At 43.1% G+C, this 1,153,433-nt stretch overlaps 1 protein-coding gene across 3 annotated transcripts; it reads left to right on the top strand.

Annotated features, from left to right (window-relative positions):
* The first annotated feature begins 511,873 nt into the window (after positions 1 to 511,873).
* ZNF385D (zinc finger protein 385D) lies at positions 511,874 to 1,132,263 on the top strand. 3 transcript variants are annotated; one of them, XM_073677967.1, is made up of 8 exons: positions 511,874 to 512,213; positions 662,858 to 663,000; positions 786,216 to 786,326; positions 899,651 to 899,813; positions 1,027,549 to 1,027,782; positions 1,068,957 to 1,069,135; positions 1,115,737 to 1,115,838; positions 1,129,148 to 1,132,263. In XM_073677967.1, the coding sequence occupies exons 1-8, from the start codon at positions 512,192 to 512,194 to the stop codon at positions 1,129,379 to 1,129,381; spliced, it is 1,188 nt and encodes a 395-aa protein (XP_073534068.1). In that variant the 5' UTR covers positions 511,874 to 512,191; the 3' UTR covers positions 1,129,382 to 1,132,263. The 3 variants fall into 3 exon arrangements, with proteins under 3 accessions (XP_073534068.1, XP_073534069.1, XP_073534070.1); XM_073677969.1 differs by lacking the exon at positions 511,874 to 512,213 and adding an exon at positions 516,380 to 516,923; XM_073677968.1 differs by lacking the exon at positions 786,216 to 786,326 and having other exon boundaries at positions 511,886 to 512,213.
* Positions 1,132,264 to 1,153,433: the final 21,170 nt, after the last annotated feature.

Here is a 1,153,433-nt window from a genome sequence, read left to right as displayed (position 1 = left end):
AGATGCAGAAAAAAATATATTCAGTTTGCAACCTGATGGAGGTCTGTATAGAGATGAGCGTTGTTCTACTCGAACTGTTCGCCAATCTCAAATTCGAGCTGTTTTGGGCGGTGTTCGAGCCGTTCGGCGAACACGAACAATTTGAGAAAAATTCGGCTGTTCGAGGTTATGTTCGATAACTGTTCGTGCACCAAAATCATAACTGGATTTTTTCTCAGTAATGATGAAAATTAATGTTAATACGCAGTTTGAGTGTACAGCGGGGTGGGGGGAGGGGCAGGGGATGGATCTCTGCAGGAACAATGAAGATCTCCATTTTTTTTTCTCTTTCCCGCATTTACAGTGGGGAGGTGCAATCTGTCAGCCTATCAGCAGCGCACACACGGAGCGAAGTGCTTTTTTTCACACAAGCAAGGGCATGTGTCATTGGCAGTGTATGTCACATGTCCTTGCCCTATAAGACCAAGCCATTTTCCCCGTCGCCACCACTTTCTCACTGCTGCAACTGCGTGTTAGACGGCACCGCTGTTGCTGTGTGCGCTATACCTTGTTAATTTGAAGCCAATTTTCGCACAAATATACAGATAGCTTGGGAGTAGGGAATAGTTGTGATTGCAGTCCTTTTAAGGACTAGGTTACAGCATTTCCTACGACTTTTATCAGGCAGGTCTGTGCTCTTAAATAGATAGGTTGTGGGAGTAAAGACTAATTGTAATTGGAGTCCTTTTCAGGACTAGGTTACATCAGTTCCTATCAGTTTTTGCCAGGCAGGTCTGTGCCAGTGCTGTGCAAGTTTTTTTCACAGCATTTGGCTGAATCTAGCAAAGCTAATCCTTTTTGGCCTATTGCAGAGTGTGTTAGTCAGTGGAGTAGCCTATCTGTGTTGCAAGATATACCACCTGTGTATAGAATACCAATTTTTTTACTGCACCTAGTGAAGTAAAATGTTTTTGGGCATAGCATCATTCTATTAGTCCATCTATACTGACCTCCATCAGGTTGCAAACTGAATCTAATTTTTTTCTGCATCTAGCTCTGAAAAAATATTTGGCCTTCTAGCAGTGTGTCGGACTTTCTCTATTAGTCCATCTATACTGACCTCCATCAGGTTGCAAATTAAAAATAATTTTTATCTGCATCTACAGTACCTCTGAAAAAATATTTGGCCTTCTAGCAGTGTGTCGGACTTTCTCTATTAGTCCATCTATACTGACCTCCATCAGGTTGCAAATTAAAAATAATTTTTATCTGCATCTACAGTACCTCTGAAAAAATATTTGGCCTTCTAGCAGTGTGTCGGACTTTCTCTATTAGTCCATCTATACTGACCTCCATCAGGTTGCAAATTCAAAATAATTTTTATCTGCATCTACAGTACCTCTGAAAAAATATTTGGGCTTCTAGCTGTGTGTGGGACTTGTTGTATTAGGCCATCTATACTGACCTCCATCAGGTTGCAAACTGAATATATTTTTTTCTGCATCTACCTCTGAAAAAATATTGGGCTTCTAGCTGTGTGTGGGTCTTGTTCTATTAATCCATCTATACAGACCTCCATCAGGTTGCAAACTGAATATAATTTTTTTCTGCATCTAGCTCTGAAAAAATATTTGGCCTTCTAGCAGTGTGTCGGACTTTCTCTATTAGTCCATCTATACTGACCTCCATCAGGTTGCAAATTCAAAATAATTTTTATCTGCATCTACAGTACCTCTGAAAAAATATTTGGGCTTCTAGCTGTGTGTGGGACTTGTTGTATTAGTCCATCTATACTGACCTCCATCAGGTTGCAAACTGAATATATTTTTTTCTGCATCTACCTCTGAAAAAATATTGGGCTTCTAGCTGTGTGTGGGACTTGTTGTATTAGTCCATCTATACTGACCTCCATCAGGTTGCAAACTGAATATATTTTTTTCTGCATCTACCTCTGAAAAAATATTGGGCTTCTAGCTGTGTGTGGGACTTGTTGTATTAGTCCATCTATACTGACCTCCATCAGGTTGCAAACTGAATATAATTTTTTTCTGCATCTAGCTCTGAAAAAATATTTGGCCTTCTAGTAGTGTGTCGGACTTTCTCTATTAGTCCATCTATACTGACCTCCATCAGGTTGCAAATTAAAAATAATTTTTATCTGCATCTACAGTACCTCTGAAAAAATATTTGGCCTTCTAGCAGTGTGTCGGACTTTCTCTATTAGTCCATCTATACTGACCTCCATCAGGTTGCAAATTCAAAATAATTTTTATCTGCATCTACAGTACCTCTGAAAAAATATTTGGGCTTCTAGCTGTGTGTGGGACTTGTTGTATTAGTCCATCTATACTGACCTCCATCAGGTTGCAAACTGAATATATTTTTTTCTGCATCTACCTCTGAAAAAATATTGGGCTTCTAGCTGTGTGTGGGTCTTGTTCTATTTATCCATCTATACAGACCTCCATCAGGTTGCAAACTGAATATAATTTTTTTCTGCATCTAGCTCTGAAAAAATATTTGGCCTTCTAGCAGTGTGTCGGACTTTCTCTATTAGTCCATCTATACTGACCTCCATCAGGTTGCAAATTCAAAATAATTTTTATCTGCATCTACAGTACCTCTGAAAAAATATTTGGGCTTCTAGCTGTGTGTGGGACTTGTTGTATTAGTCCATCTATACTGACCTCCATCAGGTTGCAAACTGAATATATTTTTTTCTGCATCTACATCTGAAAAAATATTGGGCTTCTAGCTGTGTGTGGGACTTGTTGTATTAGTCCATCTATACTGACCTCCATCAGGTTGCAAACTGAATATAATTTTTTTCTGCATCTAGCTCTGAAAAAATATTTGGCCTTCTAGTAGTGTGTCGGACTTTCTCTATTAGTCCATCTATACTGACTTCCATGAGGTTGCAAATTAAAAATAATTTTTATCTGCATCTACAGTACCTCTGAAAAAATATTTGGCCTTCTAGCAGTGTGTCGGACTTTCTCTATTAGTCCATCTATACTGACCTCCATCAGGTTGCAAATTCAAAATAATTTTTATCTGCATCTACAGTACCTCTGAAAAAATATTTGGGCTTCTAGCTGTGTGTGGGACTTGTTGTATTAGTCCATCTATACTGACCTCCATCAGGTTGCAAACTGAATATATTTTTTTCTGCATCTACCTCTGAAAAAATATTGGGCTTCTAGCTGTGTGTGGGTCTTGTTCTATTAATCCATCTATACAGACCTCCATCAGGTTGCAAACTGAATATAATTTTTTCTGCATCTAGCTCTGAAAAAATATTTGGCCTTCTAGCAGTGTGTCGGACTTTCTCTATTAGTCCATCTATACTGACCTCCATCAGGTTGCAAATTCAAAATAATTTTTATCTGCATCTACAGTACCTCTGAAAAAATATTTGGGCTTCTAGCTGTGTGTGGGACTTGTTGTATTAGTCCATCTATACTGACCTCCATCAGGTTGCAAACTGAATATATTTTTTTCTGCATCTACCTCTGAAAAAATATTTGGCTTCTAGCTGTGTGTGGGACTTGTTGTATTAGTCCATCTATACTGACCTCCATCAGGTTGCAAATTGAATATAATTTTTTTCTGCATCTAGCTCTGAAAAAATATTTGGCCTTCTAGCAGTGTGTCGGACTTTCTCTATTAGTCCATCTATACTGACCTCCATCAGGTTGCAAATTAAAAATAATTTTTATCTGCATCTACAGTACCTCTGAAAAAATATTTGGCCTTCTAGCAATGTGTCGGACTTTCTCTATTAGTCCATCTATACTGACCTCCATCAGGTTGCAAATTCAAAATAAATTTTATCTGCATCTACAGTACCTCTGAAAAAATATTTGGGCTTCTAGCTGTGTGTGGAACTTGTTGTATTAGTCCATCTATACTGACCTCCATCAGGTTGCAAACTGAATATATTTTTTTCTGCATCTACCTCTGAAAAAATATTGGGCTTCTAGCTGTGTGTGGGTCTTGTTCTATTAATCCATCTATACAGACCTCCATCAGGTTGCAAACTGAATATAATTTTTTTCTGCATCTAGCTCTGAAAAAATATATGGCCTTCTAGCAGTGTGTCGGACTTTCTCTATTAGTCCATCTATACTGACCTCCATCAGGTTGGAAATTCAAAATAATTTTTATCTGCATCTACAGTACTTCTGAAAAAATATTTGGGCTTCTAGCTGTGTGTGGGACTTGTTGTATTAGTCCATCTATACTGACCTCCATCAGGTTGCAAACTGAATATATTTTTTTCTGCATCTACCTCTGAAAAAATATTGGGCTTCTAGCTGTGTGTGGGACTTGTTGTATTAGTCCATCTATACTGACCTCCATCAGGTTGCAAACTGAATATATTTTTTTCTGCATCTACCTCTGAAAAAATATTGGGCTTCTAGCTGTGTGTGGGACTTGTTGTATTAGTCCATCTATACTGACCTCCATCAGGTTGCAAACTGAATATAATTTTTTTCTGCATCTAGCTCTGAAAAAATATTTGGCCTTCTAGTAGTGTGTCGGACTTTCTCTATTAGTCCATCTATACTGACCTCCATCAGGTTGCAAATTCAAAATAATTTTTATCTGCATCTACAGTACCTCTGAAAAAATATTTGGGCTTCTAGCTGTGTGTGGGACTTGTTGTATTAGTCCATCTATACTGACCTCCATCAGGTTGCAAACTGAATATATTTTTTTCTGCATCTACATCTGAAAAAATATTGGGCTTCTAGCTGTGTGTGGGACTTGTTGTATTAGTCCATCTATACTGACCTCCATCAGGTTGCAAACTGAATATATTTTTTTTCTGCATCTAGCTCTGAAAAAATATTTGGCCTTCTAGTAGTGTGTCGGACTTTCTCTATTAGTCCATCTATACTGACTTCCATGAGGTTGCAAATTAAAAATAATTTTTATCTGCATCTACAGTACCTCTGAAAAAATATTTGGCCTTCTAGCAGTGTGTCGGACTTTCTCTATTAGTCCATCTATACTGACCTCCATCAGGTTGCAAATTCAAAATAATTTTTATCTGCATCTACAGTACCTCTGAAAAAATATTTGGGCTTCTAGCTGTGTGTGGGACTTGTTGTATTAGTCCATCTATACTGACCTCCATCAGGTTGCAAACTGAATATATTTTTTTCTGCATCTACCTCTGAAAAAATATTGGGCTTCTAGCTGTGTGTGGGTCTTGTTCTATTAATCCATCTATACAGACCTCCATCAGGTTGCAAACTGAATATAATTTTTTCTGCATCTAGCTCTGAAAAAATATTTGGCCTTCTAGCAGTGTGTCGGACTTTCTCTATTAGTCCATCTATACTGACCTCCATCAGGTTGCAAATTCAAAATAATTTTTATCTGCATCTACAGTACCTCTGAAAAAATATTTGGGCTTCTAGCTGTGTGTGGGACTTGTTGTATTAGTCCATCTATACTGACCTCCATCAGGTTGCAAACTGAATATATTTTTTTCTGCATCTACCTCTGAAAAAATATTTGGCTTCTAGCTGTGTGTGGGACTTGTTGTATTAGTCCATCTATACTGACCTCCATCAGGTTGCAAATTGAATATAATTTTTTTCTGCATCTAGCTCTGAAAAAATATTTGGCCTTCTAGCAGTGTGTCGGACTTTCTCTATTAGTCCATCTATACTGACCTCCATCAGGTTGCAAATTAAAAATAATTTTTATCTGCATCTACAGTACCTCTGAAAAAATATTTGGCCTTCTAGCAATGTGTCGGACTTTCTCTATTAGTCCATCTATACTGACCTCCATCAGGTTGCAAATTCAAAATAATTTTTATCTGCATCTACAGTACCTCTGAAAAAATATTTGGGCTTCTAGCTGTGTGTGGAACTTGTTGTATTAGTCCATCTATACTGACCTCCATCAGGTTGCAAACTGAATATATTTTTTTCTGCATCTACCTCTGAAAAAATATTGGGCTTCTAGCTGTGTGTGGGTCTTGTTCTATTAATCCATCTATACAGACCTCCATCAGGTTGCAAACTGAATATAATTTTTTTCTGCATCTAGCTCTGAAAAAATATATGGCCTTCTAGCAGTGTGTCGGACTTTCTCTATTAGTCCATCTATACTGACCTCCATCAGGTTGCAAATTCAAAATAATTTTTATCTGCATCTACAGTACTTCTGAAAAAATATTTGGACTTCTAGCTGTGTGTGGGACTTGTTGTATTAGTCCATCTATACTGACCTCCATCAGGTTGCAAACTGAATATATTTTTTTCTGCATCTACCTCTGAAAAAATATTGGGCTTCTAGCTGTGTGTGGGACTTGTTGTATTAGTCCATCTATACTGACCTCCATCAGGTTGCAAACTGAATATATTTTTTTCTGCATCTACCTCTGAAAAAATATTGGGCTTCTAGCTGTGTGTGGGACTTGTTGTATTAGTCCATCTATACTGACCTCCATCAGGTTGCAAACTGAATATAATTTTTTTCTGCATCTAGCTCTGAAAAAATATTTGGCCTTCTAGTAGTGTGTCGGACTTTCTCTATTAGTCCATCTATACTGACCTCCATCAAGTTGCAAATTAAAAATAATTTTTATCTGCATCTACATTACCTCTGAAAAAATATTTGGCCTTCTAGCAGTGTGTCGGACTTTCTCTATTAGTCCATCTATACTGACCTCCATCAGGTTGCAAATGCAAAATAATTTTTATCTGCATCTACAGTACCTCTGAAAAAATATATGGGCTTCTAGCTGTGTGTGGGACTTGTTGTATTAGTCCATCTATACTGACCTCCATCAGGTTGCAAACTGAATATATTTTTTTCTGCATCTACCTCTGAAAAAATATTGGGCTTCTAGCTGTGTGTGGGACTTGTTGTATTAGTCCATCTATACTGACCTCCATCAGGTTGCAAACTGAATATATTTTTTTCTGCATCTACCTCTGAAAAAATATTGGGCTTCTAGCTGTGTGTGGGACTTGTTGTATTAGTCCATCTATACTGACCTCCATCAGGTTGCAAACTGAATATAATTTTTTTCTGCATCTAGCTCTGAAAAAATATTTGGCCTTCTAGTAGTGTGTCAGACTTTCTCTATTAGTCCATCTATAGTGACCTCCATCAAGTTGCAAATTAAAAATAATTTTTATCTGCATCTACATTACCTCTGAAAAAATATTTGGCTTTCTAGCAGTGTGTCGGACTTTCTCTATTAGTCCATCTATACTGACCTCCATCAGGTTGCAAATTCAAAATAATTTTTATCTGCATCTACAGAACCTCTGAAAAAATATTTGGGCTTCTAGCTGTGTGTGGGACTTGTTGTATTAGTCCATCTATACTGACCTCCATCAGGTTGCAAACTGAATATATTTTTTTCTGCATCTACCTCTGAAAAAATATTGGGCTTCTAGCTGTGTGTGGGTCTTGTTCTACTAATCCATCTATACAGACCTCCATCAGGTTGCAAACTGAATATAATTTTTTTCTGTATCTAGCTCTGAAAAAATATTTGGCCTTCTAGTAGTGTGTGGGACTTTCTCTGTTAGTCCATCTATACTGACCTCCATCAGGTTGCAAACTGAATATATTTTTTTCTGCATCTACCTCTGAAAAAATATTGGGCTTCTAGCTGTGTGTGGGACTTGTTGTATTAGTCCATCTATACTGACCTCCATCAGGTTGCAAACTGAATATATTTTTTTCTGCATCTACCTCTGAAAAAATATTGGGCTTCTAGCTGTGTGTGGGACTTGTTGTATTAGTCCATCTATACTGACCTCCATCAGGTTGCAAACTGAATATATTTTTTTCTGCATCTACCTCTGAAAAAATATTGGGCTTCTAGCTGTGTGTGGGTCTTGTTCTATTAATCCATCTATACAGACCTCCATCAGGTTGCAAACTGAATCTAATTTTTTTCTGCATCTAGCTCTGAAAAAATATTTGGCCTTCTAGCAGTGTGTCGGACTTTCTCTATTAGTCCATCTATACTGACCTCCATCAGGTTGCAAATTCAAAATAATTTTTATCTGCATCTACAGTACCTCTGAAAAAATATTTGGGCTTCTAGCTGTGTGTGGGACTTGTTGTATTAGTCCATCTATACTGACCTCCATCAGGTTGCAAACTGAATATATTTTTTTCTGCATCTACCTCTGAAAAAATATTGGGCTTCTAGCTGTGTGTGGGACTTGTTGTATTAGTCCATCTATACTGACCTCCATCAGGTTGCAAACTGAATATATTTTTTTCTGCATCTACCTCTGAAAAAATATTGGGCTTCTAGCTGTGTGTGGGACTTGTTGTATTAGTCCATCTATACTGACCTCCATCAGGTTGCAAACTGAATATAATTTTTTTCTGCATCTAGCTCTGAAAAAATATTTGGCCTTCTAGTAGTGTGTCGGACTTTCTCTATTAGTCCATCTATACTGACCTCCATCAAGTTGCAAATTAAAAATAATTTTTATCTGCATCTACATTACCTCTGAAAAAATATTTGGCCTTCTAGCAGTGTGTCGGACTTTCTCTATTAGTCCATCTATACTGACCTCCATCAGGTTGCAAATGCAAAATAATTTTTATCTGCATCTACAGTACCTCTGAAAAAATATATGGGCTTCTAGCTGTGTGTGGGACTTGTTGTATTAGTCCATCTATACTGACCTCCATCAGGTTGCAAACTGAATATATTTTTTTCTGCATCTACCTCTGAAAAAATATTGGGCTTCTAGCTGTGTGTGGGACTTGTTGTATTAGTCCATCTATACTGACCTCCATCAGGTTGCAAACTGAATATAATTTTTTTCTGCATCTAGCTCTGAAAAAATATTTGGCCTTCTAGTAGTGTGTCAGACTTTCTCTATTAGTCCATCTATAGTGACCTCCATCAAGTTGCAAATTAAAAATAATTTTTATCTGCATCTACATTACCTCTGAAAAAATATTTGGCTTTCTAGCAGTGTGTCGGACTTTCTCTATTAGTCCATCTATACTGACCTCCATCAGGTTGCAAATTCAAAATAATTTTTATCTGCATCTACAGAACCTCTGAAAAAATATTTGGGCTTCTAGCTGTGTGTGGGACTTGTTGTATTAGTCCATCTATACTGACCTCCATCAGGTTGCAAACTGAATATATTTTTTTCTGCATCTACCTCTGAAAAAATATTGGGCTTCTAGCTGTGTGTGGGTCTTGTTCTACTAATCCATCTATACAGACCTCCATCAGGTTGCAAACTGAATATAATTTTTTTCTGTATCTAGCTCTGAAAAAATATTTGGCCTTCTAGTAGTGTGTGGGACTTTCTCTGTTAGTCCATCTATACTGACCTCCATCAGGTTGCAAACTGAATATATTTTTTTCTGCATCTACCTCTGAAAAAATATTGGGCTTCTAGCTGTGTGTGGGACTTGTTGTATTAGTCCATCTATACTGACCTCCATCAGGTTGCAAACTGAATATATTTTTTTCTGCATCTACCTCTGAAAAAATATTGGGCTTCTAGCTGTGTGTGGGACTTGTTGTATTAGTCCATCTATACTGACCTCCATCAGGTTGCAAACTGAATATATTTTTTTCTGCATCTACCTCTGAAAAAATATTGGGCTTCTAGCTGTGTGTGGGTCTTGTTCTATTAATCCATCTATACAGACCTCCATCAGGTTGCAAACTGAATCTAATTTTTTTCTGCATCTAGCTCTGAAAAAATATTTGGCCTTCTAGCAGTGTGTCGGACTTTCTCTATTAGTCCATCTATACTGACTTCCATCAGGTTGCAAATTCAAAATAATTTTTATCTGCATCTACAGTACCTCTGAAAAAATATTTGGGCTTCTAGCTGTGTGTGGGACTTGTTGTATTTGTCCATCTATACTGACCTCCATCAGGTTGCAAACTGAATATATTTTTTTCTACATCTACCTCTGAAAAAATATTGGGCTTCTAGCTGTGTGTGGGACTTGTTGTATTAGTCCATCTATACTGACCTCCATCAGGTTGCAAATTGAATACAATTTTTTTCTGCATCTAACCCAGCCAATAGTTTTGGCCTAATACCACAGTTTGGCCACTCAGCTCTGCTCGGTTACCATCCATTGTTTTTTTGTGCAAACAACTCCAGAGTTGTGAATTAGTTAACCACCAAAATGAGTGGAAAAAGGCCTGCTGCTGGTGGAAAGGGGAATAGGCGTGTTGGGAAGGGGAAAAAAGGTTGTGTCCGTGGGGTAGGTGTTAAAGCAACAGTAACATCTGCAGAAGAAATACCATCTTCCAGCCAAACTAAAATGTCTACTTCTTTTAGCGGACAATGTGATAAGATCCCTTTCTTACGGCCACGCCAATCGCTACAAATTCCAGATGAGGCACAAAAACAGCAGGTGCTTCAACGGATATCAAGTGCTCCTTTAAGTGGGCTCTCCTCCACATCAACTTCAACATCACAAATACTCCAGTCCTCAAAGGTGTCACCCAAATCGCACTTGCTTCCTCACAGCTCCCAAATCTCCAGCTGCCCGTCTGAGTATGAGGTAGAACAGATGGTTGAGTCTGCAGAGCTGTTTACTCATACTATAGCCTGGGAATTAGAGGTCGACTCCAGCACTTCTGTGAATCCAGACGAGGAAATGATCTGCACTGATGCCCAGAATCTTTATGAGTCGGATCCAGGACCAGACGCAGAAGGTTCTGACCACAATGTAGACCCTCATTCCCAAACTGTAACTCCTGTTGGTGGAGACAATGAGGAAGACGATGATAAGACTCAAATACCTGATTGGAGCGACAACTTTAGTTTTTTGTCAGGGCAGGAACAGGTTGGCTCTGAGGACAACGGGTGTGATAACACACAGGGTGATGATGATGAGGTTGGAGATCCCACTTACTGTCAACCCACAGTCAGCCAAGAGATGAGGTCAGCAGAGGAGGTGGAGGAAGATGCTAGTGACGACGAGGTCAGGTTGCGCCTTCCTGGACAGAGACGTAGTACTGGAAGCACGTCAACAACTGCATCCTCAAACACAACTCTGCCTCTCACCACAAGTCGTGGTGGCTCTTCAGGTCGCATGGGTGCTAAGCCTTGCATAGCCTGGGCATTTTTTCAGATCGATAAAGATGACCCAACTCGTGTTATCTGTAACATTTGTCAGCAAAAGCTAAGTAGAGGCCAAAAAATACATAGTTTGAGTACTTCATGCATGAACCGGCACATGGACATGAAGCATAAGTTGCAGTGGGAAGCTCAGTGTGCTACAATGCGGCCTAGCCGGCCGGGCCAACCACCGTCTGCCATATCTTGTGCATCCGCGGCCTCTTCATCCTATGTGACTGGGGGGACAGCAGTCACACCTGTTTTGGGGCGCAGACCTGCCACCTCTTTACCCGAAACAGCCAGCGTGATTGGCAGGTCATCATTTTCTTTGGAGGTGGTAACACCAGCTGGTGTTGAGCGCTGTCCGACATCGATAGCACCACCTTTGGATCAAGGCAACATAACATGTCCGCCTGCATCTTCCTCACAGACCGGCAGTTTGCCGGGGACACCCTTATCAACCCCGTCTAAGCACAATAGCCAGCCCTCGGTCCCTCAGATGTGGACAAGTAAAAGACCATTTCCTCCTAGCCATGAGAAAGCTAAGAGGTTGAATTTCACCATCTGCAAGCTCTTGGCTACAGAAATGCTGCCTTTCCGCCTGGTGGACACAGAGGATTTTTGAGACCTTATGTCCGTCGCAGTGCCCCAGTACCAGATGCCCAGTCGGCACTACTTCTCAAAGAAAGGTGTGCCTGCGCTCCACCAGCATGTCACACACAACATCACCGCTTCTTTGAGAAACTCTGTGTGTGACAGCTTGCATTTCACCACAGACACTTGGACGAGTAGGCATGGACAGGGGCGTTACATGTCGCTGACTGGGCACTGGGTAACTATGGTGACAGCAGGAGAAGGGGCTGCTGTCCAAGTCTTGCCGTCCCCACGAGTTGTGCGTCAATCCTCTTTATGTCAAAGTTCCTCCACTGCTTCTGCCTCCTCAACCTCCTCTCGGTCTTCCACCTGCACCCAAAGCCTGTCTGGTCATGCCACAAGCTTTCTAACTGCGCAGAAGGGATCCTGCACACCTCCTTACTATGCTGGCAGTAGGGCTCAACGTCATCAGGCGGTTTTTACTTTGAAATGTCTGGGAAATGTGAGTCACACAGCTGAGGAGTTGTGGTCTGCTCTGGAGAACCAATTTCATGAATTGTTGTCTCCACTGGACCTGAAACCAGGGAAGGCCGTCTGCGACAATGCTGCAAACCTGGGTGCGGCCCTTCGCCAGGGCAATGTCACACACGTGCCTTGTATGGCTCACGTGTTGAACCTGGTTGTCCAGCAATTTTTAACCCACTATCCCAGACTAGATGGCCTTCTGCAGAGGGCACGGTCGCTGTGTGCTCACTTCCGCCGTTCGCATCCCGCAGCTCAGCGACTTACATCTCTACAGAAGTCGTTGGGCCTGCCACTTCAACGGCTAAAATGCGATGTGCCTACTCGGTGGAATTCAACTCTGCACATGTTGCAGCGACTGTGGCAGCACCGACAAGCCCTGGTGCAATACGTTCTGACGTATAGCCTGGGCCAACGAGATTCAGAGGTGGGGCAAATCACGCTGGAGGAGTGGTCTCAGATCAGGGACCTATGCACCCTTCTGCACAGTTTTGAAATGGCGACGAAGATGTTTAGTGCTGACGATGCCATTATCAGCATGACTATTCCGGTGACTTACATGCTGGAGCACATGTTAAACAGAATTCGGAGTCAGGTGGTGGCACAAGAGGAGGTGGAGGAAGTAGAGGAGGAGGAGTTGTATGCGGAAGGGCTAACATCTGCAAGGTCCAGACGGTCGGCAGCACCAAGGCGGCAGGCATGTGAGGGTGGGGGAGATGGTTTTACCAGGGCGCATGGTAGCAGCCAAACTAGTGAGGAAGGTGCAGGAGCCCAGGAAGAAGTGGAGGACGAACTGATGGAATACTCATCAGATGAGGGAGACCTTGATCACATTTCTGTTGTGCGAGGTTGGGGGGAGAGGACAGAGGAAGGAAGCATGATTGTTACCTCGCCACCAACACAACAGGGACTTGGTGCTCCTGGATGCGCAACACACATGAGTGCCTTCTTGCTGCACTACCTGCAACATGACCCTCGAATTGTGAGAATTAGAAATAATCCTGACTACTGGGTTGCCACACTGTTAGATCCCCGGTACAAAAGTAAATTTGCAGAAATTATTCCTGCCATAGAAAGGGATGCACGCATGCAGGAGTATCAGCAGAGACTGTTGCAGAATCTTACATGTGCTTTTCCACAAAATACCAGTGGTGCACGTAGTGAATCTCACAGTTCCAACTTGCCAACCGTGGGACCGTCAAGTGTTCAGCACTCAAACCGTAACAGAACCACAGTATCTGCTGGTAACATTAATTTTGCGGAATCATTTCACCACTTTTTTAGCCCATCCTTTGCAAGGCCACAGGAGACAAGAAGTCTGACTCATAGTCAACGCCTAGAGACGATGGTACAGGAGTATCTCCAAGTAAACATTGAAGCCACGACTGTGTCACTGGACCCTTGCTCTCTTTGGGCTTCCAATCTGGATAAATGGCTGGAGCTAGCCACTTACGCCTTGGAGATCTTGTCATGCCCCGCAGCCAGCGTTCTGTCTGAATGTGTGTTCAGCGCTGCTGGTGGTGTGCTGACAGATAAGCGCACGCGGCTCTCCACTGATAATGTAGACAGACTCACGTTCATAAAGATGAACAAATCATGGATCCGAAACGACTTTTCTACCCCTGTGTCATCCTGGGGAGAGTAAAAGCTTGATGATTGGTTAAAATCACCCTACCAACCGTTTTAAGCTTTCAAATTACTAATCATGTTTATCTGTATCTTGACTGGAAAATAATTTGGGCTTTGTAGCAGTGTGCAGCACTGATCCTATTAGGCCATCTATAATAAGCTCCACCAGATTTAAAATTAAAAATAATTTTTAGCTGCATCTAGCCCGGAAAATAATTTTGGGGCTCCGAGATGCGCAAGACACATAAGTGCCTTCTTGCTGCACTACCTGCAGCATGACCCTCATATTGTCAGAATTCGAAGTAATCATGACTACTGGGTTGCCACACTCTTAGATCCCCCAAACTTTTCGATCAACCTTTTCATTTTAATAAAGACCAAAAAAATGGTCATTTTTGAAATTATAAGCATTAGCAGGTTTTTAGAAACTGAAATCAAACAGTTTTCAACTCAAAACTTTATTGTAGGTGATGTTACATTTTCACATAGGACCCCTTGTTCGAAAGGAGCTTCTGAACTCTCTCGTCCATTGAATTTGTCAGGTTTTGGATGGTTTCTGCTTCAATTGTTTTGCATGAGGACAGAATACCCTCCCAGAGCTGTTGCTTAGATGTGAACTGCCTCCCGCCATCATAAACACTCCTTTTAATGATGCTCCAAAGGTTCTGAATGGGGTAGAGGTCAGGGGAGCATGGGGGTCACACCATAAGTTTGTCCCCTTTTATGCCCATATCAGCCAGAGATGCAGATGTTTTATGTGCAGCATGAGATGGTGCATTATCATGCAGAAAAATGATCTTGCTGTGAAATACACGGTTCTTCTTCTTGAACCATGGCAGGAAGTGCTGTTTGAGAAAATCCACATACATTATGGAGTTCATCTTTAGCGCCTTCAGGGATCCTAAAGGGGCCGACAATCTCTCTCCCCATGATTCCAGCCCAAAACATTACTCCACCTCCTCCTTGTTGGCGCTGTAGCCGTGTTTGCGTGGGGTGTCCATCAACCAGCCATCCTCCACTCCATCCATCTGGACCATCGAGCGCTGCACGGCACTCATCCGTGAACAAAACAGTTTTGAAATTAGTCTTCATGTAATGTTTGGCCCACTGGAGCCGTTTCTGCTTGTGTGAAGTGGATAGAGGAGGTCGACAGAATGGCGTATGCACAGCTGCAAACCTCTGAAGGACCCTGCATCTTGTTGTTCGGGGGACGTTGGAGGCACCAGCAGCTTCAAAAACTTGTCTGCTGCTATGACAAGGCTTTCTTGCCGCTGCTCTTTTAACCTGACGTAATTGCCTGTAGGAAAGAGTCCTCAATTTGCCCTTATCAGCACGCACACGTGTGTACTGTGAATCAGCTACATACTTCTTGATTGCCAAGACACTTCATCCTGATCATCGCACAATGTTGATTGTAGTCATGCCTTGACCTAAACACTCCACAATTTGTTGCTTCTCAGCAGCCGACACATCCTTTTTCTTTCCCATTTTGGCAGAAAATGTAGGCTGCTTAATAATGTGAGAGAGCCTTCTTAAGTAGTCTTGCCTTTCATTGGACACACCTGCCAAACTAATTAGCACAGGTGTCTGCAATTGCTTACAGTGATATAAAGAGCCCTGACACACATCACCATCAATGAGTTTAACTGACAAACAAACAAATTCTTCCCTTATCACTCCTAAACACTTTTTGCATAATAATTTGGAACGCAGTGTACATGTGCTTTTCCACAAAACACCAGTGGTTCACGTAGTGAATCTTACAGTTCTAACTTGCCAACCGTGGTCTGTATGGAATTGTTCAATAAAGGGCCCAAAATTAAGATAACATAGATGGGAGAGGTCTCTATGAATAGGAATTCCTAAGTATTTGATACTCTGTGAGGGCCAGGCAAAGGGAAAGTTGGACTGGATGGAATCCTATATGGATTTGGGGAGGGAGACATCGAGGGCCTCAGACTTCGCTGCATTGATATTAAAATTTGACCATGTAACAAAGTGATCTATTTCAGCCATAACAGCAGGGATGGATATATGTGATTGAGTGATATATACTAAGACATCATCAGCAAATAGAGAGCACTTGTACTCGGTGCCTCCCACCTCAATCCACCTAATATTGGGGTTATGGCGAATTGATGAGAGCAGGTGCTCCGTCACTAGGATGTATAAGAGAGGGGACAGAGGACATACCTGCCTTGTCCCATTGGTGATTGTGAAAGGTGATGAAAATGTTCTGACGCACCCCCTGGTCCTTGGGACACCCGGAGCCGGACCCTTTTTGGTGGATGCCGGTGGTTGTAGTCTTCGTGGCGGCGACCCGGTTCCGTGGCTCAGGGCGGTCAAACCAGTGGCGGAACTATTTATGTGGTTTTGATGTTTAAATGTCCGACTACGCCACCCGTGGATTGCGGTCAGAGTGAACCACCGCTACAGGGCAGACCGCTGAGGCTGGTGTTGTGGGTGCAGCAGAGCGTAGCATAACTCCCCACGGGAGGAGTATAGCCTCAGGGCAGTGTATGCGGAGGATGGGGGTGATGGTGCAGGGCAGCAGCAGTAACGACACGGAGTCAGTGATGCAGTCCAGGGCCTTTACTCACAGTTCTTATTATCCAGACCACGTCTGCAGGTAACGGCTGCCCACGTCGTACTGTGCTCACCAGGTGAGGGGCTCAGACAACTCCCAGATAACTTTGGAGCACTTCACAGGACCCCCTTTGTGTGTCCTTTGTCTGGCCTTTCTTACCAACACTTCTGTCCGGCTGCCTCGGGCCTCCTCTTGGTAAACTTGGCGCCAGTTTCCCTGACCCTATGTGGTGCCTTCCTAGCGGGTGTAGCGAGGGGCTGCGCCACATAAAATGTCAGAGCCTCCGGTTTCTAGCTGAGGGTCGTTTCCTGCCTCCACTAGTTCGGGGACCAGTCTCCCCCTTTGGCCTGACCCCTCCACGCAGGTGGATTCGGGCGTGCGGTGGCGACTCGCCCGTCCGCACCCCTGGGATCCCTTCATTCCTCGTTCCTGGAGCCTTCTCCGCTCCTCTTCCTTCCTTCTCCCTCTTCCAGGCCTGGGCCTCTGTTACTAGGCCCGCCTCCGGAGCAGAGCTCATGCAGAGCCCCTGCTCCCTGCCACTTCTGCTCAGACTTCTCTGCACTGAACTAAGATGGTGCCCACCTTTTATACTCCCTTCTCAATGCACCCAGGAACTGCTTCCTCCCTGCTCCTGCACTACAGGGTTCCCCTTCCTCAGTGTTCCCTCCCCCCACTCCAGCCAGGGACAGGGACTGTCGTGCCCATCTCAGGGGCATATTGGTCGCCCTGCCCCACGGCAATGTGGTGTAATGCATGCAGGTGTCGGGTCCTGATCCACACTCCATCCTTACCTGAGAGTGAGATATCACACCTCTGGGTGAGGTGCAATACGTCTGTAGCAACCGAGCCCTCAGGGTGCTACAGTTCCATTTATCTTCAGCCTAGGTGACGTATTGCGATACAGGGCCGTGATTTTGGCTATAAAAGGGTCCCCTAGACCCCTACCCCAAGCTTTTTAAGAGAATCATATATGGCTTGCCAGGAGACTCTATGGAATGCTTTCTCAGCATCCAACGAGAGTATCTAATTACAAATTTTTAACTGCATCTAGCCCAGGAAATACTTTGTGCCTAGTAGCAGTGTCGGCTAGTCAGCGGATTATCCCGGCTGTTAAGCAAGCTACACCACCTGTAGTTTAGACACTTAATTTTTTCAAAGGAAATGCTTCGGGACCATGGGATACTTAGTGAAGAGCATCAGGAGGCACCCCAAGGCATAGGGGCTGGGACTGGCAGTAGGATGCCTTGCGGTGGACAGCCGAGCTCGATCCTTATAAAAGCTTTTTAACTGCAGCAGCTTTAGTGGACGCTACTGGAGCTGGAATTACCGCGGCTGCTGGCATGAGACTTGCCCTCCAATAGATCCTTGTAAATGGATTTAAAGTGTATTCATTCAAATTAGAGAGACAATTTAAATTAAAAAGCTTAGAGCTGCCTCCACCACAGGGGGGCTCGCTCGACCCACCAGCGGACAGGCACCAGTATTGGGAGAGTGGGGCTGGCCGTCAGGGTTCACCGCGGCTCTGGCACAAACCCGGCGACACGGAGGTGGCACGGGCAGGAGCGGACTGGCCGTGTCGGCTTCTCACTTTTTGGATTTTAGAAGGGCATAACATACCTATATCTGTGTCTCCCCCTCCTTTTACTCCTCCACCTCTTTTATTTTCGCATGACTATATGTACTTGTCACTTTTCCATGTGTTAGTTATGTCTTCTGAGCAGTTTGTCAGCTTTTGGACACCTTTGAAGGTGTTTTCTATGTGTTTCTATGTGTTTTTGTTTGCCTGCCATTGGTTTTAACGGTGTTCGAAGGTGTTCGACGAACAGTTCGACGAACAGTTCGGCGAACACACGGGTGTTCGACGAACCGAACCGAACTCGAACACTACGGGGGTGGCTCAACACCAGGTCTGTATAGATGGATTAATAGAACAAGTCCCACACACAGCTAGAATCCCAATATTTTTTCAGAGGTAGATGCAGAAAAAAATATATTCAGTTTGCAACCTGATGGAGGTCAGTATAGATGGACTAATACAACAAGTCCCACACACAGCTAGAAGCCCAATATTTTTTCAGAGCTAGATGCAGAAAAAAATTATATTCAATTTGCAACCTGATGGAGGTCAGTATAGATGGACTAATAGAATGATGCTATGCCCAAAAGATTATATCTTGCAACACAGATAGGCTACTCCACTGACTAACACACTCTGCAATAGGCCAAAAAGGATTAGCTTTGCTAGATTCAGCCAATGCTGTGAAAAAAACTTGCACAGCACTGGCACAGACCTGCCTGGCAAAAACTGATAGGAACTGATGTAACCTAGTCCTGAAAAGGACTCCAATTACAATTAGTCTTTACTCCCACAATCTATCTATTTAAGAGCACAGACCTGCCTGATAAAAGTCGTAGGAAATGCTGTAACCTAGTCCTTAAAAGGACTGCAATCACAACTATTCCCTACTCCCAAGCTATCTGTAGATTTGTGCGAAAATTGGCTTCAAATTAACAAGGTATAGCGCACACAGCAACAGCGGTGCCGTCTAACACGCAGCTGCAGCAGTGAGAAATTGGTGGCGACGGGGAAAATGGCTTGGTCTTATAGGGCAAGGACATGTGACATACACTGCCAATGACACATGCCCTTGCTTGTGTGAAAAAAAGCACTTCGCTCCGTGTGTGCGCTGCTGATAGGCTGACAGATTGCACCTCCCCACTGTAAATGCGGGAAAGAGAAAAAAAAATGGAGATCTTCATTGTTCCTGCAGAGATCCATCCCCTGCCCCTCCCCCCACCCCGCTGTACACTCAAACTGCGTATTAACATTAATTTTCATCATTACTGAGAAAAAATCCAGTTATGATTTTGGTGCACGAACAGCTACCGAACATAACCTCGAACAGCCGAATTTTTCTCAAATTGTTCGTGTTCGCCGAACGGCTCGAACACCGCCCAAAACAGCTCGAATTTGAGATTGGCGAACAGTTCGAGTAGAACAACGCTCATCTCTACTTATTATATGGACCAAAAGAACATTTTGGCCATGAATAAGTTCCAAGGCCTAATTACAACTTCAATCTCTACACTCACTAAAGCTCTACTCATTTCTAAAATTATCATATACCCAAACCACAGTGCTATAATTCTCTGACAAAATACAGCTGTCAAGGTTCTGTTGCTGATGTATATCAAAGATGTATCAACTCAGAGTGATGAAGATGAAACTTCTACAACAGTTCACTGAATATCACTTGAATCTTTCTATTCACAGAATGAGACTATCACTCCCATTTTCAATATGGTACATCATTACTTAAGTAGTAAACCAAAATCGCATTAGGGTGTTTCATACTGCCTGTGAAAGCCACCTTGATTGGCAATGCTCCATCATGTGATCAAATTGCTGCAGGACATTATGGAGAAGACCTCGCTACTGCGCTTTTTACCATTAACCAGCTCACTGGTTGTGCAGAATGTGTGAAATGGCAGCCAGCATTTTTTTTTTTGCAATCCTAGTGAATTGAATTGCAGATTGTTTGAATTTACATGAGACAGCGGATTTCAGGAAATTCAACAAAAATTTGATCCTCTGTGGATCAATCTATTTATCACTAATAATAACCATTGGTCTGATATTTATAAGATCTTTTATTCTCTTTGGAACTTTTTAAACATGGATTCCTGCAGTACAAACATACAGTACAGACCAAAAGTTTGGACACACCTTCTCATTTAAAGATTTTTCTTTATTTTAATGACTATGAAAATTGTACATTCACACTGAAGGCATCAAATCTATGAATTAACACATGTGGAATTATATACTTAACAAAAAAGTGTGAAACAACTGAAAATATGTCTAATATTCTAGGATCTTCAAAGTAGCCACCTTTTGCTTTGATGACTGCTTTGCACACTCTTGGCATTCTCTTGATGAGCTTCAAGAGGTAGTTACCGGAAATGGTCTTCCAACAATCTTGAAGGAGTTCCCAGAGATGCTTAGCACTTGTTGGCCCTTTCGCCTTCACTCTGCGGCCCAGCTCACCCCAAACCATCTCAATTGGGTTCAGGTCTGGTGACTCTGGAGGCCAGGTCATCTCACGTAGCACCCCATCACTCTCCTTCTTGGTCAAATAGCCCTTACACAGCCTGGAGGTGTGTTCAGGGTCATTGTCTTGTTGAAAAATAAATGATGGTCCAACTAAACGCAAACCGGATGGAATAGCATGCCGCTGCAAGATGCTGTGGTAGCCATGCTGGTTCAGTATGCCTTCAATTTTGAATAAATCCCCAACAGTGTCACCAGCAAAGCACCCCCACACCATCACACCTCCTCCTCCATGCTTCATGGTGGGCACCAGGCATGTAGAGTCCATCCGTTCACCTTTTCTGCGTCGCACAAAGACACGGTGGTTAGAACCAAAGATCTCAAATTTGGACTCATCAGACCAAAGCACAGATTTCCACTGGTCTAATGTCCATTCCTTGTGTTCTTTAGCCCAAACAAGTCTCTTCTGCTTGTTGCCTGTCCTTAGCAGTGGTTTCCTAGCAGCTATTTTACCATGAAGGCCTGCTGCACAAAGTCTCCTCTTAACAGTTGTTGAAGAGATGTGTCTGCTGCTAGAACTCTGTGTGGCATTGACCTGGTCTCTAATCTGAGCTGCTGTTAACCTGCGATTTCTGAGGCTGGTGACTCGGATAAACTTATCCTCAGAAGCAGAGGTGACTCTTGGTCTTCCTTTCCTGGGGCGGTCCTCATGTGAGCCAGTTTCTTTGTAGCGCTTGATGGTTTTTGCAACTGCATTTGGGGACCCTTTCAAAGTTTTCCTAATTTTTCGGACTGACTGACCTTCATTTCTTAAAGTAATGATGGCCACTCGTTTTTCTTTACTTAGCTGCTTTTTTCTTGCCGTAATACAAATTCTAACAGTCTATTCAGTAGGACAATCAGCTGTGTATCCACAAAACTTCAGCACAACACAACTGATGGTCCCAACCCCATTTGTAAGGCAAGAAATCCCACTTATTAAACCTGACAGGGCACACCTGTGAAGTGAAAACCATTTCCGGTGACTACCTCTTGAAGCTCATCAAGAGAATGCTAAGAGTGTGCAAAGCAGTCATCAAAGCAAAAGGTGGATACTTTGAAGAACCTAGAATATAAGACATATTTTCAGTTGTTTCACACTTTTTTGTTAAGTATATAAATCCACATGTGTTAATTAGTGTTGAGCGAGCACTAAAATGCTCGGGTGCTCGAAGCTCGGGCCGAGCTCGCCGTGATACTTGGGTCCTCGACCCGAGCAGCAAGCCCAATGTTAGTCTATGGGAGACCCGAGCATTTTTGCGGCGGCACCCCCGGCAGTCTTTTAAAAGCCTAACAAGTGCCCAAAACGATAGTGACAGTGCTAAAATGACATGGGGACAGCATGGGGATCACCCCAGGAAGTATTTCTGACCCCCAGGTCACTGCTGTCAACAACGTGGTCAGATGTATTAAGCCACATTTAAGGGCTCACAATAAAACGTTCAAAAACAAAACTGAAACTGCTTTCCTGTGAAATATGTTAAGGAAGTTCCTTTCCAGGGTAAAGACTTGTGTGTAAGGTAAAATAAATAACCATGTTCACAAGTAGCATTTTTTATGCGTTTTTGCACTTTTGTATTGCTTTCAACCGTGACAAATGCATTCACCGGGAAATGTCATTTTAACATTTTACAATCTTATCTGGCATGTGCTATGTGACACATGCATACAGTGCTGAAAAGACATGGGAACAGCATAGGGAAGACCCCTGGAAGAATCTCTGACACCCAGGTCACTGCCTAAAAGTGTGCCCATCAGAAGTGATCCTTGCCGCATCAGAAGATGCAGACTTGCAACTATCCCCATGCAAGTCCTTGTCCCAGGGCAGTGTTCAATTGTACCTCCCCCATTCCTTGCAATGCAAGCGCAAATATGTAGCCAACCAACCACCCACCCACCCGCAGGCTGCAATACCATACTGCTAGCTTGCACTTGAAATGGGGCCTTTTAGTTTGGAGGAGGTCAAAGCTGGCCACTACCTCATGGCTGCTTCGGCAGCGAGGTATCCATACTCAGTCCCCAGCCGCCCGGCGGCTGGGTGACCATGCTCGGTCCTCAGCCGCCAGGTGGCCGGGTGTCCACACACGGTACCCAGCCGCCTCGGGGGCGGCTGGGTGTCCATAAACGGTCCCCAGCCACCACTATTTCTCCTGTCAACTTCCCCCCACACACTTTTCTTAGCCTGGCCTGCTTTAATGCAGCATTGGACAAGCCCACCAGAGAACCAGACTCCTCCGGTGGGCCCTGGCTTCTCCATCAGGGGAGCTAAGAGAGCCAAGGTGAGGATCATGATGTTGATGATAGAAGTTAGCATCTGCTTTGTTTTCTTGTAATGCAAGCGCATGTATGTAGTAGCGGCTAGGCCTGAGGTGTTCAGCGTTTTGGCGCATATCCAACCTCCTCCGAGGATTGCTGGATGTTTTCCTGCTACTATCCCAGTTCTATGACTCCCGTTAAAACAAAGCTTCAGGTGATAAATGATGGATGAGGTAGTGGCAAAGGAGAAAGAGCAGGAGGAACAGGGACCATTCACATCAATATCAGGCCAGTCAACCACACATGTCTTGTAGGATATGTTTCTGTACCAAAAGGAGCGGTTCGGCTACACAGTTATAGGAAATACAGTGAGTGCAATGCCTACCAAAAATTTAGAGGCACTCCAATGCCCCTTGGAAGTGACATGAAGGTCAGAGGGCCTTAATTAAACCATTTTTTCTATTTATAGCAACTGGGTCTCCTGTGCACTGTTGGCCTAAGCAGTGAATGGAAGGCTTTCCAAAAATTATGAGGAACTGCAATGCCCCTTGAAATAGACGTGGATTACAGCATACTAAAAACCTTCTACCCATTATTGGGGAGTGGGTCTCCCTTTGTATTCGCCTATGCATTGAAAAGCAAAAGCATGTCTCGGAAGAGACGTGGAGGTCACAGTAGCTTAACAAGACGGTTTTAATGCCCCTTGGAAAAGTGGTGGAGGTCGCAGTAGCTTAACAAGATGGTTTTAATGCCCCTTACAAGAGCCATGCAGTACAGCATATTAAAAACATTATTCCCATTATTGGGGAGTGTGTCTACCATAGTCTTTGCCTTTGCCTTCCATTCAAAAGCTGCCAAAAATTAGGATGGAGGAACTTGCAATGCCCCTTACAAGAGCCATGCAGTACAGCATCTAACAAACATTATTCCCATTATTGGGGAGTGGGTCTCCCATAGTCTTTGCCTATGCCTTCCAAGCAAAAGCTGCCAGAAATTAGGAGGAAATGCAATGCCCATTCGAAGAGTTGTGGAGGTTAGAGTTAATTAAAAACAACATTTCAATGCCCCTTGGAAGAGCTCTGGAGTTTAGAGTGGTTTAACAACACGATTTTAATGCCCCTCAAAAGAGATGTGGAGGTCCCTGTAGTTTAACAGGACGGTTTTAATGCCCCTTGGAAAAGTGGTGGAGGTCATAGTAGCTTAACAAGACGGTTTTAATGCCCCTTGGAGAGGTGGTGGAGGTCACAGTAGCTTAACAAGACGGTTTTAATGCCCCTCGGAAGAGACGTGGAGGTCCCAGTAGCTTAACAAGACGGTTTTAATGCCCCTTGGAAAAGTGGTGGAGTTCACAGTAGATTAACAACACAGTTTTAATGCCCCTTGGAAAAGTGGTGGAGGTCACAGTAGCTTAACAAGATGGTTTTAATGCCCCTCGGAAGAGACGCGGAGGTCCCAGTAGCTTAACAAGATGGTTTTAATGCCCCTCGGAAGAGACGGGAGGTCCCAGTAGCTAAACAAGATGGTTTTAATGCCCCTCGGAAGAGACGTGGATGTCCCAGTAGCTTAACAAGACGGTTTTAATGCCCCTCGGAAGAGACGTGGAGGTCACAGTAGCTTAACAAGACGGTTTTAATGCCCCTTGGAAAAGCGGTGGAGGTCGCAGTAGCTTAACAAGACGGTTTTAATGCCCCTTACAAGAGCCATGCAGTACAGCATATTAAAAACATTATTCCCATTATTGGGGAGTGTGTCTCCCATAGTCTTTGCCTTTGCCTTCCAAGCAAAAGCTGCCAAAAATTAGGACGGAGGAACTTGCAATGCCCCTTACAAGAGCCATGCAGTACAGCATATGAAAAACATTATTCCCATTATTGGGGAGTGGGTCTCACATAGTCTTTGCCTATGCCTTCCAAGCAAAAGCTGCCAAAAATTAGACAGAGGAATTTGCAATGCCCCTAACAAGAGCCATGCAGTATGCCTTCCAAGCAAAAGCTGCCAGAAATTAGGAGGAAATGCAATGCCCGTTCGAAGAGTCGTGGAGGTTAGCGTTAATTAAAATCAACATTTCAATGCCCCTTGGAAGAGCTGTGGAGTTTAGAGTGGTTTAACAAGACAGTTTTAATGCCCCTTGGAAAAGTGGTGGAGGTCACAGTAGCTTAACAAGACAGTTTTAATGCCCCTTGGAGAGGTGGTGGAGGTCACAGTAGCTTAACAGGACGGTTTTAATGCCCCTCGGAAGAGACGTGGAGGTCCCAGTACCTTAAGAAGATGGTTTTCATGCCCCTTGGAAAAATGGTGGAGGTCACAGTAGCTTAACAACACAGTTTTAATGCCCCTTGGAAAAGTGGTGGAGGTCACAGTAGCTTAACAAGATGGTTTTAATGCCCCTCGGAAGAGATGTGGAGGTCCCAGTAGCTTAACAAGATGGTTTTAATGCCCCTCGGAAGAGACGTGGAGGTCGCAGTAGCTTAACAAGATGGTCTTAATGCCCCTCGGAAGAGACGTGGAGGTCCCAGTAGCTTAACAAGACAGTTTTAATGCCCCTTGCAAGAGTCTTACAGTACAGCATCTTAAAAATATTATTACCATTATTGTGGAGTGCGTCTCCCACAGTCTTTGCTTATGCCTTCCAAGCAAATGCTGACAAAAATAAAGACGGAGGAACTTTCAATAATGATAACACGGACCACGGTCACCCTGGTGGTATAGTTGTGGTGGAGGCTGAGAATAAGGAGAAGAACATAAAACAGCCGAAATGAGGAAGCGTATACACATGTGTGGGTGTGAAGCGGTGCATGTGAATACACCTCCCAAAATAACACAGTGGATTTGACTTTATGTTACTCTGCTGTCATTTGGTGGTGATGAGAAGTCTGGCCCAATCTAGCCCTTGTTCATTTTGATAAGGGTCAGCTTGTCAGCATTGTCAGTTGACAGGCGAGTGCGCTTATCAGTTATAATTCCCCCAGCGGCACTAAAAACACGCTCCGATAACACGCTAGCGGCAGGGCAGGCCAGGACCTCCAAGGCATACAGAGCGAGTTTATTCCAAGTGTCCAGCTTGGATACCCAATAATTAAAAGGCACAGAGGAATCACGGAGTACGCTGGTACGGTCGGAAAGGTACTCCCTCACCATCTTTTGAAACTTTCCACTCCTTGTGAAAGTACCCCGCGCCTCAGGTTCTGTCCAAAGGGAAGGTCTGAGAAAATTGTCCCAGAACGTTGACAGTGTTCCCCTGCCTCTGCTGGATTGGAGTTGCGTCTCTCTCGCATGTACGCCTTGGTTGGGCAACGAACTGTGACCTCTGCCGCTAGCGTGTTCAGATGGGAATTTTTTTAACAGTTCTGCAGCAAGGGCCTTCTGGTGCTGCCCCAGTTTTGTAGACCTCTCCACCTCAGAAATAAGAGAGTGAAAGTTCTCCTTGTAGCGGGGGTCTAAAAGTGTCACCAACCAGTAATGACTGTCACCCAACATTTTGACAACGCAAGGGTCACGGTTAAGGCAGAGTAACATAAAGTCAGCCATGCGTGCCAGACTGGTAATGGGCAAGACTTCCGTGTCCTCACCAAGATGACGACTGACAATGCTCTCCTCCTCCTCCTCCTCACCCCTGTCCTCAGGCCACCCACGCTGAACCGACGGTATGACAGTTGTACAGGTACTACCGTCTACAGCGCATGATACAAGCTCCTGTTCTTCCTCCTCCACCTCCTCTCCCTCATTGTCCCACAATGCACGTTGGCTGTGTGTAATCGACCGCTACGGCTTCTTGATCCATCTCATCATACTCTGGCTGCAATGCCTCCTCTTTAATTCTCTGCAGAGAGCGTTGCAAAAGACAGACAAGTGCAATGATGGCGTCATCGCCACTCACCATCTTGGTGGACTCCTCAAAGTTTGTCAAGATGGTACATATGTCAGACATCCAGGTCCACTCCTGAGGTCTTATGTGTGGTGTCTGACCAGAATATCGACGGCCTTGTTGCAGCTGGTACTCCACAACTGCTCTCTTCTGCTCACAAATCCTTTGCAACATGTGGAGGGTAGAGTTCCAACGTGTGGGGACATCACACACCAGTCGGTGTGCCAGAAGCTGCAAACGCTGCTGCAACACAGCAAGGGTGGAGGAAGCTGTAGCCGACTTGCGAAAATGAGCTGACAGGCGGCGTACTTTGACGAGCAGATCTGGCAACTTGGGGTACGATTTAAGAAAACGCTGAACCACGAGGTTAAGCACATGAGCCAGGCATGGTACTTGTGTGATCTCGCCTCGCCTCAGAGCCTCCACCAGGTTATGGCCTGGATGTAGGTTCAGCGGTGTCAACCACAGATCTGCCTGCTCTTTCACAGCTGTCCACAACTCACAAGCAGTGTGAGGTTTACCACCTAGGGTTATGAGTTTCAGCACAGCCAGTTGCCGCTTGGCAGAGGCAGTACTGCAGTGCTTCTAGCTTGTAACTGATGTGGTGATATCTGAGATGGAGGCTGAACATGAGGAGGAGGAGGATGATGATGCGCAGGAGCTGTACACTGTGGGGGCAACTCTGACTGACATAGGGCCCGCAATTCTCGGTGTGGGGAGGATGTGTTCCGTCCCAAGGTCCGACTGGGTCCCGGCTTCCACTATGTTTGCCCAGTGTGCCATCAGGGAGATGTACCGTCCCTGGCCACAAGCACTTGTCCACTTGTCCGTTGTCAGGTGGACTCTCCCAGTAAATGCGTTGTTGAGAGCACAGCAGATGTTTTGGGACACGTGCTTGTGTAGTGCGGGGATGGCACACCGGGCAAAATAGTGTCGGCTGGGGGCCGAGTACCGAGGGACGGCCACTGCCATAAAGTTGCGGAAGTATTCCGTCTCCACCAGCCTAAAAGGCAGCAATTCCAACGCAAGCAGTCGTGAAATGTGCAAATTTAGGACTGTGGCCTGTGGGGCGTTAGCTGTGAAATTCCGCTTTCGTTCAAAGGTCTGGGATATGGACAATTGAATGCAGCGGTTGGACGTGGACGTTGATGCTGTTTCTTGAGAAACTGCCATAACAAGTGAAGACTGAGAGGAGGGGGCATATTTGCATGCAGTAAGGACAGGGGATTGCCTTGCACACACAACAGGGGGTTCTATTGCACGCACAACAGCGGAAGAAGCAGTGGTGACACACGCTGACACTGGTCATGGACCCTGGGGGTTTGCCGTACAAAGTCGGGTGCTTTGCTGCCATGTGCCTGATCATGCTGGTTGTGGTCAGGCTGGTAGTTTTGTCACCCCTGCTGATGCTGGCATGGCAGGTGGTACAAATGACCTTTTTGGGGTTATCAGCAGAGTCTTTAAAAAAATTCCAGACTCTGGAAGACCTACAGGTTGTATTGGCAACGTCCCTCGTGTTGGTGTTACGGTGAACTGTTGCCCGCCTTCTTTGTGCGGCCACCACACTGCTTCTTCCTGCCTGTTGGGGGACTCTGCCTCCCTCACCCAGTGTGCTGCTGGCCTCACTCTGCATGCCCTCCTGCCACGTTGGGTCAGTTACTAGATCATCCACCACCTCCTCCTCTTCAACTTGCGCACCACGATCCTCCTCCTCACTTCCTGGCAATTGTGTCTCGTCATCGTCCACCTCTTGTGACAAATTGCCAGCGTCAACTTCCTGTGGCCGTGGCTGTTCAAATATACATGGGATCTCCTCTTCCACCACTTCAAGCGGAGCAGGCGAGGGGCACAAATCTGGAAATGGACCAGTGAACAGCTCTTCAGAGTGTCCAAGTGTGGGATCAGTTGCTGTCTGACGACACTCGGCATGGTGGGAGGAAGGAGCATCAGTGTGAGGAGGAGTATGCGGTCGAGACTCACGGCTACTAAGATTTGACCCTGTGGAAGACAGACCAGAGGTGGTAGTGCCCAGATAACTGGAAGTATTATCTGCTATCCAATTAATAACCTGTTCACACTGATCAGTTCGCAATACTGGTGTTGTTCTGTGTTTCCCTAGTAATTCGGTCAAGAAGTGGGAGCGAGAAGATGTGGCTGTTGGTTGTGGCACATTTTCACCTTGGCCACGGCCCTGTCCTCTGCACGCACCATCACCAGAACGTCCAGTTTCACATCCCTTGCCACGCGCCTTGCCCATTGTAAAGGAAGTAAAATAGCTTACACTCGCACTATCAATGGAAAAAGGGTAATTAAAAGTAGATTAGAACCGTGGAAGAGGAAAACCACAGTTCTATTTATCTGGCCTACACCCGACTCTTTTAAACAATCTGAACAATCAGGGAGAAACTATTACTGTTTTTCTTTCAGGAAAAAATACCAAAAGCTGAATAATAGAGATTTTTTACCTTGGAATGGCAAAACCACAGTTATTATTTACTGGGGTATACCAGACAATTTTAAATAGATATATTTGCGGCTGAACAGTGAGCGACACACTCAAACTGTTTTTTTTTAGGTACAAATGGCCCAAAAGTCGTTAATACAGAGGTTTGAACCGTGGAACTGCAAAACCACACTTCTGTTTCTCTGGCCTACACCAGACTATTTTAAACAGATATATTCGTGTCTGAACAATCAGGGAGACACTATTACAGTTTTTTTTTTACGGAAAAAAATGCCAAAAGCAGGGTAATAGAGATTTTTTACCGTGGAACAGCAAAACCACAATTATAATTTACTGGTGTATACCAGACTTTTTTAAATATTTATATTTGCGGCTGAACAGTGTGCGACACACTCAAACTGTTTTCTTTAGGTACAAATGGCCCAAAAGTCGATAATACAGAGGTTTGAACCGTGAAACTGCAAAACCACACTTCTGTTTCTCTGGCCTACACCAGACTATTTTCAACAGATATATTTGTGTCTGAATAATCAGGGAGACACTATTACGTTTTTTTTTTTACGGCAAAAAATTGTTAGAAGCAGGATAATAGAGATGTTTTACCGTGGAACAGCAAAGCTACAGTTATAATTTACTGGTGTATACCAGGCTTTTTAAAATATATATATTTGCGGCTGAACAGTGAGCAACACACTCAAACTGTTTTTTTTTAGGTACAAATGGCCCAAAAGTCGATAATACAGAGGTTTGAACCGTGGAACTGAAAAACCACACTTCTGTTTCTCTGGCCTGCACCAGACTATTTTAAACAGATATATTTGTGTCTGAACAATCAGGGAGACACTATTACAGGTTTTTTTTTACAGCAAAAAATGCCAAAAGCAGGATAATAGAGATTTTTTACCGTGGAACAGCAAAACCACAGTTATAATTTACTGGTGTATACCAGACTTTTTAAAATATATATATTTGCGGCTGAACAGTGAGCGACACACTCAAACTGTTTTACTTTAGGTACAAATGGCCCAAAAGTCGATAATACAGAGGCTTGAACCGTGGTTCTGCAAAACCACACTTCTGTTTCTCTGGCCTACACCAGACTATTTTAAACAGATATATTTGTGTCTGAACTATCACAGACACACTTTTTTTTTTTTTTTGGGGGGGGGGGACACCAAAAGGTTAATAAAACGGGAATTTGTACAGTGTAAAGGAGAAAAAAAAAAAGGATTTAGATGAAAAAAAAAGGATTTTTCCTGGCCCCCGAGACCTGGAGCTAAGTCCAGCAATTTCAGCAACAGTAGCACACAGGACTGTAATGCAGCATTTGCTGGTATAACCACTGGGTCTCCTATACAGCCTGCCTGCCTGCCTGATATCTGGGATGGATATTAGTCCTGAGAAGGACTGTTTGTTTGATCTGGCAGCCTTTACAGACCCTACACTAACTATTTCGCAGTATATATCTCTCCCTAAATCAGCAGCGCTGTCCCTACACTGTCTGATCCCAGCCGTTTGTGTCCAAGTTGGCGGCGCCCGGTTTTAATATTCGAGGTGACACTGTGTGGCCAGCCAATCAATGGAATGCCCACAACCAACATGGCTGCGGCATTACAGTGACTGGCTGGCAATCCCTGCATGTTCATTGGCTCTGTAAAGAGCGTCAAACATGCAGGGCAAAGACCCGAGCTCCCGCCCGAGTAACGCGGAAATTCTCGGTGTTCGCCGAACATCCCGAGTAGCGTGATGCTCGGGCGAGTACCGAGCAGTGTCGAGCATGTTTGCTCAACACTAGTGTTAATTCATAGTTTTGATGCCTTCAGTGTGAATGTACAATTTTCATAGTCATGAAAATACAGAAAAATCTTTAAATGAGAAGGTGTGTCCAAACTTTTTGTCTGTACTGTATATCAGAAAAACCACAATTCCTGGCAAAGAGAGTATGGAATTTGGATTACTGTTTGGTGAGGAGTCATTTTTCACATGCCACCACTTCCACAAGCCCTGCTACTCGTCTGAAAATGTACTAATCATGTGGTAATTGTAATGTTTGTGCATTGATGACACCTACATATCTGTTCCGATATCCCATAATTAATAAAGAACTCAAACTCCATCATTCATCAACTGTGGGCTCATTTATGTTTTTGTTATGTTCAAAAACTTATGTGGGGCATATCTTGCAGGTGCTATGGAAACGTGACCCGAAAAATATCTCTATAACCAATTTGAGAGTACAAAATCTGAAAAAAGACAGAGCATTAACTGTGTTGGCATCACAATTCCTCCACCATCATAGGGATGAGTGTCATGCTACGAGTGTTAGGAATTGAGAAGATATCCTCTAATATTAGGAGTGAGACTTTGACCCCCTTGTTGTTACAGAAAGAATAGAATGGGTTTTTGAATTACAAGTAGTGTTGAGCGAGCACTAAAATGCTCGGGTGCTCGAAGCTCGGGCCGAGCTCACCGTGATACTCGGGTGCTCGACCCGAGCAACAAGCCCAATGTTAGTCTATGGGAGACCCGAGCATTTTTGCGGCGGCACCCCGGCAGTCTGTAGAAAGCCTAAAAAGTTCCCAAAACGATAGTGACAGTGCTCAAATGACATGACAGCATGGGAATCGTCCCAGGAAGTATTTCTGACCCCAGATCACTGCTGTCAACAACGTGGTCAGAGGTATTAAGCCACTTTTACGGGCTCATAATAAAACATTCAAAAACGAAACTGAAACTGCTTTCCTGTGAAATATGTTAAGGAACATCCTTTCCAGGGTAAAGACTTGTGTATAAGGTAAAATAAATAACCAAAAACAAAAATACTCCTCCACACCCTAGGCTGTATTCACAAGTAGCATTTTTTATGCGTTTTTACACTTTTGTATTGCTTTCAACCGTGACAAATGCATTCACTGGGAAATGTCATTTTAACATTTTACAACCTTATCTGGCCATGTGCTGCGTGACACATGCATACAGTGCTGAAAAGACATGAGAACTGCATGGGGAAGAACCCTGGAACCATCTCTGACTCCCAGGTCACTGCCTAAAAGTGTGCTCATCAGAAGTGATCCTTGCCACATCAGAAGATGCCGACTTGCAACTATCCCCGTGCAAGTCCTTGTCCCAGGGCAGTGTTCAATTGTACCTCCCCCATTCCTTGCAATGCAAGCGCAAGTATGCAGCCTGCCACCCACCCACCCGCAGGCTGCAATACCATACTGTTAGCTTGCTTGCACTTGAAATTGGGCCTTTTAGGCATGTGGAGGCGGAATCTGGCCACCACGTCATGGCTGCATTGGCGGCCTGGTATCCATACTCAGTCCCCAGCGCCCGGCAGCTGGGTGTCCACGCTTGGTCCCCAGCCGCCTGGGGGTGGCCGGGTGTCCATAAACGGTCCCCAGCCGCCCCTATTTGTCCCAGGGCGCCTTATACACAAGAGCGCATACCAAAACAGTACCTGTGCCCTCCCCAGAGCATTTAGTGGGAAGGACAGCCTAACCACAAACACGTGGACAAGTGAATGTGGCCATGGATGGTCCATCTCACTGACGCCTTCACACTGGGTTAATATTGTGGTAGCCGGGACACAGTTGGACACTGGGATGCAACACGTTCTCCAGACATAGAGGATTGCGGGTCCTGGGTCAATCAGGCTTCAACACAAATTTCAGAAGGTAGACAGCAGCAGTGTTCGGCCTCTTACACAATGAGTAAGTTATTCATGATCATGAGGCCATCCATCTCCTTAGCTTTCTGTTCCTTGGAATGGAAGCGCATGTATGTAGTAGCGGCTAGGCCTGAGGTGGTCAACGTTTTGGCGCATATCCTACCTCCTCCGAGGATTGCTGGATGTTTTCCTGCTACTTTCCCAGTACTACGACTCCCGTTAAAACAAAGCTTCAGGTGATGAATGATGGATGAGGTGGTGGCAAAGGAGAAAGAGCAGGAGGAACAGGGACCATTCACATCAATATCAGGCCAGTCAACCACACATGTCTTGTAGGATATGTTTCTGTACCAAAAGGAGCGGTTCAGCTACACAGTTATAGGGCATACAGTGAGTGCAATGCCTAGCAAAAATTTCGAGGCACTCCAATGCCCCTTGGAAGTGACATGGAGGTCAGAGGGCCTTAACTAAACCGTTTTTTCCATTTATAGCAACTGGGTCTCCTGTACACTGTTGGCCTAAGTAGTGAATGGAAGGCTTTCCAAAAATTATGAGGAACTGCAAACCCCCTTGAAAAAGACGTGGATTACAGCGTACTAAAAACCTTCTACCCATTATTGGGGAGTGGGTCTCCCTTTGTGTTCGCCTATGCATTGAAAAGCAAAAGCTGACTAAAATTATAAGGAAATGCAATGCCCGTTGGAAGAGTCGTGCAGGTTAGAGTTAATTAAAAACTACATTTCAATGCCTATTGGAAGAGCTGTGGAGTTCAGAGTGGTTTAACAAGACGGTTTTAATGCCCCTTGGAAGAGACGTGGAGGTCGCAGTAGCTTAAAAAGACGGTTTTAATGCCCCTTGGAAAACTGGTGGAGGTCGCACTAGCTTAACTAGACGGTTTTAATGCCCCTTGGAAATGACGTGGAGGTCACAGTAGCTTAACAAGATGGTTTTAATGCCCCTTGGAAGAGACGTGGAGTTCAGAGTGGTTTAACAAGACGGTTTTAATGCCCCTTGAAAGAGACGTGGAGGTCACAGTAGCTTAACAAGAAGGTTTTAATGCCCCTTGGAAGAGATATGGAGTTCAGAGTGGTTTAACAAGACGGATTTAATTCCCCTTGGAACAGACGTGGTAGTCAGAGTAGCTTAAAAAGATGATTTTAATGCCCCTTGGAAGAGACGTGGAGTTCAAAGTGGTTTAACAAGATGGTTTTAATGCCCCTTGGAAGAGACGTGGAGATCAGAGTGGTTTAACAAGACGGTTTTAATGCCCCTTGGAAGAGACGTGGAGGTCACAGTAGCTTAACAAGATGGTTTTAATGCCCCTTAGAAGAGACGTGGAGTTCAGAGTGGTTTAACAAGACCGTTTTAATGCCCCTTGGAACAGACGTGGAGTTCAGAGTGGTTTAACAAGATGGTTTTAATGCCCCTTGGAAGAGACGTGGAGTTCAGATTGGTTTAAAAAGACGGTTTTAATGCCTCTTGGAAGAGACGTGGAGTTCAGATTGGTTTAACAAGACGGTTTTAATGCCCCTTGGAAGAGACGTGGAGGTCAAGATAGCTTAACAAGACAGTTTTAATGCTCCTTGGAAGAGACGTGGAGGTCACAATAGCTTAACAAGACGGTTTGAATGCCCCTTGGAAGAGACGTGGAGTTCAGAGTGGTTTAACAAGATGGTTTTAATGCCCATTGGAAGAGACGTGGAGGTCACAGTAGCTTAACAAGACGATTTTAATGCCCCTTGGATGAGACGTGGAATTCAGAGTGGTTTAATAAGACGGTTTTCATGCACCTTGGAAGAGACGTGGAGGTCGCAGTAGCTTAAAAAGACGGTTTGAATGCCCCTTGGAAAAGTGGTGGAGGTCGCACTAGCTTAACAAGACGGTTTTAATGCCCCTTGGAAATGATGTGGAGGTCACAGTAGCTTAACAAGACGGTTTTAATGCCCCTTGGAAGAGACGTGGAGTTCAGAGTGGTTTAACAAGACGGTTTTAATGCCCCTTGGAAGAAACGTGGAGGTCACAGTAGCTTAACAAGAAGGTTTTAATGCCCCTTGGAAGAGATGTGGAGTTCAGAGTGGTTTAACAAGACGGTTTTAATGCCCCTTGGAAGAGACGTGGTAGTCACAGTAGCTTAAAAAGATGATTTTAATGCCCCTTGGAAGAGACTTGGAGTTCAAAGTGGTTTAACAAGATGGTTTTAATGCCCCTTGGAAGAGACGTGGAGATCAGAGTGGTTTAACAAGACGGTTTTAATGCCCCTTGGAAGAGACGTGGAGTTCAGAGTGGTTTAACAAGACCGTTTTAATGCCCCTTGGGAGAGACGTGGAGTTCAGAGTGGTTTAACAAGATCGTTTTAATGCCCCTTGGAAGAGACGTGGAGTTCAGATTGGTTTAACAAGACGGTTTTAATGCCTCTTGGAAGAGAAGTGGAGTTCAGATTGGTTTAACAAGACGGTTTTAATGCCCCTTGGAAGAGACGTGGAGGTCACAATAGCTTAACAAGACGGTTTGAATGCCCCTTGGAAGAGACGTGGAGTTCAGAGTGGTTTAGCAAGATGGTTTTAATGCCCATTGGAAGAGACGTGGAGGTCACAGTAGCTTAACAAGACGGTTTTAATGCCCCTTGGATGAGACGTGGAGGTCCCAGTGGAATAAAAAGACAATATCAATGCCCCTTTGCAGAGTGGTGTACGTTGCAGTGGAATAGAAAGACAATATCAATGCCCCTTGGAAGAGTGGTGGAGGTCGCAGTGGAATAAAACGACAATATCAATGACCCTTGAAAGAGTGGTGGAGGTCGCAGTGGTATAAAAGGACAAAACCAATGAACCTTGGAAGAGACGTGGAGGTCACAGTAGCTTAACAAGTGAATTTTATTGCCCTTAGAAAGAGACGTGGAGGTCACAATTGCTTAACAAGACGGTTTTAATGCCCCTTGGAAGAGACGTGGAGGTCACAGTAGCTTAACAAGATGATTTTAATGCCCATTGGAAGAGACGTGGAATTCAGAGTGGTTTAACAAGACGGTTTTAATGCCCCTTGGAAGAGACGTGGAGTTCAGAGTGGTTTAACAAGACGGTTTTAATGACCCTTGGAAGAGACGTGGAGGTCACAGTAGCTTAACAAGACGGTTTTAATGCCCCATGGAAGAGACGTGGAGGCCACAGTAGCTTAACAAGACTATTTTAATGCCCCTTGGAAGAGACGTGGAGATCAGTGGTTTAACAAAACAGTTTTAATGCCCCTTGGAAGAGACGTGGAGGTCACAGTAGCTTAACAAAATGGTTTTAATGCCCATTGGAAGAGACTTGGAGTTCAGAGTGGTTTAACAAGACGGTTTTAAAGAACCTTGGAAAAGACGAGGAGGTCACAGTAGCTTAACAAGACGGTTTTAATGCCCCTTGGAGGAGACGTGGAGTTCAGAGTGGTTTAACAAGACGGTTTCAATGTCGCTTGGAAGACACGTGGAGGTCACAGTAGCTTAACAAGACGGTTTAAATGCCGCTTGGAAGAGATGTGGAGGTCGCAGTAGCTTAACAAGAAAGTTTTAATGCCCCTTGGAAGAGACGTGGAGGTCACAGTAGCTTAACAAGATGATTTTAATGCCCCTTGGAAGAGACGTGGAGTTCAGAGTGGTTTAACAAGACGATTTTAATGCCCCTTGGAAGGGACGTGGAGTTCAGTGGTTTAACAAGACGGTTTCAATGCCCCTTGGAAGAGACATGGTGGTCACAGCAGCTTAACAAGAAGGTTTTAATGCCCCTTGGAAGAGATATGGAGTTCAGAGTGGTTTAACAAGACGGTTTTAATGCACCTTGGAAGAGACGTGGAAGTCACAGTAGCTTAACAAGATGATTTTAATGCCCCTTGGAAGAGACGTGGAGTTCAGAGTGGTTTAAAATGACGGTTTTAATGCCCCTTGGAAGAGACGTGGAGATCAGAGTGGTTTAACAAGACGGTTTTAATGCCGCTTGGAAGAGACGTGGAGGTCACAGTAGCTTACCAATATGGTTTTAATGCCCCTTGGAAGAGATGTGGAGTTCAGAGTGGTTTAACAAGACCGTTTTAATGCCCTTTGGAAGAGACGTGGAGTTCAGTTTGTTTTAACAATATGGTTTTAATGCCCCTTGGAAGAGACGTGGAGTTCAGATTGGTTTAACATGACAGTTTTATTGCCCCTTGGAAGAAACGTGGAGGTCACAATAGCTTAACAAGACGGTTTTAATGCCCTTTGGAAGAGACGTGGAGGTCACAATAGCTTCGCAAGACCGTTTTAATGCTCCTTGGAAGAGATGTGTAGTTCAGAGTGGTTTAACAAGATGGTTTTAATGCCCCTTGGAAGAGATGTGGAGGTCACAGTAGCTTAACAAGATGGTTTTAATGCCCCTTGCATGAGACATGGAGGTCCCAGTGGAATAAAAAGACAATATCAATGCCCCTTGGAAGAGTGGTGGAGGTCGCAGTGGAATAAAAGGACAGTATCAATGACCCTTGGAAGAGACGTGGAGGTCACAATAGCTTAACAAGACAATTGTAATGACCCTTGGAAGAAACGTGGAGGTCACAGTAGCTTAACAAGTCGGTTTTAATGCCCCTTGGAAGAGACGTGGAGGCCACAGTAGCTTAACAAGACGATTTTAATGCCCCTTGGAAGAGACGTGGAATTCAGAGTGGTTCAACAAGACGGTTTCAATGTCGCTTGGAAGACACGTGGAGGTCACGGTAGCTTAACAAGATGGTTTTAATGCAGCTTGGAAGAGACGTGGAGGTCACAGTAGGTTAACAAGATTGTTTTAATGCCCCTTGGAAGAGACATGGAGGTCACAGTAGCTTAACAAGACGATTTTAATGCCCCTTGGAAGAGACGTGGAGTTCAGAGTGGTTTAACAAGACGATTTTAATGCCCCTTGGAAGGGACGTGGAGTTCAGTGGTTTAACAAGACGGTTTCAATGCCACTTGGAAGAGACATGGAGGTCACAGAAGCTTAACAAGAAGGTTTTAATTCCCCTTGGAAGAGATATGGAGTTCAGAGTGGTTTAAGAAGACGGTGTTAATGCCCCTTGGAAGAGCCGTGGAAGTCACAGTAGCTTAACAAGATGATTTTAATGACCCTTGGAAGAGACGTGGAGTTCAGAGTGGTTTAAAATGACGGTTTTAATGCCTCTTGGAAGAGACGTGGAGATCAGAGTGGTTTAACAAGACGGTTTTAATGCCCCTTGGAAGAGACGTGGAGGTCACAGTAGCTTAACAAGATGGTTTTAATGCCCCTTGGAAGAGACGTGGAGTTCAGAGTGGTTTAACAAGACCGTTTTAATGCCCCTTGGAAGAGACGTGGAGTTCAGTTTGTTTTAACAAGACGGTTTTAATGCCCCTTGGAAGAGACGTGGAGTTCAGATTGGTTTAACATGACAGTTTTTTCGCCACTTGGAAAAGACGTGGAGGTCACAATAGCTTAACAAGACGGTTTTAATGCACCTTGGAAGAGACATGGAGGTCACAATAGCTTAGCAAGACCGTTTTAATGCTCCTTGGAAGAGACGTGGAGTTCAGAGTGATTTAACAAGATGGTTTTATTGCCCCTTGGAAGAGACGTGGAGGTCACAGTAGCTTAACAAGAAGGTTTTAATGCCCATTGGAAGAGATATGGAGTTCAGAGTGGTTTAACAAGATGGTTTAAATGCCCCTTGGAAGAGACGTGGTAGTCACAGTAGCTTAAAAAGATGATTTTAATGCCCCTTGGAAAAGACTTGGAGTTCAAAGTGGTTTAACAAGATGGTTTTAATGCCCCTTGGAAAAGACGTAGAGATCACAGTAGCTTAACATGATGGTTTTAATGCCCCATGGAAGAGACGTGCAGTTCAGAGAGGTTTAACAAGACAATTTTAATGCCCCTTGGAAGAGACGTGGAGTTCAGATTGGTTTAACAAGACGATTTTAATGCCCCTTGGAAGAGACGTGGAAGTCACAATAGCTTAACAAGACGGTTTGAATGCCCCTTAGAAAAGACGTGGAGTTCAGAGTGGTTTAACAAGATGGTTTTAATGCCCATTGGAAGAGACGTGGAGGTCACAGTAGCTTAACAATACGGTTTTAATGCCCCTTGGATGAGACGTGGAGGTCCCAGTGGAATAAAAAGACAATATCAATGCCTCTTGGCAGAGTGGTGTACGTTACAGTGGAATAAAAAGACAATATCAATGCCCCTTGGAAGAGTGGTGGAGGTCGCAGCGGAATAAAACAACAATATCAATGACCCTTGAAAGAGTGGTGGAGGTCGCAGTGGTATAAAAGGCCAAAACCAATGAACCTTGGAAGAGACGTGGAGGTCACAGTAGCTTAACAAGAGAATTTTATTGCCCCTTGGAAGAGACGTGGAGATCACAGTAGCTTAACAATACGGTTTTAATGCCCCTTGGATGAGACGTGGAGGTCCCAGTGGAATAAAAAGACAATATCAATGCCCCTTGGCAGAGTGGTGTACGTTACAGTGGAATAAAAAGACAATATCAATGCCCCTTGGAAGAGTGGTGGAGGTCGCAGCGGAATAAAACGACAATATCAATGACCCTTGAAAGAGTGGTGGAGGTCGCAGTGGTATAAAAGGCCAAAACCAATGAACCTTGGAAGAGACGTGGAGGTCACAGTAGCTTAACAAGATGATTTTAATGCCCATTGGAAGAGACGTGGAATTCAGAGTGGTTTAACATGACAGTTTTAATGCCCCTTGGAAGAGACGTGGAGTTCAGAGTGTTTTAACAAGACGGTTTTAATGCCCCTTGGTAGAGAAATGGAGGTCACAGTAGCTTAACAAGACTATTTTAATGCCCCTTGGAAGAGACGTGGAGATCAGTGGTTTAACAAAACGGTTTTAATGCCCCTTGGTAGAGAAGTGGAGGTCACAGTAGCTTAACAAAACGGTTTTAATGCCCCTTGGAAGAGACGTGGAGTTCAGAGTGGTTTAACAAGACGGTTTTAAAGTACCTTGGAAGAGACGTGGAGGTCACAGTAGCTTAACAAGATGGTTTTAATGCCCCTTGGATGAGACGTGGAGTTCAGAGTGGTTTAACAAGACGGTTTCAATGTCGCTTGGAAGACACGTGGAGGTCACGGTAGCTTAACAAGATGGTTTTAATGCAGCTTGGAAGAGACGTGGAGGTCACAGTAGCTTAACAAGAAGGTTTTAATGCCCCTTGGAAGAGACGTGGAGGTCACAGTAGCTTAACAAGACGATTTTAATGCCCCTTGGAAGAGACGTGGAGTTCAGAGTGGTTTAACTAGACGATTTTAATGCCCCTTGGAAGGGACGTGGAGTTCAGTGGTTTAACAAGACGGTTTCAATGCCCCTTGGAAGAGACATGGAGGTCACAGTAGCTTAACAAGACGGTTTTAATGCCCCTTGGAAGAGACGTGGAGGTCACAATAGCTTAGCAAGACCTTTTTAATGCTCCTTGGAAGAGACGTGGAGTTCAGAGTGGTTTAACAAGATGGTTTTAATGCCCCTTGGAAGAGATGTGGAGGTCACAGTAGCTTAACAAGATGGTTTTAATGCCCCTTGCATGAGATGTGGAGGTCCCAGTGGAATAAAAAGAAAATATCAATGCCCCTTGGAAGAGTGGTGTAGGTTACAGTGGAATAAAAAGACAATATCATTGCCCCTTGGAAGAGTGGTGGAGGTCACAGTGGAATAAAAGGACAATATCAATGGCCCATGGAAGAGACGTGGAGGTCACAGTAGCTCAACAAGACAATTTTAATGACCCTTGAAAGATACATGGAGGTCACAGTAGCTTAACAAGACAATTTTAATGCCCCTTGGAAGAGACGTGGAATTCAGAGAGATTTAACATGACGGTTTTAATGCCCCTTGGAAGAGACGTGGAGAACAGTGTGGTTTAGTAAGACGGTTTTAATGCCCCTTGAAAGAGACGTGGAGGTCACAGAAGCTTAATGAGACGATTTTAATGCCCCTTGGAAGAGACGTGGAGTTCAGTGGTTTAACAAGACGGTTTTAATGCCCCTTGGAAGAGACGTGGAGTTCAGAGTGGTTTAACAAGACGGTTTTAATGCCACTTGGAAGAGACGTGGAGGTCACAGTAGCTTAACAAGACGATTTTAATGCCCATTGGAAGAGACGTGGAATTCAGAGTGATTTAACATGACTGTTTTAATGCCCCTTGGAAGAGACGTGGCGTAGAGAGTGGTTTAACAAGACAGTTTTAATGTCCCTTGGAAGAGACGTGGAGGTCACAGTAGCTTAACAAGACGGTTTTAATGTCCCTTGGAAGAGACGTAGAGGTCACAGTAGCTTAACAAGACGGTTTTAATGCCCCTTGGAAGAGACGTGGAGTTCAGAGTGGTTTAACAAGACTGTTTTAATGCCCCTTGGAAGAGACATGGAGGTCACAGTAGCTTAACAAGATGGTTTTAATGCCCCTTGGAAGAGACGTGGAGTTCAGAGTGGTTTAACAAGACGGTTTTAATGCCCCTTGGAAGAGACGTGGAGTTCAGAGTGGTTTAACAAGACAGTTTTAATGCCCCTTGGAAGAGACCTGGAGGTCACAGTAGCTTAACAAGACAATTTTAATGGCCTTTTGATGAGACGTGGAATTCAGAGTGGTTTAACAAGATGGTTTTATTGCCCCTTGGAAGAGACGTGGAGGTCGCAGTAGCTTAAAAAGACGGTTTTAATGCCCCTTGGAAAAGTGGTGGAGGTCGCACTAGCTTATCAAGACGGTTTTAATGCCCCTTGGAAATGACGTGGAGGTCACAGTAGCTTATCAAGACGGTTTTAATGCCCCTTGGAAGAGACGTGGAGTTCAGAGTGGTTTAACAAGACGGTTTTATTGCCACATGGAAGAGACGTGGAGGTCACAGTAGCTTAACAAGAAGGTTTTAATGCCCCTTGGAAGAGATATGGAGTTCAGAGTGGTTTAACAAGACGGTTTTAATGCCCCTTGGAAGAGACGTGGTAGTCACAGTAGCTTAAAAAGATGATTTTAATGCCCCTTGGAAAAGACTTGGAGTTCAAAGTGGTTTAACAAGATGGTTTTAATGCCCCTTGGAAAAGACGTAGAGGTCACAGTAGCTTAACATGATGGTTTTAATGCCCCTTGGAAGAGACGTGGAGTTCAGAGAGGTTTAACAAGACCGTTTTAATGCCCTTGGAAGAGACGTGGAGTTCAGAGTGGTTTAACAAGATGGTTTTAATGCCCCTTGGAAGAGACGTGGAGTTCAGATTGGTGTAACAAGACGATTTTAATGCCCCTTAGAAGAGACGTGGAGGTCACAATAGCTTAACAAGACGGTTTGAATGCCCCTTAGAAAAGACGTGGAGTTCAGAGTGGTTTAACAAGATGGTTTTAATGCCCAGTGGAAGAGACGTGGAGGTCACAGTAGCTTAACAAGGCGGTTTTAATGCCCCTTGGATGAGATGTGGAGGTCCCAGTGGAATAAAAAGACAATATCAATGCCCCTTTGCAGAGTGGTGTACATTACAGTGGAATAAAAAGACAATATCAATGCCCCTTGGAAGAGTTATGGAGGTCGCAGTGGAATAAAAAGACAATATCAATGACCCTTGAAAGAGTGGTGGAGGTCGCAGTGGTATAAAAGAACAAAACCAATGAACCTTGGAAGAGACGTGGAGGTCACAGTAGCTTAGCAAGAGAATTTTATTGACCCTTGGAAGTGACGTGGAGGTCACAATTGCTTAACAAGACGATTTTAATGCCCCTTGGAAGAGACGTGTATGTCACAGTAGCTTAACAAGATGATTTTAAGGCCCATTGGAAGAGACGTGGAATTCAGAGTGGTTTAACATAACGGTTTTAATGCCCCTTGGAAGAGACGTGGAGTTCAGAGTGGTTTAACAAGACGGTTTTAATGCCCCTTGGTAGAGAAATGGAGGTCACAGTAGCCTAACAAGATTATTTTAATGCCCCTTGGAAGAGACGTGGAGATCAGTGGTTTAGCAAAACGGTTTTAATGCCCCTTGGAAGAGACGTGGAGGTCACAGTAGCTTAACAAAATGGTTTTAATGCCCCTTGGAAGAGACGTGGAGTTCAGAGTGGTTTAACAAGACGGTTTTAAAGAACCTTGGAAGAGACGTGGAGGTCACAGTAGCTTAACAAGACGGTTTTAATGCCCCTTGGAAGAGAAGTGGAGTTCAGAGTGGTTTAACAAGACGGTTTCAATGGCGCTTGGAAGACACGTGGAGGTCACAGTAGCTTAACAAGACGGCTTTAATGCCGCTTGGAAGAAATGTGGAGGTCACAGTAGCTTAACAAGAAGGTTTTAATGCCCCTTGGAAGAGACGTGGAGGTCACAGTAGTTTAACAAGACGATTTTAATGCCCCTTGGAAGAGACGTGGAGTTCAAAGTGGTTTAACAAGACGATTTTAATGCCCCTTGAAAGGGACGTGGAGATCAGTGGTTTAACAAGACGGATTCAATGACCCTTGGAAGAGACATGGAGGTCACAGTAGCTTAACAAGAAGGTTTTAATGCCCCTTGGAAGAGATATGGAGTTCAGAGTGGTTTAACAGGACGGTTTTAATGCCCCTTGGAAGAGACGTGGAAGTCACAGTAGCTTAACAAGATGATTTTAATGCCACTTGGAAGAGACGTGGAGTTCAGAGTGGTTTAAAATGACGGTTTTAATGCCCCTTGGAAGAGACGTGGAGATCAGAGTAGTTTAACAAGACTGTTTTAATGCCCCTTGGAAGAGACGTGGAGTTCACAGTAGCTTAACAATATGGTTTTAATGCCCCTTGGAAGAGACGTGGAGTTCAGAGTGGTTTAACAAGACCGTTTTAATGCCCCTTGGAAGAGACGTGGAGTTCAGTTTGTTTTAACAATATGGTTTTAATGCCCCTTGGAAGAGACGTGGAGTTCAGATTGGTTTAACATGACAGTTTTATTGCCCCTTGGAAGAAACGTGGAGGTCACAATAGCTTAACAAGACGGTTTTAATGCCCCTTGGAAGAGACGTGGAGGTCACAATAGCTTAACAAGACCGTTTTAATGCTCCTGGGAAGAGACGTGGAGTTCAGAGTGGTTTAACAATATGGTTTAATGCCCCTTGGAAGAGATGTGGAGGTCACAGTAACTTAACAAGATGGTTTTAATGCCCCTTGCATGAGACGTGGAGGTCCCAGTGGAATAAAAAGACAATATCAATGCCCCTTGGAAGAGTGGTGTAGGTTACAGTGGAATAAAAAGACAATATCAATGCCCCTTGGAAGAGTGGTGGAGGTTGCAGTGGAATAAAAGGACAATATCAATGACCCTTGGAAGAGACGTGGAGGTCACAGTAGCTTAACAAGACAATTTTAATGACCCTTGGAAGAGACGTGGAGGTCACAGTAGCTTAACAAGATGGTTTTAATGCCCCTTGGAAGAGACGTGGAGGCCACAGTAGCTTAACAAGACGGTTTTAATGTCCCTTGGAAGAGACGTGGTAGTCACAGTAGCTTAAAAAGATGATTTTAATGCCCCTTGGAAAAGACTTGGAGTTCAAAGTGGTTTAACAAGATGGTTTTAATGCCCCTTGGAAAAGACGTAGAGGTCACAGTAGCTTAACATGATGGTTTTAATGCCCCTTGGAAGAGACGTGGAGTTCAGAGAGGTTTAACAAGACCGTTTTAATGCCCCTTGGAAGAGACGTGGAGTTCAGAGTGGTTTAACAAGATGGTTTTAATGCCCCTTGGAAGAGACGTGGAGTTCAGATTGGTGTAACAAGACGATTTTAATGCCCCTTGGAAGAGACGTGGAGGTCACAATAGCTTAACAAGACGGTTTGAATGCCCCTTAGAAAAGACATGGAGTTCAGAGTGGTTTAACAAGATGGTTTTAATGCCCATTGGAAGAGACGTGGAGGTCACAGTAGCTTAACAAGGCGGTTTTAATGCCCCTTGGATGAGACGTGGAGGTCCCAGTGGAATAAAAAGACAATATCAATGCCCCTTTGCAGAGTGGTGTACATTACAGTGGAATAAAAAGACAATATCAATGCCCCTTGGAAGAGTTGTGGAGGTCGCAGTGGAATAAAACGACAATATCAATGACCCTTGAAAGAGTGGTGGAGGTCGCAGTGGTATAAAAGGACAAAACCAATGAACCTTGGAAGAGACGTAGAGGTCACAGTAGCTTAACAAGAGAATTTTATTGCCCCTTGGAAGAGACGTGGAGGTCACAATTGCTTAACAAGACGATTTTAATGCCCCTTGGAAGAGACGTGTATGTCACAGTAGCTTAACAAGATGATTTTAATGCCCATTGGAAGAGACGTGGAATTCAGAGTGGTTTAACATGACGGTTTTAATGCCCCTTGGAAGAGACGTGGAGTTCAGAGTGGTTTAACAAGACGGTTTTAATGCCCCTTGGTAGAGAAATGGAGGTCACAGTAGCTTAACAAGATTATTTTAATGCCCCTTGGAAGAGACGTGGAGATCAGCGGTTTAGCAAAACGGTTTTAATGCCCCTTGGAAGAGACGTGGAGGTAACAGTAGCTTAACAAAATGGTTTTAATGCCCCTTGGAAGAGACGTGGAGTTCAGAGTGGTTTAACAAGACGGTTTTAAAGAACCTTGGAAGAGACGTGGAGGTCACAGTAGCTTAACAAGACGGTTTTAATGCCCCTTGGAAGAGAAGTGGAGTTCAGAGTGATTTAACAAGACGGTTTCAATGTCGCTTGGAAGACACGTGGAGGTCACAGTAGCTTAACAAGACGGCTTTAATGCCGCTTAGAAGAAATGTGGAGGTCACAGTAGCTTAACAAGAAGGTTTTAATGCCCCTAGGAAGAGACGTGGAGGTCACAGTAGTTTAACAAGACGATTTTAATACCCCTTGGAAGAGACGTGGAGTTCAGAGTGGTTTAACAAGACGATTTTAATGCCCCTTGAAAGGGACGTGGAGATCAGTGGTTTAACAACACGGATTCAATGACCCTTGGAAGAGACATGGAGGTCACAGTAGCTTAACAAGAAGGTTTAAATGCCCCTTGGAAGAGATATGGAGTTCAGAGTGGTTTAACAAGACGGTTTTAATGCCCCTTGGAAGAGACGTGGAAGTCACAGTAGCTTAACAAGATGATTTTAATGCCCCTTGGAAGAGACGTGGAGTTCAGAGTGGTTTAAAATGACGGTTTTAATGCCCCTTGGAAGAGACGTGGAGATCAGAGTGGTTTAACAAGACTGTTTTAATGCCCCTTGGAAGAGACGTGGAGTTCACAGTAGCTTAACAATATGGTTTTAATGCCCCTTGGAAGAGACGTGGAGTTCAGAGTGGTTTAACCAGACCGTTTTAATGCCCCTTGGAAGAGACGTGGAGTTCAGTTTGTTTTAACAATATGGTTTTAATGCCCCTTGGAAGAGACGTGGAGTTCAGATTGGTTTAACATGACAGTTTTATTGCCCCTTGGAAGAAACGTGGAGGTCACAATAGCTTAACAAGACGGTTTTAATGCCCCTTGGAAGAGACGTGGAGGTCACAATAGCTTAACAAGACCGTTTTAATGCTCCTGGGAAGAGACGTGGAGTTCAGAGTGGTTTAACAAGATGGTTTAATGCCCCTTGGAAGAGATGTGGAGGTCACAGTAGCTTAACAAGATGGTTTTAATGCCCCCTGCATGAGACGTGGAGGTCCCAGTGGAATAAAAAGACAATATCAATGCCCCTTGGAAGAGTGGTGTAGGTTAGAGTGGAATAAAAAGACAATATCAATGCCCCTTGGAAGAGTGGTGGAGGTCGCAGTGGAATAAAAGGACAATATCAATGACCCTTGGAAGAGACGTGGAGGTCACAGTAGCTTAACAAGACAATTTTAATGACCCTTGAAAGAGACGTGGAGGTCACAGTAGCTTAACAAGATGGTTTTAATGCCCCTTGGAAGAGACGTGGAGGCCACAGTAGCTTAACAAGACGATTTTAATGCCCCTTGGAAGAGATGTGGAATTCAGAGTGATTTAACATGACGGTTTTAATGCCCCTTGGAAGAGAAGTGGAGTACAGAGTGGTTTAACAAGACGGTTTTAATGCCCCTTTGAAGAGACGTGGAGTTCAGAGTGGTTTAACAAGATGGTATTACTGCCCCTTGGTAGAGAAATGGAGGTCACAGTAGCTTAACAAGAATATTTTGATGCCCCTTGGAAGAGACGTGGAGATCAGTGGTTTAACAAAACGGTTTTAATGCCCCTTGGAAGAGACGTGGACGTCACAGTAGCTTAACAAAATGGTTTTAATGCCCCTTGGAAGAGACGTGGAGTTCAGAGTGGTTTAACAAGACGGTTTTAAAGAACCTTGGAAGAGACGTGGAGATCACAGTAGCTTAACAAGAGGGTTTTAGTGCCCCTTGGAAGAGACGTGGAGTTCAGAGTGGTTTAACAAGACGGTTTCAATGTCGCTTGGAAGACACGTGGAGGTCACAGTAGCTTAACAAGACGGTTTTAATGCCGCTTGGAAGAGACGTGGAGGTCACAGTAGCTTAACAAGAAGGTTTTAATGCCCCTTGGAAGAGACGTGGAGTTCAGAGTGGTTTAACAAGACGATTTTAATGCCCCTTGGAAGGGACGTGGAGTTCAGTGGTTTAACAAGACGGTTTCAATGCCCCTTGGAAGAGACATGGAGGTCACAGTAGCTTAACAAGAAGGTTTTAATACCCCTTGGAAGAGATATGGAGTTCAGAGTGGTTTAACAAGACGGTTTTAATGCCCCTTGGAAGAGACGTGGAAGTCTCAGTAGCTTAAAAAGATGATTTTAATGACCCTTGGAAGAGACGTGGAGGTCACAGTTGCTTAACAAGACGGTTTTAATGCCCCTTGGAAGAGACGTGGAGGTCACAATAGCTTAACAAGACGGTTTGAATGCCCCTTGAAAGAGAAGTGGAGTTCAGAGTGGTTTAAAATAACGGTTTTAATGCCCCTTGCAAGAGACGTGGAGATCAGAGTGGTTTAACAAGACAGTTTTAATGCCGCTTGGAAGAGACGTGGAGGTCACAGTAACTTAACAATATGGCTTTAATGCCCCTTGGAAGAGACGTGGAGTTCAGTTTGTTTTAACTAGACGGTTTTAAGGCCCCTTGGAAGAGACGAGGAGTTCACTTTGGTTTAACATGACAGTTTTATTGCCCCTTGGAAGAGACGTGGAGGTCACAATAGCTTAACAAGACGGTTTTAATGCCCCTTGGAAGAGACGTGGAGGTCACAGTAGCTTAGCAAGACCGTTTTAATGCTCTTTGGAAGAGACGTGGAGTTCAGAGTGGTTTAACAAGATGGTTTTAATGCCACTTGGAAGAGATGTGGAGGTCACAGTAGCTTAACAAGATGGTTTTAATGCCCCTTGCATGAGACGTGGAGGTCCCAGTGGAATAAAAAGACAATATCAATGCCCCTTGGAAGAGTGGTGGAGGTCGCAGTGGAATAAAAGGACAATATCAATGACCCTTGGAAGAGACGTGGAGGTCACAGTAGCTTAACAAGACAATTTTAATGACCCTTGGAAGAGACGTGGAGGTCACTGTAGCTTAACAAGTCGGTTTTAATGCCCCTTGGAAGAGACGTGGAGGCCACAGTAGCTTAACAAGACGATTTTAATGCCCCTTGGAAGAGACGTGAAATTCAGAGAGATTTAACATGACGGTTTTAATGCCCCTTGGAAGAGACGTGTAGTACAGAGTGGTTTAACAAGACGGTTTTAATGCCCCTTGAAAGAGACGTGGTGGTCACAGAAGCTTAATGAGACAATTTTAATGCCCCTTGGAAGAGATGTGTAGTTCAGTGGATTAACAAGACGGTTTTAATGCCACTTGGAAGAGACGTGGAGGTCACAGTAGCTTAACAAGACGATTTTAATGCCCATTGGAAGAGACGTGGAGTACAGAGTGGTTTAACAAGACGGTTTTAATGTCCCTTGGAAGAGACGTGGAGGTTACAGTAGCTTAACAAGACATATTTAATGCCCCTTGGAAGAGACGTGGAGGTCAGAGTAGCTTAACAAGACGGTTTTAATGCCCCTTGGAAGAGACGTGGAGGTCACAGTAGCTTAACAAGACGGTTTTAATGCCCCTTGGAAGAGACGTGGAGTTCAGAGTGGTTTAACAAGGCGGTTTTAATGCCCATTGGAAGAGACATGGAGGTCACAGTAGCTTAACAAGATTATTTTAATGCCCCTTGGAAGAGACGTGGAGTTCAGAGTGGTTTAACAAGACGGTTTAATGCCCCTTGGAACAGACGTGGAGGTCACAATAGCTTAACAAGACCGTTTTAATGCTCCTTGGCAGAGACGTGGAGGTCACAATAGCTTAACAAGATGGTTTGAATGCCCCTTGGAAGAGACGTGGAGTTCAGAGTGGTTTAACATGATGGTTTTAATGCCCATTGGAAGAGACGTGGAGATCACAGTAGCTTAACAAGACGGTTTTAATGCCCCTTGGATGAGACGTGGAGGTCCCAGTGGAATAAAAAGACAAAATCAATGCCCCTTGGCAGAGTGGTGTACGTTACAGTGGAATAAAAAGACAATATCAATGCCCCTTGGAAGAGTGGTGGAGGTCGCAGTGGAATAAAACGACAATATCAATGACCCTTGAAAGAGTGGTGGAGGTCGCAGTGGTATAAAAGGACAAAACCAATGAACCTTGGAAGAGACGTGGAGGTCACAGTAGCTTAACAAGAGTATTTTATTGCCCCTTGGAAGAGACGTGGAGGTCACAATTGCTTAACAAGATGATTTTAATGCCCATTGGAAGAGACGTGGAATTCAGAGTGGTTTAACATGACGGTTTTAATACCCCTTGGAAGAGACGTGGAGTTCAGAGTGGTTTAACAAGACGGTTTCAATGTCGCTTGGAAGACACGTGGAGGTCACAGTAGCTTAACAAGACGGTTTTAATGCCCCTTGGATGAGACGTGGAGATCAGTGGTTTAACAAAACGGTTTTAATGCCCCTTGGAAGAGATGTGGAGGTCACAGTAGCTTAACAAGATGGTTTTAATGCCCCTTGCATGAGACGTGGAGGTCCCAGTGGAATAAAAAGACAATATCAATGCCCCTTGGAAGAGTGGTGGAGGTCGCAGTGGAATAAAAGGACAATATCAATGACCCTTGGAAGAGACGTGGAGGTCACAGTAGCTTAACAAGACAATTTTAATGACCCTTGGAAGAGACGTGGAGGTCACTGTAGCTTAACAAGTTGGTTTTAATGCCCCTTGGAAGATACGTGGAGGCCACAGTAGCTTAACAAGACGATTTTAATGCCCATTGGAAGAGACGTGGAATTCAGAGTGATTTAACATGACTGTTTTAATGCCCCTTGGAAGAGACGTGGAGTTCAGAGTGGTTTAACAAGGCGGTTTTAATGCCCCTTGGAAGAGACATGGAGGTCACAGTAGCTTAACAAGATTGTTTTAATGCCCCTTGGAAAAGACGTGGAGTTCAGAGTGGTTTAACAAGACTGTTTTAATGCCCCTTGGAACAGACGTGGAGGGCACAATAGCTTAACAAGACCGTTTTAATGCTCCTTGGAAGAGACGTGGAGGTCACAATAGCTTAACAAGACGGTTTGAATGCCCCTTGGAAGAGACGTGGAGTTCAGAGTGGTTTAACATGATGGTTTTAATGCCCATTGGAAGATACGTGGAGATCACAGTAGCTTAACAAGACGGTTTTAATGCCCCTTGGATGAGACGTGGAGGTCCCAGTGGAATAAAAACACAAAATCAATGCCCCTTGGCAGAGTGGTGTACGTTACAGTGGAATAAAAAGACAATATCAATGCCCCTTGGAAGAGTGGTGGAGGTCGCAGTGGAATAAAACGACAATATCAATGACCATTGAAAGAGTGGTGGAGGTCGCAGTGGTATAAAAGGACAAAACCAATGCACCTTGGAAGAGACGTGGAGGTCACAGTAGCTTAACAAGAGAATTTTATTGCCCCTTGGAAGAGACGTGGAGGTCACAATTGCTTAACAAGACGGTTTTAATGCCCCTTGGAAGAGACGTGGAGGTCACAATAGCTTAACAAGATGATTTTAATGCCCATTGGTAGAGACGTGGAATTCAGAGTGGTTTAACATGACGGTTTTAATGCCCCTTGGAAGAGAAGTGGAGTTCAGAGTGGTTTAACAAGACGGTTTCAATGTCGCTTGGAAGACACGTGGAGGTCACAGTAGCCTAACAAGACGGTTTTAATGCCGCTTGGAAGAGACGTGGAGGTCACAGTAGCTTAACAAGAAAGTTTTAATGCCCCTTGGAAGAGACGTGGAGGTCACAGTAGCTTAACAAGACGATTTTAATGCCCATTTGAAGAGTCGTGGAATTCAGAGTGATTTAACATGACTGTTTTAATGGCCCTTGGAAGAGACGTGGAGTACAGAGTGGTTTAACAAGACGGTTTTAATGTCCCTTGGAAGAGACGTGGAGGTCACAGTAGCTTAACAAGACAATTTTAATGCCCCTTGGAAGAGACGTGGAGGTCACAGTAGCTTAACAAGACGGTTTTAATGCCCCTTGGAAGAGACGTGGAGTTCAGAGTGGTTCAACAAGACGGTTTTAATGCCCCTTGGAAGAGACGTGGAGGTCACAGTAGCTTAACAAAATGATTTTAATGCCCATTGGAAGAGACGTGGAATTCAGAGTGGTTTAACATGACGGTTTTAATGCCCCTTGGAAGAGACGTGGAGATCAGTGGTTTAACAAAACGGTTTTAATGCCCCTTGGAAGAGACGTGGAGGTCACAGTAGTTTAACAAAACGGTTTTAATGCCCCTTGGATGAGACGTGGAGTTCAGAGTGGTTTAACAAGACGGTTTTAAAGAACCTTGGAAGAGACGTGGAGGTCCCAGTAGCTTAACAAGACGGTTTTAATGCCCCTTGGAAGAGAAGTGGAGTTCAGAGTGGTTTAACAAGACGGTTTTAATGTCGCTTGGAAGAGACGTGGAGGTCACAGTAGCTTAACAAGACGGTTATAATGCCGCTTGGAAGAGACGTGGAGGTCACAGAAGCTTAACAAGAAGGTTTTAATGCCCCTTGGAAGAGACGTGGAGGTCACAGTAGCTTAACAAGATGATTTTAATGCCCCTTGGAAGAGATGTGGAGTTCAGAGTGGTTTAACAAGACGATTTTAATGCCCCTTGGAAGGGACGTGGAGTTCAGTGGTTTAACAAGATGGTTTCAATGCCCCTTGGAAGAGACATGGAGGTCACAGTAGCTTAACAAGAAGGTTTTAATGCCCCTTGGAAGAGATATGGAGTTCAGAGTGGCTTAACAAGACGGCTTTAATGCCCCTTGGAAGAGACGTGGAAGTCACAGTAGCTTAACAAGATGATTTTAATGCCCCTTGGAAGAGACGTGGAGTTCAGAGTGGTTTAAAATGACGGTTTTAATGCCCCTTGGAAGAGACGTGGAGATCAGAGTTGTTTAACAAGACGGTTTTAATGCCCCTTGGAAGATACGTGGAGGTCACAGTAGCTTAACAATATGGTTTTAATGCCCCATGGAAGAGACGTGGAGTTCAGAGTGGTTTAACAAGACCGATTTAATGCCCCTTGGAAGAGACGTGGAGTTCAGTTTGCTTTAACAAGACGGTTTTAATGCCCCTTGGAAGAGACGTGAAGTTCAGATTGGTTTAACATGACAGTTTTATTGCCCCTTGGAAGAGACGTGGAGGTCACAATAGCTTAACAAGACCGTTTTAATGCTCCTTGGAAGAGACGTGGAATTCAGAGTGGTTCAACAAGAGGGTTTCAATGTCGCTTGGAAGACACGTGGAGGTCACAGTAGCTTTACAAGACGGTTTTAATGCCGCTTGGAAGAGACGTGGAGGTCACAGAAGCTTAACAAGAAGGTTTTAATGCCCCTTGGAAGAGACGTGGAGGTCACAGTAGCTTAACAAGACGATTTTAATGCCCCCTGGAAGAGACGTGGAGTTCAGAGTGGTTTAACAAGACGATTTTAATGCCCCTTGGAAGGGACGTGGAGCTCAGTGGTTTAACAAGACGGTTTCAATGCCCCTTGGAAGAGACATGGAGGTCACAGTAGCTTAACAAGACGGTTTTAATGCCCCTTGAAATAGACGTGGAGGCCACAGTAGCTTAACAAGACGATTTTAATGCCCCTTGAAAGAGAAGTGGAATTCAGAGTGATTTAACATGACGGTTTTAATGCCCCTTGGAAGAGACGTGGAGTACAGAGTGGTTTAACAAGACGGTTTTAATGCCCCTTGAAAGAGACGTGGAGGTCACAGAAGCTTAATGAGACGATTTTAATGCCCCTTGGAAGAGACGTGGAGTTCAGTGGTTTAACAAGACGGTTTTAATGCCCCCTGGAAGAGACGTGGAATTCAGAGTGGTTTAACAAGACGGTTTTAATGCCACTTAGAAGAGACATGGAGGTCACAGTAGCTTAACAAGACGATTTTAATGCCCATTTGAAGAGACGTGGAATTCAGAGTGATTTAACATGACTGTTTAATGGCCCTTGTAAGAGACGTGGAGTACAGAGTGGTTTAACAAGATGGTTTTAATGTCCCTTGGAAGAGACGTGGAGGTCACAGTAGCTTAACAAGACAATTTTAATGCCCCTTGGAAGAGACGTGGAGGTCACAGTAGCTTAACAAGACGGTTTTAATGCCCCTTGGAAGAGACGTGGAGGTCACAGTAGCTTAACAAGACGGTATTAATGCCCCTTGGAAGAGACGTGGAGTTCAGAGTGGTTTAACAAGACGGTTTTAATGCCCCTTGGAAGAGACATGGAGGCCACAGTAGCTTACCAAGATGATTTTAATGCCCCTTTTAAGAGACGTGGAGTTCAGAGTGGTTTAACATGACGGTTATAATGCCCCTTGGAAGAGACGTGGAGGTCAGAATAGCTTAACAAGACCGTTTTAATACTCCTTGGAAGAGACGTGGAGGTCACAATAGCTTAACAAGACGGTTTGATTGCCCCTTGAAGAGACGTGGAGTTCAGAGTGGTTTAACAAGATGGTTTTAATGCCCATTGGAAGAGACGTGGAGGTCACAGTAGCTCAACAAGACGGTTTTAATGCCCCTTGGATGAGACGTTGAGGTCCCAGTGGAAAAAAAAGACAATATCAATGCCCCTTGGCAGAGTGGTGTACGTAACAGTGGAATAAAAAGACAATATCAATGCCTCCTGGAAGAGTGGTGGAGGTCGCAGTGGAATAAAACGACAATATCAATGACCCTTGAAAGAGTGGTGGAGGTCGCAGTGGTATAAAAGGACAAAACGAATGAACCTTGGAAGAGACGTGGAGGTCACAGTAGCTTAACAAGAGAATTTTATTGCCCCTTGGAAGAGACGTGGAGGTCACAATTGATTAACAAGACGGTTTTAATGCCCCTTGGAAGAGACGTGGAGGTCACAGTAGCTTAACAAGATGATTTTAATGCCCATTGGAAGAGACGTGGAATTCAGAGTGGTTTAACATGACGGTTTTAATGACCCTTGGAAGAGACGTGGAGTTCAGAGTGGTTTAACAAGACTGTTTTAATGCCCCTTGGTAGAGAAATGGAGGTCACAGTAGCTTAACAAGATTATTTTAATGCCCCTTGGAAGAGACGAGGAGATCAGTGGTTTAACAAAACGGTTTTAATGCCCCTTGGAAGAGACGTGGAGGTCACAGTAGCTTAACAAAACGGTTTTAATGCCCCTTGGATGAGACGTGGAGTTCAGAGTGGTTTAACAAGACGGTTTTAAAGAACCTTGGAAGAGACGTGGAGGTCACAGTAGCTTAACAAGACGGTTTTAATGCCCCTTGGAAGAGACGTGGAGTTCAGAGTGGTTTAACAAGACGGTTTCAATGTCGCTTGGAAGAGACGTGGAGGTCACAGTAGCTTAACAAGACGGTTTTAATGCCGCTTGGAAGAGACGTGGAGGTCACAGAAGCTTAACAAGAACGTTTTAATGCCCCTTGGAAGAGACGTGGAGGTCACAGTAGCTTAACAAGATGATTTTAATGCCCCTTGGAAGGGACGTGGAGTTCAGTGGTTTAACAAGACGGTTTCAATGCCCCTTGGAAGAGACATGGAGGTCACAGTAGCTTAACAAGAAGGTTTTAATGCCCCTTGGAAGAGATATGGAGCTCAGAGTGGTTTAACAAGACGGTTTTAATGCCCCTTGGAAGAGACGTGGAAGTCACAGTAGCTTAACAAGATTATTTTAATGCCCCTTGGAAGAGACGTGGAGGTCACAGTAGCTTAACAAGATGGTTTTAATGCCCCTTGGAAGAGACGTGGAGTTCAGAGTGGTTTAACAAGACGGTTTTAATGCCCCTTGGAAGAGACGTGGAGGTCACAATAGCTTAACAAGACCGTTTTAATACTCCTTGGAAGAGACGTGGAGGTCACAATAGCTTAACAAGACGGTTTGAATGCCCCTTGAAGAGACGTGGCGTTCAGAGTGGTTTAACAAGATGGTTTTAATGCCCATTGGAAGAGACGTGGAGGTCACAGTAGCTTAACAAGACGGTTTTAATGCCCCTTGGATGAGACGTGGAGGTCCCAGTGGAATAAAAAGACAATATCAATGCCCCTTGGCAGAGTGGTGGAGGTCGCAGTGGAATAAAACGACAATATCAATGACACTTGAAAGAGTGGTGGAGGTCGCAGTGGTATAAAAGGACAAAACAAATGAACCTTGGAAGAGACGTGGAGGTCACAGTAGCTTAACAAGAGAATTTTATTGCCCCTTGGAAGAGACGTGGAGGTCACAATTGATTAACAAGACAGTTTTAATGCCCCTTGGAAGAGACGTGGAGGTCACAGTAGCTTAACAAGATGATTTTAATGCCCATTGGAAGAGACGTGGAATTCAGAGTGGTCTAACATGACGGTTTTAATGCCCCTTGGAAGAGACGTGGAGTTCAGAGTGGTTTAACAAGACGGTTTTAATGCCCCTCGGTAGAGAAATGGAAGTCACAGTAGCTTAACAAGACTATTTTAATGCCCCTTGGAAGAGACGAGGAGATCAGTGGTTTAACAGAATGGTTTTAATGCCCCTTGGAAGAGACGTGGAGGTCACAGTAGCTTAACAAAACGGTTTTAATGCCCCTTGGATGAGACGTGGAGTTCAGAGTGGTTTAACAAGACGGTTTTAAAGAACCTTGGAAGAGACGTGGAGGTCACATTAGCTTAACAAGATGGTTTTAATGCCCCTTGGAAGAGACGTGGAGTTCAGAGTGGTTTAACAAGACGGTTTCAATGTCGCTTGGAAGAGACGTGGAGGTCACAGTAGCTTAACAAGACGGTTTTAATGCCGCTTAGAAGAGACGTGGAGGTCACAGTAGCTTAACAAGACGGTTTTAATGCCGCTTGGAAGAGACATGGAGGTCACAGAAGCTTAACAAGAAGGTTTTAAAGCCCATTGGAAGAGACGTGGAGGTCACAGTAGCTTAACAAGACGATTTTAATGCCCCTTGGAAGAGACGTGGAGTTCAGAGTGGTTTAACAAGACGATTTTAATGCCCCTTGGAAGGGACGTGGAGTTCAGTGGTTTAACAAGAAGGATTCAATGCCCCTTGGAAGAGACATGGAGGTCACAGTAGCTTAACAAGAAGGTTTTAATGCCCCTTGGAAGAGATATGGAGTTCAGAGTGGTTTAACAAGACGGTTTTAATGCCCCTTGGAAGAAACGTGGAAGTCACAGTAGCTTAACAAGATGATTTTAATGCCCCTTGGAAGAGACGTGGAGTTCAGAGTGGTTTAAAATTACGGTTTTAATGCCCCTTGGAAGAGACGTGGATATCAGAGTGGTTTAACAAGACGGTTTTAATGCCCCTTGGAAGAGACATGGAGGTCACAGTAGCTTAACAATATGGTTTTAATGCCCCTTGGATGAGACGTGGAGTTCAGAGTGGTTTAACAAGACCGTTTTAATGCCCCTTGGAAGAGACGTGGAGGTCACAATAGCTTAACAAGACGGTTTTAATGCCCCTTGGAAGAGACGTGGAGGTCACAATAGCTTAACAAGACCGTTTTAATGCTCCTTGAAAGAGATGTGGAGTTCAGAGTGGTTTAACAACATGGTTTTAATGCCCCTTGGAAGAGATGTGGAGGTCACAGCAGCTTAACAAGATGATTTTAATGCCCCTTGCATGAGACGTGGAGGTCCCAGTGGAATAAAAAGACAATATCAATGCCCCTTGGAAGAGTGGTGTAGGTTACTGTGGAATAAAAAGACAATATCAATGCCCCTTGGAAGAGTGGTGGAGGTCGCAGTGGAATAAAAGGACAATATCAACGACCCTTGGAAGAGACATGGAGGTCACAGTAGCTTAACAAGACAATTTTAATGACCCTTGGAAGAGACGTGGAGGACACAGTAGCTTAACAAGACGGTTTGAGTGCCCCTTGAAGAGACGTGGAGTTCAGAGTGGTTTAACAAGATGGTTTTAATGCCCATTGGATGAGACGTGGAGGTCACAGTAGCTTAACAAGATGGTTTTAATGCCCCTTGGAAGAGATGTGGAGGTCACAGTAGCTTAACAAGATGGTTTTAATGCCACTTGCATGAGACGTGGAGGTCCCAGTGGAATAAAAAGACAATATCAATGCCCCTTGGAAGAGTGGTGGAGGTCGCAGTGGAATAAAAGGACATTATCAATGACCCTTGGAAGAGACGTGGAGGTCACAGTAGCTTAACAAGACAATTTTAATCACCCTTGGAAGAGACGTGGAGGTCACAGTAGCTTAACAAGACGGTTTTAATGCCCCTTGGAAGAGACGTGGAGGCCACAGTAGCTTAACAAGACAATTTTAATGCCCCTTGGAAGAGACGTGGAATTCAGAGTGATTTAACATGACGTTTTTAATGCCCCTTGGAAGAGACGTGGAGTACAGAGTGGTTTAACAAGACGGTTTTAATGCCCCTTGAAAGAGACGTGGAGGTCACAGAAGCTTAATGAGACGATTTTAATGCCCCTTGGAAGAGACGTGGAGTTCAGTGGTTTAACAAGACGGTTTTAATGCCCCTGGGAAGAGACGTGGAGTTCAGAGTGATTTAACAAGACGGTTTTATTGCCACTTGGAAGAGACGTGGAGGTCACAGTAGCTTAACAAGATGATTTTAATGCCCATTGGAAGAGACGTGGAATTCAGAGTGATTTAACATGACTGTTCTAATGCCCCTTCGAAGAGACGTGGAGTACAGAGTGGTTTAACAAGATGGTTTTAATGTCCCTTGGAAGAGACGTGGAGGTCACAGTAGCTTAACAAGACAATTTTAATGCCCCTTGACAGAGACGTGGAGGTCACAGTATCTTAACAAGACGGTTTTACTGCCCCTTGGAAGAGACGTGGCGTTCAGAGTGGTTTAACAAGACGGTTTTAATGCCCCTTGGAAGAGACATGGAGGTCACAGTAGCTTAACAAGATGGTTTTAATGCCCCTTGGAAGAGACGTGAAGTACAGAGTGGTTTAACAATACGGTTTTAATGCCCCTTGGAAGAGACGTGGAGGTCACAGTAGCTTAACAAGACGATTTTAAAGCCCGTTGGAAGAGACGTGAAATTCAGAGTGATTTAACATGATGGTTTTAATGCCCCTTGGCAGAGACGTGGAGTACAGAGTGCTTTAACAAGACGGTTTTAATGCCCCTTGGAAGAGACGTGGAGGTCACAGTAGCTTAACAAGACAATTTTAATGCCCCTTGGAAGAGACGTGGAGGTCACAGTAGCTTAACAAGACGGTTTTAATGCCCCTTGGAAGAGACGTGGAGGTCACAGTAGCTTAACAAGACGATTTTAAAGCCCGTTGGAAGAGACGTGGAATTCAGAGTGATTTAACATTATGGTTTTAATGCCCCTTGGCAGAGACGTGGAGTACAGAGTGCTTTAACATGACGGTTTTAATGCCCCTTGGAAGAGACGTGATGTACAGGGTGGTTTAACAAGACGGTTTTAATGCCCCTTGGAAGAGACGTGGAGGTCACAGTAGCTTAACAAGACAATTTTAATGCCCTTTGGAAGAGACGTGGAGGTCACAGTAGCTTAACAAGACGGTTTTAATGCCCCTTGGAAGAGACGTGTAGGTCACAGTAGCTTAACAAGACGATTTTAAAGCCCGTTGGAAGACACGTGGAATTCAGAGTGATTTAACATGATGGTTTTAATGCCACTTGGCAGAGACGTGGAGTTCAGAGTGGTTTAACAAGACGGTTTTAATGCCCCTTGGAAGAGACGTGTAGGTCACAGTAGCTTAACAAGACGATTTTAATGCCCCTTGGAAGAGACGTGGAGTTCAGAGTGGTTTATCAAGACGGTTTTAATGCCCCTTGGAAGAGACGTGGAGGTCACAGTAGTTTAACAAAATGGTTTTAATGCCCCTTGGAAGAGACGTGGAGGTCACAGTAGCTTAACAAGACCATTTTAATGCCCCTTGGAAGAGACGTGGAATTCAGAGTAGTTTAACATGACAGTTTTAATGCCCCTTGGAAGAGACGTGGAGTTCAAAGTGGTTTAACAAGACGATTTTAATGCCCCTTGGTAGAGAAATGGAGGTCACAGTAGCTTAAAAAGACTATTTTAATGCCCCTTGGAAGAGACAAGGAGATCAGTGGTTTAACAAAATGGTTTTAATGCCCCTTGGAAGAGACGTGGAGGTCACAGTAGCTTAACAAAACGGTTTTAATGCCCCTTGGATGAGACGTGGAGTTCAGAGTGGTTTAACAAGACGGTTTTAAAGAAACTTGGAAGAGACGTGGAGGTCACAGTAGCTTAACAGGACGGTTTTAATGCCCCTTGGAAGAGACGTGGAGTTCAGAGTGGTTTAACAAGACAGTTTCAATGTCGCTTGGAAGAGACGTGGAGGTCACAGTAGCTTAACAAGACGGTTTTAATGCCGCTTGGAAGAGACATGGAGGTCACAGAAGCTTAACAAGAAGGTTTTAATGCCCCTTGGAAGAGACGTGGAGGTCACAATAGCTTAACAAGACGATTTTAAGGCCTCTTGGAAGAGACGTGGAGTTCAGAGTGGTTTAACAAGACGATTTTAATGCCCCTTGGAAGGGACGTGGAGTTCAGTGGTTTAACAAGACGGTTTCAATGCCCCTTGGAAGAGACATGGAGGTCACAGTAGCTTAACAAGACGGTTTTAATGCCCCTTGGAAGAGACGTGTAGGTCACAGTAGTTTAACAAGACGATTTTAAAGCCCGTTGGAAGACACGTGGTATTCAGAGTGATTTAACATGATGGTTTTAATGCCACTTGGCAGAGACGTGGAGTTCAGAGTGGTTTAACAAGACGGTTTTAATGCCCCTTGGAAGAGACGTGTAGGTCACAGTAGCTTAACAAGACGATTTTAATGCCCCTTGGAAGAGACGTGGAGTTCAGAGTGGTTTAACAAGACGGTTTTAATGCCCCTTGGAAGAGACGTGGAGGTCACAGTAGTTTAACAAAATGGTTTTAATGCCCCTTGGAAGAGACGTGGAGGTCACAGTAGCTTAACAAGACCATTTTAATGCCCCTTGGAAGAGACGTGGAATTCAGAGTGGTTTAACATGACAGTTTTAATGCCCCTTGGAAGAGACGTGGAGTTCAAAGTGGTTTAACAAGACGATTTTAATGCCCCTTGGTAGAGAAATGGAGGTCACAGTAGCTTAAAAAGACTATTTTAATGCCCCTTGGAAAAGACGAGGAGATCAGTGGTTTAACAAAATGGTTTTAATGCCCCTTGGAAGAGACGTGGAGGTCACAGTAGCTTAACAAAACGGTTTTAATGCCCCTTGGATGAGACGTGGAGTTCAGAGTGGTTTAACAAGACGGTTTTAAAGAAACTTGGAAGAGACGTGGAGGTCACAGTAGCTTAACAGGACGGTTTTAATGCCCCTTGGAAGAGACGTGGAGTTCAGAGTGGTTTAACAAGACAGTTTCAATGTCGCTTGGAAGAGACGTGGAGGTCACAGTAGCTTAACAAGACGGTTTTAATGCCGCTTGGAAGAGACATGGAGGTCACAGAAGCTTAACAAGAAGGTTTTAATGCCCCTTGGAAGAGACATGGAGGTCACAGAAGCTTAACAAGACGATTTTAAGGCCTCTTGGAAGAGACGTGGAGTTCAGAGTGGTTTAACAAGACGATTTTAATGCCCCTTGGAAGGGACGTGGAGTTCAGTGGTTTAACAAGACGGTTTCAATGCCCCTTGGAAGAGACATGGAGGTCACAGTAGCTTAACAAGAAGGTTTTAATGCCCCTTGGAAGAGATGTGGAGTTCAGAGTGGTTTAACAAGACGGTTTTAATGCCCCTTGGAAGAGACGTGGAAGTCACAGTAGCTTAACAATATGGTTTTAATGCCCCTTGGATGAGACGTGGAGTTCAGAGTGGTTTAAAATCACGGTTTTAATGCCCCTTGGAAGAGACGTGGAGATCAGAGTGGTTTAACAAGACGGTTTTAATGCCCCTTGGAAGAGACGTGGAGGTCACAATAGCTTAACAATATGGTTTTAATGCCCCTTGGATGAGACGTGGAGTTCAGAGTGGTTTAACAAGACCGTTTTAATGCCCCTTGGAAGAGACGTGGAGTTCAGTTTGTTTTAACAAGACGGTTTTAATGCCCCTTGGAAGAGACGTGGAGTTCAGATTGGTTTAACATGACAGTTTTATTGCCCCTTGAAAGAGACGTGGAGGTCACAATAGCTTAACAAGACGGTTTTAATGCCCCTTGGAACAGACGTGGAGGTCACAATAGCTTAACAAGACCGTTTTAATGCTCCTTGGAAGAGATGTGGAGTTCAGAGTGGTTTAACAAGATGGTTTTAATGCCCCTTGGAAGAGATGTGGAGGTCACAGTAGCTTAACAAGATGATTTTAATGCCCCTTGCATGAGACGTGGAGGTACCAGTGGAATAAAAAGACAATATCAATGCCCCTTGGAAGAGTGGTGTAGGTAACAGTGGAATAAAAAGACAATATCAATGCCCCTTGGAAGAGACGTGGAGGTCACAGTAGCTTAACAAGACAATTTTAATGACCCTTGGAAGAGACGTGGAGGATACAGTAGCTTAAAAAGACGGTTTGAATGCCCCTTGAAGAGACGTGGAGTTCAGAGTGGTTTAACAAGATGGTTTTAATGCCCATTGGAAGAGACGTGGAGGTCACAGTAGCTTAACAAGACGGTTTTAATGCCCCTTGGATGAGACGAGGAGGTCACAGTAGCTTAACAAGATGGTTTTAATGCCCCTTGGAAGAGATGTGGAGGTCACAGTAGCTGAACAAGATAGTTTTAATGCCCCTTGCATGAGACGTGGAGGTCCCAGTGGAATAAAAAGACAATATCAATGCCCCTTGGAAGAGTGGTGGAGGTCGCAGTGGAATAAAAGGACAATATCAATGACCCTTGGAAGAGACGTGGAGGTCACAGTAGCTTAAAAAGACAATTTTAATCACCCTTGGAAGAGACGTGGAGGTCACAGTAGCTTAACAAGAGGGTTTTAATGCCCCTTGGAAGAGACGTGGAGGCCACAGTAGCTTATCAAGATGATTTTAATGCCCCTTGGAAGAGACGTGGAGTTCAGAGTGGTTTAAAATGACGGTTTTAATGCCCCTTGGAAGAGACGTGGAGATCAGAGTGGTTTAACAAGACTGTTTTAATGCCCCTTGGAAGAGACGTGGAGTTCACAGTAGCTTAACAATATGGTTTTAATGCCCCTTGGAAGAGACGTGGAGTTCAGAGTGGTTTAACAAGACCGTTTTAATGCCCCTTGGAAGAGACGTGGAGTTCAGTTTGTTTTAACAATATGGTTTTAATGCCCCTTGGAAGAGACGTGGAGTTCAGATTGGTTTAACATGACAGTTTTATTGCCCCTTGGAAGAAACGTGGAGGTCACAATAGCTTAACAAGACGGTTTTAATGCCCCTTGGAAGAGACGTGGAGGTCACAATAGCTTAACAAGACCGTTTTAATGCTCCTGGGAAGAGACGTGGAGTTCAGAGTGGTTTAACAAGATGGTTTAATGCCCCTTGGAAGAGATGTGGAGGTCACAGTAGCTTAACAAGATGGTTTTAATGCCCCTTGCATGAGACGTGGAGGTCCCAGTGGAATAAAAAGACAATATCAATGCCCCTTGGAAGAGTGGTGTAGGTTAGAGTGGAGTAAAAAGACAATATCAATGCCCCTTGGAAGAGTGGTGGAGGTCGCAGTGGAATAAAAGGACAATATCAATGACCCTTGGAAGAGACGTGGAGGTCACAGTAGCTTAACAAGACAATTTTAATGACCCTTGAAAGAGACGTGGAGGTCACAGTAGCCTAACAAGACAGTTTTAATGCCCCTTGGAAGAGATGTGGAGGCCACAGTAGCTTAACAAGACGATTTTAATGCCCCTTGGAAGAGATGTGGAATTCAGAGTGATTTAACATGACGGTTTTAATGCCCCTTGGAAGAGAAGTGGAGTACAGAGTGGTTTAACAAGACGGTTTTAATGCCCCTTTGAAGAGACGTGGAGTTCAGAGTGGTTTAACAAGATGGTATTACTGCCCCTTGGTAGAGAAATGGAGGTCACAGTAGCTTAACAAGAATATTTTGATGCCCCTTGGAAGAGACGTGGAGATCAGTGGTTTAACAAAACGGTTTTAATGCCCCTTGGAAGAGACGTGGACGTCACAGTAGCTTAACAAAATGGTTTTAATGCCCCTTGGAAGAGACGTGGAGTTCAGAGTGGTTTAACAAGACGGTTTTAAAGAACCTTGGAAGAGACGGGGAGATCACAGTAGCTTAACAAGAGGGTTTTAGTGCCCCTTGGAAGAGACGTGGAGTTCAGAGTGGTTTAACAAGACGGTTTCAATGTCGCTTGGAAGACACGTGGAGGTCACAGTAGCTTAACAAGAAGGTTTTAATGCCCCTTGGAAGAGACGTGGAGGTCACAGTAGCTTAACAAGACGATTTTAATGCCCCTTGGAAGAGACGTGGAGTTCAGAGTGGTTTAACAAGACGATTTTAATGCCCCTTGGAAGGGACGTGGAGTTCAGTGGTTTAACAAGACGGTTTTAATGCCCCTTGGAAGAGACGTGGAAGTCTCAGTAGCTTAAAAAGATGATTTTAATGACCCTTGGAAGAGACGTGGAGGTCACAGTTGCTTAACAAGACGGTTTTAATGCCCCTTGGAAGAGACGTGGAGGTCACAATAGCTTAACAAGACGGTTTGAATGCCCCTTGAAAGAGACGTGGAGTTCAGAGTGGTTTAAAATAACGGTTTTAATGCCCCTTGCAAGAGACGTGGAGATCAGAGTGGTTTAACAAGACAGTTTTAATGCCGCTTGGAAGAGACGTGGAGGTCACAGTAACTTAACAATATGGCTTTAATGCCCCTTGGAAGAGACGTGGAGTTCAGTTTGTTTTAACTAGACGGTTTTAAGGCCCCTTGGAAGAGACGAGGAGTTCACTTTGGTTTAACTTGACAGTTTTATTGCCCCTTGGAAGAGACGTGGAGGTCACAATAGCTTAACAAGACGGTTTTAATGCCCCTTGGAAGAGACGTGGAGGTCACAGTAGCTTAGCAAGACCGTTTTAATGCTCTTTGGAAGAGACGTGGAGTTCAGAGTGGTTAAACAAGATGGTTTTAATGCCACTTGGAAGAGATGTGGAGGTCACAGTAGCTTAACAAGATGGTTTTAATGCCCCTTGCATGAGACGTGGAGGTCCCAGTGGAATAAAAAGACAATATCAATGCCCCTTGGAAGAGTGGTGGAGGTCGCAGTGGAATAAAAGGACAATATCAATGACCCTTGGAAGAGACGTGGAGGTCACAGTAGCTTAACAAAACAATTTTAATGACCCTTGGAAGAGACGTGGAGGTCACTGTAGCTTAACAAGTCGGTTTTAATGCCCCTTGGAAGAGACGTGGAGGCCACAGTAGCTTAACAAGACGATTTTAATGCCCCTTGGAAGAGACGTGTAGTACAGAGTGGTTTAACAAGACGGTTTTAATGCCCCTTGAAAGAGACATGGTGGTCACAGAAGCTTAATGAGACAATTTTAATGCCCCTTGGAAGAGACGTGGAGTTCAGTTATTTAACAAGACGGTTTTAATGCCCCTTGGAAGAGATGTGTAGTTCAGTGGATTAACAAGACGGTTTTAATGCCACTTGGAAGAGACGTGGAGGTCACAGTAGCTTAACAAGACGATTTTAATGCCCATTGGAAGAGACGTGGAATTCAGAGTGATTTAACATGACTGTTTTAATGCCCCTTGGAAGAGACGTGGAGTACAGAGTGGTTTAACAAGACGGTTTTAATGTCCCTTGGAAGAGACGTGGAGGTTACAGTAGCTTAACAAGACATATTTAATGCCCCTTGGAAGAGACGTGGAGGTCAGAGTAGCTTAACAAGACGGTTTTAATGCCCCTTGGAAGAGACGTGGAGGTCACAGTAGCTTAACAAGACGGTTTTAATGCCCCTTGGAAGAGACGTGGAGTTCAGAGTGGTTTAACAAGGCGGTTTTAATGCCCCTTGGAAGAGACATGGAGGTCACAGTAGCTTGACAAGATTATTTTAATGCCCCTTGGAAGAGACGTGGAGTTCAGAGTGGTTTAACAAGACGGTTTAATGCCCCTTGGAACAGACGTGGAGGTCACAATAGCTTAACAAGACCGTTTTAATGCTCCTTGGCAGAGACGTGGAGGTCACAATAGCTTAACAAGACGGTTTGAATGCCCCTTGGAAGAGACGTGGAGTTCAGAGTGGTTTAACATGATGGTTTTAATGCCCATTGGAAGAGACGTGGAGATCACAGTAGCTTAACAAGACGGTTTTAATGCCCCTTGGATGAGACGTGGAGGTCCCAGTGGAATAAAAAGACAAAATCAATGCCCCTTGGCAGAGTGGTGTACGTTACAGTGGAATAAAAAGACAATATCAATGCCCCTTGGAAGAGTGGTGGAGGTCGCAGTGGAATAAAACGACAATATCAATGACCCTTGAAAGAGTGGTGGAGGTCGCAGTGGTATAAAAGGACAAAACCAATGAACCTTGGAAGAGACGTGGAGGTCACAGTAGCTTAACAAGAGAATTTTATTGCCCCTTGGAAGAGACGTGGAGGTCACAATTGCTTAACAAGATGATTTTAATGCCCATTGGAAGAGACGTGGAATTCAGAGTGGTTTAACATGACGGTTTTAATACCCCTTGGAAGAGACGTGGAGTTCAGAGTGGTTTAACAAGACGGTTTTAAAGAAACTTGGAAGAGACGTGGAGGTCACAGTAGCTTAACAGGACGGTTTTAATGCCCCTTGGAAGAGACGTGGAGTTCAGAGTGGTTTAACAAGACAGTTTCAATGTCGCTTGGAAGAGACGTGGAGGTCACAGTAGCTTAACAAGACGGTTTTAATGCCGCTTGGAAGAGACATGGAGGTCACAGAAGCTTAACAAGAAGGTTTTAATGCCCCTTGGAAGAGACGTGGAGGTCACAATAGCTTAACAAGACGATTTTAAGGCCTCTTGGAAGAGACGTGGAGTTCAGAGTGGTTTAACAAGACGATTTTAATGCCCCTTGGAAGGGACGTGGAGTTCAGTGGTTTAACAAGACGGTTTCAATGCCCCTTGGAAGAGACATGGAGGTCACAGTAGCTTAACAAGAAGGTTTTAATGCCCCTTGGAAGAAATGTGGAGTTCAGAGTGGTTTAACAAGACGGTTTTAATGCCCCTTGGAAGAGACGTGGAAGTCACAGTAGCTTAACAATATGGTTTTAATGCCCCTTGGATGAGACATGGAGTTCAGAGTGGTTTAAAATCACGGTTTTAATGCCCCTTGAAAGAGACGTGGAGATCAGAGTGGTTTAACAAGACGGTTTTAATGCCCCTTGGAAGAGACGTGGAGGTCACAATAGCTTAACAATATGGTTTTAATGCCCCTTGGATGAGACGTGGAGTTCAGAGTGGTTTAACAAGACCGTTTTAATGCCCCTTGGAAGAGACGTGGAGTTCAGTTTGTTTTAACAAGACGGTTTTAATGCCCCTTGGAAGAGACGTGGAGTTCAGATTGGTTTAACATGACAGTTTTATTGCCCCTTGAAAGAGACGTGGAGGTCACAATAGCTTAACAAGACGGTTTTAATGCCCCTTGGAACAGACGTGGAGGTCACAATAGCTTAACAAGACCGTTTTAATGCTCCTTGGAAGAGATGTGGAGTTCAGAGTGGTTTAACAAGATGGTTTTAATGCCCCTTGGAAGAGATGTGGAGGTCACAGTAGCTTAACAAGATGATTTTAATGCCCCTTGCATGAGACGTGGAGGTACCAGTGGAATAAAAAGACAATATCAATGCCCCTTGGAAGAGTGGTGTAGGTAACAGTGGAATAAAAAGACAATATCAATGCCCCTTGGAAGAGACGTGGAGGTCACAGTAGCTTAACAAGACAATTTTAATGACCCTTGGAAGAGACGTGGAGGATACAGTAGCTTAAAAAGACGGTTTGAATGCCCCTTGAAGAGACGTGGAGTTCAGAGTGGTTTAACAAGATGGTTTTAATGCCCATTGGAAGAGACGTGGAGGTCACAGTAGCTTAACAAGACGGTTTTAATGCCCCTTGGATGAGACGAGGAGGTCACAGTAGCTTAACAAGATGGTTTTAATGCCCCTTGGAAGAGATGTGGAGGTCACAGTAGCTGAACAAGATAGTTTTAATGCCCCTTGCATGAGACGTGGAGGTCCCAGTGGAATAAAAAGACAATATCAATGCCCCTTGGAAGAGTGGTGGAGGTCGCAGTGGAATAAAAGGACAATATCAATGACCCTTGGAAGAGACGTGGAGGTCACAGTAGCTTAAAAAGACAATTTTAATCACCCTTGGAAGAGACGTGGAGGTCACAGTAGCTTAACAAGAGGGTTTTAATGCCCCTTGGAAGAGACGTGGAGGCCACAGTAGCTTATCAAGATGATTTTAATGCCCCTTGGAAGAGACGTGGAGTTCAGAGTGGTTTAAAATGACGGTTTTAATGCCCCTTGGAAGAGACGTGGAGATCAGAGTGGTTTAACAAGACTGTTTTAATGCCCCTTGGAAGAGACGTGGAGTTCACAGTAGCTTAACAATATGGTTTTAATGCCCCTTGGAAGAGACGTGGAGTTCAGAGTGGTTTAACAAGACCGTTTTAATGCCCCTTGGAAGAGACGTGGAGTTCAGTTTGTTTTAACAATATGGTTTTAATGCCCCTTGGAAGAGACGTGGAGTTCAGATTGGTTTAACATGACAGTTTTATTGCCCCTTGGAAGAAACGTGGAGGTCACAATAGCTTAACAAGACGGTTTTAATGCCCCTTGGAAGAGACGTGGAGGTCACAATAGCTTAACAAGACCGTTTTAATGCTCCTGGGAAGAGACGTGGAGTTCAGAGTGGTTTAACAAGATGGTTTAATGCCCCTTGGAAGAGATGTGGAGGTCACAGTAGCTTAACAAGATGGTTTTAATGCCCCTTGCATGAGACGTGGAGGTCCCAGTGGAATAAAAAGACAATATCAATGCCCCTTGGAAGAGTGGTGTAGGTTAGAGTGGAATAAAAAGACAATATCAATGCCCCTTGGAAGAGTGGTGGAGGTCGCAGTGGAATAAAAGGACAATATCAATGACCCTTGGAAGAGACGTGGAGGTCACAGTAGCTTAACAAGACAATTTTAATGACCCTTGAAAGAGATGTGGAGGTCACAGTAGCCTAACAAGACAGTTTTAATGCCCCTTGGAAGAGATGTGGAGGCCACAGTAGCTTAACAAGACGATTTTAATGCCCCTTGGAAGAGATGTGGAATTCAGAGTGATTTAACATGACGGTTTTAATGCCCCTTGGAAGAGAAGTGGAGTACAGAGTGGTTTAACAAGACGGTTTTAATGCCCCTTTGAAGAGACGTGGAGTTCAGAGTGGTTTAACAAGATGGTATTACTGCCCCTTGGTAGAGAAATGGAGGTCACAGTAGCTTAACAAGAATATTTTGATGCCCCTTGGAAGAGACGTGGAGATCAGTGGTTTAACAAAACGGTTTTAATGCCCCTTGGAAGAGACGTGGACGTCACAGTAGCTTAACAAAATGGTTTTAATGCCCCTTGGAAGAGACGTGGAGTTCAGAGTGCTTTAACAAGACGGTTTTAAAGAACCTTGGAAGAGACGGGGAGATCACAGTAGCTTAACAAGAGGGTTTTAGTGCCCCTTGGAAGAGACGTGGAGTTCAGAGTGGTTTAACAAGACGGTTTCAATGTCGCTTGGAAGACACGTGGAGGTCACAGTAGCTTAACAAGAAGGTTTTAATGCCCCTTGGAAGAGACGTGGAGGTCACAGTAGCTTAACAAGACGATTTTAATGCCCCTTGGAAGAGACGTGGAGTTCAGAGTGGTTTAACAAGACGATTTTAATGCCCCTTGGAAGGGACGTGGAGTTCAGTGGTTTAACAAGACGGTTTCAATGCCCCTTGGAAGAGACATGGAGGTCACAGTAGCTTAACAAGAAGGTTTTAATACCCCTTGGAAGAGATATGGAGTTCAGAGTGGTTTAACAAGACGGTTTTAATGCCCCTTGGAAGAGACGTGGAAGTCTCAGTAGCTTAAAAAGATGATTTTAATGACCCTTGGAAGAGACGTGCAGGTCACAGTTGCTTAACAAGACGGTTTTAATGCCCCTTGGAAGAGACGTGGAGGTCACAATAGCTTAACAAGACGGTTTGAATGCCCCTTGAAAGAGACGTGGAGTTCAGAGTGGTTTAAAATAACGGTTTTAATGCCCCTTGCAAGAGACGTGGAGATCAGAGTGGTTTAACAAGACAGTTTTAATGCCGCTTGGAAGAGACGTGGAGGTCACAGTAACTTAACAATATGGCTTTAATGCCCCTTGGAAGAGACGTGGAGTTCAGTTTGTTTTAACTAGACGGTTTTAAGGCCCCTTGGAAGAGACGAGGAGTTCACTTTGGTTTAACTTGACAGTTTTATTGCCCCTTGGAAGAGACGTGGAGGTCACAATAGCTTAACAAGACGGTTTTAATGCCCCTTGGAAGAGACGTGGAGGTCACAGTAGCTTAGCAAGACCGTTTTAATGCTCCTTGGAAGAGACGTGGAGTTCAGAGTGGTTAAACAAGATGGTTTTAATGCCACTTGGAAGAGATGTGGAGGTCACAGTAGCTTAACAAGATGGTTTTAATGCCCCTTGCATGAGACGTGGAGGTCCCAGTGGAATAAAAAGACAATATCAATGCCCCTTGGAAGAGTGGTGGAGGTCGCAGTGGAATAAAAGGACAATATCAATGACCCTTGGAAGAGACGTGGAGGTCACAGTAGCTTAACAAAACAATTTTAATGACCCTTGGAAGAGACGTGGAGGTCACTGTAGCTTAACAAGTCGGTTTTAATGCCCCTTGGAAGAGACGTGGAGGCCACAGTAGCTTAACAAGACGATTTTAATGCCCCTTGGAAGAGACGTGTAGTACAGAGTGGTTTAACAAGACGGTTTTAATGCCCCTTGAAAGAGACGTGGTGGTCACAGAAGCTTAATGAGACAATTTTAATGCCCCTTGGAAGAGACGTGGAGTTCAGTTATTTAACAAGACGGTTTTAATGCCCCTTGGAAGAGATGTGTAGTTCAGTGGATTAACAAGACGGTTTTAATGCCACTTGGAAGAGACGTGGAGGTCACAGTAGCTTAACAAGACGATTTTAATGCCCATTGGAAGAGACGTGGAATTCAGAGTGATTTAACATGACTGTTTTAATGCCCCTTGGAAGAGACGTGGAGTACAGAGTGGTTTAACAAGACGGTTTTAATGTCCCTTGGAAGAGACGTGGAGGTTACAGTAGCTTAACAAGACATATTTAATGCCCCTTGGAAGAGACGTGGAGGTCAGAGTAGCTTAACAAGACGGTTTTAATGCCCCTTGGAAGAGACGTGGAGGTCACAGTAGCTTAACAAGACGGTTTTAATGCCCCTTGGAAGAGACGTGGAGTTCAGAGTGGTTTAACAAGGCGGTTTTAATGCCCCTTGGAAGAGACATGGAGGTCACAGTAGCTTAACAAGATTATTTTAATGCCCCTTGGAAGAGACGTGGAGTTCAGAGTGGTTTAACAAGACGGTTTAATGCCCCTTGGAACAGACGTGGAGGTCACAATAGCTTAACAAGACCGTTTTAATGCTCCTTGGCAGAGACGTGGAGGTCACAATAGCTTAACAAGACGGTTTGAATGCCCCTTGGAAGAGACGTGGAGTTCAGAGTGGTTTAACATGATGGTTTTAATGCCCATTGGAAGAGACGTGGAGATCACAGTAGCTTAACAAGACGGTTTTAATGCCCCTTGGATGAGACGTGGAGGTCCCAGTGGAATAAAAAGACAAAATCAATGCCCCTTGGCAGAGTGGTGTACGTTACAGTGGAATAAAAAGACAATATCAATGCCCCTTGGAAGAGTGGTGGAGGTCGCAGTGGAATAAAACGACAATATCAATGACCCTTGAAAGAGTGGTGGAGGTCGCAGTGGTATAAAAGGACAAAACCAATGAACCTTGGAAGAGACGTGGAGGTCACAGTAGCTTAACAAGAGAATTTTATTGCCCCTTGGAAGAGACGTGGAGGTCACAATTGCTTAACAAGATGATTTTAATGCCCATTGGAAGAGACGTGGAATTCAGAGTGGTTTAACATGACGGTTTTAATACCCCTTGGAAGAGACGTGGAGTTCAGAGTGGTTTAACAAGACGGTTTCAATGTCGCTTGGAAGACACGTGGAGGTCACAGTAGCTTAACAAGACGGTTTTAATGCCGCTTGGAAGAGTCGTGGAGGTCACAGTAGCTTAACAAGAAGGTTTTAATGCCCCTTTGAAGAGACGTGGAGGTCACAGTAGCTTAACAAGACAATTTTAATGCCCCTTGGAAGAGACGTGGAGCTCAGAGTGGTTTAACAAGACGATTTTAATGCCCCTTGGAAGGGATGTGGAGTTCAGTGGTTTAACAAGACGGTTTCAATGCCCCTTGGAAGAGACATGGAGGTCACAGTAGCTTAACAAGAAGGTTTTAATGCCCCTTGGAAGAGATATGGAGTTCAGAGTGGTTTAACAAGACGGTTTTAATGCCCCTTGGAAGAGACGTGGAAGTCACAGTAGCTTAACAACATGATTTTAATGACCCTTGGAAGAGACGTGGAGGTCACAGTTGCTTAACAAGACGGTTTTAATGCCCCTTGGAAGAGACGTGGAGCTCAGAGTGGTTTAACAAGACGATTTTAATGCCCCTTGGAAGGGATGTGGAGTTCAGTGGTTTAACAAGACGGTTTCAATGCCCCTTGGAAGAGACATGGAGGTCACAGTAGCTTAACAAGAAGGTTTTAATGCCCCTTGGAAGAGATATGGAGTTCAGAGTGGTTTAACAAGACGGTTTTAATGCCCCTTGGAAGAGACGTGGAAGTCACAGTAGCTTAACAACATGATTTTAATGACCCTTGGAAGAGACGTGGAGGTCACAGTTGCTTAACAAGACGGTTTTAATGCCCCTTGGAAGAGACGTGGAGGTCACAATAGCTTAACAAGATGATTTTAATGCCCATTGGAAGAGACGTGGAATTCAGAGTGGTTTAACATGACGGTTTTAATGCCCCTTGGAAGAGACGTGGAGTTCAGAGTGGTTTAACAAGACGGTTTTAATGCCCCTTGGTAGAGAAATGGAGGTCACAGTAGCTTAACAAAACTATTTTAATGCCCCTTGGAAGAGACGTGGAGATCAGTGGTTTAACAAAATGGTTTTAATGCCCCTTGGAAGAGATGTGGAGGTCACAGTAGCTTAACAAGATGGTTTTAATGCCCCTTGCATGAGACGTGGAGGTCCCAGTGGAATAAAAAGACAATATCAATGCCCCTTGGAAGAGTGGTGGAGGTCGCAGTGGAATAAAAGGACAATATCAATGACCCTTGGAAGAGACGTGGAGGTCACAGTAGCTTAACAAGACAATTTTAATGACCCTTGGAAGAGACGTGGAGGTCACTGTAGCTTAACAAGTTGGTTTTAATGCCCCTTGGAATATACGTGGAGGCCACAGTAGCTTAACAAGACGATTTTAATGCCCATTGGAAGAGACGTGGAATTCAGAGTGATTTAACATGACTGTTTTAATGCCCCTTGGAAGAGACGTGGAGTTCAGAGTGGTTTAACAAGGCGGTTTTAATGCCCCTTGGAAGAGACATGGAGGTCACAGTAGCTTAACAAGATTGTTTTAATGCCCCTTGGAAAAGACGTGGAGTTCAGAGTGGTTTAACAAGACTGTTTTAATGCCCCTTGGAACAGACGTGGAGGGCACAATAGCTTAACAAGACCGTTTTAATGCTCCTTGGCAGAGACGTGGAGGTCACAATAGCTTAACAAGACGGTTTGAATGCCCCTTGGAAGAGACGTGGAGTTCAGAGTGGTTTAACATGATGGTTTTAATGCCCATTGGAAGAGACGTGGAGATCACAGTAGCTTAACAAGACGGTTTTAATGCCCCTTGGATGAGACGTGGAGGTCCCAGTGGAATAAAAAGACAAAATCAATGCCCCTTGGCAGAGTGGTGTACGTTACAGTGGAATAAAAAGACAATATCAATGCCCCTTGGAAGAGTGGTGGAGGTCGCAGTGGAATAAAACGACAATATCAATGACCCTTGAAAGAGTGGTGGAGGTCGCAGTGGTATAAAAGGACAAAACCAATGAACCTTGGAAGAGACGTAGAGGTCACAGTAGCTTAACAAGAGAATTTTATTGCCCCTTGGAAGAGACGTGGAGGTCACAATTGCTTAACAAGACGGTTTTAATGCCCCTTGGAAGAGACGTGGAGGTCACAATAGCTTAACAAGATGATTTTAATGTCCATTGGTAGAGACGTGGAATTCAGAGTGGTTTAACATGACGGTTTTAATGCCCCTTGGAAGAGAAGTGGAGTTCAGAGTGGTTTAACAAGACGGTTTCAATGTCGCTTGGAAGACACGTGGAGGTCACAGTAGCTTAACAAGACGGTTTTAATGCCGCTTGGAAGAGACGTGGAGGTCACAGTAGCTTAACAAGAAGGTTTTAATGCCCCTTGGAAGAGACGTGGAGGTCACAGTAGCTTAACAAGACGATTTTAATGCCCATTTGAAGAGTCGTGGAATTCAGAGTGATTTAACATGACTGTTTTAATGGCCCTTGGAAGAGACGTGGAGTACAGAGTGGTTTAACAAGACGGTTTTAATGTCCCTTGGAAGAGACGTGGAGGTCACAGTAGCTTAACAAGACAATTTTAATGCCCCTTGGAAGAGACGTGGAGGTCACAGTAGCTTAACAAGACGGTTTTAATGCCCCTTGGAAGAGACGTGGAGTTCAGAGTGGTTCAATAAGACGGTTTTAATGCCCCTTGGAAGAGACGTGGAGGTCACAGTAGCTTAACAAAATGATTTTAATGCCCATTGGAAGAGACGTGGAATTCAGAGTGGTTTAACATGACGGTTTTAATGCCCCTTGGAAGAGACGTGGAGATCAGTGGTTTAACAAAACGGTTTTAATGCCCCTTGGAAGAGACGTGGAGGTCACAGTAGTTTAACAAAACGGTTTTAATGCCCCTTGGATGAGACGTGGAGTTCAGAGTGGTTTAACAAGACGGTTTTAAAGAACCTTGGAAGAGACGTGGAGGTCACAGTAGCTTAACAAGACGGTTTTAATGCCCCTTGGAAGAGAAGTGGAGTTCAGAGTGGTTTAACAAGACGGTTTTAATGTCGCTTGGAAGAGACGTGGAGGTCACAGTAGCTTAACAAGACGGTTATAATGCCGCTTGGAAGAGACGTGGAGGTCACAGAAGCTTAACAAGAAGGTTTTAATGCCCGTTGGAAGAGACGTGGAGGTCACAGTAGCTTAACAAGATGATTTTAATGCCCCTTGGAAGAGACGTGGAGTTCAGAGTGGTTTAACAAGACGATTTTAATGCCCATTGGAAGGGACGTGGAGTTCAGTGGTTTAACAAGATGGTTTCAATGCCCCTTGGAAGAGACATGGAGGTCACAGTAGCTTAACAAGAAGGTTTTAATGCCCCTTGGAAGAGATATGGAGTTCAGAGTGGTTTAACAAGACGGTTTTAATGCCCCTTGGAAGAGACGTGGAAGTCACAGTAGCTTAACAAGATGATTTTAATGCCCCTTGGAAGAGACGTGGAGTTCAGAGTGGTTTAAAATGACGGTTTTAATGCCCCTTGGAAGAGACGTGGAGATCAGAGTTGTTTAACAAGACGGTTTTAATGCCCCTTGGAAGATACGTGGAGGTCACAGTAGCTTAACAATATGGTTTTAATGCCCCTTGGAAGAGACGTGGAGTTCAGAGTGGTTTAACAAGACCGATTTAATGCCCCTTGGAAGAGACGTGGAGTTCAGTTTGCTTTAACAAGACGGTTTTAATGCCCCTTGGAAGAGACGTGGAGTTCAGATTGGTTTAACATGACAGTTTTATTGCCCCTTGGAAGAGACGTGGAGGTCACAATAGCTTTACAAGACCGTTTTAATGCTCCTTGGAAGAGATGTGGAGTTCAGAGTGGTTTAACAAGAGGGTTTCAATGTCGCTTGGAAGACACGTGGAGGTCACAGAAGCTTAACAAGAAGGTTTTAATGCCCCTTGGAAGAGACGTGGAGGTCACAGTAGCTTAACAAGACGATTTTAATGCCCCCTGGAAGAGACGTGGAGTTCAGAGTGGTTTAACAAGACGATTTTAATGCCCCTTGGAAGGGACGTGGAGCTCAGTGGTTTAACAAGACGGTTTCAATGCCCCTTGGAAGAGACATGGAGGTCACAGTAGCTTAACAAGACGGTTTTAATGCCCCTTGAAAGAGACGTGGAGGCCACAGTAGCTTAACAAGATGATTTTAATGCCCCTTGGAAGAGAAGTGGAATTCAGAGTGATTTAACATGACGGTTTTAATGCCCCTTGAAAGAGACGTGGAGGTCACAGAAGCTTAATGAGACGATTTTAATGCCCCTTGGAAGAGACATGGAGTTCAGTGGTTTAACAAGACGGTTTTAATGCCCCCTGGAAGAGACGTGGAATTCAGAGTGGTTTAACAAGACGGTTTTAATGCCACTTAGAAGAGACATGGAGGACACAGTAGCTTAACAAGACGATTTTAATGCCCATTTGAAGAGACGTGGAATTCAGAGTGATTTAACATGACTGTTTAATGGCCCTTGTAAGAGACGTGGAGTACAGAGTGGTTTAACAAGATGGTTTTAATGTCCCTTGGAAGAGACGTGGAGGTCACAGTAGCTTAACAAGACAATTTTAATGCCCCTTGGAAGAGACGTGGAGGTCACAGTAGCTTAACAAGACGGTTTTAATGCCCCTTGGAAGAGACGTGGAGGTCACAGTAGCTTAACAAGACGGTATTAATGCCCCTTGGAAGAGACGTGGAGTTCAGAGTGGTTTAACAAGACGGTTTTAATGCCCCTTGGAAGAGACATGGAGGCCACAGTAGCTTACCAAGATGATTTTAATGCCCCTTTTAAGAGACGTGGAGTTCAGAGTGGTTTAACATGACGGTTATAATGCCCCTTGGAAGAGACGTGGAGGTCAGAATAGCTTAACAAGACCGTTTTAATACTCCTTGGAAGAGACGTGGAAGTCACAATAGCTTAACAAGACGGTTTGATTGCCCCTTGAAGAGACGTGGAGTTCAGAGTGGTTTAACAAGATGGTTTTAATGCCCATTGGAAGAGACGTGGAGGTCACAGTAGCTCAACAAGACGGTTTTAATGCCCCTTGGATGAGACGTTGAGGTCCCAGTGGAAAAAAAATACAATATCAATGCCCCTTGGCAGAGTGGTGTACGTAACAGTGGAATAAAAAGACAATATCAATGCCTCCTGGAAGAGTGGTGGAGGTCGCAGTGGAATAAAACGACAATATCAATGACCCTTGAAAGAGTGGTGGAGGTCGCAGTGGTATAAAAGGACAAAACGAATGAACCTTGGAAGAGACGTGGAGGTCACAGTAGCTTAACAAGAGAATTTTATTGCCCCTTGGAAGAGACGTGGAGGTCACAATTGATTAACAAGACGGTTTTAATGCCCCTTGGAAGAGACGTGGAGGTCACAGTAGCTTAACAAGATGATTTTAATGCCCATTGGAAGAGACGTGGAGTTCAGAGTGGTTTAAAATGACGGTTTTAATGCCCCTTGGAAGAGACGTGGAGATCAGAGTGGTTTAACAAGACTGTTTTAATGCCCCTTGGAAGAGACGTGGAGTTCACAGTAGCTTAACAATATGGTTTTAATGCCCCTTGGAAGAGACGTGGAGTTCAGAGTGGTTTAACAAGACCGTTTTAATGCCCCTTGGAAGAGACGTGGAGTTCAGTTTGTTTTAACAATATGGTTTTAATGCCCCTTGGAAGAGACGTGGAGTTCAGATTGGTTTAACATGACAGTTTTATTGCCCCTTGGAAGAAACGTGGAGGTCACAATAGCTTAACAAGACGGTTTTAATGCCCCTTGGAAGAGACGTGGAGGTCACAATAGCTTAACAAGACCGTTTTAATGCTCCTGGGAAGAGACGTGGAGTTCAGAGTGGTTTAACAAGATGGTTTAATGCCCCTTGGAAGAGATGTGGAGGTCACAGTAGCTTAACAAGATGGTTTTAATGCCCCTTGCATGAGACGTGGAGGTCCCAGTGGAATAAAAAGACAATATCAATGCCCCTTGGAAGAGTGGTGTAGGTTAGAGTGGAATAAAAAGACAATATCAATGCCCCTTGGAAGAGTGGTGGAGGTCGCAGTGGAATAAAAGGACAATATCAATGACCCTTGGAAGAGACGTGGAGGTCACAGTAGCTTAACAAGACAATTTTAATGACCCTTGAAAGAGATGTGGAGGTCACAGTAGCCTAACAAGACAGTTTTAATGCCCCTTGGAAGAGATGTGGAGGCCACAGTAGCTTAACAAGACGATTTTAATGCCCCTTGGAAGAGATGTGGAATTCAGAGTGATTTAACATGACGGTTTTAATGCCCCTTGGAAGAGAAGTGGAGTACAGAGTGGTTTAACAAGACGGTTTTAATGCCCCTTTGAAGAGACGTGGAGTTCAGAGTGGTTTAACAAGATGGTATTACTGCCCCTTGGTAGAGAAATGGAGGTCACAGTAGCTTAACAAGAATATTTTGATGCCCCTTGGAAGAGACGTGGAGATCAGTGGTTTAACAAAACGGTTTTAATGCCCCTTGGAAGAGACGTGGACGTCACAGTAGCTTAACAAAATGGTTTTAATGCCCCTTGGAAGAGACGTGGAGTTCAGAGTGGTTTAACAAGACGGTTTTAAAGAACCTTGGAAGAGACGGGGAGATCACAGTAGCTTAACAAGAGGGTTTTAGTGCCCCTTGGAAGAGACGTGGAGTTCAGAGTGGTTTAACAAGACGGTTTCAATGTCGCTTGGAAGACACGTGGAGGTCACAGTAGCTTAACAAGAAGGTTTTAATGCCCCTTGGAAGAGACGTGGAGGTCACAGTAGCTTAACAAGACGATTTTAATGCCCCTTGGAAGAGACGTGGAGTTCAGAGTGGTTTAACAAGACGATTTTAATGCCCCTTGGAAGGGACGTGGAGTTCAGTGGTTTAACAAGACGGTTTCAATGCCCCTTGGAAGAGACATGGAGGTCACAGTAGCTTAACAAGAAGGTTTTAATACCCCTTGGAAGAGATATGGAGTTCAGAGTGGTTTAACAAGACGGTTTTAATGCCCCTTGGAAGAGACGTGGAAGTCTCAGTAGCTTAAAAAGATGATTTTAATGACCCTTGGAAGAGACGTGGAGGTCACAGTTGCTTAACAAGACGGTTTTAATGCCCCTTGGAAGAGACGTGGAGGTCACAATAGCTTAACAAGACGGTTTGAATGCCCCTTGAAAGAGACGTGGAGTTCAGAGTGGTTTAAAATAACGGTTTTAATGCCCCTTGCAAGAGACGTGGAGATCAGAGTGGTTTAACAAGACAGTTTTAATGCCGCTTGGAAGAGACGTGGAGGTCACAGTAACTTAACAATATGGCTTTAATGCCCCTTGGAAGAGACGTGGAGTTCAGTTTGTTTTAACTAGACGGTTTTAAGGCCCCTTGGAAGAGACGAGGAGTTCACTTTGGTTTAACTTGACAGTTTTATTGCCCCTTGGAAGAGACGTGGAGGTCACAATAGCTTAACAAGACGGTTTTAATGCCCCTTGGAAGAGACGTGGAGGTCACAGTAGCTTAGCAAGACCGTTTTAATGCTCTTTGGAAGAGACGTGGAGTTCAGAGTGGTTAAACAAGATGGTTTTAATGCCACTTGGAAGAGATGTGGAGGTCACAGTAGCTTAACAAGATGGTTTTAATGCCCCTTGCATGAGACGTGGAGGTCCCAGTGGAATAAAAAGACAATATCAATGCCCCTTGGAAGAGTGGTGGAGGTCGCAGTGGAATAAAAGGACAATATCAATGACCCTTGGAAGAGACGTGGAGGTCACAGTAGCTTAACAAAACAATTTTAATGACCCTTGGAAGAGACGTGGAGGTCACTGTAGCTTAACAAGTCGGTTTTAATGCCCCTTGGAAGAGACGTGGAGGCCACAGTAGCTTAACAAGACGATTTTAATGCCCCTTGGAAGAGACGTGTAGTACAGAGTGGTTTAACAAGACGGTTTTAATGCCCCTTGAAAGAGACGTGGTGGTCACAGAAGCTTAATGAGACAATTTTAATGCCCCTTGGAAGAGACGTGGAGTTCAGTTATTTAACAAGACGGTTTTAATGCCCCTTGGAAGAGATGTGTAGTTCAGTGGATTAACAAGACGGTTTTAATGCCACTTGGAAGAGACGTGGAGGTCACAGTAGCTTAACAAGACGATTTTAATGCCCATTGGAAGAGACGTGGAATTCAGAGTGATTTAACATGACTGTTTTAATGCCCCTTGGAAGAGACGTGGAGTACAGAGTGGTTTAACAAGACGGTTTTAATGTCCCTTGGAAGAGACGTGGAGGTTACAGTAGCTTAACAAGACATATTTAATGCCCCTTGGAAGAGACGTGGAGGTCAGAGTAGCTTAACAAGACGGTTTTAATGCCCCTTGGAAGAGACGTGGAGGTCACAGTAGCTTAACAAGACGGTTTTAATGCCCCTTGGAAGAGACGTGGAGTTCAGAGTGGTTTAACAAGGCGGTTTTAATGCCCCTTGGAAGAGACATGGAGGTCACAGTAGCTTAACAAGATTATTTTAATGCCCCTTGGAAGAGACGTGGAGTTCAGAGTGGTTTAACAAGACGGTTTAATGCCCCTTGGAACAGACGTGGAGGTCACAATAGCTTAACAAGACCGTTTTAATGCTCCTTGGCAGAGACGTGGAGGTCACAATAGCTTAACAAGACGGTTTGAATGCCCCTTGGAAGAGACGTGGAGTTCAGAGTGGTTTAACATGATGGTTTTAATGCCCATTGGAAGAGACGTGGAGATCACAGTAGCTTAACAAGACGGTTTTAATGCCCCTTGGATGAGACGTGGAGGTCCCAGTGGAATAAAAAGACAAAATCAATGCCCCTTGGCAGAGTGGTGTACGTTACAGTGGAATAAAAAGACAATATCAATGCCCCTTGGAAGAGTGGTGGAGGTCGCAGTGGAATAAAACGACAATATCAATGACCCTTGAAAGAGTGGTGGAGGTCGCAGTGGTATAAAAGGACAAAACCAATGAACCTTGGAAGAGACGTGGAGGTCACAGTAGCTTAACAAGAGAATTTTATTGCCCCTTGGAAGAGACGTGGAGGTCACAATTGCTTAACAAGATGATTTTAATGCCCATTGGAAGAGACGTGGAATTCAGAGTGGTTTAACATGACGGTTTTAATACCCCTTGGAAGAGACGTGGAGTTCAGAGTGGTTTAACAAGACGGTTTCAATGTCGCTTGGAAGACACGTGGAGGTCACAGTAGCTTAACAAGACGGTTTTAATGCCGCTTGGAAGAGTCGTGGAGGTCACAGTAGCTTAACAAGAAGGTTTTAATGCCCCTTTGAAGAGACGTGGAGGTCACAGTAGCTTAACAAGACAATTTTAATGCCCCTTGGAAGAGACGTGGAGCTCAGAGTGGTTTAACAAGACGATTTTAATGCCCCTTGGAAGGGATGTGGAGTTCAGTGGTTTAACAAGACGGTTTCAATGCCCCTTGGAAGAGACATGGAGGTCACAGTAGCTTAACAAGAAGGTTTTAATGCCCCTTGGAAGAGATATGGAGTTCAGAGTGGTTTAACAAGACGGTTTTAATGCCCCTTGGAAGAGACGTGGAAGTCACAGTAGCTTAACAACATGATTTTAATGACCCTTGGAAGAGACGTGGAGGTCACAGTTGCTTAACAAGACGGTTTTAATGCCCCTTGGAAGAGACGTGGAGGTCACAATAGCTTAACAAGATGATTTTAATGCCCATTGGAAGAGACGTGGAATTCAGAGTGGTTTAACATGACGGTTTTAATGCCCCTTGGAAGAGACGTGGAGTTCAGAGTGGTTTAACAAGACGGTTTTAATGCCCCTTGGTAGAGAAATGGAGGTCACAGTAGCTTAACAAAACTATTTTAATGCCCCTTGGAAGAGACGTGGAGATCAGTGGTTTAACAAAATGGTTTTAATGCCCCTTGGAAGAGATGTGGAGGTCACAGTAGCTTAACAAGATGGTTTTAATGCCCCTTGTATGAGACGTGGAGGTCCCAGTGGAATAAAAAGACAATATCAATGCCCCTTGGAAGAGTGGTGGAGGTCGCAGTGGAATAAAAGGACAATATCAATGACCCTTGGAAGAGACGTGGAGGTCACAGTAGCTTAACAAGACAATTTTAATGACCCTTGGAAGAGACGTGGAGGTCACTGTAGCTTAACAAGTTGGTTTTAATGCCCCTTGGAATATACGTGGAGGCCACAGTAGCTTAACAAGACGATTTTAATGCCCATTGGAAGAGACGTGGAATTCAGAGTGATTTAACATGACTGTTTTAATGCCCCTTGGAAGAGACGTGGAGTTCAGAGTGGTTTAACAAGGCGGTTTTAATGCCCCTTGGAAGAGACATGGAGGTCACAGTAGCTTAACAAGATTGTTTTAATGCCCCTTGGAAAAGACGTGGAGTTCAGAGTGGTTTAACAAGACTGTTTTAATGCCCCTTGGAACAGACGTGGAGGGCACAATAGCTTAACAAGACCGTTTTAATGCTCCTTGGCAGAGACGTGGAGGTCACAATAGCTTAACAAGACGGTTTGAATGCCCCTTGGAAGAGACGTGGAGTTCAGAGTGGTTTAACATGATGGTTTTAATGCCCATTGGAAGAGACGTGGAGATCACAGTAGCTTAACAAGACGGTTTTAATGCCCCTTGGATGAGACGTGGAGGTCCCAGTGGAATAAAAAGACAAAATCAATGCCCCTTGGCAGAGTGGTGTACGTTACAGTGGAATAAAAAGACAATATCAATGCCCCTTGGAAGAGTGGTGGAGGTCGCAGTGGAATAAAACGACAATATCAATGACCCTTGAAAGAGTGGTGGAGGTCGCAGTGGTATAAAAGGACAAAACCAATGAACCTTGGAAGAGACGTAGAGGTCACAGTAGCTTAACAAGAGAATTTTATTGCCCCTTGGAAGAGACGTGGAGGTCACAATTGCTTAACAAGACGGTTTTAATGCCCCTTGGAAGAGACGTGGAGGTCACAATAGCTTAACAAGATGATTTTAATGTCCATTGGTAGAGACGTGGAATTCAGAGTGGTTTAACATGACGGTTTTAATGCCCCTTGGAAGAGAAGTGGAGTTCAGAGTGGTTTAACAAGACGGTTTCAATGTCGCTTGGAAGACACGTGGAGGTCACAGTAGCTTAACAAGACGGTTTTAATGCCGCTTGGAAGAGACGTGGAGGTCACAGTAGCTTAACAAGAAGGTTTTAATGCCCCTTGGAAGAGACGTGGAGGTCACAGTAGCTTAACAAGACGATTTTAATGCCCATTTGAAGAGTCGTGGAATTCAGAGTGATTTAACATGACTGTTTTAATGGCCCTTGGAAGAGACGTGGAGTACAGAGTGGTTTAACAAGACGGTTTTAATGTCCCTTGGAAGAGACGTGGAGGTCACAGTAGCTTAACAAGACAATTTTAATGCCCCTTGGAAGAGACGTGGAGGTCACAGTAGCTTAACAAGACGGTTTTAATGCCCCTTGGAAGAGACGTGGAGTTCAGAGTGGTTCAATAAGACGGTTTTAATGCCCCTTGGAAGAGACGAGGAGGTCACAGTAGCTTAACAAAATGATTTTAATGCCCATTGGAAGAGACGTGGAATTCAGAGTGGTTTAACATGACGGTTTTAATGCCCCTTGGAAGAGACGTGGAGATCAGTGGTTTAACAAAACGGTTTTAATGCCCCTTGGAAGAGACGTGGAGGTCACAGTAGTTTAACAAAACGGTTTTAATGCCCCTTGGATGAGACGTGGAGTTCAGAGTGGTTTAACAAGACGGTTTTAAAGAACCTTGGAAGAGACGTGGAGGTCACAGTAGCTTAACAAGACGGTTTTAATGCCCCTTGGAAGAGAAGTGGAGTTCAGAGTGGTTTAACAAGATGGTTTTAATGTCGCTTGGAAGAGACGTGGAGGTCACAGTAGCTTAACAAGACGGTTATAATGCCGCTTGGAAGAGACGTGGAGGTCACAGAAGCTTAACAAGAAGGTTTTAATGCCCGTTGGAAGAGACGTGGAGGTCACAGTAGCTTAACAAGATGATTTTAATGCCCCTTGGAAGAGACGTGGAGTTCAGAGTGGTTTAACAAGACGATTTTAATGCCCATTGGAAGGGACGTGGAGTTCAGTGGTTTAACAAGATGGTTTCAATGCCCCTTGGAAGAGACATGGAGGTCACAGTAGCTTAACAAGAAGGTTTTAATGCCCCTTGGAAGAGATATGGAGTTCAGAGTGGTTTAACAAGACGGTTTTAATGCCCCTTGGAAGAGACGTGGAAGTCACAGTAGCTTAACAAGATGATTTTAATGCCCCTTGGAAGAGACGTGGAGTTCAGAGTGGTTTAAAATGACGGTTTTAATGCCCCTTGGAAGAGACGTGGAGATCAGAGTTGTTTAACAAGACGGTTTTAATGCCCCTTGGAAGATACGTGGAGGTCACAGTAGCTTAACAATATGGTTTTAATGCCCCTTGGAAGAGACGTGGAGTTCAGAGTGGTTTAACAAGACCGATTTAATGCCCCTTGGAAGAGACGTGGAGTTCAGTTTGCTTTAACAAGACGGTTTTAATGCCCCTTGGAAGAGACGTGGAGTTCAGATTGGTTTAACATGACAGTTTTATTGCCCCTTGGAAGAGACGTGGAGGTCACAATAGCTTAACAAGACCGTTTTAATGCTCCTTGGAAGAGATGTGGAGTTCAGAGTGGTTTAACAAGAGGGTTTCAATGTCGCTTGGAAGACACGTGGAGGTCACAGTAGCTTTACAAGACGGTTTTAATGCCGCTTGGAAGAGACGTGGAGGTCACAGAAGCTTAACAAGAAGGTTTTAATGCCCCTTGGAAGAGACGTGGAGGTCACAGTAGCTTAACAAGACGATTTTAATGCCCCCTGGAAGAGACGTGGAGTTCAGAGTGGTTTAACAAGACGATTTTAATGCCCCTTGGAAGGGACGTGGAGCTCAGTGGTTTAACAAGACGGTTTCAATGCCCCTTGGAAGAGACATGGAGGTCACAGTAGCTTAACAAGACGGTTTTAATGCCCCTTGAAAGAGACGTGGAGGCCACAGTAGCTTAACAAGATGATTTTAATGCCCCTTGGAAGAGAAGTGGAATTCAGAGTGATTTAACATGACGGTTTTAATGCCCCTTGAAAGAGACGTGGAGGTCACAGAAGCTTAATGAGACGATTTTAATGCCCCTTGGAAGAGACGTGGAGTTCAGTGGTTTAACAAGACGGTTTTAATGCCCCCTGGAAGAGACGTGGAATTCAGAGTGGTTTAACAAGACGGTTTTAATGCCACTTAGAAGAGACATGGAGGACACAGTAGCTTAACAAGACGATTTTAATGCCCATTTGAAGAGACGTGGAATTCAGAGTGATTTAACATGACTGTTTAATGGCCCTTGTAAGAGACGTGGAGTACAGAGTGGTTTAACAAGATGGTTTTAATGTCCCTTGGAAGAGACGTGGAGGTCACAGTAGCTTAACAAGACAATTTTAATGCCCCTTGGAAGAGACGTGGAGGTCACAGTAGCTTAACAAGACGGTTTTAATGCCCCTTGGAAGAGACGTGGAGGTCACAGTAGCTTAATAAGACGGTATTAATGCCCCTTGGAAGAGACGTGGAGTTCAGAGTGGTTTAACAAGACGGTTTTAATGCCCCTTGGAAGAGACATGGAGGCCACAGTAGCTTACCAAGATGATTTTAATGCCCCTTTTAAGAGACGTGGAGTTCAGAGTGGTTTAACATGACGGTTATAATGCCCCTTGGAAGAGACGTGGAGGTCAGAATAGCTTAACAAGACCGTTTTAATACTCCTTGGAAGAGACGTGGAAGTCACAATAGCTTAACAAGACGGTTTGATTGCCCCTTGAAGAGACGTGGAGTTCAGAGTGGTTTAACAAGATGGTTTTAATGCCCATTGGAAGAGACGTGGAGGTCACAGTAGCTCAACAAGACGGTTTTAATGCCCCTTGGATGAGACGTTGAGGTCCCAGTGGAAAAAAAATACAATATCAATGCCCCTTGGCAGAGTGGTGTACGTAACAGTGGAATAAAAAGACAATATCAATGCCTCCTGGAAGAGTGGTGGAGGTCGCAGTGGAATAAAACGACAATATCAATGACCCTTGAAAGAGTGGTGGAGGTCGCAGTGGTATAAAAGGACAAAACGAATGAACCTTGGAAGAGACGTGGAGGTCACAGTAGCTTAACAAGAGAATTTTATTGCCCCTTGGAAGAGACGTGGAGGTCACAATTGATTAACAAGACGGTTTTAATGCCCCTTGGAAGAGACGTGGAGGTCACAGTAGCTTAACAAGATGATTTTAATGCCCATTGGAAGAGACGTGGAATTCAGAGTGGTTTAACATGACGGTTTTAATGACCCTTGGAAGAGACGTGGAGTTCAGAGTGGTTTAACAAGACTGTTTTAATGCCCCTTGGTAGAGAAATGGAGGTCACAGTAGCTTAACAAGATTATTTTAATGCCCCTTGGAAGAGACGAGGAGATCAGTGGTTTAACAAAACGGTTTTAATGCCCCTTGGAAGAGACGTGGAGGTCACAGTAGCTTAACAAAACGGTTTTAATGCCCTTTGGATGAGACGTGGAGTTCAGAGTGGTTTAACAAGACGGTTTTAAAGAACCTTGGAAGAGACGTGGAGGTCACAGTAGCTTAACAAGACGGTTTTAATGCCCCTTGGAAGAGACGTGGAGTTCAGAGTGGTTTAACAAGACGGTTTCAATGTCGCTTGGAAGAGACGTGGAGGTCACAGTAGCTTAACAAGACGGTTTTAATGCCGCTTGGAAGAGACGTGGAGGTCACAGAAGCTTAACAAGAACGTTTTAATGCCCCTTGGAAGAGACGTGGAGGTCACAGTAGCTTAACAAGATGATTTTAATGCCCCTTGGAAGGGACGTGGAGTTCAGTGGTTTAACAAGACGGTTTCAATGCCCCTTGGAAGAGACATGGAGGTCACAGTAGCTTAACAAGAAGGTTTTAATGCCCCTTGGAAGAGATATGGAGCTCAGAGTGGTTTAACAAGACGGTTTTAATGCCCCTTGGAAGAGACGTGGAAGTCACAGTAGCTTAACAAGATTATTTTAATGCCCCTTGGAAGAGACGTGGAGGTCACAGTAGCTTAACAAGATGGTTTTAATGCCCCTTGGAAGAGACGTGGAGTTCAGAGTGGTTTAACAAGACGGTTTTAATGCCCCTTGGAAGAGACGTGGAGGTCACAATAGCTTAACAAGACCGTTTTAATACTCCTTGGAAGAGACGTGGAGGTCACAATAGCTTAACAAGACGGTTTGAATGCCCCTTGAAGAGACGTGGCGTTCAGAGTGGTTTAACAAGATGGTTTTAATGCCCATTGGAAGAGACGTGGAGGTCACAGTAGCTTAACAAGACGGTTTTAATGCCCCTTGGATGAGACGTGGAGGTCCCAGTGGAATAAAAAGACAATATCAATGCCCCTTGGCAGAGTGGTGGATGTCGCAGTGGAATAAAACGACAATATCAATGACACTTGAAAGAGTGGTGGAGGTCGCAGTGGTATAAAAGGACAAAACAAATGAACCTTGGAAGAGACGTGGAGGTCACAGTAGCTTAACAAGAGAATTTTATTGCCCCTTGGAAGAGACGTGGAGGTCACAATTGATTAACAAGACAGTTTTAATGCCCCTTGGAAGAGACGTGGAGGTCACAGTAGCTTAACAAGATGATTTTAATGCCCATTGGAAGAGACGTGGAATTCAGAGTGGTCTAACATGACGGTTTTAATGCCCCTTGGAAGAGACGTGGAGTTCAGAGTGGTTTAACAAGACGGTTTTAATGCCCCTCGGTAGAGAAATGGAAGTCACAGTAGCTTAACAAGACTATTTTAATGCCCCTTGGAAGAGACGAGGAGATCAGTGGTTTAACAGAACGGTTTTAATGCCCCTTGGAAGAGACGTGGAGGTCACAGTAGCTTAACAAAACGGTTTTAATGCCCCTTGGATGAGACGTGGAGTTCAGAGTGGTTTAACAAGACGGTTTTAAAGAACCTTGGAAGAGACGTGGAGGTCACAGTAGCTTAACAAGATGGTTTTAATGCCCCTTGGAAGAGACGTGGAGTTCAGAGTGGTTTAACAAGACGGTTTCAATGTCGCTTGGAAGAGACGTGGAGGTCACAGTAGCTTAACAAGACGGTTTTAATGCCGCTTGGAAGAGACATGGAGGTCACAGAAGCTTAACAAGAAGGTTTTAAAGCCCATTGGAAGAGACGTGGAGGTCACAGTAGCTTAACAAGACGATTTTAATGCCCCTTGGAAGAGACGTGGAGTTCAGAGTGGTTTAACAAGACGATTTTAATGCCCCTTGGAAGGGACGTGGAGTTCAGTGGTTTAACAAGAAGGATTCAATGCCCCTTGGAAGAGACATGGAGGTCACAGTAGCTTAACAAGAAGGTTTTAATGCCCCTTGGAAGAGATATGGAGTTCAGAGTGGTTTAACAAGACGGTTTTAATGCCCCTTGGAAGAAACGTGGAAGTCACAGTAGCTTAACAAGATGATTTTAATGCCCCTTGGAAGAGACGTGGAGTTCAGAGTGGTTTAAAATTACGGTTTTAATGCCCCTTGGAAGAGACGTGGATATCAGAGTGGTTTAACAAGACGGTTTTAATGCCCCTTGGAAGAGACATGGAGGTCACAGTAGCTTAACAATATGGTTTTAATGCCCCTTGGATGAGACGTGGAGTTCAGAGTGGTTTAACAAGACCGTTTTAATGCCCCTTGGAAGAGACGTGGAGTTCAGTTTGTTTTAACAAGACGGTTTTAATGCCCCTTGGAAGAGACGTGGAGTTCAGATTGGTTTAACATGACAGTTTTATTGCCCCTTGGAAGAGACGTGGAGGTCACAATAGCTTAACAAGACGGTTTTAATGCCCCTTGGAAGAGACGTGGAGGTCACAATAGCTTAACAAGACCGTTTTAATGCTCCTTGGAAGAGATGTGGAGTTCAGAGTGGTTTAACAACATGGTTCTAATGCCCCTTGGAAGAGATGTGGAGGTCACAGCAGCTTAACAAGATGATTTTAATGCCCCTTGCATGAGACGTGGAGGTCCCAGTGGAATAAAAAGACAATATCAATGCCCCTTGGAAGAGTGGTGTAGGTTACTGTGGAATAAAAAGACAATATCAATGCCCCTTGGAAGAGTGGTGGAGGTCGCAGTGGAATAAAAGGACAATATCAACGACCCTTGGAAGAGACATGGAGGTCACAGTAGCTTAACAAGACAATTTTAATGACCCTTGGAAGAGACGTGGAGGACACAGTAGCTTAACAAGACGGTTTGAGTGCCCCTTGAAGAGACGTGGAGTTCAGAGTGGTTTAACAAGATGGTTTTAATGCCCATTGGATGAGACGTGGAGGTCACAGTAGCTTAACAAGATGGTTTTAATGCCCCTTGGAAGAGATGTGGAGGTCACAGTAGCTTAACAAGATGGTTTTAATGCCACTTGCATGAGACGTGGAGGTCCCAGTGGAATAAAAAGACAATATCAATGCCCCTTGGAAGAGTGGTGGAGGTCGCAGTGGAATAAAAGGACATTATCAATGACCCTTGGAAGAGACGTGGAGGTCACAGTAGCTTAACAAGACAATTTTAATCACCCTTGGAAGAGACGTGGAGGTCACAGTAGCTTAACAAGACGGTTTTAATGCCCCTTGGAAGAGACGTGGAGGCCACAGTAGCTTAACAAGACAATTTTAATGCCCCTTGGAAGAGACGTGGAATTCAGAGTGATTTAACATGACGTTTTTAATGCCCCTTGGAAGAGACGTGGAGTACAGAGTGGTTTAACAAGACGGTTTTAATGCCCCTTGAAAGAGACGTGGAGGTCACAGAAGCTTAATGAGATGATTTTAATGCCCCTTGGAAGAGACGTGGAGTTCAGTGGTTTAACAAGACGGTTTTAATGCCCCTGGGAAGAGACGTGGAGTTCAGAGTGATTTAACAAGACGGTTTTATTGCCACTTGGAAGAGACGTGGAGGTCACAGTAGCTTAACAAGATGATTTTAATGCCCATTGGAAGAGACGTGGAATTCAGAGTGATTTAACATGACTGTTCTAATGCCCCTTCGAAGAGACGTGGAGTACAGAGTGGTTTAACAAGATGGTTTTAATGTCCCTTGGAAGAGACGTGGAGGTCACAGTAGCTTAACAAGACAATTTTAATGCCCCTTGACAGAGACGTGGAGGTCACAGTATCTTAACAAGACGGTTTTACTGCCCCTTGGAAGAGACGTGGAGTTCAGAGTGGTTTAACAAGACGGTTTCAATGTCGCTTGGAAGAGACGTGGAGGTCACAGTAGCTTAACAAGACGGTTTTAATGCCGCTTGGAAGAGACATGGAGGTCACAGAAGCTTAACAAGAAGGTTTTAAAGCCCATTGGAAGAGACGTGGAGGTCACAGTAGCTTAACAAGACGATTTTAATGCCCCTTGGAAGAGACGTGGAGTTCAGAGTGGTTTAACAAGACGATTTTAATGCCCCTTGGAAGGGACGTGGAGTTCAGTGGTTTAACAAGAAGGATTCAATGCCCCTTGGAAGAGACATGGAGGTCACAGTAGCTTAACAAGAAGGTTTTAATGCCCCTTGGAAGAGATATGGAGTTCAGAGTGGTTTAACAAGACGGTTTTAATGCCCCTTGGAAGAAACGTGGAAGTCACAGTAGCTTAACAAGATGATTTTAATGCCCCTTGGAAGAGACGTGGAGTTCAGAGTGGTTTAAAATTACGGTTTTAATGCCCCTTGGAAGAGACGTGGATATCAGAGTGGTTTAACAAGACGGTTTTAATGCCCCTTGGAAGAGACATGGAGGTCACAGTAGCTTAACAATATGGTTTTAATGCCCCTTGGATGAGACGTGGAGTTCAGAGTGGTTTAACAAGACCGTTTTAATGCCCCTTGGAAGAGACGTGGAGTTCAGTTTGTTTTAACAAGACGGTTTTAATGCCCCTTGGAAGAGACGTGGAGTTCAGATTGGTTTAACATGACAGTTTTATTGCCCCTTGGAAGAGACGTGGAGGTCACAATAGCTTAACAAGACGGTTTTAATGCCCCTTGGAAGAGACGTGGAGGTCACAATAGCTTAACAAGACCGTTTTAATGCTCCTTGGAAGAGATGTGGAGTTCAGAGTGGTTTAACAACATGGTTCTAATGCCCCTTGGAAGAGATGTGGAGGTCACAGCAGCTTAACAAGATGATTTTAATGCCCCTTGCATGAGACGTGGAGGTCCCAGTGGAATAAAAAGACAATATCAATGCCCCTTGGAAGAGTGGTGTAGGTTACTGTGGAATAAAAAGACAATATCAATGCCCCTTGGAAGAGTGGTGGAGGTCGCAGTGGAATAAAAGGACAATATCAACGACCCTTGGAAGAGACATGGAGGTCACAGTAGCTTAACAAGACAATTTTAATGACCCTTGGAAGAGACGTGGAGGACACAGTAGCTTAACAAGACGGTTTGAGTGCCCCTTGAAGAGACGTGGAGTTCAGAGTGGTTTAACAAGATGGTTTTAATGCCCATTGGATGAGACGTGGAGGTCACAGTAGCTTAACAAGATGGTTTTAATGCCCCTTGGAAGAGATGTGGAGGTCACAGTAGCTTAACAAGATGGTTTTAATGCCACTTGCATGAGACGTGGAGGTCCCAGTGGAATAAAAAGACAATATCAATGCCCCTTGGAAGAGTGGTGGAGGTCGCAGTGGAATAAAAGGACATTATCAATGACCCTTGGAAGAGACGTGGAGGTCACAGTAGCTTAACAAGACAATTTTAATCACCCTTGGAAGAGACGTGGAGGTCACAGTAGCTTAACAAGACGGTTTTAATGCCCCTTGGAAGAGACGTGGAGGCCACAGTAGCTTAACAAGACAATTTTAATGCCCCTTGGAAGAGACGTGGAATTCAGAGTGATTTAACATGACGTTTTTAATGCCCCTTGGAAGAGACGTGGAGTACAGAGTGGTTTAACAAGACGGTTTTAATGCCCCTTGAAAGAGACGTGGAGGTCACAGAAGCTTAATGAGATGATTTTAATGCCCCTTGGAAGAGACGTGGAGTTCAGTGGTTTAACAAGACGGTTTTAATGCCCCTGGGAAGAGACGTGGAGTTCAGAGTGATTTAACAAGACGGTTTTATTGCCACTTGGAAGAGACGTGGAGGTCACAGTAGCTTAACAAGATGATTTTAATGCCCATTGGAAGAGACGTGGAATTCAGAGTGATTTAACATGACTGTTCTAATGCCCCTTCGAAGAGACGTGGAGTACAGAGTGGTTTAACAAGATGGTTTTAATGTCCCTTGGAAGAGACGTGGAGGTCACAGTAGCTTAACAAGACAATTTTAATGCCCCTTGACAGAGACGTGGAGGTCACAGTATCTTAACAAGACGGTTTTACTGCCCCTTGGAAGAGACGTGGAGTTCAGAGTGGTTTAACAAGACGGTTTTAATGCCCCTTGGAAGAGACATGGAGGTCACAGTAGCTTAACAAGATGGTTTTAATGCCCCTTGGAAGAGACGTGAAGTACAGAGTGGTTTAACAATACGGTTTTAATGCCCCTTGGAAGAGACGTGGAGGTCACAGTAGCTTAAGAAGACGATTTTAAAGCCCGTTGGAAGAGACGTGGAATTCAGAGTGATTTAACATGATGGTTTTAATGCCCCTTGGCAGAGACGTGGAGTACAGAGTGCTTTAACAAGACGGTTTTAATGCCCCTTGGAAGAGACGTGGAGGTCACAGTAGCTTAACAAGACAATATTAATGCCCCTTGGAAGAGACGTGGAGGTCACAGTAGCTTAACAAGACGGTTTTAATGCCCCTTGGAAGAGACGTGGAGGTCACAGTAGCTTAACAAGACGATTTTAAAGCCCGTTGGAAGAGACGTGGAATTCAGAGTGATTTAACATGATGGTTTTAATGCCCCTTGGCAGAGACGTGGAGTACAGAGTGCTTTAACATGACGGTTTTAATGCCCCTTGGAAGAGACGTGATGTACAGGGTGGTTTAACAAGACGGTTTTAATGCCCCTTGGAAGAGACGTGGAGGTCACAGTAGCTTAACAAGACAATTTTAATGCCCTTTGGAAGAGACGTGGAGGTCACAGTAGCTTAACAAGACGGTTTTAATGCCCCTTGGAAGAGACGTGTAGGTCACAGTAGCTTAACAAGACGATTTTAAAGCCCGTTGGAAGACACGTGGAATTCAGAGTGATTTAACATGATGGTTTTAATGCCACTTGGCAGAGACGTGGAGTTCAGAGTGGTTTAACAAGACGGTTTTAATGCCCCTTGGAAGAGACGTGTAGGTCACAGTAGCTTAACAAGACGATTTTAATGCCCCTTGGAAGAGACGTGGAGTTCAGAGTGGTTTAACAAGATGGTTTTAATGCCCCTTGGAAGAGACGTGGAGGTCACAGTAGTTTAACAAAATGGTTTTAATGCCCCTTGGAAGAGACGTGGAGGTCACAGTAGCTTAACAAGACCATTTTAATGCCCCTTGGAAGAGACGTGGAATTCAGAGTGGTTTAACATGACAGTTTTTAATGCCCCTTGGAAGAGACGTGGAGTTCAAAGTGGTTTAACAAGACGATTTTAGTGCCCCTTGGTAGAGAAATGGAGGTCACAGTAGCTTAAAAAGACTATTTTAATGCCCCTTGGAAGAGACGAGGAGATCAGTGGTTTAACAAAATGGTTTTAATGCCCCTTGGAAGAGACGTGGAGGTCACAGTAGCTTAACAAAACGGTTTTAATGCCCCTTGGATGAGACGTGGAGTTCAGAGTGGTTTAACAAGACGGTTTTAAAGAAACTTGGAAGAGACGTGGAGGTCACAGTAGCTTAACAGGACGGTTTTAATGCCCCTTGGAAGAGACGTGGAGTTCAGAGTGGTTTAACAAGACAGTTTCAATGTCGCTTGGAAGAGACGTGGAGGTCACAGTAGCTTAACAAGACGGTTTTAATGCCGCTTGGAAGAGACATGGAGGTCACAGAAGCTTAACAAGAAGGTTTTAATGCCCCTTGGAAGAGACGTGGAGGTCACAATAGCTTAACAAGACGATTTTAAGGCCTCTTGGAAGAGACGTGGAGTTCAGAGTGGTTTAACAAGACGATTTTAATGCCCCTTGGAAGGGACGTGGAGTTCAGTGGTTTAACAAGACGGTTTCAATGCCCCTTGGAAGAGACATGGAGGTCACAGTAGCTTAACAAGAAGGTTTTAATGCCCCTTGGAAGAGATGTGGAGTTCAGAGTGGTTTAACAAGACGGTTTTAATGCCCCTTGGAAGAGACGTGGAAGTCACAGTAGCTTAACAATATGGTTTTAATGCCCCTTGGATGAGACGTGGAGTTCAGAGTGGTTTAAAATCACGGTTTTAATGCCCCTTGGAAGAGACGTGGAGATCAGAGTGGTTTAACAAGACGGTTTTAATGCCCCTTGGAAGAGACGTGGAGGTCACAATAGCTTAACAATATGGTTTTAATGCCCCTTGGATGAGACGTGGAGTTCAGAGTGGTTTAACAAGACCGTTTTAATGCCCCTTGGAAGAGACGTGGAGTTCAGTTTGTTTTAACAAGACGGTTTTAATGCCCCTTGGAAGAGACGTGGAGTTCAGATTGGTTTAACATGACAGTTTTATTGCCCCTTGAAAGAGACGTGGAGGTCACAATAGCTTAACAAGACGGTTTTAATGCCCCTTGGAACAGACGTGGAGGTCACAATAGCTTAACAAGACCGTTTTAATGCTCCTTGGAAGAGATGTGGAGTTCAGAGTGGTTTAACAAGATGGTTTTAATGCCCCTTGGAAGAGATGTGGAGGTCACAGTAGCTTAACAAGATGATTTTAATGCCCCTTGCATGAGACGTGGAGGTACCAGTGGAATAAAAAGACAATATCAATGCCCCTTGGAAGAGTGGTGTAGGTAACAGTGGAATAAAAAGACAATATCAATGCCCTTGGAAGAGATGTGGAGGTCACAGTAGCTTAACAAGACAATTTTAATGACCCTTGGAAGAGACGTGGAGGATACAGTAGCTTAACAAGACGGTTTGAATGCCCCTTGAAGAGACGTGGAGTTCAGAGTGGTTTAACAAGATGGTTTTAATGCCCATTGGAAGAGACGTGGAGGTCACAGTAGCTTAACAAGACGGTTTTAATGCCCCTTGGATGAGACGAGGAGGTCACAGTAGCTTAACAAGATGGTTTTAATGCCCCTTGGAAGAGATGTGGAGGTCACAGTAGCTTAACAAGATAGTTTTAATGCCCCTTGCATGAGACGTGGAGGTCCCAGTGGAATAAAAAGACAATATCAATGCCCCTTGGAAGAGTGGTGGAGGTCGCAGTGGAATAAAAGGACAATATCAATGACCCTTGGAAGAGACGTGGAGGTCACAGTAGCTTAAAAAGACAATTTTAATCACCCTTGGAAGAGACGTGGAGGTCACAGTAGCTTAACAAGAGGGTTTTAATGCCCCTTGGAAGAGACGTGGAGGCCACAGTAGCTTATCAAGACGATTTTATTGCCCCTTGGAAGAGACGTGGAATTAAGAGTGATTTAACATGACGTTTTTAATGCCCCTTGGAAGAGACGTGGAGTGCAGAGTGGTTTAACAAGACGGTTTTAATGCCCCTTGAAAGAGACGTGGAGGTCACAGAAGCTTAATGAGACGATGTTAATGCCCCTTGGAAGAGACGTGGAGTTCAGTGGTTTAACAAGACGGTTTTAATGCCCCTTGGAAGAGACGTGGAGGTCACAGTAGTTTAACAAAATGGTTTTAATGCCCCTTGGAAGAGACGTGGAGGTCACAGTAGCTTAACAAGACCATTTTAATGCCCCTTGGAAGAGACGTGGAATTCAGAGTGGTTTAACATGACAGTTTTTAATGCCCCTTGGAAGAGACGTGGAGTTCAAAGTGGTTTAACAAGACGATTTTAGTGCCCCTTGGTAGAGAAATGGAGGTCACAGTAGCTTAAAAAGACTATTTTAATGCCCCTTGGAAGAGACGAGGAGATCAGTGGTTTAACAAAATGGTTTTAATGCCCCTTGGAAGAGACGTGGAGGTCACAGTAGCTTAACAAAACGGTTTTAATGCCCCTTGGATGAGACGTGGAGTTCAGAGTGGTTTAACAAGACGGTTTTAAAGAAACTTGGAAGAGACGTGGAGGTCACAGTAGCTTAACAGGACGGTTTTAATGCCCCTTGGAAGAGACGTGGAGTTCAGAGTGGTTTAACAAGACAGTTTCAATGTCGCTTGGAAGAGACGTGGAGGTCACAGTAGCTTAACAAGACGGTTTTAATGCCGCTTGGAAGAGACATGGAGGTCACAGAAGCTTAACAAGAAGGTTTTAATGCCCCTTGGAAGAGACGTGGAGGTCACAATAGCTTAACAAGACGATTTTAAGGCCTCTTGGAAGAGACGTGGAGTTCAGAGTGGTTTAACAAGACGATTTTAATGCCCCTTGGAAGGGACGTGGAGTTCAGTGGTTTAACAAGACGGTTTCAATGCCCCTTGGAAGAGACATGGAGGTCACAGTAGCTTAACAAGAAGGTTTTAATGCCCCTTGGAAGAGATGTGGAGTTCAGAGTGGTTTAACAAGACGGTTTTAATGCCCCTTGGAAGAGACGTGGAAGTCACAGTAGCTTAACAATATGGTTTTAATGCCCCTTGGATGAGACGTGGAGTTCAGAGTGGTTTAAAATCACGGTTTTAATGCCCCTTGGAAGAGACGTGGAGATCAGAGTGGTTTAACAAGACGGTTTTAATGCCCCTTGGAAGAGACGTGGAGGTCACAATAGCTTAACAATATGGTTTTAATGCCCCTTGGATGAGACGTGGAGTTCAGAGTGGTTTAACAAGACCGTTTTAATGCCCCTTGGAAGAGACGTGGAGTTCAGTTTGTTTTAACAAGACGGTTTTAATGCCCCTTGGAAGAGACGTGGAGTTCAGATTGGTTTAACATGACAGTTTTATTGCCCCTTGAAAGAGACGTGGAGGTCACAATAGCTTAACAAGACGGTTTTAATGCCCCTTGGAACAGACGTGGAGGTCACAATAGCTTAACAAGACCGTTTTAATGCTCCTTGGAAGAGATGTGGAGTTCAGAGTGGTTTAACAAGATGGTTTTAATGCCCCTTGGAAGAGATGTGGAGGTCACAGTAGCTTAACAAGATGATTTTAATGCCCCTTGCATGAGACGTGGAGGTACCAGTGGAATAAAAAGACAATATCAATGCCCCTTGGAAGAGTGGTGTAGGTAACAGTGGAATAAAAAGACAATATCAATGCCCTTGGAAGAGACGTGGAGGTCACAGTAGCTTAACAAGACAATTTTAATGACCCTTGGAAGAGACGTGGAGGATACAGTAGCTTAACAAGACGGTTTGAATGCCCCTTGAAGAGACGTGGAGTTCAGAGTGGTTTAACAAGATGGTTTTAATGCCCATTGGAAGAGACGTGGAGGTCACAGTAGCTTAACAAGACGGTTTTAATGCCCCTTGGATGAGACGAGGAGGTCACAGTAGCTTAACAAGATGGTTTTAATGCCCCTTGGAAGAGATGTGGAGGTCACAGTAGCTTAACAAGATAGTTTTAATGCCCCTTGCATGAGACGTGGAGGTCCCAGTGGAATAAAAAGACAATATCAATGCCCCTTGGAAGAGTGGTGGAGGTCGCAGTGGAATAAAAGGACAATATCAATGACCCTTGGAAGAGACGTGGAGGTCACAGTAGCTTAAAAAGACAATTTTAATCACCCTTGGAAGAGACGTGGAGGTCACAGTAGCTTAACAAGAGGGTTTTAATGCCCCTTGGAAGAGAGGTGGAGGCCACAGTAGCTTATCAAGACGATTTTATTGCCCCTTGGAAGAGACGTGGAATTCAGAGTGATTTAACATGACGTTTTTAATGCCCCTTGGAAGAGACGTGGAGTGCAGAGTGGTTTAACAAGACGGTTTTAATGCCCCTTGAAAGAGACGTGGAGGTCACAGAAGCTTAATGAGACGATGTTAATGCCCCTTGGAAGAGACGTGGAGTTCAGTGGTTTAACAAGACGGTTTTAATGCCCCTTGGAAGAGACGTGGAGTTCAGAGTGATTTAACAAGACGGTTTTAATGCCACTTGGAAGAGACGTGGAGGTCACAGTAGCTTAACAAGACGATTTTAATGCCCATTGGAAGAGACGTGGAATTCAGAGTGATTTAACATGACTGTTTTAATGCCCCTTGGAAGAGACGTGGAGTACAGAGTGGTTTAACAAGACGGTTTTAATGTCCCTTGGAAGAGACGTGGAGGTCACAGTAGCTTAACAAGATAATTTTAATGCCCCTTGGAAGAGACATGGAGGTCACAGTAGCTTAACAAGACGGTTTTAATGCCCCTTGGAAGAGACGTGGAGGTCACAGTATCTTAACAAGACGGTTTTAATGCCCCTTGGAAGAGACGTGGAGTTCAGAGTGGTTTAACAAGACGGTTTTAATGCCCCTTGGAAGAGACATGGAGGTCACAGTAGCTTAACAAGATGGTTTTAATGCCCCTTGGAAGAGACGTGAAGTACAGAGTGCTTTAACAAGACGGTTTTAATGCCCCTTGGAAGAGACGTGGAGGTCACAGTAGCTTAACAAGACAATTTTAATGCCCCTTGGAAGAGACGTGGAGGTCACAGTAGCTTAACAAGACGGTTTTAATGCCCCTTGGAAGAGAAGTGGAGGTCACAGTAGCTTAACAAGACGATTTTAAAGCCCATTGGAAGAGACGTGGAATTCAGAGTGATTTAACATGATGGTTTTAATGCCCCTTGGCAGAGACGTGGAGTACAGAGTGCTTTAACATGATGGTTTTAATGCCCCTTGGAAGAGACGTGGAGGTCACAGTAGCTTAATGAGACGATTTTAATGCCCCTTGGAAGAGACGTGGATATCAGAGTGGTTTAACAAGACGGTTTTAATGCCCCTTGGAAGAGACGTGGAGGTCACAATAGCTTAACAATATGGTTTTAATGCCCCTTGGAAGAGACGTGGAGTTCAGATTGGTTTAACAACATGGTTTTAATGCCCCTTGGAAGAGATGTGGAGGTAACAGCAGCTTAACAAGATGATTTTAATGCCCCTTGCATGAGACGTGGAGGTCCCAGTGGAATAAAAAGACAATATCAATGCCCCTTGGAAGAGTGGTGTAGGTTACTGTGGAATAAAAAGACAATATCAATGCCCCTTGGAAGAGTGGTGGAGGTCGCAGTGGAATAAAAGGACAATATCAACGACCCTTGGAAGAGACATGGAGGTCACAGTAGCTTAACAAGACAATTTTAATGACCCTTGGAAGAGACGTGGAGGATACAGTAGCTTAACAAGACGGTTTGAATGCCCCTTGAAGAGACGTGGAGTTCAGAGTGGTTTAACAAGATGGTTTTAATGCCCATTGGATGAGACGTGGAGGTCACAGTAGCTTAACAAGATGGTTTTAATGCCTCTTGGAAGAGATGTGGAGGTCACAATAGCTTAACAAGATGGTTTTATTGCCACTTGCATGAGACGTGGAGGTCCCAGTGGAATAAAAGGACAATATCAATGACCCTTGGAAGAGACGTGGAGGTCACAGTAGCTTCACAAGACAATTTTAATTACCCTTGGAAGAGACGTGGAGGTCACATTAGCTTAACAAGACGGTTTTAATGCCCCTTGGAAGAGACGTGGAGGCCACAGTAGCTTAACAAGACAATTTTAATGCCCCTTGGAAGAGACGTGGAATTCAGAGTGATTTAACATGACGTTTTTAATGCCCCTTGGAAGAGACGTGGAGTACAGAGTGGTTTAATAAGACGGTTTTAATGCCCCTTGAAAGAGACGTGGAGGTCACAGAAGCTTAATGAGACGATTTTAATGCCCCTTGGAAGAGACGTGGAGTTCAGTGGTTTAACAAGACGGTTTTAATGCCCCTTGGAAGAGACGTGGAGTTCAGAGTGATTTAACAAGACGGTTTTATTGCCACTTGGAAGAGACGTGGAGGTCACAGTAGCTTAACAAGATGATTTTAATGCCCATTGGAAGAGACGTGGAATTCAGAGTGATTTAACATGACTGTTCTAATGCCCCTTCGAAGAGACGTGGAGTACAGAGTGGTTTAACAAGATGGTTTTAATGCCCCTTGGAAGAGACGTGGAGTTCAGAGTGGTTTAACAAGATGGTTTTAATGCCCCTTGGAAGAGACGTGGAGTTCAGATTGGTTTAACAAGACGGTTTTAATGCCCGTGGAAAAGACGTGGAGTTTAGGTAGTTTTAACAATACGGTTTTAATACCCCTTGGAAGAGACGTGGAGGTCACAATAGCTTAACAAGATGGTTTTAAAGAAACTTGGAAGAGACGTTGAGGTCACAGTAGCTTAACAAGACGGTTTTAATGCCCCTTGGAAGAGACGTGGAGTTCAGAGTGGTTTAACAAGACGGTTTCAATGTCGCTTGGAAGAGACGTGGAGGTCACAGTAGCTTAACAAGACGGTTTTAATGCCGCTTGGAAGAGACATGGAGGTCACAGAAGCTTAACAAGAAGGTTTTAATGCCCCTTGGAAGAGACGTGGAGTTCAGTGGTTTAACAAGACGGTTTTAATGCCCCTTGGAAGAGACGTGGAGGTCACAGTAGCTTAACAAGACAGTTTTAATGCCCCTTGGAAGGGACGTGGAGTTCAGTGGTTTAACAAGACGGTTTCAATGCCCCTTGGAAGAGACATGGAGGTCACAGTAGCTTAACAAGAAGGTTTTAATGCCCCTTGGAAGAGTTATGGTGTTCAGAGTGATTTAACAAAACGGTTTTAATGCCCCTTGGAAGAGACGTGGAAGTCACAGTAGCTTAACAATATGGTTTTAATGCCCCTTGGATGAGACGTGGAGTTCAGAGTGGTTTAAAATCACGGTTTTAATGCCCCTTGGAAGAGACGTGGAGATCAGAGTGGTTTAACAAGACGGTTTTAATGCCCCTTGGAAGAGACGTGGAGGTCACAATAGCTTAACAATATGGTTTTAATGCCCCTTGGATGAGACGTGGAGTTCAGAGTGGTTTAACAAGACCGTTTTAATGCCCCTTGGAAGAGACGTGGAGTTCAGTTTGTTTTAACAAGACGGTTTTAATGCCCCTTGGAAGAGACGTGGAGTTCAGATTGGTTTAACATGACAGTTTTATTGCCCCTTGGAAGAGACGTGGAGGTCACAATAGCTTAACAAGACGGTTTTAATGCCCCTTGGAAGAGACGTGGAGGTCACAATAGCTTAACAAGACCGTTTTAATGCTCCTTGGAAGAGATGTGGAGTTCAGAGTGGTTTAACAAGATGGTTTTAATGCCCCTTGGAAGAGATGTGGAGGTCACAGTAGCTTAACAAGATGATTTTAATGCCCCTTGCATGAGACGTGGAGGTACCAGTGGAATAAAAAGACAATATCAATGCCCCTTGGAAGAGTGGTGTAGGTAACAGTGGAATAAAAAGACAATATCAATGCCCTTGGAAGAGACGTGGAGGTCACAGTAGCTTAACAAGACAATTTTAATGACCCTTGGAAGAGACGTGGAGGATACAGTAGCTTAACAAGACGGTTTGAATGCCCCTTGAAGAGACGTGGAGTTCAGAGTGGTTTAACAAGATGGTTTTAATGCCCATTGGAAGAGACGTGGAGGTCACAGTAGCTTAACAAGACGGTTTTAATGCCCCTTGGATGAGACGAGGAGGTCACAGTAGCTTAACAAGATGGTTTTAATGCCCCTTGGAAGAGATGTGGAGGTCACAGTAGCTTAACAAGATAGTTTTAATGCCCCTTGCATGAGACGTGGAGGTCCCAGTGGAATAAAAAGACAATATCAATGCCCCTTGGAAGAGTGGAGGAGGTCGCAGTGGAATAAAAGGACAATATCAATGACCCTTGGAAGAGACGTGGAGGTCACAGTAGCTTAAAAAGACAATTTTAATCACCCTTGGAAGAGACGTGGAGGTCACAGTAGCTTAACAAGAGGGTTTTAATGCCCCTTGGAAGAGACGTGGAGGCCACAGTAGCTTATCAAGACGATTTTATTGCCCCTTGGAAGAGACGTGGAATTCAGAGTGATTTAACATGACGTTTTTAATGCCCCTTGGAAGAGACGTGGAGTGCAGAGTGGTTTAACAAGACGGTTTTAATGCCCCTTGAAAGAGACGTGGAGGTCACAGAAGCTTAATGAGACGATGTTAATGCCCCTTGGAAGAGACGTGGAGTTCAGTGGTTTAACAAGACGGTTTTAATGCCCCTTGGAAGAGACGTGGAGTTCAGAATGATTTAACAAGACGGTTTTAATGCCACTTGGAAGAGACGTGGAGGTCACAGTAGCTTAACAAGACGATTTTAATGCCCATTGGAAGAGACGTGGAATTCAGAGTGATTTAACATGACTGTTTTAATGCCCCTTGGAAGAGACGTGGAGTACAGAGTGGTTTAACAAGACGGTTTTAATGTCCCTTGGAAGAGACGTGGAGGTCACAGTAGCTTAACAAGATAATTTTAATGCCCCTTGGAAGAGACATGGAGGTCACAGTAGCTTAACAAGACGGTTTTAATGCCCCTTGGAAGAGACGTGGAGGTCACAGTATCTTAACAAGACGGTTTTAATGCCCCTTGGAAGAGACGTGGAGTTCAGAGTGGTTTAACAAGACGGTTTTAATGCCCCTTGGAAGAGACATGGAGGTCACAGTAGCTTAACAAGATGGTTTTAATGCCCCTTGGAAGAGACGTGAAGTACAGAGTGCTTTAACAAGACGGTTTTAATGCCCCTTGGAAGAGACGTGGAGGTCACAGTAGCTTAACAAGACAATTTTAATGCCCCTTGGAAGAGACGTGGAGGTCACAGTAGCTTAACAAGACGGTTTTAATGCCCCTTGGAAGAGAAGTGGAGGTCACAGTAGCTTAACAAGACGATTTTAAAGCCCGTTGGAAGAGACGTGGAATTCAGAGTGATTTAACATGATGGTTTTAATGCCCCTTGGCAGAGACGTGGAGTACAGAGTGCTTTAACATGATGGTTTTAATGCCCCTTGGAAGAGACGTGGAGGTCACAGTAGCTTAATGAGACGATTTTAATGCCCCTTGGAAGAGACGTGGATATCAGAGTGGTTTAAAAAGACGGTTTTAATGCCCCTTGGAAGAGACGTGGAGGTCACAATAGCTTAACAATATGGTTTTAATGCCCCTTGGAAGAGACGTGGAGTTCAGATTGGTTTAACAACATGGTTTTAATGCCCCTTGGAAGAGATGTGGAGGTAACAGCAGCTTAACAAGATGATTTTAATGCCCCTTGCATGAGACGTGGAGGTCCCAGTGGAATAAAAAGACAATATCAATGCCCCTTGGAAGAGTGGTGTAGGTTACTGTGGAATAAAAAGACAATATCAATGCCCCTTGGAAGAGTGGTGGAGGTCGCAGTGGAATAAAAGGACAATATCAACGACCCTTGGAAGAGACATGGAGGTCACAGTAGCTTAACAAGACAATTTTAATGACCCTTGGAAGAGACGTGGAGGATACAGTAGCTTAACAAGACGGTTTGAATGCCCCTTGAAGAGACGTGGAGTTCAGAGTGGTTTAACAAGATGGTTTTAATGCCCATTGGATGAGACGTGGAGGTCACAGTAGCTTAACAAGATGGTTTTAATGCCTCTTGGAAGAGATGTGGAGGTCACAATAGCTTAACAAGATGGTTTTATTGCCACTTGCATGAGACGTGGAGGTCCCAGTGGAATAAAAGGACAATATCAATGACCCTTGGAAGAGACGTGGAGGTCACAGTAGCTTAACAAGACAATTTTAATTACCCTTGGAAGAGACGTGGAGGTCACATTAGCTTAACAAGACGGTTTTAATGCCCCTTGGAAGAGACGTGGAGGCCACAGTAGCTTAACAAGACAATTTTAATGCCCCTTGGAAGAGACGTGGAATTCAGAGTGATTTAACATGACGTTTTTAATGCCCCTTGGAAGAGACGTGGAGTACAGAGTGGTTTAATAAGACGGTTTTAATGCCCCTTGAAAGAGACGTGGAGGTCACAGAAGCTTAATGAGACGATTTTAATGCCCCTTGGAAGAGACGTGGAGTTCAGTGGTTTAACAAGACGGTTTTAATTCCCCTTGGAAGAGACGTGGAGTTCAGAGTGATTTAACAAGACGGTTTTATTGCCACTTGGAAGAGACGTGGAGGTCACAGTAGCTTAACAAGATGATTTTAATGCCCATTGGAAGAGACGTGGAATTCAGAGTGATTTAACATGACTGTTCTAATGCCCCTTCGAAGAGACGTGGAGTACAGAGTGGTTTAACAAGATGGTTTTAATGCCCCTTGGAAGAGACGTGGAGTTCAGAGTGGTTTAACAAGATGGTTTTAATGCCCCTTGGAAGAGACGTGGAGTTCAGATTGGTTTAACAAGACGGTTTTAATGCCCGTGGAAAAGACGTGGAGTTTAGGTAGTTTTAACAATACGGTTTTAATACCCCTTGGAAGAGACGTGGAGGTCACAATAGCTTAACAAGATGGTTTTAAAGAAACTTGGAAGAGACGTTGAGGTCACAGTAGCTTAACAAGACGGTTTTAATGCCCCTTGGAAGAGACGTGGAGTTCAGAGTGGTTTAACAAGACGGTTTCAATGTCGCTTGGAAGAGACGTGGAGGTCACAGTAGCTTAACAAGACGGTTTTAATGCCGCTTGGAAGAGACATGGAGGTCACAGAAGCTTAACAAGAAGGTTTTAATGCCCCTTGGAAGAGACGTGGAGTTCAGTGGTTTAACAAGACGGTTTTAATGCCCCTTGGAAGAGACGTGGAGGTCACAGTAGCTTAACAAGACAGTTTTAATGCCCCTTGGAAGGGACGTGGAGTTCAGTGGTTTAACAAGACGGTTTCAATGCCCCTTGGAAGAGACATGGAGGTCACAGTAGCTTAACAAGAAGGTTTTAATGCCCCTTGGAAGAGATATGGTGTTCAGAGTGATTTAACAAGACGGTTTTAATGCCCCTTGGAAGAGACGTGGAAGTCACAGTAGCTTAACAATATGGTTTTAATGCCCCTTGGATGAGACGTGGAGTTCAGAGTGGTTTAAAATCACGGTTTTAATGCCCCTTGGAAGAGACGTGGAGATCAGAGTGGTTTAACAAGACGGTTTTAATGCCCCTTGGAAGAGACGTGGAGGTCACAATAGCTTAACAATATGGTTTTAATGCCCCTTGGATGAGACGTGGAGTTCAGAGTGGTTTAACAAGACCGTTTTAATGCCCCTTGGAAGAGACGTGGAGTTCAGTTTGTTTTAACAAGACGGTTTTAATGCCCCTTGGAAGAGACGTGGAGTTCAGATTGGTTTAACATGACAGTTTTATTGCCCCTTGGAAGAGACGTGGAGGTCACAATAGCTTAACAAGACGGTTTTAATGCCCCTTGGAAGAGACGTGGAGGTCACAATAGCTTAACAAGACCGTTTTAATGCTCCTTGGAAGAGATGTGGAGTTCAGAGTGGTTTAACAAGATGGTTTTAATGCCCCTTGGAAGAGATGTGGAGGTCACAGTAGCTTAACAAGATGATTTTAATGCCCCTTGCATGAGACGTGGAGGTACCAGTGGAATAAAAAGACAATATCAATGCCCCTTGGAAGAGTAGTGTAGGTAACAGTGGAATAAAAAGACAATATAAATGCCCTTGCAAGAGACGTGGAGGTCACAGTAGCTTAACAAGACAATTTTAATGACCCTTGGAGGAGACGTGGAGGATACAGTAGCTTAACAAGACGGTTTGAATGCCCCTTAAAGAGACGTGGAGTTCAGAGTGGTTTAACAAGATGGTTTTAATGCCCATTGGAAGAGACGTGGAGGTCACAGTAGCTTAACAAGACGGTTTAAATGCCCCTTGGATGAGACGAGGAGGTCACAGTAGCTTAACAAGATGGTTTTAATGCCCCTTGGAAGAGATGTGGAAGTCACAGTAGCTTAACAAGATGGTTTTAATGCCCCTTGCATGAGACGTGGAGGTCCCAGTGGAATAAAAAGACAATATCAATGCCCCTTGGAAGAGTGGTGGAGGTCGCAGTGGAATAAAAGGACAATATCAATGACCATTGGAAGAGACGTGGAGGTCACAGTAGCTTAAAAAGACAATTTTAACTACCCTTGGAAGAGACGTGGAGGTCACAGTAGCTTAACAAGAGGGTTTTAATGCCCCTTGGAAGAGACGTGGAGGCCACAGTAGCTTAACAAGACGATTTTAATGCCCCTTGGAAGAGACGTGGAATTCAGAGTGATTTAACATGACGTTTTTAATGCCCCTTGGAAGAGACGTGGAGTGCAGAGTGGTTTAACAAGACGGTTTTAATGCCCCTTGAAAGAGACGTGGAGGTCACAGAAGCTTAATGAGACGATTTTAATGCCCCTTGGAAGAGACGTGGAGTTCAGTGGTTTAACAAGACGGTTTTAATGCCCCTTGGAAGAGACGTGGAGTTCAGAGTGATTTAACAAGACGGTTTTAATGCCACTTGGAAGAGACGTGGAGGTCACAGTAGCTTAACAAGACGATTTTAATGCCCATTGGAAGAGACGTGGAATTCAGAGTGATTTAACATGACTGTTTTAATGCCCCTTGGAAGAGACGTGGAGTACAGAGTGGTTTAACAAGACGGTTTTAATGTCCCTTGGAAGAGACGTGGAGGTCACAGTAGCTTAACAAGACAATTTTAATGCCCCTTGGAAGAGACGTGGAGGTGACAGTAGCTTAACAAGACGGTTTTAATGCCCCTTGGAAGAGACGTGGAGGTCACAGTAACTTAACAAGACGGTTTTAATGCCCCTTGGAAGAGACGTGGAGTTCAGAGTGGTTTAACAAGACGGTTTTAATGCCCCTTGGAAGAGACATGGAGGTCACAGTAGCTTAACAAGATGGTTTTAATGCCCCTTGGAAGGGACGTGGAGTTCAGTGGTTTAACAAGACGGTTTCAATGCCCCTTGGAAGAGACATGGAGGTCACAGTAGCTTAACAAGAAGGTTTTAATGCCCCTTGGAAGAGATATGGTGTTCAGAGTGGTTTAACAAGACGGTTTTAATGCCCCTTGGAAGAGACGTGGAAGTCACAGTAGCTTAACAATATGGTTTTAATGCCCCTTGGATGAGACGTGGAGTTCAGAGTGGTTTAAAATCACGGTTTTAATGCCCCTTGGAAGAGACGTGGAGATCAGAGTGGTTTAACAAGACGGTTTTAATGCCCCTTGGAAGAGACGTGGAGGTCACAATAGCTTAACAATATGGTTTTAATGCCCCTTGGATGAGACGTGGAGTTCAGAGTGGTTTAACAAGACGGTTTTAATGCCCCTTGGAAGAGACATGGAGGTCACAGTAGCTTAACAAGATGGTTTTAATGCCCCTTGGAAGAGACGTGAAGTACAGAGTGGTTTAAAAATACGGTTTTAATGCCCCTTGGAAGAGACGTGGAGGTCACAGTAGCTTAACAAGACAATTTTAATGCCCCTTGAAGAGACGTGGAGGTCACAGTAGCTTAATAAGATGGTTTTAATGCCCCTTGGAAGAGACGTGGAGGTCACAGTAGCTTAACAAGACGATTTTAAAGCCCGTTGGAAGAGACGTGGAATTCAGAGTGATTTAACATGATGGTTTTAATGCCCCTTGGCAGAGACGTGGAGTACAGAGTGCTTTAACAAGACGGTTTTAATGCCCCTTGGAAGAGACGTGGAGGTCACAGTAGCTTAACAAGACAATTTTAATGCCCCTTGGAAGAGACGTGGAGGTCACAGTAGCTTAACAAGACGGTTTTAATGCCCCTTGGAAGAGACGTGGAGGTCACAGTTGCTTAACAAGACGATTTTAAAGCCCGTTGGAAGAGACGTGGAATTCAGAGTGATTTAACATGATGGTTTTAATGCCCCTTGGCAGAGACGTGGAGTACAGAGTGCTTTAACATGACGGTTTTAATGCCCCTTGGAAGAGACGTGAAGTACAGAGTGGTTTAACAAGACGGTTTTAATGCCCCTTGGAAGAGACGTGGAGGTCACAGTAGCTTAACAAGACAATTTTAATGCCCTTTGGAAGAGACGTGGAGGTCACAGTAGCTTAACAAGACGGTTTTAATGCCCCTTGGAAGAGACGTGTAGGTCACAGTAGCTTAACAAGACTATTTTAAAGCCCGTTGGAAGAGACGTGGAATTCAGAGTGATTTAACATGATGGTTTTAATGCCACTTGGCAGAGACGTGGAGTACAGAGTGCTTTAACAAGGCGGTTTTAATGCCCCTTGGAAGAGACGTGGAGGTCAAAGTAGCTTAAAGAGACGATTTTAATGCCCCTTGGAAGAGACGTAGAGTTCATGGGTGGTTTAACAAGACGGTTTTAAAGCCCCTTGGAAGAGACGTGGAGGTCACAGTAGCTTAACAAGACAGTTTTAATGCCCCTTGGAAGAGACATGGAGTTCAGAGTGGTTTAACAAGACGATTTTAATGCCCCTTGGAAGAGACATGGAGGTCACAATAGCTTAACAAGATGGTTTTAATGCCCCTTGGAAGAGACGTGGAATTCAGAGTGGTTTAACAAGACGGTTTTAATGCCCCTTGGAAGAGACGTGTAGGTCACAGTAGCTTAACAAGACGATTTTAATGCCCCTTGGAAGAGACGTGGAGTTCAGAGTGGTTTAACAAGACTGTTTTAATGCCCCTTGGAAGAGACGTGGAGGTCACAGTAGCTTAACAAGACGGTTTTAATGCCCCTTGGAAGAGACGTGGAGTTCAGAGTGGTTTAACAAGATGGTTTTAATGCCCCTTGGAAGAGACGTGGAGTTCAGATTGGTTTAACAAGACGGTTTTAATGCCCGTGGAAAAGACGTGGAGTTTAGGTAGTTTTAACAATACGGTTTTAATACCCCTTGGAAGAGACGTGGAGGTCACAATAGCTTAACAAGGTGGTTTTAATGACCCTTGGAAGAGACATGGAGGTCACATTAGCTTAACAAGACGGTTTTTATGCCCCATGTAAGAGACGTGGAGTTCAGAGTGGTTTAACATGATGGTTTTAATGCCCTTTGGAAGAGACGTGGAGTACAGAGTGCTTTAACAAGACCGTTTTAATGCCCCTTGGAAGAGACGTGGAGGTCACAGTAGCTTAATGAGATGATTTTAATGCCCCTTGGAAGAGACGTGGAGTTCAGTGGTTTAACAAGACGGTTTTAATGCCCCTTGGAAGAGACGTGGAGGTCACAGTAGCTTAACAAGACAGTTTTAATGCCGCTTGGAAGAGACATGGAGTTCAGAGTGGTTTAACAAGACGGTTTTAATGCCCCTTGGAAGAGACATGGAGGTCACAATAGCTTAACTAGATGGTTTTAATGCCCCTTGGAAGAGACGTGGAGTTCAGAGTGGTTTAACAAGACGGTTTTAATGCCCCTTGGAAGAGACGTGGAGGTCACAGTAGTTTAACAAAATGGTTTTAATGCCCCTTGGAAGAGACGTGGAGGTCACAGTACCTTAACAAGACCATTTTAATGCCCCTTGGAAGAGACGTGGACTTCAGAGTGGTTTAACATGACGGTATTAATGCCCCTTGGAAGAGATATGGAGTTCAGTGGTTTAACAACATGGTATCAATGCCCCTTGGAAGAGACGTGGAGGTCAAAGTAGCTTAACAAGAAGGTTTTAATGCGCCTTGGAAGAGACGTGGAGGTCACAGTAGTTTAACAAAACGGTTTTAATGCCCCTTGGAAGAGACGTGGAGGTCACAGTAGCTTGAAAAGACCATTTTAATGCCCTTTGGAAGAGACGTGGAATTCAGAGTGGTTTAACATGACGGTATTAATGCCCCTTGGAAGAGATATGGAGTTCAGTGGTTTAACAACATGGTTTAAATGCCCCTTGGAAGAGACGTGGAGGTCAAAGTAGCTTAACAAGAAGGTTTTAATTCCACTTGGAAGAGATATGAAGTTCAGAGTGGTTTAACAAGACGGTTTTAATGCCCCTTGGAAGAGACGAGAAAGTCACAGTAGCTTAACAAGATGATTTTAATGCCCCTTGGAAGAGACGTGGAGTTCAGAGTGGTTTAACAAGACGGTTTTAATGCCCCCTGGAAGAGACGTGGAGTTCAGAGTGGTTTAACAAGATGGTTTTAATGCCCCTTGGAAGAGATGTGGAGGTCACAGTAGCTTAACAAGATGATTTTAATGCCCCTTGCATGAGACGTGGAGGTACCAGTGGAATAAAAAGACAATATCAATGCCCCTTGGAAGAGTAGTGTAGGTAACAGTGGAATAAAAAGACAATATAAATGCCCTTGCAAGAGACGTGGAGGTCACAGTAGCTTAACAAGACAATTTTAATGACCCTTGGAGGAGACGTGGAGGATACAGTAGCTTAACAAGACGGTTTGAATGCCCCTTAAAGAGACGTGGAGTTCAGAGTGGTTTAACAAGATGGTTTTAATGCCCATTGGAAGAGACGTGGAGGTCACAGTAGCTTAACAAGACGGTTTAAATGCCCCTTGGATGAGACGAGGAGGTCACAGTAGCTTAACAAGATGGTTTTAATGCCCCTTGGAAGAGATGTGGAAGTCACAGTAGCTTAACAAGATGGTTTTAATGCCCCTTGCATGAGACGTGGAGGTCCCAGTGGAATAAAAAGACAATATCAATGCCCCTTGGAAGAGTGGTGGAGGTCGCAGTGGAATAAAAGGACAATATCAATGACCATTGGAAGAGACGTGGAGGTCACAGTAGCTTAAAAAGACAATTTTAACTACCCTTGGAAGAGACGTGGAGGTCACAGTAGCTTAACAAGAGGGTTTTAATGCCCCTTGGAAGAGACGTGGAGGCCACAGTAGCTTAACAAGACGATTTTAATGCCCCTTGGAAGAGACGTGGAATTCAGAGTGATTTAACATGACGTTTTTAATGCCCCTTGGAAGAGACGTGGAGTGCAGAGTGGTTTAACAAGACGGTTTTAATGCCCCTTGAAAGAGACGTGGAGGTCACAGAAGCTTAATGAGACGATTTTAATGCCCCTTGGAAGAGACGTGGAGTTCAGTGGTTTAACAAGACGGTTTTAATGCCCCTTGGAAGAGACGTGGAGTTCAGAGTGATTTAACAAGACGGTTTTAATGCCACTTGGAAGAGACGTGGAGGTCACAGTAGCTTAACAAGACGATTTTAATGCCCATTGGAAGAGACGTGGAATTCAGAGTGATTTAACATGACTGTTTTAATGCCCCTTGGAAGAGACGTGGAGTACAGAGTGGTTTAACAAGACGGTTTTAATGTCCCTTGGAAGAGACGTGGAGGTCACAGTAGCTTAACAAGACAATTTTAATGCCCCTTGGAAGAGACGTGGAGGTCACAGTAGCTTAACAAGACGGTTTTAATGCCCCTTGGAAGAGACGTGGAGGTCACAGTAACTTAACAAGACGGTTTTAATGCCCCTTGGAAGAGACGTGGAGTTCAGAGTGGTTTAACAAGACGGTTTTAATGCCCCTTGGAAGAGACATGGAGGTCACAGTAGCTTAACAAGATGGTTTTAATGCCCCTTGGAAGGGACGTGGAGTTCAGTGGTTTAACAAGACGGTTTCAATGCCCCTTGGAAGAGACATGGAGGTCACAGTAGCTTAACAAGAAGGTTTTAATGCCCCTTGGAAGAGATATGGTGTTCAGAGTGGTTTAACAAGACGGTTTTAATGCCCCTTGGAAGAGACGTGGAAGTCACAGTAGCTTAACAATATGGTTTTAATGCCCCTTGGATGAGACGTGGAGTTCAGAGTGGTTTAAAATCACGGTTTTAATGCCCCTTGGAAGAGACGTGGAGATCAGAGTGGTTTAACAAGACGGTTTTAATGCCCCTTGGAAGAGACGTGGAGGTCACAATAGCTTAACAATATGGTTTTAATGCCCCTTGGATGAGACGTGGAGTTCAGAGTGGTTTAACAAGACGGTTTTAATGCCCCTTGGAAGAGACATGGAGGTCACAGTAGCTTAACAAGATGGTTTTAATGCCCCTTGGAAGAGACGTGAAGTACAGAGTGGTTTAAAAATACGGTTTTAATGCCCCTTGGAAGAGACGTGGAGGTCACAGTAGCTTAACAAGACAATTTTAATGCCCCTTGAAGAGACGTGGAGGTCACAGTAGCTTAATAAGATGGTTTTAATGCCCCTTGGAAGAGACGTGGAGGTCACAGTAGCTTAACAAGACGATTTTAAAGCCCGTTGGAAGAGACGTGGAATTCAGAGTGATTTAACATGATGGTTTTAATGCCCCTTGGCAGAGACGTGGAGTACAGAGTGCTTTAACAAGACGGTTTTAATGCCCCTTGGAAGAGACGTGGAGGTCACAGTAGCTTAACAAGACAATTTTAATGCCCCTTGGAAGAGACGTGGAGGTCACAGTAGCTTAACAAGACGGTTTTAATGCCCCTTGGAAGAGACGTGGAGGTCACAGTAGCTTAACAAGACGATTTTAAAGCCCGTTGGAAGAGACGTGGAATTCAGAGTGATTTAACATGATGGTTTTAATGCCCCTTGGCAGAGACGTGGAGTACAGAGTGCTTTAACATGACGGTTTTAATGCCCCTTGGAAGAGACGTGAAGTACAGAGTGGTTTAACAAGACGGTTTTAATGCCCCTTGGAAGAGACGTGGAGGTCACAGTAGCTTAACAAGACAATTTTAATGCCCTTTGGAAGAGACGTGGAGGTCACAGTAGCTTAACAAGACGGTTTTAATGCCCCTTGGAAGAGACGTGTAGGTCACAGTAGCTTAACAAGACTATTTTAAAGCCCGTTGGAAGAGACGTGGAATTCAGAGTGATTTAACATGATGGTTTTAATGCCACTTGGCAGAGACGTGGAGTACAGAGTGCTTTAACAAGGCGGTTTTAATGCCCCTTGGAAGAGACGTGGAGGTCAAAGTAGCTTAAAGAGACGATTTTAATGCCCCTTGGAAGAGACGTAGAGTTCATGGGTGGTTTAACAAGACGGTTTTAAAGCCCCTTGGAAGAGACGTGGAGGTCACAGTAGCTTAACAAGACAGTTTTAATGCCCCTTGGAAGAGACATGGAGTTCAGAGTGGTTTAACAAGACGATTTTAATGCCCCTTGGAAGAGACATGGAGGTCACAATAGCTTAACAAGATGGTTTTAATGCCCCTTGGAAGAGACGTGGAATTCAGAGTGGTTTAACAAGACGGTTTTAATGCCCCTTGGAAGAGACGTGTAGGTCACAGTAGCTTAACAAGACGATTTTAATGCCCCTTGGAAGAGACGTGGAGTTCAGAGTGGTTTAACAAGACTGTTTTAATGCCCCTTGGAAGAGACGTGGAGGTCACAGTAGCTTAACAAGACGGTTTTAATGCCCCTTGGAAGAGACGTGGAGTTCAGAGTGGTTTAACAAGATGGTTTTAATGCCCCTTGGAAGAGACGTGGAGTTCAGATTGGTTTAACAAGACGGTTTTAATGCCCGTGGAAAAGACGTGGAGTTTAGGTAGTTTTAACAATACGGTTTTAATACCCCTTGGAAGAGACGTGGAGGTCACAATAGCTTAACAAGGTGGTTTTAATGACCCTTGGAAGAGACATGGAGGTCACATTAGCTTAACAAGACGGTTTTTATGCCCCATGTAAGAGACGTGGAGTTCAGAGTGGTTTAACATGATGGTTTTAATGCCCTTTGGAAGAGACGTGGAGTACAGAGTGCTTTAACAAGACCGTTTTAATGCCCCTTGGAAGAGACGTGGAGGTCACAGTAGCTTAATGAGATGATTTTAATGCCCCTTGGAAGAGACGTGGAGTTCAGTGGTTTAACAAGACGGTTTTAATGCCCCTTGGAAGAGACGTGGAGGTCACAGTAGCTTAACAAGACAGTTTTAATGCCGCTTGGAAGAGACATGGAGTTCAGAGTGGTTTAACAAGACGGTTTTAATGCCCCTTGGAAGAGACATGGAGGTCACAATAGCTTAACTAGATGGTTTTAATGCCCCTTGGAAGAGACGTGGAGTTCAGAGTGGTTTAACAAGACGGTTTTAATGCCCCTTGGAAGAGACGTGGAGGTCACAGTAGTTTAACAAAATGGTTTTAATGCCCCTTGGAAGAGACGTGGAGGTCACAGTACCTTAACAAGACCATTTTAATGCCCCTTGGAAGAGACGTGGACTTCAGAGTGGTTTAACATGACGGTATTAATGCCCCTTGGAAGAGATATGGAGTTCAGTGGTTTAACAACATGGTATCAATGCCCCTTGGAAGAGACGTGGAGGTCAAAGTAGCTTAACAAGAAGGTTTTAATGCGCCTTGGAAGAGACGTGGAGGTCACAGTAGTTTAACAAAACGGTTTTAATGCCCCTTGGAAGAGACGTGGAGGTCACAGTAGCTTGAAAAGACCATTTTAATGCCCTTTGGAAGAGACGTGGAATTCAGAGTGGTTTAACATGACGGTATTAATGCCCCTTGGAAGAGATATGGAGTTCAGTGGTTTAACAACATGGTTTAAATGCCCCTTGGAAGAGACGTGGAGGTCAAAGTAGCTTAACAAGAAGGTTTTAATTCCACTTGGAAGAGATATGAAGTTCAGAGTGGTTTAACAAGACGGTTTTAATGCCCCTTGGAAGAGACGAGAAAGTCACAGTAGCTTAACAAGATGATTTTAATGCCCCTTGGAAGAGACGTGGAGTTCAGAGTGGTTTAACAAGACGGTTTTAATGCCCCCTGGAAGAGACGTGGAGATCAGAGTGGTTTAACAAGACGGTTTTAATGCCCCTTGGAAGAGACGTGGAGTTCAGAGTGGTTTAACAAGATGGTTTTAATGCCCCTTGGAAGAGACGTGGAGTTCAGATTGTTTAACAAGACGGTTTTAATGCCCCTTGGAAAAGACGTGGAGTTTAGGTAGTTTTAACAATACGGTTTTAATACCCCTTGGAAGAGACGTGGAGGTCACAATAGCTTAAAAAGATGGTTTTAAAGCCCCTTGTAAGAGACGTGGAGTTCAGATTGGTTTAACATGACAGTTTTAATGCCCCTTGGAAGAGACGTGGAGGTCACATTAGCTTAACAAGACGGTTTTAATGCCCCTTGGAAGAGACGTGGAGGTCACAATAGCTTAACAAGACGGTTTTAATACCCCTTGGAAGAGACGTGGAGTTCAAAGTGGTTTAACAAGACGGTTTTAATGCCCCTTGGAAGAGACGTGATAGTCACAGTAGCTTAACAAGATGATTTTAATGCCCCTTGGAAGATACGTGGAGTTCAGAGTGGTTTAACAAGATGGTTTTAATGCCCCTTGGAAGAGACGTGGAGATCAGAGTGGTTTAACAAGACGGTTTTAATGCACCTTGGAAGAGACGTGGAGGTCACAGTAGCTTAACAATATGGTTTTAATGCCCCTTGGAAGAGACGTGGAGTTCAGAGTGGTTTAACAAGACCGTTTTAATGCCCCTTGGAAGAGACGTGGAGTTCAGGTTGTTTTAATAAGACGGATTTAATGCCCCTTGGAAGAGACGTGGAGTTCAGATTGGTTTAACATGACAGTTTTGATGCCCCTTCGAAGAGACGTGGAGGTCACAGTAGCTTAACAAAAAGGTTTTAATGCCCCTTGGAAGAGACGTGGAGGTCACAATAGCTAAACAAGACGGTTTTAATGCCCCTTGGAAGAGACGTGGAGTTCAGAGTGGTTTAACAAGATGGTTTTAATGCCCCTTGGAAGAGATGTGGAGGTCACAGTAGCTTAACAAGATGGTTTTAATGCCCCTTGCATGAGACGTGGAGGTCCCAGTGGAATAAGAAGACATTATCACAGCCCCTTGGAAGAGTGGTGTAGGTTACAGTGGAATAAAAAGATAATATCAATGCCCCTTGGAAGAGTGGTGGAGGTCGCAGTGGAATAAAAAGATAATATCGATGACCCTTGAAAGAGTGTTGGATGTCGCAGTGGAATAAAAGGACAATATCAATGACCCTTGGATGAGACGTGGAGGTCACAGTAGCTTAACAAGACATTTTTAATGAGCCCTTGGAAGAGACGTGGAGGTCACAGTAGCTGTACAAGACGGTTTTAATGCCCCTTGGAACAGACGTGGAGGTCACAGTAGCTTAGCAAGACGGTTTTAATGCCCCATGGAAGAGACGTGGAGTACAGAGTGGTTTTACCAGACGGTTTTAATTCCCCTTGGAAGAGACGTGGAGGTCACAGTTGCTTAATGAGACGATTTTAATGCCCCTTGGAAGAGACGGGGAGATCAGTGGTTTAACAAGACGGTTTTAATGCCCCTTGGAAGAGACATGAAGGTCACAGTAGCTTAATAAGAAGGTTTTATTGCCCCTTGGAAGAGATGTGGAGTTCAGAGTGGTTTAACAAGACGGTTTTAATGCCCCTTGGAAGAGACGTGGAAGTCACAGTAGCTTAACAAGATGAATTTAATGCCCCTTGGAAGAGACGTGGAGGTCCCAGTGGAATAAAAAGACAATATCAATGACCCTTGGAAGAGTGGTGTAGGTAACAGTGGAATAAAAAGACAAAATCAATGCCCCTTGGCAGAGTGGTGGAGGTCGCAGTGGAATAAAAGGACAATATCAATGACCCTTGGAAGAGACGTGGAGGTCACAGTAGCTTAACAAGACAATTTTAATCACCCTTGGAAGAGACGTGCAGGTCACAGTAGCTTAACAAGACGGTTTTAATGCCCCTTGGAAGAGACGTGGAGGCTACAGTAGCTTAACAAGACGATTTTAATGCCCCTTGGAAGAGACGTGGAATTCAGAGGGATTTATCATGACGTTTTTAATGCCCCTTGGAAGAGACGTGGAGTACAGAGTGGTTAAACAAGACGGTTTTAATGCCCCTTGAAAGAGACATGGAGGTCACAGAAGCTTAATGAGATGATTTTAATGCCCCTTTGAAGAGACGTGGAGGTCACAGTAGCTTAACAAAATGATTTTAAAGCCCGTTGGAAGAGACATGGAATTCAGAGTGACTTAACATGATGGTTTTAATGCCCCTTGGAAGAGACGTGGAGTACAGATTGCTTTAACAAGACGGTTTTAATGCCCCTTGGAAGAGACGTGGAAGTCACAGTAGCTTAATGAGACGATTTTAATGCCCGTTGGAACAGACGTGGAGTTCAGTGGTTTAACAAGATGGTTTTAATGCCCCTTGGAAGAGACGTGGAGGTCACAGTAGATTAACAAGACAGGTTTAATGCCCTTGGAGGAGACATGGAGTTCAGAGCGGTTTAACAAGACGGTTTTAATGCCCCTTGGAATAGACATGGAGGTCACAATAGCTTAACAAGATGGTTTTAATGCCCCTTGGAAGAGACGTGGAGTTCAGAGTGGTTTAACAAGACGGTTTTAATGCCCCTTGGAAGAGACGTGGAGTTCAGAGTGGTTTAACAAGACGGTTTTAATGCCCCTTGGAAGAGACGTGGCGTTCACAGTAGCTTAACAAGACGATTTTAATGCCCCTTGGAAGAGACGTGGAGTTCAGAGTGGTTTAACAAGACGGTTTTAATGCCCCTTAAAAGAGACGTGGAGGTCACAGTAGCTTAACAAGACGGTTTTAATGCCCCTTGGAAGAGACGTGGAGTTCAGAGTGGTTTAACAAGACGGTTTTAATGCCCGTGGAAAAGACGAGGAGTTTAGGTAGTTTTAACAATACAGTTTTAATACCCCTTGGAAGAGACGTGGAGGTCACAATAGCTTAACAAGATGGTTTTAATGCCCCTTGGAAGAGACATGGAGGTCACATTAGCTTAACAAGATGGTTTTTATGCCCCATGTAAGAGACGTGGAGTTCAGAGTGGTTTAACATGATGGTTTTAATGCCCCTTGGCAGAGACGTGGAGTACAGAGTGCTTTAACAAGACGGTTTTAATGCCCCTTGGAAGAGACGTGGAGGTCACAGTAGCTTAATGAGACGATTTTAATGCCCCTTGGAAGAGACGTGGAGTTCAGTGGTTTAACAAGATGGTTTTAATGCCCCTTGGAAGAGACGTGGAGGTCACAGTAGATTAACAAGACAGGTTTAATGCCCTTGGAAGAGACATGGAGTTCAGAGCGGTTTAACAAGACGGTTTTAATGCCCCTTGGAAGAGACATGGAGGTCACAATAGCTTAACAAGATGGTTTTAATGCCCCTTGGAAGAGACGTGCAGTTCAGAGTGGTTTAACAAGACGGTTTTAATGCACCTTGGAAGAGACGTGGAGTTCAGAGTGGTTTAACAAGACGGTTTTAATGCCCCTTGGAAGAGACATGGAGTTCACAGTAGCTTAACAAGACGATTTTAATGCCCCGTGGAAGAGACGTGGAGTTCAGAGTCGTTTAACAAGACGGTTTTAATGCCCCTTGAAAGAGACGTGGAGGTCACAGTAGCTTAACAAGACGGTTTTAATGCCCCTTGGAAGAGACGTGGAGTTCAGAGTGGTTTAACAAGATGGTTTTAATGCCCCTTGGAAGAGACATGGAGGTCACATTAGCTTAACAAGATGGTTTTCATGCCCCATGTAAGAGAAGTGGAGTTCAGAGTGGTTTAACATGATCTTTTTAATGCCCCTTGAAAGAGACGTGGAGTACAGAGTGCTTTAACAAGACCGTTTTAATGCCCCTTGGAAGAGACGTGGAGGTCACATTAGCTTAATGAGACGATTTTAATGCCCCTTGGAAGAGACATGGAGTTCAGTAGTTTAACAAGATGGTTTTAATGCCCCTTGGAAGAGACGTGGAGGTCACAGTAGCTTAACAAGACAGTTTTAATGCCCTTTGGAAGAGACGTGGAGGTCACAATAGCTAAACAACACGGTTTTAATGCCCCTTGGAAGAGACGTGGAGTTCAGAGTGGTTTAACAAGATGGTTTTAATGCCCCTTGGAAGAGAAATGGAGGTCACATTAGCTTAACAAGATGGTTTTTATGCCCCATGTAAGAGAAGTGGAGTTCAGAGTGGTTTAACATGATGGTTTTAATGCCCCTTGGAAGAGACGTGGAGTACCGAGTGCTTTAACAAGACCGTTTTAATGCCCCTTGGAAGAGACGTGGAGGTCACAGTAGCTTAATGAGATGATTTTAATGCCCCTTGGAAGAGACATGGAGTTCAGTGGTTTAACAAGATGGTTTTAATGCCCCTTGTAAGAGACGTGGAGGTCACAGTAGCTTAACAAGACAGTTTTAATGCCCCTTGGAAGAGACGTGGAGGTCACAATAGCTTAACAAGACGGTTTTAATGCCCCTTGGAAGAGAAGTGGAGTTCAGAGTGGTTTAACAAGATGGTTTTAATGCCCCTTGGAAGAGATGTGGAGGTCACAGTAGCTTAACAAGACGATTTTCATGTCCCTTGGAAGAGACATGGAGTTCAGAGTGGTTTAACAAGACAGTTTTAATGCCCCTTGGAAGAGAGGTGGAGGTCACAGTAGCTTAACAAGACGGTTTTAATGCCCCTTGGAAGAGACGTGGAGTTCAGAGTGGTTTAACAAGATGGTTTTAATGCCCCTTGGAAGAGACGTGGAGTTCAGATTGGTTTAACAAGAAGGTTTTAATGCCCCTTGGAAGAGATGTGGAGGTCACAGTAGCTTAACAAGACGATTTTCATGCCCCTTGGAAGAGACGTGGACTTCAGAGTGGTTTAACAAGACGGTTTTAATGCCCCTTGGAAGAGACGTGGAGTTCAGAGTGGTTTAACAAGACGGTTTTAATACCCCTTGGAAGAGACGTGGAGGTCACAATAGCTTAACAATATGGTTTTAATGCCCCTTTGAAGAGACGTGGAGGTCACATTAGGTTAACAAGACGGTTTTTATGCCCCATGTAAGAGACGTGGAGTTCAGAGTGGTTTAACAAGATGGTTTTAATGCCCCTTGGATGAGACGTGGAGGTCCCAGTGGAATAAAAAGACAATATCAATGCCCCTTGGAAGAGTGGTGTAGATTACAGTGGAATAAAAAGAAAATCTGAATGCACCTTGGAGGTTGCAGTGGAATAAAAAGACAATATCAATGACCCTTGAAAGAGTGGTGGAGGTCGCAGTGGAATAAAAGTACAATATCCATGACCATTGGAAGAGAAGTGGAGGTCACAGTAGTTTAACAAAATGGTTTTAATGCCCCTTGGAAGAGACGTGGAGGTCACAGTAGCTTAACAAGACCATTTTAATGCCCCTTGGGAGAGACGTGGACTTCAGAGTGGTTTAACATGACGGTATTAATGCCCCTTGGAAGAGATATGGAGTTCAGTGGTTTAACAACATGGTTTCAATGCCCCTTGGAAGAGACATGGAGGTCAAAGTAGCTTAACAAGAAGGTTTTAATTCCCCTTGGAAGAGATATGGAGTTCAGAGTGGTTTAACAAGACGGTTTTAATGCCCCTTGGAAGAGACGAGGAAGTCACAGTAGCTTAACAAGATGATTTTAATGCCCCTTGGAAGAGACGTGGAGTTCAGAGTGGTTTAACAAGACGGTTTTAATTCCCCCTGGAAGAGACGTGGAGATCAGAGTGGTTTAACAAGACGGTTTTAATGCCCCTTGGAAGAGACGTGGAGGTCACAGTAGCTTAACAATATGGTTTTAATGCCCCTTGGAAGAGACGTGGAGTTCAGAATGGTTTAACAAGACCGTTTTAATGCCCCTTGGAAGAGACGTGGAGTTCAGTTTGTTTTAAAAAGACTGTTTTAATGCCCCTTGGAGGAGACGTGGAGTTCAGATTGGTTTAACATGACAGTTTTAATGCCCCTTGGAAGAAACGTGGAGGTCACAATAGCTTAACAAGACGGTTTTAATGCCCCTTGGAAGAGACGTGGAGGTCACAATAGCTTAACAAGACGGTTTTAATGCCCCTTGGAAGAGACGTGGAGTTCAAAGTGGTTTAACAAGATGGTTTTAATGCCCCTTGGAAGAGATGTGGAGGTCACAGTAGCTTAACAAGATGGTTTTAATGCCCCTTGAAGAGATGTGGAGGTCACAGTAGCTTAACAAGATGGTTTTAATGCCCCTTGGATGAGACGTGGAGGTCCCAGTGGAATAAAAAGACAATATCAATGCCCCTTGGAAGAGTGGTGTAGGTTACAGTGGAATAAAAAGTAAATCTGAATGCCCCTTGGAAAAGTGGTGGAGGTCACAGTGGAATAAAAAGACAATATCAATCACCCTTGAAAGAGTGGTGGAGGTCGCAGTGGAATAAAAGTACAATATCAATGACCATTGGAAGAGACGTGGAGGTCATATAGCTTAACAAGACATTTTTGATGCCCCTTGGAAGAGACCTGGAGGTCACAGTAGCTTAACAAAATTGTTTTAATGCCCCTTGGAAGCGACGTGGAGGTCACAGTAGCTTAACAAGACCATTTTAATGCCCCTTGGAAGAGACGTGGAATTCAGAGTTGTTTAACATGACGGTTTAAATGACCCTTGGAAGAGACGTGGAGTTCAGTGGTTTAAAAAGATGGTTTCAATGCCCCTTGGAAGAGACATGGAGGTCACAGTAGCTTAACAAGAAGGTTTTAATGCCCCTTGGAAGAGATATGGAGTTCAGAGTGGTTTAACAAGACGTTTAAATGCAACTTGGAAGAGACGTGGTAGTCACAGTAGCTTAACAAGATGATCTTAATGCCCCTTGGAAGAGACGTGGAGTTCAGAGTGGTTTAACAAGACGGTTTTAATGCCCCTTGGAAGAGACGTGGAGATCAGAGTGGTTTTACAAGACGGTTTTAATGCCCCTTGGAAGAGACGTGGAGGTCACAGTAGCTTAACAATATGGTTTTAATGCCCCTTGGAAGAGACGTGGAGTTCAGAGTGGTTTAACAAGACCGTTTTAATGCCCCCTGGAAGAGACGTGGAGTTCAGTTTGTTTTAATAAGACGGTTTTATTGCCCCTTGGAAGAGACGTGGAGTTCAGATTGGTTTAACATGACAGTTTTAATGCCCCTTGGAAGAGACGTGGAGGTCACAATAGCTTAAAAATAAGGTTTTAATGCCCCCTGGAAGAGACGTGGAGGTCACAATAGCTAAACAAGATGGTTTTAATGCCCCTTGGAAGAGACGTGGAGTTCAGAGTGGTTTAATAAAATGGTTTTAATGCCCCTTGGAAGAGATGTGGAGGTCACAGTAGCTTAACAAGATGGTTTTAATGCCCCTTGCATGAGACGTGGAGGTCCCAGTGGAATAAAAAGACAATATCACAGCCCCTTGGAAGAGTGGTGTAGGTTACAGTGGAATAAAAAGACAATATCAATGCCCCTTGGAAGAGTGGTGGAGGTCGCAGTGGAATAAAAAGATAATATCGATGACCCTTGAAAGAGTGTTGGATGTCGCAGTGGAATAAAGGACAATATCAATGACCCTTGGATGAGACGTGGAGGTCACAGTAGCTTAACAAGACAATTTTAATGACCCCTTGGAAGAGACGTGGAGGTCACAGTAGCTGTACAAGACTGTTTTAATGCCCCTTGGAACAGACGTGGAGGTCACAGTAGCTTAACAAAACGATTTTAATGCCCCTTGGAAGAGACGTGGAATTCAGAGTGATTTAACATGACGGTTTTAATGCCCGTTGGAAGAGACGTGGAGTACAGAGTGGTTTTACAAGACGGTTTTAATTCCCCATGGAAGAGACGTGGAGGTCACAGTAGCTTAATGAAACGATGTTAATGCCCCTTGGAAGAGACGTGGAGATCAGTGGTTTAACAAGACGGTTTTAATGCCCCTTGGAAGAGATATGAAGGTCACAGTAGCTTATTAAGAAGGTTTTATTGCCCCTTGGAAGAGATGTGGAGTTCAGAGTGGTTTAACAAGACGGTTTTAATGCCCCTTGGAAGAGACGTGGAAGTCACAGTAGCTTAACAAGATGAATTTAATGCCCCTTGGATGAGACGTGGAGGTCCCAGTGGAATAAAAAGACAATATCAATGCCCCTTGGAAGAGTGGTGTAGGTTACAGTGGAATAAAAAGAAAATCTGAATGCCCCTTGGAAGAGTGGTGGAGGTCGCAGTGGAATAACAAGACAAAATCAATGACCCTTGAAAGAGTGGTGGAGGTCGCAGTGGAATAAAAATATAATATCAATGACCATTTGAAGAGACGTGGAGGTCACATAGCTTAACAAGACATTTTTGATGCCCCTTGGAAGAGACCTGGAGGTCACAGTAGCTTAACAAAAGTGTTTTAATGCCCCTTGGAAGCGACGTGGAGGTCACAGTAGCTTAACAAGACCATTTTAATGCCCCTTGGAAGAGACGTGGAATTCAGAGTTGTTTAACATGACGGTTTAAATGACCCTTGGAAGAGACGTGGAGTTCAGTGGTTTAACAAGATGGTTTCAATGCCCCTTGGAAGAGACATGGAGGTCACAGTAGCTTAACAAAAAGGTTTTAATGCCCCTTGGAAGAGATATGGAGTTCAGAGTGGTTAAACAAGACGTTTAAATGCCCCTTGGAAGAGACGTGGTAGTCACAGTAGCTTAACAAGATGATTTTAATGCCCCTTGGAAGAGACGTGGAGTTCAGAGTGGTTTAACAAGACGGTTTTAATGCCCCTTGGAAGAGACGTGGAGATCAGAGTGGTTTTACAAGACGGTTTTAATGCCCCTTGGAAGAGATGTGGAGGTCACAGTAGCTTAACAATATGGTTTTAATGCCCCTTGGAAGAGACGTGGAGTTCATAGTGGTTTAACAAGACCGTTTTAATGCCCCCTGGAAGAGACGTGGAGTTCAGTTTGTTTTAATAAGACGGTTTTAATGCCCCTTGGAAGAGACGTGGAGTTCAGATTGGTTTAACATGACAGTTTTAATGCCCCTTTTAAGAGACGTGGAGGTCACAATAGCTTAAAAAGAAGGTTTTAATGCCCCCTGGAAGAGACGTGGAGGTCACAATAGCTAAACAAGATAGTTTTAATGCCCCTTGGAAGAGACGTGGAGTTCAGAGTGGTTTAATAAAATGGTTTTAATGCCCCTTGGAAGAGATGTGGAGGTCACAGTAGCTTAACAAGATGGTTTTAATGCCCCTTGCATGAGACGTGGAGGTCCCAGTGGAATAAAAAGACAATATCACAGCCCCTTGGAAGAGTGGTGTAGGTTACAGTGGAATAAAAAGACAATACCAATGCCCCTTGGAAGAGTGGTGGAGGTCGCAGTGGAATAAAAAGATAATATCGATGACCCTTGAAAGAGTGTTGGATGTCGCAGTGGAATAAAGGACAATATCAATGACCCTTGGATGAGACATGGAGGTCACAGTAGCTTAACAAGACAATTTTAATGACCCCTTGGAAGAGACGTGGAGGTCACAGTAGCTGTACAAGACGGTTTTAATGCCCCTTGGAACAGACGTGGAGGTCACAGTAGCTTAACAAAACGATTTTAATGCCCCTTGGAAGAGACGTGGAATTCAGAGTGATTTAACATGACGGTTTTAATGCCCCTTGGAAGAGACGTGGAGTACAGAGTGGTTTTACAAGACGGTTTTAATTCCCCATGGAAGAGACGTGGAGGTCACAGTAGCTTAATGAAACGATGTTAATGCCCCTTGGAAGAGACGTGGAGATCAGTGGTTTAACAAGACGGTTTTAATGCCCCTTGGAAGAGATATGAAGGTCACAGTAGCTTAATAAGAAGGTTTTATTGCCCCTTGGAAGAGATGTGGAGTTCAGAGTGGTTTAACAAGACGGTTTTAATGCCCCTTGGAAGAGACGTGGAAGTCACAGTAGCTTAACAAGATGAATTTAATGCCCCTTGGATGAGACGTGGAGGTCCCAGTGGAATAAAAAGACAATATCAATGCCCCTTGGAAGAGTGGTGTAGGTTACAGTGGAATAAAAAGAAAATCTGAATGCCCCTTGGAAGAGTGGTGGAGGTCGCAGTGGAATAAAAAGACAAAATCAATGACCCTTGAAAGAGTGGTGGAGGTCGCAGTGGAATAAAAGTATAATATCAATGACCATTGGAAGAGACGTGGAGGTCACATAGCTTAACAAGACATTTTTGATGCCCCTTGGAAGAGACCTGGAGGTCACAGTAGCTTAACAAAAGGGTTTTAATGCCCCTTGGAAGAGACGTGGAGGTCACAGTAGCTTACCAAGACCATTTTAATGCCCCTTGGAAGAGACGTGGAATTCAGAGTTGTTTAACATGACGGTTTAAATGACCCTTGGAAGAGACGTGGAGTTCAGTGGTTTAACAAGATGGTTTCAATGCCCCTTGGAAGAGACATGGAGGTCACAGTAGCTTAACAAGAAGGTTTTAATGCCCCTTGGAAGAGATATGGAGTTCAGAGTGGTTTAACAAGACGGTTTTAATGCCCCTTGGAAGAGACGTGGTAGTCACAGTAGCTTAACAAGATGATTTTAATGCCCATTGGAAGAGACGTGGAGTTCAGAGTGGTTTAACAAGACGGATTTAATGCCCCTTGGAAGAGACGTGGAGATCAGAGTGGTTTAACAAGACGGTTTTAATGCCCCTTGGAAGAGACGTGGAGGTCACAGTAGCTTAACAATATGGTTTTAATGCCCCTTGGAAGAGACGTGGAGTTCAGAGTGGTTTAACAACACCGTTTTAATGCCCCCTGGAAGAGACGTGGAGTTCAGTTTGTTTTAATAAGACGGTTTTAATGCCCCTTGGAAGAGACGTGGAGTTCAGATTGGTTTGACATGACAGTTTTAATGCCCGTTGGAAGAGACGTGGAGGTCACAATAGCTTAAAAAGAAGGTTTTAATGCCCCTTGGAAGAGACGTGGAGGTCACAATAGCTAAACAAGACGGTTTTAATGCCCCTTGGAAGAGACGTGGAGTTCAGAATGGTTTAATAAGATGGTTTTAATGCCCCTTGGAAGAGATGTGGAGGTCACAGTAGCTTAACAAGATGGTTTTAATGCCCCTTGCATGAGACGTGGAGGTCCCAGTGGAATAAAAAGACAATATCACAGCCCCTTGGAAGAGTGGTGTAGGTTACAGTGGAATAAAAAGACAATATCAATGCCCCTTGGAAGAGTGGTGGAGGTCGCAGTGGAATAAAAAGATAATATCGATGACCCTTGAAAGAGTGTTGGATGTCGCAGTGGAATAAAAGGACAATATCAATGACCCTAGGATGAGACGTGGAGGTCACAGTAGCTTAACAAGACAATTTTAATGACCCCTTGGAAGTGACGTGGAGGTCACAGTAGCTGTACAAGACGGTTTTAATGCCCCTTGGAACAGTCGTGGAGGTCACAGTAGCTTAACAAGACGATTTTAATGCCCCTTGGAAGAGACGTGGAATTCAGAGTGATTTAACATGACGGTTTTAATGCCCCTTGGAAGAGACGTGGAGTACAGAGTGGTTTTACAAGACGGTTTTAATTCCCCATGGAAGAGACGTGGAGGTCACAGTAGCTTAATGAAACGATGTTAATGCCCCTTGGAAGAGACGTGGAGATCAGTGGTTTAACAAGACGGTTTTAATGCCCCTTGGAAGAGACATGAAGGTCACAGTAGATTAATAAGAAGGTTTTATTGCCCCTTGTAAGAGATGTGGAGTTCAGAGTGGTTTAACAAGACGGTTTTAATGCCCCTTGGAAGAGACGTGGAAGTCACAGTAGCTTAACAAGATGAATTTAATGCCCCTTGGAAGAGACGTGGAGGTCCCAGTGGAATAAAAAGACAATATCAATGACCCTTGGAAGAGTGGTGTAGGTAACAGTGGAATAAAAAGACAATATCAATGCCCCTTGGAAGAGTGGTGGAGGTCGCAGTGGAATAAAAAGTCATTATCAATGACCCTTGGAAAAGTGGTGGAGGTCGCAGTGGATTAAAAAGACAATATCAATGACCCTTGGAAGAGACGTGGAGGTCACAGTAGCTTACCAAGATGATTTGAACTCCCCTTACAATAGTCATGCAGTACAGCACATTAAAAACATTATTCCCATTATTGGGGAGTGGGTCTCCCATAGTCTTTGCCTATGCCTTCCAAGCAAAAGCTGCCAAAAATTAGGATGGAAGAACTTGCAATGCCCCTTACAAGAGCCATGCAGTACAGCATATTAAAAACATTATTCACATTATTGGGGAGTGGGTCTCCCATAATCTTTGCCTATGCCTTCTAAGCAAAAGCTGCCAAAAATTAGGATGGAGGAACTTGCAATGCCCTTACAAGAGCCATGCAGTACAGCATATTAAAAACATTATTCCCATTATTGGGGAGTGGGTCTCCCATAGTCTTTGCCTATGCCTTCCAAGCAAAAGCTGCCAAAAATTAGGACGGAGGAACTTGCAATGCCCTTACAAGAGCCATGCAGTACAGCATATTAAAAACATTATTCCCATTATTGGGGAGTTGGTCTCCCATAGTCTTTGCCTATGCCTTCCAAGCAAAAGCTGCCAAAAATTAGGACGGAGGAACTTGCAGTGCTGGCAACACGGACCACGGTCACCCTGGTGGTATAGTGGTGGTGGAGGCTGAGGATAAGGAGAAGAGCAAAAAACAGCTGAAATGAGGAAGCGTATACCCATGTGTGGGTGTGAAGCGGTGCATGGGAATACACCTCCCGAAATAACACAGTCGATTTGACTTTATGTTACTCTGCTGTCATTTGGTGGTGATGAGAAGTCTGGCCCAATCCAGCCCTTGTTCATTTTGATAAGGGTCAGCTTGTCAGCATTGTCAGTTGACAGGCGAGTACGCTTATCAGTTATAATTCCCCCAGCGGCACTAAAAACACGCTCTGATAACACGCTAGCAGCAGGGCAGGCCAGGACCTCCAAGGCGTACAGAGCGAGTTCATTCCAAGTGTCCAGCTTGGATACCCAATAATTAAAAGGCACAGAGGAATCACGGAGGATGCTGGTACGGTCGGCAAGGTACTCCCTCACCATCTTTGGAAACTTTCCACTCCTTGTGAGAGTACCCCGCGCCTCAGGGCCTGTAAGCTGGGCGAGTCTAAGAAAACTGTCCCGGAACTTTCACAGTGTTCCCCTGCCTCTGCTGGATTGGAGTTGCGTCTCTCTCGCCTGTACGCCTTGGTAGTTCAACGAACTGTGACCTCTGCCGCTAGCGTGTTCAGATGGGAATTTTTTTAACAGTTCTGCAGCAAGGGCCTTCTGGTACTGCCCCATTTTTGTAGACCTCTCAACCTCAGGAATAAGAGAGTGAAAGTTCTCCTTGTAGCGGGGGTTTAAAAGTGTCACCAACCAGTAATGACTGTCACCCAACATTTTGACAACGCAAGGGTCACAGTTAAGGCAGCGTAACATAAAGTCAGCCATGCGTGCCAGACTGGTCACGGGCAAGACTTCCGTGTCCTCACCAAGATGACGACTGACCATGCTCTCCTCCTCCTCCACCTCCCCCCTGTCCTCAGGCCACCCACGCTGAACCGACGGTATGACAGTTGTACAGGTACTACCTTCTACAGCGCATGATACCAGCTCCTGTACTTCCTCCTCCTCCTCTCCCTCATTGTCCCCCAATGCACATTGGGATGAGATGAGGCTGGGCTGTGTGTAATCGCCCGCTACAGCTTCTTGATCCATCTCATCATACTCAGGCTGCAATGCCTCCTCTTTAATTCTCTGCAGAGAGCATTGCAAAAAACAGACAAGTGTTATGCTGACGCTAATAGATGGCGTCATCGTCATTCACCATCTTGGTGGACTCCTCAAAGTTTGTCAGGATGGTACATATGTCAGACATCCAGGTCCACTCCTTAGGTCTTATGTGTGTAGTCTGACCTGAATATCGACGACCTTGTTGCAGCTGGTACTCCACAACTGCTCTCTTCTGCTCACAAATCCTTTGCAACATGTGGAGGGTAGAGTTCCAACGTGTGGGGACTTTACACACCAGTCTGTGTGCCGGAAGCTGCAAATGCTGCTGCAACACAGCAAGGGCGGCGGAAGCTGTAGCCGACTTCCGAAAATGAGCTGACAGGTGGCGTACTTTGACGAGCAGATCTGGCAACTCGGGGTACGATTTAAGAAACCGCTGAACCACGAGGTTAAGCACATGAGCCAGGCATGGTACTTGTGTGATCCCGCCTCGACTCAGAGCCGCCACCAGGTAATGGCCATTGTCACACACGACCATGCCTGGATGTAGGTTCAGCGGTCTCAGCCATATATCTGCCTGATCATTCACAGCTGTCCACAACTCACAAGCAGTGTGAGGTTTATCACCTAAGATTATGAGTTTCAGCACAGCCTGTTGCCGCATTGCTGAGGCAGTACTGCAGTGCTTCCAGCTTGTAACTGATGTGGTGATATCTGAGATGGGGGCTGAACATGAGGAGGAGGAGGATGATGATGCGCAGTAGCTGTACACTGTGGGGGCAACTCTGACTGACATAAGGCCCGCAATCCTCGGTGTGGGGAGGATGTGTTCCGTCCCAAGGTCCGACTGGGTCCCAGTTTCCACTATGTTCACCCAGTGTGCCGTCAGGGAGATGTACCGTCCCTGGCCACAAGCACTTGTCCACTTGTCCGTTGTCAGGTGGACTCTCCCAGTAACTGCGTTGTTGAGGGCACAGCAGATGTTTTGGGACACGTGCTTGTGTAGTGCAGGGATGGCACACCGGGCAAAATAGTGTCAGTTGGGGACCGAGTACCGAGGGACGGCCACCGCCATAAGGTTGCGGAAGGATTCTGTCTCCACCAGCCTAAAAGGCAGCATTTCCAATGCAAGCAGTCGTGAAATGTGCGAATTTAGGACTGTGGCATGTGGGGCGTTGGCTGCGAATTTGCGTTTTCGTTCAAAGCTCTGGGATATGGACAATTGAACGCTGTGGTGGGACGTGGACGTTGATGCTGTTTCTTGAGAAACTGCCATAACAAGTGAAGACTGAGAGGAGGGGGCATCTTTGCATGCAGCATGGACAGGGGTTTGCCTTTCACACACAACAGGGGGTTCTCTTACACGCACAACAGTGGAAGAAGCAGTGGTGACACCCACTGACACTGGTCGTGGACCCTGGGGTTCGCCCCACAAAGTCGGGTGCTTTGCTGACATGTGCCTGATCATGCTGGTGGTGGTCAGGCTGGTAGTTTTGTCACCCCTGCAGATGCTGGCATGGCAGGTGGTACAAATGGCCTTTTTGGGGTTATCAGCAGAGTCTTTAAAAAAATTCCAGACTCTGGAAGACCTACCGGTTGTACTGGCAAGGTCCCTCGTGTTGGTGTTACGGGGAACGGTTGCCTGCCTTCTGTCTGCGGCCACCACACTGCTTCTTCCTGTCTGTTGGGGTACTCTGCCTCCCTCCCACTGCGTGCTGCTGGCCTCGCTCTGCATGTCCTCCTGCCACATTGGGTCAGTTACTAGATCATCTACCACCTCCTCCTTTTCCACTTCTGCACCACGGTCCTCCTCCTTACTACGTGGCAATTATGTCTCGTCATCGTCCACCTCTTGTGACAAACTGCCAGCGTCGCCTTCCTGTGGCCGTGGCTGTTCAAATATTTAGCGATCGCTACATGGGATCTCCTCTTCCACCACTTCAAGCAGAGCAGGCGAGGGGCCCAAATATGGAAATGGGCCAGTGAACAGCTCTTCAGAGTGTCCAAGTGTGGGATCAGTTGCTGTCTGACGACACTCGGCATGGTGGGAGGAAGGAGCATCAGGGTGAGGAGGAGTATGCAGTCGAGACTCACGGCTACTAGCACTTGACCGTGTGGAAGACAGACCGGAGGTGGTGGTGTCCAGGTGACTGGAAGTATTATCTGCTATCCAATTAATAACCTGTTCACACTGATCAGTTCGCAATAGTGGTGCTGTTGTGTGCTTCCCTAGTAATTCGGTCAAGAACTGTGAGCGAGAAGATGTGGTTGTTGGTTGTGGCACATTTTTACTCTGGCCACGGCCCCGTCCTCTGCACGCACCATCACCAGAATGTCCAGTTCCACGTCCCTTGCCACGCGCCTTGCCCATTGTAAATGAAGTAAAATAGCTTACACTCGCACTATCAATGGCAAATGGGTAATAAAAAGGAGATTTGAACTGTGGAAGAGTAAAACCACAGTTCAAGTTCTCTGGCGTAGACCAGAATCTTTTAAACAGATATATTTGTGTCTGAACAGTCAGCGAGACACTGAAACTGTTTTTTTTAATGCAAAAAGGTGGATTACACCCAGATTTGAACTGTGGAAGAGGAAAACCACAGTTCTAGTTATCTGGCCTACACCAGGATCTTTTAAACAGATATATTTGTGTCTGAACAGTCAGCGAGACACTGAAACTGTTTTTTTTTATGCAGAAAGGTGGATTACACCCAGATTTGAACTGTGGAAGAGGAAAACTACAGTTCTAATTCTCTGGCCTACACCAGAATCTTTTAAACAGATATATTTGTGTCTGAACAGTCAGCGAGACACTCAAACTGTTTTTTTCATGGAAAAAAGGCAAAAAAGTGGATAATACAGAGATTTGAACCGTGGAATTGCAAAACCACAGTTCTAGTTATCTGGCCTACACCAGACTCTTTTAATCAGATATATTTGTGTCTGAACAGTCAGCAAGACACTGAAACTGTTTTTTTTTATGCAAAAAGGTGGATTACACCCAGATTTGAACTGTGGAAGAGGAAAACCACAGTTCTAGTTCTCTGACCTACACCAGAATCTTTTAAACAGATATATTTGTGTCTGAACAGTCAGCGAGACACTCAAACTGTTTTTTTTATGGGAAAAAGGCAAAAAAGTGGATAATACAGACATTTGAACCGTGGAACTGCAAAACCACTGTTCTAGTTAACTGGCCTACACCAGACTCTTTAAAATAGATATATTTGTGTCTGAACACTCACAGGCACACTCAATTTTTTTTTTGGGGGGGGGGGAATACCAAAAGGTTAATAAGACGGATATTTGTACAGTCTGAGGGAAAAAAAAAGAAGAGCATTTAGATGAAAAAAAAAGGATTTTTCCTGGCCCCCTGAGACCTAGGGCTAAGTCTAGCAATTTGAAAAGCAGCACACAGGACTGTAATGCAGTATTTGTTGGTATTACCACTGCGTGTCCTATACAGCCTGCCTGCCTTCCTGATATCTGGGATGGATATTAGTCCTGAGAAGGACTGCTTGTTTGATTTTGCAGGCTTTAGAGACACTACACTACCTATTTCGCAGTATAAATCTCTCCCTAGCTCAGCAGCATGTTCGCTCAACACTAATTACAAGTGATGACTCCTCAGGTCATCAATGAAGATTTAATCTTTTACAAAATGTAAGATTTAACTCTTACATATTTTTTCTTTAGGCTCTCTTTTTGTCATTTTCACATTCTTTCTTCATATTGTACATATTTTTACAGCCCTTTTAAATTATTTGTTCTGTTTTGTCTTATCATTTTGGTTTATTTATTACTTTCTCACTTTTATTTTCATTCTTTTCTTATTTTGGACTTTTTGATTTTTTCACATGTTTGTTTTACAGATATTTTAGCCTTGTTTGCTTTCCAATAGTATATTTAGTTGTATTTTATTTCTTAATCTATGCGTTCATTCATCTGTTGTTTCTTTCACAGTTTTTCATCTTTCATTGGTTTGCTTATTGGCAATTTCTGTATGGTGCCTTAATCCAACAGCACATGTGCGTTACTTGGATAGCTTGTTCATTTTCTTCTATTCTGCATCCACATGTGTGACTACAGAGGATTATCGAAACATGTGTACCATCTATACTGTACGTCTTAGTGCTTTGTTATGTCTTCCTCTCCAAATACCCTGTGCATGTGCATTTTTCTGTCTACTGTATGTACTTGCAAACTTGTTTTGCAGAACACTTAATTGAGATAGCAGCACACATTTTATCATTATACTCATTACAACATGTGCTTAGCCTTTAGTCTTCACAGTTGTTGCTATTCTATGGACTATGACAATTTTAGCTTAGGTGTTATTTATGCATCTTTTCTACTTGCCTTTTGCCTTTCCATTTCATGTTTTATATTTCTATTAATGTACAAATATTTATCGCCCCTAACAAAGTTGCCATGTGCAGCAACACAGGTTGGGAATCCATCCCACATCCTCTCCTACCAAGCATTGTTGGTTTGTGTTTGTCTTCTTTTTTCTTTTCCCCTTAACAGACTGATGTCATGCTTGGATATTCTCTTTGCATTTTATTAACCGCACACTCTTTGTAGGTTTATTTTGGAGTTTGATCATTTGCCTACATATTACTTTATTATTTATGTTTTTTTAAAATACTTTTGTGCTGCTCCTTTGGTATTTCTAAAACAATTTAGCTGTGTATTTATATTTGGGATATGCAGTCAATTTTTATATGCCCTTTCTAGCTCTTTGGTGTATTGCTTATCTTCTATATGTCCTACGAGCATGCTTTTTTGATATTTTAAGTGGTGCCCACTTGTTTGTTAATTAGCTAAAATCTGATCTGCTACCAAATTTCATAACACAAACTATATACTTTATTAAATATACAGTATGTCTTTGTACACCAGCCTCCTCAGACATAAATGATCTATTTAACGGCTTTGCCCCAAAGCCAGTTTTCGCCTTCCTGACCAGGCCAAATTTTACAATTCTGACCAGTGACACTTTATGAGATTATAACTCTGGAACTCCTCAACGACGACTCCCAGTGATTCTGAGATCATTTTATAGTGTACTTTACGATAGTGGTAAATTTAGGTCTACTTTGTTATAATTATTTGTATATATATATTGGTTGGTGAAAATTTTGCAATTTTAAAACTTTCAATTTTTATATCCTTAAATCAGTTAGTCATGCTGTACAAAATAATTTATAAATAATATTTACCATATGTCTACTTTACATCAGCATTATCTTTGAAAAATAATTAATTTTTCTAAGGAAATTAGAAGGTTAAAAGTTTCTCAGCAATTTCTCATTTTTCCAACAAAATTTAAAAAAGTTTTTTTTAGGGACTACATCTAATGGGAAATGACTTTTAGGGGCTTATATGATAAAAATACCAAAACGTGACACCATTTTAAAAACTACATTCCACAAAGTGCTTAAACCCACATTCATTTAAGCAATGTGGAAGGAAAAATGAACATTTTCCCTTTTCCGAATAAAAATGTTTATTTAGCCACAAATTTTTCAATTTTTACAAGGGTAACAGGTAAAAATGAATGATACATTTTGATTTGCACGCTGATACCCCATATTTGGAGAAAAACTACAGTTTGGGCGCATGGCTGGGCTCAGAAGGGAAGGAGCGCCATTCAACTATCGAAGGTCAAAATTGGTTGGAATAGATAGCAGACACCATATCGCATTTGTAGAGCCCCTGATGTCCCTAAACAGTGGAAAGATCCCACACATGATCCCATTTTGGAAACTACACCACTCAAAGAATTTGTCTAGAAGTGTGGTGAGCACCTTGAACCCACATATGCGTCACTGAATTTTATATTGAGATGTGAAAATGAAGAAAAAATTTTTTTTCCCAATAATATCCAAAATATTTCATTTTCACAAGGGAAACAGTAGAAAATGTACAGTATAATTTGTTGTGCAATTTCTCCTGAGTACACCAATATCCCTTATGTGGAGAAAAACTAGTGTTTGGATGCACGGCAGGGCTCAGAAGGGAAGGAGCGCCAACTGACTTTCGGAGCTCAAAATTGGCTGGAATAGGTAGAGGATGCCATGTTGCATTTGCAGAGCCCCTGATATGATTAAACTGTGCAAACCCCCCACAAGTGACCCCATTTTTAAGCTACACCCCTCAAGGAATTTATCTAGAGGTGTAGTGAACACCTTGAACTCACAGGTGCTTCACAGACTTTTATAATGTTGAGCCGTGAAAATTAAAAAATAGATTTTTCCCACAAAAATGTTGCTTCAGCCCCAAATTTTTCATATTCACAAAAGTAACAGGAGAAAGTAGTCCATATAATTTGTTGTGCAATTTTTCCTCAGTACACAGATACCACATATGTGGTGGAAAACTACTGTTTGGGCACGCAACAGGGCTTGGAAGGGAAGGGGCACCTATTGAATTCTGAAGTGCAATTTTGGCTGGAACAGATTACGGATGCCATTTCACATTTGAAGAGTTCATGACATGCCAAAACAGCAGAACCCCACAAATGATCCAATGTTGGAAACTACACGTGTTAAGTAATTCATCTAGTGGTGTTTTTAACCCTAAAAAGTCTAAAAGCTGTGCTACTGCACAATGGCAGAAAGTATATTTAAGTGCCTATTGGGCACTGTGCATTTGCACTTAAGGAAAGCTGTGAGAACTTAGACTTTATTCTCAAGAAACTTATCTATGAGCATCAAGGATGGTCAATATGTGGTGAAAGGAAAGTTCTCTCTTTGCTCCATGGGCAGTAAAGAGGATAGACGAGGCACCCATGCTTTTAATGTGAATGGGACAGCCGGTATAGGACTCATCACTGGAGCCAAAAAAGTTGGCCACCGAGAACATCTTTGCAACCTGGACTCAAGGACATAGTTGCGGAAAGTTTAGTTGATTCCACTAATGTTCTCCTGCCATCACTCCAGATTAAGCTTGGACTGATGAAGCAGTTTGTGAAAGCTCTATCGAAAGAAGGAGAGACTTTTAAGTACCTGTGTACCAAGTTTCAAGGACTGTCCGAAGCAAAACTGAAGGAAGGCATTTTTGTGGGTCGTGATATTTGGAAACTCATGAAGGAGGATGTGTTAGAAACAAAAATGAAAGCTATTGAGAAAAGGGCTTGGGATTCTTTTAAAGAAGTCATGAAGAAGTTTCTAGGTAACAACAAAGATGCAAAATTTAAGTTCATCGTGGAGAACATGCTGAAACATTTCAAAGTCTTGGGTTGTCTGATGAATTTGAAGTTACAATTTACATTTGGACTATTTTCTTGAAAACCTTGATGCTGTTAGCGAAGAACAAGGAGAAAGATTTCATCAGGATATCAAGGCGATGGAACAAAGATACCAAGATGAAACGTGAACATGATTGGGGACTATAGTTGGATGCTTTCGCAGGCCTTCTATAAGAGAAAAGGTACCAAGAGAAGCTTTGAAGAGAAAAGGAAAAGACACATTAAAATTAATTATATATAATATTGTGTACATTGTTGGCTACAATAAAGATTTTTCTTATTCATCTTGCTTGTACATAATTTCACGTGTGTTTTGTGCCAAATTCATGCATGATGGTTAGAAATAGAAGTGTTTTTTGAAATCATGGCATAAGAAAGCATATAAATCAGTCATTAGATTTGAAACAATTTTTATAAACACAAACTTTGCATACCTGTGTAATTAAATTTTTACAACAAAAATTAGCTTCATATTTTACATTGTCACACAGGGAAATGAGTAAAAATGTCACCAAAATGTGTCACACAATTTCTGCAGAAAGTGGCAATACCTCATATGTGGTGTTAGAGTACTGCTTAGCCACACAGCGAAACATGGGAGGAAAGGAGTGCTATTTGACACTTGGAGACTTTACTGTTTTACAAGTGAGATCTGGGCTTCCACTGATTATTCATAACCAGCAGAGAGAAAGCTGCCCACCCGGGGCTGATATTACTAGACTGGGAAAGGGGCCATTAGCCCAAAATGTTCCCTGGTTATTAATAATTGCTCACAGCTATTTAATTAGCCTTTACTGGCTAGATTACAATGGGACCCCAGAAATTTTTTTACGTGGGGTCCCCTTATAAATTCTAACCAGCAAAGGCTAAACAGACAGCTTTGAGATGATATTAATAGCAAGGGAAGGGGCCTTGGATTCCGGCCCCCTTTAAGGCTATTAATATCAGTCCTCAGTGGCCACAAAAATGGCGCATCAATAAGATGCGCCAAATCTGGAGCTTAGGCTCGCTCTTCCCACTTACCCTGATGCGATGGCAAATGGGGTAATATGGTTGGGGTTCATGTCAGCCTTGTATTGACAGCTGACATGAAGACCTGGTTAGTAATGGAAAGGCGTCCCCATTACTAACCCCACAGTAAAATTTGTGAAATAATGACACAGCCAGAAAAAATCCTTTATTTGAAATAAAAACACAGACTTCTTTATTAAATCTACATTTAAATCTACATAGATAAATAGATATGGATAGATAGATAGCTAGATATATGGATAGATAGATAGATAGGTGAGTCAAACACCCATTCCAATGGGTCTCCTGTAAAAAATCAAAAGTCTAAAACAACAATATCCCCTACTTGTCCGATGTGATGAAAAAATCCACACTGTTGCACGATGATCCCACTTGTAGAACAATCACATCATCAGATTTAACTGCTCTACAGGACAGCAGGTTGACATTGATACAGGAGTGTAATCGCTGTGCAGTGGCGGTGCCGTATGTCAGATCACTGGTGCTCATCAGCTGATGAACTCCTGTGACCTCTCTCACGGCAACTCAGCACTATACACTGCGGGAGCGTCACGTTCCTGTCAGTGTGTCTCTCGATGTGACTGTTCTACATGTGAGATCAGTGCAAAACAATCTGGATTACCTGGATTACGGTGGATAGGTGAGTATTATAGTGGTTTATAATTTTTTCTGTTTTAGCGGTGACATGGGCATCGGGGATTATGCATTAAGGTGAGTTTTATGGTGTTCTTTTTTTTTTCAGGGAAAAAGGGCATTGGGGATTAGGCGTAGGTGAGTATAATGTGTTTTTTATTTTTATTTGAATATTTATTTATTAATTTTAACTTTTTTTTTTACTTTGAACATATTTGCCAGATGATGAGAGACTATTGCTCTCAACAACTGTTTACAGTGACTGCATGCGTCAGCTGATAGGGGTAGTAGTCTCACCAGCTGACACCTGTTACCCATGGTAAGCTTTTTAATGTGGGTCACAGTCACAGCTGCGGGATAACGCTGACATCTGACAGCGTTGTCCTGCAGTGCTTTGGCCCGCAGTAGCGATGTTACCGCCGATGAGAGGCTTGGTAACTCAGAGCCCCGGTAACTCCCATGGGTATTGAGGAGTCGGACTACTCCCATCATTGTACCCTGCTCACTCTGATGTCAGTGTGAGCAGCTGACAATGATGTGAGCTGCTTTCAGCACCCGGCACCGGTATAGCGCAAACTGTACCACTGATTCCCCGGCGCCAATACTGTGATAAAACACGCCCTCCTGGCTCATCACACAGCACCACTATTCTAGCCAAAGTTCTCATTAGTGAAAACTCGATCATTTACCAAACTTTGGCTGAATTTTGCCGGTTTTGAAGAAAATGCTTGAGAATCCGAACACAAATCCGAATGTGCAATGTTTCTGCCGAATTTGAGATTGGCGAATATTTTCCGAACATACCCTCTCTTATTCTCCCTTCTTTTGAAGCTCACTCTGTCCGCATCTACTCTCCGTCCAACCTCCAAGTAGCTGTCATATACCAACCTCCAGGCCCGGTCACTGCCTTTATTGACCAATTCTCCTCCTGGCTTCTTTACTTTCTCTCTGCTGACATTCCCACAATCATCATGGGTAATTTCAACATCCCCACTGACACTCGCCAGTCAACAGCATCCAAACTCCAATCGCTTAGTTCATCCTTTGGACTTACTCAGTGGTCCTCCTTAGCCACCCACAAAGACGGACACAGACTAGACCTCATCTTCACCCGACTCTGCTCCCTATCTAACCTCACAACCTCCCCCCTACCCCTATCTAACCACCATCTACTCACCTTCTCATCCCTGTCCTCCTCACCTGTCACCCATGTCCAGCAACTAGCACACCCCACAGAAACCTTGCACATCTAGACACTCACACACTCTCTGACTCTATTCTACCACTGACATCCATATCTTCACTCCACAACACAGACAGCGACACTGCTTTCTACAATGCCAGTGTTGCATCAGCTATTGACTTGGTCACCCCTCTTGTGCATGGCAGAGCTCGACGAGTCAATAGGCAACCCTGGCACAACAACCTCACTGAACAGCTTTGACAAGCATCCAGGGTTGCGGAGCGGCGTTGGAAGAAAACACATTCTCAAGATGACTTCACTGCATTCAAACAAGCAACACTCGCATTCAAATCAGCCCTTACCTCTGCTAAACAGGCCTACTTCACAACCCTCATATCTTCCCTATCCTACAACCCCAAACAGCTATTCAACACTTTTAACTCTCTCCTCTGCCCTCCACTGCCCCCTCCGACCTTCGTCATCTCTGCTGAGGAGTTTGCCACACACTTCAAAAACAAGATTGACCAAACAAGGCAAGTCTTCACTGTCCATCCACCACAACCCCTTTGTTTTCCAGACCATTGCCCTTCCCCTATAACCTTCCTTCCCAACATCACAGAAAGAGACCTTACTCGTCTCCTCTCCAAATCATACCTCACCACTTGTGCACTCGACCCCATCCCACCTCCTCCCCGACCTCACCCCCACACTTATCCCATCCCTAGCCCATCTCTTCAACCTATCACTAACTTCTGCTGCCTTCCCCACTGCCTTCAAACATGCCACAATCATGCCCATCCTCAAAAAGCCATCCCTCGACCCAACTGCCTTGTCCAGCTACCGCCCCATATCACTGCTCCCATTTGCCTCCAAACTCCTTGAGCAACATGTTAAAGCTGAACTTTCCTCTCACTTCTTATCTAACTCTCTCTTCGACAACTGATAATACAGCTTCTGCCCCCACCATTCCACCGAAACTGCCCTTACCAAAATCATCAATGACTTTCAGCCAAAGCTAACAGACAATTCTCTGTACTCCCTCTTCTTGACCTATCCTCTGCTTTCGACACAGTTGACCACTGCCTCCTACTACAGATCCTCTCTTCCTTTGGCGTCAAAAACCTTGCGCTATCTTGGATCTCCTCATACCTTTCTAACCGCACATTTAGAGTCTCCCACTCCCACACTACCTCCTCACCCCACCCCTCTCTATTGGAGTCCCTCAAGGCTCTGTCCTAGGACCCCTACTCTTCTCAATCTATACCCTTGGCCTGGGACAGCTCACAAAATCCCATGGCTTCCAGTACCATCTGTATACTGATGACACCCAGATCTACCTCTTTGGCCCAGACGTCTCCTCTCTGCTGTCCAGAATCCCAACATGTCTAGCAGCCATATCTTCCTTCTTCTCCTCCCGCTTCCTCAAGCTCAATGTGGACAAAACTGAACTCATCATCTTTCCCCCATCTCGCATATCTTCCACACCAGATCTTTCTATCACAATAAATGACATCACACTTTCCCCTGTACCGGCAATCCACTGCTTAGGAGTAACCCTTGACTCTGTCCTCTCCTTCAAACCCTACATACAAGCTCTTTCCACCTCCTGTTGCCTGAAGCTCAAAAATATTTCCAGAATCCGTCCTTTCCTCAACCCTCAATCTACTAAACTGCTTGTGCATGCCCTCATCATCTCCCGCCTTGACTACTGCAACATCCTCCTCTGTGGCCTACCTGCTAACACTCTCGCACCCCTCCAGTCCATCCTTAACTCTGCTGTACGACTGGTTCATCTCTCGCCTTACTACTCCTCAGCTACCCCCCATTGCAAATCCTTTCACTGGCTCCCAATTGCCCAGCGTATCCAGTTCAAACTACTAACACTGACCTACAAAGCAATCCATAACCTCTCTCCTCCGTACATCTCTAAACTAATCTCCTGATACATTCCCTTACGTAATCTCCGGTCCTCCCAAGACCTCCTTCTCTCCTCCGCACTTATTCGTTCCTCACCCAATCATCTCCAAGATTTCTCCCGAATATCCCCCATCCTATGGAATTCTGTGCCTCAACACGTCCGATTATCCACCACATTTGGATCCTTTAGATGGAACCTGAAAGCCCATCTTTTCAAACAAGTTTACAGCCTGCCATGACCTTGCTTGCTGTCACCTCAACAACACCGGAGCTACTGCAATCCCCCAACCTACTGTCTCCTTCCCCTTTCCTGTAGTATGTAAGCCCACAAAGGCAGGGTCCTCTTCCCTCTGTACCAGTCTATCATTGTTAGTTTGTTTACTGTAAGTGATATCTGTATTTGGTATGCAACCCCTTCTTATGTACAGCACCATGGAATCCATGGCGCTATATAAATAAATAATAATAATAATAATAAAAATAATAAAACCACACAGTCATCTTTCGGCCCGAAGTCACCATGGAGACCATCAATTGCAATCAAGTTCTGCTGATCTGAACAGAGAGGAGAGAGGGAGCTCTCTCCCTCTGCTATGCTGACCGATGTCACTGTCACTATTGACTGCAGCATCAGAGAAGTTAAACACCCGCTGACACTCACTTTTGATTGCGCCGGCACTCGGAGTGAGCCTGCACAATTGTTACATTGTACATGATTGGTGGTTATTGGGAACGCACCTCCCGCAGCACTGTACATACAGGGTGAATGCTGTGAAGGAATTAATAAACTATTACGTTTGAATTGTGAAATCTTATTATAGATCATGGATGTGGACACCTCTGGGGCCATTTTTACTTAAGTTAATGTATTTTTTCCTAAAATCAATTTTGGAATTGGGTTTCATAAAAAATTGGCAGTTTGAAACACCTTTCTTTCACCAAAACTACTGACACAATGGCAGGATCCCAACCGACCCAACTGAATGTGGGCCCCCTTTTTCCTAGTTGGGCCCAATTATGTACTCCTAGGCGGATTATAATGAGGGCAATCTGGGCTACCCCCCGGGGCATGAGGCTCCGGGGGGCCCATGACCAGATTGCCCTCATTACAATGTTTTATGCGATGCCGCCATGCCGCTAATGCGGCACACATACCCCGGCAACTTTACGCAGGGGCAGCAGACTGGGCAGGGGAAGCCCTTTGCCGCTCCCCCAGAAGCTCCTTGGCCGCACCCCCAGCAGCCCTGTGCGCGGCTGTGTCTGCTGAAATTACATCACGCAGTGTGCTGCGTGCTTACTACTGGAGAGGACCTGGACCGGAGACATGCCAGGGGATGGGGACCGGAGACAAGCCGGAGGATGGTGAGTGCCTGCTTCCCAATGTACCACGCGTGTCTGTGTGCATGTATGATTGTGTTTATGTATGTGTGATATGGCTGTTTATTTGTTTTTTTCTGCATGTCTTCAAATCTGTTTTGGCCTGTATGTGTCTTTGTATATGTCTGTATATGTGTCTGTGTGTGTGTGTGTACATTTCTGCGACCCATATATGTGCAATTCTGCTTGTATATACATGACTACATGTTTGACCTCATGTGCATGATTTTGTGTGCACGTGCCTGCTTGTGTCTGACTGCATGTGTGACTGCGTGTGTGTATTGTACCCCTGGAGCTATGTGCGGCCCTATACTGTACCCCGGTAGCTATGTGCGGCACCGTACTGTAGCCGGTCCCGTACTGTAGCCCGGAAGCTCCGCGCCGCCCCGTACTCTAGCCCGGGATCTCCGCGCCGCCCCGTACTGTAGCCCGGGAGCTATGTGGGGCCCCTTACTGTAGCCCCGGGAGCTATGTGGGGCTTTGTATTGTAGCCCAGGAGCTATGTGGGGCTTTGTACTGTATCTAGGGAGCTATGTGAGGCTTTGTACTGTATCTAGAGAACTATGTGGGGCTTTGTACTCTATCTAGGGAGATAACCACAAAAAGATGAATAAAATACCAATTTTTATTAAATAATTCATGTAAAAATATATATAGAAAGAAAAAAGGGGGAACAAGAAATGGTAAAAATGGGAAAGGTCAATCAGACCACACAGAAAAAAGACACCATAAATAGAAAGGTAAACCCATCAATATGAATATATGCCTACCAAAATGTATATGTTTCCACAAATAACAGATAAAGTGCACTGTGCAAAAGAGTACAAAAATTATTAATAAATTCATCCATATAACACAATTATATATATATAGTAAATAAATCCAAGTGGATATGTATTATTGGATGAATCCATTGATATGCGTACATATAATAAGTATTGCACTCCACCAATAAATATAATGAGACCATATACATTAAAATGCAAAAGAATAAATACACAGATAGGTACTAACCCTCAAGGTAAGTATTGTCACATGTGTGAGTCCTGCATCCAACGCACGTTTCGCTGTCGCTTTCTCAAGGATACTGAGGTGAACATGGGAGAGAGTGTATATATATAAGAGTCTGGATCCGCCATAAATGATTATAACCAGGTGGAGCAGGGAAAGAAAAATTAGTACCATGCATGGTAACATCCGGAGTGGCGTCCCCCAACAGCAGGTGCGTCTCAGAAGAGCGCAACCACCCAGGGAGATGATAAACCGGAGTGCGTTCCACAGTGGAACGCATAGGGGCCGGAAATGCGCTCCACCGTGGAACGCTGGGAACGGAACCGGAAATGATGTCACTAAAGGAAATTGCATAAGCGCTGGTAAGGGGTGAGTCCGATAATAGAATGATGCGTTCCACAGTGGAACGCAATGAGCAAAGCCCAGAATGGTAATAGCGCTGAATAGCAGCCTATGATGAGGAAACCATAGAAAAAACAGAAAAGTGAATCAATTAAAGTGACTATGTGAAGTGCCATAATGAGACCCAAGGAGGAGTATAGAAAAGTATATATAGGTGAAAAAAATATATATCAATATGAATGACACATAAATAATATATAAATAATATATATATATAGACATATATATATATATATATATATAGACATATATATATATCTAAAAGAAAAATATATATGAATGATCTCATGTGAAATCTCTAGTGTAGAAATATAATGCAAAAGTGTATCCTAGCCCAAATTCATGTGAGTGAATGAAATAAAATAAAAAAATATATAAAAATAAAATTGTACAATACAGACAAAAATAATCATATATGAAATAGACATCAATGTGAATAAATGTGTATTATAAACATGTGCTTACATATTCTTAAAATGAATATGAAATACATAAGCAAGGTAAAAATTCTATACAAAGACAATTATATGAAGAATCAGATGAAAACGGGATCCTCATAGGCAGCCCAGTAGACTTCACATCAGAAAAAGAACGCAGGTGGGCTAAACAGAGAAGAAAAAACAATAATTAAAATATAAGAAAGAGAAATAAAATAATAAAATAAAAAACAAAATAAAAAATGATGATAAAGCGCATAATAAGCTTCATAGACTAAATCTGAAGAACTCACGGAAAACTCACAAAAAACTCACAGGAAAGGGGCAAAACTATATGACTCATTAAGGCCATATGGAGAGATAGAATTTAGAATAGTAATCCATTTTATCTCCCTCTGGGCAAGAGCCTTCTTCCAATTGCCCCCCCTGATACCTGGATACACTCGATCAATCCCACTTACCTTTAAAGATGATGGATCACAGTTATGATACTTCTTGTAATGCGAGGGATGGTCTTTAAATCTTCAAGGTTTTCAATTTCGCTGGCTGCCCGCATGTCCAATACATGCTCGTGTGTCTGCCTTCTCAACTCTCGTGATGTCATTCCGATATAGATTTTATTACAAGGACATCTTGCGCTATAGATAACGCCAATTGTATTACAAGAGACAGTATGGGTAATTTTATAGTTCTTTGAGACCTCTGCATTGGTGAAATTGTTGGTGCATTCTATGTTAGGGCATGCAACACACCCGCCGCAGGGGCGACATCCCCATTGAGGTCCTTTTGAATTGAAAATAAATTTCTTACCAGATGTCAGATGACTATGGACTAAAATGTAACGTAAATTTCGTGCTCTCCGATAGGTGATGGTAGGACGGTTGGAAATGAATGGTGCTAATGAATGATCTAATTCAAGAATACGCCAATGTTTTTTGAGCGCAGCCCAAACATCGGAACTCCTGGCATTAAAGGTAGAAATAAAACGAACAATATCTGTTGTTTCTACTTTACGTCGTTTATATAGTAGGTCCTGGCGATCCGAAAATTTAGCCCTCCTATAACTACGTTGAATAACCTTGTCACTGTAACCCCTGTCAAGAAAGCGTTCTTTCAATTGGTTGGCTTGAATTTCAAATTCCGTATTATTTGAGCATATGCGGCGTATCCTTAAAAATTGTCCGGTGGGAATATTGTTAACCAGACTCTTGGGATGTGACGAAGTAGCACACAATAGTGAATTAGCCGAGGTTGGTTTTCGGTACACATCTGTCTGAAGAAAACCATCATCATCTATGTCAACCAAGACATCCAGAAAATCCATTTTACATTGTCCAGCTTTGAAGGTAAGTTTGATATTAAGATTGTTTACGTTGAGAATATTCATAAACGATGACAAGTCAGCACCAGAACCCTGCCACAAAAAGAAAACATTATCGATAAAGCGACCCCAAAAAATAACTTTATCAATATTTGGAATGGGGTTGATAAGGAAAATGTCTCTTTCCCACAGCCCCAGGAAAAGATTAGCATAAGAGGGGGCACAAGCCGCCCCAATTGCAGTGCCCTGGAGCTGTAGGAAGAAGGAATCCTTAAAAGTAAAAAAATTGTGTTTCAACACAAAATCTAACAAATTGACAATAAATTTTCCAAATTCAGGATCCACATCAGACATCTCCAGGAAGGCCGATACCGCTCTAATTCCATCACTATGGCGAATAGAAGTGTAGAGAGACTCGACATCACAAGTAACCATGAGAACATTGTCGTCCACTTGGATACCATCAATCCTCCTCAAAAAATCTGAGGTGTCTTTCAAATATGACGGTAAGGTCTCTACCATAGGTCTTAGGACATGATCAATCAGTTTGCAGGCAGGTTCAGAAAAATTGTCAATCCCAGACACAATCGGCCTACCTGGAGGGTTGATGAGGTCCTTATGAGTTTTGGGGAGAATGTAAAAAGTAGAAATCTGTGGATCCTTCTTGAAGAGGTAAAACATCTCAAGTTGAGTCAGGGTTCCGCTCTGAACAGCAGCACAAAGAATTGCCTCAAGGAGATTCTGAAACTTAGACAAAGGGTTAAATGTTAGTCTTAGGTAGGTAGATGGATCATCTAATTGCCGTTTAACTTCTCTTTCATATTTAGACAAGGGGAGCAACACAATGTTGCCCCCCTTATCAGAAGGTTTAATAATAATGTCTTTGAGAGATTGAAGTTCTGAAATCGCCTTCCTCTCATCACGACTACAATTGTCAAAAGGGATAGATGTTGAGATATTCTTAAATTCATCACTCACCAATTGAACAAACAGTTCAATGTTCGAGTAGAGGGAAAGAGGAGGATAACGTTGGGATTTTGGAATAATGGAAGCTGGGAATCTCCCCATTGGTTTGATGGTCTGTTCATCCAAAAGACTTTCAAGAATGTTCACGGCCTCACGTTCCTCTCTAGTAGGAAAAATATTGGCACCAATATTTTTGTTATTAAACATTTTCTTAAAAATGAGTTTGCGAGCAAAGAGATGTAAATCTTTCAATCCAGTGAATAAATCAAATCTACTCGTAGGGGAAAAATTGAGGCCTTTCATCAGAACAGCTGTCTGAGATTTAGTTAAGATGTAATCAGAGAGATTAATTACCTTAGATGTAGACTTGGAACCTCCTCCACTTGTCATATTGGATTTAGAATGACTTTCCCAGCGATCTTGTTTCTTTTGTCCCCACCTTGTATTATAGCTGGGTTTAGATGTATAAGAGTCCATGGATTCATTGTCAGTAGACAAATGGGATGAAGTGGATCCTCTATGTTGATTTTGAGGTATTTTTGGAGATTTCCATTTATAAACTCGATTGTTCTTTTTATCAGCTTGATCCCGAATATATTTATTGGTTTTAGACAATTTTAACAGCTTCCCCCATAAAGAGAAGCATTCCTCCATTTCCTCACTAAATTTCTGGAAGTCCGTTATGTTAATTAATGCTTTAAGCTTAGTTTCCTTTGAAATTATTTCCGCGTCAATCTCATCAAGAGTAGTTCCATTTTTATCAATTATAAGCAGCAAAAAGTCACAAGAGCATCTATTACATATTTCTTCCCATCGATTTACAAATTCAACATCATCATTTCCATATGAGGGGAAGACCTAAGATTACTATTCTAAATTCTATCTCTCCATATGGCCTTAATGAGTCATATAGTTTTGCCCCTTTCCTGTGAGTTTTTTGTGAGTTTTCCGTGAGTTCTTCAGATTTAGTCTATGAAGCTTATTATGCGCTTTATCATCATTTTTTATTTTGTTTTTTATTTTATTATTTTATTTCTCTTTCTTATATTTTAATTATTGTTTTTTCTTCTCTGTTTAGACCACCTGCGTTCTTTTTCTGAGGTGAAGTTGGGTCTACTGGGCTGCCTATGAGGATCCCGTTTTCATCTGATTCTTCATATAATTGTCTTTGTATAGAATTTTTACCTTGCTTATGTATTTCATATTCATTTTTAGAATATGTAGGCACATGTTTATAATACACATTTATTCACATTGATGTCTATTTCATATATGATTATTTTTGTCTGTATTGTACAATTTTATTTTTATATATTTTTTTATTTTATTTCATTCACTCACATGAATTTGGGCTAGGATACACTTTTGTATTATATTTCTACACTAGAGATTTCACATGAGATCATTCATATATATTTTTCTTTTAGATATATATATATATGTATATATATATTATTTATATATTATTTATGTGTCATTCATATTGATATATATTTTTTTCACCTATATATACTTTTCTATACTCTTCCTTGGGTCTCATTATGGCACTTCACATAGTCACTTTAATTGATTCACTTTTCTGTTCTTTCTATGGTTTCCTCATCATAGGCTGCTATTCAGCGCTATTACCATTCTGGGCTTTGCTCATTGCGTTCCACTGTGGAACGCATCATTCTATTATCGGACTCACCCCTTACCAGCGCTTATGCAATTTCCTTTAGTGACATCATTTCCGGTTCCGTTCCCAGCGTTCCACGGTGGAGCGCATTTCCGGCCCCTATGCGTTCCACTGTGGAACGCACTCCGGTTTATCGTCTCCCTGGGTGGTTGCGCTCTTCTGAGACGCACCTGCTGTTGGGGGACGCCACTCCGGATGTTACCATGCATGGTACTAATTTTTCTTTCCCTGCTCCACCTGGTTATAATCATTTATGGAGGATCCAGACTCTTATATATATACACTCTCTCCCATGTTCACCTCAGTATCCTTGAGAAAGCGACAGCGAAACGTGCGTTGGATGCAGGACTCACACATGTGACAATACTTACCTTGAGGGTTAGTACCTATCTGTGTATTTATTCTTTTGAATTTTAATGTATATGGTCTCATTATATTTATTGGTGGAGTGCAATACTTATTATATGTACGCATATCTATGGATTCATCCAACACATATCCACTTGGATTTATTTACTATATATATATAATTGTGTTATATGGATGAATTTAATAATAATTTTTGTACTCTTTTGCACAGTGCACTTTATCTGATATTTGTGGAAACATATACATTTTGGTAGGCATATATTCATATTGATGGGTTTACCTTTCTATTTATGGTGTCTTTTTTGTGTGTGGTCTGATTGACCTTTCCCATTTTTACCATTTCTTGTTCCCCCTTTTTTCTTTCTATGTATATTTTGACATGAATTATTTAATAAAAATTGGTATTTTATTCATCTTTTTGTGGTTATGTGTCTATTTGTCGGTTACATGTTAGTTATTGACACATTATCATACTTACTTGTATGTATTTGTTGCGACTCTATCTATGGAGCTATGTGGGGCTTCGTACTGTATCTAGGGAGCTATGTGGGGCTTCGTACCGTATCAAGGGAGCTATGTGGGGCTTCGTACCGTATCTAGGGAGCTATGTGGGGCTTCATACCGTATCTAGGGAGCTATGTGCGGCTTCGTACCGTATCTAGGGAGCTATGTGGGGCTTCGTACCATATCTAGGGAGCTATATGGGGCTTCATACCGTATCTAGGGAGCTATGTGGGGCTTCGTACCGTATCTAGGGAGCTATGTGGGGCTTCGTACCGTATCTAGGGAGCTATGTGCGGCTTCGTACCGTATCTAGGGAGCTATGTGGGGACTCGTACGGTATATAGGGAGCTATGTGGGGTTTATACTGTATATAGGGGGATTAAGTGGGGGCTCATATTGTACTTAGGGGGCTCATACTGTATATATTGGGATGTCAGCATACTTAATTGCGGTCAATATTAAGGCATACAATTAATTTATAATTTATATTAATATTGTTCAGAATTAATTTCAGCCTATTAGTGAGGCTTCCACAACAGGCATGGTCTCTCATGTGGCCCCTTGGGAAAATTGATCTCCCACTCCTGCTCTATTTTGTTTAGTGCTATGTTATGCACACAAGGGAAAAATTTGCGCGGCATGCATAGCCCGCCGCTTCCTATCTTTTTCCGTCTACAGAAATGCACCAAAGCACCTGTGTGTTGCTCACATGACCTATCACATGATTTATCAAAGGGGATCATGTGACATGTCTCGTGATACATCAGGTACCAGGGGGGGCCCCGCCTTCTAAACTGCCCGGGGCCCTGGCTACTCTTAATCCACCCCTGGATCATGTACTCTAGTCCAAGACTGGGTATAATGGAAGAATTTACACAAAATAACATTGCACATTTGCATTACATTTCCCTCACATTCCAATGTTCCTGTAGGAAATGAATCTAGTCATATATAATACTGTATAAGGAGTCACACTCTGTAAATTTCTTACACTACAGCGCTATCTATTTTTAGTCACCTTTACTAATCTGTTCAGAAGTGATGCAGAATTTAGTAGATATGTAATAGGTTTATCTGAGCTCTGTTTCGACATCAATAAAATCTTGACTCCTCTAGGGTTTCAGTTAATTGCCTTTGCCTCTGGTTCTGCTTTTAACAATTACTAATGTAAAAAAGGTTTTTTGTGCATTACCTGAGAAAAAGCATTTGCTGTGAAATAGTCTATTTATTTACATTAAGAATTTATTGTCATTTACTATTTAATATTGATCTAAAAGCAAAGTCAATTGTAAGAAATTCACTGCAGCCTTTCTCATGAACGTAACATTTCCTGCACTTATAACAGGCTTCACATTTGCTCTAATAGCTCTATCTAGAATTCATGCATGTTATGTTTTATTCTGTACATACAAAGTAGGAAATACTAACTTTAATTTGTGAATGTTCCATGATGTATTATTGCATCATGGAGTGTGTCAGGGGTTTTGATTCAGGCTCAGAACCTGGGCTTGTTCAACACTGGGCAGATGCAAGCTATATTTAATGGCCTGCATATGCCTTTAACAGCAGCAATCAGCGATACTGATTGCTATTGTTAACTTTTTAAATGCCATTGTCAATTAATCACAACAGCAGTTATTTTTGAGCACCCATAATTCACCCATTCTCATAAGGAGCAAATGGCTTGCTAATACAGTTGTGGCTGACTGAAGACCCTTGTGCCTATCATGTAATTTCTTCTGTGACATCCAGTCTGTGGCTGAGTGATATAACAGACAATAATTTTTACTATATGCATCAATTTTGCTTTTTTAAAAAGATAAGAAAAATATGAAAGCACAAGAACAAAACTTGGCCGCATTCTTAAAAGGATCAAGGAATTTTCAGCTTATAGATGGCAATATTATTCCAGTGAAAAATCATGAATAGGACCTTCAATTTGGAAGTGATGATGATATTAGAAGATGGCAACAAGCAGTGTAAAATTTCCTTATTTTTATGTTAATATTGGTCATTTTTAACATTTATGACTTAAAGGGAATCTGTCAGCAGATTTTTGCTACCTCATCTGAGAGCAGCCTGATGTAGGCAAAGAGAAGCTGAATCCAGTGATGTATCACTTAGATTACTGGTTGCAGCAGGTCTAACAGTCAGAGCTTTTAGATTTAGAATGAAGCAGAGCTGAGAAAGCTAACCCCACCCACACCAGGATCAGTATATACAATGTCCATAGACAGTGAGGGCCTTAGTTGGCGGACTTGTCCGGCAATGTTAATCTCTTAGTAATAAATCCTTCACAGTTAGTAAACAACAACAGGCACTTTGACAAGTGACACAACTCTGAAATCTGTGTTTCAGCCTCTCCCTCCTGCTGTCTTCAGATTACATAGCAAAACCTGCTGATAGAATCTCTTTAATTAATTTAAATCATCATAAAAAGGGTAAAATTGCAAAGTGTTTAGAAAAACAGGCAAATTTGCAAATGTTTTTTTTTAATACAAATCCTCTCTATTCTCAAGAAGAAAAGGAATTTAAATTTTAATATTTACTGCTCAATGCCTGGCTTTTTGGCTACCTCTATAAGTGTTGGCTTCTCCTATGTAAGGAGTGCAGTGCTTGCAAATTCTTTTATATAGAGCTTGCAAGTGCTGCTCTGAAACTAGGTAGATTGCAAACAGGACGATTTTATAAGTATAAACTCTAGTGTTTTGTTCTAATAATGTTATGGTGATTCGCTTACTGCAATGCTTTCACTTATTTGATATTTTGTTTTCAAAGATTAACAAAACTTGAAGTGAATTCTATTTTACAACAGTTATTAGGGTGCATATAAGAAGGAAACTGCAAGTGGTACATTGTCCATTCATATCTTTACTCAACTTTCTTTAAAGTCTCAAGAAATAAATACAATACAGTATTGCAAAATGCTACCAACACCTTTCTAGACTGTAATTTCCAAAACAGATAATGGTTATCAATACATATACATAGGTATCTCATGGCAAAGCATCACAAAATTATGTTATTTTTCAAAGCTGTTCATTTTGCACCACTAATCTCAAGTATATTTGTAGCTAAAAAATAAGGTAAGAAAGGACATATCTGTAGGAAATCTGTACTGTGTGGAGAAAGCATTATGATTATGTTCATGAAGTAATGTCGATGTGCTCTTTTGATGTTTATTTAGTCCACTATGGCCAATATGCACCTAACTCCTAGGATAACAAGGCAATTTGTCCAAATGGTTTCAGAAAAAAACCTAAACTCGAAATTAATTAGCATATACAGTATCAAATGAGTGTGATAGAGAAATACCACTGTAAACTGGTGTGCACCTTGCAGCTGTGTAATACAAAACAATTAAAAAAACATGACTGCACCACCTTAAATGTTATATGTAGAGAATTTACCATGATATTTTGGGAAAAAATTTCATTACATAGTTTGAGCAACTTGAGTTGATAAAAATGATTGAAAATTCTCTTTCTGTAAAATGGGCTCAGCTTACATCCGAGAGACAATAATGTCTCACATAGGTGGGAGGGTGAGCAGTTCTTACAGCGCAGTAAGGTTCAGATGCTACACCAGACAACTTACAGCTCATAACGAGTCACAATCACTTTTACATAGCAGTTAATTAGCAATTATTGTACTTTTATTAAACAGTTTTTTTGTTGTCTTTTCTTCAACTTGTTTAATCTTTATTACTTTTTAGAAACATTTTTTATTGTTTAACCCCTTTTTGCCATAGCCAGTTTTGACCTTCCCGAGAAAGCCTAATTTTTCAATTATGACCAATATCTTTTTATGTGGCAACTTTGGTATGCTTTTTTCAATCCTAGTGATTCTGAGACTGTTTTGCTTGACAATTTCTACTTCTTGATAGTAAGTGGTAAGGTTTTAATATTAGAGTTAGGACTGTCCCATAAGGGTTGCCGTGACGTGGAGGGATGGCTTTCACATTATTTTGATCAAAATTATGTTAACTAAATACCCTTGATTATTTATCATTATTTTTATGCACTGGTGATTTATCCATTTACTTCCAGTTATTTGGGTATTTTGCTTGTCTTTGGTTTTTCTCTGTCTAGTGGCCTTGTGTGAACATGCATTTACATTTTGCATGCACATCAATTTACATTTCAGTTCAGACTCCCAGGTTTTTTCTTGATAGTAATAAAGTTAGGAAAATAAGATTTATGTTTATGAAAAGATCAGTAATGTGGTGAACATTTTAATGTCCTTTAAACATATAGCCATACCATACAAAATAGTTCATGAGTAACACTTCCCATGTATCTGTTTTACGTTGGCTTCATTTTTCAAACGTTCTTTTATTATTTTAGTATGTTAGAAAGGTAAATAGCAATTTTTCAACAAAATTTACCTTTTTATAGACTTACTCAGGGTTGAAAATATACTATTTAATAACATACACCCCTAAAAGTATTCAAGACCATATTCAAGAAGTTTGTCAATTCTTCAGGTGCATCACAGGAATTAATTCAAAGTGTAATTACCAAATCAAAAACAATATTATTTCAACAAAAATGTTGCTTTTGCCTTAAATTTTTCATTTTCACAAGTTGCAATAAAAAAAATTCCTCTAAAATAATAAAAAAGGATACATGTTTAGCAACGCTGTAATTGTACTGACTTGGAAAATCATATTGTCAGGTCATTAACACTGCACAATTAAAGTCATAAAATACATCCCTCCAATAAAAGGGTAAAATTTCGTGCATTTTTTTTAGAACATTTTACCTCACTTGGATTTTTTGTTATGTTTTCTCTTACTGTATACAGTAAAAAGAATAGTGTAATTAACTTCAACTTGTCCTGCAAAAAATAAGCAATCATACATTATGTTTATGTTGACATGAAAATAAAAAAGTTTTGGCTATTTGAAAAAGGAGAAGAAAAAAATAAAAACACAATAATAAAAATGGGCTGCTTCCTTAAGAGAATACATTTTATGCCTAAGATGGTTATGTAAGCAATTGTGTGAGTTTGTTATTTTGGAAGACTACGTCTGGGCCACAAAGACCACTAAGTAAAGAGCAGGATTACCTTATTAAACTGGTATCATGTTGCCTACAAACACCACATAGATTGCTATGAATGTAGCTCAGAGGATGAAAGGATGTGATAAAATTGTGTGTACAGTAGTATTCTGTGTTCAGTTGACTATATTTGGCATTGTCTATATTCACACTGTATGTTATATTTATGTTGTATTACTTTGCATCTCTCGACCAGAACAGCTCAGCTAACTCCAGACTTGTCTTTAACCTCCCATTCATCTCTAAGTTCCTTGAACGCTTGGACAACTCCCATCTCATCAGCTATCTTTGAGAATACTCGCTTCTTTACTCTTTACAATTTGGTTTGCACTCTTTACACTCTATAAACAGTAAAAAAAAAATAAAGAAATATATATGGTATCACCATGTCAATAAAAGTTTAATCTATCAAAATATAAAATTAATTATCCTAAAAGGTAAACACTGTAAACAGAAAAACATTCAAAAAGTCAAAATTGCATTTTTGATGGTCGCTGCAATGCAAATAAGAAATCGTGTAAGAAGCGATCAAAATGTAATATCGATCTCAAAATGTTATCAATAAAAATGTCGGTTAGCCATGCAAAGAACAAGCCCCCACATAGCTCTATTGAAAAAAAAATGAAAACAGTCTGGGTCTCAAAAAATGGTAACAAAATAATTTATTTTGAACAAATTTACAATTTTTTTCACTTCTAAAAATACTAGACTTGTCAAGTTTATTTGTTATCTGCTTAATCATACTGACCTGGACAATCATGATACCAGCTCATGCTGCGCTTCTCAGTGTCTGCCGCATGGCAAGCTGGATGGCAGCATTCTGCTGCGTTCCAGCCTGTCATGTGAATGTAGCAGAGCTGAAGCGGTCGTGGGAACCATGGAAAGGTAAGGATGAGGTTGCTTTATTATTTTACTTTTATTGCAGGAGATCATTGGCTTCAGCTGGAATGGGTGTGACGGGTAAATATGGTTTAATTTAGAACAATAAAGAATTGTGTGTTTATTTCAATTAAAGGATTTTATTCTGGGTGTTTATGTTTTTTAAACTTTGACTATGGGGTTAGTAATGGGGGTGTCTTATAGATGCCTCTCCATTACTAACCTGGGCTTGATGTCAGCTGGCATTATAAGCTGACATCAACCCCAGCCTTATTACCCCACTGCCACCGCTACAGGGCAGTGGGAAGAGCGAGGCTAAGTGCCAGAATTGGCGCATCCTATGGATGCGCCATTTCTGGGCCGCTGACGGCTGGTGCTTCTAGCCTGGGAGGGGGGCAATATTCATGGCACCCTTCCTGTGCTATTAATATCATCCCCCAGCTGTCTGTCTAGCCTTTGCTAGCTATTAAAATAGGGGGGACCCCACGTCATTTTTTTGGGGGTCCCCCATTTTAATAGCTAGTAAAGGCTAGGTATTCAGCTGGGGGCTGATATTAGTAGCCTGGGAAGCTCCGTGGGTATTACCCCCTTCCCAGGCATCAAACATCTGCCCCAGCCATCTGCTTAACCTCCGCTAGAGACTAAAATTACGGGGAACCCCACACCAATTTATTTTGTAATAAATCCTTTATTTTAACACTAAATGACAAGTACAGTAATCAACACTATCATTGTACTTCTTATATACAGTACAGACAAAAAGTTTGGACACACCGTCTTATTTAAAGATTTTTCTGTATTTTCATGACTTTGAAAATTGTACATTCACACTGAAGGCATCAAAACTATGAATTAACACATGTGGAATTATTTACTTAGCAAAAAAGTGTGAAACAACTGAAAATATGTCTTATATTCTAGGTTCTTCAAAGTAGCCACCTTTTGCTTTGATGACTGCTTTGCACACTCTTGGCATTCTCTTGATGAGCTTCAAGAGGTAGTCAGCGGAAATGGTCTTCCAGCAATCTTGAAGGAGTTCCCAGAGATGCTTAGCACTTGTTGGCCCTTTTGCCTTCACTCTGTGGTCCAGCTCACCCCAAACCATCTCGATTTGGTTCAGGTCTGGTGACTGTGGAGGCCAGGTCATCTGTTGTAGCACCCCATCACTCTCCTTCTTGGTCAAATATCCCTTACACAGCCTGGAGGTGTGTTTGGGGTCATTGTCCTGCTGATAAATAAATGATGGTCCAACCAAACGCAAACCGGATGGAACAGCATGCCGCTGCAAGATGCTGTGGTAGCCATGCTGGTTCAGTATGCCGTCAATTTTGAATAATTCTCCAACAGTGTCACCAGCAAAGCACCCCCACACCATCACACCTCCTCCTCCATGCTTCAAGGTGGGAACCAGGTATGTAGAGTTAAATCGTTCACCTTTTCTGCGTCGCACAAAGTCACGGTGGTTGGAACCAAAGATCTCAAATTTGGACTCATCAGACCAAAGCACAGATTTCCACTGGTCTAATGTCCATTCCTTGTGTTCTTTAGCCCAAACAAGTCTCTTCTGCTTGTTGCCTGTCCTTAGAAGTGGTTTCCTAGCAGCTATTGTACCATGAAGGCCTGCTACAAAAAGTCTCCTCTTAACAGTTGCTGTAGAGATGTGTCTGCTGCTAGAACTCTGCGTGGCATTGACCTGGTCTCTAATCTGAGCTGCTGTTAACCTGTGATTTCTGAGGCTGGTGACTCGGATAAACTTATCCTCAGAAGCAGAGGTGACTCTTGGTCTTCCTTTCCTGGGGCGGTCCTCATGTGAGCCAGTTTCTTTGTAGCGCTTGATGGTTTTTGCAACTGCACTTGAGGACACATTCAAAGTTTGCCCAATTTTTCTGACTGACCTTCATTTCTTAAAGTAATGATGGCCACTTGTTTTTCTTTACTTAGCTGCTTTTTTCTTGCCTCAATACAAATTCTAACAGTCTATTCAGTAGTACTGTTAGCTGTGTATCCACCAGACTTCTGCACAACACAACTGATGGTCCCAACCCCATTTAAAAGGCAAGAAATCCCACTTATTAAACCTGACAGGGCACACCTGTGAAGTGAAAACCATTTCCGGTGACTACCTCTTGAAGCTCATCAAGAGAATGCCAAGAGTGTGAAAAGCAGTCTTCAAAGCAAAAGGTGGCTACTTTGAAGAACCTAGAATTTAAGACATATTTTCAGTTGTTTCACACTTTTTTGTTAAGTATATAATTCCACATGTGTTAATTCATAGTTTTGATATCTTCAGTGTGACTGTACAATTTTCAAAGTCATGAAAATACAGAAAAGTCTTTAAATGAGAAGGTGTGTCCCAACTTTTAGTCTGTACAGTATGTAACTGACATGTTTCTATCTATCTAATCTATGTGTGATGCTCTATTCTTTCTGTTATAAATTGTCGGTAACCGATGCTGAATTGCCGGCCGGCTTTTTTAAAGAGTCGGTGCATGAAAACACTATTTTTTTTTTTAATAAATCCATTAACACTAAATGACAAGTACAGTAACCAACACTGTCACTGTACTTCTTATATATGTGACTGACATGTTTCTATGTATCTAATCTGTGTGTGATACTCTATTCTTTCGGTTCTAAATTGTCGGGTACCGGTGTATGCCGCTGCTGAATTGCCGGCTTTTCATGTTTCACTGTGAGCACTGTTCCCATCGATTTTGGCAAACACTGTAATGCCACAACCACCATGGCTGTGGCATTACAGTGAGGGGCAGACAACCTCTGCATGATTGGTGCTCTAAATAGCGCCGGACATGCAGGACACGCTTTTGGTGCACGAACAGTTATCGAACATAACTTCGAACAGCCGAATTTTTTGCAAATCGTTCGGGTTCGTCGAACGACTCGAACACCGCCCAAAACAGCTCGAATTTGAGATTGGCGAACAGTTCTAGTCGAACACCGCTCATCTCTAATGTTTACTGTACATAATTGAAATAATTTTTCTGTTATTTTATATGCCTCTTTAAATCATTCTCATAAACATTGATTAGACTTCATTCTTGTTTATTCTTTTTGCTTGTGAAATTAATAACAGGAATAGCAGGCCATACAATTTGAGCAGTATACTTTTGTTTAATATTACTATTAGCAGATAATGCCTTTTCAGTCTATGATTTCAAGTTTTTTATTTTTAAATCCCAAAACTTTGCAAATAATCATTACCACATTGTGGGTGAAAATGTGTTTCCTGACTTGTGAGATTTATACTGTGGGCTATAACCTTATAAGCTAAACTTTTTTATAATTCATTTTGCCATTTTTTAAAAGACAAAATAAATCTTTCCAGATTTCAAAATTTCACACAGTAGATTAGGGTGCTATTACTTCATTATATTACTGATCAATCAATTCACAATCACAACCACTATACACCTATTGTACCTTCCTATCACTTGCATCATTGGATTATTTTTGACAAGTGAGATGATTACACACATTTTCAATGTGCTTCAGAATTGAAGTAGCATACCAGGATTATGTATTTTTTAATCCCTTTGTGTAATGAGCTGTGTGCTCTGACCTCCTATCTCTATCCTGAAAAATCCTAAAATGGTGCTCCCTGACAGCCCCATCTTTTATAATCCCTTTAATAGATCCTCCTGATTGGTGATACTTCCAAAGTGTTATGTAGAAGCTCTTGCAGCCTTACCTAAGGTCATTAGTTCGCTCTCTAGTTGCTGCAGTCTTCAGCAGTGTGCAAGATTGCATTTTTTTGTGATTCTTATGAATCAAATCACAAAGTGTTCAAATGTATATGAACTTGCAAATTTGAAGAAAGTTAACTCGAAGTCGATCTGCAGCAAAATGATTTGTTCATACCATCATGAGATGGCTTTCTCCTAGACTGAAAATAATCACTGGTGCTCTTTTGTTCTAGTGAACGATGGAGTTTGCAGCAACTGGACGACCACTGATCAAAACTTTTGACACGTCACTACTATATTTTTCAATATAGTGCATTATTTACTAAATAATTGAGAATACTTTTTTATGAGGATGCAGATAAAATGTAGATGTATTTGCATAAGTTTAAAAATATGTTTTTCCTATTTATTAATTTTAGCTTAAGTAAAATCTGATCTGCTTTCTATTTTTCTCATCTTTCTAACAGAATATCAAATGTGAAAGTCATGTAATGATGATTGATAAAACATAAATGTTATGCAGAGAATATTGCAATTTGATCAGCTGTTTCATTGTTAAAACTGCTTCTCTATGTAACAGACAATAGAAAAAAATGTAAAAATACAAATATATGTAATCATAGGAGAAAAGTTTCAATAAATTATAGCACATTGTAAAAGTGAATGACTCTGCAAGTCCAAAGTGTCTACTGGGGCTGTTATCAAGAAACATCTCCCATTGCATTTAATTAATTATCCATATAGAGTACTTGTGATAAACCAACCGTGAAGACATACAGCACGTTCAATTGGATTTGCAGCCCAGCTTTTATTTCATAAGGAAGACTATTACTGATAAGACTTATACAACACTTAAAGTACAAACCTGCTAAGCCAGATGTTCTACGTACAAACTTAAAAAATGAAAAGCAGACCTAGTTATGAAAACGTATAATAAAACAGTACATCTAAATATGGATTAAAACTCTGCATTAATAGCATGAATATCTGATGAATGCAATAGTTTCTTTGCATAACATCAGGACCTAGTACATGGAAATTCTAAACTATGTAATATCCAAAAATATTTAGATGCAGAGATTTACAACTATTTTGATGGCAGCAACAATATATACATCAATTAAAATCTTGTCAAATTGATTTTGGAAATTAAAAGAAACTTATCATGTCAAAAAATGCAACTAGCCTACAGATATGGAGTTAATCTGCAGGTTAATAGTATTGTAAAGCTGTAAAGATGTACAGCGGCGGCATTGAAAGCACAACTGTCAATAGGAAATTACATTTATTCCTCATGGTAGCCTCTGGCTTTCAGTCATGGAAGCGCGGCTGGTGCAATATCAGTCACCACATAGTAGATAGTGAGTGGCAGTTGTAACCATGCCCTGGCACTGGCTGACAGTCATCTCTACAGTGCATCAGTGGTGAGCTGACTGTCAGTCGAGCAGATAATATGAACGGTAACCAAAGAGCCGAGAACAATTTTCAAAGAGATTAGAGGTGAACTTCAAGGTCAAGGTTCATTAGTGTCAGATTGTACCATCCATCACTGGATTTGCCAAAGTGAACTTCATGGAAGACAACCGAGGAGGAAACCACTGTTGAATGCAAACCATAAAAAAGTTAGAATGGAGTTTACTAAAATGCATATTTTGACTGGCAATAAATCTGGGAGAATGTCCATTGGACAGATGCGACAAAACTGGAGCATTTTGAAAAGTCACATTAGCTCTATTTTCACAGATGTAAAATGAAGCGTACAAAGAAAAGAACATGGTACATTCTGGGAAGCGTAGAGGAGGCTCGGTTATGTTTTGTGGCTGCTTTGCTAAATCTGGCACAGGGAGCCTTGAATCTGTGCAGGGTCTAATGAAAACTCAAGATTATCAAGGATTTTCTGGAGCAAAATGTGTTGCCCAGAAAGATTGGTTGAGTCTCAGGTCAGTGGCTTTTATGAGCCTTGATCTAAATTTTATTAAAGAAGTTGAGAAATGTAGTCTGGAGAAGACACCCTTCCAACATGAGACAGCTGTAGCAGTTTGCTCATGAATACCAAAATACCATTGGCAGGTGCAGAAGTTACAGCAACAGGTCTCAGAGTTACAGTAATCATTTGTTTGCATTGATTGCCTCAAATATTGTGCAATAAAATATTAAGTTAAGGGTACCATCATGTTTTTCCAGGCCATTTTCATTGGTTTGAGGTTTTGTTCTGTTCTACCTCAATTCAAAAGCATTGTCTGGTTTTCATTAGTTTATATTCAGTAAATTTAAATAAAAAAAAATACTTTTATCAGTTTTCACTTATTTCAGTGACCTTTGTATGTTTTGTTACTATGTGTTTCTAATGCCTTGAAATTTTTTGTACTCTTACTCTGACTGATAACTTTCAGCAATGAGATACCTTTGCTATGTTGTAAGCTGTTTGAGAACCATTGCTTTTGCTTTAAATGCAACTAAGAAAATGTCAGGAAAATCCTACTAGAACAGGAACATTTTAAATGGAGTTACTCAGAATCACTTTGGAAGTTGCATACTGGCTACTATTTAACATGAGTTTAAATGTGATTGGCTAATTTTGAACACAATCAAATTCCCAATTATTTACATCTATGCAATCACATTGCTTTAGCTTTATTATTTTCATTTTCCCCTCAAAACGCTTTTAGTTTGTAATGGATTTGTATAAATTATGAGTGACATTAAACATGGGAAATTTTTTGATATGAATCTTTTTTTACACAACAAAAGCCTGGCATTTTAACAGGGGAGTGTAGAACTTTTTTTCTACTGTACAAGATGAATAACACTATTTCTTGCTGTTATATAACATTATGTATCTTGCACCATTGGAAGCTTTTTCTCTAGATGCTAGATTGAATTGCATATTCAATACACAGTGAAATCAGGGATTCTGTCTCTCCTGTCTCTTTATAATAAACAGGAAGAAGCAGCACAGAGGACATAGAGCAGTACTGAGCACTGTAGCTGTGAATTCAGCACTGAGGTGAGCTAAAAAAACTTACTAAAATAGGCTGCACTGTGTGTCTTTTTGCCTCAACCTCTTTCTCTCTTCTCTATCTCTCTCAGATTCCCCACCCTGCTACCTCACCATTTTCATAGACCTCAATAGGCAACTGTAATATAATCCCTCTTTCAGCAGGCAGTCCATTTTATTTTGAGAAATACTGATTTGAGCTGTAAAAAGATGAGATAGGATACAGAAGAGTAGAGTAAGTGACTAATGAAAAAATAAAGAAGCAGATTTCCCTGATAAGACATGTTGCAAAGCTTCTTTGATTTCTTGTACAATTGATTCTCAGTGAGTTTCATTAGAGAAGCACAAGATCCCGTCTCTGCCGGACGTGATGTAAAATGCACGAAAAGATAAAGATCCAGCTTGAATTGATAAAATAAAAACTTTATTTAGTAATTAAAATATTGTTAGTATTGTTGTAACACACAAAGGATAGGTGTAGATGAAATGAAAAGGAAACTGAACGCGTTTCAAACACTTGGTGTCCATCGTATTCTTTGGACTATAAGACACACCAGACCATAATAAACACCACAAATTTTGGGGTGGGAAATAGGGGGCCCATCTTATAGTTCAAATAGGTATCCTACCTGGGGTGGTGGAGCGGAGGCCACAGGAGGCATGTCCCCTTAGGAAGCCGGCGGCGGCAGAAGTGGAGCAATGTTGCGGGCCCTGGGTGGGAGAAGAGGGTGCCCCAGCAGCGAGAAGTTGTGGTAGACGAGTGGGATTGCAAAAAGCAGGGTTCTTCCCTCACGAACTCGGCGGCGGCAGTAGCGGTGAGATGCTGAGGGGCCGGTGTTGACGGTCAGGCAGAGTGGAGTGCAATGCTTTTCATAGACTGGGATCTCAGCAGCCATCTTCCTGAAGCCGTAGTCCTCAGAGAAATGGCAGCCGAGATCCCAGTGCGTGTATGCGCCGGCTCAGGTGGCCATTTCCCTGTAGATCACTGCTTCGGGAAGATGACCATGATCGCTGGAAAACAAATGCACTCCGCTCTGTTTGACTGCTGTAAGGCGGCGGTGTTAACACCGTGCAGTAACTGAGGCAGTGACCCAAGGAAGTCCAACATAAACAGCTTTTATTCAGCAACTTACGGGTAAACAGAAAGTCCTCCGGTTCGCGGCCGGGTTAACATAAGTCCATAAATTACGGTTGCCATGGGCGACGGCCGCTTAGAGCCTAATGGGTGCAGAGCCATCCCAGGCGTGGGTTCAGCTACACACAGGCCCGCCGAGCTTTCCTGTTATACTTCTAGCAGGTCCCAACACTGAACAACACTAATCCTTAATGCAGGGTTTTTAAAGGACCTGTGGCAAGAGCCACTGGAAAACCCGGGTTGGAGGGAGGAGGCCACCCCACTGCCTTCCTGTAGCCTCCCCCAAGAAATGAAGGCCCTGCCAGGTTTTACTTAATCTGCCATAGCCAGATAGCGTGACCAGGTCAATGCTCACCTTCATTCCTGCATTGCAGCCACAGCTGTGTCTGTGACTGCAATGCACTCCAATGGATTTAATAGGTCTCTGTACACATTCTGAGGGATATATAGCGTCCCTAGTATATGATCCCAGTCGCTGCCTCACATATCCCCCCCTCTGTTTAAACTTGTGGGGTTGAACATTTGTCACCATACAGGGTGCCCGGGACAGGGCATCCATGTTTGCCTGTGACTTCTACAGAGAGACTGAAATTTTTGCAGTGACAGAAACCACCTGGTAACTCATGCATTCCTCTCCTTGGCATTGGACAAAGGTCCAACTTTGACGCTTCATTTAATTTCCGGAGATCGTTACAGAAGCGTAACGATTCATCTGGTTTTAGGACCAGTATGATGGGGCTAGACCATTCACTCCTTGATTCCTCGATGACTCCTAACTGGAGCATTTGTTTTACCTCAGCCGTGCCACCCTGCCTCTGGGCTTTGGGTACCCGGTATGGTCTCATTCGTTCCCTTCCCCCAGGTTCGGCGACAATGTCATGTTGCAGAATCGCAGTCCTACCCGGTAGCTCTGAGAACACTTCGGTATTCTGTTGCGCCAGCGAGCGAGCCTCCCGTCGCTGCTGTTTAGTTAGAGCATCTCTTATCCTGACCTCTCCCCCGGATGCACCCCTGGCTGAGGGTACACATACTACCACCCGATCGCCCTTGTTAAAAGACCTGTCCATGGCTCTTTTATTATATGTGCGCCTCCGTGCTGCCTGGGCATCTAACAGATGTTTTTTCACGATGGGCATGACCGCCGTGATCCGGTCCTTCATACTAGCCACGTGTTCAATTATACTCCTGTGTGGAGTCGGCTCTTGTTCCCACGTCTCTTTGGGTACGTCCAACAGACTCCTAGGGTGTCTGCCGTACAATAAATCAAAGGGAGAGAACCCTGTGGAAACCTGGGGTACCTCACGGATGGCGAACATCAAATAAGGTAGTAACATGTCCCAATCACTTCCGTCCTTAGAAACCACCTTTTTAACATGGACTTGAGGGTTTTATTGAACCGTTCTACTAGCCCATCGGTTTGAGGGTGGTACGCCGAGATGCGCAATTGTTTTATTTTAAGCAGTTTGCACAGTTCTCTCGTCACCTTGGACATAAAAGGGGTCCCTTGATCCATCAGAATCTCCTTAGGTAGCTCAAGGCAACAGAACATGGCAAACAGCTCCCGTGCGATCAGTTTCGCCAAGGTGTGGCGTAGCGGTATAGCCTCATGGTACCGGGTGGCACAGTTGACGACCACAAGTATATGTTGGGGGCCACTTGCAGATTTTACAATGGGCCCTACCAAGTCTATTGAAATCCATTCAAAAGGTACCTCTATCACTGGCGGAGGTACCAATGTACTATGGAAGCTTGCGGTGGGTGTTGTCAGCTGACACGCGGGGCAGGATTCGCAGTACTTTTGAACCTCCGCGTAAATCCCCGGCCAAGATAACCGCTGCAAGATATGCTCTTGTGACTTTTTAACCCCTAAGTGTTCTCCAAGAAGGTGTGTGTGTGCCATCTCCAGAACCGCCCGATGGTACGACTGAGGTACCACTAACTGTTCCACGGACTCGTCCCTGATTTTATCCACCCTATAGAGCAACTCACCATTGACCACCATGCGTGGTATCACAGTATCTACACTGGGCTGTTGAGCTACACCATTTATCTCTAACACCCTTTTCCGCACCCGAATTAGGGTGGGATCCTGTAGCTGAGCTGTCCCAAACGTGCCCCTGGACACCTCCAGCTCGGGAATCAATGGGTTTTCCTCGACCTCTCCAGCCAGCACCTCTGGGGGAAACCTATCGGGGTTACACTTTGTCCCTAGGTTGGACACCCCTACGGCAGCTACCCATGACTCGGGTTCTTCGGGTACAGTGCCCGTAATAAGTTTTACTGGGGAAGAGTGGTTTTTGTTTTTCCACAGAGTCCAGAACAAGTCTCTTCCCAACACAGTCCCATAGGGAAGTGTTTTTACCACCCCCACCACATGTTTCGTGTCCCCACATGGCGTGGACAACACTACCTCCGCGGTTGGGTATTCTCAGAGGTCCCCATGGATACACACAAACCCGACTGTCCGTCCACTAGGGTTGTCTCCTGCCACTAGCGACTCATGTACCAAAGTCACTAGGCTCCCCGAGTCTACGAGGGCCTCCGTTGGGTATCCATTAACCAGTACCTGGCACAGTTGGAGGTTCACTGTCCGGGGGGTCGGCACTCGCAGACCAGACGGCCTGGGTGTACAATGAGACCCGGCGGTTATACCCGCAGTCCATGGGCTCTGTAGTCAGGGGGCAGTTAGCAACCATGTGTCCCAGCCCCTGACACTGCCAGCACCTAATGGCAGAGGTACTGTTAGATCTTGTGACCTTTTTGGAGTGAACCGGTCTCCTGACACTCAAGCTCTGGAGTTCCCCTTCAGCCCAGGTGCGGTGCACACTGTTCTCAGCAGAGGGACGTGACCCTTTTCCCGGTTCCTGGTCTGGCAGGGTCTGGCGTGACAGCCACAAGGGAGCAGAGTCCAGTATAAAGTCCTGAGTGACCGAGTACCGCTCGATCAGGCCGACCACCTGGTCAAAGATGCCGGGATCCCCTTGCCCCACCCAACGTTGGATAGCGGCCGGCAGAGTCCTCACCAGCTGGTCAACCACCACTCTCTCCACCATCTGGGCTAGAGTCAAAGATTCAGGCTGGAGCCACCTCTTGACAAGCTGCAAAAGGTCATAAGCCTGAGACCAGGCAGGTCGGATCTCCACAAAGGCCCATGAAAACATGCGCTGAGCCCTCACGTACATATTGACCCCCAGCCGGGCAAGGATATAACCTTTGAGCCTCTGGTAGTCCTGAGCATCCTCCCGACTGAGGTTGACGTAGGCCTTCTAGGCATCACCGATCAAAAACGGAGCCACCACTTCCGCCCACTGGCCGGCTGGTAGGTCTTTCTTGCTCTGCTGTGCGTTCGTAGATGGTCAGGAAGGCTTCCACGTCGTCCTCTGGTCCCATCTTCCTCAACGCTGAGCGAACCTTGTCCCAGGCCTCTCGATGTTCTGGAATCAGTGTTGTGGCCGTTTCCCGCAGGGCAGCAATCTGTTGCAGCAACAGTTCATTTGTTTTCTGCTGCTGCTGGTACAGTAGCTGCTGCTGATTATGCTGCTGCTCCCGCTCCTGCTGTTGCCGCTGGAGACTCAGGTGCTGCTCCTGCTGCTGCCATTGGAGACTCTGGTGCTGCTTATGCTGTTGCCACTGAGACTGCAGCTGCTGCTGCTGGGTGAGTACCAGCTGCTTTAACAGCTCCTCCATTTTGTCCATGGGGTGGGGCTGAAAGGTTGCAGGCTGGATTGTGGTCATGCAGCTGCCGGTGGGGTATGCCTTAGTCACAATGCCCACATTCTCCACCAAACTGTAAGGCAGCAGTGTTCACACTGTGCAGTAACTGACGATGTGACCCAAGCAAGTCCAACATAAACAGCTTTTATTCAGCAACTTACAGGTAAACAGAAAGTCCTCCGGTTCGCAGCCGGGTTAGTATAAGTCCATAAATAACGGTTGACATGGGCGACGGCCACACTGGACCACTTAGAGCCTGATGGGTGCAGAGCCTTCCCAGGCATGGGTTCAGCTACACACAGTCCCGCCGAGCTTTCCTGCTATACTCCTAGCAGGTCCCAACACTGAACAACACTAATCCTTAATGCAGGGATTCTAAAGGACCTGTGGCAAGAGCCACTGGAAAACCTGGGTTGGAGGGAGGAGGCCGCCTCACTGCCTTCCTGTAGCCTCCCCCAAGAAATGAAGGCCCTGCTGGGTTTTACTTAATCTGCCTTAGCCAGATAGCCTGACCAGGTCAATGCTCACCTTCATTCCTGCATTGCAGCTGCTGCTTTGTCTGTGACTGCAATGCACTCCAATGGATTTAATAGATCTCTGTACACATTCTGAGGGATATATAGCGTCCCTCGCATACGATCCCAGTCGCTGCCTCACACCGCTGACACTGGCCGTGCAGCATCTCACCTCTTCTGCCGCCGTTGGGTTCCTGAGGGAGGGAGGAGTGAGGGAATCTGCTACCCGCAACCCTGCTTCCTGCGATCCTGCTCCACCACAACTCCCCGGTAAGCTACGTTCAGACCATAAGATGCATGCCCCATTTTTCTCCCAAATTTGGGGTGACAAAAGTGCGTCTTATGGTCCGAAAAATACGGTAAATCAAAAAAGTTTAACGTGATTTTGTGACTTCATAAGAAAATAGGGTTAAAAAAATGTTTTGTGTATGTTAGAGCTACAATGCCTAAAGGACATTATTTGGTAGTAGGTAAACCTTTAATAATAATTCACAAATTCCCAAAAAAAGAAAAGAAAAATAATTATGCCTTTATGGTAACTAATAATTTTTTTCCCTTATGACAATTTTTGAGTTACAATACTTAGAACAGTGCCACTTTTTCTATGAAAAAAATAAACTTTCTGAATCCTGAACAACCCTTGTCATAGAACTTGGCTGAATAGACATTTCTAAGAGTTAATATAGGTGTGAAAGTGTATACAAAATGTAATGAGAATAATATACAATATTTATTTAGCGTTATATCTTTCTGTACACCTCAAAATTATTGTCCTTCTTAATATTTTTATTTCTATCATTTTCTGCGGCATACAAACTATACTCTTCCAAACTGAAACCCTCCTCTAACTGTACAGCAATTGCATAATATCATAAAGTCAATTGCAGTGAGTTATGTGACATCAGTGGGCATGGCCTGTTAGCTAAGTTAAGAAGTATACTTCTTGCATAAAATGCGCTTATTCTCATTTTGAAAAATGTAAAAAAAAGAAAGGGAAATGGATTTTTTTAAGGAACTACTGAATTACTAAAAAAAAGTTCAGTATGAAGACTGGTGACATACAATGCTGACAGCTTAGAACATTAGTCATGGTTCTGCACACCTTTAAGGCTGTTACAATATGATTTATTTCCAGACATTCATCAAGCTTTCATACCGTACATCTGGTGCAATATACTTCCTACCATAACGATGATTCAGACCTTGTTACACGTCTACATTCCATATTGTCCATGCTTTAATGAAATTCTATCTGCTCATCATCCAATCTATAAGGTATGTTCCTGCGGTTCATCGTGGCTTTCTCAATGACATTAATCTTTAAAATGTTGGCCATAAAATAATGTTCTGTCACTTAAAAGTGGTCAAGCGCTTTATGAAGGAAGCTTGTAAACCTTCACGATATTCTTTTCCTGTCTTACATATACAAATTGTCATCAACTCTATTTAGCATTAAACTATGATACATTAAATTAAACCTAATAATTAATTGTTATTAAAATGCTACATATAATCAGAAAATGGATAATGTAAATAGGTTTTTATGTTAAATGTACACTGCTCAAAAAAATAAAGGGAACATTCAAATAACGCATCCTAGATCTGAATGAATGAAATATTCTCATTGAATACTTTGTTCTGTACAAAATTGAATGTGCTGACAACAAAATCACACAAAAATCATCAATGGAAATCAAATTTATTAACCAATGGAGGCCTGGATTTGGAGTCACCCCCAAATGAAAGTAGAAAAACACACTACAGGTTGATCCAACTTTGATGTAATGTCCTTAAAACAAGTCAAAATGAGGCTCAGTATTGTGTGTGGCCTCCACGTGCCTGTATGACCTCCATACAACACGTGGGTATGCTCCTGATGAGGTTGAGGATGGTCTCCTGTGGGATCTCCTCCCAGACCTGGATTAAAGCATCCGCCAACTCCTGGACAGTCTGTGGTGTAATGTAACATTGGTGGATGGAGCGAGACATGATGTCCCAGATGTGCTCAATCGGATTCAGGTCTGGGGAACTGGCAGGCCAGTCCATAGCTTCAATGCCTTCATCATGCAGGAACTGCTGACACACTCCAGCCACATGAGGTTAGGCATTTTCCTGCATTAGGAGGAACCCAGGGCCAACGACACCAGCATATGGTCTCACAAGGGGTCTGAGGATCTCATCTCAGTACCTAATGGCAGTCAGGCTACCTCTGGCGAGCACATGGAGGGCTGTGTGGCCCTCCAAAGAAATGCCACCCCACACAATTACTGACCCACTGCCAAACCGGTCATGCTGAAGGATGTTGCAAGCAGCAGATCACTCTCCACGGCATCTCCAGACTCTGTCACGTCTGTCACATGTGCTCAGTGTGAACCTGCTTTCATCTGTGAAGAGCACAGGGCGCCAGTGGCGACTTTTCCAATCCTAGTGTTCTGTGGCATTTCTTTGGAGGGCCGCACAGCCCTCCATGTGCTCGCCAGAGGCAGCCTGACTGCCATTAGGTACTGAGATGAGATCCTCAGACCCCTTGTGAGACCATATGCTGGTTCGGTTGGCCCTGGGTTCCTCCTAATGCAGGAAAATGCCAGACCTCATGTGGCTGGAGTGTGTCAGCAGTACCTGCGAGATGAAGGCATTGAAGCTATGGACTGGCCTGCCAGTTCCCCAGACCTGAATCCGATTGAGCACATCTGGGTCATCATGTCTCACTCCATCCACCAATGTCACATTGCACCGCAGACTGTCCAGGAGTTGGCGGATGCTTTAGTCCAGGTCTGGCAGGAGATCCCACAGGAGACCATCCTCAACCTCATCAGGAGCATGCCCAGGCATTGTAGGGAGGTCATACAGGCACGTGGAGGCCACACACAATACTGAGCCTCATTTTGACTTGTTTTAAGGACATTACATCAAAGTTGGATCAGCCTGTAGTGTATTTTTCCACTTTAATTTTGGGGGTGACTCCAAATGCAGGCCTCCATTGGTTAATAAATTTGATTTCCATTCATGATTTTTGTGTGATTTTGTTGTCAGCACATTTAACTTTGTACAGAACAAAGTATTCAATGAGAATATTTCATTCATTCAAATCTAGGATGTGTTATTTGAGTGTTCCCTTTATTTTTTTGAGCAGTGTATTATTATTTGTTTTAATTTTGATATTTATGTTTAGTTTTTATATGACGACCTATAAAACCATAAAAATGAATAGCATGTAATTTTCACACATGCCATTTAGGCTATTATAGACTCATATTTTCTGTTGGTTCAGGAAATCCATGAGTACTTTAGCAGCAATAAACTGACTCAGAATCTGTCTTTGTATTGAAGCATCTAATGAGCATGTGCTTAAATCATTGGGAAGAAAGAAGGAGCAAGGTCAGTTGTGACATCACCTATTGTGAATGGTGGATTCTGTGCTATCAGCACTGTGGAAGTGTTACCTGTCAACGTAATCCCATTTTTAATGATAAGAAGACTTCTGAAAAGTCTTCAGGAAGTAACAATCTAAAATAACCTAAGTAGCCAAATGTAAAAATTGCAAGATTTATTTTTTTTGTAATATAGAATGTGAAATGTAAAAAAAAACCAAAACAAAAAAAACCTTAATTTCATTCAAAAACTTGAGTTAATCAGTATGTAATTTTTTAAAATTATATAGGGGTTATGTGTTATGGACAATCCATATTTTTAAGGGATTATTCAATGATAACCTGAGGACAGGGTGTCCAGATGCTGTATTATTTGGGGAAAATAATTGCAAGTGTTCAATTTAGCTGCATCACTCCCACAGAAAAAAATGAGGAATTGCAATTTTTTACTATAATTTTACTGTACAACAGTTCCCATTTATCTAAATAGGCAAATAATATAAGACACAGACTTCCTGGAAAAAGCTTCCTGCTGGCATTTGTTCCTTATGGTATTTAAGAGATACTATAAGCTATAGAGTTATGACACTACAGTATGTAGGGAATCTGCTAGGAGGATTTCACCCCTCAATCTATTTATATGTGTATGTAGCTCTTTCAAAGACTAGTCCAGTGATACTTTACATGGCCAGTCTGTTCATCTGATACTGGAAAATCAGCATTTAAATTGATATGCAAATGAGGCTTAAGAGCTATTGAAGATCTGGAGTGACAGAGGCTTAAGATCTACAGATAATTGTTTAGCCTCATTTGCATTGTACCCACCCCTCCTCAAACTATTTATATGTGCATATGGCTCCTTTAAAGGTAATTCCAGCAATACCTTTACATTTCCAGTCTGTTAATCTGTTACTGAGAGAGCAATTCTTACAATGATATGCAAATGCGGCTGTAGATCTGAAGCATCTTTAACTCCAGCTCTCCAGGGCTGCCTCCTTCTGCTTGACTGACAACTTCTATAGTGTGTGACTTCGGACAAAGGAGTCATCAGTCAAGAAGGCGGAGGTGGAGCTGTGTGGTAAATAGAGCTGTAGTGACAGAGTCTTCGGATCTACAAAGAGATCTTCAAACTGATTTTCATATCAATTCAAATGCTGATTTCTCAGTAACAGAGCAACACATTGGCCATGAAAAAGTATTGCTGGACTGGTCTTTTAAAGTGTTACATGTACATAAATAGTTACATGTAAATAAATAGTTTTAGATGTGAAGTCCTGCTGACAGATTCCCTTTAAAAGTTGAAAGTAAGAGAACTTGCTGGAATTTCATTTATTTCTGCATTGATTCCTAATAAAATATGTTCTGTCAGTACGCATTGTAAGGAGAGAACCCAGTGAGCAGGAAGAACAGAGACCAGCCCACACCCAAAAGTATCATCTGTTTTGAGGACAGGACTGGTCTCTGCTTTTCCTGCTCTTCGGGTTCTCTCCTTGCAATGCGCACTGACAATGTGTGCTCTTGCTGGCTTGTCACATTTCATCAAATTCGGTGAGGGAGCACAGTCACTGTGCATTGAAAATGAATATTGCACAGTGACAAGGGAACTTGTACATTGAAATTAATAACTGATGCCTGCTCAGTAGAGCTGGGACTAGCCCAGCTCCCTGAAATAGACATAGCTGATGACGCTTCATTTCAGGGTTAGATTGGAGGCAGTGACCACAGCCTCTGCCCCTCATGGTGCCTTTTTGAGTATCCCAGCATGCACTGGGGATTCTCAAACAAGGCTCCAACAAACTAGAACTATATTAAAAAAATAAAGCAGTTAAAGAGTAAAGAGGGACTGATAGGGACATTTTAATTAAAATATAGTACAAAAGCAATTAGATAATTACAATAAATAGGTAGATATCTAAGATAAAAATGTTAGTTTGCTCTTGTCTGTGTGTTTATTTAACTCTTTACTTTACTGTAATTAGGCTTGTTGATGAAAGGGCCTGCTTGATACCTTGTCATCACCAAACAAAGGAGCTAGGTGTCAGCTAATCCCATTCGCCCAATATCATTAGCATTTCCATTCATGTCATTTCTGGGACAGCTGTGAGCTACAATTTTTAGACTCGGAAGGTGCCATTAACATGGTCGCTGGCCATTATTAACAGTTCACAGCTGTTTCATTAGCCACTAGGTCCCCATGAACAGCACTCAGCAGCGCTTTGGCACAGCGTATTTTTGCTGCGTCCAAAATGCTGTGTTCTAATGCCGCACTTTTGTTGTCGGAACATGTGAATCCACCGCATATAATGACACTTCAATCAGTCAAAATCTGCAGCGGAGACTACCGTGTCCGCTACAGAAATTGACATGCTGCGGGAGAGTTTGGGTACATGTCTACGGTCAGAAGCTGCTGCAGGTTTGATGCTGGGTGCTTATGCAGCATCAAACCTGCAGCGTCCAGATGTTACAGCATAGTGGATGGGATCTCTACAGATCCCCTGTCCACTATGCATGCATCAGAGGCTGCGGATCCCCCATGGACACTGACATGCGGCTCGTCTTTCAGGACCGCAGCATGTCAAACTCTCTTGCGGAGTCGCTAGTCTCAGCTGCAGAAATTGACATGCTGCTGGTGAGTAGAGATGAGTGTTGTTCGACTCGAACTGTTCGCCAATCTCAAATTCGAGCTGTTTTGGGCGGTGTTCGAGCCGTTCGGCGAACACGAACGATTTGAGAAAAATTCGGCTGTTCGAGGTTATGTTCGATAACTGTTCGTGCACCAAAATCATAACTGGATTTTTTCTCAGTAATGATGAAAATTAATGTTAATACGCAGTTTGAGTGTACAGCGGGGTGGGGGGAGGGGCAGGGGATGGATCTCTGCAAGAATAATGAAGATCTCCATTTTTTTTTCTCTTTCCCGCATTTACAGTGGGGAGGTGCAATCTGTCAGCCTATCAGCAGCGCACACACGGAGCGAAGTGCTTTTTTTCACACAAGCAAAGGCATGTGTCATTGGCAGTGTATGTCACATGTCCTTGCCCTATAAGATCCAGCCATTTTCACCGTCGCCACCATTTTCTCACTGCTGCAGCTGCATGTTAGATGGCACCGCTGTTGCTGTGTGCGCTATACCTTGTTAATTTCAAGCCAATTTTCTCACAACTCTACAGATAGCTTGGGAGTAGGGAATAGTTGTGATTGCAGTCCTTTTAAGGACTAGGTTACAGCATTTCCTGCGACTTTTATCAGGCTGGTCTGTGCTCTTAAATAGATAGGTTGTGGGAGTAAAGACTAATTGCAATTGCAGTCCTTTTCAGGGCTAAGTTACATCAGTTCCTATCAGTTTTTGCCAGGCAGGTCTGTCCAGTGCTGTGCAAGTTTTTTTCACAGCATTTGGCTGAATCTAGCAAAGCTAATCCTTTTTGGCCTATTGCAGAGTGTGTTAGTCAGTGGAGTAGCCTATCTGTGTTGCAAGATACAACACCTGTGTATAGAATACCAATTTTTTTACTGCACCTAGTGAAGTAAAACCTTTTGGGCATAGCATCATTCTATTAGTCCATCTATATTGACCTCCATAAGGTTGCAAATTAAATATAATTGTTTTCTGCATCTAGCTCTGAAAAAATATTTGTCCTTCTAGCAGTGTGTGGGACTTGTTCTACTAGTCCATCTATACTGACCTCCATCAGGTTGCAAATTCAAAATAATTTTGTGCCTGCATCTAGCTCTGAAAAAATATTTGGGCTTCTAGCAGTGTGTGGGACTTGTTCTATTAGTCCATCTATACTGACCTCCATCAGGTTGCAAATTAAAAATAGTTTTTTGTCTGCATCTAGCTCTGAAAAAATATTTGGCCTTCTAGCAGTGTGTGGGACTTGGTCTATTAGTCCATCTATACTGACCTCCATCAGGTTGCAAATTAAAAATATTTTTTTGTCTGCATCTAGCTCTGAAAAAATATTTGGCCTTCTAGCAGTGTGTGGGACTTGTTCTATTAGTCCATCTATACTGACCTCCATCAGGTTGCAAATTAAAAATAATTTTTATCTGCATCTAGCTCTGAAAAAATATTTGGGCTTCTAGCAGTGTTTGGGACTTGTTCTATTAGTCCATCTGTACTGACCTCCATCAGGTTGCAAATTAAAAATAATTTTTATCTGCATTTAGCTCTGAAAAAATATTTGGCCTTCTAGCAGTGTGTGGGACTTGTTCTATTAGTCCATCTATACTGACCTCCATCAGGTTGCAAATTGAATATAATTTTTTTCTGCATCTAGCTCTGAAAAAATATTTGTCCTTCTAGCAGCGTGTGGGACTTGTTCTACTAGTCCATCTATACTGACCTCCATCAGGTTGCAAATTCAAAATATTTTTTTTTCTGCATCTAGCTCTGAAAAAATATTTGTCCTTCTAGCAGTGTGTGGGACTTGTTCTACTAGTCCATCTATACTGACCTCCATCAGGTTGCAAATTAAAAATAATTTTTATCTGCATCTAGCTCTGAAAAAATATTTGTCCTTCTAGCAGTGTGTGGGACTTGTTCTACTAGTCCATCTATACTGACCTCCATCAGGTTGCAAACTGAATATAATTTTTTTCTTCATCTACCTCTGAAAAAATATTTGGGCTTCTAGCAGTGTGTGGGACTTGTTTTATTAGTCCATCTATACTGACCTACATCAGGTTGCAAATTAAAAATAATTTTTATCTGCATCTAGCTCTGAAAAAAAATTTGGCCTTCTAGTAGTGTGTGGGACTTGTTCTATTAGTCCATCTATACTGACCTCCATCAGGTTGCAAATTAAAAATATTTTTTTGTCTCCATCTAGCTCTGAAAAAATATTTGGCCTTCTAGCAGTGTGTGGGACTTGTTCTATTAGTCCATCTATACTGACCTCCATCAGGTTGCAAATTGAATATAATTTTTTTCTGCATCTAGCTCTGAAAAAATATTTGTCCTTCTAGCAGTGTGTGGGACTTGTTCTACTAGTCCATCTATACTGACCTCCATCAGGTTGCAAATTCAAAATAATTTTTTTTCTGCATCTAGCTCTGAAAAAATATTTGTCCTTCTAGCAGTATGTGGGACTTGTTCTACTAGTCCATCTATGTAGCGTCGGCGTCCCTGCCTCGTGCTAGGCAGGGACGCTGTTCCCCTCACCTTTCTGCTCCGTGCCCGGCGGCTTCCTCCCGCTCTGCTTGCAGCGCCCGCTCTCCCCCGGTCACTGTGCTTAGGGCGCACGCGCGCGCGTGCTCCCCCTCTCTTAAAGGGGCCGCGTGCGTCGCCCTAAGGAGTCCCCGGCCAATGGCCGGAGGATTCTCCATATATAAGGCACCTCCTCCAAAATGGAGGTGCCCGAGCAATGTTGTTGCACTGTTCACTACTCTGCTTCAGCCCTCAGGTCCCGTTGCCAGTCTCCTGCCAGTTTGCTGCCTGATTCCTGCCTGTCATCCGCTTTCCCGCTTGCTAGCCGGAGGTCTGACGGTCTGCCTTCCGACACCTGTCAGTCTGTCTATGGACCAGCTTGCCCGCTCACCTGGGAGCGCTCACCTGCTACCTGCCTGATAGCCTACCTGGAGGCTCCGCCGTCACATGCTGTGACCACCTGCCAGTCCAGAGACTCTTGCCCACTCACCTGGGAGCGCTCATCTGCTCACCACTCTCTCCACCATCTGGGCTAGAGTCAAAGATTCAGGCTGGAGCCACCTCTTGACAAGCTGCAAAAGGTCATAAGCCTGAGACCAGGCGGGTCGGATCTCCACAAAGGCCCATGAAAACATGCGCTGAGCCCTCACGTACATATTGACCCCCAGCCGGGCAAGGATATAACCTTTGAGCCTCTGGTAGTCCTGAGCATCCTCCCGACTGAGGTTGACGTAGGCCTTCTAGGCATCACCGATCAAAAACGGAGCCACCACTTCCGCCCACTGGCCGGCTGGTAGGTCTTTCTTGCTCTGCTGTGCGTTCGTAGATGGTCAGGAAGGCTTCCATGTCGTCCTCTGGTCCCATCTTCCTCAATGCTGAGCGAACCTTGTCCCAGGCCTCTCGATGTTCCGGAATCGGTGTTGTGGCCGTTTCCCGCAGGGCAGCAATCTGTTGCAGCAACAGTTCATTTGTTTTCTGCTGCTGCTGGTACAGTAGCTGCTGCTGATTATGCTGCTGCTCCCGCTCCTGCTGTTGCCGCTGGAGACTCAGGTGCTGCTCCTGCTGCTGCCATTGGAGACTCTGGTGCTGCTTATGCTGTTGCCACTGAGACTGCAGCTGCTGCTGCTGGGTGAGTACCAGCTGCTTTAACAGCTCCTCCATTTTGTCCATGGGGTGGGGCTGAAAGGTTGCAGGCTGGATTGTGGTCATGCAGCTGCCGGTGGGGTATGCCTCAGTCACAATGCCCACATTCTCCACCAAACTGTAAGGAAGCAGTGTTCACACTGTGCAGTAACTGACGATGTGACCCAAGCAAGTCCAACATAAACAGCTTTTATTCAGCAACTTACAGGTAAACAGAAAGTCCTCCGGTTCGCAGCCGGGTTAGTATAAGTCCATAAATAACGGTTGACATGGGCGACGGCCACACTGGACCACTTAGAGCCTGATGGGTGCAGAGCCTTCCCAGGCATGGGTTCAGCTACACACAGGCCCGCCGAGCTTTCCTGCTATACTCCTAGCAGGTCCCAACACTGAACAACACTAATCCTTAATGCAGGGATTCTAAAGGACCTGTGGCAAGAGCCACTGGAAAACCTGGGTTGGAAGGAGGAGGCCACCTCACTGCCTTCCTGTAGCCTCCCCCAAGAAATGAAGGCCCTGCTGGGTTTTACTTAATCTGCCTTAGCCAGATAGCCTGACCAGGTCAATGCTCACCTTCATTCCTGCATTGCAGCTGCTGCTTTGTCTGTGACTGCAATGCACTCCAATGGATTTAATAGATCTCTGTACACATTCTGAGGGATATATAGCGTCCCTCGCATACGATCCCAGTCGCTGCCTCACACCGCTGACACTGGCCGTGCAGCATCTCACCTCTTCTGCCGCCGTTGGGTTCCTGAGGGAGGGAGGAGTGAGGGAATCTGCTACCCGCAACCCTGCTTCCTGCGATCCTGCTCCACCACAACTCCCCGGTAAGCTACGTTCAGACCATAAGATGCATGCCCCATTTTTCTCCCAAATTTGGGGTGACAAAAGTGCGTATTATGGTCCGAAAAATACGGTAAATCAAAAAAGTTTAACGTGATTTTGTGACTTCATAAGAAAATAGGGTTAAAAAAATGTTTTGTGTATGTTAGAGCTACAATACCTAAAGGACATTATTTGGTAGTAGGTAAACCTTTATTAATAATTCACAAATTCCCAAAAAAAGAAAAGAAAAATAATTATGCCTTTATGGTAACTAATAATTTTTTTCCCTTATGACAATTTTTGAGTTACAATACTTAGGACAGTGCCACTTTTTCTATGAAAAAAATAAACTTTCTGAATCCTGAACAACCCTTGTCATAGAACTTGGCTGAATAGACATTTCTAAGAGTTAATATAGGTGTGAAAGTGTATACAAAATGTAATGAGAATAATATACAATATTTATTTAGCGTTATATCTTTCTGTACACCTCAAAATTATTGTCCTTCTTAATATTTTTATTTCTATCATTTTCTGCGGCATACAAACTATACTTTTCCAAACTGAAACCCTCCTCTAACTGTACAGCAATTGCATAATATCATAAAGTCAATTGCAGTGAGTTATGTGACATCAGTGGGCATGGCCTGTTAGCTAAGTTAAGAAGTATACTTCTTGCATAAAATGCGCTTATTCTCATTTTGAAAAATGTAAAAAAAAGAAAGGGAAATGGATTTTTTTAAGGAACTACTGAATTACTAAAAAAAAGTTCAGTATGAAGACTGGTGACATACAATGCTGACAGCTTAGAACATTAGTCATGGTTCTGCACACCTTTAAGGCTGTTACAATATGATTTATTTCCAGACATTCATCAAGCTTTCATACCGTACATCTGGTGCAATATACTTCCTACCATAACGATGATTCAGACCTTGTTACACGTCTACATTCCATATTGTCCATGCTTTAATGAAATTCTATCTGCTCATCATCCAATCTATAAGGTATGTTCCTGCGGTTCATCGTGGCTTTCTCAATGACATTAATCTTTAAAATGTTGGCCATAAAATAATGTTCTGTCACTTAAAAGTGGTCAAGCGCTTTATGAAGGAAGCTTGTAAACCTTCACGATATTCTTTTCCTGTCTTACATATACAAATTGTCATCAACTCTATTCAGCATTAAACTATGATACATTAAATTAAACCTAATAATTAATTGTTATTAAAATGCTACATATAATCAGAAAATGGATAATGTAAATAGGTTTTTATGTTAAATGTACACTGCTCAAAAAAATAAAGGGAACATTCAAATAACGCATCCTAGATCTGAATGAATGAAATATTCTCATTGAATACTTTGTTCTGTACAAAATTAAATGTGCTGACAACAAAATCACACAAAAATCATCAATGGAAATCAAATTTATTAACCAATGGAGGCCTGGATTTGGAGTCACCCCCAAATGAAAGTAGAAAAACACACTACAGGCTGATCCAACTTTGATGTAATGTCCTTAAAACAAGTCAAAATGAGGCTCAGTATTGTGTGTGGCCTCCATGTGCCTGCATGACCTCCCTACAACACGTGGGCATGCTCCTGATGAGGTTGAGGATGGTCTCCTGTGGGATCTCCTCCCAGACCTGGATTAAAGCATCCGCCAACTCCTGGACAGTCTGTGGTGTAATGTAACATTGGTGGATGGAGCGAGACATGATGTCCCAGATGTGCTCAATCGGATTCAGGTCTGGGGAACTGGCAGGCCAGTCCATAGCTTCAATGCCTTCATCATGCAGGAACTGCTGACACACTCCAGCCACATGAGGTCAGGCATTTTCCTGCATTAGGAGGAACCCAGGGCCAACGACACCAGCATATGGTCTCACAAGGGGTCTGAGGATCTCATCTCAGTACCTAATGGCAGTCAGGCTACCTCTGGCGAGCACATGGAGGGCTGTGTGGCCCTCCAAAGAAATGCCACCCCACACCATTACTGACCCACTGCCAAACCGGTCATGCTGAAGGATGTTGCAAGCAGCAGATCGCTCTCCACGGCATCTCCAGACTCTGTCACGTCTGTCACATGTGCTCAGTGTGAACCTGCTTTCATCTGTGAAGAGCACAGGGCGCCAGTGGCGACTTTTCCAATCCTAGTGTTCTGTGGCATTTCTTTGGAGGGCCGCACAGCCCTCCATGTGCTCGCCAGAGGTAGCCTGACTGCCATTAGGTACTGAGATGAGATCCTCAGACCCCTTGTGAGACCATATGCTGGTTCGGTTGGCCCTGGGTTCCTCCTAATGCAGGAAAATGCCAGACCTCATGTGGCTGGAGTGTGTCAGCAGTACCTGCGAGATGAAGGCATTGAAGCTATGGACTGGCCTGCCAGTTCCCCAGACCTGAATCCGATTGAGCACATCTGGGTCATCATGTCTCACTTCATCCACCAATGTCACATTGCACCGCAGACTGTCCAGGAGTTGGCGGATGCTTTAGTCCAGGTCTGGCAGGAGATCCCACAGGAGACCATCCTCAACCTCATCAGGAGCATGCCCAGGCATTGTAGGGAGGTCATACAGGCACGTGGAGGCCACACACAATACTGAGCCTCATTTTGACTTGTTTTAAGGACATTACATCAAAGTTGGATCAGCCTGTAGTGTGTTTTTCCACTTTAATTTTGGGGGTGACTCCAAATGCAGGCCTCCATTGGTTAATAGATTTGATTTCCATTCATGATTTTTGTGTGATTTTGTTGTCAGCACATTTAACTTTGTACAGAACAAAGTATTCAATGAGAATATTTCATTCATTCAAATCTAGGATGTGTTATTTGAGTGTTCCCTTTATTTTTTTGAGCAGTGTATTATTATTTGTTTTAATTTTGATATTTATGTTTAGTTTTTATATGACGACCTATAAAACCATAAAAATGAATAGCATGTAATTTTCACACATGCCATTTAGGCTATTATAGACTCATATTTTCTGTTGGTTCAGGAAATCCATGAGTACTTTAGCAGCAATAAACTGACTCATAATCTGTCTTTGTATTGAAGCATCTAATGAGCATGTGCTTAAATCATTGGGAAGAAAGAAGGAGTAGGGTCAGTTGTGACATCACTTATTGTGAATGGTGGATTCTGTGCTATCAACACTGTGGAAGTGTTACCTGTCAACGTAATCCCATTTTTAATGATAAGAAGACTTCTGAAAAGTCTTCAGGAAGTAACAATCTAAAATAACCTAAGTAGCCAAATGTAAAAATTGCAAGATTTATTTTTTTTGTAATATAGAATGTGAAATGTAAAAAAAAAACCAAAACAAAAAAAACCTTAATTTCATTCAAAAACTTGAGTTAATCAGTATGTAATTTTTTAAAATTATATAGGGGTTATGTGTTATGGACAATCCATACTTTTAAGGGATTATTCAATGATAACCTGAGGACAGGGTGTCCAGATGCTGTATTATTTGGGGAAAATAATTGCAAGTGTTCAATTTAGCTGCATCACTCCCACAGAAAAAAATGAGGAATTGCAATTTTTTACTATAATTTTACTGTACAACAGTTCCCATTTATCTAAATAGGCAAATAATATAAGACACAGACTTCCTGGAAAAAGCTTCCTGCTGGCATTTGTTCCTTATGGTATTTAAGAGATACTATAAGCTATAGAGTTATGACACTACAGTATGTAGGGAATCTGCTAGGAGGATTTCACCCCTCAATCTATTTATATGTGCATGTAGCTCTTTCAAAGACTAGTCCAGTGATACTTTACATGGCCAGTCTGTTCATCTGATACTGGAAAATCAGCATTTAAATTGATATGCAAATGAGGCTTAAGAGCTATTGAAGATCTGGAGTGACAGAGGCTTAAGATCTACAGATAATTGTTTAGCCTCATTTGCATTGTACCCACCCCTCCTCAAACTATTTATATGTGCATATGGTTCCTTCAAAGGTAAATCCAGCAATACCTTTACATTTCCAGTCTGTTAATCTGTTACTGAGAGAGCAATTCTTACAATGATATGCAAATGCGGCTGTAGATCTGAAGCATCTTTAACTCCAGCTCTCCAGGGCTGCCTCCTTCTGCTTGACTGACAACCTCTATAGTGTGTGACTTCGGACAAAGGAGTCATCAGTCAAGAAGGCGGAAGTGGAGCTGTGTGGTAAATAGAGCTGTAGTGACAGAGTCTTCGGATCTACAAAGAGATCTTCAAACTGATTTTCATATCAATTCAAATGCTGATTTCTCAGTAACAGAGCAACACATTGGCCATGAAAAAGTATTGCTGGACTGGTCTTTTAAAGTGTTACATGTACATAAATAGTTACATGTAAATAAATAGTTTTAGATGTGAAGTCCTGCTGACAGATTCCCTTTAAAAGTTGAAAGTAAGAGAACTTGCTGGAATTTCATTTATTTCTGCATTGATTCCTAATAAAATATGTTCTGTCAGTACGCATTGTAAGGAGAGAACCCAGTGAGCAGGAAGAACAGAGACCAGCCCACACCCAAAAGTATCATCTGTTTTGAGGACAGGACTGGTCTCTGCTTTTCCTGCTCTTCGGGTTCTCTCCTTGCAATGCGCACTGACAATGTGTGCTCTTGCTGGCTTGTCACATTTCATCAAATTCGGTGAGGGAGCACAGTCACTGTGCATTGAAAATGAATATTGCACAGTGACAAGGGAACTTGTACATTGAAATTAATAACTGATGCCTGCTCAGTAGAGCTGGGACTAGCCCAGCTCCCTGAAATAGACATAGCTGATGACGCTTCATTTCAGGGTTAGATTGGAGGCAGTGACCACAGCCTCTGCCCCTCATGGTGCCTTTTTGAGTATCCCAGCATGCACTGGGGATTCTCAAACAAGGCTCCAACAAACTAGAACTATATTAAAAAAATAAAAGCAGTTAAAGAGTAAAGAGGGACTGATAGGGACATTTTAATTAAAATATAGTACAAAAGCAATTAGATAATTACAATAAATAGGTAGATATCTAAGATAAAAATGTTAGTTTGCTCTTGTCTGTGTGTTTATTTAACTCTTTACTTTACTGTAATTAGGCTTGTTGATGAAAGGGCCTGCTTGATACCTTGTCATCAAGAAACAAAGGAGCTAGGTGTCAGCTAATCCCATTCGCCCAATATCATTAGCATTTCCATTCATGTCATTTCTGGGACAGCTGTGAGCTACAAACTTTAGCCTCGGAAGGTGCCATTAACATGGTCCCTGGCCATTATTAACAGTTCACAGCTGTTTCATTAGCCACTATGTCCCCATGAACAGCACTCAGCAGCGCTTTGGCACAGCGTATTTTTGCTGAGTCCAAAATGCTGTGTTCTAATGCCGCACTTTTGTTGTCGGAACATGTGAATCCACCGCATATAATGACACTTCAATCAGTCAAAATCTGCAGCGGAGACTACCGTGTCCGCTACAGAAATTGACATGCTGCGGGAGAGTTTGGGTACATGTCTACGGTCAGAAGCTGCTGCAGGTTTGATGCTGGGTGCTTATGCAGCATCAAACCTGCAGCGTCCAGATGTTACAGCATAGTGGATGGGATCTCTACAGATCCCCTGTCCACTATGCATGCATCAGAGGCTGCGGATCCCCCATGGACACTGACATGCGGCTCGTCTTTCAGGACCGCAGCATGTCAAACTCTCTTGCGGAGTCGCTAGTCTCAGCTGCAGAAATTGACATGCTGCTGGTGAGTAGAGATGAGTGTTGTTTGACTCGAACTGTTCGCCAATCTCAAATTCGAGATGTTTTGGGCGGTGTTCGAGCCGTTCGGCGAACACAAACGATTTGAGAAAAATTCGGCTGTTCGAGGTTATGTTCGATAACTGTTCGTGCACCAAAATCATAACTGGATTTTTTCTCAGTAATGATGAAAATTAATGTTAATACGCAGTTTGAGTGTACAGCGGGGCGGGGGGAGGGGCAGGGGATGGATCTCTGCAGGAATAATGAAGATCTCCATTTTTTTTTCTCTTTCCCGCATTTACAGTGGGGAGGTGCAATCTGTCAGCCTATCAGCAGCGCACACACGGAGCGAAGTGCTTTTTTTCACACAAGCAAGGGCATGTGTCATTGGCAGTGTATGTCACATGTCCTTGCCCTATAAGATCCAGCCATTTTCCCCGTCGCCACCATTTTCTCACTGCTGCAGCTGCATGTTAGATGGCACCGCTGTTGCTGTGTGCGCTATACCTTGTTAATTTCAAGCCAATTTTCTCACAAATCTACAGATAGCTTGGGAGTAGGGAATAGTTGTGATTGCAGTCCTTTTAAGGACTAGGTTACAGCATTTCCTGCGACTTTTATCAGGCTGGTCTGTGCTCTTAAATAGATAGGTTGTGGGAGTAAAGACTAATTGTAATTGCAGTCCTTTTCAGGGCTAAGTTACATCAGTTCCTATCAGTTTTTGCCAGGCAGGTCTGTGCCAGTGCTGTGCAAGTTTTTTTCACAGCATTTGGCTGAATCTAGCAAAGCTAATCTTTTTGGCCTATTGCAGAGTGTGTTAGTCAGTGGAGTAGCCTATCTGTGTTGCAAGATACACCACCTGTGTATAGAATACCAATTTTTTTACTGCACCTAGTGAAGTAAAACCTTTTGGGCATAGCATCATTCTATTAGACCATCTATATTGACCTCCATAAGGTTGCAAATTAAATATAATTGTTTTCTGCATCTAGCTCTGAAAAAATATTTGTCCTTCTAGCTGTGTGTGGGACTTGTTCTACTAGTCCATCTATACTGACCTCCATCAGGTTGCAAATTCAAAATAATTTTGTGCCTGCATCTAGCTCTGAAAAAATATTTGGGCTTCTAGCAGTGTGTGGGACTTGTTCTATTAGTCCATCTATACTGACCTCCATCAGGTTGCAAATTAAAAATAGTTTTTTGTCTGCATCTAGCTCTGAAAAAATATTTGGCCTTCTAGCAGTGTGTGGGACTTGGTCTATTAGTCCATCTATACTGACCTCCATCAGGTTGCAAATTAAAAATATTTTTTTGTCTGCATCTAGCTCTGAAAAAATATTTGGCCTTCTAGCAGTGTGTGGGACTTGTTCTATTGTTCATCTATACTGACCTCCATCAGGTTGCAAATTAAAAATAATTTTTATCTGCATCTAGCTCTGAAAAAATATTTGGGCTTCTAGCAGTGTGTGGGACTTGTTCTATTAGTCCATCTGTACTGACCTCCATCAGGTTGCAAATTAAAAATAATTTTTATCTGCATTTAGCTCTGAAAAAATATTTGGCCTTCTAGCAGTGTGTGGGACTTGTTCTATTAGTCCATCTATACTGACCTCGATCAGGTTGCAAATTAAAAATAATTTTTTGTCTGCATCTAGCTCTGAAAAAATATTTGGCTTTCTAGCAGTGTGTGGGACTTGTTCTATTAGTCCATCTATACTGACCTCCATCAGGTTGCAAATTGAATATAATTTTTTTCTGCATCTAGCTCTGAAAAAATATTTGTCCTTCTAGCAGCGTGTGGGACTTGTTCTATTAGTCCATCTATACTGACCTCCATCAGGTTGCAAATTCAAAATATTTTTTTTTCTGCATCTAGCTCTGAAAAAATATTTGTCCTTCTAGCAGTGTGTGGGACTTGTTCTACTAGTCCATCTATACTGACCTCCATCAGGTTGCAAATTAAAAATAATTTTTATCTGCATCTAGCTCTGAAAAAATATTTGTCCTTCTAGCAGTGTGTGGGACTTGTTCTACTAGTCCATCTATACTGACCTCCATCAGGTTGCAAATTCAAAATAATTTTTTTTCTGCATCTAGCTCTGAAAAAATATTTGTCCTTCTAGCAGTGTGTGGGACTTGTTCTACTAGTCCATCTATGTAGCGTCGGCATCCCTGCCTCCTGCTAGGCAGGGACGCTGTTCCCCTCACCTCTCTGCTCCGTGCCCGGCGGCTTCCTCCCGCTCTGCTTGCAGCGCCCGCTCTCCCCCGGTCACTGTGCTTAGGGCGCGCGCGCGCTCCCCCTCTCTTAAAGGGGCCGCGCGCATCGCCCTAAGGAGTCCCCGGCCAATGGCCGGAGGATCCTCCATATATAAGGCACCTCCTCCAAAATGGAGGTGCCCGAGCAATGTTGTTGCACTGTTCACTACTCTGCTTCAGCCCTCAGTTCCCGTTGCCAGTCTCCTGCCAGTTTGCTGCCTGATTCCTGCCTGTCATCCGCTTTCCCGCTTGCTAGCCTGAGGTCTGACGGTCTGCCTTCCGACACCTGTCAGTCTGTCTATGGACTAGCTTGCCCGCTCACCTGGGAGCGCTCACCTGCTACCTGCCTGATAGCCTACCTGGAGGCTCCGCCGTCACGTGCTGTGACCACCTGCCAGTCCAGAGACTCTTGCCCGCTCACCTGGGAGCGCTCATCTGCTACCTGCCTGTTAGCCTACCTAGAGGCTCCGCCGTCACGTGCTGTGACCACCTGCCAGTCCAGAGACTCTTGCCCGCTCACCCGGGAGCGCTCATCTGCTACCTGCCTGTTAGCCTACCTAGAGTCTCCGCCGTCACATGCTGTGACCACCTGCCAGTCCAGAGACTCTTGCCCGCTCACCTGGGAGCGCTCATCTGCTACCTGCCTGTTAGCCTACCTGGAGGCTCCGCCGTCACATGCTGTGACCACCTGCTTATCCTGAGACTCTCGCCTGCTCACCTGGGAGCACTCATCTGCCATCTGCCTGCTAGCCTACCTGGAGGCTCAGCCGTCACAGGTCGTACCTGCCCGTTTACCCAGAGACTGCCCCGGTCACTTGCCGCGACCTCCTGCCCGTTTACCCAGAGACAGCCCCGGTCACTTGCTGTGACCTCCTGCCCGTTTACCCAGAGACTGTCCCGGTCACTTGCTGTGACCTCCTGCCCGTTTACCCAGAGACTGCCCCGGTCACTTGCTGTGACCTCCTGCCCGTTTACCCAGAGACTGTCCCGGTCACTTGCTGTGACCTCCTGCCCGTTTACCCAGAGACTGTCCCGGTCACCTGCTGTGACCGCCTGCCTGTCTTCCCTGGTCGCCACCCGCTTCCTTACAAGGACTGCCCCCTTGTATAAGTTGCTCAGAGGTTCCGCCTCCCAGACCCGTTACAGTTTGCTCGGGCCATGGAACCCGGTGGCACCCAAGCTCCCTCGCTCTCGGACCTTTGTCATGAACTGTCCCGACAGAGGTCCCAACAGGAGTCCATCCTGGGTCACCTGCGGAATGTCAATACTCGCCTGGACACTTTGACTGCCCCACCAGCAACCACCAATACCATAGTATCCTCATAGAATCATAGAATCATAGAATCATAGAATGTTAGAGTTGGACGGGACCTCCTGGGTCATCTGGTCCAACCCCCTGCTCAAAGCAGGATTCACTAGATCATCTCAGACAGATGTCTGTCCAGCCTCTGTTTGAAGACGTCCATTGAAGGGGAACTCACCACCTCTCGTGGCAGCCTGTTCCACTCATTAATCACCCTAACTGTCAAAAAGTTTTTTCTAATATCTAATCTGTATCTCCTCCCATTTAGTTTCATCCCATTGCTTCTAGTCTTTCCTTGTGCAAATGAGAATAAAGATGATCCTTCTACAATGTGACAGCCCTTGACATATTTGTAGACAGCTATTAAGTCTCCTCTCAGTCTTCTTTTTTGCAAGCTAAACATTCCCAAATCCTGCAACCGTTCCTCATAGGACATGGTTTGCAGACCAGTCACCATTCTGGTCGCTCTTCTCTGAACTTGCTCCAGTTTGTCTATGTCTTTTTTAAAATGTGGTGCCCAAAACTGTACACAGTATTCCAGATGAGGTCTGACCAAATAGGAGTAAAGACCGATAATGACTTCACGTGATCTAGACTGTATGCTTCTGTTAATACATCCCAGAATTGTATTTGCCTTTTTTGCTGCTGCATCACACTGTTGACTCATGTTCAGTCTATGATCTATTAGTATACCTAAGTCTTTTTCACATGTACTGTTGCTTAGCTCTATTCCTCCCATTCTGTATATGCTTTTTTCATTTTTATTGCCCAGATGTAGTACTTTGCATTTTTCCCTGTTAAAAACCATTCTGTTGGTTGCTGCCCACTGCTCCAGTTTATTTAGGTCTTTTTGAATCCTCTCTCTCTCTTCTCTAGTATTAGCTATCCCTCCTAGCTTTGTGTCATCAGCAAATTTAATCAGTTTACCCTCAATTCCTTCATCTAAATCATTGATAAAGATGTTGAACAATACAGGTCCCAGGACGGAGCCCTGTGGTACCCCACTTGAGACATTCATCCAGCTGGATGTGAAGCCATTTACAACCACCCTTTGAGTCCGATCACTAAGCCAGTTATGAATCCACCTAACAGTTGCCTGGTCCATTGCATACTTGGTCATTTTTTCAATAAGGATGGTGTGAGATACTTTGTCAAATGCTTTGCTGAAGTCAAGATATACTATATCTACAGCATTTCCCTGATCCACCCAGTCAGTGATTCTGTCATAGAAGTAAATTAAGTTAGTCTGACATGACTTGTTAGTTACAAACCCATGCTGACTCTGGTTAATCACTTCATTCTTATCCATGTACTTACATACATGTTGTTTAATAATTTGTTCAAAGATCTTTCCTGGTATAGAAGTCAGACTCACCGGCCTATAGTTCCCTGGGTCCACCTTCTTCCCCTTTTTGAAGATAAGAACAACATTTGCTCTTCTCCAGTCTTCTGGGACTTCTCCTGTTCTCCAAGAATTTTCAAAGATTATGGAGAGTGGTTCTAAAATTTCTTCTACGATCTCCTTCAGTACTCTGGGGTGTAATTCATCTGGACCTGGAGACTTGAACTCATTTATGTTAGCTAAATATTCCCTCACAATCTTTCTGTTTACAGATAACTTGGATTCCTCTATTCCTTTAAAAGGACAGTGAAGATCAGTTGATGTTACATTTTCGTTCTGAGAGAAAACAGATGCAAAATAGGAATTAAAAAGTTCGGCCTTCTCAACATCCTCTCTTACCATTTCTCCATTTTCATCCTGTAAAAATCCTATAGCATCTTTGACTTTTCTTTTACTTTTGACATACCCCCAAAATCCTTTTTTATTGCTTTTGACATCTCTTGCAAGCCTTAATTCATTGTCAGCTTTAGCTAACCTGATACGTGCCCTGCAGGATCTGCAGACTGCATTATAATCTTCTTTAGATATGCCTCCCTCTTTCCATTTAATAAACATTTCTTTCTTTCTTTTTAGCATGTGTTTAAGTTCTGTGTTCATCCATCCTGGTTTCCTTAAATGCTTCCCATTCTTCCTACTTTTCGGGATCCTGCTCTGGAATCCGACTTTCTGCACCTCCTCGCTTCGGAGGCGACTCCGCTCAAGCTCGGGGCTTCATTAACCAGTGCACTCTGCACTTTGAACACCAGTCCCACCAGTTTAATTCCAACCGGGCCAAAGTAGCCTTCATCATGTCCCATCTCGACGAACCCGGACGGAGGACCTCATCCGCCTCATCTCTGCTATGCCTCCGTCAAGGGAGTCTCACCGTGGGCCAATATGCCATACGGTTCCGTACCCTTGCTTCGGAGCTGGCCTGGGATAACGACGCCCTGGTGTCCGTTTTCTGGGAGGGTTTGTCCGGCCGTATTAAAGATGAACTCGCCGGTCGGGACATTCCTACCACTCTCGACGACTTGATTACACTTGCCACCCGGATTGACATCCGGTTCCAGGAGCGCGCTAGGGAGGTCACCCGTGAGAGGAGGATTCCACGTCTAGTCCCTACCTCTCAGAGACCCGTCACTCTCCAAGCACACTCACCTGAGCCTATACAGGTCGACCAGACCAAGATGGTCAAGACCCGTCAAGACTTACGTCGTGCCGAGGGGAGCTGTTTCTACTGTGGCAGTAAGGAGCACCGGATCCGTTCCTGCCCTGAGAGGCCGGGAAACGCCTGTGTCTAGGATCGCTCGGAGAGGTCGCCCTAGACAAAAGTAAATCCTCTCCATCCCTGATGCTGTCTGTTTCTATCTTCTGCGGAGAGAACCGCTATTTTGAACTGGCTCAACTTGACTCTGGAGCTGCTGGAAATCTCATCTCTCTATCCCTGGTAGAAAAATACCACATTCCCACCAAACCTCTGGCCGTACCTTTATCTGTCGCCGCCGTGGATGGGGGTCTCTTACCACATCTCATCCAACTCATCACCGAATCTCTGACTCTACAGGTGGGAATGCTGCATTCTGAGAGCATCTCCTTTCATGTTCTGCCTGGACTCTCTCACGCACTATTGCTTGGCCTGCCTTGGCTCCAGAAACATGCACCCGTGCTTGATTGGCAGACCGGAGAGGTCCTTCGCTGGGGACAGGACTGCCATAAGACTTGTCTAGTTCCCGTTCGTCCTGCCCGTCCTTCTCCTACCCCAGCCAATCTCCCCGGTCTTCCGGTTCCCTATTGGTCTTATGCGGATGTCTTCAATAAAAAAGAGGCAGAGACTTTACCTCCTCATAGACCATACGACTGCCCAATCGACCTGATGCCCGGCTCTACTCCTCCCCGTGGGCGAATCTACCCTTTGTCCGCTGCTGAAACCCGGTCCATGTCTGAATATATTGAGGAGAACCTAGCCCGGGGATTTATCCGGAAATCTACCTCCCCGGCGGGAGCAGGCTTCTTCTTTGTCAAAAAGAAGGACGGCTCACTCCGTCCATGTATAGACTATAGAGGCCTAAACCAGATTACTGTGAAGAATAAATACCCCCTTCCGCTTATTCCTGAATTATTTGACCGTCTGAGGGGGGCTAGAATCTTCACCAAACTGGATCTCCGTGGGGCGTATAACCTGGTCCATATCCGTCAGGGGGATGAGTGGAAGAAGGCATTCAATACCCGGGACGGCCACTATGAGTACCTTGTGATGCCCTTCGGTCTCTGTAACGCTCCTGCCGTCTTTCAAGAGTTGGTCAATGACATTTTCCGTGATCTTCTCTACTCCTGCGTGGTGGTGTACCTGGACGACATCTTGGTCTTCTCTCCGGATCTTCCTACTCACCGGAGGGACGTTCGTCAGGTCCTGCTCAGGCTCAGGCAGAACCACCTCTACGCTAAATATGAGAAGTGCATCTTTGAGCAGACCTCTCTTCCATTTCTGGGCTACATAATCTCTCAGACAGGTCTACAAATGGATCCTGAGAAACTGTCTGCCATCCAGAAGTGGCCCCGACCAGAGGGGTTGAAGGCTATTCAGCGGTTCCTGGGCTTCGCCAACTATTACCGTCTGTTCATACCGCACTTCTCTTCCCGGACCGCCCCTATCTCTGCTCTCACCCGTAAAGGTACGAACCCCAGAGAATGGCCGCCTGAAGCTGAGGAGGCATTTCTTTCCTTAAAACAGGCCTTCCTCTCCGCCTCGGTGCTGCATCGTCCGGACGGCAACAAACAATTCTTCCTAGAAGTTGACGCTTCCTCCTCCGGAGCTGGGGCGGTACTTACTCAAAACTCTTCTTCCGGAAGAAAGGTAACCTGCGGCTTTTTCACCAAACTTTTCTCCTCTTCTGAGCGCAATTATTCTTTAGGAGACCGAGAATTGTTGGCCATTAAGATGGCACTGGAGGAGTGGCGTTACCTGCTAGAGGGGGCTCTCCACCCGGTAATAATTTACACTGACCACAAGAACTTGGCATATCTCCAGAGCGCCCAGAGACTTAACCCGCGCCAAGCCCGGTGGTCTTTGTTTTTTGCCCGCTTTGATTTCATTCTTCATTTTCGTCCGGCTGACAAGAACATCAAAGCTGACGCCCTTTCCCGATCCTTTCTGGTGTCTGATCTTGAGGAGGAGCCTAAACACATCATCGATCCCGCCAGAGTAATGCAGTTAGCCCCCGTGGGCCTAAATTGTCTCCCTCCCGGTAAGACGTTCGTAACGGAGTCCGATCGGGAGAAGATTCTACACTGGGGTCACTCGTCTAAGCTAGCTGGGCATGCCGGTCAGAAAAAGACCCTCCAGCTTATTACCCGGCACGACTGGTGGCCTACCCTGCACAAGGATGTAATTGACTTTGTTTCTGCCTGTGTGTCCTGCGCCCGCAACAAAGTTCCGAGACACCTGCCTACCGGCCGCCTTCTTCCTCTGCCTGTGCCTGCTGCCCCGTGGCATCATATAGCTATGGACTTCATAACAGATCTCCCCATCTCTGCCGGTTGTACGGTCATTTGGGTGGTCGCTGACCGCTTTTCTAAAATGGCTCATTTTATTCCCCTGCCAGGCCTCCCGTCTGCTCCCGAGCTAGTTAAAGACTTTATCCGCCACATCTTCCGTCTCCATGGTCTGCCTCTCCACATCGTGTCGGATCGTGGGGTTCAGTTCACCTCACGCTTCTGGAGAGCCACATGTAAACTGCTCGACGTCACCCTGGACTTCTCCTCCGCTTACCACCCACAGTCCAATGGTCAAGTGGAGCGGATCAATCAGAATTTGACCAGTTACCTCCGGCACTTCGTTAATGCCCACCATTCAGACTGGGTGGATCTCCTACCATGGGCCGAGTTCTCTTACAACAATCACGAGAGCGAATCTTCTTCTAAATCCCCATTTTTTGTAGTCTTCGGTCAGCATCCTCGGATCCCTTTTCCTGTCTCCACCTCTGTGGACAACCCGGCTGCGGAATCTCTCTTTAGCAAATTTTCCTCCATTTGGGAGAGTACCCGATCCGCACTCCTTCAGTCGTCCGAGCGGATGAAGAGACACGCCGACAAAAAACGCCTGGATTCCCCACAATTTCGTCCCGGAGATAAAGTCTGGCTCTCATCCAAATATGTCCGGCTCAAGATTCCTTCCTATAAGTTAGGGCCTCGGTTCATCGGCCCACTGGAGGTTATCAAACAGATCAACCCGGTGGCCTATAAATTGAAACTCCCGGACAACTTACGGATCCCTAAATCCTTCCATGTATCTCTTCTCAAACCTGTGGTACTTAACTCCTTTTCCAAGTCTACAGGTACGCCTCCTGCTCCGGTTTCTGCTGAAGACGAGTTTGAGGTAGAGAACATTCTGGCCACCAAAAGGGTAAGAGGAAAGACCTTTTTTCTAGTGGATTGGAAGGGGTTTGGTCCTGAGTAGAGATGAGCGGTGTTCGACTAGAACTGTTCGCCAATCTCAAATTCGAGCTGTTTTGGGCGGTGTTCGAGTTGTTCCACGAACCCGAAAGATTTGCAAAAAATTCGGCTGTTCGAGGTTATGTTCGATAACTGTTCGTGCACCAAAAGCGTGTCCTGCATGTCTGGAGCTATTTAGAGCACCAATCATGCAGGGATTGTCTGCCACTCACTGTAATGCCACAGCCATGGTGGTTGTGGCATTACAGTGATTGCCCAAATCGATGGGAACAGTGCCAACAGTGAAACATGAAAAGCCGGCAATTCAGCAGCGGCATACACCTGTACCCGACGATTTAGAACCGAAAGAATAGAGCTTCACACATAGATTAGATAGATATAAACATGTCAGCCACATATATACGAAGTACAGTGAAAGTGCTGCTTACTGTACTTGTCATTTAGTGTAAAGGATTTATCAAAAAAAATAATAGTGTTTTCATGCACCGTCTCTTTAAAAAAGCCGGCCGGCAATTCAGCAGCGGTACCCGACAATTTAGAATAGAAAGAATAGAGAATCACACATAGATTAGATAGATAGAAACATGTCAGTCACATATATATGAAGTACAGTGACAGTGCTGCTTACTGTACTTGTCATTTAGCGTAAAGGATTTATCAAAAAAAATAATAGTGTTTTCATGCACCGTCTCTTTAAAAAAGCCGGCCGGCATTTCAGCAGCGGTACCCGACAATTTATAACAGACAGAATAGAGCTTCACACATAGATTAGATAGATAGAAACATGTCAGTCACATATATATGAAGTACAGTGATAGTGTTGGTTACTGTACTTGTCATTTAGTATTAAAACAAAGGATTTATTATTAAAAAAATTGGCGTGGGGTTCCCCTTAATTTTAGGCTCTAGCGGAGGTTAAGCAGACGGCTGGGGCAGATGTTTGAAGCCTGGGAAGGGGGTAATACCCACGGAGCTTCCCAGGCTACTAATATCAGCCCCCAGCTGAATACATAGCCTTTACTAGCTATTAAAATGGGGGACCCCCCAAAAAAATGACGTGGGGTCCCCCCTAATTTAATAGCTAGCAAAGGCTAGGCAGACAGCTGGGGGCTGATATTAATAGCCCAGGAAGGGAGCCATGAATATTGGCCCCCTCCCAGGCTAGAAACACCAGCCGTCAGCCGCCCCAGAAATGGCGCATTCATAGGATGCGCCAATTCTGGCACTTAGCCTCGCTCTTCCACGCTGCCCTGGTGCGGTGGCAGGGGGTAATAGGGTTGGGGTTGATATCAGCTTATAATGCCAGCTGACATCAAGCCCAGGTTAGTAATGGAGAGGCATCTATAAGACACCCCCATTACTAACCTCATAGTCAAAGTTAAAAAAAACACAAACACCCAGAATAAAGTCCTTTAATTGAAATAAAGACACAATCCTTTATTGTTCTAAATTAAACCATACTTACCGTCACGCCCATTCCAGCTGAAGCCAACGATCTCCTGCAATAAAAGAAAAATAATAAAGCAACCTCATCCTTACCTTTCCATGGTTCCCACGACAGCTTCAGCTCTGCTACATCGAGATGACAGGCTGGACCGCAGCAGAACGCTGCCATCCAGCCTCTCATCCCGCAGACACTGAGAAGCGCAGGCTTGCTTGCGCTGCTCAGCGTCTCTCTGTGACGACATCCAGATGAGCCGAGTTCATGTCCAATGAACTCGGCTCACCTCATGCACGTCACTGACAGCGTGGGAAAATTCTCACGCTGAAGCGGTGAGTGCAGGAGAATTCTCCCACGCTGTCAGTGACGTGCATAAGGTGAGCTCATGTCCAATGAACTCAGCTCACCTCCTGCACGTCACTGACAGCGTGGGAGAATTCTCCTGCACTCAGCGCTTCAGCGTGAGAATTCTCCCACGCTGAAGCGCTGAGTGCAGGAGAATTTTCCCATGCTGTCAGTGACGTGCATAAGGTGAGCTCATGTCCAATGAACTCAGCTCACCTCCTGCACGTCACTGACAGCGTGGGAGAATTCTCCTGCACTCAGCGCTTCAGTGTGAGAATTCTCCCACGCTGAAGCGCTGAGTGCAATAGAATTTTCCCACGCTGTCAGTGACGTGCATGAGGTGAGCCGAGTTCATTGGACATTAACTCGGCTCATCTGGATGCCCTCACAGAGGGACACTGTGGAGCGCAAGCAAGCCTGCGCTTCTCAGTGTCTGCGGGATGACAGGCTGGATGGCAGCGTTCTGCTGCGGTCCAGCCTGTCATCTCGATGTAGCAGAGCTGAAGCTGTCATGGGAACCATGGAAAGAAAAGGATGATGTTGCTTTATTATTTTTCTTTTATTTGAGGAGATCGTTGGCTTCAGCTGGAATGCCCGTGATGGTAAGTATGGTTTAATTTAGAACAATAAAGAATTGTGTGTTTATTTCAATTAAAGGACTTTTTTCTGGGTGTTGTGTTTTTTTTAAATACTTTACTAGAAATTCATGGTGGTCATGTCTAATATTGGCGTGACCCCATGAATTTCGGGCTTAGGGCCATCTGATAATGCCAAGCTGGCCCTAACCCCTTTATTACCCAGTGAGCCACCGCATCAGGGCCCTGGATGAGTTGGGTACAGCGCCAGAAGATGGCGCTTCTATGAACGCGCCATTTTCCGGGGTGGCTGCGGACTGCAATTTGCAGCGGGGGTGGCCCAGAAAGCTTGGGCCTCCCTGCGCTGCGGATTCCAGCCCCCAGCTGCCTAGTTGTACCTGGCTGGACACAAAAACAGGGCGAAGCCCCACGTCAATTTTCTTTAAATTATTTCATGAAATAATTAAGAAAAAAAGGGCTTCCCTATATTGTTGTGTCCGGCCAGGTACAAATAGGCAGCTGGTGGTTGGGGGCAGCCCGTTCCTGCCTGCTGTACCTGGCTGGACACAAATATAGCGCGAAGCCCCACGTCAATTTTTTTTAAATTATTTCATGAATTTCCTGAAATAATTTAAAAAAATTGAAGTGGGGCTTCGCACTATATTTGTGTCCAGCCAGGTACAGCAGGCAGGAACGGGCTGCCCCCATCCACCAGCTGCCTATTTGTACCTGGCCGGACACAACAATATAGGGAAGCCCATTTTTTCTTAATTATTTCATGAATTTCATGAAATAATTAAAAAAAATTGAAGTGGGGCTTCGCACTATATTTGTGTCCAGCCAGGTACAGCAGGCAGGAACGGGCTGCCCCCAACCACCAGCTGCCTATTTGTACCTGGCCGGACACAACAATATAGGGAAGGCCTTTTTTTCTTAATTATTTCGTGAATTTCATGAAATAAATAAAAAAAAAGGACGTGGGGCTTCGCCCTATTTTTGTGTCCAGCCAGGTACAACTAGGCAGCTGGGGGCTGGAATCTGCAGCGCAGGGAGGCCCAAGCTTTCTGGGCCCCCCCCCGCTACAAATTGCAGTCCGCAGCCACCCCGGAAAATGGCGCGTTCATAGAAGCGCCATCTTCTGGCGCTGTACCCAACTCATCCAGGGCCCTGGTGCGGTGGCTCACTGGGTAATAAAGGGGTTAGGGCCAGCTTGGTATTATCAGCTGGCCCCAAGCCCAAAATTCATGGGGTCACGCCAGTATTAGACATGACCGCCATGAATTTCTAGTAAAGTATTTAAAAAAAACACAACACCCAGAATAAAGTCCTTTAATTGAAATAAAGACACAATTCTTTATTGTTCTAAATTAAACCATACTTACCATCACACCCATTCCAGCTGAAGCCAACGATCTCCTGCAATAAAAGAAAAATAATAAACCAACCTCATCCTTACCTTTCCATGGTTCCCACGACAGCTTCAGCTCTGCTACATCGAGATGACTGGCTGGACCGCAGCAGAACGCTGCCATCCAGTCTGTCATCCCGCAGACACTGAGAAGCGCAGGCATGCTTGCGCTCCTCACTGTCTCGCTGTGACGGCATCCAGATGAGCCGAGGTCATGTCCAATGAACTCGGCTCACCTCATGCACGTCACTGACAGCGTGGGAAAATTCTCACGCTGAAGTGCTGAGTGCAGGAGAATTCTCCCACGCTGTCAGTGATATGCATGAGGTGAGCTCATCTCCAATGAACTCAGCTCACCTCCTGCACGTCACTGACAGCGTGGGAAAATTCTCCTGCAATCAGCGCTTCAGCGTGAGAATTTTCCCACGCTGTCAGTGACGTGCATGAGGTGAGCCGAGTTCATTGGACATGAACTCGGCTCATCTGGATGTCGTCACAGAGAGACGCTGAGCAGCGCAAGCAAGCCTGCGCTTCTCAGTGTCTGCGGGATGACAGGCTGGATGGCAGCGTTCTGCTGCGGTCCAGCTTGTCATCTCGATGTAGCAGAGCTGAAGCTGTCGTGGGAACCATGGAAAGGTAAGGATGAGGTTGCTTTATTATTTTTCTTTTATTGCAGGAGATCGTTGGCTTCAGCTGGAATGGGCGTGATGGTAAGTATGGTTTAATTTAGAACAATAAAGGATTGTGTCTTTATTTCAATTAAAGGACTTTATTCTGGGTGTTTGTGTTTTTTTTAACTTTGACTATGGGGTTAGTAATGGGGGTGTCTTATAGACGCCTCTCCATTACTAACCTGGGCTTGATGTCAGCTGGCATTATAAGCTGACATCAACCCCAACCCTATTACCCCCTGCCACCGCACCAGGGCAGCGTGGAAGAGCGAGGCTAAGTGCCAGAATTGGCGCATCCTATGAATGCGCCATTTCTGGGGCGGCTGACGGCTGGTGTTTCTAGCCTGGGAGGGGGCCAATATTCATGGCTCCCTTCCTGGGCTATTAATATCAGCCCCCAGCTGTCTGCCTAGCCTTTGCTAGCTATTAAATTAGGGGGGACCCCACGTCATTTTTTTTGGGGGGTCCCCCATTTTAATAGCTAGTAAAGGCTATGTATTCAGCTGGGGGCTGATATTAGTAGCCTGGGAAGCTCCGTGGGTATTACCCCCTTCCCAGGCTTCAAACATCTGCCCCAGCCGTCTGCTTAACCTCCGCTAGAGCCTAAAATTAAGGGGAACCCCACGCCAATTTTTTTAATAATAAATCCTTTATTTTAATACTAAATGACAAGTACAGTAACCAACACTATCACTGTACTTCATATATATGTGACTGACATGTTTCTATCTATCTAATCTATGTGTGATGCTCTATCTTTCTGTTGTAAATTGTCGGGTACCGCTGCTGAATTGCCGGCGGGCTTTTTTAAAGAGACAGTGCATGAAAACACTATTATTTTTTTAAATAAATCCTTTACACTAAATGACAAGTACAGTAAGCAACACTATCACTGTACTTATTATATATGTGACTGACATGTTTCTATCTATCTAATCTATGTGTGAAGCTCTATTCTTTCTGTTCTAAATTGTCGGGTACAGATGCTGAATTGCCGGCCGGCTTTTTTAAAGAGACGGTGCATGAAAACACTAATATTTTTTTTAATAAATCCTTTACACTAAATGACAAGTGCAGTAACCAACACTGTCACTGTGCTTCTTATATGTGTGACTGACATGTTTCTATCTATCTAATCTATGTGTGATGCTCTATTCCTTCTTGTCTAAATTGTCGGGTACCGGTGTATGCCGCTGCTGAATTTGCCGGCCGGCTTTTTTAAAGAGAGTGTCTTCTGAGCAGTTTGTCAGCTTTTGGACACCTTTGCAGGTGTTTTCTATGTGTTTCTATGTGTTTTTGCTTGCCTGCCATTGGTTTTAACGGTGTTCGACGGTGTTCTAAGGTGTTCGACGAACAGTTCGACGAACAGTTCCTCGAACATCCCGGTGTTCGACGAACCGAACCGAACCCGAACACTACGGGGGTGGCTCAACACTAGTCCTGAGGAGAGAACATGGGAGCCCCGGGAGAACATCCATGCCCCTCTCATCCTTGCTAAATTTTTGTCTGGCCTAAAAAAGGGGGGGGTACTGTAGCGTCGGCGTCCCTGCCTCCTGCTAGGCAGGGACGCTGTTCCCCTCACCTCTCTGCTCCGTGCCCGGCGGCTTCCTCCCGCTCTGCTTGCAGCGCCCGCTCTCCCCCGGTCACTGTGCTTAGGGCGCGCGCGCGCTCCCCCTCTCTTAAAGGGGCCGCGCGCGTCGCCCTAAGGAATCCCCGGCCAATGGCCGGAGGATCCTCCATATATAAGGCACCTCCTCCAAAATGGAGGTGCCCGAGCAATGTTGTTGCACTGTTCACTACTCTGCTTCAGCCCTCAGTTCCCGTTGCCAGTCTCCTGCCAGTTTGCTGCCTGATTCCTGCCTGTCATCCGCTTTCCCGCTTGCTAGCCTGAGGTCTGACGGTCTGCCTTCTGACACCTGTCAGTCTGTCTATGGACTAGCTTGCCCGCTCACCTGGGAGCGCTCACCTGCTACCTGCCTGATAGCCTACCTGGAGGCTCCGCCGTCACGTGCTGTGACCATCTGCCAGTCCAGAGACTCTTGCCCGCTCACCTGGGAGCGCTCACCTGCTACCTGCCTGATAGCCTACCTGGAGGCTCTGCCGTCACGTGCTGTGACCACCTGCCAGTCCAGAGACTCTTGCCCGCTCACCTGGGAGCGCTCATCTGCTACCTGCCTGTTAGCCTACCTAGAGGCTCCGCCATCACGTGCTGTGACCACCTGCCAGTCCAGGGACTCTTGCCCGCTCACCTGGGAGCGCTCATCTGCTACCTGCCTGTTAGCCTACCTAGAGGCTCCGCCGTCACGTGCTGTGACCACCTGCCAGTCCAGAGACTCTTGCCCGCTCACCCGGGAGCGCTCATCTGCTACCTGCCTGTTAGCCTACCTAGAGGCTCCGCCGTCACCTGCTGTGACCACCTGCAAGTCCAGAGACTCTTGCCCGCTCACCTGGAAGCGCTCATCTGCTACCTGCCTGTTAGCCTACCTGGAGGCTCCGCCGTCACATGCTGTGACCACCTGCTTATCCTAAGACTCTCGCCTGCTCACCTGGGAGCACTCATCTGCCATCTGCCTGCTAGCCTACCTGGAGGCTCAGCCATCACAGGTCGTACCTGCCCGTTTACCCAGAGACTGCCCCGGTCACTTGCCGTGACCTCCTGCCCGTTTACCCAGAGACTGCCCCGGTCACTTGCTGTGACCTCCTGCCCATTTACCCAGAGACTGTCCCGGTCACTTGCTGTGACCTCCTGCCCGTTTACCCAGAGACTGCCCCGGTCACTTGCTGTGACCTCCTGCCCGTTTACCCAGAGACTGTCCCGGTCACTTGCTGTGACCTCCTGCCCGTTTACCCAGAGACTGTCCCGGTCACCTGCTGTGACCGCCTGCCTGTCTTCCCTGGTCGCCACCCGCTTCCTTACAAGGACTGCATCCTTGTATAAGATGCTCAGAGGTTCCGCCTCCCAGACCCGTTACAATCTATACTGACCTCCATCAGGTTGCAAATTAAAAATAACTTTTTTCTGCATCTATCTCTGAAAAAATATTTGTCCTTCTAGCAGTGTGTGGGACTTGTTCTACTAGTCCATCTATACTGACCTCCATCAGGTTGCAAACTGAATATAATTTTTTTCGGCATCTACCTCTGAAAAATATTTGGGCTTCTAGCAGTGTGTGGGACTTGTTTTATTAGTCCATCTATACTGACCTCCATCAGGTTGCAAATTAAAAATAATTTTTATCTGCATCTAGCTCTGAAAAAATATTTGGCCTTCTAGCAGTGTGTGGGACTTGTTCTATTAGTCCATCTATACTGACCTCCATCAGGTTGCAAACTGAATATAATTTTTTTCTGCATCTACCTCTGAAAAAATATTTGGGCTTCTAGCAGTGTGTGGGACTTGTTCTATTAGTCCATCTATACTGACCTCCATCAGGTTGCAAATTGAATATAATTTTTTTCTGCATCTAACCCAGCCAATAGTTTTGGCCTAATACCACAGTTTGGCCACTCAGCTCTGCTCGGTTCCCATCCATTGTTTTTTTGTGCAATCAACTCCAGAGTTGTGAATTAGTTAACCACCAAAATGAGTGGAAAAGGGCCTGCTGCTGGTGGAAAGAGGAATAGGCATGTTGGGAAGGGGAAAAAAGGTTGTGTCCGTGGGGTAGGTGTTAAAGCAACAGTAACATCTGCAGAAGAAAGACCATCTTCCAGCCAAACTAAAATGTCTACTTCTTTTAGCGGACAATGTGATAAGATCCCTTTCTTACGGCCACGCCAATCGCTACAAATTCCAGATGAGGCACAAAAACAGCAGGTGCTTCAACGGATATCAAGTGCTCCTTTAAGTGGGCTCTCCTCCACATAAACTTCAACATCACAAATACTCCAGTCCTCAAAGGTGTCACCCCAATCGCACTTGCTTCCTCACAGCTCCCAAATCTCCAGCTGCCCGTCTGAGTATGAGGTAGAACAGATGGTTGAGTCTGCAGAGCTGTTTACTCATACTATCGCTTGGGAATCAGAGGTCGGCTCCAGCGCTTCTGTGAATCCAGACGAGGAAATGATCTGCACTGATGCCCAGAATCTTTATGAGTCGGATCCAGGACCAACCGCTGAAGGTTCTGACCATAATGTAGACCCTCATTCCCAAACTTTAACTCCTGTTGGTGGAGACAATGAGGAAGACGATGATGAGACTCAAGTACCTGATTGGAGCGACAACTGTAGTTTTTTGTCAGGGCAGGAACAGGTTGGCTCTGAGGACGACGGGTGTGATACCGCACAGGGTGATGATGATGAGGTTGGAGATCCCACTTACTGTCAACCCACAGTCAGCCAAGAGATGAGGTCAGCAGAGGAGGTGGAAGAGAATGCTAGTGACGATGAGGTCAGGTTGCGCCTTCCTGGATAGAGACGTAGTACTGGAAGCACGTCAACAACTGCATCCTCAAACACAACTCTGCCTCTCACCACAAGTCGTGGTGGCTCTTCAGGTCGCATGGGTGCTAAGCCTTGCATAGCCTGGGCATTTTTTCAGATCAATAAAGATGACCCAACTCGTGTTATCTGTAACATTTGTCAGCAAAAGCTAAGTAGAGGCCAAAAAATACATAGTTTGAGTACTTCATGCATGAACCGGCACATGGACATGAAGCATAAGTTGCAGTGGGAAGCTCACTGTGCTACAATGCGGACTAGCCGGCCGGGCCAACCACCGTCTGCCATATCTTGTGCATCCGCGGCCTCTTCATCCTCTGTGACTGGGAGGACAGCAGTCACACCTGTTTTGGGACGCAGACCTTCCACCTCTTTACCCGCAACAGCCAGCGTGATTGGCAGGTCATCATTTTCTTTGGAGGTGGTAACACCAGCTGGTGTTGAGCGCTGTCCGACATCGATAGCACCACCTTTGGATCAAGGCAACCTAACATGTCCACCTGCATCTTCCTCACAGACCGGCAGTTTGCCGGGGACACCCTTATCAACCCCGTCTAAGCACAATAGCCAGCCCTCGGTCCCTCAGATGTGGACAAGTAAAAGACCATTTCCTCCTAGCCATGAGAAAGCTAAGAGGTTGAATTTCACCATCTGCAAGCTCTTGGCTACAGAAATGCCGCGTTTCCGCCTGGTGGACACAGAGCATTTTCGAGACCTTATGTCCGTCGCAGTGCACCAGTACCAGATGCCCAGTCGGCACTACTTCTCAAAGAAAGGTGTGCCTGCGCTCCACCAGCATGTCGCACACAACATCACAGCTTCTTTGAGAAACTCTGTGTGTGACAGGGTGCATTTGACCACAGACACTTGGATGAGTAGGCATGGACAGGGGCGTTACATGTCGCTGACTGGGCACTGGGTAACTATGGTGACAGCAGGACAAGGGGCTGCTGTCCAAGTCTTGCCGTCCCCACGAGTTGTGCGTCAATCCTCTTTATGTCAAAGTTCCTCCACTGCTTCTGCCTCCTCAACCTCCTCTCGGTCCTCCACCTGCACCCAAAGCCTGTCTGGTCAGCCACAAGCTTTCTAACTGCGCAGAAGGGATCCTGCACACCTCCTTACTATGCTGGCAGTAGGGCTCAACGTCATCAGGCGGTTTTTACTTTGAAATGTCTGGGAAATGTGAGTCACACAGCTGAGGAGTTGTGGTCAGCTCTGGAGAACCAATTTCATGAATGGTTGTCTCCACTGCACCTGAAACCAGGGAAGGCCATGTGCGACAATGCTGCAAACCTGGGTGCGGCCCTTCGCCGGGGCAATGTCACACACGTGCCTTGTATGGCTCACGTGTTGAACCTGGTTGTCCAGCAATTTTTAGCCCACTATCCCGGACTAGATGGCCTTCTGCAGAGGGCACGGTTGCTGTGTGCTCACTTCCGCTGTTTGCATCCCGCAGCTCAGCGACTTACATCTCTACAGAAGTCGTTGGGCCTGCCACTTCACCGGCTAAAATGCGATGTGCCTACCCGGTGGAATTCAACTCTGCACATGTTGCAGCGACTGTGGCAGCACCGACAAGCCCTGGTGCAATACGTTCTGACGTATAACCTGGGCCAACGAGATCCAGAGGTGGGGCAAATCACGCTGGAGGAGTGGTCTCAGATCAGGGACCTATGCACCCTTCTGCACAGTTTTGAAATGGCGACGAAGATGTTTAGTGCTGACGATGCCATTATCAGCATGACTATTCCGGTGATTTACATGGTGGAGCACATGTTAAACAGAATTCGGAGTCAGGTGGTGGCACAATAGGAGGTGGAGGAAGTAGAGGAGGAGGAGTTGAATGCGGAAGGGCTAACATCTGCAAGGTCCAGACGGTCGGCAGCACCAAGGCGGCAGGCATGTGAGGGTGGGGGAGATGGTTTTACCAGGGCGCATGGTAGCAGCCAAACTAGTGAGGAAGGTGCAGGAGCCCAGGAAGAAGTGGAGGACGAACTGATGGAAGACTCATCAGATGAGGGAGACCTTGATCACATTTCTGTTGTGCGAGGTTGGGGGGAGAGGACAGAGGAAGGAAGCATGATTGTTACCTCACCACCAACACAACAGGGACTTGGTGCTCCTGGATGCGCAACACACATGAGTGCCTTCTTGTTTCACTACCTGCAACATGACCCTCGAATTGTGAGAATTAGAAATAATCCTGACTACTGGGTTGCCACACTGTTAGATCCCCGGTACAAAAGTAAATTTGCAGAAATTATTCCTGCCATAGAAAGGGATGCACGCATGCAGGAGTATCAGCAGAGACTGTTGCAGAATCTTACATGTGCTTTTCCACAAAACACCAGTGGTGCACGTACTGAATCTCAACTTGCCAACCGTGGGACCGTCGAGTGTTCATCACTCAAACCGTAACAGAAACACAGTATCTGCTGGTAACATCAATTTTGCGGAATCATTTCACCACTTTTTTAGCCCATCCTTTTCAAGGCCACAGGAGACAAGAAGTCTGACACATAGTCAACGCCTAGAGACGATGGTACAGGAGTATCTCCAAGTAAACATTGAAGCCATGACTGTGTCACTGGACCCTTGCTCTTTTTGGGCTTCCAATCTGGATAAATGGCCGGAGCTAGCCACTTATGCCTTGGAGATCTTGTCATGCCCTGCAGCCAGCGTTCTGTTTGAACTTGTGTTCAGCGCTGCTGGTGGTGTGCTGACAGATAAGCGCACGCGGCTCTCCACTGATAATGTAGACAGACTCACGTTTATAAACATGAACAAATCATGGATCCGAAACGACTTTTCTACCCCTGTGTCATCCTGGGGAGAGTAAAAGCTTGATGATTGGTTAAAATCACCTCACCAACCATTGGAAGCTTTCAAATTACTAATCATGTTTATCTGTATCTTGGCTGGAAAATTATTTGGGCTTTGTAGCAGTGCGCAGTACTGATTCTATTAGGCCATCTATACTAAGCTCCACCAGATTTAAAATTACTAATCATGTTTATCTGTATCTTGGCTGGAAAATAATTTGGGCTTTGTAGCAGTGTGCAGTACTGATTCTATTAGGCCATCTATACTAAGCTCCACCAGATTTAAAATTAATAATAATTTTTAGCTGCATCTAGCCCGGAAAATAATTTTGGGGCTCCGAGATGCGCAAGACACATAAGTGCCTTCTTGCTGCACTACCTGCAACATGACCCTCGGATTGTCAGAATTCAAAGTAATCCTGACTACTGGGTTGCCACACTCTTAGATTCCCCACACTCTTCGATCAACCTTTTCATTTTAATAAAGACCAAAAAAATGGTCATTTTTGAAATGATAAGCATTAGCAGGTTATTAGAAACTGAAATCAAACAGTTTTCAACTCAAAACTTTATTCTAGGTGATGTTACATTGCACATAGGACCCCTTGTTCGAAAGGAGCTTTTCAACTCTCTCGTCCATTGAATTTGTCAGGTTTTGGATGGTTTCTGCTTCAATTGTTTTGCATGAGGACAGAATACTCTCCCAGAGCTGTTGCTTAGATGTGAATTGCCTCCCGCCATCATAGACACTCCTTTTGATGATGCTCCAGAGGTTCTGAATGGGGTAGAGGTCAGGGGAGCATGGGGGTCACACCATAAGTTTGTCCCCTTTTATGCCCTTATCAGCCAGAGATGCAGATGTGTTATGTGCAGCATGAGACGGTGCATTATCATGCATAAAAATGATCTTGCTGTGGAATACACGGTTCTTCTTCTTGAACCATGGCAGGAAGTGCTGTTTGAGAAACTCCACATACATTATGGAGTTCATCTTTACCCCTTCAGGGATCCTAAAGGGCCGACAATCTCTCTCCCCATGATTCCAGCCAAAAACATTACTCCACCTCCTCCTTGTTGGCGCTGTAGCCGTGTTTGCGTGGGGTGTCCATCAACCAGCCATCCTCCACTCCATCCATCTGGACCATCGAGCGTTGCACGGCACTCATCCGTGAACAAAACAGTTTTGAAATCAGTCTTCATGTAATGTTTGGCCCACTGGAGCCATTTCTGCTTGTGTGAAGTGGATAGAGGAGGTCGACAGGATGGCGTATGCACAGCTGCAAACCTCTGAAGGACCCTGCATCTTGTTGCTCGGGGGACGTTGGAGGTACCAGCAGCTTCAAAAACTTGTCTGCTGCTATGACAAGGCTTTTTTCCCGCTGCTCTTTTAACCTAACGTAATTGCCTGTAGGAAAGAGTCCTCAATTTGCCCTTATCAGCACGCACACGTGTGTACTGTGAATCAGCTACATACTTCTTGATTGCCAAGACACTTCATCCTGATCATCGCACAATGTTGATTGTAGTCATGCCTTGACCTAAACACTCCACAATTTGTTGCTTCTCAGCAGCCGACACATCCTTTTTCTTTCCCATTTTGGCAGAAAATGTAGGCTGCTTAATAATGTGGGACAGCCTTCTTAAGTAGTCTTGACTTTCATTGGACACACCTGCCAAGCTAATTAGCACAGGTGTCTGCAATTTCTTACAATGATATATAGAGCCCAGACACACATCACCATCAATGAGTTTAACTGACAAACAAAAAAATTCTTACCTTATCACTCCTAAACACTTTTTGCATAATAATTTGGAACACAGTGTACATGTGCTTTTCCACAAAACACCAGTGGTTCACGTAGTGAATCTTACAGTTCTAACTTGCCAACCGTGGTCTGTATGGAGTTGTTCAATAAAGGGCCCAAAATTAAGATAACATAGACAGTAGAGGTCTCTATGAATACGAATTCCTAAGTATTTGATACCCTGTGAGGGCCAGGCAAAGGGAAAGTTGGACTGGATGGAATCCTGTATGGATTTGGGGAGGGAGACATCAAGGGCCTCCGACTTTGCTGCATTGATTTTAAAATTTGACCATGTAACAAAGTGATCTATTTCAGCCATAACAGCAGGGATATCCATCAATCAATATGTGATTGAGTGATATATACTAGGACATCATCAGCAAATGCAGAGCACTTGTACTCTGTGCCTCCCACCTCAATCCACCTAATATTGGGGGTATTGCGAATTGATGAGAGCAGGTGCTCCATGACTAGGATGTATAAGAGAGGAGACAGAGGACATCCCTGCCTTGTCCCATTGGTGATTATGAAAGGTGATGAAAATGTTATATTTATCTTCAGCCTAGGTGACGTATTGCGATACAGGGCCATGATTTTTCCTATAAAAGGGTCCCCTAGACCCCTACCCCAAGCTTTTTAAGAGAATAATATATGGTGTGCCAGGAGGCTCTATGGAATGCTTTCTCAGCATCCAACGAGAGTATCTAATTACAAATTTTTAACTGCATCTAACCCAGGAAATACTTTGTGCCTAGTAGCAGTGTCTGCTAGTCAGCGGATTATCCCAGCTGTTAAGCAAGCTACACCACCTGTAGTTTGGACACTTAATTTTTTCAAAGGAAATGGTTCGGGACCCCGGGACACTCAGTGAAGAGCATCGGGGAGGCACCCCAAAGCACAGGGGTTGGGACTGGTGGTAGGACGCCTTGCGGTGGACTGCCAAGCTCGATCCTTATAAAAGCTTTTTAACTGCAGCAGCTTTAGTGGACGCTACTGGAGCTTGAATTACCGCGGCTGCTGGCATGAGACTTGCCCTCCAATAGATCCTTGTAAATGGATTTAAAGTGTACTCATTCAAATTAGAGAGACAATTTAAATTAAAAAGATTAGACTTGCCTCCACCACAGGGGGGCTCGCTTGACCCACCAGCAGACAGGCACCAGTATTGGGAGAGGGGGGCTGGCCGTTAGGTTGCACCGCAGCTCTGGCACAAACCCGGCGACACGGAGGTCGCACGGGCAGGAACGGACTGGCCGTGTCAGCTTCGCACTTTTATGGTTTTAGAAGGGCATGACATGCCTTTATCTGTGTCTCCCCCTCCTTTTACTCCTCCACCTCTTTTCTTTTCGCATGACTATATGTACTTGTCACTTTTCCATGTGTTAATTGTGTCTTCTGAGCAGTTTGTCAGCTTTTGGACACCTTTGAAGGTGTTTTCTATGTGTTTCTATGTGTTTTTGTTTGCCTGCCATTGGTTTTAACGGTGTTCGAAGGTATTTGACGAACAGTTCGACGAACAGTTCGGTGTACATACGGGTGTTTGATGAACCAAACCGAACTCGAACACTACGGGGGTGGCTCAACACTAGTAATAATGAAAAATTATATTTTTCAAGTATAATGTAATTTTAGCCCCAGGTATATAATTTTTACAAGGTTACTAGGAAAAAATGGACCCTACAGTTTGTTAAAAACATTATCCTGAAAGTGGTAATATCCAATTTGTGGTCAAAAATTGTTATTTGATCACATGGCAGTGCTCAGAAATAAAGAGCATTATTTGATTTTTGGAGAGCAAATTTGGCTGGAAAAGATTGTAGATGCCATGAACTATTTGCAGAGTCTTTGACATGACAAAACAGCAGATATTCCACACACGTGACCCCATAATATAAACTTGATGTCTCAATGAATTCATCTAGGGGTGCTTTGGGCATTTTGAACCCATATGTGCTTCACAGAACTAATGTGAAAATGAAAAATTACGTATAAGTTTAGAATTTTCACAAGGAATAATAGTTGAAATTTGTTACACAGTTTCTCCTGAAAGCAATGATATTCTCTATGTTGTCAAAAACTACTGTTTAAGCAAATGACAGGGCTTGGAAATGAAACAGCGTTATTTGATTTTTGGTGCACAAATTTGGCTGGAATAGATGCCATTCTGCATTTGGAGAGGCCCTGACATACCACAATAGCAGAAACCTCCACATGTGACCCCATTTTGGAAACTAGACCACTCAAGGAAATCACCTAGAGGTATGTTAAGACTTTGTAACCCATTGGAGATTCACAGAGCTCTTTGTGAAAACAAAAAAAAATTTTTTGCTGTAAAAATATTGGCATAAAATAAAGATTCTACCCAATCACGAATAAAGCGTAAGCTATATGACGCTTTCTGACTTGTGACTCTGACTTTGTTTTTATCTACTAACATGCCTCTATAACCTACGGTATATTGGTGAAATGATATGGGACTTCAAGACCCGTGTCAGCCATCACTGATATACAGTAAGGAAGGGCAGACTTAATTTTCCAGTTTCAAAACATGCTTCAAAAAACATTTGGTCAAGATTGAGGTTGGCACCTGATAACACCTCTCAACTTTTTGCCTCTCATCTCTCATTGTAGCTGTGCTTCTTTTATATTGTTTTGGATATGCCTAATTAATTTTCTTTTACTTTTTTAGATTGACACCCTTGTATTTCACTGATGGTGACTTTCTTTGGGAATTTTGAAAAGTGCAAACAGGAATGCCCCATCACACAGCTATTCTACAAAATAATAAAATAATAATAATTTCTTGTAATTTATTATACTAATTTTGTATGGTTAGTGCGTACACATACCACTTGAATACAGCAGCCATTTGCAGGGGCTTGCTTTTGGGAGATGATTCTACAAAGATTTTCTGGTCACATTTACCAAGCTCTTTTGTAATGGCATGTGGCCATATCTTTTTTTTACTTTTAATATAAAAGGTCTCTTTTTATTGTTTGTATTCTAATAGTCTACTTTAAATATCTTATATTTTTTAAACTGTTTGACTAGTCTCATGTAAAGATAGTTAGACAAGTTTTACTTTTTGCCTATCTATTTCAATATTCCATTTTGGCAATGGTGTACCACCTGACCTAATAATTATGCACCAATGGCTGATTCCAATAATTAAATCAGCCATACCATCTGTCTACCTGGCTGACTGCTCTTTATAATCCTCTATAACCTTCTGCTGCCACTAGTGCCCTTGGACCATGCTCATCTGGGCATTTACTATCTGTCCATCATATCATCTATACTGTGCTACTGCTGTTGCTAGCTCTCATCTGCCAAGCTTCTGCTTGCGTGCCCCATCCTAACTCTCTACTATACTGCTCCTGTCAAAGCCACTGCAAAGCCAATGCACTGCCCCAAAAAGTTATAATTCTTTGACTGTTTATACAATATAAGTAGCCTGCAAAGTAATAAACTGCTGTGTGTGGGTAAAAAGGGTGATGGTTACCATCAGTTACCATCTGTTTTGTGCTAGCCAGATAGGTGAAGTGTCTAGATAAGTAGTGCCAATTGCATCCAGATACGTAGCGCCATTTAACGACAAAATGAAAAGATGCATAGAGCTCATAAAAAGAGTAATCTATAAAGCTTGCTCTATCCCCTCTAATTTTCACCTTATTAATGGAGCCATTATCTCAGACAATTCGTTCCTGTCCTGGAATATCTGGTATTAAACTAGGTACAACTGATCATCGTGTTAGTTAATTTGCAGATAATGTGATTCTATGTGTCAGCAATAGGGTTGAGCGACTATGTTCTGTCCAAGTACACTCGGGTTGAGCTCTGTGTATTTATAGCTGCTCGGTGATAAGGTTAAATCGCTCCCGTGTGCATGATTTGCAACTGTTTGACAGCTTTATTACATGGGAGGAATGTGTAAGAAATAGACATTCCTCACATGTAATAAAACTGTCAAACAGTCGCAAATCTTGCACACGGGAGCAATTTAACCTTATCACTGAGCAGCTATAAATACATACGAGCATACTCGGCGAAAGGGTTAATAGAACATACTCGCTAAACACTAGTCAGCAACTCTCACGAGTCCTTATTCCAAATCACTCTAATCATTAAAGATATTAGTGCTATCAGTTATCATAAGGTTAACACGTCCATATCAATAATTCTAAATACGGACAGTCCTCCCAACCTTCAGCTTTCTCTGCAACAAGTTTTGTCCTTTATTTGAGCAAATGGGGCAATTCCCTATTTAGGCATCCTTCTAACTTTCCCCATTAAAAACTTAGAAGAAACTAATTTCTGTGCCCTAACACAAACCATTCATAAAGATATCCAAAAATATAATAGATTTTCAATTTCATGGATCGGAAGGATTTCTGTAGTCAAAATCATGCTCCTTCCTAAAATATAATATTACTTTCGTAACTTACCTATAATCCTTTCCAAACAAATGTTAAAAAGACTCCAATCATTACTAACGAGTTTCATTTGGAACCATCAAAACGCAAGGGTATCTGCAAAAACCTTTTTTATCCACGTAAGTCAAGGAGGCCTGGGATATCCCAATATTCAGAATTATTACGTTGCCTCTTTACTGGATTAATTAAGATGCTGGTGGACTGATGATATCTCCAAACTTTGGGTTGAGCTGGAATCCCACATAGTTGGTTATCCTAGAATGTCCCTTCTATTATGGCATTTGAGACTATTAAAACACCTTTATTTTACTCAATCACACACCATACATGCAAGTATAAATATTTGGTTGAATAAAAATATAGGTTACATGCTAATACCACTTAGATTTAGTGAATTACCGATTGCAACCTTTCAGTATATTATTCCATCTATTAAACTTGATGGTTGGATATCTAAAGGCAAAATAACTATGGGTGACATAAAGCAATCCAATGCTTTATCCCCTTTCTCGAGACTAACAGATACATTTTACTTTAACAAAAGACAATTTTTTCAACTATCTCCAGATTAGACATCTTATTAGTGGAGTGAACATAAGTACAGACTCTCTCAAGTCTCCATATGAGTATTACTTCTCCACTAATAAGGATTCCTCTAAGTGTGTTTTAAAAGCATACGCAGCCATTATTTCCTCCTCTGTAACTGCGACCCTTACTTTCACTATCAAATGGAAAAAATATTTGGAACATTCTTATACTCAAGAAAAATGGCTGCATGCATTTCAACTGAATATTAAAACCTCTCAATGTATAAACCATTTGGAAATATCCAGTTAAATATTATATAAATGGTATTTTAATTCTTAAAGAATTAATAAAATCTTCCCACAATCCTGCATCTTATGTTGGAATGAAATAGGCTTCTTAATACATACCTGAATATGGTGGACATGTGCCATAATAAATCAATTTTGCGAGCAAGTACACACCTTGATTACAAATATTCACAGCTATAGGATTCCATGGTGCCCGATTCTTTGGACCTAAACTCACATATTGCTTTTCTTTCTATGTTATTGCATTTCTTTTGAAAAAATAATAAAAAATGATATTTAAAAAAATATATATCAAAACAGAACCGATAACAAAATAAAGTGATTGCAAAATCATATTGTCATATTAAATCATATAAAATATGTACAGATTATGCAGAAAAGTGAATACCAATTCATCAGTAATACTGACATTTCATACAGTGCAACCTTAAAAATGTTAAATGTGTGTAAGGGAATTCTTATTTGAACATTTCAAAATTTGCATTGTTCCATTTCCTTTCAGCGCTCCTATATTTCTTTGTTTTGTTACATCTGTTTCCATTCAACTAGACATATGATTAATGCAAAATTCAGTTTTTAATTAATAATTATTTTTAAAGATGAGCTGATCCTTTTGTGATTCAAATTCTCAGGCTTTGCCATGTTTTCCCCAAAAGTTTGTTTCACGGCTATTAAATCTCAATGCTGGGAAGCTTGTAATACAAATACATGTGGGAGAGAGGAGAGAGGGAGAGCATACTGCTGATCATAAAAACTTACATTCTATAGGAGAAAGAGAGTGCGAGAGGACAGCGCTGATCATAAGAGCTTACGCACTATAGAAGAGAAAAGAGCACCCGACTGATCATGAGAGCTTATACTCTACAGGAGAAAGAGATTTAGAACCTCACTGACCTTAAGAGCTTACACATTAGAGAAAACAGAAAGAGGACCACACTGACCATAAGAACATATACACTACAGAATAGAGAGAGGATTTTGCTGACCATAAGAGCTTACACACTACGGAAGAGATAGAGATGGGAGAGAAAGAGAGAGAGAGGACCCTGATTACCATAAGAGCTTAAACGCTAGAGGAGAGGAAGACTTACCCGGTGAATGGAGATGGTAAATGCCGTACAAACTGTGCTTCACTGAGAACCACTGATCTCTAACGGCCAAGGTAGACCAACACCATACAAAGAACGCTAATATGCTTGATGGCTACAGGGCATTATGGGGAGGCTCACACAACCATGCATAAAGACATTAGCCCTCTCTCTGAAGCTTCAGCAGTGTGGGAAATTGAATTGGGCAATTTACTTATTTTTTTATTTTGCAACCTGCAAATTGAGTTTCAAAGAATTTGAATTTGTGTGAAACCTCGAATTTCATTAAATTCCACTTGAACTCGATCCTCCGTGGATCTATGCACTTCTCATCAATCATTTTATACTGAGCTCCATTCTAAAATTCTTAAATACAGCAATATTTGTGGGCTTTCAACTATGAATGACTTTTTATGGTCCTGCTGTGGCATATCTAAAGCAGAGGCCTTTACATGGCCAATTCTAAAATTTGACTTGGTATTTCTCTGGCTTTTCTGCTCTTCTGTTTGATGGAAATCCAACTGCATTTGAGACTAGTTATTGGCGATTCTCTTTCAATGTTTAACTATTGGTTATAATTTTATTCTTGTTACAGTAGACTCATGCTATCTAAAAAGTTCTACCTTTGGCTCAATTCTCAACAGAACAGTATTTCAAAAAGGCTTGTTGTTACCAAATTTGAGATAAACTTTTATGTCATCTTAGAAAACAGTAATTTTTGCTTTATGATTCTCCTCGGTCTCAGATCTTATTTTAATTGTAATAACAGAGTGATTATGAAACTCTTTGTCACATGAAGTTGGAATGGTTAATTCAATAAAAAAAGTTAAAGAAAGGCCTGGATGCCTTTTTTTAAAAATTTTTTACAAGTTATGGGTTCTAGAGTCTGTGATGGGACGTTGATCCAGAGAACTAGACTGATTACGATATATGGAGTCAGGAAGAAATTTTTCCATTAATTTAGGGCAATTAGCATCTGTCACGTGGGATTTTGCCTTCTGGATCAACATTTTAGGATATAGGTTGAACTTGATGGATTTATGTCTAGTTTCAATCTTAAAAACTATGAAACTATGCAGCATGAATTTCTTAAAGTGAATCTGTCACCACATTTGAGCTATCCAACCTATTAATATGGATGGGCATACAGATTGCTGAAAAAATGCTGAAAAAGTCCTACCTCTATGCCTCATATCAGATGCTTTGCTGTGGAAAAATCAGCCTGGAAGAGGTAATTTAAACATTGCTATAAAAACTGATTTTTCCACAAAGCATCATCCATGAGGCATACAGGTGTGACTTTTTTCAGCAGTCTATAACCTGTATGCCCATATTAATAGGTTAGGTAGCTCAAATGTGGTGACAGAATCCCTTTAAGATAGAAAAGACTCATCTCCAATAAGTGCTTTCTAGCAATTGTTGCTTGAACAACCAGTAGTTAAGCTTTTTTTCAGCTCTATAGAATTCATTGCCTATCATTGGTGTAGGTCAACTCTTGTCACGCGACTGGAAAAACAGGATCAGTAGTGGCAGTATGAGCACCTTGTCCCCTCCCTCCATGACGACCTCTCATACTTGCGTGTAGTGTGGCTGGGAGTAGTTGTGATTCCTGTGCTCTGACCGTCTCCTGCCCTTAAGACATTTTAATAGGTTTGAAAACCTTGAAATGCGTTGACAAAATAAACTGCATTCGTGCTTCATCTTTGTCTGTGATCGTATTTTTGGACCTTTGGCAGTGCAGAATCTGAAGGACATTTCTTATCACTTGCTTTAGAACATCATTTTAATATCTAGCACAATCAATATATAATTATTTTGCTTGCTTATATTTTGCCATCAAATTCTGCAGCACTTTTTCACAGTACCATCACTGTCCCCAGTGGGGATCACAATCTATATTTCTTATCAGAATGCCTTTGGTGTGTGGGAAGAAACTGGAGTACCAATAGGCAACCCACACAAACACGGGAATAACATACAAACTTCTTTCAAATGTTGTTCTTGTGCTGTTTTATAGGTGATTACTTTTGCCCATAGAAGATATAGGTGTTATAGGGTTTGGAAAATTTAATGAAACAAAGCATGATTGTTGATCTAGTCCTATAAACCTGTAAGATAGGGATATAAAGATGACCACACTTTGCCATCAAAACAAAATCAAAGCATCAATTCTTCTAGATAAACTTAGAGGCTATGTGCCCATGATGCAGAAATGCTCCGGATTTTTCCTGAGCATTTCTGTATCTCCCTGGCAGAAAAAACACATGTGGATTGTACATGGGTTTTTCCTGCCAGGGACATGCGGATGTGAAGCGTTCTTCACATGCATTTCCGCATGCGGGTTGACAAGCGCTTTCCAAGCGATTTTAGCATCACTTGGAAAGTGCTTGACAAGTTGGTCACACTATATAAATCCATGCAAAAGGCATGGATTTATATAGTGTGACCCCAAAGAATGGTAAAAAATCAAAAAATAAATCTATACTTACTTTCTGATGGCCCCCCGCAGTCTTTATTCGCTCTGTCCTGGCTTGCCGGCAGCTCGGGGTACACTACACTGAAGGACCTGCCGTCACATGACTATGACATAAGCGCAGGTCCTTCAGTCCACCGCGATCTGCCGGCAAGCGAAGACAAGGAGACCGGGGGCCATCAGAAGGTAAATTTAATATCTATTTTATTCTTTTTTTACAGCTTCTATGGTACCTGGGTCCTCCAGACCCGGGTACCATCCACACATTGAAACGTTTGGATTCCGCATGTACAGATGCAGTGATGCGTAATCCAAGCGTTCCAATGAAAGTCAATGGCGGTGAAAACGCAGCTCTTCTGCAAAATAATTGGTAGTGCTGCATTTTTTTCCACAATGATATCCCGCAGCAGAAATTTCCTCAGCATGTGCACAGTAGAGATGAGCGGTGTTCGACTAGAACTGTTCGCCAATCTCAAATTCGAGCTGTTTTTGGAGGTGTTTGAGTTGTTCGACGAACCCGAACGATTTGCAAAAAATTCGGCTGTTCGAGGTTATGTTCGATAACTGTTCGTGCACCAAAAGCGTGTCCTGCATGTCTGGCGCTATTTAGAGCACCAATCATGCAGGGATTGTCTGCCACTCACTGTAATGCCACAGCCATGGTGGTTGTGGCATTATAGTGGTAGCCCAAATCGATGGGAACAGTGCTCACAGTGAAACATGAAAAGCCGGCAATTCAGCAGCGGCATACACCGGTACCCGACAATTTAGAACAGAAAGAATAGAGCTTCACACATAGATTAGATAGATAGAAACATGTCAGTCACACATATAAGAAGTACAGTGACAGTGTTGGTTACTGTACTTGTCATTTAGTGTAAAGGATTTATTAAAAAAAATAATAGTGCTTTCATGCACCGTCTCTTGGCATTTCAGCAGCGGTACCCAACAATTTAGAATAGAAGGAATAGAGAATCACACATAGATTAGATATAAACATGTCAGTCACGTATATATGAAGTACAGTGACAGTGTTGCTTACTGTACTTGTCATTTAGTGTAAAGGATTTATTAAAAAAAATATTAGTGTTTTCATGCACCGTCTCTTTAAAAAAGCCAGCCGGCATTTCAGCAGCGGTACCCGACAATTTAGAATAGAAGGAATAGAGAATCACACATAGATTAGATAGATAGAAACATGTCAGTCACATATAAATGAAGTACAGTGACAGTGTTGATTACTGCACTTGTCATTTAGTGTTAAAATAAAGGATTTATTTAAAAAAAAATTGGCGTGGGGTTCCCCATAATTTTAGGCTCTAGCGGAGGTTAAGCAGACGGCTGGGGCAGATGTTTGAAGCCTGGGAAGGGGGTAATACCCACGGAGCTTCCCAGGCTTCTAATATCAGCCCCCAGCTGAATACCTAGCCTTTACTAGCTATTAAAATGGGGGACCCCCCCAAAAAAATGACGTGTGGTCCCCCCTATTTTAATAGCTAGCAAAGGCTAGGCAGACAGCTGGGGGCTGATATTAATAGCCCAGGAAGGGTGCCATGAATATTGGCCCCCTCCCAGGCTAGAAACACCAGCCGTCAGCCGCCCCAGAAATGGCGCATCCATAGGATGCGCCAATTCTGGCACTTAGCCTCGCTCTTCCCACTGCCCTGTAGCGGTGGCAGTGGGGTATTAGGGCTGGGCTTGATGTCAGCTTATAATGCCAGCTGACATCAAGCCCAGGTTAGTAATGGAGAGGCATTTATAAGACACCCCCATTACTAACCCCATAGTCAAAGTTAAAAAAAAACACAAACACCCAGAATAAAGTCCTTTAATTGAAATAAAGACACAATTCTTTATTGTTCTAAATTAAACCATACTTACCATCACGCCCATTCCAGCTGAAGCCAATGTCTTCTGTAATAAAAATAAAATAATAAAGCAACATCATCCTTACCTTTCCATGGTTCCCACGACGGCTTCAGCTCTGCTACATTCACATAACAGGCTGGATCGCAGCAGAACGCTGCCATCCAGCTTGCCATGCCGCACACACTGAGAAGCGCAGGCATGCTTGTGCTCCTCAGTGTCTCGCTGTGACGGCATAAAGATGAGCCGAGTTCATGTCCAATGAACTTGGCTCAACTCAGGCACGTCACTGACAGCGTGGGAAAATTCTCCTGCAATCATCGCTTCAGCGTGAGAATTCTCCCACACTGTCAGTGACGTGCATGAGGTGAGCTGAGATCATTGGACATGAACTCACCTCATGCACGTCACTGACAGTGTGGGAAAATTCTCACGCTGAAGTGCTGAGTGCAGGAGAATTTTCCCATGCTGTCAGTGACGTGCATGAAGTGAGCTGAGTTCATTGGACACACCTCATGCACGTCACTGACAGCGTGGGAGAATTCTCACGCTGAAGCACTGAGTGCAGGAGAATTTTCCCACGCTGTCAGTGACGTGCATGAGGTGAGCTTAGTTCATTGGACATGAACTCGGCTCATCTGGATGCCGTCACAGCCTGACACTGAGGAGCGCAAGCATGCCTGCGCTTCTCAGTGTCTGCGGGATGACAGGCTGGATGGCAGCTTTCTGCTGCGGTCCAGCCTGTCATCTCGATGTAGCAGAGATAAAGCTGTCCTGGGAACCATGGAAAGGTAAGGATGATGTTGCTTTACTATTTTTCTTTTACTGCAGGAGATCGTTGGCTTCAGCTGGAATGGGCGTGATGGTAAGTATGGTTTAATTTAGAACAATAAAGAATTGTGTGTTTATTTCAATTAAAGGACTTTTTTCTGGGTGTTGTGTTTTTTTTAACTACTTTACTAGAAATTCATGGTGGTCATGTCTAATATTGGCGTGACCCCATGAATTTCGGGCTTAGGGCCAGCTGATAATGCCAAGCTGGCCCTAACCCTTTATTACCCAGTGAGCCACAGCACCAGGGCCCTGGATGAGTTGGGTACAGCGCCAAAAGATGGCGCTTCTATGAATGCGCCATTTTCCGGGGTGGCTGCGGACTGCAATTTGCAGCGGGGGGGGGGGCCAGAAAGCTTGGGCCTCCCTGCGCTGCGGATTCCAGCCCCCAGCTGCCTAGTTGTACGTGGCTGGACACAAAAATAGGGCGAAGCCCCACATATTTTTTTTTTTTTAATTATTTCATGACATTCATGAAATAATTAAAAAAAAAGGGCATCCCTATATTGTTGTGTCCAGCCAGGTACAAATAGGCAGCTGGTGGTTGTGGGCAGCCAGTTCCTGCCTGCTGTACCTGGCTGGACACAAATATAGTGCGAAGCCCCACGTCAATTTTTTTTAAATTATTTCATGAAATAATTTAAAAAAAAAGGGCTTCCCTATATTGTTGTGTCTGGCCAGGTACAAATAGGCAGCTGGTGGTTGGGGGCAGCCCGTTCCTGCCTGCTGTACCTGGCTGGACACAAATATAGTGGGAAGCCCCACGTCAATTTTTTTTAAATTATTTCATGAATTTCCTGAGATAATTGAAAAAAATTGACGTGGGGTTTCGCACTATATTTGTGTCCAGCCAGGTACAGCAGGCAAGAGCGGGCAGCCCCCAACCACCAGCTGCCTATTTGTATCTGGCCGGACACAACAATATAGGGAAGGCCTTTTTTTCTTAATTATTTCATGAATTTCATGAAATAATTTAAAAAAAAAATACGTGGGGCTTCGCCCTATTTTTGTGTCCAGCCAGGTACAACTAGGCAGCTGGGGGCTGGAATCTGCAGCGCAGGGAGGCCCAAGCTTTCTGGGGCCCCCCCCGCTGCAAATTGCAGTCCGCAGCCACCCCGGAAAATGGCGCGTTCATAGAAGCACCATCTTCTGGCGCTGTACCCAACTCATCCAGGGCCCAGGTGCGGTGGCTCACTGGGTAATAAAGGGGTTAGGGCCAGCTTAGTATTATCATCTGGCCCTAAGCCCGAAATTCATGGGGTCACGCCAATATTAGACATGACCGCCATGAATTTCTAGTATAGTATTTAAAAAAAACCACAACACCCAGAATAAAGTACTTTAATTGAAATAAACACCCAATTCTTTATTGTTCTAAATTAAACCATACTTACCATGACGCCCATTTCAGCTGAAGCCAACGATCTCCTGCAATAAAAGAAAAATAATAAACCAACATCATCCTTACCTTTCCATGGTTCCCACGACGGCTTCAGCTCTGCTACATTCACATAACAGGCAGGATCGCAGCAGAACGCTGCCATCCAGCTTACCATGCTGCACACACTGAGAAGCGCAGGCTTGCTTGCGCTCCTCAGTGTCTCGCTGTGACGGCATAAAGATGAGCCGAGTTCATGTCCAATGAACTCGGCTCACCTCTTGCACGTCACTGACAGCGTGGGAAAATTCTCCTGCACTCAGCGCTTCAGCGTGAGAATTCTCCCACGCTGTCAGTGACGTACATGAGGTGAGCTGAGTTCATTGGACATGAACTCACCTCATGCACGTCACTGACAGCGTGGGAAAATTCTCCTGCACACAGCGCTCCAGCGTGAGAATTCTCCCACGCTGTCAGTGGCGTACATGAGGTGAGCTGAGTTCATTGGACATGAGCTCACCTCATGCACGTCACTGACAGCGTGGAAAAATTCTCACGCTGAAGCGCTGAGTGCAGGAGAATTTTCCCACGCTGTCAGTGACGTGCATGAGGTGAGCTGAGTTCATTGGACATGAACTCTCCTCATGCACGTCACTGACAGCGTGGGAAAATTCTCACGCTGAAGCGCTGAGTGCAGGAGAATTTTCCCACGCTGTCAGTGACGTACATGAGGTGAGCTGAGTTCATTGGACATGAGCTCACCTCATGCACATCACTGACAGCATGGGAAAATTCTCACACTGAAGCGCTGAGTGCAGGAGAATTTTCCCACGCTGTCAGTGACGTGCAAGAGGTGAGCCGAGTTCATTGGACATGAACTCGGCTCATCTTTATGCCGTCACAGCCAGACACTGAGGAGTGCAAGTATGCCTGCGCTTCTCAGTGTCTGCGGGATGACAGGCTGGATGGCAGCTTTCTGCTGCGGTCCAGCCTGTCATCTCGATGTAGCAGAGTTGGAGCTGTCCTGGGAACCATCGAAAGGTAAGGATGATGTTGCTTTATTATTTTTCTTTTATTGCAGGAGATCGTTGGCTTCAGCTGGAATGGGCGTGATGGTAAGTATGGTTTAATTTAGAACAATAAAGAATTGTGTCTCTATTTCAATTAAAGGACTTTATTCTGGGTGTTTGTGGCTTTTTTTAACTTTGACTATGGGGTTAGTAATGGGTGTGTCTTATAGACGCCTCTCCATTACTAACCTGGGCTGGATGTCAGCTGGCATTATCAGATGACATCAACCCCAGCCCTATTACCCCACTGCCACCGCTACAGGGCAGTGGGAAGAGCGAGGCTAAGTGCCAGAATTGGCGCATCCTGTGGATGCGCCATTTCTGGGACGGCTGACGGCTGGTGTTTCTAGCCTGGGAGGGGGCCAATATTCATGGCACCCTTCCTGGGCTATTAATATCAGCCCCCAGCTGTCTTCCTAGCCTTTGCTAGCTATTAAAATAGGGGGGACCCCACGTCATTTTTTTTGGGGGGTCCCCCATTTTAATAGCTAGTAAAGGCTAGGTATTCAGCTGGGGGCTGATATTAGTAGCCTGGGAATCTCCATGGGTATTACCCCCTTCCCAGGCTTCAAACATCGTCCCCAGCCGTCTGCTTAACCTCCGCTAGAGACTAAAATTATGGGGAACCCCACGCCAATTTTTTTTTTAATAAATCCTTTATTTTAACACTAAATGACAAGTACAGTAACCAACACTATCACTGTACTACTTATATATGTGACTGAGATGTTTCTATCTATCTAATCTATGTGTGATGCTCTATTCTTTCTGTTGTAAATTGTCGGGTACCGCTGCTGAAATGCCGGCCGACTTTTTTAAAGAGACGGTGCATGAAAACACTATTATTTTTTTAAATAAATCCATTACACTAAATGACAAGTACAGTAAGCAACACTGTCACTGTACTTCATGTATATGTGACTGACATGTTTCTATCTATCTAATCTATGTGTGAAGCTCTATTCTTTCTGTTCTAAATTGTCGGGTACCGCTGCTGAATTGCCGGCTGGCTTTTTTAAAGAGACGGTGCATGAAAACACTAATATTTTTTTAAATAAATTCTTTACACTAAATGACAAGTACAGTAACCAACACTGTCATTGTACTTTTTATATATGTGACTGACATGTTTCTATCTGTCTAATCTATGTGTGATGCTCTATTCCTTCTTGTCTAAATTGTCTGGTACCGGTGTATGCCGCTGCTGAATTGCCGGCCGGCTTTTTTAAAGAGAGCGTCTTCTGAGCAGTTTGTCAGCTTTTGGACACCTTTGAAGGTGTTTTCTATGTGTTTCTATGTGTTTTTGCTTGCCTGCCATTGGTTTTAACGATGTTTGACGGTGTTCTAAGGTGTTTGACGAACAGTTCGACGAACAGTTCCTCGAACATCCCGGTGTTCGACGAACCGAACCGAACCCGAACACTACGGGGGTGGGTCAACACTAGTGCACAGCACATGCGGATTATGATTGGGGAACATGCCAGGCCTTCTACCATGCGTTTTTTAAGCATTTCTGCAGCGTTTTTGCCGCTGCAGAAACGCTTAAAATACGCATCGTGGGCACACAGCCAGACACAGCTTTTGAAGGAACTCACCAGGGAGATCTTCTGTGGATGTAGGTAAATCCTGATGTCTTTTAATATAATCCCAGACTCAATGATGTTGGTACTGAATGAAGGATAAGCATCTACCCCAATCTCAACATCATCAAATTTGTCAATTACAGAAGGATTTGTGCAACCGAAATACACAGAAGATCCGTGGTTACTTTTTCAAGATGATTTGAACAATCTATCTGCCAAGGTCCTTCAAAACTGTGTGTAAGCATATAAAGAAGAATTGAGGCATTGATGCTGTTTTGTGGCAAAGGGTGTTCATGCCAAATATAACGTTCTTAATTTGTTCATTCACTTTGCATTTGGTTAACTGATAAAAATAAGCTATTATCGCTCTATTTTTTAAAACATTAATACACCTTTATTTTGCACAGTACCCCCTCCCTCTCTTTCTTCTTCTCTCTCTCTCGCTCTCTCTTTCTCTCTCTCTCTCTCTCTATGTATATATATATATATATATAAATATATATATATATATATACAGTACAGACAAAAAGTTTGGATACACCTTCTCATTTAAAGATTTTTCTGTATTTTTTTGACTATGAAAATTGTACATTCACACTGAAGGCATCAGATCTATGAATTAACACATGTGGAATTATATACTTAACAAAAAAGTGTGAAACAACTGAAAATATGTCTTATATTCTAGGTTCTTTAAAGAAGCCACCTTTTGCTTTGATGACTGCTTTGCACACTCTTGGCATTCTCTTGATGAGCTTCAAGAGGTAGTCACCGGAAATGGTCTTCCAACAATCTTGAAGGAGTTCCCAGAGATGCTTAGCACTTGTTGGCCCTTTTGCTCACTCTGCGGTCCAGCTCACCCCAAACCATCTAGATTGGGTTCAGGTCTGGTGACTGTGGAGGCCAGGTCATCTGGCGTAGCACCCCATCACTCTCCTTCTTGGTCAAATAGCCATTACACAGCCTGGAGGTGTATTTGGGGTCATTGTCCTGTTGAAAAATAAAGGATGGTCCAACTAAACGCAAACCAGATGGAATAGCATGCCGCTGCAAGATGCTGCGGTAGCCATTATGGTTCAGTATGCCTTCAATTTTGAATAAATCCCCAACAGTGTCACCAGCAAGCACCCCCACACCATCACACCTCCTCCTCCAGGCATGTAGAATCCATCCGTTCACCTTTTCTGCGTCGCACAAAGACACGGTGGTTGGAATCAAAGATCTCAAATTTGGACTCATCAGACCAAAGCACAGATTTCCACTGGTCTTATGTCCATTCCTTGTGTTCTTTAGCCCAAACAAGTCTTTTCTGCTTGTTGCCTGTCCTTAGCAGTGGTTTCCTAGCAGCTATTTTACCATGAAGGCGTGCTGCACAAAGTCTCCTCTTAACAGTTGTTGTAGAGATGTGTCTGCTGCTAGAACTCTGTGTGGCATTGACCTGGTCCCTAATCTGAACTGCTGTTAACTAGAGATGAGCGTTGTTCTACTCGAACTGTTCGCCAATCTCAAATTCGAGCTGTTTTGGGCGGTGTTCGAGCCGTTCGGCGAACACGAACAATTTGAGAAAAATTCGGCTGTTCGAGGTTATGTTCGATAACTGTTCGTGCACCAAAATCATAACTGGATTTTTTCTCAGTAATGATGAAAATTGATGTTAATACGCAGTTTGAGTGTACAGCGGGGTGGGGAGAGGGGCAGAGGATGGATCTCTGCAGGAACAATGAAGATCTCCATTTTTTTTCTCTTTCCCGCATTTGCAGTGGGGAGGTGCAATCTGTCAGCCTATCAGCAGCGCACACACGGAGCGAAGTGCTTTTTTTCACACAAGCAAGGGCATGTGTCATTGGCAGTGTATGTCACATGTCCTTGCCCTATAAGACCAAGCCATTTTCCCCGTCGCCACCATTTTCTCACTGCTGCAGCTGCGTGTTAGACGGCACCGCTGTTGCTGTGTGCGCTATACCTTGTTAATTTCAAGCCAATTTTCGCACAAATCTACAGATAGCTTGGGAGTAGGGAATAGTTGTGATTGCAGTCCTTTTAAGGACTAGGTTACAGCATTTCCTACAACTTTTATCAGGCAGGTCTGTGCTCTTAAATAGATAGATTGTGGGAGTAAAGACTAATTGTAATTGGAGTCCTTTTCAGGACTAGGTTACATCAGTTCCTATCAGTTTTTGCCAGGCAGGTCTGTGCCAGTGCTGTGCAAGTTTTTTTCACAGCATTTGGCTGAATCTAGCAAAGCTAATCCTTTTTGGCCTATTGCAGAGTGTGTTAGTCAGTGGAGTAGCCTATCTGTGTTGCAAGATATACCACCTGTGTATAGAATACCAATTTTTTTACTGCACCTAGTGAAGTAAAATCTTTTGGGCATAGCATAATTCTATTAGTCCATCTATACTGACCTCCATCAGGTTGCAAATTGATTATAATTTGTTTCTGCATCTAGCTCTGAAAAAATATTGGGCTTCTAGCTGTGTGTGGGACTTGTTCTATTAATCCATCTATACAGACCTCCATCAGGTTGCAAACTGAATATATTTTTTTCTGCATCTACCTATGAAAAAATATTGGGCTTCTAGCTGTGTGTGGGACTTGTTCTATTAATCCATCAATACAGACCTCCATCAGGTTGCAAACTGAATATATTTTTTTCTTCATCTACCTATGAAAAAATATTGGGCTTCTAGCTGTGTGTGGGACTTGTTCTATTAATCCATCTATACAGACCTCCATCAGGTTGCAAACTGAATATATTTTTTTCTGCATCTACCTCTGAAAAAATATTGGGCTTCTAGCTGTGTGTGGGACTTGTTCTATTAATCCATCTATACAGACCACAGACCTCCATCAGGTTGCAAACTGAATATATTTTTTTCTGCATCTACCTCTGAAAAAATATTGGGCTTCTAGCTGTGTGTGGGACTTGTTCTATTAATCCATCTATACAGACCTCCATCAGGTTGCAAACTGAATATATTTTTTTCTGCATCTACCTCTGAAAAAATATTGGGCTTCTAGCTGTGTGTGGGACTTGTTCTATTAATCCATCTATACAGACCTCCATCAGGTTACAAACTGAATATATTTTTTTCTGCATCTACCTCTGAAAAAATATTGGGCTTCTAGCTGTGTGTGGGACTTGTTCTATTAATCCATCTATACAGACCTCCATCAGGTTGCAAACTGAATATATTTTTTTCTGCATCTACCTCTGAAAAAATATTGGGCTTCTAGCTGTGTGTGGGACTTGTTGTATTAGTCCATCTATACTGACCTCCATCAGGTTGCAAACTGAATATATTTTTTTCTGCATCTACCTCTGAAAAAATATTGGGCTTCTAGCTGTGTGTGGGACTTTTTCTATTAATCCATCTATACAGACCTCCATCAGGTTGCAAACTGAATATATTTTTTTCTGCATCTACCTCTGAAAAAATATTGGGCTTCTAGCTGTGTGTGGGACTTGTTCTATTAATCCATCTATACAGACCTCCATCAGGTTGCAAACTGAATATATTTTTTTCTGCATCTACCTCTGAAAAAATATTGGGCTTCTAGCTGTGTGTGGGACTTGTTCTATTAATCCATCTATACAGACCTCCATCAGGTTGCAAACTGAATATATTGTTTTCTGCATCTACCTCTGAAAAAATATTGGGCTTCTAGCTGTGTGAGGGACTTGTTGTATTAGTCCATCTATACTGACCTCCATCAGGTTGCAAACTGAATATATTTTTTTCTGCATCTACCTCTGAAAAAATATTGGGCTACTAGCTGTGTGTGGGACTTGTTCTATTAATCCATCTATACACACCTCCATCATTTTGCAAATTGAATATAATTTTTTTCTGCATCTTACCCAGCCAATAATTTTGGCCTAATACCACAGTTTGGCCACTCAGCTCTGCTCGGTTCCCATCCATTGTTTTTTTGTGCAAACAACTCCAGAGTTGTGAATTAATTAACCACCAAAATGAGTGGAAAAAGGCCTGCTGCTGGTGGAAAGGGGAATAGGCGTGTTGGGAAGGGGAAAAAAGGTTGTGTCCGTGGGGTAGGTGTTAAAGCAACAGTAACATCTGCAGAAGAAACACCATCTTCCAGCCAAACTAAAATGTCTACTTCTTTTAGCAGACAATGTGATAAGTAGAGATGAGCGGTGTTCGACTAGAACTGTTCGCCAATCTCAAATTCGAGCTGTTTTGGGCGGTGTTCGAGTTGTTCGACGAACCCGAACGATTTGCAAAAAATTCGGCTGTTCAAGGTTATGTTCGATAACTGTTCGTGCACCAAAAGCGTGTCCTGCATGTCTGGTGCTATTTAGAGCACCAATCATGCAAGGATTGTCTGCCACTCACTGAAGTGCCACAGCCATGGTGGTTGTGGCATTACAGTGATTGCCCAAATCGATGGGAACTGTGCTCACAGTGAAACACGAAAAGCCGGCATTTCAGCAGCGGCATACACCGGTACCCGACAATTTAGAACCGAAAGAATAGAGCTTCACACATAGATTAGATAGATATAAACATGTCAGCCACATATATGCGAAGTACAGTGAAAGTGCTGCTTACTGTACTTGTCATTTAGCAAAGGATTTATCAAAAAAAATAATAGTGTTTTCATGCACCTTCTCTTTAAAAAAGCCGGCCGGCAATTCAGCATCTGTACCCAACAATTTAGAGTAGAAGGAATAGAGAATCACACATAGATTAGATAGATAGAAACATGTCAGTCACATATATATGAAGTACAGTGACAGTGTTGATTACTGTACTTGTCATTTAGTGTAAAGGATTTATTAAAAAAAATAATAGTGTTTTCATGCACCGTCTCTTTAAGAAAGCCGGCCGGCAATTCAGCATCTGTACCCGACAATTTATAACTGACAGAATAGAGCTTCACACATAGATTAGATAGATAGAAACATGTCAGTCACATATATATGAAGTACAGTGATAGTGTTGGTTACTGTACTTGTCATTTAGTATTAAAATAAAGGATTTATTATTAAAAAAATTGGCGTGGGGTTCCCCTTAATTTTAGGCTCTAGCGGAGGTTAAGCAGACAGCTGGGGCAGATGTTTGAAGCCTGGGAATGGGGTAATACCCACGGAGCTTCCCAGGCTACTAATATCAGCCCCCAGCTGAATACATAGCCTTTACTAGCTATTAAAATGGGGGACCCCCCAAAAAAAATTACGTGGGGTCCCCCCTAATTTAATAGCTAGCAAAGGCTAGGCAGACAGCTGGGGGCTGATATTAATAGCCCAGGAAGGGAGCCATGAATATTGGCCCCCTCCCAGGCTAGAAACACCAGCCGTCAGCCGCCCCAGAAATGGCGCATTCATAGGATGCGCCAATTCTGGCACTTAGCCTCGCTCTTCCACGCTGCCCTGGTGCGGTGGCAGGGGGTAATAGGGCTGGGGTTGATGTCAGCTTATAATGCCAGCTGATATCAAGCCCAGGTTAGTAATGGAGAGGCGTCTATAAGACACCCCCATTACTAACCCCATAGTCAAAGTTAAAAAAAACACAAACACCCAGAATAAAGTCCTTTAATTGAAATAAAGACACAATTCTTTATTGTTCTAAATTAAACCATACTTACCGTCACGCCCATTCCAGCTGAAGCCAACGATCTCCTGTAATAAAAATAAAATAATAAAGCAACCTCATCCTTACCTTTCCATGGTTCCCACGACAGCTTCAGCTCTGCTACATCGAGATGACAGGCTGGACCGCAGCAGAACGCCGCCATCCAGCCTGTCATCCCGCAGACACTGAGAAGAGCAGGCTTGCTTGCGCTCCACATTGTCTCTCTGTGACGGCATAAAGATGAGCCGAGGTCATGTCCAATGAACTCGGCTCACCTCATGCACGTCACTGACAGCGTGGGAGAATTCTCACGCTGAAGCGCTGAGTGCAGGAGAATTTTCCCACGCTGTCAGTGAGGTGCATGAGGTGAGCTGAGTTCATTGGACATGAGCTCACCTCATGCACGTCACTGACAGCGTGGGAGAATTCTCCTGCACTCAGCACTTCAGCGTGAGAATTTTCCCACGCTGTCAGTGACGTGCATGAGGTGAGCCGAGTTCATTGGACAAGACCTCGGCTCATCTTTATGCCGTCACAGAGAGACAATGTGAAGCGCAAGCAAGCCTGCTCTTCTCAGTGTCTGCGGATGACAGGCTGGATGGCGGCGTTCTGCTGCGGTCCAGCCTGTCATCTCGATGTAGCAGAGCTGAAGCTGTCGTGGGAACCATGGAAAGGTAAGGATGAGGTTGCTTTATTATTTTATTTTTATTACAGGAGATCGTTGGCTTCAGCTGGAATGGGCGTGACGGTAAGTATGGTTTAATTTAGAACAATAAAGAATTGTGTCTTTATTTCAATTAAAGGACTTTATTCTGGGTGTTGTGTTTTTTTTAAATAGTTTACTAGAAATTCATGGCGGTCATGTCTAATACTGGCGTGACCCCATGAATTTTGGGCTTGGGGCCAGCTGATAATACGAAGCTGGCCCTAACCCCTTTATTACCCAGTGAGCCACCGCACCAGGGCCCTGGATGAGTTGGGTGCAGCGCCAGAAGATGGCGCTTCTATGAACGCGCCATTTTCCGGGGTGGCTGCGGACTGCAATTTGCAGCGGGGGGGGCCCAGAAAGCTTGGGCCTCCCTGCGCTGCAGATTCCAGCCCCCAGCTGCCTAGTTGTACCTGGCTGGACACAAAAATAGGGCGAAGCCCCACGTCAATTTTCTTTCAATTATTTCATGAAATAATTAAGAAAAAAAGGGCTTCCCTATATTGTTGTGTCCGGCCACAACAGGTTGTGCCTTCCTGGACAGAGACGTAGTACTGGAAGCACGTCAACAACTGCATCCTCAAACACAACTCTGCCTCTCACCACAAGTCGTGGTGGGTCTTCAGGTCGCATGGGTGCTAAGCCTTGCATAGCCTGGGCATTTTTTCAGATCGATAAAGATGACCCAACTCGTGTTATCTGTAACATTTGTCAGCAAAAGCTAAGTAGAGGCCAAAAAATACATAGTTTGAGTACTTCATGCATGAACCGGCACATGGACATGAAGCATAAGTTGCAGTGGGAAGCTCAGTGTGCTACAATGCGGCCTAGCCGGCCGGGCCAACCACCGTCTGCCATATCTTGTGCATCCGCGGCCTCTTCATCCTCTGTGACTGGGGGGACAGCAGTCACACCTGTTTTGGGGCGCAGACCTGCCACCTCTTTACCCGCAACAGCCAGCGTGATTGGCAGGTCATCATTTTCTTTGGAGGTGGTAACACCAGCTGGTGTTGAGCGCTGTCCGACATCGATAGCACCACCTTTGGATCAAGGCAACCTAACATGTCCGCCTGCATCTTCCTCACAGACCGGCAGTTTGCCGGGGACACCCTTATCAACCCCGTCTAAGCACAATAGCCATCCCTCGGTCCCTCAGATGTGGACAAGTAAAAGACCATTTCCTCCTAGCCATGAGAAAGCTAAGAGGTTGAATTTCACCATCTGCAAGCTCTTGGCTACAGAAATGCTGCCTTTCCGCCTGGTGGACACAGAGGATTTTCGAGACCTTATGTCTGTCGCAGTGCCCCAGTACCAGATGCCCAGTCGGCACTACTTCTCAAAGAAAGGTGTGCCTGCGCTCCACCAGCATGTCGCACACAACATCACCGCTTCTTTGAGAAACTCTGTGTGTGACAGGGTGCATTTCACCACAGACACTTGGATGAGTAGGCATGGACAGGGGCGTTACATGTCGCTGACTGGGCACTGGGTAACTATGGTGACAGCAGGACAAGGGGCTGCTGTCCAAGTCTTGCCGTCCCCACGAGTTGTGCGTCAATCCTCTTTATGTCAAAGTTCCTCCACTGCTTCTGCCTCCTCAACCTCCTCTCAGTCTTCCACCTGCACCCAAAGCCTGTCTGGTCATGCGACAAGCTTTCTAACTGCGCAGAAGGGATCCTGCACACCTCCTTACTATGCTGGCAGTAGGGCTCAACGTCATCAGGCGGTTTTTACATTGAAATGTCTGGGAAATGTGAGTCACACAGCTGAGGAGTTGTGGTCAGCTCTGGAGAACCAATTTCATGAATGGTTGTCTCCACTGGACCTGAAACCAGGGAAGGCCGTGTGCGACAATGCTGCAAACCTGGGTGCGGCCCTTCGCCGGGGCAATGTCACACACGTGCCTTGTATGGCTCACGTGTTGAACCTGGTTGTCCAGCAATTTTTAGCCCACTATCCCAGACTAGATGGCCTTCTGCAGAGGGCACGGTCGCTGTGTGCTCACTTCCGCCATTCGCATCCCGCAGCTCAGCGACTTACATCTCTACAGAAGTCGTTGGGCCTGCCACTTCACCGGCTAAAATGCGATGTGCCTACCCAAGCCCTGGTGCAATACGTTCTGACGTATAGCCTGGGCCAACGAGATTCAGAGGTGGGGCAAATCATGCTGGAGGAGTGGTCTCAGATCAGGGACCTATGCACCCTTCTGCACAGGTTTGAAATGGCGACGAAGATGTTTAGTGCTGACGATGCCATTATCAGCATGACTATTCCGGTGATTTACATGCTGGAGGACATGTTAAACAGAATTCGGAGTCAGGTGGTGGCACAAGAGGAGGTGGAGGAAGTAGAGGAGGAGGAGTTGTATGCGGAAGGGCTAACATCTGCAAGGTGCAGACGGTCGGCAGCACCAAGGCGGCAGGCATGTGAGGGTGGGGGAGATGGTTTTACCAGGGCGCATGGTAGCAGCCAAACTAGTGAGGAAGGTGCAGGAGCCCAGGAAGAAGTGGAGGACGAACTGATGGAAGACTCATCAGATGAGGGAGACCTTGATCACATTTCTGTTGTGCGAGGTTGGGGGGAGAGGACAGAGGAAGGAAGCATGATTGTTACCTCGCCACGAACACAACAGGGACTTGGTGCTCCTGGATGCGCAACACACATGAGTGCCTTCTTGCTGCACTACCTGCAACATGACCCTCGAATTGTGAGAATTAGAAATAATCCTGACTATTGGGTTGCCACACTGTTAGATCCCCGGTACAAAAGTAAATTTGCAGAAATTATTCCTGCCATAGAAAGGGATGCACGCATGCAGGAGTATCAGCAGAGACTGTTGCAGAATCTTACATGTGCTTTTCCACAAAATACCAGTGGTGCACGTAGTGAATCTCACAGTTCCAACTTGCCAACCGTGGGACCGTCAAGTGTTCAGCACTCAAACCGTAACAGAACCAGAGTATCTGCTGGTAACATCAATTTTGCGGAATCATTTCACCACTTTTTTAGCCCATCCTTTGCAAGGCCACAGGAGACAAGAAGTCTGACACATAGTCAACGCCTAGAGACGATGGTACAGGAGTATCTCCAAGTAAACATTGAAGCCACGACTGTGTCACTGGACCCTTGCTCTTTTTGGGCTTCCAATCTGGATAAATGTCCGAAGCTAGCCACTTACGCCTTGGAGATCTTGTCATGCCCCTCAGCCAGCGTTCTGTCTGAACGTGTGTTCAGCGCTGCTGGTGGTGTGCTGACAGATAAGCGCACGCGGCTCTCCACTGATAATGTAGACAGACTCACGTTCATAAAGATGAACAAATCATGGATCCGAAACGACTTTTCTACCCCTGTGTCATCCTGGGGAGAGTAAAAGCTTGATGATTGGTTAAAATCACCCTACCAACCGTTTTAAGCTTTCAAATTACTAATCATGTTTATCTGTATCTTGGCTGGAAAATAATTTGGGCTTTGTAGCAGTGTGCAGCACTGATCCTATTAGGCCATCTATACTAAAGCTTCACCAGATTTAAAATTAATAATAATTTTTAGCTGCATCTAGCCCGGAAAATAATTTTGGGGCTCTGAGATGCGCAAGACACATAAGTGCCTTCTTGCTGCACTACCTGCAGCATGACCCTCATATTGTCAGAATTCGAAGTAATCATGACTACTGGGTTGCCACACTCTTAGATCCCCCAAACTTTTCGATCAACCTTTTCATTTTAATAAAGACCAAAAAAATGGTCATTTTTGAAATTATAAGCATTAGCAGGTTGTTAGAAACTGAAATCAAACAGTTTTCAACTCAAAACTTTATTCTAGGTGATGTTACATTTTCACATAGGACCCCTTGTTCGAAAGGAGCTTCTGAACTCTCTCGTCCATTGAATTTGTCAGGTTTTGGATGGTTTCTGCTTCAATTGTTTTGCATGAGGACAGAATACCCTCCCAGAGCTGTTGCTTAGATGTGAACTGCCTCCCGCCATCATAGACACTCCTTTTAATGATGCTCCAAAGGTTCTGAATGGGTTACAGGTCAGGGGAGCATGGGGGTCACACCATAAGTTTGTCCCCTTTTATGCCCATATCAGCCAGAGATGCAGATGTTTTATGTGCAGCATGAGATGGTGCATTATCATGCAGAAAAATGATCTTGCTGTGAAATACACGGTTCTTCTTCTTGAACCATGGCAGGAAGTGCTGTTTGAGAAAATCCACATATATTATGGAGTTCATCTTTAGCGCCTTCAGGGATCCTAAAGGGGCCCACAATTTCTCTCCCCATGATTCCAGCCCAAAACATTACTCCACCTCCTCCTTGTTGGCGCTGTAGCCGTGTTTGCGTGGGGTGTCCATCAACCAGCCATCCTCCACTCCATCCATCTGGACCATCGAGCGCTGCATGGCACTCATCCGTGAACAAAACAGTTTTGAAATCAGTCTTCATGTAATGTTTGGCCCACTGGAGCCGTTTCTGCTTGTGTGAAGTGGATAGAGGAGGTCGACAGGATGGCGTATGCACAGCTGCAAACCTCTGAAGGACCCTGCATCTTGTTGTTCGGGGGACGTTGGAGGCACAAGCAGCTTCAAAAACTTGTCTGCTGCTATGACAAGGCTTTTTTGCCACTGCTCTTTCAACCTGACGTAATTGCCTGTAGGAAAGAGTCCTCAATTTGCCCTTATCAGCACGCACACGTGTGTACTGTGAATCAGCTACATACTTCTTGATTGCCAAGACACATCATCCTGATCATCGCACAATGTTGATTGTAGTCATGCCTTGACCTAAACACTCCAAAATTTGTTGCTTCTTCTTTCCCATTTTGGCAGAAAATGTAGGCTGCTTAATAATGTGAGACAGCCTTCTTAAGTAGTCTTGCCTTTCATTGGACACACCTGCCAAACTAATTAGCACAGGTGTCTGCAATTGCTTACAGTGATATAAAGAGCCCTGACACACATCACCATCAATGAGTTTAACTGACAAACAAACAAATTCTTCCCTTATCACTCCTAAACACTTTTTGCATAATAATTTGGAACGCAGTGTACATGTGCTTTTCCACAAAACACCAGTGGTTCACGTAGTGAATCTTACAGTTCTAACGTGCCAACCGTGGTCTGTATGGAGTTGTTCAATAAAGGGCCCAAAATTAAGATAACATAGATGGGAGAGGTCTCTATGAATAGGAATTCCTAAGTATTTGATACCCTGTGAGGGCCAGGCAAAGGGAAAGTTGGACTGGATGGAATCCTATATGGATTTGGGGAGGGAGACATCGAGGGCCTCAGACTTCGCTGCATTGATTTTAAAATTTGACCATGTAACAAAGTGATCTATCTCAGCCATAACAGCATGGATGGATATATGTGATTGTGTGATATATACTAGGACATCATCAGGAAATAGAGAGCACTTGTACTCGGTGCCTCCCACCTCAATCCACCTAATATTGGGGTTATGGCGAATTGATGAGAGCAGGTGCTCCGTCACTAGGATGTATAAGAGAGGGGACAGAGGACATCCCTGCCTTGTCCCATTGGTGATTGTGAAAGGTGATGAAAATGTTCTGATGCACCCCCTGGGCCTTGGGACACCCGGAGCCGGACCCTTTTTGGTGGATGCTGGTGGTTGTAGTCTTCGTGGCGGCGACCCGGTTCCGTGGCTCAGGGTGGTCAAACCAGTGGCGGAACTATTTATGTGGTTTTGATGTTTAAATGTCCGACTACGCCACCCGTGGATTGCGGTCAGAGTGAACCGCCGCTGCAGGGCAGACCGCTGAGGCTGGTGTTGTGGGTGCAGCAGAGAGTAGCATAACTCCCCACGGGAGGAGTATAGCCTCAGGGCAGTGTATGCGGAGGATGGGGGTGATGGTGCAGGGCAGCAGCAGTAACGACACGGAGTCAGTGATGCAGTCCAGGGCCTTTACTCACAGTTCTTATTATCCAGACCACGTCTGCAGGTAACGGCTGCCCACGTCGTACTGTGCTCACCAGGTGAGGGGCTCAGACAACTCCCAGATAACTTTGGAGCGCTTCACAGGACCCCCTTTGTGTGTCCTTTGTCTGGCCTTTCTTACCAACCCTTCTGTCTGGCTGACTCGGGGCTCCTCTTGGTAAACTTGGCGCCAGTTTCCCTGACCCTATGTGGTGCCTTCCTAGCGGGTGTAGCGAGGGGCTGCGCCACATAAAATGTCACAGCCTCCGGTTTCTAGCTGGGGGTCATTTCCTGCCTCCACTAGTTTCGGGGACCGGTCTCCCCCTTTGGCCTGACCCCTCCACGCAGGTGGATTCGGGCGTGCGGTGGCGACTCGCCCGTCCGCACCCCTGGGATCCCTTCATTCCTCGTTCCTGGAGCCTTCTCCGCTCCTCTTCCTTCCTTCTCCCTCTTCCAGGCCTGGGCCTCTGTTACTAGGCCCGCCTCCGGAGCAGAGCTCATGCAGAGCCCCTGCTCCCTGCCACTTCTGCTCAGACTTCTCTGCACTGAACTAAGATGGTGCCCACCTTTTATATTCCCTTCTCAATGCACCGAGGAACTGCTTCCTCCCTGCTCCTGCACTACAGGGTTCCCCTTCCTCAGTGTTCCCTCCCCCCACTCCAGCCAGGGACAGGGACTGTCGTGCCCATCTCAGAGGCATATTGGTCGCCCTGCCCCACGGCAATGTTGTGTAATGCATGCAGGTGTCGGGTCCTGATCCACACTCCATCCTTACCTGAGAGTGAGATATCACACCTCTGGGTGAGGTGCAATACCTCTGTAGCAACCGAGCCCTCAGGGTGCTACAGTTCCATTTATCTTCAGCCTAAGTTACGTATTGTGATACAGGGCCGTGATTTTGGCTATAAAAGGGTCCCCTAGACCCCTACCCCAAGCTTTTTAAGAGAATCATATATGGCGTGCCAGGAGACTCTATGGAATGCTTTCTCAGCATCCAACGAGAGTATCTAATTACAAATTTTTTCACTGCATCTAGCCCAGGAAATACTTTGTGCCTAGTAGCAGTGTCTGCTAGTCAGCGGATTATCCCGGCTGTTAAGCAAGCTACACCACCTGTAGTTTAGACACTTAATTTTTTCAAAGGAAATGCTTCGGGACCATGGGATACTCAGTGAAGAGCATCAGGAGGCACCCCAAGGCATAGGGGCTTTGACTGGCAGTTGGATGCCTTGCGGTGGACAGCCGAGCTCGATCCTTATAAAAGCTTTTTAACTGCAGCAGCTTTAGTGGACGCTACTGGAGCTGGAATTACGCGGCTGCTGGCATGAGACTTGCCCTCCAATAGATCCTTGTAAATGGATTTAAAGTGTATTCATTCAAATTAGAGAGACAATTTAAATTAAAAAGCTTAGAGCTGCCTCCACCACAGAGGGGCTCGCTCGACCCACCAGCGGACAGGCACCAGTATTGGGAGAGGGGGGCTGGCCATCAGGGTTCACCGCGGCTCTGGCACAAACCCGGCGACACGGAGGTGGCACGGGCAGGAGCGGACTGTCCGTGTCGGCTTCTCACTTTTTGGATTTTAGAAGGGCATGACATGCCTATATCTGTGTCTCCCCCTCTTTTTACTCCTCCACCTCTTTTATTTTCGCATGACTATATGTACTTGTCACTTTTCCATGTGTTAGTTATGTCTTCTGAGCAGTTTGTCAGCTTTTGGACACCTTTGAAGGTGTTTTCCATGTGTTTCTATGTGTTTTTGTTTGCCTGCCATTGTTTTTAACGGTGTTCGAAGGTGTTCGACGAACAGTTCGACGAACAGTTCGGCGAACACACGGGTGTTCGACGAACCGAACCGAACTCGAACACTACGGGGGTGGCTCAACACTACTGTTAACCTGCGATTTCTGAGGCTGGTGACTCGAATAAACTTATCCTCAGAAGCTGAGGTGACTCTTGGTCTTCCTTTCCTCGGGCGGTCCTCATGTGTGCCAGTTTCTTTGTAGCGCTTGATGATTTTTGCAACTGCACTTGGGGACACTTTCAAAGTTTACCCAATTTTTCAGATTGACTGACCTTCATTTCTTAAAGTAATGATGTCCACTCGTTTTTCTTTACTTAGCTGCTTTTTTCTTGTCATAATACAAATTCTAACAGGACAATCAGCTGTGTATCCACCTGACTTCTGCACAACATAACTTATGGTCCCAACCCCATTTATAAGGCAAGAAATACCACTTATTATACCTGACAGAGCACACCTGTGAAGTGAAAACCATTTCCGGTGACTACCTCTTGAAGCTCATCAAGAGAATGCCCAGAGTGTGCAAAGCCGTCATCAAAGCAAAAGGTGGCTACTTTGAAGAACCTAGAATATAAGACATATTTTCAGTTGTTTCACACTTTTTTGTTAAGTATATAATTCCACATGGGTTAATTCATAGTTTTGATGCCTTCAGTGTGAATGTACAATTTTCAAAGTCATGAAAATACAGAAAAATCATTAAATGAGAAGATGTGTCCAAACTTTTGGTCTGTACTGTATATATATATACAGTGCCTACAAGTAGTATTCAACCCCCTGCAGATTTAGCTGGTTGACACATGCGGAATTAACTTGGCATTGTGACATTTGTACTGTAGATCAGCCTGGAAGTGGGAAATGCACTGCAGCAAATTTTTTTTTTTTTTTTTTTTAAAAAACATTAAAAGTTAATTCAGAGTGTCATTTATTATTCAACCCCTCAAACCACAAGAATTCTGTTTGGTCCCCCAAAAGTATTAAGAAGTAGTTCAGGCACCAAGAATAATGAGCTTCACATGTGTGGATTAAAGATCTCTTTTGCCAGCCTTTTCTGACTATTTAAGACCCTCCCCAAACTTGTGAACAGCACTCAGACATGGTCAACATGGGAAAGACAAAGGAGCATTCCAAGGCCATCAGAGACAAGATCGTGGAGGGTCACAAGGCTGGCAAGGGGTACAAAACCCTTTCCAAGGAGTTGGGCCTACCTGTCTCCACTGTTGGGAGCATCATCCGTAAGTGGAAGGCTTATGGAACTACTGTTAGCCTTCCACGGCCAGGACAGCCTTTGAAAGTGTCCTCCCGTGCCGAGGCCAGGCTTGTCCGAAGAGTCAAGGCTAACCCAAGGACAACAAGGAAGGAGCTCCGGGAAGATCTCATGGCAGTGGGGACATTGGTTTCAGTCAATACCATAAGTAACGTACTCCACCGCAATGGTCTCCGTTCCAGACGAGCCCGTAAGGTACCTTTACTTTCAAAGCGTCATGTCAAGGCTCGTCTACAGTTTGCTCATGATCACTTGGAGGACTCTGAGACAGACTGGTTCAAGGTTCTATGGTCTGATGAGACCAAGATCGAGATCTTTGGTGCCAACCACACACGTGACGTCTGGAGACTGGATGGCACTGCATACGACCCCAAGAATACCATCCCTACAGTCAAGCATGGTGGTGGCAGCATCATGCTGTGGGGCTGTTTCTCTGCCAAGGGGCCTGGCCATCTGGTCCGCATCCATGGGAAGATGGATAGCAAGGCCTACCTGGAGATTTTGGCCAAGAACCTCCGCTCCTCCATCAAGGATCTTAAGATGGGTCGTAATTTCATCTTCCAACAAGACAACGACCCAAAGCACACAGCCAAGAAAACCAAGGCCTGGTTCAAGAGGGAAAAAGTCAAGGTGTTGAAGTGGCCTAGTCAGTCTCCTGACCTTAACCCAATTGAAAACTTGTGGAAGGAGCTCAAGAATAAAGTCCACATGAGACACCCAAAGAACCTAGATAACTTGGAGAAGATCTGCATGGAGGAGTGGGCCAAGATAACTCCACAGACCTGTGCCGGCCTGATCAGGTCTTATAAAAGACGATTATTAGCTGTAATTGCAAACAAGGGTTATTCCACAAAATATTAAACATAGGGGTTGTATAATAATTGACCCACATTTTTATGTTTAAAATTTAATAAAATTCAACTGAGCAACATAACTTTTTGGTTTGTAAGATTTATGCTTCTGTTCATAAAACCTACTCTCGTTTGCAGTTTGAAGGCTCTAACTTATTTGCATCTTATCAAACCAGCTAAATCTGCAGGGGGTTGAATACTACTTGTAGGCACTGTATATTTATAAAAACATAGTTAAAACAATTCGTAAATATGAAAAGGATATTTTTCTACTTTACACGCATACTTTCCTATGTTTCTGAAATCCCAGTGCAGAATTTTCTTGCTAGCCATTTCCAATAGAGAAGAGTCCATTAGATTAGATAGCAAAGGAACTAATGAAAAGAATCATGGAAGTGACAGCAAGATTAATTAAGTTCCTCTAGCTGTATTCAGGAGCGCCTTCGTTTAGTTCCTGTGGGTGCAGCTGCAGTTAAATGGTATTTATTCTGACAAATATTATAGTTTTCTGCAACTGACATTTTTGAGTCAAGGGTAAAAATACATATTAAGGTTTATTTGGTGTGAAAAGTATAGATTAACAGTGAAGGACAACCGCAGCACACATAAGTCTAAAAACATAGAATATTATTAAAACTGATAGTCTGAATGGGGAAATATATAAATAAAGATACTGCTAGATTTACTTACCATTGCAGGCTTTAAGGTTAAATACAGGAATTGTTATTAGAATTGGAGAAAACATAAGATAAATAGAAAGTTTAAATCATTGCTAACCCGTCTTTAAATTATGTTTCTTGAATAACTTTTTGGCAAAAGAAAGACTGAGCTGTGAAAATAGTTTAGTTTACATCTTCATACAAAACTATAAAATTCTGTCTACAGCAATCATGAGAGGATATGCAAGAGCTTAGCTCCTAGGCTCAGGTTTGGGCCTGAAACTTTAAACAATCATATTCAATTGTAACATAAAATGAGAGCTAAAAGACTAGGGGAATATATATGTAAATGGCTAAACCATTGTCTCAGTGTTCATTAATAGATTGTGGCTTCTTTTGTAATACTTCAAATGGGTTATAGTTAACTATAGGGTACAACAGGGGTCAGTATTGTGCCCTCGTTTTTAGATATATTTGATAATATTGACCTTGTAAAGGGCATACAGAATAGAATTTCAATATTTTCAGATGATAGTAAACTCTGTAGATAATCAACACTTACGATAATTCAATATTGTAGAGGGATTTATGGAAGCAGAAGGTTTGGGCTGAGAAATGGCAATTGAAATTTAACTTGGATAAATGTGAAGTCATACACTTGGGCTGATTAAAAAGAATAATTTAATTAATTTTAATTATGTACTAAATAGTAAAACACTGGGTAAAACTGTCACTGAAATAGACTGTATTGGTGGACATTAAACTTTACTTTATTGGCCAGTGTCAGACAGCTGTTGGCAGGGCAAATATAATATGGGTGTGCATTAAAAGAGAAATTTCGACAAGGACATAGTATCACCTCTATACAAGTCACAAGTGCTGTTACATTAAGAATGAAGGGGAAAATATTTGGATCCAAAGTATAAGAAGGTTAAGGCAGAGTAACAGCAAGTGCAGAGGAGAGAGGCCAAAATTTTTAGGAGTGGATTGAAGTACCAAGAGAGGTTATTGGAGTTATTCTGTTTGGAAAAAGGATTAGATACGATCTAATTACAATGTACAAATATATGAATGGACAGCACAGAGATATTTCTAATAATCTTTTAACACCTTGGCATGCAACAACAACATGGGGGCATTCTCTATGTCTAGAAGAAAATAGTTTTATCATTATCAGAATGAGATGCTTTACTGTATGAGCAGTGAGACTATGGATTTATTTTCCACATGATGTTCTGACAGTTGATTTATTTAACAAGTTCAAGAAGAATGAAATTATTAAAAAGTATATTATTACAGGTTATGTGTACTAGAGTTCTGCATCTGGGATGTTGATCCATTGATTGAGTCAGATTGCCATATTTAGAGTCGAGGTGGAAATTTCCCCGTAATGTGGAGCGACTACCTCATTAGCATCTGCCTCGTGGGGTTTTGCCTTCCTCTGCATAGAGTTGCATAGTTGCTATGTATCTTTTTCCAACCATAACAACTATGAAGACTATATAAACGGTAGTAAAATAGTCATAATATAATAAAAAAAACATAATAAATACATGTAAAGTGAAGGATCTTTTACAATTTCTATTGTAATAATTGCTTTTATACAGCAGGTGCATCTCGAATAGTTGGCATTATCTCTGTTACTTGGATTATTGGAGAGGTTTATAAGGTTAATTATAAGTATAAAACAATAAAACATAGAACGACTACTCAAAAGCATAGAAGCAGCACTGAACACAATTTGCTTATGAAAACTGTATTTCTCTGCATAGTAGTGACGGAAATTAATAGATTATTTTAAAACGAGGTCTTATGGGGAAACTGCCAATAATTTCATTTAAAACTGCAAGATTTTGTGATGCTTCATGGTTTAGTTTGTCGTATTTGTCTTGTAATTGGGAATCTATGCAAAGAATGGATGCATTGTATTGGAAGAGGTTTCTATTTAATTAAATCAATTGTAAAGGTAATAAGTGAAGACTAGACAATTGAACGTGCTAGCCTGTAAGAGCTCAACACAGTGCAATAGGATCAATGATAGCTTGCTATAGCTGTTATGTTGCATTATCTATTTTAGCCATATTTCTATCTATAAAACAGGTTTCTTTTACAATTTTGTACTCAGCATATCTAATTTTTGCTATAGACTTCAGAACTCGATATATGTTTCTGTGGTTTGAATGTCTATAAATGTATTACCAAATATAAATCCATAATTTAGTAGAATGTGGTGGAAAAAAAACAGCCGCCAATTGATCTTGACATTGAAGCAATGACTTAGTTTTATATATATAGCAGTATTTGAGGTACAGTACAGACCAAAAGTTTGGACACACCTTCTCATTTAAAGATTTTTTTGTATTTTCATGACTAATGAAAATTGTACATTCACACTGAAGGCATCAAAACTATAAATTAACACATGTGGAATTATATACTTAACAAAAAAGTGTGAAACAACTGAAAATATGTCTTATATTCTAGGTTCTTCAAAGTAGCCACCTTTTGCTTTGATGACGGCTTTGCACATTCTTGGCATTCTCTTGATGAGCTTCAAGAGGTAGTCACCGGAAATGGTTTTCACTTCACAGTTGTGCCCTGTCAGGTTTAATAAGTGGGATTTCTTGCCTTATAAATGGGGTTGGGACCATCAGTTGTGTTTTGCAGAAGTCAGGTGGATACACAGCTGATAGTCCTACTGAATAGACTGTTAGAATTTGTATTACGGCAAGAAAAAAGCAGCTAAGTAAAGAAAAACGAGTGGCCATCATTACTTTAAGAAATGAAGGTCAGTCAGTCCAAAAAATTTGGCAAACTTTGAAAGTGTCCCCAAGTAGAGATGAGCGTTGTTCTACTCGAACTGTTCGCCAATCTCAAATTCGAGCTGTTTTGGGCGGTGTTCGAGCCGTTCGGCGAACACGAACAATTTGAGAAAAATTCGGCTGTTTGAGGTTATGTTCGATAACTGTTCGTGCACCAAAATCATAACTGGATTTTTTCTCAGTAATGATGAAAATTAATGTTAATACGCAGTTTGAGTGTACAGCGGGGTGGGGGGAGGGGCAGGGGATGGATCTCTGCAGGAACAATGAAGATCTCCATTTTTTTTCTCTTTCCCGCATTTACAGTGGGGAGGTGCAATCTGTCAGCCTATCAGCAGCGCACACACGGAGCGAAGTGCTTTTTTTCACACAAGCAAGGGCATGTGTCATTGGCAGTGTATGTCACATGTCTTTGCCCTATAAGACCAAGCCATTTTCCCCGTCGCCACCATTTTCTCACTGCTGCAGCTGCGTGTTAGACGGCACCACTGTTGCTGTGTGCGCTATACCTTGTTAATTTCAAGCCAATTTTTGCACAAATTTACAGATAGCTTGGGAGTAGGGAATAGTTGTGATTGCAGTCCTTTTAAGGACTAGGTTACAGCATTTCCTACGACTTTTATCAGGCAGGTCTGTGCTCTTAAATAGATAGATTGTGGGAGTAAAGACTAATTGTAATTGGAGTCCTTTTCAGGACTAGGTTACATCAGTTCCTATCAGTTTTTGCCAGGCAGGTCTGTGCCAGTGCTGTGCAAGTTTTTTTCACAGCATTTGGCTGAATCTAGCAAAGCTAATCCTTTTTGGCCTATTGCAGAGTGTGTTAGTCAGTGGAGTAGCCTATCTGTGTTGCAAGATATACCACCTGTGTATAGAATACCAATTTTTTTACTGCACCTAGTGAAGTAAAATCTTTTGGGCATAGCATCATTCTATTAGTTCATCTATACTGACCTCCATCAGGTTGCAAATTGAATATAATTTTTTTCTGCATCTAGCTCTGAAAAAATATTGGGCTTCTAGCTGTGTGTGGGACTTGTTGTATTAGTCCATCTATACTGACCTCCATCAGGTTGCAAACTGAATATATTTTTTTCTGCATCTACCTCTGAAAAAATATTGGGCTTCTAGCTGTGTGTGGGACTTGTTCTATTAATCCATCTATACAGACCTCCATCAGGTTGCAAATTGAATATATTTTTTTCTGCATCTATCTCTGAAAAAATATTGGGCTTCTAGCTGTGTGTGGGACTTGTTGTATTAGTCCATCTATACTGACCTCCATCAGGTTGCAAACTGAATATATTTTTTTCTGCATCTACCTCTGAAAAAATATTGGGCTTCTAGCTGTGTGTGGGACTTGTTCTATTAATCCATCTATACAGACCTCCATCAGGTTGCAAACTGAATATATTTTTTTCTGCATCTACCTCTGAAAAAATATTGGGCTTCTAGCTGTGTGTGGGACTTGTTGTATTAGTCCATCTATACTGACCTCCATCAGGTTGCAAACTGAATATATTTTTTTCTGCATCTACCTCTGAAAAAATATTGGGCTTCTAGCTGTGTGTGGGACTTGTTCTATTAATCCATCTATACAGACCTCCATCAGGTTGCAAACTGAATATATTTTTTTCTGCATCTACCTCTGAAAAAATATGTGGCCTTCTAGCAGTGTGTGGGACTTTCTCTATTAGTCCATCTATACTGACCTCCATTAGGTTGCAAACTGAATATAATTTTTTTCTGCATCTAGCTCTGAAAAAATATTTGGCCTTCTAGCAGTGTGTGGGACTTTCTCTATTAGTCCATCTATACTGACCTCCATCAGGTTGCAAATTAAAAATAATTTTTATCTGCATCTACAGTACCTCTGAAAAAATATTTGGGCTTCTAGCTGTGTGTGGGACTTGTTCTATTAGTCCATCTATACTGACCTCCATCAGGTTGCAAATTGAATATAATTTTTATCTGCATCTAGCTCTGAAAAAATATTTGGCCTTCTAGCAGTGTGTGGGACTTTCTCTATTAGTCCATCTATACTGACCTCCATCAGGTTGCAAATTAAAAGTAATTTTTATCTGCATCTACAGTACCTCTGAAAAAATATTTGGGCTTCTAGCTGTGTGTGGGACTTGTTCTATTAGTCCATCTATACTGACCTCCATCAGGTTGCAAATTAAATATAATTTTTATCTGCATCTAGCTCTGAAAAAATATTTGGCCTTCTAGCAGTGTGTGGGACTTTCTCTATTAGTCCATCTATACTGACCTCCATCAGGTTGCAAATTAAAAATAATTTTTATCTGCATCTACCTCTGAAAAAATATTTGGGCTTCTAGCTGTGTGTGAGACTTGTTCTATTAATCCATCTATACAGACCTACATCAGGTTGCAAACTGAATATAATTTTTTTCTGCATCTAGCTCTGAAAAAATATTTGGCCTTCTAGCAGTGTGTGGGACTTGTTTTATTAGTCCACCTATACTGACCTCCATCAGGTTGCAAATTGAAAATAATTTTTTGTCTGCATCTAGCTCTGAAAAAATATTTGGCCTTCTAGCAGTGTGTGGGACTTTCTCTATTAGTCCATCTATACTGACCTCCATCAGGTTGCAAACTGAATATATTTTTTTTCTGCATCTACCTCTGAAAAAATATTGGGCTTGTAGCTGTGTGTGGGACTTGTTCTATTAATCCATCTATACAGACCTCCATCAGGTTGCAATCTGAATAAAAAATTTTTGTGCATCTACCTCTGAAAAAATATTTGGGCTTCTAGCTGTGTGTGGGACTTGTTCTATTAGTCCATCTATACTGACCTCCATCAGGTTGCAAATTGAATATAATTTTTTTATGCATCTAACCCAGCCAATAGTTTTGGCCTAATACCACAGTTTGGCCACTCAGCTCTGCTCGGTTCCCATCCATTGTTTTTTTGTGCAAGCAACTCCAGAGTTGTGAATTAGTTAACCACCAAAATGAGTGGAAAAAGGCCTGCTGCTGGTGGAAAGGGGAATAGGCGTGTTGGGAAGGGGAAAAAAGGTTGTGTCCGTGGGGTAGGTGTTAAAGCAACAGTAACATCTGCAGAAGAAAGACCATCTTCCAGCCAAACTAAAATGTCTACTTCTTTTAGCGGACAATGTGATAAGATCCCTTTCTTACGGCCACGCCAATAGCTACAAATTCCAGATGAGGCACAAAAACAGCAGGTGCTTCAACGGATATCAAGTGCTCCTTTAAGTGGGCTCTCCTCCACATCAACTTCAACATCACAAATACTCCAGTCCTCAAAGGTGTCACCCCAATCGCACTTGCTTCCTCACAGCTCCCAAATCTCCAGCTGCCCGTCTGAGTATGAGGTAGAACAGATGGTTGAGTCTGCAGAGCTGTTTACTCATACTATAGCCTTGGAATCAGAGGTCGACTCCAGCGCTTCTGTGAATCCAGATGAGGAAATGATCTGCACTGATGCCCAGAATCTTTATGAGTCGGATCCAGGACCAGACGCAGAAGGTTCTGACCATAATGTAGACCCTCATTCCCAAACTGTAACTCCTGTTGGTGGAGACAATGAGAAAGACGATGATAAGACTCAAATACCTGATTGGAGCGACAACTTTAGTTTTTTGTCAGGGCAGGAACAGGTTGGCTCTGAGGACGACGGGTGTGATAACGCACAGGGTGATGATGATGAGGTTGGAGATCCCACTTACTGTCAACCCACAGTCAGCCAAGAGATGAGGTCAGCAGAGGAGGTGGAGGAAGATGCTAGTGACGACGAGGTCAGGTTGCGCCTTCCTGGACAGAGATGTAGTACTGGAAGCACGTCAACAACTGCATCCTCAAACACAGCTCTGCCTGTCACCACAAGTCGTGGTGGCTCTTCAGGTCGCATGGGTGCTAAGCCTTGCATAGCCTGGGCATTTTTTCAGATCGATAAAGATGACCCAACTCGTGTAAGCTGTAACATTTGTCAGCAAAAGCTAAGTAGAGGCCAAAAAATACATAGTTTGAGTACTTCATGCATGAACCGGCACATGGACATGAAGCATAAGTTGCAGTGGGAAGCTCAGTGTGCTACAATGCGGCCTAGCCGGGCCGGGCCAACCACCGTCTGCCATATCTTGTGCATCCGCGACCTCTTCATCCTCTGTGACTGGGGGGACAGCAGTCACACCTGTTTTGGGGCGCAGACCTGCCACCTCTTTACCCGCAACAGCCAGCGTGATTGGCAGGTCATCATTTTCTTTGGAGGTGGTAACACCAGCTGGTCTTGAGCGCTGTCCGACATCGATAGCACCACCTTTGGATCAAGGCAACCTAACATGTCCGCCTGCATCTTCCTCCCAGACCGGCAGTTTGCCGGGGACACCCTTATCAACCCCGTCTAAGCACAATAGCCAGCCCTCGGTCCCTCAGATGTGGTCAAGTAAAAGACCATTTCCTCCTAGCCATGAGAAAGCTAAGAGGTTGAATTTCACCATCTGCAAGCTCTTGGCTACAGAAATGCTGCCTTTCCGCCTGGTGGACACAGAGGATTTTCGAGACCTTATGTCCGTCGCAGTGCCCCAGTACCAGATGCCCAGTCAGCACTACTTCTCAAAGAAAGGTGTGCCTGCGCTCCACCAGCATGTCGCACACAACATCACCGCTTCTTTGAGAAACTCTGTGTGTGACAGGGTGCATTTCACCACAGACACTTGGACGAGTAGGCATGGACAGGGGCGTTACATGTCGCTGACTGGGCACTGGGTAACTATGGTGACAGCAGGACAAGGGGCTGCTGTCCAAGTCTTGCCGTCCCCACGAGTTGTGCGTCAATCCTCTTTATGTCAAAGTTCCTCCACTGCTTCTGCCTCCTCAACCTCCTCTCGGTCTTCCACCTGCACCCAAAGCCTGTCTGGTCATGCCACAAGCTTTCTAACTGCGCAGAAGGGATCCTGCACACCTCCTTACTATGCTGGCAGTAGGGATCAACGTCATCAGGCGGTTTTTACATTGAAATGTCTGGGAAATGTGAGTCACACAGCTGAGGAGTTGTGGTCAGCTCTGGAGAACCAATTTCATGAATGGTTGTCTCCACTGGACCTGAAACCAGGGAAGGCCGTGTGCGACAATGCTGCAAACCTGGGTGCGGCCCTTCGCCGGGGCAATGTCACACACGTGCCTTGTATGGCTCACGTGTTGAACCTGGTTGTCCAGCAATTTTTAGCCCACTATCCCAGACTAGATGGCCTTCTGCAGAGGGCACGGTCGCTGTGTGCTCACTTCCGCCGTTCGCATCCCTGCAGCTCAGCGACTTACATCTCTACAGAAGTCGTTGGGCCTGCCACTTCACCGGCTAAAATGCGATGTGCCTACCCGGTGGAATTCAACTCTGCACATGTTGCAGCGACTGTGGCAGCACCGACAAGCCCTGGTGCAATACGTTCTGACGTATAGCCTGGGCCAACGAGATCCAGAGGTGGGGCAAATCACGCTGGAGGAGTGGTCTCAGATCAGGGACCTATGCACCCTTCTGCTGGTAACATCAATTTTGCGGAATCATTTCACCACTTTTTTAGCCCATCCTTTGCAAGGCCACAGGAGACAAGAAGTCTGACACATAGTCAACGCCTAGAGACGATGGTACAGGAGTATCTCCAAGTAAACATTGAAGCCATGACTGTGTCACTGAACCCTTGCTCTTTTTGGGCTTCCAATCTGGATAAATGGCCGGAGCTAGCCACTTACGCCTTAGAGATCTTGTCATGCCCCGCAGCCAGCGTTCTGTCTGAACGTGTGTTCAGCGCTGCTGGTGGTGTGCTGACAGATAAGCGCACGCGGCTCTCCACTGATAATGTAGACAGACTCACGTTCATAAAGATGAACAAATCATGGATCCGAAACGACTTTTCTACCCCTGTGTCATCCTGGGGAGAGTAAAAGCTTGATGATTGGTTAAAATCACCCTACCAACCGTTTTAAGCTTTCAAATTACTAATCATGTTTATCTGTATCTTGGCTGGAAAATAATTTGGGCTTTGTAGCAGTGTGCAGCACTGATTCTATTAGGCCATCTATAATAAGCTCCACCAGATTTAAAATTACTAATCATGTTTATCTGTATCTTGACTGGAAAATAATTTGGGCTTTGTAGCAGTGTGCAGCACTGATTCTATTAGGCCATCTATAATAAGCTCCACCAGATTTAAAATTACTAATCATGTTTATCTGTATCTTGACTGGAAAATAATTTGGGCTTTGTAGCAGTGTGCAGCACTGATCCTATTAGGCCATCTATACTAAAGCTTCACCAGATTTAAAATTAATAATAATTTTTAGCTGCATCTAGCCCGGAAAATAATTTTGGGGCTCCGAGATGCGCAAGACACATAAGTGCCTTCTTGCTGCACTACCTGCAGCATGACCCTCATATTGTCAGAATTCGAAGTAATCATGACTACTGGGTTGCCACACTCTTAGATCCCCCAAACTTTTCGATCAACCTTTTCATTTTAATAAAGACCAAAAAAATGGTCATTTTTGAAATTATAAGCATTAGCAGGTTGTTAGAAACTGAAATCAAACAGTTTTCAACTCAAAACTTTATTCTAGGTGATGTTACATTTTCACATAGGACCCCTTGTTCGAAAGTAGCTTCTGAACTCTCTCGTCCATTGAATTTGTCAGGTTTTGGATGGTTTCTGCTTCAATTGTTATGCATGAGGACAGAATACCCTCCCAGAGCTGTTGCTTAGATGTGAACTGCCTCCCGACATCATAGACACTCCTTTTAATGATGCTCCAAAGGTTCTGAATGGGGTAGAGGTCAGGGGAGCATGGGGGTCACACCATAAGTTTGTCCCCTTTTATGCCCATATCAGCCAGAGATGCAGATGTTTTCTGTGCAGCATGAGATGGTGCATTATCATGCAAAAAAATGATCTTGCTGTGAAATACACGGTCCTTCTTCTTGAACCATGGCAGGAAGTACTGTTTGAGAAAATCCACATACATTATGGAGTTCATCTTTAGCGCCTTCAGGGATTCTAAAGGGGCCGACAATCTCTCTCCCCATGATTCCAGCCCAAAACATTACTCCACCTCCTCCTTGTTGGCGCTGTAGCCGTGTTTGCGTGGGGTGTCCATCAACCAGCCATCCTCCACTCCATCCATCTGGACCATCGAACGCTGCACGGCACTCATCCGTGAACAAAACAGTTTTGAAATCAGTCTTCATGTAATGTTTGGCCCACTGGAGCCGTTTCTGCTTGTGTGAAGTGGATAGAGGAGGTCGACAGGATGGCGTATGCACAGCTGCAAACCTCTGAAGGACCCTGCATCTTGTTGTTCGGGGGACGTTGGAGGCACAAGCAGCTTCAAAAACTTGTCTGCTGCTATGACAAGGCTTTTTTGCCGCTGCTCTTTCAACCTGACGTAATTGCCTGTAGGAAAGAGTCCTCAATTTGCCCTTATCAGCACGCACACGTGTGTACTGTGAATCAGCTACATACTTCTTGATTGCCAAGACACTTCATCCTGATCATCGCACAATGTTGATTGTAGTCATGCCTTGACCTAAACACTCCACAATTTGTTGCTTCTCAGCAGCCGACACATCCTTTTTCTTTCCCATTTTGGCAGAAAATGTAGGCTGCTTAATAATGTGAGACAGCCTTCTTAAGTAGTCTTGCCTTTCATTGGACACACCTGCCAAACTAATTAGCACAGGTGTCTGCAATTGCTTACAGTGATATAAAGAGCCCTGACACACATCACCATCAATGAGTTTAACTGACAAACAAACAAATTCTTCCCTTATCACTCCTAAACACTTTTTGCATAATAATTTGGAACACAGTGTACATGTGCTTTTCCACAAAACACCAGTGGTTCACGTAGTGAATCTTACAGTTCTAACTTGCCAACCGTGGTCTGTATGGAGTTGTTCAATAAAGGGCCCAAAATTAAGATAACATAGATGGGAGAGGTCTCTATGAATAGGAATTCCTAAGTATTTGATACCCTGTGAGGGCCAGGCAAAGGGAAAGTTGGACTGGATGGAATCCTATATGGATTTGGGGAGGGAGACATCGAGGGCCTCAGACTTCGCTGCATTGATTTTAAAATTTGACCATGTAACAAAGTGATTTATTTCAGCCATAACAGCATGGATGGATATATGTCATTGAGTGATATATACTAGGACATCATCAGCAAATAGAGAGCACTTGTACTCGGTGCCTCCCACCTCAATCCACCTAATATTGGGGTTATGGCGAATTGATGAGAGCAGGTGCTCCGTCACTAGGATGTATAAGAGAGGGGACAGAGAACATCCCTGCCTTGTCCCATTGGTGATTGTGAAAGGTGATGAAAATGTTCTGACGCGCCCCCTGGGCCTTGGGACACCCGGAGTCGGACCCTTTTTGGTGGATGCTGGTGGTTGTAGTCTCCGTGGCGGCGACCCGGTGCCGTGGCTCAGGGCGGTCAAACCAGTGGCGGAACTATTTATGTGGTTTTGATGTTTAAATGTCCGACTACGCCACCCGTGGATTGCGGTCAGAGTGAACCGCCACTACAGGGCAGACCGCTGAGGCTGGTGTTGTGGGTGCAGCAGAGAGTAGCATAACTCCCCACGGGAGGAGTATAGCCTCAGGGCAGTGTATGCGGAGGATGGGGGTGATGGTGCAGGGCAGCAGCAGTAACGACACGGAGTCAGTGATGCAGTCCAGTGCCTTTACTCACAGTTCTTATTATCCAGACCACGTCTGCAGGTAACGGCTGCCCACGTCGTACTGTGCTCACCAGGTGAGGGGCTCAGACAACTCCCAGATAACTTTGGAGCGCTTCACAGGACCCCCTTTGTGCGTCCTTTGTCTGGCCTTTCTTACCAACCCTTCTGTCCGACTGCCTCGGGCCTCCTCTTGGTAAACTTGGCGCCAGTTTCCCTGACCCTATGTGGTGCCTTCCTAGCGGGTGTAGCGAGGGGCTGCGCCACATAAAATGTCACAGCCTCCTGTTTCTAGCTGAGGGTCGTTTCCTGCTTCCACTAGTTTCGGGGACCGGTCTCCCCCTTTGGCCTGACCCCCTCCACGCAGGTGGATTCGGGCGTGCGGTGGCGACTCGCCCATCCGCACCCCTGAGATCCCTTCGTTCCTCGTTCCTGGAGCCTTCTCCGCTCCTCTTCCTTCCTTCTCCCTCTTCCAGTCCTGGGCCTCTGTTACTAGGCCCGCCTCCGGAGCAGAGCTCATGCAGAGCCCCTGCTCCCTGCCACTTCTGCTCAGACTTCTCTGCACTGAACTAAGATGGTGCCCACCTTTTATACTCCCTTCTCAATGCACCCAGGAACTGCTTCCTCCCTGCTCCTGCACTACAGGGTTCCCCTTCCTCAGTGTTCCCTCCCCCCACTCCAGCCAGGGACAGGGACTGTCGTGCCCATCTCAGGGGCATATTGGTCGCCCTGCCCCACGGCAATGTGGTGTAATGCATGCAGGTGTCGGGTCCTGATCCACACTACATCCTTACCTGAGAGTGAGATATCACACCTCTGGGTGAGGTGCAATACCTCTGTAGCAACCGAGCCCTCAGGGTGCTACAGTTCCATTTATCTTCAGCCTAGGTGACGTATTGCGATACAGGGCCGTGATTTTGGCTATAAAAGGGTCCCCTAGACCCCTACCCCAAGCTTTTTAAGAGAATCATATATGGCGTGCCAGGAGACTCTATGGAATGCTTTCTCAGCATCCAACGAGAGTATCTAATTACAAATTTTTAACTGCATCTAGCCCAGGAAATACTTTGTGCCTAGTAGCAGTGTCTGCTAGTCAGCGGATTATCCCGGCTGTTAAGCAAGCTACACCACCTGTAGTTTGGACACTTAATTTTTTCAAAGGAAATGCTTCGGGACCACGGGATACTCAGTGAAGAGCATCAGGAGGCACCCCAAGGCATAGGGGCTGGGACTGGCAGTAGGATGCCTTGCGGTGGACAGCCGAGCTCGATCCTTATAAAAGCTTTTTAACTGCAGCAGCTTTAGTGGACGCTACTGGAGCTGGAATTACGTGGCTGCTGGCATGAGACTTGCCCTCCAATAGATCCTTGTAAATGGATTTAAAGCGTATTCATTCAAATTAGAGAGACAATTTAAATTAAAAAGCTTAGAGCTGCCTCCACCACAGGGGGGCTCGCTCGACCCACCAGCGGACATGCACCAGTATTGGGAGAGGGGGGCTGGCCATCAGGGTTCACCGCGGCTCTGGCACAAACCCGGCGACGCGGAGGTGGCACGGGCAGGAGCGGACTGAACGTGTCGGCTTCTCACTTTTTGGATTTTAGAAGGGCATGACATGCCTATATCTGTGTCTCCCCCTCCTTTTACTCCTCCACCTCTTTTCTTTTCGCATGACTATATGTACTTGTCACTTTTCCATGTGTTAGTTGTGTCTTCTGAGCAGTTTGTCAGCTCTTGGACACCTTTGAAGGTGTTTTCTATGTGTTTCTATGTGTTTTTGTTTGCCTGTCATTGGTTTTAACGGTGTTCGAAGGTCTTCGACGAACAGTTCGACGAACAGTTCGGCGAACACACGGGTGTTCGACGAACCGAACCGAACTCGAACACTACGGGGGTGGCTCAACACTATCCCCAAGTGCATTTGCAAAAACTATCAAGCGCTACAAAGAAACTGGCTCACATGAGGACCGCCCCAGGAAAGGAAGACCAAGAGTCACCTCTGCTTCTGAGGATAAGTTTATCTGAGTCACCAGCCTCAGAAATCGCAGGTTAACAGCAGCTCAGATTAGAGACCAGGTCAATGCCACACAAAGTTCTAGCAGCAGACACATCTCTACAACAACTGTTAAGAGGAGAATTTGTGCAGCAGGCCTTATTGGTAAAATAGCTGCTAGGAAACTACTGCTAAGGACAGGCAACAAGCAGAAGAGACTAGTTTGGGCTAAAGAACACAAGGAATGGACATTAGACCAGTGGAAATCTGTGCTTTGGTCTGATGAGTCCAAATTTGAGATCTTTGGTTCCAACCACCGTGTCTTTGTGCGACGCAGAAAAGGTGAACGGATGGACTCTACATGCCACCGTGAAGCATGGAGGAGGAGGTGTGATTGTGTGGGGGTGCTTTGCTGGTGACACTGTTGGGGATTTATTCAAAATTGAAGGCATACTGAACCAGCATGGCTACCACAGCATCTTGCAGCGGCATGCTATTCCATCCGGTTTGCATTTAGTTGGACCATCATTTAATTTTCAACAGGACAATGACCCCAAACACACCTCCTGGCTGTGTAAGGACTATTTGACCAAGAAGGAGAGTGATGGGGTGCTAGGCCAGATGACCTGGCCTCCACTGTCACCAGACATGAACCCAATCGAGATGGTTTGGGGTGAGCAGGATCGCAGAGTGAAGGCAAAAGGGCCAACAAGTGCTAAGCATCGCTGGGAACTCCTTCAAGATTGTTGGAAGACCATTTCCAGTGACTACCTCTTGAAGCTCATTAAGAGAATGCCAAGAGTCTGCAAAGCAGTCATCAAAGCAAAAGGTGGCTTCTTTGAAGACCCTAGAATATAAGACATATTTTCAGTTGTTTCACACTTTTTTGTTAAGTGTAAAATTCCACATGTGTTAATTCATAGTTTTGATGCCTTCAGTGTGAATGTTCAATTTTCATTAGTCATTAAAATACAGAAAAATCTTTAAGTGAGAAGGTGTGTCCAAACTTTTGGTCTGTACTGGTTATGATAATAGGAAGTCACCGTGGGTGGCATTTTGGAAGAGGAAAATATCAAAATTGCACAAAAATTGATGCTTCATCCCAGTGGTCTTCTACTGCAGGTTTGCGTTGTAATTTTTTAAGGCTATTATTAGGCTAAATATTGGTTTTGGATCACTGTCATACACAATGGCATTTTCAATGTTTCTCCTTTGACACTGCAGTACCAACTTTAGACTTAATAAGTAATGATCTGCCCCTTGGATGCCACCATTTTTTTTGTGAGGCTTGTTATTATTACCTTTGTGCAATATTTAATTGTTAACTAATATTTAGTGCAACCTGTTAGGCGTCTGTCTGGTGCTGGATTCAAAATGTGTCTGGGACCTTCTGTGGTCTCCCATTTTGGTCCATCCAGGGCTCATGCTGCTCAGCATCCCCCTCAGCCCCAATGCCTAGCTTGTCCGCGAGCACTGTGTATCTCCCAGGTAGTTGTGCCTAGCAATGTTAAGCCTGGGTTGCAGAGGGAGACCGGGCTTGTGGAAACTAAGTCCAGGATTTGCCGCACTGAGCATGTCCGTGAACTGGCGGATCATGATTGGTGGATTGGCACTCACCTGACCCGGTGACCTGGCACCGCCTGATTAGTCCACGGGTAATGTCACCAATGGCGCGTCGGTGGGCAGGGCTTAGTCTTTAAAAGGCCCGCCCACAAACATGGCGACGCGCTCAGATCATTTTGCAAGTGTTGCTGTTGTGTGGACGAGTGTATTCCACGTGCTCTCTAGCTGCTCTCTCCGTGACCTGCCGATGCCAGAGTTCGCTCGCCTGATTAGCACAAGTCACTCAGGCAGGCTTAGATTTGCTTAGGCAGGTAGCTACCTCTTGCAGTCTGGCTCAGCCAAAGGGGTCGCTTAGCACCTCGAGCAGCCTGCAGACGCCCTGTCCACGGCTATCGCCTGTCAGCCACCTGGAGTAGTACCCTTCAGTCTGGTGGCTCGCTGGCTGTAGGCACGTGTACCCGTCGTGTAGTCACACACGCATCTTAGCGCCAATCCCTACAGCGTAGCGCCTGTATCGAAGACAGGGCTACTGCTTTCCCTCCGGTCGCACGTCTCCCTGCGGTTCTTGGAGATTGTGTGAACCGCTGAAGCCCGCTTCGTGTGCATTAACACGGAGTGGTTCGTCAGTTAAGTAGGTGCTATCACGGTCACGCTTCTCCCGTGCAGTTAACGGAGATAGAACGAACCGCTATACCCGTTCCTGTGTGCCGAAACACGGAAGGGTTTAACATTTAAGTTGGTTACTTTACTTTCCACCCGGAAAGTGTTCGGCAGCAGTCCTCCAGGCTGCATCGCGGACCCCAGGGTCGGTTGCGTTCCATTTTAATAAAGTTGTCTGCAACCGCCCTCCTAACACAACCATCTTGAATTTAGTGTCTTCAATATGTACTTTGATGTAGAAACTAGTTATGATATTGGATAATTGCATTTTTTACAAGTAAAATTGGTGCATATCCAAACGAACAAAACAACTTTCATAAACCAAGCAAGTGAAAGAGTTAAAAGGGTTGTCCGGCCTAAAATGAAAAGTCTGCAGTCACTCTGTGTGATTACACACTTCTGAATCCCCCCAATGCAGGCACTGTGTGCTGCGAGGATTCACCGGTTTCTAGTTGGTGATGTATGAGATATGCATACTCCTGGGAAGAACCCATTTGGAGGCGTGGCCTCACTCGATACAAGTGTACAGAGTGAGGGAGCAGATGTCTAGTGGATGTGGCCATCCAGTGGGTGGGGTGGTCTAGCAAACATGGCTTCACTCCATACACCTGTATGGAGCAAGGCCACACCCACTAATTGGATTCTGCCTGGGAGTATTCAAATAGCACAGATCACCGCTGTTCTGGCTTAACTGGAAGTTTCTCAAATGTTTTGCTAATAATTGCTAAACAAGTTATAACATTGATCTCTCCTCTATCTAAGGTGGTACTGTGAGGTGTTTGGTGTGGTTCTCTGTGTTTGTTTGTTACTAGCCATTTGTTTTATATGGTGACCGATCATGAATGGTTTGACCTAGGGCTAAATTTGATGAGATACCCACTCTTGTAAAGATTGGCAACTGTCTTGAAAATTCTCCATTTGTAAACTATCTTTCCTAGTGGGGAATAGTGAATTTCACATTTTTATAGACAGCTTTATAAACGTTTGTACTGTATTGGTCACTTTTGCAGCCAGTGATCACCTGCAGCAGTCATAAACTTGTCCAGGTAAAGTACATAGTTCAGAAACCATAAAGCATCAGGATGGGAGAGTACAACCCCATTTAATGTTTGACTTTGAACTTTTAATTAGTTATACATGGATGCAAAACTACTTTTGTAATTATTGTAATGGTCTGAATCATTACTGCATTTGCACCTGATTTTTGTCAAGTTTTGTGGATTTTGCACCCTTTAGGTGTTATTGCACCAAATTCATCTTTCCATTTGTGCCTTTTTTGAAGTATATTTTACATGTGTTCGCCCATTTGCCACTCTAAATAGGATTTAGGGTTTCCAGATGTTTTAGCCTGATTTATCATTTGCGAAAAAGTCATAAAATTTGTTGCAAATATACTCCAGGTCTCCTTTGGAGTGATCTTGTGTACTATATAATTTTTATTTTGACATTTTGCAAAAAGTGACTTTTATTTTTAACTATTTGTAAAAATGGTTAAAGACAGAAAAAAAAACAATTTTTGACTTTGCAAAAACTTCATGAAACGTATACGCTATTTTGATGAATTTGGCACAACAACTGTCAATGTATACCACAAGATAAAAAATAAAGAAAAGTCACTTATAAAAAACCCCCCACAAATGATGAACGGATCCCTTCGTGTGTCCTTTTTTCCTAAATCTAGTTTCTGAATGTTCACTTTTAAAAAAAAAAAGAAAATTACTGGATGATTACTAGTTGAAAACTTGTCTTTTTTGTTGTCACTAGAGATTTTTGCTTGATTACAAAAGTGGGTCAGGAATGCACAATTGTTATTTAGGCCCTGAATAAAAAATAATTAAACTACTGTGGGCTGTACTTTTATTTCCTCATATCTAAAAATGACAAATCTAAGGGGTCTTCTATTTACTGTGGGAAATATATCCAATGTGTTACAGTTTTCTGATTTTCACTTAAATACTTTATCTCATATTATTACATTTTAAAAATGTAAATAGTTAAACCTAAATTAGAAATAATTGCTGAAACTATTACCTATATCAGGATATACACTGCTTAAAAAAATAAAGGGAACACTCAAATAACACATTCTAGATCTGAATGAATGAAATATTCTCATTGAGTACTTTGTTCTGTACAAAGTTGAATGTGCTGATAACAAAATCACACAAAAATCATCAATGGAAATCAAATTTATTAACCAATGGGGGACTGGATTTGGAGTCACTCCCAAAATTAAAGTGGAAAAACACACTACAGGCTGATCCAACTTTGATGTAATGTCCTTAAAACAAATCAAAATGAGGCTCAGTATTGTGTGTGGCCTCCATGTGCCTGTATGACCTCCCTACAACGCATGGGCATGCTCCTGATGAGGTTGAGGATAGTCTCCTGTGGGATCTCCTCCCAGTTCTGGACTAAAGCATCCGCCAACTCCTAGACAGTCTGTGGTGCAACATGACGTTGGTGGATGGAGCGAGACATGATGTCACAGATGTGCTCAATTGGATTCAGGTCTGGGGAATGGGTGGGCCAGTCCATAGCTTCAATGCCTTCATCTTGCAGGAACTGCTGACACACTCCAGCAACATGAGGTCTGGCAGTGTCCTGCATCAGGAAAAACCCAGGGCCAACCGCACCAGCATATGGTCTCACAAGGGGTCTGAAGATCTCATCTCGGTACCTAATTGCTACCTCTGGCGAGCACATGGAGGGCTGTGTGGCCCTCCAAAGAAATGCCACCCCACACCATTACTGACCCACTGCCAAACCGGTCATGCTGAAGGACGTTGCAAGCAGCAGATCACTCTCCACGGCATCTCCAGACTCTGTCACATCTGTCACATGTGCTCAGTTTGAACCTGCTTTTATCTGTGAAGAGCACAGGGCGCCAGTGGCGCCAATCCTGGTGTTCTGTGGCAAATGCCAAGCGTCCTGCACGGTGTTGGGTTGTGAGCACAACCCCCATCTGTGGACGTCGGGCCCTCATACCACCCTCATGGAGTCGGTTTCTAACCGTTTGTGCAGACACATGCACATTTGTGGCCTGCTGGTGGTCATTTTGCAGGGCTCTGGCAGTGCTCCTCCTGTTCATCTTTGCACAAAGGCGGAGGTAGCGGTCCTGCTGCTGGGTTGTTGCCCTGCTACGGCCCCCTTCACGTCTCCTGGTGTACTGGCCTGTCTCCTGGTAGCGCCTCCAGCCTCTGGACACTACGCTGACGGACACAGCAAACCTTCTTGCCACAGCTCGCATTGATGTGCCATCCTGGATGAGCTGCACTACCTGAGCAATGTCTGTGGGTTGTAGAGCCGGTCTCAAGCTACCACGAGTGTGAAAGCACAACCAACATTCAAAGGTGACCAAAACATCAGCCAGAAAGCATTGGTACTGAGATGTGGTCTATGGTCCCCACCTACAGAAACACTCCTTTATTGAGTGTGTCTTGATAATTGCCAATAATTTCCATCTATTGTCTATTCCATTTGCACAACAACATGTGAAATTGATTATCAATCAGTGTTGCTTCCTAAGTGGACAGTTTGATTTCACAGAAGTTTGATTCACTTGGAGTTATATTCTGTTATTCTGTTGCTTAAGTGTTCCCTTTATTTTTTTGGGCAGTGTATATAATGGGCATGGAGTTGTAGGATTTTCCATTTTAAAGTATTTAGATCTTAAAAATGTTTTGCACTCTTTGATATTTTATCCAGTTTCATTCTTTACCTTTGTTTTTATTGTGCGTATGAATTAGTTAGAAAGTAATAAATAAGGATTCTCAATATATCCTTCATTTTATTAGGTTCTGCATACTATGGATGACTTGCAGATTTTCTTCTCTTCCCATAGAGATACAATCAGAGGCAAGTATACATATACAGTATACTGTGATATTCAGACTATCATCTTTTTTAAGTTTCCCACACCACAAATTGCTAATCCTCACTGACTCCTTCCCCTCAGTCACAGGAGATATTTTCCAGCTGTGTATGTCTTCTATGCTAAGCATGCACTCTCGACCCCATCCCATCACACCATCTCCTACACTCCTACACTGGTATAAACTTTCATTCAACCTTTAGTCAACAACAACAATTTTTATGACATATTTCAATAGATCTAAATTGTCAAAATGCAGTATTGAAGATATTTATATTAAATAAAGCTTTCCTAGATGAAGAATAAGAATTTGTTGTTTTCTATTATTTGTTGTTCTATTATTCTAATTATTGCTGTTGTAAATAGCTATAAACTATTTTATAATTTATCTTAAATATCTATTTACCTGTTGTTGTGTTTTTTCTAGGTTTACTTGCTTAAAAGTAAGACTACAGACTGTTCTTTCTAGTGATTCATTTTGCTGCCCCATTGTCTCTCTGATGTCACACAGCAGGCTGCAGTGACTGAGAAGAACCAGCAGTAGGGATAAAGGGAGGGCTGAAAAAATATTGCAACAAGTAGTAAGAGAGGGTGGAAAGAATTGTCTGCACATCTGACTAAATTACAATGACCTGTGGGCTTTTCGTTTCCTATTTTTCAAGGATTAGACCTAAAAAGATACAAGTCATTTCATTGTAAAACAAATCTTCATAATTTTTTTTTAATATCAAACTACTACATACCGGATCCAAACGCATATTGTTTTATTGTAAAACTGAACTTTAGAATTTTGCTGACAACAACATCCCTGGTCAATGTGGAAACAGGAAATGGCATTGCATTTTATGGTCTGTCATTCATTTAAATGGCCAACATGTAATACTTCATGTATAGCCATATCCCTCCCTTGGCTGGTTAAAAATCAGAAAAGCCAGAGTTTTTTAAAGGGAACTTGTCTTGTCCCAAAATGCTATTATTCTGCAAATATGGGGTTAATCTGCAGGTTAATAGCGTTCTAAAGCCATGCCTCCGCGCCACTGAAAGCTCGGTAGTCAGGATGAAATTAACTTTAACCACTTTCTGACATGTACGGCACATGGTGTGTCTCACCCTTTGGAGCGGGTTCCGGTAATGAGCCTGCACCTTTCCGGGGACATGACAGCTGATCTGATCAGCTGTAATGTGCCCCTAACAGCCGCGGGTGGAATCGTGATCCAGCCGTGGCTGTTAACATGTTAAATGCCACTATCAATTTCTGACAGTGGCATTTTACATGGCCATGGGTCGGGGCCAGTGTCACATGACTGTGGGTCGCCCTTGGGTTGGCATGATAACCTGGGGTCTGCAGGAGACCCCTGCAGTTGTTATTGCCAGGATGCTATGAGTGCCGCCCAGTGGTCGGTGCTCATAGCAAGTCAACATTTCTGCTACAAGCAGGCGATCTTATGATCACCTGTGTGTAGCACAGGCTATCAGATTACCACCGCTTCTAGTCTCCCATAGAGACTATTGAAGCATATAAAAAGTAAAAAAAAAAATTAAAAAAAATATTTAAAAATGAAAAAAACATTAAAGTATAAATCACCCCTCTTTCATCCCACTCAAAATAGAACAATAAAAAAATCAAATATACACATATTTAGTATCGCCATATTCAGAATCGCCCAATATATCAATATATAAAAATAATTAATCCGATAGGTGAACGGCGTAATGAGAAAAAAAATCAAAACGCCACAACATTGCAATAAAATGCAATAACGGACGATCAAAACATCATGTCTACCATAAAATGGTATCAATGAAAACATCAGCTCGGCGAGCAAAAAATAAGATCTCACCCCGCCCCAGATCCTGAAAAATGGAGACGCTATGGGTATTGGAAAATGGTGACTTTTTTTTAACAAACTTTGGATTTTTTTTTCACCACTTAAATAGAGATGAGCGTTGTTCTACTCGAACTGTTCGCCAATCTCAAATTCGAGCTGTTTTGGGCGGTGTTCGAGCCGTTCGGCGAACACGAACAATTTGAGAAAAATTCGGCTGTTCGAGGTTATGTTCGATAACTGTTCGTGCACCAAAATCATAACTGGATTTTTTCTCAGTAATGATGAAAATTAATGTTAATACACAGTTTGAGTGTACAGCGGGGTGGGGGGAGGGGCAGGGGATGGATCTCTGCAGGAACAATGAAGATCTCCATTTTTTTTTTCTCTTTCCCGCATTTACAGTGGGGAGGTGCAATCTGTCAGCCTATCAGCAGCGCACACACGGAGCGAAGTGCTTTTTTTCACACAAGCAAGGGCATGTGTCATTGGCAGTGTATGTCACATGTCCTTGCCCTATAAGACCAAGCCATTTTCCCCGTCGCCACCATTTTCTCACTGCTGCAGCTGCGTGTTAGACGACACCGCTGTTGCTGTGTGCGCTATACCTTGTTAATTTCAAGCCAATTTTCGCACAAATCTACAGATAGCTTGGGAGTAGGGAATAGTTGTGATTGCAGTCCTTTTAAGGACTAGGTTACAGCATTCCCTATGACTTTTATCAGGCAGGTCTGTGCTCTTAAATAGATAGGTTGTGGGAGTAAAGACTAATTGTAATTGGAGTCCTTTTCAGGACTAGGTTACATCAGTTCCTATCAGTTTTTGCCAGGCAGGTCTGTGCCAGTGCTGTGCAAGTTTTTTTCACAGCATTTGGCTGAATCTAGCAAAGCTAATCCTTTCTGGCCTATTGCAGAGTGTGTTAGTCAGTGGAGTAGCCTATCTGTGTTGCAAGATATACCACCTGTGAATAGAATACCAATTTTTTTACTGCACCTAGTGAAGTAAAATCTTTTGGGCATAGCATCATTCTATTAGTCCATCTATACTGACCTCCATCAGTTTGCAAATTGAATATAATTTTTTTCTGCATCTAGCTCTGAAAAAATATTGGGCTTCTAGCTGTGTGTGGGACTTGTTGTATTAGTCCATCTATACTGACCTCCATCAGGTTGCAAACTGAATATATTTTTTTCTGCATCTACCTCTGAAAAAATATTGGGCTTCTAGCTGTGTGTGGGACTTGTTGTATTAGTCCATCTATACTGACCTCCATCAGGTTGCAAATTAAAAATAATTTTTACCTGCATCTACAGTACCTCTGAAAAAATATTTGGGCTTCTAGCTGTGTGTGGGACTTGTTGTATTAGTCCATCTATACTGACCTCCATCAGGTTGCAAATTAAAAATAATTTTTACCTGCATCTACAGTACCTCTGAAAAAATATTTGGGCTTCTAGCTGTGTGTGGGACTTGTTCTATTAGTACATCTATACTGACCTCCATCAGGTTGCAAATTGAATATAATTTTTATCTGCATCTAGCTCTGAAAAAATATTTGGCCTTCTAGCAGTGTGTGGGACTTTCTCTATTAGTCCATCTATACTGACCTCCATCAGGTTGCAAATTAAAAATAATTTTTATCTGCATCTACCTCTGAAAAAATATTTGGGCTTCTAGCTGTGTGTGGGACTTGTTCTATTAATCCATCTATACAGACCTCCATCAGGTTGCAAACTGAATATATTTTTTTCTGCATCTACCTCTGAAAAAATATGTGGCCTTCTAGCAGTGTGTGGGACTTTCTCTATTAGTCCATCTATACTGACCTCCATCAGGTTGCAAATTCAAAATAATTTTTTGTCTGCATCTACCTCTGAAAAAATATTGGGCTTCTAGCTGTGTGTGGGACTTGTTGTATTAGTCCATCTATACTGACCTCCATCAGGTTGCAAATTAAAAATAAATTTTATCTGCATCTACAGTACCTCTGAAAAAATATTTGGGCTTCTAGCTGTGTGTGGGACTTGTTCTATTAGTCCATCTATACTGACCTCCATCAGGTTGCAAACTGAATATAATTTTTATCTGCATCTAGCTCTGAAAAAAAATTTGGCCTTCTAGCAGTGTGTGGGACTTTCTCTATTAGTCCATATATACTGACCTCCATCAGGTTGCAAATTGAATATAATTTTTATCTGCATCTAGCTCTGAAAAAATATTTGGCCTTCTAGCAGTGTGTGGGACTTTCTCTATTAGTCCATCTATACTGACCTCCATCAGGTTGCAAATTAAAAATAATTTTTATCTGCATCTACCTCTGAAAAAATATTCGGGCTTCTAGCAGTGTGTGGGACTCATTGTATTAGGCCATCTATTCCAAGCTCCACCAGCTTTGAAATTAATAATAATTTTTAGCTGCATCTAGCCCTGAAAATAATTTTTCCCAATAGTGGTAGCAATAGAAATATGGGGCGCGCGCCTGGCTAACAAAAATATACGCTTCATAACACAAAACACCAGCCTAGTGCACTGCATTAATAAGATGGCATCAACGTCTCTCCCAGTGCTAGGCCTACTACGCAGGCTAGTATTCCTGTGCCTAAAACACAATGTATGGGTCCGCGCTAGCCACTATGCTGAGGGGTATAAAGCTGCTGCTAACGCTTTATAACAATTCAATTGGCAGATTTTCACAGAGCTCTTCCACAACGCCCACCCATCGGGCAACAGTTGCCCACCCTCCCTATGGGATCTAGTAGCGAATAGTTGATGCTATTAATCAGAGCGTCAGTTGCCCCGTCAACGTGGCAAGCATACGGTAAGGCATGGGAAGAGTGGACACGACTAGTAGCAGGCAGACGGGTTGACCAATGTGAACAAGCCAGATCACAAGTCACCATAGAATTTCTCCACCAGCTAATGATGAGGGGCATATCAGGGGCGTCAGCGCAGCGGTGTCTGACCGGAGTAGCATTTCACTTCCAACTACTGAATTGGGGAGATGTGACAAAGATTCATCATCAGACAATCCATAAAAGGGTGGAAAAGGGGTCAGCCAAGTCAGGAATGTAGACGTCCCGTCCCGTGTCACTAAAACTGATTTCTCACATCTTATCCCTAACACCATTAACATGACACTCACAATTTGAAGCAACACTAATGTCTACTGCATTTGTGATCGCCTTCTTCGGGGCGCTATGTATAAGCGAATTAGTCCCTCAATCCAAAATTACCACCAGTGGACGCTTATTACACCAGGAAGTAGTCATAGCCAATAATGCAATACGTGTACGCATACACCAATCGAAAACGGTTCCAGCGGGCAGGGGTATTTGGGTACTTCTACAACCCACAAACGGTACACTGAGTCGGGTAACAATAGTAAAAACATATCTAACCATCAGATCACAAAGTAATTTCTTCGTATCACACATTGATGGAACGCCATTATCAAGATACCTGTTCCAAGCTATATTTAATAAATGCATAACATCGGCAGGGAAACACCCCAAAGATTACGGGACACACTCATTCCGCATAGGTGCGGCCACGGAAGCAGCAAGAGCAGGACTGTCAGAAGCGGAAGTTCAGAGGATAGGGAGATTGCGATCCACGTGTTTGGCGAGATACATAAGACCGGACTTGTTATCCTAACGTGGTTTGTTTCTTTTACAGATGACGTTAAGCCAACAGTGTGAGTGATAGGCCACTCGTATATATATTGGGCACAAAAAAGGGCGAAAGTCCGCCCAGGCGGGAGGAAATTAGAGTTTCATAACACATATTTCAACTGGAGAGGTATTAGAGGCCTGCTATGGCCACAGGTACTAATGGAGGTAATCAAGGTAGGGAGAGAGGCAAGAGGTCCGGTCATCTTAGTTATACAGGCCGGGGGAAACAACCTAGGTCATCACAAGAGCGCATAACTAATGGCAATAATGAAACTAGACACTGAGCGCTTCAGAGAATTTTTCACAAAATTAGCTATAGTATGGTCAGAGATTGTGCAGATAGCTTTATGGCAAGGTGCGCGAGACATCACGGCCATCGAATGGACAAGGCGGGTAAGAAATATTCAGATGGCAAAATTTAGAAGAGACAGAGGCGGTGTAGTGATACGACACCGACAACTGGAAGGAGATAAAGCAGGCCTCATACGGCCCGACGGTGTTCACTTAATAGATATTGGACTGGACATATTCCTGTCAGGACTCCAGGACGGAGTGGAACAAGCGTTAAGAGTGATGGGAGGGGGTCAGAGTCCTGCATACGAGTACGCTGGATCCTCCGTGGCCTGGAAATAGAAAGGTCATGTTGGAGAGTTACACTTGTTGGCCAACTTGCCGGAGTGGGGACCCAGGGCATGCTGCAACAAGCTGAATTATTTTAGAAATAAAATGCCTTTCTAATGGAATGAGTATAAAGAGTTGATAAAGCTGTGACCGATCCTCACCCATCCAGTTGTAAGAGTTACATTATTTGGTTGTCCATGAAAGGGGGGCGGTAGGGGGGCTGAGCATCTGGGTTTGGTTGGGGGTCCCCACAGTCTGCCTAGGCTAGATTAATTTAAAAATTCTTATTAGATACACAGGCGGTGCAGCTTGCTTCGCAGCTGGGCTACTACGCCCAAAGTATTGCCTAGGCTAGATGCAGTTAAAAATTCTACGCTGACTAGCAGACACTGAAGATTTGGAGCAGACCTCTGAGTAAACAGCTCTTCAGACTCAACCATCTGTGTTACCCCAAGCCATAGTGTATGTAGTTTCTTACAGTTAAAAGGGGGGGGTGCGACCCAACCCACCTGGAATTGACGATGCCAACGTCACGTAAGACACAGCAAGGGGACTCCCAAAATTGTGGCACAGACACCACTTAACCCTAGAACGCATACCTATGGCCTTGCAGGCCCGCCCAGTTAATTGTTTTCTATTTTCTGCAAGATTGCTTTAGTTAGAATTTTGAAACTCTAGGTATTCTTCATGTATATAGTTGTTTGTCATTTGAGTTTAAGTTATTCCATGTTATTTGCACACGGGCCTAAAGGGCCCCAGGTATGTGAAAGTGTAGATTTTTATGGTCATGCGTTCTAGGATTAAGTGGCATCAATTGCCCCACTGTTGCTTAAAACGGTTGGTGAGGTGATTTTACCAAATCCCCAAGCTTTTAGTCTCCCAAGGATGACACAAGGGTAGAAATGTCCTTGCGAATCCATGATTTGATCATCTTTATGAACGTGAGTCTGTCTACATTCTCAGTGGACAGCCGCGTGCGCTTATCTGTCAGCACACCACCAGCAGCGCTGAACACACGTTCAGAGAGAACGCTGGCTGCATGGCATGACAAGATCTCCAAGGCGTGAGTGGCGAGCTCCGGCGATTTTTCAAGATTGGAATACCAAAATGAGCAAGGGTCCAGTGACACAGTCATTGCTTCGATGTTCACTTGGAGATTCTCCTGTACCATCCTCTCTAGGCATTGACTATGTGTCAGACTTCTTGTCTCCTGTGGCCTTGCAAAGGATGGTCTAAAAAAGTGGTGAAACGATTCCACAAAATTGCTGTTACCAGCAGATACTGTGTTACTGTTACTGTTTGAGTGATGAAGACTCGACAGTCCCACCGTTGGCAAGTTAGAACTGTGAGATTCACTACGTGCACCACTGGTGTTTTGTGGAAAAGCACATGTAAGATTCTGCAACAGATACTCCTGCATTCGTCAATACCTTTTTATGGCAGGAATTATTTCGGCAAATATACTTTTGTACCGGGGATCTAAGAGTGTGGCAACCCAGTAGTCGGGATTACTTCGAATTCTGACAATCCGGGGGTCATGTTGCAGGTAGTGCAGCAAGAAGGCACTCATGTGTCTTGCGCATCCAGAAGGACCAAGTCCTTGTTGTGTTGGTAGCGAGGTAAGAATCATGCTTCCTTCCTCTGCCCTCTCCCTCCAACCTCGCAAAACAAAAATGTGATCAAGGTCTCCCTCATCTGATGAGTCTTCCATGCCCATTGCCAGTTCGTCCTCCACTTCTTCCTCGGCTCCTGCACCTTCCTCTACAGTTTGGCTGCTACCATGCGCCCTGGTTAATCCCTCTCCCCCACCCTCCCATGCCTGCCGCCTTGGTGCTGCCAACCGTCTGGACCTTGGAGATGTTATCCCTTCCGCATACGACTCCTCCTCTACTTCCTCCACCTCGTCTTGTCCCACCACCTGACTCTGAATTCTGTTTAACATGTGCTCCAGCATGTAAATCACCGTAATAGTCATGCTGATAATGGCATCGTCAGCACTAAACATCTTCGGCGCCATTTCAAGACTGTGCAGAAGGGTGCATAGGTCCCTGATCTGAGACCACTCCTCCAGCGTGATTTGCCCCACCTCTGGATCTCGTTGGCCCAGGCTATACGTCAGAACGTATTGCACCAGGGCTTGTCGGTGCTGTCACAGTCGCTGCAACATGTGCAGAGTTGAATTCCACCGTGTCGGCACATCGCATTTCAGCCGGTGAACTGGCAGGCCCAACGACTTCTGTAGAGATGTAAGTCGTTGAACTGCGGGATGCGAACGGCGGAAGTGAGCACACAGCGACCGTGCACTCTGCAGAAGGCCATCTAGTCCGGGATAGTGGGCTAAAAATTGCTGGACAACCAGGTTCAACACGTGAGCCATACAAGGCACGTGTGTGACATTGCCCCGGCGAAGTGCCGCACCCAGGTTTGCAGCATTGTCGCACATGGCCTTCCCTGGTTGCAGGTCCAGTGGAGACAACCTTTCATGAAACTGGGTCTCCAGAGCTGACCAAAACTCCTCAGCTGTGTGACTCACATTTCCCAGACATTTCAAAGTAAACACTGATGCGTTGAGCCCTGCTGCCAGCATAGTAAGGAGGTGTGCAGGTTTCCTTCTGCGCAGTTAGAAAGCAGGTGGCATTACCAGACAGGCTTTGGGTGCAGGTGGAGGACCGAGAGGAGGTTGAGGAGGCAGAAGCAGTGGAGGAAGTTCGAGATAAAGAGGATTAACACACAACTCGTGGGGACGGTAAGACTTGGACAGCAGCCCCTTGTCCTGCTGTCACCATAGTTACCCAGTGCCCAGTCAGCGACATGTAACGCCCCTGTCCATGCCTTCTCATCCAAGTGTCTGTGGTGAAGTGCACCCTGTCACACACAGAGTTTCTCAAAGAAGCGGTGATGTTGTGTGCGACATGCTAGTGGAGCGCAGGCACACCTTTCTTTGAGAAGTAGTGCCGACTGGGCATCTGGTACTGGGGCACTGTGACGGACATAAGGTCTTGAAAATCCTCTGTGTCCTCCAGGTGGAAACGCAGCATTTCTGTAGCCAACAGCTTGCAGATGGTGAAATTCAACCTCTTAGCTTTCTCATGGCTAGGAGGAAATGGTCTTTTACTTTTCCACATCTGAGGGACCGAGGGCTGGCTGTTGTGCTTAGACGGTGTTGAGCAGGGTGTCCCCGGCAACTGCCGGTCTGTGAGGAAGATGCAGGCGGACATGTTAGGTTGCCTTGAACCAAAGGTGGTGCTCTCGATGTCAGAGAGCGCTCAACACTAGCAGGTGTTTCCACTTCCCAATGAACTGACGACCTGCCAATCACACTGGCTGTTGCGGGTAAAGAGGTGGCAGGTCTGCGTCCAAAAACATGTGTGACTGCTGTCCCCCCAGTCACAGAGGATGAAGAGGCTGCGGATGCACAAGATGGGGCAGACGGTGGTTGGCCCAGCCGGCTAGGCCGCATTGTAGCACAGTGAGCTTCCCACTGCAACTTATGCTTCATATCCATGTGACGGTACATGCATGAAGTACTCAAACTATGTATTTTTTGACCTCTACTTAGCTTTTGCTGACAAATATTACAGATAACACGAGTTGGGTCATCCTTATCGATCTGAATAAATGCCCAGGCTATGCAAGGCTTAGAGCCCATGTGACCTGAAGAGCCACTACGACTTGTGGTCAGAGGCAGAGTTGTGGTTGAGGATGCAGTTGTTGACGTGCTTCCAGTGCTCCGTCTCTGTTCAGGAAGGCGCAACCTAACCTCGTCGTCAATAGCATCTGTGATGCCCCGCTGCGCTTGGTATCACAGATCCTACAAGAGTGCATTGATGGAATCCTCCACAAGAGGCCCCCATAAACATTCACACATCTCCACATTCCACCTCAGACCAGCAGAGGGAGCCCGTTAGGGATATAAATAGGGAAGGTGGAGCTAGGCAGTTCAGTTCCTCTGAAGAGTTCCTGCAGTAGAGAAGCCTAAGAGAGGTCAGTCTGCAGTGGAGCTCAGTCTAGTCTAGAGAACGCAGTTAATAGTTCAGCAGTGGAGCACGAGGCTCCTGCTTGCTAGATTCAGGGAGCCCAGATAGAGCTTAAGGTGTGCCGGTGCCATAAGATCAGTGAAGCGCGGCAAGCTGCCGTTAGTGTGTATAGCCTAGTGAGGGCCCGAGTAGGCCGAAGGCGAGTGGCGAGTTAGTACATAAGGGGCAGAGGAGCTTAACCAGCTCACCCCGAAGCATTTACCGGACACATGATCCGAGCTTACCGGTATCTCTATGACCCAGTAAGGCATAACCGGAATCCCTGAAGAACTACAAGTCCCAGGATCGCTAAGGTGCTGATATGTAACAGAGCCAGGAGACGCTTAGGCCCCGCATACTGGGGGCGTGAACTCCAAGAGAAGGCCCTACCACAATGTCAGCGAGCGCAGGACAGAGACAAAGTTAGGCCTAGCTCCAGGCAGGTCAGAAACTTACTACGCAGAGGCAAGAAACAGGAGGCCCTACACCCGCTCATTGGGGAGGATCCTGATATGCACCCTTCACCCTACAGTGCTCCGGGATGTGCCTGAATTTCCACCAGCAAAAGGTACTGAAGTGACTACCGTGTCCATTCCCGTTCTTGCTCTGACCCAGCTGGGTCTCGCCTGTCCTGCATTTCCCCTGCATACGCAGGGTACGGGCCAGGGAGACGACCACCGCGACATCCCCAAGGCCAGGCAAATGCCCGGGTACCGAGTCATCCCCATCCCCAGGGCTAGTCACATCCTCCTCCACCTCCTCTGCTGACCTCATCGACTGTTGACTGTGGGTTGACAGTAAGTGGGAACTCCAACCTCGTCATCATCACCCTGTGTGTTATCACACCCGTCGCCCTCAGAGCCAACCTCTTCCTGCCCTGACCGAAAAGTCAAGTTGTCGCTCCAATCAGGTATTTGAGTCTCATCATCGTGTTCATCATTGTCTCCACCAACAGGAGTTACAGTTTGGGAACAAGGGTCTACATTATGCTCAAAACCTTCTTCATCTGGTCCTGGATCCAACTTATAAAGATTCTGGGCATCGGATCAGATCATTTCCTCATCTGGATTAACAGAAGCTCTGGAGCAGACCTCCGTTTCCCAGGCTATAGTATGAGTAAACAGCTGGGCAGACTCAGCCATCTGTGTTACCCCATACTCAGACGGGCAGCTGGAGACTTGGGAGCTGTGAGGAAGCAAGTGCGATTGGGGTGACACCTCTGAGGACTGGAGTATTTGTGATGTTGAAATTGAGGTGATGGAGAGCCCACTTGAAGGAGCACTTGATATCCGTTGAAGCACCTGCTGTTTTTATGCCTCATCTAGAATTTGTAGCGATGGGCGTGTCCGTAAGAATGGGATCGTATCACATTGTCCACGAAAAGAAGTCGACATCTTAGTTTGGCTGGAAAATGGTCTTTCTTCTGCAGATGTTACTCCCCCCCCCACCGTGGGGGGCCTCGACCCACCAGCGGACAGGCACCAGTATTGGGATAGAGGGGCTGGCCGTCAGGGTCCACCGCGGCTCTGGCACAAACCCGGCGACACAGAGGTGGCACAGGCAGGAACGGACTGGCCGTGTCGGCTTCTCACTTTTTGGATTTTAGAAGGGCATGACATGCCTATATCTGTGTCTCCCCCTCCTTTTACTCCTCCACCTCTTTTCTTTTCGCATGACTACATGTACTTGTCACTTTTCCATGTGTTAGTTGTGTCTTCTGAGCAGTTTGTCAGCTTTTGGACACCTTTGAAGTTGTTTTCTATGTGTTTCTAGGTGTTTTTGTTTGCTTGCCATTGGTTTTAATGGTGTTCGAAGGTGTTCGACGAACAGTTCGACGAACAGTTCGACGAACAGTTCGGCGAACACACGGGTGTTCGACGAACCGAACTCGAACACTACGGGGGTGGCTCAACACTACACTTAAATAAAAAAGAACCTATATATGTTTGGTATCTACGATCTCATAATGACCTGGGGAATCATAGTGGCAGTTTTAACATTAAGTGAACATGGTAAAAAAAAACTCCAAAAAACAACCGTGGAATTGCACTTTTTTTTCAATTTCACCGCACTTGGAATTTGGATTTTTTTCCCCCATTTTCTAGTACATGATATGGGAGAACAAGTGGTGGTGTTCAAAAGTACAACTTGTCCTGCAAAACAATAAGCTCTCACACGGCCATATTGACTAAAAAAAAAAAAAATTATAGCTCTGGGAAGAAGGGGAGCAAAAAAACGAAAGAGCAAAAACAGAAAATGGCCCGGGGGTAAAGGTTAATCCTTGTGGAATTCAGTCATAGAGGGGCAGCAAGCATGGCTTCAGTCACCGCTCAGTACATAGTGAGCAGCATCTGTAACCACTACCTTAGCACTGTCTGACAGCCAGCACAGCACTGATGCACTCCACACTCAGCTGTCAGTCAGTGGTGGGGTGTCACTACAGCCGCTGCTCACTGTGTACTGAGCAGTATCTGAAGCTGCTGAGGCCGCGCCTCTATAACTGAGAACCAGAGGCTGCTGGGAGGAATAAAGTTAATTTCCTCCATGAAGCCAGGCTTTCAGTTCGGTGGGTGCATGTTTTTTGAATGCTAGAAACCTGCACATTAACCCAATATCTGCAGGTTAATATTGTTTTTTACAAGGCTGGTTTCTTTCAAAGATAGTTTATGAGTTTTTTTGTAAAGTTTACAAACAATTTGACATATCTTTATTGCTTGCAGTATCACCATTACAGCAGGAAGTGAGCACTTCTGGTTTATGCCAATGCCATACCGCTAACTGTTAACAAGTACACTTTTATGATATAATCATTCCAAAAGAATAGAACCCCTCATTAGATAAGCAGATTATGCAATCCAAGAAAGATTTGATCATGTTGAGATTAAGACTCTGTGGGGACCATATAATCACTTTCGGAACTCTTTCTTCTTCTTTACACTGAATATAGTTCTTTATGACATTGGCTGCATTGTTAGGGTCATTGTCCTGCTGCAAAATAAATTGGAGCCAATCAGACACTTCCCTGATGGCTTTGCTTGATAGATTAGTATCTGCCTATGTTTATCAGCATTGAGGACACCATTATTCGTGTCCAAATCCCATTTCCATTTGATAAAGTGCAGTCCCAAAATTGCAAGTAATCTCTCCTATACTTCACTGTTGCTTACAGACACTCATTATTGTACCATTCTCCAGGACTTCAGTGAAAAAACTGACTTCTTTTACAGTCAAATATTTCACATTTTGGTATATAAGTACAGAGCACCCACTGCCAATTTCCAGCACCAAAGTCAAAACCTAATCTCATTATTATCCAGTCTGCCTGGGATTACATGAAGAAAAAGAAGGATTTGTGCAAGTCTACATCCAATGAAGTTATGTGGTTAGTTCTCCAAGATGTTTGGAACAATTTTCTTGCAAGTATACCTAGAAGAATTGATGCTGTGATGATGTTTTGAAAGCAAAGATCGGTCACACCAAATATTGATTTGATTTAGATTTCTATTCTGTTCATTCACTTTGAATATTGTTAATTGATAAAAATAAACTATTAACACTTCTCTTTTTTAAAGCATTCTTACATTTACAGCATTGTTTTCACACCTGTCTAAAACTTTTGTATACTACTGTGTACTATCCTGAAAAAAAGTTCAAATAAAAGAAAATACCTCTCTTTTTGGTATTGATCAGTGCCCTAGAGATATTTTTGTCTGTATATCATAGTATCCCTTGCCAATTATTTAGTTTTGCTCATCCTTTTGATTGTCAAGCACATATAATGGGCAGCATGGTGGCTCAGTGTTTAGCACTGTTGCTTTGCTGTGCTGGGGTCCTGGGTTCAAATCCCACCAAGGACAACATCTATAAGGAGTTTGCATGTTCTCCCCATGTTTGCATGGATTTCCTAAGGTTTCCTACCCCACTCCAAAGACATACTGATAGGGAATTTAGATTGTGAACCCCAATGGGAACAGTGATGATGATGATATCTGTAAAATACTGCAAAATATGATTGTGCTATATAAGCAAAGCATAATAAATAAATAATAACAAAATACCTCACTAACTGCTACCTTCAACCACTTTCCCTATTGAATTTGAGGAATTTCAACTACTTATTCACAGCCATAGTGTATCAAAGAAATAGAATCAAGGGAAGACAAATCATTTGGAAATACTAGAGCTGGAAGAAAGTGGAGAGGGATGCTATAGGTGAATGTCAAAAGTTGTTCAGTCACTATAACAAATTAGGTACAATATTATCTATCATAGTATAGTCAAGAAACTGAAAGAAAGATATAACAGCAGAGGACAGAGAAAGGAATCCGTCCAGATCCTATCAATGAGACGTGTTAACCTCTGTCAGCAACGAAGAATAAAAACTGCTATCAATTCTTGTCTGTGTACAGGAGGTATTTACAGTACTTCACATATATTTTTCTTGACCAGTCAGACAACTACAAATATTCTCTTACGGTAAAGCCTTACATGTTAAACGTGGAGTCATATAAGAAGCACCATCCAATTTCTAATTTTTTTGCACGTGACCTTTAATATTTTCTCTTGAAAAAATATACATTTTAGCTAACCAGTTTCATTTTTTTCTCATCCTTGTTTTTACTTTCTTCCCTTCTTTTTTCTATTTCTTTTTTATTATTTCTCTGTAGGCAATTATATTGGAGACAATTTATTTAAATCATTAAAAATTTGGGACCTGGAAGCTTATCCAATAAATTGTGAAATTGTGCCCCAGAGGCTAGCACTGGAACGAGGTGACACTTTCTAAAATACACCTTATGCCTCCCTACAGCATTTGCAGGGCTAATTGCTGTTACATGCTCCATCAAGTCCAGGAAGTTTTTTTGCAGGCAAAAAGGGCTCATCCTATAACATTCTAGCTGCAGAGAGGTAGAATCAGGACATAAATTATAAAATGTTCCCTCTTTAAATTTTAAAGTTTAGTGCAAAGCAGAAAAATGTTGTATAGTTCAGTATCGATCAATTTGTTCCTCAGTCTTGTCAATAGCTCGGAAAGAAAAGTAAAAATACAGAATGTTTTTAGTATTTAAAAAGAAACAACTAAAAGTTCACTCACTTCTTGTTTCACTTATTACACTGTGCAGAACAAAATGATGGAAAATAAAAGAAGAATCTCTCAATGCACTAATGTTGAGTACATAAAAAGAATTAATGGATTTGTGATAAAAGCAGCTTCATTTCTAACTGAAACGAATTAAGCTCTTTCCGTTGAAGCCAATTTTTGTTTCTGCGATTTGATTTTGTTCTTTCCTCCCCTACTATCTACAAACAAGAAGCCTTGCTTCTTTGTGGGACAAATTGTAATTTTGAAGGACGCCAATTATTTCAGCATGAAATGTACTGGAAAATGGAAAAAAAAATTCCAAATGTGGTGAAATTGTGAAAAAAACAGCAATTCTGCCATCGTTTTTTGAGTTTTGCTTTTGCGGAAGTTCTTCATGTGGTAAAAATTACCTGTCACCTTGATTTTCCAGGTCAGTACAATTACAGTGATCTCAAACTGATATAGAATGTTTTTATTTAACCGCTTCCCGAACGCCCACTGTAGATAAACATCCGCGCTGCCTGGGCTCTGTGCAGCGCGGACGTTTAAAAACGGTGGGTGGTCTCGTAGTGCTCAGGACCCCCAGGGACCTGCAAGCGCTGCGGGAGCAGTGCAGAGCGATAGCTCTGACAGGGAACATCATCGGGACCTGATTAGATCAGGTCCCAGTGATGTTAACCCTTTGCTGTCTTCTATATACTGCGATCTATAGTGATCGCGGCATATAGAAGACAGCAGGAGGATAGGGGGTCGTCCACTTACCTCTCCGACGACCCCCTGATTCCTTTCAAGACCTTGGGTTGCTATGGCAGCTGCAGGTCACATGACCGCCTCCAGCTCTGCCATATATGGTGTCCTGCCTGGCTCAGCACGCAGCTGAACCCAGGCAGGAGACTGACTGTGAAACAGTCAGTGAAGATCTCATATAATGTAATATATGTCTATTACATTACATGAGATCAGGGATCAGAAAAATAAAAATTAATGTCCCATACAGGGACTAAGTAAAAATGTAAAAAAAAGTAAAAAAAAATGTTTTGAAACTGTTAAAAAAAAAATAAAAAAAAAATTAAAATAAATAAATAAAATATTAAACCGATAAATCCATATATTTATGCAAAAATAAAAAAAGTACACATATTTGGTATTGCCGCATCCGAAACAACCCGAGCTATAAAACTGTCACACTAATTAACTCCTTCTGTGCACACCGTAATAAAAATAAATAAAAAACGGAGCAAAAAACTATGCTTTTTCCTCATATCACCAAACAAAAAGTAAAAAAAAAATGCAATCAAAAAGCAAAATGGAAATAAAAATGGTACCGCTGAAAACGTCATCTTGTTCCACAAAAAACAAGCCACCATACAGCTCCATTAGCCGAAAAATAAAAAAGTTATACCTCTCAGAATAAAGCAATGCAAAAAAAATATTTTTTTTATAAAATTGTTTTATTGTGTAAAAGCGCCAAAACATAAAAAAATATACAGTACGTGTAGTATCGCTGTAAATGTACTGACCCGAAGAATAACGCTTCCTGATCACTTTTACCACACGCAGAACGGCATAAAAAAAAACCTCAAAAAACAATTCCTGAATTGTTGGTTTTTGTTAATTTTACCTCCCAAAAAACGGAATAGAAAGCGATCAAAAAATGTCCCGTACCCAAAAATGGTACCAATAAAAATGTCAACTCGTCTTGCAAAAAACAAGTCATCACATGACTCTGCCGGCCGAAATATGGAAAAATTATAGCACTCAAAATATGGCGATGCAAAAACTAGATGTTGCAAAAAAAAGCGTCTCTTAGTATGTGACAGCTGTCAGTCATAAAAACCCGATATAAATCTGGTATCTCTGTAATCGCACCGACCCGAAGAATAAAGTAATCTAATCAGTTATATCACACTAGGAACGGCGTAAAAAAATAAATAAAACTAATTCTTCACCTGCTACTAATTTGTTTATTATGTCTCCCAAAGATCGCAGCATGACTCGGCACACATTTATCCTGCGCTCTGCGCTGAGCACTTACGCCAGAGTTTCTGTGTAAATCTCTGAAATATGTGATTCAGCCGGAACCCATGATGGAAGATTCCCTGTAATGAGGCAGATATAGGCCACTGTGGATGCCGTCTGGCCTGTGATCCCACGGGGTCATTTGTTTTAGGCGTGCATAAAAGTGCGGTTGGCCACAGTTTTGTGCACTTCTGAAAAAAAGGACACCGCTAAACAGAGGCCAGACAGAGTCCAGAGTAACTCTGCTGCCTCATTACAGTGAATGGATCCCGCAGGGGTTTCATCTGAATTACATCACTTGGAAACTTAGATGGAAACCCCGATGTAAGTGCTCAGCCTAGAGCGCCGGATAAATGTTACGTAAAATGTTCCCAATAAAAGCTTCAACTCAGTCCTCAAAAAAAGCTAGTCCCAACTCAGGTCTGTCATCTGTTAAAAATATAAGGGACTTCCAAGTTACTGGTAGCAGAAAGGCTCTGGAAAAGTGAAATGGCCCTTGCCCCCCAAAAGAAATTCAGAAAATTTTGTGCTCCCAAATCCAAATGCCTATTCTACAATAATTTGTTCTCCAATTGACAAATAGCGCTCCGTCACCCCCAGATCTCGCTGTATGGCTGAGCGGTACGATACAGCCACATATGGGGTATTGCCACTTTTAGAAGAAATTGTGTGACACATTTCAGCACCATTTTTACCCATTGCCCTGTGTGAAAATGTAAAATCTGAGGGTAAAACATTTTTTTGTGGTAAAAATATAATTATGGTTTTTTCACTGCCCAATGGTATAAATTTAAAAATTAAAAAATACTCACTACTTCCCTAGATGAATTCCTTGAGAGGTGTAGTTTACAAAATGGGGTCACTTGTGGGGGTTTCTGCTGTTTCGGCATGTCAGCGACTCTTCAAATGTGACATGGTGTCTGCTGCCTATCCCAGCCAACATAGCGCTCCTTTCTCTTCTGAACCCTGCCGTACACCAAAGCAGTGGTTTTCCCCCACATATGGGGTATCTGCGTGTTCAGGAGAAATTGCACAACAAATTTCATGGTGCAATTTATCCTGTTACCCTTATGATAATGCAAAATTAGGGAATGAAAAACATTTTTTGTGGGAAAAATGTGAAAATTTTATTTTTATGGCTCAATATTATAAACTTCTGTGAAGCAGCTTGGGGTGCAAGGTGCTTACCACACATCTAGATAAGTTCCCTAAGGGGTCTAGTTTCCAAAATGGTGTCACTTGTGGGGGGTTTCCACTGTTTAGGAAGATCAGGGGCTCTCCAAACGCAACATGGCGTCTGCTAATTATTCAGACAAATTTTACATTCAAAAAGTCAAATGGCGCTCCTTCCCTTCCAAACCCTGCCGTGCGCCCAAACAGTGGTTTGCCTCCACATATGGGGTATCGGCGTGTTCGGGAGAAAATGCACAACAAATTTCATGGTGCAATTTATCCTATTACCCTTATTATAATGCAAAATTAAGGGATGAAAAACGTTTTTGTGGGAAAAATGTGAAAATTTTATTTTTACAGCTCAATATTATAAACTTCTGTGAATCACCTTGGGGTTCAAGGTGCTCACCACACATCTAGATATGTTCCCTAAGGGGTCTAGTTTCCAAAATGGTGTCACTTGTGGAGGGTTTCCACTGTTTAGGAACATCAGGGGCTCTCCAAACGCAACATGGTGTCTGCTAATTATTCAGACAAATTTTACATTCAAAAAGTCTAATGGCGCTCCTTCCCTTCCGAACCCTGCAGTGCGCCCAAACAGTGGTTTTCCCTCACATATGGGGTATCAGCGCGCTCAAGAGAAATTGCTCAAAAAATGTTGGGGTCCATTTTTTCCTGTTACCCCTGTGAAAATAAAAAAATTGGGTCTAAAGTAACATTTTTGTGAAAAAAGTTAAATGTTCATTTTTTTCTTCCACATTCCAAAAATTCCTGTGAAGCACCTGAAGGGTTAATAAAGTTCTTGAATGTGGTTTTGAGCACCTTGAGGGGTGCAGTTTTTAGAATGGTATCACTTTTTGGTATTTTCTGTCATAAAGACCCCTCAATGTGACTTCAAATATGATGTGGTCCCTAAAAAAATGTTTTTGAAACTTTTGTTGGAAAAATGAGAAATCGCTGGTCAACTTTTAACCCTTATAGCTCCATAACAAAAAAAAATTTTGGTTCCAAAATTGTGCTGATGTAAAGTAGACATGTGAGAAATGTTACTTATTAACTATTTTGTGTGACATATCTCTCTGATTTAAGGGCATGAAAATTCAAAGTTTGAAAATTGCAAAATTTTCAAAATTTTCGCCAAATTCCCGATTTTTTCACAAATAAACGCAAGTGATATCAAAGAAATTTTACCGCTATCATGAAGTACAATATGTCACGAAAAAACTATCTCAGAATCAGGGGAATCCGTTGAAGTGTTCCAGAGTAATTGCTTCATAAAGTGACAGTGGTCAGAATTGAAAAAATTGGCCCGGTCACGAAGGCAAAAACAGGCTCTGGTGCGAAGTGGTTAAGTAGCAAAAAAAATAAAAAAAATTTTGGTTTGTATTGTCATTTTCTCAAACTATTGGAGAATATGATGTTTTATCATGTTTTTCAAGTTCAGGTATCAAGATTACAAAACAACCATTCTGGCATTTAGATAAATTTTTTTGTGCTTTACTGCATTTATCATATGGGTTCAACAATTTTAGATTTTGGTAGATTGTGAATTGTTTTTTTTATGTTTTAAATATCTTTTTTTATCTTAGTTACTTTAGGAGACATGAAACTGAAATCATTGTTCAATGTGTTTCACACTGCAATACCAGCGTATTACAATATATAGAGAAAATCACCTGTGAAGCCCAGCCACAGACTTCACATGGAGTACTGTTATGTCAGGCATATGAGTTCCAGTTGCATTGCAACCCATCTGCATTTCACCATAGTGCCACAGGGGCTAATGGGTGAGTGGGACGGCATACCCAATGATCACACTCTGCAGACCACTGAGGATGCACATAGCGGTGATAGTGGGCAGTGGCAGTGACGGACAAGCGGGGTAGGGCACAGTGTGGCCAGTGGGCCACTGTTTTCAGCCCATGGTAGTCTCGGTCCGTGGGCCAGACAGAAACAGCCATAGGGCCGCATGTGGCCCGCGGGCCGCACTTTGCCCAGGCCTGGCTTAAAGGGAAGACATGCAGGGCACTGCACTGCAGTGAACAGTGAATCACTATACAGAGGACTGTTTGTGGGGAGAGTGAATAAGTAGGTATGACCAGTAATAATTAGCTCATTAGATGGACATGCAAATTGCTATACACTATGTAAGAAAATGCAATGCTTCACGTAAATGGAATCTATCATCAGGTTTTTGCTACCTCGTCTGAGAGCAGCATAATGTAGGAAAAGAGACCCTGATTACAATAATGTATCACTTAGTTTGCTGGGTTCAGCAGTTGTGACACAATCAGAGTTTCAGTATATACAATGCAGCAGAGCTCAGAAAGCTAACCCCGCCCACACCACAGCTTTCTATGTACATTGTATATTAAGAGTAAGCTGCTTATCCGATGTCCGAGCATGGTCAGACCAGGTCTCATGTGCACTTTGGTCCAGGCAGGGATAATCTCTTGGTGATAAAACCTTCATTGTATATAGACAACAGAAGACAGCCTAATGAGTGACACATCACTAAAATCTGTGTCTCAGCTGCTACATTATGCTGTGCTCAGATTACATAGCAAAAACCTGTTGAGAAATTCCTTTTAATCAATTTTAATAGCTTATGTTCCATTAGTGACCTTGATATGCTCCTGAATACATACCTGTCCTTTGATTTTGTTCATGACTTGGCTTGACCACCCTTTTTTCTGCCAGCTTGCTCCACGGGCCAACAGGCACTCTTTAGACATAACCCAAAGGGTGCTAAGTAAGTCCAGATCCTTGTACAAAGGATAAAGAGTTAAACTGGTTCTGGTACACAGAGTGGCTAGCGCAAAGCCTGTCCATGAAAGCCCTAACAAGAGCTGCAAATTGTCCATGTATAGGAAAATGGGAAATATAGAGATATAATTTACAGAGGAGAAATCTGGGGAAAATGTAGGATACAAATCATATAATGGCCAGAAATAGTGTTATTCCACATGTACACACATTTGACAGCCTATTCTAAAAAGTTACTTTAAAGGAATCATTTACAAGTTAATCTACTTATGAATTGCTTATCCAGGACTTCCTTTCACTTTATTTCAAAATGTAAATACCCTTTATTCTTTAATACCATGAAGAGCTGATATTAGACAGAATTATTTTCTGCCTAAACTATCTAGTTTTATATTTAACCGTTGCTGAAAAGAACAGCACATCACTAAATATTCCTGCACCAAGATCTAATTGTCTGTGACCTGATATTAATCTGAAAGAATGAAATATTATGCTTCCTTTTGGCCTTGTACCCTATTTAGAAGATTCTTGCTAACCAGATGTTATTAAGAATAGTGTTGAGCCACCCCCGTAGTGTTCGAGTTCGGTGCGGTTCGTCGAATACCCGTATGTTCGCCGAACTGTTCGTCGAACACCGTCGAACACCGTTAAAACCAATGGCAGGCAAACAAAAACACATAGAAACACATAGAAAACACATAGAAAACACTTCAAAGGTGTCCAAAAGCTGACAAACTGCTCAGAAGACACAACTAACAAATGGAAAAGTGACAAGTTCATATAGTCATGCGAAAAGAAAAGAGGTGGAGGAGTAAAAGGAGGGGGAGACACAGATATAGGCATGTCATGCCCTTCTAAAACCAAAAAAGTGCGAAGCCGACACGGCCCGTTCGTTCCTGCCCGTGCAAACTCCGTGTCGCCGAGTTTGTGCCAGAGCCGTGGTGGACCCTGATGGCCAGCCCCCCTCTCCCAATACTGGTGCCTGTCTGCTGGTGGGTCGAGTCCCCCCGCGGTGGGGGGGAGTAACATCTGCAGAAGAAAGACCATCTTCCAGCCAAACTAAGATGTCTACTTCTTTTCATGGACAATGTGATACGATCCCTTTCTTACGGACACGCCCATCACTACAAATTCCAGATGAGGCACAAAAACAGCAGGTGCTTCAACGGATATCAAGTGCTCCTTCAAGTGGGCTCTCCTCCACCTTAACTTCAACATCACAAATACTCCAGTCCTCAGAGATGTCACCCCAATCGCACTTGCTTCCTCACATCTCCCAAGTCTCCAGCTGCAGATCTGAGTATGGGGTAACACAGATGGTTGAGTCTGCACAGCTGTTTACTCATAGTATAGCCTGGGAAACGGAGGTCTGTTCCAGAGCTTCTGTTAATCCAGACGAGGAAATGATCTGCACTGATGCCCAGAATCTTTATGAGTCGGATCCAGGACCAGATGAAGAAGGTTCTGAGTATAATGTAGACCCTCATTCCCAAACTGTAACTCCTGTTGGTGGAGACACTGATGAAGACGATGATGAGACTCAAATACCTGATTGGAGCGACAACTTGACTTTTCAGTCAGGGCAGGAAGAGGTTGGCTCTGAGAACGATGGGTGTGAGAACACACAGGGTGATGATGATGAGGTTGGAGATCCCACTTACTGTTAACCCACAGTCAGCCAGTCAATGAGGTCAGCAGAAGAGGTGGAGGAGGATGTGACTAGCCCAGGGGATGGGGATGACTCGGTACCCGGGCCTTTCCCTGGCCTTTGGGATGTCGCGATGGTCGGCTCCCAGGCCCGTACCATGGGGTCACTCTTTAAGAGGGTGGATAATTGTTAATTTTATAAGAGTTCATGACTCCACCTGTGGTATCTGGTGAGAAGCACCAGCGCTGCAGCAGTCCACTGAGGCCAGTGATAAGGCAGCTCGACGGTATAGCTCCCCACAGGTGGAGCTAGGCCTCAGAAAAGCGTATGCAGGGGGAATGCAGGACAGGCGAGACCCAGCTGGGTCAGAGCAAGAACGGGAACGGACACGGTAATCATTTCAGTACCTTTTACTGGTGGAAATTCAGGCACATCCCGGAGCACTGTAGGGTGAAGGGTGCATATCAGGATCCTCCCCAATGAGCGGGTGTAGAGCCTCCTGTTTCTTGCCTCTGCGTAGTAAGTTTCTGACCTGCCTGGAGCTAGGCCTAACTTTGTATCTGTCCTACGCTGGCTGACCTTGTGGTAGGGCCTTGTCTTGGAGTTCACGCTCCCAGTATGCGGGGCCTAAGCATCTCCTGGGACTTGTAGTTCTCCAGGGATTCCGGTTATGCCTTACTGGGTCATAGAGATCCCAGTAAGCTCGGATCTGGTGTCCGGTAAATGCTTCACGGTGAGCTGATTAAGCTCCTCTCCCCCCTATGTACTAACTCTCCACTCGCCTTCGGCCTACTCGGGTCCTCACTAGGCTATACACACTAACGGCAGCTTGCCGCACTTCACCGATTTTATGGCGCCGGCACACCTTAAGCTCTAACTGGGCTCCCTGAATCTAGCTAACAGGAGCCTTGTGCTCCACTGCTGAACTATTAACTGAGTTCTCTAGACTAGACTGAGCTCCACTGCAGACTGACCTCTCTTAGGCTTCTCTACTGCAGGAACTCTTCAGAGAAACTTAACTGCCTAGCTCCACCTTCCCTATTTATATCCCTAACGGGCTCCATCTGCTGGTCTGACGTTCAAGGTGGAGATGTGTGAATGTTTATAGGGACCTCTTGTGGAGGATTCAATCAATGCACTCTTGTAGGATCTGTGAAACCAAGCGCAGCTGGGCGTCACAGATGGTATTGACGACGAGGTTAGGTTGCGCCTTCCTGGACAGAGACGGAGTACTGTAAGCAAGTCAACAACTGCATCCTCAACCACAACTCTGCCTCTGACAACAAGTCGTAGTGGCTCTTCAGGTCGCATGGGATCTAAGCCTTGCATAGCCTGGGCATTTTTTCAGATCGATAAGGATGACCCAACTCGTGTTATCTGTAATATTTGTCACCAAAAGTTAAGTAGAGGCCAAAAAATCCATAGTTTGAGTACTTCATGCATGAACCGTCACATGGATATTAAGCATAAGTTGCAGTGCGAAGCTCACTGTGCTACAATGCGGCCTAGCGGGCCGGGCCAACCACTGTCTGCCCCATCTTGTGCATCCGCGGCCTCTTCATCCTCTGTAACTGGGGGCACAGCAGTCACACATGTTTTTGGACGCAGACCTGCCACCTCTTTACCCGCAACAGCAAGCATGATTGGCAGGTCATCTTTTCATTTGGAAGTGGAAACACCAGCAGGTGTTCAGCGCTCTCCGACATCGAGAGCACCACCTTTGGATCAAGGCAACCTAACTTTTCCGCCTGCATCTTCCTCACAGACCGGCAGTTTGCCGGGGACACCCTACTCAACCCCGTCTAAGCACAACAGCCAGCCCTCGGTCCCTCAGATGTGGACAAGTAAAAGACCATTTCCTCCTAGCCATGAGAAAGCTAAGAGGTTGAATTTCACCATCTGCAAGCTGTTGGCTACAGAAATGCTGCCTTTCCGCCTGGTTGACACAGAGGATTTTCGAGACCTTATGTCCGTCGCAGTGCCCCAGTACCAGATGCCCAGTCGGCACTACTTCTCAAAGAAAGGTGTGCCTGCGCTCCACCAGCATGTCGCACACAACATTACCGCTTCTTTGAGAAACTCTGTGTGTGACAGGGTGCATTTTACCACAGACACTTGGGCGAGTAGGCATGGACAGGGGTGTTACATGTCGCTGACTGGGCACTGGCTAACTATGGTGACAGCAGGACAAGGGGCTGCTGTCCAAGTCTTGCCGTTCCCACGAGTTATACGTCAATCCTCTTTATCTAGAAGTTCCTCCACTGCTTCTGCCTCCTCAACCTCCTCTCGGTCCCCCACCTGCACCAAAAGCCTGTCTGGTAATGCCACCCGCTTTCTAACTGCGCAGAAGGGATCCTGCACACCTCCTTACTATGCTGGCAGCAGGGCTCAACGGCATCAGGCGGTGTTTACTTTGAAATGTCTGGGAAATGTGAGTCAGACAGCTCTGGAGACCCAGTTTCATGAATGGTTGTCTCCACTGGACCTGCAACCAGGGAAGGCTGTGTGCAACAATGCTGCAAACCTGGGTGCGGCCCTTAGCTGGGGCAATGTCACACACGTGCCTTGTATGGCTCACTTGTTGAACCTGGTTGTCCAGCAATTTTTACCCACTATCCCGGACTAGATGGCCTTCTGCAGAGGGCACGGTCGCTGTGTGCTCACTTCCGTTGTTCGCATCCCGCAGCTCAACGACTTGCATCTCTACAGAAGTCATTGGGCCTGCCACTTCATCGGCTGAAATGCGATGTGCCGACATGGTGGAATTCAACTCTGCACATGTTGCAGCGACTGTGGCAGCACCGACAAGCCCTGGTGCAATACGTTCTGACGTATAGCCTGGGCCAAAGAGTTGGGGCAAATCACGCTGCAGGAGTGGTCTCAGATCAGGGACCTATGAAGTTGACGCGCCCCCTGGGCCGTGGGGTACCCAGAGCCGGGCCGGTAGACGCTGGGGGTTGTAGTCACTGTGGCGGCGACCCGGTTCGTGACCCAGGGCGGTCAATCCAAGGGTAATTTGTATATATGGGTTTTATAATGTCCGACTACGCCACCTGTGGAGTGCGGCCAAAGGGGCCGCTGCTGCGGAACAGTCCTCTGAAGCTGGTGGTTTTGCAGCAATGGTATTATTACTCCCCACAGGAAGAGTGTAGCTTCAGGGCAGTGTGGGTGGATGATGGTGGTTGTAATGCAGGGAATCAGTATTGAACACAGAGTCCGTGTGATGCAGTCCCAAGATCTTTACTCACAGTTGTTACAGTCCAGATTACAGGTACAAGAGCAATCTCCCCCGTCGTGCTGTGCGTACTCAGTGAGGGGCTCAGTCCACCCCCAGATAGCTCCGGAGTACTTAGCAGGACCCCCTTCTGTGTGTCCTTTCTCTGGCCTTCTCCCTGCACCTCACACCCAGTGACACTTCTATCCGGTATCCTCGGGCCTTGGCGGGTGACGTGTGTTCCGTCCCCTGGGTCCTATGTGGCTACCTTCTTAGTGAGACTGGTGTGGACTTTGGCCTGCAGTACATGAAATGCTGCAGCCTCCGGTTTCTAGTTGAGCCTTGCTGTTTCTCCGCTAGTTGAGGGACCGGTTCCCCTCATATGGCCTGACCCCTCTACCTCCTGGTAGCATCGGGCGTACGGGTGGCCTTCTGCACGGTCCGTACCCCTAGGGTCCCTTCGGTTCCTGGAGCCTTCCTGCTCCCACTCCTCTCTTCTCTCCTTCAGTCCTGGGCCTCCCAGGCTAGGCCCGCCTCCGGAGCAGAGCTCATGCAGAGCCTCTGCTCCTGTCACTTCTCCTCCTCTGACTGGCTTGCTCTTTCAAAGATGGCTTCCTCTTTATACTCTCCCTGTCATGTGCTCCCCTAAGCTGCTTTCTCCACCCACACCCACTACATAGGACCCTCCCACCAGCTAGGGACCTGGGACTGTGCTCTCCCTTAGGAGAAACCTCGCCCTACCCCCACTGCGGGTATGTGTTGGATGCAGGTGTTAGGGTCCCGAGCCATACTCCTTCCTTACCGGAGGGTGAGATACCACACCTCTGGGTAAGATGCAGTACCTCTGTGGCGACTGAACCCTCAGGGGCGCCACACACCCTTCTGCACAGTTTTGAAATGGCGACGAAGATGTTTAGTGCTGACGACGATGCCATTATCAGCATGACTATTCTGGTGACTTACATGCTGGAGCTCACGTTAAACAGAATTCAGAGTCAGGTGGTGAAACAAGAGGAGGTGGAGGAAGTAGAGGAGGAGTCGTATGCGGAAGTGATAACATCTCCAAGGTCCAGACGGTCAGCAGCACAAAGGCGGCAGGCATGGGAGGGTGGGGGAGAGGGATTAACCAGGGCGCATGGTAGCAGCCAAACTGTTGAGGAAGGTGCAGGAGCCGAGGAAGAAGTGGAGGACGAACTGGCGATGGGCATGTAAGACTCATCAGATGAGGGAGACCTTGATCACATTTCTGTTGTGTGAGGTTGGGGAGAGAGGGCAGAGGAAGGAAGTATGATTCTTACCTCGCTACTAACACAACAAGGACTTGGTCCTCCTAGATGCGCAAGGCACATGAGTGCCTTCTTGCTGCACTACCTGCAACATGACCCTCGGATTGTCAGAATTCGAAGTAATCCCGACTACTGGGTTGCCACACTCTTAGATCCCCGGTACAAAAGTAAATTTGTCGAAATAATTCCTGCCATAGAAAGGGATTCATGCATGCAGGAGTATCAGCAGAGGCTGTTGCAGAATCATACATGTGCTTTTCCACAAAACACCAGTGGTGCACGTAGTGAATCTCACAGTTCTAACTTGCAAAACGTCGGACTGTCGAGTCTTCATCACTCAAACCGTAACAGTAACACAGTATCTGCTGTAGTGGTAACAGCAATTTTGTGGAATCGTTTCCCCACTTTTTTAGACCATCCTTTGCAAGGCCACAGGAGGCAAGAAGTCTGACACATAGTCAACGCCTAGAGAGGATGGTACAGGAGTATCTCCAAGTGAACATCGAAGCTATGACTGTGTCACTGGACCCTTGCTCATTTTGGGCTTCCAATCTGGAAAAATGGCCGGAGCTCGCCACTCACGCCTTGGAGATCTTGTCATGCCCTGCAGCCAGAGTTCTCTCTGAACGTGTGTTCAGCGCTGCTGGTGGTGTGCTGACAGATAAGCGCACGCGGCTGTCCACTGAGTATGTAGACCGACTCACGTTCATAAAGATGAACAAATCATGGATCTGCAAGGACTTTTCTACCCCTGTGTCATCCTGGGGAGACTAAAAGCTTGAGGATTTGGTAAAATCACCTCACCAACCGTTTTAAACAACTCTGGGGCAATTGAAGCCACTTAAGTGGTGTCTGTGCCACAATTTTTATAAAAAATGGAGACTCTTTTTGGAGTCCCCTTGCTGTGTTTTACGTGACATTGGCATCGTCAATTCCATGTGGGTTGGGTGCCCCCCCCTTTAACTGTAAGAAACTACATACACTATGGCTTGGGGTAACACAGATGGTTGAGTCTGAGGAGCTGTTTACTCAGAGGTCTGCTCCAAAGCTTCAGTGTCTGCTAGTCAGCGTAGAATTTTTAACTGCATCTAGCCTGGCAATACTTTGGGCGTAGTAGCCCAGCTGCAAAGCATGCTGCACCGCCTTTGTATCTAATAAGAATTTTTAAATGCATCTAGCCTAGGCAGACTGTGGGGTCCCCCAACCAAAACCAGACGCTCAGCCCCCCTACCGCCCCCCTTTCCTTGACAATACAATAATGTAACTCTTACAACTTGATGGGTGAGGATCGGTCACAGCTTTATTAACTCTTTATACTCATTCCATTACAAAGACATTTTATTTCTAAAATAATTCAGCTTGTTGCAGCATGCCATGGGTCTCCACACCGGCAAGTTGGCCAACAAGTGTAACTCTCCAACATGTCCTTTCTATTTCCAGGCCACGGAGGATCCTGCGTACTCGTATGCAGGACTCTGACCCCCCTCCATCACTCTTAATGCTTGTTCCACTCTGTCCTGGAGTCCTGACAGGAATATGTCCAGTCCAATATCCATTAAGTGAACACCGTCGGGCCGTATGAGGCCTGCTTTATCTCCTTCCAGTTGTCGGTGTTGTATCACTACACCTCCTCTGTCTCTTCTAAATTTTGCCATCCGAATATTTATTACCCGCCTTGTCCGTTCGATGGCCGTGATATCTCGCGCACCTTGCCATACCGCTATCGGCACAATCTCTGACCATACTATAGTTAGTTTTGTGAAAAATTCTCGGAAGCGCTCAGTGTCTAGTTTCATTATTGCCACTAGTTATGCTCTCTTGTGATGACCTAAGTCGTTTCCCCCGGCCTGTATAACTAAGATGACCGGACCTCTTGCCTCTCTCACTACCTTGATTACCTCCATTAGTACCTGTGGCCATAGCAGGCCTCTAATAACTCTCCAGTTGAAATATGTGTTATGAAATAATTTCCTCCCGCCTGGGCGGACTTTCGCCCTTTTTTCTGCCCAATATATATACGAGTGGCCTATCACCCACACTGTTGGCTTAGCGTCACCTGTAAAAGAAACAGACCACGTTAGGATAACAAGTCCGGTCTTATGTATCTCGCCAAACACGTGGATCGCCATCTCCCTATCCTCTGAACTTCCGTTTCTGACAGTCCTGCTCTTGCTGCTTCCGTGGCCGTGCCTATGCGGAATGAGTGTGTCCCGTAATCTTTGGGGTGGTTCCCTGCCGATGTTATGCATTTATTAAATATAGCTTGGAACTGGTATCTTGATAATGGCGTTCCATCAATGTGTGATGGGAAGAAATTACTTTGTGATCTGATGGTTATATATGTTTTTACTATTGTTACCCGACTCAGTGTACCGTTTGTGGGTTGTAGAAGTACCCAAGTGCCCCTGCCCGCTGGAACCGTTTTCGATTGGCGTATGCGGACACGTATTGCATTATTGGCTATGACTACGTCCTGGTGTAATAAGCCTCCACTGGTGGTAATTTTGGATTGAGGGACTAATTCTCTAATGCATAGCGCCCCGAAGAAGGCGATCGCAAATGCAGTAGACAGTAGTGTTGCTTCAAATTGTGAGTGTCATGTTAATGGTGTTCGGGATATGATGTGAGAAATCAGTTTTAGTGAAACGGGACGGGACATCTACATTCCTGACTTGGCTGACCCCTTTTCCACCCTTTTATGGATTGTCTGATGATGAATCTCTTTGTCACATCTCCCCAATTCAGTAGCTGGAAGTGAAATGCTACTCCGGTCAGACACCGCTGTGCTGACGCCCCTGATATGCCCCTCATCATTAGCTGGTGGAGAAATTCTATGGTGACTTGTAATCTGGCTTGTTCACATTGGTCAACCCGTCTGCCGGCTACTAGTCGTGTCCACTCTTCCCATGCCTTACCGTATGCTTGCCACGTTGACGGGGCAACTGACGCTCTAATTAATTACATCAACTATTCGCCACTATATCCCATAGGGAGGGTGGGCAACTGTTGCCCGATGGGTGGGTGTTGGGGAGGAGCTCTGTGAACATCTGCCAATTGAATTGTGATAAAGTGTTAGCAGCAGCTTTAGACCCCTCAGCATCGTGGCTAGTGCGGACCCACACATTGTGTTTTAGGCATAGGAATGCTAGCCGGCGTAGTAGGCCTAGCACTGGGAGAGACGATGATGCCATCTTATTAATGCAGTGCGCTAGGCTGGTGTTTTTTGTTATGAAGCGTATATTTTTGTTAGCCAGGAGCGCGCCCCATATTTCGATTGCTACCACTATTGGGAAGAAAAATTATTTTCCGGGCTAGATGCAGCTAAAAATTATTATTAATTTCAAAGCTGGTGGAGCTTGGTATAGATGGCCTAATACAATGAGTACCACACACTGCTACTAGCCCAAATATTTTTTCAGAGCTAGATGCAGTTAAAAATTATTTTGAATTTGCAACCTAGTGGAGGTTAGTATAGATGGACTAATAGAATAAGTCCCACACACTGCTACAAGCCCAAGCCCAAATATTTTTTCAGAGCTAGATGCAGATAAAAATTATTTTGAATTTGCAACCTGGTGGAGGTTAGTATAGATGGACTAATAGAACAAGTCCCACACACTGCTACAAGCCCAAGCCCAATAATTTTTTCAGAGCTAGATGCAGATAAAAACTATTTTGAATTTGCAACCTGGTGGAGGTTAGTAAAGATGGACTAATAGAACAAGTCCCACACACTGCTACAAGCCCAAGCCCAAATATTTTTTCAGAGCTAGATGCAGATAAAAATTATTTTGAATTTGCAACCTGGTGGAGGTTAGTATAGATGGACTAATAGAACAAGTCCCATACACTGCTACAAGCCCAAGCCCAAATATTTTTTCAGAGCTAGATGCAGATAAAAATTATTTTGAATTTGAAACCTGGTGGAGGTTAGTATAGATGGACTAATAGAATGATGCTATGCCCAAAAGGTTTTACTTGACTAAGTGTAGTAAAAAAATTTGTATTCTATACACAGGTAGTGTAGCTTGCAACACAGATAGGCTACTCCACTGACTAACACACACTGCAAGAGGCCAAAAAGGATTTGCTTAGCTTGATTTAGCCAAATGCTGTGAAAAAAACTTGCACAATCCTGGCACAGACCTGCCTGGCAAAAAGTGATAGGAACTGATGTAACCTAGCCCTCAAAAGGACTGCAATTACAATTAGTCTTTACTCCCAACCTATCTATTTAAAAGCACAGACCTGCCTGATAAAAGTCATAGGAAATGATGTAACCTAGTCCTCAAAAGGACTGCTGTTAGAACCTTGCTGTTAGGTTTTTTTTCCTTTGCTGGTCACATGACTTTGTTGGCCTATTTAATCCTGCTCCGCCCTTCTGGCTTTGCTGGACTTCATTGTATATCTACTTTCTAGCTAGCCTGTGCTCTGTATCTAACTCTGTTAGTTTGCTTGGTCTACGGACCTCTATGTTCTATCTATTTTGTTTGTTCGTCTGTCTGCTACTATTTCTGTTAGGAGGTGTCCCATATTCCTCCCAGTCCTTAGTACTTGTAGGGATTCCCTCCCCACATCTATAGGTCTTCGTACAGACTAGATTAGGACTTTAGCAGGTCTGATCGCAGGATCAGGTTCCCTGTTACATCGTAGGGATTCAGCTGAGTCTTATAGTAGGGACAGATCTCCTCTCTTTCCTTAGCTTTGGTAGCAGAACATAACAGTAAGTCCAGCCTGCAAATTCTCTAAGGAAAGATTTTTCTGTTCCATCATGGTGTCGGTTCAGGATTTGGCTCATCGCCTGCAGGGACTCTCTCTGGAGGTGGCCGAGCTCCGTCAGCACGTGAGTAACTGTCCTGGAGCACATTTCTTGGAGCCTAAGGTATGTTTGCCGGATTTATTTTTTGGTGAACACCGAGAATTTTTTTCATTTAAAAATGCTTGCTTATTGTATTTTCGTTTGAGACCTAAGTCCTCTGGGGATGAATCCCAGCGCGTAGGGTTCATAATGTCACTTTTGCGCAAAGAGCCTCAGGAGTGGGCCTTTTCTTTGCAACCTAGTGATTCATGCTTCAGATCAGTGGATAGTTTTTTTTCTGCTTTGGGACTATTATATGATGATCCTGACCGTGTCGCATCAGCTGAGACTGAGTTGAGACGTCTAAAACAAGGATCGGGTAATGTGGAAAAATATTGTACACATTTTCGTCGTTGGTCCACTCAAACAGGGTGGAACGATTCTGCTCTGAAAAGTCTATTTCTTGCTGGGCTCAGTGAAAGGGTTAAAGACCTGCTAATTGCTTATCCTACACCTGAGGATTTGCAACAGGCTATGCAATTAGCTATACGGGTGGATAGAAGACTGCGTGCTAGGGTTAATGAGAGCAAATCCTCTGCTATGTCAGTTTCTGGTTATGATAATGTGTGTACTAACAGTGGTGAACCGATGGAGATTGGATCGGTAGCACCTCGCTCTCAAGAAAAAGACCGTCGTTTTTCGGAAGGCTTGTGCTACTATTGCGGAAAATCTGGTCATTTGATTAAAGGCTGTGAGCTTCGGATGAAGAAAGAAAAAAAAATGGTCAGTCACGCCCGTATTGCCTGTTTAAATTCCAAGGGTATATTTTTGGCTGCTTCCACGATTGCTCAGGAAAAATTAATGGAATTTCGGGTGTTTGTTGATTGCGGGTCTACACTGAATGTAATTGATGGGGGATTCGTGGAAAAACTCAATTTAAAACCTGAACCTTTATCATCCCCCATTGCTGTGGTTTCTGTGGATGGCTCCCCTTTGAAGAATATTACTCTCAAGGTCAGTGAATTTCCTCTCACTATTAATGGTGTTCACCATGAGAAATTGGATTTGGTAGTGTTGAATAACTTGCCTTCTCCAGTAATATTGGGTTTGCCCTGGTTAAAATTTCACAATCCTGTACTGGATTGGTCTACCAGTGAAATTAAATCCTGGAGCCATAAATGTTATGACAAGTGTTGTAATGGGCGTATTGCAGCTTTGGATAGGGGAGAATTGCCTGTTCCTATTCAGGATTTTTGGAGAGTTTTTCTGAGAAGGAATCGCAGGTTTTGCCTCCCCATAGAGACTATGATTGTTCTATTGAATTTGTCCCTGGAGCGACTCTTCCTAAAAGTCGTTTATTTAACCTTACTATTCCTGAGAGGAAGGCTTTGGAGGAATACATACAGACAAGTTTGGCCGCCGGTCACATTAGGCCCTCTAAGTCTCCTGCGGCGGTTGGATTTTTTTTTGTAAAAAAAAAGGACGGCGGTTTACGTCCTTGTCTGGATTTTCGTGAGATTAACAAAATTACGGTACGCAATCCTTACCCACTGCCATTGATTCCTGATCTGTTTAACCAGTTATTGGGGGCCAAGTGGTTCTCTAAAATTGACCTTAAGGGGGCATACAATCTGTTGCGCATGAAGGAGGGTGATGAATGGAAGACTGCTTTTAACACTCCTGTGGGTCATTTTGAGAATCTGGTTATGCCTTTTGGTCTTACTAATGCTCCTGCATTTTTTCAGAATCTGATTAATGACATCCTTAGACCTTTGATCGGTAAAAATGTGGTTGTGTATTTGGATGACATTTTGATTTATTCGCCAGATCTGGAGTCTCATTGGCGGAGCGTGCGTGAGGTATTACAGTTATTAATGGACAATTCGCTTTTTGCTAAGCTGGAGAAATGTGAGTTCGCTGTACAGAGAATTAGTTTTTTGGGCTACATTATCTCCAGCAAAGGTTTTGAGATGGATCCGGTTAAGGTTCAGGCTGTGCAGGAATGGCCTAGGCCTATTGGTTTGAAATCGATACAGAGGTTTTTGGGTTTCGCCAATTACTACAGAAAATTCATAAAAAATTTTTCTAGTATTGTCAAACCTCTGACTGATCTCACCAGGAAAGGTGCTGATGCGGTTCAGTGGTCTTGTGAGGCCATTGAAGCTTTTGTGTATCTCAAGGAGAGGTTCACCTCTGCTCCCATCCTTATGCAGCCTGATGTTACTAGGCCGTTTTTGGTTGAGGTTGATGCTTCCTCTGTGGGGGTTGGCGCAGTATTGTCTCAGGATAACGGGGATGGATTACATCCCTGTGCCTTTTTTTCAAAAAAATTTTCGGAGACTGAACTGAATTACGATATTGGTAATCGGGAATTATTGGCTATTAAACTCGCATTTGAACACTGGCGCCACTTCTTGGAAGGTGCGGAATTTCCCGTTCAGGTTCTTACGGATCATAAAAATCTGATATATCTTGATGCTGCCAAGCGCCTGAATGCCCGTCAGGCTAGGTGGGCACTGTTTTTCTCGCGGTTTAATTTCTCCGTTACTTACGTCCCTGGTACTAAGAATGTTAAGGCGGATGCCTTATCTCGCAGTTTTTCTCCCATAGTCGGTGCTGAGAAAGAGGAAAACATTTTACAAGAAGGTGTTGTGATAGCTGCTTTAGACTCCGTTTTGGAAGATGAGATTCTTAAAGCTCAGGAGAATGCCCCATCTAACACTCCTCATGGGAGGTTGTTTGTGCCTGGGACCTTTAGGAGAGATTTGTTTGTTGAGTGTCACGAATCTCGGTTGGCAGGTCATCCCGGAATCTCTGAGACCAAGAGACTGGTGGGTCGCAGTTTTTGGTGGCCTGGATGGCAGAAGGAAGTCATTAAGTGGGTGCGCCAATGTACTATATGTGCTAGATCTAAGTCCTCACATACTCCTACTGCGGGGTTGCTTTGTCCTTTGGAGGTCCCCAGTGCTCCTTGGACACATTTGGCTATGGACTTTATAACTGACCTTCCCCCCTCTGAGGGTTTTACTGTCATCTGGGTGGTCGTGGACCGTTTTAGCAAGATGTGTCACTTGGTTCCCTTCGTCAAACTGCCCTGCGCTAAAACTCTCGCTAAGGCCTTTGTCAAGGAAATTGTCAGACTTCATGGCGTTCCTACTGACATTGTTTCTGATCGTGGCTCGTTTTTGGCGTGCCTTTTGTGACAGGTTGGGAATTCATTTGTCGTTTTCGTCCGGATATCATCCTGAATCTAATGGCCAGACAGAAAGGAAAAACCAGGATGTTGAGCAGTTCTTGCGTTGTTTTGTGGCAGACAATCAAGAGGGGTGGTCTGAGTTTCTGCCACTTGCCGAATTTGCTCTGAACAATCATACATCTTCTTCTGCTGGTTGTTCGCCTTTTTTTTGTTGTTCTGGGAGACATCCGTCGTTTGGGTCGTTCTCCAAGTTGGGATCTGCCGTGCCTGAGGAGGAGAATTTTTCCGGTGATTTGGAAAGAGTTTGGACGGATGTGCGTGGTAATCTTCAGGAGGCCAACAGAAAATCTAAAGACTACTTTGATAGGAAACGACAGGAGGTTTTGTTCGCTGTTGGTGACATGGTTTGGTTGTCCTCTAGGAATCTGCGGTTGAGGATTCCTTCTAAGAAATTGGGTCCCAAGTTTGTAGGGCCCTTTAAGGTGCTTCAGGTTGTCAACCAATCTGCTGTTAGGTTGGAGGTTCCTACCTCCTGGAGAATTAATCCGGTCTTTCATGTCTCTCTGTTAAAAAAAGCTGTTGTGTCGGATGGTGACGCCTCTGCCTCTGTTCCTCCGGTGGTGGAGGACGGGGAATATGAAATTTCTCGCATCCTTGACTCTAGACGGTATAGAGGTAGTTTGCAGTATCTTGTGGCCTGGAAAGGTTTCGGACCCGAGGATAACTCTTGGGTGAGGTCAGATGATGTTTCCGCGTCCAGACTTATCAGAGCGTTTCACAGGAGATTTCCTGATAAGCCTGGTCCTAGGGGATCCGGAGGATCCTCTTAGAAGGGGGGGTACTGTTAGAACCTTGCTGTTAGGTTTTTTTTCCTTTGCTGGTCACATGACTTTGTTGGCCTATTTAATCCTGCTCCACCCTTCTGGCTTTGCTGGACTTCATTGTATATCTACTTTCTAGCTAGCCTGTGCTCTGTATCTAACTCTGTTAGTTTGCTTGGTCTACGGACCTCTATGTTCTATCTATTTTGTTTGTTCGTCTGTCTGCTACTATTTCTGTTAGGAGGTGTCCCATATTCCTCCCAGTCCTTAGTACTTGTAGGGATTCCCTCCCCACATCTATATTTCTTCGTACAGACTAGATTAGGACTTTAGCAGGTCTGATCGCAGGATCAGGTTCCCTGTTACATCGTAGGGATTCAGCTGAGTCTTATAGTAGGGACAGATCTCCTCTCTTTCCTTAGCTTTGGTAGCAGAACATAACAACTGCAATCACAACTATTCCCTACTCCCAAGCTATCTGTAGATTTGTGCGAAAATTGGCTTGAAATTAACACTCAAAGTATAGCGCACACAGCAACAGCGGTGCCGTCTAACACGCAGCTGCAGCAGTGAGAAAATGGTGGCTACGTGGAAAATGGCTGGGTCTTATAGGGCAAGGACATGTGACATACACTGCCAATGACACATGCCCTTGCTTGTGTGAATAAAAGCAGTTCGCTCCGTGTGTGCGCTGCTGGTAGGCTGACAGATTGCACCTCACCACTGTAAATGCGGGAAAGAGAAAAAAACATGGAGATCTTCATTATTTATGCAGAGATCCATCCCCTGCCCCTCCCCCCGCCCCGCTGTACACTCAAACTGCGTATTAACATTAATTTTCTGCATTACTGAGAAAAAATCCAGTTATGATTTTGGTGCACGAACAGTTTTCGAACATAACCTCGAACAGCCAAATTTTTTTCAAATTGTTCGTGTTCGCCGAACGGCTCGAACACCGCCCAAAACAGCTCGAATTTGAGATTGGCGAACAGTTCGAGTTGAACACCGCTCATCTCTAATTAAGAACCCTTTGCTGTATACCATATTAGGGCATATGTTTACCAGCTTATAATTAACAAGAGAACCACTCATCAAACCCTCTGGGAGACTAGGTTGCACCAAAGATGGCTCTTTCCTAAAGCTATCATATTGCTAACAGCCTAAGAGACGTTATCCCTTATCTTAGCATTCCCAACATTGGCGTTCCTTATGAGGTTACATCAGCCACTTGTATGAGAATACTCTAGTGCATACATGTCAAACTCTGGTTCATCAACCAAATCTAGCCCACTGGGTGATGATTATATTTGGCTCAAGACACCAGAACCACCACGACTATGGCCCCATTATTCTGTATGGAGGACTATGTGCGGCCCATTATTCTGTATGGACGACTATGTGGGGCCCATTATTCTGTATGGAGGACTATGTGGGCCCATTATTCTGTATGGAGGGCTATGTGGGGCCCATTATTCTTTATGGAGGACTATGTGGGGCCCATTATACTGGATGGAGGACTATGTGTGGCCCATTATTCTGTATGGAGGACTATGTGTGGCCCATTATTCTATATGGAGGACTATGTAAGGTCCATTATACTGTATACTAATTGGCCAGCAAAGTTTTTCATTTTGGCCTTCTGTGTGTTTGAGTTTGACATTCCTGATCTAGTGCATTCAAGTCAGTGTAAACACTAGGCCATTACATTTCTCAGAAATGTCCTCCTGACAACCCTGAGCTGCGTGCATAGAATATGTTTACTGCCAACGCTTAACTATATAATTCTGAGTGTGTCCAGACTTGCACTAATATGTCCTTGACATATCCCTGACAGTACAATCTATCCATGTAACAATATATATGCAACAGTATAATATAATGCCATATCAAAAATAGAAAAAAGAATTTCAAAACAAAAGCATGTATTAAAAGAATGGATACACTAAAAAGTAATGCTCCTCCTTTTTTCATCTTTTCCCACTGGAATTACTGTAACAAAATTTAAGTTATTCTATATCCATATAAATAGAATACTCAGGTATGTTAGTAATACAAATGCAAATAATGTCATTCTGTAAAGCAGTATTAAATTAGATGTAAAGATGCTCTCACTTGCAGTGTTCAAGGTTCTTAATCATCCTCTGATGTAGTAGATTTCATTTCCTCAGTGAACTCAGCCGACAATGTTTCTAGTCTGAACCTTATTATATCATCTATAAGGGGGAACTTAGTTCCTGCATTTACAGGCAGCATCACATACATTATGCAGAAATTCTCTATTCTTTTAGAATGCTTCATTTCATTCACTATTTAAAATAAAATGTAAAATAATGGTGTGTTAATCCACGTAATCCATATATGTGTTCTCTATAACATGAAGAAAAGTACAAGTCAGGCACATGAAGATAAAAGAAAGCGGCACAAATGACATGACCTTCACATTTCCATAAACTGCTCCAGATGGGAAAAAAACTGAGAAATGGAAAAATATAACACACGGAACATCAGTTGAAATAGTAGATGCTGCACATCTTGTATCTTCACAGCATAGACAATTGCCTTCAGATGACCCCAAAGATAAAAGTCTAAGGGGGTCAAATTGGGAGACCTTTGTGGCCATTCAACTGGCCCACGATGACCAATCCTCCACTTTCCAGGAAACTGTTCATGTAGGAATGCTCTGACCTGACACCCATAGTGTGGTGGTGCACCATCTTGTTGGAAAAACTCAGGGAACATGCTATCTTCAGTGCATAAAGAGGGCAACACATCATCATGTAGCAATTTCAGATATCCAGTGGCATTGAGGATTCCATTGATGAAGAATGGCCCCACTATCTTTGTAACCCATATACCACACCATACCATCAAGATACGAGATGTGCAGCATCTGAAACAACGGATACTGGAAGCCTGTGCTAGCATTTCTTCTGCGGTGTTGCTATCAGTGTGTCAAGAGTGGGAGAAGAGGGTTGCATTGCCAATCCAACACAATGGGCAGCACTTTGAACACATTTGATAAGTGGTCATAAACTTGTAAAAAACTCATGAAAGAATAAAGTTACATTAAAATCAAGCACACCATTGTTTTTCTTATGAAATTCTCAATAAGTTTGATGTGTCACATGACCCTCTTCCCATTGAAAAAAATAAAGTTGGATCCAAAATGGCTGACTTCAAAATGGCCACCATGGTCACCACCCAACTGGAAGAGTTTTCCCCCTCCCATATACTAATGTGCCACAAACAGGAAGTTGATATCACCAACCATTCCCATTTAATTTAGGTGTATCCATATAAATGGCCCACCCTGTATTTTAATAAAGCTGCTTTTATCTTATGCTGGTTTTATGTCTATCATCCACATCATGGGAGTAGCCTATTGCAAAGTTCCATTCACTTTTAGCAACTGTTTTTTTCTTAAGCTGTTCTGGGAGGAGACACCCACAGCACATTGGTTGGACTGTACCTTGACATGCCCCTTACTCTCCATAAACGCTGTATGGAGTTGTGACCTGTTTTGTACAATTTCTCCCCGTGAGAGTCTATATTTTCGTTTTGATACTTTAATTCTATTGTATTAATCTTTCATTACTACACTCAGTTCTATATCTTATCTCCTATCTCCTTTGGGAAATCACTTCCATTTATAGCACTTGTGTTTACATGAGAAACCATACCATATCTGTCTGTTATATGACTTGCATCTTGCGTTTTTCACCAATTTTCCTTTCTGCAGTGTCTCTCCCTAATTCTCAGTTATTTCCGAGCTGGTGGAAGTAGACTAACTGCTATAATGTCTCACATACACACTTCAGTATGCTCTGTAACCTGACACCTCACTGAACTGGCAGTCTGTCTTTCTTTTATCAAGAAGGATTGGAGCTGTTTTCACAGAGTGGATAGTAAGTTCAGGAAATTACCAGAAGTTGTAGCTCGATCTGCCTGTGTCTGCCCAATCTTTCACTGTGCTAAGTGATCCTCACTCCTCTTCCACCCTCCCCTCTCTATACACTTCAGTATGCTCTGTAACCTGACACCTCACTGAACTAGCAGTCTGTCTTTCTTTTACCAAGAAGGATTTGAGCTGTTTTCACAGAGTGGATAGTAAGTTCAGGAAATTAGTGAAGGGGCAGGATTGGGGTTGGGTTTATGAAGAGGCTAATAAGTGAAGAAATAATCAGATTTTTCTGCTAAGTGATAAGTCACAGTTATAAATGCTTGTAATATTTATTTCTGAAAAGTTTGTTGAAACAACCACGATCATTTAAGCATAATTTATAAGTATATAGTTATCAGGAGTTTCTATATTGTCATTTATGAAAATGTCATGGCAGCTGCAGATTTCTGTATTCAGGGTTGTTCTTTTAATATATTTCATATTTTAGTGATCAGATAATACAACTTATAGTCACTAAAGAGCAATTCAAGCACATGTTTTGAAGCTGTCAAAGTAAGATAGCCCATTGAGAAAGGTCAAGAGTTAATACAAAAATACAAAGGAAGTACATGAAAAGTAGTGTTACCAACCATGCATAATTTAAGTACTTCTGAAGAATCCCTAAAATTGTTCTTGTGTAACAAATGCAAAAACAAATTGGATTCTGGTATCATAAAGTGGTCAAATAGTGGATATACATGCTGCTGGTGTAAAAGTGCCAATACACATTAGATTAAAATCATCAGAAATTATCTGATTAAACCTTTTTAAATGTTGGCTTGATAAAGGCCATTTGACTCGGCTAAAAGTCTAGTATGTATGGAGACCTCTTGACACTCTCCTGCCATCATCCAGCCAATTGAATTTCCAATTGGCAATCTTTTTTTTTCCAGGAGATAATCCACAATTACTCTCATAGTGAACACTGGAATATTTGGTAAAGCAAAGTGCTACTGTGCAAGGAAGAGTTGGGAGAGATTTCTGTTGGTCGGAATATCATTTGACAAACAGCTGTCTAATGTGTATGAGGGACTTGAAGGGGTTTTCCCATGAAAAAAAGTTCATTTTAGTAATTCGCTGTGTCTGACCATGTATGGAACATACCACATCTCCTGGGCAGGGGAGGAAGCAAAAGACAATACAGACATTACAGCAGGGGATGACAGAGGATTCATTTTGTGAGGTAAAATATTTCGCTACCTGTTTTTAACAGGGCAGTGGAGTCTGTAAGCCAAACTCCGACTCCTCAATTTACATGACACCGACTCCGACTCCAACTCCGACTCCATGACTCCCTCATACATTGCTCATGTTTAAGTGATCAATTTAATGTAGCACAGATTCATCTCAGCTAAACATCTAGACCCTTAGATCAGGAATAGAACAGACATTTATAGGACATTTCATAACTTTCCCAAATTCTTATGAAAAAATATTCCCCACAAACTGCATTGAACTACTGTACCCAATTTATTATATACTTTAGTAGTTGGAGTTGATCCATTTTATACCGATTCCAACTGCTCCAAAATGGGCTCCGACTCTGACTCCACAGCCCTGGTTTTTAACCCCTTAATAACATCTGACGTACTAATACGCGTCTGTGCCCTGGGACTTAAGAGCCAGACCCGTATTAGTACGTCATCGCGATCGCGCGCGCACACAGGCTGTGCGGGCACGATCGCCGCCGGGTGTCAGCTGATTGTCACAGCTGACACCCGGTACTATGTGCAGGGAGCGGTCACGCACCGCTCCCAGCACATTAACCCCCGCGATGCTGCGATCGAAGTCGATCGAAGTCGATCGCGGCATTGCGGGGGCAAGGGGAGGTGATCGGCGATACTCACCTCCTCTTCCGGCTTCCAGCGCAGTCTGCAAAGGCTTCCCGGGTGTTGCCATGACGACCCGATGTCGTCATGACAACATCCGGGTCACCAGAGAGCAGGAAGATTGCTTGGACATGCGCAGTGCATCTCCAAGCAATCTTCACACTGTGCACTTCTGACAGCCTTCATGGCATAGGGATGGTGCTCCATTCCTGTGCCATGCAGGCGATCAGAAAAAAAAAAGTGAAAGTCCCAGAGTGGGACAAAGTAATAAAGTGGATAAACTGTGTGAAAGTGGAAAAAAAAAAAAAAAAAATTGTGCAAAAATATTATAAAAAAATAAAAAAAATAATACACCAAAAATAAAAATATAATGTACCCATCAATAAATATTATTATAAAAAAAATAAAAAAAAAACAATAAAAGTACACATATTTGGTATTGCCGCGTCCGGAACAACCTGACCTATAAAACTGTCCCACTAGTTAACCCCTTCAGTGAACACGGTAAAAAAAAAAAAAAAAAAACCAAGCAAAAAACAATGCTTTATCACCATACCGCCAAACAAAAAGTGGAATAACACGCGATCAAAAAGACGCATATAAATAAAAATGATACTGCTGAAAACGTCATCTCGTCCCGCAAAAAACAAGCCGCCATATAGCTCCATCAGCCGAAAAATAAAAAAGTTATAGCTCTCAGAATAAAGCGATACTAAAAAATATTTTTTTCTATAAAATAGCTTTTATTGTGTATAAGCGCCAAAACATAGAAAAATGATACAAATGTGGTACCGCTGTAAACATACTGACCCGAAGAGTAAAGCTGCCTCATCAATTTTACCACACGCGGAACAGAATAAAAAAAAAAAAAAAAACAATTCCTGAATTGTTGGTTTTTGTTTATTCTGCCTCCCAAAAATCGGAATAGAAAGCGATCAAAAAATGTCACGTGCCTGAAAATGGCACCAATAACAACGTCAAGTCATCCCGCAAAAAACGAGCCATCACATGACTGTCTGCCAAAATCTGGAAAAATTATAGCTCTCAAAATATGGCGATGCAAAAACTAGATTTTACAAAAAATGCGTCTTTTAGTGTGTGACAGCTGTCAGTCATAAAAACCCCATATGATTCTGGCATTGCTGTAATCACACCGACCCGAAGAATAAAGTCGTCTAATCACTTATACCGCACAAGGAACGGCGTCAAAAATAAACTCTTGGGTTAGGATTGGGCTAGGGTTAGGGCTGGGTTTGGGGCTAGGGTTGTGCTGGGGCTAGGGTTGTGCTGGGGCTAGGGTTGTGCTAGGGTTAGGGCTGGGGTTGGGATTTTTTTCAAAAGTAAGAAAAAAAGATGACGATATGGCGACTAGTGTTGAGAGCAAGTGCTCGCTACTTGAGTTTGTATCGGGTGCTCTGGTATGCATTGAGTATCGTGGGTATTTGAGTGACATGCTCGAGTCTCTGCCCCATATGCTTCGCGGCCAAAAAACTTTACGGGGATTGCCTGCCATGCACGAGCGATCCCCGCATGTTTGTTTTTGGGTGTCTAATAACCGTGAAACATGCGGAGCAGGGACTCGAGCATGTCACTCGAGCACACGCTGTACATGGTGCATACCTGAGTACCCGATGCAAACTCAAGTAGCGAGCACTTGCGCTCAAGAATAATGACAACTTATTCAATATGATGACCTAATGTAAACAAATAATGTGCCGTACCTCTGGGTTCAAAATGTTCACTATACACCTTAATAAAATCCTTGAGGGGTATAGTTTCCAAAATGGGGACACTTGTGGGGGAGCTCCACTGTTTAGGCACATCACGGGCTCTCCAAACGCGACATGGTGTCCGCTAACAAATTGAATGGAAAATCGGCTCAAATTGTTAGCGGACGCCATGTTGCGTTTGGAGAGCCCCTGTGTGCCCAAACATTGGAGCTCCCCCACAAGTGACCCCATTTTGGAAACTAGACCCCCCAAGGCACCTATCTAGATGCATAGTGAGCACTTAGAACCCCCAGGTGCTTCACAAATTGATTCGTAAAAATGAAAAAGTGAAAATAAAACACTTTTTCATTTTTATGAATCAATTTGTGAAGCACCTGGGGTTCCAAGTGCTCACTATGCATCTAGATAGGTGCCTTGCGGGGTCTAGTTTCCAAAATGGGGTCACTTGTGGGGGAGCTCCAATGTTTGGGCACACAGGGACTCTCTAAATGCAACATGGTATCCGCTAACAAATTGAATGGAAAATCGGCTCAAATTGTTAGCGGACACCACATTGCGTTTGGAGAGCCCCTCTGTGCCCAAACTTTGGAGCTCCCCCACAAGTGACCCCATTTTGGAAACTAGACCCCCCAAGGCACCTTTCTAGATGCATAGTGAGCACTTGGAACCCCCAGGTGCTTCACAAATTGATTCGTAAAAATGAAAAAGTGAAAAAAAAAACACTTTTTCATTTTTATGAATCAATTTGTGAAGCACCTGGGGTTCCAAGTGCTCACTATGAATCTAGATAGGTGCCTTGGGGGGTCTAGTTTCCAAAATGGGGTCACTTGTGGGGGAGCTCCAATGTTTGGGCACACAGGGACTCTCCAAATGCAACATGATATCCGCTAACAAATTGTCGGCTCAAATTGTTAGCGGATATCATGTTGCATTTGGAGAGTCCCTGTGTGCCCAAACTTTGGAGCTCCCCCACAAGTGACCCCATTTTGGAAACTAGACCCCCCAAGGCACCTATCTAGATGCATAGTGAGCACTTGGAACCCCAGGTGCTTCACAAATTGATTCATAAAATGAAAAAGTGTTTTTTTTTTCACTTTTTCATTATTACGAATCAATTTGTGAAGCACCTGGGGGTTCCAAGTGCTCATTATGCATCTAGAAAGGTGCCTTGGGGGGTCTAGTTTCCAAAATGGGGTCACTTGTGGGGGAGCTCCAAAGTTTGGGCACAGAGGGGCTCTCCAAACGCAATGTGGCGTCCGCTAACAATTTGAGCCGATTTTCCATTCAATTTGTTAGCGGATACCATGTTGCATTTAGAGAGTCCCTGTGTGCCCAAACATTGGAGCTCCCCCACAAGTGACCCCATTTTGGAAACTAGACCCCCCAAGGCACCTATCTAGATGCATAGTGAGCACTTGGAACCCCTAGGTGCTTCACAAATTGATTCGTAAAAATGAAAAAGTGAAAAAAAAAACACTTTTTCATTTTTATGAATCAATTTGTGAAGCACCTGGGGTTCCAAGTGCTCACTATGAATCTAGATAGGTGCCTTGGGGGGTCTAGTTTCCAAAATGGGGTCACTTGTGGGGGAGCTCCAATGTTTTGGCACACAGCAGCTCTCCAAACGCAACATGGTGTCGCTAACAATTTGAGACAATTTTGCGTTAAATTTGTTAGCGGACACCATGTTGCATTTAGAGAGCCGCTGTGTGCCCAAATATTGGAGCTCCCCCACAAGTGACCCCATTTTGGAAACTAGACCACCCAAGGCACCTATCTAGATGCATAGTGAGCACTTGGAACCCTCAGGTGCTTCACAAATTGATTCATACAAATGAAAAAGTGTTTTTTTTTTCACTTTTTCATTGTTACGAATCAATTTGTGAAGCACCTGGGGGTTCCAAGTGCTCACTATGCATCTAGATAGGTGCCTTGGGGGGTCTAGTTTCCAAAATGGGGTCACTTGTGGGGGAGCTCCAATGTTTGGGCACACAGGGACTCTCTAAATGCAACATGGTGTCCTCTAACAAATTTAACGGAAAATCGGCTCAAATTGTTAGCGACACCATGTTGCGTTTGGAGAGCCGCTGTGTGCCCAAACATTGGAGCTCCCCCACAAGTGACCCCATTTTGGAAACTAGACCCCCCAAGGCACCTATCTAGATGCATTGTGAGCACTTGGAACCCTCAGGTGCTTCACAAATTGATTCATAAAAATGAAAAAGTGTTTTTTTTTTTTCACTTTTTCATTGTTACGAATCAATTTGTGAAGCACCTGGGGGTTCCAAGTGCTCACTATGCATCTAGAAAGGTGCCTTGGGGGGTCTAGTTTCCAAAATGGGGTCACTTGTGGGGGAGCTCCAAAGTTTGGGCACACATGGGCTCTCCAAACACAACATGGCGTCCGCTAATTATTCAAGCAAATTTTACAATCAAAAAGTCAAATGGCGCTCCTTCCCTTCCGAGCCCTGCCGTGCGCCCAAACAGTATTTTTTCCCCAAATATTGGGTATCTGCGTGCCCAGGGGAAATTGCACAACAAATTTTGGGGTCCATTTTTTCTTGTTACCCCTGTGAAAATAAAAAAAATTGGGTCTAAAGTAACATTTTTGTGAAAAAAGTTAAATGTTCATTTTTTTCTTCCACATTCAAAAAATTCCTGTGAAGCACCTGAAGGGTTAATAAAGTTCTTGAATGTGGTTTTGAGCACCATGAGGGGTGCAGTTTTTAGAATGATGTCACTTTTGGGTATTTTCTGTCATAAAGACCTCTCAAAGTGACTTCAAATGTGATGTGGTCCCTAAAAAAATGGTTTTGTAAATTTTGTTGGAAAAATGAGAAATCGCTCGTCAACTTTTAAACCTTATAGCTCCCTAACAAAAAAAAATTTTGGTTCCAAAATTGTGCTGATGTAAAGTAGACATGTGGGAAATGTTATTTATTAACTCTTTTTTTGTGACATATCGCTCTGATTTCAGGGCTTAAAAATTCAAATTTTGAAAATTGCAAAATTTTCAAAATTTTCGCCAAATTTCCATTTTTTTCACAAATAAACGCAAGTGATATCGAAGAAATTTTTCCACAATCATGAAGTACAATATGTCACGAAAAAACAATCTCAGAATCAGGGGGATCCCTTGAAGCGTTCCAGAGTAATTACCTCATAAAGTGACAGTGGTCAGAATTGTAAAAATTGGCCCGGTCATTAACGTGCAAACCACCCGCGGGGCTTAAGGGGTTAAACAACATTTTACCTCACAAAATGAATCCTCTGTGATCCCCTGCTGTCCTGTATGTATACTCTTTTGCTTCCTCCCCTGCCCAGGAGATGTGGTATGATCAGACCATGTTCCGTACACAGTAAGACACAATCAATTTTTAAAATTAACTTTTGTTTGTGAGAAAACCCCTTTAAGTAATAGCCTATAGGTATTTATTTATAATCTAGTTAGTTTCTAATTGAAGCCATTTAAAGTGACATATTTGGGCTGATTTACTAATTCAGTCTAATTTCTAGACATCTTAATCCTACACTACATCTTAAAAATGTGGCAAGTTTATCGCAGTGGCACACACTTGAGAATATTTATGGCACCTCTTTAAACATTTTTCTCTGACATTTTACCACCTACTGCTTTGTTTACTTAGTGAATAGTGATATAATTATGTGTCAAAATGTATGCGCAATTTTGATTTATGGTTTTGCACATCTCGCCAAACCTCTCTTACCACTAATTTACAAATCTTCCTACTAAGACTATCCTCTATTGTCAAGCAAGGCACAAAAAGTGTCTAGAACAGATAACAAATGTAGTGGAAGACATGTACTGTAGATTTTTGGGACACAAATTATAACAAACTCTCACATATTTAACTTAGGAGATTTCCCCATTATTGATACAGTTTATTTAATTCACATTATTAGTATAGATCCAATGTGCAATGCTGTACAACAGAGTGTATACACTAGTGGCTCCTGGTCACACACACTAGCCAAGACCTATTTCAAAGGAAGCAATAACCATCATCATCAATCAAAGCTTCACTGGTGCAAGGCAATGATATAGACCACTGAGCCATCTCGCTGCCCAATAACAAAATTTAATAGATATCAATAGCAGAAAGATAAATTATGTGACTGTGTAAGGTAAAAAATACTGTACAATTAAGCTGTCAGTACTTTTGCTTTTTAGATCTCAGCACAAGTATGGTTTTAGGCAATTGATAATGCAATTCCCTTAAATTTCACTTTTCCTATAATCAGGAACCTGTGGAAAAACATGGCCAGGTTGGCATTATCTACAGTAAATTAAAAATGTTGTTGTCACACGTAACCATCTAATAAGTCTAGGAAATATCCCAACTCTGATGCTCTGTAAATTACCATCCCATAGGTCTACAGGTACTGGGAACTCCTTTTCCTCATTTCTCAGCATGTTTTGCTCCTGGAAATGTCAAATGGCTTGCTTGCTTGCCCTGAAAAAATAGACAGTCTCTCCATTAGAGCTGGCCATACACATAATATGGCTGTTTGCCAAACAATGTTTTGGCCGATTAATTATCAGACAGCCATCTCAGGCGACTCTCCCATACACAAGAGCGCTTGTCCAGCTGCTGACACCTTGGCCGGCAGCTTATCTCCAGGAGAACAATGAGATCGGAAGTTTGAAATTGGACATACCTGATCTACATCACTCCCAACCATCAGCCAGCCAGCGCCCCATACACATTAGACCGTCAGCCAAAACCATCAATATTTGGTTCAGACATATTAGTCTAATGTGTATTTGGGGCTTATGCCTTTAGGTAGTTGACAAACAAGAGATCAGGAGCCAAGTGTTAAAGCCTCAACCGCCACGTCCTGTTAGCCGCCTCAGGGTCTCTACTGCCAGAGATAGTTTGCACTTTATAACTAGCAGTAGACTGCAAGTTAGACAGAAAATAGACAAATATTGGTCACCACTTTGGAGTGATACAGTATTTAAGCAATAAGACAACAAAAATGTATCTGTGAATTTTCTATTTAGCACATGAAGTTGTTTGAAATTACAGGAACCATTCAACCCTCTCTTAACTATCTCCTGCAATGTTCTCTCTCTTCTATGAGTAATAACTGTTTTAATTTAATTCTACATAGCCATAGGAGAGCTTGTTTTTTGGAAGGGGAGCTTGTTTTTTTGTAGAATGGGACCATTCATTTTACCATTCAATGTACATAAATATTGGAAAAGTATCTGTAGCACCCTGAGGATTCGGCTGCTACAGGGGTATTGCACCTCAACCCAGAGGTGTGATATTCCACTCCCGGGTAAGGATGGAGTGTGGAACTGAGCTCAGTTAGCTGCATGCACTACACACATCCCATTTCCGAGGGACAGATCGACGGTACTCCCACCAGTTTATGTGCAGGTACGACAGTGTCTGTTCCTGGCTGGAGTGGGAGGGGGGTGGAACATCCCAGTAGTGTAGGGGCAGATAGGGGGAGCATTCTGGGTAGTGCTAGGAGCTCATTGGGTGCTGGTCACCTGAGCTCACACATAGAGGGAGTATATAAGGTGGGCACCATCTTAGGACAGGGTCTTTTTGTAGAGGTCAGTCTGTCAGAGTGTAACCTGAGGAGCAGAGCAGAGAAGCTCAGCCAGAAGGGCTGACAGGGAGTTGTGGTTCCGGCTGGGCCCAGCTCCAAGGCCAAGAGAGAGGGAGGAGTCAGAAGGACCCAGAGAAAACAAGAAGGAACCCCAAGACCCCAGAATACAAACAACAGGGTGAAGGGTTGGCACCTAGGGTACCGGATCCCAAGCTGGCAGAGAGAAAAGCACACCTTAGCCAGAGACCGGAGGTCGTGGGCAGGATCTGCCATGACCCTCACCAAATCCACCAGGAAGGCAGACCAAGTATAGGGTCAGGGAACCCAGAGGAGGTGTACCCACCAAGAGACCCGAGGGAGCCGGACATAGGTGGATCCCTGGTGAGAACGGCCAGAAGAGAGGGAAAGTCAGACAGGAGCTCAGGACCACGCTCCAGAACTGCCTGGGGGTTAGCCGAGTCCAGGACCTGGTGGACGCAGCACGGCTCGGGTGGTCGCTTCAGGCCAGAGTGACCATAAGAACACCCGTAAGTAAAAACCCCTGAACTGCACAGCCCGACTCTGAGTCTTCTTGCTGATTCATCCTGCACCTTCACAACCACCATCCTCTACATCTGACCCCCTGAGGCTATACCCCTCCCGTTGGGGGTTATACTACCAAAGCTGCACACATACCAACAACCTCAGCGGACCCTGCTGCAGCGGTGGCCTTTTGACCGCAAATCAACGGGTGGCGTAGTCGACACAAAGAACTCTAATAGCATCTGTAGGACTGCCACACACTGAGCTTGACACCATGGGCACGGACCGGGTCACCGCCACTCGGAGACTACAACCCCCATCTGATACGGCTCCGGGTATCCCCCAAACAGCACTGGCCCAGGGGGCGCGTCAACTTTGGCGTAGTCGGCAGGATAACGTGCCCGCAACAACCGGGTACTGCGTGCCTGAAGAAAAGTTCACCGTTACCTCAAAAAGAAGTCTCCCGCCGGTTCCGGAGGGTCCCCGCCAACGGACCCCATCACAGGTCGTTTCCCGCCGGTTGTCCGCCATTTGCAGCTTTTTCCCGCCATCCATGGAGTTTCCCGCCACTGGGAGACGATTCCCGCCATTTCCAAAGATTTCCCGCCTTGGAAGAGCGGACGCCATTATGGGCATGCCAGAGGGTGGCAAGAGGCCACCTCCCATCGTGGGCCAGGTCGAAGAATGGCGCCAAAAGCGGAAACCGCGCCCACCAACAGAGACTGTGATGCTGGAAGTGTCCATCAGCGTAAGAGAACTGCCCCTGGAACTGACAATCACTAAGTTGCCCCGGGACCATCCTCAATGTGGGCAGAGACAGAACAAGAGAGCGAAGATGGGTGCAGCCTGGAGGAGTCTGGAGAGAGCGCACCCGGAGACAAGACGTCTAGAGGAGAGTCCAGAGAAAGCCTACCCGGAGATGGAGGGAGAGTCAGGCAGCACCGACCCAGTGGTCAGGAGCCTGCTGCAAGCAACAACCCCACTAGGCTTAGTGGAGATCCTAGCACAGCTCCCCCGAGACCGGGAGTGTGCACAGACTGCGCTGAAGGGCCTCGCACGGAGGATGGCCCGGGTACAGCGAGAGACGTTGGCGGAGTGGAGCCGAGAGATGGCCCAGCAGACCGAAACCCGACAGCGGAGCACGCCACCCGAGACGAGGAGACAGACCGCCTCTGAGGATGGCGCAGGAGGAATGAAGGCAGGAGACGGCGCCGAGAAGGGAGCTGAACGGACGGAGGCAGGTAAAGGGGACGTCTCAACCCCGAGCCGGGAAACCGCGTGCCTGCCCCAGCTCCCCGTCGCAGAGCCCGAAATTCCCCCTGCCGTGCCCATCGCTGCATCGTCACCGCCGCCGACTAGGCCTCAACCGGAAACCGCGGCCGCGACCCCTGTGACGTCACACGCCTCGACCTCGAGCGTGGCAAAGCAGGAAATACCACCGGCCTGGTCGCAAGGCCTAGTACCTCCGGGCGCCGCAATACCAACAGCGCCCCCTACCTCCGCGGAGCCACCGGCCTGGTCGCAGGGCCGAGTAACCCAGGGCGCCGCCGTTCTTACGGTGCCCTTTGCCTTTAGGGTGCCCCAAGCCTGGTCGCAAGGCCTGGTCGACCCGGGCGCCGCTACCATCAACGCGCCCTCAACATCTAGAGTGCCGCACCTGGGTGAAGACCTGTTCGCCCAGCATACGTGCCCGGATGGGCAGCCCTTTGTATGGCCCCAGGAGTATATTCAGCTGGAACTCCAGAGAGCAAGGCCCATGTGCGAGCCCCTGATTCCGGCTCCGAAGCCCGTAAGGAGGACCTCGCCCCCACTGGAGGAGATCCAGTTCGAGTGGGACCCCACCGGAGAAGACCTCATGGGGTTCACTCAGGAGACTCGGGCGGCCGCAGCGGAGCGTGCAGAGTGCTGCCGGCAGCAGCTCGAGGTCTTCGAGAGGGAGCGGAGAGAGAGGCGGGTCCGGGAACAGCAAATGCAGATAAGGAGCGCGGAGCAGAAGAGCCGGACCAGGAGGAAACCCCGTGCAGCTCATGGTCCCCGTGCCACCGGGACTGTGATAAAATTCAACATGCAGCATGGGTGGGGCTTCATTAGAGACCATCATACCCCCGGCGACGTCTTTGTGACCCGCAGAGACGTAGAAAGCCATCTGCCGGAGGGACACAGAGGTCGTGACCTGTATGTAGGGGACGAGGTCACCTTCACCCGGCACAAGTGTGCCAAAGGACCCTACGCCCTCCATGTGCATCGCCTGACGGAGGAGGAGCTGCGGTGTGAGGAGGAGCAAGAGGACCCGGACGGGTCTGAAGAATCTAAAGAAGGAGCAGGAGGACGCCGTCGTTGAAGTACGGTAGAGAGAGACTGTACATAGTTACCCGTCAGGGTATAAGAACTGTTCTAGTTAAAATATAGTCCCCGTTGGGACCAGCAGATTGAACTGAATCCCGTGTGTCCCTATTCCCACTGACCGAGGACTGAGAGCGGTCATTCCTCCCTAATACCTGGCCGAGGACTGAGAGCGGCCATATTTCCTTTGTATATAGTTGCGCTTCCTAAAGCGCCCCCTACCGGTTTTATAGGAAACTGTTTTTCTTCCACAAGAGACTGTCGCACTTTACCCGGTCACAAGTAGCACCGTGGCCGGAGGAACAAGACAAGAATGTTATTTATGAAAAGTTTTATATGAAAAGTTTATTGCTGATGATATCTATATGATGTTTTCTATGTTTATGTTTATGAAAAAAGTTGTATGTTTTGGATGTTTTTTATATCTTACAGCCCGAGGACGTGCTGTGATTTACCAGGGGGGAATGTAGCACCCTGAGGATTCGGCTGCTACAGGGGTATTGCACCTCAACCCAGAGGTGTGATATTCCACTCCCGGGTAAGGATGGAGTGTGGAACTGAGCTCAGTTAGCTGCATGCACTACACACATCCCATTTCCGAGGGACAGATCGACGGTACTCCCACCAGTTTATGTGCAGGTACGACAGTGTCTGTTCCTGGCTGGAGTGGGAGGGGGGTGGAACATCCCAGTAGTGTAGGGGCAGATAGGGGGAGCTTTCTGGGTAGTGCTAGGAGCTCATTGGGTGCTGGTCACCTGAGCTCACACATAGAGGGAGTATATAAGGTGGGCACCATCTTAGGACAGGGTCTTTTTGTAGAGGTCAGTCTGTCAGAGTGTAACCTGAGGAGCAGAGCAGAGAAGGTCAGCCAGAAGGGCTGACAGGGAGTTGTGGTTCCGGCTGGGCCCAGCTCCAAGGCCAAGAGAGAGAGAGGAGTCAGAAGGACCCAGAGAAAACAAGAAGGAACCCCAAGACCCCAGAATACAAACAACAGGGTGAAGGGTTGGCACCTAGGGTACCGGATCCCAAGCTGGCAGAGAGAAAAGCACACCTTAGCCAGAGACCGGAGGTCGTGGGCAGGATCTGCCACGACCCTCACCAAATCCACCAGGAAGGCAGACCAAGTATAGGGTCAGGGAACCCAGAGGAGGTGTACCCACCAAGAGACCCGAGGGAGCAGGACATAGGTGGATCCCTGGTGAGAACGGCCAGAAGAGAGGGAAAGTCAGACAGGAGCTCAGGACCACGCTCCAGAACTGCCTGGGGGTTAGCCGAGTCCAGGACCTGGTGGACGCAGCACGGCTCGGGTGGTCGCTTCAGGCCAGAGTGACCATAAGAACACCCGTAAGTAAAAACCCCTGAACTGCACAGCCCGACTCTGAGTCTTCTTGCTGATTCATCCTGCACCTTCACAACCACCATCCTCTACATCTGACCCCCTGAGGCTATACCCCTCCCGTTGGGGGTTATACTACCAAAGCTGCACACATACCAACAGCCTCAGTGGACCCTGCTGCAGCGGCGGCCTTTTGACCGCAAATCAACGGGTGGCGTAGTCGACACAAAGAACTCTAATAACATCTGTAGGACTGCCACACACTGAGCTTGACACCCTGGGCACGGACCGGGTCACCGCCACTCGGAGACTACAACCCCCATCTGATCCGGCTCCGGGTATCCCCCAAACAGCACTGGCCCAGGGGGCGCGTCATATCCAAGTGCTGTGAATTGGTGAAATAAACCACAATTCTGTCACAATTTTTATGCCATTCAATTTGTGACAAAAATTGCTTTTAAAAATAGTCAGTACAGATCAGTACAATATTAAACTTCTAAGGTTATTTTTTTATTTTAATTGTGAAATAAATTCAGACATTTGTAAAAATAAAATTGGTTTGAGTTGCCATTTTTTGAGACCTCTAACTTTATTTTTTCATCAATTTTGCTCTATGAGGGGTTTTTTTTGCAACTCAGCTGATTTTTTTAATGATATTATTTTGTGATGAATATGATGATTACTTTTTATTTATGCACACCCATAACGTTTTATGTTTATCTTGATAGAGCTGTGTGATGACTCGCTTTTTTCTTTGCCAAGTATACATTTTTAATGTTACCATTTTAGGATACATAGGATGGCATCCTATTATCATTCCATGATCCCATTGCAGGAAAGCTGTAGAACGTATTAGTCATGTCCACAAATTGCAGTTGTGACTTACTCCATCTTCTGTCTATTTAGTGGATGGGTACAGAAGCTGCCTTCTATTTAAATGCACTAGTCTGGTCCCAAAACCTGTCCATACTAGAGCTGTCTTTGATCTTAGGTGGACAATATCCCGCGTGAGCTATTATATAGGCTCATATTGGTACCATGTGCTGTCCATTTTCCATTTGGACAGCACTCGGACAAAAGAATACATTCCTTGGAACGTACCCATAGTCACATCCCATTTTTGCAAGGCTATGCCCCTTTGCCAAGCAATAGTGTCTACCTTAATGTGTCTGATAATTCTAAACTGGATAATAACCCTGAACGTTGCCTTCATTATGAACCAACAAGAGGTAGAATAGGAAATAGGGAAAAAAGAGACATTCTATTGTATATTAAAGCCAAATCTGTTTTTACTGTATTTTCAGTTTTGGCAATCGTATGCCTGCCGTGTGTTTATGATGAACAATGAGTAATATACCATTTATAAGGAAAACTCTGTGATATTACATTAAGATTTTTCTCATTTGGTTTTGGCAGATTTTCAGGTACTATTTATACTTTGCTTGTAACACTTGTCTGGTTTTTCTGACCAAAGTTAATACTCATTCTTGGAAAAGCTGATCGTTTTCTATAAATCTGAAATAATATTAGTTGCTATAAATGTCAGTCATTAGCTGGAGAATGGGAAGACAATGTTACATTAAGGCTATGGACGAAACAATTCGTGGGCAGAGTATTAAAATGTGCATCAATTTTTTTGCAAAGGAAACAAATACTGACACAAAAGTCAAACACAACTCATTTTATTCTTGGAGAAGTTCCCACATTTTTCTCTTTTTAGTGTTGTAATCTCGGAAACATTAAAATAGGTTCCACAGGGAGTGTGAGCACTGAGATGGAACGTGGACAGACAGATACCATGTTCTATTAAAGCTTTCAGGTCTACAGGTTCAACAGTTCATTTGACCCTGTGTTGTTGTTTAGGAAAAATAATGCATATTTGGTTTTATATCCTCCAAAGAATGTGTATTTATACTGTATCTCCTGTTATCAAAGAGTAGAACAAAACTAAAAGCAATAGCTTTATTTCATTATACGCATTCTACAGTAACAACGATCCCTGCTAGGAGCATCAGTTTAAGCAAACTAAACATTCTTATAAAGCAACTTGCACAGAATAATCTCATAATAAACCTAAATTTGAGTTTAGTGCTTCTCATATTCTTTTTCATTTTCATATTTTCAGACAGATATTGGTTTGGAGTCATTGTAAAGTTTATATAAGAGACTGATCTGAGTGATTATAATCTCTGTACAGTGCTGTAGAATGTGAAGATTCTATGAAACCAATGAAAATAATATTTAAGTAATTCTTCAATAAAAGTTTTTTTGCAATTAGTCCCAAAGTGGAATATTATTGCTTATATTTGGCATAAAAGAAGCTTCAAATCCTACATGTGTGCCCTGTAAGAGCTTATAACACAATGCAGTAGCCATTTGTAAGAGTTTCTAGCAGTAGTGCGCCATCCATTAGGAGGCACCACACGATGCTTGTATTTTTCACATTTAGATTTGAAAAGGGGTTTCTATGACAGTTTTCACACTAAGTGACAAACATACTAGAAGCATACTTATTCGACAGTAATACCACTGTAGCAAGAAATTGATAAAGTATAAATAATGTGAAGAACACAAAATGAGTATTTGGCCCGCAGTAACAACTTATCCAAAGGGTTATAAGTTGTTGATTGGCAGGGGAGCCAATCAATAAGGGCATCACCAATTCAAAAAACGTACCACTAGGGATGAGCAGACCTATGAAAATTTGGGTTCTGGTACCTGACTGAACTTTAGTCCTAAGTTCAGTTTAGGCAACAGAACTGCACCTGAACCTAAACCTGAACCCAAACCCCATTGAAATTAATTGGGGACTCAAACTTTGTAGCTGGAAAAAAAATATCTCTCTCCTCTCTCTCTCTTTCTCTATCCCCTCCCGGTGTTCAGGGGGAAGTCCATGTTCAGAGTTTAGCACCGGACACTAACTGTTCGGTATGAACCCCAAACTTTTAAGTTCAGGTTCGTACATCTCTATTTACCACCTATCTATTCACGAACACTGGTTTGAGCATGTTTGTGTGTGCACAAACATCAATGCATTCAAATGGGGCATGAATAAGTGAAAAGATGGTGGTATAACCCCTTAAAAGAGAAGCTATCATCAGACAATGACTGTTTAAATGAAGATTTTGTGTTACATGCATTTAAAAAAATGGCAATGTTCACTAAAAAAACAAAATTAGTAATCTTGCAATTTTCACACTGACCACTTGGAGTTTTTTAAACTCATACTTACTGTCCTTTCAAGGAGAGTTTACAGCAAGACTCCATATCATCAGTGGCTGGACTACAATGAAAGGTCACACCTCTTTACACAGCTGATAGCACTGGATCCACCAATAACAACAGGTGTTTTCATACCTGAACCTGTTCCCCCGCTTTTTGCCATGACCTTTGCTCATTAGACACTTTAATACAAAAGATGAGGTGAAGAACTGACTTTTGTGGCTATATGCATTTGTTATTTCCTGAAACAGGAGGAAGATAGAGGCTAAAAAAACCCTAGTGATCAGTGTGAAAATTGTAAGAGTTCTATGTTTTATTGTTAATACAGATTGTGATATGTTTTAAAAAAATTGGCAAATTAAAAACAAATAGCACAAAAGTCTGATTCAAAAGGACCCTGTCATGTGCAAAAATGCTATTTACCTGCAGATATATTGTTAGCCTGCTGATAAATAGTGTTAGAATGCTGCCTATCTGCCTTACTGAAGGCACGACTAGCAGGAGAAGCAAAAATTATATCTTCCCAGTAAGTGCTTGCTTTCAGTCATGAGGGCATGCATGGAGCAGTTATAATCACTACTCACTATACTGTGAACGGCGGTTGTAATCAGTCTACGGCACATTGATTGACAAAGCATGTATGTGCAGAGTAATCTGTCAATCAATATGATGGAAAGTGATTACAGCTGCCGCTCACAATATAATAAACAGTGACTGTTAAAAGCTTCATGCACACCCCTATGACTGAAAGTGAGCAGCTGCCGATATGAGATCATTTCCTCCCAGTAGCCAATGTTTCAGTAAGATATCCAGGCAGCATTACACTGCTGTTTACTGTTTATTAACCCTATATCTGCAGTTAAAGAGCATTTTTTCACATGACAGGTGCCCTTTAAACAAAAGGTCATTTTCTGATGATAATTTAAGGATAATGTAAATGCAATAGAATTTTTTTGGTATTTAACTATTTTATCCATTTTAACTTTTTGCCTTGGCTCAATGTAATGCACACGCCCGGGTTGAGTGGCGTGTGCATGTGTATGTAGTGATTCCACTGTGTCATGAACCGGAGAGTGCCAGGAGGGGCGTAACTAAGTATCTGCCCGATCCGACCAAGGTCGCACGGCGGCATACAATGCCAGTGCACCAGCGAGGAACTAAGCAGAGGGACCAGGGTCTACTCCAGGTCAGACTCCGGACACGGCTGTTGACCCACACCGGGGAATACAGGAACAGGCAGACTAGAGCGCAGGCTGGGTAGGGTCCAGTACAGACTGGGAGACAAATTCGAAACCGCAGACGCGGTAGACAGGGCTGAGCAAAGCAAAACCGCAGACGCGGTGGACAGGGCTGAGCAAAGCGATACCGCAGACGCTGTGGACAGGGCTGAGCAAAGCGAAACCGCAGACGCGGTGGACAGGGCTGAGCAAAGCGAAACCGCAGACGCGGTGGACAGGGCTGAGCAAAGCGAAACCGCAGACGCGGTGGACAGGGCTGAGCAAAGCGAAACCGCAGACGCGGTGGACAGGGCTGAGCAAAGCGAAACCACAGACGCGATGGACAGGGCTGAGCAAAGCGAAACCGCAGACGCGTTGGACAGGGCTGAGCAAAGCGAAACCGCAGACGCGGTGGACAGGGCTGAGCAAAGCGAAACCGCAGACGTGGGGGACAGGGCTGAGCAAAGCAAAACCGCAAACGCGGTGGACAGGGCTGAGCATAGCGAAACCGCAGACGCGGTGGACAGGGCTGAGCAAAGCAAAACCGCAGACGCGGTGGACAGGGCTGAGCAAAGCGAAACTGCTGACGCGGTGGACATGGCTGAGCAAAGCGAAACCGCAGACGCGGTGGACAGGGCTGAGCAAAGCGAAACCACAGACGCGGTGGACAGGGCTGAGCAAAGCGAAACCGCAGACACGGTGGACAAGGCTGAGCAGGCAAGAACCGCCGAAGCAGCAAGCAAGGCAGAGCGGAGGGGACAGGGCTCTGTTCACACGGAACAGACTGGAATGGAAAGGCAGAACCAGGTACACACAGGATACTTGCAATGAAGTAGCGAGTGCACTCTAAACTCACAAACGTGAGTACAGAGACAACGAGTAGGAGATAGGTATGGGATCAGATTCTGCAAGAAAAGGGAAGGTACGGACACAGAGAAAAACAGATAACAGGCTAGGAGAGTATACAAATAAGAGCAGGCAAGATACAGGAACGGGTCTAGGTATGCGGCCCCTAGAAGGCGGAAAGAACAGGCTAGGAGCGTGTTCACACTGGCCTGGAAATACAGCCTCCAGGATAGGCAGAAGACAACAGGCTAGAGAGCGTGTACAGACTGCAGGTTAGAGTACACAGGTAGGACACAATACAGACATGGGAACAAATACTGCAAGACAGGTAACATGCACAGGACCTGGCATGTCAGAGACAAAAAGCCAACTGACAGGGCAAGATGCTCAGGCATGGGTTAATTGGAGCAGCTGGTTTAAATACCAGGTGACAGACAGCAATTGGCTGAGGACGCACAAGGGGTGTGCCTGCAGCAGATACAAAAAGCAGTAAGTGATCGGGCGCCGCCCTTAAGCAGCAGAAACAGAGACAAACAAACAGCATGGAGGGAAGCCAGAGAGACATTCTGAATTGGAGATCAAGTGCGCTCTCTTGCACAGTGGGAGATGGAGCACTATGCAAGGACGCCGCCAGGTATGTTACACTCAACATAAAGCAATATGTATAGCATAAGAGTACCAGCTTTTCAAAACTACATAATTTCTCGATACACTGTCAAAATATGCGTATGCTTTATGGATCTATGGTTGGCCACCCAGTGATTGGAATGTGAATTCAGCCTGTCAAAGGTCTTAGTAGCAAGTTGCAATATTGAATTTTCTCCATGAGAAGATGAAGTCCTTAAAATTAAGAAAAGGTAAACATGGACACTAGTGATGAGCAGATTGAGTTTGAGATGAATGTTCTGAAATTCGTTGTTTGATTTTCTGTTTCACGCAAATTCTAACATCTTGAGATTCAGTTTGCAGTTCACAAAATTAAAAAAAAAAACTTTCATGTTATCATTTCCCAAACTACTGAAGCATCAGAAAGCAGGCAAACTTAATTTTACATTGTTGGGCAGGCTTCCCCATAATGACCTGAAGCTGTGACCTATTACAGATTATCATAACTTGTAAAGTGGTGGTCAATACCTGGACAATCACAGATCAGAGACTCCCTGTGGAGGAGAGTTTGTACAGCAGAGTGGTTTTCCATCTCCAGAGTCACTGGGTAAGTCTCTTCCTTTCTGTAGAGTGTAAGTTAATATTGTCAGCAAGGTCCTCTCTCTTTTATAGTGTGTAAGTTGTTATGGCCTGCATTTTCTCTCTCTTTTGCCTGTAAAATGTAAGTTCTTATGATCAGCAGGGTCCTCTCTCTCATGTCAAGTGTAAGCTCCTATGTTAAGCTATGTCCTTTCTCTTTCTCACCTGTAAAGTGTAAGCTCTTGTGATCAGCTGGGTCATCTCTCCTCTCTCTCTCTCTCTCCATCTTGAAAGTTAATTTCTAAATACAGTTTACTAATTAACTCCCTTCTGTGAGCCTTGGATGGGGATTCCCTCTACATAATCCCTGCTATTTTCATTCTATCTGTCCTTGATATGTTTTGTTCAATCTGCATCTCAATCCTTTTATCCCAATACACACTGGTCCCTATCTGTCTGTTTCCTGAATTCATTTAGCCTCTGTGTCCTAATTACTCCCCCCCCCTCCACCCATGCTTTTGAGAGCAGTGTCCCTGCGACTCCTCCCCTCCTGCACACCTGACCCACCTAACATGCTGGTTAGAGCTCCATAAATCAAGCAAGCCTACTCTGGCACAGACGGTCTGGCTTTTAAAGGATCGCTTTTTAAGGGGCTGAAAATGAAATATGCCATAAATGGGCCAGAAGTGACCAGAAGGTACGGATCACTATCAATTATTTGTACTTAGATTCGCTTTCTCATTCTCCCTTCCACTTTCATCATGCTTACATATTCCCTTACTGTTTTTGCCCCACTAATCCTCACTCTCCTTCGCTTTCCCCAAACCCCAGCACCCTCTAACCAAATCATCATCTCTCCTTCCCTCCTACCTCCCCACCTAACCTCATCTACAGACCTGCTCCTCAACCTCAGATCGATCGTCCCAAAACATAAAACAAGCCAGACACTCTCCTTCTCCCACCTGCTCTCCCTCTCTCTGCTTCTCCTCACTGCTGGTGACATATCTCCCAATCCTGGACCCCCACAGCTTGCACCCTCCACCAATTCCCCCACCTATCGCATCAAACCAACTGCAAACTACCACAACCTCTCTTACGCAAAACCGGTCCCCCTGACTCCCACCCCGCTGCTCCCTCTCTTTGGAGCACTGTGGAATGCCTGCTCTGTCTGCAACAAGCTCCATTTTATCCACGACCTCTTTACCTCTCGTCATCTCTCCTTCCTGGGCATCACAGAGACATGGCTAACAACCCCTGACACTGCCTCCCCTGCTGCGCTGTGTTACGGTGGCCTCCACTTCACCCACACTCCTCGCCCTGGAAACAGATATGGTGGAGGAGTGGGTCTTCTCCTCTCTAACAACTGCACCTTTAGACCTACTCCTCCTCTTCCCTCCCTTATTCTCCCTTCTTTTGAAGTCCACTCTGTCCACATTTACTCTCACGCCAACCTCCAAGTGGCTATGATATACCGACCTCCAGGCCCCATCACCGCCTTTATTGACCAATTCTCCACCTGGCTCCTTTACTTTCTTTCTGCTGACATTCCCACAATCATCATGGGCGATTTCAACATCCCCACTGACACTCGCCAGTCAACAGCATCCAAACTCCTGTCACTTACTTCATCCTTTGGACTTACTCAGTGGTCCTCCTCAGCTACCCACACAGACGGACACACACTAGACCTGATCTTCACCCGACTCTGCTCCCTATCTAACCTCACAACCTCCCCCCTACCCCTATCTGACCACCATCTACTCACATTCTCATCCCTGTCCTCCCCACCTGTCACCCATGTCCGTCAACTAGCACACCCCAGCAGAAACCTTGCACATCTAGACACTCACACACTCTCTGACTCTGTTCTACCACTGACATCCATATCCTCACTCCATGACACAGACAGCACCACCGCTTTCTACAATGCCATGCTCGCATCTGCTATTGACTCGGTCGTCCCTCTTGTGCATGGCAGAGCACGACGAGTCAACAGGCAGCCCTGGCAACACCAAACTTACTAAACAGCTTCGACAAGCGTCCAGGGTTGCGGAGCGGCGTTGGAAGAAAACACATACTCAAGATGACTTCACTCTATTCAAACAAGCAACATTTACATTCAAGTCAGCACTCACCTCTGCTAAACAGGCCTACTTCACAACCCTCATATCCTCGCTATCCTACAACCCCAAACAGCTATTCAACACTTTTATCTCTCTCCTCCGCCCTCCACTGCCCCCTCCGACCTCCGTCATCTCTGCTGAGGAGTTTGCCGCACACTTCAAAAACAAGATTGACCAAGCACGGCAAGTCTTTACTGTCCGACCACCACAACCCCTTTGTTTTCCACAGCATTTCCCTACCCCCATAGCCTCCCTCCCAACATCACGGAAAACGACCTTACTCGTCTCCTCTCCAAATCACACCTCACCACATGTGCACTCGACCCCATCCAATCCCACCTCCTCCCCAACCTCACCCCCACACTCATCCCATCCCTAACCCATCTCTTCAACCTATCACTATCTTCTGGTACTTTCCCCGCTGCCTTCAAACATGCCACAATCACGCCCATCCTCAAAAAGCCATCCCTCGACCCAACCACCTTGTCCAGCTATCGCCCCATATCACTGCTCCCAATTGCCTCCAAACTCCTTGAGCAACACATTCACGATGGAACTTTCCTCCCACTTTTCATCTAACTCTCTCTTCGACAACCGACAATCCGGCTTCCGCCCCCACCATTCCACCGAAACTGCCCTTACCAAAATTACCAATGACTTACTTACAGCCAAAACTAACAGACAATTCTCTGTACTCCTTTTTCTTGACCTGTCCTCTGCTTTCGATACAGTTGACCACTGCCTCCTACTACAGATCCTCTATTCCTTTGGCGTCAAAGACCTTGCCCTATCCTGGATCTCCTCATACCTTTCTAACCGCACATTTAGCGTCTCCCACTCCCACACTACCTCCTCACCCCGCCCCCTCTCTGTTGGAGTCCCGCAAGGCTCTGTCCTAGGACCCCTACTCTTCTCAATCTATACCCTTGGCCTGGGACAGCTCATAAAATCCCATGGCTTCCAGTACCATCTGTACGCTGATGACACCCAGATCTACCTCTCTGGCCCAGATGTCACCTCTCTGCTGTCCAGAATCCCAGAATGCCTAGCAGCCATATCCTCCTTCTTCTCCTCCCGCTACCTCAAGCTCAATGTGGACAAAACTGAACTCATTATCTTTCCCCCATCTCGCATATCCTTCCCACCTGATCTTTCTATCACAATAAATGACATTACTCTTTCCCTTGTACCGACAATCCGCTGCCTCGGAGTAACCCTTGACTTTGCCCTGTCCTTCAAACCCCACATCCAAGCTCTCGCCATATCTTGTCGCCTCCAGCTTAAAAATAATTTCAGAATTCGTCCTTTCCTCAACCCTTAATCTACTAAACTGCTTGTGCATGCCCTCATCATCTCCCGCCTCGACTATTGCAACATTCTCCTCTGTGGCCTACCTGCTAACACTGTCGCACCCCTCCAGTTCATCCTCAACTCTGCTGCACGACTCGTTCATCTCTCGCCTCGCTACTCCTCTGCTACCCCCCTTTGCAAATCCCGTCATTGGCTTCCATTCCCCCAGCGTATCCAGTTCAAACTACTAACACTGACCTACAAAGCCATCCACAACTTCTCTCCTCTGTACATCTCTGAACTAATCTCCCGCTATATTCCTTCATGTAACCTCCGTTCCTCCCAAGACCTCCTTCTCTTCTCCACACTTATTCGTTCCTCACGCAATCGCCTCCAAGATTTCTCCCGAATATCCCCCATCCTATGGAATTCTGTGCCTCAACACGTCCGATTATCCACCACACCTGGATCCTTCAGACGGAACCTGAAAACGCATCTCTTCAAACAAGCTTACAGCCTGCCATGACCCTGCTTGCTGCCACCTCAACCAACAACACAGGAACTACTGCAACCCCTCAACCGACTGTCTCAGCCCCTTTCCTGTAGAATGTAAGCCTGCAAGAGCAGGGTCCTCTTCCCTCCGTACCAGTCTATCATTAGAGATGAGCGGTGCTCAACTCGAACTGTTCGCCAATCTCAAATTCGAGCTGTTTTGGGCGGTGTTAGAGCCGTTCGGCGAACACGAACAATTTGAAAAAAATTTGGCTGTTCGAGGTTATGTTCGATAACTGTTCGTGCACCAAAAACATAACTGGATTTTTTCTCAATAATGCTGAAAATTAATGTTAATATGCAGTTTGAGTGTACAGCAGGGTGGGGGGAGGGGCAGGGGATGGATCTCTGCATAAATAATGAAGATCTCCATTTTTTTTTCTCTTTCCTGCATTTACAGTGGGGTTGTGCAATCTGTCAGCCTATCAGCAGAGCACACACGGAGCGAATTGCTTTTTTTCACACAACCAAGGGCATGTGTCATTGGCAGTGTATGTCACATGTCCTTGCCCTATATGACCCAGCCATTTTCCCCGTCGCCACCATTTTCTCACTGCTGCAGCTGCGTGTTAGATGGCACCGCTGTTGCTGTGTGCGCTATACTTTGTTAATTTCAAGCCAATTTTCGCACAAATCTACAGATAGCTTGGGAGTAGGGAATAGTTGTGATTGCAGTCCTTTTAAGGACTAGGTTACATCATTTCCTACGACTTTTATCAGGCAGGTCTGTGCTCTTAAATAGATAGGTTGGGAGTAAAGACTAATTGTATTTGCAGTCCTTTTGAGGCCTAGGTTACATCAGTTCCTTTCACTTTTTGCCAGGCAGGTCTGTGCCAGTGCTGTGCAAGTTTTTTTCACAGCATTTGGCTAAATCTAGCAAAGCAAATCCTTTTTGGCCTCTTGCAGTGTGTGTTAGTCAGTGGAGTAGCCTACCTGTGTTGGAAGCTACACCACCTGTGTATAGAATACAAATTTTTTTACAGCACCTAGTGAAGTAAGACCTTTTGGGCATAGCATCATTCTATTAGTCAATGTATACTAACCTCCACCAGGTTGCAAATTCAAAATAATTTTTATCTGCATCTAGCTCTGAAAAAATATTTTGGCTTGTAGCAGTGTGTGGGACTTGTTCTATTAGTCCATCTATACTAACCTCCACCAGGTTGCAAATTAAATATACTTTTTTAATGCATCTAGCTCTGAAAAAATATTTCAGCTTGTAGCAGTGTGTGGGACTTGTTCTATTAGTCCTTCTATACTAACCTCCACCAGGTTGCAAATTCAAAATAATTTTTATTCGCATCTAGCTTTGAAACATTATTTTGGCTTGTAGCAGTGTGTGGGACTTGTTCTATTAGTCCATCTATGCTAGCCTCCACCAGGTTGCAAATTCAAATTAAATTTTATCTGCATCTAGCTCTGAAAAAATATTTTGGCTTGTAGCAGTGTGTAGGACTTGTTCTATTAGTCCATCTATACAAACCTCCACCAGGTTGCAAATTCAAAATAATTTTTATCTGCATCTAGCTCTGAAAAAATATTTCGGCTTGTAGGAGTGTGTGGGACTTGTTCTATTAGTCCATCTATACTAACCTCCACCAGGTTGCAAATTCAATAAAAAAAAATTCTGCATCTAGCTCTGAAAAAATATTTCGGCTTATAGCAGTGTGTGGGACTTGTTCTATTAGACTATGTATACTAACCTCCACAAGGTTGCAAATTCAAAATAATTTTTATCTGCATCTAGCTCTGGAAAAAAAATTCGGCTTGTAGCAGTGTATGTCACTTGTTCTATTAGTCCATCTATACTAACCTCCACCAGGTTGCAAATTCAATACAATTTTTTTCTGCATCTAGCTCTGAAAACATATTTCGGCTTGTAGCAATGTGTGGGGCTTGTTCTATTAGTCCATCTATACTAACCTCCACCAGGTTGCAAATTCAAAATAATTTTTTTATGCATCTAGCTCTGAAAAAATATTTCGGCTTGTAGCAGTGTGTGGGACTTGTTCTATTAGTCCATCTATGCTAACCTCCAACAGGTTGCAAATTCAAAATAATTTTTATCTGCATCTAGCTCTGAAAAAATATTTCGGCTTGTAGCACAGTGTGGGACTTGTTCTATTAGTCTATCTATACTAACCTCCACCAGGTTGCAAATTCAATATAATTTTTTCCTGCTTCTAGCTCTGAAAAAATATTTCGGCTTGTAACAGTGTGTGGGACTTGTTCTATTAGTCCATCAGTACTAACCTCCACCAGGTTGCAAATTCAATATAATTTTTTTCTGCATCTAGCTCTGAAAAAATATTTCGGCTTGTAGCAGTGTGTGGGACTTGTTCTATTAGTCCATCTGTACTAACCTCCACCAGGTTGCAAATTCAAAATAATTTTTTTCTGCATCTAGCTCTGAAAAAATATTTCGGCTTGTAGCAGTGTGTGGGACTTGTTCTATTAGTCCATCAAGGCTAACCTCCAACAGGTTGCAAATTCAAAATCATTTTTATCTGCATCTAGCTCTGAAAAAATATTTTGGCTTGTAGCAATGTGTAGGACATGTTCTATTAGTCCATCTATACTAACCTCCACCAGGTTGCAAATTCAATATAATTTTTTTCTGCATCTAGCTCTGAAAAAATATTTCGGCTTGTAGCAGTGTGTGGGACTTGTTCTATTAGTCCATCTGTACTAACCTCCACCAGGTTGCAAATTCAATATAATTTTTTTCTGCATCTAGCTCTGAAAAAATATTTCGGCTTGTAGCAGTGTGTGGGACTTGTTCTATTAGTCCATCTATGCTAACCTCCAACAGGTTGCAAATTCAAAATAATTTTTATCTGCATCTAGCTCTGAAAAAATATTTCGGCTTGTAGCAGTGTGTAGGACATGTTCTATTAGTCCATCTATTCTAACCTACACCAGGTTGCAAATTCAATATAATTATTTTCTGCATCTAGCTCTGAAAAAATATTTCGGCTTGTAGCAGTGTGTGGGACTTGTTCTATTAGTCCATCTATACTAACCTCCACCAGGTTGCAAATTCAATATAATTTTTTTCTGCATCTAGCTCTGAAAAAATATTTCGGCTTGTGGCAGTGTGTGGGACTTGTTCTATTAGTCCATCTGTACTAACCTCCACTAGGTTGCAAATTCAATATAATTTTTTTCTGCATCTAGCTCTGAAAAAATATTTCGGCTTGTAGCAGTGTGTGGGACTTGTTCTATTAGTCCATCTATGCTAACCTCCAACAGGTTGCAAATTCAAAATCATTTTTATCTGCATCTAGCTCTGAAAAAATATTTCGGCTTGTAGCAATGTGTAGGACATGTTCTATTAGTCCATCTATACTAACCTCCACCAGGTTGCAAATTCAATATAATTTTTTTCTGCATCTAGCTCTGAAAAAATATTTCGGCTTGTAGCAGTGTGTGGGACTTGTTCTATTAGTCCATCTATGCTAACCTCCAACAGGTTGCAAATTCAAAATAATTTTTATCTGCATCTAGCTCTGAAAAAATATTTCTGCTTGTAGCAGTGTGTGGGACTTGTTCTATTAGTCCATCTATACTAACCTCAACCAGGCTGAAAATTCAAAATAATTTTTTTCTGCATCTAGCTCTGAAAAAATATTTCGGCTTGTAGCAGTGTGTGGGACTTGTTCTATTAGTCCATCTGTACTAACCTCCACCAGGTTGAAAATTCAATATCATTTTTTTCTGCATCTAGCTCTTAAAAAATATTTCGGCATGTAGCACAGTGTGGGACTTGTTCTATTAGTCTATCTATACTAACCTCAACCAGGCTGAAAATTCAAAATAATTTTTTTCTGCATCTAGCTCTGAAAAAATATTTCGGCTTGTAGCAGTGTGTGGGACTTGTTCTATTAGTCCATCTGTACTAACCTCCACCAGGTTGAAAATTCAATATCATTTTTTTCTGCATCTAGCTCTGAAAAAATATTTCGGCATGTAGCACAGTGTGGGACTTGTTCTATTAGTCTATCTATACTAACCTCCAACAGGTTGCAAATTCAATATAATCTTTTTTTGCATCTAGCTCTGAAAAAATATTTTGGCTTGTAGCAGTGTGTGGGACTTGTTCTATTAGTCCATCTGTGCTAGTCTCCACCAGGTTGCAAATTCAATATAATTTTTTTCTGCATCTAGCTCTGAAAAAATATTTCGGCTTGTAGCAGTGTGTGGGACTTGTTCTATTAGTCCATCTATACAAACCTCCACCAGTTTTTAAATCAATATAATTTTTTTCTGCATCTAGCTCTGAAAAAATATTTCGGCTTGTAGCAGTGTGTGGGACTTGTTCTATTAGTCCATCTGTACTAACCTCCACCAGGTTGCATATTCAATATAATTTTTTTCTGCATCTAGCTCTGAAAAAATATTTCGGCTTGTAGCAGTGTGTGGGACTTGTTCTATTAGTCCATCTATACAAACCTCCACCAGTTTGCAAATCAATATAATTTTTTTCTGCATCTAGCTCTGAAAAAATATTTCGGCTTGTAGCAGTGTGTGGGACTTGTTCTATTATTCCAGCCATACTAACCTCCACCAGGTTGCAAATTCAAAATAATTTTTATCTGCATCTAGCTCTGGAAAAATATTTCGGCTTGTAGCAGTGTGTGGGACTTGTTCTATTAGTCGATCTATACTAACCTCCACCAGGTTGCAAATTCAAAATAATTTTTATCTGCATCTAGCTCTGAAAAAATATTTCGACTTGTAGCAGTGTGTAGGACATATTCTATTAGTCCATCTATACTAACCTCCACCAGGTTGCAAATTCAATATAATTTTTTTCTGCATCTAGCTCTGAAAAAATATTTCAGCTTGTAGCAGTGTGTGGGACTTGTTCTATTAGTCCATCAGTACTAACCTCCACCAGGTTGCAAATTCAATATAATTTTTTTCTGCATCTAGCTCTGAAAAAATATTTTGGCTTGTAGCAGTGTGTGGGACTTGTTCTATTAGTCCATCTATACTAACCTCCACCAGGTTGCAAATTCAAAATAATTTTTATCTGCATGTAGCTCTGAAAAAATATTTCTGCTTGTAGCAGTGTGTGGGACTTGTTCTATTAGTCCATCTATACTAACCTCCACCATGCTGCAAATTCAAAATAATTTTTATCTGCATCTAGCTCTGAAAAAATATTTCGGCTTGCAGCAGTGTGTGGGACTTGTTCTATGAGTCCATCTATACTAACCTCAACCAGGTTGCAAATTCAATATAATTTTTTTCTGCATCTAGCTCTGAAAAAATATTTTGGCTTGTAGCAGTGTGTGGGACTTGTTCTATTAGTCCATCTGTGCTAGCCTCCACCAGGTTGCAAATTCAATATAATTTTTTTCTGCATCTAGCTCTGAAAAAATATTTCGGCTTGTAGCAGTGTGTGGGACTTGTTCTATTAGTCCATCTATACAAACCTCCACCAGTTTTTAAATCAATATAATTTTTTTCTGCATCTAGCTCTGAAAAAATATTTCGGCTTGTAGCAGTGTGTGGGACTTGTTCTATTAGTCCATCTGTACTAACCTCCACCAGGTTGCATATTCAATATAATTTTTTTCTGCATCTAGCTCTGAAAAAATATTTCGGCTTGTAGCAGTGTGTGGGACTTGTTCTATTAGTCCATCTATACAAACCTCCACCAGTTTGCAAATTCAAAATCATTTTTATCTGCATCTAGCTCTGAAAAAATATTTCGGCTTGTAGCAGTGTGTGGGACTTGTTCTATTAGTCCATCATTGGCAGTGTATGTCACATGTCCTTGCCCTATATGACCCAGCCATTTTCCCCGTCGCCACCATTTTCTCACTGCTGCAGCTGCGTGTTAGATGGCACCGCTGTTGCTGTGTGCGCTATACTTTGTTAATTTCAAGCCAATTTTCGCACAAATCTACAGATAGCTTGGGAGTAGGGAATAGTTGTGATTGCAGTCCTTTTAAGGACTAGGTTACATCATTTCCTACGACTTTTATCAGGCAGGTCTGTGCTCTTAAATAGATAGGTTGGGAGTAAAGACTAATTGCATTTGCAGTCCTTTTGAGGGTTAGGTTACATCAGTTCCTTTCACTTTTTGCCAGGCAGGTCTGTGCCAGTGCTGTGCAAGTTTTTTTCACAGCATTTGGCTAAATCTAGCAAAGCAAATCCTTTTTGGCCTCTTGCAGTGTGTGTTAGTCAGTGGAGTAGCCTACCTGTGTTGGAAGCTACACCACCTGTGTATAGAATACAAATTTTTTTACAGCACCTAGTGAAGTAAGACCTTTTGGGCATAGCATCATTCTATTAGTCAATGTATACTAACCTCCACCAGGTTGCAAATTCAAAATAATTTTTATCTGCATCTAGCTCTGAAAAAATATTTTGGCTTGTAGCAGTGTGTGGGACTTGTTCTATTAGTCCATCTATACTAACCTCCACCAGGTTGCAAATTAAATATACTTTTTTAATGCATCTAGCTCTGAAAAAATATTTCAGCTTGTAGCAGTGTGTGGGACTTGTTCTATTAGTCCATCTATACTAACCTCCACCAGGTTGCAAATTCAAAATAATTTTTATTCGCATCTAGCTTTGAAAAATTATTTTGGCTTGTAGCAGTGTGTGGGACTTGTTCTATTAGTCCATCTATGCTAGCCTCCACCAGGTTGCAAATTCAAATTAAATTTTATCTGCATCTAGCTCTGAAAAAATATTTTGGCTTGTAGCAGTGTGTAGGACTTGTTCTATTAGTCCATCTATACAAACCTCCACCAGGTTGCAAATTCAAAATAATTTTTATCTGCATCTAGCTCTGAAAAAATATTTCGGCTTGTAGGAGTGTGTGGGACTTGTTCTATTAGTCCATCTATACTAACCTCCACCAGGTTGCAAATTCAATAAAAAAAAATTCTGCATCTAGCTCTGAAAAAATATTTCGACTTGTAGCAGTGTGTAGGACATATTCTATTAGTCCATCTATACTAACCTCCACCAGGTTGCAAATTCAATATAATTTTTTTCTGCATGTAGCTCTGAAAAAATATTTCGGCTTGTAGCAGTGTGTGGGACTTGTTCTATAAGTCCATCTATACTAACCTCCACCAGGTTGCAAATTCAAAATAATTTTTATCTGCATGTAGCTCTGAAAAAATATTTCTGCTTGTAGCAGTGTGTGGGACTTGTTCTATTAGTCCATCTATACTAACCTCCACCATGCTGCAAATTCAAAATAATTTTTATCTGCATCTAGCTCTGAAAAAATATTTCGGCTTGCAGCAGTGTGTGGGACTTGTTCTATGAGTCCATCTATACTAACCTCAACCAGGTTGCAAATTCAATATAATTTTTTTCTGCATCTAGCTCTGAAAAAATATTTTGGCTTGTAGCAGTGTGTGGGACTTGTTCTATTAGTCCATCTGTGCTAGCCTCCACCAGGTTGCAAATTCAATATCATTTTTTTCTGCATCTAGCTCTGAAAAAATATTTCGGCTTGTAGCAGTGTGTGGGACTTGTTCTATTAGTCCATCTATACAAACCTCCACCAGTTTTTAAATCAATATAATTTTTTTCTGCATCTAGCTCTGAAAAAATATTTCGGCTTGTAGCAGTGTGTGGGACTTGTTCTATTAGTCCATCTGTACTAACCTCCACCAGGTTGCATATTCAATATAATTTTTTTCTGCATCTAGCTCTGAAAAAATATTTCGGCTTGTAGCAGTGTGTGGGACTTGTTCTATTAGTCCATCTATACAAACCTCCACCAGTTTGCAAATCAATATAATTTTTTTCTGCATCTAGCTCTGAAAAAATATTTCGGCTTGTAGCAGTGTGTGGGACTTGTTCTATTATTCCAGCCATACTAACCTCCACCAGGTTGCAAATTCAAAATAATTTTTATCTGCATCTAGCTCTGGAAAAATATTTCGGCTTGTAGCAGTGTGTTGGACTTGTTCTATTAGTCGATCTATACTAACCTCCACCAGGTTGCAAATTCAAAATAAATTTTATCTGCATCTAGCTCTGAAAAAATATTTCGACTTGTAGCAGTGTGTAGGACATATTCTATTAGTCCATCTATACTAACCTCCACCAGGTTGCAAATTCAATATAATTTTTTTCTGCATCTAGCTCTGAAAAAATATTTCAGCTTGTAGCAGTGTGTGGGACTTGTTCTATTAGTCCATCTATACTAACCTACACCAGTTTGCAAATTCAATATAATTTTTTTCTGCATGTAGCTCTGAAAAAATATTTCGGCTTGTAGCAGTGTGTGGGACTTGTTCTATTAGTCCATCTATACTAACCTCCACCAGGTTGCAAATTCAAAATAATTTTTATCTGCATGTAGCTCTGAAAAAATATTTCTGCTTGTAGCAGTGTGTGGGACTTGTTCTATTAGTCCATCTATACTAACCTCAACCAGGCTGCAAATTCAAAATATTTTTTTTCTGCATCTAGCTCTGAAAAAATATTTCGGCTTGTAGCAGTGTGTGGGACTTGTTCTATTAGTCCATCTATACTAACCTCCACCAGGTTGCAAATTCAATATCATTTTTTCCTGCATCTAGCTCTGAAAAAATATTTCGGCTTGTAGCACAGTGTGGGACTTGTTCTATTAGTCTATCTATACTAACCTCCACCAGGTTGCAAATTCAATATAATTTTTTCCTGCTTCTAGCTCTGAAAAAATATTTCGGCTTGTAACAGTGTGTGGGACTTGTTCTATTAGTCCATCTATACTAACCTCCACCATGTTGCAAATTCAAAATAATTTTTATCTGCATCTAGCTCTGAAAAAATATTTTGACTTGCAGCAGTGTGTGGGACTTGTTCTATGAGTCCATCTATACTAACCTCAACCAGGTTGCAAATTCAATATAATTTTTTTCTGCATCTAGCTCTGAAAAAATATTTCGGCTTGTAGCAGTGTGTGGGACTTGTTCTATTAGTCCATCAGTACTAACCTCCACCAGGTTGCAAATTCAATATAATTTTTTTCTGCATCTAGCTCTGAAAAAATATTTCGGCTTGTAGCAGTGTGTGGGACTTGTTCTATTAGTCCATCTGTACTAACCTCCACCAGGTTGCAAATTCAAAATAATGTTTTTCTGCATCTAGCTCTGAAAAAATATTTCGGCTTGTAGCAGTGTGTGGGACTTGTTCTATTAGTCCATCAAGGCTAACCTCCAACAGGTTGCAAATTCAAAATCATTTTTATCTGCATCTAGCTCTGAAAAAATATTTCGGCTTGTAGCAATGTGTAGGACATGTTCTATTAGTCCATCTATACTAACCTCCACCAGGTTGCAAATTCAATATAATTTTTTTCTGCATCTAGCTCTGAAAAAATATTTCGGCTTGTAGCAGTGTGTGGGACTTGTTCTATTAGTCCATCTGTACTAACCTCCACCAGGTTGCAAATTCAATATAATTTTTTTCTGCATCTAGCTCTGAAAAAATATTTCGGCTTGTAGCAGTGTGTGGGACTTGTTCTATTAGTCCATCTATGCTAACCTCCAACAGGTTGCAAATTCAAAATCATTTTTATCTGCATCTAGCTCTGAAAAAATATTTCGGCTTGTAGCAATGTGTAGGACATGTTCTATTAGTCCATCTATACTAACCTCCACCAGGTTGCAAATTCAATATAATTTTTTTCTGCATCTAGCTCTGAAAAAATATTTCGGCTTGTAGCAGTGTGTGGGACTTGTTCTATTAGTCCATCTGTACTAACCTCCACCAGGTTGCAAATTCAATATAATTTTTTTCTGCATCTAGCTCTGAAAAAATATTTCGGCTTGTAGCAGTGTGTGGGACTTGTTCTATTAGTCCATCTATGCTAACCTCCAACAGGTTGCAAATTCAAAATAATTTTTATCTGCATCTAGCTCTGAAAAAATATTTCGGCTTGTAGCAGTGTGTAGGACATGTTCTATTAGTCCATCTATACTAACCTCCACCAGGTTGCAAATTCAATATAATTATTTTCTGCATCCAGCTCTGAAAAAATATTTTGGCTTGTAGCAGTGTGTGGGACTTGTTCTATTAGTCCATCTATACTAACCTACACCAGTTTGCAAATTCAATATAATTTTTTTCTGCATCTAGCTCTGAAAAAATATTTCGGCTTGTAGCAGTGTGTGGGACTTGTTCTATTAGTCCATCTATACTAACCTCCACCAGGTTGCAAATGCAAAATATTTTTTATCTGCATCTAGCTCTGAAAAAATATTTCTGCTTGTAGCAGTGTGTGGGACTTGTTCTATTAGTCCATCTATACTAACCTCAACCAGGCTGCAAATTCAAAATAATTTTTTTCTGCATCTAGCTCTGAAAAAATATTTCGGCTTGTAGCAGTGTGTGGGACTTGTTCTATTAGTCCATCTGTACTAACCTCCACCAGGTTGAAAATTCAATATCATTTTTTTCTGCATCTAGCTCTGAAAAAATATTTCGGCATGTAGCACAGTGTGGGACTTGTTCTATTAGTCTATCTATACTAACCTCCAACAGGTTGCAAATTCAATATAATTTTTTCCTGCTTCTAGCTCTGAAAAAATATTTCGGCTTGTAACAGTGTGTGGGACTTGTTCTATTAGTCCATCTATACTAACCTCCACCATGCTGCAAATTCAAAATAATTTTTATCTGCATCTAGCTCTGAAAAAATATTTCGGCTTGCAGCAGTGTGTGGGACTTGTTCTATGAGTCCATCTATACTAACCTAAACCAGGTTGCAAATTCAATATAATTTTTTTCTGCATCTAGCTCTGAAAAAATATTTCGGCTTGTAGCAGTGTGTGGGACTTGCTCTATTAGTCCATCTGTGCTAGCCTCCACCAGGTTGCAAATTCAATATAATTTTTTTCTGCATCTAGCTCTGAAAAAATATTTCGGCTTGTAGCAGTGTGTGGGACTTGTTCTATTAGTCCATCTATACAAACCTCCACCAGTTTTTAAATCAATATAATTTTTTTCTGCATCTAGCTCTGAAAAAATATTTCGGCTTGTAGCAGTGTGTGGGACTTGTTCTATTAGTCCATCTGTACTAACCTCCACCAGGTTGCATATTCAATATAATTTTTTTCTGCATCTAGCTCTGAAAAAATATTTCGGCTTGTAGCAGTGTGTGGGACTTGTTCTATTAGTCCATCTATACAAACCTCCACCAGTTTGCAAATCAATATAATTTTTTCTGCATCTAGCTCTGAAAAAATATTTCGGCTTGTAGCAGTGTGTGGGACTTGTTCTATTATTCCAGCCATACTAACCTCCACCAGGTTGCAAATTCAAAATAATTTTTATCTGCATCTAGCTCTGGAAAAATATTTCGGCTTGTAGCAGTGTGTGGGACTTGTTCTATTAGTCGATCTATACTAACCTCCACCAGGTTGCAAATTCAATATAATTTTTGTTCTGCATCTAGCTCTGAAAAAATGATTCGGCTTGTAGCAGTGTGTGGAACTTGTTCTATTAGTCCATCTATACTAATCTCCACCAGGTTGCAAACACAAAATAATTTTTATCTGCATCTAGCTCTGAAAAAATATTTTCGCTTGTAGCAGTGTGTGGGACGTGTTCTATTAGTCCATCTATACTAACCTTTACGATGTTGCAAATTCAAAATAATTTTTGTTCTGCATCTAGCTCTGAAAAAATATTTCGGCTTGTAGCAGTGTGTGGGACTTGTTCTATTAGTCCATCTGTACTAACCTCCACCAGGTTGCAAATTCAAAATAATGTTTTTCTGCATCTAGCTCTGAAAAAATATTTCGGCTTGTAGCAGTGTGTGGGACTTGTTCTATTAGTCCATCAAGGCTAACCTCCAACAGGTTGCAAATTCAAAATCATTTTTATCTGCATCTAGCTCTGAAAAAATATTTCGGCTTGTAGCAATGTGTAGGACATGTTCTATTAGTCCATCTATACTAACCTCCACCAGGTTGCAAATTCAATATAATTTTTTTCTGCATCTAGCTCTGAAAAAATATTTCGGCTTGTAGCAGTGTGTGGGACTTGTTCTATTAGTCCATCTGTACTAACCTCCACCAGGTTGCAAATTCAATATAATTTTTTTCTGCATCTAGCTCTGAAAAAATATTTCGGCTTGTAGCAGTGTGTGGGACTTGTTCTATTAGTCCATCTATGCTAACCTCCAACAGGTTGCAAATTCAAAATAATTTTTATCTGCATCTAGCTCTGAAAAAATATTTCGGCTTGTAGCAGTGTGTAGGACATGTTCTATTAGTCCATCTATTCTAACCTACACCAGGTTGCAAATTCAATATAATTATTTTCTGCATCTAGCTCTGAAAAAATATTTCGGCTTGTAGCAGTGTGTGGGACTTGTTCTATTAGTCCATCTATACTAACCTCCACCAGGTTGCAAATTAAATATAATTTTTTTCGGCATCTAGCTCTGAAAAAATATTTCGGCTTGTAGCAGTGTGTGGGACTTGTTCTATTAGTCCATCTGTACTAACCTCCACTAGGTTGCAAATTCAATATAATTTTTTTCTGCATCTAGCTCTGAAAAAATATTTCGGCTTGTAGCAGTGTGTGGGACTTGTTCTATTAGTCCATCTATGCTAACCTCCAACAGGTTGCAAATTCAAAATCATTTTTATCTGCATCTAGCTCTGAAAAAATATTTCGGCTTGTAGCAATGTGTAGGACATGTTCTATTAGTCCATCTATACTAACCTCCACCAGGTTGCAAATTCAATATAATTTTTTTCTGCATCTAGCTCTGAAAAAATATTTCGGCTTGTAGCAGTGTGTGGGACTTGTTCTATTAGTCCATCTGTACTAACCTCCACCAGGTTGCAAATTCAATATAATTTTTTTCTGCATCTAGCTCTGAAAAAATATTTCGGCTTGTAGCAGTGTGTGGGACTTGTTCTATTAGTCCATCTATGCTAACCTCCAACAGGTTGCAAATTCAAAATAATTTTTATCTGCATCTAGCTCTGAAAAAATATTTCGGCTTGTAGCAGTGTGTAGGACATGTTCTATTAGTCCATCTATACTAACCTCCACCAGGTTGCAAATTCAATATAATTATTTTCTGCATCCAGCTCTGAAAAAATATTTTGGCTTGTAGCAGTGTGTGGGACTTGTTCTATTAGTCCATCTATACTAACCTACACCAGTTTGCAAATTCAATATAATTTTTTTCTGCATCTAGCTCTGAAAAAATATTTCGGCTTGTAGCAGTGTGTGGGACTTGTTCTATTAGTCCATCTATACTAACCTCCACCAGGTTGCAAATTCAAAATATTTTTTATCTGCATCTAGCTCTGAAAAAATATTTCTGCTTGTAGCAGTGTGTGGGACTTGTTCTATTAGTCCATCTATACTAACCTCAACCAGGCTGCAAATTCAAAATAATTTTTTTCTGCATCTAGCTCTGAAAAAATATTTCGGCTTGTAGCAGTGTGTGGGACTTGTTCTATTAGTCCATCTGTACTAACCTCCACCAGGTTGAAAATTCAATATCATTTTTTTCTGCATCTAGCTCTGAAAAAATATTTCGGCATGTAGCACAGTGTGGGACTTGTTCTATTAGTCAATCTGTACTAACCTCCACCAGGTTGAAAATTCAATATCATTTTTTTCTGCATCTAGCTCTGAAAAAATATTTCGGCATGTAGCACAGTGTGGGACTTGTTCTATTAGTCTATCTATACTAACCTCCAACAGGTTGCAAATTCAATATAATTTTTTCCTGCTTCTAGCTCTGAAAAAATATTTTGGCTTGTAACAGTGTGTGGGACTTGTTCTATTAGTCCATCTATACTAACCTCCACCATGCTGCAAATTCAAAATAATTTTTATCTGCATCTAGCTCTGAAAAAATATTTCGGCTTGCAGCAGTGTGTGGGACTTGTTCTATGAGTCCATCTATACTAACCTCAACCAGGTTGCAAATTCAATATAATTTTTTTCTGCATGTAGCTCTGAAAAAATATTTCGGCTTGTAGCAGTGTGTGGGACTTGCTCTATTAGTCCATCTGTGCTAGCCTCCACCAGGTTGCAAATTCAATATAATTTTTTTCTGCATCTAGCTCTGAAAAAATATTTCGGCTTGTAGCAGTGTGTGGGACTTGTTCTATTAGTCCATCTATACAAACCTCCACCAGTTTTTAAATCAATATAATTTTTTTCTGCATCTAGCTCTGAAAAAATATTTCGGCTTGTAGCAGTGTGTGGGACTTGTTCTATTAGTCCATCTGTACTAACCTCCACCAGGTTGCATATTCAATATAATTTTTTTCTGCATCTAGCTCTGAAAAAATATTTCGGCTTGTAGCAGTGTGTGGGACTTGTTCTATTAGTCCATCTATACAAACCTCCACCAGTTTGCAAATCAATATAATTTTTTTCTGCATCTAGCTCTGAAAAAATATTTCGGCTTTTAGCAGTGTGTGGGACTTGTTCTATTATTCCAGCCATACTAACCTCCACCAGGTTGCAAATTCAAAATAATTTTTATCTGCATCTAGCTCTGGAAAAATATTTCGGCTTGTAGCAGTGTGTGGGACTTGTTCTATTAGTCGATCTATACTAACCTCCACCAGGTTGCAAATTCAATATAATTTTTGTTCTGCATCTAGCTCTGAAAAAATAATTCGGCTTGTAGCAGTGTGTGGGACTTGTTCTATTAGTCCATCTATACTAATCTCCACCAGGTTGCAAACACAAAATAATTTTTATCTGCATCTAGCTCTGAAAAAATATTTTCGCTTGTAGCAGTGTGTGGGACTTGTTCTATTAGTCCATCTATACTAACCTTTACGATGTTGCAAATTCAAAATAATTTTTGTTCTGCATCTAGCTCTGAAAAAATAATTCGGCTTGTAGCAGTGTGTGGGACGTGTTCTATTAGTCCTTGTATACTAACCTCCACCAGGTTGCTAATTCAAAATAATTTTTAGCTGCATCTAGCTCTGAAAAAATATTTCGGATTGTAGCAGTGTGTGGGACTTGTTCTATAAGTCCATCTATACTAACCTCCACCAGGATGCAAATTCAATAAAAAAAAATTCTGCATCTAGCTCTGAAAAAATATTTTGGCTTGTAGCAGTGTGTGGGACTTGTTCTATTAGTCCATCTATACTAACCTCCACCAGGTTGCCAATTCAAAATAATTTTTAACCGCATCTAGCTCTGAAAATTTTTTTCTGCTTGTAGCAGTGTGTGGGACTTGTTCTATTAGTCCATCTATACTAACCTCCACCAGGTTGCAAATTAAATATAATTTTTATCTGCATCTAGCTCTGAAAAATTATTTCGGCTTATAGCAGTGTGTGGGACTTGTTCTATTTGTCCATCTATGCTAACCTCCACCAGGTTGCAAATTCAAAATCATTTTTATCTGCATCTAGCTCTGAAAAAATATTTTGGCTTGTAGCAGTGTGTAGGACTTGTTCTATTAGTCCATCTATACTAACCTCCACCAGGTTGCAAATTCAAAATAATTTTTATCTGCATCTAGCTCTGAAAAAATATTTCGGCTTGTAGGAGTGTGTGGGACTTGTTCTATTAGTCCATCTATACTAACCTCCACCAGGTTGCAAATTCAATAAAAAAAATTTCTGCATCTAGCTCTGAAAAAATATTTCGGCTTATAGCAGTGTGTGGGACTTGTTCTATTAGTCCATCTATACTAACCTCAACCAGGCTGCAAATTCAAAATAATTTTTTTCTGCATCTAGCTCTGAAAAAATATTTCGGCTTGTAGCAGTGAGTGGGACTTGTTCTATTAGTCCATCTGTACTAACCTCCACCAGGTTGAAAATTCAATATCATTTTTTTCTGCATCTAGCTCTGAAAAAATATTTCGGCATGTAGCACAGTGTGGGACTTGTTCTATTAGTCTATCTATACTAACCTCCAACAGGTTGCAAATTCAATATAATTTTTTCCTGCTTCTAGCTCTGAAAAAATATTTCGGCTTGTAACAGTGTGTGGGACTTGTTCTATTAGTCCATCTATACTAACCTCCACCATGCTGCAAATTCAAAATAATTTTTATCTGCATCTAGCTCTGAAAAAATATTTCGGCTTGCAGCAGTGTGTGGGACTTGTTCTATGAGTCCATCTATACTAACCTCAACCAGGTTGCAAATTCAATATAATTTTTTTCTGCATCTAGCTCTGAAAAAATATTTTGGCTTGTAGCAGTGTGTGGGACTTGTTCTATTAGTCCATCTGTGCTAGCCTCCACCAGGTTGCAAATTCAATATAATTTTTTTCTGCATCTAGCTCTGAAAAAATATTTCGGCTTGTAGCAGTGTGTGGGACTTGTTCTATTAGTCCATCTATACAAACCTCCACCAGTTTTTAAATCAATATAATTTTTTTCTGCATCTAGCTCTGAAAAAATATTTCGGCTTGTAGCAGTGTGTGGGACTTGTTCTATTAGTCCATCTGTACTAACCTCCACCAGGTTGCATATTCAATATAATTTTTTTCTGCATCTAGCTCTGAAAAAATATTTCGGCTTGTAGCAGTGTGTGGGACTTGTTCTATTAGTCCATCTATATAAACCTCCACCAGTTTGCAAATCAATATAATTTTTTTCTGCATCTAGCTCTGAAAAAATATTTCGGCTTGTAGCAGTGTGTGGGACTTGTTCTATTATTCCAGCCATACTAACCTCCACCAGGTTGCAAATTCAAAATAATTTTTATCTGCATCTAGCTCTGGAAAAATATTTCGGCTTGTAGCAGTGTGTGGGACTTCTTCTATTAGTCGATCTATACTAACCTCCACCAGGTTGCAAATTCAAAATAATTTTTATCTGCATCTAGCTCTGAAAAAATATTTCGGCTTGTAGCAGTGTGTAGGACATATTCTATTAGTCCATCTATACTAACCTCCACCAGGTTGCAAATTCAATATAATTTTTTTCTGCATCTAGCTCTGAAAAAATATTTCAGCTTGTAGCACTGTGTGGGACTTGTTCTATTAGTCCATCTATACTAACCTACACCAGTTTGCAAATTCAATATAATTTTTTTCTGCATCTAGCTCTGAAAAAATATTTCAGCTTGTAGCAGTGTGTGGGACTTGTTCTATTAGTCCATCTATACTAACCTACACCAGTTTGCAAATTCAATATAATTTTTTTCTGCATGTAGCTCTGAAAAAATATTTCGGCTTGTAGCAGTGTGTGGGACTTGTTCTATTAGTCCATCTATACTAACCTCCACCAGGTTGCAAATTCAAAATAATTTTTATCTGCATGTAGCTCTGAAAAAATATTTCTGCTTGTAGCAGTGTGTGGGACTTGTTCTATTAGTCCATCTATACTAACCTCAACCAGGCTGCAAATTCAAAATATTTTTTTTCTGCATCTAGCTCTGAAAAAATATTTCGGCTTGTAGCAGTGTGTGGGACTTGTTCTATTAGTCCATCTATACTAACCTCCACCAGGTTGCAAATTCAATATCATTTTTTCCTGCATCTAGCTCTGAAAAAATATTTCGGCTTGTAGCACAGTGTGGGACTTGTTCTATTAGTCTATCTATACTAACCTCCACCAGGTTGCAAATTCAATATAATTTTTTCCTGCTTCTAGCTCTGAAAAAATATTTCGGCTTGTAACACTGTGTGGGACTTGTTCTATTAGTCCATCTATACTAACCTCCACCATGTTGCAAATTCAAAATAATTTTTATCTGCATCTAGCTCTGAAAAAATATTTTGACTTGCAGCAGTGTGTGGGACTTGTTCTATGAGTCCATCTATACTAACCTCAACCAGGTTGCAAATTCAATATAATTTTTTTCTGCATCTAGCTCTGAAAAAATATTTCGGCTTGTAGCAGTGTGTGGGACTTGTTCTATTAGTCCATCAGTACTAACCTCCACCAGGTTGCAAATTCAATATAATTTTTTTCTGCATCTAGCTCTGAAAAAATATTTCGGCTTGTAGCAGTGTGTGGGGCTTGTTCTATTAGTCCATCTGTACTAACCTCCACCAGGTTGCAAATTCAATATAATTTTTTTCTGCATCTAGCTCTGAAAAAATATTTCGGCTTGTAGCAGTGTGTGGGACTTGTTCTATTAGTCCATCTGTACTAACCTCCACCAGGTTGCAAATTCAATATAATTTTTTTCTGCATCTAGCTCTGAAAAAATATTTCGGCTTGTAGCAGTGTGTGGGACTTGTTCTATTAGTCCATCTATGCTAACCTCCAACAGGTTGCAAATTCAAAATAATTTTTATCTGCATCTAGCTCTGAAAAAATATTTCGGCTTGTAGGAGTGTGTGGGACTTGTTCTATTAGTCCATCTATACTAACCTCCACCAGGTTGCAAATTCAATAAAAAAAATTTCTGCATCTAGCTCTGAAAAAATATTTCGGCTTATAGCAGTGTGTGGGACTTGTTCTATTAGTCCATCTATACTAACCTCAACCAGGCTGCAAATTCAAAATAATTTTTTTCTGCATCTAGCTCTGAAAAAATATTTCGGCTTGTAGCAGTGTGTGGGACTTGTTCTATTAGTCCATCTGTACTAACCTCCACCAGGTTGAAAATTCAATATAATTTTTTTCTGCATCTAGCTCTGAAAAAATATTTTGGCATGTAGCACAGTGTGGGACTTGTTCTATTAGTCTATCTATACTAACCTCCAACAGGTTGCAAATTCAATATAATTTTTTCCTGCTTCTAGCTCTGAAAAAATATTTCGGCTTGTAACAGTGTGTGGGACTTGTTCTATTAGTCCATCTATACTAACCTCCACCATGCTGCAAATTCAAAATAATTTTTATCTGAATCTAGCTCTGAAAAAATATTTCGGCTTGCAGCAGTGTGTGGGACTTGTTCTATGAGTCCATCTATACTAACCTCAACCAGGTTGCAAATTCAATATAATTTTTTTCTGCATCTAGCTCTGAAAAAATATTTTGGCTTGTAGCAGTGTGTGGGACTTGTTCTATTAGTCCATCTGTGCTAGCCTCCACCAGGTTGCAAATTCAATATAATTTTTTTCTGCATCTAGCTCTGAAAAAATATTTCGGCTTGTAGCAGTGTGTGGGACTTGTTCTATTAGTCCATCTATACAAACCTCCACCAGTTTTTAAATCAATATAATTTTTTTCTGCATCTAGCTCTGAAAAAATATTTCGGCTTGTAGCAGTGTGTGGGACTTGTTCTATTAGTCCATCTGTACTAACCTCCACCAGGTTGCATATTCAATATAATTTTTTTCTGCATCTAGCTCTGAAAAAATATTTCGGCTTGTAGCAGTGTGTGGGACTTGTTCTATTAGTCCATCTATATAAACCTCCACCAGTTTGCAAGTCAATATAATTTTTTCTGCATCTAGCTCTGAAAAAATATTTCGGCTTGTAGCAGTGTGTGGGACTTGTTCTATTATTCCAGCCATACTAACCTCCACCAGGTTGCAAATTCAAAATAATTTTTATCTGCATCTAGCTCTGGAAAAATATTTCGGCTTGTAGCAGTGTGTGGGACTTCTTCTATTAGTCGATCTATACTAACCTCCACCAGGTTGCAAATTCAAAATAATTTTTATCTGCATCTAGCTCTGAAAAAATATTTCGGCTTGTAGCAGTGTGTAGGACATATTCTATTAGTCCATCTATACTAACCTCCACCAGGTTGCAAATTCAATATAATTTTTTTCTGCATCTAGCTCTGAAAAAATATTTCAGCTTGTAGCAGTGTGTGGGACTTGTTCTATTAGTCCATCTATACTAACCTACACCAGTTTGCAAATTCAATATAATTTTTTTCTGCATGTAGCTCTGAAAAAATATTTCGGCTTGTAGCAGTGTGTGGGACTTGTTCTATTAGTCCATCTATACTAACCTCCACCAGGTTGCAAATTCAAAATAATTTTTATCTGCATGTAGCTCTGAAAAAATATTTCTGCTTGTAGCAGTGTGTGGGACTTGTTCTATTAGTCCATCTATACTAACCTCAACCAGGCTGCAAATTCAAAATATTTTTTTTCTGCATCTAGCTCTGAAAAAATATTTCGGCTTGTAGCAGTGTGTGGGACTTGTTCTATTAGTCCATCTATACTAACCTCCACCAGGTTGCAAATTCAATATCATTTTTTCCTGCATCTAGCTCTGAAAAAATATTTCGGCTTGTAGCACAGTGTGGGACTTGTTCTATTAGTCTATCTATACTAACCTCCACCAGGTTGCAAATTCAATATAATTTTTTCCTGCTTCTAGCTCTGAAAAAATATTTCGGCTTGTAACACTGTGTGGGACTTGTTCTATTAGTCCATCTATACTAACCTCCACCATGTTGCAAATTCAAAATAATTTTTATCTGCATCTAGCTCTGAAAAAATATTTTGACTTGCAGCAGTGTGTGGGACTTGTTCTATGAGTCCATCTATACTAACCTCAACCAGGTTGCAAATTCAATATAATTTTTTTCTGCATCTAGCTCTGAAAAAATATTTCGGCTTGTAGCAGTGTGTGGGACTTGTTCTATTAGTCCATCAGTACTAACCTCCACCAGGTTGCAAATTCAATATAATTTTTTTCTACATCTAGCTCTGAAAAAATATTTCGGCTTGTAGCAGTGTGTGGGGCTTGTTCTATTAGTCCATCTGTACTAACCTCCACCAGGTTGCAAATTCAAAATAATTTTTTTCTGCATCTAGCTCTGAAAAAATATTTCGGCTTGTAGCAGTGTGTGGGACTTGTTCTATTAGTCCATCAAGGCTAACCTCCAACAGGTTGCAAATTCAAAATCATTTTTATCTGCATCTAGCTCTGAAAAAATATTTCGGCTTTTAGCAATGTGTAGGACATGTTCTATTAGTCCATCTATACTAACCTCCACCAGGTTGCAAATTCAATATAATTTTTTTCTGCATCTAGCTCTGAAAAAATATTTCGGCTTGTAGCAGTGTGTGGGACTTGTTCTATTAGTCCATCTGTACTAACCTCCACCAGGTTGCAAATTCAATATAATTTTTTTCTGCATCTAGCTCTGAAAAAATATTTCGGCTTGTAGCAGTGTGTGGGACTTGTTCTATTAGTCCATCTATGCTAACCTCCAACAGGTTGCAAATTCAAAATAATTTTTATCTGCATCTAGCTCTGAAAAAATATTTCGGCTTGTAGCAGTGTGTAGGACATGTTCTATTAGTCCATCTATTCTAACCTACACCAGGTTGCAAATTCAATATAATTATTTTCTGCATCTAGCTCTGAAAAAATATTTCGGCTTGTAGCAGTGAGTGGGACTTGTTCTATTAGTCCATCTATACTAACCTCCACCAGGTTGCAAATTCAATATAATTTTTTTCTGCATCTAGCTCTGAAAAAATATTTCGGCTTGTAGCAGTGTGTGGGACTTGTTCTATTAGTCCATCTGTACTAACCTCCACTAGGTTGCAAATTCAATATAATTTTTTTCTGCATCTAGCTCTGAAAAAATATTTCGGCTTGTAGCAGTGTGTGGGACTTGTTCTATTAGTCCATCTATGCTAACCTCCAACAGGTTGCAAATTCAAAATCATTTTTATCTGCATCTAGCTCTGAAAAAATATTTCGGCTTGTAGCAATGTGTAGGACATGTTCTATTAGTCCATCTATACTAACCTCCACCAGGTTGCAAATTCAATATAATTTTTTTCTGCATCTAGCTCTGAAAAAATATTTCGGCTTGTAGCAGTGTGTGGGACTTGTTCTATTAGTCCATCTGTACTAACCTCCACCAGGTTGCAAATTCAATATAATTTTTTTCTGCATCTAGCTCTGAAAAAATATTTCGGCTTGTAGCAGTGTGTGGGACTTGTTCTATTAGTCCATCTATGCTAACCTCCAACAGGTTGCAAATTCAAAATAATTTTTATCTGCATCTAGCTCTGAAAAAATATTTCGGCTTGTAGCAGTGTGTAGGACATGTTCTATTAGTCCATCTATACTAACCTCCACCAGGTTGCAAATTCAATATAATTATTTTCTGCATCCAGCTCTGAAAAAATATTTTGGCTTGTAGCAGTGTGTGGGACTTGTTCTATTAGTCCATCTATACTAACCTACACCAGTTTGCAAATTCAATATAATTTTTTTCTGCATCTAGCGCTGAAAAAATATTTCGGCTTGTAGCAGTGTGTGGGACTTGTTCTATTAGTCCATCTATACTAACCTCCACCAGGTTGCAAATTCAAAATAATTTTTATCTGCATGTAGCTCTGAAAAAATATTTCTGCTTGTAGCAGTGTGTGGGACTTGTTCTATTAGTCCATCTATACTAACCTCAACCAGGCTGCAAATTCAAAATATTTTTTTTCTGCATCTAGCTCTGAAAAAATATTTCGGCTTGTAGCAGTGTGTGGGACTTGTTCTATTAGTCCATCTATACTAACCTCCACCAGGTTGCAAATTCAATATAATTTTTTCCTGCATCTAGCTCTGAAAAAATATTTCGGCTTGTAGCACAGTGTGGGACTTGTTCTATTAGTCTATCTATACTAACCTCCACCAGGTTGCAAATTCAATATAATTTTTTCCTGCTTCTAGCTCTGAAAAAATATTTCGGCTTGTAACAGTGTGTGGGACTTGTTCTATTAGTCCATCTATACTAACCTCCACCATGTTGCAAATTCAAAATAATTTTTATCTGCATCTAGCTCTGAAAAAATATTTTGACTTGCAGCAGTGTGTGGGACTTGTTCTATGAGTCCATCTATACTAACCTCAACCAGGTTGCAAATTCAATATATTTTTTTTCTGCATCTAGCTCTGAAAAAATATTTCGGCTTGTAGCAGTGTGTGGGGCTTGTTCTATTAGTCCATCTGTACTAACCTCCACCAGGTTGCAAATTCAAAATAATTTTTTTCTGCATCTAGCTCTGAAAAAATATTTCGGCTTGTAGCAGTGTGTGGGACTTGTTCTATTAGTCCATCAAGGCTAACCTCCAACAGGTTGCAAATTCAAAATCATTTTTATCTGCATCTAGCTCTGAAAAAATATTTCGGCTTGTAGCAATGTGTAGGACATGTTCTATTAGTCCATCTATACTAACCTCCACCAGGTTGCAAATTCAATATAATTTTTTTCTGCATCTAGCTCTGAAAAAATATTTCGGCTTGTAGCAGTGTGTGGGACTTGTTCTATTAGTCCATCTGTACTAACCTCCACCAGGTTGCAAATTCAATATAATTTTTTTCTGCATCTAGCTCTGAAAAAATATTTCGGCTTGTAGCAGTGTGTGGGACTTGTTCTATTAGTCCATCTATACTAACCTCCACCAGGTTGCAAATTCAAAATATTTTTTATCTGCATCTAGCTCTGAAAAAATATTTCTGCTTGTAGCAGTGTGTGGGACTTGATCTATTAGTCCATCTATACTAACCTCAACCAGGCTGCAAATTCAAAATAATTTTTTTCTGCATCTAGCTCTGAAAAAATATTTCGGCTTGTAGCAGTGTGTGGGACTTGTTCTATTAGTCCATCTGTACTAACCTCCACCAGGTTGAAAATTCAATATCATTTTTTTCTGCATCTAGCTCTGAAAAAATATTTCGGCATGTAGCACAGTGTGGGACTTGTTCTATTAGTCTATCTATACTAACCTCCAACAGGTTGCAAATTCAATATAATTTTTTCCTGCTTCTAGCTCTGAAAAAATATTTCGGCTTGTAACAGTGTGTGGGACTTGTTCTATTAGTCCATCTATACAAACCTCCACCAGTTTTTAAATCAATATAATTTTTTTCTGCATCTAGCTCTGAAAAAATATTTCGGCTTGTAGCAGTGTGTGGGACTTGTTCTATTAGTCCATCTGTACTAACCTCCACCAGGTTGCATATTCAATATAAATTTTTTCTGCATCTAGCTCTGAAAAAATATTTCTGCTTGTAGCAGTGTGTGGGACTTGTTCTATTAGTCCATCTATACAAACCTCCACCAGTTTGCAAATCAATATAATTTTTTTCTGCATCTAGCTCTGAAAAAATATTTCGGCTTGTAGCAGTGTGTGGGCCTTGTTCTATTATTCCAGCCATACTAACCTCCACCAGGTTGCAAATTCAAAATAATTTTTATCTGCATCTAGCTCTGGAAAAATATTTCGGCTTGTAGCAGTGTGTGGGACTTGTTCTATTAGTCCATCTATACTAATCTCCACCAGGTTGCAAATACAAAATAATTTTTATCTGCATCTAGCTCTGAAAAAATATTTTCGCTTGTAGCAGTGTGTGGGACTTGTTCTATTAGTCCATCTATACTAACCTTTACGATGTTGCAAATTCAAAATAATTTTTGTTCTGCATCTAGCTCTGAAAAAATAATTCGGCTTGTAGCAGTGTGTGGGACGTGTTCTATTAGTCCTTGTATACTAACCTCCACCAGGTTGCTAATTCAAAATAATTTTTAGCTGCATCTAGCTCTGAAAAAATATTTCGGATTGTAGCAGTGTGTGGGACTTGTTCTATTAGTCCATCTATACTAACCTCCACCAGGATGCAAATTCAATAAAAAAAAATTCTGCATCTAGCTCTGAAAAAATATTTTGGCTTGTAGCAGTGTGTGGGACTTGTTCTATTAGTCCATCTATACTAACCTCCACCAGGTTGCCAATTCAAAATAATTTTTAACCGCATCTAGCTCTGAAATTTTTTTTCTGCTTGTAGCAGTGTGTGGGACTTGTTCTATTAGTCCATCTATACTAACCTCCACCAGGTTGCAAATTAAATATAATTTTTATCTGCATCTAGCTCTGAAAAATTATTTCGGCTTATAGCAGTGTGTGGGACTTGTTCTATGAGTCCATTTATGCTAACCTCCACCAGGTTGCAAATTCAAAATCATTTTTATCTGCATCTAGCTCTGAAAAAATATTTTGGCTTGTAGCAGTGTGTAGGACTTGTTCTATTAGTCCATCTATACTAACCTCCACCAGGTTGCAAATTCAAAATAATTTTTATCTGCATCTAGCTCTGAAAAAATATTTCGGCTTGTAGGAGTGTGTGGGACTTGTTCTATTAGTCCATCTATACTAACCTCCACCAGGTTGCAAATTCAATAAAAAAAATTTCTGCATCTAGCTCTGAAAAAATATTTCGGCTTATAGCAGTGTGTGGGACTTGTTCTATTAGTCCATCTATACTAACATTTACCAGGTTGCATATTCAAAATAATTTTTATCTGCATCTAGCTCTGAAAAAATATTTCGGCTTGTAGCAGTGTGTGGGACTTGTTCTGTTAGTCCATCTTTACTAACCTCCACAAGGTTGCAAATTCAATATAATTTTTTTCTGCATATAGCTCTGAAAAAATATTTCGGCTTGTAGCAGTGTGTGGGACTTGTTCTGTTAGTCCATCTTAACTAACCTCCACAAGGTTGCAAATTCAATATAATTTTTTTCTGCATATAGCTCTGAAAAATTATTTCGGCTTGTAGCAGTGTGTGGGACTGGTTCTATTAGTCCATCTATGCTAACCTCCACCAGGTTGCAAATTCAATATCATTTTTATCTGCATCTAGCTCTGAAAAAATATTTTGACTTGTAGCCGTGTGTAGGACTTGATCTATTAGTCCATCTATACTAACCTCCACCAGGTTGCAAATTCAAAATAATTTTTATCTGCATCTAGCTCTGAAAAAATATTTCGGCTTGTAGGAGTGTGTGGGACTTGTTCCATTAGTCCATCTATACTAACCTCCACCAGGTTGCAAATTCAATAAAAAAAATTTCTGCATCTAGCTCTGAAAAAATATTTCGGCTTATAGCAGTGTGTGGGACTTGTTCTATTAGTCCATCTATACTAACCTTTACCAGGTTGCAAATTCAAAATAATTTTTATCTGCATCTAGCTCTGAAAATATATTTCGGCTTGTAGCAGTGTGTGGGACTTGTTCTGTTAGTCCATCTTTACTAACCTCCACCAGGATGCAAATTCAATAAAAAAAATTTCTGCATCTAGCTCTGAAAAAATATTTCGGCTTGTAGCAATGTGTGGGACTTGTTCTATTAGTCCATCTATACTAACCTCCACCGGGTTGCCAATTCAAAATAATTTTTATCTGCATCTAGCTGTGAAAAAAATTTTCTGCTTGTAGCAGTGTGTGGGACTTGTTCTATTAGTCCATCTATACTAACCTACACCAGGTTGCAAATTAAATATAATTTTTTAATGCATCTAGCTCTGAAAAAATTATTTCGGCTTGTAGCAGTGTGTGGGACTTGTTCTATTAGTCCATCTATACTAACCTCCACCGGGTTGCCAATTCAAAATAATTTTTATCTGCATCTAGCTCTGAAAAATATTTTGGCTTGTAGCAGTGTGTAGGACTTGTTCTATTAGTCCATCTATACTAACCTCCACCAGGTTGCAAATACAAAATAATTTTTATCTGCATCTAGCTCTGAAAAAATATTTTCGCTTGTAGCAGTGTGTGGGACTTGTTCTGTTAGTCCATCTTTACTAACCTCCACAAGGTTGCAAATTCAATATAATTTTTTTCTGCATATAGCTCTGAAAAAATATTTCGGCTTATAGCAATGTGTGGGACTTGTTCTATTAGTCCATGTATATTAACCTCCACCAGGTTGAAAATTCAAAATAATTTTTATCTGCATCTAGCTCTGAAAAAATATTTCGGCTTGTAGCAGTGTGTGGGACGTGTTCTATTAGTCCTTGTATACTAACCTCCAGCAGGTTGCTAATTCAAAATAATTTTTAGCTGCATCTAGCTCTGAAAAAATATTTCGGATTGTAGCAGTGTGTGGGACTTGTTCTATTAGTCCATCTATACTAACCTCCACCAGGATGCAAATTCAATAAAAAAAAATTCTGCATCTAGCTCTGAAAAAATATTTTGGCTTGTAGCAGTGTGTGGGACTTGTTCTATTAGTCCATCTATACTAACCTCCACCAGGTTGCCAATTCAAAATAATTTTTATCTGCATCTAGCTCTGAAAAAATATTTCGGATTGTAGCAGTGTGTGGGACTTGTTCTATTAGTCCATCTATACTAACCTCCACCAGGATGCAAATTCAATAAAAAAAAATTCTGCATCTAGCTCTGAAAATTTTTTTCTGCTTGTAGCAGTGTGTGGGACTTGTTCTATTAGTCCATCTATACTAACCTCCACCAGGTTGCAAATTAAATATAATTGTTTAATGCATCTAGCTCTGAAAAAATATTTCGGCTTGTAGCAGTGTGTGGGACTTGTTCTATTAGTCCATCTATACTAACCTCCACCAGGTTGCAAATTCAAAATAATTTTTATCTGCATCTAGCTTTGAAAAATTATTTCGGCTTGTAGCAGTGTGTGGGACTTGTTCTATTAGTCCATCTATGCTAACCTCCACCAGGTTGCAAATTCAAAATCATTTTTATCTGCATCTAGCTCTGAAAAAATATTTTGGCTTGTAGCAGTGGGTAGGACTTGTTCTATTAGTCCATCTATACTAACCTCCACCAGGTTGCAAATTCAAAATAATTTTTATCTGCATCTAGCTCTGAAAAAATATTTTGGCTTGTAGGAATGTGTGGGACTTGTTCTATTAGTCCATCTATGCTAACCTCCACCAGGTTGCAAATTCAATAAAAAAAAATTCTGCATCTAGCTCTGAAAAAATATTTCGGTTTATAGCAGTGTGTGGGACTTGTTCTATTAGTCCATCTATACTAATCTTTACCAGGTTGCAAATTCAAAATAATTTTTATCTGCATCTAGCTCTGAAAAAATATTTTGGCTTGTAGCAGTGTGTGGGACGTGTTCTATTAGTCCATCCATACTAACCTTTACCAGGTTGCAAATTCAAAATAATTTTTATCTGCATCTAGCTCTGAAAATATATTTCGGCTTGTAGCAGTGTGTGGGACTTGTTCTGTTAGTCCATCTTTACTAACCTCCACCAGGATGCAAATTCAATAAAAAAAATTTCTGCATCTAGCTCTGAAAAAATATTTCGGCTTGTAGGAGTGTGTGGGACTTGTTCTATTAGTCCATCTATACTAACCTCCACCAGGTTGCAAATTCAATAAAAAAAATTTCTGCATCTAGCTCTGAAAAAATATTTCGGCTTATAGCAGTGTGTGGGACTTGTTCTATTAGTCCATCTATACTAACATTTACCAGGTTGCATATTCAAAATAATTTTTATCTGCATCTAGCTCTGAAAAAATATTTCGGCTTGTAGCAGTGTGTGGGACTTGTTCTGTTAGTCCATCTTTACTAACCTCCACAAGGTTGCAAATTCAATATAATTTTTTTCTGCATATAGCTCTGAAAAAATATTTCGGCTTGTAGCAGTGTGTGGGACTTGTTCTGTTAGTCCATCTTAACTAACCTCCACAAGGTTGCAAATTCAATATAATTTTTTTCTGCATATAGCTCTGAAAAATTATTTCGGCTTGTAGCAGTGTGTGGGACTGGTTCTATTAGTCCATCTATGCTAACCTCCACCAGGTTGCAAATTCAATATCATTTTTATCTGCATCTAGCTCTGAAAAAATATTTTGACTTGTAGCCGTGTGTAGGACTTGATCTATTAGTCCATCTATACTAACCTCCACCAGGTTGCAAATTCAAAATAATTTTTATCTGCATCTAGCTCTGAAAAAATATTTCGGCTTGTAGGAGTGTGTGGGACTTGTTCCATTAGTCCATCTATACTAACCTCCACCAGGTTGCAAATTCAATAAAAAAAATTTCTGCATCTAGCTCTGAAAAAATATTTCGGCTTATAGCAGTGTGTGGGACTTGTTCTATTAGTCCATCTATACTAACCTTTACCAGGTTGCAAATTCAAAATAATTTTTATCTGCATCTAGCTCTGAAAATATATTTCGGCTTGTAGCAGTGTGTGGGACTTGTTCTGTTAGTCCATCTTTACTAACCTCCACCAGGATGCAAATTCAATAAAAAAAATTTCTGCATCTAGCTCTGAAAAAATATTTCGGCTTGTAGCAATGTGTGGGACTTGTTCTATTAGTCCATCTATACTAACCTCCACCGGGTTGCCAATTCAAAATAATTTTTATCTGCATCTAGCTGTGAAAAAAATTTTCTGCTTGTAGCAGTGTGTGGGACTTGTTCTATTAGTCCATCTATACTAACCTACACCAGGTTGCAAATTAAATATAATTTTTTAATGCATCTAGCTCTGAAAAAATTATTTCGGCTTGTAGCAGTGTGTGGGACTTGTTCTATTAGTCCATCTATACTAACCTCCACCGGGTTGCCAATACAAAATAATTTTTATCTGCATCTAGCTTTGAAAAATTATTTCGGCTTGTAGCAGTGTGTGGGACTTGTTCTATTAGTCCATCTATGCTAACCTCCACCAGGTTGCAAATTCAAATACATTTTTATCTGCATCTAGCTCTGAAAAATATTTTCGCTTGTAGCAGTGTGTAGGACTTGTTCTATTAGTCCATCTATACTAACCTCCACCAGGTTGTAAATACAAAATAATTTTTATCTGCATCTAGCTCTGAAAAAATATTTTCGCTTGTAGCAGTGTGTGGGACTTGTTCTATGAGTCCATCTATACTAACCTTTACGAGGTTGCAAATTCAAAATAATTTTTATCTGCATCTAGATCTGAAAAAATATTTCGGCTTGCAGCAGTGTGTGGGACTTGTTCTGTTAGTCCATCTTTACTAACCTCCACAAGGTTGCAAATTCAATATAATTTTTTTCTGCATATAGCTCTGAAAAAATATTTCGGCTTATAGCAATGTGTGGGACTTGTTCTATTAGTCCATGTATATTAACCTCCACCAGGTTGAAAATTCAAAATAATTTTTATCTGCATCTAGCTCTGAAAAAATATTTCGGCTTGTAGCAGTGTGTGGGACGTGTTCTATTAGTCCTTGTATACTAACCTCCAGCAGGTTGCTAATTCAAAATAATTTTTAGCTGCATCTAGCTCTGAAAAAATATTTCGGATTGTAGCAGTGAGTGGGACTTGTTCTATTAGTCCATCTATACTAACCTCCACCAGGATGCAAATTCAATAAAAAAAAATTCTGCATCTAGCTCTGAAAAAATATTTCGGCTTGTAGCAGTGTGTGGGACTTGTTCTACTAGTCCATCTATACTAACCTCCACCAGGTTGCCAATTCAAAATAATTTTTATCTGCATCTAGCTCTGAAAAAATATTTCGGATTGTAGCAGTGTGTGGGACTTGTTCTATTAGTCCATCTATACTAACCTCCACCAGGATGCAAATTCAATAAAAAAAAATTCTCCATCTAGCTCTGAAAATTTTTTTCTGCTTGTAGCAGTGTGTGGGACTTGTTCTATTAGTCCATCTATACTAACCTCCACCAGGTTGCAAATTAAATATAATTTTTTAATGCATCTAGCTTTGAAAAATTATTTCGGCTTGTAGCAGTGTGTGGGACTTGTTCTATTAGTCCATCTATGCTAACCTCCACCAGGTTGCAAATTCAAAATCATTTTTATCTGCATCTAGCTCTGAAAAAATATGTTGGCTTGTAGCAGTGTGTAGGACTTGTTCTATTAGTCCATCTATACTAACCTCCACCAGGTTGCAAATTCAAAATAATTTTTATCTGCATCTAGCTCTTAAAAAATATTTTGGCTTGTAGGAATGTGTGGGAATTGTTCTATTAGTCCATCTATACTAACCTCCAACAGGTTGCAAATTCAATAAAAAAAAATTCTGCATCTAGCTCTGAAAAAATATTTCGGCTTATAGCAGTGTGTGGGACTTGTTCTGTTAGTCCATCTATACTAACCTTTACCAGGTTGCAAATTCAAAATAATTTTTATCTGCATCTAGCTCTGAAAAAATATTTTGGCTTGTAGCAGTGTGTGGGACGTGTTCTATTAGTCCTTCTATACTAACCTCCACCAGGTTGCTAATTCAAAATAATTTTTAGCTGCATCTAGCTCTGAAAAAATATTTCGGATTGTAGCAGTGTGTGGGACTTGTTCTATTAGTCCATCTATACTAACCTCCACCAGGATGCAAATTCAATAAAAAAAATTTCTGCATCTAGCTCTGAAAAAATATTTCGGCTTGTAGCTGTGTGTGGGACTTGTTCTATTAGTCCATATATACTAACCTCCATCAGGTTGCCAATTCAAAATAATTTTTATCTGCATCTAGCTCTGAAAATTTTTTTCTGCTTGTAGCAGTGTGTGGGACTTGTTCTATTAGTCCATCTATACTAACCTCCACCAGGTTGCAAATTAAATATAATTTTTTAATGCATCTAGCTCTGAAAAAATATTTCGGCTTGTAGCAGTGTGTGGGACTTGTTCTATTAGTCCATCTATACTAACCTCCACCAGGCTGCAAATTCAAAATAATTTTTATCTGCATCTAGCTTTGAAAAATTACTTCGGCTTGTAGCAGTGTGTGGGACATGTTCTTTTAGTCCATCTATGCTAACCTCCACCAGGTTGCAAATTCAAAATCATTTTTATCTGCATCTAGCTCTGAAAAAATATTTTGGCTTGTAGCAGTGTGTAGGAGTTGTTCTATTAGTCCATCTATACTAACCTCCACCAGGTTGCAAATTCAAAATAATTTTTATCTGCATCTAGCTCTGAAAAAATATTTCGGCTTGTAGGAGTGTGTGGGACTTGTTCTATTAGTCCATCTATACTAACCTCCACCAGGTTGCAAATTCAATAAAAAAAATTTCTGCATCTAGCTCTGAAAAAATATTTCGGCTTATAGCAGTGTGTGGGACTTGTTCTATTAGACCATGTATACTAACCTCCACCAGGTTGCAAATTCAATATAATTTTTTTCTGCATCTAGCTCTGAAAACATATTTCGGCTTGTAGCAGTGTGTGGGACTTGTTCTATTAGTCCATCTATACTAACCTTTACCAGGTTGAAAATTCAAAATAATTTTTATCTGCATCTAGCTTTGAAAAATTATTTCGGCTTCTAGCAGTGTGTGGGACTTGTTCTATTTGTCCATCTATGCTAACCTCCACCAGGTTGCAAATTCAAAATCATTTTTATCTGCATCTAGCTCTGAAAAAATATTTCGGCTTGTAGCAGTGTGCGGGACTTGTTCTGTTAGTCCATCTTTACTAATCTCCACAAGGTTGCAAATTCAATATAATTTTTTTCTGCATATAGCTCTGAAAAAATATTTCGGCTTGCAGCAGTGTGTGGGACTTGTTCTTTTAGTCCATGTATATTAACCTCCACCAGGTTGAAAATTCAAAATAATTTTTATCTGCATCTAGCTCTGAAAAAATATTTCGGCTTGTAGCAGTGTGTGGGACGTGTTCTATTAGTCCTTGTATACTAACCTCCAACAGGTTGCTAATTCAAAATAATTTTTAGCTGCATCTAGCTCTGAAAAAATATTTCGGATAGTAGCAGTGTGTGGGACTTGTTCTATTAGTCCATCTATACTAACCTCCACCAGGATGCAAATTCAATAAAAAAAAATTCTGCATCTAGCTCTGAAAAAATATTTCGGCTTGTAGCAGTGTGTGGGACTTGTTCTATTAGTCCATCTATACTAACCTCCACCAGGTTGCCAATTCAAAATAATTTTTATCTGCATCTAGCTCTGAAAAAATTGTTCTGCTTGTATCAGTGTGTGGGACTTGTTCTATTAGTCCATCTATACTAACCTCCACCAGGTTGCAAATTAAATATAATTTTTTAATGCATCTAGCTCTGAAAAAATATTTCGGCTTGTAGCAGTGTGTGGGACTTGTTCTATTAATCCATCTATATTAACCTCCACCAGGTTGCAAATTAAAAATCATTTTTATCTGCATCTAGCTCTGAAAAAATATTTTGGCTTGTAGCAGTGTGTGGGACTTGTTCTATTAGTCCATCTATACTAACCTCCACCAGGTTGCAAATTCAAAAAATTTTTTATCTGAATCTAGCTCTGAAAAAATATTTCGACTTGTAGGAGTGTGTGGGACTTGTTCTATTAGTCCATCTATACTAACCTCCACCAGGTTGCAAATTCAATAAAAAAAAATTCTGCATCTAGCTCTGAAAAAATATTTCGGCTTATAGCAGTGTGTGGGACTTGTTCTATTAGTCCATCTATACTAACCTTTACCAGGTTGCAAATTCAAAATAATTTTTATCTGCATCTAGCTCTGAAAATATATTTCAGCTTGCAGCAGTGTGTGGGACTTGTTCTGTTAGTCCATCTTTATTAACCTCCACAAGGTTGCAAATTCAATATAATTTTTTTCTGCATCTAGCTCTGAAAAAATATTTTGGCTTGTAGCAGTGTGTGGGACGTGTTCTATTAGTCCTTCTATACTAACCTCCACCAGGTTGCTAATTCAAAATAATTTTTAGCTGCATCTAGCTCTGAAAAAATATTTCGGATTCTAGCAGTGTGTCGGACTTGTTCTATTAGTCCATCTATACTAACCTCCACCAGGTTGCAAATTCAATAAAAAAAAATTCTGCATCTAGCTCTGAAAAAATATTTCGGCTTATAGCAGTGTGTGGGACTTGTTCTGTTAGTCCATCTTTACTAACCTCCACCAGGATGCAAATTCAATAAAAAAAATTTCTGCATCTAGCTCTGAAAAAATATTTCGGCATGTAGCAGTGTGTGGGTCTTGTTCTATTAGTCCATCTATACTAACCTCCACCAGGTTGCCAATTCAAAATAATTTTTATCTGCATCTAGCTCTGAAAAAAAATTTCTGCTTGTAGCAGTGTGTGGGACTTGTTCTAGTAGTTCAACTATACGAACCTACACCAGGTTGCAAATTAAATATAATTTTTTAATGCATCTAGCTCTGAAAAAATATTTCGGCTTGTAGCAGTGTGTGGGACTTGTTCTATTAGTCCATCTATAATAACCTCCACCAGGTTGCAAATTCAAAATAATTTTTATCTGCATCTAGCTTTGAAAAATTCTTTCGGCTTGTAGCAGTGTGTGGGACTTGTTCTATTAGTCCATCTATGCTAACCTCCACCAGGTTGAAAATTCAAAATCATTTTTATCTGCATGTAGCTCTGAAAAATATTTTGGCTTGTAGCAGTGTGTAGGACTTGTTCTATTAATCCATCTATACTAACCTCCACCAGGTTGCAAATACAAAATAATTTTTATCTGCATCTAGCTCTGGAAAAATATTTAAGCTTGTAGCAGTGTGTGGGACTTGTTCTATGAGTCCATCTATACTAACCTTTACGAGGTTGCAAATTCAAAATAATTTTTATCTGCATCTAGCTCTGAAAAAATATTTCGGCTTGTAGCAGTGTGTGGGACTTGTTCTGTTAGTCCATCTTTACTAACCTCCACAAGGTTGCAAATTCAATATAATTTTTTTCTGCATATAGCTCTGAAAAAATATTTCGGCTTGTAGCAGTGTGTGGGACTTGTTCTATTAGTCCATGTATATTAACCTCCACCACGTTGAAAATTCAAAATAATTTTTATCTGCATCTAGCTCTGAAAAAATATTTCGGCTTGTAGCAGTGTGTGGGACGTGTTCTATTAGTCCTTGTATACTAACCTCCAGCAGGTTGCTAATTCAAAATAATTTTTAGCTGCATCTAGCTCTGAAAAAATATTTTGGATTGTAGCAGTGTGTGGGACTTGTTCTATTAGTCCATCTATACTAACCTCCACCAGGATGCAAATTCAATAAAAAAAAATTCTGCATCTAGCTCTGAAAAAATATTTCGGCTTGTAGCAGTGTGTGGGACTTGTTCTATTAGTCCATCTATACTAACCTCCACCAGGTAGCCAATTCAAAATAATTTTTATCTGCATCTAGCTCTGAAAAAATTTTTCTGCTTGTAGCAGTGTGTGGGACTTGTTCTATTAGTCCATCTATACTAACCTCCACCAGGTTGCAAATTAAATATAATTTTTTAATGCATCTAGCTCTGAAAAAATATTTCGTCTTGTAGCAGTGTGTGGGACTTGTTCTATTAGTCCATCTATACTAACCTCCACCAGGTTGCAAATTCAAAATAACTTTTATCTGCATCTAGCTTTGAAAAATTATTTCGGCTTGTAGCAGTGTGTGGGACTTGTTCTATTAGTCCATCTATGCTAACCTCCACCAGGTTGCAAATTCAAAATCATTTTTATCTGCATCTAGCTCTGAAAAAATATTTTGGCTTGTAGCAGTGTGTAGGACTTGTTCTATTAGTCCATCTATACTAACCTCCACCAGGTTGCAAATTCAAAATAATTTCTATCTGCATCTAGCTCTGAAAAAATATTTCGGCTTGTAGCAGTGTGTGGGATGTGTTCTATTAGTCCTTGTATACTTACCTCCAGCAGGTTGCTAATTCAAAATAATTTTTAGCTGCATCTAGCTCTGAAAAAATATTTCAGCTTGTAGCAGTGTGTGGGACTTGTTCTGTTAGTCCATCTTTACTAACCTCCACAAGGTTGCAAATTCAATATAATTTTTTTCTGCATATAGCTCTGAAAAAATATTTCGGCTTGTAGCAGTGTGTCTGACTTGTTCTATTAGTCCATCTATATTAACCTCCACCAGGTTGAAAATTCAAAATAATTTTTATCTGCATCTAGCTCTGAAAAAATATTTTGGCTTGTAGCAGTGTGTGGGACATGTTCTATTAGTCCTTCTATACTAATCTCCACCAGGTTGCTAATTCAAAATAATTTTTAGCTGCATCTAGCTCTGAAAAAATATTTCGGATTGTAGCAGTGTGTGGGACTTGTTCTATTAGTCCATCTATACTAACCTCCACCAGGATGCAAATTCAATAAAAAAAAATTCTGCATCTAGCTCTGAAAAAGTATTTCGGTTTGTAACAGTGTGTGGGACTTGTTCTATTAGTCCATCTATACTAACCTCCACCAGGTTGCCAATTCAAAATAATTTTTATCTGCATCTAGCTCTGAAAATTTTTTTCTGCTTGTAGCAGTTTGGGACTTGTTCTATTAGTCCATCTATACTAACCTCCACCAGGTTGCAAATTAAATATAATTTTTTAATCCATCTAGCTCTGAAAAAATATTTCGGCTTGTAGCAGTGTGTGGGACTTGTTCTATTAGTCCATCTATACTAACCTCCACCAGGTTGCAAATTCAAAATAATTTTTATCTGCATCTAGCTTTGAAAAATTATTTCGGCTTGTAGCAGTGTGTGGGACTTGTTCTGTTAGTCCATCTTTACTAACCTCCACCAGGTTGCAAATTCAAAATCATTTTTATCTGCATCTAGCTCTGAAAAAATATTTTGGCTTGCAGCAGTGTGTAGGACTTGTTCTATTAGTCCATCCATACTAACCTCCACCAGGTTGCAAATTCAAAATAATATTTATCTGCATCTAGCTCTGAAAAAATATTTCGGCTTGTAGGAGTGTGTGGGACTTGTTCTATTAGTCCATCTATACTAACCTCCACCAGGTTGCAAATTCAATAAAAAAAATTTCTGCATCTAGCTCTGAAAAAATATTTCAGCTTATAGCAGTGTGTGGGACTTGTTCTATTAGACCATGTATACTAACCTCCACCAGGTTTCAAATTCAAAATAATTTTTATCTGCATCTAGCTCTGAAAAAAAAATTCGGCTTCTAGCAGTGTATGTGACTTGTTCTATTAGTCCATCTATACTAACCTCCACCAGGTTGCAAATTCAATATAATTTTTTTCTGCATCTAGCTCTGAAAACATATTTCGGCTTGTAGCAGTGTGTGGGACTTGTTCTATTAGTCCATCTATACTAACCTTTACCAGGTTGAAAATTCAAAGTAATTTTTATCTGCATCTAGCTCTGAAAAAATATTTCGGCTTGTAGCAGTGTGTGGGACGTGTTCTATTAGTCCTTCTATACTAACCTCCACCAGGTTGCTAATTCAAAATAATTTTTAGCTGCATCTAGCTCTGAAAAAATATTTCGGATTGTAGCAGTGTGTGGGACTTGTTCTATTAGTCCATCTATACTAACCTCCACCAGGATGCAAATTCAATAAAAAAAATTTCTGCATCTAGCTCTGAAAAAATATTTCGGCTTGTAGCAGTGTGTGGGACTTTTTTCTATTAGTCCATCTATACTAATCTCCACCAGGTTGCCAATTCAAAATAATTTTTATCTGCATCTAGCTCTGAAAAAAATGTTCTGCTTGTAGCAGTGTGTGGGACTTGTTCTATTAGTCCATCTATACTAACCTCCACCAGGTTGCAAATTAAATATAATTTTTTAATGCATCTAGCTCTGAAAAAATATTTCGGCTTGTAGCAGTGTGTGGGACTTGTTCTATTAGTCCATCTATACTAACCTCCACCAGGTTGCAAATTCAAAATAATTTTTATCTGCAACTAGCTTTGAAAAATTATTTTGGCTTGTAGCAGTGTGTGGTACTTGTTCTATTATTCCATCTTTACTAACCTCCACCAGGATGCAAATTCAATAAAAAAAATTTCTGCATCTAGCTCTGAAAAAATTTTTCTGCTTGTAGCAGTGTGTGGGACTTGTTCTATTAGTCCATCTATACTAACCTACACCAGGTTGCAAATTAAATATAATTTTTTAATGCATCTAGCTCTGAAAAAATATTTCGGCTTGTAGCAGTGTGTGGGACTTGTTCTATTAGTCCATCTATAATAACCTCCACCAGGTTGCAAATTCAAAATAATTTTTATCTGCATCTAGCTTTGAAAAATTATTTCGGCTTGTAGCAGTGTGTGGGACTTGTTCTATTAGTCCATCTATGCTAACCTCCACCAGGTTGCAAATTCAAAATCATTTTTATCTGCATCTAGCTCTGAAAAATATTTTGGCTTGTAGCAGTGTGTAGGACTTGTTCTATTAGTCCATCTATACTAACCTCCACCAGGTTGCAAATACAAATTAATTTTTATCTGCATCTATCTCTGAAAAAATATTTTCGCTTGTAGCAGTGTGTGGGACTTGTTCTATGAGTCCATCTATACTAACCTTTACGAGGTTGCAAATTCAAAATAATTTTTATCTGCATCTAGCTCTGAAAAAATATTTTGGCTTGTAGCAGTGTGTGGGACATGTTCTATTAGTCCTTCTATACTAATCTCCACCAGGTTGCTAATTCAAAATAATTTTTAGCTGCATCTAGCTCTGAAAAAATATTTCGGATTGTAGCAGTGTGTGGGACTTGTTCTATTAGTCCATCTATACTAACCTCCACCAGGATGCAAATTGAATAAAAAAAAATTCTGCATCTAGCTCTGAAAAAGTATTTCGGTTTGTAGCAGTGTGTGGGACTTGTTCTATTAGTCCATCTATACTAACCTCCACCAGGTTGCCAATTCAAAATAATTTTTATCTGCATCTAGCTCTGAAAATTTTTTTCTGCTTGTAGCAGTTTGGGACTTGTTCTATTAGTCCATCTATACTAACCTCCACCAGGTTGCAAATTAAATATAATTTTTTAATCCATCTAGCTCTGAAAAAATATTTCGGCTTGTAGCAGTGTGTGGGACTTGTTCTATTAGTCCATCTATACTAACCTCCACCAGGTTGCAAATTCAAAATAATTTTTATCTGCATCTAGCTTTGAAAAATTATTTCGGCTTGTAGCAGTGTGTGGGACTTGTTCTGTTAGTCCATCTTTACTAACCTCCACCAGGTTGCAAATTCAAAATCATTTTTATCTGCATCTAGCTCTGAAAAAATATTTTGGCTTGCAGCAGTGTGTAGGACTTGTTCTATTAGTCCATCCATACTAACCTCCACCAGGTTGCAAATTCAAAATAATATTTATCTGCATCTAGCTCTGAAAAAATATTTCGGCTTGTAGGAGTGTGTGGGACTTGTTCTATTAGTCCATCTATACTAACCTCCACCAGGTTGCAAATTCAATAAAAAAAATTTCTGCATCTAGCTCTGAAAAAATATTTCAGCTTATAGCAGTGTGTGGGACTTGTTCTATTAGACCATGTATACTAACCTCCACCAGGTTTCAAATTCAAAATAATTTTTATCTGCATCTAGCTGTGAAAAAAAAATTCGGCTTCTAGCAGTGTATGTGACTTGTTCTATTAGTCCATCTATACTAACCTCCACCAGGTTGCAAATTCAATATAATTTTTTTCTGCATCTAGCTCTGAAAACATATTTCGGCTTGTAGCAGTGTGTGGGACTTGTTCTATTAGTCCATCTATACTAACCTTTACCAGGTTGAAAATTCAAAGTAATTTTTATCTGCATCTAGCTCTGAAAAAATATTTCGGCTTGTAGCAGTGTGTGGGACGTGTTCTATTAGTCCTTCTATACTAACCTCCACCAGGTTGCTAATTCAAAATAATTTTTAGCTGCATCTAGCTCTGAAAAAATATTTCGGATTGTAGCAGTGTGTGGGACTTGTTCTATTAGTCCATCTATACTAACCTCCACCAGGATGCAAATTCAATAAAAAAAATTTCTGCATCTAGCTCTGAAAAAATATTTCGGCTTGTAGCAGTGTGTGGGACTTTTTTCTATTAGTCCATCTATACTAATCTCCACCAGGTTGCCAATTCAAAATAATTTTTATCTGCATCTAGCTCTGAAAAAAATGTTCTGCTTGTAGCAGTGTGTGGGACTTGTTCTATTAGTCCATCTATACTAACCTCCACCAGGTTGCAAATTAAATATAATTTTTTAATGCATCTAGCTCTGAAAAAATATTTCGGCTTGTAGCAGTGTGTGGGACTTGTTCTATTAGTCCATCTATACTAACCTCCACCAGGTTGCAAATTCAAAATAATTTTTATCTGCAACTAGCTTTGAAAAATTATTTTGGCTTGTAGCAGTGTGTGGTACTTGTTCTATTATTCCATCTTTACTAACCTCCACCAGGATGCAAATTCAATAAAAAAAATTTCTGCATCTAGCTCTGAAAAAATTTTTCTGCTTGTAGCAGTGTGTGGGACTTGTTCTATTAGTCCATCTATACTAACCTACACCAGGTTGCAAATTAAATATAATTTTTTAATGCATCTAGCTCTGAAAAAATATTTCGGCTTGTAGCAGTGTGTGGGACTTGTTCTATTAGTCCATCTATAATAACCTCCACCAGGTTGCAAATTCAAAATAATTTTTATCTGCATCTAGCTTTGAAAAATTATTTCGGCTTGTAGCAGTGTGTGGGACTTGTTCTATTAGTCCATCTATGCTAACCTCCACCAGGTTGCAAATTCAAAATCATTTTTATCTGCATCTAGCTCTGAAAAATATTTTGGCTTGTAGCAGTGTGTAGGACTTGTTCTATTAGTCCATCTATACTAACCTCCACCAGGTTGCAAATACAAATTAATTTTTATCTGCATCTATCTCTGAAAAAATATTTTCGCTTGTAGCAGTGTGTGGGACTTGTTCTATGAGTCCATCTATACTAACCTTTACGAGGTTGCAAATTCAAAATAATTTTTATCTGCATCTAGCTCTGAAAAAATATTTCGGCTTGTAGCAGTGTGTGGGACTTGTTCTGTTAGTCCATCTTTACTAACCTCCACAAGGTTGCAAATTCAATATAATTTTTTTCTGCATATAGCTCTGAAAAAATATTTCGGCTTGTAGCAGTGTGTGGTACTTGTTCTATTAGTCCATCTATATTAACCTCCACCAGGTTGAAAATTCAAAATAATTTTTATCTGCATCTAGCTCTGAAAAAATATTTTGGCTTGTAGCAGTGTGTGGGACGTGTTCTATTAGTCCTTCTATACTAATCTCCACCAGGTTGCTAATTCAAAATAATTTTTAGCTGCATCTAGCTCTGAAAAAATATTTCGGATTGTAGCAGTGTGTGGGACTTGTTCTATTAGTCCATCTATACTAACCTCCACCAGGATGCAAATTCAATAAAAAAAAATTCTGCATCTAGCTCTGAAAAAATATTTCGGCTTGTAGCAGTGTTTGGGACTTGTTCTATTAGTCCATCTATACTAGCCTCCACCAGGTTGCCAATTCAAAATAATTTTTGTCTGCATCAAGCTCTGAAATTTTTTTTCTGCTTGTAGCAGTGTGTGGGACTTGTTCTATTAGTCCATCTATACTAACCTCCACCAGGTTGCAAATTCAAAATAATTTTTATCTGCATCTAGATTTGAAAAATTATTTTGGCTTGTAGCAGTGTGTGGGACTTGTTCTATTAGTCCATCTATGCTAACCTCCACCAGGTTGCAAATTCAAAATCATTTTTATCTGCATCTAGCTCTGAAAAAATATTTTGGCTTGTAACAGTGTGTAGGACTTGTTCTATTAGTCCATCTATACTAACCTCCACCATGTTGCAAATTCAAAATAATATTTATCTGCATCTAGCTCTGAAAAAATATTTCGGCTTGTAGGAGTGTGTGGGACTTGTTCTATTAGTCCATCTATACTAACCTCCACCAGGTTGCAAATTCAATAAAAAAAATTTCTGCATCTAGCTCTGAAAAAATATTTTGGCTTATAGCAGTGTGTGGGACTTGTTCTACTAGACCATGTATACTAACCTCCACCAGGTTGCAAATTCAAAATAATTTTTATCTGCAACTACCTCTGAAAAAAAAATTCGGCTTGTAGCAGTGTATGTGACTTGTTCTATTAGTCCATCTATACTAACCTCCACCAGGTTGCAAATTCAATATAATTTTTTTCTGCATCTAGCTCTGAAAACATATTTCGGCTTGTAGCAGTGTGTGGGACTTGTTCTATTAGTCCATCTATACTAACCTTTACCAGGTTGAAAATTCAAAATAATATTTATCTGCATCTAGCTCTGAAAAAATATTTCGGCTTGTAGCAGTGTGTGGGACGTGTTCTATTAGTCCTTCTATACTAACCTCCACCAGGTTGCTAATTCAAAATAATTTTTAGATGCATCTAGCTCTAAAAAAATATTTCGGATTGTAGCAGTGTGTGGGACTTGTTCTATTAGTCCATCTATACTAACCTACACCAGGATGCAAAATCAATAAAAAAAATTTCTGCATCTAGCTCTGAAAAAAATTGTTCTGCTTGTAGCAGTGTGTGGGACTTGTTCTATTAGTCCATTTATACTAACCTCCACCAGGTTGCAGATTAAATATAATTTTTTAATGCATCTAGCTCTGAAAAAATATTTTGGCTTGTAGCAGTGTGTGGGAGTTGTTCTATTAGTCCATCTATACTAACCTCCACCAGGTTGCAAATTCAAAATAATTTTTATCTGCATCTAGTTTTGAAAAATTATTTCGGCTTGTAGCAGTGTGTGGGACTTGTTCTATTAGTCCATCTTTACTAACCTCCACCAGGATGCAAATTCAATAAAAAAAATTTCTGCATCTAGCTCTGAAAAAATATTTCGGCTTGTAGCAGTGTGTGGGACTTGTTCTATTAGTCCATCTATATTAACCTCCACCAGGTTGCCAATTCAAAATAATTTTTATCTGCATCTAGCTCTGAAAAAATTTTTCTGCTTGTAGCAGTGTGTGGGACTTGTTCTATTAGTCCATCTATACTAACATACACCAGGTTGCAAATTAAATATAATTTTTTAATGCATCTAGCTCTGAAAAAATATTTCGGCTTGTAGCAGTGTGTGGGACTTGTTCTATTAGTCCATCTATAATAACCTCCACCAGGATGCAAATTCAAAATAATTTTTATCTGCATCTAGCTTTGAAAAATTATTTCGGCTTGTAGCAGTGTGTGGGACTTGTTCTATTAGTCCATCTATGCTAACCTCCACCAGGTTGCAAATTCAAAATCATTTTTATCTGCATCTAGCTCTGAAAAATATTTTGGCTTGTAGCAGTGTGTAGGACTTGTTCTATTAGTCCATCTATACTAACCTCCACCAGGTTGCAAATACAAAATAATTTTTATCTGCATCTATCTCTGAAAAAATATTTTCGCTTGTAGCAGTGTGTGGGACTTGTTCTATGAGTCCATCTATACTAACCTTTACGAGGTTGCAAATTCAAAATAATGTTTATCTGCATCTAGCTCTAAAAAAATATTTCGGCTTGTAGCAGTGTGTGGGACTTGTTCTGTTAGTCCATCTTTACTAACCTCCACAAGGTTGCAAATTCAATATAATTTTTTTCTGCATATAGCTCTGAAAAAATATTTCGGCTTGTAGCAGTGTGTGGGACTTGTTCTATTAGTCCATGTATATTAACCTCCACCAGGTTGAAAATTCAAAATAATTTTTATCTGCATCTAGCTCTGAAAAAATATTTCGGCTTGTAGCAGTGTGTGGAACGTGTTCTATTAGTCCTTGTATACTAACCTCCAGCAGGTTGCTAATTCAAAATAATTTTTAGCTGCATCTAGCTCTGAAAAAATATTTCGGATTGTAGCAGTGTGTGGGACTTGTTCTATTAGTCCATCTATACTAACCTCCACCAGGATGCAAATTCAATAAAAAAAAATTCTGCATCTAGCTCTGAAAAAATATTTCGGCTTGTAGCAGTGTGTGGGACTTGTTCTATTAGTCCATCTATACTAACCTCCACCAGGTTGCAAATTCAAAATAATTTTTATCTGCATCTAGCTTTGAAAAATTATTTCGGCTTGTAGCAGTGTGTGGGACTTGTTCTATTAGTCCATCTATGCTAACCTCCACCAGGTTGCAAATTCAAAATCATTTTTATCTGCATCTAGCTCTGAAAAAAATATTTTGAATTGTAGCAGTGTGTAGGACTTGTTCTATTAGTCCATCTATACTAACCTCCACCAGGTTGCAAATTCAATAAAAAAAATTTCTGCATCTAGCTCTGAAAAAATATTTCGGCTTATAGCAGTGTGTGGGACTTGTTCTATTAGTCCATCTATACTAACTTTTACCAGGTTGCAAATTCAAAATAATTTTTATCTGCATCTAGCTCTGAAAAAATATTTCGGCTTGTAGCAGTGTGTGGGACTTGTTCTGTTAATCAATCTTTACTAACCTCCACAAGGTTGCAAATTCAATATAATTTTTTTCTGCATATAGCTCTGAAAAAATATTTCGGCTTGTAGCAGTGTGTGGGACTTGTTCTATTAGTCCATCTATATTAACCTCCACCAGTTTGAAAATTCAAAATAATTTTTATCTGCATCTAGCTCTGAAAAAATATTTTTGCTTGTAGCAGTGTGTGGGACGTGTTCTATAAGTCCTTCTATACTAATCTCCACCAGGTTGCTAATTCAAAATAATTTTTAGCTGCATCTAGCTCTGAAAAAATATTTCGGATTGTAGCAGTGTGTGGGACTTGATCTATTAGTCCATCTATACTAACTTCCACCAGGATGCAAATTCAATAAAAAAAATTTCTGCATCTAGATCTGAAAAAATATTTCGGCTTGTAGCAGTGTGTGGGACTTGTTCTATTAGTCCATCTATACTAACCTCCACCAGGTTGCCAATTCAAAATAATTTTTATCTGCATCTAGCTCTGAAAAATTTTTTCTACTTGTAGCAATGTGTGGGACTTGTTCTATTAGTCCATCTATACTAACCTCCACCAGGTTGCAAATTAAATATAATTTTTTAATGCATCTAGCTCTGAAAAAATATTTCGGCTTGTAGCAGTGTGTGGGACTTGTTCTATTAGTCCATCTATACTAACCTCCACCAGGTTGCAAATTCAAAATAATTTTTATCTGCATCTAGCTTTGAAAAATTATTTCGGCTTGTAGCAGTGTGTGGGCCTTGTTCTATTAGTCCATCTATGCTAACCTCCACCAGGTTGCAAATTCAAAATCATTTTTATCTGCATCTAGCTCTGAATAAATATTTTGGCTTGTAGCAGTGTGTAGGACTTGTTCTATTAGTCCATCTATACTAACCTCCACCAGGTTGCAAATTCAAAATAATATTTATCTGCATCTAGCTCTGAAAAAATATTTCGGCTTGTAGGAGTGTGTGGGACTTGTTCTATTAGTCCATCTATACTAACCTCCACCAGGTTGCAAATTCAATAAAAAAAATTTCTGCATCTAGCTCTGAAAAAATATTTCGGCTTATAGCAGTGTGTGGGACTTGTTCTATTAGACCATGTATACTAACCTCCACCAGGTTGCAAATTCAAAATAATTTTTATCTGCATCTAGCTCTGAAAAAAAAATTCGGCTTGTAGCAGTGTATGTGACTTGTTCTATTAGTCCATCTATACTAACCTCCACCAGGTTGCAAATTCAATATAATTTTTTTCTGCATCTAGCTCTGAAAACATATTTCGGCTTGTAGCAGTGTGTGGGACTTGTTCTATTAGTCCATCTATACTAACCTTTACCAGGTTGAAAATTCAAAATAATTTTTATCTGCATCTAGCTCTGAAAAAATATTTCGGCTTGTAGCAGTGTGTAGGACTTGTTCTATTAGTCCATCTATACTAACCTCCACCAGGTTGCAAATTCAAAATAATTTTTAGCTGCATCTAGCTCTGCAAAAATATTTCGGATTGTAGGAGTGTGTGGGACTTGTTCTATTAGTCCATCTATACTAACCTCCACCAGGTTGCAAATTCAATAAAAAAAATTTCTGCATCTAGCTCTGAAAAAATATTTCGGCTTATAGCAGTGTGTGGGACTTGTTCTATTAGTCCATCTATACTAACCTTTACCAGGTTGCAAATTCAAAATAATTTTTATCTGCATCTAGCTCTGAAAAAATATTTCGGCTTGTAGCAGTGTGTGGGACTTGTTCTGTTAGTCCATCTTTACTAACCTCCACAAGGTTGCAAATTCAATATAATTTTTTTCTGCATATAGCTCTGAAAAAATATTTCGGCTTGTAGCAGTGTGTGGGACTTGTTCTATTAGTCCATCTATATTAACCTCCACCAGGTTGAAAATTCAAAATAATTTTTATCTGCATCTAGCTCTGAAAAAATATTTTGGCTTGTAGCAGTGTGTGGGACGTGTTCTATTAGTCCTTCTATACTAACCTCCACCAGGTTGCTAATTCAAAATAATTTTTAGCTGCATCTAGCTCTGAAAAAATATTTCGGATTGTAGCAGTGTGTGGGACTTGTTCTATTAGTCCATCTATACTAACCTCCACCAGGTTGCAAATTCAAAATAATTTTTATCTGCATCTAGCTTTGAAAAATTATTTCGGCTTGTAGCAGTGTGTGGGACTTGTTCTATTAGTCCATCTATGCTAACCTCCACCAGGTTGCAAATTCAAAATCATTTTTATCTGCATCTAGCTCTGAAAAAATATTTTGGCTTGTAGCAGTGTGTAGGACTTGTTCTATTAGTCCATCTATACTAACCTCCACCAGGTTGCAAATACAAAATAATTTTTATCTGCATCTAGCTCTGAAAAAATATTTTCGCTTGTAGCAGTGTGTGGGACTTGTTCTATGAGTCCATCTATACTAACCTTTACGAGGTTGCAAATTCAAAATAATTTTTATCTGCATCTATCTCTGAAAAAATATTTCGGCTTGTAGCAGTGTGTGGGACTTGTTCTGTTAGTCCATCTTTACTAACCTCCACAAGGTTGCAAATTCAATATAATTTTTTTCTGCATGTAGCTCTGAAAAAATATTTCGGCTTGCAGCAGTGTGTGGGACTTGTTCTATTAGTCCATGTATATTAACCTCCACCAGGTTGAAAATTCAAAATAATTTTTATCTGCATCTAGCTCTGAAAAAATATTTCGGCTTGTAGCAGTGTGTGGGACGTGTTCTATTAGTCCTTGTATACTAACCTCCAACAGGTTGCTAATTCAAAATAATTTTTAGCTGCATCTAGCTCTGAAAAAATATTTCGGATTGCAGCAGTGTTTGGGACTTGTTCTATTAGTCCATCTACACTAACCTCCACCAGGATGCAAATTCAATAAAAAAAATTTCTGCATCTAGCTCTGAAAAAATATTTCGGCTTGTAGCAGTGTGTGGGACTTGTTCTATTAGTCCATCTATACTAACCTCCACCAGGTTGCCAATTCAAAATAATTTTTATCTGCATCTAGCTCTGAAAAAATTCTTCTGCTTGTAGCAGTGTGTGGGACTTGTTCTATTAGTCCATCTATACTAACCTCCACCAGGTTGCAAATTCAAAATAATTTTTATCTGCATCTAGCTTTGAAAAATTATTTCGGCTTGTAGCAGTGTGTGGGACTTGTTCTTTTAGTCCATCTATACTAACCTCCACCAGGTTGCAAATTAAATATAATTTTTTCATGCATCTAGCTCTGAAAAAATATGTCGGCTTGTAGCAGTGTGTGGGACTTGTTCTATTAGTCCATCTATACTAACCTCCACCAGGTTGCAAATTCAAAATAATTTTTATCTGCATCTAGCTTTGAAAAATTATTTCGGCTTGTAGCAGTGTGTTGGACTTGTTCTATTAGTCCATCTATGCTAACCTCCACCAGGTTGCAAATTAAAAATCATTTTTATCTGCATCTAGCTCTGAAAAAATATTTTGGCTTGTAGCAGTGTGTGGGACGTGTTCTATTAGTCCATCTATACTAACCTCCACCAGGTTGCAAATTCAATAAAAAAAATTTCTGCATCTAGCTCTGAAAAAATATTTCGGCTTATAGCAGTGTGTGGGACTGGTTCTATTAGTCCATCTATACTAACCTTTACCAGGTTGCAAATTCAAAATAATTTTTATCTGCATCTAGCTCTGAAAAAATATTTCGGCTTGTAGCAGTGTGTGGGACTTGTTCTGTTAGTCCATCTTTACTAACCTCCACAAGGTTGCAAATTCAATATAATTTTTTTCTGCATATAGCTCTGAAAAAATATTTCGGCTTGTAGCAGTGTGTGGGACTTGTTCTATTAGTCCATCTATATTAACCACCACCAGGTTGAAAATTCAAAATAATTTTGATCTGCATCTAGCTCTGAAAAAATATTTTGGCTTGTAGCAGTGTGTGGGACGTGTTCTATTAGTCCTTCTATACTAACCTCCACCAGGTTGCTAATTCAAAACAATTTTTAGCTGCATCTAGCTCTGAAAAAATATTTCGGATTGTAGCAGTGTGTGGGACTTGTTCTATTAGTCCATCTATACTAACCTCCACCAGGATGCAAATTCAATAAAAAAAATTTCTGCATCTAGCTCTGAAAAAATATTTCGGCTTGTAGCAGTGTGTGGGACTTGTTCTATTAGTCCATCTATACTAACCTCCACCAGGTTGCCAATTCAAAATAATTTTTATCTGCATCTAGCTCTGAAAAAATTTTTCTGCTTGTAGCAGTGTGTGGGACTTGTTCTATTAGTCCATCTATACTAACCTCCACCAGGTTGCAAGTTCAAAATAATTTTTATCTGCATCTAGCTTTGAAAAATTATTTTGGCTTGTAGCAGTGTGTGGGACTTGTTCTATTAGTCCATCTATGCTAACCTCCACCAGGTTGCAAATTCAAAATCATTTTTATCTGCATCTAGCTCTGAAAAAATATTTTGGCTTGTAGCAGTGTGTAGGACTTGTTCTATTAGTCCATCTATACTAACCTCCACCAGGTTGCAAATTCAAAATAATTTTTATCTGCATCTAGCTCTGAAAAAAATATTTCGGCTTGTATGAGTGTGTGGGACTTGTTCTATTAGTCCATCTATACTAACCTCCACCAGGTTGCAAATTCAATATAATTTTTTTCTGCATCTAGCTCTGAAAAAATATTTTGGCTTGTAGCACTGTGTGAGACTCGTTCTGTTAGTCAATCTATACTAACCTCCACCAGGTTGCAAATTCAATATAATTTTTTTCTGCATCTAGCTCTGAAAAAATATTTCGCCTTGCAGCAGTGTGTGGGACTTGTTCTATTAGTCCATCTATACTAACCTCCACCAGGTTGCAAATTCAAAATGATTTTTAACTGCATCTAGTTCTGAAAAAATATTTCGGCTTGTAGCAGTGTGTGGGACGTGTTCTTTTAGTCCATCTATACTAACCTCCACCAGGTTGATAATTCAAAATAATTTTTAGCTGCATCTAGCTCTGAAAAAATATTTCGGATTGTAGCAGTGTGTGGGACTTGTTCTATTAGTCCATCTATACTAACCTCCACCAGGATGCAAATTCAATAAAAAACATTTCTGCATCTAGCTCTGAAAAAATATTTCGGCTTGTAGCACTGTATGGGACTTGTTCTATTAGTCCATCTATACTAACCTCCACCAGGTTGCAAATTCAATATAATTTTTTTCTGCATCTAGCTCTGAAAAAATAATTCGGCTTGTAGCAGTGTGTGGGACTTGTTCTATTAGTCCATCTATACTAACCTCCACCAGGTTGCAAATACAAAATAATTTTTATCTGCATCTAGCTCTGAAAAAATATTTTCGCTTGTAGCAGTGTGTGGGACTTGTTCTATTAGTCCATCTATACTAACCTTTACCAGGTTGCAAATTAAAAATAATTTTTATCTGCATCTAGCTCTGAAAAAATATTTCGGCTTGTAGCAGTGTGTGGGACTTGTTCTGTTAGTCCATCTTTACTAACCTCCACAAGGTTGCAAATTCAATATAATTTTTTTCTGCATATAGCTCTGAAAAAATATTTCGGCTTGTAGCAGTGTGTTGGACTTGTTCTATTAGTCCATCTATATTAACCTCCACCAGGTTGAAAATTCAAAATAATTTTTATCTGCATCTAGCTCTGAAAAAATATTTCGGCTTGTAGCCGTGTGTGGGACATGTTCTATTAGTCCATCTATACTAACCTCCACCAGGTTGCTAATTCAAAATAATTTTTAGCTGCATCTAGCTCTGAAAAAATATTTCGGATTGTAGCAGTGTGTGGGACTTGTTCTATTAGTCCATCTATACTAACCTACACCAGGATGGATATTCAATAAAAAAAATTTCTGCATCTAGCTCTGAAAAAATATTTCGGCTTGTAGCAGTGTGTGGGACTTGTTCTATTAGTCCATCTATACTAACCTCCACCAGGTTGCAAATTAAATATAATTTTTTAATGCATCTAGCTCTGAAAAAATATTTTGGCTTGTAGCAGTGTGTGGGACTTGTTCTATTAGTCCATCTATACTAACCTCCACCAGGTTGCAAATTCAAAATAATTTTTATCTGCATCTAGCTTTGAAAAATTATTTCGGCTTGTAGCAGTGTGTTGGACTTGTTCTATTAGTCCATCTATGCTAACCTCCACCAGGTTGCAAATTAAAAATCATTTTTATCTGCATCTAGCTCTGAAAAAATATTTTGGCTTGTAGCAGTGTGTAGGACTTGTTCTATTAGTCCATCTATACTAACCTCCACCAGGTTGCAAATTCAAAATAATTTTTATCTGCATCTAGCTCTGAAAAAATATTTCGGCTTGTAGGAGTGTGTGGGACTTGTTCTATTAGTCCATCTATGCTAACCTCCACCAGGTTGCAAATTCAATAAAAAAAATTTCTGCATCTAGCTCTGAAAAAATATTTCGGCTTATAGCAGTGTGTGGGACTTGTTCTATTAGTCCATCCATACTAACCTTTACCAGGTTGCAAATTCAAAATAATTTTTATCTGCATCTAGCTCTGAAAAAATATTTCGGCTTGTAGCAGTGTGTGGGACTTGTTCTGTTAGTCCATATTTACTAACCTCCACAAGGTTGCAAATTCAATATAATTTTTTTCTGCATATAGCTCTGAAAAAATATTTCGGCTTGTAGCAGTGTGTGGGACTTGTTCTATTAGTCCATCTATATTAACCTCCACCAGGTTGAAAATTCAAAATAATTTTTATCTGCATCTAGCTCTGAAAAAATATTTTGACTTGTAGCAGTGTGTGGGACGTGTTCTATTAGTCCTTCTATACTAACCTCCACCAGGTTGCTAATTCAAAATAATTTTTAGCTGCATCTAGCTCTGAAAAAATATTTCGGATTGTAGCAGTGTGTGGGACTTGTTCTATTAGTCCATCTATACTAACCTCCACCAGGATGCAAATTCAATAAAAAAAATTTCTGCATCTAGCTCTGAAAAAATATTTCGGCCTGTAGCAGTGTGTGGGACTTGTTCTATTAGTCCATCTATACTAACCTCCACCAGGTTGCAAATTCAAAATAATTTTTATCTGCATCTAGCTCTGAAAAATTTTTTCTGCTTGTAGCAGTGTGTGGGACTTGTTCTATTAGTCCATCTATACTAACCTCCACCAGGTTGCAAATTCAAAATAATTTTTATCTGCATCTAGCTTTGAAAAATTATTTCGGCTTGTAGCAGTGTGTGGGACTTGTTCTATTAGTCCATCTATCCTAACCTCCACCAGGTTGCAAATTCAAAATCATTTTTATCTGCATCTAGCTCTGAAAAAATATTTTGGCTTGTAGCAGTGTGTAGGACTTATTCTATTAGTCCATCTATACTAACCTCCACCAGGTTGCAAATTCAAAATAATTATTATCTGCATCTAGCTCTGAAAAAATATTTCGGCTTGTATGAGTGTGTGGGACTTGTTCTATTAGTCCATCTATACAAACCTCCACCAGGTTGCAAATTCAATATAATTTTTTTCTGCATCTAGCTCTGAAAAAATATTTTGGCTTGTAGCACTGTGTGAGACTTGTTCTGTTAGTCAATCTATACTAACCTCCACCAGGTTGCAAATTCAATATAATTTTTTTCTGCATCTAGCTCTGAAAAAATATTTCGCCTTGCAGCAGTGTGTGGGACTTGTTCTATTAGTCCATCTATACTAACCTCCACCAGGTTGATAATTCAAAATAATTTTTAGCTGCATCTAGCTCTTAAAAAATATTTCGGATTGTAGCAGTGTGTGGGACTTTTTCTATTAGTCCATCTATACTAACCTCCACCAGGATGCAAATTCAATAAAAAACATTTCTGCATCTAGCTCTGAAAAAATATTTCGGCTTGTAGCACTGTATGGGACTTGTTCTATTAGTCCATCTATGCTAACCTCCACCAGGTTGCAAATTCAATATAATTTTTTTCTGCATCTAGCTCTGAAAAAATAATTCGGCTTGTAGCAGTGTGTGGGACTTGTTCTATTAGTCCATCTATACTAACCTCCACCAGGTTGCAAATACAAAATAATTTTTATCTGCATCTAGCTCTGAAAAAATATTTTCGCTTGTAGCAGTGTGTGGGACTTGTTCTATTAGTCCATCTATACTAACCTTTACCAGGTTGCAAATTAAAAATAATTTTTATCTGCATCTAGCTCTGAAAAAATATTTCGGCTTGCAGCAGTGTGTGGGACTTGTTCTGTTAGTCCATCTTTACTAACCTCCACAAGGTTGCAAATTCAATATAATTTTTTTCTGCATATAGCTCTGAAAAAATATTTCGGCTTGTAGCAGTGTGTTGGACTTGTTCTATTAGTTCATCTATATTAACCTCCACCAGGTTGAAAATTCAAAATAATTTTTATCGGCATCTAGCTCTGAAAAAATATTTCGGCTTGTAGCAGTGTGTGGGACATGTTCTATTAGTCCATCTATACTAACCTAAATCAGGTTGCTAATTCAAAATAATTTTTAGCTGCATCTAGCTCTGAAAAAATATTTCGGATTGTAGCAGTGTGTGGGACTTGTTCTATTAGTCCATCTATACTAACCTCCACCAGGTTGCAAATTCAAAATATCTTTAATCTGCATCTAGCTCTGAAAAAATATTTCGGCTTGTAGTAGTGTGTGGGACTTGTTCTATTAGTCCATCTATTCTAACCTCCACCAGGTTGCAAATTCAATATAATTTTTTTCTGCATCTAGCTCTGAAAAAATATTTTGGCTTGTAGCAGTGTGTGAGACTTGTTCTATTAGTCAATCTATACTAACCTCCACCAGGTTGAAAATTCAATATAATTTTTTTCTGCATCTAGCTCTGAAAAAATATTTCGGCTTGTAGCAGTGTGTGGGACTTGTTCTATTAGTCCATCTATACTAACTTCCACCAGGTTGCAAATTCAAAATTATTTTTAACTGCATCTAGCTCTGAAAAAATATTTCGGCTTGTAGCAGTGTGTGGGACGTGTTCTATTAGTCCATCTATACTAACCTCCACCAGGTTGCTAATTCAAAATAATTTTTAGCTGCATCTAGCTCTGAAAAAATATTTCGGATTGTAGCAGTGTGTGGGACTTGTTCTATTAGTCCATCTATACTAACCTCCACCAGGATTCAAATTCAATAAAAAAAATTTCTACATCTTGCTCTGGAAAAATATTTCGGCTTGTAGCAGTGTATGTGACTTGTTCTATTAGTCCATCTATACTAACCTCCACCAGGTTGCAAATTAAATATAATTTTTTAATGCATCTAGCTCTGAAAAAATATTTCGGCTTGTAGCAGTGTGTGGGACTTGTTCTATTAGTCCATCTATACTAACCTCCACCAGGTTGCAAATTCAAAATAATTTTTATCTGCATCTAGCTTTGAAAAATTATTTCGGCTTGTAGCAGTGTGTGGGACTTGTTCTATTAGTCCATATATGCTAACCTCCACCAGGTTGCATATTCAAAATCATTTTTATCTGCATCTAGCTCTGAAAAAATAATTTGGCTTGTAGCAGTGTGTGGGACTTGTTCTATTAGTCCATCTATACTAACCTTTACCAGGTTGCAAATTAAAAATAATTTTTATCTGCATCTAGCTCTGAAAAAATATTTCGGCTTGTAGCAGTGTGTGGGACTTGTTCTATTAGTCCATCTATACTAACCTTTACCAGGTTGCAAATTAAAAATAATTTTTATCTGCATCTAGCTCTGAAAAAATATTTCGGCTTGTAGCAGTGTGTGGGACTTGATCTGTTAGTCCATCTTTACTAACCTCCACAAGGTTGCAAATTCAATATAATTTTTTTCTGCATATAGCTCTGAAAAAATATTTCGGCTTGTAGCAGTGTGTGGGACTTGTTCTATTAGTCCATCTATTTTAATCTCCACCAGGTTGAAAATTCAAAATAATTTTTATCTGCATCTAGCTCTGAAAAAATATTTCGGCTTGTAGCAGTGTGTGGGACGTGTTCTATTAGTCCATCTATACTAACCTCCACCAGGTTGCTAATTCAAAATAATTTTTAGCTGCATCTAGCTCTGAAAAAATATTTCGGATTGTAGCAGTGTGTGGGACTTGTTCTATTAGTCCATCTATACTAACCTCCACCAGGATGCAAATTCAATAAAAAAAATTTCTGCATCTAGCTCTGAAAAAATATTTTGGCTTATAGCAGTGTGTGGGACTTGTTCTATTAGTCCATCTATACTAACCTCCACCAGGTTGCAAATTCAAAATAATTTTAACCTGCTTCTAGCTCTGAAAAAATATTTCGGCTTGTAGCAGTGTGTGGGACATGTTCTATTAGTCCATCTATTCTAACCTCCACCAGGTTGCAAATTCAATATAATTTTTTTCTGCATGTAGCTCTGAAAAAATATTTTGGCTTGTAGCAGTGTGTGAGACTTGTTCTATTAGTCAATCTATACTAACCTCCACCAGGTTGAAAATTCAATATAATTTTTTTCTGCATCTAGCTCTGAAAAAATATTTCGGCTTGTAGCAGTGTGTGGGACTTGTTCTATTAGTCCATCTATACTAACTTCCACCAGGTTGCAAATTCAAAATTATTTTTAACTGCATCTAGCTCTGAAAAAATATTTCGGCTTGTAGCAGTGTGTGGGACGTGTTCTATTTGTCCATCTATACTAACCTCCACCAGGTTGCTAATTCAAAATAATTTATAGCTGCATCTAGCTCTGAAAAAAATTATCGGATTCTATCAGTGTGTGGGACTTGTTCTATTAGTCCATCTATACTAACCTCCACCAGGATTCAAATTCAATAAAAAAAATTTCTACATCTAGCTCTGGAAAAATATTTCGGCTTGTAGCAGTGTATGGGACTTGTTCTGTTAATCCATCTATACTAACCTCCACAAGGTTGCAAATTCAATATAATTTTTTTCTGCATATAGCTCTGAAAAAATATTTTGGCTTGTAGCAGTGTGTGGAACTTGTTCTATTAGTCCATATATATTAACCTCCACCAGGTTGAAAATTCAAAATAATTTTTATCTGCATCTAGCTCTGAAAAAATATTTCGGCTTGTTGCTGTGTGTGGGACGTGTTCTATTTGTCCATCTATGCTAACCTCCACCAGGTTGCTAATTCAAAATAATTTTTAGCTGCATCTAGTTCTGAAAAAATATTTTGGATTGTAGCAGTGTGTGGGACTTGTTCTATTAGTCCATCTATACTAACCTCCACCAGGTTGCAAATTCAAAATAATTTTTATCTTCATCTAGCTCTGAAAAAATATTTCGGCTTGGAGCAGTGTGTACGACTGGTTCTGTTAGTCCATCTATACTAACCTCCACCAGGTTGAAAATTCAATATAATTTTTTTCTGCATCTAGCTCTGAAAAAATATTTCAGCTTGTAGCAGTGTGTGGAACTTGTTCTATTAGTCCATCTATACTAACCTCCACCAGGTTGCAAATTCAATATAATTTTGTTCTGCATCTAGCTCTGAAAAAATATTTCGGCTTGTAGCAGTGTGTGGGACGTGTTCTATTAGTCCATCTATACTAACCTCCACCAGGTTGCAAATTCAAAATAATTTTTAGCTGCATCCAGCTCTGAAAAGATATTTCGGATTGTAGCAGTGTGTGGGACTTGTTCTATTAGTCAATCTACACTAACCTCCACCAGGATGCAAATTCAATAAAAAAAATTTCTGCATCTAGCTCTGAAAAAATATTTTGGCTTGTAGCAGTGTGTGGGACTTGTTCTATTAGTCCATCTATACTAACCTCCACCAGGTTGCAAATTCAAAATAATTTTAATCTGCATCTAGCTCTGAAAAAATATTTCGGCTTGTAGCAGTGTGTGGGACTTGTTCTATTAGTCCATCTATTCTAACCTCCACCAGGTTGCAAATTCAATGTAATTTTTTTCTGCATCTAGCTCTGAAAAAATATTTTGGCTTGTAGCAGTGTGTGAGACTTGTTCTATTAGTCAATCTATACTAACCTCCACCAGGTTGAAAATTCAAAATTATTTTTAACTGCATCTAGCTCTGAAAAAATATTTTGGCTTGTAGCAGTGTGTGGGACGTGTTCTATTAGTCCATCTATACTAACCTCCACCAGGTTGCTAATTCAAAATTATTTTTAGCTGCATCTAGCTCTGAAAAAATATTTCGGATTGTAGCAGTGTGTGGGACTTGTTCTATTAGTCCATCTATACTAACCTCCACCAGGATTCAAATTCAATAAAAAAAAATTCTACATCTAGCTCTGGAAAAATATTTCGGCTTGTAGCAGTGTATGGGACTTGTTCTATTAGTCCATCTATACTAACCTCCACCAGGTTGCAAATTCAAAGTAATTTTTATCTGCATCTAGCTCTGAAAAAATATTTCGGCTTGTAGCAGTGTGTGGGACGTGTTCTATTAGTCCATGTAAACTAACCTCCACCAGGTTGCAAATTCAAAATAATTTTTATCTGCATCTAGCTCTGAAAAAATATTTCGGCTTGTAGCATTGTGTGGGACTTGTTCTGTTAGTCCATCTATACTAACCTCCACAAGGTTGCAAATTCAATATAATTTTTTTCTGCATATAGCTCTGAAAAAATATTTTGGCTTGTAGCAGTGTGTGGAACTTGTTCTATTAGTCCATCTATATTAACCTCCACCAGGTTGAAAATTCAAAATAATTTTTATCTGCATCTAGCTCTGAAAAAATATTTCGGCTTGTTGCTGTGTGTGGGACGTGTTCTATTAGTCCATCTATGCTAACCTCCACCAGGTTGCTAATTCAAAATAATTTTTGGCTGCATCTAGTTCTGAAAAAATATTTTGGGTTGTAGCGCTGTGTGTGACTTGTTCTATTAGTCAATCTATACTAACCTCCACCACGTTGCAAATTCAATATAATTTTGTTCTGCATCTAGCTCTGAAAAAATATTTCGGCTTGTAGCAGTGTGTGGGACGTGTTCTATTAGTCCATCTATACTAACCTCCACCAGGTTGCAAATTCAAAATAATTTTTAGCTGCATCTAGCTCTGAAAAAATATTTCAGATTGTAGCAGTGTGTGGGACTTGATCTATTAGTCCATCTATACTAACCTCCACCAGGATGCAAATTCAATAAAAAAAATTCTACATCTAGCTCTGAAAAAATATTTCGGCTTGTAGCAGTGTGTGGGACTTGTTATATTAGCCGATCTATACTAACCTCCACCAGGTTGCAAATTCAAAATAACTTTAATCTGCATCTAGCTCTGAAAAAATATTTCAGCTTGTAGCAGTGTGTGGGACTTGTTCTATTAGTCCATCTATACTAACCTTCACCAGGTTGCAAATTCAAAACAATTTTTATCTGCATCTAGCTCTGAAAAAATATTTCGGATAGTAGCAGTGTGTGGGACTTGTTCTATTAGTCCATCTATACTAACCTCCACCAGGTTGCAAATACGAAATAATTTTTATCTGCATCTAGCTCTGAAAAAATATTTTGGCTTGTAGCAGTGTGTGGGACTTGTTCTATTAGTCCATCTATACTAACCTTTACCAGGTTGCAAATTCAAAATAATTTTTATCTGCATCTAGCTCTGAAAAAATATTTCAGCTTGTAGCAGTGTGTGGGACTTGTTCTATTAGTCCATCTATATTAATATCCACCAGGTTGAAAATTCTAAATAACTTTTATCTGTATCTAGCTCTGAAAAAATATTTCGGCTTGTAGCAGTGTGTGGAACTTGTTCTATTAGTCCATCTATACTAACCTCCACCTGGTTGCAAATTCAATATAATTTTGTTCTGCATCTAGCTCTGAAAAAATATTTCTGCTTGTAGCAATGTGTGGGACGTGTTCTATTAGTCCATCTATACTAACCTCCACCAGGATGCAAATTCAATAAAAAAAATTTCTGCATCTTGCTCTGAAAAAATATTTGGGCTTGTAGCAGTGTGTGGGACTTGTTCTATTAGTCCATCTATACTAACCTCCACCAGGTTGCAAATTCAAAATAATTTTTATCTGCATCTAGCTCTGAAAAAATATTTCGGCTTGTAGCAGTGTGTGGTACTTGTTCTATTAGTCCATCTATACTAACCTCCACCAGGTTGCAAATTCAATATAATTTTTTTCTGCATCTAGCTCTGAAAAAATATTTTGGCTTGTAGCAGTGTGTGAGACTTGTTCTATTAGTCAATCTATACTAACCTCCACCAGGTTGAAAATTCAATATAATTTTTTTCTGCATCTAGCTCTGAAAAAATATTTCAGCTTGTAGCAGTGTGTGGGACTTGTTCTATTAGTCTAGCTATACTAACCTCCACCAGGTTGCAAATTCAAAATAATTTTTAACTGCACCTTGCTCTGAAAAAATATTTCGGCTTGTAGCAGTGTGTGTGACTTTTTCTATTAGTCCATCTATACTAACCTCCACCAGGTTGCAAATTCAAAATAATTTTTATCTGCATCTAGCTCTGAAAAAATATATCGGCTTGTAGCAGTGTGTGGGACGTGTTCTATTAGTCCATCTATACTAACCTCCACCAGGTTGCAAATTCAAAATAATATTTATCTGCATCTAGCTCTGAAAAAATATTTCGGCTAGTAGCAGTGTGTGGGACTTGTTCTATTAGTCCATCTATATTAACATCCACCAGGTTGAAAATTCTAAATAATTTTTATCTGCATCTAGCTCGGAAAAAATATTTCGGCTTGTAGCAGTGTGTGGAACTTGTTCTATTAGTCCATCTATACTAACCTCCACCAGGTTGCAAATTCAATATAATTTTGTTCTGCATCTAGCTCTGAAAAAATATTTCTGCTTGTAGCATTGTGTGGGACGTGTTCTATTACTCCATCTATACTAACCTCCACCAGGTTGCAAATTCAAAATAATTTTTAGCTGCATCTAGCTCTGAAAAAATATTTCGGATTGTAGCAGTGTGTGGGACTTGTTCTATTAGTCCATCTATACTAACCTCCACCAGGATGCAAATTCAATAAAAAAAATTTCTGCATCTAGCTCTGAAAAAATATTTCGGCTTGTAGCAGTGTGTGATACTTGTTCTATTAGTCCATCTATACTAACCTCCACCAGGTTGCAAATTCAATATAATTTTTTTCTGCATCTAGCTCTGAAAAAATATTTTGGCTTGTAGCAGTGTGTGAGACTTGTTCTATTAGTCAATCTATGCTAACCTCCACCAGGTTGCAAATTCAAAATAATTTTTAACTGCACCTTGCTCTGAAAAAATATTTCGGCTTGTAGCAGTGTGTGTGACTTTTTCTATTAGTCCATCTATACTAACCTCCACCAGGTTGCAAATTCAAAATAATTTTTATCTGCATCTAGCTCTGAAAAAATATTTCGGCTTGTAGCAGTGTGTGGAACTTGTTCTATTAGTCCATCTATACTAACCTCCACCAGGTTGCAAATTCAATATAATTTTGTTCTGCATCTAGCTCTGAAAAAATATTTCGGCTTGTAGCAGTGTGTGGGACGTGTTCTATTAGTCCATGTAAACTAACCTCCACCAGGTTGCAAATTCAAAATAATTTTTAGCTGCATCTAGCTCTGAAAAAATATTTCGGATTGTAGCAGTGTGTGGGACTTGTTCTATTAGTCCATCTATACTAACCTCCACCAGGATGCAAATTCAATAAAAAAAATTTCTGCATCTAGCTCTGAAAAAATATTTCGGCTTGTAGCAGTGTGTGGGACTTGTTCTATTAGTCCATCTATACTAACCTCCACCAGGTTGCAAATTCAATATAATTTTTTTCTGCATCTAGCTCTGAAAAAATATTTTGGATTGTAGCAGTGTGTGAGACTTGTTCTATTAGTCCATCTATACTAACCTCCACCAGGTTGCAAATTCAATATAATTTTTTTCTGCATCTAGCTCTGAAAAAATATTTTGGCTTGTAGCAGTGTGTGGGACTTGTTCTATTAGTCCATCTATACTAACCTCCACCAGGTTGCAAATTCATAATAATTTTTATCTGCATCTAGCTCTGAAAAAATATTTCGGCTTGTAGCAGTGTGTGGGACTTGTTCTATTAGTCCATCTATACTAACCTCCACCAGGTTTGAAATTCAATATAATTTTTTCCTCATCTAGCTCTGAAAAAATATTTCGGCTTGTAGCAGTGTGTGAGACTTGTTCTATTAGTCCATCTATATTAGCCTCCACCAGGTTGCAAATTCAAAATAATTTTTAACTGCATCTAGCTCTGAAAAAATATTTCGGCTTGTAGCAGTGTGTGTGACTTTTTGTCTTAGTCCATCTATACTAACCTCCACAAGGTTGCAAATTCAAAATAATTTTTATATGCATCTAGCTCTGAAAAAATATTTCGGCTTGTAGCAGAGTGTGGGACTTGTTCTATTAGTCCATCTATGCTAACCTCCACCAGGTTGCAAATTAAAAATAATTTTTATCTGCATCTAACCCAGTCAATACTTTTGGGCTAATACCACACTTTGGCCACTCAGCTCTGCTTGGTTCCCATCCATTGTTTTTTGTGCAAACAAATCCACAGTTGTGAATTAGTTAACCACCAAAATGAGTGGAAAAAGGCCTGCTGCTGGTGGAAAGGGGAATAGGCGTGTTGGGAAGGGAAAAAAAGGTTGTGTCCGTGGGGTAGGTGTTAAAGCAACAGTAACATCTGCAGAAGAAAACCATCTTCCAGCCAAACTAAGATGTCGACTTCTTTTAGCGGACAATGTGATAAGATCCTTTTCTTACTGCCACACCAATCGCTACAAATTCCAGATGAGGCACAAAAACAGCAGGTGCTTCAATGGATATCAAGTGCTCCTTTAAGTGGGCTGTCCTCCACCTCAAGTTCAACATCACAAATACTCCAGTCCTCAGAGGTGTCACCCCAATCGCACTTGCTTCCTCACAGCTCCCAAGTCTCCAGCTGCCCGTCTGAGTATGGGGTAGAACAGATGGTTGAGTCTGCAGAGCTGTTTACTCATACTATAGCCTGGCAATCAGAGGTCGGCTCCAAAGCTTCTGTGAATCCAGACGAGGAAATGATCTGCACTGATGCCCAGAATCTTTATGAATCGGATCCAGGACCAGACGCAGAAGGTTCTGACCATAATGTAGACCCTCATTCCCAAACAGTAACTCCTGTTGGTGGATACAATGAGGAAGACGATGATGAGACTCAAATACCTGATTGGAGCGTCAACTTTAGTTTTTTGTCAGGGCAGGAAGAGGTTGGCTCTGAGGACGACAGGTGTGATAACACACAGGGTGATGATGATGAGGTTGGAGATCACACGTACTGTCAACCCACAGTCAGCCAGTCAACGAGGTCAGCAGAAAAGGTGGAGGAGGATGCTAGTGACGAAGAGGTCAGGTTGTGCCTTCCTGGACAGAGACGTAGTACTGGAAGCACGTCAACAACTGCATCCTCAAACACAACTCTGCCTCTGACCACAAGTCATGGTGGCTCTTCAGTAGAGATGAGCGTTGTTCTACTCGAACTGTTCGCCAATCTCAAATTCGAGCTGTTTTGGGCGGTGTTCGAGCCGTTCGGCGAACACGAACGATTTGAGAAAAATTCGGCTATTCGAGGTTATGTTCGATAACTGTTCGTGCACCAAAATCATAACTGGATTTTTTCTCAGTAATGATGAAAATTAATGTTAATACGCAGTTTGAGTGTACAGCGGGGTGGGGGGAGGGGCAGGGGATGGATCTCTGCAGGAATAATGAAGATCTCCATTTTTTTTTCTCTTTCCCGCATTTACAGTGGGGAGGTGCAATCTGTCAGCCTATCAGCTGCGCACACACGGAGCGAAGTGCTTTTTTCACACAAGCAAGGGCATGTGTCATTGGCAGTGTATGTCACATGTCCTTGCCCTATAAGACCAAGCCATTTTCCCCATCGCCACCATTTTCTCACTGCTGCAGCTGCGTGTTAGACGGCACCGCTGTTGCTGTGTGCGCTATACCTTGTTAATTTCAAGCCAATTTTCGCACAAATCTACAGATAGCTTGAGAGTAGGGAATAGTTGTGATTGCAGTCCTTTTAAGGACTAGGTTACAGCATTTCCTACGACTTTTATCAGGCAGGTCTGTGCTCTTAAATAGATAGATTGTGGGAGTAAAGACTAATTGTAATTGCAGTCCTTTTCAGGACTAGGTTACATCAGTTCCTATCAGTTTTTGCCAGGCAGGTCTGTGCCAGTGCTGTGCAAGTTTTTTTTCACAGCATTTGGCTGAATCTAGCAAAGCTAATCCTTTTTGGCCTATTGCAGAGTGTGTTAGTCAGTGGAGTAGCCTATCTGTGTTGCAAGATATACCACCTGTGTATAGAATACGAATTGTTTTACTGCACCTAGTGAAGTAAAATCTTTTGGGCATAGCATCATTCTATTAGTCCATCTATATTGACCTCCATCAGGTTGCAAATTGAATATAATTTTTTTCTGCATCTAGCTCTGAAAAAATATTTGGGCTTCTAGCAGTGTGTCGGACTTTCTCTATTAGTCCATCTATACTGACCTCCATCAGGTTGCAAACTGAATATATTTTTTTCTGGATCTACCTCTCAAAAATATTGGGCTTCTAGCTGTGTGTGGGACTTGTTCTATTAATTCATCTATACAGACCTCCATCAGGTTGCAAACTGAATATAATTTTTTTCTGCATCTACATCTGAAAAAATATTTGGGCTTCTAGCTGTGTGTGGGACTTGTTCTATTAGTCCATCTATACTGACCTCCATCAGGTTGCAAATTAAAATTAATTTTTATCTGCATCTACCTCTGAAAAAATATTTGGGCTTCTAGCTGTGTGTGGGACTTGTTCTATTAGTCCATCTATACTGACCTCCATCAGGTTGCAAACTGAATATAATTTTTTTCTGCATCTAGCTCTGAAAAAATATTTGGCCTTCTAGCAGTGTGTGGGACTTCCTCTATTAGTCCATCTATACTGACCTCCATCAGGTTGCAAACTGAATATATTTTTTTTCTGCATCTACCTCTGAAAAAATATTGGGCTTCTAGCTGTGTGTGGGACTTGTTCTATTAATCCATCTATACAGACCTCCATCAGGTTGCAAACTGAATATAATTTTTTTCTGCATCTACCTCTGAAAAAATATTTGGGCTTCTAGCTGTGTGTGGGACTTGTTCTATTAGTCCATCTATACTGACCTCCATCAGCTTGCAAACTGAATATAATTTGTTTCTGCATCTAGCTCTGAAAAAAATATTTGGCCTTCTAGCAGTGTGTGTGACTTGTTCTATTAATCCATCTATACTGACCTCCATCAGGTTGCAAATTAAAAATATTTTTTTGTCTGCATCTAGCTCTGAAAAAATATTTGGCCTTCTAGCAGTGTGTGGGACTTTCTCTATTAGTCCATCTATACTGACCTCCATCAGGTTGCAAACTGAATATATTTTTTTTCTGCATCTACCTCTGAAAAAATATTGGGCTTCTAGCTGTGTGTGGGACTTGTTCTATTAATCCATCTATACAGACCTCCATCAGGTTGCAAATTGAATATAATTTTTTTCTGCATCTACCTCTGAAAAAATATTGGGCTTCTAGCTGTGTGTGGGACTTGTTCTATTAGTCCATCTATACTGACCTCCATCAGGTTGCAAATTAAAAATAATTTTTATCTGCATCTACCTCTGAAAAAATATTTGGGCTTCTAGCTGTGTGTGGGACTTGTTCTATTAGTCCATCTATACTGACCTCCATCAGGTTGCAAACTGAATATAAATTTTTTCTGCATGTAGCTCTGAAAAAATATTTGGCCTTCTAGCAGTGTGTGGGACTTTCTCTATTAGTCCATCTATACTGACCTCCATCAGGTTGCAAATTAAAAATAATTTTTATCTGCATCCAGCTCTGAAAAAATATTTGGCCTTCTAGCAGTGTGTGGGACATTCTCTATTAGTCCATCTATACTGACCTCCATCAGGTTGCAAATTAAAAATATTTTTTATCTGCATCCAGCTCTGAAAAAATATTTGGCCTTCTAGCAGTGTGTGGGACTTTCTCTATTAGTCCATCTATACTGACCTCCATCAGGTTGCAAATTCAAAATAATTTTTTGTCTGCATCTAGCTCTGAAAAAATATTTGGCCTTCTAGCAGTGTGTGGGACTTTCTCTATTACTCCATCTATACTGACCTCCATCAGGTTGCAAATTAAAAATAATTTTTATCTGCATCTAGCTCTGAAAAAATATTTGGCCTTCTAGCTGTGTGTGGGACTTGGCCTATTAGTCCATCTATACTGACCTCCATCAGGTTTCAAATGAAAAATAATTTTTATATGCATCTAGCTCTGAAAAAATATTTGGCCTTCTAGCAGTGTGTGGGACTCATTGTATTAGTCCATCTATACCAAGCTCCACCAGCTTTTAAATTAATAATAATTTTTAGCTGCATCTAGCCCTGAAAATAATTTTTCTTCCCAATAGTGGTAGCAATAGAAATATGGGGCGCGCGCCTGTCTTACAAAAATATACGCTTCATAACAAAAAACACGAGCCTAGCGCACTGCATTAATAAGTAGTGTTGAGCCACCCCCGTAGTGTTCGAGTTCGGTTCGGTTCGTCGAACACCCGTGTGTTCGCCGAACTGTTCGTCGAACTGTTCGTCGAACACCTTCGAACACCGTTAAAACCAATGGCAGGCAAACAAAAACACATAGAAACACATAGAAAACACCTTCAAAGGTGTCCAAAAGCTGACAAACTGCTCAGAAGACACAACTAACACATGGAAAAGTGACAAGTACATATAGTCATGCGAAAAGAAAAGAGGTGGAGGAGTAAAAGGAGGGGGAGACACAGATATAGGCATGTCATGCCCTTCTAAAATCCAAAAAGTGAGAAGCCGAGACGGCCAGTCCGCTCCTTCCCGTGCCACCTCCGTGTCGCCGGGTTTGTGCCAGAGCCTCGGTGAACCCTGACGGCCAGCCCCCCTCTCCCAATACTGGTGCCTGTCCGCTGGTGGGTCGAGAGAGCCCCCCTGTGGTGGAGGCAGCTCTAAGCTTTTTAATTTAAATTGTCCCTCTAATTTGAATGAATACACTTTAAATCCATTTACAAGGATCTATTGGAGGGCAAGTCTCATGCCAGCAGCCGCGTAATTCCAGCTCCAGTAGCGTCCACTAAAGCTGCTGCAGTTAAAAAGCTTTTATAAGGATCGAGCTCGGCTGTCCACCGCAAGGCATCCTAGTGCCAGTCCCAGCCCCTATGCCTTGGGGTGCCTCCTGATGCTCTTCACTAAGTATCCCATGGTCCCGAAGCATTTCCTTTGAAAAAATTAAGTGTCCAAACTACAGGTGGTGTAGCTTGCTTAACAGCCGGGATAATCCGCTGACTAGCAGACACTGCTACTAGGCACAAAGTATTTCCTGGGCTAGATGCAGTTAAAAATTTGTAAGTAGATACTCTCGTTGGATGCTGAGAAAGCATTCCATAGAGTCTCCTGGCACGCCATATATGATTCTCTTAAAAAGATTGGGGTAGGGGTCTAGGGGACCCTTTTATAGCCAAAATCACGGCCCTGTATCACAATACGTCACCTAGGCTGAAGATAAATGGAACTGTAGCACCGAGGGCTCGGTTGCTACAGACGTATTGCACCTCACCCAGAGGTGTGATATCTCACTCTCAGATAAGGATGGAGTGTGGATCAGGACCCGACACCTGCATGCATTACACCACATTGCCGTGGGGCAGGGCGACTAATATGCCCCTGAGATGGGCACGACAGTCCCTGTCCCTGGCTGGAGTGGGGGGAGGGAACACTGAGGAAGGGGAACCCTGCAGTGCAGGAGCAGGGAGGAAGCAGTTCCTGGGTGCATTGAGAAGGGAGTATAAAAGGTGGGCACCATCTTAGTTCAGTGCAGAGAAGTCTGAGCAGAAGTGGCAGGGAGCAGGGGCTCTGCATGAGCTCTGCTCCGGAGGCGGGCCTAGTAACAGAGGCCCAGGCCTGCAAGAGGGAGAAGGAAGGAAGAGGAGCGGAGAAGGCTCCAGGAACGAGGAATGAAGGGATCCCAGGGGTGCGGACGGGCGAGTCGCCACCGCACGCCCGAATCCACCTGCGTGGAGGGGTCAGGCCAAAGGGGGAGACCGGTCCCCGAACTAGTAGAGGCAGGAAATGACCCTCAGCTAGAAACCGGAGGCTCTGACATTTTATGTGGCGCAGCCCCTTGCTCCACCCGCTAGGAAGGCACCACATAGGGTCAGGGAAACTGGCGCCAAGTTTACCAAGAGGAGGCCCGAGGCAGCCGGACAGAAGTGTTGGTAAGAAAGGCCAGGCAAAGGACACACAAAGGGGGTCCTGTGAAGCGCTCCAAAGTTATCTGGGAGTTGTCTGAGCCCCTCACCTGGTGAGCACAGTACGACGTGGGCAGCCGTTACCTGCAGACGTGGTCTGGATAATAAGAACTGTGAGTAAAGGCCCTGAACTGCATCACTGACTCCGTGTCGTTACTGCTGCTGCCCTGCACCATCACCCCCATCCTCCGCATACACTGCCCTGAGGCTATACTCCTCCCGTGGGGAGTTATGCTACGCTCTGCTGCACCCACAACACCAGCCTTAGCGGTCTGCCCTGTAGCGGCGGTTCACTCTGGCCGCAATCCACGGGTGGCATAGTCGGACATTTAAACATCAAAACCACATAAATAGTTCCGCCACTGGTTTGACCGCCCTGAGCCACGGAACCGGATCGCCGCCACGAAGACTACAACCACCAGCATCCACCAAAAAGGGTCCGGCTCCGGGTGTCCCAAGGCCCAGGGGGTGCGTCAGAACATTTTCATCACCTTTCACAATCACCAATGGGACAAGGCAGGGATGTCCTCTGTCCCCTCTCTTATACATCCTAGTGACGGAGCACCTGCTCTCATCAATTCGCCATAACCCCAATATTAGGTGGATTGAGGTGGGAGGCACCGAGTACAAGTGCTCTCTATTTGCTGATGATGTCCTAGTATATATCACTCAATCACATATATCCATCCCTGCTGTTATGGCTGAAATAGATCACTTTGTTACATGGTAAAATTTTAAAATCAATGCAGCGAAGTCTGAGGCCCTCAATGTCTCCCTCCCTAAATCCATATAGGATTCCATCCAGTCCAACTTTCCCTTTGATTGGCCCTCACAGGGTATCAAATACTTAGGAATTCCTATTCATAGAGACCTCTCCCATCTATGTTATCTTAATTTTGGGCCCTTTATTGAACAATTCCATACAGACCACGGTTGGCAAGTTAGAACTGTAAGATTCACTACGTGAACCACTGGTGTTTTGTGGAAAAGCACATGTACACCGCGTTCCAAATTATTATGCAAAAAGTGTTTAGGAGTGATAAGGGAAGAATTTGTTTGTTTGTCAGTTAAACTCATTGATGGTGATGTGTGTCAGGGCTCTTTATATCACTGTAAGCAATTGCAGACACCTGTGCTAATTAGTTTGGCAGGTGTGTCCAATGAAAGGCAAGACTACTTAAGAAGGCTCTCTCACATTATTAAGCAGCCTACATTTTCTGCCAAAATGGGAAAGAAAAAGGATGTGTCGGCTGCTGAGAAGCAACAAATTGTGGAGTGTTTAGGTCAAGGCATGACTACAATCAACATTGTGCGATGATCAGGATGAAGTGTCTTGGCAATCAAGAAGTATGTAGCTGATTCACAGTACACACGTGTGCGTGCTGATAAGGGCAAATTGAGGACTCTTTCCTACAGGCAATTACGTCAGGTTGAAAGAGCAGCGGCAAAAAAGCCTTGTCATAGCAGCAGACAAGTTTTTGAAGCTGCTTGTGCCTCCAACGTCCCCCGAACAACAAGATGCAGGGTACTTCAGAGGTTTGCAGCTGTGCATACGCCATCCTGTCGACCTCCTCTATCCACTTCACACAAGCAGAAACGGCTCCAGTGGGCCAAACATTACATGAAGACTGATTTCAAAACTGTTTTGTTCACGGATGAGTGCCGTGCAGCGCTCGATGGTCCAGATGAATGGAGTGGAGGATGGCTGGTTGATGGACACCCCACGCAAACATGGCTACAGCGCCAACAAGGAGGAGGTGGAGTAATGTTTTGGGCTGGAATCATGGGGAGAGAGATTGTCGGCCCCTTTAGGATCCCTGAAGGCGCTAAAGATGAACTCCATAATGTATGTGGATTTTCTCAAACAGCACTTCCTGCCATGGTTCAAGAAGAAGAACCGTGTATTTCACAGCAAGATCATTTTTCTGCATGATAATGCACCATCTCATGCTGCACATAAAACATCTGCATCTCTGGCTGATATGGGCATAAAAGGGGACAAACTTATGGTGTGACCCCCATGCTCCCCTGACCTCTACCCCATTCAGAACCTTTGGAGCATCATTAAAAGGAGTGTCTATGATGGCGGGAGGCAGTTCACATCTAAGCAACAGCTCTGGGAGGGTATTCTGTCCTCATGCAAAACAATTGAAGCAGAAACCATCCAAAACCTGACAAATTCAATGGACGAGAGAGTTCAGAAGCTCCTTTCGAACAAGGGGTCCTATGTGAAAATGTAACATCACCTAGAATAAAGTTTTGAGTTGAAAACTGTTTGATTTCAGTTTCTAACAACCTGCTAATGCTTATAATTTCAAAAATGACCATTTTTTTGGTCTTTATTAAAATGAAAAGGTTGATCAAAAAGTTTGGGGGATCTAAGAGTGTGGCAACCCAGTAGTCATGATTACTTCGAATTCTGACAATATGAGGGTCATGCTGCAGGTAGTGCAGCAAGAAGGCACTTATGTGTCTTGCGCATCTCGGAGCCCCAAAATTATTTTCCGGGCTAGATGCAGCTAAAAATTATTTTTAATTTTAAATCTGGTGAAGCTTATTATAGATGGCCTAATAGGATCAGTGCTGCACACTGCTACAAAGCCCAAATTATTTTCCAGTCAAGATACAGATAAACATGATTAGTAATTTGAAAGCTTAAAATGGTTGGTAGGGTGATTTTAACCAATCATCAAGCTTTTACTCTCCCCAGGATGACACAGGGGTAGAAAAGTCATTTCGGATCCATGATTTGTTCATCTTTATGAACGTGAGTCTGTCTACATTATCAGTGGAGAGCCGCGTGCGCTTATCTGTCAGCACACCACCAGCAGCGCTGAACACACGTTCAGACAGAACGCTGGCTGCGGGGCATGACAAGATCTCCAAGGCGTAAGTGGCTAGCTCCGGCCATTTATCCAGATTGGAAGCCCAAAAAGAGCAAGGGTCCAGTGACACAGTCGTGGCTTCAATGTTTACTTGGAGATACTCCTGTACCATCATCTCTAGGCGTTGACTATGTGTCAGACTTCTTGTCTCCTGTGGCCTTGCAAAGGATGGGCTAAAAAAGTGGTGAAATGATTCCGCAAAATTGATGTTACCAGCAGATACTGTGGTTCTGTTACGGTTTGAGTGCTGAACACTTGACGGTCCCACGGTTGGCAAGTTGGAACTGTGAGATTCACTACGTGCACCACTGATATTTTGTGGAAAAGCACATGTAAGATTCTGCAACAGTCTCTGCTGATACTCCTGCATGCGTGCATCCCTTTCTATGGCAGGAATAATTTCTGCAAATTTACTTTTGTACCGGGGATCTAACAGTGTGGCAACCCAGTAGTCAGGATTATTTCTAATTCTCACAATTCGAGGGTCATGTTGCAGGTAGTGCAGCAAGAAGGCACTCATGTGTGTTGCGCATCCAGGAGCACCAAGTCCCTGTTGTGTTGGTGGCGAGGTAACAATCATGCTTCCTTCCTCTGTCCTCTCCCCCCAACCTCGCACAACAGAAATGTGATCAAGGTCTCCCTCATCTGATGAGTCTTCCATCAGTTCGTCCTCCACTTCTTCCTGGGCTCCTGCACCTTCCTCACTAGTTTGGCTGCTACCATGCGCCCTGGTAAAATCATCTCCCCCACCCTCACATGCCTGCCGCCCTGGTGCTGCCGACCGTCTGGACCTTGCAGATGTTAGCCCTTCCGCATACAACTCCTCCTCCTCTACTTCCTCCACCTCCTCTTGTGCCACCACCTGACTCCGAATTCTGTTTAACATGTGCTCCAGCATGTAAATCACCGGAATAGTCATGCTGATAATGGCATCGTCAGCACTAAACATCTTCGTCGCCATTTCAAAACTGTGCAGAAGGGTGCATAGGTCCCTGATCTGAGACCACTCCTCCAGCGTGATTTGCCCCACCTCTGAATCTCGTTGGCCCAGGCTATACGTCAGAACGTATTGCACCAGGGCTTGTCGGTGCTGCCACAGTCGCTGCAACATGTGCAGAGTTGAATTCCACCGGGTAGGCACATCGCATTTTAGCCGGTGAAGTGGCAGGCCCAACGACTTCTGTAGAGATGTAAGTCGCTGAGCTGCGGGATGCGAACGGCGGAAGTGAGCACACAGCGACCGTGCCCTCTGCAGAAGGCCATCTAGTCTGGGATAGTGGGCTAAAAATTGCTGGACAACCAGGTTCAACACGTGAGCCATACAAGGCACGTGTGTGACATTGCCCCGGCGAAGGGCCGCACCCAGGTTTGCAGCATTGTCGCACACGGCCTTCCCTGGTTTCAGGTCCAGTGGAGACAACCATTCATGAAATTGGTTCTCCAGAGCTGACCACAACTCCTCAGCTGTGTGACTCACATTTCCCAGACATTTCAATGTAAAAACCGCCTGATGACGTTGAGCCCTACTGCCAGCATAGTAAGGAGGTGTGCAGGATCCCTTCTGCGCAGTTAGAAAGCTTGTGGCATGACCAGACAGGCTTTGGGTGCAGGTGGAAGACCGAGAGGAGGTTGAGGAGGCAGAAGCAGTGGAGGAAAAATGACATAAAGAGGATTGACGCACAACTCGTGGGGACGGCAAGACTTGGACAGCAGCCCCTTGTCCTGCTGTCACCATAGTTACCCAGTGCCCAGTCAGCGACATGTAACGCCCCTGTCCATGCCTACTCGTCCAAGTGTCTGTGGTGAAATGCACCCTGTCACACACAGAGTTTCTCAAAGAAGCGGTGATGTTGTGTGCGACATGCTGGTGGAGCGCAGGCACACCTTTCTTTGAGAAGTAGTGCCGACTGGGCATCTGGCACTGGGGCACTGCGACGGACATAAGGTCTCGAAAATCCTCTGTGTCCACCAGGCGGAAAGGCAGCATTTCTGTAGCCAAGAGCTTGCAGATGGTGAAATTCAACCTCTTAGCTTTCTCATGGCTAGGAGGAAATGGTCTTTTACTTGTCCACATCTGAGGGACCGAGGGCTGGCTGTTGTGCTTAGACGGGGTTGATAAGGGTGTCCCCGGCAAACTGCCGGTCTGTGAGGAAGATGCAGGCGGACATGTTAGGTTGCCTTGATCCAAAGGTGGTGCTATCGATGTCGGACAGCGCTCAAGACCAGCTGGTGTTACCACCTCCAAAGAAAATGATGACCTGCCAATCACGCTGGCTGTTGCGGGTAAAGAGGTGGCAGGTCTGCGCCCCAAAACAGGTGTGACTGCTGTCCCCCCAGTCACAGAGGATGAAGAGGCCGCGGATGCACAAGATATGGCAGACGGTGGTTGGCCCGGCCGGCTAGACCGCATTGTAGCACACTGAGCTTCCCACTGCAACTTATGCTTCATGTCCATGTGCCGGTTCATGCATGAAGTACTCAAACTATGTATTTTTTGGCCTCTACTTAGCTTTTGCTGACAAATGTTACAGATAACACGAGTTGGGTCATCTTTATCGATCTGAAAAAATGCCCAGGCTATGCAAGTCTTAGCACCCATGCGACCTGAAGAGCCACCACGACTTGTGGTGAGAGGCAGAGTTGTGTTTGAGGATGCAGTTGTTGACGTGCTTCCAGTACTACGTCTCTGTCCAGGAAGGCGCAACCTGACCTCGTCGTCACTAGCATCTTCCTCCACCTCCTCTGCTGACCTCATCTCTTGGCTGACTGTGGGTTGACAGTAAGTGGGATCTCCGACCTCATCATCATCACCCTGTACGTTATCACACCCGTCGTCCTCAGAGCCAACCTGTTCCTGCCCTGACAAAAAACTAAAGTTGTCGCTCCAATCAGGTATTTGAGTCTTATCATCGTCTTCCTCATTGTCTCCACCAACAGGAGTTACAGTTTGGGAATGAGGGTCTACATTATGGTCAGAACCTTCTGCGTCTGGTCCTGGATCCGACTCATAAAGATTCTGGGCATCAGTGCAGATCATTTCCTCGTCTGGATTCACAGAAGCGCTGGAGTCGACCTCTGATTCCCAGGCTATAGTATGAGTAAACAGCTCTACAGACTCAACCATCTGTTCTACCTCATACTCAGACGGGCAGCTGGAGATTTGGGAGCTGTGAGGAAGCAAGTGCGATTTGGGTGACACCTTTGAGGACTGGAGTATTTGTGATGTTGAAGTTGATGTGGAGGAGAGCCCACTTAAAGGAGCACTTGATATCCGTTGAAGCACCTGCTGTTTTTGTGCCTCATCTGGAATTTGTAGCGATTGGCGTGTCCGTAAGAAAGGGATCTTATCACATTGTCCGCTAAAAGAAGTAGACATTTTAGTTTGGCTGGAAGATGGTCTTTCTTCTGCACCTACCCCACGGACACAACCTTTTTTCCCCTTCCCAACACGCCTATTCCCCTTTCCACCAGCAGCAGGCCTTTTTCCACTCATTTTGGTGGTTAACTAATTCACAACTCTGGAGTTGTTTGCACAAAAAAACAATGGATGGTAACCGAGCAGAGCTGAGTGGCCAAACTGTGGTATTAGGCCAAAACTATTGGCTGGGTTAGATGCAGAAAAAAATTATTTTTAATTTGCAACCTGATGGAGGTCAGTATAGATGGACTAATAGACCAAGTCCCACACACCGCTAGAAGCCCAAATATTTTTTCAGAGCTAGATGCAGAAAAAAATTATATTCAATTTGCAACCTGCTGGACGTCAGTATAGAAGGACTAAAAGAACAAGTCCCACACACTGCTAGAAGCCCAAATATTTTTTCAGAGCTAAATGAAGAAAAAAATTATTTTTAATTTGCAACCTGATGGAGGTCAGTATAGATGGACTAATAGACCAAGTCCCACACACTGCTAGAAGCCCAAATATTTTTTCAGAGCTAGATGCAGAAAAAAATTATTTTTAATTTGCAACCTGATGGAGGTCAGTATAGATGGACTAATAGACCAAGTCCCACACACCGCTAGAAGCCCAAATATTTTTTCAGAGCTAGATGCAGAAAATTTTTTTATTCAATTTGCAACCTGATGGAGGTCAGTATAGATGGACTAATAGACCAAGTCCCACACACTGCTAGAAGCCCAAATATTTTTTCAGAGCTAGATGCAGAAAAAAATTATTTTTAATTTGCAACCTGATGGAGGTCAGTATAGATGGACTAATAGACCAAGTCCCACACACTGCTAGAAGCCCAAATATTTTTTCAGAGCTAGATGCAGAAAAAAATTATTTTTAATTTGCAACCTGATGGAGGTCAGTATAGATGGACTAATAGAACAAGTCCCACACGCTGCTAGAAGCCCAAATATTTTTTCAGAGATAAATGAAGAAAAAAATTATTTTTAATTTGCAACCTGATGGAGGTCAGTATAGATGGACTAATAGACCAAGTCCCACACACTGCTAGAAGCCCAAATATTTTTTCAGAGCTAGATGCAGAAAAAAATTATTTTTAATTTGCAACCTGATGGAGGTCAGTATAGATGGACTAATAGACCAAGTCCCACACACCGCTAGAAGCCCAAATATTTTTTCAGAGCTAGATGCAGAAAAAAATTATATTCAATTTGCAACCTGCTGGAGGTCAGTATAGAAGGACTAATAGAACAAGTCCCACACACTGCTAGAAGCCCAAATATTTTTTCAGAGCTAAATGAAGAAAAAAATTATTTTTAATTTGCAACCTGATGGAGGTCAGTATAGATGGACTAATAGACCAAGTCCCACACACTGCTAGAAGCCCAAATATTTTTTCAGAGCTAGATGCAGAAAAAAATTATATTCAGTTTGCAACCTGATGGAGGTCAGTATAGATGGACTAATAGAATGATGCTATGCCCAAAAGATTTTACTTCACTAGGGGCAGTAAAAAAATTGGTATTCTATACACAGGTGGTATATCTTGCAACACAGATAGTCTACTCCACTGACTAACACACTCTGCAATAGGCCAAAAAGGATTAGCTTTGCTAGATTCAGCCAAATGCTGTGAAAAAAACTTGCACAGCACTGGCACAGACCTGCCTGGCAAAAACTGATAGGAACTGATGTAACCTAGTCCTGAAAAGGACTCCAATTACAATTAGTCTTTACTCCCACAATCTATCTATTTAAGAGCACAGACCTGCCTGATAAAAGTCGTAGGAAATGCTGTAACCTAGTCCTTAAAAGGACTGCAATCACAACTATTCCCTACTCCCAAGCTATCTGTATATTTGTGCGAAAATTGGCTTGAAATTAACAAGGTATAGCGCACACAGCAACAGCGGTGCCGTCTAACACGCAGCTGCAGCAGTGAGAAAATGGTGGCGACGGGGAAAATGGCTTGGTCTTATAGGGCAAGGACATGTGACATACACTGCCAATCACACATGCCCTTGCTTGTGTGAAAAAAAGCACTTCGCTCCGTGTGTGCGCTGCTGATAGGCTGACAGATTGCACCTCCCCACTGCAAATGCGGGAAAGAGAAAAAAAAATGGAGATCTTCATTGTTCCTGCAGAGATCCATCCCCTGCCCCTCCCCCCGCCCCGCTGTACACTCAAACTGCGTATTAACATTAATTTTCATCATTACTGAGAAAAAATCCAGTTATGATTTTGGTGCACGAACAGTTATCGAACATAACCTCGAACAGCCGAATTTTTCTCAAATTGTTCGTGTTCGCCGACCGGCTCGAACACCGCCCAAAACAGCTCGAATTTGAGATTGGCGAACAGTTCGAGTAGAACAACGCTCATCTCTATTAATAAGATGGCATCATCGTCTCCCCCAGTGCTAGGCCTACTACCCAGGCTAGCATTCCTGTGCCTAAAACACAATGTATGGGTCCGCGCTAGCCACTATGCTGAGGGGTCTAAAGCTGCTGCTAACGCTTTATAACAATTCAATTGGCAGATTTTCACAGAGCTCTTCCACAACGCCCACCCATCGGGCAACAGTTGCCCACCTTCCCTATGGGATCTAGTGGCGAATAGTTAATGCCATTAATCAGAGCGTCAGTTGCCCCGTCGACGTGGCAAGCATACGGTAAGGCATGGGAAGAGTGGACACGACTAGTAGCAGGCAGACGGGTTGACCAATGTGAACAAGCCAGATCACAAGTCACCATAGAATTTCTCCACCAGCTAATTATGAGGGGCATATCAGGGGCGTCAGCGCAGCGGTGTCTGACCGGAGTAGCATTTCACTTCCAACTACTGAATTGGGGAGATGTGACAAAGGTTCATCATCAGACAATCCATAAAAGGGTGGAAAAGGGGTCAGCCAAGTCAGGAGTGTAGACGTCCCGTCCCCTGTCACTAAAACTGATTTCTCACATCATATCCCTAACACCATTAACATGACACTCACAATTTGAAGCAACACTACTGTCTACTGCATTTGTGATCGCCTTCTTCGGGGCGCTATGCATAAGCGAATTAGTCCCTCTATCCAAAATTACCACCAGTGGAGGCTTATTACACCAGGACGTAGTCATAGCCAATAATGCAATACGTCTACGCATACACAAATCGAAAACGGTTCCAGCGGGCAGGGGCACTTGGGTACTTCTACAACCCACAAACGGTACACTGAGTTGGGTAACAATAGTAAAAACATATCTAACCATCAGATCACAAAGTAATTTCTTCCTATCACACATTGATGGAATGCCATTATGAAGATACCAGTTCCAAGCTATATTTAATAAATGCATAACATCGGCAGGGAACCACCCCAAAGATTACAGGACACACTCATTCCGCATAGGCGCGGCCACGGAAGCAGCAAGAGCAGGACTGTCAGAAATGGAAGTTCAGAGGATAGGGAGATGGCGATCCACGTGTTTGGCAAGATACATAAGACCGGACTTGTTATCCTAACGTGGTTTGTTTCTTTTACAGGTGACGCTAAGCCAACAGTGTGGGTGATAGGCCACTCGTATATGTATTGGGCAGAAAAAAGGGTGAAAGTCTTCCCAGGCAGGAGGAAATTAGAGTTTCATAACACATATTTCAACTAGAGAGGTATTAGAGGCCTGCTATGGCCACAGGTACTAATGGAGGTAATCAAGGTAGGGAGAGAGACAAGATGTCCGGTCATCTTAGTTATACAGGCCGGGGGAAACAACCTAGGTCATCATAACAGCGCATAACTAATGGCAATAATGAAACTAGACACTGAGCGCTTCAGAGAATTTTTCACAAAACTAGCGATAGTATGGTCAGAGATTGTGCCGATAGCGGTATGGCAAGGTGCGCGAGACATCACGGCCATCGAACGGACAAGGCGGGTAATAAATATTCGGATGGCAAAATTTAGAAGAGACAGAGGTGGTGTAGTGGTACGACACCGACAACTGGAAGGAGATAAAGCAGGCCTCATACGGCCCGACGTTGTTCACTTAATGAATATTGAACTGGACATATTCCTGTCAGGACTCCAGGACGGAGTGGAACAAGCGTTAAGAGTGATGGGTGGGGGTCAGAGTCCTGCATACGAGTACGCAGGATCCTCCGTGGCCTGGAAATAGAAAGGACATGTTGGAGAGTTACACTTGTTGGCCAACTTGCCGGAGTGGAGACCCAGGGCATGCTGCAACAAGCTGAATTATTTTAGAAATAAAATGCCTTTCTAATGGAATGAGTATAAAGAGTTAATAAAGCTGTGACCGATCCTCACCCATCCAGTTGTAAGAGTTACATTATTGTATTGTCAAGGAAAGGGGGGCGGTAGGGGGGCTGAGCGTCTGGGTTTGGTTGGGGGTCCCCACAGTCTGCCTAGGCTAGATGCATTTAAAAATTCTTATTAGATACACAGGCGGTGCAGCTTGCTTCGCAGCTGGGCTACTACGTCCAAAGTATTGCCTAGGCTAGATGCAGTTAAAAATTCTACGCTGACTAGCAGACACTGAAGATTTGGAGCAGACCTCTGAGCTCTTCAGACTCAACCATCTGTGTTACCCCAAGCCATAGTGTATCTAGTTTCTTACAGTTAAAAAGGGGGGGGAGCAACCCAACCCACCTGGAATTGACGATGCCAACGTCACGTAAGACACAGCAAGGGGACTCCAAAAAGAGTCTCCATTTTTTCCCAAAATTGTGGCACAGACACCACTTAACCCTAGAACGCATACCTGGGGCCTCGCAGGCCCGCCCTGTTAATTGTTTTCTATTTTCTGCAAGATTACTTTAGTTAGAATTTTGAAACTCTAGGTATTCTTCATGTATATAGTTGTTTGTCATTTGAGTTTGAGTTATTCCATGTTATTTGCACACGAGCCTAAAAGGCCCCAGGTATATGAAAGTGTAGATTTTTATGGTCATGCGTTCTAGGGTTAAGTGGCATCAATTGCCCCACGGTTGCTTAAAACGGTTGGTGAGGTGATTTTACCAAATCCTCAAGGTTTTAGTCTCCCAAAGATAACACAGGGGTAGAAAAGTCCTTGCGAATCCATGATTTGTTCATCTTTATGAACGTGAGTCTGTCTACATTCTCAGTGGATAGACGCGTGCACTTATCTGTCAGCACACCACCAGCAGCGCTGAACACACGTTCAGAGAGAACACTGGCTGCAGGGCATGACAAGATCTCCAAGGAGTGAGTGGCGAGCTCCGGCCATTTTTCCAGATTGGAATACCAAAATGAGCAAGGGTCCAGTGACACAGTCATGGCTTCGATGTTCACTTGGAGATACTCCTGCACCATCCTCTCTAGGCGTTGACTATGTGTCAGACTTCTTGTCTCCTGTGGCCTTGCAAAGGATGGTCTAAAAAAGTGGTGAAACGATTCCACAAAATTGCTGTTACCAGCAGATACTGTGTTACTGTTACGGTTTGAGTGATGAAGACTCGACAGTCCCACGGTTGGCAAGTTAGAACTGTGAGATTCACTACGTGCACCACTGGTGTTTTGTGGAAAAGCACATTTAAGATTCTGCAACAGCGTCTGTAGATACTCCTGCATGCGTCAATCCCTTTTTATGGCAGGAATTATATCGGCAAATTTTCTTTTGTACCGGGGATCTAAGAGTGTGGCAACCCAGTAGTCGGGATTACTTCGAATTCTGACAATCTGAGGGTCATGTTGCAGGTAGTGCAGCAAGAAGGCACTCATGAGTCTTGCACATCCAGGAGGACCAAGTCCTTGTTGTGTTGGTAGCGAGGTAAGAATCATGCTTCCTTCCTCTGCCCTCTCCCCTCAACCTCGCACAACAGAAATGTGATCAAGGTCTCCCTCATCTGATGAGTCTTCCATGCCCATCGCCAGATCGTCCTCCACTTCTTCCTCGGCTCCTGCACCTTCCTCAACAGTTTGGCTGCTCCCATGCGCCCTGGTTAATCCCTCTCCCCCACCCTCCCATGCCTGCTGCCTTGGTGCTGCCAACCGTCTGGACCTTGGAGATGTTATCCCTTCCGCATACGACTCCTCCTCTACTTCCTCCACCTCCTCTTGTCCCACCACCTGACTCTGAATTCTGTTTAGTGTGTGCTCCAGCATGTAAATCACCGGAATAGTCATGCTGATAATGGCATCGTCGTCAGCACTAAACATCTTCGTCGCCATTTCAAAACTGTGCAGAAGGGTGTGTGGCGCCCCTGAGGGTTCAGTCACCACAGAGTTACTGCATCTCACCCAGAGGTGTGGTATCTCACCCTCAGGTAAGGAAGGCATATGGCTCGGGACCCTAACACCTGCATCCAATACATACCGGCAGTGGGGGTAGGGCAAGATTGCTCCTAAGGGAGAGCACAGTCCCAGGTACCTAGCTGGTGGAAGGGTCCTATGTAGTGGGTGCTTAGGGGAGCAGCTTAGCGGAGCACATGACAGGGAGAGTATAAATAGGAAGCTATCTTAGAAAGAGCAAGCCAGTCAGAGGAGGAAAAATGACAGGAGCAGAGGCTCGGCATGAGCTCTGCTCCAGAGGCGGGCCTAGCCTGGGAGGCCCAGGATTGAAGGAGAGAAGAGAGGAGTGGGAGCGGGAAGGCTCCAGGAACCGAAGAAACCCTAGGGCTATGGGCCGTGCAGAAGGCCACCCGTACTCCTGCTGCTACCAGGAGGTAGAGGGGTCAGACCAGATAAGGGGAACCGGTCCCTCAACTAGCGGAGAAACAGCAAGGCTCAACTAGAAACCGGAGGCTGCAGCATTTCATGTACTGCAGGTAAAAGTCCACACCAGTCTCACTAAGAAGGTAGCCACATAGGACCCAGGGGACGGAACACAAGTCGCCCGCCAAGGCCCGAGGATACCGGATAGAAGTGTCACTGGGTGTGAGGTGCAGGTAGAAGGCCAGAGAAAGGACACACAGAAGGGGGTCCTGCTAAGTACTCCGGAGCTATCTGGGGGTGGACTGAGCCCCTCACTGAGTACGCACAGCACGACGGGTGAGATTGCTCTGGTACCTGTAATCTGGACTGCAACAACTGTGAGTAAAGATCTTGGGACTGCATCACACGGACTCTGTGTTCATTACTGACTCCCTGCACTACAACCACCATCATCCACCCACACTGCCCTCAAGCTACACTCTTCCTGTGGTGAGTAATAATACCATTGCTGCAAAACCACAAGCTTCAGAGGACTGTTCCGCAGCGGCGGCCCCGTTTGCCCCACTCCAGAGGTGGCGTAGTCGGACATTATAAAACCCATATATACAAATTACCCTTGGATTGACCGCCCTGGATCACGGACCGGGTCACCGCCACAGTGACTACAACCCCCAGCGTCTACCGGCCCGGCTCAGGGTACCCCACGGCCCAGGGGGCGCGTCAACTTCATAGGTCCCTGATCTGAGACCACTCCTGCAGCGTGATTTGCCCCACCTCTGGATCTCGTTGGCCCAGGCTATACGTCAGAACGTATTGCACCAGGGCTTGTCGGTGCTGCCACAGTCGCTGCAACATGGTCAGAGTTGAATTCCACCGTGTCGGCACATCGCATTTCAGCCGGTGAACTGGCAGGCCCAACGACTTCTGTAGAGATGTAAGTCATTGAGCTGCGGGATGCGAACGGCGGAAGTGAGCACACAGCGACCGTGCCCCCTGCAGAAGGCCATCTAGTCCGCGATAGTGGGCTAACAATTTATGGACAACCAGGTTCAACACGTGAGCCATACAAGGCACGTGTGTGACATTGCCCCGGCGATGCAGCATTGTCGCACACGGCCTTCCCTGGTTGCAGGTCCAGTGGAGACAACCATTCATGAAACTGGGTCTCCAGAGCTGACCACAACTCCTCAGCTGTGTGACTCACATTTCCCAGAAATTTCAAAGTAAACACTGATGCCTTGAGCCCTGCTGCCAGCATAGTAAGGAGGTGTGCAGGATTCCTTCTGCGCAGTTAGAATGCAGGTGGCATTACCAGACAGGCTTTGGGTGCAGGTGGAGGACCGAGAGGAGGTTGAGGAGGCAGAAGCAGTGTAGGAACTTCGAGATAAAGAGGATTGACGCACAACTCGTGGGGACGGTAAGACTTGGACAGCAGCCCCTTGTCCTGCTGTCACCATAGTTACCCAGTGCCCAGTCAGCGACATGTAACGCCCCTGTCCATGCCTACTCGTCCAAGTGTCTGTGGTGAAATGCACCCTGTCACACACAGAGTTTCTCAAAGAAGCGGTGATGTTGTGTGCGACATGCTGGTGGAGCACAGGCACATCTTTCTTTGAGAAGTAGTGCCGACTGAGCATCTGGTACTGGGGCACTGAGACGGACATAAGGTCTCGAAAATCCACTGTGTCCTCCAGGCGGAAAGGCAGCATTTCTGTAGCCAAGAGCTTGCAGATGGTGAAATTCAACCTCTTAGCTTTCTCATGGCTAGGAGGAAATGGTCTTTTACTTTTCCACATCTGAGGGACCGAGGGCTGGCTGTTGTGCTTAGACGGGGTTGAGTAGGATGTCCCCGGCAAACTGCCGGTCTGTGAGGAAGATGCAGGCGGACATGTTAGATTGCCTTGATCCAAAGCTGGTGCTCTCGATGTCAGAGAGCGCTCAACACCAGCAGGTGTTTCCACTTCCCAAAGAACTGATGACCTGCCAATCACACTGGCTGTTGCAGGTAAAGAGGTGGCAGGTCTGCGTCCAAAAACAGGTGTGACTGCTGTCCCCCCAGTCACAGAGGATGAAGAGGTCGCGGATGCACAAGATGGGGCAGACGGTGGTTGGCCCAGCCTGCTAGGCCGCATTGTAGCACAGTGAGCTTCTCACTGCAACTTATGCTTTATATCCATGTGCCGGTTCATGCATGAAGTACTCAAACTATGGATTTTTTGGCCTCTACTTATGTTTTGGTTACAAATATTACAGATAACACGAGTTGGGTCATCCTTATCATTCTGAATAAATGCCCAGGCTATGCAAGGCTTAGAGCCCATGCGACCTGAAGAGCCACTACGACTTGTGGTCAGAGGCAGAGTTGTGGTTGAGGATGCAGTTGTTGACGTGCTTCTAGTACTCCATCTGTGTCCAGGAAGGCGCAACCTAACCTCGTCGTCAATAGCATCTGTGGCGCCCCGCTGTGCTTGGTATCACATATCCTAGAAGAGTGTATTGATGGAATCCTCCACAAGAGGCCCCCATAAACATTCACACACCTCCACCTTCCACCTCAGACCAGCAGAGGGAGCCCGTTAGGGATATAAATAGGGAAGGTGGAGCTAGGCAGTTCAGTTCCTCTGAAGAGTTCCTGCAGTAGAGAAGCCTAAGAGAGGTCAGTCTGTAGTGGAGCTCAGTCTAGTCTAGAGAACTCAGTTAATAGTTCAGCAGTGGAGCACGAGGCTCCTGCTAACTAGATTCAGTAAGGCATAACCGGAATCCCTGGAGAACTACAAGTCCCAGGATGGCTAAGGTGCTGATACGTAACAGAGCCAGGAGACGCTTAGGCCCCGCATAGTGGGAGCGTGAACTCCAAGAGAAGGCCCTACCACAAGGTCAGCCAGCGCAGGACAGAGACAAAGTTAGGCCTAGCTCCAGGCAGGTCAGAAACTTACTACGCAGAGGCAAGAAACAGTAGGCCCTACACCCGCTCATTGGGGAGGATCCTGATATTCACCCTTCACCCTACAGTGCTCCGGGATGTGCCTGAATTTCCTCCAGTAAAAGGTACTGAAGTGACTACCGTGTCCGTTCCCGTTCTTGCTCTGACCCAGCTGGGTCTCGCCTGTACTGCATTCCCCCTGCATACGCTGCCCTGAGACCTAGCTCCACCTGTGGGGAGCTATACCATCGAGCAGCCTTATCACGGGTCTCAGTGGACTGCTGCAGCGCTGGTGCTTCTCACCAGATACCACAGGTGACATCACAAACTCTTATAAAATTAACAATTATCAACTCTTTTAAAGAGTGACCCCAGGGTACGGGCCAGGGAGCCGACCACCGCGACATCCCCAAGGCCAGGCAAAGGCCCGGGTACCGAGTCATCCCCATTCCCTGGGCTAGTCACATCCTCCTCCACCTCCTCCGTTGACCTCATCGACTGGCTGACTGTGGGTTGACAGTAAGTGGGATCTCCAACCTCGTCATCATCACCCTGTGTGTTATCACACCCGTCGTCCTCAAAGCCAACCTCTTCCTGCCCTGACCGAAAAGTTAAGTTGTCGCTCCAATCAGGTATTTGAGTCTCATCATCGTCTTCATCATTGTCTCCACCAACAGGAGTGACAGTTTGGGAACGAGGGTCTACATTATGTCCAGAACCTTCTTCATCTGGTCCTGGATCCGACTTATAAAGATTCTGGGCATCAGTGCAGATCATTTCCTCGTCTGGATTAACAGAAGCTCTGGAGCAGACTTACGTTTCCCAGGCTATAGTATGAGTAAACAGCTCTGCAGACTCAACCATCTGTGTTACCCCATACTCAGACGGGCAGCTGGAGACTTGGGGTGACACCTCTGAGGACTGGAATATTTGTGATGTTGAAATTGAGGTGGAGGAGAGCCCACTTGAAGGAGCACTTGATATCCGCTGAAGCACCTGCTGTTTTTGTGCCTCATCTGGAATTTGTAGCGATGGGCGTGTCCGTAAGAAAGGGATCGTATCACATTGTCCACGAAAAGAAGTCGACATCTTAGCTTGGCTGGAAGATGGACTTTCTTCTGCAGATGTTACCCCCCCCACTGCGGGGGGGCTCGACCCACCAGCGGACAGGCACCAGTATTGGGAGAGGGGGGCTGGCCGTCAGGGTCCACCGCGGCTCTGGCACAAACCCGGCGACACGGAGGTGGCACGGGCAGGAACGAACTGGCCATGACGGCTTCTCACTTTTTGGATTTTAGAAGGGCATGACATACCTATATCTGTGTCTCCCCCTCCTTTTACTCCTCCACCTCTTTTCTTTTCGCATGACTATATGTACTTGTCACTTTTCCATGTGTTAGTTATGTCTTCTGAGCAGTTTGTCAGCTTTTGGACACCTTTGAAGGTGTTTTCTATGTGTTTCTATGTGTTTTTGTTTGCCTGCCATTGGTTTTAACGGTGTTCGAAGGTGTTTGACGAACAGCTCGACGAACAGTTCGGCGAACACACGGGTGGTCGACGAACCGAACCGAACTCGAACACAACGGGGGTGGCTCAACACTACTCTTCAGGTCGCATGGGTGCTAAGCCTTGCATAGCCTGTGCATTTTTTCAGATCGATAAAGATGACCCAACTCGTGTTATCTGTAACATTTGTCAGCAAAAGCTAAGTAGAGGCCAAAAAATACATAGTTCGAGTACTTCATGCATGAACCGGCACATGGATATGAAGCATAAGTTGCAGTGGGAAGCTCACTGTGTTACAATGCGGCCTAGCCGGCCGGGCCAACCACCGTCTGCCACATCTTGTGCATCCGCGGCCTCTTCATCCTTTGTGACTGGGGGGACAGCAGTCACACCTGTTTTGGGATGCAGACCTGCCACCTCTTTACCTGCAACAGCCAGCGTGATTGGCAGGTCATCATTTTCTTTGGAGGTGGAAACACCAGCTTGTGTTCAGCGCTGTCCGACATCGATAGCACCACCTTTGGATCAAGGCAACCAACATGTCCGCCTGCATCTTCCTCACAGACCGGCAGTTTGCCGGGGACACCCTTCTCAACCCCGTCTAAGCACAACAGCCAGCCCTCGGTCCCTCAGATGTGGACAATTAAAAGACCATTTCTTCCTAGCCATGAGAAAGCTAAGAGGTTGAATTTCACCATCTGCAAGCTCTTGGCTACAGAAATGCTGCCTTTCAGCCTGGTGGACACAGAGGATTTTCGAGACCTTATGTCCGTCGCAGTGCCCCAGTACCAGATGCCCAGTTGGCACTACTTCTCAAAGAAAGGTGTGCCTGCACTCTACCAGCATGTCGCACACAACATTACCGCTTCTTTGAGAAAATCTGTGTTTGACAGGGTGCATTTCACCACAGACACTTGGACAAGCAGGCATGGACAGGGGCGTTACATGTCGCTGACTGGGCATTGGGTAACTATGGTGACAGCAGGACAGGGGGCTGCTGACCAATTCTTGCAGTCCCCACAAGTTGTGCGTCAATCCTCTTTATTTCGAAGTTCCTCCACTGCTTCTGCCTCCTCAACCTCCTCTCGGTCCTCCACCTGCACCCAAAGCCTGTCTGGTCATGCCACAAGCTTTCTAACTGCGCAGAAGGGATCCTGCACACCTCCTTACTATGCTGGTAGCAGGGCTCAACATCATCATACAGTTTTTACTTTGAAATGTCTGGGAAATGTGAGTCACACAGCTGAGGAGTTGTGGTCAGCTCTGGAGAACCAGTTTCATGAATGGTTGTCTCCACTGGACCTGAAACCAGGGAAGGCCGTGTGCGACAATGCTGCAAACCTGGGTGCGGCCCTTCACCGGGGCAATGTCACACACGTGCCTTGTATGGCTCACGTGTTGAACCTGGTTGTCCAGCAATTTTTAGCCCACTATCCCGGACTAGATGGCCTTCTGCAGAGGGCACGGTCGCTGTGTGCTCACTTCCACCGTTCGCATCCTGCAGCTCAGCGACTTACATCTCTACAGAAGTCGTTGGGCCTGCCACTTCACCGGCTAAAATGCAATGTGCCTACCCGGTGGAATTCAAATCTGCACATGTTGCAGCGACTGTGGCAGCACCGACAAGCCCTGGTGCAATACGTTCTGACGTATAGCCTGGGCCAATGAGATCCAGCGGTGGGGCAAATCACGCTGGAGGAGTGGTCTCAGATCAGGGACCTATGCACCCTTCTGCACAGTTTTGAAATGGCGACGAAAATGTTTAGTGCTGACGATGCCATTATCAGCATAACTATTCCGGTGATTTACATGCTGGAGCACATGTTAAACAGAATTCGGAGTCAGGTGGTGGCACAAGAGGAGGTGGAAGAAGTAGGGGAGGAGGAGTTGTATGCGGATGGGCTAACATATGCAAAGGTCCAGACGGTCGGCAGCACCAAGGCGGCAGGCATGTGAGGGTGGGGGAGATGGATTTACCAGGGCGCATGGTAGCAGCCAAACTAGTGAGGAAGGTGCAGGAGCCCAGGAAGAAGTGGAGGACGAACTGATGGAAGACTCATCAGATGAGGTAGACCTTGATCACATTTCTGTTGTGCGAGGTTGGGGGGAGAGGGCAGAGGAAGGAAGCTTGATTGTTACCTCGCCACCAACACAACAGGGACTTGGTGCTCCTGGATGCGCAAGACACATGAGTGCCTTCTTGCTGCACTACCTTCAACATGACCCTCGAATTGTGATAATTAGAAATAATCCTGATTACTGGGTTGCCACACTGTTAGATCCCTGGTACAAAAGTAAATTTGCAGAAATTATTCCTGCCATAGAAAGAGATGCACGCATGCAGGAGTATCAGCAGAGACTGTTGCAGAATCTTACATGTGCTTTTCCCCAACACACTAGTGGTGCACGTAGTGAATCTCACAGTTCCAATTTGCCAACCGTGGGACCGTCGAGTGTTCAGCACTCAAAACGTAACAGAAAGACAGTATCTGCTGGTAACATCAATTTTGCGGAATCATTTCACCACTTTTTTAGCCCATCCTTTGCAAGGCCACAGGAGACAAGAAGTCTGACACATAGTCAACGCCTAGAGATGATGGTACAGGAGTATCTCCAAGTAAACATTGAAGCCATGACTGTGTCACTGGACCCTTGCTCTTTTTGTGCTTCCAATCTGGATAAATGGCCGGAGCTCGCCACTTACGCCTTAGAGATCTTGTCATGCCCCACAGACAGCGTTCTGTCTGAACGTGTGTTCAGCACTGCTGGTCGTGTGCTGACAGATAAGCTCACGCGGCTCTCCACTGATAATGTAGACAGACTCACGTTCATAAAGATGAATAAATCATGGATCCGAAACGACTTTTCTACCCCTGTGTCATCCTGGGGAGAGTAAAAGCTTGATGATTTGTTAAAATCACCTCACCAACCATTTTAAGCTTTCAAATTACTAATCATGTTTATCTGTATCTTGGCTGGAAAATAATTTGGGCCTTGGAGCAGTGTGCAGTACTGATTCTATTAGGCCATCTATACTAAGCTCCACCAGCTCTCAAATTAATAATAATTTTTAGCTGCATCTAGCCCGGAAAATAATTTTGGGGCTCCTAGATGCGCAAGACACATGAGTGCCTTCTTGCTGCACTACCTGCAACATGACCCTCAGATTGTCAGAATTCGAAATAATCCTGACTACTGGGTTGCCACACTCTTAGATCCCCCACACTCTTCGATCAACATTTTCATTTTAATAAAGAACAAAAAAATGGTCATTGAAATTATAAGCATTAGCAGGTTATTAGAAACTGAAATCAAACAATTTTCAACTCAAAACTTTATTCTAGGTGATGTTACATTTGCACATAGGACCCCTTGTTCGAAAGGAGCTTCTGAACTCTCTCGTCCATTGAATTTGTCAGGTTTTGGATGGTTTCTGCTTCAATTGTTTTGCATGAGGACATAATACCCTCCCAGAGCTGTTGTTTAGATGTGAACAGCCTCCCGCCATCATAGACACTCCTTTTGATGATGCTCCAGAGGTTCTCAATGGGGTTGAGGTCAGGGGAGCATGGGGGTCACACCATAAGTTTGTCCCCTTTTATGCCCATATCAGCCAGAGATGCAGATGTGTTATATGCAGGATGAGACGGCGCATTATAATGCATGAAAATGATCTTGCTGCGGAATACACGGTTCTTCTTCTTGAACCATGGCAGGAAGTGCTGTTTGAGAAACTCCACATACGTTATGGAGTTCACCTTTACCCCTTCAGGAATCCTAAAGAGGCCCACAATATCTCTCCCTGTGATTCCAGCCCAAAACATTACTCCACCTCCTCCTTGTTGGCGCCGTAGCCGTGTTTGCATGGGGTATCCATCAACCAGCCATCCTCCACTCCATCCATCTGGACCATCGAGCGTTGCACGGCACTCATCGGTGAACAAAACAGTTTTGAAGTCAGTCTTCATGTATTGTTTGGCCCACTGGAGCCATTTCTGCTTGTGTACAGTGGATAGAGGAGATCGACAGGATGGCTTACGCACAGCTGCAAACCTCTGAAGGACCCTGCATCTTGTTGTTCGGGTGACGTTGGAGGCACCAGCAGCTTCAAAAACTTGTCTGCTGCTATGACAAGGCTTTTTTGCCGCTGTTTATTTAACCTGACTTAATTGCCTGTAGGAAAGAGTCCTCAATTTTCCCTTATCAGCACGCACACGTGTGTACTGTGAATCAGCTACATACTTCTTGATTGCCAAGACACTTCATCCTGATCATCGCACAATGTTGATTGTAGTCATGCCTTGACCTAAACACTCCACAATTTGTTGCCTCTCAGCAGCCGACACATCCTTTTTCTTTCCCATTTTGGCAGAAAATGTAGGCTGCTTAATAATGTGGGACAGCCTTCTTAAGTAGTCTTGCCTTTCATTGGACACACCTGCCAAACTAATTAGCACAGGTGTCTGCAATTGCTTACAGTGATATAAAAAGCCCTGACACACATCACCATCAATGAGTTTAACTGACAAACAAAAAAATTCTTACCTTATCACTCCTAAACACTTTTTGCATAATAATTTGGAACACAGTGTACATGTGCTTTTCCACAAAACAACAGTGGTTCACGTAGTGAATCTTACAGTTCTAACTTGCCAACCGTGGTCTGTATGGAGTTGTTCAATAAAGGGCCCAAAATTAAGATAACATAGACAGTAGAGGTCTCTATGAATAGGAATTCCTAAGTATTTGATACCCTGTGAGGGCCAGGCAAAGGGAAAGTTGGACTGGATGGAATCCTGTATGGATTTGGGGAGGGAGACATCAAGGGCCTCTGACTTCGCTGCATTGATTTTAAAATTTGACCATGTAACAAAGTGATCTATTTCAGCCATAACAGCAGGGATGGATATGTGTGATTGAGTGATATATACTAGGACATCATCAGCAAATGCAGAGCACTTGTACTCGGTGCCTCCCACCTCAATCCATCTAATATTGGGGTTATGGCGAATTGATGAGAGCAGGTGCTCCGTCACTAGGATGTATAAGAGAGGGGACAGAGGACATCCCCGCCTTGTCCCATTGGTGATTATGAAAGGTGATGAAAATGTTCCATTTATCTTCAGCCTAGGTGACGTATTGCGATACAGGGCCGTGATTTTGCCTATAAAAGGGTCCCCTAGACCCCTACCCCAAGCTTTTTAAGAGAATAATATATGGCGTGCCAGGAGACTCTATGGAATGCTTTCTCAGCATCCAACGAAAGTATCTAATTACAAATTTTTAACTGCATCTAGCCCAGGAAATACTTTGTACCTAGTAGCAGTGTCTGATAGTCAGTGGATTATCCCAGCTGTTAAGCAAGATACACCACCTGTAGTTTGGACACTTAATTTTTTCAAAGGAAATGGTTCGGGCCCCCGGGACACTCAGGGAAGAGCATCGGGGAGGCACCCCAAGTCACAGGGGCTGGGACTGGCGGTAGGACGCCTTGCGGTGGACCGCCAAGCTCGATCCTTATAAAAGCTTTTTAACTGCAGCAGCTTTAGTGGACGCTACTGGAGCTGGAACTCTTTTTTATTATAAAAATAGAAAACCTATACACACGCCATCAACATCCACTAATCCCCACCCCATAACATTACAAAGTTTTTGTCAACAAAAAAAGAGGCTAAGCTGCCCAAAACAAAAGGAAAGGGTAGACCATATCAAGATGTCTTGATGAATGTCCAAAAACCGAATCCAAGACTTTACCCAGATGCCGGTCAAGGGTCCACAAGGGCCATAAGAGTCCATTTCGTTGCGCGAGAGTCCATGAGAGTCCACGAGAGTCCATGAGAGTCCATGAGTCCTTTGAGTCCATATTTGGCTCGGCTCCGCTCTCCGCTCTCACTCGCTCTCTTTGCTCCTGCTCCTTTGTCTTTCTCTTTGTCCCTCCTCCTCTCCGCCTCCTCTCAGGCTCCGGTGTTTTTGTGGAAAGGGGAGAGAAAAGAGACAGGGACCGCATTACCATACATTCAATATACCCAGACATACTACAGTCTACTCAAAACACGGTCCATCGCCCTTCAACATAAACATAGCTAAAAAAAAAAAACAACGGGAACTTACAGAATTCTATATACACTATTTTTTTTTAATTTATTTATTTTTTTTTATATTTTTTTTAATTTTTTTATATATTTTCTTTATATATATATATATATATTTTTTTTCTTCCTGTCCCTACACCACACGTTATTTCCATATATTACACTATCACTATACCTATCATTACATTACGTTACTATTATACCTATCATTGCATTACATTATACAAAACAAACCTTATCAACATTATCAACCTTATACAACTTACACCTTTTAAGCCATGGCTCGGTGCTTGCGAGCCCCATACACCTTAATATTTCTGAAAAACAAAAAGCTATAAGTGAAAAGTAACAGCCCACCACCAGGAGCCGGACAGACAGGCACTCTCCCTACATTTTAAAAGAAAAAAGAGAAACTAACTCTCCCTTCCTATCACTCACGTAAAAAAATAAAATAAATAAATAAATAAAAAATAAAAAAAAACTATCCCTACATAAAAGAAACCTGTCCCTACCTCTCCCTCTCTGTCCCTAAAGCCCTATCTACCTCACCTCGTTCCTACCTATCTCGCCCTATTCTGGCCCTGACTGTCCCTAAAACACACTGCCCCTATATACCTAACTAACTATCCCTCTCTGAGAACAAAAATTATTAACACAGTTTATCTGTCCCTAGGGCACACTGAAGGAGAAACCCCTCCAAAGGAGAGAAGCCCTCCTTGTACCCAGCCTGTCAAAATGCAGCGAGCGCACTTTACCAAGGTCACCCAGAATGTTCCTAACCAACCAATTTACAAACCCCCCGGGCAGGCCATACCTCAGAAGGACGGACCAGAGGTAGTCGTGGTTCACCCGATCAAAGGCTTTTGCCTGGTCTAAGGACAGCAGGAACCCCTTCCAGAGACCAGCCCTGTCCTGCTCCACTGCCTCTCGGACACCGAGCACAGCACTAAAAGTGCTGTGGCCTGGAACAGAACAGTGCTGGGACCCCGAAAGGAGCCGGGGCGCAAATTTCACCAACCGATTAAACAGTATCTTAGCCAGTACCTTCCGGTCCGTATTGAGAAGCGTTATGGGACGCCAATTCTCAATACAGGTCGAGTCCTTACCCTTTGACAGGATAATCAGGGCTGACCTCCTCATTGAACGGGGAAGAGCACCCGAGGAGAGGCATTCGTTTAACACCTCCGTCAAGAGGGGGACCAAGGAGTCACTAAAGGTCTTGTAGAATTCAGACGTTAAGCCATCTGGACCTGGCGATTTTTTGGGCCGGAGCCCATCAATGGCCAGTCTCACTTCCTCTTCCCTGATTACCTCGGTCAAAACACCAAGCGAGGGGTCATCCCCTGGTTCAGGGACGGCTTCAGCCAGGAAAGCCGACATCACGTCCCGATTCAGATCCCTCTTTCCCAAGAGGCATGAGTAGAACGACCTGACGACTTCCAAGATCCCTGATTTGGATCGGTTCAGGGAGCCTGTACCGTCAATCAGGCCGGTCACCACTTTACAACCTACCGACATCTTACAATTTCTGTAGGGGTCGGGCGAGCGGTACCTCCAGAAATCCCTCTCAAAAACTAAAGATGTGTGTCTATCGTACTGACACCTCTTAAGTAAAGACTTCACCCTGGAGATTTTCTCGTGGTCACCTCCAGTCGAAATGAGCTGTTCGAGTTTCCTCCTCAGACCTTGGTACAAACGGTACTTACTCAGGTTCCTGAGGCTAGAGAGCTGGCGGAAGAAGCTCGCAACCCGATCCTTGAACATCTCCCACCACTCTGACTTAGTGCTACACAGATCCTATAGCAGTACCTGGCTCTGAAGAAAGTCCTCAAAGGATTGTCTCACCTCCGCTTCTTCCAGCAGGGATGAATTCAGCTTCCATAGTCCTCTCCCCATCCGGGGGGTTTCTGCAACATTCAAGGAAAAGAAAATTAGACAGTGGTCGGAGAATTCCACCTCCACAGCGGACACTGCTGAAGAGACGGCCTCCTCCTTTAAAAAAAACTGTCTATCCTTGACCTACAGCTACCTCTGAAATAGGTGAACCCACTGTGACCTGTGGTGTGCCGGATGTGGACATCCACCAGGCGAGCAACACTAGCTATGCTATTCAAGGCAATGCTATTATAAGCCAGCCGGCCCTTGGCACCTCCCCTGTCACGCAATCTTGTGACGGTGTTGAAGTCTCCAAAGACCACCTGCTGGCTTGTAAAAAGATAGGGCTTGATCTTCATAAAGAGACATTTGCGGTCCCACTTAGACTGAGGACCGTAGATGTTTATGAGCCGAAGCTCTTGTCCCCTTATGAAGACGTCTAAGACCAAGCACCTCCCCATTTCTACCTCGATAACCCTCCGGCATTCAACCGCTGCGGCCTTAAAAAGGACCGCCACCCCGCTATACGGCTCGGCCGCAAGAGACCAGTATGAGGGCCCACACCTCCACTCACTTTTAGCCTTGTGAATGGCCCCCATGTCCGTTAGCCTGGTCTCCTGCAAGAATAAAACTTCAGCCTCAACCCGGGTGAAAAAATCAAAGGCCGTGAATCTGGCCGCATCCGACTTAATACTGGCGACATTAATGGACGCCAGAGTCAACGGGGTGGGTGCCGCCATTGGATGATCGATTTAGATGGCCTTTTTCTTCCTTCCACCCCCTTCACCATCCGAAAGGGGCCCCGTACTGCTCCCCCTATCACACTCCCGGCGCTTGAGGGAGACCGAGGTATCCATGGAGCCCCCCCTCCCTTCCTCACCACCGGGCACGGGGACAGTCCCTCCCCCAGAGTAAGATGGTGTAACCCCCAAAGAAGGGACCCTGACATCCCCCACAGGTTCCCCAGATGACGCAGAGGGCACACCCGGCTTCTCACCCCCGACCCCCGGCACATCAGGGTCCTCGAGGGCTTGGAACCGGTTAGAGAGCGGGACCAGAGGGGAGGTCGTAGAGCCTTCCGCCGGCACCTTTTTGGTCAGGGGGGGGGGCAGATCTAACAACCCCCTTCCCTTTGTTCTTCTTGTTCTTGTTCTTCTTCCCCTTAACTAGGGTTGCACTGCCATCCTTTGCTCTAGGCTGCGCCTCGTCCCCTCCAACACTTTCATACTGGGAGGAATCTGAGAGCGCAGCCGTCTCCTCCCTCTCCAGCCTCCTGATCTCCTCGTTCACCACTTTCTTCCCCAGGACCTCAGTGGCACCAGCCGAAACCCCCGGAGGGGGGACTGTCATCACCCCAGTTGCCTGGGGATCCAACTGCCACTTCCCCTCATGACGCCTCACCTGCCTCCGCTGGTAAGAGGGGTTGTGGGCCCTGCTGCTGTTCTTCACTGGCCCTACAGTTCCCTCACCTCCGCCGACCTCAGGCCCCGCAGGGGGTGCACCGCCGGGATTTACCCCGACACAGTTACCCCCAGCCAGACCGAAGACGGAATTGGCAAAGGAACGAGGGCAGCGGCTGAACGGATGCCCGATGGCATCACACAGGTGGCACCTAACCGTACCACAGGAGGCGGCGAGATGGCCAACCTCTCCACACAGGGTGCATTTTTGCACCCTGCAGGCCGCACTAAGGTGCGTAGGATCGCCGCACCTGTGGCACACCTTCGGTTGCCCCTGGTAGAAGACCAGAATCCTATCCCTTCCAAGGAAGGCCGAGGAAGGGATGTGGGTGACAGTGCCGCCGGACCGCTTCAACCTCATCATGAAGGTCCAGCCCCCTGACCATATGCCTTCATCCAAGATTTTTTTGGGGGTCTCCACCACTTCACCATACCGGCTAAGCCAGGTCATTATGTAAATCCCCGAGAGTGACTCGTTACAGGTCAAAACGGTCACTCTCTTGGGTCCGTTTTGTGGGATATCGCCTCAGCGACGACACGCCGCCAGTCAGGCATCTCCTTTGCCAGCTCGTATTTCGACCAGAAGAGCTCCATGCCCTCTGGTCGAACGAAGCTGACGTCAAAGATGGGAGCGCCAAAAGGATGTATCAGGGCAAAGATGTCACTCGCCCTGAAGCCCATCTCCAGAAGAAGCTTCACTACCCTAGATCTTGGAGGGCACGCATCACTGCCCCTCCACCAGAGACGGACCACATTCCTTCTGTTCACCCCCTGCCCGGCTGTAGGGAGAGACCATACGGTCTCACCCCCCCTTTTTTCTTGGAAGGCTGCCTGTCCAAACTTATACAGCCAAAAGGACAGGTCCACGTCCCTCCCCTCTACAGAGATAATCCGCTCCCCGTGCCTGAGACCCTGCAGAAAAAGGCAGTGGAAATCTATGCCTCCCATGCCCGGGTGTGAGGAAGAGCATGACACTACCTCTGAATAACACATACCATTTGTGGGGGGCGATGGACCGGCCCCTGCTTCACCATTCACCCCATTACCAACACTCTCCCCATTACCACCATTATTTTTCCCCTCACCCACTGATCCATTTTCCGCTACACTCCCACTGCCCCCCCTAGAGGTGGCCATTCCTCCATCTCCACACATTCCCCACTTTCACCGTTTTCACTTCCATTTACTCTTTCCTTCACACCATGCGGTTTTTCCTCCCCACTCTTTTTTTGCTGTTCTTTTTCCCCATTCCCACCATGCGTTTTTCCCGCTTTTCTTGCTACACCATTTACTACAGTTTTAAGTTTATTGCTCACTTCATGCTTTTCCCCTAGACTCTTTCCTTGTTTTGCTGTTTTAAGGTGTTCTTCCCCTTTAAGGTTCTCAGAGCTGCAGCTAGACACAGACACACCCTGCTTCACAGCAGGGCGTGCAGCAGAACCAGCAGAAGCAGTGAGAGCTGCAGCAGAGCATTGCTCCTCCATTGCCTGCTGCAGAGCGTCACTCCCTGAGGGACCAGCCACCGCCGAGGACCCCACCAGCCCAGGCGACACAGTGCCAGGTAACATATTGCCAGCAGGGGACCTCGTCGGTGCGGCCCCCCTTGCCATGGTTGAGGGCGGGGCTTCAGATGTTGTGCCATTTTTTCGTTTCTTACAATGTATGTTTCCTGCACTTTCATTACCTGCATTTTACCCTGATACCGGCACTGGGGCCCCCACAGCCTTGGGTGGAATTAGGCCAGCGGGGGACCCCAGCAACACCGCGCCCCCTGCCGGAGGTGCGGTCATGGACGCGGCCGGTTGAGTCACCGCCGCGGTATCCCTGCTACACCTCCCGCCCTAACTCTCTACCGGCGCCGAGGTCCCTGCGGCCCCAGATGGTGGCGGGCCCCCAGGGGACCCCGGCGACACCGCCCCCCCAGCCGGTGAGGCGGTCCGGGATACGGCCGGCAGTTTTACAGTCGCAGCCCTGCTCCCGCCCTTTGGAGATACCGGCACCGCGGCCCCCGCAGCCCCAGGTGGAAGCGGGCTCGCAGGGGACCCCGAGGGTGCGGGCAGAGTGAGGATGGCCGCGGCAATCACGGCTGCCCCTATGCCCTTCCTAGCAGGCCCCGGGGCCCCCGCAGACCCAGTAGATGACATACTCGCAGGGGACCCCAGAGTCACCACCCCCCCACCAAGGTGGGGGTCCGGGTCAGCCGGACCTGCGGCACCATCCTCCTGTTTGGTCCTTGCCCACCCCCCCTGCTATGACCAGCAGGGGCGGCTGCCTGTACCACGGTTACATTATTTACCCGGCTCCCTTGCACTGGGGCCACATCAGAACCCAGGCTGGGGTGGGAAACGGGCCCACAGTGGGACCGAGGGGTCCCAGGAAGGGGGACATAGATGTATTTCTCCTCCACCACCTTTTTTTTCTTTTCTTCTTTCTTTCCCCCTCCTGGTTACCTCATCCTGGCAGCCCTCATCCCCAAATCTTAGCTGGGAGTAATCCACACCCGGGGACTCGAGCTGCCGGATCTGGCACATGAGGTAACCCCCCTCGCTACTGCTGCTGTCACTGCTCCCCTCGTCTTCCGATAGACTGGAGTCCGACGGGAGCGCGACCTGGTGGGGTTCCAGCAGCCCACTATGCGTGACTCGGTGATCACTTACCGAGTCCTCAGGCAGGCCCTCTGGCTCCTCTTCCTCCTCCTCTGATGATGATGATGATGACGATGATTCCTCTGCCTGGGCTAGGCAACCAGACCCCCCCCTGGCACCCTTTTTGTGATGGCAGCCATGCTCCAGAACCTCTCGTCGTTCATCAGTTTCTCATAGAAGGGACCTGCATTTTTCAGGATTTCTTGCTTCCTTTTTCCAGACTTTTTACTGAGCTTTTCAGCTCCTTAATCTTGACAGACAGGGCCGGCCTCTGGCCGCGCGATGCACTGCGGCCAGCCGGGCACACTGCAGCTCCTCCCGGAGTCGTCCCAAGATCTTACCGGCCTCCCCGTACTCGCGGAGGTACGCACTCAGGCGGGAGCCATAGGTGCCAACAGGCTCCCCCTCAGCCTGGATGCCCCAGTCCTTGTGGACGGCTGAGCACCTGGGAGAACTAGGCCCCTCACCGAGAGGAGAGATGGTTACTGCATCTGGCCCAGCTTCGGCCGGTGCCCTGCTGCTCCTCCTCGCCTTCTTCTCTGTTTTGGCCACCTCCTTCTTGGCCTCCTCCTTCCTAGCCTTAGCCTCCTTGGCTTTTTTAGCCCTTAATGTACTCCCCTTCATAATGGAAGAAGGGGGACTCAAAGCTCCCAGAAAAGTCCAGACAGGGCTCTCAGAAAGGTCTAGACAGGGCTCCCACCCCCGGTACCAACCGAGGAGTGGGAGACGGGGACAGGCCCCACTGAAGTCCTCAACCCACCCTCCCTCTCCTGGGTCCGAGAAGGGGGAGTCCCTGTAGGCAAATAAAGTCTTGGAGCTTCAGCTCCTCTCTCCAACACCTGACTCTCTCCACCAAACTCCGCCCAGGAAGTGTCGCGGCTGCTGGCATGAGACTTGCCCTTCAATAGATCCTTGAAAAAGGATTTAAAGTGTACTCATTCAAATTAGAGAGACAATTTAAATTCAAAATATTAGACCTGCCTCCACCGCAGGGGGGCTCGCTCGACCCACCAACGGACAGGCACCAGTATTGGGAGTGGGGGGCTGGCCGTCAGGGTCCACCGAGGCTCTGGCACAAACCCGGCGACACGGAGGTCGCACGGGCAGGAACAGACTGGCCGTGTTGGCTTCACACTTTTTTGGTTTTAGAAGGGCATGACATGCCTATATCTGTGTCTCCCCCTCCTTTTACTCCTCCACCTCTTTTCTTTTCGCATGACTGTATGTACTTGTCACTTTTCCATGTGTTAGTTGTGTCTTCTGAGCAGTTTGTCAGCTTTTGGACACCTTTGAAGGTGTTTTCTATGTCTTTCTATGTGTTTTAGTCTGCCTGCCATTGGTTTTAGCGTTGTTCAACGAACAGTTCGGCGAACATACAGGTGTTTGACGAACCGAACCGAACTCGAACACTACGGGGGTGGCTCAACACTATCTATCATTGTTAGTTTGTTTACTGTAAGTGATATCTGTATTTGGTATGTAACCCTTCTTATGTACAGCGCCATGGAATCAATGGCGCTATATAAATTATTAATAATAATAATAATAAAAATAATAATCTCTTAGCCTACTGTCCCCAGTTGAAAGTTTTAACTTCATTTTGACTACACAGAATCAATCTGGCCACTGGTGCAAGGTTAAATTATTCTTATTTATGGCAGATGTATTGTTACTTTGTTCAGTGGGTCAAAGGACATGAGCCATTATTTCATGTTGAACTTTGTTGTATGCTAATTTGTGGAATGCCTACTGATGATGTATTGCATCAGCCCCCTGCAGTCATAGTCATAGGCGGATCATAATGAGGGCAATCTGGGCTACCACCCTGGGCTCCGGGGTGTCTATGGCCAGATTGCCCTCATTATATGTGCGGAGCCATGGCACATACCAGCAGACAGTGGCGGGGGGGCCCCCAGAGCACTACCCCAGCAGCGGCACACGGCCGCTGCTCCTTCTTTGGCTGGACCAGCACTGCAGCTGTTAACTTTCCTGTGCTGGCCCAGCCACGTCACAACTAGGAGACACGGCCCTGTGTGCGGCCGTGTCTCCTAGCTGTGACGTCACGCAGTGCGCGCCCGGCCTGCACTGCTGCACCGGAGAGGAGCAGGAGGACTGGAGCCGGGGAATGGAGAGTGTGTGTGTGTGTGAGTTTATATGTATTTTTGTGTTTCAAATGTGTTTATGTGTGTATGTATATGTCTGTATATGTTTGTGTGTGCGTGACTGCATACGGCCTCCCGCTGTCTCTGGGGGGGCGCAGTGTGGCCTCCCACTTTGTATAGATGGCGCCTTGCGGCCTCCTGCTGTGTATAGATGGCTACGTGCGGCCTCCCGCTGTGTATAGATGGCTATGTGCAGCCTCCCGCTGTGTAAAGATGGATACGTGTGGCCTCCAGCTGTGTATAGTTGGCACCGTGTGGACTCCTGCTGTGTATAGATGGCAACGTGCAGCCTCCCGCTGAGCATAGATGGCTCCGTACGGCCTCCTGCTGTGTATAGAAGGCATCGTGCGGCCTCCCGCTGTATATAGATGGCTACGTGCGGCCTCCTGCTGTGTATAGATGGCTACGTGCGGCCTCCCGCTGTGTATAGATGGCTATAGTAAGAGCAGCCTCCTGCTGTGTATTGATGGCTACGTGTGGCCTCCCGCTGTGTATAGATGGCTACGTGCGGCCGCATGCTTTCTATAGATGGCTACGTGCGGTCTACTGTTGTGTATTTATGGCACCGTGCGGCCTCCCGCTGTGTATAGATGGTGCCGTGCGGCCTCCCGCTGTGTATAGATGGCGCCATGTGGCCTCCCGCTCTGTATAGATGTCTACGTGTGGCCTCCCGCTGTGTATAGATGGCTACGTGCGGCCGCCTGCTTTCTATAGATGGCTACGTGCGGTCTACTGTTGTGTATTTATGGCACCGTGCGGCCTCCCGCTGTGCATTGATGGTTGCGTGTGGCCTCCCGCTGTGTATAGATGGCTACATGCGGCCGCCTGCTGTCTATAAATGGCTACGTGCGGCTTCCCATTGTGTATTTATGGCACCGTGCGGACTCCCGCTGTCTATAGATGGCGCCGTGCGGCCTCTCACTGTGTATAGATGTCTATGTGTGGCCTTCCGCTCTGTATAGATGGCGCCGTGCGGCCTCCCGCTGTGTATAAATGGCCACGTGCGGCCTCCTGCTGTGTATAGATGGCTACGTGCGGCCTCCCGCTGTATATAGATGGCTACGTGCAGCCTCCTGCTGTGTATAGATGGCTACGTGCGGCCCCCCGCTGTTTATAGATGGCTACGTGCGGCCTCCCGCTGTGTATAGCTGTTGCCGTGCGACCTCCTGTTGTGTATAGATGTCACCGTGCGGCCTTCTGCTGTGTATAGATGGCACCATGCGGCCTCCCACTGTGTATAGATGTCTATATGCGGCCGCCTGCTGTCTATAGATGGTAACGTGCGGCCTCCTGTTGTGTATTTTTGGCACCGTGCGGCCTCCCACTGTGTAAAGATGGCGCCGTGCGGCCTCCTGCTGTGTATAGATGGCGCCTTGTGGCCTCCCGCTCTGTATAGATGTCTACGTGTGGCCTCCCGCTGTGTATAGATGGCTACGTGTGGCCTCCTGCGCTGTGTATAGATGGCTAGGTGCGGCCTCCTGCGCTGTGTATAGATGGCTAGGTGCGGCCTCCCGCTGAGTATAGAAGGCTACGTGCGGCCTCCTTCTGTGTATAGATGGCTACATGCGGCCTCCCGCTGTGTATAGATGGCTACATGCGGTCTCCTGTTGTGTATTTATGGTACTGTGCGGCCTCCCGCTGTGCATGGATGGCGCCGTGCGGTCTCCCGCTGTGTATAGATGGCGCCGAGTGGCCTCCCGCTCTGTATAGATGTCTATGTGTGGCCTTCCGCTGTTGTAGATGGCGCCGTGCAGCCTCCCGCTGTGTATAGATGGCTACGTGAGGCCTCCTGCTGTGTATAGATGGCTACGTGCGGCCTCCCACTGAGCATAGAAGGCTTCGTGCGGCCTCCTGCTGTTTATAGATGGCTACGTGCGGCCTCCCGCTCTGTATAGATGGCTACGTGCAGCCTCCTGCTGTGTATTGATGTCTACGTGCGGCCATCTGCTGTCTATAGATGGCTACGTGCAGCCTCCCGCTGTGTATAGATGGCGTCGTTATGCCTCCCGCTGTGTATAGATGGCGTTACGTGGCCTCCTGATCTGTACAGATGTCTACATGCGGCCTCCCGCTGTGTATATATGGTGCCGTGCAGCCTCCCGCTGTGTAAAGATGGATGCGTGCAGCCTCCTGCTGTGTATAGATGTCTATGTGTGGCCTCCTGCTGTGTGTAGATGGCTACGTGCGGCCTCCTGCTTTGTATAGATGGCTACGTGCAGCCTCCCACTGTGTATAGATGGCTACGTGCGGCCTCCTGCTGTGTATAGATGGCTACGTGCCGCCTCCCGCTGTGTATAGATGGCTACATGCGGCCTCCCGCTGTGTATAGATGGCTACGTGCGGCCTCCTACTGTGTATAGATGGCTACATGCGGCCTTTCGCAGTGTATAGATGGCTGCGTGCGGCCTTCTGATGATTATTGATGGCTACGTGTGGCCTCCCGCTGTGTATAGATGGCTACGTGCGGCCGCCTGCTGTCTATAGATGGCTACGTGACGCCTCCTGTTGTGTATTTATGGCACCGTGCAGCCTCCCGCTGTGTATAGATGGCGCCGTGTGGCCTCCCGCTCTGCATAGATGTCTACGTGTGGCCTCCCGCTGTGTATAGATGGCGCTGTGCAGCCTCCCGCTGTGTATAGATGGCGCCTTGCAGCCTCCCCCTGTGTATAGATGGCTACGTGCGGCCTCCTGTTGTGTACAGATGGCTACGTGCGGCCTCCAGCAGAGTACAGATGGCTACGTGCGGCCTCCTGCTGTGTATAGATGGCTACGTGCGGCCTCCTGCTGTGTATAGATGGCTACGCGCCGCCTCCCGCTGTATATAGAAGGCTACGTGCGGCCTCCTGCTGTGTATTGATGGCTGCGTGTGGCCTCCCGCTGGGTAAATGGCTACGTGCGGCCGCCTGCTGTCTATAGATGGCTAAGTGCGGCCTCCTGTTGTGCATTTATGGCACCGTGCGGCCTCTCGCTGTGTATAGATGGCACCCTACGGCCTCCCGCTGTGCATAGATGGTGCCTCGTGGCCTCTCGCTCTTTATAGATGTCTGCGTACGACCTCCATCTGTGTATAGATGGCGCCGTGCAGCTACTCGCTGTGTATAGACGGCTACGTGTGGCCTCCCGCTGTTTATAGATGGCTACGTTCGGCCTCCCGCTGTGTATAGCTGGTGCCGTGCGACCTCCTGCTGTGTATAGATGTCACCGGGCGGCCTTCTGCTGTGTATAGATGGCTCCATGCGGCCTCCTGCTGTGTATAGATGGCGCCGTGCAGCCTCCCGCTGTTTATAGATGGCTACCTGTGGCCTCCCGCTGTAAAGATGGGTTTGTGCGGCCTCCTGCTGTGTATAGATGGCAACATGCGGCCTCCCTTTGTATATAGATGGCTGCGTGCAGCCTCCTGCTGGGTATAGATGGCGCAGTGCAGCCTTCCACTGTGTATAGATGGCTACGTGCGGCCTCCCGCTGTATATAGTTGTCTACGTGCAGCCTCCTGCTGTGTATAGATGGCTACGTGCGGCCTCCTGCTGTGTATAGATGGCTATGTGCGGCCTCCCGCTGTGCATTGTTGGTTGCGTGTGGCCTCCCGCTGTGTATAGATGGCTACATGCGGCCGCCTGCTGTCTATAAATGGCTATGTGCGGCTTCCCATTGTGTATTTATGGCACCGTGCGGCCTCCCGCTGTCTATAGATGGCGCCGTGCGGCCTCTCACTGTGTATAGATGTATATGTGTGGCCTTCCGCTCTGTATAGATGGCGCCGTGCGGCCTCCCGCTGTGCATAGATGGCTACGTGCGGCCTCCTGCTGTGTATAGATGGCTACGTGCGGTCTCCCGCTGTTTATAGATGGCTACGTGCGGCCTCCCGCTGTGTATAGCTGGTGCCGTGCGACCTCCTGCTGTGTATAGATGTCACCGGGCGGCCTTCTGCTGTGTATAGATGGCTCCATGCGGCCTCCTGTTGTGTATAGATGGCGCCGTGCAGCCTCCCACTGTTTATAGATGGCTACCTGTGGCCTCCCGCTGTAAAGATGGCTTTGTGCGGCCTCCTGCTGTGTATAGATGGCAACATGCGGCCTCCCTTTGTATATAGATGGCTGCGTGCAGCCTCCTGCTGGGTATAGATGGCGCAGTGTAGCCTTCCACTGTGTATAGATGGCTACGTGCGGCCTCCCGCTGTATATAGTTGTCTACGTGCAGCCTCCTGCTGTGTATAGATGGCTACGTGTGGCCTCCTGATGTGTATAGATGGTTATGTGCGGCCTCCTGCTGTGTATAGATGGCTTCGTGCGGCCTCCTGCTGTGTATAGATGGCGCCGTGCAGCCTCCCGCTTTGTATAGATGGCTACATGCGGCTTCCTGCTGTGTATTGATGGCTACGTGTGGCCTCCCGCTGTGTATAGATGGCTACGTGCGGCCTCCCGCTGTGTATAGATGGCTATGTGCGGCCTCCCGCTGTGCATTGATGGTTGCGTGTGGTCTGCCGCTGTGTATAGATGGCTACATGCGGCCGCCTGCTGTCTATAAATGGCTACGTGCGGCTTCCCATTGTGTATTTATGGCACCGTGCGGCCTCCCGCTGTCTATAGATGGCGCCGTGCGGCCTCTCACTGTGTATAGATGTCTATGTGTGGCCTTCCGCTTTGTAAAGATGGCGCCGTGCGGCCTCCCGCTGTGTATAGATGGCTACGTGCGGCCTCCTGCTGTGTATAGATGGCTACGTGCGGCCTCCCGTTGTGTATAGATGGCTACGTGCAGCCTCCTGCTGTGTATAGATGGCTATGTGCGGCCTCCCGCTCTTTATAGATGGCTACGTGCGGCCTCCCGCTGTGTATAGCTGTTGCCGTGCGACCTCCTGTTGTGTATAGATGTCACCGTGCGGCCTTCTGCTGTGTATAGATGGCACCATGCGGCCTCCCACTGTGTATAGATGTCTATATGCGGCCGCCTGCTGTCTATAGATGGTAACGTGCGGCCTCCTGTTGTGTATTTATGGCACCGTGCGGCCTCCCACTGTGTAAAGATGGCGCCGTGCGGCCTCCTGCTGTGTATAGATGGCGCCTTGTGGCCTCCTGCTCTGTATAGATGTCTACGTGTGGCCTCCCGCTGTGTATAGATGGCTACGTGCGGCCTCCTGCGCTGTGTATAGATGGCTAGGTGCGGCCTCCCGCTGAGTATAGAAGGCTACGTGCGGCCTCCTTCTGTGTATAGATGGCTACATGCGGCCTCCCGCTGTGTATAGATGGCTACGTGCGGTCTCCTGTTGTGTATTTATGGTACCGTGCGGCCTCCCGCTGTGCATGGATGGCGCCGTGCGGTCTCCCGCTGTGTATAGATGGTGCCGAGTGTCCTCCCGCTCTGTATAGATGTCTACGTGTGGCCTTCCGCTGTTTTAGATGGCGCCGTGCAGCCTCCCGCTGTGAATAGATGGCTACGTGAGGCCTCCTGCTGTGTATAGATGGCTACGTGCGGCCTCCCACTGAGTATAGAAGGCTTCGTGCGGCCTCCTGCTGTTTATAGATGGCTACGTGCGGCCTCCCGCTCTGTATAGATGGCTACGTGCAGCCTCCTGCTGTGTAGTGATGTCTACGTGCGGCCACCTGCTGTCTATAGATGGCTACGTGCAGCCTCCCGCTGTGTATAGATGGCGTCGTTATGCCTCCCGCTGTGTATAGATGGCGTTATGTGGCCTCCTGATCTGTACAGATGTCTACATGCGGCCTCCCGCTGTGTATATATGGTGCCGTGGAGCCTCCCGCTGTGTAAAGATGGCTACGTGCAGCCTCCTGCTGTGTATAGATGTCTATGTGCGGCCTCCTGCTGTGTGTAGATGGCTATGTGCGGCCTCCTGCTTTGTATAGATGGCTACGTGCAGCCTCCCACTATGTATAGATGGCTACGTGCAGCCTCCCACTGTGTATAGATGGCTACATGCGGCCTCCTGCTGTGTATAGATGGCTACGTGCCGCCTCCCGCTGTGTATAGATGGCTACATGCTGCCTCCCGCTGTGTATAGATGGCTACGTGCGGCCTCCTACTGTGTAAAGATGGCTACATGCGGCCTTTCGCAGTGTATAGATGGCTGCGTGCGGCCTTCTGATGATTATTGATGGCTACGTGTAGCCTCCCGCTGTGTATAGATGGCTACGTGCGGCCGCCTGCTGTCTATAGATGGCTACGTGACGCCTCCTGTTGTGTATTTATGGCACCGTGCGGCCTCCCGCTGTGTATAGATGGCGCGGTGCAGCCTCCCGCTGTGTATAGATGGCGCCTTGCAGCCTCCCCCTGTGTATAGATGGCTACGTGCGGCCTCCTGTTGTGTACAGATGGCTACGTGCGGCCTCCAGCAGAGTACAGATGGCTACGTGCGGCCTCCTGCTGTGTATAGATGGCTACGTGCGGCCTCCTGCTGTGTATAGATGGCTACGCGCCGCCTCCCGCTGTATAGAGAAGGCTACGTGCGGCCTCCTGCTGTGTATTGATGGCTGCGTGTGGCCTCCATCTGTGTAAATTGCTACGTGCGGCCGCCTGCTGTCTATAGATGGCTAAGTGTGGCCTCCTGTTGTGCATTTATGGCACCGTACGGCCTCTCTCTGTGTATAGATGGTGCCTCGTGGCCTCTCGCTCTTTATAGATGTCTGCGTGAGACCTCCATCTGTGTATAGATGGCGCCGTGCAGCCTCTCGCTGTGTATAGACGGCTATGTGCGGCTTCCTGCTGTGTATTGATGGCTACGTGTGGCCTCCCGCTGTGTATAGATGGCTACGTGCAGCCTCCTGCTGTGTATAGATGGCGCCGTGCAGCCTCCCGCTTTGCATAGATGGCTACATGCGGCTTCCTGCTGTGTATTGATGGCTACGTGTGGCCTCCCGCTGTGTATAGATGGCTATGTGTGGCCTCCCGCTGTGTATAGATGGCTACGTGCGGCCTCCTGCTGTGTATAGATGGCTATGTGCGGCCTCCCGCTGTGCATTGATGGTTGCGTGTGGCCTCCCGCTGTGTATAGATGGCTACATGCGGCCGCCTGCTGTCTATAAATGGCTATGTGCGGCTTCCCATTGTGTATTTATGGCACCGTGCAGCCTCCCGCTGTCTATAGATGGTGCCGTGCGGCCTCTCACTGTGTATAGATGTATATGTGTGGCCTTCCGCTCTGTATAGATGGTGCCGTACGGCCTCCCGCTGTGTATAGATGGCTACGTGCGGCCTCCTGCTGTGTATAGATGGCTACGTGCGGCCTCCCGCTGTGTATAGATGGCTACGTGCAGCCTCCTGCTGTGTATAGATGGCTACGTGCGGCCTCCCGCTGTTTATAGATGGCTATGTGCGGCCTCCCGCTGTGTATAGCTGGTGCCGTGCGACCTCCTGCTGTGTATAGATGTCACCGTGCGGCCTTCTGCTGAGTATAGATGGCACCATGCGGCCTCCTGCTGTGTATAGATGGCGCCTTGCAGCCTTCCGCTGTTTATAGATGGCTACCTGTGTCCTCCCGCTGTAAAGATGGCTTTGTGCGGCCTTCTGCTGTGTATAGATGGCAACATGCGGCCTCCCGCTGTATATAGATGGCTGCGTGCAGCCTCCTGCTGGGAATAGATGGCTACGTGCTGCCTCCTGCTGTGTATAGATGGCTACGTGCGGCCTAACACTATATATAGATGGCTACATGCAGCCTTCTGGTGTGTATAGATGGCTACGTGCGGCCTCCCACTGTATATTGATGGCTACATGCAGCCTCCTGCTGTGTATTGATGGTTACGTGTGGCCTCCCGCTTTGTATAGATGGCTATGTGCGGCCTCCTGCTGTCTATATATGCCTACGTGCGGCGTCCTGTTGTGTATTTATGGCACCGTGCGGCCTCCCACTGTGTATAGATGGCGCTGTGCGGACTCCCGCTGTGTATAGATCGCGCCGTGCGGCCTCCCTCTCTGTATAGAAGTCTACGTGCAGCCTCCCGCTGTGTATAGATGGCGCCGTGCGGTCTCCCGCTGTGTATAGATGGCTACGTGCAACCTCCAGCTGTGTATAGATGGCGCCGTGCAGCCTCTCGCTGTGTATAGACAGTGCCGCGGGGCCTCTCGCTCTTTATAGATGTCTGCGTGCGACCTCCATCTGTGTATAGATGGCGCCGTGCAGCCTCTCGCTGTGTATAGACGGCTACGTGCGGCTTCCTGCTGTGTATTGATGGCTACGTGTGGCCTCCCGCTGTGTATAGATGGCTACGTGCGGCCTCCTGCTGTGTATAGATGGCGCCGTGCAGCCTACCGCTTTGCATAGATGGCTACGTGCGGCTTCCTGCTGTGTATTGATGGCTACGTGTGGCCTCCCGCTGTGTATAGATGGCTACGTGCGGCCTCCCGCTGTGTATAGATGGCTACGTGCGGCCTCCTGCTGTGTATAGATGGCTATGTGCGGCCTCCCGCTGTGCATTGATGGTTGCGTGTGGCCTCCCGCTGTGTATAGATGGCTACATGTGGCCGCCTGCTGTCTATAAATGGCTATGTGCGACTTCCCATTGTGTATTTATGGCACCGTGCAGCCTCCCGCTGTCTATAGATGGTGCCGTGCAGCCTCTTACTGTGTATAGATGTATATGTGTGGCCTTCTGCTCTGTATAGATGGTGCCGTACGGCCTCCCGCTGTGTATAGATGGCTACGTGCGGCCTCCTGCTGTGTATAGATGGCTACGTGCGGCCTCCCGCTGTGTATAGATGGCTACGTGCAGCCTCCTGCTGTGTATAGATGGCTACGTGCGGCCTCCCGCTGTTTATAGATGGCTATGTGCGGCCTCCCGCTGTGTATAGCTGGTGCCGTGCGACCTCCTGCTGTGTATAGATGTCACCGTGCGGCCTTCTGCTGAGTATAGATGGCACCATGCGGCCTCCTGCTGTGTATAGATGGCGCCGTGCAGCCTTCCGCTGTGTATACATGGCAACATGCGGCCTCCCGCTGTATATAGATGGCTGCGTGCAGCCTCCTGCTGGGAATAGATGGCTACGTGCTGCCTCCTGCTGTGTATAGATGGCTACGTGCAGCCTAACACTATATATAGATGGCTACATGCAGCCTTCTGGTGTGTATAGATGGCTACGTGCGGCCTCCCACTGTATATTGATGGCTACGTGCAGCCTCCTGCTGTGTATTGATGGTTACGTGTGGCCTCCCGCTTTGTATAGATGGCTATGTGCGGCCTCCTGCTGTCTATATATGCCTACGTGCTGCCTCCTGTTGTGTATTTATGGCACCGTGCGGCCTCCCACTGTGTATAGATGGCGCTGTGCGGACTCCCGCTGTGTATAGATGGCGCCGTGCGGCCTCCCTCTCTGTATAGAAGTCTACGTGCAGCCTCCCGCTGTGTATAGATGGCGCCGTGCGGCCTCCCGCTGTGTATAGATGGCTACGTGCGACCTCCAGCTGTGTATAGATGGCTCCGTGCAGCCTATCGCTGTGTATAGACGGCTACGTGCGGCTTCCTGCTGTGTATTGATGGCTACGTGTGGCCTCCCGCTTTGTATAGATGGCTACGTGCGGCCTCCTGCTGTGTATAGATGGCGCCGTGCAGCCTCCCGGTTTGTATAGATGGCTACGTGCGGCTTCCTGCTGTGTATTGATGGCTACGTGTGGCCTCCCGCTGTGCATAGATGGCTACGTGTGGCCTCCCGCTGTGTATAGATGGCTACGTGCGGCCTCCCGCTGTGTATAGATGGCTACGTGCGGCCTCCTGCTGTGTATAGATGGCTATGTGCGGCCTCCCGCTGTGCATTGATGGTTGCGTGTGGCCTCCCGCTGTGTATAGATGGCTACACGCGGCCGCCTGCTGTCTATAAATGGCTATGTGCGGCTTCCCATTGTGTATTTATGGCACCGTGCGGCCTCCCGCTGTCTATAGATGGCGCTGTGCGGCCTCTCACTGTGTATAGATGTATATGTGTGGCCTTCCGCTCTGTATAGATGGCGCCGTGCGGCCTCCCGCTATGTATAGATGGCTACGTGCGGCCTCCTGCTGTGTATAGATGGCTACGTGCGGCCTCCCGCTGTGTATAGATGGCTACGTGCAGCCTCCTGCTGTGTATAGATGGCTACGTGCGGCCTCCCGCTGTTTATAGATGGCTACGTGCGGCCTCCCGCTGTGTATAGCTGGTGCCATGCGACCTCCTGCTGTGTATAGATGTCACCGGGCGGCCTTCTGCTGTGCATAGATGGCTCCATGCGGCCTCCTGCTGTGTATAGATGGTGCCGTGCAGCCTCCCGCTGTTTATAGATGGCTACCTGTGGCCTCCCGCTGTAAAGATGGCTTTGTGCGGCCTCCTGCTGTGTATAGATGGCAAAATGCGGCCTCCCGCTGTATATAGATAGCTGCGTGCAGCCTCCTGCTGGGTATAGATATCGCCGTGCAGCCTTCCACTGTGTATAGATGGCTACGTGCGGCCTCCCGCTGTATATAGTTGTCTACGTGCAGCCTCTTGCTGTGTATAGATGGCTACGTGCGGCCTCCTGCTGTGTATAGATGGTTATGTGCGGCCTCCTGCTGTGTATAGATGGCTACGTGCGGCCTCCTGCTGTGTATAGATGGCACCGTGCAGCCTCCCGCTGTGTATAGATGGCGCCGTGAGGCCTCCTGCTGTGTATAGATGGCTACGTGCGGCCTCCCGCTGTGTATAGATGGCTACGTGCGGCCTCCTGCTGTGTATAGATGGCTATGTGCGGCCTCCCGCTGTGCATTGATGGTTGCGTGTGGCCTCCCGCTGTGTATAGATGGCTACATGCGGCCGCCTGCTGTCTATAAATGGCTACGTGCGGCTTCCCATTGTGTATTTATGGCACCGTGCGGCCTCCCGCTGTCTATAGATGGCGCCGTGCGGCCTCTCACTGTGTATAGATACCTATGTGTGGCCTTCCGCTCTGTATATATGGCGCCGTGCAGCCTCCCGCTGTGTATAGATGGCTACGTGCGGCCTCCTGCTGTGTATAGATGGCTACGTGCGGCCTCCCGCTGTGTATAGATGGCTACGTGCAGCCTCCTGCTGTGTATAGATGGCTACGTGCGGCCTCCCGCTGTTTATAGATGGCTCCGTGCGGCCTCCCGCTGTGTATAGCTGGTGCCATGCGACCTCCTGTTGTGTATAGATGTCATCGTGCGTCCTTCTGCTGTGTATAGATGGCACCATGCGGCCTCCTGCTGTCTATAGATGGCGCCGTGCAGCCTCCCGCTGTTTATAGATGGTTACCTGTGGCCTCCCGCTGTAAAGATGGCTTTGTGCGGCCTCCTGCTGTGTATAGATGGCAACATGGGGCCTCCCGCTGTATATAGATGGCTGCGTGCAGCCTCCTGCTGTGTATAGATGGCTACGTGCTGGCTCCTGCTGTGTATAGATGGCTACGTGCGGCCTAACACTATATATAGATGGCTACATGCAGCCTTCTGGTGTGTATAGATGGCTACGTGCGGCCTCCCGCTGTATATAGATGGCTACGTGCAGCCTCCTGCTGTGTATTGATGGCTACGTGTGGCCTCCCGCTGTGTATAGATGGCTATGTGCGGCCTCCTGCTGTTTATATATGCCTACGAGCGGCCTCCTGTTGTGTATTTATGGCACAGTGCGTCCTCCCACTGTGTATAGATGGCGCCGTGCGGACTCCCGCTGTGTATAGATGGCGCCGTGCGGCCTCCCTCTCTGTATAGGTGTCTACGTGCGGCCTCCCGCTGTGTATAGATGGCGCCTTGCGGCCTCCCGCTGTGTAAGGATGGCTACGTGCGGCCTTCTGCTGTGTATAGATGGCGCCGTGCATTCTTCTGCTGTGTATAGATGGCTCCGTGCGGCCTCCCGCTGAATATAAATGGCTACGTGCGGCCTCCCGCTGTGTATAGATGGCGCCGTGCAGCCTCCCGCTGTGTATAGATGGCGCCGTGCAGCCTCCCACTGTGTATAGATGGCTACGTGCGGCCTCCCGCTGTATATAGTTGTCTACGTGCAGCCTCCTGCTGTGTATAAATGGCTACGTGCGGCCGCCTGCTGTGTATAGATGGTTATGTGCGGGCTCCCGCTGTATATAGATGCTTACATGCAACCTCCTGCTGTGTATAGATGGCTACGTGCGGCCTCCCGCTGTGTATAGATGGCTACATGCGGCCTCCTGCTGTGTATTGATGGCTACCTGTGGCCTCCCGCTGTGTATAGATGGCTTTGTGCGGCCTCCTGCTGTGTATTGATGGCTACGTATGGCCTCCCGCTGTGTATAGATGGCTATGTGCGGCCTCCTGCTGTCTATATATGCTTACGTGCGGCCTCCTGCTGTGTATTTATGGCACCGTGTGGCCTCCCGCTGTATATAAATGGCTACATGAGGCCTCCCGCTGTGTACAGATGGCGCCGTGCAGCCTCCCGCTGTGTATAGATGGTGCCGTGCAGCCTCCTGCTGTGTATAGATGGCTACGTGCGGACTCCCGCTGTGTATAGATGGCTTTGTGTGGCCTGCTGCTGTGTATAGATGGCTACATGCGGCCTCCCTCTGCATATAGGTGTCTACGTGCAGCCTCCTGCTGTGTATAGATGGTTACGTGCGGCCTCCCGCTGTATATAGATGGTTACGTGCAGCCTCCTGCTGCGTATAGATGGCTACGTGCGGCCTCCCGCTGTGTATAGATGGCTACATGCGGCCTCCTGCTGTGTATAGATGGCTACGTTCGGACTCCCGCTGTGTATAGATGGCTACGTGCGGCCTCCTGCTGTGTATTGATGGCTACATGCGGCCTCCTGCTGTGTATAGATGGCTACGTGCGGACTCCCGCTGTGTATAGATGGCTACGTGCGGCCTCCTGCTGTGTATTGATGGGTATGTGCAGCCGCCTGCTGTCTATAGATGGCTATGTGCGGCCTCCTGTTGTGTATTTATGGCACCGTGCGGCCTCCCGCTATGTATAGATGGTGCCGTGTGGTCTCCTGCTGTGTATAGATGGCGCCGTGTGGCCTCCCGCTCTGTATAGATGTCTACGTGTGGCCTTCCACTGTGTATAGATGGCACCGTGCAGCCTCCCGCTGTGTATAGATGGCTACGTGCGGCCTCCTGCTGTGTATAGATGCCTACGTTCGGCCTCCTGGTGTGTATAGATGCCTAGGTGTGGCCTTCTGGTGTGTATAGATGGCTACGTGCGGCCTCCCGCTGTATATATATGGCTACGTTCAGCCTCCTGCTGTGTATTGATGGCTACGTGTGGCCTACCGCTGTGTATAGATGGCTATGTGCGGCATCCTGCTGTCTATATATGCCTACGTGCGGCCTCCTGTTGTGTATTTATGGCACCGTGCGTCCTCCAACTGTGTATAGATGGCGCCGTGCGGCCTCCCGCTGTGTATAGATGGCGCCGTGAGGCCTCCTGCTGTGTATAGATGGCTACGTGCGGCATTCTGCTGTATATAGATGGCGCCGTGCGTTCTTCTGCTGTGCATAGATGGCTCCGTGCTGAATCCCGCTGTATATAAATGGCTACGTGCGGCCTCCCGCTGTGTATAGATGGTGCCGTGCAGCCTCCCACTGTGTATTGATGGCTACGTGCGGCCTCCAGCTGTATATAGTTGTCTACGTGCAGCCTCCTGCTGTGTATAGATGGCTACGTGCGGCCTCCTGCTGTGTATAGATGGTTATGTGCGGCCTCCCCCTGTATTTAGATGGTTACGTGCAGCCTCCTGCTGTGTAAAGATGGCTACGTGCGGCCTCCCGCTGTGTATAGATGGCTAAATGTGGCCTCCTGCTGTGTATTGATGGCTGACTGTGGCCTCCCGCTGTGTACAGATGGCTTTGTGCGGCCTCCTGCTTTATATAGATGGCAACATGCGGCCTCCTGCTGTGCATTGATGGCTACGTGTGGCCTCCCGCTGTGTATAGATGGCTATGTGCGGCCTCCTGCAGTCTATATATGCCTACGTGCGGCCTCCTGTTGTGTATTTATGGCACCGTGCGGCCTCCCACTGTGTATAGATGGCGCCGTGCGGACTCCCGCTGTGTATAGATGCCGCCGTGCGGCCTCCCTCTCTGTATAGATGTCTACGTGCGGCCTCCCGCTGTGTATAGATGGCGCCGTGCGGCCTCCTGCTGTGTATAGATGGCTACGTGTGGCCTTTTGCTGTGTATAGATAGCGCCGTGTGGCCTTCTGCTGTGAATAGACGGCGCCATGCGGCCTCCCGTTGTATATAAATGGATACGTGCGGCCTCCTGTTGTGTATTTATGGCACCGTGCGGCCTCCCACTGTGTATAGATGGCGCCGTGCGGACTCCCGCTGTGTATAGATGGCGACGTGCGGCCTCCCTCTCTGTATAGATGTCTACGTGCGGCCTCCCGCTGTGTACAGATGGCGCCGTGCAGCCTCCCGCTGTGTATATATGGCGCCGTGCAGCCTCCTGCTGTGTATAGATGGCTACATGCGGACTCCCGCTGTGTATAGATGGCTTTGTGTGGCCTGCTGCTGTGTATAGATGGCTACGTGCGGCCTCCCGCTGCATATAGGTGTCTACGTGCAGCCTCCTGCTGTGTATAGATGGCTACGTGCGGCCTCCTGCTGTGTATAGATGGTTACGTGCGGCCTCCCTCTGTATATAGATGGTTACGTGCAGCCTCCTGCTGTGTATAGATGGCTACGTGCGGCCTCCCGCTGTGTATAGATGGCTACATGCGGCCTCCTGCTGTGTATAGATGGCTACGTGCGGACTCCCGCTGTGTATAGATGGCTTTGTGTGGCCTGCTGCTGTGTATAGATGGCTACGTGCGGCCTCCCACTGCATATAGTTGTCTACGTGCAGCCTCCTGCTGTGTATAGATGGCTACGTGCGGCCTCCCGCTGTATATGGATGGTTACGTGCAGCCTCCTGCTGTGTATAGATGGCAACGTGCAGCCTCCCGCCGTGTATAGATGGCTACGTGTGCTTAATATTGAGTCATACAATTAATGTAAGGCTATGTGCCCACGGTGCAGAAATGCTCCGGAATTTTTTTTGAGCATTTCTGCATCTCCCTGGCAGAAAAAACGCATGCTGATTTTACATGCGTTTTTCCTGCCAGGGAGAAACGGAAGTGACGCGTTCTTCACATGCATTTCTGCAGGCGGGTTGACAAGCTCTTTCCAAGCGATTTTAGCATCACTTGGAAAGTGCTTGACAGCTTGGTCACACTATATAAATCTATGCAACCAGCATGGACTAAATGACGTCACGGCAGGTCCTTTTCAGACCATCGCGAGCTGCCGGCAAGCCAGGACGCATCAGATAAAGACACCGGGGGCCATCAGAAGGTAAGTATTATATTTATTTTTTATTTTATTCTTTTTTTACAGGTTCTATGGTACCCGGGTCCGGAGGAGAGTCTCCTCTTCTCCAAACCCGGGTACCATCCGCACATTGAAACGCATGGAATCCGCATGTACAGATGCATTGATGCGGATTCCATGTGTTCCAATGCAAGTCAATGGCGGCGAAAATGCTGCGCTTCCGCAAAATAATTGATAATGCTGCGGATTTTTCCGCAATGATAATCCGCAGCGGAAATTTCCGCAGCATGTGCACAGCACATGCAGATTATCATTGGGGAACATGGCAGGCCTTCTACCAAGCATTTTTTAAGCATTTCTGCAGCAGAATTGCCGCTGCGGAAACGCTTAAAAAACGCATAGTGGGCACACAGCCTAAAAAAAATTATTATAATTAATATTGTGCCAAATTAATTTCATGTGAACTATCACATGATCTATCACAGGGGAACATGTGACATGTGATACATCAGGTGTGTGTGTGTGTGGGGGGGGGGGGCACGCCTTCTAAACTGCCCGGGGCCCTTGCTACTCTTAATCCACCCCTGCCTGCAGTATACTAGTTTGCACAACTCGGAGGACAAATATTCAGGCTAATTGAGCTATCAAACAATGAGGGATTACCTCCCTTCCCCCAATTCTGTGGGACAATGCCCTGAAAGAGAGCTGTGGGATATAAAAAGGGGCCTGCCTCTGTCCAGAGAGACTCTACAGGACATCAGCCAAAGGAACCATGGCTCCGGCTGGTGGAATACAGATTTGTTCCACTGCCCATCACTGAAACACAAATTATTTGGAGAATCCAGGTTTAGGACAATCAGGTCACCTGGCCACATACCTCAATATGCTCATCAGCTGACTAAGTTTGCCGCTACCTCCTCTCTGTGAGTGTCCGCCAAAAGCAGGGTGCTACTAGTTGGGATAGTTGTCCCTGGATACCCGAAAGTCGCAGAAGTTCTAATCCCTGGTGATCCAGCAGAAGGGTGAGTCATTTTCACCATCTTGTGTACTTTATGGGAATTTACTATATGTTGTTGACTGTTGGTGATCCAATGAAGTATTACCACAGTGTGTTATCCTCAACTTGTGTTGTCTGACTAGTATTCCGCCCACTTTGAAGGAGTACTGGCAGTCAGTGGGGTGAGCCCTGGCCCATGCGGTCTTTCTTTGATTCTTGATTCTGACCTCGGCTCGTGTCTTGACTATTCTTTTGCCTGAAGATTTTGTTGCTAAACCTGACCTCATTGCACTAACCTGGATTTTAAGCCATTTTATGTGAACCCACTCCAGCAGCCACTTTGTGGACTTAATCCAGGGCGTCTTGCGTTAGTCCAGATCCTTGTGTAGGAGTTAAAGAGTGAAGGACAGTTTTCTGGAATTTACTGGACAGTAGCCAGCACAAATTTCCCTGGAAGCCTTTTTTATAGCTGCCAGCTCTCCACTGATGGTGCATCTTTTTACATAGCCACATGGATTTGCAATTTGTAGTGATGAGCGAGCATGCCCAGCAATGCACGTTACTCCATCAAGTATTAGAATGCTCGGCTCGAGCATGCTCATTACTCTGTCAAGTATTGGGGGTGCTCAAGCACAATGCTTGAGTCCCTGTCCCTCATGTTTCATGGCTGTTAGACAGCCAATCAACATGCAGGGATTTCCTACCATACACAGTAATGCATAAGCCATGTTGGCTAATGGCATAACTGTGCTTGGTCGGCTGCATCATGTCATCGCGTCTAAGACCCAGGGATCCGTGGACCCAATGCTCGGCCCACTGACCTCTGAAATCAGAGGATAAAAAGAAGATTGACTGCTTCCTCCGCCCATCTCTTGATACCGAGAGATGAGTGGGGGAAGCAGTGAATATTCACTAAGCCTTTACATCTGCTTAACTAGCAGATAAGTTATTTAAAAATAAATAAACACAAATAAAAGTTTTTATTTAATAAAGCACTCCCTGAAAATTCCCCTCATTTACTCATTTATTAAAATGGTCTGACGTAGTCCATGGCACTACGATCACCGCTCCGATTTCTATAGCATATGAATCCTAGTTCACAGAGTGAAGCAGCTGCTGGTTCTCACGCTGAGGGTAGCGTAAGAGCCAGCCTCTGCTGTAAGGGGCGGTGATGTCAGGAACATTACCACCGATCACAGCCGTCAATTCTTACACTGCCCTCTGTGTTACCAGCAGTAACTTTCCTGACACAGCCACCTGATCTAGCAGAGTCATGGATCGTTGTGGGACCTGGATGTGGACTACGTCAGACCTATGGGGAAGTGTTTTTTGGGTATTAAATTAGTGAAAGAGGAGATTTGTCTGGAAGTGTTTTTTTTTAATAAAGGACTTTTCTCTGTGTGTGTTTTCTTTCTTTTTACTCACTGGGTTAGAAATGGGGTGTCTGAGTGACGCCTCTCCATTACTAACCCCTGGGCTTGGTGTCAGTGACAGCTGCTGACAGGGAACCCCAAAAACAATTACCCCGATTGCCACCACTCCAAGGCAACCGGGAAGAGCCGAGGCTGAACGCCAGAATTGGCGCATCAAATATGATGTGCCAATTCACGGGTGGCTGAGGGCTGGTATTTTTAGATTGGGAAGGGCCCAATAACCATGTGCATTCCTAGCCTGTTAATATAAACCTGTAGCTGCCTGCTTGCCCTTAGCTGGTTATTAAAATTGTGGGGGACCCCAAGTTGTTTCTTTTTATTTATTAATTACAGTAAAAATTAATATAAAGCACTACCTATCGCTCTATCATCTGTCTATCTATCTAAAAAGAAAAAGCAGTTTGGGTGCAGAGTCTCCCACGCATGTACCAGTCCTCTATTATAGCAAAAAAAGTTGGAAGCAGCATACCATATTGTGTAGAAAAAATGCTATGTGGAAGGCTCACACTTGGAGCCGAAACATCGCCTTATAGGCTATTAAATAGCATTTTTTCTACACAATATGGTGTGCTGATTCCAACTTTTTTTGCTATCTATGTATCTATCTATGTATGTATGTCTCTATCTATCTACCCATCTATCTATCATCTATATATCTTTATATAACCTTTTTTTCACTTTTTTTTCAACTAGCTTTAATAAGCTAAAATAGAAGTCAATGCTTTACAAAGACGCTTGAAAAAAACACGCAGATACAAAACGCAACAAAAATGCATAAAAAATGCTGTGTTTTTCATGCCAATAGTTGCAGAAATAGTACAGAAATTTCTGCACCAAATACTTTACGTGTGCACATACCCTAAATACCTCATGCATTTTTTATGCATTTTTTACATACAATTTTGGTGCAGATTTCTCACTCATTAGAATGTGTGAAATCTAAAGCAAAAATATATCTGTGCAGTTTTAAAGTATTTGCTGAAATTTCTGCACCATTTCTGCATCTCTTAGCAGGATAAACGCTGCATAAAATAGATGCGTTTTAGATGCAGTTTTTACAGGCGTTTTTGATGCATTTTTTATATGAGTTTTTGGTGCAAATTTCACCACTCATTAGTATAAGTGAAATCTGCAGCAAAAACAGGCATAGGGTATGTGCACACGTTGAGTATTTGGATGTGGAATCTTCTGCACCATTTCTGCATTTTTGTACAGCAATGAATGCTGTTTGTAGATTATTAAAGCAAGTTAAAAAAAAGGAAAAAAGGCTTAGTTAAAAAGATATATTACATTATACAGGAAAGTATGTATTCTAACATTTTTTCCTGTGTAATACATTTCATCTTCGGCTTTGTATGTTTTATTGTTAGTCCATAAAAGTAGCTTAATATTCTGACAACATTTCTCCCAGCAGTGAGCTGGGAGTCAGCGATGCATCCAGGGGTCTTCCCCATGCTGTTCCCATTCCATTTTAGAGGTGCTTCCATCCGTTTCAATGATTTTCTGCCCCTCCCCCAGACATCCTGGTAGGGTCTGCCGGAAAAATGCTTGAATTTCCAATTGAGTTCCATTATGCTTGTTACTCAAAACGAGCACCCGATCATTACGATTCGCTCTATTCAAGTAAAGAGCACCCAAGCATTTTACTGCTCGCCCAAGACTAGTAATTTGTCACAAAGATATTTTTGCCTTGCTAAATAAAAGTAAACATATCTGTGGCGCCCCTGAGGGTTCAGTCACCACAGGGGTACTGCACCTCAGTTCGAGGTGTGGTGTCTCCTCTTCCAGGTAAGGATGGAGCATCTCTCAGGACACCACTTCACCATTCAACACTGCACCACTCCTGTCCTGTAGGGGGACTAAATGCACCAAGGTGCTGCCCTGTCCCGGGATAGAGGAGATGGGGGGAACCAAAGATAGGGGGAACCATGTAGTGGGCTAGGGTGGAGGACACACTTTTAGGAAACACCTATTCATTCATATATAATCTACGGCCATCTTAAGTTCAAGGTCTTTGATTGTGATATTCGTCCGAGATTGTGGTTTTCGCCTCTGATTGCGGTCACCAGCCACAGTACAGCATAAGGCTGCAGCCGACTGAAGATACACGGTCCTCGGTCTCTGACCTTGAGATGAGGAGCGGGTCAGAGTTAACCTCTGTCTCTACCCGGTCAAGGTCCTTACCTAAGAAGGCCTGGAGGGGAGCAGAGGAGATAGGCTCCACAGGCAAAAGGATCCCAGGGGGATACGGACGGAGCGGAGTCGCCACCTGTATTCTTTACTCTGGCCTAGTCAGAGGGATTCCTGCTGCAAGAGGGGTGACCGGCCCCGGTTTCTGACTTTGTTACTTCACGTCTCAGTCAGAAAAGCCTGGAGGCATAGTGGATCCCAGGGGGATATGGACAGAGCGACCTACGCCACCTGTATCTCTTACACTGCGTTTATCCAGTGGGACCCGGCCTTACACCACATTCTAACCACACACAGTCAGGAGAAGACTTAGTGGGAGAACAACCTACCAAGGAGAGGAACACACACCAGAGGGGACTCGACAGGTGCTCCTGATCTACCTGGAAAGTGCTGAACCCCCTTCCCGGTGGCCGCAGTACACCGCGAGTAGCAGAGAGAAGCTTTGCGGCTAAAGTTCATCTGAATGTGAGTAAAAACCCTGGATGACTTCACACACTGCCTCAGCCTGTTATTTCCTGCGCGGCACTGCACCCACCATCATTTCTCACACTGCCCTGAAGCCTGCTCCGCCTGTGGGGAGCCGTCCCATCTTCGCTGCCCGTAACACCGGCCTCAGTGGACTGAAGCAGCACCGGTGCCCATCACCGGAAACCGCAGGTGGCGTAGTCGAAAAATACCACTCTTATTTGAAAGCCCATTACATCTTTTATGTGACTGCCCTGGGCACGGAACGGGTCCAGGCCACGACTGCATCCCCCTGTAACGCCTACACTGACCCGGCTCCGAGTAACCCCATTTCCCAGGGAGGGCGTGAGGTGTCACAAATCAGCAGGTCACTTTGTTGACTAGAATTTCAATGAACTCACACAAAAACACCTTTAAGTGATTCTCTAGAAGAATTTTTTTATGGTGGGAAGGCACTTTCCTTATTCTTAAATTTATACTTAGCTGATCACTGTTGTTCCCGAGATTCATTAGGGATCTTCACACAGGAACTCAGTCACTTCGCTGCACATTGAGGTCACAAGTATATGTTGGCATAAACAGCCTGAGAAAGAAATAGTCTCTCACCTGTATCTTTTCTAGGGTTCACAGGTTAAATTCATTGGTTTCTGGATGTGAAAAGTCACTATCGTTCAGGTCATTCTTTCTTCTATATAGCACAAAGAAGCAATGAGATGTGTTTCTATGTGATTGTCATATTGATTTTCCAACTGTATCTCTCTCTAGGAACATTCAATATCTTTGCTATTTTTTTTTATTATTTTCCTTGTTTTGCGCAATAATCTCTCCTTTTAACTTTTTGGACAACTCTCTAGGCAATCCAAGAATATTAGAGAACTGGAGGCCATTGTCCATGAAGAATAGGTTTAGATTCTTCAGGAATGCAGCCAGAAGCTGGTTTCTAGTTATCCATCTGATTTGTAGCAGGTCATAACAACCAAAAGGTGCTCTACTAAGTGCTAAAGACTCTTGTCATAAAGAGGTTGAAAGATTCTGAGACTGCAGTAGTCATTAAAAGTGTCATTTTTTGTTGAATTTGGAGAAATCACTTGTTATATTAGTGTTTTTGATCTGTATGAATTGTTCTTGTTTTACTAGCTCTTTGAAACAGCAGAAAGTTTGTAAAGTTTGCTAATAAGCCTAATTTCTTACAGGGAGGTTGAAAATTTTGGATTGCAGTTATACAGTGGGGAAAATAAGTATTTGATACACAGCTGATTTTGCAAGTTTTCTCACCTACATAGAATGGAGAGGTCTGTAATTTTTATCATAGGTACACTTCAACTGTGAAAGACAGTATCTAAAAAAATCCAGAAAAATCCCCCAAAAATTGTTGCATGAAATAAATATTTGATACAATAGAAAAACAGAACTTAATATTTGGTACAGAAACCTTTGTTTGCAAGTACAGATGTCAGACATTTACTGTAGTTCTTGACCAAGTTTGCACACACTGCAGCAGGGATTTTGGCCCACTCCTCCATACAGATCTTCTCTTGTTCTTTCAGGTTTCGAGGCTGTTGCTGGGCAACAATGAGTTTCAGCTCCTTCCAAAGATTTTCTATTGGTTTCAGGACTGGAGACTGGCTAGGCCACTCCAGGACCTTGAAATGCTTCTTACAAAGCCACTCCTTAGTTGCCCTGTCTGTGTGTTTCGGGTTATTGTCATGCTGAAAAACCTAGCCACAACCCATCTTCAATGCTCTTACTAAGGGAAGAAGGTTGTTGGCCAAAAGCTTGAGGCGAGATCTTGCATGGAGCCCCAGATTGAGGAAGATTGACAGTCATCTTGTGTTTCTTTGATGTGTGATTGATTAGGTGTGGATAGGTGTCTTTTACACAGGAAATTAGTTCAAACAGGTGCAATTAATACAGGTAATGAGTAGTGTTGAGCATTCCGATACTGAAATATCGGGTATCGGCCGATATTCACTGTATCGTAATTCCGATACTTAATTCCGATACTTTTATAATATCGAATACCGGAATTGGAAGTTCCCATAATGCCTGCGCTCTGCAGTGTCTGTGAAGGATGACAAGCTGGGTGGCAGCGCTCAGCTGAGATCCAGCCTGCCACCAGAATGCCATCCCAGCGGGGGAGAATTCTCCTGATTGTTTAAAAGCCGGCGGGCGGTAAAAGGCCGCCGGCTTTTAAACAATCACACAGCCCCATACTGCTTCCCCGCAGCCTCCCACCCCGATCCTCCGCTCCCCTCGCCACCTCCAATCCCAATCGTAAATTAGGACCGGGCGGGGAGCGCAGCATCAAGGAGCGGGGAGCGAAGGACCCGGGCGGGGAAGCCGGCAGTGAAAAGACTTCACCGCCGGCTTTCCCGTTCTGTGCTGCGCTTTCCCGCCGGTTATTTCAAATGAACAGCTGAGGTATCAGGTGATGCCGATCAGCTGTTCATTTGAAGTCGCCGCGGTGCCCTCAGAGGGTTCATGTGAGTTCATACTTGACTGCATTGCATGAACTCACATGAACTTTCCCACGGCCGCACAGGTCAGCCTCACCTCCCGGACCCGTCATGATTAGTGTGTGTGCGGGGTGTGTGTGCGGGGTGTGTGTGCGGGGTGTGTGTGCGGGGTGTGTGTGCGGGGTGTGTGTGTGCGGGGTGTGTGTGTGCGGGGTGTGTGTGTGCGGGGTGTGTGTGTGCGGGGTGTGTGTGTGCGGGGTGTGTGTGTGCGGGGTGTGTGTGCGGGGTGTCTGTGCGGGGTGTCTGTGCGATGTGTCTGTGCGTGCAGGCAGACATAGGCCGATGTGACACTACTACTCCCATCGGCCTATGTCTGTCCCCCGTCCACTCGTGCCAGCAGGATCAGCTTGATGGGAGCAGTAGTTCCCATCAGCCTGATCCTGCTATTTAAATTGCCCTACTGTGTCCCCAATAAATGTTAGATACATGTCATTGGTGGCCAGTGGTTACCTAAAAGAAATTAGTTCATACATTACCTGTCCCCGCCGATCGCCACCTAAAATAAAGTAAAAAATAAAAAACTACACCTATACTCACCTAGACACCTAATTCCCCGAAGCCATCGATCTCCTGTAATAAAATATAAAATAATAAACCACAACCTTATCCTTACCCCTCCGTAGTAGTCCACGAGTGTCCCACGATGATCTCCAGTTTAGAGCAGCCACATAGAATGTGACCGCTCTGAACCGCTGCCGCCGCTAGAATGACGGGGCCGTAAGGGTTCACCGGAGTTCAGGCAGCGCTGCTCCGGTTAGCTCCTTTACGGCACTGCTGTATCGTGAGAAATTCCCACGGTACAGCAGTGCCGTAAAGGAGGTCTCCGGAGCTGCGCTGACTGAATGCACTCCGGTGACCTCAGTCAGTGGCTCCTGCTGCCGGGAGCGGACATGTTCCCGGCAGTGTGAGCTTACAGCAGCCATGCACAGCTGTCACCTTCTCCAGATGTGACAGCTGTGCATGGGAGATCAGCGCAGGAACGTGGACAGGTAACTATTTTTTTTTAGTAAACTAAGAATTAAATAAAATGGTGTGTTTTATTTCAAATAAATTATTTTTTTCTGGGTGTAGTGTGTTTTTTCTTTTTAACACTTTGTAGGTTAGTAATGGGGGTGTCATATAGACGGCCATCATTACTAACCTGGGCTTCATGGCAGCTGGCGCTGACATGAACCCCACCACTATTACCCCCTGCCACCGCACCAGGGCAGCGTGGAAGAGCAAGGCTAAGTGCCAGAATTGGCGCATCCCACGCTGTCAGTGACGTGCATGAGGTGCGCCGAGTTCATTGGACATGACCTCAGCTCATCTGGATGCCGTCACAGCCAGACACTGAGGAGCGCAAGCATGCCTGCGCTTCTCAGTGTCTGCGGGATGACAGGCTGGATGGCAGCGTTCTGCTGCGGTCCAGCCAGTCATCTCGATGTAGCAGAGCTGGAGCCGTCGTGGGAGCCATGGAAAGGTAAGGATGAGGTTGCTTTATTATTTTACTTTTATTGCAGATCGTTGGCTTCAGCTGGAATGGGCGTGACTGTAAGTATGGTTTAATTTAGAACAATAAAGAATTGTGTGTTTATTTCAATTAAAGGACTTTTTTCTGGGTGTTTGTGTTTTTTTTAAATACTTTACTAGAAATTCATGGTGGTCATGTCTAATATTGGCGTGACCCCATGAATTTCGGGCTTAGGGCCAGCTGATAATGCCAAGCTGGCCTTAACCCCTTTATTACCCAGTGAGCCACCGCACCAGGGCCCTGGATGAGTTGGGTACAGCGCCAGAAGATGGCGCTTCTATGAACGCGCCATTTTCCGGGGCGGCTGCGGACTGCAATTTGCAGCGGGTGGGGCCCAGAAAGCTTGGGCCTCCCTGCGCTGCAGATTCCAGCCCCCAGCTGACTAGTTGTACCTGGCTGGACACAAAAACAGAGCGAAGCCCCACGTCAATTTTTTTTTAATTATTTCATGAAATAATTTTTTTAAAAAAGGGCTTCCCTATATTGTTGTGTCCGGCCAGGTACAAATAGGCAGCTGGTGGTTGGGGGCAGCCTGTTCCTGCCTGCTGTACCTGGCTGGACACAAAAATAGGGCGAAGCTCCACGTATTTTTTTTTTAAATTCATGAAATTCATGGAATAATTAAGAAAAAAAGGGCTTCCCTATATTGTTGTGTCCGGCTAGGTACAAATAGGCAGCTGGTGGTTGGGGGCAGCCCGTTCCTGCCTGCTGTACCTGACTGGACACAAATATAGGGCGAAGCCCCACATCAATTTTTTTTAATTATTTCATGAATTTCCTGAAATGATTTAAAAAAAATTGACGTGGGGCTTCGCCCTATATTTGTGTCCAGCCAGGTACAGCAGGCAGGAACGGGCTGCCCCCAACCACCAGCTGCCTATTTGTACCTGGTTGGACACAACAATATAGGGAAGCCCTTTTTTCTTAATTATTTCATGAATTTCATGAAATAATTAAAAAAAAAAAATACGTGAAGCTTCTCTCTATTTTTGTGTCCAGCCAGGTACAACTAAGCAGCTGGGGGATGGAATCTGCAGCGCAGGGAGGCCCAAGCTTTCTGCCCCCCCCCCCCCCGCTGAAAATTGCAGTCCACAGCCACCCCGGAAAATGATGCGTTCATAGAAGCTGGATGCTGTACCTGGCTGGCATACAAAAATATGGCGAAGCCCACGTCAAAAGTTTTGGGAAAAATTAATTAAAAAATAAATAATAATTTAGGGACTGCATCTTTATTAACTCCTCAAATGTCATTTAGTGTTAAAATAAAGGATTTATTTTAAAAAAAATTGATGTGGGGCTTCGCCCTATATTTGTGTCCAGCCAGGTACAGCAGGCAGGAACAGGCTGCCCCCAACCACCAGCTGCCTATTTGTACCTGGCCGGACACAACAATATAGGGAAGCCCTTTTTTTAAAAAATTATTTCATGAAATAATTAAAAAAAAATTGACGTGGGGCTTCGCACTATATTTGTGTCCAGCCAGGTACAGCAGGCAGGAATGGGCTGCCCCCAACCACCAGCTGCCTCTTTGTACCTGGTTGGACACAACAATATAGGGAAGCCCTTTTTTTCTTAATTATTCCATGAATTTCATGAAATAATTAAAAAAAAAAATGCGGGGGGCTTCGCCCTATTTTTGTGTTAAGCCAGGTACAACTAGGCAGTTGGGGGCTGGAATCCGCAGCGCAGGGAGACCCAAGCTTTCTGGGCCACCCCCGCTGCAAATTGCAGTCCGCAGCCGCCCCAGAAAATGGCGCGTTCATAGAAGCGCCATCTTCTGGCGCTGTACCCAACTCATCCAGGGCCCTGGTGCGGTGGCTCACTGGGTAATAAAGGGGTTAAGGCCAGCTTGGCATTATCAGCTGGCCCTAAGCCCGAAATTCATGGGGTCACGCCAATATTAGACATGACCACCATGAATTTCTATTAAAGTATTTAAAAAAAACACAACACCCAGAAAAAAGTCCTTTAATTGAAATAAACACACAATTCTTTATTGTTCTAAATTAAACCATACTTACCATCACGCCCATTCCAGCTGAAGCCAACGATCTCCTGCAATAAAAGTAAAATAATAAAGCAACCTCATCCTTACCTTTCCATGGCTCCCACGACAGCTTCAGCTCTGCTACATCGAGATGACAGACTGGACCACAGGAGAACGCTGCCATCCAGCCTGTCATCCCGCAGACACTGAGAAGCGCAGGCATGCTTGTGCTCCTCAGTGTCTCACTGTGACGGCATCCAGATGAGCCGAGGTCATGTCCAATGAACTCAGCTCACCTCATGCACGTCACTGACAGCGTGGGAAAATTCTCCTGCACTCAGCACTTCAGCGTGAGAATTTTCCCACGCTGTCAGTGACGTGCATGAGGTGAGCTGAGTTCATTGGACATGAACTCGGCTCATCTGGATGACGTCACAGAGAGACACTGAGGAGCGCAAGCATGCCTGCGCTTCTCACTGTCTGCGGGATGACAGGCTGGATGGCAGCGTTCTGCTGCGGTCCAGCCTGTCATCTAGATGTAGCAGAGCTGAAGCTGTCGTGGGAACCATGGAAAGGTAAGGATGAGGTTGCTTTATTATTTTTCTTTTATTGCAGGAGATCGTTGGCTTCAGCTGGAATGGGCGTGATGGTAAGTATGGTTTAATTTAGAACAATAAAGAATTGTGTCTTTATTTCAATTAAAGGACTTTATTCTGGGTGTTTGTGTTTTTTTTTTTAACTTTGACTATGGGGTTAGTAATGGGGGTGACTTATAGACGCCTCTCCATTACTAACCTGGGCTTGATGTCAGCTGGCATTATAAGCTGACATCAACCCCAACCCTATTACCCTACTGCCACCTCTACAGGGCAGTGGGAAGAGCGAGGCTAAGTGCCAGAATTGGCGCATCCTATGGATGCGCCATTTCTGGGGCGGCTGACGTCTGGTGTTTCTAGCCTGGGAGGGGGCCAATATTCATGGCACCCTTCCTGGGCTATTAAAATCAGCCCCCAGCTGTCTGCCTAGCCTTTGCTAGCTATTAAATTAGGGGCGACCCCATGTTATTTTTTTGGGGGGGTTCCCCCATTTTAATAGCTAGTAAAGGCTAGGTATTCAGCTGGGGGCTGATATTAGTAGCCTGGGAAGCTCCGTGGGTATTACCCCCTTCCCAGGCTTCAAACATTTGCCCCAGCTGTCTGCTTAACCTCCGCTAGAGCCTAAAATTAAGGGGAACCCCACGCCAGTTTTTTTTAAAATAAATCCTTTACACTAAATGACAAGTACAGTAAGCAACACTGTCACTGTACTTCATATATATGTGACTGACATGTTTCTATCTATCTAATCTATGTATGATTCTCTATTCTTTCTATTCTAAATTGTCGGGTACAGATGCTGAATTGCCGGCCGGCTTTTTTAAAGAGACTGTGCATGAAAACACTAATATTTTTTTAAATAAATCCTTTACACTAAATGACAAGTACAGTAAGCAACACTGTCACTGTACTTCATATATATGTGACTGACATGTTTCTATCTATCTAATCTATGTGTGAAGCTCTATTCTGTCTGTTATAAATTGTCGGGTACCGCTGCTGAATTGCCGGCCGGCTTTTTTAAAGAGACGGTGCATGAAAACACTATTATTTTTTAAAATAAATCCTTTACACTAAATGACAAGTACAGTAAGCAACACTGTCACTGTACTTCATATATATGTGACTGACATGTTTCTATCTATCTAATCTATGTGTGAAGCTCTATTCTTTCTGTTGTAAATTGTCGGGTACCGGTGTATGCGCTGATGAATTGCCGGCTTTTCATGTCATTCTACATTATTCTTAGTTATTTTACTTCATGTAGAATTAACCTACAAGAAAAGAAAGGGTTTATTTTCATTCCGATATTTGTGTCCCATTGACTTGCATTGGTTTCCGGTATCGGAATCGGCGATATCCGATACTTTTTGGGTATCGGCCCGATCCAATCCGATACGATATTTCCTGATATCGGAAGGTATCGCTCAACACTAGTAATGAGGGCAGAGTAGGAGAGCTTCTTAAAGAAAAACTAACAGTTCTGTGAGAGCCAGAATTCTTGCTGGTTGATAGGTAAATAAATACTTATTTCATACAATAAAATGCAATTTAATTATTTAAAAATCATGCAATGTGAACTTTTGTTTTTTATTTTTAAATTTTGTTTCTTATAGTTGAAGTGTACCTATGATAAAAATTACAGGCCTCTTCATCCTTTGTAGGTGGGAAAACTTGCAAAATTGTCAGTATATCAAATACCGTATTTTTCGGACTATAAGACGCACCGGACCATAAGACGCACCTAGGATTTAGAGGAGGAAAATAAAAAAATAAAAATTTAAGCAAAAAATGTGGTCATGATGCACTTTTAAGGGGGTGGGGGTCTTCTGCTGACACTGGTATAGGGGTAATGTCCCCCAATTCTGACAATATCCCCCATTCTTGTATATATGCCGCCCCCTTCCTTTTATATGTGGTCCCCATCCCCATCCTGGTATGCCTGGCATCCCTCCATCCTGGTATGCATGGCACCCCTCATCCTTATCCTGGTATGCATGGCACCCCTCATACCTATCCTAGTATGCATGGTACCCCTCATCCCTGTCCTGGTATGCATGGCACCCCTAATCCCTATCCTGGTATGCATGGCACCCATCATCCCTATCCTGGCATGCATGGCACCCCTCATTCCTGTCCTGGTATGCATGGCACCCCTCATCCCTGTCCTGGTATGCATGGCACCCCTCATCCTTGTCCTGGTATGCATGGCACCCCTATTCCCTATCCTGGTATGCATGGCACCCCTATTCCCTGTCCTGGTATGCATGGCACCCCTTTTCCCTGTCCTGGTATGCGTGACACCCCTAATCCCTGTCCTGGCATGCATGGCACCCCTAATCCCTGTCCTGGTATGCATGGCACCCCTAATCCCTGTCCTGGTATGCATGGCACCCCTAATCCTTGTCCTGGTATGCATGGCACCCCCTAATCCCTGTCCTGGTATGCATGGCACCCCTAATCCCTTTCCTAATATGCATGGTCCCCCTAATCCCCATCATGCTGCACATTAAAAAAAAAGATAAACACTCCTACTCACCTTTCTTCTCTCCTCCAGCGTTGCGTCCGGTCTGCCTGCACTGATCTCTCCATGTGAGCCGCGCATGACGTCACTGCCATGCGCGGCTCACATGGAGAGATCAGCTGCCAGAAGTCACTGCTCCCCACGCCGGGTCTGTGTGCGCGGGGAGCATTGACTTCACTCTCCTTCATAGCCGGCACACAGCGGAGCAGCGCTGCGGCTGCTGCTGCTGCCGGCTATCTCCTGTGCCCGCTCATTAAATGGCATGAATATTCACCCCCTTCCCACGCCCATGGGCGTGGAAAGAGGTTGAATATTCATGCCCTTTAACAGCGGGAACAGGAGATAGCCGGAAGCAGCAGCAGCCGCAGCGCGGCTACACTGTATACCGCTATTAAGGAGCATGAATATTCAGTGCTCCCCACGCCCCATGGGCGTGGGGAGCACTGAATATTCATTTTCTTTAGCAGCGGGAATAGTGTAGGCTGCAGCGGGCGGCTGCTGCCTCCTGTGCCCCGCTCCTCCACCGCTACCGCTCCCCCTACACCACACATAAATATACACCCCCCCAACATTCGGACTTTAATACATGCGTCTTATGGTCCGAAAAATATGGTGCTTATATTCCCCACTGAATATCTAACCTGGGTTAGCTAAAAAATGAATATCATCTATATGTATTGCTGGGTTATAATAGACTTCACTGTTGCACTCCTTAATAGTGATGAGTGAGCATGGTCGCTACTGCTCGGTGCTCGCCCGAGCATCTCACTGCTCGAGATGCTCGGCGCTCGCCGAGTATTTCCGGGGTTGCTCGACGGGAACTCGGGTCTCCTCCCTGCATGTTTGGCGCTCTTTGTCTATATCAGACCTGGCGCCGCCATGCTCGTCACTGTCACTCCGGAATCAGATAGTGTAGGGAGAGGTGCTGCTGAGCTAGGGAGAGATTTGCTTGGTTCTAGTTAGTGTAGGTGTACCAAACTATATTAGAAACACATATCCATCTCAACAAACAGTTCTTCTGAGTACTAATCCATCTGCAGAGATATCAGGCAGGCAGTATATATAGGCAGGCAGGGTATATAGCAGACTGCAGTGCACATAGCATAAGAGGCTCTGTTCCAGTTTTGTCTGCTGCTGCTGTTAGATATTTCTAGAAATAGGCCCAGGTCTCAGGGGCCAGGAATAATTTTTTTTTGGATCTTAATCCTCATTATTTGCTTAAAAAGCAATCTAGAGAACACCGTTTTTCTGCGCCAGTTGCTTGTTGGCACTGCAGAATACAGCCAGGTCCTTTACATATTACAGTGCTAAAAATCCAGCTATTTAAAACTGTGGTTTGTCTGTCACATGGATCACATATAATTACGCTGAAAATACTGTCATTTCTGGCCTCCATTAAAAATTTATTTCAGTGTGTCAATGAAGCAATTGACACCAGTTTGCTGTTCAAAATAGTTACCTAGAGGCCATGTATCTAAAAATGTGTTTTCTCCATCACACGGATCACATATAAGTTTGCTCCAAATTCAGTCATTTGTAGTAAGCGTGGAAGATATTGTCCTCCATTTGAAATGGGCAAGACACGTGCAAGGGATGGGGAACTGGACGTGATGGTGATGGTGCATGTAGAGGCCGAGGCCGTGGGCAAGCTGAAATTGTGCCACATCAAACACCCACATCTTCTCGCTCGACCTTCCTGTCCCAATTAATAGGGGACCGCAGAACACCACTATTGAACACAGAGCAGTGTGAAAAGGTTATTGGTTGGATAGCAGATAATGCTTGCAGTCACTTAGCCACCACCACCACCTTGTCTTCCACACAGTCAATTCTCAGTAGCTGAGTCTGGACTGCATATTCTTCACCCTGAACCTCCTTTTGCCTACCATGCCGAGTGCCCAGAGACAACTTATCCCATACTTGGACAATCCGAAGAGATGTTCACTTTTCCTTTTATAGATTCGGGCCTCTTGCCCGGTCCACTTGAAGCGAGGCAAGAGGAGATCGCATGTAGCGATGCCCAAATATTTGAGCAGCCATGGTCACATGAAGGCGACGGTGGGAAAGTGTCACAAGAGGTGGACTATGATGAGACACAACTGCCAGAAAGTCAGGAGGAGGACCAGGGTGTGGTAGTGGAAGACGAGGTGGTGGATGATATAGTAACTGACCCAACCTGGCAGGAGGACATGCAGAGCGAGGAGAGCAGAACCTAGTTGAAGGAAGGCAGAGAACCCCAACAGGCAGGAAGAAGCAGTGTGGTGGCTTTGGAAAGAAGGCAGGCAACTGTTCTCCTTAACACCAACACGAAGGAAGTTGCCAGTACAACTGTTAGGTCTTCCCGAGTCTGGTTGTTTAAGACTCTGCCGATAACCCCAAAAAGACCATTTGCACTACCTGCCAGGCCAGCATCAGCAGGGCTGTCAAAACAATCCGCCTGATCACCAACAGCATGATCAGGCACATGGCAGCAAAGCACCCGACTTTGTGGGCCGAACCCGAGGGTCCAGGAACAGTGTCTGGCACCACTGGGTGGCACCACTGCTTCTTCCGCTGTTGGGCATGCAAGCCAAACCCCTGTCCATGGTGCATGTAAAGATGCCTCCTGCCCTGCACCTGTCATTGCACACTCTCAAGTAGCAGCATCAGGAAGCACGTCCACGTCCTTGTCCAAGCGCAGCGTTCAGTTGTCCATACCCCAGTCCTTGGAACGCGAGCACAAATACGCAGCCAACGCCCCACAGGCCACACTACTAAATTCCCACATTTCGCGACTGCTTGCACTAGAAATGTTGCCTTCTAGGCTCGTGGAGATGGAAGCTTTCCACAACCTGATGACGGTGGCCGTTCCTTGGTCCTCAGTCCATAGCCGCCACTATTTCTTCCGGTGTGCCGTCCCCCCATTACACAATCACGTGTCCCAAAACATTAACCGTGCCCTCAACAATGCAGTTACCCGAAAGTCCACCTAACCACGGACAAGTGGACAAGTGCTTGTGGGTAGGGACGGTACATCTCGCTGATGGCACACTGGGTTAACATAGTGGAAGCCAGGACCTCCCGACTAGTGCTGAGCCACCCCCGTAGTGTTCGAGTTCGGTTCGGTTCGTCGAACACCCATATGTTTGCCGAACTGTTCGTCGAACTGTTCGTCGAACACCGTTAAAACCAATGGCAGGCAAACAAAAACACATAGAAATACATAGAAAACACCTTCAAAGGTGTCCAAAAGCTGACAAACTGCTCAGAAGACACAACTAACACATGGAAAAGTGACAAGTACATATAGTCATGCAAAAAGAAAAGAGGTGGAGGAGTAAAAGGAGGGGGAGACACAGATATAGGCATGTCATGCCCTTCTAAAACCAAAAAAGTGAGAAGTCGACATGGCCCGTCCGTTCCTGCCCGTGCGACCTCCGTGTCGCTGGATTTGTGCCAGAGCTGCGGTGGACCCTGACGGCCAGCCCCCCTCTCCCAATACTGGTGCCTGTCCGCTGGTGGGTCGAGTGAGCCCCCCTGTGGTGGAGGCAGGTCTAAGCTTTTTAATTTAAATTGTCTCTCTAATTTGAATGAATACACTTTAAATCCTTTTACAAGGATCTATTGGAGGGCAAGTCTCATGCCAGCAGCCGCATAATTCCAGCTCCAGTAGCGTCCACTAAAGCTGCTGCAGTTAAAAAGCTTTTATAACGATCGAGCTCGGCGGTCCACCGCAAGGCGTCCTACCGCCAGTCCCTGCCCCTATGCCTTGGGGTGTCTCCCCGATGCTCTTCACTGAGTATCCCGTGGTCCCGAAGCATTTCCTTTGAAAAAATTAAGTGTCCAAACTACAGGTGGTGTAGCTTGCTTAACAGCCGGGATAATCCGCTGACTAGCAGACACTGCTACTAGGCACAAAGTATTTCCTGGGCTAGATGCAGTTAAAAATTTGTAATTAGATACTCTTGTTGGATGCTGAGAAAGCACTCCATGGAGTCTCCTGTCACGCCATATATTATTCCCTTAAAAAGCTTGGGGAAGGGGTCTAGGGGACCCTTTTATAGGAAAAATCAAGGCCCTATATCGCAATACGTCACCTAGGCTGAAGATAAATGGAACATTTTCATCACCTTTCATAATCACCAATGGCACAAGGCAGGGATGTCCTCTGTCCCCTCTCTTATACATCCTAGTGACGGAGCACATGCTCTCATCAATTCACCATAACCCCAATATTAGGTGGATTGAGGTGGGAGGCACCGAGTACAAGTGCTCTGCATTTGCTGATGATGTCCTAGTATATATCACTCAATCACATATATCCATCCCTGCTGTTATGGCTGAAATAGATCACTTTGTTACATGGTCAAATTTTAAAATCAATGCAGCGAAGTCTGAGGCCCTCGATGTCTCCCTCCCCAAATCCATACAGGATTCCATCCACTCCAACTTTCCCTTTGCCTGGCCCTCACAGGGTATCAAATACTTAGGAATTCCTATTCATAGAGACCTCTCCCATCTATGCTATCTTAATTTTGGGTCCTTTATTGAACAGCTCCATACAGACCATGGTTGGCAAGTTAGAACTGTAAGATTCACTACGTGAACCACTGGTGTTTTGTGAAAAAGCACATGTACACTGTGTTCCAAATTATTATGCAAAAAGTGTTTAGGAGTGATAAGGGAAGAATTTGTTTGTTTGTCAGTTAAACTCATTGATGGTGATGTGTGTCAGGGCTCTTTATATCACTGTAAGCAATTGCAGACACCTGTGCTAATTAGTTTGGCAGGTGTGTCCAATGAAAGGCAAGACTACTTAAGAAGGCTGTCCCACATTATTAAGCAGCCTACATTTTCTGCCAAAATGGGAAAGAAAAAGGATGTGTCGGCTGCTTAGAAGCAACAAATTGTGGAGTGTTTAGGTCAAGGCAAGACTACAATCAACATTGCCAAGACACTTTATCCTGATCATTGCACAATCAAGAAGTATGTAGCTGATTCACAGTACACACGTGTGCGTGCTGATAAGGGAAAATTGAGGACTCTTTCCTACAGGCAATTACGTCAGGTTAAAAGAGCAGCGGCAAAAAAAGCCTTGTCATAGCAGCAGACAAGTTTTTGAAGCTGCTGGTGCCTCCAACGTCCCCCCAACAACAAGATGCAGAGTCCTTCAGAGGTTTGCAGCTGTGCGTATTCCATCCTGTCGACCTTCTCTATCCACTGCACACAAGCAGAAATGGCTCCAGTGGGCCAAACAATACATGAAGACTGATTTCAAAACTGTTTTGTCCACCGATGAGTGCCGTGCAACACTCGATGGTCCAGATGGATGGAGTGGAGGATGGCTGGTTGATGGACACCCCACGCAAACACGGCTACGGCGCAAACAAGGAGTAGGTGGAGTAATGTTTTGGGCTGGAATCATGGGGAGAGAGATTGTCGGCCCCTTTAGGATCCCTGAAGGGGTAAAGATGAACTCTATAATGTATGTGGAGTTTCTCAAACAGCACTTCCTGCCATGGTTCAAGAAGAAGAACCGTGAATTAAGCATCAAGATCATTTTCATGCATGATAATGCACCGTCTCATGCTGCACATAACACATCTGCAACTCTGGCAGATATGGGCATAAAAGGGGACAAACTTATGGTGTGACCCCAATGCTCCCCTGACCTCAACCTCATTCAGAACATCTGGAGCATGATCAAAAGGAGTGTCTATGATGGTGGGAGGCAGTTCACATCTAAGCAACAGCTCTGGGAGGGTATTCTGTCCTCATGCAAAACAATTGAAGCAGAAACCATCCAAAACCTGACAAATTCAATGGACGAGAGAGTTCAGAAGCTCCTTTCGAACAAGGGGTCCTATGTGCAATTGTAACATCACCTAGAATAAAATTTTGAGTTGAAAACTGTTTGATTTCAGTTTCTAATAACCTGCTAATGCTTATAATTTCAAAAATGACCATTTTTTTGTTCTTTATTAAAATGAAAACGTTGATCGAAGAGTGTGGGGGATCTAAGAGTGTGGCAACCCAGTAGTCAGGATGACTTTGAATTCTGACAATCTGAGGGTCATGTTGCAGGTAGTGCAGCAAGATGGCACTCATGTGTCTTGCGCATCTAGGAGACCCAAAATTATTTTCAGGGCTAGATGCAGCTAAAAATTATTATTAATTTTAAAGCTGGTGGAGCTTAGTATAGATAGCCTAATAGAATCAGTACTGCAAACTGCTACAAAGCCCAAATTATTTTCCAGCCAAGATACAGATAAACATGATTAGTAATTTTAAATCTGGTGGAGCTTAGTATAGATGGCCTAATAGAATCAGTACTACACACTGCTACAAAGCCCAAATTATTATCCAGCCAAGATACAGATAAACATGATTAGTAATTTTAAAGCTTAAAACGGTTGGTGAGGTGATTTTAACAAATCATCAAGCTTTTACTCTCCCCAGGATGACACAGGGGTAGAAAAGTCGTTTCGGATCCATGATTTCTTCATCTTTATGAACGTGAGTCTGTCTACATTATCAGTGGAGAGCCGCGTGCGCTTATCTGTCAGCACACCACCAGCAGCGCTGATCACACGTTCAGACAGAACGCTGGCTGCAGGGCATGACAAGATCTCCAAGGCGTAAGTGGCGAGTTCCGGCAATTTATCCAGATTGGAAGCCCAAAAAGAGCAAGGGTCCAGTGACACAGTCATGGCTTCAATGTTTACTTGGAGAAACTCCTGTACCATCGTCTCTAGGCATTAACTATGTGTCAGACTTATTGTCTCCTGTGGCCTTGCAAAGGATGGGCTAAAAAAGTGGTGAAATGATTCCGCAAAATTGATGTTACCAGTAGATACTTTTTTTCTGCTACGGTTTGAGTGCTGAACACTCGACGGTCCCACGGTTGGCAAGTTGGAACTGTGAGATTCACTTCGTACACCACTGGTGTTTTGTGGAAAAGCACATGTAAGATTCTGCAGCAGTCTCTGCTGATACTCCTGCATGTGTGCATCCCTTTCTATGGCAGGAATAATTTCTGCAAATTTACTTTTGTACCGGGGATCTAACAGTGTGGCAACCCAGTAGTCAGGATTATTTCTAATTCTCACAATTCGAGGGTCATGTTGCAGGTAGTGCAGCAAGAAGGCACTCATGTGTCTTGCGCATCCAGGAGGACCAAGTCCCTGTTATGTTGGTGGCGAGGTAACAATCATGATCCTTCCTCTGTCCTCTCCCCCCAACCTCGCACAACAGAAATGTGATCAAGGTCTCCCTCATCTGATGAGTCTTCCATCAGTTCATCCTCCACTTCTTCCTGGGCTCCTGCACCTTCCTCACTAGTTTGGCTGCTACCATGCGCCCTGGTAAAACCATCTCCCCCACCCTCACATGCCTGCCGCCTTGGTGCTGCCGACCGTCTGGATCTTGTAGATGTTAGCCCTTCCGCATACAACTCCTCCTCCTCTACTTCCTTCACCTCCTCTTGTGCCACCACCTGACTACGAATTCTGTTTAACATGTGCTCCAGCATGTAAATCACCGGAATAGTCATGCTGATAATGGCATCGTCAGCACTAAACATCTTCGTCGCCATTTCAAAACTGTGCAGAAGGGTGCATAGGTCCCTGATCTGAGACCACTCCTCCAGCGTGCTTTGCCCCACCTCTGGATCTCGTTGGCCCAGGCTATACGTCAGAACGTATTGCACCAGGGCTTGTCGGTGCTGCCACAGTCGCTGCAACATGTGCAGAGTTGAATTCCACTGGGTAGGCACATCGCATTTTAGCCGGTGAAGTGGCAGGCCCAACGACTTCTGTAGAGATGTAAGTCGCTGAGCTGCAGGATGCGAACGGCAGAAGTGAGCACACAGCGACCGTGCCCTCTGCAGAACGACATCTAATCTGCGATAGTGGGCTAAAAATTGCTGGACAACCAGGTTCAACACGTGAGCCATACAAGGCATGTGTGTGACATTGCCCCGGCGAAGGGCCGCACCCAGGTTTGCAGCATTGTCGCACACGGCCTTCCCTGGTTTCAGGTCCAGTGGAGACAACCATTCATGAAACTGGTTCTCCAGAGCTGACCACAACTCCTCAGCTGTGTGACTCACATTTCCCAGACATTTCAAAGTAAAAACTGCCTGATGACGTTGAGCCCTGCTGCCAGCATAGTAAGGAGGTGTTCAGGATCCCTTCTGCGCAATTAGAAAGCTTGTGGCATGACCAGACAGGCTTTGGGTGCAGGTGGAGGACCGAGAGGAGGTTGAGGAGGCAGAAGCAGTGGAGGAACTTTGAGATAAAGAGGATTGACGCACAACTCGTGGGGACAGCAAGACTTGGACAGCAGCCCCTTGTCCTGCTGTCACCATAGTTACCCAGTGCCCAGTCAGCGACATGTAATGCCCCTGTCCATGCCTACTCGTCCAAGTGTCTGTGGTGAAATGCACCCTGTCACACACAGAGTTTCTCAAAGAAGCGGTGATGTTGTGTGCGACATGCTGGTGGAGCGCAGGCACACCTTTCTTTGAGAAGTAGTGCCGACTGGGCATCTGGTACTGGGGCACTGCGACGGACATAAGGTCTCGAAAATCCTCTGTGTCCACCAGGCGGAAAGGAAGCATTTCTGTAGCTAAGAGCTTGCAGATGGTGAAATTCAACCTCTTAGCTTTCTCATGGCTAGGAGGAAATGGTCTTTTAATTGTCCACATCTGAGGGACCGAGGGCTGGCTGTTGCGCTTAGACGGGGTTGAGAAGGGTGTCCCCGGCAAACTGACGGTCTGTGAGGAAGATGCAGGCGTACATGTTAGGTTGCCTTGATCCAAAGGTGGTGCTATCGATGTCGGACAGCGCTGAACACCAGCTGGTGTTTCCACCTCCAAAGAAAATGATGACCTGCCAATCACGCTGGCTGTTGCGGATAAAGAGGTGGCAGGTCTGCGTCCCAAAACAGGTGTGACTGCTGTCCCCCCAGTCACAGAAGATGAAGAGTCCGCGGATGCACAAGATGTGGCAGACGGTGGTTGGCCCGGCCGGCTAGGCCGCATTGTAGCACTGTGAGCTTCCCACTGCAACTTATGCTTCATGTCCATGTGCCGGTTCATGCTTGAAGTACTCAAACTATGCATTTTTTGGCCTCTATTTAGCTTTTGCTGACAAATGTTACAGATAACACGAGTTGAGTTATCTTTATCGATCTGAAAAAATGCCCAGGCTATGCAAGGCTTAGCACCCATGCGACCTGAAGAGCCACCATGACTTGTGGTCAGAGGCAGAGTTGTGTTTGAGGATGCAGTTGTTGACGTGCTTCCAGTACTACGTCTCTGTCCAGGAAGGCGCAACCTGACCTCTTCGTCACTAGCATCCTTCTCCACCTCCTCTGCTGACCTCATCTCTTTGCTGACTGTGGGTTGACAGTAAGTGGGATCTCCAACCTCATCATCATCACCCTGTGTGTTATCACACCCGTCGTCCTCAGAGCCAACCTGTTCCTGCCCTGACAAAAAACTAAAGTTGTCGCTCCAATCAGGTATTTGAGTCTCATCATCGTCTTCCTCATTGTCTCCACCAACAGGAGTTACAGTTTGGGAATGAGGGTCTACATTATGGTCAGAACCTTCTGCGTCTGGTCCTGGATCCGACTCATAAAGATTCTGGGCATCAGTGCAGATCATTTCCTCGTCTGGATTCACAGAAGCTCTGGAGCCGACCTCTGATTCCCAGGCTATAGTATGAGTAAACAGCTCTGCAGACTCAACCATCTGTTCTACCCCATACTCAGACGGGCAGCTGGAGACTTGAGAGCTGTGAGGAAGCAAGTGCGATTGGGGTGACACCTCTGAGGACTGGAGTATTTGTGATGTTGAAGTTGATGTGGAGGAGAGCCCACTTAAAGGAGCACTTGATATCCGTTGAAGCACCTGCTGTTTTTGTGCCTCATCTGGAATTTGTAGCGATTGGCGTGGCCGTAAGAAAGGGATCTTATCACATTGTCCGCTAAAAGAAGCAGACATCTTAGTTTGGCTGGAAGATGGTTTTCTTCTGCAGATGTTACTGTTGCTTTAACACCTACCCCACAGACACAAACTTTTTTTCCCTTCCCAACACGCCTATTCCCCTTTCCACCAGCAGCAGGCCTTTTTCCACTCATTTTGGTGGTTAACTAATTCACAACTCTGGATTTGTTTGCACAAAAAACAATGGATGGGAACCGAGCAGAGCTGAGTGACCAAACTGTGGTATTAGCCCAAAAGTATTGGCTGGGTTAGATGCAGAAAAAAGTTATATTGAATTTGCAACCCGATGGAGGTCATTATAGATGGACTAATAGAACAAGTCCCACACACTGCTAGAAGCCGAAATATTTTTTCAGAGCTAGATGCAGATAAAAATTATATTGAAATTGCAACCTGATGGAGGTCAGTATAGATGGACTAACAGAAAAAGTCCCACACACTGCTAGAAGCCGAAATATTTTTTCAGAGCTAGATGCAGAAAAAAATGATATTGAATATGCAACCTGATGGAGGTCAGTATAGATGGACTAATAGAACAAGTCCCACACACTGCTAGAAGCCGAAATATTTTTTCAGAGCTAGATGCAGAAAAAAATTATATTGAATTTGCAACCTGATGGAGGTCAGTATAGATGGACAAATAGAACAAGTCCCACACACTGCTAGAAGCTGAAATATTTTTTCAGAGCTAGATGCAGAAAAAAAATATATTGAATTTGCAACCTGATGGAGGTCAGTATAGATGGACTAATAGAACAAGTCCCACACACAGCTAGAAGCCTAAATATTTTTTCAGAGCTAGATGCAGAAAAAAATTATATTGAATTTGCAACCTGATGGAGGTCAGTATAGATGGACTAATAGAACAAGTCCAACACACTGATAGAAGCCTAAATATTTTTTCAGAGCTCGATGCAGAAAAAAATTATTTTGAATTTGTAAACTGGTGGAGGTTAGTATAGATGGACTAATAGAACAAGTCCCACACACTGCTAGAAGCCTAAATATATTTTCAGAGCTCGATGCAGAAAAAAATTATATTGAATTTGCAACCTGGTGGAGGTTAGTATAGATGGACTAATAGAACAAGTCCCACACACTGCTACAAGCTGATATATTTTTTCAGAGCTAGATGCAGAAAAAATTATATTGAATTTGCAACCTAATGGAGGTCAGTATAGATGGACTAATAGAACAAGTCCCACACACTGCTAGAAGCCGAAATATTTTTTCAGAGCTAGATGCAGAAAAAAATTATGTGGAATTTGCAACCTGATGGAGGTCAGTATAGATGGACTAATAGAACAAGTCCCACACACTACTACAAGCTGAAATATTTTTTCAGAGCTAGATGCAGAAAAAAATTATATTGAATTTGCAACCTGATGGAGGTCAGTATAGATGGACTAATAGAACAAGTCCCACACACTGCTAGAAGCCGAAATATTTTTTCAGAACTAGATGCAGAAAAAAATTATATTGAATTTGCAACCTGATGGAGGTCAGTATAGATGGACTAATAGAACAAGTCCCACACACTGCTAGAAGCCTAAATATTTTTTCAGAGCTCGATGCAGAAAAAAATTATATTGAATTTTCAACCTGGTGGAGGTTAGTATAGATGGACTTATAGAATGATGCTATGCCCAAAAGGTTTTACTTCACTAGGTGCAGTAAAAAAAATTGTATTCTATACACAGGTGGTGTAGCTTGCAACACAGATAGGCTACTCCACTGACTAACACACTCTGCAATAGGCCAAAAAGGATTTGCTTTGCTAGATTTAGCCAAATGCTGTGAAAAAAACTTGCACAGCACTGGCACAGACCTGGCAAAAAGTTATAGGAACTGATGTAACCTAGCCCTGAAAAGGACTGCAATTACAATTAGTCTTTACTCCCAACCTATCTATTTAAGAGCACAGACCTGCCTGATAAGTCATAGGAAATGATGTAACCTAGTCCTTAAAAGGACTGCAATCACAACTCTTCCCTACTCCTAAGCTATCTGTAGATTTGTGCGAAAATTGGCTTGAAATTAACAAAGTATAGCGCATAGAGCAACAGCGGTGCCGTCTAACACGCAGCTGCAGCAGTGAGAAAATGGTGGCGATGGGGAAAATGGCTGGGTCTTTTAGGGCAAGGATATGTGGCATGCACTGCCAATGACATAAGCCCTTGCTTGTGTGAAAAAAAGCAGTTCGCTTTGTGTGTGCTCTGCTGATAGGCTGACAGACTGCACCGCCCCACTGTAAATGCGGGGAAGAGAAAAAAAAATGGAGATCTTCATTATTTCTGCAGAGATCCATCCCCTGCCCCTCCCCCCGCCGAGCTGTACACTAAAACTGCGTATTAACATTAATTTTCAGCATTACTGAGAAAAAATCCAGTTATGATTTTGGTGCACAAACAGTTATCGAACATAACCTCGAACAGCCGAATTGTTTTCAAATCGTTCGTGTTCGCCGAACGGCTCGAACACCGCCCAAAACAGCTCGAATTTGAGATTGGCAAACAGTTCGAGTCGAACACCGCTCATCTCTACTCCTGTCGCCAAGGATCGCGGGCCCTAGGTCAAACAGGGTTGCCCCCAAAGTCTACTGCTTCTGCACCTCATCCTCCTCAGCCTTTTCCTCATTTTTAGCCTTCATCTCCGAAATGACCACATCTGTCACAAGCTGGAAGTACTGCAGCACTGCCCCAGCCAAGCGGCAACAGGCTGTGCTGAAGCTAATATGCTTAGGTGACAAACCGCATATTGCTGAAGAGTTGTGAACAGCTCTGAAAGAGCAGGCAGATCTGTGGATCATACCGCTGAACCTACAGCCAGGTATGGTCGTGTTTGACAATGGCTGGAAACTGGTGGAGGCTCTGAGGCGATTCGAGCTCACACACGTACCATGCCTGGGCCATGTGCTTAACCTCGTGGTTCAGCGATTTCTTAAATCCTACCCGGTGCTGCCAGATCTGCTTCTCAAAGCACGCCGCCTGTGTGCCCATTTTAGAAAGTCAGCTACAGCTTCCGCCACCCTTTCGGTGCTTCAGCAGCATTTGCTGCTTCTGGCTTACAGACTGGTGTGTGATGTCCCTGCGCGTTGAAACTCTACAATGCAGTTGTTGGGAAGGATCTGTGAGCAGAAGAGGGCAGTTGTTGAATACCAGCATCAACAAGGCCGTCGGTATTCAGTTCAGACTCCACACATAAGACCTCAGGAGTGGACATGGATGTCAGACATATGTACCATCCTCAAAAACTTTGAGGATTCCACCAAGATGGTGAGCAGCGATGACGCCATAATTAACGTCACCATCCCGCTTCTCTGTTTTCTGAAACGCTCTTTGCTCACAATCAAAGAGGATGAATTGCAGGAGTAGCGTGATGAGATTGAGCAAGGAACCATACAGGGTGATTACACACAGCCCAGCCTCATCTCATCCCAACATGGATTGGGTGACAATGAGGAAGAGGAGGAGGAGGAGGAGGAAGAATAGGAGCTAGTTTCATGTTCTATAGACAGTACTACCTGCACAACTGTCTGTTCAGCGTGGATGGCCTGAGGACAGAGAGGAGGAGGAGAAGGAGAGCATGGTCACTCGTCATCTCGGTGAGGACATGGAAGTCTTGCCTGTTAGCAGTCTGGCACGCATGGCTAAGTTTATGTTATGCTGCCTTTCTCATGACCCTCGCGTGACAGTCATTACTGGTTGGTGACACTTCTAGACCCATGCTACAAGGAGAACTTTATATCTCTTATTCCTGAGGCGGACAGGTCTACAAAAATGAAGCAGTACCAGAAGGCCCTTGTTACGGAACTATTGAAAAAATTCCCATCTGAAAATGCTGGTGGCAGAGGTCATAGTTTGTTGGACAACCAAGGACTACAGGCGAGAGAGACACAACTCCAATCCAGGATAGGCAGGGAAACACTGTCAAAGTTCTGGGAGAAATTTCTCAGCCACTCCCATCGCACAAGCCCTGAGGCGTGGGGTACTCTCACAAGGAGTGCAAAGTTTGGGAAGATGCTGAGGGAGTACTGTACCTTACCAATTGTACCAACATCCTCCATGATTCCTCTGTGCCTTATAATTATTGGGTATCCAAGGTGGATACGTGGAATGAACTGGCTCTCTACGCCTTGGAGGTCCTGTCCTGCCCAGCCGCAAGCATTTTATCAGAGCGGGTTTTTAGTGTCGCTGGTGGAATTATAACTGATAAAAACATCCGCCTGTCAACTGAAAATGCAGACAGGCTGACTCTTATAAAAATGAACAAGGGCTGGATTGGGCCAGACTTCTCAACACCACCGAACGATAGCAGCATAACATAAACTCAAATCCAGTGTCCTTTTTTGGAGGGTGCATTCCCTTGCACCTTTTCACACCCACGTATGGGTATATGCTTCCTGATTTTGGCTATTTGCTCTTGTCCTCCTCCTTCTCCTCATCCTCATCCTCCACCACCATATCAGCAGGGTGACCGTGGTCCGTGATGCAACACCCACATCATTTTTTAAAGGTTGTTTATGATGCCCGTAAAAAAATTTTTTTCTATAGTATGTTCATGTATATCCCCCATGGGTAAATGTTTGTCAGCCCATACACTTAGTGCATGGGCATTAAAAGTATAGGAGACCCGCTCCTTTCTAATGGGAACATTTTTTATGAGGCCCTCCTTCACATCTCTTCCAAGGGGCATTGTAGTGTCTCCCAATTTTTAGCAGCCCTTGCATTCACTGCATAGGCCAACACTATGGGAGACCTTCTCCTTTCTAATGGGAATTCGTTGTTACTGTGGCCCTGCTCTATGTGTCTTTAAATTGTTAGTGGGGTTTTTCCTAAATTTGATGAGCCATTGGACTCACTGCATACCCTGTAACAATATAGCAGACCCTCTCCTTTCTAATGGGAACATGTCGTACTCGTTAATGTGGCCCTACTCTATGTGTCTTGAAATTCTTAGTGGGTTTTTTCCCAAATTTTGGCAGCGCTTGCAGTCACAGCATGGGCATTACCACTATAGGAGACCCGCTCCTTTATAATGATAACATTTTTTTTACTGAGACCCTGCTCTATGTCTCTTCAAAGGGGTATTGGGTTGCATCCAAATTTTTGGCTGCCCTTGCAGTCACTGCATACGCAATAACAGTATAGGAGACCCACTCATTAATAATGGGAACAACAAAGCATAGCCGACTGATGATGACTCTCTAACAATAGCGATGGCCGACTGCTGGCCTTTTATGAATAGTAAGGGCCGCCTGATGGCCCTATAAAAATAGGCTTTGTGACTTTCAGAGTCCCTCCATCATAAATTAAACAGGATGTGTCTTTATTATCATTATTATTATTAATTTATATAGCGCCATTGATTCCATGGTGCTGTACATAAGAAGGGGTTACATACCAAATACAGATATCACTTACAGTAAATAAACTAACAATGATAATGTTGATGATAATGATAATGTTGATAATTAGTGTTGAGCAAGCACTAAAATGCTCGGGTACTCGAAGCTCAGGCCGAGCTCACCGTGATACTCGGGTGCTCGACCTAAGCAACGAGTCCAATGTTAGTCTATGGGAGACCCGAGCATTTTTGCAGCGGCACCCCCAGCAGTCTGTAGAAAGCCTAAAAAGTGCCCAAAACGATAGTGACAGTGCTCAAATGACATGGGGACAGCACGGGGATCACCCCAGGAAGCATTTCTGACCCCCAGGTCACTGCTGTCAACAATGTGGTCAGAGGTATTAAGCCACTTTTAAGGGCTCACAATAAAACGTTCAAAAACGAAACTGAAACTGTTTTCCTGTGAAATATGTTAAGGAACATTCTTTCCAGGGTAAAGACTTGTGTATAAGGAAAAATAACTAACCAAAAACAAAAATACTCCTCCACACCTTGGGCTATGTTCACAAGTAGCATGTTTTTATGCTTTTTTGCACTTTTGTATTGCTTTCAACCGTGACAAATGCATTCACCGGGAAATGTCATTTTAACATTTTACAACCTTATCTGGCCATGTGCTGTGTGACACATGCATACAGTGCTGAAAAGACATGGGAACAGCATGGGGAAGACCCCTGGAAGCATCTCTGACACCCAGGTCACTGCCTAAAAGCGTCTCCTATACAGCCTGCCTGCCTGATATCTGGGATGGATATTAGTCCTCAGAAGGACTGTTTGTTTGATTGTGCATGCTTTAGAGACCCTACACTACCTATTTTGCAGTATAAATCTCTCCCTAACTCAGCAGCACTCTCCCTACACTGTCTGATCCGGAGCGACTGTGTCCAAGATGGCGGCGCCCGGTTTTAAATACACGAGGTGACGCTGTGCGGCCAGCCAATCACTGTAATGCCCACAACCAACATGGCTGCGGCATTACAGTGACTGGCTGGCAATCCCTGCATGTTCATTGGCTCTGTAAAGAGCGCCAAACATGCAGGGCGGATACCCGAGCTCTCGCCCGAGTAACCCGAAAATGCTCGGTGCTCGCCAAACATCCCGAGTAGTGAGATGCTCGGGTGAGTACCGAGCAGTGTCGAGCATGCTCGCTCAACACTATTGATAATCCGATGATGTGTCACACACCACATTGCCAGATAAGGTTGTAAAATGTTAAAATGACATTTCCCAGTGAATGCATTAGTCTTAAAAAATAACGTAAAAAAACAAAACAATAGGATCTTTCTTTTGTATAAAAAACAGCATCACCAATTTAACCTCAATGTAATCACATTGTTCAGCTCCTGCACCTCCTCCATCTCCGAAATGACCACATCAGTCACAAGCTGACAACACTGCAGCACTGCCTTGGCCAAGCGGCAACAGGCTGTGCTGAAGATAACATGCTTAATGCTTAGGTGACAAACCACCCAGCAGAGCAGAGTTGTTGAAAGCTGTAACACAGCAGCCTGATCTGTGGCTATCACCGCTGAACATAGAGCCAGGCATGGTCGTATGTGACAATGGGCGGAACCTGGTGACGTAGAAATGCCAGTCCTTTCACCGAGCTAAAGAATATGGCTATGGTGAAATACAACTCTCACTGAGAAGCTGTTTCAGATTGAAAAACATTGGGCCCACCAGAGGATTTGATTCTGAGGGTTCACCTTTCTCTCCCACTCAACAGCCCCATAGCAGCTGCAAAGTTAGCGCTATCATGAAATCTCCTAATGTAGAAGCCAAGGCACACCAGAGGATTCTCTGGTGTGACCGTCCAACCCTGGCGAAAAGCAGTCCTGGCTAAGAAAAGTATGTGGGAAGGTTCCCGGACACTCTATGGCTGCTTTTTTACTGAGGTGGAAGCCCACGCAAACACGGGGAGAACATACAAAATCCTTGCATATGTTGTCCTTGCTGGGATTTGACCCCGGGACCCAGTGCTGAAAGGCTTCAGTGCTAACCACTGATCCAATGTGGTGCCGTTCACCCTCTGATATCTTACAGGCTGGAGAAACTGGCACCTACTGCCACTCTATCTTCAGCTCCTTTGTGAGAAACTAATGTATTTGGGCAGCCACTCAGTCTACCAAATAAAATTTCTGAGAAGGAAATTGGGGATGGCTTTGCTACTGGTACTGGCGGCAGTGCTAATACCATGGTGTCGTACCATAGTTTACTGGAAATATTCCAGGCTGGTAGGAGGCAAGCAGATTCCCACAGAAAAGTACCAGCAGTAATGTTCAGGGACCCGCGCTTGTAGAAGGCGGAGACGACACCGGGAGAATTAATGGCGGCTGGGGACCGAGTACGGACACCCAGCTTCAGCTTGCTTGATGTTGTGAAAATGAGCCTAAAAGGCCACATTTCAATTGCAAGCAGCTGCCCAGAAATCTGGCAGTTTAGTATTGCGGCCTGTGGGTGGCTGGCTGCATACTTGCGCTTGCATTCCACGTAACAGAAAACTAAGCAGATGGTGGCCTCTATCATCTTCATGGCCTCACCTCGGCACTATGAACTCTCCTGAAGGAGAAGCCAGGGCCCACCAGAGGAGTCTCCGGTTCTCTTGTGGACCCGTCCAACCCTGCCGAGAAGCAGCCCTTGCTAAAAAAAGTGTGGGGGAAGGTTCTCGAACACTCTATGGCTGCTTTTTTAATGTGGATTGGATGTGCTTATGCATGTTATTTCTCAAACCGCATTGCAGATCAGGCCATTGCCCAACTCTGTAGTCATGAAATTAAAGGCGCAAAGAAAGATGTTTGTGTGTCAAAGCACCACCGACAAGTGCGAACTGATGTTGGACTGGCTGCCATTTCTTCTGCAACAAGCTGCATTAGAGGACTTCATGGGAGCAATGACACCCAGATTAGATACGGTTTACCTCTATGCCAGTCCTTTCACCAAGCCAAAGAATAGGACTGTGGTGAAATACAACTCTCAGCAAAAAAAGCTGTGGACTGGCTCAATACCGTCCCTGGCCACATTCACCTGTCCTCGTGTTTGTGGTTAGGCGGTCCTTCCCAATAAGTGCACTGGGGAGGGCACGGGTAATGTTGTGGGACCCGTGCTTGTGGAAGGCGGAAACGATACCCGGAGAAATAGTGGCGGCTTGGGACCGAGTATGAACACCCGGCCACCGCCGGCATGAGGTTGTGAAAAGCTTCCGCCTCCACGAGCCTAAAAGGCCACATTTCAAGTGAAAGCAGCTTTAGAGGCCTTCCTGGGAGAAATTACAGCGTGAGTAGATATGGTTTCCCAAGTCCTTTCTCCAAGCTAAAGAATATGGCTGTGGTGAAATACAACTCAGCAAAAAAAGCTGTGAACTTTCTCCGTACCATCCCTGGCCACATTCACTTGGCCATGTTTGTAAAGATCTGAGGTTGTGGGTTGTAAGTAATCACCTATTCAGGTTAACAATGCAACAATATTTTATTAATTACAGCCATGGTAATAAAGCAATTCCAGGTAAATGGCCAAAATACAGTTCACTCAATCCTTAAGTTCACAATCTGGGTTCAGTAGTTAAACTGGCTTTGTATATGACCATACTCACTGTCTTCCAACTTTTGGTTGGCCCACAGATTTCGTATCTCCAGCCAGTATAGTCTGTAGCCACAGTCCATGATCCTCTAGACGGCAGATAAAATGATGAAAGCACATGTATCCAATAGCAACAGTCCTTTTAAGAAAGTTTAAATCCAAACGACATAATCCATAATGGTAACATGTTTATCCATCCTTCCAAGTCCACAGTCTACATCCTCTTCCTTCAATGTCCTTCCACTATCTCCTCACTAAAGCATGTCTCTCCTCTCCTTCAGTGAAGACATTCCCCTCCCAGCTCAGAAGTGATGACACCCTTCCCCTTAAGCATTTACTGTTAGCTAAAGCATTGAAGAATATTCTAGAAGCCTTCATCTGAGACTGCCTGTAAGACCCCAGTGGTGACGGCTCCACTGTGTCTACAATCTACACTCACATAATGAAATTATTGGCAGTTGAAACAATGGACTCCTGAGATAAAGATGAGATTAGTGAAATACTGGACATTTTACAAGTGAATCTTACATACTGACAAGTAAGCAGAACTATATAAAAAAACATAACAAGTAAATCACTAATAACACACAATAATAATATTGACGAAAATGGTCGTCCGAGCTGGAAAAGTATCATAGTCTCTAGTAAGTGGGCAGCTCCTCACACCATGTTAGTGGGTAGGTGTTCCTTCCTAGTAAGTTCACCTCGGCACTATGAACTCTCCTGAAGGAGAAGCCAGGGCCCACCGGAGGAGTCTTCGCTTCTCTTTTGGGCCCGTCCATCCCTGCCGAGAAGCAGCCCTGGCTAAAAAAGTGTGGGGGAAGGTTCCCGGACACTCTTTGGCTGCTTTTTTACTGTGGATTGGACGTGCTTATGCATGTTATTTCTCAAACCGCATTGCAGATAAGGCCATTGCCCAACTCTGTGGTCATGAAATTAAATGCGCAAAGAAAGATGTTTGTGTGTCGAAGCACAACCGACAAGTGCAAGCTGATGTTGGATTGGCTGCCATTGCTTCTGCAACAAGCTGCATTAGAGGACTTCCTGGGAGAAATGACACCCAGAGTAGATACGGTTTCCCTCTATGCCAGTCCTTTCAATGAGCTAAAGAATATGGTTGTGGTGAAATACAACTCTCAGCACAAAAAGCATGTGTTTGTGGTTAGGCGGTCCTTCCCAGTAAGTGCACTGGGGAGGGCACGAATAATGTTGTGGGACCCGTGCTTGTGGAAGGTGGAGGTGACACCGGGACAAATAGTGGCGGCTGGGGAACGAGAATGGATACCCGGTCACCGCTGCCATAAGATTGTGGACAGCTTCTGCCCCCATGAGCATAAAAGGCCACATTTCAAGTGCAAGCAGCTGTCAAAAATTGGGCAGCATAGTATTGCAGCCTGTGGGTGGGTGCCTGGCTGCATACTTGCGCTTGCATTCCAAGGAATGAGGTAGGGACAACTGAACGCTGCACTGGGACAAGGATGTGGACGGTGATTGTTGCAGCGACAGGTGCATGGTGGGAGACATCTTCGCATGCGCCAAGGATCACTTATGATGGGAAAACTTTTAGGCAGTGACTTGGGAGTCAGAGATGCTTCCAGGGGCCTTCCCCATGCTGTTCCCATGTCTTTTCAGCATTGTATGCATGTGTCTGATGATGTGTCACCCACCACATGGCCAGATAAGGTTGTAAAATGTTAAAATGACATTTCCCAGTGAATGCATTTGTCTTGCTTGAAAGCAATGCAAAAGTGCAAAAACGCTACGTGTGAACATAGCCCAAGGTGTGGAGGAGTATTTTTGTTTTTGTATATTTATTTTGCTTTATATACAAGTCATTACCCTGAAAAGGATGTTCCTTAACATATTTCCCAGGAAAATCCATTTTGGTTTCATTTTTGTATGTTTTATTGTGAGTCCGTAAAAGTGGCGTAATACCTCTGACAACGTTGTTGGCAGTAGTGACCTGGGAGTCAGAAATGCTTCCAGGGGTCTTCCCCATACTGTTCCCATGTTATTTGAGCACTGTTCCCATCGATTTGGGCAATTTTTAGGCCCTCTGCAGACCGCCGGGGGGAGCCACCTGAAAAATGCTCGAGTTTCCCATAGATTTACATTGGGCTCGTTGCTTGGGTTGAGCACCCGAGTATTCCAATTTGCTCGACCCGAGCATCAAGCACCCGAGCATTTTAGTGCTCGCTCATTACTACTCCTTAACCCTTTACCACTGAGCCTGTTTTTTCGTTTATGACCAGGGCCAAATTTTACAATTCTGACCAGTGTCACTTTATGAGGTATTAACTATGGACCGTTTCAACGGATCTCACTGATTCTGAGAATGTTTTTTCGTGACATATTGTACTTCGTGTACATCATGATAGTTTTAAAATTTCTATGATATGACTTGCGTTTATTTGTGAAAAAAATGGAAATTTGGCTACAATTTTGGAAATTTTGCAATTTTCAAATTTTTATTCCCTTAAATCAGAGAGTTATGTCACTCAATATACTTAAGTAACATTTCTCACATGTCTATTTTATATCAGCACAATTTTTAAATTTAAATTTTTTTGTTAGGAAGTTATAATGGTTAAAATTTGACCAGCGATTTCTCATTTTTCCAACAAAATTTACAAAACCATCTTTTTTAGGGACCACATCACATTTGAAGTGACTTTAAGGGGCCTATATGACAAAAAATATCCAAACATGACACCATTCTAAAAACTGCACCCCTCAAGGTGTTCAAAACCATATTCAAGAAGTTTATTAACCTTCAGCTGCTTTACAGGAATTCTTGGAATGTTAAAGGAAAAAATGAACATTTAGCTTTTTTCACAAAAATTTTACTTTAGATAAAAATTATTTTATTTTTGCAAGGGTTATAGAAAAATAGACCCCAAAATTTGTTGTGCAATTTCTCATGAGCATGCTGATACCTCACACGTGGGGAAAAAACACTGTTTGGATGCACGGCAGGGCTCAGAAGGGAAGGAGCGCAATTTGACTTTTTGAATGTTAAATTTGTTGGAATAATTAGCGGATGCCATGTCGTGTTTGCAGAGCCCCTAATATACCTAAACAGTGGAAACTGCGCACAAATGACACCATTTTGGAAACTAGAACCCTCGGGAAACTTATTTAGATGTGTGTTGAGCACCTTTAACCCCCAGGTGATTCACAGAAGTTTATAACATTGAGTCTTGAAAATTAAAAATACACATTTTTCCCGCAAAAATGTATTTTACCCCAAATTTTGCATTTTTACAAAGGTAACAAGAGAAATTGCACCATAAAATTTGTTGTGCAATTTCTCCTGAGAACTCTGATACCCAATATGTGGAGGAAAACTACTGTTTAAGCGCAGAGCAGGGCTTGTAAGGGAAGGAGTGCCATTTGACTTTTTAAATGCAAAATTTGCTGGAATTAGTGGACGCCATGTCATGTTTGTACCCCATATTTGGTCGAAAACTACTTTTGAGGCACAGTGCAAAGCTCAGAAGAGAAGGAGCGCCATATTGGAGTTCAGATTTTGCTAGACTGGTTTGAGGGTGTCATGTCACACTGGCAGAGCCGCTTATGTGCCAGAACCACACAACCACCAAAGAGAACCCATTCTACAAACTACACCTCTCAATGAAGTCATCTGGGGATGCAGTGATCATATTGACACCACAGGTGAGTCACACAATTTTATACCATTGGGCAATGAAGAAAAAAATAATTATATTTTTACCACCAAAATGTTGCTTTTGCCCCAGAATTTATATTTTCACACTGGGAAATTGGTAAAAATGGCACCAAAATTTGTCTGCTGAATGTAGAAATACCCCATATGTGGCCATACAGTACTGCTTAGCTATACTGCGAGACTCGGGAGGGACAGAGCGCTATTTGCCTCTTGGAGCGTAAATTTCCCTAGAATAGTTTGCGGACTCCATATACAGAGCCCCTAAGTGCCATAAGAGCAGAATGCCCCCTCAAGTGACCCCATTTTGGAAATTATGCATCATTGGGAATTGATCTACATGTGTAGTGACAATTTTGTCTCCATGGGTGTTTTCCAGAGTAACAGCATCGGATGTTACTGAGAGAAAATTACAAACTGCCATTGTATTAACCAGTACATTGTAGCCCCCAGTACGTTGCAGTCCCCAGTATGTTGTGGTGATCAGTACGTTGTTGTGACCAGTATGTGGTAGTGCCCAGTATGTGGTAGTGCCCAGCTCATGCTTCAGGAGACATGCACCTGTAAATTAGACGGGCTGTCATTGCTACAGAAATGCCAAATATGTGGACACTAAATGTGGTTTAGGCACACTGGGGCTCAGAAAGGAGGGGATATTTAGATTTGGTAGCACAGAATTCGCTGGATTTCTTTTGGGGGCAAGGAGTCATAGCGTTTTTCCAGAACATTTGTACTACCAGTAACGTGGAAGCCCCTTATATTTCCATTGACAGATGATGGACCTGAGTGGGGGCTTTTTTTGTGGATTGAGTTGAAGCTTTTATTGGGAACATTTTACATTACATTTTGGGATCACATTTATCCTGCACTCCACTCTGAGCAATTACTTTGGGGTTTCCATTTAAATCTCTAAGTGACGTGATTCAAATGAAACCCCCAAGGGATCCATTCACTATAATGAGGCAGCAGAGTTACTCTGGACTCCGTCTGGCCTCTGTTCAGCAGTGCCCTTCTTTTCAGAAGTGCACAAAACTGTGGCCGACGGCACTTTCATGCACGCCTAAAAAGATGGACACCGCCACAGGCCAGACGGCATCCACAGTGCCTCATTATAGGAAATCTTCCCCCGGGCGTTCGGTCTGAATCACGTATTTCAGAGATTTACATGGCAACCCCGGCGTAAGCACTCAGCGCCATGTGCCGGATAAATATGAGTCGAGCCTTACAGTAATTTTTGGCAGGCAGAATGAAAAAATCAACAGCAGGAAAAGAATTGGTTTTATTTATTTTTTATGCTGTTCCTTATGTGGTATAAGTGATTTGGCGACTTTATTCATCGGGTTGGTGCGATTACAGCGATACCAGATTTATATAGTATATTAAGTTTGGCTGCAGTCACACACTAAAAGACGCTTTTTTTCCAAAAACTAGTTTTTGCTTCGTCATATTTTGAGAGAAATAATTTTTCCATATTTTGGTCGACAAAGTCATGTGAGGGCTTGTTTTTTGTGGGATGAGTGGACGTTTTTATTGGTACCATTTCCGGGCACATGACATTTTTTGATCACATTCCATTCCAATTCTTGGGAAGCAGAACGAACAAAAACCAACAATTCAGGAATTGTTTTTTTGGGGGTTTTATTATGCCGTTTCTTGTGTGGTAAAATTGATAAGACAGCTTTTTTCTGTATGATTACAGAGATACCTCATTTATATAATTTTTTTAATGTTTTGGCGCTTTTACGCAATAAAAACTAATTTATAGAAAAATATATTTTTGCATTGCTTTATTCTGAGAGCTATAACTTTTTTATTTTTCTGCTGATAGAGTTGTATGGTGGCTTGTTTTTGCAGGACAAAATGACGTTTTCAGCTATACCTGTTTTATTTACATTCATCTTTTTTATCGCGTTTTATTCTACTTTTTGATAGGTCTTATGACGAAAATATTATTTTTTGCCTCGTTTTTTTTTTGCAGTGGTTACTGGAGAGGTTAACTGATGGGGAAATTTTATAGGTTGGGTCGTTCTGGACATGGCGATACCAAACGAGTACTTTCTTTATTTTATTTTTTTTTCCATAAAAATATTTATTTATGGGTACAATATATATATATATATATATATATATATATATATATATATATATATATATATATATATATATATATATATATACAGTATATAATATATATATATATTTTGTTTATCATTATTTTAGGACTTTTTTTTATATTCTTACAACTTTTTACAACTTTTTTTTACTTTTTTTACTTAGTCTCACTATGGGACTTTCACTTTCTGCAGTTTGATTACAGTTCTAATGCATTGCAATGCAGCAGCATTGCAATGTATTAGAACTGTAAGTCTGCTCTCACACAAACTTGTTATGATCTAACAAGCTTGCTAGTGCCTGGTGACCCGGATGTCATCATGGCAACGATAGAGCCCCCGCGATGACATTGTGGGGGGCACTGACTGGAGAGCAGAGGGGGCTCCCCCCTCTGCATGCCTGCTAAATGCTGGGGATTGCTGCTTTTAGGGGTTTAAAGTGTGAGTGCCGGGTGTCAGCTGTCAAAATCAACTGACACCCAACGGCAATCACGCTCGCGCACAGCACTTTGTGCGTGCAAAACTGCCTGGACGTACTCAGTACGTCCAATGTCGGGAAGCATTTCCAAACCAGGACTTACTGGGTACGCCTAAGGTCGAGAAGGGGTTTAGCATTCTGGTTGTATTTCTGCACCCCACACACTGGTTATATTGTCCAGTTTCTAAATAATTGAAGCAGTTTATGGTTTCGGTTTCTTAAATTTGTACAAGTGTGGACATAGAAAATATAAGAAAATGTAAATAATAACAAATATAGCTAAATCCATTAGTGTCTATGCCATTGGAAACTTTAAAATAAAGATTATTGGTTTACACGTCTGAATTGTGCACTGTTAACAATTACCATTTCTCATTGATATAATTGCATAATTATTGCATTCATGTTTGATTTTCCATTAAATGTGAGAGCATTTCTCCTATGATTTGCAGAGATCACTTCCAACATTCACCATGTGCTGTACATCTGTTTGAAAGCCAGCGAGGCACCTTCTCCGAACACATCACTCTTGTTTTCACTTTTAAACAAAGTCCTTTTCAATTACGGATCTGTATCTATTCACGTAGGTAAAAGCCTTGATGCGGGCTTTCCAAACAAACTATTCACATTGAAATGATTCCCTGCATAAGTTTGTTAAATGAATCTTTTGTTAAAATAAAAAAACAGAGAATGGCATTTTATGAATAGACCGCAGAGCTTTTGTTTTTTATTTTCGTTTGTGGCAATACACAATAAAAACTGTGCATTACTAGAGACTAAAATGCCCCCGTCGCAAAAACACTGCAGCAAATAGAATACAAAGTTAGATTATGAGACAGAAACATAGCTGAGATATCCCTATGTTCGTATATAAATGTCAGACAGGTTTTCAGCATTTCCGATTGAATGCCATGACATAAAATGACAATGCTGAGAACAATGCTTTGTCTGTATAGCACTTAGGAGACAATAGTTCTAAAAGAGCACAAAACAATTATTGAAGACATTTATCAAAATTTACTACAGTTTGTGAGGCAGTGACTGGGATCATATATGAGGGACGTTATATATCCCCATAATGTGTACAGAGACCTATTAAATCCATTGGAGTGCATTGCAGTCACAAACTCACCTGCGGCTGCAATGCAGGAATGAAGGTGAGCATTGACCTGGTCAGGCTATCTGGCTAAGGCAGATTAGTAAAACCCGGCAGGGCCTTCATTTCTTGGAGGAAGCTACAGGAAGGCAGTGGGGCGGCCTCCTCTCTCCAACCCGGGTTTTCCAGTGGCTCTTGCCACAGGTCATTTAAAAACCCTGCATTAAGGATTAGTGTTGTTCAGTGTTGGGACCTGCTAGGAACATAGCAGGAAAGCTCAGCGGGTCTGTGATCAGCTGATCCCACGCCTGGGAAGGCTCTGCACCCGTTAGGCTTTGAGCGGCCCGGCGTGCCCGTTGCCCCCGGCAACCATTGTTATGGTCTTGTGTTAACTCGGCTGCGAACCGGAGGACTTTCTGTTTACCTGTAAGTTTTGCTGAATAAAAGCTACTTATGTTGGACTTGCTTGGGTCACTGCCTCAGTTACTGCACAGTGTGAACACTGTTGCCCTACAAGTTAGATTACATAATCTAGACTATGTATTTAAGCTATTAAAATTATTTTACCTACAACATGTATTAAAGGGATTGTCCAGGCTCCAGCACTAAAGATCCTGTCTTTCCTTGGAAAGGAGGAATGCATTCCACTCCTATAGTTTATTTACCTGATATAAGGCTTCATCATGACCCTATTGCACGCTACTTCTGTATCTTGCCTGTGTATTGGATTTTCAGTCTATCTCCAAAATTTTCACTTGAATTGCCATGATCATTGTGGTAAACAATTTATATATTATATGTATTTTTCCCTACTGTGTGAGCAAAGACTTTTTATACATATGAAATATCATTCATTGTCCATGGGTGAAGGAGAGAAGAACTTCAACCTACTGATCTCATAAATTCCACCAATATACTATGTTACATGCAGCAGACTTTAGACCTGAGCTATCAATTACACTCTTGCTGTTACACCCACATCCAAACCATTATATTGAAAATATTACATACAACACAACAATGCTAGGCAAAGAATACTTTTTTATTATAATTTTTTTGTGCTATACATGCAGTTTTCCTTATTTTATTGTATCATTTTTCCATGTGTCTTTCATTTAAATCAGAGTAACTACATAATCACTTGTTCATTAATTTTACCCCACCAGCATATTATTTTATTGCATCCAATTATCAAATGGAGATTTCTTAATAGTTTATCAGAAATTATTGTTCAAATGAATCTGGCAGCAGTTTTTTTTCTATGTAATCTGAAGACAGCAGGAAATAGGGGCTAAAACACAGATTTCAGCGATGTGTCATTTATTAGGCTTCTGTGCTGTTGTTTACTTATAAAGAAGATGATCACTTCCCCGACTACAGTTCATGCTGCTAGACCAACCACGCCCTCTCCTCTGATAAACAGCTCATTGTCAATAGACAATGTACAGGTGCATCTCACTAAATTAGAATATCATCAAAAAGTTAATTTATTTCAGTTCTTCAATACAAAAAGTGAAGCTCATATATTATATAGAGTCATTACAAACAGAGTGATCTATTTCAAGTGTTTATTTCTGTTAATGTTGATGATTATGGCTTACAGCCAATGAAAACACAAAAGTCATTATCTCAGTAAATTTTAATAATTAACAAAAAAACACCTGCAAAGGTTTCCTAAGCATTTAAAAAGGTCACTTAGCCTGTTTCAGTAGGCTCCACAATCATGGGGAAAACTGCTGACTTGACAGATGTCCAGAAGGCAGTCATTAACACACTAAGTAAATGCAACGTAAATTTTGCATTTCATTTGGAAATCAAGGTCCCAGAGTCTGGAGGAAGAGTGGAAAGGCACACAACCAAGTTGCTTGAGGTCTAGTGTGAAGTTTCTACAATTAGTGATGGTTTGGGGAGCCATGTCATCTGCTGGTGTAGGTCCACTGTGTTTTATCAAGACCAAAGTCAGCGCAGCCATCTACGAGGAAATTTTAGGGCACTTCATGCTTCCCTCTGCCGACAAGCTTTTTGGAGATGGAAATGTAATTCTCCAGCAGGACTTGGCACCTGTTCACACTGCCCAAAGTACCAATACCTGGTTTAAAAACAACAGTATTACTGCGCTTGATTGGCCAGTAAACTTGCCTGACCTTAACCCCATAGACAATCTATGGGGTATTGTCAAGCAGAAGATGAGAGACACGAGACCCAACAATGCAGACGAGCTGAAGGCTGCTATCAAAGAAACCTGGGCTTCCATAACACCTCAGCAATGCCACAGGCTGATCCCCTCCATGCCACGCTGCATTGATCCAGTAATTGATGCAAAAGGAGCCCCAACCAAGTACTGAGTGTATTTACTGAACATACATTTCAGTAGGCCAACATTTTGGATTTTAAAAACATTTTTCAAGCTGTTCTTATGAAGTATTCTAATTTACTGAGATAATAACTTTTGTGTTTTCATTGGCTGCAAGTCATAATCATCAACATTAACAGAAAATAACATTTGAAATAGATCACTCTGTTTGTAATGACTCTATATAATACATGAGTTTCACTTTTTGTATTGCAGAACTGAAATAAATTAACTTTTTGATGATATTTTAATTTAGTGAGATGCACCTGTATATGGAGAGACAGGTGTGAGCAGGGTGAGCTGTGGTAGCCAGGGCTGACTCCAGGTTTTCGTGGGCCCTGGGCAAAAGAGTCTCAGTGGGCCCCTTTAACATATACCACAATTCATGATGCACAGAAACGGTAGAGAAATATAGGTATAATACAATGCCAAAGATTTCACTTCCTTCTTACATTATGAATGATATCTTTTGTAAATTCTGCAATAGCTCAGAAATCAGCGACTCCTCGCAGCGAACAGTGCGTGCTCTGGGGTGATACAAAAGCCTGCAGTCACACAGAGTGACTACAGACTTTTCATTTTAGACCAGATAGTATAGTCTTTCATACAGTATTATGGGCACCACATAGTCTTCCATAAAGTAATATGAGCACCACATAGACCTCCATTCAGTATTATGGGCACCATATAGTCCTCATACAGTATTATGGGCACCACCTAGTCCTCCATACAGTATTATTTTCACCACATAGTCCTCCATACAGTATTATGGGCACCACATAGTCCTCCATACAGTATTATGGGCACCACCTAGTCCTCCATACAGTATTATGGGCACAACATAGTCCTCCATACAGTATAATTGCCCCCATATATTGCTCCATTCAGTATAATGGCCCCCACATAGTGCTCCATACAGTATAACGGGCCCATATATTGCTCTATACAATATAATGGGCCCCACATAGTGCTCCATACAGTATAACGGGTCCATATATTGCTCCACACAGTATAATGGGCCCCATATATTGCTCCACACAGTATAATGGCCCTTATATTACTCCATACAGTATAATGGGCCCCATAAATTACTCCATACAGTATAATGGGCCCTATACATTACTCCATACAATATAATGGGCCCCATATATTACAGTACAATGGGTCCCATGTAATGCTCCATATGTAAAAAATAAATAATCAAATGCTCACCTCCATGCAAATTTAGTGACATCATTGCACCCTCTGCAATGAGACATCACAGAGCTTAGACACAGAGGGGAAATGATGGAGAGGGAGCATCTGCAGATACACCCTGGCCTCCATTAAAAATCAGTTTCAGTGTGTCAGTGAAGCTATTGACACCGGTTTGCTGTTCAAAAAAGATACCTACATGGCAGGTATTTAAAACTGTGGTTTGTCCGTCACACGGATCACATATAAGTTTGCTCCAAATTCAGTCATTTGTAGTGAGCGTGGAAGATATTGTCCTCCATTTAAAATGGGCAAGGCATGTAGCAAGGGATGGAGAACTGGACATGATGGTGATGGTGCATGCACAGGCCGAGGCCGTGGGCAAGCTGAAATTGTGCCACAACAAACACCCAGAACTTCTCGCTCGACCTTCCTGTCCCAATTAATAGGGGACCACAGAACACCACTATTGAACACAGAGCAGTGTGAAAAGGTTATTGGTTGAATAGCAGATAATGTTTCCAGTCACTTAGCCACCACCATCACCACCTTGTCTTCCACACGGTCATGTCTCAGTAGTCGTGAGTCTGGACCGCATATTCTTCACCCTGAACCTCCTTTCTCCCACCATGCTGAGTGCCCAGAAACAACTGATCCCACACTTGGACACTCTGAAGAGCTGTTCACTTTCCCATTTATAGATTCGGGCCTCTCGCCTGGTTCACTGGAAGCGGGGCAAGAGGAGATAGCATGTAGCGATTCCCAAATATTTGAGCAGTCACGGTCACACGAAAGCGTTGGTGGGAAAGTGTCACAAGAGGTGGACAATGATGAGACACAATTGGCAGAAAGTCAGGAGGAGGACCAGGGTGCGGAAGTGAAAGACAAGGTGTTGAATGATATAGTAACTGACCCAACCTGGCAGGAGGACATGTAGAGCGAGGACAGCAGCACACAGCGGGAGAGAGGCAGAGCACCCCAACAGTCAGGAAGAAGCAGTGTGGTGGCTGCAGACATAAGGCAGGCAACCGTTCCCCGTAACACCAACTCGAAGGAAGTTGCCAGTACAACTGTTAGGTCTTCCTGAGTCCGCTTGTTTTTTAAAGACTCTGCCGATAACCCCAAAAAGGCCATTTGCACCACCTGCCAGGCCAGCATCAGCAGGGGTGGCAAAACTACCAGTCTGACCACCACCAGCATGATCAGGCACATGGCAGTAAAGCACCCGACTTTGTAGGCCGAACCCCAGGGTCCAGGAACAGTGTCTGCGGGTGGCACCACTGCTTCTTCCATTGTTGTGCATGCAAGCCAATCCCCTGTCCATAGTGCATGCAAAGATGCCTCTTACCCTGCACCTGTCGCTGCATATTTTCAAGTAGCAGCATCAGGAAGCACGTCCACGTCCTTGTCCCAGTGCAACGCTCAGTTGTCTATAACCCAGTCCTTGGAACGCAAGGGAAAATGCGTAGCCCCACAGGCCACACTACTAAATTCCCACTTTTCGCGACTGCTTGCACTACAAATGTTGCCTTTTAGGCACGTGGAGACAGAAGCATTCCGCAAACTGATGGCGGCGGCCGTCCCTCGGTACTCGGTCCCCAGAAGCCACTATTTCTCCCGGTGTGCCATCCTCACATTACACAAGCACGTGTCCAAAACATTAGCCATGCCCTCAACAACATAGATACCGGGAAAGTCCACCTAACCACGGACACGTGGGCAAGTGCTTGTGGGCAGGGACGGTACATCTCGCTGATGGCACATTGGGTTAACATAGTGGAAGCCGGGACCAAGTCGGACCTTGGGACTAAAAACATCCTCCCGACGCCAAGGATTGCGAACCCTAGGTCAATCAGCGTTGCCCCAACAGTCTGCAGCTCCTGCACCTCGTTCTCCTCAGCCTCCTCTTCCTCTTCAGCCTCCACCTCCGAAATGACCACATCAGTCACAAGCTGGAAACACTGCAGCACTGCCTTGGCCAAGCGGCAATAGGCGGTGCTGAAGCTAATATGCTTAGGTGACAAACCCCACAATGCTGAAGAGCTGTGGACAGCTCTGAAATTGCAGGCAGATCAGTGGCTCACACCACTGAGCCTACAGCCAGGAATGGTCGTGTGTGACAATGGCTGGAACCTGGTGGCGGCTCTGAGGTGAGGCCAGCTCACACACGTACCATGCCTGGCCCATGTGCTTAACCTCGTGGTTCAGCGGTTTCTCAAATCCTACCCGGAGCTGCCGGATTTGCTTGTTAAAGTACACCGCCTGTGTGCCCAATTTAGAAAGTCACCTACAGCTTCTGCTGCCCTTGCCGTGTTTCAGCAGCGTTTGCAGCTTCTGGCTCACAGACTGGTGTGTGATGTCCCCACGTGTTGGAACTCTACACTGCAGATGTTGGGAAGGATTTGTGAGTAGAAGAGGGCAGTTGTTGAGTACCAGCATCAATAAGGCCGTCGTTATTCAGTTTAGACTCCACACATAAAACCTTAGGAGTGAACAAGGATGTCAGACATATGTACCATCCTCCAAAACTTTGAGGACTCCACCAAGATGGTGAGCGGAGATGACGCCATAATAAGTGTCATCTTACCGCTTCTCTGTCTTCTGAAATGCTCTCTGCTCATAATCAAAGAGGATGCATTGCAGGCAGAGCATGATGAGATGGAGCAAGGAACCATACATCGTGATTACACACAGCCCAGCCTCATCTCATCCCAACGTGGATTGGGTGACAATGAGGAAGAGGAGGAGGAGGAAGAACAGGAGCTAATTTCATGCGCTATGGACGGTACTATCTGCACAAATGTCATACCGTCTGTTCAGCATGGATGGCCTGAGGACAGAGAGAAGGAGGAGAGCATTGTCAGTCATCCTCTTGGTGAGGACACGGAAGTCTTGCCTGTTAGCAGTCTGGCACGCATGGCTGAGTTTATGTTACGCTGCCTTTCCCATGACCCTCGCGTTCTCAAAATTTTGGGTGACAGTCATTACTGGTTTGTGACACTTCTAGACCCACGCTACAAGGAGAAATTTCTATCTCATATTCTTGAGGCGGACAGGTCTACAAAAATGGGGCAGTACCAGAAGGACCTTGTTGCAGAACTATTAAAAAAATTCCCATCTGAAAATGCTGGCGGCAGAGGTCTCAGTTCGTTGGACAACCAAGGAATACAGGCGAGAAAGACACAACTCCAATCCAGCAGAGGAAAGGGAAACACTGTCAAAGTTCTGGGCAAATTTTCTCAGTCCCTCCAATTGCACAGGCCCTGAGGCGCAGGGTACTCTCATAAGGAGTGTAAAGTTTGGGAAGATGCTGAGGGAGTACCTTGCCGACCGTATCAACGCTCTCTGTGATTTCTCTGTGCCTTATAATTATTGGGTATCCAAGCTGGATATGTGGAATGAACTGGCTCTCTATGCCATGGAGGTCCTGGCCTGCTCTGCCGCTACCATTTTATCAGAGCGGCTTTTTAGTGCCACTGGTGGAATTATAACTGATAAGCGCATCCACCTGTCAACTGAAAATGCTGACAGGCTGACTCTTATAAAAATGAAGGGCTGGATTGGGCCAAACTTCCCAACACCACCGAATGATAGCAGCGTCACATAAACTCAAAACCAGTGTCTTATTTTGTGAGGTATATTCCCATGCACCTTTTCACACCCACACATGGGTATATGCTTCCTGATTTTGGATATTTGCTCTTGTCCTCCTCCTTCTCCTCATCCTCATCCTCCATCACCTTATCACCAGGGTGACCGTGGTCCGTGATGCAACACCCATATAATTTTTTTAAAGGGTGTTTATGATGCTCGTAAAAAAAAAATTATACAGTATGTTCATGTATACTCCCCAAGGGTAAATGTTTGTCAGCCCATACACTTAGTGCATGGGCATTACAAGTATAGGAGACCAGCTCCTTTCTAATGGGAACATTGTTTTTAGGAGGCCCTCTGACCTCCACGTCTCTCCAAAGCGGCATTGGAGTGCCTCTAAATTTTTGGCAACCCTTGCATTCACTGCATAGGCCCACACTATGGGAGACCCACTTCCTAATAATGGTAACATTTTTTCATGAGGTCCTGTACGTCTTTTCCAAGGGGCATTGGAGTGCCTCCAAATTTTTGGCAACCCTTGCATTCACTGCATAGGCAAACACAATGGGAGACCCACTTCCTAATAATGGGAACATTGTTTTCAGGAGGCCCTCCTCTAAGTCTCTTCAAAGGGGTATTGGGGTGCATCCAAATTTTCATAGGGGTGTTGTGGTGCGTCCAAATTTTGGGCAGCCCTGCCACTCACTGCATATGCAATAACAGTAAAGGAGACCTACTCTTTAGTAATGGGAACAACAAAGCCTAGCTGGCTGATGGCTCTCTAAGAATAGCAAGGGCCGACTGCTGGCCCTTTAAGAATAGTAAAGGCCGCCTGATGGCCCTATAAAAATAGGCTTTGTGACTTTCAGAGTCCCTCCTTCATAAATGAAACAGGATGTGTCTGATCATGTCCCACACACCACATGGCCAAATAAAGTTGTAAAATGTTAAAATGACATTTCCTGGTGAATTCATTTTTCACAGTTGAAAGCAATGCAAAAGTGCAAAAACGCATCAAAAACGCTACGTGTGAACATAGCCCAAGGTGTGGAGGAGTATTTTTGTTTTTGGTTATTTATTTTGCCTTATATACAAGTCATTACCCTGGAAAGGATGTTCCTTAACATATTTCCCGGAAAAATCCATTTTGGTTTTGTTTTTGTATGTTTTATTGCAAGTTCGTAAAATTGGCGTAATAGCTCTGACAACATTCTTGACAGCAGTGACCTGGGAGTCAGAAATGCTTCCAGGGGTCTTCCCCATGCTGTTCCCATGCCATTTGAGCACTGTTCCCATCGATTTGTGCAATTTTTAGGCCCTCTGCAAACCATCGGGGAGCAGCCGCCTGAAAAATGCTCGAGTTTCCCATAGGCTTACTTTTGGCTCATTGCTTGGGTCGAGCACCCAAGTATTCCAATGTGCTCGACCCGAGCAACGAGCACCCGAGCATGTTAGTGCTCGCCCATCACTAATCTTCAGGAATAAATGGAAATGTACCAAAGTTATATCCTCAGGATTTTTTAATTAGTGAACCAAAGTAATACAACAATAAAACATTGTTTTTCAATTTCTCTGTTGCAATTTCAAAGAGGAAACAGAATAAACAGCACATGCAGCAATAAAACCACCCCTAATTAATACTTGGTTGCACACCCTTTGGCATTGCTGACAGCCTCCAAACATTTCTTCTAGCCATCTTTAAGCTTCTTGCACTTCTCAGCTGAAATTTCCTCCCACTCTTCCTTTGCAGTTTGTTCAAGCTCTTGAATGTTTTCAGGGTTCTTTTTCCCAATGGCAGATTTCAGCTCACCCCAAAGATTTTCAATGGGATTGATGTCAGGACTCATTGCTGGCCATTTTAAAAAAGTCTATTTTTTCTTTTTCAACCATTCCTGTGTACTTTTGGAAGTGAGCTTTTGGTCATTGCCTTGCTGAAGGATCCATGATCTTCAACTCAAACCAAGTTTTCTTAAACTGGTTAGGAAATTTCTCTCAAAAATCTCTTGATTATTCTCTGATTTCATGGTTCTGTTATACAGTCAAGGCCTCCAGTACCAGGCACCGCAAAGCAACTCCACAGCATTACAGATCTTGCACCATGCTTAACTGTTGGTAAGGTGTTCTTTTCCTTATAAGCTTCATTGTGCCGTCTGTTGCTTTGCAAACTGTTGCTTTGCATTGCCAAAAAGCTCTATTTTTGTTTCATCTGGCAAAAGAACATTTTCCCTGAAGGATTGTGGTTTGTCAAGGTACTCTTTGGCAAAGATCAGTCATTCCTTTTTATGTCTTTTCTTCAGCAATTATTTCCTCCTTGGCCTTTGCCCATAAAGCCCTGCTTGGTTTAGTGTGCAGCATATGGTACTTGTTGAAACCATGACCACAGACTGTTCCAGGTTGGCCTTCAGGTCTTTGGATGTTTGACGTGGTGTTTTTTGCACCATTGGCAACAACCTTCAAAGACATCTCTTGTCAATTTTCCTCCTTCCCTCACGTCCAGAGAAGTTCTTGATGGTTCCATGCTGGCAAACTTCTTAATAACATTGCGTACTGTTGAAAATGGGACACCAAGGTCTTTGGAGATGGCCTCATACCCTTCAGAAGTCTTGTGTTTACTAATAATAGCAGTTCTGATATCCTCAGACAGCTCCTTTGTCTTGACCACAATGACAAGGGAACAGGGTCTATTATGTGGCTTTTTAAAACACTGAAGTCATCATTCATTGGCTAATTCATGCCACATGGGCACCAACAATTAATCACAGGAGAATCTCATTTGTGATTTACCACAGGCGAGTCAAAATGTGTTTCCATACTAAATTAATGTAAAGGGTGCCCATACCAGTGACACAGCAAGCTTTAGGTTGTTCTTTCCCTCCCCCCATTGTTTTTTGTATTAAATTATTATCATTTGCTCTTTTGTATTTTAAACAAGTGCTCTATACAATAAAACTGTTTCACTTGATTCATTTTTTTCTGGAGATATTCCACATTAAGTACTTAAATTTAATGGTTGCCAAAAACAATGAGGAGGACTGTGTGTAGAAGGTTTGGCAATGGAGCAAGTGCAATAAGTAAATAACTGTTGATAACAGAGCTAACTTTAGGTGGCTTTAGAAGTGGCCTCTCTGTGTCAGTGATGTACAGCATATCACAAAAGTGAGTACACCCCTCATATTTTGGTAAATATTTTGTTATATCTTCTCATGGGACAACACTACAGATTTGACACATTGAAACTATGTAAAGTAGTCAGTGTATGACTTGCCCCCAGGGCCGTGGGGTACTCGGCAGCCGGGCCTCTGGTTGCCGGGGGATATCACGGTGGCTGGCCCGGTCCGTGACCCAGGGCGGTCAGTGAAAGGGGGGAATACTTTTATATGGGGATTTTTGGTATTTTTCGTGACGCCACCTGTGGATTCTGGTAAGAGGTTACCAGCGCTGCGACAGTCCACTGAGGCTGATGTTAGGGGCAGCTATGATGGGACGGCTCCCCACAGGTGGAGCAGGCCTCAGGGCAGTGTAGAGGTGTAGAAAGATGGTGGAAGCAGGAGGGAGACGGCAGTACAGGCACACACACAAGGGTAAACTTCAATACCTTTACTGGTGGTGATGCAGGTACGGTCCAGGGCACTCAGGGCGAATGGTACATTTCTGGACTCTCCCCAGTGAGCGGGTGTAAGGCCTCCTGATCTGTGTCTTTCCTTGATAAGCTTCTGACCTGCCTGGAGCTAGGCCTAACTTGGTCTCTGTCTTGCACCTGCTGACCTGGTGGTAGGGCCTCCTGTTGGAGATCACACTCCCTGGTCTCTTGGGGCTCCGTGACTCCTGGCCCTGGTAAAACAGTCAGCTTTTGGTGTTCCTGGGACTTGTAGTTCTCCAGGGATTCCGGTTGTTCCTACTGGTCATAAAGATCCCTGTAGGCGCGGACCCGGTGTCCGGTATACGGTTCGGGGTGAGCCTGTTATGCTCCTCTGCCCCCTATGCGTTTCTCCTTCTTTTCCTTAGTCTGCAGACTCTCTCATGCAGACTCCCTGAGCAGACTCTCTGAGTTCTGTCCCTGTCTGTGCCTGACAGGAACTTTAACTTGTCTTCTAGCCCGCTCCTGGCTCTCACTGGCCAGACTAGCCCGCAGCTTGGGCCTAGCCTGGCCTTCAGCCACACAGACTTCAGCTTGTCTGGAGCTGCGGCATGGTGTCACACTGTCTGCTTCCCACTGACTGACTTCCTGAACTCCACCCCCCAGTATTTATATACCTGACAGGGCTCCATCTAGTGGACTTGGGTGGAGGTGTCTGTATGTATTGAGGCCACTGGGGAGAATTCCATCCATGCACCACTCTGGGATCTGTGGCACCAATGCGCAGCAGGGTGCCACATGTACAGCTTGTATAACAGTGTAAATTTGGTGTGTTCTCTAAATAACTCAACACACAGCCATTACTGCCTAAACCGCTGGCAACAAAAGTGAGTACATTCCCATTAACCAGGGTCTACTTGAGAAAGTAGCCTGGCTACCAGAAAAAAATCAAGAGAAAAGGGAGGACAGCTTGAATCTTGCTCACAATGCTGGTCAGCTTGCTTTCCCACTGATGGTGGCACTCCAAGTGCTGACAAACAGACATATTTCCTAAGCAATCTGTGCTAGACACAGCAATACGAGTGGGGTCTGTACCTTGCCTCGTTATGCCTCCATTTTTCTCATTGTGCTTCTTGTCATAAGCCCCTTGAATTATTCCAGGTGCCAGTAGGTAATCCTCTTAGGGCTTAGCCATTTATTTATAAATATTTTTTTTTTACATCACTTGGGATCTATACTTTCTGATATAGGCTCCCATGCCTTTTTCTCTCTTATGACCACGGGATCCTCTCTCATCGTTGACTGTGATTCTATAGGATATTGTTTTTCAACTTTGACTGCAAAGGCAGGTTATTGGTACTCAGTGGGTTGTGTATTAGGACACAGAGTCCATGACTATGGGCACTCTATAGATTATGTAGGCAGATGCATTTAGGTTATAATTTAAAGCATGTTCGCATACAAATGCCACCACATCTAGGGGCACACTTTCAATATACAGGGAGGGCCATTTATATGGATATACCTAAATAAAATGGGAATGGTTGGTGATATTAACTTCTTGTTAGTAGCACATTAGTATATGGGAGGAGGAAAACTTTTCCAGATGGGTGGTGACCATGGCGGCCATTTTGAAGTCGGCCATTTTGGATCCAACTTTTTTTTTTTTAATGGGAAGAGGGTCATGTGACACATCAGACTTATTGAGAATTTCATAAGAAAAACAATGGTGTACTTGGTTTTAACTAGTGATGAGCGAGCATGCTCGCCACTGCTCGGTACTCGCCCAAGCATCTCAGCACTCGAGATGCTCGGAGCTCGCCGAGTACTTGTGCAATGCTCGGGCGGGAGCTCGGGTCCCCGTCCTGCAAGTTTGGCGCTATTTAGAGTGCCAATCAACATGCAGGGATTACCTGACACTCACTGTAATGCCGCAGCCATGTTGGTTGTGGCATTACAGTGATTGCCCATATCGATGGGAACAGTGCTCAGTGAAACATGAAAAGCCAGCAATTCATCAGCAGCATACATTGGAACCTGACTATTTAGAACAGAAAGAATAGAGCATCACACATAGATTAGATAGATAGAAACATGTGTTGGTTACTGTACTTGTCATTTAGTGTTAAAATAAAGGATTTATTTTAAAAAAATTGGCGTGGGGTTCCCCATAATTTTAGTCTCTAGGGGAGGTTAAGCAGGCGGCTGGGGCAGATGTTTGAAGCCTGGAAAGGGGGTAATAACCACGGAGCTTCCCTTTACTAGATATTAAAATGGGGGACCCAAAAAAAATGATGTCGGGTCCCCCTATTTTAATAGCTAGCAAAGGCTAGGCAGACAGCTAGTGGCTGATATTAATAGCCCAGGAAGGGGCCATGAATATTGGCCCTCTCCCAGGCTAGAAACACCAGCCCTCATTCGCCCCAGAAAGGGCGCATCCATAGGATGTGCCAATACTGGCACTTAACCTCGCTCTTCCCACTGCCCTGTAGCGGTGACAGTGGGGCAATAGGGCTGGGCTTGATGTCAGCTTATAATTCCAGCTGACATCAAGCCCAGGTTAGTAATGGGGAGGCGTCTATAAGACGCCCCCATTACTAACCCCATAGTGAAAGTGAAAAAAACACCAACACCCAGAATAAAATCTTTTAATTGAAATAAAAACACAATACTTTAATATTCTAAATTAAACTCTACTTACCATATCGCCCAATCCAGCTGAATACCATGTCTCCTGCAATAAAAGTAAAATAATTACCCAACCTCATCCTTACCTTTCCATAGTTCCCACAATGGCTCCAGCTCTGCTACATTGAGATGGCAGGCTGGATCGTAGCAGAACACTGCTATCCAGCTTGTCATCCTTCAGATACACTGCAGAGTGCAGGCATGCTTGCGCTCCACAGTGTCTAGCTGTGATGGCATCCAGAAGAGCCAAGTTCATGGCCAATGAACTCAGCTCACCTCATGCACGTCACTGACAGCGTGGGAGAATTCTCCTGCGCATGCTGTGCCAGCAAATGACGTCACCGTGTGAGCAGGATTATTCTCCCACGCTGTCAGTAACATGCATGAGGTGAGCTGAGTTCATTGGACCAGAGCATGCACGCCGAAAGGGTTAACAAAATATACTCGCTCATCACTAATTTTAACCCCTTCACCCTCAAACAATTTTCCATTTTTTTGTTTTTGTTTTTTCCTCCCCTTCTTTCAAGAGATATAATTTTTTCATCTATCCATCCCCATAGCCATATGAGGGCTTGTTTTTTGTGGGATGAGTTGTACTTTTGAATGACACCATTAATTCTACCTCATAGTGTACTAGAAAATGGGAAAAAATATTCCAAGTGTGTTGAAATTTCAGAAAAAAGTGCAATTCCACCAAGGTTTTTGAATGATTTTTATTTACCATGCTCACTATATAGTAAAACTGACTTGGCAATATGATTCTGCAGGTCAGTTCAAGTATGCAGATAAAAACCATGTATAGTGTTTTTGTGGTAAAACAAAATTCTAGAATTTTGTAAAAAAAAATAATTTGCTTTTGTTGCCATTTTCAGAGACCCAAAACCAGGGGAGGAGTCCTGAGGAGATAATTTGCATATTCCCACTGCATTTTGGGGTAAGTGAAGAGTCTCCGCGAGCTCAAAGAACACTGGATTTTGGCTGTTGGAGCTGAAAAGAGGACATCGGTAAACCAGGTAAGGAGTCCTGAGGAGATAATTTGCATATTCCCACTGCATTTTGGGGTAAGTGAAGAGTCTCCGCGAGCTCAAAGAACACTGGATTTTGAAGCTTTTTTTTGAAGCTTTTTTCACTGTTTTCAGAACATTAACAATAAGAACATGGAAGAGTCCAGGAGCCATTTGGTGAGCTGCATATCCTGCTACATGTTCACAGACTTGCCAGTGGAAAAGCCAGACTTCACATGCCAGAAATGCAAGCTTGTGTACCTGTTGGAGGAAAAGTTGCGAAATCTAGAAGAGAGGTTAACTACCTTGAAAATCATTAAGGAAGGTGAAGAGTTCTTAGACAGAGCAGAATTATCTCTTCATGATTCAGAAAGAGAAGAAATTCGAACTGCACCTGACGAAACAGAGGAATGGAAGCATGTGACCCACAGAAGCAGGAGGATCGAGAGGCAGTCAGCACCCATACTGCTCAGGAACCAGTACCAGGCTCTCACACAGGAGAACCATGAAGAAATACAGCAAGATAAGACTTTGCCAGCAATGAATAACCTTGTAAGCCCTCAGAATCCTCCTGGATGGAGAAAGAAGAATGTTGTGAAGAAAAAACGGAGAGTGGTGGTCATGGGGGATTCCCTGTTAAGAGGAACAGAGGCCGCTATCTGCAGACCAGACATAACCTCAAGAGAAATGTGCTGTCTTCCAGGAGCAAAAATTAAAGATGTGTCTGACAGGATATCAAGACTCTTCAGACCTACAGATCACTACCCATTCCTGCTAATACACGTGGGGACAAATGACACCGCAAGAAAGGACCTGGAAACCATCTGCAGTGACTTTGAAGACTTAGGCAAGAAAGTGAAAGAATTGGGAGCGCAGGTGGTCTTCTCATCCATCCTCCCAGTGGATGGCCATGGAACAATGAGGTGGAATAAGATTCTACAGGTGAACAACTGGCTACGTCGATGGTGCCGTCAACAAGGATTTGGATTTCTGGATCACGGAATGAATTACCTATACGATGGACTACTTGCTAGAGATGGGGTGCACCTTACGAAGACTGGAAAACATGTATTTGGAAGTCGCCTTGCTACACTCATCAGAAGAGCTTTAAACTAGAACAATGTGGGAAGGGAAGCAAAAGGCCAGAAAAAGCCATACAGCTGACAAATACTATTGAGATCTCTGCTACTGGAAGTGGAAAAGAAGAACAAAGACAAAAAAATCTAAATAATAAAAATATGGGAGGAAGAGAAACCAATCACAAACTAAAATGTTTTTATACAAATGCACAAAGCATGGGCAACAAACAAGGAGAATTGGAACTACTAATGCAGGAAAAGGAATATGATGTCATTGGAATCACTGAAACTTGGTGGGACGATACACATGATTGGAATAAAAGGCTAAAAGGATACAACTTATTTGCAAGAAACAGACTTGATAAACGAGGAGGAGGTGTTGCATTGTATGTTAGAAAAGCGTATATCTGCACAGAGATTGAAGCTTCAGAGACTGGGAGTTCTGTGGAAACTGTTTGGGTAAGAATACAAGGAGAGAACAACGGAAAGGACACCATTGTAGGCATTTACTACAGGCCACCTGGGCAAGCTGAAGATATGGATGAACTCTTTATTAGTGTTGAGCCACCCCCGTAGTGTTCGAGTTCGGTTCGGTTCGTCGAACACCCGTGTGTTCGCCGAACTGTTCGTCGAACACCTTCGAACGCCGTTAAAACCAATGGCAGGCAAACAAAAACACATAGAAACACATAGAAAACACCTTCAAAGGTGTCCAAAAGCTGACAAACTGCTCAGAAGACACAACTAACACATGGAAAAGTGACAAGTACATATAGTCATGCGAAAAGAAAAGAGGTGGAGGAGTAAAAGGAGGGGGAGACACAGATATAGGCATGTCATGCCCTTCTAAAATCCAAAAAGTGAGAAGCCGAGACGGCCAGTCCGCTCCTGCCCGTGCCACCTCCGTGTCGCCGGATTTGTGCCAGAGCCGCGGTGAACCCTGACGGCCAGCCCCCCTCTCCCAATACTGGTGCCTGTCCGCTGGTGGGTCGAGAGAGCCCCCCTGTGGTGGAGGCAGCTCTAAGCTTTTTAATTTAAATTGTCCCTCTAATTTGAATGAATACACTTTAAATCCATTTACAAGGATCTATTGGAGGGCAAGTCTCATGCCAGCAGCCGCGTAATTCCAGCTCCAGTAGCGTCCACTAAAGCTGCTGCAGTTAAAAAGCTTTTATAAGGATCGAGCTCGGCTGTCCACCGCAAGGCATCCTAGTGCCAGTCCCAGCCCCTATGCCTTGGGGTGCCTCCTGATGCTCTTCACTAAGTATCCCGTGGTCCCGAAGCATTTCCTTTGAAAAAATTAAGTGTCCAAACTACAGGTGGTGTAGCTTGCTTAACAGCCGGGATAATCCGCTGACTAGCAGACACTGCTACTAGGCACAAAGTATTTCCTGGGCTAGATGCAGTTAAAAATTTGTAAGTAGATACTCTCGTTGGATGCTGAGAAAGCATTCCATAGAGTCTCCTGGCACGCCATATATGATTCTCTTAAAAAGCTTGGGGTAGGGGTCTAGGGGACCCTTTTATAGCCAAAATCACGGCCCTGTATCACAATACGTCACCTAGGCTGAAGATAAATGGAACTGTAGCACCGAGGGCTCGGTTGCTACAGACGTATTGCACCTCACCCAGAGGTGTGATATCTCACTCTCAGATAAGGATGGAGTGTGGATCAGGACCCGACACCTGCATGCATTACACCACATTGCCGTGGGGCAGGGCGACCAATATGCCCCTGAGATGGGCACGACAGTCCCTGTCCCTGGCTGGAGTGGGGGGAGGGAACACTGAGGAAGGGGAACCCTGCAGTGCAGGAGCAGGGAGGAAGCAGTTCCTGGGTGCATTGAGAAGGGAGTATAAAAGGTGGGCACCATCTTAGTTCAGTGCAGAGAAGTCTGAGCAGAAGTGGCAGGGAGCAGGGGCTCTGCATGAGCTCTGCTCCGGAGGCGGGCCTAGTAACAGAGGCCCAGGCCTGCAAGAGGGAGAAGGAAGGAAGAGGAGAGGAGAAGGCTCCAGGAACGAGGAATGAAGGGATCCCAGGGGTGCGGACGGGCGAGTCGCCACCGCACGCCCGAATCCACCTGCGTGGAGGGGTCAGGCCAAAGGGGGAGACCGGTCCCCGAACTAGTGGAGGCAGGAAACGACCCTCAGCTAGAAACCGGAGGCTCTGACATTTTATGTGGCGCAGCCCCTTGCTCCACCCGCTAGGAAGGCACCACATAGGGTCAGGGAAACTGGCGCCAAGTTTACCAAGAGGAGGCCCGAGGCAGCCGGACAGAAGTGTTGGTAAGAAAGGCCAGACAAAGGACACACAAAGGGGGTCCTGTGAAGCGCTCCAAAGTTATCTGGGAGTTGTCTGAGCCCCTCACCTGGTGAGCACAGTACGACGTGGGCAGCCGTTACCTGCAGACGTGGTCTGGATAATAAGAACTGTGAGTAAAGGCCCTGAACTGCATCACTGACTCCGTGTCGTTACTGCTGCTGCCCTGCACCATCACCCCCATCCTCCGCATACACTGCCCTGAGGCTATACTCCTCCCGTGGTGAGTTATGCTACGCTCTGCTGCACCCACAACACCAGCCTTAGCGGTCTGCCCTGTAGCGGCGGTTCACTCTGACCGCAATCCACGGGTGGCGTAGTCGGACATTTAAACATCAAAACCACATAAATAGTTCCGCCACTGGTTTGACCGCCCTGAGCCACGGAACCGGATCGCCGCCACGAAGACTACAACCACCAGCATCCACCAAAAAGTGTCCGGCTCCGGGTGTCCCAAGGCCCAGGGGGTGCGTCAGAACATTTTCATCACCTTTCACAATCACCAATGGGACAAGGCAGGGATGTCCTCTGTCCCCTCTCTTATACATCCTAGTGACGGAGCACCTGCTCTCATCAATTCGCCATAACCCCAATATTAGGTGGATTGAGGTGGGAGGCACCGAGTACAAGTGCTCTCTATTTGCTGATGATGTCCTAGTATATATCACTCAATCACATATATCCATCCCTGCTGTTATGGCTGAAATAGATCACTTTGTTACATGGTAAAATTTTAAAATCAATGCAGCGAAGTCTGAGGCCCTCGATGTCTCCCTCCCTAAATCCATATAGGATTCCATCCAGTTACAACTTTCCGTTTGCCTGGCCCTCACAGGGTATCAAATACTTAGGAATTCCTATTCATAGAGACCTCTCCCATCTATGTTATCTTAATTTTGGGCCCTTTATTGAACAATTCCATACAGACCACGGTTGGCAAGTTAGAACTGTAAGATTCACTATGTGAACCACTGGTGTTTTGTGGAAAAGCACATGTACACCGCGTTCCAAATTATTATGCAAAAAGTGTTTAGGAGTGATAAGGGAAGAATTTGTTTGTTTGTCAGTTAAACTCATTGATGGTGATGTGTGTCAGGGCTCTTTATATCACTGTAAGCAATTGCAGACACCTGTGCTAATTAGTTTGGCAGGTGTGTCCAATGAAAGGCAAGACTACTTAAGAAGGCTCTCTCACATTATTAAGCAGCCTACATTTTCTGCCAAAATGGGAAAGAAAAAGGATGTGTCGGCTGCTGAGAAGCAACAAATTGTGGAGTGTTTAGGTCAAGGCATGACTACAATCAACATTGTGCGATGATCAGGATGAAGTGTCTTGGCAATCAAGAAGTATGTAGCTGATTCACAGTACACACGTGTGCGTGCTGATAAGGGCAAATTGAGGACTCTTTCCTACAGGCAATTACGTCAGGTTGAAACAGCAGCGGCAAAAAAGCCTTGTCATAGCAGCAGACAAGTTTTTGAAGCTGCTTGTGCCTCCAACGTCCCCCGAACAACAAGATGCAGGGTCCTTCAGAGGTTTGCAGCTGTGCATACGCCATCCTGTCGACCTCCTCTATCCACTTCACACAAGCAGAAACGGCTCCAGTGGGCCAAACATTACATGAAGACTGATTTCAAAACTGTTTTGTTCACGGATGAGTGCCGTGCAGCGCTCGATGGTCCAGATGAATGGAGTGGAGGATGGCTGGTTGATGGACACCCCACGCAAACACGGCTACAGCGCCAACAAGGAGGAGGTGGAGTAATGTTTTGGGCTGGAATCATGGGGAGAGAGATTGTCGGCCCCTTTAGGATCCCTGAAGGCGCTAAAGATGAACTCCATAATGTATGTGGATTTTCTCAAACAGCACTTCCTGCCATGGTTCAAGAAGAAGAACCGTGTATTTCACAGCAAGATCATTTTTCTGCATGATAATGCACCATCTCATGCTGCACATAAAACATCTGCATCTCTGGCTGATATGGGCATAAAAGGGGACAAACTTATGGTGTGACCCCCATGCTCCCCTGACCTCTACCCCATTCAGAACCTTTGGAGCATCATTAAAAGGAGTGTCTATGATGGCGGGAGGCAGTTCACATCTAAGCAACAGCTCTGGGAGGGTATTCTGTCCTCATGCAAAACAATTGAAGCAGAAACCATCCAAAACCTGACAAATTCAATGGACGAGAGAGTTCAGAAGCTCCTTTCGAACAAGGGGTCCTATGTGAAAATGTAACATCACCTAGAATAAAGTTTTGAGTTGAAAACTGTTTGATTTCAGTTTCTAACAACCTGCTAATGCTTATAATTTCAAAAATGACCATTTTTTTGGTCTTTATTAAAATGAAAAGGTTGATCGAAAAGTTTGGGGGATCTAAGAGTGTGGCAACCCAGTAGTCATGATTACTTCGAATTCTGACAATATGAGGGTCATGCTGCAGGTAGTGCAGCAAGAAGGCACTTATGTGTCTTGCGCATCTCGGAGCCCCAAAATTATTTTCCGGGCTAGATGCAGCTAAAAATTATTTTTAATTTTAAATCTGGTGAAGCTTATTATAGATGGCCTAATAGGATCAGTGCTGCACACTGCTACAAAGCCCAAATTATTTTCCAGTCAAGATACAGATAAACATGATTAGTAATTTGAAAGCTTAAAACGGTTGGTAGGGTGATTTTAACCAATCATCAAGCTTTTACTCTCCCCAGGATGACACAGGGGTAGAAAAGTCGTTTCGGATCCATGATTTGTTCATCTTTATGAACGTGAGTCTGTCTACATTATCAGTGGAGAGCCGCGTGCGCTTATCTGTCAGCACACCACCAGCAGCGCTGAACACACGTTCAGACAGAACGCTGGCTTCGGGGCATGACAAGATCTCCAAGGCGTAAGTGGCTAGCTCCGGCCATTTATCCAGATTGGAAGCCCAAAAAGAGCAAGGGTCCAGTGACACAGTCGTGGCTTCAATGTTTACTTGGAGATACTCCTGTACCATCGTCTCTAGGCGTTGACTATGTGTCAGACTTCTTGTCTCCTGTGGCCTTGCAAAGGATGGGCTAAAAAAGTGGTGAAATGATTCCGCAAAATTGATGTTACCAGCAGATACTGTGGTTCTGTTACGGTTTGAGTGCTGAACACTTGACGGTCCCACGGTTGGCAAGTTGGAACTGTGAGATTCACTACGTGCACCACTGGTATTTTTTGGAAAAGCATATGTAAGATTCTGCAACAGTCTCTGCTGATACTCCTGCATGCGTGCATCCCTTTCTATGGCAGGAATAATTTCTGCAAATTTACTTTTGTACCGGGGATCTAACAGTGTGGCAACCCAGTAGTCAGGATTATTTCTAATTCTCACAATTCGAGGGTCATGTTGCAGGTAGTGCAGCAAGAAGGCACTCATGTGTGTTGCGCATCCAGGAGCACCAAGTCCCTGTTGTGTTGGTGGCGAGGTAACAATCATGCTTCCTTCCTCTGTCCTCTCCCCCCAACCTCGCACAACAGAAATGTGATCAAGGTCTCCCTCATCTGATGAGTCTTCCATCAGTTCGTCCTCCACTTCTTCCTGGGCTCCTGCACCTTCCTCACTAGTTTGGCTGCTACCATGCGCCCTGGTAAAACCATCTCCCCCACCCTCACATGCCTGCCGCCTTGGTGCTGCCGACCGTCTGGACCTTGCAGATGTTAGCCCTTCCGCATACAACTCCTCCTCCTCTACTTCCTCCACCTCCTCTTGTGCCACCACCTGACTCCGAATTCTGTTTAACATGTGCTCCAGCATGTAAATCACCGGAATAGTCATGCTGATAATGGCATCGTCAGCACTAAACATCTTCGTCGCCATTTCAAAACTGTGCAGAAGGGTGCATAGGTTCCTGATCTGAGACCACTCCTCCAGCGTGATTTGCCCCACCTCTGAATCTCGTTGGCCCAGGCTATACGTCAGAACGTATTGCACCAGGGCTTGTCGGTGCTGCCACAGTCGCTGCAACATGTGCAGAGTTGAATTCCACCGGGTAGGCACATCGCATTTTAGCCGGTGAAGTGGCAGGCCCAACGACTTCTGTAGAGATGTAAGTCGCTGAGCTGCGGGATGCGAACGGCGGAAGTGAGCACACAGCGACCGTGCCCTCTGCAGAAGGCCATCTAGTCTGGGATAGTGGGCTAAAAATTGCTGGACAACCAGGTTCAACACGTGAGCCATACAAGGCACGTGTGTGACATTGCCCCGGCGAAGGGCCGCACCCAGGTTTGCAGCATTGTCGCACACGGCCTTCCCTGGTTTCAGGTCCAGTGGAGACAACCATTCATGAAATTGGTTCTCCAGAGCTGACCACAACTCCTCAGCTGTGTGACTCACATTTCCCAGACATTTCAATGTAAAAACCGCCTGATGACGTTGAGCCCTACTGCCAGCATAGTAAGGAGGTGTGCAGGATCCCTTCTGCACAGTTAGAAAGCTTGTGGCATGACCAGACAGGCTTTGGGTGCAGGTGGAAGACCGAGAGGAGGTTGAGGAGGCAGAAGCAGTGGAGGAACTTTGACATAAAGAGGATTGACGCACAACTCGTGGGGACGGCAAGACTTGGACAGCAGCCCCTTGTCCTGCTGTCACCATAGTTACCCAGTGCCCAGTCAGCGACATGTAACGCCGATGTCCATGCCTACTCGTCCAAGTGTCTGTGGTGAAATGCACCCTGTCACACACAGAGTTTCTCAAAGAAGCGGTGATGTTGTGTGCGACATGCTGGTGGAGCGCAGGCACACCTTTCTTTGAGAAGTAGTGCCGACTGGGCATCTGGTACTGGGGCACTGCGACGGACATAAGGTCTCGAAAATCCTCTGTGTCCACCAGGCGGAAAGGCAGCATTTCTGTAGCCAAGAGCTTGCAGATGGTGAAATTCAACCTCTTAGCTTTCTCATGGCTAGGAGGAAATGGTCTTTTACTTGTCCACATCTGAGGGACCGAGGGCTGGCTATTGTGCTTAGACGGGGTTGATAAGGGTGTCCCCGGCAAACTGCCGGTCTGTGAGGAAGATGCAGGCGGACATGTTAGGTTGCCTTGATCCAAAGGTGGTGCTATCGATGTCGGACAGCGCTCAACACCAGCTGGTGTTACCACCTCCAAAGAAAATGATGATCTGCCAATCACGCTGGCTGTTGCGGGTAAAGAGGTGGCAGGTCTGCGCCCCAAAACAGGTGTGACTGCTGTCCCCCCAGTCACAGAGGATGAAGAGGCCGCGGATGCACAAGATATGGCAGACGGTGATTGGCCCGGCCGGCTAGGCCGCATTGTAGCACACTGAGCTTCCCACTGCAACTTATGCTTCATGTCCATGTGCCGGTTCATGCATGAAGTACTCAAACTATGTATTTTTTGGCCTCTACTTAGCTTTTGCTGACAAATGTTACAGATAACACGAGTTGGGTCATCTTTATCGATCTGAAAAAATGCCCAGGCTATGCAAGGCTTAGCACCCATGCGACCTGAAGAGCCACCACGACTTGTGGTGAGAGGCAGAGTTGTGTTTGAGGATGCAGTTGTTGACGTGCTTCCAGTACTACGTCTCTGTCCAGGAAGGCGCAACCTGACCTCGTCATCACTAGCATCTTCCTCCACCTCCTCTGCTGACCTCATCTCTTGGCTGACTGTGGGTTGACAGTAAGTGGGATCTCCGACCTCATCATCATCACCCTGTGCGTTATCACACCCGTCGTCCTCAGAGCCAACTTGTTCCTGCCCTGACAAAAAACTAAAGTTGTCGCTCCAATCAGGTATTTGAGTCTTATCATCGTCTTCCTCATTGTCTCCACCAACAGGAGTTACAGTTTGGGAATGAGGGTCTACATTATGGTCAGAACCTTCTGCGTCTGGTCCTGGATCCGACTCATAAAGATTCTGGGCATCAGTGCAGATCATTTCCTCGTCTGGATTCACAGAAGCGCTGGAGTCGACCTCTGATTCCCAGGCTATAGTATGAGTAAACAGCTCTGCAGACTCAACCATCTGTTCTACCTCATACTCAGACGGGCAGCTGGAGATTTGGGAGCTGTGAGGAAGCAAGTGCGATTTGGGTGACACCTTTGAGGACTGGAGTATTTGTGATGTTGAAGTTGATGTGGAGGAGAGCCCACTTAAAGGAGCACTTGATATCCGTTGAAGCACCTGCTGTTTTTGTGCCTCATCTGGAATTTGTAGCGATTGGCGTGGCCGTAAGAAAGGGATCTTATCACATTGTCCGCTAAAAGAAGTAGACATTTTAGTTTGGCTGGAAGATGGTCTTTCTTCTGCACCTACCCCACGGACACAACCTTTTTTCCCCTTCCCAACACGCCTATTCCCCTTTCCACCAGCAGCAGGCCTTTTTCCACTCATTTTGGTGGTTAACTAATTCACAACTCTGGAGTTGTTTGCACAAAAAAACAATGGATGGTAACCGAGCAGAGCTGAGTGGCCAAACTGTGGTATTAGGCCAAAACTATTGGCTGGGCTAGATGCAGAAAAAAATTATTTTTAATTTGCAACCTGATGGAGGTCAGTATAGATGGACTAATAGAACAAGTCCCACACGCTGCTAGAAGCCCAAATATTTTTTCAGAGATAAATGAAGAAAAAAATTATTTTTAATTTGCAACCTGATGGAGGTCAGTATAGATGGACTAATAGACCAAGTCCCACACACTGCTAGAAGCCCAAATATTTTTTCAGAGCTAGATGCAGAAAAAAATTATTTTTAATTTGCAACCTGATGGAGGTCAGTATAGATGGACTAATAGACCAAGTCCCACACACTGCTAGAAGCCCAAATATTTTTTCAGAGCTAGATGCAGAAAAAAATTATTTTTAATTTGCAACCTGATGGAGGTCAGTATAGATGGACTAATAGACCAAGTCCCACACACCGCTAGAAGCCCAAATATTTTTTCAGAGCTAGATGCAGAAAAAAATTATTTTTAATTTGCAACCTGATGGAGGTCAGTATAGATGGACTAATAGACCAAGTCCCACACACTGCTAGAAGCCCAAATATTTTTTCAGAGCTAGATGGAGAAAAAAATTATTTTTAATTTGCAACCTGATGGAGGTCAGTATAGATGGACTAATAGACCAAGTCCCACACACCGCTAGAAGCCCAAATATTTTTTCAGAGCTAGATGCAGAAAAAAATTATATTCAGTTTGCAACCTGATGGAGGTCAGTATAGATTGACTAATAGAATGATGCTATGCCCAAAAGATTTTACTTCACTAGGTGCAGTAAAAAAATTGGTATTCTATACACAGGTGGTATATCTTGCAACACAGTTAGGCTACTCCACTGACTAACACACTCTGCAATAGGCCAAAAAGGATTAGCTTTGCTAGATTCAGCCAAATGCTGTGAAAAAAACTTGCACAGCACTGGCACAGACCTGCCTGGCAAAAACTGATAGGAACTGATGTAACCTAGTCCTGAAAAGGACTCCAATTACAATTAGTCTTTACTCCCACAATCTATCTATTTAAGAGCACAGACCTGCCTGATAAAAGTCGTAGGAAATGCTGTAACCTAGTCCTTAAAAGAACTGCAATCACAACTATTCCCTACTCCCAAGCTATCTATATATTTGTGCGAAAATTGGCTTGAAATTAATAAGGTATAGCGCACACAGCAACAGCGGTGCCGTCTAACACGCAGCTGCAGCAGTGAGAAAATGGTGGCGACGGGGAAAATGGCTTGGTCTTATAGGGCAAGGACATGTGACATACACTGCCAATCACACATGCCCTTGCTTGTGTGAAAAAAAGCACTTCGCTCCGTGTGTGCGCTGCTGATAGGCTGACAGATTGCACCTCCCCACTGCAAATGCGGGAAAGAGAAAAAAAAATGGAGATCTTCATTGTTCCTGCAGAGATCCATCCCCTGCCCCTCCCCCCGCCCCGCTGTACACTCAAACTGCGTATTAACATTAATTTTCATCATTACTGAGAAAAAATCCAGTTATGATTTTGGTGCACGAACAGTTATCGAACATAACCTCGAACAGCCGAATTTTTCTCAAATTGTTCGTGTTCGCCGACCGGCTCGAACACCGCCCAAAACAGCTCGAATTTGAGATTGGCGAACAGTTCGAGTAGAACAACGCTCATCTCTACTCTTTATGTATCAAATGACCAAGTTCTCCAAAAAATATGACGTAGTGGTCATGGGAGATTTCAACTATCCAGACATTTGTTGGGAATCTCTCTCAAGTAAAACTAACAGGTCAAGCAAATTCTTATCCTCTCTTGCTGACAACTTTATCTTCCAAAAGGTAGGGGAGAAAACAAGGGGATCTGCTACTTTGGATCTAATTCTTATAAACAGGGAGGAAATGGTTGAGGAGGTAAAGGTGGCTGGGACCCTAGGAGGCAGCGATCATGCTATTATAGAATTTTGGATAACTAGAGGAGGAAGACATGTGAAGACTCAAACTTCAAGGTTAGATTTTAGAAAGGCATATTTTAAGAGACTCAGAAAGAGAATAGGAGGGATCCAATGGCTGGATGTCCTTAAGGACAAAAATGTCCAGGAAGGATGGGAAATTTTTAAAAATGAGATTCTCAAAGCACAATCGTTAACAATCCCGAAAAGTAGGAAGAATGGGAAGCATTTAAGGAAACCAGGATGGATGAACACAGAACTTAAACACATGCTAAAAAGAAAGAAAGAAATGTTTATTAAATGGAAAGAGGGAGGCATATCTAAAGAAGATTATAATGCAGTCTGCAGATCCTGTAGGGCACGTATCAGGTTAGCTAAAGCTGACAATGAATTAAGGCTTGCAAGAGATGTCAAAAGCAATAAAAAAGGATTTTGGGGGTATGTCAAAAGTAAAAGAAAAGTCAAAGATGCTATAGGATTTTTACAGGATGAAAATGGAGAAATGGTAAGAGAGGATGTTGAGAAGGCCGAACTTTTTAATTCCTATTTTGCATCTGTTTTCTCTCAGAAAGAAAATGTAACATCAACTGATCTTCACTGTCCTTTTAAAGGAATAGAGGAATCCAAGTTATCAGTAAACAGAAAGATTGTGAGGGAATATTTAGCTAACAAAAATGAGTTCAAGTCTCCAGGTCCAGATGAATTACACCCCAGAGTACTGAAGGAGATTGTAGAAGAAATTTTAGAACCACTCTCCATAATCTTTGAAAATTCTTGGAGAACAGGAGAAGTCCCAGAAGACTGGAGAAGAGCAAATGTTGTTCCTATCTTCAAAAAGGGGAAGAAGGTGGACCCAGGGAACTATAGGCCGGTGAGTCTGACTTCTATACCAGGAAAGATCTTTGAACAAATTATTAAACAACATGTATGTAAGTACATGGATAAGAATGAAGTGATTAACCAGAGTCAGCATGGGTTTGTAACTAACAAGTCATGTCAGACTAACTTAATTTCCTTCTATGACAGAATCACTGACTGGGTGGATCAGGGAAATGCTGTAGATATAGTATATCTTGACTTCAGCAAAGCATTTGACAAAGTATCTCACATCATCCTTATTGAAAAAATGACCAAGTATGCAATGGACCAGGCAACTGTTAGGTGGATTCATAACTGGCTTAGTGATCGGACTCAAAGGGTGGTTGTAAATGGCTTCACATCCAGCTGGATGAATGTCTCAAGTGGGGTACCACAGGGCTCCGTCCTGGGACCTGTATTGTTCAACATCTTTATCAATGATTTAGATGAAGGAATTGAGGGTAAACTGATTAAATTTGCTGATGACACAAAGCTAGGAGGGATAGCTAATACTAGAGAAGAGAGAGAGAGGATTCAAAAAGACCTAAATAAACTGGAGCAGTGGGCAGCAACCAACAGAATGGTTTTTAACAGGGAAAAATGCAAAGTACTACATCTGGGCAATAAAAATGAAAAAAGCATATACAGAATGGGAGGAATAGATCTAAGCAACAGTACATGTGAAAAAGACTTAGGTATACTAATAGATCATAGACTGAACATGAGTCAACAGTGTGATGCAGCAGCAAAAAAGGCAAATACAATTCTGGGATGTATTAACAGAAGCATACAGTCTAGATCACGTGAAGTCATTATCGGTCTTTACTCCTCTTTGGTCAGACCTCATCTGGAATACTGTGTACAGTTTTGGGCACCACATTTTAAAAAAGACATAGACAAACTGGAGCAAGTTCAGAGAAGAGCGACCAGAATGGTGACTGGTCTGCAAACCATGTCCTATGAGGAACGGTTGCAGGATTTGGGAATGTTTAGCTTGCAAAAAAGAAGACTGAGAGGAGACTTAAAAGCTGTCTACAAATATGTCAAGGGCTGTCACATTGTAGAAGGATCATCTTTATTCTCATTTGCACAAGGAAAGACTAGAAGCAATGGGATGAAACTAAATGGGAGGAGACACAGATTAGATATTAGAAAAAACTTTTTGACAGTTAGGGTGATTAATGAGTGGAACAGGCTGCCACGAGAGGTGGTGAGTTCCCCTTCAATGGACGTCTTCAAACAGAGGCTGGACAGACATCTGTCTGAGATGATCTAGTGAATCCTGCTTTGAGCAGGGGGTTGGACCAGATGACCCAGGAGGTCCCTTCCAACTCTACCATTCTATGATTCTATGATTCTATGATAACGTTTTCATTTTTTGGTATATGTGTGAGGGCTTAGATTTTGCGCCCTGAGCTGACATTTTTACTGATACCATTTTGGGGCAGATACAATGTTTGATTGCCTCATTGCATTTTATTGCAAGGTTGCCGGTGGCTAAAAAAATGTTGTTGTTTTTTTTTTTCTTGTTACACCGTTTACCAATCGGATTAATTTATATTTTGATAGATCGGACATTTATGAACGTAACGATACCAAATATGTGTATTTTTTATTTTTTTGCTTTACTGGAGACGCTGGGGACCCCCATGTAGAGATGTAACTAGATTATTTGGCACCCGGGGCAAGAATTCAGTTTGGCGCCCCCCACCCATCCCAAGCACATATGTGATTTGCACACTGAGAGAAGCAGGAAGAGATGCAAGTTGTTAGACCGTAAGTATGAAAATCACATATGAACAGGGCCAGCGTTAGGGGCAGGCAGACTAGGCATCTGCCTAGGGCCCCCCACTCTCCCAGAGGCCCCCAGCCCACCGCGGCCCAGCCGCTATGGGGTCCGTGAGTCAGGTGAGTCAGGGAGGCCCCCCGACAGCAGCGCCGCCCCCCGCATCGGCATCATAGATGTGGAGGGCAGTGGAACTACTGCGACACGCTGCAGATACCAGAGCTGCGGGGAAACAAGGAGGAAAGGTAAGTGTTATATTTATTTTTTAACTCACTGAAGCCATAATACTGGAGGACTGGGAGCTACATTTTATTCTTTATGACTGCTACATTATACTCTATATGGGGGCTGCATTTTACTATATATGGGGGAAGCATTATACCTGCATTATACCCTAAATGGCTGCATTATACCTGCATTATACCCTAAATGGCTGCATTATACCCTAAATGGCTGCATTATACCTGCATTATACCATAAATGGTTGCATTATACCTGCATTATACCCTAAATGGCTGCACTATACCTGCATTATACCCTAAATGGCGGCACTATACCTGCATTATACCCTAAATGGCTTCATTATACCCTAAATGGCTGCATTATACCTGCATTATACCCTAAATTGCTGCATTATACCTGCATTATACCCTAAATGGCTGCATTATACCCTAAATGGCTGCACTATACCTGCATTATACCCTAAATGACTGCATTATACGCTAAATGGCTGCATTATACCTGCATTATACCCTAAATGGCTGCATTATACCTTAAATGGCTGAATTATACTCTATATGGCTGCATTATACTGTTTGGGGGATACATTATACTCTATGGGGCTGCATTATACTGTATTGAAGACTATGAGTGCATTATACTGTGCTGAGGACTATGGGGATGCAATATACACTGCTCAAAAAAATAAAGGGAACATTTAAACAACAGAATATAACTCTAAGTAAATCAAACTTCTGTGAAATCAAACTGTCCACTTAGGAAGCAACACTGATTGACAATCAATTTCACATGCTGTTGTGCAAATTCCACCAACGTCACGTTGCACCACAGACTGTTCAGGAGTTGGCGGGTGCTTTAGTCCAGATCTGGGAGGAGATCCCACAGGAGACTATCCGCAACCTCATCAGGAGCATGCCCAGGCATTGTAGGGAGTTCATACAGGCACAGGGAGGCCACACACAATACTGAGCCTCATTTTGACTTGTTTTAAGGACATTACATCAAAGTTGGATCAGCCTGTAGTGTGTTTTTCCACTTTAATTTTGAGGGTGACTCCAAATCCAGGCCTCCATTGGTTAATAAATTTGATTTCCATTGATGATTTTTGTGTGATTTTGTTGTCAGCACATTCAACTTTGTACAGAACAAAGTATTCAATGAGAATATTTCATTCATACAGATCTAGGATGTGTTATTTGAGTGTTCCCTTTATTTTTTTGAGCAGAGTACTATGGGGAGTGTATTATACAATATGGAGGACTATGGGATGCATTTTGCTATATTAAGGACCAGGGGGTGCATTATGCTATATGGAGGACTATGGGGAGTGCATTATACTATATGGAGGAATATGAATAGTGCATTACACTATATGGAGGACTACGGGGAGTGCATTATACTATATGGAGGACTATGGGGAGTTCATTATACTATATAGAGGACTATGGGGAGTGCATTATAGTATATGGAGGACTATGTGGAGTGCATTATGCTATATGGAAGACTATGGGGAGTGCATTATACTATATGGAGGAATATGAATAGTGCATTACACTATATGGAGGACTACGGGGAGTGCATTATACTATATGGAGGACTATGGGGAGTTCATTATACTATATAGAGGACTATGGGGAGTGCATTATAGTATATGGAGGACTATGTGGAGTGCATTATGCTATATGGAAGACTATGGGGAGTGCATTATACTATATGGAGGACTATGGGGATTGCATTATACTGTATGGAGGACTATGGGGAGTGCAGGGGTGGATTAAGAGTAGCAAGGGCCCCGGGCAGTTTAGAAGGTGCGGGCCCCCCCAAACACACACCTGATGTATCACGTGACATGTCACATGATCCCCTGTGATAGATCATGTGATAGTTCACATGAAATTAATTTGGCACAATATTAATATATTAATTATAATAATTTTTTTACATTAATTGTATGACTTAATATTGAGCACAATTAAGTATGCTGACATCCCCTATATACAGTATGAGACCCTACACACAATATGACCTGCCACAATCCTCCCATACACATCAGGAGGCCGCACGTAGCCATCTGTACACAGCGGGAGGCCACACGTAGCCATCTATACACAGCAGGAGGCCGCACGTAGCCATCTATACACAGCAGGAGGCCGCAAGGAGCCATCTATACACAGCAGGGGGCTGCACGTAGCCATCTATTCACAGCGGGAGGCCTCACGGCGCCCACCAGATACAGCAGGAGGCCGCACGGCGCCCCCCCAGAGACAGCGGGAGGCCACACGGCGTCCCCCCAGACACAGCGGGAGACAGCATGCAGTCACGCACACACACACAAACATATACAGACATATACATACATACACACATTTGAAGCCCAAAAATATATATAAACAGACATCACACAATGATATCAGCACACACTCACACACCCTCACACACACACACTCAATCACTCACCATCCCCCGGCTCCCGTCGTACAGCTCCTCTCCGGTGGTAAGTAGCAGTGCAGGGCGCGCACTGTGTGACGTCACACTAGCAGACATGGCCGCACACAGGACCGTGTCTCCTAGCTGTGACGCGGCCATGCCAGCACACAGGGAAGTTAACAGGTGCAGTGCTGGCCCGGCCGAATAAGAAGCAGCGGCAGTGCGGAGCTGCTGGGGGAACGGTCCGTGGGCCCCCCGCCTCTGACTGCCGGTATGTGCCGCGGCGCCGCACATATTATAATGAGGGCAATCTGGCCACGGACCCCCAGGGCCTGGGCGGTAACCCAGATTGCCCTCATTATAATCCGCCTATGGGGGAGTGCATTATACTATATGGAGGACAATGTGGTGCATTATACAAAACTAGCAAAATGCTGCCGATTCATTGAGTGATTGGATTGTTTATGCTGGAACAAAAATCATTGTTCTCAGCAGCACATCGCCTGGTGAAAACTGCAGATATGCTGCTGATAACATGATGATGTATGGGGACTGATTGAGCTATTAGTGATTGTTCTGTGCCCATCATTCTTCCTCAGCCGGTGTAAAGATGCCGGAAAACAAGCACTGAATGTCTTCAATACTGTCGATCGTTTAACGGCCTGAATTCAACATGTAAATACAATACAACTGTTTCTGTGTAATGGTGCAATATGTGAGCATTTGGAGCCCCACTTTAAACTTTTGCCTAGGGCCACTCTTTGTCTAAAACCAGCCCTGCATATGAATGAAGTGACCATGTGTTGACTGATGGAACCAGTAAGCAGAGCTGAATCCTGACAGTGAGTATAATACACGCTGTTAGGATTGGGATGAGATGATTGAGGATTAGGATTGAGATGAAAGTCTGCAGTCACTGTAGGTGACTGCAGGCTTCTGAATTCTGACAGCGCATCCACTGCACACTTTTAAGATTTTTCCTTGACGATAGCAAGAGTAGATGGTCATGTCAGCACAAGTATAAGATTTGCATATGACGCGCCCCCTGGGCCAGTGCTGTTAGGGATACCCGGAGCCGGATCAGATGGGGGTTGTAGTCTCCGAGTGGCTGTGACCCGGTCCGTGCCCAGGGTGTCAAGCTCAGTGTGTGGCAGTCCTACAGATGTTATTAGTTCTTTGTGTCGACTACGCCACCCGTTGATTTGCGGTCAAAAGGCCGCCACTGCAGCAGGGTCCACTGAGGCTGGTGATGTGTGTGCAGCTTAGGTAGTATAACCCCCAACGGGAGGGGTATAGCCTCAGGGGGTCAGCCGTGGAGGATGGTGGTTGTGAAGGTGCAGCAAGGAGACTCAGAGGCATAAAATGCAGTTCCAGGGTTTTACTTACTGGTGTTGCTCGGGTCACTGTGTACAGCAGTGACCACCCAAGCCGTGCTGCGTCCACCAGGTCCTGGACTCGGTCAACTCCCAGGCAACTCCGGAGTGTGTTCCTGAGCTCCTTTCTGTCTCTCCCTTCTTCTGGCCGTTCCCACCAGGGATCCACCTAAGTCCGGCTCCCTCGGGCCTCTTGTTGGTCAAGCCTCCTCTGGGCTCCCTGACCCTATTCTTGGTCTGCCTTCCGGGTGGATTTAGTGGGTGATCGTGGCAGATCCTGCCCACGACCTCCGGTTCCTGGCTAAGGTGTGCTGTAGCCTCTGCCAGCTTGGGATCCGGTACCCTGTTGCCGACCCTTCACCCTATTAGCTCTCTTATGGGCTCTTGGGGTCCCCTCTGCGCCTCTGGGTCTCTCTCTCTTCTCCTCTGCTCTGCTTCTCAGGTTACACTCTGACAGACTGACGTCTCACAGACTGACAACTGACTGACTGACTGACCCTGATCTAAGATGGTGCCCACCTTAAATACTCCCTCTATGTGTGAGCTCAGGTGACCAGCACCCAATGAGCTCCTAACTTTACCCAGGCTGCTCCCCCTATCTGCCCCTACACTACTGGGATGTTCCACCCCCCTCCCACTCCAGCCAGGAACAGACACTGTCGTACCTGCACATTTCTCTAGTGGGAGTACCATCGGTCTGTTCCCCGGAAATGGGATGTGTGTAGTGCATGCAGCCTACTAGCTCAGTTCCACACTCCATCCTTACCCGGGAGTGGAATATCACACCTCTGGGTTGAGGTGCAATACCCCTGTAGCAGCCGAATCCTCAGGGTGCTACACATACTTCTGGCCACATTCCGGCTCGACATGTCCGCCCTCGTTCAATTCATTTTTATTGAGTGAGGCACAGAATGTCTAGTCGGCAATTCGCTAATGCCAGAGAATCCTGACAGCGTGCAGTGCGCACTGTGAGAATTCAGAAATCTGCAGTCACATAGAATGACTGCAGACTCCTCACAAACATGGACAACCCCTTTAATGCTCATAAATAAAAATATGAAAATTAGTCAGTATCACAAAAAAAATTTAAATCCAAGTACCTGATAGATAATGTTGTCTCTGGAGTCATTCTCTTTCTTTTCTTCATCTTGTCCAGATGCCATGATGACTTTTTTTATCCAGAGCTCGTCTCTGCAGATTTCCATCTCCTCCGGTCTTCTGTAGCACATCCCCACATGATGCCCTTAAAAATAGCGGTGTCATTACAATGCTCCTGAAAAAAAATATCTGCCCTATGCTGAGCCCCTGAATAAATAATTGCCCCTTACTATATTCCCTACACAAAATATCACCCCCACACTGTCCCTCTTGTGGTACATGCCCTCCATACTGCCCCTTCCTTTCCATATTGGGCAAACTCTTCACACTGTCCTCTCACACTGTGTCCCCCCTATAGGGTCCAGTCTCAATAATGTGCCCCCTCATCACACTTCCCCTCCTTAGCTTATTGTCCACTTCTGGCTGTGCCCTTACACTGTCACCCCATGCTAACCCCCCACTGCTCAGTCTCTATTCTGTGCCCACTCACACTTTTCTCCCCTCATACAGGTTCCTTGCATTATTCTCCTCAATAGCCTCCTCACACATTTCCCTTTCCATCCGCATACTGTCTCCTCTCACATAACCCCTGCTAACCATATTGTCTTTTCATATATTTACCCCCTCGCTCTCCATACTGCCTCCTCACACATCCCCCCGACTCCCCATACTGTGTCTGCACCCATACCATCACCCTGGCTCCCTATACTGTGTCCACATATATTCTCACCCTCGTTCCTCATACTGTGTATACACCCATCCCCCCTGTCACCTTACTGTGTCCGCACCCATCCCCCCACTCATCATACTGTGTACACACCCATTCCCCCCACTCACCATATTAGGTCTGCATCCATACTCCTCTCAAATTTCTCATGCTTCCCCCCTTCCCCTCCCCATATTGTATTCGCACCCTTCCCTTCCTCGTTCCATAAACTGTGTCATCAAATCTTATTTCTTCTGCCAACCCAAACTGTGTCCTCAAATCCTATATCATTTGGCCCCAACCCTCAAACTGTGTCCTTAAATTCTATTTAATCAGCCCCTCAAACTGTGTCCTTAAATCCTATTTCATCTGCCCCCAAACTGTGTCCTTAAACCAATTTAGCCTGCTCCCAAAACTGTGTCCTTAAATCCAATTTAGCCTGCCCCAAAAACTGTGTCCTTAAATCCTATTTCTTCTGCCCCCCAAACTGTGTCCTTAAATTCTATTTCTTCTGCTCCGCCCAAACTGTGTCCTTAAATCCTATTTATTCCCCCCCAAACAACAAATCTTTAGTGTCTTCAGCTTCACTGGAGAACTTACCACCATTCGCACCTTATCAGCACCAGCAAGTGACATCAGCAGTTTGTGTACATAATTTCATCACGCTGCTGATGTCACCCTGACCCGGTGGTCAAAGGTTCAATTGTACAATTGAACACTGGGAGCCGGCGTGCTACACCTTCTGTGAGGCAGCTGTCACCTTGAAAGCCAGCTCAGAGAACGACCGACTCCCAGTCCGGAGGTGGCAAAATGCAGCCGCCGGGGAGACCGCTGTGTCAGGCAGCCCCCTGCTGGCTGCACTCAGGGCAGAGGCCCCGCCTGCCCCACTGGATATGCCTTTGCCCCCAAGGGAGTGGTGGCCCTGGGCAGTTGTCCAGTTTGCCCCACTCCCATCTCGCCGACCTTGACTGCATTTCAGCATCAGAATTGTTGTGGAGCTGCTCAATTGCAGTTGTAAAACCGGTATACAAAAGTAAAACTGTGTCCCTTTTTTTTCTTTTTAAGGGAACAGCTTTTGAGCCTGTACCAAAAAGGATGTAACAAGAAAAGCAAGGTAGGTTCAAGTTCCAAAAGTAAGTACCTGCAAAAGGCCGCTGTATTCAGTGGAAGATTTTTTTCCCACAAACCAAAAATTGAATGTCACAGTGTTTGAATTTGTGCGAAACAGCAAATTCCAGGAAAATCAATTCAAACTTGATCCTCCACTGATCAATCTGTTGAGCTCTAGAAAAGACTGATCATAACTTTTAATTCATTCATTTAAATTCATGATCATTCATTGGCTGAGAAGATCAATGGGCAGGACTACCATGGATTTACCACCTATGCAATGTCAATTAGTAAGTAGAACTGCTCACTGGACTCCAAAGGGTGCTTTCACATGGCGTTTTGGCACCCGTTCATTGGTCCCGTCGGAGCTTATGTCAGAACCCCCCACAAAACGGGATTCGGGTGTATGCATCAACAGTTTCATAGACTATAATGGTGCCGACAGAGTGAACATGTGCTCTATTGTTCATCATTTTCGGGTGTATATGCCTACTGGACACGGACACTCAGATGTAGTAGATTGCGTCTGGGTGCCGATCTCCAGTAGGCATTCATGCACCAAAATGATGCACGACAGAGCACGCGTTCAATTTGTCGGCACCATCTTAGCCTATGGCCCCGTTGACGCATACACCTAAATCCCGTTTTGCAGGAGGTTTCGAACGTAAGCCCTGACAGGAGCAACGAATGGGTGTCAAAACACAGTGTGAAAGTGCCCTAAGCCCCAAATAAATAGAAAAAAAAATGAAGAGAAAATAAGGTTATACTGTATGATTGATTCTTCAAAAGTATATAATATTCTGCTTAGCTCTTCTTGCTTCAAAACCTGTTACACACTGATGAAATTACACGTTGAATGTGATAGGTTCCCTTTACTAGAATATTTGGAAAGGATTTTTAAACTAGGCAACCCCTTTATGGCTATGCAGAAGCTTTTAGAAATCCTTTGCCATCTATACCAATCCACTCATCGTGTTGGGATCATGAACCCTTCTAGCAAATGTCACAGCTGTTTGATTCACATTCCGGGTCAATCTCCTTTATTTCCACTCACAGTCTTTACCATGCCTTCTACGTTCACACTTTAGGCAATACTCTGCATCAAAATGCATAAGAAGCAACGCAAGAGAAAGCAAGTATGAAAAGATAACCAATCAATAAATCACTAACTCACGGATCATTCTACATAACTGTTATTACAATTGCTTCTATTGTGCAATGCTGCTATCAGCTAATTGCATTATTTATCTTATCAACTTTCCCTTGTCTACATTCCCAGCTGATCAGCCCTTGCATTGTCTAGAATAGGGGAAAAATAATAAAGCTAGCAAATAAGAACCAGATTGATAAGACATATAACTATATATATTTATTTTTTCCTAGCCAAGTTGTTTTATCTAAGCAGAATTTTATCACACCTCTTGGCAATGAGAAAGCAAAGTGAGGAAAATCCTTGTGTAGTTCTCGTAGAACTGATGTCACATGCAAGGCAAGGACATCACAAGGAGGAGTCAGATTACTGTAAGAATGGGCAGTGCAGTGTGCAGGCAGAGTAAGTGCTAGATGAGAGGGGATTGGAACAGGAATAAGGCTGTGCAGCACAACACTCATCCTAAACACAAGCAGCACTCATCATCACTGTTGCAGTGCTGGGTTCATTTTCACCCATTGAAGAATGAGATCTCCCTGCTTCACATGACAGGCTTGTGCTGGAGTTAATGCAGAATACACAGCAGCAGGGTTGTGATTGGAATGAGAAACATTATGTATTTTGGTAAGTGCCTTTTCCTTATTGTGTTTCAACTTGTCTATGCAAAGCAGCTGTTTTGACACATGCATAATATATTCCCTGTCTTGCACAATTCTAATGCTCATCTTCTCCTTTAGCTCCTAAGCATTAATCTGCAGCGATTCCATTCAGCAGTCTTAATGACTTGTCTCAATGAACTTAGGCTGCATTATGTTTAACCCTAACTTGGAAAAAGTTGTCCCACTTTAATGTATCATTTGTTAATTGCCTTATGTTCCCTATGTTCACAATATAGTGTTGCAAAGAAATTGAGTTCCTTTAAGAAACTGGTTACAAGCACAGTCATAAAACACATTACTTGTTCTAATAAGTCCTTAGAGGGCTCACTGCTTTTTATATAATGTGCTTGGAAGGAGTTTGGTTTCATGTTAGTTCTGAAATAGCTTAAGAGAATGGTTCTGTACCTGCTTGCAGACAACATGCTGTAATTTTCTGCTGCCAGTTATGAGCTGTATTCTAGCACTATATTACTCAAGACTGCACTAGAAGATGTCATTTAGTAACACAGGCATACTGTAGTGCACTGCTCACTCACATACAGGGAATCCAAATTAGGTTCTGATTGTCTGTTACCATGTTTCAAGTGTCCATAACCCTAGAAAGTAATCTTTATTTAATCTTGTTTCCCAAATATTCCCTCTTCGTATGACTTTGATGCTGAAAATATGTGTTTTGTATGAAAAACAGAACTTCATTATATGAAGCATGGTCATGTTTTCACTCAATAAGCAACATATGGCGAACAGTGATGTATTTGTGCAGAAAAAAAATGAAAACCACAATAAAAAAAAAAAAAGAAAAGAGCTGCTTGAAACAGTTACTGGTACATTACAATTTAATATCATTAACATAGATAAAGTCAATGCAAAAGTTATTTTCTAACAGCATGGGAAGCCTTGATATCATGTCTAGCTACTATAAAGAGAATGGAATTGATACATATCATACATACATTGTTTACATCAAAATCTCCAAAATATTTGAAGAAATATTTCTGCCACTTAGTGACATGAAACACTGAAGAAAGGAAGGTGCATAGTACTGATTTAGCGTCATACTTATATATCATTATTATAATGCGTAAGTACCTTGTTTACTAAGGTGATACATATACAACAGTATAGGTGATAAGTTCTGTCCTATTTGTTTTTTTTTTAATAAAAGTAGACAGGGCTGTCAATAATTAGGAATACAATCTATTCAATACATTGATAAATTTGAAGAATGTTACATAAATCATGTCTATATATATATATATAGATATATTATATCTATATATATATATATATATATATATATATATATATATATATATATACACATATATATATACATATATAAGGGTTCTTTACAGTTAGAGCAGTCAGACTGCTGTGGAGTGCCCTACCACAAGTGGTAGTAGTGGCAGACACTATGACAGTTTTTAAGAAAAAGGCTGGATGATTTCTTCAATACACATAACATTGTAGACTATAGATAATTTATTGACAAAAAATGTTCAATTGATGGAGAGAGGTTGAACTTGACGAACCTTGGTCTTTTTTCAACCTACATAACTATGTATGTAACTATGTATATATATATATATATATATATATATGAGATATCCATAACATATGAAACATGCTGCAGATTTATCAATGTACATATATATATATATATATATATATATATATATATATATATATATATATATATGTATATAATTTTTTTTAATCAACTATAGTATTTGATAGATGCATGACATGGTTAATTCATTGCTTCAGTGCAATCTTCAGAGATTAAGTTGAAAGTATTCACTTTGAGAGGCTTTCATGAGCCAATTGTGCCACGCAGTGTCATACTTAACAACACTATTATACACCAGGCACTCTGAGCTTGTAAATTATCTATTTCAACAGCTGTAGCAATAGGCAAACAGTCTACACCACTGAGAGGAACAATCAATCGCATCTCCTCTAAGAAAACATGATGTTCCTATATTGTATGCTGTGCATAACGTTACAGAAATGCCACGTCCTTTGCAAGTATATGCTAATGAGAGTTAATTCCTTTTTATAATGACTTGATCTACCACCATGCGTTACTTAAGAACTAGGGAACGATAATACAAGGGGGAGTGAATTTGTGATGTTTTCTACAGGAAAAGATGCAGAAGGTGTATATAAAAAAAATAAATAAAAAAAAACTTGGAAATATGTTTATGATGGAAATTGGTTAATATTCTTGTAGAGTATGAGTCAATGAAGGGCAAATGAAGGGTGGATTGAAACATTCACACCCTGCTGTTTAAGCCCATAAAGATCCATCATGAAGAATATATCTTCTAATTGTCAGATTTCACAGCCTTCACTAGCATCCTGGAGCAATTATTTTCGAATGCTGTCAAAAATTATAGTACAGGTTCTATAAGACATGTATAATGCAAAATGGACGGTACATATTTTGTAATGCACTTATACTATGGGAATCTATGACAAAGTCACATATAGAAAATGCTGAATTGCACATCATGTATCAATTCTCTTAATATCGGTTCCCCAGGACAGGTCAACATTTATTTTTTCCAATGATATCTACTGTATGATAGTTACTATGTTAGGTACATCACAACTTTTATATGACTTTTTATTTAATCAGTTTAACCCTTTAGATTGTGAGGGATGATGTACTGTAATTTGAGTCCAGAATGAGCATAGTCCTGATAACAAGTGTTAAAATAAATTGAAATGATCATAAGGCATGGACAGAACACAGTATATTTACCCATTTCTGGTCCAAATATGTAACTTTTTATATGGTACCTTGAATCACTGTCACTGCTACAGTTCCCATAAAAAAGAGCTAAAAAACAAGTCGGTATAAACATTCCTAATAGAACAGTAAAACCAGCTTATGTTTGGCTGTCACAAGTCTTATAGCAGACATAAAGTGTAATGCCACTTTTCCCATTGTAGATTGTTCTCCTCAAAGTAATGGAACCACTATGAAGATTCACATTTACGGTCACTGATTTATGGACTTTAAGTGTTACATATCTAAAAGCCAAGGCTTAAGTTAGGACACTTTATTAAAGATGTCAGATGCTGATGGACTCCGGATTCAAACATGTAACTAGATCTGTGTATTTATGGGTTGTTTTTCTTTCACCTGGGAGATATTCCTAACATTATGAGACATTTTTAGTTTCCTTATCCATAAAATTCAGAGAATTTCTGCTCTTATCACAGATGGGAGTTTGTCCTTATAGCATTAATGAAATATGTATTACTAGAGACCATAGGGAACCTTTGATAAATAGAAGATCTGGAGGTTTGTAGAGCTCCCTTGTCTGGTATTTCCGCCGATTTGCTGAAAATAAATAACATTTCTTTTATGGAATGGATATGAATTTTTTAATAGATGCTTTCTATATTTTTTTTTTACTTTTTTTAAGGTTTAAGTGAACATAAGTTCAAATAATTCATGCTAAAATAGATTTTTTCAGGGAGCAGTTTTTAATATAGTTGTTGTATTAATAGTATTTAAATTAAATTAAATATAGTAATTAGCTTTATTTATAATTGTCTATATCATTGTTTTTCTCCAGTATACAACCAAAAAGTGGTAATACTTGATTAGAAAACATTTTTTTTATCAGCAACATTATTGTCGCTATGCTGCGTCTGCTATTACAGTTCATCTTCATTCACTTGAATGAAGCTGAGATGTGTGGAGTTAAAAAAAATAGCCCTGTTACATGAAAAAACGTTTTTAACCTACAGATATGGGATTAATCTGCATGTTAATAGCATTCTGTTCCTGCCCAGTGCCCACACTTAGACCCCGCTTTCCCCAGCAGCCTTCGGGCTGTAGTCACAGGGGTGGAACCTTTGCCGTTTCAGTTACCGCTCTGTGTATAGAGAGCAGCAGCTGTAACCGCACCCCTGGCACTGACTGACAGCAGCTCAGCATTATGGTTGGTTGTCAGTCAATGCCGAGGGCGCGGTTACAGTCACCACTCTCTACACACAGAGCGGTGACCAACACTGTGCCGACGCCACCCCCATGTCTGAAATATGAATGCTGCCTGGAGAAGTAAAGTTCATTTCCTCCTGGCAGCAAGGCTCTTAGTGCAGATGCCTGGACTGGTTCAGAATGCTATTATCCCACAGGTTAACCTCACATCTGGAGGTTAATATCGTTTTTTCACGTGACAGTTTCCCTTTAACCTTGTGGTATAAGGCTCAGGCTACACAGTGACTTTGGCTTTGACACATCATTCGGTCAAAGATGGCTACATCCCACTGCTACTGCTTAATGGAATTGCATTTCAACTCCTATGAAACTTCAACTGTGACAAGCAACTCAAAAAATTCCACCTGGTTCTGAATCTTTGTAACTTGCCTGTTGTGGTTGCGGTACCTTAGCGGTCGCAATGTCATCCCATTCACCTGCGATGTAGCAGCAGCGCATAGGATTGTTTGGCAGCGTGACCTCTGTCACAGCTAAAGTCATAGGGTAGATCTAAGTTAATGCTAAAGAAAGTACTCCTTGACTCTTGCCCTGCCTTCTCGAGCAAGCTGTTTCAAAAATGCCCATAGATTTGAATTAAGGGAACCGTGGACATGCTTGGCTATCTTTCACCTGCTGGATTGGGGCCCAGAGGACGTTAATTTCTATGACTGGTTTCAGGTTAGTAGAATTCCCTGAAGTCGGACCCTCATCAATCAGAATATCCCATGAATATGCCATACATGTTGTTGTTAAGGAAATTCTTGAAGCTCTGTGTTTAGACACCTGTGCTGCTAGAACATTCTCTTTGGTCAGCTATTGGCTATTGTAACCTGGACCAGTCATAAAGATATAATACATGGAAATGCAGAATGTATCCAGTATGTGTCTAATAATAGTTCCTTAAAACACTGGGTTAAGATTTGGAGTCTGTTTTAATCAAAATGACTAATGCTCTTATATGGGAAAGTTACCCACCTGTAAAAAGCTATGTTAAATGTTATGGCGAGTTTATTGTTTTTTTCCCCCTAAAGTGAATGATGTTTTTACTGCAACTTTTAAGACAATTGCAAATGAATTTTATAAGAGTTTTTTCTTCCTTTTCTTTCGTTGTCTCTGGCCAAAATAAAATTACTCTTCACTGCTTAGAACACTTGGCAAGCAGAATAGATTGCAGCAGCTGTAATGAAGTATTTGGAATTTTTATTTTATCTTTTTACAAGCTTATCATGGTCTCATGTGTCGACATTATAACATAAACAAGCTGAAGACAAATCTACATTCTTCTACTTTACTTGGTTTCAAAGTAGGATGAAAAGGGTCATTCAGTGTTAAGATCCCTTATAGAAAAGCTTGTCCCACTACTACCACTGTACTAAGCTTTAGTTTTACAGTTTATGGGTAAGGTCTTTTAATTTAGAAATACACAGACTGATATGATCAGGGATCATAGAATCATAGAATGTTAGAGTTGGAAGGGACCTCCAGGGTCATCGTTTCAATGCAGGATTCACTAAACCATCTCAGACAGTTGTCTGTCCAGCCTCTGTTTGAAGACTTCCATTGAAGGAGAACTCACCACCTCTCGTGGCTGCCTGTTCCACTCGTTAATCACCCTCACTGTCAAAAAGTTTTTTTCTAATATCTAATCTTTATCTCCTCCCTTTCATTTTCATTCCATTGCTTCTCATGTTCCCATGTGCAAATGAGAATAAGGATGATCCGTCTACACTGTGACATCCCTTCAGATATTTGTAGACAGATATTAAGTCTCCTCTCAGTCTTCTTTTTTGCAAGCTAAACATTCCCAGATCCTTTAACCGTTCCTCGTAGGACGTAGTTTTGCAGTCCGCTCACCATCATGGTAGCTCTCCTCTGAACTTGCGCCAGTTTTTTATATCCTTTTTAAAATGTGGTGACCAGAACTGGATACATTAGAGATCTGACCAAGGAAGAGTAGAGGGGGATAATTACTTCACGTTATCTAGACACTATGCTTATCTTAATACAGCCCAGAACTGTGTTTGCCTTTTTTGCTGCTGTATCACACTTTTGACTCATGTTAAGTCTGTGATCTATTAGTATACCCAAGTCTTTTTCACACATGCTGTTGCTTAATTGTATTCCTCCCGTTTTGTAGATGTAATTTTCATTTTTCTTGCCTATACAGTGGTGGCCAAAAGTTTTGGCACCCCTGCAATTCTGTCAGATAATACTCAGTTTCTTCCTGAAAATGATTGCAATCACAAATTCTTTGGTATTATTATCTTTATTTAATTTGTCTTCAATGAAAAAACACAAAAAGAATTGTCCTAAAGCCAAATTGGATATAATTCCACACCAAACCTAAAAGAGGGGGTGGACAAAAGTATTGGCACTGTTTGAAAAATCATGTGATGCTTCTCTAATTCGTGTAATTAACAGCACCTGTAACTTACCTGTTGCACCTAACAGGTGTTGGCAATAACTAAATCACACTTGCAGCCAGTTAACATGGATTAAAGTTGACTCAACCTCTGTCCTGTGTCCTTGTGTGTACCACTTTGAGCATGGAGAAAAGAAAGAAGACCAAAGAACTGTCTGAGGACTTGAGAAACCAAATTGTGAGGAAGCATGAGCAATCTCAAGGCTACAAGTCCATCTCCAAAGACCTGAATGTTCCTGTGTCTTCCGTGCGCAGTGTCATCAAGAAGTTTAAAGCCTATGGCACTGTGGCTAACCTCCCTAGATGTGCACGGAAAAGAAAAATTGACGAGAGATTTCAACGCAAAATTGTGCGGATGGTGGATAAAGAACCTCGACTAACATCCAAACAAGTTCAAGCTGCCCTGCAGTCCGAGGGTACAACAGTGTCAACCCGTACTATACGTCGGCATCTGAATGAAAAGGGACTGTATGGTAGGATACCCAGGAAGACCCCACTTCTTACCCCGAGAGATAAAAAAGCCAGGCTGCAGTTTGCCGAAACTTACCTTAGAAAACCTAAAACGTTTTGGAAGAATGTTCTCTGGTCAGATGAGACAAAAGTAGAGCTTTTTGGGAAAAAGCATCAACATAGAGTGTATAGGAAAAAAAAAGAGGCATTCAAAGAAAAGAACACGGTCCATACAGTCAAACATGGTGGAGTTTCCCTGATGTTTTGAGGTTGCTTTGCTGCCTCTGGCACTGGACTGCTTGACCGTGTGCATAGCATTATGAAGTCTGAAGACTACCAACAAATTTTACAGCATAATGTAGGGCCCAGTGTGAGAAAGCTGGGTCTCCCTCAGAGGTCATGGGTCTTCCAGCAGGACAATGACCCAAAACACACTTCCAAAAGCACTATAAAATGGTTTGAGAGAAAGCACTGGAGACTTCTAAGGTGGCCAGCAATGAGTCCAGACCTGAATCCCATAGAACTCCTGTGGAGAGATCTCAAAATGGTAGTTTGGAGAAGGCACCCTTCAAATATCAGGGACCTGGAGCAGTTTGCCAAAGAAGAATGGTCTACAATTCCAGCAGAGCATTATAAGAAACTCATTGATGGTTACCGGAAGCTGTTGTTTGCAGTTATTTTGGCTAAAGGTTGTGCAACCAAGTATTAGGCTGAGGGTGCCAATACTTTTGTCTGGCTCATTTTTGGAGTTTTGTGTGAAATGAACAATGATTTGATTTTTGCTTCATTCTCTTTTGTGTTTTTTCCTTGCAAGCAAATTAAATGAAGATAATAATACCAAAGAATTTGTGATTGCAATCATTTTCAGGAAGAAACTGAGTATTATCTGACAGAATTGCAGGGGTGCCAATACTTTTGGCCACCACTGTATGTAGAATCTTGCATTTGTCCCTTTTTAATTACCATTCTATTAATCACTACCCATTATTCAAGCTTATCTGGTTAGGCGGGTTCTGAGATTATTGTAAAAGAGGTTTCCAGAATTAGCTTATTCCTGGCAATGGTCAAAAAAAATATCCACCACCACTCTCCGTGAAGGGCCAAGGTGCGTGATTAGGACTGCAGCACATATCTATAATATACTTACCTTGTAATGTCTTCACATCCTGTTCTGTCCAGATGTGTCCAGATCCCAGAATTCCAAGCGGCAGAAGTTCGTCGACCGCCATATTAGGACTCCCAAGTGATTGGTGTCTCAATATGGAAACAGCTGGTGGTACCAGCTTCTTGCGAGGTACCACCAGTGGAACACCATCGCGAACATGCCATACATGCCGCACAATCCGCACATGCCGGGATCAGCCGAATGATTCACTGACCGTCGCCATCTTTGTACAGGAGGAACGCATGTGCAGTTTTAAGATGACCGCCGCTATCTGCCTGCACAAAGATGGTGGCGGTCTAATTTACTGCGTGGGGAGACAGCTCAAATGAGAGAACACATGAGGGAAGAATACAGCACAGGGGTGGAGAGAGAGCAGACAAAGGGGAGAGCACATGGGGTACACAGGTCAAAGAAGAGAGCACAGACAGGAGAAGACAGCAGATGGGGGAGAGAGAAAGTGCACAGGGGGGAGAGAGACAGAGCACAGGGGGGAGACAGCTCAAACGGGATAGCACATGAGGGGAGAACACAGCACAGGAAGGATAGAGACAGCAGACAAGGGGGATAGCACATGGGGTAGACAGGTCAAAGAAGAGAGCACAGACAGGAGAAGTCAGCTCATGGGGGAAAGTGAGAGTGGATAGGTGGGTGAGCACATGGGGGGGGGGGGGAGTTTCTCAATGCTGCAAAGCCTGCCCCCCATCGTGACATTACCACCCTCCTGATGCCATAGCATCGGGACTCCATCTAGTATCTACATAATAGCTGCTATGCTGAGCATAGAATTGCCCCATTCACCTCAAGAACACTACTGCAGTACTGCATAACTGCTAGTAAGTAGATGGTTTCAGGTATGTAGAGGAGAAAGTGCTGCAGCACTCCAGCGGCATTGGTCCATTCAAACAGCAGAACAGTGGATGTCCTAAAATTTATACCCCCACCAATCACATATAAATTGGAGCAGTGGGCAGCAACCAACAGAATGGTTTTTAACAGGGAAAAAATGCAAAGTACTACATCTGGGCAATAAAAATGAAAAAAGCATATACAGAATGGGAGGAATAGAGCTAAGCAACAGTACATGTGAAAAAGACTTAGGTATACTAATAGATCATAGACTGAACATGAGTCAACAGTGTGATGCAGCAGCAAAAAAGGCAAATACAATTCTGGGATGTATTAACAGAAGCATACAGTCTAGATCACGTGAAGTCATTATCGGTCTTTACTCCTCTTTGGTCAGACCTCATCTGGAATACTGTGTACAGTTTTGGCCACCACATTTTAAAAAAGACATAGACAAACTGGAGCTAGTTCAGAGAAGAGCGACCAGAATGGTGACTGGTCTGCAAACCATGTCCTATGAGGAACGGTTGCAGGATTTGGGAATGTTTAGCTTGCAAAAAAGAAGACTGAGAGGAGACTTAATAGCTGTCTACAAATATGTCAAGGGCTGTCACATTGTAGAAGGATCATCTTTATTCTCATTTGCACAAGGAAAGACTAGAAGCAATGTGATGAAACTAAATGGGAGGAGACACAGATTAGATATTAGAAAAAACTTTTTGACAGTTAGGGTGATTAATGAGTGGAACAGGCTGCCACGAGAGGTGGTGAGTTCCCCTTCAATGGACGTCTTCAAACAGAGGCTGGACAGACATCTGTCTGAGATGATCTAGTGAATCCTGCTTTGAGCAGGGGGTTGGACCAGATGACCCAGGAGGTCCCTTCCAACTCTACCATTCTATGATTCTATGAAATGGACTGCAGCTTAAAGCTCTTTGCATGCTGTCCTGCCAAATATTTAACAGGGTAAATCTATACTTCACACAGTACAGCCTAGCATAGCTCAGTAGCTGTGCCAAACTCATCATAGAGCATATGCTGTGTCAATGAGCACTCAGTGGTACACCAGTATTCATAAATGGGCCTTAATGTTTATTTAGTTACCAACATAACATTCCGGCTCTTTGCATACATTAATCTCTACATAGCTGTGTAACTGTAGATAAATATACACACGCTCCGCCTGCAGTCATGATCCACCAGAAGCTTGGAAGCTGAATTTCATCATGTACAATACACTAATTTACATCACACTTAGTGCTCAGCATAGATGAGCAAATCTGTCAAAATTCTCTTCTCTGCCATTTTCCAAAATACAAATCAGACTATTTTGCTGATAAATGTGCACTTTTATTACACATAATACAACTTAATTGAGTAGACAAAGTCATTTTGTGTTATTTATCAAGATGTTATCTAAGTCCAATAGGTAATGCATTGAGTTATAGTGTTCTCCTTCAGCTACCTGCTTAAAGGGAATCTGTCAGTTCAATCAACCGTTCTAACCCGTCTATATGGACATGTATTTCATAGGAAGCTGAATAAAATGATACCTTGATATCTGCGATCTGATGTCTTATTCCAGAGAAATCCACGTTTTTCTTATAAATAATCTGTTAAAGACTATGGGCTGGACAAAGATTTGCATATTATACAACTGTGTTTAGTTATAACTGACATAATCTGCAGGTGTCATCTCAGTGTTTCAGCTTCCATCTCACAGCCAGCCAGTGTTGCAATAGAGCAGAGCTGTGAGAGCTGCAGCAAATGTGTTTGTAAGAAGATAATATTCAGTTCTATTGTTCTGTGTTAGTTACATGTGTCACACTGGTAACTCCTCTTTTCATTTAAAATAATCTCTGGAGGCATAGCTAAAGCAGATCAGTGTCTGGCCCATAGTCCTGAACATCTCATTTACTTATAAGAAAAACGTGGATTTCTCTCGAATAAGACATTGGATCGTAGCTATCAAGGTATCATTTTATTATGCTTCATATGACCTATATGCCCATATAGATGGCTTAGGAGGGTTGATCCTACTGACAGGTTCCCTTGGAAACAAAAAGATAAGTGAGCAAAATGGATTGCTCTTTTCTGAAGAGATCCCTGAACAACTCTAGTGTTTCCTACCTCTTAGTACAATTTGTGCTTTAATGTATACAGTATACAGTATGTACAGTTGAAGCCAGAAGTTTACATACACTATATTAAAAGACACATATGCATGTTTTTCTCAATATCTGACATGAAATCAGAATAAATCTTTCCCTAAGTAAGTAATAAACATGCCTTAAAACATTCCCTCTCTGTCATTATTCTGGCATTTGGTAAATATTAAAAATGATGGTAATCCTAATTGACCTAAAACGGGAAAGGTTTATTCTGATTTCATGTCAGATATTGAGAAAAATATGCATATGTGTCTTTTAATATAGTGTATGTAAACTTCTGGTTTCAACTGTATATATACATTACAGACCAAATGTTTGGACACACCTTCTCATTTAAAGATTTTTCTGTATTTGCATGACTTTGAAATTTGTACATTCACACTGAAGGCATCAAAACTATGAATTATCACATGTGGAATTATATACTTAACAAAAAAGTGTGAAACAACTGAAATATGTCTTATATTCTAGGTTCTTCAAAGTAGCCACCTTTTGCTTTGATGACTGCTTTGCACACTCTTGGCATTCTCTTGATGAACTTCAAGAGGTAGTCACCGGAAATGGTTTTCACTTCACAGGTGTACCCTGTCAGGTTTAATAAGTGGGATTTCTTGCCTTATAAATGGGGTTGGGACCATCAGTTGTGTTGTGCAGAAGTCAGGTGGATACACAGCTGATAGTCCTACTGAATAGACTGTTAGAATTTGTATTATTGCAAGAAAAAAGCAGCTAAGTAAAGAAAAACGAGTGGCCATCATTACTTTAAGAAATGAACGTCAGTCAGTCTGAAAATTTGGGCAAACTTTGAATGTGTCCCCAAGTGCAGTTGCAAAAACCATCAAGCGCTACAAAGAAACTGGCTCACATGAGGACCGCCCCAGGAAAGGAAGACCAAGAGTCACCTCTGCTTCTGAGGATAAGTTTATTCGAGTCACCAGCCTCAGAAATCACAAGTTAACAGCAGCTCAGATTAGAGACCAGGTCAATGCCACACAGAGTTCCAGCAGCAGACACATCTCTACAACAACTGTTAAGAGGAGACTTTGTGCAGCAGACCTTCATGGTAAAATAGCTGCTAGGAAACCACTGCTAAGGACAGGCAACAAGCAGAAGAGACTTGTTTGGGCCAAAGAACACAAGGAATGGACATTAGACCAGTGGAAATCTGTGCTTTGGTCTGACGAGTCCAAATTTGAGATCTTTGGTTCCAACCACCGTGTCTTTGTGCGACGCAGAAAAGGTGAACGGATGTTACTCTACATGCCTGGTTCCCACCGTGAAGCATGGAGGATGAGGTGTGATGGTGTGGGGGTGCTTTTCTGGTGACACTGTTGGGGATTTATTCAAAATTGAAGGCATACTGAACCAGCATGGCTACCACAGCATCTTGCAGCGGCATGCTATTCCATCCGGTTTGCGTTTAGTTGGACCATCATTTATTTTTCAACAAGACAATGACCCCAAACACACCTCCTGGCTGTGTAAGGGCTATTTGACCAAGAAGGAGAGTGATAGGGTGCTACGCCAGATGACCTGGCCTCCACAGTCACCAGACCTGAACCCAATCGAGATGGTTTGGGGTGAGCTGGACCGCAGAGTGAAGGCAAAAGTGCCAACAAGTGTTAAGCATCTCTGGGCACTCCTTCAAGATTGTTGGAAGACCATTTCCGGTGACAACCTCTTGAAGCTCATCAAGAGAATGCCAAAAGTGTGCAAAGCAGTCATCAAAGCAAAAGGTGGCTACTTTGAAGAACCTAGAATATAAGACATATTTTCAGTTGTTTCACACTTTTTTGTTAAGTATATAATTCCACATGTGTTAATTCATAGTTTTGATGCCTTCAGTGTGAATGTACAATTTTCATAGTCATGAAAATTCAGAAAATCTTTAAATGAGAAGGTGTGTCCACACTTTTGGTTTGTACTATATATGCCTATATAAAACTTGCTTATATCCTTAATAACTGCCAATGTGCCTTTTTACTCACCTGAATAATACGAGAATAGCACTCCTGGAGAATAGAACTACCCTGCAAAAGAAGTAAAATGTAGCCTGTTCTTTCATGGTAGAATATCTTAGAATTTAACAATACCACCCAGAAGCCAGCTCTAATTCTGGAAAAACTCTTATTAGTAGATGGAATGCTTAATTAAGAAATGTATCAATCATGAAACAGACCTTTAGGTGTCAATAGAGCAATATGAACTTTCAGAGGAAGTTGGCAAGCCTGGCCTACATAGATTTTACGAATTCATCTGAATGAATATGAAAAAAAAAATATATATTCTATTTAGTCCACATGGAATTATGGACTATGATAGAATAGACCCTGATGTATTTTACCTACTGTAGGAAAGAAACCATGAGATTGACATTAAATCTACTTGCCAGTGAATTGTTCTTCCAGTACAAGATGCAAAATATTGAAAGGAAGCCCTTCCCATCTCTGGTTGGTCTTGGAAGACATCTTGGTTGGTATACACGCTAGAATTTTTAAGCCTCTATTCAGGCAGATCAGCTGTCTGAGATATTTTATTCCTGACCTTGACCGATCACTTGTATGATCAGGCTTACAACCTCTAATTGTGACATCAACCCTTTTGCTACTTTAAGAAGTTGTGTAGAAGGTTTAGAACCAGTTGTTGGTATACATTTCCATCTTGGGTCCTAACAATAGGATAAGAAGCCAGAAGGCTAGTCAAGTTACCTTCTGTTACATTGTGGCTGGAATATGTTGTATGTTCATAGGATGAACCCAGAATAATAACGATGTAAGATAAGCTTTTCAACTTAGCTGGGAGTTGACAAACCTCTATTTTAATTATGGATTCATCCACCAAGAAACTAACATTTTCCATGAAGCCTTTTGCGGTCTTATTGAACCTGAAAAAGGTTCCAACTGAACGAGTTCAGATGGTTCCAGATATTGCTACCCTAGCAAAACTGATGAGCCTAGCATTCAGCATGCAGGGATTAAAAAGGAAGCTATACCAGAGGATTGCATGATAATATATCTCTGGATAGGCTAATGATTTGTTAGGAGGGATAATGAGATGTACTCTGAATGTATAAAATACACTAGGTATTGAATACTTATGGGCAAATATTAAGCCTGCCTGGATCTCAGTGGAGGCTCAGAGTCTGATGCAAATAATTTTGAAGCATACTACCTGATGAGACTATAAGAGCTTGAGAAAAGCTCCTTTTATTTGGAGGCTATGCAAAATATTTAGCTTACATCTATAATCATCATTACAAGAATAGTTGACCCATTATCAGAACAAATGGTCCAAATAAGCTCTACAATGCACAAGCTATATTACCATTGCATACACATAACACTGAAAAGAGAGTGTGAGTATACCTTCCAAGTGTTCTGACTGTAAATCGACATCTAATTGATTTTATTCAATAAAGCAAATAGCTATACTTATCGCATCGTAGCCTCCAATGGGAGTCCTTCATACCCTGCCCCTGGAAAATGCAGAGTTTTAATGGTATAGGAAGCCAATCTCACTTAGCTGGGTGAAATCTGTTGCCATGTCTGATACCATAATTAGAGGACACTTGAAGATACACTATTAAGTCTTTTAAATTACAATCATCTTTTGATGGTACTTTGGTCTGTATATATAAAAAATGGAATATAGTCACATTATGCTGGATGAACAAGCCTGTCAAATCCATTTTACCTGTTCAGGGAATTATAGTAAACATTATTCATCTTAAAGCTCTTGGTCCAAAGGTTGTGTATCTATTGAACCATCCACATTGCAGACGAGCCTGCAAAGGTGTGTCCATTCATCCTCTAAGTTTTCTCCAAGTCATTTGACTGGATTATGCAGATATAAGAGCTGAGACAATATCATCCAAGTTGATGGCTCTTGGTCCCTATGGCAGATGGTATATTCATTCACCTTCTGAATTGTTTCCAAGTCCTTTGACTGAGTTCATTAGACATCAGAGACTTGTCCGGTCTTTAAACTGGATAACCAAAAATATGTGACCATAATATACTCTTTGAAAGCCCTTTCCCACCCCAAAGGTGGTGTCTGATTCTTGGCAGTAACGGGGTCCTCACATGAATTGCATACACAAGCTTGGCTGTAACATCCACAATGAAAGTTCTTGACCCACTAGAGGTGGTGTCTGACTCTGAGCAGTCTCCTGGTCATTGACCAGATTGCAATCACAATCTTGGCTGTAACATCTGCATAGAAAGCACTTGGCCCCCTAGTGGTGGTGTCTGACTCTGAGTATTGTCCTCATTCTTTGACTGGAATTGCTTAAACAAATTATTTTTTTTATCCACATTGAAAAGATATTGGGACTGATTCATTAAAGCAATTTCGCCAGAATTCTGTCCAATATTGCTTTCAAAAGTTACAAAATTTTTGTACAACTTGCAGTTGCAAAAACATGTTATGTCTTTTGGTGTTTTCATCCAGTTTCTCACAGCTCCACCAAACTGCGGTGGGACAGGGGCGTTGCAACAGCATGACACCACAACTTGTGTTGTTCATGACAAGCTGTGGCATTCTCTACACCAGAAATCTTACTTCAGTCAGGAACTGTAGTAAGATTCGTGGTGAGGCGCACAGAGGCTTGTGCCTCAATGAATCAGTAGCATCTGACTCCTACATGCCCCCTCATCAATACCGGTGAGAAAATCTTGATGAATTTGGAGCCATAGATTCCAGTTTATCAAGGCTGACTTCTTAATAGAGTGTCTGCATGAGTAGGATGCATACAATTTTTAACCATTATTTTCCACTTTAGTGTTGTAGTTCATCACTCAGTAGTAATTCTCCTGGAAAACCCGCTTATTGTTCTTCTGGAGCAATCTCAGAGAGCTATGGTGGCAAGGAAGCTAAACTTATTTTTACGTAAGTCAAAGCTGCTGCCATGGTAGAAGGCAAAGTCAATTAGAGACCTGATGTTTTTTCAGCGAGATCTATAAGTATATTAATTAATAAACCTAAGATGCCTTACATGGCAGATTGTCAAAGAGAGCCAGAGAAGCCCAAAACCCATGGCTTATGAGCTATAAAACAAGAAACAAACTTTCCGAAAGCTGCAGCCTTCATAATACTGAGCTGATAATGCAGGAACAGAGGTCTGAGTGATCTAGAAACAACTGCTAAACTTTATGTGAAATCGTGAATATTAGGTCTAAAAGTCAGTAAAGATCGGCAAAACAAAAGAAAGTATGTTAGTCAGCCTGTTCACCATTTGGCCACTTGAGCTCTATAGGACATAAGAAACCTAAGAGGCTGAAGTTCCAGTCACCTTATATTGTGTTCAGGTGTCAATTAAAATTTCCACCTGTCTTATCAGTTCTCGGAGTGGAGAAATTCCCCATATGTTGTGTTGTTATCAGGAGAGAAGGGAAGAGCAGCCTTACTCTTTTGGGAACACTCATGATATAAGTGCCTATATCTGTCTACTTAGTGGTTTTGATGTGTATTGTAGACTGTTAAGGGTTTTGCTATGGCCTTATGCAGATATCAGTCTTTTTCACATACACAAAAATATTATACCGGTGTCACCAGAGTTTTGGATCCATGTGTCATCAGTATTTTTTACTTGCAACCCCTGTATGGAGAACATGGTATACAGAAACTGAGGCAGCCATGAATAGACCATGTTTTTCTGTAATAGACATTAATCCCTCCTTAGCTGCATTGCCTTGGCAACCTGGAAGAGGAGGAGCAGCAGCAGAAGACAGAACTGATTGGCTGAGCAGCTGGAGATGAAGGGAGGAGCTAACTGCATTGGAGAACGAGGGGTTGTCGGCCATTACTGGAGAGAGACAGTGATGATCCAGGAACAGAGCACTACGTGCATACTGACAATTCTGCAGCCCTGTGTGTGAGGACAGTAAGCTGTGGAGCTCATTACAAACAGAGTGATCTATTTCAAGTGTTTATTTCTGTTAATGTTGAAGATTATGGCTTACAGCCAATGAAAACATAAAAGTCATTATCTCGGTAAATTAAAATAATTAACAAAAATCACCTGCAAAGGCTTCCTAAGCGTTTAAAAAGGTCCCTTAGTCTGTTCCAGTAGGCTCCACAATCATGGGGAAGACTGCTGACTTGTCACAATCTATTCTTGTGACTGTATAATATCACAATACAGATGTCCAGAAGGCAGTCATTGACACACTCCACATGGTCCCAGAGTTCCAATTTTCATTTGAAAATCAAGATCCCAGAGTCTGGTGGAAGAGTGGAGAGGCCACAATCCAAGCTGCTTGAAGTCTAGTGTGAAGTTTCCACAATCAGTGATGGTTTGGGGAGCCATGTCATCTGCTGGTGTAGGTCCACTGTGTTTTATCAAGACCAAAGCCAGCGCAGCCGTCTACCTGAAAATTTTAGAGCACTTCATGCTTCCCTCTGCCGACAAGCTTTTTGGAGATGGAAATTTCATTCTCCAGCAGGACTTGGCACCAGTCCACACTACCAAAAGTACCAATACCTGGTTTAAAAACAACAGTATCAATGTGCTTGATTGGCCAGCAAACTCGCCTGACCTTAACCCTATAGAGAATCTATGGGGTATTGTCAAGAGGAAGATGAGAGACACCAGACCCAACAATGGAGACGAGCTGATGATAATGACTTTTATGTTTTCATTGGCTGTAAGCCATAATCATCAACATTAACAGAAATAAACACTTGACATAGATCCCTCTGTTTGTCATGACTCTATATAATATAGGAGTTTCACTTTTTGTATTGAAGAAGTGAAATAAATTAAGTTTTTGATGATATTCTAATTTAGTGAGATGCACCTGTATATTTAGACAGGTTTAGTAAATAAAATGTTTTTGGGTGGGCTCCTTTAATTTAATTTGCAGCTTGTTAAAATTTGAGTCTAGTGTATGGACGGAGATTGTATCACATTCTAAAAGAGCATATACTATAGCTGTAGAAAAGACATGAAGTGTAGAGATGAGCGGTGTTCGACTAGAACTGTTCGCCAATCTCAAATTCGAGCTGTTTTGGGCGGTGTTCGAGTTGTTCGACGAACACGAACGATTTTCAAAAAATTCGGCTGTTTGAGGTTATGTTCGATAACTGTTCGTGCACCAAAAGCGTGTCCTGCATGTCTGGCACAATTTAGAGCACCAATCATGCAGGGATTGTCTGCCACTCACTGTAATGCCACAGCCATGGTGGTTGTGGCATTACAGTGGTAGCCCAAATCGATGGGAACAGTGCTCACAGTGAAACATGAAAAGCCGGCAATTCAGCAGCGGCATACACCGGTACCCGACAATTTAGAACAGAAAGAATAGAGTATCACACATAGATTAGATAGATAGAAACATGTCAGTCACACATATAAGAAGTACAGTGACAGTGTTGGTTACTGTACTTATCATTTAGTGTAAAGGATTTATTAAAAAAAATAATAGCGTTTTCATGCACCGTCTCTTTAAAAAAGCCGGCCGGCATTTCAGCAGCGGTACCCGACAATTTAGAATAGAAGGAATAGAGAATCACACATAGATTAGATAGAGAGAAACATGTCAGTCACATATATATGAAGTACAGTGACAGTGTTGATTACTGTACTTGTCATTTAGTGTTAAAATAAAGGATTTATTTAAAAATAAATTGGCGTTGGGTTCCCCATAATTTTAGGCTCTAGCGGAGGTTAAGCAGACGGCTGGGGCAGATGTTTGAAGCCTGGGAAGGGGGTAATACCCACGGAGCTTCCCCCCTATTTTAATAGCTAGCAAAGTCTAGGCAGACAGCTGGGGGCTGATATTAATAGCCCAGGAAGGGTGCCATGAATATTGGCCCCATCCCAGGCTAGAAACACCAGCCGTCAGCCGCCACACCAGACGTGCATGAGGTGAGCTGAGATCATTGGACATGAACTCACCTCATGCACATCACTGACAGCGTGGGAAAATTCTCACACTGAAGCGCTGAGTGCAGGAGAATTTTCCCACGCTGTCAGTGACGTGCATGAAGTGAGCTGAGTTCATTGGACATGAGCTCACCTCATGTACGTCACTGACAGCGTGGGAGAATTCTCACGCTGAAGCGCTGAGTGCAGGAGAATTTTCCCACGCTGTCAGTGACGTGCATGAGGTGAGCTGAGTTCATTGGACATGACCTCGGCTCATCTTTATGCCATCACAGCGAGACACTGAGGATCGCAAGCAAGCCTGCGCTTCTCAGTGTCTGCGGGATGACAGGCTGGATGACGTGGGGCTTCGCACTATATTTGTGTCCATCCAGGTAGAGCAGGCAGGAACGGGCAGCCCCCAACCACCAGCTGCCTATTTGTACCTGGCCGGACACAACAATATAGGGAAGCCCTTTTTTTCTTAATTATTTCATGAATTTCATGAAATAATTAAAAAAAAAATACGTGGGGCTTTGCCCTATTTTTGCGTCCAGCCAGGTACAACTAGGCCGCTGGGGGCTGGAATCTTCAGCGCAGGAAGGCCCAAGCTTTCTGCCCCCCCCCGCGGCAAATTGCAGTCAGCAGCCACCCCAGAAAATGGCGCGTTCATAGAAGCGCCATCTTCTGGCGCTGTACCCAACTCATCCAGGGCCCTGGTGCGGTGGCTCACTGGGTAATAAAGGGGTTAGGGCCAGCTTAGTATTATCAGCTGGCCCTAAGCCCGAAATTCATGGGGTCACACCAATATTAGACATGACCGCCATGAATTTCTAGTAAAGTATTTAAAAAAAAACACCACACCCAGAATAAAGTCCTTTAATTGAAATAAACACACAATTCTTTATTGTTCTAAATTAAACCATACTTAGCGTCACGCCCATTCCAGCTGAAGCCAACGATCTCCTGCAATAAAAGAAAAATAATAAAGCAACATCATCCTTACCTTTCCATGGTTCCCACGACAGCTTCAGCTCTGCTACATTCACATAGCAGGCTGGATCGCAGCAGAACGCTGCCATCCAGCTTGCCATGCCACACACACTGAGAAGTGCAGGCTTGCTTGCGCTCCTCAGTGTCTCGCTGTGACGGCATAAAGATGAGCCGAGTTCATGTCCAAAGAACTCGGTTCACCTCATGCACGTCACTGACAGCGTGGGAAAATTCTCCTGCACTCAGCGCTTCAGCATGAGAATTCTCCCATGCTGTCAGTGACGTACATTAGGTGAGCTGAGTTCATTGGACATGAGCTCACCTCATGCACGTCACTGACAGCGTGGGAAAATTCTCCTGCACTCAGCGCTTCAGCGTGAGAATTCTCCCACGCTGTCAGTGACGTACATCAGGTGAGCTGAGTTCATTGGACATAAGCTCACCTCATGCACGCCACTGACAGCGTGGGAAAATTCTCACATAGAAGCGCTGAGTGCAGGAGAATTTTCCCACGCTGTCATTGACGTGCATGAGGTGAGCTGAGTTCATTGGACATGAACTCACCTCATGCACGACACTGACAGCGTGGGAAAATTCTCACGCTGAAGCGCTGAGTGCAGGATAAAGCTGCCATCCAGCCTGTCATCTCGATGTAGCAGAGCGGGAGCTGTCCTGGGAACCATCGAAAGGTAAGGATGATGTTGCTTTATTATTTTTCTTTTATTGCAGGTGATCGTTGGCTTCAGCTGGAATGGGCGTGATGGTAAGTATGGTTTAATTTAGAACAATAAAGAATTGTGTGTTTATTTCAATTAAAGGACTTTATTCTGGGTGTTTGTGTTTTTTTTTAACTTTGACTATGGGGTTAGTAAAGGGGGTGTCCTATAGACGCCTCTCCATTACTAACCTGGGCTTGATGTCAGCTGGCATTATAAGCTGACATCAACCCCAGCCCTATTACCCCACTGCCACCGCTACAGGGCAGTGGGAAGAGCGAGGCTAAGTGCCAGAATTGGCTCATTCTATGGATGCGCCATTTCTGGGACGGCTGACGGCTGGTGTTTCTAGCCTGGGAGGGGGCCAATATTCATGGCACCCTTCCTGGGCTATTAATATCAGCACCTAGCTGTCTGCCTAGCCTTTGCTAGCTATTAAAATAGGGGGGACCCCACGTCATTTTTTTGGGGGGGTTCCCCATTTTAATAGCTAGTAAAGGCTAGGTATTCAGCTGGGGGCTGATATTAGTAGCCTGGGAAGCTCCATGGGTATTACCGCCTTCCCAGGCTTCAAACATCTGCCCCAGCCGTCTGCTTAACCTCCGCTAGAGACTAAAATTATGAGGAACCCCACGCCAATTTTTTTTTTAATAAATCCTTTATTTTAACACTAAATGACAAGTACAGTAACCAACACTATCGCTGTACTTATATATGTGACTGACATGTTTCTATCTATCTAATCTATGTGTGATGCTCTATCTTTCTGTTCTAAATTGTCGGGTACCGCTGCTGAATTGCCGGCCGGCTTTTTTAAAGAGACGGTGCATGAAATCACTAATATTTTTTTTAATAAATCCTTTACACTAAATGACAAGTACAGTGACCAACACAGTCACTGTACTTCTTATATATGTGACTGACATGTTTCTATCTATCTAATCTCTGTGTGATGCTCTATTCCTTCTGGTCTAAATTGTCGGGTACCGGTGTATGCCGCTGCTGAATTGCCGACTGGCTTTTTTAAAGAGAGCGTCTTCTTCTGAGCAGTTTGTCAGCTTTTGGACACCTTTGAAGGTGTTTTCTATGTGTTTCTATGTGTTTTTGTTTGCCTGCCATTGGTTTTAACGGTGTTCGATGGTGTTCTAAGGTGTTCGACGAACAGTTCGACGAACAGTTCCTCGAACATCCCGGTGTTCGATGAACCGAACCGAAACCGAACACTACGGGGGTGGCTCAACACTAATGGAGTGCACATACAAAATATTTACGTTATTTTTTTGCAGCTTAGCAAAAATTTTCAAAACTGACCTTAAGGTTCTTACTTTAACATTCTGATGAGATTGTATGAAGGTCATTGCAACTTCACTGCCAACCTCCCAATGATGAGTTGCGCGGCGATTCGCTTGTGGCTCTGACTCCCTCATTTTAAATAGCTCCTGTTTTTAAACTTTAACCACGCCTCCTGACGAAGCCAGAAGGTGAAACGCGCGTCGAGGCCACTGCACGGGTCCCATAGACGCTCTGCTTAATCTGCGAGCATGGCACAAGGTAATTCCCTCACTCTGTACCCTTTTTAGTTTGTCACTTACATGCATAGGGATCCAACATGACTGCACATTATGAGCTTGACTTATTGCCGGCATTTAATCCAGCTGTCATTTAAATGCTTAGTATACATAGGGTCTTGCCTTATTACCATTCTTTATGCCTTGCTCTCGCTGGATGGGACCTTTCTGTGTCTCTAAAACCTCTTTAGTGTGATAGATCTTGTATCATCTTTTTTTACATCACCATAGCAGCACCTTTCTCTACTTCATACTTTTTAGATGAATTGTATTTATGTCATATATTGATATTATCTTGAATAAAGTTTACTTCTTTATAAAACTGACTCCACAGTTTGTTTGGATTCCCATTAGATTTTAATCTTTCTATGGTGCACTATTAGTGGATCATCTAGATCTGGGAATATTTTTCTTGTTTTTTTTTTTTTTCTATTTTGGACGGATTTCACCTCTGAGTGATTTCCATATAGGTTTATATACTCTCAATGAGTCCTTGATCTTAAAGGTGTGACCATCGAAGCAGCGACAGTGCACTAGCAGGGCAAGCAGCCATGCTGAAAGCCTGAGCCCCCATGACTCCAGGTAACACCACTCCACAGGCACAGGATCATAGTAATAAAATAATCTGATTTATTATTCTTTGCACTCTGTACAATATCCTCCATTGCCTTAATAATAGATATCCTCTACCATTTCTTCTCATGACTTGAAACCTCCTAAACTTGGACTTTTTTAGCATCATGTTTAGTGTATATTCGAACAGAAAATGAAAAAAAAAACGATGAATAGAATGTAAGACATGTCATTAGTTTGCTTACATTTGACAAAAAATAAAAGTGACATCAACTTTTACATATACTCTGCAAAACAACAGAAAAACAGCCTACCCTATCCACTATGCTAAACAAAGAGTTCTTGGCATATTACTTAACACTTTGACTTACATTTATAACATCGAGAACTATAGGAGACTTGAAGGATACAACATATGGCAAAAACATGGTGAGAAAGGAATCTATGAATCATCTGTCCATAAGACATCATGCACTCAATCGTGTTCATTTCAACCTACAATATAGAGCACAGCCCCCCAATACTGTGGTCTGTGTGGTCCTGCATAGGGTTCCACGTTTTCTCAAAGAAGCATAGAGATATCTCTTTATACCATTGTATGGCTCCAATAACATGCAAGCTGGTTGTATTTGGGAACTGTGTGGTATGGATCACCATTATGGTCTTCACCTATAATCCAGTATACAATATATGTGTTCTTTTATCTGTATTAATTCATTTAGTCTATTCTCATTAGGTTTATTTCAGTTTCATCTATTCATTAACAAAAAAAAAAATACAGCAAAAAAGGGCCGCAGTGTTTACCTGCCCAGATCTTCAGAACTAAATGCACTGCCAGGGTGCTGCAAACCCACATAAAGATGGTGGCTACATAGGTGCAAAATACTGATGAGACAACCACTCACAACCTACCATTTCATTGAAGGGGGGACTGCTTAGTATTTGACTTGCACACAAAAAAGCTTGCATAGGGTACTGTTCACACTTGGGTAGTGCAGAGTATCCGGTTACAGCCTATTAGTTACGCCCATACTATTAGATTAGGTGGGCTGCCCGGTACTATCCAAGTGCACCCCATGGGAACAGACATCCCGCTTCAAGAGTTCTCATGCTTACGAGTCCCTACGCTAAACACAAAAAGGAAAGTCACACTGAGAAGAATTAAAATTTCTCCAAGATTCAAGAAAAAAAAAAGAAAAAAAGGGCAGCAGTGTTTACCTGCCCAGATCTTCCGACCTACCGTATTTTTCGGACTATAAGACGCACTTTTTTCCTCCAAAATTGTGGAGGAAAATGGGGGGTGCGTCTTATAGTCCGAATGTTGGGGGGGTGTATATATATGTGGGGTGTGGGGGGAGCGGTAGCGGTGGAGGAGCGGGGCACAGGAAGCCAGAGCCACCCACTGCAGCCTACACTGTCCCCGCTGCTAAAGAAAATTAATATTCACAGGGCATGGGGAGCACTGAATATTCATGCTCCTTAATAGCAGCACACAGTGTACCCGCAGCGCGGCTCCTGCTGCTGCCGGAATCGCCTGTGCCCGCTGTTAAAGTGCATGAATATTCAACCTCTCTCCACGCCCGCGGGCGTGGGGAGGGGGTGAATATTCATGCCCCTTAATAATCAGGCACACGTGATAGCCCGGCAGCAGCAGGAGCCGCGCTGCGGCTACGCTGTCTGCCGGCTATGAAGGAGCATGAAGTCACTGCTCCCTGTGCACACAGTCCCAGCGTAGGGAGCAGTGACTTCCGGAACTTCCGCTGAGGGGGGCATACATAACAGGATAAAGATGAGGGGGCCATACATGCCAGGATTAGGATGAGGGGCCATACATACCAGGATAAGGATGAGGGGTGCCATGCATACCAGGATAGGGATTAGGGGTGCCATGCATACCAGGTAGGGATTAGAGGTGCCATCCATACCATGATAGGGATTAGGGGTGCCATGCATATGAGGATAGGGATTAGGGGTGCCATGCATACCAGGACAGGGATGAAGGGTGCCATGCATACCAGGACAGGGATGAGGGGTGCCATGCATACCAGGATGGGGATTGCTGTGCCATGCATACCAGAATGGGGATTGCTGTGCCATGCATACCAGGATAGGGATGAGGGGTGCCATGCATACCAGGATGGGGATTGCTGTGCCATGCATACCAGGATAGGGATTAGGGGTACCATGCATACCAGGACAGGGATGAGGGGTGCCATGCATACCAGGACAGGGATGAGGGTTGCCATGCATACCAGGATAGGGATGAGAGGTGCCTTGCATACCAGGATAAGGATGAGGGGTGCCATGCATACCAGGATGGAGGGATGCCAGGCATACAAGGATGGGGATGGGGACCACGTATAAAAGGAAGGGAGGCATATATATACCTGGATGGGGGATATTGTCAGAATTGGGGGACATTATCCCTATACCAGTGTCAGCAGAAGACCCCCTCCCCCTTAAAAGTGCATCATGAACACATTTTTTGCTTACATTTTTTTTTTTCCTCCTCTGAAACCTAGGTGCGTCTTATAGTCCAAAAATACGGTAAATGCACTTCCAGGGTGCAGCAAACCCACATAAATATGGTGGCTGCACAAGTGCAAAATACAGATGAGACAATCACAACCTACCATTTCATGGAGGGGGTGACTGCTTAGTATTTGACTTGCACACAAAAAGGCTTGTATAGGGTGTTGCTCACACTTGGGTAGTGCACAGTATCCAGCTTAGAGACTATTAGTTACGCCCATACTATTAGATTAGGCGGGCTGCCTGGTACAATCCAAGTGCACCCCATGGGAACAGACACCCCAGTTTACAATGCCAGCACTGATGGGCCTGGCTATACCCTGGAATAAAAAAGTGCAAAAATGCATACATATAATATATGAGGTATTAGTCAATACTCAATCGAGCATCCGGGTGCTCGGGTATGCTCATTACTCGATCGAGTTTCGCAAGTGCTCGAGCGCCATGCTCAAGTCCCCATTCCGCATGTTTCGCGGTTAATAGACAGCCAATAAACAAGCGGAGTTTGCCTGCCATACACGGTAATGCCGAAGCCCTGTAGGCTACTGGCATTGAGGCTTCGTGCCCACGATCAGTAATGCTAGCGTTCTGGAGGCAGCGTGTTTTTGTTGCATCCAAAATGCTGTGTTGTACAGCACAAGCACAGTGGATGGGATTAATAGAAATCCCATGCTCACTGTGCTTCTTTTTACACTGTTGTAAAAATCACCTGCGCTGCTGGTTTCCAAGCCGCAGTATGTCAATTTCTCTTGCAAGAACGCTCGGTCTTCTGTGCAGAATTTCCCCATAAACTTGCATTAGATGCAGTAAATCCGCAGTTAAAAAAGCACATGCGTTGTAAGAGTGTTTACGCAGATGTTTTTTCCCTGGTTTAACCTCATAAATAAATAATTTAAAAAAAATTATGTGGGGTCCCCCCTATTTTTCATAACCAGCCAAGGTAAAGCAGGCAGCTGTGGGCTTATATTATTAGGCTGGGAAGGTCATTGTTATTGGGCCCTTCCCAGACTTAAAATACAAACCCACAGCTACCACAGAAGTTGCACATCACATTAGATGTGCCAATTCTGGCTCTTTGCCCAGCTCTTCCTGATTACCCTGGTACGGTGACAATTGGGGTAATGGTAGTTGGGGTTGATGACAGCTGTGATTTATCAAAAATCACAGCTGTCATCAATCCCTGGGGTATTTTCCAGTCCTGGATATATCAGGATGTGTGAAGGTGGCCTAATACAGGGTATATCAGAGTCCCTCTTCCTTCTAATTTTCGGCAGTTCTTTCATTGTTCACATAGGCTTTGTGAGTTTCAGAGTCTCTCCTTCATAAATTAAACAGGATGCACCTGACCATGTCACACATATCACATGCCCAGATAAGGTAGTAAAATGTAAAAAATACATTTACCGGTGACTACTGGAGGGTGTGGTTTTATTTCTTCCCTGTAGTATGTCATCTACTGTAGTCATAGGTGATGGCAAAATGTGGAGAGAGATAGCCCGACTATTAACGAGTGGAGGAGGCATTTTTTTTTCTCTTATTAATTTTGCATTATACCGGAAAGACTGTTTCCTAACATTTTATTCTGTAAAATGTATTTTATCTTCAGTTTGTATGCTTCATTGCCAGTCCGTAAAAGTTGCGTAATACTCTGACAATATTGTTCCCAGCAGCGACCTGGGAGTCAGGAAGGCGTCCAGGCGTCTGCCCCATGCTGTTCCCATTCTATTTGAGCTCTGTTTCCATTCACCTATGTGATTTTCCTGCCTCCCAAGTCCTCCTGTTAGGGTCTTCCTAAAAGATGCTTGAGTTTCCCATTTACTTCCATTATACTCGGTACTAGAGTCGAACCCATCCGAGCGTCTGACCTGATCGTTTCGAGTATCGAGCACTCCAACATTTTAGTGCTCGATCATCACTATCCAGCAACAAAGTAGTTAAAACTTAGCCTTTAATCATATGGGATAAAAAAAATGGCAGAATGTACAAATATTAAAAAAAAACATAATGCTTATGTATTTTAGATAGAAAATAGATTTTAAGGGTTTTTCAACCTGAACCACATAAACATTATGTTTTTTTAATATGTGCACATTCTGCCATTTTTCTTTATCCTATGTGATTAAAGGCTAAGTTTTAACTACTTTCCTTTAGTGATGGTGAATATCACCTTTTGGACAATTGAGCGCTATTTCACCTGCCAGACCAGTGAATACTCCATGGACCAAATGCAGACAACAGACTGTCTGCCCTGGAAGTTTCCTGGGGTACATATCTCTAAGGCTATGTGCCCACGATGAAGAAATGCTTCGGATTTTTCCTGAGCGTTTCTGCATCTCCCTGGCAGAAAAAACGCATGCGGATTGTACATGCGTTTTTCCTGCCAGGGACATGCGGAAGTGAAGCGTTTTTCACATGCATTTCCACATGCGGGTTGTCAAGCGCTTTCCAAGCGATTTTAGCATCACTTGGAAAGTGCTTGACAACTTCGTCACACTATATAAATCTATGCAACCGGTATGGATTTATATAGTGTGACTAAGTTATAGTAAAAGAATGGTAAAAAAATAAAAAATAAACATTATACTCGCCTTCCAATGGCCCCCGGTCTCCTTGTCCAGTGTGTCCGGTGTGTTGGGCGGCTCGCGGTGGTGTAAAAGGAACTTCCATGACGTCATTTAGTCATGTGACAGGTCACGCGACTGTCAACATCAGAGGTCACGTGACGTGTCACATGACTAAATGACGTCATGGAAGGTCCTTTTAGACCATTGCGAGCCGCCGGGAAAAAGGACGCATCACTATGGAGACCGGGGGCCATCAATAGGTGAGCATAATGTATTTTTTTATTTTAAATTATTTTTTTTTACAGGTACTATGGTACCAGGGTTTGCAGGAGAGTCTCCTCTTCTCCAGACCCGGATACCATCCGCACATTGAATCGCTTAATATCCGCATGTGCAAATGTAGTCATGCGGATATTAAACGATTCAATGCAAGTCAATGGCGGCGAAAACGCCGCGATTATGCAAAATAATTGGTAGTGCTGCATTTTTTTCCGCAATGATAATCTGCAGCGGAAATTTTCGCAGCATGTGCACAGCACATGCGGATTATCAATGGGGAACATGGCAGACCTTGTACCAAGCATTTTTTAAGCATTTCTGCAGTGGAATTACCGCTGCGGAAATGCTTAAAAAACGCATAGTGGACACACAGCCTAGCACATAGGTAGTGACCTTAATTGACACTTTTTCTATATATTTTCTGTGCTTCAATAAAAACGTCGTCATGAGACACTTCTTAAAGTGTTAAAAACTTCATAATATGAATACAATTTTCAAATCTTGTATAATTTATATATTTGAACATATTGGATAGAGATGAGTAGATCAGGAAAAACTTGAATTCACCTATCATACAGATTTTTCCAGAAAATTCAATTCACAGAGAACTTATTCTAGAGCATAGTAAATGCAAGATGTAAAAAATAAAAAAACAACACTATCATCCAGCCTGTCCCTGCGGCATCTTCCAATCACCGCCGCTCACTATGAAATCCCCAGGCTTCTTGTGCTAGGCTTGGACTTCGCACAAAAGGTCACAATGTCATGATGCGCCATGACCTTTTTCATGCATGCGCAGAACCATGCCAGTCTTGCGTGAGACATCCAGGGATTTCAGCACTACAGTAGCAATCAGGAGATATGAGGAGGACCAGTTCAATGATGGTGAGAATTTGCACGGGTGGAGAGGTGAGCAGTAAGGTGAGTATAAGTATTATTTTCATTTTTTATCTTGTTGCTGACCTTTTAGGGTTGAAAAAAATGGTGGCCAGCGGTTGTTATCTTGATGTGGATGCGAATTACAGAGAAATCAGCATGTTCGCAAATACAGATTTTTGTAATATTTGAGTAGCATTCAGTTCCAATTGAATAAAGAAGAAAACTGACCAGCAATTCTTATAGTGTGAACACATGCCTGCTGCAATGACTACACACACTGTAAAAAAGATAGAAAAAGCAGCAGCAATATATTATATTAGAAGTGAAAATACATGAATACATTGAAAATGTTGAATCTAGACTGGTTTGTCACTTAATGAAATGTACTTACAAAATGAAGATTTTTAGCGCATAATTTGGCCAGTTCATGTGTGCCCATCAACCGCGACAAGGTAACCTCCTTATGATGGGTACTACATTACCACTGGATATGCCACTCTTGGCCTATATGCCTGTATAAATAAAAAATATGTCTCTGTTTAGGCTATAAACCTACAATGCATGGGCTGGTGGAGCTAATTAAAACCACCTCTGAGTCAATGGGAGGCATGCATGGTCAGAAGAGAGGCTGTCAAACCTCAATATTAAATAAAGAAGAAAACTGACCAGCAATTCTTATAGTGTGAACACATGCCTGCTGCAATGACTACAAACACTGTAAAAAATATTCCAATTGAATATATTTGCTCATCTCTCGTTTTCGAATTACTGCAGTGTAAGGGCTTCATTTTACTACGAAGCATTACAGAAATGAATGTGTCTCATTTTCGATGTTTCTGTGTAATGTTCAATTCCTTTAGATGCATTTGTGTTTATAGATGTCCGTGTAAAGAAATAATGGTGACTCCCTGCATGATAACATGATAGTGTAAGTGAAATACATTAGGAATGTCAGGGTTTTATTTGATCTTGAGGAGCACAAAAACGCTCAAGGAAAATAGCTGTACAGTATTTATATTACTCACTAACTATTTTGTATAGTCCGGAAAGCATTTACAATTTCATACTATATATATTCACATTTACTCATCATTATAAAATATATAGGTGTGCATTTTGTAAATTGTCAAATATTGTGCTGGAAATCTATCTATCTATCTATCTGTCTATCTACAGGTGCATCTCGCTAAATTAGAATATCATCAAAAAGTTAATTTATTTCAGTTCTACAATACAAAAACATTTTTCAAGCTGTTATAAAGAATTCTAATTTACTGAAATAATGACTTTTGTGTTTTCATTGGCTGTAAGCCATAATCATCAACATTAACAGAAATAAACACTTGAAATAGATCACTCTGTTTGTAATGACTCTATATAATATATGAGTTTCACTTTTTGTATTGAAGAACTGAAATAAATTAACTTTTTGATGATATTTTAATTTTGTGAGATGTACCTGTATGTCTGTTTGTCTTTCTAGTATGTATTTGCTTTCATTTCTACCTTTTATCTGTATTGTGATATTATACAGTCACAAGAATAGATTGACACGGCACTTCAAGTTTAATGTTTTAACCCTAAAAAAGATGTTTATTGTATAGATAAAGGAAAATAGATAGATAGATAAATAGATAGATAGATAAATAGATAGATAGATAGATGGTAAATAACTCACCTCTGTTATACATTGGTTATGTGGTTATTGTGTTGAACTGATAATTATTTCTCTAGCAAGATTCTTTTGTACTGTTAATGGGCTGAATGCCAAGATTATACAGGCCTTGTGCCATTATTCTATTTTACTATATTGTTCTATAAATGTTTGCCAAGATTCTTTTGTACTGAAATGGGTCTCACTTTTTCTGCTTCTTTTCTTTACAGAACTTTAAAGGGCACCTGACACTTTAATACATTGCTTAACCATCTATACACAAATGAACTTGTTTGGAGTTTAATTAATGGATTTCTATATAATGGTTATTTGGGACTTTCTTTTTACCTATGGGGCTAAGAACTTATAGGCAGGTAGCTGCATAACTCAGGAGTGCAAGAACAATATATGGGCCCTTTTCAGTCCAATATCTCATCATAATACACAATCCCACCAGCTTTGGAGGTGGAAGTGGCCGCCTTACCTCTTGGGCCCCTATGTAATGGCACAAATTGCACTAATGGTATGTCCACCCCTTGGGTAGCTACATACCCGTTCTCTGGCACTGATGTATGCTAGTTCAGAGTGGTAACAGACTGCTCATGTCGATGACTCTGCTGCTTAATTTCACCTGATGTCAGCAGAGCAGCTCTTCACCTTTCATTCTGCTCTGTTGACAGGACATCACCGCTGACAACATGCTTATTCACAGCTGGCTCATTGCAATTAGACAGGGAGCCAGCTGTCAATCAGCATGTCATCAGCAGTGACACGCTGTCGACAGAGCAGAGCAGAAGAGAAGTTGCTCTGTTGATGTGACATCACTGGAAGCCTCAGAACCGCCAGCAGGAGCAGTCCATGACTACCTGCCTGTTTGTTCTAGGCCACATAGGGAACTATAAACAAAGTCCCGAATAACCCATTTAAAAGACTAGAGAGATTTTTAATATTTTAATCTCTTGCTTATTCACAAAAGCTGTAGGTTTGCAGGGGCCAGATAATTTACTGATGCATAATTTTGCATGTTTTTATTGTTTCTAAAAAAATATTAAGATTTGAGAGTCCTCAGTGGTTAATACCTTTTAATGGCTAACTGAAAAGATGGTAACAAATTGCAAGCTTTCGAGACTACTCAGGTCTCTTCATCCGGCATAGTATAACATGAAATCTGAAGAGTCACATATTTATACACAATAGGACACAGCAATAATGTAATAGATGAGACAAGTGAGGTGAAGCAGAACTTTGAGTATGGGAAAGGGATAAACCAATGTGGCCATAAATATTGGAGCAGTTCATAGATAAGGAGTGTGAAAGTTTTATTGTTATGTGATTGAGGTCTGGTTGAGGTTTGTGATGATCCCACAGGTCCGGAGGAGCACATTCCTTAGTTGATGTAGAATGATATAAATCCATGAGAAACATTCATTCCTGCATTGAGTATGTCAAAAGGTTGTAATAAGTTTATATTCCCAGATTCTTCTGTCTCTCTGAGATTTGAAATTATCTTTTATTTTTTATAGCACTCATTACCTGGAAGGTCAGAGTACTGCCAACACAACATTCTACTTATCTTTGCTGTACCTCCATGTTGCAACTCTATATCTTGACTAGAGATGAGCATTGTTCTACTCGAACTGTTCGCCAATCTCAAATTCGAGCTGTTTTGGGCGGTGTTCGAGCCGTTCGGCGAACACGAACAATTTGAGAAAAATTCGGCTGTTCGAGGTTATGTTCGATAACTGTTCGTGCACCAAAATCATAACTGGATTTTTTCTCAGTAATGATGAAAATTAATGTTAATACGCAGTTTGAGTGTACAGCGGGGTGGGGGGAGGGGCAGGGGATGGATCTCTGCAGGAACAATGAAGATCTCCATTTTTTTTTCTCTTTCCCGCATTTACAGTGGGGAGGTGCAATCTGTCAGCCTATCAGCAGCGCACACACGGAGCGAAGTGCTTTTTTTCACACAAGCAAGGGCATGTGTCATTGGCAGTGTATGTCACATGTCCTTGCCCTATAAGACCAAGCCATTTTCCCCATCGCCACCATTTTCTCACTGCTGCAGCTGCGTGTTAGACGGCACCGCTGTTGCTGTGTGCGCTATACCTTGTTAATTTCAAGCCAATTTTCGCACAAATCTACAGATAGCTTGGGAGTAGGGAATAGTTGTGATTGCAGTCCTTTTAAGGACTAGGTTACAGCATTTCCTACGACTTTTATCAGGCAGGTCTGTGCTCTTAAATAGATAGATTGTGGGAGTAAAGACTAATTGTAATTGGAGTCCTTTTCAGGACTAGGTTACATCAGTTCCTATCAGTTTTTGCCAGGCAGGTCTGTGCCAGTGCTGTGCAAGTTTTTTTCACAGCATTTGGCTGAATCTAGCAAAGCTAATCCTTTTTGGCCTATTGCAGAGTGTGTTAGTCAGTGGAGTAGCCTATCTGTGTTGCAAGATATACCACCTGTGTATAGAATACCAATTTTTTTACTGCACCTAGTGAAGTAAAATCTTTTGGGCATAGCATCATTCTATTAGTCCATCTATACTGACCTCCATCAGGTTGCAAATTGAATATAATTTTTTTCTGCATCTAGCTCTGAAAAAATATTGGGCTTCTAGCTGTGTGTGGGACTTGTTGTATTAGTCCATCTAGACTGACCTCCATCAGGTTGCAAACTGCATATATTTTTTTCTTCATCTACCTCTGAAAAAATATTGGGCTTCTAGCTGTGTGTGGGACTTGTTGTATTAATCCATCTATACAGACCTCCATCAGGTTGCAAACTGAATATATTTTTTTCTGCATCTACCTCTGAAAAAATATTGGGCTTCTAGCTGTGTGTGGGACTTGTTCTATTAATCCATCTATACAGACCTCCATCAGGTTGCAAACTGAATATATTTTTTTCTGCATCTACCTCTGAAAAAATATTGGGCTTCTAGCTGTGTGTGGGACTTGTTGTATTAGTCCATCTATACTGACCTCCATCAGGTTGCAAACTGAATATATTTTTTTCTGCATCTACCTCTGAAAAAATATTGGGCTTCTAGCTGTGTGTGGGACTTGTTGTATTAGTCCATCTATACAGACCTCCATCAGGTTGCAAACTGAATATATTTTTTTCTGCATCTACCTCTGAAAAAATATTGGGCTTCTAGCTGTGTGTGGGACTTGTTGTATTAGTCCATCTATACTGACCTCCATCAGGTTGCAAACTGAATATATTTTTTTCTGCATCTACCTCTGAAAAAATATTGGGCTTCTAGCTGTGTGTGGGACTTGTTCTATTAATCCATCTATACAGACCTCCATCAGGTTGCAAACTGAATATATTTTTTTCTGCATCTACCTCTGAAAAAATATTGGGCTGCTAGCTGTGTGTGGGACTTGTTGTATTAGTCCATCTATACTGACCTCCATCAGGTTGCAAACTGAATATATTTTTTTCTGCATCTACCTCTGAAAAAATATTGGGCTTCTAGCTGTGTGTGGGACTTGTTCTATTATCCATCTATACAGACCTCCATCAGGTTGCAAACTGAATATATTTTTTTCTGCATCTAGCTCTGAAAAAATATTTGGCCTTCTAGCAGTGTGTGGGACTTTCTCTATTAGTCCATCTATACTGACCTCCATCAGGTTGCAAATTGAATATAATTTTTTTCTGCATCTAACCCAGCCAATAGTTTTGGCCTAATACCACAGTTTGGCCACTCAGCTCTGCTCGGTTCCCATCCATTGTTTTTTTGTGCAAACAACTCCAGAGTTGTGAATTATTTAACCACCAAAATGAGTGGAAAAAGGCCTGCTGCTGGTGGAAAGGGGAATAGGCGTGTTGGGAAGGGGAAAAAAGGTTGTGTCCGTGGGGTAGGTGTTAAAGCAACAGTAACATCTGCAGAAGAAAGACCATCTTCCAGCCAAACTAAAATGTCTACTTCTTTTAGCGGACAATGTGATAAGATCCCTTGCTTACGGCCACGCCAATCGCTACAAATTCCAGATGAGGCACAAAAACAGCAGGTGCTTCAACGCATATCAAGTGCTCCTTTAAGTGGGCTCTCCTCCACATCAACTTCAACATCACAAATACTCCAGTCCTCAAAGGTGTCACCCCAATCGCACTTGCTTCCTCACAGCTCCCAAATCTCCAGCTGCCCGTCTGAGTATGAGGTAGAACAGATGGTTGAGTCTGCAGAGCTGTTTACTCATACTATAGCCTGGGAATCAGAGGTCGACTCCAGCACTTCTGTGAATCCAGACGAGGAAATGATCTGCACTGATGCCCAGAATCTTTATGAGTCGGATCCAGGACCAGACGCAGAAGATTCTGACCATAATGCAGACCCTCATTCCCAAACTGTAACTCCTGTTGGTGGAGACAATGAGGAAGACGATGATAAGACTCAAATACCTGATTGGAGCGACAACTTTAGTTTTTTGTCAGGGCAGGAACAGGTTGGCTCTGAGGACGACGGGTGTGATAACGCACAGGGTGATGATGATGAGGTTGGAGATCCCACTTACTGTCAACCCACAGTCAGCCAAGAGATGAGGTCAGCAGAGGAGGTGGAGGAAGATGCTAGTGACGACGAGGTCAGGTTGCGCCTTCCTGGACAGAGACGTAGTACTGGAAGCACGTCAACAACTGCATCCTCAAACACAACTCTGCCTCTCACCACAAGTCGTGGTGGCTCTTCAGGTCGCATGGGTGCTAAGCCTTGCATAGCCTGGGCATTTTTTCAGATCGATAAAGATGACCCAACTCGTGTTATCTGTAACATTTGTCAGCAAAAGCTAAGTAGAGGCCAAAAAATACATAGTTTGAGTACTTCATGCATGAACCGGCACATGGACATGAAGCATAAGTTGCAGTTTGAAGCTCAGTGTGCTACAATGCGGCCTAGCCGGCCGGGCCAACCACCGTCTGCCATATCTTGTGCATCCGCGGCCTCTTCATCCTCTGTGACTGGGGGGACAGCAGTCACACCTGTTTTGGGGCGCAGACCTGCCACCTCTTTACCCGCAACAGCCAGCGTGATTGGCAGGTCATCATTTTCTTTGGAGGTGGTAACACCAGCTGGTGTTGAGCGCTGTCCGACATCGATAGCACCACCTTTGGATCAAGGCAACCTAACATGTCCGCCTGCATCTTCCTCACAGACCGGCAGTTTGCCGGGGACACCCTTATCAACCCCGTCTAAGCACAATAGCCAGCCCTCGGTCCCTCAGATGTGGACAAGTAAAAGACCATTTCCTCCTAGCCATGAGAAAGCTAAGAGGTTGAATTTCACCATCTGCAAGTTCTTGGCTACAGAAATGCTGCCTTTCCGCCTGGTGGACACAGAGGATTTTCGAGACCTTATGTCCGTCGCAGTGCCCCAGTACCAGATGCCCAGTCGACACTACTTCTCAAAGAAAGGTGTGCCTGCGCTCCACCAGCATGTCGCACAAAACATCACCGCTTCTTTGAGAAACTCTGTGTGTGACAGGGTGCATTTCACCACAGACACTTGGACGAGTAGACATGGACAGGGACGTTACATGTCGCTGACTGGGCACTGGGTAACTATGGTGACAGCAGGACAAGGGGCTGCTGTCCAAGTCTTGCCGTCCCCACGAGTTGTGCGTCAATCCTCTTTATGTCAAAGTTCCTCCACTGCTTCTGCCTCCTCAACCTCCTCTCGGTCTTCCACCTGCACCCAAAGCCTGTCTGGTCATGCCACAAGCTTTCTAACTGCGCAGAAGGGATCCTGCACACCTCCTTACTATGCTGGCAGTAGGGCTCAACGTCATCAGGCGGTTTTTACATTGAAATGTCTGGGAAATGTGAGTCACACAGCTGAGGAGTTGTGGTCAGCTCTGGAGAACCAATTTCATGAATGGTTGTCTCCACTGGACCTGAAACCAGGGAAGGCCGTGTGCGACAATGCTGCAAACCTGGGTGCGGCCCTTCGCCGGGGCAATGTCACACACGTGCCTTGTATGGCTCACGTGTTGAACCTGGTTGTCCAGCAATTTTTAGCCCACTATCCCAGACTAGATAGCCTTCTGCAGAGGGCACGGTTGCTGTGTGCTCACTTTCGCCGTTCGCATCCCGCAGCTCAGCGACTTACATCTCTACAGAAGTCGTTGGGCCTGCCACTTCACCGGCTAAAATGCGATGTGCCTACCCGGTGGAATTCAACTCTGCACATGTTGCAGCGACTGTGGCAGCACCGACAAGCCCTGGTGCAATACGTTCTGACGTATAGCCTGGGCCAACGAGATTCAGAGGTGGGGCAAATCACGCTGGAGGAGTGGTCTCAGATCAGGGACCTATGCACCCTTCTGCACAGTTTTGAAATGGCGACGAAGATGTTTAGTGCTGACGATGCCATTATCAGCATGACTATTCCGGTGATTTACATGCTGGAGCACATGTTAAACAGAATTCGGAGTCAGGTGGTGGCACAAGAGGAGGTGGAGGAAGTAGAGGAGGAGGAGTTGTATGCGGAAGGGCTAACATCTGCAAGGTCCAGACGGTCGGCAGCACCAGGGCGGCAGGCATGTGAGGGTGGGGGAGATGATTTTACCAGTGCGCATGGTAGCAGCCAAACTAGTGAGGAAGGTGCAGGAGCCCAGGAAGAAGTGGAGGACGAACTGATGGAAGACTCATCAGATGAGGGAGACCTTGATCACATTTCTGTTGTGCGAGGTTGGGGGGAGAGGACAGAGGAAGGAAGCATGATTGTTACCTCGCCACCAACACAACAGGGACTTGGTGCTCCTGGATGCGCAACACACATGAGTGCCTTCTTGCTGCACTACCTGCAACATGACCCTCGAATTGTGAGAATTAGAAATAATCCTGACTACTGGGTTGCCACACTGTTAGATCCCCGGTACAAAAGTAAATTTGCAGAAATTATTCCTGCCATAGAAAGGGATGCACGCATGCAGGAGTATCAGCAGAGACTGTTGCAGAATCTTACATGTGCTTTTCCACAAAATACCAGTGGTGCACGTAGTGAATCTCACAGTTCCAACTTGCCAACCGTGGGACCGTCAAGTGTTCAGCACTCAAACCGTAACAGAACCACAGTATCTGCTGGTAACATCAATTTTGCGGAATCATTTCACCACTTTTTTAGCCCATCCTTTGCAAGGCCACAGGAGACAAGAAGTCTGACACATAGTCAACGCCTAGAGACGATGGTACAGGAGTATCTCCAAGTAAACATTGAAGCCACGACTGTGTCACTGGACCCTTGCTCTTTTTGGGCTTCCAATCTGGATAAATGGCCGGAGCTAGCCACTTATGCCTTGGAGATCTTGTCATGCCCCGCAGCCAGCGTTCTGTCTGAACGTGTGTTCAGCGCTGCTGGTGGTGTGCTGACAGATAAGCGCACGCGGCTCTCCACTGATAATGTAGACAGACTCACGTTCATAAAGATGAACAAATCATGGATCCGAAACGTCTTTTCTACCCCTGTGTCATCCTGGGGAGAGTAAAAGCTTGATGATTGGTTAAAATCACCCTACCAACCGTTTTAAGATTTCAAATTACTAATCATGTTTATCTGTATCTTGACTGGAAAATAATTTGGGCTTTGTAGCAGTGTGCAGCACTGATCCTATTAGGCCATCTATAATAAGCTTCAACAGATTTAAAATTAAAAATAATTTTTAGCTGCATCTAGCCCGGAAAATAATTTTGGGGCTCCGAGATGCGCAAGACACATAAGTGCCTTCTTGCTCCACTACCTGCAGCATGACCCTCATATTGTCAGAATTCGAAGTAATCATGACTACTGGGTTGCCACACTCTTAGATCCCCCAAACTTTTCGATCAACCTTTTCATTTTAATAAAGACCAAAAAAATGGTCATTTTTGAAATTATAAGCATTAGCAGGTTGTTAGAAACTGAAATCAAACAGTTTTCAACTCAAAACTTTATTCTAGGTGATGTTACATTTTCACATAGGACCCCTTGTTCGAAAGGAGCTTCTGAACTCTCTCGTCCATTGAATTTGTCAGGTTTTGGATGGTTTCTGCTTCAATTGTTTTGCATGAGGACAGAATACCCTCCCAGAGCTGTTGCTTAGATGTGAACTGCCTCCCGCCATCATAGACACTCCTTTTAATGATGCTCCAAAGGTTCTGAATGGGGTAGAGGTCAGGGGAGCATGGGGGTCACACCATAAGTTTGTCCCCTTTTATGCCCATATCAGCCAGAGATGCAGATGTTTTATGTGCAGCATGAGAGGGTCAATTATCATGCAGAAAAATGATCTTGCTGTGAAATACACGGTTCTTCTTCTTGAACCATGGCAGGAAGTGCTGTTTGAGAAAATCCACATACATTATGGAGTTCATCTTTAGCGCCTTCAGGGATCCTAAAGGGGCCGACAATCTCTCTCCCCATGATTCCAGCCCAAAACATTACTCCACCTCCTCCTTGTTGGCGCTGTAGCCGTGTTTGCGTGGGGTGTCCATCAACCAGCCATCCTCCACTCCATTCATCTGGACCATCGAGCGCTGCACGGCACTCATCCGTGAACAAAACAGTTTTGAAATCAGTCTTCATGTAATGTTTGGCCCACTGGAGCCATTTCTGCTTGTGTGAAGTGGATAGAGGAGGTCGACAGGATGGCGTATGCACAGCTGCAAACCTCTGAAGGACCCTGCATCTTGTTGTTCGGGGGACGTTGGAGGCACAAGCAGCTTCAAAAACTTGTCTGCTGCTATGACAAGGCTTTTTTGCCGCTGCTCTTTCAACCTGACGTAATTGCCTGTAGGAAAGAGTCCTCAATTTGCCCTTATCAGCACGCACACGTGTGTACTGTGAATCAGCTACATACTTCTTGATTGCCAAGACACTTCATCCTGATCATCGCACAATGTTGATTGTAGTCATGCCTTGACCTAAACACTCCACAATTTGTTGCTTCTCAGCAGCCGACACATCCTTTTTCTTTCCCATTTTGGCAGAAAATGTAGGCTGCTTAATAATGTGAGAGAGCCTTCTTAAGTAGTCTTGCCTTTCATTGGACACACCTGCCAAACTAATTAGCACAGGTGTCTGCAATTGCTTACAGTGATATAAAGAGCCCTGACACACATCACCATCAATGAGTTTAACTGACAAACAAACAAATTCTTCCCATATCACTCCTAAACACTTTTTGCATAATAATTTGGAACGCGGTGTACATGTGCTTTTCCACAAAACACCAGTGGTTCACGTAGTGAATCTTACAGTTCTAACTTGCCAACCGTGGTCTGTATGGAATTGTTCAATAAAGGGCCCAAAATTAAGATAACATAGATGGGAGAGGTCTCTATGAATAGGAATTCCTAAGTATTTGATACCCTGTGAGGGCCAGGCAAAGGGAAAGTTGGACTGGATGGAATCCTATATGGATTTAGGGAGGGAGACATCGAGGGCCTCAGACTTCGCTGCATTGATTTTAAAATTTTACCATGTAACAAAGTGATCTATTTCAGCCATAACAGCAGGGATGGATATATGTGATTGAGTGATATATACTAGAACATCATCAGCAAATAGAGAGCACTTGTACTCGGTGCCTCCCACCTCAATCCACCTAATATTGGGGTTATGGCGAATTGATGAGAGCAGGTGCTCCGTCACTAGGATGTATAAGAGAGGGGACAGAGGACATCCCTGCCTTGTCCCATTGGTGATTGTGAAAGGTGATGAAAATGTTCTGACGCACCCCCTGGGCCTTGGGACACCCGGAGCCGGACCCTTTTTGGTGGATGCTGGTGGTTGTAGTCTTCGTGGCGGCGATCCGGTTCCGTGGCTCAGGGCGGTCAAACCAGTGGTGGAACTATTTATGTGGTTTTGATGTTTAAATGTCCGACTACGCCACCCGTGGATTGCGGTCAGAGTGAACCGCCGCTACAGGGCAGACCGCTAAGGCTGGTGTTGTGGGTGCAGCAGAGCGTAGCATAACTCACCACGGGAGGAGTATAGCCTCAGGGCAGTGTATGCGGAGGATGGGGGTGATGGTGCAGGGCAGCAGCAGTAACGACACGGAGTCAGTGATGCAGTTCAGGGCCTTTACTCACAGTTCTTATTATCCAGACCACGTCTGCAGGTAACGGCTGCCCACGTCGTACTGTGCTCACCAGGTGAGGGGCTCAGACAACTCCCAGATAACTTTGGAGCGCTTCACAGGACCCCCTTTGTGTTTCCTTTGTCTGGCCTTTCTTACCAACACTTCTGTCCGGCTGCCTCGGGCCTCCTCTTGGTAAACTTGGCGCCAGTTTCCCTGACCCTATGTGGTGCCTTCCTAGCGGGTGGAGCAAGGGGCTGCGCCACATAAAATGTCAGAGCCTCCGGTTTCTAGCTGAGGGTTGTTTCCTGCCTCCACTAGTTCGGGGACCGGTCTCCCCCTTTGGCCTGACCCCTCCACGCAGGTGGATTCGGGCGTTCGGTGGCGACTCGCCCATCCGCACCCCTGGGATCCCTTCATTCCTCGTTCCTGGAGCCTTCTCCGCTCCTCTTCCTTCCTTCTCCCTCTTGCAGGCCTGGGCCTCTGTTACTAGGCCCGCCTCCGGAGCAGAGCTCATGCAGAGCCCCTGCTCCCTGCCACTTCTGCTCAGACTTCTCTGCACTGAACTAAGATGGTGCCCACCTTTTATACTCCCTTCTCAATGCACCCAGGAACTGCTTCCTCCCTGCTCCTGCACTGCAGGGTTCCCCTTCCTCAGTGTTCCCTCCCCCCACTCCAGCCAGGGACAGGGACTGTCGTGCCCATCTCAGGGGCATATTGGTCGCCCTGCCCCACGGCAATGTGGTGTAATGCATGCAGGTGTCGGGTCCTGATCCACACTCCATCCTTATCTGAGAGTGAGATATCACACCTCTGGGTGAGGTGCAATACGTCTGTAGCAACCGAGCCCTCGGTGCTACAGTTCCATTTATCTTCAGCCTAGGTGACGTATTGTGATACAGGGCCGTGATTTTGGCTATAAAAGGGTCCCCTAGACCCCTACCCCAAGCTTTTTAAGAGAATCATATATGGCGTGCCAGGAGACTCTATGGAATGCTTTCTCAGCATCCAACGAGAGTATCTACTTACAAATTTTTAACTGCATCTAGCCCAGGAAATACTTTGTGCCTAGTAGCAGTGTCTGCTAGTCAGCGGATTATCCCGGCTGTTAAGCAAGCTACACCACCTGTAGTTTGGACACTTAATTTTTTCAAAGGAAATGCTTCGGGACCACGGGATACTTAGTGAAGAGCATCAGGAGGCACCCCAAGGCATAGGGGCTGGGATTGGCACTAGGATGCCTTGCGGTGGACAGCCGAGCTCGATCCTTATAAAAGCTTTTTAACTGCAGCAGCTTTAGTGGACGCTACTGGAGCTGGAATTACGCGGCTGCTGGCATGAGACTTGCCCTCCAATAGATCCTTGTAAATGGATTTAAAGTGTATTCATTCAAATTAGAGGGACAATTTAAATTAAAAAGCTTAGAGCTGCCTCCACCACAGGGGGGCTCTCTCGACCCACCAGCGGACAGGCACCAGTATTGGGAGAGGGGGGCTGGCCGTCAGGGTTCACCGCGGCTCTGGCACAAACCCGGCGACACGGAGGTGGCACGGGCAGGAGCGGACTGGCCGTCTCGGCTTCTCACTTTTTGGATTTTAGAAGGGCATGACATGCCTATATCTGTGTCTCCCCCTCCTTTTACTCCTCCACCTCTTTTCTTTTCGCATGACTATATGTACTTGTCACTTTTCCATGTGTTAGTTGTGTCTTCTGAGCAGTTTGTCAGCTTTTGGACACCTTTGAAGGTGTTTTCTATGTGTTTCTATGTGTTTTTGTTTGCCTGCCATTGGTTTTAACGGTGTTCGAAGGTGTTCGACGAACAGTTCGACGAACAGTTCGGCGAACACACGGGTGTTCGACGAACCGAACCGAACTCGAACACTACGGGGGTGGCTCAACACTACTCAACACTAATCTTGACCAGTGCAGGAAAATCTCTGACCCTCAATATGACATTCAATGTTCTCCTTTGCTATGCCTAAGTTAAGAGGAGTTTTGTTTGACTATCCTCTAGTCTGTTTGTCTAGTTATAGTGTCATCAGACATTATGATTTCTGATTTAATACCTAATTCCTGACTTGTTGCCTGCATTTTCCTCTTAATCTGGTATTTGTCCTACTGACTTGACCATTGGCTCATACTTCTGTTTTCACCTCTTCACACTTCATTCTTTAAATCTTTGCTTAACCCTAGTTGTGTTCTGTCTATGACTACAACCACCATTGTTAGCACACAGAAGCTGTATGGTCTAAGGAATCATTTGCAGTGGAAAGACCTGAAAGGGGATCAAATGTGAAGACTTGGGAATCCCTTGAAGCCCCGTACAGGTTAGATTGCTGTTGACCGAATGATCAGTTGGCTGACAGCTATCTCTCTTGAGTTCCTCATACATAGGAATGCTTGCCTCAGCCGAAGGCTCCTGTGTCCTCTATAATAGAGCTGTTGCCAGACAACTCTGGCAGCGGCTTATTGTCCAATGGGAAAAAGGATCAGTTGTTGGAAATTTGCCATTGGAAGTCTGATTCTCTACCACAACATCGTATACAATATTGGGGAGAGCCGGAAGAGTCCTGTGCCCATTAGACTGTCAGTTGACCCTGCTGATGTAACAAATTTGTTCATGTTTATGGAGGTCTTTATACTTTGCAGTCTGCAAGTAAAGTTTGCATTCCTTAGTTTACTTTACCAAGCTTAGTAAGGCAGTGTTTATTGTGAAATAGGTGGTATTCATAGGACAATTGCTTTTATTCTGTTCTATAAATTTCCTCTAACCCAGTGTGAATACAGGTTTATTTACTTCCAAGTCTTTGACATCTTTTCTCAAAATGGCTGCCTTCACTGTGACCAGCTAACATTTACTACCTTGGAACATCATTGAATGCATTCAAATGTTCTCATTATGGTGAACTTTTAAATTCGTTTGCGTAAGAATATTGGTTATTTTGCAGTAAAAGCAAAAAAAAAACTTTAATACATGCATACATTATTTTTCTATACTTTGCACCTTTGTACTGGTAAATCTCATGAGAAAACCTTAAGGATGAATCATTTAAAAAAAAACTGCCAAACCGTAAAGTGGTCTCTGAGTTATTCAAAGCCTCATTTATTTTTCAAAATATGCTAATTACCTATCTAACTTGCATATGTACTTTTAAGAAAATTGCTGACAAAAATACAAGGCAGTTTGCTAGTGCAGTCGTTAAAAGTCATGATTTTGCTGTGTCTTTGTAATACTGGATAACAAATTCATTCATGTGCATTCCTTACTGTTTCCTCCTGCCGATAATTTATTTGTGTTCGTTTTTTCTTTGTACTGGTAGATTTGGGTCAGTTACACCTCAAATATAATAATAATAAGCCAATAACTTTCACCACAGGAGTCTGTAAATGTGTTTAACTATGTGGACAGTGGTAGATGAAAGAAGGTTACAGATAAATGGGACATGGTGACCCACAGATATATTCCTCTATAATTGAGGTGACAGATATCAAAATTGACTATTTCCAGTGTGATCTTATGTACAAAATATACAAACATCTAAAATAAATTGCCTTGGCTTGCACAAGGTGTTGGTTTAGAAATTCCTAATGTCATATAAAATTAGTTCTCATACTCATAGTTCTTAGAGAGATGCAAAATCATGATTTTTCAATTATAAAAGTTTTCTGTAATATATTTTACAATATAAACAATATAATAGATTTTACAATGTATTCTTTATTATCAATTCTCATTCAGTTTTATGTTTACAGCTTTTATAAAGACCTATATGTCACTATAGTTGTAGACTACACTCAAACCCAGAGACGACCGAATCATGCAAAAATTTAATTTTGTTTGTGTAGCACCCTGAGGACTCGGCTGCTACAGGGGTATTACACCTCAAGCCAGAGGTGTGGTATTCCACTCCCGGGTAAGGATGGAGTGTGGAACTGAGCTAGTAGGCTGCATGCACTACATACATCCCATTTCCGGGGGACAGAACTACGGTACTCCCACCAGTATATGTGCAGGTACGACAGCGTCTGTCCCTGGCTGGAGTGGGAGGGGGGTGGAACATCCCAGTAGTGTAGGGGCAGATAGGGGGAGTAGTCTGGGTAAATGTAGGAGCTCATTGGGTGCTGGTCACCTGAGCTCACACATAGAGGGAGTATATAAGGTGGGCACCATCTTAGGACAGGGTCAGTCAGTCAGTCAGTCAGTCAGTGAGTCAGCAGTAACTCCAGGAGAGGAGAAGGAAGAGGGACCCAGAGGCGCAGGACGAGAGGGGACCCCAAGATCCCAGAATAAGGACAAAAGGGTGAAGGGTCGGCAAAAGGGTACCGGATCCCAAGCTGGCGGAGGCCAAAGCAAACCTTAGCCAGGAACCGGAGGTCGTGGGCAAGATTTGCCACGACCCTCACCAAATCCACCAGAATGGCACACCGAGCATAGGGTCAGGGAAGCCAGAGAAGGTTCAACCACCAAGAGACCCGAGGGAGCCGGACATAGGTGGATCCCTGGTGAGAACGGCCAGAGAGAGAGAGAAGAAGGGAGCTCAGGACCATACTCAGGAATTGCCCGGGAGTTGACCGAGTCCCGCACCTGGTGGACGCAGCACGGCTTGGGTGGTCACTGCTGTACAGAGTGACCCGAGCAACACCAGTGAGTAAAAACCCTGAAACTGCATTTCATGCCTCTGAGTCTCCTTGCTGCACCTTCACAACCACCATCCTCCACGTCTGACCCCCTGAGGCTATACCCCTCCCGTTGGGGGTTATACTACCACAGCTGCACACACACCACCAGCCTCAGCGGACCATCCTGCAGCGGCGGCCTTTTGACCGCAAATCAACGGGTGGCGTAGTCGACACTAAGAACATCTGCAAGGACTGCCGCACACTGAGTTTGACACCCTGGGCACGGACCGGGTCACAGCCACTCGGAGACTACAACCCCCATCTGATCCGGCTCCGGGTATCCCTAACAACATGGCCCAGGGGGCGCGTCAACTTTGGCGTAGTCGGCAGGATCACGTGCCCGCAACAACCGGGTACTGCGTGCCTGAAGAAAAATTCGCATTTACCTCAAAATGAAGTCTCCCGCCAATTCCAGAGGCTCCCCGCCATCGGACGCCATCTCGGATCAGTTCCCGCCGTTTGCCCGCCATCTGCAGTCTTTTCCCGCCATCCACAGAGTTTCCCACCATTGGGAAGCGGTTCCCGCCATCTGAGAAGATTTCCCGCCTTGGCAGAGCGGACGCCATTATGGGCGTGCCAGAGGATGGCAAGAGGCCACCTCCCATCGTGGGCCAGGATCGGAAATGGCGCCAAAAGTGGAAACCGCCCCCACCAGCAGAGACTGTGATGATTGATATGTCCATCAGCGTGAGGGAACTGCCCCTGGAACTGGCAATCACAAAGTTGCCCCAGGACGACCCCCAATGTGGGCGGATACAGAACAAAAGGAAGAAGATGGGAGCAGCCTGGAGGAGTCCAGAGAGAACACACCCGGAGATGGAGGGAGAGTCAGGCAGCACCGACCCTGTGGTCAGGAGCCTGTTGCAGGCCGCCACTCCAGAAGGCCTGCTGGAGATCCTGGCGCAGCTCCCCGGAGATCGGGAGCGTGCACAGACCGCGCTGGAGGGCCTCGCACGAAGGATGGCCCGGGTGCAGCAGGAAACACTGGCGGAGTGGACCCGAGAGATGGCCCTGCAGGCTGGAGCCTGCCAGCGAAGCATGCCACCCGCAGCGAGGAGCAAGTCCACCTCTGAGGACGGCGAAGGAGGGACGACGGCCGGAGACGACGCCGCGGAGGGAGCCGAAGAGATGAAGGCAGGTAATGGGGACGACAATATCCCGTGCCCAGAAGCCGTAAACCTGCCCCAGCTCCCCGTCGCAGAGCCCGAAGCCCCACTCACCGTTCCCGTAGCCGCTGCGTCATCGCTCCAAGCTAGGCCCCAAGCGGCCGGAGCCGCGGCCACGCCCCCTGTGACGTCACGCGCCTCGATCCAGAGCACGGCCAAGCAGGAGACGCCACCGGCCTGGTCGCAGGGCCGAGTGCCCCCGGGCGCCGCAGTGCCAACAGCACCCTCTACCTCCACTGAGCCACCGGCCTGGTCACTGGGCCAAGTAACCCCGGGCGCCGCCGTCTTCACGGTGCCCTTTACATTCAGGGTGCCCCAGGCCTGGTCGCAAGGCCTGGTGAACCCGGGCGCCGCCACCACAACAGCGCCCTCAACGTCCACAGCGCCACACCTGGGTGAAGACCTATTTGCCCAGCACACATGCCCGGATGGGCAGCCCTTTGTGTGGCCACCGGAGTATTACCATCCCCGACTCCGGAAGGAAAGACCCCTGGATGAGCCCCTGATCCCGGCTCTGGCGCCCGCCAAGATCACCCCACTCTCGTTGGAGGAAGCGCAGTTTGCGTGGGACCCCACCGGAGAAGACCTCATCGGGTTCACCGAGGAGACCCGGGCGACCGCAGCTGAGCGTGCAGAGTGCTGCCGGCAGCAGTTAGAGGTCTTTGACAGAGAAAGAAGAGAGAGGCGGGTCCGTGAGCAGCGGCTGCAAATAAAAAGTGCAGAGCAGAAGAGCCGGACCAGGAGGAACCCCCGTGCAGCCCACGGTCCCCGTGCCACCGGGACTGTAATCAAATTCCAACTGCAGCACGGTTGGGGCTTCATCAGAGACCACAAGACCCCCGGCGACGTCTTTGTCACCCGCAGAGACGTTGAAAGTCATCTGCCGGAGGGACACAGAGGTCGTGACCTATACCTGGGTGATGAGGTCACCTTCACCCGGCATCAGTGCGCCAAGGGCCCGTATGCCCTGCACGTGCATAGACTTACTGAGAAGGAGCTACGGGGTGAGGAGGATCAAGAGGACCCGGACGGGTCTAAAGATTACCCTCAGCCAAGAGCACACCGCCACTGATGAACTGTAAATAGAATATGTAAATAGTTACCCGTGTGGGTACAAAAACTGTTGCTACCAAAGTGTAGTCCCCGTCGGGACCAGCAAGTGAATACCCGTGTGTCCCTATCCCTTAACAGGCTGAGGACTGTGAACAGCCATTCCTTTTCCCCACTGGCCGAGGACTGAAAGCGGCCATATTCCCCTTTGTACATAGTTGCGCTTCTTAAAGCGCCCCCTACCGGTTTTATAGGAAACTGTGTTTTTTTTCTACAAGAGACTGTTGCACTTTACCCGGTCACAAGTTGCACCGTGGCCGGAGAAACAAGAATGTTTGTTTAATATGAAAAGTTTTATATGAAAACTTTTATGATATATATAGTGTTTTATATGTTTATGATGTTTTGAAAAAAAATTGTATGTTTTTGGATGTTTGTATTCTTTTACAGCCCGAGGACGTGCTGTGATTTACCAGGGGGGAATGTAGCACCCTGAGGACTCGGCTGCTACAGGGGTATTACACCTCAAGCCAGAGGTGTGGTATTCCACTCCCGGGTAAGGATGGAGTGTGGAACTGAGCTAGTAGGCTGCATGCACTACATACATCCCATTTCCGGGGGACAGAACTACGGTACTCCCACCAGTATATGTGCAGGTACGACAGCGTCTGTCCCTGGCTGGAGTGGGAGGGGGGTGGAACATCCCAGTAGTGTAGGGGCAGATAGGGGGAGTAGTCTGGGTAAATGTAGGAGCTCATTGGGTGCTGGTCACCTGAGCTCACACATAGAGGGAGTATATAAGGTGGGCACCATCTTAGGACAGGGTCAGTCAGTCAGTCAGTCAGTCAGTGAGTCAGCAGTAACTCCAGGAGAGGAGAAGGAAGAGGGACCCAGAGGCGCAGGACGAGAGGGGACCCCAAGATCCCAGAATAAGGACAAAAGGGTGAAGGGTCGGCAAAAGGGTACCGGATCCCAAGCTGGCGGAGGCCAAAGCAAACCTTAGCCAGGAACCGGAGGTCGTGGGCAAGATTTGCCACGACCCTCACCAAATCCACCAGAATGGCACACCGAGCATAGGGTCAGGGAAGCCAGAGAAGGTTCAACCACCAAGAGACCCGAGGGAGCCGGACATAGGTGGATCCCTGGTGAGAACGGCCAGAGAGAGAGAGAAGAAGGGAGCTCAGGACCATACTCAGGAATTGCCCGCGAATTGACCGAGTCCCGCACCTGGTGGACGCAGCACGGCTTGGGTGGTCACTGCTGTACAGAGTGACCCGAGCAACACCAGTGAGTAAAAACCCTGAAACTGCATTTCATGCCTCTGAGTCTCCTTGCTGCACCTTCACAACCACCATCCTCCACGTCTGACCCCCTGAGGCTATACCCCTCCCGTTGGGGGTTATACTACCACAGCTGCACACACACCACCAGCCTCAGCGGACCATCCTGCAGCGGCGGCCTTTTGACCGCAAATCAACGGGTGGCGTAGTCAACACTAAGAACATCTGCAAGGACTGCCGCACACTGAGTTTGACACCCTGGGCACGGACCGGGTCACAGCCACTCGGAGACTACAACCCCCATCTGATCCGGCTCCGGGTATCCCTAACAACATGGCCCAGGGGGCGCGTCATTTGCATGGTTTTTCCCAGAAAATTTGATTCGTGTAGAAGGTATTCTCTAAGAATTTAATGTCTCCCCCAGCTTCCAGATCACAATAAATGTATTTCGTAAAAAATAATAAAAATTCTTATACTGACCTCATTGCTCATTTCTCTGGTCCTTCCAGTTCTTACCCATCCAAGTCCTCGCTGCTGCTTGAGATCACTGCCAATCGCATTGAAATCCCTAAACCTCTAATGCGGGTTTGGGACTTCCAGCTTTGATGGAGGATTCTGCCCATGTGCGACAAGGTCACGGTACATAAAAACTTCACAGGGCATCCTATGATGTCATGATACCGTGACATTTCGTATTTTGACACAACTCATCAGAGTTGGAAATCGAGGCCTAGGGATTTTAATGCGAGCGGCGGCAATCTGAAGATGTGGTTAGGACCAGACTGCTGACATGGATGGGGTTGGAGTAATGAGAATACAAATTATTTTTAACATTTTGATGTCCTTTTATGGTTAAGAATAATGACGGCGAGCTGCCGCCATCTTGTATAATCCACACATAAGTGAATTTCAAAAAGTCAGCATTTTGGTGAATGTGGATTCTTGTAAATTTCAAGAATTCAATTCCGCTCTAATTTTTTCTCTCACATCTTCTCAAACCTTATGTAGTCAGACTAAACAAACCCTCCCGATATATCGTCTTAAATGTGTATCCTATTTCATGCTAGTATACAATTAGTATGTTAAAAAAAGAAGATAAAACCACATGCAGTGCTTTATAAGGCAATAAAGTAGATATTTAGAAAGGCAAAAATATTTTTTAGGTGGATACATTTACCTCTGAATAATGTGTCCCAGGCAAATTCTTACAGCCCAAAGCTGCAGCCAGATTCTCCCTGCCGACTTTCTAGAGGTTTAGTATCTTATATGGTTCATGGGTTAAAGAAGAAAATAAGGAATTCTCTGCTAGTGCTGCTTTAAAGTTTTGTAGTCAGTTGATCTTTTTAGTGTTTCTTAAGTGCCAAATTACAGGATGGTTTGGGGTGGAACCAACTCCTCTTTCAGCTAGAACTACAAAAAGATCTAACAAAACATCAAAGGTTAATATTCATAGATACTCCTAAAAACTGCCTAGAGAGCAGTTAGGTCAAAGTTTGAAAGGTGATCTTAAAACAATAACCTTTAAAAAGCACCATAGATTATATATCCTAAAATCAGTGCTTGTAAATCACTCCCTATTTTCTGGTCTAACTTACAGAAATTAAGGGATGAATAGCAAAAGCATGATTACAGGAACATACTGCGCAGAACAATCTGTGTATTACTTTTTCTTCTAGTTAAGTTTTCATGTGGTTTTGTTTTTTTCTTTGCAGTGGTATATATCAGTAAGGATCTGTTTACACTTGTTTCCTATGACATTCGTACTGTCAAAATACTGGAACCCCAACAGAACCAGAACCCAAATAAGTTTGGTCTTGGCAGAATCCTCTGAAAACTGATCCAGCATTGCCATTATGGATTGATAACATCAGTGTGAATAGATGCTGAAATATTTTACCTATTGTCCCCTACTTCTTACTAAATGCACATTCTGTACCAAGAAGTAAGAATACATTTCCACATTTCCTCATATAGAGGATTTCCACCCAAAATTAAAAAATATATATTAGTAAATCAGAAGTTACATGGATTACCAAAGTCTGTTAATAATATTTTATTTACTTATTGAGATCTTGACATTTTCCAATTCCAGTCATTCTTTTAGTCTAATATCATCAAGGATGTTTTCCTTTCTAACTGAGACAGCTATTGTAGGAGACATATGGATTGTTAAAAAAATATACAAATCATACCCTCTAAATATCTTTTCTGACCTTTGTGAGATAACTTAAAGTCAGTGGCGTAACAAGCGCGGTCATAGAGGGTGCAACCATGACCAGGCCCGTGTGGGAGGGTGACCCACCAACACCAGCCCTTTTTTTAACTGGATGTGCATCTGAGGATGCACATTCAATTGCAATGTATTGACGCGCAGAGACCCGCCAGGTCCCCAAAGCTCGATACACGCTGCCGACTAATCAGAGGCCAGCAGCTGATGACTTGCCAGTCACAGGTGGTACATAACAGTGATGTTGAGCGTTGCCCATATCAGGCATGCCGAACTCAGCTGCTGGCCTTTGTGCCAGCTATAGAAGACGACGACGCATGTTGTTGGAGTGGAGGAAGATGAAAAGATTCTTTTTTTTTTAATGTGTTAGAGAACAGTGGAAGGATGGGGAGCATTATTACAGGATGGACCCAGGAGCTGGGACCTTATCCCAGGAAGGGGCCAGGATGGGGACATTACACCAGGAATAGAGGGACATTCATGCAAGAAGGGCCCATGATGAGGAACATTATGCCAGGAAGGGGCAAGAATAGGGATATTATGCCAGTAAAGTGCCCAAGATGTTGGACATTATTACTGGAGGGGGCCAAGAATGGGGAACATTCTTACTGGAAGGGGCACAGCTTGTTGGACATTATTAATGCAAGGAACCCAGGATGGTGGACATTATTACTGGAATGGGCACAGAATAAAGAACATTACCATAAGGGGCCCAAAATGGAGGACATTACACCAGGAAGGGGCCCAGGGTGGGTGACATTATTGCACAGTGGAGGACATTGTTAGATTATGGGGGGGGCAACAAGTATGTCTCTATAGGATTTAAAACACTACAAAGGTCAATACATCTGACCAACATATAGGTTGGGGCACAGGCCCAAATTTTGCATTGAAGCACAACAGACACTAGTTATGCCACTGCTTGAAGTAAAAAAAATGTAAAAACAAACAATCATTCACTGATAATGCAAATGAAAGCAATCTAATAAAACAATTCTCAGAATTCCTCATCAGCGTGTCCAAATACCTAACACTGACAAGTACTCTAATTATGGCATGTGAATTGCCAAGATCAAAATATACAATATGCACATAATTTATGATATTAGATCTCCACCCTCATTAGTATGGAGGAAGCCATTATGTAAAATATGCACTTGCAGAAGAAAGCTGACAAGTTTTATTTTCTCGGCACTACTTCATTTTGAATTTAAAATAAAAGTTTAGAATAAACAGTCCCTTTGGAGTACAATAATAAAATCTGCCGACAGGTAAAATACTGTACATAATATTTTGTCTCACATTTTTTTACTGTTGCAGTTTTGCTTTATTATAAGAGTATAAATTATAAATGGAAGTGTTGAATTTCTTTTCCTAAATTTGTGTTCTTCTTCTAGACTGCACAGTCAACACTGACTTTTTTATGAATATTGATACACGGCAAAAACAAATATTTTAGTACTATAGATTCCTGTTCTCTCATTGATGTTTGAAGGCTAAACATGAAGTCAGATTGCAGGAGCCTGATATTATTTATATACATTTTTAAGGAAATCATAGGTGGGTGGCAATTATCCATGTTTTATGGAAAAGAAAGAAGAAAACTCATAACTGTGCCTGGTTTAAAACAAAGCAACAAAGCTACACAAAGAGAAAAGTAACATTTGTGTGTGGGTTTATTTCACAGTTTGAGCCTGGCACCCTGTTCTTAATTTGTTACTTACTGTTTACCAATGTTATTCCCTAGAAACATATGTGTTTATACAAGATTTCATAATGCAAATGCATGGCTTCTGTCATACAGAAATGATCATTTTTGCATGAATTGCCTATTTTCTTTATTTTACTTAGTTGTTTTATAGAAAAGGAAATAAAAGCATTTGTAGGTTTGCATGAATATATGGAGTCGTTCCAATATGTGTACCTATGAAGTAGAGGACTGATGAAAAGACTGGATTGCAGGCTCAGATCATATCTTGTAAGCAGCCTAAGCATTTAGGCGTAAAGGTCTGCATAAGGGCTGTATACAGAAAATGTCAGGATGTTTTTAATGTGGACTATTTACAATGGTGCTTTATTTTTAGGTTGATGAAAAAAATGGTTTCAAATGTGTACAAAACCGTATATGTCAAATTGGGCTATAATCACAAGTTACATTTAATAGATGTGTAGCTACATATTGTATGTTCCTATTACATTCTAAGAAACATAAGGAGAAGCGACCCTGAGTCCAACTAACAGAGTTGCATATTAGTGGCCATAGTATTTATTAATGGAAGAAATGATAAGAAGTGGAGAGAGAAAAATTAGGGGTAATTCAAAGGCAGCAATGTTCCAAAAAGCATGTAAGAAAAAAGGAAAATTTTTCCAGCTCACCTTCCAAGAATTAAATATATCTAAAATAGTTCATGCTACGTGACGGTCTGGAGGACGGTGCACGGCAATGGATCCCAGCTGGCTAAAGGATGCAATATTGTTATATTGTTAGAAGAAGAGAAAGTTCCAGCATTAATTTTCAAAGATAAATAATGTGAATTTTTTATTTCATAAGATTAAAATCCATTTTAAAAAACTATCATCCAAGTATTTGGATGTCTTACGTTCCGACGCGTTTTGAACCAACACATGTAAATGGTTCTTAGTCCAGGCTAAATATATGGTTCTTTTGCCATTGCGCATGCCTAAATGAGAAAAGCTTGGCTGGTATGATGGGGCCTATCAGTTACCAGAGTTTATTTGTCTTTGAGTAGTGATTTCAGAGAACATCTCCATAGCAAATTGGTACTTGTTTAATGTAGTAAAACCGAAAAAATCTTGCAGATTATTAACTGTATTTAATTATGATCTCCCTTATTTTATTCCTTTCACAAAAAAGCAGCTTAGAGCTACAAAGATTTCCCTCCTTGTGTGAATGAAAGTATGTGGGTGATAAATTGTTTGTAACTTGGGTAAAACTAAATTTCTGTTTTTTATGTGGAGACACCTTGTATTATTAGAGGCTGTGAACAAGAAGCATAAAGCCATATGTAGTCAATAGGACTATTCCACTTATTCTATAAATCATACACCTCTCTTAGTGAACACAGATGTCATTAAGAGTAAAAGTATTAATAAGCTGAATTCTTTTGTTATATTGTCAATGTTTATTTGTTTTTCCCTGTTTTAAATGCTTACTGTTTGCCGGTTTGTAAAGCTACATGAAATATATTTACGTCATAGATAAAAAGATTATAGATGTTCCTATTATTAGAGTAGATATTTTCTCAGGAATTAAAGTTTTTATTAGATCTTGCTGTAGTTTAGGGTATGTTAATTTTTAAACACTAGAGATGATTGAGTCGTTCGACACAAATCAAAAGAAAACCACAGCTCCTGTCAAATTCGAACAATGTGCAATTCGATTCTCACTAATCGAAACGGCCAACACCAATTTACTTATTGTAATAAATTGTACATGTTACAGATTGCAGCATTGGCTTTCCCAATACATCTCTCTCTCATCCCAATGTGGTACTCACTCCTACTGAACAACTGCTAAGAATTAGGAAACACAGTTCAAGGCTCTTATCACACAACCCAATTCACACTCATCTTTCTTCCTGTTAATGGCTTTTCATTTTTCCTTTCCTCTGCTCCTGTTTTTCTCAGTTATCGTTACTCTTAGAGCTAGATTTAAATGCTATAAAAAAAGTATAAAAAGAATACCAATTTTATAATGACAGCAAACAGACACAGGATTCACATGTCCATAAGGAGCATCAAGACTGACACACATTGTCCTAAACCAGCACTGTGCCCAACCCTCTCTTTTTCTCGTATCTCACTTCTAAATTACTGAGGCCAAAGAACATTAAAACAAGCAGCATATACTACTAGGAAACCTCACACAGACACTTAATTTCAGCAAAATTAAACTATCTGAGATTCTTTGGAAAAATTAGCGAAATTGACACATTTGAATTTCAGAAGGTCCGATCGTCTCTGTTGAACACCTTTTCTGTTTTTACTTGTCTAAAGTTAACCTAACTTTAACACTTTAGCCCATCATACACATTAGTTGTCTTTCAGCTGAACAATGGTTTAGCTGATCTTTCAACTGCCATCCATTGGGCCTGCTCTCCCATACAAAAGTGCCACGAGGCCGCTGTCGACAGTCATATCTGGAGGTAGTTTATCTCCGGGAGAGCAAAGCTATTGCCAGACCAAAGTTGGGCATGCTCGATCGACATTTTTTCCCAGCAGTTAGTTGTCTCGAGTCCTCATACACATTAGCTGTCAGCCAAACCTGTTGAAATTAGTAGTTTGGCCGACATTAATCTTTGTGTATGGAGGACTTTGCCTTACTTATCTGTATGATACTGATTGCCATTTTGTACACCATTATAGCCCAAAAATTTATTTACAATTCAAACGTATTATTACCGCATTCATCCTGACCTGTAAAAAAGTTTCTTTGATTATTTAGTTTAAGGAAAATTTTTAAGTTACAATGATATATAGCATATTGCACAGCTATAAGTAGACTTTATTGTTGAAGTATTTAAAAATTCATTCCAAGAATTGGCATGGTGTAAAAAAGTGGTGCTATGCGTTTCGAATGCTATCTGGCGTTCTTTGTCAAAGCTTTGCCAAAGAACCCCGGATAGAGTTTGAAACTCGTAGCTGCACTTTTTTTCCACCATGCCAATTCTTGGAATGAATTTTTAAATACCTCAATAAACTTTAGAATTTTTATTCAGAAGCTGGAACCATTCCCCTTTCTTGTATGATACTGTCTGCTCTTGGTGAGATGGTGGTTCCGAGCACACTAGATTACAACATAGTGCTGAGCTGACAACCTTCCTTTTGTGTTGATTTTATTGTTGACTGCTTCTAGAAACAGCCAACAGAATTGTGAATGCAGCTGTAAGTTAAATAGTGTCTGGAATCCAAGACTTATGCAAGAGAAGATATGTAATGTATTTCTAAATGCAAATCATATGGAAATTACCTGTTAATTGATCAATGTAAGATTATAGAGACTCAGATTTTTGCTTCCTCATCTGGGATACATTGTAGCTTCTCAGCATATTGTAGGGGCAGAGAAATTGATTCCATTTAATTTTTTTGTAAAACAGTGAGATCAATCAATGTCAATCAGTGGTGTAGGTAAGGTTATACAGAGTTCATCATTGAGAGAACTGGTTGATCTACAATAGATAATACTGTGATTTTATCAAAACTGTAGCAAACAGCCCAGTAAGTAACACATCGTTGGAACCAGGTTCTCTGCCCCTACCTTTGCAGCTCTCAGATGGGGCAGGAAAACCTTTGTGACAGATTCTCTATCTGTTCCTTGTATTAACTTATTTTAAACAGCCACTTTATACTTATTATACAGTTCTGTATATTGTACAACATATAGACATATGAGATGTCAAATATTTATATCTAAAACTACCTAAAAACCTTAAAGTATAAGAGGAACTTTCAATGACAGTTTTTAATCAGCTGTTTGGTCAACCAGTGAATACACATACAAATCAATTAATAATGTTCAGAAGTTTAAAACAAGTAACAAGGCTGACTTTACTTTAACTTCTGCTAAAAAAAAGTGTGAAAGCTTATAAATTAAGCCATTGTGCTCATAGACAAGAACAGAGGACTTTTTTTTTCATATAAAAGTGCCAACCACCTTTTCGGTTTGCATATCGTTTCTTGCTCCCTCCTAGAATATGATGAATATTTTGCGATGGCTACAGCTCTACTTTGAAAAGTGGTTAATTGGAATGATAACTGTTGGCTGTCCAAAGATGATTGCACTAGAAAAAAGATAAAGATTTCTTGGTACTGCCATCTTGCTTAAAGGGAACCTGACAGGTGATACATGCTGCCAAAGCCGTATGCAGCATGTACTGTATCAGCCACTGGCTGTACGATCACAGCCATGTATGCTTGCTACAGCATTTCAGAGAAAAACATACTTTTTGCAGCTGCCGGGGACTGAGCAATGTGCACTAGTCTTACAGGTGGGTCCCCGGCAGCTTCTTTCCACTCACTGACAGTGACTGGTAAGCCTCTGTCTACGTTCGCATATAGGATTTGAGAAGCATGTGTCAGGTGTCAGCTTCCCTTCAACATAGTGACATAGTAACATAGTTTTAAAGGTTGAAGGAAGACTAAGTTCATCTAGTTCAACCCATATCCTAACATGTTGATCCAGAGGAAGGCAAAAAACTCCATGTGGCAAACACTAAGTTCCACATTGGGGAAAAAAATTCCTTTCCGACTCCATACGACAATCAGACTAGTTCCCTGGATCAACGCCCTATGAAGGAATCTAGTATATATAACCTGTAATATTATACTTTTCAAGAAAGGCATCCAGGCCCTTCTTAAATTTTAATAGTGAATCACTCATTCCAACATCATGCGGCAGAGAGTTCTATAGTCTCACTGCTCTTACAGTAAAGAATCCCCGTCTGTGATTATGATTAAACCTTCTTTCCTCCAGACGTAGAAGATGCCCCCTTGTCCCCGTCTCTGGCCTCAGAGTGAAAAGATCAGTAGAAAGGTCTTTGTACTGTCCCCTCATATACTTGTACATAGTAATAAGATCACCCCTAAGCCTTCTTTTTTCCACAGTAAATAACCCCAAGTGTAATAACCTGTCTTGGTATTGCAGACCCCCCAGTCCCCTAATAACCTTGGTCGCTCTTCTCTGCACCCGCTCTAGTTCAGCTATGTCGTTCTTATACACTGGAGACCAGAAATGTACACAGTATTCTAAGTGTGGTCGCACTAATGACTTGTATAGAGGTAAAATTATCTTCTCCTCATGAGCATCTATGCCTCTTTTAATGCATCCCATTATTTTATTTGCCTTTGCAGCAGCTGCCTGACACTGGCCACTAAACGTGAGCTTGTCGTCCACCAATACACCCAGGTCTTTTTCAGTTACAGTTTTGCCCAGTGTTTTACAATTAAGCATATAATTATACATTTTATTTCCTCTGCCCAAGTGCATTACCTTAGATTTATTCCCATTAAAGCTCATTTGCCATTTATCAGCCCAAGCTTCTGGTTTACATAGATCCTACTGTAATATAAAATTGTCCTCCTCTGTATTGATTACACTGCAGAGTTTAGTGTCATCTGCAAATATTGAAATATTACTCTATATGCCCCCTACAAGGTCATTAATAAATATGTTAAAAAGAAGGGGGCCCAATACTGACCCCTGTGGTACCCCACTGTTAACTGAGACCCAGTGTGAGTGTTTTCCATTAATAACCACCCTTTGTTTCCTATCACTGAGCCAATTCTTAACCCACATACATATATTTTCCCCTATCCCCATTGTTCTCATTTTATGTATCAACCTTTTGTGTGGAACCGTATCAAAAGCTTTTGAAAAGTCCATATACACAACATCCACTGCATTTCCTTGGTCCAGTCCAAAACTTGCCTCCTCATAAAAACTGATCAGATTAGTTTGACAGAAATGGTCCCCCGTAAACCCATGTTGATATTGGGCTATGAGGTTATTCTTCTTCAGATACTCTATTATAGCATCTCTTAGGAAACCCTCCAGGATTTTACCCACAGTAGAGGTTAAGCTTATTGGCCTATAATTTCCAAGTTCAGTTTTTGTACCGTTTTTGAATATTGGCACCACATTTGCTATACGCCAGTCGTGTGGTACAGACCCTGTTATTATGGAATCTTTAAAGATTAAAAATAATGGTCTATCTATGATGTTACTTAATTCCTGCAGTACTTGCGGGTGTATCCCATCTGGGCCTGGGGATTTGTCAACTTTAGTGATTTTTAGACGCCGCCGTACTTCCTGCTGGGTTAAGCAAGTGACATTTAATGGAGAATTTTTGTTATCACTAATCATGTTTTCTGTCATGCGATTTTCTTGTGTAAATACGGTTGAAAAAAAATCATTTAGCATATTGGCTTTTTCCTCATCCTCAACCACCATTTCACCCAGACTATTTTTATCATATCATTTTTTAGTTTTTTACTATTTATGTAGTTAAGGAATATTTTGGGGTTATTTTTACTTTCTCTGGCAATGATTCTCTCTGCCTCAATCTTTGCTGCCTTGATTTGTTTTTACATAATTTATTTAATTTTCTATATTTATTTAATGCCTCATCACTACCTACTTGCTTTAGTTCTCTAAATGCTTTCTTTTTGTCACTTATTGCGCCCCTTACAGCTCTATTTAGCCATAGTGGTTTCCTCCTATTTCTAGCATGTTTATTCGCAAAGAGTATATATTGTGCACAGGTCCTATTCAGGATGTTAATAAATGTCTCCCATTTGCTTTGTGTAGCTTTATGTCTTAGGATATCGTCCCAGTTTATTGCACTAAGATCATCTCTCAACCGTTGGAAATTTGCCTTCCTGAAGTTTAGTGTCCTTGTAACCCCTCTACTACACATCTTATTAAAGGTTACATGAAAACTTATTATTTTGTGATCACTATTACCCAAGTGACCCCCAACTCGTATATTTGATATTCCATGTGGCCTATTGGTTAATATTAGGTCTAGCAGTGCCCCCCTTCTTGTTGGGTCCTGAACCAGTTGTGAAAGGTAATTGTCTCTTATAGTTGTCAAAAACCTATTACCTTTGCTTGAACTACATGTTTCTGTCCCCCAATGTATTTCAGGGTAGTTGAAGTCTCCCATAATAATGACATCTCCTTGAGTCGCTGCTTCATCTATTTGCTTTACGAGGATATTCTCCGCTACTTCCATTATTTTTGGAGACTTATAACAAACCCTTATCAGTAATTTATTATTTTTTCCCCCTCCCCTTATCTCCACCCACAGGGACTCTACATTTTCATTAGATTCACATATATCCTCCCGCAAGACGGTTTTTAAGGATGATTTTACATATAAACACACACCCCCCCCTCGCTTGTTTGTACAGTCATTTCTGAACAGACTATAGCCCTGTAAATTAACTGCCCAGTCATAGCTCTCGTCCAGCCACGTCTCAGATATCCCCACCATGTCATAATTATTTTCCAACAAAATTAATTCTAATACCTCCATTTTGTTGGTGAGGCTTCTGGCATTAGTGTACATGCATTTTATGTATCTCTCTGTACCTCTATTCCTTCTTACTTTATTGACTGTTCTAACCCCACCCCCAATTTATTTATTTGTGCCCAGGTCACTATCTGCACTCTCTTCCCCACCTATAAAATTAATACCCCCCCCAATCCCTAGTTTAAACACTCCTCCAACCCTCTAGCCATTTTCTCCCCCAGCACAGCTGCAACCTCCCCATTGAAGTGCAGCCGGTCCCTAGCGTAGAGTCTGTAGCCAACTGAGAAGTTGGCCCAGTTCTCCAGGAACCCAAATCCCTCCTTCCTACACCATTTCTTGAGCCACTTATTTATCTCCCTAATCTCCTGTTGCCTCTCTGGCGTGGCACGTGGTATCTGTAGTATTTCAGAGAATACCACCTTGGAGGTCCTTGCTTTCAGCTAGCAGCCTAATTCCCTGAAATCATCTTTAAGGACCTTCCACCTACCTCTAACTTTGTCATTTGTGCCAATATGCACCATGACCGCTGGGTCCTCACCAGACCCTCCCAGTATTCTGTCAACCTGATCAGCGATGTGCCGGACTCGAGCGCCAGGTAGGCTGCACACTGTTCGACGATCCCTGTCTTTGTGACAGATTGCCCTATCTGTTCCCCTAATAATTGAGTCCCCCACTACCAGCACCTGCCTGGCCTGCCCTGCTCTCCTATTTCCCTCTTTACTGGAGCTGACACTCCTCCGGCTTTCAGTGGACATGCCTTGCTGCAGCAGTGCTACCCCTGTACCGTCACTCCCCTCATCTGCCAACTTTGCAAACTTATTGGGGTGTGCCAGATCAGGACTAGCCTCCCTGGCACTCTTCCCTCTACCCCTCTTCTAACTGTCACCCATCTAGCGGCCTGCAGCTCCCGACTACCACCCTCCCCCACATCTACCCCAGTGAGCTGCTGCTCAGTGAGCAGCAGACTCCTTTCCATATTGTCAATGGATCTCGTGTTGCCAGCTGCTCATTTAGATCCAGTACCTGGGCTTCCAAACGCACAATGTGCACATATCTCGCGCAGCAGTAAGCAACCCCGACCGGCTGTTCAAGGAATGCATACATGTGGCAAGATGTACACTGGATAGCATTGTCAATAATGGAGCTCATTTCCTAATGGGGATTGCAATAGACAGAATGTTAAGTCAAAAGAAAAGTAAAGAATTAATAAAATACAGACAGCAATTCAGTCCAAAGTCCTCCCTTCCAAACTCCCTGAATACAAAGTCACTAAAAAACAAGTCACACACTTACTTTCGTTCGCACTTACGCTCCGGTCGCACTCAGCTCGTTCACACTCGCAAACTAAGAGATTTAAAGAGGTTTTTTTTTTCCCCTTTTCCAGCTATGCACCCTACAGCTCAATGCACTTCCAAAAAGAACCATATTGTAGAGTCAAAATAAAGTGTCTACTCAACCCAAATAAGCATTGCTATGGTTGTAAGAGAAATAATTAACTTGCATTGGATGTTTATTCCGTTTTTGACTTGCCTTTGTATGTGCATACTGTTTATTACTTTATGTGTTTGTGAAATTTTGACTTGTTTATGTACTTGGTGCTGAACATATGACATTGTTTTAATTTTTCTTGAAACGTAGGAAATGTAGGAAGAACACTTTTTTCCACTTTTCCTTTTATGTAGCAATATCTTTCTAAGTATGATTTATGAATCAATGTGTACTGTATTCTCTCTGTCCTCCCTCATCCTTGATCTGTTCTGTTTTATAGAGTAGTAAAGCATTTTAATGAGAAAAGTAAACTTTTATTAACATGAAGCAACCTTCATGGCTATAGTCCTCCTTTGTCAGCAGATAGAATATTAACTGTATTATTAAGTAGAGAAACTCTTTTAAGAGACCCCAAATCCCCATATTTCTGGATGTAATATAACCTGCAAACAACCATTGAGTTGCAAGATCGTTACAGCTGCATTTTCAGTGAATGAGACCATATGATGACCATCCTAAAGCTATTTCAGCTTTTTGAATGCATTGAAAGTGTTCATTGCTGAATCCTGTTTAATGCATAAATATATATCTATACGAAATGCATTGGCAGTTTAAGGATTAGAGTCCACCATAATTCTCTAATTAGAATTTAATGTACAGTAAGTGACATAAAAAGTTGCATAAAAAATTAGGAAAGTTGTGACAATTTCAAGCTTTCCTTTCTAAAATAGCAATATTCTATATAGAGATGAACAGATCTACCGAGATTCAAATTAGTCAAACTTTCCGAGAAAGACTAAGTCCCAGCCTACAGTGAAGATGCCTGGGGTTTCCACACTTGGTAGCAGTAAGAAGAGGCGCTGAAGTCTGCATAAGTAGAGCGAGCAACAGACGATTCCGGAGAGAGGTGAGCGATGAGGTTTTTTTTTTTTCAACCCTTTGCCAACTTTCTATTGTATAGCAAATTGGCGGCAGAGCATATTGCATAAGATCCGCATTATGAAAAATATAGATGTTTGTAAAATTTGAGTAGAGTTTAACTCCACTCGAATAAATTCGCCCAACTCCAATTCCAATACATTCAAACATGGGATTAATTAGTCACCAAGGATCCCCTTGACAAAGTACAAGTTGCATTTTTTGGCACAAAACTTGGAGATGACATCTAATGTTCTTAATAACTCTTAGTATTCCCTATTTTACATACATCTGTTGAACCCATTTTTTATATATGGGGAGTTTTTAGTCAACTATTCAGTTGAATTTATTGACATGAAATACTCTCATAAATAAGAATGTTCTGCAGCAAGGGCACATTAAAGTATAACACACATTGCAGCTGATGAACAATTTTAAAGGAATTGTATCAAGATAACTCATTATCTGCTGATCACTGCTAGAACCTGCACTATCCTAAATCTAAATGGAGTGGCAACAGAGCATATGTAACACTGCTTCATTCATTGTCTATGGGACTGACAGAGTAGATCAATTGATGGATGATAGATATATTTATACAAACATTTCAAAAATAAGAACATATTAAAGAAAGTGAGGACATAATCTGTGGTGGGAACAGGAGAATAAATGCCTAATACAATCTGCAACAGACTTTAGTTGCGGTAAGTGATAAGTGGCACTTATAAATTGGCTTACATAAGTATTATTGTGAAGTTTTGCCATCAAAATATGACATATACAGATATTAATTACAGAGATGGCAATGGGATTTTTATTTCTACTATATTGGTTATTAATTGTAAAATATTCTGTAATATGATTTTCAATGTAAGATTATTATGGAAGCCAATGCAACTAGCAGTCTACATTCTACATATGGATTACCAGGACAGTGCTAGGGAATATGACTACCTTTCAGGTCCTCATTTGCCACTGCAGTGACTCCAATAACTAATAACTTCAATTTTCCTATTGGGTAGCAAAGAGGGATGCCCTGCTGGTGTGGTAATACTAGCCTGCCTTCCCATTACTTACAAATATTCTGATGAAAGATTTTTTTTTAAATTGCCAACCGTTTTCTTGCACGTCTGAAAGAAGACTGCAACTGGGTCAATGGACTCCAGACAACATAATTTGGGTCTTCTAATGGACGTGTCATGACAAAGGTATTTTTTTTAATGTATTCACCAATGTAGTGAATTATTGAGATAATAGCGGTATATTATTGCTGTATTTAACTCATATTTTGCTCTAAGTTTAACTCCTGATGCACACTAAATATGTCCAAAGAAAGGGAAAAAGGAATTGTTTTGCCATCTTTGTCTGGTTTACACTAGTTTAAGGCATATTAGAGTACACTATTCCATCCTAGTGAGTCTAGTAAAAAACACACATACACACACACACACAAAAGTGTAACATCTATCCACATATATATATGCATATATATATATATATATATATATATATATATATATATATATATATATATATATATATATATATATATATATTGGAACTTATTGGGTGACAGATGCTCAGAGCTGGTTTTATACAAAGTGGGGTCCTAGGAAAAAGTTTAAAGTGGGGCCCCAAATGCTAACATATTGCACCACACACAGAAACATTTCGGTTATATTTATATGCTTTGGGTTCAAGCCGTGCATGATTGACAATATTGAAGTCGTTTGACGCTTGATTTCCAGCTTCTTTACACCGGCTGAGGAAGAATGATGGACAAAGAACAATCACTAGTAGATCAATCTGTCCCCATACAGCATCAAGTTATCAGCAGCATATCTTCAGTTTTCACCCAGCGATGTGCTGCTTAGAACAATGATTTTTATTCCGGCATAAACAATCCAATCATTCCATGAATAGGCAGCATTTTGCTCACTTAGTATAATGCGCCCCATCTTATAATGCACACCCCATAGTCCTCCATATAGTATAATGCACACCCCATAGTCTTCCATTTAGTATAATGCATACCCCATAGTCCTCCATATAGTATAATGCACCCTCCATAGTCCTCCATACAGTATAATGCATTCCCCATAGTCCTCCATACACTATAATGCATCCCATAATTCTTCAAACAGGATAACACAGCCCCCATATAGTATACATAGTATAATGCATTCCCCATAGTCATCAATATAGTATAATGCAGCTCACATAGAGTACATATACTATAATGCACTCCCCATAGTCCTCAGTAGAGTATAATGCACTCCCCTGAGAATAATGCCGCCCCACAGATTATAATGCCGCCCCACAGAGTACAATGCGGCCCCCAAAGAGTATAATGAAGCCCCCACAGAGTATAATACAGCCCCCTCAGAGTACAATGCTGCCCCACAGAGTATAATGCAGCCCTATAGAGTACATAGAGTACAGTGCAGCTCCCATAGAGTATAATGCCGCCTATATAGAGTATAATGCCACCCTCATAGAGTATAATGCCGCCCCATAGTCATCTAGTATTATGGCCACCATGTACTCACTGATTCAAAAATAAATATAATACTCACCTCTACTCATTCCCCTGCTGCTCTGGTCTCTGCAGTGCGTCTACTCAGTAGCTCCACTGCTCGGCACAGCATGGCGAGCGATGAAGTGACATCATCATGCCCACGGCATCAGATGCAGAGGGGGAATAATAGGAGAGGGGAGCATCACCTGATGCTCTCTCCTGCATAATTGCTTTCAATGATGACGATACGGCTGAATGCGCGATGTGGGGGAGGGTGCCAGAGCTTGTGCTGGCGCCGGGCCCCCCTGACTCATAGGCCCAATAGCGGTATGCCACTGGCTGGGGACCCCAGCGGAAGTTGGGTCCCTAGGCAAATGCTTAGTTTGCCTTCCCTACAGATGCTACTATAGACAATGAAAATGTGTTAGGACCCACATTCATTTTTCAAGACGTATTTGTTAAATAGATGCCATTATGTCTTATGGGATGTGGAAAATAAATGCCTAACAGTGAAATAGGCTCCAATGACTTGGTGCGAATCGATTTGCACTTGCCATTCCATCGGTTTTGAAAGTGGTCTACCACGACATTAAATGTGTATCATGTGACAATGGTCAGTATCCCCACTCTCATGCAGAGGCCACACACCACTGTCATGGCAGATGGAATGGAATGAATTGTGTGAATAGATTCAAACCATCTCTAATAGCTAATAAATATTCCAATATGTTTCAGTATATTCATTCTATGTACTGGATTTGGAATAGGTGATTGCATAATACAAGGTTATTGTGAAGCCCTGCACTGTGCCAAAATACCAATTTTTATTTGCTTTATTACGCAGCATCTTATCACTGTATACTTTTTTTTGGCGTCCGCACTAGGAAACTTTGAGACAAGTGAGGACATGAGTGTGTACTGATATTTCACTTTTGAAGTGCTATTCTAGCAAAAATGTTAGAGCTCTTCATGATTTCATTAGGATCAGTCCAGGACAGGTAATGATTTCAAGCTTATACAGTATATTTGCATAGTTTCTGGGAATAAATGTAGCAAACTTTTAGTTTTAACTAGTGTTAAAGACATTTTCCTATTCAAGGAAATAGGATTGATGTATGATCAAAACCTAAACAAATTAAAGGGAAACTCTCAACAAAAAAAAACAAAAAATCTTTAATTTTCTGCTACCATAGTGATAATCTTCAAAATTTCATTTTTAACGTGTAAATAAGCATGATTTGTAGGAAACCAACAAAAAAGTTTAGAAAAATACACAATTCAGTGTGCACATTAAAAATATAAATGTCACTTATGGAACAGGTGCACAACAATGAGGCAGAAAGTCTCTAAAAGTTCCACATAGAAAAAGTCACAATAAATGCAATAATTGATCACTCTATAATAAGATAACTCATTAAAGGAAATCCACTCATAACCAAAATCAGATATTCTTATCGTCTTTTCAGGGGTCTCTTTAGACAGATGTCTCCATTTAAACCACTTTGAATTAACATTCGTTTACCCCCAAGGTTAAACATCCAAGGGAATAATCCCCCAGATCTAAATGTATCCTACCTATGTAGTTAAATAAAACAGTGCTTAAAAATCAATTAAAAAACATAAACAGCACACCTCCTGCATCTTTACTCAGAGTTTTGACCTTCGGTCATTATCTAGGGCCCCTTTTAGAAGGGTGAAACAATTACTTGGCTGAGAAACAGGAACTGTTCATGGATCTTAATTGATTTTACAGTACTGCTTTATTTATCTACATAAGTGTAATACATTGGACATAATAAATTAATCTTTGCTGTTTTATGCTATGGTCGGACATTTGTTTGTACCCCTGAGTTAGTGCATGCAAATCAAGATTTGCACTTTGAACTACCGTTCAAAAGGTTGGGGTCATTTAGGAATTTCATTATTTTTGAAAGAAAAGCACATTTTTGTTCAATGAAGCTAACATTAAAAGAACCAGAAATACACTCCATACATTGTTAATGTGGTAAATGACTATTCAAGCTGCAAATGTCTTGTTTTTATTGCAATATATACATAGGTGTATAGAGGCCCATTTCCAACAACCACCACTCCAATGGTTTAATGGTACACTATGTTTGCTAACTGTGTAAGAAGGCTAATGGATGCTTAGAAAACCCTAGAAAACTCTTGCAGAAGTATGTTAGCCCAGCTGAAAATGGTTTGGCTGATTTGAGAAGCAAAATTGACCTTCCTTTGAGCTAGTTGAGAATCTGGAGCATTACATTTGTTTGTTCTATGAAACTCTCAAAATGGCCAGAAAAAGAGATCTTTCATGTGACACTCGACAGTCTATTCTTGCTCTTAGAAATGAACGCTATTCCATGAGAGAAATTGACAAGAAACTGAAGATTTCCTACAACGGTGTGTACTACTCCCTTCAGAGGAGAGCACAAACATGCTCTAACCAGAGTAGAAAGAGAAGTGGGAGGTCCCGCTGCACAACTGAGCAACAAGACAAGTACATTAGAGTCTCTAGTTTGAGAAATTGATGCCTCACAGCTCCTCAACTGGCAGCTTCATTAAATAGTACACGCAAATTTCCAGTGTCAACGTCTACAGTGAAGAGGCAATTCCGGGATGCTGGCCTTCAAGGCAAAGTGGCAAAGAAAAAGCCATATCTGAGACTGGCTAATAAAAGGAAAAGATTAATATGGGCAAAAGAACACAGACATTGGACAGAGGAAGATTGGAAAAAAAGTTTTATGGACAGACGAATCAAAGTTTGAGGTGTTTGGATCACACAGAAGAACATTTGCGAGAGGCAGAACAACTGAAAAGATGCTGGAAGAGTGCCTAACGCCATCTGTCAAGCATTGTGGCGGTAATGTGATGGTCTGGGGTTGCTTTGGTGCTGGTAAAGTGGGAGATTTGTACAAGGTAAGTGGGATTTTGAATAAGGAAGGCTATCACTCCATCTTACAACGCCATGCCATACCCTGTGGGCAGTGCTTGATTGGAGCCAATTTCATCCTACAACAGGACAATGACCCAAAGCACACCTCAAAATTATGCATGAACTATTTAGGGAAGAAGCAGGCAGCTGGTATTCTATTTGTAATGGAGTAGCCAGCGAAGTCACCAGATCTCAACCCCATTGAGCTGTTGTGGGAGCAGCTTGACAGTATGGTACGCAAAAAGTGCCCATCAAGCCAATCCAACTTGTGGGAGGGGCTTCATGAAGCATGGGGTGAAATTTCTCAAGATTACCTCAGCAAATTAACAGTTAGAATGCCAAAGGTCTGTGACCCCAAACTTTTGAATGGTAGTGTATATTCTAGACAACAATAGATAATCTTCCTTCTTCTTCAGTAGTTTCTCTCCAACTCACTAACAAACAGAAACTAAGTTCCTACATGCCCACTTAAAAGGGTTTTCCCATGAACAAAAGTTCATTTTAATCAATAGATCCTGGAATGATAATAATTTACACAATTGGATGTGTTTAAATAAAAGGTTCCTGTGCTGAGTTAATCTTATAAATGTGCCTCTGGTGTGTACTGTGTGATGGCTGTGTCTGACCATGCAGGAACATGGTCTGATCATACCACAGCTCCTAGGCAGGGGAGGAAGCAAAAAAGACTATACAGACATTACAGCATGGGATCACAGCCATATATTTCTTCAATAGTAGCTGCTATAGGAAAAATTATGTATACTATGATGGTCACAAAAAATGGCCATTTATATAATGCAAGGGTTCTGAGTACACCACAGCAGAACCTTCTCTGATAAACTCTCCATTCATGCTCATAGAGGCAATCCCAAGTGGAGGACCCATTTTTGATGTCTGTATGCCTTAAAATGGTAAATGAACAGGGGTTGTGGTAATGATATGAGTTTATTAGTGGTTATTATTGCCTTTATATCAAATCATGACAATAATTGCACAATGGTCTATAAAGGACTAGTGTGGAACCTAACTACAAGTCAATTATGAAATCAGTACAATCTTTTGGAAGGATCATTGGCACTTTTAAGGAATATCTTGCTTTCAACTTAATCTCCTTGTTGGATCAAGGAAACATTTTTATGCATTTAGTCTGTCCACTCTTGGCTAGTTAAGCTGTATAAACTTTTGGAAGACCTAATTTTATAGCTGAGGACAAGTTTACAGTAAGATCGTTATGCCTCGATTGAAATGAATCATGACTTTGAGTGAACTGTTTCATGTCTTTAGCTATAAAGGTGCTTCCCTGAGGACTGTCTATTTACTGTAGGAGGCATGTTAATTAAAAATTCATTAGAGAAGATCTCTTGTAATATTTAAAGTGGTGAGTTCTTTAAGAAGAAAAACAGTAGAAGAGTTCTCAGAAACAATATGGCTTTTATCTTAAGTTCCAGTCAGAGCGATTGTTTAACGAATGTAAATTGCTTATGATCATTGCTTTATACATTCTGTGTAAGGCCTCATTCAGATATCAGTAATTTTTCTGGTACGCAAAAAATAGTTCTATTTTCATCAGTGTTTTCCATCCAATTTACATAAGTATTTCGTTAGTGTTTCAGTATTTACTATCATGTTTCATAAGTGATTTTTTTTCTCGTAGAAAAATGAATAAATAAATTACAAAGCTTCTCCTACCCATTGCAATGTTAAAAAAAGACAACATATGGATTGTATAGGGTTGATAATGTATGCTGTCATTGAATTTTCATGGACTTGTAAATTTGTACGGGTAATATTGATCCATGATTTGGATCATAAATGGACATTTCTCCTTAGTTTTTTTTTGAAGACACATGGTCAGCAAAAAAAAGGACAGCTACAAAAATTATAGTGTTTTTATGAAAAGCACTAATTGAATATGTACATGTTTCACAAATATTAGAATGTGGATATAGTTTGTATGGTATATTACAAACATGCAGGTTGGATCAGAAAATTATCACAATATTAATCCTCTTCCTGTTTTGTATCCCCTCCCTCTCTAACTCTGGGAAAGGGCTATATAAGAAGGGTCAAATTAATTTTCTCCATACACCTGAAAAAGGCTGAAAACAACCGAAACGCGTTGTATATATAGATTTTGTTTTATATTAGTGTGAATACAAAAATTTTACTTACAAGCAACCTGAAGTTCCTGCACCTTGATCTCACTTGGTGGCAAAGGCAGCGCCATTCTCTGGTTCTCCATTTTTACAATATTATTATTAAAGTTTTCCATTTGCCCAGATATACCCTTTACTTCATAATGCATTTTAAGGGGTATTCACATCTTGAGAATTTGGCATATCCACCATTGGCTTGTCTGTTGCAAATAGCTTAGTGGACCCTGCAAGCATTAGCTCTATTGGAGAGGTGGCCACTAGCGTTGAGCAAATCTGCCAAGCTAAGCAGAGTGGCTGATGTAAAGGAAGTCCATGGAAGCCATACCAAGAGCTGCCAGGCTTCCACGCACAGTTCAACTTTACTATTGGAGTAACATAACAAGTCAAGCACATTTATCTCCACCTATACAAGACATTTTTGGAATGTCCTGCCATATACTGTATATGGAGCCTTATTTTAGAAGGGTCTACGCATGACTCTTTTGGACCTGATATCACTGTCTGGATTGACTAATATCTTGATTGCAAGATCTTTATTTGTCTCAAGGAGTGTCTTATTTTATTTTGCAATAGTATTTCAAAAACATGGGATTGACATTTTGTTAATTTCTGTTTTTTTTCTTCTACCAATTCCCTTATTAAAGTTTTTAAAAATCAAACTAATTTGTAAATAACTTCAATTAAAAATATATCACCATTTGTGAGAAAGCCAAAAACTCTAGCCTTGTGCAGTTTTTTAGTTATGTCTACAAAGCCAGGTTGCCCTTGTTCCTTGTGTAGTCTGAACAGGATGCATTATACTTTTACTTCATGAGCAGGGCTTTGCTGTGATTTGCAAGCGCTTAGCTATTCATTGATTTCTATGTGTTCCTTTAAAGTCAGCAAAGCCCATAAAAGTCTAAAGATGCGGATGATCATGTGCAGCAACTATCTGTTACTGCTTATCTTTCTCAGGTTATAAATTATACAATCTAGTTTTGTAAAAATTAGTTTCAAATGAGGCAAGTAAGGACTCCATTATGTATGAGTTATGTTGGTGTATCTGTTTGATTTGTTGAACCATTACTATGACCTATGCCATATTAATGTAAATGCCTGTTAGAGGCAGGCCCAGACCGTCCATTTGGAGATTTTGGCAAATATCATATGGTCCAGTGTCTGTGAGAGGGGGATTTTCTGAAGGGGGTATGGAGCTGCTCTCCATTTCATCCCTGGCAGGCTAAAGGAGCTACAACTCCTTGGTTATGATATGTCTCTGTATGCTGCACTATCAGTCAGTCACTTCGTTTCTGTAGTCTACACTCCTCCTCGTGTCTGATAGGCTCCTGTAGCCCCTTCTACTCCTTTCCAACATATTTATCAATGCTTCAGCTCCATCATTTCAAATGTGTTGGCTCTTTTTGCAGATATGTGAAATGGCAATACACTCACGGACAGTAGACTGAAGATCATCCCCAGCAATGCTAAGATGTAGAACCTTTCTTACCTTGAAAGCCACATTCAACTCTGAGAGCTGGTCAGCAGCCACATCCAGAGCATCCGCTTCCCCCACAGTAGTGACACTCAGAACAATTACAAGTGTGATTATAGCCAAAGCATCTCCACAGAAAGCACACTGACAGTACTTGCATCCAAGGATTCCCACTTTACTCCTATTTGGTATTCCCATATCAGGCACACTTACCACACTGTTGCAATCAGCTTCAAGCAATAGTATCATCCTATCTCCAGCTAACAATATGTATTTTTCTTCTCTGTCCTCCCTGCCAGTGTACGCACAACTATATCTGCTCTTCTCTTCAAAGCTACATCTGGAGACCTTCTCTTCATAGTTGGTTTGTAGACCTGTTGCTAATGCACCACACTGGCAGACAGTCGTGAGCCACAGATCTTAAGCCCACAAGCCACATGTGTCTTCTGATCCACAGGTTGAGGACCCTGCTGTAGATGTATCCTGCCCTCTTGTACAGACTGTCCCTGAGATAAAGGGCCAGTGTAAGAGCACTCTGCTGCTATGCTTTACTGTGTATTTATTACTTTTTTATCCCTGGATTTATAATGTCTTAATTTTTCAATGTGCAATTATTCAAAACTAGGCTATGCTGATTGTTAGAGTACCCCAGTGTTACACTTTGTGTTTATTGCTTAAAGAAGAAATCTTAGTAGTTAATGTATGTGATGAAGTCCAAGTATTTTAGAATAATCGGTGACTGCTGTCTTCTTGGTTTCCAGCGCCTCTTCAGTTTTCTTTCAGCCCATCTGACCTGAAAATAGACTATCCGGCTGACACAGGGGTTTATGGATAGAACTGAAGTTGCTTTCTCAGTGTAAGTCTATGGAGCCACATTTTGGGTCTCATAGACTTACATTGGAAAAGAAGCAACATCAGATACAGTATAAGCTGGAAGAGCTGAAGACCGTTACATGGACCACGATAGTGAAAGATGGAAAGATGGAAATCGGTATTTTAATACTCTTGATTGAGCTACATTATGTACATAATTAGAATGATTTAGGCAAAAAAAACTACTGAGACATCTTCTTTAATCATTCTGGAACTTGTAGCACCTCAGTGCACCACTGTGATTTTTTAGGACAGAAGCCACAATGCTCTGCCAGATATGCATTGCGTGCCCAATGTATCATTTTGTATTACTATATGACCGTCTGGTTCCATTGAAGCTTGCATAAGTTTGACAGTAAATGTTGCTTTGATTGCAGTGCTATCCTTTTAATCTGCTAAGACTCTTGTGCCTTGGTGCTACAATGTGTATATCTTCATATCTATTCATAAATACATTATGTTGCAGCATGTATTATCTCAGTATTCCAGGGTGTATGTATTAATCTAGGTTATACCTAAACTTGTAATTCCTTAGTGTTTCAGAGTGCAATTATCAATTTCTTGATTGTTCAGGGACCTGTACTACCTCAGTGTTCCACTTTATAATTATTCTTTTTCTAGGTTTATGTAACAAAATTGGTGAACTGTACTATGTGAATCTTTTTACGTTACTTGCACACATAATTCAACCTGGTCTTAAAAATCATCATAGATGAATATTAATAAAAATCTACATTGTTAAAACTAAATGTACTCCATATAACATTTTTAATAAATGTTAAAGTGCATGCAAGCCCGAAGCTTTCATCACTGATCAACTGCATTGATGAATCATTGTCCATAATGTACATAAACTACCGTTCAAAAGTTTGGGGTCACCCAGACAATTTTGTGTTTTCCATGAAAACACATACTTTTAGTTATCAAATGAGTTGCAAAATGATTAGAAAATATAGTCCAGACATTGACAAGGTTAGAAATAATTATTTTTATTAGAAAGAATAATTTTCTCCTTCAAACTTTGCTTTTGTCAAAGAATGCTCCCTTTGCAGCAATTCCAGCATCAGACCTTTGGCATTCTAGCTGTTAATTTGCTGAGGTAATCTTGAGAAATTTCACCCCATGCTTCCTGAAGCCCCTCCCACAAGTTGGATTGGCTTGATGGGCACTTTTTGCGTGCCATACGGTCAAGCTGTTCCCACAACAGCTCAATGGGGTTGAGATCTGGTGACTGCGCTGGCCACTCCATTACAGATAGAATACCAGCTGCCTGCTTCTTCCCTAAATAGTTCATGCATAATTTGGAGGTGTGCTCTGGGTCATTGTCCTGTTGTAGGATGAAATTGGCTCCAATCAAGCGCTGTCCACAGGGTATGGCATGGTGTTGCAAAATGGAGTGATAGCCTTCCTTATTCAAAATCCCATTTACATTGTTGTGTGTCTTACAAATGTTCTTCTGTGTGATCCAAACACCTCAAACTTTGATTCGTCTGTCCATAAAGCTTTTTTCCAATCTTCCTCTGTCCAATGTCTGTGTTCTTTTGCCCATAATAATCTTTTCCTTTTATTAGCCAGTCTCAGATACGGCTTTTTCTTTGCCACTTTGCCCTCAAGGCCAGCATCCCGGAGTCGCCTCTTCACTGTAGACGTTGACATTGACGTTTTGCGTGTACTATTTAATGAAGCTGCCAGTTGAGGAGCTGTGAGGCGTCGATTTCTCAAACGAAAGACTCTAATGTACTTGTCTTGTTGCTCAGTTGTGCAGCGGGGCCTCCAACTTCTCTTTCTACTCTTGTTAGAGCCTGTTTGTGCTCTCCTCTGAAGGGAGTAGTACACACCGTGGTAGGAAATCTTCAGTTTCTTGGCAATTTCTCTCATGGAATAGCCTTCATTTCTAAGAACAAGAATAGACTGTCGAGTTTCACATGAAAGTTCTCTTTTTCTGGCTATTTTGAGAATTTCATAGAACAAACAAATGTAATGCTCCAGATTCTCAACTAGCTCAAAGGACGGTCAATTTTAAAGCTTCTCAAATCAGCCAAACCGTTTTCAGCTGGGCTAACATTCTTGTGCAAGGGTTTTCTAGGGTTTTCTAAATATCCATTAGCCTTCTTACACAGTTAGCAAACACAATGTACCATTAAACCACTGGAGTGGTGGTTGTTGGAAATGGGCCTCTATACACCTATGTAGTAGATACTGCAATAAAAACAAGACATTTGCAGCTAGAATAGTCATTTACTACATTAACAATGTATAGAGTGTATTTCTGATTCATTTAATGTTAGTTTCATTGAAAAAAAATGTGCTTTTCTTTCAAAAATAATGAAATTTCTAAATTACCCCAAACGTTTGAATGGTAGTGTACACCACACATGATGTGGGCCTGTTTGCTTTTAAATCCTTGTGTTAAGCCATATTCTTTTTTTGTTTTTTGCTTATAATAATAATAATAAACTTTATTTTTATATAGTGCCAACATATTCCGCAGCGCTTTCCATGCATTATCATGGCTGTCCCCATTGGGGCTCACAATCTAAATTGAAAGCCACCATAGGGCTGCCATATATTTACATAATGCCTCTACCATAGTCTTATTTTATATGGAGGCATATATAAAAAATTTTTATATTCCACTTCAAATTCTATATGTATGGAGTTATTCACCATTCCCATGAGTACTGGTCCGAGGAGCAATGTATGGAGACATCATGGCTCTGAAAGCTGTATGGCCACTGTTCCATGTTGTGTCTTTAGCTGTGCTGTGTGTATGAGCCTTTAGTATTTGGATACCATTGACATTTTACTTACTCTATTGATACTGTGAGGGGAATCATATGTGAGGGCCGTTATGTATACCCAGAATGTGCTTAGAAGCATACTGAAATGCTGGAGTGCATTGTAATCACAGCCATGGCTGTAGTTACCATGCAAAATAAAAGTGTGGACTGAGTCAAGTTATTTGACCAAGTCAGTTTAGGAAAACCTGTACAGGGCTTTTATTTTTGGAGAGATCTGTAGGATGATAGTGGGACGGATCTCTTGCTCCCGTCCGGGTCTTACAAGTGGCTCATGGCCATGGTTTCTTTTAATCATTTAAACCTGCAGTTATGGTTTGGTTGTTTCAGTTTTGTGTTGGAGAGCTGAAGGAGCTGTGGACATATGCCTGGCTGTGTGAAGCTAACACAGACCAAAGCAAGTGAGGTGGACAACTACGATAGCACCCGAGAACCTTACAGGGGTGCAAGTGCTAGCAGCACTGGACTTTATTTAAGAATTTCCGGCTGCAATCCGGAGGTGAGCAATTAACTGTGTGGAGTATTTGGACAATAAAGGAAATTTTATTTAACTTGCTTTGGTCACTGTCTCCCTTAATTCACTGGTGGTAATGCCGCTGCCTTTCAATACATAGCTTCATAAATTATGCTAAAATGAAATGTATCCCATAGCCATAAAGGTCAGAAGATCTGGGTAATATCGGATGTGCCAATTAGGGGTCTATAAGAAACATGCAACATATAAGAACTCCAGGTGCTGTCCAACATTGCTGCAGGGACATACCTATATTTTATGTTGCTTGAAAAGAGTTTTAGAACTATACAATATAAGTGATTTTCTTTGCTACTTCTGATAATGAACATTGTTAGCGCAATGTATACTGGCTCCTGATTGAACCCTAATGGGATTGATTAGACGGTGTAACAGGACTGGCAATGACTAGAGATGTTTGGATCTTTTGAAATTTGAATTTGCCTGAATTTTCTAAAATAATATGATTTGCAGCATATAAATTTGCCACAAATCTCAATACTGCAATGCCTCTAATTGCCCTGAAAATATGTGTACAATTCTCTGAGGTCTCCTAGGACTGTGTCGAACCTCTTTTGAGCTCTTTAACTCTAACATAGCCTTATTAATGTCTAAGTGACCTCAATTTATCTGGCTAAGGAAAAATGTATGGTTCCGGTGGTAATTAACTGCTGTATATGGGTGGCATCTATTGAACTATTACAATAAGGAAGTGTGCAAAAAATATATATATATTTTTACAACATGCACACTTTGTGTGATAGGCAGTTGTATTTAAATTTCTGTAATGTGGAGACTTTTCCTTTGTATTTTAATAGTAATAATAAAATGATGGCCTGTCCAACTGACAAGCCAGGAAGCACAATTCCTGTGACACACAAGCCTTGGTTTCAGGAATTTGGTTTAATAGCAAAATTAGGATAGATGGGTATTAAACTGCCCTGTTTGTTTGTAGTGTGTAAAGAATTAAAAGAATGTGATGTTCATAAAGTGTTGGCACTGCAGAATATTGCAGATCAAAGAATTCACAGTGACACTGACTCTGTAGGTCCAGCACCTGTACTGACTCTGTAGGTCCAGATCACTTAAGTCATGGTAATATTATTCACAGACTGAGACTTGCACTTTTATTTTCAATGTGCTTCAGTACTGCAGTAGTACACCACAATCAGATTTACACCTTTTTTATCTGTATGTGTAATGAGCAGTGTACACTGACCTCCTATCTATAGGCTATAAAATACTAAAAAGGTGCTGATTGGACAGGACACCTGTTTTAGTGATTGTTCTAGCCCCCCTTTCCCAAATTAGACCATGTGATGTGATAGTTGTAAGGTACTATAGAAAAGCCTGTATGGCCAAGCTTGATGTTGTTAACCTGCTCTTTGGCAGTTGCCATCTTTAGCAGTGTATGAAATGGTGCCAGGCATTTTTAACTGTTATCCTTCTTAATTAATTTGCAAATTTTTTCAAATTTTCAGGGACTTGTGAATTTTATAAAATTGTACTCAAAGTTGATCCTCAGTGCTCATCTCTAGCAATGACATATTTTAAAGAAGACTTTACCAGTTACAATATATCCTGGAAATTATTATTCACAAACAATGTAACTGCATCTTTAAAACTCAGAGACTTATCCACACTCATTAAGAACACATGTTCTCAAACACTGTCCCTTCCAATTAAGTGTAATGATGACCAGAGACTGGAAACTGAAGATCAATGGAAAGCTTCTTAATGTTTTCCTAATAATATACCAACATTCATTGAATAAACTGATCTTTTTTTATTTAAATAGTAGGTCTTGATTTTATTACCTCTCAGCTGCAGCTGACACTTCTACAATGACCTTTTTTGTAAATGTCAAGGTGCTGAATTAGCGTGTGCACATTATACTTTGGATGATGGAAGTAGATTTGTATCTATATTGCTATGTATTCAATAAATGAGCACTGTGATTATGAGCCATTAGTTATTCGTCGATAGAGAGACAAACTTGTTTTTTTTTTGTAAGGCTAGCGTTTGATTTGCTACAATTGTGACTGCTCGGTAAAGAACACAACACAGTGCATCTTTGTTTTTCTTTTTATTAAAGTTAAGTGCTTCTGCTGCAAATAGCAAGTTCTCCAGCAGTAAGGGTTGAAAGGCAAAGCTTCTCGTAGCAATACATGAAAAGAGACTGCAGCATTTTTGGCTTTGTGCTTGTGCCTTTGTTCCAGCATGTTGAGTATACTCTTAAAACAAAAGAAGCTTTATTTATTCTAAAACTCAAAAAAAACAAGATGCAGGTACGTAAAGTTTGTAACTTTTCCAGTTCAATACGTGACTTGTCAAATATGAAATTCTTAAAGGAAAATACCATTCAAACAGAATTTCCCTTTCATAAATTGTGCACAGCAAAAAATAAAAACCATATCACCACGCAGGTTCCCTCAACAGACTGAAAACCACACTCCAACTTGGAAGCGGGATATATCGAATTTGCAGACTGGAATTAAAGAACACCGGTCACCAGGTCAAAAATTTTCTTCCGACTTCTCCCCTGAGTATTCCATTTTTTTTAAATCCACCATACATATACAGGGATATGTAACTTTTTATTTAGTTCTGACTTTTATGGTCTTTATCAAGAGGACATGGCACACATGGTGATAATGTAGCTTAAAGACACGCCCCCAAAGAATCTGTGAGCCATGCTCTCTTGTAAAAGACTATAAAAATTTGCACTAAATAAAAAGGCTCATCTATCCAGAGCTATACAGATTAAAAAAAAACAAAACAGAATGCTCATGGGAATCGTGGGAATAAAATAAGGACTAAAACTGGCAACTTTTGACCAAGTCAGTAAGTCCTCTTTCATACCAATTTTGCTTTAGCAGAATTGCTATAACAGAACTTGCTAATACTTTGTTGTAAACTCCTAAATTCAAAATATATTTTGATTTCAGAAACTATATCTATAACACTGTATGAAAAAAAGTAATTTTATTTTACTAATTTATAATTTTACAATATACTATTTGAATCAACCCTTCAAGGTTTGCAAGTTTTCTGACTTCTGTCTTTTAGTTTGAGTATTTATTGGTAATTTCCAAAGCGTGAGAATCTAGTCGTGTGATTCTCACACCAGTATGCTGCTTGTTACAGCACCGTTATCATAGCTCTTTCTTGTAGTGAGTCATTTGTATGTGTGTAATATGGGAAACAATCAGAAATTGCCCTTTCAAATGTGTATTTACACAGTGCATTCACAGTAAACTATGGCACTTTGTGTCGTAATTCAATTCAGTTTATTAACAAGGAGAAACCAACATTCACTAATCTGCATGAATCTATTATATGTCCATTGGGAAAAGAAAATACTTGATAAACATCTTGGTTGTCCTGAACCTTGTTCATATAGATATTATGTAATAACAAAAATGTATGTACCAAAAGCTGAAGAGCAATGCAAAAAAAACTACAAATTATACAGAAAAATTTATGGCTCTGTGATCCTAAATGAAAAACACTAGATCATTCCATTTAAAAATAGATCTAAAAAATTACCAGCACAGTGCAAAACATATATATATATATATATATACAGTAGAGACCAAAAGTTTGGACACACCTTCTCATTTAAAGATTTTTCTGTATTTTCATGACTATGAAAATTGTACATTCACACTGAAGGCATCAAAACTATGAATTAACACATGTGGAATTATATACTTAACAAAAAAGTGTGAAACAACTGAAAATATGTCTTATATTCTTGGTTATTCACAGTAGCCACCTTTTGCTTTGATGACTGCTTTGCACACTCTTGATGAGCTTCAAGAGGTAGTCACCGGAAATGGTCTTCCAACAATCTTGAAGGAGTTCCCAGAGATGCTTAGCACTTGTTGGCCCTTTTGCCTTCACTCTGTGGTCCAGCTCACCCCAAACCATCTCGATTGTAACATAGTAACATAGTAACATAGTTTGTAAAGCCGAATAAAGACTTGCGTCCATCAAGTTCGACCTGTTAGTTCTGTAATTGCTAAAGTTGATCCAGAGGAGGGCAAAAACCCCAAATGATTTAGCCAATCTTCACCTGAGGAAAAATTCCCTCCCGACTCTGAAACCAGCAGTCAGAATAAATCCCTGTATCAACCTACTATTTTATTTTATTTTTAAGTATATGCTGAAATCTGCCTGGTATCTAGAAATGCATCCAGTCCCCGCTTGAACTGGTGTAGTGAATCCGACATTACCGTCTCCTCACTCAGTGAATTCCATATTCTCACTGCTCTTACCGTAAAGAACCCCTTGCTATGCTGGTGCTGAAACCTTTTCTCTTCCAGTCTTAGTGAATGCCCTCTTGTTACCGTAATTTCGCTCCTTTTGAACAAATCCCAGGCAAGATCTCTATACTGTCCCCTAACATATTTGTACACATTTATTATGTCCCCCCTCAACCTTCTCTTTTCCAGGCTGAATAGTCCTTGTTTTGCCAACCTCTCTGAGTATTGCAGTCCCTCCATTTCCTTTATTAATTTTGTTGCCCTCCTTTGTACCTTTTCAAGCTCATTTATATCCTTTCTATATATTGGGGCCCATAACTGAGCACAGTATTCCAAGTGTGGTCTGACCAGTGCTTTGTACAGTGGAAGAACAATGTTCTCATCCTTTGCAGCTATACCTCTTCTGATACATCCCATTATCCTGTTTGCCCTTACAGCAGCGGCCTGACTTTGGGCACTCCAAGTTAGTTTGCTATCAATCAAGATGCCCAAGTCCTTCTCCATCTCTGAATTCCCCAATGATTTCCCATTCAGTGAGTACTGGTGACTTCCATTTTTCCTTCCCATATGTATGACCTTACATTTCTCCTCGTTAAACCTCATTTGCCATTTAATGCTCCACCTACCCAACTTATCCAAATCCCTCTGGAGGTCTGCACTGTCCTCTTTTGTATTAATTGTTTTACATAACTTTGTGTCATCTGCAAATATTGATATTTTACTATTTATCCCGTTGACTATGTCGTTAATAAAGATATTAAATAACATTGGGTCTAGTACAGACCCCTGTGGTACCCCACTAGTGACGCTTACCCAATCTGAGTATATTCCATATATAACCACCCTCTGCCTTCTATCCCTTAGCTAGTTTGCTACCCACTTGCAAACATTTTCCCCCAGCCCCATCATTCTCATTTAGTATACAAACCTATTATGTGGCACGCTATCGAACGCTTTTGAGAAGTCGAGATACATGACATCCACTGGTTCCCCCAGATCTACTCGAGAGCTAACCTCCTCGTAGAAGTCAATCAGGTTTGTTTGGCAGGAGCGATTTCTCATGAATCCATGTTGGTTCGGGATTAGTGTTGAGCGATACCTTCCGATATCAGGAAATATCGTATCGGATTGGATCGGGCCGATACCCAAAAAGTATCGGATATCGCCGATTCCGATACCGGAAACAAATGCAAGTCAATGGGACACAAATATCGGAATGAAAATAAACCCTTTCTTTCCTTGTAGGTTAATTCTACATGAAGTAAAACAACTAAGAATAATGTAGAATGTATTATGCGAAAAGCCGGCAATTCATCAGCGGCATACACCGGTACCCGACAATTTACAACAGAAAGAATAGAGCATCACACATAGATTAGATAGATAGAACCATGTCAGTCACATATATATGAAGTATAGTGACAGTGTTGCTTACAGAACTTGTCATTTAGTGTAAAGGATTTATTTAAAAAAATATTAGTGTTTTCGTGCACCGTCTCTTTAAAAAAGCCGGCCGGCAATTCAGCATCTGTACCCGACAATTTATAACAGACAGAATAGAGCTTCACACATAGATTAGATAGATAGAAACATGTCAGTCACATATCTATGAAGTACAGTGACAGTGTTGCTTACTGTACTTGTCATTTAGTGTAAAGGATTTATTTAAAAAAATATTAGTGTTTTCGTGCACCGTCTCTTTAAAAAAGCCGGCCGGCAATTCAGCATCGGTACCCGACAATTTAGAATAGAAGGAATAGAGAATCACACATAGATTAGATAGATAGAAACATGTCAGTCACATATATATGAAGTACAGTGATAGTGTTGATTACTGTACTTGTCATTTAGTGTTAAAATAAAGGATTTATTTAAAAAAAAATTGGCGTGGGGTTCCCCTTAATTTTAGTCTCTAGTAGTGTTGAGCCACCCCCGTAGTGTTCGAGTTCGGTTCGGTTCGCCGAACTGTTCGTCGAACTGTTCGTCGAACACCTTCGAACACCGTTAAAACCAATGGCAGGCAAACAAAAACACATAGAAACACATAGAAAACACCCTCAAAGGTGTCCAAAAGCTGACAAACTGCTCAGAAGACATAACTAACACATGGAAAAGTGACAAGTACATATAGTCATGCGAAAATAAAAGAGGTGGAGGAGTAAAAGGAGGGGGAGACACAGATATAGGCATGTCATGCCCTTCTAAAATCCAAAAAGTGAGAAGCCGACACGGCCAGTCCGCTCCTGCCCGTGCCACCTCCGTGTCGCCGGGTTTGTGCCAGAGCCGCGGTGAACCCTGACGGCCAGCCCCCCTCTCCCAATACTGGTGCCTGTCCGCTGGTGGGTCGAGCGAGCCCCCCTGTGGTGGAGGCAGCTCTAAGCTTTTTAATTTAAATTGTCTCTCTAATTTGAATGAATACACTTTAAATCCATTTACAAGGATCTATTGGAGGGCAAGTCTCATGCCAGCAGCCGCGGTAATTCCAGCTCCAGTAGCGTCCACTAAAGCTGCTGCAGTTAAAAAGCTTTTATAAGGATCGAGCTCGGCTGTCCACCGCAAGGCATCCTACTGCCAGTCCCAGCCCCTATGCCTTGGGGTGCCTCCTGATGCTCTTCACTAAGTATCCCATGGTCCCGAAGTATTTCCTTTGAAAAAATTAAGTGTCTAAACTACAGGTGGTGCAGCTTGCTTAACAGCCGGGATAATCCGCTGACTAGCAGACACTGCTACTAGGCACAAAGTATTTCCTGGGCTAGATGCAGTTAAAAATTTGTAATTAGATACTCTCGTTGGATGCTGAGAAAGCATTCCATAGAGTCTCCTGGCACGCCATATATGATTCTCTTAAAAAGCTTGGGGTAGGGGTCTAGGGGACCCTTTTATAGCCAAAATCACGGCCCTGTATCGCAATACGTCACCTAGGCTGAAGATAAATGGAACTGTAGCACCCTGAGGGCTCGGTTGCTACAGACGTATTGCACCTCACCCAGAGGTGTGATATCTCACTTTCAGGTAAGGATGGAGCGTGGATCAGGACCCGACACCTGCATGCATTACACCACATTGCCGTGGGGCAGGGCGACCAATATGCCCCTGAGATGGGCACGACAGTCCCTGTCCCTGGCTGGAGTGGGGGGAGGGAACACTGAGGAAGGGGAACCCTGTAGTGCAGGAGCAGGGAGGAAGCAGTTCCTGGGTGCATTGAGAAGGGAGTATAAAAGGTGGGCACCATCTTAGTTCAGTGCAGAGAAGTCTGAGCAGAAGTGGCAGGGAGCAGGGGCTCTGCATGAGCTCTGCTCCGGAGGCGGGCCTAGTAACAGAGGCCCAGGCCTGGAAGAGGGAGAAGGAAGGAAGAGGAGCGGAGAAGGCTCCAGGAACGAGGAATGAAGGGATCCCAGGGGTGCGGACGGGCGAGTCGCCACCGCACGCCCGAATCCACCTGCGTGGAGGGGTCAGGCCAAAGGGGGAGACCGGTCCCCGAACTAGTGGAGGCAGGAAACGACCCTCAGCTAGAAACCGGAGGCTCTGACATTTTATGTGGCGCAGCCCCTCGCTACACCCGCTAGGAAGGCACCACATAGGGTCAGGGAAACTGGCGCCAAGTTTACCAAGAGGAGGCCCGAGGCAGCCGGACAGAAGTGTTGGTAAGAAAGGCCAGACAAAGGACACACAAAGGGGGTCCTGTGAAGTGCTCCAAAGTTATCTGGGAGTTGTCTGAGCCCCTCACCTGGTGAGCACAGTACGACGTGGGCAGCCGTTACCTGCAGACGTGGTCTGGATAATAAGAACTGTGAGTAAAGGCCCTGAACTGCATCACTGACTCCGTGTCGTTACTGCTGCTGCCCTGCACCATCACCCCCATCCTCCGCATACACTGCCCTGAGGCTATACTCCTCCCGTGGGGAGTTATGCTACGCTCTGCTGCACCCACAACACCAGCCTCAGCGGTCTGCCCTGTAGCGGCGGTTCACTCTGACCGCAATCCACGGGTGGCGTAGTCGGACATTTAAACATCAAAACCACATAAATAGTTCCGCCACTGGTTTGACCGCCCTGAGCCACGGAACCGGGTCGCCGCCACGAAGACTACAACCACCAGCATCCACCAAAAAGGGTCCGGCTCCGGGTGTCCCAAGGCCCAGGGGGTGCGTCAGAACATTTTCATCACCTTTCACAATCACCAATGGGACAAGGCATTGATGTCCTCTGTCCCCTCTCTTATACATCCTAGTGACGGAGCACCTGCTCTCATCAATTCGCCATAACCCCAATATTAGGTGGATTGAGGTGAGAGGCACCGAGTACAAGTGCTCTCTATTTGCTGATGATGTCCTAGTATATATCACTCAATCACATATATCCATCCATGCTGTTATGGCTGAAATAGATCACTTTGTTACATGGTAAAATTTTAAAATCAATGCAGCGAAGTCTGAGGCCCTCGATGTCTCCCTCCCCAAATCCATATAGGATTCCATCCAGTCCAACTTTCCCTTTGCCTGGCCCTCACAGGGTATCAAATACTTAGGAATTCCTATTCATAGAGACCTCTCCCATCTATGTTATCTTAATTTTGGGCCCTTTATTGAACAACTCCATACAGACCACGGTTGGCAAGTTAGAACTGTAAGATTCACTACGTGAACCACTGGTGTTTTGTGGAAAAGCACATGTACACTGCGTTCCAAATTATTATGCAAAAAGTGTTTAGGAGTGATAAGGGAAGAATTTGTTTGTCAGTTAAACTCATTGATGGTGATGTGTGTCAGGGCTCCTTATATCACTGTAAGCAATTGCAGACACCTGTGCTAATTAGTTTGGCAGGTGTGTCCAATGAAAGGCAAGACTACTTAAGAAGGCTCTCTCACATTATTAAGCAGCCTACATTTTCTGCCAAAATGGGAAAGAAAAAGGATGTGTCGGCTGCTGAGAAGCATCAAATTGTGGAGTGTTTAGGTCAAGGCATGACTACAATCAACATTGTGCGATGATCAGGATGAAGTGTCTTGGCAATCAAGAAGTATGTAGCTGATTCACAGTACACACGTGTGCGTGCTGATAAGGGCAAATTGAGGACTCTTTCCTACAGGCAATTACGTCAGGTTGAAAGAGCAGCGGCAAAAAAGCCTTGTCATAGCAGCAGACAAGTTTTTGAAGCTGCTTGTGCCTCCAACGTCCCCCGAACAACAAGATGCAGGGTCCTTCAGAGGTTTGCAGCTGTGCATGCGCCATCCTGTCGACCTCCTCTATCCACTTCACACAAGCAGAAACGGCTCCAGTGGGCCAAACATTACATGAAGACTGATTTCAAAACTGTTTTGTTCACGGATGAGTGCCGTGCAGCGCTCGATGGTCCAGATGGATGGAGTGGAGGATGGCTGGTTGATGGACACCCCACGCAAACACGGCTACAGCGCCAACAAGGAGGAGGTGGAGTAATGTTTTGGGCTGGAATCATGGGGAGAGAGATTTTCGGCCCCTTTAGGATCCCTGAAGGCGCTAAAGATGAACTCCATAATGTATGTGGATTTTCTCAAACAGCACTTCCTGCCTTGGTTCAAGAAGAAGAACCGTGTATTTCACAGCAAGATCATTTTTCTGCATGATAATGCACCATCTCATGCTGCACATAAAACATCTGCATCTCTGGCTGATATGGGCATAAAAGGGGACAAACTTATGGTGTGACCCCCATGCTCCCCTGACCTCTACCCCATTCAGAACCTTTGGAGCATCATTAAAAGGAGTGTCTATGATGGCGGGAGGCAGTTCACATCTAAGCAACAGCTCTGGGAGGGTATTCTGTCCTCATGCAAAACAATTGAAGCAGAAACCATCCAAAACCTGACAAATTCAATGGACGAGAGAGTTCAGAAGCTCCTTTCGAACAAGGGGTCCTATGTGAAAATGTAACATCACCTAGAATAAAGTTTTGAGTTGAAAACTGTTTGATTTCAGTTTCTAACAACCTGCTAATGCTTATAATTTCAAAAATGACCATTTTTTTGGTCTTTATTAAAATGAAAAGGTTGATCGAAAAGTTTGGGGGATCTAAGAGTGTGGCAACCCAGTAGTCATGATTACTTCGAATTCTGACAATATGAGGGTCATGCTGCAGGTAGTGCAGCAAGAAGGCACTTATGTGCCTTGCGCATCTCGGAGCCCCAAAATTATTTTCCGGGCTAGATGCAGCTAAAAATTATTTTTAATTTTAAATCTGGTGAAGCTTTAGTATAGATGGCCTAATAGGATCATTGCTGCACACTGCTACAAAGCCCAAATTATTTTCCAGTCAAGATACAGATAAACATGATTAGTAATTTGAAAGCTTAAAACGGTTGGTAGGGTGATTTTAACCAATCATCAAGCTTTTACTCTCCCCAGGATGACACAGGGGTAGAAAAATCGTTTCGGATCCATGATTTGTTCATCTTTATGAACGTGAGTCTGTCTACATTATCAGTGGAGAGCCGCGTGCGCTTATCTGTCAGCACACCACCAGCAGCGCTGAACACACGTTCAGACAGAACGCTGGCTGCGGGGCATGACAAGATCTCCAAGGCGTAAGTGGCTATCTCCGGCCATTTATCCAGATTGGAAGCCCAAAAAGAGCAAGGGTCCAGTGACACAGTCGTGGCTTCAATGTTTACTTGGAGATACTCCTGTACCATCGTCTCTAGGCGTTGACTATGTGTCAGACTTCTTGTCTCCTGTGGCCTTGCAAAGGATGGGCTAAAAAAGTGGTGAAATGATTCCGCAAAATTGATGTTACCAGCAGATACTGTGGTTCTGTTACGGTTTGAGTGCTGAACACTTGACGGTCCCACGGTTGGCAAGTTGGAACTGTGAGATTCACTACGTGCACCACTGGTATTTTGTGGAAAAGCACATGTAAGATTCTGCAACAGTCTCTGCTGATACTCCTGCATGCGTGCATCCCTTTCTATGGCAGGAATAATTTCTGCAAATTTACTTTTGTACCGGGGATCTCACAGTGTGGCAACCCAGTAGTCAGGATTATTTCTAATTCTCACAATTCGAGGGTCATGTTGCAGGTAGTGCAGCAAGAAGGCACTCATGTGTGTTGCGCATCCAGGAGCACCAAGTCCCTGTTGTGTTGGTGGCGAGGTAACAATCATGCTTCCTTCCTCTGTCCTCTCCCCCCAACCTCGCACAACAGAAATGTGATCAAGGTCTCCCTCATCTGATGAGTCTTCCATCAGTTCGTCCTCCACTTCTTCCTGGGCTCCTGCACCTTCCTCACTAGTTTGGCTGCTACCATGCGCCCTGGTAAAACCATCTCCCCCACCCTCACATGCCTGCCGCCTTGGTGCTGCCGACCGTCTGGACCTTGCAGATGTTAGCCCTTCCGCATACAACTCCTCCTCCTCTACTTCCTCCACCTCCTCTTGTGCCACCACCTGACTCCGAATTCTGTTTAACATGTGCTCCAGCATGTAAATCACCGGAATAGTCATGCTGATAATGACATCGTCAGCACTAAACATCTTCGTCGCCATTTCAAAACTGTGCAGAAGGGTGCATAGGTCCCTGATCTGAGACCACTCCTGCAGCGTGATTTGCCCCACCTCTGAATCTCGTTGGCCCAGGCTATACGTCAGAACGTATTGCACCAGGGCTTGTCGGTGCTGCCACAGTCGCTGCAACATGTGCAGAGTTGAATTCCACCGGTTAGGCACATCGCATTTTAGCCGGTGAAGTGGCAGGCCCAACGACTTCTGTAGAGATGTAAGTCGCTGAGCTGCGGGATGCGAACGGCGGAAGTGAGCACACAGCGACCGTGCCCTCTGCAGAAGGCCATCTAGTCTGGGATAGTGGGCTAAAAATTGCTGGACAACCAGGTTCAACACGTGAGCCATACAAGGCACGTGTGTGACATTGCCCCGGCGAAGGGCCGCACCCAGGTTTGCAGCATTGTCGCACACGGCCTTCCCTGGTTTCAGGTCCAGTGGAGACAACCATTCATGAAATTGGTTCTCCAGAGCTGACCACAACTCCTCAGCTGTGTGACTCACATTTCCCAGACATTTCAATGTAAAAACCGCCTGATGACTTTGAGCCCTACTGCCAGCATAGTAAGGAGGTGTGCAGGATCCCTTCTGCGCAGTTAGAAAGCTTGTGGCATGACCAGACAGGCTTTGGGTGCAGGTGGAAGACCGAGAGGAGGTTGAGGAGGCAGAAGCAGTGGAGGAACTTTGACATAAAGAGGATTGACGCACAACTCGTGGGGACGGCAAGACTTGGACAGCAGCCCCTTGTCCTGCTGTCACCATAGTTACCCAGTGCCCAGTCAGCGACATGTAACGCCCCTGTCCATGCCTACTCGTCCAAGTGTCTGTGGTGAAATGCACCCTGTCACACACAGAGTTTCTCAAAGAAGCGGTGATGTTATGTGCGACATGCTGGTGGAGCGCAGGCACACCTTTCTTTGAGAAGTAGTGCCGACTGGGCATCTGGTACTGGGGCACTGCGACGGACATAAGGTCTCGAAAATCCTCTGTGTCCACCAGGCGGAAAGGCAGCATTTCTGTAGCCAAGAGCTTGCAGATGGTGAAATTCAACCTCTTAGCTTTCTCATGGCTAGGAGGAAATTGTCTTTTACTTGTCCACATCTGAGGGACCGAGGGCTGGCTATTGTGCTTAGACGGGGTTGATAAGGGTGTCCCCGGCAAACTGCCGGTCTGTGAGGAAGATGCAGGCGGACATGTTAGGTTGTCTTGATCCAAAGGTGGTGCTATCGATGTCGGACAGCGCTCAAGACCAGCTGGTGTTACCACCTCCAAAGAAAATGATGACCTGCCAATCACGCTGGCTGTTGCGGGTAAAGAGGTGGCAGGTCTGCGCCCCAAAACAGGTGTGACTGCTGTCCCCCCAGTCACAGAGGATGAAGAGGCCGCGGATGCACAAGATATGGCAGACGGTGGTTGGCCCGGCCGGCTAGACCGCATTGTAGCACACTGAGCTTCCCACTGCAACTTATGCTTCATGTCCATGTGCCGGTTCATGCATGAAGTACTCAAACTATGTATTTTTTGGCCTCTACTTAGCTTTTGCTGACAAATGTTACAGATAACACGAGTTGGGTCATCTTTATCGATCTGAAAAAATGCCCAGGCTATGCAAGGCTTAGCACCCATGCGACCTGAAGAGCCACCACGACTTGTGGTGAGAGGCAGAGTTGTGTTTGAGGATGCAGTTGTTGACGTGCTTCCAGTACTACGTCTCTGTCCAGGAAGGCGCAACCTGACCTCGTCGTCACTAGCATCTTCCTCCACCTCCTCTGCTGACCTCATCTCTTGGCTGACTGTGGGTTGACAGTAAGTGGGATCTCCGACCTCATCATCATCACCCTGTGCGTTATCACACCCGTCGTCCTCAGAGCCAACCTGTTCCTGCCCTGACAAAAAACTAAAGTTGTCGCTCCAATCAGGTATTTGAGTCTTATCATCGTCTTCCTCATTGTCTCCACCAACAGGAGTTACAGTTTGGGAATGAGGGTCTACATTATGGTCAGAACCTTCTGCGTCTGGTCCTGGATCCGACTCATAAAGATTCTGGGCATCAGTGCAGATCATTTCCTCGTCTGGATTCACAGAAGCGCTGGAGTCGACCTCTGATTCCCAGGCTATAGTATGAGTAAACAGCTCTGCAGACTCAACCATCTGTTCTACCTCATACTCAGACGGGCAGCTGGAGATTTGGGAGCTGTGAGGAAGCAAGTGCGATTTGGGTGACACCTTTGAGGACTGGAGTATTTGTGATGTTGAAGTTGATGTGGAGGAGAGCCCACTTAAAGGAGCACTTGATATCCGTTGAAGCACCTGCTGTTTTTGTGCCTCATCTGGAATTTGTAGCGATTGGCGTGGCCGTAAGAAAGGGATCTTATCACATTGTCCGCTAAAAGAAGTAGACATTTTAGTTTGGCTGGAAGATGGTCTTTCTTCTGCAGATGTTACTGTTGCTTTAACACCTACCCCACGGACACAACCTTTTTTCCCCTTCCCAACACGCCTATTCCCCTTTCCACCAGCAGCAGGCCTTTTTCCACTCATTTTGGTGGTTAACTAATTCACAACTCTGGAGTTTTTTGCACAAAAAAACAATGGATGGTAACCGAGCAGAGCTGAGTGGCCAAACTGTGGTATTAGGCGAAAACTATTGGCTGGGTTAGATGCAGAAAAAAATTATTTTGAATTTGCAACCTGATGGAGGTCAGTATAGATGGATTAATAGAACAAGACCCACACACAGCTAGAAGCCCAATATTTTTTCAGAGGTAGATGCAGGAAAAAAATATATTCAGTTTGCAACCTGATGGAGGTCAGTATAGATGGACTAATACAACAAGTCCCACACACAGCTAGAAGCCCAAATATTTTTTCAGAGGTACTGTAGATGCAGATAAAAATTAGTTTTAATTTGCAACCTGATGGAGGTCAGTATAGATGGACTAATAGAGAAAGTCCGACACACTACTAGAAGGCCAAATATTATTTCAGAGGTAGATGCAGAAAAAAATATATTCAGTTTGCAACCTGATGGAGGTCAGTATAGATGGACTAATAGAGAAAGTCCGACACACTACTAGAAGGCAAAATATTTTTTCAGAGCTAGATGCCGAAAAAAATTATATTCAGTTTGCAACCTGATGGAGGTCAGTATAGATGGATTAATAGAACAAGACCCACACACAGCTAGAAGCCCAATATTTTTTCAGAGGTAGATGCAGAAAAAAATATATTCAGTTTGCAACCTGATGGAGGTCAGTATAGATGGACTAATACAACAAGTCCCACACACAGCTAGAAGCCCAATATTTTTTCAGAGGTAGATGCAGAAAAAAATATATTCAGTTTGCAACCTGATGGAGGTCAGTATAGATGGACTAATACAACAAGTCCCACACACAGCTAGAAGCCCAAATATTTTTTCAGAGGTACTGTAGATGCAGATAAAAATTAGTTTTAATTTGCAACCTGATGGAGGTCAGTATAGATGGACTAATAGAGAAAGTCCGACACACTACTAGAAGGCCAAATATTTTTTCAGAGCTAGATGCAGAAAAAAATTATATTCAGTTTGCAACCTGATGGAGGTCAGTATAGATGGATTAATAGAACAAGACCCACACACAGCTAGAAGCCCAATATTTTTTCAGAGGTAGATGTAGAAAAAAATATATTCAGTTTGCAACCTGATGGAGGTCAGTATAGATGGACTAATACAACAAGTCCCACACACAGCTAGAAGCCCAATATTTTTTCAGAGGTAGATGCAGAAAAAAATATATTCAGTTTGCAACCTGATGGAGGTCAGTATAGATGGACTAATACAACAAGTCCCACACACAGCTAGAAGCCCAAATATTTTTTCAGAGGTACTGTAGATGCAGATAAAAATTAGTTTTAATTTGCAACCTGATGGAGGTCAGTATAGATGGACTAATAGATAAAGTCCGACACACTACTAGAAGGCCAAATATTTTTTCAGAGCTAGATGCAGAAAAAAATTATATTCAGTTTGCAACCTGATGGAGGTCAGTATAGATGGACAAATAGAGAAAGTCCGACACACTACTAGAAGGCCAAATATTTTTTCAGAGCTAGATGCAGAAAAAAATTATATTCAGTTTGCAACCTGATGGAGGTCAGTATAGATGGATTAATAGAACAAGACCCACACACAGCTAGAAGCCCAATATTTTTTCAGAGGTAGATGCAGGAAAAAAATATATTCAGTTTGCAACCTGATGGAGGTCAGTATAGATGGACTAATACAACAAGTCCCACACACAGGTAGAAGCCCAAATATTTTTTCAGAGGTACTGTAGATGCAGATAAAAATTTGTTTTAATTTGCAACCTGATGGAGGTCAGTATAGATGGACTAATAGAATGATACTATGCCCAAAAGATTTTACTTCACTAGGTGCAGTAAAAAAATTGGTATTCTATACACAGGTGGTATATCTTGCAACACAGATAGGCTACTCCACTGACTAACACACTCTGCAATAGGCCAAAAAGGATTAGCTTTGCTAGATTCAGCCAAATGCTGTGAAAAAAACTTGCACAGCACTGGCACAGACCTGCCTGGCAAAAACTGATAGGAACTGATGTAACCTAGTCCTGAAAAGGACTCCAATTACAATTAGTCTTTACTCCCACAACCTATCTAGTTAAGAGCACAGACCTCACTGATAAAAGTCGTAGGAAATGCTGTAACCTAGTCCTTAAAAGGACTGCAATCACAACTATTCCCTACTCCCAAGCTATCTGTATATTTGTGCGAAAATTGGCTTGAAATTAATAAGGTATAGCGCACACAGCAACAGCGGTGCCGTCTAACACGCAGCTGCAGCAGTGAGAAAATGGTGGCGACGGGGAAAATGGCTTGGTCTTATATGGCAAGGACATGTGACATACACTGCCAATGACACATGCCCTTGCTTGTGTGAAAAAAAGCACTTCGCTCCGTGTGTGCGCTGCTGATAGGCTGACAGATTGCACCTCCCCACTGCAAATGCGGGAAAGAGAAAAAAAAATGGAGATCTTCATTGTTCCTGCAGAGATCCATCCCCTGCCCCTCCCCCCACCCCGCTGTACACTCAAACTGCGTATTAACATTAATTTTCATCATTACTGAGAAAAAATCCAGTTATGATTTTGGTGCACGAACAGTTATCAAACATAACCTCGAATAGCCGAATTTTTCTCAAATTGTTCGTGTTCGCCGAACGGCTCGAACACCGCCCAAAACAGCTCGAATTTGAGATTGGCGAGCAGTTCGAGTAGAACAACGCTCATCTCTAGTCTCTAGCGGAGGTTAAGCAGACGGCTGGGGCAGATGTTTGAAGCCTGGGAAGGGGGTAATACCCACGGAGCTTCCCAGGCTACTAATATCAGCCCCCAGCTGAATACCTAGCCTTTACTAGCTATTAAAATGGGGGAACCCCCCAAAAAAATAACGTGGGGTCCCCCCTAATTTAATAGCTAGCAAAGGCTAGGCAGACAGCTGGGGGCTGATTTTAATAGCCCAGGAAGGGTGCCATGAATATTGGCCCCCTCCCAGGCTAGAAACACCAGCCGTCAGCCGCCCCAGAAATGGCGCATCCATACGATGCGCCAATTCTGGCACTTAGCCTTGCTCTTCCACGCTGCCCTGGTGCGGTGGCAGTGGGGTAATAGGGCTGGGGTTGATGTCAGCTTATAATGCCAGCTGTAATGAAGCCCAGGTTAGTAATGATGGGCGTCTATAAGACACCCCCATTACTAACCTACAAAGTGTTAAAAAGAAAACACACACTACACCCAGAAAAAAATAATTTATTTGAAATAAAACAGACCATTTTATTTAATTCTTAGTTTACTAAAAATAATAGTTACCTGTCCACGTTCCTGCGCTGATCTCCCATGCACAGCTGTCACATCTGGAGATGGTGACAGCTGTGCATGGCTGCTGTAAGCTCACACTGCCGGGAACACGTCCGCTCCCGGCAGCGGGAGCCACTGACTGAGGTCACCGGAGTGCATTCAGTCAGCGCTGCTCCGGAGACCTCCTTTACGGCAGTGCTGTACCGTGGGAATTTCTCACGATACAGTAGGGCCGTAAAGGAGCTAACCGGAGCAGCGCTGCCTGAACTCCGGTGAACTCTTACGGCCCCATCATTCTAGCGGCGGCGGCGGTTCAGAGCGGTCACATTCTGTGTGGCTGCTCTAAACTGGAGATCTTCGTGGGACACTCGTGGACTACTACGGAGGGGTAAGGATAAGGTTGTGGTTTATTATATTATATTTTATTACAGGAGATCGATGGCTTCGGGGAATTAGGTGTCTAGGTGAGTATAGGTGTAGTTTTTTATTTTTTACTTTATTTTAGGTGGCGATCGGCGGGGACAGGTAATGTATGAACTAATTTATTGTAGGCAACCACTGGCCACCAATGACATGTATTTAAAATTTATTGGGGACACAGTAGGGCAATTTAAATAGCAGGATCAGGCTGATGGGAACTACTGCTCCCATCGAGCTGATCCTGCTCGCACGAGTGGACGGGGGACAGAAATAGGCCGATGGGAGTAGTAGTGTCACATCGGCCTATGTCTGCCTGCACGCACAGACACCGTGCACACCTGCACAAACATCGCACAGACAACCCGCACACACACGCAGACATCGCACACACACCCCGCACACACACGCACAGACACCCCGCACACACCCGCACACATCGCACAGACACCAACACACACCAATCATGACGGGTCTGGGAGGTGAGGCTGACCTGTGCGGCCGTGGGAAAGTTCATGTGAGTTCATGCAATGCAGTCAAGCATGAACTCACATGAACCCTCTGAGGGCATCGCGGCTACTTCAAATGAACAGCTGATCAGCATCACCTGATACCTCAGCTGTTCATTTGAAATAACCGGCGGGAAAGCGCAGCACAGAACGGGAAAGCCGGCGGTGAAGTCTTTTCACTGCCGGCTTCCCCGCCCGGGTCCTTCGCTCCTTGGTGCTGCGCTCCCCGCCCGGTCCTAATTTACGATTGGGATTGGAGGTGGCGAGGGGAGCGTAGGATCGGGGTGGGAGGCAGCGGGGAAGCAGTATGGGGCTGTGTGATTGTTTAAAAGCCGGCGGCTTTTTACCGCGCGCCGGCTTTTAAACAATCAGGAGAATTCTCCCCCGCTGGGATGGCATTCTGATGACAGGCTGGATCGCGCTGCCATCCAACTTGTCATCCTTCACAGACACTGCAGAGCTCAGGCATTATGGGAACTTCCGATTCCGGTATTCGATATTGTAAAAGTATCGGAATTAAGTATCGGAATTCCGTTACCGCGAATATCGGCCGATACCCGATATTTCAGTATCGGAATGCTCAACACTATTCGGGATTAAAAGATTATTAGCATCAAGATGCTCCGTAATTGCCTCTTTAATGAAGCTTTCAAAAATTTTTCCCACAACGGACGTCAGACTCACCGGCCGATAGTTTCCGGCGTCACTTTTTGCTCCCTTTTTGAATATTGGCACTACATTCGCCTGTTGCCAATCAAGTGGTACAGACCCAGTCTCAACAGAGTCCTTAAATATAAGATATAACGGTCTGTCTATCACATTACTTAGTTCCCTTTGTACCCGTGGGTGTATGCCATCAGGTCCTGGTGATTTGTTTATTTTAATGTTACTGAGGCGTTTCTGTACCTCAACTTGGGTTAGATTTGTCCTACTTAGTGGAGGATTAAGCTTGTCACTTCTCATTTCTCCTGTTAGTTCTATTTCCTTTGTGAAAGTTGTCGAAAAAAAATTATTTAATAGATTAGCTTTATCCTCATCTTTCTCTATGATTTTGCCTTCCTCACTTTTTATCGGTCCAATATTATCCGATTTAATCCTTTTACTATTTATATACATAAAGAACAGTTTGGGATTTGATCTACTTTCCCTAGCAATACGTTTCTCTGTTTCCTCCTTCGCTATTTTTATTTGTTTTTTACAGGTTCTCGTTTTTTCCTTGTAACACATTAGTGCCTCCTTACTGTTTTCCTGTTTTAATCTCTTGAATGCCTCTTTTTTGCTATTTAACGCCCCTTTTACGTTCTTGTTCAACCATATTGGTTTCCTCTTATTTCGGGCCCTTTTATTCCCATACGGTATATATCTCTCGCACTGAGTATTCAGAATTCTTTTGAAGGTTTCCCATTTACTATTCGTATTCCTTTGATTAAGAACTTTGTCCCAGTCAATAAGTTGAAGGTTTTCTATCAGCTGATTAAACTTCGCCCTCCTAAAGTTTAATGTTTTTGTTGTTCCCTTATTGATAACCCTACTGAAGGGCATTTTGAAGTCGATAATATTATGATCGCTATTACCTAGGTGCCCCCCTATCTGTACCTCAGTTATTCTATCAGGCCTATTAGTCAATATTAAGTCCAACACGGCCTTCCCTCTCGTTGGTTCCTGCACTAGTTGGGAGAGAGAATTATCCTTAATATTTGTCAAGAACCTTTTTCCTTTCTGAGATCTACAGGTTTCTGTTTCCCAGTCAATATCCGGGTAGTTGAAATCCCCCATTACAATCACTTCATTATGTTTTGCTACTTTGTCTATTTGTCCTAATAGCAGATTCTCATTCTCCTCTATTATATTTGGCGGCTTATAGCAGACCCCCAGTAATATTTTATTATTATTTTTTGCCCCCTCTATCTCTACCCACATGGACGCGACCCCCTCTTCTCCCTCTCCTATATCTTCCCTTAGTCTGGGCTTTAGACATGACTTTACATATAAGCAGACTCCTCCGCCTTTCCCCTGTTTCCGGTCCCTTCTAAATAAACTATAATCTAATAAATTTACCGTCTAGCCAAATCTCTGTTATACCTACGATGTCATACCTCTCCTCCGATATAAGCGCCCGCAGCTCATCCGCCTTATTGGTCAGGCTTCTTGCGTTGGTCAGCATGCAAGATAAAACTTTGGGGTTATTTAGCATCTTATTCTTCTCTAACGATCTAACTGTACTATCCCCACCCCCCTCTCCACCCTCATTATATTCACTTCTCCCCTTCCCCCTTGCTTGCCTCACATCCCACCTATCTCCTTGGTTCCCCCCCCCGTCTCTAGTTTAAAAACTCCTCCAACCTATTAGCCATCTTCTTCCCCAGCACCGCTGCACCCTTCCCATTGAGGTGCAGCCCGTCCCTACGGTAGAGCCTGTAGCCGACCGCGAAGTCGGCCCAGTTCTCCATGAACCCAAACCCTTCTGCCTTGCACCAACTCTTTAGCCACTTATTCACCTCCCTAACTTCCCGTTGGCGCTCCTGTGTGGCTCGCGGGATTGGTAGTATTTCTGAGAAAACTACCTTGGAGGTCCTTGCCCTAAGCTTCCTACCTAGGTCCCTGAAATCATTTTTAAGGATTCTCCATCTACCACTCACTTTGTCATTGGTGCCGATGTGGACCATGACCGCTGGGTCTTCGCCAGCCCCACCCAGTAACCTGTCAACCCGATCCGCGATGTGCCGGACTCGAGCGCCAGGGAGGCGGCACACCGTTCAGCGATCCCGGTCTTTGTGACAGATTGCCCTGTCTGTCCCCCTAATAATAGAGTCACCCACTACCAGGACCTGTCTTGCCTGCCCTACACTTCCCCCCTCCCCCTCATTACTGGAGCATACACTCCCCCGGCGGTCAGAGGATCTGTCGTGCTCCAATAATGCTGGTTCTGAACCAGCCTTCCTATACTTCTTCCCTCTATCCCTCCTAACTGTTATCCAGCTCCCTGCCTGTTCAGCCTGCACTTCCCCTCTATGCTCCACCCCCAGTATTGACCCATTGAGTGTCTGCTCGGTGAGCAGCAAACTCCGTTCCATGTTGTCGATGCTCCTCAGTATCGCTATCTGAGCACTTAGATCCAGAATTTGGGCTTCCAAGTGCACGATATGCTCACATCTCTCGCAGCAGTATGGATCCTCGAGCAGTTGCTCACGGAATGCATACATTGCGCAAGATGTACACTGTACGGCTCCGGCCAATATGGACGTCATTCTAAATATAGGGATACAGTCAGTATATATATACAAGTCCAAAACACAATTATTTATATATAGGTGTATGGACAGGGATCAATTAGGGATGTGCAAGTGTATCAATTAGATATCGGCAGGGGATCAGTTAAGTATGGACGGGGGATCAATTAAGTATCAAGTATGGACGGGGGAATCAGCTAAGTAGGTAAGGTGGATTAATTAAGTATGGACGGTGTGTCAATTAACTATGGACTGGGGATCAATAAATATGGACTGGGGAAATAATTAATTGTGGACTGGGGAATCAATCAATTAATTATGGACAGGGGGTTAATTAAATATGGATGGGGATAAGGCAAATAAATAGGGACTGAGGATCAGTAAAAGTGGACAGGGGGAATCTATTAAATATGGACAAGGGGGATCAATTGATTATGGGCTGGGGGGGTCGATCAGTTAAATGTGGTCGGGGGGATCAATGTAATATGGACAGGGGTGGTTGGGGGATCAATTAAATGAGGACGGGGGGTCAATTTAAATGTGGTCAGGGGGATCAGTTAAATATGGACGGGGGGTGATCAGGGATCAATTTAAATATGGACGGGGGTGATGAATTAAATATGGACTGGGGGATCACTAAAGATGGCCGGGGGAGTTGTATTAAATATGGATAGGGGGGAGATTGAACAAGTATGGACAGGGGATTATTTTAAATAAGGCCGGGGGGGGAGCACTTAAATATAATACAATTACAATACAAATACAATACAGTACAGTACAGTACACACTCGGGTTCAGTAGGGCCGCTTATCGCGGCCTCCTGCCCCTCACTCACCTCCTCTAGGGACGCTGCACGCTATCACAGCGCGCTCGCCCCTCCGGTCGCCTCTTACCGGTCCTCCTGGTCACCTCCTGGTCACCACCACCTGGCGCCCTCCGCCGGCCGGCGCTGCACGCTATCCAGCGCTCTCTTGCGCTCGTCCCTCCGGTCGCCTCCTACCGGTCCACCCGGTCCACTCGGTCACCTCCGCCTGGCTCCCTCGCCGGAGGGCCGCGAGCCGAGTCGGACCTTGCCGCACGCCACTCACCACAGCCACACCACAGCCCACGTGCTCACACCCCACGCGCGCTCTCACTTCTGGTCACGTGCTCTCTCTGTAGCTGGGAAGGGGTCAGATGAAAAAGTCCTGGAGATGTTTTTCCCTCCTTCCCAGCTCCTACAGCAGCACAAACTCCCAGCACCAACAGGCTCCTCCTCTTCCTGTCTGGAGCTCAATGCAGACAGGTCTGGTGACTGTGGAGGCCAGGTCATCTGGCGTAGCACCCCATCACTCTCCTTCTTGGTCAAATAGCCCTTACACAGCCTGGAGGTGTGTTTGGGGTCATTGTCCTGTTGAAAAAAAAATGATGGTCCAACTAAACGCAAACCGGATGGAATAACATGCCGCTGCAAGATGCTGTGCTAGCCATGCTGGTTCAGTATGCCTTCAATTTTGAATAAATCCCCAACAGTGTCACCAGCAAAGCACCCCCACACCATCACACCTCCTCCTCCATGCTTCACGGTGGGAACCAGGCATGTAGAGTCCATCCGTTCACCTTTTCTGCATCGCACAAAGACATGGTGGTTGGAACCGAAGATCTCAAATTTGGACTCATCAGACCAAAGCACAGATTTCCACTGGTCTAATGTCCATTCCTTGTGTTCTTTAGCCCAAACTTGTCTCTTCTGCTTGTTGCCTGTCCTTAGCAGTGGTTTCCTAGCAGCTATTTTACCATAAAGGCTTGCTGCACAAAGTCTCCTCTTAACAGTTGTTGAAGAGATGTGTCTGCTGCTAGATCTCTGTGTGGCATTGACCTGGTCTCTAATCTGAGCTGCTGTTAACCTGCGATTTCTGAGGATGGTGACTTGGGTAAACTTATCCTCAGAAGCAGAGGTGACTCTTGGTCTTACTTTCCTGGGGCGGTCTTCATGTGAGCGTTTTTTTGTAGCGCTTGATGGTTTTTGCAACTGCACTTGGGGACACTTTCAAAGTTTTCCCAATTTTTCACACTGACTGACCTTCATTTCTTAAAGTAATGATGGCCACTCGTTTTTCTTTACTTAGCTGTTTTTTTCTTGCCATAATACAAATTCTAATAGTCTGTTCAGTAGGACTATCAGCTGTGTGTCCACCAGACTTCTGCACAACACAATTGATGGTCCCAACCCCATTTATAAGGCAAGAAATCCCACTTATTAAACCTGACAGGGCACACCTGTGAAGTGAAAACCATTTCCGGTGACTACCTCTTGAAGCTCATTAAGAGAATGCCAAGAGTGTGCAAAGCAGTCATCAAAGTAAAAGGTGGCTACTTTGAAGACATATTTTCAGTTGTTTCACACTTTTTTGTTAAGTATATAATTCCACATGTGTTAATTCATAGTTTTGATGCCTTCAGTGTGAATGTACAATTTTCATAGTCATGAAAATACAGAAAAATCTTTAAATGAGAAGGTGTGTCCAAACTTTTGGTCTGTACTGTATATAAATATATATACACGACAGGAAACTATCTTCTTTGTGTCTCTTTCCTTTTCTCTCCTTTTTTCATCTTTTTTATATTACTGTTCCTTGTCATGTTACTCGTCTGAAGTGATTGTGAATCTGCCTATTCTCTTTGTATGTATTCATGTCTAGTATTTCTCTCTTTTATCTTGTTCTCACTGTTATGTGTTTCTCTTATGTGTCTTTTATGTATCTCGCTTTGCCTTATATTCTGCTTCTTTGTATGTATAGAGCTTTCTGTATGTTACTAGCGCTCTAATTTTGGACTCTCCCCATACTTTTTTCTTGTTGTGACATTCATTGGCAGGGTGAATTTTCTTGACATTCTGCTCATTTTGCCTTCCAAGCAATATCTAGTCTTTTTTTTTCCTTCTTTCATTCTTGTTTTCTCTTTTTCTTTTTTTTCTCCAATTTTTACACTTATGTCTCTTTTTTATTTATTGCTTATTAGTTCTGTCCCTTTATGACATGACTTTATCACTTATTTCTTATTCTGTTACTTTTTCATGTTTTTTACTTATATCTGGACACTATTAGGCATACTTCAGAGCCTAATTTATTATATTTTTGTCTCATATTCTCCATGATTAATTATCATTCTGTTTGATACTCTCTCTCTCTAAATACATATGTATACATATATATGTTTTTGTTATTACAGAACATCTATGTAAACAAGGTCCAGTAGGACCGAAGAATTTTAAAGTATACTGTTTTCCCTATTGGACATGTAATACATTCATGAAAATTGGTGAATGGTAATTTATTCTTGATAAACTTAAAGAAGCACTACCATTAACATTTTTATTGTTTAAATGTGTGTATGTGGATATAATGTAGTAGGAGTGTATTAATATACTCACCTACTGCCACTCTCTCCGGTGTCCAGAGCTGTTCTTCTGCTCTTCTCAGTGATGTCACCTCTCTGCAGACTCTCCGGGTGATGCTGCGCTCTGCTTGACCCAGAAGTGACTTATACAATGTAAGTCTTTAAAGTGTCAGAACGAGGTCCCATAGGCTTTCATTGTAAAAGCGACTTCTGGCTCACGCATAGAGTGTAGAATGAGCCAGCAGATCTCATTTGTGGTGATGTCACTGAGAAGAGAAAAAGAACGGAGCTGGAAACAAGAGAGAGCGGCTGTAGGTGAGTATATTAATACACTCTCTACAATACATACATGTAAACACATTTAGACAATAAAAATGTTAGTGGGAGTGCTTCTTTAACTGCAACACAAAGTGTCATGGTTTACTATGATTGTGTTGTTTGGGACAGGTCCCTTATCAATGAGTACTGGATTTTTTTTCCCATGAGGCCAAACATAAATATTAATATTCACACAGTGGAGTCATATGCTACAGTTTTAGTAAAATTATGTCAAAACAGTGAGGTCTATATTGCTCTGAGGCAATACATACAGTATCTCTGCAAAGGGCTCTTCAATGCATGGAAATTGGGAGAAATGTAGTCTTCCTCCTCTTTGCTAATTATGGCCACTAGTAGTTATTAGTGATGAGCGAGCATGCTCGGTGCTCGCCCGAGCATCTCACTGCTAAAGATGCTCAGCGCTCACCGAGCATTTCCGGGGTTGCTCGGCGGGAGCTCTGGTTCCATCCCTGCATATTTGGCACTCTTTAGAGCGACAATCAACATGCAGGGATTGTCTGCCACACACTATAATGCCGCAGCCATGATGGTTGTGGCATTACAGTGATTGGCTGGCCGCATGGTGTCATCAGGTCTATATCAGACCCGGCGCAGCCATGCTCGTCACAGTCACTCCGGAATCAGACAGTGTAGGGAGAGCTGCTGCTGAGCTAGGGAGAGATTTGCTTGTTTCTTGTTAGTGTAGGTATACCAGACTATATTGGAGACACATATCCATCTCAACTAACAGTCCTTCTGAGGACTAATCCAGCTGCAGAGATATCAGTGCTAGGCAGGCAGGCAGGGTATATAGCAGACTGTAATGCTCATAGCAAGAGGGTCCATTAGAGTTCTGTCTGTTGGTGCTTTTACAAATACTTGTAAAAAGAGGCCCAGGTATCAGGGACCAGGAATAATTTTTTTTTTATCTTAATCCTGATTATTTGCTTAAAAACAATCCAGAGAACAACGTTTATCTCTGCCATTTGCTTGTTGGCACTGCAGAATACAGCCAGGTCCTTTCCATATTACAGTGCTTAAAATCCAGCTATTTAAAACTGTGGTTTGTCCGTCACATGGATCACATATAATTGCGCTGAAAATATTGCCATTTCTGGCCTCCATTAAAATTTTGTTGCATTGTGTCAGTGAAGCTATTGACATCAGTTTGCTATTAAAAATAGTTACCTACAGGCCAGCTATTTAAAACTGTGGTTTGTCCGTCACACGGATCACATATAATTGCGCTGAAAATATTGCCATTTCTGGCCTCCACTGAAAGTCTGTTGCAGTCTGTCAGTGAACTTATTGACACGAGGTCGACAGTGTTAAAAATAGTTACCTACAGGCCAGCTATTTAAAACTGGTTTGTCCATCACACGGATCACATATAATTGCGCTGAAAATTTTGCCATTTCTGGCCTCCATTGAAATTTTGTTTCAGTGTGTCAGTGAACTTATTGACACGAGGTCAGTGCTGTTAAAAATAGTTACCTACAGGCCAGCTATTTAAAACTGTTGTTTGTCCGTCACACGGCTCACATATAAGTTCGCTCCAAATTCAGACATTTGTAGTGAGCGTGGAAGATATTGTCCTCCATTTAAAATAGGCAAGGCATGTGGCAATGGACGGGGAACTGGACATGATGATGATGGTGATGGTGTATTCAGAGGCCGAGGCCGTGGGCAAGCTGAAATTGTGCCACAATAAACACTCACATCTTCTCGCTCGACCTTCCTGTCCAAATTAATAGGGGACCACAGTACACCACTATTGAACACAGAGCAGTGGGAAAAGGTTATTAGTTGGATAGCAGATAATGATTTCAGTCACTTAGCCACCACCACCACCCTGTCTTCCACATGGTCAAGTCTCAGTAGCCGTGAGTCTGGACCGCATATTCCTCACCCTGATCCTCCTTCCGCCCACCATGCCGAGTGCCCAGAGACAACTGATCCCACACTTGGACACTCCGAAGAGCTGTTCACTTTTCCATTTATAGATTCGGGCCTCTCGCCTGGTCCACTTGAAGCGGGGAAAGAGGAGATAGCATGTAGCGATGCCCAAACATTTGAGCAGCCATGGTCATAAGAAGATGACTGTGGGAAAGTGTCACAAGAGGTGGACGATGATGAGACACAATTGCCAGAAGGTCAGGAGGAGGACCAGGGTGCGGAAGTGGAAGACGAGGTGGTGGATGATATAGCAACTGACCCATTCTGGCAGGAGTACAAGCATAGCGAGGACAGCAGCACACAGGGAGAGGAAGGCAGAGCACCCCAGCAGCCAGGAAGAAGCAGTGTGGTGGCCGCAGACAGAAGGTGGCAACCGTTCCCCATAACACCAACACGACGAAAGTTGCCAGTACAACTGTTAGGTCTTTCCGAGTCTGGTTATTTTTTAAAGACTCTGATGATAACCCCAAAAAGGCCATTTGCACCAACTGCCAGGCCAGCATCTGCAGGGGTAGCAAAACTACCTGCCTGACCACCACCAGCATGATCAGGCACAAGGCAGCAAAGTACATGACTTTGTGGACCGAACCCCAGGGTCCAGTAACAGTGTCTGCGGGTGACACCACTGCTTCTTCCGCTGTTGTGCATGCAAGCCAATCCCCTGTCCATAGTGCATGCAAAGATGCCTCCTGCCCTGCACCTGTCGTTGCACACTCTCAACTAGCCCCATCATTAAGCATGTCTTTGTCCCAGCGCAACGTTCAGTTGTCCATACCCTAGTCCTTGGAACGCCAGCGCAAACACGCAGCCAAAGCTCCACAGGCCACACTACTAAATTTCCACATTTCCCGACTGCTAGCGCTCAAAATGTTGACTTTTAGGCTCATGGAGACTTTAGCTTTCCGCAACCTGATGGCGGCGGCCGTCCCTCGGTACTCGGTCCCCAGCCGCCACTATTTCTCCCAGTGTGCCATCCCCGCATTACACAAGCATGTGTCCCACAAGATTAGCCGTGCCCTCAACAACGCAGATACCAGGAAGTTACTGGAAAAGTCCACCTAACCACGGACACATGGACAAGTGCTTGTGGACAGGGACGGTACATCTGCTGAGGGCACACTGGGTTAACATAGTGGAAGCTGGGACCCAGTCGGACCTTGGACACATCCTCCCATTGCCAAGGATTGCAGGCCCTAGTTCAATCAGGGTTGACCCCACAGTCTACAGATCCTGCACCTCATCCTCCTCAGCCTCCTCCTCGTCAACCTCCATCTCCGAAATTATGACATCAGTCACAAGCTGGAAGCACTGCAGCACTGCCTCGGCCAAGCGGCAACAGGATGTTCTGAAGTTAATATGCTTAGGTGACAAACCGCACAATGCTAAAGAGTTGTGGACAGCTCTGAAAGAGCAGGCAGATCTGTGGCTGACACCACTGAACCTACAGCCAGGCATGGTGTGTGTGACATTGGCTGGAACCTGGTGGCGGCTCTAAGGCGAGGCGAACTCACACACGTACCATGCCTGGCCCATGTGCTTAACCTCGTGTTCAGCGGTTTCTCAAATCCTACCCAGAGCAGCCAGATCTGTTTGTTAAAATACGCCGCTTATGTGCCCATTTTAGAAAGTCAGCTACAGCTTCCGCCGCCCTTGCAGTGTTTTAGCAGCGTTTGCAGCTTCCAGCTCACCGACTGGTGTGTGATGTCCCCACGCAATGGAACTCTACACTGCAGATGTTGGGAAAGATTTGTGAGCAGAAGAGGGCAGTTGTTGACTACCAGCATCAACAAGGCCGTCGGTATTCAGTTCAGACTCCACACATAAGACCTCAGAAGTGTACATGGATGTCAGACATATGTACCATCCTCCAAAACTTTGAGGACTCCATCAAGATGGTGAGCGGCGATGACGCCATAATTAGCGTCACCATCCCGCTTCCCTGTCTTCTAAAACACTCTCTGCTCACAATCAAAGAGGATGCATTGCAGGTGGAGCATGATGAGATGGAGCAAGGAACCATACAGGGTGATTACACACAGCCCAGCCTCATCTCATCCCAACGTGGATTGGGTGACAATGAGGAAGAGGAGGAGGAAGAACAGGAGCTAGTTTCATGCACTATTTACGGTAGTACCTGCACAACTGTCATACCGTCTGTTCAGCGTGGATGGCCTGAGGACAGGGAGGAGGATGAGAGCATGGTCAGTCATCCTCTTGGTGAGGACACGGAAGTCTTGCCTGTTAGCAGTCTGGCACGAAAGGCTGAGTTTATGTTATGCTGCCTTTCCCGTGACTCTTGCGTTCTCAAAATTTTGAGTGACAGTCATTACTGGTTGGTGACACTTCTAGACCCACGCTACAAGGAGAAATTTATATCTCTTATTCCTGAAACGGAGAGGTCTACAAAAATGGGGCAGTACCAGAAGGCCCTTGTTGCGGAACTATTAAAAAAATTCCCATCTGAAAACACTGGCAGCAGAGGACACAGTTCATTGGAGTACAGCCGAGAGAAACACAGCTTCAATCCAGCAGAGTCAGGGAAACACTGTCAAAGTTCTTGGAGAGTTTTCTCAGCCCCTCCCATCGGACAGGCCCTGAGGCATGGGGTACTCTCACAAGAAGTGCAAAGTTTGGGAAGATGCTGAGGGAGTACCTTGCCAACCATACCAATGTCCTCCGTGATTCCTCTGTGCCTTATAATTATTAAGTAACCAAGCAGGATACGTGGAATGAACTGGCTCTCTATGCCTTGGAGGTTCTGGCTTGCCCTGCCGCTAGCATTTCATCAGAGCGAGTTTTTAGTGCCTCTGGTGGAATTATAACTGATAAGCGCATCCGCCTGTCAAGTGAAAATGCTGACAGGCTGACTCTTATAAAAATTAACAAGGGCTGGATTGGGCCAGACTTCTCAACACCACTGAATGATAGCAGCATAACATAAACTCAAATACAGTGTCTTTTTTTGGTAGGTGTATTCCCATGCACCTCTTCACACCCACACATGGGTAAACTCTTCCTGATTTTGGCTATTTGCTCTTGTCCTCCTCCTTCTCCTCATCCTCATCCTCCACCACCATATCACCAGGGTGACCGTGCAACACCCCAATAATTTTTTTAAAGGGTGTTTATAATGCCCGCTAAAAAAATTTTTTGTACAGTATGTTCATGTATACCCCCCAGAGGTAAATGTTTGTCAGCCCATACACTTAGTGCATGGGCATTACAAGTATAGGAGACCCGCTCCTTTCTAATGGGAACATTTTTTTATGAGGCCCTCCTCCATGTCTTTTCCAAGGTGCATTGAAGTGCCTCCCAATTTTTGGCAACCCTTGCATTCACTGCATAGGCAAACACAATTGGAGACTCACTTCCTAATAATGGGAACATTTTTTTCATGAGGCCCTCCTCTACATCTCTTCCAAGGGGCTTTGGGGTAGGTCCAAATTTTTGGCAGCCCTTGCATTCACTGCATAGGCAAACAGTATGGGAAACCCACTTCCTAATAATAGGAACATTGTTTTCAGGAGGCCCTCCTCTAAGTCTCTTCAAAGGGGTATTGGGTTACATCCAAATTTTCAAAAGGGTATTGGGGTGCGTCCAAATGTTGATAAGCCCTGCCACTCACTGCATACACAATAACAGTATTGGACACCCACTCTTTAGTAATGGGAACAAAAAAGCATAGCCGGCTGATGGCTCTCTAAGAATAGTGAGGGCTGACTGCTGGCACTTTAAGAATAGTAAAGGCCACCTGATGGCCCTATAAAAATATGTTTTGTGACTTTCAGAGTCCCTCCTTCATAAACGAATCAGGATGTGTCTGATCATGTCTCACACACCACATGGCCAGATAAGTGAATACATTTGTCACAGCTGGAAGCAATGCAAAAGTGCAAAAACGCATCAAAAACACTACGTGTGAACATAGCCCAAGGTGTGGAGGATTATTTTTGGTTGTGGTTAATTATTTTGCCTTATATACAAGTCATTACCCTGGAAAGGATGTTCCTTAACATATTTCCCAGAAAAATCCATTTTGGTTTCGCTTTTGCATGTCCATAAAAGTTGTTAGCAGCAGTGACCTGGGAGTAGGAAATGCTTCCAGGGGTCTTCTCCATGCTGTTCCCAAATCATTTGAGCACTGTTCCCATCAATTTGGGCAATTTTTAGGCTTCTGCAGACCGCGAGGGGGGAGCCGCCTGAAAAATGCTCGAGTTTCACATAGACTTACATTGGGCTCGCTGCTCGGGTCGAGCACCCAAGCATTTTAGTGCTCGCCAATCGCTGGTAGTTATATAAATGGCTAATTTAGGTAATCTTGCTTTTTCTTAAAGGATTAAACATTCTTTTCATTTATTTACCCAGTTGTTCAGCACTCAGACAATTAAAATCTGTGAAATGATTGTTGGTTTCCTTCTCTGATTGACTAGACATGTCTTCTGACATCATATATCATACTATTTTACTGTTTGAGAATGTTTCTGGCACTCCTGTCCATTCTCACTCTTATTCCTTATTCAGACATCTGGGATTATTTTGCATATAAATCCTACAAATGTTAAGCTGAATGACTAACATTAGGTTGGCATCCAAACAGGTCAGGTTCGTCAACACAAGCTTCGTGTAGTGATATTCAGCAGAAGAGCAGATAAGGTTAATGCCAGAAGACCCCTTTTCGCTGAACATACACCCCATGCCTCCGGCATTGGCATGTAATGACATACCCTGCCGGTGGGATGTCAATCATTGAACCTTTCACTCTCCTATATAACATGTCATTAGAGATTAGCAGATCAATCAGCAGAGGAATGAGTTTGGTTCAAACTTCCTGAAATTCGCGGTTTTACACAAATTTGAATATTTTGAGATTCAAATTGTGGTTCACAAAAAACTAGCTAGGCACTATTTCCCTACCTGCTGAAGCATCAGAAGATGGGCTAGTGTACATTGCAATAGCGTTTCTCATAATGACCTGCAGCTATGACATCTTACAGATTATCATATCTTGTAGAGGGGTGGTTAGTACCCTTGCCAACACAGGTCACCGGTTCCCAATAGACCACTGTTTGTATGGTGGAGTAATTTTCCATTTCCAGAGTCACTGGGTAAGTCTCTCCTGTATAGTGCAAGCTGTTATGGTCAGCGGAGTTCTCTTTCTCTGTTAGCTCTTATGGTCTTCAGGGTCTTCTCTTACTCTGTCTGGTAGAATATAAGGTCTTAAGGTCAGCAGAGTCCTCTTTCCTTCAACTGTAAAGTGTAAGCTCTTATGGTCAGTAGGGTCATCTCGCTCTTTCTCCTCTCCCCCACGTGTATTTTCCTAGAAATTAACAGCTTTCCAGTATTGAAATTCGTTCATATTATTTCGCAGCAAATCAATTTTTTCGGGAAATTCAACAAAGTTGGCAAATTCGAATTTCAAAAGTTCCTCTCATGTCTACATGTCATGGTACTTAGGGGTCCTAAATTCTTCTGACAGGTTTCCTATAAGCCAAGCATACAGATTTATAACTTAAAATGGCAGGGCATCAGTGATAAGTTCAGAAAAGGGCCTCCATCTAATATATATAATACTAGTGTCTTAATGTGTGAAAAGGGCCTTTTGGGAGTACAAGGGCACCTATATGCATAGTTGTAAAAGTACTTTAAAATGTAAAGTGATGCAACAAGAAGTCATAATTAGTAGGTATAAAATCCCATATATTCAAATATACTCATGTAATGAAGTTCCTGTACCAGCAAACAAGCATTGTTCTTATGTGGTAGAGTTGCCTATGGGCTCCCTCAGGCACCAAAACCAGGGTGGGACAACTACCATGATATTCCCTATGGATGTATCCCTGTATTTAATTCAAATCCTTAAAACCTTAAATCCTTAAAACATTATGTAAGAGTTGCCATTTGCACAATTAACTTAAAAACACTTTAAGGAAAATTCCATCACAGTTGAATGACTAAATGACTGACATAAAACTGTCTATAGAAGTGCTGAGAAATGTACCTAGTTTGTGATCGGTTTTATTTTTGGTAAAATGCTGGCAGATTTTAGTGAGCATGGTGTCCTGGCAGATAGTATGCTTCAATAAAAAAGATATACAATTATGAAAGCTGCAATAATAACAGTTATGTGTCTCTCAGGACCGTTATATTCAATCCCTAAGTGCTGCTTGCCAGATGGTTAGGCAGTTTTTCAAAGCCCTTTAATGATTTGTGTGGGTTATTGTTGTTACTTGAAACCTTTTATGTTTGTCAAGATATCACAATTGTTTTCCTTAATCGGGAAAAAATATTCTCTAGAATTTTACCATATTGAATTACTATATTATATTATAATTTGATTTATTTAATATTAATTGAATTACTGCATTAATTTAAGTACACATTTTGGCATCTGTTGAGAACAATAATTTACCTCATGTCACATTAGTTTAATCACATAAATTAATGTTCTGTTTTTACTCAAATATTAAGTGGGTTAGACGTATGTTAAATGAATATCTTTTAGGAATCATTGTAGAACATACACAAGGGTAGTAACCATCCCAGAGCCATGGTCTAACTTCTCTATTTACCCAGTATATTGGACTTTAAGCTTTGCATATTTTATTAATACAGTTGTAGCAGCTGCCAACCTTACCTCTGTCATGCACTATGGGGACAGCTTATCCCGCCTATATTATTTGCATAGTGTGCTACTAATTCACACTAAATAATAATGGCTGCAACTCAGCAAATAGAGTAGAGTTCCATGGCATGCTACACTAACCTGTACTGATCCAGCTGTCATGTTGGCGACTACTACATCTGTACTTAGTGAGAGTACTACCATGACAAGGTGTACCCAATCAGGATGGTCCCTATTCTAGTAACTCAACTAGCTATGTACCAACAGGCCTTAAAATAGATGGGGACAGAGCTGGACCTCTACCTGATTGTGGGCAACTGCTACATTTGTACATAGTCCTTATCCATTTAAGTGGAGTGGATGGAATAAACAGTCATTTATTTAAAGGGATTTTCCTGGCTTATGATATTGATAACATATTTTTAGAAAAGATTATCATTGACAAACACCTGCCACCCTCACTAGTCACCGATAAACTGTTTGTCGCTCCTAGATGAGCTGAAATAGCATCGTTTTTTCACTGTGTAGTGACTGTTCTTATTTACGAAAATAGATAATAGGAGCTGAGCTGCAGTACTTGAGAATGGCCACTACACATGAACCATGTTTACATCTAGCCATCTTTAAAACAGTAACCAGTTAATTAGTGGGGGCTGGTGTCGGACCTCCCATTAATCTGAATTATGGATCAATATCCCAAGCCTAGAAAATGTCTTTAAATAGACTTATTGCTTTGTTTTATTGACCCAACTAATACATAACTACTGCCTTCTTCCAATGATACAGACTGTTTGTAAATGTTCTTTAACCATCACTAAACAATTTATGGTGTAAAATAGTAAATACTGGACAAGGAGGAAAGGTTTGTGCAGTGGTATCTTTCCCTTGTGATATTTTGGCAAAGGTGGAGAGGAAGCATCTGATTGGCTCAGAGTACAACTCTTACATCACACAAGGAAAAGTTTACCCTCTCCGCTATAGAAGAAAGAGAAAATAAAATGTTCACCGAAACCAGGAGATAGGATGAAAATTACCCAGATAGCCAGGCTGTATACAATATTTTAACAGCATTGCATATACTGTATCTATGCTATGAGAGTAGTAATAACAATTATTATTTTAGATAGGAACATAATTAACATAAAGAAAGCTATCAAAGGTAAAAATCATAATTGTCAATGCTACTTATGAACATTTAAAGGGAGTCTGCCAGCAGAAATCAAGCCTACACTTGGCACCGCCCAGCAGTTCAGTGTGCTTTCCCACCTAATTGTTTTCCATTTATCTCCATCACCCTTTGTCTTCTGTAAAGTCAGAGCTGTCAATCAAGGAATAGACTGGCGGATAGATGGAAAATTAGTAGATGGGAAGTGTACTGAACAGATTGGCCACGTCGGCGTTATACGGAGCTCATGAATATGGAGGACTACATAGCAGCAGGTTTACTAGTCCTCTAGTGATAATCTCCTGCTGATAAAACAGTGATTTTATGAAAAATACAGCAAACAGCTCAGTAAGTGACACATCACTGGAATCAGGGCCTCTGCCCATATATTATGCTGCTCTCAGATTAGGTGGGAAAAGCCTGATGGCAGATTTCCTATAAGGAATGTATGGTAGGACAATGTTATATAAGCATTTCTTTAATATCGTAGTAATGTAAAGATATATATTTAGGCAATTTGTGTGTAAAACTTTTCGTTTCTTGGAACTGGCAGCATACAATGTACTGAGAATTAAACTCAAACAACTATAATTATAGAGATCATTGATCTCAGTGGTTGGCTTGTACCCACTAAAATCACTAGATTGACTTACAATACATGATGTTTTGGGTTTGTTCTGTTATTTAACAGCTGCTTAGGACACACTTGAATGTGAACTGTAAAATTTAATTGCATCTACCATACTGTACAATGAAAGCAACTAACTGCAACGAAGCAGAAATGGATTTGCTTACTTAGTGTATATGAGGCATAAACAACTTCTGTAACCTTGCCACACTTCTGCTCTGATTTATTCTTTTCATTTTCTGTTATGTTTTCCATGTTTTTAGTGCATGTGTATCATTATTCTGGTACAGTGACTCATGACAAGCCTAGAAAGCAAGCTAGAAAAGTATTCTCAGATCAAATGTATAAGGAATACCATATTTCAGTACAATAAATAGCCCTCAGTGCAGTCTTATTTCCCTAAGTATTACATCATGTCTGTTTGACTTTAAAACTCTTTGATAATGTTACCAGTTTGAATTTATAGCTGAAGGGACATGCGCTAAAATACAATTTATTCTCCTTTTCAGCAGCTATGTATCTGTCATATACAGTATGACTGACCTATGCCAGACACCGCCAGAATGGAAGTGAAACTGAGTCCAAAGTTTCATATTTTGGCTGTCATTAGCCTCATTAAAGTCAATAGCTGATTCATAAATGGGTAGCCAAAACGGATGTGAAACCAGTCTAATACTAGAGATTAGTAATGAGCGCAAGTGCACTTTACTCAAGTTTGCCTACGGTGCTCGGCTATGCATTGAGTATCTCAGGTGCTCGAGTGACATGTTCGAATCCCCGCGGCCACATAATTTGTGGCTGTTAGACAGAGACAAAACATGCGGGGATTGCCCGTGTTTGTCAGGCAATCCCTGCATGTTTTGGGGTTGTCTAAGAGCCTCGAAACATGTGGGCGTGAGGACTTGAACTTGTCACTGGAGCACCCACGATACTCGGTGCATACCCGAGCACCCTAGGCAAACTCGAGTAATGAGCACTTGTTCTCATCACTAATAGAGATGTAATTATAGTATTTTAGAACATACTGTATCCATTTGGTAAAAATTCAAACTAGTTAATATTAACAAAGAGACTTCAACAAGTCAGCTGAGATGTAAAACTGATTGCACTAAGGGCAAGTACCGTACTAATAATAACTGCAAAATATTTTAACTAACTACTTGACTACATTACCTGCTAAAAGATCCAATACACATTGGAGAACCTTAACAAACCTGTCAACTTTAAAGCGACTGGGTAAAAAATGTGTAGTTTGGTAAGAGGACGAGCAGTCGATCCACAGTTATCTAGAATGTATTAGTATCTTTAGCTATATCAAAATATTAATCAAAAAGGTAGAAATTATTCCTTTCACAATCGACGATTTTTCATTTTTGCTCTTTTGTTTTTCCCTTCCCTTCGTCCAAGAGCTAAAACTTCATTTTACCATATCATGTACGGAAAAAATAGAAGAGCAATAGGGTATTGTTGGAACCACTTATAAATCAGTATATCAAAGCTGAGAAGTGGTGAAGATAAATTAAAATGTAACCTTTATTAATATAGCTAAAATAAATGAGAGACTTAGTAAAAAAGTCACAAGGACCATGAGTGCAAAAAATGATCTGCCAATCTGTTATGGGACCTACACCTCCCTGTGTGTTAGGGGTGTGAATAATGTTAAGTGACACAGGTAGACACCTGTGTACAACTCACCCACCAAATTAGCTGACAGATGGATGGTCAATAACTATAGACCAGCTGAGAGAAGCAACAACATGGGTATGACATATACTGGTTAAATTCGAGAGTCACTATTATAAAAAATAATGGAACAGTCTCACCACTTTTAATGTCAGTAATCTCTAGTGCTCTCATCAGCCCACAGACCAGGGCTGTTTAAATACTCAGCCTCCAGTCGTGCAATAGACACACTCCCGACGCGTTTCCTCACATTGGTGGATCATCAGGGGAGATAAGTGTTGGTGTGCCAAGGTCTGTCGCCGGTTCTGGCGCAGCTCATAGACAGCATCTAACCTTTTTATATTAAGCCGGGCTCCTATGCAGCCGATACACTTCCGGTTGTGTGCCCATTACTTATTACTTCCAGCGTGTGGGCCGCATCAACCAGCGGTGACAAGCAAATATCACATCCAGTGCGCGTGTGCTGCAGCGCTAACAAATCGGACAAGACGCTTTCTGCAGTAGTGATGGCAACCTAAGAAAATGAACAATGACCAAATGGTCACCGTTTTAAGAGGGGAAGTGGGCAAACACCCACTAAAACACTAATGGTCACCAAAACTAAAGAAAAAATAACAAACCACAAAAACAATTGGTTGTAAATGAGTAGAAAGGCTGAATGTGATGAAATATATCCAATTGACACCACACAGCACCCTTATAGTGAATGGCAATAGGAATCTGTCACGGGATCAGTAAAGTCAGAGAGCTAGAGGCAAACGATGTACAATCCCCGATGCACGTACCACCCCAGAAAAAAGGAGGGGGGTGTAGGGTTATTCAGAGATGGATGAGAGGACTTAAAGGGCAGGTGAGCAGAGACACAGGGTGAACTGATATCGGGACTGCAGGTGATGACAGGAAAGAGGAAAAAGAGCATGACAGACCCTACCAATACCCTAAACACAGTATCCCCTACCTAACAGTGGAGGTTGGCACCCTAAAAACCTGTGCAAATTGGCGCCCCCCACTCCGCGACGGCTGTCCCTACACTCCTTTCCCTATATTGTCCCTATGGCTAAAGAAAAGACCTAAAGGACAGCTGTTCATTCAGGCCATATAGGGTTACGGTCTGTAGCTTAAAGATCCATTTAGTTTCTCTCTGTAGGATCATTTTGTCCCAATCACCTCCCCTGGGAAGGGGAGGAATTTTGTCGATGCCTATGAATCGCATGGCTTCCGGATGATCTGGATGCATGGTATTGGCATGTCTTGCTATGGGGGTATCTCTCTTCAGGGTAATGTCTCGCTGGTGCTCCCCCACCCTTCTCCTGAGCTCCCTTTTGGTTTTACCCACATATTCAGCACCGCAAAAGCACGTGGCCTTGTATATTGTCACTTTAGATCTGCAGTTGATAAAGTGTTTTATTACAAATCACCCGTAATATTGCTCATAAAATTCTTACCCTGCGTCATCAACTTACAGGCCACACACCCACTACATCTGAAACTGCCATTTATGGACCCTGATAGCCAACTGTCTTCATGATGGCTAGTGTAGTGGCTATGAACGAGCCTATCCCTCAAGGATCTGCCTCTTTTATCGGTGATTTGGGCGCAGAACTGACAAATGTGCCTATATCCTCATCCATCTGGAGGATTGGCCAGTGCTTTAACAGTGTCTTACGGACCATGTCCTCTCTATTGGAGAAGGTCGTGACAAGCTTTCATGTATTATCATCCTTTTTGGGTTTGGGAGGTGGATTCAATAGAGAAGTGCGGTCCCTCACTACCATCTCCCTGTATGCTCTTGACAACACCTTTCCCGGGTAACCCCTCTCATGAAAACGTCTACGCAGATCAACAGCCTGCTCTTTAAAGGAGATGTCATCCGAACAGTTCCTGTGGACACGCATGAACTGCCCTTTGGGGATTCCCTTCTTAAGGGGGATTGGATGATTACTCTCCCACCTCAGAAGGGAATTTGTCACAGTTGCTTTCCTAAATGTTTTAGTGCTTATCATTCCATCCTTCTCCTTCTGGGTTAAAATATCCAAAAAAGGGAGTCTCTCCATATCTATCTCAAAAGTGAAGCGGAGGTTCAGGTTATTGTGGTTAAGTCTGCCAACAAAATCTTAAAAATGTCTCTTGTCCCCTTTCCACATCACTAAGACGTCATCAATATAACGGATCCAAAGAAGCACACGGTCGCTTCTCTCCACAGGTATGTCCCCGAAGACCACGGTTTCCTCCCACCATCCCAGGTACAGATTAGCGTACAATGGGGCACATGGACTCCCCATCGCCGTCCCCCTGAGCTGGTGGAAGTACTTACTGTCAAACTAAAAGACATTTCTTGACAAACAGAAACGGAGTACCTCCAGGATAAACCTGTTGTGCTCATTGTATTGTCTGCCCCTCCCACTCAAAAACTGTTGAACTGCCTCCAGGCCCCTCTTGTGTGGAAGTGAGGAGTATAACAATTCTACATCAATACTGGCTAATATCACCTCGGGGTCCACCACCATGTTTTCCAATCTTCGAAGGAGATCGGTTGTGTCACCAACAAATGAATTAAGACCCGGTACAAACTGACCTAGTACCTTATCCAAATAAATGCCCAGATTTTGGGTTAGGTTGTTAACCCCTGACACAATTGGTTGCCCCTTCAAAGGTTTTAATCCTTTGTGTACTTTCGGTAAACTGTAAAAAGTCACCATAACTGGATGGCTTGGACAGATAAAGTCAAACTCCTGTTTACTGAGGACCCCATTCTCCAGGGCCTCCCTGGCTATTCTATGTAATTCCAGGGAAAACACCTTAGTTGGATTGGAGTCCAAGATGCAATAACAGTCTTTGTCTTTTAACAGTTTTGTACACATAGAGTGATAATCACCCGAGTTCATGATCACCACGTTGCCGCCTTTATCTGACGGTTTGATGGTTATTGTGTGATCTTTTTCAAGGGCCATTAGGGCTTGCATTTCTTGGCGTGTGAGATTGTACTTATTCCATGATGATTGTCTCCCCATATCTTGTAAATCTTTAGTCACCATACCAAGGAAAACTTCAATCTGGCCGAGGTCGTATTGAGGCGGGAGCCTCTTTGTGCTTTTACATTTAAGGTCCGTAAAAGGGCCCTTCCCTTCAGAGTTGGGATCGGGGTCACTGAGATGAAAAGTGTCCTAATGTCTGTCAGTAGTTCATCTTGTACTCCAAATTCGGCACACGTTTGTCATTCTTAATGTTTGCGCCATTTCAGTTTTCGTACAAACAAGTTTATGTCCTTGATAGTTTCAAACGAGTCATAGTCAGTGGTAGGTACAAAGCTCAAACCCTTACTTAACACTGCCATTTCTAGGGCTGAAAGGGCCCTGGAAGACAGGTTGAATATTTGGGCGTTTATTGTGGGGTCAGGGGGTTGGTCAGATTGAACCTGCTGTGTAGGGGATAACCCTCCTCTAAAAAATGCGTTCATGGGGAGGATCTCCTATTGTTACTCTGTCCCCTACCTCCCCTGCCTCTTTGTCTACCCCGTTGAGACACGGGTCTTCTCTCTGACTCGGAAAGGTCAGTGTCTGTTGATGATTAGTCAGTATCTGGATATCTAAAACCCCTATTTGTTGGAAAAGTATAGGCCTTATTGTCCTTGAACTCCTGCAAGTCTCTTACGAAAAATTTGTGTTTGCATTTCTTCAGATAATATTGGAATCTTTCCAACGTGTTCTGAAGTAAAGTCTCCTTTGATGTAAACTCAGGTTCAAGAGAGAATTTTTTTGTTGTCTCTAATTGGGTTTTATGGGAGTCGTTCAAAGTAGTTAATGTTGCTTTCTCTTCTTCTAGTAAGAGTCTCATAAATCTAAGGGAGCTCTCTGTGGCTTCTTTTTCCCTTTTTCCCAAAGACCTAGTAGACTCGGATTCTTATATCGTAAAGAGGGCAACAATGTGATGCAGAGATTTCTAGGAACAATTACAGCCTTGATGTAATTATCTAGGGTCTTCACCTCCCACCATGATGCAATCTGTTGTTTGTAGATTATTGTTAGCTCCTTAAATGCAGCCGAAAAAGTGGGTATGTACCTCTTCTGGGAGAACGTGCTCTCAGAGAACACCTCCTTCGCCTCTGTTGCCCACTGACTAGTGTCGATACCCGCTGACAGAAAACCAGCCATACCACATAGGTTAAATTAGAAGAGCAATAGGGTATTGTTGGAACCACTTATAAATCAGTATATCACAGCAGAGAAGTGGTGAAGATAAATTAAAATGTAACCTTTATTAATATAGCTAAAATAAATCAGACTTAGTAAAAAGGTCACAAGGACCATGAGTGCAAAAAATGATCTGCCAATCTATTATGGGACCTACACCTCCCTGTGTGTTAGGGGTGTGAATAATGTTAAGTGACACAGGTAGACACCTGTGTACAACTCACCCACCAAATTAGCTGACAGATGGATGGTCAATAACTATAGACCAGCTGTGAGAAGCAACAACATGGGTATGACTGGAGGCTGAGTATTTAAAGAGCCCTGGTCTGTGAGCTGATGAGATCACTGGAGATTACTGACATTAAGAGTGGTGAGACTGTTCCATTATTTTTTATAATAGTGACTCTCGAATTTAACCAATATATGTCATACCCATGTTGTTGCTTCTCTCAGCTGGTCTATAGTTATTGACCATCCATCTGTCAGCTAATTTGGTGGGTGAGTTGTACACAGGTGTCTACCTGCGTCACTTAACATTATTCACACCCCTAACACACAGGGAGGTGTAGGTCCCATAATAGATTGGCAGATCATTTTTTGCACTCATGGTCCTTGTGACCTTTTTACTAAGTCTCTGATTTATTTTAGCTATATTAATAAAGGTTACATTTTAATTTATCTTCACCACTTCTCTGCTGTGATATACTGAAAAATAGGGAAAAAAATCCAAGTGGGGAGAAATTGTCAAAAAAATAATATTCTTTGTGTAGTAAAAATGACCTGGTCGTATTATTCTCAGGGTCAGTATGATTATGATGATACTAAATGAAGAAAACCTCTGAAAATTGTAAAAAAAAAAACAAAAAAAAACTGACCCAGAACTTTTGATTCTTCCATTGATAGAACTGTGTGAGGGTTTTTTTTTTTTTTGCATGCTGAGCTGGCATTCTCAATTTTGCTATTTTGGGGTACAAACAAGATAGTCGTCACTTTTTTTTACATTTTTTTGAGGAGTTGGTGTTTTCTTTTCTTTCAAGCATTCATCATATGTATTAGATAGTTTTATTTTTTTATACCAGACTTTTATGGATGTTGCGGATATACCAAATATGTTTACTGTTATTACTTTTTTAAAAATTTTCTTTTAAAACTGGGAAAAGTTTTTTAACGTGTTTATTTTACTATTTTTTTTCATCTTTTTTTTTATTTTTTACTTTATTGTTTAGTTGCCCTAGGGGACATTAATCTGTGATTGTTTGATGGCTTATACTATATGCTGAAATACTCAAGTATTGCAGTATAAATTTCAGTTTATGCTATGTCTATAGAACATCTGTCCGCAGATGGTGGGAAACCACGTAGAATGACATTGTGGACAACATGTGTCCCCCATTCTGCAAGTCATTCACTCCGATTATAAGGGATAGGCCACGGCCCCACTATCAGTATTTGGTCAGTATTCGGTCAGTATTTTTTCTCAGGAGTGGGAGCCAAATCTAGGTGAGGAACAATCAGAGAAAATGTATAATAGCAACAAGTCACCAATTCTGCATTTATCACCCACTCCTGGTTTTGGCTCCCACTCCTGTGAAAAAATACTTACTGAATACTGACCAAATACTGACAGTGGGGCCGTGGCCATAGTTAGATACTATAAAATTGCTTGACAATATCTGTTAAGGTGCCTGTTCACATTAGAGGCACTTTGGTGGAACTGGTCACTATCTAACGTATGTGGGGGTGTCTTGACTCTCCAGCAATGCAAAGGTTGGGGCTAAAAAAGGTCAAATGTTAATTTTCAATATGACTGATCCTTTTGTTCTAACAGGAGATAAGCCGCCACCAAAGAAGGCAGTAGCTTATTCCCCTCTTCTAATCCCCTCTTAGCTGCATTTGTATGGTGGAGTCAGGAAGAATAGCTGTCAGCAAAGCGAGCATTGGACAGTGGTCTAAAGTGTTTGGCCGTCTTCAGATGGATAAACACTTTGTATCATTTTTATCTGATAGCCACAAGCAGACAAACCCAAACAATTTTTATTATTTTTGCAACAATTGGTTACTGATAGAGGGAACAATCCATTAACCAAGAGACATTTAGCTAGTGGCAGAAAGTAGTCTACAAAAGCAAATTTATGAGCATAGTGAAAGTAAGCCTGAGCCAATCAATGAAGAATAACATCAATGTGTTTGCAACTGATCGACTCTAGTTTGCACTAGCTAGATAGCATTAAAATGGATACAATTCACACAAACTGTATCCCTATATTATTATTATTAATAATATTATTATTAAAAATAATAATTATTATTATTTCTAAAGCACCATTAATTCTAGGGTGCTGTACTTGTGAAAAGGAGATACATACATATAATACATAAATACAATACATATATAAAATACAGTACACAAACAGTAAGAAAGGACCCTGCCGTCACAGGCTTACAATCCACAAGGAATTGAAGAAGGAGACTGTAGGTTGGGGGTTGGAACAGCTATATAGGTTATGTATTATTCTACTCATTGCCCTACAGGTTTAACGGTTCAGTTCTTCTATTTATTCCTTCAAGCCCCAAGGGGTACTCTGGAAGTAGAAAAACAAAATGTATTACTACACTAATGTCCAGTAGTGTTGCTTACAGAGGAAGACCTTAAAGGGGTTGTCCACTAATAGGACAACCCCGTCTTGAACTAATTGTTTGGCCACGATAAAATAAAAAATCCTATACTCACCTCCAGTGCTGACACCGTTCCTGCAGTGTCAGCACTCGTGGTCCGGGTGCTCTGGTGCGGTGGATTGACACATGACACTGGCCCTCAATCAGCGCTGATGTCACAGTCTCCGCCTACGTAAAGACTGAACATGAAGAGGAAGTCAGGGATCAGCTGCAGCCCGGACTTCCTCTTCATGTTCAATCCATACTTAGGCGGAGACTGTGACGTCAGCGCTGATTGGGCACTGCTCTACACTCTCCTGCATCTGTGGTGTCTCTTCTGATTTTGTGTTATACTATGCCTGATGAAGAGATATGAGTAGTCTCGAAAGCTTGCTATTTGTTACCATCTTTTCAGTTAGCCATTAAAAGGTATCAACCACTGAGGACTCTCAAATTTCAATATTTATCTATCTAATGCCTAACACGGTACAAAGATATATATTTTTTCAGAATTCTCCTATTCATTTCTAATGTAAAACAACTTGCTGTTCATTAGTTCGGTCTTTTGAGCATTTTTCTTCCACTTCAAGTTTTGAAAAATGCCTTATGGGAGAAAAGAAAGTCCATGTAACTTCTCTGAGGTGACTCCTGATGTAATCCACTCCAAATTAGAAACTGTCCAATCACAAGGTTGCACAAAATACTTTAGGATAAAAAAACTCTCCAAAAATACTTCAAAAACTCTTAAAAACTGCCTCAGGAAAAACTTCAAGAAACTAAAAACTCAAACAACACACCAAAAAAAGGAGTGTTTCCTGAAGAGTTTCCACTAGAAAACTCATAGTTTTTTGACCATCTGATTAAAACCTTAGTTTCAAATACACTTAAGAGATTCAGGAGCAACAAAGGGCAGCTGTGCTATGCACAACATTGGTTTTGGTTATATTTTTTGTGTTATAAATACATTATATGACTTCACTTCTGAAAATGTAATTTTACACAATAAAAGTTTGTTGAGTTGCCCGGTTATTTAGGCCAGTGTATATATTAAACAGGTTCTGTAGGGTTAAATTAATCTTTGATAGATGTCTGTGGTGCACCAGGATAACTGACTAAGTTAAGATACATCACTTTGCCTACCTGTGATCCTATGGGAAATTACCAATATCAGATGATGGAATAACAATAAGCCGTGTAATATGGCTGACTGCTGCACTGACAAATGCAGCTCTTCTTTATCACAGAGTAAACATAGCTGCTTTGAATATCTTATGGTAGAATTTTGCTGAAAATCCATATTTTTACGAATTTGTGGGCGTGCATAAGTTTTAGGCTTATATGAGTAATAAGATACAAAAACAAGATAGATAAAAACTGCATTGTTTTCAACATGAATAAAGTTGAAATTATCAGCAATAGATTTAGTAGCACATTGCAGTTAAAAATAGAAAAACAAATAAAATAATTTTTATTTGCTTTAAATAATAATATGTACTTAGCATTAAAATAAAATTCTATTTATCGTGAAATACTCAAGCAAAAATAAAATCTATAGCTGAAAATCCTCCATGTCCTGAAACAAGCAAAACTGCAACTAGTCATTAGCAGAGAAAAATATGTGAACTTGAACTGGTTAAACTTTAATGCAGAGACATTTGGACATTAGAGCAGTGTATGAAGTTCCATGGCTATAAAGGGACTTGACTTGATTAAGGAATGGGTCACCTGAGATATGAACTACTGATATTGTTTGTTTTTGGCTGACATCAGTCATAAACATAAGCACTCTATGTCCTTTTTGGCTATAATGCTAAACTGGGATCAAGTCGCTTTCAGGGTCTAGCAAAAAACTGATTAGTGGGAGATCATAATATTTGTAATATTTTTAATTCTAATGGTGGTTCTGAGAAGTTAGCAATGGAGGATTCTAGAGGAAGGTAGTCGAATTAGTAAAAGGTTTTTTGAGATTTTTATTTAGGGTTTCTCCAAAAGATAAAAAACACTGGCAGCTGAGCTGAATTATATTATCTCATTGTCATGGCACCTTTAACCCTTTCATGACATATGACGTACATTATGTCATATGCTGAGTCCCTGACTTAGATGCGGGCTCCCATGTCGAGCCTGAATCTTTCCCGGCAGATGATGGTTCATTTAATCAGCCATCATCTGCCTCTGACAGTCGCGGTTGGAGCGGAGCTCAGCCTACGACTGTTGACCTGTTAAATGCCGCTGTCAATCTCTGACAGTGGCAGTTAACACGCATCAGCAGGGGGACATATTCCATGCGCCCATTGGCATGCCCGTGACGTGATTGCAGGGTGCCAATGGGTTGCAATGACAGCCTGGGGTCTGCTGAAGACCTCTGTGCTTATAATGACAATTCCCCTGTGAAAGCCAGCGTTAGTACTATATTACAAGTGATCAGATGGTTGCCGCTTCAAGTCTCCTAAGTGGACTAACAAGTTCAGTTAAAAGTAAAAAAAAATATTTTTAAAAATCTGAATTTTTTTTAAAAAAAATACAAAAGTGCAAATCATACTCCTTTTTCCCCATTAAAAATAAACAAAAATACAGATATGTGGTATAGCTGCATTCGAAAAAGTCTGATCTATCAAAATATAAAATCAATTTGTGTGATCGGTATATGGCTTAATGAGGAAAAAATCAAATGCCGGAATTACGTTTTTTTGGACGTTGCACCATTGTAATAAAATGCAATAAGAAGTGATCAAAATATTGTATCTATCCCAAAATGGTATCAGTAAAAATGTCCGCTTAGGATACAAAAAATAAGGCCTCACACAGCTCCATGTAAGATGGAGGTGGGTAGGTGACAATGACACTGAGTCTGGATTATATTTCAACAGGAAATTTCAGGAAAATTGCAGTAAACATAGGCAATAAGGAAAATAAGTGTAAGGTTAAAGTCTCTTAAACTGAATGGGTTTTGAATAGAGGCAACAGGCCACAATGGCAATAATCGATCAGGCTCTGAATACTTGCAGTCACAGGCGAAGGACCCCGGGGCTCTGGATCTTGCTACTACGGCCTCTGAGGGTGCCGTCCTCTTGTCCTGCTCTGCAGCGTGTACGTGTGCATTTTATGGAGGCGGCCCTGGTGCCGGATTCCTTCTGTGTTGTACGCAGTCTCTTTCTGTATCTGGTCACTATGACTGGCTGTCGTCTTCTAGGAGCAGTCACAGTCTGCCTCCAGCTCTGACACTGCTGGGGTGGCCTTCTGTCCCCACCAGTTGCAATGATTCTTCTGGCTTCTTTCTTTCTCCCTCTCTGTTCTCCAGGACACACACTTTGACATGTGCACATAACAAAAACCTCCCTGACAAAAACCAGAAGGAAAGTTCCTGGGTTCTGTACTGGGCACTACAGGTAGGATTTGATTCCATTTACTGGTCGCTGCTCATCTTTATTGCATATTCTCCAGTAATCTCTACATATTGCACCACCTTTACCATGTGTTACATCCATATTTCAAAAATCGTTATAAATGTCTGTAAATGGAGAACCAAGCAAAATTTTTTCATTTTTACAAATTTCCAATTTTTTTTTTACTACTTGAGTAAAAATAAATTATTCATGTTTAGTATTTGCATAATCATACTGACCAGGAGAATCATATTGCCAGGTCAGTTTTACCATATAGTGAACATGGTAAATAAATAATCCAAAAAACAATTGTGAAATTGTACTTTTTTTGCAATTTCAACGCACTTGTAATTTTTTTCCTGCATTCCAATGCACCACATAATAAAATGAATGGTGTCATTCAAAAGTACAACTTGTCCCCCAAAAAACAATTGTTCCTATGGTTATGTGGATGTAAAGATAAAAAAGATACGGCTTTTGAAGAAGGGGAGGAAAAAACGAAAACTGATCTGATCTGTAATAGAAAAATGTCAGAACACACCATGCATAGTATCTGACTGCATATGACCCCTGTCTACCTCAGAAAGCATCTATAATGAAGACATGACCATTAGAGTTTGACTATGGAGCAACCAAAAAAGGTGACCTGGTCAGATGAATAAAATGTGGCTGTGTGTGTTCATTGTTTACCTGGGGAAGAGGTGGCACCAGGATGCAATCTGGGAAGAAGGCAGCTCTGGAAAATATTCTGCTGGAAAAGCTTGGGTCCTGACATTCATGTGGATGCTATTTTACACATTCCACCTACTTAATCATAGTTGCTGACCATGTACACTATTTATTGGCAACAGTAATCCCTAGAAGCAATGAATTCATTCTGCAGGATAATGTTCTCTGTCACAATGTAAACACTGTTCAGAAATGTTTTGAGGAACAAGACAACAAGTGTAAAGTGTTGACTTGACCTCTAAATTCAACAGATCTGAATCCAATTGAGTGTTTGTGACATGTGCTGGAAAAATAAGTTTAGTCCATGAAACTATGCTCTTAAATTAGTGGACTTTTGGAAAATTGTCACTAGGTTTTCCCAATATAAAGTACTGCCACCACCTTTATGGCCTGTTTTACAGTATTCTAGGAAGATGTATATGAGTCTCCAAAACCCTCTACAAAGCTCCAAAAATAACTGTTATAATGTACAGCCAGCTCCAATGGGCATCTCTGGTTTTGATCTGGTGCTTCCTCTGTGGTTGCAAACGCCATCCTCCTTCCCTGCTTCACGTGGATGATGCGTCCTACATCATCCACATTCTCCAGCAATCACGTTTCTGCCCAGGCATAATTCACTTTTCCCTCAGCAGGGCAGAGCAAAGTACTGTAATGGACATGTGCCAGGGAGAGGCCAAAGATTCCTGATGACTTGGGAGTAAAGTATGGAGAAATATACAGCACTCCTAATATGTGCAGCAGTGCCCAAGCAGGGTTGTTCCAACCCATAAATCATGTAGATAAATACTTTTCACTCAAAAAGGTTGCAGGGAACGAAAAGTTTGTTTATTTTGGTAATGTTTATATTTAATGTTTCGGTCCTACACTTGGATCTTCATCAGAACTGATTACCACTGGAAGGGGAGACATTGTTGTAAAGATAAATTATAAAGATTACCAAAATAAACAAACTTTTCATTCACTGCAACCCTTTTGAGTGCCATCTACATGACTTGGGAGTAAAGTCGGCGCATACACATTACAGCACAGCAAGGCAGAGCAAAATACCCCTGCGCAGGAGCAAGATTGGGAGACACTTTGTGGATGACATAGGATGTGTCATCCTCATGAAGCAGGGAAGGAAGATGGTGTTTGCAACCAGAGAGGAGGCACCGATCAAGACCAAAGATACCCATCAGACTGGATCACAGATCATGGGGGCATCATAAAAGATAAGTTTGAGGCTATGCAGGGACTCATATACATTTTCATAGAATACTGTAAAACAAGAGGTAAAGGTGATTGTAGTCCTTTATATAGGTAAACCCCGATGACAGGTTCCCTTTAAGTATCTGTAACCAATATCTTGATGCGAAAGGTCTTGTGGAGTTCATGCCTTGAGATATCTAAGTTGTTTTGTCTACAGGAGGAGGATCTACCCAATAGTAGCCATCTAGTTTTAATGGTATGACTGATGGCTGTATATACATGATACACTTGAATAACTATTTGTGATCTTCTACTATAATTAATACATAATTGCATGAGAGTGAGAGGTGAAAAATGCTCTAAGTAAAGGAAATAATTATAAGCTTTTAATACGTCTTTGGGTCTAAAAGAGATTATAGTTTATAATTGCTCTATTATAAATCGCATTGCTTTTATTTGCAAATTTAAACCATATGTACATTACTGCAGTACACAAGGTTAATGTGAGCCATTAGGAAACATTTAAAAATGCATTAACTTCATTAATACCACCATTAACATGCTCATTGACCATAGCAAATTAATAAGGTGAGAGTGAAATTAACCATATATGGGCCATGTGTAAATGTCTTTAGAAGGGTATTTCATAAAACTACAAGTAATTATGTATAAATGATTACTTGACTTCTATCACCACAGTGGGGGGTATATGCCACTTATGATTTTCTTTATTTCTATGCAAAGTAAGTCTAGCCCAGGGATAACAAGAAACTGGATTTTGTTGGACCAAGACCTCAATCAGGATAGTTAATTATATTTTGTTGCATACCCAGGCGGAAATATTTGATGTCCTGTATCCTGCCGAGTCACCATAGGTGCTAAATTAATCTAAATGTGTTTGCTGTCTTAGCCGTGGTGACCATAGGCTTTACAAATTGCTTCCTGATCCTTTTCACCTGCTTCAGCAAACAAATTGATTGAAACATACTATGATCTTCAACTAGGAGGTGAGTGCTGATCACAGTATACAAAATAGTTTTGTACTGAATTGTTTGATCAGCCAGTGAGTGCAAATCTCCGAGACTTTCTGTTTTATCTATAGTAATGTTAGTACATTTTAGGAAAATGCAAGAAGAGATCTCCAAAAGTAATAAATCTGGTGAAAGATGTACACATTTCATGACGAATACGATCATCTTTTTTTTTCATATTCCTCTGTACACACTGCCTTTACCAGACTAATTTCAAATGGGTTGTAAGGGGAAAACATTTTTTTTTAAATTTAAAGGAGTGAGAATCACCCTCACAGGTTTCCCAAACCTCCCAATGTAACACTTCCCAGTCACTACTGGTGACCACCACGTGGCCCTGTGTCAACGTACTTGAAATGTCTGGAAATTCCCTCGTAGCCAATTACTGCCTTGAGCGGGTCACCATCATGGTCAGTGGTTGGCTGATCAGACCTTTTGTGCTATCTCTAGTGTGCTGAGATGAAATCAGGAAATAGACCTAAATGTTTTGTATGTCGGAAGGGGACAAGTGAGGAATTAATAAGATATCATTTCTTCATTTTTTTTTTACCTTGCAAAATTCCCAATTTTCTGGGCTTGTTGACCCTATTGTTTTCTTTGACTTAGTACAATTTTGTTATACTTCGTAAAACTGTAGGTATAACAGTAAAGGGAATAATACTTGTCAAGAAAACTCAAATGGGTGTGAGGAGCTTGGCAGACTTAAAGAAGTTCTCCAATTTTAAGAATACTTTCTCTCATAAGCTGCAGTAGCCATTAAAAAACTAGATCAAGTATTATTTAACCTCCTCGGGTTCAGCGCCACCCCCCACACTGCTTTTCTCACTGTTGTGAGTCTGCAGTGTTGACGCCGCATTAACAGTGTTGGAGCCAACCTGTGAGTTTAGCCGCTTTGCCTGTGTAGACAACATGAAGCACTAAGCTCAGTGAAAATATAAGCCACAGCATTATTTCTAGCCAAAGTGTATTCTTGCTTTTCAGTGATTTTTAGCATTACCAGAGAAGGTTGAGTCATTTTTTATTGCAACTCTAAAGAGAAATCTTGATTACATTTTGATTGGTTGTTACCTACAAAGTGATCAAATTACCGTCTGCACATTTTCTACAGGACTGACTCTGAATTGCACCGTTCAGTTATCTGGTAACATGTGAATGTGCCTCTGAAGAACCATATAATTAAGTCATGTAATAAAATATTAAGGTTAAAGATGTCAACATGGAGTAGTTCTACGTTCAGTCTAATCGCTGAGCTGTTTGAAATTTTCATTTTAAATCTTTTCCTAAATTAAAAATGTTATCAAGGAAAAAAGGTCTTGGTATAATGAAACTGAATGAGTCTGTAAGTTCATATTAGTGATGGTAGCAAGTCATGATATTTCATATCCAGGACTCTTAGTAAGTGACAAGTAAAAATAAAACTATAACGCTAATTAAATGAAATTAAATCATAAGTCCATTCATTCTTTCGCAACACTAGCCAAAACCTAGTCAAGATATTAGCTAGGAAATGAATCACTGTTACCAGGTTTTTGAGGTACTTCCACATAATGCCTCATGCATATGGCTGGAGAATGTCATAAAGCTCCATTTTTTCATTACATAAATCTCTAAGTTGAATATACATAAATATATAGATTTCTGCCAGCATAAGGCACACCATTGGAGAGTGAGGAGAGCAAAACATTGGTATGAAGAAAACCTGGGGGAATCTTGCTGTGATTGTTTTAAAAATATGGACTCCTACAAAGATTAAAGTGAAAAGGGGTCGCTATAGCATCTAGGGAATAGACGGCTAGGTGGCAACTAGAGGGCATGTGAAGAAACTGCTGCACCTATGAGAAGGTTAGTTCTGAGAATTGGGGCATGAAACTTCAAGGGAAATGTAAGGCTTCCCTTCTGGCTCCTAACTTTTGGAACAGTTTGCCAGGCAAGGATATAAGGATATAATTTGTCCTTATCTAATGATCTTACAATGAATGGAACTAAGATGTGGAAGAATTGGTCTTCAGAGTTTGAGTCCTGTAAGACCAATTTATGATTTACCAAGCAAGAATTGACTGCTGACTATATGAGCTCATTGAAAAATGGCACTGGTGGGGAAAAACAGTGCGATTTTTGCAATTTTGTAATATGAAAATCTACTTTACATATGTTAGTATGTACCGTAGATGTAAAGTATAGTAACAGTAATCATGCAGATTATGTATATCGCATGTACAACCAACATAAAAGCATAAAGCCTGTAATACACAAAGAGCTTTGATCTCTTTAAATGTTCTGTCTTATAAAAGTAAACTTTTCTTTTGTGGAACTTGCCATCTAATTTAATACTCATTAGAACTTCACAAAACAGCTTACTTTGTCAATACAAACATGTCTTATAATGGCATGACATTTCTTCAAATTTAAATCGAATGCGCTCATCATCCTTGTAAGGATATCTCAGTGGCATTATGTCCTATACTTCAAACTCCATTTTAACTCTTCTGAGCTCAAGCATTGTCTTCCATAATATCATACTGCACATTTCTGCACTGCTTCTGAGTCATTTTAGCTTGATAGCTTAAGTATTCGATACAAAAGATCATGATCAAACTTGTCAACAGATTCAGGAACAACTCAATTAGCATTGAGGAACAGCAACCCTATTGTCTCTCCTACACTATGTGGACAAAAGTATGGGGACATGTACACATTTCACTTTAATCGAAAGGGTATACAGGCGCTGGTAGGCTTGTCAATGGGAACTGCTGCGAATTTAGACAATTACCACAAAGTGTCGGGAAATATATGCTATAGGGAGTGTAATTTGCGCTTGTCTAGTTGACCAAAAAGGAGATTAAAAAGTTTAATATAATTAGTTTTTTATTAATAGATTAAAATAGTAGCTGGATAAATAAATAAATAATCAAATGGTGCCCACTGGATCCTGGGGTATGTATCAGATGTAGACGTAGGTTATAGTAGTTTTCCTATTGGAAAGAGGATAGCATTAGTGATATTTATTTGTTAAAATGCTTAGAATGATTAAGAGGAAAAGTTATTTACCTGGAGGTAGGTAAAAAGTTTCTGAGGAAATTCTAACAAGTCCTGGGTAGGGCCTCTCTGGGTCCTGGATAGGGTCTCTTGGGACTGTATTAAAGTATAAAAAACAGGTAGAGAAAATGGAAAAAGGTGAAAGGATGTTAGCGATCTAAATTGGTGGTAGATTGTGGGGTGAGGAAATTACTTGTAGAAGTTAATCAGGATATGAGTATGGTGATAGGAGTTACTTTCTGCTTGATCCTGTGTCAGGACAGTTGGTTGTCCTAGGGTAGATATAGAATGGAGATAATTATAGGGTAGATATAGTGTAATAAGTGCTATAGCAATATTCTAGTGTAAGGAATAGGGTAGAAAAGGCGGATACCTTGTGTATGTATATAAGGATACATGGCTGGTGCTTGCTGCCTTTTATTGAGCTGCCAAGTGGTCTGGTAAGTCGCTGGTGAGGCCAGTTAAGGCCTATATCTGAGTCAAGAGTTTCACCCCTGGTCTTAAGGTTTAGACCTAACGTGCTCGTTGCTTAGGGGGAAAGGAATCTTGATGCGGTAGAGGGGTGTCATCCTGGTCCGGCTGAGGGCGGACCCCTAAATAGAATAAATCTACCTTTGGTGTTAAGGGGTATCTGTGCATTAGAATACCCTATTCATTGGGTAGTTATAATGTGCTTGGTGTTACAGTGGCTATTGACAGGGAACCCTCAGTAGCATGTTCTGGTGCGGGATTGTTGTCACTGACCTGTGGTCAAGGGTGATCTGTAGATGCAGAGGTAAGCTCTTGGCAGAGTTCAGGGTGGACGACCCTAGCTGTGCCATCTGAGAATGGTGCCGCTGGTATGCGGAGACTGCTCGTTGTGTCCAAGGGTAGATGCTGCAGAAACTTCCTTGTAGCAGGAGCGAGTGCGAAGTCCCGGCTGGTGACATCCGCTGCTCACGGTCTCCTGGAGGTGTGCATATAGCACTGGATGAGGTCTGGCAAGGATCTGTGTGACATAATGGCACGTGATAGATGCGTAACTCCGGTAGTACGGAAGATTAATGGGACCAATTCCAACGCGTTTTGGAAACTACGGTTTCCTTCCTCAGGGATCATTTATGACATCTCATTCTAAAGTCATAAGAATTAAAGTGATTCTTCAATAATTTTATATTTGTGACCTATCCTTAAGTTAAGTCATCAATATCAGATTGGTGGGGGGTGAATACCCGAAAGCCCACCGTTGTTTTTCCCGATGTCAGTGGTGGCTGGATGTGATCAGTTGTATAGCTGCACAGCACAAATATATTTTGGCCACAGAAGGGTACTGCAGATGTGCTATATCTGATCACAGCCAGACGAGGAATAGCTGATTGGCTGGGGTGCTGGTTGTCGCACCCCCAACCAAACTGATATTGATGACCTATCCTAAGGATAATATATGAAAAAATAAGACTGCGCGGCACTCGCTTGACAGGTACACAAATAGGAATCCACTCCAATGTTAGTAATAAATAGATTTGGCACTCCAAATAATCATGCAAAAATTAATGTGTTTATTGTACAAACGATTCATTAATTTTTGCATGATTCTTTGGAGTGCCAAATTTATTTATTACTATCCTAAGGATAGGCCATCAATATAAAAGTACTGGACAAAACCTTTTGATATGGAGATTGTCCCTCTTTTGCAACTAAAACAGCTTCCACTCTTTTGGAAAGGCTTTTTACAAGATTTTGGAGGGTGTTTGTGAGAATTGTTTCCCTACTTATGCAAAAGAATATTTGTGAATTCAGACACTGATGTTGGACCAGGCTGCCTGGCTTGCAGTCCCTCTTCTACTTCATCCTAAAGGTTGTGTATGATGAGGTCACTATGGAAGCCAGTCAAGTTCTTCTACACCAAAACAACTCAACTCGGCTAGTATTAGACAGTGTGGCTCTGGGGAAAGTTAAAAGTTGCAGTCTTAAATGCTAAGATACTGCAGCATCAAATATATTTGAGGTGAATTTACATTGCTAATTTCAGGCTATTAACCTCTTAACAACACAGGAATTTTTAATTTTTGCACTTTCACAAAATATGCACTAAAATGATCTTTGATAGCACTTGGGGGCACAATCTAGTTTTTCTATCTCTAGCACACATTAAGAGCAATGTTGCAGTTATATCTCCTGAGTTCCCCATACCTATTAATGCTTGGCCGGGCACTCCTATGCGGTCTAGGAGAAATTTTCTGCCAGAAATTTATGGCAGCAACTTACCTACTTTAGAACAAAAATTGGGAGGCCCCCATAGACATTAGGCTGTCGGTTTCAACCCATTAATAATGCTGGATTCGGGTGATGTTAGTCTAATATATGTGGGGGTCTTAACTAGAGATGAGCGGTGTTCGACTAGAACTGTTCGCCAATCTCAAATTCGAGCTGTTTTGGGCGGTGTTCGAGTTGTTCGACGAACCCGAACGATTTGCAAAAAATTCGGCTGTTCGAGGTTATGTTCGATAACTGTTCGTGCACCAAAAGCGTGTCCTGCATTTCTGGTGCTATTTAGAGCACCAATCATGCAGGGATTGCCTGCCACTCACTGTAATGCCACAGCCATGGTGGTTGTGTCATTAAAGTGATTGCCCAAATCGATGGGAACAGTGCCAACAGTGAAACATGAAAAGCCGGCAATTCAGCAGCGGCATACACCGGTACCCGACAATTTAGAACCGAAAGAATAGAGCTTCACACATAGATTAGATAGATATAAACATGTCAGCCACATATATACGAAGTACAGTGAAAGTGCTGCTTACTGTACTTGTCATTTAGCGTAAAGGATTTATCAAAAAAAATAATAGTGTTTTCATGCACCGTCTCTTTAAAAAAGCCAGCCGGCAATTCAGCAGCGGTACCCGACAATTTAGAATAGAAGGAATAGAGAATCACACATAGATTAGATAGATAGAAACATGTCAGTCACATATATATGAAGTACAGTGACAGTGTTGATTACTGTACTTGTCATTTAGTGTAAAGGATTTATTAAAAAAAATAATAGTGTTTTCATGCACCGTCTCTTTAAGAAAGCCGGCCGGCAATTCAGCATCTGTACCCGACAATTTATAACAGACAGAATAGAGCTTCACACATAGATTAGATAGATAGAAACATGTCAGTCACATATATATGAAGTACAGTGATAGTGTTGGTTACTGTACTTGTCATTTAGTATTAAAATAAAGGATTTATTATTAAAAAAATTGGCGTGGGGTTCCCCTTAATTTTAGGCTCTAGCGGAGGTTAAGCAGACAGCTGGGGCAGATGTTTGAAGCCTGGGAAGGGGGTAATACCCACGGAGCTTCCCAGGCTACTAATATCAGCCCCCAGCTGAATACATAGCCTTTACTAGCTATTAAAATGGGGGACCCCCCCAAAAAAATGACGTGGGGTCCCCCCTAATTTAATAGCTAGCAAAGGCTAGGCAGACAGCTGGGGGCTGATATTAATAGCCCAGGAAGGGAGCCATGAATATTGGCCCCCTCCCAGGCTAGAAACACCAGCCGTCAGCCGCCCCAGAAATGGCGCATTCATAGGATGCGCCAATTCTGGCACTTAGCCTCGCTCTTCCACGCTGCCCTGTAGCGGTGGCAGGGGGTAATAGGGCTGGGGTTGATGTCAGCTTATAATGCCAGCTGACATCAAGCCCAGGTTAGTAATGGAGAGGCGTCTATAAGACACCCCCATTACTAACCCCATAGTCAAAGTTACAAAAAAACACAAACACCCAGAATAAAGTCCTTTAATTGAAATAAAGACACAATTCTTTATTGTTCTAAATTAAACCATACTTACCGTCACGCCCATTCCAGCTGAAGCCAACGATCTCCTGTAATAAAAATAAAATAATAAAGCAACCTCATCCTTACCTTTCCATGGTTCCCACGACAGCTTCAGCTCTGCTACATCGAGATGACAGGCTGGACCGCAGCAGAACGCCGCCATCCAGCCTGTCATCCCGCAGACACTGAGAAGAGCAGGCTTGCTTGCGCTCCACATTGTCTCTCTGTGACGGCATAAAGATGAGCCGAGGTCATGTCCAATGAACTCGGCTCACCTCATGCACGTCACTTACAGCGTGGGAGAATTCTCACGCTGAAGCGCTGAGTGCAGGAGAATTTTCCCACGCTGTCAGTGAGGTGCATGAGGTGAGCTGAGTTCATTGGACATGAGCTCACCTCATGCACGTCACTGACAGCGTGGGAGAATTCTCCTGCACTCAGCACTTCAGCGTGAGAATTTTCCCACGCTGTCAGTGACGTGCATGAGGTGAGCCGAGTTCATTGGACATGACCTCGGCTCATCTGGATGCCGTCACAGCGAGACACTGAGGAGCGCAAGCATGCCTGCTCTTCTCAGTGTCGGCGGCATGACAGGCTGGATGGCAGCGTTCTGCTGCGGTCCAGCCTGTCATCTCGATGTAGCAGAGCTAAAGCTGTCGTGGGAACCATGGAAAGGTAAGGATGAGGTTGGTTTATTATTTTTCTTTTATTGCAGGAGATCGTTGGCTTCAGCTGGAATGGGCGTGATGGTAAGTATAGTTTAATTTAGAACAATAAAGAATTGTGTGTTTATTTCAATTAAAAGACTTTATTCTGGGTGTTGTGTTTTTTTTAAATACTTTACTAGAAATTCATGGCGGTCATGTCTAATACTGGCGTGACCCCATGAATTTTGGGCTTGGGGCCAGCTGATAATACCAAGCTGGCCCTAACCCCTTTATTACCCAGTGAGCCACCGCACCAGGGCCCTGGATGAGTTGGGTACAGCGCCAGAAGATGGCGCTTCTATGAACGCGCCATTTTCCGGGGTGGCTGCGGACTGCAATTTGCAGCGGGGGGGGGGCCCAGAAAGCTTGGGCCTCCCTGCGCTGCAGATTCCAGCCCCCAGCTGCCTAGTTGTACCTGGCTGGACACAAAAATAGGGCGAAGCCCCACGTATTTTTTTTTTAATTATTTCATGAAATTCATGAAATAATTAAGAAAAAAAGGCCTTCCCTATATTGTTGTGTCCGGCCAGGTACAAATAGGCAGCTGGTGGTTGGGGGCAGCCCATTCCTGCCTGCTGTACCTGGCTGGACACAAATATAGTGCGAAGCCCCACTTCAATTTTTTTTAATTATTTCATGAAATTCATGAAATAATTAAGAAATAAAGGCCTTCCCTATATTGTTGTGTCCGGCCAGGTACAAATAGGCAGCTGGTGGTTGGGGGCAGCCCATTCCTGCCTGCTGTACCTGGCTGGACACAAATATAGTGCGAAGCCCCACTTCAATTTTTTAAAATTATTTCAGGAAATTCATGAAATAATAAAAAAAAAATTGACGTGGGGCTTCGCACTATATTTGTGTCCAGTCAGGTGCAACAGGCAGGAACGGGCTGCCCCCAACCACCAGCTGCCTATTTGTACCTGGCCGGACAAAACAATATAGGGAAGCCCTTTTTTTCTTAATTATTTCATGAAATAATTTAAAGAAAATTGACGTGGGGCTTCGCGCTGTTTTTGTGTCCAGCCAGGTACAACTAGGCAGCTGGGGGCTGGAATCCGCAGCGCAGGGAGGCCCAAGCTTTCTGGGCCACCCCCGCTGCAAATTGCAGTCCGCAGCCACCCCGGAAAATGGCGCATTCATAGAAGCGCCATCTTCTGGCGCTGTACCCAACTCATCCAGGGCCCTGATGCGGTGGCTCACTGGGTAATAAAGGGGTTAGGGCCAGCTTGGCATTATCAGCTGGCCCTAAGCCCAAAATTCATGGGGTCACGCCAATATTAGACATGACCACCATGAATTTCTAGTAAAGTATTTAAAAAAAACACAACACCCAGAAAAAAGTCCTTTAATTGAAATAAACACACAATTCTTTATTGTTCTAATTTAAACCATACTTACCGTCACGCCCATTCCAGCTGAAGCCAACGATCTCCTGAAATAAAAGAAAAATAATAAAGCAACATCATCCTTACCTTTCCATGGTTCCCATGACAGCTTCAGCTCTGCTACATCGAGATGACAGGCTGGACCGCAGCAGAACGCTGCCATCCAGCCTGTCATCCCGCAGACACTGAGAAGCGCAGGCTTGCTTGCGCTCCACAGTGTCTCTCTGTGAGGGCATCCAGATGAGCCGAGTTAATGTCCAATGAACTCGGCTCACCTCATGCACGTCACTGACAGCGTGGGAAAATTCTCCTGCACTCAGCGCTTCAGCGTGGGAGAATTCTCACACTGAAGCGCTGAGTGCAGGAGAATTCTCCCACGCTGTCAGTGACGTGCAGGAGGTGAGCTGAGTTCATTGGACATGAGCTCACCTTATGCACGTCACTGACAGCGTGGGAAAATTCTCCTGCACTCAGCGCTTTAGCGTGGGAGAATTCTCACGCTGAAGCGCTGAGTGCAGGAGAATTCTCCCACGCTGTCAGTGACGTGCAGGAGGTGAGCTGAGGTCATTGGACATGAGCTCACCTTATGCACGTCACTGACAGCGTGGGAGAATTCTCCTGCACTCAGCGCTTCAGCGTGAGAATTTTCCCACGCTGTCAGTGACGTGCATGAGGTGCGCCGAGTTCATTGGACATGAACTCGTCTCATCTTTATGCCGTCACAGCCAGACACTGCAGAGCGCAAGCATGCCTGCGCTTCTCAGTGTCTGCGGGATGACAGGCTGGATGTAAGCGTTCTGCTGCGGTCCAGCCTGTCATCTCGATGTAGCAGAGCTGAAGCTGTCGTGGGAACCATGGAAAGGTAAGGATGAGGTTGCTTTATTATTTTTCTTTTATTGCAGGAGATCGTTGGCTTCAGCTGGAATGGGCGTGATGGTAAGTATGGTATAATTTAGAACAATAAAGGATTGTGTCTTTATTTCAATTAAAGGACTTTATTCTGGGTGTTTGTGTTTTCTTTTAACTTTGACTATGGGGTTAGTAATGGGGGTGTCTTATAGACGCCTCTCCATTACTAACCTGGGCTTGATGTCAGCTGGCATTATAAGCTGACATCAACCCCAGCCCTATTACCCCCTGCCACCGCTACAGGGCAGCATGGAAGAGCGAGGCTAAGTGCCAGAATTGGCGCATCCTATGAATGCGCCATTTCTGGGGCGGCTGACGGCTGGTGTTTCTAGCCTGGGAGGGGGCCAATATTCATGGCTCCCTTCCTGGGCTATTAATATCAGCCCCCAGCTGTCTGCCTAGCCTTTGCCAGCTATTAAATTAGGGGCGACCCCACGTCATTTTTTTTGGGGTGTCCCCCATTTTAATAGCTAGTAAAGGCTATGTATTCAGCTGGGGGCTCATATTAGTAGCCTGGGAAGCTCCGTGGGTATTACCCCCTTCCCAGGCTTCAAACATCTGCCCCAGCTGTCTGCTTAGCCTCCGCTAGAGACTAAAATTAAGGGGAACCCCACGCCAATTTTTTTTAATAATAAATCCTTTATTTTAATACTAAATGACATGTACAGTAACCAACACAATCACTGTACTTCATATATATGTGACTGACATGTTTCTATCTATCTAATCTATATGTGAAGCTCTATTCTGTCTGTTATAAATTGTCGGGTACATATGCTGAATTGCCGGCCGGCTTTTTTAAAGAGACGGCGCATGAAAACACTATTATTTTTTTTAATAAATCCTTTACACTAAATGACAAGTACAGTAAGCAACACTGTCACTGTACTTCATATATATGTGACTGACATGTTTCTATCTATCTAATCCATGTGTGAGGCTCTATTCCTTCTTGTCTAAATTGTCGGGTACCGGTGTATGCCGCTGCTGAATTGCCGGCCGGCTTTTTTAAAGAAAGCGTCTTCTGAGCAGTTTGTCAGCTTTTGGACACCTTTGAAGGTGTTTTCTATGTGTTTCTATGTGTTTTTGTTTGCCTGCCATTGGTTTTAACGGTGTTCGACGGTGTTCTAAGGTGTTCGACGAACAGTTCGACGAACAGTTCCTCGAACATCCCGGTGTTCGACGAACCGAACCGAACCCGAACGCTACGGGGGTGGCTCAACACTAGTCTTAACCACATGAAGGCCTGTCCATTCTCCTTGACGCAGATGTTGAGAAAGATAGGGATCATGCAGTTGAATTTCATTTTGTGCGGTCTTTTTTTTCTGGGGGAGATAAGCTTCTGCTGGAGGTTTTTTAGCAGTGGCTTATTCCTTTTCCACTATCGAAAACACATTCATATATTACTGTGTCAAGCCAGCATGGCAATGGTGGGGTTGGGAGAGAGAGCTTTTAGAGCTAATGTGTATGGCTGGCCTTAGATAAGAACTCAGAACCCCATTAAATCAATGTGGCTATTACATTTTTTCACTAATTTCAAAAAAAGTTTTAAATGTTGATATTATTTGATGGAGAAAATTTAACATGACAATTTTTATAATGTATCATCTATATTTATTTTTTGCATATGTTGCATAGCGGACTGTGAAATTGGTTATTATGTTTACTAATAACTTTTAAAATAAAACAAGAAAAGTGCATGTGTTAACATTATAGCTAGATTTTAATATGCCATTGCTTGATTTATTTTCATCTTCTGCCAGAAAATGTTAATTTTGACAAATGTATATATTATAAGATAACATATTGTGTTATGTGATTGTAAACCAACTGGATGTCGGTGAGAGTAGACACTTGTGGAGATTGTTTTCACTGCACTAATATTTATGGTGAGTGGATGAGAACAGACAAGTGCTTCTGAAAAGCCCATGATGAAATGTTCTTCCCAGGTTATTGACTTTGATGTTCAGCGTCAGAAAATATATCTATTTAAATAAGAAATGAATGTTGATTTGTGATCTCAAGGACATCCCTATTTAAGATATACATCTTAATCTCAAAAGAAAAATTACCTAGCTTTTTACTTCAATGCTCAGCAGAGAAAAACTAATGGTAAATTTGTACAAAATTATCTAAATTATTGATACTAATTAATGAGCATGTGATAAGTGATTGCATCGTGAAGATGTTTTAAGTTTTTTTTTTATCTAGAAGGTCCAACTCCTGGTATATTAAGACGGGTCCTGGAAAATAATAAAAGAATCATGCTCTAAGTTTTCCTGTATTAATTTATTATAGCTTAGGGAAGAGTACTGTGAAATGTGAGTGACTAAAAATGTAAAAAAAAACATTGGAGCTTGTCAGGAACAGAAGTTTTGATATACAGTGCTATGAAAAAGTTTTCATACCTCGTGAACTTTTTGACATTTTTTTCACTTTCCACACACAAACTTAAATGTTTTATTGGGATTTTATGTGATTTACCAACACAAAGTATCAAGTATTTGTGAAGTGTAAAGGAAATGATACATGGTTTTCTAAACATTTAAAAAATGTAAGCTTGAAAATTGTGAAGTGCATTTGTATTAAACCCCCCTGTGTCAATACTTTGTAGGACCACCCTTTGCTGCAAGTTCTGTTGTAAGTTTTTTGGGGTATGTCTCTACTTGCTTTGCACATCTACAGACTGAAATTTTGCCCATTCTTCATTGCAAACTAGCGAGATTGGATGGAGAGCGTCTGTACCTAAAATGTTCAAGTTTTACCACAGATTCTCAATGGGATTTTGGTAAAGATAAAAATATTAAAAAGAAAAGTCTATTCTATCAAAATATAAAATCAATTAACTTAATTGGTTTAAAACGCCAAAATTGCAGTTTTTTTGGTCCCCACAAGGCCGCAATAAAGTGCAATAAGAATCCCAAAATGGTGAAATAAAAACCTTGACTCATCCTGCAGAAAACAAGCTCTCATACACCTCCACTGACCAAAAAATGTAAAAGTGATATAAGCAAAAAAATTTTGTTTTTCAAATTTCCACTTTTTATTCACCACTAAAATAACAAAACAAACTGGATAAGTTTGGTATCGCCTTAATCATACTGATCTGGAGAATCATGAAGTCTGGTCATTTTTACCATACAATGTACAAGATATAAAACAATTCCCATCAGTATCCAAATTGTATTTTTTTCATAAATTTACCAATTTACAATTTTTCCAATTTTCCAGTACAGTATGTGGTAAAATTAATTGTGTCAATAAAAATTACAAATTGTCCAGCAAAAAACAAGTCCACACATGGGAGAAGGCGTTAAGAAGAATTTGTTTTTTTGCCTTCCCTAGAATTGACTACCTAGGGGTTGTAAGTTAGATTTTGATTGACTTAGATGTTTGTCAACTCATTATGTAACTTCTACCTTTTGTTTAACCCCTTAATGACATATGACATACTGGATATATAATATACCATCTCCATGATTTTAGTGCACTCACAAACAGAGTCTATATCTTTGCTGGCAGATGATGGCTGTGATAATCAGCCATCATCTGCCTCAAACAGTCGCTGGTGGAGAAGAGCTCCACCCTGTGGCTATTAACCTGTCAAATTCTGCTGTCAATCTGTGACAGCAGCATTTTGTGTACTGAAGCCCATTGATGCTCCCATGACGTGATCACGGGGGACTGATAGGTTGCCATTGATGGTCAGAGGTCTGCTGAAGGACTGTACCCTTGTGAAAGTCAGCATGTGACTGGCATTCATAGGAGACCTTTATTTTTGCAATATACAACTATACTGTGGCATTGCTGTATATAGCACTAACAAACACAGTAAGAAGTAAAAAAATAAATAAATAAAAATATGGAAAAAAATAAAAAAACTCATTAAAACTTAAGAAATAAAAAATATAATTGGCATTGTTGCATTCGTTTAAGTTTGATCTATCAAAATAGAAAATAAATTAATCCGATAGCTAAAAAGCGCAATGAGAAAAAAATCAAAATGCCAGAATTTCGTTTTTTTGGCTACCATAACAACACAAAAAAAATGTAATATCAGACAATTAAAACATTATATCTACCCCAAAAAAACAAGTCCTCACATATTTTGAACATTGAAAAATTTACAACTCTTGGAAAATAGAATCACAAGAAAAATTATTTTTAAATAAATTTAAAACCTTTTTTTCACCATTTAAACAAAGCAAAAACTATGTATGTTTGGTATCTTCGTATTCATACAGACCTACAGAATCTTATTGACAGATCATTTTCACTATAAAATGAATGTTGTAAATAAAAACCCCCAAAACAATTGCAGAATTGTGTTTTTTTTTTGTTGTTTCATCACACTTGGATTTATTTTCCCCCTTTCCAGTAGTTCATATGATAAAATGAATTGTGCCATTTACAAGTACAACTTGTCCTGAAAAAACAAGTCCTCACACATCTATGTTAACAGAAAAATAAAAAAAATATGGATCTTGGAATAAGGGGAGGAAACAATGAAAGCGCAAAAACGAAAAATTGCCTGATACTTAAGGAGTTAAAAGGATTTTTCTACTGAATAACACCTATTCACAATTGGAGGTAAATATACAGGATCATTTCTAGGGGGACTCCCACTTATCATAGTAACAAGGGTTTCAAAGTTCCTTGGATGCATGAAGTGGTTTATTCATGTCTACTAGTTGAGGGTTACAACATTCCATGTGTTCATTAAATAAAAAATATAGAATCAAAACTAAAAAATATATTAGTAAAAATATTTTCAGTAAATATGTTTTGAGTTTCAGTAATAACTAATTTTTTATTGCATAGTTATAACTAGTGATGAGCGAGTGTATTCGCTACTATTCGCTATTTGCACGAATAGTACGGTATTCGGGTTAATCGTTATTCGGCGAGTATTTGTGTACTCGCCTCGCTATATTCGGATGTCCCGCCCTGCAGTTTTGGTGCCTCCTTTGCAGCCACTAAACATGCTAAACACTAAAACACTACACTGTGTGCAGAATTATTAGGCAAGTTGTATTTTAGAGGATTATTTTTATTATTGATCAGCAACCATGTTCTCAATCAACCCAAAAGACTCATAAATATCCAAGCTTAATATTTTTGGAAGTTGGAGTGGGATTTTTTTAGATTTGGCTATCTTAGGAGGATATATGTTTGTGCAGGTAGCTATTACTGTGCAGAATTATTAGGCAACTTAATAAAAGCCAAATATAATCCCATCTCACTTGTTTATTTTCACCAGGTAGACCAATATCAGTGCACAAAATTTAGAAATAAACATTTCTGACATGCACAAACAAAAACCCAAAAAATTAATGATCAATATAGCCACCTTTCTTTATGATGACACTCAACAGCCTTCCATCCATAGATTCTGTCAGTTGCTTGATCTGTTTTCGATCAACATTGCGTGCAGCAGCCACCACAGCCTCCCAGACACTGTTCCGAGAGGTGTACTGTTTTCCCTCCCTGTAGATCTCACATTTTATGATGGACCACAGGTTCTCTATGGGGTTCAGATCAGGTGAACAAGGGGGCCATGTCATTATTTTTCCTTCTTTTAGATCTTTACTGGCCGTCATGCTGTGGAGTAGTTGGATGCATGTGATGGAGCATTGTCCTGCATGAAAATCATGTTTTTCTTGAACGATACTGACTTCTTCCTGTACCACTGCTTGAAGAAGTTGTTTTCCAGAAACTGGCAGTAGGTCTGGGAGTTGAGCTTCACTCCATCCTCAACCCAAAAAGGTCCCACAAGTTCATCTTTGATGATACCAGCCCATACCAGTACCCCACCTCCACCTTGCTGACGTCTGAGTCGGAGTGGAGCTCTCTGCCCTTTACTGATCCAGCCTCTGGCCCATCCATCTGGCCCATCAAGAGTCACTCTCATTTCATCAGTCCATAAAACCTTTGAAAAATCAGTCTTAAGATAGTTCTTGGCCCATTCTTGACGTTTTATCTTATGTTTCTTGTTCAAAGGTGGTCGTTTTTCAGCCTTCCATACCTTGGCCATGTCCCTGAGTATCACACACCTTGTGCTTTTTGATACTCCAGTAACGTTGCAGCTCTGAAATATGGCAAAACTGGTGGCGAATGACATCTTGGCAGCTTCACGCTTGATTTTCCTCAATTCATGGGCAGTTATTTTGCACCTTTTATGGCCAACACGCTTCTTGCAACCCTGTTGGCTATTTGCCATGAAATGCTTGGCTGGCCACGCACCCAGCATCATAGGGTATATTTAAGCCCTGTCACTGCCATTTTGTGCACATTGCGTCTGGAGCCTGCATTCTATAAGCTTAAGGAGAGATCGCTGAGCTGCTAGGGAGAGTGTTTAGGCCTCTTGATAAAACAAAAGCCTTTGTAAGGGCTACCTGCAGTGTGTACTAGTTCTGTGTTTAAATGAGCTGCTCACTAGCTCCATAATACCACCAAAAAAAAGCTTTTTTCAGAGCTGAAGACTCACAACAAAGTCAGAGTACAGGGGAGAGCTTGTGTATTAGCAAGGGAGAAGATAAAGTATTCTTCCAGTGTCCATCTTAAAACAGTTCTTGTCAGAGGCAAAGCAATATTTTTCTGCACACACAGAATTAGCATTGTGTGCTGCTCTTTTTATTATATTTTTTAGCTCTTGTCTATTTTCCCTGCTGTTTTAGGGATCAGAGCCTGCCTTCTGTCCATATTAGTCTACGTAAAAAATCTTTGATTGCCCTGCACAAAGCAGTAGTCCAAACCTTTCCTACTGCATGCTACAAACAAGCACCAGGCCATTTTAACCACTATTTTGGGGTGTCAGCCTGCCGTCTGTCCGTATTAGTCTGCGTAAAAATTCTTTGATTGCCCTGCACAAAGCAGTAGTCCAAACCTTTCCTACTGCCTGCTTCAAACAAGCACCAGGCCATTTAAACCACTATTTTGGGGTTTCAGCCTACCTTCTGTCCTTATTAGACTTTGTAAAAAAATCTTTAATTGCCCTGCACACAGCAGAAGTCCAAAAATTTCCTACTACCTGCTACAAAGCAAGCACCAGGCCATTTTAACTACTATTTTGGAAGCCTCCAGCCCAAGGGCCACCAATCACAAATAGTAGTTAAGCTGGAGTAGGAATACTGTCCTGGTTTGTCCACTGCACAATTTGCATAGGGTTTCTAAAAATTAGCCCTATAGGCTGAGTCATGGTTGATGCAGGAAGGAAACGGGTTCTTATGGGAAGGGGGTGATGTTAACAGCAGTAGCATGAATCAGCATTTTTGGTGAATTTAGGTTGGCTTGCTCTCCTCTGGAGGGATTAGAAACTGTGGAGATATCCAGTCCTTGTTGAATTTAATCAGACTAAGTCTGTCTGCATTTTCCGTGGAGAGGCGTGTCCGCCTATCAGTGATGATTGCCCCAGCGGAGCTGAAAACACGCTCAGACACCACACTAGCAGCCGGGCAGGCCAACATCTCCAAGGCATATAAGGAGAGGTCAGGCCAAGTGTTCAGCTTAGACACCCAATAATTAAAGGGAACTGAAGAGTCAGAAAGGATGCTTGTATGGTCACTTAAGTACCCCTTGACCGTGTTCTGCAACGTATCCCTCCTTGGCATTGTTACAGGCACAGATAGCCTTTACTGTTGTGCTGGTCTATTGAAAATTGCCCAATTTGTGCATATTTTCCCCCCACCTCTGTTGGAGCTGGTTTTCTTGTCTCTCCCCATTTTCCCTTGGTGTTGAAAAGAGCCGGTACCTCTGCCACCAGCATTGTCTGAGGGTGATGTTTTCAACAACTGATCTACAATGGCCCTCTTGAACAATTCAATTGTAAAACTCTTTGTTGACTCCAAAAGGAGAGAAGGAAATTTCTCCTTGTACCGTGGATTGAGAAAGGTGGCCAACCAGTATAGTTTGCTCTTGTCACCTGCACCTTAAAAACATCTCCAGAATCCGACCTTTTCTCACCTTTGAAACTGCTAAAACTCTTACTGTAGGTCTTATTCACTCTCGTCTGGACTACTGTAACTATCTTCTGATTGATCTCCCTCTTACCAAACTTTCTTCACTTCAATCCATCCTGTATGCAGCAGCCAGGGTTGTATTTCTGTCCAGCCGTTTCACCGATGCCTCCATCTTGTGCCAGCCATTACACTGGTTGCCCATTTGCTACAGGGTCCAATATAAACTCAGCACTCTCACCCACAAAGTTTTCCACAGTTCTGCACCACCTTATATCTCCTCTCTCATCTCTGTCTATCGCCCTACAGGTGCCCTCCATTCTACAAATGACCTAAGACTAACATCCCCCATAATCCAAACCTTGCACCTCCATCTCCAAGATTTCTCTTATGCTGCACCATTTCTCTGGAATGCTCCACCCCAGACAATCCAACTGATGCCTAGCCACCACGTCTTCAAGCTGGCTTTAAAAAACCATCTCTTTAAACAAGCCTACCACCTCAACTACTCGGTAAACTAACTTTCCTCTGTTCCCTCCTTCTAAATATTATTCTGACTCTGCACCCTACTATTCATCTATCTCCACACCCTCCATGCACATGATAACTACACTCAATACTTGACTATAGCACTTAAACATACTGGCTGATGACCGGATCATGCAGTCTTATATGAAAATCCCTACTTATTATAATTGCCTGACCTGAAATAACAAGCACTTTTCACCTACTGTATTGTGTCCACCCATTGCCTTGTTGAATGTAAGCTTGTGAGCAGGGACCTCACTCCTAAGGTAACTGTTTAAACTGAATTTATTGTATGTACATGTCTTCGCTTAATTGTAAAGTGCTGCGGAATATGTTGGCACTATATAAATAAAAATTACTATTATTATTACTGTTGGATAAAATGTGTATCACGCGAGAGTCTTGCCACAGACACTTACACATGAACGGCGCCATGTGGGCCAAGCTGCAAAAAGGCAAATGTTCTGTGTCCCCATCAGTAGAAACAGTACCCATCCTCGCCTCACGCTGCCTCGCCTCCTCCTCCACCTCCTCCTTTCCAACCCATCCAGGCTGGACAGACATGAAGCTTGGGTTGGTTGTTCCCTCTGTAGCATTACGAGTCCCCTCGGTAGCACAGAAAAACAAGTCCTCTCCCTCCTCATCTTCTTCCTCATCACCCAATGTTGCCTCAGAATATTGCCTAGGCTGGGTAGTATCACTCATTGGGAAATCTGGCTCCATACCAACATACTGGGCACTCAAAGCATCCTCTTTAAGATTATGCAGTGATTGTTTCAAGAGACACAGCAGCGGGATGGTTACGCTGATAATAGCCTGATCACCGCTCACAAGGTTGGTGCAGTACTCAAAGTTCTCAAGAACCTCACAAATGTCAGTAATCCACACCCACTCAACAGTTGTTATGTGTGGTGGCTGACTGGCATGCTGAAGCTGATATTCAGCTACTGCCCTCTGCTGTTCACTAATCCTCGCCAACATATGATAGGTGGAGTTCCACCATCTGGGCAGGTTGCAAATGAGTCAGTGACTTGGCAAACTCAAGCGCTTTTTCAGCGCTGTAAAAGCAGCAAAAGCAGTAGGTGGAAATGGGCGCTAATACGGCACACCTTCTCAAGTAGGTACGGCAAGTCATGGAAAGTTTTCAGAAATTTCTAAACACTAGGTTTAGCACGTGAGCCATGCATGGCACGTGTACCAGCTTGCCGATCTTTAAAGCCGCCACCAGGTTACGCCCATTATTGCAGACGACTAGACCAGGTTGGAGGTGCAGCAGGGAGAGCCACTGATTGGTCTGTTGTTTTAAAGCTTGCCACAGCTCTGGTGCAGTGTGTGCTTTTTGACCTAACAGATCAGCTTTAGCAGAGCGTCTTGCCACTTTGCCGAAGTGCTGCTTCACAGGTCTCAGCTTGGCAGTGAATGGGAGAGTAATTCAGCAGAGGATGAGGAGCAGGAGAAGGGGAGAGAGGAAGTGGAATAAGAAGAGGTGGAAATCCTGACAGAAGAGGGGCCGCTATTCTTAGCGTGGGTAGGATGTGTGATGTTTCAGTTTGCGCCTTTGTCCCACCCTCCACCAGGTTCCCCCAGTGTGCCATGACAGAAATGTGTCGTCCATGAACACAACAATTTGTCCAGATGTCTGTTGTTAGGTGGACCTTCCAGGTTACGGTGTTGATGAGAACACGGTTCAGATTATTGAACATGTGCTTGTGTAGCGCAGGGACGGCATACCGGGCAAAATAGTGGCGGCTGGGAACACTGTATCGTGTGGCAGCCACAGCTAAGAGATCCCAAAAGCCTAAACAGCAACTTCTCCACAGCTAGCAATTTGGCAATGTGCGAGTTTAGTATTTGTGCCTGTGGGTTTGTGGCTGTGCATTTACGCTTTCTTTCCAAGCTCTCAGACACAGAAAATTGGATGCTTTGCTGGCACAAGGAAGTGGATGTGGTTGATATTTGTTGTGTGTATGCAACCGCTGCTTGTGGGCAGGAGGGATGAGCACCTGCTTCTTGAACAGCAGATTCTGAAGGACATAGCCCAGGTGACATAGCATAAGTCTTCACCGAACCCAAAAGAACTACAGATACTGGCTGGTGATGAGCTCATGCAGCCTTTATCTATCCCTCATACCCTCAAGATGGCTGGACCATCATTGTAAGTAAGCCCCTGTCCTTTGTGTCACCCCCACCTCATTGTAGATCGTAAGCTCTTACGAGCCGGGTCGTCATTATTTTTGCTTTAATTATTGTATTTTCTTTAGCTTACATATGACTGTTGAATACGAACCTCTGAATTGTAAAGCGCTGCGGAATAGGTTGGCGCTATATAAATAAAGAGTATTATTATTATTACTATTATTATTATTATTATTGGTTTGACCAGCAGATGCAGATTTGGTACCCTGGTGTTCTGCTCACCTACTAGGGTGCTTGGCTGCCATGTGGTTTCTCATACTGGTGGTGCTCAGGTTGCCTTTTCCCTGGCCTCTGCTCAACTTGGTATGGCAGATGCTACAGACAACAATGTTTTTCTCTGAAGGACTTTCAGAAAAAAAAATTCCACACAGCAGCTGAACATCCCCTAGCCCTGACTTGGCGCACAGCGTGGGTGCTCTTGGGAACAGTTGACCCAGTTCTCACTCTGGGCAAACCACGACCCCTTGGTGCCTGTGTTGGTGCTACATATCCATCTTCTTCTGTGTTGCTATCATGGCTATGCGTGCCAACGGTCCAGGTTGGATCAGTGGACTCATCATCGACCACCTCATCTTCTATCTCATCCTTCTTCCCAGTTGACATTGTAGGCTGACGTGATGGTAACTGTGTCTCATCATCATCTGCCTCCACATCTGGAGACAGTAAATGGCGTTCCTCCAAGTGGCTTTCTTCTGGCTATAGGTCCTCAAATACTTGAGCATCAATGCACGCTACCTCCTCTTGTCCCTCTTCAATGCTGCACAGTGATAGGCCAGAGCCAACCAAAGGATACGTACCAAACAGATCCTCGGAGTGGCCAATCTTGGGGTCATATGTCTCCTGTGACTGATAATGGCGGGAGGAAGGAGAACCAGCTTCAGGATTGGCAGGGCAAGCTTTCTGTGTATCCACAGTAGACTGTGTGGTTGTGGAAGATTTGTTGCTGCTTGACAAATGCGTAGAGGCCTTGTCCGCTATCCAAGACAGGATCTGCTCTCACTCTTCTGGCTTCCACACACGTTTACGTTCCAGACAAGGAACTTTTTCCAGGAACATAGTGGATGCATTAAGCTTCTTCTGACCTGACACAGACTGAGTGCCTTCTCACGCACCACTGACAACACCATGTCCACGTCCCTTAACAACAGGCTTTTTTGGCATTTTGTTTTTTGTTGACAGATTTTCAGGTGTTGATGGCACAAGCCAAGCTAGCTGTCACAGGCACAGCCAAAATAGTGAGTCAACCATGACACAGCCCAAAGGGCTAATTTTTACAAACACTATGCACATTGTGCAGTGGACAAACCAGGACAGTATTCCTACTCCAGCCTAACTACTATTTGTGATTGGAGGCCCTTGGAACCATGACTCAGCCCATAGGGCTAATTTTCACAAACCCTATGCACATTGTGCACTGAACAAATCTGGAATGTACAGTAGTCCTACCAAACTAATATTTGTCATTGGAGGCCCTTGTCACAGGCTGTGCCACATTTTTACTGAGATAGGGTATACATATTCAATAGAAATTTACACTGACTGTTGATGACCGACTGATGACAACTACTACAGTACTCCATGGTAGATAATGTTTGTCAAGGAAGGCCCTTGTCATGGAATCTTCCTGCACCTGTGACACAGCCCCCAGCCCCAGGAGTAATTTTTGGAATTACGATGCACATTCTGCACTGGACCAAGTAGTACAGTATCAAGAAGTCTTCTCTTGCTATATAATCTGGGGAATATTGACAATCAAAATCTCTAAGCCATTTGGAGGAGCTTCTCCAACCCATCCTGGAGGGGGGGCACCATATATCCTTTGTCCATTGACTTGCACAAGTGATATATTTGAGCTTGTCATCCAGTTGACTAGTGCAGCCTTATTTTTCCAGTTCGCAGAGTTCAGCCACACTCACTGCTATCTTCTAGTACTCCATGTCTCTTTGCCATTTTCTCTGTAGTCTCTGACCTTAAATGAGTTAAATAATAGGGCCCTAAAATATGAATAAGTGAGGGCACTCTGAAATGTACACAAGAGGCACCTCCAAAATTTCTAGAGGAGGGCACTTCAAAATGTATGTTACAGGGCCACACAAGGGCTCTCCCAAAGCTCAGCTTTCCTGCCTACTGCAGGCCCTCTGAACATTTGAATTTAGGGCCGCAGTATCACATTTTGGTGGAGGAGGAGGAGGGGGTCAAGCCCAAAGCTACAATTAGCACATTGTAAACTGCTATGGAATATGTTTTCCACTATCTGAGTGTCAATGATGGAGGGACCGCCCAAATGTCTAAGTAACAGCTGTCCCTCCAAAATGCATGTTACAGAGCCACCTGAGGCCTCTCAGGTCAAAGATCAACATACCTACTGGTGCTTTCTAGCTGTGCTTGTAAAGTACTGGGGAATAGCGAACTAAAAATGATGTATGACAGAGGGACCTACAAAATGTATAAATCAGGACACTCCCAATTGTAGAAGGCAATTGTAAAAAAGCCACAACAGTATGTGTGAACAAACGCTAAAAGGGATATTTTTTTATGGTTTCTCTGGTTTATTTAGCCTTATATACAAATGATTATGCAGGAAAAAAACAGTTTCTTAACCTTTTTGGCCTGTTAAATGCAATTTAGGTGAGGTTTGGTAGTTGTTCTTGTGTGTCTGTAAAAGTGACGTAATACTGCGACAAACTTATTCCCAGAAACCATATGTGAGTCAGAAATGCATGCAGGCACATGCTCCAGGCTCTTCTCATTCTGTTTCATCACTTTCCCATTCATTTCAGCCTTTTTCTCAGGCCCCCAGACCCCTTTGTAGAGTCCAGCAGAAAATTACTCGCATTTCCTATTGACTTACATTATACTCGCTATTGGGAACGAATACGTGATTATTACAAAGAACTCGCTACGAGCATAGCGATTACGAATATTACAGTACTCCCTCATCCCAAATTATAACCAATATAATACACCTTCTATCTTACTACAATTTTAAAAAAAACATTACAGGAAAATGTAACAGTTAAAGGGATATTCATACTTTAGGCACATTAAATTACTTTCCATCTACAGCCTACTTTATAACATTAGAAAGAACTGATAGGAATTGTTTTCAAACTTAGCAGCTGCTTTAATTTCACTTTTATTATATTTAATAGTGACTTATTGCTCTCTAGAAATTCAGTCACCAGTAGGTATTAATAACAGTTCTAAAAAAATTATTGCTTCCGCTCAGATCTTATAAAAATCTGTAAATGGTGAATTTTCTGGAAAATGTTGTGCTATTCAAAATAGTTTACTTGGCTCGGGACAAAATAATGTATTATTTGCATAATTGAATGGAAGATACGGAAGTTTAGTCAAGGTTGTGATTAATCTGATTTTCTGTGATAAGGATTTTGTTTTAGAAGGGTTATATTATATTCTGTTTCAATTACAGTAATAAACATCTTACCAGATTTTATTTTTATTAACTTTTAGGTGGAACATGCCAGAGCCCAGCTCTTTCTGCGCTGGTGCGACCGCCGTTACCAACTTTACATCAACCGCTGGATATAAAACAATTCCTTCCATTTTCCTTAGACGCTGCAGCAGCAATTAACCTCTTTCCAAGCCTAACTGCGGTAAGTATACTAGAAAAATAGAAATATGGAAATTACAGTTTAATCTTAAAATGTTATTAGAATATGCTATAGATTTTGAGAAACTTTATGTTCCTTGCACTTCCCAGAGACATGTGGTTAATAATTAATGATTAGTCAAAATTTGTACAAAATATGTAAAATAAATTAATTGTTGTGGATCATTTTAGTGCCACAGATGTAGACACATGTTAATTATTTTTTTCTTTATGATCAATGTTTTACAAAATTGTTGTGCCTTAAAGGGTTATTCTCATCAACATAAACGGATACAATTTAAAAGTGCTTGTAAAAACTAGCAACTTTCCAATTAATTTCTATTAAAGGGAATTTAGCAGCAGGATTTCATCCCTCTCACCCCCCCCCCCAAAAAAAAACTATTTATATATGCATGTAGCTCTTTCAAAGATAAGTTCAGCAATAGCTTTACATGACTAGTCCATTAATTCCTCCGTTGCAGAGAAATCAGCTATTGAATTGAATTGTAGCTGAAGAGCTATTTGTACATCTGAAGCCTCTGTCATTCCAGCTCTATTCCCCACCCAGTGCTGTTTCCTTCTGCTTGACTGACCGCTTCCGTGATGTGTGACTTCAGGTAAAAAAAGCTCCATCATTCAGTAGCAGAGGAATGGAATGGCCATGCAAAGGTTTTGCTGGACCAATTTGTAAGAGCTGCATGCACGTATAAATAGTTTGGGATGTAAAATCAGTCTTTGGAATCCCATTAAAATCCCTTTCTGTTCACAAGATGAGATACATTTTTAGCTTTACAGTTTACTTCTCATTGAATACATCACTGTACACCTCTACAGTGTATCATGGTAGCCTATCTGCTAGGATAGGAGCGCTGTGCTTACAAGCTCTTTCCAATTGAGATTGTAAGTGCTGAAGCTGGTCAGATCGCTGGATCCAGACATGTTGTGTGCCACTATACTACTCTGCTGCCTCTACTTCTATACTTGTAGTATCGGAAAGCACACATTTCATGCCAGCAGCTCTACAATGTCACTAGTCCAAACTGTAAATGAAACAGGATCGCAGAAAACAGACGATTTAATGAGTGTAATGAATATTGACTAAATAGGGGACATTATCTTCTTGACATTGGCAAAGTAAATAATTAGCAAGGCAATTTTGACCACTTGAATATTAAGGCAGATGAAGCTCAATACCCTTTAGAGTTAAGGCCCATTTACTTTGGCCAATAATCTGTCAAATTCTATTGGCAATGACCCATAGTTCACGATAATTGTGTAATATGAATGGGTTGAGTGACTGAATGATGTGTCCAAAAACAGTTGTTCATCGTGTATGAAATTGTTTAGGCTAGAGAAATAATTCGAAAATTGTGTAACATAAATTGTTCACTCATTCAACGATTTGACCGACAAAGGGTAAGAATGGAAATTCATGTCCTAATAGGATTGACCATGTTCGAAAGCTATAAATAGGTCAGTACGCAGTTGTATCATTGGAACTAGTACATATTCGCAGATGGATCGAGTACATATTCAAAATTAGCGGGAAAAAATTGCTTGCTTGTCATGAGTTATGATCTCATTGTTCATCATTTAAACAATTATCTGCTTGTGTAAACCAACCTCTTAATGAAATGATCAGTGCTCCTCAAATGCCGTTTAATAACCCAGACCAAGTATATTACTTATACACTGGTTAAGGGGCACATGATTATTTCAGTCTGCCTTTTGATTCTTCTTAGTACTGTTTCCAGAATGCTTTAGCCCTCCAATCAGTGTATGTGATGGAAAAAGTGCTTGTGTTAATTCTCAACTTGTCCATAGGCCTCTATTCAACAAGTGTATGCTAAAAGAAGTGCTTTGCAGTATAGAATATCACAGAAGGCTATGCTATTTCCTACAATGGTATACAGTAAAAAATAAGCATCTCGTAGTATATGTTTGTTTTTATTTTTTTAGAATGGGAGTTTATCAGTGATGCTCCACATTGTGTGCGTATTTAGCAGGATATGTCACAGTCTTTAATTTGATCTGTACGTTTGGTGATTCTGTGTCACACTGTCACAGAATACTGGAGGTAGGGGGCCTAAGCTGACCCTAAGCTGGGACCCTGACTAACCCCTCAACCTGGAGGTACTGTTAAAGGTACAGAGGTCCAGGCCGCCAGCGTAACCCCTACCTCCTGAGGATCCCTGCACCTAAGTAATCTAGTCCTGAGAAGGACCCCGATCACAACAATAGGGAACCAGAAATAATATGCCCACACACAGTATTTAGACGAACGAGACAGTACAAGGGAAAAACCAAAACCACCTTGCATACAACTTCTACACAACTACAACAGAGGGAACACCAACGGGAAAGGAGATAAATGATAAAGCGAGGAAAGGGAAAAAACACTTCCAAATACACTTATCTCAGCAACTCCAAACACCACGATCCGCTCTGTAAGTCTGAATGAAAAGCTTTCACCGACACCTCCCAAACAGACCTGCAGGAATATAAAGGAGTCTCACTAAAGAAGCATTGATTGCAGCTGGGCGAGGCTGGACCTCAGCTAGCCCAGAGAGAGAGAGAATTAACTCCTACACTGCCGAGAAAACACAAAGCACCAACAAGTCAGCTGCGAGAAGTCAGGCTGTGTACTCGTGACGATCTTCGTGGCAACACACCCGTGACAGTACCCCCCCTTCTACGAGGGGCCTCCGGACCCTCAGGGCCAGGTTTATCCGGGTGAGTCGAGTGGAAGGCCCGAACTAATCGGTCTGCGTTAATATCCGATGCAGGAACCCACATCCTCTCCTCAGGACCATACCCCTTCCAATGAACCAAGTACTGAAGGGACCGGCGATTAAAGCGTGAATCAATGACCCTCGATACCTGGAACTCCAAGTTACCATTGACAACCACAGGAGGGGGAGGTAAAGGTGACGGTACCACCGGCGCCACATACCTCTTAAGCAATGATCTGTGAAACACGTTGTGAATTTTAAACGTAGGGGGGAGGTCAAGACGGAATGCCACCGGATTAATAACAGAACTGATTCTGTACGGCCCGATGAACCTGGGACCCAGTTTCCAGGAGGGAACCTTAAGTTTAATATTCCTGGTAGACAACCATACCTGATCGTTCACACTTAGGTCCGGACCAGACACTCTCCTCCTATCAGCCATACGTTTGTATCGGTTCCCCATAGTATTCAGATTCTTCAGCCATTCTTTGTAGAGGTAGACGCTTCCGAGGTAGGGGTGGGATCAGTAATGTCACACTGTCACAGAATACTGGAGGTAGGGGGCCTAAGCTGACCCTAAGCTGGGACCCTGACTAACCCCTCAACCTGGAGGTACTGTTAAAGGTACAGAGGTCCAGGCCGCCAGCGTAACCCCTACCTCCTGAGGATCCCTGCACCTAAGTAATCTAGTCCTGAGAAGGACCCCGATCACAACAATAGGGAACCAGAAATAATATGCCCACACACAGTATTTAGACGAACGAGACAGTACAAGGGAAAAACCAAAACCACCTTGCATACAACTTCTACACAACTACAACAGAGGGAACACCAACGGGAAAGGAGATAAATGATAAAGCGAGGAAAGGGAAAAAACACTTCCAAATACACTTATCTCAGCAACTCCAAACACCACGATCCGCTCTGTAAGTCTGAATGAAAAGCTTTCACCGACACCTCCCAAACAGACCTGCAGGAATATAAAGGAGTCTCACTAAAGAAGCATTGATTGCAGCTGGGCGAGGCTGGACCTCAGCTAGCCCAGAGAGAGAGAGAATTAACTCCTACACTGCCGAGAAAACACAAAGCACCAACAAGTCAGCTGCGAGAAGTCAGGCTGTGTACTCGTGACGATCTTCGTGGCAACACACCCGTGACATTCTGCTGATGAATATACCTAATGTGTAAAGAAGAACAAAATCTTAGATACATTCCACTTGACAGTATTTGGGGCTGCGTTAAAAACTAAGCACCTTAATATACATTCCCATAAAGCTCTTTATTATATTTTTTCACAAAATTAGCCTATAATCCATCTAAAGGCATATTTACAGGCAGCAGATTTTGTTGCAGAAGTTTTTGTGACTGTCCTGTTCCTTTTTATAGGGCATTCAGAAAATGTAGTAGAACATCATTTACAAAAATATAACTCATTTTCATTTGCAGATATTTCTGCAACATAATAGCCACATATGAATAGACCTTAAAAGCAGGTGAGTCTTCAAGATGCATGTCCCTTCCAAAATACCAGCACACATAACTGCTCTTAAAACCATAGCCTTTGATAAAATCAACTGTCTCAAACAAAACTGTTAAAATAAAATAAAAGAATGGGGTCTCTTTCAGTATAATGTAACTGTAGGTCCAACATAATTCTCTAATGAAAAATAATGCATATCACAGATGAAAATATGGTATGGTATTCCTATTAACTAAACCCTACCCCTGCTTATCTTTTCCTGCAGTCAATCACCTAAGAAGAACATAAAACAAACGATAAAATTACATTCTCATGTTGTATTGAAAGGCTCCTTTTCACAAAACTGTAAAATACAATATCCAAAGAGAATGATTTGGGGCACTTGATCAATAAAAAATGTACAAGTTATTTAATAGTACATAATTTATTTATTTATTTATTTTAATCACTTATATAGTGCCATTAATTCCACAGCGCTTTACAGACATTATGGGCACTGTCCCCATTGGGGCTCACAATCTAGATTCCCTACTAGTATGTCTTTGGAGTGTGGGAGGAAACCGGAGAACCCAGAGGAAACCCATTCAAACACGGGGAGAACATACAGACTCCTTGCAGATGTTGTCCTTGGTAGGATTTAAACTCAGGACCCCAGTGCTGGAAGGTGGCAGTGCTAACCACTGAGCCACCGTTCTGCCCTGAGATGCTTATTATGACATGAACATTAGACATACTGAATATAGGCAAATTCGTGGTTAAAATTTCCATTCAGGAAATATAATTTTATATATTGGATAAGTCCATGAAAATTAATTGCATTTCACTAATAAAAATCTGTTGCTGCCAGTAAAATATGGTGTTTAGCAGTCATCTGTTAAGGAAGTGTGACGCCTTTACTCGAAAGCCCTTTTCTTTACCCTGGGAGATGGGGGACTCGGAGTCGGGTCCTGTGATGGAGAGATGGGGTGCAGCCGTGGCCCAGACCGGCTCCATGCCCAGGGCCGTCACAATTAAAAAAAGGATGGTACGGGCTTATCCGGGTTGAGTGGCTGATTTCGACTACGCCACCTGTGGCACCTGGTGAAGGCCACCAGCGCCGCTGCCGTCCGCTGAGGCATGGTGGTATGGTGTCCATCGTTGTTACTACTACCCACAGGCGGAGCAAGGCCTCAGGGCAGAAAGACAGGAGGTCAGGGGTAGTAGTCTAGAAAGTCTGCATAGTGCGGTGTGGCGCAGAATAAAGTGTCCAGAGGCCATAGGGGTGAACTTCCAAGGCTTTACTCACATGAGAGATGGCAGTAGGAAGGCGACTCCCTGCTCCTCGCGGAGTTCTGCGGTCACCAGGGACGGGGGGTCCGACAACCTCCGAGTAAGTCCAGCATTCAATCAGGACCCCGCACCAGAGTGTTCCTAGACTTCAGACCGGATCCTTTCCTGTCTCTGTGTGTGTGGATAGGCCGGGTCTCCCTCTGAACTCCTCTCAGAAAAAGGGCATGGGTGGCAGCTCTGCTCTTTCCGTTACCCGGTGGGATCCTCAGGGCCTACCGGGCTTTCCCGACCAAGACGTAGAGTAGCAAGGTCAGGTGTCGGGGGCCGGTACCCCTCTTGCAGCCGGAATCCCTCTGAATAGATCAGGTAGGCAAGGACAGGTGGCGCACACCGCTCGGTCTGCATCCTCCCCGGGATCCATTTGCGGTGGAGCTACACTCTAAAGCTCCGGGCCTTCTTGGTCATGGTCTTTGACCGGGTTCAGACATTCCTTATCTGCAACCTGCCCCTCGACCCCAAGACTAAGGTACGAGGGCCGTGTCTCTGTCCTCTGCAGGCCCACACAGGATCCACGCTCAGGGAGGGAGATCACAATACAAAGACCCAGAACCAAAATGTTTTTTTTATTAAATATGAATTATTAAGTGTCACTAAAATGTGAGTCCTCCACCCTCACCCACTAGATGGTTCCCTTAACTCTTGGTTCCCCAGTCTCCCTGTAACCAGGAGGGCAGCACCTAGTGCATTCTAGCTCCCTCTGGTGGAGAAATGTGGTGTTGGATGTGGAGGTGGAGTCCTGACCATCACACTGTTCTTACCTCAGAGGAGGAACACTACACTCCATTAAAGAAGTGCAGCATCCCTGTGGCGGTCGAACCCTCAGGGGCGCCACATTCCCCCCTGGTGAAACACAGCATGTCCGCGGGCTGCAAAAATGTAACACCTAGGAAAGTTTTCTTTTTATGTAACAACAAACCATCTTCCCTTTATGGGAGGCACATCTTCTTAAACATTGCAAACATGACATTATAAAAGTACAAAAGTATAAAGTTATAAAATTATAAAAGTGCTAGCTTTTTCCAGAGACATAATATGCAGACAGACAGGTTAAAGTGCAATGATGAAGAGTCAGTTCAGAAGTGCGAGGGATCTGTCCCAAACCCCAAACGTGGGCCATGGGGTGGCTGCAGGGCATGTAGATCCCGAGCTGGACCTCCAAGAGAGCCACCCTATGTCACGCTGTCTCTGCGTACTGGAGGTCAGGGGCCTAAGCTGACCCTAAGCTGGGGCCCTGACTAATCCCTCTACCTGGAGGTACTGTTAAAGGTACAGAGGTCCAGGCCACCAGCGTAACCCCTACCTCCTGAGGATCCCTGCACCTCAGTAATCTAGTCCTGAGAAGGACCCCGATCACAACAATAGGGGACAGGAAATAATATGCCAACACTCAGTACTTAGACGAACGAGACAGTACAAGGGTCAAACCAAAAACCACCTTGCATACAAAAACTACTCACAACAACAGAGGGAACACCAACGGGAAAGGAGATAAATGATAAAGCGAGGAAGGGAAAAATCACACCAAATACACTTAGCTCAGAATTCCAAAACACCACGATCCGCTCTGTATGTCTGTATGAAATGCTTTCACCGACACTTCCCTAACAGACCGGCAGGCATTTGAAGGAGTCCCACTACAGCAGCATTGATTGCAGCTGGGCGAGGCAGGACCTCGTCTAGCACAGAGAGAGGGAGAGTTAACTCCCTCACTGCCGAAAACACAAAGCACCAAAAGCTCAGCTGCGAGAAGTCAGGCTGTGTAATCGTGATGATCTTCATGGCGACACACCCGTGACAGTACCCCCCCTTCTACGAGGGGCCTCCGGACCCTCAGGGCCAGGTTTATCCGGGTGAGTCGTGTGGAAGGCCCGAACTAATCGGTCTGCGTTAATATCCGACGCAGGAACCCACATCCTCTCCTCAGGACCATACCCCTTCCAATGAACCAGGTACTATAGGGACCGGCGATTAAAGTGTGAATCGATGACCCTCGATACCTGGGACTCCAAGTTACCATTGACCACCACTGGAGGGGGAGGTAAAGGTGACGGTACCACCGGCGCCACATACCTCTTAAGCAACGATCTGTGGAACACGTTGTGAATTTTAAACGTAGAGGGGAGGTCAAGACGGAATGCCACCGGATTAATTATAGAACTGATCCTGTACGGCCCGATGAACCTGGGACCCAGTTTCCAGGAGGGAACCTTAAGTTTTATATTCCTGGTAGACAACCATACCCGATCGTTCACACTTAGGTCCGGACCAGACACTCTCCTCCTATCAGCCATACGTTTGTATCGGTTCCCCATAGTATTCAGATTATTCAGTACCCCTCTCCATACTGAAGCGAGTGATGAGGAAATTCGTTCCTCCTCAGGAACCCCCGAAGATCCCCCCCTACTGAAAGTACAAAACTGGGGGTGAAAACCATATGCCCCAAAAAACGGGGACTTACCAGTGGACTCGCTCCGCCTATTATTAAGAGCAAACTCTGCCAGAAGTAAGAAAGAAACCCAGTCCTCCTGGTTCTCTGACACAAAACACCGGAGATATGTCTCCAAGCTCTGGTTCATACGTTCCGTCTGACCATTGGTCTGAGGATGAAAAGCCGATGAGAACGATAAATGCATCCCCCGCCGTATACAAAACGCCATCCAGAATTTGGACACAAACTGAGACCCCCGATCAGACACCACCTCGGAGGGTACCCCGTGAAGCCTCACAATCTCCCCAATGAACACCTGCGCAAGAGTTTTAGCATTAGGAAGAGCAGGAAGAGCGATAAAATGTGCCATCTTGCTGAACCTGTCCACTACAACAAGTATGACCGTTTTACCCAAAGACGGCGGGAGGTCCGTAATAAAGTCCATAGACAGATGAGTCCAAGGACGCTCCGGGATCTTCAAAGGTAAGAGGGCCCCAGACGGACGGGTATGTGAGGTCTTAGAGCGCGCACAAACCCCACAGGACGCGACAAAAGTTACCACCTCCTTATGTAAGTTAGGCCACCAAAACCGACGCGAGAGGAGATCCACCGTTGCTTTACTCCCCGGGTGTCCTGCCAAAGCTGAGTTATGGTGTGCCTCGATCACCTTTTGTCGCAACTGATCTGGAACACACAGTCTCCCCGGAGGTCCAACAGGGGCGTCCCCCTGAGCCTCCAATACCTCCTCCTCAAGCTCAGAGCATACTGCCGAAACCACCACCCCCTCCTGAAGGATAGGAACCGGGTCGTCCGTATTCCCGGCCCCAGGGAAACTACGAAATAAGGCATCCGCCTTTACATTTTTTGACCCAGGACGATATGTGACGACAAAATTAAACCTGGTAAAAAACAATGACCACCTAGCTTGTCTGGGATTCAGACGTTTTGCGGACTCCAGATATAGCAGGTTCTTGTGATCGGTGATGACGGTGACTGGATGGACTGCCCCCTCTAAAAAATGGCGCCACTCCTCAAAAGCTAACTTAATGGCCAAGAGTTCCCTATTGCCGACATCGTAATTCCTCTCAGCGGACGACAATTTTTTAGAGAAAAAGGCGCACGGATGCCACTTACCAGGGGACGAACCTTGTGACAACACTGCTCCCACCCCTACCTCGGAAGCGTCTACCTCTACAATGAATGGCTGTGACGCATCAGGTTGAATGAGTATGGGTGCCGAGGCAAAACATTTTTTCAAGGAGGAGAATGCTTGACAAGCCTTGTCAGACCACCTAGAAAAATCCGTCCCCTTTTTAGTCATGTCTGTGAGAGGCTTAACCATGGAAGAGAAATTACGAATAAACTTCCGGTAATAATTAGCAAACCCCAGGAAACGTTGTAGTGCCTTAAGATTCTCTGGCCGATCCCACTCAAGAACTGCCCGCACTTTCCCAGGGTCCATACGAAAACCGGACGCTGAAACCAGGAAGCCTAAAAACTGGAGTTCCTGTACGGCGAACACACACTTTTCCCATTTGGCATACAGTTTGTTATCCCACAAGATCTGTAACACCTGCCTAACGTGCTCCTGATGAGACACCAGATCCGGCGAGTAAATTAAGATATCATCCAGATATATGACAACAAACTGTCCCACCAGGCGGCGAAAAATGTCATTAACAAAGTGTTGGAACACCGCCGGGGCATTAGTCAGACCGAATGGCATGACAAGGTTCTCATAATGCCCCTCCGGAGTGTTAAACGCCGTCTTCCACTCATCTCCCTCCTTCATCCTAATCAGATTGTACGCCCCCATGAGATCCAACTTAGAGAACCATTTGGCGCCCACGATCTGATTAAAGAGATCGGGAATAAGTGGGAGCGGATACGGATCTCGGACCGTAATCCGATTAAGTTCACGGAAATCCAGGCAAGGGCGTAGGCCTCCATCTTTCTTCTTAACAAAGAAGAACCCCGCGGCCACCGGTGAAGATGAAGGTCTAATATGCCCCTTAGCCAGACTTTCTGAAATATAATCCTTCATGGCCTGCCTCTCAGGACCAGAAAGGTTATACAACCTAGCTTTAGGTAACTTGGCCTCAGGGAGCAGTTTTACAGAACAGTCATACTCGCGATGAGGAGGTAGTTCCTGACACCCTTTCTCCGAGAATACATCCTCAAAGTCCGCCAGAAATGGAGGCAAGACCCTAGGAGTAACCGTACCGATGACCGTATTCATGCAGTTTTTATTACAGAATTTACTCCATTGGCTTATCTCTCTGGATTGCCAATTAATAACCGGGTTATGCTTAGTTAACCAAGCAAGGCCCAACACTATAGGAGTAGGAAGACCCTCCAACACGTAGCAAGACAACAGTTCTTTATGTATCGCCCCCACTTGAAGTTTTACGTTATGCACAGCTTGCAAAAAACTTCCCTGACCGAGAGGCCTGGCATCGATCGAGAATATGGGGATGGGTTTAGCCAACTCACTCAATCGCATACCTTGAACCCGGGCAAACCGAGCGTCCACCAGATTAGCCCCGGCCCCACTATCCAGAAGAACAGATATCCTCTCAGTTCTCGTACCCACCACCACCTCTGCCGGTATGAGAAACTGAGACGAACCTAGGGACGAAATACCTACTCCCAGATTGCCGTCCACCACACAACCTGGGATCAACAGTTTTCCAACGACTCTTCACTCTGCAAGGGACGGGATGGACACCCCCCAATAAAATGTCCCTTTCTCCCTCAGAAGAAACACCTTCTTGTCTTATGGCGCACCACCGGTCCCCTCCCCTGAAATGATGTCCCTCCTAATTGCATAGGCTCCTCTGGACTCACCAGGGGAACCACCATATGAGGGGACCTTGTAGGAGGTGGAGTCATCACAGGGGGTGGAGTTATCCTGCACCTCTCCCGAAGCCGTCTGTCAATGCGAATAGCAAGGGCCATAGCGGCTTCCAGTGACGCGGGAGAGTCATACTGTGCCAACACATCCTTTAATTTGTCAGATAAACCTTGACAAAACTGGCTCCTAAGAGCCGGGTCATTCCACTGGGTGTCCGTGGCCCACCTACGGAACTCCGAACAGAATTCCTCCGCCGGACGATCTCCCTACTGGATCCTACGTAACTTAGATTCAGCCAGGGAGATCCGATCCGGGTCATCATATAAGAGACCCAGAGCTGCAAAAAACCTATCCACTGACTGGAGAGCCGGGGAGCCCGGGGGAAGAGAGAACGCCCAAGATTGTGGGTCCCCTTGTAGGAGCGAGATGACTATTCCCACCCTTTGTTCTTCACTCCCCGATGACCGAGGCCGCAGCCGAAAGTACAACTTGCATGCCTCCCGGAAAACAAAAAACTTGTCCCGCCCCCCAGTGAACCTGTCAGGGAGAGCTACTTTAGGTTCTGGTCCGGCTTGCTCCTGGGGATATAAAACCTTAGACCTAACATCCGCCAGCTCCATGGACAAACTCTGTAACTGCCAGCTAGACTGGCTACTGGATCCATGGTAGCTGGAGAGAATCTTAGTTGGTCGGTGAAAATGTCACGCTGTCTCTGCGTACTGGAGGTCAGGGGCCTAAGCTGACCCTAAGCTGGGGCCCTGACTAATCCCTCTACCTGGAGGTACTGTTAAAGGTACAGAGGTCCAGGCCGCCAGCATAACCCCTACCTCCTGAGGATCCCTGCACCTCAGTAATCTAGTCCTGAGAAGGACCCCGATCACAACAATAGGGGACAGGAAATAATATGCCAGCACTCAGTACTTAGATGAACGAGACAGTACAAGGGTCAAACCAAAAACCACCTTGCATACAAAAACTACTCACAACAGAGGGAACACCAACGGGAAAGGAGATAAATGATAAAGCGAGGAAGGGAAAAATCACACCAAATACTCTTAGCTCAGAACTCCAAAACACCACGATCCGCTCTGTATGTCTGTATGAAATGCTTTCACCGACACTTCCCTAACAGACCAGCAGGCATTTGAAGGAGTCCCACTACAGCAGCATTGATTGCAGCTGGGCGAGGCAGGACCTCGTCTAGCACAGAGAGAGAGAGAGTTAACTCCCTCACTGCCGAAAAACACAAAGCACCAAAAACTCAGCTGCGAGAAGTCAGGCTGTGTAATCGTGACGATCTTCGTGGCGACACACCCTTGACACCCTGACAGGTTTTTCTTCTGAGGTCTGAGGTAGAATTATATACTCGGCTTTATATAAAACCAATATGGAGCACCTAAAAAGATGCAAACTATATACAGAAAGGGAGTCTGTCTGCTGCTAGTCCGCAGGGACCCATGTCTCCAGAAACCGGGGATAGAAAAATTAAAACATAAACGTCAACATTTTAACTTTAAACAAATTACAGCCGGGGCTGCTTAGATCCCGGCTTCCCTCCTGGGAAAAGGCTCGTTCCTCCCGACGGAGGCTGACCGGTCCCCTGAGGCTGAGCGTGAGGGGGCATCACTTCCGGACACTTTGTGGACATCCAGGGCGTACCACCCCCGCACCCCATGGTGGCCAGAGTAAGTCACTACATCGCCCGGGAAGAGGCTCCGGCCAGGGTGTCCCTTCTTCAGCCGCGGCTCGACGTCCCGCCGGCTGACAAAGACGTCGTCCTCGTGCTGATGAACCCCCACCCCGCCTCATGGTGGAAGCGGACTACTTGCCCTTCCACACGGGGACTGGGACGGGTTGTCTCCTCCTGTCGGGCCCGGGACTTGACAGCTTTGGCCCTCACCTCGAGGTGCTCGCAGCGGACCTCCCTTTGGCGTTGCTCCCGAGTGAGCTGGAGGATCTGCTCACTGCACCGCTCACTCTTCCTCTGCGCTTCAGCCCGGGTCTCCCAGGGGAAGCCCATCAGGTCCTCCCCTGGTTGTCCCAGGCCCACTCTTCAGCCTCCGGCCAGGTGACTGTTGGTGCGGGTAGCGGTGTCTTTAGGGGTTGCTGCGGTTCCTCTACGAGTGTGGACCAGTCCGGGTTGGGGCCGGTGGACACCTCTGCAGCTTCAGGTGCTTCGGACTCGGGAGTAGGGCGGCACTGCAGGTCTCCACCGATATCTGAAGCTTGCAGCTCCGGGGCAAAGACCTGCTGCCAGGTGACTGCGCCGGGCAGGAGATATTCGGTCATGAGGTCCAGCATCAGTACGGTAGGCTCAGCAGCCGGGGCAGGGGTAGCACACTCACCCGCCTCTGGGCCGTTCACGACCTCTGTCACCGTGTCTTCCTGAGCTTCAGCTCCTTGGCGGCGGGCCCGGATGCGCAGCAACATTTCTTCCCGCCACGCAGCCGTCGCCGCCTCCTGGGCCTCTTTCTGTCTCCACATAAGACCCGGGGCTTCCTGGTGGAGAAACTCCAATTCTCCCACTGTCAAGATCTTGCCTCCTCGCTCCCTGCCAGGTGAAGGACCTGAACCGGGTTCAGAAGGCTCGGTAGGTTGCGCTCCAGAAGCGTCCATGTCTGCTCCCGAAGATTGCCAACCTCCAACTGCAATGGCCGCACCTTGTTGCTTGTCTTCTTCCTCCTCTTTCGGGGCGGTTCCTGGTCGGCATGCTGACTGGCCCGCCTCCGTTCAGCCCATCCGGTTTGACGGGCATTACCCCGCGGACAGTTTCTGATGGTAGGGGCGGTCCGCACTTTTGGCGCCTTGCGGGAGTCCAGCCCACGATGGGAGGAGTCAGAAGGCCATCTTTCCACAGCTTTATGGCGTCTGTTCTTCTTGGGTAGGTGCCATTTTAAGTGAAAACGACAGTTCAAGGTGTAAGGCACACAGTACCCGGTAGCAATGGGTAATTCCTTCCTTTTCTGCGGGCACGCTATCCTGCCGACTACGCCAAGTTTGTGACACCTCTACTCGAATGCCCTTTTCTTTACCCTGGGAGATGGGGGACTCGGAGTCGGGTCCTGTGATGGAGAGATGGGGTGCAGCCGTGGCCCTGACCCGCTCCGTGCCCAGGGCCGTCACAATTAAAAAAAGGATGGTACGGGCTTATCCGGGTTGAGTGGCTGATTTCGACTACGCCACCTGTGGCACCTGGTGAAGGCCACCAGCGCCGCTGCCGTCCGCTGAGGCATGGTGGTATGGCGGCCATCGTTGTTACTACTCCCCACAAGCGGAGCAAGGCCTCAGGGCAGAGAGACAGGAGGTCAGGGGTAGTAGTCTAGAAAGTCTGCATAGTGCAGTGTTGTGCAGAATAAAGAGTCCGGAGGCCATAGGGGTGAACTTCCAAGGCTTTACTCACATGAGAGATGGCAGTAGGAAGGCGACTCCCTGCTCCTCACGGAGTTCTGCAGTCACCAGGGACGGGGGGTCCGATAACCTCCGAGTAAGTCCAGCATTCAATCAGGACCCCACACCAGAGTGTTCCTAGACTTCAGACCGGATCCTTTCCTGTCTGTGTGTGTGTGGATAGGCCGGGTCTCCCTCTGAACTCCTCTCAGAAAAAGGGCACGGGTGGCAGCTCTGCTCTTTCCGTTACCGGGTGGGATACTCAGGGAATACCAGGACGTAGAGTAGCAAGGTCGGGTGTCGGGGGCCGGTACCCCTCTTGCAGCCGGAATCCCTCTGAATAGATCAGGTAGGCGAGGACAGGTGGCGTACACCGCTCCGTCTGCATCCTCCCCAGGACCCATTTGCGGTGGAGCTACACTCTAAAGCTCCGGGCCTTCTTGGACCGGGTTTGACCGGGTTCTGACATTCCTTATCTGCAACCTGCCCCTGGACCCCAAGGCTAAGGTACGAGGGCCGTGTCTCTGTCCTCTGCAGGCCCACACAGGATCCACGCTCAGGGAGGGAAGATCACAATACAAAGACCCAGAACCAAAATGTTTTTTTTATTAAATATGAATTATTAAGTGTCACTAAAATGTGAGTCCTCCACCCTCACCCATTAGATGGTTCCCTTAACTCTTGGTTCCCCAGTCTCCCTGTAACCAGGAGGGCAGCACCTAGTGCATTCTAGCTCCCTCTGGTGGAGAAATGTTGTGTTGGATGTGGAGGTGGAGTCCTGACCATCACACTGTTCTTACCTCAGAGGAGGAACACTACACTCCATTAAAGAAGTGCAGCATCCCTGTGGCGGTCGAACCCTCAGGGGCGCCACATTAGCACCATTATATATATATTTATATATATATATATATATATATATATATATATATACATACAGTACAGACCAAAAGTTTGGACACACCTTCTCATTTAAAGATTTTTCTGTATTTTCATGACTATGAAAATTGTACATTCACACTGAAGGCATCATAACTATGAATTAACACATGTGGAATTATATAGTTAACAAAAAAGTGTGTAACAGCTGAAAATATGTCTTATATTCTAGGTTCTTCAAAGTAGCCACCTTTTGCTTTGATGACTGCTTTGCACACTCTTGGCATTCTCTTGATGAGCTTCAAGAGGTAGTCACCGGAAATAGTTTTCACTTCACAGGTGTGCCCTGTCAGGTTTAATAAGTGGGATTTCTTGCCTTATAAATGGGGTTGGAACCATCAGTTGTGTTGTGCAGAAGTCGGGTGGATACACAGCTGATAGTCCTACTGAATAGACTGTTAGAACTTGTATTATGGCAAGAAAAAAGCTGCTAAGTAAAGAAAAATGAGTGGCCATCATTACTTTAAGAAATGAAGGTCAGTCAGTCCGAAAAATTGGGAAAACTTTGAAAGTGTCCCCAAGTGCAGTTGCAAAAACCATCAAGCGCTACAAAGAAACTGGCTCACATGAGGACCGCCCCTTGAAAGGATGACCAAGAGTCACCTCTGCTTCTGAGGATAAGTTTATCCGAGTCACCAGCCACAGAAATCACAGGTTAACAGCAGCTCAGATTAGAGACCAGGTCAATGCCACACAGAGTTCTAGCAGCAGACACATCTCTACAACAACTGTTAAGAGGAGACTTTGTGCAGCAGACCTTCATGGTAAAATAGCTGCTAGGAAACCACTGCTAAGGACAGGCAACAAGCAGAAAAGACTTGTTTGAGCTAAAGAACACAAGGAATGGACATTATACCAATGGAAATTTGTGCTTTGGTCTGATGAGTCCAAATTTGAGATCTTTGGTTCCAACCACCGTGTCTTTGTGTGACGCAGAAAAGGTGAACGGATGGACTCTACATGCCTGGGTCCCACCCTGAATGATGGAGGAGGAGGTGTGATGGTGTGGGGGTGCTTTGCTGGTGACACTGTTGGGGATTTATTCAAAATTGAAGACATACTGAACCAGCATGGCTACCACAGCATCTTGCAGCAGCATGCTATTCCATCCGGTTTGCGTTTAGTTGGACCATCATTTATTTTTCAACAGGATAATGACCCCAAACACACCTCCAGGCTGTGTAAGGGCTATTTGACCAAGAAGGAGAGTGATGGGGTGCTACGCCAGATGACCTGGCCTCCACAGTCACCAGACCTGAACCCAATCGAGATGGTCTGGGGTGAGCTGGGCCGCAGAGTGAAGGCAAAAGGGCCAACAAGTGCTAAGCATCTCTGGGAACTCCTTCAAGATTGTTGGAAGACCATTTCCGGTGACTACCCCTTGAAGCTCATCAAGAGAATGCCAAGAGTGTGCAAAGCAGTCATCAAAGCAAAAGGTGGCTACTTTGAAGAACCTAGAATATAAGACATATTTTCAGTTGTTTCACACTTTTTTGGTAAGTATATAATTCCACATGTGTTAATTCATAGTTTTGATGCCTTCAGTGTGAATGTACAATTTTCATAGTCAGGAAAATACAGAAAAATCTTTAAATGAGAAGGTGTGTCCAAACTTTTGGTCTGTATAAAATATATGTAAATATATATATATATATATATATATATATATATATATATATATATATATATATATATATATATATATATATATATATTGATATTTGTGACTTTATAATGTATCTGGTATTGTGCAGCACAAGTAAACCTTAGTTTATTGAAATGCAGGATCTTTTTTACTTTTACTTTTTGCTTAATCATCTATAACTTTCCACTGTTTCTTTTACTGCATCATTAAAATCAGAATTAATTGACAAGTGTCAGTATGCTAGTCACAAAGACTCTTCTGGCATTAATAATTGTGATCTGACGCGCAATCCATAATGATTATAGTTCTTTCAAGCTGAAATGTTGGTGTTGAAAATTATTGATTTCTTTTAGTTCTTTTCTAATATCATGTGTCTGAGCATCTTATAACAAAATCAAACTGTTCTTGAACGCTCTTCAGGGCTTAGGTTTAAAACTGACTTGGTTTCAATGAAATGGTTCTATTACTCTTTACGCTGCTGGCATTTATTAGATTGTTTACTTATTGTGTACCTACACTTTACAGCTTTTTTAAACAGAGTTTTTTAATACAATATATGTGTTAAAAAGTCAGGTAGATCAGTTGGGGACCAGATCCTGAGACCACCAACGATCCAAACTCTAAACATTGACCCAAAGCATTTACTTCAGGAGATATAAGTGCTTATGACCTACATGAGCATGTTCGCAAAGCAGTGTGTAAGACACCAGTGTATCTGACACCGCAATAGGCGATTGGCCTATCCTCCTCATCTGGAAATGACATGATGGGGAAGGAGGTGAGCACAGCATAAACCAACCAATGTCGGTTATAGGGAAGGAGATGTGTAATGTATGGTCAATCTGAATAGGGATTTCATTGGATACGTGTGTAGGAAATGTCTGATTGGCCCAATCTAATGACAAATGAGATTGGAACAAAGGCTTTAAAAACTCCAACATACCATTTTGTGGTTCATTATAGCCTCAGCCCCCTGAGGAAGCCTGTGAAGGCAAAACTTGTTGGGAGGCTATATATGTTTTTTGTCTGCTGGTTGAGACCTAAGATATAGTAACAGCTTTACCTCCTAAAAGAATTAATCTACAGTCACGGACTGCAGCCATGATACATGTATGTAGATTAGTTAAAAGGAAAGAACTGTTATTATGACAAATTAATCCATAGGGTACTAAGGATAGTTTAATACAGGTTCACATCAGCAATAAATTTTATTTATTATCTTCACCTCTTTTAAATTTAGATTAATAAAAGTCATGTTTTAACATCCCTTATGATGGGATTTATTTACCCTTTGGGTAATTTGGTGTGACAAAGCAGTGTATGGGCTCAGTAGCAAACCTATGATAACGGACACCACTCTGAGCACATGCTCATGAAGGAGTTGAGCGCTTCTCCCTCTTCAAGTAAGTTCTTTGGGACAGTGTTTAGAGCAATTGGTGGGTGTCTCATGAGTTGGACTCACACCTATCTACAGGATGTTTTAGAAACATATAATATGCAAAAAAACATAGTATAGGTAGACTTAAAGTGATATGCAGTATATGTTTGGTTTATATACTTAATCCACTGGTATGGAAAATTAATGGTATCATTGAGGAAATGTTGCTGAAGAAGAATTTCTGTTAAACGGTTGACCGGGAAGTCACAGCTAACTTAGTTATAAAGTACATCCATAGGCTAGAATATTCACTTGTTCAACATGAAGCCAAATTCTACATTGATTCTTATTCCAGTGATAGAAGTAATATAGTGCTGACTGTTTTAATCCAGAACATTGATGTAATTGTTTTTGCACTGATGCCCTTTCAGCCCAATTGAATTAAAGGGTAAAAAATGGGCACATGATCACAACCTGTGTATGAAATACCAGTCTTGATGAATTCTACACATTGGCTTTGGCCTCATGCATAAGGCAGAATATGTACTTAGGCTCTACATGTACAGTTGTATGATGCCTATATATTAAAATATATTAAGGAAGTATTCTCCAATAAAATCAATGTCATAAAACTCTCCGAGAAAATGTCTCTACATGTCTACACAGTAAAGTGTAGTATGGCATCAAAGATTTCATAGAAGTATAGTGCCTAAGGTCCTTCTCACACTACATTTATGAAGTACATCCAGTGTTTGCATATGAATTTCCAAAAACAGGATTTAGACAAAACCTCCGATAGAGCGATATACTTAAAATGGGGCTCAATGAAAAATCAGTGATTTTTCATCAGTATTTGTGTGCCATAACCAGGAGTGGAACATACAGAGAAGCTATAATTGAAAGATTGACACCTGTTCTTTTTTTTGAGACACTCCTGGTTTAGGCATACAAACACTGATGAAAAATCACTAACGAATGAGCTCTACCAAAGCGGTGTTCAAATGGACATCATTTGTGGTTGATTTATTTATTTAATTTTTTAACTGTCCATTTTTCCATACAGGCACAATAAGGTAGTCTACTATGTTTTTGTGTCAACTGAAAAAATATACATTGTCGGAAAAAAACACACATAGGGATTAAGATGGAACTCTCCAGATGTACGGTAAAAAGTCAGTATCAATAAAGCCATAGAATTTGTGGTTCAGGAACCAAATTTTGACACCAGGAATATTATTAATTGATAGCATATTTGGTGGCAAGTTAAATTAATGTAATTTATTTTATCTAAAGGAGTTCTGTCTTGTAGACTGACACTGTTGTGCAATTAATGATTTCCATTTGCTTCTTGGTAATTCTAAAGTGACATGAAAGCAGAAAATGATATAGTTATTGAATACGGTACAAGGCCGTCATCAATTAGCATGAATTCTGCACTACATTTGATGATAATTTGATTACTTACTTCTCTAAGTAAAGTAATAATTTTAATTGAGAAATTCACAAATATCTCTGTTAAGAAAATGCTTCACCTTTTACTGAGTTGTTTTGATTCATCTTTGAGCAAAGCATGGTTTAGATGTATGACGGAAAAAGGCTACACTTAAGAGAAATGGAAACAAATGACTAAAATTACCACAATTACAGCATACAGTATATTGGCAGTGTCTGACAGATTTGTTTCTACAGTCGTACAATATAATTACAGTGAAGGTATACAAAATACTTTGCATTGATTTTTTTCATTGTGTCAAAACACGCGTATTTAGTTTAGATGCTTTGTTGTAACATTTTGAGTCTTCTGATCTAAGCACTTAACATTATCCAAAATATTAAACCCAACAAATTTGTCATCATATCTGTAGAATTATTGCTTACTATTCTGTTTGTCCATTAGTAGAATGACATGTAAAATTAGCTACAATACAGTTTGAGATATTTAGTAGAGATGAGAGAATTTATTCAAGTGAAATTGAATCCTACTCGAATATACAAAAAAAAACACATTTTTCAGAGAAGGGACTTTTCTAAATTCACTTTGTAAAAAATGTACTAAATTGTTGACGGCCGGGAAAAGTTTAAAAAAAAACCTTATACTAATCTCAAGGCTCACTTGTCCAGATGCTGCATGCTCACTGCCCATTGTATGGTCCTCACAGCTGCTTCATTTCACTCGTCGCTATCTGCACCTCCCGTCCTGTTCACTCTAAGCTTGGAACTTCCAGACACAACTCATAGGTCACTACCTTTCGCACGTCATTTTGTCAAGAAAGTGTGATGCACAGTGACCTATGAGGCATGGTCACGACCAGAAATCCCAGCCTAGAATGAACAGTTCACAGATGCAAAAGCAGAGAGAAGACTGGATGGCAGACAGCATTGTGCACTACCTGCTGCCAACCCTCCAGTCCGCAGTTCTTTCTGCCATCGTAGCTCTGGCATGTTTACTGTAGGCCAGGTATTTGGCCCATAAGTAGGTCTCAAATGTCACTTCAAGTTGCATATCTATGATGTTGCAAGTGCAACATGTGATGCACAGTGACCTCCAATGCCTGGTCATGGTCGTAATTCTCAGCTTATAGTGAACAGGCCGAGAGATATAGTTTGCAAAGGAGGAAAGAAGAGGCGGCCCTCAGGACCTCTTGGCAGGCCATAAGCAGCAGAAAAGCTGGAAAGGAGAGCAATGAGGCAAGTATAAAACTTTTTTTGTTTGATTTTTGCATCTTACGTTTACTATGGTACTTGGGTCATTGAACATAGAAGTTGCAGAAAATTACTTTGCTGCAAATCAAATTTCTCTGTAAACTCTGTACAATTTGGTAAATTCGAATTTAGTCAGATCTTCTCATCTCTCTTTTTAAGTATTTAAAAAAAATGAATTAAATAAAACTTTACAGGACAGATATAATATTTTTATATGTAAATTGAAAGCAATGTTTCTAGAGATAAGCAGAAGTATATTTAAGGAGCTATTGCTAGTGCTATGCACTGTACACATATGTAAAAAAATCTATTTCATAAACTTAGACTTTATGTTTTGGATGGTAAAGGTATCTTGTATGATATGTAGAAATACAGTCCTGCTCATCGTTATTGGTACCCATCAAGTTCAAGTACATGATGTGGAATATCTCCTGATAAAAATGAATCAAGTGAAACAGATTTTTTGCATAGAGCACTCGTGTTAAATACAAAAGAGCAAATGATAAACAATCTTAAAATAAAAACAATGGGAGGGAAATATAGAAAAACCTAAATCTTGCTGTGACACTGGTATTGGCACCCTTTGCATTAATTTAGTATGGAAACACATTTTCACTCATCTGTGGTAAATCACAAAAGAGATTCACCTGTGTTAATTGTCAATGTCCATGTGACATGAATTAGCCAATGAATGATGACGTCAGTGTTTTAAAAAGCCACATGGTAGGCCCTGTTCCTTTATCACAATGGTGAAGACAAAGGAGCTGTCTGTGGATAACAGAACTGCTATTATTAGCAAGCACAAGACTTCCAAGGTGTACAAGGCCATCTCCAAAGACCTTGTTATCCCAGTTTCAACAGTGCGCAATGTTATTAAGACGTTTGCCAAGCATGGAACCATCAAGAACCTCCTTGGACATGGGGGAAAGGGTAAAATTGACAAGAGATGTCTTCGAAGGTTGGGGCGAATGGTGGAAAAAACACCACGTCAAACATTCGAAGACGCGAAGGCCAACCTGGAACAGTCTCGGGTCATAGTTTCAACAAGTACCATACAACGCACGCTAAGCCAAGCAGAGTTTTGTGGGCGAAGGCCAATAAAGAAATTATTGCTGAAGAAAATACATAAAAAAGAATGACTGATCTTTGCCAAAGAGAACCTTAACAAACCACAATTTTTCTGGGAAAATGTTCTGTGGACCGATGAAACAAAAATAGAGCTTTTGGAAATGCAAAGCAACAGTTTGTTTACAGACGGCACAATGAAGCTTATAAGGAAAAGAACAACTTACCAACAGTTAAGCATGATTGAGGATCCTTAATGCTGTGGGATTGCTTTCCTGTGTCTGGTACTGGAGGGCTTGAATGTATCACAGGAATCATGAAATCAGAGAATTATCAAGAGATTTTAGAGAGAAATGTCCTACCAGTGTAAGAAAACTTGGTTTGCGTGGAAGATCATGGGTCCTCCAGCAAGACAATGACACAAAGCACACATCCAAAAGTACACAGGAATGGTTGAAAAAAAAAATGGACTGTTTTAAAATGACCAGCAATTAGTCCTGACCTCAGTCCCATTGAAAATCTTTGGGGTGAGCTGAAATCTGTCATTGGGAAAAAGAATCCTGCAAACATTCAAGAGCTTAAACAAATTCCAAAGGAAGAGTGGGAGAAAATTCCTGCTGAGAAGTGCAAGAAGCTTATAGATGGCTACAAGACACGTTTGGAGTCTCTCAACAATGCCAAAGGGTGTGCAACCGAGTATTAATTAGGTGTGCCTTTATTGCTACACATGCTGTTTATTCAGTTTTATTCTTTGAATTTGCAACATGGAAATTAAAAACAATGTTTTATTGTTGTATTACTTTGGACCACTAATTAAAAAATAGGAGGGTATAACTTTCGTACATTTCCATTTAATTCTAAAGATATTGTACAGTCTGTGAAAAAAATGAAGGGGTGGCAATAATGGTGAGCAGCACTGTAGATTTTAAAATGCTAGAAGCATTCGGAATGGTATGTTATGAAACAGAAAATTGTTATGCAAAGTAAAAGGATTTGCCTAGTGATGTATCTTCAGAATTGTGCCACTCTACAGCATTCCGGCTTCTTGCTTTCTGGGAGAGGTGCATTTGTGATTGATTGACATTGTCTTGCTGCTGGCCTGAACTATGCACTTTTTGATGCACTGCCTCTGCAGCATTGGAGTAATGCAGTAGCACTGAAGCTGGTGGGGATCAAGAGCTAATACTGCATTCCAGCAATTCTGGCCAGCTTCAGAGTATGGATTACAAGTTTTATTAAAAAAAAAGCTTGCAAGCACTGTACTACTTTCCATATGAAACGAGCCCCTACTGACTGCAAAAGAGGCTGGCGTCCTAAGCAAAACCTGTAAGTAAAAGAATAAAAAAACAGGTATAGGAAGAGAATGCAAGAAGGGAGAAAAGGCAAATAGGTTTCCAACTTGCTTAAATTCTCTGTCTACAACTGTCTACAAGAGATAATCCAATCGCTTTAATGCCAATCTAATTTGAGTCAAAATGTATTAAACTTGCAGATACTGGCAAATTCGAACAATTTGTGAAATTTCATTTGCACGAATCACCAAAAAATTTCCATCCTCCTTTTTACACATTGCAGAAGATTGCACCAGTAATAGAAGGCTGACATGACCTCAGGTATGACCACGTAGACTTCCCGATAATGCATTGCAGTTATCACATCACATGATATAGCATAGCCAATAAGAAGGGACTATCTTAGCCTGTATAACAGCCAAGGTAGTGAATGCAGCTGCCATTAGGGGGATTTTAGGATAGTGAGAATACATGAATGCTCATAGCTCAGCAATAGAGATGTAAGAGAAAGCCATAATAACCTTGTACAAATACTCCAGTCCAGACAGTACTTTGTTGAACAACTGAAACACTAAAGAAGATCAGAGTAGTAGTCTGGGAAAACTATCAAAATTCAATTGATAGGGGGAGACATAGATAGGGATGGTGACAGCAGCAGTGCCAGACTCAGCGTGACTGATTAGTGATATGGTGTAGCTGACATCTGTCCTGATATATTTGAAATACAATACTAATTTTTTTCTTAATTCTTAATGCAATAAAAAGCAGAATGCTTTATTCCTGTTTTCATCATTTCCTTAAGCACTTATACACTCACTCATCCTACACCTTTTTTCTGACCCTTGTCCAATGTTTGCTAACACTTAAATGCCTATAAAAAAGCGAGATCCCACTACAGTTTGTAATTGTATTTTGTAAGCTCCATATCAGCTTGAGCAACATCTCCTCTAAACATTAAAGGGGTCTTCTGGGACCTCTCACTTTTAAATCTAGAGGTGAATAAGGCCAATGAGGTCATATTTCCAGATACCTCCCAGGACGCATGCACCATCAACAGGTATTGTGAATCTGTCCTATTTATTAGAGGTTCAACTATGATTTTCTGTACTATTTATGTTCTCCAGTTTTAATTGTTATCATCGCCTGACGAAGAGGCATGTTAATGAAATGCTTACTGAGATGGTTTGCCGACGAGGTGACTGCTGGATACCGATAGTTATGTCTCTAGTTATTGTGGAGCATTTTTATTAAGTGCTTTCCTGATCTTTGGTCATATAGGCTGAAGCAATAGAAGGCTATACTATTATAGAGAGTCTGTCAGCATGTTTTTGCTATGTAATCTGACAAAACCATAAGGTAGGGACAGAGACCCTGATTCCAGCGATGTATCACTTAGTGTACTGGGTGCAGCAGTTATTATATAGTCACAATTTTCTCTGCTGTAGATCTAGCAGAGCTCAGTTGTTGATCTGTGTATAACTCGCCCACATCACAGCTTCCTGTGTACATTGTATAGTGACAGAGAGCTGCTAATCAGAGCTCGAGGCATGGCCGAGCTACCCTTCACGTGCCAAGTTGTTCTGTAATGATAATCTCCTGCTGATAAAGCATTGATTATATTGAAACAACAACATACAGCCCAGTAGTGACATATCCCAGGAATCAGGGTCTCTGCTTCTACATTATGGTACTTTCAGAATACATAGCAAAAACCTGCTGACAGATTCCCTTTAATGCACAAGACTGTGGATAGTAGGATATATCTGTCATGTGGACAGTTATTTAATCTTTCTAATGCTGTTACTAGAATCCAAATTTATGTGTGTGTACTAGTACCATTTTCTCAGTTATTGGTTTTTGGCCTATTTTGTCATGCTTTCACATAAGTTAATTGGGTTACTATATTATATCGTTTCTGTATGCTCTTAAAGTGAAAATATTGCCATATTTCTTAAAATATATGTAACAAACTACTATAGGGCAATCCAGGTACAGCAAACATTGCTATTCTAATTGGAATCTTGAAGAAGAATATAAGGAAGGTTTATTAGCTTTTTTATTAGCTATTTAGAAGTGTTTTCATACTGTACGGTGATGCATAGCAAAAAGTTCCTATTTTCTTTGGCTCTTCTCCCAATGGTGTTTACCATGTCATTCAAGATCACAGAGCAATAGTTGGCCCAACTACTAACTTTTAGTTCAATGAAAATCTTCTCCTTTAAAGTAGCGTAAAGGACTTAATTCCAAGCTCTTAAGAAAAGTCATTGGTGCATGGTAAGTTTTATGTTCACAGCTAATCTTTACTATGCTAATTTTGGAGGATTTTAGCAGTATAAATAATTACTGAATTACATTGAATCAAATGAATGAGTTCCTGAGGGAATCACTTGGTAGAAAAGGCAACACTTCAATTGAGCAAGTCTATTTCCTTAGCTTTGTGCAGCTCCATATTAAAATCAAAATGCAATTTCAATAAGATATTTTTAATTAAGACAACATTGCTTTGCTCATTGGCATATTTTTGATACATTTAATTAAAGATCATTTATTATAGACTAGACTATGTAAATATGCCCCAAATTTATCAAACGCATGAACCTCAATGATACATTTGGTATAGTTCAGCTCAAGTTTACACTGTCTATATATAAGACATTTTTAAGAAATGTTCTCCATTGTCTCTTAGGGTATGTTCATACAAAGTGAATAGACAGAAGATTTTCTATCTGGATTTTCTAGTGAGAAAACTCTGTAGCGTATTTTGTATCAGCATTGTGGATGAGATTTTGACTTCATTCACATGGTGAGGAAAAAATTTGAAATGAAAATCGACCATTGTTTTAAACCAACCATGTCTCAACTTAACCCTTGGATTTTCACTGCCCAGCTTACCCTTTGAAATGGAAAATGTGAAAACTTTGGTAATTTCATAGTATTTCCACATCAGAAGAAAGGGTTGTCTGTAGAATCCCTATAGAACAATTATAATACAAGATACATTAATAATCAACTTAGACTGAAGCAAGTAACTTATTGAAGCCCCAGACTGCACATAGGTTTTTTTTGTACTATGCAACCATGGTACTGTATAAGGAGTTAAGTCAAGATTTGATTTTTTAACCCAACAATGTCTTGTAAATTAACAGTTTGCGTATGTAATAATTATATATATATATATATATATATATACATATATATATATATTTATATTTCATGATATAATTTTGTGGTATCCAATATATAATATTTGTATTGGGATTAAATCCCACCAAGGACAACATTTCCAAGGAGTTTGTACAATATGTTCTCCCCATGTTTGCATGAGTTTCTTTCGGGTTCTACGTTTTTTTCCACACACTCCAAAAACATACTGATAGGGAATTTAGATTGTGACCCCCAATGGGGACAGAGATGCTAATGTAAAGCGCTGATGAATACATTGGTGCTCCAATAAAGCTTATACTGTACTTATGGAGTAGCTTATACAATAATGACCATATTTTCATATTTATGACATAACAAACCAAATTAACAATCCCTCCTCTTCCTTCCCCTTAAACTTCCCTCCCATTTTTCTCTAGCATATTATAGTATGAGTTCAAGATGATTCTACCTCAAATATATATATATTTTAGGAGATAATTTGAACAATATTACCTAATATTTTAGGTCAGTGGAGTAGGAGTGATTCTTTCCAATTGATCTCTCATGCACCAATTAGTAAATTGAAAACAACAATGTAAGGCTTGTCTCATGGTTAATGGTAGATTTATTATGAATTTTTCCCATACATAAAAAAACTTTTTTTTTCTAATAATGTATCTATCCAATCCATTTTAAATATGAAATCAATGTTGCTTTTTATAATGGAAAGTGAGGGGTCTGAGTTCTGTGTCCAGCACTGTAGAATTGCGGTTAGCTGCCACCTAAATATTTAACATGCATTTATGTTCACAATTTAATTAGGTAGTTTTGGGATACCTAAAGAGGTTAAAAAGGGCCCATTCTGTTGTTGACTGAATTAAAATATTAAAAGTACCTTTCATAAACTAGGTTGCTTTTTTTCATAACTCTTGGGTATTTGAACACTTTCATAAGCAATGAAAAATATCTGCCTGTGGCATCTGACATAGAAAATATAATTAACTATGTAAGGTCTATACAGTATAACAGTATAATTAATATCGTATAATGATTTTAATTGATAGTTCCCTCTAGTCGTGCCCTCTTCAATTCAAATTAAGTTTTCTAGTATTTATTAATCAATCAGATAACATTACTTGCTGTCTCACTGACCACACTGTTGCATCTCCATTTATTGTGGTCACAGACAACAATCCATTCATTTTGATCTTCTGTCAATTGCATTCTCACTTTACTCAATAGGAAACTGCATTCCTTTATTTTAAGAATATAACTGTTTTCTGGGGTAGGCACCAAAAGCAGATGGACAGTTTGATAAAAATAGTGCAAAGGACACTGAATTTTCAACTACTGATTTGATGTAGTAGGATCACCCCAGAGCTTAACTGACAACAAGGTACTTTTGATGTCACAAAAGCTTTCCTGACATAAAGACTGACGCAATGTCACAGCATACTCTGCTGTGACTTTATAGTATGTTTCCTGCCTTGGAACCTTCTTTTGATATCACAACAGTTTAGATGACAGAAAACCATTCCTGATGCCATAGCACATCACCTTCGAAAAATTCATTAGAAATGTCATAAAAACCTACTTCACAGAAATTCACATGTGATGTCATATGAGTTTGCTTGATAAAAATCCAGTTGAGGTATCACAGTAGCTTTCCTGACAGAAAAAAAAATTGTGATGTCACAGCAATTCACCCAACGAAAATTCATTTGTGATGCTACAGCTGCTCACCTACTGACAAGTATTTGTGACTTCACACTATCTACCTACGGTCCAACACAAACATCAGAGAACTCCTGGATTGGAAAATTTTTGGGACTCCTTGATTTCCAACTGCCAAATTGATGACATCAGGATGCTAGTCATACATTGTCTGATATCACTCATAGATCTCCAGAAATATATCTGTTAGGTGTTGGGTGTTTGCTGGATTTGAAATGGGTCCAGAACCTTCTGTGGTCTCCCATTCTGTTCCAGCCAGGGCTGATGCTGCTCAGCATCATCTTCAGTCCCAATGCCTAGCTGGTCCACAAGATGTACAGGTTGTCTCTTGGGTATTTGTGCCTAGCAACATGAAGCATAGGTTGCGGAGGGAGACAGGGCTACTGAAGCCTAAGTCCAGGATTCTCTGTACTGAGCATGCCCGTGACATGGCACCGCCTGATTGGTCACGGGTGACGTCACCAATGGTGTGATGGTGGGCAGGGCTTAATCTTTAAAAGGCCCGCCCACAAACATGCGGCGCGCTGTGATCATTGAGCAGTGATGGTGTTGTGTGGACGCTTGGTCTCTTGGGCTCCACGTGTGCTTTAGTTTCTGCAGGCAGGTTTAGTGGAAATAGGCAGGCTTGATGAAATAGGCAGGTAGCTTCATCTGACAGCCTGGCTCTGACAAAGGGGTTGCCTTACACCCCGAGCAGTCTGCAGACACCCTATTCCTGGTACCTCCTTTAAGCCACGTGGAGTGATACTTCTCAGTCCGGTAGCATGCCGGCTGAGGGCACGTATTCGCCGGCATGAGTCACACACGCATCCTAGCGCCAACAGTGTAGTCCCTATGCCGCAACAGGACTACAGATATATTATTTATCGCACATCTCTCGTGAAGTTAACGGAGATAGTGCAAATCCCTATTCCCATTCCGGTGTGCTGTAAGACGGAGGGGATTGCGATTTAAGTTGGTTGTTTCTTTCTCACCCGGAAGGTGTTCTGCCGCAGTCCACCAGCTGCATCGCGGACCCCAGGGTTTGGTTGCATTCCATTATAATAAAGTTGTTTGCAACCGTCCCCTTAACAGTATCAGAGCGCCAGGGTCTTGCCGAACATGGCTGACAACCAGCAACTGCAGCGCTATACACAGCAACTTGAGGCCAGACTTAGGACTCTGGAACAAGCTGACCCGGTAGCTGATATCACTGCAGTAGCTACCCAGGCGGCTTCTCAAGCAGTCAATCTGGTTAACTCGGCCTCGGCTAATGCTGCGGCAGCTGCAATTGCTCCATTACCCTGTTTTGCTCTCCCGGAAAAATTTTCTGGTGACAGCAAATCCTGCAGAGGTTTTATTAATCTGTGCTCCATTCAGTTGGAGATGATGGAGGCACGGTTCCCCTCCGAAAGGGCCAAAGTGGGTTTTGTCATTTCATTACTTTCTCACAGGGCCTTGGAGTGGGCTACACCTCTGTGGGAGCGCAATGACCCGGTAGTGGCTAATGCGGGTCTCTTTCTTAATGCCCTAAAGAGTGTTTTCCTGGGTCCTCAGGTCACGCATGATACGGCTCTTAAGCTTCTTACATTGGTCCAGGGTTCGGTCACCGCCAGCCACTATGCCATCCAGTTCAGAACCTTAGCGGCTGAATTGGATTGGTCTCAGCGGTCTTTAATCCCGGTGTTCTGGAAGGGTCTGGCTGGGCATATTAAAAATGCTCTATCTACCAGAGAGATTCCAACCTCCCTGGAGGACTTAATCTCTCACGCTAACCAAATAGATTTGCATCATGCAGAACACAAGTTAGAGCTGGAGGTCCCCAGACCTCTGTGTCGGTTGGCACCATCCTTTTCTAGACCCATTTCCAAACCCGCGACTCCCGACCCAGAGCCTGAGGCTATGGATATATCCCGGACTGAGTCTAACCACTCTCGTTCCCGACCTGCACATCTCTTGGAGTTCCCCGTTAATAAGGGTTCCAAGCAGTCGGGAAAACGAGTGTGTCTAACCACCGTTGGAGGAGGTATGTTAGATTCTGGGGCTTCTTCCTCCAAATTATTGTATAAGGTGACATTGTCCTTCAGAGCATCCGCAGTTACTGGCAAGGCGTGGGTGGATTCAGGTGCTGATGGCAATTTTTTGTCATCTACGTGTGCCCAGAGGCATGCCATCCCTATAGAGTTACTGCCAAGACAAATGAACATCAGGGTAGTCAACGGTTCACTCCTGGACACACAAATCACCCACCAGTCGATTCCCCTCACCATGTCATTTCCTCAGGGTCACCAGGAGGTTATCTCTTTTCTTATTATTCCCGGGGGATTAGATGAGGTGTTATTGGGTCTTCCATGGTTACGTTGTCACACTCCACACATTGACTGGAATACAGGGAGAATTTCTTCCTGGAGTAAGAATTGTGTGTCTCAGTGTACGGTTACAGTCACCCGGAGGGTAGTCTCTGACGCTTCTACCGATGTGACCTCCGGCACAGATCCCCTGTCTGTCCCCAAGACCCAGCTCTTGTCAGATTATGTCAAAAAGAACCCTCGGGTAGACCTTTTGTCCCAGTCCATGGATACAGCTGAGGACGATGACAAGCCCAGGCTCACCGTTCCTTTGGGAAGTATGTGGAGGGTGGCCCCAGTACCCTTAAACCAGGTTCCTTCGGGGAGGACGTTCGTTCCCCCTAATCTACAAAATGATGTGCTCTCCTGCTCCTATAATCGGAGCCCATCTTGGGGGTCAAATGTACCATAAAGTCCCTTCAACGGTCCTATTGGTGGCCTCCTGTGGCGCCAGGACGTTAAGGAATATGTTCTTGCGTGTGCCTTCTGTGCAAGAGATAAATCATCCCGTCAAAGTCCGTCTGGTCTTCTCCATCCGTTACCCGTGGCGGACTCCACAGATAGAGAGTCAGCTGACACTCTTCGTCATCCTGCTCCCGTATTCTATCTGGCGACAAAGTGTGGCTCACGGCTTGCAATACCACATTCATGCTCTCCTGCTCGTTGAGGAAAATGAGCATCAAGTGGAGGGGGATGTTAGAAGGTGGGATAATGTTAGGCATCGGGTGTTTGCTGGATTTGAAATGGGTCCAGAAACTTCTGTGGTCTCCCATTCCGGTCCCAGCTGGGGCTGATGCTGCTCAGCATCGTCATCAGTCTCAACACCTAGCTGGTCCACGAGATGTACAGATTGTCTCTTGGGTATTTGTGCCTAGCAACATGAAGCATAGGTTGCGGAGGGAGACAGGGCTACTGAAGCTTAAGTCCAGGATTCTCTGTACTGAGCATGCCCGTGACATGGCGGACCGTGATTGGTGGTTTGGGAGTCAGCTGATCCGGTGACCTGGCATCGCCTGACTGGTCGCGGGTGACGTCACCAATGCGACGGTGGGCAGGACTTAATCTTTAAAAGGCCCGCCCACAAACATGGCGGCACGCTCTGATCATTGAGCAGTGATGGTGTTGTGTGGACGCTTGGTCTCTTGGGCTCCACGTGTGCTTTAGTTTCTGCAGGCAGGTTTAGTGGAAATGGGCAGGATAGGTAAAATAGGCAGGTAGCTTCATCTGACAGCCTGGCTCTGACAAAATGGTCGCCTTACACCCCGAGCAGTCTGCAGACACCCTATTCCCGGTACCTCCTTTAAGCCACGTGGAGTGATACTTCTCAGTCCAGTAGCATGCCGGCTGAGGGCACGTATTTGCCGGCGTGAGTCACACACGCATCCTAGCGCCAACAGTGTAGTCCCTATGCCGCAACAGGACTACAGATATATTATTTATCGCACATCTCTCGTGAAGTTAACGGAGATAGTGCAAATCCCTATTCCTGTTCTGGTGTGCTGTAACACGGAAGGGATTGCGATTTAAGTTGGTTGTTTCCTTCTCACCCGGAAGGTGTTCGGCCGCAGTCCACGCGGCTGCATCGCGGACCCCAGGGTTCGGTTGCGTTCCATTATTATAAAGTTGTTTGCAACCGTCCCCTTAACAGTATCTCTGCAAATCATCCTGTAATTGTAAGGTATGAGGAGAGCAGTTTGCTACATGTCATCGAATATACTTTAAAAACCACCATTATTTAGGTTTGTCATTGAATTTAACCAAAATGGAGTATTATTTTCTCTGGTGTTTTTTTTTTTTTGTTTTTTTTTTAACAGAACGCTTGTCAGTCATGTATGCCTCTCAACCCGGGACTGATGCCCTTATTTCTATTTAATCTCTTCATTGAGATGAACATCTTTATTTAGCTTTCGCTATTTTTAATATGCATAATAATTTAGGATTACAGAGCATAGTCTTTTCAGGATTAATATAAGGAAAGTACTATATTGGTTAAATGTAGAACAGAATACAAATGTAGAAGAGAAAATGGGAACAACTTTGAATACTTTTACAAGAGCCTATACTGCAGCTTTCATTTGCAGGGAAAGACTTAGTGCCCAAGGCAAAGTATTTTTAGAATATACCCCCCTTCAATTCTTAAAAGTTCTACATGACACTTGTCAGAAAAGCTAGTTGTAGGTCTTCCACTCAAAGTATAACAAATAATTCTTATTTCTCTGCACTAATTCTATCAGTAATGAGTAAAGTTATTGATAACTTTGACAATTGTTATCTTCCCATCTCACCACATACTGTATGTATAGCAGAAAGTGAAAGGAGGAGCTAAAAATCGAAAGTCCTCCAGCCGTGTTCCATATAAAAAGTAATTTTTAATTTAACAAATTTAAAAGCTAGACATCTCAAATACATCCAAATATTAGAGTTCTTTTTCTATGCGTTTCAGACTGTAACGCAGTCCTTACTCATGGATAATAATATATTGATTGAATGAGCTGATTGGATTTGGTAAAAGAAAGTTATTTTCTGTCTGTAATATCATTTGAAAAAAATAAGTAAACAATGGAATTACCTATGTTCCTGCATTGGTAGCTAAAAAAATGTGGTCTAAATATGTTGTCACAATTTTAGAAAAACACAATGTAAGTAACCTAATAGCACACAAACAGTTGTTCTGTTCATATATTTTATTAAAGTGGTTGACCACTACTTTTTTGTTGATGACCTATCCTTAGGATAAACCATTATTAACTGATTTTTGGGGATGCGACACCTGGCACCACCGCCGATCAGCTGTTACTGGTGCAGATCAGATATTGATGCCTGTCGTAAGAATAGGCCATCAATTAAAAAGTAGTGGCCAACTGCTTTAAGTATATCAAGTAAATATCCTTGGTGCTGTGTTAATAAGTATGTTAACCTTTATGTTAAAGGGGTTGTCCGGTCTAAAATAAAAGCTTGCATTCGCTCTGTGTAATTGCAGAATTTAGAATCGGGGGGATTCACCGCCATTACTGGCTTAAAAAATGGCAAATCCTCGGAGTGAACAGTGGGGGACTGTGCACTCCGAGGATTTGCCGTTTTTTAAGCCGGTAATGGCGGTGATGTATGCAATATGCATGCTCCCAGGGAGAAGTCATCCAGTGGGTGCGGCCATCCAATGGGCTTGGCCATCTACTGGACGCGGCCTTGTTTGATACACATCTATGGAACAAGGTCACACCCACTACACCGCTTCTGCCCAGGATTATGCATAACAAATTTGTTATCGATTTTACTCTTGCAGCCACATCCAGGAAAGTTGGCTACAGTCCCATATACCTTACACTTCTGAATAATATGTGCAACTGTTGTAACAGGAATATCAAGCTGTTTGCAGATGGTTTTATAGCCTTTAAGATGTTTTACTATAATTTTCTTTCTAATCTCCTGAGACAATACTTTCATTAGCTTTCTTTAGTCCATGTTCAGTGTGGTACATATCATAATATCAAACATCACAGTGATTCCTAATTTCAAGGGTGACAAAAAATTAAGCAATAACTGTATGTATGTATATATATATATATATATATATACATATATACATATATATATATATATATGTATATTTATATAATGCATTTTAGCATTGGTACAGTTTTTATATTTTGCAATTTCTTAGATTCCCTGCAGATTCTTGAGTTTGTATCTAGGGACTTCCACCTGCTGCTCAGAAGGGAAGCCGCTCATGAGGCAGAAATGCACCTGGACACACACACTGAGCTTAGTATTGATTCACTATATGCACACAGACTTTATATTAAATGCATTCTCCACTCTGTGCATGCGCTCAGGCAGGAACTACAGTATGTGCTTCTGTCTTACGAACTGCGATCTTCTGTGTGGGGCTCAGGATCCGATCCTTGACTGATCTCCAGGGAATTTAAGGGACTACAAAATATTTAAAAAAATGTACCAAAGTTCTTCTTTTATGTAATTACCAAGATGCTGTTTGCCGATATCGCAGCGCAGCTAAAATATTTATGTAGGCAGCCACTTTTTTACAGTGTAAAAAAATTTCTCTGCTGTGCAAATAGCATAGGCACTATTAAAGACACTACACACTACATTGGTTCTTTGCTATAAGATGAAAATACTGGTCAAAATGATGTAGCTACACGTTTTAATTAAGTCTGTAGTGAAAGTTGCATATATTGAGATATATGCAGTTACTGTTCTTTGTGTCAATAATTGATCTAGTCATCTTTTAAATCTACTTCAGTCCATATCTGACAAAAATTTGCTTTTGCTTTCTTTCTTTCTCTCTTATTTTTTTTTTTCTTTCTTTCTTTTATTTATTTATTTTTCATTTTTCTTTCTTTCTTTTTCTCTCTTTCTTTCTTTCCTCCATAGCAACTGTGATCTTTGATAGCTTTCAGGGATGATTAGCATTTAACTTTATAGCCTAATTCCGTCAATTTGTATCAGCTTCGGGTTACAGTTCATAAATGAAATGGAGTCGATACAATGTACGTTTATATACACCTTGTTTCATTATTAACTTGCCTCTTGAGAAACTGGCAAACTGTACGAGCTCTGAGCTATTTTGGTTTTTGGCGACAACAGTTTCTTCTAATAGACTTTCCCCAAAGGGTTTAGTTCAGAGCGAGAAATAACTTCTATTGAATTTCAATGATGTAAAGGAGTGAAGCATGTTTGCTTTAAAAACCTACTTACTGAAAAGTCATGAACTCATGTATTACACAGATTGGAATTATGGGATTTTTACTTATTACTGTATATCATGCACAATGGAAAGAAGTGCTGATGTCTCTTGGATTGGCAATAAAAATCACAGCTGTAACTATGCTTATTATCTTTATTTTCAATTCATAAAAACTCTTTGGATTCAACTTTTTTTTCTAAATGTTGAATATTTATGTACATTGTTTATTTGCTCCCTTATCTGGATGGAGTTGGAAAAATAAATGCATTACATATGTAGAGGTTTGAAATTCTATAGGTTTGCTCCTATGGGCATATTGCCAATGTGTGAGCTGTGTTCCATTCTGGAGGTGCCTCAAATCGACTGCACATGGAGTGAAAATGGAATTGGAACATGTGCTGTGCATCAGGGTAACGACTAATTCCTATGTGATATAAATAAAAAGTTAATAAAATATTCAGATTTTCATTCTGGATCATTTTGCTCACTGAAGATAGAGTTCCTAAATTAAATTATAGCTGTTTATCAATATATTATCTTATAGTACTGCTCATAGTAGGAAGGATTCTAGAAGGTGACTGTTAAGCAATTAAAATGTTTTAGCTGGCTTTTACCTTTTCTTGTGTATATGGTGACTGGATCACATATATTAGACTAGTATTTGGCATCTGGAGATTTTTTTTTTGCTGTTTTACTCAATGGTTTTGATTTAACAAGACTAGCTATTATCAAACAATATGTTTGATAATATGTTTTTGTTGTATCACATTTTCCAGTTAAAACAGTTATATTGCACTTAAAAGGTTTTTTTTGCATTGATTGCTAACTAATTCAAAACAAATTAGGATGAATATATATTCATAGCAAATGGACTTTTAAAAAACCGTAGAAAAAGAATTGAAAGCAAGGTCAAGTTCAACATGTTCTAAATGTAATATTGTCTTCTTGATTTTGTGCACTATGGGATCAATTCATTAAGGTGTATATGCCATAATTTTGACATAAAAAACGAACTTAATAAGTCACAATATGTTGCGCAACTAGGATCTTAGGAAAAAATATTGTGTCGTTACGCTAATATGGGTGTAGCATGGGCAGATCATGGGCATGACAGGGCTTGTTGGGGTGTAGCTACACCTGCTCATCAAATACACAAACAGCTACAGTATGCCACTTATATGACTGAAGAACATCAGGCACACACCAGTTAAGAAATATACCTAACTTTAATTAGGTGACGTAAACCTCTTAATGAATTATCATCATACTCTTTGGATGAGTAATGCCAGTCTTACTGAAGTGGCACCTAAATATTCTGCTGAAGTGGTCTTTTAGTTAGTAAAACATTACAGAAAAATTTAGTGAGGATGTGACTTCATTGCCACTGTATTGAAAACAAAAAGCAACAACACAAAATGTCTTGACCGACCTAAAGGAACACTAAACAGAAAATGTTTATAAAAATAAAATATGCTGAGCAATTCCTCCTTTAATTTCCTCATTTTTTTTATCTAAAATTGCAATTAAAATATTAAACATATAAAGAAATCTGCTCTATATGTCTCAGAAGCTTAGCCGTGACCCACTCCTTCTCCTCCCTTTCCTATACGTGGCTGTAAGACAACTTGCTGCAGCAAAAGACTCCCTGATGTGCACTATTTTTAGTAGCACAAAAAATGGAACAATAACCACACCTTTGATTAAGCTACCCACTGTGTGACGCTGAGTCACTTTTCCCGGCCAAGCGCTGAGATGTGATAGTCAAGGAGTCCGAAGTCAAAGCCAGGCAGAACCAACATAAACAGAGGAAAGATACAAAGGCATAGTCAGATAACGTTCCGTAGGTCAGAATACCAGGAGGATAGCGGATCAGAGCAGAAGGGGTTAAACAGACAGATGGTCAGAACAAGGTCCAAGGTCAGGCAACAGAAGATCGATACACAGAACACTAGGCACAGAGAACAAACCTCACACAAGCTGAATGTACGTCTGGCAGAGGTCTGGGTGAAACAGCTCAGTTAAGTAGTCAGGCAGTAATCTGAAATAATAAACACCTGGAAATAGCCAGTGCCTCCCAATCCCAGATTGGACAGCCGAGCTGTCAATCACCACACTGACAGCTTCAGCACGCCCCTGTACCAGATAGGATGGCCGAGCAGTGAATCAAAGTACTGACAGCCTCAGCACACCCCAGTACCAGATTGGACAGCTGAGCTGTCAGTAACAGCATCCCAGACAGACTGAGAGTTGGAACCGTGACAGACTGAAGATGGAAATGATTACCAGGAGATTAGCATGTGTTCTCTGAAGGATTTCTACAAGATTGACTAATTCAGGATGATATTAAAAATGCTGCATAATGACTACGTTACTTGTTTAGTTGAAATATTGATTTATAGTGCTGACATTCCTTTAAATTGGATTTACCAGAATGACAATTTATTATCTACTCATAGGACAGGTAAAGTGTCTATATGTTGAGGGCCACTACGGGGACCCCATGGATTATAAAAACAGGAGTTCTGAATCTCTCTCTCTTTATATATATATGTATATACACATATATACATATATAAATACAGCTACATAATTTATACATAATTTAGGATCAGTATGTTCACACTTTCCTAGAGAGTGGCAAAAAAAACAAAAAAATGCTGGAAGACATGAAATAAGCCATAGTCTTTAGCATTAAATTGATTTGATTAGTTTACAGTTTCTGAAATCTTTCCTTGGAGACCACTCGCTTCCTTATAATTTAGCAGCACATTTACAAACAATGAGGCAAATTATGTATGAATGGAATATGATTTATTAGCACAAAAAGCCAGGTCTGGCACAGGGCCCTAAGGACATTTTATAGAACTGTAGAAACGCAGATTAAATTATAGATCGTCAGGCTTCAAACAGCTGACCGCAGTCTTTTTTTTAGTTAACCAAGTCAGCAATTTGAGAACCAATTAAACTGTAATAATAAAATAAGTGTGTTTTTTGTAGTTTATATTAATATAATGAGCAATACTGTAAATATAATTAATCAAGGGCCTTCTATATGAGATTAGTGAGACTACTTAATTGTGCTATTTGTGGCACCTTTACAGTGCATAACCACGTATAAAATAATTACCACTTGTATAAGAAATTTGCAAACTACAATCATAAAATCTTAATCTGACACTTGATAATCCAAAATTTTTGTCAAACCAGCATTTGTTTTTTGAACAAAACTTTAATATGCAACAGTGTGGAAGACTAAACAGTGAAGGGGTATGGCGTTAAAAACTATGCCAGTTTCAATCTATATAAATAAAAATGTAAATGTTTGTTTGTTCAAAATCTTAAATCTCTGAAAGTTCTTCACCGATTGCGTTGAAATTTTGACACAACATTGCATTTGAATACACAGATGTTTTTATATACCTACTATGTTTTTATATACCAGCTGTTGGACATAAAAGCAACAGCGAGAGAGGGGTGTTAAGAGCTCAGTCCCATGCTGACTCTCCCCAGCCTCCCAGCATTGCCCCCCCCTAGTGACATCTCATTCATAAACCATTCTTCCTCTCCTTCATTCGCCCCAGCCGCTGCCTGTACATGAACAATTATATGTTGCATGTTCTAGAGTTGGCAAACCAGACAATCTCTATATCTACACAGACAATGTAACAACAAAAAATATTGTATACCCACAAACATTGTGAAATTAAATATTTTAGAAACGTGCGCTTTCTCTTTTCTTTCTTTTCCATTTAACCACACTGAGCCACGCGTGGCCGGATACAGCTAGTCTCAAATAAAAGAAAGGGACTAACATTGTTATTATATAAGTCCTACTCCATGAGACATATGTGGAGCCACTCCTTTATTCGCACTAGCCATCTCATGTTCTGGTGAAATGTTTGGATCCCCATGTTGGGATTGCCAACCTTCAGGCATTTACAGTATGGCATATGTCATGGATAATTGTCTAAATTGGGAGTACCTCTTTAACTGTTAGGTTATGATTAGTGTTGAGCATTCCGATACTGAAATATCGGGTATCGGCCGATATTCGCGGTATGGGAATTCCGATACTTAATTCCGATACTTTTACTATATCGAATACCGGAATCGGAAGCTCCCATAATGCCTGCGCTCTGCAGTGTCTCTGAAGTATGACAAGCTGGATGGCAGCGCTCAGCTGAGATCCAGCCTGTCATCAGAATGCCATCCCAGCATGGGAGAATTCTCCTGATCGTTTAAAAGCCGGCGGGCGGTAAAAAGCCGCCGGCTTTTAAACAATTACACAGCCCCATACTGCTTCCCCGCAGCCTCCCACCCCGATCCTCCGCTCCCCTCGCTACCTCCCATCCCGATCGTAAGTTAGGACCGGGCGGGGAGCGCAGCACCAAGGAGCGGAGAGCGAAGGACCCGGGCGGGGAAGCCGACAGTGAAAAGACTTCACCGCCGGCTTTCCCGTTCTGTGCTGTGCTTTCCCGCCGGTTATTTCAAATGAACAGCTGAGGTATCAGGTGATGCTGATCAGCTGTTCATTTGAAGTAGCCGCGGTGCGCTCAGAGGGTTCACGTGAGTTCATGCTTGACTGCATTGCATGAACTCACATGAACTTTCCCACGGCCGCACAGGTCAGCCTCACCTCCCAGACGATCAGCCCGTCATGATTGGTGTGTGTGGGTGTCTGTGCGTGTGTCTGCGAGTGTGTGTGGGGTGTCTGTGCGATATCTGCGGGTGTGTGCGGTGTCTGTGCGATGTGTGCGGGTGTGTGCGGTGTCTGTGCTATCTCTGCAAGTGTGTGCGGTGTCTGTGCGATGTCTGCGAGTGTGTGCGGTGTCTGTGCGATGTCTGCGGGTGTGTGCGGTGTCTGTGCGATGTCTGCGAGTGTGTGCGGTGTCTGTGCGATGTCTGCGGGTGTGTGCGTGCAGGCAGACATAGGCCGATGTGACACTACTACTCCCATTGGCCTATGTCTGTCCCCCGTCCACTCGTGCCAGCAGGATCAGCTCGATGGAAGCAGTAGTTCCCATCAGCCTGATCCTGCTATTTAAATTGCCCTACTGTGTCCCCAATAAATTTTAAATACATGTCATTGGTGGCCAGTGGTTGCCTACAATAAATTAGTTCATACATTACCTGTCCCCGCCGATCGCCACCTAAAATAAAGTAAAAAATAAAAAACTACACCTATACTCACCTAGACACCTAATTCCCCGAAGCCATCGATCTCCTGTAATAAAATATAAAAAAATAAACCACAACCTTATCCTTACCCCTCCATAGTAGTCCACGAGTGTCCCACGATGATCTCCAGTTTAGAGCAGCCACATAGAATGTGACCGCTCTGAACCGCTGCCGCCGCTAGAATGATGGGGCCGTAAAGCAGCCCCGTCATTGCATAAGCGGGTTCGCCGCAGTTCAGGCAGCGCTGCTCCAGTTAGCTCCTTTACGGCCCTGCTGTATCGTGAGAAATTCCCACGGTACAGCAGTGCCGCAAAGGAGGTCTCCGGAGCTGCGCTGCCTGAATGCCCTCCGGTGACCTCAGTCAGTGGCTCCCGCTGCCGGGAGCGGACGTGTTCCCGGCAGTGTGAGCTTACAGCAGCCATGCACAGCTGTCACCATCTCCAGATGTGACAGCTGTGCATGGGAGATCAGCGCAGGAACGTGGACAGGTAACTATTTTTTTTTAGTAAACTAAGAATTAAATAAAATTGTGTGTTTTATTTCAAATAAATTATTTTTTTCTGGGTGTAGTGTGTTTTTTCTTTTTAACACTTTGTAGGTTAGTAATGGGGGTGTCTTATAGACGCCCATCATTACTAACCTTGGCTTCATGGCAGCTGGCGCTGACATGAACCCCAACCCTATTACCCCCTGCCACCGCACCAGGGCAGCGTGGAAGAGCGAGGCTAAGTGCCAGAGTTGGCGCATCCTATGGATGCGCCATTTCTGGGGCGGCTGACGGCTGGTGTTTCTAGCCTGGGAGGAGGCCAATTTTCATGGCACCCTTCCTGGGCTATTAATATTAGCCCCCAGCTGTCTGCCTAGCCTTTGCTAGCTATTAAATAGGGGGTACCCCACGTCATTTTTTGGAGGGGTCCCCCATTTTAATAGCTAGTAAAGGCTAGGTATTCAGCTGGGGGCTGATATTAGTAGTCTGGGAAGCTCCGTAGGTATTACCCACTTCCCAGGCTTCAAACATCTGCCCCAGCCGTCTGCTTAACCTCCGCTAGAGCCTAAAATTATGGGGGATCCCACGCCAATTTTTTTTTAAATAAATCCTTTATTTTAACACTAAATGACATTTGAGTAGTTAATAAAGATGCAGTCCCTAAATTATTATTTATTTTTTAATTAATTTTTCCCAAAAATTTTGACGTGGGCTTTGCCATATTTTTGTATGCCAGCCAGGTACAGCATCCAGCTTCTATGAATGCGCCATTTTCCGGGGTGGCTGCGGACTGCAATTTGCACTGGGGGGGGCAGAAAGCTTGGGCCTCCCTGCGCTGCAGATTCCATCCCCAAGCTGCCTAGTTGTACCTGGCTGGACACACAAATAGGGAGAAGCCCCACGTATTTTGTTTTTTAATTATTTCATGAAATTCATAAAATAATAAAGAAAAAAAGGGCTTCCCTATATTGTTGTGTCCGGCCAGGTACAAATAGGCAGCTGGTGGTTGGGAGCAGCCCGTCCCTGCCTGCTGTACCTGGCTGGACACAAATATAGTGCGAAGCCCCACGTCAATTTTTTTTTTAATTATTTCAGGAAATTCATGAAATAATTTAAAAAAAATTGACGTGGGGCTTCGCACTATATTTGTGTCCAGCCAGGTACAGCAGGCAGGAACGGGCTGCCCCCAACCACCAGCTGCCTATTTGTACCTGGTTGGACACAACAATATAGGGAAGCCCTTTTTTTCTTAATTATTTCATGAATTTCATGAAATAATTAAAAAAAAAAATACGTGGGGCTTCGCCCTATTTTTGTGTCCAGCCAGGTACAACTAGGGAGCTGGGGGCTGGAATCCGCAGCGCAGAGAGGTCCAAGCTTTCTGGGCCCCACTCGCTGCAAATTGCAGTCCGCAGCCACCCCGGAAAATGGTGCGTTCATAGAAGCGCCATCTTCTGGCGCTGTACCCAACTCATCCAGGGCCCTTGTGCGGTGGCTCACTGGGTAATAAAGGGGTTAAGGCCAGCTTGGCATTATCAGCTGGCCCTAAGCCCGAAATTCATGGGGTCACGCCAATATTAGACATGACCACCATGAATTTCTAGTAAAGTTTTTAAAAAAAACAACACCCAGAAAAAAGTCCTTTAATTGAAATAAACACACAATTCTTTATTGTTCTAAATTAAACTATACTTACCATCACGCCCATTCCAGCTGAAGCCAACGATCTCCTGCAATAAAAGAAAAATAATAAAGCAACCTCATCCTTACCTTTCCATGGTTCCCACGACAGCTTCAGCTCTGCTACATCGAGATGACAGGCTGGACCGCAGCAGAACACTGCCATCCAGCCTGTCATCCCGCAGACACTGAGAAGCGCAGGCTTGCTTGCGCTCCTCAGTGTCTCTCTGTGACGGCATAAAGATGAGCCGAGGTCATGTCCAATGAACTCGGCTCACCTCATGCACGTCACTGACAGCGTGGGAAAATTCTCCTGCACTCAGCGCTTCAGCGTGAGAATTTTCCCACGCTGTCAGTGATGTGAATGAGGTGAGGTCATGTCCAATGAACACAGCTCACCTCATGCACGTCACTGACAGCGTGGGAAAATTCTCACGCTGAAGCGATGAGTGCAGGAGAATTCTCCCACGCTGTCAGTGACGTGCATGAGGTGAGCTGATTTCATTGGACATGAACTCGGCTCATCTGGATGCCGTCACAGAGAGACACTGAGGAGCGCAAGCATGCCTGCGCTTCTCAGTGTCTGCGGGATGACAGGCTGGATGGCAGCGTTCTGCTGCGGTCCAGCCTGTCATCTTGATGTAGCAGAGCTGAAGCTGTCCTGGGAACCATGGAAAGGTAAGGATGAGGTTGCTTTATTATTTTTCTTTTATTGCAGGAGATCGCTGGCTTCAGCTGGAATGGGCGTGATGGTAAGTAGAGTTTAATTTAGAACAATAAAGAATTGTGTGTTTATTTCAATTAAAGGACTTTATTCTGGGTGTTTGTGGTTTTTTTTTTAACTTTGACTATGGGGTTATTAATGGGGGTGTCTTATAGACGCCTCTCCATTACTAACCTGGGCTTGATGTCAGCTGGCATTATAAGCTGACATCAACCCCAACCCCATTACCCCACTGCCACCGCTACAGGGCAGTGGGAAGAGCGAGGCTAAGTGCCAGAATTGGCGCATCCTATGGATACATCATTTCTGGGGTGGCTGACGGCTGGTGTTTCTAGCCTGGGAGGGGGCCAATATTCATGGCAACCTTCCTGTGCTATTAATATCAGCCCCCAGCTGTCTGCCTAGCCTTTGCTAGCTATTAAATTAGGGGGGACCCCACGTCATTTTTTTGAGGGGGTCCCCCATTTTAATAGCTAGTAAAGGCTAGGTATTCAGCTGGGGGCTCATATTAGTAGCCTGGGAAGCTCCGTGGGTATTACCCCCTTCCCAGGCTTCAAACATCTGCCCCAGCCGTCTGCTTAACCTCCGCTAGAGACTAAAATTAGGGGCAACCCCACGCCAATTTTTTTTTAAATAAATCCTTTATTTTAACACTAAATGACAAGTACAGTAATCAACACTGTCACTGTACTTATTATATATGTGACTGACATGTTTCTATCTATCTTATCTATGTATGAGTCTCTATTCCTTCTATTCTAAATTGTCGGGTACAGATGCTGAATTGCCGGCCGGCTTTTTTAAAAAGACGGCGCATGAAAACACTATTATATTTTTAAATAAATCCTTTATACTAAATGACAAGTACAGTAAGCAACACTGTCACTGTACTTCATATATATGTGACTGACATGTTTCTATCTATCTAATCTATGTGTAAAGCTCTATTCTGTCTGTTATAAATTGTCGGGTGCCGCTGCTGAATTGCCGGCCGGCTTTTTTAAAGAGACAGTGCATGAAAACACAATTATTTTTTTTAAATAAATCCTTTACACTAAATGACAAGTACAGTAAGCAACACTGTCACTGTACTTCATATATATGTGACTGACATGTTTCTATCTATTTAATCTATGTGTGAAGCTCTATTCTTTCTGTTGCAAATTGTCGGGTACCGGTGTATGCCGCTGATGAATTGCCGGCTTTGCGCGTAATACATTCTACATTATTCTTAGTTGTTTTACTTCATGTAGAATTAACCTACAAGGAAAGAAAGGGTTTATTTTCATTCCGATATTTGTGTCCCATTGACTTACATTGGTTTCCGGTATCGGAATCGGCGATATCCGATACTTTTTGGGTATCGGTCCGATCCAATCCGATACGATATTTCCTGATATCGGAAGGTATCGCTCAACACTAGTTATGATCACATTTAATGGATATTCTGTGGATTTTCTTTTTGGATTTTCAGGGGAAAAATCCACGGTGGAATACAGGGCTAGCAAAATGGTCATCCACATGCTGCTTTTATTTTCAGACTGGAAATACACCTGTTTTTAAGAATCATATTGCTGTTTTTCCCGATAGACATGAATGGGGTGGCATAAATCTGCGCTAACAATGCTATATTGTTGATGTTGTTGCACAACAAAATACACAAGTAAAGAAGTTAAAAAAAGAAAAGTTGAAGGTAAAATATGAAGATGTTCACTCCTTGTCAAGTGACTGTTACAGCCAATTGAGGCTGCTTCTAACTTGCAGAAAATGTCTCAAGAAAATCTGAAATGTGTTAACACACCCTTACGCAGTATCAGACTGAGATATCAATGCCTCACCAGTAACATTGATTCTGGGGACCCTTTCTTCAGTTACATGCAAATATTATTGGCTGAGGGTGTAGGATACTATGTAGTTTTCTGCCACTCTTTTATAGAATTTTAACTTATGCTTCCGCAAAATAATAAAATTGGTAATTTGTTAAAAAAAATGGGATTCTGTATGCTGCTTGTACCTGCATATAGTGCATAAAATATACTGTGCCAAGCAATGGTCATGTAGGGAGCCCCCCAGAGGATTCACCTGTTCTTCTGTGCCATTCCAACCCTGCCTTTAGTGTCACAAGATTATTTTTTTACAGATATAATTTAGATGTACTTATATAATTGTATCATTATGCAATCATAGCACTAAATAAGTATGCATAGAAAGAATAACAGCAGTGACAGTTTCACAAATATTATCTCATATTTAAAGATGTTAACCCATGGAATCAAGCTTGCATTGACAAGAGAAGACCCCTGTTAAAAACAGCATTTGGTTTCCTTTCAACTGGAACTTATTAACTGCAATGTACTCTCCATAGACCCCAATATTCGTGGCTCTCCAGATATTTTTCTCAAAACTGCAAATTGATCAATAATTGTTAGTCATGACTGGAAGAGTATAACTTCCTATATATCATCTAGCAGACAGTAGGGAACCTGTCACGTGAAAAAAACACTATTAACCTGCAGATATGGGGTTAATATGCAGGTTAATAGCATTCTGAACCTACACTTAGACCCCCGCTACCGAGAGGAAATTAACTTTATTCCTCCTGGTAATGTTAGGGGTCTCAGTCATGAGGGCAGTGCGGCGCGGTTTCAGTGTATAGAGATCAGCGGCTGTAACCGTGCCCCGTGCCACTGAATTACAGCAGGATTTTTTGTCAGTCAGTGCAGAAGGTGTGGTTACAGCCGTCGCTCTCTATAAACATTGCAGTGACTGAAACTGCGACAGCACCGCCCCCGTGACTGAAACCCGAACATTACCGGGAGAAATAAAAATTAATTTCCTCCCAGCAAAGGGGGTCTAATTGCCGGCACCAGGCAGGTTCAGAATGCTATTAACCTGCAGATTAACCCAATATCTGCAGGTTAATAGTGTTTTTTTCATGAGACAGGTTTCCTTTAACAAACAATATGTCAACACCATGATTGATGCCAGATGTGGAGCAAATGAACGATACTCCTTTTCTTTGAGGCTAGATGAACACAGTGGATTGTATGGTGGCAGTACCCCTAGAACAATCACTTTGGTCGTCTCTGAATTGTACAAGATCTCAATGTGTATAAGTGCATAGTATGTATGGATATGGTCTGGAATACACATAGGCACCAGAGGGTCCCTGTGCAAAGAATATGAATTAAACCATTATTCTTCAGCCCACCGCGGCACCTTCCTTATGGTCTCACTAGAACACATAGCCACATTGGTAGCAGTGGTAGATGGGATAATGTCCATTCACTTGTACTTTTACCAATCTTAACTGGTTCCATATCATGCAATACTAGCAAGCAAATAATTGACACTTTACAGATACTCCAAAGTCCATTGCCCTCTTTTAGAGATAAGCAGATTGCTTCATGTAACCTTGGTCCATGGTCCAGGTCAGTGCTTTCTGGCCGTGGACAGGAGCTGTCTAAATTTCCTGACTCTCTGGGATCCCAGACTTATGATTTGACAGGCTGGCCATCGTCACAAGTGTGGTAAATACTGCATAGATGACATAATGCCAGGCTGGTGAATGAAACTCTGTGCAACGGAACCTGAAACCTCAGGAAATTGACACTACTCTTGTCCACAGCCAAAGAGCACTGACCTGGACCATTGAACGGAGTTGTACTAAGCAATCCGCTTATCTCTACCCTCTTTGTTACCAGGGCTCCTATGGAATTGAACATGTTACAAAGGCAATACATCAGTAGGATTGTCACTTATACAATACTATGGTATGTTATCGATTTATATAAAAATGAGAACAGAAAGAATTAAGGTAATCACATTTTTATCAAATGAAACAACACTACAGAATAGATATCAAATAATGATACAAACTCTCCGTCTTATGAAAATATGTTTTCAAGCTGTTACTTTGTATTTGCATGCAGACATTTTTTCTAGGTATTCTCCAAAGATCATTTGCTTGCTTCACAAACTGCACATACAAAAACTGTTATTTTAATTCTCTTTTTACAAATTCTTATCTGCATTTAGATAAGAAAGAGTACTCTAAATGTTTAACACAAAGTCTACAGAAATGGGATTTGCAACTTGCTTACTGTCTTATTATTACACAGAAAGGCTGCAGCTCGGTTTACATAATGCATTTTCTAGTTGATACAAATATGCACATCCATTTGTCAGCCAATGCACATACATTCAAGATTATTCTCTTGTGCCTTTCAAATTCTTATAAAAATGGAGATTACTTATTTTCATTCAAATTGCTGCCATTGGATTAATTGGAAATAGCTGAATGTGTGTGAATTGAAGCTATCTGTGCACAGGAATATGTGTGAATAGTTTCTATGTTTTCTCTACCAATTTTAATTCTAAGTTGTGGTATCTCCTTATGTATTATTCTCTTCTTGGCTGAAAGTAGTACATTTAGAAATGGAAGCTGCAGCAATATAATGAAGTTTCCTTGGAAAATATATGTGGCCCCCAAAAGTTCCCCCAACTGTCCTATCGCAGCAATGGTGGTGCGCCATAATTAATTTTTTGAGCATTATTCTTCTTGGTGATACTTCCTACTTGAGATGAGTGGTTCTGCCAAAATTTTTATTCACCAAATTGCATACATTTTACTGGTAAATTCAATTTGCAGAGAAGTTGTCCTCCGTGAATTGAATGTCCCTTCTGACCCCAGAATATAATAAACGTAAGATGTAGAAAATATAGAAATACTTATACTCACCTTTCTGATCACCTCTTCGGCCCCTCTTCTTTTCACCATTACTTTTGTGGTCCTCAGCACACCATCTTATCGCTGTCACTGAGACCTGAATCCCCTGGACTCAACTAGGTTATGACTTTCAGCTCTAACGATGCATGGTATGTTTCTGCGCAAGCAGGTGTAAGGGCATAATGTCATGACATAACAATGTGCGCCATGACCTTAAGTGAGCTTGTGGAGAAACATCCCAGGCTCATTAGATCTGAAAGATGATGAAGATCAGAAGAGCCAGAGACTTGATCAGTGAGATGAGTATAAATATAAAATTTTTTAACTTTTAACATTTTGATGGGCCTTTATGGTTCAGCAAAATAGCAGAGAGTTGGAAATCATTATATTGAATAAGCGCAGAAATTACAAAAAGTCTGCATTTTGGTGAATAAGGATTTTTGCAACATTCAACTAGAATTTAATTCCACTTGAATATAATCACTCATCTCTACTTCCTAGCTATAATGACGCAAATATTTTAGGCTAGATTCAGACTGGGCAGCATGGTGGCTCATTGCTTAGCAGCACTGTTGCTTTTCGACGCTGAGGTCCTGGGTTCAAATCCCACCAAAGTAACATCTGCAAGGAATTTGTATATTCTCACTGTGTTTGGGTTTCCTCTGGGTTCTCTGGTTTTCTCCCACACTCCAAAGACATACTGATAGAGAATTGGGGACAGTGAATGATGTCTGTAAAGTGCTGAGGAATATGATGGCAAAATATAAGCAAAACACAATAATAAATAAGACTATGACAGTGTCCTCGTTCATAACTCTATAGTGGTCTCCATCTGAATCCTTGAAAAATGGGATCCAGATGTGTCCGTAGCAAAAGCTCTTTAATTAGGCAAATGTGAAACTTGGGACTTGTTTTTCTAGTGGTAACCATATCGCCCCCAGTTTGAAACATCCCGGGGTGAAATGTGTGGGGGAAAAATGTGCGGGGGTGAATCTTCCTGGGGGAAAAATGTGCAGGGGAGAAATGTACCTGGGGACAAACTGTTGGGGGCGAAACTTCCTACAACCAATTTATACATACTGTAAAGATCTGAGGTTGTGGGTTGTAAGTAGTCACCTAGCCAGGTTAACGATGCAACAATATTTTATTGATCACAGCCATGGTAATAAAGCAATTCCAGGTAAATGGCCAAAATACAGTTCTCTCAGTCCTCAAATTCCCAATCTGGGTTCGGTAGTTCTAATGGCTTTGCATAAGGCCTTAATCACTGGCTCCCAACTTTTGGTTGGCCCACAGATTTCGTATCTCCAGCCAGTATAGTCTGTAGCCACAGTCCATGATCCTCTAGACGGCAGATAAAATGATGAAAGCACAGGTATCCAGTAGCTGCAGTCCTTTTAAGAAAGTGTAAATCCAAACAACATAATCCAAAATGGTAACATGTTTATCAATTCATCCTTCCAAGTCTACAGTCTCAGAATTTTCTAGAAGCCTTTATCTGAAACTGCCTGTAAGACCCCCTGTGGTGACCACTCCACTGTGTCTCAATCTACACTCAACTAATGAGATTATTGGCTGTTGAAACAATGGACTCCTGAGATAAAGATGAGATTAATGGAATGCTGGACATTTTACAAGTGAATCTAACATATTGACAAGTAAGCAGAACTATATAAAACATAAAAAGTAAATCACTAATAAAACACAATAATAATATTGACAAGATGGTGGTCCATTGCTGGAAAAGTATCATAGTCTTTAGTAAGTGGGCAGCTCCTCACACATACAAAGAAGGATATTTACTAAGCTAAATACATGAAATTCTGGTTTAATTTGCACCATAAACTTAGTTCCATAGCTTGCCCCACATTTATTATGCTCTTAGATATTTCTTCTAACTTGCTTAAGAGGGCATATGATTTAAAAAAAAGTGGGTGAGAGATCTTATTAAACAAGCATGGTTTGAGATTCCCCAAAATTTTGGTGAAACTTTCTGGAGCAAAAATGTAACAATTGACTTCCACAATGTAATGTGTCACGGTTCCATCCCTCAGTGTGTCTGGGATGCAGTTACTGACAGCTCAGCAGTCCAATCTGGTACAGGTTCTTGTTGAGCTGTCAGTGTGTTTATTGACAGCTCAGCCGGCCAATATGAGACTCGGAGGTTCTGGCTATCTCCAAGTGTTCATTATCCCAGGTGACTGCCAGGCTACTTAACTGGGCTATTTCTCCCAGACCTTTGCCAGACATACATTCAGCTTGTGTGAGGTTTGTCTTCTGTTGCCTGACCTTGGACCTTGTTCTGACCATCTAACTGTCTAACACCTTCTACTTTGAGCAGCTATCCTCCTGGTAATCTGACCAATGGAATGTTGCCTGACTACACCTTTGTCTCTTCCTTCAGTTTACGTCATGCCCTCCTGGCTTTTGACTTTGGACTCCTTGACTATCCCATCTCACAGCTTGGCTGTGAGACGTGATTCAGCATCAAATACTGCCTGTCCACTGTAGCAAGTCCACAACATACTATACATAGGTAAAGGCCATCTTTCACTGCAATGGGTCATCTGCTACATTTAATGAAAGTCTAAACAAATATTTAATCTTCTTTTTCATATCAGATCTAATCCAAGACTTAAGTGGATGAGGTTTGCAGAGTCTAGTAATGTGCAATGCACAGAGACACTGCAAGGTAACATGACAGCCATTTTCTCTCATTTTTTTAAATGACATGACAGGATTGGGAGCTTGTTATCTTTATCTTGAATGTCTGCCTTTTACTACAATGCCATTGTTAGGTTGCACTTTTTGTGTTGGCGTTTTGAAATCCATTCAGTTAAAAAATTCTACCACCATTAATGGAAGCTATGGTGTTAATGCATAATATGATATTGTTAAAGGGATTGTATTTATTGTTTCTATTAATTAAAAATATATGGTGAAACATTTTTTAGCTATTTATTTTCTAATTGTAGATTTTTTAATTTCTGTTATCTGTTTAGGATTATGGAGGCAACCATCTTGCTTGAACTTTTGTTATAAACATTCAGAGAGATATCTTCCAGCTAGGCTTCAAAGACAACTGATATTTTTACTGCAATATTGCAGTTCATAATACTAGTGATCAAATATTCCCAGGCTCAAGTCCCCTATAGAGACTTAACATTTATTTAAAAAAAAAAATTAAAACAGTAAGAAACATAAAAATTCAAATCACCTCTTATTTTTCCCAGTTACAAATAAGGAAATCTTAAAGTTTGAAGTATAGTATGTGCCTCTAAATAAATGTGCCAAGGGTGATTGAAGTTTCCTGCACTGCTGATTAAATGACAAGCCACGATGAGTTGAAGAATTGTAGGTTTAATGTCAACACATTTCGGATTCACTCCGACTCCTTCTTTAGGACAACCACAATAAAAAACAAAATTTTAGCAATAAAAACAACAGCATCCTATGCAAAAAAGCAAGTTTCACAATGAACAAACATTTTTTCTTTACAATGCACAAAAAAATTGTCACTAAAATAGTAAAAAAATCTATACATAATAGGAATCATCATCATTTTACTGATATGAAAAATCATGTTGTCACTTTTACTGCACTATTAATGTAAAAATAAAACACAAAAAACAATAGTGTTTTTTCGATATTTCTTCATACTACAACTAATCCTCCAAAAACACAAGCCTTCATATGTGTGTCAAAAGAAAAATTAAAAAAGTAAGGTACTTTAAAATAAAGAGGAGGAAAAAATGAAAATGAAAAAGTGAAAATTGGCTGTGTCATTAAACAAATCAAAATGCTTTTGAAAAGTAGATTCTCTAAGGTGTGATCAATGTCTAGGATAATTGAAACACATGTAGATATACAGTGGAAAAAAAATTATTTAGTCAGCCATCAATTGTGCAAGTTCTCACACTTAAAAAGACGAGAGAGGCCTGTAATTGACAGCATATGTAGACCTCAACTATGAGAGACGAAATGAGAAAACAAATCCTGAAAATCACATTGTCTGAAATAATTTTTTTTCAATTTTTGGTGGAAAATAAGTATTTGGTCAATTACAAAAGTTCATCTCAATACTTTGTTATATATCCTTTGTTGGCAATGACAGAGGTCAAACATTTTCTGTAAGTCTTCACAAAGTTGGGACACACTGTTGCTGGTATGTTGGCCCATTCCTCCATACAGATCTCCTCTAGAGCAGTGATGTTTTGGTGCTGTCGCTGGGCAACACGGACTTTCAACTCCCTCCAAAGGTTTTCTATAGGGCTTAGATCTGGAGACTGGCTAGGCCACTCCAGGACCTTGAAATGCTTCTTACGAAGCCACTCCTTCGTTGCCCTGGCGGTGTGCTTGAGATCATTGTCATGCTGAAAGACCCAGCCAGCCACGTTTCATCTTCAATGCCCTTGCTGATGGAAGGAGGTTTGCACTTAAAATCTCACGATACATGGCCCCATTTATTCTTTCATGTACACGGATCAGTCATCCTGGTCCCTTGGCAGAGAAACAGCCCCAAAGCATGATGTTGCCACCCTCATGCTTCTTAGTAGGTATGGTGTTCTTTGGATGCAACTCAGCATTCTTTCTCCTCCAAACACGACGAGTTATGTTTCTAACAAACAGTTCTACTTTGGTTTCACCTGACCATATGACATTCTCCCAATACTCTTCTGGATCATCCAAATGCTCTCTGGCAAACTTCAGATGGGCCCGGACATGTAATGGCTTAAGCAGGGGGTCTTGTCTGACACTGCAGGATCTGAGTCCCTGGCGACGTAGTTTGTTACTGATGTTAGCTTTTGTAAAGTTGGTCCCAGCTCTCTGCAGGTCATTCACTAGGTTCCCCTTGTGGTTCTGGGATTTTTGCTCACCGTTCTTGAGATCATTTTGAACCCACGTGGTGAGATCTTGTGTGGAGCCCCAGATCGAGGGAGATTATCAGTGGTCTTGTATGTCTTCCATTTTGTAATTATTGCTCCCACAGTTGATTTTTTCACACCAAGCTGCTTGCCTATTGCAGATTCAGTCTTCCCAGCCTGGTGCAGGGCTACAATTTTGTTTCTGGTGTCCTTCGACAGCTCTTTGGTCTTCACCATAGTGGAGTTTGGAGTGTGACTGTTTGAGGTTGTGGACAGGTGTCTTTTATACTGATAACAAGTTCAAACAGGTGCCAGTACTACAGGTAATGAGTGGAGGACAGAGGAGCCTCTTAAAGAAGTTACAGGTCTGCGAGAGCCAGAAATCTTGCTTGTTTGTAATTGACCAAATACTTATTTTCCACCATAATTTGAAAAAAAATTCTTTCCCAATCAGACAATGTGATTTTCAGGATTTGTTTTCTCATTTTGTCTCTCATAGTTGAGGTGTACCTATGATGTCAATTACAGGCCTCTCTCATCTTTTTTAAGCGGGAGAACTTGCACAATTAGTGGCTGACTAAATACTTTTTTCCCCACTGTGCTGTAGCATAGTGAAGCCAAACACAGACAAAATGGATTGCTATTGCTAGAGAGTAACAAATGGATCATCCGTGAATATTTTATTTTAACATTTTTAGCATATTTTAAGTTTCCTTGTTTTCAAATGATGCTACATCATTTAGAATAATAGTAGGGTAAAGAAACATATTAATATACTATTGAAGAATTGGGAGAATTTAAAATTTGTCATGGAAGGTGTAGATGATATTTAAGATGTACATAAGTCTAAGGTTATGCACATTTCTCATGTAACACATGTGGTCCTTACAAATGAATGGGATAGACTTGAGGAAATTTGAGATGGAAATGGAGTTTATATTAATAATAGACCCTAGAGTGAATGGCAGGTGTCAGGCAGCTGCTGAAAAGGGTTATAAACTGCAATGCATACAATCATAACTGATCATGATACAAACATGGTTTTGTCTCTTTGTAAGTTTATGTGCAGACCTCAAGAGTTTAAAATTTACCTCCAGCCATATGAACTTTCAGATGTTCCAATATTTGTGTAATGTTTCTTTATTCAAAGTCCAGCCATATGCTAAACATTTTTCTACTATAAGAAATCATTCACATGAACTGTCACATTGGAAAGTTTGGTGGAAGCTGCTTGTATAGGGTGGTTGTGGATAGTGGGTTTTTGTCAATTTAAATCAAATTTAGGACACAAAGGGCCCCACTCATCAAAGCTTTTACGTCTGTATTCTGGTGTAAAAAGCTTTGAAAAGTCAAATTATTGAGGTGTATGTCACTCATCAGGCACTCCAGATTCTTGAAGAGGAGTACATCTCTTCATGAATCATGAATCAGGAGCGTCTGACTCCAGCCCAGCTCCTCATCAAGACAAACATGTACAATGCCAGTCTTGACGTATCAAGCCCAAAGATTTTTGATGTTGGAGTAATTCACCACTAAGAGATGATATAAGAAATGCAGACAATTTTACTCATAGGGTGGCATCAAGCTTGATGGTTACAGAATTTCATGAGTCAGCAAGCTTTGTGGTTTAAATAGTCTTGCAAGAGGCAAGAGCTTGAATTAAACTGAAGTAGACAAATGTAATATAAAATTGTAGACTGACACTTGAAATATTTGGCTAGAAAGCTTATCAGTAGCTCCTCCTCCAATTGGGTAAGGTATCTGTATCACTGTCAGTGCAGCTCAGCATACTGTCAAACCCTTAGCACAGCCCCACTCGCAGTCATCTCTATTTTCAGCAGGTCTACAACTACTTGTCAGGAACTTTCTGCACTCTTGAGGCATATTTTCCTCATTTCAGTACTTTACACACAGGCATCACTCTCTTATCCATCTCTTCAAACTCACATACTTCCTCTGGTGCGGCTTTTCAATACTACGTGTGCATCTAATCTTTTCCTGGTAAACGTATTCTTTATAGTCAGGAATAAGGCTCTGTTTACCCTTTTACTGTTTTCTAATAACCGTATTCTCATGCATGTTGGTTGGTGTCCTTCATCTGTGGATACATTAACTACAGTTTAAGCTGGAATATTTTACATTGAGCTCACAGGGATAGCACACCTTAATAGTGAATGATACTAACCCCACCTGCCAGTTAACCATGATGGAGGCATTTCTGTTTCGGCAGCAAAACTTTTCCTCCTCTACCAGCATACTTCACCTGCTTGTGTCTTACCTCTACTGGCAGGGGAAACAAGAACTTTTATGTGCCCTGGAACGCCAGCAGGCTACATCGTAGCAGAACGCTGCCATCCAGCATGCCATCCTTAAGAGACACTGCAGAGCGCGGACATGCTTGCGCTCCGCAGTGTCTCTGAAGGATGACATGCTGGATGGCAGCATTCTGCTATCATCCAGGCTGCCATCTCAATGCCATCCCAGCGTGGGAAAATTCTCCTGTTCAAGTGGTGACATCATTTGCCGGCACCGCATGCGAAGGAGAATTCAGTGACGTGCATGAGGTGAGCTGAGTTCATTGGACATGAACTCAGCTCATCTGGATGCCATCACAGCCAGACACTGAGGAGCTTCACTGAGGAACTTCTCAGTGTCTGCGGCATGGCAAGCTGGATGGCAGCGTTCTGCTGCGATCCAGCCTGTCATGTCAATGTAGCAGTGCTGGAGCTGTCCTGGGAACCATGGAAAGGTAAGGATGAGGTTGGTTAATTATTTTACTTTTATTGCAGGAGATCGTTGGCTTCAGCTGGAATGGGCATGATGGTAAGTAGAGTTTAATTTAGAACATTAAAGTATTGTGTCTTTATTTCAATTAAAGGATTTTATTCTGGGTGTTGGTGTTTTTTTTAACTTTCACTATGGGGTTAGTAACGGGGGTGTCTTATAGACTCCTCTCCATTACTGACCTGGGCTTGATGTCAGCTGGCATTATAAGCTGACATCAACCCCAGCACTATTACCCCACTGCCACCGCTACAGGGCAGTGGGAAGAACGAGGCTAAGTGCCAGAATTGGCGCATCCTATGGATGCGCCATTTCTGGGGTGGCTGACAGCTGGTGTTTCTAGCCTGGGAGGGGGCCAATATTCATGGCACCATTCCTGGGCTATTAATATCAGCTCCCAGCTGTCTGCCTAGTCTTTGATAGCTATTAAAATAGGGGGGACCCCACGTCATTTTTTTGGGGGGCCCCACTTTAATAGCTAGTAAAGGCTAGGTATTCAGCTGGGGGCTGATATTAGTAGCCTGGGAAGCTCCATGGGTATTACCCCCTTCCCAGGCTTCAAACATCTGCCCCAGCCATCTGCTTAACCTCCGCTAGAGACTAAAATTACAGGGAACCCCACGTCAATTTTTTTTAACATAAATCCTTTATTTTAACACTAAATGACAAGTACAGTAACCAACACTGTCACTGTACTTATTATATATGTGACTGACATGTTTCTATCTATCTAATCTATGTGTGATGCTCTATTTTTCTGTTCTAAATTGTCGGGTACCGATGTATGCCGCTGATGAATTGCCGGCTTTTCATGTTTCACTGAGCACTGTTCCCATTGATTTGGGCAATCACTGTAATGCCACAACCACCATGGCTGTGGCATTACAGTGAGTGGCAGACAATCCCTGCATGATTGGTGCTCTAAATAGCGCCAAACATGCAAGACGGGGACCCAAGCTCCCGCCCGAGCATCGCGCAAGTACTCGGCAAGCTCCGAGCATCTCGAGTACTGTGGCGAGCATGCTTGCTCATCACTAGTCTTGACCTTACAGTCACTTCTGTGTCCCACTTTCTGATAGTCAAAGGGTGAGCTACTATTAAATGTTATACCCCAGAGGCTGCGGAAACGTGAAGTCACTGCAAGGAAATCTGCATTAAGCTTTCTGCAATATAGTTAATGCTCTACAGACGAATCCATCATAAATCATTGAGTAACTTTACTGAGATGAACGAAAAAAAATCAAATTTTGAAATAAGTTTTTTTTTTTTTATTCAGAAGTTGAAAACCCACTTTAAAGCTCTGTGAGTGCTTAAATTTTGTGAGACAACTTCTATTGTAGTTCTGATTGATGCTTTTTTGGGGATTTAGTAATCTGGAAATCTGACTGTTAAAGAGGACATCAACTGTATAATGCCATTGTTACCCAAAACTTATGTCACTGGCTCAGATTCTGAGATCGTGCCATCACTGCGTTGTAAAAGTATGGAGGCTAACAGGAACCACATAGTGTATATACTATTACTATGTGGAGCTAATCTTAGTGGACGCCCCAAAACTAATTTACTGCAAAATATATTAGCAAAATGTATTGGAGATTTAACAATAACCACAGTTATTATTAGATTCCTATATTGTCTGAGCAGACCCCAATTGTCCGATAAACCTACATGGACCACATGTGCTAGTTATCTATCCTTGGCTTTAATATTGTTTTATGATTAAAGTAATTAACGCAACCACCTATGTTTAATTTCTAGGCATAAACTACACATGTGTATTGAATGATACATTAAAGTGCTATTTTGGTGCATCATTAAGATGCTATTAAGGTGCTATTTTTGAGATTTATAGTCTGTTGTGAGCTATTACTTGACTATGTTTTATTTTTTAATTTTTTATTTACAATAAACAGATTTCTTTTATTTAAAATATATCCTTACAACATGGCAAATGTAGTGCTTTAATATACAATTTATTCCTATTTAATTAAGTAATCCAGTGAAAATAATCTTGACATATCATACATACATCACATCCCTTTGGCACTGCTGAGAGATTTCTGTAACTGGAAATCTAACAGCAAGCTAATTTCAAAAGTGTCAAAATTTCCTGAACAAAAATATTAGGATGCAGTCTAGAACTAGAAAATAGTTCACTAACCTTACATTGTCTTTATTTTTTCTTTACAAGATAGGAAAATAGAAACATTTAATAAATAAGCCAGATCTTTGTCAGATTCCAATAGAGCATACGTTAAAAGGAGCAACTGTGTTATGACAGCAAGTAACTAATGAAAATTGAGAAACTTGTCTACGGAAGAAATCAGAGAAAATAGGATGTGGTAGAATTGCAACACTGGAGAAGGTTGGAGAATGAAACAAAAATGGGTAAAGGACGGGGTAAACTATCTAAGGAGGAATATTTCAAACAGTCAGGAGCTGCAGAAAATCAACCACTATTCCAAGGCCTCAGTATAGGGTTTGCCAACCAAAATGATAGGAGATATTTGTTGCGCATAAGAGCACTTTATTTATTATTATCATGTACATATGTATAGTAGAGATTCACTCTCTCAGGTAGGCATAAGGTAGCGTTGGCACAGGCAATGCGGTTTGGTCCAAACGTGTGCACTTTTATTGCTTTTATAAAACTCTAAGGGATGCAAAAGACAAAAACAGCCTCTTCTGGACGAAGGTATAACAGCTAATAAACAGTTCACTTAGCAGGTCCATATATGTCCGTGCAGGCTCACCCGAAAAAATTACAGTCCTTTCTCCCAAAGCAAACTTTACACAGAGAAGTACAGTGCTACCAGTCTCGGTACCTCCTCCAGCCCGAGCTGTAGTAGCTTCCAGCATAAACAGAAGTGTTCAACTCAGAGCAAAGTTCATACAGAATAGACTGCAGCTTCCACATGGTTCTCTGCAGCTCCCAGAAACAGACTGCTTAGCGCAGTCTCCATTCAGAGAGAGACCCTGGCATGTACAGTATCTATCTCAGCTACAGCTCACATTTTGGCCGGTCACTCAACTGTAGTATACTCAACACTGCTCAACATCCAGCAAACTGACACTTCATGAAGCTGCTTTCTGGTTCTTAGCAAAACCCTACAGGTGCATCCAATTAAGACCCTGCAGAGCTGGAATTTAACCCTTTCCTTCCCAGCTATGCTCAAAGGTGAGGGATGGGCACCCTCTGCCAGCCCACAATGCCAACAGGGGGTCACTCTACCAAAATGTATAGGCTCCCAGCTCCTGGAGAACACCATTCACACATTTCATCCAATTGTAGGGATTCACTCTCTGGGCTAGGAATTAGGTAGCGTTCAAACAGTCAATGTGGTTTGATCCAAATGTGCAGTTTTATTTTTTTTCATAAAACTCTAAGGGATTCAAAGACCAAAACAGCCTCTTCTGGACACAAAGGTATAACAGCAAATAAACAGTTCACTTAACAGGGCACATACTGTATGTTAGTGTGGGCTCACCCAAACAGATTACTGTCCTTTCTCCTGGAGCAAACTTTATGCACAGAAGATTCATAATCCCATCAAACAGAAGTGTTCAACTCAGGGCAAAGTTCATATTGAACAGGCTGTAGTTTCAACACGGTTCCCTTCAGCTCCCACACATAGACTTTTTAGCGCAGTCTACATTCAGAAAGAGACCCCGGCATGTCTCTTTCAGCTACAGCTCACATTTTGTCTAATCACTCACAGTAGCAATAGCAGTGAATATTCATTTTCTTTAGCAGCGGGGACAGTGTAGGCTGCTGCAGGAGGCTGCTGCCTCCTATGCCCCGCTCCTCCACCGATACCGCTCCACCCTCACCCCGCATAAATATACACCCCCCCAACTTTCGGACTATAAGACGCACCCCCATTTTCCTCCAAAATTTTGGAGGAAAAAAGTGCGTCTTATGGTCCGAAAAATACGGTAGTTTATTTCCATTGATTTTATATCACCAAAATATTTATTTTACCAAATGAGCTCAAAATCGAATTTACTTACGCATACAATGTACAGCAGAGTTGTTATCCATCTCCAAGTCACACTGTAAGTTTCTCTCTCCTGTAGAGTGTAAGCCCTTATGGTCAGTGGGGTCCTCTCTCTGTCTTTCCAGTAGGGTGCAAACCATTATGGTCAGCATGGTTTTCTCTCTTTCTCTGAGTTGCCCTCTTCTTCTCTCTTTCTCTCTTTTTCTCTCTCTCTGTGAATTTATTCACCCCAAATTGAATTTTTGGGGAAAAATCAGCAAAGTCTGAATTTGAATTACAAAAGATCCGCTCATATCTAACTACATACAAACTTACTGTAACTATCAGTATAGTTTTGATGTGTGAGAGGCCACAGGAGTACCCAGGAAAATGACCTAAATATTTGGAGGACATAAAATCTTCATGTTTTCTTTTGTCAGTCTCAAACTCAAGATCTTGGCTGGTCATTTCAAATTGTTTTAAATTCAAAGTCATGTTTATAAATTTCCACAACTAAACAAATAGTAGGAATTCTGGTATCTTTTGTCATCATCCTGAAGACAAGGCAGTTTTTTGGTATAAATGCTTCAGAACATTTAGACAAAGTTTCTGTCTATTAATTTAATTTGTCTTGGATAAGTTGCCATCTGAGACTAATGAGTCCCATTTGCCCAATTATGCTTAAAAAGAAAGACAAATGCATTACTAGTAAAAGTGCTAAATCAAGACTCCAGTTTAGGCATAAGTTATAGGTTCTCTCACTTGCCCATTGATTATACAAAAACTTCAATTAGCTCTGCAATGTCTTCTGTTGAAAAATATAATGGTTTTAGTTCATTACACACATTGATAATCTTTATGCCTCCCAGTTTCATCGTAGCATCGAATTACTGTACCTGTGACCTTTGTAATGATTTACTATGAATTTGTGACTTTAGAAAAATTACCCATTAGTGATTGAAACATGAACTTGTAGTTATTTCAAGGAATGCTTTATTTTTGTTCAATACTTGTAATTTATGTTTAAAAAATTAATTTGACTGGAATGAACATTTTTTTTACTTCACTTGGTATCATTGTTAGACATATCAACAGCCATATGTTGAAGGGATGGGGAAATGAAGCAAAGCATTAAAGTGTGTCACCAGATTTAACAGTGCATACTAAATGCAGTGCATTATTAAATATATCTCTTTTACCATCTCTTACCTCAAATTCACAATTGCAGCTGTTCTATCTACCATAGTGCTCTCAGCTCTGCTGCAAAGCTGTGCCTGATTACAACTAACATTTCTTTAGCTTTTATCTCACAGGCAGCCAGTGTGTGGGTTTGGACAGCAGATGAGCAACAACAGAAGAGGAGAGGTGCAGCTGCAGATGTGTTCATAATGAGGCAATTTTTAGTTCTGTTGTGCTGTGTTAGTTGTAATCACACACATCTGTGCAGTGAGATCGGGAGAGCAAAGTGTTAGTCATTACATGTCTCACAAAGTATCAGTCATTACATGTCTCACATTGGTAACACCCCTGTTCATTTAAAATAAGCTCTGGGGGTAGATTCTCTGAGAGATCTGTGTCCATCGCATAAATCTTAACAGCTCATTTACATATTAAAAAAATCATAGATTTCTCTGGAATAAGACATCAGATCGAAGATATCAAGGTAGCATTTTATTCAGCTTCTTTTGACATGCATGTTCATATAGAGCGCTTAGGAGGATTGATCATACTGACAGATTCCCTTTTAAAATCTTTTTCACAGTTTGTAATGATTTCTTTGAGGCTTCATGTGTGTCATTAAGAAAGCGGTAGAATTCGAAAAGGACTTTGATGATAATTGTTGCCTTAAATATGATGATCCTTGTCATGGAGTTAGACCAGTTTCTCAAATCCATTTTTTGCATAAGTGATAAAAAATGAACAATTTTGATCAGTTTGTTGGATCATATTTTCAGATATTTTTGGTCAATATGTCAGATTGTAACATCAGTGCACCATTAGCTTATCTCATATGTAAATAAAAAAAAAGTATCTATGCATTAAACAGTAAAAAATGTACAGCAGTCATACAACACGCATTATATCTGTCTTTTCTGTTTTCCTCTGGAACCTAGTAACATAAATAGATATTTTTTTATTCGAAAATCACATTACAAATTTATATTTCAGATTTTTTTATGACAATCGGTCCACAAAAAAACCACGACCTGTGAACAGCATCATAGTCTATAATAAATACGTTTACTATCTATGTGTTCTATGAGTTTGGAAGAGGTATATGGCATTTCGATCCTAAAATAGCTTAAAGTAGAAATGTACTTCTATGGGAAACCATCGTCAACACAATATTATTTTAATATATTACTAGAGATGAGTGGATAAGACAAAATTGGAATTTACCAAATTATGTGGATTTACATTTAAATTCAATTCGTAGTTAAGTTATTCTCTGCAAATTGAATGTTCCTTATTATGATCTGTGGGCTCGTAGGATGCGGGAAATGGACAATCATAATTTTCTGATGTCACAATATGTGCCACAGCATCCCTGCGCACAATGACCTCTGAGTGACCTAGTCAGCCCAGAAGACCCTTCCTGGAGCAAGGACACTGGAGAAAATGGGCATGATGCCCGAATGGGAAAAGAAGACGTGCAGAGGACCAGATGGAGGGCTGGTGAGGTAGCAGGACAGGTGAGTACGGAGTTTAGGGGTATTTTTTTTAACAGTGTACCTTGCCCTGGACACCATTATTCTGAATGTGTGCAAAGAATATGAATTTTTGTAAAATTCAAGTAGAGATCAATTCCACTTGAATAAATTCGCTCATCTCTAATGTTGACATTGAAAATTGTTTGCAATGCGTATGAAACTACACTACTTGCATTGTCATTTAAAGTCCTGTGCCCTTTTGTGCACGACATCCAGTTATGTCAATTCAGCTTAATAGCTTGTTTTTTCCAACTCAACATTTTGTTAAAGTGGGTATTTAATTTAAATGGCATCCTTGTTATTATTAATTTGCTGCAGCGTGAAACAAACGGCTTGACATTAAAGATTTTAGTGATTGTAGAATGAGGGTTCGCTGATTGTAGTGCCAGCTGCCAGTTGCCTATTTACAGCTGTAACGACCCCAATATAGTAGCTCCTGCTTGCATGACTGGCCTATAATGATAGTGCCTATTGCAAATCTTAGCAGTTTTAATCCACTGCCTTTTTTTTTTCAAGTGACTCTTCTGTAAAGAAATATGTTAATTAGTAACCAATAGATAAAAAGATTGCCAGGGACAGTCGATTAATCCGATTTACCTCTAGAGTGTTGAGCTGGATTTCCAGGAATGCTGCATTCAGGGTAGATTATAAATGTAATTTTTTGCATCATTAACTTGCTTGATTAATCTGAGACAGTAAAGCCAAATTAGAGAAAAGCATAGTTTGCAGTTACTTCCAAAAGCTTTGGATTTTTTCCTACTCGTACAGCTAAGAATGAAGTATAATAAATACGTACACTACTTTTCCCTGTTTATCCGAACAGTATGATCCTGCTTGTATTGCATGCTTTCTGAGAAATATAAGCTGTGCCTTACATCTTTCTGTTTCATGTGTTTTATGTTTCAGTTTTGATTAGTGCAATTATAGAGTATTTGCATAGTAATTGGGCATCATTAGCACTTTTTGCATGCAGCTTATGGTGCATTAAAGTAAGTACTATTTGTGATTTTGCCCTTCATCGAGTTGCATGCTTTTAGAGACTTGGCTGCTTTTCCAGACTATGTAATTTGGATTTATAAAATCCTGGTTAAAAGGGTTGCTGTGTCGAGCGTCTATTAAGAATGGACTCTTTCTGTAAAATTTCAGAATAGAAAATTGGTTACTTAAAGTATATGTTAGTAATCATGAAATCATTTAGCCGCTTGATTTCTTTACTTGCCAACATAAATTGCGGTATTATTTTACTGCACTTTCTATATATGAATCATAGCATTACTTCCCATGCTGTGAAAGTTGACAATGCCACAATCAAAGACCGAAAGAAAAAAAAGTTACGTGAACCGGAAAAGTTCATACAACTCGTCAGACCAAAATTATATAGACATATGTATGAACACCCTTTTTATGAAATGAGGCTTAGAATAAAATGTACTTTAGGTAGGAGAAGTCACAGTAACAATCTGGGATTGTTACAAGTAAGAACATGTTTTGATTCACAGTTTTCCTGTGATCCATGGCAAATTTGCAAATATTACTGCAGTAGAACCCCTTTGCACAATCACTTTTTGGCTTTAACCCCTTTATGACCTGAGGATTTTTCGTTTTTTTCCATTTACATTTTTTCCTCTCCTTCTTTTAAAAGCCATACGTTTTTTGCATTTATCTGTCCACATAACTGTATGAGGGCTTGTTTTTTTGCAGAGCGTGTTGTTCTTTTGAATGACACCATTAATTTTATCATGAGATGCACTGGAAAGTGGGAAAAATATTCCAAGTGTGTTGAAATTGATAACAAAAGTGCAATTGTTTTTTTGTATTTTTTATTTACCTTGTGCATCATACAGTAAAACTGACCTGCCAATATGATTCTCTAGGTCAGTATGATTATTCAGATAGCAAACATGTATAGTTTTTTTTTATTTAAGTGGCGAAAAAAAATTAAAAAATTTGTGAAAAAAAGCTTTTTGCTTTTGTTGTCATTTTACGAGATTTGTAATGTTTTAAATTTTGGGATATGGCGTTGTGTGAGGTAGAGATGAGCGGTGTTTCACTATAACTGTTCGCCAATCTCAAATTCGAGCTGTTTTGGGCGGTGTTCGAGTCATTCGACGAACGCGAACGATTTGCAAAAAATTTGGCTGTTCAAGGTTATGTTCGATAACTGTTCGTGCACCAAAAGCGTGTCCTGCATGTCTGGCGCTATTTAGAGCACCAATCATGCAGGGATTGTCTGCCACTCACTGTAATGCCACAGCCATGGTGGTTGTGGCATTACAGTGGTTGCCCAAATCGATGGGAACAGTGCTCACAGTGAAACATGAAAAGCCGGCAATTCAGCAGCGGCATACACCGGTACCCGACAATTTAGAACAGAAAAAATAGAGTATCACACATAGATTAGATCGATAGAAACATGTCAGTCACATATATAAGAAGTACAGTCTCAGTGTCTGCGCATGGCAAGCTGGATGGCAGCTTTCGGCTGCGATCCAGCCTGTCATGTGAATGTAGCAGATAGAGATGAGCGTTGTTCTACTCGAACTGTTCGCCAATCTCAAATTCGAGCTGTTTTGGGCGGTGTTCGAGCCGTTCGGCGAACACGAACAATTTGAGAAAAATTCGGCTGTTCGAGGTTATGTTCGATAACTGTTCGTGCACCAAAATCATAACTGGATTTTTTCTCAGTAATGATGAAAATTAATGTTAATACGCAGTTTGAGTGTACAGCGGGGTGGGGGGAGGGGCAGGGGATGGATCTCTGCAGGAACAATGAAGATCTCCATTTTTTTTTCTCTTTCCCGCATTTACAGTGGGGAGGTGCAATCTGTCAGCCTATCAGCAGCGCACACACGGAGCGAAGTGCTTTTTTTCACACAAGCAAGGGCATGTGTCATTGGCAGTGTATGTCACATGTCCTTGCCCTATAAGACCAAGCCATTTTCCCCGTCGCCACCATTTTCTCACTGCTGCAGCTGCGTGTTAGACGGCACCGCTGTTGCTGTGTGCGCTATACCTTGTTCATTTCAAGCCAATTTTCGCACAAATATACAGATAGCTTGGGAGTAGGGAATAGTTGTGATTGCAGTCCTTTTAAGGACTAGGTTACAGCATTTCCTACGACTTTTATCAGGGAGGTCTGTGCTCTTAAATAGATCGGTTGTGGGAGTAAAGACTAATTGTAATTGCAGTCCTTTTCAGGACTAGGTTACATGAGTTCCTATCAGTTTTTGCCAGGCAGGTCTGTGCCAGTGCTGTGCAAGTTTTTTTCACAGCATTTGGCTGAATCTAGCAAAGCTAATCCTTTTTGGCCTATTGCAGAGTGTGTTAGTCAGTGGAGTAGCCTATCTGTGTTGCAAGATATACCACCTGTGTATAGAATACCAATTTTTTTACTGCACCTAGTGAAGTAAAATCTTTTGGGCATAGCATCATTCTATTAGTCCATCTATACTGACCTCCATCAGGTTGCAAATTAAAACTAATTTTTATCTGCATCTACAGTACCTCTGAAAAAATATTTGGGCTTCTAGCAGTGGGCTTCTAGCAGTGTGTGGGACTTGTTCTATTAGTCCATCTATACTGACCTCCATCAGGTTGCAAACTGAATATATTTTTTTCTGCATCTACCTCTGAAAAAATATTGGGCTTCTAGCTGTGTGTGGGTCTTGTTCTATTAATCCATCTATACTGACCTCCATCAGGTTGCAAACTGAATATATTTTTTTCTGCATCTACCTCTGAAAAAATATTTGGCCTTCTAGTAGTGTGTCGGACTTTCTCTATTAGTCCATCTATACTGACCTCCATCAGGTTGCAAATTAAAACTAATTTTTATCTGCATCTACAGTACCTCTGAAAAAATATTTGGGCTTCTAGCAGTGTGTGGGACTTGTTCTATTAGTCCATCTATACTGACCTCCATCAGGTTGCAAACTGAATATAGTTTTTTCTGCATCTACCTCTGAAAAAATATTGGGCTTCTAGCTGTGTGTGGGTCTTGTTCTATTAATCCATCTATACTGACCTCCATCAGGTTGCAAACTGAATATATTTTTTTCTGCATCTACCTCTGAAAAAATATTTGGCCTTCTAGTAGTGTGTCGGACTTTCTCTATTAGTCCATCTATACTGACCTCCATCAGGTTGCAAATTAAAACTAATTTTTATCTGCATCTACAGTACCTCTGAAAAAATATTTGGGCTTCTAGCAGTGTGTGGGACTTGTTCTATTAGTCCATCTATACTGACCTCCATCAGGTTGCAAACTGAATATATTTTTTTCTGCATCTACCTCTGAAAAAATATTGGGCTTCTAGCTGTGTGTGGGTCTTGTTCTATTAATCCATCTATACTGACCTCCATCAGGTTGCAAACTGAATATATTTTTTTCTGCATCTACCTCTGAAAAAATATTTGGCCTTCTAGTAGTGTGTCGGACTTTCTCTATTAGTCCATCTATACTGACCTCCATCAGGTTGCAAATTAAAACTAATTTTTATCTGCATCTACAGTACCTCTGAAAAAATATTTGGGCTTCTAGCAGTGTGTGGAACTTGTTCTATTAGTCCATCTATACTGACCTCCATCAGGTTGCAAACTGAATATAGTTTTTTCTGCATCTACCTCTGAAAAAATATTGGGCTTCTAGCTGTGTGTGGGTCTTGTTCTATTAATCCATCTATACTGACCTCCATCAGGTTGCAAACTGAATATATTTTTTTCTGCATCTACCTCTGAAAAAATATTTGGCCTTCTAGTAGTGTGTCGGACTTTCTCTATTAGTCCATCTATACTGACCTCCATCAGGTTGCAAACTGAATATAATTTTTTTCTGCATCTAGCTCTGAAAAAATATTTGGCCTTCTAGTAGTGTGTCGGACTTTCTCTATTAGTCCATCTATACTGACCTCCATCAGGTTGCAAATTAAAACTAATTTTTATCTGCATCTACAGTACCTCTGAAAAAATATTTGGGCTTCTAGCAGTGTGTGGGACTTGTTCTATTAGTCCATCTATACTGACCTCCATCAGGTTGCAAACTGAATATATTTTTTTCTGCATCTACCTCTGAAAAAATATTGGGCTTCTAGCTGTGTGTGGGTCTTGTTCTATTAATCCATCTATACTGACCTCCATCAGGTTGCAAACTGAATATAATTTTTTTCTGCATCTAGCTCTGAAAAAATATTTGGCCTTCTAGTAGTGTGTCGGACTTTCTCTATTAGTCCATCTATACTGACCTCCATCAGGTTGCAAATTAAAACTAATTTTTATCTGCATCTACAGAACCTCTGAAAAAATATTTGGGCTTCTAGCTGTGTGTGGGACTTGTTGTATTAGTCCATCTATACTGACCTCCATCAGGTTGCAAACTGAATATATTTTTTTCTGCATCTAGCTCTGAAAAAATATTTGGCCTTCTAGTAGTGTGTCGGACTTTCTCTATTAGTCCATCTATACCGACCTCCATCAGGTTGCAATTTAAAACTAATTTTTATCTGCATCTACAGTACCTCTGAAAAAATATTTGGGCTTCTAGCAGTGTGTGGGACTTGTTCTATTAGTCCATCTATACTGACCTCCATCAGGTTGAAAACTGAATATATTTTTTTCTGCATCTACCTCTGAAAAAATATTGGGCTTCTAGCTGTGTGTGGGTCTTGTTCTATTAATCCATCTATACTGACCTCCATCAGGTTGCAAACTGAATATAATTTTTTCTGCATCTACCTCTGAAAAAATATTTGGCCTTCTAGTAGTGTGTCGGACTTTCTCTATTAGTCCATCTATACTGACCTCCATCAGGTTGCAAATTCAAAATAATTTTTTTCTGCATCTAACCCAGCCAATAGTTTTGGCCTAATACCACAGTTTGGCCACTCAGCTCTGCTCGGTTACCATCCATTGTTTTTTTGTGCAAACAACTCCAGAGTTGTGAATTAGTTAACCACCAAAATGAGTGGAAAAAGGCCTGCTGCTGGTGGAAAGGGGAATAGGCGTGTTGGGAAGGGGAAAAAAGGTTGTGTCCGTGGGGTAGGTGTTAAAGCAACAGTAACATCTGCAGAAGAAAGACCATCTTCCAGCCAAACTAAAATGTCTACTTCTTTTAGCGGACAATGTGATAAGATCCCTTTCTTACGGCCACGCCAATCGCTACAAATTCCAGATGAGGCACAAAAACAGCAGGTGCTTCAACGGATATCAAGTGCTCCTTTAAGTGGGCTCTCCTCCACATCAACTTCAACATCACAAATACTCCAGTCCTCAAAGGTGTCACCCAAATCGCACTTGCTTCCTCACAGCTCCCAAATCTCCAGCTGCCCGTCTGAGTATGAGGTAGAACAGATGGTTGAGTCTGCTGAGCTGTTTACTCATACTATAGCCTGGGAATCAGAGGTCGACTCCAGCGCTTCTGTAAATCCAGACGAGGAAATGATCTGCACTGATGCCCAGAATCTTTATGAGTCGGATCCAGGACCAGACGCAGAAGGTTCTGACCATAATGTAGACCCTCATTCCCAAACTGTAACTCCTGTTGGTGGAGACAATGAGGAAGACGATGATAAGACTCAAATACCTGATTGGAGCGACAACTTTAGTTTTTTGTCAGGGCAGGAACAGGTTGGCTCTGAGGACGACGGGTGTGATAACGCACAGGGTGATGATGATGAGGTCGGAGATCCCACTTACTGTCAACCCACAGTCAGCCAAGAGATGAGGTCAGCAGAGGAGGTGGAGGAAGATGCTAGTGACGACGAGGTCAGGTTGCGCCTTCCTGGACAGAGACGTAGTACTGGAAGCACGTCAACAACTGCATCCTCAAACACAACTCTGCCTCTCACCACAAGTCGTGGTGGCTCTTCAGGTCGCATGGGTGCTAAGCCTTGCATAGCCTGGGCATTTTTTCAGATCGAAAAAGATGACCCAACTCGTGTTATCTGTAACATTTGTCAGCAAAAGCTAAGTAGAGGCCAAAAAATACATAGTTTGAGTACTTCATGCATGAACCGGCACATGGACATGAAGCATAAGTTGCAGTGGGAAGCTCAGTGTGCTACAATGCGGCCTAGCCGGCCGGGCCAACCACCGTCTGCCATATCTTGTGCATCCGCGGCCTCTTCATCCTCTGTGACTGGGGGGACAGCAGTCACACCTGTTTTGGGGCGCAGACCTGCCACCTCTTTACCAGCAACAGCCAGCGTGATTGGCAGGTCATCATTTTCTTTGGAGGTGGTAACACCAGCTGGTGTTGAGCGCTGTCCGACATCGATAGCACCACCTTTGGATGAAGGCAACCTAACATGTCCGCCTGCATCTTCCTCACAGACCGGCAGTTTGCCGGGGACACCCTTATCAACCCCTTCTAAGCACAATAGCCAGCCCTCGGTCCCTCAGATGTGGAGAAGTAAAAGGCCATTTCCTCCTAGCCATGAGAAAGCTAAGAGGTTGAATTTCACCATCTGCAAGCTCTTGGCTACAGAAATGCTGCCTTTCCGCCTGGTGGACACAGAGGATTTTCGAGACCTTATGTCCGTCGCAGTGCCCCAGTACCAGATGCCCAGTCGGCACTACTTCTCAAAGAAAGGTGTGCCTGCGCTCCACCAGCATGTCGCACACAACATCACCGCTTCTTTGAGAAACTCTGTGTGTGACAGGGTGCTTTTCACCACAGACACTTGGACGAGTAGGCATGGACAGGGGCGTTACATGTCGCTGACTGGGCACTGGGTAACTATGGTGACAGCAGGACAAGGGGCTGCTGTCCAAGTCTTGCCGTCCCCACGAGTTGTGCGTCAATCCTCTTTATGTGAAAGTTCCTCCACTGCTTCTGCCTCCTCAACCTCCTCTCGGTCTTCCACCTGCACCCAAAGCCTGTCTGGTCATGCCACAAGCTTTCTAACTGCGCAGAAGGGATCCTGCACACCTCCTTACTATGCTGGCAGTAGGGCTCAACGTCATCAGGCGGTTTTTACATTGAAATGTCTGGGAAATGTGAGTCACACAGCTGAGGAGTTGTAGTCAGCTCTGGAGAACCAATTTCATGAATGGTTGTCTCCACTGGACCTGAAACCAGGGAAGGCCGTGTGCGACAATGCTGCAAACCTGGGTGCGGCCCTTCGCCGGGGCAATGTCACACACGTGCCTTGTATGGCTCACGTGTTGAACCTGGTTGTCCAGCAATTTTTAGCCCACTATCCCAGACTAGATGGCCTTCTGCAGAGGGCACGGTCGCTGTGTGCTCACTTCCGCCGTTCGCATCCCGCAGCTCAGCGACTTACATCTTTACAGAAGTCGTTGGGCCTGCCACTTCACCGGCTAAAATGCGATGTGCCTACCCGGTGGAATTCAACTCTGCACATGTTGCAGCGACTGTGGCAGCACCGACAAGCCCTGGTGCAATACGTTCTGATGTATAGCCTGGGCCAACGAGATTCAGAGGTGGGGCAAATCACGCTGGAGGAGTGGTCTCAGATCAGGGACCTATGCACCCTTCTGCACAGTTTTGAAATGGCGACGAAGATGTTTAGTGCTGACGATGCCATTATCAGCATGACTATTCCGGTGATTTACATGCTGGAGCACATGTTAAACAGAATTCGGAGTCAGGTGGTGGCACAAGAGGAGGTGGAGGAAGTAGAGGAGGAGGAGTTGTATGCGGAAGGGCTAACATCTGCAAGGTCCAGAAGGTCGGCAGCACCAAGGCGGCAGGCATGTGAGGGTGGGGGAGATGGTTTTACCAGGGCGCATGGTAGCAGCCAAACTAGTGAGGAAGGTGCAGGAGCCCAGGAAGAAGTGGAGGACGAACTGATGGAAGACTCATCAGATGAGGGAGACCTTGATCACATTTCTGTTGTGCGAGGTTGGGGGGAGAGGACAGAGGAAGGAAGCATGATTGTTACCTCGCCACCAACACAACAGGGACTTGGTGCTCCTGGATGCGCAACACACATGAGTGCCTTCTTGCTGCACTACCTGCAACATGACCCTCGAATTGTGAAAATTAGAAATAATCCTGACTACTGGGTTGCCACACTGTTAGATCCCCGGTACAAAAGTAAATTTGCAGAAATTATTCCTGCCATAGAAAGGGATGCACGCATGCAGGAGTATCAGCAGAGACTGTTGCAGAATCTTACATGTGCTTTTCCACAAAATACCAGTGGTGCACGTAGTGAATCTCACAGTTCCAACTTGCCAACCGTGGGACCGTCAAGTGTTCAGCACTCAAACCGTAACAGAACCACAGTATCTGCTGGTAACATCAATTTTGCGGAATCATTTCACCACTTTTTTAGCCCATCCTTTGCAAGGCCACAGGAGACAAGAAGTCTGACACATAGTCAACGCCTAGAGACGATGGTACAGGAGTATCTCCAAGTAAACATTGAAGCCACGACTGTGTCACTGGACCCTTGCTCTTTTTGGGCTTCCAATCTGGATAAATGGCCGGAGCTAGCCACCTACGCCTTGGAGATCTTGTCATGCCCCGCAGCCAGCGTTCTGTCTGAACGTGTGTTCAGCGCTGCTGGTGGTGTGCTGACAGATAAGCGCACGCGGCTCTCCACTGATAATGTAGACAGACTCACGTTCATAAAGATGAACAAATCATGGATCCGAAACGACTTTTCTACCCCTGTGTCATCCTGGGGAGAGTAAAAGCTTGATGATTGGTTAAAATCACCCTACCAAACGTTTTAAGCTTTCAAATTACTAATCATGTTTATCTGTATCTTGACTGGAAAATAATTTGGGCTTTGTAGCAGTGTGCAGCACTGATCCTATTAGGCCATCTATAATAAGCTCCACCAGATTTAAAATTAAAAATAATTTTTAGCTGCATCTAGCCCGGAAAATAATTTTGGGGCTCCGAGATGCGCAAGACACATAAGTGCCTTCTTGCTGCACTACCTGCAGCATGACCCTCATATTGTCAGAATTCGAAGTAATCATGACTACTGGGTTGCCACACTCTTAGATCCCCCAAACTTTTCGATCAACCTTTTCATTTTAATAAAGACCAAAAAAATGGTCATTTTTGAAATTATAAGCATTAGCAGGTTGTTAGAAACTGAAATCAAACAGTTTTCAACTCAAAACTTTATTCTAGGTGATGTTACATTTTCACATAGGACCCCTTGTTCGAAAGGAGCTTCTGAACTCTCTCGTCCATTGAATTTGTCAGGTTTTGGATGGTTTCTGCATCAATTGTTTTGCATGAGGACAGAATACCCTCCCAGAGCTGTTGCTTAGATGTGAACTGCCTCCCGCCATCATAGACACTCCTTTTAATGATGCTCCAAAGGTTCTGAATGGGGTAGAGGTCAGGGGAGCATGGGGGTCACACCATAAGTTTGTCCCCTTTTATGCCCATATCAGCCAGAGATGCAGATGTTTTATGTGCAGCATGAGATGGTGCATTATCATGCAGAAAAATGATCTTGCTGTGAAATACACGGTTCTTCTTCTTGAACCATGGCAGGAAGTGCTGTTTGAGAAAATCCACATACATTATGGAGTTCATCTTTAGCGCCTTCAGGGATCCTAAAGGGGCCGACAATCTCTCTCCCCATGATTCCAGCCCAAAACATTACTCCACCTCCTCCTTGTTGGCGCTGTAGCCGTGTTTGCGTGGGGTGTCCATCAACCAGCCATCCTCCACTCCATCCATCTGGACCATCGAGCGCTGCACGGCACTCATCCGTGAACAAAACAGTTTTGAAATCAGTCTTCATGTAATGTTTGGCCCACTGGAGCCATTTCTGCTTGTGTGAAGTGGATGGAGGAGGTCGACAGGATGGCGTATGCACAGCTGCAAACCTCTGAAGGACCCTGCATCTTGTTGTTCGGGGGACGTTGGAGGCACAAGCAGCTTCAAAAACTTGTCTGCTGCTATGACAAGGCTTTCTTGCCGCTGCTCTTTCAACCTGACGTAATTGCCTGTAGGAAAGAGTCCTCAATCTGCCCTTATCAGCACGCACACGTGTGTACTGTGAATCAGCTACATACTTCTTGATTGCCAAGACACTTCATCCTGATCATCGCACAATGTTGATTGTAGTCATGCCTTGACCTAAACACTCCACAATTTGTTGCTTCTCAGCAGCCGACACATCCTTTTTCTTTCCCATTTTGGCAGAAAATGTAGGCTGCTTAATAATGTGAGAGAGCCTTCTTAAGTAGTCTTGCCTTTCATTGGACACACCTGCCAAACTAATTAGCACAGGTGTCTGCAATTGCTTACAGTGATATAAAGAGCCCTGACACACATCACCATCAATGAGTTTAACTGACAAACAAACAAATTCTTCCCTTATCACTCCTAAACACTTTTTGCATAATAATTTGGAACGCGGTGTACATGTGCTTTTCCACAAAACACCAGCGGTTCACGTAGTGAATCTTACAGTTCTAACTTGCCAACCGTGGTCTGTATGGAATTGTTCAATAAAGGGCCCAAAATTAAGATAACATAGATGGGAGAGGTCTCTATGAATAGGAATTCCTAAGTATTTGATACCCTGTGAGGGCCAGGCAAAGGGAAAGTTGGACTGGATGGAATCCTATATGGATTTGGGGAGGGAGACATCGAGGGCCTCAGACTTCGCTGCATTGATTTTAAAATTTTACCATGTAACAAAGTGATCTATTTCAGCCATAACAGCATGGATGGATATATGTGATTGAGTGATATATACTAGGACATCATCAGCAAATACAGAGCACTTGTACTCGGTGCCTCCCACCTCAATCCACCTAATATTGGGGTTATGGCGAATTGATGAGAGCAGGTGCTCCGTCACTAGGATGTATAAGAGAGGGGACAGAGGACATCCCTGCCTTGTCCCATTGGTGATTGTGAAAGGTGATGAAAATGTTCTGATGCACCCCCTGGGCCTTGGGACACCCGGAGCCGGACCCTTTTTGGTGGATGCTGGTGGTTGTAGTCTTCGTGGCGGCGACCCGGTTCCGTGGCTCAGGGCGGTCAAACCAGTGGCGGAACTATTTATGTGGTTTTGATGTTTAAATGTCCGACTACGCCACCCGTGGATTGCGGTCAGAGTGAACCGCCGCTACAGGGCAGACCGCTGAGGCTGGTGTTGTGGGTGCAGCAGAGCGTAGCATAACTCCCCACGGGAGGAGTATAGCCTCAGGGCAGTGTATGCGGAGGATGGGGGTGATGGTGCAGGGCAGCAGCAGTAACGACACGGAGTCAGTGATGCAGTCCAGGGCCTTTACTCACAGTTCTTATTATCCAGACCACGTCTGCAGGTAACGGCTGCCCACGTCGTACTGTGCTCACCAGGTGAGGGGCTCAGACAACTCCCAGATAACTTTGGAGCACTTCACAGGACCCCCTTTGTGTGTCCTTTGTCTGGCCTTTCTTACCAACACTTCTGTCCGGCTGCCTCGGGCCTCCTCTTGGTAAACTTGGCGCCAGTTTCCCTGACCCTATGTGGTGCCTTCCTAGCGGGTGTAGCAAGGGGCTGCGCCACATAAAATGTCAGAGCCTCCGGTTTCTAGCTGAGGGTCGTTTCCTGCCTCCACTAGTTCGGGGACCGGTCTCCCCCTTTGGCCTGACCCCTCCACGCAGGTGGATTCGGGCGTGCGGTGGCGACTCGCCCGTCCGCACCCCTGGGATCCCTTCATTCCTCGTTCCTGGAGCCTTCTCCGCTCCTCTTCCTTCCTTCTCCCTCTTCCAGGCCTGGGCCTCTGTTACTAGGCCCGCCTCCGGAGCAGAGCTCATGCAGAGCCCCTGCTCCCTGCCACTTCTGCTCAGACTTCTCTGCACTGAACTAAGATGGTGCCCACCTTTTATACTCCCTTCTCAATGCACCCAGGAACTGCTTCCTCCCTGCTCCTGCACTACAGGGTTCCCCTTCCTCAGTGTTCCCTCCCCCCACTCCAGCCAGGGACAGGGACTGTCGTGCCCATCTCAGGGGCATATTGGTCGCCCTGCCCCACGGCAATGTGGTGTAATGCATGCAGGTGTCGGGTCCTGATCCACGCTCCATCCTTACCTGAGAGTGAGATATCACACCTCTGGGTGAGGTGCAATACGTCTGTAGCAACCGAGCCCTCAGGGTGCTACAGTTCCATTTATCTTCAGCCTAGGTGACGTATTGCGATACAGGGCCGTGATTTTGGCTATAAAAGGGTCCCCTAGACCCCTACCCCAAGCTTTTTAAGAGAATCATATATGGCGTGCCAGGAGACTCTATGGAATGCTTTCTCAGCATCCAACGAGTGTATCTAATTACAAATTTTTAACTGCATCTAGCCCAGGAAATACTTTGTGCCTAGTAGCAGTGTCTGCTAGTCAGCGGATTATCCCGGCTGTTAAGCAAGCTACACCACCTGTAGTTTAGACACTTAATTTTTTCAAAGGAAATGCTTCGGGACCATGGGATACACAGTGAAGAGCATCAGGAGGCACCCCAAGGCATAGGGGCTGGGACTGGCAGTAGGATGCCTTGCGGTGGACAGCCGAGCTCGATCCTTATAAAAGCTTTTTAACTGCAGCAGCTTTAGTGGACGCTACTGGAGCTGGAATTACGCGGCTGCTGGCATGAGACTTGCCCTCCAATAGATCCTTGTAAATGGATTTAAAGTGTATTCATTCAAATTAGAGAGACAATTTAAATTAAAAAGCTTAGAGCTGCCTCCACCACAGGGGGGCTCGCTCGACCCACCAGCGGACAGGCAACAGTATTGGGAGAGGGGGGCTGGCCATCAGGGTTCACCGCGGCTCTGGCACAAACCCGGCGACACGGAGGTGGCACGGGCAGGAGCGGACTGGCCGTGTCGGCTTCTCACTTTTTGGATTTTAGAAGGGCATGACATGCCTATATCTGTGTCTCCCCCTCCTTTTACTCCTCCACCTCTTTTATTTTCGCATGACTATATGTACTTGTCACTTTTCCATGTGTTAGTTGTGTCTTCTGAGCAGTTTGTCAGCTTTTGGACACCTTTGAAGGTGTTTTCTATGTGTTTCTATGTGTTTTTGTTTGCCTGCCATTGGTTTTAACGGTGTTCGAAGGTGTTCGACGAACAGTTCGGCGAACACACGGGTGTTCGACGAACCGAACCGAACTCGAACACTACGGGGGTTGCTCAACACTAGTAGCAGAGCTGAAGCTTTCGTGGGAACCATGGAAAGGTAAGGATGAGGTTGCTTTATTATTTTACTTTTAATGCAGAAGACATTGGCTTCAGTTGGAATGGTCGTGATGGTAAGTATGGTTTAATTTAGAACAATAAAGAATTGTGTGTTTATTTCAATTAAAGGACTTTATTCTGGGTGTTTATGTTTTTTTTTAACTTTGACTATGGGGTTAGTAATGGGGGTATCTTATGGACGCCTCTCCATTACTAACCTGGGCTTGATGTCAGCTGGCATTATAAGCTGACATCAACCCCATCCCTATTACCCCACTGCCACTGCTACAGGGCAGTGGGAAGAGCGGGGCTAAGTGCCAGAATTGGCGCATCCTATGCATGTGCCATTTCTGGGGCTGCTGACGGCTGGTGTTTCTTGCCTGGGAGGGGGCCAATATTCATGGCACCCTTCCTGGGCTATGAATATCAGCCCCCAGCTGTCTGCCTAGCCTTTGCTAGCTATTAAAATAGGGGGGACCCCACATCATTTTTTTGGGGGTCCCCCATTTTAATAGCTAGTAAAGGCTAGGTATTCAGCTGGGGGCTGATATTAGTAGCCTGGGAAGCTGCGTTGGTATTACCCCCTTCCCAGGCTTCAATCATCTGCCCCAGCCGTCTGCTTAACCTCCGCTAGAGACTAAAATTACGGGGAACCCCACGCCATTTTTTTTTAAATAAATCCTTTATTTTAACACTAAATGACAAGTAGAGTAATCAACACTATCACTGTACTTCTTATATATGTGACTGACATGTTTCTATGTATCTAATCTATGTGTGATGCTCTATTCTTTCTGTTATAAATTGTCGGGCACTGATGCTGAATTGCCGGCTGGCTTTTTTAAAGAGACGGTGCATGAAAACACTATTATTTATTTTAATAAATCCTTTAACACTAAATGACAAGTACAGTAAGCAACACTGTCACTGTACTTCTTATATATGTGACTGACATGTTTCTATCTATCTAATCTATGTGTGATGATTTATTCTTTCTGTTCTAAATTGTCGGGTACCGGTGTATGTCGCTGCTGAATTGCCGTCCGGCTTTTTTAAAGAGAGTGTCTTCTGAGCAGTTTGTCAGCTTTTGGACACATTTGAAGGTGTTTTCTATGTGTTTCTATGTGTTTTTGTTTGCCTGCCATTGGTTTTAACAGTGTTCGATGTTGTTCGACGGTGTTCTAAGGTGTTCGATGAACCGAACCGAACCCGAACACTATGGGGGTGGCTCAACACTAGTGTGAGGGCTTATTTTTTGTGCCATGTGTAAACATTTTTATTAATACCGTTTTGGGGTAGATATGATCATAGAATCATAGAATCATAGAATCATAGAATGGTAGAGTTGGAAGGGACCTCCTGGGTCATCTGGTCCAACCCCCTGCTCAAAGCAGGATTCACTAGATCATCTCAGACAGATGTCTGTCCAGCCTCTGTTTGAAGACGTCCATTGAAGGGGAACTCACCACCTCTAGTGGCAGCCTGTTCCACTCATTAATCACCCTAACTGTCAAAAAGTTTTTTCTAATATCTAATCTGTATCTCCTCCCATTTAGTTTCATCCCATTGCTTCTAGTCTTTCCTTGTGCAAATGAGAATAAAGATGATCCTTCTACAATGTGACAGCCCTTGACATATTTGTAGACAGCTATTAAGTCTCCTCTCAGTCTTCTTTTTTGCAAGCTAAACATTCCCAAATCCTGCAACCGTTCCTCATAGGACATGGTTTGCAGACCAGTCACCATTCTGGTCGCTCTTCTCTGAACTTGCTCCAGTTTGTCTATGTCTTTTTTAAAATGTGGTGCCCAAAACTGTACACAGTATTCCAGATGAGGTCTGACCAACGAGGAGTAAAGACCGATAATGACTTCACGTGATCTAGACTGTATGCTTCTGTTAATACATCCCAGAATTGTATTTGCCTTTTTTGCTGCTGCATCACACTGTTGACTCATGTTCAGTCTATGATCTATTAGTATACCTAAGTCTTTTTCACATGTACTGTTGCTTAGCTCTATTCCTCCCATTCTGTATATGCTTTTTTCATTTTTATTGCCCAGATGTAGTACTTTGCATTTTTCATTGTTAAAAACCATTCTGTTGGTTGCTGCCCACTGCTCCAGTTTATTTAGGTCTTTTTGAATCCTCTCTCTCTCTTCTCTAGTATTAGCTATCCCTCCTAGCTTTGTGTCATCAGCAAATTTAATCAGTTTACCCTCAATTCCTTCATCTAAATCATTGATAAAGATGTTGAACAATACAGGTCCCAGGACGGAGCCCTGTGGTACCCCACTTGAGACATTCATCCAGCTGGATGTGAAGCCATTTACAACCACCCTTTGAGTCCGATCACTAAGCCAGTTATGAATCCACCTAACAGATGTTTTGATTGCCTTTTATTGCATTTTATTGCAGTGTTGTGGCAGCCATAAAACCGCAATTCTGGCATCTAGATTTTTTTTCTTGTTATGTCGTTTACTGATCGGATGAAATTTATTTTATATTTTGATAGATCGAATTTTTGTGTTTTTAATTTTTTTTTACTTTTTTCTACTTTTTTATGTAGTTCATAGTCTTCTCAGGAGAATTGAAGCTGCAATCATCTGATTGCTTGTACTATATGTAGCATTGCATTAGCACTGCTATGTAAAGGTAAAAGCACAATCTCCTATGAGTGCCAGTTAAAAACTGGCTTTCACAGGTGAATCGCCATGACAAGCACAGAGGTCTTCAGCGGACCATCAGCTGTTATGGCAGCCCATCAGTGCCCTGGAAAAATGTCACGGGCGCGCCGATGGGCGTATGGAATGACATGCCCCCGCTGCCAGCACGTGTTAAATGCCACTATCAGAGATTGACAGCGGCATTTAACAGGTTAACAGCTGCGGTTTGTTAGAGGCACATGATGGCTGATTAAGTCAGTCATCATGTGCCTGGAAAGATGCGGGCTTGGCGTGCGAGACCGCATCAAAGTCACACGTACGTAAATGTATGTCAGATGTCATGAAGGAGTTAAGGACGATTAGCTCTCCAAGCAGCTGGGATCCCCTTAAAAGCAACTTTAACAAGTGTTTAGTTTCCTACATTTATATCACAAAGGAAATAAATTAATTACACAGTTTCCACTGATTTTTAGGGCAAGAGACATCCTTTATGTAATTCTTTACCTTAGCTTCTGCCTATACATATCCAGACTAGTGTGGTGCAATATTAGCAGCTTTAGAAAAAAACAAAGCATAATTTTGCATTAATCAATATATCTAATCTGGATGTGTCCATGTGTGTCCGCCAAGTGATTAAGTCAATTGCAGTCTGTCAAGGATTTTGTTAGCATGTCACAAAATTATATTGAATTTGCTTTTTAACCAAATTACCTCAGTCATTTAGCCAGCACAATTTAGTCATTGTCAGGGTAGCTCAGATTCTGACACTTGCTTATTTTTTTCAATGCATAATCGACATAAACTGACTGTTCAGTTTCTGCAAAATATTTCCAACCCCTTGACTGGTGGCATTGTAACAAGATAATTCATGATATTTACTAGAGATGAGTGAAGCAAATTAATAAAAATCTAATTTGTGTAGAATTTTATGAAATTTGCTGGACCTGTCAATATCAAATCATTTGCGATTCCATTTGAGCTAATAACCAAAAATGCCTTCTGCTATTTTACACAATCCAGAAGGTTTAATTATCCAGAAAAGGCTCACGTGACTTCAGTCTCAACTGGGCGGACTTCCCAATAATGTCTTTCACCTATCACATCACAACGACTTGTTATCTATCCGGTGCAAGGTTGACCATTGACCCCTAAACAGTAAAAGGAATGCTGATGTAGACACAGATGATAACCACAGAAAACAGATTTTAACCATTTTTCAATATAGTATAGCACAGCCATTACATAGTATACCACATCACACAGTATAGATCGAACATCTCATAGTATACACAGCCTATTACAGGCAGTATATAAGTTGAAGCAGGGAATGCAGCTACCATTTCGTGATGAATTTAATTACTGAGAGGACATCACATTTCACAGCTCAGCAACAGAAATATGGACAAAAAGTCTAAAATTCTGAATATACTGTACAGATAAGGAGATTAACAAAACAGCAATGAAGAACGGTTAATATCGATTTTACCATAGACATATATGTGGATGTCACTTTGACATTGCTAAGGCTGTATTTTTGTTAAAGAGCTTGAATGATGTTGCATACAGTCGTAAGAAATGTCAGAGTATTACATACTATTAATATTAATAATACATGTCTTTTCAGGGCAATTGGAGCACCTGTGATTCTTAAGAAAAATTTGCTGAAGCTGATGTATTTGAATTTCAAAAGATTCGATCATCTCTAGAATTCACATCACCTTTTTCTAAATTTTGTAATCTTATGGATGATTGCATATTCAAATGTAGATTTCCCTTGTTTTCATAGGATACCTCGTACAAGCCAAAACACTAGGTGATATAGATGAATTGTTTTTCCTCATATTTAGCCCTAAGTGTAGGTTGGCCTTAAATATATGTATTTTGAATATGTATTTTGAAATTAATTTTTAATAGTTAGAACTTTGAGCAGGTGCTATGCCAAGTAGGCCCTTCTTAAAAAATGTACTTGCTAATTACCTTTCAAAGGACTATGAGTCCTTAAAGATCACAATACTTGTTTTCCTACAGAATGTATATCTGTGGTGATTTTTCTATTAGCTCGTAGAACCTATACATGACAAGGTCCAATCAGCATTCATCATAAAATGGTCTGATGCCATCACTATTTTTACTGTGATCTCAACTTTCATTGCAGGATTCCTATTGTTTTTTAAGTTTTGCAAACAATTGTAACTATAGAGTCATTTTTATTACAGTTTCTACAGTTTTCCGAGGTTCATGAGAAAATGGCAAACACACAAAGAGAAGAAGGATTGTATGCACCTCTCTTTTCACTCATCCCCCCTGCCCTGAGGAGGGGACTGTAATCCATTCCTTGCTAAAGACTATAGCAGTCTTTTGACACTTTTCAGCCATTAAAGAAATATGTGCCTCCAATGTATCTGGGCTAGAGGATGATTTAAAACAAATATCCACAAAATAACACATTATTAGCTTTCTATTGGCTTTTTTATGGGGTATAGCCAGATTTATTTCATTAGAGTGCATTGGACTAGCTGACAGGTGGTATTAAACAATTACCAATTGGCTATAGAGATTGGTCATAGATTGCTCTGTGTGTATTGATTGTCATTGTTTTCTGCAGCACAGGTTTCATTTTCACAGGATGATGTGCTGCCGAGAATAATTATTTTTAAGCAAGCTTAAAAGCCATTTCAACAGACAAACATGTATTTTTCTCATTCATCTTGGTGATTGGCAACCTGGCTTGGTAGTTGACCAGTGTAAACAGCCATATGCTGCAGTCATGTCTTGTCTGGCTACCTAACTTTATTTAGCTAAAATTGTATTCATGCAGCTGTGGTATGCAAATATTGTAGCAATGTGTAGATCTACATTCAATTAACATCATGGCATGCTGAAAATTATCTTGATTACTTCTACGTGTGCACTTTATCCACACTGACAGGACATGTGATGAAGATTCTGATGCAGATTGGAACCTTGCATTTAATAAACAAAACAAATTTAAAGGGAATCTGTCAATAAGATCAACCCTTCTATGCAGTGTATATGGGCACACAGGTCATTGGAAGCTGAATAAAATGATACCTTGATATTCATGATCCAATATCTGATTCCAGAGAAATCTATATTTTTCTTATGTGAGTTTTTAAAGGCTATATGCAGGACAATGATGTCCCTGAGAATCTGCTTACAGATTAATATAGGGGGCATTACCGGTGTGATGTTTAACAGTCGCTCTCTTTACTCCTGATCTCATTGCAGAGCTGTGTGTGATTATAACTGACACATCTGCAGGTTCCTCTAAGTACTTCAGCTTCCATATCATAGGCAGACAGTGCTGCAATACAGCAGAGATGTGAGAGCTGCAGCAAATGTGTTTGTTATGAGACAAGGTTCAAGTTTTTCTGTTCTGTGTTAGTTACAAGTCTCAAACTGGTAACTCCTTCTTTAATTTAAAATAATCTCTGGAGGTGGAGTCTCACGCATATCATATCTCATGCCTGGACCATAGTTCTTAGCAGCTCATTTACATACAGTACAGACCAAAAGTTTGGACACACCTTCTCATTTAAAGATTTTTCTGTATTTTCATGACTTTGAAAATTGTACATTCACACTGAATGCATCAAAACTATGAATTAACACATGTGGAATTATATACTTAACAAAAAAGTGTGAAACTACTGAAAATATGTCTTATATTCTAGGTTCTTCAAAGTAGCCACCTTTTGCTTTGATGACTGCTTTGCACACTCTTGGCATTCTCTTGATGAGCTTCAAGAGGTAGTCACCGGAAATGGTTTTCACGTCGCAGGTGTGCCCTGTCAGGTTTAATAAGTGGGATTTCTTGCCTTATCAATGGGGTTGGGACCATCAGTTGTGTTGTGCAGAAGTCTGGTGGATACACAGCTGATAGTCCTACTGAATAGATTGTTAGAATTTGTATTATGGCAAGAAAAAAGCAGCTAAGTAAAGAAAAACGAGTGGCCATCATTACTTTAAGAAATGAAGGTCATTCAGTCTGAAAAATTGGACAAACTATGAAAGTGTCCCCAAGTGCAGTTGCAAAAACCATCAAGCGCTACAAAGAAACTGGCTAACATGAGGACCGCCCCAGGAAAGGAAGACCAAAAGTCATCTCTGCTTCTGAGGATAAGTTTATCCAAGTCAACAGCCTCAGAAATCGCAGGTTAACAACAGCTCAGATTAGAGACCCGGTCAATGCCACACAGAGTTCTAGCAGCAGACACATCTCTTCAACAACTGTTAAGAGGAGACTTTGTGCAGCAGGCCTTCATGGTAAAATAGCTGCTAGGAAACCACTGCTAAGGACATGCAACAAGCAGAAGAGACTTGTTTGGGCTAAAGAACACAAGGAATGGACATTAGACCAGTGAAAACTGTACTTTGGTCTGATAAGTCCAAATTTGAGATCTTTGGTTCCAACCACCGTGTCTTTGTGCGACGCAGAAAAGGTGAGCGGATGGACTCTACATGCCTGGTTCTCACCATGAAGCATGGAGAAGGAGGTGTGATGGTGTGGGGGTGCTTTGCTGGTGACACTGTTGGGGATTTATTCAAAATTGAAGGCCTACCGAACCAGCATGGCTATCACAGCATCATGCTATTCCATCCGGTTTGCGTTTAGTTGTACCATCATTTATTTTTCAACAGGACAGTGACCCCAAACACACCTCCAGGCTTTGTAAGGGCTATTTGACCAAGAGGGGGAGTGATGGGGTGCTACGCCAGATGACCTGGCCTCCACAGTCACCAGACCTGAACCCAATCGAGATGGTTTGGGGTGAGCTGGACTGCAGAGTGAAGGCAAAAGGTCCAACAAGTGCTAAGCATCTCTGGGAACTCCTTCAAGATTGTTGGAAGACCATTTCCGGTGACTACCTCTTGAAACTCATCAAGAGAATGCCAAGAGTGTGCAAAGCAGTTATCAAAGCAAAAGGTGGCTACTTTGAAGAACCTAGAATATAAGACATATTTTCAGTTGTTTCACACTTTTTTGTTAAGTATATAATTGCACATGTGCTAATTCATAGCTTTGATGCCTTCAGTGTGAATGTATAATTTTCATAGTCATGAAAATACAGAAAATTCTTTAAATGAGATGGTGTGCTCAAACTTTTGGTCTGAACTGTACAACAAAAACATGGATTTTTCTTTAATAAGACATTGGATCACAGATATCAAGGTATCATTTTTTTCAGCTTCCTATGATCTACATGCCCATATAGACGACTTAGCAGGGTTGATCTTAAAGACAGATCCCCTTTAAAGTGTAACAGTCAATTCAAACTTTTTCCATGAATCTATAATGGTAAGTGCCTCTTACTGTTCTCCATGCTGTTACCACTTCTGCGTGACCGAGTGTTATGGGAGCACAATATTCTCCTTTTTATTTCTGCTGTGTATATGAGATGCCATAACAGTTACTCTCTGCTCCCTTCAGAGCTGATGAAACTGACAGTTACATTTTGGGCATTATTTACAACTGGTGTTTCTTGTTTATTTTTAAACTGAAGTTTTTGAAAAATGTTCTCCATCCAATAAAAATACTATAAGTGTAGCCATTGTGATAATTAACTTGCTTGATGTATTAATATTAAATCTATTATTAGCATTACTTGTAATTAGAATGACATCCTCATCCATCATGAGATATTGACAACATCCTATGCTGAAGGTGACAATGATATGTTAATATAATGAAAGTGATGTGGTCGGTACTAATAAGGTGTTTACATGGTCAGGGCACAGAAAATGTAATTGCTAAAACCCTCCCTATGTATAAAATTGCACTATTAACACTATTAGAGATTTGAAAGAATGATAATAAGGTAACTTTATCTCAGGTTAACTCCAAGTTAAAACAGAAGGATTACCAAAACCTCAAGTTAGTTAAAATTGAATGCAAATCATATTCGAATAAGCTGAACTACGTGCTGTTTGTAATCCTCTGCCTTTCTCTCACACTAAAAGGCTTAATTTGAAATGCTCATTTTGCATTTAATTTACATGTGATTATGTTGGGAGACTGTCAAGCAGCCAAGAAAGATGATGATGATGAAGGTATTAATGATGATGATAGTAACAGATGCGAAAATTCACTCTCTATATACATCTTATCATTGTAGAGATTAAAATAGTGTTTTTGATTACTTCCCACTATAGTGTAGTTTCATAATTCCCTGGATGACCAATGTCAAGGCTTTTGGCCACTTAAAGGAACACTCTAGACAAAAAGTATATACTTTGTTATACATAATGTCAAAGAAGTGATTTTCTTTAAACCTTTGTCATGCAATGAACCCTTAGTCCTCCCTTGGTCATTACATTGCATCATTTTTGCCTTGAGTGTCCATTTCAATTTGTCCTCTGGGGATTACAATATGATCACAAGGTCTCCTGCTGCTGGGACCTCCAAAGATTATTTTTGGGGGAAGTATTTTATTTATCTGCAGTATCACTGAGAGTGAAATAAAGTATTACACAACTCTCATTGAGATCAATAGGCTGTTTAACATCTCAACTTCATCTGATGGATTTTAATAGCTGCTGTTTTATATTCATATTATATGAGGGTCCTTATTAGGGTACAATAAATAAAAATAGGTTTTGTAAACCTGACATTGACTGTTAGTTCACCTTTTACTTGGAAAGCCATTTCTAAACCTTTAGAAAATTAGCTAGAATACATTAAATTACATTTACTATGATTGTGAATATTTTTTGTTGATTTATAAAGATTTAATCTGCATTTATACCAAAATATATTCCTGAATAAATGCTCTTTAAAATGCACATTTTACAATTATCTTGCAGTGTAAACAGGCTGCCGATCACCAGATGAACAACCAAAATATTTGGGTGAAATAATCTTTTACATTGTGCAAAAGTTCATCATTCTTGGTGGCACATAGTCCTATAGGAACAGGAATCGCACTGTCAAGACCCATGGCTTAATGTGCACATTAAGCAATCTATTACAGATCACTCATAGCACATTGTTAACTTCGGTCTGCCTGTATAAACAGGCTAAATGATGTGCAGCCGATTGCTCTTTGAAAAACAGACCCAGACACTTGATAATAGCTTCAATTGATATTATCTATGCAATAATAAAATAATCAATCAATAATTTTTGCACTGCACAAATAATATCAATTTAAGTGAAAAATAATATTTATATTAAAGGGAGACTGTGAGCCCCAATTTGTGTTTTGAACTGCCTATCCCTATAGGGGACTAAGCCCCAATAAAAGTTGCTCCTTTTATTTCATTGCAGCTTTTAACTTTATTCACAAATACTCACTGAATCCCTAGGAAGACCGAATGCCTCAGTGAACTTTTGTACCTCTTTTTTTGCAATCCTCTGCCTCTCTCCCTTCTAATTAACAGCTCTGGCATACAAAGCCAGCGTTGTATATAAGTGAAAGTGCATTTATGCGCTCTTGCACACAGCCCTGTCTCCTAGAATCATAGAAACATAGAATGTTAGAGTTGGAAGGGACCTCCAGGGTCATCGTGTCCATCACCCTGCTCAATGCAGGATTCACTAAACCATCTCAGACAGATGTCTGTCCAGCCTCTGTTTGAAGACTTGCATTGAAGGAAAACTCACCACCTCTCATGGCAGCCTGTTCCATTTGTTTATCACTCTCACTGTCATAAAGTTTTTTTCTACTATGTAATCTTTTAATAATATACCTTCTATTTTTAAAATTTTAAAATATACAGTACAGACCAAAAGTTTGGACACACCTTCTCATTTAAAGATTTTTCTGTATTTTCATGACTATGAAAATTGTACATTCACACTGAAGGCATCAAAACTATGAATTAACACATGTGGAATTATATAATTAACAAAAAAGTGTGAAACAACTGAAAATATGTCATATTCTAGGTTCTTCAAAGTAGCCACCTTTTGCTTTGATGACTGCTTTGCACACTCTTGGCATTCTCTTGATGAGCTTCAAGAGGTAGTCACCGGAAATGGTCTTCCAACAATCTTGAAGGAGTTCCCAGAGATGCTTAACACTTATTGGCGCTTTTGCCTTCACTCTGCGGTCCAGCTCACCCCAAACCATCTCGATTGGGTTCAGGTCTGGTGACTGTGGAGGCCAGGTCATCTGGCGTAGCACCCTTCACTCTCCTTCTTGGTCAAATAGCCCTTACGCAACCTGAAGATGTGTTTGGGGTCATTTTTCTGTTGAAAAATAAATAATTGTCCAACTAAACGCAAACCAGATGGAATAGCATGCCTTTGCAAGATGCTGTGGTAGCCATGCTGGTTCAGTATGCCTTCAATTTTGAATAAATCCCCAACAGTGTCACCAGCAAAGCACCCCCACACCATCACACCTCCTCCTACATGCTTCACGGTGGGAACTAGGCATGTAGAGTCCATCCGTTCACCTTTTCTGCGTTGCACAAAGACACGGTGGTTGGAACCAAAGATCTCAAATTTGGACTCATCAGACCAAAGCACAGATTTCCACTGGTCTAATGTCCATTCCTTGTGTTCTTTAGCCCAAACAAGTCTCTTCTGCACAAAGTCTCCTTTTAACAGTTGTTGAAGAGATGTGTCTGCTGCTAGAACTCTGTGTGGCATTGACCTGGTCTCTAATCTGAGCTGCTGTTAAACTGCGATTTCTGAGGCTGGTGACTCGGATAAACTTATCCTCAGAAGCAGAGGTGACTCTTGGTCTTCCTTTACTGGGGCGGTCCTCATGTGAGCCAGTTTCTTTGTAGCGCTTGATGGTTTTTGCAACTGCCCTTTGGGACACTTTCAACATTTTCCCGATTTTTCGGACTGACTGACCTTCATTTCTTAAAGTAATGATTGCCACTCGTTTTTCTTTACTTAGCTGCTTTTTTCTTGCCATAATACAAATTCTAACAGTCTATTCAGTAGGACTATCAGCTGTGTATCGACCTGACTTCTGCAAAACACAACTGATGGTCCCAACCCCATTTATAAGGCAAGAAATCCCACTTATTAACCCCTTAACGATCATGGGTCTTTCTGTTTTTGTATTTTCATTTTTTGCTCCCCTTCTTCCCAGAGCCAGAACTTTTTAAATTTTCATTCAATATGGCCATGTGAGGGCTTATTTTTTGTGGGATGAGTTGCATTTTTAAATGCCATCACTGGTTTTACCATATCTGGTGCTGAAAAATGGGAAAAAAATTCCAAGTGCGGTGAAATTGCAAAAAAATGCAATTCCACAGTTGTTTTTTGGGTCCTTTTTAACCACGTTCACTGTTTGCTAAAACTGACCTGCCATCATTATTCTCCAGGACATTATGAGTTCGTAGACACCAAACATCTACAGGTTCTTTTTTATTTAAGTGGTGAAAAAAAAAATCCAAAGTTTGCTAAAAAAAAAAAATGAACCATTTTCCAAGACCCGTAGCGTCTCCATTTTTCTGGATCTGGGGCCAGGTGAGGGCTTATTTTTTGTGCGCCGGGGTGATATTTTTATTGATACTATTTTGGGGTAGAGTCGATGTTTTGATCGCCCGTTATTGCATTTTATTGCAATTTTGCAGCGACCAAAAAAACATAAATCTGGCGTTTAGAATTTTTTTCTTCTTATGCCGTTTACCGATCGGATTAATTCTTCTTATATATTGATAGATTGGGCGATTCTGAACGCGGCAATACCAAATATGTGTATGTGTGTTTTTTTCTTAATTATTTTATTTTGAATGGGACAAAAGGGGGGTGATTTAAACTTTTATATTTTTTTTATTTTTTTTATATTTTTAAAAACATTTTTTTACACTTACTGCATGCTTCCATAGTCTCCATAGGAGACTAGAAGCAGCAGTTGTCTGATTGCTTATGCTGCATACAGGCGATGAGCAGATCGCTTCTATGCAGCAGAAATGCTCACTTGCTATGAGCGCCGACCACTAGGTGGCGCTCATAGCAATTGAGACATGACAACCACAGGCATTTGCTGCAGACCCTGGATTGTCATGCCCACCCATCGATGACCCGCGATCACGTGACGGGGTCACCGATGGGCGGGGCTTAGGACTCGCTTACCGGAAGCGCGAGTCAAATGCCGCTGCCAGAGATTGACAGCGGCATTTCACATGTTAACAGCCGCGAGTGGATCGCGATTCCACCCGTGGCTGTTGCGGGCACATTTCAGCTGTAATAATGAGCTGACATGTGCTCGGTTCAGTGCGGGCTCATCGCCGGAGCCCCCGCTGAACCGGCCTTTCCGACCAGGTGCGTACTATTACTGACCTGGTCGGAAAGGGGTTATACCTGACAGGACACACCTTCCTTTCCTGGGGCGGTCCTCATGTTAGCCAGTTTCTTTGTAGCGCTTGATGGTTTTTGCAACTGCACTTGGGGACACTTTCAAAGTTTGTCCAATTTTTCAGACTGAATGACCTTCATTTCTTAAAGTAATGATGGCCACTCGTTTTTCTTTACTTAGCTGCTTTTTTCTTGCCATAATACAAATTCTAACAATCTATTCAGTAGGACTATCAGCTGTGTATCCACCAGACTTCTGCACAACACAACTGATGGTCCCAACCCCATTGATAAGGCAAGAAATCCCACTTATTAAACCTGACAGGGCACACCTGCGACGTGAAAACCATTTCCGGTGACTACCTCTTGAAGCTCATCAAGAGAATGCCAAGAGTGTGCAAAGCAGTCATCGAAGCAAAAGGTGGCTACTTTAAAGAACCTAGAATATAAGTCATATTTTCAGTTGTTTAACACTTTTTTGTTAAGTATATAATTTCACATGTGTTAATTCATAGTTCTGATGCATTCAGTGTGAATGTACAATTTTCAAAGTTATGAAAATACAAAAAAAAAATCTTTAAATGAGGTGTGTCCAAACTTTTGGTCTGTACTGTATATAGATTTTTAAAAAAATATTCTAATACCTAATCTAATATCTTTTATTTTCTAACATCTAATATTATATCTAATATTCTAATATCTAATCCTGACATCACCTTCTACATCTGGAAGTGTAGCAGAGTCGCTTTAGTGACAGAAGAGAAGGCACACACTTGAAGGCAAGCTCACCCTTGCATGAACATGCTTTCACTTGTAGACAGTGCTCGCCCTGGAATGCTAGTCCTGTCAATCAGAAGAGAGAGGCGGAGGTATGCAAATAAAAAGGGTGGAAAGGTGCTCTGAGGAGCTCAGCGATGCCAAGTGTGGTGTGTGGCCACAGCTCCACTATCAGTATTTGGTCAGTATTAGGTCAGTATTTTTTCTCAGGAGTGGGAGCCAAAACCAGGTGACGAACAATCAGAGAAAACGTATAATAGAAACAAGTCACCAATTCAGCATTTATCACCCACTCCTGGTTTTGTCTCCCACTTCTGAGAAAAAATACTGACCGAATACTGACCAAATACTAATAGTGGGGCCGTGGCCTAACTCTCTAATTTGCATATGTGAATAAAGGTTTTTTTTGGACAATAAAGTAAACTGCAAATAAATGAAAGAAGGGGTTTTGTAGAGGGGCTAAGTCCCTTATAATGATATGTAGTGTTGAGCCACCCCCGTAGTGTTCGGGTTCGGTTCGGTTCGTCGAACACCGGGATGTTCGAGGAACTGTTCGTCGAACTGTTCGTCGAACACCTTAGAACACCGTCGAACACCGTTAAAACCAATGGCAGGCAAACAAAAACACATAGAAACACATAGAAAACACCTTCAAAGGTGTCCAAAAGCTGACAAACTGCTCAGAAGACGCTTTCTTTAAAAAAGCCGGCCGGCAATTCAGCAGCGGCATACACCGGTACCCGACAATTTAGACAAGAAGGAATAGAGCCTCACACATAGATTAGATAGATAGAAACATGTCAGTCACATATATATGAAGTACAGTGACAGTGTTGCTTACTGTACTTGTCATTTAGTGTAAAGGATTTATTAAAAAATATAATAGTGTTTTCATGCACTGTCTCTTTAAAAAAGCCGGCCGGCAATTCAGCATCTGTACCCGACAATTTATAACAGACAGAATAGAGCTTCACACATAGATTAGATAGATAGAAACATGTCAGTCACATATATATGAAGTACAGTGACAATGTTGCTTACTGTACTTGTCATTTAGTGTAAAGGATTTATTAAAAAAAATAATAGTGTTTTCATGCACCGTCTCTTTAAAAAAGCCGGCCGGCAATTCAGCATCTGTACCCGACAATTTATAACAGACAGAATAGAGCTTCACACATAGATTAGATAGATAGAAACATGTCAGTCACATATATATGAAGTACAATGATAGTGTTGGTTACTGTACTTGTCATTTAGTATTAAAATAAAGAATTTATTATTAAAAAAAATTGGCGTGGGGTTCCCCTTAATTTTAGTCTCTAGCGGAGGTTAAGCAGACAGCTGGGGCAGATGTTTGAAGCCTGGGAAGGGGGTAATACCCACGGAGCTTCCCAGGCTACTAATATCAGCCCCCAGCTGAATACATAGCCTTTACTAGCTATTAAAATGGGGGACCCCCCCAAAAAAATGACGTGGGTCCCCCCTAATTTAATAGCTAGCAAAGGCTAGGCAGACAGCTGGGGGCTGATATTAATAGCCCAGGAAGGGAGCCATGAATATTGGCCCCCTCCCAGGCTAGAAACACCAGCCGTCAGCCGCCCCAGAAATGGCGCATTCATAGGATGCGCCAATTCTGGCACTTAGCCTCGCTCTTCCACGCTGCCCTGTAGCGGTGGCAGGGGGTAATAGGGCTGGGGTTGATGTCAGCTTATAATGCCAGCTGACATCAAGCTTAGGTTAGTAATGGAGAGGCGTCTATAAGACACCCCCATTACTAACCCCATAGTCAAAGTTAAAAGAAAACCCAAACACCCAGAATAAAGTCCTTTAATTGAAATAAAGACACAATCCTTTATTGTTCTAAATTAAACCATACTTACCATCACGCCCATTCCAGCTGAAGCCAACGATCTCCTGCAATAAAAGAAAAATAATAAAGCAACCTCATCGTTACCTTTCCATGGTTCCCACGACAGCTTCAGCTCTGCTACATCGAGATGACAGGCTGGACCGCAGCAGAACGCTGCCATCCAGCCTGTCATCCCGCAGACACTGAGAAGCGCAGACATGCTTGCGCTCTGCAGTGTCTGGCTGTGACGGCATAAAGATGAGACGAGTTCATGTCCAATGAACTCGGCGCACCTCATGCACGTCACTGACAGCGTGGGAAAATTCTCACGCTGAAGCGCTGAGTGCAGGAGAATTCTCCCACGCTGTCAGAGACGTGCATAAGGTGAGCTCATGTCCAATGAACTCAGCTAACCTCCTGCACGTCACTGACAGCGTGGGAGAATTCTCCTGCACTCAGCGCTTCAGCGTGAGAATTCTCTCAAGCTGAAGCGCTGAGTGCAGGAGAATTTTCCCACGCTGTCAGTGACGTGCATGAGGTGAGCCGAGTTCATTGGACATTAACTCGGCTCATCTGGATGCCCTCACAGAGAGACACTGTGGAGCGCAAGCAAGCCTGCGCTTCTCAGTGTCTGCGGGATGACAGGCTGGATGGCAGCGTTCTGCTGCGGTCCAGCCTGTCATCTCGATTTAGCAGAGCTGAAGCTGTCATGGGAACCATGGAAAGGTAAGGATGATGTTGCTTTATTATTTTTCTTTTATTTCAGGAGATCGTTGGCTTCAGCTGGAATGGGCGTGACGGTAAGTATGGTTTAATTTAGAACAATAAAGAATTGTGTGTTTATTTCAATTAAAGGACTTTTTTCTGGGTGTTGTGTTTTTTTTAAATACTTTACTAGAAATTCATGGTGGTCATGTCTAATATTGGCGTGACCCCATGAATTTTGGGCTTAGGGCCAGCTGATAATGCCAAGCTGGCCCTAACCCCTTTATTACCCAGTGAGCCACCGCATCAGGGCCCTGGATGAGTTGGGTACAGCGCCAGAAGATGGCGCTTCTATGAACGCGCCATTTTCCGGGGTGGCTGCGGACTGCAATTTGCAGCGGGGGTGGCCCAGAAAGCTTGGGCCTCCCTGCGCTGCGGATTCCAGCCCCCAGCTGCCTAGTTGTACCTGGCTGGACACAAAAACAGGGCGAAGCCCCACGTCAATTTTCTTTAAATTATTTCATGAAATAATTAAGAAAAAAAGGGCTTCCCTATATTGTTGTGTCCGGCCAGGTACAAATAGGCAGCTGGTGGTTGGGGGCAGCCCGTTCCTGCCTGCTGCACCTGACTGGACACAAATATAGTGCGAAGCCCCTCGTCAATTTTTTTTAAATTATTTCATGAATTTCCTGAAATAATTTAAAAAAATTGAAGTGGGGCTTCGCACTATATTTGTGTCCAGCCAGGTAAAGCAGGCAGGAACGGGCTGCCCCCAACCACCAGCTGACTATTTGTATCTGGCCGGACACAAGAATATAGGGAAGGCCTTTTTTTCTTAATTATTTCATGAATTTCATGAAATAATTAAAAAAAAAATACGTGGGGCTTCGCCCTATTTTTGTGTCCAGCCAGGTACAACTAGGCAGCTGGGGGCTGGAATCTGCAGCGCAGGGAGGCCCAAGCTTTCTGGCCCCCCCCCCGCTGCAAATTGCAGTCCGCAGCCACCCCGGAAAATGGCGCGTTCATAGAAGCGCCATCTTCTGGCGCTGTACCCAACTCATCCAGGGCCCTGGTGCGGTGGCTCACTGGGTAATAAAGGGGTTAGGGCCAGCTTGGTATTGTCAGCTGGCCCCAAGCCCAAAATTCATGGGGTCACGCCAGTATTAGACATGACCGCCATGAATTTCTAGTAAAGTATTTAAAAAAAACACAACACCCAGAATAAAGTCCTTTAATTGAAATAAAGACACAATTCTTTATTGTTATAAATTAAACTATACTTACCATCACGCCCATTCCAGCTGAAGCCAACGATCTCCTGCAATAAAAGAAAAATAATAAACCAACCTCATCCTTACCTTTCCATGGTTCCCACGACAGCTTCAGCTCTGCTACATCGAGATGACAGGCTGGACCGCAGCAGAACGCTGCCATCCAGCCTGTCATCCCGCAGACACTGAGAAGAGCAGGCATGCTTGCGCTCCTCAATGTCTCGCTGTGACGGCATCCAGATGAGCCGAGGTCATGTCCAATGAACTCGGCTCACCTCATGCACGTCACTGACAGCGTGGGAAAATTCTCACGCTGAAGTGCTGAGTGCAGGAGAATTCTCCCACGCTGTCAGTGACGTGCATGAGGTGAGCTCATGTCCAATGAACTCAGCTCACCTCATGCACCTCACTGACAGCGTGGGAGAATTCTCCTGCACTCAGCGCTTCAGCGTGAGAATTTTCCCACGCTGTCAGTGACGTGCATGAGGTGAGCCGAGTTCATTGGACATGAACTCGTCTCATCTTTATGCCGTCACAGCCAGACACTGCAGAGCGCAAGCATGCCTGCGCTTCTCAGTGTCTGCGGGATGACAGGCTGGATGGCAGCTTTCTGCTGCGGTCCATCCTGTCATCTCGATGTAGCAGAGCTGAAGCTGTCGTGGGAACCATGGAAAGGTAAGGATGAGGTTGCTTTATTATTTTATTTTTATTACAGGAGATCGTTGGCTTCAGCTGGAATGGGCGTGATGGTAAGTATGGTTTAATTTAGAACAATAAAGAATTGTGTCTTTATTTCAATTAAAGGACTTTATTCTGGGTGTTTGTGTTTTTTTTAACTTTGATTATGGGGTTAGTAATGGGGGTGTCTTATAGACGACTCTCCATTACTAACCTGGGCTTGATGTCAGCTGGCATTATAAGCTGACATCAACCCCAGCCCTATTACCCCCTGCCACCGCACCAGGGCAGCGTGGAAGAGCGAGGCTAAGTGCCAGAATTGGCGCATCCTATGAATGCGCCATTTCTGGGGCGGCTGACGGCTGGTGTTTCTAGCCTGGGAGGGGGCCAATATTCATGGCTCCCTTCCTGGGCTATTAATATCAGCCCCCAGCTGTCTGCCTAGCCTTTGCTAGCTATTAAATTAGCGGGGACCCCACGTCATTTTTTTGGGGGGGTCCCCCATTTTAATAGCTAGTAAAGGCTATGTATTCAGCTGGGGGCTGATATTAGTAGCCTGGGAAGCTCCGTGGGTATTACCCCCTTCCCAGGCTTCAAACATCTGCCCCAGCTGTCTGCTTAACCTCCGCTAGAGCCTAAAATTAAGGGGAACCCCACGCCAATTTTTTTAATAATAAATCCTTTATTTTAATACTAAATGACAAGTACAGTAACCAACACTATCACTGTACTTCATATATATGTGACTGACATGTTTCTATCTATCTAATCTATGTGTGATTCTCTATTCTTTCTATTCTAAATTGTCGGGTACCGCTGCTGAATTGACGGCCGGCTTTTTTAAAGAGACGGTGCATGAAAACACTATTATTTTTTTTGATAAATCCTTTACGCTAAATGACAAGTACAGTAAGCAGCACTTTCACTGTACTTCGTATATATGTGACTGACATGTTTCTATCTATCTAATCTATGTGTGAAGCTCTATTCTTTCGGTTCTAAATTGTCGGGTACCGGTGTATGCCGCTGCTGAATTGCCGGCTTTTCATGTTTCACTGTTGGCACTGTTCCCATCGATTTGGGCAATCACTGTAATGCCACAACCACCATGGCTGTGGCATTACAGTGAGTGGCAGACAATCCCTGCATGATTGGTGCTCTAAATAGCACCAGACATGCAGGACACGCTTTTGGTGCACGAACAGTTATCGAACATAACCTCGAACAGCCGAATTTTTTGCAAATCGTTCGGGTTCGTCGAACAACTCGAACACCGCCCAAAACAGCTCGAATTTGAGATTGGCGAACAGTTCTAGTCGAACACCGCTCATCTCTAATGATATGTAGTTAGATTAAAATGCAATTTGGAATTCGCAAGTATATTAAAATGGATTTAGAATATTTTGGGATCCGGTTCTTGCTGTGTTTATTTTTTAAATTGATTTCAATATAAAAGGGTAGCACATTTCAGCTCAAGTGCACTCAATATCATAATAGACAACATTTATATATGGCAATCTCCCTAATTAAATCTATTCATTTATTTTTATTTTTTCAGAATTATATAGATCTAGCTATGAGCAGAATGAGGCATACATGGAAGGGCAAAATAAGATGTTTTATGTAATCGTTTTTTGTTTTCCATTTATATTTATTTTTTATATACAGCAATAATTGACATCTTTTTTTACTTACCCCCTGAATATAATTTTTCGATTTTTCTTTCGGATTGCAAGTAGCAATTTACTGTCACACGATTATACATACATCTTTCAATGTAATTTTTTAAAAGGTATAAATTGCACTTGAAAGAACCACTTACTGTTTCGCAAGATATAGATTTAACTATATTGCAGTCAATGTAAATTTGATCTCTTTCCTCAGAGAATATTATTCTCAGGGTTTCTTGGGCTTCTTCTTTTTGGGAAGAAGAGAAACATCCTAATGAAATGATACTTCTTTGCTGATGGTTATTTAACTTAATAGTAAAAGACATTGAGCTTTAATCTTAAAGCTAGTGTGATCTTAATGGAACTAAATTGATTACCTGATTAAAGGAGCTAACATTGCACACTACTTTTACATGTAGTGCTGAAAAGTGATTTCTTGCAAACATTTAAAATATGATCTACTTCAAAAGATATACTGAAATTTTAGAATTGCAATATGGATATAGAAAAGATCCCTAAAATACATGTAAATTGACAGAACATATGAATATACTGTGTAATTCAATACAATTTCACAGTTTCCCTCTTCTTTAGATACAAGAAGAGAAGTGTGCCCTGTTATCCATTCATTCGATTAGTATAGCTGAAGGAGGCAAGAAAGAAAATGTTTTGCATCCAGTAGTCTATCCTAATTTATTGAAAGAAAATGAAGCTGCAGCACTCATATGGAGATCTTTAGAGAACCTGCACTGTTCCCATAATGTTGGTTGGAAAAGGGTATTTAAATGTGTTGCTTCACTCCATCAGTGACCCATTTTCATGGCTGAAACCCATAATTAATACCTACCATTGCATATCAGTTATTTTGATCAAATACTGTAAAAAGTTTTTGCTGGTACTATTATTTAGATACATATGACTTTTTTCAATTTTTTGAGGAAGAGAGGGTGATCAATAAAACCTCAATTCTACAGTTTTATTATTTTTATTCTTTTTTTTTACTTTATGGAGTTTATTTTTCATATGGCTTAAAGATGCCCTCCCATCAAAGTTTTATCATTTTAATATATTGCAATCTTCATATTATATAGCACCGTGTATTTATTTATTTATTTTACTCACTTATATAGGGCCATTAATTCTACAGTGCTTTAGTTATTATCAGCACTGTCTACATTGGGACTCACAATCTATTCACAATTGTTCATTCTGCTCTTCTACCCAGTTAATTCTTCTCTTTTTGATTAGGTCTATGACATCAAGTGATTGAAAACAGATTAGCTGAATCCTTCTAAACTCTATGTAGAAACAAGAAGTCTCTTTTTCATGCATGAGTCATCCCCCACTTCAACTCCTGACTCAGCTCCACACCTCCCTCCTTTCAGGGACTTTTGCAGTGATGACTCATGCAGGGAAAAGAGACTTCTTGTTTCTCCATACAGTAGAGCGTAGAAGGATTTAACTAGTCTGTTTATAATCACAAGACGTCATAGACCTAATCAAAATAGAAGAATTAACTGGGTAGAAAGGCAAAATGAGCAATAGTAAGAACACAGTGCCATATAATATGACTGCAATCTATTAAGAGGATAACAATTTTGATGGGAGAAGTGCTTCTTTAACTTTTATGAATGATATAAAATATCCCTTTTTTTTCTTACTTTCAGACTGCAAAAATGAAGGTAATTTAAATGTTTAGGGTTTTCTTTTCCACACGTTTAGCCTCTACCAGTTAGGTATCTTGAACATGTCATTTGTATGCACTGCAATACTTTATTGCCATGGGTCATTGTCAACTTACCATGGCCTTCAGTAAGCACTTGGCTGAAATAACAACACTTTTGGGACTCTATGATCACATCATGTGGGGGGGGGGTAAACTATGGACAAGTTTACAGACCACCTCTCAGATCTGTTGGCTTACATGCCATTGTCTGCAATGGACAGCAGCAATTAGAGCTAGCTTTGATCACTCTTGGTAGAGACAGGTACCAGCTGTACAACACAGCTGACACCCACTGTGCTTAGAGTGGATTCAACTACCAAGCTCACTCTTTACACACAAACTCACACACAGATGTCGAGAAGAGGTTGAACAAGAGGCAACTATGTGTTTCTTAGTTGTAAAAAAAAACACTCAGTTTGCTAGATGGATGCATCAACCTGAAAAAAAAATTGATTTGGACAACCCACAAATGATGTACAATAAAAAATTGTATTGTGGTATTGTGTTAGCCAGAATAATCAATGCAAATACTTTTTTGTCCAAAACAGGCGAAAGTATTCAGAAAGTGATACCAGGGTATAAGAATGTTTAGGTCTTTGACAAAAAGACTCACTCTAACTCCTGGATTTATGACTCACTACATAGATACTGTACATGTCATTAATTTTTCCGGTTAGCCAATAAAGATGTCACTTCCAGAATACTTTTGTCTTTTTTATGCATAAAAGTATTTACATAGAACTCACAAACTAATAAGTATATATGCATTCCAATAAATATAAATATTACATCAGCACATGGTATGTCACATGACCATGATTAAGCACAGTGCACTTTATTTAAAAAAAACAAAAAAACTTTCTTTCATTCCATTGCTGCTACATATCACAATCACTTGACTGTTTTGTGTATATCAAAATAACCCTTTTTGATTCATGTTTATGAGTTATCTGCAGTAGTATCTTAGTAAAATTCCTTATTGATTTTTTGGCAGTTATGCAACACCTGTTATAACTATTTGTCTGGGTTGACCATAGTACAGTAGTTTCCCTGTATAAATCTCCATTTTGGTTTCTATGTCTTTTTTTAATATTGATACCAAATAAATATTATTGAATTTTATCTCGTGGGCTTAGTACTATGTTTCTTTTGTAGGTTTTTCTAATTAGTATATAATTTAAAGTAATTCTATGCTTTGATTCTGCACTTCGGTTACTAAGAATTCATAGTCGATTTGGCATGGATCTAAAAGGTTATGGAGGTGACAACGAGCTCTGGAGATATGCCTTGCACCATATTTATTCCATTGTTCTTTACCTACACATGACGCTCATGTGTGCCCATTCTCATTTGATCTTGAGTCAATGCTTAACTTATGTTTCTGATGATGTGTGTGTTCAGTATTTATTATCAGTCCTGTTAAAAGTACTTTTATAATCACTTTGATTATATATTTTTACATTTTAACTAAAAATGTGATTTTCCTTATGTGAATGCATTTAGGAAATTACATCTGAAACCTTTTTGAAAACATCTTTTGGAAGTAAACTCAACTGATTTAAATTGGTCCAGTAACTCTGCTAGATCACAATGTACCATAACTAAATTGTGTTATTATTAGAAAATGAAATTTTAATTCCCAGAATAATTTCATCATTTCAAAGTACAACAAATATTCTTGTTCTAAAGTTGTGTTCCGGGAAAACTTTTGGTGCTCTATACATATTCTGTTTCTTTCTCAATATTAACGGTTTTCTAACTTTCATGCTCCATATTTCACTTGAGACTTTACTTCTCTTTATGTCACATTACTTCTCAACCCTTTATGTTGAACTAGAGAGTCTTCGTGCTGAGCTGAGATGTGTGGAAGTAATTAGCTGGCATAACTGTGGTTTTTCAAGCATGGCCAGTATTTTTTGTGTTAATTTATGACTAGGCTTCATGCTTTGTTACGCGTGTCATTTTTTAAATAATATGTATGGCTTGTAGAGTTTGACTCATGTTTGAGAATCATCCACTTTCTTTGCTTTTCTTGAGCATAACATCCAGATTTCTGTGCTCTGACATCAATTCTGTTCTTTGGCACCACTCGTTCTCCGACTAATAGCCATTCAGATTGATATGGGTTTTTATAGAGCCAACAAATACTTTCTAGATTGATTTGTTACTAGAGATGACTAACTTTTGTATCTGTTCCTTCGGCTGTATAATCTTGAAAGTTGTACCTGTTCCTTTACTTTGTTGTAAAATAAAACTGTCAGATGTTAAATCATAAAGCTATTAGGTGACATTCAAAATTTTTTCCAGGATTTATGTTTCCATCTAAACATCCAAAGCTGAAGGTAAACGGTACATAACCTGTAATGGCAACTGTATATTATAGTTGTATACTGAACAACATGTTTACTTAGAGCTTTATGATCTGCACTTTCAGGTGTTTGACTCTTTTTGTATCCTGAAGGGATAATGATTGGTGATTATGTTTACATTATAATTTCAAGAGATAAACTATGAGCCCGTAACCTTGTAGCGATTTAATCGCTATAAAATTTCACCTTTAGGCACAGGAAAAATATATCTTTTGTACCATGTTAGCCAGTAGATAGAAAGCCCCCCATTTAGGCCCCTATTCATCAAAGTGTTTATGCCAGAAAACTGCTTTAAAACATTTTGAAAGGTTGTAAAATTTTTACAAAATGCAAAGTTGCATAAATATTTTGGCCAATTTCATGCCAGTTTCAGGCAGCTGCACCATAATGGATGTAGCTGAAGAGGACCGCTGGTCTGTGGCTATGTCTGCCCATCAAACTAATCAAAAATGGAAGGGTTTCTTACAGTAGAAATGTTATTTCAGCCACTGACTGGAGTAACTTTTCTAGTGAGGCATACTATGGCGCACACCATCAATAAGATGCACTGAATAAGTGGCGTATACCTCTTAATAAATTCTACATATTCTATTCCTGCAGGCCCTTCATTTTGACTGACTGCTTATAATAACTGGCTGCTATTCAACAATAGGACACTATTGGTGTGGTGTGTATTGGTGTCAAATTGCACTAGCAAAACAGGCGTGAAAAAGCAAACATGGATACTTAAATATTTCAATTCTATTTTAACAAAATTCAACCCTCCTACCCCAAAACAACACATGTGGGTACACATCTAAAAGGCTTGCAACTGCAACGGGGCACTTTATTAGTGTGGTGTGTATGGATGTAAAATTTGACTGGTAAAACAGATGTGCAAAAAAAATGCTTGGAACACTCACGCTTTGTGGGGTAAACAGTCACAGTTAAATGTCTGGATTTTGAAAAATTTTCTTTTATGTTAAAGAAAAAAAAACCTCTTCACAAAAAGGATTGCACAAGAAATGCAAAAAGCACAGTACAGCCGCTTGTGACAAGCAAGCAAACATCATAGCGATTTCAGATTTATTTTTTTTCTGTAAAAAATAATCATGCTGGCTTGTAAATGTTTTCTTGTGCATTAACAAAAAAAAAAAACTTTGATCAGATTGTGATCCCAGTGTGATTTGATTAGAGGGAGAAAAAAAATTCTCCATCTTCTCTATCTGTCCGTCCGTGGAAATCTGACTCCACTCAGATGTCATACAAATGCAGTACGATGGTTTGCACAGACTCATTGACTTGTATGGCTGAGTGCGATCTGAATACTGGATCCAACTTGTGCAGGCAGTGATTTTTTTTAGCTTTGTCCGAGGAAAAAGTCTGACATGTGCACTGTCCATAGAAAAACATTGGTCCACGCACGATACAATGCTTTGTCGGATCACGCTCAAAACTAAAAATACGGCCATGTGCATGAGCCCTAAATCTGGCAGTGCTAGCACCTCTTCTATTTCTCTATCCCCCTATCAAAAGAATTTCTGTATTATTCCCATACACTAATCTTCTTCAGTGCTGCTGTTGTAAAACACACTATGTCTAAAGTAGTTATCTAATGTTTTAGGGCTTTCTCTCCCTATCTCTTTGTTGAGCTGTGAATTCTGACATTCTTTTTCTATCCTTAACGCTCTAAAATGGCCACTGCATTTCCTGCAGATTTTTTTGCAGTCTCTAATAGTCCCTCTTGATTGTCTGTACTACACCATATGAAGTGATAGCTGCAAGGCATCATGAGGAAGCCCAAGCAGTCTCTGCAGTGATGGTCTAAAAAGTTATTGAAGAGTAATATATGGTCCAGTCTGGCACTTTACAATGTTAATTGGTCCGCAAGTAATTAAACATTACATGTTCCCAGATACCTCCAGAGAACCACTATCTTCAACCATGTTTAACTTTTAGTTGACAGATGATCATCTAGAATTATTGTCCTCTCTGCCCTCCAATAATTTCCTTAATTTTCAAAGCAAAAAATAAACTCTTTAACAAAAGTTCTGGCAGCACAAGTTTATAACTTTTGCAAGACTCAAGGACAGTATTTTACAGATTTTACCGTACTTTGCATTTTCTTCTTTTTGGCTAATTTTGTACACATGATGAACAATGATTAATTTATTAACTGTTTACATTTCTATCTAGAAAGGTTTCTAAATAAATATATTTAGTACCAGATGGTCAGCTAAAAGATGAGCCATTTGCATCAGTAATTTTGTATAAACTGCTAACTAATAAACAATTTATCTCTATTTTATCCAGCAATATACCTAGGCTGCACAGTAATGTTTTTCTGCTAATCTTCGTTTTATCTTCTGTGCAGTAGAGCAATGAAGATTGTGTTTCTGATATGATTATCTACTTAGACTATACTTGGCACAATACAGATAGCATTAATCAGCATAGGAGGATTACTTGGTATACTTTTTAGTGGCTTACTGTTCTATTTACAGTGTGAAACCAAATAAGCCTATTAGTGTATTTCTGGGTAGTTTTCAATTATACCTAGGAATTTTATATGATAGTTTTCAATGTTGTATATTAAATTACATATCAATTATATTTTAAATGGTATGCAATTATTTAATTGCATTTAGTTTGCTCATTTAGTTTGCTCACATATTAGGAGGTAAATTATTCATCATTTAACAAATATTAATTTCTTTATACCATTTGTCTAATTAACTTTATGCATCTTTTCATATATGTAAAGTCATCCATACATGTGAATTGGACTATATTGAGTGCTTCACATGTCTGCTCATTCTGTTTTGAATTATCACATGAAGAACTATTGTAAAGGAAGCCGAGCTTTGTTAAGAGTAATTTTTCTTTAATAGATCAATAGTGCGCATGAAAATAAAAAACTTTGTAATTCATCTTAGAAGAGAAATCTGCTTCTTTCTCCTCTTTGACTTATTATTCAGTTTCCAATTTCTCATTTCAAAATAAAATCTGTATTCAGTGAAGACAGATTGTTACATTACTGAGATAGGAGATGACAGCTGCTACTGATAGGATTCTATGTAGATTGGAGGGAGGAGCTAGAGGCAGAGCTCCTCCCTCCTCCGGTCTATGTAGAATCATATCAGTAGTAACTGTCATCTTTTATCTTAATAATGTAACAATCTGACTCCACTGAATACAGATTTTACCCCGGAACTGAGAATTTTGAAAATGAAAGATCAGTCAGGAGGAGAAAGAAGCAGATTTCTCTTATAAGATATATTACAAAATTGCTTATTTTCATGTGCTCTATTGATCTACGAAATAAAAACGAAGTTTACTCTTTAAATTTAGATTGATTATTATTAATGGTGCTTGATGTGTCTGTAAATAAAGAGATATAAGTATGAGTGCAAACTTATGGAAAAGTGAAGAAAAGTGAACAAGCAGAGGGACACCATTTACATATGCTAAATACATATGATCCATGGATAAAGGAAAGGCAGAAAAAAACTTGTAAGCATTATAAATATATAAACACATTGGTACAGTATATAGAAGGATAATGGAATTTGTAGCATAGGTGAATGACAGGAGGACAATTTATACATATATGCATCTATATACAGTGCCTACAAGTAGTATTCAGCCCCCTGCAGATTTAGCTGGTTTGATAAGATGCAAATAAGTTAGAGCCTTCAAACTGCAAACGAGAGTAGGTTTTATGAACAGAAGCATAAATCTTACAAACCAAAAAGTTATGTTGCTCAGTTGAATTTTATTAAATTTTAAACATAAAAGTGTGCGTCAATTATTATACAACCCCTATGTTTAATATTTTGTGGAATAACCCTTGTTTGCAATTACAGCTAATAATCGCCTTTTATAAGACCTGATCAGGCCGGCTCAGGTCTGTGGAGTTATCTTGGCCCACTCCTCCATGCAGATCTTCTCCAAGTTATCTAGGTTCTTTGGGTGTCTCATGTGGACTTTATTCTTGAGCTCCTTCCACAAGTTTTCAATTGGGTTAAGGTCAGGAGACTGACTAGGCCACTCCAACACCTTGACTTTTTCCCTCTTGAACCAGGCCTTGGTTTTCTTGGCTGTGTGCTTTGGGTCGTTGTCTTGTTGGAAGATGAAATTACGACCCATCTTAAGATCCTTGATGGAGGAGCGGAGGTTCTTGGCCAAAATCTCCAGGTAGGCCGTGCTATCCATCTTCCCATGGATGCGGACCAGATGGCCATGCCCCTTGGCTGAGAAACAGCCCCACAGCATGATGCTGCCACCACCATGCTTGACTGTAGGGATGGTATTCTTGGGGTCGTATGCAGTGCCATCCAGTCTCCAAACGTCACGTGTGTGGTTGGCACCAAAGATCTCGATCTTGGTCTCATCAGACCATAGAACCTTGAACCAGTCTGTCTCAGAGTCCTCCAAGTGATCATGAGCAAACTGTAGACGAGCCTTGACATGACGCTTTGAAAGTAAAGGTACCTTACGGGCTCGTCTGGAACGGAGACCATTGCGGTGGAGTACGTTACTTATGGTATTGACTGAAACCAATGTCCCCACTGCCATGAGATCTTCCCGGAGCTCCTTCCTTGTTGTTCTTGGGTTAGCCTTGACTCTTCGGACAAGCCTGGCCTCGGCACGGGAGGACACTTTCAAAGGCTGTCCAGGCCGTGGAAGGCTAACAGTTGTTCCATAAGCCTTCTACTTACGGATGATGAACAGTGGAGACAGGTAGGCCCAACTCCTTGGAAAGGGTTTTGTATCCCTTGCCAGCCTTGTGACCCTCCACGATCTTGTCTCTGATGGCCTTGGAATGCTCCTTTGTCTTTCCCATGTTGACCATGTTTGAGTGCTGTTCACAAGTTTGGGGAGGGTCTTAAATAGTCAGAAAAGGCTGGCAAAAGAGATCTTTAATCCACACATGTGAAGCTCATTATTCTTGGTGCCTGAACTACTTCTTAATACTTTAGGGGGACCAAACAGAATTCTTGTGGTTTGAGGGGTTGAATAATAAATGACACTCTGAATTAACTTTTAACGTTTTAAAAAAAAAATAAATAAATAAACAAAAACAAAATTTGCTGCAGTGCATTTCCCACTTCCAGGCTGATCTACAGTACAAATGTCACAATGCCAAGTTAATTCCGCATGTGTCAACCAGCTAAATCTGCAGGGGGTTGAATACTACTTGTAGACACTGTACACTGTGTACCAAATTATTATGCAAAAAGTGTTTAGGAGTGATAAGGTAAGAATTTTTTTGTTTGTCAGTTAAACTCATTGATGGTGATGTGTGTCAGGGCTCTTTATATCACTATAAGCAATTGCAGACACCTGTGCTAGATAGTTTGGCAGGTGTGTCCAATGAAAGGCAAGACTACTTAAGAAGGCTGTCCCACATTATTAAGCAACCTACATATTCTGCCAAAATGGGAAAGAAAAAGGATGTGTCGGCTGCTGAGAAGCAACAAATTGTGGAGTGTTTAGGGCAAGGCATGACTACATTCAACATTGCCAAGACACTTCATCGTGATCATCGCACAATCAAGAAGTATGTAGCTAATTCACAGTACACACGTGTTTGTGCTGATAAGGGAAAATTGAGGACTCTTTCCTACGGGCAATTACGTCAGGTTAAAAGAGCAGCTGCAAAAGAGCCTTGTCATAGCAGCAGACAAGTTTTTGAAGCTGCTGGTGCCACCAACTTCCCCCGAACAACAAGATGCAGGGTCCTTCAGAGGTTTGCAGCTGTGCGTAAGCCATCCTGTCGACCTCCTCTATCCACTGCACACAAGCAGAAACGGCTCCAGTGGGCCAAGCAATACATGAAGACTGACTTCAAAACTGTTTTGTTCACCGATGAGTGCCATGCAACGCTCGATGGTCCAGATGGATGGAGTGGAGGATGGCTGGTTGATGGACACTCCATGCAAACACGGCTACGGCGCCAACAATGAAGAGGTTGAGTAATGTTTTGGGCTGGAATCATGGGGAGAGAGATTGTCGGCCCCTTTAGGATCCCTGAAGGGGTAAAGATGAACTCCATAATGTATGTTGAGTTTCTCAAACAGCACTTCCTGCCATGGTTCAAGAAGAAGAACCATGCATTCCGCAGCAAGATCATTTTCATGCATGATAATGCACCGTCTCATGCTGCACATAGCACATCTGCATCTCTGGCTGCTTTGGGCATAAAAGGGGACAAACTTATGGTGTGGCCCCCATGCTCCCCTGATCTCAACCCCATTGAGAACCTCTGGAGCATCATCAAAAGGAGTGTCTATGATGGCGGGAGGCAGTTCACATCTAAGCAACAGCTCTGGGAGGGTATTCTGTCCTCATGCAAAGCAATTGAAGCAGAAACCATCCAAAACCTGACAAATTCAGTGGACGAGAGAGTTCAGAAGCTCCTTTCGAACAAGAGGTCCTATGTGCAAATGTAACATCACCTAGAATAAAGTTTTGAGTTTAAAAACTGTTTGATTTCAGTTTGTAATAACCTGCTAATGCTTATAATTTCAAAAATTACCATTTTTTTGTTCTTTATTAAAATGAAAAGGTTGAAAACTCTGCTGTGCATAATAATTTGGAACATGCATTTTGAGTGCAGTTTGAGCGTTTTCTTTTTTTTTAAAATATACTGTTATCATAGGCAGTTTGTAGAAAAACCTTTCAATTGTACTCTAATAGTTATTTTACTGGAAAATTACAATGACTGCAATTCATATAGGTAATTTGGGAAAATCTGAGAAAATATTATTTGCATAATAATTTGGAACACAGTGTACTAGGATCCAAGGTCAGCATGAGGAGCCGATGAATAACATCTGATATAACATAGAGGATAATAGATCTATAAAAGAGGTTTAATAGAGGACTGTAATATAGAGTGGGCCATTTATATGGATATGGCAAAAGGTAAAACAAAATGGATATCAGATCACCCACTTAGAAGATTGCAGCACGGAACCAGCAGTGCGACTGGGAAGGTAAATCAAGAAACCAGGGAGAATCCAGCTGAACCAATCTTCTAAAAACAGTAACTTTATTAGGTCATGACAAAAGTATCAAAGCAGCCTTAGGAGGACATCAGCAAACGCGTTTCGAACAATGAGTTCTTAATCATTGCATCATTGCTATGATGAAACGCATTTGCTGATGTCCTCCTAAGGCTGTTTTGATACTTTTTGAAACAATGGTGTCCTTGGTTTTAACGTAACTTTATTCTTTTATGAGTTATTTACAAGTTTATGACCACTTATAAAATGTGTTCAAAGTGCTGCCCATTTTGTTGGATTGTCAATGCAACCCTCTTCTCCCACTCTTGACACATTGATAGCAGCACCGCAGAAGAAATGCTAGCACAGGCTTCCAGTATCCTTTGTTTCAGATGCTGCACATCTCTTATCTTCACAGCATAGACAATTGCCTTCAGATGACTCCAAAGATAAAAGTCTAAGGTGGTCAGATCAGGAGACTTTGGTGGCCATTCAACTGGCCCACGACTACCAATCCACTTTCCAGGAAACTGTTCATGTAGGAATGCTCGGACCTGACACCCATAATGTTGTGGTGCACCATCTTGTTGGAAAAACTCAGGGAACGTGCCATCTTCAGTGCATAAAGAGGGCAACACATCATCATGTAGCAATTTCAGATATCCAGGGGCATTGAGGTTTCCATTGATGAAGAATGGCCCCACTATATTTGTACCCCATATACCACAACATACCATCAATTTTGTGTTCCAACAGTCTTGAAGGGATCTATCCAATGTGGGTTAGTATCAGACCAATAGCGGTGGTTTTGTTAGTAAACTTCACCATTCACAAAAACGTTTGCCTCATCACTGAACATAATGTTCTGTGTAAACTGAGGGTCCTGTTCCAATTTTTGTTTTGCCCATTCTGCAAATTCAGTGCGCTGATCTGGGTCATCCTTGTTGAGATGCTTCAGCAGCTGGATTTTGTAAGGGTGCCATTTGTGAGTAGCTAATATCCGCCGAAGGGATGTTCGACTGATGCCACTCTCCAGTGACATGCAGCGAGTGCTCCGCTGTGGGCTCTTGCTGAATGAAGCTAGGACAGCCACTGATGTTTCTTCATTAGTGACAGTTTTCTTGCGTCCACATTTTGACAAATGCAACACTGAACCTGTTTCCCGAAATTTGGCAAGCAGTTTGCTAACTGTAGCATGGGGGATGGGTGGTCTTGTAGGGTGTCTTGCATTGAAATCTACTGCAATGTCCCGGGTACTGCGTTCACCAGACATCAACACAATATCTATCTGCTCCTCACGTGTTAACCTCTACGACATGTCAATGGCTGAAAACAAAGAGAAACTTGTAAATAACTAATGAAAGAATAAAGTTACATTAAAACCAAGCACACCATTGTTTTTCTTATTCTCAATAAGTTTGATGTGTCACATGACCCTCTTCCCATTGAAAAAAATAAAGTTGGATCCAAAATGGCCAACTTCAAAATGGCTGCCATGGTCACCACCCATCTGGAAAAGTTTTCCCCCTCCCATATACTAATGTGCCACAAACAGGAAGTTGATATCACCAACCATTCCCATTTTATTTAGGTGTATCCATATAAATAACCCACCCTGTAGAGTGAAATCAAAATGGGGTTACCTAGTTATCAGCATGGAGTAAACATGTGATACAAAACAGCATGCGACACCCTCTGCAAAGAAGTCATAATGGTGGTAAGATTAGTACACTGGCCAAAAGAAAATGGTTTGAAAAAGATTGTATGGATCGAAACGTCACCTTCATGATTGCGAAGCACTATTTCATTTTTAGATCCTGATTGCTTCCTTAATGTCCTCTGGTTTGTGTTCTCTGGACACCAGGTGCTCTTTTCTGTGTAAATGTCTGCTTCTTTGGGATGCCATGCTTTACTGCACACAGCTTCTCTGCAGGCAGATGATTGTCTTTTTCCTAGCTTCTCAGCAAAAAACTCACACCACTCCGGGAATATTTGGGCACACACAAAATACCCATGATTTGTCAAGACTCGCCCCTTTCACAATCCAGTTTGCAAGATTTTTCCTGAAAAATTGTGACTGTTGGCCAATATGTACAGTGCCTACAAGTAGTATTCAACCCCCTGCAGATTCAGCTGGTTGACACATGCGGAATTAACTTGGCATTGTGACATTTGTACTGTAGATCAGCCTGGAAGTGGGAAATGCACTGCAGCAATTTTTTTTTTTTTTTTTTAAAAACGTTAAAAGTTAATTCAGAGTGTCATTTATTATTCAACCCCTCAAACCACAAGAATTCTGTTTGGTCCCCCAAAAGTATTAAGAAGTAGTTCAGGCACCAAGAATAATGAGCTTCACATGTGTGGATTAAAGATCGCTTTTGCCAGCCTTTTCTGACTATTTAAGACCCTCCCCAAACTTGTTAACAGCACTCAGACATGGTCAACATGGGAAAGACAAAGGAGCATTCCAAGGCCATCAGAGATAAGATCATGGAGGGTCGCAAGGCTGGCAAGGGGTACAAAACCATTTCCAAGGAGTTGGGCCTACCTGTCTCCACTGTTGGGAGCATCATCCATAAGTGGAAGGCTTATGGAACAACTGTTAGCCTTCCACGGCCAGGACAGCCTTTGAAAGTGTCCTCCCGTGCCGAGGCCAGGCTTGTCCGAAGAGTCAAGGCTAACCCCAGGACAACAAGGAAGGAGCTCCGGGAAGATCTCATGGCAGTGGGGACATTGGTTTCAGTCAATACCATAAGTAACGTACTCCACCGCAATGGTCTCCATTCCAGACGAGCCCGTAAGGTACCTTTACTTTCAAAGCGTCATGTCAAGGCTCGTCTACAGTTTGCTCATGATCACTTGGAGGACTCTGAGACAGACTGGTTCAAGGTTCTATGGTCTGATGAGACCAAGATCGAGATCTTTGGTGCCAACCACACACGTGACGTTTGGAGACTGGATGGCACTGCATACGACCCCAAGAATACCATCCCTACAGTCAAGCATGGTGGTGGCAGCATCATGCTGTGGGGCTGTTTCTCTGCCAAGGGGCCTGGCCATCTGGTCCGCATCCATGGGAAGATAGATAGCACGGCCTACCTGGAGATTTTGGCCAAGAACCTCCGCTCCTCCATCAAGGATCTTAAGATGGGTCGTAATTTCATCTTCCAACAAGACAACGACCCAAAGCACACAGCCAAGAAAACCAAGGCCTGGTTCAAGAGGGAAAAAGTCAAGGTGTTGGAGTGGCCTAGTCAGTCTCCTGACCTTAACCCAATTGAAAACTTGTGGAAGGAGCTCAAGAATAAAGTCCACATGAGACACCCAAAGAACCTAGATAACTTGGAGAAGATCTGCATGGAGGAGTGGGCCAAGATAACTCCACAGACCTGTGCCGGCCTGATCAGGTCTTATAAAAGACGATTATTAGCTGTAATTGCAAACAAGGGTTATTCCACAAAATATTAAACATAGGGGTTGTATAATAATTGACCCACACTTTTATGTTTAAAATTTAATAAAATTCAACTGAGCAACATACTTTTTGGTTTGTAAGATTTATGCTTCTGTTCATAAAACCTACTCTCGTTTGCAGTTTGAAGGCTCTAACTTATTTGCATCTTATCAAACCAGCTAAATCTGCAGGGGGTTGAATACTACTTGTAGGCACTGTATGTTCAAATCTTCATCCGCATAAAAAGCCCCTTTAATGACAGTGTCTTCTTCTTTAAGGAACAGATGAATAGCTATTTGGCTTACCCTTGTGATGACTGTGGGTTACATGTCTAAGGGCAGAAAAATGTCTCCATGATTTGAATTCCACAGAGCTGTAAGCTTTTCATGGCTCATTAAATTTTGAAGTCAGACACTATTGCTTGTGGTTATGTTATTAAACAGAAAAACAGAAAAAGACAAGTGTGAATAGGTGCAAGCTAAGAGAGCCATGCTATATTGCTAAGAAATTAAAGCTGCACTCTGAAACACTATAATTTGTAAACATTGAATATATGAAATTGAACTCAATTACTGCTGTAGTAAACATGTAAAAAAATGAAGGTACTTAGTGCACTTATTGGCCAATTGTTGTGAGTACCTACATTTTTTAACATGTTTTCTACAGCAGTAATGGAGTTTCCAATTTCATATATTCAATACTTACATATTATAGCGTTTCAGAGTGGAGCTTTAATTTCTTAGTTATATAGAGTGTCTCTCTTAGTTTGCACGTGTTAACACTTGTCTTTTTCTGTTTGGTTGTGCTGGTCAGTTTTTTGATATTTGCAGTACACGCCTCCTAACTTAGCACTCCTCCCATCAGCATAAGACGTTTTCAAATAAAACTTAATCTTAACTGCCCATATAATGTATTTATTTATTTTTATTTATTTTACTAACTTATATAGCGCCATTAATTCCACAGCACTTTACAGACATTATGGGCACTCTCCCTATTGGGGCTCACAATCTACATTCCCTATCAGTATGTCTTTGGAATGTGGGAGGAAACCAGAGAACCTGGAGGAAACCCACGCAAACACGGGGAAAACATACAAACTCATTGCAGATGTTGTCCGTAGGCTTTTAGCCCAGGAGAGGCATCATGTTAGGTTTGGGGTCCTAAGAAAGGGGTACACCTTGGCGCTGGTGGTTGGGCTCACACAAACTGGTCAATTAGTGCTCTAAGTACCTTAATTTTTTTAACATGTTTTCTACAGCAGTAATCCAGTTCCAATTTCATATATCAATGTTTACATATTATAGCATTTCAGAGTGCAGCTTTAATTTGTAGGTTACGTTATTGTTATTAGTGCCAGATTTGTCAAAATATTGGACAATGATGGATATGAGTGGTGCATATTTAAATATAACAGTACTGGCTAGAAATTGTTTTTACATTTTCTTTTCCCCTCCCCCCCATCGGGAGTGAGAATTAAAAAAAATCGAATTTGGATTAAAATGAACCTTTCACTAGATTCATGCTGGTCGAACCCTCGGCAGAATCAATCAGAGTCTGACTACGCAATTGCAGTCGGGAATGTACTCTGAAATGCTACAGCGCTTCTGAGAAAACATAGCTTGAAAAGCCGGTAGAGACCTGTTAGTTAACTGGAGCTGTTTCGGTGAGAAGTCTTTCACACTATGTTTTCTCTGAATCATAACCAAAAACATGCCTAGTTGCAATCGAAGGCAATCAAACCTTGTGACAGGTTCTCTTTAAACCTGATTTCCATAGCTAACCAATCATACTTTCTACTCACTTTTAAAAATGTTAAGACTGGCACAAAATAGCAAAAAGCTTGAGTTTTTGAAGATGACATAAAAAATGGTAGATTCAAAAAAATACACCATTAATGATAGATAGATGGATAGACAGACACACAGACAGATAGATAGATCGATAGATACAGTGCATTGTGAAAGTATTTGGCCCATTGAACTTTTCTAACTTTTGCCACATTTCTGGCTTCAAACAGAAAGATATAAAATTCTAATTTTTGGGGGAAGAATCAACAACAAGTGGGACATGATTGTGAAGTGGAACAAAATTTATTGGAGACTTTAAACTTTTTAAAAAAAATAAAAAATGAAAAGTGGGGCGTGCAATATTATTCGGCCCCTTTACTTTCGGTGCAGCAAACTCTCTCCAGAAGTTCAGTGTGGATCTCTGAATGATCCAATGTTGTCCTAAATGACTAGTAATGATAAATAGAATCCACCTGGGTGTAATCAACTCTCCGTATAAATGTACCTGCTCTGTGGTAGTCTCAGGGTTCTGCTTAAAGTGCAGAGAGCATCATGAAGACCAAGGAACACACCAGGCAGGTCCGAGATACTGTTGTGGCGAAGTTTAAAGCTGGATTTGGATACAAAAAGATTTGCCAAGTTTTAAACATCTCAAGGAGCACTGTGCAAGCGATCATATTGAAATGGAAGGAGTATCAGACCACTTCAAATCTACCAAAACCCGGCCGCCCCTCTAAACTTTCATCTCAAACAAGGAGAAGACTGATCAGAAATGCAGCCAAAATGCCCATGATCACTCTGAATGAACTGCAGAGATCTACAGCTGAGGTGGGAGAGTCTGTCCATAGGACAACAATCAGTTGTACACTGCACAAATCTGGCCTTTATGGAAGAGTGGCAAGAAGAAAGCCATTTCTCAAAGATATCCATAAAAAGTCTCGTTTGAAGTTTGCCACAAGCCACCTGGGAGGCACAACAAACATGTGGAATAAAGTGCTCTGGTCAGATGAAACCAAAATCGAACTTTTTGGCCACAATGCAAAATGATATGTTTGGCGTAAAAGCAACACTACTCATCACCCTCAAAACACCATCCCCACTGTCAAACTTGGTGGTGGCAGCATCATGGTTTGGTCCTGCTTTTCTTCAGCAGGGACAGGGAAGATGGTTAAAATTGATGGAAAGATGGACGGAGCCAAATACAGGACCATTCTGGAAGAAAACCTGTTGGAGTCTGCAAAAGACATGAAACTGGAACAGAGATTTATCTTCCAACAAGACAATGATCCCAAACATAAAGCAAAATCTACAATGGAATGGTTCAAAAATAAACGTATCCAGGTGTTAAAATTTCCAAGTCAAAGTCCAGACCTGAATCCAATCTAGAATCTGTGGAAAGAGCTGAAAACTGCTGTTCACAAATGCTCTCCATCCAACCTCAATGAGCTTGAGCTGTTTTGCAAGGAAAAATTGGCAAGAATTTCAGCCTCTCGATGTGCAAAACTGATAGAGACATACCCCAAGCGTCTTGCAGCTGTAATCACAGCAAAAGGTGGCGCTACAAAGTATTAACTCAAGGGGGACGAATAATATTGCACGCCTCACTTTTCATTTTTTATTTTTTTTAAAAAGTTTAAAATATCCAATAAATTTCGTTCCACTTCACGATTGTGTCCCACTTGTTGTTTATTCTTCCCCCAAAAATTAGAATTTTATATCTTTATGTTTGAAGCCATAAATGTGGCAAAAGGTAGAAAAGTTCAAGGGGGCCAAATACTTTCACAATGCACTGTAGATAGATAGCTAGATACATTAGTGAAGGTGCACTTCTCATCCATCAGATAAATCCACTTATGTTTCTTTTGGAATCATGGAATGATCCTTATGGTTCAAAGGTTAGTGGAATTTAATCACCAACTGACGTAAAGCTCATGACAGAAAATAATTAGACTTTTTCATAGCCCAATATGTCATGTGTGATGAGAATATCCGCAGTATAAAATGAAACACCAGTCCACGTACTGTCAAATAATATCTTAACTCCTCACATATGAATGCAGAAACATCTCTTGTAAAGGAGAAAGCAGACGTGCTGTTACATAAGCAAACTAAAGAACTCGATCTAAATTGAATTTGTAATCTGGGTTATGGTATAATTAAACATGGAGAAATTGGTGTAAATTTTGAATCAATACAGTATAAACCCTATTAGCACCTATAGGAAAAAAAATGCTCAGTTGTGTAAGTACTCTGCATGAAACAAAATCTCTAACATGCTTTAAATGCTATAAATAAACAAAGTAGCACTCTGTAATGCTAAGTATGCGAACATGAAATATATGAAATATGAATAGCATTACTGCTGTAGAAAATAGAAATAAATGAGAAATCTTAGCGCAGAAATTGGCAAATTCATGTGTACCTTTTAGCCGCGATAAGGCGTTTCTCAAAAACACCAGGACCCTATCAATGTGAATTACTCTCTAAGGGACATCCGTCTGCTTATGTGTGGGATGATAAGATCCTGTTGCAATTAAAATTGCCTTAGGCATAGAGGCGGAGTGCTCAGTCAAAGCTTATACATAGAAACAGAAAATGTAGCATTACAGAGTGCTACTTTGTTTGTTTATTGTATATGGAGGCAACTTCTCCTAGTAAGCACCTGTTCTCACCTATTTCTTGTTTTGGAAGTGCAACAGGATCTTATCATCCCACACATAAGCAAACGGATGTCCCTTAGAGAGGAATTCACATTGATAGGGTCCTAGTATAATGAGAAACACCTATCGTGGCTACCAGATACACCAGGTAAGATTTCTCATTTATTTCTGTTTTCTACAGCAGTAGAAAATACTTAGAGTTACAGAGTGCTACTTTATTTGTTTATTGTATATGGAGGAAGCTTCTCCTAGTAAGCACCTGTTCACACCTATTTCTTGTTTTTGAAGTGACAATCAGTTTTTTCTGTTTCTATGCTTTAAATGCTGTTTGTTTTTCTACAGACATTGCTGTGACACAGCATGTGTAATCATTTTACCCATGCAGTTATTTTCATTGGACACAAGATGTCAGCACTGTAGGCTGAAATCTACATTGGTAAACAAGCATCTCATTTTACAGCAGACAGTAAAACTGAGAACTAATAAAGTGTAATCACTAGAAGACATAGCGATAATACCAGAATTAATAATTTGTTGCCCTTCCGGACTTAAGATAATCAACTCTTAGGCATTGGTCACAAGACTGTAGATTCTCTCATTCGAGAGAATCAGTTCGATTATGCTAATAACACTCTGAGTTTAGTCCGAGTGCCAGCTTAGTGTAATCTGATTCTCTCGAATGAGAGAATCGGAGCATACTGTGAGCAGAAGATGGAGAATGGAGAACAAAATTTCTCCATCTTTTCCATTGTATGAGTCTGCAGAAATAGCACTGCACACAGATGACATCTGAGCGCAGTCCGATGTTTTCCACATAGCCACAGACTTGAATGGGTTTGTGGCATCTGATTTTAGAGCAAAATCGCAGCAGGCTGTGATTTGTTTTGCTGACAGATTCTGTCAGTGAAAAAAATCGGTCATCAGCACTGCCCCAGTGAATAAAATTGGTCAGAGGGCTAACCAATAAAAGATTGAATAGCACTCGTCCGATAAATACGGCAGTGTGAGTGTGCCCTGACACTGGCAATAGAAAGCCAAAGATTGTAACCAGCTTACTCAAAATTAAACATGGTAAGTAGGTGATGACACTGCCCAAATCTAGTGATAGATTCAGTTAACTCTGCTGCATAGCATATTGAATTGAGGAGTACAGTATATGATGGGAAAAATAGCACTGATTTTTTATTTGAAACATAGGGCCAATTCATTTAGACTAATAGTTTACACTCCAGTCTTAGTGAGCGTGATCACTGGAGTAAGGGGCTTCTAATTCATCAAAAGATGCACACTAGGGCAGCACAGTGGCTCAGTGCTTAGCACTGTAGCTTTGCAGCACAGAGGTCCTGGGTTCAAATTCCACCAAGGACAACATCTGCAAGGAGTTTGTATGTTCTCCTTGTGTCTGCATGGGTTTCCTCCAAGTACTCCAGTTTCCTCCCACACTCCAAAGACATACTAAAAGGTAATTTAGATTGTGACTCCCAGTGGGGACAGTGATGATAATGTATGAAAAGCTCTGTGGAATATGATAGCACTATATACATAATGCATAATATTAAAACCAATTAATGAATTAAGTGCACCTTACACCTGGCATGCACTTCCACCAGAAATGCTATTCCAGTTGGCGTAAATTTCGATGGATTAAATGGGCGGGCTAGTCATGTCAAGTCCTACTGTTGCACCGCCCTTTCTGGCAAAGCTAGACGCGACTAGCGTAATACTGCTAAACTTTTGCATGAACTGATAAGAGCACCTTCATGATTCGGGGCCATCACTTTTATTTTGTGTGGAGTATACAGTCCTACTCATCGTTATTGCCACCATAAATTTTAAATACATAATGGTGAATATCTCCTGGAAAAAAATGAATCAAGTGAAACAGTTTTTTTGTATAGAGCACTCGTATTAAACACAAAAGAGCAAATGATAAACAATAATTTAAAACAAAAAACAATGGGAGGTAAAAATAGAAAAACCTAAAGCTTGCTGTGTCACTGGTATTGGCACCCTTTACTTTAATTTAGTATGGAAGCACATTTTGACTCGCCTCTGGTAAATTACAAAAGTGATTCACCTGTGATTAATTGTCGATGTCCATGTGACATGAATTAGCCAATGAATGATGACTTTAGTGCTTTATAAAGCCACATGGTTGGCCCTGTTCCATTGTCACAATGGTGAAGACAAAGGAGCTGTCTGAAGACATCAGAACTGCTATTATTAGCAAACACAAGACTTCCAATGGGTATAAGGCTATATCCAAATACTTTGGTATCCCAGTTTCAACAGTGCACAATGTTATTAAGAAGTTTGCCAGCATGGAACCATCAAGAACCTTCCTGGATGTGGGGGAAAGTGGAAAATTGACAAGAGAAGTCTTTGAAGGGTGGCGTGAATGGTGGAAAAAAAATACCACGTCAAACATCCAAAGACCTGGAGGGCAACCTTTAACAGTCTATGGTCATAGTTTCAACAAGTACCATGTTCTTCACACTAAACCAAGCAGAGCTTTATGGGCGAAGGCCAAGGAAGAAACCATTGCTGAAGAAAAAACATAAAAAGGAATGACTGATCTTTGCCAAAGAGTACCTTGACAAACCACAATCCTTCTGGGAAAATGTTCTGTGGACAGATGAAACAAAAGTAGAGCTTTTTGGCAATTGAAAGCAGCATACGGCACAATGAAACTTATAAGGAAAAGAACACTTTACCAACAGTTAAACATGGAGAAGGATCCACAGTGCTGTGGGGTTGCTTTGCTGTGTCTGGTACTGGAAGCATTGACCATATCACATCATATCAGATAATTATTATTAAAAGATTTTAGAGCGAAATGTCCTCCCCAGTGTAAGAAAACTTGGTTTGAGTCAAAGATCATGGGTCCTCCAGCTAGACAATGACCCAAAGCACACATCCAAAAGAACACAGGAATGGCTGAAAAAGAAAAAATGGACTTTTAAAAATGGGCAGCAATGAGTCCTAACCTCAATCCCATTGAAAATCTTTGGGGTGATCTGAAATCTGCCATTGGGAAAAAGAACCCTGCAAATATTCAAGAGCTTGAACAAACTGCAAAGGAAGAGTGGGAGAAAATTCCAGCTGAGAAGTGCAAGAAGCTTATAGATGGCTACAAGAAACGTTTGGAGGCTGTCAGCAATGCCAAAGGATGTGCAACCAAGTATTAATTATTATTTGTACTATTATTGTGCAACCAAGTACTAAGTACTATTATTATTATTATTATTATAATTAAAAAATCCTGAGGATTTAACTTTGGTACATTTCCATTTATTTCTGAAGATATTGTGCAGTGAAAAAAATGAAGGGGTGCCAATAATGGTGAGCAGTTTTACATTAAGATTCAGTGACAGAGGTGTAAATTAATGCTTTAAAAGAACTCTTCCACCATGACTACATATTATTTACAGAATTTATACCATTTGATTCTAAAGATGGACATTTTGGAGGGCTTAAAAGTTCCAAAGTCTGCCTGCGACCTGACCTATTCCATATTATTATGCCCTTTCTTATTGTGCAATAAACTAGTTAATTCTTGATTGTAATAGAATAGACAAGCCAAAATGTTATATGCTAGAAATTTCAAAATGTTATGGTCAGATACACCTATCTTCAATATATTTATCTGTCTTTAACAGATTATTACTATCTGTCACAATGTAACAATTCTAAAGAATCTATCCACAGAAACGTTAATTATCGTCTTAGAATTTGTATGACTTTTGCTTTAGTTGTGATTTTGAAGTGTTTTTGTAATTAAAACCACATTACCGTGACAAATAATTATGAACAAATAAAAGATTGGATACACCTCCCTAGACCTTATGAGACATGTATTCTATTATCAAGGAATGAAGGATAAATTTGTTGACTACAGAAAATCTGAAAGAACTACAAATATGAATGATGATTCCACAAAGAAATATTGCTTAAAAATTAGTCACTTATATGTATCTTATTTTCATTTATTAATATTTTGATTGACTTAAGACTTTAATGAGCTCTGTAGCGTTTGCCTTATTCTCTGTTGTCAGCCTCTCATGGGTGATATTCTAATGAAGCAATTAACCTCAGTTTTAAAAATAGCCTAGTCGTTTTTTGCTCAAATACAGTACCTCTTTCATGCGTGGTTACTTAATATCTTTTGTCCTTCTAAAAGAAAGGGAATTCAATTTATCTTCAAGTAGCTAGCCTGGGGACCATAATTCTGTAGTATGCAATGAGGTTGTTAATGCTGTGTATTCCTTGTTAGAAGTTGCACAAAGGTAAATAGTACATTGACGTTAAATTAAAGGACATATATTGGTTGCGGTTGTGTGTTTTAAAACCAATATATATAATGTTTACATGTTAGACCTTGAAGCATAAAGGTAATATGAAATAGAATATTTATTTATTTTACTTTTTAATTTATTTTCTTTTTTTTTAGTTACATTTGATTGGGGTTGTTATCAAAGATGAGCAGATCGCTTTGTGCAGCCACAGTCCCAAATCCAGGTTAATGCTTTCTGGCCGTGGACAGGAACTGTGCGAATTTATTAACCTTGAATCCCAGGCTTGGCTTATGATTGACTGGGCTGGCGAGATATCATCTGTCCACTGTATACCATACAGATGACCTCACACCAGGCCGGCGAATCAAACACCATGAAAGAGAACCCAGAAAGCTCAGGAAATTTGTGCAGCTCCTGTCGATGGCCAGAAAGCACCAAACTGGGTCCCTTCAACTCTAGTTGTTAGATAGGACCATATTCAGACTCCTAACCTTAGGTAGGACTTTTGAATAAAAAACAACTTAATGAATGTTACAATTATTGTCTAATTTATGTTGGAAGAATTTATAGAAAGGTCTCAATCAAATCTAAGCACCTCTTTGGGTACTCAGGCTCCCTGGCCACCAGTGGTGAAGATCATCAGAGTAAATGGAGTTATCACATTATGTTTCATATGTATGCTAAAATATTTCCACATAATAAAATTATAGCAACTAATGGACCAGATTTAAAGGCAATCTGTTATATCAAAAAACACTATTAATCTTCAGATGCAGGGTTAATCTGCAGGTTAATCTCATTTTAAAGCTTTGATTAAATTTAGCTAATTGACTCATTTCCATAAGCATAAAAAATAAAATCTATCTTTATTGTATTGTGCTTCTAACTATTTAAAAAAAATCCTGAAGCCTCCAAATTTATTTTCTGCATAGAAAACATTCATCTCATTATCATCACAGGCAGGGTTATATTGAAAGTTATCACCGGTAAGCAGAGAACACGGGATCCACCATTAACAATAGTTGTTAGTTACAGCTCACTTCTTATTCCTCCCTACACAGTGACCTCTGCGTAGCTTACAGAACATGCCCGGGAAACTCCAATTGAAGTCAAAGAGTCATCTTCTGATTACTGAATCTATAGCCTACGTGGCTGCTGTAAAGCATATCTCTGAATGTCATTAGTAACAAGATGGTCACCAGCATATTCATATACTAAAAGAAAAAAAAATCCAAAAATCTAAAATAAACATAAAATAAAGCATTGTCACTATTTGGATTTTTTAAATAAAATTATCAGTCATACATTTACTTTAAAGAGTAATCTGTATTCAGTGAAGACAGACTATCACATTGCTGAGATAGGAGATGGCAGCTGCTACTGATGAGATTCTACCTATATAGGAGGTGGAGGAGGTGGGAAGAGCTATTCCTCTAGCTCCTCCCTCCGCATCTACATAAAATTTCATCAATAGCACTAAAATCTGAATACAGATTTTACCTCTGAATTGATAATTTTGATAATGACTGATCATTTCTGTCAGAGAAAGAAGCAGATTTCTCTGATAAGATATTTTACAAAGTTCCTTATTTGCAAAAATTGAAATGACCATTACTCTTTAAGTCAGGATTTCCGAATGTTTGTACCGTAAGGGAACCCCTCTTATATTTCACAGTATTAGTGAACACTTTAAACCCTACACAGATTTAGATAACCTTACCTCCTTATTGGAGAAGTGACTACTCTCAATTACAGTTTTTATTTTTAAATGGAAACTCTGACAAATTTCATGAACAGCAGAGTCCTAAGGAAGTCTGATAGGAAATTATTGCCTTAGGCTTCAGTCACTGTTTCTATCAGCATTGGTGGTAAGAATAGCCCTGCAAAAACCTTTAATCAGAGTTACTAACTTTTCAGAATTTTCTGGACATTCCATAAAAATTGTGGGCTGTCCAAACAAAAAAAATTGTCCCTGATTCCTTTTTGAGCACATTTGTACATAAACAGGTAATTGTGATTGTAAGTGTCCCCATTTTACAATGCACATTAATTGCTGGCAGACAGTACATATCAGTTTATTGGACGCTAAATATATATTACTTGAAAAAAATATAATTAATTATGGTTTGCCAGTTTGGTTATAAAAATGTTGATCACTTCTGATTTTTGGATAATAAATCAGGTTGTCAAACAGTCTATAATTTTACTTCAAAGCAAAAGAAACCTTGATAGAATCTAACAGAAGTCATTAAAAATCAATTAGTTCCATTGAGCGCAGGTGAAGTATATCACATGAAAGATTGAACATTGTGTTCTGATTTCCATTAAAGACTGAAACTGTGATGCAGATGTGAACATCCCTTTTAGAAGAAGTAGAATCTAATCTTACTGGCCAAAAGTTTAATTTATGTGCTATGTTAAATTAAAAATAAGATCTTAGCTTCCATTGCTCCAAGAAGAAAATATGTCCAGAAAGTAATCCAAACAGAAAATTCCCAAATTAAGATTAATATTGTTAACATTCCATAAAGCTTACCTCCAGCCAAAAATTAACATTTCCGATTGCTCTAGAAACTATATCATAAGTCTGTCGACTTTTTCTCCAAAATTCGACAGCTCAGGAATATCACATCAGTATAATCCCTTGAGCTGTCTTCATCTTCACCTTTTCCATTATGTTTATATCAGTCATTGTAAGTGACCATTTTGACTATTAATACCAATGATAGAACTTAATTTTGGTTTAAAGCTCTATGTAGAAGCAAGAAGTATCTTTTCCCTGCATGAGTCATCCCCCTCTTCAACACCTGACCCAACTGTTCTGCTTCTCCACCTACCCTGGACTTTGCAGTAATGAAGAATTGTAGTCCTAACAATGACTCATGCAGGAAAAAGAGACTTCCTGTTTCAACATAGAGCTTAGAAGGATTCAGCTAGGAAGTTTTTCATCACTTGCTGCCATAGACCTAATGGAAAAGAGAAGAATTACCTGGATAGAAAGGCACAATGAGCAATTGTAAGCACACATAATATGACGACTGCAATATATTAAGATAATTAAAAATTTGATGTGAGTACTTCTTTAATCTACCGGAATGATTGGCACAATTGCCGATGGCTCTGTTCTTCATGTCCTCAAACAGTAGGTAGAAACAAGATGATGTAACTATAAACATAGGTGACTCATGATATGAAATCTTTTATTTGTTTTAAGAATGTAATGTAGAAGGCAGCAGGAGACTTTATACTTTTCTGCCTGATATTATATTTATTACAGAGTATAAAGAGGAATATTAAGACAGATTTGTCTTCATTTGATTAGGAATCACTTTTAATATTAGTCACTTTAATAGCCCCTCTGGCCCTAAAAAGCACCAAAATTATAATGGGTGTAAAGCTGAGACCCTTTTAGAAATTTCATACAGAACCTTCATATTACACAAACAACTATGAAAGACACATAATTGCACACAGTATTTTTTTAAGGCATAGTATTATATTGCCTTCCAATAATGCTCTCCGGCATATGACTCACCACTGCTATCATCTTCATAATATGAAGATAAATCTGGGTTAAACAAGACTTATTTCTGTCTTTCTATTGCAGATGGACCCAGTTCAAAAAGCAGTCATAAGTCACACATTTGGGGCTCCTTTACAACAGAGAAGGAAGCAAATCTCCCCCTGCAATATATGTCAACTGAAATTTAATTCGGAAGTAAGTTTATAATTTTCTGTAAAAACAAAAGTCAGCAAATAGGGCCATGCTTACATGATACTAGAGATAAAGCCTTTCTCAAAATCGGAAAAATGATAACTATATAGTGATATTTTAATTAATTCTAACCTGGTTAATATAATCGTAGACTCATTTTTAGCAAAATCTACAACTAAATAATTGTATTTTTGACTAGACACTGGTAAAAATGAAAAACAAAATAACTTTAAAGAACTAATAAAAATATATATAGTTGCTGCATTGGGATTAAAATCTATGATAAACAAAAAAAAAGAATGCAAATATGGTCCCATTTGTCTATGCATAGAGATTGCCAATATTTAAAGAATTAGACTGAGAGTTGGCAGAAGCGATTGTGACATCTGTCCTGATCAGGTGTGCGACCATTGTATTGTGGTGAACCTCCCGTCTCCAAAACTGTGCTAACACGGAACATCACTCTTTTATTCTTGGCCATAAAAAAAGCTCTTCAAAATGTAATATTTCATTTTTTTTGTCACAAAAAAGCTTTCCTCTTTTAAATGTATTTAGACAGGCATAAGAGTGAATTCTTTTCACGCCACTCAGGCTACTCTTATATTCTTGCTTGTGTATTTCAATAATAAATTGATGGTTTCTTTTTAAGACCGTAAAAATTTATTTTGGCATGCTTTTAAATGTTTCTATCTTATTAATTTATCTGTATTTGCATAGTTTATATTGGAACCAAAGATAAGTTATGCTTAGGAGATACTTAAAGTCAACCTCCACTTCACACAATATTATACTTTTACCTTTTGCTTTCATTTTTCGGTCATAAGTTCCATTGGTCCTGTTGAATGTGGCAGGGTAACAAAGGCAGAATGTTGTTCCATTCCATTATACAGGGTGGGTCATGGGAAAGTAGCTTGCCTCTGGCAATTGTAAGCTGATTGCTCAAGTGGATTGTTTTTACTCACGCATCCACGAGTCACAACAGATGTTAAAAGTGGTCCCCGTTCATGTCTATGCACCTTTGGGCACATAAGAGCATGTTGACACAGTCTGAGGTTCGGAGTTTTCATCACTCACTGACACAATGTTCGTGATATATCAATTTGCTGCGACAGTATTCAAGTTGTTTTTTGGGGGCTATTTGCAATATGCTGCTGAATTTCATGCACGACTTTGGTCATTCTGACCGATGGTGGCCTCGGTTTCTTCACATTTATGACAGAGTCGGTTTCAGCTATTTCCGAACCAGACTTTGTAGGCAACGTTTAGCTGGTAGTTTTGTTCCTGAAAAACTTTTTCCAGCTCGCCAAAGTGAAAGGAGCCCCCCGGCAGTGAAAGGATTCAGCTGTGTTGGCAGCAGGACGAAGCAATAGAGGTGAGTATCCAGAAACAGGTCCGGGAGAGTGTGATTAAAAACAAAAAATATTTATTATAAATACAATAAAAGGCAAAAAAGAAAAAAAAACTTTGGGACTGTCCCCGGGGACTGAATCCAGTTACTCCAGTAGATCTGACACATTTCGAAATAGGTAGTTCTTATTCATAGTCTGATAGTTTTGTTCCTGAGTCTGCAAAGGCCTTTTGAATTTCTTTAATCGATCCGCTTTGCACCTAGCCTTCCCCAATCACTTTGGCTGTTCCAGGAAGAACACCGTCTTTCTGACATGATGTGTATAGAAGTACTGAACTGGATGGGAAAATAAATCCAGAACACTGCACACGGAGAGACACCATGTTGCCAGGCTGAATTAAAGGGGTTATGGCCTCCAAAGACCGTGGCACTGGTATTGGAGGCGGGCTTCTTTTCCATGGGCCACGCTGCACAAGTGTTGAGTTCCTGTGGTCATCTTTTCCATTGTGTGAATGCCAAGAACATTTAATTAGAAGGATATGGAATTGATATCTTGATAATCAAAGCTTTGTGGACTAAAAGCAAGCACTTGCAAACAGTCGAGGACTCTCTGACTGTCTGTGTCAAATGCCTTTCCCTTTCCGTAAGTAATTCTGTAAGTAATATACATTTATTAGGATCAGCAGATAAAATAGTACAGTATATAGTATAGACTTATGACAGATCTACTTTAACTACCGGTTTGTTCTAATAAATTGGTTAATATACTTGTACTATAACATGTTGTACAAGATGAGGATTTGTACTTTAGACAAGCAGAACTTACACTGTTTGTTTTTTTTATTTTCACGCAACATGAATTTGAAGATCAGACATAAAGTAGTTACGTAGTCTTAATGCATGCTTGTCTTTGCATGAAAATATACAATAAGTGAATAGAATGTACTGGCTGGTATTGTCAGTTCCTTACAATATTTTGTGAAATAATTTATAGGGATGACATTTTTTCTGGCAGATCCACTCGATTTGCTTGGCAGATTCGATTCAGTCAGTATAAAATTGGTTCGAATTAAAAGTGTCTTGATTGCTGTTTATTATGCTTTGAGGTTTCTCCAGATCTCAAATCATAATTAATGGAGTAGAAGGAAGGGTTAAATAATATAAAACACATGGTTCTCACCTGTTCTAAGCACTCACCTGACTCCTTATGATGCTTTTTCAGCTCATCAGTCCTCCACAGATCTTCATTCTTCTGGCACTGAGGAAATGATGCACATTGCCCTTCACAAAACCTCATATGACTCAGTGCCAGAACAAAGACCCTCACCGAGGACTGGAGAGCTGAGCCAGGAGCAAAGATGGTGTAGAGTAGGGTAAATGACCTAGGATAGGTCAGTATAATGTATTTTTTAATTTCAACGCTTTCCCAGCTGTAAAAAGAATCAAAAACTATTATTTTTCAAAAACTAGTAATGGATTTCATTCGGTAAGAGTTGATTTACTCATCTATAGTAATGAACATAGTATAGACAGGAATTCATTGTCTGTACATTATGTAAAATAGAAGCAGTTCTTATAATCAGTGTAATAAGCAGTCACTTAGACAATATGGCTTAGCTTCAGGGTTCTAAATATACTGCAATTTTAGCCTATTACTTTTGATTTAAGTTTCAATTACACATCTCGGTGCTTATTGCTTAAGGGGTATGAGAAGAACTGAATAAGGACATAGTTATTTACTGACTTTGCTCTTACATAATGCAGCTCTGTATAAATATATCTGTTTACACACTAGTAGAGAGAAGAGAAAAATATGGAAATTGGCCATATTTCGTTCTTAGGATCAGTAGTCATCCTGTGTTTTAGAACCTTAAAAGGAGTCTGTCACTCAACTATTTAGACCTTTAATTTAATAAGGAACTAAGGGGCAGGTTGGAATATTGTAATTGAGGGAGCAGAAAGGTGCACCAAGACTTTGGCCATGGCAAGGGTACACCGAAGTCCCCTCTTTTACAAATATAATAACACTGTTTTTCTCTAAAACACAATTACTAAAATCTACACTACCAGTTTGATTTCTATAGGCACCAAGTCCCTTATCTAGAGGTTTAAATACCATATTTTGCGGATTATAAGTTACACTTGATAATAAGATGGACCCCAAATTTTGGCGAGGAAAATAGGAAAAACATTTTTTTTTTAATAAAATGGTGATGCGTCTTATAGTCCGCATTTATGGAAGCTTACCAGTGGGTCACAGTGGCGGTGGAGCGGGGTCCCAAGAGGCATGGTTGCTGCTGCAGGAAGCTGGCAGCAGTGGAGGAGGCAGGAGTTGGGCTATGCTGCGGGCCCCAGGCTGGGAGGAGGGGATGTTCGGAGGTACGATGCTGCGGGTCCAAGGCTGGTAAGAAGGGGTGTTTTTAATCTGAAAAATACTGTAGTTCAATTTCAATATAGGGGGTCAAAGACTCCCTTTCAATATTTGTCATTTATGTTATGATATATTATAGTGATGGTCACAGTTTGAAACCATGGAAAACTCTTTTAATTATATATTTATCCTAGAGCTTTCATTCCCTGTCTTTTTGAAAAGAATTAAACAATATTAAAATAGGTAAAGTTGACTAACCTCATCAATTTCTTTTTCATCTACTTTTGCAAGTTTATTAATCCTTGTTTACTGATATGCATTAATTTTTACATTTTATCTATTTTTTTCAATCCATTATAATCATAAAATGCTACAAGTATTTCCTCTTCAACATTTCTCTTGTAAAAGTATATTTCTTATCTAACAAAATGTTAGACTGATCAACCATTACATTAAAACTACTGAGAGGCAAAGTAAATAACATTGATTATCCTGCTACAATGGCACATGTCAAGGGATGGTATATATTAGGCAGCAAGTGAACACTCAGTTCTGGAAGTTGATGTGCTGGAGGCAAAAAAAATTGCCAAGTGTAAGAATCTCAGAGATTTTAAGAAGGACCAAATTATAATGACTAGAAGATTGGGTCAAGAGTATTTCCAAAATGACAGTTCTTGTGATTTATGTCCATTGTGCAGAAGTTAGTACCTATCAAACTTGGTCAACCAATGAACTGGCAACAGAGTAAAAGATGCACAAGGGTTTTCGATTTGTGAGGGGAGGGAAACTGCAAATTTATTATAATTCCACAGACGAAAAAGTATCAAAACACAGTGCATCATGGCTTGCTGCATATGGCATTGAGTAGCCACAGTATGCTCCATCAGCCTTGTGCATCATAGAAAGTACCTATACCGGGCATGTGAGCATTAGTGTTGAGCCACCCCCGTAGTGTTCGAGTTCGAACACCGTTAAAACCAATGGCAGGTAAACAAAAACACATAGAAACACATAGAAAACACCTTCAAAGGTGTCCAAAAGCTGACAAACTGCTCAGAAGACATAACTAACACATGGAAAAGTGACAAGTACATATAGTCATGCGAAAAGAAAAGAGGTGGAGGAGTAAAAGGAGGGGGAGACACAGATATAGGCATGTCATGCCCTTCTAAATTCCAAAAAGTGAGAAGCCGACACGGCCAGTCCGTTCCTGCCCGTGCCACCTCCGTTTGTGCCAGAGCCGCGGTGGACCCTGATAGCCAGCCTCCCTCTCCCAATACTGGTGCCTGTTCGCTGGTGGGTCGAGCGAGCCACCCTGTGGTGGAGGCAGCTCTAAGCTTTTTAATTTAAATTGTCTCTCTAATTTGAATGAATACACTTTAAATCCTTTTACAAGGATCTATTGAAGGGCAAGTCTCATGCCAGCAGCCGCGCAATTCCAGCTCCAGTAGCGTCCACTAAAGCTGCTGCAGTTAAAAAGCTTTTATAAGGATCGAGCTCGGCTGTCCACCGCAAGGCGTCCTACCGCCAGTCCCAGCCCCTATGCCTTGGGGTGCCTCCTGATGCTCTACACTGAGTATCCCGAAGCATTTCCTTTGAAAAAATTAAGTGTCCAAACTACAGGTGGTGTAGCTTGCTTAACAGCCGGGATAATCCGCTGACTAGCAGACACTGCTACTAGGCACAAAGTATTTCCTGGGCTAGATGCAGTTAAAAATTTGTAATTGGATACTCTCGTTGGATGCTGAGAAAGCATTCCATAGAGTCTCCTGGCACGCCATATAGTATTCTCTTAAAAAGCTTGGGGTAGGGGTCTAGGGGACCCTTTTATAGCCAAAATCATGGCCCTGTATCGCAATGCATCACCTAGGCTGAAGATAAATGGAGCTGAAGCACCCCGAGGGCTCGGTTGCTGCAGAGGTATTGCACCTCACCCAGAGGTGTGATATCTCACTCTCAGGTAAGGATGGAGTGTGGATCAGGACCCTGACACCTGCATGCATTACACCACATTGCCGTGGGGCAGGGCGACCAATATGCCCCTGAGATGGGCACGACAGTCCCTATCCCTGGCTGGAGTGGGGGGAGGGAACACTGAGGAAGGGGAACCCTGTAGTGCAGGAGCAGGGAGGAAGCAGTTCCTGGGTGCATTGAGAAGGGAGTATAAAAGGTGGGCACCATCTTAGTTCAGTGCAGAGAAGTCTGAGCAGAAGTGACAGGGAGCAGGGGCTCTGCATGAGCCCTGCTCCAGAGGTGGGCCTAGTAACAGAGGCCCAGGCCTGGAAGAAGGAGAAGGAAGGATGTGGAGCGGAGAAGGCTCCAGGAACGAGGAACGAAGGGATCCCAGGGGTGTGGATGGGTGAGTCGCCACCGCACGCCCGAATCCACCTGCGTGGAGGGGTCAGGCCAAAGGGGGAGACCGGTCCCCGAAACTAGTGGAGGCGGGAAACGACCCTCAGCTAGAAACCGAATGGCTGTGACATTTTATGTGGCACAGCCCCTCACTACACCCGCTAGGAGGGCAGCACATAGGGTCAGGGAAACTGGCGCCAAGTCGGACAGAAGGGTTGGTAAGAAAGGCCAGACAAAGGACACACAAAGGGGGTCCTGTGAAGTGCTCCAAAGTTATCTGGGAGTTGTCTGAGCCCCTCACCTGGTGAGCACAGTACGACATGGGCAGCCGTTACCTGCAGAAGTGGTCTGGATAATAAGAACTGTGAGTAAAGGCCCTGGACTGCATCACTGACTCTATGTCGTTACTGCTGCGGCCCTGCACCATCACCCCCATTCTCCACATACACTGCCCTGAGGCTATACTCCTCCCGTGGGGAGTTATGCTATGCTCTGCTGCACCCACATCACCAGCCTCAGCGGTCTGCCCTGCAGCGGCGGTTCACTCTGACCGCAATCCACGGGTGGCGTAGTCGGACATTTAAACATCAAAACCACATAAATAGTTCCGCCACTTGTTTGACCGCCCTGAGCCACGGAACCGGGTCGCCGCCACGGAGACTACAACCACCAGCATCCACCAAAAAGGGTCCGGCTCCGGATGTCCCAAGGCCCAGGGGGCACATCAGAACATTTTTATCACCTTTCATAATCACCAATGGGACAAGGCAGGGATGTCCTCTGTCCCCTCTCTTATACATCCTAGTGACGGAGCACCTGCTCTCATCAATTCGCCATAACCCCAATATTAGGTGGATTGAGGTGGGAGGCACCGAGTACCAGTGCTCTCTATTTGCTGATGATGTCCTAGTATATATCACTCAATCACATATATCCATCCCTGCTGTTATGGCTGAAATAGATCACTTTGTTACATGGTCAAATTTTAAAATCAATACAGCGAAGTCTGAGGCCCTCAATGTCTCCCTTCCCAAATCCATACAGGATTCCATCCAGTCCAACATTCCCTTTGCCTGGCCCTCACAGGGTATCAAATTCTTAGGAATTCCTATTCATAGAGACCTCTCCTGTCTATGTTATCTTAATTCTGGGCCCTTTATTGAACAACTCCATACAGACCACGGTTGGCAAGTTAGAACTGTAAGATTCACTACGTGAACCACTGGTGTTTTGTGGAAAAGCACATGTACACTGTGTTCCAAATTATTATGCAAAAAGTGTTTAGGAGTGATAAGGGAAGAATTTGTTTGTTTGTCAGTTAAACTCATTGATGGTGATGTGTGTCAGGGCTCTTTATATCACTGTAAGCAATTGCAGACACCTGTGCTAATTAGTTTGGCAGGTGTGTCCAATGAACAGCAAGACTACTTAAGAACGCTGTCCCACATTATTAAGCAGCCTACATTTTCGGCCAAAATGGGAAAGAAAAAGGATGTGTTGGCTGCTGAGAAGCAACAAATTGTGGCGTGTTTAGGTCAAGGCATGACTACAATCAACATTGTGCGATGATCAGGATGAAGTGTCTTGGCAATCAAGAAGTATGTAGCTGATTCACAGTACACACGTGTGCGTGCTGATAAGGGCAAATTGGGGACTCTTTCTTACAGGCAATTACGTCAGGTTAAAAGAGCAGCGGCAAAAAAGCCTTGTCATAGCAGCAGACAAGTTTTTGAAGCTGCTGGTGCCTCCAACGTCCCCCGAACAACAAGATGCAGGGTCCTTCAGAGGTTTGCTACTGTGCGTACGCCATCCTGTCGACCTCCTCTATCCACTGCACACAAGCAGAAACGGCTCCAGTGGGCCAAACATTACATGAAGACTGATTTCAAAACTGTTTTGTTCACGGATGAGTGCCGTGAAATGCTCGATGGTCCAGATGGATGGAGTGGAGGATGGCTGGTTGATGGACACCCCACGCAAACATGGCTACAGCACCAACAAGGAGGAGGTGGAGTAATGTTTTGGGCTGGAATCATAGGGAGAGAGATTGTCAGCCCCTTTAGGATCCCTGAAGGGGTAAAGATGAACTCCATAATGTTTGTGGAGTTTCTCAAACAGCACTTCCTGCCATGGTTCAAGAAGAAGAACCGTGTATTCCGCAGCATGATCTTTTTCATGCATGATAATGCACCGTCTCATGCTGCACATAACACATCTGCATCTCTGGCTGATATGGGCATAAAAGGGGACAAACTTATGGTGTGACCCCCATGCTCCCCTGACCTCTACCCCATTCAGAACCTCTGGAGCATCATCAAAAGGAGTGTCTATGATGGCGGGAGGCAGTTCACATCTAAGCAACAGCTCTGGGAGGGTATTCTGTCCTCATGCAAAACAATTGAAGCAGAAACCATCCAAAACCTGACAAATTCAATGGACGAGAGAGTTCAGAAGCTCCTTTCGAACAAGGGGTCCTATGTGCAAATGTAACATCACCTAGAATAAAGTTTTGAATTGAAAACTGTTTGATTTCAGTTTCTAATAACCTGCTAATGCTTATAATTTCAAAAATGACCATTTTTTTGGTCTTTACTAAAATGAAAAGGTTGATCGAAGAGTGTGGGGGATCTAAGAGTGTGACAACCCAGTAGTCAGGATTACTTCGAATTCTGACAATCTGAGGGTCATGTTGCAGGTAATGCAACAAGAAGGCACTAATGTGTCTTGCGCATCTCGGAGCCCCAAAATTATTTTCCGGGCTAGATGCAGCTAAAAATTATTATTAATTTTATATCTGGTGGAGCTTAGTATAGATGGCCTAATATAATCAGTACTGCACACTGCTACAAAGCCCAAATTATTTTCCAGCCAAGATACAGATAAACATGATTAGTAATTTGAAAGCTTAAAACGGTTGGTGAGGTGATTTTAACCAATCATCAAGCTTTTACTCTCCCCAGGATGACACAGGGGTAGAAAAGTCATTTTGGATCCTTGATTTGTTCATCTTTATGAACGTGAGTCTGTCTACATTATCAGTGGAGAGCCGCGTGCGCTTATCTGTCAGCACACCACAAGCAGCGCTGAACACACGTTCAGACAGAACGCTGGCTGCGGGGCATGATCTCCAAGGCGTAAGTGGCGAGCTCCGGCCATTTATCCAGATTGGAAGCCCAAAAAGAGCAAAGGTCCAGTGACACAGTCATGGCTTCAATGTTTACTTGGAGATACTCCTGTACCATCGTCTCTAGGCGTTGACTATGTGTCAGACTTCTTGTCTCCTGTGGCCTTGCAAAGGATGAGCTAAAAAAGTGGTGAAATGATTCCGCAAAATTGATGTTACCAGCAGATACTGTGGTTCTGTTACGGTTTGAGTGCTGATCACTCGACGGTCCCACGGTTGGCAAGTTGGAACTGTGAGATTCACTACGTGCACCACTGGTGTTTTGTGGAAAAGCACATGTAAGATTCTGCAACAGTCTCTGCTGATACTCCTGCATGCGTGCATCCCTTTCTATGGCAGGAATTATTTCTGCAAATTTACTTTTGTACCGGGGATCTAACAGTGTGGCCACCCAGTAGTCAGGATTATTTCTAATTCTCCCAATTCGAGGGTCATGTTGCAGGTAGTGCAGCAAGAAGGCACTCATGTGTCTTGCGCATCCAGGAGCACCAAGTCCCTGTTGTGTTGGTGGCGAGGTAAAAATCATGCTTACTTCCTCTGTCCTCTCCCCCCTACCTCGCACAACAGAAATGTGATCAAGGTCTCCCTCATCTGATGAGTCTTCCATCAGTTCGTCCTCCACTTCTTCCTGGGCTCCTGCACCTTCCTCACTAGTTTGGCTGCTACCATGCGCCCTGGTAAAACCATCTCCCCCACCCTCACATGCCTGCCGCCTTGGTGCTGCCGACCGTCTGGACCTTGCAGATGTTCGCCCATCCGCATACAACTTCTCCTCATCTACTTCCTCCACCTCCTCTTGTGCCACCACCTGACTCCGAATTCTGTTTAACATGTGCTCCAGCATGTAAATCACCGGAATAGTCATGCTGATAATGGCATCGTCACCACTAAACATCTTCGTCGCCATTTCAAAACTGTGCAGAAGGGTGCATAGGTCCCTGATCTGAGACCACTCCTCCAGCGTGATTTGCCCCACCTCTGGATCCCGTTGGCCCAGGCTATATGTAAGAACGTATTGCACCAGGGCTTGTCGGTGCTGCCACAGTCGCTGCAACATGTGCAGAGTTGAATTCCACCTGGTAGGCACATCGCATTTTAGCCGGTGAAGTGGCAGGCCCAACGACTTCTATAGAGATGTAAGTCGCTGAGCTGCGGGATGCGAACGGCGGAAGTGAGCACACAGCGACCGTGCCCTCTGCAGAAGGCCATCTAGTCCGGGATAGTGGGCTAAAAATTGCTGGACAACCAGGTTCAACACGTGAGCCATACAAGGCACGTGTGTGACATTGCCCCAGCGAAGGGCCGCACCCAGGTTTGCAGCATTGTCGCACACGGCCTTCCCTGGTATCAGGTCCAGTGGAGACAACCATTCATGAAATTGGTTCTCCAGAGCTGACCACAACTCCTCAGCTGTGTGACTCACATTTCCCAGACATTTCAAAGTAAAAACCACCTGATGACGTTGAGCCCTACTGCCATCATAGTAAGGAGGTGTGCAGGATCCCTTCTGCGCAGTTAGAAAGCTTGTGGCATGACCAGACAGGCTTTGGGTGCAGGTGGAGGACCGAGAGGAGGTTGAGGAGGCAGAAGCGGTGGAGGAACTTTGACATAAAGAGGATTGACGCACAACTTGTGGGGACGGCAAGACTTGGACAGCAGCCCCTTGTCCTGCTGTCACCATAGTTACCCAGTGCCCAGTCAGCGACATGTAATGCCCCTTTCCATGCCTACTCGTCCAAGTGTCTGTGGTGAAATGCACCCTGTCACACACAGAGTTTCTCAAAGAAGCAGTGATGTTGTGTGCGACATGCTGGTGGAGCGAAGGCACACCTTTCTTTGAGAAATAGTGCCGACTGGGCATCTGGTACTAGGGCACTGCGACGGACATAAGGTCTCGAAAATTCTCTGTGTCCACCAGGCGGAAAGGCAGCATTTCTGTAGCCAAGAGCTTGCAGATGGTGAAATTCAACCTCTTAGCTTTCTCATGGCTAGGAGGAAATGGTCTTTTACTTGTCCACATCTGAGGGACTGAGGTCTGGCTGTTGTGCTAAGACGGGGTTTATAAGGGTGTCCCCGGCAAACTGCCGATCTGTGAGGAAGATTCAGGCGGACATGTTAGGTTGCCTTGATCCAAAGGTGGTGCTATCGATGTCGGACAGCGCTCAACACCAGCTGGTGTTACCACCTCCAAAGAAAATGATGACCTGCCAATCACGCTGGCTGTTGCGGTTAAAGAGGTGGCAGGTCTGTGTCCCAAAACAGGTGTGACTGCTGTCCCCCCAGTCACAGAGGATGAAGAGGCCGCAGATGCACAAGATGGGGCATACGGTGGTTGGCCCGGCTAGCTAGGCCGCATTGTAGCACAGTGAGCTTCCCACTGCAACTTATGCTTCATGTCCAAGTGCCGGTTCATGCATGAAGTACTCAAACTATGTATTTTTTGGCCTCTACTTAGCTTTTGTTGACAAATGTTACAAATAGCACGAGTTGGGTCATCTTTATCGATCTGAAAAAATGCCTAGGCTATGCAAGGCTTAGCACCCATGCGACCTGAAGAGCCACCACGACTTGTGGTCAGAGGCAGAGTTGTGTTTGAGGATGCAGTTGTTGACGTGCTTCCAGTACTACGTCTCTGTCCAGGAAGGCGCAACCTGACCTCGTCATCACTAGCATCCTCCTCCACCTCCTCTGCTGACCTCATCTCTTGGCTGACTGTGGGTTGACAGTAAGTGGGATCTCCAACCTCATCATCATCACCCTGTGTGTTATCACACCCGTCGTCCTCAGAGCCAACCTGTTCCTGCCCTGACAAAAAACGAAAGTTGTCGCTCCAATCAGGTATTTGAGTCTCATCATCGTCTTCCTCATTGTCTCCACCAACAGGAGTTACAGTTTGGGAATGAGGGTCTACATTATGGTCAGAACGTTCTGCGTCTGGTCCTGGATCCGACTCATAAAGATTCAGGGCATCAGTGCAGATCATTTCCTCGTCTGGATTCACAGAAGCGCTGGAGCCGACCTCTGATTCCCAGGCTATAGTATGAGTAAACAGCTCTGCAGACTCAACCATCTGTTCTACCTCATACTCAGATGGGCAGCTGGAGATTTGGGAGCTGTGAGGAAGCAAGTGCGATTGGGGCGACACCTCTGAGGACTGGAGTATTTGTGATGTTGAAGTTGATGTGGAGGAGAGCCCACTTAAAGGAGCACTTGATATCCGTTGAAGCACCTGCTGTTTTTGTGCCTCATCTGGAATTTGTAGCGATTGGCGTGGCCGTAAGAAAGGGATCTTATCACATTGTCCGCTAAAAGAAGTAGACATTTTACTTTTGCTGGAAGATGGTCTTTCTTCTGCAGATGTTGCTGTTGCTTTAACACCTACTCCACGGACACAACCTTTTTTCCCCTTCCCAACACGCCTATTCCCCTTTCCACCAGCAGCAGGCCTTTTTCCACTCATTTTGGTGGATAACTAATTCACAACTCTGGAGTTGTTTGCACAAAAAAACAATGGATGGGAACCGAGCAGAGCTGAGTGGCCAAACTGTGGTATTAGGCGAAAACTATTGTCTGGGTTAGATGCAAAAAAAAATTATATTCAGTTTGCAACCTGATGGAGGTCAGTATAGATGGACTAATAGAACAAGTCCCACACACAGCTAGAAGCCCAAATATTTTTTCAGAGGTAGATGCAGAAAAAAATTATATTCAATTTGCAACCTGATGGAGGTCAGTATAGATGGACTAATAGAACAAGTCCCACACACAGCTAGAAGCCCAAATATTTTTTCAGAGGTAGATGCAGAAAAAAATTATATTCAATTTGCAACCTGATGGAGGTCAGTATAGATGGACTAATAGAACAAGTCCCACACACTGCTAGAAGGCCAAATATTTTTTCAGAGCTAGATGCAGAAAAATATTATATTCAATTTGCAACCTGATGGAGGTCAGTATAGATGGACTAATAGAACAAGTCCCACACACAGCTAGAAGCCCAAATATTTTTTCAGAGGTAGATGCAGAAAAAAATTATATTCAGTTTGCAACCTGGTGGAGGTCAGTATAGATGGACTAATAGAACAAGTCCCACACACAGCTAGAAGCGAAAATATTTTTTCAGAGCTAGATGCAGAAAAAATTATATTCAATTTGCAACCTGATGGAGGTCAGTATAGATGGACTAATAGAACAAGTCCCACACACTGCTAGAAGGCCAAATATTTTTTCAGAGCTAGATGCCAAAAAAAATTATATTCAATTTGCACCCTGATGGAGGTCAGTATAGATGGACTAATAGAACAAGTCCCACACACAGCTAGAAGCCCAAATATTTTTTCAGAGGTAGATGCAGAAAAAAATTATATTCAATTTGCAACCTTATGGAAGTCAGTATAGATGGACTAATAGAATGATGCTATGCCCAAAAGGTTTTACTTCACTTGGTGCAGTAAAAAAATTGGTATTCTATACCCAGGTGGTGTATCTTGCAACACAGATAGGCTACTCCACTGACTAACACACTCTGCAATAGGCCAAAAAGGATTAGCTTTGCTAGATTTAGCCAAATGCTGTGAAAAAAACTTGCACAGCACTGGCACAGACCTGCCTGGCAAAAACTGATAGGAACTGATCTCACTTAGTCCTGAAAAGGACTGCAATTACAATTAGTCTTTACTCCCAACCTATCTATTTAAGAGCACAGACCTGCCTGATAAAAGTCGTAGGAAATGCTGTAACCTAGTCCTTAAAAGGACTGCAATCCCAACTATTCCCTACTCCCAAGCTATCTGTAGATTTGTGCGAAAATTGGCTTGAAATTAACAAGGTATAGCACACATAGCAACAGCGGTGCCGTCTAACATGCAGCTGCAGCAGTGAGAAAATGGTGGCGACGGGGAAAATGGCTGGGTCTTATAGGGCAAGGACATGTGACATACACTGCCAATGAAAAATGCCCTTGCTTGTGTGAAAAAAAGCACTTCGCTCCGTGTGTGCGCTGCTGATAAGCTGACAGATTGCACCTCCCCACTGTAAATGCGGGAAAGAGAAAAAAAAAATGGAGATCTTCATTATTCCTACAGAGATCCATCCCCTGCCCCTCCCCCCGCCCCGCTGTACACTCAAACTGCGTATTAACATTAATTTTCATCATTACTGAGAAAAAATCCAGCTATGATTTTGGTGCACGAACAGTTATCGAACATAACCTCGAACAGCCGAATTTTTTTCAAATCGTTCGTGTTCGCCAAACGGCTCGAACACCGCTCAAAACAGCTCGAATTTGAGATTGGCGAACAGTTCAAGTCGAACACCGCTCATCTCTAGTGAGCATCTACATTGGAGAAATTTAAGAAGATGGCCCTGTTTGATGAATCACCTTGTTTTCTATCATGTGGCAGGAGATTGTGTGTGTGTCACTTTTCTGAGGAACACAATGTTAAAATGGAAAGACAGCAGAAGCAGTGTGATATTACTTGAAATATTGGGTCCTGGACTCCTGGTATTGATATGGAGATTGCTTTTGACACTAACAACATATTGTTGCAGACCTTGCTGCTAATGTTTTTCTGACTAATACTAAAAAACACCATCAAAGGTCTTGTGAAGTCCATGTCTTGACAGATCAGAGCTGTTTTGGTGACATGAGAAAGACCTACAAATAATTAAGAAAGTGGTTTTACTTTTCCAGATGATTGGTGTATTTGCTTAAAAAGTATGGAAAATAGTGAAAAATGAATCATTAATTTGACAGGAAAATTATTATCTTTTGTGGTAATGGTGCTTTAAACATAATTTTTGTGTTTACCAAGGGCCTGATTCATCATTTTTGTTTTTGAGGTCACTTTTCTTTTTTTCCATTGGTATTTGCTGATGTTTTTTTACACCAGATTCATCAAAATGGTGGTTCATGAATTTTGCACAAGTCAAAAATGGTCTTTTTTTCTGTATTTAAGGGTTGTTTTTAGTGTAAAGTTGCACAAAAATTCCTGATGTACACAGGATCACTTAAGTCGGTGACTATAGTCCATTTTTGATAAATTTGAAAACCCCAAACTCTGCTCACAGTGGTGAACAAAACAGAAAACGAACACATAAAATAAACTTCAAAAAAGGCACAAATGGAAAGATGAATTAGGTGCAAACAAAAAAAGGCACTAAACACCAAAAACTAAAAAATAAACAGCCAATAATGAATTAGGCCCAAGTCTATACCAGGTGGTTTTAACTACAAATTGTACTTAAGCACATTAGTTTCCTTAAAAAATGGTAACCAACTTGTTATATGTCCTGTTGTTGTTATTATATTAACATTGCAAGGACTTGGTGCAAAAGATAGTCTACAGTATTGACAAATGCAACATGTCAGTAGAAACATTGGGGTTGATTCATCATAGCTTTTTCTCCCAAAAATGTTGTGACTTTTGCAGTTTTCATGCCTGTTTGAATCAATTCTGTTGAAATGGGTGGAGCTGGAGAAGAGCTGAGGTGAAACAGAGGCACCTGTCCATCAAATTCATCAAGAGTGCCAGCATTTTGTACACCAAAAATGCTATTCCAGTCCTTGACTAGAGTAGCATTTCTGATATGGGGCACGGAACCGCATGCCACTCAGAAGAGGCACCAAATTAATTAGTTAGCCTGCAACCCCTAATGAAATTGAGTCTTGATGAATAGGCCTCATTGTCTCTAACAGTGACTTCCATGACCTAGTGGAGCTAAAGATATTAATGATTGGTTCCTGGTACTATGTCACTTAAGAAACCTTTTATTCAGCTCTGCAAAAAGTTGAGCTTGACTGTATTCCAATAACAAATGTGTGTTTTTTATTATCCACAATCTTTCAAAAACACGTATAGAGTTCCAAGGTCAGTCTTTACTCATTATTGTCTGTTTATTCGTTGGATCTGTTATGGTTCTGTCAGCATATCGTTTAGAAGTGGAAAAAACAGAATGTCCTTTTTGCTTTGCTGGTTTCAATGGAACAGTAAACATGGCTTGGTGTTATGAATGCTTTTCACTTTTAATAACCTTATTTAGTATTAAGTATTACACCGAGTAGAGTTTTATATACACGAAATAGAATGAAAAAAATATTCCTAATGTTGTTCAGCCCAATACAAAGCTTCTCAAAGAATTAACTTTCTTCAAGATGTTCTATATTTGTATTAGTAAATTCTGGAACCACTGTTTCCATATACATGTATGTTAGTGAGAGCTTTAAGCTATAGTTTTCTCTTCTATCCTATGTCTCAATGGGAACCTGTCACGTGAAAAAATGTTATTAACATGCAGATATTGATTTAATAGTGTTGTGAACCTGCCCGGTGCGCACACTTAGAGCCCTGCTGCCAGGAGGAAATTAACTTCAGTCATGGGGTGACGCCGGTGCAGGTTCAGTTACCACTCAGTGTAAGAGAGCATTGGCTGCAACCGCACCCCCAGCACTGACTGACAGCCAACCATAATGCTGAGAAAGCTGTCAGTCAGGTAAGGGCTCTGTATCTGGCAATATGATGGGGCACTGGGACTGATATTGTAGTGAGGCAACACAACTTGGCATTGTGGTGGGGCACTGTCTGGCAATGTGATATAGCACTGATTTGCATTGTGTTGGAGAATTGTGGTACTGCATTAGTACTATGTAAAGTGTCTTTATTCAAGAATATAATAGGGCCCTATTTGCTGGAATTACAGTGGAGCATTCTGGTAGGGCACTGTTTGGCATTGCAGTAAGGCTCTTTCTGGTATTGCAGTGGGGCAGAGTGGCATTGCTTTGGGGCATTCCAGCTGACATTGCGGTGGGGCACTCTCTGGTTATGTACTGGGACACTATCTGGCATTAGCTGTCTGCATTCACTAACATTGTGGTGAGAAACTATTAACATTGTGGTGGGGCACTGTGGTAGTGTGCCAAATGAGTGTTCTTTATTTAGGATTATGATTAGGCACTGTGGCTAGCATTGTGGTGGGGCATTATACAGCATTAATGTGGGGTGTTATCTTGTATTGCAGTAGAGAAATATCTGGCATAGCAGTGGGGCACTACACAGCATTGCTGTGGAACCTTATCTGCCATTGTAGTGGGGCACTAGCTGGCATCACTATGGCACTGTATGTGTACTTTGCAAGGACATTTTATTTGGCAATATTATTGAGCACTCTAGTGAGGAAATATACTCTAAGTAAATCTAAACTTTTCTATTCTTCTGGCTTTTTGAAAACACTATTGTTTTCACTATAAAAAATTGAACTAGAATATCAAATCTAATAATGGACATTTAATAGAAATAAAAAATAGTTGCACAATATTTTTAAGACTACATGACTAAGCATTTTCATTGAATAATAATTAGGGCGAAATAGTACAAACACAATGTCAGTCAGTGTCACACCTCAATGCCAGATAGTTCTCTACTGCCGCAATACAATGGTAGTCAATGCCAGATAGTGGCCCACTACAACACCAGTCTATGTGCCCCATCATTTTGCCACAGACAGAGGCCCCATCCTCCTATGAGTTTTCCGGACAGCAGAAGAGTAGAAAGGCAAACATGACTATATAGAATTGTTTCTGCTTGGTTCATGAGAGGGCTAGAAAGTCCTTACAGTTCACTATCTGCATAGATTACTGTACTCCGTGTACAAATCTCTTTGTTATCTGCACTCTACAGTCAGATCTTATACAAGCCCATCTGTAGGATGTGACTGATCATTTATCACATAACACAGCGATATCTACACACTGCACAGTACAAGCTGCTCCAATAACACTGAACGACTAGAAACTTTCAATCACAGAGTTTGAGTGGGCTTTTTTTAGGGGGAATAATTCCACATGTGGGCATTTTTCTGTGTGGGTCTATTTGTATGTGAACAATATTCCATGTGGACATTTTTCTTGTGTGCATATATGATAACTAGCTATTGAACCCATTCTACGCCCGGGTGGCAAGCAATTTTATTGGTATATGGTCTCCCATGCTGATATATGCTGCCCCCCTCCTGGTATTTGTGCTGCCCCCATCCTGTCCCCACCATCCTATCCTGGTACGCATGGCACCTCTCATCCCCAATCCTGGTATGCATGGCACCCCTCATCCCCATCCTGGTATGCATGGCACCCCTCATCCCCATCCTGGTATGCATGGCACCCCTCATCCCTATCCTGGTATGCATGGCACCCCTCACCCCCAATTCTAGTATGCATGGCACCCCTCACCTCCAATCCTGGTATGCATGGCACCTCTCACCTCCAATCCTGGTATGCATGGCACCCCTCACCCCAAATCTTGGTATGCATGGCACCCCTCACCCCCAATCCTAGTATGCATGGCACTCCTCACCTACAATCCTGGTATGCATGGCACCTCTCACCCCCAATCCAGGTATGCATGGCACCCCTCACCCAAAATCTTGGTATGCATGGCACCCCTCATCCCCAATCCTGGTATGCGTGGCACCCCTCATCCCTATCCAAGTATGCATGGTACCCCATCCCTCATCCCCAATCCTGGTATGTATGATATCCCTCATCCTGGTATGCATGGCACACCATCCCTCATCCCCATCCTGGTATGCATGGCCCCTCATCCGAATCCTGTTATGCATGGCACTCCTCATCCCTATCCTGGTATGCATGGCCTCTCATCCAAATCCTGGTATGCATGGCCCCTCATCCCCAATCCTGGTATGCATGGCACCCCTCATCCCCAATCTTGGTATGCATGGCACCCCTCATCCCCAATCCTGATATGCATGGCACCCCTCATCCCCAATCCTGGTATGCATGGCTCCCTCATCCCCAATCCTGGTATGCATGGCTCCCTCATCCCCAATCCTGGAATGCATGATACCCCTCATCCCCAATGCTGGTATGCTTGGCACCCCTCATCCCCAATGCTGGTATGCATGGCACCCCTCATCCCCAATCCTGATATGCATGGCACCCCTCATCCCCAATCCTGGTATGCGTGGTACCCCTCACCCCCCCAATCCTGGTATGCATGGTCCCCTCACCCCCCAATCCTAGTATGTGTGGTATCCCTCACCCCCCAATCCTGGTATATGTGGTACCTCTCACCCCCCAATCCTGGTATGCATGGTCCCCTCACCCCCCAATCCTGGTATATGTGGTACCCCTTACCCCCCAATCCTTGAATGCCTGGTCCCCTCACCCACCAATCCTGGTATGTGTGGTACCCCTCACCCCCCAATCCTGGTATGCATGGTCCCCTCACCCCCCAATCCTGGTATGTGTGGTACCCCTCACCCCCCAATCCTGGTATGTGTGGTACCCCTCACCCCCCAATCCTGGCATGCATGGTCCCCTCACCCCACAATCCTGGTATATGCATGTTCCCCTCACCCAACAATCCTGGTATGTGTGGTACCCCTTGCCCCCCAATCCTGGTATGCATGGTACCCCTCACCCCCCAATCCTGGTATGCATTTTCCCCTCACCCCACAATCTTGGTATATGCATGGTCCCCTCACCTCCTAATCCTGATTTGAGTGGTACCCCTCACCCCTCAATCCTGGTATGCATGGTCCCCTCACCCCACAATCCTGGTATATGCATGGTCCCCTCACCCCCCAATCCTGGTATGTGTGGCCCCCTCATCCCTTTCACACTGTACACACATACAAAAAAAATAAACAGTTATACTCACCTTTCTTCTCTGTACTCCAGCGCTTCTGCGTCCTGTTCTGCCGGAGGCCAAGGGAGGAGTGCGGCGCCGGAGCACCACGCTGTCTGGTGCCATTTTGCTGAAGACACACTGTAAATTTGTCTTCAGTAAAATGGTGCTGGATAGCGCTATGCAGGCACACCGATCCGGCGCCTCACTCCTGCCCCGGTCTCCGGCAAAGAGAGGCGCCGCGGCAACGCTCCTCCCGGTCAGGTAATTATGCAAGTATGGCACCGGAGATGGTGGTATGCATTCAGTGCCTACGCATACCGCGATCTCCGGCGCCATACACCTCCTCTTACCTGTAACAGCTCCATGCGTTCTTCTGTCTGGAGCCAGACTGCGCGTCACGCTTGCGCAGTCTATCGAGGCTTCAGACAGAGGGATATATTATAGATGTTTTTTTTTCAGTGAGCAATTATTATGTGGGCTTTTTCATAGAACTATAAAATGTATTATAAAAATAGCCTTTCAATGAAACTGCAATTAATAAGTTCTTTAAAAGGAGACACTTTAAAGCCAAATGTAGCATGCAATGTAGTTAGGGGATTACAACATGTTGTGCAAGTGATATTGCCTTGTGTCTCCAAGTATTAACCCATTCCTGCGCCCTAACAAATATGAAGATCTGTGTCATGGTGACTCTAAAGTCCAATCTATGAAAATATAAAATTAATTAACTCACAAAGTAAACTGCATAAAGAGAAAAATTAAATGCCAGAATTGCCATTTTTTGGTCACTGCACTTCCTCAAAAAGTGCAATATAAAATATATAAAAGTCCATATAGAGTCTTGATCGCTTTTTTTTGGAGAAGCGTGGTTACCAAAAAAATGACAATTCTGGTATTTCATTTTTTTTTTCAATATGCATATGAAATTTTGATTACCTGTTAATGCTATTTATATTATTAATATTCATTGTAACCACAAAAATTATAGTTTGTAAAAAAAAAGCCATCACACAGCTTTGTTGACAAAAAAAGAAGAAACTTGCAGGCCTTAGAAAATGGTGATTAAAAAAAATATTTTTAAAGAAAATAAATTATCATTTTTAGAAACGAAAGTAATAAAAATAGAGTACAAAAGCAGGGAGGGTACTTTAGGCATAGTACAGCATAAAAAGAGGATTAACAATTGCTGTACCACAAGATAGGGACAAACCAAATTTTTATCACAAAAATATAAAAAAATAAAAAACCTATAAAGGTTTAATATCAATATAATCAGATTGCCATGAAGAATTGTGTTGCCAGATCATTTTTAACACTCAATGAATGTAATAAAAATGAAATAATAAAAAAAATTTGGAATTTTTTCCCCAGTTCACCCCAATTAGATTTTTTTGTTTTTTTGAGAACATGACATAGTGTCATTCAAAACTACAAATTATCAAAAGCAAACTCTCATATGGTTATGTTGACATAAAAGTGATAAAAGTTATTTCTCTTAGAAGAATATATAACTGGTGGAAAACAAAGATGGCTATTAGTGATGAGCGAGCATGCTCGTTACTCAAGATTTACGAGCATGCTCGGGTGTTTTCCGAGTATCTTCAGCGCACTCGGGTGTTATGTTTTAGTCATGACGTGCAGATGATTTGCGACTGTTTGACAGCTTTACTACATGTGAGGAATGCCTGTTTCTTAGGCATTCCTCACATGTATTAAAGCTGTCAAACACTCGCAAATCATGCGGAACATTCTCGCTCATCACTAATGGCTATGCTTTTAGTTAGAAAGGGTTTACCCAACTAATTATTAACATGATTATCTACCAACATACCAATCATGTGCCTCCTCCAGTTCCTTGATAGCTCTTCTGCAGTTTCAAAAGACTACAGCTTTCACAGATAGCAATCAGCATGTAATACAAGTAATGTGGTTTTATTGTGATTTCTTCAATATCATTTAAAGTTTCCATTTCTTTTTCTTGACCTTTGTCTCCGGTGAATTTTTTCAGTAATCTTATTTTAGGTAAAGTCAATATAATTGCTTTTCATCCCTTATAATGACTCCTACAATCGTTTCCATTAAATCTTTTCCTAATCTTCCTCTAAAGGCTCGTACAGAGGAGCACATTATACCAACGTGTGTTGTCTGAGTAAAGATTGCATAGCACACCGAACAATGTATATGAAATTCAATAGGGATGCTCAGATGACATTTCTTTCTCATGGACTAAGTGTCCGTGTGAAAAAATCACAGCATGCACCATCCTCTAAGGTATTTAAGATGAGACTCAACCATTTATGTCTATGGCTACGGAAAAAAAAATTGGATGCAAATGCAGACCACCCATATAGGATCCAATTTTCATGGACATATTGCAATTATTAACCTATGAAACTTTTTCACCTGCAAATGTGGAGAGGGAGGCAGCATATCTGTGAAACGAACCCTTGCTTAACATTTCAGCTCTCAATCTGTTTCACCTACGATACTACATGGCTGGGTTTTACAGGTGAAACAGTGATTTCACTGCAAAGATAAGTAAATGTGTATGGAGTCATGAAAAGATTACAGTGGCTCTGGACTGCACCGGTTTCACTCACTTCGTGGCCATAATATGGTCGCAACTTGTGAATGACTCCTAAACAGTGTATATGTAATGTAGTTGGTCAGAGTAGTTGACAATTTCTCCATCCACATGACAGTTATCTGAAGTCTCATGGTGTTTTCACTTAGTTGCTGTTATTTGTTGAGGCTTGGTATTGCATAGATAAGATAGATTTTTACTTATTTTCCAAGAGTAAAAAGATATACTACATTATTTATTAACTAAAAATCGCCATTTAAAGAATATTCCCACCTGAAGCATTTAGTGCACGTCTAGAGGATTGACCATTAATATTTCACATATGGGGGTCCTAATGTTTCCTAATGGAAATCCACTGATCAAAACAAAGGCCCCAGTTTTGCTGACACACCATAAATGCCTCAGATTTAACTTTCCTGTTTTTGTTTTTGTATTCCTATTGAGAATATATATCTTCTGAGAATCTTCCGGAATGAATTGTAAGCACTCAGTCACACTGGATAAATCATCTAACATTTTTCTTAAATGCTCAGTAAATATTTTACATGGACACTATTGATGATTCAAACCATATGTGAAGATATATGTAGAAATAGGTCACAGACTCTTCAAAATATTTGTTTCTGCCTTAATCTCAATGTTACTTTTCTGTGCAGTCATTATTCTTCATTACCTAGGATATGTATTACAAACACGCACACTATCAAATGCAAATACATATTAAATAAATGTAACCTTATGCTTAGTAGCTAGTGATGGCAATGCAATCATTGTACATATGGAAACTTTGCTGTTTGTGATGGCTATATTACATAATTAGGGCTGTCTACAACCAGAATTAGAGTTCACTATTTGCTTGTACAATTACACTGTCAATATTACACTTAAAGAGGTTGTCCATGATTATACACTGCTCAAAAAAATAAAGGGAACACATAAACAACAGAATATAACTCCAAGTAAATCAAACTTCTGTGAAATCAAACTGTCCACTTAAGAAGCAACACTGACTGAGAATCAATTTCACATGCTGTTGTGCTAATGGAATAGATAATAGATGGAAATTATTGGCAATTATCAAGACACACTCAAGAAAGTAGTGGTTCTGCAGGTGGGGACCACAGACCACATCTCAGTACCAATGCTTTCTGGCTGATGTTTTGGTCACTTTTGAATGTTGGTTGTGCTTTCACAGTCGTGGTAGCATGAGATGGACAACCCACAGAAGTTGCTCGGGTAGTGCAGCTCATCCAGGATGGCACGTCAATGCGAGCTGTGGCAAGAAGGTTTGCTGTGTCTGTCAGTGTAGTGTCCAGAGGCTGGAGGCGCTACCAGGAGACAGGCCAGTACACCAGGAGACGTGGAGGGGGCCGTAGGAGGGCAACAACCCAGTTGAAGGATCACTACCTCCGCCTTTGTGCAAGGAGGAACAGGAGGAGCACTGCCAGAGCCCTGCAAAATGACCTCCAGCAGGCCACAAATGTGCATATGTCTGCACAAATGGTTAGAAACCTACTCCATGAGGGTGGTATGAGGGCCCGAGGTCCACAGATGGGGGTTGTGCTCACAGCCCAACAACGTGCAGGACGCTTGGCATTTGCCACAGAACACCAGGATTGGCAAAGTCGCCACTGGCACCCTGTGCTCTTCACAGATGAAAGCAGATTCACACAGAGCACATGTGACAGACGTGACAGAGTCTGGAGACACCGTGGAGAGCGATCTGCTGCCTGCAACATCCTTCAGCATGACCGGTTTGGCAGTGGGTCAGTAATGGTGTGGAGAGGCATTTCTTTGGAGGGCAGCACAGCCATCCATGTGCTCGCCAGAGGAAGCCTGACTGCCATTAGGTACAGAGATGAGATCCTCAGACCCCTTGTGAGACCATGTGATGGTGCGGTTGGCCCTGGGTTCCTCCTAATGCAGGACAATGCCAGACCTCATGTGGCTGGAGTGTGTCAGCAGTTCCTGCAAGATGAAGGCATTGAAGCTATGGCCTGGCCCTTCCATTCCCCAGACCTGATTCTAATTGAGCACATCTGGGACATCATGTCTCACTCCATCCACCAACGTCACGTTGCACCACAGACTGTCCAGGAGTTGGTGGATGCTTTATTCCAGGTCTGGGAGGAGATTCCACAGGAGACCATCCGCAACGTCATCAGGAGCATGCCCAGGCATTGTAGGGAGGTCATACAGGCACGTGGAGGCCACACACAATACTGAGCCCCATTTTGACTTGTTTTAAGGACATTACATCAAAGTTGGATCAGCCTGTAGTGTGTTTTTCTACTTTAATTTTGGGGGTGACTCCAAATCCAGGCCTCCATTGGTTAATAAATTTGATTTCCATTGATGATTTTTGTGTGATTTTGTTGTCAGCACATTCAACTTTGTACAGAACAAAGTATTCAATGAAAATATTTCATTCATTCAGGTCTAGGGTGTGTTATTTGAGTGTTCCCTTTATTTTTTTGAGCAGTGTACATTATGCCCCCATTGATTTAAAGAGTGGAAAGAAGTGTTTTTGTAATTACCTTGTGTTGTCATTCTTGCCTGTGAGTGGCGCTGTTGCTGATTGCTCACTAGGCATCACGTGACCTAGCAGCAGCCTCTGTTGATATCACGTCAAGTTCCAGCTGGAGCAATGCGTGACCCAGTTATGTGCACCCCCTGATTGATGGGCGTTGGGCGGCGTTTCATCCACATTACAGCCCAGCATCCACTGCACGCTTTCCATCTCCACTGCATTCGTTAGCAAAGCGCGCGGCGGTGGATGCTGGGCTGTGACGTGCATTTAAACGCCGCCCAACGCCCATCAATCAGGGGGTGCACATAACTGGGTCACGCATTGCTCTAGCTGGAACTTGACGTGACATCAACAGAGGCTGCTGCTAGGTCACGTGATGCCTAGTGAGCGATCAGCAACAGCGCCACTCACAGGCAAGAATGACAGCACAAGGTAATTACAAAAACACTTCTTTCCACTCTTTAAATCAAAAGGGGACATTATGTATAGTAGTGGACAACCTCTTTGATAAGTATCTACTATAAAGTGTTCATGGTAAGCAGCAGAAACAGCTGCCTCCTCCCAAAACGGTTGCATGCCCTTTTTCAATAGTTGATATGCAGGTTGTATCTAGACATTAAAACTGAACTTAGCAGAATAAAATATAGAAGAGGCAAAAGGATGGAGGCTTTTTCCAGGACTGACATATTGATGACAGGCAACACCACCCATAAACTATTATCAGGTTTGGTTTATATGGTGGCTCTCAAGATAAATTGCCATACATGCAAGATTACCACAAATCAATGAGAGCCAGAAATGTTATTTGTTAGTAGATGTAAACTCTGGCTAAGGTAGAGGGTCCTATGCTGGTAGAATCTGACAAATGAGAGAAAGGACTGTTGAGCAGCTAAAATCCTACCTGAAACAATAATGGGACAACACAACTCTCCCCAAATCCCAGCAATTGATCTCCTCACTACCAGACATTTACATACTGTTGTAAATAGACTTTTTTTTAGATATGTTGCCGCCCACAGTTTCTAAATTAAAAATTCTGGAAAATATAGATTTTTGTAAAATGTGAGTAGAATTCAATTCCACTCGAATTAATGTGCCCATCTCTACATAAATCACATACATACAGATTATTCTACTCTATGAAGGATGGGTGACATAAAGACATAGCAAGCTAGAGTGCCTACTGGATTGTGTTATAATTAGAACATGATCATGAAAATTAGAATTTTAAAAAGTGTTCAGACACTGTCCTCATCAATCATATGTTCCAACTTTCAGTTTCAGATCAGTTTTATGTGACTGATCCTTGAAGTACTTTTTTTTGCTTCCATTCCATATTACATGCTGAAAAGTATGACTTTCTTAAAATGAGTCTTTCAGTACAAAGTGACTGTTCAAACAAAGCACAGGTGCTAAGTGCAGCCTTGGTGTGACCAAACAGTTAAGAACACTGTCCAACCTACTTGTTTTCCATTCATCTTCCCACTCTTCTTCCTTGATTGACTGTGGTTTTACAAGAGAGGGGAGGGTGGAGATAAATGGAAAACAAGCATGTGGGAAGGGATAATGAATTATTTGACCACACCCAGGTTGTACTAAGTGTCTTTGATTGGTTTGAACAGTCATTTTATGCTTACATACTCTCTTTGAACAAATGAATCGATTCATGCTACCAAGCTACTGGCTTAATGAATCAGAGCTTCTTGTATTTTTCTCTAAAACACTCCAATATTTCAAAGAAAACATAGTTTGAAGAGCCAGCCAGGAACTATAGCACCCTCGCACCCCTTCTAACTGCCCTATTACACTTCATAGACAGATCTCTCCCATGTGTGTATATCTGCATAGTGTGGGGAAAAACTATATTTTGTACATTGAGTCTTCAAACCATATTTTGCTGTGGCATTTCAGAGAAAAGCATACCTGATTCATGCTGCCTGTAATTTGGGAAACATGAATTGACCGAAAGGTTCCCTTTAAAAAAGTACTCCTCCCATCAAAATTGTTATCCTCTTAATATATTGCAGTCATCATATTATACAGCACTCTCTTCTTACAATTGCTCATTTGCCTTTCTACCAAGCTAATTCTTCTTCTTTCTGCTCTATGTGGAATCAGGAAGTCTCTTGTCCCTGTGTTTATCATTCCCCTCTTCAACTACGGATCCAGCAGCTCTGCTCTTCCCCCCTGCAAGGGACTTTTGCAGTGACTTATGAGTCATACAGGAAAAATTGACCTCCTGTTTCTACACAGAGCTTAGAAGGATTAAGCTAGTCAGTTTTTAATCACGTGATGTCATAGACCTAATGGAAAAGATAAGAATTAGCTGGGTAGAAAGGAAAAAAGAGCAATTGTAAGTACACAGTGCTATATAATATGGCGATTGCAATATATTTAGGGGATAAAAATTTTGATTGGTGTACTCCTTTAAGAAAAGAGTAATGGAAATTTTGCATCATATAGAGAACTTCTTTGTCACAGAGTTGCAAAATGTTGTGTTCCATCTGTGTTAGAGTTCATATGAATAATGTTCAGCCTTCCATACAATTTCTTCACTGGCCATATTCTGAAACAGTGTTAGTTCTTGAAGTCTTGTGGACCAGCTGTTGTCAATATACTGGAACCAGCAGAGATTAAGTATATGCTATTCACATTACACTGTAAAATCTGTTTTTAATTAAATCCCTGCTAAAATCAAATGCTGAATAATGTCCCAATGGTGAATACAAGGGGATGTTCTTTATTTCCAGATAACAACATCTCTCCTGTGAAAACATTACAGTGTATTTTATAGGATACATTAGGTTTTGTACAGTTTGAATGTCTGCTATTATATTACAATTTGTTCCGCACATTAACAATCACATTCTTCTTTTTTGTATCAAGGTTGATAATCAGTAAAATCAAAAATAATACTTATGTTACAATTTTGGTTCTCGGTATATTGTTCTCTTACAATGATAACAAATGGAAGCTATATTAAATTGATAAATGGCACATTCTGTTATCAGATATCACCTTCAAAGTACCAGTCATTTTTCACTCTTCTTATCTTAAATGCATGCTGACATTTCAAGATGAATTTAAGAAAAGAAACAAAAACTTAGCAAACAATTTCAAAGAAAAAAATGTGAAAGCCACTGGTAATTACTTACTATTTAAAAATAGGATTATATTTTTCCGCTTTACACTTTTAATTCTACATGTGGCTTTATTCTTCCTTTTATGTAATAATCAATATATTACATAAAACATTTCTTGAATGAAAGAACACATTGGAAAATTTAAGTGTATGTGAATACGGTCAGGAGCCGCCTGCGGCCTCGACACTACAGAATAGCCGCGCGGCTTCCGCTAATTATGCAAATGAGTGGCACCATTTTTTTTCACGTGTGGACTTTCCTAATAGAGGTTAAGTCTATGACAAAAGTCCACATGTGGACCAGCAAGTGAAATTGACATGCTGCGGGTCTGAAAGATGTGGTGCATGTCAGTTTCCACGGGTGATCCGCAGATGCCCAGAAACGCATAGTGGACTTGGGATTTCTAGAAATCCCATCCATTATGCTGTAACATCTGGCCGCTGAGGGTTTGACGCTGCATAAACACGCAACGTCAAACCTGCAAAGGCTCCTTACCGTATTCACATACCCTAATAGGCTGAAATTCTTAAAAAGTCCCACTAGTCACCACTAGAGCAAATGGCATACCGTTTATAGATTCATGTAAATACTAAAACAGTTTGCAGTAAGCCCCAGAGCTCTATATACTGGCAGATGCAGACATATTAATCTTTAACTTCATTGGAGATATTTTGTAAGGATGATGTTTCACACAGCAGCCCATAACTATGACCACTGTTCTCACCACTCAGTTGAAATGCTAGCAGAAATATGGCTTGCTACAAAATATATGACTTTGAAGACCAGAAACGTGGCACAAAGCCAAGAATGAGTTCCCCTGTTTGTGTGTAAATTTTAAACCCTGTTTGATAAAATAAAATTACAGTTTAATTAGAAAACCAAATGTAGTAATCAAGGATGGAAGTTTACTGTAAGTACTATTTATATATGTATCTTAACAAATATAACTTTTTATCTTTAGAATTTCAGGAGTAGGGAGCTTTTTGAGCAGATATGTTGTAATTTATTTAGGATGCACATACAGTTTGGTCCAGAAATATTTGGACAGTGACTTTGGATTTAAAATGAAACAGCTGAGAGTCGATTGAAGTGGAGACTTTCAGGTTAAATTAAAGGGGTTGATCAAAAGTATCCTGTGAAACATTTAAGAATTGCAGCCATTTTTATACATATCCTATCACAAACAAGAAATTGAGTCAATATTTCTTCAAGAATTGTATAAAAAAAGTCTCCTCATCTTGACATATGCTTAACATGTCACTCTCTGAAAGAAGAAACGTTACCCCTTGGATACCAGTCTTTAGCATGTGAAATGCATGCTCAATGGAGTTGAGATATGCTGATTGACATGGCCATTGCAGAATATTTCACTTCTTTGCCTTAAAAAAAATCCTAGGTTGCTTTTGCTGCTTCTGTCTTCAGTCACATCATCAATAAACACTAGTGACTCAGTGCCATTAGAAGCCATGCATGCCCATGCCATCACACTGCCTACATCATGTTTTACAGAGGATGTGGTGTGCTTTGGATAATGGCCATTTCAAGCCTTCTCCATACTTTCTTCTTCTCATCATTCTGGTACAGGTTGATCTTAGTTTCAGCTGTCCAAAGAATTCTTTTCCAAAACTGATCTGGCTTCTTTAGATGTTTTTTGGCAAAGTCTAATCTTGTCTTTGCACCTTGTACATAACTCTCAATATCTTATCTCTCTGTATTTGCTAACATTTGTGTTATCTCTACAATGGATTTTTTCTTTTTTTCAGCCTAATGATAATCTGTTTCTCTTGAACTGAGAGTTCCTTTGACAGCATGTTGTGGGTTCACAGCAACTGATTCCCAATGCAAATGCCACATTTGGAATCAGCTTCAGACCTTTTGCCTGCTTAATTGATAATAGATTAATGAGAGAATAGCTCATGCAGCATATTAAATAGCTTTTGAGATAATTGTCCAATCACTTTTGGTCCCATTAAAAAGAGACAGCTACATATTTAAGAGCTGTAATTTCTAAACCCTTACTAAAATTGGGATGTAAATTCCCTCAAATTAAAGTTAAGAGTCTGTACATTAAGCCCATATTGATTATATAACTGTATCTTTAATATGTTTTGGTAAATAGCTAAAATGCCAAAGCCTATGTCACTGTCCAAATATTTCTGGACCTAACTGTAAGTAAGAATGTATTTTTGTTAATCCCTTGATTCTGCCTTTTTTGTTTATGTTGTTCACTGAATCTTATAGTTTGTTTTTATTTTTTTATTAATAGTTACATAATAAGATATGCTCACCTTTTCTTGACTTTGGTTACAGGGCTAAACCAATCCTGTTTGTTCAGGAGTCCACCACTCCCCAATCAGCATATTTCTTAATAGCTAAGGGGTCGGCACTCCAGCTTGATTGACAGTTTGTAAAAAGGGCATTGTTATGCCGCAGGACCAAACTGTATGCTCTCCAATTTAAGGAAATCTTACCTCTGCATCATTGGAGGAGCACATTAGTATTGAAGCTAGCTGGATTCGAGAGCTATATGTGCACTACAGCTATCCCAGCCTATACCCATTAACTGAGATATAAATCTTTTAGAGGCTTTCAAAGGATTTAATATTTCATTAAAAAAAATTAATATGATCACAACAGGCTGGTAAAACCATTGACAGGCTGTACTTAGTATTATAACCAGAGAGTGGCTACACATAGACACATGTTGTATATATATCTTGTGATGTATCATAAAATTTTGATTAGGATGATAATTTCTCACCACAAGTCTCTGGATATGTTTAACCAAGTGGAAATGAAGAAAAGGCACATCTGTACTTAGTAATAGTAATAATAGTCAAGTACAACTCTGTTCATAAAACAAATGGGTGTTAAAATACTTTTTTGGGGTGGGAGAGGGTGAGAAAGCTTTTGAGAGGATTTTGGATAATGTATTGTTTGGCCTTATTGAAATTAATTAACTTTTTAATACACCTGCCATCCAGTTCACCTGCTGTCACTTTTCTGTGCCCTTCATACCTTTATGCTTCTAATGTTGAATGATGAAGTGACATCATATGACATCCTGTGACCTCAGTAGCTATTCCTGTTCTGTTTACATCACTAGGGAAAATACATATCTGTGCAGAAAGTATCATAAACTGGCAGTGTCTATGATTTTTATCTTTACTGCAAAAGTCTGGCTGTCAATCAAATGGTTGATTGTGAAAGCATCACCACTGGGCCTACATCATCAGTGAGATGTATATACATTTGTACTTTTCTGGAACTACCTCCTACCTTATGAAAATAATATGTTTTTATAAATTGTCAAGGAGAGAACATATATTTTAAAATGTGCCATATATCAAAACAGACAGATTACTATGTACCTGAAGTAAAAACACTTGCATATTATATATACATTGCATACAATATATAAAAGTATATGGCAACTCTAGAGAGTAGAAGAGTACAGATTTAGAACATAATGGGCTGTATTTATTAGTCCAGTTATGCCAGAAAGCTGTCAGCCTGCAAGTCATATTTACAAAAGCTAAACCAATTTTTCAACACTTGCAAAGTATTGATAAAATGGGACTGTGAATTATTTAATAGAAAATGGTTATGAGGAAAATCTTTTGAGATTTTCTTCTCTGCATCATATCAACTATAAGGCTGTGAGGGGGAGGATTCTATACATCATATGAATGGTAAAGTGGAGCCTTGGGCTCAGATCTGGCACAGTTTGGCATTTTTTGCTGTTTAACAATTGGCTGGTCCACAGGGAATGAGAAAATGAATTCCCTTTTTATCTCATAAATTTACCAAAATCAGCAAGACACAAGTCAGGCATACATTTGTCTCCCCTCCAACCAGTAGCCTAAACTTTAATCGCACTGAACATTGTTGTGTGTCAGCCATGTAATAAGATGTCCCTGTGTATAAAGAAAAAAACAAAACAATAAAGAATCAGAAGCCAGTAAAGGGTTAATCAGAGTCTATTATTACACATTATACATAATTAGAGTCACAGCCACAACATACTAAGGTGAAGCTGTAACAGGATCACATTTACTGTTTTTCTTCCTGCTGCTCCATATCACACAGGAATCCATCTTACATCTCTTTGTGCCAAACTGCATCTCAAATGAGGATAACAGCACCTCCCCTCTGTGACAATATCTACATCTCCTCTGTGTATGCAGATAATGGCACCTCCTCTGCTTATGAATATAACGGCACTGTTCCTCTGTATGAAGATAATGGCACCTCGCCTGTATATGAAGATAACAGCATCTCAGTTATTTATGAATATAACTATATGTTCCCTGTGTACGAGAATAGTGCCTCCCCTATATTTTAAGAAAACAGCATCTCTCCTGGGTAGGAAGATACCAGCACTGTATCTTCCCTGTATATGGAGATAATAGCACTAGTGATGAGCGAACGTGCTCGCCACTACTTGGTACTCGCCCGAGCATCATAGTGCTCGACAAGCTCGGTGCTCGGCGAGTATTTCCGGGTTGCTCGGGCGGGAAATCGGGTCCCCTCCCTGCATGTTTGGCGCTCTTTAGAGAGCCAATGAACATGCAAGGATTGCCTGCCATGCACAGTAATGCCGTAGCCATGTTGGTTGTGGGCATTACAGTAATTGGCTGGCCGCACAGCGTCATCAGGTGTATATAAGACCTGGCGCCGCCATGCTCGTCACAGTCACTCTGGATCAGACAGTGTAGGAAGAGCTGCTGTTGTGTCAGGGAGAGATTGATCGTGTATTAGGTAGTGTAGGGAGAAAAACCGTACATTACACATATCCATCTTAACAAACAGTCCTTCTGAGGACTAATCCATGTGCAGAGATATCAGGCAGGCAGGGTGTATAGGCAGGCAGGCAGTTTATATAGCAGACTGCAGTGCATATAGCACAAGAGGCTCCATTCCAGTTCTGTCGGCTGCCGCTGTTAGATATTTCTGGAAATAGGCCCAGGTCTCAGGGGCCAGGAATAATTATTTTTGCATCTTAATCCTCATTATTTGCTTAAAAAGCAATCCAGAGAACACGCTTTTTCTGCGCCATTTGCTTGTTGGCACTGCAGGATACAGCCAGGTCCTTTCCATATTACAGCGCTAAAAATCCATCTATTTAAAACTGTGCTTTCTCCGTCACACGGATCACATATACGTTTTCAGAAAACACTGCCATTTCGGGCCTCCATTAAAAAAAAATTTCAGTGTGTCAGTGAAGCAATTGACACCAGATTGCTATTCAAAATAGTTACCTACAGGCCAGGTATTTAAAACTGTGTTTTCTCCGTCACACGGCTCACATATACGTTGTCAGAAAATACTGCCATTTCTGGCCTGCATTAAATTTTTTTTTCAGTGTGTCAGCAAAGTTTTTGACACTGGTTTGCTGTTCAAAACAGTTACCTACAGGCCAGGTATTTAAAACTGTGTTTTCTCCGTCACACGGATTACATATACGTTTTCAGAGAATACTGCCATTTCTGGCCTCCATTAAAAAAAAATTTCAGTGTGTCAGCAAAGTTTTTGACACTGGTTTGCTGTTCAAAACAGTTACCTACAGGCCAGGTATTTAAAACTGTGTTTTCTCCATCACACGGATTACATATACATTTTCAAAAAATACTGCCATTTCTGGCCTCCATTAAAAAAAAATTTCAGTGTGTCAGTGAAGCAATTGACACCAGATTGCTGTTCAAAATAGTAACCTACAGGCCAGATATTCAAAACCGTGTTTTCTCCGTCACACGGCTCACATATACGTTGTCAGAAAATGCTGCCATTTCTGTCCTCCATTAAAAATTTCCTTCAGTGTGTCAGTGAAGCAATTCACAGCAGTTTGCTGGTCAAACTACTTACCTACAGGCCAGGTATTTAAAATTCTGTTTTCTCCGTCACACGGATCACATATAAATTCGCTCCAAACTCAGTCATTTCTAGTGAGCATGGAAGATACTGTCCTCCATTTAAAATGGGCAAGGCACGTGGCAAGGGACGGGGAACTGGACGTGATGGTAATGGTGCATGCTGAGGCCGAGGACAAGGCCGTGGGCAAGCCGAAATTGTGTCACAACAAACACCCACATCTTCTCGCCTGACCTTCCTGTCCCAATTTCTAGGGGACCGCAGCACACCACTATCGAACCCAGAGCAGTGTCAAAAGGTTGTTGGTTGGATAGCGGATAATGCTTCCAGTCACTTAGCCACCACCACCACCGCCACCACCCTGTCTTCCACACAGTCAAGTCTCAGTAGCCGTGAGTCTCGACCGCATATTCCTCACCCTGATCCTCCTTCCTCCCACCATGCCGAGTACCCAGAGACAACTGATCCCACACTTGGACACTCTGAAGAACTGTTCACTTTTCCATTTATAGATTCGGGCCTCTCACCTGGTCCACTTGAAGCGGGGCAAGAGGAGATCGCATGTAGCGATGCCCAAATATTTGAGCAGCCACGGTCACACGAAGGTGATGGTGGGAAAGTGTCACAAGAGGTGGACGATGATGAGACACAATTTCCAGAAAGTCAGGAGGAGGACCAGAGTGCGGAAGTGGAAGACGAGGTGGTGGATGATATAGTAAATGACCCAACCTGGCAGGAGGACATGGAGAGCGAGGACAGCAGCACACAGGGGGAGGGAGGCAGAGCACCCCAACAGGCAGGAAGAAGCAATGTGGTGGCCGCAGACAGAAGGCAGGCAACCATTCCCCGTAACACCAACACGAAGGAAGTTGCCAGTACAACTGTTAGGTCTTCCCGAGTCTGATTGCTTTTTAAAGACTCTGCCGATAACCCCAAAAAGGCCATTTGCAACACCTGCCAGGCCAACTTCAGCAGGGGTGGCAAAATGACCAGCATGACCACCAAAAGCATGATCAAGCACATTGCAGCAAAGCAGCTGACTTTGTGGGCCAAACCCCAGGGTCCAGGAATAGTGTCTAAGGGTGGCACCATTGCTTCTTCCGCTGTTGTGCATGCAAGCCAATCCCGTGTCCATGGTGCATGCGAAGATGCCTCCTGCCCTGCACCTGTCATTGCACACTCTGAAGTAGCAGCATCAGAAAGCAGGTCCATGTCCTTGTCCCAGCGCAGCGTTCAGATGTCCATACCCCAGTCCTTGGAACGCAAGCGCAAATATGCAGCCAACGCCCCACAGGCCACACTACTAAATTCTCACATTTCACGACTGCATGCGCGCGAAATGTTGCCTTTTAGGCTTGTGGAGATGGAAGCATTCCGCAACCTCATGGCGGAGGCCATCCCTTGGTACTCAGTCCCGAGCCGCCACTATTTCTCCCTGTGTGCTGTCCCCGCATTACACAAGCACATGTCCCTTAACATTAGCTGTGCTCTCAACAACGCAGTTACCGGTAAAGTCCACCTAACCACGGACACGTGGACAAGTGCTTGTGGGCAGGGACGGTATATCTAGCTGACGGCACACTGGGTTAACATAGTGGAAGCCGGGACCCAGTCGGACCTTGGGACAGAACACGTCCTCCCGACGCCAAGGATTGCGGGCCCTAGGTCAATCAGGGTTGCCCCCACGATCTACAGCTCCTGAACCTCAGCCTCCTCCTCCTCTTCAGCCTCTATCTCCGAAATGACCACATCAGTCACAAGCTGGAAGCACTGCAGCACTGCCTTGGCCAAGCGGCAACAGGCTGTGCTGAAGCTAATATGCTTAGGTGAAAAACCGCACAATGCTGAAGAGTTGTGGACAGCTCTGAAAGAGCAGGCAGATCTGTGGCTCATGCCACTGAATCTACAGCCAGGCATGGTCATGTGTGACAATGGCCGGAACCTGGTGGTGGCTCTGAAGCGAGGCGAGCTCACACACGTACCATGCCTGGCCCATGTGCGGATCAGCGGTTTCTCAAATCCTACCTGGAGCTGCCGGATCTGCTTTTTAAAGTATGCCGCCTGAGTGCCCATTTTAGAAAGTCAGCTACAGCTTCGGCCGCCCTTGCAGTGTTTCAGCAGCGTTTGCAGCTTCGGGCTCACAGACTGGTTTGTTATGTCCCCACGCGTTGGAACTCTACACTGCAGATGTTGGGAAGGATTTGTGAGCAGAAGAGGGAAGATGTTGAGCACCAGCATCAACAAGGCCATCGGTATTCAGTTCAGACTCCACACATAAGACCTCAGGAGTGGACATGGATGTCAGACATATGTACCATCCTCCAAAACTTTGAGGACTCCACAAAGATGGTGAGCGGCATTGACGCCATAATTAGCATCACCATCCCGCTTCTCTGTCTTCTTAAATGCTTCACAATCAAAGAGGACGCATTACAGGTGGAGCACGATGAGATGGAGCAAGGAAACATACAGGGTGATTACACACAGCCCAGCCTCATCTCATCCCAACGTGGATTGGGTGACAATGATGAAGAGGAGGAGGAGTAGGAAGGACAGGAGCTAGTTTCATGCACTATAGACGGTACTACCTGCACAGCTGTCATACCGTCTATTCAGCGTGGATGGCTAGAGGACAGAGAGGAGGAGGAGAGCATGGTCAGTCATCCTCTTGCTGAGGACACGGAAGTCTTGCCTGTTAGTAGTCTGGCACGCATGGCCGAGTTTATGTTACGCTTCTTTTCCCATGACCCTCGCGTTCTCAAAATTTTGGTTGACAGTCATTACTGGTTGGTGACACTTCTAGTCCCATGCTACAAGGAGAACTTTATATCTCTTATTCCTGAGGCGGACAGGTCTACAAAAGTGGGGCAGTATCAGAAGGCCCTTCTTGCGGAACTATTAAGAAAATTCCCATCTGAAAACGCTGGCGGCAGAGGGCACACTTCGTTGGACAACCAAGGAGTACAGGCGAGAGAGACACAATTTCAATCCAGCAGAGGCAGGGGAACACTGTCAAAGTTCTGAGAGAGTTTTCTCAGACCCTCCCATCGGACAGGCCCTGAGGCACAGGGTACTCTCACAAGGAGTGCAAAGTTTGGGAAGATGCTGAGAGAGTACCTTGTCAACCGTACCAATGTCCTCCGTGATTCCGCTGTGCCTTATAATTATTGGGTATCCAAGCTGGATATGTGGAATGAACTGGCTCTCTATCCCTTGGAGGTCCTGGCCTGCCCTGCCGCCAGCGTTTTATCAGAGCGGGTTTTTTGTGCCGCTGGTGGAATTATAACTGATAAGCGCATCCGCCTGTCAACACCACCGAATGATAGCAGCGTAACATAAACTCCAATCCAGTGTCTTTTCTTGGGTGATGTATTCCCATGCACCTCTTCATACCCACACATGGGTGTACACTTCCTGATTTTGTCTATTTGCTCTTGTCCTCCTCCTTCTCCTCATCCTCCAGCACCATATCACCAGGGTGACTGTGATCTGTGATGCAACACCCATCTAATTTTTTTAAAGGGTGTTTATGATGCACGTAAAAAATTTTTTTTATACAGTACATTTATGGATACCCCCCAGGGGTAAATGTTTGTCAGCCCATGCACTTAGTGCATGGGAATTGCAAGCATAGGAGGCCCGCTCCTTTCTAATGGGAACATTTTTTTAATAATAATAATAATAATCTTTATTTATATAGCGCCAACATATTCCGCAGCGCTTAACAATTCACAGGATCATGTACAACAGTCATAATTAACATAGCTAAAGATAATACAATAATTACAGCAAAAATAATGACGACCCTGCTCCTAAGAGCTTACAATCAACAATGAGGTGGGGGTGACACAAAGTACAATGGCTCATTTACAAGGATGGTCCAGTCATCTTGAGGGGATGATGGATAGATAAAGGCTGCATGAGCTTATCACCAGCCAATATCTGTAGTGCTTTTTGGTTCGGTGGAGACTTATGTTTGGAGAGATAAGGAATGGGCTATAAGAATATAAAAGGACTTTGATTAGGGAACGTGATAGGCCGCCCTAAACAGATGTGTTTTTAGGGAGCGCCTAAAACTGTGTAAGTTGTGGTTCATCCTAATTTCTTGCGGTAAAGCATTCCAAAGAATAGGTGCAGCTCGAGAGAAGTCTTGAAACCGGGAGTGGGAGGTACGGATTAGTTAGTCGAAAGTCACTTGCAGAGCATAGAAAATGGGTAGGCCGATAAACAGAGATGAGGGAAGAGATGTAGGGGGGTGCCACACTGTGGAGAGCTTTGTGGGTGAGAACAAGCAATTTAAATCGGATCCTATAATTCATGGGCAGCCAGTGCAATGACTGGCACAGAGCGGAAGCGTCTGAGTATCGATTAGCCAGATAGATGACCCTGGCTGCAGCATTAAGGATGGACTGGAGGGGGGAAAGTCGAGTGAGGGGGAGGCCAATTAAGAGAGAATTACAGTAGTCAAGGCAGGAGTGGATCAGGGCAACAGTGAGGGTTTTTGTTGTTTCCAAGGTGAGAAAGGGGTGGATTCTAGAGATGTTCTTCAGGTGCAAGCGACAAGAGCGGGCAAGAGATTGTATGTGGAAAGTGAAGGAGAGATTGGTGTCAAACACAACGCCCAGGCAACGCGCCTGCTTGCTCGGCATTATTGTGGTGCCACACACGGAGAGAGAGATGTCAGATTTGGAGAGGTGAGTAGACGGTGGGAACAGAAGAAGTTCAGTTTTTGAGAGGTTGAGTTTCAGATAGAGAGCGGACATGATTTTAGAAATTGCGGCCAGACAGTCATTGGTGTTCTGTAGTACAGCGGGGGTAAGGTCAGGGGATGAGGTGTATAGTTGTGTGTCATCAGCATAAAGATGATACTGCAAACCAAATTTGCTAATTGTCTGTCCAATTGGGGCTGTGTAGAGAGAGAAGAGGGCCAAGGACTGAACCCTGAGGAACCCCAATAGTGAGAGGAAGAGGGGAAGAAGTGGAGCCAGCGAATGATACACTGAAAGAGCGGTCAGATAGCTAGGAGGAGAACCAGGAGAGAGCAGTGTCCTTTATGCTGATTGAGTGGAGCATAGAGAGTAGGAGGTGGTGGTCAACGGTGTCAAAGGCTGCAGAGAGGTCAAGAAGAACGAGCAAAGAGTGGTCACCATTACGTTTTGCTGTCAGAAGGTCATTGGTTACTTTGATGAGTGCAGTTTCTGTAGAGTGTAGAGGGCGGAAGCCGGACTGTGATGGGTCTAGAAGAGAGTGAGTGGAGAGGTAGCTGGTAAGGCGGGAGTAGACCAGGCGCTTCAAGAGTTTAGAGATGAAGGGAAGATTGGAGACTGATCTGTAGTTGTTTGTGGAGGAAGGGTCAAGAGAGGGCTTTTTTAATAATGGAGTGATGATGGAGTGTTTGAAGGAGGAGGGGAAGATACCAGAAGAGAGGGAGAGGTTGAAGATTTTAGTTAGGTGAGTAGTGACGACTGAAGAAAGAGACTGGAGTAGATGTGAGGGGATGGGGTCAGTGGTGCATGTGGTGGGATGAGAAGAAGAGAGGAGCCTGGAGACTTCGTCTTCTGTGACTGGGTCAAATGTGGAGAGGGATCCAGAGGGGATGTGGGGGGGATAGGAGTCACGGCACTTTGTGGCTGGGAGCTGATTTCCTGACGGATGGTGTCTATTTTCTCTGTGAAGTAGGAGGCCAGGTCCTCAGCACAAATGTCTGTGGTGGGGGCCTGCGCTTTAGGACTGAGGAGGGAGTGAAAGGTATCGAAGAGTTTTTTGGGGTTGTTGGATAGTGAGGAGATCAGGGTGGTGAAGTAGGTCTGTTTGGCGAGATGAAGGGCAGAGTTATATGTTTTTAACTTAAATTTGTAGTGGATAAAGTTTTCTGGTGTCCGAGTTTTCCTCCATAGGCGTTCGGCACTTCTAGAGCATCGCTGGAGAAATCGGGTTTGCAGTGTGAGCCAGGGCTGTTTTACTCTGTGTTTAGAGGTTCTGAGGGTGAGGGGCGCTAATTGGTCCAGCATGCTTCTGAGAGTGTCATTGTAGTGGTTTACAGCCAGATCAGGACAGAAAAAGGAGGAGATTGGGGACAGTGATGAGTGAAGGGAGTCTGTAAGTGTATGAGGGTTAATGGCTTGAAGATTTCTGAATGTGTGATAGGTAGGAGTGTGCTGGGACGGGCGAGGATTTGTGAGCGTGAAGGAGAGAATGTTATGATCAGAGAGGGGAAGAGGGGAGTTATTTAGGTGGGCGATTGAACTAAGCTGGACAAAGACCAGATGAAGGGTGTTTCCATCTTTGTGTGTCTCAGGTTGAAAGCTGTGAGAGGCTGAGAGAAGTGGTTAAAGATAGAAGCTGGGATGCGGATGAGGAGGTGGGGCTGTTTATGGGGATGTTGAAGTCTCCCAGGATAAGGGTTGGTAAATCTGAGGACATGAAGTGCGGCAGCCAGGCAGCAAAGTGGTCAAGGAACTGGGTGGGTGAGCCTGGGGGACGGTATACGACCGCTACTCTGAGGGAGAGGGGATGGAAGAGCCTGATGGTATGTACCTCAAAAGAAGGGAATGAGAGTGATGGTACTGGGGGGTGACCTGGAAGGTGCATTGTGCGGACAGGAGTAAGCCGACTCCACCACCAAGTCTGTTTGCAGGTCTCGGGGAATGGGAAAAATGCAAGCCGCCATGAGAAATAGCGGCAGGGGAGACAGTGTCAGAGTCCTGGATCCAGGTTTCAGTGAAGGCCAGCAGATTGAGAGAGTTGGACAGAAAGTAATTGTGCAGGAAAGGAAGCTTGTTGCATACAGACCGTGGATTCCACAGTGCGCAGTTAAAGGAGGGAGATGAAGGAGTACAGCTGATGTTAATTAGGTTAGCAGGGTTTCGATGTGAGGTGGGGTAGAGGTTGAGGTTGGTGGAGGGTGGTCCGGGGTTAGGAGAGATATCCCCTGATATGAGTAGTAGCAGTAAAAAGAGAAAGAGCAGATCGTTTTTGGATTTGTGACATGGTTTCTTGTGCAGTACCTTTGGATGGGACAGAGTGAGATTTTTCAGGAAGTTCAAAAGAGCATGGGAGCTATACATAGGAGAGGGAAGGAGAGAGGGGCAGATGTGGATGAGTGGTGATGGAGGGGGGAAAGGGCGGTGAATGTGGATGAAAAAAGCACATAGAAATAAGGACTCAGGAATAAAATACATAGATAGCAAAGAGTACAAAGTGTGGGCTACCTGACTCCTGCCCTGAATGACTGCCATTGAAATGACTGTCAGAGACACTTGTCGAATAGGACACTTTGCTGAAGAGGACACGTGCATGCACCCCACACCACTTTTATGAGGCCCTCCTCCACGTCTCTTACAAGGGGCATTGAAATGCCTCCAAATTTTTGGCAGACCTTGCATTCACTGCATAGGCCAACACTATGGGAGACTCTCTCCTTTCTAATGGGAATTTGTCGTTACTGTGGCCCTGCTCTGTGTGTCTTTAAATTCTTAGTGGTGTTTTTCCTAAAATTGGTCAGCCGTTGGACTCACTGCATACTCTATAGCTGTATAGCAGACCCTCTCCTTTTTAATGGGAACATGTCGTACCTTTTTACTGTGGCCCTGCTCCATGTGTCTTTAAATTCTTAGTGGTGTTTTTCCTAAAATTGGTCAGCAGTTGGACTCACTGTCTACCCTATAACTGTATAGCAGACCCTCTCCTTTTTAATGGGAACATGTTGTACCTTGTTACTGTGGCCCTGCTCCATGTGTCTTTAAATTCTTAGTGGTGTTTTTACTAAAATTGTCAGCCGTTGGACTCACTGCATGCCCTTTAACTGTATAATAGACCCTCTCCTTTCTAATGGGAACATGTTGTAATTGTTACTGTGGTCAAGCTCCATGTGTGTTTTAATTCTTAGTGGGGTTTTTCCTAAAATTGGTCAGCCATTGGACTCACTGCATACCCTTTAACTGTATAGCAGACCCTCTCCTTTCTAATGGGAATATGTTGTACCTTGTTACTGTGGCCCTGCTCCGTGTTTCTTTAAATTCTTAGTTGGGTTTTTCCTAAAATTGTCAGCCGTTGGACTCTCTGCATACCCTATAACTGTATAGCAGACCATCTCCTTTTTAATGGGAACATGTCGTACCTTGTTACTGTGGCCCTGCTCCATGTGTCTTTAAATTCTTAGTGGTGCTTTTACTAAAATTGATCAGCCGTTGGACTCACTGTATACCCTATAACTGTGTAGCAGACCCTCTCCTTTCTAATGGGAACATGTCGTACTTGCTACTGTGGCCCTGCTCCATGTGTCTTTAAATTCTTAGTGGTGTTATTACTAAAATTGTCAGCCGTTGGACTCAATGCATACCCTTTAACTGTATAAGAGACCCTCTCCTTTCTAATGGGAACATGTTGTACTTGTTACTGTGGCCCTGCTCCATGTGTGATTAAATTCGTAGTGGGGTTTTTTCTAAAATTGGTCAGCCGTTGGACTCACTGCATACCCTTTAACTTTATAGCACACCCTCTCCTTTCTAATGGGAACATGTCGTACCTTGTTACTGTGGCCCTGCTCCGTGTGTCTTTAAATTCTTAGTGGGGTTTTTCCTAAAATTGGTCAGCCGTTGGACTCACTGCATACCCTATAACTGTATAGCAGACCCTCTCCTTTCTAATGGGAACATGTCGTACTTGTTACTGTGGCCCTGCTCCATGTGTCTTTAAATTCTTAGTGGGGTTTTTCCTAAAATTGGTCAGCCGTTGGACTCACTGCATACCCTATAATTGTATAACAGACTCTCTCCTTTCTAATGTGAACATGTCGTACCTTGTTGCTGTGGCCCTGCTCCATGTGTCTTTAAATTCTTAGCGGGGTTTTTACTAAAATTGTCAGCCGTTGGACTCACTGCATACCCTATAACTGTATAGCAGACCCTCTCCTTTCTAATGGGAACATGTCGTACCTTGTTACTGTGGCCCTGCTCTATGTGTCTTTAAATTCTTAGTGGGGTTTTTCCCAAATTATGGCAGCTCTTACAGTCACAGCATGGGCATTACCACTATAGGAGACCCGCTCCTTTATAATGGGAACATTTTTTTTACTGAGACCCTCCTCTATGTCTCTTCAAAGGGGTATTGGGTTGCGTCCAAATTTTTGGCAGCCCTTGCAGTCACTGGATTCGCATTAACAGTATAGGAGACCCACTTGTTAATAATGGGAGCAAAAAAGCATAGCCGGCTGATGGCTCTCTAACAATATCTAGGGCCGACTGCTAGCCTTTTAAGAATAGTAAGGGCCGTCTGATGTCCCTATAAAAATAGGCTTTATGGATTCAGAGTCCCTCCATCATAAATAAAACTGGATGTGTCTAATGATATCTCACACACCACATTGCCAGATAAGGTTGTAAAATGTTAAAATGACATTTCCCGGTGAATGCATTTGTCTTAAAAAAAACGTAAAAAAAACAAAACAATGGGATCTTTCTTTAGTATAAAAAACAGCGTCACCAATTTAACAACAATGTAATCACATTGTTCAGCTCATGCACCTCCTCCTCCATCTCCGAAATGATCACATCAGTCACAAGCTGACAGTACTGCAGCACTGCATTGGCCAAGCGGCAACAGGCTGTGCTGAAGATAACATGCTTAATGCTTAATTGACAAACTGCCCAGCGCTGCAGAGTTGTTGAAAGCTGTAACATAGCAGCCTGATCTGTGGCTCTCACCGCTGAACATACAGCCAGGCATGGTCGTGTGTGACAATGGGCAGAACCTGGTGACGGAGAAATGACAGCCGGGGTAGATATGGTTTTCCTCTATGCCAGTCCTTTCACCGAGCTAAAGAATATGGCTGTGGTGAAATACAACTCCCACTGAGAAGCTATTTCAGATTGAAAAACATTGTGCCCACCAGAGGATTTGATTCTGAGGGCTAACCTTTCTCACCCGCTCCAGAGCCCCATAGCAGCTGCAAAGTTAGCGCTATCATGAACTCTCCTGAGGTAGAAGCCAAGGCACACCAGAGGATTCTCTCGTGGGACCGTCCAACCCTGCCGAGAAACAGTCCTGGCTAAGAAAAGTGTGTGGAAAGGTTCCCGGACACTCTATCTCTGCTTTTTCACTGAGGAGGAAACACACGCAAACACGGGGAGAACATACAAAGTCCTTGCAGATGTTGTCCTTGCTGGGATTTGAACCCAGGATCCCAGCGCTGCAAGTCTTCAGTGCTAACCACTGATCCAATGTGCTGACGTTCACCCTCTAATATCTAACAGGCTGGAGAAACTTGCTCCTATTGCCACTCTGTCTTAAGCTCCTTTGTGAGAATATGTATTTGGGCAGCCACTCAGTCTACCAAATAAAATTACTGAGAAGGAAATTGGGGATCGCTTCGCTACTGGCACTGGTGGCAGTGCTAATACCATGGCGTCGTACCATAGTTTGCTGGAAATATTCCAGGCTGGTATGAGGCAAGCAAATTCCCACAGAAAAGTACCAGCAGAAATGTTCAGGGACCCGAGCTTTTAGAAGACGGAGACAACACCGGGAGAAATAGTGATGGCTGGGGACCGAGTATGGGCATGAGGCATGTGGTTGTGAAAAGCTTCCACCTCCACGAGCCTAAAAGGCCACATTTCAAGTGAAAGCAGCTTTACAGGACTTCCTGTGAGAAATTACACTCAGAGTAGATAGGGTTTCCCTCTTTGCCAGTCCTTTCACCGAGCCAAATACAACTGTCAGCAAAAAAAGTTGTGGACTCGCTCCGTACTGTCCCTGGCCACATTCACCTGTCCACATGTTTGTGGTTAGGCGGTCCTTCCCAGTAAGTGCACTGGGGAGGGCACTGGTAATGTTGTGGGACCCGTGCTTGTGGAAGGCGGAGGCGATACCGGGAAATATAGTGGCGGCCGGGGACCGAGTATGGACACCCGGCCGCAGCCGGCATGAGGTTGTGAAAAGCTTCTGCCTCCATGAGCTTAAAAGGCCATATTTCAAGTGCAAAAAGCTGCCCAGAAATCTGGCAGTTTAGTGTTGTGGCCTGTGGGTGGGTGGCTGGCTGCATACCAGCACTTGCATTGCAAGTAACAGAAAACTAATCAGATGGTGGCCTCTATCATCATCATGGCCTCACCCTGGCACTATGAACTCTCCTGAAGGAGAAGCCAGGGCCCACCGGAGGAGTCTCCGGGTCTCTAGTGGACCCGTCTAACCCTGCTGAAACGCAGCCCTGGCTAAGAAAAGTGTGGGGGAAGGTTCCCAGACTCTCTTTGGCTGCTTTTTTAATGTGGATCGGCCATGCTTATGCATGTTATTTCTCAAACCGCATTACAGATCAGGCCGTTGCCCAACTCTGTATTCAAGAAATTAAATGCGCAAAGAAAGATGTGTGTGTGTCAAAGCACCACCGACAAGGGCGAGTTGATGTTGGACAGGCTGCCATTGATTCTGCAACAAGCTGCATTACAGGACTTCCTGTGGGAAATGACATGCAGGGTCGATAGAGTTTCCCTCTATGCCAGTCCTTTCACCGAGCTAAATACAACTGTCAGCAAAAAAAGTTGTGGACTGGCTCCGTACCGTCCCTGGCCACATTCACCTGTCCACGTGTTTGTGGTTAGGCGGTCCTTCCCAGTAAGTGCACTGGGAAGGGCGCGGGTAATGTTGTGGGACCCGTGCTCGTGGAAGGCAGAGGCGATACCGGGAAGAATAGTGGTGGCCAGGGACCGAGTATGGACACCCAGCTGCCGCCGGCATGAGGTTGTGAAAAGCTTCCACCTCCACGAGCCTAAAAGACCACATTTCAAGTGCAAGGAGCTGTCAAAAATTTGGCAGTATACAGTGCCTTGTGAAAGTATTTGGCCCCGTTGAACTTTTCTACCTTTTGCCACATTTCTGGCTTCAAACATAAAGATATAAAATTCTAATTTTTTTGGGAAGAATCAACAACAAGTGGGACACAATCGTGAAGTGGAACGAAATTTATTGGATATTTTAAACTTTTTAAAAAATTAAAAACTGAAAAGTGGGGCTTGCAATATTATTCGGCCCCCTTGAGTTGATACTTTGTAGCACCACCTTTTGCTGCGATTACAGCTGCAAGTCACTTGGGGTATGTCTCTATCAGTTTTGCACATCGAGAGGCTAAAATTCTTGCCCATTCTTACTTTCATAACAGCTCGAGCTCAGTGAGGTTGGATGGAGAGCATTTGTTAACAGCAGTTGTTAGGCGTCAGTCTGTGGCTGGATTCGAAATGCTCAGCATCATCATCAGCCCCAACGCCTAGCTGGTCCATGAGACGTACACATTATCTCCCGTGTATTGGTACCTAGCAATGTTAAGCATGGGTTGCAGAGGGAGACAGGGTATTTGGAGTCTAAGTCCAGGATTCGCCGCACTGAGCATGCCCGTGACCTGGCGGATCGTGATTGGTGGTTTGGCACCCACCTGACTCGGTGACCTGGCACCGCCTGACTGTGTTCCACTAGTACTTTCTGTCTGGCAGGCTAGTTCCATAGAGGCAGGCTAGATCCATAGAGGCAGGTAGTTTCGTCTAGCAGTCTGCCTCTGCCAAATGGGTCGCCTAACACCCCGAGCAGCCTGCAGACATCCTATCCACGGCTAGCGCCTGTCAGCCACGTGGAGAAGTACCCTTCAGTCCGGTAGCACGCTGGCTGGAGGCACGTGTACCCATCGGAGTAGTCACACACGCATCCTAGCGCCGCCAGTGTAGTCCCTGTGTAGTTAACAGGGCTACAGCTACTTCCCCGGTCGCGCATCTCCCGTGCAGTTGACGGAGATAGAGCAAACAGCTATACCCGTTCTTGTGTGCAGTAACACGGAAGGGTTTATCATTTAAGTTGGTTGCTTTCCTTTTCTCCCAGAAAGTGTTCGGCAGCAGTCCACCAGGCTGCATCGTGGACCCCGGGCTCGGTTGCGTTCCATTTTAATAAAGTTGTCTGCAACCGCCCTCCTAACCGCAGTTTTCAGCTCTTTCCACAGATTCTCGATTGGATTCAGGTCTGGACTTTGACTTGGCCATTCTAACACCTGGTTACATTTATTTTTGAACCATTCCATTGAAGATTTTGCTTTATGTTTGGGATCATTGTCTTGTTGGAAGATAAATCTGTGTCCCAGTCTCAGGTCTTTTGCAGACTCCAACAGGTTTTCTTCCAGAACGGTCCTGTATTTGGCTCTGACCATCTTCCCATCAATTTTAACCATCTTCCCTGTCCCTGCTGAAGAAAAGCAGGACCAAACCATGATGCTGCCACCACCATGTTTAACAGTGGGGATGGTGTTTTGAGGGTGATGAGCTGTATTGCTTTTACGCCAAATATATTGTTTTGTATTTTGGCCAAAAAGTTCGATTTTGGTTTCATCTGACCAGAGCTCCTTATTCCACATGTTTGTTGTGTCTCCCAGGTGGCTTGTGGCAAACTTCAAATGAGACTTTTTTAGTGCTCGCTCATTACTAAATAGCACTTCTACTGCATATGACAATAACAACATCTCCCACTCCCATTCTCCACCAGCGGAAACTGCCAACTGTGAAATAGTGAAATTGTAGATAGCCCTATCTTCAGCCAACTTCAACCTCTTTTTTTAAAGAGCAAGAGCTATTATCACTAAATTTGACAGATTTTGTTTTATTTTTTTCTACTTATATATATTTGTTATGATACCGATGTCGTACTGCAGAAAACCAGTCCGAAGGAGCACAAGCAGGAACAGCAGTAAAAGTTCTTAGAGATAGAAAGGAGTTGTAGGAAATAATCCGTCGATGAATAGAACAGTCTGGGTAAGAAAGTAAGAATGTTCAAGAGCTGTAGACTGAAATTAGGCTAACAGCTAGACACAATACTCAAGCAATGAGTAGGGAGATCCATGCAGGTTTAAGTAGGCCCAAACAGGAAAAAGATGGATTCCATAGATTCTGAATTTACCATCTTGGTAAAAGGCAATTGCAGAACACAACAGCAGCCTCCAGTGATAAGGAGTGAAACTGCAGCACAATATTTAAGTGAACAATAGTAGCCACTAGTGGTCAAACTTTAGAAGGGCAACATAAATACTGACAATATTGGTGAAAGTCTTCATTATGTTTTCCTTTAACATTGTGAAAATTTTCAGGGGGTGATAGATCTTCTTTTTATAGTTAATAGTTGCTATGTAAATATATAAAATCTATTGCAGCTATTCTCATGTAGTGAAAAGAAAAAGCCAATAATTTTATTATGCTCTCATTGTTGTTATTATTATTGTGCTTTATCGTATGTACAGTATGTGTATTATTCCAGTAATTATCTAGATAACATATTTTAGACTATAATTTCTTTCATTAGCTTAGAAATTCTAACACATCCGTGAGGCTTACAAAATCCATGTAATATACTTTGTCAGCATTGTGTAGTATAATAAACAATGGGTACATCTCTAATTAAATCTTATGTATACTGTGTTCCACTGCTGAACTGCATGTAGATTCTGATGATGTAACATGCTGTTTTCCATAAAAAAGATCATTATAGCTTTATGAGTTACATATGGACCTAAAGGCTTATGCTACCTCTTTTACATTCTGATAAATCCTGAAAAAATAAGTAAAATCATACAAACATATATACTACACTACTAGAATACACTAATCTATTATTTCTGCTATGAAATTCATTGCTTTTCTTAACATAATTATTGCTACTTTCTACATGTAAATAACACACCGTGCCTGGCAATAAATAAATGAAAAAGAGCATAGTTTAATCATTTTCAAAATATATATTTTATAACTAAGCTAATATAAGCGGCATGCGGACAGCATAACCTTTTTGGTCATAAGTATTCAGAATTGGGGATAGGCTAATCGTTTCAGTGAGAATTGAATTTGTGCGGAATTTTATGAGATATGCAGGATCTAGTGAATTCAAACAATTTGCAATTTGATTTGTTTAAATCACAAAAAATGCCTGTTTCTATTTTACACATGTCAGAAAATTACATCAGCAACAAAACCCATGATCTTAGGCATGATCCAACAGTCTTCCCATAATGCCTTGCAGCTATAACTTCACATGGAATAGTACAGCCATTTAGGAGGGAACATCAGAGCCTCTTCAAAAGTCGAGGCAGGGAATGCAGCAGTCATTCTTGTATCTAAATAACCTGGCCAAAACAAAACAAATTTAAATTACAGATGAAAGAGTTCCTTGTGATAATATTAGTCACAAGGAGAGTCATGACTTTGGAGTCAAAGGCTTTAATGCTAAATTGTAGGATTCACATTGAAGTAATAAAAAATAGCCATATTCTTGACCTTGAGTGGTCATCTTGTAGTTCTAATCTGAAACCCATTTAAAAAAACAAACAAACGGACATAGATGTTTCAAGTTGTTTGATAATTTTAGCACATAATTAGATACCTTTGCCAAACCTTACATCACATGATAGCTGATTTACTTTGCACCAGTAATTTGCACTAAAAGGTTTAGCATGCCAAGTCAGGAAAAGGGCTCACAGACACTATGAATGTGGTGCACAATATGTAGAACAAGTTTTTTTTTTGTGCAGACTAAGCCAAAATTCTGTTGAATTTTGATTAGTAAATCTCCCCATTATTTGTAGTGCCATTAATGTTTCACTGTGGACTTCAATGTAAAAATTTGGCTACACAAAAACACTGATAAAATGACAACAAAGACACATCGTGTTTTGAAGAATGTTCTGTGTGAAACCCAGCTAAAGAGTATTTATATCGTGGTCAGCATTTTACAAATGTAATTAAATCTCAGATACACTATTGTTACGCAATAAAATATTAAAGATTTCATACTGGATGAATACATTTTATAAAAAATATATTAGCCAGTAAGGTAATCAGTAAAACTCAATAAGGTCTGTCTATTTTTAAACATGCAAATTGTAATAGGTTATTGTGCAGAAACTGGCACAAAGTGACTGTATGAGTATTCAGTTTATATGTGGCTCAGCTGAGACACAGTCTACGCAATTATTAATTATTTTAAGATTAGATATTTCCCAAGTGATACATAATGTAGTGATAGATTCACAAATTAAATAGAACATCTCTAGTAGCTATCTCATTGCCCTACATACAGTTAGAAAATAAACTATTGTACCTTCAAATTCACTTAGAAAAGCTTTAAATATCATAATAGGAGCATACTACTATACTAGAGGAGAAAAGGAACAATTTGATGGAAATATAATGTGGAATTAAATGAAATTTCCAAGTCCTGAAAAAGTTAAACAATTTTCAATTTGACTGACACTAATCTCCAGAAAATGTCCATTCCAATTTTACAAATTGTAGACAATTTCAAGAGCCACAAAATACTCACATGACCTCAGGCACAGCCTTGCAGGCTTTCCCATAATGACTTAAAGTTATCACATCCCATGGTATAGTGCAGCCGATCTGGAGGGACAATGAGAGCCTCTACAGAAGCCAAGACAGGGAAGGCATCAGCCATTTTAAGATGATTTAGGATAGTTATAGGATATAGGAGCCCCCATCTCATCAATAGAGATAGAAAGAGAAATCCCCAAAAGATTTAACAAATTACAACAGTAATGTATTATGCAGCAGCACCACTGAAGATGATAAGTGTAGTAGTCTACAATTAATAGAGAGATATAATATAATAGGAGAGAGTGATGGAAGATGTGCCAGCAGGAGTGCAAGGTTCAGTGTGATTGAACATTGAAGTGATGTAACTGCCATTTTTCCTGCTGCATTTGAATTACAATTACACATTATTTTTTTCTTCATTCGTAATGCACCAGAAAGCAGCAGCAATATTTTTTAACAGAAAATAAAATTTAAATTGGTCACTCAGAGACAGCGTTTTAGATTGTCACAAATGATTGTTTGAGTTTTTGGATTTCTTTTGCAATCCTTTTTTGTAAAGAATGGAATAATTGTTTAAAAAAAAAATAGAAAAGATTACAAAAATCCAGACATTTAACTGCTACTCACAAAGTTTGCGCATCATGAACATCATGGCATCCCGCCATCCTGGTATGCATGGAACCCTTCCATCCTGGTATGCATGGCACCCCTCATCCCTTTCCTGGTATGCATGGCACCCCTCATCCCTATCCTGGTATGCATGGCACCCCTCATCACTGTCCTGGTATGCATGGCACCCCTAATCCAAGTCCTGGTATGCATGGCCCCCTCATCTTTATCCTGTTATGTATGCCCCCCTCAGCTTTATCCTGGTATGTATGGCCCCCTCATCTTTATCCTGTTATGCATGGTCCCCCTAATCCCCATCATGCTGCACATAAAAAAATAAACACTCCTACTCACCTTTCTTCTCTCCTCCAGTGCTGCGTCCTGTCTGCCTGCACTGATCTCTCCATGTGAGCCGCGCATGACGTCACTGCCATGCGCGGCTCACAAGGAGAGATCAGCTGCCGGAAGTCACTGTTCCCCACGCCGGGACTGTGTGCGCGGGGAGCAATGATTTCATGCTGCTTAATAGCCGGCACACAGCGTAGCCGCAGCGCAGCTCCTGCTGCTGCCGGGCTATCGCGTATGCCCTCTTATTAAAGGGCATGAATATTCACCCTTCCCATGGGCATGGAGAGAGGTTGAATATTCATTCCCTTTACACTGTGTGCCGCTCTTAAGGAGCATGAATATTCAGTGCTCCCCACGCCCAATGGGTGTGGGGAGCACTGAATATTCATTTTCTTTAGCAGTTGGGACAGTGTAGACTGCAGTGGGTGGCTGCTGCCTCCTGTGCCCCGCTCCTCCACCACTACCGCTCCCCCCACACTCCACACAGCATATACACATACCCCCCCCCAACATTTGGACTATAAGACGCACCCCCCATTTTCCTCCAAAATTTTATATACATATATATAGATAAATACATATACAGTATATGAAGTATATATATACATATATATATATAAATATATACAGTATATGCAGTATATATATGCATGTATACATACACTACTGTTCAAAAGTTTGGGGTCACGCAGACAATTTTGTGTTTTCCATGAAAACTCATACTTTTATTTATCAAATCAGTTGCAAAATGAATAGAAAATATAGTCCAGACATTGACAAGGTTAGAAATAATGATTTTTATTAGAAAGAATAATTTTCTCCTTCAAACTTTGATTTCATTAAAGAATGCTCCCTTTGCAACAATTACAGAATTGCAGACCTTTCTAGCTGTTAATTTTCTGAGGTAAGCTTGAGAAATTTCACCCCATGCTTTCTGAAGCCCCTCCACAAGTTGGATTGGCTTGATGGGCACTTTTTGCGTGCCATACGGTCAAGCTGCTCCCACAACAGCTCAATGCGGTTGAGATCTGGTGACTGCGCTGGCCACTCCATTACAGATAGAATACCAGCTGCCTGCTTCTTCCCTAAATAGTTCATGCATAATTTGGAGGTGTGCTTTGGGTCATTGTCCTGTTGTAGGATGAAATTGGCTCCAATCAAGGGCTGTCCACAGGGTATGGCATGGCATTGCAAAATGGAGTGATAGCCTTCCTTATTCAAAATCCCATTTACCATGTACAAATCTCCCACTTTACCAGCACCAAAGCAACCCCAGACCATCACATTACCTCCACCATGCTTGACAGATGGCGTCAGGCACTCTTCCCGCATCTTTTCAGTTGTTCTGCGTCTTACAAATGTTCTTCTGTGTGATCCAAACACCTCAAACTTTGATTCGTCTGTCCATAAAACTTTTTTCTAATCTTCCTCTGTACAATGTCTGTGTTCTTTTGCCCATATTAATCTTTTCCTTTTATTAGCCAGTCTCAGATATGGCTTTTTCTTTGCCACTTTGTCCTGAAGGCCAGCATCCCGGAGTCACCTCTTCACTGTAGACGTTGACACTGGTGTTTTGCGTGTACTATTTAATGAAGCTGCAAGTTGAGGAGCTGTGAGGCGTCGATTTATCAAACTAGAGACTCTAATGTACTTGTCTTGTTGCTCAGTTGTACAGCGGGGCCTCCAATTTCTCTTTCTACTCTGGTTAGAGCCTGTTTGTGCTCTCCTCTGAAGGGACTAGTACACACTGTTGTAGGAAATCTTCAGTTTCTTGGCAAATTCTCGCATGGAATAGCCTTAATTTCTAAGAACAAGAATAGACTGTCGAGTTTCACATGAAAGTTCTCTTTTTCTGGCCATTTTGAGAGTTTCATAGAACAAACAAATGTAATGCTCCAGATTCTCAACTAGCTCAAAGGAAGGTTAATTTTATAGCTTCTCAAATCAGCCAAACCGTTTTCAGCTGGGCTAACATACTTGTGCAAGGGTTTTATAAGGTTTTCTAAACACCCATTAGCCTTCTTACACAGTTAGCAAACACAATGTACCATTAAAACACTGGAGTGGTGGTTGTTGGAAATGGGCCTCTATACACCTATGTAGATATTGCAATAAAAACAAGACATTTGCAGCTAGAATAGTCATTTACCACATTAACAATGTATAGAGTGTATTTCTGATTCATTTAATGTTAGCTTCATTGAAAAAAATGTGCTTTTCTTTCAAAAATAATGAAATTTCTAAATGACCCCAAACTTTTGAACGGTAGTTTATATCCCAAAGGTTCTTCTATTCCTTGCAGTATTAATCATGGATAGCATAATGATGACACAGTGATGCCATCCATGTGCCTGTCTGTGATTTTCATGGAGCCATAGATTTGTAAAGGTATTTTTCATACCACTTGGTCCGCAAAACACACAGACTTGTGAAAAGCCCACTACACTATAATGGCTGCATGTTCTTTCCGTAAAAAAATACAAACTGCTTAACACTCAGAAAGCTAATAAGGTGATGCGTGACCATGTGGGCTTCCCCATAGTTCCTTGCAGCTATCTCCTTACATGGTCTAGTGCAGACAATCATGTACTATAAAAGATGAGGCCGACCAAGAAGCACTGTGTTAGGATTTCTACATTCAATATAAAAATCTATATTTTTTGCAATAGAAAATTAACATATAGCAAAAAATTGTTTGACAATGGTACAATGAGATGAGGTTATTTTAGATGAATATAAAAACATCCCAAGTCATGTACAGACTAGTGTGAGCATGCTCGTTACTCCTCAAGATTTATGAGCATGCTCGGGTGTTTTCCGAGTATCTTTGGCGTGCTCAAATGTTATGTTTGAGTCACTCACTGTGCATGATTTGCGACTGTTTGACAGTGTTAATACATGTGAGAAATACCTCTTTGTTAGGCATTCCTCACATGTATTAAAGCTGTGAAGCAGTCGAAAATCATGCACACTGAGTGACTCAAACATAACATTCGTGCATGCCACAAATACTCGTCGAGCACCCGAGCATGCTCGACGAAAGGGTTAACCGAGCACACTCGCTCATCACTAGTGTAGACCCATATATGAACTCTATATATACAGATACATGAAGGGTAAGTATTAAACTGTAAAGATGACATCTTATAATTAGTTCAAGGAGCAGGTATACTTGTAACCCTAAAAGGTTTACTGTAATGGTGGGTTAAATAACATCAAACGACATTGGTACCATATAATCACCCACTGTACCCTATCTCACCTATGAACTAAATCAAACCTTTAATAACTATACAAAGTGCTTACCCATAGTAACTGTGTGCTGCACAAGACCAGGAAGAAGACACTTCACGCGTGTTTCGCAGTAGCTATTCCAAAAGTAATTCCTTTTATTATATTGCAATAAATATAGTTTTTATTTTGTTGGTTGAATATTATTCAAGTGTTTACTTAGTACAATACTTGAATATAACAATTCCACTGAAAAGGATAGTAAAGGACATATGTTTTCTTAACATTATGTTCCTAGCCTATTGTTTGTGATTTTGTTCTGTGAATTTAGTATTATAGGATTTTGTAGTGTAAGGATAGAAGGTAAGAGCGCACAACTCATTCCACATAGAGATAGAAAAATGTCTAATCTAATTGTGGTGCACCACCGCAGTGCTGAAGCACCTTAAAAATAGGTGTGGTAGTTTCGATAATAATAATCCAAAGATTTAAGTGATATAGCGCATAGTTACTAATTTTTTAGCCTGAATTGATTGATCTATGGAAAACTGAAGGCAAACAAGGAGGGCAATCTAATATCCCTCTGTCCTAATTTGACTTCTAAACAAATATCCTAAAAACTAGGCTTGTATGTCATAGAAAGTGTGCTTTCTGGATTATAAGACAGACAAGCAATAATTATTTTTTTAAAGAAATAAGAATATCTCCATAAATCAGGCTCTAAGGTTTGCCATTGGCTGCTCTATTCAGTATATTCAGCGACTGAGAAGAAAACGTCAATCACACTCCTTCCCCATCATTTCTGTTAATAGAAAACAACATTGTTAAATTCTAGTCATATTTTCAAGAATGACTTTCTGTCCTCTGTTAAACATTAAAGTATTATGTTTTTTTAAATGATTGATAAAATCATCTTTTTACTATTAGAGTATTGCACTTTGTACTCTAAATGTTTGATTTTTTTTTACTTTTTAAAGAGCTGTCTGCTATAACCCCTTTTCATCTTTATTTATAACTCATGTTTTATTTAGGGCAGAAGGTCATCTACTCCACTGATCGAATCAAGTTCTCTGCTAGGAGCCTTATGAGCTCCGCAGTTGTCCGCCTTAGAAGCACTGCCAAATTGTGTAGCCACTTAAAACATGCTTAGATATCATTGTGTAAGTGAGATATTTGTTAGTTCTATGTTAAAAAGAATCAGGCAGTGGATCTTTTACATTCTCATAAATAGATTAATAAACTATTAATACATTTAATTAAAAGGATTTTCAACTTTCAACAATTACTTTTCCTGCATAATGAGCTGATCATGGGGTATCCCATTTTGAAAGACCCTACAGTAGTCTGTAGAGATGAGCGGTGTTCGACTACAACTGTTCGCCAATCTCAAATTCGAGCTGTTTTGGGCGGTGTTCGAGTTGTTCGACGAACCCGAACGATTTTCAAAAAATTCGGCTGTTCGAGGTTATGTTCGATAACTGTTCGTGCACTAAAAGCGTGTCCTGCATGTCTGGCGCTATTTAGAGCACCAATCATGCAGGGATTGTCTGCCACTCACTGTAATGCCACAGCCATGGTGGTTGTGGCATTACAGTGATTTCCCAAATCGATGGGAACAGTGCTCACAGTGAAACATGAAAAGCCGGCAATTCAGCAGCGGCATACACCGGTACCCGACAATTTAGAACCGAAAGAATAGAGCTTCACACATAGATTAGATAGATAGAAACATGTCAGTCACATATATAAGAAGTACAGTGACAGTGTTGATTACTGTACTTGCCATTTAGTGTAAAGGATTTATTAAAAAAAATATTAGTGTTTTCATGCACCGTCTCTTTAAAAAAGCCGGCCGGCAATTCAGCAGCGGTACCCGACAATTTAGATTGGAAGGAATAGAGAATCACATATAGATTAGATAGATAGAAACATGTCAGTCAGATATATATGAAGTACAGTGACAGTGTTGATTACTGTACTTGTCATTTAGTGTTAAAATAAAGGATTTATTTAAAAAAAAAAATTGGCGTGGGGTTCCCCATAATTTTAGGCTCTAGCGGAGGTTAAGCAGACAGCTGGGGCAGATGTTTGATGCTTGGGAAGGGATAATACCCACGGAGCTTCCCAGGCTACTAATATCAGCCCCCAGCTGAATGCCTAGCCTTTACTAGCTATTAAAATGGGGGACCCCCCAAAAAATTGACGTGCGGCCCCCCCTATTTTAATAGCTAGCAAAGGCTAGGCAGACAGCTGGGGGCTGATATTAATAGCCCAGGAAGGGTGCCATGAATATTGGCCCCCTCCCAGGCTAGAAACACCAGCCGTCAGCCGCCCCAGAAATGGCACATCCATAGGATGCGCCAATTGTGGCACTTAGCCTCGCTCTTCCCACTGCCCTGTAGCGGTGGCAGTGGGGTAATAGGGCTGGGGTTGATGTCAGCTTATAATGCCAGCTGACATCAAGCCCAGGTTAGTAATGGAGAGGCGTCTATAAGACACCCCCATTACTAACCCCATAGTCAAAGTTAAAAAAAAACACAAACACCCAGAATAAAGTCCTTTAATTGAAATAAAGACACAATTCTTTATTGTTCTAAATTAAACCATACTTACAATCACGCCCATTCCAGCTGAAGTGCATGAGGTGAGCCGAGTTCATTGGACATTAACTCGGCTCATCTGGATGCCCTCACAGAGAGACACTGTGGAGCGCAAGCAAGCCTGCGCTTCTCAGTGTCTGCGGGATGACAGGCTGGATGGCAGCGTTCTGCTGCGGTCCAGCCTGTCATCTCGATGTAGCAGAGCTGAAGCTGTCATGGGAACCATGGAAAGGTAAGGATGATGTTGCTTTATTATTTTTCTTTTATTTCAGGAGATCGTTGGCTTCAGCTGGAATGGGCGTGACGGTAAATATGCTTTAATTTAGAACAATAAAGAATTGTGTGTTTATTTCAATTAAAGGACCTTTTTCTGGGTGTTGTGTTTTTTTTAAATACTTTACTAGAAATTCATGGTGGTCATGTCTAATATTGGCGTGACCCCATGAATTTCGGGCTTAGGGCCAGCTCATAATGCCAAGCTGGCCCTAACCCCTTTATTACCCAGTGAGCCACCGCATCAGGGCCCTGGATGAGTTGGGTACAGCGCCAGAAGATGGCGCTTCTATGAACGCGCCATTTTCCGGGGTGGCTGCGGACTGCAATTTGCAGCGGGGGGGGCCCAGAAAGCTTGGGCCTCCCTGCGCTTCGGATTCCAGCCCCCAGCTGCCTAGTTGTACCTGGCTGGACACAAAAACAGGGCGAAGCCCCACGTCAATTTTCTTTAAATTATTTCATGAAATAATTAAGAAAAAAAGGGCTTCCCTATATTGTTATGTCCGGCCAGGTACAAATAGGCAGCTGGTGGTTGGGGGCAGCCCGTTCCTGCCTGCTGTACCTGGCTGGACACAAATATAGTGCGAAGCCCCACGTCAATTTTTTTTTAATTATTTCATGAAATAATTTTTAAAAAAAAGGGCTTCCCTATATTGGTGTGTCCGGCCAGGTACAAATAGGCAGCTGGTGGTTGGGGGCAGCCCGTTCCTTCCCGCTGCACCTGACTGGACAAAAATATAGTGCGAAGCACCACGTCAATTTTTTTTAAATTATTTCATGAATTTCCTGAAATAATTTAAAAAAATTGAAGTGGGGCTTCGCACTATATTTGTGTCCAGCCAGGTACAGCAGGCAGGAACGGGCAGCCCCCAACCACCAGCTGCCTATTTGTACCTGGCCGGACACAGCAATATAGGGAAGGCCTTTTTTTCTTAATTATTTCATGAATTTCATGAAATAATTAAAAAAAAAATACGTGGGGCTTCGCCCTATTTTTGTGTCCAGCCAGGTACAACTAGGCAGCTGGGGGCTGGAATCTGCAGCGCAGGGAGGTCCAAGCTTTCTGGGCCCCCCCCCCACTGCAAATTGCAGTCCGCAGCCACCCCGGAAAATGGCGCGTTCATAGAAGCGCCATCTTCTGGCGCTGTACCCAACTCATCCAGGGCCCTGGTGCGGTGGCTCACTGGGTAATAAAGGGGTTAGGGCCAGCTTGTTATTATCAGCTGGCCCTAAGCCCAAAATTCATGGGGTCACGCCAGTACTAGACATGACTGCCATGAATTTCTAGTAAAGTATTTAAAAAAAACACAACACCCAGAATAAAGTCCTTTAATTGAAATAAACACACAATTCTTTATTGTTCTAAATTAAACCATACTTACCATCACGCCCATTCCAGCTGAAGCCAACAATCTCCTGCAATAAAAGAAAAATAATAAACCAACATCATCCTTACCTTTCCATGCTTCCCACGACAGCTTCAGCTCTGCTACATCGAGATGACTGGCTGGACCGCAGCAGAACGCAGCCATCCAGCCTGTCATCCCGCAGACACTGAGAAGAGCAGGCTTGCTTGAGCTCCTCAGTGTCTCGCTGTGACGGCATCCAGATGAGCCGAGGTCATGTCCAATGAACTCTGCTCACCTCATGCACGTCACTGACAGCGTGGGAAAATTCTCACGCTGAAGCGCTGAGTGCAGGAGAATTCTCCCACGCTGTCAGTGACGTGCATGAGGTGAGCTCATGTCCAATGAACTCAGCTCACCTCATGCACGTCACTGACAGCGTGGGAAAATTCTCCTGCACTCAGCGCTTCAGCGTGAGAATTCTCCCACGCTGTAAGTGACGTGCATAAGGTGAGCTGAGATCATTGGACATGAACTCACCTCATGCACGTCACTGACAGCGTGGGAAAATTCTCACGCTGAAGCGCTGAGTGCAGGAGAATTTTCCCACGCTGTCAGTGACATGCATGAGGTGAGCTGAGTTCATTGGACATGAGCTCACCTTATGCACGTCACTGACAGCGTGGGAGAATTCTCCTGCACTCAGCGCTTCAGCATGAGAATTTTCCCACGCTGTCAGTGACGTGCATGAGGTGAGTTCATGTCCAATGATCTCAGCTCACCTCATGCACGTCACTGACAGCGTGGGAAAATTCTGCACTCAGCGCTTCAGCGTGAGAATTCTCCCACGCTGTAAGTGACGTGCATAAGGTGAGCTGAGATCATTGGACATGAACTCACCTCATGCACGTCACTGACAGCGTGGGAAAATTCTCACGCTGAAGCGCTGAGTGCAGGAGAATTTTCCCACGCTGTCAGTGACATGCATGAGGTGAGCTGAGTTCATTGGACATGAGCTCACCTTATGCACGTCACTGACAGCGTGGGAGAATTCTCCTGCACTCAGCGCTTCAGCATGAGAATTTTCCCACGCTGTCAGTGACGTGCATGAGGTGAGTTCATGTCCAATGATCTCAGCTCACCTCATGCACGTCACTGACAGCGTGGGAAAATTCTCCTGCACTCAGCGCTTCAGCGTGAGAATTCTCCCACGCTGAAGCGCTGAGTGCAGGAGAATTTTCCCACGCTGTCAGTGACGTGCATGAGGTGAGCCGAGTTCATTGGACATGACCTCGGCTCATCTGGATGCCGTCACAGCGAGACACTGAGGAGCGCAAGCAAGCCTGCTCTTCTCAGTGTCTGCGGGTTGACTGGCTGGATGGCAGCGTTCTGCTGCGGTCCAGCCTGTCATCTCGATGTAGCAGAGCTGGAGCTGTCCTGGGAACCATCGAAAGGTAAGGATGATGTTGGTTTATTATTTTATTTTTATTGCAGGAGATCGTTGGCTTCAGCTTAAATGGGCGTGACGGTAAGTATGGTTTAATTTAGAACAATAAAGAATTGTGTGTTTATTTCAATTAAAGGACTTTATTCTGGGTGTTTGTGTTTTTTTTAACTTTCACTATGGGGTTAGTAATGGGGGTGTCTTATAGACGCCTCTCCATTACTAACCTGGGCTTGATGTCAGCTGGCATTATAAGCTGACATCAACCCCAGCCCTATTACCCCACTGCCACCGCTACCGGGCAGTGGGAAGAGCGAGGCTAAGTGCCAGAATTGGCGCATCCTATGGATGCACCATTTCTGGGGCGGCTGACGGCTGGTGTTTCTAGCCTGGGATGGGGGCAATATTCATTGCACCCTTCCTGAGCTATTAATATCAGCCCCCAGCTGTCTGCCTAGCCTTTGCTAGCTATTAAAATAGGGGGGACCCCACGTCATTTTTTTGGCGGGGTCCCCCATTTTAATAGCTAGTAAAGGCTAGGTATTCAGCTGGGGGCTGATATTAGTAGCCTGGGAAGCTCCATGGGTATTACCCCCTTCCCAGGCTTCAAACATCTGCCCCATCTATCTGCTTAACCTCCGCTAGAGACTAAAATTATGGGGAACCCCACGCCAATTTTTTTTTTAATAAATCCTTTATTTTAACACTAAATGACAAGTACAGTAACCAACACTATCACTGTACTTATTATATATCTGACTGACATGTTTCTATCTATCTAATCTATGTGTGATGCTCTATCTTTCTGTTCTAAATTGTCGGGTACAGATGCTGAATTGCCGGCCAGCTTTTTTAAAGATACGGTGCATGAAAACACTATTATTTTTTTAAATAAATCCTTTACACTAAATGACAAGAACAGTAAGCAACACTGTCTCTGTACTTATTATATATGTGACTGACATGTTTCTATCTATCTAATCTATGTGTGATGCTCTATTCTTTCTGTTCTAAATTGTCGGGTACCGCTGCTGAATTGCCGGCCGGCTTTTTTAAAGAGACGGTGTTATGTTCTGCTACCAGAGCTAAGGAAAGAGAGGAGATCTGTCCCTACGATAGAACTCAGCTTAATCCCTACGATGTAACAGGGGACCTGATCCTGCGATCAGACCTGCTAAAGTCCTAAGCTAGACTGTACGGAGACCTATAGATGTGGGGAAGTAATCCCTACAAGTACTAAGGACTGGGAGGAAAATGGGACACCTCCTAACAGAAATAGTAGCAGACAGACGAACAAACAAAATATATAGAACATAGAGGTCCGTAGACCAAGCAAACTAACAGAGTTAGATACAGAGCACAGGCTAGCTAGAAAGTAGTTATACAATGAAGTCCAGCAAAGCCAGAAGGGCGGAGCAGGACTAAATAGGCCAAACAAGGTCATGTGACCAGCAATAGAAAAAACCTAAGAGCAAGGTTCTAACAGTACCCCCTCTTCTAATAGGATCCTCCGGATCCCCTAGGACCAGGCTTTTCAGGAAATCTCCTGTGAAATGCTCTGATAAGTCTGGACGCGGAAACATCATCCGACCTCACCCATGAGTTATCCTCAGGTCCGAAACCTTTCCAGGCCACGAGATACTGCAAACTACCTCTATACCGTCTAGAATTAAGGCTGCGAGAAATTTCATATTCCCCGTCCTCCACCACCGGAGGAACAGAGGCAGAGGCGTCACCATCCGACACAACAGCTTTTTTTAACAGAGAGACATGAAACACCGGATTAATTCTCCAGGAGGTAGGAACCTCCAACCTAACAGCAGATTGATTGACAACCTGAAGCACCTTAAAGGGCCCTACAAACTTGGGACCCAATTTCTTAGAAGGAATCCTCAACCGCAGATTCCTAGAGGACAACCAAACCATGTCACCAACAGCGAACAAAACCTCCTGTCGTTTCCTATCAAAGTAATCTTTAGATTTTCTGTTAGCCTGCTGAAGATTACCACGCACATCCGTCCAAACTCTCTCCAAATTGCCGGAAAAATTCTCCTCCTCAGGCACGGCAGATAGCAACTTGGAGAACGACCCAAACGACTGATGTCTCCCAGAACAACAAAAAAAAGGCGAACAACCAGCAGAAGAAGATGTATGATTGTTCAGAGCAAATTCAGCAAGTGGCAGAAACTCAGACCACCCCTCTTGATTGTCTGCCACAAAACAACGCAAGAACTGCTCAACATCCTGGTTTTTCCTTTCTGTCTGGCCATTAGATTCAGGATGATATCCGGACGAGAACGACAAATGAACTCCCAACCTGTCACAAAAGGCATGCCAAAAACGAGCCACGAACTGAGGACCCCTATCAGAAACAATGTCAGTAGGAACGCCATGAAGTCTGACAATTTCCTTGACAAAGGCCTTAGCGAGAGTTTTAGCGCAGGGCAGTTTGACGAAGGGAACCAAGTGACACATCTTGCTAAAACGGTCCACGACCACCCAGATGACAGTAAAACCCTCAGAGGGGGGAAGGTCAGTTATAAAGTCCATAGTCAAATGTGTCCAAGGAGCACTGGGAACCTCCAAAGGACAAAGCAACCCCGCAGCAGGAGTATGTGAGGACTTAGATCTAGCACATATAGTACATTGACGCACCCACTTAATGACTTCCTTCTGCCATCCAGGCCACCAAAAACTGCGACCCACCAGTCTCTTGGTCTCAGAGATTCCGGGATGACCTGCCAACCGAGATTTGTGACACTCAACAAACAAATCTCTCCTAAAGGTCCCAGGCACAAACAACCTCCCATGAGGAGTGTTAGATGGGGCATTCTCCTGTGCTTTAAGAATCTCATCTTCCAAAACGGAGTCCAAAGCAGCTATCACAACACCTTCTTGTAAAATGTTCTCCTCTTTCTCAGCACTGACTATGGGAGAAAAACTGCGAGACAAGGCATACGCCTTAACATTCTTAGTACCAGGGATGTAAGTAACGGAGAAATTAAACCGCGAGAAAAACAGTGCCCACCTAGCCTGGCGGGCATTCAGGCGCTTGGCAGCATCAAGATATATCAGATTTTTATGATCCGTAAGAACCTGAACGGGAAATTCCGCACCTTCCAAGAAGTGGCGCCAGTGTTCAAATGCGAGTTTATTAGCCAATAGTTCCCGATTACCAATATCGTAATTCAGTTCAGTCTCCGAAAAATTTTTTGAAAAAAAGGCACAGGGATGTAATCCATCCCCGTTATCCTGAGACAATACTGCGCCAACCCCCACAGAGGAATCATCAACCTCAACCAAAAACGGCTTAGTCACATCAGGCTGCATAAGGATGGGAGCAGAGGTGAACCTCTCCTTGAGATACACAAAAGCTTCAATGGCCTCAGAAGACCACTGAACCGCATCAGCACCTTTCCTGGTGAGATCGGTCAGAGGTTTGACAATACTAGAAAATTTTTTTATGAATTTTCTGTAATAATTGGTGAAACCTAAAAACCTCTGTATCGATTTCAAACCAATAGGCCTAGGCCATTCCTGTACAGCTTGAACTTTAACCGGGTCCATCTCAAAACCTTCGCTGGAGATAATGTAACCCAAAAAACTAATTCTCTGTACAGCGAACTCACATTTCTCCAGCTTAGCAAAAAGCGAATTGTCCATTAATAACTGTAATACCTCACGTACGCTCCGCCAATGAGACTCCAGATCCGGCGAATAAATCAAAATGTCATCCAAATACACAACCACATTTTTGCCGATCAAAGGTCTAAGGATGTCATTAATAAGATTCTGAAAAAATGCTGGAGCATTGGTAAGACCAAAAGGCATAACCAGATTCTCAAAATGACCCACAGGAGTGTTAAAAGCAGTCTTCCATTCATCACCCTCCTTCATGCGCAACAGATTGTATGCCCCCTTGAGGTCAATTTTAGAGAACCACTTGGCCCCCATTAACTGGTTAAACAGACCAGGAATCAATGGCAGTGGGTAAGGATTGCGTACAGTAATTTTGTTAATCTCACGAAAATCCAGACAAGGACGTAAACCGCCGTCCTTTGTTTTTACAAAAAAAAATCCAACCGCCACAGGAGACTTAGAGGGCCTAATGTGACCGGCGGCCAAACTTGTCTGTATGTATTCCTCCAAAGCCTTCCTCTCAGGAATAGTAAGGTTAAATAAATGACTTTTAGGAAGAGTCGCTCCAGGGACAAATTCAATAGAACAATCATAGTCTCTATGGGGAGGCAAAACCTGCGATTCCTTTTCAGAAAAAACTCTCCAAAAATCTTGAATAGGAACAGGCAATTCTCCCCTATCCAAAGCTGCAATACGCCCGTTACAACACTTGTCATAACATTTATGGCTCCAGGATTTCATTTCACTGGTAGACCAATCCAGTACAGGATTGTGAAATTTTAACCAGGGCAATCCCAATATTACTGGAGAAGGCAAGTTATTCAAAACTACCAAATCCAATTTCTCATGGTGAACACCATTAATAGTGAGAGGAAATTCACAGACCTTGAGAGTAATATTCTTCAAAGGGGAACCATCCACAGAAACCACAGCAATGGGGGATGATAAAGGTTCGGATTTTAAATTGAGTCTTTCCAAGAATCCCCCATCAATTACATTCAGAGTAGACCCACAATCAACAAACACCCGAAATTCCATTAATTTTTCCTGAGCAATCGTGGAAGCAGCTAAAAATACAACCTTGGAATTTAAACAGGCAATACGGGCATGACTGACCATTTTTTTTTCTTTCTTCATACGAAGCTCACAGCCTTTAATCAAATGACCAGATTTTCCGCAATAGAAACACAAGCCTTCAGAAAATCTACGGTCTTTTTCTTGAGAGCGAGGTGCCACCGATCCAATCTCCATCGGTTCACCACTGTTAGTACACACATTCTCATAACCAGAAACTGACATAGCAGAGGATTTGCTCTCATTAACCCTTGCACGCAGTCTCCTATCCACCCGTATAGCTAATTGCATAGCCTGTTGCAAATCTTCAGGTGTTGGATAAGCAATTAGCAGGTCTTTAACCCTTTCATTGAGCCCAGCAAGAAACAGACTCTTCAGAGCAGAATCGTTCCACCCTATTTGAGTAGACCATCGACGGAAATGAGTGCAATATTTTTCCACATTACCTGATCCCTGTCTCAAACGTCTTAACTCAGTCTCAGCTGATGAGACACGGTCAGGATCATCATATAATAGCCCCAAAGCAGAAAAAAAACTATCCACTGATCTGAAGCATGTATCACTAGGTTGCAAAGAAAAGGCCCACTCCTGAGGTTCTTTGCGCAAAAGTGACATTATGAACCCTATGCGCTGGGATTCATCCCCAGAGGACTTGGGTCTCAAACGAAAATACAATAAGCAAGCATTTTTAAATGAAAAAAATTCTCGGTGTTCACCAAAAAATAAATCCGGCAAACGTACCTTAGGCTCCAAGAAATGTGCTCCAGGACAGTTACTCATGTGCTGACGGAGCTCGGCCACCTCCAGAGAGAGTCCCTGCAGGCATTTAGCCAAATCCAGAACCGACACCATGATGGAACAGAAAAATCTTTCCTTAGAGAATTTGCAGGCTGGACTTACTGTTATGTTCTGCTACCAGAGGTAAGGAAAGAGAGGAGATCTGTCCCTACGAAAGAACTCAGCTTAATCCCTACGATGTAACAGGGGACCTGATCCTGCGATCAGACCTGCTAAAGTCCTAACCTAGTCTGTACGGAGACCTATAGATGTGGGGAAGGAATCCCTACAAGTACTAAGGACTGGGAGGAAAATGGGACACCTCCTAACAGAAATAGTAGCAGACAGACGAACAAACAAAATATATAGAACATAGAGGTCCGTAGACCAAGCAAACTAACAGAGTTAGATACAGAGCACAGGCTAGCTAGAAAGTAGTTATACAATGAAGTCCAGCAAAGCCAGAAGGGCGGAGCAGGACTAAATAGGCCAAACAAGGTCATGTGACCAGCAATAGAAAAAACCTAAGAGCAAGGTTCTAACAGACGGTGCATGAAAACACTAATATTTTTTTTAATAAATCCTTTACACTAAATGACAAGTGCAGTAACCAACACTGTCACTGTGCTTCTTATATGTGTGACTGACATGTTTCTATCTATCTAATCTATGTGTGATGCTCTATTCCTTCTTGTCTAAATTGTCGGGTACCGGTGTATGCCGCTGCTGAATTTGCCGGCCGGCTTTTTTAAAGAGAGTGTCTTCTGAGCAGTTTGTCAGCTTTTGGACACCTTTGAAGGTTTTTTTCTATGTGTTTCTATGTGTTTTTGTTTGCCTGCCATTGGTTTTAACGGTGTTCGACGGTGTTCTAAGGTGTTCGACGAACAGTTCGACGAACAGTTCCTCGAACATCCCAGTGTTCGACGAACCGAACCGAACCCGAACACTACGGGGGTGGCTCAACACTAGTAGTCTGCATAGGAACCTTTCAGAGAATGTTTAGTTTATCTTTTCCACAACCACACTGGAAATTTAAAATGACACCATTTGTTTCAAAACCAGTGAACTGCAATGCATGCTGGATAGATATCTGACTTAATTCAAATTTGCCACATCACGCAGATTCTCCCAGGAAATTTGATTTGCAGTGAAGTTATTCTCCCCTAATTAAAAGTCATTTATTATGCTCTCGGCATCCGACTCCAGACATACACTCACCTAAACATTCACCTCTTTAGCCTGTCTGCTTTTCATCTTTCTCAGTCCAGTCTTCAGCTCATCTTCTTATCACTGCTACTGATCGCAGAGACCTCAGGCCTCTTCACACTATGCTGGGACTTCCAGCTTCATTAAGGCTCAGAATGTTCCTGCAAAATTACTGATAAGGTCACAACGTCATGATGTCATGATGTGCACTGAGATCTTGCATGTGCATGCGAGGAAATGTTCCAGGTCTCCTCAAAACTTGAAGTCCCGGCTTAGTGTGAAGAAGCCCGAGGTTTCAACACTCGGGGGCATTGATAAGAAAATATGCTGTAGATGGGACGATGAAGAGCGAAGAAGCAGGAGATGATGTGAGTAGAAACATTTTTTTTTTTTTTAACCTTTTGTTGGAATTTTATGGTTTAGATAAATGGCCACCAGCTAGATGCCATTTTGCTGAATCCGCACAAGAGCGAAAATACAAAAAATCCACATTTTGGTGAATATGGTTTTTTGTAATATTTGAAAAGAATTCAATTTCACTTCAATATATTCACTTCTTTCTAAAGTGTATTGTGACTGTTCTGTTGTTTTATTCACAAATAATTATTTAGTAAACTTTACCAAATAAAGAAAAATTATATATATATTTATATATATATATATATATATATATTTATATTTACAGTACAGACCAAAAGTTTGGACACACCTTCTCATTTAAAGATTTTTTTGTATTTTCATGACTATGAAAATTGTACATTCAAACTGAAGGCATCAAAACTATGAATTAACACATGTGGAATTATATACTTAACAAAAAAGCGTGAAACAACTGAAAATATGTCTTATATTCTAGGTTCTTCAAAGTAGCCACCTTTTGCTTTGATGACTGCTTTGCACACTCTTGGCATTCTCTTGATGAGCTTCAAGAGGTAGTCACCGGAAATAGTTTTCACTTCACAGGTGTGCCCTGTCATTTTTAATAAGTGTGATTTCTTGCCTTATAAATGGGGTTGGGACCATCAGTTGTGTTGTGCAGAAGTCTTGTAGAAACACAGCTGATAGTCCTACTGTATAGACTGTTAGAATTTGTATTATGGCAAGAAAAAAGCAGCTAAGAAAAGAAAAACTAGTGGCCATCATTACTTTAAGAAATGAAGGTCAGTCAGTGCGAAAAATTGGGAAAACTTTGAAAGTGTCCCCAAGTGCAGTTGCAAAAACCATCAAGCGCTACAAAGAAACTGGCTCACATGAGGACCGCCCCAGGAAAGGAAGACCAAGAGTCAACTCTGCTTCTGAGGATAAGTTTATCCGAGTCACCAGCCTCAGAAATCGCAGGTTAACAGCAGCTCAGATTAGAGACCAGGTCAATGCCACACAGAGTTCTAGCAGCAGACACATCTCTACAACAACTATTAAGAGGAGACTTTGTGCAGCAGGCCTTCATGGTAAAATAGCTGCTAGGAAACCACTGCTAAGGACAGGCAACAAGCAGAAGAAACTTGCTTGGGCTAAAGAACACAAGGAATGGACATTAGAAAAGTGGAAATCTGTGCTTTGGTCTGATGAGTCCAAATTTGAGATCTTTGGTTCCAACCACCGTGTCTTTGTACGATGCAGAAAAGGTGAACGGATGGACTCTATATGCCTGGTTCCCACCTTGAAGCATGGAGGAGGAGGTGTGATGGTGTGGGGGTGCTTTGCTGGTTACACTGTTGAGGATTTATTCAAAATTGAAGGCATACTGAACCAGCATGGCTACCACTGCATCTTGCAGGGGCATGCTATTCCATCCGGTCTGCGTTTAGTTGTACCATCATTTATTTTTCAACAGTACAATGACCCCAAACACACCTCCAAGCTGTGTAAGGGCTATTTGACCAAGAAGGAGAGTGATGGGGTGCTACGCCAGATGACCTGGCCTCCACAGTCACCAGACCTGAACCCAATAGAGATGGTTTGGGGTGAGCTGGACCGCAGAGTCAAGGCAAAAGGGCCAACAAGTGCTAAGCATCTCTGTGAACTCTTTTAAGATTGTTAGAAGACCATTTCTGGTGACTACCTCTTGAAGCTCATCAAGAGAATGCCAAGAGTGTGCAAAGCAGTCATCAAAGCAAAAGGTGGCTACTTTGAAGAACCTAGAATATAAGACATATTTTCAGTTGTTTCACACTTTTTTGGTAACTATATAATTCCACATGTGTTAATTCATAGTTTTGATGCCTTCAGTGTGAATGTACAATTTTCATAGTCATGAAAATACAAAAAAATCTTTAAATGAGAAGGTGTGTCCAAACTTTTGGTCTGTACTGTATATATATATATATATATATATATATAGAGAGCTCTGGCAAATATTAAGAGACCACTGAACAGCTTTCTATCGGAAAGCATGGGAAGGCTAGTGGAAAGCATGCCAAGACGCATGAAAGCTGTGATTAAAAATCATGGTTAGTCCACCAAATACTGATTTGTGAATTGTTCCTGAGTAGTGTTGAGCCACCCCCGTAGTGTTCGAGTTCGGTTCGGTTCGTCGAACACCCGTGTGTTCGCCGAACTGTTAGTCGAACTGTTCGTCGAACACCTTCGAACACCGTTAAAACCAATGGCAGGCAAACAAAAACACATAGAAACACATAGAAAACACCTTCAAAGGTGTCCAAAAGCTGACAAACTGCTCAGAAGACATAACTAACACATGGAAAAGTGACAAGTACATATAGTCATGCGAAAAGAAAAGAGGTGGAGGAGTAAAAGGAGGGGGAGACACAGATATAGGCATGTCATGCCCTTCTAAAATCCAAAAAGTGAGAAGCCGACACGGCCAGTCTGCTCCTGCCCGTGCCACCTCCGTGTCGCCGGGTTTGTGCCAGAGCCGCGGTGAACCCTGACGGCCAGCCCCCCTCTCCCAATACTGGTGCCTGTCCGCTGGTGGGTCGAGCGAGCCCCCCTGTGGTGGAGGCAGCTCTAAGCTTTTTAATTTAAATTGTCTCTCTAATTTGAATGAATACACTTTAAATCCATTTACAAGGATCTATTGGAAGGCAAGTCTCATGCCAGCAGCCGCGGTAATTCCAGCTCCAGTAGCGTCCACTAAAGCTGCTGCAGTTAAAAAGCTTTTATAAGGATCGAGCTCGGCTGTCCACCGCAAGGCATCCTACTGCCAGTCCCAGCCCCTATGCCTTGGGGTGCCTCCTGATGCTCTTCACTAAGTATCCCATGGTCCCGAAGCATTTCCTTTGAAAAAATTAAGTGTCTAAACTACAGGTGGTGTAGCTTGCTTAACAGCCGGGATAATCCGCTGACTAGCAGACACTGCTACTAGGCACAAAGTATTTCCGGGGCTAGATGCAGTTAAAAATTTGTAATTAGATACTCTCGTTGGATGCTGAGAAAGCATTCCATAGAGTCTCCTGGCACGCCATATATGATTCTCTTAAAAAGCTTGGGGTAGGGGTCTAGGGGACCCTTTTATAGCCAAAATCACGGCCCTGTATCGCAATACGTCACCTAGGCTGAAGATAAATGGAACTGTAGCACCCTGAGGGCTCGGTTGCTACAGACGTATTGCACCTCACCCAGAGGTGTGATATCTCACTCTCAGGTAAGGATGGAGTGTGGATCAGGACCCGACTCCTGCATGCATTACACCACATTGCCGTGGGGCAGGGCGACCAATATGCCCCTGAGATGGTAACGACAGTCCCTGTCCCTGGCTGGAGTGGGGGGAGGGAACACTGAGGAAGGGGAACCCTGTAGTGCAGGAGCAGGGAGGAAGCAGTTCCTGGGTGCATTGAGAAGGGAGTATAAAAGGTGGGCACCATCTTAGTTCAGTGCAGAGAAGTCTGAGCAGAAGTGGCAGGGAGCAGGGGCTCTGCATGAGCTCTGCTCCGGAGGCGGGCCTAGTAACAGAGGCCCACGCTTGGAAGAGGGAGAAGGAAGGAAGAGGAGCGGAGAAGGCTCCAGGAATGAGGAACGAAGGGATCCCAGGGGTGCAGACGGGCGAGTCGCCACCGCACGCCCGAATCCACCTGCGTGGAGGGGTCAGGCCAAAGGGGGAGACCGGTCCCCAAACTAGTGGAGGCAGGAAACGACCCTCAGCTAGAAACCGGAGGCTCTGACATTTTATGTGGCGCAGCCCCTCGCTACACCCGCTAGGAAGGCACCACATAGGGTCAGGGAAACTGGCGCCAAGTTTACCAAGAGAAGGCCCGAGGCAGCCGGACAGAAGTGTTGGTAAGAAAGGCCAGACAAAGGACACACAAAGGGGGTCCTGTGAAGTGCTCCAAAGTTATTTGGGAGTTGTCTGAGCCCCTCACCTGGTGAGCACAGTACGACGTGGGCAGCTGTTACCTGCAGACGTGGTCTGGATAATAAGAACTGTGAGTAAAGGCCCTGGACTGCATCACTGACTCCGTGTCATTACTTCTGCTGCCCTGCACCATCACCCCCATCCTCCGCATACACTGCCCTGAGGCTATACTCCTCCCGTGGGGAGTTATGCTACGCTCTGCTGCACCCACAACACCAGCCTCAGCGGTCTGCCCTGTAACGGCGGTTCACTCTGACCGCAATCCACGGGTGGCGTAGTCGGACATTTAAACATCAAAACCACATAAATAGTTCCGCCACTGGTTTGACCGCCCTGAGCCACGGAACCGGGTCGCCGCCACGAAGACTACAACCACCAGCATCCACCAAAAAGGGTCCGGCTCCGGGTGTCCCAAGGCCCAGGGGGTGCGTCAGAACATTTTCATCACCTTTCACAATCACCAATGGGACAAGGCAGGGATGTCCTCTGTCCCCTCTCTTATACATCCTAGTGACGGAGCACCTGCTCTCATCAATTCGCCATAACCCCAATATTAGGTGGATTGAGGTGGGAGGCACCGAGTACAAGTGCTCTCTATTTGCTGATGATGTCCTAGTATATATCACTCAATCACATATATCCATCCCTGCTGTTATGGCTGAAATAGATCACTTTGTTACATGGTAAAATTTTAAAATCAATGCAGCGAAGTCTGAGGCCCTCGATGTCTCCCTCCCCAAATCCATATAGGATTCCATCCAGTCCAACTTTCCCTTTGCCTGGCCCTCACAGGGTATCAAATACTTAGGAATTCCTATTCATAGAGACCTCTCCCATCTATGTTATCTTAATTTTGGGCCCTTTATTGAACAATTCCATACAGACCACGGTTGGCAAGTTAGAACTGTAAGATTCACTACGTGAACCACTGGTGTTTTGTGGAAAAGCACATGTACACTGCGTTCCAAATTATTATGCAAAAAGTGTTTAGGAGTGATAAGGGAAGAATTTGTTTGTTTGTCAGTTAAACTCATTGATGGTGATGTGTGTCAGGGCTCTTTATATCACTGTAAGCAATTGCAGACACCTGTGCTAATTAGTTTGGCAGGTGTGTCCAATGAAAGGCAAGACTACTTAAGAAGGCTCTCTCACATTATTAAGCAGCCTACATTTTCTGCCAAAATGGGAAAGAAAAAGGATGTGTCGGCTGCTGAGAAGCAACAAATTGTGGAGTGTTTAGGTCAAGGCATGACTACAATCAACATTGTGCGATGATCAGGATGAAGTGTCTTGGCAATCAAGAAGTATGTAGCTGATTCACAGTACACACGTGTGCGTGCTGATAAGGGCAAATTGAGGACTCTTTCCTACAGGCAATTACGTCAGGTTGAAAGAGCAGCGGCAAAAAAGCCTTGTCATAGCAGCAGACAAGTTTTTGAAGCTGCTTGTGCCTCCAACGTCCCCCGAACAACAAGATGCAGGGTCCTTCAGAGGTTTGCAGCTGTGCATACGCCATCCTGTCGACCTCCTCTATCCACTTCACACAAGCAGAAACGGCTCCAGTGGGCCAAACATTACATGAAGACTGATTTCAAAACTCTTTTGTTCACGGATGAGTGCCGTGCAGCGCTCGATGGTCCAGATGGATGGAGTGGAGGATGGCTGGTTGATGGACACCCCACGCAAACACGGCTACAGCGCCAACAAGGAGGAGGTGGAGTAATGTTTTGGGCTGGAATCATGGGGAGAGAGATTGTCGGCCCCTTTAGGATCCCTGAAGGCGCTAAAGATGAACTCCATAATGTATGTGGATTTTCTCAAACAGCACTTCCTGCCATGGTTCAAGAAGAAGAACCGTGTATTTCACAGCAAGATTATTTTTCTGCATGATAATGCACCATCTCATGCTGCACATAAAACATCTGCATCTCTGGCTGATATGGGCATAAAAGGGGACAAACTTATGGTGTGACCCCCATGCTCCCCTGACCTCTACCCCATTCAGAACCTTTGGAGCATCATTAAAAGGAGTGTCTATGATGGCGGGAGGCAGTTCACATCTAAGCAACAGCTCTGGGAGGGTATTCTGTCCTCATGCAAAACAATTGAAGCAGAAACCATCCAAAACCTGACAAATTCAATGGACGAGAGAGTTCAGAAGCTCCTTTCGAACAAGGGGTCCTATGTGAAAATGTAACATCACCTAGAATAAAGTTTTGAGTTGAAAACTGTTTGATTTCAGTTTCTAACAACCTGCTAATGCTTATAATTTCAAAAATGACCATTTTTTTGGTCTTTATTAAAATGAAAAGGTTGATCGAAAAGTTTGGGGGATCTAAGAGTGTGGCAACCCAGTAGTCATGATTACTTCGAATTCTGACAATATGAGGGTCATGCTGCAGGTAGTGCAGCAAGAAGGCACTTATGTGTCTTGCGCATCTCGGAGCCCCAAAATTATTTTCCGGGCTAGATGCACCTAAAAATTATTATTAATTTTAAATCTGGTGGAGCTTATTATAGATGGCCTAATAGGATCAGTGCTGCACACTGCTACAAAGCCCAAATTATTTTCCAGTCAAGATACAGATAAACATGATTAGTAATTTGAAAGCTTAAAACGGTTGGTAGGGTGATTTTAACCAATCATCAAGCTTTTACTCTCCCCAGGATGACACAGGGGTAGAAAAGTCGTTTCGGATCCATGATTTGTTCATCTTTATGAATGTGAGTCTGTCTACATTATCAGTGGAGAGCCGCGTGCGCTTATCTGTCAGCACACCACCAGCAGCGCTGAACACACGTTCAGACAGAACGCTGGCTGCGGGGCATGACAAGATCTCCAAGGCGTAAGTGACTAGCTCTGGCCATTTATCCAGATTGGAAGCCCAAAAAGAGCAAGGGTCCAGTGACACAGTCGTGGCTTCAATGTTTACTTGGAGATACTCCTGTACCATCGTCTCTAGGCGTTGACTATGTGTCAGACTTCTTGTCTCCTGTGGCCTTGCAAAGGATGGGCTAAAAAAGTGGTGAAATGATTCCGCAAAATTGATGTTACCAGCAGATACTGTGGTTCTGTTACGGTTTGAGTGCTGAACACTTGACGGTCCCACGGTTGGCAAGTTGGAACTGTGAGATTCACTACGTGCACCACTGGTGTTTTGTGGAAAAGCACATGTAAGATTCTGCAACAGTCTCTGCTGATACTCCTGCATGCGTGCATCCCTTTCTATGGCAGGAATAATTTCGGCAAATTTACTTTTGTACCAGGGATCTAACAGTGTGGCAACCCAGTAGTCAGGATTATTTCTAATTCTCACAATTCGAGGGTCATGTTGCAGGTAGTGCAGCAAGAAGGCACTCATGTGTGTTGCGCATCCAGGAGCACCAAGTCCCTGTTGTGTTGGTGGCGAGGTAACAATCATGCTTCCTTCCTCTGTCCTCTCCCCCCAACCTCGCACAACAGAAATGTGATCAAGGTCTCCCTCATCTGATGAGTCTTCCATCAGTTCGTCCTCCACTTCTTCCTGGGCTCCTGCACCTTCCTCACTAGTTTGGCTGCTACCATGCGCCCTGGTAAAACCATCTCCCCCACCCTCACATGCCTGCCGCCTTGGTGCTGCCGACCGTCTGGACCTTGCAGATGTTAGCCCTTCCGCATACAACTCCTCCTCCTCTACTTCCTCCACCTCCTCTTGTGCCACCACCTGACTCCGAATTCTGTTTAACATTTGCTCCAGCATGTAAATCACCGGAATAGTCATGCTGATAATGGCATCATCAGCACTAAACATCTTCGTCGCCATTTCAAAACTGTGCAGAAGGGTGCATAGGTCCCTGATCTGAGACCACTCCTCCAGCGTGATTTGCCCCACCTCTGGATCTCGTTGGCCCAGGCTATACGTCAGAACGTATTGCACCAGGGCTTGTCGGTGCTGCCACAGTCGCTGCAACATGTGCAGAGTTGAATTCCACCGGGTAGGCACATCGCATTTTAGCCGGTGAAGTGGCAGGCCCAACGACTTCTGTAGAGATGTAAGTCGATGAGCTGCGGGATGCGAACGGCGGAAGTGAGCACACAGCGACCGTGCCCTCTGCAGAAGGCCATCTAGTCTGGGATAGTGGGCTAAAAATTGCTGGACAACCAGGTTCAACACGTGAGCCATACAAGGCACGTGTGTGACATTTCCCCGGCGAAGGGCCGCACCCAGGTTTGCAGCATTGTCGCACACGGCCTTCCCTGGTTTCAGGTCCAGTGGAGACAGCCATTCATGAAATTGGTTCTCCAGAGCTGACCACAACTCCTCAGCTGTGTGACTCACATTTCCCAGACATTTCAAAGTAAAAACCGCCTGATGACGTTGAGCCCTACTGCCAGCATAGTAAGGAGGTGTGCAGGATCCCTTCTGCGCAGTTAGAAAGCTTGTGGCATGACCAGACAGGCTTTGGGTGCAGGTGGAAGACCGAGAGGAGGTTGAGGAGGCAGAAGCAGTGGAGGAACTTTGACATAAAGAGGATTGACGCACAACTCGTGGGGACGGCAAGACTTGGACAGCAGCCCCTTGTCCTGCTGTCACCATAGTTACCCAGTGCCCAGTCAGCGACATGTAACGCCCCTGTCCATGCCTACTCGTCCAAGTGTCTGTGGTGAAATGCACCCTGTCACACACAGAGTTTCTCAAAGAAGCGGTGATGTTGTGTGCGACATGCTGTTGGAGCGCAGGCACACCTTTCTTTGAGAAGTAGTGCCGACTGGGCATCTGGTACTGGGGCACTGCGACGGACATAAGGTCTCGAAAATCCTCTGTGTCCACCAGGCGGAAAGGCAGCATTTCTGTAGCCAAGAGCTTGCAGATGGTGAAATTCAACCTCTTAGCTTTCTCATGGCTAGGAGGAAATGGTCTTTTACTTGTCCACATCTGAGGGACCGAGGGCTGGCTATTGTGCTTAGACGGGGTTGATAAGGGTGTCCCCGGCAAACTGCCGGTCTGTGAGGAAGATGCAGGCGGACATGTTAGGTTGCCTTGATCCAAAGGTGGTTCTATCGATGTCGGACAGCGCTCAACACCAGCTGGTGTTACCACCTCCAAAGAAAATGATGACCTGCCAATCACGCTGGCTGTTGCGGGTAAAGAGGTGGCAGGTCTGCGCCCCAAAACAGGTGTGACTGCTGTCCCCCCAGTCACAGAGGATGAAGAGGCCGCGGATGCACAAGATATGGCAGACGGTGGTTGGCCCGGCCGGCTAGGCCGCATTGTAGCACACTGAGCTTCCCACTGCAACTTATGCTTCATGTCCATGTGCCGGTTCATGCATGAAGTACTCAAACTATGTATTTTTTGGCCTCTACTTAGCTTTTGCTGACAAATGTTACAGATAACACGAGTTGGGTCATCTTTATCGATCTGAAAAAATGCCCAGTCTATGCAAGGCTTAGCACCCATGCGACCTGAAGAGCCACCACGACTTGTGGTGAGAGGCAGAGTTGTGTTTGAGGATGCAGTTGTTGACGTGCTTCCAGTACTACGTCTCTGTCCAGGAAGGCGCAACCTGACCTCGTCGTCACTAGCATCTTCCTCCACCTCCTCTGCTGACCTCATCTCTTGGCTGACTGTGGGTTGACAGTAAGTGGGATCTCCAACCTCATCATCATCACCCTGTGTGTTATCACACCCGTCGTCCTCAGAGCCAACCTGTTCCTGCCCTGACAAAAAGCTAAAGTTGTCGCTCCAATCAGGTATTTGAGTCTTATCATCGTCTTCCTCATTGTCTCCACCAACAGGAGTTACAGTTTGGGAATGAGGGTCTACATTATGGTCAGAACCTTCTGCGTCTGGTCCTGGATCCGACTCATAAAGATTCTGGGCATCAGTGCAGATCATTTCCTCGTCTGGATTCACAGAAGCGCTGGAGTCGACCTCTGATTCCCAGGCTATAGTATGAGTAAACAGCTCTGCAGACTCAACCATCTGTTCTACCTCATACTCAGACGGGCAGCTGGAGATTTGGGAGCTGTGAGGAAGCAAGTGCGATTTGGGTGACACCTTTGAGGACTGGAGTATTTGTGATGTTGAAGTTGATGTGGAGGAGAGCCCACTTAAAGGAGCACTTGATATCCGTTGAAGCACCTGCTGTTTTTGTGCCTCATCTGGAATTTGTAGCGATTGGCGTGGCCGTAAGAAAGGGATCTTATCACATTGTCCGCTAAAAGAAGTAGACATTTTAGTTTGGCTGGAAGATGGTCTTTCTTCTGCAGATGTTACTGTTGCTTTAACACCTACCCCACGGACACAACCTTTTTTCCCCTTCCCAACACGCCTATTCCCCTTTCCACCAGCAGCAGGCCTTTTTCCACTCATTTTGGTGGTTAACTAATTCACAACTCTGGAGTTGTTTGCACAAAAAAACAATGGATGGTAACCGAGCAGAGCTGAATGGCCAAACTGTGGTATTAGGCCAAAACTATTGGCTGGGTTAGATGCAGAAAAAAATTATATTCAATTTGCAACCTGATGGAGGTCAGTATAGATGGACTAATACAACAAGTCCCACACACAGCTAGAAGCCCAATATTTTTTCAGAGGTACTGTAGATGCAGATAAAAATTATTTTTAATTTGCAACCTGATGGAGGTCAGTATAGATGGACTAATAGAGAAAGTCCGACACACTACTAGAAGGCCAAATATTTTTTCAGAGCTAGATGCAGAAAAAAATTATATTCAGTTTGCAACCTGATGGAGGTCAGTATAGATGGATTAATAGAACAAGACCCACACACAGCTAGAAGCCCAATATTTTTTCAGAGCTAGATGCAGAAAAAAATATATTCAGTTTGCAACCTGATGGAGGTCTGTATAGATGGATTAATAGAACAAGTCCCACACACAGCTAGAAGCCCAATATTTTTTCAGAGGTAGATGCAGAAAAAAATATATTCAGTTTGCAACCTGATGGAGGTCAGTATAGATGGACTAATACAACAAGTCCCACACACAGCTAGAAGCCCAATATTTTTTCAGAGGTAGATGCAGAAAATAATTATATTCAGTTTGCAACCTGATGGAGGTCTGTATAGATGGATTAATAGAACAAGACCCACACAGCTAGAAGCCCAATATTTTTTCAGAGGTAGATGCAGAAAAAAATATATTCAGTTTGCAACCTGATGGAGGTCAGTATAGATCGACTATTACAACAAGTCCCACACACAGCTAGAAGCCCAATATTTTTTCAGAGGTAGATGCAGAAAAAAATTATATTCAGTTTGCAACCTGATGGAGGTCTGTATAGATGGATTAATAGAACAAGACCCACACACAGCTAGAAGCCCAATATTTTTTCAGAGTTAGATGCAGAAAAAAATATATTCAGTTTGCAACCTGATGGAGGTCAGTATAGATGGACTAATACAACAAGTCCCACACACAACTAGAAGCCCAAATATTTTTTCAGAGGTACTGTAGATGCAGATAAAAATTATTTTTAATTTGCAACCTGATGGAGGTCAGTATAGATGGACTAACAGAGAAAGTCCGACACACTGCTAGAAGGCCAAATATTTTTTCAGAGCTAGATGCAGAAAAAAATTAGATTCAGTTTGCAACCTGATGGAGGTCAGTATAGATGGACTAACAGAGAAAGTCCCACACACTGCTAGAAGGCCAAATATTTTTTCAGAGCTAGATGCATACAAAAAATTATTTTGAATTTGCAACCTGATGGAGGTCAGTATAGGTGGACTAATAGAACAAGTCCCACACACTGCTAGAATGCCAAATATTTTTTCAGAGCTAGATGCAGAAAAAAATTATATTCAGTTTGCAACCTGATGGAGGTCTGTATAGATGGATTAATAGAACAAGACCCACACACAGCTAGAAGCCCAATATTTTTTCAGAGGTAGATGCAGAAAAAAATATATTCAGTTTGCAACCTGTTGGAGGTCAGTATAGATGGACTAATACAACAAGTCCCACACACAGCTAGAAGCCCAATATTTTTTCAGAGGTAGATGCAGAAAAAAATATATTCAGTTTGCAACCTGATGGAGGTCAGTATAGATGGACTAATACAACAAGTCCCACACACAGCTAGAAGCCCAAATATTTTTTCAGAGGTACTGTAGATGCAGATAAAAATTATTTTTAATTTGCAACCTGATGGAGGTCAGTATAGATGGACTAATAGAGAAAGTCCGACACACTACTAGAAGGCCAAATATTTTTTCAGAGCTAGATGCAGAAAAAAATTATATTCAGTTTGCAACCTGATGGAGGCCAGTATAGATGGATTAATAGAACAAGACCCACACAGAGCTAGAAGCCCAATATTTTTTCAGAGGTAGATGCATAAAAAAATAAATTCAGTTTGCAACCTGATGGAGGTCAGTATAGATGGACTAACAGAGAAAGTCCCACACACTACTAGAAGGCCAAATATTTTTTTAGAGCTAGATGCAGAAAAAAATTATATTCAGTTTGCAACCTGATGGAGGTCTGTATAGATGGGTTAATAGAACAAGACCCACACACAGCTAGAAGCCCAATATTTTTTCAGAGGTAGATGCAGAAAAAAATATATTCAGTTTGCAACCTGATGGAGGTCAGTATAGATGGACTAATACAACAAGTCCCACACACAGCTAGAAGCCCAATATTTTTTCAGAGGTAGATGCAGAAAAAAATATATTCAGTTTGCAACCTGATGGAGGTCAGTATAGGTGGACTAATAGAACAAGTCCCACACACTGCTAGAAGGCCAAATATTTTTTCAGAGCTAGATGCAGAAAAAAATTAGATTCAGTTTGCAACCTGATGGAGGTCAGTATAGATGGACTAATAGAATGATGCTATGCCCAAAAGATTTTACTTCACTAGGTGCAGTAGAAAAATTGGTATTCTATACACAGGTGGTATATCTTGCAACACAGATAGGCTACTCCACTGACTAACACACTCTGCAATAGGCCAAAAAGGATTAGCTTTGCTAGATTCAGCCAAATGCTGTGAAAAAAACTTGCACAGCACTGGCACAGACCTGCCTGGCAAAAACTGATAGGAACTGATGTAACCTAGTCCTGAAAAGGACTCCAATTACAATTAGTCTTTACTCCCACAACCTATCTATTTAAGAGCACAGACCTGCCTGATAAAAGTCGTAGGAAATGCTGTAACCTAGTCCTTAAAAGGACTGCAATCACAGCTATTCCCTACTCCCAAGCTATCTGTATATTTGTGCGAAAATTGGCTTGAAATTAACAAGGTATAGCGCACACAGCAACAGCGGTGCCGTCTAACACGCAGCTGCAGCAGTGAGAAAATGGTGGCGACGGGGAAAATGGCTTGGTCTTATAGGGCAAGGACATGTGACATACACTGCCAATGACACATGCCCTTGCTTGTGTGAAAAAAAGCACTTCGCTCCGTGTGTGCACTGCTGATAGGCTGACAGATTGCACCTCCCCACTGTAAATGCGGGAAAGAGAAAAAAAAAATGGAGATCTTCATTGTTCCTGCAGAGATCCATCCCCTGCCCCTCCCCCCACCCCGCTGTACACTCAAACTGCGTATTAACATTAATTTTCATCATTACTGAGAAAAAATCCAGTTATGATTTTGGTGCACGAACAGTTATCGAACATAACCTCGAACAGCCGAATTTTTCTCAAATTGTTCGTGTTCGCCGAGCTGCTCGAACACCGCCCAAAACAGCTCGAATTTGAGATTGGCGAACAGTTCGAGTAGAACAACGCTCATCTCTATTCCTGAGTTAAAACATGAGTAATTTGAGGTCTGAAAGCACTGTTTCTTTTTTAGTATTTTGACCCTTTATCATTTGCTGCAAATAAATACAAATGTTTTAGCTTTAAATTTCGGAGACATGTTGTCAGTAGTTTATAGAATAAAAAAACAATGTACATTTTAATCAAAAATATACCTAGAAAGAGAAAAATGAGAGAAAATGAAAATTTTGCAGTGGTCTCTTAATTTTTGCCACAGCTCTCTCTCTCTCTCTCTCTCTCTCTCTCTCTCTATATATATATATATATATATATATATGTACATACATATATATATATATGGAAAATATATGCATGAAAAATTTGGATTTTGCCAGATTGGATATATATATATACATATATATACAATATATACATATAGCTAGCCCAATCTGGCAAGAGGGCTTACAAGGCAATATTAGCTTGAGATCAAGTTTGTTTTTTTACAAAAATCAAACACACATACAAAAATTATGTTTTCTATTTCAGCTGCTGATTCACCTTGGGTATTGCTACTTTGCTTACTTATAACCAAAACAACCAGGCCCGTCTTCTGTTCTGTAAAGTTATTTATTTATTTATTTTCATCATTTTGTTTTCTTTTCAGTGGATATGTAGTGATACTTTACAACATTCATCAACATTAAAATTAATTTGCCATATTCTTTTTTTTTTTTCCTAAATTTCTTAAACATTTACAACATTTTTATTCACAGAATCTGATGATTTACTGTGTAATGGAGCTAAACTATAGATAATTTAAATATTAATTAATAATTAAGCAACACTAATAGTTATAATTATTAGGATTGATATTTTATTATTATATAAAATATTCATACAATCTTGCTGCAGAATTTAAAAAGTTTGCTTACTGACTTATGTCAGTGTCTGAGGCAAATCACCATTAGATCTCTAATAGGAAACATGTTTTTCTGATTTTTCTTGTGAAAGTTTGATAAATTGCTTTGTCCCCCACGTAAAAAACAAACCATACAGTACACAGATTTCATAAACAAGCTGAAAATGCAGATCCCCAACTGTGTTTTATTTTTACTTATTTATTTATTGATTGATGTATTTTTAGAAATTGCCTTTGAATTGCTGGGAATTGCTATTGGTTGCAGTCAACTGCTTCATATATTCATTCAAAAATAGCAAACTAATTATCTTTGAATGTACATTATTACAATGCACATAGGTTCTATATTATTTTTTCCCAAATGCACATATACATTTTCTCTATGTTATAGATAAACATAGAAATAATAAAAAAATAAATAGGAGCACTCCTGGAAAAACTGACATGTAGCGACTCAAGGGATTTTCATGACGTCTGTTTGTGTTGTAAGTAACCCACCCATCCTTCAGACACTGTGCTAGGCATAAAAAATGTTTATGTTCTTCTGCAAGACTCTGGTTAACCAAATATGAATACAAGAATCTAAAATTAGATCTTCACTTGAATCTTACTAGTGGTTAAAGGGAATCTGTCAGCACGTTTTTGCTACGTAATCTGAGGGCTGCATGATGTAAGGGCTGAGACACTGATTTCAGCCATGTGTCACTTATTACGCTGTATGCTATTGTTTTATTGCAATGAGTATTTTATCAGCAGGAGATTATCACTGCCCAGACTAGTGCCAAGTGGTCCAACCACACCCTCCAGCACTGATTATCAGCTTACTGTCAGTAGACAATGTGCATAGAGAGCTGTGTTGTTGGTGGGGTTAGATTTATGAGTTCTGCTTCATCTAAAAACTCTGATTATATCACAACTGGATTCAGCTTCTCTTTTCCTAAATTATGCTGCTCTCAGATGAGGTAGCAAAAAAATGGTGATAGATTTCCTTTGAGAACTGTGGTGCCTCAAAAGATTCCAGGCAGCCCCTCTAATCTAATGTTAAGCTTATGGGCTGGCCATAACAGTGTGATTACAACTCTGTAGAAAAATCCACTAGCATCCATGTAACTTCTTCTATTGATACAAGTACATAGATGGCAAGTATTAATTTATTTAATGCTTAATAAAAAGCCACACGTGGGTCGATATGTGCAGATTATATACTGATTAGGGATGAGCAGACACGTGGAAATTCGGGATCTGGTACCCAACCCAAATTTTATTCTAAAGTTTGTTTCAAATAGAAGAACTATACCAAAACTTGAAGCAGAACCTGAACCCCATTGAAAACAATGGTGACCCGAACTTTTGTTATGTCTCTCCTCCTGGACTTACCCAGGAAAGCCGAACATTGCAATGAACTTCAGAGAGAAGTCCGTGTTCAGCGTTTAGCACCGAACACTAAGTGTCCGGCACGAACCTAAGTTCGTCAAGTTGAGTTCAGGTTTTCTCATCTCTAATACTGGTCTCAAAAACAGAAATTATTTAGTTTATGGTCTGGAGGGAAAATTATTTCACTGGGAATCTGAAAAAGCCAATAAGTGCCAATAATGCCTTCGGTTGTGTTTTGTTGCACCCTTTTTAAGCCTTTGCCAAATGCAATTGTAATGCTAAACCAACCCCTATGAGTGAGTGGTTGATCATGAGTATATTGAACCTGTGAACTTTCCCTTAAATATAACATTATGGTTCATCTTACTGTGAATTGGTGTATGAACCTGCCCTTTTATCGGTAAGTATGGCCTCTTTCTGTGATTTTATACAGCTTTGATACTATTTTTTTAGATTGATTTCAAAGTCTTGACACAAGTTGGAAAAAAGAATATATTTCTTTGTTTATATTAATTGACCACTGGAACAAGCTTCCTGACCCAAAACCAAACAGTCTGTGATCCTGTATTAATATTTTCCTAGCTCTAAACACTTTCATCTTTTCTAAAACATGAATTCAGTGAACCGTAAAAGCCTATGTTACATATATTTTTCTGCACTGTTTTAGCCAGATTTACTGAGTATTTCACTTCTGCCTTTACCCTGTTGAATTTCATAGAACATAAGAATAAAACTGTGTGCCTTACTAAATCTGACCACATATAAATAGTCTGACAGTAGGTTCTAATTATCACAAACAAGCTAACATGCAATAAAACTTTAGAAAGCAACCATTTCAAATACAAAGTAATTCAAAGTATATTAATACTTGAAAGGATTCTGTATTACCGTTTTCACATATGTTTGATGAGAACATAAGTTAAAAAATACATTTAGAGAATAATATGTTGGCAATATATGTGCTTACAGTGCAGACGTATGGCATGTACAATGTTGTGCCTATTTTCAAAAGATGGCCAAATGGTGCTATTGGCACAGTAGTTTATTGGATTCATTAAAGAGTCAAAAAGTCAGTGAACATGCTTTGATATCCTGACACTGTTTTTGTTTTCCAATATTATTTTTCCTTTTTTTTTATGTTAGGAAATTCTGATTGCTACTAGCTTGCCTGGGCACAGATTACAGATCAGTGAGAGGGAGGAAGGAGCTGTGTTCTTCATTTCTTATTAATGATGGATCCTATCTTATCTGCCTTCAACTTTCATTGTTATGTTGTCTGTAATTATGAGTAGGGAAAGAGCGGACCCATGGATGTTCGGGTTCGCCCAGTTCAAGCGAACTTTAGTCCAAAGTTCAGTTCGGGTACAAAAACTCTACCCGAACTTTTACTCAAACCCTATAGAAGTCAACTTGGACCCAAACTTTAGCGCTTTAAAATGGTCTTAGTAAGGGCTAGGGGCCTGCAAAAGTCTATCTATCTCACAGACTTCCGGGAGAAGTCCGTGTTCAGAGTTCAGCACCGGAATGAACACCAAACTTTAAAGTTTGGGTTCGCTCATCTCTAATTATGAGATGAAATAGTAAAACATGGCACCAACGTTTTTATGAAAATTTTATAAGCTTGGTTTAAATATATATAGTCAGAATTTCTGACAATGTATTTTTTTCTTAATATTCTAACCCTATCAGAATCTATTTTACTGTTCACTATATTTTACACACAAAGTTATCTCCAAACTTCCCTTACTATTGACATAGAAAAAAATTACATCTTTCTTCAGACCTGTAAAGAAAGTTTTCTCTATCACTTTTGTTCAGTTTCTAGCTACATATACCTCTGGTTTTAATGCAGAATAAATATGAAGATAATATTCATGATATTAGTAACATGACAAAACAGGACAGCTGGATAATAATATTTTTAGTATTGTTGCATATGGGTAGACATGCTCAATAGATTTACTGGACAGATAGATTGTCACTGTAAAAGTTATCGATAATGTCATCATTGTACTATGTTGCCCCACTTGCTTGGGGCAGCAAAGTACAATGATGACATCATCACTTCTAGATGTAACTGCTCAGCTTCTAACTTTTTCACTCCAGGGCAATTTTCCATTTTTCCTTTTTTGTTTTTATCTCCCCTTCTTCCAAGAGCCATAACTTTTTTATTTTTACATCAACATAGGCGTATGAGGGCTTGTTTTTTTGTGGGATAAGTTACACTTTTGAATGACATCATTCATTTTATCAAGTGATGCACTAGAAAGAGGGAAAAAAATTCCAAGTGCATTGAAATTGCAAAAAAAAGTTAAATTCCACAATTGTTTTTTGTTTTTTTATTCACTATGTTCACTATATGGTAAAAGTGACCTGGCAATAAGACTCTCCAGGTCAGTGCATGTACACAGATATAAAACATTTATAGTTTTTTCTTATTTAAATGATGAAAAAAATTAATAAATTTGTAAAAAAAAAGTAAAAAAAAAATGTTGCTTGTGTTGCCATTTTTCGAGACCTGTAACACTTTCAATTTTTGGCATATGGGGCTATGTGAGGGCTTATTTTTTGCACCCTGACCTGATGTTTTTACTGATACCATTTTGGGGTAGATACGATGTTTTGCAATGTTGTGGCAACCAAAGAGACATAATTCTGGAATTTTGATTTTTTTTCTCATTACTCTGTTGAGATTCTTATCAGATTAATTTACTTTATATTTTGATATTTCGTACTTTTTCGAATGAAGCTATACCAAATATCTGTATTTTTACTTTTTTTTTAAATGTTTTATTTTTAATAGGGCAAAGGAGGGCGATTTTAACTTTTTTTTTCATATTTTTTAAAAACATTTTTATTTTACTTTTTACTTCATTTAATAATCCCTTTGGGGACTTGAAGCTGCGATTGTCTGATTACTTGTGCTATACTTAGCAGTGCATCAGCTATACTATGTATATTGAAAATCACGATCTCCTATGATCGTCAGCTACTGGCTGAGTTTCATAGGAGTGTCATAAGGACAGGCACGGTGGGTCATCAGGAGAACCTCAGCTTTCTTGGCAACCCATAGGTGCACCGCAATCACCTCACAGCCACGCCGATGGGCATGTGGCATGACGCGTCTCCCTGATGGCTCATGTTAAACGCTGCTGTTAAAAGGCAGATGATTACTGATTAAATCAGCCATCATCTGCCGGGAAAGATGCGGGCTTGGCGTTCGAGCCCACATCAAAGTCATGGAGCCGCAAATGACGTACCAGTATGTCATATGTCGGCCAGGTGTTAAATAAAGCTCTGTTCCCATTTTGAATTCTATTTCTCTGTTCTGAATTTTTTGTTGCATAAAAAAAATGAACACGCAATGGAAACCAGAAAGACCCAATTCTCAACAATGGCATCATTTGGCTTTCACTTGCATCTATTTTGTAATATATCCATGTTGCATGTGAATTTAATTTCTCTGTTCCTGGAATAGAACTGAAAAACAGCTGAAAAACACAGGTGGGAACAGAGCCTTTGTCATTTTACAGAGGATTATGGGGCACAAAGGGAATGTGTAATCTGATGCATAAATATGTGAAAATCTAAAAATTCTAGAATTAAAAATTTAGTAAATTTACTGTAGACCCTTGACATAGAGATAGAGTGTAGCTTGTGTAGAATGCTTTAATATCTGAAAATAATAATAATAATAGGAATTATTATTATATGTTGTATAGAATATAGTGCAGCAACCATTACTCTAACAAGATTTGTGGGTCCTAACAACCAAGTGACAAATGGTACTGAAATTATTCGTATTTGGTTATTTCACTAGGAAAATAATACTTTCTGGCATTATGTTCAAAACATCCTGTTGAAAATGGTTTCTAAAGTAAAATGTTGGAGTGACAAGGCAAATCAACTTTCAGCTTGATTGCATAATTCATGTATTTTTGTTTCTATGACAACTGTTACTAAAATAGATTCATACAATAATTACCATTTCCCGTCTCACATTTTTCTATCTATATGATCTCTAAAAAGTTTGTGAACAATTTTTTTTTCATAATTTTAAATAGATTAAATGATAAATTGTTACTATATATACTATACAGTCAAGACTGTTAGAAAATAAACATTAACCGTTTAATGACCAGATAATATTTCAGTTTTTTTTTATTATTATTTAGCAGTAAATAATTATCTGAAATTTATAAAAAAAATAAAAATAAAATTGAGTCACTATTTTCTGAGACACGTGATTTTTTTTCCTTTTCCCATCAATGGAGCTGTGTGAGGGCATTTTTTTGCACCTCAAACTGACATTTTTATTGGTACCATTTTGTGGAACATATGAACATATGTTTTGATTACTTTTTATTGCGTTTTATTTTTATAAGGGCAGTGACTGAAAAATGAAAAATATACATTTTTTTGTCATTTAATGAGCGGTTTAAAAAATTGTATGTTTTAAAAGATGGGACTTTTTTAGAAACATTATGTTTCTTTTTTATCTTTAATCTCTTTTTTTGAAAGGGGAAAAGGGGTTGATTTAAACGTATTTGCTACATCTTTAGTCTTAGAAGACCACAGTATTGCAAGACAGTGAAATTTCAGTTTTCCTATGGCGCTCAGCCTTTGGCTAGAGGGCGGACATGTCACTTATTGGGGCCTTCAGCAGGCCTGAGCTGCCATGGTAACATACTGGTTGACCACAATTGCATCATGGGTGGATGGATGGGTGGCAATGTGAGCATGGTGTAAGGTGCCCCAGCGAGGTAGTCGTGAGAGAGCTGTGGCCCCTGCTCACCCTGGCACCCTACAGGCAAGGTGTGTCCTCCCTCTGATGTACTGCAGTGTATGTGGTGCTTTCCACTTTCTTGAGACCAGCCGGTTGCATCTGTCTCCAGGCATTTCTCTTCTGGAACCAGGGCAGCAATAAACTCAAGAGGACACAAGGTTCATAATAATAACTGGAAGACAAAAAGGGGGTGGGGTGGAAAAGTGCTGTGCTTGTGTGAACCTGTATGGAAGTAGAATATGCATGCAGATACTGTGGTCTGCTCACCTGAGTGGGTTGTGCAGACCGCACAACCCAGGTTAAGCAGCTACTGGCGCTGATAGCGCTGCCATGATGCCTTCAGTGTCTCCTCTGGATTAGCAGTACCTCCCATTGAGTTCCTTTGCTTTATGTATAAAAGTGCCTGTTTCTTCCATTTTCCCATAACTCCACCTGATGAAGGCAGCAGACCGCTGCAGAAACGCGTTGTGGGCATTAGAACCTCAATAAAGAGGTTTGTTTTATCCTTTTCCAGCGCCTTATCCAGTTTCTAGCGCCCCACTGACCACTTCAATTTGCACACCATAATAATAACTGGGACTTTACTTGGGGAAAATTAATATGTACAATACTTACAGGCAGATATAATGGATAAGGCCCAACGGGTTGTCATCTTTCCCACAGGTACTTGATACAACTTCAGCCCTGGTTCCAATTTAAGTGCAGCATCTCTGTTCTCTAACCCTAGAGAATCTCCCTCACCAGTGACAGTATATCCGAATCCTTGTTCTCCCTACATCTTAGGTTTGAGTCCTGACTTCTTCTGCAGCCTGCAGACAGAATGTACCCCCGGGTCCTCAATGACTCTCTTGAGTTTCCCAGGCTGGCTAAGGGGACTCTTGTGGAGGGATTCTTCTCCTTGGGGATCCACTGTCTGGGATATGGGGCTCATGTCTGCCACTATACCGAGGCTTCCCGTACTGTCCCAAGTACTATCTCTCACTGAACTTTCACTTCCTGCTCCTGGAAACTAATCAGAGATTTTCCTAATGTGCCCACCCTCTATGGCCTGTCCTCACACACAATTAACTTTCTCACTGTCCTAAATGTCTGCAATCCTACTGGTAGACTTAATCTGTCATCTATATTCGAGACAGTGGCTTCTTGTGGCTGGTTGCTAATATTACAGCCCACAAGAAAACATATCAAGAACAGAGCATTTACTCACATCCTGTGCTCAGCCATAACACTGAGTTCTCCTTTCCTCTACTGGGCTGAATTTTCACAGCTAACCCCTTAACTGGACCTAACTGCAGCCTAGAGAGATCTAACTGTCAGGATCATTCTCTTTAACCCTTTTAGTGCAAGAGGGAAGCTACTTCCTTCCCCACTACTATAATGGTGTCATTTAAATGCTGCTGTCAGTGGTTGTCTATAGCAACCAGAGTGCACATCTGCCTTGTAAGAAATATATTATATATATATATATATATACTGAGCTGGCTTCATACTTCATACATTTTTCTCATAGGTCGTTAATCAGTTAATATGATATCTATAAATAATCCATTCCGTATATTTTTGAATTTTGAGAATAACAACTTTTCTTAACATACCTTCCTAGATTGTATTCTGTCACACAAGTTCATATCATAATATCATAAAAAAGGTCTGGCTATTGGCAATGAGTAGAATACATTACCTATTTATCACTCTGAAACCTATAGTTTATGACCAGTTTATTAACACAAAAGCAGTAATAATCTGAAAAACTGAGTAAAAAATGAGGCCAAGTCTCTAAAGTTTAAAAGTAAACTTTTTGATTATTTTTTGGTCCTTTGATCACTTTAATGAGAGTATGTTACCAAACTTCACAATATAAACTGCAAACTTTATTATGTAGACCTATTATTAATAGACTATCTTAGGCCTAATGAAGCCAGCATATTTTCTTTAAAAATCCAGATCCTGAGAGGTAGTACCAGCACTGCAGAAAAACAGGATTTTCCATACACTTCAGTGATGCTTATCAACAGTGCAAAAAGATATATAGTCCATAACTATTACAAATTGAAGAAAGAAAATTGTGACACTCAACAAAACGTGAAAGAACAGCAAACTTTATTCTAAATATATAAAATGACATCAGGGAGGAAGCAAGAATGTGGATTATCACACGGACAACAGCCATTTCGCACCTGTTATATGCTTCTTCCTGGTCCTGAGTACTGCCTGATCTAGCACACTTGTTTATTCAGTATGCGGGTTGAGTCACATGTCCGCCATGTTGATAACCCAAATGAACGGTACATAAATAGCACAACAGTTATAAGATACACTTCATATTAGCTACCGGATAGCATGTACATCATAAAATATCATACTTTGAATTTCTAAGACAAGCATATAAAAAATTCTTGAGGTTTTTGCGTTCATTCATACCCAATGCACCGAGTGCATCGGCATGAATGATCCAATGTGTTTTCCTTTGAAAATCCATTTCAGAAAGGCTACACAAATGTCTTTAAAAGTTAGAATCCAATGTTACAGTGAAAGATCTCATGATTACAAGTGTTTTAAGTATCTGCTCACTTAGCCCAACTGACCAGCTCCTCATTGTCCCTCCTCACTGCCTATGGCTGAATACTGCCCAGTACAAGCTGCAGCTGTCACACAGGCAGAAATTGAATACACTTGGAGACATGAGCTCTCTTACAATTTAGCCAAAGAAGTGATCATTTTACAATCAGGATTTTATAACCATTTAAAGACGTTTTTTTAAGTGTAAAATAGAAACGGTGGTATCAGCTCACCAAGTGGAGGAAAATGCCTTGATTAGGGTCCGGTGCATGGAGACTCTAGACCGGCTCATGGGCAACAAATGTAACAGAAGTAACAGGACTAAGAGTGGTACCTACAGTACACAGCCTCATCAGGACTAAGAAATGTATTAAATTATGTATGCAGTTTGTATAGTAAAATCTGGTGAACAATGAGGTTTAAAATTGGCAGTTGTGTAAAGTATAAGACAAAGGGTTAAATCTGAAATGCAACTGTGTTGACTAGATAAAAAATAAACCTTGCAAACCAGATAAATGATATACTCCAAAATAAAAACACAGTCAACACTTACTCAATACTATATTAAAATTCCCTTTGCTTTTGGCAGCTATCCTTTGTATTGGCAATGATTTACCCTTCCCCGTTTGCTCCACCAAAGGTTTGATTGATGTATTTTGAAAGAGAACAAGGAGATTTATAGGACTCGTATCATCTTTATGTATTGAAAAATGTGTGTGTACAATGAATGTAAAAGAGGATCCTTATTGCATGTCATATTACAGTGATTTATTTATTTTATGGTATTTGTATAGAGTAGACTAGATGAGTTTCTCAGACCAAATGTAAGAAACCTGGATATTTTATTTAAAAAAAAATTGTAAAGAAAAAAAGTCTATCAATTGCTAGGAGGAAACGTAACATATGAAATCAGTAACATAAGTGCCTATATTAAGTAATGATCTTAAGGAGCGGTAATACAGCACCCAGAGAAGCTTACAAAGTCATACTGTATGGCTGGAATTTTGATAAAAAGATATATAGAGGTTCTCTCTAGGGGCAAGCACTTGCATATATAGAATGCCTTCAGATTATGGTATAGTCACGAGACCAAATGCTTATTCTGAAAACCTCTTTCCTTTAAAGCATATTTTTTGGGGGGAAGGAAGAAAAGGTAATTAGCTCATCTTACACGGATGACATAGTGAAAATCACTTGTATTCAATCTGGTAAATCTTTTTTGATCATGATGTGGTACAGGCAGTGTAGGAAACACCAGGCTGGTATCCACGTAACAAATGGAAGAAAGAACCATGAGGACTGGGCTCCAACAACAATGGAAAAAATGCTAAGACATGGTAAAAAAAAAAAAGCAAAAAAGATTAAGGATCCATAATCTTTTTCAGGTTAGCAACCCTTATTCATAGCTAAGAATAAGAGTTGCTAACCCGAAACACGCAAGATTATGTATGGATCCTTAATCTTTTTTATCATTCTTGCTTTTTATCACAATGTTTTTAAAGGGAATCTGTCTGCAGGTCTTTGTTATGTAATCTGCAGACAGCATGCTGTAGGGGTTAAAACACAAATTTCAGCATGTACAGTAAAGACCAAAAGTTTGGACACACCTTCTCATTTAAAGATTTTTCTGTATTTTCATGACTTTGAAAAATGTACATTCACACTGAAGGCATCAAAACTATGAATTAACACATGTGGAATTATATACTTAACAAAAAAGTGTAAAACAACTGAAAATATGTCTTATATTGTAGGTTCTTCAAAGTAGCCACCTTTTGCTTTGATGATTACTATGCACACTCTTGGCATTCTCTTGAAGAGCTTCAAGAGGTAGTCACCAGAAATGGTTTTCACTTCACAGGTGTGCCCTGTCATGTTTAATAAGTGGGATTTCTTGCCTTATAAATGGGGTTGGGACCATCAGTTTTGTTGTGCAGAAGTCTGGTGGATACACAGCTAATGGTCCTACTGAATAGACTGTTTGAATTTGTATTATGGCAAGTAAAAAGCAGCTAAGTAAAGAAAATGGAGTGGCCATCATTACTTTAAGAAATGAAGGTCAGTCAGTCCGAAAAATTTGGAAAACTTTGAAAGTGTCCCCAAGTGCAGTTGCAAAAACCATCAAGCGCTACAAAGAAACTAGCTCACATGAGGACCGCCCCAGGAAAGGAAGACCAAAAGTCACCTCTGCTTCTGAGGATAAGTTTATCCGAGTCACCAGCCTCAGAAATCGCAGGTTAACAGCAGCTCAGATTAGAGACCAGGTCAATGCCACACAGAGTTCTAGCAGCAGACACATCTCTTCAACAACTGTTAAGAGGAGACTTTGTGCAGCAGGCCTTCATGGTAAAATAGCTGCTAGGAAACCACTGCTAAGGACAGGCAACAAGCAGAAGAGACTTGTTTGGGCTAAAGAACACAAGGAATGGACATTAGACCAGTGGAAATCTGTGCTTTGGTCTAATGAGTCCAAATTTGAGATCTCTGGTTCCAACCACCATGTCTTTGTGCGATGCAGAAAAGGTGAACGGATGGACTCTACATGCCTGGTTCCCACCGTGAGGCATGGAGGAGGATGTGTGAAGATGTGTCCAAATTAGTTGGACTATCATTTATTTTTCAAGAGGACAATGACCCCAAACGCATCTCCAGGCTGTGTAAGGGCTATTTGCCCAAGAATGAGAGTGATGGGGTGCTACGCCAGATGACCTGGCCTCCACAGTCACCAGACCTGAACCCAATCGAGATGGTTTGGAGTGAGCTGGACCGCAGAGTGAAGGCAAAAGGGCCAACAAATGCAAAGCATCTCTGGGAGCTCCTTCAAGATTGTTGGAAGACCATTTCCGGTGACTACCTCTTGAAGCTCATCAAGAGAATGCCAAGAGTGTGCAAAGCAGTCATCAAAGCAAAAGGTGGCTACTTTGAAGAACCTAGAATATAAGACATATTTTTAGTTGTTTCACACTTTTTTGTTAAGTATATAATTCCACATGTGTTAATTCATAGTTTTGATGCCTTCAGTGTAAATGTGCAATTTTCATAGTCATGAAAATACAGAAAAATCTTTAAATGAGAAGATGTGTCCAAACTTTTGGTCTGTACTGTATCTCTTATCAAGCTCCATGGTTTTATTTGCCTGTGATTATTGTTTTAGCACCAGGAGCTGATCATTGCTGCACTAGAGCAGTGCATGCCTAGTAGTCTGACATGCCCCCTTTGGTAATAAGCAGCTCGCTCTCTATGGACATTGTATATATAGAATCTGGTGTGGGCAGGGGGCAGCTTTCTTAGCTCTGCTTCATTCTAAATCTAAAAGCTCTGATTGTGTTAGAACGGCTGCACCCAATAATCTAAGTGATACTTAGTTGGATTCAGCTTCTCTTTGCCTATATCATTCTGTTCCCAAATGAGGTAGCAAAAAGCTGCTGACAGATTCCTTTTAATTGCACAGTAAAAGTTATGTTTTCATATTTTCCCATTGTGCTGGAGCCAAGTCCTCATGAACCTTTCTTCCATATTTATTTTTTACAATTCTGTGTTACAAATGAACATTTCATTAAATGCATAAAATTCTTGCATGCTACATTATTAGTTCTCCTCTTACTCATAAATAGTCAATGATTCAGAGTTTGAAAATATTATTAGTTACTATATATCCGCTTAGCACCTAATTCCATTGTTGCTGAAAAACTATCGTAGTTTTGTTTTAACCACATAAGCATTATAGGATTTTTCAATTAGCACTTATGAGCACATACATGAAAGCTGTTAGTTGTGGACTGTTTGCTTCAGTGAAAATAACCAAATTGCTTCTTTGTTTGAAGGACCCCAAAAGCATAACAGCTGGTAAGCAACTGAAGCAACAGACAATGATAAATTGACTAAATCCTACTGCCAGGCTGGTTTATGCCTGGTACAGTGCAACCCTTCATAGCTTATCCACTGCAAATGATGTGTAACCTTCATGCTGCTGATGTCATCTGGCTATTATGCAAGCCAAAGAAATTGTTTATTAACCATACAAATATGGCCAGAGATTCGAAGTAAAAAAAAATTCCTCTGGATGAAATGATAGCCAAAGTATTTCTAATTGAAAGTTATTGGAAGAAAGAAAATTTCTTGTGTAGAATAAAAACTGAATATATTGTATTATACCTATGCATGTTATATAAACAGTTATGCTATAAAAATTCCCCAAAAAATTATACAAATTTTCTCAGTTCCAGCTATGTGACAAAATTATTCAATTTAAAGAAAATTGGACGGTTTTCCTAAGAAAATATGGACTAGCATTTCCGTTACTGAAACGCAGTGTATATAGCTCTAGTTACTGCAAAATTGAGTACAGGCTCGCTTAAAATGTTATCATATGACAATTCTGTGGGAAAGTATTTATCCTCATCCAGATGTAACTTGCAATTGCATATTAATCAAATAAAATCATTTTCATATTTAAACAAATGTAATATTAGACAAAGAGAACCAGAGAAAAGTCATAATCTGATTTCTGAAATATTACTGCATTATTGGTAGAGATCAACAGATTGAAGGATCAAATTTGAATCAAATTTCCAAAAATTTGCAGGTCACCACAAATTTGAAATCCTTTGTTATTCAATTCGTGAGGATCACAAAAAAAAAAATTCCCAGACCCATTTCAAACACTGCTGAATCACCATCGAGTGGGCTAATGGTGTTTTTCGCAGCCGCGCAAGGTTACTCCTTAATGCCCCGCAACTATGGCATCACATGGTTGTAGTACAGACAATCAGGGGGCTATCACAGGCAGTATAAAAGACCAAGTCCAGCCAAGGAAGGACATTTTATACTTGTACAGTTTAGGTATAGTAGGTCAGAGCACACAGCTTATTCCACATAGGGATAGAAAATCTGATTGTGTCTACTACTTTCAGTGCTCAAGTAGATTGACAATGGCAGTGCTAATCTCAGTTTGTAAATACTAATCCAAAGATTCAAGTGAGATAGGGGAGTTCTGTAGCTGCATAGTCAGTGTGATTATGAATTGATCTGTGATATACTGCAGTAATAGTATTTTAAGAACAGCCTTTTTTTATTTTTCCCTCTTGTAACAAGGAGGGCAATATTAACCCCTTTACAGCCTGGGGTGTATTAGTACGCACCAGGCTGTCACCCCCTGTTCAGCGCGGGCACCAGCGCTGAGCCCGCACTGAACCGGGCACATGTCAGCTGATTCTTACAGCTGACATGTGCCCGCAACAGCCGCGGGTGGAACCGTGATCCACCCGCGGCTGTTAACATGTTAAATGCCACTGTCATTCTCTGACAGTGGCATTTAACAGTGCCGCGACGGAAGCGTGTCACTTACCCCCCCATCTCGTGATTTCGGGTCACTGATGGGTGGGCATGACAACCCTGGGTCTGCAGCAGACCCCAGTGATTGTCATGTAGTGCTCATTATTAGTGCCACCTAGTGATCGGCGCTCATAGCACAGGAGCATTTCTACTACATAGAGGTGATCTGCTCATCGCCTCTATGTAGTACACTGTGTTCCAAATTATTATGCAAATAATATTTTCTCAGATTTTCCCAAATTACCTTTATGAATTGCAGTCATTATAATTTTCCAGTCAAATAACTATTAGAGTACAATTGAAAGGTTTTTGTACAAACTGCCTATGATAACAGTATATTTTTAAAAAAATAAAAAACTCAAACTGCACTCAAAATGCATGTTCCAAATTATTATGCGCAGCAGAGTTTTCAACCTTTTCATTTTAATAAAGAACAAAAAAATGGTCATTTTTGAAATTATAAGCATTAGCAGGTTATTAAAAACTGAAATCAAACAGTTTTCAACTCAAAACTTTATTCTAGGTGATGTTACATTTGCACATAGGACCCCTTGTTCGAAAGGAGCTTCTCAACTCTCTCGTCCATTGAATTTGTCAGGTTTTGGATGGTTTCTGCTTTAATTGTTTAGCATGAGGACAGAATACCCTCCCAGAGCTGTTGCTTAGATGTGAACTGCCTCCCGCCATCATAGACACTCCTTTTCATGATGCTCCAGAGGTTCTCAATGGGGTTGAGGTCAGGGGAGCATGGGTGCCACACCATAAGTTTGTCCCCTTTTACGCCCATAGCAGCCAGAGATGCAGATATGTTATGTGCAGCATGAGACGGGGCATTATCATGCATGAAATGATCTTGATGGTCCAGATGGATGGAGTGGAGGATGGCTGGTTGATGGACACCCCATGCAAACACGGCTATGGCGCTAACAAGGAGGAGGTGGAGTAATGTTTTGGGCTGGAATCATGGGGAGAGAGATTGTCGGCCCTTTTAGGATCCCTGAAGGGATAGAGATGAACTCCATAATGTATGTTGAGTTTCTCAAACAGCACTTCCTTCCATGGTTCAAGAAGAAGAACCGTGCATTCCGCAGCAAGATCATTTTCATGCATGATAATGCCCCGTCTCATGCTGCACATAACACATCTGCATCTCTGGCTGCTATGGGCATAAAAGGGGACAAACTTATGGTGTGGCACCCATGCTCCCCTGACATCAACCCCATTGAGAACCTCTGGAGCATCATCAAAAGGAGTGTCTATGATGGCGGGAGGCAGTTCACATCTAAGCAACAGCTCTGGGAGGGTATTCTGTCCTCATGCAAAACAATTAAAGCAGAAACCTTTCAAAACCTGACAAATTCAATGGACAAGAGAGTTCAGAAGCTCCTTTCGAACAAGGGGTCCTATGTGCAAATGTAACATCACCTAGAATAAAGTTTTGAGTTGAAAACTGTTTGATTTCAGTTTGTAATAATCTGCCAATGCTTATAATTTCAAAAATGACCATTTTTTTGTTCTTTATTAAAATGAAAGGTTGAAAACTCTGCTGTGCATAATAATTTGGAAGATGCATTTTGAGTGCAGTTTGAGTTTTTTATTTTTTTTAAAATATACTGTTATCATAGGCAGTTTGTACAAAAACCTTTCAATTGTACTCTAATAGTTATTTGACTGGAAAATTACAATGACTGCAATTCATATAGGTAATTTGGGAAAATCTGAGAAAATATTATTTGCATATTAATTTGGAACACAGTGTAGAGACGATCAGAAAGTTGCTGCATCTAGTCTCCTACGGAGACTATAGAAGCAAGCAAGAAGTGTAAAAAAAAGTTTTCAAAATATTTAAAAAATTAAAAAAATATAAAAGTTTAAATCACCCCCCTTTTGCCTCATTCAAAATAGAATAATAAAAAAAACACATACACATATTTAGTATCACCACGTTCAGAATCGCCCCAATCTATCAATATAAAAAAAAGAAAAAAATAATTAATCCGAACGATAAACGGCTTAACGAGAAAAAAAATTCGAAACGCCAGAATTACGTTTTTTGGTTGCCACAACATTGCAATAAAATGCAATAATGGGCGATCAAAACATCAGATCTACCCCAAAATGGTATCAATAAAAGCTTCAGCTCGGCACAAAAATAATCCCTCACCCGGCCACAGATCACAAAAAATGGAGACGCTACGGGTCTTGGAAAATGTCGCCTTTTTTTTTTTTTTTTTTTTTTTAAGCAAACTTTGGATTTTTTTTTCATCACTTAAATAAAATAGAACCTATACATGTTTGGTATCTACGAACTCATAATGACCTGGAGAATAATAATGGCAGGTCAGTTTTAGCATTCAGTGAACGTGGTAAAAAAAATAAAAAAAAATTTCTGTGGTATTGCACTTTTTTTGCAATTTCACCGCACTTGGAATTTTTTCCCATTTTCCCATACACGATATGGTAAAACCAGTAATGTTGTTCAAAAATACAACTTGTCCTGCAAAAAATAAGCCCTCATACAGCCATATTGACCAAAAAATAAAAATGCTATGGCTCTGGGAACAAGGGGAGCAAAAAACGAAAATGCAAAAACAGAAAATCCCAGGGTCCTTAAGGGGTTAAACCCTGCGGTGCTGATTTGATGTATTTCTAGCTCTCTCTCCCATTTTCTTAGCAATTAGTAGCTTTTCATTAGTGTAATTTGCAATGAATCTATTTGACACAATTTAATTTGAGAAAGTTGGTGAACCTGGCAAATCCAAATTTCGAAAGATCAGCTTTTTTTCTAATTATTTGTACAATGTAACTACTCTAGTTATCAATCAGTTGTGAAATTGCAGGACTAGAATCATTATAAGTCAAATTACTAAGGATACTTTTCAGCCATTTCTTAGCTTTGTAATTTTCGGGGAAACTGCCCCATAGACCAGGGTTCCCCAACTCCAGTCCTCAAGGCCCACCAACAGGTCATGTTTTCAGGATTTCCTTAGTATTACACAGGTGATAATTGCATCACCTGCACAGGCAATAATTCCATCACCTGTGCAATACTAAGGAAATCCTGAAAACATGACCTGTTGGTGGGCCTTGAGGACTGGAGTTGGGGAACCCTGCCATAGACTACATATTGACCACTACAACTCACACACTTGTCCTAGACTACTTAACAAATAATAATAATTCCATTAGAGAATGATGAATAATTTAAATCAGGTATGTGACTTAAAATTTTTCACTGTTTTTTTACCTTATCCCTATTTTCTCTATTTTCTGTATTTTACAATGCAGCTTTTCTATGTAGACTGGGATAGTATCAACGGAGTAATCACATTATCTATGAAGAGCAGGTGGCTTAAAGACAGATGGCAGCTTTTTTTTTTACAGTTGAATAACTAGATATTGCAACACTGTGCACACTGTTAATTGTATATTCATCTCTAATTTAACATCTTGGTCTCATGGGAAGAAAGCAGTACCCCATATCTTGCTAGAGACAGTGCTGGTCAATTTTTTACCTTACCTAATTTTTTACCCAGTTTTAAATGATAAAACAATGTTAACATTTTGCATAAAAAAATGTCATTTGTTCATGTTCTATTTTAAAATTTGATGAAATGCTATGAAAACTATATTGGAATGAGTGATGAATTATTAGTGAGCTTAAATGTCACTTAATTCACCAATCATTTAGACAATAGGACATAGCATAATATAACTATCACTTTGCATCACAGCCGAAAAGGGTAATCAACTTGCTGCTGATGCTTGCTTAAAACAATTTACATTAATTTGTGGAAAAGACTGATAGATTACATTTTGATTACCGTTTGGAAATAATGAATACAGATTCATTCAGTGTAAGGTATATGTAGGGCGTGATTAATGATGAGCATCTTATTATGCAAGTGATTTCCTGTTTGGTTCTTATTCGTTAGCTGTCATTTACATCTCATAAATAGGGATAACACAAACAGATTTTGCTCCAAAGGATGAAATGTTATTTTTATTTATTTTAAACACTTCAGATAAAGGATCTAAAAATCAGTGCTTGTAGCAATGTGTATTGTAGCATTGCATTACAGAAGAAACTTATACACCATGATTATATCTTCATTTCTGTTTAATAGGTGGAGTCATGAAATTCATTATTTTTATTCTAAATCCAAAAAGCAAGTAGGTATACATTATGGTTAGGGGTGGAGATGGTTCTACTCCTTCATTGGAATTCAGCTGTTTTTAATTAAATTGATAGGACTTGATTTGGAAAGGCACACACCTGTCTATATAAGACCTCACAGCTCACAGTGCATGTCAGACCAAATGAGAATCATGAGCTAAAAGGAACTGCCCAAGAAGCTCAGAGACAGAATTGTGACAAGGCACAGATCTGGCCAAGGTTACAAAAGAATTTCTGCAGTACTCATGGTTCCTAAGAGCACAGTGGTATCCATAGTCCTTAAATGGAAGAAGTTTGGGTCCACCAGAAGTCTTCCTAGACCTGGCCGTCCAGTCTAAATGAGCAATCGTGGGATGCAGTTTGGAGATGGGAGAAAGTTCCACAAAGTCAACTATCACTGCAGCCCTCCACCAGTCAGGCCTTTATGGCAGAGTGGCCAGACGAAAGCCTCTCCTCAGTGCAAGACCTATGAAAGCCAGCACAAAGTTTGCTCAAAAACACATGAAGGACTCCCAGACTATGAGAAATTAGACTGTCTGGTCCGATGAGACGAAGATAGAACTTTTTGGTGACAATTCTAAGCTGTATGTGTGGAGAAAACCAGGCACTGCTCATCACCTGCCCAATACGATCCCAACAGTGAAACATGGTGGTGGCAGCATCATGCTATGGGGGTGTTTTTTAGCTGCAGGGACAGGATGACTGGTTGCAATTGAAGGAAGCATGAATGCGGCCAAGTACAGAGATAACCTCTTCAAGAGTGCTCTGGACCTCAGACTTGGCCGAAAGTTCACCTTCAAACAAGACAATGACCCTAAGCATACAGCTAAAATAACAAAGGAGTGGCTTCAGAACAAATCTGTGACCATTATTGACTGGCCCAGCCAGAGCCCTGGCCTGAACCCAATTGAGCATCTCTGGAGAGACCTGAAAACGGCTGTCCACCAGCATTCACCATCCAACCTGACTGAACTGGAGAGGATCTGCAAGGAAGAATGGCAGATGATCCCCAAATCCAGGTGTGAAAAACTTGTTGCATCATTCCCAAGAATACCCATGGCTGTACTCGCTCAAAAGGGTGCTTCTACTCAATACTGAGCAAAGGGTCTGAATACTTATGACCATGTGATATTTCAGTTTTTCTTTTTTAATAAATTTGCAAAAATTTCTACATTTCTGTTTTTTTTCAGTCAAGACGGGGTGCAGAGTGTACTTTAATGAGAAAAAAAAATGAACTTACCAAATGACTGTAATGAAACAAAGAGTGAAAAATTTAAAGGGGTCTGAATACTTTCCGTACCAATTGTACATCTAGATTATCACAGATTCAGCCTATCCTATTCTATCTACTTACCTAAAATGAAAAGTACAAATGTTTGACATATTAGCATACCTTTCTGATTAACCTTTCTGGTTGCTTTCCTATATTTTATAAAGTTTAAGCTTCCATATCCCACACTGATGAGTACTAAAAATCTGGAACCAAATTATTCAGGATACAGAAAACTGTTATGAAAAAGTAATAAATTGCATCAGTTCTGAAAAGAAAGATTCCCAACCATTACTTTAGATAAATATTCTCTTTTAACCCCTTTCTGACATTGGACATAGAGGCACATCCTTATGTTAAATGTGTTCCTGCAAATGGACGTACCGGAATTGTTAAGGGGACGGTTGCAAACAACTTTATTATAATGGAACGCAACCGAACCCTGGGGTCCACAATGCAGCCTGGTGGACTGCGGCCAAACACCTTCCGGGTTAGAAAGAAATAGCCAACTTAAATAACAATCTCCTCCATGTTACAGCATACCGGAGCGGGAATAGGAATCTGCACTATCTCCGTTAACTTCATGAGAGATGTGAGATAAATAAAGTATCTGTAGTCCTGTTGCAGCACAGGGACTACAAAGTTGGCGCTAGGATGCGTGTGTGACTCACGCCGGCGTGTAAGTGCTCTCAGCCGGCGTGCTACCGGACTGAGGAGAATCACTCCACGTGGTTCACAGGCGGTACAGGGAATAGGGCATCTGCAGACTGCTCGGGCTGTATAGCGACCCCCTAGTCGGAGCCAGTCTGTACGACGAAGCTACCTGCCTATTTCCACTAACCTGCCTATTTCCACTAAAAGCACACGTGGAGCTCAAAGGCCAAGCGTCCACACAACACCATCACTGCTCAAAGATCAGAGTGCGCCGCCATGTTTGTGGGCGGGCCTTTTAAGATTAAGCCCTGCCCACCATCGTACCATTGGTGACGTCACCCGTGACCAATCAGGCGGTGCCAGGTCACCGGATCAGCTGGGTCCCGAACCACCAATCACGGTCCGCCATGTCACGAGCATGCTCAGTGCGATGCATCTTTGACTTAGGCTGATGGAGCCCTGACTCCCTCCGCAACCTATACTTCATACTGCTAGGCACAAACACCCGAGATACAACTTGTGCATCTCGTGCTCTAGCTAGGCGTTGGGACTGATGGTGATGCTGTGCAGCATCAGCCCTGGCTGTACTAGAATGGGAGACCACAGAATCCACTGAAGATTCTGAACCCATTTCAGATCCAGCAACCACCCAGCGCCTAACAGGAATGCTTTGTCAATCGTGTGGGCACAGGAGCTGTGTCCACATGATCGCTGCAGGGATCTTGGCTTAAGTGATAGCTAAGCTCTGACTCTTACAGCCAGGGGCAGTGTCAGCACTGCCTCCAGCTGTTCAACTCTCCAAATGCCGCGACCAATAGCAATCACAGCATTTGGAAGGCTGGGAGAAAAAATGGGCCCACTCTCCCACCAAATTCACACCCCTGCAATGTAATTTCAGGTTGCCGATGGCAGTCATGACAAATGAGAACCCCCAGATCTGCCAGCAACAGTGGCCAATTAGATCATGCCAGGAGCATGGTCTACAATGTATTTTGTCAGTGTAACAATGAAAGCTATAATGCATTGCAATGCATTAAACCAGTGATCAGAGTAATAAATGTTAAAGTCCCATAGAGGGACTAAGTAAAAAAAATTCTAAAAATATTAAAGAACAAAAATGAAAAAAAATTATTGTAACAATAAATACAGTACATAAATTTATATAAAAACAAAAAAAGCTAAAAAAAAGTACACATATTTGGTATTGCCGTGACCAGAACGACTCAATCTATAAAAATGTAACTTCTTTTAACTCCTTGAGTGAACACTGTAAAATAAAAGTGGCAAAAAACTATGCTTTTTCATAATACAGCTAAACAAAAAGTGGTATAAAACACGATCAAAAAGTCACATGTAAATTTAAAACATCATTTTGTCCTGCCAAAAACAAGCCCCCATTCAACACCGTCAGTGAAAAAATAAAAAGCTATAGCTCTCAGAATATAGCGATGCAAAAACAATTCTTTTTTCAAAAAAATTTTTTTAGTGTGTGATAGTAGCTAAACATAAAAAAATATATAAATGTGGTATCATAGTAATTGTACTGACCCGAAGAATAAATCCGTCTTATTACTTATACCGCACAAGGAAAAATAAATAAAAAATTCTTGAACTGTTGTTGAATTGTTTATTCTGCCTCCCACAGATAGAAGTAAGGCTCAGCTCACATTTATTCTGCGCTCTACGCTGAGCGCTTACATCAGGGTTTCTGTGTAAGTCTCTATAATATGTTATTCAGATGGAACCCCTGATGGAATGTTCCCTATAATGAGGCAGATGGAGTCACTTTGGACTCTGTCTGGCCTATGATCCAGTGTTGTCAATCTTTTTAAGCATCTTTTTAGATGTGCACAAAAGCGCAGTCAGCCATTGTTTTATGTACATCTGAAAAGATGAACAGTGCCGAACAGAGGCCAAATGGAGTCCAGAGTAACTCTGCTGGCTTATTATAGTGAATGGAGATTTAAATGGAAACCCCGATGTAAGTGTGCAGCGTATAGTGCTGGATAAATGTGATCTAAAATGTTATGTAAAATGTCCCAAATAAAAGCTTCAACTCAATCCACTAAAAAAAACACTCACTTCTGTCATCTGTCTACTGTCCATGTTACTTGTAGCACAAAGGCTCTGGAAAAGTACTATGGCTCACCAGCAAAAATAATTACAGCAAAATTTGCGCTCCCAAATCCAAATGCTCCCCTCTATTCTGAGCCACATAGTGTGCCTAAACCATATTTACTGTCCATATGTTTGCCATTTCTGTAGCTATGAGAGCCTTCCTGATTTACAGGATGTGCATGAGCTGGGCACAATGTGTGGGCACTACAAAGTACTGGGCACTACAATGTATGGCCATTAAAATGGCAAATGTGCAATTTTCATTCAGCAACATCCACTGCTGCATGTCTCTAGAAAACACCCATTGAGTCAAAATTGTCACTACATTTGTAGATGAATTCCAAAAGGGGTATAATTTCCACAATGTGGTCAGTCACTTGAGGGGGGATTCTGCTCTTCTGGCACTTAGAGTCTCTGTATAAGGTGTCCGCAAACTATGAAAATTTGTTCTCCAAGAGTCAAAATGTCGCTCCTTCCCTCCCTAGTCTCTCTGTGTGGCTAAGCAGTACTATACAGCCACATTTGGGGTATTGCCACATTCAGCAGAAATTGTGTGACAAATTTTGGTGCTATTTTTACCTATTTCCCCATGTTAAAATGTAAAATCTTGGGCAAAAATATTTTTTGTAGTAAAAATGTAATTATTTTTTCTTCACCGTCCAATGATACAAAATTCTGTGACAAACCCATAGGGTCAATATGATCATTGCTCTCTTATATGAATTCATTGAGAGGTGTAGTTTGTAAAATGTGGTTACTTATAGGAGGATTTACTGTTCTGGCTCCTCAGGGGCTCTGCCAATGTGACAAGGCATCCCCTGGCCCTACCAGCAAAATCTGCACTATAATATTTTCCATTCCGAGCTTTGCACTGTGCCTGGAAAGTAGTTCCCAATTACATGTAGGGTATTGTTGCTCTCAGGAGAGATTGCACCAAATTGTGGTCCATTTTTTCCTATTAGCCCTTATAAAAATTGAAATCTTGGGGCTAAAACAACATTTTAGTGGTAAAAATGTAATTATTCTTTCCTCACAATTCAATGGTATAAAATTCTGTCAGGCACATGTGATGTCAATATGCTCATTGCACACCTAGATGAATTAATTGAGGGGTGTAGTTTGTAAAGTGGGGTCACTTATAGGGGTCTGCTTTTATGGCACCTCAGGGTCTCTGCCAATGTTACACGGTGCCCTCAAACCTTTCTTGCAAAATCTGTACTCCAACATGGCGCTCATTCACTTCTGAGCTGTGCACTGTGCCTCAAAAGTAGTTTTTGACCACACATTGGGTATTGGCATACTAAGGAGAAATTGCTCAACAAATTGTACCTTTCATTTTCTCCTATTACCCCTTTTGAAAAATAAAAACTTGGGGCCAAAGCAACATTTTAGTGGAGTAGAATGTAATTATTAATTTACTCAGCCCAATGTTATACAAGTCTGTGAATCGCCTGAGAGTTAAAATTGCTCACTACATGCTTAAATGAATTCTTTGAGAGGTGTAGTTTTCAAACTGTGGTCACTTGTGAGGGTTTCTGCTGTTTTGGAATTTCATGGGCTCTTCAAATGGGACATGGTTTCCACAATCTATTCAAGACAAAATGGTGCCCAAAAAATTTAAGTAGCATTCCTCCCCTTCCAAGTCCTGCCTTGTGCCCAAACGGTAGTTTTCCACCACATATTGTGTATCAGTGTACTCAGAAGAAATTTCAAAGCAAATTAAATGGTCCACTTTTTCCTGTTACCCTTGTGAAAATGAAAAATTTGGGGCTAAAGCAACATTTTTGTGGGAAAAATGTATTTTTTTATTTTCACATCTCAATGTTGGAAAATTCTGTGTGATGAAGGTGCTCACTATATGTCTAAATAACTTCTTTATGGGGTATAGTTTCCAAAATTGGATCACTTGTGTGAGGTTTCCACTGTTTAGGCACATCAGGGGCTTTGCAAATGCGACATGGCATCAGGTAACTATTCCAGCCAATGTTGCACTCTAAAAGTCAAATGGTGCTCCTTCCCTGCAGTCCTGACATGCACCCAAACACTAGTTTTCCACCACATATGGGGTGTCGGTGTGCTCAGGAGAAATTGCACAAGAATCTTAGTAGTCCATTTACACTTGTTACCCTTGTGAAAATGAAAAAAGTGGGGCAAATGCAACATTTTTGTGGCAAAAGTGTATGTTTTAATTTTAACTGTCTCATCATTATAAAAGTATGTGAAGCACCTGTGGGTTCCAGGTGCTCACTACATCTCTAGATAAATTCCTTGAGGGGTTTAGTTTTCAAAATTAAAGCAACATTTTTGTGCGAAAAATTAAAATGTTAATTTTTTCCATCCACATTGCTTTCATTCCTGTGAAGTACCTGAAAGGTTAATAAACTTCTTCCATGAGGATTTGAGCACATTGAGGGGTGCAGTTTTTAACAAGGTATTTTCTGTTACATAGACCCTTCAAAGTCACTTTAAATGTTATGTGGTTCCTAAAAAAAATGGTTTTGTACATTTTGTTGGAAAAATGAAACATTGCTGATAAACTTTTTTAAACCTTCTAAGTTCCTAACAAAAGAAATATTTGTAAAAAATTATTCTGATGTAAAGCAGACATGTGGTTATTTATTATCTATTTTGCAGGGTATAACTATCTAGTTTAAGAGCATAAAAATTCAAAGTTGCAAAATTTTCACTTTTTTGTCAAATTTTCTAATTTTCATAAATAAACGCAAATGATATTAATAAAAATTTACTACTAACATGAAGTGCAACATGTTACAAAAATAACATTCTTAGATTCACTGGGATACGTTGAAGCATTCTAGAGTTATTAACTTATAAAATGAAGCTGGTCAGAATTGTAAAATTTGACTTTGTCAGGAAGATGAAAACAGGCTTGGTTGTGAAGGGGTTAAGAAGTAGGTGAATTAAAAAGTATTATTTTTTTTATTTCATTGATCAACAGTGCACATGAAAATAACCAAATTTGTATATTATGTTATCAGAAAAATTTGCTTTTTTTCTCCTCCTGGATTGATTTTTCACTCTCAATGCATGAGCAACTTAAAGGGGTTTTCCCATGAACAAAAGTTCATTTTAATCAACAGATCTTGGAATAATATTGGATGTGTTTAAATAAAATGTTCCTGTTCTGAGATAATCTTATAAATGTGCCTTTGCTATCATACCACAGCTCCTGGACAGAGGAGGAAGCAAAAGAATATACAGACAGGAGAGCAGGGGATGTGTCCTTTACACATTTTTCTTTCTTCTCAAAGTACTTGAAAGCAGCAAGACATCCCAATATGTATATATATATACAGTACAGACCAAAAGTTTGGACACACCTTCTCATTTAAAGATTTTTCTGTATTTTCATGACTGTGAAAATTGTACATTCACACTGAAGGCATCAAAACTATGAATTAACACATGTGGAATTATATACTTAACAAAAAAGTGTGAAACAACTGAAAATATGTCTTATATTCTAGGTTCTTCAAAGTAGCCACCTTTTGCTTTGATGACTGCTTTGCACACTCTTGGCATTCTCTTGATGAGCTTCAAGAGGTAGTCACCGGCAATGTTTTCACGTCACAGGTGTGCCCTGTCAGGTTAAATAAGTGAGATTTCTTCCCTTATAAATGGGGTTGGGACCATTAGTTGTGTTGTGCAGAAGTCTGGTGGATACACAGCTGATAGTCCTACTGAATAGACTGTTAGAATTTGTATTATGGCAAGAAAAAAGCAGCTAAGTAAAGAAAAACGAGTGGCCATCATTACTTTAAGAAATGAAGGTCAATCAGTGCGAAAAATTGGGAAAACTTTGAAAGTGTCCCCAAGTGCAGTTGCAAAAACCATCAAGCGCTACAAAGAAACTGGCTCACATGAGGACCGCCCCAGGAAAGGAAGACCAAGAGTCACCTCTGCTTCTGAGGATAAGTTTATCCGAGTCACCAGCCTCAGAAATCGCAGGTTAACAGCAGCTCAGATTAGAGACCAGGTCAATACCACACAGAGTTCTAGCAGCAGACACATCTTTACAACAACTGTTAAGAGGAGACTTTGTGCAGCAGGCCTTCATGGTAAAATAGCTGCTAGGAAACCACTGCTAAGGACAGGCAACAAGCAGAAGAGACTTGTTTGGGCTAAAGAACACAAGGAATGGATATTAGACCAGTGGAAATCTGTGCTTTTGTCTGATGAGTCCAAATTTGAGATCTTTGGTTACAACCACCGTGTCTTTGTGCGACGTAGAAAAGGTGAACGGATGGACTCTACATGCCTGGTTCCCACCATGAAGCATGGAGGAGAAGGTGTGATGGTGTGAGGGTGCTTTGCTGGTGACACTGTTGAGGATTTATTCAAAATTGAAGGCATAATGAACCAGCATGGCTACCACAGCATCTTGCAGCGGCATGCTATTCCATCCGGTTTGCGTTTAGTTGGACCATCATTTATTTTTCAACAGGACAATGACCCCAAACACACCTCCAGGCTGTGTAAGGGCTATTTGACCAAGAAGAAGAGTGATGGGGTGCTACGCCAGATGACTTGACCTCCACAGTCACCAGACCTGAACCCAATCGAGATGGATTGGGGTGAGCTGGACCGCAGAGTGAAGGCAAAAGGGCCAACAAGTGCTAAGCATCTCTGGGAACTCCTTCAAGATTGTTGGAAGACCATTTCTGGTGACTACCTCTTGAAGCTCATCAAGAGAATGCCAAGAGTGTAAAAAGCAGTCATCAAAGCAAAAGGTGGCAACTTTGAAGAACTTAGAATATAAGACATATTTTCAGTTGTTTCACACTTTTTTGTTAAGTATATAATTCCACATGTGTTAATTCATAGTTTTGATGCCTTCAGTGTGAATGTACAATTTTCATAGTCAAGAAAATACAGAAAAATCTTTAAATGAGAAGGTGTGTCCAAACTTTTGGTCTGTACTGTATATATATATATATATATATATATATATATATATATATATATATATATATATTTATATATATATTTTTTTTCTTTAAATCTGAGCTTCAGTGTCAGTGAGATGGTGCTCTTGCTTGTCACAAGCAACTGTACAGAGATTTGCATTTCTTCTTTTTGTGAAGGTGGAATAGCATTATGATGTTACATTTGACAGCGACACTGTCAGTTTGAGTCAGTGTTCTACAAAGAACAGCCTGCCTGATCACAAATGACTGAGGTATAATTTTTGACTCAGTTTTAACATTAAAAAAATGTAAAGTCTTTCCGTGTGGTCTGTTATTAAGGCTGTTGGTTATTACCAGTTTACCATTCGTTTCTATGGTGAGTTCATTACTAAGGCTTTGATCATGTAAAGGATACAGTCCAAGGAGACCTAAAAATGTTACATACAGTTTTTAAGGTATGTGGAGACTTTGCAGTATTGCGATTTGTGATATGTGGATTTTTGGAAAATTTATTTTAAAAAATGAATCAAACCTGGCAAATTCAAATTTCATAAGATTCGATGTTCTCTAGTACACAACTTACTAGAAAACAAATGATGCACATTATTGATCAACATATGATCAGGACAGGATTCTAGTCAATTTCTATGACCATAGATTATAGAATCTTGAATGCTGTAGTAGTATGGGAAATTTGCAAAGGCTTCAATTACACATTAAATAATCTTTACTTACAGAATGAGAATGTTCATTTAAAAGTTGTATATTGTTTGCTCTCCAGTACATGAAAAAGAGTAAAAAAAGAAACTGCAATGAGGTGGATGTTAGTCTTTCAAGTTTTCTATATGCTAAGCAACCTTGATGCTCACATTGTTGCTGATGCTATGAGGACATTTAGTCACTTATCTTTCTTTATACAACAAAGTTCTTTTAGAGATCTTTGAATTTGCAATAACAGAACATGTTCTTTCTGTCAGTTTGTGTTGCATTTTATTTGTAAAATGTGCATGATTCTAATTTATGTTATTCTTAAATGTGTTATATTACCCATCCAGTGTTCCTTCAATAAGGGTACACGCCATATTTTGCATACAGATATTGATTACTTATCAACTGAATATATCGATTTGTATTACTGTACTGCACATGATAATTATTAGCAACATGTCTCTGGTTAAAAGCATTCTGTGTATATTTCTGAATGTTTTTGTCCCTACTGCTTCTTTGTAACAGAATTAAGGGGGGTTGTTCCAAATGACCTGGATTTAAATTACAGACCAAAAATTTGGACACACCTTCTCATTTAAAGATTTTTCTGCATTTTCATGACTATGAAAATTGTGCATTCACACTGAAGGCCTCAAAACTATGAATTAACACATGTGGAATTATATACTTAACAAAAAAGTGTGAAACAACTGAAAATATGTCTTATATTCTAGGTTTTTCAAAGTAGCCACTTTTTGCTTTGATGACTGCTTTGCACACTCTTGGCATTCTCTTGATGAGCTTCAAGATGTAGTGTCCAAACTTTTGGTCTGTACCGTATATGTAATATATATATATATATATATATATATATATATATATATATATATATATATATTATATATAAATATACATACGTATATATTTGATTTTTGGGTGCTTTTGTTTAGAGACCACAAGCAATCATTAAAATACATTTTAACCAGATCAAGATGGGGCCATTTTCAGTTTTTTCAGATGTACAATTTGAAAAGATTTTGTGATACGTGAGGCTTCATTTTTATGTCACTGTTATATTGTCTTTTTTTCCTGATATCAAGCAATGTCAGTGGGAAAATATGGGAAATAAGTGTTTTTATCATTTTTTTTTTTTTTTTACTTATGATCACAAAAGACCTCTAAATTACATTTAAAAATCTGTTTCCCATTCTGTAACAATTATTTTTATATATCGGACCTGTTTTTTTTTTTACTGGGGTGGGGCTAGTACCAGCTATTTGGAATGACAGTGGCATTTAATTGCATTTTATTTTTATTGCTTTTTTATATATATTATTTTTTCATTTATTTTACATATCATGTCCCCCATAAGGTAATAAAAGACCTTTGGAAGGAAGGAGACATTTCAATATATTTTTTTTTTATTTTCATCTTATTTTCTTTGTAAACGGGGATAGCATATTAATCCGAGTTACAAGAGAAATGCAGCCATCGGCATAGCAGAGCTGTCAATCACATAAGGACTATATGGGGTAGGAATTGCCACCAAAGTTTCCAATTACAACATACACAGCTTCTTTTAGCACTGTGTATACAACGACAGAGAAGGCACAGACAGTAATAAACCATCTCTGCCTTCTCTAGGGGATCCTGGCTGTCAGAGACATAGATATTGCATGTAACTACATTACTCTGCAGTGATGTTTGAGAACGTCACTGTAGAGTAGGAAGCAGTTAAACTGTGTTCCTCTTTCTGTCAGAAATATTTTTATAAATCAATTTTTTTTAGTAAGGATGAGGGATAGAAACACAGTTTTGGACTAAGAGTGGCATTTTTCTTTTTTCATTGAATTTTATTTATTTTTTCCACTCTTTTTCATTCATTATAATTTATTTTTACAATTTGTTTTATTGCTGAATTCCTGTGTAACTGGGGCTGGCATATTAATCATAGTTGCAGGATAAATTCAGCCTCCTGCCTGCACTGCAGAGCTGATATTGGTCTGCTAACATTCAGCAGCTCTAGTACACTCATGGCTCCTGACAGTCAATTCCTTGTTTCTGCAGCTGCGAAATCTCTGTGTAGCTGTGGACTGCAAGGACGTTTCTTTAAATACTGTAAGGCTGTGTGCCCATGATGCGTTTTTTAAACGTTTCTGCTGTGGCAATTCCGCCGCGGAAACGCTTAAAAATGCTTGGTAGAAGATCTGCAATGTTCCCCAATGATAATCCGCATGTGCTGTGCACATGCTGTGGAAATTTCCGCTGTGGATAATCATTGCGGAAAAATCCACTACCATTAATTTTGCGTAATCACGGGGTTTTCACCGCCATTGACTTGCATTGAATCGCATAATATTCGCATCACTACATGTGCACATGCGGATATTAAGCGATTGAATGTGAGGATGGTACCCAGGTCTGGAGAAGAGGAGACTCTCCTCTAGACCCGGGTACCATAGTAACTGTAAAAAAAAGAATTTAAAATAAAAAATAAACATTATACTCACCTTTTGATGACCCCTGGTCTCCTCAGCGATGCGTCCTGGCTCCCCCGCGGCTCTCGATTGTCTAAAAGGACCTTCCATGATGTCATTTAGTCATCTGACAGGTCACCCGACCATTGATGTCGGCAGTCGCGTGACCTGTCACATGACTAAATGACGTCATGAAAGGTCCTTTTAGACCACTGCGAGCCGCCCAACACACCGGACGCACCTGAGAAGGAGACCGGGGGCCATCAGAAGGTGAATATAATGTTTATTTTTTATTTTTTACCATTCTTTTTGACTATTAACTTGGTCATACTATATAAATCCATGCCGGTTTCATGGATTTATATAGTGTGACGAAGTTGTCAAGCACTTTTCCAAGTGATGCTAAAATCCCTTGGAAAAGAGCTTGACTACCCGCATGCGAAATCGCATGTGAAAAAGAGGGACATACGCTTGTCCCTGGCAGAAAAACGCATGTAAAATCCGCATGAGTTTTTTCTGCCAGGGAGATGCAGAAATGCTGAGGAAAAAATCCAGAGCATTTCTGCATCGTGGGCACATAGCCTAAATCATATGATAGATAGTTGTTCATGGGCAACAGAACACTATATAAGTGCACTTTTTAACTTGTATATGTTAGTGGCTCTTTCATATGCCCTTATTCAAAGAGGTTATATATTCACTCAAATGAAATAATACAAATAAACTCCCATGTTTCTAAATTACTTATTTGTTTCTTTCAGTTTTAGTTCCAATATGTGTTGATGTATTGATTCCCTAGCATGCCTTTTTAAGTGGAAAAGTAGTTTACATTATAATAGCAAAAAAGCAATTATTTTGTTAAACAGTTCTGTGCATGAAAAGTTAGGCAGTAATATCTCCCTACTTTAAAAAGGAGGAAGAACTTGTGATTTTACAATGTATTTTTGATTTACTGTGTAAATATTGCTTGGTACCCTTTATTGAAAGCTCATCTGTATTTGTTGTAATACAGCATTTGCAAGTTTAGAAATGAGCCTGATTGCATGGTTCACTTTGTTCTCCTTTGTAGAGCCAGGCTGCGGCCCACTACAAAGGCACTAAACATGCCAAGAAGCTCAAAGCACTGGAAGCCATGAAAATTAAGCAGAAATCTGTTGCTACGAAGGACAACGCAAAGACTATCTTCACTTCCATCCCTACTAATACCATCAATGGCAGCTCTGAGAAAACAGGTTAAGCAATAATCTCTTTTTTTGTTGGCTATTTAACTGCTGTATCTGTCTAGTTTTGCCTTTTGAATTCATTTACATTTCTTTCATCTTTCTCACTGTTTCGATTTCTTTTACCATTTTCATGGACTTGAAAGAAGTTTTTAAGTGACAGTTTTATAAGTTATATAACCATAATAACATCACATCATAAAATATATGTTAATTCTGTTTTATAAGTCTCCTATTCTACCTAACCTTATATCACATAGTCATAGGATAGAGCAGGATATACAGAACTTAGGGATACATTGTATTTTATGATCTGATTCAGCAGATTTAGGTAAAAAGTAAGTTAATGGAGTTAGCTCACCATAACTTATATTATGAATGATACTCAATTTAGGTCTTAAGTGTCTGATTTCTAGAATCTCCACCCATCCTGAGATTGAAGTCAGTGTTTAAGTGAAACAACGGTCACGTGTGTTCACCATTGTTCCATTAATCTCTATTTTAATGGGGAACTCCAGAATCCCTTTCTCAGGTATGCTATTTAAGTAGTGTTTCACCCAATGGTCAAACTCTTACTACCTATCCCATTAATAAATCTTAGGTTGTTATATGGAATAACTCTTTGAAATGCTGATAGGACTCATAAAGAAAGCCCATGAGTCTTGATACCCTCCACCATAGTCCATCACAGCCTCAGGGTACTGTGGTGTATTTTGTTTGAGAAGTGAGTACGTAACATACTTGACATACTTATAACATCTATATTAATAGATTGGTATTAAGCAGAATTGGTGCAGACATGCCACTTTTGATGTCTACATTGCAGTTTTTATTGATGCAAAAACATGTACAGTGTTCACTGCTTTGCATAAAACGCAATATTTTCTGGGGCAGTTCTAACCATTGGTGAATCATACAACGTCTTATTCACACAAAGCAATTTTGTGCTGGGTTTTTAGACAAATTAAGGAATCTACGCAAACAATAGGGATAGCTACTAGAGGCTTTGGCTAAAAAGTACATAAGAAACTACACAATTCATTCTGCTATCATAAACCCTTACACGCCAAGATTTCCTCTAGCACCTCTGACTATTTGTGAACCATTTGAAGTCATATTGCAGAGTTTTATATGTTGTTTTTTTTAGCAAATTTAACCAGTTGTCTACTAATTTGATATTGATGACTTATACTTAGGATAACAGACCAGTGGTGGTCCAAGAGGACTTGTTTAATTGAATAGGAACTGAGCTACAGTTCTTGACAATGGCCTCCAAATATTGTATGGAACTGTATTCTTTGATTCCGTTCATTATTTACACTCGGCTGCTACTGCAGCTGATAACATCTGATCGGTGGGAGAGCTCAGTTTTGTACCCTCACCGATTTGATGTTATTCAGCAATCCTACGATTAGTTCATTATTATCAAAATAGTGGTCAAACCCATTAAAGAGTCTGTGCAAAAATAGAGTTAACTTCCTGAGGCATTGGTTAAAAACAGCTTTAAAGACTACATAAAACCATTCTCTGTGAATCTAAATCAAAAGGCCTCATACATCATAGCTATGCGGCAGTTTTTTAAATATAATACAGGGGAAAGAGTGTACAGTATATCGTAATGCCCAATAAATGTAAAAAAAATCTTACAAAATTCCCATAACATTTGCATAATTTCCACAGATACAAACTGACATGACACGTTGCATTTTCAGTCGCAGATATGGTAGGAAAATATTATTTTATTTCTTTGCCAAGTTTTCACAGGTTAAAGATCCAGGTTGTATGTGAAAGCACCAAAGATGTGTAAGCTGGCTGTGTGCATGAGATGTAAGGATTCGTTATTTTTTCACTGCTGTTTCAGACCCCTATTGTGTCTCCATTTACAGACCTCAATAATGACATGTGGATCAAAGGGAAAACACAGCATGTAAGAAGGCAGCCAATCACAATTAGCTATGGTGATATCACCATGAAACGGTGCCGTGTAGTTATTACATAATAGAGGATTTATTTATTTATTTTACACGCTTATATAGCACCATTAATTCCACAGCGCTTTACAGACATTAGGATAATATAGTTCAGTGTATACACTGTGTGCAGAATTATTAGGCAATTTCTATTTTTGATTATTCATTTTATTATTGAACAACTACTGTGCTGCCGGTCAATCCAAAATATTAATCAATATGAAACCTGAATGTTTAAGAAAGAAAAAGTGAGGTTTTGTCTTTCTTAGGAAAATATCTGTGTGTGCATAGTTATTGGGCAACTATTAGGATGGAGTCAGAAGGCCTCTCCTGCTAGAGAACCGGGTCAATTATGCAAATGACACTGTCAAAGTTTGAGCCAAGTACCATCTTATTGTGATTCTATTTTCTTGCATGATAGAAGTGCAGCACAGGTGTGAGCAAGATGAAGAACTTAATTTTTCCATCTTCTCGATTGTCTCTGTGCTTGTATATTGGACTGCACTCAGATGACATCCAAGTGCAGTTTGATGTCTCACACACCCATAGACTCTGGGTGCGCATGATATGATTATTGGCATGAGAAAAAAATTGCAGATCTGCTTTGTCCCCTAGTATGACACAGCCAAGTGCTATCTGATAAGGAAGGGCCCACAAGTTCTCAATAGGGTTTAGGTCAGGTGAAGAAGGGACCATGTCATTATCTTATCATCTTTAAGGCCTTTACTGGCAGCCTAGCAGTGGAGACTAGTGTTGAGCCACCCCCGTAGTGTTCGAGTTCGGTTCGGTTCGTCGAACACCCGTGTGTTCGCCGAACTGTTCGTCGAACACCTTCGAACACCGTTAAAACCAATGGCAGGCAAACAAAAACACATAGAAACACATAGAAAACACCTTCAAAGGTGTCCAAAAGCTGACAAACTGCTCAGAAGACACAACTAACACATGGAAAAGTGACAAGTACATATAGTCATGCGAAAAGAAAAGAGGTGGAGGAGTAAAAGGAGGGGGAGACACAGATATAGGCATGTCATGCCCTTCTAAAATCCAAAAAGTGAGAAGCCGACACGTTCAGTCCGCTCCTGCCCGTGCCACCTCCGCGTCGCCGAGTTTGTGCCAGAGCCGCGCTGAACCCTGACGGCCAGCCCCCCTCTCCCAATACTGGTGCCTGTCCGCTGGTGGGTCGAGCGAGCCCCCCTGTGGTGGAGGCAGCTCTAAGCTTTTTAATTTAAATTGTCTCTCTAATTTGAATGAATACACTTTAAATCCATTTACAAGGATCTATTGGAGGGCAAGTCTCATGCCAGCAGCCGCGTAATTCCAGCTCCAGTAGCGTCCACTAAAGCTGCTGCAGTTAAAAAGCTTTTATAAGGATCGAGCTCGGCTGTCCACCGCAAGGCATCCTACTGCCAGTCCCAGCCCCCATGCCTTGGGGTGCCTCCTGATGCTCTTCACTGAGTATCCTGTGGTCCCGAAGCATTTCCTTTGAAAAAATTAAGTGTCCAAACTACAGGTGGTGTAGCTTGCTTAACAGCCGGGATAATCCGCTGACTAGCAGACACTGCTACTAGGCACAAAGTATTTCCTGGGCTAGGTGCAGTTAAAAATTTGTAATTAGATACTCTCGTTGGATGCTGAGAAAGCATTCCATAGAGTCTCCTGGCACGCCATATATGATTCTCTTAAAAAGCTTGGGGTAGGGGTCTAGGGGACCCTTTTATAGCCAAAATCACGGCCCTGTATCGCAATACGTCACCTAGGCTGAAGATAAATGGAACTGTAGCACCCTGAGGGCTCGGTTGCTACAGAGGTATTGCACCTCACCCAGAGGTGTGATATCTCACTCTCAGGTAAGGATGTAGTGTGGATCAGGACCCGACACCTGCATGCATTACACCACATTGCCGTGGGGAGGGGCGACCAATATGCCCCTGAGATGGGCACGACAGTCCCTGTCCCTGGCTGGAGTGGGGGGAGGGAACACTGAGGAAGGGGAACCCTGTAGTGCAGGAGCAGGGAGGAAGCAGTTCCTGGGTGCATTGAGAAGGGAGTATAAAAGGTGGGCACCATCTTAGTTCAGTGCAGAGAAGTCTGAGCAGAAGTGGCAGGGAGCAGGGGCTCTGCATGAGCTCTGCTCCGGAGGCGGGCCTAGTAACAGAGGCCCAGGCCTGGAAGAGGGAGAAGGAAGGAAGAGGAGCGGAGAAGGCTCCAGGAACGAGGAACGAAGGGATCCCAGGGGTGCGGACGGGCGAGTCGCCACCGCACGCCCGAATCCACCTGCGTGGAGGGGTCAGGCCAAAGGGGGAGACCGGTCCCCGAAACTAGTGGAGGCAGGAAACGACCCTCAGCTAGAAACAGGAGGCTGTGACATTTTATGTGGCGCAGCCCCTCGCTACACCCGCTAGGAAGGCACCACATAGGGTCAGGGAAACTGGCGCCAAGTTTACCAAGAGGAGGCCCGAGGCAGCCGGACAGAAGGGTTGGTAAGAAAGGCCAGACAAAGGACACACAAAGGGGGTCCTGTGAAGCGCTCCAAAGTTATCTGGGAGTTGTCTGAGCCCCTCACCTGGTGAGCACAGTACGACGTGGGCAGCCGTTACCTGCAGACGTGGTCTGGATAATAAGAACTGTGAGTAAAGGCCCTGGACTGCATCACTGACTCCGTGTCGTTACTGCTGCTGCCCTGCACCATCACCCCCATCCTCCGCATACACTGCCCTGAGGCTATACTCCTCCCGTGGGGAGTTATGCTACGCTCTGCTGCACCCACAACACCAGCCTCAGCGGTCTGCCCTGGAGCGGCGGTTCACTCTGACCGCAATCCACGGGTGGCGTAGTCGGACATTTAAACATCAAAACCACATAAATAGTTCCGCCACTGGTTTGACCGCCCTGAGCCATGGAACCGGGTCGCCGCCACGGAGACTACAACCACCAGCATCCACCAAAAAGGGTCCGGCTCCGGGTGTCCCAAGGCCCAGGGGGCGCGTCAGAACATTTTCATCACCTTTCACAATCACCAATGGGGCAAGGCAGGGATGTTCTCTGTCCCCTCTCTTATACATCCTAGTGATGGAGCACCTGCTCTCATCAATTCGCCATAACCCCAATATTAGGTGGATTGAGGTGGGAGGCACCGAGTACAAGTAATCTCTATTTGCTGATGATGTCCTAGTATATATCACTCAATCACATATATCCATCCATGCTGTTATGGCTGAAATAGATCACTTTGTTACATGGTCAAATTTTAAAATCAATGCAGCGAAGTCTGAGGCCCTCGATGTCTCCCTCCCAAAAAAATACATATAGGATTCCATCCAGTCCAACTTTCCCTTTGCCTGGCCCTCACAGGGTATCAAATACTTAGGAATTCCTATTCATAGAGACCTCTCCCATCTATGTTATCTTAATTTTGGGCCCTTTATTGAACAACTCCATACAGACCACGGTTGGCAAGTTAGAACTGTAAGATTCACTACGTGAACCACTGGTGTTTTGTGGAAAAGCACATGTACACTGTGTTCCAAATTATTATGCAAAAAGTGTTTAGGAGTGATAAGGGAAGAATTTGTTTGTTTGTCAGTTAAACTCATTGATGGTGATGTGTGTCAGGGCTCTTTATATCACTGTAAGCAATTGCAGACACCTGTGCTAATTAGTTTGGCAGGTGTGTCCAATGAAAGGCAAGACTACTAAAGAAGGCTCTCTCACATTATTAAGCAGCCTACATTTTCTGCCAAAATGGGAAAGAAAAAGGATGTGTCGGCTGCTGAGAAGCAACAAATTGTGGAGTGTTTAGGTCAAGGCATGACTACAATCAACATTGTGAGATGATCAGGATGAAGTGTCTTGGCAATCAAGAAGTATGTAGCAGATTCACAGTACACACGTGTGCGTGCTGATAAGGGCAAATTGAGGACTCTTTCCTACAGGCAATTACGTCAGGTTGAAAGAGCAGCGGCAAAAAAGCCTTGTCATAGCAGCAGACAAGTTTTTGAAGCTGCTGGTGCCTCCAACGTCCCCCGAACAACAAGATGCAGGATCCTTCAGAGGTTTGCAGCTGTGCATACGCCATCCCGTCGACCTCCTCTATCCACTTCACACAAGCAGAAACGGCTCCAGTGGGCCAAACATTACATGAAGACTGATTTCAAAACTCTTTTGTTCACGGATGAGTGCCGTGCAGCGCTCGATGGTCCAGATGGATGGAGTGGAGGATGGCTGGTTGATGGACACCCCATGCAAACACGGCTACAGCGCCAACAAGGAGGAGGTGGAGTAATGTTTTGGGCTGGAATCATGGGGAGAGAGATTGTCGGCCCCTTTAGGATCCCTGAAGGCGCTAAAGATGAACTCCATAATGTATGTGGATTTTCTCAAACAGCACTTCCTGCCATGGTTCAAGAAGAAGAACCGTGTATTTCACAGCAAGATTATTTTTCTGCATGATAATGCACCATCTCATGCTGCACATAAAACATCTGCATCTCTGGCTGATATGGGCATAAAAGGGGACAAACGTATTGTGTGACCCCCATGCTCCCCTGACCTCTACCCCATTCAGAACCTTTGGAGCATCATTAAAAGGAGTGTCTATGATGGCGGGAGGCAGTTCACATCTAAGCAACAGCTCTGGGAGGGTATTCTGTCCTCATGCAAAACAATTGAAGCAGAAACCATCCAAAACCTGACAAATTCAATGGACGAGAGAGTTCAGAAGCTCCTTTCGAACAAGGGGTCCTATGTGAAAATGTAACATCACCTAGAATAAAGTTTTGAGTTGAAAACTGTTTGATTTCAGTTTCTAACAACCTGCTAATGCTTATAATTTCAAAAATGACCATTTTTTGGTCTTTATTTAAATGAAAAGGTTGATCGAAAAGTTTGGGGGATCTAAGAGTGTGGCAACCCAGTAGTCATGATTACTTCGAATTCTGACAATATGAGGGTCATGCTGCAGGTAGTGCAGCAAGAAGGCACTTATGTGTCTTGCGCATCTCGGAGCCCCAAAATTATTTTCCGGGCTAGATGCAGCTAAAAATTATTATTAATTTTAAATCTGGTGAAGCTTTAGTATAGATGGCCTAATAGGATGAATGCTGCACACTGCTACAAAGCCCAAATTATTTTCCAGTCAAGATACAGATAAACATGATTAGTAATTTTAAATCTGGTGGAGCTTATTATAGATGGCCTAATAGAATCAGTGCTGCACACTGCTACAAAGCCCAAATTATTTTCCAGCCAAGATACAGATAAACATGATTAGTAATTTGAAAGCTTAAAATGGTTGGTAGGGTGATTTTAACCAATCATCAAGCTTTTACTCTCCCCAGGATGACACAGGGGTAGAAAAGTCGTTTCGGATCCATGATTTGTTCATCTTTATGAACGTGAGTCTGTCTACATTATCAGTGGAGAGCCGCGTGCGCTTATCTGTCAGCACACCACCAGCAGCGCTGAACACACGTTCAGACAGAACGCTGGCTGCGGGGCATGACAAGATCTCCAAGGCGTAAGTGGCTAGCTCTGGCCATTTATCCAGATTGGAAGCCCAAAAAGAGCAAGGGTCCAGTGACACAGTCATGGCTTCAATGTTTACTTGGAGATACTCCTGTACCATCGTCTCTAGGCGTTGACTATGTGTCAGACTTCTTGTCTCCTGTGGCCTTGCAAAGGATGGGCTAAAAAAGTGGTGAAATGATTCCGCAAAATTGATGTTACCAGCAGATACTGTGGTTCTGTTACGGTTTGAGTGCTGAACACTTGACAGTCCCACGGTTGGCAAGTTGGAACTGTGAGATTCACTACGTGCACCACTGGTATTTTGTGGAAAACACATGTAAGATTCTGCAACAGTCTCTGCTGATACTCCTGCATGCGTGCATCCCTTTCTATGGCAGGAATAATTTCTGCAAATTTACTTTTGTACCGGGGATCTAACAGTGTGGCAACCCAGTAGTCAGGATTATTTCTAATTCTCACAATTCGAGGGTCATGTTGCAGGTAGTGCAGCAAGAAGGCACTCATGTGTGTTGCGCATCCAGGAGCACCAAGTCCCTGTTGTGTTGGTGGCGAGGTAACAATCATGCTTCCTTCCTCTGTCCTCTCCCCCCAACCTCGCACAACAGAAATGTGATCAAGGTCTCCCTCATCTGATGAATCTTCCATCAGTTCGTCCTCCACTTCTTCCTGGGCTCCTGCACCTTCCTTACTAGTTTGGCTGCTACCATGCGCCCTGGTAAAACCATCTCCCCCACCCTCACATGCCTGCCGCCTTGGTGCTGCCGACCGTCTGGACCTTGCAGATGTTAGCCCTTCCGCATACAACTCCTCCTCCTCTACTTCCTCCACCTCCTCTTGTGCCACCACCTGACTCCGAATTCTGTTTAACATGTGCTCCAGCATGTAAATCACCGGAATAGTCATGCTGATAATGGCATCGTCAGCACTAAACATCTTCGTCGCCATTTCAAAACTGTGCAGAAGGGTGCATAGGTCCCTGATCTGAGACCACTCCTCCAGCGTGATTTGCCCCACCTCTGGATCTCGTTGGCCCAGGCTATACGTCAGAACCTATTGCACCAGGGCTTGTCGGTGCTGCAACATGTGCAGAGTTGAATTCCACCGGGTAGGCACATCGCATTTTAGCCGGTGAAGTGGCAGGCCCAACGACTTCTGTAGAGATGTAAGTCGCTGAGCTGCGGGATGCGAACGGCGGAAGTGAGCACACATCGACGGTGCCCTCTGCAGAAGGCCATCTAGTCTGGGATAGTGGACTAAAAATTGCTGGACAACCAGGTTCAACACGTGAGCCATACAAGGCACGTGTGTGACATTGCCCCGGCGAAGGGCCGCACCCAGGTTTGCAGCATTGTCGCACACGGCCTTCCCTGGTTTCAGGTCCAGTGGAGACAACCATTCATGAAATTGGTTCTCCAGAGCTGACCACAACTCCTCAGCTGTGTGACTCACATTTCCCAGACATTTCAATGTAAAAACCGCCTGATGATGTTGAGCCCTACTGCCAGAATAGTAAGGAGGTGTGCAGGATCCCTTCTGCGCAGTTAGAAAGCTTGTGGCATGACCAGACAGGCTTTGGGTGCAGGTGGAAGACCGAGAGGAGGTTGAGGAGGCAGAAGCAGTGGAGGAACTTTGACATAAAGAGGATTGACGCACAACTCGTGGGGACGGCAAGACTTGGACAGCAGCCCCTTGTCCTGCTGTCACCATAGTTACCCAGTGCCCAGTCAGCGACATGTAACGCCCCTGTCCATGCCTACTCGTCCAAGTGTCTGTGGTGAAATGCACCCTGTCACACACAGAGTTTCTCAAAGAAGCGGTGATGTTGTGTGCGACATGCTGGTGGAGCGCAGGCACACCTTTCTTTGAGAAGTAGTGCCGACTGGGCATCTGGTACTGGGGCACTGCGACGGACATAAGGTCTCGAAAATCCTCTGTGTCCACCAGGTGGAAAGGCAGCATTTCTGTAGCCAAGAGCTTGCAGATGGTGAAATTCAACCTCTTAGCTTTCTTATGGCTAGGAGGAAATGGTCTTTTACTTGTCCACATCTGAGGGACCGAGGGCTGGCTATTGTGCTTAGACGGGGTTGATAAGGGTGTCCCCGGCAAACTGCCGGTCTGTGAGGAAGATGCAGGCGGACATGTTAGGTTGCCTTGATCCAAAGGTGGTGCTATCGATGCCGGACAGCGCTCAACACCAGCTGGTGTTACCACCTCCAAAGAAAATGATGACCTGCCAATCACGCTGGCTGTTGCGGGTAAAGAGGTGGCAGGTCTGCGCCCCAAAACAGGTGTGACTGCTGTCCCCCCAGTCACAGAGGATGAAGAGGCTGCGGATGCACAAGATATGGCAGACGGTGGTTGGCCCGGCCGGCTAGACCGCATTGTAGCACACTGAGCTTCCCACTGCAACTTATGCTTCATGTCCATGTGCCGGTTCATGCATGAAGTACTGAAACTATGTATTTTTTGGCCTCTACTTAGCTTTTGCTGACAAATGTTACAGATAACACGAGTTGGGTCATCTTTATCGATCTGAAAAAATGCCCAGGCTATGCAAGGCTTAGCACCCATGCGACCTGAAGAGCCACCACGACTTGTGGTGAGAGGCAGAGTTGTGTTTGAGGATGCAGTTGTTGACGTGCTTCCAGTACTACGTCTCTGTCCAGGAAGGCGCAACCTGACCTCGTCGTCACTAGCATCTTCCTCCACCTCCTCTGCTGACCTCATCTCTTGGCTGACTGTGGGTTGACAGTAAGTGGGATCTCCAACCTCATCATCATTATCACCCTGTGCGTTATCACACCCGTCGTCCTCAGAGCCAACCTGTTCCTGCCCTGACAAAAAACTAAAGTTGTCGCTCCAATCAGGTATTTGAGTCTTATCATCGTCTTCCTCATTGTCTCCACCAACAGGAGTTACAGTTTGGGAATGAGGGTCTACATTATGGTCAGAACCTTCTGCGTCTGGTCCTGGATCCGACTCATAAAGATTCTGGGCATCAGTGCAGATCATTTCCTCGTCTGGATTCACAGAAGCGCTGGAGTCGACCTCTGATTCCCAGGCTATAGTATGAGTAAACAGCTCTGCAGACTCAACCATCTGTTCTACCTCATACTCAGACGGGCAGCTGGAGATTTGGGAGCTGTGAGGAAGCAAGTGCGATTGGGGTGACACCTTTGAGGACTGGAGTATTTGTGATGTTGAAGTTGATGTGGAGGAGAGCCCACTTAAAGGAGCACTTGATATCCGTTGAAGCACCTGCTGTTTTTGTGCCTCATCTGGAATTTGTAGCAATTGGCGTGGCCGTAAGAAAGGGATCTTATCACATTGTCCGCTAAAAGAAGTAGACATTTTAGTTTGGCTGGAAGATGGTCTTTCTTCTGCAGATGTTACTGTTGCTTTAACACCTACCCCACGGACACAACCTTTTTTCCCCTTCCCAACACGCCTATTCCCCTTTCCACCAGCAGCAGGCCTTTTTCCACTCATTTTGGTGGTTAACTAATTCACAACTCTGGAGTTGTTTGCACAATAAAACAATGGATGGGAACCGAGCAGAGCTGAGTGGCCAAACTGTGGTATTAGGCCAAAACTATTGGCTGGGTTAGATGCAGAAAAAAATTATATTCAATTTGCAACCTGATGGAGGTCAGTATAGGTGGACTAATAGAACAAGTCCCACACACTGCTAGAAGGCCAAATATTTTTTCAGAGCTAGATGCAGAAAAAAATTATATTCAGTTTGCAACCTGATGGAGGTCTGTATAGATGGATTAATAGAACAAGTCCCACACACAGCTAGAAGCCCAAATATTTTTTCAGAGTTAAATGCACATAAAAATTATTTTTAATTTGCAACCTGATGGAGGTCAGTATAGATGGACTAATAGAGAAAGTCCCACACACTGCTAGAAGGCCAAATATTTTTTCAGAGCTAGATGCAGATAAAAATTATTTTTAATTTGCAACCTGATGGAGGTCAGTATAGATGGACTAATAGAGAAAGTCCCACACACTGCTAGAAGGCAAAATATTTTTTCAGAGCTAGATGCAGATAAAAATTATATTCAATTTGCAACCTGATGGAGGTCAGTATAGATGGACTAATAGAACAAGTCCCTCACACAGCTAGAAGCCCAAATATTTTTTCAGAGGTACTGTAGATGCAGATAAAAATTATTTTTAATTTGCAACCTGATGGAGGTCAGTATAGATGGACTAATACAACAAGTCCCACACACAGCTAGAAGCCCAATATTTTTTCAGAGGTAGATGCAGAAAAAAAATATATTCAGTTTGCAACCTGATGGAGGTCAGTATAGATGGACTAATAGAACAAGTCCCTCACACAGCTAGAAGCCCAAATATTTTTTCAGAGGTACTGTAGATGCAGATAAAAATTATTTTTAATTTGCAACCTGATGGAGGTCAGTATAGATGCACTAATACAACAAGTCCCACACACAGCTAGAAGCCCAATATTTTTTCAGAGGTAGATGCAGAAAAAAATATATTCAGTTTGCAACCTGATGGAGGTCAGTATAGATGGAGTAATAGAACAAGTCCCACACACAGCTAGAAGCCCAAATATTTTTTCAGAGTTAGATGCAGATAAAAATTATTTTTAATTTGCAACCTGATGGAGGTCAGTATAGATGGACTAATAGAGAAAGTCCCACACACTGTTAGAAGGCCAAATATTTTTTCAGAGCTAGATGCAGATAAAAATTATATTCAATTTGCAACCTGATGGAGGTCAGTATAGATGGACTAATAGAACAAGTCCCACACACAGCTAGAAGCCCAAATATTTTTTCAGAGGTACTGTAGATGCAGATAAAAATTATTTTTAATTTGCAACCTGATGGAGGTTAGTATAGATGGACTAATAGAGAAAGTCCCACACACTGCTAGAAGGCCAAATATTTTTTCAGAGCTAGATGCAGATAAAAATTATTTTTAATTTGCAACCTGATGGAGGTCAGTATAGATGGACTAATAGAGAAAGTCCCACACACTGCTAGAAGGCCAAATATTTTTTCAGAGCTAGATGCAGATAAAAATTATATTCAATTTGCAACCTGATGGAGGTCAGTATAGATGGACTAATAGAACAAGTCCCACACACAGCTAGAAGCCCAAATATTTTTTCAGAGGTACTGTAGATGCAGATAAAAATTATTTTTAATTTGCAACCTGATGGAGGTCAGTATAGATGGACTAATAGAGAAAGTCCCACACACTGCTAGAAGGCCAAATATTTTTTCAGAGCTAGATGCAGATAAAAATTATATTCAATTTGCAACCTGATGGAGGTCAGTATAGATGGACTAATAGAACAAGTCCCACACACAGCTAGAAGCCCAATATTTTTTCAGAGGTAGATGCAGAAAAAAATATATTCAGTTTGCAACCTGATGGAGGTCAGTATAGATGGAGTAATAGAACAAGTCCCACACACAGCTAGAAGCCCAAATATTTTTTCAGAGTTAGATGCAGATAAAAATTATTTTTAATTTGCAACCTGATGGAGGTCAGTATAGATGGACTAATAGAGAAAGTCCCACACACTGCTAGAAGGCCAAATATTTTTTCAGAGCTAGATGCAGATAAAAATTATATTCAATTTGCAACCTGATGGAGGTCAGTATAGATGGACTAATAGAGAAAGTCCCACACACTGCTAGAAGGCCAAATATTTTTTCAGAGCTATATGCAGATAAAAATTATATTCAATTTGCAACCTCATGGAGGTCAGTATAGATGGACTAATAGAACAAGTCCCACACACAGCTAGAAGCCCAAATATTTTTTCTGAGGTACTGTAGATGCAGATAAAAATTATTTTTAATTTGCAACCTGATGGAGGTCAGTATAGATGGACTAATAGAGAAAGTCCCACACACTGCTACAAGGCCAAATATTTTTTCAGAGCTAGATGCAGAAAAAAATTATATTCAGTTTCAACCTGATGGAGGTCAGTATAGATGGACTAATAGAGAAAGTCCCACACACTGCTAGAAGGCCACATATTTTTTCAGAGGTAGATGCAGAAAAAAATATATTCAGTTTGCAACCTGATGGAGGTCAGTATAGATGGACTAATACAACAATCCCACACACAGCTAGAAGCCCAATATTTTTTCAGAGGTAGATGCAGAAAAAAATATATTCAGTTTGCAACCTGATGGAGGTCTGTATAGATGGATTAATAGAACAAGTCCCACACACAGCTAGAAGCCCAATATTTTTTCAGAGGTAGATGCAGAAAAAAATCTATTCAGTTTGCAACCTGATGGAGGTCAGTATAGATGGACTAATACAACAAGTCCCACACACAGCTAGAAGCCCAATATTTTTTCAGAGCTAGATGCAGAAAAAATTATATTCAATTTGCAACCTGATGGAGGTCAGTATAGATGGACTAATAGAATGATGCTATGCCCAAAAGATTTTACTTCACTAGGTGCAGTAAAAAAATTGGTATTCTATACACAGGTGGTATATCTTGCAACACAGATAGGCTACTCCACTGACTAACACACTCTGCAATAGGCCAAAAAGGATTAGCTTTGCTAGATTCAGCCAAATGCTGTGAAAAAAACTTGCACAGCACTGGCACAGACCTGCCTGGCAAAAACTGATAGGAACTGATGTAACCTAGTCCTGAAAAGGACTCCAATTACAATTAGTCTTTACTCCCACAATCTATCTATTTAAGAGCACAGACCTGCCTGATAAAAGTCGTAGGAAATGCTGTAACCTAGTCCTTAAAAGGACTGCAATCACAACTATTCCCTACTCTAAAGCTATCTGTAGATTTGTGCGAAAATTGGCTTGAAATTAACAAGGTATAGCACACACAGCAACAGCGGTGCCGTCTAACACGCAGCTGCAGCAGTGAGAAAATGGTGGCGACGGGGAAAATGGCTTGGTCTTATAGGGCAAGGACATGTGACATACACTGCCAATGACACATGCCCTTGCTTGTGTGAAAAAAAGCACTTCGCTCCGTGTGTGCGCTGCTGATAGGCTGACAGATTGCACCTCCCCACTGTAAATGCGGGAAAGAGAAAAAAAAAATGGAGATCTTCATTGTTCCTGCAGAGATCCATCCCCTGCCCCTCCCCCCACCCCGCTGTACACTCAAACTGCGTATTAACATTAATTTTCATCATTACTGAGAAAAAATCCAGTTATGATTTTGGTGCACGAACAGTTATCGAACATAACCTCGAACAGCCGAATTTTTCTCAAATTGTTCTTGTTCGCCGAACGGCTCGAACACCGCCCAAAACAGCTCGAATTTGAGATTGGCGAACAGTTCGAGTAGAACAACGCTCATCTCTAGTGGAGACTTTAAAGAATGTGATGGAGCATTGTCCTGCAAAAAAATAATGAGTTTCTTGAAAGACTCAGATTTTATTTTGTACTACTGCTTGAAGAAAGTGTCATCTGTGGTGTTGTTATGCAGACGAAAGGAACTCCAGAAGGCCACACAGAGATGCTGGATGGTAGGTTTAAACAGCCATACTTTTATTCTCCTGCTTCCGTTCCCTTCTCTCTCCGTTACCCGCGCGCTACCCTCCTCCTGCCTTGTCCCCTCCTCCCCATTACATCATCGTTACTAGGCAGAAACTGAAACAAGGATAACAGCCAACCAATCACAGATGTAGTAACAACATCACATCTCTCCTCTTCTCACAAAATAAAACAACAATAGAACTGGATAACGGTTCAAAAATTCACTTTAGTACAAAGGGTTTTTTTTTTTTTTTCTTTTTTTCTTTTTACTGCAGAACATAGTCCAAGAGGTGGGCTGGCGGTCTTCGATTTGCCCTCGCTGGATAGCGGTGAGACATCTCAGTCCCAGATGAACTTTCCGAGTCCTCTGAGGTATCCTCCCTTGGAACTGCTGAGCTCTGGGGACCCGGCAGGACGTCATCGCCATCTGCCTCGTCTGTTTCTGGGATATAGTCACAAAGTTTTTTAAAATGTGACACGTTCCTTGTGACCTGGCGACCGTGATCTTGAGCAGTGACCATGGTGCCTTTAACTTGTGTGACCTGAAAGGGTTCAGGATAGTATCGTGATGCAAACTTGTCACTAGGTCTTAATCTTTTTACAAGGACCCAATCTCCCACCAAAACTTCCGGCGGCTTGCAACGATGATTGCTCTTATCTGCATACCTCTTCATCTTCTGTTTGGATATGGCATCCTTAGTAGCAATTGGTGTTTGAACAGGACTCAGCGGAACGCTCGGGAGTTTGACACGCATAGGCCTGTTGAACAGCGCAGTGGCGGGTGGTACCCCGGTAGTAGAATGGGGTGTAGCTCTGTACTGTCTAAGAAATCTGTGTAGCTCTTGCTGTAAATCCTTGTGCTCCATGGTAGCGATCCTCAAAGTTTTGTTGATTGATTGCATGAACCGTTCCACTTCACCATTGGCCTGAGGCCAGTAAGGAGTTATTTTCCTGTGAGTGAATCCCAGATAGGTTGCGAATGATCGAAAGTCTGTGCTATTAAAAGGTGGTCCATTGTCGGATTTCACTGTTTCCAGTATGCCATATGCCGAGAAGATCTTGTCTAATTTTGGTATAACAGCCCTTGCAGAGGTTGTCGAAACATGTTCAATGACTGGGAACCTCGAATAGTCATCCATGACAACCAGCAGATAGGAGTGATCCAGTAAAACACAGAAGTCAGCACTAACAGCAGTCCACGGGCCCTCTGGCAGGGGTGTCACTTGTAAGGGTGCGCGTCTATGGTCAATTGTAGTTGCTTTGCAAGGTATGCAAGTTTCAATAAGTGCCTCTACTTTTTTGTCTAGTCCTGGAAACCAGACTTTCTCTCTCAGTAATTGCTTTGTTTTCACCACCCCTTGATGAGCCTCATGGGCCAGATCCAGTACTCTGCTTTGAAGCTTCTGGGGTATCACCAGCCGATTGTTACGCAACAGTAGATTTGAATCAGACACGGAGAGAGCATGTCGTGCATTAAAGAAAGCTGTCAAGTAGGTTGTTTGATCTGGTGTTTGGAGGCGGGCTTCAGCAAGAAAATTGCTCCAATTTTTAGATCGAACAGTCTCTATAACTAACTGAAGTTGGTGATCGGAATCCACCGTTTGTTGTATTTCCTCCATAGTCATGGCTTTTGGCACAGAATGTGCAACAATAAAATTGATATGTTCCTCTGCAAGGATAGTTGCTGGGATTTCGTCCTTGGTAGTTTGTGGTGTTGGGTGTCTCGAGAAGTAGTCTGCCGGATTACCAGCTTCTGCCTCGTATCTCAACCGAAACTGGTAGTTCTGTAGGCGGAGCAACCAGCGTTCAAGTCGTGGGGGAGGCTTTGAAGAATGTTTGTTGAAAAGCGGAATGAGCGGTTTGTGGTCACTTATCACTGTGAATTTATGTCCCATAAGGTACAGATGAAAATGAAGGCATCCCCATACAACCGCAAGAGCTTCCCTTTCAGTTTGTGAATAGCGTTGTTCTGTCTCTGTTAAGGCTTTTCTTGCATAGGAAATGGTAGAGACGTTGCCTGCTTTGGACACTTGTGTGAGAATTGCACCCAGGCCCACCGGACTTGCGTCCACGATAAGCTCGGTGGACTTTAGAGGGTCAAAATAGGCCATGACGGTGTTGCCAGTTAGACTGGACTTCATGGAGTTGAATGCTGCTTGGTGTTCAGTAGTCCATGTCCAAGGAGTGTCTTTTTTCGTGAGTAGTCGCAGGGGTTCGGAGACCGTGGCCAGGTCAGGTATAAATCGTCCACAGTACGTGACTAGTCCTAGAAAACTGCGAACCTCTGACACATTTTGAGGTTGGCTAGCTGACTTTATGGCAGAAATTTTCTGTGGATCTACTGAAACTCCTTGCTCAGAAAAGATATATCCAAAGAAGCTTAATGACTTTTGGTTAAACTCACATTTTGACGGATTGACAGTTAGATTGCAGGCTTGCAGTCTCTGAAACACTTGCTCTAAGTGACTGTCATGCTCCTCTTGGGTTGTACCATATATAAGAATGTCATCACTGACGTTTAGGACTCCTGCTATTCCAGATAGAACCTGACTGATAACGTTCTGAAATATTTCTGCCGCAGATGAGATACCAAAGTTCAACCTCTTGAATCGTCGTAAACCCACGTGGGTACTAAAAGTTGTAATGTATCTGGAATCTGGATGCAACTCAAGTTGATGATAACCTGATTTTAAATCAATTTTAGAGAATACTTTTGCACCATTCAGGTCTGCGAGAATGTCATCAATAGTGGGCGTGATATGCCTTTCTCTTTGAATAGCCAGATTGGCATGCCGCATATCCACACATAGCCGGATTTTACCAGGCTGCTTTGGTTTTGGTGCAACAACAATGGGCGATACCCAAGGGGTCGGGCCTTCAACTCGCTCAACAACATCAGACGCTTCCAGATCTTGCAGTTCTTGCTCCACAAGTTTGCGGACATGAAATGGGATGTGCCTGTGAGGTTGAACAGACGGCTGTATTGACTGGTCAATATGCAATTTTATCTGAACGTCTTTTAGCTTACCGAGACCTTTAAAGAGATTGGGGTACCTCTGCATGATGTGTTGGGCCGAAGGACCCGTGACGCTATTGACCAGGTTGACCAGACCCAGAGATATAGCAGTACTGCAGCTGAGAAGCGTGTCTGCGGAGCACTCTACTACATATACAGTGTCGGTGATGGACTTCCAGTCAGCTGCAAGTTCTGACTGAAATTTGCCGCACAGGGGTAGTGCCGATGCTGAACCATAAGGAAAAATCTTTAGGCTAGTGCTTTGTAGAGCAGGTCTGTTCGGGAGTCGGCTATAGACTGCACGGCTGATGACGTTTACTGACGCCCCCGTGTCTACTAGGGCTTCCACTGGACTGCCATTTATCAGGATAAGTCGCCTTGGACTGGTAAGTGCGTGCAGTGTTTGAGATCCCTCTGCAGTTACTGAGAATAGATAAGTACTTTGAGGCTCGTCAGTAAGCTGCAGCGTTTGGACTTTTTGTGACCTGGGTTGTACTGTGGGATGAGGGGATTGTGGTTTGGATCTACACACTTTTGCAAAATGGTTTTGTTTTCCACAATTATGGCAGGTCCCCCCTTTTGCTAGGCAGACATTCTGGTGAGGATACGACCCTCCGCAGTTGTAGCAAGTTGCCCCCTGCGTACGAGGCACAGGCGGTCTCTGTGTTAGCTTTGCTATACAAGATGGTGCTTCCGCCTCGCACTCAATGTTCTCTATGAGTTTAGCTTGTTTTTCGGCGGTATCATTTACACGTGCTGTTTCAAGCAATTTTGCTAAAGTCATGGTGGGATCTCTGAGTGCTTGTCTCCGTAATTTAGAGGAGATGCAGCCTTGTAAAATCTGCATTTGGATCTCTTTGTCGACATCTGCAAATTCACAGTAAGCTGCAAGGTGCCGTAGTCGGACATGATATTCATCAATATTTTCTGTTGCTGACTGCTTTAATTGTCTAAACTTGAAGATTTCAAATGCCGCATTTCTGTGTGGGGAGAAGTATTTGCTTAATGCTGCCTTGCTGAGCTCATAGTCTTTGTCTTCTCCAGTATTAGGCAGAGTAGTGAAGATATCATAGACTTGTTCCCCTGCATAATGTAATAGCATGGCTTTCTTCCAGGTATCATCTGATATGTTCATGGCTTGTAGGAATATATCAAAACGCTTCAGCCATTTCTCCCAACATGCTGCTAGGTTAGCTGGGGACTGATGTACATCAAAAGCAGGGAAGGCAGGTAAACAGGCCATTGTTGTAGAGCTGAAATACCTTTAGTTGATGATGAACGCTTCCTCGTCGCCAGTTGTGGTGTTGTTATGCAGACGAAAGGAACTCCAGAAGGCCACACAGAGATGCTGGATGGTAGGTTTAAACAGCCATACTTTTATTCTCCTGCTTCCGTTCCCTTCTCTCTCCGTTACCCGCGCACTACCCTCCTCCTGCCTTGTCCCCTCCTCCCCATTACATCATCGTTACTAGGCAGAAACTGAAACAAGGATAACAGCCAACCAATCACAGATGTAGTAACAACATCACATCATCTAAAACTGGCAGTATGTTTGGGAGTTAATTCTGAGTTCATCACTTGAAAAGGTCCAACTACTTCATTTTAAATATAACAGCCCATAATAGTACCCCACTTCCGCCTTGCCTGTGTTGGAGTTGAAGTGTAGGTCTGTGTCCTTTACTGATTCAGTCATGGGCCCATCCATATGGTCCGTCATGAATCAATATCATCTCATCAGTTCATAAAACCTTTGATAAATCAGTCTTCAGATATTTCTTGGCCCTGTTTTGACGTTTCTACGTCTTGTTCAGTGGTGGTCGGGTTTCAGCCTTCCTTATCTTGGCCGTGTGTCTGAGAACTGAACACCTTGTACTTCTCTTCAGTACAGGGAGGTTGCAGTTCAGGGAGAATAATGGCTTCCTGGTCACTTCACGTTTGATTCTTCTCAACTCTTTGTCAGTTAATGTGCGTAATTTTTTCTCAACACACTTTTTGTGACTCTTGACTATTTGAAACAAAATTCTTGATGGTTCTGTGATCAATATCTTAGCAATTTTAAGAGTGCTGCACCCCTCTATAAAACTTTTCAAATTTTTGGACTTTTCAGAGTTCAATCTCTTTTTGACCCATTTTGCCTGAGGAAAACAAATTGCCTAATAATTATGCACACCTTGATAAAGGATCTCACACCATCCCTCATTATACACCTGGTCTGCTTCATCCAATAAACAATCAAGTTTGTTCAGTTTGGAGTAGAAAAATCGGCATAAAAATGATAAGGTCAAATACTCACTTGCCTAATAATTGTGCACACAGTGCAGTATAATGTATATTACAGTGTTATATGATACAGATCTGTATAATTCAGTAGAATAATATGTTATAGTGTAATAAAGTACAGTATCAGACTATATAGTACAGTGTATATACAATAAATGTAGTATAATATACTAAAACCTAATACTGTGTACAGTACAATATAGCCTGGTGTAATTTTGCAAAGTTATAACAGTATAGTCACCGATAACCAACATGATTTTTTAAAAGTGAGGTCATGTCAAACCAATTTATATGATTTTTATGAAGTTGTAAGCATGAACCTGGACAAGGGGCTTCAAGTAGAAGCAATGTACATGGATTATTTGAAAACATTTGATACTATCTCAGTGGGTAGAATGCTATGCTATAACTACATTATTGGTGACGGGTAAAAAATAAGAAGATCCTTCACATCTGACTGAAGTGTTTTATGCTCAACAGCCAGGTTTTACTTTTTTTTCAAATAAGGCCAGGTTCACACAAGTGTATGAAAAATTGTTCATTTTCCATCCAAATAATAATGACAATTATTCATCCATATTATCATTCGTATGCAATCCGTGTTTCAAAGGTGTGTCTGTTTGTTACATCCGTATGCCATCCATATGTCCAGTGCTATTTCATATGAACACTTTTACACACGGACTAAAGGTCACCATATAAAAAAATCACAGTATGCACAATTCTGGATCAGACTTGTTCATTATAAAGCCAAATTCACATGTTCAGAATTAGGTCAGTATTTCTCATCAGTATTTCTAAGCCAAAATCAGGAGTGGGTGAAAAATGTAGATGCGGTGACGTGTTTCAATTATACTTTTTCTTTGATTGCTCCACTCCTGATTTTGGCTTACACATACTGATATAAAATGCTCACTAAATACTGAACATGTGAATGTGGCCTAAATGTCTGGTAAGGAAGGAGGTCAATTGCTGTAGTTTCGGGAGAGGAATGTTGTCCCATTATTGTTTGGTGTAGGATTTTAGTTGCTGAACAGTCCTGGCTTAGGTGTTTGTTGGGTGAGCATATCATTCACTATGATATTTTATTTTTACCTCTGATTGTTTGTGGGATATATTCTTATCTGCATTTTATTGGGCATTGTCTCTGTGTATGTACATGTGTAATGTCGTAATGCATTACTATGCCATAGGTCACACACAATGTGGTGTGCAGACGTTACCTCTTTGCTATAGCAGGGACAAAAATAAAAGAAAATAAAGTTTGTGACGCGAGGGTGCACTTAATTAACCTCGGCTTCCTGATAGTGTGATGTAATGTGGTGCACTCCAAATAGTCCAGAAAACAGGGAGGCCAGAGGGGCTGTTGATAAACTTTACTTATTGAACGAATTCATAGGTACATCCAGATAAACAATGATTTAACAGAGATTCAATTCCAATGCAGCAATCACAGTTACTTCCCAGTATAGTAATGCAGATATATAAATGGTGCAGTGATTCTTGAGTTTCAACTTCTGCTTATATACACAGTCTTCATCACACAGTTGTCTGCAGCTGAGGATGTGGTCTCTCATATACAGGAGCTCCGGCTGCTTTTCCTGTCTGCTCCTTCAGCTTCTCCCAGGCAACACACTGGTGCACACAAAATGTCTCCTTCGGTTTTAGTGCTAAGCCCAAGACCCGGTCATGTGGTTTAACCATTAGACCTTATGGCCATATAGGGAAATCAGGGATGCTTTGTTAACTCTTTCCAGCCTTCTGATAGCAGAACATAATAATTATATCATTTTATGCATATATAAACCACAATTGCTCACTTACCGATTTTAATGAATTTTTGCCTGTATTGCTGGGATTTCTTGCATCTACTGTTCTTATGAATTGTATTTAATAGAGATTATGATGTTTTAATATATTGGAATGATCATTTCCGTCCTGGCACTTTCTTCCTTTCGTTTTTTTTTTTACAAATACTGGTGTAAAATACTGACCAAATACTGAACGGGTGATCGTGGCCTAAATCAATGTAAATAGATTACATTCAGTACACCATCCCAATGTGGTGTGTTTTTCATGGATACATTACAATTATAAAGATAGGAAACTGTATTTGTCCTCTATTATTTATTAAATTGTTCATGTAAAAACAGACGCCATGCGGATGTACGAATTAGACATACAGATTGCATATGGACATAAACAACAGACACACATATGACATGGATTGCATATGGATAACAATACGGATGAAATATAATCTATTCTTTTTGTATGTAAAATGGATGATTTTGCATACACTTTTGTGAACCCCTGATGTTAAAATTTTTTCCTGTTGAACACTTTCCCAAAAATACTTAACTTACAAAACAAGTATATTTTTTTTTTTATAAAAATCATTACTTCTTGAAATCTCTCCAGAACTCACAAATGCTTACAAATCGCTCATTCTGCTTCTGCTGCAGTGTAATTATAGTTGTCTTCTCTAAATTAATAAATCGCATAAGAACATGCAAATACAGTATCTTAATCAGCAGATAGTATCTATTTACAATGATTTTTAGATGTATTCTTCAGCTTGTCCTAGTATAAGTACTCAGAGATCTCACTGTCTTAAATGAAATGTTGTGACTTTGTAATACAGTTATATATACAGTTCTTCAATATTTGCCTGCAGAAAAACATGTAAAATGAGGGAATCTTCTAAAGTAGAAAAAATTAATTATTCAACTATACATGGGCAATGATTAAAGTAATGTTCGCAATAATACAATTTATGGAGAGATGTAAGGTAGCATAAACCTTTCTGAACATACTACTTGCACAGTAATTTTGATGTTGGCATGGTAACCCTGCCATTTAGAAGCAATTCTCTTTTTCTGGCTTTCCACTCAAAATGTAAATGTTGCAAACTTAAATGAGTTAGACTATAGGTTACTAATCCAATATTGACAGCATGTACTTATCCTGGTGTGATAATTATTCAATCACAACCTCCTACTTTATTTGCACACACTCTGATCGGACTTTATAAACGTAACCTAATTCAACTGGGTTACCTGGTAACAGATTTATATAAGATTTTGAAGTTGAAGGTATACGATTGAATATTTTATAAATGTATGACTAACATAAGGCAAAAAAAAAATATTTGAATCTATATTTTTGTCTGTTCATGTAGCATTAAATCAGTTTAAAGTGTAACCATACTTTTATTATACTTTTCATAAGTTGTCCTATGTGTGTACATGAGGGATAACAATACTGGTCATCATGTAATTTATTTCCTGCATTCTCTCCAGTTTTCCCCTCTGCATGCTCTACCTGTCATTTTTAACCCTCTGGAAGCTGGGGTAGGAATCAAGCTTCAGTGATCTCACAAACAGCACAGCGAGGGATTCCTGCCCTTTATTCACTTTTAGCTCTCATAGGCAAGCTGCAGCAGTATGGAGGTCATTATACAGCAGTGCTGAGCTGTCTTGATCTGAATCAAAATCTGATGTGAGGTAAAACACTTGCTATAGAGCTCTGCACAATCTTTTTTTCTGTCTGCCTCTGTTCCTTTCCCTTCTTTTCACTCCTCCTCTCGCTCCCTCTCCATAGATAATAATGAGTTGTATGACAGGACATGTGCATTATGTCTCCTTTGAGCAAGATGGACTAGAGTTGATTTTTCACAGTGGATGTCAAGTTAAGAAGACAGGCGGAGTGTAAAATGTGTCTAATAAGTGGGGAAGAAGATGATTTCTCAGATAAGATACATCACAAAATGTCTTATTATTTCTTGTACTGTTGATGTATGCAAGGTTTGTTGAGACTACAGTTCATTTAAAGTAGGACTGAACATTGAACCATCCAGGTTCCTACAGTTATGATCTGTCTCCACATTTGGCGGCCTGTAAGTTATGGCAAAATTATATTTTACAGTGACTTTATTAAGTTTTCCTTTGTTTGTGTGGCAATCTCAAGAAAATCAGCATCTTAAAAATACCCTTATATAAAAAAAATTTACGTCTTGAGCAAAATGTGGTAGTGTCTCAGTTTTATAACTCATAGGTAGAAATGGGAGAACCCGAACAGTAAAGTTCCTCAGGAAGTCCGTGTTACTTTTCAGCTTCGACAGCCCGAACATCGGCTGTTTCCCAAGCTGTCTTATGCGTGACAGCGCGGGAAACATGGGCTCTGATCAGCGGTAAGATCGTTACCACCGGTAAGAGCTCTGCGGGCCCATACTGTCAGATGACCACAAGAGCATGCAGCCATGACTGTTATCGGCAGTAAAAAATCTTACCACTGGTCACAGGCGTCGGCTGATGAGAGCACTAATCCCATCAGCCTATGCCTGATGTTGCTGATAACAGAAGGTGCCGCTGATTGGAGTATTCATCAGCCGGTGCCTATGCTCCAAGTAAAAAAAATTTAAATGAATAAATATTGAAATAAAAATAAAAAAGCATTAAACTCATCTTGACACCTAATCCCCTTTGCCCTTGCTCCTGTAAATGAGAGAAAACACATCATGATACTCACCTTAACACCTAATCCCCGAAGATAATCCATGGGACTGTTCACCCTGGCAGCTGGCTCACACTAACAGGAGTATAATCGCTCCTGCAGTGTGTGGCACCGAGCTGGGGTGAGAAAGTTCACCTGAGTTCATCAGCTGATGAACCCCCAGTAATATCACTTAAGGTGCCGCTCGCTGCGTGAGAAAGTTCTCAGGCAGCAGAGGTGGCATAAGTGAGTTCACTGGGGTTCATCAGCTGATGAACTCCGGTGAACTTTCTCACTGCAGCTCAGCACTACACACTGACACAGGAGCGATTACACTCCTGTGTCAGTGTGAGCCTGCTGTCCTGGAGAGCAGTCACATAAGTGACTGCTGAGGTGACTGGTCTCCAAGGCATCTGGATCATTGTGGGACAGTATGGATTATCTCTTCAGTTTGGACAGGTGAGGAATATTTTGTTTTTACTATTGTTTTTTTTACAGGGGACGATGACTTCGTGGATTAGGTGTTAGGTGAGTATAAATTTGCTTTTTATTTTTGTTTTTTTTACAGGGTACAGTGGTTTCATTGCATTAGGAGTTAGATGAGCATACTTGTGTTTTCTATTTTTAAATAAATGTGTAAAATAGTGTGGACTGGTTTCCAGTGATCTGGCATTGCAGGAAGTGTTTACAGCCACCGGTCACTATACAGTAAGTATACACTTGTTGACAGCCATGCTTTGCTATACAGTAAGTATGGCTATAATCACTCACTCACACTTTGATTGACAGCCGGCTATGCACACACAGTTAGCAACGCATGCTGTTAATCAAGATGCCAGGCAGTGATTACATCCGTTCTCACTATGTTCTGTAACTACTACCTACAACTCTCCGATTACTGGAAGTGACTACAAGGAGTGGGATAGTGGGATAGCGTTTCATTTTCTTCCTGCAGCTGCACTTACAATAGGCCAGTTACACAGGCTTTAAATGCTTATTATTAGGAGATTATTTTAATATCTTCAGGTAAACAGAATTTCTCAAAGTGACATGTTCCCTTAAACTATCATCTAAAAGTTTTTTCATAATGTTTTAGGGGAACAATGTGTTTACATTAAAAAAAAAATCAAAATTTGTAAAAATATAACAAAATAAAAAATAAACAAAGAAAGCCATCATCAACCCAATCCATACGTTCTAAATCCAGCCCCTAACAATCCAAAACTGTATATTCACATTTAAAAGACAACTGTAACAGAAATGGAGTATAATTTACAAAAAAAAATGTATTGGCATTTTCCCTTGATATAGCCAAAAATACAATAATAATAAAAAACAATACTAAAAATACATTGCTTATATAAAAATAGGATAAAAGAAAAATACTCAAATTATTTTATTAATCAAATTGGAAAATAACTTTACACAATTTAAACCGAGGTAAAAAAAATTAAATTGTAAGGTATAGCAGATGAAGTGGTAAAGGTCCATGGATTATGACTAGAAATGAATGGATTTGAAGAGATTTGAATTTGCCTAATCACATTGATTTTATAAGAAAATTTGATTTGCAGCAAATTTGTTCTCCACAAATTGAATGGCCCTTTCTATTATTTTGAGTCTGAAGAGACCCCAAAGCATAATAAATGTAAGTTGTAGAGAAAAAATAATAACCAATACATACCTCACTGCTCACCTTCACTGCTCATTGTCCTCCTTATGGTCATCGGTGCATCTTCATCCTCTGTGCATTGTATCGTCTCTCTGGACCAGGAGTAAGGCAGGGATCACCCTGTTCATGCCGAGCCTAGTTGCAACCAGAAGTCTAGGCCTAGAGTGCGAATCGTAAGGACACAGCAGGTCCTGACATCACCACGTTGCAATGACCTTACAATGCGCATGCGCAGAGACATCCTTAGAAGTCTCTGCGCATGGGTGTTGTAAGGTTACAACGATGTTGTGCACCACAGTGTGCACCGTGACCTTACAACGTGCTCTCTAGGGCAAATCTTCCGGCTGAGCCTTGGTCATTCCTGTTCCAGAAATCCTACTCTAGTGAGAAAATTCAGCTCATGGCGGCAGTAAGAAGGTATGCCAAGGAACGTATGGGATAGAGTGAGCAGCAGAGATGGCCAAAGAAGTGAGAGGTGAAGTCAATATTATTATTTTTTTTTTTTACTTTTTAAAGCCCTCTACAGTTCAGCGAACTGGCGGACAGCCAGCTGCCATTTTGTTGAATTTATGTTGAGTAAATTACAAAAAATTTTAATTCTGGAGAATACAGATTTTTGTAAAATTTGAGTAGAATTTAATGTCACTTGAATAAAGTCATCTAGCATTGGGCGGCACGGTGGCACAGTGGTTAGCACTGCAGACTTGCAGTGCTGGGGTCCTTGGTTCAAATCCCACCAAGGACAACATCTCCAAGGAGTTTGTATGTTCTCCCCATGTTTGCATGGGTTTCCTCCAGGTTCTCTGGTTTCCTCCCACACTCCAAAGACATACTGATAGGGAATCTAGATTGTGAGCCCCGATGGGGACAGCAACAATAATGTATGTAAAGCGCTGCGGAATATGTTAGCGCTATATAAAGATTATTATTTAGGAGCACTCAGTGATTCACAGAATCCCTTCAGCCTCTGATGGAATTCCCATGTCTCCTGGTTCGTTCTTGGCCTGTCATTTTCGGACAGGTCACATGTCTCCTGACCCAAAATGAATAGCTTTATATATGCTTATAGGGCTGCTAAGTATGGGTCAGGACAATAATAGCTGGTCTAAAATTCACAGTCCGTACAAGGACAGTGAAGCATGGGTATGTGAATGGAGCCTGAATTAAAGATAATTCAAATGCTGTATACCTGAATATAAGCAGGCTTGCCAATATCTTTGTTCCAGATTTATAATATACTAATGTTTTGTCATTTATCCTGATTTATTGTATCCATTTGTGCGCTGCAATTTAGTCGGTTCCAGTTATTCTTTAATTCTACCCAATACACTAGAGTAAATGACTCTGAAAGTAACTTACGTGTCTTTAGATCACCGGAATCATTCAGAATACCCCATTTCTGCACAGTTTATGTGCAGTAATAACACAGTAAACATAATGCTTACAATATCCTAAGGGAAAACAGTCAGTTATTTGTTGAACACAGTTATTTATCACTTTCCAATTTAAGGTAGAGCTATGCATTAAAAGAAAAGAAAATTATCTTCTGTAGAAAATCTGGGTAACTAAAATGAGAAGTTTCCTTACGCATATAACGAGGTAAGTTTTAGCTTCCTGTCAAACGATATCTATCCTTAAAAAATAGAATTTCTTTTTATAACTGTGGTTTGGATGGGATCTTTCTGGTATGGTATTAGTGTTGTGTGAATCAGATGTCTCCTTAATTCTAACAGTAGTGGTGTTGAGAAAGCACCAAGCTTCAATACCATGTAGATCAGAGGTGAGGAATCTTTTTTCTGCAAAGGGCCATTTGGATATTTATACCATCCTTCATTGCGCTCTAACTCTGCCCACAAAGTATGTCCTAACAATGGCAATGGTGTCAGGATGTAATCTTTCATTGCACGAGCCTCAGCGCTCAGTAGTGAACACTGCGTGTGCATGCTCACAGATCTAGAAAAAATTAATTGGTCGGCAGCCGTCAAAATACAACTGCTGGCCTAAGCACTGCTGTCCCCGGGAATCTGCCCGGGGGCCGTAAAAGTCACCGAGGGTCGTAAACGACCCACAGGCTTGAGGTTTCCCACCCCTGAAGTAACATAGTGTAACATCCCTGGCGGTGTGCTTGCATAGTACACCACCTCCCACTATGCAAGACCGCAATCTTACCTATCTGTCCAGTCTGCTATTCCTGCTCCAGTTCATGCTGTGTGCTTGTCCCATGACTGACTGCTTAGGGCAGCGGCCCGGTTACTTCCTAATTCTTATAGCTGCTGTGGGCGCACCCCTTATGCGTCTCCAGCCTATTGCTGTGAGTCACTGGATATTTAAACCCCCTCCACACTGTAGGAGGCGCCTGAGCAACACCTTCACTCAGTTAGTCCTTGCTACTGAATTGCCAGGTCCTGTCCTGTTTTCTCTCTCTTCTAGTCTGTTCCCGCCACTCTGGGGGCCGCATTCCCAGACCTGTTACCTGTGACTTCTAGTCTGTTCCCGCCACTCTGCGGGCCGCATTCCCAGACCTGTTACCTGTGACTTCTAGTCTGTTTCCGCCTCTGGGGGCTGTATACTCAGGCCTGTTCTTGTATCTCCTTGCAGTAGCAGTTCCTGTCTGAACTGCATCCTAGCCTGTTATCTGTTTGTCTCTATGTCCATACCTTCCCTTTTCCTGCAGTGTCTGAACCTGCACCTAACTCCTACTCGTTGTCCCTGTACTTCTGTTTGTGAGTTTAGAGCCCACTCGTTACTTCATTGCAAGTACCTTGTGTGTATCTGATTCTGCTTGTCCCTTCCAGTCTGTTCAGTGTGAACAGAGCCCTGTCCTCTCTGCTCTGCCTTGCTCACCGCTCCGGCGGATCCTCCCTGCTCTGCCTTGCTCACCACTCCAGCGGTTCCTTTCTGCTCTGCCTTGCTCATCGCTCCGGCAGTTTCTCCCTGCTCTACCTTGCTCACCGCTCCGGCGGCTCCTCCCTGCTCTGCCTTGCTCACCGCTCCGGCGGTTCCGCTCTGCTCTGCCTTGCTCTCTGCTCCCGCGGTTCCGCTCTGCTCTGCCTTGCTCACCGCTCCGGCGGTTCCTTCCTGCTCTGCCTTGCTCACCGCTCTGGCGGTTCCTTCCTGCTCTGCCTTGCTCACTGCTCTAGCGATTCCTCTCTGCTCTGCCTTGCTCACCACTCCGGCGGTTTTGCCCTGCTCTGCCTTGCTCACTGCTCCAGCGGTTCCTCTCTGCTCTGCTTGTCTACCGCATCTGCGGTTCTGTTCCTTAATCCCAGTCTGTACTGGACCCTATCCTGCCTGTGCTGCAACCTGCTAGTACCCCCCTGTCTGCATTCCAGCCTTGCTTGCCAGTATCCTGCTGTCTGCACTCCAGCCGTGCCTGCCAATACCCACCTGCCTGTATGCCAGTCTACCTGCCTGTTCCTGCATTCCCCGGTGTGGGTCAACAACTGTGACTGGGGTCTGACCTGGAGTCACACCTGGTCCCTCTGATGGGTTCCTCCTTGGTTCACGGAGTCGTTAGCCGCCGTGCGACCTTGCTCGGATCGAGTAGATACTTACAGTACAGACCAAAAGTTTGGACACACCTTCTCATTTAAAGATTTTTCTCTATTTTCATGACTATGAAAATTGTACATTCACACTGAAGGCATCAAAACTATGAATTAACACATGTGGAATTATATACTTTACAAAAAAGTGTGAAACAACTGAAAATATATCTTATATTCTAGGCTCTTCAAAGTAGCCACCTTTTGCTTTGATGACTGCTTTGCACACTCTTGGCATTCTCTTGATGAGCTTCAAGAGGTAGTCACCGGAAATGGTCTTCCAACAATCTTGAAGGAGTTCCCAGAGATGCTTAGCACTTGTTGGCCCTTTTGACTTCATTCTGTGGTCCAGCTCACTCCAAACCATCTCGATTGGGTTCAGGTCTGGTGACTGTGGAGGCCAGGTCATCTGGCGTAGCACCCCATCACCCTCCTTCTTGGTCAAATAGCCCTTACAAAGCCTGGAGGTGTGTTTGAGGTCATTGTCCTGTTGAAAAATAAATGATGGTCCAACTAAACGCAAACTGGATGGAATAGCATGCCGCTGCAAGATGCTTTGGTAGCCATGCTGGTTCAGTATGCCTTCAATTTAGAATAAATCCCCAACAGTGTCACCAGCAAAGCACCCCCACACCATCACACCTCCTCCTCCATGCTTCAAGGTGGGAACCAGGCATGTAGAGTCCATCCGTTCACCTTTTCTGCGTCGCGCAAAGACACAGTGGTTGGAACCAAAGATCTCACATTTGGACTCATCAGACCAAAGCACAGATTTCCACTGGTCTAATGTCCATTCCTTGTGTTCTTTAGCCCAAACAAGTCTCTTCTGCTTGTTGCCTGTCCTTAGCAGTGGTTTCCTAGCAGCTATTTTCCCATGAAGGCCTGCTGCACAAAGTCTCCTCTTAACAGTTATTGTAGACATGTGTCTGCTGCTAGAACTCTGTGTGGCATTGACCTGGTCTCTAATCTGAACTGCTGTTAACCTGTGATTTCTGAGGCTGGTGACTCGGATAAACTTATCCTCAGAAGCAGAGGTGACTCTTGGTCTTCCTTTCCTGGGGCAGTCCTCATGTGAGCCAGTTTCTTTGTAGCGCTTGATGGTTTTTGCAACTGGACTTGGGGACACTTTCAAAGTTTGCCCAATTTTTCAGACTGACTGACCTTCATTTCTTAAAGTAATGATGGCCACTCGTTTTTCTTTACTTAGCTGCTTTTTTCTTGCCATAATACAAATTCTAACAGTCTATTCAGTAGGACTATCAGCTGTGTATCCACCTGAGTTCTGCACAGCACAACTGATGGTCCCAACCCCATTTATAAGGCAAGAAATCCCACTTATTAAACCTGACAGGGCACACCTGTGAAGTGAAAACCATTTCCGGTGACTACCTCTTGAAGCTCATCAAGAGAATGCCAGGAGTGTGCAAAGCAGTCATCAAAGCAAAAGGTGGCTACTTTGAAAAACCTAGAATATAAGACATATTTTCCATTGTTTCACACTTTTTTGTTAAGTATATAATTCCACATGTGTTAATTCATAGCTTTGATGCCTTCAGTGTGAATGTACAATTTTCAAAGTCATGAAAATACAGAAAAATCTTTAAATGAGAAGGTGTGTCCAAACTTTTGGTCTGTACTGTAGTTACGCCCCTCCAGGCACTCCTCGGTTCATGGTACAGTGGGATCACTAATCACGCTCCCGCCAGTCAGTCTGGGCGCGAGCGTAACACATAGTAACATAGTAACATAGTTTTTAAGGTTGAAGGAAGACCAAGTCCTTCTAGTTCAACCCATAGCCTAACATGTTGATCCAGAGGAAGGCAAAAAAAAACCATGTGGCAAATACTAAGCTCCACATTGGGGAAAAAAATTCCTTCCTGACTCCACACGGCAATCAGACTAGTTCCCGGGATCAACACCCTATCAAGGAATCTAGTATATATAACCTGTAATATTATACTTTTCAAGAAAGGCATCCGTGCCCTTCTTAAATTTTAGTAGTGAATCACTCATTACAACATCATGCGGCAGAGAGTTCCATAGTCTCACTGCTCTTACAGTAAAGAATCCCCATCTGTGATTATGATTAAACCTTCTTTCCTCCAGATGTAAAAGATGCCCCTTGTCCCCGTCTCAAGCCTCAGAGTAAAAGATCAGTAGAAAGGTCTTTGTACTGTCCCCTCATTTACTTGTACATAGTAATAAGATCACCCCTATGTTTTCATTTTTCCAAAGTAAATAACCCCAAGTGAAATAACCTGTCTTGTTATTGCAGACCCCCCAGTCCACTAATAACCTTGGTCACTCTTTTCTGCACCCGCTCTAGTTCAGCTATGTCTTTCTTATACACTGGAGACCAGAACTGTACACAGTATTCTAAGTGTGGTCGTACTAGTGACTTGTATAGAGGTAAAATTATGTTCTCCTCATGAGCATCTATGCCTCTTTTAATGCATCCCATTATTTTATTTGCCTTGGCAGCAGCTGCCTGACACTGGCCACCAAACGTGAGCTTGTCATCCACCAATCCACCCAGGTCATTTTCAGTTACAGTTTTGCCCAGTGTTTTACAATTAAGCATATAATTATTCATTTTATTTACTCTGCCCAAGTGAATTACCTTACATTTATCCCCATTAAAGCTCATTTGCCATTTATCAGCCCAAGCTTCTAGTTTACATAGATCCTCCTGTAATATAAAATTGTCCTCCTCTGTATTGATTACCCTGCAGAGCTTAGTGTCATCTGCAAATATTGAAATACTGCTCTGTATGCCCCCTACAAGGTCATTAATAAATATGTTAAAAAGAAGCGGGCCCAATATTGACCTCCGTGGTACCCCACTGTTAACTGTGACCCAGTCCGAGAGTGTTCCATTAATAACCACCCTTTGTTTCCTATCACTGAGCCAGTTCTTCACCCACTTATATATATTTTCCCCTATTCCCATTGTTCTCATTTTATGTATCAACCTTTTGTGTGGAACCGTTTCAAAAGCTTTTGAAAAGTCCATATACACAACATCCACTGCATTTCCTTGGTCCAGTCCGGTACTTACATCTTCATAAAAGCTGATCAGATTAGTTTGATAGGAACGGTCCCTCGTAAACCCATGTTGAAATTGGGTCATGAGGTTATTCTTCTACAGATACTCTAGTATAGCATCTCTTAGGAAACCTTCCAGGATTTTACCTAAAGTAGAGGTTAAGCTTACTGGTCTATAATTTCCAAGTTTGTTTTTTGTCCCCTTTTTGAATTTTGGCCCCACATTTGCTATACGCCAGTCCTGCGGTTCAGACCCTGTTATTATGGAATCTTTAAAGATTAAAAATAATGGTCTATCTATGACTTTACTTAATTCCTGCAGTACTCGCGGGTGTATCCCATCCGGGCCCAGGGATTTGTCAACTTTAGTGATTTTTAGACGCCGCCGTACTTCCTGCTGGGTTAAGCAAGTGACATTTAATGGAGAATTTTTGTCATCATTAATCATCTTTTCTGTCATGCTATTTTCTTGTGTAAATACTGTTGAAAAAAATCATTTAGCATATTGGCTTTTTCCTCATCCTCATCCATCATTTCACCCAGACTATTTTTAAGGGGGCCAACACTATAATTTTTTAGTTTTTAACTATTTATGCAGTTAAAGAATATTTTGGGATTATTTTTACTTTCTGTGGCAATGTTTTTGCAGCTTAAGGATGGCTTGCTTCACCTGCATGGAGAGCTCCTTTGACCGCATGTTTACTTCTCAGCAAAACCTTTCAAATGCAAGTACCACACCTCAAATCAACTCCAGGCCTTTTATCTGCTTAATTGAAAATGACATAAAGAAGGGATTGCCCACACCTGTCCTTGAAATAGCCTTGGAGTCAATTGTCCCATTACTTTTGGTCCCTTTAAAAACAGGGTGGCACATGTTAAGGAGCTGAAACTCCTAAACCCTTCATCCAATTTTAATGTGGATACTCTCAAATGAAAGCTGAAAGTCTGAACTTCAACTGCATATTGTTAGGAGGGCGGTTGCAGACAACTTTAATATAATGGAACGCAACCGACCCCGGGGTTAGCGATGCAACCTGGAGGACTGCTGCCGAACACTTGCGACCGGGAAACCATCTGTAGCCCTGTTAACTACACAGGAACTACACTGGTGGCGTTAGGATGCGTGTGTGACTACACCGACGGGTACACGTGTCTCCAGCCGGCGTGCTACCGGACTGCAGGGTATTACTCCACGTGGCTGACAGGCGATAGCTGTGGAAAGGACATCTGCAGGCTGCTCGGGGTGTTAGGTGACCCCTTTGGCAGAGCCAGACTGCAAGACGGAGCTACCTGCCTATTTCCACTAGCCTGCCTATTTCCACTACACCTGCCTATGGAAGCTACGTGGAACACAGTCGTCCACACATCAGCATCACTGCTAAATGATCAGAGCTCGACGCCATGTTTGTGGGCGGGCCTTTTAAAGACTAAGCCCTGCCCACCGATGCGCCATTGGTGACGCCACCCGTGGACCAATCAGGCGTTGCTAGGTCACCGGGTCAGGTGGGTGCCAAACCACCAATCACGATCCGCCAGGTCACGGGCATGCTCAGTGCGGCGAATCCTGGACTTAGACTCCAAAAGCCCTCTCTCCCTCTGCAACCTATGCTTAACATTGCTAGGCACAAATACACAGGAGACAATCTGTACGTCTCGTGGACCAGCTAGGCGTTGGGGCTGATGACGATGCTGAGCAGCATCAGCCCCAGCTGGACCAAAATGGGAGACCACAGAAGGTTCTGGACCCATTTAGAATCCAGCAAAAGACCGACGCCTAACATTATCTCCCTCCACTTGACGCTCATTTTCCTCCATGAGCAGGGGGCAAGAATGTTGTCCACCTGGTCACAGAGAGGATTCACAGAACCGTGACACCTCCTGTGTAAAGGGTATCCTTTTTTAAAGCGGGGAGCAAACTTAGCAGACTCCCCGCGTACTTTAGTATTGCGAGCCGTGAGCCACACTTTGTCGCCCAGATAGAATACGGGGGCAGGACGACGAGAAGTGATAACCGACTCTCTATGTGTGGAGTCCATCACGGGTGACAGATGGGGGAGACCCGCCGGACTTTGGGGGGCAGATTTATCTCTCGCACAGACGGAACACGCGAGAACTAAGTCCTTAACGTCCTGGCGCCACCGGGGCCACCAATAGGACCGTTGAAGGGACTTAGTGGTACGTTTGACCCCCAGATGAGCTCCAATCTTAGGGGCATGAGCCCAGGAGAGCACCATATTCTGTAGATTAGGGGAAACAAACGTCCTCCCCGACAGAACCTGGTTAGAGGACACAGCAGCCACCCTTTCTACCTGAGAGTTCTTTTCGACAAAGTCTGACAAGACCTGGGTCCTGGGGACAGACAAAGAATCTGTACCGGAGGCCACAACGGTAGAGGGATCAGAGACTACCCTCCGGGTGACTGTGACCATACACTGATACGCACAATTCTCACCCCAGGAAGAAACTCTCCCCGTATTCCAGTCAAGGTGTGGAGAATGACAACGTAACCAGGGGAGACCCAATAACACCTTGTCTAATCCACCGGGAATAATAAGAAATGAGATGACCTCCCAGTGGCCCTGAGGAAATGACATGGTGAGGGGAATCGACTGGTGGGTGATTTGCGCGTCCAGGAGTGAACCATTGACAACACTAATGTTCATGGGTCTTGACAGTAACTCTATAGGGATGGCATGCCTCTGGGCAAACGTAGATGATAATAAATTGCCATCAGCACCAGAGTCCACCCACGCCTTGGCCATAACTGCAGATGTACAAAAGGACAATGTCACATTATATAATAATTTGGAGGAAGAAGTTCCAGAATCTAATACACCTCCTCCAACAGTGGTAAGACCTACTCGTTCTCCCGACTGCTTGGAACTCTTATTTACGGGGCACTCCAAGAGATGTGCAGGTCGGGAATGAGAGGGACTAGACTCAGTCCGGGATATATCCATAGGCTCAGGCTCTGGGTTGGGAGTCGCGAGTTCGGAAATGGGTCTAGAGAAGGATGATGCCAATCGATACTGAGGTTTGGCGACCTCCAGCTCTAACCTATGTTCTGCATGACGCAAATCAGTTCGGTTTGCGAGATATATTAACTCCTCCAGGGAGGTTGGGATCTCTCTGGTAGATAGAACATTTTTAACATGACCAGCCAGACCCTTCCAGAACACCGGGATAAGCGACCGCTCAGACCAATCCAGTTCAGCCGCTAGGGTTCTAAACTGGATGGCATAGTGGCTGGCGGTGGCCGAACCCTGGATCAACGCAAGAAGCTTAAGAGCCATATCATGCGTGACCTGAGGACCAAGGAATATACTTTTTAGGGTCTTAAGGAAAAGACCCGCATTTGCTACAACTGGATCATTCCGCTCCCATAGAGTAGTAACCCACTCCAGAGCCCTGAGGGAGAGTAATGAGATGACATAACCCACTTTGGCTCTTTCGGAGGGGAACAATGCCTCCAACATCTCCAAGTGAATAGAGCATAAATTAATAAAACCCCTGCAAAGTTTACTGTCCCCAGAAAATTTTTCCGGGAGAGCAAAACGGGGTAATGGCGCACTTGCAGTGGTTGCAGTATTCACCGCAGCCGAGTTAATAATATTGGCTGCTAAAGAAGCCGCCTGGGTAGCTACTGCAGTGATATCAGCGACCAGGACAGCTTGTTACAGAGACTTAAGTCTGGCCTCAATTCGCTGTATATAGTGCAGCCGCTGCTGGTTGTCGGCCATGTTCGGCAAGACCCTGGTGCTCTGATACTGTTAGGAGGGCAGTTGCAGACAACTTTAATATAATGGAACGCAACCGACCCCGGGGTTCGCGATGCAGCCTGGAGGACTGCTGCCGAACACTTTCCGGGTGAAAAGGGAAGCAACCAACTTAAAGGATAAACCCTTCCGTGTTTCTGCGCACAGGAACGGGTATAGCGGTTCGCTCTATCTCCGTTAACAGCACGGGAGAAGTGCGACCGGGAAACTATCTGTAGCCCTGTTAACTACACAGGAACTACACTGGCGGCGCTAGGATGCGTGTGTGACTATGCTGACGGGTACATGTGCCTCCAGCCGGCGTGCTACCGGACTGCAGGGTATTACTCCACGTGGCTGACAGGCGATAGCCGTGGACAGGACGTCTGCAGGCTGCTCGGGGTGTTAGGCAACCCCTTTGGCAGAGCCAGACTGCAAGACGGATCTACCTGCCTATTTCCACTAGCCTGCCTATTTCCACTACACCTGCCTATGGAAGCTACGTGGAACACAGTTGTCCACACATCAGCATCACTGCTAAATGATCAGAGTGCGCCGCCATGTTTGTGGGGGAGCCTTTTAAAGACTAAGCCCTGCCCACCGACGCGCCATTGGTGATTCCCCCATGGACCAATCAGGCGTTGCCAGGTCACCGGGTCAGGTGGGTGCCAAACCACCAATCACGATCCGCTAGGTCACGGGCATGCTCAGTGCGGCGAATCCTGGACTTAGACTCCAAAAGCCCTGTCTTCCTCTGCAACCTATGCTTAACATTGCTAGGCACAAATACACGGGAGACAATCTGTATGTCTCGTGGACCAGCTAGGCATTGCGGCTGACAATGATGCTGAGCAGCATCAGCCCCGCCTGGACCGAAATAGGAAACCACAGAAGGTTCTGGACCCATTTTGAATCCAGCAACAGACCGACGCCTAAAACATATGAATTGTTTTGTTTAAAATTCATTGTGGTAATGTCTAGAACCAAAATTAGAAAAATGTTGTCTCTGTCCAAATATATATGGACCTAACAGTGTTCTCACGCAAGATGGGTTTTAAGGATGATTTTACATATAAACACACACCCCCTCCTCGCTTGTTTGTATGGTCATTTCTGAACAGAGTATAGCCCTGTAAATTAACTGCCCAGTCTTGGCTCTCATCCAGCCATGTCTCAGATATCCCCACCATGTCATAAGTATTTTCCAACAAAATTAATTCTAATTCCTCCATTTTGTTGGTGAGGCTTCTGGCATTAGTGTACATGCATTTTACGCATCTCTCTGTACCTCTATTCCTTCTTACTATATTGACTTTTCTAACCCCACCCCCAATTTCTTTATTTGTTCCCAGGTAACTATCTGCACTATCTTCCCCATCTATAAAATGAATACCCCCCCGCAATCCCTAGCTTAAACAGTCCTCCAACCTTCTAGCCATTTTCTCCCCCAGCACAGCTGCACCCTCCCCATTGAGGTGCAGCCCATCCCTAGCGTAGAACCTGTAGCCAACTGAGAAGTTGGCCCAGTTCTCCAGGAACCCAAACCCCTTCTTCTTACACCAATTTCTGAGCCACAAATTTATCTCGCTAATCTCCCATTGCCTCTCTGGCGTGGCACGTGGTACAGGCAGTATTACAGAGAATACCACCTTGGAGGTCCTTGCTTTAAGCTTGCAGCCTAATTACCTGAAATCATCTTTAAGCACCTTCCACCTACCTATAACTTTGTCATTTGTGCCAATGTGCACCATGACCGCTGGGTCCTCACCTGCCCCTCCCAGTAATCTGTCAACCAGATCAGCGATGTGCCAGACTCGAAAGCCAGGTAGGCAGCACACTGTTCGATGATCCCTGTCTTTGTGACAGATTGTCCTATCTGTTCCCCTAATAATTGAGTCCTCCACTACCAGCACCTGCCTAGCTTGCCCTGCTGTCTCCTATTTTTCCCCCCTTACTGGAGCTGACACTCCTCTGGCTTTCAGAGGACAAAGTAGATGAATGAATGCTAAATGCAGGATGATCCCTTTTCCCAATCAAATTCCTAGTAAAAGGCAGCTTCAGTATCAAATAATGATCAACTTGCTTTATTATGGAATCACATATTCAAAAACAGCAACAATGTTATGACCCCTAGTATACATCTAAATCTTTGTCAAGCAAGTCTATACCCTAATACTAGGGGTTGAAAGGTTTCAGTTGTTTCTGTATTTGTGATGCCATAATAAAGCAAGTTGATCATACCAAATCACTTTTGGTTACAGCTTCTTTTTTTTAGGGAGGGAATAAAACAGTGTTTTGAAATAAAACAAAAAAATGAAAAGAATAATAGACATTTTTTAATTTTTGCATAATTGTTTTACTAGTCCAATGTGGCAACTGTAATTGCTATATCATCAATTTTGGTAGGTGAATTTAATTTGCTTAGCAAAATATCTAAGAAGAACTGACAGTAAATCAAGACATTTTACTGTGCAACTCTGTTTCACGATACCTGCTTAAGATTGCAAATCGGAGACATGTACACGCCACACTGATAATACAGCAGTGTCAGGCTTTTGAGCAGCCTAAGTAGTATTTTTGTTGATTCCATATTTTTCCAGGTTTGAAAAATGTGATTATAGTAAACAAAAGAGTGGCACTGGTAATGGATGTCTTAAGGTGAGAGAAAAAAAGCTACCATGACTAAAAATGAGAAAGCTATTAGCAACATCAACAACACCACTGGCACCAGCCGTCCCATCAGTAGTATAACTAAAATCAGGTCACAATTTGCATCCTTTTGCTTCTGGAAAGCCTATTTATAGACAGAAGGTATAATGGAATATATTTATTTAAAGGAAACAGAAGGTATAATGGAATATATTTCATATCAATTGTCATAGCAGGATGATATTACCTCTGACAGTGACACCTTCAGCTTGAGTAACTGTTTTGCTCAGTCCACCTCTTGCGCCACCATGACATTTAATATTTAATATTTTTATGGAATTTCAATTCCATTAAGGACTTCTGTATCAGTTCTGCCTTTAATCCCCTAAGCCACAGCACAGTGGAGTTGGTGTGTGGCTAAAAGATCCTCCAGTGCAAAATATGCTTGTTCTGCAGTTGGCATAGGAGGAGGGGATGCTGCATGTGCTCTTGGTGGAGGTGGCTCAAGTGCATCTGAAAGCTCTGGTCGTGGTAGTGGAGAATCGTATATACAGGCAAATCGGGTGTGGGAGTTCTTTTGGATGTTGCTGACAGACAAATCTTTGGCAGTTTTCAGGTTCTACATGGTGAAAATAATCCACAGACTTACAGGCTTGCATAGACTAAGAACCACAGCTTTTCACCTGCACTTGAAGCAACATCACCCGCTCATTTTGGAAAAGCAAGTCTGCCAACAATCATAGCAAGCATCAGTTTTTCCTACTACCCCTTCTCCTCACCCTTATCTTTCTGTCAGCCAGCTTGCATCCTTACGTAATACAGATGTAACCAATTTTAACTTGCCAACTAATACACCATCTTAACTTGTCACAGAAGTTTATCTCGCTTAAGAGAATCAAGATAATTGAATATTACACTAGCCATTAAACAATATGAGATTAGATTTCAAATTGCCCTCTTAATTATATAGTTTTTATTAAGGATGTTACATAAGGAATAGTTTTGGAATGAATATGAAGTATGGAAAAGTACGTGGGGGGAGAGGGAAAGGGAAAAAAGGACAAAAATGGCAATATCATGTTCAAAACAAAATAATTAAATTCGGAGACTGAGGTTAATAATTAAACTCAGAATTGCTATGAGTATCATTGTTAGAGATATTTGTGGTTGTCACTGAGTAAATAGCTTCAGCATTTTATATAAGTAAGTTAAAGGTATCTAAGAGATGATAAGGGGTTACTGGAACTAGAACTAACATGACCTATAGATAAATCTAAAATATTAACAAGTAGCTAAAATAAAGTAAGTATAGTCAATTGTTCCTCAATAGCCAGTAATACCACTAATTGAGATTGCTTCCTAATTATGTTAGTGGTAATAAAATATATTAGAGATGTGTAGATAATTGACATAAGTCTAGACTAAGAGGCAATAAAAGAAAACGTGCATATTGTTAAACACAGTTTTGGATTTCTTAATACACATTAGTTGTAGCGTTTAACTTTAACATAAGATATCAAACAGGGATTGCTTGTTTAAAGCTGTTGGCCGGTCAAAAGTGATAACTGTATGACTGCAGACACTGTGCGCTGCGGGGATTCACCGGTTTCCGACGCGGTAATCGAGGGTCCCTTTAATAACAAAAAGTGGAACATTACTTGTCAGGGTAATGGGCAGCTAATCTCACCGTAACCTGGTGAGGGAGGAAAAGTCCAGCAAAGAAAATGTAAAATATAGTTACTCATATGCTAAATCCCAATGAGGAAATGGATGAGAAAGAGATCTCAGAAAGGTCTCTGAAAAGAAGTGGCAAGAAAGTTAAAATAAAGTTTGCTGAATAATAGAGAGTTGGGGATGTCCAATCAAGATGTTTAGCTTTTGTAGCATCCTCAAAGCTTCTTCAGCTGCTGATATAGTAAAGGTTTTTCCACTATACTAAACCAGGTGCACAGCAGGATATCCCTATCTATTGGCAATTTTAGCATTCTTGAGAAGAATAGTAATCTTTTGCAGAAGTCTTCTGACATGCAGTGGTGTTGTTTTCAAATAGATATATATTGTCATACAGGGCAGGAAGACGCTTGAATTCTCTGGATAGGGAGAGAAATTTATTTCTGATTTGTAGAGATTAAAAACTTTTGATGACGTCTCTTGGAGAATAGGCTAGGTTTAATAATTCTGAAACTCATATCGTGACCATATCAGAAATGTAGCAAAAAGCTCAGAGGAGGGAAGTCTCTGAGATACTCTTGATTTTTCGGTTATTTCACCTGAGCTTGTCATAAAAACATTTTAGCTGCAGCTATAGCGATATTTCCTTCTGTGTAAACCAATAGGAATCTTGCATCGCAACCTGTTATAATGATGTTCTCAGTGCAAACACTAAACTTTTAATAAAAAGCACTGAAACTGCCACATTAGAAGCAGGTAGCTTCTGTTGGGGATCATCATCAGGATTAGCTTGTATGTGTCGCTTTGGTTTGAGTTTGCAGAGGTAGAGGTAATCTCCTGTGTCATCTGCTGTCCTTAGGATATCATCAGGGTAGCTATTGTGTCTCTAAAAAATGACTCTAAGGTTAAGTGCCCACGTAGCGTTTCTGCGGCGTTTTTACGACTGCGAAAACGCCACGAAAACGCTTGTAAAACAGTCTGCCATGCAAAGCAATGTGAATTCGGATGTGCTGTGCACATGATGCGCTAATTTGCGCGCCGAATTTGCTTTGCATTGCGCTGCAAAATGCAGCATGACCGTTTCTACCGCGATTACGCCGCAAATTCGCGGCCATTGAGGAACATTGAAACTCAGCAAACCCGCAGGTATATGTGGATTTGCTGCGTTTCAATTAAATTCAATGGCCGCGAATTTGCAGCGTAATCGTGGTGCGTGTGGTACCCGGGATGAAGAGGAGACTACAACTCCTCTTCATCCCGGCTACCACTCAGTGAAAGAAAGAAATAAAAAGTTAAAAATAAACAAAACCTGTATATTCACCTCTCCGGCAGCCCCTGGTCTGCTCCCAGCCACGTCCTCTCTCCTTGGCGTCCCGCGATGTACTGTCAGGACCTGCGGTGATGTCATTTAGTCACCTGATGGTTACGCGACCGCTGACGTTGGCAGTCAGGTGATGGTCGCGTGACCATCAGCTGACTAAATGACGTCACCGCAGGTCTTGACAGTACACTGCGGAGGCGGCAGGGAGCAGACTGGAGGAGCAGGGAGCAGACAGGAGGAGCAGGGAGCAGACAGGAGGAGACCGGAGAGGTGAGTATACAGGGTTTTTTTATTTTTAATGTTTTAATTCTTTTTTTTACTATAGAAGCTGCATTTAAAGCATCAGTTCACACATTATAAATCCATTCCAGTTGCATGGATTTATATTGTGTGACCAACTTGTCAAGCACTTTTCCAAGTGATGCTCAAAATCGCTTGGAAAACTGCTTGAAAAAACGCATGAGAAAGCGCATGTAAAAAACGCTGAAAAAATGCTTCTCTCTGGCAGAAAAAACGCATGTAAATCTGCATGCGTTTTTTTCTGCCAGAGAGGCAAAAACGCTCTGCATCAAATCTGCTACGTGGGCACATAGCCTAAGACTATGTTCACACGTTTCAATTTTGCTGCATTTTTTTCTGCAGGCAAATCATGTTCCCCTGGCAGTAAAAAAAAAACTGCTTACAAAAAGCAGGTTTTGGTGTGTTTTTGCTGCTTTTTTGGTGTGGTTTTGCTGCAATTTTTTGGTGCATTTTTTGGTGCAGATTACCTGTGTCATTTGTGTACAGTACATGTATAATAAAGTTAGTTTTATTCACAAAAAACACAGCAAAAAGGGGGGTTGTGTTTTTTCCTGCTTTTTTGCACTTTCTCATTGCTTTCAATGGTAAAAATCGCTGCAAAAATGCTACAAAAACGTTAACATGTTGAAGTTTTTTTAAAAAAGCAGGAGTTTTCCAATTCAGTCAGGAAAAAGAAAGCAAGTGTATGCATGAGATTTCTGAAATTTCGTAGGCTTTATTGGTACTGTAAAAAGCAAGTTATCATTTGCATTAAAAAATGCAGCAAAAATGCAATGTGTGAACATAGCCTAAGACTTGTTTGTTAGCAGCAAGTCCATAATGAGTCATCATTGCTTAGGATTGAGTTTTTGACTAGTGTAACCCTGCAGTGCTGAAAACTGAGGTTATGATGTAGCAGAGATTAAGTTGTGTCAGATCAGTGCACAGTTGCTGTTGTATAGAAGGTAGAAGGTAGTTCACTCATCCCTGAAGCTGCGCTTCCCACGAGTCAGTAATGCCAGTATCCACGGCTCCAGTGTTATCTTTGTATCTGGCACTGAATTCAGTCAAACTTTTTAAAGTTTGTTTCCTCGTTTTTAAAATTGATTGAGACATGGTCCTGAGGGTTTTATGAGATAAAAAAGGTGATTAAATTCCTTCTAAAACTATTAAATAAGTTGCTTTTTGATGCAGTATTAGGAGCTCAATGTTGTACTGTTGCACTAATGCACATTAAAGCCACAACCACCAAATTAAATTTTATTTTTATTTTGCATCATGATTCATGATATACCAATGCTGTGATATTTATGTTAAGGTTCACATGGCTACTTCTGTACCTTGTCAGTGTTATCATTATCATCCCCCACTTACTGTTTGACATGCTCCAAACACTTCTCCTCCTTCACTGTCACACTGCCAGATATCCATCCATAATTGTATGTTGAGGAAACAGGTATATTCTCCCAGTGAGCTTGTGTGCCAACTAAACTCTCATCTGATCAAGTTGCTGGTGGTGCAGTTGATACTAGTCTATTTTGGAATCGGCTGTGTTTCAAGAAATGATGTCTTGCATTCAGGCTCTCTGGAAGTTATCCAGCCACCATTATTTCAAACAGCAAGTGGTGACCACTCTGTGCTCTCAATACAGAAGAACATTGATCACTCTGTCGACTTATATTTGAGCTCCAAACTCCACCGCAATGTAAGACACTTGAAGTAGAAACTATGGACGGGGCAATATACAATGTGTCAATGTTTTGAACAACAGCGATGTGCCAACACAATCAGTTCAGGTGGTGATGCCTAAGCGACTGAGAGCTACATCTATTTCGACCATGTGTTGGTTATTTGTTTTCTCCAACACGTTCTCCTCAACCTCTTCAATAGACATGACCACTTTCCAACAGCAACATGGCACACCATTCATTCTACACACTGCTCTCATTGGTTTCATACAAGGTAAATATCTCTTCATCAAGCAGCAAATTTTCTAATTTATGACTTCTCATCACCCGCAAATTGGCATTGTTGTGAGCGACAATGTCTGGAACATTCCGACTGCCCTACGGTTGGGCAAAGTAACTAAGGCTACTCACATGGCACACATCCTGTATTTAATCATTAAAGTTTATTAAATAAATATACCTTTTGAGGAAGGTGGTGGCCATGGCCAGGAGAGTGTCTGCTGATTTTAACCATACTAACATGGCGAATCACACTCTCCAAACCTTGCAAAAATAAGCAAGAGAAACACCTGATTTGCAACTTCGCAGCTAGCAGAAATACAATGATATATCTGTATGAGCACAATATAGCTATGGGCAGACTTTATAATGTAATAGTCAAACTAAAGAATGGATTATTTGAGACTTGCCATTGGAAGCTGATGAGGGGCTCATGTCATCTACTCAAGCCCTTTAAAGAGGATAACTGGCATCAATTTTGTCTTCCCCCTCATATTTATTTGGGAAAAAACATCAAGATGCACAAGGGATGGGGGAAGAACAGCAAATTGAACATGTTCATCGCAAATCTGGGGCTGTTATGGCTCTTGAAGGTCCATTTTACATGCAGGGTGTGGAAGAGGGAAGTAAGAGAAGCAGCAGCCGGTAGATGTGGAAGGAGACGTTGAGTTTTCCCCGGCATAGGAAAGAGGCAAGGCTGACAGAGTGAAAATGATGACAATTAAGCTGGCCATGACTATCAACCATCGCAGCTGGGTGCAGAAAGTGAACCAATAACACCTTCAGTCATGCTAGCGAGCATATCAAGCTGTATGTTGGAATACTTGTGTAATGACTGGCATATTATTACTATTAAGCAATAGGATTACTTTTTTACAGCCAAATGGTGGAATATTTTCTGACTTTTGAAAGTAAGCCCAAATTGGCATATTACCTGGATAAGCTGTATACTATACTCAGGAAAGCTTCTACAGCGTGTACCTCTACTTACTCTCTGTTGAGATAACCCATTCCCACCTGTACATATGTTAAGTTTAGAACAAGTAGCTGAGGCAGCAGCAACAGTGAACACAGTACTGATGTACTTTAACAAACAAAAATGCACACAGTCTAGTTACGACTGAACTATTCAACCAGATTCAGTCGTACATGGACTGTGCTCTTTCTCCAGCAGATACACTAAACCCGAATCCCATGGATTGGACCAGTAGCAAGAACATGCCCAGTTTTCTATAAGCATACTGTCTTGTCAAGCCTCCAGTATTCTGCCAAAGAGGATAAACAGCATGCCTGGTGGATTTGTCATGCCTAACCAAACCATGTTAAGCCCCTCAAGCATGGAAAACATTATGTTTTTCTAAATTAATCAATGTTCAGTGTCAAGTTTCATTCACCTGAAGCCTATAATTAAATCAATCGTAACATCTGCCTTCCTACCTGTTTGTTGTCTTCAACACTGTTGTGCTGATGTCAATGCCAACGGCCTAAGCTCAGAGAGGGATCTACTCCCTGTCCATCGTGTAATGTAAACTCTGCTGCTGAAGGCACTGTCAGACATCTCCTTGCCTACCACATCTTATTCTACACTATGCAAATGTTTCCCCTGACAATTATGCTGCCACGGTCACTAATTATCAACCTTACACACAGTTCCAGTGCTTGTACAGTGTACCATCTTCAGTGTTCACAAACATGAAGCTGCTGCCAAAATAGGGATAATTTTTTAACGACTTATTGTCTAGTCATTACTTCTTTACTTTGAAAACATCTAACCTGTTTCTGTTCCCTAAATAAAGGATACTTTTTGAAAGACTTGAAAAAAGCTATTGTAATTGTTTATTCATTCTTTTTAATAGAAAATCTGTTGTGGATATCAAAAAGGGATCTTTTTTATTTCTAGTTGAGAAGCCATTGCTTATTCAGTTGTTTCTACTCCTTAAAAAGGGATGATTTTTGTATGTTTGCATAACTTGAGAATGCACCATTGTTTTCTTAATTTTGCAAATAGAAAATTTGTGGTGGATCCCAAAATAGGGATAATTTTTATACTGCTTAATAGCCACTTGATACTCCCAGACCTGGAATAATTTTTACATAGCAACCCCATTGTGAAAGAACTCAGAGTGCTGCATATCTTTTCTGGGCAATTAAAGACTTAGCAATTTTGACGACATGGCATATTGATTGGTGCAAATCAATTTTTGGGGAAAAATTAGTCAAACCTTGAAAAGATTGTATCATCTCGAATTGTGATAGTTTGTCATATCTAAACCAAATAATTAGACATGAGTGGATCTGGAGATATTTGAATTTTCCAAATCGTGCGCATTTTACCAGGAATTTCGATTTGCAGAAAATGTGTCCTCCATTAATTGATTGTCCCTTATTTTATGTTACTTCTATCCAAATCCCAGAGTACCAGAGTATAATAAATGTACACTTTAAAAAAGTAAAAAAAAACACCTCACCTCAACACTCCCTGGATGATCTTCAGCACCTCTCCTTACCATCACTGTATGCTGAAATCATGAAACTATGGCATCTTCACCATAGACCAGAAATTCAGGCGGGGACTGAGCCCAGGACATCCATACACATGCACAGGGATACTTCAAACCTAGTAGCGGTCAAAAGTCCTGGCTCAGAGTGTGCATCCTAATATTGTAGTATGTTATGATATCATGTCCCAGGCCTATTTACAGCAGGAAATCTCAGCCTAGTGTGAATATGACTGGAGTTGGTCCACAGTTGCAATAAGAACAGGTGCCAAAGACTGTATGGGGAGAGCAAATAGCGGAGATGGTCAGGAGGTAAGCAGTGAGATGAATATTACCATATTTGTTTAATTTTAACCTTTTGTTGGCCCTCCATAGTTCAGCAAAATGGCAGCTAGAAAGTTGAAATTTTGTCGAATTCATGCAGCGTAGGTTAGAAAAAAAATTCACATTCTGGTTAGCTGATTTTTGTAATATTCAAGTAGAATTAAATTCCACTTAAATAAATTTGCTCAACTCCACAGATAATATATCTGAACTTTTGATTTATTTTTCACTTCTTTATTCCAAATCTTTTTTTTTTCCATATTGCTTTATTTTACCTTTTCAGGAGCCTCAGCATGAAAGATTGTTTTTCAGAGATAGAGGGAAAGCAAAGTAATAATTTTCTTAAATTGGCATATTTGGCATTATATTAAATAACAATTTGACTACAGAGAACAAAAACAAAGAACAATGAATGTGTAAAAGATAGTGAGAGAGAAAATATTGTGGAAAAAAAGAGAAAAAAAAATTCTATCAACAACTAATCTGTGGATAACTGAGTATTTTTTCACAAAAGAAAACTGAAAACTGTATTTTTTCAGAAAACATTAAACTGTACCTATCACTTAGCTTGCCATGATAATTAATTTTATAGAGTGTTTTTGGAAGGGTTACTTTTCTACACACAGTTATGGTTTTACAGTAAATTGGCAGTCCAAGCATAACATAAAACTTCTTTCTATATTTGTCAGTGGCGTCAGGGACAACACCGGGGAGATCACACAATATCCCATCGCAGCTGTCACTCTGTGAAGAGATCACAGGATTGAGCTGGGATTTGTGAGCACGCGATCCCGATTGCTCACTATGTAGTTATCGGCAAGCAAGCAGAAAGTGTATGGCGTCACACCTCCGGATTCCAACGCATGGAGTATGTGTATACACCCCAGTATGGTTACTACCAGCTTCACAATAGCCCAATTATTATTATTCGCTGCCACCACCGGCCAGTGTGAAATATAATACAGGCTTGGTCGGACGCCTGCGTTCTGGTAGCGTATAAGGGAACGATTACAGAGCGAAAGAAACAAGACTATTAAATTTTATATTTAATCCAAAAGGGATGCAGTGTTCTGAAAAATAAACAAGGGTTTTACAAAGGGGACATTTACAGTACTGAATAGACAGTTACACAAAATAAACAGGATTAAAGAAGACTTACTATAAAGATCACTGAGACGATTCAGTATAGGTGGAGGGGAGATACTCCAGGTTTGACCGTTATCAAACGTGATCATTTGCTATATAAAATATATGCTCCCGGCAATGAATACTACTCCCCCTTCGGCTGCGTCCTTTATGCCAAAGGGGAGACCTGCCCACACACCACCTGGGATGACATCATGTGGGCTGGCCTCCAGCCTTCATATTTTATTAGAATATCTGGCTTTTGTGATAACTTATCACTGGTTGGTCGCAGAAGCCCGAAAGTAGCACCATATTTTCTATTATGATTTTACCTTTCTCCAGAGACCACACACGACATTGCTGCAGTCTGTTATTTTGGTACTGTTGCACCACAGCTTCCCGGAGGGGCTTACAGCTGCGGGAAAATAATCATTTTGTTCCTTAGCTGACACTGTCACTAAAAATGTGGGCCCAATTATTATCGGACGTATGGAACTTTAGTTATTCCATATTTCGTGTCAGATCCGGCCAGTCTGCAGACCTCTGTTAAATTCCCTTTGACGTCCTGGGAATACAACCTTCTCAGCTAGATGTAAATTTATCACAAGCCTGTGTTAATTGGGTTTGGTAGCACCTTTTGGGCTAGCATTTGCTTACCAGGCATTTCTCATGTGTGTGTTAATTTGCATACAGATGGTAGATTGTCAGCTCTTCTCTCCTGACAAATGCTATAGGGAGGGAGGATAAGAAGAGGGGTCTGGGAAGGAGAAATTTTTAATATTTTTCTGACAATATTTGTCAATCCAGCATAGTGATCTTCTGATCTGGCTTCATAAACCCTTATAGGGCATTACAGATTAACAATAGTGATGGACGAGCACTAAAATGCTCAGGTGCTCGATGCTGGGTCGAGCAAATTGGAATGGTCAGATACTCGACCCGAGCTATGAGCCCAATGTAAGTGTATGGGAAACTCGAGCATTTTTCAGGCGGCTGCCCCTAGCAGTTTGCAGAGGACTAAAAATTGCCCATATCGATGGGAACAGTGCTCAAATGACATGGGAACTGCATGGGGAAGAACCCTGGAAGCATTTCTGACTCCCAGGTCACTGCTATGAACAACGTTGACAGAGATATTACGCCACTTTTACAGACTGACAATAAAACATACAAAAACAAAACCAAAATGGATTTTCCTGGGAAATATGTTAAGGAATATCCTTTCCAGGGTGATGACTTGTATATAAGGCAAAATAAATAACGAAAACCAAAACTACTCCTCCACACCTTGGGCTATGTTCACACTTAGCGTTTTTGATGTGTTTTTGCTCTTTTGCATTGCTTTTAACCGTGACAAATGCATTCACCGGGAGATGTCATATTAACATTTTACAACCCTATCTGGCCATGTGGTGCGTGACACATCATCAGACACATCCTGTTTCATTTATGAAGGCGTTACTCTGAAAGTCACAAAGCCTATTTTTATAGGGCCATCAGTCGGCCTTTACTATTCTTAAAGGGCCAGCAGTTGACCCACACTATTCTAAGAGAGCCATCAGCTGACTATGCTTTGTTGTTCACATTACTAAATAGTGGGTCTCTGATACTGTTATTGCATATGCAGTGAGTGTCAGGGCTGTCCAAAATTTGGATGCACCCCAATACCCCTTTGAAAATTTGGACGCACCGCAATACCCCTTTTAAAAGACTTAGAGGAGGGCCTCCTGAAAACAATGTTCCCATTATTAGGAAGTGGGTCTCCCATTGTGTTTGCCTATGCAGTGAATGCAAGGGTTGCCAAAAATTTGGAGGCACTCCAATGCCCCTTGGAAGAGATGTAGAGGTCAGAGGGCCTCCTGAAAACATTGTTCCCATTATTAGGAAGTGGGTCTCCCATAGTGTTGGCCTATGCAGTGAATGCAAGGGCTGAAAAAAATTGGGAGGCACACCAATGCACCTTGGAAAAGATGTGGAGGAGGGCCTCATAAAAAAATGTTCCCATTAGAAAGGAGCGGGTCTCCTATACTTGTAATGCCCATGCACTAAGCATATGGGTTGGCAAACATTTACCCCTGGGGGGTATACATTAGCATACAGTATAAAAAAAAATTTTTTACGGGCATCATAAACACCCTTTAAAAAAATGATGTGGGTGTTGCATCACGGACCACGGTCACCCTGCTGATATGGTGGTGGAGGATGAGGATGAGGATGCGGAGAAGGAAGAGGACAAGAGCAAATAGCCAAAATAAGGAAGCATATACCCTTATGTGGGTGTGAAAAGGTGCATGGGAATACACCTCCCAAAAAAAGACACTGGATTTGAGTTTATGTTACGCTGCTATCATCTGGTGGTGTTAAGAAGTCTGGCCCAATCCAGCCCTTGTTCATTTTTATAAGAGTCAGCCTGTCAGCATTTTCAGTTGACAGGTGGATGTGCTAATCAGTTATAATTCCACCAGCGGCACTAAATACCCGCTCTGCTAAAACGCTAGCAGCAGGGCAGGCCAGGACCTCAAATGCGTAGAGAGCCAGTTCATGCCACGTGTCCAGCTCGGATACCCAATAATTATAAGGCACAGGGGTATCACGGAGGATGATGGTATGGTCAGCAAGGTACTCCCTCAGCATCTTTCCAAACTTTGCACTACTTGTGAGAGTACCCCGGGCCTCAGGGCCTGTGCGATGGGAGGGACTGAGAAAACTCTCCCAGAACTTTGACAGTGTTCCCCAGCCTCTGCTGGATTGGAGTTATGTCTCTATCCGCTGTACTCCTTGGTTGTCCAATGAACTGTGACCTCTACCGCAAGCGTTTTGAGATGGGAATTTTTTTAAAAGTTCCGCAACAAGGGCCTTCTGGTACTGCCCCATTATAGCAGACCTGTCTTCCTCAGGAATAACAGATATAAAGTTCTCCTTGTAGCGTGTGTCTAGAAGTGTCACCAACCAGTAATGACTATCACCCAAAATGTGGAGAACGTGAGGGTCACGGGAAAGGCAGCATAACATAAACTCAGCCATGCATGCCAAACTGCTAACAGGCAAGACTTCCGTGTCCTCACCAAGAGGACAACTGACCATGCTCTCCTCCTTCTCCCTGTCCTCAGGCCATCCATGCTGAACAGATGGTATTACAGTTGTGCAGGTAGTACCGTCTATAGCGCATGAAACTAGCTCCTGTTCTTCCTCCTCCTCCTCCTCTTCCTCATTGTCACCAAATCCACATTGGGATGAGATGAGGCTGGGCTGTGTGTAATCACTCTGTATGGTTCCTTGCTCCATCTCATCGTGCTCTGCCTGCAATGCATCCTTTTTGATTGTGAGCAGAGAGCATTTTCAGAAGACAGTGAAGCGGGATGGTGATGCTAATTATGGCATCATTGCCACTCACCATCTTGGTGGAGTCCTCAAAGTTTTGGAGGATGGTATATATGTCTGACATCCATGTCCACTCCTGAGGAGTGTGGAGTCTGAACTGAATACCGATAGCCTTGTTCATGCAGATAGCAACATCTGCTCACAAATCCTTCCCAACATTTGCAGTGTAGAGTTCCAACGCACGGGGACATCACACACCAGTCAGTGAGTGGAAGCAGCAAATCCTGCTGAAGCATGAGGTTAAACACATGGGCCAGGCATGGTACATGTGTGAGCTTGCCTCGCCTTAGAGCCGCTACCAGATTCCGGCCATTGTCACAAACGACCATGTCTGGCTGTAGGTTCAGCCGTGTCAGCCACAGATCTGCCTGCTCTTTCAGAGCTGTCCACAACTCTTCAGCATTGTGCAGTTTGTCACATAAGCATATTAGCTCCAGCACAGCCTGTTGCTGCTTGGTTGAAGCAGTACTGCAGTGCTTCCAGCTTATTACTGATGTGGTCATTTCGGAGATGGACTCTGAAGAGGAGGAGGAGGCTGAAGAGGATGAGGTGCAGGAGCTGTAGACTGTGGGGGCAACCCTGATTGACCTAGGGCCTGCAATCCTTGGCGTCGGAAGGATGTGTTCCATCCCAAGGTCTGACTGGGTTCCGGCTTTCACTATGTTAACCCAGTGTGCCGTCAGTGAGATGTACTGTCCCTGCCCACAAGCACTTGTCCATGTGTCCGTGGTTAGGTAGACTTTCCCTGTAACTGCATTGTTGAGGGCACAGCTAATGTTGTGTAGCACGTGGTGCAAATGGCCTTTTTGGAGTTATCGGCAGAGTCTTTCAAAAACAACCAGACTCGGGAAGACCTAACAGTTATACTGGCAACTTCCGTCGTGTTGGTGTTACAGGGAACGGTTGCCCACCTTCTGTCTGCGGCCACCACACTGCTTCTTCCTGCCTGTTGGGGTGCTCTGCCTCTCTCCCCCTGGGTGCTGCTGTCCTCGCTCTGCATGTCCTCCTGCCAGGTTGGGTCAGTTACTATATCATCTACCACCTTGTCTTCCAGTTCCGCACTCTGGTCCTCCTCCTGACTTTCTGTCAATTGTGTCTCATTATCATCCACCTCTTGTGACACTTTCCCACCGTCACCTTTGTATGACTATGGCTGCTCAAATATTTGGGCATCGCTACATGCGATCTCCTCTTGCCCCTCTTCAAGTGGACCAGTCAAGAGGCCAAATCTATAAATGGAAAAGTGAACAGCTCTTCGGAGTGTCCAAGTGTGGGATCCGTTGTCGCCGGGCACTCGGCATGGTGGGAGGAAGGAGGATCAGGGTGAGGAATATGCTGTCCAGACTCACAGCTACGGAAACTTGACCATGTGGAAGACACCCATGTGGTGGTGGCTAAGTGACTGGAAGCATTATCTGCTATCCAACCAATAACCTTTTCACACTGCTCTGTGTTCAATAGTGGTGTTCTGCGGTCTCCTGTTAATTGGGACAGGAAGTTCGAGCGAGAAGATATGGGTGTTTGCTGTGGCACAATTTCAGGTTGCCCACGGCCTCGGCCTCTGCATGCACCATCACCATCACGTCCAGTTCCCGTCCCTTGCCTCATGCCTTGCCCATTTTAAATGGAGGACAGTATCTTCCACGCTCACTACAAATGGCTGAATTTGGAGCGAACTTGTATGTGATCCGTGTGACGGACAAACCACAGTTTTTAATAGCTTGCCTGTAGGTAACTATTTTTAACAAGAAACTCTTGTCAATAGCTTTACTGACACACTGCAACAAAATTTCAGCGGAGGCCAGAAATGGCAATATTTTTAGCGCAATTATATGTGATCCGTGTGACGGACAAACCAGTTTTAAATAACTGGCCTGTAGATAACTATTTTGAACAGCAAACTGGTGTCAATAGCTACACTGACACACTGAAACAAAATTTCAATGGAGGCCAGAAATGGCAATATTTTCAGCGCAATAATAAGTGATCTGTGTGACGGAAAAAACAGTTTTAAATAGCTGGCTTTTTAGCTCTGTAATATGGAAAGGACCTGGCTGTATTCTGCAGTGCCAACAAGCAAATGGTGCAGAAAAACAGTGCTCTCTGGATTGCTTTTTAAGCAAATAGTCAGGATTAAAATAAAAAATAAAAATATTCCTGGCCCCTGATACCTGGGGCTATTTCTACAAATACAGTTAGGTCCATATATATTTGGACAGAGACAACATTTTTCTAATTTTGGTTCTAGACATTACCACAATGAATTTTAAACAAAACAATTCAGATGCAGTTGAAGTTCAAAATTTCAGCTTTCATTTGAAGGTATCTACATTAAAATTGGATGAAGGGTTTAGGAGTTTCAGCTCCTTAACATGTGCCACCCTGTTTTTAAAGGGACCAAAAGTAATTGGACAGATTAAATAATTGTAAATAAAATGTTCATTTCTAGTACTTGGTTGAAAACCCTTTGTTGGCAATGACTGCCTGAAGTCTTGAACTCATGGACATCACCAGACGCTGTGTTTCCTCGATTTGATGCTCTGCCAGACCTTCACTGCGGTGGTTTTCAGTTGCTGTTTGTTTGTGGGCCTTTCTGTCTGAAGTTTTGTCTTTAACAAGTGAAATGCATGCTCAATTGGGTTGAGATCGGGTGACTGACTTGGCCATTCAAGAATATTCCACTTCTTTGCTTTAATAAACTCCTGGGTTGCTTTGGCTTTATGTTTTGGGTCATTGTCCATCTGTAGTATGAATACATCAGAATTCATTCGGCTGCTTCTGTCCTGTGTCACATCATCAATAAATACTAGTGACCCAGTGCCACTGGCAGCCATGCATGCCCAAGCCATCACACTGCCTCTGCCGTGTTTTACAGATGATGTGGTATGCTTTGGATCATGATCTGTACCACGCCGTCGCCATACTTTTCTCTTTCCATCATTCTGGTAGAGGTTGATCTTGGTTTCATCTGTCCAAAGAATGTTCTTCCAGAACTGTGCTGGCTTTTTTAGATGTTTTTTAGCAAAGTCCAGTCTAGCCTTTTTATTCTTGATGCTTATGAGTGGCTTGCACCGTGCAGTGAACCCTCTGTATTTTCTTTCATGCAGTCTTCTCTTTATGGTAGATTTGGATATTGATACGCCTACCTCCTGGAGAGTGTTGTTCACTTGGTTGGCTGTTGAGAAGGGGTTTCTCTTCACCATAGAGATTATTCTGCGATCATCCACCACAGTTGTCTTCCGGGGGCGCCCAGGTCTTTTTGCATTGATGAGTTTACCAGTGCTGTACCAAACTGTAGATTTTGCCACTCCTAATATTGTAGCAATTTCTCGGATGGGTTTTTTTTCACCTGCATGGAGAGCTCCTTTGACCGCATGTTTACTTCACAGCAAAACCTTCCAAATGCAAGCACCACACCTCAAATCAACTCCAGGCCTTTTATCTGCTTAATTGAGAATGACATAATGAAGGGATTGCCCACACCTGTCCATGAAATAGCCTTGGAGTCAATTGTCCAATTACTCTTGGTCCCTTTAAAAACAGGGTGGCACATGTTAAGGAGCTGAAACTCCTAAACCCTTCATCCAATTTTAATGTGGATATCCTCAAATGAAAGCTGAAAGTCTGAAGTTCAACTGCATCTGAATTGTTTTGTTTAAAATTCATTGTGGTAATGTCTAGAACCAAAATTAGAAAAATGTTGTCTCTGTCCAAATATATATGGACCTAACTGTATCTGTAAAAGCAGCAGACAGAACTAGAATGGACCCTCTTGCTATGTGCACTGCAGTCTGCTATATACCCTGCCTGCCTGCCTAGCACTGATATCTCTGCAGCTGGATTAGTCCTCAGAAGGACTGTTAGTTGAGATGGATATGTGTCTCTAATAAAGTGTAGTATACCTGCACTAACTAGAAACAAGCAAATCTCTCCCTAGCTCAGCAGCAGCTGTCAATACGCTGTCTGATTCTGGAGTGACTGTGATGAGCATGGCGGCGGCTGGTCTGATATAGACCTGATGACGCTATATGGCCAGTCAATTACTGTAATGCCACAGCCAACCTGGCTGCGGCATTACAGTGTGTGGCAGACAATCCCTGCATGTAAAGAGCACCTAACATGCAGGGAGGGGACCTGAGCTCCCGCCGATCAACCCGGAAATACTCAGAGAGCGCCGAGCATCTCGAGCAGTGAGATGCTTGGGCGAGCACCGAGCAGTAGCGAGCATGCTCGCTCATCACTAATTAACAACTCTACAATTTTAGCAATCTGAATTATGAAGATTGCTAAAATTTTGTAGGGAACAGACTAATCTGGCTTCTCTCATTTTACTTCTTTTCTGAGTAGCCAGAGAAGTCATGTAAAGTATGCAATTTGAACAGTGTTCTCATTTGGCTGTCTGCAGTCATATAGAGTGACTGGATACTTTTGTCTTATCCCAGGTGCTGTCTTCCAGGAGCAAAAATTAAAGATGTGTCTGACAGGATATCAAGACTCTTCAGACCTACAGATCACTACCCATTCCTGCTAATACATGTGGGGACAAATGACACTGCAAGAAAGGACCTGGAAACCATCTGCAGTGACTTTGAAGACTTGGGCAAGAAAGTGAAAGAATTGGGAGCGCAGGTGGTCTTCTCATCCATCCTCCCAGTGGATGGCCATGGAACAATGAGGTGGAATAAGATTCTACAGGTGAACAACTGGCTACGTCGATGGTGCCGTCAGCAAGGATTTGGATTTCTGGATCACGGAATGAATTACCTATACGATGGACTACTTGCTAGAGATGGGGTGCACCTTACGAAGACTGGAAAACATGTATTTGGAAATTGCCTTGCTGCACTCATCAGGAGAGCTTTAAACTAGAACAATGTGGGAAGGGAAGCAAAAGGCCAGAAAAAGCCATACAGCTGACAAATACTATTGAGATCTCTGCTACTGGAAGTGGAAAGGAAGAACAAAGACAAAACAATTTAAATAATAAAAATATGGGAGGAAGAGAAACCAATCACAAACTAAAATGTTTTTATACAAATGCACAAAGCATGGGCAACAAACAAGGAGAATTAGAACTACTAATGCAGGAAAAGAAATATGATGTCATTGGAATCACTGAAACTTGGTGGGACGATACACATGATTGGAATAAAAGGCTAAAAGGATACAACTTATTTGCAAGAAACAGACTTGATAAACGAGGAGGAGGTGTCGCATTGTATGTTAGAAAAGCGTATATCTGCACAGAGATTGAAGCTTCAGAGACTGGGAGTTCTGTGGAAACTGTTTGGGTAAGAATACAAGGAGAGAACAACGGAAAGGACACCATTGTAGGCATTTACTACAGGCCACCTGGGCAAGCTGAAGATATGGATGAACTCTTTATGTATCAAATGACCAAGTTCTCAAAAAAATATGACGTAGTGGTCATGGGAGATTTCAACTATCCAGACATTTGTTGGGAATCTCTCTTAAGTAAAACTAACAGGTCAAGCGAATTCTTATCCTCTCTTGCTGACAACTTTATCTTCCAAAAGGTAGGGGAGAAAACAAGGGGATCTGCTACTTTGGATCTAATCCTTATACACAAGGAGGAAATGGTTGAGGAGGTAAAAGTGCCTGGGACCCTAGGAGGCAGCGATCATGCTATTATAGAATTTTGGATAACTAGAGGAGGAAGACATGTGAAGACTCAAACTTCAAGGTTAGATTTTAGAAAGGCAGATTTTAAGAGACTCAGAAAGAGAATAGGAGGGATCCAATGGCTGGATGTCCTTAAGGACAAAAATGTCCAGGAAGGATGGGAAATTTTTAAAAATGAGATTCTCAAAGCACAATCGTTAACAATCCCGAAAAGTAGGAAGAATGGGAAGCATTTAAGGAAACCAGGATGGATGAACACAGAACTTAAACACATGCTAAAAAGAAAGAAAGAAATGTTTATTAAATGGAAAGAGGGAGGCATATCTAAAGAAGATTATAATGCAGTCTGCAGATCCTGCAGGGCATGTATCAGGTTAGCTAAAGCTGACAATGAATTAAGGCTTGCAAGAGATGTCAAAAGCAATAAAAAAGGATTTTGGGGGTATGTCAAAAGTAAAAGAAAAGTCAAAGATGCTATAGGATTTTTACAGGATGAAAATGGAGAAATGGTAAGAGAGGATGTTGAGAAGGCCAAACTTTTTAATTCCTATTTTGCATCTGTTTTCTCTCAGAAAGAAAATGTAACATCAACTGATCTTCACTGTCCTTTTAAAGGAATAGAAGAATCCAAGTTATCTGTAAACAGAAAGATTGTGAGGGAATATTTAGCTAACATAAATGAGTTCAAGTCTCCAGGTCCAGATGAATTACACCCCAGAGTACTGAAGGAGATCGTAGAAGAAATTTTAGAACCACTCTCCATAATCTTTGAAAATTCTTGGAGAACAGGAGAAGTCCCAGAAGACTGGAGAAGAGCAAATGTTGTTCCTATCTTCAAAAAGGGGAAGAAGGTGGACCCAGGGAACTATAGGCCGGTGAGTCTGACTTCTATACCAGGAAAGATCTTTGAACAAATTATTAAACAACATGTATGTAAGTACCTGGATAAGAATGAAGTGATTAACCAGAGTCAGCATGGGTTTATAACTAACAAGTCATGTCAGACTAACTTAATTTCCTTCTATGACAGAATCACTGACTGGGTGGATCAGGGAAATGCTGTAGATATAGTATATCTTGACTTCAGCAAAGCATTTGACAAAGTATCTCACACCATCCTTATTGAAAAAATGACCAAGTATGCAATGGACCAGGCAACTGTTAGGTGGATTCATAACTGGCTTAGTGATCGGACTCAAAGGGTGATTGTAAATGGCTTCACATCCAGCTGGATGAATGTCTCAAGTGGGGTACCACAGGGCTCCGTCCTGGGACCTGTATTGTTCAACATCTTTATCATTGATTTAGATGAAGGAATTGAGGGTAAACTGATTAAATTTGCTGATGACACAAAGCTAGGAGGGATAGCTAATACTAGAGAAGAGAGAGAGAGGATTCAAAAAGACCTAAATAAACTGGAGCAGTGGGCAGCAACCAACAGAATGGTTTTTAACAGGGAAAAATGCAAAGTACTACATCTGGGCAATAAAAATGAAAAAAGCATATACAGAATGGGAGGAATAGAGCTAAGCAACAGTACATGTGAAAAAGACTTAGGTATACTAATAGATCATAGACTGAACATGAGTCAACAGTGTGATGCAGCAGCAAAAAAGGCAAATACAATTCTGGGATGTATTAACAGAAGCATACAGTCTAGATCACGTGAAGTCATTATTGGTCTTTACTCCTCTTTGGTCAGACCTCATCTGGAATACTGTGTACAGTTTTGGGCACCACATTTTAAAAAAGACATAGACAAACTGGAGCAAGTTCAGAGAAGAGCGACCAGAATGGTGACTGGTCTGCAAACCATGTCCTATGAGGAACGGTTGCAGGATTTGGGAATGTTTAGCTTGCAAAAAAGAAGACTGAGAGGAGACTTAATAGCTGTCTACAAATATGTCAAGGGCTGTCACATTGTAGAAGGATCATCTTTATTCTCATTTGCACAAGGAAAGACTAGAAGCAATGGGATGAAACTAAATGGGAGGAGACACAGATTAGATATTAGAAAAAACTTTTTGACAGTTAGGGTGATTAATGAGTGGAACAGGCTGCCACGAGAGGTGGTGAGTTCCCCTTCAATGGACGTCTTCAAACAGAGGCTGGACAGACATCTGTCTGAGATGATTTAGTGAATCCTGCTTTGAGCAGGGGGTTGGACCAGATGACCCAGGAGGTCCCTTCCAACTCTACCATTCTATGATTCTATGATTCTATGAACCCCCTAAATACAGACCTCACCATTCACCTTTTCTACTGCTGCAGCCCTCAATACATTTTTTTGCTCTGTCCAGCCTCTTTTTTTCTCCTTCATCCAGCTCAGGGCCGCCATCAGGGCATTACTGCCCTTACTACTGTATGGGGCCCGGTGAAAAAAAGGAAAAAGGGGGGCCCCATGCCCCTGGCCAACCCAGGCCCCTCCTCTCTTTGCCTTTACTCACCAGGCCTCAGGGAGTCAGGGGCACAATTGAGACCCTAATGCGCCCAATGGGCGGAAATTAAACCACTGCGTGGTGCATCATGGTCCTGACGCCAGCCATGTGACATGCTGCACACTCACTTTCATTTTTGAGCAGAGCAGCAGCGTGCCACATGTGCACTGGAATCGGGACAGGCAGGCAGACTTCAGTGGCAGCGGCATGTAGGCAGGCTGTTTGTCAGTGTCTGTGTGTGTCAGTGTCTGTGTGTCTGTCAGTGAGGAGGCCATGGTGACAGCAGTGGGTAGTCTATGAGGACTGGGGGAGGCTGCTAGGGGGGTTTCTGGCCCTGTGAGGGGGCTATTTCTGGCCTTGCGAGGGGCTATGTCTGGGCCTGTGAGGGGGCTATGTCTGGTCCTGTGAGGGGGCTATTTCGGGCTGCAGAGTTGAGGTAGAGCCTGGGCGGAGTCTCAAGGGGACCCCAAAATTTTCCCAGTATGGGGCCCTGAAATTCCTAGTGGCAGCCCTGATTCAGCTCATGGTGCCATCAATAAGAAACTTCACTTTCCACTGGGCTTCAGGTGCAGAGTAGGCAACATGCTTCATGAAGTCAGAGGCTTATTCGGCGCTTGAAGACTATGATCAGAGTGAGGATGGCCAAAGAAGCTTCCTGTAGAAGGGAAGAAGAAACCAGACAGAGCAGAGGACTGGACTGTGGGCTGCAGCATCAAAACAGGTAAGCAGCAAGATAGTATTTTTTAACCCCTTTCATAGTCTTTTACAATTCAGCTAAATGGTGGCTGCATGGAATTGCAAAACATTTGAGTTTGAGAACATACGATTATTTTTGTAAAATTCATCTTCATACAAATTTGCTCATCACTACTTCTACTCTTCAGTGATCATTTAAACAAATTATTATCTATGGGACACAGAGATTAGCTGAGTCAATAGAGAAGGACACCCCCATGATGTCCATATGATGTCCTGATCAAACAGAAAGTGAGAACATTTGCATTTTATTTGGCACCACTATGTGAATTTGTAAAAAATAAAGAAAGAGTCAGCTCACCCACAGAAGTAGCACCTATGCCACGGAGAGGAGCAACCCACGGAGCCGCCCAGGTCAGGGCTGCAACAGCGAACATAAGAAAGAAGTTCTCTAGCTATGGATCCTTAGGTGATTAAAACTAGCAGTTTATTTCAAAAATTGCTTTAAAACAGGAATAGCAGTGTATAGCAGACCAGACTACAGGGGTAATACCACAAACTACGCGTTTTGGCATATAGACTTAATCATGGTTACCAGTGATGTATAAAAACGCACTCAGGGTCCCGCACTGGTCTTTGTAGATCAACTGCTGCGGTGGTGTCATGTCAACAATTCTGCAGCCAATTACTGAGCTCCAAAGATCTGGTTGCTTATTATTATGCAGTTAGCCTATGAGCTAAAGCTATTTAAAAACAGACAACCCCTCTGTGTGTGCAGTCAGACAGCTGTATAACATGAACAATGATTGCATGGCAATGCTCGGACGGGGCTACGACTCCCCTGACTAGAGCGTGACAGCATGTATTTCAATGCAGCTCTCACGCTTGAGTCAGGAGAGCCGCCGGCCAGTTCGTACACTGTGATATCATGTTATACGGCCGTCTGACTACACCCTGACACTGAGTCACCAAGGAGGGCTACTCAGGAACCTCTGACAATGATTATTTTTTTCTTATTTTATGAAGCAACAAGGTAAAAGTAGACCTTGTTCCCTTGTAGTATATGACTTGTGGTACACCATGATACATCAATATGTCAATGTGTTCTTTGTTTTAATAAACTTAAGGTTTGGCTTTCATATTCTAATAGCAAAATCTCAAAAATAGGATGGAATAAGCATTGGATTGTATGAAACTTTATGTAGCACATGTACCTCAAAGTTTAGTCAGGACTGCCAAGTTTGCTGTTATTTTAGGTTTTGTGTTCCCTATTGGAAAGGTCATGAGGTCCACAAGTTTAGTCTACTATTTGTATCTAGACATTAATAAAATATGTTTATTTTGACATTCCTGCAGCTGTAACTAACATTTGGCTGCAGAAATAAAAAAAGGAGATTATTTTGTGTGTAGTCAATGGGATTCCATTATGTGAAAAAAATGTGTGATTCAGTCATATACCTAGTGTTTGTTTTACAACCTGGTAATGTTTTTCCAGTAGTGACTAAAAGGATCATGTATTTATTGGGGTCTGTTCTATATAGTTTAATTCACAAATAACATTTTAGCCTTATAATACAATATCTTTTATGTGTAAAAATATCAATGATGATTTTGTTTAATTAAAACTAGGATATAGATATGTATGAGGACTGAAAGGTAGGCCATCAGAATAATTTCCAAGCAACCCCATTATCACATCATCTGTATACGCAGGCTGATAAATGATTGTCCTAAGAATTCATTATGCGTATTTTTGGAGCTGAAACTTAGCAGAAACTTAGAAGAAACTTCAAATCTTCTTCAAAAATTCAAAAATCCTCAAAAACTTTGAGGTTCAGCTCAGTTTCCTAAAAAACCTCTGTAGAGAGACTTTGTGTGCACAAAGCCACTGAGCAGAACCTCCAAATTTTTGAGGAGTTTTGAGATTTTGAGGATTATTTGGAGAGATTCTTCTCAGTTTCAGCTACAAACCCTCCTCAAAGTACACTATGTGCAGTGTCCCTTAGACCTGTTTCCCTACACATTGTTTATCTGAGTTTAAGAAGCTGTTTTTAAAGGTTGTTTTTTTAAAATTCCACAGCCACATGTTAAGTTCAAAGTCTATAGTGAAGTAATAAAAAGTCTATAAGCATAGTATTTGGTTTTAGGTGTTTTGTAACATTTTATGATCAGTGATGTTTCATCTATGCAGCGTGCTCTAGGGGTGGTATTTGTGTCTCTCTTTTCTCCATAGAGCTTAAAAAAAAATAGGAGAAAATGCATATATAAAATGTGACAAGATAAAAGACAGCACCATAAAATGTATTAAAAAAAAAACATGAATTACATTTTTAAATGTTTTAAATTGCAAAATCAAAGTGAGTAGGATGCTAAACTCCCACGATGAGTTTATGGTGCACGTTTGACACTGCGTGTTTTTGCTGTGCAATAAAATGCAGCATAATACAGTTCCAGCAAAGTGTGTGGGATTTATAGAAATCTTTTTTTCTATGCAGCGTAAACTGACCCCCATGGTGCTTTTTTTAACCCCTTACTGGCCTGGGGCGTATTACGAGGGTCAGTCAATAAGTAATGCCTCCTATTTTTTTTCTCCTTTTAATTGGCAAGAAATTCAAATGCAATTACATAGGTTGAAAACCACAACATTAACGATTAATTTGTCACTTTTCAATATAATCTCCATCCATTTCCACAGTCTTGGTCCACCGTTTAACAAGGGCATGTATTCCAGCATGGTAAAAAGTATTCTTGGGACCCACCGTGCACAAACTTTTCTGTATCCCAGTTGTCCAATAATTTTCATCACACTGCCTTTACTGAGGCAGATAATGCCACACAATTCATCTGCAGTCACCCGGCGGTCATCACGAATGAGGTCATCGACTCGCTGAATGTTGCTTGGAGTCACAGCGGTTACTGACCTGCCACTCCGCATTTTGTCAGCCAACGGTGATGGCCCTTCAGCTGTGTTACAGCGACGAACCCATCGTCTAACAGTACTGACATCCACTGTTGCATCACCGTACACATTTTTCAGTCTCTCATGAATTCGAATGGGCGTTTCACCTTCTGCATGCAAGAATTCAATCACAGAACGTTGTCTAATACGAACATCGATGTCAGCCATTTTGCAAACGGATACAATCCTGCCACCTGTTGGTGCAGGAAGTTGCAATTGCTGTGGATTGGAGAAGAAGGTTTGAGGAATTGTGCCAAATTCGAATAATTAACATAACTACCTTATTTAAGGAGAAAAAAAAATAGGAGGCATTACTTATTGACTGACCCTCGTAGTACTCCCCAGGCCATCACCCCTAGTTCAGTGAGGGCTCCGGCGTTGAGCCCACCCTGAAACGGGCACATGTCAGCTAATTATTTCAGCTGATTTTTGTGCGCAACAGCCGCGGGTGGAATCGCGATTCACCCGCGGCTGTTAACATGTTAAATGCCACTGTCAATCTCTGATACAAAATTATTGAGTCGATCAGATAGTTGCTGCTTCTAGTCTCCTATGGAGACTATGGAAGCAAGCAAAAAGTGTAAAAAAATGTTTTTCAAAATATTAAAAAAATTAAAAAAATATAAAAGTTTAAATCACCCCCTTTTTGCCCCATTCAAAATAAAATAATAAAAAATGAACCCCACATACACATATTTGGTACCGCCGCATTCAGAATCGCCCGATCTATCAATTTTAAAAAAAGAATTAATCCAATCGGTAAACGGCGTAACGAAAAAAAAATTCCAAACACCAGAATTACATTTTTTTGGTCGCCGCAAAATTGCAATAAAATGCAATAACGGGCGATCAAAACATCGTATCTACGCCAAAATGGATTTCCTCCATAGACTTAAATAAGATGAAGAAGACCTGCAGTGAACAAAAATGCCTGTGCATTTTTACTGCATTTCCGCAGAGGAATTGCACTAAAAACACATATAATGAGCACATGTCTTTTTATCAATAATATCAATAATGTTGTATCAAGTCTAAGGCTGCGTGCCCACTATGCGTTTTTCAAGCGTTTTTGGCACGGAATTTCCACAGCGAAAATGCTTTAAAAACGCTTGGTAATATGTGCCCCATGGTCCCCAATGATAATCCACATGTACTGTGCACGTGCTGTGCACATGCTGCGAAAATTTCCGCTGCGGATTATCATTGTGGAAAAGTACGCAGCGTGTCCATTAATGTTGCGGACACGCAGCGTAATTGCCTCCATTGACTTGCATTGAACCGCATAATATCCGTATGAGCACATGTGCCCATGCGGATATCATACGGTTCAATGTGCAGATGGTTCCCGGGTACCATAGTACCTGTAAAAAAAAGAATTTAAGATAAAAAATAAAGATTATGCTTACCTTCCGATGGCCCCCGGTGTTTTCTCTGCTGCATCCGGTGGGTTGTTTGGGTTGCGGTGGTGTGAGAGGACCTGCGATGACGTCATTTTGTCATGTGACAGGTCACGCAGGTCCTTTCACACCACTGCGACCCATACAACTGACCGGACGCAGCGGAGAAAATACCGGGGGCCATCGGAAGGTAAGTATAATCTTTATTTTTTTTTTTTTACCATTTTTATTCTTTTTTTTTAACTATTACTTGGTCACACTATATAAATCCATGCCGGTTGCATGGATTTATATATTGTGACCAAGCTGTCAAGCACTTTTCCAAGTGATGCTAAAATCGCTTGGAAAAGCGCTTGATAACCCGCATGCAGAAATGCATTCAAAAATGCTTGACAAACGCTTCTACCTGGTGGGAAAAACGCATGTAAATTCCACATGCGTTTTTCCTGCCAGGGAGAAGCGGAAAAAATGTCCAGCATTTCTGCATCGTGGTTACTCAGCCTTAGCATCAGGAAGTTTCCAAAACAAACTACTTTTATTTTAAAAATAACATACCTAAATGAGGCAAAAAAACTAAAAGAGAAGACATGATAAAAACACGTGAAAGAAACAAAAGCAACCTAATTTAGCTAATTGGTGCAGAAATGCTGCAGAAAATCAGCTTCTCTAAATCAGGCGAACTTAGCATTACATGGTCATGGTCTGTAACCTCTCCTCCGAAATTGTCTGCCATCTAGCACATCTAGGCTGTGATTGATGATTGATTGGCAACTGCAAAGGGAGCTGCCAGCATTGGATCTTGTTGATTTGCACGCCCAAGAGTATTAATGTGGCAGAACATTCTACAGGCAACCATTAATAACCCTCATTGATAACATGCCAAAGTGAGTAAGCATGTATATTTCTGCACGTGGCACTCACACTTCATACTAAATAAAGTGAAGAAATTGAAATATTTGAAATTTTTGTTTCCATTTTTTTTACAATTTGTATATCCTTAACATATCAATCCTGTGATATTCTGATTTTCATTGTCCACGATTCTTCCTTCTTTGTGTTGCAATTTCAATGTTGACGAGTGTATACCATCATGAATAAAGTAGGTCAATCAAATCATAACTTTTAACACTATCAATCCATCAAACATCAAAACTTGGAAAGCAAGGCATTGTGTCATGTCAAAAAGTGTAATATTTAGTGGAATATACTGTGAGGAGGATCAGTCATCCATTTTTGAGACAAATCTGGTGTCAAAAAGTGTCAAAATTGTATTTTATGCAAAATTTAGCTTTCCTTTCTGTGCAAGTTGCCAACACTTGTTTTCAAAAGTTTGTGAGACTTAGCTAAGTGGAGCTTGGCCTACCACAGCTTAACAAATTTACTGTATTATACTCTAGAAAACTGAACACATAACTTGTAGTAAGTAAATAGTAATAGTGCATGAAAATAACATAGGCACTTAGTTAAAACTATTTCACTCCGAAAAGTGGAAAAGTCATCCCACTGCGACAAGGTGCAATAGTTTCTTGTACCTTAACAAAGCTCTTTCTGAGCCGGGCATTTTGTCTATGTAGCTTCCCTTGGACAGGTGGCTGAACAGTTGGACCCCTGCTCTGCTCTGCCTTTATCTACAATGAGGTTGGCTGACACAAGGTGAGGTTTTAATACTAGAGACAGGATAGGACTTTACCGATTGGGTACACCTTGTCACGGTGGGATGGCTTTTAACTCTTTTTTGATCAAAGTAGAGTTAATAAAGTACCCTATGTTATTTACATGTACTATTACTATTTACCTATTTACTTAGGGAATATGCTCATTTTGTTTGTTTTTTCTTGAGTCTTCCGTTTTTGCAATATAGTTTTTTTCTCTCCTTTTTCCGAGACCCATAATTTTTTAATTTTTTCGTCAATATGGCCATGTGAGGGCTTGTTTTTTGTGGGACGAGTTATACTTTTGAATGACACCATTAATTTTACCATATAGTGTACTAGAAATGGGAAAACATTCCAAATGCGGTGAAATTGCAAAAAAAGTGCAATTCCACAACAGTTTTTTTTGCCGTTTCCAGAACACGCAGCGTCTCCATTTTTCGGGATCTTGGGGGGATGAGGGCTTATTTTTTGGTCGCCAAGCTGATGTTTTTATTGATAACCTTTTGGGTTAGATATGATGTTTTGAACCCCTGTTGTTGCATTTTATTGCAATGTTGCGACAACCAAAAAACTCTAATTCTGGCAGTTTGATTTTTTTTTTCTTATTATGCCATTTACTAATGGGATTAATTATTTTTATACTTTGATAGATTGGGCGTTTCTGAAAGCAGTGATGCCAAATATGTGTATTTTTTATTATTTTATTTTGAATGGGGCTAAAGCGGGTTGATTAAAACTTTTATATTTTTTACATTTTGTTATGTTTTTAAAACATTTTTTTACACTTTTTACTGACATCAATAGTCTCCCTAGTAGATTTGAAGCATCGATCATCTGATTGCTTGTGCTACACATAGCAGGGCTTCAGTCCTGCTATGTGAAGCAAAAATCATTATCTGCTATGAATGCTGGCAACGGGTCAGCGTTCCTGGCAGATCAGCAATGACAAGCACGGGTGTCTTCTGCAGACCCCCGGTTGTCATGCCAATCCGTCAGTGTCCCTTAATCATGTGTCAGATGTGCTGATGGGCGGAGTTTGTGACGCACTTCCGGTAAGTGTGATTATGTTTAATTCTGCTGTCAGAGATTGACAGCGGCATTTAACATGTTAACAGCCGCGGGTGGATCGTGATTCCACCCGCGGCTGTTAGGGGCACATGTCAGTTGATGAGATTCGCTATCTTGTGCCGGAAAAGATGCAGGCTCAGTACTGGAGCCCGCATCAAAGGGGGATACACGACCTATGACATACCTATATGTCATAAGTCGTGAAGGGGTTAAGCAGTGCAAATGCATTTTTTCCAACTTAAACACTCTGCAAATCAAAATCCAATACTCTTACTTATAAAACCTCTAATCTGAGGACTCAATTACTCTAAATGGACCCAAGAGCAGGTACCCACTGTACCTTTGGCATAGACAAACATTTTAGTGCACATTCCCAGCTATTTGTTTTTCCTCTGTCTCCACCCCCTCCTCTTCTTTGATTGACATGTCCAGCTTTAAAGAGACAAAAAAGGGCAGAGATAGATGGAAAATAAGTAAGTGGGAAGGTACACCTAAATATTTGGCCACGCCAAGGTTGCACCAAGTGCTTGTACTTGGTTTGAACAGTCATTCTGTGCTGACAGAGTACCTTTAAGGATATCAATAGTGACTCTGCTTTTGCCAGTCCTAAGTCATTTAATTTTATAGGGAATTTGGAGGCCAGGTTTTTGCTAACCCATTTGAAAGCAGCATGATGTAGAGAGAGACCCTGATTCCAACCATGTATCACTTACTGAGTAGCTTGCTTCAGTTTTGTTAAAATCAATGTTTTATCTTCTACAGATCTACTAGTTCTCTGAATGCTGAGCTCTGTATAAACCCTGCGCACACCACAGTTTGGCAGCTTTCTGTGTATACTGTGTATAGGCAGAAAGCTGCCAATTATTGACGGAAGCTGGGTTATACAGAACTCATGAATATGGAAGACTTCAAGATAACATGTTTACTAGTTATCTAGTGATAATCTCCTACTGATAAAAAGTGATTTTATTAAAACTACAGCAAGCTGCCCATTAAGTAATACATCACTGGAATCAGGGTCTCTGACTCTACATTCTCATAACAAAGAAAATGGGATATAATATTTAGAAGGTAATGTAGAAGAACTGGAAAAAAACAATGGCGCAATAGTGTCTTATCCAAGTGATAGGAATCGTAGGGTATAGGGAATAGCTCACCTGGTCAGGTTATGAACACACAATGCGCTAGATGAGGTGGTTTGTCCTGAGGAAGAAGTTTGTTTTACTTTGAAACACCTCGACAATAAACCATATTCCTTTATCCTGGCTCCTTTCTCTGGAATTATCATTGTTATACTTGTCAGCGCAGAAAAAAAATCTTTGTTCCCTACTTCTTGTTTCTTGTACATTATTAATAAGGTGACAGTTGCACAGATCTACAGTATAGGGTCACTTATACCTTCTAAGTAATTGTACACTGTGTTCCAAATTCTTATGCAAATAATATTTTCTCCGATTTTCCCAAATTACCTATATGAATGGCAGTCATTGTAATTTTCCAGTCAAATAACTATTAGAGTACAATTGAAAGTTTTTTGTACAAACTGCCTATGATAACAGTATATTTTTTAAAAAAATAAAACACTCAAACTGCACTCAAAATGCATGTTCCAAATTATTATGCACAGCAGAGTTTTCAACCTTTTCATTTTAATAAAGAACAAAACAATGGTCATTTTTGAAATTATAAGCATTAGCAGGTTATTACAAACTGAAATCAAACAGTTTTCAACTAAAAACTTTATTCTAGGTGATGTTACGTTTGCACAGAGGACCCCTTGTTCGAAAGGAACTTCTGAACTCTCTCGTCCATTGAATTTGTCAGGTTTTGGATAGTTTCTGCTTTAATTGTTTTGCTTGAGGAGGGTATTCTGTCCTCATGCTGCACATAACACATCTGCATCTCTGGCTGCTATGGGCATAAAAGGGGACAAACTTATGGTGTGGCACCGATGCTCCCCTGACCTCATCCCCATTGAGAACCTCTGGAGCATCATCAAAAGGAGTGTCTATGATGGCGGGAGGCAGTTCACATCTAAGCAACAGCTCTGGGAGGGTATTCTGTCTTCATGCAAAACAATTGAAGCAGAAACCATCCAAAACCTGACAAATTCAATGGACGAGAGAGTTGAGAAGCTCCTTTCGAACAAGGGGCCCTATGTGCAAATGTAACATCACCTAGAATAAAGTTTTGAGTTGAAAACTTTTTGATTTCAGTTTGTAATAACCCGCTAATGCTAATAATTTCAAAAATGACCATTTTTTTGTTCTTTATTAAAATGAAAAGGTTGAAAACTCTGCTGTGCATAATAATTTGGAACATGCATTTTGAGTAGTGTTGAGCCACCCCCGTAGTGTTCGGGTTCGGTTCGGTTCGTCGAACACCGGGATGTTCGAGGAACTGTTCGTCGAACTGTTCGTCGAACACCTTAGAACACCGTCGAACACCGTTAAAACCAATGGCAGGCAAACAAAAACACATAGAAACACATAGAAAACACCTGCAAAGGTGTCCAAAAGCTGACAAACTGCTCAGAAGACACTCTCTTTAAAAAAGCCGGCCGGCAAATTCAGCAGCGGCATACACCGGTACCCGACAATTTAGACAAGAAGGAATAGAGCATCACACATAGATTAGATAGATAGAAACATGTCAGTCACACATATAAGAAGCACAGTGACAGTGTTGGTTACTGCACTTGTCATTTAGTGTAAAGGATTTATTAAAAAAAATATTAGTGTTTTCATGCACCGTCTCTTTAAAAAAGCCGGCCGGCAATTCAGCATCTGTACCCGACAATTTAGAACAGAAAGAATAGAGCTTCACACATAGATTAGATAGATAGAAACATGTCAGTCACATATATAATAAGTACAGTGATAGTGTTGCTTACTGTACTTGTCATTTAGTGTAAAGGATTTATTTAAAAAAATAATAGTGTTTTCATGCACTGTCTCTTTAAAAAAGCCGGCCGGCAATTCAGCAGCGGTACCCGACAATTTAGAACAGAAAGATAGAGCATCACACATAGATTAGATAGATAGAAACATGTCAGTCACATATATATGAAGTACAGTGATAGTGTTGGTTACTGTACTTGTCATTTAGTATTAAAATAAAGGATTTATTATTAAAAAAATTGGCGTGGGGTTCCCCTTAATTTTAGGCTCTAGCGGAGGTTAAGCAGATGGCTGGGGCAGATGTTTGAAGCCTGGGAAGGGGGTAATACCCACGGAGCTTCCCAGGCTACTAATATCAGCCCCCAGCTGAATACATAGCCTTTACTAGCTATTAAAATGGGGGACCCCCCCAAAAAAATGACGTGGGGTCCCCCCTAATTTAATAGCTAGCAAAGGCTAGGCAGACAGCTGGGGGCTGATATTAATAGCCCAGGAAGGGAGCCATGAATATTGGCCCCCTCCCAGGCTAGAAACACCAGCCGTCAGCCGCCCCAGAAATGGCGCATTCATAGGATGCGCCAATTCTGGCACTTAGCCTCGCTCTTCCACGCTGCCCTGGTGCGGTGGCAGGGGGTAATAGGGTTGGGGTTGATGTCAGCTTATAATGCCAGCTGACATCAAGCCCAGGTTAGTAATGGAGAGGCGTCTATAAGACACCCCCATTACTAACCCCATAGTCAAAGTTAAAAAAAACACAAACACCCAGAATAAAGTCCTTTAATTGAAATAAAGACACAATCCTTTATTGTTCTAAATTAAACCATACTTACCATCACGCCCATTCCAGCTGAAGCCAACGATCTCCTGCAATAAAAGAAAAATAATAAAGCAAACTCATCCTTACCTTTCCATGGTTCCCACGACAGCTTCAGCTCTGCTACATCGAGATTACAGGCTGGACCGCAGCAGAACGCTGCCATCCAGCCTGTCATCCCGCAGACACTGAGAAGCGCAGGCTTGCTTGCGCTGCTCAGCGTCTCTCTGTGACGACATCCAGATGAGCCGAGTTCATGTCCAATGAACTCGGCTCACCTCATGCACGTCACTGACAGCGTGGGAAAATTCTCACGCTGAAGCGCTGATTGCAGGAGAATTTTCCCACGCTGTCAGTGACGTGCAGGAGGTGAGCTGAGTTCATTGGACATGAGCTCACCTCATGCACATCACTGACAGCGTGGGAGAATTCTCCTGCACTCAGCACTTCAGCGTGAGAATTTTCCCACGCTGTCAGTGACGTGCATGAGGTGAGCCGAGTTCATTGGACATGACCTCGGCTCATCTGGATGCCGTCACAGCGAGACAGTGAGGAGCGCAAGCATGCCTGCGCTTCTCAGTGTCTGCGGGATGACAGACTGGATGGCAGCGTTCTGCTGCGGTCCAGCCAGTCATCTCGATGTAGCAGAGCTGAAGCTGTCGTGGGAACCATGGAAAGGTAAGGATGAGGTTGGTTTATTATTTTTCTTTTATTGCAGGAGATCGTTGGCTTCAGCTGGAATGGGTGTGATGGTAAGTATGGTTTAATTTAGAACAATAAAGAATTGTGTCTTTATTTCAATTAAAGGATTTTATTCTGGGTGTTGTGTTTTTTTTAAATACTTTACTAGAAATTCATGGCGGTCATGTCTAATACTGGCGTGACCCCATGAATTTTGGGCTTGGGGCCAGCTGATAATACCAAGCTGGCCCTAACCCTTTTATTACCCTGTGAGCCACCGCACCAGGGCCCTGGATGAGTTGGGTACAGCGCCAGAAGATGGCGCTTCTATGAACGCGCCATTTTCCGGGGTGGCTGCGGACTGCAATTTGTAGCGGGGGGGGGCCCAGAAAGCTTGGTCCTCCCTGCGCTGCAGATTCCAGCCCCCAGCTGCCTAGTTGTACCTGGCTGGACACAAAAATAGGGCGAAGCCCCACGTACTTTTTTTTAATTATTTCATGAAATTCATGAAATAATTAAGAAAAAAAGGGCTTCCCTATATTGTTGTGTCCGGCCAGGTACAAATAGGCAGCTGGTGGATGGGGGCAGCCCGTTCCTGCCTGCTGTACCTGGCTGGACACAAATATAGTGCGAAGCCCCACTTCAATTTTTTTAAATTATTTCAGGAAATTCATGAAATAATTTAAAAAAAATTGACGTGGGGCTTCGCACTATATTTGTGTCCAGCCAGGTACAGCAGGCAGGAACGGGCTGCCCCCAACCACCAGCTGCCTATTTGTACCTGGCCGGACACAACAATATAGGGAAGCCCTTTTTTTCTTAATTATTTCATGAAATAATTTAAAGAAAATTGACGTGGGGCTTCGCCCTGTTTTTGTGTCCAGCCAGGTACAACTAGGCAGCTGGGGGCTGGAATCCGCAGCGCAGGGAGGCCCAAGCTTTCTGGGCCACCCCCGCTGCAAATTGCAGTCCGCAGCCACCCCGGAAAATGGCGCGTTCATAGAAGCGCCATCTTCTGGCGCTGTACCCAACTCATCCAGGGCCCTGATGCGGTGGCTCACTGGGTAATAAAGGGGTTAGGGCCAGCTTGGCATTATCAGCTGGCCCTAAGCCCGAAATTCATGGGGTCACGCCAATATTAGACATGACCACCATGAATTTCTAGTAAAGTATTTAAAAAAAACACAACACCCAGAAAAAAGTCCTTTAATTGAAATAAACACACAATTCTTTATTGTTCTAAATTAAACCATACTTACCGTCACGCCCATTCCAGCTGAAGCCAACGATCTCCTGAAATAAAAGAAAAATAATAAAGCAACATCATCCTTACCTTTCCATGGTTCCCATGACAGCTTCAGCTCTGCTACATCGAGATGACAGGCTGGACCGCAGCAGAACGCTGCCATCCAGCCTGTCATCCCGCAGACACTGAGAAGCGCAGGCTTGCTTGCGCTCCACAGTGTCTCTCTGTGAGGGCATCCAGATGAGCCGAGTTAATGTCCAATGAACTCGGCTCACCTCATGCACGTCACTGACAGCGTGGGAAAATTCTCCTGCACTCAGCGCTTCAGCGTGGGAGAATTCTCACACTGAAGCGCTGAGTGCAGGAGAATTCTCCCACGCTGTCAGTGACGTGCAGGAGGTGAGCTGAGTTCATTGGACATGAGCTCACCTTATGCATGTCACTGACAGCGTGGGAAAATTCTCCTGCACTCAGCGCTTCAGCGTGGGAGAATTCTCACGCTGAAGCGCTGAGTGCAGGAGAATTCTCCCACGCTGTCAGTGACGTGCAGGAGGTGAGCTGAGTTCATTGCACATGAGCTCACCTTATGCACGTCACTGACAGCGTGGGAGAATTCTCCTGCACTCACCGCTTCAGCGTGAGAATTTTCCCACGCTGTCAGTGACGTGCATGAGGTGAGCCGAGTTCATTGGACATGAACTCGGCTCATCTGGATATCGTCACAGAGAGACGCTGAGCAGCGCAAGCAAGCCTGCGCTTCTCAGTGTCTGCGGGATGACAGGCTGGATGGCAGCGTTCTGCTGCGGTCCAGCCTGTCATCTCGATGTAGCAGAGCTGAAGCTGTCGTGGGAACCATGGAAAGGTAAGGATGAGGTTGCTTTATTATTTTTCTTTTATTGCAGGAGATCATTGGCTTCAGCTGGAATGGGCGTGACGGTAAGTATGGTTTAATTTAGAACAATAAAGGATTGTGTCTTTATTTCAATTAAAGGACTTTATTCTGGGTGTTTGTGTTTTTTTTAACTTTGACTATGGGGTTAGTAATGGGGGTGTCTTATAGACGCCTCTCCATTACTAACCTGGGCTTGATGTCAGCTGGCATTATAAGCTGACATCAACCCCAACCCTATTACCCCCTGCCACCGCACCAGGGCAGCGTGGAAGAGCGAAGCTAAGTGCCAGAATTGGCGCATCCTATGAATGCGCCATTTCTGGGGCGGCTGACGGCTGGTGTTTCTAGCCTGGGAGGGGGCCAATATTCATGGCTCCCTTCCTGGGCTATTAATATCAGCCCCCAGCTGTCTGCCTAGCCTTTGCTAGCTATTAAATTAGGGGGGACCCCACGTCATTTTTTTGGGGGGGTCCCCCATTTTAATAGCTAGTAAAGGCTATGTATTCAGCTGGGGGCTGATATTAGTAGCCTGGGAAGCTCCGTGGGTATTACCCCCTTCCCAGGCTTCAAACATCTGCCCCAGCCGTCTGCTTAACCTCCGCTAGAGCCTAAAATTAAGGGGAACCCCACGCCAATTTTTTTAATAATAAATCCTTTATTTTAATACTAAATGACAAGTACAGTAACCAACACTATCACTGTACTTCATATATATGTGACTGACATGTTTCTATCTATCTAATCTATGTGTGAAGCTCTATTCTGTCTGTTATAAATTGTCGGGTACCGCTGCTGAATTGCCGGCCGGCTTTTTTAAAGAGACGGTGCATGAAAACACTATTATTTTTTTTGATAAATCCTTTACGCTAAATGACAAGTACAGTAAGCAACACTGTCACTGTACTTCGTATATATGTGGCTGACATGTTTCTATCTATCTAATCTATGTGTGAAGCTCTATTCTGTCTGTTATAAATTGTCGGGTACCGCTGCTGAATTGCCGGCCGGCTTTTTTAAAGAGACGGTGCATGAAAACACTATTATTTTTTTTGATAAATCCTTTACGCTAAATGACAAGTACAGTAAGCAGCACTTTCACTGTACTTCGTATATATGTGGCTGACATGTTTATATCTATCTAATCTATGTGTGAAGCTCTATTCTTTCGGTTCTAAATTGTCGGGTACAGGTGTATGCCGCTGCTGAATTGCCGGCTTTTCATGTTTCACTGTTGGCACTGTTCCCATCGATTTGGGCAATCACTGTAATGCCACAACCACCATGGCTGTGGCATTACAGTGAGTGGCAGACAATCCCTGCATGATTGGTGCTCTAAATAGCGCCAGACATGCAGGACACGCTTTTGGTGCACGAACAGTTATCGAACATAACCTCGAACAGCCGAATTTTTTGCAAATCGTTCGGGTTCGTCGAACAACTCGAACACCGCCCAATACAGCTCGAATTTGAGATTGGCGAACAGTTCTAGTCGAACACCGCTCATCTCTAATTTTGAGTGCAGTTTGAGTTTTTATTTTTTTAAAAATATACTGTTATCATAGGCAGTTTGTACAAAAACCTTTCAATTGTACTCTAATAGTTATTTGACTGGAAAATTACAATGACTGCAATTCATATAGGTAATTTGAGAAAATCTGAGAAAATATTATTTGCATAATAATTTGGAACACAGTGTATTATTTAAGGATAGTGCTCTGGCTCAGTGGTTAGCTTTGTAGCCTTGCAGCGCTGGGGTCCTGGGTTCAAATCCCATTAAGGACATCTTCAAGGAGTTTGTATGTTCTCCCTGTGTTTGCATGGGTTTCTTCCCCTTCTCCAAATACATACAGATAGGGAATTTAAATTGTGGGGACAGTGATGTCTATAAAGCATGATGGAATTAATAGTGCTATATAAGTAAGCATTTAATATATATAATTGTCTTATCCCGTCTGTCTGTCCTTCTGTCCAGGAAATCCCACGTCGCTGACTGGTCCAGCCGCAGCCAATCAGCGATGCGGGATTTCAGAAAAATGATGGCAGCCGTTAGCGGCTCATCTGCCCCACGGAGGTCAGCGGCGATGCAGCCGGGAGCAGAGCGGCACTAGCTGCTCATCTCCCGGCCAGTAGCAGCAGAAGGACCCCGACCGGCGGCGGTCCGGGGAGCGGCGCCGCCGGTCAGGATGCTTCTGCTGCTAGCAGCAGAAGCCCATCTCCCATTTGCTCACAGCGGAAGTACCCAGACAAGTAGCGCCGCTCCCAGGCCCACACTAATATAACGCTGATTGGTCGCTGCCGTCGGCAGTGACCAATCAGCTGTTTTGGCGCGAAGTCTAACCACGGCTCTGCTGATCGGTCACAACTGCTGGCCGCGACCAATCTGCAGTATTGGCACCAAATTTAAACACCACTTTGCTGATTGGTCGCGACCGCCGGCCGCAAACAATCAGCATTATTGGCACCAAATTTAAACACCGCTTTGCTGATTGGTCACGGTCACTGGCCGCGACCAATCAGCATGATCGGCGATAAATTTAAACCCCGCTCTGCTGATTGGTCGCGACCGCCGGCCGCGACCAATTAGCGATTTTGGCGCCAAATTTAAACACCGATCCGCTAATTTGTCGCGGTCGCTGGCCGCGACCAATCAGCATTGTTGGCACCAAATTTAAACAACGCTCTGCTGATTGGTCGCGACCGCCGGCCGCGACCAATCAGCGATATTGGCGCCAAATTTAAACACCGCTTTGCTGATTGGTCGCGGTTGCCGGCCGCGACTAATCAGCATTATTGCGCCAAATTTAAACACCGCTCTGCTGATTGGTCGCGGTCGCCGGCCGCGACCAATCAGCAGTATTGGTGACAAATTTAATCCCCGCTCTGCTGATTGGTCGTGGACAATCAGCATTATTGGCGCCAAATTTAAACACCGCTCTGCTGATTGGTGCAACCGCCTACCGCGACCAATCAGCGATATTGGCGCCAAATTAAACACCGCTCTGCTGATTGGTCGCGACCGCCGGCTGCGACCAATCAGCATTATTGGCGCCAAATTTAAACCCCGCTCTGCTGATTGGTTGCGATCGCGACTAATCAGCGATTTTGGCGCCAAATTTAAACACGCTCTCCAGTCCTCACTAACACGGTACGCTGATTGGTCGCAGCCGCCACCCGCGAACAATCACGGATATTGCCGCCAAATTTAAACACCGCTTTGCTGATTGGTCGCGGTTGCCAGTCGCGACCAATCAGCACTTTTGGCGCCAAATTTAAACACTATTCAGCTAATTGCGCCCCGTCGGCCGTATACATATTCTAGAATACCCGATGCGTTAGAATCGGGCCACCATCTAGTAATAAATAATTATTCTCATTTTGTGATATTAAGTTATCTTAATAATTAATGCAATCCAAAAATCTTTTTCTAACCACATGATTTTCAGACTAAACAAACATTTTCTTTTTTACTTGATGAAAACTAATAGATTTGGGGTAATTTGAGACACAACAGAAATAATCCATTGTATGATCACTTTTCCTCGCATGAATCATGTCCTAAATTCTGTAAGCAAAAATGCCAGTTTTAATATTTATCCATTAATGACACCAGTTCCAATAATTAATGATACTTAATAAAAATAATTTTATCTTATAGTGTTATATTTCGCCACAGATTAATTGAATTGAACATTGGGAAGCTGTTGTGCTATCCGATTCTCATACTGTGTTCCTGGAGGGAAAACATCACTAGTATTTACTACAATCACAAGTTACAACCTAGTTTTTAGCAGAAATACTACAGCACTAAAAGTTTTATTCCTCAAACTAAACACTATACAAAAGGAAATCTTCTGCCTGTAAAGTATCTTTAAGCACATGAACAAGCTTTGTTTATTGCATGATGAATCTCCACTAAAAAGCACTATGCATATTTATATTTTGTCATAATCATGTACTGATTCCTTCTAACATTAAGGATGGTAGTCAGCAATGTCTGAGCAGATGTGATCCAGAGTACGAGCAGGTAATATGAATATTTAAGGAGAGGATGTTTGCTAAGCTAACCGTCATTTAATGCATTTTGCTTATGCATGCATTCTCTTGGCTTGTGGTAATTACTGTATATGAAATTTAAGGCGCAGTGTTGGTACTGTGGACAAGCTGCTCAATCTGCATATCAAATATATTGGTGCTGTGCTTATTGGAGAAATGATACACTTCTACAGAACGGAAAAATTGTGAGAAAGAATCTTTTACCTTTAGTATTAAGTTGCAATGAAAATGTTAACCTGTTTTATGGTGTTTGGAAAGTTGAGAAAAGTTATTAGTGTTTTCCATAAGGCTGACATGAGTGAATGTCATTTTTGTCATGTGGATCTTATCACATGATTTTTATTTAAAGCACCACTCTGGTGTTTTTTTTATTGCTCCACTGGAGTCGTGCTTTAAATGTAACTCCTGTGCCCCCTGTCTGATACTCACCCGTCCCCGCTTTTACGCCTTTATGCATTCCAGCATCGCTCCCATTAGTTTCCAGCAAAAAGTGACCTGCTCGCAGCTCCAATGTTTCATGGAGCTGCGCGGAGGTCACTTTTCAATACAAGTCTATGAGAGCCTTGTTCTGGCCTCATTCTGGCCTCATACTGGCTCTTATAGACTTGCATTAAGAACTTGTGACGTAGCTTCTGACAATCATAAGCTATGGTCAGAAGATGGTGTGGCGGGACTGGAGTGGCACAGAAAAAACTATGAAGACGCTGGAGGGTGATTATATGACCGGGGGAAGGGGGCTTAGATTTAAAGTGCCACTCCAACACTGAAAAAAAAAACGCTGGGGTGGTGCTTTAAGACTGATTTTTCAAAGTATGGATTGTAGACATTAGTTTGATCAGTCTACTCATGCTGCCCAAACTACAGACAGCATGAATCAGAGACTGGCTGTGCTCTTGCAGTCAGGTATGTTTTTCTTTAATACATGAAAGCTGGAAGCGGAATATAGTGAAAAATGAGACTAATCCAATGCCTCTTCTACTTCTGACTGGCTTTTCCTTGCACCACTCTAGTAGATTGACATGTCTGTCTCATATATGTACATTTGGAGAGACCTGTCAATAAACTATAGTGGTGCAGAGAGGAGATGACGGGAGCAGTGCCAGACTGATGTCTCTGCCTATGGTTCCTAACCAGATCTTAAACTATGTTTTTTGTCTGTGGTTTGGGCAGCATAAATCAACTAACAGGTTACAGATCATGTGATCTGTTGAGTTTTTCTGAATCTAATTGGTCAGAGTAATGATCACTGCAGCACAGGTCTTTGGACTTACTTCTTAGTAAAAGTTACTAAAAATGTCCAAAAGAGACATAAAATGCTAGCAACATAAACGTAATTTACTCGTGCAAAAGTAGGAACATGTACATAAATTATATAAATTGAATATAACTTGTCATGATCACTCTCACTGCAGGTGGTGTGACATGTGCGTGACTGGGTTAGTCTAGTCTGTCTAAAATTATTCCAATATACATCTCCACTCACAAAAATTCAACCAAAACTGCCACCACTAAGGTTTGGTTCAAGAACTAGCACTTTTTACGAAGTCTTAAAGGGGATATCGGGAACTTTTAAAAAAAAGTATATAGTCACTAAGAGGCAACCTGTCTGTTGTCCCTCCGGTCATTAAAGGGGTATTCCCATCTCCAAGATCCTATCCCAATATGACCACTAGCAGCTAGCTAACTAACTGTCACTTTATCAGTGGACGTAACCATGGATACCTAAGGTCCTGCAATGCCTGTACATGAGGAAAGAGACATAGCGAATGAAAAAAACTGTACTATATTTCTAATTGGAGGTATTTGCTAATATTATTATTATTACACCGACTACATATTGGGATAGGATCTTGGAGATGGGAATACTCCTTTAACAGCTCCTGCTAGAGATTCAGCTACTCCTTGTCAAAATAGCGTCAGTTTCTCTTCCTGTTGACAGAGCAGGACTACTGGTATCATTGAGCAGCAGAGAGACAGCAGCATGATATCAGTAGCACAGCGCTGTCAACAGGAAGAGAAACTGACGCTCTGTTGACAAGGAGTACCTGAATCTCTGGCAGGAGTGGTCAATGACCGGCGACAGGTAAAACAGACAGGTAGTTGCCTTTGTTAGCAAATACATGCCTTTTTTAAAAAGTCCCGAATATCCCCTTCAAGTTACTCCCACACTTCTGATACACAATCAAATTTTGTGCAATTGTTTAAGAACAGAAGACAGAACTTAATAAATGTAGTTTAACATGACAAACATAGTTACAATGCTTAATGCAAACAAAAAGGAGATAACAAATGACAGTAACAAGTTGCAAACACATTTCTTAAAATAAAAGGAAATAAACCGGAAACCTAGCACTTACATTTTGTGTATAGGATTCACTGCCTGTGGGATGCAGAAACTGGGACAGGTCTTCAATTCAATTTACCCCCAAGAAAATGTCCACATCCAAAATCTTACACACATTTTTAAGACCTCTTCCTTTGTTGCTCATCCTCCGTCCTGTGATGTCACATCAAATCCTGGGTGAAGATAATTACATATTTTGCCTCTTGATGTTATCCCCCCAACTTTGGGATGTGTTTAACTTCAAAGAAATGCAATTCTCAGATCCTATGTGAAAAATAAACAGATTACCTACAGGAATCTTTAACAGTGGACAATATTCCTTACTATTAAATTACATTTTCCATGAAATTGCGGTAGTCATTTAAACCCATACTATAAAGCTATACCATTAATACAGTGAGTGCCATAAGAATATGGTGGATCTTGTCTTCCCAGCCGAAAATAGAGATGTTACCTGACATTTTAATTCTATCTTTAATATAAATGAGCCCATTAAAAACTATTATATGAAAAACAATACTTGAACTGACGGTTTTTGCTCATTTAGCATCACAAAAAGTTATTTAAAAAATGATTGATAAAACTATATAGATTTGGTATTTTCGCTATTGTGTTGAACCACAGAATACATTTAATGTCAATTAAAATGTGCCCAATGGTTCCCAATACCATTTTCAACACTGGTGAAGCATCAGAGAGTAAGTTAATGTCTTCTTGAGTGCTCGCTGTCCCAAATTGCCCTGCAGATATGAAATCTAGAGGAATATCATGCCTTGTACAGTGGTGGTCAGTACCTGGGCCATCACAGATCAGCGGTTCCCAGCAGAGTAAAATTTGTACAGCAGAGTCATTTTCTATTTTCAAAGTTACTGGGTACATCTCTCTCCTGTAGTGTGTAAGCTGTTATGGTCAGTGAGATCCTTTCTTCCACTGTTCTGTAGAGTGTAAGTTCTTAAGGTCAGCGAGATCCTCTCTCCTGTAGTGTGTAAGCTCTTATGGTCAGTGGGGTCCTCTCTCTCTTTGTCCTGTAGAGTGTAAGCTCATATGATCATTGGGGTGAACACTCTCTCTCCTTTATGCAGTAAGTTCTTTTGGTCGGCGGAGTCCTTCCTCACTTGCCAATACAGCATAAGCTCTTTTAGTCATTAGGATTCTCTCATCACCCCCATGGGTATTTTCTAAGCAATTATAAGCTTTCCAATTTTGAGAATTTCACAAATATATTTGCGATGAATCAATTTTTTGGGGGGGGGAGATTATTATTATTATTATTGTTATTAAATATTTATATAGTGCCATTTGGTTCCATGGCACTTTACAAGTGTAGGGGCAGACAGGGACACGAACATGAAACATCAAACGAGGCGCACTGGTACAGTAGGGCAGGGGGTCCTGTCCACGAGGGCTCACAGTCTATAGGGGGTGGGTGGGGAGACAGGAGGAAGGGGAGAGGAGAGGGTGAGATGGTGTAGCGGATGGGTCTCAATGTGGGCTGTAGGCCTGAAGGAAGAGGTGGGTATTTAGGTTTTTCTTGAAGGTTCCCAGGGTAGGGAAGTGTCGCATTTGATGGGGGAGAGAGTTCCAGAGTATGGCGGACGCACGAGAGAAGTCTTGTAGGCGGTTGTGGGAGGAGGAAATGAGAGGGGAGAAGAGCCTAAGTTCTTGAGAGGAGCGAAGATCGCGCGGGGGGACATATCTGGATGCCAGGTCGGAGATGTAGGGAGGGGACAGGTTATGTATGGCCTTGTATGTTAGGGTTAGGGTTTTGAACCGTGATCTCAGGGCAATGGGGAGCCAGTGAAGGGCTTGGCAGAGGGGGGGAGGCGGGGGAGATAGGTGGATGAGTCAGGCAGCGGAATTGAGGATGGTGCGGAGAGGTGTGAGGGAGGAAGCGGGGAGGCCAGTGAGCAGGGGGTTGCAGTTGTCGAGACGGGAGATGATGAGGGCGTGGAGAAGCGTTTTTGCCGAGTCATGGTCAAGGATCGAGCGGATTCGGGCAATGTTCCTCAGTTGGAGTCGGCAGGCGGTGGCGAGGGCTTCGATGTGGGGCTTGAAGGAGAGGGAGGAGTCGAGGATTACCCCGAGGTACTTGGCATGAGAGACGGGTGAGAGGGTGCAGTGATTGTGATGGATAAGTTGTGGAGCTGGGGAGAGCAATTGGGGGGAAGACGATTATCTCGGTCTTGTCCATGTTGAGTTTGAGGAATCGGGCGGAGAAGAAGGATGAGATGGCGGATAGGCATTAGGGAATTTTGGATAGTAGGGCGGAAATGTCGGGGCCAGACAGGTAGAGCTGGGTTTCATCAGCGTAGAGGTGGCATTGGAGGCCGTGGGATTCGATGAGTTTCCCCAGGTCGAGGGTGTATGCGGAGAAGAGTAGTGGTCCCAGGGCTGAGCCTTGGGGAACTCCAACAGAAAGGGGGTGGGGCGAGGATGAGATGTGGGAGTGGGTGACGCTGAAAGTCTGGTCTGTTAGATAGGAGCAGATCCATGAGAGGGCTAGGTCAGTGATGCCAAGGGATTCTAGGATGTGGAGTAGGAGGGGTTGGTTGACTGTGTCGAAGGCGGCGGAGAGGTTGAGAAGAAGGAGGACGGATTAGTGTCGCTTGCTCTTGGCAGTCTATAGGTCATTGGTGACTTTAGTTAGGGCTGTTTCGGTGGAGTGGTGGGGTCGGAAACCGGATTGAAGGCGGTCGAAGAGGGAGGAGGAGGAGAGGTGGGAGGACAGCTCGGCATGAACGTGCTGTTCAAGTAATTTTGAGGCAAAAGGGAGGAGAGATATCGGGTGGTAGTTGGAGACTATTGCAGAGTCAAGGGAGGGTTTTTTGAGGATGGGTGTGATTGTGGCATGCTTGAAGGATGATGGAAAAGTGCCTGATTTAAGTGATAGGTTGAAAAGATGGGTTAGGGCGGGGATGAGGACAGTGGTGAGGTTAGGGATGAGGTGGGAGGGGAGGGGGTCGAGGGCACAGGTGGTGAGGTGTGAGTGAGCTAGCAGAGAGGAGAGGAGGTCTTCTGTCATGGGAGTAGGTTAGGGATAGGAGTCTAGAGGCGGCGGTGCAGGGGGTGTCAACGGGGAAATTGAAGTCACCCATGATGATGGTGGGGATGTCAGAGGAGAGGAGGTGGAGGAGCCAGGTTGTGAAGTGGTCAAAGAAAAAGGAAGGGGATCCTGGCGGACGGTAGATAACTGCCAGTTGGAGGATGCAAGGGGAGAAGATGCACATGGGATGTGCTTCGATGGAGGGGAGGGGATAGGAGGGGGGACGGAATAATCGGGATGAAGGAGCACGTGTTGGCCAGTAGTAGGCCGACGCCTCCACCGCGGGTGTTGTTGGGGCGGGGGCTGTGGGAAAATGTAAGTCCACCGTAGGAGAGGGCGGCCAGGGAGGTTGTGTCAGAGGGGGTGAGCCAGGTTTCCGTGATGCCGAGGAAGGAGAGTTTCTTGGAGATGAAGAAGTCGTGGATGTATGGAAGTTTATTGCAGACCGAGCGGGCATTCCAGAGGGCGCCCGGAAGGGAGACTGGGGAAGCAGGGGCGGGAGGGATGGGTCTGAGGTTGTTGAGGTTACGGGGGTTGGTTATATGTCGTGGGAGTGGGGGGGTGGTGTGATGGGGTGGGCCAGGATTAGGGGAGATGTCACCGGCAATTAGGAGGAGCAGGGAGAGGGTGAGAAGGTGCGGGCAGGAGAGCTTGCGTGGCGGGCGTGTTTGTTTGGAGATGGAGGGTTGAAAGTGGAGGAACAGGTCAGAGGAGAGGGTGAGGTGAGTAGGTAGGATAGAGGGAGAGATGAGCATTTCATTACTGGGAGTAGTGATGAGTGGGGGTAGTAGGAAGTGGAGAAGGATGGGAGTGAGGGTGAGAAGAAGCGGGAACATTGCGGGGGTGAGTAGTGGGCGAGAGGTGACAGGGGTAGGAGGCAGCCCGGGAGCGATGTAGCTGGGGTGAGTCCTAGTGGGGGACAGGTGGCCACATGTGAGGTGCTGCTGGGGGATAGGATGCGATCAGGGATGGGGAGCAGTTCAGGGATGAGTTGCAGTCCGGGGGAGAGGTACAAACAGCCGGGGTAGAGATGAAGGTGAAGTAGCCGGGGGGAGATGCAGCAGCCGTGGACGAGGTGATGGAGCCTGGATGAGAGGGTGCGGCTGGGGATAGGATGATACGGCAGGGATGGGGTGATGCGGCAGGGATGAGATGAAGCACCCAGAGATGAGGTGATGCAGCAGGGATGACATGAAGCAGCCGGAGATGAGGTGATGCAGTAGGGGTGAGATGATGCAGTCAGAGATGAGGTGATGTAGCCGGGGTGAGGTGATGCAGCCGAGATGAGAGGAGGAGATGAGCGAAGATGTGGCAAAGCCGGCGAATTGGAATATAAAAAGATATGATCATCTCTATTATGTACCCAAAAATGTTGCCATTGACAGACAGAAATCATCCTGAAAAAAATCAAGCCCTCATAAAGCTACATTGACCAAAAAAATATAATACTATGTTTCATGAAATGTGACAGTAAAAAAAAAATACTGTGTCCTAAAAGCCCAATAATATAATTTATGATGTGCTGTTGGAGTCATTGCTTCTTAAGCAAATTAAATGGATAATATAACTTCCTTTTGAGAATTCTATTGAATCCATTTGGATCTGTTCACTGACTATCACTGTTAGTGTCCTATTAGAATCTCACTAGCACTTAGAGGGAACACTTGAAGAAGTTGATTGATAAGAAAAATAGGAGAGAATCACACAACAGGATGAAAAAGAAAATATTTTGAAGCATCTGATTTTTAAAAGACACAATTGTAGAAAATACTTCTAGAGTTCTTTCCATAATTAAAAAAACAAACGGACAAACATATTTTTGAACCATATTAGAACTGTAGTAAGTATTCACAGTGAGTTTTCTTAATGCCATTTGTTTTTTAACAAGAAGAATGACAAAGAGGATGTTATACATCACTTTTAAACTTCTTTTTCACTGATTTTCTATACAGATCAATAGGGCAGCCAGCCTGAAGTTATTGACTCGTTCAAGTCTAATTTCGTCTTTATTTAGGGGTTAATCCATACTGACAGTTTTAGAAGCAACTACAAACTACTTTTAACTTTGAAACAAAAGTGTCTGTCACAGATAGTATTGCCCTTATTAACATTGATAGGACACAAATGAGGAAATCCATCCTCAAACCTTTACTGTAAAAAGTGGTGTATTATATATAATAACATGTTGTAATGTAGCATTAAATTATTATGGTGGATCCTCATTATAAGACAACGTAATACAAGCTTTTATCAAAGTTTTAAAGCTAGTGGAGTATTCTGATTTCTACACAATTGTCTTAGGTGGCATAATAGACTCTTTTGGAAATGTTGTGTTTCTACCAATTTACTGTAGGTCATAGAGGTGAATACTCTCATTTATGATTTATGATACATATAGTGATCTGAGTGATATCCTTCTGAAGTTTTCAAAAATGTTTAGATTTGAGAGTCCTCAGTGGTTGATACCTTTTTCAAAAATGTTCAATTCCAACTTTGAATCTCCATTATTTCCTCTTGGAAATTGATTTAAAGGGAATCTGTCATCAAGTTGCTGTTACTAAATCTGAGATTAGCCTAATTGTGGGGTAGAGACCTTCATTGCAGTGATATGTCACTTACTGGTCTGCTTGGTGCAGTTTAGAAAAAATCACAGTTCTCTGAATGCTAAGCTCTGTATAAACCTGCCCCCAGCACTGATTGGCAGTTTTTTATGTACACTGTATATTGGCAGAAAACTGCTAGTTAGTGGTGGCGGCGGGATTACATAGAGCAGGTGGACTACATGGCATGACATAACTAGTCATCTAGTGATAATCTCCTGCTGACAAAACTCTGATTTTATTGAAACTACAACAAGCAGTCTAGTAAGTGACACATCACTGGAATCATGGACTCTTCGCCTATATCATGCTTCTGACAGATTACATAACAATAATAATAACCCTTAGATTATATGAATTATATTATTTCAACATACAGAATGCAGCTTTGACATTTTGAAGCCCTTATTTATAGTGTGCTTTTTTATTAGTACTGATAGAAATTTCTAAGATAATTCAATACATTTATTTTTTAGCTGAAGCTAAAAATTACGAGTTGGCAAATAGTCGATACACCTCATGCTGAGACTATATTATCGAATTCCATTAGTTCAGTGTTTGGCTAAATATTTTACATCTCCTCTTTGCCAGCAGCAGATGTAATATGTTTAGACAAGTAATTCAGGGTGGGGATTCAATAAACATATTTTTCAAAGCTTGTAGATATTTTAAGACACTGAAAATTTTATGTTAGGCAATAATTGCCTTCTAGTATTAAATTTAAGCATGAATGCCTTAGTAAAACATCATCAATATACTGATGTTTTCAACAAATGTACAAAATATATTACATTAAGAAAATCAAACCCTTAGTGTGCATGTCCTTGGGTTGACATTGCCATGTCTACCGGTCTCCATGGCAATGAGAGTCTCAGTTTCTTAAAAGAAATCACAACTGCCGATGATAACAAAAAAAGTATTTAAAATCAATCTCCACAAAAATATATGCATTTTTCATGCCTGTGAAAAACTCAAGAGTTAGTAGATAAAGAAAAGTTAACTCCTTCTAAAAAAAATTACGTTTAAGGCTATGTGCCCACAATGCAGATTTGATGCAGAGCATTTTTGCCTCTCCCTGGCAGAAAAAATGCATGCAGATTTAAATGCGTTTTTTTCTGCCAGGGAGAAGTGTTTTTACATGCGTTTTCGCATGTGCTTTTTCAAGCGCTTTTCCAAGAGATTTTGAGCATCACTTGGAAAAGTGCTTGACAAGTTGGTCACACGATATAAATCCATACAACTGGCATGGATTTATATTGTGTGACCAACTTAGATGCATTACATGCTGCATCTATAGTAAAAAAAAAAAGAATTAAAAAGTTAAAAATAAAAAAAACCTGTATACTCACATCTCCGGTCTCCTCCCGGCGGCGACGATCCTCTCTCCTCGGCGTCCCGCGGTGTACTGGCAGGACCTGCGGTGATGTCATTTAGTCAGCTGATGGTCACGCGACCATCACCTGACCACTGACGTCAGCGGTCGCGTGACCATCAGCTGATTAAGGCTGTGTGCCCACGTAGCATTTTTCAAGAGTATATGCTGCGGAATTTCCGCAGCGTAAACGCTTGAAAAACGCATGTATATCCGCACCCCATGGTCCCCAATGGGATTCCGCAAGTTCTATGCACATGCTGCGGATTTTTCCGCAGCGTTTATGCCGCGTTCAAAAATCTGCAGCATGTCATTTAATTTTGTGTTTCCGCAAGCGGAATTGCCTTAGTCCAATGCATAAAAAACGCAAGTCAATTCCGCATGTGGAAAACGCGTGATAAACGCGCGAAAAATGCACTATAAACGCGTGCGGAATTCCGCATGCGTTTTTCCGGGAGAGGACTTGCATTTATGCAGCAGAAATTTTCTGCTTCATAAATGCAACGTGGGCACATAGCCTAAATGACGTCACCGCAGGTCCTGCCAGTACACCACGGGACGCGGAGGAGAGAGGATCGCCGCTGGGAGAAGACCAGAGAGGTGATTATACAGGTTTTTTTGTTTTTTTATTTTTAACTTTTTTATTTCTTTTTTCACCGTGTGGTAGCCGGGATGAAGAGGAGTTGTAGTCTCCTCTTCATCCTGGGTACCACACGCACCGCGATTACGCCGCAAATTCGCAGCCATTGAATTTAATTGAAACGCATCAAATGAACATATACCTGTGGGTTTTCTGCGTTTCAGTGTTCCTCAATGGCCGCGAATTTACGGTGTAATCTTGGTAGAAATGGTTATGCTGCGTTTTGCAACGCAATGCGAATTCGGCGTGCTAATTAGCACATCATGTGCACAGCACATCCGAATTCACATTGCTTTGCATGGCAGACGGTTTTACAAGCATTTTCGCGGCCGTAAAAACGTTGCAAAAACGCTACAAGAACGCTACGTGGGCACATAGCCTTATTCTCTATTCTCTTTACAGGTGAACTAAGTGTTATTTTGAATAATTGATTTCAGCAGGGGATTCTTCCAAAGATGTTGGGTGGTCTCACTCTCAAGTGAACTAAAATTCCAACATTATACTGTTTACCAAAAATTTACAAGAATCCGCTAAACCCACTGTGATATCTAATTGTGTCCGAAATGAGGGGTCTATGTGACCCTCTATGTAAATATATTGATCACTATTTAAAACCCTTAGTGGAGTCTTTGACCCCTAATATGCATGACATAATGAATGTCCTGGTGTTGATCAATGACATCACCTTAGACAGGGATATAATCTTTATGACAACAGACATACAGTCTTTATATATCTTTTTTTAGATATGTATGAAGGGAAAAAGATAGTCCACTCCTTCCTGAAAGTTAGCATCTCGGATAGCTATATTTGTGATTTGGTCTTTGAGATGTCACAATCCATGATAAAGACATTTTTTGTGTTTAGAGATGTATTTTACCCAAAGAGGAGTGGGTAAAAGCACAGTCTTTCTATGCCAATCTTTTCTTTGATTATTGGGAAAGACAGATAAATAGCGATGGCAGTGCCCCAGTGAAACATGTGCAGCAATAGCTCCGCTAAAATGATGGCCTACTTAGAATTTGACTGTGCACTATTAGTCAATTGATTCAGTTTATGGACCAACTCAATAGGAATCCATGAAATATTAAATTCTCATTAATATAATTCACTGAGGGTGGAATTCTTGGATATCATCAGTGAAGCGGATGCCAATTTCCAACTACAGAATAATGTCTATTGAAAATCCACTTTCATGAATTTTCCTTTACATGCTATTTCTACTCACCACCATGCATCTATCGATCCTATAGTAGTTGGTTAATTTCTTTGCGATGGAGCAGATCTGCTCATTCAATAATAGATTTGAGCAATTTAAATGAAAGCCAGATTTCAGGCTACAGTTTATAACAAATGCATTAAATATGGATATAACCATGCCAAGTTGACTCCACAAATTTCACTTTTGCAAATGTCAGATCAAAAAAAGAGGATGGAGCATGAGGTGAGTTTTATTTCAATTTTTAATGAGGAATGGCATATTATGAGGGCAATTCTGCAACGTTGGGCTATATTGAAAACTGAACCCATTCTGGCTGGATGTTTATCTGACTGTTCCTGTATGACATTGAAAATAACTAAGAGTACTTTAGTCTAAAGCCACTACACTGTAAAGAATGAAAACCCATTTAAAAAAAATCTGTCAGCAGGTTTTTGCTATTTAATATGAGATCAGCATGAGGTAGAGGTTAAAACACTGAATTCAACAATGTGTCACTTATCAGGCTGTTGTTTAACTGGTTCTGGACTTCCCACTGTACATAAACGTCGGCGCTGCCTGAGCTCTGTGCAGCGCCGACATTTAAATATGGTGGGTGGTCCCACAGCGCTCAGGACCCCTAGAGTCCTGCAAGCGCTGCAGTTCTTCTGGTGCAGAGCGATAGCTCTGACAGGGGACATCATCGGGACCTGATTGGATCAGGTCCCAATGATGTTAACCCTTTGCTATCTTCTATATGCCACGATCTATAGTGATCGCGGCATATAGAAGATAGTGAGAGGAGAGGGGGTCGTCAACTTACCTCTCCGACGGTCACCTGATATCTTCAAGGACCTGCCGTTGTTATGGCAGCTGGAGGTCACATGACCACCTCTAGATCTGCCATATATGGTGTCCTGCTAGGCTCAGCCTGCAGCTGAAGCCTGGCAGGAGACACTGACTGTGAAACAGTCAGCAAACATGTCATGTAATGTAATACATGTCTATTACATTGCATGACATCAGTGATTAGAAAAATAAAAATTAATGTCCCATACAGCGACTAAGTAAAAATGTAAAAAAAAACTCAAAAAAATGTTTTCAAACTGTTAAAAAAAAATCACAAAATAAATAAAAATAAATAAAATATTAAACCAATAAATCCGTATATTTATGCAAAACAAAAAAAGTACACATATTTGGTATCACCGCATCCAAAACAACCCGATCTATAAAACTGTCACACTAATTAACTCCTTCTGTGCGCACCGTAATAAAAATAAATAAAAAACAGAGCAAAAAACTATGCTTTTTCATCATATAACCAAGCAAAAAGTGGAAAAAAATGCGATCAAAAAGCAAAATGGAAATAAAAATGGTACCGCTGAAAACGTCATCTTGTTCCGCAAAAAAAATCCGCCATACAGCTCCATCAGCCGAAAAATAAAAAAGTTATAGCGCTCAGAATAAAGCGATGCAAAAAAAATATTTTTTATATAAAATTGTTTTATTGTGTAAAAGCGCCAAAACATAAAAAAATATACAGTAAATGTAGTATCACTGTAAACGTACTGACCCGAAGAATAACGATGCTTTATCACTTTTACGACACGCAGAACAGCATAAAAAAAAACCTCAAAAAACAATTCCTGAATTGTTGGTTTTTGTTAATTTTACCACCAAAAAACGGAATAGAAAGCGATCAAAAAATGTCACGTACCCAAAAATGGTACCAATAAAAATGTCAACTCGTCCCGCAAAAAAAAAGCCGTCACATGACTCTGTCGGCCGAAATGTGGAAAAATTATAGCTCTCAAAATATGGCGATGCAAAAACTAGATTTAGCAAAAAAAGCATCTCTTAGTGTGTGACAGCTCTCAATCATAAAAACCCGATATAAATCTGGTATCTCTGTAATCGCACCGACCTGAAGAATAAAGTAATCTCATCACTTATACCACACGAGGAAAGGCTTAAAAAATAAATAAAACCAATTCTTCACCTGCTACTGATTTGTTTATTATGTCTCCCAAAGATCGCAGTAAGGCTCTGCTCACATTTATCCTGAGCTCTGCGCTGAGCACTTACACCAGAGTTTCCGTGTAAATCTCTGAAATACGTGATTCAGACAGAACCCATGACGGAAGATTCCCTGTAATGAGGCAGATATCGGCCACTGTGGATGCCATCTGGACTGTGATCCCACAGTGTCAGTTTTTTTAGGCGTGCATAAAAGTGCGGTTGGCCACAGTTTTGTGCACTTCTGAAAAAAAAAGACACCGCTAAACAGAGGCCAGACAGAGTCCAGAGTAACTCTGCTGTCCCATTACAGTGAATGGATCCCGAAGGGGTTTCATCTGAATTACATCACTTGGAAATTTAGATGGAAACCCCGATGTAAGTGCTCAGCCTCGAGCGCCGGATAAATGTTACGTAAAATGTTCCCAATAAAAGCTTCAACTCAGTCCTCAAAAAAAGCTAGTCCCCACTCAGGTCCCTCATCTGTTAAAAATATTCCAAATTACTGGTAGCAGAAAGGCTCTGGAAAAGTGAAATGGCCCTTGCCCCCCAAAAAAATTTAGAAAATGTTGTGCTCCCAAATCCAAATGCCTATTCTACAATAATTTGTTCTCCAATTGTCAAATAGCGCTCTGTCCCTCCCAGATCTCGCCGTATGGCTAAGCGGAATGATACAGCCACATATCGGGTATTGCCACTTTTAGAAGAAATTGTGCGACACATTTCGGCACCATTTTTACTCATTGCCCTGTGTGTAAATGTAAAATCTGAGGGTAAAACATTTTTTTGTGGTTAAAATATAATTATGTTTTTTTCACTGCCCAATGGTATAAATTAAAAAATTAAAAAATGCTCACTACTTCCCTAGATGAATTCCTTGAGAGGTGTAGTTTACATAATGGGGTCACTTGTGGGTGTTTCTGCTGTTTCGGCATGTCAGCGACTCTTCAAATGTGACATGGTGTCTGCACTTATCCCAGCCAACATAGCGCTCCTTTCTCTTCCGAACCCTGCCGTACACCAAAGCAGTGGTTTTCCCCCACATATGTGGTATCGGCGTACTCAGGAGAAATTGCACAAGAAATTTCGTGGTGCAATTTCTCCTGTTATCCTTATGATAATGCAAAATTAGGAAGTGAAAAACATTTTTTGTGGGAAAAATGTGAAAATTTTATTTTTACGGCTCAATATTATAAACTTCTGTGAAGCACCTGGGGGTGCAAGGTGCTCACCACACATCTATATAAGTTCCTGGAGGGGTCTAGTTTCCAAAATGGTGGCACTTGTGGGGGGTTTCCACTGATTAGGCACATTAGGGGCTCCCCAAATGTGACATGTCGTCCGCTAATTATTCAAACAAATTTTACATTCAAAAAGTCAAATGGCGCTCCTTCCCTTCCGAACCCTGCAGTGTACCCAAATAGTGGTTTTCCCCCACATATGGGGTATCCGCATACTCAGGAGAAATTGCACAACAAATTTCATGGTGCAAATTCTCCTGTTACCCTTATGATAATGCAAAATTAAGGGAGGAAAAATATTTTTTGTGGGAAAAATGGGAAAATTTTATTTTTATGGCTCAATATTATAAACTTCTGTGAAGCACCTGGGGATGCAAGGTGCTCACCACACATCTAGATAAGTTCCTGGAGGGGTCTAGTTTCCAAAATGATGGCACTTGTGGGGGGTTTCCACTGATTAGGCACATTAGGGGCTCCCCAAATGCAACATGGCGTCCGCTAATTATTCAAGAAAATTTTACATTCAAAAAGTCAAATGGTGCTCCTTCCCTTTCAAACCCTGCCGTGCGCCCAATCAGTGGTTTGCCTCAACATATGGGGCATCGGCGTGTTCAGGAGAAATTGCACAACAAATTTCATGGTGCAAATTATCCTATTACCCTTATGATAATGCAAAATTAAGGGATGAAAAACATTTTTGTGGGAAAAATGTGAAAATTTTATTTTTACAGCTCATTAATATAAACTTCTGTGAAGCACTTTGGGCTTCAAGGTGCTCACCACACATCTAGATAAGTTCCCTAAGGGGTCTAGTTTCCAAAGTGGTGTCACTTGTGGCGGATTTCCACTGTTTAGGCACATCAGGTGCTCTCCAAACGCAACATGGCGTCTATCAATTATTCAAACAAATTTAAATTCAAAAAGTCTAATGGCTCTCCTTCCATTCTGAACCCTGCAGTGCGCCCAAACAGTGGTTTTCCCTCACATATGGGGTATCGGCGTGCTCATGAGAAATTGCACTACAAATTGTGTATTCCATTTTTTCTTGTTACCCTTCTGAAAATAAAAAAAATGGGTCTAAAGTAACATTTTGGTGAAAAAAAGTTAAATGTTCATTGTTTTCTTCCACATTCCAAAAATTCCTGTGAAACACCTGAAGGGTTAATAAACTTCTTGAATATGGTTTTGAGCACCTTAAGGGGTGCAGTTTTTAGAATGGTGTCACTTTTGGGTATTTTCTGTCATAAAGGCCCCTCAAAGTCACTTCAAATAAGATGTGGTCCCTAAAAAAATGTTTTTGTAAATTTTGATGGAAAAATGAGAAATCGCTGGTCAAATTTTAACCCTTATAGCTTCCTAACAAAAAAAATTTTGGTTCCAAAATTGTGCTGATGTAAAGAAGACATGTGGGAAATGTTATTTATTAACTATTTTGTGTGACATATCGCTCTGGTTTAAGGGCATGAAAATTCAAAGTTTGAAAATTGCAAAATTTTCCAAATTTTCGCCAAATTTACAATTTTTTCACAAATAAACGCAAGTGATATCGAAGAAATTTTACCACTATCATGAAGTACAATATGTCATGAAAAACAATCTCATAATCATGGGAATCCGTTGAATCGTTTCAGAGCAGTTACTTCATAAAGTGACAGTGGTCAGAATTGAAAAAATTGGCCTGGTCACGAAGGCAAAAACAGGCTCTGGCGCGAAGTGGTTAACTACAATGAAGGTTTTATGACTAGAACATTATCATTATTGGAACTTCCTGCCTTGAGCAAAGTCATCCAACCACACCCCTCATGTGATAAGCAGCTCATTATCAATAGACTATGTGCATAGAGCGCTGTGGTGTGGGAGGGGTTAGCTTTCTCAGCTCTACTGCATTCTACATCTAAGAACTCTGATTTGATTTATCTTTAGTTCCTTTATATGTTTCACTATGTCACTTACATATTGATAGTGTCTCTCGCATATTAGTACACTATGGTGACTAATGTACATGCACCTATAGATTTATCACTACCCCTACCTGGCTTTGTTGTCTTGATACCTGGAATGTGATGTAACACACCTCCGCCCAGGGCATGCGAGGTCTAGCTTCTCTGATGGAAGCGGGGTGATGTGGATAGGGAGGCCAAATGTGCATGTGGTGGTAGCGGATCCACTATTGGAACTGCTCAGATCAGTAATCAGATTGGCGCACTATTTAAGATGTTACTGAGGAGACATTAACCATGCCTCCTGAAAAAGTCATATTCAGTGCTCAGGCATAAATTAGTACTCAACCTTTGAAAAGTAAGATTTGAATCAACATCTTACTGAAAACAACAACAATTTCCAAAATAATGACAAGACTGAGTTTCATAAAACATTTTCAAGTCATAACATGAAAGTAAGGTTAATATTAATTTTGTTATAAAATGTTCCGTTTTACTTAAATTAGTTGATGCAAAAATGAATACACCCCACATCAATAATTACTACATTGGATTTCGATCTAGTATTTTGCACAGTAGCTTGCAAAATTATTCAACATCCCCCAAGAAGGCATTTTTTGGTGTTTTGCAACCACACAGTCTGGAATTTCACTGTTTTTTGAGGGTTTGCTTCAGTTCAGGTAAAGAACCCGACTGCAACTGTGAACATTTGATTTTATTTTTATTGTGAAGCAAACAACAAAAGGACAAAATAAATTAAAACTTCAGTGTGCATAACTATTCACCCCCTCCTAAAGTCTTTGTAGAGCCTCCTTTTACAGCAATTACAGCTGCAAGTCACTTTGGATAAGTCTCTATGAGCTTTCCACATCTTGCCATTATGATTTTTACTCAAGGCAAAACTGCTCCAGCTCCATCAATTTCTATTTTTCCATCTGGTGAACAGCAATTTTCAAGTCTGACAACAGATTCTAAATTAGATTAAGGTCTAGGCTTTGACTAGGCCACTCCAAAACATTTACAAGTTTCCCCTTAAACCTCTCGAGTGTTGCTTTAGCAGTATGCTTTCGGTCATTGTCTCGTTGGAGGGTGAACCTCCGTCCCAGTCTCAAATCACTGACAGACTGAAACAGGTTTTGCTTAAGAATATCCTTGTATTTCGCACCATCCATCCTCCTCCTCAACTCCAACCATCTTCCATGTCCCTGCTGCCGAAAAACATCTTGTTCTTGAGGTGATGAGCTGTGTGGGTTTGGCGCCAGACATAGCATTTACCTTGGTGGCAAAAAAATTCAATTTTGGTCTCATCTGACCACACTACCTTCCTCCATATATTTGGGGACATCTCTTTTGGCAAACTCAAAACAAGCCTTTTAATTTTTGTTTCTTTGTATAGGCTTTTTTCTGGCAACTCTTCCATAAAAGCAACCTCAATGGAGCTTATTGTGGTTGTATGGACGGTTACTCCAGTCTCTGCTTGGGAACTCTGCAGCTCCTTCAGGGTTACCTGTGGTCTCTGTGCTGCCTCTCTGATTAATGTCCTCCTTGCCTGAGCTGAGAGTTTTGCTTGCACCAGAAATTTTTATGTGCTTCATAGCAAAAGGGGTGAATACATATGCGCATGCCAATTTTTAGTTATTTCATCCCATAAATTTATTTATGCCTATATTTTTCTCACTTCACTTCATCAATTTAAACTATTTAGTGCTGATACATTCCAACACAAATTGGATTACAAAAATATTTAAACACTGATTGTAATGTAACAAAATAGGTAAAAAAGCCAAGGGGTATAAATACTTCACAAGACACTATAGGACCTCCTTGATTTTTAATGACATCACCAAGTTTTCTAGGCATGGAATGAGAAAGTTGGTGACATATATCAGCATTGATCTTTTTCAATTCTTCAAAAACAACCACCATCCAGCATCCAGGTTCTAAAAGAGTTCATTATTGAAGAATGGAAAAAGATAGATGTTGCAGTATGTCACTAACTTGTTCATTACCTAGCTAGGAAACTTTCTGCTGTTGTTAAAAATCATGGAGGTCATACAAAATACTGGATTTAGCATTTTTTGATGTGAAGTTTTTGCTAGACTAATTTGAGTAAATCTGAAGATTTTGTAATGAAAGTTATATTATTAATCTTTCTTTCATTTTATGGTTTAAAAAAATGTTCTATGAAACTCAGTCTTGTCAAAATTTTGAAAATTGTTCTGGTATTTAATGAAATAATAATTAATACATTGATTAAAATTTTACTTTTGAAAGGGGGTGTACTCATTTACGCTGAGTATTATATAAATACGCCTTGGCAACTGATGGCAGACGAGAACAGTAGGCACAGAATTGGTAAAACCTTCCTTAACATTTAATTGGCTAATATGGTCTAATAAATTACTTGCACCTTATGTGGTTTTATATAGCATAAAGTCTTTGCTTTGGAATAATACAATGAAATTGTAATCTATACTAAATCTGCAACATTGTTTGGATATATGATGTACTTGTACTACTATATCTAATGTACAGGGTGGGCCATTTATATGGATACACCTAAATAAAATGGAAATGGTTGGTGATATCAACTTCCTGTTTGTGGCACATTAGTATATGGGAGGGGGGAAACTTTTCCAGATGGGTGGTGACCATGGCGGCCATTTTGAAGTCGGACATATTGGATCCAACTTTATTTTTTTCAATGGGAAGGGGGTCATGTGACACATAAAACTTATTGAGATTTTCATAAGAAAAACAATGGTGTGCTTGGTTTTAACATAACTTTATTTCTTCATGAGTTATTTGCAAGTTTATGACCACTTATAAAATGTGTTCAAAGTGCTGCCCATTGTGTTGGATTGTCAATGCAACCTTCTTCTCCCACACTTGACACACTGATAGCAACACCGCAGAAGAAATGCAAGCACAGGCTTCCAGTATCCGTTGTTTCAGATGCTGCACATCTCGCACCTTCACAGCATAGACAATTGCCTTCAGATAACCCCAAAGATAAAAGTCTAAGGGGGTCAGATCGGGAGAACTTGGTGGCCATTCAACTCGCCCACGATGACCAATCCACTTTACAGGTAACTGTTCATGTAGGAATGCTTGGACCAGACACGCAAAATGTGGTGGTGCACCATCTTGTTGGAAAAACTGAAGGAATGTGCCATCTTCAGTGGATAAAGAGGGCAACACATCATCATGTAGCAATTTCAGATATCCAGTGGCATTGAGGTTTCCATTGATGAAGAATGGCCCCACTATCTTTGTACTCCAGATACCACACTATACCATCAATTTTTGTGTTCCAACAGTCTTGGTGGAGGGATCTATCCACTGTGGGTTAGTGTCAGACCAATAGCGGTGATTTTGTTTGTTAACTTCACCATTCACAAAAAAGTTTGCCTCATCACTGAACATAATGTTCTGTGTAAACTGAGGGTCCTGTTCCAATTTTTGTTTTACCCGTTCTGCAAATTCAGTGCGCTGATCTGGGTCATCCTCGTTGAGGTGCTGCAGCAGCTGGATTTTGTAAGGGTGCCATTTGTGAGTAGCTAATGTCCGCCGAAGGGATGTTTGACTGATGCCACTCTCCAGTGACATGCGGCGAGTGCTACGCTGTGGGCTTTTGCTGAATGAAGCTAGGGCAACCACTGATGTTTCTTCATTAGGGACAGTTTTCTTGCGTCCACATTTTGGCAAATCCAACACTGAACGTGTTTCACGAAATTTAGCAAGCAGTTTGTTAACTGTGGCATGGGAGATGGGTGGTCTCTTAGGGTGTCTTGCATTGAAATCTGCTGCAATGACCCGGGTACTGCGTTCACAAAACATCAACACAATTTCTATCCGCCCCTCACGTGTTAACCTCTGTGACATGTCAATGGCTGTAAACTAAGAGAAACTTGTAAATAACTCATCAAAGAATAAAGTTACATTAAAACCAAGGACACCATTGTTTTTCTTATGAAATTCTCAATAAGAATCATGTGTCACATGACCCTCTTCCCATTGAAAAAAATAAAGTTGGATCCAAAATGGCTGACTTCAAAATGGCAGCCATGGTCACCACACATCTGGAAAAGTTTCCCCCCTCCCATAAACTAATGTGCCACAAACAGGAAGTTGATATCACCAACCATTTCCATTTAATTTAGGTGTATCCATATAAATGGCCCACCCTATACATGTATGTATTGGGTTATGCCTTTATAAATGTGTACTTCCTATTGGCTCTCCTAGGTCACTTTTTCTGGTAGTCGTATTTTGATTCTTGTTAGTGAATAAAATATTTATTTTTCAATTACACTAGTAATCCTTAGTCCTACTCTTTTTGAGTATAATGTTTATAATATATTGTTATTGGAGTTGCTATTTGAATATTATTAGGGTCATAGATATTATAGTGTCTGTATCTTTGACAAGGTCATACTAGTGTGCCTATGGCCCACTGTTAGCATTGACTTTAGGGGCTCACATTACAGCTACGTGCAAATACATGATAATTATCCCCGTGGAGCATTGACTGTAAAATACTGTAGAGATGGCTTCTGCTTATCTACTGTGCGCACACCATAACTGTGATGTAGAATTGCGTTAGTTTGCATTAAAGATTTTTTTTGGTGAAAACAAGTTATCATCTATCCACAGGATCGGTGATAACTTAATAATCAATGGGGTCTGACCATTCGGAACTGCGCTGATTGGTAGAATAGTGAACTTTTATGTCCAACAGGGCACTTTAATTCCCATTTTTAAATTGAGCTGCAGGCCACCACTACATTCATTCTGTTTGAGGCTGTCAGAAAAAGCCAAGATCAGCGCTCAGCAGCCACTTAGGGAATGATTCGATCAGTGGTCGAGTCGAACATGCTGCTTCATTCTGCCATTTGCTTTTACTGGAGAATCCCTGTAAGTCCACCGTGTAACAGACGTGGGACAGGCAGGGATTGAATTTCCAAGTATTTAATCTCTAATGGAAATGAAGAAACTTTTCCTTATTGATATCAGAAAGAACAAGTGATCTCCATGCAACACACAATCCATTATACCCAAAAACAATATATCATTAATAACACATTCAAGGGACAAATACTACCACTCCATGACTGGACCACAACATATTATCACCACATAGTGACCAAATAATACTACATATAAGGGAGAAATACTGCCACACTGCCACACTATGACCAGACCACATATTAATGCCACATAATGACCGAATACTACGATATTGATCATTAATAAAAACTGCAATACTAATAACACTACTATTACCACTGATAACATTATACATAAGAGCTCTACATATATTACTGTATATAGTGTATACTGTAAGCATTAGTGTTGAGCCACCCCCATAGTGTTTGAGTTCGGTTCGTCGAACACCGGGATGCTCGTGGAACTGTTCGTCGAACACCTTAGAACACCGTCGAACACCGTTAAAACCAATGGCAGGCAAATAAAAACACATAGAAACACATAGAAAACACCTTCAAAGGTGTCCAGAAGCTGACAAACTGCTCAGAAGACACTCTCTTTAAAAAATTCAGCAGCGGCATACACCGGTACCGACAATTTAGAACAGAAAGAATAAAGCATCACAAATAGATTAGATAGATAGAAACATGTCAGTCACATATATAAGAAGTACAGTGACAGTGTTGCTTACTGTACTTGTCATTTAGTGTTAAAGGATTTATTTAAAAAAATAATAGTGTTTTCATGCACCTTCCTCTTGTGTTAGGGTCGTGACCGACCCGTTTTAGGTTTTAAATGCATACAAATTCTACATACATTTGTTTATTGCATCAAGACTTTTTGACTTTTTCAGGAATTTATTTTTAAACAAAATACAATAAATAAAACTATTTTACTAAATTGTAAAAATGCTCTTATTAAAATTATAACATTTGTTTTGTTGGGGTCAGTTTCGACCCAGGTCTAATATAAGAGTAAAAAAACAATAATAAGTCCCAAAACTGAACTCATAAACACAATATAAACCAACAGCCCACAGTCAGCTCTACCTCCAACAACTTGAGTTAGGGACTTGTCCAGGCATGTATGGCCAAATCAGCTTAGAGTTGGTACTTTGCAGAGTATACATCTCCAGTTTACACATGCAACAATGAGGAGAAGATTTGATATAAGCCAAATTCTGGATTATATCTTAGATGATAATGAATCAGAGGACACACAGCAGCAAACTGATATAGATGAACAGGTTTCTGAGGAGGAAGATGATGTGGAGTATCAACCGGAAGACACAGACAGTTCTGATCAGTCTGATGAGGAGGTCACTGGTGCTGAAGCTCCTCCTGCTGAATGATTCAAATCCAAAAGTGGCCAGATCAGTTGGAGCTCAGTACCTCCAGATGTACATGGCAGGACAGATGCTGCATATGTCATAAAAATGACCCCTGGGATCACAAGGTTTGCTGTGACAAGAGTAAGTGACATCAAGTAATTTTTTGATCTGTTTATGCCATTGTCAATAAAAAAGTCATTATTGCTATGACAAACCTTGAAGGAAAAAAAGTCCACGGCAACATGTGGAATGACCTTCATGATGATGTCCTGGATGCCTACATTGGTGTTCTTCTCCTTGCTGGAGTGTACAAATCCTGCAATGAGGCCACTGATAGTCTCTGGGATGCATCGACAGGCAGGAATATTTTCCGGCCAACAATGTCACTTCAAAATTTTCAAATGATATCAAGAGTCCTCAGATTTGACAACAAAGACACCAGAACAAAATCTGACAAACTTGCTCCCCTCAGGGATGTTTGGGAGAAATGGGTGCAGCTCCTTCCACTGATGTTCAACCCAGGGCCAGAGGTGACAGTAGATGAACGTTTTCTCCCTTTCCGCGGAAAATGCCCCTTCCGGCAATACATGCCAAATAAGCCAGGCAAATACGGCATAAAAATTTGGGCAGCCTGTGATGCGAAAACTAGCTATGCATGGAATCTACAGATTTACACAGGCAAGTCTGCAAGCGGCATCCCTGAAAAAAAACAAGGAAAACGTGTAGTCCTCGATATGACTACTGGACTGCAGGGTCACAACATTACTTGTGACAATTTTTTTACCAGCAATGACCTTGGACAAGAACTTCTCAGGAGGAAAATCACCATGGTGGGCACAGTGAAAAAAAACAAACCTGAGCTGCCCGCTGAATTTTTGCAGATGAAGGACAAGGCTCCATTTTCCTCAAAGTTTGTTTATACAGACACCACCACTGCTGTTTCATACTGCCCCAAAAAGCGATGGAATGTGGTACTGATGTCCACACTTCACAAAGATGCAGCTGTGTCATCAGGAAGTGACAAAAAGCCCAGAATCATCCTGGACTATAACAAAAACAAAGGAGGAGTGGACAACCTGGACAAGCTGACTGCCACCTACACTTGCCAGCGAATGACTAGGAGATGGCCAATGGTTGTATTTTACAACATCCTTGATGTGTCAGCATGCATTTCATTTGTGTTGTGGACCCACATTCACCAAGGGTGGAATTCAAAGAAAAAACACAAGCGGAGGATGTTTCTTGAGGAACTAGGAAGATCCCTTGTCAAGGCGCACGTTGACCAAAGGGAACGAGTGCCCCGAGACCCAGCCGCTGCAGCCTTGGTCCGACAACTCCAGAGCTCAACAAGTGCTTCATCCAAACCCACAGCAACACAAAGAGCATCATCACCAGCATCCTCCTCAACCTGGCCTGCCTCAACATCAACCACAACAGCCACAACCCCAGTGAGACCACCTGATTCTAAAAGAAAGAGGTGTCAGGTCTGCCCTAGCAATAAGCACAGAAAGACAAACACATCGTGCTTCGGCTGCAAAAAATACCTCTGCAAAGAACGCGCAAAAAGTGTCACTTTTTGCCACCCATGCATCTAAGTACTAATGCATCTAAACACTAGTACTTGATTTCTGTTGATTTTGCTTGATTGATTGTTGTTTGTTTGTTTGACCATGAAAAGCTACTTTTTATTATTATTGCTATTAATGTTAATATAATTTTCATCTTTTATTTGTATTAAAGTTCTATAAAAAAAAAATATCGTTTTCTGCCTTTTTCATAAAGTAGTTAGATATGGGTCAAAATTGACCCGTAACACCATAGATGTTACTAGAGTTAATAATATAAAATATATATATGTATACTTTTTTTTACATTTAAGAATTGTGTTCTAAAACCCTTCAGTAATAGTCAGGTAATATAACAAACTTTTTTAAGTTTATATTATTCTCTTGAGGTTCATTTGACAATATTTTTATATTGAAAATGAAGGGTAGGCTCTCAAATGAAAGGCCCAGGGGGCAACAACAAAAATATTAAAATCAATCCTTCCATGGATGAGAAACCCTAACAAGGTAACTAAGTGGTAAGAAACAAATTGGATCATAAATAACTGTTTTTAGGGTATCCTAGGGGTGATTTAAGACACGGGTCAAAGCCGACCCGTTAACATAAGAAAGAGTAACAGAAAGCTAACACAAGAGGAAGGTTAAAAAAGCCGGCCAGCAATTCAGCATCGGTACCCGACAATTTATAACAGAAAGAATAGAGCATCACACATAGATTAGATAGATAGAAACATGTCAGACATATATATAAGAAGTACAGTGATAGTGTTGATTACTGTACTTGTCATTTAGTGTTAAAATAAAGGATTTATTTTAAAAAAATTGGCCTGGGGTTCCCCGTAATTTTAGTTTCTAGCGGAGATTAAGCAGAAGGCTGGGGCAGATGTTTGAAGCCTGGGAAGGGGGTAATACCCATGGAGCTTCCAAGGCTACTAATATCAGCCCCCAGCTGAATACCTAGCCTTTACTAGCTATTAAAATGGGGGACACAAAAAAAATTACGTGGGGTCCCCCCTATTTTAATAACTAGCAAAGGATAGGCAGACAGCTGGGGGCTGATATTAATAGCCCAGGAAGGGTGCCTTGAATATTGGCCCCCTCCCAGGCTAGAAACACCAGCCGTCAGCAGCCCCAGAAATGGCGCATCCAGCCTGTCATCTCAATGCCATCCCAGCGTGGGAGAATTCTCCTGCTGAAGTGCTGAGCACAGGAGAATTTTCCCACGCTGTCAGTGACGTGCATGAGTTGAGCTCATGTCCATTGAACTCAGCTCACCTCATGCACGTCACTGACAGCGTGGGAGAATTGCCTGTGCTCTGCAGTGTCTAGGAAGGATGGCATGCTGGATGGCAGCGCTCAGTTGCCATCCAGCCTGTCATCTCAATGCCATCCCAGTGTGGGAGAATTCTCCTGCTCAAGCGCTGAGGGCAGGAGAATTTTCCCATGCTCTCAGTGACGTGCATGAGGTGAGCTGAGTTCGTTGGACATGACCTCGGCTCATCTTTATGCCGTCACAGACAGACACTGAGGAGCGCAAGCATGCCTGCGCTTCTCAGTGTCTGTGGCCTGGCAAGCTGGATGGCAGCTTTTGGCTGTGATCCAGCCTGTCATGTCAATGTAGCAGAGCTGAAGCTGTCGTGAGAACCATGGAAAGGTAAGGATGAGGTTGCTTTATTATTTTACTTTTATTGCAGGAGATCGTTGGCTTCAGCTGGAATGGGCGTGATGGTAAGTATGGTTTAATTTAGAACAATAAAGAATTGTGTGTTTATTTCAATTAAAGGACTTTATTCTCGGTGTTTGTGTTTTTTTTAACTTTGACTATGGGGTTAGTAATGGGGGGTGTCTTATAGACGCCTCTCCATTACTAACCTGGGCTTGATGTCAGCTGGCATTATAAGCTGACATCAACCCCAGCCCTATTACCCCACTGCCACCGCTACAGGGCAGTGGGAAGAGCAAGGCTAAGTGCCAGAATTGGTGCATCCTATGGATGCGCCATTTCTGGGGCGGCTGACGGCTGGTGTTTCTAGCCTGGGAGGGGGCCAATATTCATGGCACCCATCCTGGGCTATTAATATCAGCCCCCAGCTGTCTGCCTAGCCTTTGCTAGCTAATAAAATAGGGGTCACCCATTTTAATAGCTAGTAAAGGCTAGGTATTCAGCTGGGGGCTGATATTAGTAGCCTTGGAAGCTCCATGGGTATTACCCCCTTCCCAGGCTTCAAACATCTGCGCCAGCCATCTGCTTAACCTCCGCTAGAGACTAAAATTACGGGGAACCCCACGCCAATTTTTTTTAAAATAAATCCTTTATTTTAACACTAAATGACAAGTACAGTAATCAACACTATCATTGTACTTATTATATATGTGACTGACATGCTTATATCTATCTAATCTATGGGTGATGCTCTATTCTTTCTGTTATAAATTGACAGGTACCCCTGCTGAATTGCCGGCCGGCTTTTATAAAGAGACGGTGCTTGAAAACACTAATATTTTTTTTAATAAATCCTTTAACACTAAATGACAAGTACAGTAACCAACACTGTCACTGTACTTCTTATATACGTATGTGACTGAGATGTTTCTATCTATCTAATCTATGTGTGATACTCTATTCATTCTGTTCTAAATTGTCGTGTACCGGTGTATGCCGCTACTGAATTGCAGGCTTTTCATGTTTCACTCTGAGCACTGTTCCCATCGATTTGGGCAACCACTGTAATGCCACAACCACCATGGCTGTGGCATTACAGTGAGTGGCAGACAATCCCTGCATGATTGGTGCTCTAAATAGCACCAGACATGCAGGACACGCTTTTGGTGCACGAACAGTTATCGAACCTAACCTCGAACAGCCGAATTTTTTGCAAATCGTTCGCGTTCGTCGAACGTCTCGAACACCGCCCAAAACAGCTCGAATTTGAGATTGGCGAACAGTTCTAGTCGAACACCGCTCATCTCTAGTATACAGATAATACAGTGAGTGACTTACCAGTAACATCTCTAGTTGAAGTGATTCATCTTCACTTTTCTTCTTTATTTGGCACAGGCCGCTATCACTTCTTCCAGCCAGTACTCATCTCTTGCAAAAAAAGTAACACACAGACTTCTACTGATGATCACTTCTAGAGAACATTTGCCACTTGTTCAGCAACTTGTACACTGCGCCAGGTGAAGAAAAAAATGTACATATTACCGCTCTGCACAGTAACAGAATCTCCACCCCCCCCCTCATGGAAAATATTATCCTGAAAATTAAAATATGTTACAGAAGCAATAATGTCCCCGAATTTGCCCCTACAATAATTATGTCCCTCACTTGCCACTATTAACTAATAATGTATATTCCTCATTCTGACATCCATACAGTAATTATGTCACCCACCCTTCCCCATCCTGTAATATTGCCCTGCATCCTGACCCCCATCCTTTAATAATGTCCTCCACATTGGGCCTTTTTCTGTAATAATATCCTCCATTCTGGTCCTTTTTTGTAATAATGTACCCATCCTGTAATAATGTCCCTCATCTTGGGCACTTCCTGTAATAATGTCCTCCACCCTGGGTCTCTTCCTGTAATATTGTCCTCCATTCTGGTCCCTTTTTTGTAATAATGTCCCCATCCTGGTCCCATTGTGTAATAATGTCCCTCATCCTGGGCACTTCCTGTAATAATGTTCCCCATCCCGGGCCTCTTCTTGTAATAATGTCCCCCATCTTGGACCTCTTTCTTTAATAATATCCTCCAACCTGGGCCCCTTCCTGTAATAATGTCCCACATCCTGGGCTATTCCTGTAATAATCTACCACATCCTGGGCCTCTTCCTTGTATAATGTTCCCCATTCTAGGCCCTTTCCTGTAATAATATCCTCCATATTAGGCCTCTACCTTTAATAATGTTCTCCATCCTGGGCCTTATCCTGCAATAATGTCCTCTATTGTGGGCTCTTTATTTAAAATTATCCTCTATCCTGGACCCTTCCTGTAATAATGTCCCACATCTTGGGCCCTTCCTGTATTAATGTCCACCATTCTGGCCCCTTTTTTAATAATGTCCTCCATCATGGGCCTCTTCCTGATATAATACCCTCCATCCTGTAATAATGTTCTCCATCCTATGCCATTTATTTAACAATGTCCTCCATCCTAGACCCTTTATTGTAATGTCCCTCATTGTTGCCCCTTTATTTAATACTATTCTTTATACCTGGCTGCACTTCTGCAGAGAGTGACATCTTCTTGCTACTCTATATCCGACACTCGGGGATGGAGCAATGCATGATAGTGATGTTGTGTGCCCCGTAACAGACACGCTGACATCAGCTGCAGGGCTCTGATAGGCCGACGGTAATTTTAACTATTGCAGTGCAGGTAGGTGGTAGCTTTTTGCACCGCAGTACATTTCATCTGAATGTGCGTCTGAGGATGTACATTCAGTTTAAATCAGTGCTATTAATCCTCCATTAATAGCTGTGATTTCAACTGAATGTACATGCTATTCAGGGAACCAATGAGGACCTGGTGTCCTCCGGTGCATTAACCACTTTCCAGTGGGTCAGTCCAACACTAATCTTTGATATAGACACACATTTCTAGAATTATATTGGTATCAGTTACTAATCTATAGTTGTTTTTAAACTTTCATGAAAATACTAATTTTTACAATGGCACATTTCCTCACCGATGCCACATATAATGCTGATAAACACAGAATGCCATCCGTTCTTTATATACCACCAAACGACAAAACAAACATAAAAATACTAATAAAAGCCATCACAGACCCAGAATAAATAAAACTACAAATACAATTTGTTTGTAGGTGTAATATTTCATAGAGGTATGATTACAAAGTAGAAATATCACATAAATTGGTAATATATTGTGTGATCTGAATACATCATAGATAAAAGTGTAGACGCAAAGGGTCAGAGAATTAGGTCAGAGCTAAACTCATACAAGTTCTGCTGGCTAGAATGGCTTCAATGAATTTTTCAACCAATACAACATGTTCTATTATGTGATACATTGCCAATTTAATCAATCCGAAAATGTAGCCTTTCCAATTGTCATTTCCAAAACAGCAGATAGGAATGACTAATCATATTTGACAAATCGACTCAGAGATCAAATTCCGAGGATTCAATCACAATTAAAGGCTTTGAAATGAAAGAACAGCAGTTATTTAAGTTTGTTCAGATGAGGATAATGATGATGGAGGAAAAAAAAAGCTAAAAGAAAAATGTAGATAATATTTAGATATAAAATCTCTAAAGTTAATTGTGCAAATTGTCGCTAATATAATGGGGCTGTCTACGATAAGGGGGTATGATTCTATTTAATTACTATATTGTATGCCAATAATAAAAATGTTTTTGAAGGCACTAGTGGACATACCATATATACAACATTGCCAACCATACAGTAGCCTAAGAGATAAGGGAGCTCATTGGCTCCAAAAAACAGTTAGACACTTCCTAATGTCTGCTAAATAACATGCAAGGGACTGTTCACAGTAAGTGAGTAGTCAGAAGAGGATAAAGGGGGTACTCTATCATTAACTACTCAAATGCTAAGGGTTCAAACAACTATGAGGCAAAATATAAGAAAAAAACCTTTCTGGTGGGCGTCACGATGAAGACATGGCTGAGAAGGTGTAGAAAAAGCAATGATCATTTATAAAGGGTCCAAACAAGGTTCTTGCACAGGGGCTCCCTGTTACCCTGATAGACATCAGCATTAGGACTCGCGCACATGGCCGTATTTTGGATCCAAGTGTCATGCTCCGTTGGAACCATTGGACTGCATTTGGATAACATCTGAGGACTGGCCGAATGAAGAAGATGGAGGAATTTTTTTCTCCATCTTCTCCTCAACCAAAATAATTTAATTACACTGTGCTCACACTCTGATCAGAGTTTTATTTGTGTAATTGACCCAATTCTTTTTGATGAGAGAATACACAGTCGTCTGCACCTATCCTTAGATTGAGAAGCTGACTGATATACTGGCGAGATATTTCTTATTCTGACATATTCAAACATGTTCAGCTTTTGTAATGTTCTGTCTGTGTAGTGTACTGCCTAACAGTAGACTTTTGTTTGTATGTGTGTGCTCTGTATGTATATACATAATTATAGAGTGTACTACAAGTACAGAATGATAACTATCTCACATACAGACATAGTATGTATCAATAAAAGTTTATTATATCTCTAAGTGTAATATACCGAATGTATACCCCTGCAACCAGTCACATGACACACAAGAATTAATGTGTTTATCTTAACATTCTAATATTTACCATTAATTACAAATATTCAATCAATACACAAAGAAAATAAAAGTAAACAACTAGCACCAAAGAAATAATATAAACTAGCACCTAACACAAGTGGTAGGTTCACCTTAATATTAACAGGTGTCACTGAAACCCATCTATAGTTATTTTGTTATGTATCTCCATACTATGCAGCCCATCAATATCCTTACCATTATAAACCCCAGATATATGCTACATGGTACTAGCATAAAATCAACTGGGGGTCAAAAATGTAATTTAATTTCTGAATTTAATAAGCCATCTCAATAAATTTAATCTAAAAATGGTTCCCATTACATTTGGCTTTTGGCATTTCCTTCTAGTATCTTTGTTTTATAATTTAAGATCAGTAATGTATGCATTGGGCAGTAATTGCTAAAAATCAATCAACTGCCCGATCCTTTTTATGGATAAAAGCATACAGATTTGATATATAGAAATTATTAGACAATTTGAGGCTTTTTGGCCCAAAAATATGATTGTGTGAATGTTACCTCGATTTGAGTATCTGATTATCTAAGTGAAAAAGTTTTCCATTATATTTGGACAGTCTTATCAGTAATGGCTTAGAGGCAAGTCATGTAGACATGTTACATATAACACAATGCCCAATTCATTTTTCATCCAACTTGCACAGGTACATTGTAGAGAAGGTCATTTTCTGCCTCAATAAGAAAGTTGAGACATCTGTAACAAATGACTGCACTGGCGGGTTTATCTATCCAGGAAACCTCAAACTATGAATATTCGGTTTTCTTTCTTTTACACAAAGCATAGGAGCTTTATTTATGTGGCATTCTTACAACTAGTTCATCTATTAATTGTACTGCATATTTACAAATGTCATATGAATAAAGTTTATTGCATACAAATCTCAAGATATTTGAATGTGTTCATATTTTTTGATTTTGCTTTACTTTTGGCATCTTTTCTTTTACTTTCAGTAATTCAAACTCAATTAGCTAGATGGACAGGAATAAATTAGCATACGGAATAACATATCATACAGAACTGGCCAAGTTGTATCTGTATGATAGCCATAGAATTATATCGGGCTATTTGTATGCTTCTAATTTTATACCTAGAGTTTTGTTTTTCAATCAGAATCAATAATATTCCATAGAAAAACAAAATTTTGGCAAGCCTATATTGGAGACACTTTCTCATGTAAGCATTGCTTGTAAGGGAAAATAAGTTGCCTCATAGAGACCACATATGGCATAATCCATACCCGTAGGCACTTTTTGTGCTGCCCCAAGTCCTTTGGTGCGCTGCAATAAAATGGTTTACTATATATAAATGATAGACAATAGTGACATGTGCTATGTTCTGAGTCAACGTAAGGGTCAAAAGTTTGTTACTGCCATTATGAGCTTTAGACTCTCAATCCTGTCATTTCCAAAGTTATACAGTGCCTTGAAAAAGTATTCATACCCCGTGAACTTTTCAACATTTTTTCAAGTTACACCACAAACTTAAATGTTTTTTATTTGTATGTTATATTATATATCAACACAAAGGAACAAATATTTGTGAAGTGTAAAGGGAATGATACATGGTTTTGTAAATATTTTAAAAATATAAATCCGAAAATTGTGACTGCATTTGTACTCCTAAGTAAAATCCTGAGTGACCAATTGACTTCAAAAGTCACATACTTAGTACATTGAGTCCACCTGTATCTAATTTATTTTCTGTACAACTACCGCTATTCTATGAAGGTCTTGGAGGTTTGCTTGAGAACATTAGGGATCAAACAGCATCATGAAAATCGAGGAACACACCAGGCCGGTCAGATATAAAGTTGTGGAGAAGACTAAAGCATGACTAGAAGATAAAAATTAGCCCAGTTTTTGAACATCTCAAGGAGCACTGTTCAATCCATCAGACAAAAATGGAAGAAGTATGGCATGTAGTGCCGGCGTCCCTGCCCTCTGCTAGGCAGGGACGCTGCTCCCCTCACCGCTCTGCTCCGTGCCCGGCTTCCTCCCCCCGCTCTGCTGTCAGCGCGCGCTCCGTCCCGGCATCCTCCTCCTGCTCTGCTCTCAGCGCGCGCTCCTTCCCGGCCCCTGTGCTTAGGGCGCGCGCGCGCGCGCTCCCCTCCTCTTAAAGGGGCCGCGCGCGCCGCCCTAAAGAGTCCCCGGCCAATGGCCGGAGGACTTCATCATATATAAGGCACCTCCTCCAAAATGGAGGTGCCCGAGCAATGTTGTTTGCACCTGTGTCTCACCTGTGCTTCAGCCCTCAGGTCCCGTTGCCAGTTTCCTGCCAGTTTCCTGCCAGTTTCCTGCCAGTTTCCTGCTAGTTACCTGCCTGATTCCTGCCTGAATACTTGTTACCTGTCTGCCAGTCTGAGGTCCGACGGTCTGCCTTACTACTCCTGTCAGTCTGTCTAAAGGACCAGCCTGCCCGCTCACCTAGGAGCGCATATCAGCTACCTGCCTGCTTGCCTGAGGTCCGACGGTCTGCCTTACTACTCCGGTCAGTCTGTCTATGGACCAGCTTGCCCGCTCACCTGGGAGCGCTTCTCCGTTATCTGCCTGCTTGCCAGCCCGGAGGCTCCGTTGTCACGTGCTGTGACCACCAGCTATCTCAGAGACTCTTGCCCGCTCACCTGGGAGCGCATCTCCGTTACCTGCCTGCTTGCCAGCCCGGAGGTCCCGTTGTCACGTGCGGTGACCACCAGCTATTCCAGAGACTCTCGCTTGCTCACCTGGGAGCACACATCTACCATCTGCCTGCTAGCCTACCCGGAGGCTCTGCCATCACAGGTCGTACCTACCCCTTACCCAGAGACTGCCCTGATCACTTGCCGTAACTCCCTGTCCGTTCACCCAGAGACTGCCACCCGCTCCCTTACAAGGGCCGCCCCCTTGTATAGTAGCTCAGAGGTTCCGCCTCCCGGACCCGTTACAGTTTGCTCGGGCCATGGAACCCGGTGGCACCCAAGCTCCCTCGCTCTCGGACCTCTGTCTTGAACTGTCCCGTCAGAGGTCCCAACAGGAGGCCATCCTGGGTCACCTGCGGAATGTTAATACTCGCCTGAACACTCTGTCTGATCCACCAACAACCTCCGCCAGTGCCATATCTTGCAATCCGGCAGCTCCGCTGCCCACTAATACTATGGTATCCTACCCCGGACCCCGGCTTTCTGCACCTCCTCGCTTCGGAGGCGACCCCGTCCAGGCTCGGGGCTTCTTAAATCAGTGCACCCTGCATTTTGAACTTTTGTCCTACCAGTTTAACTCCGACCGGGCCAAAATTGCCTTCATCATGTCCCATCTCACCGGGGAGGCCCTGGCCTGGCTGAATCCTCTATGGGAGAGAGGAGACCCCCTGGTGTCCAACTTGCCTGCTTTTCTCACAGCTTTCCGGAAAGTCTTCGACGAACCCGGACGGAAGACCTCATCTGCATCATCGTTGCTACGCCTCCGTCAGGGGAGTCTCACCGTGGGCCAATATGCCATACGGTTCCGTACCCTTGCCTCGGAGCTGGCCTGGGATAACGACGCTCTGGTTACCGTCTTCTGGGAGGGTCTGTCCGGCCGTATTAAAGATGAACTTGCCGGTCGGGACATTCCTACCACTCTCGATGACTTAATAACTCTTGCTACCTGGATTGACCTACGGTTCCAGGAGCGTGCCAAAGAGGTCACCCGTGAGAGAAGGATTCCACGTTTAGCTCCTACTTTCCAGAAACCCGTCATTCCCTCCATCTCACCCCAGGTACACTCTCCTGAGCCTATGCAGGTCGACCAGACCAAGATGGTCAAAACCCGTCAGGACTCACGCCGTGCCGAGGGGAGCTGCTTCTACTGTGGCAGTAAGGAGCACCGGATCCGTGCCTGCCCGGAGAGGTCGGGAAACGCCTGTGTCTAGGTTCGCTCAGAGAGGTCCACCTAGACAAGAATAAATCCTCTCCATCCCTGCTGTTGTCAGTTTCGATCATCTACGGGGAGAACCGTTATTTCGAACTAGCCCAACTTGACTCTGGAGCAGCCGGGAACCTTATTTCACAGTCCCTGGTTGAGAAATACCGCATCCCCACCAAACCTCTGGCTGTACCCTTGTCTGTCGCTGCCGTGGATGGGGGCCTCTTACCTCGCCCCATTCAACTCATCACCGAATCCATTACCCTGCAGGTGGGAATGCTGCATTCTGAAGGTATCTCCTTTCATGTTCTGCCTGGACTCTCTCACGCCCTCTTGCTAGGTCTGCCCTGGCTCCAGAGACATGCACCCGTGCTAGACTGGCAAACCGGAGAGGTCCTTCGCTGGGGACAAGACTGTCATAAAACCTGCCTGGTTCCCGTCCATCCCGTCCGTCCCTCTCCTACCCCAGCTAATCTACCTGGACTTCCAATTCCTTATTGGTCTTATGCAGATGTCTTTAATAAAAAGGAGGCAGAGACATTACCACCACATAGACCATACGACTGTCCCATCGATCTGCTACCCGGTACTACTCCTCCCCGTGGGCGTATCTATCCTTTATCCGCTGCTGAGACCCGGTCAATGTCCGAATATATTGAGGAGAATCTGGCCAGAGGATTCATCCGGAAATCTACCTCCCCGGCGGGAGCAGGCTTCTTTTTCGTCAAAAAGAAGGATGGCTCTCTCCGTCCCTGTATAGACTATAGAGGCCTAAACCTGATCACGGTGAAGAATAAGTACCCCCTTCCGCTCATTCCAGAATTATTTGATCGTCTGAGGGGGGCTAGGATCTTCACCAAACTGGACCTTCGTGGGGCGTACAACCTGGTTCGTATTCGTCAGGGGGATGAATGGAAGACGGCATTCAACACCCGGGACGGCCACTATGAATACCTGGTAATGCCCTTTGGTCTCTGTAACGCTCCTGCCGTCTTTCAAGAGTTGGTCAATGACATCTTCCGGGACCTTCTCTACTCCTGCGTAGTGGTGTACCTGGACGACATCTTGGTCTTCTCTCCGGATCTCCAGACTCACCGGAGGGACGTTCGTCAGGTCCTGCTCAGGCTAAGGCAGAACCATCTCTACGCTAAATTTGAGAAGTGCCTCTTTGAGCAGACCTCGCTTCCGTTTCTGGGCTACATTATCTCTCAGACCGGCCTACAAATGGATCCTGAGAAACTGTCTGCCATCGAGAAATGGCCCCGACCGGAGGGGTTGAAGGCCATTCAGCGATTCCTGGGCTTCGCCAACTACTACCGCCTCTTCATACCACACTTCTCTTCCCGGACGGCCCCAATTTCTGCGCTCACCCGTAAAGGTACTAATCCCAAAGAGTGGCCACCCGAAGCAGAGGAGGCCTTTCTTTCCCTAAAACAGGCCTTCTCTTCCGCCCCGGTGCTGCATCGCCCGGACGGCAACAAGCAGTTCTTCCTGGAAGTTGACGCCTCCTCCTCTGGAGCCGGAGCGGTACTTACTCAAAAATCATCTTCCGGGAGGATGGTAACTTGTGGCTTCTTCTCTAAACTCTTCTCCTCCTCTGAGCGCAACTATTCCATAGGAGACCGAGAGTTATTGGCCATCAAACTGGCATTGGAGGAGTGGCGTTACCTGCTCGAGGGGGCTCTTCACCCGGTAATAATTTACACTGACCACAAGAACTTGGCTTACCTCCAGCATGCCCAGAGACTTAACCCGCGCCAAGCCCGGTGGTCCTTGTTTTTTGCTCGTTTTGATTTTGTCCTTCATTTTCGCCCGGCTGACAAAAACGTCAAGGCGGACGCCTTGTCTCGATCCTTTCTGGTGTCTGATCTCGAGGAGGATCCGAAACATATCATCGATCCCGCCAGAGTAATGCAGGTGGCTCCCGTGAGTCTAAATCGTCTTCCTCCTGGTAAGACGTTCGTACCAGTACCTGATCGGGAGAAGATCCTACACTGGGGTCATTCGTCTAAACTAGCTGGCCACGCCGGTCAGAAAAAGACCCTCCAGCCTATTACCCGGCACTACTGGTGGCCTAACCTGCACAAGGATGTAATAGATTTTGTTTCTGCCTGTGTGTCCTGCGCCCGCAACAAAGTTCCGAGACACCTGCCGGCCGGCCGCCTCCTACCTCTGCCAGTACCTGCTGCCCCCTGGCAGCATATAGCGATGGACTTCATTACTGATCTGCCCGTCTCTGCCGGTTGTACGGTCATTTGGGTGGTCGCTGACCGCTTCTCCAAGATGGCTCACTTCATTCCACTGCCAGGTCTTCCGTCTGCACCCGAGCTGGCTAAAGACTTTATCCGCCACATCTTCCGTCTTCATGGCCTGCCCCGTCACATCGTGTCGGATCGTGGGGTACAGTTCACTTCCCGTTTCTGGAGAGCCACTTGTAAATTGCTGGACGTCACCCTGGACTTCTCCTCCGCTTACCACCCACAGTCTAATGGTCAAGTGGAGTGGATCAATCAGAACCTGACCAGTTACCTTCGGCACTTCGTTAATGCCCACCATTCTGACTGGGTGGATCTCCTGCCATGGGCCGAATTCTCGTACAACAATCACGAGAGCGAGTTTTCCTCCAAATCCCCGTTTTTTGTAGTCTACGGTCAGCATCCTCGGATCCCGTTTCGCATCTCCACCTCGGCGGACAATCCGGCTGCGGAATCTCTTGTTAACAAATTTTCCTCCATATGGGAGAGTACCCGGTCCGCACTCCTTCTGTCATCCGAGCGTATGAAAAGACACGCTGACAAAAAACGTCTGGACCCTCCTCAATTCCGTCCTGGGGATAAAGTCTGGCTCTCGTCCAAATATGTCCGGCTCAAGATCCCTTCCTATAAGTTAGGGCCTCGGTTCATCGGCCCACTGGAGGTCATCAGTCAGATCAACCCGGTGGCCTATAAATTGAAACTCCCGGCCAACTTACGGATCCCTAACTCCTTCCATGTGTCTCTCCTCAAACCTGTGGTGCTTAACTCTTTTTCCAAGTCTACAGGTACGCCTCCTGCTCCGGTTTCTGCTGAGGACGAGTTTGAGGTAGAGAACATTCTTGCCACCAAAAGGGTAAGAGGAAAGACCTTTTTCCTGGTAGATTGGAAGGGGTTTGGTCCTGAGGAGAGAACGTGGGAGCCCCGGGAGAACATCCATGCCCCTCTCATCCTAGCTAAATTTCTGTCTGGCCTAAAAAAAGGGGGGGCCTAAAGGGGGGGGTACTGTAGTGCCGGCGTCCCTGCCCTCTGCTAGGCAGGGACGCTGCTCCCCTCACCGCTCTGCTCCGTGCCCGGCTTCCTCCCCCCGCTCTGCTGTCAGCGCGCGCTCCGTCCCGGCGTCCTCCTCCTGCTCTGCTCTCAGCGCGCGCTCCTTCCTGGCCCCTGTGCTTAGGGCGCGCGTGCGCGCGCTCCCCTCCTCTTAAAGGGGCCGCGCGCGCCGCCCTAAAGAGTCCCCGGCCAATGGCCGGAGGACTTCATCATATATAAGGCACCTCCTCCAAAATGGAGGTGCCCGAGCAATGTTGTTTGCACCTGTGTCTCACCTGTGCTTCAGCCCTCAGGTCCCATTGCCAGTTTCCTGCCAGTTTCCTGCCAGTTTCCTGCCAGTTTCCTGCCAGTTTCCTGCTAGTTACCTGCCTGATTCCTGCCTGAATACTTGTTACCTGTCTGCCAGTCTGAGGTCCGACGGTCTGCCTTACTACTCCTGTCAGTCTGTCTAAAGGACCAGCCTGCCCGCTCACCTAGGAGCGCATATCAGCTACCTGCCTGCTTGCCTGAGGTCCGACGGTCTGCCTTACTACTCCGGTCAGTCTGTCTATGGACCAGCTTGCCCGCTCACCTGGGAGCGCTTCTCCGTTATCTGCCTGCTTGCCAGCCCGGAGGCTCCGTTGTCACGTGCTGTGACCACCAGCTATCTCAGAGACTCTTGCCCGCTCACCTGGGAGCGCATCTCCGTTACCTGCCTGCTTGCCAGCCCGGAGGTCCCGTTGTCACGTGCGGTGACCACCAGCTATTCCAGAGACTCTTGCCCGCTCACCTGGGAGCGCTTCTCCATTACCTACCTGCCTGCCAGCCCGGAGGTTCCGCCGTCACGCGCCGTGACCACCTGCTATTCCAGAGACTCTCGGTTGCTCACCTGGGAGCACACATCTACCATCTGCCTGCTAGCCTACCCGGAGGCTCTGCCATCACAGGTCGTACCTACCCCTTACCCAGAGACTGCCCTGATCACTTGCCGTAACTCCCTGTCCGTTCACCCAGAGACTGCCACCCGCTCCCTTACAAGGGCCGCCCCCTTGTATAGTAGCTCAGAGGTTCCGCCTCCCGGACCCGTTACATGGCACAACTGCCAACCTATCAAGTCTTGGCCGTCCACCTAAATTGACATTCAAAGCAAGGAGAGCACTATTTAGAGAAGCAGCCAAAAGGCACTAGGCCACCCTGGAGGAGCTGCAGAGATCCACAGCTCTGGTGGAAGAATCTGTCCACAGGATAATTATTAGTTGTATATGTCACAAATCTGACCATTATGGAAGAGTGGCAAGAGCAAAAATAATTTATGAAAGTACGCCATAAGAAGTCCCGTTTGCAAAAACCATGTAGGGGACACAGCTAGTATATGGAAGAAGATGAGACCAAAGTAGAACTTTTTGGGCTGAATGCAAAATGCTATTTGTGGTGGAAAAATAATCTCAAGACACTATACCCACTGTCAAACATAGTGGTGGCAGCATCATACTGTGGGGATGTTTTTCTTCAGCAGGGACAGAGAAGCTGGTCAGAGTTGATATGAAGATGGATGGAGATAAATACAGGGCAATCCTAGAGAAAAACTTGTTAGGCTAAAGATAGACCATTAATGTAAAATTCCAGGACAATACTTTTAACAAAAATATAACTCAAATGCAATCAATGAAGACATTTAAAAGCGAACAGTTAATTTCATAAAAAAAGCAAAATTGATATATTGTGTAAGGGAAGAGTTGTGAAATTACAAAGCCTTTTTCCAATGACAGGAAGACTGTTAAAAAAAATACTGTCTCCTAAGTACAATTATATTTAAAATAATTAATATGTTGGTTACTGGACACTAATTAAAATATCCTATTAGGTTAGATAAGAAGTTAAATTAAGTCTGCTGTAAATTAAAAAACACATTTCTTGTCTATTTCTCTGAAACCATTAACTTAATGTATTGGTTTACCAATATCTAGTCACTGGTCTAATAAAATAGATTTTGGTAAATTATTGTTGTTTGAGAAGTAAATGCATAAAGCAACTGAGTCATTTATTATATTTCCAATCTGAGATACATTTTTCATTGGTAATATTTGCTTCTTAACTTATTGCTTATAGAGAGATGAGCTAACCCGAACTTAAAAGTTCGGGGTTCGAATGGTGTCCAGTGCTACACTGAGGTCTCCTGGAAATCTGTTGCAAAATTGGGAGTTCCGGGGGAAATACATTGCAGAGAGAGAGAGGGTGACAGGGAGAGAGAGAGAATTTCCCAGTTCAAAAGTTCAGGTCTTCATTGTGTTCATTGTATTGGGTTCTGATTCAAGTTCGGGTACAGTTCTGATACCCGAACTGAACTTTTGAATATAGTTCGGGTCGGGTACCAGAGCCTCAACTTCCACGGGTCCACTTATCCCTACTTATAGAAAAAATATGTTGCATTAAACCAATGTCACTGCTCATTAAACACTGCCATAATTGTGGTTTTAAGGGGTGGGCTGGACTCTTGGTCTTTAGAGCTAGAACAGCTACATATAATGTGAGTGTTTTGGGTGACTGCAGGGGTCCCAAGGCTCTCAAAGGGCAATGACCACCCAAACAACTCACCATCTTAATACAGTGCAGGCAGCATGCAGCTGCGACTACTAAGCTGAGACAAGGGGCAGTCACTCTAAGCAGGTATAGGTGAAAAGTGAGACAAGACTTGGGAGTCCTATCATGTTAATTTCAAGAAGCGGCTCTTAAAATAACGCAGAACAGACTGTCTACCTGATGCTGTTCTCCACTTATGGCATCCATAAATATCTGATAGATGTCTCATCTGTAGAATGGCATCTGTTCATTTAAGAAACAGCTGATGCAGCAGCTTCTCCGTCAGCAATTCTGCATTCCTCCCCTGAAAAGGAGTCTTCTTACCAATAGAGATGAGTGAACTAGTTCGGAAAATGTTTGCCAATCTCAAAGTCAGCACACACAATGCACATTCGGATTCGTGTTCGGATTTCCGAGCATTTTCCTCAAAATTGGCAAAATTCGGCCAAAGTTTGGTAAATGATCGAGTTTCCACTAATGCTTTTGTTAGGACTTTGGCTAGAATAATGGTGCTGTATGATGAGTGTGGGGGGGATGTGTTTGATGATGAGAGGAGGTGGGGAGAAGTCAGAGGAGCAGCGGACTGTTATTATTTTTTTTTTATTAACTTAATGTATAGATATTCCGGCAGCCAATCAGAGCGCAGAAACCATCCACAACATCCAGACACAAGAGCTTGTGTCATTGGCTGCTGAAGTCCCTCTCCATATAAAAAATCAGACATGTTGTTTTGGCGCCATTTTGTCAGTGTAGCAGTGCAGAGAGGCTGCTCCTGCAGAGGCAAGTAGTCAGATAGTTAATTATCTAGGCGGTTTATTGTCAGCTAGTTCAGATAGATAGTATCCTGTGTGAAATCGACCTTCCAGAATATCAATCCTTTGTGCTAAATGTGTGGTCCAAACACCAGTCCACATTTCAGAATCTAAATCCTATGTGCTAATTGTGTGATCCAGACACCAGTCCACATTTCAGCATCTAAATCCTTTGTGCTAGTAGTGTGGTCCAGACACCAGTCCACATTTCAGCATATACATTTTTTGTGCTAATTGTGGGGTCCAGACACCAGTCCAGATTTCAGCATCTAAATCCTTTGTGCTAATAGTGTGGTCCAAACATAAGTCCACATTTCAGTATATAAATCTTTTGGGCTAATTGTGTGGTCCAGACACCAGTCCACATTTCAGCATATGAATATTTTGTGCTAATTGTGTGGTCCAGACACCAGTCCACTTTTCAGCATATAAATCTTTTATGCTAATTGTGTGGTCCAGACCCCCGTCCACATTTCAGCATATAAATATTTTGTGGTAATTGTGTGGTCCAGACACCAGTCCACTTTTCAACATATAAATCTTATGTGCTAATTGTGTAGTCCAGACACCAGTCCACATTTCAGCATCTAAATCCTATGTGCTAATAGTGTGGTCCAGACACCAGTCCACATTTCAACATATAAATCTTTTGTGCTAATTGTGTGGTCCAGACACCAGTCCACATTTCAGCATGTGAATATTTTGTGCTAATTGTGTGGTCCAGACACTAGTCCACTTTTCAGCATATAAATTTTTGTGCTAATTGTGTGGTCCAGCCACACTATCTCAGCAAATAAATGCTAATTGGTAATTTAGTGACAGGTGACTGACAGGTCTGGCCCTAGGGTTGTGAAACAGCTGGTTAAAAGAGGGGAAGGGTGAATCCAACATGAGTGGAAAAAAGCGAGGTCATGGTGGAAGGGGGAATAGGCTTGGTGTTCAAGGTGTACGTGGGATAGGTGGTAATGTTACTGAAAGCTCTACTGAACAAACACCATCTCTTTCTATCCAAAAACAATTGACAACTTCTGTTACTGGATGGGCTACTCGACTCCCTTTCTTTGGCAGCCACACAGCAGTACGCCTTGTAGATGAGGGCCAGAAAAAGCATTTTTCAGTGGATGGCAAACATTGCATTAAGTGGCCTCTCCTCCTCTTCCTCCACCTTAACATCACACACAATATAGTCCTCAGAGGTGGCACCTCAATTACCCTTGTTTCCTCCCGCGTCACAACCCTCCAACCACCCAACTGACTGTGGGGAACTACAGGTGGGCATCAGAGGTCTGATCCAAAGATTCACAGACTCAAGAGGAGGAAGCATCTGCACCAATGCCCACTTTTTTTCAGTTGAATCAGAGGCCGGATGAAGTAGGGTCCGAGCAGAATCCAGACCCTTATCACCAGATGTTAACCCCTGGAGGGAAGGTGATCCTGATGAGACCTGGTGATACCTGAGGCACATGTGGACTATACTGTGCTTTCAGAACAGGAAGAGGAGGCTCTCAGGCCAAGGAGTGGGAGAACTGAGAGGATGATGATGAGGTTGTAGATCTCACTTCGTGTGAACCCAGAGGCACGCAGCTGAGTAGCTCAGAAGAGGAGGTGGAGGAGGAGGAAGACGAGGTTACGTTGCAGCTTCCCGCACAGACATGGAGTGATGCAACCACGACAAGCACTGCATCCTCAGTCATAACTCTGGCTGTGGCCAGCAGCAGTGGCGGGTCTGCAGTTCACAGTGGCGGCAAAGGATGTCTAGCCATGGCATTTTTTGAGTCTGCAAAGGATGACCCAACTCACGTTATCTGCCAGCTTTGTGAAAAATGAGTTAGTAGAGGCAAAAATTCCAACAATTTGATTACTACATGCATGAACTGGCACATGCGCAATCAACATGCGGTAGTCTGGGAATCTCACTGCGCTAAAATGTGGGCTAGCATGATTCGCCAGCCAATGGCCGTCGCATTAACTGCATCTACTGCTTCTTCCTCCTCAGTCACCCTGGCAAGTGTTTCTCACACAGGTCTCTGACTGCAGAACCTCCAATTATTTAACCGCTAAAGTCGGGATGAGTGAGAGCCAGTCAGCTGTTATGGAAGTGGACATGCCTGTTTTTTTTTACTGATCTCAGACACCGAGCACACCACATCTTTCTTAATCCACCATAACATCACCGACTGCACATCACTCACAGTCCAGCTGTTTGTCGTGTTCACCCTAATCCACCCTCTCTCAGCACAGCACCCAGCTATTGGTCCCGCAATTGTGTACATTTTTCTAACAATAGTAGTCTACGAAGGTGATATTTGTGCCACCTGAGTGTCCCTGGGCAGTAAAGCAGTTTGAGCTGTTGCATGAGGTAACAGGGCTCCCAGCATAGCAGACCTACACTGGTCCCTCACCCACCTCATATTAATTTGAACTTAAATTCAAAGCTGTAACTGCTGGCCAAACCCTGATACCTCACGCATGCCCCATGCTTGACTGCTTCTGTGCCATTATAAAATTTCTACTGTGGGTTAATTGATCACTCAACTACCTGTGTTACTATCCTTAAATTTTTCTTACAATAGTAGTCTACAAAGCTGATATTTGTGCCACCTGAGTGTGGCTGAGCAGAAAAACAGTTTGAGCTGTTGCATGGCCCATGCCTGACTGCTGCTGTGCCGTTATAAAATTTCTACTGTGGGTCAATTGATGCCAGTTTTCCTGGTGTCTGCCCCTAATTTTGGAAATGTTTGGAATCCAAGTTGGGTCTCCTTAATGTGTGTTGCCTGAATTTGGCAGGGCTATCAGAGCACAAGGCCTACACCTGTCACTCATCCACCTGTTACTGATCAATATTTAAGCTAGAAAAGCTGGTCCAAGCCCTGTCTCAGGCCCTGTCCCATGCATTCATGCTGCACAATTATACTATTTGTTCTCTTTGTCAATTGATGCCACTTTTCCTGGTATCTGCCCCTAATTTGAGCTGTTTGGCAGCTTTTGGGCCCCCTTGAAGGAGTTGTCTATGCTTTTGGTTGTGCCTCCCATTTAATTCAATGGGGTTCGGCTATGTTCGAAGTACTGTTTGGAGAACATCGGGACATTGGCCGATCCGAACCGAACTTTGAAAGGTTTACTCATCTCTATTTACCAAGCCTAGGTGTTTTTAGGAGGTAGAAATGGGGCCTCTTATCTCTTGGGCCCCCGTGCGACTGCAAAGGTTGCACTAATGATATGTCTACCTCTGGTCGTCACTGCCAAGTATGCAAGCTCTGGACCTCAACAATGGCTTGTTGTACAGTTATTAGCATTTTGCAATGGAAAACATATCATTGGTGAAACCTGTGTAGTTGCACAGGGGCCCAGAAAGGGAGGCGGTCCACTTGTACTTTCAAAGCAGCAAGCAGCTTCTTTCACAGACACATTATTGGACTGCAAAGACCCTATACATTGTTCTTGCACATGGGCCCTCTTCTATCCGTGTCCTTGTCATTTTGCTAAAGTAAACTGAAGTGGAATGAATTGTTCTAAAATTAAGAAGACTCATTTATGTTCTGGACTGAAATCCTAATATTCCTTACAAGACTTTCTATGTGCTACTTCTCTTTATATAAATTATGATGGGTTTTAGTGCCGACTTTTGTTTGTATTTTTAAAATAAAACTTTTATAAAAATCTGAAGATATAGTAACAACAAAACTGACCAAACAGACATCTACTTTCATTTATCTTTATCTGTTTATAAAAAATTTGGATCAATTTTTTTCACTTTTCATCTATTTTTATATCAGTTTAATTTTTCATGGTTAATTACATCCTGTCACAATTCACTTTCATCCAATTTTGAATTCTGAGTTTAAGATAGATGAGAAAAATGAAAAAAAAATATACCTCCACATGTCTCACTGTAGTAAAGTGTTCTATTAAAAGCGAAGATGGAAGCATATGAATCATTTAGAAATGTATTGACTTTTGCATTTAAAAAAAGTGTGACTATAGTTATATGTATATACATACTCTGTGCATCAGCACACTGCTATTAGTGAATACAAGAACTCCGCTGTTGCTGTAAACATTAAAAATGTAAGGTACTGAGTTAACAATTTTTGATGAAAAAGTGCAAAAGCCATCCAACCACGTCAAGGTGATGCCTGAATATGGATGGTTCCTTGCACTAATGTTTTAGCTCTCCAGGTGGTAAACCAGACTTCGTTGAACTGGGAAAGTGAAAGCTTACAATTAAAATCTTGACTGGAAAAGATGGCTGTATAAGGATGCTAAGCCCTGGAGTGACTCCTTCCAGGGCTCTACACCCTTCATCTTCACTTGAGCACCTTCATCTTCCCGTTTTTCCGCTTTTATTTTTTCCTCCTCTTTTTCCAAGTTCAATAACCTTTCTATTTTGTGTTGACATAGCTGTATGAAGGCTTGCTTTCTTGCAGGACAAGTTGCACTTTTGAATGAACCATCCATTTTATCATGTGATTAACTGGAAAGTATGAAAAAATGTCCATGGTATGTGCCATAAAAATTGTGAAAAGGCACAATTCCGCCATTGTTTTTGGGGGTTTTGTTTTTACAGCATTCATTATATTTTAAAATTGATTTGGTAATATGATTCTCCATGTGTGTATGTTGCGGTGAAACTTAAAAAAAGTGGCAGACATGTGTCCATTTTTCATCATGGAGCAAAAACTTTCATACAATTGTATGGATCCCAGAAAATCACAAGCAAAAAATATATGCCATCAGCATGCAATCAGTGTGCTGTCTGTTTTTATCATTGAATAGGTTGAAGCTTTGCAATTTTTTTTTTGCCAACAAAAAAATCACCAATGAAGCAGTGATAGATAAAACGGACACACTGATCAAACACTTGGAAAATCAGGTCCAAAGCATGCAAAAATCAGATGCCTGGATGAGATCTTACTTAGCGGATCTACCTATGATGTCCTAAAGGTGGATTTTTTGCAGTTAATTACTTAAAGATTTTTTTGTGAATTTGCATTACTTACTTTGGTTACATACCTTTCATCTTGTATTTTAGCTGATTTTATTACCCTTCTATAGATTTTATTGAGCTTTTTCTAGTTTTCAAAGGCTAAAACTGACCATGCAGATTTATATGTTATGAATGTCTTTCTCTGTAACTCACTGTCTCCTTTACAGTACTTGTAAGCCATTTACTTTTAGCTGTGTATATCTTGCTATCTATAACAATAAATTTAGCCATTTATTAGTCAAAGCAGTTTTAACGCACTCCTATTTAGCATTTGTATGGTTAATTGCTTAAAGGGAACCAGTCACCATGAAAAAGCTGTCTAATTTGCAGGCATCATGTTACAGAGCAGGGAGAACTTAGCAGATTCACATGTAGTTTTGTGAGAAAAGATTCGGTATTATCTGTGTTTCCATAATTTAATCCTCTGCTCTTTTTGGGATTTTGGATCCTGTGTGCGGACCTAATGATATAGTGAATTTTACTTTAGATATGATAGGTTAAGTTAATAACAGTCATATAAGAAAAAATATATATCTTTGTACCGTGTTAGCCAGTAGATAGAAAAATATTTAGATTTGAGAGTCCTCAGTGGTTGATACCTTTTAATGGCTAAGATGAAAAGATGGTAACAAATTGCAAGCTTTCGAGACTGGGAAAGTGTTATTGTCCTGTGATTGAAGTCTGGTCCGGGGCTTTCTTCATGTCATTCTACATCAACTAAGGAATGTGCTCCTCAAACCTGTTGGGGCATCAAAGCCCCGGACCAGACTTCAATCACAGGACAATAAAACTTTCACACTCCTTATTTATGAACTATTCCAATATTTACAGCCACAACTGTTTATCCCTCATTCATAATGATAGTTCTGCTTCATGTCACTTGTCTCCTCTAATGCTTTATGTCTGTGTCTTGTTGTGTATAAATATGTGACTCTTCATATTTTATGTTATACTATGGCTGAGAAAGAGACCAGAGTAGTCTCGAAAGCTTGCAATTTTTTACCATCTTTTCAGCTAGCCATTAAAAGTATCAACTCTGAGGACTCTCAAATCTAAATATTTTTCTAACAATCAGTTAGCTTGGTTAGCTTCATGGGTGCTGATCTTGCTTGAATAACTACTAACTGACTGATGATACTATTGGGAGTAAAAAGAGCTAGTATAGTTAGGTCACATTCACACACACGTTCAGTATTTGGTCAGTACTTTACATCAGTATTTGTAAGCCAAAACCAAGTGTGGGTGAAAAATCCAGAACCTGTGCATGTGTTTCTATTATGCTTTTCCTCTGATTTTTCCACTCCTGATTTTGGCTTTCAAACGCTGATGTAAAATACTGACAAAATACTGAACGTGAATGTGGCCTTAGATGTACTATACAAACAAAAGTGAGAGTTGAAGAAAGCAGCCAAAATAATTGCACACTCTAGAGTAAGGAAAAATGTTTCAATGTCTTTTATTGCTAATTATTAAATGGGAATGAATGCCTAAATCTATCATTGTCATCTTAAAGGGGTTGTCCAGCCTTAGGCTACAATTCTGAAGACACTCTATGTGATTGCATACTTGTGAATCCTCACATCATGCACACTGTGCCCTCTGAGGACTCTCTGGCACTGGGAGTGGGCAGTCATGTGACTGTAAGTATGTGATTTGTATACTTCTGGCCACATTCCGACTAGACTGTGTCCAGCCTCGCTCAGTTGTAAGGTGCAGGGCAGTAGTCATGGTCGAGGGGCTGATGTTTCTCCTCATCCTGGTATTCCACAAATAAATGGTGTCCCAGTTCCCATGTGCAGTAAGTGAAGTGCAGTTCACTCACATTTCGGCCACAGGCCTCCGCTGGCTCCATTATCCCTGATCAAGGAACAGCCGCTCATTTATTAGGGGACATCCTATTCATTTTAGCAAGCGCGTCTTTACTAAATAGTTCAAGTACATCCATTTTTAAGACGCAGTTTCGGGCACAGCACCCTACGTCACTTACTTCCTCAACACAGTAATTCTCACTCCAGTTCTCACATTCTGCACTGATTACCCCTACACTTGATCCTCCTGTCAGCCCCATGGTTTCCCAATCCGGCTCCGAAGTATGTCTGAGATCCACAACATTTCCCTCACATGGTTCCACGCCTATTTTCCACTGTATGGAAGGGTTTTCGGAGCTCTCCATAGCCCCTGACTCAAACCTTAGGCTTCGGACATTGCAGGAATGTCCGTAGGGAGTTTTGTGCAACCTCATACAGCCAGAACATCTTTGTCCACACTGTGCTTCAGCCCACTGCACCTTGAACTAGGCCTAGCAACTGTCACCAACGAACTCTCCTCACTAACTGACTAAACCAGGAAGTGGTTGACTTTTTCTAGCCTTAACCCCTCCCACTTTTGGCCGGACCAATCATCAACTGTCTCCTTTCTCTATCTGCCCCAGCAGTCGGTTGCTGGGCAAAACTTCACTTTTCACCTATTTAACTTCAGTCACTACCTTTTAACAGTATGCACTGAACTTCCTATGTCGTAAACTATGCCTTATATCTTAAACATTAATAGGCCCACCACTGCCTATCTGCCATAATGTTCCTATCACTAACTAAACACTAAACTATATCCTATGATTTCTTTATACACTATACATGAATTTACATATTAATACAGTCACAAAAATACATTAAAACCATACAGTTGGTACAAACACTGTTTAGAGAGGGAGAGGTATATGACCGCCCCTGTCACACCCTTACACAATACACTTGCATTGAGCAAAGCTGCTCCCATCTAGTCAGCATGTGATCACATGTATTCAAATCACATACTTGTGGTTAAGCGCCCACCGCTCCTAGCACCAGAGAGTCCTCACAGCAAGCAGTGCATGCAGACTTGTAGCCTAAGGCCAAACTACCCCCTTAATTGTCTGCAGATTCCTATAATTATCTGTGTATAAACTAAAAATTTTTACCAATACTAGATAATGTGTAATATAATAGCAATGTAACTTCTCCTATCTCGAGCCTTTACGAACATCATTTTCCTGACAGTCCATTTTCTTCATAATGTTTTGCAATAAATAATGTCATGTTTCATCCTAACAAACATTTTGCTTTTGTTTATTTTTTAGAATTTGCCACAGGAATTCCAGCAATATCAACCAGTACAATGGTAGAAATCCGGAAAATCAGTGTTATGACAACAGAGACCACTGCGAAAGTTGACAAGAAAATCACTCTAGTAACCAGCAGCAACATATGCCCTTCAGGAGAGACTGAAGAGGAAAAAGCTAAAAGACTTCTATACTGTTCACTATGCAAAGTCGCTGTCAACTCTGCCTCCCAGCTGGAGGCTCACAACAGTGGTAAGATACTGCAATTTTCCTGCAATGACTGTACATATGCAATTATCATGTAATCCAGGCAGAGTCAAAGGTGTCTAACTAGTAGCCAAAAAACCTACCATTTATCATCGAGTCCATTACTACGACTTGTATTTAAGGACTCTTGATCGTTCCATGTGTATTATAAGAAAAATATATTTTGTAATAAAATCTCTTCTAATGAATATAGACACTGCTTACTAAATATTCCTACTCACAGTTGGACACTAGAAAATTTAATGGCAGAACAAAATATGGATTTATCTTTAAAATGTATTATTTGGATAAAAAAGAAAAAAAATACATGAGATTGATTGTGAAGACATTCATAGTAAAATAAAATAAAAATAATGTAAAATACAGAAATATAAAATACAGAAATACAGAAATAGTCTTCCCATTTTTCTATGTATATGACTACTAGTGATGAGCGAGCACTAAAATGCTCGGGTGCTCGAAGCTCGGGTCGAGCACATTGGAATACTCAGGTGCTCGACCGAGCAACGAGCCCAATGTAAGTCTATGGGAAACTCGAGCATTTTTCTGGCTCTCCCCCCCCCGGCGGTCTGCAGAAGGTCAAAAATTGCCCAAATCGATGAGAACAGTGCTCAATTAAGCGTCAGGCAGGCAGGCACAATATATAGGCAGACAGGCAGGCAGGGTATATAGGAGGGTGCATGAAAAACATAGCAGGGCACTTGGAACAATTCATCAGCAGCATACACCGGTACCCGACAATTTAGAACAGAAATAATAGAGCATCACACATAGATTAGATAGCTAGAAACATGTCAGTCACATATATAATAAGTACAGTGACCGTGTTGGTTTCTGTACTTGTCATTTAGTGTTAAAATAAAGGATTTATTAAAAAAAAAAAATAATAATGTTTTCATGCACCCGTCTCTTTAAAAAAGCTGGCCGGCAATTCATCAGCGGCATACATCGGTAGCCAACAATTTAGAACAGAAAGAATAGAGCATCACACATAGATTAGATAGATAGATAGATAGATAGAAACATGTCAGTCACATATATAGTAAGTACAGTGACAGTGTTGGTTACTCTTCTTGTCATTTAGTGTTAAAATAAAGGATTTATTAAAAAAAAAATTGGCGTGGGGTTCCCCGTAATTTTAGTCTCTAGTGGAGGTTAAGCAGATGGCTGAGGCAGATGTTTGAAGCCTGAGAAGGGGGTAATACCCACAGAGCTTCCCAGGCTACTAATATCAGCCCCCAGCTGAATACTTAGCCTTTACTAGCTATTAAAAGGGGGGACCCAAAAAAAAATGACGTGGGGTCCCCCCTATTTTAATTGCGAGCAAAGGCTGGACTGGGGGCTGATATTAATAGCCCAGGAAGGGTGCCATGAATATTGGCCCCCTCCCAGGCTAGAAACACCAGCCGTCAGCCGCCCCAGAAATGGCGCATCCATAGGATGCGCCAATTCTGGCACTTAGCCTCTCTCTTCCCACTGCCCTGTAGCGGTGGCAGTGGGGTAATAGGGCTTCGGTTGATGTCAGCTTAATGCCAGCTGACATCAAGCCCAGGTTAGTAATGGAGAGGCGTCTATAAGACGCCCCCATTACTAACCCCATAGTGAAAGTTAAAAAAAAAAAACACCCAGATTAAAGTCCTTTAATTGAAATAAAGACACAATTCTTTAATGTTCTAAATTAAACTCTACTTTCCGCCACGCCCATTCCAGCTGAAGCTAACGATCTCCTGCAATAAAAGTAAAATAATAATCCAACCTCATCCTTACCTTTCCATGGTTCTCAGGATGGCTTCAGCTCTGCTACATTGACATGAAAGGCTGGATCGCAGCACAACGCTGCCATCCAGCTTGTCATGTCGCAGACACTGAGAAGCTCCTCAGTGAAGCTCCTCAGTGTCTGGCTGTGACGGCATCCAGATGAGCCGAGTTCATGTCCATCGGGTACCGATGTATGCCGCTGCTGAATTGCCGGCCGGCTTTTTTAAAGAGGCGGGTGCATGAAAACACTATTATTTTTTTTTTAATCCTTTATTTTAACACTAAATAACAAGTACATTAACCAACACTGTCACTGTACTTATTATATATGTGACTGACATGTTTCTATCTATCTAATCTAATCTATGTGTGATGCTCTATTCTTTCTGTTCTAAATTGTCGGGTACTGATGTATGCCGCTGATGAATTGCCGGGTTTTCATGTTTCACTGTGAGCACTGTTCCCATCGATTTGGGCAATCACTGTAATGCCACAACCACCATTGCTCTGACATTACAGAGAGTGGCAGACAATCCCTGTATGATTGGTGCTCTAAATAGCGCCAAACATGCAGGACGGGGACCCGAGCTCCCGCCCGAGCATCGCGCAAGTACTCGGCGAGCTCCGAGCATCTCGAGAACTGAGATACTCGATCGAGTACCGAGCAGTGGCAAGCATGCTCGCTCATCACTAATGACTACCCATTCCTCAGGTTCTCCAGATATTATGTCCATTAGTTGCATCAGAGAAGTAATAACATTATCAGTACTTTGATTAAAATTATTTTGCTCTCTTCCTTCCTGTTTCATTCCTCCATCCAAGATAATCTGGCATCAAATATCATGACCATACATTGATTACAGATTATTATTTGGAGATACCAAATATCGATCTCCATGACATTTGATTGTCCTTGTAGATATTATGATACCTGTTTGAAATTTCTTATATCTGATATATACCACATTCTGACTTATCTTAGTCCAGAGAAGCGAACACACATATAGATGTAGCAATGTTTAATTTAAGAAATAATATAACATCTTGATAACTTGTCCTGAAAGGTACTCACATAGAGGGGTTGACCACTTTTGGGATCAACTTTTATTTTTTTGCTTAAATGCATTTAATTGGGGCTAAAATTCAGTTTTGCGTTTAGGTGTTATGAAAAATTTTGTACCCTTTGTCTTCAATAGCCTCTGTGTTGCACTGTATATTTCCTCTGCAGAATGAGTTAACTGAGAATCCATCAATCAGGTCACTATGATAGTCTTACAGGGAGTTTTTAACTCTTTATCTGTCTTTCTCTGAGATTCTCTCAGCTGTTTTTTGACCACAGGTCATATCAAAGTTGAATGTACAGGGAATAAAACTGTGTAAAAGCAAAACAATCCAAAATTTTTAATGAAACTCAAATGGAAAAATTTATTTTAGCCCAAAATAAATGCATTTTATAAAAAAACAAGACTTTAGAGGTGGACAATCCCTTTAAGAAGATTAAGTTAACATTGAACAAGCAAATGTCCAAAGTCAAGATAGGTGATGATATCCCAATGTTGTGCTATTTGAGTCATGTTAAGTGTTTCTACGTCTATATGCACATAACCTCTTGGAAGGCATTCCTTGGTAGAGTTCTACTGTCACGGGTGTGTCAGGTGTAATAGACAGTCGCTCTGGATCTGTCTGTAGAAGGTCACTGTGCTTGGCATTGCAGACACCTTCTTAATCCTTTTTCCTTTAAGACCCAGCAGCGATCTCCCTCCTTCTGCTGATTGACACACCCTTGCATGGGAGTTTAGCTCAGTTTGCTCCAGGCAATCGCCAGTGATACTTCTATGTACAGGCTTGGAGCACTAGCAGTCGGCTATTGTTTTCTCTGGTGCCCTTGGAGGACAGTTGGTATTACTCCTCTGGTGTCTGCTCAAGCTAAGTTAATCACCTTTGTTGTCTACCTTGTTGTCTTTAGTTTGTAGTGGGGCCTGACCAGTGCTCACCCCATTCCTGCTCTATCTAGGGCCAAGCATTAGTGTCATCGAGGGTTTAGGGTCCTGCTCGGCCATAGGTATGGAACCTATATAGGGACAGTAGGGTAAGCAGGGTGATATTAGTTCTGCCTAGGAGTCTTCACTCCCTCTTTCCCAAGTGTTTGGGCTTCCTCTCCCTTTTCCCTTTGTGTTGCACTTAGTCTTTCTCACACCTTGCGTGACATCTACTGAATGGGATATGAAAACTTTTTCTTTATCAGAACTATTAAGGTATCCCTCTGTGTTATCTATAGTGAAAACAAATACAAATTATTAATCAATTATATTAATCAAGCATACACCCAGCTTCAGAGGCGCATGTATTTATGTGATAATCACTATAAAGAGCTGGTTAGGAAGGGTATTCAGCAACAAAAACACAAATGCTAGTGGGTTGAAGGGCATGGGGGACCTGTCGGGTTCCCTTTAACAGCAAGTGGGAAGGGACACCTAACAAGGGTGATCTTTAATGATGAACGTATGCTTGTTTTGCCCTATTGTGCCTGGATTATAAGGCAGTACTCTAAACGTGTTTTTCCTTTGACAAACGACCATGTTGTGCTCATCAGATTGCATCAATTACACATCTTAAGGCCTTGAAACAACAAGCTTGGGAGGCTGGCTGAGACCACCTGGTTCCAATGACTTTGTCATCAGGGAAATTAGCAATCTGAGCTAGGTAACCACAAGGATAAAAATCTAAACTTAATATACCCCATACTTTGGCAAACATGGACTTTGTCTGTCTGTAGTCCATAATGAAAAAAAAACTGCTCCTAAAGCAATAAATTGAGAGGCATGTTGTGCCAATGGATGATTCTCAGTGGGCTGTAGCTATCAAATGTATAAACAGTGCTAATTTATTTTGTGGTTCTGGTCGGGATTCATGGGAAAAGACTAGTGTTGAGCGAGCATGCTCGACACTGCTCTGTACTCGCCAGAGCATCTCACTATTCGGGATGTTCGGTGAGCACTGAGCATTTTCGGGTTGCTCGGGCGGGAGCTCGGGTCTCCACTCTGCATGTTTGGCGCTCTTTACAGAGCCAATGAACATGCAGGGATTGCCAGCCAGTAACTGTAATGCCTCAGCCATGTTGGTTGTGGGCATTACAGTGATTGGCTGGCCACACAGCATCACCTCGAGTATTTAAAACCGGGCGCCGCCATCTTGGACACAGTCGCTCCGGATCAGACAGTGTAGGGAGAGTGCTACTGAGCTAGGGAGATATTTATACTGCGAAATAGGTAGTGTAGGGTCTATAAAGCCTGAAAAATCAAACAAACAGTCCTTCTGAGGACTAATATCCATCCCAGATATCAGGCAGGCAGGCAGGCTGTATAGGAGACGCAGTGGTTATACCAACAAACACTGCATTACAGTCCTGTGTGCTGCTGCTGCTCAAATTGCTAGACTTAGCCCCAGGTCTCAGGGGCCAGGAAAAATCCTTTTTTTTTTCATCTAAATCCTTTTTTTTTCCCCCTAAGTCAGACTGTACAAATACCCGTCTTATTAACCTTTCGAGGCAAGGATCACTTCTGATGGGTACACTTTTAGGCAGTGACCTGGGTGTCAGAGATGCTTCCAGGGGTCTTCCCCATGCTATTCCCATGTCTTTTCAGCACTATATGCATGTGTCACACAGCACATGGCCAGATAAGGTTGTAAAATGTTAAAATGACATTTCCGGTGAATGCATTTGTCACGGTTGAAAGCAATACAAAAGTGCAAAAACGCAAAAAAAATGCTACTTGTGAACATAGCCCAAGGTGTGGAGGAGTATTTTTGTTTTTGGTTATTTATTTTACCTTATACACAAGTCTTTACCCTGGAAAGGATGTTCCTTAACATATTTCACAGGAAAACAGTTTCACTTTTGTTTTTGAACGTTTTATTGTGAGCCCGTAAAATTGTCTTAATACCTCTGACCACGTTGTTGACAGCAGTGACCAGGGGGTCAGAAATGCTTCCTCGGGCGATTCCCATGCTGTTCCCATGTCATTTGAGCACTGTCACTATCGTTTTGGCAACTTTTTAGGCTTTCTACAGACTGCCGGGGGTGCCACCGCAAAAATACTCGGGTCTCCCATAGACTAACATTGGGTTCGTTGCTCGGGTCGAGCATCCGAGTATCAAGGTGAGCTCGGCCCGAGCTTCGAGCACCCGAGCATTTTAGTGCTCGCTCAACACTAGAAAAGATCATTACGGCCAAAATCTCTTCCTCTCTGAAAATGAAAATTGCATATTTAATTTCCCAGCGGAGCATTGAATGGACTATAGGCCTCCTCAATCTGACATGTTAGGCCTGGCATGTCACTCTGCACAAGGAGAAATGTTACCCCTTAGATACCAGTCTTAAGCCTCTCAGCTAACAACATCTCGAAACACTGTGACTGCAAATTGAGATTCTGGGTTGGCATTTATCTGAAGTCATATGGCAAGGCTCGTTAACGGGTCGATATTGACTTTTAGCATTGCTGCTTCCAATAAGCTGCACTAGAGTTCAAGTCCTCTTTCTCTTTGAAGAGGCGATTTGCATATTAAATTTCCCAGAAGAGCACTGCAAGGCATATAAGCCTCCTCATTCTGACATGTTAGGCCTGGCATGTCACTCTCCACAAGGAGAAACATAACTCCTTAGATCCCAGTCTTAAGCCTCTCACCTGTTATGTTCTGCAACTTAGAACAAAGGAATAGGAGGGAAAAGCTGTCCCTGCACTGAGACTCAGCTTAACCCTACGCTGGGGTGGGTGCCCAATTCCTTATGAATAGCCCCACCGAAACTCCTGCACTGAACTCAAATGGAGACCTGTAGAAAGGGGAAAAAGGGGTCCCTAAAAGATATAAGGACTGGGAGCAAAATGAGGAGACCTCCTAACAGAAAAGCTAGGTGCAGAAATGAAAATTAAAGAAAACAAAACTGGTGGAACAAGAAGTCCCAGGATAACTGTAGACAAAAGCAAGAAGAACTAAACCAGGCTACTTAGCCAGATCACGAGCATTACAACACTGATGTCCAGTAGGGAATGGGGGCCAGGTGCTGGGTAATAAAGAGTACAGAGATCACGTGACCAAGAAACCCAGCACCAGAGGAAAAGACTAGAAGCAAGCAAACCACAACAAGATGGCCGATAGTAAAACAACATAGATTCTAACAGTACTTCCCCTTTTAAGAGGATCCTTCGGATCCTCTAGGCCGAGCCTTACCAGGAAATCTCCTGTGAAAATCCTTAAATAGCCTTGAGGATGAGACGTCCTCGGCCTTCATCCAGGTATTAACCTCGTGGCTGAAACCTCTCCAGGACACAAGATACTGTAATCTTTCTCTATGCCACCAGGAATCCAAAATGTGAGAAATCTCAAATTCACCGTCCTCATCAACAAGAGGAACAGTAGGCTTTGCCTGCTTATCAGGAGTGTGCGCCTTCTTAAGTAACGACACATGAAACACAGAATTAATCCTCCAGGATGAGGGAATGCCCAACCTCACAACTGCCGAGTTGACAATCTGAACCACTTTTAAAGGACCCACAAATTTAGGCAACAGTTTTTTAAAAGGAATTTTCAAATGAAGATTCCTAGAGGACAACCAAACCATATCCCCAATAGCAAAAAAGGACTCCTTTCTTTTTTTGTCAAAATACCTTTTTGATCTCCTGTTAGCCTCTTTAAGGTTCAGGCATACACTTTTCCAAACCCTGTCCAAATCACCAGAAAAATGGTCCTCCTCCGGTTTAATAGCCAACAACTCATTATTCCCAACATCATAGTTGAGCTCTGTCTCAGAAATATTTTTGGAAAAGAAAGCACAGGGATGCACCCCATCCTCACCCTCCTGGGACAGAACTGCCCCTACGCCTATAGATGAGGTATCCACCTCAACCAAAAATGGCTTGGTCTCATTCGTCTGGATAAGAACAGGAGCAGAGCTGAACCTCTCCTTGAGATACTCAAAAGCTTCAATAGCCTCAATGGACCATTGAACTGTATTAGCACCCTTCTCTTCTTGGTGAGATTAGTGATGGGTTTAGCGATGACAGAGAAATTCTTTATGAATTTCCTGTAATAATTGGCAAACCCCAAAAACCTCTATACGGACTTCAAACCCTCAGGCCTCGGCCACTCCAGCACAGCCTGAACTTTCACCGGGTCCATCTCAAAACCATCACAAGAGACAAAGTAACCCAAAAAACTAATTTTCTGGACAGCAAACTGACACTTCTCCTATTTAGCAAAGAGTGTGTTATCTCTCAGTATCTGAAGAACTTTGCGGACTCTCTGCCAATGAGACTCAAGATCTGATGAATAAATCAAAATGTCATCCAGATAAACAATAATACTCTTACAGATCAAGGGTCTGAGAATGTCATTGATGAAATTTTGAATAAATGCAAGGGCGTTAGTAAGCCCAAAAGCATCACCAAACACTCAAAATATCCTTCCGGGGTGTTAAAAGCTGTCTTCCATTCACCTCCATCCTTCACCCGCAGCAAATTATATGCCCCACGAAGGTCAATCTTAGAAAACCATTTAGCTCCGGTCAATTGGTTAAACAAATCTGGAATAAGTGGTAACGGGTTAGGATTGCGCACAGTGATCTTGTTAATCTCCCAAAAATCCTGACATGGCCTAAGACCCCCATCCTTCTTTTTGACAAAAAATAACCCAACCGCCACAGGAGACTTAAAGGGTCTTATGTGACCTGCAGATAAACTAGTCTTAAGGTACTCCTTCAAAGCCTCCCTCTCAGGAGTTGTCAGATTAAACAACCGGCTCTTAGGGAGCTTAGCATTAGGGACGAAGTCAATAGCGCAATCGTAATCTCTATGAGGTGGTAAAGCTTTTGACTCCACCTCCGAAAAAACCCTCCAAAAATCCTGAATGGGTTCAGGTAACTCCCCCTTCACAACAGCCGCAATGTGAACATTACAACACTTACCATAACACCCCTGACGCCAGGATCTTATGGAACCAGACGACCAGTCCAGCCAAGGATTATGCACCTTTAACCAGGGCAACCCCAGGATGACCGGGGAAGGCAATTTAGCAAGTACAAATAAGTCAATCTGCTCCTGATGTTCCACATTTATAATAAGCGGAAACCCAGTGACCTTTCGAAGAATGCTCCCAAGCTCCAGGGGAGTATTATCAATCGCCACCACAGGAAAAGGAGATGACAAAGTTTCAGAATCAAACTTATACTTTTCAAGAAATTGCTGATCAATCAAATTAAGTGCAGAACCACAATCCACCATAACCTAAAACTCAATTAAATGACCCTGACAGGTGGTATTGCCAGGAAAAAACACCCCAGCAGAACGTAAAAACGCAATGCGAATGGGAGTGTTATTTCTACTGACCATTTTTTTTTCTTTCCTTAAGCGAACCTCACATTGCTTTAAAAAATGATCAGCCTTACCGCAATACAAGCAAAGTCCCTCAGAGAACCTCCTGTCCTTATCCCTGGAATGGGATGACATTGCCCCGACCTGCATAGGGTCCCCAGTGTCGGCAAGAATATCGTGAGAAACAGAATCCAACAATAAAGGCAACTTTTCCTCATTCTGTCTAGCCCTCAACCTTCTATCCACACGGATAGCTAACTGCATGGCAACTTGCAGAGTACCAGGTGCAGGGAATGCAATGAGCAAGTCTTTAACCCTTTAACTAAAGCCTGCCAGAAACTGAAACTTGAGTGCAGGGTCATTCCACCTGACCTCTGCAGACCATCGTCTGAACAGGGTGCAATAACTCTGAGCATCAAGAGAACCCTATTTGAGACGTCTGAGCTCTGCCTCAGCTGAAACAACCCGATCAGGATCATCATACAGCAAACCTATGGCATTAAAAAATGCTTCCACAGACCTCAAACTGATCATCAGGAGACAAGGAAAACGCCCAGATTTGAGGTTCTTTACGTAATAGAGACATAATAATTCCTACACTCTGTAGTTCATTACCAGAAGATCTAGGTCTGAGCCGAAAATACAACAAACCAGCATTTGAAATGAAAAAAAAATCCTGTCGTTTCCCCGAGAAACACTCAGGTAATCCTACCTTAGGTTCTTCATAGCGTTCTGCAGGGTATTTACTCACGTACATCTGAAGATCGGCAACCTCCAAAGTTAACTCTTGCATACGTTGAGAAAGTTCCTGGATGGTAACCATACTGAAGAAAATCCAGGAAGAGGAGAGGAGAGGAAAAAAAAAAACCTTTTCTTTTTTTTTTGTAAACGTGGCTGGACATACTTCCTTATGAATAGCCCCACCGAAACTCCTGCACTGAACTCAAACAAAGACCTCTAGGAAGGGGAAAAAGGGGACCCTAAAAGATCTAAGGACTGGGAGCAAAAGCAGGAGACATCCTAACAGAAAAGCTAGTTGCAGAAACGAAAATTAAAGAAAACAAAACTGGTGGAACAAGAAGTCCCAGGACAACTATAGACAAAAGCAAGAAGAACTAAACCAGGCTACTTAGCAAGAGCATGAACGATACAACACTGATGTCCAGCAGGGAATTGGGGCCAGGTGCTGGGTAATAAAGAGTGCAGAGATCACGTGACCAAGAAACCCAGCACCAGAGGAAAAGACTAGAAGCAAGCAAGCTACAACAAGATGGCCGATAATAAAACAACATAGATTCTAACATTACCTTGCCAAATCAGACCTCATACTTTGAACTGACAAGGGGCAACACCTGAAAAACTGTGTCTGCAAATTGATATTCTGGTCTGAATTTTATCTGAAGTCATATGGCAAAAAGTTGGATATTGACTTTTAGGATTGCAACTTCCAATAGGCGGTGCTAGAGTTTTATTTATTTATTTATTTTACTCACTTAAATAGCGCCATTAATTCCACAGAGCATTACAGACATTATGGGCACTGTCTCCATTGGAGCTCACAAACTAAATTCCCTATCAGTATGTCTTTGGAATTCAAGTCTTTTTCCTCCCTGAAGAGGCAGTTTGCATATGAACTTATCAGCTTGACAAGTGATGAGTCTAGCTTCTTGCTACTCTGTAGCCTTTACTATAAAGGGAATCTGTCAAGCGATTTATGTTGCTCAAACTGCAGGCAACATGAATTGCAGGCAGCCTGGCTTTTCAATTACAGACGAGTATAGTATTTTATTCTCTGAAATGGTCCAATGTTTCAGAAAGGGTATAGTTTGAGGATCTGGACAGGAACCATAGCTGGAAATAAGACTAGACCTGTTCTGCTGTCAGCCAGATCTTTCCAGTGTCGCAGGATGTGATTGACTGGTTTCTCCTTATGTACAAGCAAGCAAGAGACCTGTCAATCATCTGCAGCAGCACTGGGAAGAACCAGCAGGGGTTGGTGCCTGACTACTCTTTGAAGTATAGCTTCACTGAAATGTTGGGGTGTTTCAGAGAATAATATACCTGTTGGCAGTTATGCAGCCAGGCTTCGATTAATTCTGCCGCAGTTCGGCCAGCATGAATCGCATGATTCCTTTTAATATTCACCTTTACCACTGTTCGGTTTTTGCTCATAAACGTTACTTATTCCATCATCTGAAAAGGAAGAAACATTATTACTTTCAACATTTTAGAACACAGAGACTTGGACTGTGTTATCAAACACATCATTAATATTCAGTTAGAAGTCTATTTAAAGAGAAAATAACTGAGCCTTCCAGCCAAAGTCAATTTTTTTCTGACATTGTAACATTTCTGCCAAAGGGCTACAAACCTTGCTCTTTTCTGTGTTTAATATACCAGTTAAGCTTTTGAATAAGCATTTTCCTTTAACTTATTTGATAGTTATGGTAGATAGATATAAGACAGATAGATCCATAGATCGATAGATAGATAGGTAGATAGATAGATAGATAGATAGATAGATTGAACTTGACAATTAAACAGCTTGACAATTTTTTGTCTGTTTGGTCTTTTTTTTTCATTTTCTGAATGTTTGGTGTATGTGTGTTCCTTCCCTGTGAATATGATGATGGCAACTCGATGGGAGATTCCAATGTATACTCTGTAATATCTTTTCACTGTGACATCCCTTGCTGGGGTGGAGTCGGTCTCTGCTTTTCAGGCACATCGGGTATTCTTCTTACAATGCACACTTACAGTGAGCTCTCTTGCTGGCTTGTCACTTCTCATCAGAGCCGGTGAGGGAGCGCACTGTCACTATGCACCGAGAAAAATAGTGCAGAGTGACAATATCCTAATGAATATATGATGGAATTGACAACCGATACATGCTCAGTAGAGCAGGAGTAACCCTGACCATGAAATGGATGACGTTGGATGACTCTTTATTTCATGGTGGGGCAGAAGCTGCCTCTGCCCCCTGATGACTACTCATTTGAGTATACTGGCATGCATTAGGGGTTCTCAAATGAAGCATCATCACACAGGCATTAAGTAAAAAAATAAAAGAGTTAGCGTAGTGAGGGAGTAATAAGGAATTTTTAATTGAAGTATATTACAAAAGAGATTAGATTGTGGCATCAAATAGACAGACATTTAGGATTAAAATAAATGTTAGTTTCGGACCATCCCTTTAATGATTTGCATGGCCAAGTGTATTCAGCATGGCAGTACATTTTTTAGGCAACAATTAATAACTTCATTGATAGCAGCCAAAGCGTTAAAGTTTCTGGTCAAACTCCATACTAAATAAATCAAGATGCTTTGACAATTTTGATTTCATTTTTTAATAATTTGCATGTCATTAATGTTATTTTATTATTTTCATAATTATGTATTTTCATAATTGAACATCTTTTCCTTTGTGATGTTGTAATTTCAATATTGACGAGTGTATTTAAAAAGTTGAAAGTTAGTTCTAGGCTAAATTGTTTTAACTTAACTTGTGCCAAATATATTGTGCAACACTGATAAATTTGGTGCAAATGACATTAACACAGCAAAATGCTGAACTGACTTCAAAATTTTCTTTAATGATAAATTACCCCCAAAGAGTTCAAAAAAATTATTTTAAATTTCCCAGAAATTAGTCCAATCAATCATATGCTAGAGCCCACCTCATAACATAGTTTCAGGATTTAAGAGAACTGTTTGTAAGGTCTTGAGGGGTCATATGAAGTCTATAAACACATGACATCAGCTCTGCTTTACGGTCATGATATTTTGCATGTTGTTTTCAAGTTATGCCTGGTAAGTGTATGTATATGAATCATTGTACAGTTCTGCATAACCAATGCAAAAATGTTCTGAAAAACTGTTATACCTTAATTATATTGTTTATACAAAATGTTCTGAAGTGGCAGTTTTAATAAATGCTGTGATAATATAATTACAACCTGTGTGCCATATAAACAACTGTGTCAAATATTAAATCTCTCTATGTAATCCAATCTATTGAAGTCGCATGTTGTGATAAATGATTTGCCATTTGGCACTTAAAAACATTATTGTTTATATATTACTTATTGTTTTCTGGTCGTCTGCCACAGAGCAGAACATTATTTAAAGAGATGTGTGAATCTATTCTAAACGTTTTGAGTTCATTAGGAATTCCAAAAATTTGCAGATTTTAGCGAATACGAACTTTTGGAAATTCAATGTGTGTGAATCCCGCAAAATGGTTAAGAGTGTAAAATACAATAAACTATAATAGTCATCTGACCCCCATCTGTCCCTGATGCTACAGCTTGCTGCCAGTCCTCGATGGGTTTTGCAATAGCCCTGCTCTTTTCTACCAGCTTTTTCCTATGCCCTCTGGTTCTGGCGATGGCTGGGGCTTTACACAAGTACAGGAAGATTTGAAAATGTATTGTTTTTTAACCTATTTTAGCCCATCTTTTTATTATGCTTAGCGGTCAAGAGACAATTCTTAACTAATGCATTTGTTGCAAATGTAATTCCAAGCTTAAATTTGAGCGAACTTCCCGAATTTGAATTTTGACAGATTCGCTCATCCTGGAATATAATAAATTTATATTGCATTGGAAATGTGGTATTTTAATTCTTTTCCTGTTGAGATTAAAGAACATTTTGGCTTATTAAATGTGAACTAACTATTTTTAGTACTTTCCTAGCATATATTTATTTTTCTTTTAGCGCTTATATGGTTTTGTTCTCTTTTATGCAGTATATTTATATAATTACTGTGTGTATTTTTATGATTTAATTTTTTTTAAAATGGTACAAAATATCTGCATATATCTAACTTTTATAGATCAGTACAGATGAGACAACATTATTTTGATATATACAATATGTCATGAAAAAACGCTCTCAGAATCAGTGGGATCCATTGAAGCGTTCTAGAGTCATTACCTCATAAAATGAAACTGGTCAGAATTGTAAAAATTGGCGTGGTCATTAACGTGCAAACAACCTTCTGCGATAAAGGGGTTAAAATGTTTCAAAAACTTTTATTACATATTGTAAAAATTTGCACTCACATTAAATCTAAGCATGATGTAATTTCCTATGTGTTTCAGACTAAAAAAAGTCCTTAATCATGGATAAAGTTTACAACAACATACACTCTGTTTAACCCGTTAACAACCAATGACGTGTATAGCTTGTCTTGAGCAGGTGTCAGTTCCTGCATCATGTCATGCTATATACGTCATGATTTTAAGCTGTCACTGTGTGAAAACACACAGTGACAGCTCCGTGCAGACAGCAGTCACTGACACGGCTAGAGGTGCGGGGACCCATTACAGCGGTCCCTCCTCTTTGATCGCTGTGATTGATCAGTAAAATTCACTAATCGATCACAGCATGCAATTGCCGGCAAGAGCTGAAATATCATCACTTCCCTACACGATAACCGCCAGGAGCTCGGCCCAGCTGACAGCCAAGATCCTGCAGTAACAGACAACATTTGGAAGTTCCCCAAAGAATGGCCTCCTGGTGTGCCAAGTACGGTGGTCTGAGAAATGAAAGTTACATTTCCATAGAGGGACTAAGCAAAAAAGTAAAAAAAAAGTTAAGAAAACTTTTGAAAAAAATATTAAAAAAGCAAAAAAAAATAGCCGACAAAATAAAGAGCAAGAAATATTACACCAAAAATAGTTTATATTTTCATAAATAAATGCAATAAACATAAATAAGTACATGTCACAGAAAAACAATCTCAGAACCTCTGGGATGTGTTTAAGCATTCCCGAGGCTTGGTCATTAATATACAAAGTGGCTTGGTCCTTAAGGAAGAAATGAGAAAACCTCACTCCTTTAAGAGGGCTGTGAATACATCTAATAATTAATAACATATTTATCACTACTTGTGTAAAAACATCCAGAGAACAGGAACAAAAAAACAAAACATATATATATGTTATATGTATGTATGTTATATATATGTTATATATATTCCCATATATACATAAACACATTCTTGAACATATTATGCATAGGATACTACATCATGCTTGGATTTATTGTGAGTGCCAATTTATATGAAATAGATACGCCACTTTTACTGACTCACAATAAAACATACAAAATGAAACCAAAATGGATTTTCCTGGGAAATATGTTAAGGAACATCTTTTCCAGGGTAATGACTTGTATATAAGGCAAAATAAATATATAAAAATAAAAATGCTCCTCCACACCTTGAGCTATGTTCACACATAGCATTTTTCATGCGTTTTTGCACTTTTCCATTGCTTTAAACCAAGACAAATGTATTCACCAGGAAATGTCATTTTAACATTTTACAACCTTATCAGGCCATGTGGTGTGTGAGACATGATCAGACACATCCTGTTTCATTTATGTTTGAGGGACTCTGAAAGTCACAAAGCCTATTTTTATATTTTATGAAGCAATCAGGCGGCCCTTACTATTCTTAAAGGGCCAGCAGTCGGCCCTCGCTATTGTTAGAAAGCCATCAGCCGGCTATGCTTTTTTTTCCCTTTATTAATGAGTGGGTCTCCTATACTGTTATTGCATATGCAGTGACTGCAAGGGCTGCCAAAAATTTGGACACAACCCAATACCCCTTTGAAGAGACATAGAGGAGGATCTCAGTAAAAAAAAATGTTCCCATTAAAATGGAGTAGGTCTCTTATAGTGATAATGCCCATGATGTGTCGGCAAGGGCTACCAAAATTTGGGAAAAACCCCACTAACAATTTAAAGACACATAGAGCTGGGCTACAGTAATGACATGTTTCCATTAGAAAGGAGAGGGTCTGCTATTCAGTTATAGGGTATGGAGTGTGTCCAACGGCTGCCAAAATTTAGGAAAAATCCCACTCACAATTTAAAAACACACAGAGCTGGGCCACAGTAACGACATGTTCCCATTAGAAAGGAGAGGGTATGCTGTTCAGTTATAGGATATGCAGTGAGTCCAACGGCTGCCAAAATTTAGGAAAAATCCCACTCACAATTTAAAAACACACAGACCTGAGCCTCAGTAACGACATATTCCCATTAGAAAGGAGATGGTCTCCCATACTGTTTTCCTATCCAGTGACTGCAAAGGCTGCCAAAAATTTGGAGGAACTCCAATGCCCCTTGTAAGACAAGTAGAGTTCAGAGGACCTCCTGAAAACAATGTTCCCATTATTAGGAAGTGCGTCTCCCATGCTGTTTGCCTATGCAATGAAGCAACGGCTACCAAAAATTTGGAGGAACTCCAATGCCCTTTGCAAGAGATGTAGAGGTTGGAGGGCCTCCTGAAAACAATGCTCCCATTATAAGGAAGTGTGTCTCCCATATGGTTTGCCTTTTCAGTGAAGCAACGGCTGACAAAAAATTTGAAGGAATTCCAATGCCCCTTGCAAGAGATGTAGAGGTCAGAGGCCCTCCAGAAAACAATGTTCCCATTATTAGGAAGGGGGTCTCCCATACTCTTTGCCTATACAGTTAAGCAACGGCTACCAAAAATTTGGAGAAACTCCAGTGCCCCTTGCAAGAGATGTAGAGGTCGAAGGGCCTCCGGAAAACGATGTTCCCATTATTAGGAAGTGTGTCTCCCATACGGTTTGCCTAAGCAGTGAATGCAATGGCTGCCAAAAATTTGGAGGAATTCCAATGCCCCTTGCAAGAGATGTAGAGGTCGTAGGCCCTCCTGAAAACAATGTTCCCATTATTAGGAAGTGGGTCTCCCATACTGTTTGCCTATGCAGTGAAGCAACGGCTACCAAAAATTTGGAGGAACTCCAATGCCCCTTGCAAGAGACGTAGAGGTCAGAGGGCCTCCTAAAAACATTGTTCCCATTATTAGGAAATAGGTTTCCCATACTGGTTGCCTATGCAGTTAAGGAACGGCTGCCAAAAATTTGGAGGAACTTCAATGTCCCTTCCAAGAGATGTAGATATGCTGATATGGTACATATGATGGTGATAACGTGGTGGAGGATGAGGATGCGGAGAAGGAGGACAAGAGCAAATAGACAAAATTAGTAAGCATATACCCATGTCTGGGTGTGAAGACAGAGGTTCATGGGAATAGAGTTAGACCTCCCAAAAAAAGACACTGTATTTGAGTTTATGTTACAATGCTATCATTTGGTGGTGTTGAGAAGTATTACCCAATCCAGCCCTTGTTCATTTTTATAAGAGTCAGCCTGTCAGCATTTTCAGCTGACAGGCGGATGCACCTATAATTCCACCAGTGGCACTAAAAACCCGCTCTGACAAAATGCTAACGGCAGGGCAGGCCAGGACCTCCAAGCCGTAAAGAGACAGATCATGCAATCACGGAGGAAGCTGGTACGATCGGCAAGGTTCTCCCTCACCATCTTCCAAAACGTTTCCTTCCTTGGGAGAATACCCCGCACCTCAGGGCTTGTGGGATGGGAGGGTCTGAGAAAACTGTCTCAGAACTTTGACAGTGTTCCCCTGCCTCTGCTGGATTGCATTTGTGTCTCTCTAACCTGTATTCCTTGGTTGTCCAGCGAACTGTGACCTCTGCCGCCAGCGTTTTCAGATGGGAATTTTTTTAATAATTCCGCAACAAAGGCATTGTGGTACTGCCCCATTTTATTAGGCCTGGCCAGCATGGGAATAAGAGACAGAAAGGTTTCCTTGTAGTGTGGGTCTAGAAATGTCACCAAACAGTAATGACTGTCACCCAAAATTTGGACAACACGAGGGTCACGGGAAAGGCAGCGTAACAAACTCAGACATGTGTGCCAGACTGCAAAGAGGTAAGACTTCCATGTCCTCACCAAGAGGACGACTGACCATGCTCTCCTCCTCATCTTTCTCATCCTCCTCTTCCCTGTCCTAAGGCCATCCACGCTGAACAGATGGTATGACAGTTGTGCAGGTAGTACCGTCTATAGCGCAGGAAACTAGCTCCTGTTCTTCCTCCTCCTCCTCTTCCTCATTGTCACCCAATCCACGTTGGGATGAGATGAGACTAAGCTGTGTGGAATCACACTGTATGGTTCCTTGCTCCATTTCTTTGCGCTCCGCCTGAAATGCATCCTGTTTAATTATGAGCAGAGAGCATTTCAGAAGACAGAGAATGGTGACACTAACTATGGCGCCATCGCCGCTCACCATCTTGGTGGAGTACTCAAAGTTTTGGAGGATGGTACATACAGTCATATGAAAAAGTTTGGGCACCCCTATTATTCTTAAGCTTAATGTTTTCTAAAAATTGGTGTTTTTGCAACAGCTATTTCAGTTTGATATATGTAATAACTGTTGGACACAGTAATGTTTCTGCCTTGAAATGAGGTTTATTGTACTAACAGAAAATGTGCAATCTGCATTCAAACAAAATTTGACAGGTGCATAAGTATGGGCACCCTTATCATTTTCTTGTTTTAAATACTCCTACCTACTTTTTACTGACTTACTAAAGCACTTTTTTTGGTTTTGTAACCTCATTGAGCTTTGAACTTCATAGCCAGGTGTATGCAATCATGAGAAAAGCTACTTAAAGTGGCCACTTACAAGTTGTTCTCCTGTTTGAAGCTCCACTGAAGAGTGCCATCATGGGCTCCTCAAAACAACTGTCAAATGATCTGAAAACAAAGATTATTCAACATAGTTGTTCAGGGGAAGGATACAAAAAGCTGTCTCAGAGATTTAACCTGTCAGTTTCCACTGTGAGGAACATAGTAAGGAAATTGAAGAACACAGGGACAGTTCTTGTTAAGGCCAGAAGTGGCAGGCCAAGAAAAACTTCAGAAAGGCAGAGAAGAAGAATGGTGAGATCAGTCAAGGACAATCCTCAGACCACCTCCAGAGAGCTGCAGCATCAACTTGCTGCAGATGGTGTCACTGTGCATCGATCAACTATACAATGCACTTTGCACAAGGAGAAGCTGTATGGGAGAGTGATGCGAAAGAAGCCGTTTCTGCAAGCACGCCACAAACAGAGTCGGCTGAGGTATGCAAAAGCACATTTGGAGAAGCCAATTTCTTTTTGGAAGAAGGTCCTATGGACTGATGAAACCAAGATTGAGTTGTTTGGTCATACAAAAAGGCGTTATGCATGGTGGCAAAGAAACACAGCATTCCAAGAAAAACACTTGCTACCCACAGTAAAATTTGGTGGAGGTTCCATCATGCTTTGGGGCTGTGTGGCCAATGCCGGCACCGGGAATCTTGTTAAAGTTGAGGGACGCATGGATTCCACTCAGTATCAGCAGATTCTTGACAATAATTTTCAAGAATCAGTGATAAAGTTGAAGTTACGCAGGGGATGGATCTTTCAGCAAGACAATGATCCAAAACACCGCTCCAAATATACTCAGGCATTCATGCAGAGGAACAATTACAATGTTCTGGAATGGCCATCCCAGTCCCCAGACCTGAATATCATTGAACATCTGTGGGATCATTTGAAGAGGGCTGTCCATGCTCGGCGACCATCAAACTTAACTGAACTGGAATTGTTTTGTAAAGAGGAATGGTCAAAAATACCTTCATCCAGGATCCAGGAACTCATTAAAAGCTACAGGAAGCGACTAGAGGCTGTTATTTTTGCAAAAGGAGGATCTACTAAATATTAATGTCACTTTTCTGGTGAGGTGCCCATACTTATGCACCTGTCAAATTTTGTTTGAATACAGATTGCACATTTTCTGTTAGTACAATAAACCTCATTTCAAGGCAGAAACATTACTGTGTCCAACAGTTATTACATATATCAAACTGAAATAGCTGTTGCAAAAACACCAATTTTTATAAAACATTAAGCTTAAGATTAATAGGGGTGCCCAAACTTTTTCATATGACTGTATGTCTGACATCTATGTCCTCTCTTGAGGTCTTATGTGTGGAGTCCGAACTGAATGCCGAAGGCCTTGTTGATGCTGGTAGTCAACAACTGCCCTCTTCTGTAGTGTTGAGCCACCCCCGTAGTGTTCGAGTTCGGTTCGGTTCGTCGAACACCCGTGTGTTCGCCGAACTGTTCGTCGAACTGTTCGTCGAACACCTTCGAACACCGTTAAAACCAATGGCAGGCAAACAAAAACACATAGAAACACATAGAAAACACCTTCAAAGGTGTCCAAAAGCTGACAAACTGCTCAGAAGACATAACTAACACATGGAAAAGTGACAAGTACATATAGTCATGCGAAAATAAAAGAGGTGGAGGAGTAAAAGGAGGGGGAGACACAGATATAGGCATGTCATGCCCTTCTAAAATCCAAAAAGTGAGAAGCCGACACGGCCAGTCCGCTCCTGCCCGTGCCACCTCCGTGTCGCCGGGTTTGTGCCAGAGCCGCGGTGAACCCTGACGGCCAGCCCCCCTCTCCCAATACTGGTGCCTGTCCGCTGGTGGGTCGAGCGAGCCCCCCTGTGGTGGAGGCAGCTCTAAGCTTTTTAATTTAAATTGTCTCTCTAATTTGAATGAATACACTTTAAATCCATTTACAAGGATCTATTGGAGGGCAAGTCTCATGCCAGCAGCCGCGGTAATTCCAGCTCCAGTAGCGGCCACTAAAGCTGCTGCAGTTAAAAAGCTTTTATAAGGATCGAGCTCGGCTGTCCACCGCAAGGCATCCTACTGCCAGTCCCAGCCCCTATGCCTTGGGGTGCCTCCTGATGCTCTTCACTAAGTATCCCATGGTCCCGAAGCATTTCCTTTGAAAAAATTAAGTGTCTAAACTACAGGTGGTGTAGCTTGCTTAACAGCCGGCATAATCCGCTGACTAGCAGACACTGCTACTAGGCACAAAGTATTTCCTGGGCTAGATGCAGTTAAAAATTTGTAATTAGATACTCTCGTTGGATGCTGAGAAAGCATTCCATAGAGTCTCCTGGCACGCCATATATGATTTTCTTAAAAAGCTTGGGGTAGGGGTCTAGGGGACCCTTTTATAGCCAAAATCACGGCCCTGTATCGCAATACGTCACCTAGGCTGAAGATAAATGGAACTGTAGCACCCTGAGGGCTCGGTTGCTACAGACGTATTGCACCTCACCCAGAGGTGTGATATCTCACTCTCAGGTAAGGATGGAGTGTGGATCAGGACCCGACACCTGCATGCATTACACCACATTGCCGTGGGGCAGGGCGACCAATATGCCCCTGAGATGGGCACGACAGTCCCTGTCCCTGGCTGGAGTGGGAGGAGGGAACACTGAGGAAGGGGAACCCTGTAGTGCAGGAGCAGGGAGGAAGCAGTTCCTGGGTGCATTGAGAAGGGAGTATAAAAGGTGGGCACCATCTTAGTTCAGTGCAGAGAAGTCTGAGCAGAAGTGGCAGGGAGCAGGGGCTCTGCATGAGCTCTGCTCCGGAGGCGGGCCTAATAACAGAGGCCCAGGCCTGGAAGAGGGAGAAGGAAGGAAGAGGAGCGGAGAAGGCTCCAGGAATGAGGAATGAAGGGATCCCAGGGGTGCGGACGGGCGAGTCGCCACCGCACGCCCGAATCCACCTGCGTGGAGGGGTCAGGCCAAAGGGGGAGACCGGTCCCCGAACTAGTGGAGGCAGGAAACGACCCTCAGCTAGAAACCGGAGGCTCTGACATTTTATGTGGCGCAGCCCCTCGCTACACCCGCTAGGAAGGCACCACATAGGGTCAGGGAAACTGGCGCCAAGTTTACCAAGAGGAGGCCCGAGGCAGCCGGACAGAAGTGTTGGTAAGAAAGGCCAGACAAAGGACACACAAAGGGGGTCCTGAGAAGTGCTCCAAAGTTATCTGGGAGTTGTCTGAGCCCCTCACCTGGTGAGCACAGTACGACGTGGGCAGCCGTTACCTGCAGACGTGGTCTGGATAATAAGAACTGTGAGTAAAGGCCCTGGACTGCATCACTGACTCCGTGTCGTTACTGCTGCTGCCCTGCACCATCACCCCCATCCTCCGCATACACTGCCCTGAGGCTATACTCCTCCCGTGGGGAGTTATGCTACGCTCTGCTGGACCCACAACACCAGCCTCAGCGGTCTGCCCTGTAGCGGCGGTTCACTCTGACCGCAATCCACGGGTGGCGTAGTCGGACATTTAAACATCAAAACCACATAAATAGTTCCGCCACTGGTTTGACCGCCCTGAGCCACGGAACCGGGTCGCCGCCACGAAGACTACAACCACCAGCATCCACCAAAAAGGGTCCGGCTCCGGGTGTCCCAAGGCCCAGGGGGTGCGTCAGAACATTTTCATCACCTTTCACAATCACCAATGGGACAAGGCAGGGATGTCCTCTGTCCCCTCTCTTATACATCCTAGTGACGGAGCACCTGCTCTCATCAATTCGCCATAACCCCAATATTAGGTGGATTGAGGTGGGAGGCACCGAGTACAAGTGCTCTCTATTTGCTGATGATGTCCTAGTATATATCACTCAATCACATATATCCATCCCTGCTGTTATGGCTGAAATAGATCACTTTGTTACATGGTAAAATTTTAAAATCAATGCAGCGAAGTCTGAGGCCCTCGATGTCTCCCTCCCCAAATCCATATAGGATTCCATCCAGTCCAACTTTCCCTTTGCCTGGCCCTCACAGGGTATCAAATACTTAGGAATTCCTATTCATAGAGACCTCTCCCATCTATGTTATCTTAATTTTGGGCCCTTTATTGAACAATTCCATACAGACCACAGTTGGCAAGTTAGAACTGTAAGATTCACTACGTGAACCACTGGTGTTTTGTGGAAAAGCACATGTACACTGCGTTCCAAATTATTATGCAAAAAGTGTTTAGGAGTGATAAGGGAAGAATTTGTTTGTTTGTCAGTTAAACTCATTGATGGTGATGTGTGTCAGGGCTCTTTATATCACTGTAAGCAATTGCAGACACCTGTGCTAATTAGTTTGGCAGGTGTGTCCAATGAAAGGCAAGACTACTTAAGAAGGCTCTCTCTCATTATTAAGCAGCCTACATTTTCTGCCAAAATGGGAAAGAAAAAGGATGTGTCGGCTGCTGAGAAGCAACAAATTGTGGAGTGTTTAGGTCAAGGCATGACTACAATCAACATTGTGCGATGATCAGGATGAAGTGTCTTGGCAATCAAGAAGTATGTAGCTGATTCACAGTACACACGTGTGCGTGCTGATAAGGGCAAATTGAGGACTCTTTCCTACAGGCAATTACGTCAGGTTGAAAGAGCAGCGGCAAAAAAGCCTTGTCATAGCAGCAGACAAGTTTTTGAAGCTGCTTGTGCCTCCAACGTCCCCCGAACAACAAGATGCAGGGTCCTTCAGAGGTTTGCAGCTGTGCATACGCCATCCTGTCGACCTCCTCTATCCACTTCACACAAGCAGAAACGGCTCCAGTGGGCCAAACATTACATGAAGACTGATTTCAAAACTGTTTTGTTCACGGATGAGTGCCGTGCAGCGCTCGATGGTCCAGATGGATGGAGTGGAGGATGGCTGGTTGATGGACACCCCACGCAAAAACGGCTACAGCGCCAACAAGGAGGAGGTGGAGTAATGTTTTGGGCTGGAATCATGGGGAGAGAGATTGTCGGCCCCTTTAGGATCCCTGAAGGCGCTAAAGATGAACTCCATAATGTATGTGGATTTTCTCAAACAGCACTTCCTGCCATGGTTCAAGAAGAAGAACCGTGTATTTCACAGCAAGATCATTTTTCTGCATGATAATGCACCATCTCATGCTGCACATAAAACATCTGCATCTCTGGCTGATATGGGCATAAAAGGGGACAAACTTATGGTGTGACCCCCATGCTCCCCTGACCTCTACCCCATTCAGAACCTTTGGAGCATCATTAAAAGGAGTGTCTATGATGGCGGGAGGCAGTTCACATCTAAGCAACAGCTCTGGGAGGGTATTCTGTCCTCATGCAAAACAATTGAAGCAGAAACCATCCAAAACCTGACAAATTCAATGGACGAGAGAGTTCAGAAGCTCCTTTCGAACAAGGGGTCCTATGTGAAAATGTAACATCACCTAGAATAAAGTTTTGAGTTGAAAACTGTTTGATTTCAGTTTCTAACAACCTGCTAATGCTTATAATTTCAAAAATGACCATTTTTTTGGTCTTTATTAAAATGAAACGGTTGATCGAAAAGTTTGGGGGATCTAAGAGTGTGGCAACCCAGTAGTCATGATTACTTCGAATTCTGACAATATGAGGGTCATGCTGCAGGTAGTGCAGCAAGAAGGCACTTATGTGTCTTGCGCATCTCGGAGCCCCAAAATAATTTTCCGGGCTAGATGCAGCTAAAAATTATTTTTAATTTTAAATCTGGTGGAGCTTATTATAGATGGCCTAATAGGATCAGTGCTGCACACTGCTACAAAGCCCAAATTATTTTCCAGTCAAGATACAGATAAACATGATTAGTAATTTGAAAGCTTAAAATGGTTGGTAGGGTGATTTTAACCAATCATCAAGCTTTTACTCTCCCCAGGATGACACAGGGGTAGAAAAGTCGTTTCGGATCCATGATTTGTTCATCTTTATGAACGTGAGTCTGTCTACATTATCAGTGGAGAGCCGCGTGCGCTTATCTGTCAGCACACCACCAGCAGCGCTGAACACACGATCAGACAGAACGCTGGCTGCGGGGCATGACAAGATCTCCAAGGCGTAAGTGGCTAGCTCCGGCCATTTATCCAGATTGGAAGCCCAAAAAGAGCAAGGGTCCAGTGACACAGTCGTGGCTTCAATGTTTGCTTGGAGATACTCCTGTACCATCGTCTCTAGGCGTTGACTATGTGTCAGACTTCTTGTCTCCTGTGGCCTTGCAAAGGATGGGCTAAAAAAGTGGTGAAATGATTCCGCAAAATTGATGTTACCAGCAGATACTGTGGTTCTGTTACGGTTTGAGTGCTGAACACTTGACGGTCCCACGGTTGGCAAGTTGGAACTGTGAGATTCACTACGTGCACCACTGGTGTTTTGTGGAAAAGCACATGTAAGATTCTGCAACAGTCTCTGCTGATACTCCTGCATGCGTGCATCCCTTTCTATGGCAGGAATAATTTCGGCAAATTTACTTTTGTACCGGGGATCTAACAGTGTGGCAACCCAGTAGTCAGGATTATTTCTAATTCTCACAATTCGAGGGTCATGTTGCAGGTAGTGCAGCAAGAAGGCACTCATGTGTGTTGCGCATCCAGGAGCACCAAGTCCCTGTTGTGTTGGTGGCGAGGTAACAATCATGCTTCCTTCCTCTGTCCTCTCCCCCCAACCTCGCACAACAGAAATGTGATCAAGGTCTCCCTCATCTGATGAGTCTTCCATCAGTTTGTCCTCCACTTCTTCCTGGGCTCCTGCACCTTCCTCACTAGTTTGGCTGCTACCATGCGCCCTGGTAAAACCATCTCCCCCACCCTCACATGCCTGCCGCCTTGGTGCTGCCGACCGTCTGGACCTTGCAGATGTTAGCCCTTCCGCATACAACTCCTCCTCCTCTACTTCCTCCACCTCCTCTTGTGCCACCACCTGACTCCGAATTCTGTTTAACATGTGCTCCAGCATGTAAATCACCGGAATAGTCATGCTGATAATGGCATCATCAGCACTAAACATCTTCGTCGCCATTTCAAAACTGTGCAGAAGGGTGCATAGGTCCCTGATCTGAGACCACTCCTCCAGCGTGATTTGGCCCACCTCTGGATCTCGTTGGCCCAGGCTATACGTCAGAACGTATTGCACCAGGGCTTGTCGGTGCTGCCACAGTCGCTGCAACATGTGCAGAGTTGAATTCCACCGGGTAGGCACATCGCATTTTAGCCGGTGAAGTGGCAGGCCCAACGACTTCTGTAGAGATGTAAGTCGCTGAGCTGCGGGATGCGAACGGCGGAAGTGAGCACACAGCGACCGTGCCCTCTGCAGAAGGCCATCTAGTCTGGGATAGTGGGCTAAAAATTGCTGGACAACCAGGTTCAACACGTGAGCCATACAAGGCATGTGTGTGACATTGCCCCGGCGAAGGGCCGCACCCAGGTTTGCAGCATTGTCGCACACGGCCTTCCCTGGTTTCAGGTCCAGTGGAGACAGCCATTCATGAAATTGGTTCTCCAGAGCTGACCACAACTCCTCAGCTGTGTGACTCACATTTCCCAGACATTTCAAAGTAAAAACCGCCTGATGACGTTGAGCCCTACTGCCAGCATAGTAAGGAGGTGTGCAGGATCCCTTCTGCGCAGTTAGAAAGCTTGTGGCATGACCAGACAGGCTTTGGGTGCAGGTGGAAGACCGAGAGGAGGTTGAGGAGGCAGAAGCAGTGGAGAAACTTTGACATAAAAAGGATTGACGCACAACTCGTGGGGACGGCAAGACTTGGACAGCAGCCCCTTGTCCTGCTGTCACCATAGTTACCCAGTGCCCAGTCAGCGACATGTAACACCCCTGTCCATGCCTACTCGTCCAAGTGTCTGTGGTGAAATGCACCCTGTCACACACAGAGTTTCTCAAAGAAGCGGTGATGTTGTGTGCAACATGCTGGTGGAGCGCAGGCACACCTTTCTTTGAGAAGTAGTGCCGACTGGGCATCTGGTACTGGGGCACTGCGACGGACATAAGGTCTCGAAAATCCTCTGTGTCCACCAGGCGGAAAGGCAGCATTTCTGTAGCCAAGAGCTTGCAGATGGTGAAATTCAACCTCTTAGCTTTCTCATGGCTAGGATGAAATGGTCTTTTACTTGTCCACATCTGAGGGACCGAGGGCTGGTTATTGCGCTTAGACGGGGTTGATAAGGGTGTCCCCGGCAAACTGCCGGTCTGTGAGGAAGATGCAGGCGGACATGTTAGGTTGCCTTGATCCAAAGGTGGTGCTATCGATGTCGGACAGCGCTCAACACCAGCTGGTGTTACCACCTCCAAAGAAAATGATGACCTGCCAATCACGCTGGCTGTTGCGGGTAAAGAGGTGGCAGGTCTGCGCCCCAAAACAGGTGTGACTGCTGTCCCCCCAGTCACAGAGGATGAAGAGGCCGCGGATGCACAAGATATGGCAGACGGTGGTTGGCCCGGCCGGCTAGGCCGCATTGTAGCACACTGAGCTTCCCACTGCAACTTATGCTTCATGTCCATGTGCCGGTTCATGCATGAAGTACTCAAACTATGTATTTTTTGGCCTCTACTTAGCTTTTGCTAACAAATGTTACAGATAACATGAGTTGGGTCATCTTTATCGATCTGAAAAAATGCCCAGGCTATGCAAGGCTTAGCACCCATGCGACCTGAAGAGCCACCACGACTTGTGGTGAGAGGCAGAGTTGTGTTTGAGGATGCAGTTGTTGACGTGCTTCCAGTACTACGTCTCTGTCCAGGAAGGCGCAACCTGACCTCGTCGTCACTAGCATCTTCCTCCACTTCCTCTGCTGACCTCATCTCTTGGCTGACTGTGGGTTGACAGTAAGTGGGATCTCCAACCTCATCATCATCACCCTGTGTGTTATCACACCCGTCGTCCTCAGAGCCAACCTGTTCCTGCCCTGACAAAAAACTAAAGTTGTCGCTCCAATCAGGTATTTGAGTCTTATCATCATCTTCCTCATTGTCTCCACCAACAGGAGTTACAGTTTGGGAATGAGGGTCTTCATTATGGTCAGAACCTTCTGCGTCTGGTCCTGGATCTGACTCATAAAGATTCTGGGCATCAGTGCAGATCACTTCCTCGTCTGGATTCACAGAAGCGCTGGAGTCGACCTCTGATTCCCAGGCTATAGTATGAGTAAACAGCTCTGCAGACTCAACCATCTGTTCTACCTCATACTCAGACGGGCAGCTGGAGATTTGGGAGCTGTGAGGAAGCAAGTGCGATTTGGGTGACACCTTTGAGGACTGGAGTATTTGTGATGTTGAAGTTGATGTGGAGGAGAGCCCACTTAAAGGAGCACTTGATATCCGTTGAAGCACCTGCTGTTTTTGTGCCTCATCTGGAATTTGTAGCGATTGGCGTGGCCGTAAGAAAGGGATCTTATCACATTGTCCGCTAAAAGAAGTAGACATTTTAGTTTGGCTGGAAGATGGTCTTTCTTCTGCAGATGTTACTGTTGCTTTAACACCTACCCCACGGACACAACCTTTTTTCCCCTTCCCAACACGCCTATTCCCCTTTCCACCAGCAGCAGGCCTTTTTCCACTCATTTTGGTGGTTAACTAATTCACAACTCTGGAGTTGTTTGCACAAAAAAACAATGGATGGTAACCGAGCAGAGCTGAGTGGCCAAACTGTGGTATTAGGCCAAAACTATTGGCTGGGTTAGATGCAGAAAAAAATTATATTCAATTTGCAACCTGATGGAGGTCAGTATAGATGGACTAATACAACAAGTCCCACACACAGCTAGAAGCCCAATATTTTTTCAGAGGTAGATGCAGAAAAAAATATATTCAGTTTGCAACCTGATGGAGGTCAGTATAGATGGACTAATACAACAAGTCCCACACACAGCTAGAAGCCCAAAATTTTTTCAGAGGTAGATGCAGAAAAAAATATATTCAGTTTGCAACCTGATGGAGGTCTGTATAGATGGATTAATAGAACAAGTCCCACACACAGCTAGAAGCCCAATATTTTTTCAGAGGTAGATGCAGAAAAAAATATATTCAGTTTGCAACCTGATGGAGGTCAGTATAGATGGCCTAATACAACAAGTCCCACACACAGCTAGAAGCCCAATATTTTTTCAGAGGTAGATGCAGAAAAAAATTATATTCAGTTTGCAACCTGATGGAGGTCTGTATAGATGGACTAATAGAACAAGACCCACACACAGCTAGAAGCCCAATATTTTTTCAGAGGTAGATGCAGAAAAAAATATATTCAGTTTGCAACCTGATGGAGGTCAGTATAGATGGACTAATACAACAAGTCCCACACACAGCTAGAAGCCCAAATATTTTTTCAGAGGTACTGTAGATGCAGATAAAAATTATTTTTAATTTGCAACCTGATGGAGGTCAGTATAGATGGACTAATAGAGAAAGTCCGACACACTGCTAGAAGGCCAAATATTTTTTCAGAGCTAGATGCAGAAAAAAATTAGATTCAGTTTGCAACCTGATGGAGGTCAGTATAGATGGACTAACAGAGAAAGTCCCACACACTGCTAGAAGGCCAAATATTTTTTCAGAGCTAGATGCATACAAAAAATTATTTTGAATTTGCAACCTGATGGAGGTCAGTATAGGTGTACTAATAGAACAAGTCCCACACACTGCTAGAAGGCCAAATATTTTTTCAGAGCTAGATGCAGAAAAAAATTATATTCAGTTTGCAACCTGATGGAGGTCTGTATAGATGGACTAATACAACAAGTCCCACACACAGCTAGAAGCCCAATATTTTTTCAGAGGTAGATGCAGAAAAAAATATATTCAGTTTGCAACCTGATGTAGGTCAGTATAGATGGACTAATACAACAAGTCCCACACACAGCTAGAAGCCCAATATTTTTTCAGAGGTAGATGCAGAAAAAAATATATTCAGTTTGCAACCTGATGGAGGTCAGTATAGATGGACTAATACAACAAGTCCCACACACAGCTAGAAGCCCAAAAATTTTTTCAGAGGTACTGTAGATGCAGATAAAATTATTTTTAATTTGCAACCTGATGGAGGTCAGTATAGATGAACTAATAGAGAAAGTCCGACACACTACTAGAAGGCCAAATATTTTTTCAGAGCTAGATGCAGAAAAAAATTATATTCAGTTTGCAACCTGATGGAGGTCAGTATAGATGGATTAATAGAACAAGACCCACACACAGCTAGAAGCCCAATATTTTTTCAGAGGTAAATGCAGAAAAAAATATATTCAGTTTGCAACCTGATGGAGGTCAGTATAGATGGATTAATACAACAAGTCCCACACACAGCTAGAAGCCCAAATATTTTTTCAGAGGTACTGTAGATGCAGATAAAAATTATTTTTAATTTGCAACCTGATGGAGGTCAGTATAGATGGACTAATAGAGAAAGTCCGACACACTACTAGAAGGCCAAATATTTTTTCAGAGCTAGATGCAGAAAAAAATTATATTCAGTTCGCAACTTGATGGAGGTCAGTATAGATGGATTAATAGAACAAGACCCACACACAGCTAGAAGCCCAATATTTTTTCAGAGGTAGATGCAGAAAAAAATATATTCAGTTTGCAACCTGATGGAGGTCAGTATAGATGGACTAACAGAGAAAGTCCCACACACTACTAGAAGGCCAAATATTTTTTCAGAGCTAGATGCAGAAAAAAATTATATTCAGTTTGCAACCTGATGGAGGTCTGTATAGATGGATTAATAGAACAAGACCCACACACAGCTAGAAGCCCAATATTTTTTCAGAGGTAGATGCAGAAAAAAATATATTCAGTTTGCAACCTGATGGAGGTCAGTATAGATGGACTAATACAACAAGTCCCACACACAGCTAGAAGCCCAATATTTTTTCAGAGGTAGATGCAGAAAAAAATATATTCAGTTTGCAACCTGATGGAGGTCAGTATAGGTGGACTAATAGAACAAGTCCCACACACTGCTAGAAGGCCAAATATTTTTTCAGAGCTAGATGCAGAAAAAAATATATTCAGTTTGCAACCTGATGGAGGTCAGTATAGATGGCCTAATACAACAAGTCCCACACACAGCTAGAAGCCCAATATTTTTTCAGAGGTAGATGCAGAAAAAAATTATATTCAGTTTGCAACCTGATGGAGGTCTGTATAGATGGACTAATAGAACAAGACCCACACACAGCTAGAAGCCCAATATTTTTTCAGAGGTAGATGCAGAAAAAAATATATTCAGTTTGCAACCTGATGGAGGTCAGTATAGATGGACTAATACAACAAGTCCCACACACAGCTAGAAGCCCAAATATTTTTTCAGAGGTACTGTAGATGCAGATAAAAATTATTTTTAATTTGCAACCTGATGGAGGTCAGTATAGATGGACTAATAGAGAAAGTCCGACACACTGCTAGAAGGCCAAATATTTTTTCAGAGCTAGATGCAGAAAAAAATTAGATTCAGTTTGCAACCTGATGGAGGTCAGTATAGATGGACTAACAGAGAAAGTCCCACACACTGCTAGAAGGCCAAATATTTTTTCAGAGCTAGATGCATACAAAAAATTATTTTGAATTTGCAACCTGATGGAGGTCAGTATAGGTGTACTAATAGAACAAGTCCCACACACTGCTAGAAGGCCAAATATTTTTTCAGAGCTAGATGCAGAAAAAAATTATATTCAGTTTGCAACCTGATGGAGGTCTGTATAGATGGACTAATACAACAAGTCCCACACACAGCTAGAAGCCCAATATTTTTTCAGAGGTAGATGCAGAAAAAAATATATTCAGTTTGCAACCTGATGGAGGTCAGTATAGATGGACTAATACAACAAGTCCCACACACAGCTAGAAGCCCAATATTTTTTCAGAGGTAGATGCAGAAAAAAATATATTCAGTTTGCAACCTGATGGAGGTCAGTATAGATGGACTAATACAACAAGTCCCACACACAGCTAGAAGCCCAAAAATTTTTTCAGAGGTACTGTAGATGCAGATAAAATTATTTTTAATTTGCAACCTGATGGAGGTCAGTATAGATGGACTAATAGAGAAAGTCCGACACACTACTAGAAGGCCAAATATTTTTTCAGAGCTAGATGCAGAAAAAAATTATATTCAGTTTGCAACCTGATGGAGGTCAGTATAGATGGATTAATAGAACAAGACCCACACACAGCTAGAAGCCCAATATTTTTTCAGAGGTAAATGCAGAAAAAAATATATTCAGTTTGCAACCTGATGGAGGTCAGTATAGATGGATTAATACAACAAGTCCCACACACAGCTAGAAGCCCAAATATTTTTTCAGAGGTACTGTAGATGCAGATAAAAATTATTTTTAATTTGCAACCTGATGGAGGTCAGTATAGATGGACTAATAGAGAAAGTCCGACACACTACTAGAAGGCCAAATATTTTTTCAGAGCTAGATGCAGAAAAAAATTATATTCAGTTCGCAACTTGATGGAGGTCAGTATAGATGGATTAATAGAACAAGACCCACACACAGCTAGAAGCCCAATATTTTTTCAGAGGTAGATGCAGAAAAAAATATATTCAGTTTGCAACCTGATGGAGGTCAGTATAGATGGACTAACAGAGAAAGTCCCACACACTACTAGAAGGCCAAATATTTTTTCAGAGCTAGATGCAGAAAAAAATTATATTCAGTTTGCAACCTGATGGAGGTCTGTATAGATGGATTAATAGAACAAGACCCACACACAGCTAGAAGCCCAATATTTTTTCAGAGGTAGATGCAGAAAAAAATATATTCAGTTTGCAACCTGATGGAGGTCAGTATAGATGGACTAATACAACAAGTCCCACACACAGCTAGAAGCCCAATATTTTTTCAGAGGTAGATGCAGAAAAAAATATATTCAGTTTGCAACCTGATGGAGGTCAGTATAGGTGGACTAATAGAACAAGTCCCACACACTGCTAGAAGGCCAAATATTTTTTCAGAGCTAGATGCAGAAAAAAATTAGATTCAGTTTGCAACCTGATGGAGGTCAGTATAGAAGGACTAATAGAATGATGCTATGCCCAAAAGATTTTACTTCACTAGGTGCAGTAAAAAAATTGGTATTCTATACACAGGTGGTATTTCTTGCAACACAGATAGGCTACTCCACTGACTAACACACTCTGCAATAGGCCAAAAAGGATTAGCTTTGCTAGATTCAGCCAAATGCTGTGAAAAAAACTTGCACAGCACTGGCACAGACCTGCCTGGCAAAAACTGATAGGAACTGATGTAACCTAGTCCTGAAAAGGACTCCAATTACAATTAGTCTTTACTCCCACAACCTATCTATTTAAGAGCACAGACCTGCCTGATAAAAGTCGTAGGAAATGCTGTAACCTAGTCCTTAAAAGGACTGCAATCACAACTATTCCCTACTCCCAAGCTATCTGTATATTTGTGCGAAAATTGGCTTGAAATTAACAAGGTATAGCGCACACAGCAACAGCGGTGCCGTCTAACACGTAGCTGCAGCAGTGAGAAAATGGTGGCGACGGGGAAAATGGCTTGGTCTTATAGGGCAAGGACATGTGACATACACTGCCAATGACACATGCCCTTGCTTGTGTGAAAAAAAGCACTTCGCTCCGTGTGTGCGCTGCTGATAGGCTGACAGATTGCAGCTCCCCACTGTAAATGCGGGAAAGAGAAAAAAAAATGGAGATCTTCATTGTTCCTGCAGAGATCCATCCCCTGCCTCTCCCCCAACCCCGCTGTACACTCAAACTGCGTATTAACATTAATTTTCATCATTACTGAGAAAAAATCCAGTTATGATTTTGGTGCACGAACAGTTATCGAACATAACCTTGAACAGCCGAATTTTTCTCAAATCGTTCGTGTTCGCCGAACGGCTCGAACACCGCCCAAAACAGCTCGAATTTGAGATTGGCGAACAGTTCGAGTAGAACAACGCTCATCTCTACTCTTCTGCTCACAAATGCTTCCCAACATGTGCATTGTAGAGTTCCAACATGTGGGGACATTGCAGATCAGTCGATGATCTGGAAGCTGCAAACGCTGCTGAAGGCTACCGCCATCAGGTTGCAGAAAGTTTTTGTCTCCACAAGCCTAAAAGGCATCATTTCAAGCGCAAGTATTCGTGAAATGTGTGAATTTAGTAGTGTGGCCTGTGGGGCGTTGGCTGCGTATTTGCGCTTGCGTTCCAAGGACTGGGGTAGGGACAACTGAACACTGCACTGGGACAAGGACGTGCTTGCTGATGGTGCTAGTTGAGAGTGTTCAACGACAGGTACAGGGCGGGAGGATCTTGGCATGTGCCATGGACAGGGAATTGGCGGGCACGCACAACAACGGAACAAGCAGTGTTGTAACCCGCAGATACTATTGACCCTGGAGTTCGGCCCACTTAGTCGGATGCTTTGCTGCCTTGTGCCTGATCTTGCTGGTGATGGTCAGGCTGCTAGTTTTGCTACCCCTGCTGATCCTGGTCTGGCAGGTGGTGCAAATGGTCTTTTTGGGGTTATGTGCAGAGTATTTAAAAAATAACCAGACTCGGGAAGACCTAACAGTTGTACTGGCAACTTCCGTCATGTTGGTGTTACGAGGAAAGCTTTCCCACTTTGTGTCTGTGGCCACCACACTGCTTTTTCCTGCCTGTTGTGGTGCTACGCCTCCCTCCCCATGTGTGCTGCTGTCCTCACTCTGTATGTCCCCCTGACAGGTGGGGTCAGTTACTAAATCATCCACCACCTCGTCTTCCACTTCCGCACCCTGGTCCTCCTCCTGACTTTCTGGCAATTGTGTCTCTTCATCATCATCATCCACCTCTTACAACAGTAATTGCACTTTCCCACCATCTCCTTCGTGTGACCGTGGCTGCTCCAAAATTTTGGCATCGCTACACGCGTTCTCCTCTTTACTTACTTGAAGCTGGCCGGGTGAGAGGCCCAAATCTACAAATGGAAAAGTGAACAGCTGGGAGGTGTAAGGCAGCGCTAGTCATCATAATGGGGGATACTCGCTTCGCTGCGACAATCAATGCACACGTGCAATGTCTTTACGTTTTTCTCACAATGCTGCACTTTATTACTTCATAAGCCACAGTTCACCGGGTCCAACTCCGTGGCACGCCGACACACATATCTACAATGTTCATGAGCCAAGTGGCACACAGGCCCCCTTGCTCCAGGTTACAGCCTACGGCAAGGTAATAAATTATCAATGTCCATGTAACAAAGTGTATTACCTTTGCCGGGTTTAGTTGCTGCAGTCCATTTAATCCGCCACCACTGTGGCTTTGTTGCTTCCCAGGTAGGGGTCTCCAGCCGTTGTTCCCTCAAAGGCCACTGACATCCACACAGGATCCAGGCTTTGCCTTTCAGGACTCTTCACCAAGCCTCTGCCTTCCAAGGCCACTAGCATCCACACAGGATCCAGTCTCGACCTTTCAGGTACCAGGCTTCACTCCAAAGCCGCTGCCTTCCAAGGCCACTAGCATCCACACAGGATCCAGTCTGGACCTTTCAGGCTGCCAGGCTTCACTTTATCACGGTGTCCCACACACACGGGAAACAGGCCTTACGCCTCTCTCACAGAACACACCTGTCTCAAATTACCAGGGTTTATATATCCTGTGCACACACACACAAACAGACAGTACCTTGCTGATGTCACAGTCATGTGATCAGTCAGCTGTGTGTATAGGTCCTGTGTGCTGTCCCAGTCCTGTGTACAGACCTTTATTGTGCATACAGGACCTGTGTGATGTCACAGTCATGTGACCAGTCACCTGAGGGGAAAGGTATATGGTCAGGTAAAACACATCCTAGACCATTACCGTAATGCAAGCACGTCGCTGCATTACATATCCCCCCCTCTGTTCAAACTTGTGGGGTTGAACACATAATATACACAATCACCTCCTATCCCACAGCTCATACCGAGACCATGTACTTGTCAATTGCGCTGTTCAGCCCCTGGAATATTAGTCAATGACATTAGCCCATTCCTTAGGGACCTACCATTTGTCACTGTCACTGACTTCGTCGGGTCACCTTTCCGGGTTGTAACCTTGTCAGAGCTCCCCCGCTCCCAGCGGTCAGTTGTAACCTTGTCAGGTCTCCCCCGCTCCCAGCGGTCAGTCATAATCTTGTCAGACCTCCCCCGCTCCCAGCGGTCAGTCATACAGCGGTGTGACTCACATGCCCTGGTATCTAAGGTCCGGTTCGACTCCGTACTGTCCCGTCCTCTATGGGGTCGTTTGTATGGGCTGCTCAAACCTGAGTTACTGGAGGTCTCACTACCTCTAAACCCACGCCCACTACTCTCAGGACATCTTGAAAGGTCCCTAACTCCAGCTGTAGCTGTTCTGGTATTTAGGGGGCCCTTTCTCTGTCGGGTCTCACTATTTCTAGACGGCTTCCATCTTCTGCTGCTCAGATGATGCTGTCTATCTACTCGCAGTCTAGCGAGATTCAATTGTTCTACCTCCTGCAGGTAGATCACTCGGTACTCAATCAGCATGCGTATATATTCTAGGCTTTCTTCTGTTCCTACAGCGGAGAAGGACACCATGCCGTCTTCGTCTGGTATCCAGTCCTGATGATCACGTGGACTGCTTACTTTCACCACACCAGACTTCTTGACCATCATCTGCATGGCTCGACCGCTTCTCCCAATCAGCTTTCTCACCAGAACATGAAGCACCCGGATGACCTCTTCACGCTTACTGTGAGCTTTCCTCATCAGCTCCAGTTGTCTAACGGCTTGTTCCGTCTTCAACCGGAGAAACCGCTTCGTGCGAATACATCGCCAATGCATATCACTTAGGATCGCCACCCTCTTCACTGTGACTTCGGTCATGGACAGAACCACCAGCTGTTTAGCTTCGGAGGTCAAGTACACCTTACAGGCTGCCACAGCCTTCTTAAACTCTTCATGCACGGACTCACGGGTGCATTCTTCCCTCAAATCCTCGGGTACATCTATGAGGCATTTGTACCAAGACGTTTTGGACTCACCAGTAGTTTCCAGACGATCAACCAGCTCAGGGTTCAGGGACAACTGACTTTCAGCTTCTTCCCCCTGTATGCTTACCCTGAGCTGACTCACAGCTACAAATTCACGAATTTTCGTCTTGACCACTTCCACTTCATATTTATCTTCTGTTACCCTGCTCTTAGCTCTCCTCAGGTCCACCTTCTCATGGTATAAGGGAGTGAGTACAACGTGTTTGCCCTTTTCCTTCTCCAAGGAGGCCTCGCTCACTGAGTGATACTTTGTCAGGCGACTTTTGAGCCCGGAAACCTCTTCCTCTAGTTCCGTCACTCGCCTCTCAGCGGCTCGTCTCTGAAGCTCTTCCTGCTTCAGCTGCTCTTTTAACAGTAGAGTTCTCTCAGACCTCTCTTGCTTCAAATGGGCCTGAAGCAATTCCTTGAGCTCCCTGATCTCGGCTCTTACTTCCACTGAATCATCCAAGCTCGCATCACTCGAGGAGGTATCTGCTTCATACCTCCCCTCACCAGCGGCCAACTCCTGGCCCTGGTCTGTGGCTGCTCCGATGGACTCCTACATCTTTTTCCGCTCAGCTTCCATCTTGCTGACTGTTTCTTTAAGGCACGTCTCCGCCCTCTGGAGAGTTTCACAGGACATCTGTAGCTCCTTCACCTGAGCTTCCAGACCTAGGGTCTTTCCATGGAGATAATCATTCTCCTCATGGGTCTCTTGCAGAGTGGTCTCACCCACTTGGCGCACGTGCTCTGCACCTGCCTTATCCTCCTCTAGTTTTTCTTTTACATTGAGGAGATCCTCATAATCTCTCTTAAGTTGTTGCAGTTCCATACCGAACTTTTCATCACACTCCTTCTTGGAGTCACACAGCTCCTGGTTGAACTGTTCGCGCAATCGTTCTAGGTTTTGTTCACGCCCAGCAACTTCATGCTGCAGCGCCTCTTTGAGGGCAGACAGCTCTAACTGTACCAGGGAGAAGCGATCTTTCACCTCGCATAACTCATCTTCATACACCGCTTTGTCAATCTGTAATTGAAAAACTTCCTCCTTGATTTTACGGCGGTCCTCCTTAATCCCATAGAACATTTCCTTCCAATGGTTAATTTCCGCGTTGCTTCCCTCCATGTCTCGCTGCCAGTTCCTCATAACCTGGTATATTTTCTGCTACTCAGACTCCAGGATCAGCTGGTCTGAGAACACGATCCCTAGGTTTTTACATAACTGCTGCACATCAATCTGACACTGCGGCCTGATAGGCTCCCGCTCTTGGTCATGACTGGCCGCCTCCCCTTTCAGGGCTGTCGGATCCTGATCTGTCAGTCTCAGTACCGTACCGGAGGTTGCTACTGGCAATATCATCTCCTCTTCTACCTCTAAAGGAGGATCCACACTTGAAGCATAGGCACACAGTACTATATTCACTTTATTTTTATTTTCAGGGAGTACTACCGGAGCAACCTTTTTGTGGCCCTTGCGCCGTCGACGACGAGAGGGGGACTCTCTCCCCTCATCTAGCCCCTCCTGATGGAACTCATTTTTTACTTTGATAGTGTCACAGTCAGCTACGGGGTCTGTGTCACTCCCCATGGTGTTGTGGACTAACAGGTCACCTCCCACTTTGACGTCACCCCCTTCTACTGGAGTTACCCCGTTATCAACAGTCACATTGTCATTTTTAGGAGGTACCAACCCACAACCAGTAACAATTTCCAGTTTTCTGCAGTCCACACTCTTGTGAAAATTCGCCCCTTTTTTAGACTCCGCCCCCTTTTTAACAACCACACCGGCAGGGTAATTTTTACACAAAAAATCAGCAGTAGTCTTAGGACTCAGTTCACAACATCTCTTACCACCTCCCCGGGCACTCTGGGACAACACTGGCGCCCCGGGAGAGTCCATAGAATGGTCCACTGCCGCCATTCCATATGGTGCCCACAGCTCCTGCGGTTCCTGCACCATGTCCAGTAAAAGTTTCCCAAATACCTGCTCTGGTCCCAACCGGCCCTTCAACCACTCAATAGCTTCAGACAGATCTGCTGCTTTGCTCACAGCCATCGCGGTACGCTGCTCACACTAGAACTTCACCGCTCTCCTGGAAAAATATTCGTGGCCCCGCCGAGCCACCGCAAACCAGGTTTGAGTGTGACGATAATCTTCGCAACCCCGCCGAGTTGCAGCCAGAGAAATGGCTGATTTTGGAACGCAGTTATATGTGATACATCTGACAGAGAACCACGATTTTAAATAGCAGGCCTCTAATTTACTAATATTATTCTACTCAGAGAGTCGTAATGTAAATGGCTTGACCGACACGCTGCAACAGAATGGAAGTGGAAAAAAAGTCTGATTTTGGAACAGTCTTCTAGGTGATATGACTAACAGAGAACCACGGTTTTAAATAGCAGGCCTGTATTTTACTAATACTGTTCTCCACAGACACCTAGTGTGAATAACTTGACTGACACACTGCAACAGAATAGAAATGGAAGAAATGTTTGATTTTGGAACAGTCTTCTAGGTGATATGACTAACAGAGGACCACGGTTTTAAATAGCAGGCCTGTAATTTACTAATACTGTTCTTCACAGACACCTACTGTGAATAGCTTGACCGACACACTGCAACAAAATGGAAAAGGAGGCCAATATTTTCCACGTTCAGTTAAAATTTCTTGATTTTTATCGCTAAAAAATGGAACAGATCTGACTTTATTCTGCATTGAGAACAAGCAAATGGAGCAGAAAAATGGTGTACACTTGATTGCTTTTTAAGCAAATAACCAGAATTAAGATTAAAAAAAAAATTGCCCTGGCCCCTGATATCTGGGGCTATGTCTACAAATGTCTGTAATTATTACAGCAGCAGACGGGATGTTCAATGGACCCTCTTGTGCTGTATCATACACTGCAGTCTGCCACATACACTGCCTGCCTGCCCAGCACTGATTATTTGCAGCTGGATTAGTCCTCAGAAGAACTGTTAGTTCAGATGGATATATATATATATATATATATATCTTGTGGAATATCTATACTAACAGAACGTTCAATGGACCCTCTTGTGCTGTATCATGCACTGCAGTTTGCCACATACCCTGCCTGCCTGCCTAACTCCTGCTATCACCACTGAATATATGCAGCTGGATTAGTCCTCAGAAGGACTGTTAGTTCAGTTGGATATATATATATTTATGTATGTATATATATATATATATATGTTGTGGAATACCTATACTAACTATAAACAAGCAATTCTCTCCCTGACTCAGCAGCAGCTCTCCCTACTCAACCTGATTCCGGGGTAGACTGTGATGAGCACAGCGGTGCCAGGTCTTATATAGACCTGATGATGCTGTGCGGCTAGCCAATCACTGTAATGCCCACAACCAACATGACTATGGCATTACTGTTCATGGCAGGCAATCCCTGCATGTTCATTGGCTCTCTAAAGAGCTCCAAACATGAAGGGAGGGGACTCGAGTTCCTGCCAGAGAAACCCGGAAATATTCGCTGAGCTTGTCGAGCATCGTGATGCTTGGACGAGTATCGAGCAGTGGCGAGCACGTTCGCTCATCACTAGAAATGGAATAAAAGTTTTTAAAATATTTCAATCAAGAACCAGCTGAAAAAATTTTGCTTTGTTATTTCTATTTGTTATACTCTACATGTTGCAACAGCTAATATTGCTAATTGCTAATAATATTATTATTATTGGACTTTCTCATATCTAATATCCCGAATCCTGTCATTTATCTGCTCTTTAGGGCTTAAAGGGAATCTGCCATTAAGATTTTTCTATCAGAGAGAAGTATGATGTCAAAGACCCAGATCCCAGTGCTATATCACTTATTAGTCTGCTTGCTGAAATTTTTATAAAATCACATTTTATCTGTTGAAGATCTACCAGTTTTCTGAATGCTGAGCTCTGTATAACCCCAACCACAGCACTGATTGGCAGTTTTCTAGTTACTCTGCATAGTCAGAAAGGAGACTATCAGTGGTGGAGGCGGAGTTATACAGAGTTCATGAATAGGGAAGACTACATGGCAGCAAGTTTACTAGTCCTCTAGTGATAATCTCATGTGGATAAAATTTTTCATCAAAGTTACACCAAACATACATCAATGGAATTACGGTATCTGTCTCTATAATATGCTGCTCTCAGATTAGGAGGCAAATACTTGGTCACAAATTCCCTTTCATGCATTTTTTTTTCATTTGCTGCATGTTTTAAATTAAACAACATTATCTGCTTTTCACCTTGATAACAGTCATCATTTTTCTATTGGTGAATATAGTGATTTAGAACAACATGTGCGAACCTTAAACGTCTTTCATACTTGACACAGAAATAATGTACCTTTTAGAAAGTGAAAACCTGCATCATCAAATACAATTTCATCAATTTACTAAATTTGTGTTGGATATGATTATTGAGCCTGTGACATCTGGAAAAGGTGTTTTGACAGTCCTATCTTTTTCTGTTTTGTTTTTAATACCTGTAGGAACAAAGCACAAAACAATGGTTGAAGCCAGGAATGGAAGCGGAACTATTAAAGCATTTCCTCGGGCAGGTGTAAAAGGCAGAGGACCATTAACCAAGGGAAATACTGGTCTTCAGAACAAAACATTTCACTGTGAAATTTGTGATGTCCATGTCAACTCCGAGACACAGCTAAAACAGGTAACAGTCTATAGAATTTGGTTAACTGGCCCAGCAGAGCACCGGAGGATTCTCCAGAGGGCCCTCTCCCTTGCTTTTGTATGTTTGGAGCAGATTCACTTTGTTTGAAATCTGGAGAATCATTTAAGGAAGTACTGGCATTTACATTGAGTTCTGTAGTTCTACTTTAATAAAAGTCCCAGTGCCACCTTAACACCTCCTTCCTTCCTTCTTCCCGCCACACAGACACACACACACACACACACACATGCGCACACTTCTGTGGTCTTTCCTTTAAGATCGGACAGTGTCCACTAAGTGTAGCCTTTTTACCTGCACTCAGCAACTCAGCTGTAAAGTAAGGTTTTTGGCGTGTATATTTATTGGGTATGTGTTTATTGTGTACTTGTGTGCACTGTGTGCGATAACTTATAATTATGTATATAGAAAGAAGAGGATCCGCAAAAAAAGCAAAATAAAATTCCAAATCTTTATGTCATCAGGTTAAAAATTAGGACATCTATCTAGTGCATAAAAAAACATGTTCTTTCTAACACTTTTCTAGCCAAAGTCCTTTTTTGTAATTATGTATAATGTGTGTATAGCTATTAGTGTGAGTGAGGGGGGCCCTCATTCAGGAAGGGGTGATATGGGTGATAGGGGATGGAATGCTCAATCAATTATGGGTGACTGGGGGCCACTATCCCACAACACCCCCCATATCACACCTTACTGAATGAGGGCCCCCATACTCACACTGACAGCTAAAATGCATTTTACGTGAGTATAAACTTTCATACTCCGTATACATATGTAAACACACTTACTGACAGCTGTGTGGTTTGAGCTATGGGGCCTCAATCAGTTATGACCTTATAGGTGATATAAAATAGAACTTTTCATAAATAGTCTTTAATGATGAAGAGTTAGAAAAAGTTTTCTTTCTTTATTAATAAAGCCATAACTGGTTAAGGGCCCCCTCCCATCCCCCATCTTCGTGAATAAGGGCTCTTTCACACATCAGAATTTTTGGTACTTGTGCTATCCATCATTTTTGCAGATAGATCACGGACCTACTACAGTGAAAATTCTTTTTCACCTGTCTTTTTTTTTTTACGGAAAAACAACCTGAGATACATCTTATTTTGATCTGTGTTGCAAATCACGCACTTATTACGCTGTACGTGATGGAAATCTAGAGCTTGCACTGTACCTGCTTGTAAGGGCTGATTCCATGTGTTCCATACTAGGTGAGAATCATGTAATTATCTCATGTAATAATTGTGTAAGTTTTTATCATGTCCATATTCATTATTTAAGTCCAAACCATCAGTGGACACACTACCCCTGAGAAAACAGGGATAGGAGGGGATTCTATGGTTCCCTTCCTAAGGTCTCATAAAAAATATCCATTTTCATATATTTTTCACAGATAGAACATGATATTCTATGTGACTGTTCACATCTCTGAGTTTTTTTGCGGATCGCGAATCTGCACTGCACAATAATTACAAATGTATGTTAATTTTTGATGCGAGTCACAGATCAAAATCCCCACCTGCAAGTCTATTTATTGCCATTATACTACTGACCTAGTATTTTACTATTATACTGGTCGATATGCTGCATTATTGGGTAAGTAAGGGATTGTGGGCCTTTTTTATTAGATGATACCTTTGTGCTGTAGATATGTTTTATTTGTGTGTTGTCCTGTTCTGATATGCATTGATACATTTTGGAAAGATTTTCTGGAGGTTGAATTTGTTCATGATACCCTATATTTCTTGTTTGGTTTATGTGGTTCTGTTTTGAGGAGTGGAGTTCACTACCGGCTCTTACATTGATAACTGTGCTCCAAACCATTTTAGTGCTGTAATATAAGATATTTCTTTAATTCTACTTTTTGTTGTGTTTTCTATTGCTTTTACTTTTTGCAGGTTTCCAATTTATTCCTTGTTAGATTTTATGGACTATGTTGGAACGTCATGGGCTCCATGTCTTTAACATGGATCATGTCCAAATGATGTTAACCCTTTGCTATCTTCTATATGCCGCTATCTATAGTGATCGCGGCATTTAGAAGAGAGATACCTCTCCAATGGCCTCCTGATGTCTGACAGGACCTGCCGTTGTCATGGCAGCCGGAGGTCACATGACCGCCCCGGGTCTGCCATGTACGGTTTCCTGCTAGACTCAGCCTGCAGCTGAAGTCTAGCAGGAGACACTGACTGTGAAACTGTCAGCAAAGCTCTCATGCAATGCAATACATGTCTATTGCTTTGCATGAGAACAGTGATTAGAAAAATAAAAATGTAAAAATATGTCTAAAAAATGTTTTCAAACTGTTTAAAAAAATCACAAAATAAATAAAAATGAATAAATAAAATATTAAACCAATAAATCTGTATATTTATGCAAAAAAAAAAAAGTACACATATTTGGTAATTGCCGCATCCGAAACAACCCGATCTATAAAACTGTCACACTTATTAACTCCTTCTGTCCACACCGCAATAAAAATAAATAAAAAAACAGAGCAAAAAACTATGCTTTTTCATCATATCGCCAAACAAAAAGTGGAAAAAAATGCGATCAAAAAGCAAAATGGAAATAAAAATGGTACCGCTGAAAACGTCATCTTGTTCCGCAAAAAAACGCCGCCATACAGCTCCATCAGCAGAAAAATTAAAAAGTTATAGCTCTCAGAATAAAGCGATGCAAAATAATATTTTTTCTATAAAATTGTTTTATTGTGTAAAAGCGCCAAAACGTAAAAAAATATATGGTAAGTGTAGTATCACTGTAAACATACTGACCCAAAGAATAATGCTACCTTATCACTTTTACCACACTCAGAACGGCATAAAAAAACCCTCAAAAAACAATTCCTGAATTGTTGTTTTTTGTTAATTTTACCTACCAAAAGCAGAATAGAAAGCGATCCAAAAATGTCACGTACCCAAAAATGGTACCAATAAAAATATCAACTCGTCCAGCAAAAAAAAAGCCGCCACATGACTCTGTCGGCCGAAATATGGAAAAATTATTGCTTTCTTAATATGGCGATGCAAAAACTAGATTTTGCAAAAAAAACGTCTTTTAGTGTGTGACAGCTGTCAGTCAGAAAATCCCGATATAAATGTGGTATCGCTGTAATCGCACCGACCCGAAGAATAAGGTAATCTCATCACTTATACCACACGAGGAATGGCGTAAAAAATAAATAAAACCAATTCTTCACCTGCTACAGATTTGTTTATTATGTCTCCCAAAGATCGCAGTAAGGCTCTGCTCACATTTATCCTGCGCTCTGCGCTGAGCACTTACACCGGGGTTTCCGTGTAAATCTCTGAAATACATGATTCAGACGTATCCCATGACGGAAGATTCCCTGTAATGAGGCAGATATAGGCCACTGTGGATGCCGTCTGGCCTGTGATCCCACTGTGTCAGTTTTTTTAGGTGTGCATAAAAGTGCAGTTGGCCACAGTTTTGTGCACTTCTGAAAAAAAGGACACCGCTAAAAAGAGGCCAGACGGAGTCCAGAGTAACTCTGCTGCCTCATTACAGTGAATGGATCCCGTAGGGGTTTCATCTGAATTACATCACTTGGAAATTTAGATGGAAACCCCGATGTAAGTGCTCAGCATAGAGCGCCGGATAAACAATATGTAAAATGTTCCCAATAAAAGCTTCAACTCAGTCCTCAAAAAAAGCTAGTCCCAACTCAGGTCCGTTATCTGTTAAAAATATAAGGGACTTCCAAGTTACTGGTAGCAGAAAGGCAGAAAGCAAAATGGCCCTTGCCCCCCTAAAGAAATTCAGAAAATTTTGTGCTCCCAAATCCAAATGCCTATTCTACAATAATTTGTTCTCCAATTGTCAAATAGAGCTCCATCCCTCCCAGATCTCGCCGTTTGGCTAAGCGGTATGATACAGCCACATATGCGGTATTGCCACTTTTAGAAGAAATTGTGTGACACATTTCACCACCATTTTTACCCATTGCCCAGTGTGAAAATGTAAAATCTGAGGGTAAAACATTTTTTTGTGGTAAAAATATAATTATGTTTTCTTCCCTGCCCAATGGCATAAATTTAAAAATTAAAAAATACTCACTACTTCCCTAGATGAATTCCTTGAGAGGTGTAGTTTACAAAATGGGTTCACTTGTGGGTGATTCTGCTGTTTCGACCTGTCAGCGACTCTTCAAATGTGACATGGTGTCTGCAACCTATCCCAGCCAACATAGCGCTCCTTTCTCTACCGAACCCTGCCGTACACCAAAGCTGTGGTTTTCCCCCTCATATGGGGTATCGGCATACTCAGGAGAAATAGCACAACAAATTTCATCATGCAATTTCTCCTGTTATACTTATGATAATGCAAAATGAAGGGATGAAAAACATTTTTTGTGGGAAAAATGTGAAAATTTTATTTTTACAGCTCAATATTATAAACTTCTGTGAAGCACCTGGGGGTGCAAGGTGCTCACCACACATCTAGATAAGTTCCCTAAGGGGTCTAGTTTCCAAAATCGTGTCACTTGTGGGGGGTTTCCACTGTTTAGGCACATCAGGTGCTCCCCAAATGCAACATGGTGTCCGCTAATTATTCAAGCAAATTTTACATTCAAAAAGTCAAATGGCGCTCCTTCCCTTCCGAACCCTGCAGTGTGCCCAAATAGTGATTTTCCCCCACATATGGGGTATCAGCATATTCAGGAGAAATTGCACAGCAAATTTCATGGTGCAATTTCTCCTATTACCCTTATGATATTGCAAAATTAAGGGATAAAAAAGTTTTTGTGGTAAAAATGTGAAAATTTTATTTTTACAGCTCAATATTATAAACTTCTGTGAAGCACCTGGGGGTTCAAGGTGCTTACCACACATCTAGATAAGTTCCATAAGGGGTCTAGTTTCCAAAATGGTGTCACTTGTGGGGGGTTTCCACTGTTTAGGCACATCAGGGGCTCCCCAAATGCAACATGGCGTCCGCTAATTATTCAAACAAATTTTACATTCAAATAGTCTAATGGCGCTCCTTCCCTTCCGAACCCTGCCATGTGCCCAAACAGTGGTTTTCCCTCACATATGGGGTATCATCGCGCTCATGGGAAATTGCACTACAAATTGTGTAGTCCATTTTTTTCTTGTTACCCTTGTGAAAATAAAAAAATTGGGTCTAAAGTAACATTTTTGAGAAAAAAAGTTAAATGTTCATTGTTTTCTTCCACATTACAAAAATTTACGTGAAACACCTGAAGGGTTAATGAACTTCTTGAATGTGGTTTTGAGCACCTTGAGGGGTGCAGTTTTTAGAATGGTGTCACTTTTGGGTATTTTCTGTCATAAAGGCCCCTCAAAGTAACTTCAAATAAGATATGGTCCCTAAAAAAATGTTTTTGTAAATTTTGTTGTAAAAATAAGAAATCTCTGGTCAACTTTTAACCCTTATAGCTTCCTAAAAAAAAAATTTTGGTTCCAAAATTATGCTGATGTAAAGCAGACATGTGGGAAATGTTATTTATTAACTATTTTGTGTGACATATCTCTCTGATTTAATGGCATGAAAATTTGAAAATTGCTAAATTTTCTAAATTTTTGCCAAATTTCTGATTTTTTCCCAAATAAACGCAAGTGATATCAAATTAATTTTACCACTATCATGAAGTACAATATGTCTCGAAAAAACATTCTCAGAATCAGGGGAATCCGTTGAAGGGTTCCAGAGTAGTTACTTCATAAAGTGACAGTGGTCAGAATTGAAAAAATTTGCCTTCTCATGAAGGCAAAAACAGGCTCTGGCGCGAAGTGGTTAATAAAATGGTCACAGAGGAGTGATGGCAGGAATGTTTTTTTTAAGTATTTTTATTTATTTAACACTTTATTGCAGCTTTAGTAATGTATCTGACAGACAACTTTCCACTATTACTGGGACAAGGTATCAGGCCGTGTTGTTTTTTGTCGCTGAGTGCAGGAGAATTCTCCCACGCTGTCAGTGACGTGCAGGAGGTGAGCTGAGTTCATTGGACATGAGCTCACCTTATGCACGTCACTGACAGCGTGGGAGAATTCTCCTGCACTCACCGCTTCAGCGTGAGAATTTTCCCACGCTGTCAGTGACGTGCATGAGGTGAGCCGAGTTCATTGGACATGAACTCGGCTCATCTGGATGTCGTCACAGAGAGACGCTGAGCAGCGCAAGCAAGCCTGCGCTTCTCAGTGTCTGCGGGATGACAGGCTGGATGGCAGCGTTCTGCTGCGGTCCAGCCTGTCATCTCGATGTAGCAGAGCTGAAGCTGTCGTGGGAACCATGGAAAGGTAAGGATGAGGTTGCTTTACTATTTTTCTTTTATTGCAGGAGATCGTTGGCTTCAGCTGGAATGGGCGTGACGGTAAGTATGGTTTAATTTAGAACAATAAAGGATTGTGTCTTTATTTCAATTAAAGGACTTTATTCTGGGTGTTTGTGTTTTTTTTAACTTTGACTATGGGGTTAGTAATGGGGGTGTCTTATAGACGCCTCTCCATTACTAACCTGGGCTTGATGTCAGCTGGCATTATAAGCTGACATCAACCCCAACCCTATTACCCCCTGCCACCGCACCAGGGCAGCGTGGAAGAGCGAGGCTAAGTGCCAGAATTGGGGCATTCTATGAATGCGCCATTTCTGGGGCGGCTGACGGCTGGTGTTTCTAGCCTGGGAGGGGGCCAATATTCATGGCTCCCTTCCTGGGCTATTAATATCAGCCCCCAGCTGTCTGCCTAGCCTTTGCTAGCTATTAAATTAGGGGGGACCCCACGTCATTTTTTTTGGGGGGTCCCCCATTTTAATAGCTAGTAAAGGCTATGTATTCAGCTGGGGGCTGATATTAGTAGCCTGGGAAGCTCCGTGGGTATTACCCCCTTCCCAGGCTTCAAACATCTGCCCCAGCCGTCTGCTTAACCTCCGCTAGAGCCTAAAATTAAGGGGAACCCCACGCCAATTTTTTTAATAATAAATCCTTTATTTTAATACTAAATGACAAGTACAGTAACCAACACTATCACTGTACTTCATATATATGTGACTGACATGTTTCTATCTATCTAATCTATGTGTGATGCTCTATCTTTCTGTTCTAAATTGTCGGGTACCACTGCTGAATTGCCGGCCGGCTTTTTTTAAAGAGACAGTGCATGAAAACACTATTATTTTTTTAAATAAATCCTTTACACTAAATGACAAGTACAGTAAGCAACACTATCACTGTACTTATTATATATGTGACTGACATGTTTCTATCTATCTAATCTATGTGTGAAGCTCTATTCTTTCTGTTCTAAATTGTCGGGTACAGATGCTGAATTGCCGGCCGGCTTTTTTAAAGAGACGGTGCATGAAAACACTAATATTTTTTTTAATAAATCCTTTACACTAAATGACAAGTGCAGTAACCAACACTGTCACTGTGCTTCTTATATGTGTGACTGACATGTTTCTATCTATCTAATCTATGTGTGATGCTCTATTCCTTCTTGTCTAAATTGTCGGGTACCGGTGAATGCCGCTGCTGAATTGCCGGCCGGCTTTTTTAAAGAGAGTGTCTTCTGAGCAGTTTGTCAGCTTTTGGACACCTTTGCAGGTGTTTTCTATGTGTTTCTATTTGTTTTTGTTTGCCTGCCATTGGTTTTAACGGTGTTCGACGGTGTTCTAAGGTGTTCGACGAACAGTTCGACGAACAGTTCCTCGAACATCCCGGTGTTCGACGAACCGAACTGAACCCGAACACTACGGGGGTGGCTCAACACTAATAGGGACTAGGATATAGGGAATTATGCTGTACATAACTGGGATATAGGGACTAGGATATAGGGAATTATGCAGTACATAACTAGGATATAGGGACTAGAGATGAGCGTTGTTCTACTCGAACTGTTCGCCAATCTCAAATTCGAGCTGTTTTGGGCGGTGTTCGAGCCGGTCGGCCAACACGAACAATTTGAGAAAAATTCGGCTGTTCGAGGTTATGTTCGATAACTGTTCGTGCACCAAAATCATAACTGGATTTTTTCTCAGTAATGATGAAAATTAATGTTAATACGCAGTTTGAGTGTACAGCGGGTCGGGGGGAGGGGCAGGGGATGGATCTCTGCAGGAACAATGAAGATCTCCATTTTTTTTTCTCTTTCCCGCATTTGCAGTGGGGAGGTGCAATCTGTCAGCCTATCAGCAGCGCACACACGGAGCGAAGTGCTTTTTTTCACACAAGCAAGGGCATGTGTGATTGGCAGTGTATGTCACATGTCCTTGCCCTATAAGACCAAGCCATTTTCCCCGTCGCCACCATTTTCTCACTGCTGCAGCTGCGTGTTAGACGGCACCGCTGTTGCTGTGTGCGCTATACCTTGTTAATTTCAAGCCAATTTTCGCACAAATATACAGATAGCTTGGGAGTAGGGAATAGTTGTGATTGCAGTCCTTTTAAGGACTAGGTTACAGCATTTCCTACGACTTTTATCAGGCAGGTCTGTGCTCTTAAATAGATAGATTGTGGGAGTAAAGACTAATTGTAATTGGAGTCCTTTTCAGGACTAGGTTACATCAGTTCCTATCAGTTTTTGCCAGGCAGGTCTGTGCCAGTGCTGTGCAAGTTTTTTTCACAGCATTTGGCTGAATCTAGCAAAGCTAATCCTTTTTGGCCTATTGCAGAGTGTGTTAGTCAGTGGAGTAGCCTATCTGTGTTGCAAGATATACCACCTGTGTATAGAATACCAATTTTTTTACTGCACCTAGTGAAGTAAAATCTTTTGGGCATAGCATCATTCTATTAGTCCATCTATACTGACCTCCATCAGGTTGCAAACTGAATATAATTTTTTTCTGCATCTAGCTCTGAAAAAATATTTGGGCTTCTAGCAGTGTGTGGGACTTGGTCTATTAGTCCATCTATACTGACCTCCATCAGGTTGCAAATTAAAAATAATTTTTTTCTTCATTTAGCTCTGAAAAAATATTTGGGCTTCTAGCAGTGTGTGGGACTTGTTCTATTAGTCCTTCTATACTGACCTCCAGCAGGTTGCAAATTGAATATAATTTTTTTCTGCATCTAGCTCTGAAAAAATATTTGGGCTTCTAGCGATGTGTGGGACTTGGTCTATTAGTCCATCTATACTGACCTCCATCAGGTTGCAAATTAAAAATAATTTTTTTCTGCATCTAGCTCTGAAAAAATATTTGGGCTTCTAGCAGTGTGTGGGACTTGGTCTATTAGTCCATCTATACTGACCTCCATCAGGTTGCAAATTAAAAATATTTTTTTTCTTCATTTAGCTCTGAAAAAATATTTGGGCTTCTAGCAGTGTGTGGGACTTGTTCTATTAGTCCTTCTATACTGACCTCCAGCAGGTTGCAAATTGAATATATTTTTTTTCTGCATCTAGCTCTGAAAAAATATTTGGGCTTCTAGCGGTGTGTGGGACTTGGTCTATTAGTCCATCTATACTGACCTCCATCAGGTTGCAAATTAAAAATAATTTTTTTCTGCATCTAACCCAGCCAATAGTTTTGGCCTAATACCACAGTTTGGCCACTCAGCTCTGCTCGGTTACCATCCATTGTTTTTTTGTGCAAACAACTCCAGAGTTGTGAATTAGTTAACCACCAAAATGAGTGGAAAAAGGCCTGCTGCTGGTGGAAAGGGGAATAGGCGTGTTGGGAAGGGGAAAAAAGGTTGTGTCCGTGGGGTAGGTGCAGAAGAAAGACCATCTTCCAGCCAAACTAAAATGTCTACTTCTTTTAGCGGACAATGTGATAAGATCCCTTTCTTACGGCCACGCCAATCGCTACAAATTCCAGATGAGGCACAAAAACAGCAGGTGCTTCAACGGATATCAAGTGCTCCTTTAAGTGGGCTCTCCTCCACATCAACTTCAACATCACAAATACTCCAGTCCTCAAAGGTGTCACCCAAATCGCACTTGCTTCCTCACAGCTCCCAAATCTCCAGCTGCCCATCTGAGTATGAGGTAGAACAGATGGTTGAGTCTGCAGAGCTGTTTACTCATACTATAACCTGGGAATCAGAGGTCGACTCCAGCGCTTCTGTGAATCCAGACGAGGAAATGATCTGCACTGATGCCCAGAATCTTTATGAGTCGGATCCAGGACCAGACGCAGAAGGTTCTGACCATAATGTAGACCCTCATTCCCAAACTGTAACTCCTGTTGGTGGAGACAATGAGGAAGACGATGATAAGACTCAAATACCTGATTGGAGCGACAACTTTAGTTTTTTGTCAGGGCAGGAACAGGTTGGCTCTGAGGACGACGGGTGTGAAAACGCACAGGGTGATGATGATGAGGTCGGAGATCCCACTTACTGTCAACCCACAGTCAGCCAAGAGATGAGGTCAGCAGAGGAGGTGGAGGAAGATGCTAGTGACGACGAGGTCAGGTTGCGCCTTCCTGGACAGAGACGTAGTACTGGAAGCACGTCAACAACTGCATCCTCAAACACAACTCTGCCTCTCACCACAAGTCGTGGTGGCTCTTCAGGTCGCATGGGTGCTAAGCCTTGCATAGCCTGGGCATTTTTTCAGATCGATAAAGATGACCCAACTCGTGTTATCTGTAACATTTGTCAGCAAAAGCTAAGTAGAGGCCAAAAAATACATAGTTTGAGTACTTCATGCATGAACCGGCACATGGACATGAAGCATAAGTTGCAGTGGGAAGCTCAGTGTGCTACAATGCGGTCTAGCCGGCCGGGCCAACCACCGTCTGCCATATCTTGTGCATCCGCGGCCTCTTCATCCTCTGTGACTGGGGGGACAGCAGTCACACCTGTTTTGGGGCGCAGACCTGCCACCTCTTTACCCGCAACAGCCAGCGTGATTGGCAGGTCATCATTTTCTTTGGAGGTGGTAACACCAGCTGGTCTTGAGCGCTGTCCGACATCGATAGCACCACCTTTGGATCAAGGCAACCTAACATGTCCGCCTGCATCTTCCTCACAGACCGGCAGTTTGCCGGGGACACCCTTATCAACCCCGTCTAAGCACAATAGCCAGCCCTCGGTCCCTCAGATGTGGACAAGTAAAAGACCATTTCCTCCTAGCCATGAGAAAGCTAAGAGGTTGAATTTCACCATCTGCAAGCTCTTGGCTACAGAAATGCTGCCTTTCCGCCTGGTGGACACAGAGGATTTTCGAGACCTTATGTCCGTCGCAGTGCCCCAGTACCAGATGCCCAGTCGGCACTACTTCTCAAAGAAAGGTGTGCCTGCGCTCCACCAGCATGTCGCACACAACATCACCGCTTCTTTGAGAAACTCTGTGTGTGACAGGGTGCATTTCACCACAGACACTTGGACGAGTAGGCATGGACAGGGGCGTTACATGTCGCTGACTGGGCACTGGGTAACTATGGTGACAGCAGGACAAGGGGCTGCTGTCCAAGTCTTGCCGTCCCCACGAGTTGTGCGTCAATCCTCTTTATGTCATTTTTCCTCCACTGCTTCTGCCTCCTCAACCTCCTCTCGGTCTTCCACCTGCACCCAAAGCCTGTCTGGTCATGCCACAAGCTTTCTAACTGCGCAGAAGGGATCCTGCACACCTCCTTACTATGCTGGCAGTAGGGCTCAACGTCATCAGGCGGTTTTTACATTGAAATGTCTGGGAAATGTGAGTCACACAGCTGAGGAGTTGTGGTCAGCTCTGGAGAACCAATTTCATGAATGGTTGTCTCCACTGGACCTGAAACCAGGGAAGGCCGTGTGCGACAATGCTGCAAACCTGGGTGCGGCCCTTCGCCGGGGCAATGTCACACACGTGCCTTGTATGGCTCACGTGTTGAACCTGGTTGTCCAGCAATTTTTAGCCCACTATCCCAGACTAGATGGCCTTCTGCAGAGGGCACGGTCGCTGTGTGCTCACTTCCGCCGTTGGCATCCCGCAGCTCAGCGACTTACATCTCTACAGAAGTCGTTGGGCCTGCCACTTCACCGGCTAAAATGCGATGTGCCTACCCGGTGGAATTCAACTCTGCACATGTTGCAGCGACTGTGGCAGCACCGACAAGCCCTGGTGCAATACGTTCTGACGTATAGCCTGGGCCAACGAGATTCAGAGGTGGGGCAAATCACGCTGGAGGAGTGGTCTCAGATCAGGGACCTATGCACCCTTCTGCACAGTTTTGAAATGGCGACGAAGATGTTTAGTGCTGACGATGCCATTATCAGCATGACTATTCCGGTGATTTACATGCTGGAGCACATGTTAAACAGAATTCGGAGTCAGGTGGTGGCACAAGAGGAGGTGGAGGAAGTAGAGGAGGAGGAGTTGTATGCGGAAGGGCTAACATCTGCAAGGTCCAGACGGTCGGCAGCACCAGGGCGGCAGGCATGTGAGGGTGGGGGAGATGGTTTTACCAGGGTGCATGGTAGCAGCCAAACTAGTGAGGAAGGTGCAGGAGCCCAGGAAGAAGTGGAGGACGAACTGATGGAAGACTCATCAGATGAGGGAGACCTTGATCACATTTCAGTTGTGTGAGGTTGGGGGGAGAGGACAGAGGAAGGAAGCATGATTGTTACCTCGCCACCAACACAACAGGGACTTGGTGCTCCTGGATGCGCAACACACATGAGTGCCTTCTTGCTGCACTACCTGCAACATGACCCTCGAATTGTGAGAATTAGAAATAATCCTGACTACTGGGTTGCCACACTGTTAGATCCCCGGTACAAAAGTAAATTTGCAGAAATTATTCCTGCCATAGAAAGGGATGCACGCATGCAGGAGTATCAGCAGAGACTGTTGCAGAATCTTACATGTGCTTTTCCACAAAATACCAGTGGTGCACGTAGTGAATCTCACAGTTCCAACTTGCCAACCGTGGGACCGTCAAGTGTTCAGCACTCAAACCGTAACAGAACCACAGTATCTGCTGGTAACATCAATTTTGCGGAATCATTTCACCACTTTTTTAGCCCATCCTTTGCAAGGCCACAGGAGACAAGAAGTCTGACACATAGTCAACGCCTAGAGACGATGGTACAGGAGTATCTCCAAGTAAACATTGAAGCCACGACTGTGTCACTGGACCCTTGCTCTTTTTGGGCTTCCAATCTGGATAAATGGCCGGAGCTAGCCACTTACGCCTTGGAGATCTTGTCATGCCCCGCAGCCAGCGTTCTGTCTGAACGTGTGTTCAGCGCTGCTGGTGGTGTGCTGACAGATAAGCGCACGCGGCTCTCCACTGATAATGTAGACAGACTCACGTTCATAAAGATGAACAAATCATGGATCCGAAACGACTTTTCTACCCCTGTGTCATCCTGGGGAGAGTAAAAGCTTGATGATTGGTTAAAATCACCCTACCAACCGTTTTAAGCTTTCAAATTACTAATCATGTTTATCTGTATCTTGACTGGAAAATAATTTGGGCTTTGTAGCAGTGTGCAGCACTGATCCTATTAGGCCATCTATAATAAGCTTCACCAGATTTAAAATTAAAAATAATTTTTAGCTGCATCTAGCCCGGAAAATAATTTTGGGGCTCCGAGATGCGCAAGACACATAAGTGCCTTCTTGCTGCACTACCTGCAGCATGACCCTCATATTGTCAGAATTCGAAGTAATCATGACTACTGGGTTGCCACACTCTTAGATCCCCCAAACTTTTCGATCAACCTTTTCATTTTAATAAAGACCAAAAAAATGGTCATTTTTGAAATTATAAGCATTAGCAGGTTGTTAGAAACTGAAATCAAACAGTTTTCAACTCAAAACTTTATTCTAGGTGATGTTACATTTTCACATAGGACCCCTTGTTCGAAAGGAGCTTCTGAACTCTCTCGTCCATTGAATTTGTCAGGTTTTGGATGGTTTCTGCTTCAATTGTTTTGCATGAGGACAGAATACCCTCCCAGAGCTGTTGCTTAGATGTGAACTGCCTCCCGCCATCATAGACACTCCTTTTAATGATGCTCCAAAGGTTCTGAATGGGGTAGAGGTCAGGGGAGCATGGGGGTCACACCATAAGTTTGTCCCCTTTTATGCCCATATCAGCCAGAGATGCAGATGTTTTATGTGCAGCATGAGATGGTGCATTATCATGCAGAAAAATGATCTTGCTGTGAAATACACGGTTCTTCTTCTTGAACCATGGCAGGAAGTGCTGTTTGAGAAAATCCACATACATTATGGAGTTCATCTTTAGCGCCTTCAGGGATCCTAAAGGGGCCGACAATCTCTCTCCCCATGATTCCAGCCCAAAACATTACTCCACCTCCTCCTTGTTGGCGCTGTAGCCGTGTTTGCGTGGGGTGTCCATCAACCAGCCATCCTCCACTCCATTCATCTGGACCATCGAGCGCTGCACGGCACTCATCCGTGAACAAAACAGTTTTGAAATCAGTCTTCATGTAATGTTTGGCCCACTGGAGCCGTTTCTGCTTGTGTGAAGTGGATAGAGGAGGTCGACAGGATGGCGTATGCACAGCTGCAAACCTCTGAAGGACCCTGCATCTTGTTGTTCGGGGGACGTTGGAGGCACAAGCAGCTTCAAAAACTTGTCTGCTGCTATGACAAGGCTTTTTTGCCGCTGCTCTTTCAACCTGACGTAATTGCCTGTAGGAAAGAGTCCTCAATTTGCCCTTATCAGCACGCACACGTGTGTACTGTGAATCAGCTACATACTTCTTGATTGCCAAGACACTTCATCCTGATCATCGCACAATGTTGATTGTAGTCATGCCTTGACCTAAACACTCCACAATTTGTTGCTTCTCAGCAGCCGACACATCCTTTTTCTTTCCCATTTTGGCAGAAAATGTAGGCTGCTTAATAATGTGAGAGAGCCTTCTTAAGTAGTCTTGCCTTTCATTGGACACACCTGCCAAACTAATTAGCACAGGTGTCTGCAATTGCTTACAGTGATATAAAGAGCCCTGACACACATCACCATCAATGAGTTTAACTGACAAACAAACAAATTCTTCCCTTATCACTCCTAAACACTTTTTGCATAATAATTTGGAACGCGGTGTACATGTGCTTTTCCACAAAACACCAGTGGTTCACGTAGTGAATCTTACAGTTCTAACTTGCCAACCGTGGTCTGTATGGAATTGTTCAATAAAGGGCCCAAAATTAAGATAACATAGATGGGAGAGGTCTCTATGAATAGGAATTCCTAAGTATTTGATACCCTGTGAGGGCCAGGCAAAGGGAAAGTTGGACTGGATGGAATCCTATATGGATTTAGGGAGGGAGACATCGAGGGCCTCAGACTTCGCTGCATTGATTTTAAAATTTTACCATGTAACAAAGTGATCTATTTCAGCCATAACAGCAGGGATGGATATATGTGATTGAGTGATATATACTAGGACATCATCAGCAAATAGAGAGCACTTGTACTCGGTGCCTCCCACCTCAATCCACCTAATATTGGGGTTATGGCGAATTGATGAGAGCAGGTGCTCCGTCACTAGGATGTATAAGAGAGGGGACAGAGGACATCCCTGCCTTGTCCCATTGGTGATTGTGAAAGGTGATGAAAATGTTCTGACGCACCCCCTGGGCCTTGGGACACCCGGAGCCGGACCCTTTTTGGTGGATGCTGGTGGTTGTAGTCTTCGTGGCGGCGATCCGGTTCCGTGGCTCAGGGCGGTCAAACCAGTGGCGGAACTATTTATGTGGTTTTGATGTTTAAATGTCCGACTACGCCACCCGTGGATTGCGGTCAGAGTGAACCGCCGCTACAGGGCAGACCGCTAAGGCTGGTGTTGTGGGTGCAGCAGAGCGTAGCATAACTCCCCACGGGAGGAGTATAGCCTCAGGGCAGTGTATGCGGAGGATGGGGGTGATGGTGCAGGGCAGCAGCAGTAACGACACGGAGTCAGTGATGCAGTTCAGGGCCTTTACTCACAGTTCTTATTATCCAGACCACGTCTGCAGGTAACGGCTGCCCACGTCGTACTGTGCTCACCAGGTGAGGGGCTCAGACAACTCCCAGATAACTTTGGAGCGCTTCACAGGACCCCCTTTGTGTGTCCTTTGTCTGGCCTTTCTTACCAACACTTCTGTCCGGCTGCCTCGGGCCTCCTCTTGGTAAACTTGGCGCCAGTTTCCCTGACCCTATGTGGTGCCTTCCTAGCGGGTGGAGCAAGGGGCTGCGCCACATAAAATGTCAGAGCCTCCGGTTTCTAGCTGAGGGTCGTTTCCTGCCTCCACTAGTTCGGGGACCGGTCTCCCCCTTTGGCCTGACCCCTCCACGCAGGTGGATTCGGGCGTGCGGTGGCGACTCGCCCGTCCGCACCCCTGGGATCCCTTCATTCCTCGTTCCTGGAGCCTTCTCCGCTCCTCTTCCTTCCTTCTCCCTCTTGCAGGCCTGGGCCTCTGTTACTAGGCCCGCCTCCGGAGCAGAGCTCATGCAGAGCCCCTGCTCCCTGCCACTTCTGCTCAGACTTCTCTGCACTGTACTAAGATGGTGCCCACCTTTTATACTCCCTTCTCAATGCACCCAGGAACTGCTTCCTCCCTGCTCCTGCACTGCAGGGTTCCCCTTCCTCAGTGTTCCCTCCCCCCACTCCAGCCAGGGACAGGGACTGTCGTGCCCATCTCAGGGGCATATTGGTCGCCCTGCCCCACGGCAATGTGGTGTAATGCATGCAGGTGTCGGGTCCTGATCCACACTCCATCCTTACCTGAGAGTGAGATATCACACCTCTGGGTGAGGTGCAATACGTCTGTAGCAACCGAGCCCTCGGTGCTACAGTTCCATTTATCTTCAGCCTAGGTGACGTATTGTGATACAGGGCCGTGATTTTGGCTATAAAAGGGTCCCCTAGACCCCTACCCCAAGCTTTTTAAGAGAATCATATATGGCGTGCCAGGAGACTCTATGGAATGCTTTCTCAGCATCCAACGAGAGTATCTACTTACAAATTTTTAACTGCATCTAGCCCAGGAAATACTTTGTGCCTAGTAGCAGTGTCTGCTAGTCAGCGGATTATTCCGGCTGTTAAGCAAGCTACACCACCTGTAGTTTGGACACTTAATTTTTTCAAAGGAAATGCTTCGGGACCACGGGATACTTAGTGAAGAGCATCAGGAGGCACCCCAAGGCATAGGGGCTGGGACTGGCACTAGGATGCCTTGCGGTGGACAGCCGAGCTCGATCCTTATAAAAGCTTTTTAACTGCAGCAGCTTTAGTGGACGCTACTGGAGCTGGAATTACGCGGCTGCTGGCATGAGACTTGCCCTCCAATAGATCCTTGTAAATGGATTTAAAGTGTATTCATTCAAATTAGAGGGACAATTTAAATTAAAAAGCTTAGAGCTGCCTCCACCACAGGGGGGCTCTCTCGACCCACCAGCGGACAGGCACCAGTATTGGGAGAGGGGGGCTGGCCGTCAGGGTTCACCGCGGCTCTGGCACAAACCCGGCGACACGGAGGTGGCACGGGCAGGAGCGGACTGGCCGTCTCGGCTTCTCACTTTTTGGATTTTAGAAGGGCATGACATGCCTATATCTGTGTCTCCCCCTCCTTTTACTCCTCCACCTCTTTTCTTTTCGCATGACTATATGTACTTGTCACTTTTCCATGTGTTAGTTGTGTCTTCTGAGCAGTTTGTCAGCTTTTGGACACCTTTGAAGGTGTTTTCTATGTGTTTCTATGTGTTTTTGTTTGCCTGCCATTGGTTTTAACGGTGTTCGAAGGTGTTCGACGAACAGTTCGACGAACAGTTCGGCGAACACACGGGTGTTCGACGAACCGAACCGAACTCGAACACTACGGGGGTGGCTCAACACTATCTCTGAGATTTATTTTCACGCGCTTTATCTTAGTACACAGCACTGTCCTCTTTTTTGTTGCACACTTTAGCCATTCTTATTCCTATTGAAAATGAATAGTGGTCTCTAAGAATGATGATCTCTGGTTGGCACTTAGTTCTCCAGTCTGACACTGTTCACATGTTCTGAGATTCATCATGCCAGTTTTGATGAGGGGGCAATGTGGAGTATGCAGCATGCTTATTAATGAATCAGATGATGTTGTTCTTCAGGACAGACAACGAAGCTGGTAAGAGTTAATGGGAATATGAATGGAGCTAAATACAGGGCAATCTTGTAGGAAAATCTATTACAGGTTGCAAAAGACTTGAGACTGGGGTGTAGGTTCACCTTCCAGTAGAACAACGACCCTAAACATACTGCCCGAGCTACAATGGAATGGTTTAGATCAAAGCATATTCATGTGTTTAAATGGTCCAGTCAAAGTCCAGACCTAAATCCCATTTAGAATCTGTGGCAAGACTTGAAAATTGCTGTTCACAAACACCTCCATCCATTCTTACTGAGCTAGACTAAGTTTGCAAAAAAGAATGGGCAAAAATATAATCCTCTAGATGTGAAAAACTGAGAGACATACCTCAAAAGACTTGCAGCAGTAATTAAAGCAAAAGGTGGTCCTATCAAGAATTAACTATGGGGGGCTGAATACAAATACACATCACAATATTCAGATTTATATTTTTTTAAATATTTAGAAAACCATGTGTCATTTCCTTTACACTTCACAAATACTTGCTACTTTGTGTTTTTACAATACATAAAATCTCAATAAAATACATTTAAACTTGTCAATGTAACTTGAAAACATGTGGAAAAGTTAACAGGGTATAAAAAAAAATTAAAGACACTGTACAGCAGTACTGTGATATGTAATAAAAATAAAGTTTTTTTAAAAAACAAAAATTCCCCACCCTGGTATTGCAGAATCTTTAAGGCTGTGTGCCCACGATGCGTTTTTAATGCATTTCCGCAGCGTTTTTGCAGCTGCGGAAACGCATTAAAAATGCATTAAAAATGCATGGTAGAAGGGCAGCAATGTTCTCCAATGATAATCCGCATGTGCTGTGCACATGCTGCGGAAATTTCCGCTGCGGATTATCATTGCGGAAAAAAACGCAGCACTACCAATTATTTTACGGAAGTGCTGCGTCTTCTCCGCCATTGACTTGCATTAGACCACATGGATTACGCATCACTGTATATGTAGATGCATAATCCAAGCGTTCTAATGTGCGGATGGTACCCAGGTGTAGATGAGAGGAGACTCTCATCCACACCCAGGTACCATTAAAAAATCTGTAAAAAACGAATAAAATAAAAAATAAATGTATACTTACCTTCTGTCGGCCCGTGCTGAGCTCCTACTTGCTTCCTGGCACTTTGCAGTGAATTGAAGGACCTGCGCTGACGTCAGAGTCATGTGACGGGTCACGCGACTCTGACGTCGGCAGGTCTTTCAATGCACTGCTGCCGGCAGCCGGGACCGAGCGAAACAAGACAGCGCGGGCTATCGGAGGGTAAGTATATATTTATTTTTTTATTTTTACCACTCTTTCGTGTCACAGTATATAAATCCATGCTGTTTGGATTTATATAGTGTAACCTAGTTGTCACAACCACTTTCCAAGTGATGCTAATCGCTTGGAAAGCGCTTGTCAATCCACATGCGGAAATGTCAGTGAATAACGCTCCATTTCCGCATGTCCCTGGCAGGAAAACGCATGTACAATCCGCATGCGTTTTTTTCTGCCAGGGAGATGCAGAAACGCTCAGGAAAAAATCCTGAGCATTTCTGCATCGTGGGCACATAGCCTAAATGTCCGATCTGTGAAAAAAATATCAAATTAATTAACCCAATCGGCAAACGCTCTAAAGAGAAAAGCATTCAAAATGCTAGAATTGTAGTTTCTCAGTTGTTGCAACACTCAAAAAAATAGAAAGAGATTAAAACATTATATCTACTCTGCAAAAGTATAATTTAAAACACCAGCTTTTTGGGAAAAGCTTCAGGGCTGGAAAAATTAAAAAGTCATGGGTCTCTGAAAATCGAGGCACAATTATTTTTTTTTTCAAAGTTCAACATTTTTTAAGCCACTAAAATAATAAACATAGCTATACAATAAAGTATCATCAAAATCGTACTGATCATGTTGCCCATTTTTTTACTGCACAATTAACACCGTAACATCCAAAAAACAATGACAGAATTGCAACTGTTTGTTCATATTACTGCACTTGGATTTTTTTTTTCCATTCTCCTTACTTTATATGGTAAAATAAATTATGTAATTTAAAACTGTAACTCTTCCAGCAAAAAAATCAAGCTGTCATCCATTTCTCTTGATGGAAAATGAAAAAGTTATAGCTATGTGACAAAGGGGGAAAAAATGAAAATGCAAAAATGAAAATTATCTGCATCCTTAAGGGATTAGAGTTCTTAACCCTAGAACGCATACCTGGGGCCTCGCAGGCCCGCCCTGTTAATTGTTTTCTATTTTCTGCAAGATTTCTTTAGTTCGAATTTTGAAACTCTAGGTATTCCTCAAGTATATAGTTATTTGTCATTTCCAGTTGGTCATTTATTTATTATTTGCACATGGGCCTAAAAGGCCCCAGGTATGTGAAAGTGTAGATTTTTATGGTCATGCGTTCTAGGGTTAATGGTGTTGTTAGTCTGCACATCTCTTGTAATCAGTCTATCCAAACCCGGAATTTTAAACTCGTGATCTTGCAGTACTTACACGATGCTTTACTATATTTCTATTTTTTATTGATATTTTCGTTAACATGATGTTATATTGAGAACTTCATGATAGAAATCTTTTTATATGAGATACTTTTTTGACTAGTTAGCCATACCAACTGTTGAATGAAATGTGCAACATTATGTCAAAAGGTGTGCTAATAAATGGAAATAACGTGACAAGTAATTGAACTTGGACCATTTAAGTTAAGGTGTTTTTCTAAGTTGGTCTGACGTGGTCACAATTATCATAAGATGACGCTAAACATGAGAGAGACTGGTTTAAAGTTTTTACCTAGACACACAAATACTTTTATCCTAAAACCTCTTAAAATTGTGTTAAGGCTAAATAACACTTTGAGCAGAAAGTATTCATAAAATGAATTCACAGAGACTTGTTATTGATGTCAGCTTTTAAGATTGTTGAAAAAAGTTCATGGATCAAGCTGAGTTTTGAGAAACAAGTGAGAAGGAAGAGAGAGGAGGATGAGTGCTTCATAGCTGTCAATCCATGTGTGTAACAGCTGTGAATATTGTTATCTTATGCCATGCAGCAGATGAGAAGGCAAAAACCATGGTGTGCCTCTAAGGAAAATACATCTCTCCCTCTTTACACTTGAAATCCTAATTATTTTTTACTATACTAAAAAAAAAAAGTTAAAGTTCACAGCCTACTATTATGATGGATTGGGAAAAATATGCAAAATATTTAATTGTGTCATTTTAAATGAAAATTAATTAATTGTCATCCAATCTATATTTCTGTATATAATTCATTATGTATGCATAATTACAGCTATGCTTGAAGATTTTGTTATCTCTTCAGAATTTTCCATATTTATTAATAAATTAGACCTAAAATTGCTGCAGATTTTCACACAAGTCTTAAAAGTAAATAAAAATAACCAAATAAATGAAGTGAGTTAAAAATGTTAGATTTATTTATTTATTTTTTTATTGTAGAAAATGATAACATGTTTGTGAGAGGCATAAGTATCTGGTGTGACCACCTTTGTTTAACAATATCTACATATAAATGTTTCCGGTAATTGTTGATTAGTCCTGCTTATCAGCTTAGAAGGATTTTAGCCCATTTCTGTAAGAATGTCAGGACTTTTACTTGTCCATTCCAAAAGTTTATTTTTCTTTAACCATTCTTGTGTAGAATGACTTGTGTGCTTTTGGTGTTTGTTTTGCTGCATGACCCACGTTCTATATAGATTCAGCTCATGGACAGATAGATCTACTGACATTTTCCTTTCGAATATAAATCTAAAATCTTGAATTTATATTTCTATCCATGATGGCAAGCTGTACTGACCCAGATGCAGCAAAACAGGCCTAAATCGGGATATATTGCCACTATCATGTTTCACAGATGGTATAAGATTTTTGCGCTATAATTAGTGTTGAGCGATACCTTCCGATATCGGGAAATATCGGATCGGATTGGATCGGACAGATACCGAAAAAGTATCGGATATCGCCGATTCCGATACCGGAAACCAAAGCAAGTCAATGGGACATAAATATCGGAATTAAAATAAACCCTTTCTTTCCTTGTAGGTTATTTCTACATGAAGGAAAACAACTAAGAATAATGTAGAATGTATTGGGGGAGGTGGGGGAGACAATAAAGGCATAGAGGTTTAGCCCAGTCAAATGGAATAGCAGGAATTACTATTTTTTTATTATGTTCTGAGTTACGGAAATATTAACTATGTTAAGTATTTTTATATTTTGTCAGATATTTATGTTTCACTACTTCCATGCTCTTCACCTTCTTTTTTACTTCTCCAACACTTTCTCCTTCATCATCCTCAGCATCTTTTTCATCCACTTCTTCTTCACCTTCTTCTTCTTCACCTTCTTCGTATTATTCTTTTTTTTACATTCTTCATATTCTACTTCTTCATCTTCTTCATATTCTTCTTCTTCATCATATTCTTATTTGTGACAGGCATTCCTGTAGTTGTTATCTATAAAAGGTTGGACATTACACCTTTCATTCTGCCCGTCACAAAAGATTTACAACAGGATTGGCCTGCAGCAGCAGGTCTTTTCCAGGGGCACCACGAGGAGGAACGGACTCACCCCCATACACTGCTTAGTCATCTTCTGCTTATAATTTAGATATTATCTTTTGCTCTGATTTTTAGTCTTATGCTTAATGTTCTTCCGCTTTTTGTTCTGCAGCTTCTTGTATTTCTGCTTCTTGGTTTTCTGTCTCTTGTTCTTCTGTATCTTGGTGCTTGTCTTCTCTTCTTTGTCTTCTTGGTCAACTTCTTCAGGGTCATTTTCTTGGTCTTCTTCGGGGTGGTCTTCAGGGTCGTCGTCTTCGGGGGTCCTCGTCTTCGGGGTCCTCGTCTTCTTCGGGTTGGTCTTCTGGGTCCTCGTCTTCGGGGTCCTCGTCTTCTTCGGGGTGGTCTTCAGGGTCCTCGTCTTCGGGGTGGTCTTCAGGGTCCTCGTCTTCTTCGGGGTGGTCTTCAGGGTCCTCGTCTTCAGGGTCATTGTCTTCGGGGTCCTCGTCTTCTTAGGGTTGGTCTTCAGGGTCCTCGTCTTCAGGGTCCTCGTCAGGGAGATCCAGAGTGATTACCAAGAACCATTTCAAAAAGCTTGAACTTGGAAATGTAGCAGAAGGTACAAGAAAGCTGAGGAACTACCGAGGACCAGCTGACGGTACTGGAACCCGGATGGGTAGCAGAAGGTACAAGAGCCAATGGAACTACCGAGGACCAGCTGATGTTACTGGAACTCGGTTACTAAGCAGGAGGTACCTGTGCCAGAAAGCACTACCAAGGACCAGCAGACGTTGGTGGAACTTGGATACCGAGAAGGAGGCACCTAATCCAAAGGCACTGCCGAGAACCAGCTGACGGTACTGGAACCCGGATGGGTACCAGAAGGTACCCATGTAAAAAAAAGTTCAAGGCCGCGAGCCGGCCGCAGTTACCAAAACCCACAGTCCTACAGGGGGTGCTTGTCCTATTGGCACTATGGAACCAGCCTTCATTGCCAGATCCCACAGCCCACATAGGAGTCACCTAAACTGCAGGCACCATAGAGTCGGCTAACCCGACCGCAACACGACAGGACAACGCATTGGAGGCAAAGTGACGTTGACACTACCCGGAAACAGCTGGCGTGCTGGAACCAGGCTGGGCAGGAGGGAGTACCCGTGCCAAAGACACTGCCGAGAACCAGCTGACGGTACTGGAACCCGGATGGGTAGCAGAAGATACAAGAGCAAATGGAACTACCGAGGACCAGCTGACGGTACTGGAACCCGGATGGGTAGCAGAAGGTACAAGAGCCAATGGAACTACCGAGGACCAGCTGATGTTACTGGAACTCGGTTACTAAGCAGGAGGTACCTGTGCCAGAAAGCACTACCAAGGACCAGCAGACGTTGGTGGAACTTGGATACCGAGAAGGAGGCACCTAATCCAAAGGCACTGCCGAGAACCAGCTGACGGTACTGGAACCCGGATGGGTAGCAGAAGGTACCCATGTAAAAAAAAGTTCAAGGCCGCGAGCCGGCCGCAGTTACCAAAACCCACAGTCCTACAGGGGGTGCTTGTCCTATTGGCACTATGGAACCAGCCTTCATTGCCAGATCCCGCAGCCCACATAGGAGTCACCTAAACTGCAGGCACCATAGAGTCGGCTAACCCGACCGCAACACGACAGGACAACGCATTGGAGGCAAAGTGACGTTGACACTACCCGGAAACAGCTGGCATGCTGGAACCAGGCTGGGCAGGAGGGAGTACCCGTGCCAAAGACACTGCCGAGAACCAGCTGACGGTACTGGAACCCGGATGGGTAGCAGAAGATACAAGAGCAAATGGAACTACCGAGGACCAGCTGACGGTACTGGAACCCGGATGGGTAGCAGAAGGTACAAGAGCCAATGGAACTACCGAGGACCAGCTGATGTTACTGGAACTCGGTTACTAAGCAGGAGGTACCTGTGCCAGAAAGCACTACCAAGGACCAGCAGACGTTGGTGGAACTTGGATACCGAGAAGGAGGCACCTAATCCAAAGGCACTGCCGAGAACCAGCTGACGGTACTGGAACCCGGATGGGTAGCAGAAGGTACCCATGTAAAAAAAAGTTCAAGGCCGCGAGCCGGCCGCAGTTACCAAAACCCACAGTCCTACAGGGGGTGCTTGTCCTATTGGCACTATGGAACCAGCCTTCATTGCCAGATCCCGCAGCCCACATAGGAGTCACCTAAACTGCAGGCACCATAGAGTCGGCTAACCCGACCGCAACACGACAGGACAACGCATTGGAGGCAAAGTGACGTTGACACTACCCGGAAACAGCTGGCATGCTGGAACCAGGCTGGGCAGGAGGGAGTACCCGTGCCAAAGACACTGCCGAGAACCAGCTGACGGTACTGGAACCCGGATGGGTAGCAGAAGATACAAGAGCAAATGGAACTACCGAGGACCAGCTGACGGTACTGGAACCCGGATGGGTAGCAGAAGGTACAAGAGCCAATGGAACTACCGAGGACCAGCTGATGTTACTGGAACTCGGTTACTAAGCAGGAGGTACCTGTGCCAGAAAGCACTACCAAGGACCAGCAGACGTTGGTGGAACTTGGATACCGAGAAGGAGGCACCTAATCCAAAGGCACTGCCGAGAACCAGCTGACGGTACTGGAACCCGGATGGGTAGCAGAAGGTACCCATGTAAAAAAAAGTTCAAGGCCGCGAGCCGGCCGCAGTTACCAAAACCCACAGTCCTACAGGGGGTGCTTGTCCTATTGGCACTATGGAACCAGCCTTCATTGCCAGATCCCGCAGCCCACATAGGAGTCACCTAAACTGCAGGCACCATAGAGTCGGCTAACCCGACCGCAACACGACAGGACAACGCATTGGAGGCAAAGTGACGTTGACACTACCCGGAAACAGCTGGCGTGCTGGAACCAGGCTGGGCAGGAGGGAGTACCCGTGCCAAAGACACTGCCAAGAACCAGCTGACGGTACTGGAACCCGGATGGGTAGCAGAAGATACAAGAGCAAATGGAACTACCGAGGACCAGCTGACGGTACTGGAACCCGGATGGGTAGCAGAAGGTACAAGAGCCAATGGAACTACCGAGGACCAGCTGATGTTACTGGAACTCGGTTACTAAGCAGGAGGTACCTGTGCCAGAAAGCACTACCAAGGACCAGCAGACATTGGTGGAACTTGGATACCGAGAAGGAGGCACCTAATCCAAAGGCACTGCCGAGAACCAGCTGACGGTACTGGAACCCGGATGGGTAGCAGAAGGTACCCATGTAAAAAAAAGTTCAAGGCCGCGAGCCGGCCGCAGTTACCAAAACCCACAGTCCTACAGGGGGTGCTTGTCCTATTGGCACTATGGAACCAGCCTTCATTGCCAGATCCCGCAGCCCACATAGGAGTCACCTAAACTGCAGGCACCATAGAGTCGGCTAACCCTCACCGCAACACGACAGGACAACGCATTGGAGGCAAAGTGACGTTGACACTACCCGGAAACAGCTGGCGTGCTGGAACCAGGCTGGGCAGGAGGGAGTACCCGTGCCAAAGACACTGCCGAGAACCAGCTGACGGTACTGGAACCCGGATGGGTAGCAGAAGATACAAGAGCAAATGGAACTACCGAGGACCAGCTGACGGTACTGGAACCCGGATGGGTAGCAGAAGGTACAAGAGCCAATGGAACTGCCGAGAACCAGCTGGCGGTGCTGGAGCCCAGGGTAAATACTAAAAACAGAGGAGCCAGAGGTGTATTTGGAGGAGGTTTTAAATCCGTAGTACAGTGGATGTGGACAAAGCAGGAGAATTTGCCGGACACACAGCTGGGGATCAGCTGACGTTACTGAACCCCAATAACACTGGAGCAAGCGTTGACTGTGCAGACGGCACTTCTGAGCAGCAACTAGCGGTATTGGAGCCCAGGGTAAATACTAAAAACGGAGGAGCCAGAGGTGTAATTGGAGCAAGTTTTAAATAAGTAGCACAGTGAATATGGACAGAGCAGGAGAAATTGCCGTGAACACAGCAGGGGAACAGCTGACGTTACCGAACCCCAATAACACCGCAGCAAGTGTTGACTGTGCAGACGGCACTTCCGAGCGCCAACTGGCGGTGTTGGAGCTCAGGGATAATACTGAAAACAGAGGAGCCAGAGGTGTATTTGGAGGAGGTTTTAAATCAGTAGTACAGTGGATGTGGACAGAGCAGGAGAAATTGCCGTCCGCACAGCAGGGGAACAGCTGACGTTACTGAACCCCAATAACACGGCAGCAAGTGTTGACTGTGCAGACGGCACTTCCGAGCGCCAACTGGCGGTGTTGGAGCTCAGGGATAATACTGAAAACAGAGGAGCCAGAGGTGTAATTGGAGCAACTTTAAAATCTGTAGTAGTGAGAATGTGGACAGAGCAGAAGAAATTGCCGTCCGCACAGCAGGGGAACAGCTGACGTTACTGAACCCCAATAACATGGTAGCAAGTGTTGACTGTGCAGACGGCACTTCCGAGCGCCAACTGGCGGTGCTGGAGCCCAGGGATAAGAATGAAAACAGAGGAGCCAGAGGTGTAATTGGAGCAACTTTAAAATGTGTAGTACAGTGGATGTGGACAAAGCAGGAGAAATTGCCCTCCGTACAGCAGGGGAACAGCTGACGTTACCGAACCCCAATAACACGGCAGCAAGTGTTGACTGTGCAGACAGCACTTCCGAGCGCCAACTGGCGGTGCTGGAGCCCAGGGATAAGAATAAAAATAGAGAGGAGCCAGAGGTGTAATTGGAGCAAGTTTTAAATAAGTAGCACAGTGAATATGGACAGAGCAGGAGAAATTGCCGTGAACACAGCAGGGGAACAGCTGACGTTACCGAACCCCAATAACACCGCAGCAAGTGTTGACTGTGCAGACAGCACTTCCGAGCGCCAACTGGCGGTGCTGGAGCCCAGGGATAAGAATAAAAATAGAGAGGAGCCAGAGGTGTAATTGGAGCAACTTTAAAATCTGTAGTACAGTGGATGTGGACAAAGCAGGAGAAATTGCCGTCCGCACATCAGGGGAACAGCTGACGTTACTGAACCCCAATAACACGGCAGCAAGTGTTGACTGTGCAGATGGCACTTCCGTGCGCCAACTGGCGGTGTTGGAGCTCAGGGATAATACTGAAAACAGAGGAGCCAGAGGTGTAATTGGAGCAACTTTAAAATCTGTAGTAGTGAGAATGTGGACAGAGCAGGAGAAATTGCCATCCGCACAGCAGGGGAACAGCTGACGTTACTGAACCCCAATAACATGGTAGCAAGTGTTGACTGTGCAGACGGCACTTCCGAGCACCAACTGGCGGTGTTGGAGCTCAGGGATAATACTGAAAACAGAGGAGCCAGAGGTGTATTTGGAGGAGGTTTTAAATCAGTAGTACAGTGGATGTGGACAGAGCAGGAGAAATTGCCGTCCGCACAGCAGGGGAACAGCTGACGTTACTGAACCCCAATAACATGGCAGCAAGTGTTGACTGTGCAGACGGCACTTCCGAGCGCCAACTGGCGGTGTTGGAGCTCAGGGATTACAGTTCAGGTGGTAGAAACATGAACAGAACAGGAGACCTGGATACTGTTGCCAACCAATTATTTATTCTGGAAGAGGACTGGCAAATTCATGAGAGATCCAGGCCTTGTTCATTTTGAGAAAAGTAAGCCAATCAACGTTATCGGAGGATATTCGCATGCGACGGTCTGTTAGTACACCACCTGCGGCACTAAAGACGCGTTCCGATAATACACTAGCAGCAGGGCAAGCTAGCACCTCCAGTGCATACTGACTAAGCTCTGGCCATGTATCCAGCTTACAGACCCAAAACTTGAAGGGAGAAGAGCCGTCTGGGAGTACACTAAGAGGCCAAGACATGTAGTCTGTCACCATCTGACGGAAACGTTGCCTCCTGCTGACTGGAGCCGTCTGTGATGGTGTAGACATTTGTGGCGGCGGGGACACAAAACTTTGCCACATTTCGGCCATACTGGTCTTGCCTTGTGCTGAGGCGCTGCTTCTGCTCCCTCTTTGTGCAGAGCTTCCTCCACTGCCTCGACGCACTGAGCTGCTTTGTAAAGCACTAGCAGCACTGCTCTCGGTTGGAATGGAGAACATGATGGAATGCACCAGTGCGTCTTGGTACTCCCGCATTTTACGCTCCCGGTTCAACGGTGTTATGAGGCTTTGTAAGTTGTCCCGGTAGTGAGGATCTAGGAGGGTGGACACCCAATAATCAGCTGTGTTGAGAATGTGGGCGATGCGGCGGTCGTTTCTCAGGCACTGCAGCATGAAATCAACCATGTGCTGCAGACTGCCAACTGGCCAAGAAACGCTGTCCCCTGCTTGAGGCGTGATCTCTGCCTGCTCTGCATCACCCCACCCTTGCTCTAGATACTGACTACTAGAGCATTGTGTACCTCCCTCCTCTGGACAGATGTCTTCCTCATCCATTGACTCCTCCTCATCCTCCTCACAAAGTGTCCCCTGCCTAGGCCTTTGTGAGGAACCACGTTGCGCAGACTGTAGAGAAGCAGATGGCATTTGTGACTCCTCATCCTCCACCTCTTCCAAAACCTCGTCCCTTAGTGCTTGCAGTGTTTTTTCAAGCAGGCAGATAAGGGGGATAGTCATGCTGACTAGTGCATCATCTGCACTCGCCATCCGCGTGGAATAATCGAAGGCACGCAAAACGTGGCAAATGTCCTTCATAGAGGCCCACTCAGTGGTGGTGAAGTGTGAACGGCGCGCACTGCGACTTGTTTGCGCCTGCTGCAGCTGGTACTCCATTACTGCTGCCTGCTGCTCACACAACCTCTCCAACATATGTAACGTTGAATTCCACCTGGTGGGTAGGTCACATATGATGCGATGTTCCGGAAGACATAATCGGCGCTGCAGAGCTGCAATGCGTGATCTTGCATTGCTGGAACGCCGCAAGTGAGCGCACTCTATGCGGACCTTGTGAAGCAGTGCATCAAGATCCGGATAGTCCCTCAAAAAACTCTGCACGACCAAGTTGAGCACATGTGCCAGACATGGGATGTGAGTGAGGTTGCCTAGGCCCAGAGCTGCCACCAGATTTCGGCCATTGTCACACACTACCATGCCTGGCTGGAGATTCGCTGGCACAAACCACACGTCACTCTGCTGCTTGATGGCATTCCAGAGCTCCTGCGCTGTGTGGCTTCGATTCCCCAAAGAAATTAATTTTAATACGGCCTGTTGACGTTTGGCCACGGCTGTGCTCATATCGGTCATCATAACAGGTAACCGTTCACGGGTCGATGTGGAGGTAGACCGTGACGGCTCCTGCAGCGCTGATTCAGAGGAACTGGAGTATGAGGAGGAGTCAATGTGTACAGACTGGATTCCTGCAATCCTTGGAGTTGGCAGAACACGTACAGCGCCACTCTCAAGATCTGTACCCGGCTCCACAACATTTACCCAATGGGCAGTGAGGGAAAGGTATCGTCCCTGTCCATGCTTACTGGTCCACGCATCAGTGGTCAGGTGGACCTTGCTACTGACGGCGTTTTGTAGCGCATGTTTAATTTTTCCCTCCACATGATGTTGCAGGGCAGGGACGGCTTGCCTGCTGAAATAAAAGCGGCTGGGCACGTTGTATTGTGGGACTGCCAATGCCATAAAGTTACGGAATGTGTCAGTCTCCACCAGCCTGAATGATAGCATTTCAAGGGCCAGTAGTTTAGCAATGCCAGCATTCAGAGCCTGTGCTCGGGGGTGGTTTGCCGAGTATGGGCGCCTTTTCTCCCATGCCTGTGCTAACGATGGCTGTAGACTGGCCTGGGAGTGTGAGGATGACTGGGAAAGTGGTGCTGTGGGTGGAATTACACTGTGTCTCTGTACAACAGTGCCAGAGATTCTTCCATGGCGATCCTGTGAGGAAGCCGAACCAGCTGTGTGTGAGCTGGAGGAAGAGGCTACAACACGAGCTGAAGAGGTGGTAGGTGGCGCTGTAGGTTGGCCTAGGTCTTCAGTGTGTTTGTGTAACTCCACCACGTGCTTGGTCCGCACATGTTTCCACATATTTGTGGTATTGAGGTTGCTGACACTTTTCCCTCTTTTCACCTTCTGATTACACAGCTTGCATTTGACAAAGCAAATGTCATCTGCAGCTGTGTCAAAAAAGGACCAGGCACTGCAAGTCTTGGGAGCGCCCGCTTTGGATTTTGGAAGAGCCATGCTCCTAATGGGTGCCGAAGTGGAGGCTACAGGCAACCAAGTCTGCCCCCTCCCTCTCCCTCCTTTTTGGGCCGTTCGGGGAATCTCTTCCTCAGAGCTGCTCCCACCACCTTCCTGTCCCTCACGCCATGATGGGTCAAGGACCTCATCATCTACACCACCCTCTTCAAACAACTGCTTCTCCTGGGTAGTCTCGACAGCACAGTACGCACCAGAAAGTGGCACCTGAGTCTCATCATCAGATGCGTACTGAGGTGTGCTGCTGACCATAGGCACTGGCCCACCCGCCTCTTCAGATTCAGAGAGACAAAACGGTTGCGCATCACTGCATACTACCTCTTCTTCAAATTCTCGAATTCTGCTTGGCTGGCCCCCTCTTTCCAAGCCAAGAGATTCAAAGAACAGAAGTAGAGATGGCTCCTGTCCAGGGCTCTCTGACTGCCTGGGCAATTTGGCAGGTGGTGAAGAGACAGATGGGTGCTCTTCAGTGCTCAGGACCTGAGAGGATCTGGAAATAATTGAAGTCGATGCGTTAGCTGCCATCCATCCGACAACGGCTTCAATTTGGTCCTCGCGCAGCAGTGGGGTACGGATAGCTCCTACAAAGCTGCGCATAAAGGACTGTTCCCTGGTAAAACTGGGGGATGCTGAGTCACTGGTGCCCGCAGCAGGCACAGAATCCCCACGTCCTCTCCCTGCAGGCACAGAATCCTCACGTCCTCTCCCTGCAGAAACTCCACGCCCACGCCCACGCCCACGACCACATGCCTTACTCCCTGCCTTCTTCATCTTGGTAGACTGATAAAGATAGGCAGAAAAGTACTAAGGGCTTAGTGTGCTTATTCCTGAACAGCTGCTAACAGGTATAAGAAACACTAATTTTATAAAGTGTGGACTAGACTTTAATATGAGCTAATGTGGCCTACACAACTGTAAAGTGGAGTGTTTGGTGAACTTTATTAAGGTTTTTTTTTGTCACAAAAAGACACTGGATGTGCCTAAAGATGTAATAACGATAGTATCACAAACTTTTTGTAGCTATTACAATGTAGGAAGGTAACCTACAATGCAATAGATGAGGCTGCAAAAAATAGGCTAATACTAATCTGGCTGGGGCTGCAGGGCCCAAGGCTGCAGAAAGGCTCCTCTATCTACTCCTATATAGTGTGTTTGGAATCAATTTAGCTGAATACGGATGGAACCACCACACTAATAGGAGATATCAGGAAAAATTATGAATTGGCAATAAAGGACAATGTATGAGGCAGTGACACACACTGAGTGCACTACAACCAGACGGGGTGGAAGCACACACTACAGGGTGAGCTGCACTCACACACCAGACCTTGCAGACAGCGGTGAACAGTACAGATGCAGAGCACTGTGCACTAGCGCTGCAAGACCAAAAAAATTTCTCTATCTACTCCTATATAGTGTGTTTGGAACCAATTTAGCTGAATACGGATGGAACCACCACACTAATAGGAGATATCAGGAAAAATTATGAATTGGCAAAAAAGGACAATGTATGAGGCAGTGACACACACTGAGTGCACTACAACCAGACGGGGTTGAAGCACACACTACAGGGTGAGCTGCACTCACACACCAGACCTTGCAGACAGCGGTGAACAGTACAGATGCAGAGCACTGTGCACTAGCGCTGCAAGACGGAAAAAAATTTCTCTATCTACTCCTATATAGTGTGTTTGGAACCAATTTAGCTGAATACAGATGGAACCACCACACTAATAGGAGATATCAGGAAAAATTATGAATTGGCAAAAAACGACAATGTATGAGGCAGTGACACACACTGAGTGCACTACAACCAGACGGGGTTGAAGCACACACTACAGGGTGAGCTGCACTCACACACCAGACCTTGCAGACAGCGGTAAACAGTACAGATGCAGAGCACTGTGCACTAGCGCTGCAAGACCAAAAAAATTTCTCTATCTACTCCTATATAGTGTGTTTGGAACCAATTTAACTAAATACGGATGGAACCACCACACTAATAGGAGATATCAGGAAAAATTATGAATTGGCAAAAAAGGACAATGTATGAGGCAGTGACACACACTGAGTGCACTACAACCAGACGGGGTTGAAGCACACACTACAGGGTGAGCTGCACTCACACACCAGACCTTGCAGACAGCGGTGAACATTTCAGATGCAGAGCACTGTGCACTAGTGCTGCAAGACGGAAAAAAATGTCTCTATCTACTCCTATATAGTGTGTTTGGAACCAATTTAGCTGAATACAGATGGAACCACCACACTAATAGGAGATATCAGGAAAAATTATGAATTGGCAAAAAAGGACAATGTATGAGGCAGTGACACACACATAGTGCACTACAACCAGACTTGGCTGAAGCACACACTACAGAGTGAGCTGCACTCAAGCACACAGACCTTGCAGACAGCGGTGAACAGCACAGGGAACTGTGCACTAGCACTGCAAGGCACAGTGATTTAGAAAGTAGCTTGGGTAAAGCAGTATAGAGCAAATAGGTAGCTAAAACTGTCCCTCAGAACAACAGCGTCCTATCCCTAACTGAATTCACAGCAGAGTGAGCTCAAAATGGCGGCGGTGGCTTTTATAGTGCATCATGACATAATTTCAGCAGCCAATCACAGCCATGCCATTAGTTAAGATGCCTACATGCCTAACAGGATGTGCCCACACTTCTTAGGATCCTCATTGGCTGAATAAAATGAAAATGTCTCATTGCATTATGGGAACTTCCGATTCCGGTATACGATATTGCAAAAGTATCGGAATTAAGTATCGGAATTCCGATACCGCGAATATCGGCCGATACCCGATATTTCAGTATCGGAATGCTCAACACTAGCTATAATACATTGTTTTTCTTTTTCCAACTATAACACTTCTCACTTAAACTAAAAATCTCTACTTTGGTCTCATCCACCCAAAAAACATTGTTTCAGTAGTCTTCTGACTTGTTCAGGTGATCTTTAGAAAATTGAAGATGGGCAGCAATGTTATTTTTGGATTACAGTTGTTTTTTACTTGCAATCCTACCATGCACATCTATGCAGTTCAGTGTCCTCCTGATGGTGACCTCATGAGCATTAACATTAGCTAATGGGAGAGAGGCCTTTATTTGGTTATGGTTACCTTGGGTTACTTTGTAAACTTGTGGACTATTCTCTGCATCTTGCTTTTGGAGTGATCTTTGTTGGTCAACCACTTTTTGAGAGGGAAATAATGGTCTTGAATTTCCTCCATTTACACACAATCTGTCTGACTGTGGCTTAGTAATGTTCAAATTCTTTAGAGATAGTTTTGTAACCTTTTGAAGCTTGATAAGCATCAACAGCTCTTCTTTATATTTTGTTTGTTTGTTTTGTTGACTGTGGAATATACATTTTCATAAAGAATCAGTGTACATTATATTTTTTTTAGATTTCTCTGCTGAAACTCAAATGCTACTTTTGTTTCCCAATGATTATAATTTGCCCTCATTTATTCTACATATGGTATTGTAAGTTTAATTTAAGCACATTGAACTGAGCTTTAAAGAAGAAGAACAACAATCCTAATAATATGAAACTGCTTGACTTAAATCCTATTTTTCTCACTATAGTCAATTTTGATATTCAAGTTATATTGTGTCTTTACAATATCTTAACCCCTTCACCCCCAAGCCAGTTTGCACCTTAATGACCAGGCCAAATTTTACAATTCTGACCAGTGTCTCTTTATGAGGTAATAACTCTGTAATGCTGGTATTACTCTGGTAATAACTGATTCTGAGACTATTTTTTCGGGATATATTGTAACAATAGTGATAAAATTTCTTTGATATGACTGTGTTTATTTGTGAAAAAAATGGAAAATTGGAAATATTTTGAAATTTTGCAATTTTCTAAATTTAGTTGTTATGCCCATAAATCAGAGTTATGTCACACAAAATAGTTCATAAATAACATTTTCCACATGTCTACTCTACATCAGCAAAATTTTTGAAACATAATTTGTTTTTGTTAGGAAATTAAAAGAGTTAAAAGTTGACCAGCGATTTCTCATTTTTCCAACAAAATTTACAAAACCATTTTTTTAGGGACCACATCACATTTGAAGTGACTTTGAGGGGTCTATATGTCAGAAAATACCCATAAATGACACCATTCTAAAAATTGCACCGCTCAAGGTGTTCAAAACCACATTCAAGAAGTTTATTAACCCCTCAGGTGCTTCGCAGGAATTAATGAAATGTGGAACGAATAACTTTTTTTCCACAAACATTTTACTTTAGACCCAATTTTTTTGCTTTCACAAGGGTAAAAGGAGAAAATAGACACCAAAATTTATTGTTCAATTTCTCCTACGCATGCCGATACCCCATATGTGGGGGAAAACCACTGTTTGGGTGCACGGCGGGGCTCAAAATGGAAGGAGCTCCATTTGACTTTTTGAATGTAAAATTTGCTGGAATAATTAGCGAACCCCATGTCAGGTTTGGTGAGCCCTTGATGTGCCTAAACAGTGTAAACCCCCCACAAGTGACACCATTCTGGAAACTCGACCCCTCAGGGAGCGTATCTAGATTTGTGGTGAGCAACTTGAATCCCCAGGTGCTTCATAGAAGTTTATAACGTTGAGCAGTGAAAATAATGAAAATCACATTTTTCCACAAAAATGTTTTTTTTAGCTCCAAATTTGGCATTTTCACTAAGGTAACAGTAGAAATTGCACCTTACAATCTGTTGTGCATTTTCTCAGACTTTGATGGAATTGTCTGCGGGTGCCATGTGATGTTTTGAGAGCCAATCTAAATCTCCTAGTGATGTGATAGATGAAACCCCTGAAGGATCCATTCAGTATAATCAGACAGCAGAATTACTCTGGACTCTGTCTGGCCTCTGTTCAGTGGTGTCCTTCTTTATCAGAAGTCCACAAAACTGTGGCCATTTTTGTGCATACCTAAAAAGATGGACACCGCCGGATCACAGGTGAGATGGTGTCCACGCTGCCTCCATCTGCCTCATTATAGGAAATCTTCTGCCGGGGGTTCTGTCTGAATCATGTATTTCAGAGATTTACATGGAAACCCCGGTGTAAGCGCTCAGCACAAAGAGTAGAATAAATGTGAGCCTTACTGAGATCTTTGGAAGGAAGAATGAACAATTCAACAGCAGGAGAAGAATTGTTTTTATTTATATTTTACGCCATTCCTCGTGCGGTATAAGTGATTAGATTACTTTATTCTTGGGGTCTGTGCAATTACAGCGATATCAGATTTATATATAATTTTTTGCTGTTTAGCAGCTGTCACCCACTAAAAGACTCTTTTTATTGCGCACCTCCATATTTTCAGAGCTATAATTTTTCCATATTTCAGCAGACAGAGTCATGTGAGAGCGTGTTTTTTGCAGGATGAGTTGACGTTTTTATTGATAATATTTTCGGCCACTTGACATTTTTTGATTGCTGTCTGTTTCGATTTTTGGGAGGCAGAATGAACAAAAACCAGCAATTAAGGAATTGTTTTTTTGGGTTTCGTTCTGTGTGTGATAAATTTGATATGGCGGTTTTATTCTTTGGGTCAGTACGATTACAGCAATACCACATTTATATTTTTTTTTATGTTTTGGGACTTTTACATAATAAAACCTATTTTATATAAAAAAAAATTATTTTTGCATTTGACTATGAGAAATTTCCTGTTTGTATAAGAGATGAGCAAATCTTTTGAAATTCGGCATAGCAGTATATCATAGTAAATAAAGTGTTTAGCCATAAGATGTGTGATTGGCGCGAATCTGCCGTTGCAGTGGAAGAAGACCCACGATATAATAATAAGATGGGTCAGACGAGAAAATGCCTGGCAATGTAGGGTCACCAGCAGCAGCTTAGGCAGCAGCAGTACTACAGTATAAATGACATACTGGACAGGGAATATATGCCCAACTGAGTGTGGGACATTGACATTGGTGGCAGCAGAAGAGCATAGAATACAGACAACGGACAGGCAGAAAGGCAGATGGTACAGTCCATGTAATTATTGACATTAGCCATAGGTGAATGAAAGTTAACACTGATCCATGTCTTATTAATTTTGACAAATGTAAAGTTTTCCATGCTTGCAGAGGGTGAACCTAACCTGCGTCAGTGTGAGAAAGCTACTGTCTGTGTGGAATACCCGTATAACAGTACACTGCTGGCTGGACATGACAGTATGTTCATAGAAAACTAGGCCAGTTCTTATCAATGGTCTAATCTTCTGAGCCAAAAGTTCAAGCGAATGGAGCTTAGGTTGCCTTCTGGAGAAAAGTCACACTGCAAGTCCGATTGAATATCAGACTTGCATCAGGTTGGTGCTGCTACAGTTAAAACAGCTGGTCCATTATGCCAGATATGCTGTAATCATTGGTGCCTTTGTTATTTGTTGTAGATGTAGTCCTGCCTCATGCAATGGATTGACTCTGCAGAGAGTGTAGATTGGTCTTTTGGGCAAACCTGTGCAGCCGGGAGTCACTCTGCGAAAGCTTCACAGAGCAGGGAACACAACTTATCCTGTTAATACATAAATTTGTACTTCCTTTCAGAAGCTGAAAAAAATTCCCTAATTTTTCATTTATACTGAGGGTCTAAACGCATGGCTATCGAATAGGCATTCCTTGGCTTCATGGCAATTATATTCCTGTCATGTCACAAGCATTCTAGCATACAGGTGGTTCACTTTTTGCACCCCACTATGAGGATTGGTCATCATGGCCAGTATCATCAATGTCCTCATCCTTTTCACTCAGTCAGCCTCTTCCCCTGCTTGTGCCAACTCAGTGTTCCCCTCAACATCAACCTACTCTGTCTCCTTCTCCTCCATATCTTGCTGTATGTAATATGTACTTCAAATGTCTGCACAGGAGGCTAATCCTTTGGAGTGTTGTACTGGGATTATGTTTTTTTTTCTGAAATGCAATGTACAATCCAGGTGGTTTGACACTGATTCTGGTGAACTTTGACATGTGGGAGTTCAGTTTCCATATAAATGGATGACTGAATAAAGGTACACAAAGGGCTAACTGATGAAGAAAGTAGTTAATGAAAATGATTAAGAGACTGATGACAACAAAAATTCCTAGATATCAGAAAGACCATCATAAGGAGAAGGAGGGCAGCTTGAACTTGCTCGTCTTTCTGTTTAGTTTGCTTTGTCTAATATTGGGCTATCACAAAGAAGTGTACATAACATATTTTTTTTACAGCATGCACAGTTTATGTAGACAGCAGCATTTGGAGCGCACCTGTCAGCAGGATAGTGCTCAGCAAACTACATACACTGTCAGGTGGGCGACATTACACTGATTAAAATGATACCTGCGATGATGAAATCCATCCTGTGGTTCTTGTGTAATCTTTACTTTCAGTTTGTAGATAATGATATACTCGTGCTCTTGGGCAGCCTGTGGGGGGGCTCTATCTGGTGCTCTGCTTACATATTCATCTGTATGCTCTTATGACAGCTCACTGTGCCTTCACTGACCTGCCTCCTATTTTACATAATGCATCTAGTAGTGTGGGGCTAGGTAAAGTCAGTGAAGGCACAGTGAAAGTAAAGATTACACAAGAACCACAGGACGGATTTCATCAACCAAGGTATCATTTTAATCAGTGTAATGTCACCCACCTGACAGTGTATGTAGTTTACTGAGCACAATCCTGCTGACAGATGCGCTTTAAAGGGAATCTGTCAGCAGGTTTTTGCTGTCTAATCTGAGGACTAGAGATGAGCGAACCAAAACTGTAAAACGTGCTTGCAAATTCGATTCCCCGCTTTGTCAGGCAGCTCACTGTCTATAGAGTATGTACATAGAGAACCTGGTGTGGGTAAGGTTAGCTTTATCAGCTCTGCTGTATTGCTAAATCTAGTAACTCTTGATTGTGTCAGAACTGCTGCACTCTGTAAACTAAATGATACATCGTTAGATTCAGGGTCGCTTTGCCTACATAAGGCTGCTCTCAGATGAGGTAGCATAAACCTGCTGACTTGCAAAGTCTGAAATAATTAAAAGAACTACAAAAGAAGGAACATGGCTATCACTATGCAATATTCAGAATATGCAAATGGAAAATGCTGGTGTATTCCCCACACAGCTATACACCCCCACACATAAAAAAGCAGCAGTACAATTGCTTTTTTATGCACACAGGGATTTATTTCGATGGTTAGAAGCAAAGAGTTCTCTCGTGGAAACCATTTCAATAAACTTCTTTGGGAAATTTTTGGAGGAGTTTTTCTTTTCCAGAAACATTTACCGAAGAGTCTGTTGAGCTTTTTGGAAGAGGTTTTTTACTTGAAGTATTTTTTGCAGCATTTTGATTGGACAGTGCCTAGTTTAGAGCAGATTCCATCAGCTCCAAATATCCTTAGATATCCACATACTGTATCTTTATAATTCCTAATAATCTCATCTCCAATACGGCAGCACGGTGGCTCAGTAGCTAGCACTGTAGCCTTGCAGCACTGGGGTCCTGGTTTCAAATCCAACCAAGGACAACATCTGCAAGGAGTTAATGTGTTCTCCCTGTATTTGCATGGGTTTTCTCCCACACTCCAAAGACTAATACTGATAGGGAGTTCAGATTGTGAGCCCCAATGGGGTCAGTGTCTGTAACACACTGTGGAATTAATAAATAAATAAATATTGACCTGGTCTATGTAACGGGTCCGGGAGGCGGAACCTCTGAGCTACTATACAAGGGGGCGGCCCTTGTAAGGGAGCGGGTGGCAGTCTCTGGGTGAACGGACAGGGAGTTACGGCAAGTGATCAGGGCAGTCTCTGGGTAAGGGGTAGGTACGACCTGTGATGGCAGAGCCTCCGGGTAGGCTAGCAGGCAGATGGTAGATGTGTGCTCCCAGGTGAGCAAGCGAGAGTCTCTGGAATAGCAGGTGGTCACGGCACGTGACGGCGGAACCTCCGGGCTGGCAGGCAGGTAGGTAACGGAGAAGCGCTCCCAGGTGAGCGGGCAAGAGTCTCTGGAATAGCTGGTGGTCACCGCACGTGACAACGGGACCTCCGGGCTGGCAAGCAGGCAGGTAACGGAGATGCGCTCCCAGGTGAGCGGGCAAGAGTCTCTGAGATAGCTGGTGGTCACAGCACGTGACAACGGAGCCTCCGGGCTGGCAAGCAGGCAGGTAGCGGAGAAGCGCTCCCAGGTGAGCGGGCAAGCTGGTCCATAGACAGACTGACCGGAGTTGTAAGGCAGACCGTCGGACCTCAGGCAAGCAGGCAGGTAGCTGATGTGCGCTCCCAGGTGAGCGGACAAGTTGGTCCTTAGACAGACTGACCGGAGTTGTAAGGCAGACCGTCGGACCTCAGGCAGGCAGGCAGGTAACAAGTATTCAGGCAGGAATCAGGCAGGTAACTAGCAGGAAACTGGCAGGAAACTGGCAGGTAACTGGCAGGTAACTGGCAACGGGACCTGAGGGCTGAAGCACAGGTGAGACACAGGTGCAAACAACATTGCTCGGGCACCTCCATTTTGGAGGAGGTGCCTTATATATGATGAAGTCCTCCGGCCATTGGCCGGGGACTCTTTAGGGCGGCGCGCGCGGCCCCTTTAAGAGGAGGGGAGCGCGCGCGCGCGCGCCCTAAGCACGGGGGCCGGGAAGGAGCGCGCGCTGAGAGCAGAGCAGGAGAAGGACGCCGGGACGGAGCGCGCGCTGACAGCAGAGCGGGGGGAGGATGCCGGGCACGGAGCAGAGCGGTGAGAGGAGCAGCGTCCCTGCCTAGCAGAGGGCAGGGACGCCGGCACTACAGTACCCCCCCCTTTAGGCCCCCCCTTTTTTAGGCCAGACAGAAATTTAGCTAGGATGAGAGGGGCATGGATGTTCTCCCGGGGCTCCCACGTTCTCTCCTCAGGACCAAACCCCTTCCAATCTACCAGAAAAAAGGTCTTTCCTCTTACCCTTTTGGTGGCAAGAATGTTCTCTACCTCAAACTCGTCCTCAGCAGAAACCGGAGCAGGAGGCGTACCTGTAGACTTGGAAAAAGAGTTAAGCACCACAGGTTTGAGGAGAGACACATGGAAGGAGTTAGGGATCCGTAAGTTGGCCGGGAGTTTCAATTTATAGGCCACCGGGTTGATCTGACTGATGACCTCCAGTGGGCCGATGAACCGAGGCCCTAACTTATAGGAAGGGATCTTGAGCCGGACATATTTGGACGAGAGCCAGACTTTATCCCCAGGGCGGAATTGAGGAGGGTCCAGACGTTTTTTGTCAGCGTGTCTTTTCATACGCTCGGATGACAGAAGGAGTGCGGACCGGGTACTCTCCCATATGGAGGAAAATTTGTTAACAAGAGATTCCGCAGCCGGATTGTCCACCGAGGTGGAGACGGGAAACGGGATCCGAGGATGCTGACCGTAGACTACAAAAAACGGGGATTTGGAGGAAGACTCGCTCTCGTGATTGTTGTACGAGAATTCGGCCCATGGCAGGAGATCCACCCAGTCAGAATGGTGGGCATTAACGAAGTGCCGAAGGTAACTGGTCAGGTTCTGATTGATCCGCTCCACTTGACCATTAGACTGTGGGTGGTAAGCGGAGGAGAAGTCCAGGGTGACGTCCAGCAATTTACAAGTGGCTCTCCAGAAACGGGAAGTGAACTGTACTCCTCGATCCGACACGATGTGACGGGGCAGGCCATGAAGACGGAAGATGTGGCGGATAAAGTCTTTAGCCAGCTCGGGTGCAGACGGAAGACCTGGCAGTGGAATGAAGTGAGCCATCTTGGAAAAGCGGTCAGCGACCACCCAAATGACCGTACAACCGGCAGAGACGGGCAGATCAGTTATGAAGTCCATCGCTATATGCTGCCAGGGGGCAGCAGGTACTGGCAGAGGTAGGAGGCGGCCGGCCGGCAGGTGTCTCGGAACTTTGTTGCGGGCGCAGGACACACAGGCAGAAACAAAGTCAATTACATCCTTGTGCAGGTTAGGCCACCAGTAGTGCCGGGTAATAAGCTGGAGGGTCTTTTTCTGACCGGCGTGGCCAGCTAGTTTAGACGAATGACCCCAGTGTAGGATCTTCTCCCGATCAGGTACTGGTACGAACGTCTTACCAGGAGGAAGACGATTTAGACTCACGGGAGCCACCTGCATTACTCTGGCGGGATCGATGATGTGTTTCGGATCCTCCTCGAGATCAGACACCAGAAAGGATCGAGACAAGGCGTCCGCCTTGACGTTTTTGTCAGCCGGGCGAAAATGAAGGACAAAATCAAAACGAGCAAAAAACAAGGACCACCGGGCTTGGCGCGGGTTAAGTCTCTGGGCATGCTGGAGGTAAGCCAAGTTCTTGTGGTCAGTGTAAATTATTACCGGGTGAAGAGCCCCCTCGAGCAGGTAACGCCACTCCTCCAATGCCAGTTTGATGGCCAATAACTCTCGGTCTCCTATGGAATAATTGCGCTCTGAGGAGGAAAAGAGTTTTGAGAAGAAGCCACAAGTTACCATCCTCCCGGAAGATGATTTTTGAGTAAGTACTGCTCCGGCTCCAGAGGAGGAGGCGTCAACTTCCAGGAAGAACTGCTTGTTGCCATCTGGGCGATGCAGCACCGGGGCGGAAGAAAAGGCCTGTTTAAGGGAAAGAAAGGCCTCCTCTGCTTCGGGTGGCCACTCTTTGGGATTAGTACCTTTACGGGTGAGCGCAGAAATTGGGGCCGTCCGGGAAGAGAAGTGTGGTATGAAGAGGCGGTAGTAGTTGGCGAAGCCCAGGAATCGCTGAATGGCCTTCAACCCCTCCGGTCGGGGCCATTTCTCGATGGCAGACAGTTTCTCAGGATCCATTTGTAGGCCGGTCTGAGAGATAATGTAGCCCAGAAACGGAAGCGAGGTCTGCTCAAAGAGGCACTTCTCAAATTTAGCGTAGAGATGGTTCTGCCTTAGCCTGAGCAGGACCTGACGAACGTCCCTCTGGTGAGTCTGGAGATCCGGAGAGAAGACCAAGATGTCGTCCAGGTACACCACTACGCAGGAGTAGAGAAGGTCCCGGAAGATGTCATTGACCAACTCTTGAAAGACGGCAGGAGCGTTACAGAGACCAAAGGGCATTACCAGGTATTCATAGTGGCCGTCCCGGGTGTTGAATGCCGTCTTCCATTCATCCCCCTGACGAATACGAACCAGGTTGTACGCCCCACGAAGGTCCAGTTTGGTGAAGATCCTAGCCCCCCTCAGACGATCAAATAATTCTGGAATGAGCGGAAGGGGGTACTTATTCTTCACCGTGATCAGGTTTAGGCCTCTATAGTCTATACAGGGACGGAGAGAGCCGTCCTTCTTTTTGACGAAAAAGAAGCCTGCTCCCGCCGGGGAGGTAGATTTCCGGATGAATCCTCTGGCCAGATTCTCCTCAATATATTCGGACATTGACCGGGTCTCAGCAGCGGATAAAGGATAGATACGCCCACGGGGAGGAGTAGTACCGGGTAGCAGATCGATGGGACAGTCGTATGGTCTATGTGGTGGTAATGTCTCTGCCTCCTTTTTATTAAAGACATCTGCATAAGACCAATAAGGAATCGGAAGTCCAGGTAGATTAGCTGGGGTAGGAGAAGGACGGACGGGATGGACGGGAACCAGGCAGGTTTTATGACAGTCTTGTCCCCAGCGAAGGACCTCTCCGGTTTGCCAGTCTAGCACGGGTGCATGTCTCTGGAGCCAGGGCAGACCTAGCAAGAGGGCGTGAGAGAGTCCAGGCAGAACATGAAAGGAGATACTTTCAGAATGCAGCATTCCCACCTGCAGGGTTATGGATTCGGTGATGAGTTGAATGGGGCGAGGTAAGAGGCCCCCATCCACGGCAGCGACAGACAAGGGTACAGCCAGAGGTTTGGTGGGGATGCGGTATTTCTCAACCAGGGACTGTGAAATAAGGTTCCCGGCTGCTCCAGAGTCAAGTTGGGCTAGTTCGAAATAACGGTTCTCCCCGTAGATGATCGAAACAGACAACAGCAGGGATGGAGAGGATTTATTCTTGTCTAGGTGGACCTCTCTGAGCGAACCTAGACACAGGCGTTTCCCGACCTCTCCGGGCAGGCACGGATCCGGTGCTCCTTACTGCCACAGTAGAAGCAGCTCCCCTCGGCACGGCGTGAGTCCTGACGGGTTTTGACCATCTTGGTCTGGTCGACCTGCATAGGCTCAGGAGAGTGTACCTGGGGAGAGACGGAGGGAATGACGGGTTTCTGGAAAGTAGGAGCTAAACGTGGAATCCTTCTCTCACGGGTGACCTCTTTGGCACGCTCTTGGAACCGTAGGTCAATCCGGGTGGCAAGGGTTATTAGATCATCGAGAGAGGTAGGAATGTCCCGACCAGCAAGTTCATCTTTAATACGACCGGACAGACCCTCCCAGAAGACGGATACCAGAGCGTCGTTATCCCAGGCCAGCTCCGAGGCAAGGGTGCGGAACCGTATGGCATATTGGCCCACGGTGAGACCCTCCTGACGGAGGCGTAGCAGAGAGGATGCGGATGAGGTCTTCCGTCCGGGTTCGTCGAAGACTTTCCGGAAAGCCGAGAGAAAAGCAGGCAAGTTGGACACCAGGGGGTCTCCTCTCTCCCATAGAGGATTTAGCCAGGCCAGGGCCTCCCCGGTGAGATGGGACATGATAAAGGCAATTTTGGCCCGGTCGGAATTAAACTGATGGGACAAAAGTTCAAAGTGCAGGGTGCACTGATTTATGAAGCCCCGAGCCTGGACGGGGTCGCCTCCGAAGCGAGGAGGTGCAGAGAGCCGGGGTCCGGGGTAGGATACCATAGTATTAGTGGGCAGCGGAGCTGCCGGATTGCAAGATATGGCACTGGCGGAGGTTGTTGGTGGATCAGACAGAGTGTTCAGGCGAGTATTAACATTCCGCAGGTGACCCAGGATGGCCTCCTGTTGGGACCTCTGACGGGACAGTTCAAGACAGAGGTCCGAGAGCGAGGGAGCTTGGGTGCCACCGGGTTCCATGGCCCGAGCAAACTGTAACGGGTCCGGGAGGCGGAACCTCTGAGCTACTATACAAGGGGGCGGCCCTTGTAAGGGAGCGGGTGGCAGTCTCTGGGTGAACGGACAGGGAGTTACGGCAAGTGATCAGGGCAGTCTCTGGGTAAGGGGTAGGTACGACCTGTGATGGCAGAGCCTCCGGGTAGGCTAGCAGGCAGATGGTAGATGTGTGCTCCCAGGTGAGCAAGCGAGAGTCTCTGGAATAGCAGGTGGTCACGGCACGTGACGGCGGAACCTCCGGGCTGGCAGGCAGGTAGGTAACGGAGAAGCGCTCCCAGGTGAGCGGGCAAGAGTCTCTGGAATAGCTGGTGGTCACCGCACGTGACAACGGGACCTCCGGGCTGGCAAGCAGGCAGGTAACGGAGATGCGCTCCCAGGTGAGCGGGCAAGAGTCTCTGAGATAGCTGGTGGTCACAGCACGTGACAACGGAGCCTCCGGGCTGGCAAGCAGGCAGGTAGCGGAGAAGCGCTCCCAGGTGAGCGGGCAAGCTGGTCCATAGACAGACTGACCGGAGTTGTAAGGCAGACCGTCGGACCTCAGGCAAGCAGGCAGGTAGCTGATGTGCGCTCCCAGGTGAGCGGACAAGTTGGTCCTTAGACAGACTGACCGGAGTTGTAAGGCAGACCGTCGGACCTCAGGCAGGCAGGCAGGTAACAAGTATTCAGGCAGGAATCAGGCAGGTAACTAGCAGGAAACTGGCAGGAAACTGGCAGGTAACTGGCAGGTAACTGGCAACGGGACCTGAGGGCTGAAGCACAGGTGAGACACAGGTGCAAACAACATTGCTCGGGCACCTCCATTTTGGAGGAGGTGCCTTATATATGATGAAGTCCTCCGGCCATTGGCCGGGGACTCTTTAGGGCGGCACGCGCGGCCCCTTTAAGAGGAGGGGAGCGCGCGCGCGCCCTAAGCACAGGGGCCGGGAAGGAGCGCGCGCTGAGAGCAGAGCAGGAGAAGGACGCCGGGACGGAGCGCGCGCTGACAGCAGAGCGGGGGGAGGATGCCGGGCACGGAGCAGAGCGGTGAGAGGAGCAGCGTCCCTGCCTAGCAGAGGGCAGGGACGCCGGCACTACAGTCTACTGGCAACTTTGTAGCCAGCATAGTGATGTGTTACTTTAGAGGACTTGCCAGTAAAAGCAATCTGAAGTGACATATCAACCATAGTGACACCACTTCAGTTTTTTATTGAGACATCTTTGCAGAGTGAAGGTGCATGACCCGCGCTCCACCATTGTTTATGGGACAGTTGGAGATAGCTGGGCACAATGCATTTCAATATTCTATAGTCCCATAGATAATGAATTAAGTGGAGGTCGAGCATGCTCACCACTACTCCATTCAAGATGGGGTTCGGTAGAGCCTGGTTTCCATGTTCCAGTGGCCCATTCTCAGGTTTGATATGGATAGGGTGCATCATGTCTGCACACATTAAGTAAAATAGATTACTTGCATTTTTTTGAAAATATGCAGCGTAAATAATTCACCAAAAACTCATCATGGGGACTAAGCCTTTATGTCTTTTTCTGTATGCTATTTCAAAAATTTGAATACAAATGTAGTGGGAAAAAAATATCAAAAAATAGAAAAAGTGAGTTTAAATCATATGAGGGCACAAAAAAGGTGTCCTAAAATAAATTTGAAATAAAACTCAATAGTAATTATTATAAAACATATTTAGAAAATATCTGGTTGCCTATCCAATTATATTTTAGACCTTATATTTCTCTTTCTTATTGTTGCAGCACATAAGTAGTCGAAGGCACAAAGACAGAGCTGCTGGAAAACCACCTAAACCTAAATATAGTCCTTACAATAAAGTACAGAAAACAACCTCTCCACTTGGGGTAAGTTTAAAACTAAACTGCTTGCAGCTTAAAAATGAAAACATTGTTATATTAAGGCCTTATAATTTAGATAGAGTTCCATAACAATGATATCATCCATGGTTGGCACTGAAAATCACATAACCAAATAGAACTCCTAGGCTTCTTCAACTGAGTGTTTATCTCAATGGTAATTGCACTGGCTTCTAGCCATAGAGATTTGGGTTCAAGCCCCAGCAGCGAACAGTGACTTTTTTTTTATTATTATTATCTTTTTAAACCAAAACTATGTGTGACACAGATGCCTTGCCATTAAACTGTAGGCTCATTATTTGATTATTTAGGTAGTAATATATAATAAGCAAACAATAAGTTAGGTGTCAGAGTAAGTTGTCAAATTCACATATCAAACTCAAATATCTTTGATAAGTGACTTTGATAAGTAACTTTGATAAGTGACTTTTACAGCGTAATTTACAAAAAAAACCTCTTTTGTTCCATTGATTTGAACCTGAAAGCTCCACGCTGTTACCCTGAAACCTTACCATTTAACCATAGAGTTAAGTGATCGTGACTGGTAGCTTTTCTTGTCATATGAGATAAACCATGAAATTACTCAGGTTGACTAAGCATCATTGTGATTCTGATGTTTGAAGAAAGTCACAGATCAGTCTCACATATCAAAATCACACATCATTTGAATTTGGCTTGGAGGAGGTATTTATGAAAGTCCCAATGAGTTTCAGACAGGTTTGCACTGAAAATCACATAACCAAATAGAGTACCTAGATTTCTTCAACTGAGTTTATAGCTCAATGGTTAGTGCATTGGCATAGAGATTTGGGTTCAAGTCCCATCAGCAAACAGTGACTTTTTTATATTATTATTATTATTACAGTTGTAAAAGTCAATTATCAAAGTCACTTATCAAAGTCAGATATCAAAGTAACTTATCAAAGTCAGGTGTCAAATTCACTTATCAAAGTCAGTTGTCAAAGTCATATATCAAAGTCACTTATCAAAATCAGTTCTCAGACAGGGTATTTAACCTCAAAACGACATCATTCTGATGCTTGACTTTGATATCTGTTCATGTCCTAAAATGAACACTGTATGTTTTACCTGTTTTGATACATTTTCATAGGGAAAAATGTACCCTGTAAAATTTAATTAAAAATTATCGTTAATGTTTTCACAACTTGCTCAACATGTACAGTAGATTTTAAAATCATTAAGAGCATTAGAACCTTTTTTCATGCCTTCATAGAGTACATTTCCTAAATTACCATATAATCTAGCCATGTATGTGTATTGCATTACATTTCCATTTAGCGTCCTACAGAGCCTTTGATAAACTGCACTTGAGTTTCTGTAATTGTTTGTAAGCTTGTTTTTGCTTGAAATTACCAACTCTTTTGATAGAAATTATTATCTTTAAAGAACATTGTGATGAAAGCCGGCCGGTGGGTGCAGCTCTCTGGCGCCCCCTTACCTCTCAGGTCAGTCAAGGTACTGCACCTAGAGAAAGTAGTGCCAGGTAGCTGCAACCAGCGCAGGGAACACGGTAGTGTGTTATCCCTTCAACGTCACTACACAGCACAACTCGCTAGCGCCCTCTTAGCCTCAGGTCAGTCAAGGAACTGCACCTAGGATAAGCGGTCGCCAGAGAGACTGTCCTGTAACCTACTGGGTATCGGGGCCCTCTGTAGTGAGGGCGGTATATATATCTTCCTTGGCCGCGCCAGGAATATATATATCTGAACCTCCGACCGTCACTACCAGCCTTCCCCAATCCCCAGTTGGTATGCTGCCACCAGTCCCTATTTTAGATATACGCCCAGTCCGTGAATGGGCCTATATCGGGTCAGGAACCAACCCTGGGTAGCGTTTTTGGCTTGAGCCGAGCTCACACGGACGTGCGTTCGTTATGCAGAATAAAAGGCAGGCCCACAATTACTTGAGGTAATTGATTATAATAATACACTAGATACACGATATACAACTAAATATACACAGGTATAAGGTCAGGCTAAACTATACAACAATGGAATACAACACACAGAATCACCACAGCATATCAGTTACCGGTTTCTTGATTTTCTTGTGACGCAGGGAGAGGATTCTGCGGTCGCAGGCACGGTTCTTTGTTACAGGCTGAGGCCTACCACCGCATGGTCAAACTGCTCCTCCCCTTGGTGGCCTCAGCTGGTGCTCAGATGTTCAGCACACCACTCTTGGGTCAAAAACTGACTTGTCTCTTGTCTGTCCTGCTATCTTACCTGCCCCGTCCCGCCCACTGCTGGTGAGGTCAGCTGGCTCAGTCTCCACCCTCAGGTCTAACTTCGATCAGAAGCCCAAATTCTAAGGAACCCAATAACTTCTTCTGGGATGGTCTCAGGATACCCACAGGGGTTCCCACGGATTCGGGCCGCCGTAACCGACCTTTTGATATCAATTATGATACCATACGGTCCTCAGGAATGGCTCCGCGCTATATCTTGGCTTCCAGAGCACGTACAAACGTCTACCGCGGAGGCTTGTGTGCGCAATGGCTCCGGGACGCCGTGATATTTTTTTATTGGCCCATCCCACGCAACATGCGTGTACTATTCATGTTTCTATATCTTATGCCTCCATGCTTGTGACAGACAAAGAAACTAGTCCTATGGGACAAATGGTCAGGTACAGATAGACGAAGCACCCCCCCCTGCTGGCTGTGTTTCCTCTCGAAGTCTTTGAAGCTCCTAGCATTCAAGTGTTAAGTAGGCTTCTTATCTTACAGGAGCCTGGATGGGGGGAAACTATCTAGTTGACGTTTTAACAGAAGGTCCCAAGGGTGGGGGCTGCTGAAGTGTGGCCATCCCTGGATATGATTTATCATTACCAAGATGGCGGCTACAGGTTCATCACACCTCCCCCTATACGAGGGCGCGAGGGGGTAGCACATTCCTGTGTTCCCCCGTGCGTCCTTCTGCACCCTCCCCTTGCCGGGATAACCCGTCAGCGTTACCGTGGTCACGGCCTCTTCTGTGGCGAATGGAGAAGTGGTACTGCTGGAGAGCGAGGCTCCAGCGTAGCAACCTGCCATTCGACCCAGAGACCGTGTGTAACCAGCTGAGGGGGTTGTGGTCCGTCTCCACGGTGAAATGGCTCCCGTACAAGTAGGGCTGCAGACGCTGCAGAGCCCATACAATTGCCAGGCATTCTTTTTCCACCGTGGAGTAAGCCACCTCCCGGGGCAGTAGCTTCCTGCTCAGGTACAAGACAGGATGTTCCTGGCCTGTCGTGTTGACCTGACTTAGCACAGCACCGAGGCCAAAGTCACTGGCGTCGGTCTGTACCACAAACGGCCGGTCGAAGTCGGCAGCTTGCAGTACAGGGGAGCTACTTAGGGCGGCCTTGAGTGCCCCGAAAGCTGTCTCGCAGGCGACTGTCCAGTCGACTGCGACGGGCAGCTTCTTCTTGGTGAGGTCCGTCAGGGGCTTGGCCAGGGTGCTATAGTGTGGGACGAACCTCCTATAGTACCCGGCGGTCCCCAAGAAGGACATCACCTGCTTTTTGGTCCTAGGAGTGGGCCAGGATGCGATGGCATCCACTTTCCCCGGTTCTGGCTTCAGAACCCCCCCGCCTACCCGGTGACCCAGGTAGAGGACCTCACTCATGCCCAGCTGGCACTTTTCCGGCTTGATGGTCAAGCCTGCCCGGTGGATCCGACCGAGCACCTGCCGCAGGTGCTCTAGGTGATCCTCTCAAGTGGGACTGAAGACTGCAATATCGTCCAAGTACGCAGCCGCGTACCCTTCAAGTCCCTCAAGCAGCGCATTGACCATCCGCTGAAAAGTGGCAGGGGCATTCTTCATGCCGAATGGCATCACTGTGGACTCGTACAGTCCAAAAGGGGTGATAAAGGCAGAGCGTTCCCTTGCCGCGGGGGTCAGAGGAATCTGCCAGTACCCCCGGCTCAGATCCATGATGGTCAGGTACTTAGCCCCGGCCATCCGATCGAGCAGGTCATCGATGCGTGGTATGGGGAACGCATCGGTGGCCGTTACAGCGTTGAGCCCCCGGTAGTCCACGCAGAACCGTGTAGTTCGGTCCTTCTTTGGTACGAGGACTACAGGCGAGGCCCACGCGCTGCTGGATGCCTGGATCACCCCCAGCTTCAGCATCTCGTCTATCTCTTGGCGCATGTTTCCCTGCACCTCGAAAGAGACCCGATATGCTGAACGCCGGATCGGCGGGTGATCGCCAGTGTCCACGTCGTGGACAGCCATCTCAGTCCTTCCGGGCAGGCTGCTGAACAGCCCCCGGAAGGGGTGCAGGGTGGTCCCCAGCTGGGACCGTTGGTCCTCCGTGAGCTGGTGGCCAACCCCCACATCCTCGATGGACCCACCCGCCTTGGCTTGGGTGAGCAGATCCAGGAGGGTTTCTACCTCTCCTTCCTCGGGAAGGTTGCACACTGGGTGGGCAGTCGCTTCCCGCTCATGATGAGCCTTCATCATGTTCACGTGGAAGGCCTTCCTCCTTCCACGGGCGTGATCCAGGGTGACCAGATAGGTGACGGCATTGAGTTTCTGGTGCACGAAGTAGGGACCTTCCCAGGCTGCCTGAAGCTTGTTCTGTGGTACGGGGACCAGTACCCACACCTTTTGACCCACCTGGTAGGTCCTCTCACAAGCATTCTGGTCGTACCACCGCTTCTGGTCGGCCTGGGCCTGGGCCATATTGTCCTGCACCAGCTTTGCCAAGGCCATCATCCTGTCCCGGTGGCGCACGACATACTCGATGACCGACACCTCGGGGGTGGCCAAATCCCCTTCCCATGCTTCCTTCACCAGAGCCAGGGGGCCCCGTACCCGTCGCCCGTACAGGAGCTCAAAGGGGGAGAACCCCGTTGAGGCCTGCGGAACCTCCCGGTAAGCAAATAGGAGGTGTGGGAGGTAACGCTCCCAGTCTCTCCCGTGGGAGTCGACCAACATCTTAAGCATCTGCTTTAAGGTGCCATTGAACCGCTCACACAGGCCATTAGTCTGTGGGTGATACGGGCTGGCCACCAGATGTTGCACCTGCATTTGCTTACAGAGGGACTCCATCAGCCGCGACATGAACTGGGTCCCTCGGTCGGTGAGCATTTCTTGGGGGAAACCCACTCTGGAGAAGATCTCCAGTAAGGCGGTAGCCACCTTGTCGGCCCGAATGGACGACAAAGCTACCGCTTCCGGGTACCGGGTGGCATAGTCCACTACCGTGAGTATGAAGCATTTCCCGGAGTGGCTGGGAGTGGACAGAGGTCCAATAAGATCCACAGCGACCCTCGAGAAAGGCTCTTCGATGATTGGCAGAGTTACCAGTGGGGCTTTGGGGCGCGGCCCCGCCTTCCCCACCCTCTGACAGGTGTCACACGAACGGCAGTAGGCACCCACCGCGGCTCCCATCCCAGGCCAGTAGAAATGCTGAGCTATCCTGGCCTTGGTTTTAGCGATCCCTAGGTGTCCGGCCATCGGAATCTCGTGTGCGATCCGCAACAATTCCGCCCTGAACGGATAGGGTACCACTAACTGTCGGTCCCTGGGCCACGCCTCCGGTGAACCCTGCTGGACCGTTACCCGGTACAGCCGTCCCTGGTCCCAGACCACACGCTCGCAGTCTGACTCCATGGGAGGCTGTGCCGCCTGTTCCTTGAGAGCTTTCAGGCTGTCGTCTGCTTCCAACGCAGCCTGAAATTCCTGACTTGATGTGGCCAGAATCGACGAAACTGCCACATCCTCTGTCAGCCCCTCCGGGCATGTCACCTGGCCGCTGTCTGACCCGGCAGACACTTGGTCAGAAGTGGGGAAGCCGTCGGACCTCTGCAAGGCTCCTTGGGCTCCGGCGCTCCCACTCCTGGTGACAGCGGCTATGACCGCTGTGACCGTGGGTAGTGCCCGCTTCCCCTCTGTTTCTGACCAAGCCGCCCGATCAGGCAGGCTTCCTAGGCCTTTGGACATCTCGGATGTGGGGAACTCCTGCCCTGGGGTCTTACCTGGCGGCTCCTCTCTTGGGACACCCCCACCTCCCATGGCCTGTTCCTCCCCCTGCAGTGGGCCTATACTCAGCAGCCTGGATACCCCTGGGAGCCCTACACTGCCGGTAGCTGCCCCCCTCTCCATCCCTGAGCTTCCCTCTACAGAATCCTGCCCGCCCCCTCCCTCACCGGAGGACAAGAGGTCACGGCACGCCGGCTGAGCACCTCTGCGGGCATCCCCACACTCCCCACCTGCTTTCACTAACCCTGTTTGTGTTGTGTCTGTGCAGGTGTTACCCTCAGGTTTCACTCCCTCCTCCTCAGCAGGACGCACACTACATACAACATGGTTGGCATTAGCAGCAGACAAATCAATACACTCTTGGGGGGCCGAACTTGGGGGTTCAGAGGGTACATACTGCGATACAAGACGCCCCAAGTCGGTCCCTAATAAAACATTTGCGGGAATATTTGGCGTTACTCCCACCTCCCGCATCCCCCTTCCGGCACCCCAGTCCAAATACACCATGGCAACGGGAAGTGCCGGCTCCACGCCTCCAACCCCGGAGACGGAAAGAGTCTTTCCTGGTACCAAGTCCTGGGGGGACACCACCTCAGGCCGTACCAGTGTTCGTTCAGCGCCCGTGTCCCGCAGTCCCATGACCGCAGAACGGCCTATGGTGACGGGTTGGATGTTGTCCAGGGACCTACCACCACCCCCTCCCACACACAAAACATTGGGCGCTCTCTGGGACTGGGATGGGGTCTTTTGGCGCTGGGGACACTCAGCCCTAAAGTGTCCTGGTTTGTTGCATAGATGACAACGTCTTACGTCTGGTCCTTGCCTGGAGAGGGCAACAGGGGGATACACCCCTTGTGTTCTAGGGGCCGGGGAAACAGGGGCATGACTGGGCTTACCCCCTCTCCAGGTGCTGCTGGCAGACTTCTTCAGCTCAGGCGCCCTGTTATTGGCATACTCGTCTGCCAGGGCGGCTGTAGCAGAAGCCCCTGTTGGTTTTCGGTCACGGAGGAACTGTCGGAGGTCCTCTGGGCAGTTCCACAAGAACTGCTCCGTGACGAACAGTTCCTGGACCTCCTGGCGGGTAGTAAGCGCTAGACCCGAGGTCCAGTGCTCTGCGGCTCTCAACAGCGCCCGCATATGATCGGTCCAGGTGTCCTTGGGGCCACGCAGCAGGCTCCGGAACTTCTGGCGGTACGACTCGGGAGTGAGGTTGTACTGCCGGATCAGGGCCCGCTTGATGCAGTCGTAGTTCTGTACCTCCCCGGCAGGTAAGTCCCCCAAGGCATCCAGGGACTTACCCCTCAAACGGGGGGTCAGGTATCTGGCCCACTGATCCCGGGCCAGATGGTGCTGAAGACAGGTCCGTTCAAATGCCACCAGAAAGGAGTCCAGGTCCCCATCCTTCTCCAGTAGAGGGAAGTCCTCAGCTCGGACTTTGGACGACTTGGTCTCCTGATGGGTTGGTTGCTCTAGCGGAAGCCCCCGCTGGGCCAGGTCCAGTTGGTGCTGGCGCTCCGCAGCTCGCTCTGCACGCTCCGCAACCTCCCGGCGCTCTGCAGCTTCACGCTCCGCAGCCTCCCGGCGCTCTGCAGCTTCACGCTCCGCAGCCCGCTCCGCAGCCCGCTCCGCAGCCCGCTCTGCACGCTCCTCCTCCGCTGCCTTCTCTGATGCTGCCAGGAGGGTTTTGTAGACGGCATCGCCATGAGACTGGAGACTTGCCATAGCCGCTTGTAAAAGGGCTTGTGATCTGGACAGGCTGGGCTGGGTAGGTGGTGGGCAGCCCACTGCGGGACCGTATACTGGGGACTGGCTCCCTGAGGTGCCCGGGCTGGACTCCTCCTCGCCATGAGTAACAATGTCCTCCCCTCCTGCCACACGGACCGTAGCATTAGCCTCTTGCAGGGTCTTGCTCCTGGTGCCGTCTGCCATCTTGGTAACCGACACCGCTGCAACCCTGAGTTTGCACACACCTTGTTATACTTTTAGCCTGACCGTCTAACGTTGGGCTGACCTTAAGACTCCAGCAGTGGAAGTTACCACTGGCAGTCTTTAGTGCCTGGGAGTAGGGGTCCCACAACACTATTATTCTGCAATCCCACCGCTGCCACCAATGTGATGAAAGCCGGCCGGTGGGTGCAGCTCTCTGGCGCCCCCTTACCTCTCAGGTCAGTCAAGGTACTGCACCTAGAGAAAGTAGTGCCAGGTAGCTGCAACCAGCGCAGGGAACACGGTAGTGTGTTATCCCTTCAACGTCACTACACAGCACAACTCGCTAGCGCCCTCTTAGCCTCAGGTCAGTCAAGGAACTGCACCTAGGATAAGCGGTCGCCAGAGAGACTGTCCTGTAACCTACTGGGTATCGGGGCCCTCTGTAGTGAGGGCGGTATATATATCTTCCTTGGCCGCGCCAGGAATATATATATCTGAACCTCCGACCGTCACTACCAGCCTTCCCCAATCCCCAGTTGGTATGCTGCCACCAGTCCCTATTTTAGATATACGCCCAGTCCGTGAATGGGCCTATATCGGGTCAGGAACCAACCCTGGGTAGCGTTTTTGGCTTGAGCCGAGCTCACACGGACGTGCGTTCGTTATGCAGAATAAAAGGCAGGCCCACAATTACTTGAGGTAATTGATTATAATAATACACTAGATACACGATATACAACTAAATATACACAGGTATAAGGTCAGGCTAAACTATACAACAATGGAATACAACACACAGAATCACCACAGCATATCAGTTACCGGTTTCTTGATTTTCTTGTGACGCAGGGAGAGGATTCTGCGGTCGCAGGCACGGTTCTTTGTTACAGGCTGAGGCCTACCACCGCATGGTCAAACTGCTCCTCCCCTTGGTGGCCTCAGCTGGTGCTCAGATGTTCAGCACACCACTCTTGGGTCAAAAACTGACTTGTCTCTTGTCTGTCCTGCTATCTTACCTGCCCCGTCCCGCCCACTGCTGGTGAGGTCAGCTGGCTCAGTCTCCACCCTCAGGTCTAACTTCGATCAGAAGCCCAAATTCTAAGGAACCCAATAACTTCTTCTGGGATGGTCTCAGGATACCCACAGGGGTTCCCACGGATTCGGGCCGCCGTAACCGACCTTTTGATATCAATTATGATACCATACGGTCCTCAGGAATGGCTCCGCGCTATATCTTGGCTTCCAGAGCACGTACAAACGTCTACCGCGGAGGCTTGTGTGCGCAATGGCTCCGGGACGCCGTGATATTTTTTTATTGGCCCATCCCACGCAACATGCGTGTACTATTCATGTTTCTATATCTTATGCCTCCATGCTTGTGACAGACAAAGAAACTAGTCCTATGGGACAAATGGTCAGGTACAGATAGACGAAGCACCCCCCCCTGCTGGCTGTGTTTCCTCTCGAAGTCTTTGAAGCTCCTAGCATTCAAGTGTTAAGTAGGCTTCTTATCTTACAGGAGCCTGGATGGGGGGAAACTATCTAGTTGACGTTTTAACAGAAGGTCCCAAGGGTGGGGGCTGCTGAAGTGTGGCCATCCCTGGATATGATTTATCATTACCAAGATGGCGGCTACAGGTTCATCACAAACATCTTTTCAGTCTTCTCAATCACTCCATGAAAGTAACTACAGCTATTAAAACATGCTGCATACAAGAGCGGATTTTTGTCCTCCAGGGTGTTTCACTGTAAAATTGAGATAAGCTCTCTGTAAAACTATTTTCTCTTATCTAAATACAGCACGCCTGCTGAAAAAGAATTAAAATAAATATACTTATGTAAACATTATTTGAAACATTATTTGACATATTTATATTGTACATGTACATTTACTACTAATAATTATAAAAACCATTAGATTGTGAACTTTTTTTGTCTAAAGTCAGGGAATTCGTAGTTATTTTTCTTTATTTGCACTTTTTCTTTTTATGTTCATTCTTCTCTCCATAATCTTGCTCCTTGTTCGCTTTCTAAATTGTTCATTAATCTTAGGAAACATAAGGAATTTATCAAAGACTTTTTCCTCCTTTGTGCTACAAAAATGAGCTAGACCTCTCAATAAAAGTCGAATATTCTCTAACAGCACCTAAGCAAGTTTGCAATCAGAATGAACTAATAGCAATGTAATGTACTGCAATGTAATTTGTAATTAAAGTTCAGAATTAATGTTTGCAACAAAAGTACGGCAAGTCAAGGTTTAGCTTTAGCTTTATAGATTAGCTATAGGCCATATGAGCCTTTTAAAGATTTGTTAGTAGTTCATTTTGCAATTTTGATTTTGAGTTTTTAAGCTTTTCATGATGGCTCCACCGAAAAATGTAAAATGAGTCTGAAACCATAAAATGACTGTTCAAACCAAACTCAGATGTTCGGTGTACCCTGAACAATTAAGTATACCTTCCTTGTTTGTTTGTTTTTTATTTATATTTTCTCTCCTTTGGCTTTTGAAAAGCCAGAGCTGTCAGTCAAGGAAGAATAGGGCAGATATAGATTCCAAACAGGTGAGTGGAAAGGTGCACTATCCACACTTAGGATCCACCGAGTGCTTGATTTGAAGAGACATATTGCGCTCACAGACTTTCTTTAAAATTAGACCCTTTTCTTAGGTAACCTTCCACAGATACATAACACAGTGACTTCATTAATCACTATTGTTTGATAACTTTGTACCACATTCTTAACATTTTTCATCTCTCTTTTGTGTTTATTTCCTACTACATTTACACAACCTTATGTTTGATTGCCTCTTTCATCACTTTATAATAGAATGTATCCTGAACCCTACCTTTCTCTCTGCTGCTGAGATAACTTAAGAAAGGATGCAGCTAAAATCTCTAGAGAAAACAATGTGCTAGGGAGCCTAAGGGTATCTTCGACTGAACCTGACTACAATTATGAAAACAAATACATTGATGGAATTTAAGGAGATATTTTAAGTCTGTTTCACCTGAGGCTGAGTTGTCATTATTTTCACCAAATGTATAAAAGTGTCATACACAGTTTGATGTTTTTCTGTGACTTTTTAAAGTTTTAATTTATAAATCTGGGTCAGACAAATTTGCATAACTGACTATGCACACTTACCCACTCAAATTTCATATAAAATTAAAGATAGACGTGCAAAATAAAAGAAGTTACATTTTCAGGCAAAAATAATGTGCGCCAAAAATTACGATATTTTGTTGGCAAAGAGCTTGTTGAATTATGTATGTCCATATATGTATGTGGCTAAAAAAGTTTAAGGTAACACCTAACTATAAAAGTTCAACAACTTTTGTGTTCAGTGTTAACTTTCTGCATTATGATATCTTACTTTAACTTATGTTCACACAAACATATACTGCGGGCGGAATAAATATTGAACATGTCACAAATTTTCTAAGTGAATATTTTTCTAATGGTGTCATTGACATGAAATTCTCACCTGATGTCAATAACAACCCACCCAATACACACAGGCAAGAAATCAAACCACTATAGCTTCGCAGAGTTGGGGTTTAGTGTTCAAATTGCACAAAGGACAACATTTTATGTACAAAAAAATAAGGAGTAAAGAGTCCATGACAAAAGTTATTAAAGATATAAGAAAATAGGCATACTAACAAATATACAAAAATACAGACAAAGTCAATAGTCAAACTCAGGTATTAAGGACATGCTTATCCACTAGTAAGTATTAGGGATGGGAGAGTAAACTAGGAAAGAAAACACACATAAAGTGCAAGCGCTTAAATGGACAATAACTTGACTACTAGATGCATCCTGCCTCATAAACCAAAGATGCCAATACATATGTATAGTCCCTAAGTGAAAAATCAACAATGTCAGCTCTAAGGTATACTTTGAGGCTGTGTGCACACGATGCGTTTTTAATGTGTTTCTGCGGCATCTTTGCAGCTGCGGAAACGCCGCGGAAACGCATTAAAAATGCATGGTAGAAGGGCAGCAATGTTCCCCAATGTAAATTCGCATGTGCTGTGCCCATGCTGCGGATTTTTCCGCAGCGTTTATGCTGCGCTCAAAAATCCACAGCATGTCCATTAATTTTGCGGAAACGGGCGTTTTCACCGCCATTGACTTGCATTACAACGCGCCAATACCGCAAGACTGCATTTGTACTTGCGTTATTGGCGCGTTCTAATGTGCGGATGGTACCCGAGTGTGGAGAAGATGAGACTCTCCTCCACACCCAGGTACCATTAAAAAGCTGTAAAAACAAGAATAAAATAAAAAATAAGATATATTCACCTTCCCGACGGCCACCGGTCTCCTTCCCTCTGCTTGCGTGCAAGACTGAAGGACCTTCGGCGACGTCACAGTCATGTGACCGGAGGCCCTTCAGCGCAGTGTCTCGCGATATCCCGGCAGCCAGGAACAAGCCAGGAACGAATGTGGCAGCACACGCCGGGCCATCGGAGGGTAAGTATAGCTTTATTTTTTTATTTTTAAACATTCTTACGGTCAACACTATATAAATCCATGCCGGTTGCATGGATTTATATAGTGTGACCTAGTTGTCAAGCACTTTCCAGGTGATGCTAAAATCGCCTGGAAAGCGCTTGTCAATCCGCATGCGGAAACGCATGTGGAAACGCATGTGAATCCGCATGTATTCCGCAGGAAAAACGCATGTACAATCCGCATGCGTTTTTCTGCCAGGGAGATGCAGAAATGATGCAGAAATTTTCTGCTTCATTTCTGCATCGTGTGCACATACCCTGAATGAGGATGTCTGTAATACTTAATAGATGCATTTAACAGAGGTGAAAAAAAGTCCTAATTTATCTCTTATCCATACTTTCCACGTGGAGCAACATGCCACCAACCCCAGCGCGCATTGTATGTTCTCCCCATATTTGCATGGGCTCCGGTTTCCTCTCACATGCAAAGACATACTGATAGGTAAATTAGATTCTAAGCCCAGTGGGGACAGTGATGAAGATGGCAGTGTGTAAATGGGTAAAATAAATAATAAATAAACCTGGATTAGCCTTATTCCTACTTCAAATTGTATATATAAAAGGTTTTTTAATAATTATTAGTATAAAATTACTAAGTCTATGCTCATAATAATCATTGTATTTGATGTTTAGAATTCTAGGGTCTATCTAGCTTTAAAGGAATAATTTAATGATTTCACTTTGAAAATATATTTTAATGTATTAAGTCTGAAAGTTTTGCTAAAGAAAACCATTTAATAGTTGCAGAATCTATTAAACCAAATGATATATTATTAGTATTGATATCTTTTAAGAAATAATTTATGCATTAAATTAGACAATTTATTAAACTTAATGTCCATTTTATTTCCACAGATAAAAGTAGCCTTTTCTAAACAACGACTAAAGCCATTAACTACACGGATATTACCAAATCCTCTGGCAGCAGCAGTAGCAGCTGCCTCAGTTGCTGTGAATTCACCCTTCAATTTCCGTACTACGCCAGCAGCTACTCTATTTCAGACTTCTGCACTTCCTTCAGCACTTCTGCGGCCAGCTCCTGGGCCAATACGGACCACCCACACACCTGTTTTGTTTGCTCCTTACTGAATTATAAGCAGGGATAGTTGTACTGCAATAATTTTTTTGTGAAGCAAAATAAAAAACAACAAAAAAAACTTAAGAACTATGCAGTGTTTTTTCTTTTGTTTGAAATAAATATAAGCCAGATGAAACTACTGGATACATTCAAGAAAGGTCCTATTTTCTTAAATAAGAGCATTACTTATTGTAAATTAATTCTGTTGTATAATTGTTGCTTAAAGAAAGCATCTGTGGATGGTTCTACATAAGAAGAATTAAGATTCACCAATCATGTGCCACTGCCCAGAACTATAACATTTTGGTAGCAGCACATATGGGTTATGGGGTCAGGCAGATGTTCACTGTTTCTCGATGTTGATAAAACATTTGTCAATTAATGGCTATTCTTTTTCTTTCCTGCTACTACAGGAATTATCTGTAAAATGTATTAGATGTTTAAAAACCAAAAGACAAAAAAATAAATAACTGCTGCTCATCAAAAATATTACAATAGCTTAGTACAGCTAGGATCACCAAGAGTTCCCATTAATTTAGATGTTTTTTTACTTAAAATGTTATAAGAAAACTCCAGCATTTTAGAGAATGTATCCCTTACTTATAAAAATTTTAAGGGCATTATACATATCTACTGTATGTCTAAAACATTATTCTTAAATATGCTTTGTTTAGGATTTATTCAGACTATCATTTTAAGCTCCATTTCCCTCACCTTTTTTGGAGATAGGATAGTTGAAAGTGTTACAAGTTCAATACAATGTCCAGCCAACAACTTAAACGAAAGGCATGTGGGGTCCTTGTATTTCAGAGATCTAGATAAGCCTGATAAGAAAATCAATGTAAAAGGAGTTTGGGAAATTGAAAGCATTTAGATCATTTCTGCAGAAAGTGCTACGTCTCACTATGACTTTTTTCCCCAACACTTAGAATCCCAAGGATATATTGTCAAAGGACATTATATGGATATACAGAAGAGAATTACATAAGTATTTGGGTAAATAATATTGATGAACGCAAGTGCTCTTTACTCGAGTTTGCCTAGGGTGCTCGAGTATGCACCGAGAATCACGGGTGCTCAAGTGACATGTTCGAGTCATAAAACATGCGGGGATTGCCTGACAAACATGGGCAATCCCGGCATGTTTTGTGGCTGTCTAGCAACCGAGAAACATGTGGCCGCGGGGACTCGAAATGTCACTAGAGCACCTGCGATACTCGGTGCATACCCAAGCTCCTTAGGCAAACTTGAGTAACGAGCACTTGCGCTCATAACTATTAGCTAAGTATTCTATACCAGAAAGAATAAATGTGAGTGTATGTGGTCATGTACCTTTAGATAGAGCAAGCAGAGCTATTAATTCTTTCCGTAGGAATAATCAGAATGGGTGCCATACAGGGAATGGATCCCATTTAAGAGGAAAAGTTTCCCACAGGACAGATTTAGCCTTCCCGATTGAAAAATGGAGCTTGAAAATGTTTTGATATAAACAGTCATATAAGGATGAAACGCATTACAATTAAACAAGCTATTAAACGTCTGGTGTGGACAGCAGAAACACTGTGAATAGTATCATATTCCACTCAAGCACAAACTTGGTATTTTAAATTAATTTCATTCTATGGATATTTTATAACACAGAACATTACTCTTCTTTGGAATCAATATACAGAAAACATAAAGAACATGCTCATTGGAACAGATAGCATATCCCAAATGTAGCCTAATATTATTGTGGGGAAATATTATTTTTACCTTGATCTAGCACACACTACAAATAGAATTTTAGAATGGAAGGACATTTTGTGTTTTCTTAATATGTTTACAGCTGTATTATCGATTCTTGATAATGGATTAAATACAGTAATGTATTTTGTGTGTCATAAATGTATGAGTTAATGTAAGGAGAAACCTATGTATGTGATTGTTCTCTGTATTAGCACATAGACTTATTTGGGCTGTTCAGATTTTCTTGGAACAAGCTGTTAATGATGATTGAATTTAAAGCTGAAAAGTTGTTAAATTAGCTTTCCATAAGTGGAGTTAATCAGGTCATTGTTGAAATAATCTTAACAGGGAAACAGTGCAATGTAATTGTCATAAGGGATATGATTAAATGAAAATACATTCCATGTCTAAAAAAGATATTCCTGTTATCTTATACAATTCCATTTTTTGCCTTTTAAAAATGTTTTTTTTTCTCAAAGTCCAATCTATATTCATTTTAACCCCTTCAGGACCCAGCCTATTTTGACCCTAAAGACCTTGGCATTTTTGTCAATTCTGACCAGTGTCCCTTTACGAAGTAAAAACTCTGGAACACTTCAACGGATCCTAGCGATTCTGAGATTGTTTTTTCGTGACATATTGGGCTTCATGTTAGTATTAAATTTAGGTCGATAATATTTGCGTTTATTTGTGAAAAAATCAAAAATATGGGAAAAATTTTGAAAATTTTGCAATTTTCAAATTTTGAATTTTTATTCTGCTAAACTAGAGAGTGATGTGACACAAAATAGTTAATAAATAACATTTCCCACATGTCTACTTTACATCAGCACAATTTTGGAAAAAAAAAAAATTTTTGATAGGAAGTTAGAAGGGTTCAAAGTTCATAAGCAAATTTTCTTTTTTCCAGCAAAATTTGCAAAGCCATTTTTTTTAGTGACCACATCACATTTGAAGTCCCTTTGAGGGGTGTACATGACAGAAAACACCCAAAAGTGACACCATTCCAAAAACTGCACCCCTCAAGCTACTCAAAACTACATTCAAGAAGATTATTAACCCTTCAGGTGCATCACAGGAACTAAAATCACATGGAAGAAAAAAATGAACATTTTTATTTTTCTAACAAAAATTTTCTTTTAGCCTAAATTTTTTAATTTTCACATGGGTAACAGGATAAAATGCATCCTAAAATTTGTTGGTCAATTTCTCCTGAGTACACTGATACCTCATATGTGGTCATAAACCACTGTTTGGGCACACGGCAGGGCTCAGAAGGGAAGGAGCGCTATTTTACTTTTTGAATGGAAAATTAGCTCCAAAAGTCAAATTGCGCTCCTTCTCTTCTGAGCCCTGCCATGTGCCCAAACAGTGGTTTATGACCACATATGAGGTATCAGTGTACTCAGGAGAAATTGACCAACACATTTTAGGATGCATTTTATCCTGTTACCCATGTGAAAATTAAAAAATTTAGGCTAAAAGAAAATTTTTGTGAAAAAAAAAGTACTTTTTTGTTTTCACAGATCATTTTGTGAAGCACCTGGGGGTTCCAAGTGCTCACTATGCATCTAGATAGGTGCCTTGGGGGGTCTAGATTCCAAAATGGGGTCACTTGTGGGGGAGCTCCACTTTTTAGGCACATTAGGGGCTCTCCAAACGCAACATGGTGTCCGCTAACAATTTGAGCCGATTTTCCATTCAATTTGTTTGCGGACACCATGTCCCGTTTGGAGAGCCGCTGTGTGCCCAAACATTGGAGCTCACCTACAAGTGACCCCATTTTGGAAACTATACCCCCCAAGGCACCTATCTAGATGCATAGTGAGCACTTGGAACCCCCAGATCCTTCACAAATTAATTTGTAAAAATAAAAAAGTGTTTTTTTTTTCACTTTTTCATTTTTATCAATCAATTTGTGAAGCACCTGGGGGTTCCAAGTGCTCACTATGCATCTAGATAGGTGCCTTGGGGGGTCTAGTTTCCAAAATGGGGTCACTTGTTGGTGAGCTCCAATGTTTGGGCACACAGCGGCTCTCCAAACGCAAAAGGTTCCAATTTGTTAGTGGACACCATTGTGTAGTGCATGTCAGGTTGGTGTGCGGTGTGGTATATTGTAGTGCATACACCACACACACACACACACACACAACACACACAATCTCATACACTACAACACACACACACCAACCTGACATAGCCTCCTCAGCTGAGTACGCCCTAGACTGGGATGAGCGGGACGGGCGGGACATTTTGTGTGCTTTGTGCGTGTGTAAAAAAAAAAAAATAAAATCAAAACTTTATTATAGTGTGAGTGTACGTGTGTGTGCTTGGTGTAACCTTCTGCAGTCACGTGTGGGGGCGGTCAGGCGTAGGGGCCGGTCAGGCGTAGGGGCCGGTCAGGCGTAGGGGGCGGTCAGGCGTAGGGGGCGGTCAGGCGTAGGGGGCGGTCAGGTGTAGGGGGCGGTCAGGAGTAGGGGGCGGTCAGGCGTAGGGGGGGTCAGGCGTAGGGGCGGTCAGGCGTAGGGGGCGGTCAGGCGTAGGGGCGGTCAGACGTAGGGGGCGGTCAGACGTATGGGGCGGTCAGACGTAGGTTGGGGCTGAGGAGATGGAGGAGCCAGAAGCAGCAGCAAGGGGGGTGATCACTGGGGCAGGAGCCGGCAGCAGCAAGGGGGGGTAGGAGGCCGGCAGCATTGGGGGGTGATTACTGGGGCAGAAAGGGGAGCAGGAGCTGGCAGGAGCAGGGGGCTGATTACTGGGTTTTCGGGGGGGTGATCACTGGGAACAGGGGGGGGTGAACACTGGGAACAGGGGGGGGTGAACACTGGGAACAGGGGGGGTGAACACTGGGGGAGGGGGTGATTATTGGGAGGTGGGGGGTGATATCACTGGGACTGGGGGATGGTGGGTTTGATCACAGGAGCAGGGCATTTACACTGAGCCTGCTGCTGCTGTGATCACAGTCCACCGGCTGTCAGAAGGAGAGCAGCAGCCGGTGGATGAAGACGTGGGAGAGGGAGCGGAGGTCGGGGTGCAGGTATGAAAGTGGAGGGGGGGTGGAGAGGGGGGAGGGGGGGTCACGGGGGGGTGGAGGGGGGGGTCGGGGGGAGTGGCGGCAATACTTACCGCTGATCAGCGGTGGCGGCGGCAGACGCGATCCACAGGGTCCACAGCAGGGGGTCCGCAGCAGGGGGTCCGCAGCAGGGGGTCCACAGCAGGGGGTCCACAGCAGGGGGTCCACAGCAGACGATCTAGGGTTGGGAAGGTGCTGGGAGGTTTCAGCCATCCCTCCATATCTGATTGGGGCTAGTATCCATGTGACGCTAGCCCCCCAATCAGATCTGGGGGGAGGGGGGGGACAGAGGTGACACTCCCCCCCAGCCAATGGCTGATGCTGTAAGCATCAGGCAATGCCCAGATTTAAATATTACACCAATTTTCATTGGTGAAATATTTAATTCATACCGATTGGCAGTTTCACTAAAAGTGAAAATGAAACAGCCAATCGGAGGGGTCCCAGGCACGGGGGGGTTAATCCACCCCCCGGGGGGTCGACTTCAGGATGTCCAGTTGCAGTAGCAAGTGTGACACCTGAGCGACCCCGCTCGCAGGCGCTGCAGGGGCTCTTTCCCTCCATGTCACAGACGCTGTGACATGGGTCGGGAACGAACTGTTTTCCATGTCACAAACGGTGTGACACGGGTCGGGAAGGGGTTAAAAAATACTTGTTTTATAAGAAGATGCTACAAAGAAATAATTTATTGTGAGAGAATAAAAATATACAAGTGAAATAAATTATTTAATGTTTATTCGTGAACAATAAAACTCAATTGTTGAATTCAGTTAAATTGGAGATTATATTTAGGAATAAGAGAGATTGAAAACAAGTCTTTTAAAAAATAGGGTCATTCCTGTCCACTAGCAACATCTGACATTGCAGCTCATCCTCTTGCAAGTCAATGGGGTTGAGTTTCAATTATGGTCAAATCTCATGGACAAGAGTAATACAGTAATGGGAAATTAGATGCTTAATTTCTAATTTTGGACAATTGTTTAAATACCTAATTTTGCATACTCGTTGTACACATGACTGCAATATGATTTGGATAGTCTTCATTCTATATTGTAGATGGGTACTTTATTGAGAACTATCTTTGCGTGCTAAGTTTACAGAAGACATTTCTCATCCATTTCTCCACCCTACTCAATCTGGGGTGCACTTGCACATAGCAAATTTTGTTGCAAACATTTCTTTAAGAGTTTCCTTCATCTGAATAGAACTCACAAAAAACATGTTCATGTTAACAAAGCAATTCAATTCTGATGTATGTAACTGATTGTGAGCAGCGGTAAGTTCCGCAACAAATTTTGATGGATGTGAATCCACCTTTAGAGTTTTCTGATTAAATGTATTATATATCCTAATTTTTTTAAATACTTTGCTTTAATTATTCCTAGCTAAAGTCTGTATTATAGCAGTTGAGAGCTGCATTGACAATTTACCAGGGTTCATAGCAGTAATCCTTATGTATTTCATACAAGCTCAGCATCACTAAAGGGCTAGTACAGGTGACCTGGAGTCAAAGAAATTAATCTTTACGCTGCATAGGAAATTAGTGTAAGAATTTTTTTCTTCATTATAATACAGTAGCTAGGTTAAAGGGTTCCTAAAAACATGTAACTTATCCATTTGAGATTCCCATTGTCATGAGTTAGGGAAGTCCCAATGGTGTGACCCCAAGAGATTAGCAACCTTTCACCTATCTTCTGGCAGAACCCCTTTTAGCATCGCGGTGGATCATTTGATGAGAAACTTGTTGGCTTTTTCTATAGTGCAGCAACATAAGCTGTAATTCCGGACTGGTGAGTGATAAATAATGTAAAACATTTGCAAAGTTACTCAGATTTTTTATAGGTAGATTTTATCTGCAGAAAATAACATGGTTGAATAGTTTTTATGGATTTACAAAGAACATACTAGTACACTTCGAAAACAATCCCTCATCTAATAAGATCTCTACAGAAGAGACATAGAACAACATTCTGAAAACTACTGAACATACAAAACTTAGTACACTTTATTCCCCTCAATATTATAAATTTATGGTAAGGGTTTTTTTGCCTGATTTAACAAATTTTCATTTTTAAATATAGTCTAAAGTTCTTGTGTCTCATATAATACTGTACCTTAAGATGCTGGTATAAATACTACTAATGAAAATTTCTGTAATGGAAAACTCCTTACAGTTAAACATAGTTTGATTTACAATTTCAGATTACATTTAATTATGTTTTTAATGTATAAGTATAACATGTAGATTGCATTGTATTACAATACCTATAAGTAAAACTTTGTTAGACTGTCATGTGAATATGTAAATTTATCATATATAGTTTATATTTAAAGTAAAATAAATAATAAATGGGATCTGGTAGGTTCCAGATTATCAGAAAAACTGTATCAATGGACATTTATTGGATGTTTTTTTTTAAAAAAAAAATCTGATATGCATGCAGTGAGTCTTCAGAAGACATGCAAATTGCACAAAATCTACTGCTAAACTTTACATTTAAGTCCAAGAAACTTCTATTCCATTTTTTTGTCCCTGGTCTTTTGATTTAGATTGAATTTCTTTATTGAAAACAAGTGTCCGATACTTAGATTTACTTGATTATCAAATTTCAGATGAAACCAAAATATTTTACTTAGAATATCATGTGTCATTGGTTGCAGAAAAGTGATGTAAATGTGTGAAGTTTACAAACTTCTATTCATCTAGAGATCCAATCAAGAGGAAAATTCTATTTCAGCCATTCATTATCAGGGACACCAGAAACAAAAGTGATTATAATACCACATTTAAAAGTTCTGTAATTGGATGGCTCTAAAAGATACAGTAGCCATGTGAGATCTAAAAAGGTATGAGAAACATGTGGGATGAATTGCTGAGTTTACAAGTGAATGTGTATACAATTACTATAAATAAAACTCTAAAGTAACTTCAAGTATATGATTTTTTTTTAGCTGGAGTAGTAATTTACAACATGAATGAATTAACTATTATTAAAATTTTGTAAAATAGTACGAGTAAAGAGGCGCTGGTAGGCTAATCAATTTGTAGCAGCGAATTTGGGAGACACAAACCACTATGTGTCAGTAAATGAAGATACCAATATGACAAGTAGTAATTCGCACTTAGGGAGCAGGATACAGACACGGAGAGAGGGGTTGGAAGTAAAAAGTGAGTCTTTATTAGAATATCAAGACATAAAATGTAAAAAGTATAAAAGGATATATATAGAATATCTAAGGAGGGGGGGTTTTTTGAGTAGGGGCTAAAAAGGGGGGGATAAAAAAGGGGGTCTAGAATCTAAAAACCACACACGAAGGTGTGTATAGTGAAACAATGGTCCTGAGGAAACAATATTGCTGGGTTCGAATAGATCCTCTGTGGAGCTCAGAGTTGGAGGACCTGTAAGGAAAAGGAGTGGGTGGTTAGGATATTTTAAGATTTATTAATATTTTTTAAAAATGGTGGTCCTGGGGGAGTTGTATGGGATGGTATGAGTCCAATTAGTCGATCATGTAGTAGGGATGCGGCTTATTGGGGGGTTATGTTAACCTGCTCAGTGGCTGGGTTCCAATGAAGGCGGTACCTCTGAATGATAGCAAGAAGATAGGTAAGGCCTATCTTCTCGCCACCACCCTCTCATTTGCCTTACCTATCTTCTTGCTATCATTCAGAGGTACCGCCTTCATTGGAACCCAGCCACTGAGCAGGTTAACATAACCCCCCAATAAGCCGCATCCCTACTACGTGATCGACTAATTGGACTCAGGAGCACGACCCCATATACAAGTACTAAGGCCTCTACATTGTATCATAATACCGTATCACACCAGTTACTCATCATATATGATACTATAGGTATTAACCTGAGGATCGCCCGGGACGACCCACCCGATCATCTCTATTTATCTGATCAGGTATAAGTCCACTCATACCATCCCATACAACTCCCCCAGGACCACCATTTTTAAAAAATATTAATAAATCTTAAAATATCCTAACCACCCACTCCTTTTCCTTGCAGGTCCTCCTACTCTGAGCTCCACAGAGGATCTATTCGAACCCAGCAATATTGTTTCCTCAGGACCATTGTTTCACTATACACACCTTAGTGTGTGTTTTTTAGATTCTAGACCCCCTTTTTTATCCCCCCCTTTTTAGCCCCTACTCAAAAAACCCCCCCTCCTTAGATATTCTATATATATCCTTTTATACTTTTTACATTTTATGTCTTGATATTCTAATAAAGACTCACTTTTTACTTCCAACCCCTCTCTCCGTGTCTGTATCCTGCTCCCTAAGCGCGAATTACTACTTGTCATATTATTAAAATTTGCATTATTAATTATTAAATATCTATATATTTTCTGAAAGTAGATACTTGACACATTGTTAAAATGCTACAAAACACTTTATAAATTCTGGCACTTTCATGCAATTTTCCATGAAATTACATTTTCTTTGTAAAAGAAAAAAACTTAAAAATTTAGTGACTAATAAGGTGACACATTCAGAAAATTTGATTTACCACACATTGATCATTAAAATAAAAGTTTTATTATGCTTGTTATTATATCACCAACATATTCTGCAGCGATATGTTGGAGTACCTGTACATATCCCATTGGTTCTGAGATAGTTTTTTTATTTTTTACTTGAATTGTACTTTACAAAAGTAGTAAATGTATATCAATACATTTTGAGTTTAACTATCCCTGAAATTTTAAAAGAATGCAAAGAATATGCAGTTTTCAAACTTTTAATTTGCCAATCTTAAAAACATTTATTCATAACCCTAGAGATAAGCGGATCACTTGCAATTTTGAACTTGCAGGCTTTACCAAATTTTCCAAAATAATAATTTTGTGGTTAATTGCATAACTAAAAATCATTTAATTGTCTTGAAAATATGTGTATGACACTCTGAGTTCCCTTTAGAAGTAATTAAAAAACAGCCTCTTCAATGTTCAAGTGACCTCAAAAAGTAGTGGCATTTTCACATAGCAGAGTGGAAATATGATCCCTGTTTGGAGAGTATCAAGAGTTTAGCAATTTGCTAAATTAATATGGGCTAAAGTTTTCACAATCTGTCCAAAAAAATCCCTTTAATCAGAGAGACTAAACAGGTGTACTGTTTTCATTTGTAAAGAATATATTGTTTCTCCATTATGAGTGAAATATTATCCCTTTTTTCGGACAACAACTGATATGTTAATCACAAATTGATTAGGCAATTACAAAGGCTTTTCATCAAGTCATCTAAAAAGTATCTTCTTTTTTAGGGAGACAAAAGGAGTACTGTTTTTAAAATAGTATGTGTTAAGGTGACGGTTGCAAACAACTTTATTAAATAATGGAAAGCAACCGAACCCGGGGTCCACGATGCAGCCTGGTGGACTGCGGCTGAACACCTTCCGGGTGAGAATGTAAAACAACCAACTTGAACAACAATCCCCCCCCCTGTGTGTTAAATAATGTATCTGTAGTCCTGTTACAGCACAGGGACTACACAGTTGGCGCTAGGATGCGTGTGTGACTCACGCCGGAAAATACGTGCTCCAGCCGGCGTGCTACCGGACTAAGGAGTATCTCTCCACGTGGCTTACAGGTGTTACCAGGAATAGGGTGTCTGCAGACTGCTCGGGGTGTAAGGCGACCCCTTTGTCGGAGCCAGACTGTCAGATGAAGCTACCTGCCTATTTCATCTAAGCCTGCCTATTTCCACTAAACCTGCCTGCCAGAAACTAAAGCACATGTGGAGCCCAAGAGACCAAGCGTCCACACAACACCATCACAGCTCAATGGTCAGAGCGCGCCGCCATGTTTGTGGACAGGCTTTTTAAAGATTAAGCCCTGCCCACCGTCGCACCATTGGTGAAGTCACCCGTGACCAATCAGGCGGTGCCAGGTCACCGGATCAGCTGACTCCCAAACCACCAGTCACGGTCTGCCATGTCATGGGCATGCTCAGTACAGAGAATCCTGGACTTAGGCTTTAGCAGCCCTGTCACCCTCCGCAGCCTATCCTTCATGTTGCTAGGAACAAAAACCCAAGAGACAACCAGTACATCTTGTGCACCAGCTAGGTGTTGGGACTGATGAAGATGCTGAGCAGCATCAGCCCCAGCTGGACCAGAATGGGAGACCACAGAATCCACTGATGGCTCTGAACCCATTTCAAATCCAGCAAACACCCTACGCCTAACAGTATGCCAATTCCACTGTCCCAAAAATTTCTTAGCAATTTTGGAAAAAAATGAAAGTCTTTTAATTAAAATTTCACTAATGAAATTCAAAGAATTTTGGTTTCATAATTTGAAACAATTTTACTCTTTCTCAAAATCTTGATCCATAGCGCTACTGAGAAAACCATCCCAGATGCAGTCACCATAAAATTGAATTTCACTCCAAATTAGAAATAAAATTGAGTTCATTTTATGTTCTTTTTATGTTATATTTAAAAATTGATGGCTTTTTAGGACAATAAATAATGGCAAGTGTGTATAAGTTCATGTAATTTTTTTGCAAAAGGCAGTACAATCCAGATGGTCTGGCATCAGCAGGCTACCAGAAAGATGAACACAAGGAGAGGAAAGAGGACAGTTTTAACCTTCCTAATTCTGCTGGTTAGTTTGTTTTCCCACATGAGTAGGTGATGCCGTTTCATATGACAGAGTGATGTAGCCCCTAGAGCATGTGTGACAGTATTCACCTGGCTCATTTTCCAAGAGCCCAGACTGCACAATGTAACTGACTGGTCCTCTGGCAATGTGGGAAAGAATTCCATTACATGAAATGCCCGCACATTGGTCAAACTATCACCATGAACACCACCACAGCTTTCAGGCACTGTTGAGCTTTCTACATCAACAACAGTCACAATATCACTTGCTCCAGTGCTGACCAAAGAACAAGCAGATTTTCCCCAGATATTGTTTTAGCCATACATCACCTAAGCTGTGTATCATTTATGCCAATAATATCCTCCTCTGATAACATCACCATCTTGAAACCTATGTATGGGTCCCAGATCTTGCCCATTAAAGAGTCATCTTCATAATCATTGTCATCCCTGATTCGGCTGACAGTTGCAACGGTGTAGGAAATGGGCTGAGCTCTTTATCCCCCTGAATGATTCTATGATCCCCACATTAAGATTTGCCCTGGTCCACTGGGTCATTATCACATTCACAGCCCTTACCACCACAACTCTCAGAGCCTGTAAAACAATTCAGTATTAAATTGGGTTCAGGTCTGGTGACTGTGGAGGCCAGGTCATCTGGCGTAGCACCCCATCACTCTCGTTCTTGGTCAAATAGCCCTTACATAGCCTGGAGGTGTGTTTGGGGTCATTGTCCTGTTGAAAAATAAATGATGGTCCAACTAAACGCAAACCAGATGGAATAGCATGCCGCTGCAAGATGCTGTGGTAGCCATGCTGGTTCAGTATGCTTTCAATTTTGAATAAATCCCCAACAGTGTCACCAGCAAAGCACCCCCACACCATCACACCTCCTCCTCCATGCTTCACGGTGGGAACCAGGCATGTAGAGTCCATCTGTTCACCTTTTCTGCATCGCACAAAGACACGGTGGTTGGAACCAAAGATCTCAAATTTGGACTCATCAGACCAAAGCACAGATTTCCACTGGTCTAATGTCCTTTCCTTGTTTTCTTTAGCCCAAACTTGTCTCTTCTGCTTGTTGCCTGTCCTTAGCAGTGGTTTCCTAGCAGCTATTTTACCGTGAAGGCCAGCTGCACAAAGTCTCCTCTTAACAGTTGTTGTAGAGATGTGTCTGCTGCTAGAACTCTGTGTGGCATTGACCTGGTCTCTAATCTGAGCTGCTGTTAACCTGTGATTTCTGAGGCTGGTGACTTGGATAAACTTATCCTCAGAAGCAGAGGTGACTATTGGTCTTCCTTTCCTGGGGCGGTCCTCATGTGAGCCAATTTCTTTGTAGCGCTTGATGGGGTTTGCAACTGCACTTGGGGACACTTTCAAAGTTTGCCCAATTTTTCGGACTGACTGACCTTCATTTCTTAAAGTAATGATAGCCACTCGTTTTTCTTTACTTAGCTGCTTTTTTCTTGCCATAATACAAATTCTAACAGTCTATTCAGCAGGACTATCAGCTGTGTATCCACCTGACTTCTGCACAACACAACTGATGGTCCCAACCCCATTTATAAAGCAAGAAATCCCACTTATTAAACCTGACAGGGCACACCTGTGAAGTGAAAACAATTTCCGGTGACTACCTCTTGAAGCTCATCAAGAGAATGCCAAGAGTGTGCAAAGCAGTCATCAAAGCAAAAGGTGGCTACTTTGAAGAACCTAGAATATAAGACATATTTTCAGTTGTTTCACACTTCTTTGTTAAGTATATAATTCCACATGTGTTAATTCATAGTTTTGATGCCTTCAGTGTGAATGTACAATTTTCAAAGTCATGAAAATACAGAAAAATCTTTAAATGAGAAGGTGTGTCCAAACTTTTGGTCTGTACTGTATATATATCAGAGGAGTATATATTGGTCAGATCTGCACAGTTAAATGTCTTGATTTACTGTAATCATTGATTTACTAGCTTTAGTTTAATTCATATGAATTACCACGTAAAAACTAATGCTAACAGGTGGATTTTTCCTCCAAAAATTGCTGCAACAGACCACAGTATAGTTAAATGGTGTTTTGTTGCCCAAATGGAATATTGAAATAGGAAGGCAAAATGAAAAATGTGCCTGTGAGGGAATATATTTTTGCTTCAAAATTCTCCCACCCTTAAATAAAGAGGTTGCTACATACATACATACACATAAAGTCATCTTTGGCAACATCCATTAGTATTGTTGTGGCACCTATGATTGTAAAATGTGGCTAAAACAGTTGCAAAATCTTGACTTTTTATTCTTTTACTTTATAGTTTTTTTTAATGATTTTTATTTTTTATAATTTTATAAATTTCTTTGTCTTAAATATTGATCATCTTCTTCCCCCTCTTAGCCAAACTGAAACATAATTTAAGGAAGATGAAAATTCTAGGTAGCAAAGTTGCTACACATAGGTTCATGACCGGGAATGAAAATTCAGCAACCGTAGGCTGTATTGTCTTTGGTGTATGATATCTAAAGTAGACAAAATAAGTATAAAACACCCAACATTTTATATTAAAGGTGAAAAATATGGCTGCGTGTCTGGCCACTGTATCCAGGTGGTGTGTATATGCATCTGATACAAGACTATTGGAGTAATGAGTAAGCTAAAAAAAATTTAATCAGCATGCACACTTTGGTAGATAAAGAGTTATGTTTAAGTTTCAGTATTGTAGAGATTGACCTTTAATAAATAAAAAAAAGCTGAAAAACAATTTGGCTTACGCACCTCAACATACAGGAATCACGCTTTCAGTGACACACAAGCCTTGAATTCAGATTTTAGTAGAGATGAGCATTGTTCTACTCAAACTGTTCGCCAATCTCAAATTCGAGCTGTTTTGGGCGGTGTTCGAGCCGTTCGGCGAACACAAACAATTTGAGAAAAATTCGGCTGTTCGAGGTTATGTTCGATAACTGTTCGTGCACCAAAATCATAACTGGATTTTTTCTCAGTAATGATGAAAATTAATGTTAATACGCAGTTTGAGTGTACAGCGGGGTGGGGGGAGGGGCAGGGGATGGATCTCTGCAGGAACAATGAAGATCTCCGTTTTTTTTTTCTCTTTCCCGCATTTACAGTGGGGAGGTGCAATCTGTCAGCCTATCAGCAGCGCACACACGGAGCGAAGTGCTTTTTTTCACACAAGCAAGGGCATGTGTCATTGGCAGTGTATGTCACATGTCCTTGCCCTATAAGACCAAGCCATTTTCCCCGTCGCCACCATTTTCTCACTGCTGCATCTGCGTGTTAGACGGCACCGCTGTTGCTGTGTGCACTATACCTTGTTAATTTCAAGCCAATTTTCGCACAAATCTACAGATAGCTTGGGAGTAGGGAATAGTTGTGATTGCAGTCCTTTTAAGGACTAGGTTACAGCATTTCCTATGACTTTTATCAGGCAGGTCTGTGCTCTTAAATAGATAGATTGTGGGAGTAAAGACTAATTGTAATTGGAGTCCTTTTCAGGACTAGGTTACATCAGTTCCTATCAGTTTTTGCCAGGCATGTCTGTGCCAGTGCTGTGCAAGTTTTTTTTCACAGCATTTGGCTGAATCTAGCAAAGCTAATCCTTTTTGGCCTATTGCAGAGTGTGTTAGTCAGTGGAGTAGCCTATCTGTGTTGCAAGATATACCACCTGTGTAAAGAATACCAATTTTTTTACTGCACCTAGTGAAGTAAAATCTTTTGGGCATAGCATCATTCTATTAGTCCATCTATACTGACCTCCATCAGGTTGCAAATTGAATATAATTTTTTTCTGCATCTAGCTCTGAAAAAATATTGGGCTTCTAGCTGTGTGTGGGACTTGTTGTATTAGTCCATCTATACTAACCTCCATCAGGTTGCAAACTGAATATATTTTTTTCTGCATCTACCTCTGAAAAAATATTGGGCTTCTAGCTGTGTGTGGGACTTGTTGTATTAGTCCATCTATACTGACCTCCATCAGGTTGCAAACTGAATATATTTTTTTCTGCATCTACCTCTGAAAAAATATTGGGCTTCTAGCTGTGTGTGGGACTTGTTGTATTAGTCCATCTATACTGACCTCCATCAGGTTGCAAACTGAATATATTTTTTTCTGCATCTACCTCTGAAAAAATATTGGGCTTCTAGCTGTGTGTGGGACTTGTTCTATTAATCCATCTATACAGACCTCCATCAGGTTGCAAACTGAATATATTTTTTTCTGCATCTACCTCTGAAAAAATATGTGGCCTTCTAGCAGTGTGTGGGACTTTCTCTATTAGTCCATTTATACTGACCTCCATCAGGTTGCAAACGGAATATAATTTTTTTCTGCATCTAGCTCTGAAAAAATATTTGGCCTTCTAGCAGTGTGTGGGACTTTCTCTATTAGTCCATCTATACTGACCTCCATCAGGTTGCAAATTGAATATAATTTTTATCTGCATCTAGCTCTGAAAAAATATTTGGCCTTCTAGCAGTGTGTGGGACTTTCTCTATTAGTCCATCTATACTGACCTCCATCAGGTTGCAAATTAAAAATAATTTTTATCTGCATCTACCTCTGAAAAAATATTTGGGCTTCTAGCTGTGTGTGGGACTTGTTCTATTACTCCATCTATACTGACCTCCATCAGGTTGCAAACTGAATATATTGTTTTTCTGCATCTACCTCTGAAAAAATATTGGGCTTCTAGCTGTGTGTGGGACTTGTTGTATTAGTCCATCTATACTGACCTCCATCAGGTTGCAAATTAAAAATAATTTTTATCTGCATCTACAGTACCTCTGAAAAAATATTTGGGCTACTAGCTGTGTGTGGGACTTGTTCTATTAGTCCATCTATACTGACCTCCATCAGGTTGCAAATTGAATATAAATTTTATCTGCATCTAGCTCTGAAAAAATATTTGGCCTTCTAGCAGTGTGTGGGACTTTCTCTATTAGTCCATCTATACTGACCTCCATCAGGTTGCAAATTAAAATTAATTTTTATCTGCATCTAGCTCTGAAAAAATATTTGGCCTTCTAGCAGTGTGTGGGACTTTCTCTTTTAGTCCATCTATACTGACCTCCATCAGGTTGCAAATTAAAAATAATTTTTATGTGCATCTACCTCTGAAAAAATATTTGGGCTTCTAGCTGTGTGTGGGACTTGTTCTATTAATCCATCTATTGTCACGGGTGTGTTGCCACGAAGATCGTCACGAGTACACAGCCTGACTTCTCGCAGCTGACTTGTTGGTGCTTTGTGTTTTCTCGGCAGTGAAGGAGTTAATTCTCTCTCTCTCTGGGCTAGCTGAGGTCCAGCCTCGCCCAGCTGCAATCAATGCTTCGTTAGTGAGACTCCTTTATATTCCTGCAGGTCTGTTTGTGAGGTGTCGGTGAAAGCTTTTCATTCAGACTTACAGAGCGGATCGTGGTGTTTGGAGTTGCTGAGATAAGTGTATTTGAAAGTGTTATTTCCCTTTCCTCGCTTTATCATTTATCTCCTTTCCCGTTGGTGTTCCCTCTGTTGTAGTTTTGTTGAAGTTGTATGCAAGGTGGTTTTGGTTTTTCCCTTGTACTGTCTCGTTCGTCTAAATACTGTGTGTGGGCATATTATTGCTGGTTCCCTATTGTTGTGATCGGGGTCCTTCTCAGGACTAGATTACTGTGGTGCAGGGATCCTCAGGAGGTAGGGGTTACGCTGGCGGCCTGGACCTCTGTACCTTTAACAGTACCTCCAGGATGAGGGATTAGTCAGGGCCCCAGCTTAGGGTCAGCTTAGGCCCCCTACCTCCAGTATTCTGTGACAGTGTGACATTTTCACCGACCATCTTAGTTTTTCTCCAGCTACCATGGATCCAGTAGCCGGTCTAGCTCAGCAGTTGCAGAGTTTGTCCATGGGGCTGGCGGACGTTAGGTCCAAGGTTTTGCATCCTCTGGAGCAAGCCGGACCAGAACCTAAAGTAGCTCTCCCTGACAGGTTCACTGGGGGGCGGGACAAGTTTTTTGTTTTCCGGGAGGCATGCAAATTGTACTTTCGGCTGCGGCCTCGGTCATCGGGCAGTGAAGAACAAAGGGTGGGAATTGTCATCTCGCTCCTACAAGGGGACCCACAATCTTGGGCGTTCTCTCTTCCCCCTAGCTCCCCAGTTCTCCAGTCAGTGGATAGGTTTTTCGCTGCTTTGGGACTCGTGTATGATGACCCAGATCGGATCTCCCTTGCTGAGTCTAAGTTACGTAGGATTCAGCAGGGAGATCGTCCGGCGGAGGAATTCTGTTCGGAGTTCCGTAGGTGGGCCACGGACACCCAGTGGAATGACCCGGCTCTTAGGAGCCAGTTTTGTCATGGTTTATCCGACAAATTACAGGATGTGTTGGCACAGTATGACTCTCCCGCGTCACTGGAAGCCGCTATGGCCCTTGCTATTCGCGTTGACAGACGGCTTCGGGAGAGGTGCGGGATAACTCTACCCCCTGTAATGTCTCCACCTCTTACAAGGTCCCCTCATATGGTGGTTCCCCTGGTCAGTCCGGAGGAGCCTATGCAATTAGGAGGGACATCATTTCGGGGAAGGGGACCGGTGGTGCGCCATAAGACAGGAAGGTGTTTCCTCTGCGGGAAAAAGGGACATTTTATTGGGGGGTGTCCATCCCGCCCCTTGCTGAGTAAAGAGTCGTCGAAAAAACTGTTGATCCCAGGTTGTGTGGTGGACGGCAATCTGGGAGTAGGTATTTCGTCCCTAGGTTCGTCTCAGTTTCTCGTACCGGCGGAGGTGGTGGTGGGTACGAGAACTGAGAGGATATCTGTTCTTCTGGATAGTGGGGCCGGGGCTAATCTGGTTGATGCTCGGTTTGCCCGGGTTCAAGGTATGCGATTGAGTGAGTTGGCTAAACCCATCCCCATATTCTCGATCGATGCCAGGCCTCTCGGTCAGGGAAGTTTTTTGCAAGCTGTGCATGGCGTAAAACTTCAAGTGGGGGCAATACATAAAGAACTGTTGTCTTGCTACGTGTTGGAGGGTCTTCCCACTCCTATAGTGTTGGGCCTTCCTTGGTTAGCTAAGCATAACCCTGTTATTAATTGGCAAACCAGAGAGATAAGCCAATGGAGTAAATTCTGTAATAAAAACTGCATGAACACGGTCATCGGTGCGGTTACTCCTTGGGTCTTACCTCCATTTCTGGCAGACTTTGAGGATGTATTCTCGGAGAATGGGTGTCAGGAACTACCTCCTCATCGCGAGTATGACTGTTCTGTAAAACTGCTCCCTGAGGCCAAGTTACCTAAAGCTAGGTTGTATAACCTTTCTGGTCCTGAGAGGCAGGCCATGAAGGATTATATTTCTGAAAGTCTGGCTAAGGGGCATATTAGACCTTCATCTTCACCGGTGGCCGCGGGGTTCTTCTTTGTTAAGAAGAAAGATGGAGGCCTACGCCCTTGCCTGGATTTCCGTGAACTTAATCGGATTACGGTCCGAGATCCGTATCCGCTCCCACTTATTCCCGATCTCTTTAATCAGATCGTGGGCGCCAAATGGTTCTCTAAGTTGGATCTCAGGGGGGCGTACAATTTGATTAGGATGAAGGAGGGGGATGAGTGGAAGACGGCTTTTAACACTCCGGAGGGGCATTATGAGAACCTTGTCATGCCATTCGGTCTGACTAATGCCCCGGCGGTGTTTCAACACTTTGTTAATGATATTTTTCGCCACCTGGTGGGACAGTTTGTTGTCATATATCTGGATGATATCTTAATTTACTCGCCGGATCTGGTGTCTCATCAGGAGCACGTTAGACAGGTGTTACAGATCTTGCGGGATAATAAACTGTATGCCAAGTGGGAAAAGTGTGTGTTCGCCGTACAGGAACTCCAGTTTTTAGGCTTCCTGGTTTCTGCGTCCGGTTTTCGTATGGACCCTGGGAAAGTGCGGGCAGTTCTTGAGTGGGATCGGCCGGAGAATCTTAAGGCACTACAACGTTTCCTGGGGTTTGCTAACTATTACCGGAAGTTCATTCGTAATTTCTCGTCCGTGGTTAAGCCTCTCACAGACATGACTAAAAAGGGGACGGATTTTTCTAGGTGGTCTGACAAGGCTTGTCAAGCATTCTCCTCCTTGAAAAAATGTTTTGCCTCGGCACCCATACTCATTCAACCTGATGCGTCTCAGCCATTCTTTGTAGAGGTAGACGCTTCCGAGGTAGGGGTGGGAGCAGTATTGTCACAGGGTTCGTCCCCTGGTAAGTGGCATCCGTGCGCCTTTTTCTCTAAAAAATTGTCATCCGCTGAGAGGAATTACGATGTCGGCAATAGGGAACTCCTGGCCATTAAGTTAGCTTTTGAGGAGTGGCGCCATTTTTTGGAGGGGGCAGTTCATCCGGTCACCGTCATCACCGATCACAAGAACCTGCTATATCTGGAGTCCGCTAAACGTCTGAATCCCAGACAAGCTAGGTGGTCATTGTTTTTTACCAGGTTTAATTTCGTCGTTACATATCGTCCTGGGTCTAAAAATGTAAAGGCGGATGCCTTATCTCGTAGTTTCCCTGGGGCCGGGAATACGGACGACCCGATTCCTGTTCTTCAGGAGGGGGTGGTGGTTTCGGCAGTATGCTCTGAGCTGGAGGAGGAGATATTGGAGGCTCAGGGGGACGCCCCTGTTGGACCTCCGGGGAGACTGTTCGTTCCAGATCAGTTGCGACAAAAGGTGATCGAGGCACACCATAACTCAGTTTTTGCAGGACACCCAGGGAGTAAAGCAACTGTGGATCTCCTCTCGCGTCGGTTTTGGTGGCCTAACTTACATAAAGAGGTGGTAACTTTTGTCGCGTCCTGTGGGGTTTGTGCGCGCTCTAAGACCTCACATACCCGTCCGTCTGGGGCCCTCTTACCTTTGAAGATCCCGGAGCGTCCTTGGACTCATCTGTCTATGGACTTTATTACGGACCTCCCTCCGTCTTCGGGTAAAACGGTCATACTCGTTGTAGTGGACAGGTTCAGCAAGATGGCACATTTTATCGCTCTTCCGGCTCTCCCTAATGCTAAAACTCTTGCGCAGGTGTTCATTGGGGAGATTGTGAGGCTTCACGGGGTACCCTCCGAGGTGGTGTCTGATCGGGGGTCTCAGTTTGTGTCCAAGTTCTGGAAGGCGTTTTGTGCACGGCGGGGGATGCATTTGTCATTCTCGTCGGCTTTTCATCCTCAGACCAATGGTCAGACGGAACGTATGAACCAGAGCTTGGAGACATATCTTCGGTGTTTTGTGTCAGAGAACCAGGAGGACTGGGCTTCTTTCCTACCTCTGGCAGAGTTTGCTCTCAATAATAGGCGGAGCGAGTCCACTGGTAAGTCCCCGTTTTTTGGGGCATATGGTTTTCACCCCCAGTTTTGTACTTTCAGTAGGGGGGGCTCTTCGGGGGTTCCGGAGGAGGAACGATTTTCCTCATCTCTCGCTTCAGTATGGAGAGGGGTGCTGAAGAATCTGAATACTATGGGGAACCGATACAAACGTATGGCTGATAGGAGGAGAGTGTCTGGTCCGGACCTAAGTGTGAACGATCAGGTATGGTTGTCTACCAGGAATATTAAACTTAAGGTTCCCTCCTGGAAACTGGGTCCCAGGTTCATCGGGCCGTACAGAATCAGTTCTGTTATTAATCCGGTGGCATTCCGTCTTGACCTCCCCCCTACGTTTAAAATTCACAACGTGTTTCACAGATCATTGCTTAAGAGGTATGTGGCGCCGGTGGTACCGTCACCTTTACCTCCCCCTCCTGTGGTTGTCAATGGTAACTTGGAGTTCCAGGTATCGAGGGTCATTGATTCACGCTTTAATCGCCGGTCCCTTCAGTACTTGGTTCATTGGAAGGGGTATGGTCCTGAGGAGAGGATGTGGGTTCCTGCGTCGGATATTAACGCAGACCGATTAGTTCGGGCCTTCCACACGACTCACCCGGATAAACCTGGCCCTGAGGGTCCGGAGGCCCCTCGTAGAAGGGGGGGTACTGTCACGGGTGTGTTGCCACGAAGATCGTCACGAGTACACAGCCTGACTTCTCGCAGCTGACTTGTTGGTGCTTTGTGTTTTCTCGGCAGTGAAGGAGTTAATTCTCTCTCTCTCTGGGCTAGCTGAGGTCCAGCCTCGCCCAGCTGCAATCAATGCTTCGTTAGTGAGACTCCTTTATATTCCTGCAGGTCTGTTTGTGAGGTGTCGGTGAAAGCTTTTCATTCAGACTTACAGAGCGGATCGTGGTGTTTGGAGTTGCTGAGATAAGTGTATTTGAAAGTGTTATTTCCCTTTCCTCGCTTTATCATTTATCTCCTTTCCCTTTGGTGTTCCCTCTGTTGTAGTTTTGTTGAAGTTGTATGCAAGGTGGTTTTGGTTTTTCCCTTGTACTGTCTCGTTCGTCTAAATACTGTGTGTGGGCATATTATTGCTGGTTCCCTATTGTTGTGATCGGGGTCCTTCTCAGGACTAGATTACTGTGGTGCAGGGATCCTCAGGAGGTAGGGGTTACGCTGGCGGCCTGGACCTCTGTACCTTTAACAGTACCTCCAGGATGAGGGATTAGTCAGGGCCCCAGCTTAGGGTCAGCTTAGGCCCCCTACCTCCAGTATTCTGTGACAGTGTGACATCTATACAGACCTCCATCAGGTTGCAAACTGAATATAATTTTTTTCTGCATCTAGCTCTGAAAAAATATTTGGCCTTCTAGCAGTGTGTGGGACTTGTTCTATTAGTCCACCTATACTGACCTCCATCAGGTTGCAAATTCAAAATAATTTTTTGTCTGCATCTAGCTCTGAAAAAATATTTGGCCTTCTAGCAGTGTGTGGGACTTTCTCTATTAGTCCATCTATACTGACCTCCATCAGGTTGCAAACTGAATATATTTTTTTTCTGCATCTACCTCTGAAAAAATATTGGGCTTGTAGCTGTGTGTGGTACTTGTTCTATTAATCCATCTATACAGACCTCCATCAGGTTGCAAACTGAATAAAAAATTTTTCTGCATCTACCTCTGAAAAAATATTTCGGCTTCTAGCTGTGTGTGGGACTTGTTCTATTAGTCCATCTATACTGACCTCCATCAGGTTGCAAATTGAATATAATTTTTTTCTGCATCTAACCCAGCCAATAGTTTTGGCCTAATACCAAAGTTTGACCACTCAGCTCTGCTCGGTTCCCATCCATTGTTTTTTTGTGCAAACAACTCCAGAGTTGTGAATTAGTTAACCACCAAAATGAGTGGAAAAAGGCCTGCTGCTGGTGGAAAGGGGAATAGGCGTGTTGGGAAGGGGAAAAAAGGTTGTGTCCGGGGGGTAGGTGTTAAAGCAACAGTAACATCTGCAGAAGAAAGACCATCTTCCAGCCAAACTAAAATGTCTACTTCTTTTAGCGGACAATGTGATAAGATCCCTTTCTTACGGCCACGCCAATCGCTACAAATTCCAGATGAGGCACAAAAACAGCAGGTGCTTCAACGGATATCAAGTGCTCCTTTAAGTGGGCTCTCCTCCTCATCAACTTCAACATCACAAATACTCCAGTCCTCAAAGGTGTCACCCCAATCGCATTTGCTTCCTCACAGCTCCCAAATCTCCAGCTGCCCGTCTGAGTATGAGGTAGAACAGATGGTTGAGTCTGCAGAGCTGTTTACTCATACTATAGCCTGGGAATCAGAGGTCGACTCCAGCGCTTCTGTGAATCCAGACGAGGAAATGATCTGCACTGATGCCCAGAATCTTTATGAGTCGGATCCAGGACCAGACGCAGAAGGTTCTGACCATAATGTAGACCCTCATTCCCAAACTGTAACTCCTGTTGGTGGAGACAATGAGGAAAACGATGATAAGACTCAAATACCTGATTGGAGCGACAACTTTAGTTTTTTGTCAGGGCAGGAACAGGTTGGCTCTGAGGACGACGGGTGTGATAACGCACAGGGTGATGATGATGAGGTTGGAGATCCCACTTACTGTCAACCCACAGTCAGCCAAGAGATGAGGTCAGCAGAGGAGGTGGAGGAAGATGCTAGTGACGACGAGGTCAGGTTGCGCCTTCCTGGACAGAGACGTAGTACTGGAAGCACGTCAACAACTGCATCCTCAAACACAACTCTGCCTCTCACCACAAGTCGTGGTGGCTCTTCAGGTCGCATGGGTGCTAAGCCTTGCATAGCCTGGGAATTTTTTCAGATCGATAAAGATGACCCAACTCGTGTTATCTGTAACATTTGTCAGCAAAAGCTAAGTAGAGGCCAAAAAATACATAGTTTGAGTACTTCATGCATGAACCGGCACATGGACATGAAGCATAAGTTGCAGTGGGAAGCTCAGTGTGCTACAATGCGGCCTAGCCGGCCGGGTCAACCACCGTCTGCCATATCTTATGCATCCGCGGCCTCTTCATCCTCTGTGACTGGGGGGACAGCAGTCACACCTGTTTTGGGGCGCAGACCTGCCACCTCTTTACCCGCAACAGCCAGCGTGATTGGCAGGTCATCATTTTCTTTGGAGGTGGTAACACCAGCTGGTGTTGAGCGCTGTCCGACATCGATAGCACCACCTTTGGATCAAGGCAACCTAACATGTCCGCCTGCATCTTCCTCACAGAACGGCAGTTTGCCGGGGACACCCTTATCAACCCCGTC

This window comes from Phyllobates terribilis, unplaced genomic scaffold (genome assembly GCF_046119375.1).
Source record: "Phyllobates terribilis strain yellow unplaced genomic scaffold, ASM4611937v1 Scaffold_4__5_contigs__length_816908805, whole genome shotgun sequence".
Lineage (NCBI taxonomy): Eukaryota > Metazoa > Chordata > Amphibia > Anura > Dendrobatidae > Phyllobates > Phyllobates terribilis.
The sequence above is the reverse complement of the archived record's forward strand: the minus strand, read 5'-3'. Positions and strand labels throughout refer to the sequence as shown.

What these genes read in the sequence shown, in the direction of transcription:
- ZNF385D (XM_073677967.1), top strand. Translation starts at nt 512,192, where the DNA reads ATGAGAAACATTATGTATTTTG. An exon ending in AACTGAAATTTAATTCGGAA is followed by an intron (nt 786,327 to 899,650) that starts GTAAGTTTATAA and finishes TCTCCTTTGTAG; the next exon opens with AGCCAGGCTGCGGCCCACTA. An exon ending in TGGCAGCTCTGAGAAAACAG is followed by an intron (nt 899,814 to 1,027,548) that starts GTTAAGCAATAA and finishes TTTATTTTTTAG; the next exon opens with AATTTGCCACAGGAATTCCA.